Source organism: Staurois parvus, unplaced genomic scaffold (assembly GCF_062004578.1).
Source record: "Staurois parvus isolate SC_StPar_1 unplaced genomic scaffold, SC_StPar_1.0 ptg000328l, whole genome shotgun sequence".
Lineage (NCBI taxonomy): Eukaryota > Metazoa > Chordata > Amphibia > Anura > Ranidae > Staurois > Staurois parvus.
In genome coordinates this window covers 1,325,561-2,478,993 of record NW_028318124.1, presented here as the reverse complement: position 1 = coordinate 2,478,993, position 1,153,433 = coordinate 1,325,561, and the positions used below count along the sequence as shown (strand labels likewise).

The 1,153,433-nt window shown below is 44.0% G+C and overlaps 1 protein-coding gene across 1 annotated transcript; it reads left to right on the top strand.

Moving 5' to 3' along the window:
• The first annotated feature begins 482,385 nt into the window (after positions 1 to 482,385).
• WNK4 (WNK lysine deficient protein kinase 4) lies at positions 482,386 to 1,098,517 on the top strand. Its single transcript, XM_089683941.1, has 21 exons — positions 482,386 to 483,389; positions 777,142 to 777,314; positions 787,190 to 787,410; positions 791,043 to 791,200; positions 907,921 to 908,009; positions 922,835 to 923,054; positions 926,401 to 926,758; positions 927,043 to 927,182; positions 961,639 to 961,715; positions 961,846 to 961,984; positions 964,630 to 964,746; positions 974,195 to 974,362; positions 975,162 to 975,216; positions 977,167 to 977,322; positions 981,184 to 982,094; positions 1,014,510 to 1,014,591; positions 1,017,034 to 1,017,712; positions 1,018,548 to 1,018,750; positions 1,032,130 to 1,032,224; positions 1,070,142 to 1,070,201; positions 1,097,960 to 1,098,517. The coding sequence occupies exons 1-21, from the start codon at positions 482,754 to 482,756 to the stop codon at positions 1,097,960 to 1,097,962; spliced, it is 4,740 nt and encodes a 1,579-aa protein (XP_089540067.1). The 5' UTR covers positions 482,386 to 482,753; the 3' UTR covers positions 1,097,963 to 1,098,517.
• Positions 1,098,518 to 1,153,433: the final 54,916 nt, after the last annotated feature.

Genomic DNA, 1,153,433 nt, shown 5'->3' with positions numbered 1-1,153,433 from the left:
CCATTTTAATGAAGACCCAAAACGATCCTGAGTAGACATTCGTCCTATGGGAAAAGGAAACAGCAGAATGGATGCCGTCGGGAGATGCTAGCCCAAATAAAGTGTTCATGACAGCGAATGAAGGGGCTAGCAGTGGTCACAAAGATGGCATAGTAAACAAAAATGGGTATATAAGAAAAAAGAGGGGATGGATGAGAAAAATAAATGGATGTATATATCATGGTAGGGAAACCGTCAAAATGTGCAGCATGGGCATATGGAAATGTTCTATAAAAAAATCTCATGATAACAATTGGTACATTGAAATGAAAAGGGATCCTTTATACAAGAAGGTGTATCTAATGAAAAAGGGGATAACAAAAAAAAAAAAAAATAATAACATGAGAAAATATGATAAAAAAGGAGGAATAAAAAAGACAGGCTATTTAAAAGAGCAATGTTAAATGACAAATATCATGAATATCATAATAAAAAGAACATAAAAGTTATAATGGATACAATAAAAAATGGAAAATACATGAAAATTAATAAAATGAAGATAAAAATCAAAATGACATAAATAGAATAGAATAGAGCAAAAGGTCATGATGCACAAAAACATGACTCAGTCTCTAATTGATGAAGGGCTTGTTGATTGATAATCTGCACTACGCTGACACTCACCATAAGCGCTATTGCCTATAAGGTTTGGATGGGCCACGATATCTGGTGAGTGCTACTGAATTGGGTAGGTTTTCCTCTGGAGCACGTGGTGAAATCTGAGTGCACTTTACTCAGTCATTTATCGTTATGTTGTTCATGTGGTGATTTCGGTGGATCAATAAGGACTTTGCACTTCATCACAATTTTCATTTTTTAGTTGATGGACTTATGTCAAGTGATTTAAATATTTGTGTATATTTACAGTGTTATATTTTGTGTCATATTTTCACTCTGCTAGTGTATATATATATATATATATATATATATATATATATATATATATAATTTTATTTATTGTGCTGCTTTTAGTCATCACTGGTTCATGAAGTGACTATTGCATTATTCACTATTAGGGTAGCTGCATGCTTACACATTTTATGCACTCATTTATTGACTTAGGTGAGTAATTTATGTATTTTTTCAGGTGTTAGATTTTTTTTAATTTTTTTATATATTTTTACATCTCATTTGTGCGGTGAATGTACAGTTTATATAATTAAAACATTACCGAATACTGTATATACAGTATATCAACCAAAATATCCAAATACAGGAACCGAATAGACTTTATACATAATAAAATCATACATGACTAAAAATACGTTGACGCTTTGTGTTTATTGTGAAATAACTGGACCCATAAATAATCATATTATATTGACTTTCTGATCTGTATAGATAACCTATGAGAAACTACTATATATATATATATGTACCTACCTACTATGTAGATGTGTCTAAAAATTAATCAGAAAGCACATCAAATCAAATTCAGCATTCAACCCATTGAAAAGGAACCCCAACTTGTAAACCCATACATGGCGAAATGGGAGGAGGAACATGTGTTCCAGTATGATAAACCGGAGATAAAATTATACAGGAGATTTATTGACAATATAGTATTATTATGGGATGGAACACAGGAACATGGAGAAGAATTTATGAATACACTACACACACTGCGTTGGGAAGTAAAATGGCACCCCAATATGCCAATTTATTTATGGCTGACCTGGAGGAAAAATTCCTGAACAGCATGGAACAAAAACCATACAGATACTATCGCTTTATTGATGATATTTTCATCATATGGACAGAAGGTGAAGAATACCTAAAACAATTTTACTCATTGAGCAACACTTTTCATCCATTGATCAAACTAAAAATGGAATACTCAAACACACACATCAACTTCCTGGACACCACAGTATACATCAGGGGTGATACGCTTCACACCTCCATATACAGGAAACCCACTGACAGATGCAGCTACTTCCACAGTTCTAGCTTCCACCCCCTACACACTAAACGTGCCATCATACACAGTCAGGCTATTAGATACCACCGAATATGTTCTGACCCAAGAGACAGAGATAAACATCTCGAGACACTAGCAGACTTCTTCCATAAGAAAGGTTACAAGGACAAAACTATCAACAACAGCATAAACACAGCCTTGAGAACCCGAAAAGAAAATCTACTTCAGTACAAGGAGAAAAAGACAAACAACCGTGTACCTCTAGTAACCACATACAACCCAGCACTAGAGGGAATAAGAAAAATAATCAGATTTACAACCCATCAGAACAGAGGATGGAACTCTGAAAGAAATATTCCAGCAACCACCAATACTAGCTTTCAGACAACCCCCCCAACCTCAGAAATAAACTAATCAGTAGGAAACTTTCTTCTGATTATGATGTCACAAATAATGGAAGCACACCCTGCAATAAGAAACACTGCAAACTGTGCAACCAAATCAATCCATCAAAAAGTGTCAGACACTCAAAAGGGATCTTCAATATCTCCGGATCATACAGCTGCACTTCTAGTAATGTTGTGTACCTTATCCAGTGCAGAAAATGTAGCAAAGGATCTTATGTTGGCGAAACAGGACAGAAGTTGCAAACAAAGATGAATTTGCACAGACATACCATCAAGGAACATAAAGAAGATGACTTCTGCACACCTGTGGGACACCATTTCGCACAACCAGACCACATTATGGAAGACCTCAATGTTTTAGTTCTTAAAGGAAATTTCAAATCCATTCAGGAAAGAAAAACTTTTGAACTAAGAATGATAATTCTATTTGACACAAGAGATAATGGCCTGAATTTGGACATGGGATTCCTCAATCATTATCCAACAGTTTTATGACTATCAGCTCAAGCATGACTGCCTCTGCTAGTGTTGTCCCCCCCCCCCTCCAGATTCTGCTTTTGCTGTGTCTTATCTCTGTTTTTTTTTTTCCCATCCCCTACATCTCTTATAACATTCTGCTAAATCTTTGTTTCAGTACTGCTTAGACCTGAAGAAGGGGACATTCCCCGAAAGCTTGTCCTCAAAATTGTATGTTAGTGAAAATAAAAAAAGTATCACGGACAGTACTCAATTGTTCCTGAATACACTAAATAATTGTGACAGGAACATTAAGCTCACACGGGGGAGCAGTAAGAGCAGGGTACATTTTTTAGATTTGGAATTGATGAAAATAGAAGACAACATTTACACAAAAATGTTTTTTAAGAATATCATTAGAAATTAATATATTCCAAGAAATAGCTGCCATTATAAACCATGGTTAGTTAATATACCCAGAGGACAGTTTATTAGGATAAAAAAAAAACCACACCCATGATATAGACTTTGAAACCCAAACTGATAGAATAATGGATATGTTTGACAAAAAAGGGTATAATAAGGTACATTTAGAGCAGGAAAGACAACAGGTCAGAAACACTGATAGAAGAGAGTTATTGATGGATAAAAGCAATATTAAGAATGCTATGGGTTTAGCAGTGGTGTTGAGCTATAATATACAATAAAAACTAATTGAACGAATAATATGTAAACATTGGTGGATTCTTCAACAAGATAAACACCTAAAAAATGATGTATCAGCAAAACCTAGATTTATTTACAAAAAAATCACCAACAATAAGGCTACTTTCACACTGAGGAGTTTTTGAAGTGTTTTTGCATTAAAAAATGCGCCTGAAAAGCTCCAAAAAAATGCTTCCCTATGTATGTGAATGTACATCTATGTATGTTTTCACACTGAGGTGTTGTGCTGGCGGTGCGGTGTAAAAACTCCTGCTTGCAGCATCTTTGAGGCATGTTTGGTGAGTTAAAACAAAGTCCCAAAACGCCTCTTCCCATTGAAATCAATGGAAAACACATGAAAAGCGCCTCAAAAAGACCTCTGAGAAGCGTTTTTGGTGCAGTTTTTAAGTCACATATCCCTTAAAAATGCTCAGAAAGGGTGGCAAAAGCGCAGTAAAAACGCCTATGCGGATCAGTGTAAAAATAGCCTAGAGACAAATTGGTTCATAATATTATAGACCCTCCTAAAACAAGGAACTATACATTTTTTGAGGGAAAATGTTCTTTTGCTTGTGGTCATTGTTATCCTTGTGTGAGAACCAATAATGCCAGGAGACGTAAAGGTTTTATTCACTCCACCACAGGAAAGAAGTATGTCATTAACCTTTTCTCGTCCGGCCCATGTCGATAAACGGCCAGGGGAACTGCCGATGTGGGAGGACGTTTCTAAACGTCCCCACAGCATTCATTGCCTGTGCCATCCCTGGGAGTGCGTGGCACCGTGATCGGTGCCGGCTGTGTCCTCCGGACACAGCAGAACACAGATCGCTGTACGGGACCTCTGTGTGAGGTCCCGATTCATGTGATCAGTGATTGGCCAATCAGTGAATACATGAATAGTAGTAAACAAGATGTCACTTTCTGACATCACTATGGTGTCACTGTACTGCTAGGGTGACAGTATGTTAAAAAAAAACATAAATAATAATTAAAAATAACATAAAAATGTAAAAAAAAATTTGAAAAATTATAATTTTTGGTTAGAAACTAATTTGGGTTCTTTTGTTTTTACTAAAAAGATAGATGAATACATGTTGGCCAAGATTTATGAAGAAAGTTTATTTATTTGCAAAATTTTATAAGAAAAACACTTTTTTTTCAAATTTTTGGACTTTTTCATTTACAGGTGAAACTCAAAAAATTAGAATATTGTGCAAAAGTTCATTTATTTCAGTAATGCAACTTAAAAGGTGAACCTAATATATGAGATAGACTCATTACATGCAAAGTAAGATAGTTCAAGCCGTGATTTGTCATAATTGTGATGATTATGGCTTACAGCTCAAGAAAACCCCAAATCCACAATCTCAGAAAATTTGAATATTAGGTGCAATCAATAAAACAAGGTTTGTACATAGAAAAATATCGGACCTCTGAAAAGTATAAGCATGCATATGTACTCAGTACTTGGTTTGAGCCCCTTTTGCAGCAATTACTTCCTCAATGCGGCGTGGCATGGAAGCTATCAGCCTGTGGCACTGCTGAGGTGTTATGGAAGACCAGGATGCTTCAATAGTGGCCTTCAACTCTTCTGCATTGTTCAGTCTTATGTCTCTAATCTTTCTCTTAGCAATGCCCCATAGATTCCCTATGGGGTTCAGGTCAGGCGAGTTTGCTGGCCAATCAAGCACAGTAATCCCACGGTCATTGAACCAGGTTTTGGTGCTTTTGGCAGTGTGGGCAGGTGCCAAGTCCTGCTGGAAAATGAAGTCAGCATCCCCATAAAGCTCGTCTGCGGAAGGAAGCAGGAAGTGCTCCAAAATCTCCTGGTAGATGGCTGCGTTGACCCTGGACCTGCTCTCATCAGAAAAGAGGGCTTTGGACCACTGATCAACAGACCAGGTCTGTTTTTCTTTAGCCCAGGTAAGATGCTTCTGGCATTGTTTGTTGTTCAGGAGCGTCTTGACAAGAGGAATACGACATTTGAAGCCCATGTCCAGGATCCATCTGTGTGTGGTGGCTCTTGATGCACTGACTCCAGCCTCAGTCCACTCCTTGTGAAAGTCCCCAACACTTTTGATAGGCCTTTTCCTGACAATCCTCTCCAGGCTGCGGTCATCCCTGCTGCTTGTGCACCTTTTTCTTCCACACTTTTCCCTTCCTCATAACTTTCTATTAATGTGCTTTGATACAGCACTTTGGGAACATCCAACTTCTTTTGCAATTACCTTTTGAGGCTTTCCCTCCTTATGGAGGGTGTCAATGATGGTTTTCTGCACAACTCTCAGGTCAGCAGTCTTTCCCATGGTTGTGATTCCTACTGAACCAGACTGAGAGACCATTTAAAGGCTCAGAAACCCTTTGCAGGTGTTTGAGAGAAGATTTGAATGTATGGATGGAATATTCACAGAGTTATGCGTCACAAGATGTTTTTATGTAGGACTATGTGAACTAATGGGACTATTTTGATGAAAGTACTCTTATTTATGTATATTCAGTTTATACAGGAATACGTTTTTAATCACACGGTGAATATGATGTAAATGTTGTAAATGTAAGCACAGTTTTTCAAATTCAAATTATTATAAACTATATTATAATATTTTGATGCCTATCAATAGAGATGCGCTGCATGCCCTATTATAATTTTTTAAATATACAGTATTTCTCTCCTACTGTAACCTTACAAACTCTGATGTGCCCTGCCAAAGCCAAAAGTCCACAACTCTTTTTTCTGTATGTGGTGTTTTTGGTGTTTTTGCTGGTGTTTTTGGTGCCTAGGTTGTGGCATTTTAGTGCTGGCTGCTTAGTCTCTTACGTTTAATAGCGCGGAGTATCTGTTTTATTTTTATTTTTATTTGTGTAAATGTTGTCTTCTATTTTCATCAGTTCCAAATCTAAAAAATGTACCCTGCTCTTACTGCTCTCCCATGTGAGCTTAATGTTCCTGTTACAATTATTTAGTGTATTCATAAATTCTTCTAAATGTTCCTGTGTTCCATCCCATAACAATTCTAGATTGTCAACAAATATCCTGTATAATTTTATCTCCGGTTTATCATACTGGAACACATGTTCCTCCTCCCATTTCGCCATGTATGGGTTTACAAGTTGGAGTCCCTTTTCCCCAATGAGTTGAATGCTGAATTTGATTTGATGTGCTTTCTAAGTAATTTTTAGACACATTTACATAGGTAGATAGGTAAATATATATAAGTAGTTTCTCATAGGTTATCTATACAGATCAGAAAGTCAATATAATATGATTATTTATGGGTCCAGTTATTTCACAATAAACACTGAGAGGCTAAATTTTAGGTTAGTGGTTGTTGGAATGATTGCTTATTAGGTTTTCAAAGAGTCAACTTATTTTTAGTTATGTATGATTTTATTATGTATAAAGTCTGTACGGTTCTTGTATTTGTATATTTTGGCTGATATATATACAGGATTCAGTAATGTTTTAATTATGTTTTAGATTTGCATCTGCCATTTTTTTACACAGTATTCAGCGTCCCATATCCACAATAACATGGCTGCTAGATATAGAAAGCGTGGTTATAAGATGGAATGAGGAGAGACTACAAGAATATGGCCGATGGCTTGATGACGTCACGGCGCTCGTGGTACCAGGTAGAGAGGATTAAGCAGCACGCTGACAGTTGGGAGTTCAAATAGGCTGGTGTGATTGAGCACCGAAAGCATGTGAGTTGCTCATTTGTTAATTTTTTTAAATAAAACTGGTTTTAGCGATAAAGCACTATGTTTTGCTTCTTTTGATATTTATGCTGAGCGATGGAATATGAAGGAGGAGACGGTCTACAGTTGATATAAGTGACCCAGAAGGGGAAAGACACTTCAGGATAACACCTCTGCATAGTCCATTTAAAGGGACACAAGCGATATTTGATCAAACATTATATATGTGAGGTTAAAAGCTCCAGGTGAGAGCACATCGGGTGTATTGGTGATGGTGCACAAATTTTGAGAGAAGATTTGAATGTATGGATGAAATATTTAGAGTTATGTGTCACAAGATGTTTTTATGTAGGACTATGTGAACTAATGGGACTTTTTTGAAGAAAGTACATTTATTTATGTATATTGAGTTTATACAGGAATACATGTATAATCACACGGTGATTATGATGTAAATGTTGTAGATGGATACACAGCACGGTTTTTCAAATTAGGCTTGTTGCACATTAATATGAGTATGTGTAGTGTGTGAGCAGCTTCCAAATAGGTATTTATAGGTTCAGAATCACTTTTGCTTCATTTATTATTTTCAACACAATTTTATTACATACTTCTCGCAAGATTTGATTGGTTTATAGATGCCCAAAGCATATTTCTTCATCCACCGACCTTAAATTGCATGACATTTGAGTGTGGTAAGACAAGGAAATTCTGGAATAAATTGCATGATGGCTTGGGAAGCTAATTTAGCAACAACTTACCCTATCATTACAAAACTTGTTTTTTTGTGGAATTAATACAGGTCCATGACAGAGATTTAACAGTATTTTCAGTCTCAATGACTTTGAGCAGATATACTGAGCAAATGTTTAAAAGGGGTTGCACAAAGGGTTACAACAAGCAATGACGCTTTGCAGATGTCCTTCTACGTATAGTCTGCTCCTTGTTGGCTGCTACTACAAACAGGATGCATGAGAATTTAACAGGGTGGGTTTGATTTAATTCATGATTTAAATCACTAGTGAAAAGGCTCAATTTAAATCATAATTTTTAAAGAGCAACTGTCATCTCTGTCCCGCAGCAGCTCCTCCTCTGACCCGCTGTTGACTCACCGACAGTCCCATTCACATTAATGGGATGGCTGGTGATGCGGCAGTGACACTTCAAGGTGGAAGTGGCAGCAGCAGGGGAGTGGATTCCCGCTAACGGGCGCTGCCATGATGGATCTAAAATGACAGGTGCTCTTTAAATCTAAGGAATCCGACTCATTCATGCTGGTAGTTAGGATCTTTAGTATTTGCAAACCAAATGAAGGTTTCCTTTTTAGAATAATAAGCTGTCAGGTTAGTAAAACAGCGATATCAGAACCAATTTTAGGTTAATAGGTTAATAACACATAGCTGGAGAACTACTCAAATTCTTTTATTTCTTATTTTTTATCATGGTTACTGTGAAATTGTGTGAATGCATCAATGTAGTGCATGTTATCTCAGCTTGCAGAGCTTGGATTCATTGAATGGCTTTACCAAAAATTTAAATATTGGAGAATATATAGTGAAGGAAATAAGTATTTGATTCCCTGCTGATTTTGAATGTTTGCCCACTCACAAAGAAATGAAAAAGGTCTAAAAATCGAATGGTAGGTGTATTGTAACACTGAGAGACAGAATAGCAACAAAAAATTCAAAAGAAATGCATGTATAACAAATTATGCACTAATTTGCATGTTCATGAGAGAAATAAGTATTTGATCCCCTTCACAAAACACAACTTAGTACTTGGTGGCAAATCCCTTGTTGGTAAATGCAGAGGTCAGACGTTTCCTGTAGTTGGCCACCAGGTTTGCACACATCTCAGGAGGGATTTTGGTCACTCCTCTTGGCAGATCCTCTCCAAGTCATTAAGGTTTGGTGGCTGACGTTTGGCAACTCAAACTTTCAGCTCCCTCCCAAGATTTTCAATCGGATTAAGGTCTGGAGACTGGCAAAGCCACTCCAGGACCTTGATCTGCTTCTTCTTGAGCCACTCCTTTGTTGCCTTGGTCATGTGTTTTGGGTCATTGTCATGGTGGAACATCCATCCATGACCCATTTTCAATGGCCTGGCTGAGGAAAGAAGGTTCTCACCCAAGATTTGATGGTACATTGTCCCGTCCATCGTCCCTTTGATGCGGTACAGTTGTCCTGTCCCCTTAGCAGAAAAACACCCCAAAGCAGAATGTTTCCACCACCATGTTTGGCAGTTGGGAAGGTGTTCTTGGGGTCATAGGCAGCATTCCTTCTCCAAACACGGCAAGTTGAGTTGATGCCAACGAGCTTGATTTTGGTCTCATCTGACCACAACACTTTCAACCAGTCCTCCTCTGCATCATTCAGATGTTCAGTGGCAAACTTCAGATGGGCCCGCTGGACATGTGATTTCTTGAGCAGAGGGACCTTGCGGGCACTGCAGGATTTCAATCCTTGTCGTTGTAGTGTATTACCAATTGTTTTCTTTGTGACTGTGGTCCCAGCTGCCTGGAGATCATTGACAAGATCCTTACATGTAGTTCTGGGATGTTTTCTCACTGTTCATGAACATTTACACTCCACGAGGTGAGATCTTGCATGGTGCACCAGACCAAGGGAGACTGACAGTTGTTTTGTGTTACTTCTATTTGGGAATGATTGCACCAACTCTTTTCACTTTCTCACCAAGCTGCTTGGCGATAGTTTGGTAGCCCAGTCCAGCCATGTGTAGATCTACAATCTTGTCCCTGAAATCCTTGGACAGCTCTTTGGTCTTTGCCATGGTTTAGAATCTGATTGTTTGATTGCTCCTGTGGACAGGTGTCTTTTATACAGATAACAAAATGAGATTAGCAGCACTCCCTTTAAGAGACTGCTTCTAATCCCAGCTTGTTACCTGTATGAAAGACACTTGGTAGCCAGAAATCCTGCTGGATGATAGGGGATCAAATACTTATTTTCCTCATGAATATGCAAATCAGTGCATAATTTGTTAGACATGCATTTCTTTTGAAGTTTTTGTTGCTATTCTGTCTCTCAGACACCTACCATTCGATTTTTAGACTGATACTTTCTTTGTGAGTGGGCAAACATTCAAAATCAGCAGGGGATCAAATACTTATTTTCTTTACTGTACAGCCTCATGCTACATAACTAAACTCCTTTTCATTCTGAATAAACTCAATTAATAATGTATCTTAAATACCAAACTATCTTTAGATAGATTTCTACTTCAAAAGCATTTTATTAAAATAAATTTGATAAAAATCGGATTTAAATTTAAAAAAATCAGATTTTTTTTATTTAAAAAAAAAATATCGATTTTTATCCACCCTGGAATTTAATATAGTACCTCTAAGGGCTGTGTGATGCCAGCAATCGAATGGGGTCTAGTGAAGGCATGAAAGTGAATGAATCTGGGCCCCTCTTAAGCCTGCACCTCACTGGATCCTTCTTCTTGTTGTTCCTGTGTTGTTCTGCCACTGTAGTTTCCCTCCAACCAATGTCTCTCTTTCTCTGGATTCTTGCCACAAACAGAAGCATCATGTGTCCCCCCCACTTGTGCCCCCCCCCCCCCTGCAGGCTCACGGCTGTTCTGCTCTGGGCTCCTGACACCTTCTGCACAGGCAATAAAAGGGGGCACTTTCTTCTCTTCCCTGGGCTTTCTCTGACTGTTTCCTTGCTCTATCTGTGTAGTGGGCAGGGTTAATTTCCAGCCACAGCTGCCATTCAGGTTCTTGTTATTCTGTTGCTAAGAGTGTGATTTCTACCAGCCTGTGGCTGTGTCCAGATACAGTCTTCCTTCCTCATCTCTTCCTTCACTGGAGAGAGCAGCAACGTCCCACTGGACAGCTTAAAAAAGCACCAGCCAGTTCTAGACTCTCCCTCCACCAAACTCCTTTTGTCCCCAAAGAACATAAATTTGTAATTACACATTAGTTAAACATGACTCAATATTCACATAACACCAGTTATTAGACATCAAATACAGGCAGTCGAACATTCCACCATTGTGTGTCTAGTAGAGTGCAGGGCTATCACTTACTGCTAAAATGGCTTGTGGCATTTCACTGGCGATAGCTTCTTCAGAAAGTTTCCCTCTTTTGTTGCAGATTTATCCCATGGTAGATCGAATCTGTTGTGTACCACTTTACTATCTGGGTTCTAACAATTGTCTGACAGAAGGCTCCACAGTGACTACTTGAAACTGTGAAGAAGATGATTTTCATAGACTATGAGTCTCCAGGTCTGGCTGTGACACTATCCCTGTTCTGTCCAATCATGCTATTTTTTCCACTCTCTCTGTTGGGACCTTCTGCTCTTGAACTAGATGCAACATTGGATGGAAACTCTCTGGGGAAGAGTCATATGTGCTAGGAGTCATCTCACCAGATCCGTGTTGGTCCCTGCAATCAATGAGTTTTCTATAGACCATTAGCAACCAAAGGGTGGAATGAAAGTTTAATCTGCAGGTAACCATTGCATAAGAAGTTCTCTGCTCAGAATCTCAAAGTGCTTGAGCTCTCATCAGGGTATACTCTCACCACCACTTTATTAGGTGCACCTGTTCAATTGCTCAGTAATATAAATTGGTAATCATCCAATTACATGGCAGCAACTCATTGCATTTAGACATCTAGACGTGGTGAAGATGACTCACTGAAGTTAAAACCGAGCATCAGAATGGGGAAGAAAGGGGATTTAGCTGACTTTGAACATGGCATGGCTGTTACTGCCAGACGGGCTGGTCGGAGCATTTAAAAAACTGCTGATCTACTGGGATTTTAACATATAACCATCTCTAGGGTTTACAGAGAATGATCCAAAAAAGAGAAAATATCCAGTGAGCAGCAGTTGTGTGGAGGAAAATGCCTTGTTGATGTCAGAGGTCAGAGGAGAATGGGCAGACTTTTTCAAGTTTACAGAAAGGCATGCTATCCTGTCAATATGGACAAAAATCTCTGAGGAATGTTTCCAATACCTTGTTGATCCTATGCCATGAACAATTAGGCAGTTCTGAAGGCAAAGGGGGATCCAACCTGGTACTAACAAAGTGTACAGCACAATGCGCAGAATGAGGTGGTGTGACGCATAGAATGTACAGCACAATGCACAGAACGAGGTGGTGTGACGCATAGAATGTACAGCACAATGCACAGAACAAGGTGGTGTGACACATAGAATGTACAGCACAATGTACAGAACAAAGTGGTGTGACGCAGAGAATGTACAGCACAATGCGCAGAACGAGGTGGTGTGACGCATAGAATGTACAGCACAATGCACAGAATGAAGTGGTATGCCGCGTAGAATGTACAGCACAATGCACAGAACAAGGTGGTGTGACGCATGGAATGTACAGCACAATGCACAGAACAAGGTGGTGTGATGCATAGAATGTAAAGCACAATGCACAGAACGAGGTAGTGAGGCGCATAGAATGTACAGCACAATGCACAGAACGAGGTAGTGAGGCGCATAGAATGTACAGCACAATGCACAGAACAAGGTGGTGTGACGCATGGAATGTACAGTACAATGCACAGAACGAGGTGGTGTGATGCATAGAATGTAAAGCACAATGCACAGAACGAGGTGGTGTGCCGCATAGACTGTACAGCACAATGCACAGAACGAGGTGGTGTGCCGCATAGACTGTACAGCACAATACACAGAACGAGGTGGTGTGCCGCATAGAATGTACAGCACAATGCACAGAACGAGGTAGTGTGATGCATAGAATGTACAGCACAATGCACAGAATGAAGTGGTGTGCCGCATAGAATGTACAGCACAATGCACAGAACGAAGTGGTGTGCCTCATAGAATGTACAGCACAATGCACAGAATGAGGTGGTGTGACACATAGAATGTACAGCACAATGCAGAGAATGAAGTGGTGTGCTGCATAGAATGTACAGCACATGCACAGAACGAAGTGGTGTGCCTTATAGAATGTACAGCACAATGCACAGAGCGAAGTGGTGTGCCTCATAGAATGTACAGCACAATGCACAGAATGAGGTGGTGTGACGCATAGAATGTGCAGCACAATGCACAGAACGAGGTGGTGTGACGCATAGAATGTACAGCACAATGTACAGAACGAGGTGGTGTGACGCATAGAATGTACAGCACAATGCACAGTACGAGGTGGTGTGTGACGCATAGAATGTACAGCACAATGCACAGAATGAGGTGGTGTAATGTACAGCACAATGTACAGAATGAGGTGGTGTGACGCATAGAATGTACAGCATAATGTACAGAACGAGGTGGTGTGACGCATAGAATGTACAGCACAATGCACAGAACAAGGTGGTGTGTGACGCATAGAATGTACAGCACAATGCACAGAACGAGGTGGTGTGACGCATAGAATGTACAGCACAATGCACAGAACGAGGTGGTGTGACGCATAGAATGTACAGCACAATGCACAGAACGAGGTGGTGTGTGACGCATAGAATGTACAGCACAATGCACAGAACGAGGTGGTGTGACGCATAGTATGTACAGCACAATGTACAGAACAAAGTGGTGTGACGCATAGAATGTACAGCATAATGTACAGAACGAGGTGGTGTGACGCATAGAATGTACAGCACAATGTACAGAACGAGGTGGTGTAATGTACAGCACAATGTACAGAACAAGGTGGTGTACAGCATAGAATGTATAGCACAATGCACAGAACGAGGTGGTGTGACACATAGAATGTACCGCACAATGTACAGAACGAGGTGGTGTGACGCATAGAATGTACAGCACAATGTACAGAATGAGGTGGTGTGACGCATAGAATGTACAGCACAATGCACAGAATGAGGTGGTGTGATGCATAGAATGTACAGCACAATGTACAGAACGAGGTGGTGTGTGACGCATAGAATGTACAGCACAATGCACAGAACGAGGTGGTGTGACGCATAGAATGTACAGCACAATGTACAGAACAAGGTGGTGTGACGCATAGAATGTACAGCACAATGTACAGAACGAGGTGGTGTGACGCATAGAATGTACAGCACAATGCACAGAACAAGGTGGTGTGTGACGCATAGAATGTATAGCGCAATGCACAGAACGAGGCGGTGTGACGCATAGAATGTATAGCGCAATGCACAGAACGAGGTGGTGTGACGCATAGAATGTACAGCACATTGCACAGAACGAGGTGGTGTGACACATAGAATCTACAGCACAATGTACAGAATGAGGTGGTGTGACACATAGAATGTACAGCATAATGTACAGAACGAGGTGGTGTGTGACGCATAGAATGTACAGCACAATGCACAGAACGAGGTGGTGTGACGCATAGAATGTACAGCACATTGCACAGAATGAGGTTGTGTGACGCATAGAATGTACAGCACAATGCACAGTACGAGGTGGTGTGTGACGCATAGAATGTACAGCACAATGCACAGAATGAGGTGGTGTAATGTACAGCACAATGTACAGAATGAGGTGGTGTGACGCATAGAATGTACAGCATAATGTACAGAACGATGTGGTGTGATACATAGAATGTACAGCACAATGCACAGAACAAGGTGGTATGTGACGCATAGAATGTACAGCACAATGCACAGAACGAGGTGGTGTGACGCATAGAATGTACAGCACAATGCACAGAACGAGGTGGTGTGATGCATAGAATGTACAGCACAATGCACAGAACGAGGTGGTGTGACGCATAGAATGTACAGCACAATGTACAGAACGAGGTGGTGTGTGACGCTTAGAATGTATAGCACAATGCACAGAACGAGGTGGTGTGACGCATAGAATGTACAGCACAATGCACAGAACAAGGTGGTGTGTGACGCATAGTATGTACAGCACAATGTACAGAACGAGGTGGTGTGACACATAGAATGTACAGCATAATGTACAGAACGAGGTGGTGTGACGCATAGAATGTACAGCACAATGTACAGAACGAGGTGGTGTAATGTACAGCACAATGTACAGAACGAGGTGGTGTACAGCATAGAATGTATAGCACAATGCACAGAACGAGGTGGTGTGACACATAGAATGTACCGCACAATGTACAGAACGAGGTGGTGTGACGCATAGAATGTACAGCAGAATGTACAGAACGAGGTGGTGTGACGCATAGAATGTATAGCACAATGCACAGAATGAGGGGGTGTGATGCATAGAATGTACAGCACAATGTACAGAACGAGGTGGTGTGTGACGGATAGAATGTACAGCACAATGCACAGAACGAGGTGGTGTGATGCATAGAATGTACAGCACATTGCACAGAACGAGGTGGTGTGAAGTATAGAATGTACAGCACAATGTACAGAATGAGGTGGTGTGACACATAGAATGTACAGCATAATGTACAGAACGAGGTGGTATGTGACGCATAGTATGTACAGCACAATGTACAGAACAAGGTGGTGTGACACATAGAATGTACAGCATAATGTACAGAACGAGGTTGTGTGACGCATAGAATGTACAGCACAATGTACAGAACGAGGTGGTGTAATGTACAGCACAATGTACAGAACGAGGTGGTGTACAGCATAGAATGTATAGCACAATGCACAGAACGAGGTGGTGTGACACATAGAATGTACCGCACAATGCACAGAACGAGGTGGTGTGATGCATAGAATGTACAGCACAATGCACAGAACGAGGTGGTGTGACGCATAGAATGTACAGCACAATGTACAGAACGAGGTGGTGTGTGACGCATAGAATGTATAGCACAATGCACAGAACGAGGTGGTGTGACGCATAGAATGTACAGCACAATGCACAGAACAAGGTGGTGTGTGACGCATAGTATGTACAGCACAATGTACAGAACAAGGTGGTGTGACACATAGAATGTACAGCATAATGTACAGAACGAGGTGGTGTGACGGATAGAATGTACAGCACAATGTACAGAACGAGGTGGTGTAATGTACAGCACAATGTACAGAACGAGGTGGTGTACAGCATAGAATGTATAGCACAATGCACAGAAAGAGGTGGTGTGACACATAGAATGTACCGCACAATGTACAGAACGAGGTGGTGTGACGCATAGAATGTACAGCACAATGTACAGAACGAGGTGGTGTGACGCATAGAATGTACAGCACAATGTACAGAACGAGGTGGTGTGACGCATAGAATGTACAGCACAATGTACAGAACGAGGTGGTGTGACGCATAGAATGTACAGCACAATGCACAGAACGAGGTGGTGTGTGACGCATAGAATGTATAGCACAATGCACAGAACGAGGTGGTGTGACGCATAGAATGTATAGCACAATGCACAGAACGAGGTGGTGTGACGCATAAAAATGTACAGCACAATGTACAGAACGAGGTGGTGTGACGCATAGAATGTACAGCACATTGCACAGAACGAGGTGGTGTGATGTATAGAATGTACAGCACAATGTACAGAATGAGGTGGTGTGACACATAGAATGTACAGCATAATGTACAGAACGAGGTGGTATGTGACGCATAGTATGTACAGCACAATGTACAGAACAAGGTGGTGTGACACATAGAATGTACAGCATAATGTACAGAACAAGGTGGTGAGACGCATAGAATGTACAGCACAATGTACAGAACGAGGTGGTGTAATGTACAGCACAATGTACAGAACGAGGTGGTGTACAGCATAGAATGTATAGCACAATGCACAGAACGAGGTGGTGTGACACATAGAATGTACAGCACAATGCACAGAACGAGGTGGTGTGATGCATAGAATGTACAGCACAATGCACAGAACGAGGTGGTGTGACGCATAGAATGTACAGCACAATGTACAGAACGAGGTGGTGTGTGACGCATAGAATGTATAGCACAATGCACAGAACGAGGTGGTGTGACGCATAGAATGTACAGCACAATGCACAGAACAAGGTGGTGTGTGACGCATAGTATGTACAGCACAATGTACAGAACAAGGTGGTGTGACACATAGAATGTACAGCATAATGTACAGAACGAGGTGGTGTGACGGATAGAATGTACAGCACAATGTACAGAACGAGGTGGTGTAATGTACAGCACAATGTACAGAACGAGGTGGTGTACAGCATAGAATGTATAGCACAATGCACAGAACAAGGTGGTGTGACACATAGAATGTACCGCACAATGTACAGAACGAGGTGGTGTGACGCATAGAATGTACAGCACAATGTACAGAACGAGGTGGTGTGACGCATAGAATGTACAGCACAATGTACAGAACGAGGTGGTGTGACGCATAGAATGTACAGCACAATGTACAGAACGAGGTGGTGTGACGCATAGAATGTACAGCACAATGTACAGAACGAGGTGGTGTGACGCATAGAATGTACAGCACAATGTACAGAACGAGGTGGTGTGACGCATAGAATGTACAGCACAATGCACAGAACGAGGTGGTGTGTGACGCATAGAATGTATAGCACAATGCACAGAACGAGGTGGTGTGATGCATAGAATGTACAGCACAATGCACAGAACGAGGTGGTGTGTGACGCATAGAATGTATAGCACAATGCACAGAACGAGGTGGTGTGACGCATAGAATGTATAGCACAATGCACAGAACGAGGTGGTGTGACGCATAGAATGTACAGCACAATGCACAGAACGAGGTGGTGTGACGCATAGAATGTACAGCACATTGCACAGAACGAGGTGGTGTGACGCATAGAATGTACAGCACAATGTACAGAACGAGGTGGTGTGACGCATATAATGTACAGCACATTGCACAGAACGAGGTGGTGTGACGTATAGAATGTACAGCACAATGTACAGAATGAGGTGGTGTGACGCATAGAATGTACAGCACAATGTACAGAACGAGGTGGTGTGACGCATAGAATGTACAGCACAATGTACAGAACGAGGTGGTGTGACGCATAGAATGTACAGCACATTGCACAGAACGAGGTGGTGTGACATATAGAATGTACAGCACAATGTACAGAATGAGGTGGTGTGACACATAGAATGTACAGAATAATGTACAGAACAAGGTGGTGTGTGACGCATAGAATGTACAGCACAATGCACAGAACGAGGTGGTGTAATGTACAGCACAATGTACAGAACGAGGTGGTGTGACGCATAGAATGTACAGAATGAGGAGATGTGGAATAAAGAATCTACAACAGAGAATACAGGTCACCTGCACCACCTTCCACAGATATGAATTCTCAGTGACTTGCAGGACACTTTTAACAATAATGCACCTTTTATTTTTGTGCAATTAGGTGCATTACAAGGCCGTTCAACATGAAGAGCTGACTAATGGAACACATGAAAATGTATGTGAGCGGAAAGAGCCCAAACAAATGCAAGAGCTTTGGGGGTCAGGGAGTGCCACTACTTGTCTTGAATGTAAACGTGTGTCCTGTGGTGTGTGTCCTCTGGTGTGTGTCCTCTCGTGGATGCCTTTCATCCAGTACATTGTCTGCTGCTTGCTGGACACTGACATTCTCCTGGCAGCTGCATTTGATTTGATGCTAGAGTGCAGTGATATATACAGTAGTCTTTTCTTCCTCTGTTATCAGTCACACCCACAGAGCCTTTATTTCAGTTGGGATCTTGTCTGGTGCCTTGCACTGACCTAGCTGCAGATGACCAGTTTTCTCCTTTCTGTTCCAAGCTACAAATCTTTAAGGGCCAGATCACACTACATGCGTTTCAGTTGCATTATTTCTGCATCCGAATGCACAGAATGTAGGTTATATGGTTGTCAAGGTCATAGTTCACATCAGTGTTTGCAGTTCCAGTGTGTTCCGGTTGCAGAAAAAAAGTAGAACAGGCTGCATTTTTCCTACACAGAACTGCACTGGAATGTGGTAAAATGCATAAAAAATGCACTGGAACACACCAAAAACACACTGCAAGACAAATGTCCCTATTTAAATTGAGGAAAAGAGAGGGGGAAAATGAACTGAAATGCATAAAAATGCACTGGAAAGCGTCAAAAACGCATCAAATACGTGCCAAAAACGCGCATGCGGAAACGCATCCAGAACGCATCTGGACTGTGTTTCTATAATGTGAACCAGCCCTAAGGGCTAGTTCACACTACAAAAATGCACTCCAGATGCATTGCAGATACGTTTTTGCTTACAGTTCACACCACACTCAGTTCTGGTGCAGTTTTGATGCAGTTTGCCATGTTCCAGTATGGTTCTGTGCAGACAAAAATGCAGCATGTTCTACTTCTTTTTCTGCACTGGAAACTGACTGGAACTGACTGCACTATTGTGAACCAGGGACATTGGAATACATTGAAAACACTCTGCATGCATTTTGACACAGAAAAAAAGCACACTGAACTGTATCTAGTGTGAACTAGCCCTAACCAGGGGCGGACTGACCATTTGGATACTTGGGCACTGCTCGAGGGTCCGGGGTCAGTAAGGGGCCCCATGAGATGCCCCTGGTACCTTTTTCATAGGCTTTTTTGAGCTTGGGCAAGGACACAGGGGCCCCATGATCGCCTATTGCCCGGGGGCCCCATGAGTTGTCAGTCCGCCCCTGGCCCTAACCCTAGGTTCACACCTAAGCGATTTTTCCACAGCGTTTTTCAGAAACACACTACAGTCCATTTAACATGATTTGCTATGGGGCACATTCACATCTCAATGTTTTTACCTGGTGCGTTTTTTGGAAAGGGTCAGGGACTTATTTAAACACAAAAAGTTGCATTTTTGGTTCTATAGACTTCAATGGAAATGCTGCAGAAAAGCATGTAGTGTGTTTTTGCAGTGTTTTTGATGCATTTTTGCCCGGATTTTGATGCATTTTGCGTTTTAATCTGCCTAACAAGAAAAAAAAACCCAAAATGCATCAAAAAGATGGCAAAAACGTGTAAAAAACGCATGTGAAAAAATGCAAAAACCAAAAAACGCACTGCAGAAACGGATCAAATGCAAACTGCATAGATGTGACCTAGGGTTACAGAAAGTTCAATGCTGGGAAAGGTCATGAAATATGGTAAATAGAAGTTTATAACTGTATTATTCACAAAGATGTGTACCATAAGTCCACCTCTTCCCTCTGGAAATCACTTACGAAGTTTCACGTCAATCCATTCCCTTTAAAGGATGAAGCTGAATTAAAACATGTTGCCTTTGCTTTCCTGCACCCCTTCAACACCGTGTTAATGCTGCAGCAGGATGTTGGCAAAATTTATGAAACAAAAATGCATTGCAAATTTTATGCACAAAAACGAATTAAAAGGTTTTGAGAACATTTCTTTAATATGAGGAAGTATATGTAAAATCATTAAAATGTCATATACTGTAAGCTTTACCAAGATAATGTAATTTAAAAAGTCATTTTCAATCTTTTTAAATCTGCAGCTTTCCTGAAAAGAATTATTTCTAAAACAAGGAAGTTATCGGAATGCGTCAGTGCTAGTTATTTTTTGAACCACTAACAGAAGGCGAAGTAGATGATTATCAAAAGAATGTAATTCAACTCCGAAGCCTGTACAGAGCTGGTCACATTTGAACTTTTTAATGGAAATGTAAACTACATTGTCATGAAGAATGACATTTTAAGCAAAATACCTGACCTAACTACCTAAAAACTTCGAAGTAACTCATAAATTCACAGCACATCAAGGAAAACGAATGTTAGAACAGTGTTAAATAAAACAGCTTCTAAGGCTTGGTTCACACTGGATGCGATTTCAAATTGTGCATTTTGTTTGCGATTTCACCGCATTTTCTGAAGATTTCCCAACAATTTCTTGGGTTTTCCATTGCATTTTGCAGTGAGATTTCTATTGTAGTCTATATGTGAAATCGCAACAAACTGCAGAAAAAGTAATACAAGAACTACTTTTGAAATCGTGCTGCAGCAAACTGCGCATGTTAAGACACTCTCATTCACATTCATTAGATCCGATTTCAGGTACGATTTCAATTCCTAAATCGCTCCTGAAATTGCGGCAGTGTGAACCAGGGCTTAATCCAAAAAGTTGTACCTTAGAAAAATCTCAGCGGTAATAGACATTCTGTCACACTGAAAAATACAAGGAGGCTGACCATTTTTAAAAAAGAATGGCACACCTACCAGACCGTTTGCTTAGTGCCTAGAGGAACAATGAAGCTGAAGCAGCCAACACAAGAAGGTAATAATCCCTTGCTCAAATGCTCTTTCCAAACCAAAGTGCTTCAATCAGAAGTTGGACATGCAATGTATTAGGAGCTGTAGAATCTCTAAGGCTCCATGCACACTGGGGGGCATTTTAATAACTGTGGTAGCATTAGCTGAGTTTTTCAGCGTTTTTTAGCACTTTTGCTAGTGGTGCACCAAAATGAAAATTCTGGTGCCAAAACCGAACTCGAAAATTCAAAATGCACTTGGCCGAAAACTGAAACCGAAATGCGCAGTTTTTAAAAATAAATATATTTTTTTTTGGAAAAAATTGAAAAAATTATTAAAAAAAGCAAAAAAAAACAATTACCCCAATTTTTTGTAAAATATGAAAGATGATGTTACGATGAGTAAATAGATACCCAACATGCCATTAGAAGTCAATATTAGAAGAGTTCTCTTTACCAGGTACATATCTAGCCTTGATCCAAACTTTGAATTTGAGGTACAAATGCACTAGATAGTTCAACAGCGTAAAGTGTTTTTCCACTTCTGCAGCCAATATGGGATGACACCTATTTTATATTTGTCACATGTCCTCATTCATATAGCATAACTTACTGTAAACGTTAAAAAAAAAAAAATCTGCTATTTGCCTTTTACTTTCTGAAAACTGCAAAACCAAAGTTTTTCTCTGCTATGCAGAGGGAGCTCTGCTTTACAGAGGAAGTTGGAGAGTTAGTGTTTACCATAATTAGCCCTGTCTGCACTGCACTTGCAGATCTCATTATCAGTTGTAAGCTATATTTGACCATTGCCTGTCCTAACAAAGGGTTAAAGATCTAGACCAGTGGTCGGCAAGCCGCGGCTCGCGAGCCACATGCGGCTCTTTACCCACTCTAATGCGGCTCTTCTGTGTGCCGGGCGCCTGCTCCCCTCCCTCCTCTCGGTCGGCCGTTCCCCTGCCTCCTCTCGGTTGGCAGCCCCAAAAGTCCGCGCGGACCTTTTAATCTGGCCCGCGGATGTGGCTGTCAGGATGTGTGTAGGCGGGGCAGCGTGCTGAACGTGAGGGGAGGGGAGCTAGGCTCCTCTCACAGTCCGCCCTGAAGACCCGAACGGCGCGGGAAGACAGCGAGAGGAACGCAAAAGGTAAGTGAATTGACACGGGGGACTTGGCTTACTAGAAGGGGGGGGGGATAGTACTGTGGGGGATGAAATACTATATGAGGGATGAATTACTTTATGAGGGATGAATTACTATATGGGGGGATGAAATACTATATGAGGGATGAATTACTATATGAGGGATGAAATACTATATGGGGGGATGAAATACTATATGAGGGATGAATTACTTTATGAGGGATGAATTACTTTATGAGGGATGAATTACTATATGGGGGATGAAATACTATATGGGGGATGAATTACTTTATGAGGGATGAATTACTTTATGAGGGATGAATTACTATATGGGGGATGAAATACTATATGGGGGGATGAAATACTATATGGGGGGATGAAATACTATATGGGGGGATGAAATACTATATGAGGGATGAATTACTATATGGGGGATGAATTACTATATGAGGGATGAATTACTATATGAGGGATGAAATACTATATGAGGGATGAATTACTATATGGGGGGATGAAATACTATATGAGGGATGAAATACTATATGAGGGATGAAATACTATATGGGGGGATGAAATACTATATGAGGGATGAAATACTATATGAGGGATGAATTACTATATGAGGGATGAAATACTATATGAGGGATGAATTACTATATGAGGGATGAAATACTATATGAGGGATGAAATACTATATGGGGGGATGAAATACTATATGGGGGGATGAAATACTATATGGGGGGATGAAATACTATATGAGGGATGAAATACTATATGGGGGATGAAATACTATATGAGGGATGAAATACTATACGAGGGATGAAATACTATACGGGGGATGAAATACTATACGAGGGATGAAATACTATACGGGGGATGAATTGCTATGGGGGATGAATTACTATATGGGGGATGAATTACTATATGGGGGATGAATTACTATGGGGGATGAATTACTATATGGGGGATGAATTACTATGGGGGATGAATTACTATATGGAGGATGAATTACTATATGGGGGATGAATTACTATGGGGGATGAATTACTATGGGGGATGAATTACGATGGGGGATGAATTACTATATGGGGGATGAATTACTATGGGGGATGAATTACACTATGGGGGATGAATTACTATATGGGGGATGAATTACTATGGGGGATGAATTACTATGGGGGATGAATTACTATATGGGGGATGAATTACGATGGGGGATGAATTACTATATGGGGGATGAATTACTATGGGGGATGAATTACACTATGGGGGATGAATTACTATATGGGGGATGAATTACTATGGGGGATGAATTACTATATGGGAGATGTATTTTCAGTTTTAAAAATGTGGCTCTCAAAATAAATTTCAATCATGGTTTTGGCGAGATTTGGCTCAGTTGAAAAAAAAGGTTGCCCACCACTGATCTAGACAATGCATTCTACAGTATGTTAATGAGGGAAACTCAGTGTGTCCCTCTTTGTCAGTGGGGACAGATTGAGTTCCCTCTCATTTGTTCAGAGAAGCTTGCAGTCTTCCCAAGATCTGCTCCAAACAAGCCCCTAGATAGGTAGGAAATATTTTTAAAATATATTTTTAGGTACTCTGTGTGAATGAGAACACATAACAAAACATTTAGTGGGTTTTCTGAAAAACGATTGCAAGTGAAAATACACCTAATTTACCAAAAAAAAGATTTTGATGTTTGTCAATTAAGTTCTGAAGGATGTCCTTTTTATCTGACTGATTCAAAACATTTGTTAACAAATAGGGGCCCCGAATCTCCACGACTACAACTAGTTCTAAAAGGATGATGTTTGTAAGCCGACCATAAATGCTTCACATCTCCACCAGTTCAGCAGGGACCGGCTGAGATTCGAATCATCTATGGGCAGGCTGATAGTATCCAATTATATTGTTGTATGACTTGGTACAACCAGCATCTCAGATTTGACATGTGATTTTTGCCAGAGGATATAGCGGCTAGCAATAAGCACTGTGTTCTACTGACAGGGATGGCCCCACCCCCCTGGGAGAATACAATAGATCCGCGGGAGCTATTTCTGTCACTGTCAGTGTAGATTGGGTAATCAAGCGTTTTTCTTTCCTGCAACCCATGGCACGACACAAAAATCAAAGGACCAATAAAGATTACAAATCTGTATATAACACTCTTCTCCTGCATAAGAAAAAATATATCTTAGTCTTAGGACTCTCAGCCTTAGCTTTCATCTAAACTTTGTTAAAGACATATCTATAGACATGCCTAAAAATGTTAAGCATTCGGTCAGCTGAACCGATTTTTTCAACTGCCCAAGGATCCCCCCAAAAAAACTCACAGAACAATACAAATTGAAAAGGAAACCACAATAAGGTGAACTAGAGGTCCAATAAATGATACAAAATCATCCAAATATTGAACCACCAAATCAAAAACAGATTAAAAAACAACTCATTCCAAAAAAACTAGAGAAACATTCAAAGCAAGAACATGCAAGAGAAGAACAACCTATAGGCAAACACGTATCAAAGGAATTCAAACGGGTCAAACTGACATCCAGGGAAGGAAAGGAATCTAGTTTACAGTTTTTAAAGACTTATCTGCTTTGCAAGCAGGGCATGTCTACCACATGTTTAATCTTTGCTAGATTCTCATCAAAGGTGACATAAGAATCAGAAGATAAATCACTATCAATTTGATAATCAACTGCTTCAGAGTTGCCCTATAGCAGAAATACTGCTACAGGGCGGCACGTGTGCCCAAACTCACGTGTATATACGTGATTTTGCAGTTCCGGGTAGGGGTCGCGAGCCATTCACTGGCATCCAGCGATCTCCAAGGATTTCCGACGGGGAAGAAACCTGTATGTAAACAATACAGATCTCTTCCCTGTCAGCTCCTGCACACTACTTTGTATGGCTCTGCATAGCACAGCCATTCAAAGCAGTGTGCTTACAGTGAAGAGCACACACACACAGGCCACATAGTAAAACAGCACACAGTTAACCCTTTGATCACCCCACATGTTAACATCTTTCTGCCCAGTGCCATTAGTACAGTGTCAGTGCTTTTTATTAGCACTGATCACTGTATTGGTGTCACTGGGGATGTCGGTGACACCAGGTCAGTCCCCCCAGTGTCAGAATGCCTGCCACAGTCCTGCTATAAGTCGCTGATCACTGCCATTACTAGCAAAAGAAAATAAAAAAATTCCAGTATATATACCGCCATTTGTAGATGCTATAACTTTCACGTAAACCAATTAATTAACACGTATTGGGATTTTTTTTAGCAAAGACATGTAGCAGAATACATTTTGCCCTAAATTTATGATGAAATTTGATTTTTAAAATTTTTTTACTGGACATGTTTAATAGCAAAAAGTCAAAAATATTGTTTTTTTTTCAAAATAGTTGGTCTTCTTTTTATATAGCGCAAAAAATAAAAACTGCAGAGGCGATCAAATACCACCAAAAGAAAGCTCAATTTGTGGGAAAAAAAGGAGGTAAATGTAATTTGGGTAAATCCCCTGGAGGGCAAGCGGTTAATGGTGTCTGACATCAATGTGCTTGGTTCTGCCATTGAGGTTTTCACATTTTGCAAGCTTCATCCATCCTTGATATGGCTGGATCTAGGGGGGTGCTGGGGTGAACTATGCCCCCCCAGATTTCATTTGCATCCCCCCCTTCCCCCCGGGAACCCATGGATGCTACATCTCTCTGTGATAGAGCCCAGCCAGCATACCTCCTCCCCCCCATTCCCTGCACGAACAGGAGAGGAGAGAGGGATTGATGCGCATGGACAAAGAACGAGAACATATTTGATGGGACTTTAAAGGAGGTACAACATTTGCATAAAAAGATTCATTGCACAACAGCTGAAAATCTATTTTACATAAATAAAGAAATGTATAAAAAGTCAAGCTGATTTGTAAGTACTACCTTATATGGTGCACCACCTCCTCCCACCCCTCTCCTCGTGTCTGCCCCATCCACACTCCATTTCCTAGCCAGTGCTGTGCCTGAGAAGTTGAATAGGTGGGAAATAAGAAGCACTGCAGCCGGCAGGTACATTGTGGCTACAAGATTGAGCCACCAGAGACTAACCTGGGGAGAGTGAACTGAGCTGTGTGCTGTGACTGAACTCTCCCCATCTCCTTCCCTTCTCTCCCCCATCTGTCTCCCTCCCTCTCTCTGTTCATGTAGTGATGGGCAGAACACCCCCCTGTTCGGTTCGTGGTCGACCATTCAAGCCTACTGAACTTTGAACAGGGGCAATTCATTAAGCGGTATCTTACTGCATCCGAGTGTGCAGTAAGATACCGCACAACTACCGTATTATTAGTGAAGACATTCTTTAACCACTTGCCAACCGGGCTATAGACGAATGATGGCTACAGCACAGTTGTCCAGTTCTGGGAGGGTGTCATATGACGTCCTCCCAGAACGCGTGGCACCCGGCGCTCTCCGTGATCGCTGTGTCCTACGGACTCAGCTGATCACATGATGAGGTAAAAGGCTAATCACAGCGGCCTTTTACCACGTGATTAGCTGTGTCCAATGACACAGCAGATCACAATGTAACTACTGTGTACAGTTGCCATTTATCGGTAGCACTTTCCTACTAGTACTGCCGATAACCGGCAAATAACACAGATGATGATCAGTGCCCAGCAGTGCTGCCCATCAGTGCCACCCATAAGTGCCCAGCAGTGCTACCCAGCAGTTGTGCCCAGCAGTGCCACCCATCAGAGCCCAGCAGTGCCGCCAGTCAGTGCTGTCAGTCACTCTTCCCTACAACCGTGGATGGTGGTTATGGGGGTCTGTGGGTGGGGGGTTTATCGGAATATGGAAGCCCCCTTTAACAATGGGGCCCCTAGATCCTGTCCCCCTCATGTGAATGAATGAATGAATGTACATGGTATGGCTACCCATTCACAAAAAAAAGTGTAAAAATGACAGGAGACAGTCTTTGACAAGCCCTTTATTAAAAACATAAAAATAAAAAAATGTCCCCCAAAGTAGATCCAACGTCAATTACGATGCCCGGTGCCACCGCTGACCCAGTGCATTGTGGGGTGCGACCAGGGGCGGACTGACCATTTGAGCACTCGGGCACTGGCCGAGGGCCCGGGGTCAGTGGGGGGCCCCATGAGATGCCCCTGGTACCTTTCATTGGCTTTTTCATAGGCTTTTTTGGGTGTGGGCGAGGACACAGGGGCCCCATGATCCCCTATTGCCCGGGGGCCCCATGAGTTGTCAGTCCACCCCTGGGCGCGACGAGTGGACAGCCCGCCGGACGCCCTTACCGACTTGAACATGAAGCCCAACCCTAATGTCTGGCTAACACTCAGGGTCAAGTTTTGTATTATTGTAGATGGCTGACAAGCTGCTAGTTGGATGAAATAATGGGTTTTTTACTCACAAGTTTGTGATGCTTCTTTTTTAACCCCTTTCTAACCAGCCACCACATCCCTTTAGGGGCTTGTTCACATGTGCTTTAGTCTCTGAAGGGATCTACATTCACATCACTTTTCAGAGAGCATTTCGCAGGCAGTGAAGAGATGTGGTATCACCTCCTCACTACCTGCTTTAACCCCTAGAACCCCCCGTAATGCACTGCAACTGTATGTGTTGAAGCAGTTGTGGGGTACTTGTAGAGCAGCTCCATTCACTTGAATGGGTCACGTTCAGCAGACTGTGTCCACAGAAATCAACAAAAGATAGAATTCCTGCAGCAGCCATGAAACTAAACATCACAGAGGCAATGGTGTACACCCCAATCCTGTGTTGCCAATCATCTGTAAATTTACAGTTTGTATAAAACAGGCATTTTTCTCATGTACGTGGACAGGAGAAAAATGCCTGTAAAACAATCCCCTTGTCACAGGCTCCGAACTGTGCATGCACACTTCCAGAGCCAGACGATTAGAGAACTGCCGGGCTCAGCTTTAGATTGGGCAATGGGGCCAGTCCTCATATGCACCTGTGCAGTGACATCATGGTGCTCACCAGGTGTAGTTTATTTTAACATACTCCAGCACATGAGTTGAGGCTGAGCTCAGTTCATTAATTGTCTTGCTCTGGAACTGCGCATGCGCAGTTCAGAGCCGAAACCAAGGCTACTTTTTTTAAAGCTTTTTCCTGCCACTGGTTAAAGTATGTGTAAGGGGGACGCTCTGCAAGAATCTGATGTAAGGAGGGCACTCTACCGGACTCTGATGTTAAGGGGGCATTTTGCCGGACTCTGATGTAGGGGGGGCACTCTGCCGGACTCTGATGTAAAGGGGGCACTCTGCCAGATTCTCATGTAAGGGGAGCACTCTGTCAGACTCCCATGTAAGAGAGCACTCTGCCAGACTCTCATGTAAGGGGGCACGCTGCCATACTCTCATGTAAGAGGGCACTCTGCAGAATCTGAAGTAAGGTGGTGACACTGATATAAGGTGGGACTCATGAACGTGATGCTCATCCTGACTGCTGCACTCCATATGTTGTTTTGTTTATTTTCCTAGAGGCTGGTTGTACAAAAGTTAATCAGTAGATCAACTTCTGTTCAACCAGTCTGCCCATACATGAATGGAAATTCAGCCGATCTGTAAGGGACGAATTTTGATCCATGTATGGCTGTCTAGGCAAAAATTCTTTTTTTGTGCATAAGAACATATGTAATGGAAAAATTTAATTTAAAAAATGTTCCTTTTTCCTGAGGTGTATTTGTGTCTGTTAGTCAGTTTTAGCACAGTAATTAGTATTTTGTGGGTACAAGGACTGTGGTATATTTGTGTAGTGTATACAGCAGGCAGAGATTATGTTCAATCCCCTTTAAGACCCACCTACTGGCCAGTCACAGAAATTATTTTTCTGTTCTTTCCACCCATCCTCTGCCCTACTGACCCTTCTGTCCTCTGCCATGCTGGCCCCTGTGCACAGCCCTAAAAACTGCTAACCCCTGCCATACACTACCATACTGCTGCCCACCCATCCTTCACCCTGCTGACTGCCAGTCCTCTGCCCTGCTGACTCCCTTTAGTCTACACGACAAACTGCTGATTCCTGCCCTCTGCTCTGCTAATCCCTATCCTCTGCCCTGCTGACCCCGGTACAATCCACTACTGATTCCTGTTTTTGTACACTGCCCTGCTGACCTCCTATCCTCTGCCCCCCCTGACATTTTTTACTGCACCCCCACATCAGATCTAGATCTAGCTAGATAAGGCCCTGATCCTTGATTGTTATCATATAAAACTGGAAGCTGCTTCAACCATATGGCTTCTTCAAAGCCATAAACTACCAAAATGCATTCAGCTTCTGCAGAAAGTAAGGCCACTGATATTTGCATTTTTGCTCTTGGGTTTAGTTGTCTTTTGTTATAGATTCTACATTAGAAGCATTTTCTGCATAGAAGCATTTAGATTCTATGCAGTAAGGTAAAAAACCTTCTGCATGTTGCTTCCCCTAAATAAATACCTGAGCCCAATCCCAATCCAGCGATGTGCACAAGAGTAGAGGTTCTCTCTTGCTACTCATCGGCTCAACTACAATCATTGGCTCCTGCTGCTGTCAATCAGAGCCAAAGGACAAGGAGTGAGAGGACAGAGCCAAGCCCCATTCTGTGTGTTTTATGGATCAAACACACGAGTTCCCCTAGCGCAGGCATCATACTATGGGGGCACTCAGTAAGTGGGGGGAGCCCAGAGTGCCGACGGGGCCCCCAGAAGAGGAGGATTGGGACTGCTCTGTGTAAAACTATTGCACAGAGCAGGTAAGTATGAATGTTTGTTAATTTAACCACTTACCCTCCTGAGGATTTACCCCCCTTCCTGACCAGGCCATTTTTTGCGTTACGGCACTACGTTACTTTAACTGACAATTAAGCGGTCATGCAACGCTAACCCCAAATTAAATTTACGTCCTTTTTTTCCCCATAAATTGAGCTTTCTTTTGGTGGTATTTGATCACCTGTGCGGTTTTTATTTTTTGCGCTATAAAAAAAAAGACTGACAATTTTGAAAAAAAAAACAATATTTTTGACTTTTAGCTATTAAACATGTCCAGTAAAAAAATGTAAAAAATCTAATTTAATCATAAATTTACAACAAAATGTATTCTGCCACGTCTTTGCTTAAAAAAATCCCAATACGTGTAAATTAATCGGTTTACGTGAAGGTTATAGCGTTTACAAATGGCGGTATATATACTGGGATTTTTTTTTATTTTGTATTTTTACTAGTCGCGACTAGCGACTTATAGCGGGACTTTGGGACTGCGGTGGACATTATGACAATGGGGGGAACTGACTTGGTGTCACTGACATCCCCAGGGACACCAATACAGTGATCAGTGCTAATAAAAAGCACTGACACTGTACTAATGGCACTGGGCAGGAAGGGGTTAACATGCCGGGCGATCAAAGTGTTAAGTGTGTGAAGGGAGTGTTTTACTAAGGGTCAGGGGGCGTGTGCTTCACTGTAATCACATGCACAGCCATCCAGAGCAGTGTGCCCGAGCTGACAGGGAGGAGGACTGTTAGCAAACAAAACAGTCTTCCTCCCCATTGGGAATCTTCGGAAATCACTGGGCACCAGCGAGTAATTACCGGCTGGGACTTGTTGATTGACAGCTGCGGCTGTGAATGGCGGCGCGGTTAGGGTGCGCATGTGGCTTGTGTGTGCCCCCTACCTGGTAATGCAAAATCACATATATACGTGATTTTGTGCACCCGTGCTGCCCTGATTAATTAAAAACAAACAAGCTATATATGAGAACATTTGTTTTTTTCACTTAAGTTTGTATAAACAGCATGCTAACGCATTTTAGCTTTGATTCATTAAGTTAGAGCAGGGGACTCCAAAACTTCACAAACAAAGGGCCAGTTTACTGTCTTTCAGACTTTAGGGGGGCTAGATTGTGGCCAGTGGGGGTAGAAAATGTCCTGGACCCAACATCAGTGAGAATAAATATTGCCACAGGGTTGGTAGTCAGTTACATAGCACCTGTGGTCAGTAGGAGGAGGAATAGTGGCCCATCATTGGCATCAGAGGAAGAAATAGCAACTTTTTGTTGGTGTCAGTGGGAGAAATAGTGCCCCATCATTCATATCAGAGGGAGGAATAGTGCCCCATCATTCATATGAGAAGGAGGAAAAGTGCCCCGTCATTGCTATCAGTGGGAGGAAAAGTGCCCCGTCATTGCTATCAGTGGGAGGAATAGTGCCCCGTCATTGGTATAGGTAAAGTTGATCGAGGGAATATCCGATTGCCTCTCGGGGGATCAGGAATGAATTTGTTTTCCCTGCAGGAGCAAATTGGGTAATGCTTTGCTGGGTTTTATTGCCTTCCTCTGGATCAACTGTGGGTATAGGATTATGACTTTTTTTTTTATAATGGTTGAACTGGATGGACTTTTGAATAGTGCCCCACCATTGATATCAGTGGGAGGAATAGTGCCCCACCATTGATATCAGTGGGAGGAATAGTGTCCCACCACTGATATCAGTGGGAGGAATAGTGCCCCACCATTGATATCAGTGGGAGGAATAGTGCCCCACCACTGATATCAGTGGGAGGAATAGTGCCCCACCATTGATATCAGTAGGAGGAATAGTGCACCACTATTAGTGTCAGAAACTATGCCCCTCTGTTGTTGTCGGTGGAAGGAATAGTGCCTCACATCAGTGGGAAGACTATTACCCCAAGGGCCTGATAAAGACTAGCAAAGGGTTGCAGTTTGGAGACCACTGAGTTAGAGCATCAAGAGGAAGTAAGGACAAGGGTACAGGCTACTCATAAATGAATTTCAGAAATCCTTATTATTAAGTAAAGACAACAAGTTTACTAACTACAGCACAAAAACAATCTATGAGAAGATGAAGGGCGAGGGCTAAAGCTAATAAATCACAAATCTTAAAACTCCCTTCTTTTTAAACAAGCCCTCTAATTAGACCAGACAAAAAACAATTCTTTTTTTTCCTTTATGCCTGCCTATTCTTCTTTCCATGCTGAATACTTTTCAGTAACAGATCAAATAACTGGAAGTATGTTTTTCCTTAGACAAGTATTTCTGGATCCCCTTTATAACATCCAGGCACGTGCTTCCACATCATTGTGCTCTGCCTGAAAGGAAAACTTACAGAAATAAAATGTGTTTTGGAAACAAGACCCCTAGCAATCCTTTGGGGACAAATTCATAAAGTAGTGTGGTAAGATTCCATCAGTTTTTCTGCATAGAACAGCTTTGGTTTTTAAAGAAAATATTTTAGTTATGCATGTTTCTTAGAAGTTGTACTCCTTATTAAGAGCATTTTGCAGTATAAATTGCAGAAGGCTCCTTAGATGTTGTACTTTTTTTCAAGCAATTATATAAAGTGTATCAATTATTCTTTACAGTTTCGTGCTGTGTGCAGCAGGGGCAGGTTTGTAGAGGTACTCTAACCATGTTTTAGGAGGAATAGGTTTTAACCTTGGGTACAGTGGATATGTAGCTGGAAAAAACTTTGAGAACCTAAATTAGAAGCAGCGGTTTATTAAAAGAAATCTGGAAATTAACCAGATACCCATTACTTGACATTCAGCTACTCTAAATGACTGGCCTTGGTAAGGCTTTGGTTCACGAGATGTTTGCCAAACTCTCCCGACAAGGGCTCCTTCATAACAACCCTGAGTCGGAGGTTGTGGGGTCTGCGAGGGAGGGGACTTATCAAAATCTGGAAGTCCCTTTAAAATAAGGGTGCCCTCAGATACTGCTCCCCTCCTATGTGAATGAGTAAGGGCTACTATGTACCCCTGGTTACTCATTCAAAAAATTTTGAAAAGTAAACGAACGCAGTGACACATAACAAGTCCTTTATTTAAAGCAAAAAACATAAAAAGATGTCCTATAATGTAAATCCATCATCAGTCACATTGTCAAGTGATGTAAATCCTGTGTTAATCATGATGAACATCGTCTGCTAACACACTGAAACAAGAAAGCCAATCTGATTCACTCCCGCTGAAGACATGCCTCATTTTCCTAGCCAGAATTATATTTCCCTACCTGGCAGCGTGATTGTTAACAAATAAGTGGGCATGTTGGATAATGTCATTGACAAAATCTGGCAAAGACCATATTTGGACAATGATGTCATCTAGCATTCCAGCCCCTTTGTTTATATTCAACTACTGGTAATTAATCTCCTGGTTTACAAATTAATTGGACCAGGATGTGTCCCTGGTTGTAAGGTTGCTGGTGGCTGCTGGATTCCTAGCAGTCAGAAGTCCTAAATGGGAAAGTGACACATTTATCAGTTGTAGTAATACCTGCCAGAGGTTCAGCTCGGTGGTGGACGAACACCCTACTTACTTACATGAAAAAAGAGAGGATAGAAACAGAACGGGATCCACTGCAAAGGAAAATTGAATAATAATATAGTTGTGCCAACTCACCCAAACTCAACTGCGGTGTCCTCAGGATCAGGATATTCAGTAGCAAAAAAGGAACCCTGTCAGTAGAGAACTCACTGGAAAAGAAGTCCTCAAGAGAACAAATCTGCGGCTTAAAAACACTATGTTTATTGAAAAATATTTACCAAATACAAAAGAACAACAATTCCCTTCACCCGACAAAATAAAATGTATGACAACATTGCCATATAATAAAACACCTGCCCAGGCTCACAGGCACACTATCCACACACACAGGGCACATGCTAGGTAACAATAAGTAGATGAAGGGACAGGAGGCCAATGATGACACTAATGAAGGGATCAGTCAAGCATGGAGACTGAGTTGTGGATAAATGATGTGGGTACTGAGATCAATCAATGATGGTCGGAGGGACAGCACAAGCAAGCCACTAGATACTTGGGACAGTGCAAAAGTCCTGCTCTCTCATGAACAATCTCCTGTGCGTATCATCACTCGCTTTGGTACTCAGAGGGAGGAGGTATGGGCAATTTTAAATATGCACTGGCACATATTGACTCAGTCCCCTGAATTATCTAAAATAGTTGGCCCAAGACCTCTAATGGTTACAAAAAGAGCTATGAATTTAAGGGACAATTTAGTAAACTTGGAAATCAAACGTACACCAGTGAGAAACTGGTCAATGGTCCTAGTTCCACTTAAGGGTATGTATCCCTGTGGACGATATAATATATGCAGGTTTGTTGACCGGACAGATAGATTCACAGATGCTAATAGACAGAAGGTTCTCTATTCACAGTGTTCTGTCTCTCCAATCTAAGCATTGAAAGTGTGATCTCTGTAACTTACACTTGTGATGAGATAGCGATAACTCCAATCTTAGTTGAATAACACAGGCAGTGACTCGATCCAGACGACACCTTGTAGCTCTTGTGAAGTTTATTCCATAAACTGAGAGAATCTTACAACAATGACCATCAGATAGGTCAAAAGATCATAATGTGAGCTACTTCATGACATGAGGCTTGAAGTTGAAGTGATTTACTGGGAGAATTAATAAAAGGGTGGGGCTATCTATACAGCATGAACAAAGAACACTTAAATGCATATGACAGTCATGTGAAACATGACACAGAGGTTTATTTACTAAAGCTGGTTCACTCAGAATCTTGTGTACGTCGGCATAGAAACCAATCAGCTTCCAGGTATTATTGCTAAAGATTAATTGAACAAGCTGAGGTTAGAAGCTGATTGGTTACCATACACAGGTGCACCAGATTCTGAGTGAACCAGCTTTAGTAAATAAACCCCACAGGGTTCCTTTTTTGCTAAATAACAATAAAGATCAGAGGCTTCAACAATAGTTAGTATTGCATGAATTACACAGTAGTTTTTGCCCAATAACCAAAAAAGCCTACAAAAAAGAAAATTGTGAAAGGAGAATTCACAAGAAAAAGCGGTTACAAAAAGGACAATGCAATACTGAATTAGTCTTGAAAAATATGCTTTATTATTATGGTCGGCGGTGGCTGCTTTGTGTCGCCAGCCTGCATATACCCACCACCAGTGTTGTGGTGGGGTCGCGGCATGCACGCGTGCCATACGTGGAAGGGCGTGGTGATGTCACACGCCGCCCTGCGGCAGTGCGGGTGTCCCGTACCGGAGTCCCTTAAGTTGAAATGGCTTATGGCGATCTTTTAGGCTACAGCATTAGGACAGTGTGGGCGTTCTTGGACAGGCCCTGGTGGGCGAGGTGGCTTACAGGCTTCAAGAACTGCTGGTTCTGGGACCATTTATGGTTAGTATATTATGTATAATGGTATAGATACAGTGGAGCTTCTTTGATTTTAAACAGCTATGGGAACACTGTGTCCCTGGTTGTGCTGTATGTATGGGAAAATGTTTAGTCATTATGGCTGTCTTGTTACAGATGAAACTTTGACTGACCCTATTTCATCATCTTAATGCAATTATTGTGCCACTTTCTGAAGAATCCTTGTCCTTTACGACTCACCTTCCTTATTCATAGAAAGGTTGCATATTCTGTTTTACCTTTCCTTCCTGCATACTAGATGTCAACAATGTTATTATGTGACAGTTTAATGATGAACATCATACTTGTTGACTACCAGTGGGTTCTGTACACATCTTGTTTGGACTAGAACTGAATACATCATTGATTCCTTCCATTTGTGCCTTAATTGGCCTGCAATTGATGATACTAACGTATCTCTAATTGTAGGAAGGTTAGTTTAAACCTTAGATCTACTTACTCCTAATTGTTATCCTGGAGGTTTTTATCATATCTCTTAGCAGTTGCATGCATATTTTATACGTTAGAAAGCTGTTTGAGGGACTGTCATTTGTCTGCTTGATTTGTTGGGATTCCCCCATTGACTGGCTCTAGTTGGGAGGGCCCCAATCACCATTCTGACATCTGTGGTTCAAGGTATATACAATTTATCCAATTAATCTGTATGATGAATACTGGATAACATAATATGTCGTTTACAAATTTATATCACTTTCTTTATGTAGAAATATAACTCCTGAATAAGCAATATTATCTCAAAACATGTCGAGTTACCACAGATATTGATATCAGAATATCTGTTCTCAAACCTTTACCAAGACACGGTATATTTTTATTGTGGATGTGTTAATATTATTTGTATCTACACAATTTGTAACTGTACTAAGTGCATTATTCCATTGGGGAAGTACACTCTCTGCAGAGGATTTTAATAATTGTTGTACATCTATGTATGTTTAATAAAGCAAGAATTTTAACAAATACTGTTGTAGTGCCTATAAAGTCCACTCTATGGCCTTCTTTCCTTCCCAATAGTTTGAACAAGATGTGGCAATTGGGAACGTTATACAGGTGAAACTCGAAAAATTAGAATATCATGCAAAAGTTCATTTATTTCAGTAATGCAACTTAAAAGGCGAAACTAATATATGAGATAGACTCATTACATGCAAAGCAAGATAGTTCAAGCCGTGATTTGTCATAATTGTGATGATTATGGCTTACAGCTCATGAAAACCCCAAATCCACAATCTCAGAAAATTAGAATATTACATGCAATCAATAAAACAAGGATTGTACATAGAACAATATCGGACCTCTGAAAAGTATAAGCATGCATATGTACTCAGTACTTGGATTGGGTCCCTTTTGCAGCAATTACTGCCTCAATGCGGCGTGGCATGGAAGCTATCAGCCTGTGGCACTGCTGAGGTGTTATGGAAGATCAGGATGCTTCAATAGCGGCCTTCAGCTCTTCTGCATTTTTCGGTCTCATGTCTCTCATCTTTCTCTTGGCAATGCCCCATAGATTCTCTATGGGGTTCAGGTCAGGTGAGTTTGCTGGCCAATCAAGCACAGTAATCCTACGGGCATTGAACCAGGTTTTGGTGCTTTTGGCAGTGTGGGCAGGTGCCACGTCCTGCTGGAAAATGAAGTCAGCATCCCCATAAAGCTCGTCTGCGGAAGGAAGCATGAAGTGCTCCAAAATCTCCTGGTAGACGGCTGCGTTGACCCTGGACTTAATGAAGCACAGTGGACCAACACCAGCAGATGACATGGCTCCCCAAATTAACACAGACTGTGGAAACTTCACACTGGACTTCAAGTATCTTGCAGTGTGTGCCTCTCCATTCTTCCTCCATACTCTGGGTCCTTGGTTTACAAATGAGATGCAAAAGTTGCTCTCAGCAGAAAAGAGATTTTTGGACCACTGAGCAACAGACCAGGTCTGTTTTTCTTTAGCCCAGGTAAGACGCTTCTGACGGTGTTTGTTGTTCAGGAGTAGCTAGACAAGAGGAATACAACATTTGAAGCCCATGTCCAGGATCCATTTGTGTGTGGTGGCTCTTGATGCACTGACTCCAGCCTCAGTCCACTCCTTGTGAAAGCCCCCAACACTTTTGAATGGCCTTTTCCTGACAATCCTCTCCAGGCTGTGCTCATCCCTGCTGCTTGTGCACCTTTTTCTTCCACACTTTTCCCTTCCACATAACTTTCTATTAATACAGCACTTTGGGAACATTCAACTTCTTTTGCAATTACCTTTTGAGGCTTTCCTTCCTTATGGAGGGTGTCAATGATGGTTTTCTGCACAACTGTCAGGTCAGCAGTCTTTCCCATGATTGTGATTCCTACTGAACCAGACTGAGAGACCATTTAAAGGCTCAGGAACCCTTTGCAGGTGTTATGGCTTAATTAGCTGATTAGAGTGGGACACTTTGAGCCTAGAATATTGCACCTTTTCACAATATTCTAATTTTCTGAGATTGTGGATTTAGGGTTTTCATGAGTTGTAAGCCATAATCATCACAATTATGACAAATCACGGCTTGAACTATCTTGTTTTGCATGTAATGAGTCTATCTCATATATTAGTTTCACCTTTTAAGTTGCAGTACTGAAATAAATGAACTTTTGCACAATATTCTAATTTTTTGAGTTTCACCTGTATATATGCTCACAGTCACCACTCTGTTGGATATTATATCTTTATTTTCTGGGCTAATAGGCAAGGGGTGTCAAAAGATAGCATGTAGGAGATGGGGGGGGGGGGGGGGGTGAAAATGCACTGGGGAACATATACCAATGCAAAAAAACTTTTTAAAAATGACATTTGGCCACACAGACCCCAAGGGTCCCCCCAAATACATAGTAGATTCTTAAGGTTCTGTTGTGTATTGTGTGTTGTGAGAGGTCTGTGTGCTGTCTTCCTTATAAAGGAAGCTGGCAATTAAGTTTTATTTGCACATATTTTAAACTGTCAATCTTTTTCTTTGTACATGTCACTTTCTACAGCAAGAATAAGTGACCCTCTGAGTTTGGTAAGGATTTTAGGGGGTACCTAAGGATTTTGAGAGACCTCCCCTAGCAAAGCACCTTGTCCCCATGTTGATGAGAACAAGGAAAAGGGTGTGATAGGTGATAGGGCGTGCATGACCAGTCTGGACCACACCTCCCTCATTACTATACCACCACCTATTTCTTCCCTTAAAGTGACCATGCACATTACAATCTGATTGTACAATCTCCTTTTGGTCTCTCATCAGCTATGTAGAGCAAGAGCTGGCCTGATTGGATACAAATTGAATGGATTGTTCAGGTGGGTCCTCCTGTTCCATAGTTCTAGTAAATCTAAAGGTAATTGTACAGAGATTGTACAATCAGATTGCATATGTATGGCCATCATTATACAAGTACATAGGAGGGATTGGAGTGGATTGAGACACTCAACTGTTAGGCACTGTTCACATACCACACACTTTTTTTGTGTGCATTTGCAGGGCGTTTGTGAAACTCCCAGCAAAGTCAGCATTTTTGTGCGGTTTGCCATGCGTTTGGAAACACATAGATGTGAATGGAGCCTCATTGTTATTATGTAAACAAACCAATTTCCCTTTCACGCCCCCTTTACACCTAGCATAGTCAGAGAGCATGTTTTTGGCCTGTTTTTTCAATGACACATATAGGGCAGCCTGTTGATTGCAATGGGTTGCGCTACACGTGGCAAAAGTGGCTCATGGGACATTTTGGCATGGTGCGAGTTGCACGTTTTTTTCTGTGCATTTTGCTGTGTTTGTCACCCATTTTTGTGTTTGCTTCTGTGTTTGGTGTGTCGTTAACAATTAATAGCACTGAAAGCACAACTAGTTAATTTTTGGTGTATAAAGGTAGCCATGCACTATACAATCTGATAATACAATCTCTGTACAATCTCCTTTAGATTTACCAAAACTATATAATAGGAGGACACGCCATCTATCCATTCACACTATATCCAATCAGGCAGGCCCTTGCACTACATCAGGGGTGTCCAACCCGTGGGGCGCATGTGGCCCCAGAGAGTTTAGCATGCAGCCTGGGCTCCTCTGGGGAAGCCAGACAAATGCACGCGCAGGGGGATGCTGGGGATGCCAAGCAAACATATTTGATGGGTGATAGGTCTTCGTTTTAATGAGGTCAGTGCAGGATGTGTGTGCTAATGAGGTCAGCTGGTACATTCCTTCCAGTGTCTTACTGGTTTCTCTGTCCCAAATCTACACACCAGGAAATGATGAAGCTTTCTAAGATATACAGCAAGGGCTAAGGTAAGGCCTTATTCTCAAAATCAAAGAAAGCATATATTATTTTTTGCAGCAGAGGTACAATAACCTCCCTGGCGGTATTCCCGAGTGTAGCTCGGGGTTAATCAGTACCAAAAGCGGTAACCCCGAGCTACACTCGGGATTACCATGCAACGTTGCTCTGTGATCCCTGCTTCACTTACCTTGTCCTTCGCTCCCGCGATGTCCCCCCTGGAGCGTCCCCGGCCATCTCCTCCGATACCGGCATCCATCTTTTCCGGTCCCTGCGAGTGTTGGGACGTACGAGGACCAGAACCAGCGGGAAATTTAAAAATTTTAAAAAGTGACATTCACGAAATACACTAAAATCACTCAGTAAAATATTACTGTTTCAAAGCATTTCACATACATTTTGTCCCTACTGCTTTGTCCTGTGCCCTGCCTGCAGTTTTACCGTTCTTTCTGCCTTAAAACTGAAAAACGTCCATGGCATCCAAAAAGCATCCCTTTATGTCAAAAGCGGTTTTAGACTAGCTAGATAACAGCGATAGTAAATCAGAACTACTTGCAGAATTGAGTGATAATGATTCGTGGGGAAATTCGTCAGACACTAAAAACGATTTTTCGACTAAGCTCAGTGATATGCGAACTTGGCGCTATATTTCAAATGTCAGTGTCTTTGGTTTGATTATATTATTGAATTAAATTTATTATTATTATATTCTTATTTTTTATGATTATTTATTATATTATAATTTATGATTTCGTGTTTCAAATTTTATCATACTCGCGATGTTTACTAGACTCTTGTTCGGACAGATTTCAGTTAGTTATTCCTAAAAATTCCAGGCCTACAATAAAAAAACATATTTCCATGCAAAAAAATTTACCACTCTGAGCACAGAAATATTGACATAATCATACCGCTAGGGAGGTTAATGGTATAATGGTACATAGGGGAGCTGCAATTTCGAAAAAAAAAGTGAACTTAGCCTTTAAGCTGCTGTCCAGGATAAGCATGCCAAAAACGCTCTAAAAATCAGAGGCAAGTATATTCTTATTTGAATCTTGATGTGCTTTATGTATTTCTTCCAGATCTGTGCAGTAATCCAGTATGAAACGTTACCTCTGTGTAGGAGCTTCCTGTATCACAGTAATGATGTCACCACTCCTTTATAAGTAATATCTGGTTTTGACGCACACAAAGTTGATTTATATCTTTAGTGGCTTTTGGGGAATATACAGTATTTAAATGAAAGTCTTTGTGCCTGGAATATAGCGTTAAACACTTTGTAACTCCTTGAAAAGAGGCTACATAAGGTCAGTTAAGCCATATAATGTGGTGCTGTAATGTTTCTGTGTCAGACACCTGGAGACAGTCAGGTTATATAAGACATTGCGGCTTCACACTTTATATTTAACAGATTGTGCTTGATTAGCTGCTTCCCTGGCTATAGTAGCCAGTAAATGACAGCTCCGGAACCAGAAGTGGCTAAATACTTGTCGATTCCAGCTCCACAATTTACCAAGGACATGGGAAAATGGATGTACCTTGATCTCCTTTGGCTTTCACTGTCTAGCCAGCTTACCATGGTTCTGGGCCATCAGAGGAAAGGGAGAGCTCAGGAACCACCGTGGGTGGTGGCAAAGGTGGGGGCTTTACTTCTCAAAAGTGATTAGGTGTCTGTAGAGATAACCAGATCACTTTTACTGCTATATTCACTGACATGACAGAGCAGCTCATGCTGTGGTGACTAGAGATCTTCTGGAGACTGGACTTCGGAGCTTACACTCTAATGATTGAGGTTTTGGCTGCTGTGAGTTACTGAGGGACCAATGATCTGTGCAGAGGACAGTGTGGGAACTGCTGAAGAAGGAATAATTATTTGAGGTCCATCCGGATGGTATGCTGATTGACCATGGGACATGATCAAGTGATTTCTGGCCTGTAACTTGGGGCTTAAACCTCTGGTAAGCAGGCTGAGTGCTCATGTGGTGGATGATGGTGCACTGAAGTAGCTGCTTATAGCATGTTGAACATCCACCCTGATTAGAAAGATTCTGCTGATGTGACCTTATAGCACTGAAAGGGATTTGTGCTTCTAATGACCACTGGTAGGTTCCGGTCCCCCATTGGGCCCAAGAGACTGTGTTCTGGAAGGAAGAAATTAGCATGCACACACAGGTTTCCAGAAGACAATCTGAATCTTTATTCGTAGATTCTTCTTCTTATATTGTAACAAAGAAAACCATACAATAGGATTTCGCTGGATACTTGTCAAGGCTGTGAACATGAGATTTCTCAGACCTCTAAATCAGTTACAAGTAACCAACATTTATTTTCCCATGGGACAGAAGTATTTGACTTTTAACTATATCATAGCAGAAACAGGTGCTATTAATACAAATAAATAACTGGATACTTTCCCTGCCTCTACCAAGACTAAGCTAAGATAAAAAACAAAAGAATGTGTGAGCACAGTTCTGTAACACATAACTGACACAGCATATTTTCATTAACTCATTCTGGGTATAATATAAAACAATTAATCAACATGGAGTACAAAATACAAAATGGAGAGGGAAAACAAAATGACAGACAAAAAAGACATACATTTCCCTTCAAGCACAAGTCACGTTATTGCACATAGCAACCTTTTTTATTCATTTATTTTTGCACAAATCGCACTCATTGAGGGTTATTTACTAAAACTGGAGAGTGCAAAACCTGATGGGTGGGGGCCAACACACAATCAGGGGCCAGGGGGGCAGCTGTAGAAGAGGGTGGGTGGTGGATGGAGTGGGGGGTGGATCCAGGGAGCACTCAAGGACCTGGGTCCACTGTCAGTGTGTATCGGGCTGTGTGGGTGAGGCCAGGAGGTGCCAGCAGAGGGCCTGTGGAGGAGAAAGAAGAAGAGGATGAGGTCAGGGTGGAGGATCTATGTTGCAGCTGTTGCTGGAGATCGTCACATCAGTGCGACATCAGTGCCTGACCTCACAAATGCGCTTCTGGAAGTATGGTCAAACATTCCATAGACACACTCCTAAACCTTGTGGACAGCCTTCCCAGAAGAATTGAAGCTGTTATAGCTGCAAAGGGTGGGCCAACTCAATGTTGAACCCAACGGACTAAGACTGTGATGCCATTAAAGTTCATGTGTATCTAAAGGCAGGTGTCCCAATACTTTTCGCAATATAGTGTATATATAATTTTTTTTATTGCTATATTTTTTTCAATGAAAGTGGAGCTGCCCTTTAAATAGTTGCAGAATTTGTCATCAAAACCTTAGTAAAAAGGCAAGCTTGCTGCTTTCCCTGATGTTATACACAGGCCTTTTTTTCAGTGGGAACGCAGTTCCGGCACCTCTAGCACTGAATGTATGTAATGGCAAGGGGTGCTGGGATGTGCAGGAGGGTCTGTTGATGCTGGCAGCTGGGGAAACTATTGTTGCTGGCGATGGGGGGAATCTCTTGATGAGGGAGGGATCTACTGTTGCTGACTGCTAAGAGATCTATTGTTGCTGGTAGGACTGTATTGTTGCTCAAGTGAGTCTACTGTTGCTGGGGGTGCTTTTGTTGCTGATTGCAGGGGATCCAAATTCTATACAAATTACTTAACACCACAAAATGATACTAGGTTCTGTATTCACTAAAAGGGGTGATACTGGTAGGTGGGTAGGCGGTGGAACCAAAGGATGGTGCTCGTAGGGGGGTAGGGGGCGGAGACAAGGAGTGACTCATAAGGGGGGAGTTCCTGCACCTATTCTTGGAGAAAAAAAAGCTATAATTATATATATAGTCAAATGATGTGCTGTCTTGGTGTACTGATATTTGTAATGTGTTTGGGAATGCTAAGACCTGAGAGAGGAGATAAACTGCCAGGTACATATTTAAACATACTCATGTTCAAATTGTAAGTGGCTTTGAAGAAAACACTGACATGCAGCATAATCCCACTTAGCTCAAATATGTTCATAGATATATAAAACAGATGGGCACCTGAGAGTTAGATAGATCTGAAAATTTTTTAAAAGTTTTTACAAATTTACATGAAACAAATAAGAGATCACTAAGGTGGAATCTCCAGTGCTAGCTCACAAATATTAGTGACTAAGACAGTAAATTATCCTCAATTAAAATTAGCATACGCAGCTACCGACATGACACATGGGTGGAAAACAGGCGATTGCTTGACAGCAGCCATTATGAAACATTAATTGGCTGCTCAGAACAAGTACTGTATTCCGTTGTCCAATGCTGCACGTGGCATCTGAAGGCTGCTGTGTGAATGGTTATGATATAATATAATCTTACATAAATCATAAAGCTGTCAACACTCCATAAATATATTCAGTAATAGATGTCCGTGAGAAACTATGATAATAATACAAACACTCATGGGCAGAAAGAAAGGTCTAAATAACAGAGAGCACAACAAATAATAGGTGTCCTGGATTACAAAGCAGCAGCAAGATTCCAGGGCCAAACATTCGTTTACATTCAGAAGCATGGAAACAGCTGTAGGTAGTTATGCTTGGCATCAATCCACAAACTGGATTCCTCATCTGTGTAGTCCCCAAATTATTATAGCCCACAATTCTAATGCAGCATATCCTCAGCAAGTCTCTGTTCTCCATGTGCTCTCAGAGAAGCAACTAAACTGGCCCTCCAGAAAGACTCCCTGTGAGGAGGAAATTACATTTTTTCTAGTAGTAAGTAGTAGATAAAAATACATATTTTATTCTGTAATTTGTCTCCTTAAAAATAACCCTACAATTATGATTCTGGTACAAAGAATTAAAAATGTAATTAAAAACAACATATAGTTTTGTTTTGTTTTTTTTTATTTACCCCATGCCCTCCAGGGGATTTATCTGCATTACTTTAACTGACAATTGCGCGGTCATGCAATGCTGTACTTAAATGAAATTTACATCCTTTTTTCCCATGAATTGAGCTTTCTTTCAATGGTATTTGATCGCCTGTGCATTTTTTAGTTTTTGAGCTATAAAAAAAAAGACCAACAATTTTGACAAAAAAGAAAATTTTTTACTTTTTGCTGTTAAACATGTCCAGTAAAAAAATTTAAAAAATAAAATTTCGGCATAAATTTAGACCAAAATGTATTCTGCTTCATGTCTTTGATAAAAAAAAATCCCAATACGTGTAATATAATTGGTTTACATTAAAGTTATAGTGTTTTTAAATGGTGGTATATACACTGGGATTTTTTTTTTGTTTGTAATGAAGGCGTTCAGCGACTTATAGCGGGACTGCGGCGGGCATTCTGACACTGGGGGGAACTGACTGGGTGTCACTGACATCCCCAGTGACACCAATACAGTGATCGGTGCTAACAAAAAGCACTGACACTGTACTAATGGCACTGGGCAGGAAGGGGTTAACATGTGGGGCGATCAAACGGTTAACTGTGTGCTGTTTTACATAGTGTGCTGTGTTTCACTGTAAGCACACGGCTTTGTTTGACTGTGCTATGCAGAGCCATGCAAAGCAGTGTGCAGGAGCTGACAGGGGAGAGAACTGTATTGTTTACAAACAGTTCTTCCCCCCCCAGATGCTTGGCAGTCACCGGGTGCTGGTGAGTAATCACCATCTGGGACCTGGTGATTGACAGCCAAGACCACAAATATATACGTGATTTTGGGCTATACTTCTGCTATAGGGCGCACAGGAAGCGGTTAATCAGCTTTGCTAATTTTTTTTAAATGTGACTATAAAAAAATCCCAAAAAATTCAATATTAATGATTACAAAAATAAATAAAAATCTGCAGAAAAATAATACTTAACCACTTGCGATATAACTCTGAAAAGAAAATTGAATGAACGACAAAAAAAATAATTTTTTTTTCAAACTAATATAAAGAATACAATGGTATTTAACTAAAATAATAAAAATGTCCAAACTTACAGTGTCCCAAACTTAAATAATGAATAATCAAATATCTGTGAAACATATAAATGTGAAAAGTCCAAATGAATGTCCCAAATAAAACGGAGGGAGCAGGTCATACCCAGACTGAGCGGTTATACTCAGTAATGCTTTTTGATTTTAACTGAATGTGAGTGCATAAAGGAGAGCAATAAATTCATGATTTTTTAAAAAGATAAAGCACTATATATTTTTCTGTTTTCCACTATACTAACGAGGAATTAAGGGAGAAGGAAGCATTTCCACTATACTAACGAGGAATTAAGGGAGAAGGAAATATATCCACTAACAGTGCAAGGAGGCAGAGACTGCCAGTTTCCATCAGGAGCCATCCAGCCACTTATAGAGGAGCCCTAAAAGGATCCCAGCATTACTACATTCATATCAAAGATCCCACCAACACCTTATTACCACACAGCTGTGTTAGCCTAGTAATAGGCTAACAAGGAGGTGAGCGCATCATAATAACAACATCCAAGTTTTATTTGGGACATTCATTTGGACTTTTCACATTTATATGTTTCACAGATATATTTGATTATTCATTATTCAAGTTTGGGACACTCTAAGTTTGGACATTTTTATTATTTTAGTTAAATACCATTGTATTCTTTATATTAGATAAAAAATTTAGCAGAAATACTGCTAAAGGGTGGCATGGGTGCGCAAAATCACTTGTGTATGTACAATCGCGTGCGTTTTGTCATTACGACTTTGTCAAATGATCCTTTGACAAAGACGTAATGACGAAACGCATCAGAGGTGACGTCATAATCTGGCCGGAAATTCAGCAGTGGCCATTTTGGTTGAGGTCCGTTTCAGGAATTGTATACCAATGCTAGTAAATCTTTTTACCTGTAAGCGCTTTATTCATTCATTAAATTCAATTGTTTGTTGGTGATGGCTGTCTATTGTGCTTTGATTTACATACCGGCATAGAGATGGAATTATCAAGAGCGATGAGGGTTTCAAATTGTCGCAAGGAGTCTATCTATTCAAGGCTTTATACTTATGCAGTTTGGGTCACCTATCACATACGAGGAGGAACGCTGAAGGGGAAGTCATGGGATTGATCTTCATTTGCAAAGCAAACTATTTTTGATTAGAGGGTAAGAGTAAAAATTACTGATATAACACACTTGGTGAAGTATTGGCACTTTGTGAACAGTTTCATGTGAGTGTGAGTTAGTAAACAAATTTTTTTATGTGAAAGAGATAATGCACTATGTGTGGTTTATTTAATATTTTTGCTTTTTGAGGGGTAAAGAGGAAGAGGATGACATCACTGTGACGATATTGGAAGTGAGCACTTAAAGATCCATGGTGGAATCCCAAGAAACAAGAACTTACCTGCTGATACTATAAGCCTGAGGACTTATGATCAAGTTTGGATACTAGGTGTCAGGGCTGGAGCAGGGGAATGGACAGGCAGGCCTTATGGTAAGATCACGCACCGACTGGCGACAGCCACAACCCACAGACCGGAGTCCCTCAGGGCGCGGAGTCTAAGCCCCAGGCTGCCTTTCACCAGGGCCCCTGATGGTGGGGATGGACTTGACGCAGCCTGAGACCAGGTCGTGACCCCCGAGTAACCCCAGCTGCGGGAACGGCTGCCGCCAACGGCGTATAACTAGTGGGAGCCAGATGGGAAGACGTATAGCATGGTTGGACAGGCCGGGTTGATAACAGCGGAACAGACAGTACAAAACGGAAGGCAAGAATACTCAGGTCACGGGCCTGGTTCAGCAACGGGAGGTCAGGTAATGGGATAAGGCAGAGAAATGTCTTGTCAAAGCCGGGTCGGTTTCCAGTAGAGCAACGAGAGCTGAACAAGAGCTTGCGGCAATGAAACATACAGGACACGAATGCAAAGAGCAGCTGCAGACAGCAGGCTTAAATGTGATCAGCCACATCCTCCTGGAGGAGGAGCCACAGAGGCCTGAAAACATAAAGGCTCCCACCTTGCTTTGCAGAAACCTAAGATGGATGCCAGCACATGGAGCAGCAAGCTCTGAGGAAAGGTAGGACCTTGACAGTACCTCCTCCTCAAGGACCCCTTCGCGGCTCAACATAAGGCTTCTGAGGAAAGCGGGCGTGAAAAGCGCGGAGGAGGGCAGGAGCATGAACATCCGTGGAAGGAACCCAGGAACGCTCCTCGGGACCATAACCACGCCAATGGACCAGGAACTGCACCCGACCGCAGACCAACCGAGAGTCCAGTATGCTGCTCACCTCATATTCCTCATGACAGTCACCCCGGATAGGACGAGGCAGAGGCAGAGGCAGAGGCAGAGAGACAGTAAAGCGACTGCAAACCAGAGGTTTCAACAGGGATACGTGGAAGACATTGGAGATACGTATCCCAGGAGGAAGAGCAAGGGCATAGGCAACCGGGTTCACCCTGCGGAGGATGCGGAAAGGACCAACAAAACGGGGAGCCAGTTTTGGTGCGGGCACCCAAAGATTGAGGTTACAAGTAGATAACCACACCCTATCTCTGACCTGGTATGAAGGAGCGGGCAACCGTCTATGATCAGCCTGGAGCTTCTGGCGCTGTGCTGAGTCCTTCAAGGACCTCTGGATCTGCCCCCACGAGGAACGCAGGGCAGCAAGATGGTTATCCACAGCCGGAATGTCCTGTGGCGAGAACAATTCAGGCAATACCGCAGGTTGGAACCCATAGTTGGCCATAAAGGGAGACATCCCGGAAGAGGAGTTGACAGCCGAGTTCCTGGCAAACTCTGCCCATGGCAGAAGATCGGCCCAATTGTCCTGATGGTCTGAGATATAGCAGCGAAGGAATTGTTCCAGGGCCTGGTTGGAATGCTCCGCAGCCCCATTGGACTGCGGGTGGTAGGCCGAAGAGAAGGAGAGCTTGATACCCAACTGGGAGCAGATCCTGGACACAAACTGACTCCCACAGTCCGAGACAATCACCTTAGGCAACCCATGCAAGCGAAAGATCTCCCTGGCAAAAACAGTGGCCAGTTCCTGTGCAGTCGGAAACTTCTTGAGCGGAACACAATGACACATCTTGGAAAAACGATCAATGACCATGAGAATGACCGTATGACCTCTGGACGCAGGGAGATCCACAATAAAGTCCATGCCCAGGTGCGACCAGGGATGCTCCCCATTGGGAATGGGTTGCAGAAGACCCAGTGGAAGATGCCGAGGAGATTTGTTCTGGGCACAGACAGAACATGCCGCTACATATGAGGCAATGTCGGAGCAGCTTGGCAGCTGAGGCGGAGTGAGCAGGCACATAGAATACCGTACGGAATGAGGCAATGAAACCGGCAAACTCGTGAATCACTGGGTCATTCTTCTCCCATAAGGGATTTGCCCAGGCTAAGGCTTTGCCAGAGAGCAGCGAGATTAGGAAGCCCACCTTTGACCTCTCAGTAGGAAAAGCATGGGGTATTAACTCAAAGTAAATGCCCACTTGGTTAAGGAAACCATGACACTGACTCGGCTCACCCCCAAAGCGCTGTTGAAGAGGGGCAGAGCCAGTCATACCTCTGGGCACTGCAGGTGCAGCAACAGATGCGGAGGTAGGCGCAACAACCGGAGCAACAGTGGAAGCGACCACCGGAGTGACAACCTACCTAATAGCCTCAGGAGTAAGGTGCGCTGTGTGTGCAAGCAGAGTCTGCAATGCCTGAGCGAACTGATCCAACAAGAGATCCTGTTGATCAAGTCTGGCGACTAACATAGGAAGCGCAGGATTCATGGCATTCGTGTAGTGTCAGGGCTGGAGTGGGGGAATGGACAGGCAGGCCTTATGGTAAGGTCACGCACCGACTGACGACAGGCACCAGACCACATCCCTCGGGGCGTGGAGTCTAACCCCCAGGCTGCCTTTCACCAGGGCCCCTGATGGTGGGGATGGACTTGACGCAGCCTCAGACCAGGTTGCGTCCCCCGAGTAACCCCAGCTGTGGTAACAGCTGCCGCCAATGGCGTATAGCTAGTGGGAGCCAGATGGGAAGATGTATAGCGAGGGCGGACAGACCAGGTCGATAACAGCGGAACAGACAGTACAAGACGGTAGGCAAGAATACTCAGGTCACGGGCCGGGTTCAGCAACGGGAGGTCAGGTAATGGGATAAGGCAGAGAAATGTCTTGTCAAAGCCGGGTCGGTTTCCAGTAGAGCAACAAGAGCTGAACAAGAGCTTGCGGCAATGAAACATACAGGACACGAATGGAAAGAGCAGCTGCAGACGGCAGGCTTAAATGTGATCAGCCACACCCTCCTGGAGGAGGAGCTGCAGAGGTCTGAAAGCATAAAGGCTCCCACCTTGCTTTCCAGAAACCTAAGATGGATGCCAGCACATGGAGCAGCAAGCTCTGAGGAAAGGTAGGACCTTGACACTAGGCAACGGTTCATTTCTGGGCTTCCTGGGGAGGAAGTGATTTCTTGGTGACCAGAGATTGTGTACCATGTGGATGTACTAATAGTTTACACATATTGCATTTTGTGTTAAAACAATATTTGGGGTTTATTTTGGTATTATAGTTCACATGGTCTCCAAACTGCGGCCTGTGGGCTGAATGTGGCCCTTTGCTTGCCTCTATCTGGCCCCCGGAGTACTATTCTTCCCACTGATACCAACAAGGAGGCACCATTTCTTTCAGTGGCACTAACTATGGGGCATTTTTCCTTCCCTGATACCAATGATGAGGCACAATTCCTCCCACTGATATAAAGAATGAGGTACTATTCCTCCAACTAATACCAAGGATGGGGCACTTTTTCTTCCTCTGATACCAATAATGGGGCACTATTCCTCCCACTGACACCAATGATGGGGCACTATTCCTCCCACTAACACTAATGATGGGGCACTATTCCTCCCCCTGACACCAATAATGGAGCACTATTTCTCCCACTGTCAGCAATGATAGGGCACTATTCCTCCCACTGACACCAATGATAGATCACTGTTCCTCCCACTAATACAAATGATGAGGCAATATTCCTCCCACTAATACTAATGGTGGGGCACTGTTCTTCCAACTAATACCAATGACTGAACACTATTCCTCTTTCCACTAACTACAAGCACTATGTCGTTTTTTTACTCCTACTGACACTGGGACATTTTCTACTCCAAGTGGCCACTCTGGCCCTCCTAAAGTCTGGACAGTAAACTTTGTTTAGAAATCTGGAGACCCCTGGCATAGAAGAACATCCAGGATGAAGCTAAAGCTAACTGCACGCACTTTCACCTACACGGCCAAAATCTCTGCTGGAAATTGTGCAAGATGTGGGCTACATGATTCATATGTACAAGCTTTAACTATGACAGCGCTAAGCTCCAAAAGCTGGATTTCATTTAGGAGGAACGATCAACAAGTTAAAAATACCCAGAACAGGTTTTATTACTGTGATGATTTGATTAGAAAGATGCTTAAAGCAAACTAAACATCCTCTGCTGCAGGAGACATCTGGTTCTATTGCTGTGTACTCTCCTCCAGTTTAAATATAAACTTTTATCCAGTGTGCAATTATTTTAATGCACTGTCAGAGAGATTCATTCTGCATTTTTGTGTAGTAACCATCTGCTAAACTTCCGTTACAATTGGGCTTCTTTTCCTAGTGGAAAACTCCACGCCTTACTTGCTGTAAAGTTTGCATACAAAATAAATAAAAACAAACACAACCATTTACACATTTCTAATTTAAAGTGATTCTAAAGGTTCAAATTTTGTTTTCATTAAAATAATAAACACATCATACTTACCTGCTCCATGTAATGGTTTTGTACAGAGCAGCCCCAATCCTCCTCTTCTCAGGTCCCCTGAATGTGCTTCATGATCCTTCCCCTTGCTGAGTGCCCCCCAGAGCATGTTGCTCGCTCTAGGGGCACTTGTGCATGCTCGCTCACTAGCTGGCTCTGTGTTTCTATGGGACACACAGAGTGTGGATCAGTCCCGCCCCCACCTCCCTCCTCACTAGGATGTGATTGATAGCAGCAGCCAATGGCTCCTGCTTCTATCAGTGTCTCAGCTAATGAGGTGAGAGAGACCTTAAGAGAGCAGGCACTCACATGCACATTGCTTTATTGAGATCAAGCTCAAGTAAGTATTAGGGGGGGGGGCTGTAGGGGGAGTTGCACAATGAAGGTTTTTTTACCTTCAAGCATGAGTGTAAAAAAACTTCACCCTTTACAACCACTTTAACTGCAATAGCACTTTAATTCAAAAATAAATAGAGCACGACTTGTATGTCACACTGACAGCCCAGCTGGTATGGGCTCTGCCTGACATAATAAGTGATCAAATTTGACAGTGATCACTGCAGGGCCATTTTAATATTGATTGGACCCTGCACAAACATTTTCTTGGGCCCCTCCATGGAATTTCACTCTTCACCTGCTCAGAGACATATAATAAATAGCAGCTAGACTCAATATGAGTTTGCTTAAACAGATCAGGCAGCAATTGAAATTGGTTGCCAGAGGTTACAGCACATAATTTCCTCTCACTGACTGGTTGCTAGAGGTTACCACCTTCCTTACTTCTGTACATCTTCTCCTTGCTAACCTGTGCACTCACTGATTAGTTCCTAGAGGTTACAGCACATTATTTCTGTTTGCTAATTGGTTGCTAGAGGTTACTGCACATCCTTACTGCTCACTGATTGGTTGTTAGAGGATACTGCACTTCTTTACCACTCACTGATTGGCTGTTAGAGATTGCTGCACATCATTATCATTCACTGATTGGCTGCTAGAGGTTACTGCACATCCTTACTGCCCACTAATTGGTTGATAGAGATTACAGCAGATCACTAATGTTCACTGATTGGTTGCTAGAGGTTACAGCACATTATTACAGATTTACACTGACCACTAATTGTAATAGGAGCATTCACAGTGACCACCAATGTAAGTGGGCATTCACACTGACTACTAGTGTGAATGAAAGTATTTTACACCATGCTCCAATGTAATGAGAAGATATACACTGACCACCAATGGAATTGAGACATTTAGCCTATGTTAACATTTGTGCATGCCATGAACACATGAAAAATCACTTTCCTGACACCACAGAAATGTGTGGTCCTTTAGCAGGCACACAGCAGTGCCATTCATTGTTAATGGTACCTTCACACATCTGCTGACGTGTGTTTTCTCATGCACCAAAATTCACGGTGCTGTGGCACTGTGTGGCTCAGTGATTCCAAAAAAGGTCAGGGATTTTTTTTCCACATTTCTAGCACAGAGAGAAGTCCATTGAAATGAATGGACTGTCCTACGCGTGACACACATCTTTTTCCACCCCGTCATTACACCTTTGCATCTTAAATTTCCCTGCTAACCTCTGCACCCCAAACCTCCCCATCCTCCAACCTCCCCCCACCTTAACTTTACATGCCTCCTCTGCTCATCTTTGCACCCACCTTCCTTACTTCTGTACATCTTCTCCTTGCTAACCTGTGCACCCTGAACTGTCATTCTTTTAATGCCTACCTCTGCACCCCCCTCCTTTGATTACATTCGAAGAACAGGCTGATGGTAGGCTCAGTGACCACAGTTACAAGCAGAACTTTCAAGCATGCCCCTGTTCACCTCCCCTGTGGGCAGCATTCAGCAGAGTTGATGGTGGCTGGTGTAGCAATCATGCACACAGAGATGGACGCGGTCATCCATTTTGCTCCAAACCCCTCCATCTTGTATCTCTCTCTCCCAAATCAGATTCCTCCAATATCCCCCCTCCCTCTCTGTTGAGTGACGTGTGGTCTGGATGATGACAGAGATCACAGGCAGCAAATTCATTGGGAGGGCATCATGGCTATAAACCTCACTAGCTGGTGCCCCTATGTCTGCGAGACTCTTGCTGGAGAAGGGATCGTAAAACCATAAACCAAGCCCTCAAGGAGCTTCAAAGACATTCCAGGTAGTCATAAAAACAGACTTACATTTAAAAACTCACTTTTCCATATAATTTTATATCTTCAAATAGGACATAATTACATAAACATGGAGCACATATTCGGACGGCTCACTTTAATACAAGTTGCCTGGTATATTATACCTCCTAGCTGGCATATACAGGAGAGCAGAAAATTATATCTCCTTAACCCTCCAAGCAGGTATGTCATATTTCATATCTAACCGTTCAGCAAATGCGTCTGCATATTACTCTACTAGTGGCCAGGCTGCTAAATGCACCGAGAATACGTTATGAACCATGACATCAACTGGGAGAGTTTTTGGTTCTAGCTTGGGTCTCCGCCCCAACACCCCTCCCAAAATGAGGCGATTGGTTCTCTGCTTTAAGGAGACACCCTGCTAAGTTCCTAGAAAAAGCTGAGCTAAACTGAGTTAAGTTAAGTTGAAGATTCTCCCTTTTAACATCGGAACTAACTTTGGGAGATAAGGCATCCTTTCTGCTCTGAAACTTGATCTGCTTAACCCAAGGCTGAGGGCAAGTACTTTATCCCTCTAAACTTCTTTCTGTTATCTCTTTGCTGTGTTATTGCTCTTTGTATTTATATATATATATATATATATATATATAGGCTACATCTTTTTCTGTAAATATTTTTATTGCACCCTTTTGACCTTTTAGTAATAAATCTTACTTTCTGAAAGTGTTGAACTGTTTCTAAAGCTCTTTAATGCAAACTAAGAATCCCTGCCTTTGAAGAGCGCTACTGTGTGTGTGTTTTAAACTTCGGTATATCTCTGCCTGCGGTGACAGTGGTATACCGACGCTTATGCAAACATCGTAGTGTTATTGCTGATATTGCCGAGTTTCCTCTTTCTCTGTGTAAAAAGGATGTGGTGGCAGTGTGAAGGGTTAATTGCGTAATTAACCTGACCCAGTAACAATCGCTCCCAGGCTGCAGATACACAGATTGTGGTCCATTAGCTGGAAAATCTTTGTGCATAGTGCAGCTGAACGTGGCATTGTTACGCACGTGACAGTGCAGTTTTAGATTGGCTAGTCCTTTGGTCCCAAGTTTGGTGAGAAGGGCTGGGGTCTGATGCCATGATCATCACAGCTGGAACCTCAGGGGGGCATAATATACATATGAATGCCACCGCTATTTACATATGAATGTTGGTTATTTCTAAGTTAATGCTGGCAGGGTCTGCACATGTGAGTCATCTGTATACATGACAATAGGGCAGAACTGGGCAACATAAGTGACAGCACTTCACACTCAGATATCCAGACACCAAGACTTCAAGGGACAAGGGAATGTGCACCGGGACAGTTGGCAAGTATGGGGCAGCTGTTTTGGGCCCCACAACAATGACTAGGCCCAGGGTAGCTGCCCCTATTGCCCCTCCTTAAAGACAGCCCTGGATCACTGTGACAGTTGGTCCTCTGTGCTCTATGTATCAAGACGCTGATATCACTCCACCAGGTTGTGGCCAGAACTTTAATTTTATTATCAGCAAATGTGGCGCTGGCTTGTGTTATTCTGCCTGCACACTGGAATAAAAAAAAGTTCCCTCCTTTTTATACATGTAAATAAGACCACCTAATGTGGGGCAGCATAAAAAGTGCCTGTATACTTATGAAACCCAAAGCTGCTAGGCTCCCCCTGATAAAGTGATGGGGTCTGAGCCCCCTACAAGAGGACCATTGGTACCCCTTTATCAGTGGCCCTGCTAATATTCAGAAACAAAGTGCAGGCTATTTAGTGAGTCCTACCAACATAAGGAATACTCTTGCTTATTCCAAAAGCGATAAACAATGATCTGGATTTTCAAATCTTTTTGTACATTTTTGTGTTACATTCCAGTTGAGGCTCTCTCCCTCTATCATAACTGCTTTTGTTTGGCATGTGATTCTTTATACATGCATTAGTGCATCTTGTATATATTATATACCGTATACAGTATATGAATTAGTAAGTACTAAAGTAATATTAAAGGCTTTATAAATAAAAGGTTTTGCACAGACCAGCCTCAATCCTCCTCTTCTCTGGTTCCCCACCAGCACTCTGGGCCCCTTCCCCCTGTTGAGTGCCCCCAATAGCAAGCTGCTTCTTATGGGGGTACTTGTGCGTGTTCGCTCCCGAGCCCCACTATGTGTGTCCATAAGTCTGTCTATGAGCCAATGGGAAGGCAGAGAGCCAGAATAGCAGCAGCTCTTGTGCACATCACTGGACTGAGATCGGGCTTGGGTATTAGGGGATCTTCGGGGGGATCTACATACTGAAAGTTTTTCACCTTCATGCATGGAATACATGAAGTTAAAAAACCTTTAGGCTTTATAACCACTTTAATCTGGCCATACATGGATTGAAAAGCAGATGGTTCCACAGGGACTGGACAAACTTAAATCCATGTATGGGCACCTTGGTTGTACAGAAGGCAATGTACCAATTGATAGCCAGCAAGTGCTGATCAGTGCATTCTGATGGTGGCAAAGTCTCCCCACTTTCAGAATACAATAACTCAGCAGGGGAGATTCTCCAATCCACCTCAAATGTGTGGATGGGGAAATTGAGTCTTTTTTTTTTTGCATTTAATGCACTGGTTGAAAAAAAAAAGACTCATCTGTGGGCTGCTTTAGTCTAACTTAGAGATATGTGGTTTTACCTATACTTTTACTTGCATCTTTAAGAAGGCTTATAGGTGGATCCAGTGGTAGCCAGTGATTGGATAGGATCACCTGAGCTTTAGGCCACACCCTGATAAAGTCTGTGATCAACACAAATAAAACACATGGATACTTGCCTGCCTGTGAACACCACATTGACCATTGTTTTTGCATTTATACCAGACTATTTATGTTACAGATGTAACATAGTGACATCAAGGATTAACAATGTGAAGCACTTAGCAAGCAAGCCAAGTGAACCGACCTGTACGCAAATAAGGAGAGAATTATACAGCTACCAGGGTAGCTTATACAGCGTACAATGACATTCACTACAATACTGCTACTCATAGTGGTGTGTATGTGGGCTCATTTTGCTTTAACAGACTTTTGGACAAGGTCGTTACTCCACATTATTGTAGTATTAGAAGAAAAAACCCTCATGGATTTTATAGGCACTACAACAATAGTTCATAAATAGAGATGAGCGAAGTATTCAAAAATTTGATTCGACTGATTCCACGAATTCGTGGAAAAATTTCGATTCGAGTCGAATATATTCGCTGCGAATTTAACTTATAAAAGGGTGTTTCTAGGCTTCAGAGAGCCTTTATATTAGTGCAGAACACTGTACCTTTAATTTAAATGCCCTTGGAGTCTGCTGGGGAAGAGAAATAATACTGACAGTCAGTATGACATGCAGATGAGTGCCGTCGATCTTAGAATCACCGCACACTTCACTCATTTGGGCAGTCACGCGGCCAAAACCAGAGTGTGGAGCCACAGTGTGGCGGTGGAGGCAGCAGCAATGGGAGGCCATACAGCACCTATGACAAAAATGGAAACCACCAGCAGTGTGAGGAGACCTGAAAGTGGCACATGGCAAAGTGTGGCGATGGAGACAGCAGCAATGGGAGGCCGTACAGGGACCCATGACACACTCTGGACCTGGCAGCAGCATGAGGAGGCGGTACAGGGGCCCATGACAGATTACGGGCCTGGCAGCAGCATGAGGAGTTGGTACGGGGGCCCATGGCAGATTACGGGCCTGGCAGCAGCAATGGGAGGCCGTACAGGGACCCATGACACACTCTAGACCGGGCAGCAGCATGAGGAGGCGGTACAGGGGCGCATGACAGATTACGAGCCTGGCAGCAGCAACTTGGACAGGAGGACGTTCAGCTTCTGCACCGTCGGGTGCGTGCTCGCAAACTGTTGTCTCTTGGAAACGGATTCCAAGAAAGACTGCTGACGGAATCCGTGAAGAGGAGTAGCAGGAGAAGGAGCATCTGAACGAGCGGAATATGCCAACAAGCGACAACAGGGGCCCATGACAGATTACGGGCCTGGCAGCAGCATGAGGAGTCGGTACGGGGGCCCATGGCAGATTACGGGCCTGGCAGCAGCAATGGGAGGCCCGTAATCTGCCAGCACCCTATGACAAAAAATGGAACACACCAGCAGTGTGTGAGGAGACCTGAAAGTGGCAAATGGCAGAGTGTGGCGATGGAGACAGCAGCAATGGGAGGCCGTACAGGGACCCATGAGAGACTCTGGACCTGGCAGCAGCATGAGGAGGCGGTACAGGGGCCCATGGCAGATAAGGGGCCTGGCAGCAGCTATGGGAGGCCCGTAATCTGCCAGCACCCTATGACAAAAAATGGAACACACCAGCAGTGTGAGGAGAACTGAAAGTGGCACATGGCAGAGTGTGGCGATGGAGACAGCAGCAATGGGAGGCCGTACAGGGACCCATGAGAGACTGTGGACCTGGCAGCAGCATGAGGAGGCGGTACTGGGGCCCATGGCAGATTACGGGCCTGGCAGCAGCAATGGGAGGCCCGTAATCTGCCAGCACCCTATGACAAAAAATGGAACACACCAGCAGTGTGTGAGGAGACCTGAAAGTGGCACATGGCAGAGTGTGGCGATGGAGACAGCAGCAATGGGAGGCCGTACAGGGACCCATGAGAGACTGTGGACCTGGCAGCAGCATGAGGAGGCGGTACTGGGGCCCATGGCAGATTACGGGCCTGGCAGCAGCAATGGGAGGCCCGTAATCTGCCAGCACCCTATGACAAAAAATGGAACACACCAGCAGTGTGTGAGGAGACCTGAAAGTGGCACATGGCAGAGTGTGGCGATGGAGACAGCAGCAATGGGAGGCGGTTCAGGGACCCATGAGACACTGTGGACCTGGCAGCAGCATGAGGAGGCGGTACAGGGGCCCATGGCAGATTAAGGCCTGGCAGCAGCAATGGGAGGCCCGTAATCTGCCAGCACCCTATGACAAAATGGAACCCTGGTCTGGGGCAGGCAGAACCGCCGTATCTTTATCACGGTTTTCCCAGGCCACCGAATGGCGACGCTGCATATGCTGACGCAACGCTGTAGTCCCAACATGGGCCCCCTGGCCACGCTTGACTTTCTGGCCACATAGTCGACATACGGCTACGTTTACTTCCTCGGGCGGCTTGACGAAAAATTGCCACACCGCCGAGTAGGAAACTTTGCCCCCGCTACTCCTCACTGGCTGACTGCTACTTCCTCCGTGCACACCGGCACCACTACTGGCCGTGGTGGTAGGCTGCAGTGAAGCTGGTGCTCTACTCCGTGGCCGTTTGCCTCCACTGACACTGCTGCGACCCTGCTGCCTCCTGGCAGCAGCAATGGGAGGCCGTACAGGGACCCATGACACACTCTGGACCTGGCAGCAGCATGAAGAGGCGGTACAGGGGCCCATGGCAGATTACGGGCCTGGCAGCAGCAATGGGAGGCCTGTAATCTGCCAGCACCCTATGACAAAAAATGGAACACACCAGCAGTGTGAGGAGACATGAAAGTGGCACATGGCAGAATGTGGCGATGGAGACAGCAGCAATGGGAGGCCGTACAGGGACCCATGAGAGACTCTGGACCTGGCAGCAGCATGAGGAGGCGGTACAGGGGCCCATGGCAGATTAGGGGCCTGGCAGCAGCTATGGGAGGCCCGTAATCTGCCAGCACCCTATGACAAAAAATGGAACACACCAGCAGTGTGTGAGGAGACCTGAAAGTGGCACATGGCAGAGTGTCGCGATGGAGATAGCAGCAATGGGAGGCTGTACAGGGACCCATGAGACACTGTGGACCTGGCAGCAGCATGAGGAGGCGGTACAGGGGCCCATGGCAGATTAGGGGCCTGGCAGCAGCAATGGGAGGCCCGTAATCTGCCAGCACCCTATGACAAAAAATGGAACACACCAGCAGTGTGAGGAGACCTGAAAGTGGCACATGGCATGAGACACTGTGGACCTGGCAGCAGCATGAGGAGGCGGTACAGGGGCCCATTGCAGATTAGGGGCCTGGCAGCAGCTATGGGAGGTCCGTAATCTGCCAGCACCCTATGACAAAAAATGGAACACACCAGCAGTGTGTGAGGAGACCTGAAAGTGGCACATGGCAGAGTGTGGCGATGGAGACAGCAGCAATGGGAGGCCGTACAGGGACCCATGAGAGACTCTGGACCTGGCAGCAGCATGAGGAGGCGGTACAGGGGCCCATGGCAGATTAGGGGCCTGGCAGCAGCAATGGGAGGCCCGTAATCTGCCAGCACCCTATGACAAAAAATGGAACACACCAGCAGTGTGAGGAGACCTGAAAGTGGCACATGGCATGACACACTGTGGACCTGGCAGCAGCATGAGGAGGCGGTACAGGGGCCCATGGCAGATTATGGGCCTGGCAGCAGCTATGGGAGGCCCGTAATCTGCCAGCACCCTATGACAAAAAATGGAACACACCAGCAGTGTGTGAGGAGACCTGAAAGTGGCACATGGCAGAGTGTGGCGATGGAGACAGCAGCAATGGGAGGCCGTACAGGGACCCATGAGAGACTCTGGACCTGGCAGCAGCATGAGGAGGCGGTACAGGGGCCCATGGCAGATTAGGGGCCTGGCAGCAGCTATGGGAGGCCCGTAATCTGCCAGCACCCTATGACAAAAAATGTAACACACCAGCAGTGAGAGGAGACCTGAAAGTGGCACATGGCAGAGTGTGGCGATGGAGACAGCAGCAATGGGAGGCTGTACAGGGACCCATAAGACACTGTGGACCTGGCAGCAGCATGAGGAGGCGGTACAGAAGCCCATGGCAGATTAGGGGCCTGGCAGCAGCAATGGGAGGCCCGTAATCTGCCAGCACCCTATGACAAAAAATGGAACACACCAGCAGTGTGTGAGGAGACCTGAAAGTGGCACATGGCAGAGTGTGGCGATGGAGACAGCAGCAATGGGAGGCCGTACAGGGACCCATGAGAGACTCTGGACCTGGCAGCAGCATGAGGAGGCGGTACAGGGGCCCATGGCAGATTAGGGGCCTGGCAGCAGCTATGGGAGGCCCCTAATCTGCCAGCACCCTATGACAAAAAATTGAACACACCAGCAGTGTGAAGAGACCTGAAAGTGGCACATGGCAGGGGCATGATTCATGGCGGATTTAGTCAGTTGTGTCAGGAACTGGTGGTTTGAAATCCAGACTAATCCACGCCTGATTCATTTTCACAAACGTGAGTCTCTCCACACTTTGGGTGGACAGTCGTGTCCTCCGCGGAGTTACAATACCTCCTGCCGCACTAAACACGCGCTCCGATGCCACGCTACTGGCCGGGCATGACAGCCTTTCAAGGGCAAATTCAGCTAGTTGGGGCCAAAGGTCAAGTTTCGTTGCCCAGTAGTCAAGGGGATTGTCTACCTCGGTTGGCAGGGTGCTGTCCAAGTAGGCCCAAGCCTGTTGTTTGAGGTCCTGCTCCAGGTCCACCTGATGCTGCTGCTGCTGCGGCTGGTTACTAGTTTCCTCACTGCGCTGGTGAAGAAAGCTACTCATCATCGACTGCAGACTGAGGCAGCCGCTGCTGGTGGAGCTGCCACTGCTCCTACCACCCCACCCCTCCTTTGCTGCCATGGCAGCGGAACGCGAGCGCACAGGGCCCACAGTGTCTGAGGATGGACGTTGGCGCACAAAGGCAGAGACCAACTGACTACATAGGTGGTTTTTATAGTACGTTATTTTGGCCTCCCTCTCAGCAGGTGTGAAAAAGGCCACCATTTTTGAACGGTAGCGAGGGTCCAACAAGGTGGACAGCCAAAAGTCATCCCTCTGTCTGATGGTTATTATTCGGCTGTCGCTACGCAAGCAACCGAGCATGCTATGGGCCATTTGTGCCAAGGAATGCGAGGGACTCCCTGCCTCCATCTCCACAGCATACTGCCACGGTGCGTCTGGGTCCTCTGTCTCCTCCTCCTCCTCCTCTACCAGATGCTCCTGCTCCTCCACTCCTGTCCGCTGAGTGGAAAAACCACCCATTTCACTCAATAATTCCTGAGCACAAATGTCCTCCTCTACCTCCTCCTCTTCTTCCTGTCCTGCCCCCACAGGGGTCATGTGGCGTTGAGATCTGTGCGCCACGTCTACCGCACCCTGACCAGCCATTGTTAACAGCATTTGTTCCAGGACGTGCAACAGAGGAATGACGTCGTTCATCCCATAGTCCTGCCGACTCACGAATAGCGTGGCCTCCTCAAAGGGCCTGAGCAAGCGGCAGGTGTCACGCATGAGCTGCCAATGGCTGACATCGAAGTTACACAGGGGAGTACCTTTATCCGCTTGTAACATCATGAAATCGGTGATGGCCTTTCGCTGTTCGTAAAGGCGGTCTACCATGTGTAGGGTTGAATTCCACCTTGTTGCAACGTCGCAGATCAGGCGATGCTGTGGAATTCCGTTCTGCCGCTGCAGCTCAAGGAGGGTGTGCTTTGCGGTGTAGGAATGGCTGAAATGCATGCAAGGTTTACGTGACATTTTAAGGATGTCTTGCAGTGGGATGGTGGATTTTAGGAACCGCTTGACAACCAGATTGAACACGTGAGCCATGCATGGCGCATGGCACAACCTTCCTTGACGCAGAGCAGACACCATGTTCTTTCCGTTGTCGGTCAACATGGTTCCGATTTTCAGTTTGCGCGGAGACAGCCATTTGTCGATTTCTCTGTTCATTACACTGAGAAGTTCCTCCCCTGTGTGACTACGTTCGCCTGGACCTGGCAGCAGCATGTGGAGGCGGTACAGGGGCCCATGGCAGATTAGGGGCCTGGCAGCAGCTATGGGAGGCCCGTAATCTGCCAGCACCCTATGACAAAAAATGGAACACACCAGCAGTGTGAGGAGACCTGAAAGTGGCACATGGCAGAGTGTGGCGATGGAGACAGCAGCAATGGGAGGCCGTACAGGGACCCATGAGAGACTCTGGACCTGGCAGCAGCATGAGGAGGCGGTATAGGGGCCCATGGCAGATTAGGGGCCTGGCAGCAGCTATGGGAGGCCCGTAATCTGCCAGCACCCTATGACAAAAAATGGAACACACCAGCAGTGTGAGGAGACCTGAAAGTGGCACATGGCATGAGACACTGTGGACCTGGCAGCAGCATGAGGAGGCAGTACAGGGGCCCATGGCAGATTAGGGGCCTGGCAGCAGCTATGGGAGGCCCATAATCTGCCAGCACCCTATGACAAAAAATGTAACACACCAGCAGTGTGAGGAGACCTGAAAGTGGCACATGGCAGAGTGTGGCGATGGAGACAGCAGCAATGGGAGGCCGTACAGGGACCCATGAGACACTGTGGACCTGGCAGCAGCATGAGGAGGCGGTACAGGGGCCCATGGCAGATTAGGGGCCTGGCAGCAGCAATGGGAGGCCCGTAATCTGCCAGCACCCTATGACAAAAAATTGAACACACCAGCAGTGTGAGGAGACCTGAAAGTGGCACATGGCATGAGACACTGTGGACCTGGCAGCAGCATGAGGAGGCGGTACAGGGGCCCATGGCAGATTAGGGGCCTGGCAGCAGCTATGGGAGGCCCGTAATCTGCCAGCACCCTATGACAAAAAATGGAACACACCAGCAGTGTGTGAGGAGACCTGAAAGTGGCACATGGCAGAGTGTGGCGATGGAGACAGCAGCAATGGGAGGCCGTACAGGGACCCATGAGAGACTCTGGACCTGGCAGCAGCATGAGGAGGCGGTATAGGGGCCCATGGCAGATTAGGGGCCTGGCAGCAGCTATGGGAGGCCCGTAATCTGCCAGCACCCTATGTCAAAAAATTGAACACACCAGCAGTGTGTGAGGAGACCTGAAAGTGGCACATGGCAGAGTGTGGCGATGGAGACAGCAGCAATGGGAGGCCGTACAGGGACCCATGAGAGACTCTGGACTTGGCAGCAGCATGAGGAGGCGGTATAGGGGCCCATGGCAGATTAGGGGCCTGGCAGCAGCTATGGGAGGCCCATAATCTGCCAGCATCCTATGAAAAAAAATTTAACACACCAGCAGTGTGAGGAGACCTGAAAGTGGCACATGGCATGAGACACTGTGGACCTGGCAGCAGCATGAGGAGGCGGTACAGGGGCCCATGGCAGATTAGGGGCCTGGAAGCAGCTATGGGAGGCCCGTAATCTGCCAGCACCCTATGACAAAAAATGGAACACACCAGCAGTGTGTGAGGAGACCTGAAAGTGGCACATGGCAGAGTGTGGCGACAACCCACCGACTGTTTTGCTCGCTGCCAAGCTACCACCCTCTTCTCCTGATGATGCGGAAGCAATAGCCTGATGACGACGAGGCTGCCAAGTGCGATCAGCCTCATCATCATCAATTAGGGTCTCCGCCTCACTACTAGCCCCCTCGGCTGCGTGTGGGTCAGGAGACAGACCTGTCTCTAGACCGGCTACCGAGCCACTCTCCTCGCCACTACTTCTTCGCCTGGCTGCTGAAGAGGCGGATGTCTCCCCCCGTTCCTGACCGCCCTCTGTTAGCTCTTCCTCACTGTACTGGATGACACCGGGAGCACTGGCCTCTGGCTGCGAATAGTGCTGCCTCGACCCCTTCCTCTGCTGCCACGTCTGCTTGCTCCTAAAACATTGCCTCCTCTGCCACTCCTCTGCATGTTGTCTGACATACTCTTTAATTCAACGATTCTGTGTCCCTGAGTAACAATTCTGTGTCTGTCCCTGAGTAACAATTCTGTGTCCCTGAGTAACGTTTCTGTGGCCCTAAGTAACAGTTCTGTGTCCCTCAGTAACAATTCTGTGTCCCTCAGTAACAATTCTGTGTCCCTCAGTAACAATTCTGTGTCCCTGAGTAACAATTCTGTGTCCCTGAGTAACAATTCTGTGTCCCTGAGTAACAATTCTGTGTCCCTGAGTAACAATTCTGTGTCCCTGAGTAACAATTCTGTGTCCCTCAGTAACAATTCTGTGTCCCTGAGTAACAATTCTGTGTCTGTCCCTGAGTAACAATTCTGTGTCTGTCCCTGAGTAACAATTCTGTGTCCCTAAGTAACGTTTCTGTGGCCCTAAGTAACGTTTCTGTGGCCCTCAGTAACAATTCTGTGTCCCTCAGTAACAATTCTGTGTCCCTGAGTAACAATTCTGTGTCCCTGAGTAAGAATTCTGTGTCTGTCCCTGAGTAAGAATTCTGTGTCCCTAAGTAACGTTTCTGTGTCCCTAAGTAACGTTTCTGTGGCCCTAAGTAACGTTTCTGTGGCCCTAAGTAACGATTCTGTGGCCCTCAGTAACAATTCTGTGTCCCTCAGTAACAATTCTGTGTCCCTCAGTAACAATTCTGTGTCTGTCCCTGAGTAAGAATTCTGTGTCTGTCCCTGAGTAACGTTTCTGTGGCCCTAAGTAACAGTTCTGTGTCCCTGAGTAACGTTTCTGTGTCCCTGAGTAACGTTTCTGTGGCCCTCAGTAACAATTCTGTGTCCCTCAGTAACAATTCTGTGTCCCTCAGTAACAATTCTGTGTCCCTCAGTAACAATTCTGTGTCTGTCCCTGAGTAACAATTCTGTGTCTGTCCCTGAGTAACAATTCTGTGTCTGTCCCTGAGTAACAATTCTGTGTCCCTGAGTAACGTTTCTGTGGCCCTAAGTAACAGTTCTGTGTCCCTCAGTAACAATTCTGTGTCCCTCAGTAACAATTCTGTGTCCCTGAGTAACAATTCTGTGTCCCTGAGTAACAATTCTGTGTCCCTGAGTAACAATTCTGTGTCCCTCAGTAACAATTCTGTGTCCCTGAGTAACAATTCTGTGTCTGTCCCTGAGTAACAATTCTGTGTCTGTCCCTGAGTAACAATTCTGTGTCCCTAAGTAACGTTTCTGTGGCCCTAAGTAACGTTTCTGTGGCCCTCAGTAACAATTCTGTGTCCCTCAGTAACAATTCTGTGTCCCTGAGTAACAATTCTGTGTCCCTGAGTAAGAATTCTGTGTCTGTCCCTGAGTAAGAATTCTGTGTCCCTAAGTAACGTTTCTGTGTCCCTAAGTAACGTTTCTGTGGCCCTAAGTAACGTTTCTGTGGCCCTAAGTAACGATTCTGTGGCCCTCAGTAACAATTCTGTGTCCCTCAGTAACAATTCTGTGTCCCTCAGTAACAATTCTGTGTCTGTCCCTGAGTAAGAATTCTGTGTCTGTCCCTGAGTAACGTTTCTGTGGCCCTAAGTAACAGTTCTGTGTCCCTGAGTAACGTTTCTGTGTCCCTGAGTAACGTTTCTGTGTCCCTCAGTAACAATTCTGTGTCCCTCAGTAACAATTCTGTGTCCCTCAGTAACAATTCTGTGTCCCTCAGTAACAATTCTGTGTCTGTCCCTGAGTAACAATTCTGTGTCTGTCCCTGAGTAACAATTCTGTGTCTGTCCCTGAGTAACAATTCTGTGTCCCTCAGTAACAATTCTGTGTCCCTGAGTAACAATTCTGTGTCCCTCAGGTAACAATTCTGTGTCCCTCAGTAACAATTGTGTCCCTGAGTAACAATTCTGTGTCCCTGAGTAACAATTCTGTGTCTGTCCCTGAGTAAGAATTCTGTGTCTGTCCCTGAGTAACAATTCTGTGTCCCTAAGTAACGTTTCTGTGGCCCTAAGTAACGTTTCTGTGGCCCTAAGTAACGTTTCTGTGGCCCTAAGTAACGGTTCTGTGTCCCTCAGTAACAATTCTGTATCCCTCAGTAACAATTCTTTGTCTGTCCCTAAGTAACAATTCTGTGGCCCTAAGTAAAGTTTCTGTGGCCCTAAGTAACGTTTCTGTGTCCCTAATTAACGATTCTGTGGCCCTAAGTAAAGATTCTGTGGCCCTAAGTAACGTTTCTGTAGCCCTAAGTAACGTTTCTGTGGCCCTAAGTAACGTTTCTGTGGCCCTAAGTAACGTTTCTGTGGCCCTAAGTAACGGTTCTGTGGCCCTAAGTAACGGTTCTGTGGCCCTCAGTAACAATTCTGTGTCTGTCCCTAAGTAACGTTTCTGTGGCCCTAAGTAACGATTCTGTGGCCCTAAGTAACATTTCTGTGGCCCTAAGTAACATTTCTGTGGCCCTAAGTAACGTTTTTGTGGCCCTCAGTAACAAATCTGTGTCCCTCAGTAACAATTCTGTGTCTGTCCGTGAGTAACAATTCTGTGGCCCTAAGTAACGTTTCTGTGGCCCTAAGTAACGGTTCTGTGGCCCTCAGTAACAATTCTGTATCCCTCAGTAACAATTCTGTGTCTGTCCCTGAGTAACAATTCTGTGTCCCTAAGTAACGTTTCTGTGGCCCTAACTAACGATTCTGTGGCCCTAAGTAACGTTTCTGTGGCCCTAAGTAACGTTTCTGTGGCCCTAAGTAACGTTTCTGTGGCCCTCAGTAACAAATCTGTGTCCCTCAGTAACAATTCTGTGTCTGTCCCTAAGTAACAATTCTGTGGCCCTAAGTAACGTTTCTGTGGCCCTAAGTAACGGTTCTGTGGCCCTCAGTAACAATTCTGTGTCCCTCAATAACAATTCTGTGTCTGTCCCTAAGTAACAATTCTGTGGCCCTAAGTAACGTTTCTGTGGCCCTAAGTAACGTTTCAGTGGCCCTAAGTAACAATTCTGTATCCCTCAGTAACAATTCTGTCTGTCCCTGAGTAACAATTCTGTGTCCCTAAGTAACGTTTCTGTGGCCCTAACTAACGATTCTGTGGCCCTAAGTAACGTTTCTGTGGCCCTAAGTAACGTTTCTGTGGCCCTCAGTAACAAATCTGTGTCCCTCAGTAACAATTCTGTGTCTGTCCCTAAGTAACAATTCTGTGGCCCTAAGTAACGTTTCTGTGGCCCTAAGTAACGGTTCTGTGGCCCTCACTAACAATTCTGTGTCCCTCAATAACAATTCTGTGTCTGTCCCTAAGTAACAATTCTGTGGCCCTAAGTAACGTTTCTGTGGCCCTAAGTAACGTTTCTGTGGCCCTAAGTAACGATTCTGTGGCCCTAAGTAACAATTCTGTGGCCCTAAGTAACGTTTCTGTGGCCCTAAGTAACGGTTCTGTGGCCCTCACTAACAATTCTGTGTCCCTCAATAACAATTCTGTGTCTGTCCCTAAGTAACAATTCTGTGGCCCTAAGTAACGTTTCTGTGGCCCTAAGTAACGTTTCTGTGGCCCTAAGTAACGATTCTGTGGCCCTAAGTAACGATTCTGTGGCCCTAAGTAACGATTCTGTGGCCCTCAGTAACAAATCTGTGTCCCTCAGTAACAATTCTGTGTCTGTCCCTAAGTAACAATTCTGTGGCCCTAAGTAACGTTTCTGTGGCCCTAAGTAACGATTCTGTTGCCCTAAGTAACGATTCTGTGGCCCTCAGTAACAATTCTGTCTGTCCCTGAGTAACAATTCTGTGTCCCTAAGAAACGTTTCTGTGACCCTAAGTAACGTTTCTGTGGCCCTAAGTAACGTTTCTGTGGCCCTAAGTAACGATTCTGTGGCCCTAACTAATGTTTCTGTGTCCCTAAGTAACGTTTCTCTGTCCCTAACTCTCTCCCTGAATACAGCCAGGTCTGCCTCTGTTGAATGACTGGAGGCAAATGGAGAATTCTAAAATGGCCGCCATTTATAGCTCGACCATTACACTGTGCTGGCTGGCTGGCTGCTGATTGGCTAATGCGATCACATGTCATGAATGAATGCATTATGGGTCAGCGCGCCTTGTCTGCGCACCTTCCCAGACATCCCCGCTCCGTCGCCGCACATGTCGCCGCCATTTTAGGAAAAATTTCGATTCGCGCATCCGAAGTCTGCTTATTTTCGGATTCGACGCAAATCGAAATTTTCCTAATATTCGAAACGAATTCCACTTCGCCTACTTCGATTCGCTCATCTCTATTCATAAACGAATATCACTTTATTAAGCATACATAGACATAAAATGATACATACAATTATAAAATTATTACAGAGTATAAACTAACCCTGTAACATACACCAATTTATAATCAGTGCAGATATATGTACTGCTAGTAGGTCCCACAGCAAAAAATATACCAAAACTCAGCAAGGGTTTAAGAAAGGATACTCTGATAGTAGTAAATGCGATAGCTCAACATGTTACGGGATAATATCGCTTCTTCAGGAGCTATGAGGAGACTTCTATATAAAAAGATATAAATTGGTAAGCAAATATTCTATACACTGCCAGCTGTACACATATCAGACCAGTTAGATCGCTAATTACCTTAAAATACATGCATGTGCACGAAGGCAATGGAAAGAAGCGTCCAGCCACACCATGAGGGGCCAATCGATGAGGGGATCCCCACATAGCTGGAAGGGCAAATTGCATACCCCGCAACAATACCTGACATATGTATACAATAGTTGAAAACAATGTAGCGGAGCCCTCCTCGATGATAAGTACCACTATAGTTAAAGAAATCTGACTAACCTCCACACTTACTGGAATGTAGTAGAGTCAGTAATTCTGGTCCGAATAAGACACATATATATAGACTAACAAAAAGCCAAAAAAAATATATAAATTGAATACTTGCGTGTGATGGAGCTGAAGGATCATCAACAATAGGAGATGGAGGGCAAGATGGAATTTGGCCCATAGCTGATGTTGATGGAGCTGAGGTATCATCAACAAATGGAGATGGAGGGCAAGATGGAATTTCATTCACACCTGAGGTTGATGCCACAGGTTTTTTGATGGATTCAATTTTGTCTACCTTCTGGAAAAATGATCCAGTGATGTCTGAGTAGTAGTTCTTTTTTTCTCATCATAGATGACTCTGTAACACTGGATGAGATTTTGAACGGCTGCTGCAACCTTTGTGTATCGTTCTACGTTGGGGTCCTGTGCCTCAAAAACAGTGCCTCTTCAAGTAGAGAAACTCCCCTTGCCATTTCCTGTGTTGTGAATCCCTTTGGTTCTTCAGTTACATCTTCCTCTTGGCTCTCTTCGTCTTTCCGCTGGGCCTATAATTCCATCAGGTCCTCATTAGTAAGCTCCTCATGTTGCACAGCAAGGTGTTCAGTGAAGTCGTCCTCTTGCAGATCTAGCTCCAGCTTCGTGCTAAGGGTTACTAAGTTGTTGAAGACCTCTTTGGAATCCTTACCCATCTTCTCAAGTCCATGAACTTCATGAACAAACTGCGGGCAAAGGTTCTTCCAAACCCAATTCATGGTCACAGCCGAAACCTCACGCCAAGCAAAGTTCATGTTTCTTATGGCCTTGTAGATGTTATAGTCCTTCCAAAATTGTTGCAAGGTTGTTCCCGTTTCATCAATAGCCTTCACTGCCTGACAAAAAGAGTGACGTAAATAATATTTCTTTATCTCTGGGATAAAGTGGTGGAAAAACCAGTCCTGGAAAATATCCTGTGTAACCCAGGCTTTGGAGTTACTCAACAGGTAGAGAGCCCTTGGCTATGTTTATGAGGGTTCTTGGGTTCTCTGAATGATAAACTTAGGCTTTAGCTTCATATCACCGGAAGCATTGCCACCAAACAACAGAGTAAGTCTGTCCTTTTCTGCTTTGAAGCCTGGCATCACCTTATCCTCTTTACTGATGTAACTTTGTTCTGGCATCCTCTCCCAGTACAGTCCTGTCTCATCGACATTCAAAACCTGTGGGGGTAAATAAGCAACTTCATCAATAATTTCTCTAAGTGTTGCTGGAAATTCTTGGGCAGCTATGGTATCTGCACTCACAGCCTCACCACTTACTTTTATGTTGTGAATGTTGGCTCCAGCCTTGAATCTTTTAAACCATCCATGGCTGGCAGTAAAAGATGCACACTGTTCACCCCGTTTTTTCTTCAAGTCTTCAAACAGGCCTTTAGCTTTTTCTTGAAGCTGATCCTACATCCACACACTGAGAAGATTCTCCATCTCCTCTATCAGTTTACCATGCTTTTAGGATATTATTGTTGACTTCATAGGCATAGCAGACTTCATATGTTCCATGATTTTGCCATGTTCTTTAGAATTGTGCCAATGGTTGAATGATTCATGTTATAAGAATGAGCGATGTCTACCATCTTTTTGCCTCTGTCCAATTTTTCAATTATTTTCACTTTTGTTTCCATGGTTATTGCTTTGCACTTCCTAGCAGTCCCCTCAACATCACCACTGTTTTTCCTCTTTCTTCCAGACATCCTGGGCTCTGTGTAGTACACTATCGCACTGTACTGTACAGTAAGCACACAGCAGCACAACTGTGACAATGTCCGGCAGACACGTGAGCTACTTCTGCGATTTGTTTGCATCTACAAATGTTTGTAATGTGAGGTCCATTCGTAGCTGTGAAAGTTCACAACTCGAATGTTCGTGAGTCGGGGACTTACTGTATTCGTTGTTCCAAATTGATAAATATTTTCGGAAGTTATTTCAGAAGATTGGCTATATTCAATTTAACATGTTAATTTATTATTTCGGGAGATTACTTATGCACTCATCCCTGTTAGTCCAACTCACTAAGAGAAATGGAATGAACTGATTGAATGATATCAACTAGAGTTGCGTGCATATGAAAGTAACAAATGGATGAATTTCGGATTTATTCATTGTGTTATGATTTGGATTTTGTGATGGATCCACTTCAATCCAACCCAAACACAATAAGTAGAAGATTAATTTCAATGTGTCCTTAAATTATTTTGGATTTGTTGAAATTTGTTACTACAGTATTATGATTTCGGAGATTCAGATACCTCTGAATAACAAAAATTGTGTATGAATTTCAATTTGTAACAAAACATATCATGCATATCTAGATAGTGGTCTATAAATTTTGCCTTCAGTGAAGCCGATAGAATACATACTACTATGAGTACAGTATACTTTATTATTATATTATATGTATAATATGTTTCCCTGTTGTTTAGCTAGAGTGGATTCAGCAAGTAGCTTTGTGGTGTTTTTTTTGTTTTTATTATTATTAATGACACTGTCATCAACTTTTAAATGCTACAGTGCAGTTGAGAGTATTTATCTTGATGTTTTTGCCAACTAATACTTTGATGTATAAAATATTTATGTGTTTTTACACCAGATTTTCCGTATAACATTTTCCATTCTTCTCTTTTCAAGTTAGTGCGGCCTGCCAACATTTCAAAGGAATAATCCTTTCTCAAGGTAATTCTGACACTAATACATTGCAGTGCAATTTTTATATGTCAATAGCATACACTCAAACACCCTGCCAAGGTGGAAACAGGGACAGGTCAGAAGTTGGGCTGAAAATTGGAGAGGAAGATATCAACGTCAAAGCTAAATTGCAGTCCAGATTCATGATCAAAGCTAGCTAGGTTTAGAAAGGTCAGTGATGGTTCAATGTCAAAAGCATACCAGCATTCCAGGTCAGTAAACAGGCAATCTATAAGCACACCCTTAAAGAAAGCTAGTGAACTGTAACATAGGGGAATGCACTTTATTCCAAATCCAAGTAAAAAAAAAAGTCTGCTGTGCAGTATGCCAGAAATAAAACAGAAACATGGGGATATACTTTGATCCTGGCTGTGGTGTGTACATGCATGTACATATATCTACGTTAGGCATAACTGGCTCATGAACTAACATCTGCATCTATAGTTAGCAAAACTATTTAAATGAAGGGAAACCCCAAAGAAGCATATATGACACGTCTGCCCCATTGGATTCATATTTGCTGTTTTCTATGTCCTTCATAGCAAATGTCTTCAATACAGTCATGTGAAAAAGTAAGTACATACCATGGAAGGCGCTGACTTAAAGGCAAACAGTAGATCTCAATTGAAACTACCTACAGAAAAGGTGATATACTTCAATACATGACACACTAAATTGGCATGGTGTTTTCATTTTATTGATCTAAAGCAACAAAAATGCAGCCATATAAAAAACACCAGTGCGCTCATGCATTTACCAAGACTGTTAAAGCCGGGGCTTTTTTCAGTGGGAACGTGGGGGGGGGGGTGGTCACAGTTCTGGCACCTCCAAAAGTGAATGTATGTAATGGCAAGAGGTGGTGGGATGTTTTGGAGGGTCTATTGTTCTTGGCTGTTGGGGGTTTATTGCCACTGGGTGATCTATTGTTGCTAGGGGTCTATTGTTGATAGGAGATCAATTGTTGACCTAAGGCAGGGGTATCAAAATGGCGGCCCTCCAGCTGTTGCTAAACTACAAGTCACATCATGCCTTTGCCTTTGGGAGTCATGCTTGTAACTGTCAATTTTGCAATGCCTCATGGGACTTGTAGTTTGGAAACAGCTGGAAGACCGCCAGTTGGACACCCATGATCTAAGACAGGGGTGTCAAACTGGCAGCCCTCCAGCTGTTGTGAAACTACAAGTCCCATCATGCCTCTGCCTTTGGGAGTTATGCTTGCAACTGTCAATCTTGCAATGCCTCATGGGACTTGTAGTTTGGCAACAGCTGGAGGGCCTCCAGGTTGACACCTGTGATCTAAGGGATCTACTGTTGAGGGAGGAGTCTATTTTTGCTGGCTGCTGGGGGGTCTATTGATGCTGGCTTCTGGGAAATCTGTTGTTGCTGGCAAGGGTCTATTGTTGCTGGGGTGGATCTGTTGTTACTGGGTGGTATCTATTTTACAGCTTTTCTTGTTGTTTGTATGTAATTTGTAATAATTACTTAGCAACACAAAACAATACTTTGTTCTGTATTCTCTAAAAGGAAAGTGGGTAAGAGGTGGAATCAAGGGAAGGTGTTCAGAGGTAGGTAGTGGGTGGAAACAAAGGGTGACTTGGAAGGGGGGGGGGGTACTTGCACCTATTCTCCAAGAAAAAAAGCCCTGGTTAAAGCTGTATTACCCTAGGATCACACCTAAGCGTTTTCTGCAGCATTTTGCGTTTTGCAGAAATGCAGCACAGTCCATTTAACATGATATCCTATGGAACATGTTCACATCTGTGCGTTTTCACCCGGTGCATTTTTTGGAAAGGGTCAGGGACTTTTTTTAACTCAAAAAGTTGCATTTTTGGTTCTATAGACCTCAATGGAAACACTGCAGAAAATAATTCTTTGTGTTTTTGCAGCGTTTTTGATGCATTTTTAATTTTGCATTTTAAATCTGCCTAGCAACAAGAAAAATACAAAAAAAGAAAAAAAAAAAAAGCAAAACGCATCAAAAACACGTAAAAAATGCAGGTGAAAAATGCAACACAAAACATACTGCAGAAACATCTCAAGCACAGCCTGCATAGATGTGAACCTAGTCTTAAACCCAAAAGCAGACATGTATTATATTGCAGCTTACCAATTCTTAGATGTGATATCTGCATTCCTTTCTTTTTTAGTCTTTATTTCCTTTATTTCCACCTGGTAATCTGGACAGTAACCCCTGCCCACACCCCCCGGTCATATCAAGCCCGACTTTGAAATCGTGCAACTTACAGTGAAGTCACACAATTTCAAAGTCGGGGGACATGCCGATTTCAGGTGCGATTTGCAAGACATCTGACACAGATGTCTATGCAAATCGCACCAAAAGTAGTGCATGTACTACTTTAGAAATCGGTGTGGCGCCGATTGGAACCGCACCGATTTGACCTCTCTAATTGCGGACAATAGGGTGCGACTTGGCATACGATTTGCAAGTCACAAGGCATGCAAATCGCATGCCAAGTCGCACCCAATGTGACCGGAGTGTAAGTCTGTTGTTTTTCAAAAGAACAAGCTCTCTTGCAGATGTAGCAGTTAGAGGGATGAGACAGCCAATTTACCACTGAAAGAAGTGCTTTTACTTATTTATGTAAAACCTTTAAAAAATTGTAATTGTTTATAAAGTGATAGCTGGAGTTTGGCTTTCATTTATTTAGTGTATTTATATCATATAATGAATAGAAATATTACTGTTCAAAAGCTCAAACATTAAATGTGGAAATGCCACACTTAAATCCTACAGTTCACATAACTAATGACTCTGGCTAACTGGGTGAACTATAAAACACTTCAGCAACACTCTTATTGTGTTGTTTTAAATGTCCCCTTTTTTTCAAAGAGTCCTTAAACTGTAAGGAGGATCACCTCCTAAGAACATGAGGCCAAGTGGTCTCCTCTAAGTACCCCAAACCAGCCTGTCTGGGAACAATAGGAAAGGAGTCTGGCCTAGTCTGCAATGTAAATGGTCACATATCAGGAGCCTACTGGGCTGGAATCCTGTGTCAGCCCTTTAGCAGTATTTCCAGGGCATAGACAGTTTCCTCATGGTGCTGCCAGGCATGTAGGTAGCCAGTGAATAACTACAATTAGGCTGGCCAGTCTTGACAACCACTACACGGTCCTTGTAAAAAGCCCAGCCCCTGCTCCAATCCTGTTTGATGTCCTAGAAATGGGTCCAAGCTTCTTTAACATGGGGCCATCTCAAAGGCCTGGGGACATGCATATAATCCCAGACCAGGTCATCCTCCCACTAAGATCTGGATTCCTCAATAATGTCCATGATATCCTGGGGGACATAAAGGTAGTCGAACCCCCATCCCAGAGTTACTCTCTTTTGCACTTCCCACTTGAACCGGGAAAACTGGGGGAGCAGCTCCTTATCCCCCAATCCTGGCACAGGAGCGTGGGGATCAAAGGATCCACTTCTTTAAAGTTGGGTTCTTGGTACTAAGCCAAAGTGAGGAGGATCTTGGGGTATCTGGGGTATCCTAACAGGCTCTGTCCTGCAAGAACGTCCAGCAGAGTCTGGAGTAAGGTAACTTACTGACGGGCCCATCAGTGAGTCTACATGGTCAATGGGACATTCAAAAAGGTTGTCCCAGCTAGTCACTTGTCATATATGGTTTGCACACTGCCACAGTTGAAGCCAGTGTCATGGGAAGAAAAAGCTACCTGTTAATGAATGCAAATTTCAGTTACATTATCTTCTACAGAAACTGAATACATCTTGGAAGCAAATACTTTTCAAGAATTTGGCAGTTACTTGAAGATTTTGGAGAACCAATGTCTCAACTAATAGTTTTATATAAGGAAAACAAAAGCTTGCACAGTGTGAGAAGATCAATGGCAGAGACAAGCACATTGATGTCAGACACCATTACCCCTGCGGCCTTGTGGAGCAAACTGTGATTATGCTTGAATACTGTGAATCTGATAAGATGATAAGTGGATGACAAACTCACTACCAAAGTCTAAATTTAAAGAACTCTGAAAAAAGAAGGGACTAATATAGGAAATGGGGGGTGATAAAATGCTATTTTTATACAGACCTAGCTTTTGCCACTAGGTAGTGGTGTTGTGCTTGATATTTCCATAATGCAATGCTCTTTCTAGTGGAACTGCATGGTTATGATGTAATATCCTGTCTCTTTGTTCTGATTGTTTTCCAGTAAAATAGGAAAGGCCCAGCTGTGTCCATCATCATCTTGACTGAGAAGAGTCATATCTGCAGTGGCTTTCCATCAACATGTGGCTGATGTGAATGTCAATTGCTGATATAATGCAGGAAACGATAGAAACAGGCATGTACTGTATTTTCTTCTTAGTATTCAAATGAGGGAAGATGGTCCCTATTGTTGAAGGTATGTATAGTACCCATACAAAAATATCTGTTATATTTGTATAATCACTGCAAACATGCATCAATGAGGCCTTCATGGAGGCACACAGTAAAAAAGTTCTGCGACAGCCTTTTTTGACCCTTAGTAATCCTATGGATTACCATCTTAAAAAACTGTATAGCTAGAGAAAAAAAATAGAAGACACGTATTTTTTTTCTATATTTTTATTTCACTGCCATGCCATACAATATCAAGTTTATGTTGCATAATGAGGCATAAAGGATACAGAATTCAGCTGGTTCTATTGTGATGCACTTTTCACAGCTGTGTTACCATACTGCTACAGTGAAAATACTGGATTATTCTGATAGAAGAAACACAAATTACCCAAGTATCTCCACAGCAGGAAACAATAAAAGGAATCTAGGCTATTTTAAGGGTGGACATGTTATGTTCTTTGGAGTTAATAAAAAGTGGTTTATAATTATTATTTTAAATATCTGAATATTTCCTCGAAAACATCAAAACATTAGCCGTAGATGGATAAAACTATATTTTAGGGGAAAAAAAAAAAAGAATATTTTGGTTGTAGAATCACTTAATTTCGTGTGAACTTATTAGGCTGCTATGCAACAGATGTGATTTACATAGGAAAAGTTCATACTTTCTCACCATAAAAATACAAATACATGACCACAGAAAGTTATTTACACTTCTAGTAATTCTGTGATCAACCTTTTGAACTGTCCTAAAAGTGCAAAGGGAAAACTTTTTTTCTGCTTTGGATTGCATAGAGAATGGTTAACACCCCTGTCAGATTTCTTTTTCTCCTATCTCTGTTTTATTGGGAAGATTTCCCTTTTCTTCCTGTCCCAGAGACCCAATGAGTAGTAAAAGGAAATATCACTAAAGTTAGGGGAAATCCTGTTTTAGACATTTGTCACCGGAACAGGTGTTACAATTAAAGAAGAATCTCTTGCTGGGTGCGCTGCAACTGCCCACAATGTTTTATATATGTTTTTATTTTTCAGCTTTGGCGCTGCTACATGCAGTGTATTGCTGGCTGTTGCCTGCTTTAGACTTCAAAAACAAAAGCAATTCAGAGTCAAGGGTGAGCACTCCCAGAATCCTTCTCAGCTCTGAATACATGAACCAACCAAGGGGAGGATTTCCCCTTGCACTGCTACTGTATCTGAGGTCTGTCGAGTGAAAGGTTTGAGTGTACTGGGGGACCCAGAATCCTGTGCATTATTAGCCCCTGACCCCTGAACTTTCCTGCTCTTGCACCCTGTGCGTTAGGTAATACTGACCCCTGCAGTCTGTGTGTTACATACTCCTGAACCCTGCACTCTGTGTGTTACATACTCCTGACCCCTGCACTCTGTGTGTTATGTACTCTTGATAGCTTGGTTCCACACATTATATCTTTTAGGTTCTATAGTCTACCCTAAAATATTATACATAATTTTTTTGACTACCATCTATAAAATAATGTAAAATATCTCTGCTTACTAAGATACAATTGTGATGAAGCAGAATTACCTACTCTGGTAAGGCTGCCAACTCATATCCATTATTTTACAGTTGCTAACACATTAAAACTACAAAGGAAATCAGGCTGGCAAAAAATCAAAGGAGAGTAAGACAAATCTCTTACAAAAAGTAAAACACAACGTTAACCAAAGCTATTTTTTAGTTTTGGGCAGAGTGTGGAAAGAATAGAAGTTGTACTATGGGCTGTGACCCCAATCAAGATTTTCTTTCACTTACTGCTGAGACAGGAGTGAGGGGTAATTTCTCCAGCAAGTTGCAGCCAATTTTTTTCCAGTAAAATCAAGCAGGATTAAATATTCTGTTAAATTATTATTATTGTCTGTATCTTTTTGTCCCAACGACAACTGCTGTCCTCATGTCTTGTCTTATTGTTAATGCAAGAAAATGATGTACTCTTAACATAAAATGGTACATTACTAATAGGAGGTCTGTTAAATATATCACTTTATTGTGTATAGAGCAAAACTAATGTGGGCTGTTGCATAGGAAGCCCTAACCCGAAAAAACATATAAAATTCATAACTCAAACAACAAATGCTTTGCCATATACATGGTATAAATACTACAGCAAAATAAGTGAGCGCTAAAAGATAAAGAGAAATGTGACCCTGTGGTGAGCTCTGTGTGAAGAGAAAGCAACAGAGAAAAACAGACAACTGATAAAGGCTTTATCCCTGTAGTGCTACATCCTCAGGAGCCGCTGGATAGGATGGGTTCTTTGTCTTGACCTCCTGAATGATTCCAACCAGACGTGAACAAACCGTGCAATATCACAGAAATCACTGAAGCTCCTTTGAGAGCCATTTACATCCGCAGAGCAGCCTTTCCATGTGTGGCAGCATTTTTATACAGCGAGGGGATGTCTGACCTGATCTGACCAGACCAATTAGGATCCTTCATGTCCTGTGGTTACCTGTTATATGCGCATTAAGATTGCGTATCTGGTGAGTGTGCAATCTTTACACACCTATCACCCTATCCACGGATCCAGACACTGGATTTTGAAAGATCATTTTTGATCTTGCGTGCACTTATATAGTGGACTTTGTGTGCTATACTCTTTCACGTCATTAGTCACTATTGAATGACATCTGTTTTGCACTTATGTCACATATTTATTGTTTATGGTGATTTTAGATGTTCTATTAAGAACATTTGGATACGTAACGAATCATTTAGCGCTGCATCTTACTTTACTCTATGGTATAAATACTGCTAAAAGAATAATACACTGTATATGCAGTCCACAGGGCTGCACCACTCAACATTCAAACATTTTTATTGTGTTAGAGGTGTTTCTTGCCAGTGGAAGGGCAGATGTTCTTGCCAACAATTGTTGCATTGTAAGCACCTCTGCAGATTTTCTTTATTTTACAAAAAAAATCTTTGAGTGTGGCAGCCTTGTGTGTTTTCTATAGATTGTGGGATTTTGGAACGCATTGGTTGTCAGCATTTACTACATCCAGCCTAGGAGAGATGGACCTGCTTATTATATATGGAATACTGTATACGGTATATATTAAATAAATATAAGCAGGTGTATTAAATAAAGAGGATCACCTTTACTTGAAGACCCAGGTCTTAGTCCATATATGCAGTATCCACAATGATGAGTATTAAATATAACGTTGCTCCCCCTTTCTCAAACCAGCTGATGCTGAATCAGAACTTAAATATTAAGCAAAACAAAAATAATCAAAAATATTTCAATCAGTGTCTAATTCTCCAGAAACTGGGTGACCACTTACTTGCCCCTCATGGGCACCCTTGCTTGGCATCATGGGTGCCAAACAGCCCAGTGCCCATCAGCATCAAGCACCAGTACTTTAGGAGGAGGACCTCCATTTTTGGGTCTCAAAAGAGTTCTCATTGCACAGTTCCCAGTTCTCTGTGTTTGTGGGGTGTATGGGCAGGTATTAACAATACAGAAGCTCTAGATGCTTACAGCTCTCCTGCTATTGGGATACTAGCATAGGCTGGTTCAGTCACGGAGGGGAATGCTATTTTTTTTTAATAGAAAATAATATGAACAGTGGAAGTGCTCTTCATACACAATAATTAAATTTTAATAAAATGCATGTGAAGATGGCGACGGAGCAACACTCCATCCCGGAGCTCCGTCGCCCCACTGCCTAATCCACTGCCATCGGGGCGGCAGCGGACACTACAGGGGCCCCGGGGCACCTTTGGCCCCTAATGAACCCATTAGGGAGGGGTACGGACCAATCTGGGCCCCCTCCGGAATCGCGGCCTACTGCAGCCACTGAAGCCGCAACCTTGCGCAAATCACGGGCCGAATTGCACCGCCGGATCGCGCCGCCGCCGCTCTGTCCCTCGGCCCCTGCCCTCTGACACGCTCTGAGGTGGTCCTACCCTGGCGGCCCCTGGCCCTCTCCACTGGCTCCGGGGGCCACAGCAGGCATGCAGCAGCCTAACAGCACCCCAGGGACCACAGCAAGTAGACAGAAGCCAAGCTGTCCAAGGCTCCAAGGACCACCCCGGGAAACCCGCACGGCAGCAGCACCGCCACCTCGGCAGCCGCGGCCCGCACGACATAACCACCACCCGCACGGCCACCACCACCAGAACGGGTAAGCCGCCACCACCAGAACGGCTCCCCTGCTCCTCACCGTATGCCACACAGCTGCCCCCTGTGCCCCGGCACCGTGCAGCCCCAAGCCCCGTCATGCGAGCCTACCACACGGCTTACAGCACCCACAGACGCCCGGACCCTTCAACACCCACAGGCGCCTGACCCTACCGCTCCCACAGGCGCCGGGCCCTACAGCACCTCCAGACGTCAGGCCCTACAGCACCTCCAGACACTGGGCCCTACAGCACCTCCAGAGGCCGGGCCCTACAGCACCTGCAGAGGCCGGGCCCTACAGCACCTCCAGACGCCGCACCCCACAGCACTTCCAGACGCCACGCCCCACAGCACCTCCAGATGCCGCGCCCTACAGCACCTCCAGACGCCGCGCCCTACAGCACCTCCAGACACCGTGCCCTTCAGCACATCCAGACGCCGCGCCCTTCAGCACATCCAGACGCCGCGCCCTTCAGCACATCCAGACGCCGCGCCCTTCAGCACATCCAGACGCCGGCCTACAGCACCTCCAGACTGCCGTGACTTGCCAGCAGCAGGCCCACCACTTTCCCTCCCCTCTCACTGTTGAACTCCTCCTCCACTGCGCACTAGACTCTGCGCATCTATACGCCCTGATGTGAAAATTTTCACCTCCCTCATTTGACCAGCACTCCGCTCACCCTCTTAATATGCCACCTGTACTCCTCCTCCTCGTACTCCTCTCCTCCATTCACAAAATCTCCTCCCTCCACCCCCCTACCCCCCCAAAACATCAGACCCTCACTACTTCCCTCTCCCCACTACGGTTCTCACCACTCTCCCACCGACCCACACGCCACCCCCAACAGACCCACACGCTCTTGCACATCCCGCTCCCATGCCACCTTTCTCACTCTTCTCCTCCTCCTAACCACCGGGGATATCTCCCCGAACCCTGGCCCCTCACCACCTCACTCACCCACTAGGCACCCTCCTACTCACACAAACCGCCACAACGCCCTCAACCTTATACCTTCCCACCCCCCCGCACCCACCCCTCCATTCTCGGTTGCACTCCTGAACGCCCGATCAGTGTGCAACAAGCTCACCGCTATCCATGACCTCTTTATCTCCCACTCCCTCAACCTCCTAGCGGTCACCGAAACCTGGATCCAAGCCACTGACTCCACATCCCCTGCGGCACTCTCCTATGGAGGTCTCGCCTGGTTCCATTCACCCAGACCGAGCGGTTGTGGAGGTGGTGGGGTCGGCATGCTCTTGTCACCGCTGAGCAACTTCCAGGTCCTCCCAAACCCCCCCTCTATATCCTTCTCCTCCTTCGAGGCCCACTGCATCTGACTCTTCTCCCCCACCCCTCTGAAGATTGCAGTAATCTATCGGCCCCCTGGACCCCTATCCCGCTTCTTTGAAGACTTTTCCGCCTGGCTGCCCTTCTTTCTCTCCTCTGAGATCCCCACCATCATCTTTGGTGACTTCAATATCCCTCTCAATGTCAACAACCTGGCTACATCCAAACTCCTCCACTTAACCCAGTGGTTCTTAACCTGGGTTCGATCGAACCCCAGGGGTTCGGTGAGTCAGTCTCGAGGGTTCGGCGGAGGTGAAGACCCACACCCGACTCATATGATTCGTGCATTAAATATTCATTATGTTTTTGTTTTTGTGTGAAAATCATGTTTTAATGGTTTTGTTCTTTGTTCTTAACGGTTTTGTTCATTTTGTGCACCTATGTATAAATATATACCTAAATATATACCTATGTTTTGAATTTTAAAAATCATATTTTATTTTTCCAATTAAGAAGGGTTCGGTGAATGCGCATATGAAACTGGTGGGGTTCAGTACCTCCAACAAGGTTAAGAACCACTGACTTAACCTCTTCGTTTGCACTCACACAGTGCACCCAGTCCTCCACCCACACCAACGGGAACACCCTGGACCTCGTTTTCCCCCATCTCTGCACCCCCCACAACCTCACTAACAACCCTTTCCATCTCTCTGACCACAACGTCATTACCTTCTCCATCTCCCCGTCCTCCAACACCTCCCCCCCAAACGTCAAACCTTCACCAGCCGTAATCTCCGCAACCTGAACCCGGCCCCTCTCCACTCTGCAGCTGACTGTTTGTACGACAGTATCCTTCCACTGTCATGCCCTGACCTGGCCACTGCTGCGTATAACAACTCGCTGTCAGCTGCCCTAGACTCCTTAGCACCCCTAACCACGCGTAACATTAGACCCCGACCACTTCAACCCTGGCAGAACGACCACACTAAACATCTTAAACGACGCAGTCATGCGCTGGAACGATTCTGGCGCAAAACCAAATCCCCTCAAGCATTCTCCCTCTACAAATCCGCCTTCCTCACCTACACCTCCTCCCTCCATGCCGCCAAACAGACCTACTTTGTAACCCTCATCAACACCCTCTCCTCCAATCCTCATCGGCTCTTCTCCACTTTCAACTTCCTACTCCCCCCCTCCCCCACCCAGTACCTCACTCACCGCTCACGAGCTTGCCATTCACTTCCAATATAAGACTGACGCAATCCGTAAGAACATTGCCAATGCTCCACCTACCTCCCCACCTAGCCTCCCTCCCACTACAACCCCTCCAACTCTCCCCTCCTCTGACCTCGCAACCGCCCTGCCCCCCACCACCCTTAACATCCCGTACACCATAACTCCCCAACACTCCGCTTCTTCAGCCTTGCCAGCACTGAGGAGGTCACCAAGGTCTTCTCAGAAGCCCGCCTCACCACTTGCCCCCTTGAACCTGTCCCCACACAATTCCTCCGGGCACCCTCCATCCTACGCTCCCTCACCCACATCTTCAATCTCTCCCTTTCTACTGGCGCATTCCCCTCCCCCCTAAAGCACGTGCACATCACCCCCATACTCAAAAAACCCTCCTTGGACCCCACTGACCTGAACAACCTTAAGCCCATCTCCCTGCTGCCATTCGCTTCCAAGCTCCTCTGAAGCCTGCGTTTCCCTGTGTCAGTACACACACTTCTGGTCACACCCTCATCCCTGACATTACACCAAGGCCAAAAACCTGACCAGAAGTGGCTGCACAGGGAGGCCATCTTGGCTTATTGTTGCTGGGAAGGATGGATCTTGATGAGGTGGTGTATTTATCTCTGCTAGTGTTTGATGACAAAGACTATGCTTATCAGACTCTGAAGGAGTGTACCCGGGATCAACTGCTAGAGTGTATAAGGATCGCTCATTGTCTAGTAGATCAGGGCACAGAGTTTTCTGAGGTGCAGCCATTGCTCCAGGTTTGTGCTGAGTTGGCTCGGTCCTGTACCCCCGAAAGCAGGAATTACTTTTTTCCCCCATTTAGTGTGGATCAAGTGGAATCACTGGTATGGTTGTTGGAGGATGATCCAGATTGTTTCCATGAGCACTAAGCAGCATGTACATCACATGTGCTTATGGATTGCATAAACGCAGTGCAGTCTTTGATCAGACAGGCTATGTGTAAGCTGAGTTTTGTTAAACCAGTACTGCAGACATGGACAGATTTGTTACACCCAGCCTCAGTCGGCTTGCAACATCATTCCTCTGCTCAAGGCACTCTTCCAGCATCCCCGACAGCACCCCCAGTGATGGCCCAGTATACTCTGCTAACTACCACATACCAGTCCCCTGCTCCCACTCGCTGCACCTATCCTTTCTTCAACCCTGTAAAGAAGTCCTCTGTAGCAACTGCTCCCTCCTCTGTTCCATCCTCCAGCTCTTCTCTGTCCTCAGCTGCTCCATCCGTTTACAAACCTGCGCTTACTTACAGTGCTCCGGTAACTAAAACCAGGAAAAGGCGAAAATTCTTTCCAACCAATACCATCCTGCCAGTATCCAAACCGGTCAGCCTGCCATCTGAGAACCCGCCTTCCGTGGTGCAGCCTGGTGCCTTGGTGCCCACAATTAATACCATCCTGCCAGTATCCAGCCTGGTGCCTTGGTGCCCAACCAATACCATCCTGCCAGTATCCAAACCGGTCAGCCTGCCATCTGAGAACCCGCCTTCCGTGGTGCAGCCTGGTGCCTTGGTGCCCACAATTCAGCCTGATGTCTCTACCCAGCCTGATGCCTCTACCCAGCCTGATGCCTCTACCCAGCCTGATGCCTCTACCCAGCCTGATGTCCTTACCCAGCCTGATGTCCTTACCCAGCCTGATGTCCTTACCCAGCCTGATGTCTCTACCCAGCCTGATGAACTGATCCAGCCTGATGATCCTATTATGCCAGACGACTCGGTGCCCGCAGTCTTGCCAGATGACTCGGTGCCCGCAGTCTTGCCAGACCCCTCGATGCCCGCTGTTCCGCCAGTTGATTCGGAGCCCGCGGTCTTGCCAGACGACTCCGTGCCCGCAGTCTTGCCAGACGACTCCGTGCCCGCAGTCTTGCCAGACGACTCGATGCCCGCTGTTCCGCCAGTTGACTCGGTGCCCGCTGTTCCGCCAGTTGACTCGGTGCCCGCTGTCTTGCCAGATGACTCGGTGCCCGCTGTTCCGCCAGTTGACTCGGTGCCCGCAGTCTTGCCAGACGACTCGGTGCCCGCAGTCTTGCCAGACGACTCGGTGCCCGCAGTCTTGCCAGACGACTCGATTCCCGCTGTTCAGCCAGTTGACTCGGAGCCCGCGGTCTTGCCAGACGACTCGATGCCCGCAGTCTTGCCAGACGACTCGATGCCCGCAGTCTTGCCAGACGACTCGATGCCCGCAGTCTTGCCAGACGACTCGGTGCCCGCAGTCTTGCCAGATGACTCGGTGCCCGCTGTTCCGCCAGTTGACTCGGTGCCCGCTGTCTTGCCAGGTGACTCGGTGCCCGCTGTTCCGCCAGTTGACTCGGTGCCCGCAGTCTTGCCAGACGACTCGGTGCCCGCAGTCTTGCCAGACGACTCGATTCCCGCTGTTCAGCCAGTTGACTCGGAGCCCGCGGTCTTGCCAGACGACTCGATGCCCGCAGTCTTGCCAGACGACTCGATGCCCGCAGTCTTGCCAGACGACTCGATGCCCGCAGTCTTGCCAGACGACTCGATGCCCGCAGTCTTGCCAGACGACTCGATGCCCGCAGTCTTGCCAGACGACTCGATGCCCGCTGTTCCGCCAGTTGACTCGGTGCCCGTAGTCTTGCCAGACGACTCGGTGCCCGCAGTCTTACCAGATGACTCGATGCCCGCTGTTCCGCCAGTTGACTCGGAGCCCGCGGTCTTGCCAGACGACTCGGTGCCCGCAGTCTTGCCAGACGACTCGGTGCCCGCAGTCTTGCCAGATGACTCGGTGCCCGCAGTCTTGCCAGACGACTCGATGCCCGCTGTTCTGCCAGACGACTCGGTGCCCGCAGTCTTGCCAGACGACTCGGTGCCCGCAGTCTTGCCAGACGACTCGGTGCCCGCAGTCTTGCCAGACGACTCGGTGCCCGCTGTTCCGCCAGTTGACTCGGTGCCCGCAGTCTTGCCAGATGACTCGGTGCCCGCTGTTCCGCCAGTTGACTCAGTGCCCGCAGTCTTGCCAGACGACTCGGTGCCCGCAGTCTTGCCAGGCGACTCGGTGCCCGCAGTCTTGCCAGGCGACTCGGTGCCCGCTGTTACGCCAGTTGACTCGGTGCCCGCTGTTCCAGCAGTTGACTCGGAGCCCGCGGTCTTGCCAGACGACTCGGTGCCCGCAGTCTTGCCAGACGACCCGGTGCCCGCCACCCTGCTAGGACTGTTTGGAGCATTCTGAGGCCGCTCCTTGAGGGGGGGGGGGTACTGTCAGGAATGGACTTGCCAATAGTGGTGGGACTCACCTGCCTTGTGGGCTGCAGTACCAGAGCTGGCCAGCGGGTGCTCTCAACAACCAGAGGTTCACTTTGGCAATTAGCCATCACCTGGGGCTGATTGCAGGTGGTGTATTTAAGGGATGGCCAGACCTGCCTTGGTGTGTGTTTTTCCATGGACCCCTGTATCTTGTAACCTGCATTCCTGTTCCTGTTCCTGTTTCTGCCTGACTTGTTGCCGACCCTGCATGATCCTGACCTCTGCTGATTTCTCCTGTTTGATCCCTGGCTTGTGACCCTGACCATTCTCTCCGCCTGCTCCTCCTGTACCTACCTGCTCGATAGTTATCGACCCGGCCTGCCTGACTACGTTGTGCTCTATATGTGTATGTACCTGTGTATCTATATCAGTTTAGGTTTGGGTTTGTTTCACCTTGTTGTATGTATTTGTGTTAGCTTGGGGTTTGGTGCACTGCGTTTATATTTGTATTGTTAGTCTTAATAAATCGTCTTATTTATACCATATCTGAAGCCTGCGTTTCCCTGTGTCAGTACACACACCTCTGGTCACACCCTCATCCCTGACACCCCCTCTCTGTTGGGGTCCCCCAAGGCTCTGTCCTCGGGCCCCTTCTCTTCTCCATCTACACCTCCTCCCTTGGCAAACGGATACACTCCCACGGCTTCAACTATCACCTCTACACCGATGACACGCACATTTACCTCTCCTCCCCTCAACTCACCCCTTCAGTCTCTGCCTGTATCACCCACCTGCTGAACGACATATCAGACTGGATGTCGCTCCACTTCCTCAAACTGAACCTTTCAAAAAATGAGCTCCTAATTTTCCCCCCAGCCCGCGCCCCCACCCTCTCCATCACGACCAACAACGCCACCATCAGTCCCACCCCGCAAGCCAAAGTCCTAGGTGTCACTCTAGATTCAAACCTGTCCTTCCAACCCCATGTCCAATCGCTAGCAAGCTCATGCAGGCTCCACCTCCGTAACATCTCCAAAATACGTACATTCCTAACTGTCAGGGCAGGAGCTGTGGAACGGACAGGCAGGCCTAGTGGCAGGGTCACGCACTGACTGACGACAACCACCACCCACAGACCCGAGTCCCTCAGGGCGCGGAGTCTAATTCCCAGGCTGCCCTTCACCAGGGCCCCCGATGGTGGGGATAGACTTGACGCAGCCAGGAACAAGGTCACGGCCCCCGAGACACCCCAGCTGTGGTAATGGCTGCCGCCAATGGCGTGTAGCTGCTAGGAACCAGATCAGACAATAGCGTAGTCGGGCAGGCCGGGTCGACAACAACGGGACAAACGGTACAGAACAGTAGACAAGAATAACAGGTCACAGGCCGGGTTCAGCAACGGGAGGTCAGATCAAAGGAAAACGCAGAGAATGGTCTAGTCAAAAGCCCAGTCAGACAGCAGGCTTAAATGTGATGAACCACACCCTTCTGAAGACATAAAGGTTCCCACCATGCTTTGCAGAAACCCAAGATAGACACCAGCACATAGGATGCACAAGCTCTGAGGAAAGGTAGGACCTTGACACTAACCCCGGACACTACTAAACAACTCGTTCACTCCCTCATTATCTCACGCCTGGACTACTGCAACTCCCTCCTCACCGGCCTACCTCATCACAGACTATCCCCGCTTCAGTCAATCCTGAACTCAGAGGCCAGACTCATCCACCTTATCAACCGCTCCTCTTCTTCCACCCCCCTCTGTCATTCCCTCCACTGGCTCCCGATTGCCCAATACATCAAATTCAAACTACTAACGCTGACATACAAAGCCATTCATAACGCTGCCCCAAACTACCTCACCGACCTGATACCCAAATACCACCCAACCCGTAATCTTCGCTCCTCACAAGACCTCCTACTTTCTAGCACCCTGGTCTCCACCTCCCACACCGACTGCAGGACTTCTCCAGAACTTCCCCCATCCTCTGGAACTCACTACCCCAATCCATCAGACTGTCACCTACCCTCCTCACCTTTAGGCGCACCCTGAAAACCCATCTCTTCAGAGAAGCCTACCCCACCCTCACCTAACTGCCTATCTCCTCCTGTGCCACTATCCCCTCCCTCCTAGATTGTAAGCTCGAAAGAGCAGGGCCCTCGAACCCCTTTTGCATTGTTTTGTTACTGTACTGTCTCATGTACTGTCCCCCACTATAATGTACAGCGCTGAACAAACCTTTTGGCGCTATATAAATACTGTATAATAATAATAATAATTCATCAGTCACACCAAGTGAATTTAGATTTAAAAAAAAGGTTTAGGTAATGTCAAGAATGTATTTTTAGAGAAGACATTTGTCCATTTTGTACATACATTGAATGTTACAGTATGTTCCTTGTTCCTTTTGAAGAACAGATGATGTTAAATGTCAGGGAATTTAACTTTCACGGAGTAAATCTTGATCAAATTTTGGATGAAATTCCAAAAGTGTGTCTTAATACATAGGACAAATGTTAACTGTCAAATTTTGGTTGAATCTTGGTCTACAACATTAATAAATTCACTCCTTAGAGTTTTAAACTGTTAGAACAGTCTTACTTAAAGTGGATCTGCACTGCATCTGAGCAGCACAATCCAAATATGCTATTTAATTATCTTTTAGTATTCAAAGCAAAATTCCCTATCCACCCATGTCTCCATGCTTTATTTTGCTAAGAAATGTCCCCCCCTATTGTACAGCGCTGAGCAAACCCTTTGGCGCTATATAAACTCGTAGTAATAATAATAATAATAAGAAATAACTTTGAAAAACACCCACTAGCAGTTGTGGCTGCAACTATCTTAAGTAAGGGCAGATGATTCATGTAGAATTTGCTTCCTGGAATCCATCTGCCCTTAGCTCAGGCATGCAGGCAGGAGGGTGTGCTTAGCTGAGAAAACCCCTCCTCCCCTCCTGAAGACTCCTGGGAAGCATGACATAATTTGCCTAGGCAGAGAAACCAGAAAACAAATGAAGAAATTAAAAACAAGTAACTATGATATCCCTTCCTATTTATTTACTAATGCTAGCAGCATAAGGATTAAAAATAGTCAATGTTGATTGAGAGAGTGAAGTTCCACTTTAAGAAATATTTATATCCCACTCTTGAGTAGCTTTACTATGTCTGAGCTTGACATTTGTTTTATGGTTGTAGGCAAGATTGGGTTCTCCTCCAGCCCATAGGTGGCACTGTACCATTGTTATAGGTGGAGAGGGACCCCTTATTGACCCCGTCAGTGTCTCACAGAAGACAGCTGTCTGAACAGACACTGCAATCTCTCAAGATCTCAGTGGGCCATCTTGATAGGGAACCTTACATATAAGGTCTTCTGTATCATTCAGGTGTGTCCTGATTGAATGGTAGGAGGAGGAATATATTAGTAGAATTTCTTTTCCAGTGGGCCTATCACTATAATGTTGTTATACCCATGTTTTGCCATGGTGCACATACAGTATTACATAAATATTACACCCTGTTATTTATTGTGGTACATCATTCACTTATTGGTTGCTAAGTGTGACTTGGGTGATGTCAAAAGGTTTGCAAAGCAATATGGGAAGGTTTTCTTAACCACGTCAGCTTTTTCACCTTTATACCTTTATACGGATGTTAACAATTTTTATATTTCCGCAAAGGGCCTGTGTAGTATGAGATAACTTTGTCATAAGGTAAGATAACAAAGTAAAACCTCCATTTTAAAAACCAACTAGTCTTGCTTTTGGCAATTTTTATTTTGAAATTTTTTTTAGTTTGTATGATATTTAAACATATAATTGTATATAGTTTATAATTTGTCTAGTTTAACTGCTTCCTGACTGCCCTATACAGGGTGGCACAGGTATGCAAAATCACGTATACATATATATATGGGATTTTGCATTGCCAGGTAGGGGGCACACGAGAAGAGTGAGCGCGCCCTACCTGCGCCGCCATTTCTGGCTGCGGCTGTCAATCATCGGGTCCCGACTGGTGATTACTCACCTGCGCCCGGTGATTGCCAAGCATCTCTGATGGGGAGGAGGACTGTTTGTAAACAAAACAGTTCCCCTTCCTGTCAGCTTGTGCACACTGCTTTGGATGGCTGTGCACAGCACAGAAATGCAAAGCAGTGTGCTTCCAGTGAAGCACACAGACACAGCACTATTTAAAACAGCACACAGTTAACCCTTTGATCACCCCTCATGTTAACCCCTTCCTGCCCAGTGCCATTAGTATAGTGTCAGTGCTTTTTTTTAGCACTGATCACTGTATTGGTGTCACTGGGGATGTCAGTGACACCAAGTCAGTTCCCCCCAGTGTCAGAATGCCCGCCGCAGTCCCGCTATAAGTTGCGGATCACCGCCATTACTAGTAAAAATTAAAAATAAAAAAGCAAATCCCAGTATATATACCATCATTTGTAAACACTATAACTTTCACGTAAACCAATTAATTTAAACGTATTGGGATTTTCTTTAGCCAAGACATGTAGCAGAATACATTTTGGCCTAAATTTATGACGAAGTGTGATTTTTTAAAAATTTTTACTGGACATGTTTAATAGCAAAAAGTTAACCAAAATTTTTTTTTCTCAAAATTGTCAGTCTTTTTTTTGTTAATAGCACAAAAAAATCAAAAACGCACAGGTGATCAACTACCACCAAAAGAAAGCTCAATTCATGGGAAAAAAGGACTTAAATTTCATTTGGGTGCAGCATTGCATGACCGCACAATTGTCAGTTAAAGTAACGCAGGAGGGCAAGTGGTTACATTTCACTTAAATTATATTTTTGGTACAAAGCATGGCAACATTTTTTCAATATTGCACATTTTTTAAATGTGACAATGAAAGGCATAACAAACAAAAGGGAAGAAAGTTTAGCTAATAATGGTAAAAAAAAAGAATCAGCTGGAAAAAAATAGCTAAGGGAAGAAGGGAAAAGGGAGTTATTAAAGGAACATGTTACATCAGGTGTCAAACTGCTGACAGAGGCATGATGGGACTTGTAGTTCCACGACAGCTGGAGGGCCGTCAGTTTGACACCCCTGTGTTACACGTTCCACCCGTTTGTATCGCGACCGATAATACAGGGAGAAGTTTTCCTGTACTATCTGTCAGATTTGAAAACAGCACCGCCGTGTGGGGCTCCGCCCACATGGCCACGTCACTCATTCACTGAGTTCTGTGAATGAGTACCTACAAGTCCTGGCAGCCTTAACGGCTGTGGGCTTGTAGTTTTCAATAACTACCACAATGCTGTGGAGCACCGTGATAGTTCATTGAAGCTTCCTGTCAGAATTTCTGCTTGGCCTTTGGGAACATGTTCCCATAGCCACAACCATCGACTCCCCTCCCTCTGACAGATAGTACAGGGAGAAGTCTCCCAGTACTGTCAAATTTGAAAACAGCGCTGCCCTCTGAGGCTCCGCCCACATCTCAGCGTCATTCATTCACTGAGTTCTGTAAATGAGTGACTACAAGTCCCAGCAGCCTTTGTGGCTGTGGGCTTGTAGTTCTCAATGAACTACCACAATGTTGTGGAGCACTGTGATAGTTCATTGAAGCTTCATGTCAGAATATCTTCTTGCATCCTGTATGGCAAGCAGATATTCTGACAGGTCTGCAGGAGACTTGCATGGCATCAGTGATCTACTGATCTCCGGTGCAATGCTTTCCAGGCTCCCATAGACAAAAATAATAAATGCACATTTTTACCTGCAAAAAAAATGTGCCTTTAATATTTTTGTCCAAAAGGTGAACTTATGCTTTAACCACTTGCCCTCCAGAGGATTTACCCCTCCTCCTGACCAGGCCATTTTTTGCGTTACGGCGCTGCATTACTTTAACTGACAATTGCGCAGTCATACAACGTTGCACGCAAATGAAATTTATGTCCTTTTTTCCCCACAAATAAAGCTTCTTTTGGTGGTATTTTATCGCCTGTACGGTTTTTATATTTTGCGCTATAAATAAAAAAAAGACCGACAATTTTGAGAAAAACAATATTTTTTACTTTTTGCTATACAACATGTCCAGTAAAAAAATTTTAAAAATCAAATTTCATCATAAATTTAGGCCAAAATGTATTTTGCTACATGTCTTTGCTAAAAGGAGTCCCAATGCGTGTAAATTAATTGTTTTACGTGAAAGTTATAGTGTTTACAAATGACAGTATATAAACTGGGATTTTTTTTTACTAGTAATGGCCATGATCAGCAACTTATAGTGGGACTGTGGGACTGTGGCGGGCATTCTGACACTGGGAGGAACTGACTTGGTGTCACTGACATCCCAGTGACACCAATACAGTGATCAGTGCTGATAAAAAGCACTGACACTGTACCAATGGCATTGGGCAGGAAGGAGCTAGCATCTGGGCGATCAAAGGGTTAACTGTGTGCTGGGAGTGTGTTTTACTATGAGGCTGTGTGCTGTGATTCACTGTAAGCACACTGCTTTGTATGGCTGTGTTATGCAGAGCCATACAAAGCAGTGTGCAGGAGCTGACAGGGGAGAGATCTGTATTGTTTACATACGGGTCTCTACTCTGTCGGAGATACTCGGCGCTGACTGGGTGCCGGCGAGTAATCACCATACAGGACCTGCTGATTGACAGCCAAGGCCGCCCCCTACCCAGAACTTCAAAATCACGTATATATACAATGTCAATCCGACTTGAGGTGTGACTTGCAAGACATCTGCTGCTTGCAAGACACAGATGTCTATGCAAGTTGCACCTGAAGTAATGCATGCACTACTTTAGAAATCGGTGCGGCTCCGACCAAGTCGGCATTGCACCAATATGACCGATTTAATTGAAGACAATAGGGTGTGACTTGCCATTTGCAACTCGCATGTCATGGCAAATCACAAGGCAAGTCGCACCTGGTATGACCGTGGTGTTAACTGATTTCCTATGCAGATCAAAAGGCATTCCTTCGATCTGTGTATGAATGAAAAAGTAAATACAATGTAAAAACACATTGTTGCATTATATTTCTAAACAACACTTGCAGACTAATCACAAGTGCAGGAGATATGCCCTAGAAACATTGAAGGGAGTATCACCTACAGTATGCCTAAGGTTCTCAAATATAAAGGTAAATCATTTTTCCAAGAAAAGTTCCCCTAAGCGTCACCACAACGTGGGTAAATTAAGGACTAGATTGGATGAAATTTTACTGAAAGTGAGAGGTAGTGTCACAGCAATATCAGGTTAGCCAAAATCCCCTTGCTCCTCTCTAGTCCTGTGTTATGTTACTAAAGTATACCTAAAGGCATTTTCTTTTTAGTTTTGGATAGAATGGAGAGGGATTAGAGCCCCTATCAGTTTTTATTGCTGTCTGTGTCCCCATTAGGGAGATTCACTCTCTCTATTTGTCCTGTCATCATTGAACATGAAAGTAAAAGGAAAATCCCAAATTTTGGGTTGTCCCCAGAAAGGTAATAGAGGGGAAATCTTCCAATGGGATCGCTAGTTCTGGTGACCTGGGGACCCCCAAAGGAAATTCCTTAATTTCTACGGATTTCTTCTGACTTCCTGTTTGGCTATGGGACAGGAAGTGAAGGGAAAACTCCCCAATGGCGAAAACAAAATCTAACATGGGTTATAATCCTCCCTTGCTCTATCCAAAATGAAAAAACTAAAGTTTTGCTGATAGTTCTACTTTAAGTAATGATCTGATACATAGAATATAACAGGATATTACCATTTATAGGTATAGTTGATCCACAGAATATCCGATTGTCTCTCGGGGGGATCAGGATGGAATTTTTTTCCCTGCAGCAAATTGGATCATGCTTTGCTGGGTTTTTTTGCCTTCCGCTGGATCAACTGTGGGTATAGGTTTATAACTCTTTTTTTTTTTTAATGGTTGAACTGGATGGACTTTTGTCTTTTTTCAGCCAGACTAACTATGTAACTATGTAACTATCTCTTACTAGTAGGTGTACCAAACCCACTTTAATGGAGTAGCTTGCAAATTATCTAATTTATTTTTATTTAAGTCACAAAAACATTGCTAAACATGATAAAAAGAATGTTAAAAGAATGAACATGAAACTATCACAAAACCCCTAATGCAGTTGCTTAATCTCATATAAAACCCCATTTGTTAAACAGTTTTTGACTCTGCTATTTTAGCTGTCTGAGCTAATATTGGTTTAGGCAACTTTACTAATTTTATTTGCAACGTCCACATATTTTGGCAGCTCTTCAATCTTGTATTAAACAAATACATTTTTAAGAAGAAAACATGAACATGACTTGACCCATGAAAAGCTGTGAAGCACATTTATGTGCAAAGCAACCCTTAATTGGCATTTGCCTAAAATTACATACCAGATTCCCTGCCCCCACCCTTCATAGTTGTCAGCAGTGCAGTTCAGTGGAATTTGTTATGCCATGTGAAGGCATATTTGCAGAGCTTATTTATGTGACCCTCACAATTTTTCCCTCAAATTTGGAGAACTAAACTGAGTATCTGTTTTCCTTGTTCATTTTGTAGATTTGGTGCAGTTAGCATAGCTCTAGTAACTGCAGAGTCAAACCTGGAAATTTGTTTGATTTATATTACATAAGAGCACAGCTTTAAGGAAGCGTTACTAGAACATATAGTTACATAGTTGAAAAAAGACAAAAATCCATCCAGTTCAACCATTAAAATAAAAAGTTATAATCCTATACCCACAGTTGATCCAGAGGAAATAAAAAAAACCCAACAAAGCATGATCAAATTTGCTCGTGCAGGGGAAAAAATTCATTCCTGAACCCCCGAGAGGTAATCGGATATTCTCTGGATCAACTTTACCTATAAATGTTAGTATCCAGTTATATTCTGTGTATCTAGGAAAGAATCCAGGCCTTTTTTAAAGCAATCCATGGAACTGGCCAGAACCAACTCTTGAGGGAGTCTATTCCACATTTTCACAGCTCTCACTGTGAAGAAACCTTTCCGCGTTTGGAGATTAAATTTCTTTTCCTCCAGATGTAAAGAGTGCCCCCTTATCCTGTTACCTCAGGGTGAATAGCTCTACACTGAGTTCACTATATGAACCACTGGTGTATTTATACATGTTGATCATATCCCTCCCATTAATATCCTCTTCTCAAGAAATAATACATTCACTTCCCTTTAATCTTTCCTCATAGCTGATCTCCTCCATGCCTCTTATCAGTTTGGTTGCCCTTCTCTGTACTTTCTCTAGTTGCCCAATGTTCTTTTTGTGAATTGGTGCCCAAAACTGAACTGTATATTCCATATCTACTGGTTTAACTGCCCTGCGGGTTTTCCAGCCTCAAAATTGCCAACATACCTAGGTGAATTCTTAAAAGGGTAAAAGCCCTCTTCTTGACATAACCTAACCATATCCCGATTAAAACGGAACTTCACTCAAAAAGGAAAGCTCTGATTTATGTCCTCCTCCACACATACCTCCCCCCCCCCTTTTCTCGCAGCTTCAGGGACACATCCCAGATCCCAGAAGGCTGAAGGACCATTTACAAAGTGCAGTGGGGCTTGCGTATGTGCTGTGGAGAACCAATTATGAAGCCTCATGTGTGGCCCCCCAACATATTAGCTTCATTTTTGTAAATTTTCAGTAGTTAATTAAGATGGCATTAATACATTAATAAAATGTTCTACCCTTATTTTGGACAAACTGGCACTCTTCTAGAATGCTATTTTTTGGGCAACTCTTTCCCTGATTGGCAAAGTGAAAGTTTTCATTTTTGAGAGCTTTTTCCCCTTGCAATGCTAAATTGCTATGCTCCCAGTAAAAAAACCAATCTGTGTTAATTGTTAATGTAACATTAAATTGTACAGTATGTAAACCATAAAACAAAAACATTTTATTCTCATTCATGAAAGGACACAGGCTTTAGTTATTCTGAGACAATTTAGTTATACTGCTACCAATAGCAGGAACTGGAAAATGGCAAACAAAAAAATTAAATGAGAAAAAACAGGTTGCGCTAGAAGTATACAAATATATATCAAACAAAACTTCATCAAATAAAGTCCAAAAAAACAAAAAGTCCAAAATAATAGTGATTCTTCAAAAAACAGGAGTGCTCAAAGCAAATGTCACCAAGCGAATCCACCACCAAAATAGGTTAAATAAACTCACCAGAGCAATATGCTGATCATATTATAAATCAGCATATAGCGCTTGTTGCTCTGGGAGCGATGGTCTGTATGTAGTAGAGGTAACACTGGGAGCTTAAAAACTGGTCTCCAGGAAGTAATACTCTTCAGGACTATGTCTCACATAAATCCACTTCAAAGATTCAGCCACCAAACTCTTTAAAAATGATCAGATTGCCACTCGGGAGAGAAAGTAAAGACTCATGGTGCAGTACGTACTAAAAAACATCCAATTTAATGTAAAAATGCACCTACAACAAGCGGTGTCTATACCGACACCAGTATAAACAGCGTGATTGATAAGAACTCATATAATGCAGACCCAGCTTGGCTAGCGCATGTGCAGTACCAGTGAACCAAGAGCATACTGACATCACATCAACAAGCCCCGCCCTACGCGTTTCATCATCAATGTCCTCACAAAGCTGATGGATGTGAGACATCAGCAATTCATTATATATTCACTGCACTTAAAGTGGACAGCTGATTAGTATGAGTGTAAACACCCACCACATGATCTAAACATAATATGAAGCTGCCGCATCCATAAAAAACATACACATGGCAATAAAAACAATAAAAACAATAAACAACATGGGGAAAAAACTTTGAATAGACCCTGCATGAAATAAATGGGTCTACTATATCCAAACAAATGCAAAATGTGAATCACGAACATTTAAAGGGCCAGTATCAAAAATGCAGTATTAAGGCAGAACTCCAATGATCAAAACAATTGGTAATACATCAAACCAAAATTAAAAATTTGTGAGAAAACAATTAAGATCGATATCCACATTCAATCCATTGGGTTTCAGGGAATTTATTTCATAAATCCAGTATGTTTCTTTTTTGGAAATTTCATTAATTAAGTGTTCTTGCATGGCAAGAACACTTACTGTTATCTCACATATATATTCTTATTATTATAGCCAAATTTACCACCCTAACTCCTACCACAGTTTTTACACTACATAGACAAGTAATATACCAAAACGTGCAGATTGTTCGCGATTGGTGTGCTATTACTTTGTGTAACGTTTTGCCAAATGGTTCACAAAATATCGGCGTTTTTGTGGTGAAATTGGTCCGATAGGAATGAATGGCGGAATGTTCAAAACTAGAGTGGGAGCTGACAAAAGCTACAGTGTGAGCTGAAAAATCAGGACATGATTTCTAAACTGCCATCACTCCCTCATTTTCAAGCCCACCTACACAAATCTTATATCAAAACGTTCAGCTATCCCTGCTGCCACTAAAAATGTCAATGGCTAAGGCATAGTCCTGATAGTTTTCACAATATGACCATTTGTTTGCAACTCATGCTGCCCATTGACATTCATTGAAACTCCACTCTAGCCTCCTCAAATTTGAAGGGCAATTTCTAAACTGCGACTGTGCCTTCATTTTTAATATTTCAGAGACATACTATGCATCAAAATGTAGGTCTGGGTCTTGTAATTCTCACAATATAAAGCTCTTCACTGTAGGATTTATAATTTTTAAACTACAACCGTCTTAAGATGGCAACCGCCAGTGAAGTGAGCAAATTGGAGCAGTTTGTTTTTAACCGCTCTTCTCTGCCCTTGCTGTAGAGTGAGCTGCCATAGGAACCCAGGTGTGTGAGCAGGCAGCAGAGTAGAGGCAAGAACACTTCACACAATTTCCCCAGAAATTGTAGCTTTTCTAGTTAAATCTGTTCCTCTCCAATGTGATTTGACCATATCTATAGCATAAAAGGTCAGCAAACTCGGATCACAGTTGTGTTTTAATTTAAAATGTCTTGATACACTGTGTTTGTGGAACCCTTTTTTAATGTTGCCAATATGTTCGCCTATTCTCATTTTTAATCACTAGCCTACAGGGCACTTATACCCCCTTCCTGCCCAGGCCAATTTCCAACTTTCAGTGCTGTCGCACTTTGAATGACAATTGCGCGGTCAAACAACACTGTACCCATATGAAATTTTTATCTTTTTTTTTTATCTTATTTTTTTTTGTGACAGATAGAGCTTTATTTTGGTGGTATTTAATCACCTCTGGGTTTTTGATATTCTGTTAAACAAACCAAAAACCACTGAAAATTTTGAAAAAAAAGTTTTTTCTTAGTTTTTGTTATAACATTTTGTAATTAAGTGATTTTTCTCCTTCACTGATGTGCGCTAATGAGGCTGCACTGATGGGCACTGATGGACACTGATAGGTGGCACTGATGGGCAGTGATGAGGAGGCACTGGTAGGTGGCACTGATGGGCATTGACAGGCATCACTGATGGGCACTGAAAGGCAGCACTGATACATGGCACTGATAGGCAGCACTGATAGGTGGCGCTGACTGGCACTGTTAGGCGACACTGACTGGCACTGTTAGGCGGCACTGATGCGCACTGATAGGCGGCACTGACTGGCACTGATAGGTGGCACTGATTGGCAGCACTGATAGGTGGCACTGATTGGCATTGATAGGTGGCACTGACTGGCACTGATGGGTGTCACTGAAAGGCAGCTCAGATGGGCACTGAAATGTGGCATTGATGTGCACTGGTAGGCACTTATATGTGGCACTGATGGGCACTGGCACAAGGCACTGATGTAAGACACTGACAGGTGGCACTGCTGGGGCTACACTGATCATCAGGGCACTGATGATCAGTGTACATGTCCCCTCCGTGGAAAGCCGATTACCGGCTCTCCTCTCCTCTCGAGCTGTCAGCGTGACAGCTCGTGAAGAGAGAAATGCAGATAACCGGCATTTCCCTATTTACATGTGATCAGCTGTGATTGGACACAGCTGATCACATGACCGAGCCGACATCCTCGGCTCTTTCCGTGATCGGTGATCCGCTGTGTCCGAGGGACACAGCACCTCTGATCGCCGCACTGCATGCTCCCTGAGCCGCGCATGCGCAGTGAGAATGGGAGGACGTCATATGACGTCCTCTCAGAACGTGAGAACCACCTTGCGCCCGTCATATTACTATATGGCCGAATGACGGGCGGAAAATGTCTTCAGCGTTCTGGGTGGACGCCATATGGCGTCCTCCCGCACATGCGCAGATTGCGCTCCTGCAGAGCGGCGCAGCAGCGCGATTTGTGTACCTCAAACACGGCCGATGACAGATCTGAGTATCGGCCCCGTTTTTTTAAAAATTTGTTCGATGCCTTTATACTGCATATTGTAGTTGGTAATGAAACATACAGTATATTATTATTAAACTTCTTAAGTGTTTTTTTTACTTAAAAGAGACTCTCTATCTTTATTATTAATGAAATTTCTTTCTTTAAGGAGAAAAGTGCAATCATATCCTTTTTCAAAGAATCTCTGAATTATAACATTTGTTTGATCTATATAATCTCTATTTTTACTGTAATTCCTTTTAATCCTAGTGAACTGGCACCTAGGTGTATTGAAAAGCCACCTAGGATGGTGTCCACTCGAGACCGGTATGTAGCTGTTTTTGTCAATATCCTTAAAGAAGGTCTTGGTCAAAATACCCCCATTAAATTTATATAGTACAAGATCCAAAAAATTTATCTGACTAGAAACACTTGTCACTGTAAATTTTAAACCACCAAATGGTTGTTATTAACCATTTGCCCTCCTGAGGATTTACCCCCCTCTTTTTGCTACTCGGCGCTGCACTAATTCAACTGATAATTGTGCGGTCATGCAATGCTGCACCCAAACGAAATTTACGTCCTTTTTTTCACACAAATAGTGCTTTCTTTCGGTGGTATTTGATCACCTGTGCACTTTTTATTTTTTACGCTATAAACAAAAAAAAACAAATATTTTGAAGAAAAACAATATTTTTTACTTTCAGCTATAAAAAATATATAGTAAACTCAAAGTTAGATTAGAGTTTATAAATTTAGGCCAAAATGTATTCTGCTACATGTTTTTGGTAAAACAAAATTCCAATTAGTGTATATTGATTGCTTTGTGTGAAAGTTATAGCGTCTACAAACTATGGTATAGATACTGCATCTTACTCCATTTTGTTTGCTATACAGCGCTGCGCTAGTTTAACGGACAATTGTGTGGTCATGCACTACGGTACATAAATGAAATTTATGTCCTTTTTTTCACACAAATAGAGCTTTCTTTCGGTGGTATTTGATCACCTGTGCGTTTTTTATTTTTTGCGCTACAAAAAAAAAAGGCTGACAATTTTGAGAAAAAAAAACAATATTTTGGACTTTTTGCTATAAAACATGTCCAATAAAAAAAATGTAAAAATCAAATTTCGTCATAAATTTCGGCCAAAATGTATTCTGCGACATGTCTTTGCTAAAAAAAAAAACCAATACGTGTAAATTAATTGTTTTACGTGAAAGTTATAGCGTTTACAAATGGCGGTAAAGATACTGGGATTTTTAATTTTTTTTTATACTAATAATGGCGGCAATCAGCGACTTATGGCGGCTATCAGTGACTTATGGCGGTGATCAGCTACTTATGGCGGGACTGCGGGACTGCGGTGGACATTCTGACACTTGGGGGGAACTGACTTGGGGTCACTGACATCCCCAGTGACACCAATACAGTGATCAGTGTAAAAAAAAAACACTGACACTGTACTAGTGGCACTGGGGAGGAAGGGGTTAACTTTTTTTTTTTACTGAAAGGGTTAACTGTGTGAAGGGAGTGTTTTACTAGGTGACGGGGGTGTGTACTGCACAGGGGACAGCTGATCGGGAGAGATAAACTCTTCTCTCCGGCTCAGCATGTCAGGAGCTGACGGGGAACTGACAGAAAGCAGAGCTACTGCAGCCCTGCTCTCTATCAGTGATTGCCGCTAATCGGCGGGACACAGCCGGCGACTGACATCAGCGGCCGTGATCGGCGGGACAGGTAGGGCGGTGGCGAGGCTTGCGCGCACCCCGTACCTGTTTTGCAAACAAACGTTTTAAAATGTGGTTTTGCCCAGACGTGCCGCCCTGCCAACGTATTTCTACAGTAGCTGGGCGGCATGTGGTTAATATGTTCAATAAATCTGTCTAACTGTTCTAGGGTTCCATTCCATATTATAATGATGTCATCAATGTACCTCTTATACAATGCCATCTCTGGCCACTTGTCATGGATACATTCCTCCTCCCATTATCCGTCACCAAATTAGCCACACTTGGGGCATATTTAGCCCCCATTGCAATGCCTTTACACTGTTGGAAAAAGGTGTTCTTATACCAAAAAAAGTTGTTATTCATGGCCAATTCCAATAATTCGATGATCAAGTTTCTTTGAGCCCTCATTAAATTAGATTTGTGTTTTAAGGCCCATCTTACAGCTTTGACCCCGTCTTTCTGATTGATGTTGGTATAAAGTGACTCCATGTCAATGGTTACCAACAAACAATTGTTTACATTATCCAAATCTCTTAGAATGTTAGTGAGTTCACCACTGTCCTTTAAAAAAGATCTATTGTTTATAACTATATCCTGAAGAAAAGAATCAATATATTTGCCTATTCTTGCAAAAAGGGAATTAATCCCACTAATTATGGATCTTCCAGGTGGTTTCTCTTGATTTTTGTGTATTTTTGGTAAGTAATAAATGGTAGGTATTTTTAGATGTTTTATCAACATATATCTAGCTTCTTTTTCACTGAGAACCCCTACTTCTTTGCCTTTTTTGATAATACACTTCAACTGTGATTTAAGTTTTTTTGTGGGGTTTCCAGTTAATTGTATATAAGTATCTTTAATTTTTAATAACCTATCCATCTCTGTTTCATAATCCTATTTATTGAGAACGACAATGCTCCTTCCCTTATCAGCCCCCCTAATTGCTATATTCTTATTCTTTTCAAACTCTTCAATACCTAATAAAATGTCCTTGGGAGTATGATGAAAACCTTCTATAGTCATATTTTTCAAATCATTCTCTACCATATGTTTAAATACCTCCAAAAAAACAAAAAAATTGGTTGGCCAACCAGGTATAACTTATCCCACTCCCAGCATGTATCAACTTTATGCTAGTGTTCTAAGAAAATAAACATCTTCTGTATTGGGAGGTTTAGCTATTTTTTGCCTAGCTGCTATGCACTTTTGGGGATTTTTTTTTAAATCAAGACTTCATTTACATGCTGTTTAGCTTGGCTCTTTATACAGATATCTGTCTGGATAGGTGTATCCACAGCAACAGCTTTGAAGGCCATACCTCAGTCCAGCTGGATTGAAGATCATGGGGCCTGCATGGAATGTGACCTTCATGCACTGGGCTCTGCTTGTGACATTTTCCAGATATTTGTATCAACCTACTCATTCATTCTTTGACTGCATTTATAAATGAAGCCATGGTTGCCACCCAGGTTGGGCTTCAAACATGTCTGCCTTTATTCATCTCCACTCCATGATTGGTGATTGAATTAGTGTTTATACAAGAAAGATTATGTGAGGTTTGCTTGGACTTTAGATAACATGATGGTGACATTTTTACAGGTTACAGACTGGGCACTCCTTCATGTTGTGAATCAATGAGAACATTTTTGTCATCTGCTGGTGACTTGTTTTTTGCCTTTCAATCCAGTTTTTGCATTTTAATTTATATTTTTATTTGATTACTATACAAACAGTATTAAAACACATTACATTTCCAAAAAGTACCTTTTTTAAATAAATTACAATCTCTTCCCATTCCCTCTCTCCCCCGCCCTTTCCCTCCCACCTTACCTACAACCTCCCAATCTTTTCCCTATCTGTATCCAAATCTCCTTACTATATTTATCCTTATTACTTCACCAACCCTTCTAAACTACCTCCTTTGCTCTAATTAAATCTAAGTAGGTTTCCAAAGTTTTGAATTTTATCCAGCCACTCCATATTCTCTTAAATATTCCCACTTTATCCTCTTCAATACTTCTCAGTTCCTCCACTCTAATAATATTCTCCACTCTATCTATCCAGTCTACCATCCTTGGAACCTCCGCACTTAGCCAATATTTTGGGATCAAACCCTTTGCCGCACTAATTAGATGATACAATGCTTTATTTTGATATACTTCCAAGGTGGACTAGAAATAATAAAATAAACATTTCCATGGATCTGCCTGGATGTTTACCTCACATATGTTGTAGGTTCCTTTCAATTCCCAATTCCTTCTCCCATTTTCCTAGATATCCAGGGGGCTCTACACTATCTAAATCCATAAGGATTTTATATATCCTTGAAGTAATATGTTTATGGCTTACATCAACATTCATTAGTTTTTCAAATGGGTTCATTTCCTCTACTTCCCTTAGCGGCTGTGGAAGATTTGCAACAGAATTAGGTAACTGGTTATACCTCCATTCATCAAATCGTACAAACAAACCCTTATTTTTTTACTTTTGAAATGTGAATATTCTCCCCTCTTTTATAATATCTTTCAAATGTGTATTCTTATCTTTTATCCATCTCCCACCAATTTTAACATTCCTAGGTGCAAAAAAAATCTGTTCCCTCTAGTGGAATCAATAGTGAATTAAATTTCCGTTTTTCCTTATTGTGTATTCTATCCCATATTTCTAATACTATTCTAGTTAATTCACGTTTCTACATCTAGTGTGCGGAAGCCATACGGTATCCAAATAATTTTCTCCAATTGTGATTTACTTAATTCCCTTTCCATTTTTACCCAGCTTTTCCCTTGTAAATTAAATGACCAATCTACTACCCTTGACAAAATAACGACTGTGTAAAAATTCTTTATATTTGGTAACCCCAGTCCTCCATTCCCTGTTGCTCTACATAACACCTCATAGCTTATCCTTGGTCTCTTATTTGCCCAAATAAATTTTGAGATCATCTTTCTAATGGTTACAAAGAATGCTCTTGGCAGAGTGATCCAGTTTTTGCATTTGATTACCTGTGCTGGTGAGGAAGATCTCCTACAAATCAAGCCTCAATCCTCATTTACAGTTGTGGCCAAAATTATTCAACCCCCAATGCTGTAAAGGGGTTTAGGGACTATAGTGTACATTTGGAATTGTATTCAGAATCAAATCCTACAAGGACGTTGTAACTACCCAAATGCAACTAAAATGACATCAATTGTTTATGTAATACAGTAGTAAATGGTTCTTATGTGGTTTCTTCATTGCCACAATTATTCAACCCCTTAAAGACTACCACTCTGAAGAACAGAGGTTCATACAGGTGCTTTCCATCAGGTATTGAAAACACCTGTGGATGTCACCGAGCAGCAATCAAGCATAATAAGCACCAATTAGGCAGCTTTAAAATGACTGTGATACTCAGCTCCTTCTAGACATTTACTGGTGTGGTTACAAACATGGTGAAGGCAAGAGAATGGTCCAGGAAGACAAGAGAAGAGGTGATTTCTCTTCACAGGAAGGGCAATGGCTATAAGAAGATTGCAAAGATGTTAAACATACCAAGAGACACCTTAGGAAGCATCATTCGCAAATTCAAGGCAAAGGGCACTGTTGAAACGCTACCTGGTCGTGGCAGAAAGAAGATGCTGACTTCGACTGCTGTGCGCTACCTGAAGCGTAGAGTGGAGAGAAGTCCCCGTGTGACTGCTGAGGAACTGAGAAAAGATTTGTCAGATGTGGGTACAGAAGTTTCAGCCCAGACAATAAGACGCACACTGCGTAATGAAGGCCTCCGTGCCAGAACTCCCAGGCGTACCCCCTTGCTGTCTCCAAAGAATAAGAAGAGTCGACTGCAGTATGCCAAAAGCCATGTGGACAAACCACAAAAGTTGTGGGATAGTGTTCTGTGGACTGATGAAACAAAATTAGAACTGTTTGGGCCCATGGATCAACGCTATGTTTGGAGGAGGAAGAACAAGGCCTATGATGAAAAGAACACCTTGCCTACTGTGAAGCATGGTGGAGGGTCAATCATGCTTTGGGGCTGTTTTGCTTCTGCAGGTACAGGGAAGCTTCAGCGTGTGCAAGGTACCATGAATTCTCTTCAGTACCAGGAGATATTGGATGGAAACGTGATGCAGTCCGTCACACACCTGAGGCTTGGGAGACGTTGGACCTTTCAACAGGACAATGATCCCAAGCATACCTCCAAGTCCACTAGAGCATGGTTGCAGAGGAAAGGCTGGAACATTTTGGAGTGGCCATCGCAGTCACCAGACTTAAATCCGATTGAGAACCTCTGGTGGGACTTAAAGAAAGCAGTTGCAGTGCGCAAGCCTAAGAATGTGACTGAACTGGAGGCCTTTGCCCATGAAGAATGGGCGAAGATACCCGTAGATCGCTGCAAGACACTTGTGTCAAGCTATGCTTCACGTTTAAAAGCTGTTATAACTGTAAAAGGATGCTGTACTAAGTACTAAGATTGAATGTCACTTGGGGGTTGAATAAAACTGATAATGCTGTGAGCACAGAAAAGACATTTGTGGTTATTTCATTATAACTGTTATGTTATATTTGTCTGACCTACAAGTGCCTCTTTAATGTAAATGTAAGCAAGATGACTGAATGATCAAAAGCAATGTCAAACTGGCCAAAACACTCAATTTCAGTGGGGGTTGAATAATTTTGGCCACAACTGTATACCTTCATCAGCACAGTGGTGAACAAACATTTGTAGCAGTCAGTAATTCCCAGATACATTGTATGCAATAGATAAATAGTTACATTATCTCCTGAAGTTAGCAGATGGCAATCATTGCCTTACTGATTACTACTGTTACTTCTTTATGGACTACTTCTCAGTCTGTGACAGCTGTTTAGACATGGATATTGTGCTGATGCTTGTACCACTGTGCCGTTGGTACTTTGGTACGTTGTCTCGAAAAAAAGCCTGATAACATTTAAACAAGATACAATACCAAAAGAACATTTAATTTTGCATCACTTTCTCAAGAGCTAGTTAACTTGCACAGAATGAATGTACCTGCAGTTTTGCTGGATGAATAGATGTGATTGTTTTATAAATAGACATCATTTAACCCCCCTCGCCATTCATGCATGCTCCTAGGAGTGTGCAGTGAGGTGATCTGTGACCCCTGTGTCCACCAGATACAGCGGATCACAGATTGGGGTATAGGGCCGCTGTGATTGACCCTACACTATGTGATTGCTGTGACCAATCACAGCAAGAAGAGTAAATAGTAGAAAACAATGGCTGTCATGATTCATGATGCCATTTTTTTTACTGCTGTGATCTCTGTGATTGGTCACAGTGATCACATGGTACAGGGCCACTGTCAGCTACCTTTACCAAGTGATAGCTGTGGCCAATCATGAATGCAGCCAAACAGTGTCAGAAATAATTGCTTATACAGCCGTTATGGCTGTATAAGCAGATACTTGATCCCCTCCCCCCCCTTCCTCAGACACTGTACTGCTCTGCTGCCAATATGTAGAAAGATGTTTAAAAAGAAATTAAAGTTTTTTTCCTTTTTAAATACTGTCTCCAGAGCAAGTGTATTGTCACTATGGTGGTGTTGTACTGCTGTGGCAGTGATCATATACAATGGCTGGCTGCTCTGATATCACTGTATGCCAGTGCTGCCAGCTATTATTCCTGATCATCACTACAGCAACACACTGTCACCAGAACAATGCTGCCAGTAAGTATCTCTAATCACCACCACACCAGTCAGTGTTCTTAATCACCACTATCAATTCACAGTTTACCTAATCACTGCCGTACCAGTCATATTGTTTCTGATCACTGCCATAGCAGTCCCAGTGTCCCTGATCACCACCACATCAGCCCCAGTGTCCCTGATTACCACAACACCAGTCATAGTGTTACCAAAAGGACTTGTTCACATGTGTGATGCTCTCTGAAGAGCCATCTGTGTTTAGATTGCTCTTCAGACAGCATTTGACAGGCAGTGAAAAAGCATTTTTTTGCCTCCTTACCTTTAACCCCTTGGATTCAGGAAGGGTAGTAGAATGTGTTTTGGTTCTAACTTTATGATAAAAATTCATTTTATGTTTCTTTTTGTATTTTCCAAAAATGTCTGGCAAAAAATTACTTTTTCAAAAGACTCAATATGCCTCTTAAAAAATACCTTGGAGTGTTTCCTCTCCAAAATGTGATTATTTTGTGGATGTGTCTACTGCACCTCCAAAAATTTGATAGGTAGTCATGAAATTAGATGAGTAATTTATGCCCCTAGAAAGCCTGAAGTTTAGATTTTGGCCTCCGAATGTGATTAGGCTGTAAGAAAAATCTCATACATGTGGTATCACCACACTCAGAAAGAGTAGCTGAATGTGTTTTGGGGTGTAATTCTACATATGCACGTGCTGTGTGTTAGAAATGCCTTATGAACTGACAACTTTATGTAAAAAATACATTTTCATTTTCATTCTTGCATTTTCCAAAAACTTGTGCAAAAAACGACATTTCCAAAAAACTCACTGTTCCTTTCAGAAAGCGTTATTATATGAGACGTTCTTAGATAATTTCCTTGTCTGCTGCAGTCATTTGGGCAGTAAAGGGTTAAACAGTGGATGGAGTGGAAGAGGAGAGTATTTAAAGAGAGCAGTCTGCCCTGAGCAGTCTACCTTGAGAAAGATTGGTGGTATTGAGATTCAGATTTAGAATACTTTATCAATCCCAGAGGGAAATTATTAAGATACAGTTAGGTTACGTTCACACTAGCATTGTGTGCAGGTGGCAGAGAGGCGTTTGGGAAGCGTTTTTACCGCTTCCCAAACGCCTCTGCCAATTCTGCACATTACAGCACATGGTGCTGTTCTAACGGGAGCATTTGCGTCGCGTTGCGTCGCGGCAAAACCGACACCTCTGGTCGAGTCAGGAGGAGTTGAAGCCTCCTATTCTCGTCTATGGTGCCGCTCTGCAAACGCCCGGCCGGCATTTGCGGTGCGGTTGCGACGCGATTGCGGGGCGGTTGCGGAGCGGTAACACCACTCAAACTGCATTATAGGCATTTGTGGAGCGTTATTAACGCTCGGCAAACGCCTAGCAACCGCCGCTAAACCACACATGCAGTGTTTGCGGAGCGTTTGCCGAGCGTTAGAAAACGCTCCGCAAACGCCGGACCAACGCTTGCCAAACGCTATAGGGGCGTTTGGCAAGCGTTGGTAAAACAGCCAAGTGTGAACGAGCCCTTACATTCAGTGAAGACAAGACAAACCACAATAATGAACATAACGAGACATAATAACAATAAAATTACCAATAACAGCAATTAATACCAAATAAAATTAAATGAATACTATACTCTAATAAACCAGACCATCTTATTAAAATACTACATAGAATAAATAACACAGATTGAAAAATACCATAAATTCAAACTACCAAAATGCAAATATTAACCCACTCTCTCTAGCATTACCCCAAATCATATTTAACCTAAAAACCACATAATAAAAAAACTACATAAAAATGTGGATCATAAACTAGACTGAATCCTCACATTCAGCTCTCACAGAGAAGAATTATATATGAGGGGTGTTCAAGTCAAACCGGGACTTTTCAGTTTATATAATAAAAGAACAAATTTTAAGGAGTGGAAACTGCTTTTATTTTTTTATATACTCCCCTGCCACATTTATACACTTAGCCCAGTGTTTATCTAATGCTTGGAAAGCTTCGGCATAGAAAGAGTTGTCAGTACACCTGAACCAATCCTACGACAGGCAGCTTCACTTCATCATCATTGTGTTCACCGTTCCCACAGAAAGATTTGTCTTTTGTGCAATTTCACAACAGGTTATGCCTTGATTATCCAGGATCAGGCGTTCCATACGCTGAGTGTTCAAAGTAATGACTGGTGTGGGATGGGAACCACTACGGTCGGGATCGTCACTGACGGATGTACGGCCATCTTTGATATATTTACACCATTCATATGTCTTACTAAGGCTGAGCGTCTCTTCACTGCACTGTGCTTTATGTCTTCTGTAGATACCTGTGGGTTTTTACGCCTTCATTCACAAGAAACGTCATCACCACAGGCTGTTCCATGCATGCACTAACACTGCTGTCTGCCATCTTGATTAATGGTCTCTGAACTGGCTTGCCACATGTGCGCTGCCTATCAGAAATAGGACACACTTGCCACTTACTACTGTATGTAGTAGCGCCACGCTAGCATCTCTATTAATAGCTGGAAAATGAAGAGTCCCGGACTGACTTGAACACCCCTTGTAATTTAATGGCCACAGGCAAAAATGATTTCCTGTGTCGCTCTGTATTACATCATGGTTGTAATAATCTGTCACTGATGGTACTGCGCAGACTGACCAGCAGATTGTGGATTGGGTGGGAGGAGTTGTCCACGATTGAGCGTACCTTGGACAACATTCTCCTCTCCAACAATGTTTTTAAAGACACCCAAGTGAAACATGCCGATATAGGCAGGAGGTGATTGTAGCAATCGTACCCACAGAGATGGACGCGGTTCAACCATTTTGCTCCAACCTCCATCTTGACAAAAAATAATCCATCTTGTACAAATATATCTTTCGTCATCCCCCCGCCTCTCGGTGTGTGTTGGAAGTGTCACAGGCAGGCCGGAGCACAGCAGGGAGCTCCGAGCTATAAAACCTCTCTGAGCTGGGTGCCGGGCGAAAGAAACTGTGCAATCTGGCACCTCGTAAAAGGATAACCCAAGCCTTCCCCTGAGTTCAAAGACATTCCAGAGGAGTAATAAAACTAGATACCACTTTTAAAATCCATTTTCCCCCTATGTCTCATATCTTGGAATATGAGAGACTTACACAAAAACCAGGCATATCTACAGATTGCTCACGATCAGACAAACCGTTGGATATGTGACACTCCTTGGCTCAAATATATAGGAAAGCAGAAAATTACATCTCTTGAACCCTTCAAGTATGTATACCATATTTCATATCTAACCGTTCTGCAGATGCGTCTGCATATTAATCTACCCACGGGTGGAATGTTACTTGTGCCTAGGAAAAGTTATGAGCCAAAATATAAGCTAAGAGAGATTTTGGTTCTAGCTTGGGTCTCCGCCTAGACACCCCTCCCCAAATGAGGCATTGGTCCTTGGCTTCAGAGACACCCCCTGTTGCCCTGCTGGGGGATTACAAAATAGGCTGTCAGGCCTAAGAGTTGAAGTTGAAGAAATCTCCCTTTTAACATCAGAACCAACTTGGGAGACGGTGCCCTTTTGCTCTGAAACTTGATCTGCTTAACCCAGGACTTTTGGCAAGTACTCTACCTCTCTAAACTTCTTTCTGTTACCTTTTTTCTGTGTTATTGCTCTCTGTATTTATATGTATATTGGTTACATCTTTTTTCTGTAAATATTTTTATTGCACCCTTTTGACCTTTTAGTAATAAATCTTTCTTTCTGAAAGTGTTGAACTGTTTCTATAGCTCTTTAATGCAACTTACGAATTCCTGCCGCTGAAGAGCGCTGCTATGTGTGTTTAACCCTCTGTATAGCCTGTCTGCGGTGACAGTGGTATCCAGACGATTATCCAATCATCCTAGTGTTATTGCTGACATTGCCGAGTTTCCTCTTTCTCTGTACAAAAAGGAGGTGGTGGCAGTGTGAACGGTTAATTGCGTAATTAACCTGACCCAGTAACAATCGCACTCAGGCTGCCGGTACATCGATTTGTGGTCCATTAGCTGGAAAATCATTGTGCAGGGTGCAGCTGGGCGTGGCATTGTTACGCACGTGACATAGCGATTTTAGATTGGCTAGTCCTTCAGTCACGAGTTTGGTGAGAAGGTCAGGGGTCTGACGCCGCGATCATCACAGTGATGTCACCAGTGCAGGGGCATTGCTGTAGAGTATGTACTGTCAGTTTTTTTACTATTACATACATGCTGGTTGCCAGTGGCCAGGGCCCAGCCTGTTTGTGTTGAGTTGATTAGTGCTCCTCTCCCTTGCCCTGCTCCTATTGTACCTGTCATTAGGCACACACGTTTGTATCACAGTAGCAACATCAAAGCAACACAGCTCAGAAGTAACATGCAGCTGGCAGTAAACACTAAAAAAAAATCCAGAGGGGGGTTTTAATCATTCCCTAACCTAAAGATAAAAAAAAGAGTTTTGATATAACTCACAAATGTGTTGCTTCAATTCACTGAATGCTTGGTCTACCACTTTTTAAAATCCTTATGCTATGCATTTCTTGGTGCAGCTAGTGCAATGCTTTAACTCATAAATTTCACCATGTAATATAAATCTACAATATTAGAAGGTATGGACAAAACTTGCAGCACTTCCAAATTAAATGTCCATTTCTGTACAATACCTGTTACAGAGCTTCAACATTTAGATATGATTGATGTGAACATTACATTAGCACAACTAATGGCTTTTCTCTCTTGTTTGTAATAGCAAGTTAGAAGATAAATGCCACCATTTAAGATCAAGTGTCTTTACATGTCAACATGTATACAAAATTCTTCTAATCAGATCTGGATCTCTACAGAAATCGGTCACAAATCTAGATGTAGGTTGAGGGCGCTCTTTATCGTTTATTCACCTGGGCTGGTTGGGAGTAGCAGTGATCCTTTCTTCTTTACAATTACTAGCCCCTGGATTAGTATTAGGACAAGCTTGCACCTCATGCTCTGGGACACAGAGATATGCTTTCACTTCTACCTTGAGCGGCACCAAAAGCAATCTAACAGGCAGGCCTGGACTGGCCATAAGGCACAAAAAGCATGTGCCCAGTGGGCCAGGGCTGCCAGGAGGCATGTCCAGCACCCACATGGATTGGACTGGTGTCACCGCTGCCATCTGAGGTGACACAGGCCTGCTCATCCATCACTCCATGGACTTCAAGAGCCAGGGGCTCAGTACTACAAGGACAAGGCAAGTATCTCTGGGCTCTGCTTGAGCTGAAGGGGCTCCCCCAGGGAGCAGGACAGTGCAACCAGTACCCATGCCCGGTACTCAACATCCGATACAAAGTGAGGGAGGGGAACAGCCCCCAGGCATGGGAAAAGAGCAGCTCAAGGTCATCCAACCTTCCTGCTTTGTGATTGGCAGGCCGGGGTGTCTGTCAGTGGAGTAGTAAAGGAAAAAGGGGGAAATGGTTCGCTGTGTAGACAGCTTGCTGGAGAAAGTGATGGGAGAGGATGGAGGAGAGCTGGAGAACAGGGTCCAGAGGGGTGACCACTGTGTCCTGCAGAGGAGTGACATTGTCACCTATGGGTGAGGGGAGTACCAGTGTGCTTTGCGTACTCCAAGAGAGCTTCCAGCATTTCTGCACCAGTGTGCCTTTGTGTACTCCATGAAAGCTCCCAGCATTCCTGCACCAGTGTGCCTTGCGTACTCCAAGAAAGCTCCCAGCATTCCTGCACCAGTGTGCCTTGCGTACTCCAAGACAGCTCCCAGCATTCCTGCACCAGTGTGCCTTGCGTACTCCAAGACAGCTCCCAGCATTCCTGTACCAGTGTGCCTTGTGTAATCCAAAAGAGCTTCCAGCATTCCTGCACCAGTGTGCCTTGTGTACTCCAAGAGAGCTTCCAGCATTCCTGCACCAGTGTGCCTTGTGTACTCCAAGAGAGCTCCCAGTATGCCTGCTCTGGTGTGTTCTGTGTAGTTCCAGTGAGTTCTCTTTCAGAGCTTTTCACATCAGTGCTCAGTGTTCTCAGCACCCTAGTACTGCAAGAGACTCTTATGTCTTTGTCCTGTGTTCCCAGCACCCCATTGCTGCAAGAAAGCCTCAAGCCAATTCCCTGTGTTCCTAGAACTCTTGTGCTGCAAGATCCTCCCTTGCCCTTGTCCTATGATCCTAGCAGCCCAGTGATTCTAGATTTTCTCACCCTTGTGTTCCCATACTTTCTGCTCAGTACATGCTCAGGTGTTCCGGTGTGTCAAAAGGACCCAACCTGGGAGCTGTCAGCAGCAACGTTCATCCGTCCTTACAGGGTGCTGTGACAAATATCAGGTGGCTCCTTTGTCTTGACCCTTCTTAGGCCTTTCAGCTTCACTGAACATGGAAGTACCCTGAGTCTGGGGAGTGTCCTGTGTTCAATGTCACTCAGTGTCTTCTCCTGCCACCACACAGCCCCAGAAGCTACTAAGAAGTCCTGGCCTGTCTATTCCTATGGGACACAAATGTCTGTGAAAAAATATGTCCTTTACAACTCCCCTTTATAGCATATAACTAGGGCACTACCTGTCTGAAATTTACATGTTCTCCCTGTGCCTACGTGGGTTTCCTCCGGGTTCTCTAGTAAAACACGCACACTGTAAAACACAGTAAAACACACACAGCACACAGTTAACCTTTTGATCGTGCCAGATGTTAACCCCTTCCTGCCCAGTGTCATTAGTGTTTATTAGCACTAATCACTATTAATGTCACTGGGATGTCAGTGGCAGTTAGTCAGTTCCCCCCAGTGTCAGAATGCCCACCGCAGTCCCGCTATAAGTCACTGATCGTCACCATTAGCAGTATTAAAAAAATGAAAATTCCAGTAAAAAAAATTCCAGCATTTGTAGACGCTATAACGTTCACGCAAACCAATTAATTTATAAGTATTGGGATTTTTTTTAGCCAAGACATGTAGCAGAATACATTTTGGCCTAAATTTATGATGAAACTTGATTTTTTTCACTTTTTTTCCTGGATATGTTTTCATAGCAAAAAAATGCAAACATATTGTTTTTTTTAAAATAGTTTGTCTTTTTTTTTATAGTGCAAAAAATAAAAACCATAGAGGCGTTCAAGTACTACCAAAAGAAAGCTCCATTTGTGGGAAGAAGAGCATAAATTTCATTTGGGTGCAGCGTTGCATGACTGCGTAATTGTCAGTTAAAGTAAAGCAGCATCGTATCGCAAAAAATGGCCTGGTCAGGAAGGGGGGTAAATCCTTTGGAGGACAAGGGGTTAAAGGCTTTTTTTTTCAATACTTATCAATTTTTCTCATTTTTATGTAAAACTAAAAAGTAACAAAACAAAACTGGAAAAAAAGCCGTTGTTTCATTTGTAAATAACTAAAATCCTGTACTAGAATCATCATTTTAGTGTCAATGTAAACAGTACAAATTATAGAATGAAACGTATACTTTTTATCTAGAATAATACATTTTTTTCTGCAACAATGATCAAAGTAGAAAAAGTGTGTTGCTTTTGGTTGTTTCTTTTTTGTTTTTGGATGTCATTTAAAAAAACAATTTGCAAAACAATATCTCCAAAAGCCTTATTAGTCCTCAAAAAGGGATACAAAAAAGTAAACTAATGCACCCATCACATCTAAGAACTGGTAAGCTGCAATATAATTAATGTTTGCTTTTGGGTTTAATATTGATTTAAAGTGTTAGTAAACCCTGGACCCTGCATTCACTATATCTGGTCTGCCACAGTACACAGACCAATCTTGTCTCTAAATATCACCCAAACCATCCTCTACTCTCCTCCCATGACCTCCTGCTCTTTAGCTCCCTTGTCTCCTTCTCCCATGCTCATCTTCAGGACTTCCCAAGAGCCTCCCCCATCCTCTGGAACTCTCTACCCCAATCTATCCAACTATCACCTACTCTGCTCACTTTTAGGCAATCTCTGAAAACCTCTCTCTTCAGGGAAGCCTATCATGCCATCAGCTAATAACCAAAATCTTCTATTTCTCCTATCAGTTCATCCCCCACAATTATTACCTTTTGTAACACCAGCCCTCCCTCTTAGATTGTAAGCTTAAAGGAGTAGGTGTGGCGATTGGACGTGGACAACCATTTTGTTAAAGATCTACCATCTTGTATCATACTCTGCAAATGTCATTCTCTCTCCCACCAGCTCCTCCCCTTGCAAGGAATGTGGTCTGTGTGTGTGCTGAGTTCAGGAGTGCACATGACACAGCTGGATACGTTTCATGGTTGTAAACCCAATTAGCTGATTCCATGATGTCTGTCAGACCCTTGCCTTGGCCTGGTCGTAAAGCTATATATCAGTTCGTCACTGGACATGAAAAGCATTCCAGAATGACAGTAAAACATACATCCCACTTGAAACCACTTTTTCATACAAATTCATAAATCCCAACAGGAACAAGGTACAATATAACAAAGCATATATTCAGATAGGTCAGTTTAATATGAGTCACCTGACACCTCACACCCCTATGTGGCACCTACACGAGAGTAGAAAGCAATATGTCTTTATCTGGAACGGTAACATATGTCATATTTGATGTCTGGACGTTCAGGATATCATTCTGAATATTAACCTACCAGTGGCTAGGCTGCTACATGTACCTAGTGAAGGTTATTGACCATGGTATAAACGCGTGAGGGATTTGGTCGTAGCCCGAGTCCCCGCCTAAACACCCCTCCCCAAATGAGGCGATTGGTTCCCTGCTTTAAGGAGACACCCTGCTGTGTTCCTAGAAAAAAGGCTGTCATGCCTGGGGAGTAAGTTGAAGAGATTCTCCCTTTTAACATCAGGAACCAACTTTGGGAGAAAAGGCACCCTTTTGTTCAGGACACTTGGACTCTGCTTAAACCAGGACTTCTGCAAGTATTCAACCTTCTTAAACTTCTTCCTCTATCTCTCTGTTGTGTAATTGCTCTATTTATATATATATATATATATATATATATATATATATATATATATATATATATATATATTAGTTACATCTTTTCTGTAAATATTTTTATTGCACCATTTTGACCTTTTTAGTAATAAATCCTATTTTCTGAAAAGCGTTGAACTGTTTCTATAGCTCTTTAATGCAAACTAAGAATCCCTGTCTCTGAAGAGTTCTACTGTGTGTTTTAAAACCTCTGGATACATCTATCTGCGGTGACAGTGTTTATACAGATGCTTATTCGAACATCATAGTGTTACTGCTAAGATTTGTGAGTTTCCTCCTTCTCTGTAAAAAGGTGGTGGTGGCAGTGTGAAGGGTTAATTGCGTAATTAACCTGACCCAGTAACAATCGCTCTCAGGCTGTTGACACATAGGTTGTGGTCCAGTGAGCTAGAAAATCTCTGTGCAGGGTGCAGCTGAGAGTGGCATTGTTACGCAAGTGGCAGCGTGGTTTTAGATTGGCAAGTCCTTCGGTCACAAGTTGGTGAGAAGGGCCGGCGGTCTGACGCCACGCCCGTCACAGTAGGGACCTCCTAACCCTCTTGTATTGAACTTGTTGTATTGTCTCCCCTTATATTGTAAAGTTCTCAACAAACTGTTGGTGCTATATAAATCCTGCATAATGTTATAATAATAATTAACCCCTTAGGTTCCACAGTGAGTATAACAAGCATGCTTTACTGCATATACAGTGGGGATCGAAAGTTTGGGTACCCCAGCTAAAAATTTGTATTAATGTGCATAAAGAAGCCAAGGAAAGATGGAAAAATCTCCAAAAGGCATCAAATTACAGATTGGACATTCTTATAATATGTCAACAAAAGTTAGATTTTATTTCCATCATTTACACTTTCAAAATAACAGAAAACAAAAAAATGACGTCTGCAAAAGTTTGGGCACCCTGCAGAATTTATAGCATGCACTGCCCCCCTTGCAAAGCTGAGACCTGCCAGTGTCATGAATTGTTCTCAGTCATCGTCTGGGAAGACCAGGTGATGTCAATCTCAAAGGTTTTAAATGCCCAGACTCATCTGACCTTGCCCCAACAATCAGCACCATGGGTTCTTCTAAGCAGTTGTCTAGAAAACTGAAACTGAAAATAGTTGACGCTCACAAAGCTGGAGAAGGCTATAAGAAGATACCAAAGCATTTTCAGAAGTCAATATCCTCTGTTCGGAATGTAATTAAGAAATGGCAGTCATCAGGAACAGTGGAAGTTAAAGCAAGATCTGGAAGACCAAGAAAAATATCAGACAGAACAGCTCGCAGGATTGTGAGAAAAACAATTCAAAACCCACGTTTGACTGCACGATCCCTCCAGAAAGATCTGGCAGACACTGGAGTTGTGGTACACTATTCTACTATAAAGAGATACTTGTACAAATATGGTCTTCATGGAAGAGTCATCAGAAGAAAACCTCTTCTACGTCCTCACCACAAAAATCATCATTTGAACTTTGCAAATGAACATATAGACAAGCCTGATGCATTTTGGAGACAAGTTCTGTGGACCGATGAGGTTAAAATTGAACTTTTTGGCCGGAATGAGCAAAGGTACGTTTGGAGAAGAAGGGGCACAGAATTTAATGAAAAGAACCTCTGTCCAACTGTTAAGCATGGGGTTGGATCAATCATGCTTTGGGGTTGTGTTGCAGCCAGTGGCACAGGGAACATCTCACGAGTAGAAGAAAAAATGGATTCAATAAAATTTCAGCAAATTTTGGATGGTAACTTGATGCCATCTGTGAAAAAGCTGAAGTTAAAGAGAGGATGGCTTCCACAAATGGATAATGATCCTAAACACACCTCGAAATCCACGGGGGATTACATCAAGAGGCTTAAACTGAAGGTTTTGCTATGGCCTTCACAATCTCCTGACCTCAACATAATTGAAAATCTATGGATAGACCTTAAAAGAGCAGTGCGTGACAGACAGCCCAGAAATCTCAAAGAACTGGAAGACTTTTGTAAGGAAGAATGGGCAAAGATACCTCAAACAAGAATTGAAAGACTCTTGGCTGGCTACAGAAAGCGTTTACAAGCTGTGATACTTGCCAAAGGGGGCAGTACAAGATATTAACTCTGCAGGGTGCCCAAACTTTTGCAGATGCCATTTTTTTGTTTTTTTGTTATTTTGAAAGTGTAAATGATGGAAATAAAATCTAACTTTTGTTGACATATTATAAGAATGTCTAATCTGTAATTTGATGCCTTTTGGAGATTTTTCCATCTTTCCTTGGCTTCTTTATGCACATTAATACAAATTTTTAGCTGGGGTGCCCAAACTTTCGATCCCCACTGTACAGTCTGATTTTACTGTTGTGGGTTTTGTGACTATCGCGGCGTCAGACCCCAGCCCTTCTCACAAAACTCTTGACCGAATAACTAGCCAATCTGAAACCGCGCTGTCACGTGCGTAACGATGCCACGCCCAGCTGCACCCTGCACACAGATTTTCCAGGTAATTCATCACAACCTGTGTACCTGCAGCCTGAGAGTGATTGTTACTGGGTCAGGTTAATTACGCAATTAACCCTTCACACTGCCACCACTTCCTTTTTGTACAGAGAAAGAGGAAACTCGGCAATATTAGCAATAACACTATGATGTTTGAATAATTATACCACTGTCAACGCAGGCAGGGATATATAGAGGTTTAAAACACACACACAGTAGCGCTCTTCAGAGGCAGGGATTATTAGTTTGCATTAAAGAGCTTTAGAAACAGTTCAACACTTTCAGAAAGTAAGATTTATTACTAAAAGGTCAAAAGGGTGCAATAAAAATAATTACAGAAAAAGATGTAGCCAATATATATATATATATATATATATATATATATATATATATATATAAATATACAAATAGCAATAGCACAGCAAAGAGATAACAGAAAGAAGTTTAGAGGGATAAAATACTTGCCAAACGTCCTGGTTTAAGTAGATCAGGTTTCAGAGCCAAGAGGATGCTTTATCTCCCAAAGTTAGTTCCGATGTTAAAAGGGAAAATTCTTCAACTTTCCTTAACTCAGCTTAGCTCAGCTTTTTCTAGGAACTCAGCAGGGTGTCTCCCTGAAGCAGAAAACCAATGGCCTCATATGGGTGGGTGTTGCAGACAGAGACCCAAGCTATGACCAAAAACCCTCCAATTTGATGTCATGGTTCATAACTTATTCTCGGTGCATTTAGCAGCCTTGCCACTAGTAGATTAATATGCAGATGCGTCTGCTGAACGATTAGATATGAAATATAACACACCTGCTTGGATGATTAAGGAGATATAATTTTCTGCTCTCTTGTATATGCCAGGTAGGGGATGTAATATATCAGGGGACTTGTATCAAAGTGAGCCATCCGAATATGTGCTCCATGTTTATGTAATTATGTCCTGTTTGAAGATATAAAATTATATGGAAAAGTGAGTTTTTAAATGTAAGTCTTTTTTTACGACTACCTGGAATGTCTTTGAAACTCAGTGAGGGCTTGGTTTATGGCTTTATGATCCCTTCTCCAGCAAGAGTCTCGCAGATATAGGGGCACCGCTAATTGGGGTTTATAGCCATAACGCCCTCCCAGTGAGTTTGCTGCCTGTGATCTCTGTCATCATCCAGACCACGTCACTCAATAGAGAGGGTGGGGGGATGAGGAAAGTTGATTTGGGAGTAGAAATGATACAAGATGGAAGATCCTTTGCCAAAATGGAGGTTCACATCCATCTCTGTGTGCACGTTTGCTACAGGTTTAGTAACACTTTAAGGCCTGGTGATTGTGGAAGTAAGGGGTGAAAGCCAGGTGCTTCCCTATTTCTGGAAGATCTTGGTAATGCAAGTTGTGCTGACAGGTGAACAGCGTGACAAGAAAGCACGGTGAAGTTATCAGTGCAAAGGGATATCTAATCAAAAGAACCTGTCATTTTGCCCTAAATTTGCAAGGCTTACTTTACAAAAAGTATTTACATGTCATAACTCCCAACACAAATCCAAAAAAAACCTTTTTTTTTCAAATGCATTGATGTACGAGTCCCCTGATCCTGGATGACAATGACCTTTCCGGCAATGAGACACCATTTAACACACCAAGGCTGAAAAAGTAGAATTTATTGGGGCTACACACTGAACAAGGCAGCAGCAACAAAAATGGCAACAGCAATAAACAGTCACAAGGTAAAACAACTTTGTATAATACAAGAAGGACAATGAGAGGATGAAGTATTTCCGGATCCAATTTCCTCAGGGTTCCTGAACCTAGGGAGGTCCTAACCAAAGGCAACATTTACCTAGAGAGTGAAAGGTCTTAGAGTCTCTCCAAAACCACTCCCATAGGCCAGTGTGTGTGTAATAAACATTGGGGCCCGTAGTCCTGTCCTAGATCTCAAGTATATTTGAAGTTCTACATGCTTTAACAAATTTTATTTGTGGCATTAAACTTTTTAGAGCTTTTTTGATCTTTTCTGTGGAATGGGAGAATGAACAGATATGATCCTTATGGATTATCGATTGTGAAAAGCCAGAAAAGGTAGGAGCTTTCCACTGTTGGAAATAAGCACGCATTGATCTCTGAGCATGTCGAGGTCCTAGTGTGAAAACATACCCCGAGTAATAAAACTACTTGGAATTGCCTGAAAATGTTTGTGTATGGTCAGCAATATAAAATAGGGAGTGGTTATCAGTTAAAGGGAAAGGATTGGGCAAAGACATCCTGATCTAGTCAACTTTGGGCATCATTGCCTGCTGCCAAGTCATTCAGCAGGAATGGTTGCATAGTATATTCTTTCACGTTTTTCTTATGGAGCAAGGTGACTAAAGAACATAGTTAAAAATAAATCCAGAGATAGAATCATCTCATCCTGCCTTGTTGTTAGGACATTGTCAAGACACTCTCTGCCAAATAAAACCCCCTCAAATGTGCTCTCCTTTCCATGTTGACGAAGCTCTGAGCTAAACTGGGCAGCACAGTGGCTAAATGGTTAGCACTTCCACCTGGCACTACTAGGGTCATTGGTTCAAATCCCAGCCATGGCACCATCTACCTGGAGTTTGCATGTTCTTCCTGTGCCTGTGTGAGTTTCCTCCCACATTCCAAAGACATGCTGGTAGGTTACTTGGATCCAGTCTAAATTGGCCCTAGTGTGTGTATGAATGTAAGTTAGGGACCTTAGATTGTACACCCCTTGAGGCTTAGGGACTGAATGCATGACATATATATGTAAAAGTGCTGTGGAAATTGACAGTGCTATGTAAGTACCTGAAATAAAATAAATAAATAAACTAATATGTGATGGAGGAGATAGTGGGCCACACATATGCAGGGTTTTGAGAACTCGCTTCTGCAATGGTGGAAGTCAGCAGTAGGGGCTGCGAGGGTCTTAGCATTGTCCTAGCAACAAGGCAGGATGGGATGATGCCATATCTGGGAGTCTTTGGGCCAAGCTTCAAGAAGTATGTAAATTGTAAGCTCTAATGAGCAGGGCTCTCTGATTCCTCCTGTATTCAATTGTATTGTAACTGTACTGCTTGCCCTCATATTGTATAGTGCTGTGCAAACTATTATATATACAGCCTGTATAATAATAAAAATAAATGGCCTAAACCTATATTTTTTGGTAAAGGTGAACTAACCCTTTAATACCTTCAACACACCAAGTTGAACCAGAGAGAACAGAAACATGGGAACTGCCATTGTTGACCTCATTCTAAGAATACTAGTTGCCTGGTTGTCCCTGGTCAATACTTTTAGTCACCAACCTAAAACAAGTATATACTGTAGATTAGGAAGCCAGAATGAAGTCACAATTCCCATTCAGCATACTTGTTCCAGGTCAGTGGCTCAGAAATGATTGAAGCCTTTAGGTTATCATTAAAGCCAGGTAGCTAGCATACTCAAAAGAAGAGGTGAGCAAAGGTAAGCAGTAGCAGTCTCTAATATTCCCCTACACTGGTTTCCTTTAAGAGCTGCAGGGGGTTGAATGATTCTTCTCTGATGCTCTGCTAAACCATTTATAGCTATCCCCCTACTTTTATTTCTTCCATATTTAGGATAATTTACAGACAAGGAAATGTCTCCAGCATTTTTAACAAATATTTGGGGAGTAAACACTCTTTCTTGTAGTTGCTAAGTGACTGTAAATGACAAACAACTAAGCTTTGGTTGGTACAAATAAGGACAGTATGGAAAAATATGACATACACGCAATGTAACAATCTCAAGAATTTCAAGGGAGTTCTAGGATATGTCTTCAATTTCCTGAGATCTGACATTCCACATATGACACTATCTGCACAGTGTTGCTACATACACAGCTTGTCACTTATAGAATGCATACCAAGGACTGGGCTACAAAGGAATAAAAAGTGCTAAATATTTTTTAAAAGGAAACAGGGCGATTGTCATAAGCAATGTTAATGATAATTCTTGTTTTTTGTAACAAGACATGACAGAGCAACTAGAATCCAAGCCTTCATACTTCCATGAGAAAATGGGCCCCTACTTTATTGAAATAACTATTCAAGTTTGTCTCTTTTATGGAGCAACCTTCAGCCCTCTGCAAACAGCTTGTCATGGTGCCAAGACTGTACATGTAAAAACAACTGGACTTTCAAATCTATGACTAACTAAAGGGAAACTTCACTTTCTGGTGAAGCTGTAGTTAGATTTGAAAGTCCGGTTGTGCAGGCATAGTGTGTTGATTCAGGAGCAGGTCTTGAGAACGCCCGATGGGAGTGGCGAAACGCGTTGACGCATTTCCGGTCTTTACCCCGTACGTCTGACGTCACTTCCGGTGAGTGGAGCGCACGCTGAGCGGTGCGTTCCAGCGGCCATTTTTTGGGATCTGTGCATGTTTGGTCTCTGTGTAGCTTCTGCTGTATCCTGGAGCTGTGATGTGAGATTCCTGAGGAGGTTGTCTGACATTCATTGTCCATCTGGAAGAAGCTTGTCCTAATAAATATGCCTTTTTAAAGTGATTTAAATGTGAGTGGCCTTAATCCTTGATTTTATTTAAAAACGGTAGTTTGCAATATCACACTATCTGAGATTTTCTCTCCCCGGTTGTATGGTGGAGCCTATATTGAAGGTGAGGATTCCTATAGGGTGGACACGAAAGAGGGTTTAGGATCCCAAAAAAAAAAAATTCCTAAAAGGCGTTTCATTCACCTATATCTGGTGAGTGCATTTGATGTTGGTTTGCACGGGTGGAAGGTGGAAGTTTTTTCTTTTCATTAGAAGAATTTTTGATCTTTTTGCACGAATTTTCTGAACTTTTGTTGTCTATTATCATGATGGACTTTCACTATTAATATAATTTTCTATATATGTTTGCACTTTATATATTTGATTTGATAGAGAGGTCTATGTTTGCGCTGTTTATTTATATTTATTACAAAACACATGACAAATGACATACATTTATTTACCTTGACCAGAGTAAAACAGAAATAATCACCACAGCTAATGGGAAAATATTAGAATCAGAAGGAAAAGGAGATGATTTTCTTTACTGTCCTATTTTACAGAGTGTCACCAAAAAGATACCTGTGAAAAATGTATTGTATGTTCCTACTCTTGAAACTAATCTTTTGTCAGTAAAGAAGCTCACAAAACAAGACAATGTTGGGACCTTCTAAGGGTTGTTCCATCACAAAAGAGGATATCTTACTTGCAAAGGCTAAAATTACAGAAGAACTGTATCAGCTGAACTGCAATGAGTTGGTTAATACTGCCAAGGAGGAAAAACATTCAAACTGTATTCACACTTGGCACAGACGACTTGGGCACAGCAGTCCTGACATAGTAAATAAATTAACTGAGAATGACTATGCAACTAGAATAAAAATTAGTTTATATGACTTTTTCCTGTAATAAAATTTCCTGTTTCCTGGTTGCAGTGAAGCAGCAGAAAAGTACATGTAGACGTGATTAAATCATTTGCTGAAAGTGCTGAAAAAAAGAATGTTTAATATCACTTTAAATGTGGTAGCTGCATTGGTTTTCTTTTTTTACACTTTTATTTCCTTTATTTTCAGCTGGTGATCTAGCCAATAACACAATTCCTGTCTTAGGGTGTCTCCACGCCACTGAAGGAGCAACAGAAACACCTTTAGAAAGCAGCATTGTCAATCTGGGGTGAGGGTAGTGTTAGATTTGTTGACTAACAAATTTAATCTTAACTCTAGCTTACACTTTTAAGCAGTTACAGCATTATTTTTTCTTTTGTGATAAAGGTTTTATATAATTGAATAAAAGCTGACCATTGTAAGCACCCTTGTCAGTATTAAATGGTTTGTCTCAAACCTTTATTTGCCACTTTTGCTAGACAGCTCAGTCTGCTAAAAGAAGTCGAAAAATAACAGACTTAAGCAGCCCATAAATGAGTCAGCTACTGGTTGAATGAAAAAACTGACCCGATTTCCCCATCCATACATTTGAAGTAGATGAGGAATCATCCCACTGAGCTATTGTATACTGACAGTGGGGAGACTTTCCTGCTGTCAGAATTCACTGATCAGCATTGCAGACTATAGCTTGTGACACTGATCCAACAGGGAAAATCCAACAGGTTGGATGTACGGAAGTTGATCAACAGCAGCAGGACATATTTTATTAGTGAGAACAGGGGCAGTCACATTGGACTAGCAGAAAATTCCTGCTGTCCAAAGTTGATATACAGTAATACTGCTTGATGAAAAAACATGTCATTGCTAAAGCTAACTGTAGGCAGATGCAGTTCTTTTCCTCCACTGTAGGTGGTGTTCAACACAAAGGGTATCATGGCCTGGAGAGGAAGACAGGGGAAACCTGGTTTCTCTATGGCTTCCAGGTTCCTGAAGGCAATGTTGTGATTGGCTATGCTGCATCCAGGTGACCCCTGGCAGCCATCTTGAGTCAGCACAGTCTTTATAAGTTCCTGCCCGCAGGTTTTGGTGTGCATTTGCAAAAGGGAAAGAGCACCAGCCTGTCAGGGAATGTGATGGTGGCAGGGAAAGGTTCCAGATGAGTAGGGACAGGCCAGGGACTCGCAAACCTTCACAGAAGCCTCCCCTTAGGGATCGTAATGGCCAGGCTGCATTCCACCCTCTGAAGACAGACGCTGCTGATGCATCTTTGCCTGTTGTATCTCTACATTGAACTGAACTTCAATTGTTTCCCTAAGTAGTGCTCACCTAATGGGGTTGTTTGTAATTTGTATTTTCTGCAATGCAAGTTCTGAGTTTACCTGCAACTGGACTCTGTGTCTTGACTGTTGCCGCACCACGCTATACCGACTTACACTTGGTGGCATTCAGCAGGATATGATCCCTGCAGGGGGTGCAGAAGGAGGACTGTGCTCCAGCATGGTTTTTCTATGATTGGCATTAGCCCAGATACCACATTTGAATGGCTCAGATATCCCCTTGGCAGAATGGGAGGAGAAACTGGAGAGTGCCGCGTGCCTGTACCAGGTTCTGGCCTGGCTGGTAGCAGACCTGGCTAATAACACCTTAAAAGATGATGATGCCGAGTATTAATGGCGCTGCCAGAAGAGAAGTGGGCTACTTTACAGCAGGACGGGTCACATATGGATGGCCTGTTTTGGGAAAAGATACTGCTTCTGGAGCTGATGTGAAGGTCCTTTGTTAGAAAACAGCAGAAAGATGACAGCCTCACCCATTATGCAGTAGCCATGCAGAACCGCTGGAGGCGCCTGGAAAAGAGGGATGTGTGTGGCTGTGCTGAAATCACAGAGTCAGAGGGATCAGAGGTGGCATGAAAGCTGGCCTAGCCCGGAGAGCCCTGCAAGAAAGAGGCAGGAGCAATGGTGGCAGTGACCAAAATAATGCACTGTTCTATAAAATCACATATAGTTTTAGGATATCCCCAAGCATATTATTTACAGGATTTGGGTTTTGATGTTGTCCTTGAATTTGCATGAAAAACCTTTTCCTCACAGTATAGTATTTTCATTTGTTTGCAATGGTGCATACCACCCATGGCTGTTCTCAACTTTTCTTTCCATTTATTTTACAGTAGTTTGCCTATTAGTTTGCCAATTAGCTCTAAAAATTACCAGAATTTACAGAATCTACAATAGACTTCAATGGGATTTGCTTCTAAACGTGGAGAATTTGAACAAGATTTGCCAAACCCTGCTAAATGTCAATGGACATTTCATCCATATTCGAACATTTAAGTGCAGCATGTGAAGTACAGAACATGCAGAACATTGCCTCATACCACAACATGCATGTGAAGTATTTGAAGATACTGGTCTTCCTAGCTATGTTTGGTTGGAATCAGGGGTGGACTGACAACTCATGGGGCCCCCGGGCAATTGGTGATCATGGGGCCCCTGTGTCCTTGCCCACACTCAAAGCACATCCAAAAAAGCCTATAAAAAGGTACCAGGGGCATCTCATGGGGCCCCCTACTGACCCTGGGCCCTCGGGCACTGCCCGAGTTTCCAAATGGTTAGTCCGCCCCTGGTTGGATTGCAAACTCATGCATCTATTTAAGAATTTCTGTGGGGACATTTAAAAATTGTCTACAAGCTGACAAGAAGCAATTTCTGCTTTCTGTCTTTTCTGAAGTGTCTGTGTTGTAACTGCCATGTGGGATAATTACACATATTGTACTCTTTGGGGACATTAGTATAGTTAAGATGCAGCGACTTCCCAGTTGTCAGCCTGTGCAAATGTGTTTCTTATTGTAGTTCTGACTGCCACATGGGAACAAACATTTCAATGTTTTTCTATTAAACAAAATGACAACTTTAAGGCCGGATTCACATCTATGCCCCTTCCCTCCAGGGCGTAAATATTGGGGGGATAAGGGGGTGAAACCCAATCCAGAGAGTTTGTGGTGCAGCACCTAGTGCTGACCATCTCTGTGCACCCCAAGCACTGCAGCTGCCACTCCTACTATCTGTCAGATCTTAGATATAGGCAGCAGTTCAGGGTGAAGAAGGCTCAACTTATCACCTCCTCATCTCTTGTCACATGACACAGCCTGGAAGAATTTCCCTCACTCTGAAATGCCTGGTTTTACTGGTGAGTGCATAGCAGCCAACTTTTTAATTTTCAAATGAGGGGAAGCCCTGGGATGGAGAAGATATGTGGCACACCCTGCACATTACAGAGAGTGTGGCTAAATTGCATTGAATATTGGGCATGGCTTAAGGCATCATTGTTAAATATAGTATCTTTAATAGTGCATGTTCATATGTGTACTGTTCACAGATCCAGAGTGACAGAGGAGAATGTATATCTTGCCAGGTGCACACACAGAACCAGTTAGGTGCTGGGATAAACTGCTGTCAATTATAAAACTTCTTTGTGAAGTGCATAAAGCTGTACTCCCTCTTCTTGTCTGTCCTTGTTTCTGTGCTTCCTTCTCCTCTTCCTCCTCCCCTCTGTTTTCACCCCTTTCATCAGCCTTGTGGGGTCCTGTGTTCAATCTTCAGCCGTGTTTTCATAAATCAATTAATCTGAGCCATTTAGTAAGGGTACTTCATTACTTTAACTTGTAACCATTCAGAAACTCTGGAACTGGAACCAATCAAGAAACGGCTTGTACTATCCCAGGACGGTATTAGAACCTCCTGACTGACTGGGGTTCCAAGAATTTCTGAATGACTACAAGTGCTAAACTGTGGATTGGCTGCAGATTAATTGATTTCAGGTGTCATTTCTCCTGCCCTGCACCCACTGTGCAGAATAGCAGTCCCGGGCTGGGGAATGTTGAAGAACCAATGCTCAAGATCTTTCAAGATCTTCAGGATTGCAGGATCTGCATCAAAACACATGGAGAAGGAAGATCTGTACTTGGGGAGCTATACTGGGGGTGGAAGATCTCTATTGAGAGAGCTGTACTGAAGGGTGAGGAGATCTGTACTGGGGTGGAGATCTGTACCTTGGAGATGGGGGAGATCTGTACAAGAGGGAGGAGGCAAAACAATGGCTGCACATGGCAGACAGCACAGGGACACACAAACTGTTGACTTGTTTCACACAATAAAGTGTTTACTGATAATAAAGGGCTGTCAAGAGCGCTGCTACCTAAATACACAAGTCTGAAGCATACCACCAGCGCTCTTAACTCCCTCTTCACAAATATCATAGCAAAGAGTTTTTCCACTTGCCCTCCAGAGGATTTACCACCTTTCCTGACCAGGCCATTTTTTGTAATACGGCGCTGCGTTACTTTAACTGAAAATGATGTCCTTTTTTATCCCACAAATAGAGCTTTCTTTCAGTGGTATTTGATTACCTCTGCGTTCCTAAATGTTTGCGCTATAAACAAAAAAAGACTGACAATTCTGAAACAAAAAAAAGTATATTTTTGACTTTTTGCTATTAAACATGTCCAGTAAAAAAATTAAAAAAATAAATTTATTTACATTAATTTAGGTCAAAATGTATTCTACTACATGTCTTCGCTAAAAAAAAATCCCAATACATGTAAATTAATTGCTTTAAGTGAAAGTTATAGCGTTTACAAATGGTGGTATATACTGGAATTGTTTTGTAATTTTTATTTTACTAGTAATGGCGGCGATCAGCGGCTTATAGCGGGACTGCAACGGGCATTCTGACACTGGGGGGAACTGACTTGGTGTCACTGACATCCCCAGTGACACCAGTACAGTGATCAGTGCTAATAAAAAGCACTGACACTGTACTAATGGCACTGTACAGGAAGGTGTTAACATGTGGAGCAATCAAAGGGTTAACTGTGTGCTGTGTGCTGTTTTACTATAAGGCTGTGTTTCACTGTAAGCACACTGCTTTGTATGGCTCTGCTATGCAGAGCCATACAAAGCAATGTGCAGGAGCTAATGATGATGAATCCTCCTACGCTTCAATGGATGATCCCTAAACCTAAGCTGCTCACACCCAATCCTAAACCCAGTAGGTGCAAATACAAAATACCATAAAATGGTATAACACTAGCATATAAAAATAATTGAATACATAAATTATAAATATATATATACATGTGCATAACACAAAATATAGTTATATGATCCTCCCTCCTAGATTGTAAGCTCCAAGGAGCAGGGCCCTCTTATCCCTCTTGTATTTAACTGTATTGTTGCTGTACTGTCTCCCATTATATTGCAAAGTGCTGAGCAAACTGTTGGCGCTATATAAATCCTGTATAATAATAATAATAATCCTGCCAGGATCCAATGGTGAAAAATGAAATATTAAAGTGAAACGTGTAAAACAGGAAAAAATCCTGTAAAGTGAAGGCACAAATGCACAAAACCCTCTATTCCCAACTGAGGGATCAAAAAATCAAAATACTGAAGTGGATATTGACGTGAATCCCCTAACAGGGGGATAATTCCTTAACACGAAGTGATAAGTGCCATAAACAAACACACTTAACCACATATGATCATCAAAATATAGTGAAAAAAAATATAGTGAAAAATTATATTTACATAAAGAACTACAGTCCGCATATAAATGTCCAATTCAAAAAAATCACATATGAACATTTACACGTGATCCAAAAATGAAGATCATGCAGGTGATGAAGTGAAATACGTGATCACAGCAATGGTGTAATATCTCAAATGGCCAAAATGCCCCCTCACGGTGACCACAAGGGCCAGCTCGCTTTTTGGATCACACCACGATCCTTACAGGAACTAATGCGTCTCAGGGAAATAACCGCACTGGATCTCATCAATGGTGGCGGAGTAAGTGCCACCATAGTAAGTAAGGAGGAGTAAGTGCCACCATTGATGAGATCCAGCATGACCGATAAAAGAAATGAGGAGGAACCACGATTACTCTTTCGGACGAAAAATTGTCCGATAAACAAACTGTCTATGGCCTGCATAACCCTTGTGCTCAGTGCCTTAGGTACTCCTGATCCCTGAAATATCTACACTATGTTGTGTATTTCATATTCCTGACCACTATACTCCTTATTCTATATTGTGCAACAATTGCTGGTTGCTCAGTAGTCAGTGACTATGTTAATGAAGTGCTTATTTAAAGTGTTACTAAACCCACAACAGTAAAATCAGTCTGTAGGTGCAGTAAAACATGCTCACTGTGGAACCTCCAAGGGGTTAATCATCTGCATTGTTTAATTAAAAAGGCAGTTTGATCCTGTCTTTTCTGATTCTCCCTTTCTTCCACAGTCCCCAATCTATCTGTTGATAGAACAGAACCTTGGGGGCAAGGTGCACATGCTCAGTTTGGTGTGTATTGCTACAGAGTTTTTTTTTCTTCGGAGAATGCATGTGATCAGCAAAGGGCCAATCAGTGCTGTCCAAACAGAGGGTCAGGGGTCGTGCAGCCTCATAGGACAGTCAGGTGGTAATGAAAACGCCTCCTACAAGCATTAACCATTGCTCAGCTGAAAACTGATAGAAGTGACAAGACTGCTATATACTGCCGATGAGAAAAGGTATTTAGCAGTTTATATGTACTAAAATAACTGCATTTCCATGTTGTATGTACTGTGGGAGACCAGATAGAGAGAATGCAGGGTCCTGGGTTTAATAACATTTTAATGTAGGCTGTGTGCAGAAAAGAACATGGAAAAAAATGTTTTTTTTTTTACAAATGATTGTATTGTTTGATTGTGTTGTGTCTCTTAGACTTCTGCTTGTGGCACAGCAATTAAATAGAATTTGGAGGGGTACAGGACTGTTGCATATGTTACCATTTGCACAGCGGGTAGGCTCAGATTTGAAGTCCCTCCCACTGTTTTTGTCACACCTACAGATCACCAATGCGTGTGCCGCCTAATTATTTTCCTCTGGTTGCAAAGAACCAAACCTGTTGGGTTTGGTTCTGAGGAAGAGGGGTTCCCCTCGAAATGTGTCAGCCTTTAGTTGGCTCTCGGATGGCACATCTCTGACGTCAGAGCCTCTTTCAGGTTCTGTGGAATACATATTCAGTGATGGTTACATGCGATTTGTCTTCACTCGTTTGGCTTGAATATTAAAATACCTTTTAACGCTGGGAAATACCAATTCCGCTGTGCCATTTGACCCTACACCACTGGATGGGGCTGCATGATCCAGACCACAGAATATGCAATGTATTACAAAAGCGCTCTCCCATCATTTGTCTTGAGAGTTATCTACCACTCATTTAAAAGAAATGATTTTTAACATGCTGCACTCAGAAGGCACCACTTTTGTTCCTTTACTGAACTCTTATGACCTGCAAGGTGAACATAACTCTTTAATAAATAGAGCCACAAGAGTGTGGTTGAGCACATTTTTAGCTGCATCAGAATACCATATGCCAAAAGACTTGCAGAAATGATGTGGTGATTAGCTGTTTAAAAACCACATGGAAAAGGAAAAAGTTAATATTGGCCTGCACTGATTCTTAGGCATTTCCTGAGATGTATTTTCACCCCATCCTCTGGAATCTCCAAGCGTGGAAATCTTCTGGGCTTAGTCAGGAGCAGAGGGCATAGGCCACAGGGCTTCTTGCAACATCAGAAAGAAATTATTCAGATGAAAAAAAAAGTCCATCTTCTTGTGCTATTAATATTTGAAGGGTATAAATCAGGTACATTTTGTTCTGAAAGCCCTGCCTTTCTAACAAACATTATCATGTCCATATTGCATAATATCACAGTTCATAATCCTCTTTGGCTTAATGACAGCTTCTAAATATCCTAATCTTGTTTTCCCAAGGCAGACTTTCAGGAATAACTGATACATCATTCCAGGACCCATTACCACGGTTGCCAATATTTATTTAAACACTAGACTTAACAAAACTGTCCATCTAGAATATTTAGGGATGTTAGGGAAGTCATGCATTTCCTGACATAAATATACCAGTTCTAAAAAGGTTATATAAAATACAACTAGGAAAAAGTGTGGATTTTCTAGGATCTAATCTGTAAATTGGTCTCTATTATGAAGACTACATCAAAATCAACTGCATAGAACACTGCAGCCAGTTCCGTAAATGTCCAATTTATAACCTACAATAGAGAAATGACAAGTGAACTTGACTGGCTTATACAGTATGATCCACTTTTCCACTCTTCTAAAAAATTGTTTCGTCTATAATGTTCCCTCTTTAATCTTGAGCAAGAGATCAATTCTACCCAAAATAAACATACATTTTAAGTAGAGCTTTCCTCAACCTGTATGAATGCTGTCATTGCAGAGCTGCTTCTGAACATTTTGCAGTCACTGACCTGGAATAAATATGCATCTAGAACAGTGGTCTCCAAACTGCGTCCCTTTGCTTACTTTTATCTGGCCCTTCAGGCACCACTGATATGAGTCGGTATTCCTCCAACTGACACCAAAAGCAGGGCAATAAGTCCTGCACTGACACCAATGATAAGGCACTATTCCTTCACTGACTCCAATGATGGGGCACTATTCCTTCACCAACTCCAATGATGGGGCACTATTTCTTCACTGGCCCCAATGATGGGGCACTATTCCTTCACTGACTCCAATGATGGGGCACTATTCCTTCACCAACTCCAATGATGGGGCACTATTTCTTCACTGGCCCCAATGATGGGGCACTATTTCTCCCAATGACATCAATGGTGGGGCACTATTTCTTTCACTGACAACAATAACATGGCACTATTCCTTTCACTGACACCAATGATTGGGCACTATTCCTCCCACTGACACCAATGATAGGGCACTATTCCTCCCACTGACACCAATAATGGGGCACTATTTCTCCCATTGGCACCAATAATGGGGCACTATTCCTCCCACTAAAACTCACTAATACCAATGATGGGGCACTATTCCTCCCACTGACACCATTTGCAATGCACTATTCATTGAACTGATGCCAAAGATAGGGCACTATTCTTCCCCCTAATACTCAAAAATTCAACACCATTTACTCCCACTAATGCCATGAAAAATGTCTACTCCCACTGGCCACAGGCTGGCCCCCCTAAAGTCTGAACAACTGTAAATTGGCCCTTTGTTTAGAAAGTTTGTAGACCCCATATCTAGAACATCTGATTTGCATAACTGTATTTTAAAATATATTGAGACCAACGAGCCAATATGACAGTCAGGCAGCTACCTTTTTCAGAATGAGAGGTCATCAATGGCTGTCTACATGCTAACAATTTCCTGGTAAACTCTGTTAGTAACTTTTATTCCTAGTACAAACTTGCCTGTTCACACCTGGCATAATTTCTAGTTTGTAAAGTAGAACTTTTTCTGAGGGAAAAAAAGTTATATGACGCAATCTGTCAACAGTTATAACAGGGCATTTATTTTTTATATGACTCCTCCCTAAAGCTTTACTAGGTTTTGGTCTGCCAGTAGATCCACTGATTTTTAAACTTACTTTACCAGAGTGACAACACTCTTCTCTCCACAGTTGCTGTAACAGCGTATACCCAGAGATGGACGCGGTTCAACCATTTTGGCTTCAAGCTCCATCTTGGCAAAGGGATTAACCATCCTGACAAATATATTTCTCCCTCATTCTTCCCTCCTCCCTCCTTAGAGAGGCCCAGCGACATTTGGCCAGTATGTGTGTTAGTTGGGAATGTCTCAGGAGGGTCATAGGAGCTATAAAGCCCCCCAAGGGAGCCGGAGCCTCCCTGTCCAAAGAACCTGCAAATTGTAACACCTTGTAAGAGATAAGGCAAGCTTTCCCAGGAGCTGAAAGTGATTCCAACCTAATAAATCTAACTCAGCGTAGGTGACAGAATCAGATAAACACTTTTCAAAATCCACTTCTCCCCTATGTCTCATATCTTGGAATATGAGAGACTTACATAAAAACCAGACCTATCGTCAGATTGGCCACGAGAAGGTGAACAGTTTGATAGGTCACTCGCATTGTCTCGAATACATAGGAAAACAGAAAAGTAGATCTCGTGAACCGTACAGTGTATAATTTCATAATTCATATCTAATCAATCCTCAGACGTGTCTGCATAATAATCTATAAAGAATGAGAGTGCAGCGCTAACCCAAATAGAGATTAAACATATGATAGACCACATATGATAGTGGATCAGTAAAATGTCAGTGTAAGTTCATCAGATGTGCTGAAAGTGCATACAGTCTCCAATATGTAAAGAACCAAAAGTAGTGACTTTCAGAAATGATAATAGCCAAATAATGCACTAACCAGATAGCGCATATTAAAGCGCATGGAGCATTTAAGACCTGCCCCTGGTGCTCAGCCACTGTATCACTGGAGCCAGGAGATGTCATCTATAGGGTGACCACTAGATGTCATCTATCCGGATGGAAGCTGAGTCCAGCCACTGTATTAGAGGATCAGGCGGATGTCATCTATAGGGCGACCACTAGATGTCATCCGTTCCAGGAGGAGCTGTGTCATGGATCCAGGGATGTCACTTGCAGATGTGTCCTTTGCTCAGCACAGCCCCAGGACCTTCAGAATTACAGGCTCCCCAGAAATAAAGAGCCCGTGGAAAAAGGCCTCAAATAGTGTGATATCGTTTATTAAAGTAGGTAAATAATCAGAAAAGAACTTACTAACAACGGTTCAGCTGCTCATAAACGGCCAGACCAGAGGTACATGTACACAGGATATAAATAGCTTGGCACTTCCCTAACGCGTATCGTGTGAGTACACATCATCATCTGACCTATCGTCAGATTGGCCACGAGAAGGCGAACAGTTTGATAGGTCACTCGCATTGTCTCGAATACATAGGAAAACAGAAAAGTAGATCTCGTGAACCGTACAGTGTATAATTTCATAATTCATATCTAATCAATCCTCAGACGTGTCTGCATAATAATCTACCCGCGGGTGGAATGTCACTTGTGCAGCTGGAAAGTTATGGGCCAAAATATGAGTTACAGCTCTAGTTGAGGTATCCACCCTGCCCTAAGCAGGGTATTGGTCCTTGACTTCAGAGACACTCCCTGCTGGGAACTACAAAATAGGCTGTCAGGCCTAAGAGTCTAAGTTGAAGACGTCTCCCATTTTAACATCATTACCACCTGGGGAGACCCGTGCCCTTTCGCTCTGAAACTTGGATCTGCTAACCCAGGACTTTGGCAAGTACCTTAACCCTTTCACCTATCTCTGATATCTCTTTGCTGTGCTGCTAGTCTCTGTATGTTTATATATATCTTAGTTACATCTTTTTCTGTAAATATTTTTATTGCACCTGTTTGACCTTTTAGTAATAAATCTCTCCTTCTGAAAGTGTTGAACTGTTTCTATAGCTCTGTATTGCAATTTACAAATTCCTGCCTCTAAAGAGAACGCTACTGTGTTTGTTTAATCTTCTGTATAACTGTGTTATACAGACGATTACCTCAACCATTATAGTGTTATAACTGATATCGCCGAGTTTCCTCTTTCTCTGTACAAAAAAGAGGTGGTGGCAGTGTGAAGGGTTAATTGCGTAATTAACCTGACCCAGTAAGAATCGCTCAGGCTGCCGGTATATTGATTGTGGTCCAATTAGCTGGAAAATCATTGTGCAGGGTGCAGCTGGGATTGGCATTGTTACGCACGTGACATCGCGGTTTTAGATCGGCTAGTCCTTCGGTCACGAGTTTGGTGAGAAGGGCTGGGGTCTGACGCCGCGATCGTGACAGTTGCATCAACAGCTTTTTTTATTGGGGGGGGGTTAACCATACTGTATGTATAAAAGATGAACATGTAACCACTCCCAGCAGTGTTATAGTTTGTCCTAACCCTGTAACTCTCACTTTTTCTGAACAACTTGACCTGCATGTGAATGTGGAGAGAAACACAAATAAAGGCATGTCAAATAAAGAAACGTATTTGATATACTTATCATTACAAGTATTAGTCCAATGCAGTTATTAGAATACAATATTTTCCAGGTTTTAACCAAACCAATTGCTTTTCTATGTAATTTTAAAGTGTTAACGAACCCACAACAGTACAATCAGCCTGTATATGCAGTAAAGCATGCTTGTTATACTCACTGTAGAACCGAAGGGGTTAATCCTCCCCAATGTGTAAAGATCCTGTTTAATCTTCTCTTCTGTGATCATCCCCTTCTTCCACAGTCCCCAAATCATCTCCTGATAGAACAGAGCCCCGGGGGCAAGTTGCACATGCTCAGTTTGGTGTGTATTGCTAGAGTTTGTCTCTGGGCCAGTCAGTACTGTCCAGACAGAGGGTCAGGGGTCCTGCATCCTCATAGGTGTAGAATGAAAACTCCTCCTACAAGCTTTAACCAATGCTCTGCTGGACACTGATAGCAGTCACAAGACTGCTGTATACTGCTGATGAGAAAAGCAATTTATATTTACTAAAATAATTGCATTTTCATGTTGTGTGTACTCTGGGAGACCAGATATTTTGAATGCAGGCTCCTGGGTTTAGTAATACTTTAAATATTAAAATTGGGGTGATGTTGTAACTTCTATTCAGCAGCTTCCTTACTACATCTGAACTAAAGATGAAACCAGTCATTTCTATTCATAATTTATATGAACTTTGAGTGTTAATCTGATAGACTCAAGGAAACTATAATAAACAAGTGCATTTTCCACTATACTCCAAATAGTTTAGAATACAGAGCACCAGCCAATGTCAAGATAAGGATCATTGCATATTTCTCAGAAGTCCAAGGTTGTAATCTGTGTAGCCATGGATCAGGCTCTGCTCCTTCCAAATAAGATTCTATTGCATGTGAAAATGTGTCAGAACCCACAGATGTCAGCTAGAAGGTAGCAACTTATCCGTCATGTTCTTGATCTCTGTCACGTTCCCATGCTCCCGGATCTTTGGATCTCAGACCCAGATTCATTTACAAGATGTTCTTTTCCATCTGAAAAATGTTTGACGACAATAGGAAAGCACTTAAATATACTTGGCAATACCACCTATGTGGTGAACACAACTTTCGCCGAGCATTTTCGGGTTCCATTTTTGCATTGGGAGCCCTGGTTGAGTCACAACCCCTGCTGACACCACTGTAGTACTTTAGCCAGATGTCATCCTGGTTATCACACAAAGGATAAACACATCACTTTTGATGAACAATTATTCGGTTTATATTGAAGTTATGATAATCCTAGTATAAACACTAAAAATCAGTGTGTGATGTACAAAAGAGAGAGCCACATATAAGAAATAAGCAATATAACACAGAAGAGTGCCACTTTAAATAGACCAACCATCCTGCAGGACTCAGAGTTTAAACGTTAGTTCTCCCACCAAGAGGATTTCCTCAAGTGAGCAAGAAAGAAAAGAGCAAGAGAGGTTAGGCTAGCTCGCTTGTGAGCGCCTGCTGGCTTGAAAGGGCCCTTACATTGTTGCACAGTAGAGGTGTAGTCTCTTTGGGTGAGAAAAGGCATTTCCCCAGAGATGGTGAAATAGCAAGCAGAGTTTCTCTTTAACCGCTTCCCAACCACTTTATAGCCGAAAGACGGCTACAGCGCGGTTGTCTAGTTCTGGGAGGGCGTCCATGGACATCCTCCCAGAACCCGCCCCCAGCGGCGTGCACCCAGTGCTGTCGGTGATCGCTTTGTCCTATGGACAAAGCCGATCACGTGATAAGGTAAAAGGCCAATCACAGCGGCCTTTTACCTTGTGATCAGCTGTTTCCAATAACACAGCACATAACAATGTAAATACAGTTGCCGATTATCAGCTGCACTTTCTTCACGCTGTCACAGCATGAAGAAAGTACTGCCGATAACCAGCAGATGTGACAGGGGAGATCTGCACTGATAATAAGGGCACTGATTAGCACCCATCAGTGCCCAGCAATGCCGCCCATCAGTGCCCAGCAGTGTCACCCATCAGTGCCCAGCAGTGTCACCCAGTGCCCAGCAGTGCCATCCATCAGTGCCCAGCAGTGTTGCCCATCAGTGCTGCCCAGCAGTGCTGCCCGTCAGTGCCCAGCAGTGTCGTCTATCAATGTTGCCAAGCAGTGTCACCCAGCAGTGCTGCCCAGCAGTTCCGCCCATCAGTGCCCAGCAGTGCCGCCCTTCAGTGCCATCTGTCAGTGCCTCCAGTTGGTGCTATCAGTCAGTGCTGCCCAGCAGTGCTGCTTATCAGTGCCCATCAGTGCTGCCCATCAGTGCCCATCATTGCTGCATATCAGTGCATCATTAGTGCCTCCTCATCAATGCCCACCAGTGGCGCCTATCAGTGCAGCCTCATCAGTGAAGGAGAAAAATTACCTGTCTGCAAAATTTTATAATAGAAACAAAGAAAACCTTTTTTTCAAATGTCTTGCTCTTTTTTCATTTATAGTGCAAAAAAACCTCCAGTGGCGATTAAATACTCTATTTGTGTGAAAAAAATGATAACAATTTCATATGTTTACAGTGTTGCATGACTGCACAATTGTCATTCAAAGTGCAACAGCGCTGAAAGCTGAAAATTGGCCTGGGCATGAAGGGAGTAGAAGTGCCCAGTAGACAAGTAGTTAATAGATGGATACAACCCTTTAAGGACATCAGATGATTATAGGGGTTGTTTAAGCTAGAAAGGGGTGGGAGCAGAATTCAGCAGAAATGTATCCCTTTAAAGTGTTACTAGGCCAGGACCCTGCATTCACTATATCTGGTCTCCCACAGCACACAGAACATGGAAATGCAATTATTTTAGTAAATATATACTGCTAAATACCTTTTCTCATCAGCAGTACATAGCACCTCTGTCTGACCCGTGCTGATTGGCCCTGTGCTGGTCACATGCACCCTCCCAAGAAAAAAAAACAACAACCTCTCTAGCAATACACACCAAACTGAGCATGTGCATGTGACCACGGGTTCAGTCTGTATCAGGTGGTCATTTCAATAAGAGGAGGGGCAGAGAAGAAAGATTCAAACAACCTTTTTGCACAATGTAGAGCAGCGGTTCTCAACCTGGGGGTCGCGACCCCTTTGGGGGTCGAACGACCATTTCCCAGGGGTCGCCTAAGACCATCAGAAAACACATATTTCCGATGGTCTTAGGAACCGAGACACCGCTCCTCTGACTCAGTCGATGTGTGGGCGGGATGACACGCTGCCCTGTCACCTGGCCACACCTCCGGGATCCCTCAACAACTCCGCCTCCTCGCCGCTGATTGGCCACCGGAACTGTAGCTCAGGAGAGGCACACAGGTGGCCAATCACCGGCGAGGAGGTGGAGCTTGGAGAGGAGGAGCCGAGCGGCAGCGCGCGTAGATCTAAGAAGATCGAGGGAACTGCCGGAGTAAGTGAAGAGGAGAGCGGCCAGAGAAGGAAGACAGCTGACAGGTAAGTGAGAGAGCGAGCCCAGGCTGGAGCAGGGGTCAGCAAGGTAAGTATCATTGGTGTCAGTGGGAGGAATAGTGCCCCATCATTTGTGTGACTAATACCAACAATGGGGCACTATTTCTCCCACTGACACCAATGATGGGGCACTATTTCCCCCCCCCCCCGCACTGACACCAATGATGGGGCACTATTCCTCCCCCCCACTGACACCAACGATGGGGCACTATTCCTCCCCCCCACTGACACCAACGATGGGGCACTATTCCTCCCCCCCACTGACACCAACGATGGGGCACTATTCCTCCCCCCCACTGACACCAACGATGGGGCACTATTCCTCCCCCCACTGACACCAAGAATGGGGCACTATTCCTCCCCCCACCGACACCAACGATGGGGCACTATTCCCCCCCCTGACCCCAAAGATGGGGCACTATTTCCCCCTCCACCACACTGACATCAATGATGGGGCACTATTCCTCCCACTGACACCAATGATGGGGCACTATTCCCCCCACTGACACCAATGATGGGGCACTATTCCCCCCACTGACACCAATGATGGGGCACTATTCCCCCCACTGACACCAATGATGGGGCACTATTCCCCCCACTGACACCAATGATGGGGCACTATTCCTCCCCCCACCGACACCAACGATGGGGCACTATTCCCCCCCCTGACCCCAAAGATGGGGCACTATTTCCCCCTCCACCACACTGACATCAATGATGGGGCACTATTCCTCCCACTGACACCAATGATGGGGCACTATTCCCCCCACTGACACCAATGATGGGGCACTATTCCCCCCACTGACACCAATGATGGGGCACTATTCCCCCCACTGACACCAATGATGGGGCACTATTCCTCCCCCCACCGACACCAACGATGGGGCACTATTCCCCCCCCTGACCCCAAAGATGGGGCACTATTTCCCCCTCCACCACACTGACATCAATGATGGGGCACTATTCCTCCCACTGACACCAATGATGGGGCACTATTCCTCCCACTGACACCAATGATGGGGCACTATTCCCCCCACTGACACCAATGATGGGGCACTATTCCCCCCACTGACACCAATGATGGGGCACTATTCCCCCCACTGACACCAATGATAGGGCACTATTCCCCCCACTGACACCAATGATGGGGCACTATTCCCCCCACTGACACCAATGATGGGGCACTATTCCCCCCACTGACCCCAATGATGGGGCACTATTCCCCCCACTGACACCAATGATGGGGCACTATTCCCCCCACTGACACCAATGATGGGGCACTATTCCACCCCCCACTGACACCAATGATGGGGCACTGATTCCGCTCTGTTCCACTCCCCTTCTCCTCACTCACAGTCCATACACAATCAGCTCTCAGTTACATACAACTGTCTACATCAGTGATGGGGCACTACTCCTTCCACTGACACCAATGATGTGGCACTAGTCCTCCCACTGCAAAATTACAGTTATGAAGTAGCAACGAAAATAATTTTATGGTTGGGGGTCACCACAACATGAGGAACTGTATTAAGGGGTCGCGGCATTAGAAAGGTTGAGAACCACTGATGTAGAGGATTACCCCTTAGGTTCCACAGTGAGTATAAAAAGCATGCTTTACTGCATATACAGACTGATTTTACTGTTGTGGCTTTAGTAACACTTTAAGTGCAGAAGTGGGTTGGTGAAACTTGTTCCTTCCTTGTTTAGAATAGGCGTGAGGCAGGGAAGCAGAAGCATTAGTGCTGATTTCCTGCATGTAGTGGATCAATGAGCAGTTAATGGAGATAGGCCTCAGCACTGACCATCAGGTGAACCTGTTGATTTGAACAAACCTGTAGCAGTCCATTTTATTTTGGCAGGACACCAGGTACATGAATTGAGGGGTATGACCATCGAACACGTCAGTCGATCGGCGAGAGGAGAAGATCGTAACAACTTCCTCCTCCATCGTGAAGCATATTGGATTCATACCCTCGACACAACACAACCGAGGGGACTCAATCCATCATATTTGTGCTTTTTGGCTAGCAGATGAATTTTGGTTGGAACGATTCCTCATGATTGAAGTATACAGTCCGGTCCATAAATATTGGGACATGGACACAATTCTAACATTGTTGGCTCTATACACCACCACAATGGATTTGAAATGAAACAAACAAGATGTGCATTAACTGCAGACTGTCAGCTTTAATTTGAGGTTATTTACATCCAAATCAGGTGAACGGTGTAGGAATTACAACAGTTTGCATATGTGCCTTCCACTTGTTAAGGGACCAAAAGTAATGGGACAGAATAATAATCATAAATCAAACTTTCACTTTTTAATACTTGGTTGCAAATCCTTTGCAGTCAATGACAGCCTAAAGTCTGGAAAGCATAGACATCACCACACGCTGGGTTTCATCCCTGGAGATGCTCTGCCAGGCCTCTACTGCAACTGTCTTCAGTTCCTGCTTGTTCTTGGGGCATTTTCCCTTCAGTTTTGTCTTCAGCAAGTGAAATGCATGCTCAATCGGATTCAGGTCAGGTGATTGACTTGGCCATTGCAGAACATTCCACTTCTTTCCCTTAAAAACCTCTTTGGTTGCTTTTGCAGTGTGCTTTGGGTCATTGTCCATCTGCACTGTGAAGCGTCCAATGAGTTGTGAAGAATTTGGCTGAATATGAGCAGATAATATTCCCGAAACACTTCATAATTCATCCTGCTGCTTTTGTCAGCAGTCACATCATCAATAAATACAAGAGAAGCAGTTCCATTGGCAGCCATACATGCCCACGCCATGACACTACCACCACCATGCTTCACTGATGAGGTGGTATGCTTAGGATCATGAGCAGTTTCTTTCCTTCTCCATACTCTTCTCTTCCCATCACTCTGGTACAAGTTGATCTTGGTCTCATCTGTCCATAGGATGTTGTTCCAGAACTGTGAAGGCTTTTTTACATGTCGTATGGCAAACTCTAATCTGGCCTTCCTGTTTTTGAGGCTCACCAATGGTTTCCATCTTGTGGTGAACCCTCTGTATTCACTCTGGTGAAGTCTTCTCTTGATTGGTGACTTTGACACACTATACACCTACCTCCTGGAGAGTGTTCTTGATCTGGCCGACTGTTGTGAAGGGTGTTTTCTTCATCAGGGAAAGAATTCTTCGTCATCCACCACAGTTGTTTTCCGTGGTCTTCCAGGTCTTTTGGTTTTGCTGAGCTCACCGGTGCGTTCCTTCTTTTTAAGAATGTTCCAAACAGTTGTTTTGGCCACGCCTAATGTTTTTGCTATCTCTCTGATGGGTTTGTTTTGTTTTTTCAGCCTAATGATGGCTTGCTTCACTGATAGTGACAGCTCTTTGGATTTCATCTTGAGAGTTGACAGCAACAGATTCCAAATGCAAATAGCACACTTGAAATGAACTCTCGACCTTTTATCTGCTCATTGTAATTGGGATAATGAGGGAATAACACACACCTGGCCATGGAACAGCTGAGAAGCCAATTGTCCCATTACTTTTGGTCCCTTAACAAGTGGGAGGCACATATGCAAACTGTTGTAATTCCTACACCGTTCACCTGCTTTGGATGTAAATGCCCTCAAATTAAAGCTGACAGTCTGCAGTTAAAGCACATCTTGTTTGTTTCATTTCAAATCCATTGTGGTGGTGTATAGAGCCAAAAATGTTAGAATTGTGTCCATGTCCCAATATTTATGGACCTGACTGTATATAGCTTTGTAGAGAGTTTTTGGTTTTGATTTTTCCTATTCACACTACTCACAGTGGTCTCTCTCTCTGTTCGCAGGTAAGCTGTACCACCCCTACATACATATTTTTTCGCTTCCAGTTTATTTTCTGTTTTTTATCACTCCCTTTTTTATTTTTTTCCAGCTTCATTCACATTTTTCTTTCCTCTCTCTCTCTCTCGCCTCCTTTGCCTCACTTTCTTTCCATTCCTCTTTTTCCCGCCATCCTTTTTTTGTTTCCAGTCTTATTTTTCATTTTTTATCACTCCCTTTTCTTGTTACTCCTTTCCCGCCTCATTCACAGACCGATTATCATCAGTCTCAATCGGCCTCCCTTCTGTCCTATTTTCTCCACAGCTCATCTGTTGTTTCACAGCACATGTGAACCCTGCCCGCTCATTGGCTTGTGTTGTGCTGGCGTCATGTGTTTCCATGACACTGGCGACCTGTCTCTGCCTTGTAATTGTCTCGCTGACATGCCTGCCCTGTGCTGACGTCATGGGTTTCCATGATAACGGCGGCTGGTGCAGGAATGACATTGAGCGCATGCGCGAGTAATAAACTTGCATTGCACATGTGCAGGCAACATGTGTCGTCATGACACTGTTGGCTGCTGCACCAATAGGACCACAGTAGGTGTGTCCTCGCCATAAGTCATTTGACATTAGATGACACACCCCCACAGGCTTTAGCTTCTGTCAGGGACGTACATCCTGCCAATCGTTGTTTACATAATACAGCGCTGCTTCCAGCTGACAATTCATTACAATCCGGGAAATACTTAGATACACATGTGACCACAAAGTTTATATCCCCGGGAGTACAGTTTATACACATCTGATTATTGTTTTATGGTTTAGGTATATTTGCAGTCTACAATGTTTTTGTTTACATTTGATTCCAATGCATTTTTGAGGGTAATATGACATCATGGGGCGGGGCCAGGCTCATTTTACTTCACACTGATTGGTGGACGGTTTTCTTAAATAGTTTTTTAGTTTCTGTCATAATTTGGCACATGCCTGATGAAGGGGTCCTGCGAGACTCTGAAACGTTGCCATGCTGTAACTATGTGATCGTTCATTAAAGCTTTTTGACCCATATTGGAGATCCTCGGTGTGCTGGTGACATTCTTCCTTGTTGATTTTGTTCTGTTCCGGCCAACAATCGCTGCAGCACCCACTCATATACATAGCCAGTATTCAATGCAGGATTGTACACTTGCTAACTCTATCCCCGTCTCCTCTCTTTTCTCCCCAGAATGTTCCTGGGCTTTACCTTTTTAAAGGCTCTTTTTCCCACTCTTCTGGGATCTGTAGTTTAGTCCCAGCTTATCTGAGTGCAGACATCCTGCTTGCAGCATACAAGTCTCAACATTCTTAGCAATGCTATACTAGATCTTGTAATAGCTAAACCGCAGAACACTGCCATCTTGTGCCCATTTAACATCCTGCAACTAGTAACAATGCAGTGTGTTACACATAGATCAGAAATTAGCTGCAGAGCTCCCCCCTCATTGTGCACACTAAATCCCATGAGGAAATCATCTGCACCAGTTGGCATGTTGAATAAACTAGTGTCTGTGCAGTGTGATCCAATCTGCAAACTTTGATAGCATCAACGACACTGTATTCTGATAGCATATTGTTTTCGTGTGTAGGGTTTTTTTTTTACTGTTGCATGGTGACTTGGCTTAAACACAACAGCAGCAACCCAATCTTATTAATTTAAGAGGCATTTTTAGGAATTTTAAGACCTGAATTGAGTGGTGGAAGTAGTAGCCACAACGGATCTAAAACCTATAAGAAGATTTACTAAAGCCCTCAACTTCATACCAATCGGTCAATGGCAAAACAGTTTCATGGTATGGCTTGTGATTGTTTTTGCAAGGCCACACTATATCGCAATACAATTTTAATGAAATGTCAAAACAGAGTTCACAAAAACACTTCAAAACGACAAACCCACATTCCAAAGACAAGGCAGTTTTATTTCTGAAATAAAAATTAGAGTGCCAGAGACAACTGCTATATGTATAGAACAGTGGCTGGAGAGTATGTAGGCAGCTTGAAAGGGCTACAACATAAGAGAGAGATGAGGCAGTTTTTATCATAAAATAAAAACTAGAGTGTATTATTTCAGAGACGACAGCCAGAAATGGTGTGCAAACATGCTGCACATTATGTAAGCAGTTTTACTACCTTTTAGTGGAAAAGGGAGAAACAATACAATTCTTAAAATTGCCAATCAGTAACACAGGAATAGGTAGTAGATCTTCTAAAAATTTGGGGAGGCCTTTAAGAACCTCATTGGAATGGGGGTAGGAACGCACATGGCAGCCAAAACACTTTCTAAACCTTATAAGATAATAAGATAAGAGGTTGGCCTCCCCTCCGCTGATGTGCTCTGCACGAAAGGCCTAAGGAGGAGCCAACAGAGCGTGACGTCACAGCCACCCAGAGCCACGAGGAGGCCCAGCGGCCATCTTTATTAAGGGGTCAGTACTACTCTTCACAATTACAGACATTTATAGAGTGTTTACTACCCTGTTTTATATTTGCATCCTTTGAATAAAGTCTTCTTAAAATACTACACTATGGGCACCCTTTTGGCTCCCATTAGAGCTAATTGATTTCCAGGACATCTGATTGCAATCCACTACCACCAGAGGAAGGGAGCCCTGTACCCAGGCTGTGCACCCGTCCAACCTTAAGGGGACCTCTGGACCTAGCAGTTTAATTATACATCACCAAGACAAGATTACCTGCCTTTAGATGGAAGCTCACCTACTCCGCCTTCCTAAGTGATCTGGGTGTATATTGATTACATGCGCAATATTTATGCGCGTCCGGTGAGTGCGCACTTTTATCATTTGTTCCTGTCACAACTTGCCTTGGTACACTGCTACAACAAGTGGATCATCTTATATATTTTATGAACAGTTCATTTGTGCTTCCAGATATTTTATGGGGCATTTTATCATTCATTTATACTTTTCACATTCATTATTACTTAGTGCTGCACTTTATTTTATTTATTATCTTATGAGGTTTGCTGTGATTACCTTGAGTGCATTTGCTGCTGATTTCAGAGCGCTCGCTTTTTATGTACTTATAACTTTCTAAACCTTGCAGCAGGCAGTGATGAAATGTTTCTACCTGCCTTATACATCTCTACTTGGTTTCGGAAAGGAAAACAAGACCTTTTTATGTACCAGGAGATTAACTCCCCCAATTGTAAAAGGAATAGCATGTTATATTAGGTGAGGCAGCTCTTTTATACAGTGAATGGACAATTTGGTCCAGCTACAGTGCTATTCTACATACATGTAGCATGGGAATAATAATGGGATCTTTGGCTCTGGAGGAGTCATTGAGGCAGGAGGTAACACAGGTAATCATGAGTTTGAGCAGAAAATGTGAAGCATGGCAAAATGGCATGGCAAAAATTAGTGTACGAGCATAGAAGTGAGCATGGTAGTATTTGAACATGCATAATTTAGCAAAATTCAGTACTGGAGGCAAAATCTCCAGAAAGAAACCAAAAGTGACACTCTGGTGTTATTACCATATAGGATATTAGTGAAAGCTGTGTAGTTTGTGGACAGGGCCTAGAAAGTCAGTTGAGGAAAGTGATTGTTAGTTCAGGGAGTGTGCAGTGTTTTTTTTGGCAAATATTGTCATGTAGTTATAGCAAAACTTTAGACCAGGGGTGTCCAACCTTTTGACTTTCCTGGGTCACATTGGAAGAAGAGGAATTGTCTTGGGCCACACATAAAATACATAAGGATACAAGGATAGATGATGGGCACATCACAAGTTATCAATCACTGATATAGATAATGTACCTACCTGAATGATAAAACTTATTTTTTTGTAGTATTTTTTATTAAAAAAGTAAAAGAGGACAATGTAAAACTAGTGCAATATTTAGCACTGTTTTTGATAAATTAACGCATCAATATCTGGTTCGATGGATGTAGTAGCAAATCTTAATGAATTCTCAAGGTGCTCATCAGATATTTTGGTTCTAATTTTGCCCTTCATGTGCTTCATCCTTGAACATAGCTGCTTACAAATATACATGCTGCTGAAAACTGAATAAGGTTGATTGTGAAGAGTGGAATATTTTTTTTGGGAAGATAAACCTATAAAAGTCCAACAAAGAGACACTGACAAATTTTTCTTTGGCTGCATGTGTTCACTAAGTGTAAGTGCATTAAAAAAAAAAAAACCCCTCCAAACATCAACATTTTCAAGTACATTTACAATTTTGTGTTGGGCCGAATTCATAGCTGTCTTGGGCTGCATGCAACCCATGGGCCGCAGGTTGGACACCCCTGCTCTAGACCAGGGATTCTCAACTAGGGTTCCTCCAGAAGTTACTAGGTGTTCCATGAGCAATAAGCAAGTTGTGTCTCTCAGATAAATTACCACTGACACCATTGATCTTTTTAGATCTCTATAAGGGGGTAATTCTTCCCAATGACGACCACAAGTGTAAGGAGCATTCTTTCCACTGACCATCACACTAATGTATCATGAATTGTAGATACAGACATTTTTAGCAGAGGTTCTCTGAGACCGGAAAGTTATTTGAAGGCAGGGGTGGACTAACAACTCATGGGGCCCCCGGGCAATAGGGGATCATGGGGCCCCTGTGTCCTTGCCCAAACTCAAAAAAGCCTATGAAAAATGTACCAGGTGCATCTCATGTGCAGTGCCCGAGTTTCCAAATGGTCAGTCCGCCCCTGTTTCAAGGGTTTCTCTGTGTTAAAAAAGTTGTGAAAAGCTGCACAAGACATATGGCTAAATGTGCTCTTCAAAAGCACACATTTTCTGTTTACCTGCCAAAGAATTTATAATTCTGTACAGCCATTCTGTCTTGTAATCTACACAAATCTGTCACACTGTACTGTAGAGCTGGTGACCTATTTATTTCTTGGTTTAGCAATGCAGTTTCCTGTGGCATTATTCCCCTCTTTTAACAAAAAATTGCTGAAAAAAGCAATCAGTAATTTTGGTATTTAATTTATCCCTGGTCTATGTAACTGGGGGTCAAGCAGTAGTGCAGCATTCCTGGCGTAGATAAATTAATCTACTGTATTTCTCATCTCAGATTATTGAGCAGTGTGTAAACCGGAAAGAAGGATGTGTGCAGAGAATGCGATCTCGCTGCTATAGCATGCTCCGTTTCCCCGGAGAAAAAGCAGAAGTGCCATTTACACTTTAATGATGTAGAGGATTACAATAAAACTATTTAAGTATATTAATATAACAATAAATCCAACAATTAAATGCAAACATATATTTTAGCAGCTCAAATAGCAATTATATTTTTATATTTATTGGCAGGAAATAGTCAATGCAATAAATATATATGTATAGTTGGCAACCAAGCTGCAAGATGACACACCCACATACATTTCTGGGGAAATGCCAGCACCTAGCATGGTATTCCTGTTTTTTTGCTGAAGGACAGAGAGACAGAATTTTTCTTTGGGGGGAGGTGCAGTTACTGGTCTCTTACATTAGGTCCTGTTTCCATCTGCAGTTTTGGAATCTGACAAAAGGGAAATCTCTTGCTGTCAGAATACAACAGCACAGCGGGAGGGATTCCCCCATCAACACTGATACGTGCTTGAAGGAAAAAAAATTACTTAATCTATGGCCAGCTTTAAGTAGCCCAAAGATTATGAGATTTTCTTTCCTTCCACCACGGGTTAAAGGAAAGCAAACTGCTCAATTCTACCATCAACACAGTCAGTGTTGGTGGGGGGAACTCCTCCATCAGTGCTTTTGTGTTCTGCCGGCAGGAAGCCTTCCCGTCCGGCAGAACATAATGATTGCTGCTAGGGGGCTATAGCCGCAAGCAGTAATAACATTTAAAAAAATCCAACAGACTGGTTGTACCCAAGTCGATCAATGCATCAGCTTGGGTACAACCAGCCTGCCCATAGATCCCTGCTGAACTTCCCAGCCTACGTCTGGGAAATAATTTTGTTTTCAAGCTTCGAGAACTAAGCTTGGTTCACACTATGGCAGGTCTGAGGGCCGCGTTTGCACAGGCACCGCAGCTCATTTATTTCAATGACTTATAAATGGGGTATGTAGCGCTAGAGAACAGATGACAAGCACGGGGACTGTTACAATATGAAGTAACCATACAGTAGTTCATATAATGATTCATATATAACGGTCAGAAGCAAAACGGAGATGATCCAATGCTACTCCAGATCACATTCGGTGAGATAAGAGAAAATAGTGAGATTGTGCGCTTACCACAAGTGCACACAATATGAGCATTGTATGCAATTCAACAGCAACCGGGCATCATGGTCTGGTCAATAGCCTGGGCACCCTCTGGTCATATCCGAACATCTGGGTCACAGGTACACCGCTATCCAGGCCCCCTCTGGCTTTCAAATCCAAAACGCCACCTTGCATAAGCTCATTAAAAAACGAGCCGGGAGGCAAGAAAGCGCTAATAGTGAAGTACGTTTATTAAAAACACAAGATGTAAGCAGAACAACCAGAACTTACATCGACAAAATATACATCCAGGCCCAAATATATAGGCTCCCTGGTGGTTAGTGGTTCATACAACATGCACTGCATACAGATCCAGGTCCAATAGATGAAACCCTGGTGGCTAGTGGTACCATGAGTATAAAGTCATATAATATAATGGATGATAATACAGATATACTCATCCAGGTCTGGTGAGGCAGTTCCCTGATGGCTAGTGGGTCCTCAATAGCAAAGGCGTCAATAGGGTGGATCCCCTAACATGTTTCGAGCTAAAGCTCGTTTTCAAAGGGGTGAATCCTGCCCATAGACGCCAGTTTAAAAAGCCTGCGGTCGCGCATGCGCATTACGCACATGCGCCGCTCCGGGATACTGCGCATGCGCGAATGACGTCACACGCTACCGTGTAACTACTGCGCATGCGCGAGCGCGTCATCAATATGGACGCTGAAGCCCAATGACAAGATCTGCCCACACTTAGGCAGGCTTAGGGCGGATCTGGACGGCTGTTCTAATCCTCCATAGAAGTGGAGACCAGAGCAGCAACCTATAATGGTATAAACACGATCTGGATACACTAGATCGCCAGGGAAATACCCCAGAGGCATAAAAAACATTTGTATCTATGATAATGACATAAATTTAAAAAACATGAATGTAAAAGAACCACATATGTTCATTTTAATGAATATAAAAACTACGAGATCACATATAATTAGAGTCCTTAAAGTGATCCATCCATAACTGCACCCAGGTTAAAAAAATGGAATAAACAACTATTAGATAAAACAATATGATCGTGACACATTACAACTTATATATGCTATTATCAAAAATAAGTGTCACATATTTATGACAAACGATAAAACGATGCTAATGATCATATGATATCATGTAAAGAAAAATAATATATAATGAATGTACAATATTTATACCCACATAATTCATATTATACAATATAAAAGAACTAACGTTCAAAAGTGCAGAATAAAACATCATGCACAATAGTTTCAATCTCCCTTTACTCAGAAATCCTATAAATGTCAAAGAGGGATATAAACCATCTACAGATGATGGATAGAATTCTATATAAACCGTCATTACCCAGCAGTAAATATGTCAATATAAATTCAGGGGCCCCATTAGATCACTCAATGGTGAAACAATATCGTAAAACCACACCAGGTAACGGTATAATACACCGGAATTAGCACATTACTAGTAGAAAAGCTAAAAACATAATATAGGTAGCACCGTGGACGAATAGAAGTCTAAACCCATAAAAAAGCTATATCGATAAAAACAATGAACCTACTAAATCCGGAATCAACTGTTATCAATAAAGCAGTTGATGTCCAGGTCTTCATTCAAGCCTCTAGGCTGAAGAGACTTGAGCTCTACAATCCACTTCGTCTCAAGACGGGACACTTCTCTCCTCTTATGACCCCCCCTCCAATGCTGGTCAATCACATCAATAGCTGTGAATTTCAGTGATGAGGGGTCTTTAGCATGAAAATCTTTATAATGCTTTGATAATGAGTGGTACTCAAAACCCTTTTTAATTTTATTGTAATGTTCCCTGAGGCGATCCCTCAGACGTCTTGTAGTTCTACCTACATATTGGAGATTACAGGGACATTGCAGAAGGTATACAGTGTGCGTGGTATTACATGTGATAGTCTGATGTATGGTATACCTCTTTCCGGTAATGCTTGAACCGAACTCCTTAACTTTGGTCTTATGAACCCCATTATGTCTACAGGCAATACATTTATTGCACGGGAAGAACCCTTTAAGGCCAAATGGTGAAGTCATCCTCCTTGGCTGATCAACTGCATTAGGGGCCACCAAGAGTCTAAGAGGAGGTGCCTTCCTGAAAGTGATCTCAGGGAATTCTGGTAAAGAATCGCCCAATATAGGGTCATTCCTAAGGACAGCCCAATTTTTCTTAATAATTCTAGTGACTTCTCTGAATTGGATGGAGAAATCCGTAATAAAGGGGCAAAATTTGTCCGGTCTTACTCTTTTCTCCATAGTCAGCAAATCCTCCCTATCCAATAAGCCGATCTCATTGGCAGTTTGATCCAGAATGTGAGAGTTATAGCCTTTCTCCACAAATCTGGCTTTCAGTAACCCTGATTGGTAATGATAATCCGGTAAGGTGGTACAATCCCTCCTCAGCCTAAGGAACTGTCCCCTTGGAACATTGTTTAGCCAGGTCAGATGATGACAGCTATCAGTCGGTATATATCCATTCCTGTCCGTACTTTTAAAATACGTCCTGGTCACAACCTTGGTCCCACTATTCATTAAAACAAGGTCTAAAAAATAAATTTCTTTAAGATCATATTCATATGATAACTTAATATTGAGCTCATTATTGTTTAAAGTAGTAAAAAAATTATTTAAAGAAAGCTCATCCCTGTGCATGCGCGACCGCGGGCTTTTTAAACTGGCGTCTATGGGCAGGATTCACCCCTTTGAAAACGAGCTTTAGCTCGAAACATGTTAGGGGATCCACCCTATTGACGCTTTTGCTATTGAGGACCCACTAGCCACCAGGGAACTGCCTCACCAGACCTGGATGAGTATATCTGTATTATCATCCATTATATTATATGACTTTATACTCATGGTACCACTAGCCACCAGGGTTTCATCTATTGGACCTGGATCTGTATGCAGTGCATGTTGTATGAACCACTAACCACCAGGGAGCCTATATATTTGGGCCTGGATGTATATTTTGTCGATGTAAGTTCTGGTTGTTCTGCTTACATCTTGTGTTTTTAATAAACGTACTTCACTATTAGCGCTTTCTTGCCTCCCGGCTCGTTTTTTAATGAGCTTATGCAAGGTGGCGTTTTGGATTTGAAAGCCAGAGGGGGCCTGGATAGCGGTGTACCTGTGACCCAGATGTTCGGATATGACCAGAGGGTGCCCAGGCTATTGACCAGACCATGATGCCCGGTTGCTGTTGAATTGCATACAATGCTCATATTGTGTGCACTTGTGGTAAGCGCACAATCTCACTATTTTCTCTTATCTCACCGAATGTGATCTGGAGTAGCATTGGATCATCTCCGTTTTGCTTCTGACCGTTATATATGAATCATTATATGAACTACTGTAAGGTTACTTCATATTGTAACAGTCCCCGTGCTTGTCATCTGTTCTCTAGCGCTACATACCCCATTTATAAGTCTTTATTCCAAGGTTTTGAGGTTTACCCTGTATGTTAGCTGCTCACCTGATCTGTTTGCGCTCACTTACCCACCCTTTATATTTATTTCAATGGGTTGCCGTGCCTACGTTTCCTACAGGAAAAAGGTTCTGGCAGCATTTTCAAAATCCAGAGGCAAGGAAATTTTAAGGTGCTTTTGCACCATGTGATTTCTCTGCAGATCCTGCACCCTGCAGTTTTTACTGCTGGTGGTTGCATCTGCGGGAATCGCAACCATCCTCAATACTGTGAACCAGGCTTAAGACTAACTGCTAGTTCATACCAGATGCTTTCCAGTGAGTTTTTACACCGGAATTCACAGTAGCATAATGAATATAAATAATTTCCAAGTGTCAAAATAAAAGAGGAAAACAATACACTGGACTGCACTGAAAATGTGTCAAAAAAGCATAAAAACGCATGTATATTCATATGCAAAACCGCATACACTGAAATTGTCCAATGAACAAGCTCTAAATCTAGCTCATTGAGGGCTATGAATAAATTGAATGTAAGTACATGTTGTGTTTACATAAAGTAAAGAGAAAAAGAGGGAGTATAGAAAGCAAAGCAAGAAAAGAGAGAAGAAAAAAAAGAAAAGGAAAAAGAAAAAATTGGGGTAATTCTTTATTTTTAAATTAGATAAATATGTGTCAAACCAAATTGAATACCTGTGCATCACTAGCTTTGAGAAACTAATTTTTGCAGGGCAGGGAAGTTTTTCCTATGCCATACAGATATTTGCAAAATGCCTATTGTAATTTTTTGCCTTATTTGCCATGCAGATCTTTTTACAAATGCCCAGGCATGCAAAGAGTGGAGGTTTTAGAATGTACAATAAACTGCCTAAAGTATTATTATTATTATAGTTCTTCCTGTTCGCTGTATTTTCATTGTTAGCAATGATCTGTCGTGAAAGTACCCTGAATATGGTCTTCTCATTAATGTTTTATTCAGGATAATTAGCACTGTCAGATTGATAGCAGACCTGACTTTCTGCTCTATGGAATTTCCTGCAATTAAACATTTGAAAAGAGAATAGTCTGTTAAATGTAACAGTAGTCCTTCATTACTGGGTGCCAGCAAAACACCAACTTTAATTCAGCACAAAAATACAACTATGGGGCCATGGCAGCTTGCCTCTAATTGACATAAGAGCTGCATTTGTATTCTCTTTTTAGAGAGCAAGAAGCAGGGCAATGCTGCATACATGCTGGCTCTCTTCAATTCCCTTGTGGTCATATTCTATTAATTGGGGACATACAGTACTTCTCTTCCTGCATCTGTGTCAACAATGTGAAATTTTCTAACACAGTTGGTTAATTTATATTAGGTAACAATATGCACTAATACTCTTGATACCAACTTCGCCCGGTCAAGTTACACTTAATCCCCACAGTCATCTCTCCATACAGTAAAATGGTGATATATACAGTACATATTTGTGTGGGACTTGACCACATACAAGATGTGACAATTTAATTCCCAGAACGGACTGTAAAAAGTATGAAAACGGTTGCATTCTTCAAAAGATCACATGATCTTTTGCACTGCACTGGTTCCCTATTCAATGTTCAATTCATCTGCTGTCATTCACACACTCAGTCTTTGGTCAGAATGTATGACGGTATGCATTCTGTCCACATTTGCATCTGTCCTTTGCGTTTTGACTGCCTACTTATTACATCATTATAGACATCTTCCTGCCCCTCCTTAAGCATCCTATCCCATTCAAAAACATTTGACTTCTTCATGGAATGTGTACCATTAGCCTGCTGTAACGGAGCTGAAGTTTCACTCACACTTTTCTCAATTTTCACACAAAATGTGATGTTAATTTGATGCTCCAGATTCATGTCACTCATTTTCCACCAATGGCCCAGTGCACACATATGTTATTTCTTCTACTACTGAGTTAACTGGTCTGAAACCCAGGACAGTGCAAGGTAGAACATGTCAGAACATGCTTGAGTGCAAATGGCTGTGTGACTCATCGTCACAGTGCCAAGCCATGGGCATTCCAGGAATTACATTGTCATACTTTGTACCTCTATTGCCTTTGGAGGTAAGTGAACTGTGACTCTTGACACACAGTCCTATATTACTGCTTGTAATGTAGCGTCTACAAGAGGGTAGAAAGCAATATATTTTTATCCGGAGTGGCAGGATATGCCATAATTGGTATCTGGACGTTCGGAATATGATTCTGCATATTAATCTGCCAGTTGCTAGGATGCTACCTGTACCTATTAAAGGTTATTGACCATGGTATAAACTTGAAAGGGATTTGGTCATAGCCTGGGTCCCCACCTAACACCCATCCCCAAATGAGGCGATTGGCCCTTTGCTTTCAGGAGACACCCCTTTGGGTTACTAGAAAAAAGGCTGACATGCCTGGAGAGAGGTAAGAAGAGATACCTCCCTTTTTAACATCAGGAACATCTTTGGGAGAAAGGCAACCTTTTTGTTCGGACACCTGGATTCTGCTCAAACCAAGGACTCTTGCAAGTATCCTGCCTTCTGAAACATCTTTCTTTTATTTCTCTGTTGTTTTATTGCCCTCTCTTTATATATATAAATATTTGTTACATCTTTTCTGTAAATATTTTAATTGCACCATTTTGACCTTTTTAGTATTAAATCCTATTTTCTGAAAAGTGTTGAAACTGTCTCTAAAGCTTTTAATGCAAACTAAAAGAATCCCTGTCTCTGGAGAGTGCTACTGTATGTATTAACTCTCTGCATACATCTGTCTGCGGTGGCAATGTGTATACAGACGCTTATTCAAGCATCATAGTGTTACTGCTAAGATTTGTGAGTTTCCTCCTTCTCTGTTAAAAAGGTGGTGGTGGCAGTGTGAAAGGTTAATTGCGTAATTAACCTGACCCAGTAACAATCGCTCTCAGGCTGCTGGCACATAGATTGTGGTCCAGCGAGCTGGAAAATCTTTGTGCAGGGCACAGCTGAGAGTGGCATTGCTACACAAGTGGCAGCGCGGTCTTAGATCGGCTGGTCCTTCAGTCACAAGTTGGTAAGAAGGGCTGGGGTCTGACGCCGCACCGTCACATCCAATGTTGGGGACATCATCATGGTGCCCTCCATTCAGTGTATTAATGCAGAGAGAGGCACTGACATAATCAATTCTACACTGCCTTCTCCATTAGTAAGAACCACCCATTGCTAGAGAATGTGAAGAGGACCCCTTACATCAGGGGTGTTAAACACTTGTGCTGCTGCTGGGAAGAAGCTGGAGCAGAGCTGGGAAACAGAAAATGCAGGGACTGGAGGAGGACCCAAGGAGGGTTGGAGTCAGCATGGCGGAGCCTGCTGAATGCTGGGACCAGGGGAGACAGAGATGACGGGGTGCTATGGCTAAACAGAGAGGTGCAGGAATTATAAGAGTTCTGTCCTCTCTACTGCTGAGACAGGACAGGGGGGCAGAAACGAGCTTCTTTGCAGCTGCATAGAGAAGTGCAGGATCTGGAAGAGTTATGTCCTTTTTTCTGTGCTGACTGCTGAGAAAAGGTGGAGGCGGAGACGAGGTTGGTGCTGCAGGAGAGGTGCAAGGGCCACATGAAATGGCCTGGCGGGCTGGATTCAGCCCCTGGGCTTTGTGTTTGAGATGTGTGCCTTACATCATGGGACCAGCCTGAAGACTTCTAAAAAAAAGTTGAGTATATTTAAGAAAAATCCTAATATACTGTTGGGAAGTGGTGGGGGCAGATTAATTTCAACACCCCTAACTATTAATATATTATATCACTTACTGTATATTCAAGGTTAGTCCAGTTTTTATGTGTTGATATCTTCGGGGCTTTTTTTAGGTTTATATTCACAAATATTTATAAGCTGTTCATGCAATTAACCAATGGAAATCGTAATGATTATCTGTTTTAACCTAGAGCAATGAGTCAGAATTCCTCATTTTACTGATCAAACCACAATAAATAAACTTTTGATTGACTTGCTCTGTGATTTACTTTGCACGTTGAATTTGTACTCTACACTGCTTTGTTGAATAAACTCCCCCGTTCCAATAGATGTGCTGTGGTTATAGTGATGATATGAAGTTTTGCTTAATAGCACGCTGCAATAACCAATGCTAAGAGGTGATGAGTACATGAGCAGATGTGTTATAGGTACAGAAACATCCCAGGAAAGGACACCTTGTCTTGCTTAATAATAACATTGCTGAGAATGCAGAAAAGAAAGTGTGAGGAGGCTGATTATCCTCCCCAGATGTGTCTGCTTCCTGCTCATCACCTACTCCTTGATGCTTGCATAATAGTTAGACAGATGCCTGAGAACATTGTAATCACCACGTGCTCAATTAATAGCAATGTAAGAACACGTTAAGGCTTTGTGGTCTAGTTTCGTAAGAGAGTACAGACACAAGAACGTGTTTGTTACTGTACATGCATGCTACAATAAACCGAATGCAAAAACATGGGCTGAAAGATATATTCCTGGGATTTTAGTTCAAGGAAAAAGTCAATGACTTGAAATTCAATATTACCTCCACATGACAAAAAGTGTCCAATCCACCTACAAGGTCTCTTTGGTACTCCAAAACAATTAACTCAGAGACATGGAGGACCTCACAGACACATTATATAACCGGGAAGAGATTTTTCTGGACACCTGGAGACCGTGGCAATATTATGTTTACACCGATGCCTATCTGCTAAATAGTACCTGGCCCCAGGCGAGAGCAAGAGACTTTGTTTTTCTGGATTCTCTATATTTTTTGTGAGTCCCTCTTCAGTGGCATTCCAGGGTTTGGCACTGCCTTTTGTATGCTCCTCTCTTTTCTTTCCTTTCTTTAGGGGCTGTTGGCCTCCCTCCTTTTATTCTTCCCTTCTACCTCTCCTTACCTTTTCTCCTCTCTTTTCTGCCCATCTTCCACTACCCTCCTCACCCCAACAGTGCCCAACAGTGCTGCCTATCATTGCCAATCAGTGCCCAGCAGTGCTGCCAGTCAGTGCCTATCAGTGCTGCCAGTCAGTGCCACCTATCAGTGTCTTCTATCAGTACCACCTATCAGTGCCCTTCAATGCTGCCTATTAGTGCCCTTTTGGGCTGCTTGTTAGTGCCCATCAGTGCTGCCTCATTAATGCCCACCAGTACAGCCTCATCAGTGCAGCCTATCAGTGCCCATCAGTCCTGCCTATCAGTGCCGCCTCATCAGTGTTGCCTATCAGTGCAGCCTTATCAGCACACATCAATGAAGGAGAAAAAGAACCTGTTTTATAAATTAAATTGTATAATAGAAACAAAGAAAACCTTTTTTTTCAAATTGTTCGCTCTTTTTTCATTTATAGTGCAAAAAATAAGGAAAACTTTTTTTTTAAATTCTGTTCTTTTTTCATTTGTTTAGTGAAAAATAAAAATCCCAGTGGTGATTAAATACTACAAAAATAAAGCTCTATTTCTGTGAAAAAAATAACAACAATTTCACATGGGTACAGTGTTGCATGACCGTGCAATTGTCATTCAAAGTGTGACATTATGCATCCAAAGTAAAAGCCTCTGTAGACATTGTCATACCCAAATTTTAAGATGGCAAAATGCACAATATTTTCATAGACATGCTTTGGATCCACCTGTAAATATGCCATACACCACTGGAAGAGGAGTCCTTGTGGCTACATACCCACCTACCTATGTTGTGGAAAGTGTATATCTCAGCTTTTCTCTTATGGAAACCACTGCGCAACCTCCCCTTTCTGGCTTCTTAGGTCTTGCATGTTAATCACCATAAAACATAAGAAAAATATAACATGAAACAATTTATATTGAAAAACAATATTAGCCAGGTTTATTTAGTAGTTGGAAAATGCCACAGCAAAACTCAAATCTTCCTTGGGGGGCATCACTTGTATTTCATAGCTGCCACTCATTAAAGGCCAGCAATGGGAGATCCAAGAATAAATTGAGCTCCTGTGGAACAAGATGACATTATTGGTTGAACTAGATGGACTTATGTCTTTTTTCAACCTATGTAAATATATAACATAAGAAACATGATCCAAAATAAAGTGAGTGGTTTGAGCCTTCCTGCTAAACTGCAACTCTTTCCCACAATATCTTATACCTGAAGCTATTTACAGCCTGTTTCTAAAGGTTGCAATGTTTGGGCTTTTGGGCTCTGATTTTCAGAATTTAAAAATTCTAGCTCTTACCTATTTGCAACATCCACATTCCTATTGGTGGCTTTATCACTTCTGAAGTAAGCGCTTTCTGTTTTACTTTTCTCATTCCTGTTCTTTGATGTGAATTGCCATTTTGACCGGAGTGACTGCCCTACATTAGTAACATTTGTCTGACGCTATGTTGGCTATCATATCGATTAATTAAATACATAGTTACATAGTTAGTCTGGCTGAAAAAAGACAAAAGTCCATCCAGTTCAACCATAAAAAAAAAAAAGTTTTAATCCTGTACCCACAGTTGATCCAGGGGAAGGCACAAAACCCAGCAAAGCATGATCCAATTTGCTCCTGTAGGGGAAAAAATTCCTTCCTGTTACCCCGAGAGGGATATTCCCTGGATCAACTTTACCTATAAATGTCAATAACTGAGTATCCATGAAAGAATCCAGGCCTTTTTTAAAGCAATCCACTAAGCTGGATTAACATTACAATGCTTTAAGCAGTAACAAAAGTCAAGATTATATTTAAATCATGTTTACTATCTCAAGGAATTCATTGACCTAAAACAGCAAATGGGTTAAATTTTCCTGATGAAATGGAAGCTGAAAGTTTGACTTATATCCCTTGTGTTGTCCCCCAGTTTGGGGTGATGTGCCAGAGTGAGCAATCCAATAATAGTTTGCAACAGAATTGGACTATTTTTGGACCATGGGAAGAATGGGAGGCCCTCAATATCTATCAGGGGGATAACATAGGCTTTGAGTTGGAACTTTGAAGAAGATTTCATGCTTTGGTCATTGTAATGTATATTAAAACAAAGAATGTGAGGTTCACCAAACATTTGTTGCGGGTGAATTAATTGCTGTAATTAAAACACATACAGGAGAAAGCAAAAAGTAGTCTTCTATACACTACCGGGTTTCAGCAAAAATGCCCTTTAGTCTGTAAGGAACTTGTTTCTACTATCCAATAAATGATGTATGATGTTCTTCGGCCCATGCTAAATTTCACAGTGCCATATCTAGATGATGCAGTTACTTTTAGTTGGAAGGGAAAATCATCTTCTTAAAGACCCTTTAAATACCAAAACCAATAAAATGCTCCATAGAATCCATAGGAAGAATGATGTCTTGGATACACTAATGGTTGTAGCCAAATAAAACCATGATTCCACAACAAGCAATCAAGAAATATGGCACTCCAGTCACCAAGAAACAAGTCAGAACCTTTCTGGGTATTGTTGGATGCTATTATACCATTTTTCTCAAGTGGGGTCCTAAGCCTTAGGTTTTTTTTGTTTGAAGCAAACTTTGGGTAGAGAACCAGAATAGAAGAGGAAATTCTGAGGATTAGACTGATGCCTCACATGTCTGTTTCTGGGATGTCCTGTCACAATTGGTAGTTGTAAAGGAGCACCAGGTAGTTTATTTAAATAGGAAGTTGACACCAACTAAGAGAAATGTTAGTATTGTGGAGTGGGAGTGCCAGGCCATGAAATAGGCATTTTAGGATTTACAATAGTAGGTGCTGGGATGCTGCTTCTAACTAAAACAGACTGTGCTCCCTTTACATGGATGGCCCAGGTAGATTGATGAAAACTCCAGTTACCCATTTGTTCATGGCCCTATTTCAAAGTGAAACAAAGGGCTGGTTCTAATCAAAATAATAGCAAATACTCTTTTTGGAGAACATACTGTTTTTGGCAGTAGACGGTTCAAACTCCAACGATCAAATGATAGCTTGAGGGAGATCTGACAGATAGTCCCAGTTGGTCAAAGGCAGCATCTGGAATGTATTTATCACATTGTTGCATTATATTAGAAAGACTGACTTCCCTGCAAATTGACTATGTAGCTGCAGGCAAGGAGTTAAATATTAACAGATTAATAAAGGACAGTAAGAGTGATAGTCTGAGACTGTAAGCGACCAAACAATCAGGTAAATAGTCAGGATGGTAAAGCTAGTCAGGCATTGTTTGAAATCTGGCCTGTTCAGCAGGGACCAGCCAAATTTTGATCAGTGTGTGTCCCTGCTTGACAAAAGTTGATTGTTTGATCGACTTCTATGGAAGGGACATGTTGGAAAACTTTTTCGATCAACAGCTGGAGCCAATCAGCTGCAGCCACTGATCAAGCTGTCGAAATGCAATGTCCCAGCAGGGAGTTCCTCCATCCACTTCATTTGTGTGGATGGAGGAATCTAACAGTTTTTTCTGTTCAGCCTGCGGACTGGAGAAAAAAAACAGTGTATTGGTAGCTCAAGACTGGCTTCACATTGTTGTGTAATGCAGCATTATGCTCCTTGGTGCATTGTGGGACTATTCATTCCTATGACCACTCTTCACACCTTTCTTAGCACGCCACAACTCATAGTAACTCACTACCATATGTTGTGGGGAATTGCATTGGTAGTTCATGCACTTTTTTTGTTGCATTAGGCAGACTATTCAAATGAATGCAATAAAATAACAAAAGGCGCAGGCAGTGCACTTGTGTTTAATATACCAACAAATGTGCACACAAATCTGCATAGGTTAAATACATACAATATGATCATTGATCCAATACATGATAAATGATTAAATGTCCAACCAGACAGAATAAAGTGTAAAATTAGGTGACCCAACACCAAAAACTATTCATGCCTTGTTCTGTCTCTCCAATCTAAGCATTGAAAGTGTGATCTCTGTAACTTACAGTTGTGATGAGATAGCGATAACTCCAGTCTTAGTTGAATAACACAGGCAGTGACTCGATCAGATGACACTTTGTAGATCTTGTGAAATTTATTTCATAACCGAGAGACTCTTACAACAATGAACATCAGATAGGTAAAAAGATTATAATGTGATCTGCTTCCATAAGACATGAGGCTGAAATGCATTCTGAGAAAGGGGGTGGGCTATCTATACAGCAGAACTAAACCAGAGGAAATGAAGGAGCAGAGACAAAATACAAAGAACACTTAAAGGTATATGAAAGTCATGTGAAGCATGGCACTCCCCGTCGAAATCTATGATTTCTATTATAACAAACTTTAGTCCAAGTCCAATATAAATAATGAAGATTCTTTCCAGGAACATCTGCAAAACAAGAGGTAAGGGAAGAACAAAGGAAAACAATGCAAACAATGCAAACACTTAGCATAATACTTCCAGATGTTGGTCTCGAAAGTCCAGGCTGAGACATGGAAATCCATATTCAGAGGGGAAGGCAGCAACATGCACTATTCCTTCTTACCTCCCTTTAAATCAAGTTGATGACTTGTCTTCCTCTTTGGACAAAAGATGTACTAGTTCCTTTATAGACCTGAAGTAAAGGTGTTCAGAACCTTCTTTTATGGTGGATATAGCCAAGATGTATCTCGAAATGCAGTAGTAGGTACTGCATGACTGCCGCAGTCAGCAGGGTTGAGGCTAGTGGGAACATAGTGCCATTGTTCAGGCGTAGAGAACTTCCTTATGCGTTCCACCCTGATGCCGACATACACGTAGAACTGTCTTGTGCAATTGTGTATATATCCTAGCACTATTTTGTTGTCTTTATAAAAGTCAAAGGAGTCTATTTCAACATCTGTTTCAAGTTCTATAAGCTCAGCAATTTCTACAGCTAACATAGCTGCACAAAGTTCAAGCCTTGGAATAGTATGTGCAGGTTTTGGTGTGAGCTTGGTCTTGCGCATGATAAATCCTACACTCACTTTATTGCTGGGATCCATAGCTCAAAGATAAGCCACAGCAGCAATGGCTTTGTTGGATGCATCTGAGAAGACATGAATCTCTCTTCTGGTGGCATTCTTTAAGGATGCTTGGGTGTAAGAGCGTGGTATCTGGAGTTGTTCTAATGCTTTTAGAGACTGTTTCCAGGATGCCCACCTTTTTATTTCTCCTTGGAGAAGAGGGTATCCCAGTCTGAGCTTTCAAAAGTAAGTTGTCTCAGCAGTATCTTACCCTGAATGATGAGAGGTGTAATGAAACCTAACAGATCATAAATGCTGTTCACTGTAGACAATGCTCCTCACTTTGTGAAGGGCTTGTCACAGGCTAATGCTTGAAATGTGAATGTGTCTTGTTTAACATTCCAAAGCAATCCAAGACTGCGTTGTGTGACAGGTCAGATCCTAGTTGGAATTTCTTCACACTGACAGCATGGTCATCAGAAGGAAAGGCTAACATGATCTTGTCACTGTTAGAGATGATTTTGTGAAGTCTGAGGTTTGCAGTGGCAAGCATGTTCTGGGTTCTAGTAAGTAGGTCAATTGCTTCTTATTCATTGGGCAGATCTTTGAGTCCGTCGCCTACATAGAAATTCCTTTCGACGAACTGTCTTGCATCAGATCTATATTCTTTCTCACCCTCTTGAGCTGTTTTCCTCAGTCCATAAATTGCTACTGCAGGAGAAGGACTGTTATCGAAAACATGTACCTTCATTTGGTAGTCTATGACTTCATCATTGACATCATTATTGCGGTACCATCGGATACCGAGGAAGTTTCTGTAGTCTTCACGGACGATGAAACAGTGGAACATCTTGTCAGGGATCCAAGTATGACCAGATGTGTGTGGACTGACACAGGGAATGGCAGGCTTCAGGAGTGATGTAATAAGAATATAATTTATTAGGAACTACACGAGTATACAACGCACAGTACAAACAAAACCAAACCTCCAACTAATGTCAGTATGTTCAGGAACACAGACAGGCGTAGTCAGGGTGGAGAGGTAGAGTGGTCAGGCAGGGCGGGTCAGAAACAATTGGGCAGACAAGGTACAAACGAAGCAGGCAGGAAAACGGTCAGGAATAGCCCGGGGGCGGTGCAGGCGGAGTTCGATCAGTGTCAGAGTCAAGCAGAGGAAACAGGCAGGCAGACGATAGGACCAGGTACAGGGGCTCATGGGAAACAACCATAAGGTGCTGATTGCAGGCCTGGTCCTGCTTAAATACACCTCCTGCAATCAGCCTCAGGTGATGGCTTGATTGCAGGAGTGAGATCCTGGCTGCTGAAATCACCCGCAAGCAAGCACCGGTACTGCAGCCCACATGGCAGATGAGCCCCAGCACCACCAGCGGAGAGTCCATTCCTGACACATCTGCTGAATGTCAGCCATAACAGCAATTGGCTCTTGTCTGAAGCGAAATAAAACTCCTATGAGATTGTTGTTCAGATTAGACCCAGTGAGAAGATTGTCATTGAGGGAGACACCTTCATGACGAACACTTGAGTAAAAGGCCTAGATTGTAAGTTCCAAGGAGCAGGGCTTCTTCTTGTATTGAACTGTATTGTTGCTGTATTGTCTCCCTTTATATTGTAAAGTGCTGAGCAAACTATTGGCGCTATATAAATCCTGTAATCCCCTGCAGCCCTCTCCTATCTCCCACTTCACCCCCTCACTCTCCAGGCCTCGTCGGGACCCACTCTCCCAGACCGAGTTGCCGCAGAGGCGGTGGGGTCGGTATGCTCCTGCCACCGCTGAGCACCTTCCAGGTCCTCCCTAACCCCCCCTCCCTATCCTTCTCCTCCTTCGAGGCTCACTGCATCCGGCTCTTCTCTCCCACCCCCCTGAGGATTGCGGTAATCTAATCGGCCTCCTGGTTCTGCATCCCCCTTTCTTGACGACTTTGCCACCTGGCTTCCCTTCTTCCACTCCTCCGAGCTACCGACCATCATCCTAGGTGACTTCAATATCCCCATCAACGCCAACAGCCCAGCTATTTCCCAACTCCGCCTCCTAACCTCCTCCTTCGCGCTCACACAGCACACACAGCCCTCTACCCACCCCAATAGAAACACCCTGCACCACGTTTTCTCCCACCTCTGCACCCCCCATGACTTCACTAACACTCCCTTCCCCTTCTCTGACCACCACCTCATCACATTCTCCATCTCCCCCTCCCTTAACCCCCCCCAGAGCGTCTAACCATCACCCGCAACCTCCGCAATCTGAACCCGACCCATCTCCACCCGGCAGCTGACCGTCTGTATGACAGTATCCTCCCTCTGTCATGCCCTGACCTGGCCACTACTGTGTACAACGACTCACTGTCGGCTGCCCTCGACTCCCTGGCACCCCTAACCACGCATAACACCAGACCCCGACCGCTTCAACCCTGGCAAAACGACCGTACAAAAAGTCTCAAACGATGCAGTTGCTCGCTGGAGCGCTTATGGTGCAAAACCAGATCAACTCGCGCATTCTCCCTCTACAAAGCCGCCTTCCTCACCTACACCACCTCCCTCCACACCGCCAAGCAAGCCTATTTCGTAACCCTTATCAACACCCTCTCAACCTGTCCTCGTCGGCTCTTCTCCACTTTCAAATTCCTGCTCTCTCCCCCCCCACCTCCACTCAGCACCTCACTCACCGCCCACGAGATTGCCAATCATTTCCAAAACAAGATTGACGCAATCCGTAAGGACATTGTCAACTCACAATCTACCTCTCCATCCAGCCTCCCGCCCTCCTACAACCCATCTACCCTCCCTTCCTCCAATCTCATAGCCGCACTACCCCCCACTATGCCTAACCCCCCCGCACACTATCACCTCCCCAACACTCCGCTCCTTCAGCCCAACTACCCCTGAGGAGGTCTCGAAGGTCTTCACTGAAGCCCGCCTCACCACCTGCCCCCTGGACCCTATCCCCTCACAGCTCCTCCAGTCACCCCCCCCCTCCATCATTTGCTCCCTCACCCACATCTTCAATCTCTCCCTCTCCACAGGCACCTTCCCCTCCCCTCTAAAGCACATGCACATCACCCCCATACTAAAAAAATCCTCCCTTGACCCCACTGACCTTAACAACCTTAGACCCATCTCCCTGCTGCCATTCACTTCCAAGCTCCTTGAGCGCCTGGCCTACAATCGCCTAAGCGCCCACCTCACTGATAACAACCTCCTTGACCCTCTACAGTCTGGCTTCTGTCCCCTGCACTCCACCAAAACCGCCCTACTTAAAATCACCAACGACCTACTAACCGCCAAAGCTAATGGCCACTATTCTGTCCTCCTGCTCCTTGACCTCTCCTCCTCTCCACTGTCGACCACCCTCTCCTCCTTACTAAACTGCACTCCCTCAGCATCAGGGACGCTGCTTTCTCCTGGTTCTCCTCCTACCTTTCCCAACGCTCCTTCAGCGTCACCTATAACACTGCCACCTCTCCCTCCCCCTCTCTGTCGGAGTCCCCCAAGGCTCTGTCCTCGGACCTCTCCTCTTCTCCATCTACACCTCCTCCCTTGGCAAACTAATACACTCCCACGGCTTCAATTACCACCTCTATGCTGACGACACACAAATTTACCTCTCCACCCGCCACCTCACCCCCTCACTCTCCGCCCGCATTGCCCACCTCCTGAACGACAGGCTGGATGTCACTCCATTTCCTCAAACTTAACCTGTCCAAAACAGAGCTCCTGGTCTTCCCCCCCCCCCCCGTGCCCCCCCATCCTCTCCATCACTACTAACAATGCCACCATCACTCTCACCCCACATGCCAAAGTCCTGGGTGTCACTCTGGACTCACACCTCTCCTTCCTACCCCACGTCCAATTGCTATCAAGATCATGCAGGCTCCACCTCCACAACATCTCCAAGATACGTACATTCCTCACCCCAGACACTACTAAACAACTCGTACACTCCCTCATCATCTCATGCCTGGACTATTGCAACTCCCTTCTCACTGGCCTACCCAAACAAACGTTATCCCCACTCCAGTCGATCCTGAACTCAGCGGCGAGACTCATCCACCTCACCAACTGCTGCACATCCGCCACCACCCTCTGCCAATCCCTTCACTGGCTCCTGATTGCCCAGCGCATCAAATTCAAACTGCTAACCCTGACCTACAAAGCCATTCACAACACCACCCCAAACTACTTAACTGACCTGATACCCAAATACTACCCTACCCGTGCCCTTTGCTCCTCACAGAACCTCCTTCTCTCTAGCTCCCTGCTCTCCTCCTCTCACGCCCGATTGCAGGATTTCTCCAGGACTTCCCCATCCTCTGGAATTCCCTACCCCAATCCATCAGACTGTCACCTACCCTCATCACCTTCAGGCGCACCCTGAAGACCCACCGCTTCAGGGAAGCCTACCCCACCCTCACCTAACAGCTGACCTCCTCCACTCCTCCCACCACTTCATTCCCCACAGCCATTTCCTCCTGTACCACTTTCCCCTCCCTCCTAGATTGTAAACTCATAAGAGCAGGGCCCTCGAACCCCTTGTGTATTGTATTGTTTATGTCTTGTCTCATGTTCTGTCCCCCTTGCTATTGTACAGCGCTGAGCAAACCCTTTGGCGCTATATAAATACTGTATAATAATAATAATAATAATATTATAATAATAATAATAATAATAATAAAAGATCACCGTAATCTGATCAGGCTTGTGAGGATGGTAGACACTAAAGCATGGTAGGTACCAACATTCTTCTCCTTCCGTAAGAGGAGGTGCAGGCTCAGCATGATCTCTCTCAAACACCTTCTGCATAAAGTCTACAAAGTGCTTTTTCTTCTCAGGCTTCTGGTTCAAACTGCAATTTAAAGAAACACACCTTGATTCTGCGTGTACCCTGTTGTTTGGTAGTCTCTTTCTTGGGGTACGAAATGGTAGAGGTTATACCAAACTGTTGGAATCATCTTGGTAGAACTCTTTACTCATGGTTTTCAAGAATTCTTTGTCTTCTACAGTAGCTGCCAACTCGATGTCTTTAATGGTTACCTTGAACACTGTGTTTCCGATGTCATCCCAGAGATTAAGAGCTTTCTTATTGTCTTGTATGATATGCCGTTGTGCACTTTTTTCAAACAGTCTTTCTTTCATGATATATTTATGTGGTCATTGTGCAGAACAAGTTGTTCGTCCATTTGACAGGACATGTGTTTTAAAGGAAGAGACTGAGTAGGACCTCCTGTCCTGGTCGAGGCAGACATTGCCTATGATGACCCATCCTAGATCCAGATGCTGAGCAAATAGTGCATTGTGTGGACCGTTGATTTGATGACGAACTTTGTGCACCCTTAGGACGTCTTGACCAAGTAACAGCAGGATATCGGCACTTTCATCGAGGGCTGGCTATGTGCGTTAAGTGAGAATGGTGAAAGGCAGCTTCAGGAGTAGGGATCTCCTCTTTGGTGCTTTGAATCTGGTTGCACTCAGTGATAGTGGGCAAAGATATTTCCACATTGTCATTCAGAGGAGTAACTACAAGACCACTGGCTCTCCTACCTAAGACGTCTGTAGTGCCGGAATAAGTGCTTGGAGTATAAGGCAGAGCATCTCCAGTTATGTTCAACAGTTCAAAAAACTGTGTTCTTGCAAGAGATCTGTTACTCTGATCATCCAGAATAGTATACAGTCGTATTGCCTTTTCAGGTTGACCTTTGGGGTATACACGTACCAAGCATATCTTTGCACAGGATTTGTTGCAGAAACCTTCTCCACAGACCTCTGTACATGTAGAGAACATTGGGGTGATAGGTGCTGCTTGAGCTAGGTACTCCCCACCTTGTTTTGTCTCAGGAAGATTGTTTGTGAGTGTAATAGAGTACTGCAAATATTGATGAATAGCTTCCACATGGTCATTACTGTCACACTCTATACATTTGATGATCGCTTTACAGTCCTTTGAAAAGTGTTCTGTGGAGGCGCAGCATTTGTAGCAAACCCCAAATTTCCTCAAAAGTTCCTTACGTTCTTAGAGGGTTTTCTTTCTGAAGCCGATACATTTCTTAAGTGGATGTGGTTTGTTATGTATTGGACATTGCCGATTTGGGTCCTCAATTTTCTTGTTTTGATCGGTCATTTCAAGAACTGTAGCAGGCACAGGTAGAACATTAGTCCTTTTCACTAACGCTGGACCTCTATGGTCTCTGTGCGACATACGTGTGTTTGTTGGTCTTGGAGAGAGTGTACTGAGAAGGTTACAGTCCCCATATGAGAAACTTGGGTCATTCTTAGTGTCTGCTATTCTTTTGATGAACTCGCAGAAGTAGGAAAAAGGAGGAAAGGCAACTCAATGTTCTTCTTTATACTTTGATGCAAGCGCTGCCCATCTTTCTTGAATTCCATATGGTAGCTTGAGAACAATAGATTTGATGCCGTGAGAGGTTTCAATGTAACTAAAACCAGGTAAGTTGTTGTCAGCCTTAGCAAGTTGAAGCTCTAATAGAACATCACTTAGTTCTTGAAACTTTAGATTGTCACTAGCAGAAATCCTTGGGAAGCTTTGCAACCTTTTGAATAAAGCATCTTCAATGGCCTCTGGGCTGCCAAAGGTATGTTCTAGTCTGCCCCAAGCAGCATTAAGGCCTGCAGCAGGGTTGTCAATTTGAACTGCTTTGAGCCACTTGATGCGTTCAGTGGACTGGGGACCTAGCCATCTGATGAGTAGATCTAATTCCTCTGTGGCATTGATGTCTAGGTCACTCATTTGTGGCCTTAAAGGTGTATTTCCAGCCTCTGTAATTTTCAGGCCTGTCTTAACAAGCTCTCTGTGGAGCATGTATTTAGCAAACTGTGACATGTCCATGTTTTCAGATTTTGGATGCATGACTGCAGGTGGAACAGAGTTGGTTGTGATGGTTGATGGACTTACGTGGAGTGACTTGGGAACATATGTTGCTGCTAAGGCATTCAATGCCGCAGCTGGCTTAAAGTCCATTGGCTTGTTGGTTTGTAGAGTAGTAGTAGCTAGGAGGTACTCTGTTGTTGCCAAAGTAAGTTGGATGGTCTACTAATACATATCAGTGTCTGCGGCTAACTGAGATGCTGCAGTCTGATGTATTGGAGGATATAAGGGCAAATCGTCTTGAGGTACAGTAGGTGCAGAGAAGAGACTTTGAGTAGTTTGGCTGCTGTGACAGGGAGTTGACGTTCTGGAGAGGTGTGTGAAGAATCTAAGACATAAGATACAACTGAGTGTTTGGAACTGTTGTCTCTTTCGTTTTCACTAGCGGCTTGTTCTAAGAAACTTAACCTTGCCATGGCTGTGGCATGCTCACATTGTTTTTCCAAAACTTCAATTTCTGCCTTTGGCGTGTGGCTTCAGCTTCTTTCTCTGCTTTCTGATGTGCTGCCTGAGCCTCCATTTCTGCTTTCTTATATACTGTACGTCCTGAGCCTCCATTTCTGCGTTCTTATATGCGGCCTGAGACTCTGTCAGGGTCCTGTCCATGGCAGAAGTTCTGGAAGATCTGGCATTTCTTCCAGTACCCTGCATGGCTGCAGAAGCACACATCAGCCTCAGTTTGGTGCCAGACGGCCTTTATAAGGAGGCTCATCACTTCCTCAAGTTGCTGGATGATCTCTAGCTCCCGTGCCTTGTTCCTGTTTCCTGTGTTATTGTTACCTGTGATTTCCTGATACCAACTCGGCTTGCCCTTGGACCTGTCTACTCTGCTTAACCCCTGCTCTGACCTCGGCTCCTCTGTGTATGACCTCGGCTATCCCATATGACTACGTCTGCTCTGATTCTCACCTGGTACCAGACCTTGGCTTGAACCGGCTATCCAGCAAATTTCTAAATCCCGGAAGGGCTTACATACCTCGCACAGGCGCCACCTGTCTGCAGACCTATCTCCATACATCAGCTGTGCTTCTGGGTAGACCACCAACCAGCACTCCTACAGGCGACCTGTGCCACTTTGGGCCTGACTCCTGCTGTCCCACTCTCAAGGGAGTTTGAAACTTAGCCACAAGGGAAGCCCTCTCTCCATTGGCCTCCATCACTAGGTACGTGATACTCTATTTCTGCATTCTTTTGGGCGAAAGTTGCCTGAATTTTAAAAGTTTCAGCATCAGCACAGGCTTTTATTAGTTGTTGACTGAGTGTAGAAGACCTTGATTGTAGGGATTTGGAAGATCTTGAGGAGCGTCTAGTAGATGCAGAGAGATAAGATCTGGATTCATGGAGCTGCATTATTCTCACTTCTACCTTTGTGTTTGTTCCCACCACTAAATTGTCTCTTTCAAGATTGAGCTCCTCAAAACTCATTAATTCTTCCAATGACCTTTGAGTGTTGTACCGCTTTAAGAGAGCAATATATTTAACACACAGTCTTTGATAATTCTCATAAGCAACATTCAATTGCTGGATAGCGCCCTCTAGTTGTATTGGCTCATGAGATTGTTGGGAGAGAGCAGACATGCATTTAACAGTATTAGACCATAAGTCATTAATATTAGACAGCAGTTCTTCCTTGTCAGCATTAAGATTCTCTTGCACCTTCCAGGTTGGTTTTGTTAAGTGTTTTTTTCTTTTATCTAAGTCAGTGGTTCTTAACCTGGGTTCGATCGAACCCCAGGGGTTCGGTGAGTTAGTCTCGCGGGTTCGGCGGAGGTGAAGACCCACACCCGACTCATATGATTCGTGCAGTAAATATTCATTATTATGTTTTTGTTTTTGTGTGAAAATCATGTTTTAATGGTTTTGTTCTTTGTTCTTAACGGTTTTGTTCATTTTGTGCACCTATGTATAAATATATACCTAAATATATACCTATGTTTTGAATTTTAAAAATCATATTTTATTTTTCCAATTAAGAAGGGTTCGGTGAATGCGCATATGAAACTGGTGGGGTTCAGTACCTCCAACAAGGTTAAGAACCACTGATCTAAGTCCTGCTCTGGATGAAGCTCTGATTGTGGTTGTATACAGGGGCGGACTGACAACTCATGGGGCTTCCCGACAATAGGGGATCATGGGGCCCCTGTGTCCTCGCCCATACTCAAACCACTTAAAAAAAAGCCTATGAAAGGTACCAGGGACATCTCATGGGGCCCCCTACTGACTCTGGGCCCTCAGACAGTGCCCAAGTGTCTGAATGGTCAGTCCGCCCCTGGTTGTGTATTAGTTTCCCAAGACTGTATATTACTTTCTTGAATCATCATGTTAGCAAGGAGAGGGGTTGATAGAAAGTTTACAGAGAAATGTATCAATTTTTCTGTGGGTAAGCTCAGGTTTCCTAGGTAATGGTTGCAGAAAAGTTTTCTTTCACTTTCCTATACTATTTCACAGACAAGCCATGTGCTAATGCATACAGATGCAGTGTATAAACTTGCAGTTGTAAAACATTCACATCAATAATTTGTCCTGACACTGACGAGTGTTATGCTAAGATATACTTGCAGACATGTACAGGCTTGTGTAGAGATGGCTGCACTCTCTGTAGCTGTTATATCCAGTGTCCATATAACATCTCACTGTGTATCCAAAGCTGGCAGGGATCCTATGAAGACATTTCACTAATCTTTTGACTGTTCTGTCTCTCCAATCTAGGCATTGAAAGTGTGATCTCTGTAACTTACAGTTGTGATAAGATAGCGATAACTCCAATCGTAGTTGAATAACACAGGCAGTGACTCAATCAGATGACACCTTGTAGATCTTGTGAAGTTTATTTCATAAACTGAGAGAATCTTACAACAATGAACATAAGATAGGTCAAAAGATCATAATGTGATCTGCTTCCATAAAACATGAAGCATGAGGCTGAAAGGCATTTCTGGGAAAGGGGTTGGGCTATCTATACAGCAGAACTAAACCAGAGGAAAGGGAGGAGCAGAGACAAAATTCAAAGAACACTTAAAGGTATTTGACAGTCATGTGAAACATGACATGCCTTGTGCTTCTCCCTCTCCTCTTCTCACATACATCATGCATACACACATCACAAGAAAATGATTCCTTCATTCAAGAAGGTCATTAGGCACTTTATCCTGTGTTGTGGTATTGATTTGAAATAACTGCTGGGAGGGTGGACTTTGAATTTTTTTTTCTCTATGGCATAAAGTGGGCACCCTGGTGTGCATACTGGCCCCTAGTTTTATGTGTGTGTGTATGTGTGTTTATCTCCTTGCCCTCCAGAGGGTTTACCCCTCTTCCTGACCAGGCCATTTTTTGCGTTACTGAGCTGCATTACTTTAACTGATATTTGCGTGGTCATGCAACGCTGCACCCAAATGAAATTTACATCCTTTTTTTCACACAAATAGAGCTTTCTTTCAGTGGTATTTGATCTCCTGTGTGGTTTTTATTTTTTACGTTATAAAAAAAAATCCACATACAATTGTGAGAGAAAAAACTATATTTTTGACTTTTTGCTATTAAAAATGTCCAGTGCAAAAAATTACAAAATAAAATGTTGTCAAATGTGGGCCAAAATGTATTCTGCTACATGTCTGTGCTAAAAAAAAAAATCCCAATACGTGTAAATTAATTGGTTTACGTGAAAGTTATAGCGTTTACAAATAGCAGTATAGATACTTAAATTTTGTTTTAATTTTTACTAGTAATGGCGGCGATCAGCGACTTATAGTGGGACTGCGGTGAGCATTCTGACACTGGGGGGAACTGACCTGGTGTCACTGACATCCCCAGTGAAACCAATAGAGTGATCAGTGCTAAAAAAAAACACTTATTATTAAGATGAGCTTGTGAGCCACTGGAGTCAGAAATCAGTGTATTAGATCGCTGGAATTTTTTCTCACTCTCATAAGATGTGAACTATGTAAGAATAATGAATAATTAACCGCGCTCTAATATTACCATGCCAATACTATATATTTAAACAATACCACTAATTCATATGTACTGTGACAATATCAACTTATCAAGTGCATTACCTAAATTAATCTAATTATATTGCCCTAGTGTTTGGTAAAACTTAAAAATAAAAGGTGTGTGATTAAATCCAATAATGATTTTTTTACAATGTAACTATCTCATTAAAAATAAATATATAAATTCATAAAATTCACTGCGCAAATGTGAAAATCACAAAAAAATTATAAATAAAAATATATAAATTCATAAAGTCCAATGTGCAAATAGTGCAAAGCAAACAATAAATTATATATATATATGTGAAAAATAAATAAAATAATACAGATGGTTAAAAAATATAAATTCATAAAGTTCAGCAGCAAAAATGTGCAAAAAAGTTTTTAGGTTCAGCAGGGAGAAGATGCTGATAATATACTCTCCTTTCAAGTTGCTTATGATGATATGGATGGAAACCTACGAATTGTCTTCTGAGCCTATGTAGACATGAGGATTTCTCCCTCCTAGAGCCTCTCCTCACTCCAATGCTCAATGTATCCTCATATGACCCATAGAAGAAAGCAAATGAAAAATATGGTGCCTTATCCAAGGTATAATAAACACTGTTTAATGTGCTCCCATATTGCACTCACATTATTTCAAAAATAAGCGCGCATGTATTGAAATTTAAGCTGCAAGATGTGGTAATGCTCAGCCTCTCAGGAGTGTTGACACACTCCGTCAGTACTCGCCGTAATGTCGATCCAATACGTGGTGACGTCACTGCCCCTCCCCAATGCGTTGCGCCACAGGGAAAAATGTAGCTTCGTCAGTATATGCCCAATGTCCACCAGAGGCTGCCTGTGCAGCAGATATGGTCAGCAAGCAGAGGATCAGTGTGGACATCAGTGAGAGTGTCAGTGGCAGGACAGGAGCACTGATTCCCCTCTGTTCCTCTCCCCTTCTCCTCACTCACAGTCCATACACAATCAGCTCTCAGTTACATACAACTGTCTACTCTGGCTCAGCCCAAACTTATTTAGGGCTTAATTTTGGGCTGAGCCAGAGTAGACAGTTGTATGTAACTGAGAGCTGATTGTGTATGGACTGTGAGTGAGGAGAAGGGGAGAGGAACAGAGGGGAATCAGTGCCCCATCATAGGTGTCAGTGGGGGGTGGAATAGTGCCCCATCATTGGTGTCAGTGGGGGGTGGAATAGTGCCCCATCATTGGTGTCAGTGAGGGGGGAGGAATAGTGCCCCATCATTGGTGTCAGTGGGGGGGAGGAAAAGTGCCCCATCGTTGGTGTCAGTGGGAAGAATAATGCCCCATCATTGGTATCAGTGACACCAACGATGGGGCACTATTCCTCCCACTGACACTTGCTGACCCCTGTTCCAGTACGGTGCTGCCGCAGCCAGCATATGTGGTTGCAGCAGCACCTAAGCATGGCACACTTACCTGCATCTCCACTCGATTTTCGCGGGGCCGCTCAGCTCCGCCTCCTCGCCGGTGATTGGCCGCCTGTGTGCCTTTCCTGAGCTACAGTTCTGGCGGCCAATCACCGGTGAGGAGGCGGTGCCGAGCAGCCGCGCGAACATCCAGTGGACAAACCGAAGGAAGGAGCAGCAGCGCCCTCTGGACCGGATCGTCGTGGGACCGGAGCCAGGTAAGAGACAGCAGCCCCTGCCCGCCCCTGTACTTAGTTTCCCTTCTGTTGGAAGGGGGGCGGGCGGCGGCACCGCGACGCCCCCCTAAAAAGTGTCCGCATGCCGTTACCGGCGTATAAGACGACCCCCGACTTTTGAGAAGATTTTCAAGGGGTAAAAAGTCGTCTTATACGCCGGAAAATACGGTAGATTAATTTAGGTAATGCAGTTGATAAGTTGATATTGTCACAGTACATATGAATTAGTGGTATTGTTTAAATATATAGTATTGGCATGGTAATATTAGAGCGCGGTTAATTATTCATTTTAAAAAAACACTAACACTGTACCAATGGCACTGGGCAGGAAGGGGTTAACATGAGGGGCGATCAAGGGGTTAACTGTGTGCTGGGTGTATTTTCCTAGGGGCCCTTGTGTTTGTGCTTCACTGTAAGCATACTGCTTTGTATGGCTGTGCTGTGCACACTCATCCAAAAGCAGTGTGCACGAGCTGACAGGAAGGAGAACTGTTTTGTTTACAAACAGTTCTTCTCCCCGTCGGAGATGCTCAGCAATCACCGGGTGCCAGCGAGTAATCACCGGGCCCAGTGATTGACAGCCGCGGCCGCACGTGTGCCTCATGTGCGCCCCTATCCAGAAATGCAAGATAACATACTGTATATATATACAAGTGATTTTGTGCACCTGTGCCGCCCTGTGGCAGTATATCTGCTATAGGGCGGTCCGGAAGCGGTTAACTAAAGTTGAATGAAATATTCTGGTGTGTTCCTAATACAAAAAGTATCATTCAGAGCTCAGAGTTGTAGGCCATGTTTCTGTTTACTACGAGCTTCCCTGATTATCGCGGCATAGCAGTACATGTCTAGACATCATTGTAGTAGTATGTTGCCAATTAAAAATGAATGCCTATATTAGTAGAATAAGTGGGAGCTAACTACTCCAAATTTTGTCTATTACATGAAGGTACCTGTAATTTCTGGCATGAAGTTTGACATTAGAAGGGGAAAGCTATATATCTGTAAATTAGGAGTAACAACCATAGATGTGTATTAGAGAACAGTTATAGCTACTCACCTGTGTAGTGAAGTTAACGTCTTCCATACAGGGCACTTTTACCCCCTTCCTGCCCAGGCCAATTTTCAGGTTTCAGTGCTCTCACACTTTGAATGACAATTGCACGGTCATACAACATTGCACCCAAATTAAAATTTTATAATTTTCTTCACACAACTAGAGCTTTCTTTTGGTGGTATTTAATCACCACTGGGGTTTTTATTTTTTGCTAAATTAATAAAAAAAGACTGAAGATTTAGAAAAATAAACACATTTTTCTTTGTTTCTGTTATAAAAGTTCGCAAATAAATAACACAGGTGTGCAAAAAAATTTTTTTCAAGAGCTGTTTTGGTTATTTGACATAATCTTTATGTTTTTTGGTGCGCTGAATCCAAAAATGACCTCCATTTTGTCAAAGGACATCACGTTTCCTGACAATTTAGATAACTATGTTAAATAAGGCAATACCTCAAAATAAATGGAAATAGACTTATAAAATTAAAGTTTTATTAAAATTTTTTCATGAAAATCCTTTTTTGAACAGAAATGAGTTCACCTAGACACACTAAACTAAATTATTCTTCCCCGCGAGGCTCCTCTTGGTGCATTTACACTTGTGAGTAGCATCTTGAATGTCTCTCTGAAGCATCCAACAGTAGTCTGCCATCATTGTAATGCTCCATTTTCCCTGGTATCACCTTTCAATCTCTTTAATGTCTTCGTGGAATTGTTCACCTTGTTCCTCACTCACAGCTCCCAAATTTTCAGGAAAGTAGTCAAGGTGGGACTGGAGGAAATGCACTTTCAAACTCATCAGGCAACCTAAAGCTTGAAATGCTTTCAGCATTCGTCCGACGATCTTTTTGTAGTGAGGATCTTTGTTATTGCCTAAAAATTTCTGTACTACTACATTGTACTACTTTGGGGAACTGATCAGTATTTTTTTTTTTTTTTTTTTTTACACAATTTGCTCATAGCAAAGAATTACTTTGATATAAGCAAGCATTTACCTGAATGACATCGATTCATTCAGGGTTTTTTTTTTTTTGTGCTTAGTTGTGATTTGGCCACGGCTAATCACATGACACAGCTGGGCTGTGATTGGCCCAGCTTGTGCATGTGATTGCTCTGACCATTCACAGCTAGACACACTAGTATACAATGGATGGCATGAATGAAGTCATCCAATGTATACAACTGTCATGTGACCTTCTGTGATTGGTCACAGCAGGTCACATGGTACTGGCAACGGGGCCGGTACTCAGATCTGTCATCGGCCGTGTCCGAGGTACACGGCCGGTGACAGACCGTGCCGCTGCGTGGCTCTGCAGGCGCGCAAACTGCGCATGCCCGAAAGGACGCCATGTGGCGTCCACCCGGAAAGGTGAGGGATTTTGCCGGTCATAGGCCGGGCGGGATGAGGTTAAAGAATAAATGCATTTTCAGTCAAAGCACACTTTAGTTGGCCATACATTATACAATTTTCTCATTCAATTTCCTTTAGATTTACCTTCAACTATGTAGTGCAAGGGCCAGCCTGATAACATACAAATTAAAAGTGTTTCAGTTTGACTTCATATTATATGGTTTTGGTAAATCTAAAGGAAAATTGCACAAGAAGATTGTATAATGCATGGCCAGCCTTATTCTTTTTGTACTTTTGCTTTGACATAAACGATCCCACCCTCCACAGATGTATACTTACCATGATAAAAAAAGCCATGGCCTCCGGTGTTTGTTTACATCCAGCAGAAAAAGGCTTCTTTTACTTGGTCACTACTGTGAAGTACAGTCCTATAGACTTCTATAGGACGGTCTTCTAGCTGGGAGATGGAGGTAGATGAGCCTCATAGACATCTATGGTGCTGTACTGCACAGGCAAGGGGACATCCCTGAGTGCTGATTTACATCCAATGGTAAAAGGTTCCTTCTCTTGGCCACACCTGCACAGTACAGCCTCACAGACTGCCATAGGCCCATCACCTTACAAGACAAATGAATCTATGCTTTTTGCTGGACAACTGCTGCATTGGCCATTAATGTCTCTATTGCATATAACAGTGCATTGTCATTACATTTAGACAACAGCTATGGGGTCTTTAAAAATTACGGTAATTTGCCTAATATGTTGCCTATGATTGTTGACTTTATCTAATGGCCATTATGCAATATTTTTAATGCAATATTTTTCTGACGTAAGTAGTTCAGGAAAATACCAGGTTATGGCCATGAGGTGGAGCTGACGATCATAGGAAATAAACATATTTGGCAAATTGTAGGAATTATTCATGACAGCTGCATGAATGCTTGATGACTTTCACACAACCATTTTCTTTTACTTTGATGCAGGCTACATCATGCAGACTATTTGAGTGCACTGGCACAATACCAATTTTTTCCTGCCTCTTAAATTTGCGTGCTATACAAGAGTCGTAAAATCTGTGCTGATAATTTGTATGTATCACTAACCCTTAAGAGCCGCTGAGTATTTTGGGTTCCCTGTCCACTCCTGAGCCCTGGCTAGAGCACAACCGCTGCTGACAACACTGGAATACTTTGGCCAGGTATCCCCCTGGCTATAGCACACACAATAGTCACCCAGCATTTGACAAACAGCAAATCATTCTACAGGGCTGTCGTTAAACCTGACTGGACCTTGGGCAAACATTTTCTTGCCCCCTCCCCATGCACTTTCGCACCCCCATCATTACACAGGACCCCCTCCCAAATACTGCCCCCATTATTACACAGGTTCCCCTTCACCCGCCATTATATAGGATCCCTCCCACATACTTCCCCATTATTACACAGGACCCCCTCCCCTATACTACCCCTATCATTACACAGGACCTCCTCTCCCACACTACCCCCATCATCACACAGGACCCCCTCCCCTATACTACCCCCATCATTACACAGGACCCCCTCCTCTATACTACTCCCTTAATTACACAGGACCTCCTCCCCCATACTACCCCCATCATCACACAGGACCCCAGGGGGTGGAGGGGGTTATTGTTTAGGGTGGAGAGGCAAGGAGGGTGTTATTGTTTAGGGTGGAGAGGTGGGGGAGGGGGTTATTGTTTAAGGTGGAGAGGCAGGGAGGGGGTTATTGTTTAGGGTGGAGAGGTGGGGGAGGGGGTTATTGTTTAGAGTGGAGAAGCAGGGAGGAGGTTATTGTTTAAGGTGGAGAGGTGAGGGAGGGTGTTATTGAGGTGGGGAGGCTGTTATTGTTTAGGGTGGAGAGGCGGGGAGGGGTTATTGTTTAGGGTGGAGAATCAGGGAGGGGGTTATTTTTTAGGGTAGAGAGGTAGGGGAGGGGTTCATTGTTTAGGGTTGATGAGTGGGGAAGGGGGTTATTATTTAGGGTGGAGAGGCGGGGAAGGGGGTTATTGTTTAGGGTGGAGAGGCGGGGAGGGGGTTATTTTTGAGGGTGGAGAGGCGGGTAGGGTGTTATTGTTTAGGGTGGAGAGGTTAGGGAGGGGGTTATTGTTTAGGGTGGAGAGGTGGTTATTGTTTAGGGTGGAGAGGTGAGGAGGGGGTTATTGTTTAGCTTCCGCCTGAGCTACAGGAAAGGAATCTGATTTGGCGTACAGGTGGGAAAGGAAGTCCGCAAAATGTGAGACAATCTGCTGGGGATTGGAGGTGCAGCCCCCCTCAGAGAGCTGCAACTGGACCAGTTTGTGTGGTTTCCTCACAGAATTGAGTTTCCTAGCCAGCCCGTTCAGCCTCCAAAGATGCAATAAGTCCAACTCTGCAGCCACAGCGTTTCACGTTCGTTTATGGGCCGCGGACAGGTGTGACTTCCAATGGGCATCTGTAGAGGCTAGCAGAGAGTGAAGGTCTGAAAGACGATGCTCCCGCTTCCGAGCTGTAGCCAGCTGTATAATGTGGCCACGCACCGCAGCTTTATGTGTCTCCCACAGGGGCACTGCCAAAGAAACAGATCCCGAGTTCTCTGCAAAATATGTTCGTATGAAAGATTCAATTCAATCAGGTGACCTGAGTGGTCAATAAAGATTAATTAATGCGCCAGTGAAAAGGGCGCTGTGCTGACCCCGAAAGTGCAAGAAGTAGAGCCAGGGGATCGTGGTGTGTACAGGGCGAGGAAGGGATAGATATCCGCCTGACTAAAGGAAGCTGTTGGACATTCATAAATACGTGGTCGATTCTACAGAAACTGTGATGAGGATTTGAGTAGAACGTGAAGACGCGCTCAGTTGGGTGAAGTTCCCTCAGCGCTCAGTTGGGTAACGTCCGCCAGCCTCGCAGACTGCGTTCCTCCTGCACTAAGTCATGAGAAGGGGTTGCCCCCCCCCCCGGGCATATTGCCTGTCTAGAGTGGAATCCAAGGTAACATTTGAATCCCCTAAAATAAAAAGGAGGCCTTTGGAGTACCGGGAAATGATGGTACAGAGATGTGAGAAAAATTTGTGCTGAAAGCGATTGGGAGCGTAATAACAGACAAAAATAACCTCCTGATTCCAGAGGATGACCTGCAGGAGCCAGTACGTGCCCGTGGGATCCGCTATAACCCGAGCACAGGTAAAAGGGAGATTGCGATTGAAGGTGGTTAGAACACCCTGTCATTTTTCAGGAGCCGAGGACGTGTAAAAAGTGGGATAATGAGGTGAAAGATATTGTGTGGCGGAGGACTGGGTTTGGTTTGCTGCAAGCATACCAAGTCAATTTGTTGCAATTTGAGGTGATGAAAAACTTTAGACCGCTTCTGAGGCAAATTAAAGCCTTGTATATTTTGTGAATGTACTTTCAGAAGGGGTGCAGCCATGGCAGGATCGGCATAATCTGCTCAGTAGAAAGTCTGCCAACAATTTCCATGCCCAAAGACAGCTGGTCCATGGTGTCACGCAGCACTGCATAAAACAAAACCAGAGAAACCAGAAAGGAAGAGAAGACAAGAAAAAAAAAGAGAAAAGAGACACAGAGAGTATGTACAATGGCATATCAGACCTTTGGTGAAATGCATCCTACGCTTAAAGGATACCAGTTGGGGGTGGCTCTACCACCAAACACATGGCTGCAAATGGATACATCAAAAACATTGGCCCACAGGGGGCAAGGAGGCAACAAACATAACATAACGGAGTCCCACAGTAGATATATGAGTCCTCGGGAAGTGGGTCGCACTCGTGGAGACCCTCTCATAGGAAACCCAACTAGGCTTGGGCGATGACTACAGGCCACAACGAAGCCTAAACAACACAGCTCAGATAGTCCCTCACCCCAGCGCCTCAGCAAGGCTGACATCCTAGTGCCAAATAAGGGCTCACCTGAGCCAACCTCCCTCCCTAGAGCTTGAAGGAACTATTGGCCCATTCCAACCAACCTACACCTAACCAATGTCGCCAGGACCTGTGGCAGTCTTCAGTGGCAAAAAGTCACAGACCGCAAGTCCAGGAAATGACCCCTCACTCAAGGATGGAACCACAAGGGAATCAGTCAGGCAGGGCCTTATCCTAGAACACTATCAATACTGGGAATGCCGAAAAGGCCAAACTCATGGTCCCGTCAAAACGATTTAACGGTGAAGCACAATTGAGGAAGTCCTGGATGCAACTTCAGGCTGGGGAAGATCAGGTTGGACTTGGTCGTAGAGGGGTCTAAGGGAGGGCCCTCTTACGGTTCGATGCCTTCTCCAAGATGCGGCCCAGAGGAAGCGGCCCCGCCGGAGAGCCAGATGAATGTGCCGGACTCTGCGCAGCACCTCCCAGCAGGATGAGGTGCAGGGATTCCAGGAGAGAGTGGGCCTCCTCTGGCATGACAACAGAGTGGCTACGGCCCTGGTAGTTGATGGTGAGGTGGAACGGAAAGCCCCATGTGTATTTAATTCTGCGATTTACCAGGACCGAGGTGAAGGGCTTCAGCTGGTGGCGCTTCTGAATAGTGATCTCAGAGAGGTCCAAGAAGAGCTGGTAGCGATGCCCCTGAAAACTGAGATCTGGGTTGTTCCTGGCCACCATGAGAATGGTTTCCTTAGTGCAGCAATAGGTAAATTTGATGATAATGTCTCTAGGGGGCCCCTTTGGTAGTCTGGGACCCAACACACGGTGTATGCGGTCGAATTAGAGTCAGTTAATGGGAATGGTGGGAGCAAGCTCCGGAAACAGAACAGTAGCAGTAGAGGTGAGATCCGTAACGGTTTCCGGAATCCCCCTTAAGTGTAAGTTGCCACTGCGGGTACGGTTCGTGAAATCTTTAAGCCGGAGCAGCGTGTCCACCAATTCTTTCTCAAGGTCGCATAGATCCTGCTCACAGCTTTCATGACCATGACCGCAGCATCCATGTTATCCTCAAGATCATTCGCCCGCGTGCCCAGCTCCCTGAGTTCTCATGAGAGACGTTCTGCCAACCTAGAAGTAGCGGAGGACAATGCCGTCTGCTGCATGGACTTGAAGCGACCTCCGGCAGGTAAGCAGCGAGTTCCAGCGCGGCCGGCCCTTGCTCAGAGGCAGCTTGCTGGGTGTACTCAGAAGGTGGGAGTAGTCAGGAGTGCTTGCAGAGGACCCCAGAAGAGGAGGATCAGGGCTGCTCTGTGCAATACCATTGCGTAGAGCAGAGATTGATATTTCAACTTTTCCTGGAGAAGAGCCTGAGTGGGAATATTATATTCTGAGAGCTGTCTTGGAGTGCTTTGGTACCTGGAGGATCTGTGAGAGGGATCCACTACTGCTCTTTGACCCGCAAGGGTCGAAGGGATGAGGTGAGAGGCCAATCCAGAAGGTGGTTGGATTCATAGATCTATATACACCCAGAAACCTGCACGATTTTTTTCACTCGTGGTCACTAACAGTATAATTTGGAAGCACCGTTTACTGTTTTTCACTTACAATATTCTATTTTTGGACTTTGAGATATAAGTTTGCGTGTATCAATATTTTGGTCATTCTTTTTCACTTCACAACAGGCACGTGTGTTTTAAGTATATACAGTCATGGCCGAAATTGTTGGCACCCTTGATATTTTTCCTGAAAATCAAGTATTTCACACAAAAAAGGTATTGCATTAACACATGTTTTGCTATACACATGTTTATTCCCTTTGTATGTATTGGAACAAATATAAAACAGAGGCAGAAAAGCAAATATGACATAATGTCACACAAAACCCCAAAAATGGGCTGGACAAAAGTATTGGCACCCTTAACTTAATATTTGGTTGCACACCCTTTGGAAAACATAACTGAAATCAGTCGCTTCCTATAACCATCAATAAGCTTCTGACACCTCTCACCCGGAATTTTGGACCACTCTTCCTTTGCAAACAGCTCCAGGTCTCTCTTATTGGAAGGACACCTTTTCCCAACAGCAATTTTAAGATCTCTCCACAGGTGTTCAATGGGATTTAGATCTGGGCTCATTGCTGGCCACTTCAGAACTCTCCAGCGCTTCTTTGCCATCCATTTCTGAGTGCTTTTTGACGTATGTTTGGGGTCATTGTCCTGCTGGAAGACCCAGGATCTTGGACGCAAACCCAGCTTTCTGACACTGGGCCCTACAGTGCGACCCAAAATCCTTTGGTAATCCTCAGATTTCATGATGCCTTGCACACAGTCAAGGCACCCAGTGCCAGAGGCAGCAAAACAACCCCAAAACATCATTGAACCTCCACCATATTTTACCGTAGGTACTGTGTTTTGTTCTTTGTAGGCCTCATTCCGTTTTCGGTAAACAGTAGAATGATGTGCTTTACCGAAAAGCTCTATCTTGGTCTCATCTGTCCACAAGACGTTTTCCCAGAAGGCTTTTGGCTTACTCAAGTACATTTTGGCAAACTGTAGTCTTGCTTTTTTATGTCTCTGTGTCAGCAGTGGGGTCCTCCTGGGTCTCCTGCCATAGCGTTTCATTTCATTTAAATGTCGACGGATAGTTTGCGCTGACACTGATGCTCCCTGAGCCTGCAGGACAGCTTGAATGTCTTTGGAACATGTTTGGGGCTGCTTATCCACCATCCGGACTATTCTGCGTTGCAATCTTTCATCAATTTTCCTCATCCGTCCACGACCAGGGAGATTAGCTACAGTGCCATGGGTTGCAAACTTCTTGATAATGTTGCGCACTGTGGACAAAGGCAAATCTAGTTCTCTGGAGATGGACTTGTAACCTTGAGATTGTTGATATTTTGCCACAATTTTGGTTCTCAGGTCCTCAGACAGTTCTCGTCTCCTCTTTCTGTTGTCCATGCTTAGTGTGGCACAGACAGACACACAATGCAAAGGTTAAGTGAACGTCTCTCCTTTTTATCTGCTTTCAGGTGTGATTTCTATATTGCCCACACCTGTTACTTGCCCCAGGTGAGTTTACAGGAGCATCACATGCTTGTAACATTCTTATTTATCCGCAGTTGTGAAAGGGTGCCAATACTTTTGTCCAGCCCATTTTTGGAGGTTTGTGTGACATTATGTCGAATTTGCTTTCTTTCCTCCCTTTTTTTGTTTTGTCCCAATACACACAAAGGGAATAAACATGTGTATAGCAAAACATGTGTTAATGCAATACGTTTCGTGAGAAATACATGATTTCCTGGAGAAATATCAAGGGTGCCAACAATTTCGGCCATGACTGTATATATGTGTTTGTATTTATGCACATACGTATGGATATAGTTTTTTGTGTTTCTATATTATTTTTAAGTGATTTAATTGATTTTGATAGTATTAGTAAGCACCTATAGATTAATATTGGTAATATTGTCACACTTTTTGATTTAATATTTTGGGATCCCACATTCACAAATTGATTTGAATGTAGCGCAGCATTCCTTATTTTTTATATTCACTTGATCACTGGTATATGATTTAATGCTAGCAGCTCCCTTTGGGATACATACACCCATTTATTCATTTGGTTTAATATCATTTTTAAACACACACTTGAAGCGCAGGAGGGTCACACCACTATCTCTAAGTCTTTAACCCCTTCATGCCAGCGCCTCCCGGCCCTTTAAGAGTTTCTGGAGGCGGGCGGGGTTTAGGGAACATGTGACCGCCGTGACACGTCGTCACAGCGGTCACATGATCGGGAAAGGTCCCAATCGAAAGAGGAGTCCGGGACCTTTCTGAGAGTACCGGACATGTGTGCTGGGAGCGCGCAGGGCGCGCGCTCTCGGCATATATGTTTTTTCTTAATAGAACGCTAATGTGCGGCCGCTCGGCGTCTAGGCCCAGACGCCGGGAGGCCGCACTTTTGCGTTCGGCTGGCGTGAAGAGGTTAAGGTTTGGTGGCTCACGTTTTGGCAATTCAAACTTTCAGCTCCTTCCATAGATTTTCAATCGGATTAAGGTCTGGAGACTGGCTAGGCCACTCCAGGACCTTAATGTGCTTCTTCTTGAGCCACTCCTTTGTTGCCTTGGCCGTGTGTTTTGGGTCATTGTCATGCTGGAACACCCATCCATGACCCATTTTCAATGCCCTGGCTGAGGGAAGAAAGTTCTCACCCAAGATTTGATAGTACATTGCCCTGTCCATCGTCCCTTTGATGCGGTGCAGTTGTCTTGTCCCCTTAGCAGAAAAACACCCCTAAAGCAGAATGTTTCTACCACCATGTTTGACAGTTGGGATGGTGTTCTTGGGATCATAGGCAGCATTTCTCTTCCTCCAAACACGGCGAGTTGAGTTGATGCCAGAGAGCTCGATTTTGGTCTCATCTGACCACAACACTTTCAGCCAGTCCTCCTCTGCATCATTCAGATGTTCAGTGGCAAACTTCAGACGGGCCTGGACATGTGCTTTCTTGAGCAGAGGGACCTTGTGGGCACTGCTGGATTTCAATACTTGCCTGTGTAGTGTGTTGCCAATCGTTTACTTGGTGACTGTGGTCCCAGCTGCCTGCAGATCATTGAAAAGATCCTCACATGTAGTTCTGGGATGATTCCTTATTGTTCTCATGATCATTGACACTCGACGAGGTGAGATCTTGCATGGTGCACCAGACCCAGGGAGACTGACAGTTGTTTGGTGTTTCTTCCATTTGCGAATGATTGTACCAACTGTTGTCACCTTCCCACCAAGCTGCTTGGCAATAGTTTGGTAACCCAATCGAGCCTTGTGTAGGTCTACAATCTTGTCCCTGACATCCTTGGACAGCTCTTTGGTCTTTGGAAACTGATTGTTTGATTGCTCCTGTGCACAGGTGTCTTTTAATAAATGTAACAAAATGAGATTAGCAGCACTCCCTTTAAGAGACTGCTTCTAATCTTAGCTTGTTACCTTTATGAAAGACACCTGGTAGCCAGAAATCCTGCTGAATGATAGGTTATCAAATACTTATTTCCCCCATGAACATGCATTTTTTTTTAATTTTGTATTGCTATTCTGTCTCTCAGTGTTACAATACACCTACCATTCAATTTATAAACTGATCATTTCTTTGTGAGTGGGCAAACATTCAAAATCAGCAGGAGATCAAATACTTATTTCCTTCACTGTATCACTTACATATAGACTAAAAAGTACAGGACCTAGTACAGAGCCTTGTGGTACACCACTAGTGACTGGTCTCTGTTCCGAATGAACCTCATCTACAACCACACTCTGGTATCTAACCTTTAGCCAGCTGCATGTCCACTGAACCACCCAAGGGCTAAGTCCTAGCTTATACAACTTTTGTATTAGATCATTATGTGGAACTGTATCAAATGCCTTGCTGAAATCAAGATATGCTATGCCCACAGCACCACCTGGTCCAAAACATTGGTAATGTAGTCGTAAAATCCAATCAAATTAGTCTGACGTGATCTGCTTTCGGTAAAGCCATGCTGCTTTGGATCCAGCAAGTTGTGTGTTTTTAAGTGATCAATGATCTTTCTTTTCAAGAGTGATTCCATTAACTTGACTACAACCGGTGTTAAACTCACTGGCCTGTAGTTGCCAGCTTCTACCTTGCTGTCCTTCTTGTGGATAGGTACAATATTAGCTGTTCACCACTCATGGGGAACGTCTCCTGTTAGAAGCAATTGATTAAAAAGATCAGTTAATGGTCCAACAACTATACCTCGAAGTTCTCTTAGAACTCTGGGATGAATACCATCAGGGCCTATTGCTTTATTAATCTTTAAATGAGCCAGTTCCTTTGCTACCTCTGTCTCCAGAAATCCAAAAAATGAACTATCATTACTAAAACCAATATGATTTCCCAACTTTTTGTTAGTATCATTTATTTCTGAGAAGACAGAACAAAAGTAATTGTTTAAGTGGTTTAAATAGTCCCAATTGTCCTGCAGAGCTCTCCTACCAAGAGAATTTTCCCCAAACCAGTAGAAAGAAAAAGAGCAGGAACGTTAGGCTAGCTTGCCTGTGGGCTCCCAGTAACCAGAACCAGTGCTTAACTCTCTGAGGGTTTTGGTAAGTGAAAGGTTCCATATAGAACCTATCACACAATGTGGGATAAACCCTTCTGCTGGCTTGATGGAGTTCTTTACGTTGGTGCACAGTGGAGGTGTAGTCTCTTTTAATGAGAAATGATGCTTCCATAGAGGTGATGATACAACAAGCAGAGTTCCCCTTTTACATAGGCAACAAGCTGGGAGTTTACTTTAAATGTATCAAAAAGGCTAAGATGTATATTCAAACTGAAGAGGGGTGGGAGCAGAATTTAGCAGAAGTGTGTCCCCTTCAAGTGCAGGGCTTCTCAAGTACAGGACTTGGCTGGTGAAGCTTATTGCTTCTGAGTAGATGTAATATGCTTTTACGGTATGGTAATATGCTTTTGCTTTTCACAGTTTTGGCCCATGAAAGCAAACAGGAAGTATTAAGGCTGATATACTGTGTGCAGTACTTAAATGGGCACCTGGTGTAGCCAGGCCGCAGCACTGATTGGGCTACAGAGTCTGTCAATATGTGGCAGTCTGTGTTGTAAGAATCCTGGGCTTCAAAGATAAGTTCACCTTTTGGTAAAAAAGAATAAATGCTAATTTTTTTGCAGATAATTATTTTTGGCTGCAGAAGCCTGTAAAGCATTGCACCAGCGATCAGAAGATCACTGATGCCATGCAGGTCTCCTGCAGCTCTGTCAGTATATCTGTTTGTATACATGAAAAATTAATTAGTCATAGGACTTTACATGAGACAGATCACATATAAAACATGATAAGATAGGTACACATAATGGCAAATTTTATTATTCAATATTTAAACAAAATATAGTCATTTTATAATCAACACAGTACAAATCCAACTAAAAAGGAGGATACTGAGCTGATTCATGATGTACAGGATAGACATTATATGAACATAAATACATACCTAATCATCGTTTTTTAAAGACATAATTATATGACGAATTTCATTGCATTGCATATCTTGACTCGTTTCGTGGATCACTGTACATTTCCTCAGGAGCAGATGCAAGATACACTATATTGCCAAAAGTATTTGGACGCCTGCCTTTACTCGCACATGAACTTTAATGGCATCTCAGTCTTAGTCTGTAGGGTTCAATATTGAGCTGTACCTTTTGCAGCTATAACAGCTTCAACTCTTCTGGGAAGGCTGTGCACAAGGTTTAGGAGTGTGTCTATGGGAATGTTTGACCATTTTTTCAGAAGCGCATTTGTGAGGTCAGACACTGATTTCGGATGAGAAGGCCTGGCTCACAGTCTCTGCTCTAATTCATCCCAAATGTATTCTATCAGGTTGAGGTCAGGAGTTTTGTAGGCCAGTCAAGTTCCTCCACCCCAAACTTGCTCATCCATGTCTTTATGGACCTTGCTTTGTGCACTGGTGCGCAGTCATGTTAGAACAGAAAGGGGCCATCCCCAAATTGTTACCACAAAGTTGGGAGCATGAAATTGTCCAAAATGTCTTGGTATGCTGATGCCTTAAGGGTTCCCTTAACTGGAACGAAGGGGACAAGCCCAGGGTGGCACGGCTGGGCAAAAGCACGTTTTAAAACGTGTGTTTTGAAAACAGGTAGGGGGCGCGCCGCTGCCCTACCTATCCCGCCGATCACAGCCGCGGACGTCAGTCGCCGGGTCACAGCCGGTGGTTACCGGCTATGTCCCGGCGATCGGTGGCAATCACTGACAGAGAGCACAGCTGCAGTAGCTGTGCTTTCTGTCAGTTCCCTGACAGCTCCAGGACACGCTGATCGGGACAGAAGAGTTTCTCTCTCCCGATCAGCGGTGTTCCCTGCAGTACACACCCCCGCCCCCTAGTAAAACACTCCCCTCACACAGTTAACCCTTTCCCTGAATAATAAACTTAACCCCTTCCTCCCCAGTGCCATTAGTACAGTGTCAGTGTTTTTTTTTTGCACTGATCACTGTATTGATGTCAGTGACCCCAAGTCAGTACCCCCCAATGTCAGAATGTCCGCCGCAGTCCCGCCATAAGTCGCTGATCCCCGCCATAAGTCGCTGATCGCCGCCATTATTAGTATAAATAAAAATCCCAGTATCTTTCCCGCCATTTTTAAACGCTATAACTTTCACGTAAACTGTTGGATTTTAGACACATATAATACTTCTTTAGTGTCTTGAGGCGATTATGAATGAAAGAGCCGTTGAAATAAAAAATAAAGTGTGATTTTATTTTATCACACCATGGCTTAAAATAACAATGTAAAGCGTATCATGAACAATTCCATGTAGATAAAACTACTGTAGAAATATCAAGCAGAAGTTTAAAGAAAAAGTCACTATTATTGTCATAACTGTCTGACCATGTGCAACGTCCATCTTCTTCTTGTCCTTCACAAGACTTTTGGAAGAAACCGGAAATAGACGGAAGTGACGATCTTGTCTTCAGTATGCAGCTGTTCCAGCTATTCAGAAGATTCTCAGACGTGTGTGTGTCAAAGTGTCAGTGTTAGTGTGTGTCAGCCCCCACTGTCCCTTATGGACCTTTTATATAGGAACAAGCGTCATACCTAGTGATCTTAATACCTTTTATGGAAATTATTACTGCTTAGCAAAGCAGTTTCATAGAAGAGAGTGGACGCTATATATGTGATGTTTGATGGACAGGTACAGATGCTGATATACATAATACTGTAAGCTAATGATGTAACCTCAGCTATTCATATTTAACTTAAGAACATATCTTTACAACATATCAATGTATAAATACTAATCTATATATGTATCAATATTAGAAACGTATACTAAATACACACAGATACTATTAAAATACATAATGTAATAGTAAGTCACTTCTAATACCTTGAACATTATACTACCAGAGACTTTTAACCAGCTATACCTAAATATAGTATACTCAGCCTTCAGCTGGTTTGGCTAGTTCAGCTTAACTCCTGTCTTATTTTACTGTCTCAGCTTAATTTATTCATATTTTTCAGTCTCAGTTATATCTGAAGAATTGTAATACTACCATTAGCGTAAGTAAGGCATCCATTCAAACATATTAATATTAATTATGATTAATCATAAAAACCAAATATTTTGCAAGCTTGCCATCGATATAAGTGCCGAATCATAATTTTTGATTTCTTACATAAACCAATTAATTTACACGTATTGGGTTTTTTTTTAGCAAAGACATGTCGCAGAATGCATTTTGGCAGAAATTTATGACTAGATTTGATTTTAAAATTTTTTTTTACTGGACATGTTTTATAGCAAAAAGTCCAAAATATTGTTTTTTTTCCTCAAAATTGTCATCCCTTTTTTTCATAGCGCAAAAAAAAAAACGCACAGGCGATCAAATACCACCAAAAGAAAGCTCAATTTGTGGGAAAAAAAAGGATGTAAATTTAATTTATGTACCGTATTGCATGACCGCGCAATTGTCCGTTAAACTAGCGCAGTGCTGTATAGCAAAAAAATGGCGTAAATTGCAGTATCTATACCAGTGGTGGGCAACCTTTTTTTTCAACTCAGCCAAATCTCGCCAAAACCACGATTGAAATTTATTTTGAGAGCCACATTTTTAAAATTGAAAATACATCCCCCATATAGTAATTCATCCCCCATAGTAATTCATCCCCCATAGTAATTCATCCTCCATATAGTAATTAATCCCCCATAGTAATTCATCCCCCATATAGTAATTCATCCCCCATAGTAATTCATCCCCCATAGTAATTCATCCCCCATATAGTAATTCATCCCCCATATAGTAATTCATCCCCCATATAGTAATTCATCCCCCATAGTAATTCATCCCCCATATAGTAATTCATCCCCCATAGTAATTCATCCCCCATAGTAATTCATCCCCCATATAGTAATTCATCCCCCATAGTAATTCATCCCCCATATAGTAATTCATCCCCCATAGTAATTCATCCCCCATATAGTAATTCATCCCCCCTATAGTAATTCATCCCCCCTATAGTAATTCATTCCCCATATTGTGTCAATTCACTTACCTTTGCTCCGCGCGTTCCTCTCGCCGTGTTCCCGCTCCGTTCTGGTCTTCAGGGCGGACTGTGAGAGGAGAGGAGTTCGTCACGCTGCCCCGCCTACATCCTGACAGCCAATGTTTGCCACGCTCCGCGGGCCGGATTAAAAGGTCCGCCGGGCCGTAGTTTGCCCATTGCTGGGCTAGCTGCAGAGTCCTGACTTTTGGGGCGGCCGCCCGAGAGGAGGGAGGGGAGCGGGCGCCCGGCACACAGAACAGCTGCATTAAAATGTGTAAAGAGCTGCGGCTTGCCGACCACTGAGCTACGGCAACCCTATTGCCTGTCACCTGGTGGGCAGTGTGCTCCGGAGCCACAGCAAAGGTGAAAAAGAGCCGCATGCGGCTCTGGAGCCGCGGGTTGCCGACACCCGATCTATACCATAGTTTGTAGACACTATAACTTTCACACAAAGCAATCAATATACACTTATTGGGATTTTTTTTACCAAAAAAATGTAGCAGAATACATTTTGGCCTAAATTTATAACCAACTTTGAGTTTACTATATATTTTTTATAGCTGAAATTAAAAAATATCGTTTTTCTTCAAAATGTTTGGCCTTTTTTTGTTTATAGCGTGAAAAAGGAAAAGCGCAAAGGTGATCAAATACCACCAAAAGAAAGCTCTATTTGTGTGAAAAAAAGGACGTAAATTTTGTTTGGGTGCAGCATTGCATGACCGCGCAATTATCAGTTGAATTAGTGCAGCGTCGAGTAGCAAAAAGAGGCCTGGTCATTAAGGGGGGTAAATCCTCTGGAGGTCAAGTGGTTAAAGAAGAACTTCATTAAAACAAATGAACACTTTGGTCAGGACTATGTAATGTAAAACATAATGTATAGAATGCAGGGGACAATATTAGTAACATACAAAACAACATATAGAGTGCAGCAGCCAGGACGAGCCCACCTGTTCACATCAGATTCCACTTTTTGTCATGATTCTCTATCAGAGGTCCCCCTTACATCAGAGTCAGGGTCCCCAGAGTCATCCCCACTTACATCAGAATTCCTAGATTCCCCCTCCTTACATCAGGGTCTTCAGGGTTCCTCCCGCTTACATCAGGGTCCCAAGAGCCCCCCCTTATTACATCAGGATCTCCAGAGTCACCCTCACCTTACATATGGGTCCCCGGAGAAACCTCCCTTACATCAGGATCACCAGAGTCACCTCCATTTACATCAGGGTACCCAGAGCTCTCCCTCTTTACATCAAGGTCTCCAGAGCTCCCCTCTCCTTATATCAGGGTTCCCAGAGACACCACCCTTACATCAGGGTCCCCATAGCCCCCTTCTTACATCAGGATTACCAGACTCATAACCACTTTACATCAGAGTCCCCAGAGCCCCCCTCCTTACATAAGGGTTCCCAGAGGCATCCTCATTACATTGGTGTCCCCAGAGCCCTCTTCCTTACATCAGGATCCCCAGAGTCACTCCCTTACATCAGGCTCCCCGGAGCCCCCCTCCTTATATTAGGGTCCCCAGAGTCAACAATTTTACATCGGGGTCCCCATAGCACTCTTCCTTTCAAAAGGATCCCCAGAGCCACTCCGCTTTACATCAGAGTTCCCAGAGCCCCCCCTTCTTCTGATTGGTAAACTGCAATATATTACATTTTTGGTTTTGGATTTATTACTGTTTTAATAGATGTGGTGCAAAGCTGTAACATTTTCTTACCTTCTATCTCTAAATCAGGAAACCTAATTTTAATTTCCAGATGCAATATACCCACTCAATCTCTCACAAATTGCATCATGTCAAAAAAGCTTAAAGGCTAAGTTCACTGTTAAAAATAAATAAATAAATAAATAAATAAATGCACATTTTTTTGCAGGTAAAAATATTACCATTTATAACTCTTTTTTCTTAGAAGCCTGTAAAGCATTGCACCCATGATCAGCAGATAGTGGATGCAATACCAGGCTCCTGCAGACTGTCAGTAGAGCTTTCTGCCCATACCTCCAATACTGGCAGGCAGTTGCTAAAGTCCAGGAAGATCATGAGAGAGTTCACTAGCATCCTCATAGATTATTGAGAACTACAAGCTGTGAACAGCAATGGCTGATGCTAGTTGTAGTTCATTCATTCACAGAACTCTGTGAACGATAGGCACGGCCAAGTGGGCACAGCCCAACCTGTCATGATAGGGGATCAGGTCAGGATGGCAGCAGGTAATTTAGTAACATATTACACATTACACCCCAAATTAGGGTGTAACATGTTACTAAAGGTGAACTTATACTTTATTAGCTGTGGTGCAAATCTGTAATATTTTCCATCTTCAGTTGCAGAAAAATGTGAGCATTTTCCAATTTCCAGATGCAATCTGTTTTCCCTTTCCCTCAAAAATCGTGACCTATTAAATAAAAGCTTAAAATATGTACTCTAAATCTGTCCAATTTTTCAGTCTAAGAAAATAAACAATTGATTTGTATGCAGGAAATCTACCCATTGATTATTACAGAGGAAATCTGTCTGCTTGTTCCATCTGATATTGCATCTTAGCAAAGAAGAAACACATGCTGTCCAGCAAATCAGTTGTGTTTTTCAGGCTCATGGCTCTGAAAAAGCACACATTAACATGAAAATAAACCTCTCCATGTACAATTGAATAATCTTTATTCTGTATTTTTGTAGAAGCAATTATTGCTGCAATTCTCTGCCTACCTCAGAGTTCACCACTTGAGGGGGATAGACACGTGCCTGGCTATCCATATTGTTGCCTTAAAAATATATATATTTATATTACACACAATATACTACACATATGTGCCCTTCCTTCTATGTATGAATCTCAATATTTCTGTGAATGATGCTATCAAAGCATCTATTCATTTGTTATGTCTTGTTCCTCTTTATTTTTGTAAAGAAAACATTTACAATAAAAATGATAAAAACTGAAAAAAAAAAACCTCCAAATACCTAAGGATTTGACCACACTCTCACATAAAAGAAATCATTAAAATATATCATTAAAAATAGCAAATCCAGTAAAATTTCTGAATAAAAAACTACAGTAAATGTCCATGTGGTACCAAATAAACATTCCAAACATATGTAATCAATCTAAAAATCTAAAGAATAGAGGCACACCACACACACTGGTAATTTATGACCCCTTTAGTCAAACGAAAGCGCTTTATTTCCACCAACTGGTAATCTCCTGCGTATGGCCATTACTTACATATGTTAAAAACAGACAGGCACTGAATAGAAACCAAAAGTGCCAGTGTGCACTCCACCTGTGCTCCAAACAGTGGAAATGATGTGTACTGACGCCTGGAAGTCCCTCCCTACACGTTTCATTAGGGACCCCTGATGAGGCAGACATTGCTGACGAAAACGCTTGTATTTTTAACCTATGTAGGTGCATTTTTCCTAATTTTATCCATTAACCACTTGCCGCCCAGCCACCGCATATACACGGTGGCAGGGCGGCACTTGTAGGCAAAAGCAGGTTTTAAAACGGCTGCCTTCAAAACAGGTAGGGGGCGCGCGTGAGGCGCGCGCCCGCCCTACCCGTCCCGCAGGTGTCAGCAGCAGGTGTCAGCCGACGGGTCACGGCCGATTTTTACCAGCCGTTTTCCCGCGATTGACGGTGATCGCTGACACAGAGCAGGGCTGCATTGTTTACACACAGCCCTGTTCTGTGTCAGTTCTCTGACTGCTTGTGAGAAGCTGCAGAGTTTCTCTCCCTCGATCAGCTCCTCCCTCCCCCCCGTCCAGTACACACCCCCGCCCCCTAGTAAAACACTCCCCTTATACAGCAAATTCTAAAAATGTTAACCCCTTCCTCCCCAGTGACATTAGTACAGTTTCAGTGGTTTTTTTTCACTGATCACTGTATTGGTGTCACTGGGGATGTCAGTGACCCCAAGTCAGTTCCCCCCCAGTTTCAAAATGTCCGTCGCAGTCCTGCCATACGTTGCTGATTGCCGCCAAAAGTCGCTGATCAGCGCCATTATTAGTATAAATAAAAATTAAAAATTCCAGTATCTTTCCCGCCATTTGTAAACGCTATAACTTTCACATAAACCAATTAATTTACACGTATTGGGATTTTTTTTAGCAAAGACATGTCGCAGAATGCATTTTGGCAGAAATTTATGACTAAATTTGATTTTTGCATTTTTTTTTTACTGGAAATGTTTTATAGCAAAAAGTCCAAAATATTGTTTTTTTTTTCCTCAAAATTGTCAGCCTTTTTTTTTATAGCACAAAAAATAAAAACCGCACAGGCGATCAAATACCACCGAAAGAAAGCTCAATTTGTGGGGAAAAAAAAGGATGTAAATTTCATTTATGTTCCATATTGCATGACCGCGCAATTGTCCGTTAAACTAGCGCAGCGCTGTATAGCAGAAAAATGGCGTAAATTGCAGTATTTATACCATAGTTTGTAGACGCTATAACTTCCACACAAAGCAATCAATATACACTTATTGGGATTTTTTTTTACCAAAAACATGGAGCAGAATACATTTTGGCCTAAATTTATAACCAACTTTGAGTTTACTATATATTTTTTATAGCTGAAAGTAAAAAATCTTGTTTTTCTTTAAAATTTTTGGCCTTTTTTTGTTTATAGCGTGAAAAATAAAAAGCACACAGGTGATCAAATTACACCAAAAGAAAGCTCTATTTGTGTGAAAAAAAGGACGTAAATTTCGTTTGGGTGCAGCATTGCATGACCGCGCAATTATCAGTTGAATTAGTGCAGCGCCAAGTAGCAAAAAGAGGCCTGGTCATTAAGGGGGGTAAATCCTCAGGAGCTCAAGTGGTTAAATTTGATATATTACATGAAAGGCATTAGGTATTTGAAGGGTTTTTCAGTACTTCAAATTTAGCTTAAGTTTGATGATGAGCAGCTCTCTTAATCTATATATACACACTATATTGGCAAACGTATTGGGCCAGCCCTCAAAATCATTGGATGCAAGTGTTCCAATCACCTCCATGGCCACAGGTGTATAAAATCAAGCACCTAGGCATGCAGACTGCTTTTACAAACATTTGTGAAAGAATGGGTCAGTCTCAGGAGCTCAGTGAATTCAAGTGTGGTACTGTAATAGGTTGCCACCTGTGCAATAAGTCCATCCGTGAAATTTCCTTGCTACTAAATATTCCACAGTCAACTGTTAGTGGCATTAGAACAAAGTGGAAGAGACTGGGAACAGCAGCAACTCAGCCACAAAGTGGTAGGCCACGTAAAATGACAGAGCAGGGTCAGACCATGCTGAAGCACACACTGCGTAGAAGTCGCCAACTGTCTGCAGAGTCAATAGCTAAAGACCTCCAAACCTCATGTGGCCTTCAGATTAGCACAACAACAGTGCGTAGAGAGCTTCATAGAATGGGTTTCCATGGCTGAGTAGCTGCATTAAAGCCTTACATCACCAAGTGCAATGCAAAGTGTTAGATGCAGTGATGTAAAGCATGTCGCCACTGGACTCTAGAGCAGTGGAAATGTGTTTTCTGGAGTGATGGATCAGGCTTCTCTGTCTGGCAATCTGATGGGCGTGTCTGGGTTTGGTGGTTGCCAGAAGAACGGTACTTGCCTGACTGCATTGTGCCAAGTGTAAAGTTTGGTGGAGGGCGAATTATGGTGTAGGGTTGTTTTTCAGGGGTTGGGCTTGGCCCCTTAGTTCCAGTGAAGGAAACTATTAAGGCATTGACATACCAAGATATTTTGGATAATTTCATGCTACCAACCTTGTGGCAACAGTTTGGGGATGGCCCCTTCCTGTTCCAACATGACTGCACACCAGTGCACAAAGCAAGGTCCATAAAGACATGGATAAGCAAGTTTGGCAACAACCCGACAGAACACCTTTAGGATGAATTAGAGGGGAGACTGCGAGCCAGGCCTTCTCCTCTGACACCAGTAACTGACCTCACAAATGCACTTCTGGAAGAATATTCAAACATTCCCAATTCCCATAGACACACTACTAAACCTTGTGCACAGCCTTCCCAGTAGAGTTGAAGCTGTTAAAGCTGCAAAGGGTGGGCCAACTCAATATTGAACCCTACAGACTAAGACTGGGATGTCATTAAAGTTCATGTACGTGTAAAGGCAGGAAGCCCAATGGTTTTGGCAATATAGAGTGTGTATGTATATATATATATTATATATTTATATTTATTTAAGGATGTGTGTGTACTCAGGGGTCTCACCCGTGATGGGTGAGGTATTCTGAAGTAGTCATGCAAAGGAGAGGACTGACTCGAAGTCCTCTTGGTTTTAGTAGAGACGTATTTGGGACCCAGAATTTTGGAGGTTCGGAGTGACATTTGGGTGGGAAAAGAACCTGCAATCCTGACTATGATGACTCTGTTACTGCAGGTTTAAGCAGTCTCCAGGAAGCAGCAAATAAAACAGGAAGCTCTGAATATTAGGTGTGGGGAGTAGGAGTTTTGAGACAGACCTGTTGGAGTGCTGCAAGTGTGTTTGATGCTGCCAAAAAGCCAGAGTTGGACTGTACCAACCTTCGGGTAAATCCCATCTATGAATTTCATGAACTAGGAATCGTGACCCAGCAGCAAACCTCCACGAAGGTGAACCATCGCCAAAAGGAGGCAATGGCTCAGCAGCAGCAAGCCCTGGCACAGGCTGTAGCAGCACAACAGGAAAACACTTGGTTGCTGGCCTCCCAGTTTACAGCACAGCAGGAAACTATAGAGGCAGAAGGCCTTTCAGGAGGCAGTGCAGCATCTTGCTCAGGGATGGGAGCAAATGGTCATACATGATATCATAGTGGAACTAGGTACTGAGAGGACTTCTTGGACAGTCAAGAGGACTAGGAACACTGGGCATTGAAGTGCCAAATGTTGTGTACAATCGGTCAGCTAAAGACAGACAGTTTCAAGTAGGGTGTTGTAAACTTCTGTACAAGGTACACCAGCCAGGGAAAAGAAAGCCATACCAAATGTATCAAGTACGCTTGTTAAAACCCTGGAGAGATAGAGAACAGGCGTCCACTGTGGTAGGTGTCAATTCAGGGGACCCGGCAGGAGTTGACCTGGTGACCAGGCCCCAAACCCAACAAGCAAAATAATTTTTGCAGAGAAATAGAGACATTATAAAGATCCATTTAAAGCCCTATCATATCCCAGAAGCACATAGGAAGGCAGTGTCTGAAGAAGTGAAAATCAGTCCCTACTGGGTATAGCAGCCTCTGGGGAGCATCAAATAAAACAGGAAGCTCTGAGCATTAGGTGTGGGGAGTAGGAGTTTTGAGAGAGACCTGTTGGAGTGCTGCATGTATGCTGGGAGCTGCCAAACAGCCAGAGTTGGACTGTGCTAACTTTTGGGAAAATCCCGTGCATGATCTTTATGTGTCTTTATGTTTCCTTTATGCTGTTTATACTGAAGATAAGAGGACTTTTCTGTTATGTTTTCAGGAGCTAAATTAATTCCTTGTTGCTACTGAAGGTAGTTTTTTTTGCATTTAAAGAAAAATAAACACCTTTATGTTTACAACAAATGGCTTTGCATATCCCGAGGAGTTATACCCCTAAATATTACATCACATACAGCATTAAAGCATCCCCCAAGCATGTTATTTAAAACAATTGCGCTTTTTTAATGTTTCCCTTTAAGGACTGAAAAGACCTTCTCTCTGCTGAATAATAATTTGTAAACATATTTCTTGCTTTGGTACACATTCCCCAGGGCACTGACCAGCTCCTCCTGTCCTTTGTTGGACAATCTATTGCCTATTAACCTAGAAAATAAGCTTTACATATTTCTAAGATTTGGCTGTCCCTGATTTCAGTTGGGATTCGGCATCTGAACCGATACTTAAAGTTTGCCAACCCTTCTCTGAACCAAACTTCTGTATGTTCAGCTTTTAGTGGCAAACAAGGCTCCCTTCATAGATACAGTGGAGGAGTGGGGCAGGAATTATGATTACAAGATTACAAGGTAAAAATAAAGGAAAACACCTGAAAAAAAAGAAAAAGAAAAAGTAAAAGCCATCACACCTATAGACTGGTAAGCTGCAATATGTAACAAATTTGTTTTTGGGTTTAGATGCATTTTAAACTATGTCAAAAGCACAATAGCATATGTTCTTCTACCCTTTTATGGCTATTACACATTTAAAGTCAGGCCTGGCTCTAGAGGCCCGGAGGTCAGAGGTTTTCCCTGTCTAGCAAGGTTCGTAGCGGGACTAGAGCTTCAGTACGTTAAGGTTGTGGAGGATATAAGCACCTACATTTGAACATAGTGTTCAAGATCAATGTAGGGAAGAATATTAGCAGCGGGCTAAATGGTAAATTGATCAAAACATTTCCAGATGGAGGTAGCAGCATTGTTTTTTGGGGGTTAAAGGTTTAGGTGCAGCCAATGATATTACCTTCTATATTTACTATCTAATGGAGATAGAGGGGCTGTTCCAGATATGGTGCTGACTCTAAAACTTCTCTAAGTTGGTGTTTTGTGGATAGAGACCCTTGTTTTAGATACTGGTGACTTCAAAGACCTTACTGTAATTCCATGTTTTGTTTTCAATGGTATTTTGTACAGTAGATAATGTATATTTTGCTGTTGTTAATAAATGGCTGATCTGACCACTTTTCTACCGTTTATATAAATGTTAGTTGGGTGGATTTAGTGAGATAAGTTGACAAAGGGGGCTGTAGCATCTACAGTGCCTCTTGCAATCTAGTCCATATTGCAAATTGCTAGTAATATTTACATTCAATTGATGCCTCTTTTGCGGACCACAGAATTCTATAGAATCATACCAATATAATGCAGAACCCATCTACTTTATGTAAACTTTGAAATAAGAAAGTGAAGTATGGCTTTAGTGTAAAAGGTATTTCTTTTGTAAATCTGTTACTGTGAACACACTCCAAAGACATGATGGTAGGTAATTGGCTCTTGTCTAAACTTCCCCTAGTATGTGTATGTAAGAATGTGAGTTAGGGACCTTAGATTGTAAACTCTTTTGAGGGTTAGGAACTGATGTGATGTACAATATATATGTAAAGCGCTACGTAAATTGACAATGCTTTATAAGTGCCTGTAATAATAAAATAATAAAATAGTGTTATTTCAATAACTTGTTTCTTTAACCGCTTCCCCACCACCCTATAGGAGATATACTGCGCTGTCAATCACTGGGTCCCAGCCGGTGATTACCGAGGATCTCCGACGGGGAAGGGGACTGCTTTGTTTACTAACAGTCCTCCTCCCTGTCAGCTCAGGCACACTGCTCTGGATGGCTGTGCACAGCACAGCCATCCAGAGCAGTATCCTTACAGTGAAGCACCAACACACCGCCCCCAGTAAAACACCCCCAGCACACAGTTAACCCTTTGATCACCCCTCATGTTAACCCCTTCCTGCCCAGTGCCATTAGTACAGTGTCAGTGCTTTTTTTTAGCACTGATCATTGTATTGGTGTCACTGGGGATGTCAGTGACACCAAGTCAGTTCCCCTCAGTGTCAGAATGCCCACCACAGTCCTGCTATGTTGCTGATCACCGTCATTACTAGTAAAAATGGAAAAAAAATCCAGTATCTATACTGCCATTTGTAAATGCTATAACTTTCACATAAGCCAGTTAATTTACACGTATTGGGATTTTTTTTAGCAAAGACATGTAGCAGAATACATTTTGGCCTAAATTTATGATGAAATTTGATTTTTAAAATTTTTTTACTGTACATGTTTAATAGCAAAAAGTTAAAAAATATTTTTTTTCTCAAAATTGTAGCAATTGTAATTTATAGTTAAAAAATAAAAAACGCACAGGCGATCAAATACCACCAAAAGCAAGCTCAATTCGTGGGAAAAAAATAGAAGACGTAAATTTCATTTGGGTGCAGCAGTGCATGACCGCGCGATTGTCAGCTAAAGCACTGCAGCGCTGTAATGCAAAAAATGGCTTGGTCAGGAAGGAGGGTAAATACTCAGGAGGGCAAGTGGTTAATATTGTATTGACAACAAAATAGCACAATGTACTGTGTATATATATATATATATATATATATATATATATATGTGTGTGTGTGTGTGTGTGTGCTCTGCTACATGAAAATATATTGTTACATAGTTAATCTGTTTGAAAAAAAGACATAAATCCATCCAGTTCAACCAGCCGAGAAAAAAAAGACACACAAATCGAAAGCCTCCACATACACTATCCTATACACATAGTTAATCCTGAGGAAAGCAAAAAAACCCAATAAAGCATGATAAAATTTGCTCCAGCAGGGGAAAAATCACTTCCCGATCTCCGAAGAGGCAATGTTTCCTGGACCAACATTACCTATAAATATTACAGAACATGATTTTGCTAAATAATTATGTTTGGGAAGTGCTGGGAATTGCTACTGCATCTATTGCAGTGTTTTTAAAAAGCTTTTTCTATCTATGAATGGTTACTTGGCAGGGGGTGGGTGTGTGGCTTAAACCTTTGAAAAGACCTCTGTCATCTTCCAGTGGGATGTAAATGACTGAAGGGACAGTGCAAAGAGCTGAAGTGATTCATAAAGAATCCCACTGTGGATTTTTTGTTAATATCCTTGTTTGATAGTACACCATGTAGAAATTGTTGTCTTATAAAATCTCTGATATCTGGTGTTCTTTAACGCTATTGATGTGTAGTCACCCCAAGATCAAAATAGTTCTCTAAGGAGCAGGGCCCTCCTAACCCTCTTGTGTTGAACTGTATTGTTGCTGTATTGTCTCCCGTTATATTGTAAAGCACTGAGCAAACTGGCGCTATATAAATCCTGTATAATAATAATAATAATAATAATAATAAAGATCCTCAGAAATATATATGAATACATATACGTTTTGCAAGAAAATTATAAAGATCACCAAATTATTTCAAAGCAATCATTACACTGTAATGAAAATAATCTGCAATGGGATTTGATTTTAAATGACTGCTAATTTGTCTTGGATAAATTGGCCTTGAAAATTTAGCCCAAAAGCTGCTTGTTTCATACCATAAGTCACAAAAAAGCCTTTGTTGCCCAAAAAGAACATTTGAGTGTAAGTTTGAGTCTGTTTGCCATTGAACATATACAGGCAAGGACCAGGCCTTCTGAAACAGTAGACATATTTGTCACAAACAGCATTTCATGAGAATAACAGTTATCAACTGTGAAGCATGGTGGAAGAAATGTTATGGATGCGTCTGGGCAGCTTGCAGTCATTAAGTGAACTATGAATCCTGAATCATACCAGAGTGTGCTTTTTGAGAATATGAGAGCATCTGTATGAAAGTTGAAAGTAAACTGTAAATGGACTAGCTTGAGAAAATCTTTTTAGAATATCCACCAAGTAATGGCTGAAAAGTCCTGATTTGATCCCATTGAAATATTATCTGTGTGTGTAGCAAGGGATGTTGAACATGGGCAGGTCATGCCAGGAAATCCACAAATATATTTCAACTGAAACAAATTTGCAAGATGGAATGGTCAAAATGCTCACCTAGCATGCACGAGACTAGTGGGCAGTCATGCAAAATGCCTACTAAAAGCATGGCTGGATCTAGAGGGGATGCTAGGGTGGGCTGTGTCCCCCAAGATTTCAGTTGTACCCCCCCAGGCTGGGTGCCCCCTTCCTCCCATTTACATTGTGCTGTGCCCACTGAGCTTTCTCCCCCATCCCTTCACTCACAGCCGGCCGCATCTAAAGATAATAGTCCGGACATGAGCGGCAGAGAGGAAAGAGCGGGGAGGAGATGCAGGCTCTCTGTGATCTCCCCCTCCTGTCATAACAGTGATCCTCCATACAGCAGGTTACATAGGATCTCTATTACATCCGATGGCACATGGCTTCATTACCCGCCCTCATCATCATTTCCAAGAGTTGAGCAGTGTTTGGAGGAGATGGGGGCAGGAAATGAAGCCATGTACCATCGGATGTAATAACGATCCTATGTAACCTGCTGTATGGAGGATCACTGTTATGACAGGAGGAAAGAGATCGCAGGGAGCTCGCATCCCCTCACTACTTCTGTTGCTCCTGTAAGATTGGGGGAGGGGAGCTTGTGGAGGAGGGGCGGGGAGCTGTTTGTGCTGGGAAGGGTAATTGGAGGGGGGGGTATGTGTTAGGATGCAGGATTGGTGAAGATTTGTGCTAGAAGGGGGGAATGGGGGGGGGATTGTGCTAGGAGGATAATTTGGGAGGGGGAGGATTTGTGCTTGGAGGAGGAATTAGGAGGTGATTAGTGCTAGGTGGGGGGAACTGGGGGTGATATGTGCTACTAGAGAGATTTGGGTATGCGAGGATTTAGCTGGGAAGGGTAATTTGTAGGCAGTTGTGCTATAAGGAGAAATTGAGGGGGGGGATTTATACTAGAAGGGGGGAATTTGTACTAGTAGGTGGGATTTGTACTAGGAGGGGGGTTTGTATTAAAAGGGGAGATTTGGGGGGGAGGATTTGTGCTTGAAGGGGGATTTAGAGGGAATATTTGTACTAGGTGGGTAGATTTGAGGAGAGGATTTATGCTAGGAGTAGGGTTTTGGGGGAGAGGGTTTGTGCTAGGATTGGGAGGAATTTGTACTAGGAGGGGTGATTTGGGGAGAGAATTTGCACTAGGAGGGGGGATTTGGGGAGAGGATTTACACTAAGAATGGGGATTTGATGAGAGGATTTGTGCTAGGAGGGGGGTTTGTACTAGAAGGGGAAATCTGGTAAAGGATTTAAGCTGGGAGTGGGGATTTGTACTGGGGAGAGAATTTGTACTCGGAAGGGTAATTTGAGGGGAGAATTTTCTAGGAAGGGGATTTGGAAGAAAAGAGGATGTGTGCTAGGAGGGGTGATTTTTGGGGCATGCAAGATTTGTTAGGGATTGGGGGGATTTGAGCTGAAAGGAGAGTTTGGACTGTGAGGATGGAGAATTTTTGCATTTTTGTTTGGGTAGAATATGGGCTTGCAGAAGGAATTTATGTTTAAGGGGCGAGCGTGTTGATTACTGCTGTTTTTTTTTTTGGGGGGGGGGGGCGGGAGCACAGTTTGTCACCTTCACCTTAAGTGCTAGACGACCTTGTCCTGGCACAGCCTGCACTGCACACAAGGCACTCAACAGATCTCCTCCCCACACAGCATATAGTTGAGATCAGATTCCCCACAGCATCGATCTGCACAATGTGTAGCTGGCTGCAGTTGCAGTTCTGATCTGGGAAATTCCCTGATTGGATTGGCAGCTGCAGTAGCCAGCTACACACTGTGTGTAGGGATACCGATCTAAGCTATGTGCTGTATGGGGAGGAGGAGATCTCTTAAGTGTCCTGCCAGCAGTGACCCTGTCCTCAACTCCGCTGATCACCGTCTTCTGCCATGCTGACCTCTGTACCCTGCCCTGCTAACCCCTCTTCTCTGCACTACTGACCCCTATCTTATGTCCTGTTGACCCCTGTCCTCTGCCATGCTAACCCCTGTACACTGCCCTACTAACTGCTGACCCCCTGTACACTACTCTACTGACTCTTATACACTGCCCTGCTGACTTTGCATCCTCTGCCCCCCTGACATTTTTTTACCGCACCCCCAAATCAGACAGGCTAGATCCGGCCCTGACTAAAAGTTTCTTCTGCTAAAGAGGGCAATACCAGCTTCTGCGTCCTAGGGTGTTCTTTCCCACAGTATAATATTTGGCTGTATGCTAAGATGGGAGTCAGCTACTGCTGTTATGATAACCTTGGACCAATGGAACAAACACAAGGTACAGGCTTTAAAAGGGCAGAGAGACAGTATATATACACACACAGTAAATAAATATTTTTTTTTCTTAGAATATGTTGTGCCACTGGTACCAAGCCTTTTGCATAACGAACCACAACATTTATGGCACATGTACCATTGCCTAAACCACCAATGTTCTAAACATACAGTATATATACATACCATTGGAGAATTTGTAATACACAGTATGTACCTTTTTAACCACTTCGATACCGGGCACTTTTAACCCCTTCTTGCCCAGGCCAATTTTCAGCTTTCAGTGTTGTCGCACTTTGCATGACAATTGCGCAGTCATGCAACACTGTACCCATAAACCATTTTTGTATTTTTTTTCATACAAATAGAGCTTTCTTTTGGTGGTATTTAATCACCACTGATATTTTTTTTAATTTTTTTAACCCTTAATTACCATTTTAACCTTTGTGTGTCACCTTGTTTACATTCCAGGGTATGTAAACTTTTGATTGGGGCCATTTGGGTGATTTCTGGCACCATTATGATTTGAAAAGAAGCTAGAGAACTATGTGGTTATAAATGGTTTCATATGATCACTATCCTTAAATAAAAGTCAGTTTAATGGCATGATCAGTCATATTTTTAATCTCAATGCCAAAATTGAATGATTTTGGCCAGGGTATGCAAACTTTTGGGCACAACTTGTCTTGGAAATTCGCTTTAACGAATTTCTCCTTACCGTGAGCACTCGCAGTTGGATGCGCAGAAATCCCCCATAAAGCTGTGCGAATCTCGCTTACCACAACTGCAGCTAAACTACACGAATCCTGCCCATCCAACTGGGTTAGCTCTGTTGAAATGTGGGGAATTGGAGCTCTGTTACCCAAGAATGATCAGGCGACACTCTCAGGATGATGTTTGAATTCACATAGAGACTGGCTTCAGACTCAGCCCCCGGTTTTATTACAAGCACATACACGCCCCCCCCATGAATAAGGTCAATCCCCTCCCACAGAACAATGCAATGGGGAGTGCCTATACACAGGATGTACATTCCGATTGGAGCATAGCCTTTCCTATTATCTATCACTGGTCCTCCCCCATGAGCCCTCTGAGGTCAGCAGACTTCCTCCCCCTCCCCCCATGAGCCCTCTGAGGTCAGCAGACTTCCTCCCCTTCCCCCCATGAGCCCTCTATGGAGAGCATATTTCCTGTCCTAGCTCCTAGCAGTATGTTCATTCTCTGTACAAGCATCCCCCAGGCTAAACACCAGTCTGTACCTGGACGGGCCCGATACGATCTTTATTAAAACACATCCATCCAGATACAGTTTCAGGTCGTTAATGGGTTGTAAGATATGCATAAGCCTACACACGGAGTTCACACCGTTTGGCGCCTTGCGTTATGAAATCCATGTGGTACTATGCTGCTGATATGTGGATACAGGCCCGCGGCCTACCGTCGGCGGCATTCGCATCGAATGCTGTGGTGGTATACACGCCGGTCTATAAGCGCAGATCCGCCATCTCATCCATTACCGAGCTGAGTACTGTAATACATACATTGTACATGCGCATGGCCCAATTGCAGCCTTCAGAGCTTTAATTAAGCCACACGAGAGACATATGAATAACACTCATATATGACACATTTAAAGTTCAACCAACAATACAAAATTTCCATGACAAACTGTATATATAAAAATAGTTAATTTTTTGGTATATACTTGCTTTCTTCATCTACAGAAATCAATTATAATGTATATTTTTTGTATCCATTATAACCAAAGACACACACACATATATATATATATATATATATTATACATACACACTCATACATTATATTGCCAAAAGTATTGGGACACCTGCCTTTACACACACTTGAACTTTAATGACATCCCAGTATTAGTCCGTAGGCTTGGCCAACCCTTTCCAGCTATAACAGCTTCAACTCTTCTGGGAGGGCTGTCCACAAGGTTTAGGAGTCTGTCTGTGGAAATGTTTGACCATTCTTCCAGAAGCGCACTTGTGAGGTCAGCCACTGATGTCGGACAAGGTCTAGCTCACAATCTCTGCTCTAATTCATCCCAAAGGTGTTCTATCGGGTTGAGGTCAGGACTCTGTACAGGCCAGCCACGTTCCTCCATCCCAAACCCGCTCATCTATGTCTTTATGGACCTTGCTTTGTGCACTGGTGCACAGTCATGTTGGAACAGGAAGGAGCCATCCCCAAACTGTTCCCACAAAGTTGGGACCATGAAATTGTCCAAAATGTCTTGGTATGCTGACGCCTTAAGAGTTTCCTTCACTAGAACTAAGGGGCCAAGCCTAACCCCTGAAAAACAACCCCACACCATAATCCCCCCTTCACCAAACTTTACACTTGGCACAATGCAGTCAGGCAAGTACCGTTCTTCTGGGAACCACCCAGCCTAGACACGTCCATTGGATTGCCAGACAGAGCAGCATAATTCATCACTCCAGAGAACACGTCTCCACTCCTCTAGAGTCCAGTGGTGGCGTGCTTTACACCACTGCATCTTACGCTTTGCATTGCACTTGGTGATGTATGGCTTGGATGCAGCTGCCTGGCCATGGAAACTCATTCCATGAAGTTCTCTACACACTGTTGTGCTAATATGAAGGCCACACAAAGTTTGGAGGTCTTTAGCTATTGGCTCTGTAGACAGTTGGCGACATCTGCGCAGTGTGCACTTCAGCATGCACTGACCTCGCTCTGTCATTTTACGTGGCCTACCACTTGGTGGCTGTTGTTCTCAGTTGCTTCCATTTTGTTATAATACCACTAACAGTTGACCGTTAAATATTTAGTAGCAAGGAAATTTCACAGATGGACTTATTGCACAGGTGGCAACCTATCACAGTACCACGCTTGAATTCACTGAGCTCCTGAGAGCGACCTATTCTTTCACAAATGTTTGTAGAAGCAGTCTACATGCCTAGGTGCTTGATTTTATACACCTGTGGCCATAGAGGTGATTGGAAGACCTGGGGTATCCCAATACTTTTGGCAATATAGTGTGTGTATGTATATATATATATATATATATATATATATATATATATATATAAAATAGCTGATACAGAATTTTACTTGCATCTACATGCACCTATAAGATAAACATATTATAAAACAACAGTTCTAGATCTATGTTTCATGGCTGCAAATGTCTGTTAAAGCTCAACCCTAGGAAAAAATTTAAGTGCACTGTGCATCTATTACCATACTCCTCTTGATTCCAGACTCCTCTTTCTAAGTAGTCCTGCAGTGTATGGAATCAATGTCACAGTTTGTCATTGCTGATAATCTAGAATTGGGCTTTGAAATAGTTCTACAGGCTAGGTATTTTTTACCTTAATGGATTCCCTGAATTAGGGTGAAAAATACCCCACTATCTATTCCCCCCCTCCAAAACTTACCTCTATCGATCCAGCGTTGTGCCCGGTTGACCTCTTATCTTCAACTTTTATTGTTAACACACTTACATATCTAGCCAATTTTAATTTCATAGTCCAATTTATTATACAGTATATGGTAACATTACTACATAAAAACATTTGTTGGTAAATGTGGTCTGATTTTCATGGCTTGCCTCGATCTTCCTATCATACTACTGTACATACGTTAACAGTATCAGGAGCTCTGCCAAGGCTTTCCAAGGGCATCAGAAAGCAGTCATAATACAAAAATTATCCCATTTAACTGGGATGCTTATCAATTTTGGAGTCCAACCATCCACCACCCTAATCTCAGAAGTCAGAAAATCAGAACTGTAAGTATAGAGCTACTCCCAAAAGAGCCACTGGATTTTGGGCCTTTTCCCCCACACAGAACCCGCAGCCAGGCAACAGGAATTTTCCACACACTCCAAATGGCTCCAGAAAACACTATAGGGGTATTTTTTTTGTTTTATTTTAGGGTAGAACTTTGATAGGGATTAGGAGTACATGAGATGCCCCAAACTGAAGAAATGCTGCAGACTATTTACAAACAGTTGAGGACCTGCTAAAGTCTATGGCTGATATAGACTGCTTCAAACTGAGCTGTACACCAAGGGGAATAATGACACAGCATGAAAATGAACAAAAGCTCCCAGCAAATCAAAGTTGTAGACATAACACCTGGCTAGAGATATTGGAGGTGCTCCGGGCTGTCTTGCACTGCGCTCAAGCTGGCCCCTAGGTTCCAGGCATGTGCGGTATTGAACTACACTGTCTTCTCTATGGCTTTAGGTATGTTGGCTGCTGGGCGTTCACTCAGTCCCTTTAAATGGCTTGTTGATTCCAGAGAGCTGCTGCATGGGCTTTGCTACTGTACAGGCTGATTCTAGCTTGGAGTTGCCAGCTAAGCCTAGCTGGAACTATAGCTGAGCAATGTCCTGTAGCCTTCTTCTCTCTCTGTTTTTCTCTGACTTCTCTCTCTTCTGCCCAAGGGGCAGAGCCCCCAGCACAGGGGGCCCCTCCAGATGACTGGACCCCTGAATTCTGCTCCCAGACTGCCAGGCTTCTGAGTATCTATGGGTTGTTTCCACCCCTTTTTGGCCCTGCCTCCCCAGGAATTGGTGAAAAGTTCATAAATATTCATGCTGCAGCCTCAGTTCCTCCATCCAGAAAGTTCCAGAAGACAGGAGGTAACGAGACCACAGCCTGTGAAACTCTTCCCAGGCTTCCTAACCATTTAACCCTTTCTCCTCTGGCTACAGAGGAGCTAAACTATATTTACCTACTATATAAGCAAATGTGCAACTTAGCTAAGCTATATATCATACCAAAATACTAGCAAGAGCTAAGGATGGAAGAGCATGTTGTATTTAGAACAAGTTAAATTTGTAAAGGCTTGTACCCACCAGTTAATACTGTGTGTGACCAAAAAAAGTGTCTTATTGCATTTTCTTTTCAGCAAGCCAGTATCTATTTTATTATTAGGAATATGTTTATGTGTTATATGTATGTTATACCTATATAATCTAATTCTGATTAAACTGATGTTTTGTAATGTTGCATACAGTAAATAATTGTAGAGGGTTTTCATACTGCTATCCTTATAGGATTTCTAGTTAAATAGTTGGCAACTGTTTTGTAAGCAAATTAATAAAAAAAAGTCAAATATAGCAGCCTTGCATAGAAAATAATAAAGCAACCACCCAGACAGAAGTTCATATATATATATAAAAAATGTTTGCACACTGATATATATTTCCCCTGTATATGCCAGCCTGTTGAGCTGAATCAGGATTCTGGTCAGGGCCAAATCTGGCAAGTCTGATATGGGGGTGCAGTAAAACATTTCAGGGGGGCAGAGGATAAGAGGCCAGTAGGGCAGTGTACAAAAACAGGAATCAGTAGCGAAATGTACTGGGGGTCAGCGGGGCAGAGGACAGAAATTAGCAGAGCAAAGAACTGGGATCCGCAGTTTATAGGGCAGTGTACATGGGGTCAGCAGGGCAGAGAACAGGGGTCAGTATGGTAGTGTACTGCAGGGTTCAGCAGATTGTAGGCCAGTGTACAGGGGGTCAGCAGGGCAGAGGACGGTCAGTCGGCAGGGGAGTGTACAGGGGTCAGTATTGCAGTGTACAGGGGTCAGCAGGGCGGAGGACAGGGGTCAGTATGGTAGTGTATTGCAGGGTTCAGCAGTTTGTAGGCCAGTGTACAGGGGGTCAGCAGAGCAGAGGACGGTCAGTCAGCAGGGGAGTGTACAGGGGTCAGTATGGCAGTGTACAGGGGTCAGCAGGGCGAAGGACAGGGGTCAGTATGGTAGTGTATTGCAGGAGTCAGTAGTTTGTAGGTCAGTGTACAGGGGGTCAGCAGGGCAGAGAACGCTCAGTCAGCAGGGCAGTGTACAGGGATCAGTATGGCAGTGTACAGGGATCCATATGGTAGTGTATTGCAGGGGTCAGCAGTTTGTAGGGCAGCTTACAGGGGGTCAGCGGGCAAAGAATGATCAGTCAGCAGGGGAGTGTACAGGGGTCAGTATGGCAGTGTACAGGGGGCAGAGGACAGGGGTCAGTATGGGAGTGTATTGCATGGGTCAGCAGTTTGAGCGCAGTGTACAGGTGGTCAGCAGGGCAGAGAACAGTCAGTCAGCAGGGGAGTGTACAGGGGTCAGTATGGAAGTGTACAGGAGTCAACAGTGCACAGGAAATATCATAAGTTTTTAAAGGTGAACTTAGCCTCTAAACAGTATAAACAATATGTAAACATTGACAATATTAACAATACTCATAACAAGTAATCTGACTGACAATTAAAAAGTCAAAACAGGATGACAAAATATGAGCAACACTGGGATCATGAAAGATAAGGGGCACCCTGGGAAAGAACAGAAAAATTAGGTTGGTGGCTGGCCAGACTGGAGGATCTTAAAGGGGGATTGAACAGAATCAGTGCCTGCAATGCATACCTATACCACACTCATTGTACCCACAAAATACTAAATACTGTGCCACAACCGACAGTCTCAAAAGACACAAATAAACCTCAGGACAAAGGAACATTTTTTTATTAATTGTTTCCATTCCATATGTTTTTATGCACACAAAAAGGATATTTTGCCTTAGGTGGCCATACTTGTATCAAAATTCATCTGCTTCAGGAGGGACCGATTGAATTTCGATCCATGTATGGGCAGGCTGGTTGTACAGAAGTCGATCTACCAATCGACTTCTGTAAAATCAGCCTCTAGGAAAATTTCTGTGCAATGAACACCGCCAGCTATAGCTGGTAGCACTGATCAGTGTAGTCTGGTAGCACTGAAGTCTCTTCGCTGTCAGGACACATTACCTCAGTGGGAGTGATTCCCCATCCACATTGAATTTGTGGATGAGAGAATCTAGTATTTTTTTTTGTTCAACACTTTGATGAATGAAAAAAAATGACTAATGTCTGGGATGCCTTACTGAGTCTACCTTAAAGAAGAACTCTGTTAAAACCAGCAACTGTTGAGAAAATGAACACCTTGGCCAGGTCTATGTATATCTATGTATAATATACAGAGTACAAGGGGTCAAAATAAGTAAAAAAAACAAAACACTATATGGAGCGTAGCAGTCAGGATGAGACCTTGACTCATTCAAATCAGAGTCCTCCCTTACATCAGTGTCCCCAGAGCGAAACCACCTTACATTACAGTCTGCAGAGTCCCCCTTAAATCAGAGTCTAGCAGACTGCCCCCTTACATCAGAATCCAGCAGACTGCCCCCTTACATCAGAGTCCAGCAGAGTGCCCCATTATATCAGAGTTTGGCGGAGTGGCATGCCCCGTTACATCAGAGTCCAGCAGAGTGCCCCCTTACATCAGAGTCCAGCAGAGTGCCCCCTTACATCAGAGTCCAGCAGAGTGCCCCCTTACATCAGAGTCCAGCAGAGTGCCCCCTTACATCAGAGTCTGGCAGTCAGAGCCCATTACAAAGGGATTTTTTACAGGCACTTTTCTCCTGTCCATGAACATTTGTGGATAGGAGAAAAGTGTCTGTTTTATGCAAACTGTCTGTAAATTTATGGATGGTTGGCAACACAGGGTTGGGGTGTACACATAATAACACTGTAATGTTTTGTGGCTGTGGAAAAAATTCTATCCTCTGTTGCTTTCTGTGGGCACCGTGCCTGCTGAATGTAACCCATACAAGTGACTGAGGCTGCTCTGCAAGCACCCCACAACTGAGTGCAATTCACTTGGTTACAGTGCGCTAGTGTGGGGTACTAGGGGTTAAATCAGGTTGTGAGGAAGTTATACATCTCCTCACTGCCTGCCAATTGCTCGCTGAAGAGTGATCTGAATGCAGATTGCTCTTCAGAGACCAAATTGTTCATGTGAACAATTCCCTAAAGGGATGCTGTGGCTGGACAGGAAGGGGTAAAACAGAAGCATCACAAACTTGTAAGTAATAACTCTATCAGGTTATCCAGCCTTCGGATTGTCAGGCATCCCCAATAATACCAAAGTTGTCCCTAAGTGTTAACATGAACAGAGAGGGGGAGGGAGACAAATGGGGGAGAGAGGGGATAGGGAGAGATGGGGGAGAGATGTGGGAGAGAAGAAGAGGGGATAGAGGGGGGAGAGAAGGGAGGGAGATAGAGGGGGGAGAGAAGGGGGGTATAGAGGGGGGAGAAGGTGGGGAGATGGGGGGAGAGATAAGGGGGGGGTGAAGGTGGGAGATAGAGGGAGGAGAGAAAGGGGAGAGAAGGTGGGGGGAGAGAGGGGGAAGAGAAGGGGGGGGAGACAGACACAGGAATCAATCCTGCAGTTACCATGTAATTGGCAGCAGTGCTTCAAATTTCCCACCTACACATCTTCTTAGGCACAGCACTGGCCAGGAACTGGAGTGTGGGTGGGGCAGACAGGAGGAGAGAGGTGGGAGTAGGCAGTGTACATCAATCTCCCCTCTTCTCTCTTGTGAGTGCAAGGAAAGGGAGGGGAGAGTGTGCTGTCTGGGCTGTCTGATCCGCTGCAGACAGCTTCTCTTGTTGAACAAAGTCCATGGGTTCATTGGGGGGGAGGGCACAGCTGAAATTTGGGGAGTATAGCCCACCCCAGCACCCCCCTAGATACGGCCATGATTCTGGTGATCCTGTGCCTACTGTAGCGTCAGCTTTTTGTTCCTGTGTAGTTGACTGCTGGGTGCTCTTTGCTGTGTCTGCACAGACACTGGAGGCGGGGGGCTCTTGCTTGTGTCTACCAGAGCTTGAAGAATGAGCTGCAGATTGCTTGCTGTGCCTACACCAGAGCTGAGACCCTTCTGTGAGTGCCTACACCAGAACTGCCAGACTTAGTCTTTTGGAGGACCAGACCTGCAATGGGACTGAGCCTTGTGGAACCTGACTTCAGAGGACTTAAAACCTCCAAATGATTTGGATCGTAAACCTATGTACCAAGAGGGGTGAGCTGAACATCCATACTTATTACAACACTGACAGTTAATGCAGGAGAGACTTCTCCTTATTTAGCAGCCCACTAGTAATCTCTTAAAGAGACAGCTACACAGGCACTACCTACTGAAGGGCCCCAATGTAAGCCAGCCAGCATGGACAATTAGGTTCCAGGTACATTCAGACAGTCTCAGGGGTACAGCTACGCCAGGAGTGAGTTTCTGACATTACATAAACACTAGTTGCATGACTTACAGTTTAATTTAAGATTGCTACAGTTCTATTAATTGCCAGTTTATGGGTCAGTGATCATCCACCCAGTACAGTATCCTTAAATCTGTCTGTCTGCATGTTGTGTTGTTTAGCAACTTCAATACATTCATCTAATCCACCAGAAGTGGCTTGGCCTATTTCCTGTGTTGCGTTATGTCATGTAGCATACTAACTCTTTAGTCACTCAGGTATGAGCGGCCTTCTACCTGGGTGTGTAGAAGGGAACGAGCGGAAGGAGCCTGACTATGGCTTGGAGCGGGAGCTCGATGTGAGGGCTCCCAGCTCCCAAGCGCACCTCCAGTGTCCTGCCGAGAAGGGGAGAGATGTGTGGAAAGCCCTGGAGAGACTAGCCAGGGAGAGGGGGGGCTTGCCGGACGGGGTGCGTGGACCGAGGACCTCCGGGAATGGCGGCCATCATGGTGGGTCTTCCTGTGCTCTCGGCCCGGCACTGTGTGTTCCTCGGAGCTCAGTTAAGCCGGGCAATCAGGTGATCTGCCGCAAGGGAGCTGTGGGAGGCAGAGAAGCCGGCCGGCGTTTCTTGGAGCAAAAGAGATGCCGGCTCTCTTCCTGCTGCACACAGGACCATGGCAGCTGGAGACATGCGGAAACAGGCTGGGTGAACCCCCCTGCAATCCACTCATTGTGTGAGGGGAATGTCAAGTGCAATGTTCCCCAGAAGAGAGTACCTGGAGCCGCCTCACCCCTCACTTGGAGTAAAGGAAAAGATGTCCTTAAGTGCGGGAAAGTCTCTGAGAGAAGTTCAATTCCATAGAAACCAGAGATCTCACATGGGGGAGAAGTATTCCTGTTTCGAGTGCGGGAAATGTCTTTCATGTAAGTCCTATTTTTATATATACAGTACCAGTGATATCTCGAAAGATCCCTAAAACAGGAACTGTCGAAATTACACAAAGACTTGGGCAAATATTATCAATGGTGGAGGTGACGGAAGAAAAACTAAATAAACATGCCCAAATTATACAGAAATTAGAAAAACGGGTGATGGAATTGAGAAAAGAACAAAGAAATCTGTTATATAAATTGGAAGACCAGGAGAATGCAATCTAAGGATACGAGGCTTTCCAGAGATCTCCCAAGGAGAAGATTTGACGAGAATAATACCGAGAATGTTGAATACTATAATGGATAGAACTATAACACAGCCTCTCAAAATGGAGGGAGTATATAGAATAGGAAAATATATACAAGAAGATAGAAAGGAAAAGCCAAGAGATGTAATAGTGCAATTCCATAATTTTCGGGATAAAGAAGAGCTATTGAAGAAGATAAAAGGAAGAGCAATAATAAAATATGGAGAAATAAAAATACAGATCTTTGCTGATTTAGCAGCGGAAACATTAATAAGAAGGAGAACTTTGAAACCGTTATTGGAACAGATGAGAAAACAGAATGTTCGATATAGCTGAGGGTTTCCAGCGCGTTTGATCGGATGGAGAAATGGACGTTCAGCAAGACTGAGATTCCCCGAAGATCTTAGAGACTTCTGTGAGAGACTTGATATACAGAAAATAAATACAGTGGGGCAAAAAAGTATTTAGTCAACCACCAATTGTGCAAGTTCTCCCACTTAAAAAGATGAGAGCGGCCTGTAATTGGCATCATAGGTAGACCTCAACTATGAGAGACAAAATAAGAAAACAAATCCAGACAATCACATTGACTGATTTGGAAAGAATTTATTTGCAAATTATGGTGGAAAATAAGTATTTGGTCACCTACAAACAAGCAAGTTTTCTGTCTCTCACAGACCTGTACCTTCTTCTTTAAGAGGCTCCTCTGTCCTGCACTCATTACCTGTATCAATGGCACCTGTTTGAACTTGTTATCAGTATAAAAGACACCTGTCCACAACCTCAAACAGTCACACTCCAAACTCCACTATGGTGAAGACCAAAGAGCTCTCGAAGGACACCAGAAACAAAATTGTAGACCTGCACCAGGCTGCGAAGACTGAATCTGCAATAGGCAAGCAGCTTGGTGTGAACAAATCAACTGATGGAGCAATAATTAGAAAATGGAAGACATATAAGACAACTGATAATCTCCCTCGATCTGGGGCTCCACGCAAAATCACCCCGTGGGGTCAAAATGATCACAAGAACGGTGAGCAAAAATCCCAGGACCACACGGGGGGACCTAGTGAATGACCTGCAGAGAGCTGGGACCAACGTAACAAAGGCTACCATCAGTAACACACTACACTGCCAGGGACACAGATCCTGCAGTGCCAGACGTGTCCCCCTGCTTAAGACAGTACATGTCCTGGCCCGTCTGAAGTTTGCTAGAAGCATTTGGATGATCCAGAAGAGGATTGGGAGAATGTCATATGGTCAGATAAAACCAAAATTGAACTGTTTGGTAGAAACACAACTCGTCGTGTTTGGAGGAGAGAGAATGCTGAGTTGCATCCAAAGAACACCATACCTACTGTGAAGCATGGGGGTGGCAACATCATGCTTTGGGGCTGTTTCTCTGCAAAGGGACCAGGACGACTGATCCATGTACAGGACAGAATGAATGGGGCCATGTATCATGAGATTTTGAGTGCAAACCTCCTTCCATCAGCGAGGGCATTGAAGATGAAACGTGGCTGGTTCTTCCAACATGACAATGATCCCAAACATATCGCCCGGGCAACGAAGGAGTGGCTTCGTAAGAAGCATTTCAAGGTCATGGAGTGGCCTAGCCAGTCTCCAGATCTCAACCCCATAGAAAACCTTTGGAGGGAGTTGAAAGTCCGTGTTGCCCAGCGACAGCCCCAAAACATCACTGCTCTAGAGGAGATCTGCATGGGCCAACATACCAGCAACAGTGTGGGCCAACCTTGTGAAGACTTACAGGAAATGTTTGACCTCTGTCATTGCCAACAAAGGATATATAACAAAGTATTGAGATGAACTTTTCATATTGACCAAATACTTATTTTCCACCATAATTTGCAAATAAATTCTTTCCAAATCAGCCAATGTGATTGTCTGGATTTCTTTTCTCATTTTGTCTCTCATAGTTGAGGTCTACCTATGATGCCAATTACAGGCCTCTCTCATCTTTTTAACTGGGAGAACTTGCACAATTGGTGGCTGACTAAATACTTTTTTGCCCCACTGTATCCCTGGTTGTGAGGAAGAAGAAGGAAAAATGTGGGCTAAGGAAAATGAGGGGAGGCAGGTAGCTCTAGGGAGAAATAGAGAGTAGGAGTAGTAAAGAGGAATAAGCCAGGAGGGAGGGGGGGGGGGGGTTCTCTCCTTTTTTTTTTTCTCTCCCTCCATTTCTGCCTCTCTTATGATTTTTGAAGTTTACTAGAGTACTGCAGGACACAGAAGATGAGACACGCTTATTGGGGAAAATTTCATGGTCAGAGTTTCACCTTAAAAGCTGAATCAAAGGTGGGGTTAGGACCACAAATGATTCATAGGCAAAATGTAAGCCTAAAGGGAGATGGTGGGGTGGGGGCAGTGGGAGGGAGAGGAGTGGGAGGGAGGGAGGAGGGACGGGAGGGTAGTGGGGTTGGAGGAGGGTATAGGGTGGGGATAGATAGTTTAAGACTCTGTGAAATAGTGGGAGAAACATCAGTCTGGAGAAATCCTAGAGATCAAAGGGGAAGATGTGGAGGAAAGAGGAAGAGAGAAGAGATGGGGAAGATATAGGTATGGAGAGGAGAAGAATGGAAGAGATTCACTTTGTGACTTATAATGTTAAAGGGTTAAATAGCCTTGGGAAGAGGTTTTGGATTTTTAAAGAAATTCAACATAGATTTTCTTCAGTGGTTTTTTTTACAGGAGACACATTTGGTGTAAGAATCAAATGTGAAATTAAATTCTAAATATTATGCAATGTGGTTTTATGCAGATTCCCCAATTAAACGTGCCAAGGGAGTGGCAATAGGTTTTGCAAAAAATATAAGGTTTAAGCTGGAAGACAGATTGGTAGATCCAGAAGGGAGATTTCTGTTTCTGAAGGGAAAATTACAGGAAATAGACTGTACATTAGCAAATATTTATTGCCCGAATAAGAAACCAGAGGTATTCCTAAAAAATACTCCGAGGAAGTTAATAGATTTCAAAAAAGGCAATTTAATTGTGGCAGGTGATTTCAATCTCTGCATGGATCCCCAGATGGATATGATGTCCCCTGTGCAGAGAGATGGTAGTAAGTCTCTGAAATCCTTGAAAAAATGATATACCAATGTCAACTTGTAGACATATGGAGAATTAAGCACATGAAGGACAGAGACTATACGTTTTATTCTCATGTACATGAGATGTATTCAAGACTGGATTATATATTGCTGGACCATTGACTTATCGGGTCTCTGCTTAAAGTAAAAATAGAAGTGATGTCAATATTGGATCATGCCCCTGTCACAATGCAATTATTATGGGGAAATGAGCAGATCGGGGGGAAATTATGGAGGTTAAATGAGACCCTTCTCCAGGATTCAGAGGTGGATCAAAGAATTTAAACAGAAATAGATAAATTTTTTGAGGAAAATGATTCTGGGGAAGTGTCCGTAGCAACAGTGTGGGAGGCTCATAAGGCCTATATTAGAGGAATCATGATAGCGATTGGAGCAAAAAAGAAGAGGGAAAGAAGAGAAAAAATAAACACGCTTCTTGGTGAACTCTGTGAGTTAGAGCATATACATAAACATAAAGTAACAAAGGAGATTATGCAGAGGATAATAAATAAAAGAGAAGAGTTAAATAAATTTCTGGAAGAAGATAAGAGTGTTCAATAAAATAAGTGAGATAGACCAGGAAAGTATTTAATGAGGGCTCAGAGAAAAAAAAAAAATCTAGGAACTATATAGAGAAAATAAGAGACCACAAAGAAGATTTAATGTATTCAACTAAAGATATAGCTAAAGTGTTTAAAGAATATTATAATAAGCTATATAATATTATCCCCCACAGCTCCATAAGTTAAGATGAAGTAGGAAAAATAGAAAAAAAAACAGACATACTTAAAAAAGGCAGGATTACCAAAATTAAGTGAGGAGCAATTAAAATCCCTAGAATCAGCAATAACGCAGGAGGAAATACACTTAGCATTAAAGAGTACTATAGCTGGAAAAAGTCCAGGACCTGATGGATGCACAGTGAGATATTATAAAAAATATAAAGAATTATTAGTACCTAAACTGAGAATATATATGAATGCATTGGGAGGAGAGATGGAAATGAGGAGGGAATCCCTACGAGCCCATGTAGTTCTCATACATAAGGAAGGTAAAGATGATACTCACTGTTCAAGTTACAGACCGATTTCCTTATTAAACACAGATAACTAACTATATGCAAAAGTTCTGGCAAACAGGTTGAAAGACCTAATGTCGGAATGGATACACATAGACCAAGTAGGCTTTGTCCCAGGGAGAGAGGGTAGAGATAACGGACTGAGATCTTTTTCTCGTACAAAAAAGTAGGAAAGAGAAAATTCCTGCAGTGGTACTCTCTATCGATGCTGAAAAGGTATTTGATAGAGTAGATTGGGGATATATGTTGGATACATTGAAAGTATTGGGGGTGGGACCTAGAATGAGAGAGTGGATAAGGAAATTATATAGTCAACCCTCTGCAGCAATCATGGTTAATGGGGAATTGTCAGAGTATTTTGGGATGCAGAAAGGAACTAGACAAGGATGCCCTTTGTCTCCATTGCTATATGTTTTATCATTGGAATCTCTTTTGGCTACAATAATGAATAATATAGATATAAAAAGAATTTGGATAGGAGATACGGAGCATAAGGTGGCAGCTTGTGCAGATGACATGCTGTTCTATGTGGGAAACCCAAGGATAACATTGCCAAATTTAATGAAATCACTGAAAGAATATAGGGAGATGTCAAATTTAAAAATTAACCCAACAAAAACAGAAATTTTAAACATAAATCTTCCAAATAGAGAGAAAAATCGGTTACAGGAGGAATTTACCATTGTTTGGAGAGAAAAAGAATTTAAATATCTAGGAATAAATTTAACTGTATCCTCCAAGAACTTGTATAAACTGAATTATATCCCATTGTTAAATTAGATCAGGGATGAACTAAGGAAATTAGAAGGGGGAACCACGTCATGGATAGGTCGTATAAATTTGATAAAAATGGTGATTGTTCCAAAAATATTATATACATTTCAAATGATACCAATTAAACTACCAGAAGTATACTTTAGATCAATTAAAAAAATGTTAATACGATTTATTTGGTTGAATAAAAAAACGAGAAGAAGCCAGGAAATGTTATGTAGAAATAAAGAGAAAGGAGGATTGGGAGTCCCAGATTTAAAAAAGATATTATAACTTGGTAATAATGGCGAGAATTTTTGACTGGACATATAATGCAGAGGGGAAAAGCTGGGTTAAAATAGAAAATATACTAAGTAATACTGAATTAAGTGGAATTGTATGGTTACCTCCACAATACAGAGGATTAGCAGACAGTACAAGTTTGTTCACATTTAATGTTTTAAGAGTTTGGAATGTTTTACACAAACAGATGGGATGGGAATTTAATTAATTGTTAATGCCCTTAAAGTCCACAGAGTTTTTCCACCTGGGTAAAGAAGGTATCACAGGGAAGTGGATTAAGAAGGAAGATGCACAATTAAGGGATATAATGGTGGGGGAGGAAATAGGATCACTTAAGGAATTGGAAAAAAAGGAGAAGTTTTTACGAGAATGGATGAGTGGCGTTATTTTCAGTTGAAACACTTTTGAAACTGAATCCTTTTGAGCACTTATTAGGTACACGAGGAGATGGGAAACACGGAACCTCTAAAATATATAAGATTCTCACTGAACTAAATGCAGATATAACTCCTCCATATATAGAAAAATGGGAGAGAAAAATAGGAGTAACAATAAATGCGGAAAAATAAATATGCAGGAGGTAGAAATGAATTATAAGTGTTTGGCAAGATGGTATATCACACCGATTGTGGCACACAGATTGAGTGGAGATAATTCACCTTTATGTTGGCCTGGATGTGGAGGTAGAGGCACAATGTATTACATATGGTGGGAGTGTTCTAAAATACAAGAGTATTGGGGGAAAATAGTAAGTTTGATTCAGAAAATTACATAGGTTGATATTCTAGTAGAAGTAGAATCTGGTTTATTGTACTATTTGAATGCAGAAAAGGGACTGATACCCAAGTATTGGAGGAGACAGGAGATGCCGAAAATAAAGGACTGGGTGGATAGGGTAGATCAAATATGTAAATTGGAGGAACTTTATCATTTGAATAAAAATAAGATGGAGAGTCACCATACAGGATGGAACAAATGGGAAGAATTCAAAAAGTCAAGGCTAGCCTTAGAGGTTATGGGGGATTAACATAGAATATATGGAAACATATTTTGTTCTTCCTTTATAGGGATTATGATCTCTAGAAATGAACAGGAAAATGCAGAGCAGAAGGGGTCGGGGATTAGATGGGGGGGATGATGGGTGGTATGTACTGTAGGTAGGGGAAGGAAGAGATGAAATGATAAATGTTTTGATAATATGCTAAGGTTTTAATGAGTATGTTTGTATAACTTGTTTATCTGAAAAATGAATAAATATTTAAATAAAAAAAAAAGAAGGTAACCGAGCAGTTTAAAAGTCATGGCAAAACAGAGAACCCATCATCACCAGGCTCCTACAGGGGTAAGTGCTACACTTGGTTGACAGGTGATGAACCCAAAATTGCCTTTTACTGCTGTATCCTTTCTGCCAAAGGCTTCCGTCACACGGCAATGAGGGATATATGCTGGGTCCAGGGGTGTATTTACCACAAGGCAAACAAGGCATTTGCCTAGGGTGGCATTTTTTCAGGGGGGCAGCAGCATTTTTTAGGGGAGCAGTGCCATCCCCCGAAAGAAGTAAAGGAAGAAGGGACATAGAGACCTGGTGGAATCTGAGAGAGACTGTGGACTGCTTAATGGTGTATGCAGAGCCTGACTCTTGTTCCTGGGGATGTTCGGAGCTGAGAAGGTGAGTATCTTATCTCTTTCCAGGGTGGGAGAGGATTCCAGTGTATGGGGGGCGGTGGTAGTGGAAGGCTCTCTTGGGTGGGGCTGGGGTGTTGTTGGTCAACTTCAGGCTCTCTTTGTAGGGGAGAGTAGTGTTGGTTGGTGTCAGGGTCTCTCCATGGGGAGGGGAGACAATTTTTGTGTTGCCTAGGGCGGCACGAAACCTAAATACACCACTGGCTGGATCCCAGCAACAAGACTCAGCAGATTCTTGTGACTGGGATCACAGGTGTATAAGAACAGTGTTGGCCACTGGTGGTGGTGTATATAATAATGACAGGCTGAGAGGAGCCGTCGCTGTTTGCATATATCCATACATGCAATGGGTATCTGCGGTGTGCGACAGATGTCCAAACCCGAGCAAATATTTCTGCATCCAGCAGCGATCACCTGTCCCTAACCACAGGTAACCACAGGTAAGCAGGTGAACTCCTCATTGTCCAGGAGTGTAAATACATCTTGCACTCTCTCTATGTATTGTGATCTGGATGATTAACTCATGTAGTAGATGCATTTTTAGTGAACCATGTCAGGCGGAACTTGTTTTCTAATAGCTCACCAGCCCACTTATATTAAGAAAAATGGAAAAGAAAGGTTCAACACACTGGTTTCTCATGCAGGGGGTTTCAGTTTCACACAGAAAAAAAGTAATAGAAAATGCCACGCTACCTGGCTCTCATGTCAGCAGCACCACTGCTCTTGCTTCTTGTCTCTATTGCTCACTCAGACTTTACTTAACCACTTCCAGCCTGGACACTTTTACCCCCTTCCTGACCAGGGCAATTTTCAGCTTTCAGCGCTATCACACTTTGAATGACAATTGTGCGGTCATGCAACACCGTACCCATATGAATTTTTTACCATTTTTTTGAGACAAATAAAACTTTATTTTGGTGGTATTTATTCACCGCTGGGATTTTTTTTTTTTTTTTTTGCTATGTAAATGAAAATGTCCAAACATTTTTTAAAAAACTGTTTTTCTTATAAAATTTTGCAAATAAATAATATTTCATCATAAATCTTGGCCAAAATTTATTCCGTTCTCTTTTAAGTAAAAAAACAAATAAGCCAAATTAGTTTATAACCAAAAATTATAATTTGTAAACATTTTTTTTTTACTTACTGTCACCCTAGCATGGTGACACTGTACTACTTTTGGGGGGTGATGAAGATTTTTTTTTTTTTTACACTGATTGCTTTTACACCTATATGGGATGTAAAAGCAATCATTTCTCCTTCTCTCTGTCTGCATTCTTGCAGCCATTGAGAACTAATGAGTGAGCTGTGATTGGTCACAGCTTGTCACATGGTACAAGGCTGTTGTGAATAGCCTTGTACCATGTGACCTCTGTGATCATTCACAGATTTCACACATAGTAAGCAAAGATGTCAGAAGTGACATCTTGCTTACTACTTTGCATGTGATCACTGATTGGCCAATCAGTGATCACATGATCGGGACCTCGCACAGAGGTCCGGAGGACACAGCGGGCACCTGACTCTGCAGCGCCACCGTCCGGCCGTTTATATACGGCCGGTCGGGAAGTGGATAAAGCGGAGTTCCAGTGAAAATAAAAAAAAAATGAAAGCCAGCAGCTATAAAAACTGTAGCTGCTGACTTGTATAAAAGGGACACTTACCTGTCCCTCGATCCCACATTGTCCCACGCAGGTCTTTTCACCAACCATGCTGTGTTCCTGGTGCTGGCATCTTCAGTGTGGGCACCCGGCTGACAGCTTGCAGCTTCACAGCTGGGTGCTCATTGCGCATGCGTGAGTAGTACTGTGCTTTGTGAATGATCTCGTAGTCTTCTGGGACCTGTCACATGTCCCAGAATACTACGGAGAGGAAGGGGGGAGACAACTTCTGGGGTACCTATCAATTTCAGGTACTCGCTGATTGCCAATTATCACAGATGGGGGAGAGACCTGTGTTTATACAACACAGATCTCTCCTCTGTCAGATAGTGTAAAGCACACACACAGCACATAGTGAAACAGCACACCGTTAACCCTTTAATCATCCCACATGTTAACCCCTTCCTGCCCAGTGCCATTACAGTGTCAGTGCTTTTTTATTAGCACTGATCACTGTATTGGTGTCACTGGGGATGTCAGTGACACCAAGTCAGTTCCCCCCTGTGTCAGAATGCCTGCTGCAGTCCCTCAGTCCCTCTATAAGTTGCTGATCACCGCCATTACTAGTAAAAAAAAAATTCCAGTATATATACCGCCATTTGTAGACGCATTAGTTTTCACAATAGTGGTGTGAACCTCCTGCGCTCAGACTAATATCAAACAATAATATTAATGGCGAGAAGCTGCCAACATAACATCATATATCCAATGATCATCAAAATAAAGTATAAAACAAAATGTGGCGCTAACTTTAACTTTCACGTAAACCAATTAGTTTACACGTATTGGGATTTTATTTAGCAAAGATATGTAGCAGAATATATTTTGGCCTAGATTTATGATGAAATTTGATTTTTAAAATTTTTTACTGAAAATGTTTAATAGCAAAAAGTAAAAAATATTTTTTTTTCTCAAAAGTGTCGGTCTTTTTTTGTTTATAGCACAACAAATAAAAAACACACAAGCTATTACATACCACCAAAAGAAAGCTCAATGCGTGGGAAAAGAGGACCTAAACTTAATTTGGGTGCAGCGTTGCATGACCATGCAATTGTTAGTTATAGTAATGCAGTGCCGTAATGCAAAAAATGGCCTGGTAAATCCTCTGGAAGGTAAGTGGTTAAAGTGGTTGTAAAGGCATGACATATTTACTTTAATGCATTCCATGAATTAGGTAAAAAACGTCCAAGTATTTGTATCACCCCCAACCCTAAATACTTAATAGTCCTCGCTCGATCCAGTGCCTTGCCATTCTGTAGCTTTTCACTCCTTTCTCCCTGAATTCACATGATGCAGAGGAAGCAGCAGAACCTATTGACTGCTGATGCTGTCAATAAAAATCCTGTGAGCAGGGGCAGGGCTGAACCTTGCTGTGTGTGTCTATGGAAACACACAGCCCAGCTTGGGAGTGGTTTCCTATTGCGACACATGGAGAAGAGGAGGAGTTATGAGTGCTGACAGGGGACCCCAGAAAAAAAGGTTTGGTGCCACAGGTGCAATGCCATTGCACAAAGCAGGTAAGTATACCATGTTTGTTATTTAAAAAACGATCTTAACCTGTACAATCACTTTAAAGCTCCAGGCATATAGGTCCATTCCTGGCCTCTCAGTAGGGGTTCTCCGGACACCCTGAGCTCTCTCACTTTAGGCTTATGGACTCCCTCCAGTCCCCTGGACTTGCTAGTCACCTCAGCTTTCTCAGTCTCCCCAACTTGCACAACTGGCTCTCCCAGTCATGTGGGAAAGGAATCCCCCCATCATGGGGTGGAGTCTCTGGCAGGAACCCACATCCCTGTCTCCAAAATGGAAGCCTTTAGCTATGCTTAGGCTTGGATTATAGCGGACATGCACACCTGCATACTCACCCAACCCGCAGGTCTCCAATAAGATCTGGGTACAGGATTGGAGACTTTTTCCCACCCAAATCTCTTTGACGTCTCCTAGCTCCAGACCTTGATCCAGGATGATCAAACTGAAAGCCCAGTCATCCTAATTCAGAAACAAGATTCTGGAACTTACAACCCTGCCTTCTGTTGCACTGCAACAAATAAGGGAAATAGAAATCAATGGTGTAGAAAGATCTGGGGGTTCTGGTAGATCACAAGTTTGATAATGGCATGCAATGCCAAGTTGCGGTTTCTAAAGCGAGCAAAATCCTCTCTTGTATTAAAAGAGGTATAGACTCCAGAGAGAGAGAGATATCATAATACCCCTGTACAAATCATTAGTAATAGCTCATCTGGAATATGCAGTTTAGTTTTGGGCACCAATTCAAAAAAAGAACATTGGGGAACTGGAGAAAGTACAGAGAAAGACAACCAAACTGATAAGAGGCATGGAGGAGCTCAGCTATGAGGAAAGATTAGAGGAAATGATTTTATTCTCTCTTGAGAAGAGGAGATTAAGTGGGGATATGATCAACATGTATAAATACATCAGTGTTTCATATAGTGAACTTGGTGCAGAGTTATTCACCCTGAGGCCATCACAGAGGACAAGGGGGCACTCTTTATATCTGGAGGAAAAGAAATTTAATCTCCAAACACAGAAAGGTTTCTTCACAGTGAGAGCTGTGAAAATGTGGAGTAGACTCCTTCAAGCGTTGGTTTTGGCCAGCTCAGTGGATTACTTTAAAAAAGGCCTGGATTCCTTCTTAGATACACAGAATATAACTGGATACTAACATTTATAGGTAAAGTTGATCCAGGGAATATACAATTGCCTCTCGGTTGATCAGGAAGGAATTTTTTTCCCTGCAGGAGCAAATTGGATCATGCTTTGTTGTTTTTTTTGCCTTTCTCTGGATCAACTGTGGGTGTAGAATTATAACTTTTTTTTATGGTTGAACTGGATGGACTTTTGTCTTTTTTCAGCCAGACTAACTATGTAACTATGTAAGAATGTGAAAAGAATATGAAAGTTACTTCCAGGCAAACATTACAATAACATTTCCAAAATAATGCTTGCTAAATACATTAGAGTTCCTATTTAGATACCTGTTTATGATAACCTAACTATGAAACAATTATCCTACCATCAAAATATTTTTCTGTAGCCCACTATACATGGGGTATGTCTTTGGAGAGTGTTAGTCATTAGATTGACTACAAGTTTGTGATATTTTTATATCCACCCCCAACATTCTGAGATGTGAAAGAAGGACACAGTATAGCACAAAGTGTGTAGTCAAAGGACAACACTACCATGCCCTAAGTTATGCAGCCCACAAAGAATTATTAAGCAAATCATTTTAAATTAACAAGTAACTCATTTTTTTCTGTTTCTTTGTACTCTTTTTTTTCAAAATCACAAATGCAATCACTAAGCACAGTGCAGTATCAGTTAATAGTTAAATAGTGTATCCTAACTAAATAATACGAACAAAAATGTATTATATTGCAGCTTACTAGTCACCAGATGTGTCTGCATTAGTTTCCGATTTTCAGGCCTTTTTGCCTTTTATTTTCACCTATGATACTGCAAGTAACATATTTCCTTTCTTAGGCTGATAACGTTCATTTCTTTTACTGTATCCATGGAGGAACAGCAATGTCACCCTAGTACAGGATGCATGCTATAACTCTCCCTTATCTCCATAATATTGGGGTGTATCTTCTATAGTTCAAATATACATCCTGATAACACTGAGATAAGAAGATAAGACTGCAGAATGCAGAGGATTGCACTGTATTACTGGCCGGAGAAATGTTTTTTTTTCACTTAACAAACTGAACCAGCTGAATTTTGATCCATATATGGGCAGGTTGGTTGTACACAAGCGGATCAATCAATCGATCTGTGTACGACCAGCAAGTCCAGTTTTTCTTGAACAATCAGTGCCACTGGATATAGCCAGCAACCCTCATCCTTGTATTCTGATGGCAGGGAAAGTTCCCCACTGCTGGAGTGTGGATGGGGGAATCTGATTTTTTTTTTTATCAACCCACTGGTCAAACAATAAAAAAAAAAGGAATAATATATGGGCTGCCTAAAAGACAGCAAATAAAAGAACTGTATTGTTAATATTTAAATATCAATGTAATATATTTTTATATTGTCTTGCCTTTCTCAACCTTTTCAATACGGAGAGACCCTTGAAATAACTTTCTGGTCCGTAGGGAACACCTGAAATTGCTAGACATTTGCATTTCATTTTGTTAAAATTAATTTTTTGGATGAAAATGAGATTTTTGGAGATTCGGATGTATACAAACCTCTGAATGGATAAAGTAGCAAATGTCAATGACTACTATAAAAAGTTATAACAAAATTAATGAATGCATTTGTTTAATTCAAATGACGTCACATGATCCGATCGTAGTTGAAGCCAATGGGGAGATTAATTAAATTTTCGAATTTGTTTGATGATTCTGATTCAGATAATGAATGGATCCAAAATTTCTTCAGTTCTTTAATTCACATGATGCCAGTCCATATTGTCCAATTAGCTTATGCCATGTCTCCTGATGGGTTGGACTAGCATTTGAAAATATTGAATTCTTCCAATTCAATAATATATCGAATATATAGCAATCTTCCTGAAAAACTGCAAAACTTTTCAAATCCACCCAGACTAACGAGTATACAAAAAGAATACCAAAGATATGAAACAAATTCCAAAGACAAATTGAGTCAACATAACGAATATGACAAAACAAAATTCTTCAATGAATGAATGCATCCAAAACTAAACAAAAATGTCCGGTGTGCACATGTCTAAAAACTTCTATATCTACAACTTATGATTCATTAGTGTAATAGTCAGTGGGAAGAATGCTTCTTACACTTGTGGTCATTGGTAGTTATTCCCCTCTTACAGATATCTAAAAAGATCAATGGTGTCAGTGGGAACTTATTCAAGAGGCAGAAATTGCTCATTGCTCAAGGAACCCCTAGCAACCTCTGGAGGTACCCTAGGATTCCACGTCAACCTATATGAAAAAACCCTTGTCTATGCTTTGGAAACAAAAAGAGATAACTGAGGATTGAGGGACAGAAGGATTTCGTTCCCAGTGAGGGACACTTGGAAGGTACGTATTTTGCTGCTCCTTTGTAAAGTTTAGAATAATTATTTCATAACCTCAGCTGTCAATATAAAATAACTTACTATGTGAATTATGAAAAGAATTTGTTCCATGATGATGAGATCACTATCATAAAACTTCCAAGGGAAGCAAAATGAACATTTTATACATTGTTGGCTTTGTGTGAGAGCTAGTTTTCAACTTTTTACGATCACCTTTGTTCAGAAAAGAACAGCTGCAAGGATTTATAGTAAAACCTTCTGTTTTACTGATGGCATTTTAAGCCCAGGTTTTTCAAGTTCTGTTAAAAAGGAACTTATACAGTATAATGCATGTGCATATAATAATTTTAGGGTTCAAAGCACCTTTGAAGTGACCGAATCGGACATTACCTATGAGATCAGGATCCTCGCAGATCCAAGTTAGGCCTTTTTTTCAGCTGATAGATAAAAATGAATGGAAAGTACCAAGCAACCTTTAAGTTATGGTATGTTCTACTTATTTCCAAAATATACCAGGGAGCTAAGCAATATTCATGACAGCACAACCTAAAAATAAATGATGAAAAGAAAATGTGTATCTACAGCCAATAGCATAACACAGTTATAATTTTAAAAGCAGCACAACCAAGGTTGGATTTATATTTTTTTATGCTTAGGCCAACTACGTTTTGATGCCCCTCTCCTCCCCAAAAACTAGCACACACAGGACACATGCACTGTTCCACATAAATGTATAAGAGTAATCACAGACACAGTACACAGCTGCTGTAATAAAAAACAAAATTGCCCAAATAACTGGATAAATACATGAAAAATAATTTTTCAATAAACTGTTATTAAAGCAAAACTAATCCCAAAACCAAAAATGTAATATTTTATAAATAACAAATTATTGACTGTGGTGGCTGCCTTAGTTTTCTTTATTTGAAGCTTATATTCCTTTATTTTCATGGAGTGATCAGCAAATAACACCCCACCTTAGGGTCTTAGCGTGGCTACACTCACTCCACTACTTCATAAAATCAAAATTAGGACAAAATTTACAATATTCTGAGATTTGGATGTAGAAAAGAATTTCAGCAAATCCAAAATGAATTATAAATGAATTTGAAACTGAATTAGAACTTGAAATGGAAATATATTGCAATAAAGTAAGGCATAAAAGTGAAATAAGATGATGATTCCTACTTCAGCTGCAGAACAGAATAAAACAGAATTGAATAGAATATAAATGATGGAATAGATTAGAATGGAATAGAAAAGAATAGAATAGCATACAATAGAAAATGAAGAGAGATAATAGAATAGACAAGAATAGACTATAAAACTATAGAATAGAATAGAATGGAATATAGTTTAATAGAATACAATAGAAAATAAAGGGAGATAATAAAATAGAATAGAATACAGTTTAATAGAAAAGAATATAACAGAATAAAACCATAGAATAAATAAACAAAAAGAATAGGAAAGAACAGAAAATAAAAGAATAGAAAAGAATAGAATTGACTAGAAAAGAACAAATCCAAATATACAAAACATTCTGAAACAAACAATTCTGAAAATAAATCATTCTAAAAGAAATTCATTTTTCTGTCGTGCACATCTGTAATTGAGAAGCAATGTAGCCACCCTTGGACAGCAGCATTGGCAGTCAGTGGAGAGGGTAATGTTAGATGGTCTAGTACACAGGTGTCAAATACAAGGCCCACAGGCTGAATCCGGCCCTCCAGGCCATTTCATGTGGCCATTGCAACTCTCCTGCAGGTACTCTGTGTCTCCGCCTCCACCTTGTCTCAGCAGTTGGCAGCAGAGAGGAGAATAGAACTCCTCTGTGAAATCCTGCACCTCTCAGTGCAGATGCAGCACCCCCTCATTTCTGCCTCCCCTGGTCTCAGGATTCAGCAGACTCTGGTAACTGACTCCACTCCTCCTCTGGTCCTCCTCCAGACCTTGTGCTTTCTGCTTTCCAGCTCTGCCCCCAAAGGGAGTACACGGTGATGTTAGGGAGGGTGTGGGTTTTTTGACATCTGATGTAATGGGGGTGGGGTGTTCTGGATATCTAGTCTTACAGATACAACCGGTTTTGTGCTGCCCTAGGCAACACAAAAATTGTGCCCCCCCCCCCAATGAGAGAGCAAGAGAGTTCAATGAGTGTGTGCGTTGTGACAGTATGAACGTCGAGGGGATCGATGGATGCTATGTGTCACCTCGCATGCGATCATACTTGGGAGTTTAAGGTGAAATCCACTCCGGGATTTCTGGGCCACTATGGCAGAGGTGGTTCCGGATCTGATTTTGTGGTCCACTAATGACCACCAGCAGGTGCTATAAATAAGGCAGGGCTGGAGCAAGGAGCTGCTTGTGGCCTGGGACTCAGAGAACTATTCCTGAGAGAGCTGTGCATGAAAGTGATTGTTATACAAACAAGAGAAAAGGTTTGCGTATTGTTTTGTTTTTGTTGGTGAAAGGGAGAAGCCCTTCACCAGTGAGAGAGGTAAACTTCCATGTTTAGTTAGTGCCTGGATGGCAAGGATTTATTTTGTGTTTTGTTTGTTTTTTTATATTTTGCAACCTTTAATAAAACTGACGACCAGTCAAATTTTAAAGAGCCTGTTGTGCGGTCTACCTTTTTCCCAGGGAAGGTGATCCCCCACCTGAGCTAACACCACATATGGTGGAATTTGGCAGGCAACTTCCTGAGCAAGTGGGAAGATGGAGGAAGTGATAAGAGCCTTGCTCTGCAGCACAACGGGAGGCAAAACGCCAGTTTGCGGAGGCCCAACAAGCAGACCGAGAGCTCCTTAAGGAAGTGGCCCAACACCTATTGGAATTTAAGAAGGAGTCAGCAGATTCGCTGCCAGTGGAACAGAAAATGGCGCGGGCCAGCTATTTTTTTCAAAAATTGACGCCTGCAGATGATGTGGAAGCCTACCTCACAACTTTTGAAAGAGTTGCTGTTCGGGAAGGATGGCAAAAAGAGCAATGGGCAGGACTGCTTGCACCATTTTTGACAGGTGAACCCCAAAAAGCCTATTATGAACTGGAACCAGATGCTGCTCAGGATTATGAGAAGCTGAAGGCTGAGGTCCTTGCACGCCTGGGCATCACCAATGCAGTCCAGGCTTGAATGACAATTGCGTGGTGCATCAGTGGCATTATAGGACTGACAAGCCACCCCGCTCCCAAATGTTTGACTTGATACATCTCACCAGGAAGTGGCTGCAGCCAGAGGTATTGTCAGCCCCTCAGGTTGTGGAGCGTGTGGTCATGGACCGATACTTACGTGCGCTCCCTGCCACTTTGAGGAAGTAGGTTGGCCATGGAGACCCTAAGTCTGCAAACGAGCTAGTGGACCTGGTGGAGAGATATACAGCCGCTGAGGACTTGTTGCACTCATCCATGCCCTACCTCAATGTCACTAGGGGTGAAAAACTACGCAGAGGATCCAGTAAGACTGTTTCAGGGGGTCAAAGGCTCAGGGAAAAATGACAAGACTATTGTTTCAGATAATGAGACTGGGGGCTCAGAACCTAGAGACTGGCCAAATAGGTCAGGAAGGTCCCTGAGGCCGTTTAGAGGTCTGGGTGCAGAGCATATAAAGTGTTATCATTGTCATGTGTTAGGTCATATTGCTGCAAACTGTTCCCTAAATGATGAACCTATGCAATGTGGAAATGCTTACTTAGGAAAATGCATGTCTCTTTTTGCACAGGTGGTATGTACTGCAGCATCTCAGAAATGTATGTACTGCAGCATGTCAGAAAAGAAAATGTGTGGGATTGCAATTGATGAAAAGCCAGTAACTGCCCTGCTAGACTCTGGTAGTGTTGTGACCTTAGTCAAAAGTGATTTTGTAAACCCTGCAAGGTTACACCCTAGCACTCGGGTTATTTGTACTCATGGTGATACACGTAATTACCAGACTGCTATGGTTCAGATTGATACTCCCTGGGGCCCTGTGACACATTCAGTGGGCGTGGTACCCTCACTGCTTCATGAAGCCATAGTGGGGAGTGATTTTCCCCATTTCTGGAGGTTATGGGACAAGGAGATAAGTCAGGAGGACCGCGCTCCCCCTGTTGGGGAAACACCTGAACTCACTCCTGACCCCTTTGATAGCAAAGTGGAAGTGAAAACTGTTGGTTGTGTCCGAGGAAGGGGTAGATCCTTTCCCTTTCTCTATAATGGCTGGGGAGCAGGAGGAGTTGGATCCCAACCCAGACATTGAGGATACTAAACAAGAGATTATCTCTGGCTCTGAGAGTGGACAGAATGTGGTGCCTGACCTAGATGTCAGAAAAGAGGATTTTTGTACGGAACAACTGAAAGATTCTACACTTAATAGAGCCGTAGAAAACATCAAAATGATTGATGGGGAACCGGTTGAAAATAATTTAGGGGTGTGTTTTCCCTACATGGCTCTTAAAAATAACTTGCTGTATCAAGTAGTAAAGCAAGGGGAGGAGGTGGTAGAACAGTTAGCGGTCCCCAAACACTTTCGCTGGATGGTACTAGATTTGGCCCATGGGCATATAATGGCTTACATGCAGATGTCAAAGTGTATTGTGAGTCATGCCCGGAATGTCAGTATTCTCAAATCAAAGTATAATCAAAGATTTACAACCCATCATAACAGACGATGGAACTCTGAAAGAAATATTCCAGCAACCCCCAATACTGGCCTTCAGACAACCCCCCCAACCTCAGAAATAAACTAATCAGTAGGAAACTTCCTTCTGATCAAGATGTCACAAATAATGGAAGCAAACCCTGCAATAAAAAATGCTGCAAACTGTGCAACCAAATCAATCCATCAAAAAGTGTCAGACACTTAAAAGGGATCTTCAATATTTCCGAATCATACAGCTGCACCTCCAGTAATGTTGTGTACCTTATCCAGTGCAGAAAATGCCACAAATGATCTTATGTTGGGGAAACAGGACAGAAGTTGCAAACCAGGATGAATTTGCACAGACATACCATCAAGGAACATAAAGAAGATGACTTCTGCACACCCGTGGGACACCATTTCGCACAACCAGACCACACAATGGGAGACCTCAATATTTTAGTTCTTAAAGGAAATTTCAAATCCATTCAGGAAAGAAAAACTTTTGAACTAAGAATGATAATTCTATTTGACACAAGAGATAACAGCCTGAATTTGGACATGGGATTCCTCAATCATTATCCAACAGTTTTTTATGACTATCAGCTCAAGCTTGACTCCCTCTGTGTGAGTGTCATCTTCCCCCCCAACCCCCCACTTTGCTTTTGCTGTGTTTTATCTCTAGCCATTTTTTTTCCATCTCTTCTAACATTCTGCTAAAACTTTGTGATTTGTATAGTACTGCTTGGACCTTGAAGAAGGGGACACTCCCCAAAAGTTTGTCCTCAAAATTGTATGTTAGTGCAAATAAAAAAAGTATCACGGACAGTACTAAATTGTTTCTGTCGCAAATGCACTAATACTGCTACAATCACCTCAAGGGTAATGATTTAAGGGAAATTGAACAGTGTGTCTAAATTCTATGCGTACTCGGTGCCTCGGGTGGATGAGCTCATTGACAGGTTGGGAAAGGCTCTTACATAACTACCTTGGATTTGACGAAACAAAATTTAACTGAATTTGCAAAAGAAAAGACAGCATTCTCTACCTCCGAGGGGTCCTTCCAATATAAGCGGATGCCGTTTGGTTTGCATGGTGCTTCTGCCTCATTCCAAAGAATGATGGACAAAACGTTAAGACCACATCGCCAATACACAGCTGCCTATTTGGACGATGTCGTCATCCACAGTCCAGACTGGGAGTCTCATTTGTCCTGCTTGTAATCGGTAGTAAATTCGCTTAGGAAAGCAGGTCTTACCGCCAACCACAAAAAGTGCGCCATAGGCTTGGAGGAAGCCAAATATCTGGGCTACATTATAGGTTGAGGTCTTATTAGGCCTCAGATCAATAAAATTGAGGCAATTCAAAAGTGGCCCCAACCTGTAAATAAAAAGCAAGTCCAGGCATTTCTTGGGATCACAGGATACTACAGGCGTTTTTATACCCAATTTTGCCACCATTGCAGCCCCACTGAGAGATCTGACAAAAGGTAGCGGTTCGATCATGATTGAGTGGAATCCTGAGGTGGAGACAGCATTTCAAAGGTTGAAACAAGCTCTCAGTGCCCAACCTGTGCTTGTAACCCCAGATTTCACAACAGACTTTGTGGAACAGACTGATGCCTCTGATGTGGGACTCGGTGCAGTACTGTCCCAAATCAGAGAAGGGGAGAAGCACCCCGTGGTCTTCCTAAGTAGAAAGCTGAACAAACGAGAGAAATTATGCAATTGTTGAGAAAGAATGTTTGGCCATCAAATGGGCCTTGGAGGCCCTGAAATATTACCTGTTGGGACAGTTCAAATTGGTTACTGATCATGGATTTGTGATAACAAGGAGAAAAATAGCCGAGAGACAAGGTGGTTTCTTGCGCTACAAGCATTCAAACTTACAGTGGAACACAGAGCGGGGAAACTGCAGAATAATGTAGATGCCCTTTCCCATATCCATTGCCTGTTTGGGACAGTTGCTCAGCTGCAGTGGCTTGAGCAGAGGGGGGGGGATATGTTACAGTATGAACGGCGAGGTGATCGATGGATGCTATGTGTCACCTCGCATGCGATCATACTTGGGAGTTTAAAGTGAAATCTACTCCGGATTTTCTGGGCCACTATGGCAGAGGTGGTTCCGGACCTGATTTTGTGGTCCATTAATGACCACCAGAAGGTGCTATAAATCAGGCAGGGCTGGAGCAAGAAGCTGCTTGTGGCCTGGGACTCAGAGAGCCATTCCTGAGAGAGCTGTGCATGAAAGTGTTATACAAACAAGAGAAAAGGTTTGCTTATTGTTTTGCTGGTGACAGGGAGAAGCCCTTCACCAGTGAGAGAGGTAAACTTCCATGTTTAGTTAGTGCCTGGATGGCAAGGATTTATTTTGTGTTTTGTTTTGTTTTTGATATTTTGCAACCTTTAACTACTTGCCCTACTGAGGATTTACCCCCCTTCCTGACCAGGCCTCTTTTTGCTACTCGGCGCTGCACTAATTCAACTGATAATTGCGCGGTCATGCAATGCTGCACCCAAACGACATTTACGTCCTTTTTTTCACACAAATAGAGCTTTCTTTCGGTGGTATTTGATCACCTTTGCACTTTTTATTTTCCATGCTATAAACAAAAAAAGACCGAAAATGTTGAAGAAAAACGATATTGTTTACTTTCAGCTATAAAAAATATATAGTAAACTCAAAGTTCGTTATAAATTCAGGCCAAAATGTATTCTGCTACATTTTTTTGGTAAAAAAATCCCAATAAGTGTATATTGATTGCTTTGTGTGAAAGTTATAGCGTCTACAAACTATGGTATAGATACTGCAATTTACAACATTTTTTTTACTATGCTGCGCTAGTTTAACAGACAATTGCGTGGTCATGCAATACGGTACATAAATGAAATGTATGTCCTTTTTTTTTACACAAATAGAGCTTACTTTTGGTGGTATTTGATCACCTGTGTGCTTTTTATTTTTGGCGCTATAAACAGAAAAAATTTTTGAAGAAAAAAAAATTTTTTGAAAACCATATTTTCTCATTTCGGTCATAAAAAATATCCAAAAAAACTAAAATTTCGTAAATTTAGGCCAAAATGTATTCTGCTACATGTTTTTGGTTAAAAAAAATCCCAGTAAGTGTATATTTATTGCTTTGTGTGAAAGTTATAGCGTCTACAAACTATGGTATAGATAATGGAATTTACACATCTTTTACTTTCTGACTACCCAACACATTTCTTGAGGTGCTAAAATACCAGGATAGTACAAACACCCTCAAATGACCCCTTTTCAGAAAGTAGATACCCTAAGCTATCTGCTGAGAGTCATATTGAGTCCATGGAAGATTTATTTTTTTTCCACAAGTTTCTGGAAAATGACAAAACTTTTTTTTTTTTTTTTTACACAATGTTGTCATTTAAATGATTTATTTCTTGCACAAGCCATGGGTATATGTGGAATTACACCCCAAAATACATTCTGCTACTTCTACCGAGTATGGGGATACAACGTGTGTGAGACTTTTTGGGAGCCTAGCCACATACAGAAGCCTGAAATCCAATGACCACTTTGAAAGCCGGAAGGTGCATAACTTCCTCATTACACTCATTGCACCAAACCCCCCCAAATGACCCCTTTCTGGAAAGACACCCCAAGGAATTTAAAAGAACCATGTTGAGTATTTTGCAGATCTCATTTTTTCTCACAAGGTTTTGAAATATAAAAACAGAATAGAAAAAATGTTTTGTTTTTTTTTTTTTTTCATTTTCCAAAAACTTGTGGCAACAAATGAGATCTGCAAAATACATACTATGCTTCTTTAATTCCTTGGGGCGTCTACTTTCCGAGAAGGGGTCAGTTGGGGGGGGTTAGGTGCTATCCTGGCATTTCAGGACCTCCAAAACTGTGATAGGTAGTCTGGAAGTGTAATGAGGAAATAAAGCCCCTTAGAAGCCTGAAGGTGCTTATTGGATTTTGGAGTCCTGTGCTTGGCTAGACTGCCAAAACGTCTCTCACATGTGGTACAACCATACTCGGGAGAAGTAGCAGAATGTATTTTGGGGAGTAATTCCACATATACCCATGGCATGTGTGAGCAGTAAATCATTTCAGTGACAATTTTGTGTATAAAAAAAAAAATTGACATTTTCCAAAAACTTTTGGTAAAAAAATAAATCCCTCCTATTGATTCAACATGCCTCTCAGCAAATAGTTTGGGGTGTCTACTTTCCAAAAAGGGGTCGTTTTGGGGGGTGGGGGCATTCTATGCCCAGCATTAGAAGTTTATGCCAAACATCATTCACTCTTTTAACCACCTGAAGACCAAGCCTTTTCTGGCACTTTTTGTTCACATGGAAAAAATCAGTATTTTTTGCTAGGAAATTAATTTAAACCCCCAAACATTATATATTTTTTTAAAGCAGAGACCCTAGTGAATAAAATGGTGGGTACTACAATTTGTTATGGCGCATAGTACTCGCGCAGCGATTTTTCAAAAGCAAATTTTTTAAAAAGTACACTTTTTTTTACTTTTTAATGCATAAAAACACAATATATTGGCCAATTATTTGGTAAAATATAAAAGATAAATGGTATGCCGAGTAAATAGATACCAAACATGACATGCTTTAAAACTGCGCATGCCCCATGCAATGGCGACAAACTGCATACATTTTTAATATCCATAGGCAATGCTTTAACCACTTCCTGTCCGGACACTTTTACCCCCTTCCTGTCCAGGGCAATTATCAGATTTCAGCGCTATCACACGTTGAATGACAATTGCGCGGTCATGCAACACTGTACCCATATGAATTTTTTACCATTTTTTGACACAGATCAAGCTTTATTTTGGTGGTATTTATTGACCGCTGGGATTTTTTTTTTTTTTGCTATGTAAATGAAAATGTTCAAAAATTTAGAAAAAAAGTGTTTTTCTTTATAAAATTTTGCAAATAAATAATCTTTCATCATAAATCTTGGCCAAAATGTATTCCGTTATCTTTTTAGTAAAAAAAAAAAAAAAAATAGGCCAAATTAGTTTATAACCAAAAATTATAGTTTTTAAACATTTTTTTTACATACCATGGTGACACTGTACTACTTGTGGGGGGTGATGAAGATTTCTTTTTTTTTTTTTTACAGTGATTGCTGTTACACCCATATAGGATGTAAAAGCAATCATTTCTCTTTCTCTTTGTCTGCATTCATGCTTGTCACATGGTACAGGGCTGTTGTGAATAGCCTTGTACCATGTGACCTCTGTGATCATTCACAGATTTCACACGTAGTAAGCAATGATGTCACTAGTGACATCTTGCGTACTAATTTGCATGTGATCACTGATTGACCAATCAGAGGCCCCGTCCGACGATCGGTGTTTCACTGTGCCCGGAGGACACAGCGGGCACTGGACACTCCCAGGGAGCGCGCACATCAAGAAATGGCGGGTGCCGTTTATGAACGGCAACCCGCCCCTGGAGTGCCACCGTCCTGCCGTTTATAAACAGTAGGCGGACGGCAAGTGGTTAAAAGCCTTTAAAAGCTACCATTTTAGATTTACAGATGAGGTCTAGTGTTAGAATTACTGCCCTTGATCTGACGTTCACGGCAATACCTCACATGCATGGTGCAACCGCTGTTTACATACCGGCACAGGGTCAAGGCTTGTGTGCACGCATGGGAGGGGCGATTTGATTTTGATTTTTTACACTGTACCTTTTTTTTAATTTTTTCTTTTTTTAGCACTTTTAATGCTATCACAGGGAATGCAAATATCTCCTATAACTTCAGTGACATTGTCATATATTCTTTTTTGAGAAATCTGGGGTCTATCAGACTCTGGATATCGCCTCTGCCCTTACATTATCTAATCAAATCAAAATCGGTGTGATCAGATGCTTTCCCAATTTACAAATGGCGCCTTTTTTTTTTTTCTTTTTGTATGCAGCCTGTTTACTGAATGGGGAAAAAAAGAGAAGAAATCTCTGCCAGAAAAAGTGTGGTATGCCCACCATTAGAATATATCGCCCTGCATCCACCCACTTCTAATGGTGGGCACACATTAGGTCGCACTTTGCCAGAAGCGCCAGTTCCAAGATTGAACAAATGTTTAAATAGTGGCACACTTGAATAAAAATTGTCCACGTATAAGTGGTACCCCATATGGATAAAGGATGGCACCAAGTCCCAATCTATCTTGCCACTGCTCCCCATGTAGTCTGGGCATCTGGGCGGGCTCCACTTGACTATCTTTTCCCTCGTAAATCCAAAACTTATAAGTATAGCCTGTTGTCCTCTCACAGGTCTTCTACATCTTGATCCCATATCTGGCACGCTTGCAGGGGAGAAATTGTTTGAATGCAAGGCGGCCAGAAAAATTAATCAGGGACTCATCAACGCAGATGTTTTGCTGGGGAGTATAGACATCTGCAAATTTTAGGTTAAGGTGATTTGCGAGGGGCTGAATTTTGTGGAGCCGGTTAAATTCAGGGTTACCCCGAGGATGACAGTGTATTGTCTTTGAAGTGCATAAAACTAAAATTATACTCTCATATCTATGCCTGGCCATGGCAGCAGAGAACACGGCATATGATGAATCGGGTCTGCGGACCAATACAACCGCAATTCATTTTTTTTTTCTAGTAATGCCCATGTTGAGGGTTAGACCCAAAAAAAATGTAAATTCGAAAACCGTAATGAGTTTCCATGTGACTGGTCTGGCAAGGTTTGAATTTTGGTTGGCGGCAATACATTGTTGTGCATATAAATTGCTTTGATCCACAATCAACGCATACAGATATTCTGTGAAAAACAGCTCCAAAAATCAAGGGGAGTAGTTAAATTTGCTATTTCCACCTGAATTCTGGGTTGTGCAGTGAATGAGGGAAGTACGGGTGCCGCAGAATTTGTGAGTGGTTAATCAGGATTTGCAAGCACATCCGGAAGGATACTAGGAGATCTACGGACCTGAGTGCGAATAATTTGTAGTTGCGGGACAATACTTGTACTCGCCACTGCACCAGCTTGTACTGCACTTATGAGACTCGCCACGTCAGCAAGTCATATTGCAGTGCTGGTATTATTATTATTATTATTATTATTGTTGTTATTATTATTATACAGGATTTATGGCACCAACAGTTTGCTCAGCGCTACAATATAATGGGAGACAATACAGAACAATACAGTTCAATACAAGAGGGTTAGGAGGGCCTGATCCTGGGAGCTTACAATCTAAGAGATATGTGAAAGACCAGGATGTACTAGGCCACTAGTACTCGCCAGTTCACCAAAAGATAGCGTGGCACTAGTACTGGCACTCTGCCGCATATGAGAGTCATCAAAATTTACCTACAAGTGCTAACAGAGATCAGGCTTGATTCTGCGAACACTGCGGTTTTGTGTGTAATATCAAGTGACGGTGACCTACTGACACTGCACTTGCTGGGGGAGAAGGGGGGGGGAAAGCGTAGGGGCTAAACGCAAGTGCTGGCAGGTGCCGGGGCTGATCCCGCTAACGCTGCATTTTTGTGGACGCTCTACTAATGTGAACGCTGGTATAGTGCTGATCTGATCAAAGATATTGATCTGTTCAGACACTATACTAGCAAAGGAGGTTTAATGTGCATGAGTGTGTTCCTGGCAATCAAGGGGTTAAATGTGATGACTGGTTTACTGAAGGCAGTCTGACGCTATCTGGGAGGGGCGTGAAAACCGTGGGAGCGCGAATCACGTATATGTATATATATATATATATATATATATATATATATATATATATGTGATTTTGTGCACCCATGCCGCCCTGTAGCAGTATTTCTACTATAGGGCGGTCAGGAAGCGGTTACAGAAGCGGTTTGTGTTAGGTCGCTGCGTTGCTTTAACTGATAATTGCGCGGTCGTGCAACATTGTACCCAAATTAAATTTATGTCCTTTTTTTTCCACAAATTGAGCTTTCTTTCGGTGGTATTTGATCGCCTGTGCACTTTTTTTATTTTTTGCGCTATAAAAAAAAAGGCTGACAATTTTGAGAAAAAAACAATATTTTGGACTTTTTGCTATAAAACATGTCCAGTAAAAAAAAATTTAAAAATCAAATTTCGTCATAAATTTCAGCCAAAATGTATTCTGCGGCCTTTGCTAAAAAAAATCCCAATACGTGTAAATTAATTGGTTTGAGAGAAAGTTATAGCGTTTACAAATGGTGGTATAGATACTGGATTTAAAACTTTTTTTTTATACTAATAATGGCGTCGATCACTGACTTATGGCGGGACTGTGACGGACATTCTGACACTGGGGGGGAACTGACTTGGGGTCACTGACATCCCCAATGACACCAATACAGTGATCAGTGCAAAAAAAACCCCATTGACACTGTACTAATGGCACTGGGGAGGAAGGGGTTAACTTTTTTTTTAGGCAATGAAAGGGTTAACTGTGTGAGGGGAGTGTTTTACTAGGGGGCGGGGGTGTGTGCTTCACGGGAACACGCTGATCCGGTGAGATAAACTCCTCTCTCAGAATCAGAGTGCTCGGAACTGACAGAGAGCAGAGCTGAAGTGTAAACACTGCAGCCGTGCTCTCTGTCAGTGATTGCCGATAATTGCGGATAATGACCGGCCGGGACCCGGTGATTGACACCCGCGGCCGCAATCAGCGGCACAGGTAGGGCGGTAGCGTGCCTCTCGCGTCCCCTACTCGTTTTGCAGAATCACGTTTAAAAACGTGATTCTGCGCAGCGGTGCAGCCTTGCCGCAGTAATAACACTGTGGCTGGTCGGCAACCAGTTACTAAAACGGATGACCAGTCAGATTTTAAAGAGCATGCTGTGCGGTCTACTTTTTTCCCCAGGGAAGGTGATCCCCCACCTGAGCTAATCCCACAGCGTGTATATATGTCTCTCTCTCTCTCCCCTTTCTCCCCTCTCTGCCTCCTCTCCTCCCTCTCTCTCCTCCCTCTCTTCTCTCTCTCTCTCTCTCTCCTTTCCTCTCTCCCTCTCTCTCTCCCCCCTCTCTCATCTCCCCTCTCTCTCTCCAAAGCACCTTGGGGACAAGGGCCTCTTCCCCACAACCCTGGCCGGTGGTTATGGGGCTTATCGGAATCTGGAAGCTCCTAGATCCCAGCCCCCCCCCATGTGAATGAGTATGGGGTACATGGTCCTGCTACTAAATCACAAAAAACAAAAAATGTAGTGTGAAAAAAGACAGGACACGGTCTTTGACAAGTCCTTTATTAAAAGAAAAAACTAAAAGAATGTACCCCCCCGCAGTAGATCCAATGTCATGGTGTCCACTGCCACGTGTGGCCCCACCTCCTTGTGACATCGTTGACCCAGCATGCCCCGGTTGATGATGCCACAAGGAGGTGGGGCCACACACGATGTCACTGGGTGGCCCCACCCCTTACATATTTAAGAACTGTCAAGCCAGCGGAGCAGGCAGACAGCCGGGAGCCAGCATCAGGAGCGGAACCTTTTTTTTAAATTATTTTTTTTTTTTGGGTCAGCGGTGGACATCGTGATTGATATTGGATCTACTGCGGAGGACATTTCTTTTAGTTTTTTCTTTTAATAAAGGATTTGTCAAAGACCGTGTACTGTCTTTTTTCACACTACACTTTTTGTTTTTTGTGAATGAGTAGCAGGACCATATACACACACAGCTGAAAAATACAAAGCAGTATATATCCATAGTAAAACGTACACAGTTAACCCTTTGATTGCCCAAAAAATAACCCCTTCCTGCCCAGTGTCATTAGTACAGTGTCAGTGCTTTTTATTATTACTGACAACTGTATTAGGGTCACTGGGGTTGTCAGTGGCAGTTAGTCAGCCCCCCCCCCCCCCAGTGTCAGAATGCCAGCTATAAGTCGCTGATTGCCGCCATTACTAGTATAAAAAAAAATTTAAATAAAAATTCCAGTATATATACCACCATTTCTAGACGCTATAACTTTCAAATAAATCAATTCATTTACATGTATTGGGATATTTATGTAGCAAAGACATGTAGCAGAATAAATATTGGCCTACATTTATGCCGAAATTAGATTTTTAATTTTTTTTTTTATTGGATATGTTTTATAGCAAAAAGTAAAAAATATTGGGGGGGTTTTTTCTAAATTTTTGGGCTTTTTTGGTTTATAGCGTAAAAATAAAAAACCCAGAGGTGATCAAATACCACCGAAAGAAAGCTCTATTTGTGGGGAAAAAAATGAGATAAGTTTCATTTGAGTGTAGCGTTGCATGACCGTGCAATTGTCAGTTAAAGTAACACAGCACCATATCGCAACAAATGGCCAAGTCAGGAAGGGGGGTAAATCCTCTGGAGGGCAAGTTGTTAAAAAAGGCCCATTAATATAAATAAAACCCTTCCAACACCAACAAACCACAAACAAGGTAAAGGTGAGAAATAACCAGAGCAGCAACCTAATTAAAGTGGATTTCCACTCACACTTTAAAAAAATAAAACTCAGCAGCTACAAAAACTGTAGGTGCTGACTTTTAAAAAACAGCCACTCACCTGTCCCATGATCCCGCAATGTCCTCCCCGCAGCCCATTTCACTAGCCGTCTGGTGTTCCAGGCGCCCGCATCTTCAGTGTGCGCACCTAGTTGTGTCAACTTGAGGTTTCACAGCCCAGTGCCCACTGCGCATGCGCACTTTCTGAATGGCCCTGTAGTCTTCTGGGACCTGTCACGTGTCCCAGAAGACTACGGGGAGGGAGAGTAAGAGGACAACTTCCGCTTCCGATCACCTAGGCGATCACAGCGGAAGTGGGAGCAGGTACCTGTCAATTTCGGGTACCCACTCCCCCCCACTCCCCAAAGGTGCCAATCTTTAATGGAGAGTGGGGGACCAGTATTTAAAGCGGAACTTCCCCTTTTGGGTGGAGCTCCGCTTTAACACATGCTATGTACAAAAATGGAGGGAGCTCACATGAACATGGCAGTTTTGGGATTGGGAAGTGAAGCAGGACACAGGGTACTTGACACAGGATACTAGGTACAGGGTACTGAAAGCAGGTTACAGGATACAGGATCAGGCAGGGACACAGCTCACAGGCAGAATAATGATCCACAGATATTCATTAAAGGAAGGGATTCTATATCTTCCCAGCAACCAGTATTAGGTGGAGCTGGCTTCTGGAAGACACCCCCGGGTGGCCACCAGAACTGTGGGCTTTGGCAATGGGAACAACAGTGCCTCCAGCAGGTGATCCAAATACTGACATGAGCCCTGACAAATGGACAGTGGCTCTGTAAATGTTTTATAAAGTGCAGAAATAAACATGGGGATATTTTATGCATACTTTTTTGTGAATTTTCTTTAATAGATTTTAAAAATAAAAACAAAAACCCTTTGAGCCAGTATTTTGCATTTGCATTTGGTTATTGTATAGAGGAGGTGGTGTTACTTAACAATACGTTCTATACATTTCTAAATAAGCAAACTTTATTTGGATAATGTTGATACTTTGTTTTGTGTAAAATTCTCATAGTGAGAAAGTAAAATACAGACTGGATTCCAAGATGGTACTTCTCCTGTTAGTCTGTGGTTGGCAGAGAGGATAGACAATTCATAAAAATTGTTTGCTTAAATCATTGCGAACACTGGACATATTCACAGACAATGAAACCTGAGTCCAGATAAAATTTACTTTGATTTAGTAATCAGTATACAATAGACTAAAAATTATAAATTCACAGCCTGTTTATAAAGGCATTTGTCCAAGTAAATAGGACATTTTCTAGATAACATGGTATGCCCTCAATTAACTTAATATTTAGGTCAATCAAGGGCAATTAATGGAAATATGCAGAGAGAATGAGAATCCACAACTGCAAGGAACTTTACAGAGCCCTCTTTTACAATGTAGGAATTGATTTTCTCTAGCCAGTGATATCATGGATCCCGCCTGTATCTCTGTTGGACTTCTCTCAACCTTAAATAACACTGCCCCCTTCTGGTGTTAAAACAATAAACCGCATCCAAAAAAAAAAAAAAAAAACAAATCCGCTACAAGGCAAAGGCATATTGTGCTAGTATGCATCACATACAAGAACATTATGTAAAACTTACCTCAAAACTAAGCCCTTTAGCGGTGTGCTGTCACCACTGTAGAGGCTTCCATCTTCACCCATCTTCCTTCTGAATTTGTGAGCTCCGGTCATCTGGCTGGCCGATCCACGATGACGTAACTCCTGCACATGTGCACAGGAGTCTCATGACACGGCACAGTGCTCTGAAGGAACGGCGCAAATATGCCATTCCTACAGAGCGCATGTGCTGGTTGTAAAAAAAAAAAACCCTGAACATCTCCTAAATCAGTGGTTCTCAACCTTCCTAATGCCACGACCCTTTAATACAGTTCCTCATGTTGTGGTGACCCCCAACCATAAAATTATTTTCGTTGCTACTTTTTTGCAGTGGGAGGAATAGTGTCCCATCATTGGTGTCAGTGGGGGGAATAGTGCCCCATCTTTGGTATCAGTGGGAGAAATAGTGTCCCATCATTGGTATCAGTGGAAGGAATACTGCCCCATCATTGGTATCAGTGGAAGGAATACTGCCCCATCATTGGTGTCAGTGGGAGGAATAGTGCCCCATCATTGGTATCAGTGGAAGGAATACTGCCCCATCATTGGTATCAGTGGGAGGAATAGTGCCCCATCATTGGTATCAGTGGGAGGAATAGTGCCCCATCATTGGTATCAGTGGGAGGAATAGTGCCCCATCATTGGTATCAGTGGGAGGAATAGTGCCACATCATTGGTATCAGTGGAAGGAATAGTGCCCCATCATTGGTATCAGTGAAAGGAATACTGCCCCATCATTGGTGTCAGTGGGAGGAATAGTGCCACATCATTGGTATCAGTGGGAGGAATAGTGCCCCATCATTGGTATCAGTGGGAGGAATAGTGCCCCATCATTGGTATCAGTGGGAGGAATAGTGCCACATAATTGGTGACAGTGGGAGGAATAGTGTCCCATCATTGGTATAAGTGGAAGGAATAGTGCCCCATCATTGGTGTCAGTGGGGGGGGGGGAATAGTGCCCCATCATTGATGTCTCCCATCTACAGCCAGCATACCTGGCTGCAGCAGCACCATCTGCACGGTACAGACACTTACCGGTCAGCTGTCTTCTTTCTCCAGCCGCTTTCCTCTTCACTCGCTCTGGCAGCTTCCTCACTCGATCTTCTTTGATCTTTGGGCTGCCACTCGGCTCCTCCTCTCCAAGCTCCACCTCCTCGCCGGTGATTGGCCACCTGTGTGCCTCTCCTGAGCTACAGTTCCGGCGGCCAATCACTGGCGAGGCGGAGCTATTGAGTGATTCCGGGGGTGTGGCCAGATGACAGGGGCGGCATGTCATGCTGCCTACACATTGCGGTCCAGGGAAATGTGGGCGTATCTGCATGTGGGTGGACCCGCCTGGAGACGGATAGAGGAGCGGTGTCTCGGTTCCTAAGACCATCGGAAATATGTGTTTTCCGATGGTCTTAGGCGACCCCTGTGAAAGGGTCGTGTGACCCCCAAAGGGGCTGCGACCCACAGGTTGCGAACCGCTGTCCTAAATGGTGCACGTTTAGGAGATTCATTTTACCTATTATAAGCTCACCTGTAGGTAAAAATTAACAAAGTGGCTTTACTACCACTTTAACCAGTTCCCAACCACATTATAGCCAAAAAACAGCTACAGCGCGTCCATGGACGTCCTCCCAGAACCACAACCCTCACGTGCCCCCTTCAGACATAGCTGATCACATGACTAAGGAATGGACCAATCACAGATGCTTTTACCATGTGACAAGCTGTGTCACAGCTGATCACAGGATAAATAGGAAATGCCGGTTATCAGCAGTTCTCTTCTCACGCTGACAGAGCATGAGAACAGGAGAGCCGGTAAGCGACATTTTGCAGGGGTACATCCACACTGATCATCAGGGCACTGATCATCAGTGTCCTGGTGATCAGTGTAGCCCTATAAGTGCGGCTAACAGTGCCCATCATTGCCCATGTGTGCTGGCAATCAGCGCCCATCAGTTGAATCAGTGCCAATCAATTGATTTAATGTCCATCAATTTAATCAGTGCTGCCCATCAGTACCACCTAACAGTGACCCTCAGTGCCCATCAGTGCCACCTATCAGCAACCAGCATTGCTGCATATCAGTGCAGCATCATCAGTGCCTCCTCATCAATTCCTCCTCATCAATGCCCACCAGTGTTGCCTCATCAGTGCTCATCAGTGCTGCCTATCAGACTATCAGAGCCCATCAATGCTGCCTATCAGTGAAGCCTCATCAATGCACATCAGTGAAGGAGAAAAATTACCTGTTTGCAAAATTTAATAATAGAAACAAAGAAACTTTTTTTTTAAATTGTGTGCTCTTTTTTTTGTTTATAGTGTAAAAAATAAAACACCCAGTTGCAATTAAATACCACCAAAAAAAAGCTCTATTTCTGTGAAAAAAATGATCAAAATTTTATATGGGTGCAGTGTTGCATGACCACGCAATTGTCATTGAAGTACGACAGCACTGAAAGCTGAAAATTGGCCTGGGCAGAAAGGGGGGAAAGTGCCCGGTAGGCAAGTGGTTAAAGTGGAAATACGCAAGTGAATATATGCTAGTGGACAAGATGGAAAAGTTCTTTCAAACTGCGGCTGTGGCAAATCGGCTATAGCTGTTGATCAGTGATTTCTGACAGCAGTGGAAGCCTTTGTCAGAATACAATATCCACAGCAGGGGGGCTCCTCCATCAATCTCATTTGTGTAGATGGAGGAATCTATTTCTGTTAGTTAAAGCCGAGCTCCATCCAAAAGGGGAAGTTCCGCTTTAAGGACTGCTCCCTTGCTCCCCATTAAGGATTGACACCTTTGGGGAGCAGGGGGGGGGAACAGGTACCCGAATTTGACAGGTACCCACTCCCACTTCTGGTCCGATCACCTAGGCAATCGGAAGCAGAAGGAGTCCTCCCTCCCTGTAGTCTTTTGGGACACATTTTTTTAAAAGTCAGCAGCTACAGTTTTTGTAGCTGCTGACTTTTATTTTTTGATAGGTTGAGTGGAACTCCGCTTTAAGAACAAAAAAACGAATCATCTAGGGCCTGCTTTAGTACATTGGAATATTATATTAATGATTTAGTGATTACTGATTTAGGTCTCATGTACACTGGATGTTTTTAACCACTAGGGGACCGCCCGCAGTAAATGTACTGCTACAAGGCGGCCCCTGTGTGCAGGATCACGTATATAAATGTGTAGCAGGGAAAATTTAATCCTATCTGTGACTGCTGTGATCTGCTGACTGGCATCTCCAGTGTAACCTGACACTTGGACTGGACACAGACAACACAGTGAGGGATTTCAGCCCCCCCTTCTCCTCTCAGACTGTGATAGAGAGAGAGAGCCAATCAGAAGAGCCATTAAAAGGAGCCAATGACAGGGACTTTCTCAAGCAGGAAGTGCAGCTGCAAAGCATTGTGGAAGATGCAGTCTTGAACAGAAACGGGCTGATAGGCTGATATGGAGATAGAACTACAAAAGCCATCATGCTTAAGGAGAGCAGAGTGAAGGGATCCATCTTGTGTTTTCCTGGGGGGAGACAGTCTGCATGTGGCAAGGTAACAGTCTGGACCTAGCAGAGAAGTGCTTAGGGTCAGTTCACAGCATGCTGAGTTATCTGAATCAGTCAGGGGAACATCCAAACTGACAGATGTGGACCTACAATACAGAAGCGCTCATCGTGAGGTGACCAGAGGAGCCTGTCATTTCCAGGAGGATCGTTTGGGTCTTAGTCACAGGATCTGGTGAGAGGGATTTTTCCCACTGTCAGATGACAGGAACGCTGCACACATACAGAGACATCTACACTTGCCCATACTCACCAGGTACTGGGTTGTGTAGATGGCCCTGCTAAACAGACACAGTATTCGCTTTGCTATACAAATACCACCACGGGATTACAATTACACTTTACCATAGGAGTTTAAGTGCACCAACGAAAGTGGCTAGCTGAAGATCCCAAGATTCATCCTGTTACCAAGAGACTGAAGTTACTGGCACCATATGTGCACGCGCATGCGTGTCCAGGTCTCTATATTGCATGGTGTGTGAGGGAATAGCTTTACCTTGGAAAGTAGCTATTAAACATCAGTTGGGTACAGTGTTTGCCTACTGGGCTTGTGGTGTCAGGGGTTAGAAGGGAGAAGTCTGACACAACAGAGAGTCATTCTTCTGCTCTCCTCCTGCTTGGACATCATCATTGCCTCTGCTCTTGGGGTTATTCATGGTTGGAATCCCCTGAAAGCAGCCTGAGTGTAAAAGTGAGCCATATTGCTTGCGGTCACAGTATTTGCTGTTCTCTTGATTCACCTAACAAATACCTGTTGTTAGTGTTTATTATTTCCCATAGAGGTCTTACAGTAAAGCTGATCTCTGTGTTTTATTATAAAGTGTGTGCTTTTCATTGGTCCTTGCACTTACACTATTTCCAGGTGTGTCAGTTGGGTCTGAGACAGTTCTTGGGGTTGAGAGGCAGAGTGGTGGAGTGAATAAACTTAAGCAGCCCCTTCGGGGGTATCGCTACATGTGGGGGCTCGTCCAGGATGATTTCCAATACTCTGCAATCAACTCTTGAAGATAATGCCAGCATGGACCCTGCAGCTGTGGTTGAGTGGTGCAGCAAAGAAAACGGGCAGGTGGAGTTGTGTGTAGTGATCAGTGTCCCTGGCAGTGACTGGACCGAGGACCGAATCCGTCAAGCATGGGCTGCCTCAGGCATAAACCAAAGAATATCTGTGCAGGATGTGAGGGTAGACCTTAGCTCAAATCATACTTATGCCCTAACTGAGTGGAAGAAGGGTGTTCCTGATGTTCTGCAGAAAGACAGTTTCCAACTGACCGCAGATGTCAGTGCTATACGAATTCATCCAGATGAATCAAACTCTGTTTCGGGGAACTCTGGAAGCACCATGCTGGACCCAGAAGTCAGCACCTCAAAGCCAGTGACATCCTCAGAAGAATCCTTTTCTCTGCTAGTGGCTGAGTTTGACAAACTAGTTACAGGGCTTCAAAAGAACTCAGTAGGGTCCACCAATTATGGGTATTGCAAACTACAGTTCTTCTCGGGGAAAGTCCCCACACCTTCAAGAGAAGATGACTTTGATACTTGGATGGATCAAGCCATCCAAGTGGTGGAAGAGTGGGAAGTAATTGACACGGTAAAGAGACAGAGGGTGGTAGAGAGCCTGCGGGCACCAGCTTCTGTTGTAGTTCGAAACCTGAAATGGGATAAACCCACCTGCTCAGTTTCTGAGTGTCTAGAAGCACTCTGTGAGATTTATGGGAGAGTTGAAGATTGCACGGAATTAATCTATCTCTATTATCACACTTATCAAATGGAGGGTGAGAAGTTAATAAACTATGTCACACGGCTGGATCAAACCCTTCAACAAGTCCTAATGAAGGGTGGGATGAAAGCTGAAGAGGCCAATAAAGCCTTAATGCTACAGGTGCAAAGCGGAGCCCAGCCACTGGATCCCATTGTGCTACAGCTTCGAGCCAGGAGCCCAACTGACCTCCTCACTTACTCCAAATTCATGAAGGCTATTAGAGAGGAAGAAGCTCTCATTGCAGCCAAGGTACAGAGACCTGAGTCTGCCAAGGGTCTTAAACATGGCGCTACGGCTTACATCATACAGTTTGGGTCTGCATCGGAGACCAACTCAGATGGAGGGCCCGGCACTTCTATTGACACTTTGACACAAGCTATAGTTCAGTTGGCACAGGCGCAAACTACTCTACAGCAAACATTCTGTGGAATTCAGAAAACAGTAGGACAAGTGATGGAAGCCCATGCTGATATGCAACAATCACTTGAGGAAGTGAAGCAGACGGTGTCCACCCTGATCAAGGGAAGAAGGGGAGTTGTCTCCTCTAATGATAAGAAGTGATATAGCTGTGGAGAGGTAGGACATTTAATCGCTCATTGCTCAAATGAAGAGAACCTGACAGACCTTAGAGCAGAGTTGGTGAGAGCATTAAAGAAGCTGTCTCTTGGAAAGTCGCAGGAAAACCTTCAGAAGGCCCCGGAGAAGGAGCAAACTGGGTGTCCATCTGAAGTAGTGAGCTTCATAAAAAAAGACGCAAGGAGACAGCAGCGGAAGTCCAAACCTTTGCAGAATGCTCCTGTTGTTGCCTCTGAGTGACCCAGTGCCCCATTTACTTTGGCACATACAACCCAGCAGTGGAGGATCAATGCACACCAGATGCCCAGCACTCAAAGGAGACTCAAATCAGATCAGAATTTCCACAAGAAAGTAGTGCGGATTCAGGCCACCAAACAGACTCGGATTCCCACCACCCCCAGTCTGGTGGGACCTGCTCCTGTCATTTCCATTCAAGTAGAAGGAATCTACACTAAGGCCCTTTTGGATACTGGAGCTCAAGTGACCCTTCTCTACCGAGACTTCTATGACAGGCACCTCAAGCACCTGCCCTTGCAGAAGTTGGAAGAGCTGGAGATATGGGGCATTGGAACTCAGAACTTCCCCTATGACGGTTATTTACCAGTCAGGCTGACTTTTGATCCCTAAGTGGCTGGGAAAACTGAGACTTTTGACACGTTTGCAGTGGTCTGTCTTCGCCCAATAGGGGTAAGTACGAGTTCCCTCATCATAGGAACCAATACTGATCTGGTCAGAAGACTGTTGACGCCTGTTGTTCTGGAGTCAGACACTTCAACTACAAGTGTGCACCCCATGTTGAGACAGGCCTATCAGCACCTGGTGCAAGAACAGAAGGCTCCAGAAGGAGTGGGGAAGATCTGGCGTTTGGACTGAAGGGAGAAGGTGTTACAGCCTGGTGAAGTGGATTGTATACAAGCGTCTGTCAAGTTGAACTGGAAGCAACCAGGCCCTGTCATCGTCATCGAAGCAGATGGCCAGAGGAAAGGTTCAGGAGTAGAGATAATTCCTGAAGTTGTTTCAACTAAAGTGTTACAAAGAAGTCATGGGAAAATCTCAGTTAGTGTCTGCAACATAACGGCTAGAGATGAGCGAATCGAACATGACGAAGTGGAATTCGTTCCGAAGATTTGGAAAAATTCGATTCGCGACGAATCTGAAGATTAGCAAACTTCGGATGCACGAATCGAATTTTCCCAAAAATGGCGGCGACATGTGTGGCGACAGGAGAAAATGGACAGAGAAGATGGGGCGGGGATCTCTGGGAAGGCGCGCAGACAAGGCGCGCTGACCCATAATGCATTCATGAGTCATGAATCATGACATGTGATCGCATTAGCCAATCAGCAGCCAGCCAGCACTGTGTAATGGTGGAGCTATAAATCACGGCCATCTTAGAATTCTCCATTAGCCTCCGGTCATTCAAGAGAGACAGACCTGTCTGTATTAAGGGACAGAGTTAGGGCCACAGAGACTTTAGGGCCACAGAATCGTTACTCAGGGACACAGAATCGTTACTCAGGGACACAGAATCGTTACTCAGGGACACAGAATCGTTACTCAGGGACACAGAATCGTTACTCAGGGACACAGAATCGTTGCTCAGGGCCACAGCTATCAAAGAATCGAAAATTTAAAGTGACATACACCCTTTTTTTTTTTTGGTGGCTGTCGTGCACAGTTGGTGCTGCAGTTTGCCGATTGTGCAAAATAAACTGACTTTCTGCTTCACAACCACTATTGTACGTTCAAAGAGTTAGATCCATTTACACGCCGGGTGGCGGTAATATTTTTTGGGTGATTAGTGCATTCCAGTGACATAAACGTACAGTTTCCAGCCAACGGCAAGCTGCAATTGACCGATTGTGCTAAATAAACTGACTTTCTGCTTCACAACCACTATTGTACGTTCAAAGAGTTAAATCCATTTACACGCCGGGTGGCGGTAATATTTTTTGGGTGATTAGTGCATTCCAGTGACAGAAACGTACAGTTTCCAGCCAACGGCAAGCTGCAATTGACCGATTGTGTACAATAAACTGACTTTCTGCTTCACAACCACCATTGTACGTTCAAAGAGTTAGATCCATTTACACGCCGGGTGGCGGTAATATTTTTTGGGTGATTAGTGCATTCCAGTGACATAAACGTTCAGTTTCCAGCCAACGGCAAGCTGCAATTGACCGATTGTGCTAAATAAACTGACTTTCTGCTTCACAACCACTATTGTACGTTCAAAGAGTTAGATCCATTTACACGCCGGCTGGCGGTAATATTTTTTGGGTGATTAGTGCATTCCAGTGACATAAACGTACAGTTTCCAGCCAACGGCAAGCTGCAATTGACCGATTGTGTACAATAAACTGACTTTCTGCTTCACAACCACTATTGTACGTTCAAAGAGTTAGATCCATTTACACGCCGGGTGGCGGTAATATTTTTTGGGTGATTAGTGCATTCCAGTGACATAAACGTACAGTTTCCAGCCAGCGGCAAGCTGCAATTGACCGATTGTGCTAAATAAACTGACTTTCTGCTTCACAACCACTATTGTACGTTCAAAGAGTTAAATCCATTTACACGCCGGCTGGCGGTAATATTTTTTGGGTGATTAGTGCATTCCAGTGACAGAAACGTACAGTTTCCAGCCAACGGCAAGCTGCAATTGACCGATTGTGTACAATAAACTGACTTTCTGCTTCACAACCACTATTGTACGTTCAAAGAGTTAGATCCATTTACACGCCGGCTGGCGGTAATATTTTTTGGGTGATTAGTGCATTCCAGTGACATAAACGTACAGTTTCCAGCCAACGGCAAGCTGCAATTGACCGATTGTGCTAAATAAACTGACTTTCTGCTTCACAACCACTATTGTACGTTCAAAGAGTTAGATCCATTTACACGCCGGGTGGCGGTAATATTTTTTGGGTGATTAGTGCATTCCAGTGACAGAAACGTACAGTTTCCAGCCAACGGCAAGCTGCAATTGACCGATTGTGTACAATAAACTGACTTTCTGCTTCACAACCACCATTGTACGTTCAAAGAGTTAGATCCATTTACACGCCGGGTGGCGGTAATATTTTTTGGGTGATTAGTGCATTCCAGTGACATAAACGTACAGTTTCCAGCCAACGGCAAGCTGCAATTGACCGATTGTGCTAAATAAACTGACTTTCTGCTTCACAACCACTATTGTACGTTCAAAGAGTTAAATCCATTTACACGCCGGGTGGCGGTAATATTTTTTGGGTGATTAGTGCATTCCAGTGACATAAACGTACAGTTTCCAGCCAACGGAAAGCTGCAATTGACCGATTGTGCTAAATAAACTGACTTTCTGCTTCACAACCACTATTGTACGTTCAAAGAGTTAAATCCATTTACACGCCGGGTGGCGGTAATATTTTTTGGGTGATTAGTGCATTCCAGTGACATAAACGTACAGTTTCCAGCCAACGGCAAGCTGCAATTGACCGATTGTGCTAAATAAACTAACTTTCTGCTTCACAACCACTATTGTACGTTCAAAGAGTTAAATCCATTTACACGCCGGCTGGCGGTAATATTTGAACAAATGCTGTTAACAATGGCTGGTCAGGGTGCGGTAGACGTGGCGCACAGATCTCAATGCCACATGACCCCTGTGGGGGCAGGACAGGAAGAAGAGGAGGAGGTAGAGGAGGACATTGGTGCTCAGGAATTATTGAGTGAAATGGGTGGTTCTTCCACTCAGCGGACAGGAGTGGAGGAGCAGGAGCATCTGGTAGAGGAGGAGGAGGAGACAGAGGACCCAGACGCACCGTGGCAGTATGCTGTGGAGATGGAGCAGGGAGTCCCTCGCATTCCTTGGCACAAATGGCCCATAGCATGCTCGGTTGCTTGCGTAGCGACAGCCGAATAATAACCATCAGACAGAGGGATGACTTTTGGCTGTCCACCTTGTTGGACCCTCGCTACCGTTCAAAAATGGTGGCCTTTTTCACACCTACTGAGAGGGAGGCCAAAATAAAGTACTATAAAAACCACCTATGTAGTCATGCAGTATATAGCCCTATCGGCCACTTTCTGGCATCCAGTTGCTGTAGCCCCCATCACCACACTGTGCCACGGGCCCCTGTACCGCCTTCTCATACTGCTGCCAGATCCATCCTCTGCCATGTGCGTCTTTGTCGTCTGCTCACGCTGCTGGGTTCCAGTTTTAAACCTAGGCCTGTGTATGGCTTCCGAATACTGCTGCCTCCACCGCCACCCTGCGCCATGTGCCTCTGTCGTCTGCTCACGCTGCTGACGGCTTCCGCTTTTTAACCTAGGCCTGTGTATGGCTTCCGAATACTGCTGCCTCCACCGCCACCCTGCGCCATGTGCCTCTGTCGTCTGCTCACGCTGCTGACGGCTTTCGCTTTTTAAACTAGTCCTGTGTATGTCTTCCGAATACTGCTGCCTCTACCGCCACCCTGCACCATGTGCCACTTTCAGGTCTCCTTACACTGTTGGTGGGTTCCATTTTGTGATAGGGTGCTGTATGGCCTTCCATTGCTGCTGCCTCCACCGCCACCCTGCGTCATGTGCCTCTGTCGTCTGCTCACGCTGCTGACGGCTTCCGCTTTTTAACCGAGGCCTGTGTTTGGCTTCCGAATACTGCTGCATCCACCGCCACCCTGCGCCATGTGTCTCTGTCGTCTGCTCACGCTGCTGACGGCTTCCGCTTTTTAACCTAGGCCTGTGTATGGCTTCCGAATACTGCTGCCTCCACCGCCACCCTGCGCCATGTGCCTCTGTCATCTGCTCACGCTGCTGACGGCTTTCGCTTTTTAAACTAGTCCTGTGTATGTCTTCCGAATACTGCTGCCTCCACCACCACCCTGCGCCATGTGCCACTTGCAGGTCTCTTTACACTGTTGGTATGTTCCATTTTGTGATAGGGTGCTGTATGGCCTTCCATTGCTGCTGCCTCCACCGCCACCCTGCGCCATGTGCCTCTGTCGTCTGCTCACGCTGCTGACGGCTTCCGCTTTTTAACCGAGGCCTGTGTTTGGCTTCCGAATACTGCTGCATCCACCGCCACCCTGCGCCATGTGTCTCTGTCGTCTGCTCACGCTCCTGACGGCTTCCGCTTTTTAACCTAGGCCTGTGTATGGCTTCCCGAATACTGCTGCCTCCACCGCCACCCTGCGCCATGTGCCTCTGTCGTCTGCTCACGCTGCTGACGGCTTCCGCTTTTTAAACTAGTCCTGTGTATGTCTTCCGAATACTGCTGCCTCTACCGCCACCCTGCACCATGTGCCACTTTCAGGTCTCCTTACACTGTTGGTGGGTTCCATTTTGTGATAGGGTGCTGTATGGCCTTCCATTGCTGCTGCCTCCACCGCCACCCTGCGTCATGTGCCTCTGTCGTCTGCTCACGCTGCTGACGGCTTCCGCTTTTTAACCTAGGCCTGTGTATGGCTTCCGAATACTGCTGCCTCCACCGCCACCCTGCGCCATGTGCCTCTGTCGTCTGCTCACGCTGCTGACGGCTTCCGCTTTTTAAACTAGTCCTGTGTATGTCTTCCGAATACTGCTGCCTCCACCGCCACCCTGCGCCATGTGCCACTTTCAGGTCTCCTTACACTGTTGGTGGGTTCCATTTTGTGATAGGGTGCTGTATGGCCTTCCATTGCTGCTGCCTCCACCGCCACCCTGCGCCATGTGCCTCTGTCGTCTGCTCACGCTGCTGACGGCTTCCGCTTTTTAACCGAGGCCTGTGTTTGGCTTCCGAATACTGCTGCATCCACCGCCACCCTGCGCCATGTGCCTCTGTCGTCTGCTCACGCTGCTGACGGCTTCCGCTTTTTAACCGAGGCCTGTGTTTGGCTTCCGAATACTGCTGCATCCACCGCCACCCTGCGCCATGTGTCTCTGTCGTCTGCTCACGCTGCTGACGGCTTCCGCTTTTTAACCTAGGCCTGTGTATGGCTTCTGAATACTGCTGCCTCCACCGCCACCCTGCGCCATGTGCCTCTGTCGTCTGCTCACGCTGCTGTCGGCTTCCGCTTTTTAAACTAGTCCTGTGTATGTCTTCCGAATACTGCTGCCTCCACCGCCACCCTGCGCCATGTGCCACTTTCAGGTCTCCTTACACTGCTGGTGGGTTCCATTTTGTGATAGGGTGCTGTATGACCTTCCATTACTGCTGCCTCCACCGCCACCCTGCGCCATGTGCCTCTGTCGTCTGCTCACGCTGCTGACGGCTTCCGCTTTTTAATCGAGGCCTGTGTTTGGCTTCCGAATACTGCTGCATCCACCGCCACCCTGCGCCATGTGTCTCTGTCGTCTGCTCACGCTGCTGACGGCTTCTGCTTTTTAACCTAGGCCTGTGTATGGCCTTCAATTGAAGCTGCTTCTGCTCCGCCACTCTGCCATTGGACTCTTGATAGTCGTCTCCCCACGCTGCTGCTGGGGGGACTTTTTAACATAGGCCTCTGTATGGCCTTCAATTTTAGCTGCTTACGCTCCGCCACTCTGCCATGGGCCCCTGTACCGCCTCCTCATGCTGCTGCCAGGCCCGTAATCTGCCATGGGCCCCCGTACCGACTCCTCATGCTGCTGCCAGGCCCGTAATCTGTCATGGCCCCCTGTACCGCCTCCTCATGCTGCTGCCAGGTCCAGAGTGTGTCATGGGTCCCTGTACGGCCTCCCATTGCTGCTGTCTCCATCGCCACACTCTGCAATGTGCCACTTTCAGGACTCCTCACACTGCTGGTGGGTTCCATTTTGTCATAGGGTGCTGTATGGCCTCCCATTGCTGCTGCCTCCACCGCCACACTGTGGCTCCACACTCTGGTTTTGGCCCCGTGACTGCCCAAATGAGTGAAGTGTGCGGTGATTCTAAGATCGACGGCACTCATCTGCATGTCATACTGACTGACAGTATTATTTCTCTTCCGCAGCAGACTCCAAGGGCATTTAAATTAAAGGTACAGTGTTCTGCACTAATATAAAGGCTCTCTGAAGCCTAGAAACACCCTTTTTATAAGTTAAATTCGCAGCGAATATATTCGGCACGAAGCGAATTTAATCGGCGAATTCGGCGAATCAGCCGAACCGAATTTTTGAATAATTCGCTCATCTCTAATAACGGCCTTGTCTGTGAAGATGCCAGCACGGATGTTGTTGGGACAAGTTAACCCAGCCTCCCCAGTCTCACTATCTGATTTGGTGGGGGAAGAGAAAGATGGGATCACTGTCAAGGAATTTTATCTGGAGAATACTCCCCTTCCACCTGAATGGAAGGAAAGGGCCAAGGCTCAGCTTCAGAAATGGAAAGTCGCATTCTCCAAGAATGAATTCGATGTGGGATGTGTAAAAAGTACCAAACACCGAATCTGTCTTAAGGAGGATAAGCCATTCAGGGAGAGGGGGGGCGGAGCCTGGCTATGGCGGCGTAGACGAGCACGGGGTGAGTGCTCCCGGATGCCTCCGCTTTGCCTCGGATACCTGTTGGGGTAAAGACAATGAGCCAGGGACTTACCCGTGTGTAGCCGGATCTAAGGTCGGCGGTTTCGGGTGAGGTGGAAAGAGGAATAGCTGAGACGGGAAACGCTGGAGGAAGAACGACCCGAGGAGGGGAGCTGCTGGGAGGATGAAGAGACGGGGCGTGATCTCGCGATCAGCCGCAGAGGAGCACTGGGAAGGGGAAAATCAGTACGGACAGTGAACCTCTAGCGCCCCTGGGTGAAAAGATCCTAACCAGAGAGGAGCGGGAAGTGAATTGCTGGAGGAGAAGCCCAGAGGAATCCCCCTGAAGAGAAAAATAGATGCTTGAAGTTCTTTGCTGGAGGCCTGCGCTGTCTTAATAACCCAATGGAGGGAATCGTAAGGAGAGGGTGAGTGTGGGCAGCTCGGGGCAGCCAAAATTGCATAAAAGTATACTGTTGCCTGAAAGATAAAGAGGATTAGTAAAAGTGGGGATTCCCTGGGGGAGTCTTCAAGTGATCCAATGAATTAACAAGAAAATACAGAACGGAAATATATTGGAAAAGTGTACAATATAAAGAGAGGATTGAAAACTGAGTCCAAGGCCTAAAGTATCTAGATCTTATTGTGGTTCCAGTATTTAAAGTGAGAGGAAGGAGGAGAGAAGAAGGAGGAAAAGCTGAGTCTAAGAGATGAAAAACAAAAGTGTTAAAAGAAGTGGGATAAAGGGGTCTCAGACAGGTACAATAAAAAAAATTTACATCTCAAGGTAATGTGACTCCAGAAAGGTCTCAAGTTGTTGGGGAAAAAAGTGAACTGGAAATAAGCTTGGAAGGTAGCCCTAAGCCCTCGGTCGGAACGAAATATAGTAGCCAACAAACAATAGAAAATTTGGAGATAAGAGAACTAGAAAATGAGCTACAAGTACCAAACAAGAAGGAGATGGCGGATATGTTTAAAAACCTAGAAAAAACGATAAAACAAGAACTGGTAAATATCTGGAGTGACCTGGGGCAGATGTTATTGAGGGTAGAGGAGACGGAGGAAAGAGTTAAAAACCACACCCAAGACATATCTGAATTGGAAAAAAGAACAATTAGTATCAGGAAAGATCAAAAGAAACTACTTTACAAGATGGAGGTACAAGAAAATAGAGATAGGAGAAACAATCTCAGAGTAAGAGGAGTCCCAGAGACCGCAAAAGGAGAGGAGATACGAAGCATAATATGTAAAATTATAAACTCTATAATGGATAAGCCAGAAACAGAAGTGGTGAATCTAGAAGGTTTATATAGAGTAGGAAGGATACAACAAAGAAGTGGAATAGAGAAACCAAGAGATATAATTGTCCAATTCCAGATATGGGGAGATAAAGAAGAGATTTGGAAAAAGATAAAAGGAAGAGCAAGTATCAAGTATGGAGACATGGACATACAGATCAATGCGGACTTGACACCAGAGACAATATGGAGAAGGAGATCTTTGAAACCCCTGTTAGAGCAGATGAAAAAGCAGAATGTGCACTCTAGATGGGGTATACCAGAATGCTTAATCAGGTGGAAGAATGGAGTTACAGCACATCTGAGATTCCCTGAGGACTTAAGAGACTTTCGTGAGAGACTTGAGTTAAAAATAGTGGAGATCCCGGGGTGGGAGGAGGAAGAGGGGGATTGTGAAGGCAGAAGAAAAGAAGATTGGAAACTAGTTAGAAGAAGGAGATAGTAGGGGGGGTTGAGGGGAGATATGGTAGGGTTTTTTTTTCTCCCCTCTTCTCTCCTTCTCTTTATACAGAAGGGGCTCTATAATGCTTTTATTGAGGCTTTAGAATTTTGCTAGAACCAGAAGAAATTTCAAAAGATAGACCAAGGGTATCCGAGGGGGGAGGGGTAGGGGGCGCCGTGCATGGGTGGAGTTCAACCCCAAGGTGTAAATCTATGGAGGGGTGGGTCCCTCAAAAGATGAATAGGCAAACGGAAAGCCTAAATAGGGGAGGGGTGGGAGAGGGATGGAGGGGAGGTGAAGTTGGGGGGTGATGGGGGTGGGTGGGGAGGGAGGGGGGAGAGGGGGTTTTAAATCTGACATCTTGCATAAGAGAAGAGGTATAAGGAATGGGAAGAAGAAAAGGAGATGGTAAAATAGGAAGAAGATAAATGAAATATGGAGGAAGTACAGTTTGTAACCCATAATGTAAATGGGTTAAATTGCCCAGGTAAAAGATTTAGGTTATTTAGAGAACTACAGCATAGAGCGGCCTCAGTGGTATTTTTGCAGGAAATGCACCTTGAGTTAAAAAAAAACCTTAAGTTAAACTCTAGATATTATCCGATATGGTACTATGCTGATTCCCCAGTTAAGAGAGCGAAGGGTGTAGCTATAGGATTTGAAAAAAATATTAGGTGTTAACTGGAGGATAGGAAAACGGATCCGGATGGGAGGTTTTTGTTCTTGAAGGGTAAATTGCAGGACATTGAGGGTACGCTCGCTAACATATATTGCCCAAATAGGAAGCTGGAGATGTTTTTGAAAGGGGTTCTGAAGAGATTGATGGATTTTGGAAAGGGATATTTAATAGTGGCTGGAGAATTTAACCTATGTATGGATCCACAAATAGATACAACTTCTTTAGTGCAGAGAGGGGGGAATAAGTCAATGGGATTATTGAAGAAGGTGATGAGAGAGAGTCAACTGGTGGATAGTTGGAGAATTGTGAATATGAGGGATAGAGATTATACTTTCTTCTCTAATGTTCACGAGACATATTATAGATTGGACTATATATTGATAGACCATCGGCTCACTGAGGATTTGGCTAGGGTAAAAATAGAAGCAATGACTTTTTCGGATCACGCTCCTGTTGTAATGAGATTAAGATGGGGAGGGAAGTCGTCGGGAGGCCTATCATGGAGGTTGAATGAGGCACTTCTCATGGACCAAGACACTGAACGGAAGATTAGGGAGGAGATAAAGAGATTTTTTGAGGAGAATGAAACGGGAGATGTATCATTGGCTACAGTTTGGGAGGAGCATAAAGCATACATAAGAGGAATCCTTATTGCGGTTGGGGCAAAAAAAAAAAAGGGAAAGGCGAGAGAAGATTAGTGGGCTTTTGAAGGAATTAGCTGAGATGGAACTCCTACATAAAAATAATATAACGAAAGAGATAGAGCAAAAAGTGATAAAAAAGAGGGAAGAATTAGAGAAAGTGATGGAGGAAGAAAAAATGAGAATTTTTAATAAAATTACGAGGGAAAGATATAAATGGGGAGATAGACCGGGAAAGTATTTAATGAGAGCCTTGAGGGAAAAAAAAATAGGAATTATATAGATAAAATAAAAAATTCCAAGGAAGAGTTAGTCCACTCAACCAAAGATATCGCAAAGGTATTTAAGGATTACTATAGTAAATTGTATAACATTGCCCCCAATGATGCTACAAATAAGGACAAAATGGTAAATATTGAAAAAAGAAAGGTGTATTTAAGAAATGCAGGACTACCAAAATTAAGGGAAGAACTATTAAACTCCTTAGAATCTGAAATTACACAGGATGAATTAAAAATAGCATTAAAAAGCTTTAAAAAGTCCTGGTCCAGATGGGTATATTGTGAGGTATTATAAAAAATATAGTGACTTACTGTTACCTAAGTTAAAGACATATATGGATGCGTTGGGGGGAGAGATGGAGATGAGACAGGAATCCCTACTGGCCCAGGTGGTTCTAATACATAAGGAAGGTAAAGCTATCTCTCAGTGCTCAAGCTATACACAGATATCGTTATTGAACACAGATACGAAGTTGTATGCAAAGGTCTTGGCGAATAGGTTAAAAGATCTGATGCCAGAGTGGATACATGGGGATCAGGTGGGCTTTGTTAGGGGAAGAGGGGGTCGAGATAATGGGTTGAGATCCCTGATGCTTATGCAGAAAAGTAAGAAATCCAGTAGTGTTGCTCTCGATAGATGCGGAGAAAGCGTTTGACAGGGTTAACTGGAGCTTTATGATGGATACATTAAAGGTTCTGGGATTGGGTATTAGGATGAGGAAGTGGATTGGAAGGTTGTATGAAGGACCTTCCACGATGGTAATGGTAAATGGGGAGAGATCAGAGATTTTTGCCATGTCAAACGGAACCAGACAGGGTTGCCCACTGTCTCCATTGTTGTTTGTTTTATCTCTGGAATCCCTGTTATCAACAATTAGGAAAAATATAGATATAAGGGGAATCAGCGTAGGAAAGATAGAACATAAGGTAGCAGCATTTGCGGACGATTTATTGTTCTATATTGGAAACCCTAGGATAACACTTCCTAACCTAATGAAAACATTGAAGGAATATGGGGAATTGTCAAACCTAAAAACTAACCCGGGTAAAACAGAGCTATTAAATATAAATCTTCCAAGGAGTGAAAAAGAAAAGATACAGAGAGAATTTCCCTTTATATGGAAAGATAGAGAAATAAAATACCTGGGAGTGAAACTTACTTCTTCACAGAAAAACCTTTATAAAGCTAATTATATCCCATTGTTAAACAAGATTAGGGAGGGATAATTGCGCGGTCATGCAATGCTGCAAATTTACATCCTTTTTTTCACACAAATAGAGCTTTCTTTCGGTGGTATTTGATCACCTGAGCGCTTTTTATTTTTCATGCTATAAACAAAAAAAGACCAAATATTTTGAAGAAAAACAATATTTTTTACTTTCAGCTATAAAAAATATATAGTAAACTCAAAGTTAGTTAGAAATTTAGGCCAAAATGTATTCTGCTACATGTTTTTGGTAAAAAATCCAAATAAGTATGTCAGGGCTCCCAGGTATGACCAGAGGTGTGTGACTGATGCAGGGAAACGCAGACTTTAGATATGTGATAAACAATACAATTTATTAACACTAACCATACAAACATAAACGCAGTGCAATACTAAACATAATACAGTGCAAACAAACCAAACCAAACCACCCACAGATAACAGTACATACAAGCAAGCGTCGTCAGGCAGGCCGGGTCAATATCAATTGGGCAGGTAGGTACAGGGGGAGCAAGCAGAGAATGGTCGGGGTCACAGGCCAGGTTCAGCAGGTAGCAAGCAGCGTAGTACAGAGGGTCAAGCAGAGGGATGGTCAGGGTCACAAGCCAGGGATCAGGACAGGTAGCAGAGAATCAGACAGGAACAGAGAGCAGGAACAGGATACAGGGCCCAAGAGAAACACAACACCAAGGCAGAGTCTGTGGGTCTGGCCATCCCTTAAATACCCCAGCATCATCAGTTCCAGGTGTTAGCTGGCTGAAAGGTTGAGTCTCTGATTGCTGGGAGCACCCGCTGGCCAGCCCTGGTACTGCAGATCAAAAGGCAGGTGAGTCCCACCATTGCTGGCCAGTCCATTCCTAACAGTACCCCCCCCCCCAAGGAGCGGCCTCAGGACGCTCCAAACAGTCCTAGCTGGGCAAAATGTTCCACCGCCCGGGTCTGGTAACTGGCGGGATATCAAAGACTGGCACACCGGGCAGGACTCCGGGCAGCGGCACACCGGGCTGGACTCCGGGCAGAGGCACATCGAGCAGAGGCACATCGGGCAGAGGCACATCGGGCAGAGGCACATCGGGCAGGACTCCGGGCAGAGGCACATCAGGCAGAGGCACATCGGGCAGGACTCCGGGCAGAGGCACATCGGGCAGCACTCCGGGCAGAGGCACATCGGTTTACCAGGCGAAGCAGCAGGCAGCGGGCCACCAGGCGGAGCAGCAGGCACCGGGCCCCCGGGCGGAGCAGCAGGCACCGGGCCCCCGGGCGGAGCAGCAGGCACCGGGCCCCCGGGCGGAGCAGCAGGCACCGGGCCCCCGGGCGGGGCGACGGGCATCGTGCCCCCAGGCGGGGCGGCGGGCGCCGGACCCCCAGGAGGAGCGACAGGTCTCGGGCCCTCAGGCAGAGCGGCGGGCGCCGGACCCCCAGATGGAGCGACAGGTCTCGGGCCCTCAGGCGGAGCGGCGGGCGCCGGACCCCCAGGCGGAGCGACAGGTCTCGGGCCCTCAGGCGGAGCGGCGGGCGCCGGACCCCCAGGAGGAGCGACAGGTCTCGGGCCCTCAGGCGGAGCGGCGGGCGCCGGACCCCCAGGTGGAGCGACAGGTCTCGGGCCCTCAGGCGGAGCGGCGGGCGCCGGACCCCCAGGCGGAGCGACAGGTCTCGGGCCCTCAGGCGGAGCGGCGGGCGCCGGACCCCCAGGCGGAGCGACAGGTCTCAGGCCCTCAGGCGGAGCGGCGGGTGCCGGACCCCCAGGAGGAGCGACAGGTCTCGGGCCCTCAAGCGGAGCGGCGGGCGCCGGACCCCCAGGCGGAGCGACAGGTCTCGGACCCTCAGGCGGAGTGGCGGGTGCCGGACCCCCAGGCGGAACGACAGGTCTCAGGCCCCCAGGCGGGGCGGCGGGCACCGAGTCACCAGGCACAACCGTGGGCTCCGAGTCAACTGGGATGACCGCTGGCACTGGGTCAGACATTGGATCGTCTGGCTGGACAGCGGGCATCGGGTCACCAGGCATCAGGTCATTTGGCTCGACAGCGGGCACCGCGTCATCTGGCAAGGCAGTGGGCTCCGAGTCAACTGGTATGACCGCGGGCACTGGGTCAGACATTGGATCGTCTGGCTGGACAGCGGGCACTGGGTCACCAGGCATCAGGTCATTTGGCTTGACAGCGGGCACTGCGTGATCTGGCAAGGCAGTGGGCTCCGAGTCAACAGGCACGACAGTGAGCACCGGGTCATCAGGTACCGGATTGTCTGGCTCGACAGCGGGCATCGGGTCACCAGGTATGACAGCGGGCACTGGGTCACCAGGCATCAGGTCATTTGGCTCGACAGCGGGCACCGGATCAGGTACCGGATCATCTGGATCAACAGCGGGCATCGAGTCAACTGGCCTAATAGGATCGTCAGGCTGGATCAGTTCATCATGCTGGGTAGAGGCATCAGGCCGAGTAGAGGCTTCAGGCCGAGTAGAGGCTTCAGGCCGAGTAGAGGCATCAGGCCGAGTAGAGGCTTCAGGCCGAGTAGAGGCATCAGGCCGAGTAGAGGCATCAGGCCGAGTAGAGGCTTCAGGCCGAGTAGAGGCTTCAGGCCGAGTAGAGGCATCAGGCCGAGTAGAGGCATCAGGCCGAGTAGAGGCTTCAGGCCGAGTAGAGGCTTCAGGCCGAGTAGAGGCATCAGGCTGAAGAGAGGCATCAGGCTGAAGAGAGGCATCAGGCCGAGTAGAGGCTTCAGGCTGAACCACGGAAGGCAGGCTCACCGGTTTGGATACTGGCAGGATGGTATTGGTTGGAAAGAATTTTCGCTTTTTTCTGGTTTTAACTACTGGAGCACTGCAAGTAAACGCAGGTCTGCAAACGAATGGAGCAGCTGGAGACAGAGAAGAACTGGAGGATGGAACAGGAGAGGGAGCGGTTGCTACAGAGGGCTCTTTTACAGGGTTAAAGGCAGGATAGGTGCAGCGAGTGGGAACAGGGTACTGACATGCGGTAGATAGCAGGGCAGGAGGAGCTGTTGGGAATGCAGGAATAGAGTTTTGAGGAAATAGATTAGAAGCAGGACTGGGTCTTTGTAAGCTGACTGAGGCTGGGTGCAACAAATCTGTCCATGTCTGCAGTATGGGTTGAACAAAGCTGAGCTTACACAAAGCCTGTCTGGTCAATGACTGTACTGCGTTTATACAATCTCTTAGTGTCTGTGGTGAACATGTGGAATAACGCTCCAGAAAGTAACCCACATCATCCTCTAATAACCACACCAGGGACTCTACCTGGTCTGCACTAAATGGTGGCAAAAATTCATCCCTGCATTCGGGGGAACCAGATGAAACCAACTCAGCACAAACTTCAATCAAAGGCTGCACCTCAGAGAACTCTGTGCCCTGATCTACTAGAACATGAGCGAGCCGTATACATTCTAGCAGTTCATCCCGGGTATACTCCTTCAGAGTTTGATAAGCATACTCCCTGTCATCAAACACTAGCAGATATAAATATTCAACCTCATCCAGATCCATCCTTCCCATCAACAAGCCAAGATGGCTTCCCTGTGCAGCCACTTCTGGTCAGGATTGGCCTTGGTGTAATGTCAGGGCTCCCAGGTATGACCAGAGGTGTGTGACTGATGCAGGGAAACGCAGACTTCAGATATGTGATAAACAATACAATTTATTAACACTAACCATACAAACATAAACGCAGTGCAATACTAAACATAATACAGTGCAAACAAACCAAACCAAACCACCCACAGATAACAGTACATACAAGCAAGCGTCGTCAGGCAGGCCGGGTCAATATCAATTGGGCAGGTAGGTACAGGGGGAGCAAGCAGAGAATGGTCGGGGTCACAGGCCAGGTTCAGCAGGTAGCAAGCAGCGTAGTACAGAGGGTCAAGCAGAGGGATGGTCAGGGTCACAAGCCAGGGATCAGGACAGGTAGCAGAGAATCAGACAGGAACAGAGAGCAGGAACAGGATACAGGGCCCAAGAGAAACACAACACCAAGGCAGAGTCTGTGGGTCTGGCCATCCCTTAAATACCCCAGCATCATCAGTTCCAGGTGTTAGCTGGCTGAAAGGTTGAGTCTCTGATTGCTGGGAGCACCCGCTGGCCAGCCCTGGTACTGCAGATCAAAAGGCAGGTGAGTCCCACCATTGCTGGCCAGTCCATTCCTAACAAAGTGTATATTGATTGCTTTGTGTGAAAGTTATAGCGTCTACAAACTATGGTATAGATACTGCAATTTACGACATTTTGTTGCTATACAGCGCTGCGCTAGTTTAACGGACAATTGCGCGGTCATGCAATACGGTACATAAATGAAGTTTATGTCCTTTTATTAACACAAATAGAGCATTCTTTTGGTGGTATTTGATCACCTGTGCACTTTTTATTTTTGGCGCTATAACCACAAAAAGTTTTGAAGAAAACATTTTTTTTTTTAAAAACAATATTTTCTCATTTTGGTCATAAAAAATATCTAAAAAAACTAAAATTTTGTCATAAATTTAGGCCAAAATGTATTCTGCTACATGTTTTTTGGTTAAAAAAATCCCAAACTATGGTATAGATAATGGAATTTACATAGCTTTTACTTTCTGACTGCCCATCACATTTCTTGAGGTGCTAAAATACCAGGATAGTACAAACACCCTCAAATTACCCCTTTTCGGAAATTAAACACCCTAAGCTATCTGCTGAGAGGCATATTGAGTCCATGGAAGATTTATTTTTTTTCCACAAGTTTCTGGAAAATGACAAAAAACTTTTTTTTTTTTTTTACACAAAGTTGTCATTTAAATGATTTATTTCTCGCACAAGCCATGGGTATATGTGGAATTACACCCCAAAATACATTCTGCTACGTCTACTGAGTATGGGGATACCACATATGTGAGACTTTTTGGGAGCCTAGCCACATACAGGAGCCTGAAATCCAATGACCACTTTGAAAGCCTGAAGGTGCGTAACTTCCTCATTACACTTCCTCACTACCTATCACAGTTTCAAAGGCCCTGACATGCCAGGATAGCCCCAAACCCCCCCCCCCCCCAAATGACCCCTTCCTGGAAAGTAGACACCCCAAGGAATTTAAAAAGAGGCATGGTGAGTATTTTGCAGATCTCATTTTTTCTCATAAGGTTTTGAAATATAAAAAAAATATGTTTTTGTTTTTTTTCTTCATTTTCCAAAAAGGGGTAATTTGGGGGGTTTAGGTGCTATCCTGGCATTTCATGGCCTCCGAAACTGTGATAGGTAGTGTGGAAGTGTAATGAGGAAATATAGCCCTTTAAAAGCCTGAAGGTGCTTATTGGATTTTGGGGTCCTGTACTTGGCTAGACTGCCAAAAAGTCTCTCACATGTGGTACCCCCATACTCGGGAGAAGTAGCAAAATGTATTTTGGGGAGTAATTCCACATATAACCATGGCATGTGTGAGCAGTAAATCATTTAAGTGACAATTTTGTGTAAAAAAAAATATATATATTTATTTTTGTCATTTTCCAAAAACTTGTGGTAAAAAAATAAATTCTTCTATTGATTCAACATTCCTCTCAGCAAATAGTTTGGGGTGACTACTTTCCAAAAAAAGGGTCATTTTGGGGGGTGGGGGCGTTTTTTGCCCAGCATTAGAAGTTTATGCCACACATCATTCACTCTTCTAACCACCTGAAGACCAAGCCTTTTTGTTCACATGAAAAAAATCAGTATTTTTTGCTAGGAAATTAATTTAAACCCCCAAACATTATATATTTTTTTAAAGCAGACACCCTAGTGAATAAAATGGTGGGTACTACAATTTTTTATGGCACATAGTACTCGCTCAGCGATTTTTCAAATGCAATTTTTAAAAAAAAATACACTTTTTTTACTTTTAATGCACAAAAACACAATATATTGGCCAATTGTTTGGTAAGATAATGGTATGCCGAGTAAATAGATACCAAACATGACATGCTTTAAAACTGCGCATGCCCCGTTCAATGGCGACAAACTGCAAACATTTTTAATATCCATAGGCAGCGCTTTAAAAGCCTTTAAAAGCCACCATTTTAGATTTACAGAGAAGGTCTAGTGTTAGAATTACTGCCCTTGATCTGACGTTCACGGCGATACCTCACATGCATGGTGCAACCGCTGTTTACATAACGGCACAGGGTCAAGGCTTGTGCACACAGGTGTGCGCGCATGGGAGGGGCAATTTTTTTTTTTTTTTTTAGTTATTTTGATTTTTTTTTTATTTTTACATTGTACCTTTCATTTTTTTTTTTTATCACTTTTAATGCTATAACAGGGAATGCAAATATCCCCTATAACTTCAATAGGCATTGTCATATATTCTTTTTTGAGAAATCTGGGGTCTATCAGACTCTAGATATCTCCTCTGCCATTACATTATCTAATCAAACCAAAATCGGTGTGATCAGATGCTTTCCCAATTTAGGTATGTGAAAGAGGTATGTGAAAGACCAAGATGTACTAGACCGCTGGTACTCGCCAGTTCACCAAAAGGTAGAGCGGCACTAGTACTGGCACTCTGCTGCATATGAGAGTCATCAAAATTTACCGGCAAGTGCTAACAGAGATCAGGCCTCATTCTGCGAACACTGTGGTTTTGTGTACAATGTATCAAGTGACAGTGACCTACTGATACTGCACTTGCTGGGGGAGAAGGGGGGGGGTAAGCGTAGAGGCTAAACGCAGGTGCTAGCAGGTGTCGGGCCTGATCCCGCTAACGCTGCATTTTTGGGGACGCTATACTAATGTGAACGCTGGTATAGTGCTGACCTGATCAAAGATATTGACCCGTTCAGATACTATACTAGCAATGGAGGTTTATTGTACATGAGCGTGTTCCTGGCAATCAAGGGGTTAAATGTGATGACTGGTGTACTGACAGGCAATCTGACGCTATCTGGGAGGGGTGTGAAAACCACGGGAGCGCGAATCACGTATATATATATATGTGATTTTGCGTACCCATGCCGCCCTGTAGCAGTATTTCTGCTGTAGGGTGGTCAGGAAGCGGTTACAGAAGAGGTTTCTGTTACGGCGCTGCGTTACTTTAACTGACAATTGTGCGGTCATGCAACACTGCACCCAAATTAAATTTACATCATTGTTTCCCACAAATTGAGCTTTCTTTCGGTGGTATTTGATCGCCTGTGCGTTTTTAATTTTTTGCGCTATGGAAAAAAAGGCTGACAATTTTGAGAAAAAAAAACAATATTTTGGACTTTTTGCTATAAAACATGTCCAGTAAAAGAAATTAAAAAATCAAATTGTCACAAATTTCATCCAAAATGCATTCTGCGACATGTCTCTGCTAAAAAAAAATCCCAATACGTGTAAATTAATTGGTTTACATGAAAGTTATAGCGTTTAAGAAATGGCGGGAAAGATACTGGGATTTTTAATTTTTTTTACTAATAATGGCGGCGATCAGCAACATATGGCGGCGATCAGCGACTTATGGTGGCGATCAGCGACTTATGGCAGGACTGCGGGACTGCGGCGGACATTTTGACACTGGGGGGGAACTGACTTGGGGTCACTGACATCCCCAGTGACACCAATACAGTGATCAGTGAAAAAAAAACCCACTGACAATGTACTAATGGCACCCGCGGGACGCCCCCTACCTGTTTTGCAAAACCACGATTTAAAATGTGGTTTTGCCTGCCCGTGCTGCCCTGCAAACGTACATATGCAGTGGCTGGGTCTAAACAGGTTAAAGGGTAAAAATTGAAAATACACTTCGTGGAAAGGATTTGAGTAGGATTGTTTGGGTGTCAACACAGTTTAGAGAATTAGCTGAGAGTACAAGTCCTTATACTTTGTTGGTATTAAGGGAGTGGGATAGAGTGCACAAACAGAGGAATTGGGATTTTAATTCACTGTTAATGCCATTAAGAAATTCAGAGTTTTTTCCCCCAGGTAAAGAGGAAATTACAGGAAAATGGATTAAGAAGGAAGACGCTCAGTTGAGAGATGTAATGGAGGGGGTAAACTTAAGAACACTGGAGGATTTAAAAAGGGAAGAGGGAGAGATCTTCACTAAGATAGATATATGGAGGTATAACCAATTGAAACAATTTGTGGGGAAATTGAAGAAGCCTCTTAGAATTAGAAAAGATTGGAATTTATTTGAGAAGTATTTGGAAGTTCGAGGTGATGGCAAGCACAGCACTGCTAAAGTATATAAAATTCTCACTGATTTAGATAATAAGTTAAAATTAAGGTACATAGAAAAATGGGAAAGGAATTTAGGGGTGGAGTGGGAGGAACACACACAAAGAAAAATATATAGATTGGTATACGAGAATGTCAGTATGCGTGAGGTGGAAATGAACTACAAATGTTTGATAAGGTGGTATGTTACACCGACAGTAGAGCACAAGATGAGTGGGGACAAACAACCTTGGTGTATTTTGGAGAAAGGTTATAAATCAAATTAGGATTTTTACTGGAATTGAGATTGGACTGGACCCTGAAACTTGAGTTTTTCATAATACGAAAATATCAGTGAATAAATATAAACAACTGGGTATATGGTGCTATCTAAATGCAGCAAAAAGTTTGATACCTAGGTATCAAAGGTATCAGAGGTGCCGGGGGAAGAGGACTGGATGAACAGAGTGGACCAGATTGCTAGATTGGAGAAACTATATTACATACAGGAAGATAGGATGGAGGCATATTATATGAAATGGGAGAAATGGGAGGAGTTTAAGGTAAAGGTGAAATAAGTCAATTTGTAATTAAGTACAAAAAAGAAAATATATAGTAATTTATCTCTCTTTCTTTTAAATCTTTGTATCCAGAGGATGTGAGATAAAAGTTGACCAGATAGATGTCAGGGGTCCATTGAAGAGGGTTGGGGGGGAGGGTGGGTTGAAGGAAGGGGGTTAAGGGGAGGAAAATTATATGAAATAAGTGTTTTTATGAGAACGTTTTTGTATTTCCTTTTTGGATTTTGTATTGTCATATTTGAAAATGAATAAATATTTAAATTAAAAAAAAAAAAGCCATTCAGGGAGAGAGTTCGGCCGATTCCTTTAGGGGACTTGGAAGACCTGCGTGAGCAACTGGCAGAGTTGAAAGGGGCAGGTATCATCCGAGAGTCCCGGAGTCCATACGCTTCTCCAATAGTGGTGGTACGGAAGAAGAATGGGGCATTGAGGCTGTATATTGATTATCGGACGCTGAACAGGAGAACCATTCCTGACCAATACACCACCCCACGAATAGAAGACGCCTTGCAGAGTCTATCAGGAGCCAAGTGGTTTAGCGTGTTGGATTTGAAGAGCGGATACTACCAAATTCCCATGCACCCTGAAGACCGGGAAAAGACCGCTTTCATTACCCCGGTGGGGTTCTTTGAATTTGACCGCATGCCACATGACCTGTCCGGTGCCCCCGCCACTTTCCAGAGGTTAATGGAAAAGACGGTGGGCAACATGAACCTGATAGAGGTATTGGTGTACCTAGATGATATCATTGTCTTCGGCAAGACTCTGGAGGAGCACAAAGAGCGTCTAGAGAAGGTACTGAAGAGACTCCATGATGAGGGGTTGAAGTTATCCCTGGAGAAGTGCCAGTTCTATCAACCCTCGGTTAACTACCTTGGCCACATTGTGTCTGCTGATGGAGTGGCCACCGACCCGCAGAAGCTGGAGGCCGTCACTTCTTGGCCAAGGCCTACTAATGTGACTGAGCGTAGGTCATTTTTGGGATTCTGTTCCTACTATAGAAGATTCGTCGAGGGATTCGCTAAAATAGCTCGCCCACTCAACGAACTACTGAAGAGCGAAGAGGAAGACGATGACTCAGATCTGCCTAAACCTGTCCAATCAGCTGGAGGTCCTAGGAAACCCAGAGAATCCATTCAAGAACAGTGGACTACTCAGTGTGAAGAGGCTTTCAGACAGCTGAAGTGGAGTCTAACTACTGCTCCAGTTCTAGCCTATGCAGACCCAACCAAGCCATATGAGCTGCATGTTGATGTTAGCAGAGACGGTTAGGCGGGGTGCTGTATCAAGAGCATGACGGGCACCTTAGGCCTGTTGCCTATGTGAGACGGAGCTTGGCACCCACTGAGAAGAACTATCCCACACACAAGCTCATATTTCTGGCTCTAAAGGGGGCAGTAGTGGATAAGCAGAGAGATTACTTGTACGGGGCTGAATTTGTGTTCAAGACCGACAATAACCCTCTCACCTATATCCTCACTATGGCGAAGTTAGATGCCACAGATCACAGATGGCTGTCTGCCCTATCTGAATTCACTTTCAGTCTGAAATATCGACCAGGAGTTGGAAACAAAGATGCGGATGCATTGTCAAGAAGGCCTCATTGTTCCAGGGACTATACTGAAGAATGGACTCAGCTGACTCCCGAAGGGGTATGAGGCTTATGTCAAGGAGCAGAACACCAAGCTGGAGGAGGATCCAGGGCCAAAGACATTGGAGTGTCAGCCACTGGTGTTCCCAGATGTTACTGCAACGTCACCCAAGTCGGGGATGAAGGCCTGCCAAAACTCTCCAAGAAAGACTTGCGAAGGGATCAGTTAGAAGGCCCTCTCTGTAGCTTGGCAAAGCCCTGGAGAGCCAATGCCCTGACTTGCTTCTCACTGACTCCCTTAAGGAAGCCCGTCTGCTACACCGAGAGGGGCCCCTCTGGTGATCCTGAAGAAAGATGGCAGTTGTTCCTGCCAGAAAAACACAGAGAGACAGTATTAACTGCCTTGCATGATAGTCATGGTCACTTAGTACCCGACAGGACCTTCCACCTGGTGAGGGACAGATTCTACTGGCCCTGCATGCGGGCTGAAATTGAGGGTTACTGTCACTCCTGTATTAGGTGCATCCAAAGGAAGACTTTGCCTCACCGAGCTGCCCCAATGGGCCATCTTCAGAGTCAGGGACCCATGGAGGTGGTGTGCATTGATTTTCTGAGCTTGGAGCCTGATTTGAGTGGACAGGGAAATATACTAGTAGTAACTGATCACTTCACTAGGTATGCCCAGGCTTTTCTCACGAGAGACCAACAAGCATCCACGGTGGCCAAGATCTTGGTGGAAAAATTCTTTGTACACTATGGTCTACCTCAACGCATCCATTCTGATCAAGGAAGGGACTTTGAAAGCAGCCTCATCAAGAAACTGCTGGACCTATTATTAGGCATCATGAAGTCTAGAACCACCCCATACCATCCTCAGGGAGATCCCCAACCAGAGAGATTCAACAGAACCCTCTTGGATATGCTTGGGACTCTGACTTCTGAGAAAAAGCAGCACTGGAGCAAGCACATAGCAGCTATCGTGCATGCTTATAACAGCACCACAAACGATGTTACAGGATACTCTCCCTATTGTGTGACGTTCGGGCGGGAGGCCCGGCTGGCAGTAAATTTGGCTTTCGGCACGTCCATAGACCGTACCTCTGCAACCTCACACAGAGGATATGTGGGCCGCCTGTGGAAAAGTCTGAAGGCTTCCTATGACAAGGCCCAACCTGCCTCAGATACCCGGGGACAGAGAAACAAAAGACACTTTGATCTCAGGGTGCGAGTGCAGGATTTACAGCCGGGTGACAAGGTACTGCTGAGAAACCTGGGTGTCCCTGGAAAACACAAATTGGAAATCGCAGCCCTATGTCATCTGCAAACAGCTGCCAGGGCTCTCAGTGTACCAGATCCGGCCAGAGGGAAGCACAGGCCTGCTGAAGACTTGGCATCGTAATCATTTGTTGCCTCTATCTGAAGCAGTTCGTATGCCACTACAGTCAGATCCACAGTCATCATCCAGGGCCTCCCAGAGGTCTCGGCCAGTGACTCGGTGTCAGTCTGTGCTCCAGCCTGCAGAAGATGGGGACAACGAAGATGAAGAGATGGGAATGGATTGGCTGTGCTTGTCTCAGATGCCTGAATCTGCTATCCCTCCTTCTCCTTCCACAGTGATCGACACAGGGATACTCAGGCCAGAAGCTCCTGAGTTTGTGCCTCAGAGTCCACTAATTGAAGAGCTGGAAGACTCTCAGTCCTCTCTGCTGACAACAGACTCTGCAGACTTCCCATCCTTCATTGAAGAGTAAGTTAGGGATGAAGCTAAAATGCAGGGAGAAGAGACCAGTGTGCTTGCAACCCCAGAGCCTAAAGAACAGTGAGAGCGTAGGGTTATTCACCCGCCAAAGAGACTAACATATGACACTTTGGGTGAGGTCTCTGAAGAGGTTGTTCTCACCGCAAAAAGGACTCTTGAAGCACCTGATCCTTCCACTGCAGATTTGGTGGTTGAAAATCCTGACTCACCCCCTGACACATCTGGCTGGGCAAATCCAATTAAGGTGGCTTATAAGCTACTAACTGGTGGGAGGTGCTAAGATTTTATGAGAATGTAAATTGTTTGGTTTCCTGTGTGTACTAACTTGTTTTTCTCCGTGTGTATATATCAAGCATGTACCAGGTCAAGGATTGTTACTGCCTTTGGAGGACCAAAGGTTCTTTGGTGGGAGGAGTGTATAGCAGGGAAAATTTAATCCTATCTGTAACTGCTGTGATCTGCTGACTGGCATCTCCAGTGTAACCTGACACTTGGACTGGACACAGACAACACAGTGAGGGATTTCAGCCCCCCCTTCTCCTCTCAGACTGTGATAGAGAGAGAGAGAGCCAATCAGAAGAGCCATTAAAGGAGCCAATGACAGGGACTTTCTCAAGCAGGAAGTGCAGCTGCAAAGCATTATGGAAGATGCAGTCTTGAACAGAAACGGGCTGATAGGCTGATATGGAGATAGAACTACAAAAGCCATCATGCTTAAGGAGAGCAGAGTGAAGGGATACATCTTGTGTTTTCCTGAGGGGAGACAGCCTGCATGTGGCAAGGTAACAGTCTGGACCTAGCAGAGAAGTGCTTAGGGTCAGTTCACAGCATGCTGAATTATCTGAATCAGTCAGGGGAACATCCAAACATACAGATGTGGACCTACAATACAGAAGCACTCATCGTGAGGTGACCAGAGAAGCCTGTCATTTCCAGGAGGATTGTTTGGGTCTTCATCCTGTTACCAAGAGACTGAAGTTACTGGTGCCATACGGGCACGCGCATGCGTATCCAGGTCTCTATATTGCATGGTGTGTGAGGGAATAGCTTTACCTTGGAAAGTAGCTATTAAGCATCAGTTGGGTACAGTGTTTGCCTACTGGGCTTGTGGTGTCGGGTTAGAAAGGAGACGTTTGACACAACAGAGTCATTCTTCTGCTCTCCTCCTGCTTGGATATCATAGAGCCAAATTCATGTAAAGGGGTTTAGACCCACTTTGAGGTTGTCATTTAAGTGTTTGCCTCTGCTCTTGGGGTTATTCACGGTTGGAATCCCCTGAAAGCAGCCTGAGTGTAAAAGTGAGCCATATTGCTTGCAGTATTTGTTGTTCTCTTGATTCACCTAACGAATACCTGTTGTTAATGTTTATTACTTCCCATAGAGGTCTTACAGTAAACCTGATCTCTGTGTTTTATTATAAAGTGTGTGCCTTTCATTGGTCCTTGCACTTACACTATTGCCAGGTGTGTCAGTTGGGTCTGAGACAGTTCTTGAGGTTGAGAGGCAGCGTGGCAGAGTGAACAAACTTAAGCAGCCCCTTCGGGGTATCGCTACAAATTTGATCCTGCAATCCGGGGTAGGGGGCACGCGCCCGCCCTACCCACGGCACTGATCGCAGCCACGGGTGTCAATCACGGGGTCCCGGCCGGTGATTACCCACCGGAGCCCGGCGATTGCCGGCAATCACTGACAGAGAGAAAGGCTGCATTGTTTTCAATGGAGCTTTCCACCCTGTCAGCTTTCAGCACAGTGTTCCGGGATCGCTGGTCACAGCCTTCCCGAAACAGTGTGTAACAGAGCAGTATACACCCCCCGCCCCCTAGTAAAACACTCCCCTCACACAGTTAACCCTTTGTCTCCAGAAGTTAACCCCTTCCTCCTCAGTGCCATTAGTACAATGTCAGTGTTTTGGTTTTTTTGTACTGATCACTGTATTGGTGTCACTGGGGAAGACAGTGACCCCAAGTCAGTTCCCCCCCAGTGTCAGAATGTCCGCCGCAGTCCTGCCATAAGTCACTGATTGCCGCCATAAGTCGCTGATCGCCACTATTAGTATATAAAAAAAAAAATTCAGTATCTATACCGCCATTTGTAAACACTATAACTTTCACGTAACCCAATTAATTTACACGTATTGGGATTTTTTTTAGCAAAGACATGTCGCAGAATACATTTTGGCCAAAATTTATGACGACATTTGATTTTTATTTAATTTTTTTACTGAACATGTTTTATAGCAAATAGTCCAAAATTTAGTTTTTTTTCTCAAAATTGTTGGGCTTTTTTTTTTATAGCGCAAAAAATAAAAACCGCACAGGCGATCAAAAACCATCAAAAGAAAGCCCAATTCATGGGGAAATAAAGATGTAAATTTAATTTTGCATGACCGCGCAATTGTCAGTTAAAATAACACAGCGCCGTAACACAAACCGCTTATGTAACCGCTTCCTGACCACCCTATAGCAGAAATACTACTACAGGGCGGCACAGATGCGCAAAATCACATATATTTATATATATATAGATATATATACACGTGATTCGCGTTCCCGTGGTTTTCACACCCCTCCCAGATAGCGTCAGATTGCCCGCCAGTACACCAATAATCACATTTAACCCCTTGATTGCCAGGAAGACGCTTATACACAATAAACCTCCATTGCTAGTAGAGTGTCTGAACGGAAAATATGTTTGATCAGATCAGCACTATACCAGAATTCACATTAGTATAGCGTCCCCAAAAATGCAGCGTTAGGGTGATCAGCCTGCCAACACCTGCGTTTAGCCTCTACCCCCCCTTCTCCCCCAGTAAGTGCAGTGTCAGTAGGTCACTGTCACTTGATACATTGTACACAAAACCGCAGTGTTGGCAGAATCAGGCCTGATCTCTGTTAGCACTTGCCGGTAAATTTTGATGACTCTCATATGCAGCAGAGTGCCAGTACTAGTGCCGTTCTACCTTTTGGTGAACTGGCAAGCACCAGCGGTCTAGTACATCTTGGTCTTTCACATACCTCTTAGATTGTAAGTTCCCAGGATCAGGCCCTCCTAACCCTCTTGTATTGAACTGTATTGTTGCTGTATTGTCTCCCGTTATATTGTAAAGCACTGAGCAAACTGTTGGCACTATATAAGTCCTGTATAATAATGATACCAGTACTGCAGTATGACCTGGCGACATGGCAAGTCCCATAAGTGCAGTACAAGCTGGTGCAGTGATGAGCACAAGTATTGTCCTGCAACCACCAAGAATTCGCACACAGGCCCGTTGAGCTCCTAGTATCCTTACGATTGGCAACCCACAAATTCTGCAGCACCCATACTTCCCCCATTCACTGCCCAACCCGGAATTCAGGTGGAAATAGCAAATTTAACTGCTCCCCTTGATTTTTTGGAGCTGTTTTTCACAGAAGATCTGTATGCATTGATTGTGGATCAAACCATTTTATATGCACAACAATGTATTGCCGCCAACCAAAATTCAAACCTTGCCTGACCATTCGCATGGAAACCCAGTACGGTTTTTGAATTTATATTTTTTTGGGGGCCTAACCCTCAACATGGGCATTACTAAAAAAAATGAATTGCGGTTGCATTGGTCCACAGACCCGATTCATCATATGCCATTTTCTATGCTGCCATGTCCAGGCACAGATATGAGAGTATAACGTGTTTTATGCATTTCAACGACAATACACTCTGTTGTCCTCGAGGTGACCCTGAATTTGACCGGCTGCACAAAATTCAGCCCCTCGTAAATCACCTTAACCAAACATTTGCAGATGTCTATACTCCCCAGCAAAACATCTGCGTTGATGAGTCCCTTATTAATTTTTCTGGCAGCCTTTTATTCAAACAATTTCTCCCCAGCAAGCGAGCCAGATATGAGGTCAAGATGTAGAAGACCTGTGAGAGGACAACAGGCTATACTTATAAGTTTTGGATTCACAAGGGAATAAATAGTTACGTGGGGCCCCATGCCCAGACTACATGGGGAGCAGTGGCAAGAAAGTTTGGGACTTGGTTTTATCCTTTTTCCATATAGGGTATCACTTATACGTGGGCAATTTTTATACAAGCGCGACACTATTTAGACATTTGTACAATCTTGGAACTGGTGCATGTGGCAAAGTGTGACCTAATGTGTGCCCGCCATTAGAAGTGAGTGGATGCAGGGCAGTATATTTTAACTGCTTCCATACAGGGCACTTTTACCCCCTTCCTGCCTGGGCCAATTTTCAGGTTTCGGCACTCGCACTTTGAATGACAATTGCAGGGTCATACAACATTGTACCCAAACTAAAATTTTATAATTTTCTTCACTCAACTAGAGCTTTCTTTTGGTGGTATTTAATCACTGCTGGGGTTTTTTTTTTTTGCTAAACTAACAAAAAAAGACCAAAAAGCTTGAAAAAAAAAAAACAGGTTTTTCTTTGTTTCTGTTATAAAAGTTTGCAAATAAATACAGTTGTGTTCAAAATAATAGCAGTCAGACATCACTAACCTGATCAATCACTGTTTTTGGTAGAAATGATATTTCCGCATGGCAAATAATTTACTAACAGGTTTATTAGAGTAATAGAAATCCAACAGACCCAACAGTCATGACATGCATGCTGCTGATTCTGTGTAATTGAATCACTAATTGAAAGGGGCATGTTCAAAATAATAGCAGTGTGGCGTTCTATTAGTGAGGTCATTCATTCTTTGAAAAACAGGTGGCAATTATTGCCCTTATTTAAGGAAGGAAGGCAGAAAATGTTGTACATGCTGGTTACAACACATTTCTCTCTGAAATTCTGAGGAAAATGGGTCGTTCCAGACATTGTTCAGAAGAACAGCGTACCTTGACTAAAAAGTTGATTGGAGAGGGGAAAACATATAAAGAAGTGCAGAAGATGATAGGCTGCTCAGCTAAAATGATCGCAAATATTTTAAAATGGCAACCAAAACCTGAAATACGTGGAAGAAAGCGAAAAACTACCATTCAAATGGATAGAAGAATAGCCAAAATGGCAAGGACTCAGCCAACAATCAGCTCCAGGAAGATCAAAGAAGATCTAAAGTTACCTGTGAGTACTGTTACAATTAGAAGACACCTATGTGAAGCCAAGCTATCTGCAAGAAGCCCCCGCAAAGTCCCACTGTTGAAAAAAAGACATGTGCTGAAGAGGTTACAATTTGTCAAAGAGCACATTGACTGGCCTAAAGAGAAATGGCGCAACATTTTGTGGACTGATGAAAGTAAGACTGTTCTTTTTGGGTCTAGTGGCCAGAGACAGTTTGTCAGACGACCCCCAAACACTGAATTCAAGACACAGTACACTGTGAAGACAGTGAAGCATGGTTGCGCAAGCATCATGATATGGGGATGTTTCTCATACTACGGTGCTGGGCCTATTTATCGCATACGAGGGATCATGGATCAGTTTGAATACATCAGAATACTTGAAGAGGTCATGCTGCCTTATGCTGAAGAGGAAATGCCCTTGAATGGGTGTTCCAACAAGACAATGACCCCAAACACACTAGTAAACGTGCAACATCTTGGTTCCAGACCAACAAGATTGACGTTATGGAGTGGCCAGCCCAATCCCCGGATCTTAATCCAATATAAAACTTGTGGGGTGACATCAAAACTTCTCTATTTCTTGGTTTTTGCCTCAGAAATGTAATAACTGTGGAATGTAGTCCAATCATCCTGGGCTGGAATACCTGTTCACAGGTGCCAGAAGTTGGTTGACTCCATGCAACACAGATGTACAGCACTTCTCAGAAACAGTGGTTTTACAACTAAATATTAATTGATTAAAAGGAAAGCAAAATCTTCAAACATTTTTCAGTTTATATAGTGAATGTTTGAGTTTGTAAAGAAGAATATGCTTGAGGTGATTGTAGCAGTATTAGTGCATTTGTGACAGAAACAATTGAGTACTGTCCATGATACTTTTTTTATTTGCACTAACATACAATTTTGAGGACAAGCTTTTGTGGTATGTCCCCTTCTGTCCCCAAGGTCCAAGCAGTACTATACAAATCACAAAGTTTCAGCAGAACTTATAAATGCAATTCCGGATCATCCAGAAATCGGGTACTTCTACATGCTGCCCAAAGTCCACAAGCCAGGAAATCCAGGCAGACCCATCATAACAGGTATGAATACACTCACTGAACAAATCTCAGGCTTTGTAGAAAAAATTTTAAAACTGTTAGTCATGAATACTGCTAGTTTCCTGCAAGACAAAACTGACTTTCTGAACAAGATCAACAACATACAGCAATTACCATCTAATACACTTCTAGTGACTATGGATGTAGTATCCCTGTATAGTAATATCCCTCACAAAGATGGATTAGTTGCATGTCACAGATCCTTATCATCCTCACTAGAGATGAGCGAAGTATTCAAAAATTCGATTCGACTGATTCGGCGAATTCGTAGAAAAAATTCGATTCGAGTCGAATATATTCGCTGTGAATTTAACTTAAAAAAGGGTGTTTCTAGGCTTCAGAGAGACTTAATATTAGTGCTGAACACTGTACCTTTAATTTAAATGCCCTTGGAGTCTGCTGGGGAAGAGAAATAATACTGTCAGGCAGTATGACATGCAGATGAGTGCCGTCGATCTTAGAATCACCGCACACTTCACTCATTTGGCCAGTCACGGGGCCAAAACCAGAGTGTGGAGCCACAGTGTGGCGGTGGAGGCAGCAGCAATGGGAGGCCATGCAGCACCCTATGACAAAAATGGAAACCACCAGCAGTGTGAGGAGACCTGAAAGTGGCACATGGCAGAGTGTGGCGATAGAGACAGCAGCAATGGGAGGCCGTACAGGGACCCATGACACACTCTGGACCTGGCAGCAGCATGAGGAGGCGGTACAGGGGCCCATGGCAGATTACGGGCCTGGCAGCAGCATGAGGAGTCGGTAGGGGGGCCCATGGCAGATTAGGGGCCTGGCAGCAGCTATGGGAGGCCCGTAATCTGCCAGCACCCTATGACAAAAAATGGAATACACCAGCAGTGTGAGGAGACCTGAAAGTGGCACATGGCAGAGTGTGGCGATGGAGACAGCAGCAATGGGAGGCCGTACAGGGACCCATGAGAGACTCTGGACTTGGCAGCAGCATGAGGAGGCGGTATAGGGGCCCATGGCAGATTAGGGGCCTGGCAGCAGCTATGGGAGGCCCGTAATCTGCCAGCACCCTATGACAAAAAATGGAACACACCAGCAGTGTGAGGAGACCTGAAAGTGGCACATGTTTGGGGCATGATTCATGGCGGATTTAGTCAGTTGTGTCAGGAACTGGTGGTTTGAAATCCAGACTAATCCACGCCTGATTCATTTTCACAAACGTCAGTCTCTCCACACTTTGGGTGGACAGTCGTGTCCTCCGCGGAGTTGCAATACCTCCTGCCGCACTAAACACGCGCTCCGATGCCACGCTACTGGCCGGGCATGACAGCCTTTCAAGGGCAAATTCAGCTAGTTGGGGCCAAAGGTCAAGTTTCGTTGCCCAGTAGTCAAGGGGATTGTCTACCTCGGTTGGCAGGGTGCTGTCCAAGTAGGCCTAAGCCTGTTGTTTGAGGTCCTGCTCCAGGTCCACCTGATGCTGCTGCTGCTGCTGCTGCGGCTGGTTAGTAGTTTCCTCACTGCGCTGGTGAAGAAAGCTACTCATCATCGACTGCAGACTGAGGCAGCCGCTGCTGGTGGAGCTGCCACTGCTCCTACCACCCCACCCCTCCCCTGCTGCCATGGCAGCGGAACGCGAGCGCACAGGGCCCACAGTGTCTGAGGATGGACGTTGGCGCAGACAGGCAGAGACCAGCTGACTACATAGGTGGTTTTTATAGTACGTTATTTTGGCCTCCCTCTCAGCAGGTGTGAAAAAGGCCACCATTTTTGAACGGTAGCGAGGGTCCAACAAGGTGGACAGCCAAAAGTCATCCCTCTGTCTGATGGTTATTATTCGGCTGTCGCTACGCAAGCAACCGAGCATGCTATGGGCCATTTGTGCCAAGGAATGCGAGGGACTCCCTGCCTCCATCTCCACAGCATACTGCCACGGTGCGTCTGGGTCCTCTGTCTCCTCCTCCTCCTCCTCCTCTACCAGATGCTCCTGCTCCTCCACTCCTGTCCGCTGAGTGGAAAAACCACCCATTTCACTCAATAATTCCTGAGCACCAATGTCCTCCTCTACCTCCTCCTCTTCTTCCTGTCCTGCCCCCACAGGGGTCATGTGGCGTTGAGATCTGTGCGCCACGTCTACCGCACCCTGACCAGCCATTGTTAACAGCATTTGTTCCAGGACGTGCAACAGAGGAATGACGTCGTTCATCCCATAGTCCTGCCGACTCACGAATAGCGTGGCCTCCTCAAAGGGCCTGAGCAAGCGCAGGTGTCACGCATGAGCTGCCAATGGCTGACATCTAAGTTACACAGGGAATACCTTTATCCGCTTTTAACATCAGGAAATCTGTGATGGCCTTTTGCTGTTCGTAAAGGCGGTCTAACATATGTAGGGTTGAATTCCACCTTGTTGCAACGTCACAGCATGAGGAGTCGGTATAGGGGCCCATGGCAGATTAGGGGCCTGGCAGCAGCTATGGGAGGCCCGTAATCTGCCAGCACCCTATGTCAAAAAATTATACACACCAGCAGTGTGTGAGGAGACCTGAAAGTGGCACATGGCAGAGTGTGGCGATGGAGACAGCAGCAATGGGAGGCCGTACAGGGACCCATGACAGACTCTGGACCTGGCAGCAGCATGAGGAGGCGGTATATAGGGGCCTATGGCAGATTAGGGGCCTGGCAGCAGCTATAGGAGGCCCATAATCTGCCAGCACCCTATGTCAAAAAAATTCTACACACCAGCAGTGTGAGGAGACCTGAAAGTGGCACATGGCATGAGAGACTCTGGACCTGGCAGCAGCATGAGGAAGCGGTATATAGGGGCCTATGGCAGATTAGGGGCCTGGCAGCAGCTATAGGAGGCCCATAATCTGCCAGCACCCTATGTCAAAAAATTCAACACACCAGCAGTGTGAGGAGACCTGAAAGTGGCACATGGCAGAGTGTGGCGATGGAGACAGCAGCAATGGGAGGCCGTACAGGGACCCATGACAGACTCTGGACCTGGCAGCAGCATGAGGAGGCGGTATATAGGGGCCTATGGCAGATTAGGGGCCTGGCAGCAGCTATGGGACGCCCTTAATCTGCCAGCACCCTATGTCAAAAAATTCTACACACCAGCAGTGTGAGGAGACCTGAAAGTGGCACATGGCAGAGTGTGGCGATGGAGACAGCAGCAATGGGAGGCCGTACAGGGACCCATGACAGACTCTGGACCTGGCAGCAGCATGAGGAGGCGGTATATAGGGGCCTATGGCAGATTAGGGGCCTGGCAGCAGCTATGGGAGGCCCTTAATCTGCCAGCACCCTATGTCAAAAAATTCTACACACCAGCAGTGTGTGAGGAGACCTGAAAGTGGCACATGGCAGAGTGTGGCGATGGAGACAGCAGCAATGGGAGGCCGTACAGGGACCCATGAAAGACTCTGGACCTGGCAGCAGCATGAGGAGGCGGTATATAGGGGCCCATGGCAGATTAGGGGCCTGGCAGCAGCTATAGGAGGCCCATAATCTGCCAGCACCCTATGTCAAAAAATTCAACACACCAGCAGTGTGAGGAGACCTGAAAGTGGCACATGGCAGAGTGTGGCGATGGAGACAGCAGCAATGGGAGGCCGTACAGGGACCCATGACAGACTCTGGACCTGGCAGCAGCATGAGGAGGCGGTATATAGGGGCCCATGGCAGATTAGGGGCCTGGCAGCAGCTATGGGAGGCCCTTAATCTGCCAGCACCCTATGTCAAAAAAATTCTACACACCAGCAGTGTGAGGAGACCTGAAAGTGGCACATGGCATGAGAGACTCTGGACCTGGCAGCAGCATGAGGAAGCGGTATATAGGGGCCTATGGCAGATTAGGGGCCTGGCAGCAGCAATGGGAGGCCCATAATCTGCCAGCACCCTATGTCAAAAAATTCTACACACCAGCAGTGTGTGAGGAGACCTGAAAGTGGCACATGGCAGAGTGTGGCGATGGAGACAGCAGCAATGGGAGGCCGTACAGGGACCCATGAGAGACTCTGGACCTGGCAGCAGCATGAGGAAGCGGTATATAGGGGCCTATGGCAGATTAGGGGCCTGGCAGCAGCTATGGGAGGCCCATAATCTGCCAGCACCCTATGTTAAAAAATTCTACACACCAGCAGTGTGTGAGGAGACCTGAAAGTGGCACATGGCAGAGTGTGGCGATGGAGACAGCAGCAATGGGAGGCCGTACAGGGACCCATGAAAGACTCTGGACCTGGCAGCAGCATGAGGAGGCGGTATATAGGGGCCCATGGCAGATTAGGGGCCTGGCAGCAGCTATAGGAGGCCCATAATCTGCCAGCACCCTATGTCAAAAAATTCAACACACCAGCAGTGTGAGGAGACCTGAAAGTGGCACATGGCAGAGTGTGGCGATGGAGACAGCAGCAATGGGAGGCCGTACAGGGACCCATGACAGACTCTGGACCTGGCAGCAGCATGAGGAGGCGGTATATAGGGGCCTATGGCAGATTAGGGGCCTGGCAGCAGCTATGGGAGGCCCTTAATCTGCCAGCACCCTATGTCAAAAAATTCAACACACCAGCAGTGTGAGGAGACCTGAAAGTGGCACATGGCAGAGTGTGGCGATGGAGACAGCAGCAATGGGAGGCCGTACAGGGACCCATGACAGACTCTGGACCTGGCAGCAGCATGAGGAGGCGGTATATAGGGGCCTATGGCAGATTAGGGGCCTGGCAGCAGCTATGGGAGGCCCTTAATCTGCCAGCACCCTATGTCAAAAAATTCTGCACACCAGCAGTGTGAGGAGACCTGAAAGTGGCACATGGCATGAGAGACTCTGGACCTGGCAGCAGCATGAGGAAGCGGTATATAGGGGCCTATGGCAGATTAGGGGCCTGGCAGCAGCAATGGGAGGCCCATAATCTGCCAGCACCCTATGTCAAAAAATTCTACACACCAGCAGTGTGTGAGGAGACCTGAAAGTGGCACATGGCAGAGTGTGGCGATGGAGACAGCAGCAATGGGAGGCCGTACAGGGACCCATGAGAGACTCTGGACCTGGCAGCAGCATGAGGAAGCGGTATATAGGGGCCTATGGCAGATTAGGGGCCTGGCAGCAGCTATGGGAGGCCCATAATCTGCCAGCACCCTATGTCAAAAAATTCTACACACCAGCAGTGTGAGGAGACCTGAAAGTGGCACATGGCATGAGAGACTCTGGACCTGGCAGCAGCATGAGGAAGCGGTATATAGGGGCCTATGGCAGATTAGGGGCCTGGCAGCAGCAATGGGAGGCCCATAATCTGCCAGCACCCTATGTCAAAAAATTCTACACACCAGCAGTGTGTGAGGAGACCTGAAAGTGGCACATGGCAGAGTGTGGCGATGGAGACAGCAGCAATGGGAGGCCGTACAGGGACCCATGAGAGACTCTGGACCTGGCAGCAGCATGAGGAGGCGGTATATAGGGGCCTATGGCAGATTAGGGGCCTGGCAGCAGCTATGGGAGGCCCTTAATCTGCCAGCACCCTATGTCAAAAAATTCAACACACCAGCAGTGTGAGGAGACCTGAAAGTGGCACATGGCAGAGTGTGGCGATGGAGACAGCAGCAATGGGAGGCCGTACAGGGACCCATGACAGACTCTGGACCTGGCAGCAGCATGAGGAGGCGGTATATAGGGGCCTATGGCAGATTAGGGGCCTGGCAGCAGCTATGGGAGGCCCTTAATCTGCCAGCACCCTATGTCAAAAAATTCTACACACCAGCAGTGTGAGGAGACCTGAAAGTGGCACATGGCATGAGAGACTCTGGACCTGGCAGCAGCATGAGGAAGCGGTATATAGGGGCCTATGGCAGATTAGGGGCCTGGCAGCAGCAATGGGAGGCCCATAATCTGCCAGCACCCTATGTCAAAAAATTCTACACACCAGCAGTGTGTGAGGAGACCTGAAAGTGGCACATGGCAGAGTGTGGCGATGGAGACAGCAGCAATGGGAGGCCGTACAGGGACCCATGAGAGACTCTGGACCTGGCAGCAGCATGAGGAAGCGGTATATAGGGGCCTATGGCAGATTAGGGGCCTGGCAGCAGCTATGGGAGGCCCATAATCTGCCAGCACCCTATGTTAAAAAATTCTACACACCAGCAGTGTGTGAGGAGACCTGAAAGTGGCACATGGCAGAGTGTGGCGATGGAGACAGCAGCAATGGGAGGCCGTACAGGGACCCATGAGAGACTCTGGACCTGGCAGCAGCATGAGGAAGCGGTATATAGGGGCCTATGGCAGATTAGGGGCCTGGCAGCAGCTATGGGAGGCCCTTAATCTGCCAGCACCCTATGTCAAAAAATTCAACACACCAGCAGTGTGAGGAGACCTGAAAGTGGCACATGGCAGAGTGTGGCGATGGAGACAGCAGCAATGGGAGGCCGTACAGGGACCCATGACAGACTCTGGACCTGGCAGCAGCATGAGGAGGCGGTATATAGGGGCCTATGGCAGATTAGGGGCCTGGCAGCAGCTATGGGAGGCCCTTAATCTGCCAGCACCCTATGTCAAAAAATTCTACACACCAGCAGTGTGAGGAGACCTGAAAGTGGCACATGGCATGAGAGACTCTGGACCTGGCAGCAGCATGAGGAAGCGGTATATAGGGGCCTATGGCAGATTAGGGGCCTGGCAGCAGCAATGGGAGGCCCATAATCTGCCAGCACCCTATGTCAAAAAATTCTACACACCAGCAGTGTGTGAGGAGACCTGAAAGTGGCACATGGCAGAGTGTGGCGATGGAGACAGCAGCAATGGGAGGCCGTACAGGGACCCATGAGAGACTCTGGACCTGGCAGCAGCATGAGGAGGCGGTATATAGGGGCCTATGGCAGATTAGGGGCCTGGCAGCAGCTATGGGAGGCCCTTAATCTGCCAGCACCCTATGTCAAAAAATTCAACACACCAGCAGTGTGAGGAGACCTGAAAGTGGCACATGGCAGAGTGTGGCGATGGAGACAGCAGCAATGGGAGGCCGTACAGGGACCCATGACAGACTCTGGACCTGGCAGCAGCATGAGGAGGCGGTATATAGGGGCCTATGGCAGATTAGGGGCCTGGCAGCAGCTATGGGAGGCCCTTAATCTGCCAGCACCCTATGTCAAAAAATTCTACACACCAGCAGTGTGAGGAGACCTGAAAGTGGCACATGGCATGAGAGACTCTGGACCTGGCAGCAGCATGAGGAAGCGGTATATAGGGGCCTATGGCAGATTAGGGGCCTGGCAGCAGCAATGGGAGGCCCATAATCTGCCAGCACCCTATGTCAAAAAATTCTACACACCAGCAGTGTGTGAGGAGACCTGAAAGTGGCACATGGCAGAGTGTGGCGATGGAGACAGCAGCAATGGGAGGCCGTACAGGGACCCATGAGAGACTCTGGACCTGGCAGCAGCATGAGGAAGCGGTATATAGGGGCCTATGGCAGATTAGGGGCCTGGCAGCAGCTATGGGAGGCCCTTAATCTGCCAGCACCCTATGTCAAAAAATTCTACACACCAGCAGTGTGAGGAGACCTGAAAGTGGCACATGGCATGAGAGACTCTGGACCTGGCAGCAGCATGAGGAAGCGGTATATAGGGGCCTATGGCAGATTAGGGGCCTGGCAGCAGCAATGGGAGGCCCATAATCTGCCAGCACCCTATGTCAAAAAATTCTACACACCAGCAGTGTGTGAGGAGACCTGAAAGTGGCACATGGCAGAGTGTGGCGATGGAGACAGCAGCAATGGGAGGCCGTACAGGGACCCATGAGAGACTCTGGACCTGGCAGCAGCATGAGGAAGCGGTATATAGGGGCCTATGGCAGATTAGGGGCCTGGCAGCAGCTATGGGAGGCCCTTAATCTGCCAGCACCCTATGTCAAAAAATTCTACACACCAGCAGTGTGAGGAGACCTGAAAGTGGCACATGGCATGAGAGACTCTGGACCTGGCAGCAGCATGAGGAAGCGGTATATAGGGGCCTATGGCAGATTAGGGGCCTGGCAGCAGCAATGGGAGGCCCATAATCTGCCAGCACCCTATGTCAAAAAATTCTACACACCAGCAGTGTGAGGAGACCTGAAAGTGGCACATGGCAGAGTGTGGCGATGGAGACAGCAGCAATGGGAGGCCGTACAGGGACCCATGACAGACTCTGGACCTGGCAGCAGCATGAGGAGGCGGTATATAGGGGCCTATGGCAGATTAGGGGCCTGGCAGCAGCTATGGGAGGCCCTTAATCTGCCAGCACCCTATGTCAAAAAATTCTACACACCAGCAGTGTGAGGAGACCTGAAAGTGGCACATGGCATGAGAGACTCTGGACCTGGCAGCAGCATGAGGAAGCGGTATATAGGGGCCTATGGCAGATTAGGGGCCTGGCAGCAGCAATGGGAGGCCCATAATCTGCCAGCACCCTATGTCAAAAAATTCTACACACCAGCAGTGTGTGAGGAGACCTGAAAGTGGCACATGGCAGAGTGTGGCGATGGAGACAGCAGCAATGGGAGGCCGTACAGGGACCCATGAGAGACTCTGGACCTGGCAGCAGCATGAGGAGGCGGTATATAGGGGCCTATGGCAGATTAGGGGCCTGGCAGCAGCTATGGGAGGCCCTTAATCTGCCAGCACCCTATGTCAAAAAATTCAACACACCAGCAGTGTGAGGAGACCTGAAAGTGGCACATGGCAGAGTGTGGCGATGGAGACAGCAGCAATGGGAGGCCGTACAGGGACCCATGACAGACTCTGGACCTGGCAGCAGCATGAGGAGGCGGTATATAGGGGCCTATGGCAGATTAGGGGCCTGGCAGCAGCAATGGGAGGCCCGTAATCTGCCAGCACCCTATGTCAAAAAATTCTACACACCAGCAGTGTGTGAGGAGACCTGAAAGTGGCACATGGCAGAGTGTGGCGATGGAGACAGCAGCAATGGGAGGCCGTACAGGGACCCATGACAGACTCTGGACCTGGCAGCAGCATGAGGAGGCGGTATATAGGGGCCTATGGCAGATTAGGGGCCTGGCAGCAGCTATGGGAGGCCCTTAATCTGCCAGCACCCTATGTCAAAAAATTCTACACACCAGCAGTGTGAGGAGACCTGAAAGTGGCACATGGCAGAGTGTGGCGATGGAGACAGCAGCAATGGGAGGCCGTACAGGGACCCATGACAGACTCTGGACCTGGCAGCAGCATGAGGAGGCGGTATATAGGGGCCTATGGCAGATTAGGGGCCTGGCAGCAGCTATGGGAGGCCCATAATCTGCCAGCACCCTATGTTAAAAAATTCTACACACCAGCAGTGTGTGAGGAGACCTGAAAGTGGCACATGGCAGAGTGTGGCGATGGAGACAGCAGCAATGGGAGGCCGTACAGGGACCCATGAAAGACTCTGGACCTGGCAGCAGCATGAGGAGGCGGTATATAGGGGCCCATGGCAGATTAGGGGCCTGGCAGCAGCTATAGGAGGCCCATAATCTGCCAGCACCCTATGTCAAAAAATTCAACACACCAGCAGTGTGAGGAGACCTGAAAGTGGCACATGGCAGAGTGTGGCGATGGAGACAGCAGCAATGGGAGGCCGTACAGGGACCCATGACAGACTCTGGACCTGGCAGCAGCATGAGGAGGCGGTATATAGGGGCCTATGGCAGATTAGGGGCCTGGCAGCAGCTATGGGAGGCCCTTAATCTGCCAGCACCCTATGTCAAAAAATTCAACACACCAGCAGTGTGAGGAGACCTGAAAGTGGCACATGGCAGAGTGTGGCGATGGAGACAGCAGCAATGGGAGGCCGTACAGGGACCCATGACAGACTCTGGACCTGGCAGCAGCATGAGGAGGCGGTATATAGGGGCCTATGGCAGATTAGGGGCCTGGCAGCAGCTATGGGAGGCCCTTAATCTGCCAGCACCCTATGTCAAAAAATTCTACACACCAGCAGTGTGAGGAGACCTGAAAGTGGCACATGGCATGAGAGACTCTGGACCTGGCAGCAGCATGAGGAAGCGGTATATAGGGGCCTATGGCAGATTAGGGGCCTGGCAGCAGCAATGGGAGGCCCATAATCTGCCAGCACCCTATGTCAAAAAATTCTACACACCAGCAGTGTGTGAGGAGACCTGAAAGTGGCACATGGCAGAGTGTGGCGATGGAGACAGCAGCAATGGGAGGCCGTACAGGGACCCATGAGAGACTCTGGACCTGGCAGCAGCATGAGGAGGCGGTATATAGGGGCCTATGGCAGATTAGGGGCCTGGCAGCAGCTATGGGAGGCCCTTAATCTGCCAGCACCCTATGTCAAAAAATTCAACACACCAGCAGTGTGAGGAGACCTGAAAGTGGCACATGGCAGAGTGTGGCGATGGAGACAGCAGCAATGGGAGGCCGTACAGGGACCCATGACAGACTCTGGACCTGGCAGCAGCATGAGGAGGCGGTATATAGGGGCCTATGGCAGATTAGGGGCCTGGCAGCAGCTATGGGAGGCCCTTAATCTGCCAGCACCCTATGTCAAAAAATTCAACACACCAGCAGTGTGAGGAGACCTGAAAGTGGCACATGGCAGAGTGTGGCGATGGAGACAGCAGCAATGGGAGGCCGTACAGGGACCCATGACAGACTCTGGACCTGGCAGCAGCATGAGGAGGCGGTATATAGGGGCCTATGGCAGATTAGGGGCCTGGCAGCAGCTATGGGAGGCCCGTAATCTGCCAGCACCCTATGTCAAAAAATTCTACACACCAGCAGTGTGAGGAGACCTGAAAGTGGCACATGGCATGAGAGACTCTGGACCTGGCAGCAGCATGAGGAAGCGGTATATAGGGGCCTATGGCAGATTAGGGGCCTGGCAGCAGCAATGGGAGGCCCATAATCTGCCAGCACCCTATGTCAAAAAATTCTACACACCAGCAGTGTGTGAGGAGACCTGAAAGTGGCACATGGCAGAGTGTGGCGATGGAGACAGCAGCAATGGGAGGCCGTACAGGGACCCATGAGAGACTCTGGACCTGGCAGCAGCATGAGGAAGCGGTATATAGGGGCCTATGGCAGATTAGGGGCCTGGCAGCAGCTATAGGAGGCCCATAATCTGCCAGCACCCTATGTCAAAAAAATCTACACACCAGCAGTGTGTGAGGAGACCTCAAAGTGGCACATGTTTGAGGCATGATTCATGGCGGATTTAGTCAGTTGTGTCAGGAACTGGTGGTTTGAAATCCAGACTAATCCACGCCTGATTCATTTTCACAAACGTGAGTCTCTCCACACTTTGGGTGGACAGTCGTGTCCTCCGCGGAGTTACAATACCTCCTGCCGCACTAAACACGCGCTCCGATGCCACGCTACTGGCTGGGCATGACAGCCTTTCAAGGGCAAATTCAGCTAGTTGGGGCCAAAGGTCAAGTTTCGTTGCCCAGTAGTCAAGGGGATTGTCTACCTCGGTTGGCAGGGTGCTGTCCAAGTAGGCCCAAGCCTGTTGTTTGAGGTCCTGCTCCAGGTCCACCTGCTGCTGCTGCTGCTGCTGCGGCTGGTTAGTAGTTTCCTCACTGCGCTGGTGAAGAAAGCTACTCATCATCGACTGCAGACTGAGGCAGCTGCTGCTGGTGGAGCTGCCACTGCTCCTACCACCCCACCCCTCCCCTGCTGCCATGGCAGCGGAACGCGAGCGCACAGGGCCCACAGTGTCTGAGGATGGACGTTGGCGCACAAAGGCAGAGACCAACTGACTACATAGGTGGTTTTTATAGTACGTTATTTTGGCCTCCCTCTCAGCAGGTGTGAAAAAGGCCACCATTTTGGAACGGTAGCGAGGGTCCAACAAGGTGGACAGCCAAAAGTCATCCCTCTGTCTGATGGTTATTATTCGGCTGTCGCTACGCAAGCAACCGAGCATGCTATGGGCCATTTGTGCCAAGGAATGCGAGGGACTCCCTGCCTCCATCTCCACAGCATACTGCCACGGTGCGTCTGGGTCCTCTGTCTCCTCCTCCTCCTCCTCTACCAGATGCTCCTGCTCCTCCACTCCTGTCCGCTGAGTGGAAAAACCACCCATTTCACTCAATAATTCCTGAGCACAAATGTCCTCCTCTACCTCCTCCTCTTCTTCCTGTCCTGCCCCCACAGGGGTCATGTGGCGTTGAGATCTGTGCGCCACGTCTACCGCACCCTGACCAGCCATTGTTAACAGCATTTGTTCAAGGACGTGCAACAGAGGAATGACGTCGTTCATCCCATAGTCCTGCCGACTCACGAATAGCGTGGCCTCCTCAAAGGGCCTGAGCAAGCGGCAGGTGTCACGCATGAGCTGCCAATGGCTGACATCTAAGTTACACAGGGGAGTACCTTTATCCGCTTGTAACATCAGGAAATCGGTGATGGCCTTTCGCTGTTCGTAAAGGCGGTCTAACATGTGTAGTGTTGAATTCCACCTTGTTGCAACGTCGCAGATCAGGCGATGCTGTGGAATTCCGTTCTGCCGCTGCAGCTCAAGGAGGGTGTGCTTTGCGGTGTAGGAATGGCTGAAATGCATGCAAAGTTTACGTGACATTTTAAGGATGTCTTGCAGTGGGATGGTGGATTTTAAGAACCGCTTGACAACCAGATTGAACACGTGAGCCATGCATGGCGCATGGCACAACCTTCCTTGACGCAGAGCAGACACCATGTTCTTTCCGTTGTCGGTCAACATGGTTCCGATTTTCAGTTTGCGCGGAGACAGCCATCTGTCGATTTCTCTGTTCATTACACTCAGAAGTTCCTCCCCTGTGTGACTACGTTCGCCAAGGCATACCAGGTGCAGAACAGCGTGACACCGTTGCGCCCTGCACATGTGATATGCTGGTCGGGTAATGGGACTTGGCACGGGGGTGGCGGCTGAGGACACGGCGGAAGAAGAGGTGGTAGAGGCGGACATCTTTGCCGGACCAAGGACGTGCAAACGTGGAGGCAAAAGCGGCGTGACCTGTCCAAGTTGCTGGTGCGGCTGTGACGGCACCACGTTCACCCAGTGGGCCGTAAATGACATGTACTGTCCCTGACCGTAGTTACAGCTCCACACGTCGGCGCTGCCGTGCACTTTGGCAGAGACCGACATGCTCAAAGACTGGCCCACCATGTCTTCTACATGTGAATGCAGGGCTGGCACTGCCTTTTTGGCGAAGAAATGACGGCTTGGCACTCTCCACCGCGGCGCGGCACAAGCCATCATTTCTCTGAAAGGTGCTGAGTCCACCACTTGGAAAGGGAGGGACTGCAGCACCAGCAACTTGGACAGGAGGACGTTCAGCTTTTGCACCGTCGGGTGCGTGCTCGCAAACTGTTGTCTCTTGGAAACGGATTCCAAGAAAGACTGCTGACGGAATCCGTGAAGAGGAGTAGCAGGAGAAGGAGCATCTGAACGAGCGGAAGATGCCAACGAGCGACAACTCCCCTCAGCAGAGGTGTTGAAGCCTTGACTGGCTGATGGAGGGCGATTGACGTCGGGTGACGGAGCAAGTAACGGAGCGGGTGATGGAGCGGGGGCTGGGGCGGGCAGAACCGCCGTATCTTTATCACGGTTTTCCCAGGCCACCAAATGGCGACGCTGCATATGCTGCCGCAACGCTGTAGTCCCAACATGGGCCCCCTGGCCACGCTTGACTTTCTGGCCACATAGTCGACATACGGCTACGTTTACTTCCTCGGGCGGCTTGACGAAAAATTGCCACACCGCCGAGTAGGAAACTTTGCCCCCGATACTCCTCACTGGCTGACTGCTGCTTCCTCCGTGCACACCGGCACCACTACTGGCCGTGGTGGTAGGCTGCAGTGGAGCTGGTGCTCTACTCCGTGGCCGTTTGGCTCCACTGACACTGCTGCGACCCTGCTGCTGTCTCCTGGGCAACCCACCGACTGTTTTGCTCGCTGCCAAGCTGCCACCCTCTTCTCCTGATGATGCGGAAGAAATTGCCTGATGACGACGAGGCTGCCAAGTGCGATCAACCTCCTCATCATCAAGTAGGGTCTCCGCCTCACTACTAGCCCCCTCGGCTGCGTCTGGGTCAGGAGACAGACCTGTCTCTAGACCGGCTACCGAGCCACTCTCCTCGCCACTACTTCTTCGCCTGGCTGCTGAAAAGGCGGATGTCTCCCCCCGTTCCTGACCGCCCTCTGTTAGCTCTTCCTCACTGTACAGTGGGGCTGAGCCCACGGCATGCGATACTTCGCTTGGTGAGGGAACACCAAAGGACAGGGGCAGGTAGAGGACACGTGATTTCAGTGGGCTTGGTCCCGGGCCATGCCAACTAACGGTTGTGTCTGACGTACCCACCGACCGTTGGCTGTAGGTGTCAGAGGTGACCTGGGAAGAGGAAGACGACCGAGCCAACCAATCGACGACGGCAGGGTTGTCGGTGGAGACACGACCGCTGGATGACACCGGGAGCACTGGCCTCTGGCTGCGAATAGTGCTGCCTCGACCCCTTCCTCTGCTGCCACGTCTGCTCGCTCCTAAAACATTGCCTCCTCTGCCACTCCTCTGCATGTTGTCTGACATACTCTTTAATTAAACGATTATGTGTCCCTGAGTAACAATTCTGTGTCCCTGAGTAACAATTCTGTGTCTGTGCGAGTAACAATTCTGTGGCCCTAAGTAACAGTTCTGTGGCCCTCAGTAACAATTCTGTGTCCCTGATTAACGTTTCTGTGGCCCCAAGTAACAGTTCTGTGGCCCTCAGTAACAATTCTGTGTCTGTGCGAGTAACAATTCTGTGTCTGTGCGAGAAACAATTCTGTGGCCCTAAGTAAAGTTTCTGTGGCCCTAAGTAACAATTCTCTGGCACTCAGTAACAATTCTGTCTGTCCCTGAGTAACAATTCTCTGGCACTCAGTAACAATTCTGTCTGTCCCTGAGTAAAAATTCTGTGGCCCTAAGTAAAGTTTCTGGGGCCCTGAGTAACAATTATCTGGCACTCCGTAACAATTCTGTCTGTCCCTGAGTAACAATTCTCTGGCACTCAGTAACAATTCTGTCTGTCCCTGAGTAAAAATTCTCTGGCCCTAAGTAAAGTTTCTGTGGCCCTGAGTAACAATTCTCTGGCACTCCGTAACAATTCTGTCTGTCCCTGAGTAACAATTCTCTGGCACTCAGTAACAATTCTGTCTGTCCCTGAGTAAAAATTCTGTGGCCCTAATTAAAGTTTCTGTGGCCCTAAGTAACAATTCTCTGGCACTCCGTAACAATTCTGTCTGTCCCTGAGTAACAATTCTCTGGCACTCAGTAACAATTCTGTCTGTCCCTGAGTAAAAATTCTCTGGCCCTAAGTAAAGTTTCTGTGGCCCTGAGTAACAATTCTCTGGCACTCCGTAACAATTCTGTCTGTCCCTGAGTAACAATTCTCTGGCACTCAGTAACAATTCTGTCTGTCCCTGAGTAAAAATTCTGTGGCCCTAATTAAAGTTTCTGTGGCCCTAAGTAACAATTCTCTGGCACTCAGTAACAATTCTGTCTGTCCCTGAGTAACAATTCTCTGGCACTCCGTAACAATTCTGTCTGTCCCTGAGTAACAATTCTCTGGCACTCAGTAACAATTCTGTCTGTCCCTGAGTAAAAATTCTGTGGCCCTAATTAAAGTTTCTGTGGCCCTAAGTAACAATTCTCTGGCACTCAGTAACAATTCTGTCTGTCCCTGAGTAACAATTCTCTGGCACTCCGTAACAATTCTGTCTGTCCCTGAGTAACAATTCTCTGGCACTCAGTAACAATTCTGTCTGTCCCTGAGTAAAAATTCTGTGGCCCTAATTAAAGTTTCTGTGGCCCTAAGTAACAATTCTCTGGCACTCAGTAACAATTCTGTCTGTCCCTGAGTAACAATTCTCTGGCACTCCGTAACAATTCTGTCTGTCCCTGAGTAACAATTCTCTGGCACTCAGTAACAATTCTGTCTGTCCCTGAGTAAAAATTCTGTGGCCCTAAGTAAAGTTTCTGTGGCCCTGAGTAACAATTCTCTGGCACTCCGTAACAATTCTGTCTGTCCCTGAGTAACAATTCTCTGGCACTCCGTAACAATTCTGTCTGTCCCTGAGTAAAAATTCTGTGGCCCTAATTAAAGTTTCTGTGGCCCTAAGTAACAATTCTCTGGCACTCAGTAACAATTCTGTCTGTCCCTGAGTAACAATTCTCTGGCACTCGGTAACAATTCTGTCTGTCCCTGAGTAACAATTCTCTGGCACTCAGTAACAATTCTGTCTGTCCCTGAGTAAAAATTCTGTGGCCCTAATTAAAGTTTCTGTGGCCCTAAGTAACAATTCTCTGGCACTCAGTAACAATTCTGTCTGTCCCTGAGTAACAATTCTCTGGCACTCCGTAACAATTCTGTCTGTCCCTGAGTAACAATTCTCTGGCACTCAGTAACAATTCTGTCTGTCCCTGAGTAAAAATTCTGTGGCCCTAATTAAAGTTTCTGTGGCCCTAAGTAACAATTCTCTGGCACTCAGTAACAATTCTGTCTGTCCCTGAGTAACAATTCTCTGGCACTCCGTAACAATTCTGTCTGTCCCTGAGTAACAATTCTCTGGCACTCAGTAACAATTCTGTCTGTCCCTGAGTAAAAATTCTGTGGCCCTAAGTAAAGTTTCTGTGGCCCTGAGTAACAATTCTCTGGCACTCCGTAACAATTCTGTCTGTCCCTGAGTAACAATTCTCTGGCACTCCGTAACAATTCTGTCTGTCCCTGAGTAAAAATTCTGTGGCCCTAATTAAAGTTTCTGTGGCCCTAAGTAACAATTCTCTGGCACTCAGTAACAATTCTGTCTGTCCCTGAGTAACAATTCTCTGGCACTCGGTAACAATTCTGTCTGTCCCTGAGTAACAATTCTCTGGCACTCAGTAACAATTCTGTCTGTCCCTGAGTAAAAATTCTGTGGCCCTAATTAAAGTTTCTGTGGCCCTAAGTAACAATTCTCTGGCACTCAGTAACAATTCTGTCTGTCCCTGAGTAACAATTCTCTGGCACTCCGTAACAATTCTGTCTGTCCCTGAGTAACAATTCTCTGGCACTCAGTAACAATTCTGTCTGTCCCTGAGTAAAAATTCTGTGGCCCTAATTCAAGTTTCTGTGGCCCTAAGTAACAATTCTCTGGCACTCAGTAACAATTCTGTCTGTCCCTGAGTAACAATTCTCTGGCACTCAGTAACAATTCTGTCTGTCCCTGAGTAAAAATTCTGTGGCCCTAAGTAAAGTTTCTGGGGCCCTGAGTAACAATTATCTGGCACTCAGTAACAATTCTGTCTGTCCCTGAGTAACAATTCTCTGGCACTCAGTAACAATTCTGTCTGTCCCTGAGTAACAATTCTCTGGCACTCAGTAACAATTCTGTCTGTCCCTGAGTAAAAATTCTGTGGCCCTAAGTAAAGTTTCTGGGGCCCTGAGTAACAATTATCTGGCACTCCGTAACAATTCTGTCTGTCCCTGAGTAACAATTCTCTGGCACTCAGTAACAATTCTGTCTGTCCCTGAGTAAAAATTCTCTGGCACTCCGTAACAATTCTGTCTGTCCCTGAGTAACAATTCTCTGGCACTCCGTAACAATTCTGTCTGTCCCTGAGTAACAATTCTCTGGCACTCAGTAACAATTCTGTCTGTCCCTGAGTAAAAATTCTGTGGCCCTAATTAAAGTTTCTGTGGCCCTAAGTAACTATTCTCTGGCACTCAGTAACAATTCTGTCTGTCCCTGAGTAACAATTCTCTGGCACTCGGTAACAATTCTGTCTGTCCCTGAGTAACAATTCTCTGGCACTCAGTAACAATTCTGTCTGTCCCTGAGTAAAAATTCTGTGGCCCTAATTAAAGTTTCTGTGGCCCTAAGTAACAATTCTCTGGCACTCAGTAACAATTCTGTCTGTCCCTGAGTAACAATTCTCTGGCACTCCGTAACAATTCTGTCTGTCCCTGAGTAACAATTCTCTGGCACTCAGTAACAATTCTGTCTGTCCCTGAGTAAAAATTCTGTGGCCCTAAGTAAAGTTTCTGTGGCCCTGAGTAACAATTCTCTGGCACTCCGTAACAATTCTGTCTGTCCCTGAGTAACAATTCTCTGGCACTCCGTAACAATTCTGTCTGTCCCTGAGTAAAAATTCTGTGGCCCTAATTAAAGTTTCTGTGGCCCTAAGTAACAATTCTCTGGCACTCAGTAACAATTCTGTCTGTCCCTGAGTAACAATTCTCTGGCACTCGGTAACAATTCTGTCTGTCCCTGAGTAACAATTCTCTGGCACTCAGTAACAATTCTGTCTGTCCCTGAGTAAAAATTCTGTGGGCCTAATTAAAGTTTCTGTGGCCCTAAGTAACAATTCTCTGGCACTCAGTAACAATTCTCTCTGTCCCTGAGTAACAATTCTCTGGCACTCAGTAACAATTCTGTCTGTCCCTGAGTAAAAATTCTGTGGCCCTAATGAAAGTTTCTGTGGCCCTAAGTAACAATTCTCTGGCACTCAGTAACAATTCTGTCTGTCCCTGAGTAACAATTCTCTGGCACTCGGTAACAATTCTGTCTGTCCCTGAGTAACAATTCTCTGGCACTCAGTAACAATTCTGTCTGTCCCTGAGTAAAAATTCTGTGGCCCTAATTAAAGTTTCTGTGGCCCTAAGTAACAATTCTCTGGCACTCATTAACAATTCTGTCTGTCCCTGAGTAACAATTCTCTGGCACTCGGTAACAATTCTGTCTGTCCCTGAGTAACAATTCTCTGGCACTCAGTAACAATTCTGTCTGTCCCTGAGTAAAAATTCTGTGGCCCTAATTAAAGTTTCTGTGGCCCTAAGTAACAATTCTCTGGCACTCAGTAACAATTCTGTCTGTCCCTGAGTAACAATTCTCTGGCACTCCGTAACAATTCTGTCTGTCCCTGAGTAACAATTCTCTGGCACTCCGTAACAATTCTGTCTGTCCCTGAGTATGAATTCTGTGGCCCTAACTAGCGTTTCTTTGTCCCTAAGTAACAGTTCTGTGGCCCTCAGTAACAGTTCTGTGTCTGTGCGAGTAACAATTCTGTGTCTGTGCGAGTAACAATTCTGTGGCCCTAAGTAACAGTTCTGTGGCCTTCAGTAACAATTCTGTGTCTGTGCGAGTAACAATTCTGTGTCTGTGCGAGTAACAATTCTGTGGCCCTAAGTAAAGTTTCTGTGGCCCTAAGTAACAATTCTCTGGCACTCAGTAACAATTCTGTCTGTCCCTGAGTAACAATTCTCTGGCACTCAGTAACAATTCTGTCTGTCCCTGAGTAAAAATTCTGTGGCCCTAAGTAAAGTTTCTGTGGCCCTGAGTAACAATTCTCTGGCACTCAGTAACAATTCTGTCTGTCCCTGAGTAACAATTCTCTGGCACTGATTAACAATTCTGTCTGTCCCTGAGTAAAAATTCTGTGGCCCTAATTAAAGTTTCTGTGGCCCTAAGTAACAATTCTCTGGCACTCAGTAACAATTCTGTCTGTCCCTGAGTAACAATTCTCTGGCACTCAGTAACAATTCTGTCTGTCCCTGAGTAACAATTCTGTGGCCCTAATAACGTTTCTGTGGCCCTAAGTAACAATTCTCTGGCACTGAGTAACAATTCTGTCTGTCCCTGATTATGAATTCTGTGGCCCTAACTAGCGTTTCTTTGTCCCTAAATAACGATTCTGTGGCCCTCATTAACAAGTCTGTGTCCCTGAATAATGGTTCTCTGTCCCTAAGTAACTTTTCTCTGTCCCCAATTATCGTTTCTGTGGCCCTAACTCTGTCCCTGTCCCTAGTACAGAGCGGTCTGCCTCTGTTCAATAACTGCAGGCAAATGAAGAATTCCAAAATGGCCGCTATTTATAGCTCGACCATTACACAGTGCTGGCTGGCTGGCTGCTGATAGGCTGATGCGATCACATGTAGTTGAGGCATGCATTATGGGTCAGCGCGCCTTGTCTGCGCGCCTTCCCAGACATCCCCGCTCCGTCGCCGCACATGTCAGCCGCCATTTTCTGAAAAATTTCGATTCGCGCGTCCGAATTAGGCTATTTTTCGGATTCGGCACGAATCGAAATTTTTCAGATATTCGACTCGAATTCCACTTCGGATACTTCGATTCGCTCATCTCTAATCCTCACCAAACCACAAATACACTGCTGAGGATGTTACACAGCTCATTGAATTCATACTTACACACAACTACTTTGCTATAAGCAAGTATTTACCTGAATGAAATCGATTCATTCAGGGGATTTTTTTGTGCTTAACTCTGATTTGTCCACAGCTAATCACATGACACAGCTGTGATTGGCCCAGCTTGTGTATGTGATCGCTGTGACCATTCACAGCTAGCCACACTTGTATACAATGGATGGCATGAAAGGAAGCCATCCATTGTATACAATTGTCATGTGACCTGCTGTGATTAGTTACAGCAGGTCACATGATACTGGCAACGGGGCCGGTACACAGATCTGTCATCGGCCATGTCTGAGGTACACGGCGGTGACAGATCGCGCCGCTGCGCGGCTCTGCGGGCAGGAGCAGTGCGCATGCCTGAAAGGACGCCATATGGCGTCCACCCAGAGGGATGAGCTGCTCTCCCAGCCACCTTTGTGCTATTGGCCGGGCTGCAACTGGTTAATGGTGGGCATACCACACACTTTTTTTTTGCCAGAGATTTTTTCTCTCTTTTTCATTCAGTCCACAGGTTCCTTACGAAAAAAAAAAAGAACATAGCATATATACCCAACAAGGACCAGTGACGTACTGGTACATCACTGGACTTTGAATGGTTATACCAGGATGATGCCTACAGCTGCAGGCATCATCCTGGTATAATTTTTTTCAGCTGGCAATAGGCTTTCATGTAAAATCAATCCTAGTGGCTAATTAGCTGCAGGAGTGCTTTTACAAGCATCAGGAGACAATGCCCCCGCTGCCTTCCACAGTCTTCTCGGGTAGTCCCGTCCCATTGGGGGAACCTGAGAATGCAGCCGATGTTTCTGCCAGCTGACCATATAGCTGATTGGAGACCAGAATGGTGCCAATCATCTCTATAGCCTAAGAAATCAGAAGCCACGAGCATTTCATCACTTCAGTTGTGCAGGATATAAACAGCACCATTTGTAAATTGGGAAAGCATCTGATCACACCAATCCTGGTTTGATTAGATAATGTTAGGACAGAGGAGATATCTAGAGTCTGATAGAACCGAGATTTCTGAAAAAAGAATATATGACAATGCCCATTGAAGTTATAGGGGATATTTGCATTCCCTGTTATAGCATTAAAAGTGATAAAAAAAAAAGAGACAGTGTAAAAATAATTAAAAAAAATGAAAATAACTTTAAAAAAAAGTACCCTAACCCCCCCTTCCCCCGAGCGCACCTGCGTTCGTGAGCCTTGACCCTGTGCCAGTATGGAAACAACAGTTGCTCCATGCATGTGAGGTATTGCCACAAACGTCAGCTCAAGGGCAGTAATTCTGACACTAGACCTCCTCTGTAAATCTAAAATGGTAGCTTGTAAAGGCTTTTAAAACGTTGCCTATGGATATTAAAAACATATGCAGTTTGTTGCCATTGCACGGGGCATGTACAGTTTTAAAGCATGTCATGTTTGGTATCTATTTACTCGGCATACCATCATCTTTTATATTTTACCAAAAAATTGGCAAATAATTGGCCAATATATTGTGTTTTTTTTTTAAATTGCGCTTGAAAAATCGCTGCGCGAGTGCTATGTGACAGAAAAAATTGCAGAACCAACCATTGTATTCACTAGGGTGTTTGCTTTAAAAAAATATATTTAATGTTTGGGGTTTAAATTAATTTCCTAGCAAAAATACTGATTTTTTTCATGTGAACAAAAAGTGTCAGAAAAGGCTTGGTCTTAAGTAGAGATGAGCGAAGTATTCAAAAATTCGATTCGACTGATTCGGCGAATTCGTGGAAAAATTTCGATTCGAGTCGAATATATTCGCTGCGAATTTAACTTATAAAAGGGTGTTTCTAGGCTTCAGAGAGACTTTATATTAGTGCAGAACACTGTACCTTTAATTTAAATGCCCTTGGAGTCTGCTGGGGAAGAGAAATAATACTGACAGTCAGTATGACATGCAGATGAGTGCCGTCGATCTTAGAATCACCGCACACTTCACTCATTGGGCAGTCACGGGGCCAAAACCAGAGTGTGGAGCCACAGTGTGGCGGTGGAGGCAGCAGCAATGGGAGGCCATACAGCACCCTATGACAAAAATGGAAACCACCAGCAGTGTGAGGAGACCTGAAAGTGGCACATGGCAGAGTGTGGCGATGGAGACAGCAGCAATGGGAGGCCGTACAGGGACCCATGACACACTCTGGACCTGGCAGCAGCATGAGGAGGCGGTACAGGGGCCCATGACAGATTACGGGCCTGGCAGCAGTATGAGGATGAGGAGTTGGTACGGGGGCCCATGGCAGATTACGGGCCTGGCAGCAGCAATGGGAGGCCGTACAGGGACCCATGACACACTCTGGACCTGGCAGCAGCATGAGGAGGCGGTACAGGGGCGCATGACAGATTACGAGCCTGGCAGCAGCAACTTGGACAGGAGGACGTTCAGCTTCTGCACCGTCGGGTGCGTGCTCGCAAACTGTTGTCTCTTGGAAACGGATTCCAAGAAAGACTGCTGACAGAATCCGTGAAGAGGAGTAGCAGGAGAAGGAGCATCTGAACGAGCGGAATATGCCAACAAGCGACAACAGGGGCCCATGACAGATTACGGGCCTGGCAGCAGCATGAGGAGTCAGTACGGGGGCCCATGGCAGATTAGGGGCCTGGCAGCAGCTATGGGAGGCCCGTAATCTGCCAGCACCCTATGACAAAAAATGGAACCCACCAGCAGTGTGAGGAGACCTGAAAGTGGCACATGGCAGAGTGTGGCGATGGAGACAGCAGCAATGGGAGGCCATACAGGGACCCATGAGAGACTCTGGACCTGGCAGCAGCATGAGGAGGCGGTATAGGGGCCCATGGCAGATTAGGGGCCTGGCAGCAGCTATGGGAGGCCCGTAATCTGCCAGCACCCTATGACAAAAAATGGAACCCACCAGCAGTGTGAGGAGACCTGAAAGTGGCACATGGCAGAGTGTGGCGATGGAGACAGCAGCAATGGGAGGCCGTACAGGGAATCATGAGAGACTCTGGACTTGGCAGCAGCATGAGGAGGCGGTATAGGGGCCCATGGCAGATTAGGGGCCTGGCAGCAGCTATGGGAGGCCCGTAATCTGCCAGCACCCTATGTCAAAAAATTGAACACACCAGCAGTGTGAGGAGACCTGAAAGTGGCACATGGCATGAGACACTGTGGACCTGGCAGCAGCATGAGGAGGCGGTACAGGGGCCCATGGCAGATTAGGGGCCTGGCAGCAGCTATAGGAGGCCCGTAATCTGCCAGCACCCTATGTCAAAAAATTGAACACACCAGCAGTGTGAGGAGACCTGAAAGTGGCACATGGCATGAGACACTGTGGACCTGGCAGCAGCATGAGGAGGCGGTACAGGGGCCCATGGCAGATTAGGGGCCTGGCAGCAGCTATAGGAGGCCCGTAATCTGCCAGCACCCTATGACAAAAAATGGAACACACCAGCAGTGTGAGGAGACCTGAAAGTGGCACATGGCAGAGTGTGGCGATGGAAACAGCAGCAATGGGAGGCCGTACAGGGACCCATGACAGACTCTGGACTTGGCAGCAGCATGAGGAGGCGGTATAGGGGCCCATGGCAGATTAGGGGCCTGGCAGCAGCTATGGGGGGCCCGTAATCTGCCAGCAGCCTATGTCAAAAAATTGAACACACCAGCAGTGTGAGGAGACCTGAAAGTGGCACATGGCATGAGACACTGTGGACCTGGCAGCAGCATGAGGAGGCGGCACAGGGGCCCATGGCAGATTAGGGGCCTGGCAGCAGCTATAGGAGGCCCCTAATCTGCCAGCACCCTATGACAAAAAATGGAACACACCAGCAGTGTGAGGAGACCTGAAATTGGCACATGGCAGAGTGTGGCGATGGAGACAGCAGCAATGGGAGGCTGTACAAGGACCCATGAGAGACTCTGGACCTGGCAGCAGCATGAGGCAGCGGTATAGGGGCCCATGGCAGATTAGGGGCCTGGCAGCAGCTATGGGAGGCCCGTAATCTGCCAGCACCCTTTGTCAAAAAATTGAACACACCAGCAGTGTGTGAGGAGACCTGAAAGTGGCACATGGCAGAGTGTGGCGATGGAGACAGCAGCAATGGGAGGCCGTACAGGGACCCATGAGAGACTCTGGACCTGGCAGCAGCATGAGGAGACGGTATAGGGGCCCATGGCAGATTAGGGGCTTGGCAGCAGCTATAGGAGGCCCGTAATCTGCCAGCACCCTATGTCAAAAAATGGAACACACCAGCAGTGTGAGGAGACATAAAAGTGGCACATGGCATGAGACACTGTGGACCTGGCAGCAGCATGAGGAGGTGGTACAGGGGCCCATGGCAGATTAGGGGCCTGGCAGCAGCTATAGGAGGCCCGTAATCTGCCAGCACCCTATGACAAAAAATGGACAACACCAGCAGTGTGAGGAGACCTGAAAGTGGCACATGGCAGAGTGTGGCGATGGAGACAGCAGCAATGGGAGGCCGTACAGGGACCCATGACAGACTCTGGACTTGGCAGCAGCATGAGGAGGTGGTATAGGGGCCCATGGCAGATTAGGGGCCTGGCAGCAGCTATGGGAGGCCCGTAATCTGCCAGCACCCTATGTCAAAAAATTGAACACACCAGCAGTGTGAGGAGACCTGAAAGTGGCACATGGCATGAGACACTGTGGACCTGGCAGCAGCATGAGGAGGCGGTACAGGGGCCCATGGCAGATTAGGGGCCTGGCAGCAGCTATAGGAGGCCCGTAATCTGCCAGCACCCTATGTCAAAAAATTGAACACACCAGCAGTGTGAGGAGACCTGAAAGTGGCACATGGCATGAGACACTGTGGACCTGGCAGCAGCATGAGGAGGCGGTACAGGGGCCCATGGCAGATTAGGGGCCTGGCAGCAGCTATAGGAGGCCCGTAATCTGCCAGCACCCTATGACAAAAAATGGAACACACCAGCAGTGTGAGGAGACCTGAAAGTGGCACATGGCAGAGTGTGGCGATGGAGACAGCAGCAATGGGAGGCCGTACAGGGACCCATGACAGACTCTGGACTTGGCAGCAGCATGAGGAGGCGGTATAGGGGCCCATGGCAGATTAGGGGCCTGGCAGCAGCTATGGGGGGCCCGTAATCTGCCAGCAGCCTATGTCAAAAAATTGAACACACCAGCAGTGTGAGGAGACCTGAAAGTGGCACATGGCATGAGACACTGTGGACCTGGCAGCAGCATGAGGAGGCGGTACAGGGGCCCATGGCAGATTAGGGGCCTGGCAGCAGCTATAGGAGGCCCCTAATCTGCCAGCACCCTATGACAAAAAATGGAACACACCAGCAGTGTGAGGAGACCTGAAAGTGGCACATGGCAGAGTGTGGCGATGGAGACAGCAGCAATGGGAGGCTGTACAGGGACCCATGAGAGACTCTGGACCTGGCAGCAGCATGAGGCAGCGGTATAGGGGCCCATGGCAGATTAGGGGCCTGGCAGCAGCTATGGGAGGCCCGTAATCTGCCAGCACCCTTTGTCAAAAAATTGAACACACCAGCAGTGTGTGAGGAGACCTGAAAGTGGCACATGGCAGAGTGTGGCGATGGAGACAGCAGCAATGGGAGGCCGTACAGGGACCCATGAGAGACTCTGGACCTGGCAGCAGCATGAGGAGGCGGTATAGGGGCCCATGGCAGATTAGGGGCCTGGCAGCAGCTATAGGAGGCCCGTAATCTGCCAGCACCCTATGTCAAAAAATTCAACACACCAGCAGTGTGAGGAGACCTGAAAGTGGCACATGGCATGAGACACTGTGGACCTGGCAGCAGCATGAGGAGGCGGTACAGGGGCCCATGGCAAATTAGGGGCCTGGCAGCAGCTATGGGAGGCCCGTAATCTGCCAGCACCCTATGTCAAAAAATTGAACACACCAGCAGTGTGTGAGGAGACCTGAAAGTGGCACATGGCAGAGTGTGGCGATGGAGACAGCAGCAATGGGAGGCCGTACAGGGACCCATGAGAGACTCTGGACCTGGCAGCAGCATGAGGAGGCGGTATAGGGGCCCATGGCAGATTAGGGGCCTGGCAGCAGCTATAGGAGGCCCGTAATCTGCCAGCACCCTATGTCAAAAAATTGAACACACCAGCAGTGTGAGGAGACCTGAAAGTGGCACATGGCATGAGACACTGTGGACCTGGCAGCAGCATGAGGAGGCGGTACAGGGGCCCATGGCAGATTAGGGGCCTGGCAGCAGCTATAGGAGGCCCGTAATCTGCCAGCACCCTATGTCAAAAAATGGAACACACCAGCAGTGTGAGGAGACCTGAAAGTGGCACATGGCATGAGACACTGTGGACCTGGCAGCAGCATGAGGAGGTGGTACAGGGGCCCATGGCAGATTAGGGGCCTGGCAGCAGCTATAGGAGGCCCGTAATCTGCCAGCACCCTATGACAAAAAATGGAACACACCAGCAGTGTGAGGAGACCTGAAAGTGGCACATGGCAGAGTGTGGCGATGGAGACAGCAGCAATGGGAGGCCGTACAGGGACCCATGACAGACTCTGGACTTGGCAGCAGCATGAGGGGGCGGTATAGGGGCCCATGGCAGATTAGGGGCCTGGCAGCAGCTATGGGAGGCCCGTAATCTGCCAGCACCCTATGTCAAAAAATTGAACACACCAGCAGTGTGAGGAGACCTGAAAGTGGCACATGGCATGAGACACTGTGGACCTGGCAGCAGCATGAGGAGACGGTACAGGGGCCCATGGCAGATTAGGGGCCTGGCAGCAGCTATAGGAGGCCCGTAATCTGCCAGCACCCTATGTCAAAAAATTGAACACACCAGCAGTGTGAGGAGACCTGAAAGTGGCACATGGCATGAGACACTGTGGACCTGGCAGCAGCATGAGGAGGCGGTACAGGGGCCCATGGCAGATTAGGGGCCTGGCAGCAGCTATAGGAGGCCCGTAATCTGCCAGCACCCTATGACAAAAAATGGAACACACCAGCAGTGTGAGGAGACCTGAAAGTTGCACATGGCAGAGTGTGGCGATGGAGACAGCAGCAATGGGAGGCCGTACAGGGACCCATGACAGACTCTGGACTTGGCAGCAGCATGAGGAGGCGGTATAGGGGCCCATGGCAGATTAGGGGCCTGGCAGCAGCTATGGGAGGCCCGTAATCTGCCAGCACCCTATGTCAAAAAATTGAACACACCAGCAGTGTGAGGAGACCTGAAAGTGGCACATGGCATGAGACACTGTGGACCTGGCAGCAGCATGAGGAGGCGGTACAGGGGCCCATGGCAGATTAGGGGCCTGGCAGCAGCTTTAGGAGGCCCCTAATCTGCCAGCACCCTATGACAAAAAATGGAACACACCAGCAGTGTGAGGAGACCTGAAAGTGGCACATGGCAGAGTGTGGCGATGGAGACAGCAGCAATGGGAGGCCGTACAGGGACCCATGAGAGACTCTGGACCTGGCAGCAGCATGAGGAGGCGGTATAGGGGCCCATGGCAGATTAGGGGCCTGGCAGCAGCTATAGGAGGCCCGTAATCTGCCAGCACCCTATGTCAAAAAATTCAACACACCAGCAGTGTGAGGAGACCTGAAAGTGGCACATGGCATGAGACACTGTGGACCTGGCAGCAGCATGAGGAGGCGGTACAGGGGCCCATGGCAGATTAGGGGCCTGGCAGCAGCTATGGGAGGCCCGTAATCTGCCAGCACCCTATGACAAAAAATGGAACAAACCAGCAGTGTGAGGAGACCTGAAAGTGGCACATGGCAGAGTGTGGCGATGGAGACAGCAGCAATGGGAGGCCGTACAGGGACCCATGACACACTCTGGACCTGGCAGCAGCATGAGGAGGCGGTACAGGGGCCCATGACAGATTACGGGCCTGGCAGCAGTATGAGGATGAGGAGTTGGTACGGGGGCCCATGGCAGATTACGGGCCTGGCAGCAGCAATGGGAGGCCGTACAGGGACCCATGACACACTCTGGACCTGGCAGCAGCATGAGGAGGCGGTACAGGGGCGCATGACAGATTACGAGCCTGGCAGCAGCAACTTGGACAGGAGGACGTTCAGCTTCTGCACCGTCGGGTGCGTGCTCGCAAACTGTTGTCTCTTGGAAACGGATTCCAAGAAAGACTGCTGACAGAATCCGTGAAGAGGAGTAGCAGGAGAAGGAGCATCTGAACGAGCGGAATATGCCAACAAGCGACAACAGGGGCCCATGACAGATTACGGGCCTGGCAGCAGCATGAGGAGTCAGTACGGGGGCCCATGGCAGATTAGGGGCCTGGCAGCAGCTATGGGAGGCCCGTAATCTGCCAGCACCCTATGACAAAAAATGGAACCCACCAGCAGTGTGAGGAGACCTGAAAGTGGCACATGGCAGAGTGTGGCGATGGAGACAGCAGCAATGGGAGGCCATACAGGGACCCATGAGAGACTCTGGACCTGGCAGCAGCATGAGGAGGCGGTATAGGGGCCCATGGCAGATTAGGGGCCTGGCAGCAGCTATGGGAGGCCCGTAATCTGCCAGCACCCTATGACAAAAAATGGAACCCACCAGCAGTGTGAGGAGACCTGAAAGTGGCACATGGCAGAGTGTGGCGATGGAGACAGCAGCAATGGGAGGCCGTACAGGGACCCATGAGAGACTCTGGACTTGGCAGCAGCAAGAGGAGGCGGTATAGGGGCCCATGGCAGTTTAGGGGCCTGGCAGCAGCTATGGGAGGCCCGTAATCTGCCAGCACCCTATGTCAAAAAATTGAACACACCAGCAGTGTGAGGAGACCTGAAAGTGGCACATGGCATGAGACACTGTGGACCTGGCAGCAGCATGAGGAGGCGGTACAGGGGCCCATGGCAGATTAGGGGCCTGGCAGCAGCTATAGGAGGCCCGTAATCTGCCAGCACCCTATGACAAAAAATGGAACACACCAGCAGTGTGAGGAGACCTGAAAGTGGCACATGGCAGAGTGTGGCGATGGAAACAGCAGCAATGGGAGGCCGTACAGGGACCCATGACAGACTCTGGACTTGGCAGCAGCATGAGGAGGCGGTATAGGGGCCCATGGCAGATTAGGGGCCTGGCAGCAGCTATGGGGGGCCCGTAATCTGCCAGCAGCCTATGTCAAAAAATTGAACACACCAGCAGTGTGAGGAGACCTGAAAGTGGCACATGGCATGAGACACTGTGGACCTGGCAGCAGCATGAGGAGGCGGCACAGGGGCCCATGGCAGATTAGGGGCCTGGCAGCAGCTATAGGAGGCCCCTAATCTGCCAGCACCCTATGACAAAAAATGGAACACACCAGCAGTGTGAGGAGACCTGAAATTGGCACATGGCAGAGTGTGGCGATGGAGACAGCAGCAATGGGAGGCTGTACAGGGACCCATGAGAGACTCTGGACCTGGCAGCAGCATGAGGCAGCGGTATAGGGGCCCATGGCAGATTAGGGGCCTGGCAGCAGCTATGGGAGGCCCGTAATCTGCCAGCACCCTTTGTCAAAAAATTGAACACACCAGCAGTGTGTGAGGAGACCTGAAAGTGGCACATGGCAGAGTGTGGCGATGGAGACAGCAGCAATGGGAGGCCGTACAGGGACCCATGAGAGACTCTGGACCTGGCAGCAGCATGAGGAGGCGGTATAGGGGCCCATGGCAGATTAGGGGCCTGGCAGCAGCTATAGGAGGCCCGTAATCTGCCAGCACCCTATGTCAAAAAATGGAACACACCAGCAGTGTGAGGAGACATGAAAGTGGCACATGGCATGAGACACTGTGGACCTGGCAGCAGCATGAGGAGGCGGTACAGGGGCCCATGGCAGATTAGGGGCCTGGCAGCAGCTATAGGAGGCCCGTAATCTGCCAGCACCCTATGACAAAAAATGGAACACACCAGCAGTGTGAGGAGACCTGAAAGTGGCACATGGCAGAGTGTGGCGATGGAGACAGCAGCAATGGGAGGCCGTACAGGGACCCATGACAGACTCTGGACTTGGCAGCAGCATGAGGAGGCGGTATAGGGGCCCATGGCAGATTAGGGGCCTGGCAGCAGCTATGGGGGGCCCGTAATCTGCCAGCAGCCTATGTCAAAAAATTGAACACACCAGCAGTGTGAGGAGACCTGAAAGTGGCACATGGCATGAGACACTGTGGACCTGGCAGCAGCATGAGGAGGCGGTACAGGGGCCCATGGCAGATTAGGGGCCTGGCAGCAGCTATAGGAGGCCCCTAATCTGCCAGCACCCTATGACAAAAAATGGAACACACCAGCAGTGTGAGGAGACCTGAAAGTGGCACATGGCAGAGTGTGGCGATGGAGACAGCAGCAATGGGAGGCTGTACAGGGACCCATGAGAGACTCTGGACCTGGCAGCAGCATGAGGCAGCGGTATAGGGGCCCATGGCAGATTAGGGGCCTGGCAGCAGCTATGGGAGGCCCGTAATCTGCCAGCACCCTTTGTCAAAAAATTGAACACACCAGCAGTGTGTGAGGAGACCTGAAAGTGGCACATGGCAGAGTGTGGCGATGGAGACAGCAGCAATGGGAGGCCGTACAGGGACCCATGAGAGACTCTGGACCTGGCAGCAGCATGAGGAGGCGGTATAGGGGCCCATGGCAGATTAGGGGCCTGGCAGCAGCTATAGGAGGCCCGTAATCTGCCAGCACCCTATGTCAAAAAATTCAACACACCAGCAGTGTGAGGAGACCTGAAAGTGGCACATGGCATGAGACACTGTGGACCTGGCAGCAGCATGAGGAGGCGGTATAGGGGCCCATGGCAGATTAGGGGCCTGGCAGCAGCTATGGGAGGCCCGTAATCTGCCAGCACCCTATGTCAAAAAATTGAACACACCAGCAGTGTGTGAGGAGACCTGAAAGTGGCACATGGCAGAGTGTGGCGATGGAGACAGCAGCAATGGGAGGCCGTACAGGGACCCATGAGAGACTCTGGACCTGGCAGCAGCATGAGGAGGCGGTATAGGGGCCCATGGCAGATTAGGGGCCTGGCAGCAGCTATAGGAGGCCCGTAATCTGCCAGCACCCTATGTCAAAAAATTGAACACACCAGCAGTGTGAGGAGACCTGAAAGTGGCACATGGCATGAGACACTGTGGACCTGGCAGCAGCATGAGGAGGCGGTACAGGGGCCCATGGCAGATTAGGGGCCTGGCAGCAGCTATAGGAGGCCCGTAATCTGCCAGCACCCTATGTCAAAAAATGGAACACACCAGCAGTGTGAGGAGACCTGAAAGTGGCACATGGCATGAGACACTGTGGACCTGGCAGCAGCATGAGGAGGTGGTACAGGGGCCCATGGCAGATTAGGGGCCTGGCAGCAGCTATAGGAGGCCGGTAATCTGCCAGCACCCTATGACAAAAAATGGAACACACCAGCAGTGTGAGGAGACCTGAAAGTGGCACATGGCAGAGTGTGGCGATGGAGACAGCAGCAATGGGAGGCCGTACAGGGACCCATGACAGACTCTGGACTTGGCAGCAGCATGAGGAGGCGGTATAGGGGCCCATGGCAGATTAGGGGCCTGGCAGCAGCTATGGGAGGCCCGTAATCTGCCAGCACCCTATGTCAAAAAATTGAACACACCAGCAGTGTGAGAAGACCTGAAAGTGGCACATGGCATGAGACACTGTGGACCTGGCAGCAGCATGAGGAGGCGGTACAGGGGCCCATGGCAGATTAGGGGCCTGGCAGCAGCTATAGGAGGCCCGTAATCTGCCAGCACCCTATGTCAAAAAATTGAACACACCAGCAGTGTGAGGAGACCTGAAAGTGGCACATGGCATGAGACACTGTGGACCTGGCAGCAGCATGAGGAGGCGGTACAGGGTCCCATGGCAGATTAGGGGCCTGGCAGCAGCTATAGGAGGCCCGTAATCTGCCAGCACCCTATGACAAAAAATGGAACACACCAGCAGTGTGAGGAGACCTGAAAGTTGCACATGGCAGAGTGTGGCGATGGAGACAGCAGCAATGGGAGGCCGTACAGGGACCCATGACAGACTCTGGACTTGGCAGCAGCATGAGGAGGCGGTATAGGGGCCCATGGCAGATTAGGGGCCTGGCTGCAGCTATGGGAGGCCCGTAATCTGCCAGCACCCTATGTCAAAAAATTGAACACACCAGCAGTGTGAGGAGACCTGAAAGTGGCACATGGCATGAGACACTGTGGACCTGGCAGCAGCATGAGGAGGCGGTACAGGGGCCCATGGCAGATTAGGGGCCTGGCAGCAGCTTTAGGAGGCCCCTAATCTGCCAGCACCCTATGACAAAAAATGGAACACACCAGCAGTGTGAGGAGACCTGAAAGTGGCACATGGCAGAGTGTGGCGATGGAGACAGCAGCAATGGGAGGCCGTACAGGGACCCATGAGAGACTCTGGACCTGGCAGCAGCATGAGGAGGCGGTATAGGGGCCCATGGCAGATTAGGGGCCTGGCAGCAGCTATGGGGGGCCCGTAATCTGCCAGCACCCTTTGTCAAAAAATTGAACACACCAGCAGTGTGTGAGGAGACCTGAAAGTGGCACATGGCAGAGTGTGGCGATGGAGACAGCAGCAATGGGAGGCCGTACAGGGACCCATGAGAGACTCTGGACCTGGCAGCAGCATGAGGAGGCGGTATAGGGGCCCATGGCAGATTAGGGGCCTGGCAGCAGCTATAGGAGGCCCGTAATCTGCCAGCACCCTATGTCAAAAAATTCAACACACCAGCAGTGTGAGGAGACCTGAAAGTGGCACATGGCATGAGACACTGTGGACCTGGCAGCAGCATGAGGAGGCGGTACAGGGGCCCATGGCAGATTAGGGGCCTGGCAGCAGCTATGGGAGGCCCGTAATCTGCCAGCACCCTATGTCAAAAAATTGAACACACCAGCAGTGTTTGAGGAGACCTGAAAGTGGCACATGGCAGAGTGTGGCGATGGAGACAGCAGCAATGGGAGGCCGTACAGGGACCCATGAGAGACTCTGGACCTGGCAGCAGCATGAGGAGGCGGTATAGGGGCCCATGGCAGATTAGGGGCCTGGCAGCAGCTATAGGAGGCCCGTAATCTGCCAGCACCCTATGTCAAAAAATGGAACACACCAGCAGTGTGAGGAGACCTGAAAGTGGCACATGGCATGAGACACTGTGGACCTGGCAGCAGCATGAGGAGGTGGTACAGGGGCCCATGGCAGATTAGGGGCCTGGCAGCAGCTATAGGAGGCCCGTAATCTGCCAGCACCCTATGACAAAAAATGGAACACACCAGCAGTGTGAGGAGACCTGAAAGTGGCACATGGCAGAGTGTGGCGATGGAGACAGCAGCAATGGGAGGCCGTACAGGGACCCATGACAGACTCTGGACTTGGCAGCAGCATGAGGAGGCGGTATAGGGGCCCATGGCAGATTAGGGGCCTGGCAGCAGCTATGGGAGGCCCGTAATCTGCCAGCACCCTATGTCAAAAAATTGAACACACCAGCAGTGTGAGGAGACCTGAAAGTGGCACATGGCATGAGACACTGTGGACCTGGCAGCAGCATGAGGAGGCGGTACAGGGGCCCATGGCAGATTAGGGGCCTGGCAGCAGCTATAGGAGGCCCGTAATCTGCCAGCACCCTATGTCAAAAAATTGAACACACCAGCAGTGTGAGGAGACCTGAAAGTGGCACATGGCATGAGACACTGTGGACCTGGCAGCAGCATGAGGAGGCGGTACAGGGGCCCATGGCAGATTAGGGGCCTGGCAGCAGCTATAGGAGGCCCGTAATCTGCCAGCACCCTATGACAAAAAATGGAACACACCAGCAGTGTGAGGAGACCTGAAAGTGGCACATGGCAGAGTGTGGCGATGGAGACAGCAGCAATGGGAGGCCGTACAGGGACCCATGACAGACTCTGGACTTGGCAGCAGCATGAGGAGGCGGTATAGGGGCCCATGGCAGATTAGGGGCCTGGCAGCAGCTATGGGAGGCCCGTAATCTGCCAGCACCCTATGTCAAAAAATTGAGCACACCAGCAGTGTGAGGAGACCTGAAAGTGGCACATGGCATGAGACACTGTGGACCTGGCAGCAGCATGAGGAGGCGGTACAGGGGCCCATGGCAGATTAGGGGCCTGGCAGCAGCTATAGGAGGCCCGTAATCTGCCAGCACCCTATGTCAAAAAATTGAACACACCAGCAGTGTGAGGAGACCTGAAAGTGGCACATGGCATGAGACACTGTGGACCTGGCAGCAGCATGAGGAGGCGGTACAGGGGCCCATGGCAGATTAGGGGCCTGGCAGCAGCTATAGGAGGCCCGTAATCTGCCAGCACCCTATGACAAAAAATGGAACACACCAGCAGTGTGAGGAGACCTGAAAGTGGCACATGGCAGAGTGTGGTGAGGGAGACAGCAGCAATGGGAGGCCGTACAGGGACCCATGGCAGACTCTGGACTTGGCAGCAGCATGAGGAGGCGGTATAGGGGCCCATGGCAGATTAGGGGCCTGGCAGCAGCTATGGGAGGCCCGTAATCTGCCAGCACCCTATGTCAAAAAATTCAACACACCAGCAGTGTGAGGAGACCTGAAAGTGGCACATGGCATGAGACACTGTGGACCTGGCAGCAGCATGAGGAGGCGGTACAGGGGCCCATGGCAGATTAGGAGCCTGGCAGCAGCTATAGGAGGCCCGTAATCTGCCAGCACCCTATGACAAAAAATGGAACACACCAGCAGTGTGAGGAGACCTGAAAGTGGCACATGGCAGAGTGTGGCGATGGAGACAGCAGCAATGGGAGGCCGTACAGGGACCCATGAGAGACTCTGGACTTGGCAGCAGCATGAGGAGGCGGTATAGGGGCCCATGGCAGATTAGGGGCCTGGCAGCAGCTATGGGAGGCCCGTAATCTGCCAGCACCCTATGTCAAAAAATTGAACACACCAGCAGTGTGTGAGGAGACCTGAAAGTGGCACATGGCAGAGTGTGGCGATGGAGACAGCAGCAATGGGAGGCCGTACAGGGACCCATGAGAGACTCTGGACCTGGCAGCAGCATGAGGAGGCGGTATAGGGGCCCATGGCAGATTAGGGGCCTGGCAGCAGCTATAGGAGGCCCGTAATCTGCCAGCACCCTATGTCAAAAAATTGAACACACCAGCAGTGTGAGGAGACCTGAAAGTGGCACATGGCATGAGACACTGTGGACCTGGCAGCAGCATGAGGAGGCGGTACAGGGGCCCATGGCAGATTAGGGGCCTGGCAGCAGCTATAGGAGGCCCCTAATCTGCCAGCACCCTATGACAAAAAATGGAACACACCAGCAGTGTGAGGAGACCTGAAAGTGGCACATGGCAGAGTGTGGCGATGGAGACAGCAGCAATGGGAGGCCGTACAGGGACCCATGAGACACTGTGGACCTGGCAGCAGCATGAGGAGGCGGTACAGGGGCCCATGGCAGATTAGGGGCCTGGCAGCAGCAATGGGAGGCCCGTAATCTGCCAGCACACTATGACAGAAAATGGAACACACCAGCAGTGTGTGAGGAGACCTGAAAGTGGCACATGGCAGAGTGTGGCGATGGAGACAGCAGCAATGGGGGGCCGTACAGGGACCCATGAGAGACTCTGGACCTGGCAGCAGCATGAGGAGGCGGTACAGGGGCCCATGGCAGATTAGTGGCCTGGCAGCAGCAATGGGAGGCCCGTAATCTGCCAGCACCCTATGACAAAAAATGGAACACACCAGCAGTGTGTGAGGAGACCTGAAAGTGGCACATGGCAGAGTGTGGCGATGGAGACAGCAGCAATGGGAGGCGGTTCAGGGACCCATGAGACACTGTGGACCTGGCAGCAGCATGAGGAGGCGGTACAGGGGCCCATGGCAGATTAAGGCCTGGCAGCAGCAATGGGAGGCCCGAATGGCGACGCTGCATATGCTGACGCAACGCTGTAGTCCCAACATGGGCCCCCTGGCCACGCTTGACTTTCTGGCCACATAGTCGACATACGGCTACGTTTACTTCCTCGGGCGGCTTGACGAAAAATTGCCACACCGCCGAGTAGGAAACTTTGCCCCCGCTACTCCTCCCTGGCTGACTGCTACTTCCTCCGTGCACACCGGCACCACTACTGGCCGTGGTGGTAGGCTGCAGTGGAGCTGGTGCTCTACTCCGTGGCCGTTTGCCTCCACTGACACTGCTGCGATCCTGCTGCCTCCTGGCAGCAGCAATGGGAGGCCGTACAGGGACCCATGACACACTCTGGACCTGGCAGCAGCATGAAGAGGCGGTACAGGGGCCCATGGCAGATTACGGGCCTGGCAGCAGCAATGGGAGGCCCGTAATCTGCCAGCACCCTATGACAAAAAATGGAAAACACCAGCAGTGTGTGAGGAGTCCTGAAAGTGGCACATGGCAGAGTGTCGCGATGGAGACAGCAGCAATGGGAGGCCGTACAGGGACCCATGAGAGACTCTGGACCTGGCAGCAGCATGGGGAGGCAGTACAGGGGCCCATGGCAGATTAGGGGCCTGGCAGCAGCTATGGGAGGCCCGTAATCTGCCAGCACCCTATGACAAAAAATTGAACACACCAGCAGTGTGAGGAGACCTGAAAGTGGCACATGGCAGGGGCATGATTCATGGCGGATTTAGTCAGTTGTGTCAGGAACTGGTGGTTTGAAATCCAGACTAATCCACGCCTGATTCATTTTCACAAACGTGAGTCTCTCCACACTTTGGGTGGACAGTCGTGTCCTCCGCGGAGTTACAATACCTCCTGCTGCACTAAACACGCGCTCCGATGCCACGCTACTGGCCGGGCATGACAGCCTTTCAAGGGCAAATTCAGCTAGTTGGGGCCAAAGGTCAAGTTTTGTTGCCCAGTAGTCAAGGGGATTGTCTACCTCGGTTGGCAGGGTGCTGTCCAAGTAGGCCCAAGCCTGTTGTTTGAGGTCCTGCTCCAGGTCCACCTGATGCTGCTGCTGCTGCGGCTGGTTAGTAGTTTCCTCACTGCGCTGGTGAAGAAAGCTACTCATCATCGACTGCAGACTGAGTCAGCCGCTGCTGGTGGAGCTGCCACTGCTCCTACCACCCCACCCCTCCTTTGCTGCCATGGCAGCGGAACGCGAGCGCACAGGGCCCACAGTATCTGAGGATGGACGTTGGCGCACAAAGGCAGAGACCAACTGACTACATAGGTGGTTTTTATAGTACGTTATTTTGGCCTCCCTCTCAGCAGGTGTGAAAAAGGCCACCATTTTTGAACGGTAGCGAGGGTCCAATAAGGTGGACAGCCAAAAGTCATCCCTCTGTCTGATGGTTCTTATTCGGCTGTCGCTACGCAAGCAACCGAGCATGCTATGGGCCATTTGTGCCAAGGAATGCGAGGGACTCCCTGACTCCATCTCCACAGCATACTGCCACGGTGCGTCTGGGTCCTCTGTCTCCTCCTCCTCTACCAGATGCTCCTGCTCCTCCACTCCTGTCTGCTGAGTGGAAAAACCACCCATTTCACTCAATAATTCCTGAGCACAAATGTCCTCCTCTACCTCCTCCTCTTCTTCCTGTCCTGCCCCCAAAGGGGTCATGTGGCGTTGAGATCTGTGCGCCACGTCATCCGCACCTGACCAGCCATTGTTAACAGCATTTGTTCCAGGACGTGCAACAGAGGAATGACGTCGTTCATCCCATAGTCCTGCCGACTCACGAATAGCGTGGCCTCCTCAAAGGGCCTGAGCAAGCGGCAGGTGTCACGCATGAGCTGCCAATGGCTGACATCGAAGTTACACAGGGGAGTACCTTTATCCGCTTGAAACATCATGAAATCGGTGATGGCCTTTCGCTGTTCGTAAAGGCGGTCTACCATGTGTAGGGTTGAATTCCACCTTGTTGCAACGTCGCAGATCAGGCGATGCTGTGGAATTCCGTTCTGCCACTGCAGCTCAAGGAGGGTGTGCTTTGCGGTGTAGGAATGGCTGAAATGCATGCAAGGTTTACGTGACATTTTAAGGATGTCTTGCAGTGGGATGGTGGATTTTAGGAACCGCTTGACAACCAGATTGAACACGTGAGCCATGCATGGCGCATGGCACAACCTTCCTTGACGCAGAGCAGACACCATGTTCTTTCCGTTGTCGGTCAACATGGTTCCGATTTTCAGTTTGCGCGGAGACAGCCATCTGTCGATTTCTCTGTTCATTACACTGAGAAGTTCCTCCCCTGTGTGACTACGTTCGCTTGGACCTGGCAGCAGCATGAGGAGGCGGTATAGGGGCCCATGGCAGATTAGGGGCCTGGCAGCAGCTATGGGAGGCCCGTAATCTGCCAGCACCCTATGTCAAAAAATTGAACACACCAGCAGTGTGAGGAGACCTGAAAGTGGCACATGGCAGAGTGTGGCGATGGAGACAGCAGCAATGGGAGGCTGTACAGGGACCCATGAGAGACTCTGGACTTCGCAGCAGCATGAGGAGGCGGTATAGGGGCCCATGGCAGATTAGGGGCCTGGCAGCAGCTATGGGAGGCCCGTAATCTGCCAGCACCCTATGACAAAAAATGGAACACACCAGCAGTGTGAGGAGACCTGAAAGTGGCACATGGCATGAGACACTGTGGACCTGGCAGCAGCATGAGGAGGCGGTACAGGGGCCCATGGCAGATTAGGGGCCTGGCAGCAGCTATGGGAGGCCTGTAATCTGCCAGCACCCTATGACAAAAAATGGAACACACCAGCAGTGTGTGAGGAGACCTGAAAGTGGCACATGGCAGAGTGTGGCGATGGAGACAGCAGCAATGGGAGGCCGTACAGGGACCCATGAGACACTCTGGACCTGGCAGCAGCATGAGGAGGCGCTATAGGGGCCCATGGCAGATTAGGGGCCTGGCAGCAGCTATGGGAGGCCCGTAATCTGCCAGCACCCTATGTCAAAAAAATTGAACACACCAGCAGTGTGTGAGGAGACCTAAAAGTGGCACATGGCAGAGTGTGGCGATGGAGACAGCAGCAATGGGAGGCCGTACAGGGACCCATGAGAGACTCTGGACTTCGCAGCAGCATGAGGAGGCGGTATAGGGGCCCATGGCAGATTAGGGGCCTGGCAGCAGCTATGGGAGGCCCGTAATCTGCCAGCACCCTATGACAAAAAATGGAACACACCAGCAGTGTGAGGAGACCTGAAAGTGGCACATGGCAGAGTGTGGCGATGGAGACAGCAGCAATGGGAGGCCGTACAGGGACCCATGAGACACTCTGGACCTGGCAGCAGCATGAGGAGGCGCTATAGGGGCCCATGGCAGATTAGGGGCCTGGCAGCAGCTATGGGAGGCCCGTAATCTGCCAGCACCCTATGACAAAAAATGGAACACACCAGCAGTGTGAGGAGACCTGAAAGTGGCACATGGCATGAGACACTGTGGACCTGGCAGCAGCATGAGGAGGTGGTACAGGGGCCCATGGCAGATTAGGGGCCTGGCAGCAGCTATGGGAGGCCCGTAATCTGCCAGCACCCTATGACAAAAAATGGAACACACCAGCAGTGTGTGAGGAGACCTGAAAGTGGCACATGGCAGAGTGTGGCGATGGAGACAGCAGCAATGGGAGGCCGTACAGGGACCCATGAGACACTCTGGACCTGGCAGCAGCATGAGGAGGCGGTATAGGGGCCCATGGCAGATTAGGGGCCTGGCAGCAGCTATGGGAGGCCCGTAATCTGCCAGCACCCTATGACAAAAAATGAAACACACCAGCAGTGTGAGGAGACCAGAAAGTGGCACATGGCAGAGTGTGGCGATGGAGACAGCAGCAATGGGAGGCCGTACAGGGACCCATGAGACACTCTGGACCTGGCAGCAGCATGAGGAGGCGCTATAGGGGCCCATGGCAGATTAGGGGCCTGGCAGCAGCTATGGGAGGCCCGTAATCTGCCAGCACCCTATGTCAAAAAATGGAACACACCAGCAGTGTGTGAGGAGACCTGAAAGTGGCACATGGCAGAGTGTGGCGATGGAGACAGCAGCAATGGGAGGCCGTACAGGGACCCATGAGAGACTCTGGACTTTGCAGCAGCATGAGGAGGCAGTATAGGGGCCCATGGCAGATTAGGGGCCTAGCAGCAGCTATGGGAGGCCCGTAATCTGCCAGCACCCTATGACAAAAAATGGAACAAACCAGCAGTGTGAGGAGACCTGAAAGTGGCACATGGCAGAGTGTGGCGATGGAGACAGCAGCAATGGGAGGCCGTACAGGGACCCATGAGACACTCTGGACCTGGCAGCAGCATGAGGAGGCGCTATAGGGGCCCATGGCAGATTAGGGGCCTGGCAGCAGCTATGGGAGGCCCGTAATCTGCCAGCACCCTATGACAAAAAATGGAACACACCAGCAGTGTGAGGAGACCTGAAAGTGGCACATGGCATGAGACACTGTGGACCTGGCAGCAGCATGAGGAGGCGGTACAGGGGCCCATGGCAGATTAGGGGCCTGGCAGCAGCTATGGGAGGCCCTTAATCTGCCAGCACCCTATGACAAAAAATGGAACACACCAGCAGTGTGTGAGGAGACCTGAAAGTGGCACATGGCAGAGTGTGGCGATGGAGACAGCAGCAATGGGAGGCCGTACAGGGACCCATGAGACACTCTGGACCTGGCAGCAGCATGAGGAGGCGGTATAGGGGCCCATGGCAGATTAGGGGCCTGGCAGCAGCTATGGGAGGCCCGTAATCTGCCAGCACTCTATGACAAAAAATGGAACACACCAGCAGTGTGAGGAGACCTGAAAGTGGCACATGGCAGAGTGTGGCGATGGAGACAGCAGCAATGGGAGTCCGTACAGGGACCCATGAGACACTCTGGACCTGGCAGCAGCATGAGGAGGCGCTATAGGGGCCCATGGCAGATTAGCGGCCTGGCAGCAGCTATGGGAGGCCCGTAATCTGCCAGCACCCTATGTCAAAAAATGGAACACACCAGTAGTGTGTGAGGAGACCTGAAAGTGGCACATGGCAGAGTGTGGCGATGGAGACAGCAGCAATGGGAGGCCGTACAGGGACCCATGAGAGACTCTGGACTTCGCAGCAGCATGAGGAGGCGGTATAGGGGCCCATGGCAGATTAGGGGCCTGGCAGCAGCTATGGGAGGCCCGTAATCTGCCAGCACCCTATGACAAAAAATGGAACACACCAGCAGTGTGTGAGGAGACCTGAAAGTGGCACATGGCAGAGTGTGGCGATGGAGACAACCCACCGACTGTTTTGCTCGCTGCCAAGCTGCCACCCTCTTCTCCTGATGATGCGGAAGCAATAGCCGACGAGGCTGCCAAGTGCGATCAGCCTCATCATCATCAATTAGGGTCTCCGCCTCACTACTAGCCCCCTCGGCTGCGTGTGGGTCAGGAGACAGACCTGTCTCTAGACCGGCTACCGAGCCACTCTCCTCGCCACTACTTCTTCGCCTGGCTGCTGAAGAGGCGGATGTCTCCCCCCGTTCCTGACCGCCCTCTGTTAGCTCTTCCTCACTGTACTGGATGACACCGGGAGCACTGGCCTCTGGCTGCGAATAGTGCTGCCTCGACCCCTTCCTCTGCTGCCACGTCTGCTCGCTCCTAAAACATTGCCTCCTCTGCCACTCCTCTGCATGTTGTCTGACATACTCTTTAATTCAACGATTCTGTGTCCCTGAGTAACAATTCTGTGTCTTTCCCTGAGTAACAATTCTGTGTCCCTGAGTAACGTTTCTGTGGCCCTAAGTAACAGTTCTGTGGCCCTCAGTAACAATTCTGTGTCCCTCAGTAACAATTCTGTGTCCCTGAGTAACAATTCTGTGTCCCTGAGTAACAATTCTGTGTCCCTCAGTAACAATTCTGTGTCCCTCAGTAACAATTCTGTGTCCCTGAGTAACAATTCTGTGTCCCTGAGTAACAATTCTGTGTCTGTCCCTGAGTAAGAATTCTGTGTCTGTCCCTGAGTAACAATTCTGTGTCCCTAAGTAACGTTTCTGTTGCCCTAAGTAACGTTACTGTGGCCCTAAGTAACGTTTCTGTGGCCCTAAGTAACGATTCTGTGGCCCTCAGTAACAATTCTGTGTCCCTCAGTAACAATTCTGTGTCCCTGAGTAAGAATTCTGTGTCTGTCCCTGAGTAAGAATTCTGTGTCTGTCCCTGATTAACAATTCTATGTCCCTGAGTAACGTTTCTGTGGCCCTAAGTAACAGTTCTGTGTCCCTCAGTAACAATTCTGTGTCCCTCAGTAACAATTCTGTGTCCCTCAGTAACAATTCTGAGTCTGTCCCTGAGTAACAATTCTGTGTCCCTGAGTAACGTTTCTGTGGCCCTAAGTAACAGTTCTGGGGCCCTCAGTAACAATTCTGTGTCCCTCAGTAACAATTCTGTGTCTGTCCCTGAGTAACAATTCTGTGTCTGTCCCTGAGTAACAATTCTGTGTCCCTCAGTAACAATTCTGTGTCCCTGAGTAACAATTCTGTGTCCCTCAGTAACAATTCTGTGTCCCTGAGTAACAATTCTGTGTCCCTCAGTAACAATTCTGTGTCTTTCCCTGAGTAACAATTCTGTGTCCCTAAGTAACGTTTCTGTTGCCCTAAGTAATGTTTCTGTGGCCCTAAGTAACGTTTCTGTGGCCCTAAGTAACGATTCTGTGGCCCTCAGTAACAATTCTGTGTCCCTCAGTAACAATTCTGTGTCGGTCCCTGAGTAAGAATTCTGTGTCTGTCCCTGATTAACAATTCTGTGTCCCTGAGTAACGTTTCTGTGGCCCTAAGTAACAGTTCTGTGGCCCTCAGTAACAATTCTGTGTCCCTCAGTAACAATTCTGTGTCCCTCAGTAACAATTCTGTGTCTGTCCCTGAGTAACAATTCTGTGTCTGTCCCTGAGTAACAATTCTGTGTCCCTGAGTAACGTTTCTGTGGCCCTAAGTAACAGTTCTGTGGCCCTCAGTAATAATTCTGTGTCCCTCAGTAACAATTCTGTGTCTGTCCCTGAGTAACAATTCTGTGTCTGTCCCTGAGTAACAATTCTGTGTCCCTCAGTAACAATTCTGTGTCCCTCAGTAACAATTCTGTGTCCCTGAGTAACAATTCTGTGTCCCTCAGTAACAATTCTGTGTCCCTCAATAACAATTCTGTGTACCTGAGTAACAATTCTGTGTCTGTCCCTGAGTAAGAATTCTGTATCTGTCCCTGAGTAACAATTCTGTGGCCCTAAGTAACGTTTCTGTGGCCCTAAGTAACGTTTCTGTGGCCCTAAGTAACGTTTCCCATGGCCCTAAGTAACGGTTCTGTGTCCCTCAGTAACAATTCTGTATCCCTCAGTAACAATTCTGTGTCTGTCCCTAAGTAACAATTCTGTGGCCCTAAGTAAAGTTTCTGTGGCCCTAAGTAACGTTTCTGTGTCCCTAAGTAACGATTCTGTGGCCCTAAGTAACGATTCTGTGGCCCTAAGTAACGTTTCTGTAGCCCTAAGTAACGTTTCTGTAGCCCTAAGTAACGTTTCTGTGGCCCTAAGTAACGTTTCTGTGGCCCTAAGTAACGGTTCTGTGGCCCTCAGTAACAATTCTGTGGCCCTCAGTAACAATTCTGTGTCTGTCCCTAGGTAACAATTCTGTGGCCCTAAGTGACGTTTCTGTGGCCCTAAGTAACGTTTCTGTGGCCCTAAGTAACGATTCTGTGGCCCTAAGTAATGTTTCTGTGGCCCTAAGTAACGTTTCTGTGGCCCTCAGTAACAAATCTGTGTCCCTCAGTAACAATTCTGTGTCTGTCCCTAAGTAACGTTTCTGTGGCCCTAAGTAACGGTTCTGTGGCCCTAAGTAACGGTTCTGTGGCCCTCAGTAACAATTCTGTGTCCCTCAATAACAATTCTGTGTCTGTCCCTAAGTAACAATTCTGTGGCCCTAAGTAACGTTTCTGTGGCCCTAAGTAACGTTTCTGTGGCCCTAAGTAACGTTTCTGTGGCCCTCAGTAACAATTCTGTGTCCCTCAATAACAATTCTTTGTCTGTCCCTAAGTAACAATTCTGTGGCCCTAAGTAACGTTTCTGTGGCCCTAAGTAACGATTCTGTGGCCCTCAGTAACAAATCTGTGTCCCTCAGTAACAATTCTGTGTCTGTCCCTAAGTAACAATTCTGTGGCCCTAAGTAACGTTTCTGTGGCCCTAAGTAACGATTCTGTGGCCCTCAGTAACAATTCTGTATCCCTCAGTAACAATTCTGTCTGTCCCTGAGTAACAATTCTGTGTTCCTAAGTAACGTTTCTGTGGCCCTAAGTAACGTTTCTGTGGCCCTAAGTAACGATTCTGTGGCCCTAAGTAACGTTTCTGTGGCCCTTAGTAACAATTCTGTGTCCCTCAATAACAATTCTGTGTCTGTCCCTAAGTAACAATTCTGTGGCCCTAAGTAACGTTTCTGTGGCCCTAAGTAACGTTTCTGTGGCCCTCAGTAACAATTCTGTGTCCCTCAATAACAATTCTGTGTCTGTCCCCAAGTAACAATTCTGTTGCCCTAAGTAACGATTCTGTGGCCCTCAGTAACAAATCTGTGTCCCTCAGTAACAATTATGTGTCTGTCCCTAAGTAACAATTCTGTGGCCCTAAGTAACGTTTCTGTGGCCCTAAGTAACGGTTCTGTGGCCCTCAGTAACAATTCTTTGTCCCTCAATAATAATTCTGTGTCTGTCCCTAAGTAACAATTCTGTGGCCCTAAGTAACGTTTCTGTGGCCCTAAGTAACGATTCTGTGGCCCTCAGTAACAAATCTGTGTCCCTCACTAACAATTCTGTGTCTGTCCCTAAGTAACAATTCTGTGGCCCTAAGTAAAATTCTGTGTCCCTCAGTAACAATTCTGTGTCTGTCCCTAAGTAACAATTCTGTGGCCCAAAGTAACGTTTCTGTGGCCCTAAGTAACGATTCTGTGGCCCTCAGTAACAAATCTGTGTCCCTCAGTAACAATTCTGTGTCTGTCCCTAAGTAACAATTCTGTGGCCCTAAGTAACGATTCTGTGGCCCTCAGTAACAAATCTGTGTCCCTCAGTAACAATTCTGTGTCTGTCCCTAAGTAACAATTCTGTGGCCCTAAGTAACGTTTCTGTGGCCCTAAGTAACGATTCTGTGGCCCTCAGTAACAATTCTGTATCCCTCAGTAACAATTCTGTCTGTCCCTCAGTAACAATTCTGTGTCCCTGAGTAAGAATTCTGTGTCTGTCCCTGAGTAAGAATTCTGTGTCTGTCCCTGATTAACAATTCTGTGTCCCTGAGTAACGTTTCTGTGGCCCTAAGTAACAGTTCTGTGTCCCTCAGTAACAATTCTGTGTCCCTCAGTAACAATTCTGAGTCTGTCCCTGAGTAACAATTCTGTGTCCCTGAGTAACGTTTCTGTGGCCCTAAGTAACAGTTCTGTGGCCCTCAGTAACAATTCTGTGTCCCTCAGTAACAATTCTGTGTCTGTCCCTGAGTAACAATTCTGTGTCTGTCCCTGAGTAACAATTCTGTGTCCCTCAGTAACAATTCTGTGTCCCTCAGTAACAATTCTGTGTCCCTGAGTAACAATTCTGTGTCCCTCAGTAACAATTCTGTGTCCCTCAGTAACAATTCTGTGTCCCTGAGTAACAATTCTGTGTCTGTCCCTGAGTAACAATTCTGTGTCTTTCCCTGAGTAACAATTCTGTGTCCCTAAGTAACGTTTCTGTTGCCCTAAGTAACGTTTCTGTGGCCCTAAGTAACGTTTCTGTGGCCCTAAGTAACGATTCTGTGGCCCTCAGTAACAATTCTGTGTCCCTCAGTAACAATTCTGTGTCCCTGAGTAACAATTCTGTGTCGGTCCCTGAGTAAGAATTCTGTGTCTGTCCCTGATTAACAATTCTGTGTCCCTGAGTAACGTTTCTGTGGCCCTAAGTAACAGTTCTGTGGCCCTCAGTAACAATTCTGTGTCCCTCAGTAACAATTCTGTGTCCCTCAGTAACAATTCTGTGTCCCTCAGTAACAATTCTGTGTCTGTCCCTGAGTAACAATTCTGTGTCTGTCCCTGAGTAACAATTCTGTGTCCCTGAGTAACGTTTCTGTGGCCCTAAGTAACAGTTCTGTGGCCCTCAGTAACAATTCTGTGTCCCGCAGTAACAATTCTGTGTCTGTCCCTGAGTAACAATTCTGTGTCTGTCCCTGAGTAACAATTCTGTGTCCCTCAGTAACAATTCTGTGTCCCTCAGTAACAATTCTGTGTCCCTGAGTAACAATTCTGTGTCCCTCAGTAACAATTCTGTGTCCCTCAGTAACAATTCTGTGTCCCTCAGTAACAATTCTGTGTACCTGAGTAACAATTCTGTGTCTGTCCCTGAGTAAGAATTCTGTATCTGTCCCTGAGTAACAATTCTGTGGCCCTAAGTAACGTTTCTGTGGCCCTAAGTAACGTTTCTGTGGCCCTAAGTAACGTTTCTGTGGCCCTAAGTAACGGTTCTGTGTCCCTCAGTAACAATTCTGTATCCCTCAGTAACAATTCTGTGTCTGTCCCTAAGTAACAATTCTGTGGCCCTAAGTAAAGTTTCTGTGGCCCTAAGTAACGTTTCTGTGTCCCTCAGTAACGATTCTGTGGCCCTAAGTAACGTTTCTGTAGCCCTAAGTAACGTTTCTGTGGCCCTAAGTAACGTTTCTGTGGCCCTAAGTAACGGTTCTGTGGCCCTCAGTAACAATTCTGTGGCCCTCAGTAACAATTCTGTGTCTGTCCCTAGGTAACAATTCTGTGGCCCTAAGTGACGTTTCTGTGGCCCTAAGTAACGTTTCTGTGGCCCTAAGTAACGATTCTGTGGCCCTAAGTAACGTTTCTGTGGCCCTAAGTAACAATTCTTTGTCCCTCAATAACAATTCTGTGTCTGTCCCTAAGTAACAATTCTGTGGCCCTAAGTAACGTTTCTGTGGCCCTAAGTAACGATTCTGTGGCCCTCAGTAACGATTCTGTGGCCCTAAGTAACGTTTCTGTGGCCCTAAGTAACGTTTCTGTGGCCCTCAGTAACAAATCTGTGTCCCTCAGTAACAATTCTGTGTCTGTCCCTAAGTAACATTTCTGTGGCCCTAAGTAAAGTTTCTGTGGCCCTAAGTAACGTTTCTGTGTCCCTAAGTAACGATTCTGTGGCCCTAAGTAACGTTTCTGTAGCCCTAAGTAACGTTTCTGTGGCCCTAAGTAACGTTTCTGTGGCCCTAAGTAACGGTTCTGTGGCCCTCAGTAACAATTCTGTGGCCCTCAGTAACAATTCTGTGTCTGTCCCTAGGTAACAATTCTGTGGCCCTAAGTGACGTTTCTGTGGCCCTAAGTAACGTTTCTGTGGCCCTAAGTAACGATTCTGTGGCCCTAAGTAACGTTTCTGTGGCCCTAAGTAACGTTTCTGTGGCCCTCAGTAACAAATCTGTGTCCCTCAGTAACAATTCTGTGTCTGTCCCTAAGTAACGTTTCTGTGGCCCTAAGTAACGGTTCTGTGGCCCTAAGTAACAGTTCTGTGGCCCTCAGTAACAATTCTGTGTCCCTCAATAACAATTCTTTGTCTGTCCCTAAGTAACAATTCTGTGGCCCTAAGTAACGTTTCTGTGGCCCTAAGTAACGTTTCTGTGGCCCTCAGTAACAATTCTGTGTCCCTCAATAACAATTCTTTGTCTGTCCCTAAGTAACAATTCTGTGGCCCTAAGTAACGTTTCTGTGGCCCTAAGTAACGATTCTGTGGCCCTCAGTAACAAATCTGTGTCCCTCAGTAACAATTCTGTGTCTGTCCCTAAGTAACAATTCTGTGGTCCTAAGTAACGTTTCTGTGGCCCTAAGTAACGATTCTGTGGCCCTCAGTAACAATTCTGTATCCCTCAGTAACAATTCTGTCTGTCCCTGAGTAACAATTCTGTGTCCCTAAGTAACGTTTCTGTGGCCCTAAGTAACGTTTCTGTGGCCCTAAGTAACGATTCTGTGGCCCTAAGTAACGTTTCTGTGGCCCTTAGTAACAATTCTGTGTCCCTCAATAACAATTCTGTGTCTGTCCCTAAGTAACAATTCTGTGGCCCTAAGTAACGTTTCTGTGGCCCTAAGTAACGTTTCTGTGGCCCTCAGTAACAATTCTGTGTCCCTCAATAACAATTCTGTGTCTGTCCCTAAGTAACAATTCTGTGGCCCTAAGTAACGATTCTGTGGCCCTCAGTAACAAATCTGTGTCCCTCAGTAACAATTCTGTGTCTGTCCCTAAGTAACAATTCTGTGGCCCTAAGTAACGTTTCTGTAGCCCTAAGTAACGGTTCTGTGGCCCTCAGTAACAATTCTTTGTCCCTCAATAACAATTCTGTGTCTGTCCCTAAGTAACAATTCTGTGGCCCTAAGTAACGTTTCTGTGGCCCTAAGTAACGATTCTGTGGCCCTCAGTAACAAATCTGTGTCCCTCACTAACAATTCTGTGTCTGTCCCTAAGTAACAATTCTGTGGCCCAAAGTAAAATTCTGTGGCCCTCAGTAACAATTCTGTGTCTGTCCCTAAGTAACAATTCTGTGGCCCAAAGTAACTTTTCTGTGGCCCTAAGTAACGATTCTGTGGCCCTCAGTAACAAATCTGTGTCCCTCAGTAACAATTCTGTGTCTGTCCCTAAGTAACAATTCTGTGGCCCTAAGTAACGATTCTGTGGCCCTCAGTAACAAATCTGTGTCCCTCAGTAACAATTCTGTGTCTGTCCCTAAGTAACAATTCTGTGGCCCTAAGTAACGTTTCTGTGGCCCTAAGTAACGATTCTGTGGCCCTCAGTAACAATTCTGTATCCCTCAGTAACAATTCTGTCTGTCCCTGAGTAACAATTCTGTGTCCCTAAGTAACGTTTCTGTGGCCCTAACTAACGATTCTGTGGCCCTAAGTAAACGTTTCTGTGGCCCTATGTAACGTTTCTATGGCCCTAAGTAACGATTCTGTGGCCCTAACTAACGTTTCTCTGTCCCTAACTCTCTCCCTGCATACAGCCAGGTCTGCCTCTGTTGAATGACTGGAGGCAAATGGAGAATTCTAAAATGGCCGCCATTTATAGCTCGACCATTACACTGTGCTGGCTGGCTGGCTGCTGATTGGCTAATGCGATCACATGTCATGAATGAATGCATTATGGGTCAGCGCGCCTTGTCTGCGCGCCTTCCCAGACATCCCCGCTCCGTCGCCGCACATGTCGCCGCCATTTTAGGAAAAATTTCGATTCGCGCATCCGAAGTCTGCTTATTTTCGGATTCGACGCGAAATTTTCCTAATATTCGAAACAAATTCCACTTCGCCTACTTCGATTCGCTCATCTCTAGTCTTAAGGTGGTTAGAAGAGTGAATGATGTGTGGCATAAACTTCTAATGCTGGGCATAAAACAACCCCTTTTTGGAAAGTAGACACCCCAAACTATTTGCTGAGAGGCATGTTGAATCAATAGAAGAATTTTATTTTTTTACCACAAGTTTTTTAAAAAAAAGTTTGTTTTGTGTAAAAAAAAATTGTCATTGAAATGATTTATTGCTCACACGTCATGGGTATATGTGGAATTACTCCCCAAAATACATTCTGCTACTTCTCCCAAGTATGGGGATACCACATGTGAGAGACGTTTTGGCAGTCTAGCAAAGTACAGGATCCTAAAACCCAATAAGCACCTACAGGCTTTTAAAGGGCTTTATTTCCTCATTACACTTCCTGACTACCTATCACAGTTTTGGAGGCCCTGAAATGCCAGGATAGCACCAAACCCCCCCCCCAAATGACCACGTTTTAGAAAGTAGACACCCCAAGGAATTTGATAAGAAGCATGGTGAGTTTTCTGCAGATCTAATTTGTTGCCACAAGTTTTTGGAAAATAAAGAAAAAAAACAAAAATATTTTTTCTTTTCTTTTTTTATATTTCAAACCCTTGTGAGAAAAAATGAGATCTGCAAAATACTTACTATGCCTCTTTTTAAATTCCTTGGGGTGTCTACTTTCCAAAAAGGGGTCATTTGGGGGGGGGGGGGGTTGGTGCTATCCTGGCATTTCAGGGCCTTCGAAACTGTGATAGGTAGTGAAGTGAAATGGGGAAGTTACGCACCTTCAGGCTTTCAAAGTGGCCATTGGATTTCAGGCTCCTGTATGTGGCTAGGTTCCCAAAAAGTCTCACACATGTGGTATCCCCATACTTGGTAGAAGTAGCAGAATGTATTTTAGGGTGTAATTCCACATATGCCCATGGCTTGTGCAAGAAATATATAATTTAATTGACAACTCTGTGTAAAAAAAAAAACAAATTTTGCCATTTTCCAGAAACTTGTGGAAAAAAAAAATCTTACATGGACTCAATATGCCTCTCAGCAGATAGCTTAGGGTGTATACTTTCTGAAAAGTGGTCATTTTGGGGGTGTTTGTACTATCCTGGTATTTTAGCACCTCAAGAAATGTGATGAGCAGTCAGAAAGGAAAAGCTGTGTAAATTCCATTATCTATACCATAGTTTGTAGACGCTATAACTTTCACACAAAGCAATAAATATACACTTATTGGGATTTTTTTAACCAAAAACATGTAGCAGAATACATTTTGGCCTAAATTTATGTCGAACTTTTAGTTTTTTTGGATATTTTTTATGACAGAAATGAGAATATATCGTTAATTTAAAAAAAAACATTTTTTCTCAACATTTTTTGTTTATAGTGCCAAAAATAAAAAGTGTACAGGTGATCAAATACCACCAAAAGAAAGCTATTTGCATGGAAAAAAAGGACATAAATTTCATTTATCTACCGTATTGCATGATCGTGCAATTGTTTGTTAAACTAGTGCAGCGCTGCATAGCAAAAAAATGGCGTAAATTGCAATATCTATACCATAGATTGTAGACGTTATAACTTTCACACAAAGCAATCAATATACACTTATTGGGATTTTTTTTACCAAAAACATGTAGCAGAATACATTTTGGTTTAAATTTATAACTAACTTTGAGTTTACTATATTTATATTTTTTATAGCCAAAAGTAAAAAATATAATTTTTCTTCAAAATATTTGGTCTTTTTTTGTTTATAGCGTGAAAAATAAAAAGTGCACAGGTGATCATTTCAAAAGAAAGCTCTGTTTATGTGAAAAAAAGGACGTAAATTTTGTTTGGGTACAGCATTGCATGACCGCGCAGTTATCAGTTGAATTAGTGCAGCGCCAAGAGGCCTGGTCATTAAGGGGGGGGGGGGGGTAAATCCTCTAGAGGGCAAGTGGTTAAGGCCTCTTTCACACGGGCATTCCGTATGTCCATTTTTCATCTGTTCATTTAGAGATGAAAAATGGACACCCATGTATTTCTATGAACTAGTGGATGTAAACAGGTGATCATCTTTTTACATCCGTTAATGTCCATTAACAACTGTTTTTTTTGTTTTTTAACGGAAGAAAAGCCTATTGTTCTTCCGTTATATAAATACACCACAATGGATGGAAAACGGATGGAAATGGATGAAAACGGATGTAAACGGACAATGGATGTAAACGGACAAAAAACAGGTGTATATGGATGTAAACAGACAAAAAAAGGATGAAAACAGATATAAATAGACAAAAACAGATGAAAACGGACAAAAACAGATGAAAATGGATATAAACAGACAAAAACCAGATGTAAACGTATTAAAAATGGATGTAAATGGACAGAAAATGGATGTATACTAATATAAACAGACCAAAAAAGGATGAAAACAGATATAAACTGACAAAAACAGATGAAAACGGACAAAAACAGATGTAAACGGATAAACAGACAAAAAACAGATGTAAATGTATTAAAAACAGATGTAAATGGATGAAAAAACAGATGTAAACTGATGAAAAACTGATGCGAACTGATATGTTTTTTCTTGGACTGAACTGATGAAAAAAAAAGGAATGCCCGTTTGAAAGGGACCTTTACTTTGCTCCTAGGGGCCTCTAGCGTTTTGTTTCTTCCTTTAAATGCCCCTGCATGTTAGTTTTTGTGTCCATGCACACATAGGCATTTCTAGGAGTTTACAGACAGTTTCATGTAGAGGCAGGAAAAAAAGATACTACTAATGTATCGATGAACAGCAACGTTTTGACAGAAAAAAATGCTTCATATGTGTATATGAGTCTAAACGTGTGTAAATGTACGTTATTGCTATATGTGTTTAGTGCTGGAGCGTTAATTAATTTCAGTGGCCAGAATAAATTATTGTTATGAATTAACACCCAAGCACTTGATGTGCCTAAACACGTCACACTCATTTACAAGCATCGTGTTTTTTCTGCCAAAACACCGCTGCCAGGAGGAAAGGCTTCTAGGAGAGCAAGCCAAAGCGTCCTGTGTGCATGAGGCCTTGAAAAAGCCAGTGTTTTAGGGATCTGCATTTTTTTCCTCAGAATTAATGTACTGTATGTACTCTGAGGACGCCTAGTGGGAGGGATGGAACGCCTCAGTGGACAAGAGCCATGGTGATGTCGTTTTGCATGCTGGTGCGCTTCTTCAGATTTGACAACCTTTATGCGTGGTATTTCTTTTAATTATGTGAGTGCAATGCATTTATTTTATCTGGCAATTTAAATAAACAGAATTACACTATGTGGCCACTTTCATCATTCCCTAATGAGAGCCTAAATTTTATGACCGCTGAATCCAATCATCTCCGCAAATAAGGAGCATATCCACATCGAGGAGGACTATACCAGCTATACTGGGATCTTTCCACTAAGCACATTAGACTCTTATCTAAACCTAAGAGTCCACTCAAGTTGGTGAGTGAGGGGATCACCAGAGGGGAGCACAGTGTGTTTCTTACACGGTTTAAAGATTGCACGGTTATGCACAGTGTATGGACCTTGAGAAGAGTTATTGTATAATAAGACACTATGTATATGTTTGTGAAATTATGATTACAAGGGTCATAGCAGCAGCCTTTTTTATCTATTTCTTTCTTTATCTATGTAATTATTTTATTGATGTTTGCTTGGTTTGTGTTTGAGTCACTTATTGAGGTATACTAATACTGTTTGGTGTGCAGTCACAAAATCATTTTATACCTAAGCGCAGGTTATAAGGTTGTTTTCTAATGTACTGTATAGGTCACATAAAATTATAATTTATGATGACATAAATACACTTAAGAAAAATATAGGTGATATCATTACCCCAAATACAGTAAATCCAGGGTAATCATACAGGCTACAGAACAACATTAATATATAAGTAAGGGTATCTAAATAATCATTTCATTATTTCATATATAATGCAATTCAATCTGCCTAATTAGTGCTTGGTCATACTAAACATGAGAAAAGGGCCAAGAAATGGTATATGGGACAAACGTAAAGTGTGCAAAAAAAAAAAAAAATCTCGCACTGTGTCATTCACATAGAAAATGATAATGATGTAATGACCTAATACCACTGTATATCACTATACAGGCACTTGTACACATCATGGAAGCACACAATCTGGTGATGTAAGTGCCACATATTCACATATGTTGTATTCAGAATACTACTCCATGTAGAACTAGAAATGCAAAATAAGATGTTAAAGCGGAGTTCCAACTGTTTAATTATTTTTTTTCTAAAAAGGTACCCACATGAGAGTGGCAGCGTAGGCAATGCAAGATGAGATCACCTGTATTTGTAATCCTTTGCTTTCCTTATAAAAAATAAAATTACTTACTGCACCCTGATATTGTGACTGCTGTCATCGTAGCCTCCCTAGCGGTCTGATTATGTCAGTATTTCTGTGCTCAAAGCGGTACTTTTTTTGCATGGAAATACGTAGTTTTTTTATTGTAGGCCTGTAATTTTTAGGAATAACTCACTGAAATCTGTCCGAACAAGATTCTAGTAAACATTCCGGGTACCGTATTTTTCGCTCCATAAGATGCACTTTTTTCCTCCCAAAAAAGGGGGGAAAATGTCAGTGCGTCTTATGGAGCGAATGTAAAGCGGCCGGTCCTGTATTTCTGCCGCCACCATGTCAGAATATTGGGCCGGCCGCTTAGCTCTTCTCTCCTGCAGGACCTTACCTGTTCCTCGCTCCAGTGCTGCAGTCTTCCCGCGGCGGCTTCTGTGACAGCCGGGTGCCCACTGTGCATGCGCGAGAAGCGCCGCGCTTTGTGAATGGTCTGGTGTCTTCTGGGACACATGACAGGTCCCAGAAGGCTCCGGGCCATTCACAAAGCGCAGCGCTTCTCGTGCATGCGCAGTGGGCACCCGGCTGTCATAGAAGCCGCCGCGGGAAGAAGGAAGGACAACTCCGTGGAAGTGGGAGCAGGTACCTGTCAAATTCAGGTACCCGCTCCCCCTCCCTCCCCAAAGGTCTACAGTCTCTGGTAATCTCCTTTACTGTCTGCAGTCTCTGGTCATCTCCTGTACTGTCTGCAGTCTCTGGTCTTCTGTACTGTGTCCGCAGTCTCTGGTCATCCCCTGTACTGTGTCCGCAGTCTCTGGTCATCTCCTGTACTGTGTCTGCAGTCTCTGGTCATCCCCTGTACCGTGTCCACAGTCTCTGGTCATTCCCTGTACTGTGTCCGCAGTCTCTGGTCATCTCCTGTCCTATGTCCGCAGTCTCTGGTAATCTCCTGTCCTATGTCCGCAGTCTCTGGTCATCTTCTTTACTGTGCCCGCAGTCTCTGGTCATCTCCTGTACTGTCTGCAGTCTCTGGTCATCCCCTGCACTGTCTGCAGTCTCTGGTCTTCTGTACTGTGTCTGCAGTCTCTGGTCATCCCCTGTACCGTGTCCGCAGTCTCTGGTCATCCCCTGTACCGTGTCCGCAGTCTCTGGTCATCTCCTGTACCGTGTCCGCAGTCTCTGGCCATCTCCTGTACCGTGTCCGCAGTCTCTGGCCATCTCCTGTACCGTGTCCGCAGTCTCTGGTCATCCCCTGTACCGTGTCCGCAGTCTCTGGCCATCCCCTGTACTGTGTCCGCAGTCTCTGGTCATCCCCTGTACCGTGTCCGCAGTGTCTGGTCATCCCCTGTACCGTGTCCACAGTCTCTGGTCACTCCCTGTACTGTGTCCGCAGTCTCTGGTCATCTCCTGTACTATATCCGCAGTCTCTGGTCATCTCCTGTACTGTGTCCGCAGTCTCTAGTCATCTCCTGTCCTATGTCCGCAGTCTCTGGTCATCTCCTGTCCTATGTCCTCAGTCTCTGGTCATCTCCTGTACTGTGTCCGCAGTCTCTGGTCATCTCCTGTACTGTGTCCGCAGTCTCTGGTCATCTCTTGTACTATGTCCGCAGTCTCCGGTCATCCCCTGTACTGTCCCCGCAGTCTCTGGTCATCTCCTGTACTGTGTCTGCAGTCCATTGGTTCAGAATATTTTTTTTCTTGTTTTTCTCCTCTAAAACCTAGGTGCGTCTTATGGTCAGGTGCGTCTTATGGAACGAAAAATACGGTATGTTAAAATTTGAAACACGAAATCATAAATTATAATTTAATAAATAATAATATAATAATTTAATTCAATAATATAATCAAACCAAAAACACTGAAATTTGAAATAGAGCCCCAGTTCGCACATCACTGAGCAAAGTCGCAAAATTGTTTTCAGTGTCTGATGACGAATTTCCCCACGAATCATTATCACTCAATTCTGCAAGTGGTTCTAATTTACTATCGCTGTTCTTTAGCTGGTCTAAAACCGCTTTTGACCTAAAGGGACACTTTTTGGATGCCATGGACTCTTCTCAGTTTCAAGGCAGAAAGAACAGTAAAAATGCAGGCAGGACACAGGATAAAGCACTAGGGACAAAATGTATGTGAAATGGTTTGATACAGTAATGTTTTACTATGTGATTTTAGTGAATTTAGTAAATGTCACTTTTAAAATTTTCACATTTCCCGCCAGTTCCGTCCCTGTATGTCCTGACGTCGAAGGGAACGGAACCCGGAAGACAGATGCCAGCATCAACCAAAGGACATTGCCAGGGACATTGCAGGGGGGGACATCGTGGGAGCGCAGGACAAGGTAAGTGCAGAAGAGATCCCGGAGCAACGCTGCAGGGTATTCTCGAGTGTAGGTTGGGTTACCGCTTGTGGTGCTGAAATTTTTACCCTGAGCTACACTTGGGAATACCTCCAGGGAGGTTAAGTGTGGGTACCTAAAGCCCACTCTTCCGAAAAATTGTGCAGCTGGCTACCCAGCATGCACTTCCCGTTTTCGCTCCTGCGCAGTGTGAAGAAGGAGCGATCTCGCACCTGCGCAGTGTGATGAAATCCCCACGATTGTGTCACTTCCGGTCTCATAATAACGCAAGATTTTGGTATTAGGCATTCCCTAGGACTGCTGGGATAGATGACGCCGATATCCCAGAAGCCCTAGGGAATGCCTGATGATGTAATCACCTAGGCATCCAGGACCGGAAGTGGAGACAGAAATTATCAATAAAAGGTATTTAGGAGAACAAAATCTACATATATATTGCCAAAACGGACTGTGAAGAGAGAGAACATTGTCTTTCAGGGGAGAAAAAAAAAGTCTGGAAATCCGCTTTAAGTTAAAGACCCCTTTCACACGGTTGTTTTTTTTTTTTATCCGTTCAGTCACATTTATTTTTCAAGAAAAAACAGATCCTTTCACATCAGTTTTTCATCAGTTTACATCTGTTTTTCATCAGTTCACATCTGTTTTTCATCCGTTTATTCATCCATTTTTCATCAGCTTATATCTGTTTTTCATCCGTTTACATCTGTTTGCATCTATTTTTCATCTGTTTTCATCCATTTTTGTCCGTTTACATCCGTTTTGTGCGTTTGCATTCGTTTTGTCCATTTACACCCGTTTTTCGTCTGTTCTGTTTTTTTTTAACAGAAAAAATAGGGTTTTCTTCTTTTCAAAAAAGCGGATGTTAACCACTTGCACTCCTATGGATTTACCCTCCTTCCTGACCAGGCCATTTTTTGCTTTACGGCACTGCATTACTTTAACTGACAATTGTGCAATCATGCAATGCTGCACCCAAATGAAATATACAGTATGTCCTTTTTTCCCACGAATAGAGCTTTCTTTCAGTGGTTTTTGATTGCCTCTGCGGCTTTTATTTTTTGCGCTATAAAAAAAAAGGCCAGCAATTTTGAGAAAACAACAATATTTTTTACTTTTTTGCTATTAAAAATGTCCAGTGAAAAAAACTACTTTCATCATAAATTTAGGCTAAAATGTATTCTACAAGTCTTTGCTAAAAAAAAAATTCCAATACATGTAAGTTAATTGGTTTATGTGAAAGTTATAGTGTTTACAAATGGTGGTATAGATTCTGGGATTTTTTTTTTTTAATTTTACTAGTAATGGCGGCAATTAGTGACTTATAGTGGGGGACTGACTTGGTGTCACTGACATCTCCAGTGACACCAATACAGTGATCAGTGCTAATAAAAATTAAATTGGTTTAGGTATTATTTGCGCTGTTTTATTTTTGTTTTTTTTGATTTGGTGTTTACACTAGTGCACAGCAGCATTGTATACCTGGGGCTGTAAACATTCTGTGGCGCAGGAGTATATTTTTGAAGCAATCTAGAGGTTTTGACGCTAAAAGCAGCAGTCTTCAGTAACAGATCCACAGCTGATAACAATACTAAGTGTGGCTATTCTGGCCCATAACTTTCCATCTGCACAAGTGATATTCCACACGTGGGTAGATAATTATGCAGACATGTCTGGATTGATTAGATATGAATTATGAAATTATACACTGTACGGTTCACGAGATCTACTTTTCTGTTTTCCTATGTATTCGAGATAATGCGAGTGACCTACCAAACTGTTCGCCTTCTCATGGCCAATCTGACGATATGTCCGGTTTTTATGTCAGTCTCTCATATTCCAAGATATGAGACATAGGGGAAAAATGGATTTTAACAAAGGTTATCTGGTCGTGTTTCCTTGGAATGTTCTTTGAACTCCGGGGAAAGCTTGCCTTATCTTATATGAGGCTTCTTATATGAGGTGTTAAATTGCACAGGTTCTTTGGACAGCTAGGCCCCGCCTCAGAGAGGTGTTTTATAGCTCTGGGATCCCTGCTGGCTCTAGCCTGCCAGTGACCCACAACCAGATGTCACTGTGGCTAAACAGAGAGGAAGAGGGTGAATGAGGGGGGGAACATGGAGAACTCTTAACAAAATGGAGGACTGTGTCAGTCTCTTGTGCGCACGTTAGCGACAGAAGCTGTCGTGGGAAATCGGCAAATCTGACAAACAATATGTTGCACATTGACTTCCTCTGTCCTCCTAGAAGACATGCAGTAGTAACGTTTGTACCCCTCAGACCCAGGTAAGTGATGGGGGCTGCTGTCTGTCCTTAACTGCAAGCTGCTCACCACAAGGAATCCACCCAACTATACAGCCAATGAGCTCTGCATTCCTGCTTGTGGTCCCTTTTGAGATATCTGTCTGGGAAGTTATAACACAGTCCATATTTGAACTCTACCAACTGAGTCCCCTGATGAAGAGGGATTCTTTGTCCCCCGAACTACGTTGGCTACTTTATTTTGTACTGGTTGTGACATTACTGTCAAGATTAGAGGATACATTTGATTGCCTGGCACTTGGTCCCTTTTGGTCATGCAGACACCAGCAGGGATCCAGCCACCTCTCTAACAGTGCCTCAGATACAGTCAATAGGCCATACCAGGTGCTCACACCTCAGTGTACAATAATCCAATGCTCCACAAATCAGCCATCCTTGCTAATTCTAGCCATGCCTCTGGTCTCAGCTAGAGCTCTGCTTCACACTGATTAGATTTTGAATGCATTTCAGAGTGCACGGAATCGCATGTCAAAGGAGATAACATGGCTTTTAATGATGGTCATTCACCATCAAATGTGATACAATTTCCAAAAGGGTTCTGTGTGTGTTTGGTGCAATGTGATGCATTTTGAGCCTCATAGACTTGAATAGCTACCGCAGTGAAAACGCATAGGTGTTCAAATGCAATGTGATTTCAGTGCGAGATACATGTATTTCTAATGTCTCAAAATCAGCCACAACAGAAATCGCAGTTGTGTAAAATTGCAGCAGAATTACAATGCAAAATTGCATTTGAAAATGCCTAGAAATTGCACCACATCACTGTGAACCAGGGCTTAAAGTGGGTGTCATACTAAAGGCTGTCGCAGGATAATCATGAGATCACTGAGTATAGTTGGATGACAGCTGTATGAAGTTAGCTCAGACGCAGAGAGCTAAGTGCAAATGTTTCAACTGAATAAAGTAAAATATCAAATTAGTCAATGTTCTAAAGACTCTATTACATTCTGAAAACAATGGGCTTTCTTCAGCACAGCTGAAAACAATGGACTTCTCCAGAGCCTCTCCCATCCTTTGGAACTCCCTGCCCCAGTATGTCCAGTTGTCCTACCCTGTCTGCCTTTAGTCGATCCTTGAAAACTTTTTTATTTACCCCACCTCCACCTAAGAACTGGAGTTGAGTCACCTCCATCAGATCATCCCCTGCAGCTATTAACTTTTTCCCTACTGCGCTATAGCCAAAGGACGGCTACAGCGCGGTTGTCTAGTTCTGATCACAGGATACGGTAAAAGGCCAATCACAGCAGCCTTTTACCACGTGATCAGCCGTGTCCAATGACACAGCAGATCACCGGGAAAATACAGTTGCCGGTTATTGGCTGCACTTTCCTCACGCAGTGGCTGTGCTGTGGATAGCTGGCAATTATCAGGGAAGTGATCGACACTGATCATCAGGGCACTGATGATCAGTGCCCAGCAATGCCGCCCACGTGTGCCCATCAGTGCTGCCCACCTGTACCCATCAGTGCCACCCACATGTGTCCTGCAGCGCCACCTACCTGTGCCCATCAGTGCCACCCACCAGTGCGCTGCAGTGCCACCCACCTGTGCCCATCAGTGCCACCCACCAGTGCTGCCCAGCAGTGCTACCCATCAGTGCCGCCTATCAGTGTCCATCAGTGGCGCCTATCAGTGCAGCAGCATCAGTGCCAGCTCATCAGTGCTGCCTATCAGTGCCCATAAGTGCTGCCTATCTGTGCCAGCTCATCAGTGCCTCCCATCAGTGCCCATCAGTGCTGACTATCAGTGCAGCCTCATCAATGCACATCAGTTAAGGAGAAAAATCACCTGTCTCCACAATGTTATAATAGAAACCACGAAAAACTTTTTGTTTCCAATTTTTTTCTCTTTTTTTGTTGTAGCGCAAAAAAATAAAACACCCAGTGGTGATTAAATACCACCAAAAGAAAGCTCTATGTGTGTGAAAAAAAATTATCAAAATTTCATATGGGTACAGTGTTGCATGACCACAAAATTGTCATTCAAAGTGCGACAGCGCTGAAAGCTGAAAATTGGCCTGGGCACAAAGGGGGTGAAAGTGCCCGGTAGGCAAGTGGTTAACTTTTGTACCACTTCCCCCTTCCTTTAGATTGTAAGCTCCATGAGTAGAGCCCTCCTATTTCTTCTGTATTGAACTGTATTTTAATTGCAATGTCCCCAGGGGCTGACTGACCATTCGGTCATTGCCCGAGGGCCTGGGGTCAGTAGGGGGCCCCATGAGAGCGGATGGAAAGGCAGTCTCAGATACCGGAAGTAGCTCATCTTTCACTTCACATAGTGGCAGAGTGAGTCGGGGTCCCGGGCCGTGGTGGTGACTTGTACATGCTGCAGGTGATGGAGATCAGGGCAGTGGGAAGCTGAGAGGCCTATCATCCCTGGGTGCAGGGGGTTCACCGCACACACCCTGCACACATGGATCACATGTATCAGGAGCAGAGTCACAGGTGATCAGTGCAGCGCAGGGACAGGGAAAAGCTCCAGTCTCCTGCATGACTTTCAATGAAGCAGCTGGAAGCTACTTCTCCTATCCCTCCCGCGGCTTCATTGAAAGACATGCAAGGATATCAGAGCTTGTCCCTGCCCCTCCACTGCACCGATTATTCGTGACTTTGCATTGGATTTCCCTTCTGCCCCCCCTCCCCTGCAAGTCTGATGCCTCGTCTTCAGCGACAGTGCCCAGCCCCTCCCCCCATCCTCCAGAGCAGAGGAGAGAGTCAGGATCTGCTCTGCCGTCCTTTTGCCCACTCACACTCCAGTCAGAAGAGGATGTGTGGGGAAAGTGTGTCCAGAACAGGTTGCAACTCTGTGATGCTTCTGAATCTGCCAGTAAGCCAAGTACCATCCACATGAGTCCTTCCCTCCCTCCCTGTCTTTCTTTCTCCCTTTCTTTCTTTCTCCCCTTCTTTCTTTCTCTCTTTCTCCCCTTCTTTCTTTCTCCCCTTCTTTCTTTTCTTTCTCCCCTTCCTTTCTTTCTTTCTTTCTTTCTTTCTTTCTTTCTTTCTTTCTTTCTTTCTTTCTTTCTTTCTTTCTTTCTTTCTTTCTTCCCTTTCTTTCTTTTCTTTCTTTTTTCTCCCCTTTCTATATTTTTTCTCCCCTTTCTTTCTTCCCCCCTTTCTTTCTTTCCCTTCTCTCTCTCTCTCTTTTCTTTTTTTTCATTTCCTTCCTTTATTCCTTCTTCCCTCCCCTCCTTCCTTCCTTCACTTCCTTTCCTTCACTCCCTCCATTTTTCCTCCTGATATAAGGGGGTACAGGTTCAGTTTAATTATCCCAATCTAATGACAGCCTAATATATACTAGTGCTACCTGTTCACTCTGTAATGACACTGTCTACTGCCCCCACAAAATCATTGTGAAAAAATTTATACAAAAACAACATGTTGAGAATAATAAAAAAAATAAATAGTAAAAATAAAATACTTCTGACACCCACTGTATTGCTCTACTGACACCATCCACTGGCCACCCAAAATCATTTTGAAAAAATTATTAAAAATAATAAAACATTAAATTGTAAAAAAAAAAATCATACAATTGTAAAAAAAAAAATAATAATAATAATAATAATAATAAAAACAAAGATCTACTGGCACCATCCACTGCCCTATTGACACAATCCTGCACATACTACCCACCGTCATAAACGCCACACTCCTCTCTTGCACATACTACCTACTGTCATGCACTCCACACTCTTATCCCTGTACATACTACCCACCACCATACACTCCGCAGTCCTCTCCCTGCACATACTACCCACAGCCATACACGCCGCACTCCTCTCCCTGTACATACTACCCACCATCATACACTCCACTCTCTTCTCCCTGTACATACTACCCACTGCCATACATTCCACACTCCTCTCCCTGTACATACTACCCACCGCTTTACACTCCACACTCCTCTCCCTGTACATACTACACACCGCCATACACTCCGCAGTCCTCTCCCTGCACATACTACCCACAGCCATACACGCCGCACTCCTCTCCCTGTACATACTACCCACCGCCATACACTCCGCTCTCCTCTCTCTTTACATACTACTCACTGCCATACATTCCACACTCCTCTCCCTGTACATACTATCCACCCCTATACTCTCCACACTCCTCTCCCTGTACATACTACCCACCACCATACACTCCGCACTTTACATTCCCTATTTAACATTAACACATTCTGCACTATGTAAGTAATCTCAGACACTATTTAACCACACCCCTTTTAAGCCACACCCCATTCTTACTGCAATTTAAAACACACCCCTCTCCTCCTCTCTCACCCCCCTCCTCTATCACCCCTTCCTGTCTCTCTCACTCCTCCTCCTCTCTCACCCCTCCTCTCTCTCACCCCCTCTCTCTCACTCCCCTCCCTCTCTTACTTGCCCCACATGGCAGCCATCTTTGGAAGTGCCCTGTGGCTTCTACAGAAAGAAGCCAGGAACATTCACACAGTCTTTGCTGCAGTAAATATTTAACTGGCCCTTCTATGCAGCTGAGCTGCAATATGTAGGTGGGGTGTTGTGTGAATGTGGCCTGAGTGTAGGCGGGGACATAGGGGGTCCCATTATCTCTTATTGCCCGGGGGCCCCATGAGTTGTCAGTCTGACCTGACTGTCCCCCTTTATATTGTTGGTGTTATATAAATCCTGTATGATAAAAATAAATATAAGAATAATAATGACACTGATAAAAGGTTTTTCAGGCATTTGACTTTTGTTTTTCTGCCCCTAAACAACCCTCTATGTTAGTCCATGTGTCTCTGCACACAGAGGCATTTACAGGTGTTAAGAGGCAGAGGTGTATGGGGAGAGAGATCTGAATACACCAAAATCACATTCAGGAGAGGAGCGTTTGGGCAGAAAAATGCCTGACATGGCCTAAACACATGTAAACAATATTATTCTGGCCAATTGAATGAATGAACGCCCAAATGCTTGAGAGCCTAGTGTGCACGATACGTTATTGGTGCAGTATCTTCTACACTGCTGAAAAAAAATCAGATTTCAATGGGAAAAAAAAATCTCCTGCTGGATCTGTACAGTATACTGATCTGGACTGGATAATGTGTTAGGAACGTAAGGATGCCCCATCGTTTGATGGAAATGAAAATTATCAAGATACTCTGAAAATCAAAGTGAAAGAATTATGCAGCAGGCTAGTCCATTTTGCTGAAATTTCATTGCAGCAACTCAAAATGGTCCTCAGTAGTTTGTATGGCCCCCATGTGCTTGTATGCATGCCTGACAACATTAGGGCATGCTCCTAATGAGATGACGGATGGTGTCCTGGGGTATTTCCTCCCAGATCTGGAACAGGGCATTACTGAGCTCCTGGACAGTCTGAGGTGCAACCTGGCAGTGTCGGATGGACCAAAACATGATATCCCAGAGGTGTTCTATTGGATTTAATGAACAATGTTACAGGCAGCATTACGTTCTCCACACCCTTTCATGTCTGTCACATGTGCTGAGGGTGAACCTCCTCTGATCTATGAAAAGCACAGGGCATCAGTGGTGGACCTGCCAATTCTGGTATTCAATGGCAAATGCCGATTGAGCTCTATGGTGCTGGGCAGTGAGCACAGGGCCCACTAGAGGACATTGGGCCCTCAGGCCACCCTCGTGAAGTCTGTTTATGATTGTTTGGTCAGAGAAATTCACACCAGTGGCCTGCTGGAGGTTATTTTGTAGGGCTCTGGCAGTGCTTATCCTGTTCCTCCTTGCACAAAGGAGCAGATACCAGTCCTGCTGATAGGTTAAGAACCTTCTACAGCCTTGTCCAGCTCTCCTAGAGTAACTGCATGTCTTCTGGAATCTCCTCCATGCTCTTGAGACTGTGCTGGGAGACAAAGCAAACCTTCTGGCAATGGCACGTATTGATGTGCCATCCTGGAGGAGTTGGACTGCCTGTGCAAGCTCTGTAGGGACCAGGTATCGCCTCATGCTACCAGTAGAGACACTGACCGTAGCCAAATACAAAACTAGTGAAAAACAGTCAGAAAAGATGAGTAGGGAAAAAAATGTCAGTGGCCTCCACCTGTAAAACCATTCCTGTTTTGGGGGGTTATCTCATTGTTGTCCACCTAGCGCACCTGTTATTAATTTCATTAACACCAAAGCAGCTGAAACTGATTAATAACCCCCTCTGCACACTTAACTGACCAGATCAATATCCCAGGAGTTTGACTGACTTGGTGCTATACTCTGATTAAAACGTGTTCCTTTCATTTTTTTTGAGCAGTGCATTTTGCGAGTTAAGTTTAGGAATTCTTATGCCACCTAGTAGACATATTTTATCATTACCTGTTCTGTTTCTATTTTACCAGAGCTGGTGTAACATTGAACTGGGCCCCAGGCAAATTATGTTGCACCCTGATACTGAACCATTGCTGACCTCTTCCTCTGAAGCTGCTAGCTACCCAGCTGTCGTGTTGCCACCTTTGACTTCTATGCTTTAATGCTTTGAAAAAGCATGCAAATAAGAAGGACTTCTGGAATGAATTATGCAGATTAGGAACATTTAAGAAAAATCTGAACTATGGTTCCTGGACTGTGGTTCGCAGTACAGGAGTCAGTAATAAATATAACAGCCAGGCAATTAGCATGCATTATAGAATGGAAGTGGTTGCAAAGGGACTGCAGAAGAGCAGCATTAACCATAGATAATAAAAAGATAGAAACAAGCATTGTATTAGAAAAAAAATTGTAGTTGCTTATGATATACAGTGCTTTGGCAAGACCATATTAGTGTCATTTAATTGGTACAACAAGTAGCTTTATAAATGGTGTGAAGGGCAGTAGGCCCTTCACACCATTTATAATGGTGTGAGATGGTGACTGAAAGCTGGGAAATGAGATGGCTTCTAAAGGAAAGTGATTTAATAAAGGTGGATTTATTGTGAAGTAGGTTATAGCTAAATGGTTTGCCTCTTAATTAACTGTGTTGAGCCTTGTAGTAAGGCCAGGCTTTTCCATGCTGTTTAAGGCTAGGTTCACACTGCTGCGACTTCTCATGTGATTTTCTGCGATGTGCAACACAGAACGTCACATGACAAGCCAAAACACATTCATTTTAATGAGTGCCATCTTAATTGTTGAGACAAGTTGCAGCAACAATAACAAATTAGTTCTTGCACTACTTTTTTGCATCTTCCTTGTGACATGAGTGCCGCAGACTGCAATGTTAAATTCACAAAAGTCACAGAGAAGTTCTTTCTTTGTCTTATCTTTGCAACTTTGTCTGCGATTTCAGACTAAGTTGAATAATATTGTCACACTCTGTATTGTTATGATTGGACCTGTTTTTTTTTCTCCCTGGGTCGGCGGCAGCGGTGGCCTTAATTGTGATTGACGCTGGGTCTACACTACACTGGGGGACATTGCTTATGGTTCTTAGGGGTTTTTTTTAATAAAGGGATTGTCAAAAACTGTCTGGGTTTTATTTTTTTTGGACACTTTTTTTTGTTGAATGAGAAGTGGTTCAAAGTACCCCATACTCATTCATATGGGGGGGCTGGGATCTGAGGGCCCCTTTGTTAAAGATGGCTACCAGATTCCAATAAGCCCCCACAACCACCGACCACAGTTGTGGGGTAGAGGCCTTTGTCCCCATAAAGTTGGGGACAAGGTGCTTTGAGGTGAGCCTGGCCCAAAGCACCCCCATGTTGAGGAGGTGTGGCCTAGTATGGTTCAGGAGGAGGGGTGTCACTTGCTCATCACTCCACTTTCTTAGCTTGCCAGGTTGCATGCTCGGATAAGGATCTGCTATGGATTCTGGGGGGGACCCCACCGCCATTTTTAAAATTGTTTTTTAATTTTGGCATGGGTTCCCCCAAAATCCATACCAGACCTAAGGGTCTGGTATGGAATGGGGGGTGGGCCCTTTGCAGTTTTTTTTTTTTACATTTTGTTTCCCTTAAATTCCACACCAGACCCGAAGGACCTGGTATGGATTTGGGGGGGGGGTTTCTTAACTTTTCATAAATTTTTTGCAAGAATAAATCTAGCATAAAAATTCTGAGAAGTGATATAGGTACTGGGAGGGAAGTTAGTGTTGCTCCCGTTGGAGTTGCTAGGTGTAGGTATCGCCATGCTTTAATAGAAGCTCATATCATAGGAGGCATGTAGGAACAAAGGGACCATGGTTCAACTTTACTAAACAACCAGACAAACAATTTATTACCTGGTATTTGTGTACACTTTATTTCTCCCTTTAGAGACACAGGATTAATCCTAAACCAATCTTTAAATAGAGCAACTATAGTAGCATGATAATAATCTCATATGGCAACATAACCCAGGCCTCCAGCAAGTCGTCCTTCAAACAACCTGTTATGTGCGTGTCTAGCTTTATGCCCCTGCCAGACATAGCAGCCAAGTAGGAATTAGGTAAAGGACTAGGCAGGGCTCTAAACAGATATAATAATTGTGGTAAACTTTGCAGCCTTAACCACTTCCCGTCCGGCAGTGCAGGGGCGCTTTGCCTGGGAGCACGCGGCACCGTGATCCGGTGCCCGCTGTGTCCAGAGCACACAGCGGAACACCGATCGCTGTACAGGACCTCTGTGTGAGGTCCCGATCATGTGATCACTGATTGGCCAATAAGGTCAATAAGGCCAAAAGGTCATAAGTAGAGGAGGTCAATGTTACCCGAAATATGATATACTGATAGTAGCCCAAACAATAAGAATAACACTATTTAACCTTAGATCCAAAATATACTATTTTGAATTGGTCATTTATAATGTTGACTAGAATTAAAACAGTTGAAATGCTTTTTGTACCACAGCCAGGGAAGCTTGAGAATTAGTCATCATGAGGATCGTATTGTCAAGAAAAAGACTGATTTTGTGCTCCCTATAGCCAGTGTCAGGGATGCGGGTGTGACCAGAAGTGTGTGGACTGACACAGGGGAACGTAGGCTTCAGATATAGTAAATAATATAATTTATTGAGACTAACAATACAAATATAAACGCAGTGCACCAAACCCCAAGCTAACACAAATACATACAATAAGGTGAAACAACCCCAAACCTAAACTGATATAGATACACAGGTACATAAACATATAGAGCACAACGTAGTCAGGCAGGCCGGGTCGATAACTATCGGGCAGGTAGGTACAGGAGGAGCAGGCGGAGAGAATGGTCAGGGTCACAAGCCAGGGATCAAACAGGAGAAGTCAGCAGAGGTCAGGATCAGGCAGGGTCGGCAACAAGTCAGGCAGAAACAGGAACAGGAATGCAGGTTACAAGATACAGGGGCCCATGGAAAAACACACACCAAGGCCCTGACTGTGAGTCTGGCCATTCCTTAAATACAACCCCTGCAATCAGCTTTAGGTGTTTTGGCTGACTGCAGGGGTGAGTCTGATTGCTGAGAGCACCCGCTAGCCATCCCTGGTACTGTAGCCCACAAGGCAGGTGAGTCCCACCGTTATTGGCAAGTCCATTCCTGACAGTACCCCCCCCCCCCCTCAAGGAGCGGCCTCAGGACGCTCCAAACAGTCCTAGCTGGGTAAAATGTTCCACCGCCCGGGTCCGGTAACTGGCGGGATATCAAAGACTGGCACATCGAGCTGGCACCGGACGGAGGCACATCGGGCTGGGCACCAGACGGAGGCACATCAGGCTGGACACCAGACGGAGGCACTTCGGGCTGGACACCGGACGAAGGCACTTCGGGCTGGACACCAGAAGGAGGCACCTCGGGCTGGACACCGGACGGAGGCACTTCGGGCTGGACACCGGATGGAGGCACTTCGGGCTGGACACCGGACGGAGGCACTTCGGGCTGGACACCGGACGGAGGCACTTCGGGCTGGACACCACACGGAGGCACTTCAGGCTGGGCACCGGATGGAGGCACATTGGGCTGGACGCCGGATCACCAGGCGGAGCAGCGGGCCCCGGGCCACCAGGCGGAGCAGCGGGCACGGGGCCACCAGGCGGGGCACCGGGCCACCAGGCAGGGCAGCAGGCACCGGGCCACCAGGCAAGGCGGCGGGCACCGGGCCCCCAGGTGGAGTGGCAGGCACCGGGCAACCAGGCAGAGCGGCGGGCACCGGGCAACCAGGCAGAGCAGCGGGCACCGGGCAACCAGGCAGGGCGGCGGGCACCGGGCCCCCAGGCAGAGCGGCGGGCACCGGGCCCCCAGGCAGGGCGGCAGGCACTGGGCCCCCAGGCGGAGCGGCGGGCACCGGGCCCCCAGGCAGGGCGGCGAGCACCGGGCCCCCAGGCAGGGCGGCAGGCACCGGGCCCCCAGACGGAGCGGCGGGCACCGGGCCATCTGGCTTGACAGCGGGCATCGGGTCACCAGGTACAACAGCGGGCATCGGGTCACCAGGCATCAGGTCATCTGGCTCGACAGCGGGCACCGAGTCATCTGGCAAGGCAGTGGGCACCGAGTCACCAGGCATGAGAGCTGGCTCTGAGTCAACTGGAACGACAGCGGGCATCAGGTCACCAGGTATGACAGCGGGCACTGGGTCATCAGGCATTGGATCGTCTGGCTCGACAGCGGGCATCGAGTCATCAGGCACGATAGCGGGCATTGGGTCACCAGGCATGACAGTGGGCACTGGGTCATCAGGCATTGGATCGTCTGGCAAGACTGCGGGCACCGAGTCATCTGGCAAGACCGTGGGCACCGAGTCATCTGGCAAGACTGCGGGCACCAAGTCATCTGGCAAGACCGCGGGCACCAAGTCATCTGGCAAGACCGCGGGCCCCGAATCACCAGGCACAACAGCGGGCTCTGAGTCAACCGGCCCGACAGCGGGCTCCGAGTCAACTGGCAAGACAGCGGGCACCAAGTCATCTGGCGGAACAGTGGGCATCGAGTCATCTGGCAAGACTGTGGGCACCGAGTCATCTGGCAAGGCAGCGGGCACCGAGTCACCTGGCATAATAGGATCATCAGGCTGGATCAGTTCATCAGGCTAGGTAGAGACATCATGCTGGGTAAAGACATCAGGCTGGATAGAGACATCAGGCTAGGTAGAGACATCAGGCTGAATAGAGACATCAGGCTGAATAGAGACATCAGGCTGGGTAGAGACATCAGGCTGGGTAGAGACATCAGGCTGGGTAGAGACATCAGGCTGAATTGTGGGTGCCAAGGCACGAGGCTGAACCACGGAAGGCGGGTTCTCAGATGGCAGGTTGACCGGTTTGGATACTGGCAGGATGGTACTGGTTGGAAAGAATTTTCGCTTTTTTCTGGTTTTAGTTACTGGAGCACTGTAAGTAAACGCAGGTCTGTAAACGAATGGAGCAGCTGAAGACAGAGAAGAGCTGGAGGATGGAACAGGGGAGGGAGCAGTTGCTACAGACTTCTTCTTTACAGGGTTAAAGAAAGGATAGGTGCAGCGAGTGGGAGCAGGGGACTGGTATGTGGTAGTTAGCAGAGTATACTGGGCCGTCACTGGGGGTGCTGTCGGGGATGCAGGAAGAGTGCCTTGAGCAGAGGAATGATGTTGCAAGCCGACTGAGGCTGGGTGCAACAAGTCTGACCATGTCTGCAGTATGGGTTGAACAAAGCTCCACTTACACAAAGCCTGTCTGGTCAAAGACTGTATTGCGTTTATACAATCTCTTAGTACCTGTTGTGAACATGCAGAATAACGCTCCAGAAAGTAATCCACATCATCCTCTAATAACCATACCAGGGACTCTACCTGGTCGGCACTAAATGGCAGCAAATATTCATCCCTACATTCGGGGGTACCAGATGAAACCAACTCAGCACAAACCTGAATCAATGGCTGCACCTCAGAGAACTCTGTGCCCTGATCTACTAGGCAATGAGCGATCCTTATACACTCTAGCAGTTGATCCCTGGGATACTCCTTCAGAGTCTGATAAGCATAATCCCTGTCATCAAACACTAGCAGAGATAAATACACCACCTCATCAAGATCCATCCTTCCCAGCAACAATAAGCCAAGATGGCTTCCCTGTGCAGCCACTTCTGGTCAGGATTGGCCTTGGTGTAATGTGAGGGATGCTGGTGTGACCAGAAGTGTGTGGACTGACAAAGGGAAACGTAGGCTTCAGATATAGTAAATAATATAATTTATTGAGACTAACAATACAAATATAAACGCAGTGCACCAAACCCCAAGCTAACACAAATACATACAATAAGGTGAAACAAACCCAAACCTAAACTGATATAGATACACAGGTACATACATATATAGAGCACAACGTAGTCAGGCAGGCCGGGTCGATAACTATCGGGCAGGTAGGTACAGGAGGAGCAGGCAGAGAGAATGGTCAGGGTCACAAGCCAGGGATCAAACAGGAGAAGTCAGCAGAGGTCAGGATCAGGCAGGGTCGGCAACAAGTCAGGCAGAAACAGGAACAGGAATGCAGGTTACAAGATACAGGGGCCCATGGAAAAACACACACCAAGGCCCTGACTGTGAGTCTGGCCATTCCTTAAATACAACCCCTGCAATCAGCTTCAGGTGTTTTGGCTGACTGCAGGGGTGAGTCTCTGATTGCTGAGAGCACCCGCTGGCCAGCCCTGGTACTGCAGCCCACAAGGCAGGTGAGTCCCACCGTTATTGGCAAGTCCATTCCTGACAGCCAGTCATAAAGCCTATTATGTGAGTGGGATCTAATATGTAGGCAGGTTCAGTCTGCTTTCTCCACTGTAGGTGGTGCTCGACCAGAGCGCTACTGCAGCCAGAGAGGAAGTCAGGAGAAACTTGGTTTCCCTATGGTTTCTTGGTCCCCTGAAGCAGCATTCCGGTTTTCTATGCTGCATTCAGGTGAACCTTGGTGGCCATCTTGGGTAAGCAGAATCTTTCTAAGTCCATGCCCCCACCTTTTGGTGCACATTTTGTGAAATGGATAGGAGAAGGAAAGAGCACCCATCTGTCAGGGAAAGTGATAGCAGTATGGAGAGGTTCCTGATGAGGATGGACAGGCTAGGGATGCGCCATCCTACTTCGGAAACCCCCCCATTGGGACCAAACTGGCCAAGCCACAATCCGCCTTCTGAGACAAACGCTGTCGGTGCATCCGAATCTGCTGTGTTCTCAAGTCACAAGGAACTTTGTGTGTTTCCTGACATGGTGTTTTCCTGCTGGACTGTCTGTTGATTTGAGCCTTTCCTTTAATACATATTCTTGTCCCTGTAACTGGAGCCTGTGTAATTACTCTGCCACACCACACTGCACCTACCCACAAATAGATTCTGCTAGAAGTTCCATCATCAAGTTAAATTATTGTTAGATAGAGGGGACACTCCTGTTTGGTACCATACATTATATAAAATGGTTTAGAAAGCATTTCGGAGGAGTATACTTGGGCTGACTGGCATGCATAAAGGGCTGTCATAGCTGAGCATATTGGACAATGACAACCAAACTCATGGAAAACCAGAATGAGATAGCTCCAATGCGGTCTATTGAATGCCTTTTCTGCATCTGAAGCAAGGAGCAGAGAAGGCACTTTATATTTTTCCATGTAAAGGACAGTATTCTAGTAGCACACTAGAGGGTGCTACACTAATGGTGTAGAGTGTTATAGGCAAAATCATTGTGGACTCCTCATGGTAGTTGTGTGAGTCATGTGATTGGGGCCGGGTTATCGCAGATCAGCTGGATGACTCAACAGGTTGTGTATCGCCTCCTCCTGGCTCTGGGTGACCATAGAGCCTTCCGGAAGATGGTAAGAAGGAAGGGGTGGAGGCCCAATCTGCATATTCATGGGGGTCCAGCCAATCCCAGGTTTGGAGGCCCTGGTAGAGTGGTGGACTGGCCAATAAATATGGAATAGTCAGGGTGAGAGCAGAGATGGGTAGAAGATGGAGTGCTGAGGAGACTGTCTGTGTCTAGGAGGGGCCCCCTAGATCTGCGGGGGGGGCAACCGTAGCAAGATTTCTAAGGAAAGCATTGGGCTAAATCCTTTATCCTTGTCCTGGGAGATCTTACGAGAAGCCAGGAGGGCTGGTAGTGCTTGCAGGCTGTGGAGCTGGGAGCAGCTCTGTAAGGGGGAAAGAGGATGCCCCTGTATGTAGTTACGAGATGTAAAGTGATTTTTGAGAGGCTGCTAGTTCCTCACCCATAAAGGGTAGCTGCTACTGATCCATAACGACAGTCAGGAAAAGCACAGTCCAGGATCTGCTTTGTACATAGGAGGGAAGTGTCCCCTTCCATTTCCGTTTCAAGTCAAATTGGGAATCCCATAATCTCTATTTCCCTATCCAAGTTGAATTCCCCTGATAAAACAACAAAACCAAGTTCATGGACTGGTCACGGTCTTTGAATGCAAGTCTGTGTGAAAAATACAACACAGCGGCTCTCACGAGGGTAGGGCTGCGTTAAGTAAACATTTGGTAGCCTCTCTGTCTACCTTTATGTAGCACCGTCCTAGTTTAGCTAGGGGGAGCTTTTGTTTAATTGGTAGTGAGGAAGGCTGAGTAGCAGCCTGGGTGCAAATATCATAAGGTCAAACCATGATCAGCCCCTCTGGAATTTCCCCCTGCTATAGGGCTTTGGAGGAAGGCTCTAGAGGCAGTGGGTGGATGCACACTTGAGGGACCTTAGCCAATCCCCAACAGAAGGGTTGGAGAGGGGTTGGGGCACACTTAAAAGTGTTGGAGCCCGCTCAGTGGCAAGAGAGTTGGGTGGAAGAAGGAGAGGAAGATGTGAGGCTTTGAGGAAAATGGCTGTAAGGAGGCCCAATGGGATAGGGCCTAGCTGCAGGCCTGGAGCTGGAAAGGGAGAAAGCTTGGAACTCACTGGCCTCCTGAGAGAGGACCACCTGTGTGGCAGGGAAAGAGCAGCCCAGCTGATAAACCTGGTAGCAGCAGCCAGCCCACCAGTGGTACAGGAGAGGATCTGAGTGAGTACACCTGCACCCCCAGGGCGGATAGGTTAAGGAGCCCTCTGGTGGGAAACCAGATTAGTCTACTACTTGTACAGTTGATCACCCCCTCCTCCTCAAAAAACTCTATTTACTTGGTCTCCGTGACTATACTCTCCATTGGTTTGAATCTTACCTATCTCACCGCACCTTCAGTGTCACTTACAACTCTACTACCTCCTCTCCTACTCCTTTACTGTCGGGGTCCCCCAAAGTTCTGTCCTTGGACATCTCCTATTCTTGATGTACACTTCTTCCTTGGGTCAGTTGATAGCGTCCCATGGTTTCCAATACCATTTCTATGCTGATGACACACAAATCTATCTCTCTATTCTTCAGCTCACCCCATCAGTTTCCACTCGTATCACGATTTACTAACAGACCTATCAGACTGGATGTCACTCCACTTCCTAAAACTCAATCTATCCAAAACTGAGCTCATAATATTTTCTCCCCCACACGCCTCTTCCCCTGATTTCTCAGTCAGGATCAATAGCACCACTATCAACCTATGGAGCCTTTAGCTTAGGCCTTTTGTTTGTCCCCCGAGGTTTGGGGCATACAGGTGGGCACTATTATTGAGAAAGTGGCTCTGTATGCGGACGACTTGGTGTTATTTCTCCATGACCCAGGTCCATCTCTTAAGGCGGTCTTGGCCTTGATTTCTGACTTTTTGCCATTGTCAGGACTGAGTGTCAACTGGGATAAATCTCAAATCCTGCCTATAGACCAAGAAGCCAGAACCTTGATTGACCCTGACATCCCTTTGCAGTGGGCTTCCATAGTGAAGTACTTGGGTATTATGGTCTCAACAAACCCCTTAGATTTCTGTAAGCTTAATCTATTACCGTTACTCTCAAAGGTGAAACAATGTATGGTGGCAAGGACTAACCTTCCACTCTCCCTCATAGGTAAAATTAATTTAGTCAAAATTAAGCTCCTTCCCTCCTTCCTCTATGTACTCTGGCATACTCCGGTTTGGATCCCACGGAAATACTTTAAACAATTTGATTCTGCAGTGGTCTCTTTCCTGTGGGGTTCAAAGCAACCAAGATTTAAATTAAAGGTGTTGCAGAGACCCTGGACTGGGGGGGATTGGCCTGCCTTACCTGACCTATATACTTATCTTGCGGTGTTGCTTTCCCAAGCTCACAACTGGATAGTGGCTGACGAGACCAGTGCCGCTGTGGTATTGGAAGCAGCTTTCATGGGCTCTTATGAAGCCCTTTGTAACCTACTATACAGAGGTCCAGCCACACCATTTCCCATTACAATGGCCATGGCCTGGCGGTTGCACTTTCCTATAGAACCCCTAGTTTGGTAGCCTCACACCCCATCATGACTGAACCCCTCATTAAAATAATTTTTTATCTTCCCTGACCCCCTGGTTTGGGCATCGAAAAATGTTAAGTATTTACAGCACATATGTGAGGGAGGCACACTCAGAACATTTGATTCCTTAAAGGTTCAATACGCTCTTCCCAACTCTTATTTTTTTAGATACATTCAACTACGTCATGCCTTTCAACGGCAGTTTCAGGGTAGTCCACTACAGTTCTTTGAATCAGGGTCTGAATCAATATTATGGGATGATTCCTTGGTGAAGCCACTCTCCTCTATTTACCGGGCCTTGCGTCCATTGGTCCATGTGGGCCTTGAGCGCCTTTTTGCACAATGGCACACAGATGTGCCTGATTTGGACTCCGAGGATTGGGAGGATATATGGGAGCATCCTGTGCAGCCATTGGTTTCTACCCGGGACCGATTAAGTCAGTTAAAAATTCTTCACAGAATTTATTATACTCCCCAGAGGCTGCACAGGATGTTTCCGGCTCACCCTTCTAGATGTTGGCATTGTCCTGAGGACCCAGCACCATTTTTGCATATCTTTTGGAGCTGCCCTGTCATCCAGAAGTTCTGGGTAGACATGGTTGACAATATATCCTCTATAACTACCTTTTTCGTACCACTGTCTCTTGAGGTCTGTCTGTTGGTATGGTTTGGTTTGGTTCAGGCCTTGGCTATCTCTTGTGCCCTAGAGAACCTTGATTGGTTTCTTGCTTTTCTATGCTCATGAAGCTATACTCTTAAAGTGGAAGTCCCCTTGTGCCCCCACATCCAGTTTCTGGAAACATTTGGTTAATACGGTCCTCCCATTATATAAATACACTTATGAATCTAGGGGATACCCCGCTAAATTTACTAAGGTGTGGCATATTTGGACTGATTCTAGCGAATCGGTCCCTTCCAGCTCTGATTAGGATTGAGGTATTGATTTTCCATCTCTTACTATAAGGGGGTTTTGCTCAGGTGTGGGGTTGCCAATAGTCTTCTTTCTGTAGGTAAATGTTTTATGCCATAACTAAGTCCTGTGATATCATTAGGTGCGGTTGTCAGCTGTTTTTTGTTGTTGAACCTTGATTTGTCCTTTACGCTTTTTTTTTCTTTTTTTGTTTGTTGTTGTATTTTGTGACTTGATCAAGCCTGGGTATGCCCAATAGGCTTTGTTTTGTACTTTCCACTCATAAAAGCCATAAAGAGAATTAATTAAAAAAAAGATGAATGGGACATTTTTATGCAAGTAGGGGGAGAGATCCAATGAAAGTGTGTTCCCTGTACACACGGGTTGTTTTTCAAAGCAAAGCCCACTTAGCCGAATGGTTGAGCCCTTTAGTAGTAAGAGATAAGAGTTTAACATTCCTGGAGCTAATGTATATATGCATAGGCTGTATCATGTAAGTAGGAGATGTTCTGTAGGTAGGTGAAAAGGAACTCCATAGAGAATTCGCAGCCATGATAGATCATTGCAGAACAGAAAGGAATATTACAATCCAAGAGCACTGCAAGACACTGGGGGGGGGGGACTTGGTCTGTTAGCCCAAAACTGCCAAAAGATGCTGGATTAATGGTGAACAGCTTGTTAGATATATGAAATACATCAAGGTTTCAGTGGGGCTTTGATTTGCTCTTGCATGAGGTTTGTTGCCACTCAGAGGGTACTTTCTCAGGATCCCAAGAGTTAGTAAAGTTGTAAATCTGAATATTGAGCAGACAAAGCACCGAGGTGTCGCTCTTTATTTAAAGGTTTTTCTTTAACATGAAAAGAATTAGTCCACATACAAACATTTCTTGGTACTATATCAGGGAGATGTGAGGGTCTTGGGAAGCAAAGAATGTGGCCCATGACTAATTCCAGTGTGTCAAGATCAGGTAGCAAGTTGGAGATCATTTCTAATGTGTATCTGTTTAAGTCAGATTAATGATCTGTCTCTGGTATACCCTGCACTTTTACATTATTGCAGTGGGATCTATCCTCTATGTCCCCTGATTTAGCTTCAACCACTTGCTTTCCTCCTCACCATCATTGTATGTATCAATGAGATATTGATAGTGGTGGTAGATACCCCTATTTAGGTTTCTATGTGATCCACCCTGTCGCCTAGAGAATGTATTGTACCTCTGTGTTGAATCGCTACATTAAAAGTTTTATGTCAGCATGTAGGAGCTCCTCAGAGAAAACTGCATATCTTCCAAGGTTGTATCTGAGAAAAGTTGATTGAGTGTTGGAAATGAGGCAATGGAGTCATAAAGTCCCCTAATATTGTTCAGATAGATAATTAGAAGGGCTCACCTAAGGAGAAAGCTGTTGCTATCTGCACATTCACATCCTGACTTTTGCAATGTTTCCCTGCCAGCTGAGAGAAGAATGTGGTGAGGTTTCGTGAGACATAGAGCTAGTGCTGTGAGGGAGGTATCCCCAGTACTGTAAGGCAGCTTGATTACCTCAGTGAGCTGTAATCACTGCTTCTAAGCCAACTAGTACATGCAGCTCCAGACTATTCATCCATTCAGTGTGCACACTGGCCATGTTCCTCCATATTAGAAATATTTTGAAGGAATGTGTTGAAAGATACAGTAGCTCTCTCTATGCTCCCAGCCACATTACACCAAATTTGTAACTCATCACCCACCCAACACACATCTTTTCTCACCAGCTCATCCTTCCACACTCATCTCTCCTGGTGCTTCACCAACCCCCAAAAGCTTATTTCCCTACAGCACTAATGGCAACAAGTTGGGGATCATAATAGTTCTAGCGCTGAAGATTCTTTTTCAGGGTTTCTAGAGGCAGAGGTAGTAGACATATTGGACTGCTTAAAGCTTATTAAAGCAATGGATCCTGATCCTGCCCCCTCAATAGCTACCTGAGCCACATCGCGATCCATCAATGTGCACGACAGCCTCGGCTATCCTGGGTCTCTGCCTCCTCAATGCCTGAGACAGCAAGCGGAAGCCATTAGCTCCCACTGTTGTCAATCACAGCCAGTCAGCCAGTGAGGAGAGAGAGGGGGTAGGGACAAACTGCAGCTACGTGTGTGAATGGACACACAGGGCAGTGAGTCCCCCCATAGCAAGCTGCTTGCTGTGGGGTCACCCGAAAAGAGGGAGAGGCCAGGAGAGCCTGCAGGGGGACCCAGGAAGTGCAAAATCACTGCACACAGTAGGTAAATATGGACATGTTTGTTATCCCCCCCCATAATCATGGATGATTCGAGGCTTAAAATATGCTTTAGCATATAATCCTGACTTTTTTTTCCCTAAACGCAGTGTATACAGCTAGCGATAGAAGTTAATGGCTGTACACAGCCCTGCTCAGGTCTTCTGCGTTCAGGAAATATGTCTTATTTATACACCTGCATACTTATACACACTCATATGCCCGTGCCCTTATATAAGGGTAATGCTGTGACTTTATTACAGTAATGATAATTAGGTCTGGTAAACCCCAAACTGAGTGGGGAAAATGGGGTATCATATTTAACAAAATGCCACCCTAAGTCATGTTTTGTGAAGGGGATCAAATACTTATTGCCCCCTTGAACATGCAAATCAGTGCATCATTTGTTAGACATGCATTTCTTTTAAATTTTTTGTTGCTATTCTGTCTCTCAGTGTTACAATACACCTAGCATTCGATTTTTAGACTGATCATTTCTTTGTGAGTGGGCAAACATTCAAAATCAGCAGGGGATCAAATACTTATTTCCTTCACTGTATTACTAAAAAGGTCAAAATGGTGCAATAAAAAATATTTACCGAAAAGATGTAACAACTATATATATATATATATATATATATATATATATATATAAATAGAGAGAGCAATAACACAACAGAGAAATAAAAGAAAGAAGTTTAAGAAGGTAGGATACTTGCAGAAATCCTGGTTTAAGCAGCGTTCAAGTGTCCGAACAAAAGGGTGCCTTTTCTCCCAAAGTTGGTTCCTGATGTTAAAAGGGAGAATCTCTTCATCTTTCTCCAGGCATGACAGCCTCTTTTCTAGGAACCCAGAAGGGTGTCTCCTTAAAGCAGAGAACCAATCGCCTCATTTGGGGAGGGGTGTTTAGGCGGGGACCCCGGCTATGACCAAATCCCTCACACGTTTATACCATGGTCAATAACCTTCACTAGGTACATGTAGCAGCCTATCCACTGGTAGATTAATATGCAGAATGATATCCTGAATGTCCAGACATCACATATGACATATCTTACCGTTCCATATAAAGACATATTGCTTTCTACTCTCGTGTAGGTGCCACATAGGGGAATAAGGTGTCAGGTGACTCATGTTAAACTGACCTATCTGAATATATGCTTTGTTTTATTCTACCTTGTTCCTGTCGGGAGTTATGAAATTGCATGTAAAAGTGGTTTCAAGTGGGATGTATGTTTTACTGCCATTCTGGAATGCTTTTCATGTCCAGTGACGGACTGATTTATAGCTTTACGACCAGGCCAAGGCAAGAGCCTGACAGACATCCTGGAACCAGCTAATTGGGTTTACAACCATGAAGCGTATCCAGCTGTGCCCTGTGCACTCCTGAACTCAGCACACACATTCCTTCAAAAAAGGGAGGGGGAAGACTGAACGGAGTGAGAATGACATTTGCAGGATATGATACAAGATGGTAGATCTTTAACAAAATGGTTGTCCGCGTCCAATCGCTACAGTCAGCATCAAACATGCCTATACTATAATGTCCAGAGGGCAGATAAGTGGAGGTAGTATGCTCCTTACATTGACTTCAGTTTTAAAAAAATGCCCCAAACATTGGCAGTAGCAGAAAAATAATGCCCTATATACTGGTGACAGTAATAAAAAATTGTCTCATACATCGGTGTCAGTGGGAAATGATGTCTACACTACATTGGTGTCTGTGTAAAATTAGGCCTATATTTTATTAGCGTCAGTTGGAAATTATGCCTATATTGCACTCAGGGCTGGGACAAGGGGTGGGCAGGAGGGACAGTTGCTCTGGGCACAGCAGAGCAAGGGGGTAGAGAATGGACACAAGGCAGTAAACCCATATCACTGTTTAGTAAATCTACTGCTTTAGGGGAGATTTATTAAAACTGGAGCACTCTGAATCTGGTGCAGCCATGGATGTAGCCAATCAGCTTCTAACTTCAGCTTGTTCAATTAAACTTTAGCAATAAAACTTGGAAGCTGATTGGTTTTCACTAGATTTTGCAGTCTCCCATTTTAGTAAATAAACCCAAAACATTTCCTAAGGATAATAGACATAAGATTCATAACTTGCCTGGTGTCCATCAATTTGTGAGTTCGTTGATATAGTTAGAAAAATTGGCATTTATGGTCCGTGCACACTGGCTTAAAGAAAAGCTGCTTCTAGAGAAGTTTAGCATTTTACCTGTAGAAGCCACTAATGTTATCCTATCTGTCCATGCACATTAGGTTGTTTAGAGGCATATTTTAAGCTCAGCGTTTGGAGGCAGAAAAAATCCTTCTGTTTTGCGTTTTTGGGAGAGGTTTTCTTGAAGAAAAAAAAACACTAAATGCTCAAAAAAAAAAATACTGCAAAACGCTCCTACATGCTAGTACACAAAACACTCAAAATCAGCATTTTTTTCTGCAAAGAGCACTGGAATTTGTTTAAGCCAGTGTGCATGGACCCTAAGGGAGTCACTGCTGAAATATCGTAAACACTTCAACATCCCCTGATTGCACCCATCAGACTCTTTAATTGGATATGTCATTTCTGTAAACACCCTCTTCTGGGATTAGAAAAGATGGTTGCATCTAGAAATGCTTTTTTTTGTTACGAAACGAAAATTTGATTTTTGGAGATTCAGATGTATTCGAATCTTTGAATAGGCATACTAACACATGTCATGAATCCAATAAAAGTTCTAGCTAAATTAACAAATTTATTTGCTTCATTTATATGATGTCACGTGATGCGATTGTAACCTCACTGCAACTCTTAGCAGGAACAAGACAGTGTGAGTACTTCTACACCCTCTGGGCCAAAAAAGGCAGAGAGCGGTCAGGTTCAATACCCAACTAGTTCTCCCCGGGACTACTTCAATGTAGATCTCTTACTCAGGGATGCCCTCAGGACAGCCGGGTGAATGAGGAGAGTTTCATCCGGGGTCTGAGGAGGTACACCAAAGGGGAGTCCTCATCCACCCGACTGTCCTGAGGGTGCTCTTTACCAAGGCTGTTGCTGATTTTTTTTCTACTTTTTTGCTAAGACATTGTCCTCTGAAGTTGTACAGTTCCTTGGGCATCCCATATCCCCCTAGACCCCATCCAAGTTGTTAACCCCTAATAAAAACAACAAAACCAAGCTCAATGACTGTTTTATTGACTTTGAATGAGAGTGTTGAAAAAAAGCTTTGCAGAGTTTAGGAGGACCCACAATCTCAGCGGTCCTCAAGAGGGTAGTGCTACAAAAATAACAGAAATGAAAACATTGTAACATAAAAATGAATGGTGGTGGGTATCTGGAGAGAGGCCCAGGCCAGGATCTCTCTGTTACATTATGTGGGAATAGGTGCAGCATCAAAATCTTGGCCAAAGTCACATTGAGTCTTTGAACATCGGGTGGTCACAGTGGAGTTTTTTTCCAGGTCCTGTTGGCTGCTACTTTCTGCTGTCCATTTAGAAGCATTTAGTTTATCGTTTAACCCGGCAATAAACCCACAACCAAATATGTAATATATTGCATCTTACAAACTGTTAGACGTGCTGGCTGCATTCGTTTTATTTTGCTATGGTTTTTTTCTCTGTTTTCACAGATCTGGCCATTAACAATCCTCCTGTATTAGATTGTCTGCACTCTGGATGAAGGAGCAACAGAGAAACCTTTGGATTACAGCATAATTCTAATGTTAATCTGGGTGGAAGGGAGTGTTAGATGCACTAGTAGATTTAGATACACTAACAAATAGAAACCAAACTCCAGCTAATGCTTTATAGTTACAGCAAACACATTTTTTCCTTTTAAGATAAAGGTTTTACATAAATAAAAGCTGATCATTGTAAGCACCCCTGTCAGTGGTAATTAGTTTTTCTCATCCCTGTAACTACTATATTTGCAGGAGAGCTTGTTCTTTTGAAAAACAACAGACTTACTGGCCAGATCGCCAGGTGAAAAAAATGTAAACAAAGCCAAAAAAAATACAGCCATCACATCTAAGAATTGGTAAGCTGCAATATAATAAATGTTTGATTTTGGGGTTAATATTGCTTTAACCTCCTCGGCGGTATGATTCTTTCCGATTTTTTGTGCTGAAAGCGGTACCATTTTTTTGCATGGAAATATGTAGTTTTTTATTGTAGACTGTAGAATTTTTAGGAATAACTCACTGAAATCTGTCCGAACAAGAGTCTAGTAAACATTCCGGATATGATAAAACTTGAAACACGAAATCATAAATTATAATTTAATAAATAATCATAAAAAATAATAATATAATAATAATAAATTTAATTCAATAACATAATCAAACCAAAAAACACTGAAATGTGAAATACAGAGGCAAATTCGCACATCGCTGAGCAAAGTCGCCTAATCGTTTTCAGTGTCTGATGACGAATTTCCCCACGAATCATTATCACTCAATTCTGCAAGTGGTTCTGATTTACTATCGCTGTTCTAAAACCGCTTTTGACATAAAGGGACGCTTTTTTGGACGCCATGGACTTTTCTAAGTTTCCAGGCAGAAAGAACAGTCAAAATGCAGGCAGGGCACAGGACAAAGCAGTAGGGACAAAATATATGTGAAATGCATTGAAACAGCAATGACAGCAAAAATGACACTTTTTTAAAATTTCAAATTTCCCGCCGGTTCCGGCGCCCGTACGTCCCGACGTCACAGGGACCAGAACACGGAAGCCGGATGCCGGCATCGGCCGGAGGAGATGGCCGGGGACGCTGCAGGGGACACATCGCGGGAGCGAAGGACAAGGTAAGTGCTGCAGGGACCCCCTGAGCAACGCCGCATGGTAAGCCCGAGTGTAGCTCGGGGTTACCGCTCTTGGTACTCAAATTTTACCCCGAGCTACACTCGGGAAAACCGCTAAGGAGGTTAATGATGTCCTGTTGTCCCCTCCTCAGCCTTCTAGTGTAGTCTGACACATCATCACCCTACTGCCCCCTTCCTCACAAACACCTGGCTCACTGAAAGCACCAGCTACTGTCCCATATGGAAGAAAAATATATTTGAAATATATTTAAAAAATATTCTTCCTTTTTTTTTAAATATAGCCTTCAGATTTTTTCTAACATATAAAAAACTAATTTTAACATATCTTTTTACATATATTTGTAAATGCATTCCAAAAACGTAGATTTGTATTTTTAACGACATACAGTATATTTGTATCATTAAAAATACTTTACATATATTTTGTAATAAAAATGCATTTCAACATGCAGTATATATATATATATATATATATATATATATATATATATATATATAAAAATATATATATTTTTTTTAATATATTGATTATGGCCAAAATTGTAGCATTTCAAATATATGGCAATATATTTTGGGAAGAATATTTTTAAAATATATTTCAAATATATTTTTCTTCCATGTGGGGTTGCTTTAAAGGATGGTCCTGCTGCATGGTTGCTTACCTCCAACAAAGGGTTAGCCATCCCCAAAAGCGATTACACACTCCAACCCACCCTCTCTTGCATTGATATCAGTTATTTACTTTGTCACTGCCAGTTCTTCTAAAAACTAAAGGAGAGCTGTGCAGGGCTCCTCCTTTAACAAGGCTTAAACAATTCTTCAGTCATAGCCAGAAGCTGGCAGGATAAATATACTAGAGTTCATGCGGATAGATAGATAGATAGATAGATAGATAGATAGATAAAAGAGATACCCAAAACTATCCAGTGAAATTCACCTCCCAATTCAGCACAAATTTTGCCTATAAAAGAGGTATCTTTGTGAAGCTCTTGAATGAATTTCAGACAATATGCTCATCACTAGTGCTGACTCACTCCAAAGTACAACCCCAGATTCTTAGGTCTTCACCAGACCCACTTACAAAAGAAAAGAATGGTCAAAGCTTCCTTGGCCTTACTTCTCTTGTGGGTCACAGAAGTGCGCTTACTTTTGCTCCCCTGTGACCCAGAGTCAGCTAAGAGTGGACCATTGCCGGCTCTCAGCTGATATAGCAGAGCTACTCTAAGATCTGGAATGATCCCAACAATATTGTCAGGATCCACCAGGGGTGGACTGGCAACTCATGGGGCCCCCGGGCAATAGGGGATCATGGGGCCCCTGTGTCCTCACCCACACTCAAAACACACCAAAAAAAAAAGTCTGTGAAAGGTACCAGGGGCATCTCATGGGGCCCCCTACTGACCCCGGGCCTTCGGGCAGTGCCGAGTGCCGGAATGGTCAGTCTGCCCCTGGGATCCACCCAGATGTCTGACTGACAGCTTGCTTTGCCTCTCAGTGCTGGGCTGAGAGCCAGCACCAGCCACTCCCAAGCCCTCACCTGCCAGGCCCTCCAGTGAGCACTGGAGTAGCAGAGAGCAGTGACCACTGTCCTCTCTGAGCAGATCAGAGTACTGAGCGATTAGCATTCATGCGATTGCTCAGTTCTCTGTCTTTGAGCCGGCATTAGTGAGTACAAATATTAGGTTTTTTTTAAACCCCAAACTCCTCCTCTAAGGTGTAGATGTTATATCACTAATGTTTTAAGGCAACTCACCCCAAACTCCTCCTCTAAGGTGTAGATATTATATCACTAATGTTTTAAGCCAACTCACAAGTTCAAGGTTCTTTGGTGAAAACTGACAAGCAGGCAGCTATATACTAGAGTTCTGAGGCTGAGTATTTTAAGGCTATGTAACAAAAATGTAAACTGAAGCAACACACTACTGCTAAAAGATCCAGATATGACTCTATTCCAATAAATATCAGGGGGAGAATCCAAAGAGTAGCCAATACATTCATGGGTCCAAAAACACCCCCTTCATCAGGGCAAGAAAAAACATAAGGACACCCCCATATCAATACAACATAAATACAATATCCCCAGGCTCATCAGGATCCCTGTTGAAGCCAAGTACCCCTCAGCCAATAGTATTGGATGTATAAAAACGAATAAGTCAGGTAACATTAAATACATAGCTAATTTGGAAGAATCTCCGACAAATGTGTGAACCTCAATAATGAAAAATATCATTTCATTCCTCAATTCTGTTAAAGCGGAGTTCCACTCACCCTGTCAAAAAATAAAAGGCAGCAGCTACAAAAACTGCTGACTTAAAAAACAGCCACTTACCTGTCCCTCAGTCCCGTGGTGTTTCCCCCGCAGCCGACCGTCCTGTATTCCAGGAGGCCGGCATCGTCAGTGAGGGCACCTGGCTGTGATAGCTTGCGGCTTCAAAGCCGGGTACCCACTGTGCATGCACCAGTATCGCTGCACTTCGTGAATGGTCCTGTAGTCTTCTGCGACCTGTCACGTGTCCCAAGAGACTACAGGGAGGGAGGACACCTTCCGCTTCTGATCGCATAGGCGATCAGACTGGAAGTAGGACCGAGTACCTGTCAAATATGGGTACCTGCCCCCCCCGCCCCCCAAAAGTTGCCAATCCTTAATGGGGAGCGGGGGAGCAGTCCTTAAAGCGGAAGTTCCCCTTTTGGGTGGAGCTCCACTTTAACTTATATATCCAAGAATATGTGTATAACTCAAGCCATACACTATACAATTCGATTATACAATCCACCTACCTTCACCAATAATACTGTATGTATTGTAAGGATAAATCCAAACACACCAATTCATTAGTGGTAGATCCAGAGGAGCCCATACAATCAAAGAAGATTATAGACAACAGGCAGATGATCAGAGCAAAATCAGACTAAGTTCAGATTTGCAGTTAGGTGTGAGTTAAGTGCATACATACACACAATTTCAGGAGGGTAGACAGGCTGATGCAAATAGGCCAGAGTTAAGCAGAACCTATTGATCATTTCCTTTAAACACAACTAACAAGGTAAGCTTTTGGAACTTGCAGCATGGTTTAGCTGCAGTGCTGAAAATGTCCATTAGATGGCGGTAAAGGACAGTATCCACAACTCAAGAATTTATGCATACAGTGCCTTGAAAAAGTATTCATACCCCTTGAAATCTTCCACATTTTGTCGTGTAAACCAAAAACGTTAATGTATTTTATTGGGATTTTATGTGATAGACCCACACATAGCATATAATTGTGAAGTGGAAGGAAAATGATAAATGGTTTTCAACATTTGTTACAAATAAATATCTGAAAAGGTGTTGTACATTTGTTTTCAGCCCCCTTTACTCTGATACCCCTAACTAAAATCTAGTGGAAACAATTGCCTTCAGAAATCACCTAATTTGTAAATAGAGTTCACCTGTGTGTAATTTAATCTCGGTATAAATACAGCTGTTTTGTGAAGCCCTCAGAGATTTGTTAGAGAACATTAGTGAACAAACAGCATCATGAAGGACAAGGAACACAGGGATAAACTTGTGCATATGTTTAAAGCAGGGTTAGGTTATAAAAAAAATCCCAAGTTTTGAACACCTCATGGAGCACTATTCAATCCTTCATCTGCAAATGTAAAAGAGTATGGCACAACTGCAAACCTACCAAGACATGGCTGTCCACCTAAATTGACAGGATGGGCAAGGAGAGCATTAATCAGAGAAGCAGCCAAGGGTCCATGGTAACTCTGGAGGAGCTGCAGAGATCCACAGCTCAGGTGGGAGAATCTGTCCACAGGGCAACTATTAGTCGTGCACTCCACAAATCTGGCCATTATGGAAGAGTGGCAAGAAGAAAGCTATTGTTAAAAGAAAGCCATAAGAAGTCCCACTTGCAGTTTTGCGAGACGCCATGTGGGAGACATAGCAAAGTTGCTCTGGTCAGAAAAGACCAAAATTTAACTTTTTGGCCTAAAAGCAAAACGCCATGTGTGGCAGAAAACTAACACTGCACATCACCCTGAATACACCATCCCCACCGTGAAACATGGTGGTGGCAGCATCATGTTGTGGGGATGCTTTTCTTCAGCAGGGACAGGGTAGCTGGTCAGAGTTGATAGGAAGATGGATGGAGCCAAATACAGGGCAATCTTAGAAGAAAACCTGTTAGAGTCTGCAAAAGACCAACCCTTAGTGTTCCTGATACAATTTTCTATTACTATGCTGTGTTTAGGTCTTTCTGCATTACCGTACATTCATACTTAAAGGGTTGTTCGTTACTCAACTTGGTAAATTTGTATTGGTGCTCAAACACAAGACTGCCCTCCCACTGCCTGGTCAAAAAACTCCAAGAGGTGGTATCACCCCTGCCCTGCTGCACGGATATTTCTATGACACTCTCATCCAATTCAATCCCCCTTGCATGCACTCTCCCTTCCTCATTGTAGTAGCTCTGAGCTCAGCTATGCTGCCAAGGAGGAAGTAGTGGACCACACTGCAGGGATTTGAGAGATTCGTACTGTAATTATGGGGTGGGCAGTAAGAGCCAGGAGTGTCTTATCAATGTTCTAGCAACAAGGCAGGACCAAATGATGCCATCTTTAGGAGATTTTCAGCCAGGCTTCAGGAGGTACGTAAATGGTCTACACTTTGGCTCCAACGTTAGTCAAAGCTGCGCAGTTTGTTTTTATTCACAGACCCTTACCTGTGTAGCCAGTTTTTTGGTAAAGGTGAACTAACTCTTGAAGCACAAGAATAAAGGTACCTCTATCCCCACACTTCTCTGGGGCGTTTATTGAGAAAGGGGCAGACGACAAAAGAACCACCATAGCGAATAATTTTGTATTTGCAGTCTGCAGTTATTACCAATAATGATAGTATTTATTATATGGATCCCTTTTTCATTTCCCATGCATTTGCTTATATATTTCTCAACATTAGCAGGCCACGCTGTTTAGTAAAAGTAACAGTTATGTGTTGGGATAAACTATATAATACCACAACAGTTACCATTATTTCCATTGTTTAAACCTTTTCTGCAAAAGAAAAAAAATTTGTTCCTGTTACTGCTTCTAAATTGTTAGCTGGAGCTGGGAATTAAAGTAGAACTAAAAGGCAAAACTTTCATTTTTCATTTTAGATGAAGGAAGGAAGGACTATAACCCCTGCTAGTTGTATTTTGTTTTTTTGCTATCTGTGTCCCATTGGAGAGATTTCCCTTCATTTCCTGTCTCATAGCCAGAACAGGGAGTTAGGGGAAATCCTTCCAAAGTGAGCGCAATCACCAGGGTCAAAATGGTCAGCAGAACTAGTAGGCAGGGCCAATAGTATTGGCTATGTGGGTTTTGTATGGGTTAATTCCCAGTCACTGTGGGTTAACTGTGGATGGAGGTGCATTGGCCTGAGGTTGTGTCACTTCCCAGGGCTTTTTCCATGGGAGGCAAGAAGAAGCCTGAACTTTGGGCACCCTAGAATGCAAATAATCTACCAAAACATGTTCATACAAAATGTACAAATGGCAACTTCAGTCAATTCAACACTGTCTGGTCTGGTCACTAATACTAAGGAATCAAGTGTGTGCCTCTACAGTGCATGCAAATGGGAAATAAAATTTCTAACCATGGTGATAATCAAGTGAGTAAAAGGAGTGTAACATTTGAAAAAAGACGGAAGAGCAGCCAATTTGGGAGAGGGAGCCGTGGCGGCTAGCGATGAAGGTTCTGTCCAAGGATTTATGCCTGATTAATCTGCCCTTCTCAGGGCAGGACCCCAACTTAGGGCCCACTGTGGAACTGAGCTTCCCAGGAACTGGGCGTGGACCAGTGCAATTATAATTTGCAAGGCCTCGCAGGTGTGTGGTGACTCCCTTCCATGCCTTCGGGCGGAAGTAAGCACAGGGAATAGTGTGCATAAGGACTGGTGGGGAATAATCAGTGTTCTGCACTATTTCCCTCAAAATGGCTCTGAGGTCAATGCCTGGACAGATGTCTCTGGCAGACGAGATCCTTCTGGTGTGAGGCCTAGTGAGGAGGTCTGACCATTGGACACAAGGGGGTGTTATCTCACACGTCAGTCAAGAAAACAGAAATCTTTGTTGGATGGCAGATAGTTCCTCTGTACTATTAAGTGTCCTCATTGGAAGATTTCTGGTCTAGTCATGTTCTGGTAACCCAAAATGTGGGATTTTCATTTACTTTCACTCTCAGTAATAATGATAAGCTCACAAATGTAAGTGTTAATGCTAGTGACAGACTGAATCATATATGTATTTTTTACATTTTGACCACAGTTCTACTTTAAGAAATTTAGCAAAATGTGGGTTGGCACTTTTGTGCTAGGTAGACTAGTCCAATACACAAGCCAGGGCCTGCCATAGATAAATGGAGTGGTGGACACTTCACATGATGATTACGTGATGATTCTTGCAAGCTCTGTGTAACAAATGCCTGGATAAGAAACAGGGGCGGACTGACCATTTGGAAACTCGGGCACTGCCCTAGGGCCCGGGGTCAGTAGGGAGCCCCATGAGATGCCCCTGGTACCCTTTTCATAGGCTTTTTTGAGTTTGGGCAAGGACACAGGGGCCCCATGATCCCCTATTGCCCAGGGGCCCCATGAGTCGTCAGTCCGCCCCTGATAAGAAAACCTAAAGCCACATAAAAAATAATCCAAAATGTCCCCCAGTGAATAAAGAATTAGTTGCTAGTTTTTGTAAGGAGATGAGCTTTTATTAGTTTTGATTAGCGTGGAGAGGATTTAAAGCACCTGCCAGGCTTCCATCACTGTCTGTGCCTCCATTAGGGAGATTCACCCTTTCACCTGTCAAATTTGGGATTTTCTTTCGCTTTCACTCTCAGCGATAAGGGGAAACAAACAGAGATCTATTTGTTTCCTCTTATTGCTGAGAGTGAAAGCGAAAGAAAATCCCATATTTTGGATTGTCACCAGAATAGGATTAGAGGGGATATCTTCCAATGCGGACACTAGTACTGGTGACAACTAGGAGTTCCTGTTTTGGCTAATGTTTTGGGAAATGAAAAGAAATCTCCTCAACAACACACAAAATGAAAAAATGATAAAACCCCTGCCAGTTTTTTTTCTCTATTTAAAATGAAAGAAAACAGTTTTCTGCTTTACCAGAGGCTGGTTTTAGAGCGAATACCTCATAGATCATTTACACTGGGACTGCGTTTCCAGGTATTACAGTACGCCTCTATGCATAGCATCCTTCTTTTCTTTGCCTGGAATCCAGCTTTAACATACCCATACATGGTCCAATCCTTTCTAGACAATCCATCCATGTTTTCCTTGTAAATATACATCTGCAATTTATTTTTGTTGCAATAGTTTTGATCTATCAGTATATAGATTTAATCCAACTCCTCCGTAACCATCTTTACCATTGGCAGAATCTATTTCTCTTGACAAATGTTACATCACAGGTTTTTATGTATTAATAATGCCTTAGCACAGTGTAACTTGTATGTTAAAAGATATAGATATTTTAATACAACTTACTATCGCTCATTAAAGAGTTCAATGAATTCTTGCAAGGATTAGATAAGACCTTTTACCATGGAATAAGATAGGGATATTTTAGATCTGCTAGGGAAGTAGGGTGTGTATTCAAGGAATGCTAAGCTCAGTACGTTCAACCGCCAAAAAAGGTTGGGCATAAACGCTTAATGTTATCTTTTTGAACAGTTCTGGACAGCAAAAGAAGCACACTCAGGGGTAAGTTAATGACACTATTTACTTAAATCAGTTATGATTGCAATCCATAATTCAACATTTTCACTTTTTTTTATTTTTCCAAGATGAATGCAACTCTAAAGCCATACAAAAATACAAGAAAAATATATTTTCTGATTAAAGATTTCAACATATGACATGATGTTAGAGACATGTAACGTGTTGATATTTGTTAATATGGATTAAAAATTGTCAATTGTAGCACCAGCCACGCAGGAGCCGCTGGTAATTTGGGCCCTCTGCTGTGGTTCACCTATATGTGAGGCCTCACCATCACTGATACCACTGGTATACCTTTATTCTGTAGACCTCAGCAAACACAAGAATCAGACTCACAACTTTATAAATGATAAACAAACTGAATTGGCAGGTTAAGGTCATACATGTATAATAGGGTGTATTAGCACATGAAAGTCAATTAGCATGAACACAATAAAAGTTTCATAGTTAGTCCGGCTGAAAATAGACAAAAGTCCATCCAGTTCAACCATAGAAAAAAAAAAGTTATAATCCTATATCCACAGTTGATCCAGAGAAAGGCAAAAAAAAAACCCCAGCAAAGCATCATCCAATTTGCTCCTGCAGGGAATGAAAACAATTCCTTCCTGATCCCCCGAGAGGCAATTGGATATTCCCTGGATCAACTTTACCTATAAATGTTAATATCCAGTTATATTCTGTGTATCTAAGAAAGAATCCAGGCCTTTTTTGAAGCAATCCACTGAGCTGGCCAGAACCAACTCTTGAGGGAGTCTATTCCACATTTTCACAGCTCTCACTGTGAAAAAACCTTTTGGTGTTTGAAGATTAGATTTATTTTTAGAGATGAGCGAATTATTCAAAAATTCGATTCGGCTGATTCGCCGAATTTGAGGAAGAAATTCGATTCGATGCGAATTTATTCGCTACGAATTTAACTTATAAAAAGGGTTTCTAGGCTTCAGAGAGCCTTTAAATTAGTGCAGAACACTGTACCTTTAATTTAAATGCCCTTGGAGATGAGGAAGGAGAAGGAGAAGGAGAAGGATGAGAAGAAGGAGAAGGAGAAGGATGAGAAGAAGGAGAAGGATGAGAAGAAGGAGAAGGATGAGAAGAAGGAGAAGGAGAAGGATGAGAAGAAGGAGAAGGATGAGAAGAAGGAGAAGGAGAAGGATGAGAAGAAGGAGAAGGAGAAGGATGAGAAGAAGGAGAAGGATGAGAAGAAGGAGAAGGATGAGAAGAAGGAGAAGGATGAGAAGAAGAATGAGAAGAAGGAGAAGGATGAGAAGAAGGATGAGAAGAAGGAGAAGGATGAGCAGAAGAAGGATGAGAAGAAGAAGAAGGATGAGAAGAAGGAGAAGGATGAGAAGAAGAAGAAGGATGAGAAGAAGAAGGATGAGAAGAAGAAGAAGGATGAGAAGAAGGAGAAGGATGAGAAGAAGAAGAAGGATGAGAAGAAGGAGAAGGATGAGAAGAAGGAGAAGGATGAGAAGAAGGAGAAGGATGAGAAGAAGGAGAAGGATGAGAAGAAGGAGAAGGATGAGAAGAAGGAGAAGGATGAGAAGAAGGAGAAGGATGAGAAGAAGGAGAAGGATGAGAAGAAGGAGAAGGATGAGAAGAAGAAGAAGGATGAGAAGAAGAAGAAGGATGAGAAGAAGGAGAATTCCAAGCCGGCAAAAAGTGTATCTGCAGAGCTCCGCTATTTCTTAGCGGAGCTCTGCAGATACACTTAGCGGAGCTCTGCAGATACACTTAGCGGAGCTCTGCAGATACACTTTTTGCCGGCTTGGAATTCTTCTTATTTTCATCCTACTTCTTCTTCTTCTTCTTCATCCTCATCCTCAGAAGAAGAAGAAGAGGATGAGGATGAGGATGAAGAGGAAGAAGACGAAGAAGAAGAAGTAGGATGAAAATAAGAAGAATTCCAAGCCGGCAAAAAGTGTATCTGCAGAGCTCCTCTATTCTGCAGATACACTTAGAGGAGCTCTGCAGATACACTTTTTGCCGGCTTGGAATTCTTCTTATTTTCATCCTACTTCTTCTTCTTCTTCATCCTCATCCTCAGAAGAAGAAGAAGAGGATGAGGATGAAGAAGAAGAAGAAGTAGGATGAAAATAAGAAGAATTCCAAGCCGGCAAAAAGTGTATCTGCAGAGCTCCGCTAAGTGTATCTGCAGAGCTCCGCTATTTCTGACAGTTCTCTGACATTCACTCCATACAGCGGTTGAAACATTGTATCTATTTGTTTCCATTTATGGAAACAAATAGATACAATGTTTCAACCGCTGTATGGAGTGAATGTCAGAGAACTGTCAGAAATAGGCTATTTCTGACAGTTCTCTGACATTCACTCCTCAACCGCTGTATGGAGTATTGAATGTCAGAGAACTGTCAGAAATAGCCTATTTCTGACAGTTCTCTGACATTCACTCCATACAGCGGTTGAAACATTGTATCTATTTGTTTCCATAAATGGAAACAAATAGATACAATGTTTCAACCGCTGTATGGAGTGAATGTCAGAGAACTGTCAGAAATAGCGGAGCTCCTCTAAGTGTATCTGCAGAATAGAGGAGCTCTGCAGATACACTTTTTGCCGGCTTGGAATTCTTCTTATTTTCATCCTACTTCTTCTTCTTCATCCTCATCCTCAGAAGAAGAAGAAGAGGATGAGGATGAGGACGAAGAAGAAGAAGAAGAAGAAGAAGAAGTAGGATGAAAAGAAGAATGAAAAGAAGAAGAAGAATGAAAAGAAGAAGAAGAATGAAAAGAAGAAGAAGAAGAATGAAAAGAAGAATGAGAAGAATGAAAAGATTCTTCTTCTTCTTCTTTTCATTCTTCTTCTTCTTCTTTTCATTCTTCTTTTCATTCTTCTCATTCTTCTTCTCATTCTTCTTCTCATTCTTCTTTTCATTCTTCTTCTCATTCTTCTTTTCATTCTTTTTCTTCTTTTCATTCTTCTTTTCATTCTTCTCATTCTTCTTTTCATTCTTCTTCTCATTCTTCTTTTCATTCTTCTTTTCATTCTTCTTTTCATTCAGTCTTCTTCTTCTTTTCATTCTTCTTCTTCTTCTTTTCATTCTTCTCATTCTTCTTCTCATTCTTCTCATTCTTCTTCTCATTCTTCTTTTCATTCTTCTTCTCATTCTTCTTTTCATTCTTCTTCTCATTCTTCTTCTTCTTTTCATTCTTCTTTTCATTCTTCTTTTCATTCTTCTTCTCATTCTTCTTTTCATGAAGAAGAAAAGAAGAATGAGAAGAATGAAAAGAAGAAGAAGAAGAATGAAAAGAAGAATGAGAAGAATGAAAAGAAGAATGAGAAGAATGAAAAGAAGAATGAAAAGAAGAAGAAGAAGAATGAAAAGAAGAAGAAGAATGAAAAGAAGAAGAAGAAGAAGAATGAAAAGAAGAAGAAGAATGAAAATAAGAAAAAGAAGAATGAAAAGAAGAATGAAAAGAAGAAGAAGAATGAAAAGAAGAAGAAGAAGAATGAAAAGAGAGAATGAAAAGAAGAATGAGAAGAATGAAAAGATTCTTCTTCTTCTTCTTTTCATTCTTCTTTTCATTCTTCTCATTCTTCTTTTCATTCTTCTTTTCATTCTTCTTCTCATTCTTCTTTTCATGAAGAAGAAAAGAAGAATGAAAAGAATGAAAAGAAGAATGAAAAGAAGAAGAATGAAAAGAAGAATGAGAAGAAGAATGAAAAGAAGAATGAAAAGAAGAATGAAAAGAAGAATGAGAAGAATGAAAAGAAGAATGAAAAGAAGAAGAAGAAGAATGAAAAGAAGAAGAAGAATGAAAAGAAGAATGAAAAGAAGAAGAAGAAGAAGAATGAAAAGAAGAAGAAGAATGAAAAGAAGAAGAAGAAGAATGAAAAGAAGAAGAAGAATGAAAAGAAGAAGAAGAAGAATGAAAAGAAGAATGAGAAGAATGAAAAGAAGAAGAAGAAGAATGAAAAGAAGAATGAAAAGAATAAGAAGAATGAAAAGAAGAAGAATGAAAAGAGGAATGAAAAGAAGAAGAAGAATGAAAAGAAGAGCTCCTCTAAGTGTATCTGCAGAATAGAGGAGCTCTGCAGATACACTTTTTGCCGGCTTGGAATTCTTCTTATTTTCATCCTACTTCTTCTTCTTCTTCATCCTCATCCTCAGAAGAAGAAGAAGAGGATGAGGATGAGGATGAAGAAGAAGAAGAAGAAGAAGTAGGATGAAAAGAAGAATGAAAAGAAGAAGAAGAATGAAAAGAAGAATGAGAAGAATGAAAAGATTCTTCTTCTTCTTCTTTTCATTCTTCTTCTTCTTTTCATTCTTCTTCTTCTTTTCATTCTTCTTTTCATTCTTCTCATTCTTCTTCTCATTCTTCTTTTCATTCTTTTTCTTCTTTTCATTCTTCTTTTCATTCTTCTCATTCTTCTTTTCATTCTTCTTCTCATTCTTCTTTTCATTCTTCTTCTTTTCATTCTTCTTTTCATTCATTCTTCTTCTTCTTTTCATTCTTCTCATTCTTCTTTTCATTCTTCTCATTATTCTCATTCTTCTTCTCATTCTTCTTTTCATTCTTCTTCTTTTCATTCTTCTTTTCATTCTTCTTCTCATTCTTCTTCTTCATTTCATTCTTCTTTTCATTCTTCTTTTCATTCTTCTTCTCATTCTTCTTTTCATGAAGAAGAAAAGAAGAATGAGAAGAATGAAAAGAAGAATGAAAAGAAGAAGAAGAAGAATGAAAAGAAGAATGAGAAGAAGAATGAAAAGAAGAATGAGAAGAATGAAAAGAAGAATGAGAAGAATGAAAAGAAGAATGAAAAGAAGAAGAAGAATGAAAAGAAGAAGAAGAAGAATGAAAAGAAGAATGAAAAGAAGAAGAAGAATGAAAAGAAGAAGAAGAAGAATGAAAAGAAGAATGAAAAGAAGAAGAAGAATGAAAAGAAGAAGAAGAAGAATGAAAAGAAGAATGAGAAGAATGAAAAGATTCTTCTTCTTCTTCTTCTTTTCATTCCTCTTTTCATTCTTCTTCTTCTTTTCATTCTTCTTCTTCTTTTCATTCTTCTTCTTCTTTTCATTCTTCTCATTCTTCTTTTCATTCTTTTCATTCTTCTTCTCATTCTTCTTTTCATTCTTCTTCTTCTTCTCCTCATTCTTCTTTTCATTCTTCTCATTCTTCTTTTCATTCTTCTTTTCATTCTTCTTCTCATTCTTCTTTTCATTCTTCTTTTCATTCTTCTTCTCATTCTTCTTTTCATGAAGAAGAAAAGAAGAATGAAAAGAAGAAGAATGAAAAGAAGAAGAATGAAAAGAAGAATGAGAAGAAGAATGAAAAGAAGAAAGAAAAGAAGAATGAGAAGAATGAAAAGAAGAATGAGAAGAATGAAAAGAAGAATGAAAAGAAGAAGAAGAAGAATGAAAAGAAGAAGAAGAAGAATGAAAAGAAGAATGAAAAGAAGAAGAAGAATGAAAAGAAGAAGAATGAAAAGAAGAATGAGAAGAATGAAAAGAAGAAGAAGAAGAATGAAAAGAAGAAGAAGAATGAAAAGAAGAAGAAGAATGAAAAGAGGAATGAAAAGAAGAAGAAGAATGAAAAGAAGAAGAAGAAGAATGAAAAGAAGAATGAGAAGAATGAAAAGATTCTTCTTCTTCTTCTTTTCATTCTTCTTTTCATTCTTCTTCTTCTTTTCATTCTTCTTCTTCTTCTTTTCATTCTTCTTTTCGTTCTTCTCATTCTTCTTTTCATTCTTCTTTTCATTCTTCTTCTCATTCTTCTTTTCATTCTTCTTCTCATTCTTCTTTTCATTCTTCTTCTTCTTTTCATTCTTCTTTTCATTCTTCTCATTCTTCTTTTCATTCTTCTTTTCATTCTTCTTCTCATTCTTCTTTTCATGAAGAAGAAAAGAAGAATGAGAAGAATGAAAAGAAGAATGAAAAGAAGAAGAAGAATGAGAAGAAGAATGAGAAGAAGAATGAAAAGAAGAATGAAAAGAAGAATGAGAAGAATGAAAAGAAGAATGAAAAGAAGAAGTATTCCAGTACAGCAAAAAGTGTATCTGCAGAGAGCTCCGCTATTTCTGACAGTTCTCTGACAGTTCCTTCACATGTACAGCGGTTGAAACATTGTATCTATTTATTTCCGAATAAAAACATCTGTATCCTAAATGGAAACAAATAGATACAATGTTTCAACCGCTGTACATGTGAAGGAACTGTCAGAGAACTGTCAGAAATAGCGGAGCTCTCTGCAGGGACACTTTTGCCGGCTGATCGGGAAAAATCCGATTCGCACACCCGAACTATGCAAATATTCGGATTCGACGCGAATCTAATTTTTCCTGAAATTCGAAACGAATTCCACTTCGCCTGGTTCGATTCGCTCATCTCTATTTATTTTCCTCCAGACGTAAAGAGTGCCCCCTTGTCCTCTGTGTTGACCTCAGGGTGAATAGCTCTACACCGAGTTCACTATATGAACCACTGATGTATTTATACATGTTGATCATATCCCTCCTGTATCTCCTCTTCTCAAGAGAGAATAAATTCAGTTCCTCTAATCTTTCCTCATAGCTGATCTCCTCCATGCCTCGTATCAGTTTAGTTGCCCTTCTCTGTACTTTCTCAAGTTCCCCAATGTTCTTTTTGTGAATTGGTGCCCAAAACTGAACTGCATATTCCAGATGAGATCTTACTAATGATTTGTACAGGGGTAATATGATATCTCTCTCTCTCTGTAGTCTATACCTCTTTTAATACAAGAGAGGATTTTTTTCGCTTTAGAAACCGCAGCTTGGCATTGCATGCCATTATTAAGCTTGTGATCTACCAGAACCCCCTGATCCTTCTCCACCATTGATTCCCCCAGTTGTATCCCCCCTAGTATGTATGATGCATGCATATTCTTAACCCCCAAGTGCATAACCTTAACATTTATCAACATTAAATCTCATTTGCCACATAGTTTCCCAATTAAACAAACAGTGCATTGAGGTCGGCTTGTAAATTGGAGACATCCTGTAAGAACGTTATTCCACTGCACAGCTTGGTGTCATCTGCAAAGACTGAAATGGGATTTTTTTTTATCTCAGACCCTATATCGTTTATAATTATATTAAAAAGTAAGGGTCCCAACACTGAACCCTGGGGTACACCACTGATGACCCCAGACCATTCAGAGTATGAATCATTAACCACTACTCTCTGAATACGATCTTTTAGCCAGTTTTCTATCCATTTACATATGTATTTTTCCAAGCCCATAGACTTTACCTTACACATTAGCCGTGTGTGGGAAACTGTGTCAACCGCTTTTGCAAAATCCAAATATACCACTTCCACCGCCACCCCTCTGTCTAAGGTTTTGTTCACCCCCTCATAAAAAGAAATCAGATTTGTTTGACAACTTCTGTCTTGCATGAATCCATGCTGTCTGTTGCTTAAAATATTTTTTTCCAGCACAAACTCATCTATGTGGTCTTTTATTAAACTCTCCAGTATCTTCCCAATTATAGAAGTTAAACTAACAGGTCTATAATTGCTTGGTAAAGATTGTGACCCCTTTTTAAGTATTGGCACCACATTGGCCTTACACCAATCCAGTGGTACTATGCCAGTCATTAAAGAGTCCCTAAAAATTAGAAACAATGGCTTTGAAATGACAGAGCTCAATTCTTTAAGGACCCGTGGGCATATGCCATCCAGTCCAGGTGCTTTATTCACCTTTATACTGTCTAAATATCTTTGTATCATATCAGTTGTGAGCCAATGTGGATCATCTGAAGCTGTGTCAATACCATGCCCATTTTGGGCAAGAGCTCCCCCCATACTCCTTTGTATACACAGAGCTGAAGAAGGTATTATATAAATTTGCCTTCTCTTTATCCCCAGTCACCCACTCTAGATTATTTTGTAAAGGGCCTACATGCTCGGACCGAACCTTTTTACTATTAATATACAGCGAGGAACAGAAGTATTTGAACACCCTGCGATTTTGCAAGTTCCCCCACTTAGAAATCATGGAGGGGTCTGAAATTCACATTGTACGTGCATTCCCACTCTGAGAGACAGAATTAGAAAAAAAAAAAAACAGGAAATCACATTGTATGATTTTTAAAGAATTTATTTGTCTTGCACTGCTGAACATAAGTATTTGAACACCTAAGAAACAGTAAGAATTCTGGCTCTCAAAGACCTGTTACTGGGCCTATAAAAAGTCCACCTCTCCTCCACTCATTAATCTAACTTAGTAGCACCTTTCTGAGCTCTTTAAAGACACCTGTCCACGCCACAGTCAGTCAGACGCCAACTACTACCATGGGCAAGACCAAAAAGCTGTCAAAAGACACCAGAGACAAGATTGTGGACCTCCACAAGTTTGGTAAGGGCTACGGAGCAATTGCCAAGCAGCTTGGTGAAAATAGATCAACTGTTGGAGCAATTGTTAGAAAATGGAAGAGGCTAAAGATGACTGTCAGTATCCCTCAGACTGGGGCTCCATGCAAGATCTCACCTCGTGGGGTATCACTGATGATAAGAAAGGTGAGGAATCGGCCCAGAACTACAAGGGAGGAGCTGGTCAATGACATGAAGAGAGCTGGGACCACAGTTTCAAAGGTCACTGTCGGTAGAACACTACGCCGTCATGGTTTCAAATCATGGATTGCACGGAAGGTTCCCCTGCTCAAGTCATCACATGTCCAGGCCCATCTGAAGTTTGCCAATGACCATCTGGTTGATCCAGAGGAGGCATGGGAGAAAGTCATGTGGTCAGATTAGACCAAAGTAGAACTTTTTGGTCTAAACTTCACTCGTCGTGTTTGGAGGAAAAAGAAGGATGAGTTGCATCCCAAGAACACCATCCCTACTGTGAAGCATGGGGGTGGTAACATGCTTTGGGGATGCTTTTCTGTGAAGGGGACAGGATGACTGCACTGAGAGGATGAATAGTGCCATTTATTGTGCGATTTTGAGCAACAACCTCCTTCCCTCAGTCAGAGCATTGAAGATGGGTCGTGGCTGGGTCTTCCAACATGACAACGACCCAAAGCACACAGCCAGGATAACCAAGGAGTGGCTCCGTAAGAAGCATATCAAGGTTCTGGAGTGGCCTAGCCAGTCTCCAGACCTAAATCCAATTGAACATCTTTGGAGGGAGCTGACACTCCGTGTTGCTCAGCGACAGGTTTCTGTACCAACACTGATTTTCTCAGGTGTTCAAATACTTATGTTCAGCAGTGAAAAACAAATAAATTCTTTAAAAATCATACAAATGTGTTTTCCTGAATTTTTTTTTTTTAATTCTGTCTCTCTGAGTGGGAATGCACCTACAATGTGAATTTCAGACCCCTCCATGATTTCTAAGTGGGAGAACTTGCAAAATCGCAGGGCGTTCAAATACTGTTCCTCACTGGATTTGAAGAATTTTTTGGGGTTGGTCCTTCTATCTTTTGGAATCTGTCGTTCGTTTTCAATTTTTGCGGCCTTTATTTCCTTTTTGCATATTCTGTTATATTCTTTGTAATGCTTAAACGATGATAGCGTTCCTTCATGTTTATATTTAATAAAAGCTCTTTTCTTATTATCTATAGCCTTTTAACTTTGGCCATAAGCCACATAGGTTTGATTTTTAGCCTTTTAAACTTGTTGCCCATGGGAATATATTTTGCAGTGTGTTCGCATACAGTCTTTGAAGAACTCCCATTTCTGTGTTGTGTTCATCGATCCCTCCCAGTCTAAGTCTTGGAGAGCAGCTCTCAGCCTTGGAAAATTACCTCTTTTTCCCGTATGTGCTTGCTGTTTACAGCTAACAATTAAATGAAATCATGTTATGGTTACTGCTACCCAGATGTTTTTTTATATGGACATTCATAAAAAGCTCTGCATGGTTTGCGTTTACCAGGTCCAGCAGAGCATCATTCCTAGTAGGGGCCTTTATGAACTGTACCATAAAATTGTCCTGTAGTAGGTTTAAAAATGTTTGCCCTTTAACTGTTTCTGCAGTACCATTACTCCAGTCAATTTCATGGTAGTTAAAATCCCCCATTATTATCACTGTCCCAGCCCTTGCAGCCCTTTTGATCTGAGTTTCCACCTCCTCATTACCACTGGGAGGCTTATAACAAACTCCAATGGTTAAAATATAGAAAAGTGCTTGTGAGCTACTATGGTGAATGATAATTGTGCTTCAATAAATTAAATTAAATAAACATACCCTAGGTTCGCTGACACTCAACACTAACTCATAAATAGTGCATATACAGTTGTGTTCAAAATAATAGCAGTCAGACATCATTAACCTGATCAATCACTGTTTTTGGTAGAAATTATATTTCTACATGGCAAATAGTTTACTAGCAGGTGTAGTAGAGTAATAGAAATCCAACAGACCCAACAGTCATGACATGCATGCTGCTAATTCTGTGTAATTGAATCACTAATTGAAAGGGGCATGTTCAAAATGATAAAAGTGTGGAGTTCTATTAGTGAGGTCATTCATTCTTTGAAAAACAGGTGTCAATTATTGCCCTTATTTAAGGAAGGAAGGCAGCAAATGTTGTACATGCTGGTTACAGTGCATTTCTCTCTCTGAAATTCTGAGGAAAATGGGTCGTTCCAGACATTGTTCAGAAAAACAGCGTACCTTGATTAAAAAGTTGATTGGAGAGGGGAAAACATATAAAGGAGTGCAGAAAATGACTGCTCAGCTAAAATGATCGCAAATGCTTTAAAATGGCAACCAAAACCTGAAAGACGTGGAAGAAAGCAAAAAACTACCATTCAAATGGATAGAAGAATAATCAAAATGGCAAGGACTCAGCCAACAATCAGTTTCAGGAAGATCAAAGAAGGTATAAAGTTACCTGTGAGTACTGTTACAATTAGAAGACACCTATGTGAAGCCAAGCCATCTGCAAGAAGCCCCCGCAAAAAAAGAAATGGCGCAACATTTTGTGGACTGATGAAAGTAAGACTGTTCTTTTTGGGTCTAGTGGCCGGAGACAGTTTGTCAGACGACCCCCAAACACTGAATTCAAGCCACAGTACACTGTGAAGACAGTGAAGCATGGTTGCGCAAGCATCATGATATGGGGATGTTTCTCATACTACGGTGTTGGGCCTATTTATCGCTTACCAGGGATCAGTTTGAATACATCAGAATACTTGAAGAGGTCATGCTGCCTTATGCTGAAGAGGAAATACCCTTGAAATGGGTGTTCCAACAAGACAACGACCCCAAACACACCAGTAATTGTGCAACATCCCTGTGTTGGATATGGATGGATGGATTTCTCCTCCAGGGGTCTACTAATTTCTTTTGGTTCTGACGTCACAGTACTGTCTGGATCTTACCAGTACATGACGTGTGCAGAGCACACATAGAGGTTTTTTGACATTTCAAAAAGAGATTATATATTTGATAATATGTGAGTGGAATAATATATAATTTAATTAATAAAAGGTTAAAAGAGGATAAACCACTATTTCTCTTTTCTTTTTTGACACTATTACTCTGGAGCACTGGAGAGAGGAGACAAAATAAATTAGTAGACCCCTGGAGTAGAAAGGGAGAAATCCATCCATCCATATCCAACACAGGGATCAGCTAATCCGAGAGACCCCAGGTGGATTAATAGAAATATTACAATGTTGGATCCATAATCTGGGAAGGATATCTGCCACAGGAAAACATCTCATCTGTCCTATAAGGACAAAAAGCTGTTTTAGCCTAATTTTCAGTTTGGCTAAAATTAAGGTGACCGCATAAGAAAACTGAATCCAGTCCAATTACTGATGCTGGTTTTCAGAATATTTACACAGAGTGGACACACACATATATATATATATATATATATATATATATATATATATATAAAAATTATTTTAATTTTATGCAGATTTTTAAATTTTTTCATTTTTAGTGCATTTTTTTGGACATTATATCACATAATTACAGCTTAATATTTAAATTCACGTCATTATATATATATTTATTTTATTAATCACGTTTAATTTTTATCTGATTGGTGGAGCGCGGCACATTTTTTGTAATTTTCAAACTCCAATGATTACCTTTTTAGTGCGCACCCCCATGTGCAGTTCCACCCATAATACTTCAGCCTCATCACACTCTCCATAAACTAGGTCTAGTTCACACTCACTCTGAGATCACTTCTCACATAGAGACAGACACCACCTCCTTTCCTATTTACCCTGTCTCTCCGAAAGAGAACATAGCCAGGAATATAAATGGCCCAGTCATGCAAAGAATGAAGCCAAGATTAAGCACTACCAATTAAATCATAGCTCTCTTCATGCAATAAAGCTACCAACTCACCTATTTTGCTTGGCAGACTCCTGGCATTGGTGAACAAACACTTGACACCTTGTTCACACGTATTTTGCATTTTTTTTTTATGACTGTATAATTGACTATATAATTGACCTCATATGTCCTCCTATAGTAGCTTCAGCCTCCAGCATATACTGTGACCCCAAATACATAAACAGTAGGTCTCTGTATGAGATAAAGTTGTGGAAACAAGGGTAACAACATAGATCAATGATGAGAGCTCTTAAACAAAGGGACTACATTTAGGCCTGCAAGATAAAGGCTTTGCATTATACATGCGTTTGCCCTGAAGATAGGGTTGCTTGAGTAAGCCTTTGTCCTGGGCTTTCTGCCAGCTTCATTGGGGCCCTTTACAAATGATGGTGTGCATGGACATTAGAGTAAGTCAAGGAACTGGGTATAGCAGCAGTCTATCTTGGAGATTGTGGGGGAGGGGACTCTTTGAGTGCAGATGAATTCTTAGAAGGAGACAATCCCAGTTGGAGCAGCCAGGTAGGTGCAAGGGGGTGCACGGTTGCAGTAGTTAATTGTAAAGGTGCACATGGTTATAGTCGTTAGGTGTAATGGTGTGCATTGTTACAGTAGTTAGATGTAATGGTGTGCATAACTGCAGCACCCTGTGAAGCAAATCAGATAACAAGGTAGCATTGGGCATGGTCTATGGGTCTGGGACACAGCTGGACAGTGGGTGTGTGACTTTCTCCCTGCTTCCTTTCTCTGTTGTTTTCTGATGGAGAATGATAAGATGACTGGAGGGGGGTATTCTTGCTGTAGTTGACTGACAGCAGGTGAGATGGCAAACCTTCTTGGCAACTCCTAAGCAGATGTGAGCGATGGAAGCTTGAATCACCAAAAGCATCAGGGAGTGAATACCAATACGGCTGAATATGCAGTGAACGCTGCCCAGTCCAGCTTACTGTTCTCTGGATGTGACAGTCTCCAGGGAAATTCAGCAGAGGAACAGCTCAGCATTTCTTCTACCTCCCTCTCTCTATTTGGCATGCTCCCTAACTCCCTTGCTCCTACCCAGGCTTTCCTTTTAATATGACCCCTCTGCTCTCAGGTACTCCTGAGCATTGTAGTTGTTTCCCAGTCCTAGTGGCAGTCCATATTCGTCTCCAAAGTACATCTCCCATAGTGCCAATGCCTAAAGTCTGGTAGTGGCTAAACAAGGCACACCTGTTACTGCCATCTTGTGGCAGATAAGAGTTCCGCAACCAATAATGTTACCATCTGTTACATACCCCCCCTCTAAATAACTCTGGTCTACAGAAAGGAATAACACTTCCAAACAAGCAGTGTTTGTAACAAAAACACAATGTCAACAGTTACAAGCTGTTGAACAATACTAACTGAAAGGAACACAGATTTGGACAACTCACATTGTGGTACAACTACGGCAATGGAACTTCCCACCATGGGCTGGCACGGGTGGAATAATTATGACCAAAGGTCAACAATATGGCATCTGTCCTTCTGATACTGTCAAGAGGTGGGTTGTTATCACTCAGCACATAATGGGCCGTGTAAGAGATTTGTCATCAAGAGTCCGTTGGTTCAGGTGGATTATTTCTTCAGAGCTCTCGCCTAGCACATTGTACATTAGACTGTTTTAAGGCCCTATAGCAAGTTTGGCATCGGGTTCAGATCATTGTACAGGATCATCTTTGACCTCCGAGACCCCCTGAGGCTCCTGCTCAGCACTGGTGATTTCTGTAGCTTGTGGCTCAGTGGGGACCTCTGTCTCCTCAGGAATTTGTTTGTCAGACTCAATATCAGATATTTCTTGGTTGAGGGTCTCTATTTTGATGACTGAGCTGAATGTATTCCCCTTAACAGGGGATGGAGTCTGCCACCAGTTGAATTATATTTCTTCTCCCTTTTCTTCTTCTCTCCCCTCTTCCTCGATGGCAAGAAGGGTATCTAGGAGGGGTGATGGAGGTCAGGACCTACTTGAGTCCCTGAGGGAAACAGTGTCTGTGGGTATTGAGGTCCGAGTGACATCTCTGATAGTTAGCAAGTGATTCTGGTACCACATCGACACTGACCCAGTCTTTCCTTCCCAGAGAATTTAATACACAGGCAGCCCAGGCAACTGTCTGCAGATCACAAAGGGATGTGTCTTACAGTGGTCAGCTATTTTATGCTTCCCTGGGATTCCAAGATTCCTTAACAAGACTTGTATCCTACCTCTTGAATCAAAGTTCTTTTTGTTCATCTTGCCTAAAGCAGCTGAGACCTGCAGGGCCTTTTCATAAGCGCTTTATCTGCTAATTTTTGGTTGGCAACGTTTGGGCGCATCTGGTGAAATGGTCAGTTACCACCACGACATTCCCCTGTCTGTGAAAATAAGGTTCCAGAATCAGGCTCCAGGCACAAGAAGTCAATGCACAACAGCTCCTTTGGCCCTTAACTCTAGAGATTCCCCATGGGTACAACTTGTTGGGGCAAGGTCTTCTGCTGGATGCAATGCAAGTAAAGTTATATGCCTCCACATCAGCCCACATAAAAGGACCAGTAGAAGCAGTATCTTATTAGCTTGAATGTTTGCTCAGGTCCTTGATGGCCATTGTCATCATGTAATAACTGCAACACTACTTCTCTTTGTTTTTCAGGTAGGAATAGCTGTCATCGATCATCTGCATGGTCTGAGGGTCCCTTCGGTAGACCACCCCATACCACAGTTGTAGCCCGACTCTGTGCACTATTCGAGCCTCTTTTGGGTCGCTTACCAGCAGCATATCTGCCTGCTTGCTCCCGAATGCCTCCTTGGTCAGACTGCAGAGAGGATTCTTTTTTTTGCTCCTCTTGCAGATCTCTGGACGTGAGCCTGGATAGCCCTGGATAGCCCTTCCCTTCTCGGCTGGGATATATTGCAGTAGTACTAAAGGATACCCCTGGTACACTGGTTTCCATGGCTTCCACACAGGCAGGGACTCTGACACAATGTTCTACTCCCTAACACACCCCTTCAGAGGAAATTGGGTCCACACTGGCTCGGTTGCCCCCGACACCGCCCTCAGTAATTCTTCAACAGCTTGGTAAGTGAGGCAGTTGTCTTGGCAAATCCTTCGACAAATCTTCGGTGGTATAAGCAGAACCCTAGGAATGACCTTAGCTCGGTGACATTGTTGGGTCTGAGTCATGAGGTTATGGCCTCTATCTTGCCAGGATCAGTGGCAATCCCTTTAGCAGAGAGGACATTCCCCAGCGCAGACAGATGTGTGATAGAATTGGCACTTCTCCATCTTCTGTCCTTCATGAAGCCTTTGCAGTACTTTTTCAAGCTGATCTTCATGCTCATCCAGGGTCTTGCCAAACACTATATGGTCCAGATACACCAGGACTTCAGTTAGCTTCAATCAGAGCTCCATCTTCCACTGGAAAGTGGCTGGGGTCCGTGATAGTCCCTGAGACATCCTGTTAAACTCAAAAAACTCCAACGGGCAGATGAAACTGTCTTTTCTCTGTGTTCAGGGTGCATAGGAATTTGCTAGAACCCACTCTTCAAGTCCAACACGATGAACCATCTGGCCTCTGATAGGCACTGTAGGGCATAAGATGTGGGTGGTGGTGTTCTGGTCAGGAATTGTCCTTCGGTTGAGAGCTCTGTAGTCAATACACATACCTAAAGACCCATTCTTCTTTCGCAACACAATTATTGGAGAAGCATAAGGGCTCCTTGACTTCCTAATGGTTCACATTCTCTTCAGCTTGGACAGCTCTTCTCAGAGATCTTCCAAATCCCCCAGTGGTATCCTTTGGGCTCTCCCAGAACGGCTTGTCCTCACTGAATCCTATGGTGGGCACTTTTGGCACAGCCCATATCATAGTCATTCTTTGAGAAGATCTTCTGCCAGTTCAGGAGTCGCTCTTGCAACCTCCACCTCAACTCACCAGGTAGAGGGAAATCTTGAAAGTAAAATCCATTGCTCAACATTTCCCCTTGAGCTCCCCCCACTAGACTCAGTGCATTCACTGGGGTTGCTATGCTCATTTGCCCAAGCAGCATCCAGGGCTTCAGTCCGCCTGGAAATTTAGTGTTGTTTTGAACACTGATAGGTACTTTTCCATGGCAGCGCTGTAAGGTCAAGGTGGGAATTATTTCAGGAATTACTTTGATCCCAGTATCTTTCCTCTGTGGGTCATTTTCAAGAATGACAAAGGGCCGGGCCGGGCTGGTCCCAGGTCAACTGAACTGTGGTTTTCAGGCATGCAATTTTAGCACCCTCTCATCCAACCTACTCTTCCAGAGTCTCTGTACTTCCTCTTCACAACTGAGGGTGAATAGTCTCTACAGATACATTGTTCTTCACAGCCAAAGGGGTGAGCAACCTCCATACCAGATGTTGTTCCCTATCACTAACAAGCCTTGCTTTGACCCCAGAAGGTGCAGACACACAACTGCCAAAGTGTCAATGGCCTTGGAGCTCACTACTATTGATGGGCTGAAGGTGAGCCTGATAGGGACATACCCATGGCTGTCATGCTCAACCAATGCTTTCTGAGTCATTGACATGAATCAATGTGGTTTTCATTTTATTGAAGTGAAGAGGTCCTGTACTGCCTGCGGCCAACTCTTTGATCATATATCCCTTAAGGGATGGTTCACACAGATGCACGCACATGCCCATGCTATTCCAGTGCATTTCTACATTCAAGAGACTGAAGGGGGGGGAGCTGCCTATGTAAAGGTAAGCCAATAAGGAGAAAGTTGCAGTAGTCAAAGCAAAAAGATAACCAGGGAGTGAATAAGAACCTTTGTGGTGTTGTTGGTTAAGAAGGGGCACTTTTTGCAGATGTTGTGGAGGTTGAGGTGACAAGATTTGCACAGTGATTGGATGTGAGTCAAAAAGGAGAGTCCAGAGTCCAAAGTTACTCCTAGCACCTTTGCATGTGGGAATGAACTGATAGTTGTGCTATCAACCTCGATAGAGAAGTCAGAGGAAGAGGGAATAAATATTATAAGCTCAATTCTGGAGAGCTTGAGTTTAAAGACATTTAGTACTGTGGGTTAGAAAATAAACTGTGGACATGAACGGTATTAGATCTGAGTGAGACCTGATAAAGTTCATGGCTGCAGTTTCAATTCTAGATTTATTAGTTTTGCCCCTACTCATTGTGGAAATGAATGACAGTTTTGTTCTCCATACATTGATGTCAGTCAGACTCAGACGTGAAAATTTTGTGCCTACGGGTTTTATTTCTAACCCACAGTGCCAAGTGTCTATGATTTCCTGACATTTACCGTCCTCCCCCTGTCCTGCCCCGACTTGGCTTTGACCGCCTACAACAACGCGCTCTCAACAGCCCTTGACTCACTAGCGCCTTTAACCACACGCAACATCAGACCCCGACCGCTCCAGCCCTGGCACACTGATCACACCAAAACCCTCAAACGACAAAGTCGTGCCCTGGAGCGACTATGGCGCAAAACCAAATCCAAACAAGCCTTCACCCGCTACAAATCTGCCTTCCGCACCTACACCTCCTCCCTCCATGCTGCCAAACAGGCCTACTTCTTGACCCTCATCAAGGCCCTCTCCTCCAATCCTCGCCGACTCTTCTCTGCCTTCAACTCTCTACTCTCTCCACCCCCACCTCCACCCAGCACCTCACTCACTGCCCTTGAGATTGCCAATCACTTCAAAAACAAAATTGACACAATTCGCAAGGACATTGCCGCAACTCACACGCCCTCTCAACCTGTCCCCTCTCACACAGCTACCCCCTTATCCCCACTCCCCCTCGACTTAACCCGCAGGGATTTCGTCGCTGCTCAAACTCTCTCCAACCCCCTTCACCCTCACTCAGCTACCCCCTCATCACCCCTCTCCCACGGCCCCACCACTGCTCTGACCTCCTCTTCCACCCCACCCTACATTCCTCATACTGAAGCTCCCCCAACACTCCGCACCTTTGACCTTACTACCATCGAGGAAGTCTCCAAGATCCTCTCTGATGCCCGCCTCACCACCTGCCCCCTCGACCCTATCCCCTCACAACTCCTACGACCTTCCTCCTCCTCCATCCTACGCTCCCTCACCCACATCTTCAATCTCTCCCTCTCCTCAGGCACTTTCCCCTCCCCTCTGAAACATGCACACATCACCCCCATACTTAAAAAGCCCTCCCTGGACCCCAATGACCCGAACAACCTCAGACCCATCTCCCTGCTCCCATTTACATCTAAACTCCTCGAGCGCCTAGTCTACACCCGCCTATGCTCTCACCTCAACGACAACAACCTCCTCGATCCCCTACAGTCCGGCTTCCGTCCCCTACACTCCACCGAAACTGCCTTACTCAAACTCTCCAACGACCTGCTAACCACCAAAGCTAATGGCCACTATTCAGTGCTCCTACTCCTTGACCTCTCTGCGGCCTTCGACACAGTCGACCACCCCCTCCTCCTCAAAAAACTACACTCCCTCGGCCTCAGAGATTCTGCTCTCTCCTGGCTCTCATCCTACCTGTCACAACGCTCCTTCAGCGTTACCTATAATGCTACCACCTCCCCCTCACTCCCCCTCTCTGTTGGGGTCCCTCAAGGCTCTGTCCTCGGGCCCCTTCTCTTCTCCATCTATACCTCCTCCCTTGGCCAACTCATACACTCTCACGGCTTCAACTACCACCTCTATGCCGACGACACACAAATCTATCTCTCAACCCCCCACCTCACCCCCTTGGTCTCAGCCCGAATCACACATCTACTGAGCGACATATCAGACTGGATGTCGCTCCACTTCCTTAAATTGAACCTCTCCAAAACCGAGTTTCTTGTCTTCCCCCCAGCCCGGACACCACCCCCCATTGATTTCTCCATCACATCCAACAACGCTACCATCAAACCCGCCCCGCAGGCCAGAGTACTGGGTGTCATTCTGGACTCCAACCTATCCTTCCAGCCCCAAGTCCAATCTTTAACAAACTCGTGCAGACTCCACCTCCGCAACATCGCCAAAATCCGCACGTTCCTAACCCCAGAAACCACTAAACAGCTCATCCACTCCCTCATCATATCACGACTCGACTACTGCAACTCCCTCCTCACTGGCCTGCCTCGCCGCTGGCTATCCCCTCTTCAGTCCATCCTGAACACGGCTGCCAGACTCATTCACCTTTCCAACCGCTCTGTCTCCGCCACCCCCCTCTGCCAATCTCTCCACTGTCTTCCGATTGCGCAACGGATCAAATTCAAAATCCTAACGCTGACGTACAAAGCTGTCCACCATACTGCCCCGTACTACATCTCTGACCTAATATCCAAGTACCGCCCAACACGCACACTCCGCTCCTCACAAGACCTCCTTCTCTCTAGTTCCCTGGTCTCCTCCTCCCATGCCCGCCTCCAGGACTTCTCCAGGGTGTCACCCATCCTCTGGAACTCCCTGCCCCAACCCATCAGATTATCACCTACTCTCCTCTCCTTTAGGCGCACCCTGAAAACCCATCTCTTCAGGGAAGCCTACCCCACCCCCTGCTAACTTGCCGACCTCCTCCACTCTTCCTACCACTCCATCCCCCACAGCTATCTCCTCCTGTGCCACCACCCCCTCCCTCCTAGATTGTAAGCTCGAAAGAGCAGGGCCCTCGATCCCCTCATGTTTTGCATTGTATTGGTATTGTTCTGTCACATGTTCTGTCTCCCTTTGTAATGTACAGCGCTGAGCGAACTATTGGCGCTTTATAAATACTGTATAATAATAATAATAATAATAATTTACCAGGTTTATAAGTTTTGCCTTTACTCATTGTGGAAATGATGGTCCTGTTCTCCATATGTTGAAGCCCACAGTGCCAGTGTATTAGACAGCAGGTCACCCAGCCACTGGCCACTAGAGATGAATTGCCAATGAGAGGTAGCAGCAGAATCGCTAACAGGCTGACCGGTGGGAATCTGTGTCTGTCCTATCTATCACGTACCTGGTGTTAGAGGCCAATGGAGAGAGGGCTTCCCTTGTGGCTAAGTTCCAGACTCCACTAAATATGGGACAGAAGAAGGAGTCAGGCCCAAAGTAGCATGGGTCGCCTGTAGGAGTGCTTGTCAGAGGTACACCCAGGAGCACAGCTGATGCACTGGAATGGTGTCTCCAGACAGGTGGCGCCCGTGAGGTATGCAGGCCTTCAGGGTAGCAGAGGACCACAGAGTAGTTGGTTCCAAGCCAAGGTCACATGCCAGGTGGAGATTGGAGCAAACGTAGTCAATAGGATAGCCAGAGTCATACACAGGACAGCGAGTGAGAATATCTATTAGCCAAGCTGAGGTCAGATCAGGAGAGCAGGTGAGAATATCCATTAGCCAAGCTGGAGTCAGGCAGAGAAGACAGGTCCAAGAACAAGCCAAATCGGTAATAGGATTACAGTAGCAAGGGAACATGGACAAAGGTACTGGGGAGCCAGAGATCAGCCAGCAATTTGAATGAGTGATGGGCTTCCTTCTAAAGTCCATCTGGTGCCAAACTGAGCTAATGGTTGTGTAACTATGCGCCAGTGCGCATGCATTTTCCAGCTCGTGCACCAATGCGCATAGATTTTTGCCAGCGTGCATTTATGTGGCCATGCAAGGTACTGGCAGGAATGCCAGGTCTCCGAGTACCTCTGCTGTGGACAGTGCCCTGACACTATCCCTGGATGCCCTCCCCCTGATGGAGGCCACCCTTTGCATGCCAATATTTCTATTACAGAATACTCATATCAGTCTTAATTTCCAAATCTAAGACTAGTAAACAAATAAGATCTCAATGCCCCGTAGTTGTCATCTCTTCACATTCCACTTCCCTTTGACAATTTAAATCCTGGACTGCAAGGGGTGGAGAGGCACCATAAAAGTGTGTGTGTGGGGGGGGGGGAGGGGGTATTCTGATATCCAGTACTTTCACTAGTGGAACTGCAGTGGTTCCTACACTCCCGGTGACTCCTGCAAGTCCTATGTCTACAGTGACTCCAGTGCTCCTGTGCCTCCTATGACTCTGTGACCCCTTTGCACTCCTGGGTCTCCAGTGACCCCTGTGCTCTTGTGCCTCCAGTGACCTATGTGAATTCAAGTGACTTCGCAACACCCTTTAACTTCAAGTGAGGTCACTGGGTGATACCAGCTTGCACAGGGGTCACTGAAGTACAGTGGAGTGCACCCCGAGTGTCTGCGTGACACCTGCCTCTCCATGCAGTCTCAGGTATGGTCATGTATCTCCTGGACTGTCTCTCTCCTTGTGGATACGGTCCCCGATCCATTATCAGTGTATAATCCATATTGTGTAGATATTTATTAACCAACAGTAAATACACTATATTGCCAAAAGTATTGGGACTCCTGCCTTTACACGCACATGAACTTTAATGGCATCCCCGTCTTAGTCCATAGGATTCAATGTTGATTTGGCCCACCCTTTGCAGCTATAACAGCTTCAACTATTCTGGGAAGGCTGTCCACTTTGTGCACTGATGTGCAGTCATGTTGGAACATGAAGGGGTCATCCCCAAACAGGCTCTACAGGTCAGGGCTTCTGGAGCCCTCCCACTTTTACAGAAACTCAGAGAACTTTCTGGAAGAGGGGCAGAGGAAGGGAGGAAGTCCAGATCTGCATGGGAACTTGGCCAATCCCCAGGCAGGAAGCTGGGCATGGTGACCAAGGACACCCCTTAAATGTGGAAGAGCCTGAGCAGCAGGGGAGTCGGGTGGAAGATGGACTGAAGGAAGGTGCTAAACTGTGGAGCCTGGGAGGGGCCCCAGAAAGTGGAGCCTAACTACAGACTGGTTGCTGGACAGGAGGATCTTCACTGTTCCACTGCCCCTTCAGAAGGACATCCTAAGCAGCAGGGAAGGAGCCAGTCCAGCGAAAGGCCTGAAAGCAGCTACCAACCCACCACGCTGACAGGACAGTGTGAGTACTTCTACATCCCCTGGGCCAGATAAAGGGAGAGAGCGATCAGGTGCGAGACCCAACTAGTTCTCATCTGGGACTACTTCATTGTTAGATTTTGGAATCCCTTGCCCAGGGATACCCTCAGTGCAGCTAGGTGAAGAGGAAGGATTCATTTGGGCTCTAAAGAGGTACACCAAGGGGGCTTAGAGCTCTCTAAAAAGAGACAGTGCTCTATTTGCTATTTTCTGGATCCACATCTTTTTGTACAGGTTGCTAAGAAATTTGTCTTCAATTTTACAGTTTTTTGGGCATTCCATATACACCTAGATCCCATCCAAGTTGATAACCCCTAATAAAAATAACTAAAAACCAGCTCAAGGACCGTCTACAAGTGCGCAAGTGTAGAAAATGTGTGTTGCCCTCAAGAGAGTAGTGCTACAGGTATTCTGCTCATTAACCCCTTGTCTACTAAGGTACATTTACAAACATCCTGATATTCAAGAGTTTAAAAGCTCACGGTTGCTGCTTCAGCTGTCAGTTTGGTATTGTTTTTTTCAGCCAGCAATTGGCTTTCATGCAAAGTTGATTACGGTAAAATTTTTGGTATTATATTGTGTTTTTTTTGCACTAAAACTCACATTAGTGCATTTTTTTTCTTGAAAATATGCTTTGATAACCAGTTGCATAAATATTATGTGACATATATATAATGGATATAGACTCAATTTTATTCTACAGAGCCTGATCCTGCCCAGTGCCATTAGTACAATGTCAGTGCTTTTTATTAGCACTGATCACTGTATTGGTGTCACTGGGGATGTCAGTGACACCAAGTCAGTTCCCCCCAGTATCAGAATGCCTGCCCCACTCCCACTATAAGTTGCTGATCGTCACTAGTAAAAAAAAAAATCCAGTATATACAGTTGTGTCCAAAATTATTCAACCCCCAATGCTGTAAAGGGGTTTAGGGACTATAGTGTACATTTGGAATTGTATTCAGAATCAAATCCTACAAGGACGTTGTAACTACCCAAATGCAACTAAAATGACATCAATTGTTTATGTAATACAGTAGTAAATGGTTCTTATGTGGTTTCTTCATTGCCACAATTATTCAACCCCTTAAAGACTACCACTCTGAAGAACAGAGGTTCATACAGGTGCTTTCCATCAGGTATTGAAAACACCTGTGGATGTCACCGAGCAGCAATCAAGCATAATAAGCACCAATTAGGCAGCTTTAAAATGACTGTGATACTCAGCTCCTTCTAGACATTTACTGGTGTGGTTACAAACATGGTGAAGGCAAGAGAATGGTCCAGGAAGACAAGAGAAGAGGTGATTTCTCTTCACAGGAAGGGCAATGGCTATAAGAAGATTGCAAAGATGTTAAACATACCAAGAGACACCTTAGGAAGCATCATTCGCAAATTCAAGGCAAAGGGCACTGTTGAAACGCTACCTGGTCGTGGCAGAAAGAAGATGCTGACTTCGACTGCTGTGCGCTACCTGAAGCGTAGAGTGGAGAGAAGTCCCCGTGTGACTGCTGAGGAACTGAGAAAAGATTTGTCAGATGTGGGTACAGAAGTTTCAGCCCAGACAATAAGACGCACACTGCGTAATGAAGGCCTCCGTGCCAGAACTCCCAGGCGTACCCCCTTGCTGTCTCCAAAGAATAAGAAGAGTCGACTGCAGTATGCCAAAAGCCATGTGGACAAACCACAAAAGTTGTGGGATAGTGTTCTGTGGACTGATGAAACAAAATTAGAACTGTTTGGGCCCATGGATCAACGCTATGTTTGGAGGAGGAAGAACAAGGCCTATGATGAAAAGAACACCTTGCCTACTGTGAAGCATGGTGGAGGGTCAATCATGCTTTGGGGCTGTTTTGCTTCTGCAGGTACAGGGAAGCTTCAGCGTGTGCAAGGTACCATGAATTCTCTTCAGTACCAGGAGATATTGGATGGAAACGTGATGCAGTCCGTCACACACCTGAGGCTTGGGAGACGTTGGACCTTTCAACAGGACAATGATCCCAAGCATACCTCCAAGTCCACTAGAGCATGGTTGCAGAGGAAAGGCTGGAACATTTTGGAGTGGCCATCGCAGTCACCAGACTTAAATCCGATTGAGAACCTCTGGTGGGACTTAAAGAAAGCAGTTGCAGTGCGCAAGCCTAAGAATGTGACTGAACTGGAGGCCTTTGCCCATGAAGAATGGGCGAAGATACCCGTAGATCGCTGCAAGACACTTGTGTCAAGCTATGCTTCACGTTTAAAAGCTGTTATAACTGTAAAAGGATGCTGTACTAAGTACTAAGATTGAATGTCACTTGGGGGTTGAATAAAACTGATAATGCTGTGAGCACAGAAAAGACATTTGTGGTTATTTCATTATAACTGTTATGTTATATTTGTCTGACCTACAAGTGCCTCTTTAATGTAAATGTAAGCAAGATGACTGAATGATCAAAAGCAATGTCAAACTGGCCAAAACACTCAATTTCAGTGGGGGTTGAATAATTTTGGACACAACTGTATATCACCATTTGTAAACGCTATAACTTTCATATAAGCCAATTAATTTACATGTATTGGGATTTTTTTTTAGCAAAGACATGTTGCAGAATACATTTTGGCCTACATTTATGACAAAATTTGATTTAAAATTTTATTACTGGACATGTTTAACCACTTGCACGGGCACTTATACCCCCTTCGTGCCCAGACCAATTTTCAGCTTTCAGCGCTGTCGCATTTTGAATGACAATTGTGCTGTCATGCAACCCATATGAAATTTTTATCATTTTTTTCACACAAATAGAGCTTTATTTTGGTGGTATTTACTCACCTCTGGGTGTTTTATTTTTTGTGCTATAAACAAAAAAAAGAACAAAAATTTTTGGAAAAAAAGGTTTTCTTTGTTTCTATTATAAAATTTTGCAAACAGGTAATTTTTCTCCTTCACTGATGTGCGTTGATGAGGCTGCACTGTTAGGCAGCACTGATGGGCACTAATAGGCGGCACGGATGAGGTGGCATGGAGAGGCAGCACTGATGAAGCTGGCACTGATGATGCTGCACTGATATGCAACGATGGGCATTGATAGGCGGCACTGATGGGTGGCACTGACTGATGGCACTGAATGGCGGCACTGCTGGGAACTGATGGGTGGCACTGCTGGACAGCACTGCTGGGTGGCAATACTAGGCACAGGTGGGTGGCACTACTAGGCACTGATGGGCACAGGTGGCTGGCACTGATGGGCACTTGTGGGCAGCACTGGTGGGTGGCACTGCTTTGCACTGATCATCAATGTGACAGCATGAGGAAGTGCAGCTGACAACTGGCAACTGCATTTACCGGTGATCTGCAGTGTTATTGGACATGGTTGATCACGTGGTAAAAGGCTACTGTGATTGGCCTTTTACCACATCACGTGATCAGCTGTGTCCGTAGGACACAGCGATCACGGAGATCAGTAGGTGCGCGCCCCCGGGGGCGCTTAGGAGGGCGTGCTCTGGGAGGACGTCATATGATGCCCTCTCAGAACTGGCCGGCCGCAGTGAAGCCGTCATTTGGCTATCTGTGGTCGGCAAGTGCTTAATAGCAAAAAATATTGTTTTTTTCCTCAAAATGTCGTTTTTTTTGTTTATAGCGCAAAAATTAAAAAAAGCAGAGGCGATCAAATACCACCAAAAGAAAGCTCTTTTTATGGGAAAAAAATTACCTAAAACTTCATTTGGGTGCAGCATTGCATGACCGTGCAATTGTCAGTTAAAATAACGCAGCACAGTATCGCAAAAAATGGCCTGGTCAGGAAGGGGGGGGGGGGGTAAATCCTCTGGAGGGCAAGTGGTTAAACAAGCAAAGTAATGCCACTTTCATCTTAAACAATAATAATAAATTAGGTAGTATGCGATGCTCAAAGGTATGTTATTGTGGCCATTTTATTTAACCACTTGACCTCTGGAAGGGTCTACCCCTTCACAACACGGGCATTTTTTGCTATTCAGCACTGCGCTATTTTAATTGGCAAATGCTTGGTCATTTAACACTGCACACAAAATACATTTTTATAATTTTTTTTTTTTTAACACAAAAATAGAGCTCTCTTAGGTGGTGCTTGATCACCACTGTGTTTTTTATTTTCTATTATATACAAGAAAAAAAAAAAAAAAAAGACCAAAACATTTTAAAAAAGAGAAACAATATTTCTACTTTCTATAGAAACCTATCCAATAAAAATATAAAAAAATCTAATTTCTTCATAAATTTAGGCACAAATCTATTCAACTACATATATTTGCTGAAAAAAAAAATCCCAATAAGTGTATATTAATGGATTTGTGTGAAAGTTATAGCATCTACAAACAATGGAATATATACTGGAAGTATAGATGCTATACTGGTAATGGCAGTTATCAGCGACTTATTGTGTGACTGTAATAATGTGGTGGACGATCAGGCCCTTGCTGATGCTGGCTGGGAGGTACACTAACTGACTAACGGACACTGACATCAATAGTGACACTAATACAGGGAGCAGTGATAATACTGTACACTGTCACTGTACTAATGACACTGGATGGAAAGGGGTTCACACCAAGGGGCAATCAAAAGGGTCAACTGTGTGCCTAACAAGTGTAATGTGTGTGATATGTGTTGCTTTTATGAAAAGGTTTGGCTGTTTTTTTCTCCCTGCTTCGCAGAGAGAAGAAACAGCCAGATCACTGCCCTGTGTTGTTTGTAAACACAGGACTCTGTGCTGTGATTGGACACAGCCGATCACCAGGTCTCAGCCATAAATCATTGACCAGGACCTGCTGACAAAATCCCACTGTGTCTAACCACTGCCTGGGTCAGCAGCAGACACACGCATATGCGCCCAAGCCTGGAAGCAGGCCTGCGATGTTTATTTACATTGCTGAGCCTGCAGATGCTACCTTGTCACAGTAAATCCACTGTGAGCAGACAGCAAATGGCTAAGCATGATACTGAATAAAAATGTTGAAAATATAATACAATTCATAGTTAATGCCTTGGAGCTTTCAAAAAAAAGCTGCTTTGACTGCTTTGAAGCAAGATATTGGCTGAACATACAGTAAGACTTAACAATTATTTAGTTTGCAAAATTAAATTTCATAAATCTGATGGATTTTAAATGATTAAACTAAAGACTAAAATGTAGGAAATGTGTTACATTCTGTGTTCTTTCCTAGTTCTGTGTCTGCTTTTTTTCTCATACTCCTTATCCACTTTCCATATTACCTGGATTCTGTTACCCCTTGTAATACATAAAGTGTTACTAAACCCCGGACCCTGCATTCACTATATCTGCTCTCCCACAGTACACACAACATGAAAATGCATTTATTTTAGTAAATATAAACTGCTAAATACATTTTCTCATCAGCAGTTAGAGTGGTCTTGTGACTTCTCTCAGTGTCCAGCAGAGCACTGGTTAAAGCTTGTAGGAGAAGTCTTCATTCTCCTCTGACTGGCTTATGAGACTGCATAACCCCTGGCCCTCTGTCTGGGCAGTGCTGATTGGCCCTGTGCTTGTCATATGCACTCTCCCAAAGAAAAAAAAAAACAATCTCTAGCAATACACACTAAACTGAGCATGTGCAGAGTGACTCCTAGAGCTCTGTACTATCAGCAGATAGATTGGGGAAAGTTAATGAAGGGGAGGATCAGAGAAGAAAGGATCAAAAAGCCTTTTTACACAATGCAGAGGATTAACCCATTAGGTTCAACAGTGAGTATAACAAGCTTGCTTTATTGCATATACAGACTTATTTTACTGCTGTGGGTTTAGTGACACTTTAATTCTGGCTTTGTTTTAATTTCCTATGTTAGCTGTGAGCAGAGAGAAAATCTCAAGGACCATATTTTGACAGTGTCCCATCATTATAAGTGGATTTAGTAAAGTACATGTCCTCCTATGACTTGTGGTTCAGTAAGAGCCTTCCAAAAATTCATGCAGATTCATATTTCAACTGCTGGATCTCTCTTTTATTCCACTAGGCATGTCTCAGTCTGCAATTTTTCTAGGATAAAAGTGATTTTCCTGTTCTCAATATTTGGCTAATCTATTTGATTTTGCTTTCATTTGCTCAATATGATTTTGCTGTCTGTGTCACTTTTGCAAGCACCAGGAGTGCCAAGGCTCTTGTTCCTTACGAGCAAGCTCCTTCTGGTCTTTGCAAAAGGGTCCCAATTTCCAGAAAAATAAAGTTAGGTGTAGTTGTAGTACTACCAAGATGTCAAGGTAATTTTTTTTTTTTTTTCTGTAAGCAACCATTGGCTCTTGTTTGCCTTCCGCATGTCCATGACTTGCTCCCCCCATGTCACTCCTTGCTAACACCACCAACTGCGGAAGCGAGTTCCACATCCTTTAAAGTGGAACTTTAGTCAAAAAATTAAGTCCTGTTAGATCACTTCAGGCTGGCCCCTTTTGTAGGTATAGTTATGTAAAACATGAAAAATAGGTGCCTATACTGTTTAAAATCCAGTAATACTCTGCCTGCACATGCTCATTTTGTTCTCTATTATTAACAAAGTTAAAAATATTGGCGCTGGAGAGGAGGGAAAAAACTTTAAAGTCCTATTAATAGTAGGGAAATAGTCAATTTATAATCAGCACCTTCATGAGGCAGCACCCTAAGAGTTAGGTTGGACTGTAGTAAAAGATAAAAGGAGAGAGGGGCGCCCCTGTCTCCTTTTTTCTGTTCTCTATTATTAGGCATCTGCTGACAGCTTAAAGATTTACTGCTGCTCAGGGGCTCTGGGCTTCAGCAAAATGGCTGCCTCCAGAAAGAAGAAAATGGAACAATGCTGGAGGCAACTAATTTTGGTGGCATAATTATTAATGTGGAATGTATGTTCCTTGCTAAAGAACAATATTTTAATCAGGTTGTTATGGGTAAAGTTCCGCGGTAAGATTGATTCTCAAGATTGATTAGTGCATGGTGGATAGAATGATAGAGAAAAGCATACATATAAACAATAAACCATGGGATAAACTGTTGGTGTTATTTGGAAAGGGTGAGAAGGGAGCAAGATGCAATACACTTTCACACAACATTCATTCTTGTCCCATGTGTTCCAAATTCTAGAATTTGAGTGTGATTGAAAGCCAAAATGTGCAAAAGAATTGAAGAAGATAAAAGGCAAAGGGAAGGAAAGAGCAAGAATATAGCTGAATAGAAAGAAAACATAAGGTAAACGCCCCCACCTGACTCCCCCTGAAGACAGGATGGTACCTCCAAAGGGCAGGGAGCGAGCTAGCATTTACCCAGGGCCAAAGCCATGGATAGAAAGGGAAGATTAGGTGCCAGTCACTTTAGGTCTTTTCAGAGCTTTAACATTGAACTTGGAAAGGAGGTGGAAGGAGAGGGTTAGGGGTTTCAGATGCCATGCAGATCAATCACAGACTCGTTGGATCCAGAACACATTCCAGCTTCACAGTGTCAGAACGTTTATGCCGACTTGGCAACACTGCAAGCATGTTTTCAGAGTCTAGTGCATCCTCCAAGCAAGACACCAGGCCCTTCTGAGCGACCAGCCTTCATCCTGGCTCTCTCCAGCAAGGGACCTCCCTTAGATCTTCTCACCTTGGCTCAGCTTCCTCCATCCCAGGCAGGACAGCCTCAGGACCACTTCAGAACAGGAAGGCCCAGACAAGCTTCTGGTTCTAGCACAAAGCTCTCTTCAGCAGTACCTCCTCAGGCCTCAGCCTGAGGCAAGAGAGTGAGCACAGGGCAGCCCCAAATACTATATATATCTCCTCTCCCAGAATGCACCAGTGGCTATGAATCTCCTACTGAACTGTCTGAAAGAAATATAAATATTCATAATTCAGTCAAGTTGTGCAATCTCATACTATGACCTGTGGTATCAGTGACACCTATTGGCAACAGCAAAAAATGCACAACTCAACTGAGGTTAGGGGAAAGCCAGATAAAGAAACTGCACAATCAGTCTGAGTCAACTACAGCCCATCCAAAAACTAGATTTCCATAGTTGCCCCAGTTTAGAACTAGGGGGCTACAATAGAAAATTAAAAAAATGAAAAGGTGTGGTCAAGACAGAAGGATGAGAAAAGGAGCAAATAAATTCAGTCATGGCGAAAAAAAAATAATTGGCACCCCTGCATTTCTGTTAGAAAATGCACCACTTCGCCCAGAAAATTGTTGCAGTTACAAATATTTCAGCATTATCATGTTTATTTACTTTCTTTGTATTGGTAGGACACAAAAAAAGTGGAGAAACAAAAAGGCAGATCTGACTCAATCCACACAAAACCCCAAAAATGGACTGGACAAAATTATTTGCATCTTCTCAAAATTGTAAGAAATAATTGCATTTCAAGTTTGTGATGCTTCTGTAAATTCATAATTCAACTCACCTGTATCAATTAACATATTTTAATGTTGCTGTGTTCACTGTGTGCAACATTGTCAAGAAGTTTACAGCCCATGCCACTGTAGCTAATCTCCCTGGACGTGGATGAAAGAGAAAAACTTGATCAAAGACTGCAATGTAGGATTGTTCGAATGGTGGATAAAGAACCTCAATCAACTTCCAGGCAAATTCAAGCGGACCTTCAGGCACAGGGTACAATTTTTTCAGCTTGCACTATACGTAGCCATCAGAATGAAAAGGGACGCTATGGTAGGAGACCCAGGAGGACCCCACTGCTGACACAGAAACATAAAAAAAGCCAGATTGGAGTTTGCCAAAACTTACCTGAGGAAGTCAGAATCCTTTTGGGAGAATGTGCTGTGGACAGACAAAACAAAATTACAGCTCTTTGTTAAAGCCCATTATTCTACTGATTTCAGAAAAAGCAATGAGGCCTTTAAAGAAAAGAATACAGTTCCTACAGTCTAACATGGAGGAAATTCACTGATGTTTTGGGGTTGCATTTCTGCTTCAGGCACTGGATATCTTGACCCTGTGCATGGCATTATGAAATCTGAAGACTACCAAATAATTCTGGGGTGCAATGTGGGGCCCAGTGTCAGAAATTTGGGTCTCCGTTGGAGGTCATGAGTCTTACAGCAGGACTGTGATGCAAAGCACATGTCAAAAAACACCCAGAAATGTTTTAAGACAAACTGCTGGAGAGTACTGAACTGGCCAGTAATGAATCCAAATCTGAATCCCATAGAGCACTTGTGGAGAGATCTCACAACAACAACAGTTGGGAAAAGGAACCCTTCCAATCTGAGAGATCTGGAGCAGTTGGCGAAAGAAGAATGGTCCAAAATTCCAATAGAAAAAGGTGGAAAAAACTCCATGATGGTTACAGGATGCCATTGATTTCAGTTATTTTTTCCAAGGGGTGCGCTATCAAATATTGAAATGGAGGGTGCCAATAATTTTGTCCAGTCCATTTTTAGAGGTTTGCTTGGAATGTGTCAGATTTGGCTTTTTGTTTCTCCACTTTTTTTGTGTGTCATACCAATACAAAGAAAATAAATAACCATGAGAATACCTAAACATTTGTAATTGCAACAGTTTTCTGGGTGAAGTGGTGCATTATCTGACAGAAATGCTGGGGTGCCAATATTTTTGGCCATAAATGTGTGCACCCCTTTGCAGTTGCTGTACATGATTAAGAAGTATTTTTTGTAAGGTTTTGCCACCCCAGGAAATCTCTCCTGTTAAATCCTGCATAGGGAGCAAGCAGGTTGGAATAGTGAATTTCTGGAGCAGCCCCAGAGCTGTGCCTTCCAGACCACAGTAGTCACTTAGTCTCCGTTATAATATGTGTATATACCATATTTTCGCTCCATAAGACGCACCTGACCATAAGACGCACCTAGGTTTTAGAGGCGAAAAACAAGAAAAAAAAATATTCTGAACCAATGGACTGCAGACACAGTACAGGGGATGACCAGAGACTGCGGACACAGTGCAGGAGATGACCAGAGATTGCGGACACAGTGCAGGAGATGACCAGAGACTGCGGACACGGTGCAGGAGATGACCAGAGACTGCGGACACGGTGCAGGAGATGACCAGAGACTGCGGACACAGTGCAGGACATGACCAGAGACTGCGGACATGGTACAGGAGATGACCAGAGACTGCGGACACGGTGCAGGAGATGACCAGAGACTGCGGACACAGTACAGGAGATGACCAGAGACTGCGGACACAGTGCAGGAGATGACCAGAGACTGCGGACACAGTGCAGGAGATGACCAGAGACTGCGGACACAGTGCAGGAGATGACCAGAGACTGCGGACACAGTGCAGGAGATGCCCAGAGACTGCGGACAGTACAGGAGATGACCAGAGACTGCAGACAGTACAGGAGATGACCAGAGACTGCAGACACAGTGCAGGAGATGACCAGAGACTGCAGACACAGTGCAGGAGATGGCCAGAGACTTCGGACACAGTACAGGGAATGAGCAGAGACTGCAGACAGTGCAGGGAATGACCAGAGACTGCAGACAGTGCAGGGGATGACCAGAGACTGTAGACAGTGCAGGGAATGACCAGAGACTGCTGACCTTTGGGGAGGGAGAGGGAGCGGGTACCTGAATTTGACAGGTACCCGCTCCCACTTCTGCGGAGTTGTCCTTCTCTCTTCTTCCCGGGCCGGCTTCTGTGACAGCCAGGTGCCCACTGCGCATGCGCGAGAAGCGCTGTGCTTTGTGAATGGCCCGGCGCCTTCTGGGACCTGTCATGTGTCCCAGAAGACACCGGATCATTCACAAAGCGCAGCACATGCGCAGTGGGCACCCGGCTGTCACAGAAGCCAGCGCGGGAAGACTGTGCAGCGCTGAAGCGAGGAACAGGTAAGGCCCTGCAGGAGAGAACAGCTGAGCGGCCGGCCCGGTATTCTGACATGGTGGCGGCAGAAATACCGGACCGGCCGCTTTATATTCGCTCCATAAGACGCACTGACATTTTCCCCCCTTTTTTGGGGGGAAAAAAGTGCGTCTTATGGAGCGAAAAATACGGTAATCAAAATAATTGAAAGCTGCAGAAAGATTCAGCAAGATTAAAGATGGGGTAACCTTGCCTCTTGCATCCCAACTAAGGCACATACAGTAGTTGACTTGTAATTGTAACTTGTGTTCAGAACAAAATGTTAGAAAACAGGACTTTATTTAGTCCCTTATTTAGAATTCTTTGAAGGCCTGTTAGAATGGATTTAATAGTTGCCCCATTTAGTGATCCTGGCCATAATCCTGAAAGCAAGGAACTCTTATTTCATGAATCTGACAGACAGCTGACACCCCGACTGGATATCTTCGCCAAGAAGCTGCTTCCCAAGCTCTGGAACACGAGGCAAGTGACTATAGCTGTAGCTACTCCAAAGAACTAGACAACACCAGTTTTTGGAGTAAATAACAACTGCTTTATTAGAGAAACACACTGAATTTATTCAGAAAACCATCAGATAAGAGCTAATCACATTATCATAGACAATGCCCACCCCAGGCAGTCTATCGCCCACATAGGAATACATTATACAGTCAGGTTCATAAATATTGGGATAGACACAATTCTAACATTTTTGGCTCTATACACCACCACAATGGATTTGAAATGAAACGAACAAGATGTGCTTTAACTGCAGACTGTCAACTTTAATTTGAGGGTATTTACAGCCAAATCAGGTGAACGGTGTAGGAATTACAACAGTTTGCATATGTGCCTCCCACTTGTTAAGGTACCAAAAGTAATGGGACATAATAATAATCATAAATCAAACTTTCACTTTTTAATACTTGGTTGCAAATCCTTTGCAGTCAATTACAGCCTGAAGTCTGGAATGCATAGACATCACCAGACGCTGGGTTTCATCCCTGGTGATGCTCTGCCAGGCCTCTACTGCAACTGTCTTCAGTTCCTGCTTGTTCTTGGGGCATTTTCCCTTCAGTTTTGTCTTCAGCAAGTGAAATGCATGCTCAATCGGATTCAGGTCAGGTGATTGACTTGGCCATTGCATAATATTCCACTTTTTTCCCTTAAAAAACGCTTTGGTTGCTTTTGCAGTATGCTTTGGTTCGTTGTCCATCTGCACTGTGAAGCGGCGTCCAATGAGTTCTGAAGCATTTGGCTGAATATGAGCAGATAATATTGCCCGAAACACTTCAGAATTCATCCTGCTGCTTTTGTCAGCAGTCACATCATCAGTAAATACAAGAGAACCAGTTCCATTGGCAGCCATACATGCCCACGCCATGCAACTACCACCACCATGCTTCACTGATGAGGTGGTATGCTTAGGATCATGAACAGTTCCTTTCCTTCTCCATACTCTTCTCTTCCCATCACTGGTACAAGTTGATCTTGGTCTCATCTGTCCATAGCATGTTGTTCCAGAACTGTGAAGGCTTTTTTAGATGTCGTTTGGCAAACTCTAATCTGACCTTCCTGTTTTTGAGGCTCACCAGTGGTTTACATCTTGTGGTGAACCCTCTGTATTCACTCTGGTGAAGTCTTCTCTTGATTGTTGACTTTGACACACATACACCTACCTCCTGGAGAGTGTTCTTGATCTGGCCAACTCTTGTGAAGGGTGTTTTCTTCACCAGCGAAAGAATTCTTTGGTCATCCACCACAGTTGTTTTCCGTGGTCTTCCAGGTCTTTTGGTGTTGCTGAGCTCACCGGTCCGTTCCTTCTTTTTAAGAATGTTCCAAACAGTTGTTTTGGCCACGCCTAGTGTTTTTGCTATCTCTCTGATGGGTTTGTTTTTTCAGCCTAATGATGGCTTGCTTCACTGATAGTGACAGCTCTATGGATCTCATCTTGAAAGTTGACAGCAACCGATTCGAAATGCAAATAGCACATTTGAAATGAACTCTGGACCTTTTATCTGCTCATTGTAATTGGGATAATGAGGGAATAACACACACCTGGCCATGGAACAGCTGAGAAGCCAATTGTCCCATTAGTTTTGGTCCCTTAACAAGTGGGAGGCACATATGCAAACTGTTCCTACACCGTTCACCTGATTTGGATGTAAATACCCTCAAATTAAAGCTGACAGTCAGCAGTTAAAGCACATCTTGTTCGTTTCATTTCAAATCCATTGTGGTGGTGTATAGAGCCAAAAATGTTAGAATTGTGTCGCTATCCCAATATTTATGGACCTGACTGTACATAGGAAGCCATATGTTACAATGATAGTTATTTCTGGAAAACACAATACAGTATAACACAGAGTTCTCTGGGCAATGGTTCTCCTGCAGCCCCATGTCAGTGACAATGAAACCCTGGCATGATCAGCTGAGTGCTCAGCTCTAAGGACCTACTGGACCAGTTGGATTCAGATCTGGATGCTGGACAGAATGCTTTTAAATTTTTAATTAGAACTTCTTCACTCACACGATCAAATTTGTCTTTAGGGACAAGAAATGGCATGGTTCCTTGGTATTCTATGTACAGTTGTGTCCAAAATTATTCAACCCCCAATGCTGTAAAGGGGTTTAGGGACTATAGTGTACATTTGGAATTGTATTCAGAATCAAATCCTACAAGGACGTTGTAACTACCCAAATGCAACTAAAATGACATCAATTGTTTATGTAATACAGTAGTAAATGGTTCTTATGTGGTTTCTTCATTGCCACAATTATTCAACCCCTTAAAGACTACCACTCTGAAGAACAGAGGTTCATACAGGTGCTTTCCATCAGGTATTGAAAACACCTGTGGATGTCACCGAGCAGCAATCAAGCATAATAAGCACCAATTAGGCAGCTTTAAAATGACTGTGATACTCAGCTCCTTCTAGACATTTACTGGTGTGGTTACAAACATGGTGAAGGCAAGAGAATGGTCCAGGAAGACAAGAGAAGAGGTGATTTCTCTTCACAGGAAGGGCAATGGCTATAAGAAGATTGCAAAGATGTTAAACATACCAAGAGACACCTTAGGAAGCATCATTCGCAAATTCAAGGCAAAGGGCACTGTTGAAACGCTACCTGGTCGTGGCAGAAAGAAGATGCTGACTTCGACTGCTGTGCGCTACCTGAAGCGTAGAGTGGAGAGAAGTCCCCGTGTGACTGCTGAGGAACTGAGAAAAGATTTGTCAGATGTGGGTACAGAAGTTTCAGCCCAGACAATAAGACGCACACTGCGTAATGAAGGCCTCCGTGCCAGAACTCCCAGGCGTACCCCCTTGCTGTCTCCAAAGAATAAGAAGAGTCGACTGCAGTATGCCAAAAGCCATGTGGACAAACCACAAAAGTTGTGGGATAGTGTTCTGTGGACTGATGAAACAAAATTAGAACTGTTTGGGCCCATGGATCAACGCTATGTTTGGAGGAGGAAGAACAAGGCCTATGATGAAAAGAACACCTTGCCTACTGTGAAGCATGGTGGAGGGTCAATCATGCTTTGGGGCTGTTTTGCTTCTGCAGGTACAGGGAAGCTTCAGCGTGTGCAAGGTACCATGAATTCTCTTCAGTACCAGGAGATATTGGATGGAAACGTGATGCAGTCCGTCACACACCTGAGGCTTGGGAGACGTTGGACCTTTCAACAGGACAATGATCCCAAGCATACCTCCAAGTCCACTAGAGCATGGTTGCAGAGGAAAGGCTGGAACATTTTGGAGTGGCCATCGCAGTCACCAGACTTAAATCCGATTGAGAACCTCTGGTGGGACTTAAAGAAAGCAGTTGCAGTGCGCAAGCCTAAGAATGTGACTGAACTGGAGGCCTTTGCCCATGAAGAATGGGCGAAGATACCCGTAGATCGCTGCAAGACACTTGTGTCAAGCTATGCTTCACGTTTAAAAGCTGTTATAACTGTAAAAGGATGCTGTACTAAGTACTAAGATTGAATGTCACTTGGGGGTTGAATAAAACTGATAATGCTGTGAGCACAGAAAAGACATTTGTGGTTATTTCATTATAACTGTTATGTTATATTTGTCTGACCTACAAGTGCCTCTTTAATGTAAATGTAAGCAAGATGACTGAATGATCAAAAGCAATGTCAAACTGGCCAAAACACTCAATTTCAGTGGGGGTTGAATAATTTTGGACACAACTGTAATTGATGCTGGCACTAAACAGATGGTAATTTTTCACATCTTTTTGTAGAAGCAGCTATTGTTGGTTTTAGGCTGGCTGGACTGCAGCATGTTTCATCTTTAGAGAATAGGGGAGCTGGTCTGTTCTTAGCAGTTGCTAGTTAGACTGGATGATACGCAATTTTTTTCTGCTATTGTCTGAGGAGCTTAAGGAGACGCCTGGTTTTTAGTAAAGTAAATATTCATATTGCACATGAATATTTCATGTGTAATGTCTACAGCCAACAGGTGGTGTCCAGTTGCAGTAAACAGAATGTATATTAAAGACAAAAGTTCAACAATACAAACAGCCCAGTGGGAAGGCACCCTCAGGAACACTCACAGGTTTTAACAGCAACATGCAATGGAACAAATATCAGATGTACTGACAGCATCTGTCTCAGAGCGCGCAATGTGGCCTGGCCAGTCTAAGACCAAATGGAAGGATTCCAGGAAGGATAGAGTGTCCCTATCCTGCCCTACTCATCTGGAACCTTTGCCTACCACTCACAAAATGTGCACCAATTCCGGGAGCCAGGGTCCTAAGTAGACTGTGCTTGACCGAAGATGGCCTGGGTCACATGGGGTGGCAGCATCCAACCCAGGAAATCATAGAGTGATATGTTCCTCTTGACTTCCATTCCCTCTGCAATGCCGCCGCAGTTGCACACTGGCTACAGTGCAGAAAATAGACTGTATCTGCCTGCAAACAGAAGTCTAAAAAAGCCCCAAATGCTCCACAAAGCCCCCTATACATGATAGTTCAGAAATTAATATTTTAATCATGTAATTTAAACAGTTGCTGCCCGGCCTGTAGCCAGATGGCGGACGGGCAAACAGTTCGTCCCTCCGGGTGGACGCCATATGGCATCCTTTCTGGAATGCGTATTGCGCATGACCACAGGGCCGCGCTGCAGTACGATCTGTCACTAACCGGGTACCTCAAACATGGCCGATGACAGATCTGTGTACCGGCCCCATTACCAGTACCATGTGACCAATCAAAGCAGATCACATGACAGTTGTATACAATGGATGGCTTCCTTTCATGCCATCCATTGTATACAAATGTGTCTAGCTGTGAATGGTCACAGCGATCACGAGCACAAGCTGGGCCAATCACAGCCCAGCTGTGTCATGTGATTAGCCATGGCTAAATCACAGCTAATCACAAAAAAAAAAAAAAACTCTGAATGAATTGATTTCATACAGGTAAATGCTTGCTTATAGCAAAGTAATTCTTTGCTATTAGCAAATTGTGAAAAAAAAATATATATATATATATACTGATCACTTCCCCAAAGTAGTACAATGTTACTATGGTAACATTATACTACTTTGGTCATAATGAAATATGGTAAAAAAAAAATCTTGAAAAAAAAGGTAATAAAAAATTAAATAAAAAAAATTATATTTTTTTTTTCGTACTGTCACCAGTCAGTGTCCCTGATAACTGCCATGCCAGTTATATGATGACGCTGTACTGCACCGGTGACAGTATGAAAAAAAAAAAAGAAAATATTTTTAATTTCTTAAATTTTCCTAAAAATTACGACAAAAAAATTGCAACTTCAAAAAAAACTCGCCATGCCTCTTATGAAATACATTGGACTGTCTACTTTGCAAAAAGGGGTCATTTGGGGGATATCTGTACTGTTCTGACATTCTTGGACCTCAAGAAATTAGATTGGCTGTCAGTACTTCAGTATTGATTAATTTTCAGATATATCCCATAGTTTGTGTACTCTATAACTTTCCTACAGACTAAATAATAAATACTGATTTGGGTTATTTTCACCAAAGAAATGTAGCAGAATACATCTTGGCCTAAATTTATGAAGAACAATTATTTATTTGCAAACTATTATAACAGAAACAAAGAAAAACGTGGGGTTTTTTTTCCATAATTTTCAGTCTTTTTTTGTTAATTTAGCAAAAAATAAAAACCCCAGCAGTGATTAAATGCCACCAAAAGAAAGCTCTAGTTGTGCGAAGAAAATTATCACATTTTAGTTTAGGTACAGTGGTGTATAACCGCGCAATTGTCATTCAAATTGTGACAGTGCTGAAATCTGAAAATTGGCCTGGGCAGGAAGGGGGTAAAACTGCCCTGTATGGAAGTGGTTAAAAAAAGTGTCATACCATAAAGTATCAGGAAAAAAAATTTTTTTTCTATAGCTACAAATGCAGTAGTCACAGTATTGTCATACTCATCCACAAAGTTGTCTCGGTCCAGGAGATTATTAAAGCGGTATTCAACCCCAAACCAACAAGGTAATATCCTGTATTGCAGCTTACCAATCATTAGATGTTGTGGCTGCATTAGTTTCCTCTTTTTTCCTTATGTTTTCACCTGGTGATCTGGTCAGTAACACACCTCCTATATTAGAATGTCCTCACTCTGGAGAGAGGATCTAAAGAGACACCTTTGGACAGCAGCATTGTCAGTCTGGGGAGAGGGAAGTGTTAGATTCACTATCAGATTTAGATATAATAACATATTAAAGCCAGACTCCAGCTCACACTTTATAATTAGTTAAAGTAAACATATTTATTTTCCTTTTGGGATAAAGGTTTTACATAAATAAATGCTAATAATTGCGACCACCCCTGCCAATGGTAAATGGTGTGTCCCATCCCTGTAAGCAGATACAACTGGAAAAGAGCTTGTTCTTTTAAAAAAAACAATATACATACCGCTGGATCCCCAGAAAAAAAAAGAAAACAAATGTAGACATCACATCTAAGAATTGGTAAACTGCAATATATTAAATGTGGTTTGATACAACTTTAAAGTTGTCCTAAAGCTGGCTATACACTACTGTGGTAGATTTTTGAATGAATGCTTGCATGAATATCCATATAAACATTCGTACAAAAATTATCTGCATATTCCACAATTGGATGAATGTCCTTTAAAAGTACTTAAAGAGTACTGTAATACCTCTTTTGTTGAGAAAAAAACCCTATCCTCTGGGTGACCTACAGGTATGTACATTGCATGGTTTTGTTATTCTGAAAAATAGCTGTTTGTTTTTGTCCATGTGCAAAGTGAAAGTGAAGGAGAGTGGTTTTAAAATTATCATTCAGCTGCTGCACCTGCAGGGCTCTAATGAGGAATATTGGCAGGGTTTGCATCCCTTTAGCCAGGATTTCCCTTTGGGAGTATTTCCCCAAAAATTACATTTTTGTTGCAGGGGATACCCAAAATTTGACTTGTATCTTAGTGCAAACTTCTGTGAAAATCAGTGAACCAATCACACAAGCAGGAAATGATATTTCTGGGGGCGCGTTCTGTACACCATCTATTTTTTTTCCCTACGAAAGTGGAGTTACCCTTTAAAAATTGTGTTTCCTTTGTACCTTCAGTGTTTTAAGCAGTGTAATTTCCTGAACAAAAAAAAAAAAAAAAAAACACATTCACTGATAAAAAATTAATTCGTCCAAGAACATTTTTCAATCCTGCTCATTTGAATTTTCTCGTCAAACAATTGTATATCTGACTCCATTTATATTTAGACAATCAAACAAATGTTTTTAAAATTTTGATTGGAATTCTACAAATTTATAGCCAGCTCTAGAAACTAGCATGTGAATCCTATCTAGTTAATGATATCTGACTGTATGTTTGTTGTGCTTCTGATATGGTAGGCTGATTATATCTTTGAATGTACAATTTATATACAATTTATATACAGTAATGGTCGGAACCAGGGGCGGAGTGACCATTTGGAAACTCGGGCACTGCCCGAGGGCCCAGCGTCAGTAGGGGGCCCCATGAGATGCCCCTGGTACCTTTTTCATAAGCTTGAGTTTGGGCAAGGATACAGGGGCCCCATGATCCCCTATTGCCGAGGGCTCCATGAGTTGTCAGTCTGCCCCTGGTCGGAACGTTGGATTTGTGGTTTGCACTCCTCTGTAAGAGGCATGTTTACGTGCCTGAGTATAAGCCAAACACCTAAAGATATGTAAATATCCATAACTGCTGCAATACCGCGCACTCCCTACATGCCCAGGCCAATTTTCAGCTTTCAACGATGTCACACTTTGAATGAAAATTGCGCGGTCGTGTAACACTGTACCCATATGACATTTTTTTCACACAATTAGAGCTTTCTTTTGGTGGTATTTCATCACCACTGGGGTTTTTCTTTGTTTCTGTTATACAATCTAGCAAATAATTAAATTGTTCTTCATAAATTTAGGCCAAAATGTATTCTGCTGTATTTCTTTGTTGAAAATAACCCAAATCAGTGTTTATTATTTAGTCTGTGGGAAAGTTCACAAAATGATATATATACACACATACTGTTAACCTCCTGGCAGTGCCTCTAGCAGTCCACAGGACAGGATTCTCCACAGGACAGGATTCTCCAGAACGCGGAGTCTAAGCCCCAGTCTGCTTGTTCACCAGGGCCCCTGATGGTGGGGATGGACTTGGAGCAGACTGGAACCAGGTCGCGGCCCCTGAGTACACCTGCCTGAGGTAGAGGAATCCGCCAGAGGTCTGTGCAGGTGGAGAGCCTGATGTGAAGAGGCAGAAGGCGGAAGCAGGGATGGCTGGATCCGTGCCGGATGGATGAATGAGCGTGGTCAAAACGGGCCAGGTCGGTAACAGAGTGGTCAGCGTAGTACAAGGCAGCAGGCAGAAGAATAGTCAGGTCACTCGCCGGGGTCGGTACCAGTAGTTCAGATCAGGTAGGGATATCCAGAAGAGAGGTCAAACTAGCCAGGGGTCAGAGCAGGAGACGTCAGTAGAGGTCAGGTCCAGGCAAGTCAGCAACAAATCTCAAACAGCAGGAATACAGGAACACAGGAATAAACACCATACGGCAATGAGTGTAAGTGCAGGGCAGGTTTAAATAGTGCACCCTGCCCTGCCATTGGTGCCAGGCGAGCGTCCGTGAGTGCGCATGCGTGGCCACCGCCGTCCAGGTCCTAGTGTCCGCCGGCTAGAATGCGCTCTACACATGCACGGAGCCACTCGATTTCGTGATCCCTGACATTGCCCCCCCCCTACGGGCATCCTCCGGATGCCCAACCAATCTCTCCTCCGTGGGTGGCTACGATAGAATTCCTGGACCAGTCTAGGGGCATGAACATTTTGGGCCGGTTCCCATGAGTTCTCTTCAGGGCCATAGCCCTTCCACTTGATCAGGAATGGTGTCTGGCCGCCTCTTTTCCTGCAATCAATGATTGCCTCAACCTCAAATTCCTCTTGTTGTTGATGGTTATAGGTTTCGGCGGCCTGGACCTCCGGTCCGAGAAGGGAGCTGGCATTCAGTAGCAACACGTGAAACACTGGGTGAATTTTGAAGGTTCCTGGGAGTGCCAACTCGTATGCCACCTCATTGATTCTCCATTTCACCGGGAATGGGCCCATAAATTTCGGCCCCAGTTTTTTTGAGGGACAAGACAACCTCAGATTGGTCGTAGCTAACCAGACCTGGTCCCCTGGTTGCAAGCTTAGCTCCCCTCTTTTCCTGTCAAAGGCCCTCTTACTGTCCTCCTGGGCCTTTGTAATGGCTTCTTGAAGTACCTTTTTATTGGCGGAGAAAAAATCCAGCATATTCTGTGTAGCCGGGACCGGGCTTTCCGGAATCAGGCCAGGTAAAAACGTGGGGTGAAAATAATTGGCAAAGAATGGGGATTGCCCTGTAGCAGAATAATTTGCGTTATTATATGCGAACTCCGCCAATGACAAGAGTGCCAGCCAGTCGTCTTGGAGAAAAGACGTGTAACATCCCAAGTACTGCTCCAGCGTCTGGTTTGTCCTTTGTCTGCCCATTTGTCTGTAGATGGTAGGCCGATGAAAGGGACAGCTTGATTCCCAGGATTTCGCATAATGCTCTCCAGACCTTTGAGGTAAATTGGACCCCCCGGTCCGAGATGATGTCTTCTGGAATCCCATGAAGCTTGACTACTTCTTTTACGAAGATCTCTGCCATTTCCATAGCCGAAGGCGTACTTTTTAGTGGCAGAAAATGGTCCATTTTTGATAATCGATCAACGATTACAAAAAAAGAAAAAATATAATTGCTGAATGGCCTTGGGATGGTGGGAGCTCCACAATAAAGTCCATCGAGATCATACAGGCCTTACTTCTGGTGGGCTTATTTCGTTGGCACGTGGCGCATGTCTTTACGTAAAGTTTGCAATCTCTCACCATGTTTGGCCACCAGAATGTCCGCTGGAGTAGTTCCAAGGTTTTCGCAGTTCCAAAATGGCCTGGAAGAGGATGATCGTGACAGTGCCCCAGAACTAGGGTTGGGACCTCCTCAGGTACCACAATTTGCCCTTATTTCCAGAAGAGACCCTCCTTGCTCTGTAGAGATACCCCGGGCAGGCTTGGCATTCCCATGGATGCAGTCTGTAATCTAGAGCGTAGTTCTGTTTGGAGGGCGAGAAAGATTCCCGTGGACAGGATAGTGTCTGGTTTGGGGATTCCTTCTGGGTTCTCAAACATATGTGATAGAGCGTCGGGCTTTGTATTCTTGGACCCAGGTCTGTACGTGATGTGGAACACAAATCTGGAAAAAAAATAAGAGTGCCCATCTTGCTTGGTGTGGTCTCAGATGTTTGGCTGTCGTCAAGTATTCCAGATTCTTATGGTCAGTGAAAATCAGGATTGGGTGTGTGGTGCCTTCCAGCAGATACCTCCACTCCTCCAGTGCTGTTTTGATAGCCAGGAGTTCCCAGTCTCCGATGTCATAGTTTCTCTCTGCCGGCGTAAGTTTCCTTGAGAAGAATGCTACTGGGTGCATTAGTTCCTTGGCACCTTTTCTCTGGGATAGAATGGCCCCTACTGCGTTCTCCAAAGCGTCCACCTCCAGGATAGAAGGCAGAGAGGAGTCAGGATGACTAAGGATCGGGGAAGAGGTAAACAGTTCCTTTAAAGTCTCAAAGGCTGCTTGGGCCTCGGGTGTCCACCAGAAACGGATCCCCTGCTTGGTGAGCTGGGTAATGGGAGACACAAGGCCCGAGAAGTTCTTGATGAACTTCCTGTAAAAGTTTTCAAATCCAATAAAGTGTTGTACGCCTTTCTTGTCCGTAGGTACTGGCCATTCTAAAATTGCTGAGACCTTTTGTGGATCCATTGCAACCCCTGTGGTGGAGAGAATCAGCCCCAAAAAAGGTAATGCTGCGCTGATTCAAAGCTGCACTTGTCAGCTTTAGCATACAACCCATGTTGGTGCAACCGTTCCAATACACTTTTGACATGACCCCTATGGTCATCAAGAGAAGGGGAGAAAATCAGAATGTTGTCCAGATAAATCACCACAAAGACGTCCAGATAGTCTCGGAACAAGTCATTAATAAAATGTTGGAATGTGGCCGGGGCATTGCATAGTCCGAAGGGCATGACAAGGTACTCGAAGTGCCCAAATCACGTGCGAAAGGCGGTCTTCCACTCGTCTCCCTCCCTTATGCGGACCAAAGTTATACGCACCCCTCAAATCTAACTTGGTAAACACGACTGCTGTCTTTAATCTTTGGAGTAGTTCTGGAACCAAGGGAAGGGGGTAACGATTCTTTATGGCAATTTTATTTAGGTCCCGATAGTCGATACAGGGCCTTAGAGACTTATCCTTTTTCTCCACAAAAAAGATTCCTGCTCCAGCCGGTGATGTGGAGGGGCGGATAAACCCCTTCTGGAGGCTATCGTCTAGGTATTCCTTGAGGACCCCCAATTCCCACTCTGATAGGGGGAATAATCGTCCGAAAGGAATCTCAGATCCAGGTAGGAGGTCTATGGGGCAGTCATAGGTTCGGTGTGGAGGGAGATTGTCAGCCCCCCGTTTACTAAATACATCCAAGTAGTGGTGGTAGGCCGGGGGAATGACCTGGATGAGCCCCGTCAATACATAAGAGAGATTGAGGAGCCAAGGTGGTCGGGGCGTGACAATGATCCTGGCAGTAAGATGATGGGAACTGGATAGATCCAGTTTCCCAATCAATCTGGGGATTGTGTGCCCGCAACCAAGGGAGTCCAATGATTACTGGGAACAGGGGGGATGCAATGGCATCCAAAACGGAGGAACTCCCGATGATGGTTAGCCACCGTGGTACAGATAGGTGGGGTCTCCCGGTCCACTAGCCCTGACTTGATGCTTGACCCGTCAGCCAAGAAGATATTAAGCCCCCGTTCCTTGGTTTGGAGGGGGATCCTCTGTTGGTTGGCAAATTCTAAATCTACGAAACTACATGCCCCGGAGTCAATAATTGCCGTTGCCGACACGATTCTTCCAGGCAGCTGAAAGGAAATGGGTACGGCTAGGTAAGTAGCGTGGTTATCACATTTAGAGGATACAGTGGAAAAGATGGCATTACACTTACCCCGTTTTGCTGGGCAAGAACGTACCATGTGACCTGCCTCCCCGCAGTAGAGACATAAGTTGTGTGCCCGTCACCTTTGGCGTTCCTCCACTGATAGTGCTGGTCGTGCCAACCTGAGCTGCATTGGTTCAGGCATCTCCTCAGGTATCAAGTTCCGGCTTCCTCTTGGCGGGGTCTGGACTGGAGCACGGGGAAGTACCCACGTGGGTCTCTGCCCTGGGTTGGACCTCTCTAATCTGTGTTCCCGCAGTCTGCGGTCAATGTCTAGATCCGGTTTCTGACTTGTATGTAGCCCTCCTGCAGCATTTTGACAGCTTGCGTAAGTGCCGTCAAATGCTAACATATGTCTCCCAGTGGGGATGGCCCTCTTCCAGGCTCCGTCATGGCCGTATGGTTGTGTTAACAACCGCCTGGCGGTGCCTCTAGCAGTCCACAGGACAGGATTCCCCAGAGCGCAGAGTCTAAGCCCCAGTCTGCTTGTTCACCAGGGCCCCTGATGGTGGGGATGGCCTTGGAGCAGACTGGAACCAGGTCGCAGCCCCTGAGTACACGTGCCTGAGGTAGAGGAATCCGCCGGGGGTCTGTGCAGGTGGAGAGCCTGACGTGAAGAGGCAGAAGGCGGAAGCAGGGATGGCTGGATCCGTGCCGGATGGACTGATAAGCTTGGTCAAACAGGCAAGGTCGGTAACAGAGGGGTCAGCATAGTACAAGGCAGCAGGCAGAAGAATAGTCAGGTCACTCGCCGGGGTCGGTACCAGTAGTTCAGATCAGGTAGGGATATCCAGAAGAGAGGTCAAACTAGCCAGGGGTCAGAGCAGAAGTCAGCAGAGGTCAGGTCCAGAACACAGGAATAAAGATCCTACGGCAATGAGTGTAAGTGCAGGGCAGGTTTAAATAGTGCGCCCTGCCCTGCCATTGGTGCCAGGCGAGCGGCCGCGATCGCAAGTGCGCATGCGCGGACACCGCCTTCCAGGTCCTAGTGTCTGCCAGCTAGAATAGAACGGCGCTCTACGCATGCGCGGAGCCACTCGATGCCGCGATCCCTGACACATATACTGCTCACAAAAATGAAAGGAACACTTTGAAAGCACATCAGATCTCAATGGGGGAAAAAATCTCATGCTGGATATCTGATATGGACTGGCTAATGTGTTAGGAACGTAAGGATGGCCCGTCATTTGGTGGAAATGAAAATGATCAACCTACAGAGGACTGAATTCAAAAACACCCCAAAAATCAAAGTGAAAAAATTATGCAGCAGGCTAGTCCATTTTGCTGAAATTTCATTGCAGCAACTCAAAATGGTCCTAAGTAGTTTGTATGGCCCCCATGTGATTGTATGTATGCCTGACAATGTCGGGGCATGCTCCTAATGAGATGACGGATGGTGTCTTGGGGTATTTCCTCCCAGATCTGGACCAGGGCATCACTGAGCTCCTGGTCAGTCTGAGGTGCAACCTGGCGGCATTGGATGGACCGAAACATGATATCACAGAGGTGTTATATTGGATTTAGGTCAGGTGAGCATGGGGGCCATTCAATGGTATCAGTTCCTTCATCCTCCAGAAACTGCCTGCATACTCTTACCACATGAGGCCGGGCATGGTCGTGCACCAGGAGGAACCTAGGACCCACTGCACCAGCGTAGGGTCTGACAATGGGTCTGAGGATTTCATCCCGATACCTAATGGCAGTCAGGGTGTTATTGTCTAACCTGTAGAGGTCTGTGCGTCCCTTCATGGATATGCCTCCCCAGACCATCACTGACCCATCACCAAAATGGTCATGTTGGACGATGCTACAGGCAGCATAACGTATTCCACGACTTCTCCAGACCCTTTCACATCTGTAACGTGCTCAGGGTGAACCTGCTCTCATCTGTGAAAAGCACAGGGCGCCAGTGGTGGACCTGCCAATCGAGCTCTATGGTGCTGGGCAGTGAGCAGAGAGCCCAGTAGAGGATGTCGGACCCTCAGGCCACCCTCATGAAATCTGTTTCTGATTGTTTGGTCAGAGACATTCACACCAGTGGCCTGCTGGAGGTCATTTTGTAGGGGTCTGGCAGTGCTCATCCTGTTCCTCCTTGCACAAAGGAGCAGATACCAGTCCTGCTGATGGGTTAAGGACCTTCTACGGCCCTGTCCAGCTCTCATATACTAACTGCCTGTCTCATGGAATCTCCACTATGCTTTTAAGACTGTGCTGGGAGACACAGCAAACCTTCTGGCAATGGCACGTATTGATTTGCCATCCTGGAGGCGTTGGACTGCCTGTGCAACCTTCGAAAGGTCCAGTAAAGTGTTTTTAATTTTTTTTGAGAAGAGATATAATATATCTATCTATCTATCTATCTATCTATCTATCTATCTATATCCTGATGTACTGAAGGCTTATCTCATTTTTTGAGGCCCAAAAATGTCAGGACAGTACAAATATCCCCCAAATTACCCCTTTTTGAAAAGTAGACAGTCCAAGGTATTTAGTAAGAGACATGGCGAGTTTTTTTTAAATTGTAATTTTTTGGGAAAATGAAGAAATTGAAAATAAAAAATGATTTTTTTTTTTTTTTTTACATACAGTCATCAGTGCAGTACAGCGTCATCATATAATTGGTGTGGCAGTGATCAGGGACACTGACTGGTGACAGAAAAAAAAAACATTTTACATTATTTTTTTTATTACATTGTTGCATGATTTTTTTTTAACACACTGTGACCAGAGCAATATAATGTTACCATTATGATGAATTTCACTGCTATAATCAATCATTTTCCTGATCAAATTGATTAAATTCAGCTTGCTGTCTTGTGACTAGCTGTGATTGGCCACAGTTAATCACATGGTACAGGTGGGCTGTGATTGGTCCTGTCTGTATCATGTGATCACTGTGACCAATCACATCGAAACCATTCATTGTTTACAATTATCATGTGATCTTGCTGTGATTGGTTCCAGTGGCAACAGGCCAGTACAGTGATCTGGCTGCCGTTGACAGCTTACATCTGCAGCTTATTCTGAGAATCCCACCTGGCCATCAGTTTCCCGCTGGGTGGGAAGTGGTTAAATATCTTTAAGACCTGGTCTTTCCCATAAATATTTTAGATATGTGAGTGAAACTTTGGGTTAATTAATTTTTTTAAGGATTAGCAAGCATCTGGAAGATGATAAATTTAACATTGTTTTAATTATATTTCCAGCAGCAATCTGAGTATTAATTTATTAAAAATAAGAGGGGGGAGGGGGGGCTTGATCTGATAAGCTGATCTAGAAAAAAATAAGTTTTATGATTTTCCTGTGGTCCTCCTTTGCCCAGCTTTAAGTATAACTGATGGATCAAGAACACTCAAGCGCTCGGAAGGTAACAAATCCAGAAGGCATCTCTGACAGTAATGCTTCACCGATGCAGCACAACTGCAGAAAGTCTGTAAAAAACACACAGGAAGGAGAAAACGCCTAATGCATTACCAAAACCACTTTTACTAACAAGCACAAGCCAAAACATACTCACAAAATGTGAAAAAAGCAAGCATGATAGAGATTACATCCAGCCATGGGGTGATGATATCTGACCCAAACTAAAACAGGTAGGCTGCTGCGTTTTGGGGACATATGTCAACCAAGTGCAACATCCTATTATATAAATATATATATATATATACATACACATTTCTCTATCGAAATTAAAAGAAGTAGGTCCGCCTTCAGTTCTACTTGAGGTAGTTTAGAGATTTGGCTGTGTTTATAGCAGGTTATGCACTTGCTTCGAGCCATGCTTGCTGTGATGTATTTGGATCAAGCCAAGTTTTTGTGGTATTATTCTTCTGTTGAAAGAGGAGAGATTATATATATATATATATCTCAATATATATATATCATATATGCAATCAGCTTCTGCAATAGGTGGACATGGAGGGATAAGTCTTTCACCCAGGGTCCGATCTAGCTGGTCTGAAATAGGGGTGCAGTAAAAAAATGTCAGGGGGCAGAGCATAGGAGATTAGCAGGACAGCGGATAGAGTCAGAAGTTTGCAGGGCAGTGAACAGGGAGTCAGCACGGCAACGGATGGGTGGTCAGCAGAAGATTGTATAGGGGTCAGTAGGGCAGTGTACAGGGGTCATCAGACCCGAAGACAGGAGTCACTGCTGGCAGGGCAGAGCCTGGGCACAGGCAACAGAGCTCTGCCTCTCCACACAGCACATGAAATTGGATTCACTTACACAGTCACATTCTGCAGGGTGTGTAGCTGGCTACTGCAGCTGCACTAGCATTCCGACCTGGGAATTTCACAGGTCAGAACTACAACATAGAAGCCAACTACACAACATGAAGATCAGGGCTGTGTAAGTGAATCTGATTTACAACGTCTGAGGTAGAAGGGGTGCATGCTAGGTTGCAAACGCTCAGAATCTTTTTTCAGACCTACTACAGGAGATGGTTAGAGATTGCACACATACTACAGGAGACAGTCAGACTACAGACCTATTGAGGAGATGGTCAGAGACTGCAGGCATGATACAGGGGATGGTCAGAGACTGCAGAAATACTATAGACGATAATCAGAGACTGAAACAAAACAATACAGGGGATGGTCGAAGACTGCAGAAATAATACAGGAGATGGTCAGAGACTGCAGGCATGACACAGGAGATGGTCAGAGACTAAAGGCGTGATACAGGAGATGGTCAGAGACTAAAGGCGTGATACAGGAGATGGTCAGAGACTAAAGGTGTGATACAGGAGATGGTCAGAGATTGCAAACATACTACAGGAGATGGTCGGATACTGCAGACAATACAGGAGAAGTTCGAAGACTGCAGAAATAATACAGGAGCTGGTCAGAGACTGCAGACATGATACATGAGATAGTCAGAGACTACAGACCTACTTGGAGATGGACAGAGACTGCAGGCATGATACAGGAGATGGTCAGAGACTGCAGGCATTATAGAGGAGATAGTCAGAGACTGCAGACATGATACAGGTGATGGTCAGAGACTGCAGACATGATACAGGTGATGGTCAGAGACTGCAGACATGATACATGAGATAGTCAGAGACTACAGACCTACTTGGAGATGGACAGAGACTGCAGGCATGATACAGGAGATGGTCAGAGACTGCAGGCATTATAGAGGAGATAGTCAGAGACTGCAGACATGATACAGGTGATGGTCAGAGACTGCAGACATGATACAGGTGATGGTCAAAGACTGCAGACATGATACATGAGATAGTCAGAGACTACAGACCTACTTGGAGATGGACAGAGACTGCAGACATGATACAGGTGATGGTCAGAGACTGCAGACATGATACATGAGATAGTCAGAGACTACAGACCTACTTGGAGATGGACAGAGACTGCAGGCATGATACAGGAGATGGTCAGAGACTGCAGGCATTATAGAGGAGATAGTCAGAGACTGCAGACATGATACAGGTGATGGTCAGAGACTGCAGACATGATACAGGTGATGGTCAGAGACTGCAGACATGATACATGAGATAGTCAGAGACTACAGACCTACTTGGAGATGGACAGAGACTGCAGGCATGATACAGAAGATGGTCAGAGACTGCAGGCATTATAGAGGAGATAGTCAGAGACTGCAGACATGATACAGGTGATGGTCAGAGACTGCAGAGATGGTACAGGTGATGGTCAGAGACTGCAGACATGATACAGGTGATGGTCAGAGACTGCAGACATGATACAGGAGATGATTGAAGGCTGCAGAAATAATGAGATGGTCAGAGACTGCAAGCATGCTAAAAGTGTGTCCTAGCGGTGACTGGTGTTCTCCCAGTGTGGAAAAATGCTGGTCATCGCTCTGTGTGTGAACAGAGCCTTACAAATATAACAAAGTTTCAGAAAGCTGCAGCAGATCTAATTTCTATCTTACGAACAGTCCATTGCTCCAGCACAGTTAGGAGAGCAGTAAATGGTTAATAAGTCTGTGAAACTGACAGTCTGACCAGATCCTGCAAAGGCAACATAAAAGGAAACCATAAAATAAATCAGGGAGAGCTCACACTATCACAAACAGCTGAAAGTCATTACTAGGGATGTGTGACACACTCACATGTGATGCAGCTGCAGGGTGTTCAGGAAGTCTAACAGGGCATTTGGAAAACTCTTCTGAACGATGGAAACTGACTGCTAGAAAACGTAGGTTAAAAAAGTTAGTTTATCCGCGTTTGCATACCGCGTTTATGCTTAGAAGCATTTTTAAAAGATATGCTCAGGAGACCTTCCCAAATGCCCAGAATGCACTGAAAAATAGTAAAAAATTAACTATTTCAGGCATTTTGAGAGGAATAGAGAGAGCAGAAGTAGAGAGAGCAGTATGTGTTGAGATGACCTGTCTTTTCTGGTTGTATTCACTGTTCTGTTAGTCGATCCTGCTCAGATGCTCACACACTGTAGTTAGTAGCAGACATTTTATTAGGTGCTCATAGCTGCCATTAAACATGTGTCTGCTTTTAGAACTACAACCAAAGAGACGCAATAACACAGTTGTACCAGTATCTAAGTAGTGAGACCCATAGAGGCCATACACAGCATATAACATATTGCTACATCCTTTCTCTTTTAACTAAAAGAACAATGAAATATAACAAACACAAAATGGTGAAGTAGAACATAGCTATAAATTAGATATAATCCTTGAGGTGAGCCGGCTTTCTGATTGTTCTGCCAGCTCGCGTAACATATGAGGTTTCTTCACAGAAATCTTGGTGTTCTTCTGATTCTGGCAGTCTATTTTCTGGGACTGACTCTCTCTGCCTAGAGACCTCCCTATGCTCCTCAGCAGTCCCTGTTTCTTTGTTGCTGGTATTCATAGTCTCATCACTTTGAGTGTCCATATACTGTTCCCAGGGCCCTGTATCATCTCCTTCTTGTGTTTTTCTCAGATGTCTCCAATTTCTCCTCCATCTTCTTCCTTCCTCTGTTATAATTTCATAGGACCGTGGTCCCAATTTCTGTACAACCTTCGCTTTTTTCCAGTGTTTGTCATATTTGCCTATTGGCTGAATCCGTACATTTTCATTGCTCTGGAGAACAGGCAGATCTTTTGCAGATTTATTATAATAGAAAGCTTGCCTATTTTGATTCTTTGTTAGTTTGGCTTTAACATTGCCCACAAGCTTTGGCTTTAGTAGTTGACCTGCAGTTGGTAGGAGAGTCCTTGTACGTCTACTCATAAGCCGCTGTGCTGGACTGGTGTATTGGCCTTGTGTGGGTGTGTTTCTGTGGTCCAGTATAGACAGGTATATCTCTGTACCTGCCTGTTTTGCCTTTTGCATGAGTCTTTTGGCTGTTTTTACTGCTGAGTCCGCTTTACCATTACTCTGTAGATATCCAGGAGATGATGTCTGGTGCTCAAATTCCCACCTCTCCCTGAATTTTTTTAATTCTTCCGATGTAAATTGAGCAGCGTTGTCAGAGAACACAATATCCGGAATGCCATATCTGGCAAAATGGGTCTTGAGTTTTTTAATTATTGTTTTGGCCCTTGTGTCCTGTAAGTAGTCTATCTCCCAGAAGTTGGAAAAATAGTCCACAGTTACCAGATATTCCTTGTTGTTCCACGTGAACAGATCTGTTCCTACTTTTGACCATGGTCTGTTTGGAATTGTATGTGGTTGCAATGACTCTTTCGGTTGCTTATCATTGCACGATGCACATATTTCACACTGTGCTATAAAGTTTTTTATGTGGTCATTCATTCCAGGCCATAAACATATTCTCGTGCACGACGTAGACATCCTTCTACACCTAAATGAGTCGAGTGCAATCTTGTAGACAGAAGACTTGCTATTCAGAGGTCCAGTGCCCAGCTGCCACCATGTTCTGTTAGTCGATCCTGCTCAGATGCTCACACACTGTAGTTAGTAGCAGACATTTTATTAGGTGCTCATAGCTGCCATTAAACATGTGTCTGCTTTTAGAACTACAACCAAAGAGACGCAATAACACAGTTGTACCAGTATCTAAGTAGTGAGACCCATAGAGGCCATACACAGCATATAACATATTGCTACATTCACTATGGATCCCATCATGAGCATAATGCAGCACATTCTACCATTTGTTTCCCTTCATGCAAAACCTGGAACTGACTGCACTGGTTTACTAGGTCTATTTGAATACATGGAAAACTCTTTTCATGCATTTCTGATGATGAAAAAAGGCTCTGGCCAGCATCTGGACATGGAACAGTTAAAAAACACTTCTAAACACAAACGCTTATAAAACGCGGTTAACTGCATTTACAAGTGTTTGAAACTCCGGTAAAATCTACTCCTGAACACAAGTTTGGTGCATTCAAAAAAACGACTAAACTCAACTGCCTGTAAACAACGATGTGTACATGGACACATAGGAAAACATTAGGGAGAAAAAAAAAAAACGCTGAATGTCAGTTTAGGAGCAGCAGTGGACTGGGTCCAGGCTGGTGATTCCCCGTCTGTGCTCGGTGATCACTGAGTATTACCAAAAGGGGAGAGACCTGTGCCCTAATGATCAGTGGTGTGTTCACCCTCCAGTGTGTGCAGTGCTAGTGTCAATAAATGAAAAGGGAACCAAGTGTGACAAGAGCCAAGGGAGTCATCTCTCCTAATCAGGGTGATCATTGCCTAAGCCGCACACTGGACAGGTGAACACACTGATCAGAGACTTCTTGAAGACGTTGCAGTCGGCATGTCAGTCTGACACACTGTTAGTGGGGTCTTCAGCTGTTTCTAGAGAACTACTGTAAAGACTTAATTGTACCTTCTAGGGGGTCTGTACTTCTGGTGTTTTGTGTCCGCCTCATCCAGCTCTGCTCTGGCTGCCAGCATCTTCTCCTCGGAGTGAAATGTGGTGGGCTGGGGAAGGAGCAGGTTACAGTGCTGTTTGATTGGCTAAGGAGGTGGAGCATCTCATCAGTAGTCCCTCCCTCCTACTCAGATGAGCTTGCTATTGGTTAACACACTGCTCACCCAGAATTACAGTAATTATACAGACGGTCGGCAACACTGGGGTGCGCAGTTGGCTTTGGTGGGGCGTAGCCCACCCCAGCACCCCCCTAGAGCCAGCCATGCTCCCACTCCAATAACATTCATGAATTTAGATCTAATCCTAGAATGATGTTATACAATAGGACCTGCAGGACCTATTTTCTGCTTCACTACAAAGGTTCACCAGTTGCTCAGACCCTTTTAAATGAATACAGGTATAAATGTTATACTAGTCATATGTACAGTATGTATCAGGTCTGAGCTAGTTTTAGTTTGAAACTCTTAAAGTGGTTGCAAAGGATGAAGGATTTTTACCTTCAATGTATTCTTTGCATAAAGGTAAAAACCCTTCTATGTGCAGCAGTGCCCCTACCCCCAATACTCACCTAAGCCCCCTCTCCATCCAGCGATGTGTACTGGAGTCTTGGTTATCCCGGGACTCCCTCTCCTCATTGGCTGAGACAATCAATCCCAGTCAGTGAGCCAATGAGAAGAGAGAGGGGGTGGGGCAGAGCCGTGACTCTGTGTGTAAATGGACACATGGAGCAGTAGGTGGGGAGTGCGCATGCTTGCCTGCTGCTTGCTTTGAGGGCACCCGACAGGAGAAAGGAGGGGCCAGGAGCACTGGTAGAGGACCCAAGCAGAGGAGGATTAAGGCTGCTCTGTGCAAAACCACTGTACACAGCAGGTAAGTATTGACTTGTTATTTTTATTTATAATTTTTTTTTAACATTAAGCCTTTAGAATGACTTTAAGTAGATTTGTGGCCTTAACTGCTTCCGCACCGCCCTATAGCAGAAATACTGCTACAGTGCGGCATGGGTGCGCAAAATCATGTGTATATATGTGATTTTGTAGCTCCAGGTAGGAACTGGGAGGCCATTCACTGCCTCATCTGTCAATCACTGGGTCCCGGCTGGTGATTCCCTGCCGACTCCCGGTGATCACCGAGTTTTACCAACAGGGTACAGACCTGTGTATAAACACAGATCTCTCCCGTCTGCTCCTAAACACTGCTTTGTATGGCTCTGCATAGCATACAGTGAAGCACAAACACAGCACACAGTTAACCCTTTGATCGCTCCATGTTAACCCCCTTCCTGCCCAGTGTCATTAGCACTGATCACTGTATTGGTGTTACTGGGGATGTCAGTGATAAATGATTTCCCCCCGTGTCAGAATGCCACCACAGTCCCGCTAAGAGTCGCTGATCCCTGCCATTACTAATAAAAAAAAATTAATTTATATATATATATATATATATATATATATATATATACATACATACATATATACATACACACACACACATACCTCCATTTGTAAATGTTATAACTTTCACATAAACCAAATTAATTTACACAAATTTTTTTTTTTTTTCTTTTTTAGCAAAGACATGTAGCAGAATACATTTTGGCCTAAAAATTTATGACATTTGGTTTTTTTAAAAATTTTTACTGGACATGTTTTATAGCAAAAAGTCAAAAATATTGTTTTTTTTCAAAATTGTTGGTCTTTTTTTGTTTATAGTACAAACAATAAAAATGCACAGGCGATAAAATACCACCGAAAAAAGCTCTATTTGTGGAGAAAAAAAAAAAACACATAAATTTCAAAAAGCGCTGGTATGAGAAAGCAAAGCCTGCTCCTCTACCAAGATGGCTGCCCCTACAGTCATCTCTCTGTGGCTCTACACACAGACAGGAACGAGGCATGACAGGTCAGTAAAGGGAAAGGGATCAACTGAAGTGAGCCTAAAGGCAATACTGGTGACTAGTCCTGTGTATCTAAGACACATTCATAGAAACATAGAAGAGTGACAGCAGAAAAATGACAAAGTGGTCTATGTATAGTGGACCTTTGAGGACAGGTCTTTTTTAAAGCAACTCTATCACTTTATCAATTACTCTGAAGTAAGCCGTGCATGTAAAAAAAATTAACTGACCTCTTCTACTGCCCAGACCACTAAAATGCAGTGCTTCTACCAGCTGAGGGTCAAGTCACTACAGGACACAATAGGTTGGCTGCTAAGACATCAAATCAACCTTTTCAGAAGTTTAAGTTTCAGAAGACACTTAAGGGAAGGATTTCTTTACAACGTAGCAACACTCAGAGGCAAAGGTTCAACTTACCTTAGAATGTTTGGTACTAAGACAAGGTCACGTTAAGTACAGAAAAGACCAACGTTAGGATGTTTGGTAATACGTACACTTATAAAACGCCTTTGTTTATTTAAAGAGGTTGTAAACCTCAGACATGAAATCTGAACAAAGCATATCCCTCTATAGTGTGTTCTTGTCTCAAATAACAGAACTAAGTGTCATTTCTGTCTGCTGGTTTGTTCCACTACCATCAGCATGAATCACTTCTGACAAGTTTTCCTGACACCAAGAGAAAAATGGTGACAGAGCAGAGACTTCCAGCAGATTATGAACAGGAGCCAGGCGCTGTGTAGTTTTATGATAAAGTAATACACCTTATATGGAGGTGTGCCTTTAATAATTCATAGGGTAAAAAATAGATAACCAGCCTGTGACTTTAAGAAGCCAGGTTCCAAGATGGATGGCCCATCCGCTCAGAGGGAAGCGATGGAGAGTGGAATGCCTGTCAGTGCAGGGCCCATGTGTATCCAACGTCCTGGGTGATGTTGCCACGATGTGGAGAGACGGGGGCGGGGGGGAAGATTGGGAACTCTCGCTGGAGCTGCAGCTTTAGAAGGAAGAGACCACATCTTTTGCATGCATGTGCTTTATCAAGTCTCAGCATTCGAAGTTTATGCCATACATCATCATTCATTCTTCACCTGAAGATCAAGCCTTTTCTGACAAAAACAAAAACACACACACACCACACACTTTTTTTTACTTTTAATGCACAAAAACAGAATATATTGGCCAATTATTTTTACACTGTCTTTCATTTTTTTTTATCACTTTTAATGCTATCACAGGGAATGCAAATATCACCTATAACTTCAATGGGCTTTGTCTTTGTCACCAAGATCGGTGTGATCAGATGCTTTCCCAATTTACAAATGGCGCGGTTTATATCCTGCAAAACTGAAGTGATGAAATGCTCGTAGCTTCCGATTTCTTAGACTATAGAGATGATTTCCACCATTCTGGTCTCCAATCAGCTCTATGGTCAGCTGGCAGAAACACCGGCTGCATTCTCAGGTTCCCCTGATGGCACGGGACTGCTTGAGAAGGCTGTGGAAGGCAGCGGAGGAGGAGGGGAAAGCTTGTGAAAGCAATCCTGCAGCTAATTAGCCACTAGGATTGCTTTTACATGAAAGCAGATCGCCGGCTGAAAAAAAAATAAAAATTATACCAGGATGATGCCTGCAGCTGTAGGCATCATCCTGGTATAACCATTCAAAGTTCAGTGATGTACCAGTACGTCGCTGGTCCTTGTTGGGTATATATGTTAGGTTCTTTTTTTGCATGCAGACTGTGGGCTGAATGGGGAAAAAAAAAACAAAAACAAAAAAAAAAAAACACACAATCTCTGCAAGAAAAAGTGTGTGATATGCCCACTGTGACGATCGCGCGTCAGACCCCTGACCTTCTCACCAAACTCGTGACCGAAGAACTAGCCAATCTGAAACCGCGATGTCACGTGCGTAACAATGCCACGCCCAGCTGCACCCTGCACAGCGATTTTCCAGCTAATGGACCACAAATAGATGTACCAGCAGCCTGACTGCGATTGTTACTGGGTCAGGTTAATTACGCAATTAACCCTTCACACTGCGACCACCTCCTTTTTGTACAGAGAAAGGAAACTCGGCAATATCAGCAATAACACTATGATGGTTGAGATAATCGTCTGTATAGCACTGTCACCACAGACAGGTTATACAGAGGGTTAAACACACACAATAGCGCTCTTTTAGAGGCAGGAATTCGTAAGTTGCATTAACGAGCTATAGAAACAATTCAGAAAGATTACTAAATATACAGAGAACAATAGCACAACAAAGAGGTAACAGAAAGGAGGGTAAAGGTTAAAGTACTTGCCAATCAGGCTTGGGTTAAGCAGATCAAGTTTCAGAGCAAAAGGTTACAGGTCTCCCAAGTTGGTTCTGATATTAAACGGAAGAATTCTTCAACTTACACTATTAGGCCTGACAGCCTATTTTGTATTCCCCCAGCAGGGGGTGTCTCTGGAGCCAAGGACCAATGCCTCATTTGGGGAGGGGTTGTCTGGGCGGAGACCCAAAATCTCTCCTAGCTCATATCTTTTCCTAGGCACAAGTAACATTCCGCCTGTGGGTAGATTAATATGCAGACGCATCTGAGGAACAGTTAGATAGGAAATTACATCTCTTGAACCCTTCAAGTATGTATTTCATGCTTTCCTAGGTATTCCAGTCAGGGAATGTGTCCTATCAAACGATTTGTCTGATCGTGAGCAATCTGAAAATATGCCTGGTTTTTATGCAAGTCTCTCATATTCAAGATATGAGACATAGGGGAAAAATGGATTTTAAAAGTTATCTCGTTTCTTACTCCTCTGGAATGTCTTTGAACTCAGGGGAAGGCTTGGGTTATCTTTTTACGAGGTGCCAGATTGCTCAGCTTCCCAGCCAGCTCAAAGATGGTTTATAGCTCGGAGCTTGCCCTGGCCTGCCTGTGACACTTCCAACACACACACACACTGACCAAATGTCACTGTGACTCTCAGAGAGGGAAGGGAGTGTAGCACTGCCCCTTGGGACAAGCTGGAATATATTATGGGTCCTGCGCTCAATAGATCCAACCCTAAGCAAACCCAATCCCTCTGGCACAACTGGTAATGAATAGCAAATACCCCGCCAAGAAATTTGCTGACACAGGGTTAAATGAAACAAGAACAATTTTATGGAGAATGAAATGCAGTGTAGAGGGGTGGGGTTCCCCTTTCAACTTCAAAACTTACTTTTCTTCTTTTATGCAATGCAGTAAATTTGGTCTGCCTCTAGAGGGCTTCACAGCCAAAAATCTCCTGATGGCAGAGTCGCACTTTAAGCAGAATACAACTGATATCAAACAAATAAACTTACTTATGCTCTATCAATGAAATGTATTACCCACATCGGTGTATGATTCTGCTTCTGAGGGGCGTTAGCCAAAAATCACCTCAGAGTCAGAACAGAATGCAATAAAGAGGTACCTCTAATAAGGCTACTAAGCCAGATTCCCCCACTCTAGTCCTTGTAACGGTGGAGCTCTAGTTGGTGCATGTTTAGTCCTTACAATGAAGTAAATAGCAGCTGAAGGCTTCTTTGGAGTTTCAGCTGGTGTGGGTTACATCAGATTTCACTAGGTTTCTGGGCTGAGAGGGTCCAACCTCAGTGTCTAAAAGCAACACAAAGCACCCCAAGACCAGGGGCAGTCGCAGGATGCAATCTCCCAGTATGTGTCAGTCCCCGGGGCAGACAGTCTCAATTACACTGGTGGTGAGGGGCAAAGCAGGCAGGGGGATCTGTGGCTTGCACAGGGCCCCGGATGGGTGAGATCCCAGCAGTGGGGTGCGGATGTCCCAGTCTATATGCAAGGTGTGAATGGTGTGTCTTACTTTCTCCAGTGGGACAGCTCACCAGACTCTGAACACACAGCAGGGTCCCTCTATCCGCGCTGTAGTGCCTCCTCCTCTCCTTGGACGGGCTCCACATGTCCCTGTCTTTTCTCCAGCCTCGTGTCTCTCTGTTCTCCCCTTCACTTCCTGCTTCCCCCCCAGCATCCTTTGCTGTGTAGTGGATGAGTCATGAGCTTGGCAGAATGCCCAGATTTTACAATAGGGGAGGGAAAGGAAGGACCGACTGCAGAACGTGTGATAAATCCTCTTGTACAAGGAGCCTGCTACACATTCCCCCCACCAGAGAAGCTTTGGTCCCCCAAAGACAGCAGTAAGAGCAACCTGTTACATGCTTTTTATATACACGTGGAGAGAAGCAAAGTTAGTACACACAGGAAATTAATTTATTCACAGTTGCATAAGAATCTGGCAGAGGAACCTCCCACCATGTAGCAAAGTGAGGGTTGTCCTGCCCATAGGCCACACTAATGGGAATGGCCCAACCAGATGTGCCAGGGGGTGAGTTAGGGCTGTCCCCTACCAAAACTGCGGTAGGAGAACCAGGTGTCACGAGAGTCCTTTGAGAAGCATGTACTACTTCTTCAGAGTTTTCACCCAACACATCATATGTCAGTCTTTTTGGGGGTTTAATAACTCTACGCTCTGTCTGTTCCCTGGGCTCTAGCAATGGTTCTGGTGTTGGTCCTGACACTACTGACTCATCAACCCTCGCTTCTTGCTCAACGCTCTCTGTCTCTCCCAGTTCAGCTTCCTCCACATCCTCTCCCTTATCAACAATGGACCCAGAGTCTTCAGGTTCAAACTCAGGTAGAGAAGGCTCAGGCTCTTGCAAATCTTCTGCAGGTTGGGCCTGAGGCACAAATTCAGGAGCCTCTGGCCTAAGAGGAACTACGTCAGTCACTCCAGTGGAAGAAGGAGTGGTGGGTTCGGAAATGTCAGATGGCCACAGCAAATCTGTCCCTACCTCCTCACCCTCACTGTCCTCTTCATTTGCAGGAGGTGGTGTAGGTTGAGACCTGGTCACAGGTCTAGTCCTCTGAGAAGTTGAGGGGGTAGACTGTGGATCAGATTGTGATGGTAGACGGACTGCATCTGACAAAGGCAAAAGGTGGTTGCGGTGCCAGGTTTTGAGTGGGCCAACACCCTTTTCCGGTCGAATCTGGTAAACTGGCAATCCAGGCAATTGTTTGCAGATGACATAAAGCTCTGATCGCCACCGATCCGCCAACTTGTGTTTTCCAGGGATGCCCAGATTTCTCTGTAAGACTCTGTCTCCAGATTGTAAGTCCTGTACTCGCACTCTGAGATCAAAGTTCTCTTTGTTTCTCTGTCCCCTGGCATCTGAGGTGGCTTGATCCTTCTCATAAGCAATCTTCAGGCTTTTCCTTAGGCGGTCCACATATCCTCTATGGGAAGCTGCAGAGATATTGTCTACAGAGGTTCCAAAAGCCAAGTCTACTGGCAGTCGGGCTTCCCGGCCAAACATCAGCCGGTAAGGAGAGTATTCTGTAGCATCGTTGGCAGTGCTATTGTAGGCATGTACGATGGCTGCTACATGCTTACTCCAGTGTTGCTTTTGCACTGAAGTCAAAGTCCCGAGCATATTCAGGAGGGTACGATTGAATCTCTCTGGCTGAGGATCTCCCTGAGGATGGTATGGAGTAGTCCTTGACTTTTGGATGCCTAGTAGACTCAAGAGTCTCTTGATGAGATTGCTCTCGAAATCTCTCCCTTGGTCTGAGTGGATATGTTGTGGTAGTCCGTAATGCACAAAGAACCTTTCTACTAAAATCTTTGCCACAGTTGATGCTAACTCAGGGGTGGGCAAACTTTTTGACTTGAGGGCCGCAATGGGTTCATATATTGGACCCGGGGGCCGGACCAAGAGTAGATGAATGATGTGTATGTGTCATCCATAGTAAGTATAGTAATACTCCCCCATAGTAAGCATAGTAATTAATCCCCCATATAGTAATTCATCCCCCATAGTAATTCATCCCCCATATAGTAATTCATCCCCCATATAGTAATTCATCCCCCATAGTAATTCATCCCCCATATAGTAATTTATCCCCCATAGTAATTCATCCCCCCTATAGTAATTCATCCCCCATATAGTAATTCATCCCCCCTATAGTAATTCATCCCCCATATAGTAATTCATTCCCCATAGTAATTCATCCCCCCTATAGTAATTCATCCCCCATATAGTAATTCATCCCCCATATAGTAATTCATCCCCCATAGTAATTCATCCCCCATATAGTAATTCACCCCCCCTATAGTAATTCATCCCCCATGTAGTAATTCATCCCCCATAGTAATTCATCCCCCATATAGTAATTCATCCCCCATAGTAATTCATCCCCCATATAGTAATCCATCCCCCATATAGTAATTCATCCCCCATATAGTAATTAATCCCCCATATAGTAATTCATCCCCCATAGTAATTCATCCCCCATATAGTAATTCACCCCCCCTATAGTAATTCATTCCCCATATTAATTCATCCCCCATATTAAGTCCCCAAGTCCCCCTTAGTAATTCATCCCCCATATAGTAATTCATCCCCCATATAGTAATTCATCCCCCATATAGTAATTCATCCCCCATAGTAATTCATCCCCCTATAGTAATTCATCCCCCATATAGTAATTCGTCCCCCCTATAGTAATTCATTCCCCATATTAATTCATCCCCCATATTAAGTCCCCAAGTCCCCCCTGTGTCAATTCACTTACCTTTGCTCCGCGCATTCCTCTCGCCGTATTCCCGCGCCGTTCCGGAGTAGCATGAAAATCTGTCTCCTATGAGGATCTGTCCCCCTCGACGTATCTGCGCATGTGCCAGTTTCAGGCATTAGCAGCCGATCGGCGATCTCCGACACATGCGCAGATACGTCGAGGGGGACAGATCCTCATAGGAGACAGATTTTCATGCTACACCGGTCTTCAGGGCGGACTGTGAGAGGAGCCTAGCTCCCCTCACGTTCTCCGCGGGCCGGATTAAAAGGTCCGCCGGGCCGTATACGGCCCGCGGGCCGTGGTTTGCCCATTGCTGTGCTAACTGATCTCTAGCAGGAAAAGCCTGGGCATACCTGGTAAAATGGTCAGTCACTACCAGGATATTTCCCTGTCCACTCTGATCCGACTCCAGGCACAGGAAGTCAATGCACACCAACTCCATGGGTCCCTGACTTTGAAGGTGGCCCATTGGGGCAGCTTATTGAGGCAGAGTCTTCCTCTGAATACATCGGATGCAGGAGTGACAGTAACTTTCAACTTCTGTCCGCATGCAGGGCCAGTAGAAGTGGTCTCTTACCAAACAAAAGGTTCTTTCTGGTCCCAGATGGCCATGGTCATCATGGAGAGCGGTCAGCACCGTTTCTCTGTGTTTTGCAGGCAAAAATAGCTGCCATTTCTCTTCAGGTTCATCAGAGGGGCCCCTTCGGTAGACCACTCCGTGGCGTAACTGTAGCCGATCCCACTCACGATGTAGCCGCTGGGCCTCCCTTGACGATGTAAGAAGAAAATCAGGGCTTTTGCTTTCTAAAGCCTTCAATACTAGGCCGCAGAGGGGTCTTCCAACTGATCTCTTCGCAGATCCTTCCTGGAAAGCTTGGGCAGGCCTTCACCCCCAACCTGGGTGACATTGCAATAACACCTGGGAACGCCAGATGCCGAAATCCCAATGTCTTCTGCCCTGGACCCACCTCTTGTTCGGTGTTCCAGTCCTTGGCATAAGGCTCGTACCCCTTCAGAGGGCACCTGAGTCCACTCTTCAGGGGAATCCTTGGAACAGTGAGGTCTTCAGGATAAGGCATCTGCATCCCTATTCCCAATCCCTGGCCGATAACTGAGGCTGAAAGTGAACTCCGATAAGTCAGCTAACCACCTGTGGCCAGTAGCATCCAGTAGCATCCAGCTTAGCTGTAGTGAGAATGTATGTGAGGGGGTTATTATCTGTTTTTATCACGAATTCTGCTCCATATAGGTAATCTCGAAGTTTGTCCACTACTGCCCACTTCAAGGCCAAGAATTCAAGCTTGTGGGTGGGGTAGTTCCACTCAGCGGACGCCAAACCCCGGCTCACATAGGCGACAGGTCGCAAGCATCCATTCTGTTCTTGATAGAGGACTCCCCCTAACCCATCTCTACTTGCATCCACATGCAATTCGTACGGCTTGGCTGGGTCTGCATAGGCCAGGATTGGGGCGGCGGTTAGACTCTTTTTCAGCCGTTCAAAGGCCTCTTCACACTGGGTTGTCCATTGTCCTTGAATAGATTCCCTAGGCCTCCTGGGTCCCACTGCTGGCTTCACAGGTCTAGAAAGATCTGCATCATCATTGTCTTCTTCGTTTCTGAGCAGTTCATTGAGTGGGCGGGCTATCTGAGCGAAGCCCTGGACGAATCTGCGATAATAGGAGCAAAACCCCAGGAAAGATCTGAGCTCTGTGACATTTGTGGGCCTCGGCCATGAGGTGACAGCTTCCAGCTTCTTGGGGTCAGTGGCTACTCCGTCGGCAGATACGATATGACCCAGGTAATTGACCAAGGGTTGGTAAAACTGGCACTTCTCCAAAGACAACTTCAGTCCCTCATCATGAAGTCTCTTGAGCACCTTCTCCAATCTCTCCTCATGTTCCTCCAGGGTCTTCCCGAACACAATTATGTCGTCCAAGTATACCAGTACTTCAATTAAATTAATATCACCCACCGTCTTCTCCATCAGCCTTTGAAAGGTGGCTGGAGAGTTGCACAAACCTTGAGGCATCCGGTCAAATTCAAAGAACCCTATTGGGGTTATGAACGCGGTCTTTTCTCGGTCTTCCGGGTGTATGGGGATCTGGTAATACCCATTCTTCAGGTCCAGTACACTGAACCACTTTGCCCCTGATAGGCTTTGCAAAGCATCCTCTATCCCGGGGGTGGTATACTGATCAGGAACAGTTCTTCGGTTTAGCGTCCGGTAGTCGATGCACAATCTTAAAGATCCGTTCTTCTTCCGGACCACCACTATCGGAGAGGCGTATGGGCTTCGGGACTCTCTGATAATGCCTGTCCTCTTCAACTCTGCCAGTTGCTCACGCAGGTCTTCCAAATCTCCTAATGGAACTCGTTGAACCCTTTCCCTGAATGGGGCGTCTTCTCGAAGCTGGATCCAATGATGGGCACTCTCTGCACACCCCACATCGAACTCACTTCTGGAGAATGCAGCCCGTCACCTTAGGAGTTGATTCTTCGCTCTCTCTCTCCATTCCGGGGAAAGGGGGGTGTTCCTTGGGTAAAACGCATCGACAGGGATTTCTTTCTCTCTTCGGTCCCCTAGCTCAGTGGGCAAGATTGGGGTTGCAGGATCCACATGTCCTAACAGCACCTGAGCTGGGATTTTCACTGGGGCAGCAGTTGGGTTATGAACACTGACCGAAACCTTTCCGTGGCTCCTCTGTAGCGCTTTTGTTGACACTACCTCCGGGAGGATCTCCACTCCTGTGTTCTCTTCATAGCCACCAGCCTCAAGGACAATGAAGGGGCCTGGCTGCTTCCAGGTCAATTTGACTGATGCCTGTAAACACGCCACCTCTCCGGGTTGTAGCACCTTCTCATGTTGATCCAGGCACCATATCTTCCCTATTCTTTCCGCTGGGGCTCTCTTCTCTTGTACCAGGCGCTGATATGCTTGCCTCAGCATGGGATGTACAGAAGTGGGTTGATCATTGGGCTCTTCGGCCAATGGCGCCAACAGCCTTCTGACAAGATTGGTGTTGGTCCCTATGATTAGGGGACTCCTATTGGCCCCAGGCGGCCAGGGACATATGACGGCTAAGGCTTCGAAAGTCTCAGCCTTCCCTGTCATGGAAGGATCAAAAGTTAGTCTGACCGATAGGTAACCATCATAGGGAAACTTCTGGGTTCCTATGCCCCATATTTCCAGATCTTCCAGCTTCTGCAAGGGCAAATGCTTCAGATGCTTGTCATAGAAGTCTCGGTACAGAAGGGTTACTTGGGCTCCGGTGTCCAGAAGAGCCCTGGTATAAATCCCTTCTACCTGATTTGGGACGACAGGGGAGGGTCCCACTAAATTCTCAGGGAGTGGTGAACAGGTAGCCGTCTTCTTCTGTTCTGCAGTTCTTATCCTTACTCCCCTCCTGGGGGAGTTTTGGCTCGGCCTAAGCCGTGGTTGACTCCCAGGTTTGAGGTGTGCACTGACTCCCTGAGGTGAAGTGGCATTTTCCCTAGGCTGTTTGTAAGGGATGGTGGGGTCCTTCTGGATAGGACCAGATTTTCTCCTCGCCCCCCTTCTACTTGGTTGAGTGGAGCTAGCTGCGGTGGGGTGGGGTCCCTGGGTTGCTCCTTCACCAGGGTCCTCTGAATTTTTCCGCCGGCTTTTGGCGCTTAGCTTCAGGCTTCCTGGGGCTCGGACAGACTCTCCTTACATGTCCGGTCCCTCCACAATTAAAGCAGGTCATTTGAATGGTAGGACTAGTTGCTTGCGTTGGGTCAACTCCTGACAGGTTCTCAGAAACTGCTCTCGTCTCTCTCGCTAAACCCGACGGTCCCGCCATTAGCAAGGTCACCATCTCCATTAGTTGGGACACCTGAGTCTTAAGGAGTTCAACTTCAGGGGTGTCACCTCCCACATTGACTACCCAGACCCCTACAACAGAGTCTGACTGTCTCTCTTTGTCATCCAACATGGCTTCCTCCTCTCTCACAGTCCGGATCAAGTCTGGATAGTTCAGGAGGCCACCATCTCGCCGAGTTCATAATAGAATGGCAATGGGGTCTAGGGGCCTGGCTCCCCGTAGGACTTGTTGTGCCCGAACCTCATCTACTCTTTCAGGGCCTATTCCCCTTTTTAGCAGAATTTGGTGTATTATCTTGTCTAGACGTCCCATGTAACTAGAGAGTTTCTCCCCTTCATTTTGGTAGGTATGCTCTAGCGATAGATGAGGTCTGAAGCCTTTTCAGTACGCCCAAATACATCTTGTAAAATATCTAGATAGCCCTGAGCACTGCAATCCTGTTTGCTAAGTTTTAGGTTGCGAATGGCCTCCAATGCAGGGCCCCTTAGGCTCTCCGTAATCCTCTGTTTCTTGTGGGCCTCAGGAATGTCCCATTCACTTAGTGCTTGCATGGCTTGGTCTAGCCACTCTTCAAAGCCATCCTCCCCGGTAAGTATTGGTTGCCTACCCGAGAAGAATCGGAGCTTCCGATACATCCCTGTGAATGGAGAGGGGTCTTTGTGGCATTTTAACATGAAGTCCCCCAATGCAGTGAGGAATTCTGGGCCTATGGTGGCTAGAGGTGTCTGGGATAGGGGTTCTTCCCTCTCAGGTTTTGCACAACTAGGCCCTGGGGTGTTCAACTGAAGTAACTGGAGCCTTGTCCCATCCTCTATTTGGATATTGGCTCCTTGGAAACTGTCAGGGATCCCCTTCTTCCACTCTAGCAGTGCATATGCCAGGGTGGTGTCTGAGGTGGGTATCACGTCTATCACCCACATTTTCTTTCCCTCTGTGGGTAGTGCATTCACTATCTTGGTAATCTGTTCTTCGGTCCCTATTTCTCTGGGGAATTCGACCACTACACTCCGTTCTGGGCAAGCATTTTCCCTGCTGCACCACTTGGTCGCGGCTGCGACGTCCATCTTAGGAGTTGGTATAGGGCACTGCTTGAGTGGTTGTTGGGTAATTGAGCAGCAAGAATCCCGGATGAGCCCCCACGTGTAGCACTGCCCCTTGGGACAAACTGGAATATATTATGGGTCCTGCGCTCAATAGATCCAACCCTAAGCAAACCCAATCCCTCTGGCACAACTGGTAATGAATAGCAAATACCCCGCCAAGAAATTTGCTGACACAGGGTTAAATGAAACAAGAACAATTTTATGGAGAATGAAATGCAGTGTAGAGGGGTGGGGTTCCCCTTTAAACTTCAAAACTTACTTTTCTTCTTTTATGCAATGCAGTAAATTTGGTCTGCCACTAGAGGGCTTCACAGCCAAAAATCTCCTGATGGCAGAGTCGCACTTTAAGCAGAATACAACTGATATCAAACAAATAAACTTACTTATGCTCTATCAATGAAATGTATTACCCACACCGGTGTATGATTCTGCTTCTGAGGGGCGTTAGCCAAAAATCACCTCAGAGTCAGAACAGAATGCAATAAAGAGGTACCTCTAATAAGGCTACTAAGCCAGATTCCCCCACTCTAGTCCTTGTAACGGTGGAGCTCTAGTTGGTGCACGTTTAGTCCTTACAATGAAGTAAATAGCAGCTGAAGGCTTCTTTGGAGTTTCAGCTGGTGTGGGTTACATCAGATTTCACTAGGTTTCTGGGCTGAGAGGGTCCAACCTCAGTGTCTAAAAGCAACACAAAGCACCCCAAGACCAGGGGCAGTCGCAGGATGCAATCTCCCAGTATGTGTCAGTCCCCGGGGCAGACAGTCTCAATTACACTGGTGGTGAGGGGCAAAGCAGGCAGGGGGATCTGTGGCTTGCACAGGGCCCCGGATGGGTGAGATCCCAGCAGTGGGGTGCGGATGTCCCAGTCTATATGCAAGGTGTGAATGGTGTGTCTTACTTTCTCCAGTGGGACAGCTCACCAGACTTTGAACACACAGCAGGGTCCCTCTATCCGCGCTGAGTGCTGTAGTGCCTCCTCCTCTCCTTAGACGGGCTCCACATGTCCCTGTCTTTTCTCCAGCCTCGTGTCTCTCTGTTCTCCCCTTCACTTCCTGCTTCCTCCCCCCCCCCAGCATCCTTTGCTGTGTAGTGGATGAGTCATGAGCTTGGCAGAATGCCCAGATTTTACAATAGGGGAGGGAAAGGAAGGACCGACTGCAGAACGTGTGATAAATCCTCTTGTACAAGGAGCCTGCTACAGGAGAATGAGGGGAGATATGTTTGTACAAGATGGATGATCCTTTGCCAAGATGGAGGTTGGAGCCAAAATGGTTGAACCGTGTCCATCTCTGTGTGCATGACTGCTACACCCACCATTAGAATATACCACCCTGCATCCACCCACTTCGAATGGTGGGCACACATTAGGTCACACAGTTCCACATACGACAGTTCCAAGATTGTACAAATGTCTAAATAGTGGCATGCTTGAATAAAAATTGTCCACATATAAGTGGTACCATATATGGAAAAAGGATGACACCAAGTCAAAAATTATCTTGCCACTTGTCCCCATGTAGCCTGGGCATCCAGGGGACTTTACGTGACTCTTTTCCCTCGTAAATCTGAAATTAATATGTATAGCCTGTTGCCCTCACAGGTCATATACATCTTGACCCCATATCTGGCACGCTTGCTGGGGAGAAATTGTTTGAATAAAAAGGCGGCCAGAAAAATTAATGAGGAACTCATTAATGCAGATTTTATGCTGGGGAGTATAGACATCTGCAAATGTTTGGTTAAGGTGATTTGCGAGGGGCTGAATTTTGTGGAGCTGGTCAAATTCAGGGTCACCTCGAGGACGAAAGTGTATTTTCGTTGAAATGCATAAAAACACATGATACGCTCATATCTATGCCTGGCCATGGCAGCAGAGAACATGGGCATATTAGGGTTGGCAGCGATAAATTGTTGTGCATATAAATTGCTTTAATCCACAATCAATGCATACAGATCTTCCGTGAAAAACCACTCCAAAAAAAAAATCAAAAGGGGAGTAGGTAAATTTGCTGTTTCCACCTGAATTCCGGGTTGGGCAATGAATGGGGGAAGTATGGGTGCTGCAAAACTTGTGGGCTGTCAATCGGGATTTGCAAGCACATCCGGAAGGATACTAGGGGCTCTATGGGCCTGTGTGTGAATTCTTGCTGGCTGCAGGACAATACTTGTGCTCGCCACCGCTGATCCCGCTAACGCTGTGTTTTTGGGGACACTATACTAATGTGAACGCTGGTATAGTGCTGATCTGATCAAAGATATTGATCTGTTCAGACACTATACTAGCAATGGAGGTTTATGGTGTAAGAGCGTGTTCCTGGCAATCAAGGGGTTAAATGTGATTACTGGTGTACTGAGGGGCAATCTGACGCTATCTGAGAGGGGTGTGAAAACCACAAGAGCGTGAATCACACACACTATATATATATATATATATATATATATATATATATATATATGATCTTACGCACCTGTGCTGCCCTGTAGCAGTATTTCTACTATAGTGCGGTCAGGAAGCGGTTTGTGTTACGTTGCTGCATTACTTTAACTGTCAATTGCGTGGGCATGCAACGCTGCACCCAATTGAAATTTACAACCTTTTTTCCCTCACGAATTGAGCTATCTTTTGGTGGTATTTGATAACCTGTGCATTTAATTAAAAAAAAAAATCCCAATACATGTTAATTAATTGGTTTACGTGAAAGTTATAGCGTTTACAAATGGCGGTATATATATATATATATATATATTTTTTTTTTTTTTTTTTTAATATATACTAATAATGGCGGCGATCAGCGACTTATGGCGGGACTGCGGCAGACATTCTGACACTGGGGCGAACTGACTTGGGGTCACTGACATCCCCAGTGACACCAATACAGTGATCAGTGCGAAAAAAAAAACAAAAACACACCACACACTGACAATGTACTAATGGCACTGGGGAGGAAGGGGTTAACATTTTAGGCAATCAAAGGGTTAACTGTGAGAGGGGAGTGTTTCACTAGGGGGGGGAGGTATGTTCTTCACAGGAAGACACTGGTCCGGAAAGCTGCTCCCTGGAACAGTGTGCTGGAAACTGACAGGAGAAGAGCTGCCGTGTCGGTGATTGACACCCGTGGTACAGGTAGGGTGGGCGCGCGCCCCCTACCCAATATGCAAAATCACATATATACACACACGTGATTTAGCACAGCGGTGCCGCCCTGCATGTACTGTGGCTGGTCGGCAACCGGTTAATAACATTCTGTGTAAATATTATTTTGGAGTTGGTAGGTTATCAGAAAAATGCAACATTTTTTCACAGTACCTTCCAACTATATCCACATTTCTCTGTAGAACACCATGCAACTTCTATGGGAAACCCAAAGCACAAAGTGTGCGATCTGGCAAAAAAAAAGTATTTTTCCTAACAAATTAATTCTAGACCATGCTGCAAAAATTAATACACCCCAGTTAAAGTCTTAGGAGCACCGCTAAAATTTAGACAACAAACCCTATTGAGGAATTCAACTACAGGGGAGTCTAATTATTCATTAAACATTAAACTGACATACTGTCAGTAATGGCACCACATGGAAGAAAAATGTCACAAGGCCTGAGAAAGAAAATAATTTCTTTACACGAGAAAGGTGAAGACTACAAGAAGATCAGCAAAGCTTTACTTATCGGTCAGAATACTGTATCAAACAAAGACTAGCTAACCGAGGCTCGCACGTGCGGTTGTGACTTGGGGTAAGAGGGAATAAGGGGGACTTAACGTCTAATATATAAAACCAGCCGTGATATACTTTTACAGTCCGTGCTACCTCGCGGGACACACACCTTATTGGCACTTATGTGTCACTTCCAGCCTAGAAGTTGCTCTGTCTTTTCAGATGCTAATGGATGAGCACATGTCTCTGAATACCTATGACTGAATATTTCTTTGATAACAAGGAATGAAATTAAATTTACAATTACATATTGCTACTGATCACGTCTCAGTCCAATAACTTGAATCCCACATCTACGTTACAAAAAGTGATACAAAAATTTAACAAAGATGGATGGAGGTTAAACAAAACAAAAAAAAGAATCACTTGTGTTTGTACTGGTCCTATTGCAGTTGTGACATACTACAGTTATAAAAGTATTAGAAAATATTGTGGCGCTTATGTATAGGTATACCCAATAAAACAATAAAGAATAAAAAAATAAAAGATTAACACCTGCAGTGTGCCAGCTATGTGGGTTGGCAGCTACCCATATAAAGTGCAAACACATGTAAAACATAAGACCATGAATAGGTAGGCACTAAACCAAAACATGCAAAAACATTTTAATAACAAAAAGCAGACCATCTCTCTACATCTTATAATGGATGCCATTGACAAATCAAATGTGATAATACATAATCCCTATGGCATCTAGCCAATAGCATACATTTATATAAGTGATAATAGAACAATCATGAAAATTATATATAGTGACAGTCCCATAGAAATACGTTGCTACGAACCAAAAAGGTGTATGCTTCCACCACATCCAGATTAAAGGTGGGAATACACAATTAGAAAAAAAAACCAAAAAAAAAAACGACCGATCGGTCATCCGACGACCGAGAGGCGTTCGTTTGCTGGTAAAAATCGTGGCCCACATTAACCAATCTAAAAAAATTGTTTGTCGGGCAATACAGTGTTGACGTCTTTCGTACAAGTGGAAGTGATGCAGTGGGCCTGTGACCTTGTAGCCACGCCCTTCCGGCCAGAACAAGTGATATATACAACAGCAATGAGTATAATATAGTTTATTACATTATCTATATACATAAAAATAGAAAATGTATGCTATAGGAATTATGTATTATCACATTTGATTTGTTAATGGCATCCATTATAAGATGTAGAGAGATGGTCTGCTTTTGTATTTTCAATTTTTGTGCACGGTTTAGCACCTACCTATTCATAGTTTTATATACTACAGTTATAGTTTCTCTTACCTCCTTTAATTTTTTACTTTCATTATTATAAAAAAGAAAATGAAAAATCTGAAGCTATATACGAATATAGAGAAGTTCATTTTTTTACAAACCTAAACAACGAAGGGACATAAGCTGTAGTGACAAGAGAAATGTTGGAACACCTCCTTTATAGATTATGAGCACCCTATAACAGTCACATTGGTTAATACAATAAAATCTTTCAAAGCCTTCTGATGATTCAAGATGATAGACTGAGAGAAAAACAAACAATCAGTTGAATATAACAGAGCAACTATCCGAAAAAAAATAAATAAAAACCATTTTGTGGGTGACATAACATTTTCATCTAATGCTCACATTTATCAAAATGAATTAAAGTGCAATATAAAAGGATCATATGTAAAAGGACGGGAGCATTTGGAGATATGGATCAATCACATATGCACAAATCACAAAATAATATAAAATCAACATATTTAAAACACATAGTCAAGTTGTGCATAACAGCCCATGAATGGCAGTCTAACACTTTTTTTCTCCCCTACATTTAATTTTGGGAGTGACGACACATTTGTGTAAAAACACTGTACAATGTAAAAGAACTATGACAAACAAGTGGCCTTGAGGCTTCACCATCTGCTAGTAGTTACGCAGTACTGAGGCTCAAGTCTCTACAGTAGACTACTACACATTCAGCCTGTGCCCAATTAACGGGCTAGCCTGTTTGCTCATGCCCTGGATAGGGTTCTGCTGACATTGACGTCTGTTTGACTGCTCATGCCTTGGAATATTTCTAGGAATTGTTTGTGCCGTATTTGTATTCAGCTTCTCTGCACTTATCTTCATTATCAGCTCACTTGCTTTCCTATTGCACATCATTACTCTGTTCTCCTATCTGGAACCTGGACTCTATACATATGCAATTCGTTTAGTTACAAATCTAACATTTGGATGTATCCGAATTTTCAAATCACAATGGCAACCAATGTCAACTAATCCAAAATAAAACAAAAATAATTATCCTGAATTCAAAACTTGAATTCTAAAATGAATTTGAATATGAAGTAAAAATTAAAAATGGAATATTGCAATAAATACATATTGCAATAAATACAGTAAGGTATAAAGGTGAAATATGATGATGACTTCTACTTAGGCAGCTTTATTGAATAGAATAAAATACAATAGAATGTAAACGAATAGGTTAGAGTAAAATAGAAAAATAAAATAGAGCAGAATAGAAACAAATAGAAAAGACTAACAGAATAAAACAGAACAATTCGATTTGAAAATGGATATATAAAAAGAATTCTAGAAAATGAATCAGTCTAACATAAAGAATATGATGAAAGGAAATTATTAATTTAATGAACAAATCCAAAATGAAACTAATTTCTGTCATGTACATCTCTACTGGATTCTGTTAAATATCTGTCTGTGCCTATTCTGACCATCCAAACCAGCCAAATCTGTATTTGTTCTGACCATCTTTCTATGGACTTCCACCATTCTAGTGCCTTTCCTGCCTGTTAGTTGGCTGTCATCACCCAGTGACACAAAAGTTACTCAACCATGCATTCTTTTTTCACCAAAATAGCTCAAACAAATGGGAACTCTGGCTAATACCGATCAATACAATCATCCCAAGTTATGATCAACTTCATCATTTGTTGAACCCAAGTGGAAAAGCAGGGATTGTGAGGAACCATCCTTTATCCTCCTCCTTCCATCCTTAATTAGCTCTAAATCATTACTTTAATCAGTTACAATATTCAGATGTCTCAAAATCATGCCACATCTGGTTCCACTTTTCCATCCCTGGCCATGTGGGTGAATGTGGTCAGTGAGTTCAATGGTTGTTAAGGATGCCAGCGGGTGGGGGAAATCCATCCATGTAAACAAAGGGTGGATACCAGTGATGCAGTCAAACATGCTTAAAACCCTTTATGATATTATGTGTTCCCTAATACAGTCAGCCAGTGTACAAGTGGCTTGTGCCACAGAATGATAAGCACAAGCACACTAATACATAGATCACTCCTTCAGTATAACACAATATAAATGGTTTTAACTCCTATTGTGTTTGGCTAACTTGGGATAAGAAGAATTTTCTCATTCTTATATTACATTTGCTAAGCACACACACCATGTACCTCCTATATAAAAAAACAGTTTTATCAAGAAGGTCATTTTTCTGTCTCTCTTTAAGAGAATTATCTTAATGTGAATGGTCATCTTTATGCAATGACTGGCTTTTTAGCACAAACAGGTCCTAATACTATGTCCTCCAATAAAATTAGCCAATAGCTTTGCCATACTTCTCCTTTAATTCCTTTCTGTTCATTGTAACACCCTCCTAGTTAGGTTGCTAGAGAGGTTTAGGTAAATCTAGTTTTGTTGGCTCCTCTGTAATCAGTAGAACTGTGTGTGATTGCTTTTGGCTATTCAAGGTCTTGCTGGCTGCAGGCTTGACTGCGTTCGCCTATATTCTGATAAGTTCTGAAACATCGTCGGCTGGAAGAGGCACACTCTGGGCTCAATATTCATGCAGCCTCATCCAATCCCTGGTCACCTAGCTGAGGTGTGCATAAATAGTCTGGGGCCTAGAACAGCAGGGTCTTGTCCTGGGGGAGAAGATCCCAGCCTGGAAGGGCAGCATGCCCTTCTGGTCAAGTCAGCTGAAGTTTCCAGGAGTCCACAGAGGTCCTATTTTCCGATACAATAGTTCATTGAGGTTCCAATTCAGGGAGAGCTGGGGGCTTGTTTTTAGAAAGGAGCTGGAATTAATTCATGGGGAGTGAACTGGAGATCTAGCCTGGAGGCTCACAGTACAGTGTCTGGCTAGTATTGCAAGGAGGCAACCAAGTACACAGGGAGTAAGGCTGCATTCACACTTGAGTGTTTTGTAGCTTGAAGCTCAAACTTAAAAAAAAAAAAAAATTGTCCTCTACAGTGGCTGTTTGTGTGAACAGGTCCAGGTGTGAACAGGCACCATAGAGAACAATTTATTTTTTAAATTTGAGCTTTTTAGGAGCTTCAAGCTACAAAACGCTTAAGGCCTGAGAGAGATCCTAATGACTGTTGCTGCTTTAACCCTTTGAGCTTCTGCTCCAGAGTAGGGGATTTGGGACTGTGCTTGTGTCTGAAGTTAGGCTTTGCCTTTACTTCCAGTTTAAGAGGGGAGCTATCCTAAGGAGTAGAAAAAAGTCAGATCTTGTCCGCTACTACCTTGTACTCTAACAATTGTAGAGACTGTTCCAGAGTTGCAGGATCAGAGCTGCTTTCAGAGATGGAGTCCCCTGAGCTGTATGTCTACTATCTCTTGCACAAGGAGATCTATAATAAAAAGTTTAGCTGCTATCAGAATATTGCTATATTTTTTCTGTTTAAAAATACATTTGGAGTACATTTTCAGAGCTCAGAACTGCGCTATGTACAGAGTGCAGAGCTCAGGAGTACGAGACATACAGAGTTCAAGAGTACACGACATAGAAAGTGCAGAGTTCAGACGTACATGACATAGAAAGTGCAGAGCTCAGGAGTACATGACATAGAAAGTGCAGAGTTCAGGAGTACATGACATAGAAAGTGCAGAGTTCAGGAGTACATGCCATAGAAAGTGCAGAGTTCAGGAGTGCACTACGTGTGGAGCGCAGAGTTCAGAAGTGTGCTACGTACAGATTGCAGAGTTCAGGAGTAGGAAACATACAGAGTTCAGAGTGGAAGGTGTGCTACATACAGGGCAGGATTTAGGGGTGTGCTATGCACAGGGGCGGACTCACAACTCATGGGGCCCCCGGGCAATAGGGGATCATGGGGCCCCTGTGTCCTTGCCCAAACTCAAAAAAGCCTATGAAAAAGGTACCAGGGGCATCTCATGGGGCCCCCTACTGACCAAGGGCCCTCGGGCAGTGCCCGAGTTTCCAAATGGTCAGTCCGCCCCTGGCTATGCATAGTATGCAGCACAGGCTGTCCACCCCTCCTCCTCAGCTCTGATCTCTACGCCACTCTCCCTGAGGTTTGCAAATACTTTTAGATTCCATCACTTTTGTTTTTGCTTTCTATTGTCATTTTTGCTACCAGAAACATGGTATTTTTGCATATGTTTAAACTCAATAAAGTCTTTGTGGAAGTTAGACAGTCATCTGGGGTGATGGCAGCTGGATTTGGGAATACGCCCACTGTCAGTTTTTTAAAAATGTGTTTTATTACAAATCTCATTTCCACCCATATACAAATACAAATCTAGGAAGAGAGCATTTTCTTTGCTAGATTCCAGTGTTAAACTAATCTGGGTTTTGTCATGTAGATCAGAGGTCTCCAAACGTTTCAAACAACGTTTACTGTCCTTCAGACTTTCATGGGGCAGGATTGTGGCCAGCATGGGTAGAAAATGTCCCTGACCCAGCATCAATGAGAATAAATATTACCTAAGGGTTGATGCTCAGTAGGAGTAATGCCCCATCATTGGTATTAGTGGCATAAATAATGCCCCATCATTGGTATCAGTTGAAGACCTAGTGCCACATTGTTGGAACCAGTGGGAGGAATACTGCCCCATTGTTGGTTTCAGTGGATGAAATATTGTTGCATCATTAATATTAATTGGAATAAAAGTGCCCCATCATTAATATTAATGGGAGGAATATTGAGCCATCATTCGTGTCGGTGGCAGGAATTATGCTCCACTGTTGATGGAGGAATAGTCCCCAAGGGCTGGAAAAAGGCAAGCAAAGGGCCACATCTGGCCCTCGAGGCAACAGTTTGGAGACCACTGCTGTAGATGACTATTTATCATTTGTTTATAAGACACCACGCCATTACCCTTTCTGCTGTTTGAGGGTTGGTTCACACCACAATTTTTGTGCTCTGGATACATTTTTGCATACACTTTTTTATGCATTTTCAATGTTTTCCAGTTAGTTTTTTCCTTTTTTTTTATTTTGACACTTGAAAAATCTTTCTTCTAATGCAGGACAATGTGGTTTCTGGTGCTTTACATGCGTTGCGGTGCATTTACATGCAGTTTTCCACGTTCCAGATTGGTTCCTGACAGAAAAAATGCAGCAGGTTTTGTTGACTGCACTGGAATTGACAAATCTGGTGTGAACTAGGGTCATTGGAATGTGGGCGAGGCCTATCACACCCATGCACTAGGGGTACATTTGCAAGAGGGCACTCTTACTAATGACCGGGACTGGTCATGTGCAAAGTCACACATTAAGAGAGTTCCCAGCAAACCAAATGACCCTAGCTGGTAAACAGGCTAGCTGGTAAGTGCACTGAGAAATTCTTCTTTATTTGTGATGTACGTTGCCCTTCCTTGCTCACCTTACTGCAAAGGCTAGTTATAAATCAGGGTGACTGCCATCTTTTTGTATAGCTTTTTTGCAGATTTGGTACAGGGAGATATTGAATGCCCTCAGCTGCCATTGTGCTCTTGTTGGGTGTCCAATGTGTCCCTGTGCTTTTAAAAAGGAATGGGCTACCCCAGGCACACCTAACATTAATTTATCCACTGCTATTTGTGCTCCAAATTGGAGACTCTCAAAAATAGAGTTACTACTGCAGTGCACAGAGGACCCTTGACGTGGGCACTGCGGCTTCCACATATAATTGCAGATGTGTGCAATGAAACTTTCTGGTTTTAATGTGGTCAATTTGGTTTGTTTGCAGGCTGGCTGGTAAGTATGCTGGGAAATTCTTCTTTGTTTATGATATGCATTGCCCTTCCATACGCACCTTGCTGCCAAGGCTATTTATAAATTGGGGTGGTTACCATATTTTTGTATAACAGTGGACCATACCTGCATGATGTGTGTCGACACTTGTAGTCTCCATCAGGGGAGCATGTGATAGGTGACAACACAGATGCACAACTGGGAAACAGTTGTCACCTCGTAATAGGAAGTGCCTGAACAAGGACATTTATTGCAGAACACCAGTTATTTTTTAACTAATTGCCTACCGGGCACTTGCACCCTCTTCCTGCCCAGGCCAATTTTCAGCGTTCAGTGCTGTCACACTTTGAATGACAATTGCATGGTCATGCAACACTGTACTCAAATGAAATTTTTTTATCATTTTTTTAAACATATAGAGCTTCCGTTTGGTGGTATTTAATCATCACCGGGTTTTTTATTTTTTTGCTAAACAAATGAAAAATAACTCAAAATTTTTGAAAAAACACCTTTTTCTTTGTTTCTTTTATAAAATTTAGCAAATAAGTAACTTTTCTTCTTTACTGATGTGTGCCAATGAGGCTGCACTGATGGGCACCAATGGGGCTGCACTGATGAGGCGGCATTGATGGGCATTCGTGGCCACTGATGAGGCTGCACTGATGGGCACTGATAATCTGCACTCATGGCCACTGATAAGAGGCACTGGTGAGTTTGCCCTGATAAGGCAGCACTGACATGCTGCACTAATGGGCACTGATATGCTGCACTGACGGACACTGATTGGCACTGATGGGGCTGCACTGATCATCAGGGCACTGATGATCAGTGCCCTGATTATCAGTGTAAAGGTGTCCTGTCACAGGAAAGCCAATTTCCTTTCCTCAAGCTGTGACAGTGCAGAGTGAAGGAAATGCCAATAATTGGCATTTGTTTACATGCGATCAGCTGTGGTTTGACACAGCTAATCACATGGTAAAGAGCCAATGTCATTGGCTCTTTACCCTGATTGGTGATGTGTTGTGTCCGCTGTGCCCAATGCACCATGCACGGTAAGAATAGAAGGAAGAAATATGACATCCTCCCAGAACAAAAGCAGTTCTGCCAGGCCGTCATAGTATCAGGCGGGAACAGGGTAAGGGCTCATTCACACAATGTTACTGAAGCATGCTGTAATTAGGCAGCCAATTTGTTTTGATTAGTCTGGTAGCTCACATTAACTTATGGAACACTGACATGCTTGTTTTATTTAATGCAGTTTTGTCTTATATGGCATCTTTAACCCCTTGACGTCGACATCACACAAATATGCGGTCTCACAGAACTGGGCTTTTTTCCGTGGGGCCACATATTTGCATACCTGTCTTTGTACTGGGAGCACGCCGCACAGCGCACTCCCAGCACAAAGACCGGGGTGTCACATAGAGCCCCGGGTCCAGTTCTAACGATCGGGACCCGTGACTCCCGATTCCGGGTCACATGATCGCTGTGATGGCCTCTAATTGGCTATCACAGTGATCAGTCACTGTAAAGCCCAGCCCCCTTGTTTTGTTTTTTTTTCTCTCTGTGAATGCAGGAGAGAGATACATTGTATCTCTCTAACTCCTGGCATAGAGGGAAAAAATGTTTGTTAAAAAAAAAAAGTAAATAAATAAATATTAAAAAAGAAAAGAAAAAAAAAAGAAGAAATATCTAGATCAAGGTTTGATTTAGTTCAGTGCCATGGTAAGTGTTTTAGGGTAAGGTCAGGGTCAAAAGTCAAGGTCAAAAGGTCAGGGTCAAAGGTCAGAATTTAAAAAAAAATTATATTAGTGTCAGTTAGTGTCAGTGTGTTTTAGGTAAACAAAACGCAAAAAACATAATGATCACTATTGTTTCTGGACTGTACTACGGGTACAAACAACAAATAACATACACATATATGGTATCGCTGAGATTGTCAAGAGCTGGAAAATGTATTTTGGGTTGTTCTTTGGTGGTAGTTTATGGTAGTAACACACAGCTAAATTAAAAAAAAATGTTGTTTTATTATTTTGGGACAGTTCTCCTTTGATAATAAAAAAAATCAGGAGATATCCATTACCATTTACAACCAAATCAAAGCCCAATTTGTCCTGAAAAAAGAATGTATAATTCACCTGGATGTACAAAGTAGTTGTGATGATATGTACAATTTTACTAACACAGGTCAACGTTGCAAAATTGTGCTTAGGCATTAAGATTTGTTTTACCCTTAGGTGTGAAGGGGTTAAATGTGGCAAAAGGCTCTAAGAATGCTTGAAAAGGCTGTGTGCAGAAGTAGTACACTTAACCCAGAGATGTAAAAAATATATGCTTAAAGTAGATATACGCCATAACTGATAGACATTTGTTTTTTTAAAGCACAGCACAAACCAACAATTGACCTTTTACAATAAAAAATTTTGATTTTTGTTTACCATTTTTGTCACCTATCTCACATAGCAGCACTGCTTATCTCCTGAACTTTCTTCACAGTCATTTCCTGTCTATATCATGCACTCCAGCAACTGACGCATGCCATTTCTCATTGTAGGTTTCCCAACAGTGACAAAAGTGGCCATAATGTGTACTGGGACAACCACTTTTAGTCCCCCATCAGAAGTCTGGATGATAGGGTGACAAAGCAGGAGCACAATTAGGAGACATGGACAGAGTGTTGTCAGACTAACAGGAAGCACCTGAACAAGGACGGACAACAACAATGAATTACACAGTGCTATTGTAATAAAAGTTTTAAATATTAAACAAGGGATCACAAAGCCCTATTTTAATGCAAGCTTATAGTTCCAAATATTGAACATTCGGTTTAGTTACATAGTTAGTCTGGCTGAAAAAAGACAAACGTCCACCTAGTTCAACCATAAAAAAAAATCAACTTAAAATGTTAAAGCTCATATAAGAGTTTAGCAATTGTCTTTGCAATTACTTCAACTTTCTATCAATTATACATACTTTTAAGCAAATTCACATAATTTTGTATGTACAATGTAATGCATTATATACACAGTCAACTGTGTTCTGCCCTACTTTCATGTATTTTTTATGTCCTGTATATTTTTCGGTACTATGCTGACATCTGTTGCCGGTTTCTGGCTACGTCAATGGTTCACTTAATGTGATTTTGGTATTTTGCTATGTCTTCCCCTCCTGTTTAGTGCTAGCTAGTTTAGTCCTAGCTAGACCCTCCCCAGTTCTTCATTGTTTCCTTAAGTCAGTGTTAATTAATCACAGAAAGAGTGCTTAGGAAAGTGATTGTCTTCTTCTGCTTCAAAAGACTGGAAAATCAACATCTGTACTGTAATTAACTGAAACAAAACTGTGTTGTATACAACTTCTGTGTCTTATTAACCACTTCAAATCAGGACACTTTTACCCCCTTCCAGTCCAGGCCAATTTTCAGCTTTCAGTGCTATCACACTTTGAATGACAATTACGCGATCATGTAACACTGTACCCATATGATTTTTTTAGCATTTTTTTTGAGACAGATGAAACTTTTTTTTGGTGGTATTTATTCACCACTGGGATTTTTATTTTTTTTTCTATAAAAATGAAAAAGTCCAAAAATTTTGAAAAAAAAGTGTTTTTCTTATAAAATTTTGCAAATAAATAATATTTCTTCATAAATCTTGGCCAAAATGTATTCATCTATCTTTTTAGTAAAAAAAAAATAACCCAAATTAGTTTATAACCAAAAATTATAATTTAAAAAAAAAAATTTTACATTTGTATTTTTTTTTTATATTATCATTTGTGTTTTTTTTTGTTTTTAACATACTGTCACCCTAGCACCATAGTGACACTGTACTACGTGTGGGGGATGATGAAGATTTTTTTGTCTTTTTTTACACTGATTGCTTTTACACCCGTAAAGGCTGTAAAAGCAATCATGTATCCTTGTCTCTGGCTGCATTCCTGCAGCCATTGAGAAATACTGTGAGAACTGTGATTGGTCACAGCTTGTCACATGGTACAAGGCTGTTGTGAATAGCCTTGTAACGTGACCTCTGTGATCATTCACAGATTTCACAAGTAGTAAGCAATGATGTCAGGAAGTGACATCTTGTTTACTACTGTTCATGTGATCACTGATTGGCCAATCAGTGATCACATGAATCGGGACTTCACACAGAATTCCCGTACAGCGGGAGCGTGCACAGGCAGTGGATGCGGGGGGACGCTTAGAAACGTCCACCCGCATCGGCAGCGCTCCCATCCGGCCGTTTATCAACTTAGGCCGGACAGGAAGAGGTTAAAGAGCTCGTGGATGGTGCTAAGTTAACAGGTGAACATACTGTCTGGACAGAGAGAGTATAACGAGGTATGTCTATGCATAAAGCAGCATTTGAAACATAGCAAAATGTACCTCCATACCCACCCAGGTAAAGATCTACAGATGATAACCAAAAAAAGAAGTATGTGGATGTAAATAAATGAAACATGTATTTGTATGTCGTGTGTGCATGCATAAAAACATACACACAATAGGATTGATTTACTAAAACTGCAGACTGCAAAATCTAGTGCAGCTGTAAACAGAATCCAATCAGCTTCCAGTTTTTTTTATTGTCAAAGCTTAATTGAACAAGCAGAAGTTAGAAGCTGATTGGCTCCCGTGCACACCTGCACCAGATTTTACAATTTTAGTAAATCAACCTCAACGGCTTTTCTGTATGAAATTGATTTTTTTTGTACACTGCCAATGTTGCCTGGGCCCTCAGGGAAATTGGTAGACATTAACAGTAAAAGGAGAGTGGGAAGAGGAATATTAGACTGGGAAGAGGAATATTAGACCGGGAAGAGCTCTGGGGTTCATTAAAGCAGACTTTGCAGTACAATGCCAGGTCCACATATACATGTCCAGATTCCCTCACTCTTTAGAAATCACGTGTTGTTACTAGATACAAAGTGTAACTGCAAAGAATAAGGTTATTTTTTTACTTACCTTTCTTCTACTTGCCACGTTGGAGGAATGTTAGGGCCACAAAAAAAATGAAGAAGAGGGATTGCAAACCCCCTAGCACCTCTTTACTTATGCCTAAGTTAAAGTAATTTGGCAGCTGTTAGGTGGTTTTTGTGCTTGGCAGTTTCTGGCTCTCCCTTTCCATCCCTTTTGGACCAAAAGGTACTGACAGGTACCTCTTTTATAGGTAGCTATCTTAAGTGTTAACTCTTCTAGGACTTCTGTCAGCAGCTGGATCTTCAATCAAGTCAAGCTGTAATGCCCTCTTTCCCCTGTGGAAGAAAAATATATTTTAAAAATATTTTTTAAATATTCTTCCCAATTTACATATATTTGAAAAACTACAATTTTGTCCGTATTCAATATTTCAAAAATATATTTCAATGTACATATACTGTATGTTAAAATGTGTTTTTTATATATTAAAAAATATGAAAAATAATTTTAAAAATACGTTTTCAAATATATGTATTTGAAAATACATTTAATCTACATTTTTGGAATGCATTTACAAATATATGTAAAAATGTATGTTAAAATGACTTTTTTTATATGTTCAAAAAATATATTTTTAAATATATGCCTTTAGAAATATATTTAAATTTACATTTTTTAGAATACAAATATATGTCACAAATATAATTTTTTTCTAAATTTATTGGAAATATATTTCTCTTCCATGTGGGTTCCCTTTGTTACAGCTATCCTTTAATATGGGTACTGTGACTAACATTTGTGGACACTTTTTTCTGGCTTTTGGTTAATGATTATCTGATTTGTAAAGATAGGTTTATGGTAAAAAAATAAATAAAAGGTTTTGTACATGTTATGCTTGTTTGATTTATTTGATGTTAAACCTAATAAAGAGCTGCAGCCTAATTTTCCACTATTTATGTATGGTTGTTTATTTTTATTAACCTTATTCCTTTATAGCAGTGGTCTCCAAACTACAGCCTGGGGGCCAGATGCAGCCCTTGGCTTTGACACTATTCTTCTCACTGACACCAACAAGGGGGCATAATTACTGCTAGTGACATCAACAACAGGAACTATTCCTCCCATTGACACCTACGATGGGAACTATTCCTCCCATTTACACCAACAATTGGGTGCTAATCCTCTCACTGAAACAAACCATAAGCGACTATTCCTCCCACTGACACTAACAACGTGGCGCCATACTTCCCACTAACACCAACGATGGGGCACTATTTCTTCAACTTACTCCAAGAGTAGGGCACTATTCCTCCCCCTAATGCCAAAAATGCATTGTTTACTCCCAATGACGTTGGACAATTTCTACTCCCAATGGCCACAGTCTGCCCCCCCTAACATCTGAAAGCCAGTAAACTGGCCCTTTGTTTAGAAAGTTTGGAGACCTCTGCTTTATAGGTTAGTGTTTAGGTGCTGTGGGGTCTGCAACCCCATGCAGAGCATGCAAAAGCTTGCAGGAAGACGAACTTCTCTTTTGTAAGAGCATCATCTCATCTTGAGAGATCTTTGGTGCTGCTGTGTATTCCCCAGGGTTTCACGGGACGGAGTTTGATGTCGCCCTCACCTAGGCCCTTTTGGCAGAAGATGGGAGTAAGGTAAGTGTATCATCTTAATGTTTCCTTACAGGTAGGAGAACAGCTACAGATTTTGCATTTAGTAACATCAGGGATTTTTGCAAGATCTGCCTTAGCAAATGGAGGGACCACTGTTGTGGGTGCTGCATGTTGTGCCCCTGATCACAGCTCCCTGTTGCAACCTTACCACACTTTGCTTACTTCATTATCTCACCATAGACCTACAGAAGCAACACACCCAAATGATGCCATGCTGCGCAGTGCCGAATCTCCTTCTCCTCCAGCCTAACACCCAGAAGATAGCAAGTTAACACAGTAAGAGCAAAGGGGCACACTCAGGTTATATGCCCTGAAAGAACAGGGACCGCTTATGACCTGCTTTTACTACCATTTGAGAAGCTTATGAAGCTGTTGAAACAGATCTGAATAGGACAGGCAGCATGCCCAGAGATGCAATAGAAAGCAGGTCAAACCCAGCTTTACAATAGTCATCCACACTGAAAATGTAAAACTCAATTAAAAGTGCATTTAAATCTGCAGGAAAAAAAAAACAAGGCAAATACCTAATAAGAGCCACATTAACCTTACTCCTGAGTTAACATGCTTGTCACTTCTGATGATTGACCGCTGTAGGAGGCAAGGAAATTCTTATGTAACGATTCCACCTCAGACCTCCATTCTACTTCATTAGCCAAATTAGTAATACTATATACAGTCATTTGAATGGAAAGTAAAATACATGAATGTAATTACAGCTAAGGGTCGGTGAATGGGGTTATCTATACAATGAAGCTTCAGTGAATTTATAGTATATGTAAACCCTCACCTTGTAAAACAACCCATATAGTTTACAATATAAATGAAAGGCAAAACATTTGTGTATAGATACTGTATAAAAACCATTATAAATACCCTTTTCCCCCTGTTTTTATAGATGATCACATACCCTCTATTCTCAGATGAACAGAGAGGTGAGAATGAGAAACAGCAGTACACTGGTCTTCCTAGTGAATGGCTGTGCATGGGGTTGGGGGGTATGTCAGGACAAGTCTGATCATTGAAAGAGAGCAGGCTGGGTTCCCAGCAAAGCCAGAGAACTGACCACGCTGTGCTCTCATGCCTAGTGTGGTCAGTTTTTGATAGGAAAGCAGAGGAACTGGCAGGAACATCAGGGATTTCACACAAAGGAAGCAATACAAAGAGAACAGGATACTTTTCCATACAAGCATATGGGACAGCAGCCATATATCAGGAAAATTTATTTTGGGTTCACATATTCTTTAACTGAGAGCTAATAATTTTTTGTATTTTAAGATGTATTTTAAAGTGATATCAATTAAAATATATTGATATTTCAATAAAAATTTGTTCAGAAATCCTTCTTGGGTACCTAAAAAGTCTGTCATGGCTCATATCTAATTTTTGAATATCAACAATTGGATGTGGTATCCTCTGTAACTAACATTTTTTATGCTATCTCTAGTAATGCTGTAGGAAGCAAAAAACTGTTAAAGTATAAGATCACCTTTACACAAAAAAATGAAAAGGTGAAGTAACACCCTATGCCCTCCCCACCCCCTGGTCTCCTACAGTTTCATGGGTGGTGAGCTGTCAGTTCCTAGCTGGTGTAGTTATCCAGGGATTTGAAATCCGCTCTTTTCTTACCCTTCCTTTTGTAGGATTTCCTGACGTTCATACTGATTTGTGCTGATGTTGACTAATTTTTTTCTGAATAAGGTGAACTAACCCTTTAAAGAACAATTCTAGGGAGAATATAGGAATTTTCCATATCACACCAAATGTACAAGTGGCCAAATATGGCACAAATGGCACAAATAGCAGGGCCACTGTTCACTCATTATCTACTATCCTTTAGCATGCAGATGTGCCTTAAACACGTATTTCACATAGGCTAATTTGTCCAACCCTAATCACTTCTGTAAACCATAGAATACTCAATTGGCAGACTGTTAACTTTCATTTTTATATTACTGTGATATACAGTATATTCTGCGTACACTATATACTAATCTTTTTGGGGTTCCTAAATAGTCTGCTGTGTCATTTATCTAATTTTTTAATATTATATATTTGATGTGGTGCCCTCTATTATTAGCTCATTCTTTTGGTAAATATAGTAATACTGTAGAAGGCAAGAAAAAAGTTAAGGAAATATTCTAGGGATGATGAAGGGAACTGTCAATTTCACACCAAATGCACAAATGGCCACAAAATGGCACAAACAGCAATGCCACTGTTCACTCATTTTCCACCATCTTTCAGCAAAAACAGATTTGTCTTAAAATCACAACTCATGTGGACTGACTTGCCCATCCCTATACACACTGTAAATCATCTATAGAATAATCAGATGGCAGACTGTTAACTCTTATCTTTCAACTGCTGTGGTATATATACTGTGTACACTATGTACTTATCCTGGGTTTCTAAAAAGTCCATAGTGTGTTTTATCTAATTTTTGAATACCAAATATAGCGCACCCCTGAAACAGCTGCTGGCGACCTTGTATCCTTTCCCCTAAGTTACAACACATACAACCAGGCACACAGCATTTTCTTCACTCTTCCACTGGCTTGAAGGAACAGTCTAGGGGTGTATTTTTATAGTTTTATTAGAACTATGAACTTGGATGAGGTGAAGGGAGCTGGGATACCCCAAAACTGATGAGCTGAACACTTTGAGAACTCTGTCTTGCTGAGCCCAAAAATGTCCCACAAAATCTCCAATGCTGACAGGTGACTAGAACTTTCCCAAGACACCAAACGCTGCACACAGTCTAACTTCCAGCTCCGGGGTCATCTACTCACATGGATGCAGGATCATTGGTTGGCTGCTTTCAATATCCACTCCTCAGCAATGGTGATACAGACTCACACACCATAGGACAGCTGGACACCTTTCTCCCAACTCCCTTCTGGTACTCTCCAGTGAGCTTCTCCAGACCCAATCAGACTCCAGAACTAGGGTTTGCTAATAAGGCCCCTAGCTAAAGCTTCAGCTGAGACCTCAATATCTTCTAGATGGCACATCCAGTAAACCTTCCCCAGGGGTCTTCTCCAGCAGGCTTGGACCAAGGAACTCTCTCTCTATTTCTCTCCAAGCTTTAGATTATTTATAGGTGCTGAAGTCACCTACTGGATGCACCTCTCCAGGGATTGGCTGGATCCCCATATATATCCAAGCTGTTTTCTCACTCTTCCTTCTACTGTAATTCTAGTATCCTGTAGAATGCAGAGGGAAGCAATCAGACCAGGAGCCTGTGGAACACTGAGCAGGCAACCAATCCCTGCTCCACTGATTACAGATTAGCCAAACTAAACTTAACTTTAAAAGTTCCACTTACTCATTCGAACCTCCAATCCCTCATTTGTAAGCTCCGCTCCCTCAATTATGGACCCTTTTTGTGCAAAACTGTCTCAGACCTTTAAAACTACAATAGAAAATCCCTCTCTTTGTTTGGAAGAATGAATACTCTGAAAATGAACGTATTTCCGAGATTCCTATATCTTTTCCAAACTGTCCCAGTGTATGTACCTACTTCCTTTTTTCACAAACTGCAGAGGGTCTTTACAGTCTTTATATGGGGAAACGTTCCCGGTTGAACCCCAAAGTACTCTCTTTACCGAAGATTAGAGGGGTTGCTAATACCCCGGATGTTCTACTATACTATCAGGCAGCTGTACTCACTAGAATCCTGGCTAGAATAGGCTTTGTCCCTATTTGACCTGCAGGCCCTCCCATGGATCCACCCCCTAGGTGGAAGAACCTTGGTAACCTTCTAGCCCTTACCAAGCAGACACTGGGCTTATGGGATAATATGATTGAACACTAGAATCCCTCCACTTATGTAGGCCACATGACACCCCTGTTTGATAACCTCTTTTTCCCATGGGGGTCCATAGGCATACCTTGGGTCCTTGGTCCAAACAAACCTGTTGTCACCTTGTTTCAATCCTCCCAGCCAGCACTTCTCCCTCCAAACTCACTCTTTATTACTCAAACATTTTAGGGATGGAGTATTGATTCCTATGGTACTAATTGATTTCCTTCCTTCCTTCTATATTGATAGGCAAAAACTCCTGTCATGTCTCACCTCATTTGAGGACTTGCTACTCTGTGATTCACCCCTGAGGCATGTGGTCTCCCAAATTTTCTCTATCCTGTCTACCCTTTCCCATCTGAACCCTCCAGCCTATACAGTCATGCGGGGCAGGAAATTAAAGACCCAAATCAATAAAGAAGACTGGGAGAATGCTTTTATTTTGTCACATAAGTTTTCTGTTGCCAGTACTGCACAAGAGAAAAACTTTAAAATTATAACAAAGTGGTATAGATGCCCAGACACTCTACACCGATACTACCCCTCCATCTCCAGTGAAGTGTTGGCAATGCGGGAATGCTGAGGGCACAATGCTTCATATCTGGGCTGACTGCCCCTGATCAAAAGGTTCTGGACTTCTATGTTTCAAATGTACTGTAGAGTTATGGGAATATTTGTTCTTAATAGCCCTCAAATCACCTTGTTATCTATCCTTCCTGGCTCAATTAAACCTGCTAAACATGATATTGTTCACCACTTTCTGACAGCTGCCAGAGCCACTATACCCAGTCATTGCAGATCTCTAAGGGTGCCTACCCTGGCTGAGTGGGTGCTGGAGTTGGACTCCCTTATAGATCTGGAATATTTGTTGGAAGCGGAGTATGATAGGTTAGGGAGGCACACTACGAACTGGGCTGCCTGGACCATATTTTGTAACTCATAGGAGTTCTGAGCTAATGCTTCCCCCCTTGAGTTGGCGTTCCAGATTGGGAGATGTGTTGTAGCAGAGTGGAGAGCATTTCCCCTCCCCCCTCGCCTTTCCCTCTTCTCACCCCCACCCCCTTTTTTTTCTTTTCCTCTTTTGCCCTGCCTATTTTTCCCTCTAATGTTTGAGACCTGAATTTCCATCATTTGGAGCTTGATCTCTTAATGGCCCACAGTTCTTTTCCCTTTTCTTTTTACACGTTTTAAAACACCGTAACTCTATATCCTCATACCTATTATGCGGTGGTTTAATATTTTCTGCAAAACCTGATGGATGGTTTCTTTTTTTCCCATTTTGTCTTTGTTTTTTTTGCATTGATAAAACGAATAAAATAAGAATGAAATAGGATTGAACACTTTAGCAACCTGCACTTACTAGGAGAGTGCTACACATATACTGGATGCGGGACCCTCTATTACTAACCAACTTTTTTTGGTACAGTTGTACTCAAAAGTTTGCACACCCTGGCGGAAATCCTGAAATTTTGGCATTGATATTGAAAATATGACTGATTATGCCAAAAAAACATAGTTATTTGGCTCCTTTTTAAATCATAATAATAACAGAATTCACCCAAATGGGAGTGATCAAAAGATCAAAAGAGCATACCCTGGGATGTTTGGCCTTGGTACAGACACATAAGGTGACACACACGGGTTAAAATGGTAATTAAAGGTTAATTTCCCACATCTGTGGCTTTTTAAATTTAGTGTCTGTGTATTAATAATCAATGAGTTTGTTAGCTCTCACATGGATGTACAGAGCAGGCTAGATACTGAGCCATGGGGAGCAGAAAAGAACTGTCAACAGACCTGTGTAACAAAGTAATGGGACTTTATAAATATGGAAAGGGATATAAAAAGATACCCAAAGCCTTGAATATGCCAGTCAGAACTATTTAACACCTTCCCGCCTGGCCTAAAACAGAATGACGGCTGGGCGGGACACTCGTCGTTGTGACTGGGTGTCATATGACGCCCTGTCAAAACGAGCCGCTCACGCGGCCGCGGGGCTATGCAGCGGCGCAGTCTGTCACCGGCTGTGTCCATAATATACCGCTACACCAGCCCGTTGCCAGTTTCATGTGACCTCTGTGACCAATCACAGCAGATCACATGTCAATTGTCTACAATGGATGGTTTCTTGCCATGCCATCCATTATATACAATTATGTTGTTAGCTGTGACTGGTCAAGGCAGTCACATGATACAGACTGGGCCATTCAAAGCCCATCTGTATCATGTGATCAGCTTTGTCCAATCACAGCTAATCACAACAAAACACTGAATGAATCAGTTTCATTCAGTAACAATGATTGCAAATATCAATAAAATACATTGGTATTAGCAATCATAATGTGTTAAAAAAAGAAAAATCCTGATCTCTTGCCCAGAGTAGTTCAATGTTACTATGGTAACATTGTATTGCTTTGGTCACAGTGTGTTGAAAAAAAAAATAATGTAATAAAAAATAAAAAAATAGAGACATTTGAAAATAAAATACAAATTAAATTATTATTATTAGTATTTTCACCAAAGAAATGTAGCAGAATATGTTTTGACCTAAATTTATGAAGAAATCTTATTTATTTGCAAAATTTATAACAGAAACTTAGCAAAAAAATAAAAAACTCAGTGGTGATTAAATACCACCAAAAGAAAGCTCTATTTGTGTGAAAAAAATATGATAAAAATTTTATATGGGTACACTGTTGCATGACCGCGCAATTATCATTCAAAGTGCAACAGCACTGAAAGCTAAAAATTGGCCTGGGCAGGAAGGGGGTATAAGTGCCCGGTATTGAAGTGGTTAAGAAGTGAAAAAATCAGGGATCTCGTGATACCAAGCTAAGGTCAGGTAGCCCGAGAAAGACTGCAGCCAAAACTGACAGAGGAGTTGTTCAGGATACAAAGAAAAACCCACAGGTAACCTCAGGAGAAATACAGGCTGCTCTGGAAAAGACAGTGTGGTTGTTTTTAAGGAGCACAATATGATGACAATTGAACAAAAATGAGCGGCATGGTCGAGTTGCCAGAAAGTAGCCTTTACTGCACCAATGCCACAAAAAAGCCGTTTATAATATTCCCGACAACACCTTGACATGCCTTACCGAGCTTTTTTGTGGCATTGGTGCAGTAAACGCTTCTTTCTGGCAACTCGACCATGCAGCTTATTTTTGTTCAAGTGTCATAGTTTCAATATCAATGCCAAAATTTCATGATTTCTGCTAGGGTATGCAAACTTTTTAGCACAACTATACCTCTAGTAATGCTGTAGTGGGCATGACAATTGTTAGGGAGGCATTCTAGAGACGGTAAAGCGAAATGGCTACAAAATGGCACAAATAGCAGTGCCATTCTTCAACAAAACAGACTTACCTCAAACTCATAACTCATGTAGACTGACTTGCCCATCCCTATACACTTTTGTAAACTCAGTTGGCAGACTGTTACCTTTTATCTTTATATTGCTGAGGTCTATAAGTTGCGTACACACACAGTACAGTTCCCCATTCTGTCACACCTAGAATGATCTTGTTTACACATGTCTCTGTTGTACAATCTATGTATGACTTACTTTATCTGTAACGTTTAGCATACTTTATCACTGATATTCAGGAAGTTGTGGATTTTTCATGGGTCAGTGGGACATCTGAATGCATCCGAAATCTGCACAACACAAATTGTGTAGGAGAAGATGGCCCACCCTTCATAGCTCCCATTGTGACGTCTGTCATGGCTTCTGCACCTCTACTAGAGATAATACTCAGTGTCTGTTTTGTCACAGGCCTTTGCCTTTCAAAGCGGCCTTATTAGTTAAATGAGGTAGTGACTCACAGTAGATAAAGAACGTTCCAAGCAGAAAAAGGTGAATGTTATGCCTGGTAAATTGCGGTCCAACAAATTGCATATTTCCTGGATTTTCACAGAATGGTAGGTATTCACTTAATTTAGGAGCTAATAAATGCACAATGGATGACTTACCAGCGAAGTTCCAAACCACATAATCATCCCTTCCTGGGAACTTCATGGTTGCACTGTTATGACAAATGTACAAAAGTGATACTTGGGTTCATTAACCCTACACTTCAAATATAAAGATATGTGATTGTCCTGCTGTTCAAATAGGTCAAATGTTCTTTCTCTTTAAATAACATATTACCTAGAATCATAAAAGCAAAATAAATCTACACAAAGCACAATCAGCTACTATATATTGCCATGCTATTAAATGTATGTGGCAGATGTTACTGCTTTGGTAACATGCTCCCTTTAAACATGCTTGTGCTGCAAGATAAACAAATGACGTGTGTCTTAGGAGGGTGCTGCAAGCAGCTGCAGGGTTAGATAAGTTGGCCGTCATTAAAGTCCACATAGCGTGTCTAGTTAGTCAGCTTTTCTGTACTTACTGTACTTTTCTGAAGTAAAGGAGCTATCCAAATGACATGAAAAGTTTGGAAGCATAGTAGGGTATTCTTAAAACAGAAGGTATCTGCAAGTCTCACTTATTATCGCACGGGCCAAAAATTAAGGTTTGATTCCTTATTTAAGGCTAGTGGCAGAAAGGTTTTAAATGACAGATCCCATCAGACCCCACATTATTTATTATTTATTTATTTGTTTCTGGTACTTATATAACGCCGTCAATTTATGCAGTGCTTTACATATATATATTGTACATTCACATCAGTCCATAACCCTCAAGGGGCATAAAATCTAAAGTCCCTAACTTACATTCATATTTACACATACTAGGGCCAATTTAGACAGGAACCAATTAACCTACCAGCATGTCTTTGGAGTATGGGAGAAACCGGAGTACCTGGAGGAAACCCACGCAGGCACAGGGATAACATGCAAGCTCCAGGCAGGTAGTGCTGTGGTTGGGATTTGAACCAACGACCAGGACTAGTACTACCAGGCGGAAGTGCTAACCATTTAGCCACTGTGCCGCCCCCAGTAAAGTTTGTTTGTTGGAAATGGCAAGCACTTTCATTGCAACGATAATTTTAATACAGACAATATGGAAAAAAGAAAACAAAATTGCAAGTGGCTGTTATGCTACTTTTTATTTTCTTCATTTTTGACATCATGTCCCTCGTGACATCATGAAAAAGTATCTGCTAATATGGTGACGCCTGGCTGAATGTACTAAGCCATGGCCATCGTTATTTGCCAAAACAGCTGAAAGTAATACCTTTTTTGGCAAATTACCTGTTATAACATAATAGTCATTTGCAATTTTGTTTTACATTCTTCTAGCTTGAAATACAGAAATGGTTTTGCAACAGGAATGAATCACTGCCACCTAACATATGCAAACCCTAATCTAAAATAATCTAGCCAGTGGTGGACTGACAACTCATGGGGCCCCTGGGCAATAGGGGATCATGGGGCCCCTGTGTCCTTGCCCAAACTCAAAAAAGCCTATGAAAAAGGTACCAGGAGCATCTCATGGGGCCCCCTACTGACCTCGGGCAGTGCCCGAGTTTCCAAATGGTCAGTCCGCCCCTGGATCTAGCAATGGCTTGTCAAATGAAACTTGGGGTTTTTACTGTATGCAATAAATTAGATGGGAAAAGTAAGACTTGGCTGACACAGTACCATAGACACTTCTATTTCATTTGAATGAATAGTGGTTATATAGACACATTGTTACATTGTTGGTCAGGTTGAAGAAAGAAGCAAGTCCATCTATTTAAGCCAATAGAAAAAAAAAGAACTAATAGAAAACTTCCATATACACAATGCTATACCAACAGTTGACCCAGAGGAAAGCATGTTTGAATACAATTATATTTTGTTCATTTAGGAAGGCATCCAGCTCTTTTTTCTTGAGGTCTAAGGGCTCATGTACATTGCAGCTGCTAAACTGACATTCAGGAGCTGTTGAGCGTTTTTTTCAGCAGCCCCTGAACTCTCCCTAATGTTTTCCTATGTGACCATGTACACATTGTCGTTTACAAGCAGTGGAGTTTACAGTCATTTTTTGAATGCGTCAAACTTGTGTTCAGGAGTAGATTGTACTGGCGTTTCAAACGCCAAACGCTTGTAAACACGTGTAAAATATGGCTAAACACACATAAAATGCGGTATGCAAACATGGCTAAACTGACGTTTTTTAACCTAAGTTTTCCAGCAGTTAGTTTCCATCATTCAGAAGAGTTTTCCAAATGCCCTGTGTACATGAGCCCTTAGTTGATTGCTGTATTTAACCACTTGCCTACCGGGCACTTATACCCCCTTCCTGCCCAGGCCAATTTTCAGCTTTCAACGCTGTCGCACTTTGACTGACAATTGCGCGATCATGCAACACTGTACCCATATGACATTTTTATAATTTTTTCACACACATAGTGCTTTCTTTTGGTGGTATTTAATCACCACTGGGGTGTTTTATAAGAGCAAACATTTGAAAAAGAAAAAGTTTTTCTTTGTTTCTATTATAACATTTTGCAAACAGGTAATTTTTCTCCTTCACTGATATGCGTTGATGAGGTAGCACTGATGGGCACTGATAGGCAGCACTGATGGGCACTGATGAGGCCATCATTCGGCTACAGCGCAGTAAGGATGTGGCTGAACGTAGAAAAAAAAGAAGTGGATTAGTTTACAGAAAGTGCCTATTAGGAATCGGGGGCATTTACATTATCTCCTAGTGGTAAATGATTAGCGAGCACCCCTCCACTCTCAGGAGCAATCAGTTGTTACTCTATCCCCTGACCAAATCAGCTCCTAGTCAGGCGCAGACTGACAACTCATGGGGCCCCCGGGCAATAGGGGATCATGGGGCCCCTGTGTCCTTGCCCAAACTCAAAAAAGCCTATGAAAAAGATACCAGGGGTATCTCATGGGGCCCCCTACTGACCCGGGCCCTCGGGCAGTGCCCGAGTTTCCAAATGGCCAGTCCGCCCCTGCTCCTAGTCTATGCCCCATCGTTCCCTTTGCTCATCCGGCCATGCTTTGACTATTTTACCTTGTCCCCCAGTGATTCATCATCAGATCATGCTTAGCTTCCACTATCTGCTCTCCAAAATTAGATCCCACTATTCTCTCTTCCCCAATCCATGATTACCTTAATCAGCTCATGGTCTGCTTCATCTTCCCTTCCTCTCCTTCATGATAATCTACTTTCTGCATTCTCTCACACTCCCTGGTACTTGATCGGCTCACACTGAAGTCATGAGGTCACATATCAATGAGGAGAAACCTTAAGTATAAGTGGCTGCGGGTCTACAAGGAATGGCAAACTTCTTGTGTCTTGACGGTTTAAACATTTGAATTTGTATAAGTGAAAACTTTATTTTCTATTTCCTTTTTTAACTCCTTCCTGCCAGGCCTATTGTAAGGTGACGGCCAAGCAGGATCCATGTTATCCTGGGAGGAAGTTATATGACGTTCTCCTAGGATCGTGCCTTGCATGCACACCATGGGCTGCACTCTGGTGCGATCTGTCACCAGCTATGTCCACTGGACACAGCCGATGACAGATCAGCACACCCACCCACTGCCAGTGTCATGTTATCGCTGTGACCAATCACAGCAGATCACATGACAGTTGAAAACAATGAATGGCTTCTTTTCATGCCATTCATTGCTTACAACTGTGCTACTAGCTTTGATTGGTCACAGTTGTCACATGTACAGACTGGGTCAATCATAGCCCACCTGTAGCATGTGATCAGCTGTGGCCAATGAAATTTTTTGGTATAAGCAATCACAATGTGTAAAAACAAAAGAAAAATCCTGATCACTTCTATGGTAACATTGTATTGATCTAGTCACAGGAGTAGAAATAAATCATTAAAAATTATTTTTAAAAGTAATACAACTTTTTTTTTAAATTTAAACTTTTTAAAAAAAAATTTATTATTTTTTTTTTATAAATACTGTCACCATTCAGTGTCTCTGAGCACTGCCGCATCAGTTATATGATTATGCTGTACTGCATTAGTGACAGTATGTAAAAAAAAATTGTGAAAAAATATTTTTCATTTCTTCAAATTTCCACAGAAACAATTGAGTACTGTCCGCGATACTTTTTTTATTTGCACTAACATACAATTTTGAGGGCGAGCTTTCGGGGTATGTCTCCTTCTTCAAGGTCCAGGCAGTACTACTTCACAAAGTTTTAGCAGAATGTTAAAAGAAATGTTAAAAGGGGGAGAAAAAAACCCACACACAAACAAATGTACACAGCAATGGTTATAAAACTAGGATTAGACTAGAGATAAGACAGAGCAAAAGCAAAGACTGGGGGGGACAAAACTCACAGAGGGGGTCGTAAAACTGTTGGATAATGAGTGAGGAATCCAAATTAAGGCCATTATCTCTTGTATCAAATAGAAATATCATTCTTAGTTCAAAAGTTTTCCTTTCCTGAATAGTTTTGAAATTTTCTTTAACCACTTCCCGACCGGCCATTGCATATAAACGGCCGGACGGTGGCAGTACAGGGTCGGGTGGCCGTTTATGAACGGCCTTCCCGCACCCTGCTTGTGCGCGCTCCCTGGGAGCGCACAGCACCGCGACATTTTCTGCACTGGATAAGGTACGCAACATTACTGGAAGTGCAGCTGTATGATCCAGTGATATTGAAGATCCCTTTTGAGTGTCACTGACACTTTTTGATGGATTAATTTGGTTGCATAGTTTGCAGCGTTTTTTATTGTAGTGTCTGCTTCCACAAAATTATGACAAAAATGACAAATTAAAAAAAAACTTGCCATACCTCCTAATACCTCAGACTGTCTACTTTCCGAAAAGTGTTCATTTGGGAGGTATTTGTACTGTCCTGTCATTCTTGGGCCTCAAGAAATGAAATCCATCAGTATATTAGGATTTATTGATTTTTAGATATATACCATAGTTTGTAGACTCTATAACTTTCCTACCAACTAAATAATAAATGCTGATTTGGGTTATTTTCACCAAAGAAATGTAGCAGAACACATGTTGGCCTAAATTTGTGTAGAAATATTATTTTTTTGCAAAATTTTAAAACAGAAATTAAGAAAACACTTTTTTTCCCACATTTTGTGTCTTTTTTCATTTATAGTACAAAAAATATCAAACCCAGTGGTTTTATATTTTCCCAGTGGTGATTAAATACCTCTATTTGTGTGAAAAAAATGATAAAAATTTCATACGTGTTGCATGACCGCTCAATTGTAATTCAAAGTGTGAAAGGTGAAAATTGGCCTGGGCAGGAAGGGGGTAAAAGCGCCCAGTAGGCAAGGGGTAATACTTTTAGGTTATTCAACAAAATAAAATGAATAAAATGGTTGTCACGCAAATATCTTCATAAAAAGCTTATCTTTCAGTGAAGTCCAGAGTAGCTCTATGAACACAGGCAAACGTCTGGAGGGGTCCAAGGGCAAAGGGCCATCTCACAGGAACTGCAGTACTTTGGCAGCATTAGGGGAGAGACTCCCCACAGTAGCTAGGTCTTCCAGAAAAGTTGCATGTTATTGGCCTCTGCTAGCTCACATTACTTGCCCAGCTATTTCAGCCTCATCAGGTGTGGCCTTGAGCAGCTGAGGAAGGGAAGATGAAAAATGTATATTACCTGGGTGTATCCAGGAACCCAGGGCTTTGAGGCAAAATGATTTTATGACGTCTGCGCCTGCATCTGAGCATGGTGAGTAAATGGGAACTTCACTACAGTATCAAAAGTCCTTTTCTATATTCTTGTTTCAGGAAAGCACTGAAGCCAAAGCATCAGCATGGCGGTCATGTAACTAACATTCTTAAACGTAGGGCTGAGCAATCCCTGTGTTTGTACTTTCAAAGCTGTTGTGCTGTTAATGGTGATGTTTATAATGCATGTAATAAATGTATTAAACATTTTAGGATGACATCTAAGCTTGAACCCATTTTTAATTTGTTTAGTTTTGCTGCGACTTTTAGTACAGTACATACAACATTCTTACAGTTTTAGAGTCACAAATAAAGGGATCTGGACATTATTGACCTTCCCAGCTACACAAACATTTAATGTGAATAACAAAAGAAGGTAGCATTTCATGAAACCCACTGTGGTTACACAAAATAGGGTTGGGCTGCACCAAAGATGGTAAAACGATTTTTATTTTGTATATTCTTCACCAATCTACACAGTAACTTGCAGTTTAAATCATTACCAAGAGATGGAGTGCATGCAACGTTCAAATGTATTACCTACAGCCTGACTTTTAATCAGGTAAGCATAGAAAAACATTCAATGAGATTCTTCTTTACCTCCTAACTACCTCTAGATGCTAACCAAGATAAGTTTTCTGCCTGCCTCCTGTGTTTTTTGGTGGGTTTGACTTACAAGTTATTATAAACTATACATGAAAAGGCTTTTGTAGGCTTTTTGGCAGAGTGATTTTCAGCACCTACAAGTATCCATGTTATAGTATTGTAATAAAATTGTATTTTTTTTTTCATTAACACTGTGAGGTTGATTCGACTATGGGATTGAGTGCAAACTCTGATGCCGCTCTATGCAAAAACCAATCAGCTTCCAGGTTTTATTGTCAAGCTCCATGCACACTGAGTGTTTTGAAAACGCTGGTAATGTTAGCTGTGTAAAGTCATGTTAAAAACTTGAGTTTTTCAGGTTTTTTAGCGATTTTGCATTAGCTTTTGCTGCAATTGCAGTTTTTAGTGGGTTTTTGTTTTGCTCTCGGCGTTTGTGGCATTTTACCACATTTTGCCACGTTTTTCAGCGTTAGAGCGCTTTTACAGCTAAAAAACTCCTCTATAAACCCACTAGTCCTGGTTTTTTTTTTCAGCCAAAAAACGTTGATTACAGTCTGTGTGCATGGACACATAGGATAACATGCTGGGGGGTTTACTGGCTGTAAAAAAAAATGTCAAAAGCATGCATGAGGACTGAGCCCTGGTTCACATATATGCGGCTGTGCGGGCCGCGTTTTGCGCGTGCACCAGAGCCCATTCATTTGAATGGACTCCTGTATCCTGTGACACGCAGGGAAGAAGTCCCTGCACTTCTTCTGAAAACGCAGCCCACACGGGAACCTCGGTTCCCAGTATGGTTGCATTTTCCAGAACTAATGGCACCCGCCCACGGGTCCGCATTTTTCTGTGAGGGTGGTGCAACTGCACAGATTTTCCCTAGCCTTAAAGCTTCATCGAACAAGCTGAAGGTAGAAGCTGATTGGCTACCATGCACAGCTGCACCAGATTTTGCACTTTCCAGGTTTTTTTTATTAAATTAACCCCTATGAGCCTTTAAAATGTAAGTGCATGTTTATATTCGATAAAGAATTCACATGTATGCTAATAAACCACAATGGCTTCAAGAAGATGTGATCCAGGAAAGGTTAGGAAAAATAAAGGTGAATAAGGCACCTGGACCAGATGGTTTACAACCTTGTGTATTCAAATACTTGAGCTCTTTTAAATCATCACTTCAAATGTTTGGAGCTTTTTTTTAATATAACTGGCTTGATACCAATGGATTTGTTCAAGACCAATATGACACCTATATTTCAAAAGGTCTTCACCCAGTAACTGGAGGCCTGTTGGTTTAACTTTTATAATAAGGAAGATATTCGGGGGCTTGAAAAAGAAGCACACATAAGAGTATCTGCTAGAAAACAAAACCACTAGCCAATATAGATTCATGAAAAAGACAGAAGTCAATACAGTCTACTTTCTTTTTCTGAGAAAGTGAGCAAAACCGTAAAGAAAAGGGTGACTGTGGGTGTATTTGTTAAGGACCCATTCACAATGAACAGAGGGGTAGGTAGAAGAAGCAGCTACCCTGACTACCTCTGCCAGGGACAGGGGGGTGTAAAAAGGTAGGGCCTTCAACTCATGCTGCTGATGTAGTTCACTGCTCATGGGGAGGGGGGTGCACTTTGGTTTCTTAGCTGGTCCCAGTACTGTTTTTAAAGGCACATAGAGACAAAAAAGTTTTTTTGTAAAAAATAAATTAAGTGAATTGTATTAATATAAAAAATATTTAAAATCATATGACAAGAAAAAGGTGCTCAGACATTTTACATCAATCAAAGATCGCATTGGATACAGTTTTGGAAGCGGGGTTCAAGCCACTGTAGGGCACTTGACACGTTTCTTCAGAAGTGCCAAAATACAAGACAAGATACCTGCAGCAGAAATATATCTGTAAATACATTGTCACATCAGATTCAGGTAAGATAGCACTAAAGGTTACATACAGGTTGCTTGTAATGACCCTGCATAGGATGACTGATGGGGAGAAACCACCACAATTATAAAATCAAAGGGTATTTACTATTACCATCTCCCAGATTCTCCCAAACAAGGCCACGTAGAAAATTACTGCCATGGCCGCTTTCAGGAGCGGACAAAGGGGGCGCCGATGGGGCCTGTCAATGAAGGATTTCAGATCGTGTATCAATCCCTCTATAGCAAAATAAGTATGAGAAAAAAACAAACATAAGGATACTGAAACTACTTCTGCCCAGATTCCCACAAACCATGTGAGTATAAGCTTACCTCACCAAAGGGAAATGGAAACCAGACTCTCAAAACGCGCCACATGCCCTACAATGCAACAAACAAGAGATCCCTGTGCTCAAATCCATACAGCAAATCCATACATGCCCTACAATGGCCCCACTTCCAAAACTGTATCCAATGTGATTTTTAATTGATGCAAAATGTCTGACCACCTTTTTCCTGTCATATTTATTTATGTATTTATTTATTTCAGGTACTTATATAGTGCCGTCAATTTACGCAGCGCTTTACATATGATTTTAAATATTTTTTTTGTATTAATAAAATTGACCTAAAATATTTTTATACAAAAAAACGTTTTTGTCTCTGTGCCTTTAAAATCCCTCAAAAAAGAGGGCTTTTTCCATGTGTTGTTGTTTAGGGATGATGTCACTACTCATCACCACACCAACAATTTTAAAATGGTCCCAGTACTGAGAGCAGGGTACCACGGAAAGGTGAGTAGTATATGCTGTTGGGGAGGAGGAAGCTAAATATACCTTTTACAATTCTTATATAGGAAAAGGAGATTTAAATTTTTAGCTCCTTAAAGTGGAACTCCACCCAAAAGGGGAAGTTCCGCTTTAAGCCTTTGCCCCCCGCTCCCCATTAAGGATTGGCACCTTTGAGGAGAGGGTACCCGAATTTGACAGGTACCTGCTCGCACTTCCGCTGCGATCACCTAGGCGATTGGAAGTGGAAGTTGTCCTCCCCCATAGACTTCTGGGACACGTGACAGGTCTCAGAAGACTACAGGGCCATTCACAAAGCGCAGCGCTTCTCGTGCATGCGCAGTGGGCACCCGGCTGTGAAGCCCAAGCTGTCACAGCCGGGTGCCCACACTGAAGATGCCGGCGCCAGGGAGAGAAGATGGCTGGTGAGGACACCGCTGGACTGAGGGACAGGTAAGGTGGCTGTATTTTAAGAGTCAGCAGCTACAGTTTTTGTAACTGCTGACTTTTATTTTATTTTTTTTTTAGGTGGAACTCCGCTTTAAGCCTTTATGAGTAGTGTTCATCGTTCAGCGGAGTATGAATATATTATGCATCTACCCTCATGTCCTCATAATCTCTGCATTGAAATGAGCCTATAAAGTGGTGCAAATGGCCAGTACTTTTAGGTTGTTGATGGCCCATGATAACACCAGCAGAGGGGTGGAGGTCTAATGTTTGGATTATATTTCCTTTGCTTCACATAGCTTTTCCTTCCTGTAGGTAGGCAAGTGTGTCACAGGAAGGACTGGTTAGTCTTTCCTAAAGCAAGCTCTGCCAAGCTGTAAGGTTTACATTCTTCCCAGTGATAATCAACAAGCATGGCTACTTGGCGACATATGCCTAATACTTCCCCTCTACTGCTGGCAATCATTAACCAAACCTCTTCCTCCCACATGCTCGGGACTTCTGTAGAACGCAAATGAATTCAAAGGCACCTGCAATTCTAATTGGTCAATGCTTACTCTTAAGAGGTGGAAAGAAGGCAGAATTCGACTTGGTTCAAACTAGAGAGCACATGATCACCCTATGAACTCATACTCAATGCTATCTAAATTCTCTGCATTCTAGCTCGCTCAGCTGAACACCATGTTTACCATCTATCCGATAACACATAAACACGGAAAATGGCATTCTGTGGTACTGCAATGAATGAAGGAAGTTGTGTCCATACTACTGCTTTACTTCTTGTACTCCAATAGAGACAGAACAGAGTAGAAGCAGTGACGTTAGTGGCCGCATTTTTTGAATAGCTGTATATGTTAGCACTGCACAAATACTGCAGCTCTGGGTGGCATCAAAGCTATATCTTTGCTTAACTATTTTGACACAATCCCTAAGGCTGGTTAAAGGAACTTCACTTTTAAAGTGAACTTTAAGAGTTCCAAAGGCTGTTAATGAAACAACAAAATTTGATGTTCTCTTCCATATACGAGCAATCACAAGATATGCCCATCCTAAAAACAATAACTGTGCACCATAAGCTCAGTTAGTAAACTTCTGATGACTTTCCCACATTCATTTGTTCTCGCACTGGGGATGATTTACTAAAACTGGAGAGAGAAAAATCTGGTGCAGCTCTGCATAGAAACAAATCAGCTTCCAGGTTTCATTGTCAAAGCTTAATTGAACAAGCTGAAGTTAGAAGATGATTGGCTACCATGCACAGCTGTACTAGAATCTGAGTGCTCCAGGTTCAGTCAATCTCCCCCACTGCCTGATTTTTCTGGTGATGTTCAGTTGATTTTGCAGAATTTGCATAGAATATGGCTAAACCTATACTGGCATCCCGTACTAGTGCATTGACTGTGAAAGTACCATACCTCCTATGGTGGTGCAAGAATACAGACTGATTATTGCAAGCTGGCATGCATAGGAATTTTGTTATTTTTCAGTTTCTATTGAAACTGTAAAATATATAGGCTTAAATGAAAACTCTGTTCCAGATAAATAGCAATATAGTGATTAAAAATAAACACTATAATAATCTGAATTTTTTTTCTAAAGGCAAGATATAGTAAAAGTGAGGAGTAGCCACATAAAAAAGAAAACAAGACCTTTTTCTATATAGTTAACAGAGATATTTAACTACTATGCTATTTGGGTTAAAGTAAAGCAAGTGTAGCACTACCCCCTTATGGACCGCTAAATTTGATTTGGGCCCGCCTAAGTTCTGCACGGCTGACATGTATTTTCCCATTTTTCGTTGAGCCGGTTTTTAGTTGTTTTTATTAAGGGGATAACTACTTGGATGGGGTGTAGGGGTATATGTAAAGCCCAAGGAACTGCAAACTTGAGGACAAACTTCTTAGCAACAATACTGTACAAAAATGTGGACCAAAAATAGCAACTGTCTTTGTTAAGGAGCACTGGCATCCCCTTGGTGTACCTCCTCAGATCCCAGATGAATCCTCCTCTTCACCCAGCTGCAATGAGGATATCACTGGGCAAGGGATTCCAAGATCTAGCCTTCTCTTTTTATCTGACCAGGGGGGTGTAGAAGTACACACACTGTCTTGTCCTGTCAGTGTGGTAGGTTGGTAGCAGCTTTCAGGACTTTTGCTGGGCTGGCTCATTCCATGCTGCGCAGGATGTTCTTTCTGGGAGACTTTGGGCAGTGGAGAAGTTCCTGTCCAGCAACCAGCCTGTAGGTAGGCTCCCATTCCTGGGGTCCCTTCCCAGGCTCCACACTCCAGCCTTCCTCTCAGTCCATCTTCCACCCAACTCCCCTGCTGCTCAGGCTCTGCTAAATTTAAGGGTTGTCCTTGGTCACCATGCCCAGGCCCCCTGCCTGGGGATTGGTCAAGGTCCCTCAAACATGCAGATCTGGGCCTTCGTCCCAGAAAGTTCTCTGAGTTTCTGGAAGGATGGGAGGGATCCAGAAGCCTTGGCCTGTAGAGCCTACCAGCCTGTGCTGAGGTGTCCTGCCTCACTCCCAGGCTGACTCATCCCAGGCTGCTCCCTAGCCTCTGTCTAACAAAAAAACCTATCTAGCTAGCCTATAGGGCGTTACACAAGTATTGGCAAGGGCATGGCGATCCTCTAACTCTGCAGGTAAAATACAACATGACATGGTTTTTAGTTAATGAAGAAATGCCTGGCTGATTCAGAAGATAACACAAGTTTGTGTGGATTCATATCCCAATCCGAACCCATGATATCTTTTTCTCCCATATTTACCTTTTTGTTCAACTCCTTTTCCTGTTCTAGTTCTGTCTCCTGATATTTTCACTATCCTACATCTCCGCACAAATCTACATAACCATGGACCTTGCCTCTCTGGCTTATATGCATTGGTCCATCATTAACAAAGTTAAATGCAACATCAGACATGGTCCTGTATCCTACTGCAGGGCTGCTTTCTCCTAACCAGTTTACACTTCGTTAACACAAAAAAAAGCCAGTTTTTCAAGCATAGCTGAACTTGGTTAAGAATATACATCTGCAAAGTACTATCTTTTGAAACCTGAACTTGTTGTTTATGTGTGAGGGTCTGCAGTTGTATGTTCCAATTCTTTTGGAATGCTTTTACTATTCTGCAATTCTGCAAACTGAAGCCGGTTCCACCAGTGAGACGGAAGAGCCTAGAAAATGGCTGGCAGAAAAAAATTATACCGAAATGATGCTTGTAGCTGCAGGCATCATCCTGTTATAACCACTTCAACCTGGTAACATACGGGTACGTTGTGGAGGCAGAAGTGGTTAATAAAAAACTCAAACAGAAAGGGATGATGTGTCTAAATTATAATGTGGCTATCGTTATATTACCATTTTACATACAATTAAGGCTTAGCTTCTTCCCAGAAATATTTAGCTCAAATGACAATATCTGCATTTCTTTTTGTGTGAGCCAATACACATGACCAATACATTTATGATACAGGCTGAAATTCTGAAGGTGACATGAACTCCTCTCCTGTGTAGTGTGAACAATGTTCTCCTATATTTTTCTTGTATTTGGTGCTTCTTTTATTATGTTCTTTGCTTTTAAAGCTCTTGGGAATAGAGATTCTCTACTGCAAAATCAAACTAATGCAAGAACTATGTACTGTCACCCAAATAGTTTGAGAAGCTTGTAATATTAAAGTAGAAAGGCTCTTGTGTGACAGTGTAAACAAGAAGCAAAAACAGCTACTATGTGATAACCAAGACTTAAATAAGCAATGACAATGCTGATAGTCATGCACCTTGATACATTTTCTTTTCATCCCGCTGTAGTGGAAGTAGGAAAAATCTACATGGGATTGGCAACTATGCTCTGATTTCAGGAGCAGTGCAGCATCATGGCCACCCAATTATAGGAAGCTGCTTCAGGTGAACATCAATGGCAGGATGAACAGGTAACCTTTCAAATGGACTAAGAAACAAATGCACTTAGAATTATCTTCTGTGGCTCATATCTTTTAAATAGGAGGCCATAGTTTTAATTTAAGAAGCAATTTATTAGTGTAGGCTCTATGGACAGAGACAGAGAGAGAGAGACAGAGAGATTGTACAATCCTCCCACCAGCAGAAATGAATTAGAGGTAATGTCCCTGGCTGTGTGTGTCTTAACTCTTTTTCCATTGATTTCAATTAAGACAAATAGGCCCATAGTGTACATCAAACCAAAATGTGTTTTTTTGTGCCATGAGCATTACTAAAGACCATCCCCTCCTTCAGGCAGTCTCCCTTCACTCACCTGGGCCACACAACCTGCTGTAGTGGTAACTCCGTGACACACGCTCAGGGCTCTCAGTTGTCCAGAATGCTGCAGCTCTGGCCAGCAGAATAGTCTACAAAGCAGCAGGTGAGGAGGGGGTCCGCTCTGGGTCACCGACACGCAGCCCCACGAGGTTGCCCCCCTGGACTCCATCGCCTCCAGCAGGGTGCACAGAGCTTGTTCCTTCAAACATTTCAGCACACCTGATGCAGCAGACTGCAGTTCAGATGACCCTCTAGGCAGGTCGGACAGACCGCAGCAAGACACTCACTCATCCCCGCAGGCACCGAGCCAGCCCTGTGCGTCTGGACTTGAACATACTGAACTCCCGGGGATGGGCCAGGGTCAGAGAGAGAGAGAGAGAGAGACTCTGCTCATACAGACAGGTGCCCCTTTACGAAGGGCGCCTGTAGGCACATGCCTACAGTGTCTAATGGGAAATCCAGCCCTGTCAATGGTGCACTGTGGATGACAGGAAGGCAGCTCAAATACTGTATTTTATGTCTGAAAGCATAGGTTTGAGCAACACTGTGTTAGATTGTAAAAGTCAGTGTTCGACCACACCGCCTGTCTACCCAAGTCATCACAGAGACATTTAGGAGCATGGGAACAAGTGAAGATACTGCCTTCACTGTGCCTGCATCATGGTTATTCAAAGGATATCTCATTTAGTTTAATTGTGCATCACAAGCTTAGAACATTCATGGTCTCTACTGTGCAAACTTCACCCAAAATAAAACTCAGCATGACAATGTCAATGCTAATTCTTTAAACAGTAAATTGACAGCCTCAAAATATCCAAAAAAGCACAGGGTGGTCACAGATTTATATAATTGCCTGAAATTGCAACACAGCTGACACCTCTATATAAGAGCTGTCTTATCTGCAAATTATTTTTTTTGTCTGTCTAGAAACAACACAGCCAGGCTGGTGACCTATGTTGCCCAGAAGCTGCAGTTTGACCTCATTTGGACCCCCTTAACCCATGGGTTCTTTACCCATTGTGGTCTCTTCTTTTATTTTCCTATACTAATTGGGTCCCGAGGACACCACATATACATATGTATATTTGTGAGTCAGCGCTATGTATTTGGGCTATTATTTCAATATACTATATATATTTTCAGCCCAGAGCTTTGGGAATCCTGGTGTATTTCATTATTTTCCTATGTGCACTTCCTAAGTGACCAATTGCCTGACTTCAGCACTCTGATACACATTATTTACTGCAGTGAAAGTGATACATTTCTATTATTTTTATACCTCTGCATTACGGATCTTTATGCAGCCGTGTGCTTTGTACTATAGACTAAAAAATAAAAATTGGCTACCTGTTTACAAACACATTTTTATTTGTCTGTGTGAAAGAGGAATTAATTATACTTGTAAGCATTAAAATGATATGTCTTTGAAAGCTAAACTACAGAAAACTAAAGCGTCCTTCTGTGCAGTAGGGCTGCATCTGCACTCATTCATGTCTAGGGTACTAAACACACTCTTACTTACCTGGTCCTCCGCTCCTGCAGGCTCCTCTGTGCTGCAAGACCGATCCCTGCAGTCTTTTCCCCCCTGGCAGTCTAAGGTCCTCTGATGTCATCAAGACCAATGCATGGACTAAAGCCTTGCAATGGATATGAGGATGCAAAGGGGCAGTCCACTGCTGGAGCAAAGGGGGGTGGAATCTATTGAGGGAGAGGAGGATTAGGTAGACTAAACAAGTAATCAAAGTATAACTAAAGTCAAAGTATAACTAAAGGAAAAATCTTTTTTCCTTTTTTTTTCAGTTTTGGAATAGAAAGGAGAGAGATTAGAGCACCTGTCAGGTTTATACTGCTGCCCCCATTAAGGAGATTTACCCTCTAGATTTGTTCTGTTTACCATTATCATTGAAAATGAAAGTAAAAGGAAACCCCAAATTTTGGGTTCTCTTCCAGAAAAGTAATAGAGGGGAAATCTTCCAATTGGGACACTAGTTCTGATGACCTGGGGATCCCAAGGAATTCCCTTAATTTGCCGGGATTTCTTCTCACTTCCTGTTTGGCTATGGGACAGGAAGTGAAGGGAAATCTCACCAATGGGACACAGATGGCAAAAAAAAAAAATCTGACGGGTATAATCCTCTCTTGCTCTATCCAAAATGAAAAATAAAACTAAAAGCTAAACATTTTTTTGGATAGATTGGAGAGAAATTAGAACACCTGTAATGTTTTTATCATTGCCTGTCACCCTTTCTATTTTTCCTGTTTACCGTTATCGCTAAAAATGAATGAAAGTCCCAAATTTTGGGCAGTCTCCAGATGAGAAATAACGAGGAATCTTCAAATGAGGACACTAATTCTGGTAACCCTGGTGACAACAAGGTGTTCATTCTTTTTGGGGGGAATTTCTTCTCCCTTCCTGTTTTGGCTATGGGACAGGAAGTGAAGGGAAATCTCTCCAAAGGGTCACACAGACAGGGGTTATAACCCTCACTTACTCTATTCAGCATGGAAAAAGAAAAAGTTTTGCATTTAGTTCACTGCATGTGAGGACCTTTTAGCTTTCTGGAGTTTGGCTTTAAATCACATAATCCCAAAAGAAAATGTCAGTGTGGTTGATTTACTAAACCTGGAGAGTGCAAAATCTGATGCAGCTGTGCATGGTAGACATTCAGCTTCTAACTTCAACTAGAAAGTGCCACTAAAGTATTTAACTGTCTGCACTCAGTGGCACCTTCTTTTATTCCTTTTTTATATGTGACATTGGAGATCTGCTACTACCTTGAAGGCTGCCTTGAGGTACCAACTACTTTTGGTCCCCCCATGTGGACTCCCTACTGGATCTAGCAAGTGGTCCCTATTTCCCCTCTCTTCTTTTTTTGCTCCTCTACCCCCCACCCCTTTGTGAGGCTATGGGCCTGATTATGGACATCTAACTTGCGCCAGCTCATCCCAGGTATGTAACTTCAACTAGATACTTTGTTGTCATGCTTATCCAGTGGCATTGGGAGTTCAGAACAAGCATGCAGATGAAGAATTCTGACTTCCTATTGGGGGAGATTTACTAAAACTGGAGCACCCATGATCTGGTACAGCTGTGCATGGTAGCCAATCAGCTTCTAACGTCAGCTTGTTCAAGTAAGCTTTGATAATAAAACCTGGAAGCTGGTTGGTTTCTATACAGAGCTGCACCAGATTTTACACTCTCCGGTTTTAGTAAATCAACCCCAATTAGTTTCTTTGCCCATTCAGGTTCTCTGGACAGTCTACTAGTCAAAACTTACCAGGGACAGTATCGTAAGTGTGGCATCAATCTAAAGGAGCCTTGGATGACAGTAAAAAAAACTGCAAGAGACGTTCTAATCTTTCCTCCCTCTATTTAAAACAAAAATATTTTTTTTAAAAATCGCTGTATATACAGCCAACAGTATTTTCACACTCATTCTTTTAAAGTAGTTTGCCAGGTGTTACTCTAATAGCCGTCACGGGGTAGGTTTCTTGAAATGTCCCCGTAGCAGACTTCAGATGTGGGGTCAAGTGTCCCTGCAGGGCACTTCTGCACATGAGATGGGTGTCAGTACAGTAAGAAGTCTTCTGGATTCCATAGGTAGCGCAGAAGACATGCAGGGAGGAGGTGACCTTGTTAGGTGGAGTGTATCGGAGAAAGACATACAGTAGCATTTAGGTGTATCTGTTGCTGGAGAGAAGAAGGGAGGTGCTGGGCTGGGGGAGGTGTTCACCAGCTGAGACAGAAGGCTGGCTTTTTCTGCTGCAGTCACATGAATGTAAGATCAGATTGCCTCTCATACCGGCTCAAGCTGTCAGTGACTTTAGAGGCAGGAGGAGTTGAGAGAGCTTTGCTCTGCTGCTCTGCTCTCCTGCTGCTTGCACTTCACAAGTAACACTTGGCTATACAGGAGCTCACACAACACACAACTGCTGATCTGTCTTCTGGATTTCCTGCAATTCCTTCTCTCTACACTAATAACTGGATATTCCAAACCTGCTTTCTTGGATTCATCATGACTAGGATCAATGCCATGTGGTAACCTGATCTGATCCACAGATTGGTCACTGTGAGCACCACTGACAGATCAACCATGGCAGTTCAGTGGGGCAATTTATAAAGCAGAGTCTCCTTGCTGGTGGGTACCAGGGCAATGTTCACTTTGGAAGTACCTTCCAGCCAAGCCATGTCTCAGACAGAAGTGGATTTAAGTTGTGGCATTTCCTTTGATTCGGTCCTACCAGAAGACCCAGAGGAGCTGTCCTCCCTTGCAGCCTTAAGGAGAAGAAGACTTTCAGGCAAGGAAGGCGCTAGAAGGAACTCTTACCAGTTCAACAGGAGAAGCTCTGCTCAGCTTGAGCTATTGGGTTATGACCCACCAGGGACTTCTTTCTCCTCATGGTCCCCAGAAGAGCCCTCATCTCTAGAAGAAAATGTAGAGCCCATCACTCAGAACTCCTCAATCCCTACAAGCCTTCCACCACACATCACCCCACAAGATGTTCTACCATCTCCGGCCGCCCTGGCCAGTATTGTGGACATCAGTTCTGAGTCAGAAGATGAAGCCAACAGCCGCAAATGTCCTTCAGTTCCCATACAGAAACCTTTAGTGATAGAAAGCAAGAGGGAGCAAGAAGAGAATGAAGAAAACGAGACCAAAGCTGTAGCCACTTCGCCAGATGGGAGATACTTGAAATTTAACATCGAGATTGGAAGAGGGTCTTTTAAAACGGTTTACAAAGGTCTGGATACTGAAACTACAGTGGAAGTGGCATGGTGTGAGCTCCAGGTAAGTCAAATGCATTTGTATCTTTACAGAAAACCTTTTACTTTTGGAATTCATTGGCATACCAGTAAGAATTGCTCTACCAGCTTTTGTAAAATAAAATATTGGAAGAGCACGATTCTGATTGATTGTGTGTGCAACAGTTTGAACATTTCTGCGTCCAAGGGGGGACATGCATCCCTGTACGCAAATAGATGCTCAGATGTGTAGTTACCAGTGTATAGTCACAGCCTCTCATTGATTTGTACATGTGACCATATGGAAACACCTGTTGCTCCCGGGTGCAGTAAAACACTCCTTTATCAGGTGTATGGCTCTTTGCACCCGTGTGAATGAGATAGTGTATGTATAACCAAAACTTTTTTTAAGTTGTAGATAGAGTAGAGAAGGGATAAAACCCCTGTAATTTAATTTTTTTCCTCTTTTAAAGGCATCACACATGTTACAATCTAATTGTACAATGGCCTTTAGATCTATCAAGTATATAGCACAAGGGCCCATTTGATTGTGTGCAGATTGATTGGATAGCTTAGGTACTGTTTGTACTGTTGTTATATTGTTTTGTTAGATCTCTAGTTGACTGTATAGAAATTGCATGGTCAGATTGTATCATGTATAGTGAGCCTTATGCTGGCCTCAAAAAATTGTTCAAACTCATTTCAGAATAATGAACATTCGGTCGTGAGAGCAAAGGATATTGCCATCATGTAATGACCGAATTTTGAATGATAAATTGTTCAATGGACATAAATGAATCAGTTTTTCATTCGGTTTGTCACATATGTGCAGTATGAACAGTTCAATTTTTAACAAGTGAGAAACACGTTAACCTTTCAATTCATTGTTAATTCGTCAGACGTTTCCCAACCTTCTCCTTTAATTTTTATGTCTCCAAAAAGTCAAAACTGATTTTCTATTTGTGCACAGTAACTGGATAAAAAACTAACGAACCGTCCAAATGTTGAATTTTCAAACGATTTTTTGTCTAGTGTATGGCCACCATTAGACAGTTGTACCCATAGGAAGATTTTCCTATACCTTGTGTTCTGGGGACAACTTTTTGGATTTTCACTCACTTATTTACTAATTGGCAATGATCACCAGTGCATAGGAAGAGGTATATCTGCCTAAAAAGGACACAATTAGCAGGGGGAGGGAATCAGAAGGAAAACTTCCAAAAGAATCAGACAGATCTTTTAGTAATAAAAAAAAAGTACGTTGTATGCCATGAGGTGTATGCCGGATCACTGTTTTTTCTGCAAAAGTTTTATCCACCCCAAATAATTCCGCTACCTGCAAAGTATAGCACTATACGTTCAGCCTGCTGTGGCTCATACACATGGAAGCACTAGTTATGTTTATCTGATGTCCCCCACGTCCATTCAAAGAACTTATATTAAAATAACATCATAGTAGATGTAAACAGCAGAACTTTTTTCCAGGGTCACCAGAAATAGTGTCCCCATTAGATGATTCCCCCTCTATTCCTGTTCTGGTGACAACCCAACATTTGGGATTTTCTCTCACTGTCAGTGAGAACAGCAAACAGGATACTTAGAGAGGGTGAATCTCAGTAACGGGGAAATAGACATCAATTAAAACAGGTGTTCTAATCCATCTCCACTCTATCCAAACACAGAAAATCGTTTTTCCTTTATACTTTAAGATCTAGCATACAGTATAAGTACAGTAAATCCCATTCGGTGTTTGAGTTGTAAACTGTTCATGTTCCCGTTCATTGTTATGACAATATTACATACTGGAGGTGTGACAGTGTATGCGGGCTTCCTAATCGGCCAGTCACATGGTAGAGAAAGTCATTCTGCTTCGAGAGCTGCAATACAAGTGAAATGTGACATTACCAAAATGCAAGCCCCCGCAATTCCGCATTGATCATTTTTGTGAGATTATTGGCTGAGAACTCACTTTTTGCCAGCAGTATTGACTACATGATTGACAATGTCAGGGGTCTCCAAACTTTACAAACAATGGGCCAATTTATTGTCCTTCAGACTTTAGGGGCGTCAGATTGTGGCCAGCTGGGGTAGAAAATGTCCCGGGCCCAACATCAGTGAGAATACAGATGGCCTCAGGGTTGGTGGTAAGTAGGGGGAAGAGTGATGCCCCATCATGGGTATCAGTGGGAGGTATAGTACATCATCATTGGTCTTAGTAGAATAAATATGCCCCATTGTAGGTGTCAGTGGGAGGAATAGTGCCTCATATCATTGGGAGCAATTGTGCCCCAAGGACCGGATAAAGGCTAGCAAAGGGCCACATCTAGCCCACGGGCCACAGTTTGGAGATCCCTGGACTATGTTATTGGAAATACATAGAAAGCATGGAGGCTTCCACTGATGACCTAGATACTTTGCTGTCATACTTATCTAGTGTCTTCCGTAGTTCAGAACAAGCATGCAGGTTAAAATTCTGACGTCCCTTTGGGGTACATTTACTAAAACTGGAGCACTCATTGGTGTGCATGGTAGCCAATCAGCTTCTAATGTCAGTTTGTTCAATTAAGCTTTGACAATAAAATCTGGAAACTAATCGGTTTCTATGCAGAGTTGCACCATATTTTGCCCCATGCAGTTTTAGTAAATAACCCCCTTTGACTTTCCTGGACTGTATGCTTGTTCCAGGTCAGTGGCTCGGAAAGTATTGAAAAATGTACTATGCAGCTTACATACTTCAGATATGCTGGCGTCATTAGATTTCTTTTTTCTTTTCAAGCCAAGAACATTTTCAGCAGATACCTGTTGATTTTGTTAGAAATGCAGCGTTCCTAGCTATCTTACGTGAACTACCAATCACTCTGCCCCCCATGTAATGGAGATGATAGATAGGGACATGTTTGTAGTCCTTATCAAGAGAGCAGCCTAGTGTGACAACCATGGTTCCCCCCCATAGACACAATGGAGGAGGGATGTAAAGCACCATTCTTGTCCCTTCCTGTCAGCTGTACAGAAGGATATCTTCCTTCCTAGTTATCTTCCATAAACTACCAGTTGCCCTGCCCCCCATGTAATGAAGATGAAGAGATAAAGACATGTTTGTAGTCCATACTAAAGGAACAGCCTAGGGTGACAACATGGTTCCCCCCCATAGACATAGACAGTGGAGGACAAGCAGTGTGTTATTTGCAAGATTAACAGAAGAAAAGTAAGGAAAATAAGCTTGAAAATGGAAACTAATGCAGCCAACACACCAAGGGCTAGCTTGGCAATACCTGGTTTTAGGTTTAGATACATCAAAGCCAGAGACAGTCAGGCAACTAGCATTTTTGGAAAAAGCACAGCAATGACTGCATATATACAGTATATTCTGAGGATAATTTTACTGTGATTTTAGGAAATAGAAGAATGACTAGATACTAATAGAGTTGGTAAGGTGCTGGGAGATAAAAAAAATATCATTTAGTACTCTGATGATATTAAAATATTGCAGATTCTAGTTCATGGACTAAGAGATTAACCATAGTATGTAGTAGTTGTTTGATAATAAATTATCTATCTATATCTATGTACTACCTTTACCTAGCTCCAAGTTGTATTGATAATTGAGAGCAATCTCTTTTCTAAATGATGTTCTGTTGTGCCAGGATGCTATGAATAATTTAGATTAACCCATGAGTCTATCATGAATGGAGTGTGTGACAGAAAAATAGTCACTTATCTAAGGAGGCCCCTAACAGAAAGTTGTGTTTTCCCAAAATTTTCTGAATAGATAACTAGTGAAATACCAAAAACCAATACAGCAACATAATACCATTTCTGCTATCATATAAACCACAACAACATATTTAGTCTGACATTTAACATTATCCACGTGACCTCCGGAAGATCCCCCCCCCCCCCCCCCTTCATGATCAGGCCATTTTTTGCTATACGGCACTATACTACTTGCAATACTGTACATAAATAAAATGTATGTAATGTTTTTTGCGCTATAAACAAAAAAAGACTGACAATTTTGAAAAAAAAAACTATTTTTAACTTTCTGCTATAAAACATATCCAATACAGAAAAATGTACAAAAATCATATTTCTTCATAAATTTAGGCCAATTTGTATTCTACTACATAAAAAAATTCCCAATAAGCATATATTGACTGATATTGTAAAAACGTCTACAAACTTCGGGACGTATACTGGAATTTTTTATTTTTTGTTATGCTAGTAATGGCGACGATCAGTGACTGTGATATTGAGGTGGACAATCTGACACTAACTGACACATTGTGGGAACCAGTAACACTAATACAGTGATCAGTCCTAAAAATATAAACTGATCACTGTACTAATTACACTGACTGGGAAGGGGTTAACATCTAGGGTGATCAGTGCATAGTGTATACTGTGAGGTGATTTTACTAGGGGATGTGCTGGATTTTATTCCCTGCTTCGAAGGGAAACAAAACCCAGCACATTACCGCTGACAGAAAACAGCTCTGCCTTGTTTACATAGGAAGAGCTGTGTTCTGTGTCTCTCATCACCGATCAGCGTGTGCCGCCGGTCATCCATTGGCCAACACACACTGATTGGCTTCTGCTGTGACACTTCTGCAGAAGTGCAAAATCACATATACATATGTGATTTTGTGCACAGCAGCCACCCTGTAGCAATAAACTTGCTACAGGGCAGTCGCCAAGTGGTTATGCTCCAAAATATTCTATACACATCCACTACCTAATGGTTCTGTAAACTATTTTACATTAAATAGTTTTACTGTGGTTTTCTGCCTCCTTGTATTGCCCTCTGTGTGCTCCCAAACCTCTCCTTTTCCCGCTAACTTCTGTTTGTTTGGATTGAGCAGAGCTTGTGGACATGTACACTGCTCTATGCACATTACATATCCCTTTGTCCATCCTTGGAATGAACAAGAGAGGGTTGCTACGTTACTAAATAAATTGGGTCCATGGAGAACGAATGTAGCCACCTTGGAACAGGAAGTTGGATCACAGCAGCAAAATATAGGAAAAAATAGAAATATATACCTGAGTTGATGTTGATCCAGAGATGTGCATGAGAACCGAGGCTCTCTCTGCTTCCTCATTGGCTCAGATACACCAGCTACGGTCAATCACAGCCAGGGAGGAGGGTTGGGGCCAAACCCCACTCTGTGTGTCTTATGAACAAAAAAGAGCATGGCTCAGGAGTGAGCACACACAAGTGCCCCCAAAACAAGTGTCATGCTATGGGGGCACTCAGCAGGAGGGAGGAGTGCTTGCGGAGGACCAGAGAAGAGGAGGATCTGGGCTGCTCTGTGCAAAACCTCTGACATGTTTGACATGAATAGACATGTTTGTTATGGCTATGCAGAGCCATCCAAAGCAGTGTGCATGAGCCGACAGGGGAGAGAACTGTATTGTTTACATGTTCCCCTGTCGGTAATACTCGGTGATCACCGGGTGCCGTCGAGTAATCACCGCCGGGAACCAGTGTTTGACAGCCGAGCCATCGAAATGCAAATTTACTTATATACAAGTGATTTTGCACACCCCTGCCGCCCTGTTGCAGTATATCTGCTATAGGGCAGCGTGAGAACGGTTAAGGATGCTTCTTTAACAACCAGCTACTGTGTGATAAATTACCGCATGAAAATATGTGGTAATTACCTCAATACAGATAATTTACCACAATGGTTATTTACCACAGAGTGCTTAGTGAATTGCGTATTTGCAAAAAATTTACCGCATACGTTATTTTACTGCATTTTTTTCAGTCGTTATTTAACTCTTAGTGAATTGACCCCATTAGTATTCTGGCCAATAAAATTAATGAATCCCCAAGAGCTTGCTGCCAGAAGGAAAGGCATCTCAGAGAGGTGGGCAAAGCGTCCAGAGTCCATGAGGCCTAAAGAGCGCAGCAAAAAGGCAGAGACTTACTAAGCCAGCTTGTTTACTCAAAAATGAATAGTAGATTTTAATTTGTCACCCACCAAATATAGCTCCTTTCCCATAATAGCCATAAAACACAAAACCACATGATGAAGTATAAATAAATACACAACACACACATACATTCACAGCACATACAGAGTATAAAAAGACACAGTACATAACCCAAGACACACAACACACAGCGTGGTGGTGGGGGTAATAAAGTATGTTTTTCATTTCAAGGCCAGCTTCACTTGTGTGTATTCTTGTTGCTGTGATCTGACTTCCATTTAGAGGGTGGCTACGTTCGTGCTCCATGGTCCCCCTGTATGTAGGAGCGGGGCCACCCTCTCTTACTTGCTCCTGAGATTAGAACTATGGACTATGGGATGTGTAGTATGCAATGAGCAGTGTGCATGACTGCAATTAATGTGCGCTGCTTATTCCAAACAAATGGAGGTGAGGGGGAAAAGGCTTGGGAGCTCACAGAAGACCTTTCAAGGAGGCAGAAAAAAAACACAGTGTGAAACATTTTGTGTGAAAAATAGATTATAGGGCCATTAACCGCTTAAGGACCACCCTATAGCAGATATACTGCTACAGGGTGGCACCTGTGCGCAAGATCGCATATATATATATATATATATATATACGTGATTTTGCATTTACGGGTAGGGGACACGCTCGAGCCCTACCCACACCACTATTAGCGGCCACAAATGTCAATCACCAGGTCCCGGACAGTAATTACCCACCGGCGCCCGGTGATTACCGAGCATCTCCCACGGGGAGGAAAATTGTTTTGTTTACAAACTAACAATCTTCCTCCCTGTCAGCTTGAGCTCACTGCTCGGGATGGCTGTGCACAATACAGCCACCCCAATCAGTGTGCTCACAGTGAAGAACACGCCCCCTAGTAAAACAATCCCAGCACACAGTTAACCCTTTGATCACCCCTCACATTAACCCCTTCCTGCCCAGTGCCATTAGTACAGTGTCAGTGCTTTTTTTTAGCACTGATCACTGTATTAGTGTCACTGGAGATGTCAGTGACACAAAGTCAGTTCCCCTCCAGTGTCAGAATGTCCACCACAGTCCCGCTAAAAGCCGTTGATCGCTGACATGTAGCAGAATATATTTTGGCCTAAATTTATGACAAAATTTGATTTTTAAAAAAAAATTTTACTGGACATGTTTAATAGCAAAAAGTCTTAGCCAAGCTTATAGCGCAAAAAAGAAAACCTGTAGAGGCGATCAAATACCACCGAAAGAAAGCTCAATTTGTGGGGAAAAAAGGACGTTAATTTCATTTGGGTGCAGCGTTGCAAGTAACACAGCGTCGTAACGCTAAAAATGGCCTGGTCAGAAAGGGGGGTAAATCCTCTGGAGGGCAAGTGCTTAAAGAGTGGAAGTAAAAAAAAAAAAAATACCTGGTGACCTTGCAATCAACCAACTCATAAGTTCCTGTGTACTCCGCAGTGTTATCCCAAGTCCTGCCCATTTTGACTGTTTAAACTACAGAACACCTCCTTCTGTTTGCTAGTCCTAAGAGAAACCCTTAAAGGAAACAAATGCAGCCATGACATCTAAGTATTGGTACACTGAAATGTAGAAATTGTTTGTTGTTGGGTTTAGATACACTTTAACCACTTACCCTCCAGAGGATTTACCCCCATTCCTGACCAGGCCATTTTTTTGCGTTACTTTAACTGACAATTGCGCAGTCATATAACACTGCACCCAGATGAAAATTATGTCCTTTTTTCCAACAAATAGAGCTTTCTTTTGGTGGTATTTGACCTCCGTGTGCGTTTTTTAATTTTTTGTGCTAAACAAAAAAAGACCAACAATTTTGAGAAAAAAACAATAAAAAAATTGAAAAAATTAAATTTCGGCCTAAATGTATTCTGCGACATGTCTGCAAAAAAAAAAATCCCAATACGTGTAAATTAATTGGTTTACATGAAAGTTATAGTGTTTACAAATGGCGGTATATATACTGGGATTTTTTATTTTATTTTTTTTACTAGTAATGGTGGTGATCAGTGACTTATAGTGGGACTGTGGTGGGCATTCTGTCACTGGGGGGGACTGACTTGGTTAACATGTGGGGCGATCAAAGGGTTAACTGTGTGCTGTTTTGCTATGTGCTGTGCTATGCAAAGCCATACAAAGCAGTGTGCAGGATCTGACAGGGAAGAGATCTATATTGCTTATACACAGGTCTCTCCCCCTTCGGAGATACTCGGCAATCATCGGGTGTCGGCGAGTAATCACCAGCCAGGACCCGGTGATTGAGAGCCGAGGCTGCAAATGGCGGTGCGGGTAGGATATATATAGGCGATTTTACGGGGCGGCACAGTGTGCCCGATGAGTGGTTAGCACGTTTGCCTTGCAGTAAATGGGTCATGGGTTTGATTCCCGACCATGGCACCTTCTGCATGGAGCTTGCATGTTCTCCCTGTGTTTGCGTGGGTTTCCTCCGGGGGCTCCGGTTTCCTCCCACACTCCAAAGACATGCTGGTAGGTTAATTGGATCCTGTCTAAATTGGCCCTAATATGTGTATGAATGTAAGTTAGGGACCTTAGATTGTACACCCCTTGAGGGTTAGGGACTGATGTGAATGTTCAATATATATGTAAAGCGCTGCGTAAATTGACAGCGCTATATAAGTACCTGAAATAAATAAAAATAAATAATACATACACGTGCCGTCCTGAGCAGTATTTTTGCTAGAGGGCAGCACAGAACTGGTTAATTAAGGACCCATTCACAGCAGAACGTGGTGCAGGAAACTCACGTTCCATGTGCCTTTCCCGCACCACATTCCAAACACACTTCCCTTGGGATCTGCAGTGGGTGTCAATGCAATGCTAGTGACACCCCAAACACAGGCCACGAATGCGTTTTGCCTGCAATGGATCACAAAGTTCTGTAGTTATGTAATTTGGTTGTAGTGCGTCTTTTGCAGTGCATGCACTATTTTTGGTGCCGTACAGTGAGATTTCTTCCCATTCAAATGAATGGGCTGAAAACGATCTGCACTCAAACCTTTTTTGCGTGGACATATTAACCTGTTCCTGCCAGCCATATGCAGACATGCAGCAGCTGGGTGGGTGAGCTTTAGCGTCCAGCCACCGCACATATGGATCCATAGGGAAAGGCTTTTCTATGCTGAGAACGTGCTCATTGTGTGCCTTCAGCTCAGCAACAACACCTGTCACGGGCAGATCCTAATGTATACTTGTGATCAGGAGATTCCAATAATACTAGCCACAAGATTGGGCAGCCTGCCTCCACCTCCCAGCATTTAGATCATCTTACGAGCCAGGGTCAGCTGCAGCAAGGGGTTAAGGTGGTTGTAAACCCTTCCATACTGTATACCCAGTGAAGTGATTGGCCTCAGGTAATACACAGAGATGAAACAAATCCCCCTACACTACATAAGTTGTACCTGTTGTATCTGCGGTCTGCTCCTCTCTACATCTGTTCAAAGTGCAGAATTTATAAAGCTTGTCTGATAGTTCAGAAAAAAGGGGGCAGAGAGCTGAAGTTACACTCTGCAGAGCTCAGTGAGCTGAGCTCTGTCAACTGATTAAAGGGAAGACACCCCCCCCTCCCCTACATACAACTCACTGGAAGAGAGCTGAGGTTGTCAATCTGCTGGGTGGCCCTCCCCGTCACCTTTTTTTCTCTTGGTGTCAGGAAAACTTGTCAGAAGTGACTCATGCTGATAGCAGAGGAAGGAAGCAACAGGCAGGAATGACACTTAGTGCTCTGGATTGAGACACACTGTAGAGCAGTGGTCTCCCAAACTGTGGCCTGGGGGCAAGATGTGGTTCTTTGCTTGGCTTTATCTGGCCCTTGGTATCTTGGCCCTCCCACTGATACAAGACATTATTTCCCCCACTGACACCAATGGTAAGACTCTATTCCTCCCACTGACACCAATGGTGGGACTCTATTCCTCCCACTGACACCAATGGTAGGGAACTCTTCCTCCAACTAATACCAACGATGGGCCATTATTCCTCCCACTGACACCAACAATAGGGTACTATTCCTCTTACTGACACCAATGGCGAGGCTCTATTCCTCCCAATGACACCAATGGTGGGACTTTATTCCTCCCACTGACACCAACAATAGAGTACTATTCCTCTAACTGACATCAATGATGGGTCACTATTCCTCTCACTGACACCAATGATGAGGCACTATTCCTCTCACTGACACCAATGATGGGACTCTATTCCTCCCACTGACACCAATGATGGGACTCTATTCCTCCCACTGACACCAATGATGGGACACTATTCCTCCCACTGACACCAATGATGGGACACTATTCCTCCCACTGACACCAATAATGGGACACTATTCCTCCTACTGATATCAATGATGGGACACTATTCCTTTCATGGACACCAATGATGGGACACTATTCCTTTCACTGACACCAATGATGGAACACTATTCCTCTCACTGACACCAATGATGGGGCACTATTCCTCCCACTGACACCAATGATGGGGCACTATTCCTCCCAATGACGCCAATGATGGGGCACTATTCCTCCCACTGATGCCAATGATGGGGCACTACTCTTCCCACTGATACCAATGATGGGGCACTATTCTTCCCACTGATACCAATGATGGGGCACTATTCTTCCCACTGATACCAATGATGGGGCACTATTCTTCCCACTGATACCAATGATGGGGCACTATTCTTCCCACTGATACCAATGATGGGGCACTATTCTTCCCACTGATACCAATGATGGGGCACTATTCTTCTCACTGATACCAAAGATAAATTGTTTCCTCCCACTGACACCAGGACATTTTCTACTCCCCATTATTTGCACCCATGCCTGTCTGCAGAGGGCAGTGAGTTTCTGTGCAGTGTGGGAAACGCTTGTGAAAATGTGTTTCCTTCACCAGTAATGTGAACCTAACTCCAAATATGGGGAATAACATAAGATAATGAAATAAAACTCTAACAGATTGCTGTATGTGAATATCACAGAAAATATGAAAAAATCCTAAACATAAAGCTATACCTCTTGACGCTGTGCACTGTGTATCCCCCCCCCCCATGAATGAAAGGAAACTGTGTAACAAAACAAAAACAAAATGTGATCCCACTCTGTGCAGAAATAGAAAAACAGCCTGCCCAGCTGGAGGTGCATTGTACGTGACAGTGCTGAGGAAGTGTTCCAGGAGGCGTCTGTAGCAATCACATCACACCAAATGGAAGCAAATAAGAGAGTTGCAGTTTTGGGTGAAGGTGTTCACTTTGACCAGGTGATGTGTTCATGTTATGTGAAAGACGTGTGACACCATACACTGTGGATGTTTCTGACTGACACCAACCTGGAAGATTAGTTGCTGTGTCTCTTGTACTGCACAGAGTGGGATTGTACTTTGTTTTGCTTTGTTACACTGTTTCCTTTTATTCATGGAGGTGACTACACAGAGCTCTGCATCAAGAGGCATGGATTATTGCTTCTTTTTAAACCTGGCATGTTGCCTTGTCTTCATGTTAAAGAGGAACTTCAGCTTTTTTGTTTGTTGCTCGGCAGAATTAAACTGCAAAACGCGGCAAAAACGTGCTACCATGCATTTTAGCAGCTTTTCCATTGAACGCTATTGTAGCAAAAACGCTGCTTTTTGCTTTTAGAAAAAAGTCCCTGGCCCTTTCCAAATATGTAGCAGCTCAAAAAAGCATAGATGTGAACATATTCCATAGGAATGGACTGCAGTGCGTTTCTGCAAAAAGCACAAAAAAAAATGCATAGGTGTGAACGAAGCCTTCCTGAATGGAATAATGTAGTGCCTCCGGTCCCTTCTGGGATATGCAGGTCAAACATCCCATGAGGCACCGGGGGCACCGTCATTCACCGAGGATGGGGTGGGCAGGCTGAGACCTTTATTTAGAAGAAAAAAAAATTAAGAAAAAACCCCCCAAAACACTTATCTGTGCTGCAGAGGGGGGAGGGGAGGAGAGTGCATTGGAAGGGTGAAGATCCGCTTTAAGGGCCAGTTCACACTACATGTGTTTCAGTTGCTTTTTTTCTGCACCCAAAATGCAGAGAAAGAAGGTTTTATGTCAATGTCATAGTTCACATCAGCGCTTGCAGTTCCAGTGCATTCTGGATGCAGGAAAAACAAGTAGAACAGGCTGCATTTTTCCTGCACAGAACTGTACTGGAACAAAAAATGCATCAAAAATGCACAGGGACGCACTGGAACACACCAAGATGCGCCAAAAACACACTGGAACGCACATGTCCCTACTTAAATTGAAGAAAACGAGAGGGGAAAAAATTACCCAGAATATGTCAAAAACGCCCTGGAATGCACATGTTCCTATCTAAATTGAAGATAAAGAGAGGGGGAAAATGCACTGGAACGCATGAAAAATTCACTGGAACACATCAAAAACGGGAATGTGTAAATGCATCCGGAACGCATCTGGACTGCGTTTCTATAGTGTGAATTGGCCCTAAGACTGGGTTGAGCAAAGCTGCCCAGCACAGTGCAGTGTGAATGGTGAGAATGGGCCTTCCAATATGGTAGACTTAGGAGTCATTCACACTTATGGCAGTCCTTGCTGTCCCTCTAAAAGTGATCTGTGGTGGACTGCTTTTCAGACGGTAAAAGGGGGGGTTACATATCACTTCCTGATCACCATCCATGTGCAATACACAGGGTTGCAGTGTGGCCTCATTCACTTGAATGGGTTGCATTTGGCGGCACTACTGCTTGCTAAATGAGACGGGTTAATATTGCAGCTGCTGCTTGCCCATGAGCAGCTACATGTTCTCTTATAGGTGGGCAATATAACCACAGCTCAGTTGGCAAGTTTTACATCCATCCCAGCAGTCTGTGTGAACTTAGTGACAACCTTAGGCTTAAATAACAAATCGAAGTTGTCATATTGTTGTAACAATAAAGTTGTCATAGTCTAAGTTGCTACATCGCGTTATTATTATTATTATCTATTATGTGGGCATCATGCACAGCAGGATACAGTTGTGGTAAGAACATTGGAGATCCTGCCAGTGAGAGCACTTCCTGTTACAGGCTGACAACACTAAGCCATGGCCTGACAATTAGCAGCCTTATCAGCAGCTTCAATAGGCTGAAGACCTTGATAGTCAGCCTAGAGCAGGCGTCTCCAAACTTTCTAAAGAAAGGGCCAGTTTAGTGTTCTTTAGACTGTAGGGGGGCTGTGGCAGTAAACAATGCCCAATCTTCAGTATTAGGGGGAGAAATAGCTGGTGTCAGTGGGAAAGATAGTGCCCCTCTGTTGGTGTCAGTGGAAGGAATAGTGCCTCACTGTTGGCGTCAGTGGAAGGAATAGTGCCCCACTGTTGGCGTCAGTGGCAGGAATAGTGCCCCACTGTTGGCGTCAGTGGCAGGAATAGTGCCCCACTGTTGGCGTCAGTGGCAGGAATAGTGCCCCACTGTTGGCGTCAGTGGCAGGAATAGTGCCCCACTGTTGGCGTCAGTGGCAGGAATAATGCCTCAAGGGCCAGATAAAGACAAGCAAAGGGCTGCATCCGACCCCAGGGCTGTAGTTTGGAGACCACTGGCCTAGAGGCTAACTTTACACTAACATCAAGGCAAGCATTTCTTTTGCATTTTTTTTATTCCGGGGCAGCACAGTGGCTAAATGGTTAGTACTTCTGCCTGGCAGTATTAGGGTCATTGGTTAGAATCCCAACCACAGCACCACCTACCTGGAGTTGCATGTTCTTCCTGTGCCTGTGTGGGTTTCCTCCCGATACTCCGGTTTCCTCCCACACTCCAAAGAGATGCTGGTAGATTAATTGGATCCTGTCTAAATTGTCCCTAGTGTGTGTATGTATGAATGTAAGTTAGGGACCTTAGATTGTACACCCCTTGAGGGTTAGGGACTGATGTGAATGTACAATATATATGTAAAGCACTGCATAAATTGATGGTGCTATATACAGGAGAAACTTGAAATATTTGAATATTGTGCAAAATTTCATTTATTTCAGTAATGCAACTTAAAAGGTGAAACTAATATATGAGATAGACTCATTACATGCAAAGCAAGATAATTCAAGCAGAGTTTTGTCATAATTGTGATGATTATGGCTTACAGCTCATGAAAACCTCAAATCCACAATCTCAGAAAATTTGAATATTACATGCAATCAATAAAACAAGGGTTGTACATAGAACAATATCGGACCTCTGAAAAGTATAAGCATGCATATGTACTCAGTACTTGGTTTGGGCCCCTTTTGCAGCAATTACTGCCTCAATGCGGCGTGGCATGGAAGCTATCAGCCTGTGGCACTGCTGAGGTGTTATGGAAGACCAGGATGCTTCAATAGCGGCCTTCAGCTCTTCTGCATTGTTCGGTCTCATGTCTCTCATCTTTCTCTTGGCAATGCCCCATAGATTCTCTATGGGGTTCAGGTCAGCCGAGTTTGCTGGCCAATCAAGCACAGTAATCCCACAGTCATTGAACCAGGTTTTGGTGCTTTTTGCAGTGTGGGCAGGTGCCAAGTCCTGCTGGAAAATGAAGTCAGCATCTCCATAAAGCTTGTCTGTGGAAGGAAGCATGAAGTGCTCCAAAATCTCCTGGTAGATGGCTGCGTTGACCCTGGACTTAATGAAGCACAGTGGACCAACAACAGCAGATGACATGCCTCCCCAAATCAACACAGACTGTGGAAACTTCACACTGGACTTCAAGCATCTTGCAGTGTGTGCCTCTCCATTCTTCCTCCATACTCTGGGTCCTTGGTTTCTAAATGAGATGCAAAAGTTGCTCTCATCAGAAAAGAGGACTTTGGACCACTGAGCAACAGACCAGGTCTGTTTTTCTTTAGCCCAGGTAAGACGCTTCTGACGTTGTTTGTTGTTCAGGAGCAGCTTGACAAGAGGAATACGACATTTGAAGCCCATGTCCAGGATCTGTCTGTGTGTGGTGGCTCTTGATGCACTGACTGCAGCCTCAGTCTACTCCTTGTGAAAGTCCCCAACACTTTTGAATGACCTTTTCCTGACAATCCTCTCCAGGCTGCGGTCATCCCTGCTGCTTGTGCACCTTTTTCTTCCACACTTTTCCCTTCCACATAACTTTCTATTAATGTACTTTGATACAGCACTTTGGGAACATCCAACTTCTTTTGCAATTACCTTTTGAGGCTTTCCTTCCTTATGGAGGGTGTTAATGATGGTTTTCTGCACAACTGTCAGGTCAGCAGTCTTTCCCATGATTGTGATTCCTACTGAACCAGACTGAGAGACCATTTAAAAGCTTAGGAACCCTTTGCAGGTGTTATGGGTTAATTAGCTGATTAGAGTGGGACACTTTGAGCCGAGAATATTGCACCTTTTCACAATATTCAAATTTTCTGAGATTGTGGATTTGGGGTTTTCATGAGCTGTAAGCCATAATCATCACAATTATGACAAATCACGGCTTGAACTATCTTGCTTTGCATGTAATGAGTCTATCTCATATATTAGTTTCACCTTTTAAGTTGCATTACTGAAATAAATAAACTTTTGCACGATATTCAAATTTTTCGAGTTTCACCTGTAAGTACCTGAAATAAATAAATAAATATTCCTCATAAACGCCTGTCAGTGTCTATTATGCACATTGCCATGGAGAGAGTTGTTCACATGGCCGCGTTTGTGTCGCATCATGACAAAATTTATCCAACATGTAGAGTTCGGCTGGCTGTACCACTTACCAAACACCTCCTTTTCATGTCAATGTAAACATGCTGCAAACGAACCACAAATACCTCCCAAACATCCCTATGACATTTAGCGCATGTATGAGGTGCGATTAGAAAGTGTTGATGATAGTACAAGAATTCATACAATAGAAGACCACCACAAAGGATGCAAGCATATCAAAAATGCATGAAAAATGTGTCAGGAAAGGAAGATAGGTGCAGTAATAGGCTGTCATGGTATCTAACATTTCAAAGCATGCCTATAGGCTCATTTGCACAAGAGGTTGGGGGATGGTAAAACCCCAGAGATGAGTCACTCATTTTGGACCAGTTCACAGAAGACTGCGTGCCATACATGTTTCCTGCACCACATTCAGAACGCACTGCAGTTGCGATCTGCAGCCAAGTAAACCACACCCCAACTGCAGGTCACAAATGTAGTTGCCTTTGCCTGCCCTGGATCACAGGGTACACAAGTAGCATGTGACCCAGTTGCAGCGCATTTTTTAAAGTAGTACTTTTGGTGTTGTCCAGTGCTATTCAAATTGAATTGGCTCAAATGGCACTCCACCACATGTGAATTGCCCAGGAACGTGCTGCGATTCTTGGTGTTTGTTGCTACCCAACTGTAGGTGCAGAGGAAGCAGCCAAGGTGTACACATGCGGCAGCTGCTGCAAGCAATTTTCCTCTCATCACCTTCAGCGGGTGCAGCCAGTGATTGGGGCTGCTCTGCAAGCTCCCCACCACCTTGTACAATGCATGCGAGGGGTTAACGCAGGTGGGGAGCGGGCAACACAACACCTCTGCACTGTCTGTCAAATGTTCTCTGAAGAGCAATCTGAATGTGGATCGCACATGTGAACGAGCTCTTAGTGACAGCACACATCATGTCCGCACATGAATTGCACAGGAATGCGCGGCTCCTTCCTGTGTAGTTCACACTGCATACAAAACGCACTCCAATTGCAATATCTGCAGCAGGTGTCAATAGAAAGTCAACAACACCCCAAATGCAGGTTGCAAATGCAATTTTGTTTGCCCTCACCTTATTGCATGGTATTTTTGTACCATGTGATCGAGTTGCAGTGCATTTTAAAAGTAGGTGCAATGCAATTTTTGCCAATTCAAAATGAATGGGCTGAAATCGTACTGCACAAAACCACATGTGAATCACACGGGAACACACAGCGCATTCCTGTGAGATTCATGTGCGGGCATGTATGACATCATTACATTGTTTGCCTAGGCATGGAAACCAGAGAAGTAATTGAAGTAAAATTAAAGTGGTACTAAACCCTGGACCCTGCATTCACTATATCTGGTCCCCCACAGTACACACAACATGGAAGTGCAATTATTTTAGTAATATAAACTGCTAAATACATTTTCTCATCAGCAGTATTGTGACTTCTATCAGTGTCCAGCCGAGCACTAGTTAAAGCTTGTAGGAAGGAGGAGTTTTCATTCTGCTCTAGGAGGAAGCAGAACCCCTGACTTCTGTCTGGAGAGTGCTGATTGGCCCTGCGCTGATCACATGCACTCACCCAAGAAAAAAAAAACTCTCTAGCAATACACACCAAACTGAGCATGTAAGCTTGCCCCCAAGGCTCTGTTCTATCAGTAAATGGATTGGGGACATTAGAAGAAGGGGAGGATCAGAGAAGACAGGATCAAACAGCCTTTTTACACAATGCAGAGGATTAACCCCTTAGGTTCCACAGTGAGTATAACAAGCATCCTTTCCTGCATACACAGACTGATTTTACTGTTGTGGGTTTAGTAACAGTTTAAATTAAAGAAAAAGTTTAAAACAAGTAAATATAAAAAACTTTCCTAATCATTTACTAATGCTAGCACCAGAAGGATGAAAAAGTCCATGGTAATTGAGAGATTGAAGTTTTGTTTTAAAGAGTGCAAAGGGCTGGTTGGCAATGCCGCTGCTAATTTCAAGCCAGAGGCTTAGCGTTGTCAGCCTACAACAGGAAGTGCTTTTTCCTGTCAGGATCTCCAGGCACAGATTTACTAAACACTGATGGAATAGGAAATTCCTAGCAATAGTCTGATTTGGAGAGATACTGTATACGTCGACAATGTTACTTTTTCTACTGTGTGTGCATGTTCTTCCATATGATTTGTCAGGGCTCCATCTGCTCCCCCATAGTGCGCTGCTGGCTAGTGAACTATCCTAGCAACAGTGGATGGAGTATTTGTTCAATGAATAGGGTGACAGCCCCCCATGTATCTCCTACTAGCAGATATAGTTGCCTCTTGAAGCCGTTCTATCAGCTGATCTTTAGACCTCCTCCCCCACCTGAACCTCCTATTCCTCTTCTATATGCCCCGACCATGTCTTCACTATGTCATTAGACATAAAAATACTCTGCTTGTGTGTCTCTCTGAAAGGTTCCTGCTCCGATGTACTGAGTCAAAGGTGCCATTTGTGTTCATATATGCCAAAAACCCCTGCAAGGCCATGTGCACGTGCCTTCTACACATCTGGCATCTACAAGAAGACAAAGGACCTGATTTATGGAAGTATCTGGAGGAAAATGATTTCATGTCGTCCCCAGCAGTCTCCAAGTAGGCTGCTTTATATAACCGTTCTTCCTTCAGATGCTTTCAGAAATACAATCAATTGTGGTGCAAGCCATTATCTAAAAACCCAACAGCATTACATCTTTTATTAGTTTTCCCTCCCAATGCCCCTGAAAACTGATTTCTACTTGTTCCCTTAGCAAATAGATTCTGTCTGTTAGTTCAGGTTAGATGAAAGGAGATATTAAAGCTGAACTCCAAGTGGAAGCACTTTCATTTCATTTTATTCCCCACTAGCCATGAAGGATCAAATTATAATTTGTGTGCACCAAATGCCTTTACAAACCCAAATATTTCCTTGTAAAAATAGCAGTGACCTCATCACTGAGCTGTGGGAGGGGTCTAGCAGGCCCCACCCACTACAGGCTGCCTGCAGAAAACAACAGAAGGGGGTGGATACAAGACCAGTCACCCTGCACAAGGAGCAAAAGCAGCAGTGATTTTATTACAGGACGTTCCTGGACCAGTGGTCTCCAAACTGTGGCCCGGGGGCCAGATGTGGCCCTTTGCCTACTTTTATCTGGTCCTTGGGGCACTATTTTTCTCCACCGATACCAACAGTGGGGCATAATTCCCCCCACTGACACCATTAAAGGGGCAGAATAACTTCCAATGACCAGGAATGTATTTACCACAAGGCAAACAAGGCATTTGCCTAGGGTGGCATTTTTCAGGGGGGCAGAGCTGTCCCCTAAAAGAAGGAATGGAAGAAGGGACACGCGCAGCACGGGGACCAGGTAGGATCTGAGAGAGGCTGCAGGCTGCTTGATGGTGTATGCAGAGCCTGACTCTTGTTCCCGGAGATGTCCAAAGCTGTGAAGGTGAGTGTCTCATCTGTTGGTGGGGTGGGGGGTTGCCCGGTGGTAGTGGCATGCTCTTTCAGGTGGGGGGGGCTGGGGTGTTGTTGGTTAATGTCCGTGGGGGGTAGCCAATTTTTGTGCTGCTTAGGGCAGCACAAAACCTAAATACACCACTGCCAATGACAGGTCACAATTCCTCCCATTGAAACTATTAAAGGGGCAGAATAACTTTCAATGACAGGTCACAATTCCACCCTATGACATCATTAAAGGGGCAGAATAACGTCCAATGTCAGGTCACAATTCCTCTCGATGACACCATTAAATGGGCAGAATAACTTTAAATGACAGGTCACAATTCCTCCTAATAACACCAATGATGGGGCACAATTCCTCCCAATGACATCAACAATGGGGCCCAATGACAGGATGGAGCGCTATACCAAAGATGTGGCATTATTTGTCCGCGGAAGTTAGGACCCTTTCTGCTCCCAATAATTCGGCCCCCCTTAGGTCTGAAGGACAATAAACAGGCCCTTTGCTTAGAAAGTTTGGAGGCTCCTGTCCTAGACAAAGGAAATGTTTCGCACTGGATTACTGCACCGATCTGGAAGAAATACACAAAGCACTCCGAGATTCAAATAAGAATACACATGACTCTTATATTTAGAAAATATTTGCTTATCCCATAGTTCAGTTTTAAGACAGGCTAAATATCCCACAGCAAAGTGCTTCTCAATTCCTCTGTCATCTGACTTTAAACAGTACCATTCTGGGTTGTTTTAATTTTATATAAGAAGACATTCCCAAAGACGCACAGCTAATTCTTCATTTCAGGATAAATGAGACCTAAAGTGATAGCACTGTTCTTCTATGGGATTAGTGGATCTAATAGACTGTAAGTTGAATGTCAGAATTTATTTTTATTGAAGTAGAACTAAAAGAGTAAGAGAAGGTTATAACACCTGTCAGATTTTTTTTTTGCCATCTCTGACTCCTTGTGGAGATTTTAGTTTACTTCCTGCCCTATAGCTAAAAAGGAAGTGAGAAGAAATCCATCCAAGGTGAAGGAACCCCTGGTTGTCACCAGAACTAACATCCCCACTCTCTCTATTAGGGTTCTGGGGACAGCCCACAATTTGGAATTCAACAGTAAACAGGACAAATAGAGAGGGTGAATCTCCCTAAGGGCTCGTTCACACTAGGCTGTTTTGCCAACGCTTGCCAAACGCCCCTATAGCTTTTGGCAAGCGTTGGTCCGGCGTTTGCGGAGCGTTATTAACGCTTGGCAAACGCTCCGCAAACGCCGCATGCGCGGTTTAGCGGCGGTTGCTAGGCGTTTGCCGAGCGTTAATAACGCCCCACAAACGCCTATAATGCAGTTTGAGTGGTGTTACCGCTCCGCAAATGCCCCGCAACCGCGTCGCAACCGCACCGCAAACGCCGGCCGGGCGTTTGCGGAGCGGCACCATAGACGAGAATAGGAGGCTTCAAAGCCTCCTGACTCGTCCAGAGGCATCCGTTTTGCCGCGACGCAACGCGACGCGACGCAACGCGACGCGACGCAAACGCTCCCGTTAGAACAGCACCATGTGCTGTAATGTGCAGAATTGGCAGAGGCGTTTGGGAAGCGGTAAAAACGCTTCCCAAACGCCTCTCTGCCGCCTGCACACAAGGCTAGTGTGAACGTAGCCTAATAGTGCCACAGGCAACAATAAAACACTGACAGGTGTTCTAATCCCTCTCCACTCTGTCCAAAACTGAAAAAAAAAATAACGTTCTGTCTTGTTATACTTTAACCTCTTCCCGTCCAGCCCATCCTGATAAACGGTTTGACAGGAGCGTTGCCGATGCGGAGAGACGTTTCTAAACGTCCCCCCTCATCCATTGCCTGTGCGCGCTCCCTGCGATCTGTGCCCGGTGGAACACAGATCGATGTACGGAACCGCTGTGTGAGGTCCTGATTCATGTGATCAGTGATTGGCCAATCAGTGATCACATGAACAGTAGTAAACTGTCATTTTGTGACATCATTGTTTACTACTTGTGAATTCTGTGAATGGTCAGAGGTCACATGGTACAGGGCCATTCACAGCAGCCTTGTACCATGTGACAAGCTGTGACCAATCACAGCTCTCACAGTATTTTTCAATGGCTGCACAAATGCAGCCAGAGAGGAAAAATGATTGCTTTTACAGTCTTTATGGGTGGAAAGGCAATCGGTGTAAAAAAAAAAAAAATTATCACCCTCCACAAGTAGTACAGTGTCACTGTACTGCTAGGGTGACAGTATGTAAAACATTAAATACATAAATAATAATATAAAAAAATAAAAATGTAAAAAGTGATTTGGGTTATTTTTTATTTTACCAAAAAGATAGCTAAATACATTTTGGCCAAGATTTACGAAGGAAGATTATTTATTTGCAAAATTTTATAAGAAACACACTTTTTTTTCAAAATGTATGGTCTTTTTCATTTATATAGCAAAAAAATAAAATCCCAGTGGTGAATAAATGCCACCAAAAGAAGTTTTATCTCTCTAAAAAAAATGCTAAAACTTTCATTTGGGTACAGTGTTGCATGACTGCACAATTGTCATTCAAAGTGTGATAGCGCTGAAAGCTGAAAATTGGCCTAGACTGGGATGGGGGTGAAAGTGTCCAGACTTGAAGTGGTTAAATTACAAAAAATGTGGGCTATGAAGGGAAGAAAGAATTCCTTTATTCCCTGCAATCCATAAATAGGAATGGCAGTTATACCTGAGTCTCTAGACTTCATGGACCCAGTTGCATCCAATATGACCCTTTTTATGCACTAGATTCCAGAAATTGTAGAATAAATGTTCCTTTTGTTTTCCTTTTACAGCATTTTGCATCGGTAATTTAAAAGGGTAAACATTAACTTTAGATTTCTGCAGGATGCACCTAAGGCTTATTGACTTGTTCAGGTATGTTACAAAGAACATAGGGTATGGGTTTTTATCTGTCAATCTCTTTTCTGATTTTCTAGTCACTACATAATTGCGATTTTGGCCTAGCTTGAAATTAAATTCTGGCAACAGTAAACAGGCTTATGCTGAGTTGAACTTTAATTACTTCCAGTACCAAAGCTAAATGTTTAAACTGAATTAAATATCTAAATAGATTTAGAAAAAAAACAGAATGAATATTTATATTCGTGTAGCACTACTCCGTAGGTCCTTTGTTCTTTGCCTCAACCTCATTAACCAATTTCCTGACCAGGCCATTTTTGCGTTACGGCGCTGTGTTATTTTAACTGACAACTGCGCAGTCATGCAACACTGCAACCAAATTAAATTAACATCCTTTTTTTCCCACGAATAGAGCTTTCTTTCAGTGGTATTTTATCGCCTGTGTGCTTTTTATTTTTTGTGCTAGAAACAAAAAAAGACCGACAATTTTGAGAAAAAAAACTATATTTTTGACTTTTTGCTATTAAACATGTCCAGTAAAACTCATGTACCAATATCGCAATGCTTGTCGGAAATTCCAGGAGCTATGGCAGGGTTGGCTGGATACACCTGGGCTCGCCCCTCCTCAATTGATAGTGGACCGACTTTTGCAGGTGTCACATTTTATATAAGGAGTGTGGCTTCACTCCTCCCTTTGGGGGAGAACATGTGCATCTCCCATTTTTTCTGATGAGACGTCTTGGGTGAACCAGAGGTTGTTGATAATGTGTTTTTTTTTTTTTTTTTTTTATTGTTTGAAGGCATGTTTTGGGCTTTGTTCCTTTCCCCCATTTCTGTTTATATCTGGTCGGGAAGGAATAAAAAGGAAAAATCAAGGTATTGTCAAGAAAGTGTTGAATCCTGCTGATGCAGTAAAGTCATTGTGGATTCTGTACTGTGCCATTTTCTCTATTATTTTGACAGTAAAAGTTGTTTGAATTTAAAAAGAAAAAACATGTCCAGTAAAAAAATTTAAAAAATCAAATTTCATTGTAAATTTAGGACAAAATATATTCTGCTCCATGTCTTTGCTAAAAAAAATCCCAATACGTGTAAATAAATTGGTTTATGTGACCGTTATAGCATTTACAAATGGCAGTGTATATACTAGGATTTATTTATTTTTTTTAAATTTTTACTAGTACTGGCAGAGATCAGCGACTTATAGTGGAACTGTGGTGGGTGTCACGGATCCACAGTCGCCGCCACCAACATGCGACAATCGCACGACCGCGACTAACAGTAATACGTCACGCCCACGGCGTCAGACCCCAGACCTTCTCACCAAACTCGTGGCCGAAGGACCGGCCGATCTAAAACCGCGGTGTGACGCGCGTAACAAGGCCCCACCTAGCTGCACCTAGCGATTGTCCAGCTAATGGGCTACAATCGGTGCCTGCAGCCTGAATGCGCTTGTTACTGGGTCAGGTTAATTACGCAACTAACCCTTCTACTGCCACCACCCTCTTGAAATGTACAGAGAAGACGGACTCTGTCAGAAATACACTATAATGATTGAAAAGTCACCTGTCCAATATGGTCAATTGGGCAGGGAGTAAACACAGTAGCGTCTCTTCAAAAGGCAGGAATTCGTGAATTGCAGGTAAGCGCTTAAAAACAGTTTAACACTTTCAGAAAGAGAGATTTATTACTAAAAGAGTCAAACAGGTGCAATAAAATATTTACAAAGAGATGTCACAAAAATATATATATATGTATATAAAGACACAGCAAAGAGATAATTAGGAAGGAAATTACAGGGTTAAGATATTTGCCCTTAGCCTGGGTTTGCAGATCCAAGTTGCAGAGCAGGACGATTCTTTATCTCCTCCTTCGATGTTAGCTGGGAGATCTCAATATACAAAACTAGCTTGTCTCTTCTTAAAAGTCCCTCTCAAAGGGAGGGGGGCTCTGAATACACGTTTTGGGAGTGGTCAGTGGGAAACTCTGAATTAAACTACAGCTTCATACCCCATGATATGAAACATACAGTTGACCTGAGGAATGTTCAATTCTCTTTCAAGTCCGGGAGAGAAGCTATCTTATCTTGATTACGATGGGGGAGAAAGTTACACTTCGGCAAACTGCTGCACCAGACTAGGGATGCTTAACCTGGCTGATCCACCACATCTGTCAGGAGATAACGTTTGCCTCTCAGGACTGGAGGGGGGTAGGGAATGAGGGCTGAGGAATTTCCACTAAAAGCAAAGGAAAAGGGGAGCTCCGCTTCCAACTCTGATGAGCAAGTTTGCTACAGTGGGCATTCTGACACTGGGGGGAACTGACTTGGTGTCACTGACATCCCCAGTGACACCAATAGAGTGATCAGTGCTAATAAAAAGCACTGACACTTTACTAATGGCATTGGGCAGGAAGGGGTTAACATGTGTGCAATCAAAGGGTTAACTGTGTGCTGTTTTACTGTGTGTGTGTTTTACACTGTAAGCACACGGCTTAGTGTGGCTGTGCTATGCCGAGCCATACAAAGCAGTGTGCGGGAGCTGACAGGGGAGAGAACTTTATTGTTTACATACAGATCTCTCCTTCCGTCAAATGATGCTCAGCGATCTCCGGGTGCCGGGAATTGACAGCCAAGGCTGCGAATAGCGGTGCGGGTAGGGCATGCGTGCCCCCTACCCTGAAATGCAAAATCACATAATTTTGCGCACCCGTGCTGCCCTGTAGCAGTATATCTGCTATAGGGTGGTGGGAAAGCAGTTAAGAACTTGAGCCCCTCTAACAGACTAGGTTGAGTGTACAAAGCATGCAATATCACAGAAAACCACTGAAATAAATACTTTGTATCCAGCAATAATACACTATCAAAGAAAACAGGCAATTAACTATTTAGTGAAAGCAAACTTAAAGTGGAACATCGCACTCTCAATCAACATAGACTATATTTGATCCTTTTCTGCTAGCATTAGTAAGTAGATAGGAAAGTACATCATATTTACTTGTTTTAAACTTTTTTATTTTACGTTCCTTCAGTTACTTCCTGGTTTCTTGCCTAGGCCAATGGTGTTATACATCCCAGGAGTCTCCTGAAGGGGTTTTCTCCACTACGCACACCCTCCTGCTTGTATGCCTGAACTAAGGGCAGATGGAGTCAGGGAAGGCAATGCTATATGAATCATCTGCCCTTACTCAAGATGGCCACAACCAGAAATGCTATGGGGTATTTTCCAAAGTGATTTGTCTGCAAACTAAAGCGTGGAGATATGGATGGATGGAGGAAATTGCTTTGAATATTAAAAATGAGCTTCCACATTAGCAAAAACAGTAGCAAGGTCACCTAAAGTGCAGCAGTGGGCATTAATAAAGCTTGATTTACCAAACACAGGAACTGTACTGCCAAAGTGCATTGATGGTGACTATGCTAGGCCTAGACCAACTGGATGTGCACTGTCCATAGAAATGAAGGAAATGAAAGAAGCAAACAAAGGGAACTTGCAGGATGGGCAGTCCTTTATGTTGTTCTTCTGCTGGCTATCGTTGGTGCCCTTTAGCCCCTTGCCTACTGGGCACTTATACCCCCTTCCTGCCCAGGCCAATTTTCAGCTTTCATTGCTCTCACACTTTCAATGACAATTGCATGGTCATGCAACACTGTACCCAAATGACATTTTTATAATTTTTTTTACACAAATAGAGTTTTCTTTTGGTGGTATTTAATCACCACTGGGGTGTTTTATTTTTTGCTAAACAAACAAAAAAAGACCATATATTTCGAAAAATACAAAGTTTTTCTTAATTGCTTTTATAAAATATTGTAAACATGTAATTTTTCTCCTTCAATGGTGTGCGTTGATCAGGCTGCACTGATGAATCAGCACTGATAGGCAGCATTGATGGGTACTGATGCGGCGGCACTGGTGAGCATTGATGAGGAGGCACTGATGAGGCTACACTGATATGCGGCACTGATGGGCATTGATAGATGAGAGTGATAGGCACTGATAGGCGGCACTGATGAGAACAAATAGGCAGCACTGAAGGACACTGATAGGCAGCACTGACTGGCGGCACTGATAGTTGACACTAACTGGCGACACTGACACGTTCACATTGGAAGCACTGATGGGCACAGATTGGCAGCACTGACAGGCACTGATGGGCACATTTGGGGTGGCACTGATAATCAGTGTAGATGTCTGCTTTCACAGTTGCTGGTTATCGGCAGTACTTTCCTCACACTGTGACAGCGTGAAGAAAGTGCTGCCGATAACTGGCAAGTGTATTTATATGGTGATCAGCTGTGATTGGACACAGCTGGTCATGTAGGTAAAAGGCAGCTGTAATTGGGCCTTTAAAGTGTCATGTGATCAGCTGTGTCCGAAGGACAGCAATCACAGAGAGCACCGAGTGGGGGCACGGGGGGGGGGGTTGTGTTCTGGTAGGATGACATATGATGCCCAGATTTGGATGACTGCGCTGTAGCCATCATTCAGCTATAGCATGGTCAAGAAGTGGTTAAGAGGTGTTGGTGCACTTAATAACCGTTTTAGTAAACCAGCATGCAGCATAGGTGCGGTAAAGGTGCAGTATAGGTGTGGTACAGTATACTTAATGTCTTGCCTCCAGTAACTCAGTCTCTGCTAGCAGTGTGAACAATGGGCAGCACCCTCTCACCAGTCCCTGTTGTGCAGCTGTGAACTTTCTCTGTAGGAAGGGGGGCCCCTCCCAGTCCGTGCACAGAATGCCTCCAGAGATTCAGCAGTGGGAAGTAGAGGATGAGAGGATGCTTTGGTCTCCTTGGGACAACAATGCAGATATGGCCATGCAGTCTATGTTATGCTGCTTTGCATCTCTCTGGTGGTCCGGCCTCTCAGCAACCTGCTCAATATGAGGCAGATGTGCTCTCATCTGTTCCCTCGGTGCCAAGAGAGAGAGACAAGATGAGCAGTGTCAGAAAAGCAGCTCCACTGCTCCTTCTTGCCCCCAGTGCCTCTTGGGAATTATAGTGCAACGGGTCCATAAGCTTCACAATATGGCTTACTTCCTGGACTTCAAATCCTTAATGTTCTGCATAGGAATCCATAGACTTTTCTGGCTTTAGTTCTCTCTCTGTTGACTGGAGGGGCTAGTGCTAAACAACAATCAGCACAACAGCAGAAAGTGAAAGTAAACAGATTGTTAAGAGGTAAACATCTCCTCCAAGGTTTTGTAGTCCAGCACCTGGCTACATTTGTTATTGTAAACTGCAACATTTCTAGTAAGATCCAAAAGTTGGGTATTGAGGGGCCCCTAGTACAAAAGTTCATATCACTCAGAGGTGTTGAACACATTTTTTGGGGAAAAGCCTCTCCCATCCTCACGGCTTCAGCAGTGGATGGTATTAGAATTACAATGAGGTGCAACAGGAGAACTGTGTTAGGACTTTGTAAAAACTGTCAGATTTAATGGCACTATGAACTGCCGGCAGAAGATCTGGGTAGAAGTAAAATCTAAGAGTAGTAAAATTCATATTTTGTCAGGGCCTGAATCACCTGCTGGTGGCACTGTAGTCGGAGTTTGCAGTTCTTGTGTCCTCCAGATGGTGTCTCCTAGCAGCTTCTAGTAACCAGTCTCCCCATAATGCTGGCTGTTGGGAGGGTATTTAGTCTCTACTGTGCTAGTGTACTTTGTGTCAGTGTTTTGCTTTGCTTGCTGCCAGATACTGAGTGCAGTTTATCTTGCTCCTGATCTTGCTCTCCCCCTGCATCCTGTACCCTGCTGCCATAGTTTCGCATCAGTTGTACCTGATCCCAGTCCTGACTCCCCTTCCCCATCTGTACCGTGCATCTCCAGTTTACTTTGTTAATCCACGTTCCCCATTTTTGTACATATTTTATATATGTTGTAGTTAGACTTCCTGTTACTCAGTTATGCATTTTGGTTATATGGTTGTTGTTCACTTGCATTTTTACATTTGCTGTGTGCTGTTGTGTGGATGTCTTTTTGTTTTACTATATATAGTCAGGTCTGGTCTCAGTTTCCTAGTGTAACTAAGCAGATCAGGCCATCTCTGCTACTGATTCCTGACATATCTTTTGTCCGTTTCAACCAGAAAACTTTGTTTTAGGCTTGAGTAAAATGAGAAAGGGTTAGAATCTCTTCCCTGTCTTTACTGGAACCTCCTCTTTGGAAAGATTGATCTTCACTTCCTTTGCTAGCGATCGGTCTCACGGGGACACAAACTGGGGAAAATCCAAAATATTACACTTAACACCTTAGGAGATGAAAGAAATATATTGGTGCATCTCTTCTGGCGATAGCTGTCAGCTGTGGGATTTCCTTTTATTTAGGGGAGATTTCTTTTCACTTTTCATGGGGAAACACTTCAAATGAAATTTAACATGGCGTTTAGCCCACCTCCAAACAAACTTTTTGATAGCACATGACTAATGCCTTTGGGGAGAGAGGGAAGGGGGCTATTTATCAGTGTTTCCTCTTCATCAACAAATCCGTGTATGACTTGTAAAAATGCCGTCATCGTTTCATTTATTTATAAATTTAAAAACAAACCAAAGACATTAAAGTGGTTGTAAACCCTTACATATACACAGAGATGAAACAAATCCTTCTACATAAGTTGTACTTGTCGATCTGCAGTATTCTCTTCTCTACATCCCTTCAAAGTGCTGAATTTCTAAAGCTTGTCTGAGACTTCCAAAAATAGTGGGAGGAGAGCTGAGGTTACACTCTGCAGAGCTCAGTGAGGAGAGCTGGGAGCTGATTGGAGGGAAGGGACACAACCCTGTCCAAACCGTATACAGGAACAGAGCTGAGGCTGTCAATCTGCTGGAGGTCCCTCCCCTGTCACCATTTTTCTCTTGGTGTCAGGAAAACTTGTCAGAAGTGATTCATACTGATGGCAGAGGAACAAAGCAGCAGACAGAAATTACACTTAACTGAGAAAAGTACACACTATAGAGGGATATGCTTTGTTCATATTTCATGTCTGAGGTTTACAACAAATTTAAGGCTCCATTCACACTAGTGTGATTTCAGATGTACACAGAATCGCATGGCAATGAAAATCACATGGAATTGAATTGTGGTTTCCATTAGAATACAGAAACCACATCCAAGTTGCATCCAAATTGCACTAAATAATTGCACTGAAAATAGCAACAGTATGAATCTAGCCTTAAAGAATATATAAACCCACCATTTCATATTCCTGATGTGTGTATTGCTTCCTTTGTGTAAAATCCCTGGTGTTCCTGCCAATCCATTTTAGTTTTTATTAAACACTGACCACACTAGGCATGAGAGCACAGCGTGTTCAGGTTTCTGGCTCTGATCGGAGCTAATCCAATGATCAAGCTTCTGCTGACAGGCCTCCCCTGCACAGCCATTCACAGGAAGTTTCAATGGCCTGCTGTTTCTCCTCCCCCAGCTCTTCATGCATGAGAAGAAAAAATGAGGAAGGGTTGTAACAGCGCAAACACTGCAAAGTCCTGGGAAAAGGTAGTATGGGTGATGGTGGTATTAGTGGCTACTGTATGAAGAGCGTAGGATTCCGTGTGGCACTGAGGGCAAGGCTTCCAAATAAGCTGTAGCAACTGCTTGAAAAAGGAGTGCACTTCCGCCTTCCACGGCCAGTGCATGCTCCGAAACGCGTCGCAGTGCACCCTGGGATCTGACGTCATCACGGCCACGCCGCCGCTACGTTCCAGCGTGCGTTCCATCCGGCTTTGAGGGAGGACGTGCATGAAGGCTGGCCTCACCACTGTTCCCCCTCCAGCCACCACGCTGTTCCAGCCGAGAGCTGACCTCCCCACATCGCAGAGAGATGACGGTTCTTCACCCGGGTTACCACCCCACCGTTAACTATTGTTAACCACGGTTTTTATGCTTATGATTACTTCACACATGTGAGTGTTTCTACATTTAGACTTGAATTAAAAGACTTATTGCACTTAGAGGCGCTTCTCTCCTTTTTCTCTTCATGCATGAGAACACTGGATATGTAATCACTTTTTAAAAAAAGGGTATATATATATATATATATATATATATACACACCTTTCATTTCTATTTTAAACTGAATGTTGGCTTTACATATACTTTAAGCTGAACTCTGGACATAAAACCTTTCATTCAAATATATAAAATTCCACTTTGTATGGATCAAATACCTTTACAAACCCATACAATACCTTGTAAAAGTAGCAGTGACATCATCGCTGTGTTGCATATAGCTGGTGCAGAGATCAGAGCCCACCAGCTCCACCGACTGCATGCTGCCTGCAGAAAACTACAGGAGGGAGCAGGGACCAGACCAGTCACCCTGCACAAGTTATAAGGGCAGCAGTGACTGGTCTTTATTACAGGAAATTCCTGCACAGAGGCAAAGTGTCACACTGAATTCCTGAACAGATCTGGAAGAAACACATAAAGCACAATTCAAGTAAAAATATACATGCACCTAATATCTAGACAATATTTGCTTATCCCAGGGTTCAGCTTTAAATAGTTCAACTACTTTTTCTATTATGAGAGAGTGATCTGTAGAATAAAAGGGGGAGCCATGTTTCTTCTATTTATTAAAGAAGTAAATGACTACACTTTTGCAGTTTTCTTACTTTCTTTGGTTTCAGACATGTAGTCTCATATGCATCCAGGACGTATAATGTTATTTAATGTGATGTCCTATTAAAATCAATAATGGGAAATAATTCTTCACCACTTACTGTAGTACAGAGCAGGGGCGGACTGACCATTCGAGCACTCGGGCATTGCCCGAGGGCCCGGGGTCAGTAGGGGGCCCCATGAAATGCCCCTGGTACCTTTTTTATAGGCTTTTTTGAGTGTGGGCAAGGACACAGGGGCCCCATGATCCCCTATTGCCCGGAAGCCCCATAAGTTGTCAGTCCGCCCCTGGTACAGAGCCTTAGTCATCTTTTTTCCACCGTCTATTTCATCAGACATTCTCCTCGAGTTTTTCCTTCTTAGCCGATATAATTACTGACATTTTCTGCTTTCTTGATAGCATTCTGTTGTACGCAAGCTCAGGGGTATATGTCATGTAACTGTTTACAGCTCTCAGTGTACGCCTACAAGATGCAACTCTAATGCAATGCTGCAATGCCTATCTTCATCTGTGTTTTCTATTGTTAGGCTTTTATAAAACCAATTTACATGATTTGTGACAATAAAAGGCAGTTGTTCTCTGTCTTATGTTATTTACCACTTGATTGTCTGCCTTAGTACTTTCAGAGGTAGAACTGCTATCTCCTAATGGAAACCATGGGCACAAATAGGTTTCACAGGTTCTGTAGTTAATTATAATGGTTGTAAACCTCAGACATGAAAATGAACTAAGCATATACATTTATAGTGTGTACTTGACTCAATCCAGAGCATTAGGTGTCATTTATGGCTGCTGTCTTTTTCCTCTGCTATCTGCACAAGTCACTTCTGATGAGATTTTTGCTGACAGCAAATGGTGACAAGGGAGGGCACAGCCTGTGATTGACAACCTCAGCTCAGTTCCTGTGTGCTGTGTGAAGGAGGGGGTGTCCCTTCCCTCCAATCAGCTCATAACTCTCTCCAGCCCCTGCTTTTCAGAGCTGAGAGATCCTGTGTCAATTCTGCACTTGTTGGGGACAGACAGCTATAGATAAACAAGTACAACTTATGTAGGAGGATTTGTTTTATCTCTTCAGCCACTTCACTGGATATATGTAAGGGTTTACAACCACTTTGCTCTGAATTTAAATTTTTTAATAGTTTAAATATGTTGAGCTGGAATTCCCAAGTTCAACTATAACATAATTGATTTCACCTTTTTTTTTTACCCCCGCATTTCCCAGAAATGGTCTACGGTTTGGATATTTGGATGTCTTGAGTGCTTCTTAATGCCATTAATGTGCATTGAGAGCCTTCAGGCAACATACAGTCAATAAGACATCCCTATATTCATAGGTGGCACCTGGGACTGATCATTTTTAGCACTACCCCCATACATCAAAAATATCCTCCTTTTTTTATGCATGAAATTAAACATGGTGCATGCTGGGGGGCTGGGAGTAGAAATAGCCATTCGGGCACAGCAGCAGTTGTATGTACAGATGCAACTTTAAGAAGTGAACAGAATGACATCTCAATCCACCAGATGTTCAGGAGCTCAGAGATGCTATCTCCTCACATTTGAAAATAGTTAAAAGAGACGCCTCGAAGAGAAATAAAAAGAAGAATGCAAACTCTGGGAGGTGTGGTCAATATAGTGTGTGTTGCTTGTAGCGTGGGAGAAAAATATATCTCATTATTGGTGTCATTGGCAGTTATAGTACACCTCAACATTGGTTGTAAGAGGCAAAAATAATCCCCTCTTTACTGGTGGCAAGTGGTAGCAATGTGCAGTAGTGGTCCATGACAGGCTGTTATAATACCCCCCCCCCCCCACCCTCAACATTGGAGTTTAGAAACAGGCTGTAATAACAACCCAATCACCCTCAGCGTTTGCGGTCAAGAACAAGCTAAAAATAACCCCCCCCCCACTTCCCAGCCTTGAAGGTCAGAAACGGGCTGTAATAATGACATCCCTTCCCAGCATTGGAGGTCAGAAACAAGCTGTAATAATAACCCCTTACCAGCATTGGAGGCCAGAAACCGGCTGTAATAATTATCCCCCTTCCCTGCACTGGAGGCCAGAAACAAGCTGTAATAATAACCTGCCTTCCTAGCATTGGAGGTCAGAACCAGGTTGTAATAATAACCTGCCTTCCTAGGATCGGTGGTCAGAACCAGGTTGTAATAATAACCTGCCTTCCTAACATTGGAGGTCAGAACCAGGTTGTAATAATAACCTGCCTTCCTAGCATTGGAGGTCAGAACCAGGTTGTAATAATAACCTGCCTTCCTAGGATCGGTGGTCAGAACCAGGTTGTAATAATGACCCCCCTTCTCAGCGTTGGAGGTCAGAAACAGGCTGTAATAATAACCCACCCCCACCCTCAGTCTTGGAGGTCAGTAACAGGCTTTAATAATAACCCCCTTCCCGGTGTTGGAGGTCAGAAACAGGCTGTAATATTACCCCCCCCCCCCCAGCATTGGATTTAGGAAACAGGCTGTAAAAATAACCCCCTTCCCAGTGTTTGAGGTCAGAAACAGGTTGTAATAATAACCCCTTCCCAGCATTGGACTTTAGAAACAGGCTGCAATAGTAGCCCCCCCACACACCCTCAGTGTTGGAGATCAGAAACAGACTGTAATAATAACCCCCCACCCTCAGCATTGGAGGTTAGAAACAGTCTGTAATAATTACCCCCCCCCCCACCCAGCATTGGGGGGCAGAAACAGGCTGTAACAATAACCTCCCCCCCTTCCCCTAGCGTTGAAGGTCAGAAACAGGTTGTAATAATAACCTCCCCCCCCAGTGTTGGAGGTCAGAAACAGGCTGTAATAATAACCCCCTTCCCGGCGTTGGTGGTCAGAAACAGGCTGTAATAATAAACCCCCCACACCCTCAGCATTGGAGGTCAGAATCAGGCTGTAATAATAACCCCCTTCCTAGCATTGGAGGTCAGAAACGGGCTGTAATATTAACTCAACCTTTCCAGCGTTGGAGGTCAAAACCAGAGGACAAGGGGGCACTCTTTACGTCTGGAAGAAAAGAAATGTAATATCCAAACACGGAAAGGTTTCTTCAGTGAGAGCTGTGAAAATGTGGAATAGACTCCCTGAAGAGTTGGTTTTGGCCAGCTCAGTGGATTGCTTCAAAAAAGGCCTGGATTCTTTCTTAGATACAGAATATAACTGGATACTAACATTTGTAGGTAAAGTTGATCCAGGAAATATCCGATCGCCTCTCGGGGGATCAGAAAGGAATTTTTTTCCCAGTAGGAGCAAATTGGATCATGCTTTGCTGGGGTTTTTTTTGCCTTCTTCTGGATCAACTGTGGGTATAGGATTATAGCTTTTTTTTATGGTTGAACTGGATAGACTTTTGTCTTTTTTCAGCCAGACTAACTATGTAATAACCCCCCTTTCCAGCATTGGAGGTCAGAAACAGGCTGTAATAATAACCCCCCCCCCACACACACCCTCAGTGTTGGAGGTCAGGAACAGGCTATAATAATAACCCCCCCCCCCACACACCCTCAGTGTTGGAGGTCAGAAACAGGCTGCAATAATAACCCACACACACCCTCAGTGTTGGAAGTCAGAAACAGGCTGTAATTAACCCCCCCCCCCCCCCACACACACACACACCTTTAGCATTGGTGGTCAGAAACAGAGAAACAGGCTGTAATAATTTCCCACAACCCCCCCCCCCCCCGCATTGGTGGTCAGTGGCAGGTTGTACCTGTACAACTTAAGGATGATGTCTGTTTACAAACACCAGCCAAGGGGCTTAGGTGGGTAAACTGGCCAGAGTTTCATCCCTAGTGCCAGGCTGCAATAATAACTCCCCAACATTATTAGCCAGTGATAGTCATGCTCCCCTTCTTGGTGGCATTAGTGTCCAGTACAAATAGCGGGATGACTCTTGCCAGTAGGAACATACACAATCAAAAAAAAAAGTGTAGGGGGGACTTATCCTTTCCTATGCTATCCAAAACCAAAAAATTACCTATAAATACATTTTAAGTGCACAAAATGAAAAATGGCTCCAGCAACAAAAAAAAACAGTTACAGTGAAGGAAATAAGTATTTGATCCCCTGCTGATTTTGAATGTTTGCCCACTCACAAAGAAATGATCAGTCTAAAAAGCGAATAGTAGGTGTATTGTAACACAGAGACAGAATAGCAACACAAAATTCAAAAGAAATGCATGTCTAACAAATGATGCACTGATTTGCATGTTCATGAGGGAAATAAGTAGTTGATCCCCTTCACAAAACATGACTTAGTACTTGGTGGCAAATCCCTTGTTGGCAATCACAGAGGTCAGACGTTTCCTGTAGTTGGCCACTAGGTTTGCACACATCTCAGGAGGGATTTTGGCCCAGGAGTGGCAGATCCTCTCCAAGTCATTAAGGTTTGGTGGCTGACGTTTGGCAACTCGAACTTTCAGCTCCCTCCACAGATTTTCAATTGGATTAAGGTCTGGAGACTGGCTAGGCCACTTCAGGACCTTAATGTGCTTCTTCTAGAGGCACTCCTTTGTTGCCTTGGCCGTGTGTTTTGGGTTATTATCATGCTGGAACATCCATCCACGACCCATTTTCAATGCCCTGGCTAAGGGAAGAAGGTTCTCACGCAAGATTTGACGGTACATTGCCCCATCCATCGTCCCTTTGATGCGGTGCAGTTGTCCTGTCCCCTTAGCAGAAAAACACCCCCAAAACAGAATGTTTCCACCACCATGTTTGACAGTTGGGATGGTGTTCTTGGGGTCATAAGCAGCATTCCTCCTCCTCCAAACACGGCGAGTTGAGTTGATGCCAAAGAGCTCACCTGAGTCTCATCTGACCACAACACTTTCAACCAGTCCTCCTCTGCATCATTCAGATGTTCAGTGGCAAACTTCAGACGGCCTGGACATGTGCTTTTTTGAGCAGAGGGACCTTGACGATCGCGGCATCAGACCCCTGACCTTCTCACCAAACTCGTGACCAAAGGACTAGCCAGTCTAAAACCGCGATGTCATGTGCGTAACAATGCCATGCCCAGCTGCACCCTGCACAACGATTTTCCAGCTCACTGGACCACAAATCGATGTACCGGCAGCCTGAGCGCGATTGTTACTGGTTAGGTTAATTACGCAATTAACCCTTCACACTGCCACCACCTTTTTGTACAGAGAGGAAACTCGGCAATATCAGCAATAACACTAGGATGATTAGATAATCATCTGTATACCACTGTCACCGCAGACAGGTTATACAGAGGGTTAAACACACATAGCAGTGCTCTTCAGCGGCAGGAATTCGAAAGTTGCATTAAAGAGCTATAGAAACAGTTCAACACTTTCAGAAAGAAAAGATTTATTGCTAAAAGGTCAAAAGGGTGCAATAAAAATATTTACAGAAAAAAGATGTAACCAATATATATATAAATATACAGAGAGAAATAATACAGCAAAAAGATAAACGGAAAGAGGTTTAGATAGATAAGCACTTGCCAAAAAGCCTTGGGTTAAGCATATCAAGTTTCAGAGCAAAAGGGCACAGTCTCCCAAGTTGGTTCTGATGTTAAAAGGGAGATTTCTTCAACTTCCACTCTTAGGCCTGACAGCCTATTTCGTAGTCCCCCAGCAGGGGGTGTCTCTGGAGCCAAGGACCAATGCCTCATTTGGGGAGGGGTTGTCTGGGCGGAGACCCAAACTAGAACCAAAATCCCTCTTAGCTTAATTTTTGGCTCATAACTTTTCCTAGGCACAAGTAACATTCCACCCACAGGTATATTAATATGCAGACGCATCTGCGGAACGGTTAGATATGAAATATAAAATACAGACTTGAATGGTTCAAAAGATGTAATTTTTTGCTTTCCTATATATTCCAGCCAAGGAGAGTGACATATCAAACTGTTTGTCTTCTCGTGGTCAATCTGAAGATATGCCTGTTTTTTTATGTAAGTCTCTCATATTCCAAGATATGAGACATAGGGGAAAAATGGATTTTAATAGTGTTATCTAGTTTCTTACTCCTCTGGAATGTCTTTGAACTCAGGACAAGGCTTGGGTTATCCTTTTACAAGGTGCCAGATTGCACAGGTTCTTAGACAGGGAGGCCCCAGCTCCCTTGGGGGTTTAAAAGCTTGGGGCTTCCTGCTGTGCTCTGGCCTCCTGTGACACTTCTCATCACTCAGGCCAAATGTCACTGTAAATGAACAGAGAGGGAGAGGGGATGATGGGACAACATGGAGAATGCTTAACAAAATGGAGGGTTGGAGCAAAATTGTTGAACCACGTCCATCTTTGTGTGTACGCTTGCTACACCTCCCCCCTCAGGTGGTTGCATGGGAGGGGACTGCAATTTCCCTCTTGACGCAACAGACTTCTGCCGCAGGTCTGCCTGACTAGGGCACAGAGCCACTGTGCCCAGGAGTTCACCGTGGGGGATATGGTGCCATTGCACTGCGGGAGAACCAGGTTCCTTCTGAGAAGGGTGCTGTTCTCCCCAGCCACACTGTTGTGCCAATAAAGTGAGTTGCCAGGGGTGAGCACCAGTTGGCTGTGACTATCCGGATATCGTGGCAACTGCCGGGGTGCCCACCTGTTCACAGAACACTTCTGTTCAGGGGTGTCATATGTTAACATATTGAGATGTAGCTTCTTGTCGAGGTAGAGAAGGAGATTTCCCTTTCCCATCTTCTTCCTCAGGCCTAGGACGACATGTGACCCGAAGGTAGTGGCGCCTGTGTGTACCGGTGTCCTCTTTACCTGCTTACATCCAGGACACCAGTTCCATCAGTTTCCTGTCTGCTAGGTCAGTCACGGGTCCAGCTGAGCCATAATAGTTGCACCCAGGCATCTTACCATAGCCAGCTGCACCCAAGACTGACGTAACCTGCTTTTTGGCCTGTGGAGTAGGCCAGGCCACAACTGCCTCCATCTCCCCATTCCCAGACCTCTGGGGGTCTCTTCCTACCGGTGGTTCCCAAAGCTGAACCACTGACATGCCCCTCTGACAGTTACCATTCTCGACTGTCAGACTACACGTGGGCAGTTTGTTCCTGACTAGTGACAGGGGCCCAAGTTGCTCTTCTCAGACAGGGATGAACACCCCAAGGCCCCTAAAGTGGACAACTGCACACAGTTCCACTCCACATTGTAGGTCATTCCTGACCCCTGGGGAGGGGGTTGGTGCGTTCTCAACGCCAACTAGCTTCCCCGTGAATTCAGGTGAGCCATATGGGGTGGTGAAGGCTGACTCGTACTGAGCCTCCTGGGTTAGAGATGGTGGCCCATACCCTCTGCTCAGGTCCATGATAGTTAGACAGTGGGCACCTTCCGGATGCTTCATTACCTCATGGCTCCTGGGCATGGGGTGGGCCACACCCACAGGGCTGGCACTCAGTTTTCCAAGGTTCTCAAAAAGCCTGGTCATCTGATCCTGTTTGGGGATCGAGACTACCGGGGATGCCCAGGCTCTAACTGACCCCTGTATTCCTGACTGCGCCATTCCCTCTGTCTCTTTGGCCCATTCAGTCTGCACCTCCTGTGAGATGAGGTTGGCTGAAGGTATGAGGGAGGGATACACTCTGCCGTCCAACTCCTGAACAGCACGGTGAGCTCTCCCGGGGTTTCCCTGAACCCAGACACCATCTATCATAGGCATTGCCAGCAGCTTCTGTACCTGAATGGAAAGGAGAGGTGATTGGAGCTGAAGGCCGCAGCCCCCTCTCTGAGATCCGATGATCCACTCCAAGGAGGCCCCCTCGCACTTCCAATCCAGGTGTGTTGTCACTGCCTAGGACACATGTTTTTCTGCCTGGTGACACACAGGACAGGACAGGTCAGGTAAGATGACATGCTTTCAGTCTCCAAGCCCCCTGCTGGTAGACCATTCATTCCATCCACCCTGTCAGGCTTTTGTTTACCCTTCTCGGCAGGGAAGCTCACAGCTAGCTGGTGGCTGAAGACCATGTGGTGATTGCTTTTCAGTGTTGCCTTGCATGTGAAACTACAAGTACTAGCCAGCTGTTGTTTACCTTTCTCAGCAGGGAAGCTCACAGCTATCTGGCTGCTGAAGTCCCTGTGTGAATTGCTTTTCAGTGCTGCCTTACAAGTGGAACTACAAGTCCCAGCCTGCTGTCCAGTACCATGCAAGGACAACGGCTGGGCACTTATCGAGGTAGAATCCTCGGGGCCTGGGCAAGGAACAGGCCTATCCAGTCCATCTCTTTGCTCAGCCCCCAGAGATTGTACCTCTGCCCCCTTCACAGCACTGTGGTTGACCCCCAACAATGAAAACATCATTTTTATCATCATGACCATCATCATCATCAACTTTATTGACATTATCACTATCAGCATCGTCGTCATCATTACCGTCATCATTATCAACAGTTACGTTTATAATATCAATGACACATGAGTTCGATACCTCCCCAGGCAAGGGGATTTCTTCTCGTTCTTCAGCTAATGGAGAATCCTGTAGCCCCACTCCATTCCCAGCCCCCTCCCTCTGTCCATCCACAGGTTGCCCAGACATTACCCCAACATCTGCACACACTACCTTGGCATGTCCAGAGAGTTCCAGAGGGCCCTTCCGGGTATTCTCGGCACAATAGGACACAAGAGTACCCAAATCAGCTGGCCAGGTGATGTCATCTGCTTCTGCTCAGGACACTGTGTCTTGAGATGTCCGGCTTTCCCACAGGTGAAACATCTGCGGTTGTCAGGCAGGGGTGGCTTGGCTCCAAGTACTGTAGGTGTTCGGTGAGGGGGAACTTGACTCACCGGCGTAGGAGGGGTTGCTATGGGCAATTTCCCTCCTTTCCAGCTGTTCAGAGGAGCCTTGCGAGGGTCAGACACCCGCGTATGAACGTAGGTATCGGCCAAATCAGCTTTAGTAGATGCTGGCTCTCTCTCCAAGACCAACTGTCTGATGTCTGCCGGGCAGATATGCAGGAGCTGATCTTGTATCATGAGATCTTCTAAAGACTCGTAGGAGTCTGCTTTCAGACCTTTAGTCCACTGCCGGAATTTGGTGAGTAAGCGACTCGCTACATCCGTGTAAGAGTCCCCAGGTCCCTTTTGCAAGCACCTGAACTGCTTGCGGTAAACTTCGGGGGTCATCTGGTACTTCCGGATGATGGCATCTTTTAAAGCTTCATAATCGTTGTCCTGCCCCTCTGGCAATTCGACAAACGCATCCAGGGCCTTGCCTTGTAGCCCTGGTGTCAGGTACTGAGCCCATTGAGCTTGGGGCAGATGGTACTGACGGCACGTTTTTTCAAATGACAGTAAATACGTGTCAATGTCACTATCTTTTTCCATCACTGGAAACTTGGCTGCTGTGCCCACGGCCAGAGAAGCGTCCCTATGCTCTGAGGACCCAAGGTTCTGAGCCTGTCACTGCTGCTGGAGCCTAACCATCTCTAGCTCGTGCCGACGCTCAGTTTCTCTCTCAGCTTCGCGTTCCTCTCTGTCAGCCGCTGCTTGGCGTTCTGCTCTGTCCGCTGCTGCCTGGCGTTCTGCAGCCTCTCTGTCAGCTGCTCTTTCAGCCTGGCTGTCAAGGAACTGCAAGTATGCCATAGGATCTGTCTCCATGATGCGTTTCAGGGCTTCCTGCATCTGAGGAGAGTCTCTGCTGGTTACAGGCATTCTGGTGCTGGCCCGCTTGGGCGGTGGTGTGAAGATAACATTAGGAGATACTCCAGTGTCAGTCTCTGTAGGCCGTCTCTGAGCAACTGGGAACGTAGGTAGCGGGAACCCCGCCATGGTCAAGTTCCTCTGAGTTCTCTGTTTGTACGCTTGCTACACTTGCGGGCACTGCAGGATTTCAATCCTTGTCGGCGCAGTGTGTTACCAATTGTTTTCTTGGTGACTGTGGTTCTAGCTGCCTGGAGATCATTGACAAGATCCTCACGTGTAATTCTGAGATGATTCCTCACTGTTCTCATGATCATTGACACTCCACGAGGTAAGATCTTGCATGGTGCACCAGACCTAGGGAGACTGACAGTTGTTTTGTGTTTCTTCCATTTGAGAATGATTGCACCGACTGTTGTCACCTTCTCATCAAGCTGCTTGGCGATAGTTTGGTAGCCCAGTCCAGCCTTGTGTAGGTCTACAATCTTGTCCCTGACATCCTTGGACAGCTCTTTGGTCTTTGCCATGGTGATGAGTTTGGAATCTGATTGTTTGATTGCTCCTGTGGACAGGTGCCTTTCTATACAGGTAACAAAATGAGATTAGCAGCACTCCCTTTAAGAGACTGCTTCTAATCTCAGCATGTTACCTGTATGAAAGACACCTGGTAGCCAGAAATCCTGTTGAATTATAGGGGATCAAATACTTATTTGCCTCATGAACATGCAAATCAGTGCATAATTTGTTAGACATGCATTTCCTTTGAATTTTGTGTTGGTATTATGTCTCTCAGTGTTACAATACACCTACCATTCTATATTTAGACTGATCATTTCTTTGTGAGTGGGCAAACATTCAAAATCAGCAGGGGATCAAATACTTATTTCCTTCACTGTAACTGTTTTTTTTTTTTGTTGCTGGAGCCATTTTTCATTTTGTGCACTTAAAATGTATTTATAGGTAATTTTTTTGTTTTGGATAGCAGAGGAAAGGATAAGTCCCCCCTAACACTTTTTTTTTTGATTGTCCATGTTCCTACTGGCAAGAGTCATCCCGCTATTTGTACTGGACACTAATGCCACCAAGAAGGGGAGCATGACTATATGATATAATTTACAGTGAAGGAAATAAGTTCAAAAATAAAAACAAAACTGTTACATTTATTTAGTGGTTTTATGGAATTTATTGCTGATCGCACACTGAAAGGTATATAACAATATATAAAAATCTGTCTTAAAGGGGAACTAAACCCTCCTATCCTTTACAGCCAAGGAAGCTGTCATCTTGGCCTGAAGTTGCCATGTGCTGCACATGTGATCAGCTATAACACCAGACATTTGATGGCTTAACAGTTTGGTTGAGAGTGAGCAGGAGCACATTAGCAACAATAACTGTTAGCATTCACAGCATGCCTCAAACATAACTGTTTTGGGAAACAGTTGAATTGATGGGTTTAGTTCCATTTTAACCACCTCCCGCCCGCCATATAGTAATATGATGAACGCAAGGTGGTTCTCTTGTTCTGGGAGGACGTCATATGGCGTCCTCCCATTCTCACCGCGCATGCGTGGCTCAGGGAGCACGCTGTGCAGGAATTGGCGGTGCACTGTGTCCCTCGGACACAGAAGATCACCGATCTCGGAAAGAGCCGAAGATGTCGGCTCGGTCATATGATCAGCTGTGTCCAAACAGCTGATCACACGAGAGGAGAGCCGGTAATCGGCTTTCCACAAAAGGGACATGTACACTGATCATCAGGGCACTGATGATCAGTGTGCCCTGATGATCAGTGTAGCCCCAGCAGCGCCACCTGTCAGTGTCCATCAGTGCCAGCTCTCAGTGATCATAAGTGCCTTGTGCCAGTGCCCATCAGTGCCACATCAATGCCACATATCCGTACCTACCAGTGCCCATCAATGCCACATATCAGTGCCCATCTGAGCTGCCTTTCAGTGTCGCCAGTCAGTGCTGCCAATCAATGCCACCTATCAGTGCTGCCTAACAGTGCCAGTCAGTGCCGCCTATCAGTGCCAGTCAGTGCCGCCTATCAGTGCCGCCTATCAGTGCCATGTATCGGTGCTGCCTTTCAGTGCCCATCAGTGATGCCTGTCAATGCCCATCAGTGCCACCTACTAGTGCCTCCTCATCAGTGCTCATCAGTGCCACCTATCAGTGTCCATCAGTTCAGCCTATCAGTGCCCATCACTGCAGCCTCATTAGCGCATATCAGTGAAGGAGAAAAATCACTTATTTACAAAATTTTATAACAAAACCTAAGAAAAAACTTTAAAAAAAAAAAGTTTTCAGTGGTTTTTGGTTTGTTTAAGAAAAAAAAACCCAGAGGTGATTAAATACCACCAAAATAAAGCTCTATCTGTCACAAAAAAATGATAAAAATGTCATATGGGTACAATGTTGCATGACCGCGCAATTTTCATTCAAACTGCGACAGTGCTGAAAGCTGGAAATTGGCCTGGGCAGGAAGGGGGTATACGTGCCCTGTAGGCTAGTGGTTAAAGCATAACTAAAGGCAAAATGTTTTTGTTTAGTTTTGGACAGAGTGGAAAGAGATTTTTTCCCACTTTAGGGAGATCCGTCCTCTCGAATTGTCCTGTTTACCATTATCATTGATCGTAAAAGAAAATGACAACTTTTGGGTTGTCCCCAGAAAAGTAATAGAAGGGAAATCTTCTGATGGGGACCCTAGTTCTGGTGATCTGGGGGGCCTCAAGGAACTCCCTTCATGTGCAGGGATTTCATCTCACTTCCTGTTTGTCTACAGAACAGGAAGTGAAAGGAAATCTCAATGGGACACAGATGGTAAAACAAATCTGACAATGGTTATAACCAGGGGTGGACTGACAACTCATGGGGCCCCTGGGCAATAGGGGATCATGGGGCCCCTGTGTCCTTGCCCAAACTCAAAAAAGCCTATGAAAAAGGTACCAGGGGCATCTCATGGGGCCCCTTACCGACCCCAGCCCTCGGGCAGTGCCCGAGTTTCCAAATGGTCAGTCCGCCCCTGGTTATAACCCCTCATGCTATATCCAAAATGAATAAAAAAGTTTGCCTATAGGGAAGAAACTATTTAAAAACTTGATTGTCCAACTGAATGGTGAAATAGAAAATTCAGAAATAGGAGGGGGTGGTTTTGGGACAAATTTGATTTTAGCTGTCACGCCTGTCAGATGTATGCACGGCAGGCTTATACTGTACGTAGGATGTACCAGAAGGCACTTACTATCTGGCAATTAACGAGCTCTTCTCCTGTGACATGGAAATAGTAATCCATACTGCCCGTCCATCCTAACAGATGTCTAATATAAGTAAAGAGTTAATGGAAAAAAATACCAGTCAGACACCAGATCAGCTTAAATTTAATTCCAGTGTAATTCCCTTAGCAGCATTCTATTTAAGGTCTCTTGATTCTATTAAGTAGCATGTCAAAATCATAGAAGCTGGGTAGGTTCCAGTTTTTTTTATATTTACAGGTCGAAGAAAATTACAGTTACATTTTTGGAAGCAAACTTTTTATACAACCTACCTGTTTACAGTAAGTGTATGCATACAGAAATGGTTGTTATGTTTGTAAAACTGGAGAGAAATGTTGCAGTGGGGACAGCTTAGATAGAGACACACTGCTTTCCAGTTCTGCTGCAGGAGATAAGAGAATAGTGTAGGTTGTATCTGTATTTAGTGCTGTGATACTGTGGCAGCACTAACAGATTAGCTGGAGGAAAATATACTGTATCTATGACAGGTTCAGCTGTCATCCGTCATCTTAGTCGCTTAGCATTTTCACAACACTGAAGATGCAATTTAAAGGGTCAGTCCACCAGAAACCGATCTTTTGATTTTTGGTATATATCTGAGAGAAAAACCACTTGACAGTTAATTATTGTTTGGGACTCCTTCAATTAGATCTCTGAGCTTGAATTCCTGGGTGTGTCCATCATTATTGTATGTTCCCGTTTTCCTGATTTGATTTTTGCTAGTATATATTATGATTAGAAGTCTTGAAGAGTTGACTCTTCTTTTAGAGGGTACCACCAGAATACAGAACTTTTAAGGTACCCACACTTAATACCATATATATATATATATATATATATATATATATATATATATATAATACAGGATTTATATAGCGCCAACAGTTTGCGCAGCGCTTTACAAAATGAAGGTAGACTTAATTCACATTTATTAATGTCACATTGAAACATTTTAAAATGTCATAACTCACAATAACAGATAAATGCATTACCAAGCCCCAATATTTATAGTTGTCTCCCTCCAGCATCCATTAGCTGTCCTATTATTAGTGCATTCTCGCATATAGTCATAGGACTCAATATACCAATAGGATTTCAGGTATGCTAATGCAGCAGAGGAATATAGATCTCTCTCAGCATGTTTCTTGGAAATGAATTCTGCAACTTGGGAAGAGCAGTTAGGACTACTTTTTCATGACTGTAATCTGTACTGTAGTATGATCTGTATGGTCACTAAATTTCCCCCAAGGCGAGTGTAGGGACACCAGAAAAAGAGACGTCAATGCGAAAGGTCAGCCATAGGGGGCAACAGAAAAAGAGAACTTGTCAGCCACAGACTCGTATAGATTTTTGGAATCCTTGATCATTTGGGTATCTAGCCCACTCCCCTACTGATTTGCCACTGAGTGTGGTTCACTTAACTACTGAGTAATTGTGGTGCACCATTGGCCACTACGATCATGTTATAGAATGCAAGGGAAACTTCTCAGAACTTTACTCCGAATCCTTGGATGGTCTAGACATTCACTATTATAAGAGTTATCCCCAGGGCTGGTGACACGTACCTAATAGGAGACTGAAATGATCGTGGTGGCCTCTGTTGTATCTTCGGCCCAAGCATCCCTGGAAGTGGAACAGATAGTGCCAAGGAAGAGGAGGGACATGAGTGCTGGAAGATGTTGATTGCAGAACTTTGAAGTGGAAATGTCAACCAGGAAGATCCAACACAGTACACTGCCAGAAGTGTAAGTCAAGAGACCAGCAGCACCACAAGTGAAACCAGAAGACGATAAAAGGGAATTCTGGTTGGGTCACAGGTTCAGAATAGCGGTGTCCACAAGTGATCCCAGCAGATGGGTGACAGGAATACACATAGGTGGCTACAGTTGGTTTAAGAGGCATCCAGAGCTGGCACTAGGCGATTGCATGAAAAAGATTCAGAGACATTTGCAAAACCACAGAGAAAGTCAAGGTGAGCAATACATGGGCAACACAGTACAGAATCACAAACCGAATCAAGGTGGTTGATGAAGCGAGGTCAGTAGTAGTACAGAACAGGATTCGAAATCAGGCCAAGGGATAGCCAGGTCAGTAACATGAATCATATGCAGAACACAGGTCAGAATACAGAGAACAAGCTAAAGACCAGTCAGCACTGACACTGAGTTAGAGCATCTCTTAAATAGGCTATCTAGGGCCAATACACAGTGCATGGTGAAGCATGTGAATGAACATGCACACTTCTGCTAACATGCATGTGCCTAGCCAAGGTCCTAAATGCAGAGCCATGTGCATGTTTCCAAGCTGGTTAACAGGAATTCCTTGACAGCTGGCATTAATCTGGACCAGTGGGTGATCAAAGGAAAGGGAGATACTAAAGTACAATACAAGGTATTGGAACATGAAAAGGTTGGCAGGAACAGTCAAATATCCTAGTTGGCCAGGGAATGCATGGGGCACTACACCGGGCAGAACACACAGGGAGATTGACTAAAACTGGAGAGTGCTAAATCTGGTGCACCTCTGCATAGAAACCATTCAGCTTCCAGGTTTTATTTTCTCAAAGCTTAATTGAATAAGCTGAAGTTAGAAGTTGATTGGCTCCCATGCACAGCTGCACCAGATTTTGCACTCTCCAGTCTTAGTAAATCAACCCCACTGTTGGCGTATCATATGGGGACATATTAGAAACCAGAAACTCGGCCCACCAGGATCTACCCATAGCTGGAATGTCACTGTACTTGTAAACAGTGTCCCTGTCATCTGTTTTGTTTACATCCGCTCAGTTTGCATCACTATATGGTATAAAACAGTATGTCACAACACATTGGAGTAGTGACACAACACATTGGAGTTTAAATTACATCTTGACGTCTGGCTGCCAATTTTATGTTTTCTCATTGTTTACTTACAAACATATTTACTGCATTGGCTAAACATGTCTAAGCATACTGATGGAGAACACAACATACTTTTACATCTGCCACATGTTCATACCCACAAGGTTCAACGCAACGTTTATTGGTACACTCAAATTAGACCTAAACTTTCAACTGAAAAGTTTCTAATTGAAGGATGGTTCCTCAAAACATCTCACTTACTCAGTAGATATTCAAGAAAAGCAACAGCTACATAATCACAATACTAAACTCTGTAGACCCTATCCCACCATAAGTGTTTTATTCACATCAGTGATATAGTGTAAATGGCAAGTTCTCTACTTGACTACCATCTATATTTATAAGCCAAGCCAACTTACATAGATGTCAGCATGCCTAATGTACTCATAGGAGTTGATTTACTAAAACTGGAGAGTGCAAAATCTGGTGCAGCTGTGAACAGAAACCAATCGGCTTCCAGTTTTTTTTTCGTCAAAGCCTAATTAAACAAGGTGAACCTGGAAGCTGATTGGTTTCTATGCAGAGCTACACCCAATTTTGCACTCTTCAGTTTTAGTAAATCAACCCCATAAAGTCCTACCATACATATGTAATACTGCCAGCCCTTAGTAAACAGTCCTAGCAACCAACTGTATGCCAAAATAGCTGCCACTACCCATATTTATGCCATATAACATGTAAGCCTATATTGCGGTCCACAACAAAATACTGAAAAACAAAAAGCTGCTGTATAAAGCTTATAAACTTTCATAATGTACACATGGAATCATTCCTATGGATACCTCTGTTAGGGAAGTATTTGGGTTCAATAAAATGTATTGTTCCCACTGTGTAGCAATTATTGGATTTCATCTACTGTTTATCTTGTCTTATCACATATTAACTGACATTATACTCACTAAAATAATCAATGCATTTGGCCAAAAACATTTCTTACAGTTTTAAATTGTAAACCAATGGTAAAAAGGTTCAAATCTTTTGCTTGACTATACAGCCTTCTCAAATTGTGAAAATACATTTGATGGGCAGCACAGTGGCTAAATGGTTAGCACTTCCACCTGGCAGTACTAGGGTTGCTGGTTCGAATCCCAACCCCAGCACCACCTGCCTGGGGTTTGCATGTTCTCCCTGTGACTGCATGGGTTTCCTCCGGGTACTCTGGTTTCCTCGCACAATCCAAAGACATGCTGGTAGGTTAATTGGCTCCTGTCTAAATTGTCCCCAGTATGTATATGTATGAAAGTGAGTTATGGACTTTAGATTGTACACTCCTTGAGGTTAGGGACTGATGTGAATGTACAATATGTGTATGTAAAGCGCTGCGTAAATTGACAGCGCTATATAAGTACCTGAAATAAATATAGGACACCTTTTCTCAAATCTAGAGTGTGTCGCACCAAGGTCCAAATTTTTAGACATTTAGGACCCATTCACACCTTTTGCATTTTGCAACCATATAAAAAAAAAATTATAATCCTATACCCACAGTTGATCCAGAGGAAGGCAAAAAAACCCAGCAAAGCATGATCCAATTTGCACCTGCTGAGAAAAAAATTCCTTCCTGATCCCCCCAGAGGCAATCGGATATTCCCTGGATCAACTTTACCTATAAATGTTAATATCCAGTTATATTCTGTGTATCTAAGAAAGAATCCAGGCCTTTTTTGAAGCAATCCACTGAGCTGGCCAGAACCAGCTCTTGAGGGAGTCTATTCCACATTTTCACAGCTCTCACTGTGAAGAAACCTTTCCGTGTTTTGATATTAATTTCTTTTCCTCCAAACGTAAAGAGTGCCCCATTGTCCTCTGTGATGACCTCAGGGTGAATAGCTCTACACCGAGTTCACTATATGAACCACTGATGTATTTATACATGTTGATCATATCCCCTTTATCTCCTCTTCTCAAGAGAGAATACATTCAGTTCCTCTAATCTTCCCTCATAGCTGATCTCCTCCATGCCTCTTATCAGTTTGGTTGCCCTTCTCTGTACTTTCTCAAGTTCCCCAATGTTCTCTTTGTGAATTGGTGCCCAAAACTGAACTGCATATTCCAGATGAGGTATTACTAATGATTTGTACAGGGGTAATATGATATCTCTCTGGAGTCTATACCTCTTTTAATACAAGAGAGGATTCTCCTCACTTTAGAAGCTGCAGCTTGTCATTGCATGCCATTATTAAGCTTGATCTACCAGAACCCCCAGATCCTTCACCATTGATTCCCCCAGTTGTATGCCCCTAGTATGTATGATGCATGCATATTCTTAACTCCCAAGTACATAACCTTACATTTATCAAGATTAAATCTCATTTGCCACGTGTGTTACCACGTCTCCCATTTCATAATGGCCTGCAAGTTAGAATAAAGAACAAATGGGAACTTCTGCATGAAACTGGGCAAATCACTGGATCTCCACAATGTTGTCAAAACGGTGACCACTGAGCTGGATCTTCATCTTCAGAAAGGGCATTTTCAGGGGTTGAGTTTGTTGAAGGTCTTACTGATGTCTCCTTGTCTTCCAGTGATGTTCTTCTGCTCCTGAAGCACATTTGCCACTCAAAACACCTCAAACAACTCATTGCAGCATTGACGTAAGCTTGCCAAATCATTTCAATTGTCTCTGTGGCAGATTTGCACAGTTTCACGCAGAATTTCATGTTTGCTGTTTGCTCTAACTTGCTGTCCATGATGAAATAGCAGACGTGGTAATGCACGTGGTCAGAATAGCACCAACTGCACAGCTCCCTATGTACACAGGACGATGTGTTTTAGCACACTGACTTATGAAGGTCAGTGCTCCCTGTGACTGTGCGTGCAGCATTGTGCTTCCATCTGTTGGCGTGTTACAAAGCTAGTCTCTAAACTTTTTGATACAACCTCGTTGTTGGTATAGGTCAAGGCAGCTCAGAGCTGGATAGAAGGTGTTGATGGACCATGTCTGCTGGTTGTTTTCTGAAAACAAAGAGGAGTTATGCTACGGAATAGCAAGATCTGTTACAGATATGAACATATGTTTGCAGAGACTGTCTTGTGCACATAGATGTGTGTGATTTTGGGTTGTCTTCTAATATTGATAATCAAACAATTGTAGGCCAAATGTTAAAGCAGACTTCAATGCTGATACATTTTTGTCAAAAGATAACAATACTTTCTCCAAAATGATCCTTTAAAGGTTCCCCTCCACTTTCCAGGCAAGTGTTACCCTACCATGGAGGTCTGTTCTATGCAGCTCTTCTTATTATATGCAAGTATGCTACAATTTCCATTGATTTCCACACAACTTGTATCTTCTAATAATAATCTAGAGTAGTGCCGATGTCAATATTCAAGTTTATCCTAGAGACAGGCCAGGCTATATGTCAGATAGCATAATGCCTTCTTATTCAATATTGGTAAGCTGTGCTTTGTGGCTGTAGAATGATTTGGTTTCTAAATGCAGGGCATCAGGTGCAATTCTTACTTCTAATTTTGTAGGTAATTTAAATGATCTCAGATGCAGAAAAAGCATAGCACAACCGATCTGTACGTTTTTGGCTTTTTCATCACGGTTTCCATATTGTGACTTACAATGTCCTTCAGTCTAAGAATGTAGTCACAGCCTTAGCCCCGGTTCACACTGATGCAGTGCGGAAATTGCACTGCATCAGAATCACACCCCGTTCATGCGAACCGCTGCGGGTGTGTATGTTAAGTTAACAATACCCCACGAAATCGGTCCGCAAAAATAAGTGCGATGTGCAGAATTGGATCGCATAGGTGTGAATACCCATGCTATCCGATTCTAGTGCGGACCAAAAAAAGGGTCCTGCACCTTTTTGGTGTGGGTACGGTGCAATTAGCGCCATACAAAATGTATGGCTCCAATAGCAATGCACACAAATCACATGTGATTCGCACAGGAATGTGGTGCGGTTTCTGTGCGAATCACATGCGATATACCGCACTGCATATATGTGAACCCAGGTTTAGTGTGTCATAAATGACTCTCCATGCCTCACTCGGAGTATGCAATTTACAATGTTATTATCTAGTGTCAGGGGGAGGCACCATAATTATTTCCCCTGGATTTTACAGCATGACTGGTATGAAGAATATGCTGAGCTCCGGTTATACTAAACATTTTGTCTCTGAAGTGCTTATTTTTCTTAGCAGACTTCCTTTTAAATTCTAATTCCTGTTAAGTAGAAGTCAAGCTTTAGTCCTAGTTCACACCGGTGCAACTTCAGGTGCGACATGCAATTTACAAATCACACCTGAAGTCACATCCAATGTATTTCTATGGCACTGTCTTAATCAATGCGATTTGAAGTAGAGCGAGTCCAAAAATATTTCCTGTACTACTTTTTTCCAGTTTCATTGCGACTTGCATTGACTTCTGTTAAATGTAGTCCCAAGTTGCAGTAAAATCAGAGGTACAAATCGCACTGATCTGTAGTTTTGAAATTGCACTACTTTTCTATTTCAAAGTCGCATTTAGTGTGAACCAGGGCTATCAGTCAACCTGATTATTTGCATTCAAGTATGTACATGGTTTTAACAAGCAGTAAATGCGTTTAACCAGGTCTGCACCACCCTATTGCAGAAATACTGCTACAGGGCGGCACAAGTGTGCAAAATCACGTGTATACAGTTGCAAGAAAAGTATGTGAACCCCTTGGGATTACGTGGAGTTTTGCATGAATTGGGCATAAAATGTGCTCTGAACGTCATCTAAGTCACAACAATAGAAGAACACAGTCTGCTGAACATAATACTACACAAACATTAGATGTTGCCATGGTTTAATAGCACATAACATGTAAACATTCACAGTGCAGGGAGGAAAAAGTATGTGAACCTTTTGAGTTAATAACTGGTTGACCCTCCTTTGGCAGCAATAACCTCAACCAAACGTTTCCTGTAGTTGCAGATCAGACCTGCACAACGATCTGGAGTACTTTTGGACCACTCCTCTTCACAAAACGGTTTCAGTGTAGCAATATTCTTGGGATGTCTGGTGTGAATCGCTCTCTTAAGGTCATGCCACAGCATTTCAATCGGGTTGAGGTCAGGACTCTTGACTGGGCCACTCCAGAAGGCGTATTCTGTGCTGTTGCAGCCATTGTTTTGTTGAATTACTTGTATGCTTTGGGTCATTGTCCTGCTGCATCACCCATCCTCTGCGGAGCTTCAGTTGGCAGACAGATGGCCGTACGTTTTCCTGCAAAATGTCTTGATAAACTCTGGAATTCATTTTCCCATCAATGACAACAATCCGTCCAGGCCCTGAGGCAGCAAAGCAGCCCCAAACCATGATGCTCCTTCCCCCATGTTTTACAGTGGGGATGAGGTTTTGATGTTGGTGTGCTGTGCCTTTTTTTCTCCACACATAGTGTTGTGTGTTTTTCCCAAACAACTCAATCTTGGTTTCATCTGTCCACAGTATATTTTGCCAGTAGTGCTGTGGAACATCCAGGTGCTCTTTTGCAAACTTCAAACGTGCTGCAATATTCTTTTTGGACAGCAATGGCTTCCTCCGTGGTGTCCTCCCATGTACTCCATTCTTGTTTAATGTTTTCCTTATTGTAGATGTGTCAACAAGCCCGCTCTGTATTATAGGGTGAAAGAGAATATGACGTGACAGTCGCAAGCGGCCTGAGTCCCATACAAAGTTCATGACTTGTCATTGTAAGATTCATAGTATATGAGAGGGTATCCAAATAGGTAGGACCCTAAAAGGGTAGAGTAGTTTCAGTATAAATTATGCTATTTTCATATAATATAATTTACTGAAAATTGCCAGTATACAAAAAATGTTAGCAAGGAAAGGAAGTAATCCTGGATGCCACACATCACACAAAACCCTGCATGGATAGTAAGAGCAGCCTCAGCTCAGATTCCCTCCAGACCACACACCTGGCACATTTCTCCCCGCCCACAGGGCTTAGTTATGGAGCCCTGACTAAGCCATGACCTCCATAACTAAGCCCCATGGGCAGAGTGAAACGCATTGGGATGGTCTTTATGGAGTCTGGGCTGAGGCTGCTCCTACCATCCATACAGGGTTTCGTGTGATATGCATCCAGGATTACCTCCTTTCCCTGCTCGCATTCATAGAGCTGAGACAAGCTTCTTCCCTGTCTGCACTCCCAGCAGCTCATAGCAGATAAGTACTTAGGCTTGATTCACACTGCCACGATTTGGGATCAGACTTGTGAGACCCCAAGTTGCATGACATGTGAAATCCCATGTTAGTCAATGAGAGCTGTCCTAATTAGCACTATTGAAGTTGCTCCAACTTTAGAAATGATTCCTGTACTACTTCAAGGCAAAGGTCCATAGATTTTAATGGACGTCACCTCCAAGTCAGATCCTCATCTATATTGATGTGATTTGAATCCGACACACTTTTTTTTTTTTTTTGACCAATTGGAAAATATCAGTTTTTTTCATTAAATATAGTTTCATTTATTGAATTTCTAACAAAATCCTAATTTTCAGATAAATGGAATTCAAATTATGTGTAAAGAATAGCTGGTTGCCAAGAAGAGAGCCGGGAAGCCAGCTGCTGCGTCCTTAACAACAAATTACTCATCACCTGTCAGTGGTTTCCCCGCTGACAACCGAATGTAAATAATAGAATGCTGACATTTAAAAATGTAAATACAAATATGCGTGGGGGTCCCCCTCCTATCCATATGGATTTTAAGGGGAACTGAAAGCCAAAATTTAAAAAATAAAACGGCGTGAGCCCCCCCAAAAAAAAAATCCATACCAGACCCTTATCCGAGTATGCAGACTGGCAGGTCAGGAAAGGGGGGGGCTGGATCTGGGGGCCCCCTTGTTAAGGGGGCTTCCAGATTTCGATAAGAACCCCACATCCACAATTCAGGGTTGTGGGGAAGTGGCCCTTGTCCCTATCAACATGGAGACAAGGTGCTTTTTGGGGGAGCCCCTCTACCCCAAAGCACCCCTCTCATGTTGAGGACATGTGTCCTGGAATGGTTTGGGGGGGCACTCACTCATCACCTCCCCTCTTTCCTGACCTGCCAGGCTGCATGTTCAGATAAGGGTCTGGTATGTATTTTTTTTTGGAGGGGGGTGCTGGGTTTTTTTTTTCTTGTGGGATGGGGTTCCCCTTAAAATCTATACCAGACCCAAAAGGGTCTGGTATTGCTAGGGTGGACTCCCACGCATTTTGTTTTTTTATTTTTAATTGCCGGCATTCTTTTATTTACATTCACCTGTCAGTGGGGAAACCACTGACAGCTGATGAGTCGTCGGTTGTTAAGAGTGCCGTGGCTGGCTTCCGGACCTTCTCCTTAGCAACCAGCTATTCTTTACACAGAATTTGAAATCCATCCGTTCTGAAAATCAGGATTTCATTAGAAATTTAATAGACGAAACAAAATTTATTGAAAAAACTAATATTTTCCAATTGGTAAAAAAAAATAGCAAAGTTGCATGTCAAAATCGTGTATCAAGTCGTACTCAAGTCACCAGGAAATCACCAGGAAGTCACCTGGCAAAGTCGCACAACTTTCAGGTTGCAATAGTGTGAACCAAGCCTAACTGGAGCCTTGAGCGGCACCCTTCATCTTTGTATGGATTTACATACAAAAAATGTTGGCATAATAGTGACCTCTGAAACTTCATGTGGTCCTTTTATTTTTTTACAGTATGATTGGAACTCCACTTTAAAAGTCAGCAGCTACAAAAACTGTGGGCCTGGATTCTTCTGGATACACAGAATATAACTGAATACTAACATTTATAGGTAAAGTTGATCCAGGGAATATCCGATTGCCTCTTGGGGGATTAGGAAGGAATTTTTTCCCTGCAGCAGCAAATTGGATCATGCTTTGCTGGGTTTTTGTGCCTTCCTCTGGATCAACTGTGGTGTATTATTATTAATATTATTATTATTATACAGTATTTATATAGCGCCAGGTTTGCTCAGCGCTGTACATTATAGTGGGGGACAGAACATGAGACAATACAGTAACAAAACCGTACACGAGGGGTTCGAGGGCCCTACTCTTTCGAGTCTACAATCTAGGAGAGGATTATAACTTTTTTTTTTTTTTTTTAATGGTTGAACTGGATGGACTTTTGTCTTTTTTTCAGCCAGATTAACTATGTAACTATGTAGCTGCTGACTTTTAAAAAACAGCCACTCACCTGTCCCACGATACAGCAGTGTCCTCCTTGCAGCCCATTTCACCGGCCGGCCGGTGTTCCCGGTGCCGGCATCTTCAGTGTGGGCACCTGGCTGTGTTAGCGTGCAGCTTCACAACAGGGGTGCCCACTGCGCATGCACAAGTAGCGCTGTGCTTTTCTGAATGGCCCCGTAGTCTTCTGGGACCTGTCACATGTCCCAGAAGACTACTGGGAGGGAGGGGGAGGACAACTTCCGCTTCCAATGGCTTAGGCGATCGCCTGTCAATTTTGGGTACCCACTCCCTCCCTGCTCACCAAGGTGACAATCCTTAATGGGGAGTGGGGGACCAGTCCTTAAAGCGGAACTTCCCTTTTGGGTGGAGCTCCACTTTAAGTTAGGTTGACATCGAAGTGCTGCTACACAGACCTGACACAGACGACTTGTAGCCAAGATGGTGGCTGTGCCTTACTACTGCTCACTGAAACAAAGTTTGCAAAGATACCAATCCATTTGCTGTTAACCGTCTAGAACAGTGTTTCTCAACTTTTATTCAGTCACGACACCCTTTAAAATTATGGACAGTCCCAAGGCACCCCATTCTAAAACGGTCCTCCAGACTTTAACATTTTAGAATGAGGTGCCCTTTTACAATGATGTAAAGACTGTTCTAATAGCTTTATGTAACACAGTAACATCCACACATGTAGGACACCCAACATTAGAGGTGATTTATTCTTCCAAAGCAAATACACTTTTGCACACTGGTACTGACTAGTATTCCAATGTTTCCCTTCTCCCTCAGTTTTTATCCATCACTGAGCTAATGTGACCTCAGCACTAGTGCAGAGGGGCAGGAGAGGGTCAAACTAGGATAATGTGCAGGCAGCTGACATCCTCCTTATCAACTGATGATGTCATTGGTTATCTGGACGCCGGGAGCCAGAAGGTCGTAAAGGTGCACAATAAAAAGCTGTGCCTTTGTGTAACTAAAAGGCAGGCTCGTTCCACCTGCTGGCTTGTATAAAAGATTTGGTCAATTTTTAGACATTTTGCCAAGGCATCCCTGAAGAAACCTCAAGGCACCCCAAGGTGCCTGGGCGCCCTGGTTGAAAAAGGCTGATTTAGATGATATGAAACAAATTAGGTTTACTACTTAGGCTTCTGTCATTCATAACGGCAAAAAAACTCCAGTTGTGTATTACTATTCCACTGACAGTTCTTAGTTTGGAGGAAAGACAAGGCCAAGTAAGCAAGGGCAAGGCCAAGTAAGCGAGTTGCTAAAAGACGTGTTTTAAAACCATTTTCAAAGTTTTCCTCATAAATCTAAATGTAAATAAAATATATCCAGCAGGGAGTCATGTAAAAGTGAGCCTTCCCAAAACTTTGATTTAGCCATAGTTTTTAATTTATATTACCGTATATACTCGAGTATAAGCCGAGTTTTTCAGCACATTTTTTGTGCTGAAAAATGGCCCCCTCGGCTTATACTCGAGTCAACGTCTGCAGATGACATGCCGTCCCTGTCATCTGGACACACCCCCGGGATCAATCCTCGCCGGTGATTGGCCGCCAGAACTGTAGCTCAGGAGAGGCACACAGGCGCCCAATCACCGGCGAGGAGGTGGAGCTTGGAGAGGAGGAGCCGAGCGGCACCGCGAAGATCGAGCGAGTGAAGAGGAGGAGAGCGGCCGGAGAAGGAAGACATCTGACCGGTAAGTGTGTACCATGGGAGAGGGAGGGAGCGAGCGAGCCCAGGCTGGAGCAGGGGTCACCAACGATGGGGCACTATTCCTCCCCCCACTGACACCAACGATGGGGCACTATTCCTCCCCCCACTGACACCAACGATGGGGCACTATTCCTCCCCCCACTGACACCAACGATGGGGCACTATTCCTCCCCCTCGGCTTATACTCGAGTCAATAGTTTTTCCCAGTTTTTTGTGGTAAAATTAGGTACCTCGGCTTATATTCGGGTCGGCTTATACTCGAGTATATACGGTACATTATGGAGCAAGCATGGTGAGACAATGGCAGCAGAAGCTAGTTGCAAGCACACCTTTGAGGGCGTTAGAGTTAAAAAGAAAAATAGTGGATTATGCAGTAAACCATTATCAACTCATATCAAAAATATTTGTGTGTGAGCATAGTATTTAAAAGATAACTGTGTGTTAAATAATATTATTGGTCTGCAAAAGGCATGCAATGTCTAGCACAAGTTTAAAAAGGCACCTAAGCAGAAGCCCAATGCCATTGTATTGCCTGGCTTGTATGAGACCACTACAGCATTTTTAACCACAGTATTTTACTCCCTTTATGCCCAGGCCATGTTTTGCTATTTAGCACTGCACTAATTTAACTGGTAATTGCGCGGTCATGCAACACTGTGCCCAAACAAAATTTATACATTTTTTTCACAGAAATAGAGCATTTTGAAAAAAAAACCCCAATATGTTTGGGTGTTCACTGTCAATACAGAGCACTGGGCTTTGATTGGATACAGGTCCCGGCCGTGAATCATCAGCTGATGTCTGTGTACAATCACAGCAAGTGCCGGCAGGGATGGGGGAGGGGGGTTGATCATGCACACGCCCAAAATCGGAAGCAGGCAGTGATGTATGGGTACGTCACTTTGGCTGTGCGAGCTGCACTCTTTATTGCTGCCTGGGAAGTTGTCTGGGAGCTTTGCCCCAACCCAAAAGAAAGGTCCATACCAGGGGTGGACTGACCATTTGGAAACTCGGGCACTGTCCGAGGGCCCGGGGTCAGTAGGGGGCCCCATGAGAGGCCCCTGGTACCTTTTTCATAGGCTTTGAGTTTTGGCAAGGACACAGGGTCCCATGATCCCCTATTGCCCGGGGGCCCCATGAGTTGTCAGTCCACCTCTGGTCCATACTGTTAAATAGTGAGCATAAGACATGAGCAAATTGTATCACCTGCACTATAGATATACAGTCATGGCCGAAATTGTTGGCACCCTTGATATTTTTCCTGAAAATCAAGTATTTCACACAAAAAAGGTATTGCATTAACACATGTTTTGCTATACACATGTTTATTCCCTTTGTATGTATTGGAACAAATATAAAACAGAGGCAGAAAAGCAAATATGACATAATGTCACACAAAACCCCAAAAATGGGCTGGACAAAAGTATTGGCACCCTTAACTTAATATTTGGTTGCACACCCTTTGGAAAACATAACTGAAATCAGTCGCTTCCTATAACCATCAATAAGCTTCTGACACCTCTCACCCGGAATTTTGGACCACTCTTCCTTTGCAAACAGCTCCAGGTCTCTCTTATTGGAAGGACACCTTTTCCCAACAGCAATTTTAAGATCTCTCCACAGGTGTTCAATGGGATTTAGATCTGGGCTCATTGCTGGCCACTTCAGAACTCTCCAGCGCTTCTTTGCCATCCATTTCTGAGTGCTTTTTGACGTATGTTTGGGGTCATTGTCCTGCTGGAAGACCCAGGATCTTGGACGCAAACCCAGCTTTCTGACACTGGGCCCTACAGTGCGACCCAAAATCCTTTGGTAATCCTCAGATTTCATGATGCCTTGCACACAGTCAAGGCACCCAGTGCCAGAGGCAGCAAAACAACCCCAAAACATCATTGAACCTCCACCATATTTTACCGTAGGTACTGTGTTTTGTTCTTTGTAGGCCTCATTCCGTTTTCGGTAAACAGTAGAATGATGTGCTTTACCGAAAAGCTCTATCTTGGTCTCATCTGTCCACAAGACGTTTTCCCAGAAGGCTTTTGGCTTACTCAAGTACATTTTGGCAAACTGTAGTCTTGCTTTTTTATGTCTCTGTGTCAGCAGTGGGGTCCTCCTGGGTCTCCTGCCATAGCGTTTCATTTCATTTAAATGTCGACGGATAGTTCGCGCTGACACTGATGCTCCCTGAGCCTGCAGGACAGCTTGAATGTCTTTGGAACATGTTTGGGGCTGCTTATCCACCATCCGGACTATTCTGCGTTGCAATCTTTCATCAATTTTCCTCATCCGTCCACGACCAGGGAGATTAGCTACAGTGCCATGGGTTGCAAACTTCTTGATAATGTTGCGCACTGTGGACAAAGGCAAATCTAGTTCTCTGGAGATGGACTTGTAACCTTGAGATTGTTGATATTTTGCCACAATTTTGGTTCTCAGGTCCTCAGACAGTTCTCGTCTCCTCTTTCTGTTGTCCATGCTTAGTGTGGCACAGACAGACACACAATGCAAAGGTTAAGTGAACGTCTCTCCTTTTTATCTGCTTTCAGGTGTGATTTCTATATTGCCCACACCTGTTACTTGCCCCAGGTGAGTTTACAGGAGCATCACATGCTTGTAACATTCTTATTTATCCGCAGTTGTGAAAGGGTGCCAATACTTTTGTCCAGCCCATTTTTGGAGGTTTGTGTGACATTATGTCGAATTTGCTTTCTTTCCTCCCTTTTTTTGTTTTGTCCCAATACACACAAAGGGAATAAACATGTGTATAGCAAAACATGTGTTAATGCAATACGTTTCGTGAGAAATACATGATTTCCTGGAGAAATATCAAGGGTGCCAACAATTTCGGCCATGACTGTATACTATATATGTGTATATGAAGAAGAATTCATTTACACTAATGGCAACAGTAGCCTACCTGAGAAGCCAAGCTAAGCCTACAACAGCTGTGCTCTTCTCAATACATCCAAAACATGACATCAATAGTAAATCACAGTGATAAAAAGACACATGCCCACTGAGTTAATAAAAGGAAACAAAAATAACAAATACCAGTCTTTTTTTCTGAACTCTGAAACTTTATTTAATCTAGAGAAAAGCAAATAACCCTTATAAAGCATGGTCCAACAGAAAAATCTTCCAATCTGATCTCCAAACTCAGTCAGCTAACTCCCTGGACCCACTTTCTCCAAAGCTATTTTTCATTAATATTAGTGGATTATGCATTTATAAAAACACATCCAGCTCTTTTGAAAGTCACTATTAGGGCCTGTCTCGAAGGGCTTCTATTCGCTTCAAGTAGGTTTTGAGTTCCCACACAAGTCTGTTGGAATAGAAAATCCACTTTATGTAATTCCGAAGGAGGTCAACTGCATGGCAAGTGCAAAGGTCAATGAATTTGGAATGATCTCAAACATACATCAAACTGATGCCATTGACACAATGCCAAAGCCCATCCAACACAAGCGTATACAGGGGGATGAAATTGTTTTTGACTGCTGTTAAGTGTTATACGTTTTTCATATAAATGTACACTATATTGCAAAAAGTATTGGGCCAACCCTCCAAATCATTGGATTCAGGTTCCAATCACCTCCATGGCCACAGGTGTATAAAATCAAGCACCTTGGCATGCAGACTGCTTCTACAAACATTTGTGAAAGAATGGGTCACTCTCAGGAGCTCATTGAATTCAAGCCTCCATCCATGAAGTTTCCTTGCTACTAAATATTCTACAGTCAACTGTTAGTGGTATAAAAACAAAGTGGAAACAACTGGGAACAACAGCAACTCAGCCACCATGTGGTAGGCCACATAAAATGACAGAGGGGGGTGAGCGTATGCTGAAGTGCGCAGAAGTCACCAACTGTCTGCAGAGTCAATAGCTAAAGACCTCCATATTTCATGTGGCTTTAAGATTAGCACAACAACAGTGCATAGAAAGCCTCTTGGAATGGGTTTCCATGGACGAGCAGCTGCATCCAAGCCTTACAACACCAAGTGCAATGCAAAGTGTCGGATGCAGTGGTGTAACCACACCGCCACTGGACTCTAGATCAGTGAAGACGTGTTTTCTGGAGTGATGAATCATGCTTCTCTGTCTGGCAATCCAATGGACATGTCTGGGTTTGGCAGTTGCCAGGAGAATGGTACTTGCCTGACTGCATTGTGCCAAGTGTAAAGTTTGGTGGAGGGGGGGGGGGGGGGGATTGTGGTATGGGGTTGTTGAAGAGTTGAAGCTATTATAGCTGCAAAGGGTGGGCCAACTCAATATTGAACTCTAAGGACTAAGACTGGGATGCCATTAAAGTTCATGTGCGGGTAAAGGCAGGCGTCCCAATAGTTTTGGCAATATAGTGTATATAATATGTCTAGAATTTGTGAGTAATTAAGTTTGACCTTTTAGCGGTGCAGCATGGCTTTAGGGTACTTTATGCTACCAAAAATATAATTCTTTACAAGTATATATTTATTACAGGTAGTTGTACAGCACCGTCAATTTACACAGCACTTTACATATACACTGCTCAAAAAAAATTTTTTTTCTCCATAATAATTTTTTATTTGGTTTTATATCTAGTTACAACAACAAAAAAAAAAACAAACACAAAAATAGAACAGTGAAAAGCTACACAATCACAGTACAGTTGTTGCAGTAAAGTTTAAGAAAAAAGGAAATATTGAATAATTCCTAGCAGTCCTACTAGTTCCACAAAATAATCATTTTAGAGTATCCAAAAAAAGGTTAAACATAATATCTTGGGTTACAGTTCTGAGCCAGTCGGACCAGGGTTTCCAAGCTTTGTCAAATTTAGTAATTCTATCGTTTAGGTAAGCTAAAGATTTCTCATAAATGAAGTGGGTCTGGACCAGCTCAATAACTTCTTTTAGAGAAGGGGCTAAGTAATGGTAAGTCTTGATGCTAGAAGAATGTGTCTCACTATTATATTCAGAATGGTTAGGGTAAGATCTGGTTGTTTTAATATCCCAGTAATTTCCGATATCATGTGGAAGACTTTATACCAATAGCTTCTATTATTTTTACATGTTCATAATATATGCAATAGAGTACCAATCTGACTGCAGTTTCTCAAGTCTCTTGAGGGCTATGTTGTTCTGAGAATTTGGCAAGGACTATACCATATTGTGAAAATTTTGTGTGTTAGCTCCCAAAGGTTAACACATCTAGTAGCTGAAAACACATTCCTGAATGCACATTCCCACTGCTCATTAGAGATTTCAGTCTCTAAGTCTTTTTCCTACTTGATTAAGGGATTAGTTATTAAATTCTGATTTACATTGTAGAAGGTTATAAAATAGTTTTATACCACCTGATTTAGGAGTAGCGGAGCTATAGAACTGTAAAGACACGTTGGGTAGATATATTTTTTTTTACTGGATGTTTCGATAGCCAACGACTGATGCGTGTATAGGTTGATTTTTCAGAAGGGAGGAGGTTGAATTGAAAGGAACACTTTTTAATCAGAATATAGCATCAAGTCAAATAAACTCCTGGGATATTGATCTGGTCAGGTAAGTAGTAGAGAGGGTTGTTAATCAGTTTCAACTGCTTTGGTGTTATTTAAATTAATAACAGGTGCACTAAATGGGCAACCATTAGATGACCCCCAAAATAGGGATGTTTCACAGGTTGAGGCCACTGACATTTTTTTCTTACTCATCTTTTCTGTTTACTAGTTTTGCATTTTGCTAGGGTCAGTGTCACTACTAGTAGCATGAGGTGATACCTGGACCCTAAAGAGGTTGCACAGGCAGTCCAACTCACACATCAATACGTGCCATTGTCAGAAGGTTTGCTGTGTTTTGCCAGCACAGATTCAAGAGCATGGTGGAGATTCCAGGAGACAGGCAGTTACTCTAGGAGAACTGGACAGGGCCGTAGATAGTCCTTAACCCATCAGCAGGACTGGTATCTGCTCCTTTGTGCAAGGAGGAACAGGATGAGCACTGCCAGAGCCCTACAAAATGACCTCTAGCAGGCCACTGGTGTGAATGTCTCTGACCAAACAATCAGAAACAGACTTCATGAGGGTGGCCTGAGGGCCCGACGTCTTCTAGTGGGCTCTGTGCTCACTGCCCGGCACCATAGAGCTCAATTGGCAGTTCCTGAAGGATGAAGGAATTGATATAATTGAATGGTCCCCATGCTTGCATGACCTAAATCCAATAGAACATCTCTGGGTTTCGGTCCATCTGACCCTGCTTGGTTACACCTCAGACTGTCCAGGAGCTCAGTGATGCCCTGATGTCTAATTAGGAGCATGCGCTGACACTGTTAGGCATGCATACAATCACCTGGAGCCCATATAAACTACTGAGTACCATTTTGAGTTGCTGCAATGAAATTTCAGCAAAATGGACTAGCCTGCTGCATCAGTTTTTCACTTTGATTTTCGGCTTTGAATTCAGTTCTCTGTAGGTTGATAATTTTCATTTCCATCAAACGATGGGGCATCCTTATGTTCCTAACACATTACCCAGTCCATAACCATATAGATATCCAGCATGAGACTTTTCCCCATTGAAATCTGATGTGTTTTCAAAGTGTTTCTTTAATTTTTTTGAGCAGATGGTTGGGATCTGAACTGACAACTCTAGTGCTTCTAGTTGGAAGTGCTAATCACTTAGCCACTATGCATTGCCATACATTCCTAATGGCAGTGCAACACACATATACAGCAAAAACTGACATACCTATGTTAAGATGCATTACACAGATGTGAATGTCCTGTACATTGGGGTGCATTGTGTCGCCAAAAATAGTGTTTAAAATGAATGGACTGCCTTTGTAGAATGCACAAATGTGTGCAAATGGTGTGAATAAGTCTTGTTTCTTTCCTCAATCAAAATATATATAATTTTTTTATATATTATACTGTATTATTATTTGTGTTTTCTCTGGAACAACTGTGGGCATAGAATAGTGTGGATGGATGCTTTCTATTTGTATTTTTTTTAATTATTTTTTATTTTATTGGTTGAACTGGATGGACGAAAGTCTTTTTTTCAGCCAGACTATGTAACCATGTAATTTTGTATGGTTAGTAGTGTTGCATAAGTGCGTTGGGATGGCATTCAAAATGATATTGATACGCATCACACTGTTTTTCCTACATTACAGAGAAAAATAGAGTGACAGCAGATACAAGACCTAGTGGTCCATTGAGTCTGCCCCAGTTTTTGAAGAATAAATATATATATATATATATATATATATATATATATATATATATATATATATAGTGTCTGAGTCCTATGTCATGTCCTATGTTTGTCCCATGCATATTTGAATCCACTGACCCATTTCACAATGAGATTCCTGCACCTGCAACCACCCTTAGCCGCATCACATTTATCTTGCCGCAATGCGGGTGCGGGAAACGTACAGAAAGCGCACGGTCAAAAAGGCTATGCAGTTTCCTTGCGGATGAGTTGAAGTGAATGTGTTGAAAATGAATGGGCTTCTGTGCCCACTCAAATGCGGGCCTCGCGGCTGCACAGTGTGAACTGGGCCTTATTGTTGACTGGCTCACTACCTCTGCTGGAAGTCTAATCCAGGCATCAATTACTCTTTGTAAATAATACCAAAGAAATGGCCACACATTTTACTGCGTATTACCACAATGCAAAGATCTCAATAGATCATTATTAATAGAATTATCAAAATAAATTACAATTGTATAATTTAATAGAATAGGGTAATTGTTGAATAATTGTAAAAGAAAAGAGTTTATTTAGCATTTTTTTTTGTTTTGTTTTGAAAAACTTGTTTATCTTGAAAAAATGATATATGTATTATTTTGGTATTTTAAGTAGAAAGTTATTGTTAAATCAGTAAGCAAATTGCTGAAATGTAAAAATTGCTTTGGCACATAAGGGGTGTAAAGGTGATGGACCTGAAGTGGTTAATGATGTCACTTTCGGCAACAGCTATAGAAAGGTATCATGTAATATTTTTTATGCACCAATGGGCCCCTGTTAGAACTTGTATTTTATGTTAAGTTGTTTTTCTAATGATCTTAATTCCTCTGATAACATGTTAGGATCTGCCTGTCACCAAATGTCCTGGTAATTTTCTTAGAAATAACGAATTGTGAATCAGTACAAAAAAATGTTGATACAGGTTTAATGTTAAATTCTTTCCCATGGAAGATGAAGTGCTGTCTGTAGCAGTAGTCTTGAAATGTTTGTGAATGTCTTTATACATTGTGGCTTTGCTTCAAAATTAATGACATTTTTTTTTTTCACGGAGTTCAAAAAGATCTGTCATGCCTGAAGTTTTGAAAATGCTATCAACATCAATCGTTGTATTTCTGTTTTACAGTTGCAATGTTTAATTTGTCTCTCATTCATTTCTATATTGCATTTGTCTGAAAACCTTGTAGCGGATACATAGTACTTGTAGAATAGGGGTTGTTTACATACAAAGTGAACAATTACACTAGAAGTGTATATTTACCTGCCCATGTAAATAAGAACTGTGTTCATTTTAAATACATCATCTGCAAGAGAATCTTTTAAAACAATTTTGCTTGCAGATGATTGAATAATTGACATGAATACATCTTCACCCTGTGACAATCGCGGCATCAGACCCCCAGCCCATCTCACCAACTCGTGACCGAAGGACTAGCCAATCTAAAACCACGCTGTCACGTGCGCAACAATGCCACGCTCAGCTGCACCCTGCACAAAGATTTTCCAGCTAATGGACCACAATCTATGTACCTGCAGCCTGAGAGAGATTGTTACTGGGTCAGGTTAATCACGCAATTAACCCTTCACACTGCCACCACCACCTTTTTGTAGCGAAAAGGAGAAACTCGCCAATATTAACAATAACACTATGATGTTTGAATAATAGTCTGTATACACACTGTCACCACAGGCAGATGTATATAGAGGTTTTAAAAACACACAGTAGCGCTCTTCAGAGAAAGGGTTTTTCAGTTTGCATTAAAGAGCTTTAGAAACAGTTCAACACGTTTCAGATAATAGGATTTATTACTAAAAAGGTCAAAAGGGTGCAATAAAAATATTTACAGACAAAGATGTAGCCAATATATATATATATATATATATATATATATATATATATAAAAAATACAGAGAGCAATACCACAACAGAGAGATAACAGAAAGAAGTTTAGAGAGGCAGAATACTTGCCATCAGCATTGTTTAAACAGCTTTCAAGTGTCAGAGCAAAAGGGTGCCTTTTCTCCCAAAGTTGGTTCCTGGTGGTAAAAGGGAGATCTCTTAAACTTCTCCAAATCGGACAGCCTTTTTCTAGGAACTCAGCAGGGTGTCTCCTTACAGCAGAGAACCAATCGCCTCATTTGGGGAGGGGTGTTTTAGGCGGAGAACTCAGGCTATGACCAAATCACTTCCAGTTTATATTATGTTCAATAACCTTCCCTAGGTGCATGTAGCAGCCTAGCCACTAGTAGATTAATATGCAGAATGATATCCTGAACGTCCCGACATCAAACTTGCCATATTTCACTATTTCAGCTAGATCTATATGGTTCTCTGCTCTCCTGTAGACTTCAACTAGGGGTGTAAGATATCAGGCGACTCGCATTAAACTGAGCTATCCGAATATATGCTTTGGTTCATTGTAATTATTTCCTAGCTTAAGATATGAAATTATACGGAAAAGTGATTTTAAAATGGGATGTGTGTTTTACGGCTATCCCGGAATGTGTTTGAAGTCCAGTGAAGAACTTGTTTCTAGCTTTCCAATTAGCTTCAGAGCAAGAGTCTCACAGACATCCTGGGCCCAGGCTAATTGGGGTTTATAACCATGAAGCTATCCCGCTGGGCCTGATGCCTGTGATCTCAGCATACACACAGACCACATTCCTGAGGGAGGGGGATTGGAGGGAGAGAGACTGATACAAGATGGAGGGCCTTTGGCAAAATGGAGGTTTGCATCCATATCTGTGTGCACAATTGCACCTCCCCCCTCAGGTGGTTGCATAGGAGGGAACTGCAATTTCAATCCTGACGCAACCGACTCCTGCTGCTGGTTTGGCTGATAAGGGCACAGATCCATTGTGCCCAGAGGTTCACCTTGGGATGATCTGGTACAACTGCACTGCGGGAGAACCAGGTTCCTTCTGAGAAGGGTGCTGTTCTCCCCAGCAACACTGTTGCGCCCACCAAGTGAGCTGTCAGGGGTGAGCAGTCAGTCTGCTGTGACTACCTGGATATCGTGGCAACTGCCGTGGTTCCCACCTGTTCACAAACACTTCTGTTCAGGGGTGTCATATGCTAACATATTGAGATGTAGCTTCTTGTCGAGGTAGAGAATGAGATTTCCCTCTCCAATCTCCTTCCTCAGGCCCAGGACTACATCTGACCCGAAGGTAGTGGTGCCTGTACCGGACAGGCGAATTCTCTAACTCTCCATCCAGATGTGCCTACAGGTACCTTCGTCCTCTTTACCTGCTAGCATCCAGGACACCATTTCCATCAGTTTCCTGTCTGCTAGGTCAGTCACAGGTTCAGCTGAGCCATGATAGCTGCACCCAGGTGTCTTACCGTAGCCAAGACTGACGTAACCTGCTTTTTGGCCTGTGGAGTAGGCCAGACCGTAACTGCCTCAGTCTCCCCATTTCCAGACCTCTGGGGTCTCTTCCTACCGGTGGTTCCCAATGCTAAACCACTGACATGCCCCTCTGACAGATACCACTTTTGACTGTCAGACTAGGCACGGGCAATTCGTTCCTGACTGGCGACAGGGGTCCAAGGTGCTCTTCCCAGACAGGGCCGAACACTGCAAGGCCCCCAAAGTGGGCAACTGCACACAGTTCCACTCCACATTGTAGGTCATTCCTGACCCCTGGGGAGGTGGTTGGTGCGTTCTCAACCCCAACTAGTTTTCCCGTGAATTCAGGCAAGCCACATGGGGTGGTGAGGGCTGACTCGTCCTGAGCCTCCTGGGTTACAGATGGTGGCCCATACCCTCTGTTCAGGTCCATGATGGTCAGACAGCGGGCACCTGCTGGATGCTTCATTACCTCATGGCTCCTGGGTATGGGGTAGGCCACAACCACGGGATAGTGCTCAGTTTTCCAAGGTCCTCACAAAGCCGGGTCATCTGATCCTGTTTGGGGACCGAGACTACCGGAGATGCCCAGGACTTCTGGATCCCTGACTGCGTTATTCCATCTGTCTCTTTGGCCCATTCAGTCTGCACCTCCTGTGAGATGAGGTGGGCCGAAGGCATGAGGGAAGGATACACCCTGCCGTCCAACTCATGAACAGCACGGTGAGCTCTCCCAGGGTTTCTCTGAACGCAGGCACCATCTACCATAGACCTTGCCAGCAGCTTCTGTACCTGAATGGAAAGGAAAGGTGATTGGAGCTGAAGGCCGCAGCTCCCTCTCTGAGGACCGGCTATCAACTCCAATAGGGCCCCTCACATTTCAATCCAGGTGTGCTGTCACTGCCTATGACATACGTTTGTCTGCCAGGTTTTTGGGGAGTGAATCTAAGACAAATAGTTGGAGGTGACTTCCTCCCTGGCTTCAGATCTTCCCCATACACTTTGACAGGCTAGATTAGGTGACACTCTTTCAATCCCCAAGCCCCCTGCTGGTAGACCATTCATTTCACTGTCCCAATCAAGCTGTTTACCTTTCTCAGCAGGGAAGCTCACAGCTAGCTTGCTGATGGATGCAACATTTTGGTCATTCCCCAGTGCTGCCTTGGCCGTGGGACTACAAGTACCAACCAGCTGTCCAGTACCATACAAAGACAACTGCTGGGAGGTTATCGAGGTAACCTGAGGTTATCTGAGCCGCAGCAAGAAAAAGGCCTATCCAGACCATTCCTCTGCTCAGCACTGAGATTGTACCTCTGCCCGCTTCACAGCACTGTGGGTGACCCTCAACAATGAAACTGCATCATTATCATTAGTAACAGTATCATCATTTTCATCAATATAATCAACACTATCAGTATCATCATCACCGTCATCATTATCAGTTACGTTTGTAACATAAAATGACACAGGAGTTCATTACCTCCCCATGCAAGGGGATTTCCTCTCCTTCTCCAGGTAATGGAGAATCCTGTAACTCCACTCTATTCCCAGCCCCCTCCCTCTGTCCATCCACAGGTTGCCCAGACATTACCCCAACATCTGCACACAGTACCTTGTTATGTCCAGAGAGTTCCAAGGGGGCCTTCAGGGTGTTCTTGGCAGGGGCATAATAGGACACAAGAGTACCCAAATCAGCATCCAACAAAACAGGTGGGGGAATTTCATCTGAGACCCTCACCTCCCTCATCCCCCTTCCCGCACCCCAATCGATGAATACCTTTGCACAGGGTATGCGTGAACGGGTCTCCCCAACTCCTGTGAGGCTGAGGAACTTTCCTGGGATGAGGTTCCTTTGCTCAATTACCTCTGGCCGGAAGAAGGTGACTTCTGCCCCGGTGTCAAGGAAACCAGTTACAGACCAGTTGCCCACAGTGACTGGCTGCAAGTTGGTGGGGGTTACCCGAGTCTTCCTGTGGACAAACAGCACTGAAGAAGAGTTGCTGGCTGGCTGGCCAGGTGATGTCATCTGCTTCTGCTCAGGACAATGTCTGGGTTTTCCACAGGTGTAACATCTGCGGTTGTCAGGCAGGGATGGCTTGGCCCCAAGTACTGCAGGTGTTGGGTGAGGGGGAGCTTGACTCACCAGCATAGGAGGGGTTGCTATGGGCAATTTCCCTCCTTTCCAGCTGTTCAGAGGAGCCTTGCGAGGGTCAGACACCCGCGTATGAACGTAGGTATCGGCCAAATCAGCTTTAGTAGATGCTGGCTCTCTCTCCAAGACCAACTGTCTGATGTCTGCCGGGCAGATATGCAGGAGCTGATCTTGTATCATGAGATCTTCTAAAGACTCGTAGGAGTCTGCTTTCAGACCTTTAGTCCACTGTTGGAATTTGGTGAGTAAGCGACTCACTACATCCGTGTAAGAGTCCCCAGGTCCCTTTTGCAAGGACCTGAACTGCTTGCGGTACACTTCGGGGGTCATCTGGTACTTCCGGATGATGGCATCTTTTAAAGCTTCATAATCGTTGTCCTGCCCCTCTGGCAATTCGACAAACGCATCCAGGGCCTTGCCTCGTAGCCCTGGTGTCAGGTACTGAGCCCATTGAGCTTGGGGCAGATGGTACTGACGGCACGTTTTTTCAAATGACAGTAAATACGTGTCAACGTCACTATCTTTTTCCATCACTGGAAACTTGGCTGCTGTGCCCACGGCCAGAGAAGCGTCCCTATGCTCTGAGGACCCAAGGTTCTGAGCCTGTCACTGCTGCTGGAGCCTAACCATCTCCAGCTCGTGCCGACGCTCAGTTTCTCTCTCAGCTTGGCGTTCCTCTCTGTCAGCCGCTGCTTGGTGTTCTGCTCTGTCCGCTGCTGCCTGGCGTTCCGCAGCCTAAATCAGCTGCTCTTTCAGCCTCAAGGAACTGCAAGTATGCCATAGGATCTGTCTCCATGATGCGTTTCAGGGCTTCCTGCATCTGAGGAGAGTCTCTGCTGGTTACAGGCATTCTGGTGCTGGCCCGCTTGGGCGGTGGTGTGAAGATAACATTAGGAGATACTCCAGTGTCAGTCTCTGTAGGCCGTCTCTGAGCAACTGGGAACGTAGGTAGCGGGAACCCTGCCATGGTCAAGTTCCTCTGAGTTCTGTTTGTACGCTTGCTACACTTGCTCAGCAAATGGAGAATCCTGTAGCCCCACTCTATTCCCAGCCCCCTCCCTCTGTCCATCCACAGGTTGCCCAGATATTACCCCAACATCTGTACACAGTACCTTGGCAGGTCCAGAGAGTTCCAGGGGGGCCTTCCTGGTATTCTCGGCAGAGGCATAATAGGACACAAGAGTACCAAAATCGGCACCCAACAAAACAGGTGTGGGAATTTCATCCAAGATCCCCACCTCCCTAATCCCCCTTCCTACACCCCAATCTATGAATACCTTTGCACAGGGTATGCGTGAACGGGTCCGCCCAACTCCCATGAGGGTAAGGAACTTACCTGGGATGAGGTTCCTTTGCTTAATCACCTCTGGTCGGATCAAGGCGACTTCTGCCCCGGTGTCACGGAAACCATTTACAGACCGGTTGCCCACAGTGACTGGCTGCAAGTTGGCGGGGGTTACCCGCATCTTCCTGCGGACAAACAGCACAGAAGAAGAGTTGCTGGCCAGGTGATGTCATCTGCTTCTGCTCAGGACACTGCTTCCTGAGATGTCCGGACTTCCCACAGGTGTAACATCTGCGGTTGTCAGGCAGGGATGGCTTAGCTCCAAGTACTGCAGGTGTTGGGTGAGAGGGAGCTTGACTCACCGGCGTAGGAGGGGTTGCTATGGGTGATTTCCCTCCTTTCCAGCCATTCGGAGGAGCCTTGCGAGGGTCAGACACCTGCTTGTGGACATAGGTATCTGCCAGATCGGCTGCAGATGTGGGTTCTCTCTCCAATACAAACTGTCTGACGTCTGCCGGGCAGATATGCAGTAGCTGATCTCGTATCATGAAATCCTCCAGAGACTTGTAGGCGTCAGCTTTCAGTCCTTTGTCCCACTGCCGGAATGTGGTGCGTAAGAAACTTACCACATCCGTGTAAGAGTCCCCAGGTCCCTTTTGCAAGGACCTAAACCGCTTGCAGTACACTTCCGGGGTCATCTGGTACTTCCGGATGATGACTTCTTTTAGAGCTTCATAATTGTCATCCTGCCCCTCTGGCAATTCGACAAACGCATCCAGGGCCTTGCCTCGTAGCCCTGGTGTCAGGTACCGAGCCCATTGTGCTTGGGGCAGATGGTACTGATGGCAAGTTTTTTCAAATGACAGTAAATACGTGTCAATGTCTCTATCTTTTTCATCACTGGAAACTTGGCTGCTGTGCCCATGGCCGAAGAGGCGTCCCTGTGCTCTAGAGACCCGAGGTTCTGAACCTGTCAATGCGGCTGGAGCCTAGCCATCTCCAGATCGTGCCGACAATCAGCTTCCCTTTGGTATTCCGCAGCTTCTCTCTCAGCCTGGCGTTCCACAGCTTCTCTCTCAGCCTGGCGTTCCACAGCCTCTCTCTCAGCCTGGCATTCAAGGAACCACAGGTATGCCATAGGATCCACCTCCTTGATGCGTTCCATGGCTTCCTGCATCTGAGGAGAGTCTCTGCTGGTTACAGGCACTCTGGTGCTGGCCTGCTCAGGCTGTGGTGTGAAGACAACATTCGATGTTACTCCAGTGTCAGTCTCTGTATGCCCATCCTGCGAGGCCGTCTCTGAGCCACTGGGATCGGAGGTGGCGGGAACCCCTTCAGTTCCAGGTTATCCCGGGTTCTGGGCTGCCCAGCTATCATACTCATGTAAGTCATAAATTAGATTTTCATGAGTTTTGCCACCGACATCAACTGCCCGCAACGTACATTCAGTACTCCAATTATAATTTTAAAGTATATAATTACTTTTGCTCATTTTCCTGTATTCTGCTAAACCAGGCATAATTGCAAGCAAAGGTAGAATAGAAAGCAGAAAAAGGAAGGAGCTGTTGCTATATGTCTATCGATCGATAAAATATGCACCGCTTGTCTCCAAGGACTGTTTACACAAAGGTTAGAATCCTTCAGTGCAGAGCTAATTCCTAACAATGCACTGAAGCTCTAATGCAAACTATCCCACGTATGCTGCCAGCCAAGATGTGACAATCGTGGCGTCAGACCCCCAGCCCTTCTTACCAACTCGTGACCGAAGGACTGGCCAATCTAAAACGGTGCTGTCACGTGCGTAACAATGCCATGCTCAGCTGCACCCTGCACAAAGATTTTCCAGCTAATGGACCACAATCTATGCACCTGCAGTCTAAAGTTAATTACACAATTAACCCTTCACACTGCCACCACTGCCTTTTTGTAGAGAAAGGTAGGAAACTCGCCAATATTAGCAATAACACTATGATGTTTAAATAATCGCCTGCATACACACTGTCACTGCAGGCAAATGTATATAGCGGATTTAAAAACACAGTAGCGCTCTTCAGAGACAGGGATTCTTAGTTTGCATTAAAGAGTTTTAGAAACAGTTCAACACTTTTCAGATAATAGGATTTATTACTAAAAAGGTCAAAAGGGTGCAATAAAAATATTTACACACAAAGATGTAGTCTCTCTCTCTCTATACACACACACACACACACACACACACACACACACACACACACACACAGCAATACCACAACAGAGAGATAACAGAAAGAAATTTAGAGAGGTAGAATACTTGCCGTCAGCCTTGGTTTAAGCAGCTTTCAAGTGTTCAAGTGGTTCCTGGTGTTAAAAGGGAGATCTCTTCAACTTGCTTCTCCAAACATGACAGCTGAATAATGCTTTGGTTCATTGTAATTATTTCCTAGCTTAAGATATGAAATTATATGGAAAAGTGATTTTAAAATGGGATGTGTGTTTTACGGCTATCCTGGAATGCGTTTGAAGTCCAGTGAAGGACTGTTTTATAGCTTTCCGATTAGCTTCAGAGCAAGAGTCTCACACACATCCTGGGCCCAGGCTAATTGGGGTTTATAACCATGAAGCTACCCCGCTGGGCCTGATGCCTGTGATCTCAGCATACACACAGACCACATTCCTGAGGGAGGGGGATTGGAGGGAGAGAGACTGATACAAGATGGAGGGCCTTTGGCAAAATGGCGGTTCACATCCATATCTGTGTGCACAATTGCTACACAGCCTACTAAGCTAAGTGAACATTCACTGTGCAAAGTGAAAATATATATTCTATTCCTTAATCCCCTACTGCCTGCCGTAGCGCTCCTTTAAAATGTTATCAATCCCAGAGGGGCAAGAAGGAGCAGCGATCATTTGACCACTGTGATTGGCTGTCACACTGGTCTCATGATCAGAAGCTGGTCCCACCAGCTACCAATCATTAGTCTGGACCAAGAGCTATCTTTGACAGTTGGTCTGTGTGCTGGGATCACTCAGTGAGTGTGCTCTCAGCTGCACAGAGGTACATATGTGCGATGTGGGCATTAAACCCCACCCTGGGGAATGGGAGAGAGCAACAGGAAAGCCGGTAATGTTTGGTCAGACATGGGCTATAACCTCTTGCCCTCCAGAGGATTTACCCCCCTTCCTGACCTGGCAATTTTTTGTGATATGGCGCTGCGTTATTTTAACTGACAATCGGGCCCACATCACACATATGTGCCTCTGTGCAGCCAATGTTTCTGTCCAACTGTCAAAGACCAACGGTCATGCAATGCGAAACCCAAATGACATTTAAGTCCTTTTTTTCCCATGAATATAGCTTTCTTTTGGTGGTATTTGACCGCCTCTGCGGTTTTTATATTTGCGTTATAAACAAAAAAACAATATTTTTGACTTTTTGCTATTAAACATGTCCAGTAAAAAAATGTAAAAAATCTAATTTTGGCATAAATTTAGGACAAAATGTATTTTGCTGCATGTCTTTGCGGGACTGCGGCGAGCATTCTGACACTGGGGGGAACTGACTTGGTGTCACTGACATCCCCAGTGACACCAATACAGTGGTTAATGCTAATAAAAAGCACTGACACTGTACTAATGGCACTGGGAAGAAAGGGGTTAACATCTGGGGCGATCATGTGTGCTGTTTCACTATGTTGGCTGTGTCTGTGCTTCACTGTAAGCATACTGCTTTGTATGGCTGTGCTATGCAGAGGCATCCAAAGCAGTGTGCAGGAGATGACAGGGGAGAGATCTGTGTTTATACACAGGTCTCTTCCCCGTCGGAGATACTCAGCGATCATCGGGTGCCCGCGAGTAATCACTGGCCGGGATTCGGTAATTGAGAGCCGAGGCCGCGAATGGTGGCACAAGTAGTGTGTGTGTGTATATATATATATATATATATATATATATATATATATATATATATTGGGGTTAGCTCAGGTGGGGGGGGGGGGGGGGGATCTCCTTCCCTGGGACAAAGGTAGACCGCACAGCAGGCTTTCATCAAAATCTGACTGGTTGTCAGCTTTATTTAAAAGGTTTGCAGAAAATAAAAAAAAAAAACATGAATAAACCCTTGCCATCCAGGCACTAACTAAACAAAAGGCGTTTCCTCTCTCAGAGGTGAAGGGCTTCTCCCTGTCACCGAAATAAAACAAAAGCAAACCTTTTCTTGTAGGTATAGTACACACAGCTCTCTCAGAACACCTCTCTGAGTCCCAGGCCACGAGCAACTCCTTGCTCCAGCCCTGTCTTATTTATACCACCTGTTGGTGGTCATCAGTGGAGCCCAAACTCTGGTCCGGACCCACCTGCTTAACTGTGGCCCTGAAAACCCGGAGTGGACTCCACTTAAACGGTCAGGTATGAGCATATGCGAGGTGACACATAGCGTCCCTCTATCACCTCGCCATTCATCCTGTCACATATCCCCCCCCCCCCCTCTGCTCAAGCCCCTGCGGCTGAGCAACTGTCCCAACCAGACAATGGACCCGGGAGAGGGCATCTACATTACTCTGCAGTTTCCCCGTTCTGTGTTCCACTATGAATTTGAACACTTGTAGCGCGAGAAACCACCTTGTCACTAGACTGTTTTTCTCCTTATTATCACACATCCATTTGAGCGGGGCATGATCAGTAACCAACTTGAACGGTCTTTCCAACAGGTAATATTTCAGGGCCTCCAAGGCCCATTTGATGGCCAAACATTCCTTCTCCACAATGGCATAGTTTCTCTCATGTTTGTTGAGCTTTCTACTTAGGTAGACCACCGGGTGATCCTCCCCTTCTCTGATTTGGGACAGGACAGCACCTAGTCCCACCTCAGAGGCATCAGTCTGTACCACAAACTCTGTTGTGAAATCTGGAGTCACAAGCACAGGTTGAGCACAGAGAGCTTGTTTCAGCCTTTGAAATGTGGTCTCCGCCTCAGGATTCCACTTAATCATGACTGACCCCCTACCTTTTGTCAGATCTGTCAGTGGGGCTGCAATGGTGGCAAAATTGGGGATAAACCGCCTGTAGTACCCCGTGATTCCAAGAAATGCCCGGACTTGTTTTTTATTTACAGGTTGGGGCCACTTTTGAATTGCCTCAATTTTATTGATCTGAGGCCTAATGAGACCTCGACCAATGATGTAGCCAAGATATTTGGCCTCCTCTAAGCCAATGGCACACTTTCTGGGGTTGGCGGTAAGACCTGCTTCCCGCAGCGAATCTACGACCGCTTGCAAGAGGGACAAATGAGATTCCCAGTCGGGACTGTGGATGACGACATCGTCCAAATAGGCAGCTGCATATTGGCGATGCGGTCTCAACGTCTTGTCCATCATCCTTTGGAATGATGCAGGAGACCCATGCAAACCAAACGGCATCCGCTTATACTGAAAGGACCCCTCGGGGGTGGAGAATGCTGTCTTTTCTTTTGCAGCTTCCGTTAAAGGAATCTGCCAATAGCCTTTGGTCAGATCTAAGGTGGTTATGTACCGAGCCGTTCCCAACCTGTCAATGAGCTCATCCACCCGAGGCATCGGGTACGCATCAAACTTAGACACACTGTTCAGTTTCCTGAAATCATTACAGAAACAAATGGTTCCATCTGGTTTTGGAACCAACACTATGGAACTCGACCACTCACTGTGAGATTCCTCAATCACTCCCAACTCTAACATGTCCTTTATTTCCTTTGCCACCGCTTCCCGCCTGGCCTCGGGAATTCTATAGGGCTTGACATTTACGCGGACCCCGGGCTGGGTAACTATGTCATGCTGTATGACAGTCGTCAGTCCAGGTAGGTGGGAGAAGAAATCTCCATTTTTCCTCACAAACCCCTTAACATCATCTTGTTGGGCTACTGACAAGGTTTCCGTTATAGGTACCTGAGGGGCCACGGGAACCACGTCCTTTTGGGGGCTTGGTACTGCCAACAAACTTTCCCTTTCTTTCCAAGGTTTTAAGAGATTCACATGATAGATTTGTTCGGGTTTCCTTTTTCCTGGCTGGTAAACTTTATAATTTACTTCCCCCACTTTCTCCCTAATTTCAAAAGGGACCTTGCCACTTTGCGAGGAATTTACTTTCCACGGTGGGGACTAGCACCAGCACTCTATCCCCAGGGTTGAAGGTACGGATCCTGGCACCCCAGTTATAAACCCTTCCCTGGACCTCCTGGGCTTGCTCCATGTGTTCCCGAACAAGTGGCATGACAGCTGCGATTCTATCCTGCATCTGTGAGATGTGCTCGATGACACTTCTATAGGGCGTGGACTCTGTCTCCCAGGTTTCTTTTGCAACATCTAGCAATCCCCTGGGATGTCTACCATACAGTAGTTCAAAAGGTGAATATCCTGTAGATGCCTGAGGTACTTCCCGTATAGCAAACATGAGATATGGTAGCAAAAAAATCCCAATTTCTCCCATCTTTGTCCACCACCTTTTTTAACATATTCTTAAGGGTCTTGTTAAACCTCTCCACAAGCCCATCGGTTTGGGGGTGGTAGACCAAGGTACGGAGATGGGAGATTTTGAACAAATTGCATAACTCTAGACATAAATGGCGTGCCCTAATCCGTTAATATCTCCTTTGGAATACCTACACGACTAAACACCCGGACAAGCTCTTTGGCGATAGTTTTAGCGGAGGTATTACGCAAGGGGATGGCTTCAGGATACCGGGTGGCATAGTCAAGTATAACCAGTATGTGCTGATGGCCCCGGGCAGACTTTACTACTGGACCCACTAGGTCCATGCCCACTCTTTCAAACGGTACTTCAATTATGGGTAGAGGTACTAGCGGACTGCAAAAATGGGGTGAGGGCGCAGAATATTGACATTCCGGGCATGACTCACAATGTGCTTTGACGTCTCCATGTAAGCCTGGCCAAAAGAATCTCTGGGTTATTCTCTCCTTTGTTTTCTCTACACCCAGGTGTCCACCCATTATATGCCCATGGGCTAAATCCAGTACCATCCGGCGAAAGGGTTTGGGGATCACTAACTGTTCTACCACCTCCTCCCCTTGCTTTACCACTTGATACAGCAAGTTATTGTTAAGAGCCATGTAGGGAAAAGACACCGCTACATAATTTTCAACTGGTTCCCCATCAATTATTTTAATGTTTTCACGGGCTCTATTAAGTATGGAATCTTTCAGTTGTTCCGTACAAAAATCCTCTTTTCTGACCTCTAGGTCAGGCACCACATTCTGTCCACTCTCACTAGAGCCAGCGATCATCTCTTGTTCTATATCCTCTGTCTGGGGTTGGATCCAACTCCTCCTGCTCCCCCGCCATTACAGAGAAAGGGAAAAGATCTACACCTTCCTCGGACACACCAACAGTTTCCCCTTCCACCTTGCCGTCAAAGGGGTCAGGAGTGAGTTCAGGAGTTTTCGGCGTTTCCCCAGCAGGGGGAGCTCGGTCCTTCTGACTCCCCTCCTTATCCCATAACTTCCATAAATGGGGAAAATCTCTCCCCACTATGGCTTCATGAAGCAGAGAGGGCACCACCCCCACAGAATGGGTCACAGGGCCCCAGGGAGTACCAATCTCCACCAGAGCAGTCTGGTAATTACGTGTATCACCATGAATACAAATAACCCCAATCGTGCTAGGGTGTAAGCTGGCAGGGTTTACCAAATCACTCTTAACTAAGGTCACAACACTACCCGAGTCTAGCAGAGCAGTTACTGGCTTTTCATCAATGGCAATCACACACATTTGCTTTTCCATGCGTTTCTGACATGCTGCAGTACATACCACCTGTGCAAAAAGAGACATGAGTTTTCCTAAATAAGCATTTTCACATTGCATAGGTTCATCATTTAAAGGACAGTTTGCAGCAATATGACCTAACGCATGGCAACGATAACATTGTATATGTTCAGTACTTAGACCTCTAAACGGCTTCGGGGACCTTCCTGACCTATTTGGCCAGTCTCTAGGTCCTAAGCCTACAGTCTCATTATCTGACACAATAGTCTTATCATTTTTCCCTGAGCCTTTGGCCCATGGAACAGTCTTACCGGATCTTCCAGATAGTTTTCCACCCCGAGTGACATTGGGGTACGGCCCAGGTGAATGAAAAAAGTCCTCAGCGGCTGCATATCTCTCCACCAGGTCCACCAGCTCGTTTGCAGATTTAGGGTCTCCACGGCCAACCCACTTCCTCAAAGTGGCAGGGAGCGCATGTAAATATTGGTCCATGACCACACGCTCCACAATCGGAGGGCCTGACAATACCTCTGGCTGGAGCCACTTTTTGGAGAGATGTATCAAATCGAACATCTGAGATCTGGGTGGTTTGTCAGCCCTGTAATGCCACTGATGCACCCGCTGAGCCCGGACTGCAATGGTGACACCCAGGCGTGCAAGGACCTCAGCCTTCAGTTTTTCATAGTCCTGGGCATCCCCTGGTTCCAGGTCATAATAGGCTTTTTGGGATTCACCTGTCAAAAATGGTGCAAGCAGTCCTGCCCATTGCTCCTTTTTCCATCCTTCCCGAACAGCAACCCTTTCAAAAGTTGAGAGGTAGGCCTCCACATCATCCGCAGGTGTCATCTTCTGCAAAACATAGCTGGCCCGTGCCATTTTCTGCTCCACTGGCAGCGGATCTGCAGATTCCTTCTTTAATTCTAATAGGTGTTGGGCCACCTGCTTAAGGAGCTCTCGGTCTGCTTCTTGGGCCTCCGCAAACTGGCGATTTGTCTCCCGTTGTGCTGCATTGGCCTGCAGCAAGGCTCTTATTATTTCCTCCATCTTCCCACTTGCTTCAGGAAGTGCCCGCCAAATCCACCATATGTGGGGTTAGCTCAGGTGGGGGATCTCCTTCCCTGGGACAAAGGTAGACCGCACAGCAGGCTTTCATCAAAATCTGACTGGTTGTCAGCTTTATTTAAAAGGTTCGCAGAAAATAAACAAAACATGAAAATAAACCCTTGCTATCCAGGCACTAACTAAACAAAAGGCGTTTCCTCTCTCAGAGGAAAAGGGCTTCTCCCTGTCACCGAAATAAAACAAAAGCAAACCTTTTCTTGTAGGTCTAGTACACACACAGCTCTCTCAGAACACCTCTCTGAGTCCCAGGCCACGAGCAACTCCTTGCTCCAGCCCTGTCTTATTTATACCACCTGTTGGTGGTCATCAGTGGAGCCCAAACTCTGGTCCGGACCCACCTGCTTAACTGTGGCCCTGAAAACCCGGAGTGGACTCCACTTAAACGGTCAGGTATGAGCATATGCGAGGTGACACATAGCGTCCCTCTATCACCTCGCCGTTCATCCTGTCACAATATATATATATATATATATATATGATTTTGCGCAAATGTGCCGCCTTGTAGCAGTATTTCTGCTATAGAGCAGCACAGAACTGGTTAACTTGTTGCGGCCTGCATAACACACACACGTGCAGTATTTTAGTAATGTATAGAAACTACACATAGAGCAGGTACTACACCTGCACCAGGAGCGGGAGACAAAGGTTGACATATATGACCCCTGGTTCGACAGTCATGTGACAATCCAGTGAAGATCAAGCAGAGCTCTCTAGGTTCACACTATGCGCAGCTCCGATTAAATTTCTGACATAGTTCCAGTGTGTCAGGATGAATGACTCCTGCGCATGTGTGGGAGTGATGTCATCCCGCACCAGCCAATCAAGACAGGCAAGGACTGGCACCTGGAAGCAGCTGGGGAGAAGATGCAAGCACTGGTACTTTTGAACAATAGATGAGTACTCCTGTCTTTAGTTCCACTTTAACTATTACAGCAGCTGTAGTACCAGCATGTAAAATGAACAAAATAGTTTGTTTAGGTTGTTTTTACGAAGCTGCTTTGTTGTAGACATCATTTGGGTGGCAGTAAAGGGTCACAACCACTTCTACACTTATTTGTAGCTGCTGTTGACAGTGCACCTTAAGGATTCTGTGTTTTTTGCACCTGTGTTTTTTGTCGCGCTTTTTTTTCTTGTTGTTAGGCAGATTTAAACAGCAAAACGTGGCTAAAAAGCATAAAAAACGCTGCAAAAACGCAATACATGCTTTTCTGCAGTGTTTCCATTGAAGTCTATAGAACCAAAAACGTAATTTTTTCGTTCAAAAAAGTTCCTGACCCACGGGTGAAAATGCGGCGATGTGAACATGTCCTATAGGAAATCATGTTTAATGGACTGTACTGTGTTTCTGCAAAGCACAAAACGCTGCAGAAAACGCTTAGGTGTGAATCTAGGGTAATGCATGCAAAATCAGACCTGATCTTTTTTTTTTAACACGTTTCTCTGTCATAAGTGGTTTGTGTACTGTGGTGTGTGTGTGCATTGCCCGCTACCGCAATAATGCGCTGGGCTGACCTGCCCTGCAGTAAAATGGGTGTTTTGCCACACATTATTGCAACATTAAAGTGTGAACGGGCTCTTACTGAAATATGATCATTTTGGGTAGTTTGGAGTTTTTTAATGGATTTTAAAATGTTATGAGGTCTGCTTTAACACTGCCATTTGTTCTAGTTAATTTGCATAAAATCCTGTATGTATTGGTTCATGTTTGCTTGACTTCACACCATGATTATACTTTCTAGTATCCGCAATATTGCCTTGTTAACTTTTATTCCACCGCAGATAATGCTTTTGATACACTGATTGTTTATGGTTGTGTCCTGGTTGAACAGTCTTCTTACAAAAGCCTGTGTGTGTATGTGTCTCTTGGCGTTATAATGGATTTTCTGACCTTGTCAAGGCTGGCTGACATTCCTCCATATAGTTTGTAAAGTGCCTGCAGTGCCTTGCTTTGTGATATGCCCTTGTGTTATCAGCATTGTGGAATGTGCCTGGATCCTTAAAGAAACCCTCATTTGTGAATGTTCCCTGCACAAACGGCAGCCAGTTTCCTTACAGTAATAATGTATCAGGCAGTGCTCGCCTTGCATGTAAGCAATGTAATCTGCAAATTCAAATGACACCAGGCATACAAAGTCAGGTGTCTCTCCTCACTCATAATTCTGAATGGGTCTGTGGAGCTCAAAAGCTCAGCCATTCACACTTCATGTTCCACAAAAGCGCTTTTTTTTTGTTTTTGTTTTTTTTGCGTGTTTCTTTCTGCACATTTCTGAACAACAGCATAGGGCAGGCCATTGATTTGAACACACAAAAAGTGCACCAAAGAAGAAGGTCCTGTACATTTTGAGCACAGAATTCTTTTTTAGCACACATTTTTAGTGCATTTGTTACATGTTTTTTGCCACCTAAAAAAGCGTGTTTTCTGGACGTGTTTTGCATGCCATTAACAATTAGGCTTCATTCACATCTGCGTGTTTCAGGAACATGCACAGCAACACACGCTTCTGACCACAATTTTGAAATTTGTAATGAATGTATGTGCATTTTGCTGCACACACAGTTACAAAGTTGGTAAGGTTAAATAAAGACACCAGTCCATCCAGTTCAACCTGTGTGCTCATGTAAAAAACTCATATCCCTGTAGATTGTGTTCACTAAGATGCCCCTCCAAGAGTTTTTTTTTCAAACTATCAATACTTCCCACTTAGTGGGAGTTTCACAACCTTACCGCTCTGACAGTGACAAACCCCCTACACAGTTTAAGGCTAAACCTCTTCTTCTCCAATTTCATTGAGTGGCCCCATGTCTTTTTATACTTCCTGAGAATAGTTTATTCCTTATGCTAGAATCACCACTGAGGTATTTGTATATCAGTATCATATCTCCTCTCAAGCATGTCTTCTCCAGGTAGAACAAGCTTAATGTTTGTAGTCTTTCATCATAACTGAGGTCTCCCAGTCCCCTTATTAACTTTGTTGCCCTTCTCTGGACTCACTCCAGTTCCAACACATCCTTCCTGAGGACTGGTGACCAGAACTGGACACCATACTCAAGATGTGGCTGAACCAGAGTTTAGTAAATATCCTTTTTTATGCATGCTAAAATTCTACCAGCTTTACTTTCTGAAGCTTGGCATTGCATGCCACTGCTGAGTCTGACATCCACTAGGACCCCCAGATCTGTCTCCATCTTGGATCCCCAAAGGTTCTTCACCTAACTAGTATTTTTAGCTCCCAAGTGCACTACTTTACATTTTTCAATATTCAACCTTATTTGCCATGTATTTGTCTACTCTATTTTATTTAGCTCTTCCTTTATAGTTTCTATATCCTGTATATCCTGTTGTGAAGTTAAAAGACCAACAAACTGCAAAATGCACAGTAAAAAAACATGCAAATCATAACATGGCAAAATGCTACTTTCCTATGTTTGTTACGTGTAGGGCAGAACTTTGAAATCATTGGCCTGCTCATGAGCTACTTTCTTTGCTTTTCACATGTAGGGCAGCCCAATTAAAATCAATAGCCTACCCATGAGCAAATTTCCTATGTTTGTCGCATGTAGGGCAGCCCATTGAAATAAATGGCCTGCCCATGAGCAACTTTCCTAAGTTTGTCGCATGTAGGGCAGCCCATTGAAATCAATGGCCGGCCCATGAGCTACTTTCCTATGTTTGTCGCATGTAGGGCAGCCCATTGAAATCAATAGCCTGCCCATGAGCTACTTTCCTATGTTTGTCGCATGTAGGGCAGCTCATTGAAATCAATAGCCTGCCCATGAGCTACTTTCCTTTGTTTGTCGCATGTAGGGCAGCTCATTGAAATCAATAGCCTGCCCATGAGCAACTTTCCTATGTTTGTCGCATGTAGGGCAACCCTTTAAAATCAATGGCCTGCTCTATGTTTGTTGCACAAAAGAACCTGCTGCACTGGGTGTGAATGGGACCTTAATGGCACTGCAAGTGCAGCACACGTGTTTCTGGAAGACTCAGATGTGAATGCAGCCTAAGCATTCGTTTGCACCAGATGTGTTGGGGCTATGCTGTCAGCTGTTTCCATTACAGCGCCAACACATAGACAATGAAAAAAGCTTAATTTCCTATGCTGCCAGTCCACAGTGGTGTGCACTGAAAAAGTGGGCTGTGTTGTGAACACCACATTGCAACACCACCATGGTAGACATTTGTGACATTTCAATAAAATACAGTGAGAAAAATAAACAACGCGAGATGACAGGATTGGCACGTCAGCACTATGTCTCAGAGCACACATCACTGTGCATTCAGCGCGGTTCACTGCTATGAATGAGCCCTCTGTGATGACCCGCCTAACTCCTTCCAGTTCAGCCAGCAATTAAAAAGAATATATGGTATATCCGTTAGGTAAAAGTGCATATTAAAATCAGGTATAAGCTAGGCCTTACACATGTCATCTGCCTGTGCTGCATAGATCCCACAATGCCAGCATATGAGAGCAATTCGCCATGCTGGTGTTCATTTGCTTTAGTTAACTAGGCCTAATGTCTTCCTTTTTATTTGATTTATATAGAACAGTGCTAGTCTTTGTTTATTGCTGCATGTGATTTGCATTATATTAACACAGAATATTCTCTTCTGCTATGTCTGGGCAGTTGTATTCTCCATACAAGTCATTGTGAAAGCAAATTAAAGCAAACTAGCATCAGGGATGTGCACAGGCATGTAAAGACACCAGTCCAAACCAGTCCAAACCCATTGAGCTATCCCGACAGGAAGCTGTCAAAGTGCACAGCAAATCATAAAGCAGTGGAGGGATTCCCTGTCCTGCAGCTGCATGTATACACAGCCCCTGTATAAGTGCAGCTGCGAGACGGAGCAGTCTATGATTGGCTGCCCACTTTGACAGTTTCCTGGCAAGATAGCTCAGGCAGGTTTGGACATGTGTTGGAGCTCATCACTAGTCAGCAGCAACTTCAAGCATAGGTTAACCATTTTCATGCCACCCTATAGCAGAAATACTGCTACAAGGCAGCAGGACTGCATAGCAGAGCCATAAAAAGCAATGTGCTGACACAGTAAGGGCTCGTTCACACTTGGCTGTTTTGCCAACGCTTGCCAAACGCCCCTATAGCGTTTGGCAAGCGTTGGTCCGGCGTTTGCTGAGTGTTTTTAACGCTCGGCAAACGCTCCGCAAACGCCGCATGCGCGGTTTAGCGGCGGTTGCTAGGCGTTTGCCGAGCGGTAATAACGCCCCACAAACGCCTATAATGCAGTTTGAGTGGTGTTACCGCTCCGCAAACGCCCCGCAACCGCACCGCAAACGCCGGCCGGGCGTTTGCGGAGCGGCACCATAGACGAGAATAGGAGGCTTCAAAGCCTCCTGACTCGTCCAGAGGCGTCCGTTAGAACAGCACCATGTGCTGTAATGTGCAGAGTTGGCAGAGGCGTTTGGGAAGCGGTAAAAACGCTTCCCAAACGCCTCTCTGCCGCCTGCACACAAGGCTAGTGTGAACGTAGCCTTAAGCATACACACAGCACACAGTAAAATGGTACACAGCACACACTTAACCCTTTGTTTGCCCTAGACGTTAACCCCTTCCTGCCCAATGCTATTAGTACAGTTCAGTGCTTTTTATTAGCAATGGTCACTGCATTGGTGTCACTGGGGATGTCAGTTCCCACCATGTCAGAATGCCTGCCGCAGTCCCGCTATAAGTCGCTGGTCGCCGCAATCACTAGTAAAAAAAAATTCCAGTATACATACCGCCATTTGTAGATGCTAGAACTTTCATGTAAACCAATTAATTTACACGTATTGGGATTTAGTTTTAGTAAAGACCTGTCACAGAATACTTTTTGGCCTAAAGTTATGACGAAATTAGATTTTTAAAATTTTTTTTTACTGGACATGTTTAATAGCAAAAAGTCAAAAATATTGTTTTTTTTTCTCAAAATTGTCGGTATTTCTTTGTTCATAGTGCAGAAAATAAAAAAAGCACAGGTAATCAAATGCCACCGAAAGAGAGCGGAAAATATCTATAGGATGGAGGAGTTATATCATATTGAGGTAGATAAATTAGATACATTTAAGAAAACATGGAGTAGTTGGTTAAATTTTAAAACCTCTAAAAAAATATCTAGAACTAGTTGTAGTCTAAGTGAAATACATTAGAGTATGTATCACGTGTTGTTCTTTGTACCAGAACAATTCAGTAAACAAATAATAAGTACGAAAAAAAAAATTAAAGAAAGCTCTATTTGTGGGAAAAAAGGACATCAATTTCATTTGGGTGCAGCGTTGCATGACTGCACAATTGTCAGTGAAAGTAACGCAGCGCCATATCGCAAAAAACCCATGCTGCAATTACAGAAAAATAACTTTTGATGTGCCAGAAATATAGTGTGCCCCAACCTACTTTTTCACCATGACAACACAACTCTAAATTCCATGCATGTGGTGTCAGCCCTGGCTATTTAATTTCTGATGGATTACAAAGAATGCCTAGCTCTCCTCATCTCCTCCCCTCCGCACCTCCATAACCCCTCCTTGTGCACAGAAAAAGAGGACAGGAAGTTATCAGCTCCCAAGTTTTCTGGCAAAATCAACAGATATTTCTTGCAGTTGTCAAACAGACACTCTCGATGGTATAATTTTAAAAACCAAAAGGAAGAAAGGAAGACAAGTTTATGGTTTACATACACCGCAATGCCGGATTACCAAACAGGCAGAGAAGGCACTGGCCTATGGGCCCCACAACAACAGATCAAAATGATATTAATTCGATCTTAAAAGAAAATCACAATGAAGCTTTCTTAAACTGTTTACAAAAGATAAAAAAAAATTATCAACTCAAAGAAACAAATGTGACATTAAATGTAAAGAAATACTGTATTAATGTAATGTACCCAATAACACCTTGCATAAACCATAGTCATCAGGTGCACATTACAATTTGTCTCTTCAGCTGTCAGTTTGTAAAACACAACTTAGTTCAATGTTATCCCACTAGACTAGAGCATGCACACGGGAAGCCTCCAGAAACGTGCAAGGGGGGCCCTAAGGTTTTGAGTGTGTAGGAGCCTCCATGGGGTTGAATACAACATTGATACACCCTAAAGTACATCTAAAGGCTCCTGTATGACAGTCTCACAAGTCCCAAATCCAGTTACTCTGTAGCAAATCCTCCTTTCTTTGTGTTACCCTTCCCAGACACTGCAGCTCACTGTGGAGTAGGGGGTTAACAACAGAGGGTGCTAATGCAGAATCAATGGGCAAGAATGGGTGTGGCCAGCAGTAAACATGTTGATAGCCACGCCCCCTACAACATTATCATATCCCACTGTAGTGCAACCAGGAACAGCCCATGTGAGAGTGGCAACTCTGCTCTAAATCCAGGAGCGGTGCAGCATTGTTGCCACCCCATCACAGGAAGCTTTGTTTGGTGGACATCACTGGTAGGACAATCGGGTGTTTCTGGGACTTTGCAGATGCACTTGTAATGAATTGCTGCAACACATATTTCAGTGGCAGGACATAGCTATTTAACTGCATGTCCATTTTCCTTAAACTTGAAATCCAGGCAGATACAGTCAGGTCCATAAATATTGGGACATCAGCACAATTCTAACATTTTTGGCTCTATACACCACCACAATGGATTTGAAATGAAACAAACAAGATGTGCTTTAACTGCAGACTGTCATCTTTAATTTGAGGGTATTTACATCCAAATCAGGTGAACGGTGTAGGAATTACAACAGTTTGCATATGTGCCTCCCACTTGTTAAGGGACCAAAAGTAATGGGACAATTGACTTCTCAGCTGTTCCATGGCCAGGTGTGTTTTATTCCCTCATTATCCCAATTACAATGAGCAGATAAAAGGTCCAGAGTTCATTTCAAGTGTGCTATTTGCATTTGGAATCTGTTGCTGTCAACTCTCAAGATGAGATCCAAAGAGCTGTCACTATGAGTGAAGCAAGCCATCATTAGGCTGAAAAAAACAAAACAAACCCATCAGAGAGATAGCAAAAACATTAGGTGTGGCCAAAACAACTGTTTTGAACATTCTTAAAAAGAAGGAACGCACTGGTGAGCTCAGCAACACCAAACACAAATCTACAAGTCAAGGCTGTGCTGTGTGTAAAATGTTATCTGGCTTATAAGCATAGTACAGCTCAAGGTGCTGTATACAATACAGTAAGGGCCCATTCACACCAGTGGGCATGCCTTCTAGTACATGTATGACCATACAAAGCTATGCAGGGCAATAACTTTACAACAGGATACTGCAACTTTACAAGAGGACCTAGTTAAAATAGAGGGGTGGGCAGATATAAAGCAGATGAGGTTTAACCCCTTGATGCCGACCGTACACAAATGTGCGGCATCTCGGCGCCTGGGCCTTGACGCCGAGTGGCCGCATATTTGCGTACCATTTTAAAACACATATGTGCTGAGTGTTCTGCGCGCTCCCCGCACATATGTTGATGTTTCAAAGAAAGGTCCCGATCTCCCCTTGCAATCGGGACCTTTTCCGAACATGTGACTGCTGTGACGGTGAATCACGACGGTCACATGACCCTATAACCCTGCCCCACCTCCCTGTGTCTGAAACTTCTTAAAAGGCCGTGCGACGCTGGCGTGAAGAGGTTAGTATTGAAAAATCTGAAGTAAAGCACTTGGGAGGTAAAAATATGAATGCAGGTTACACATTAGGGTGAGACTCTCTGGAGAAATCCCGGACGGAAAAGGATCTGGGGATCCTAGTTGATAGCAGACTCAATAATGACATGCAATGCCAAGCAAGGCCAGCGCACTTTTAGCAAGCATTAAAAAGGGGAACTACTCAAGGGGTGAAATTATAATTCTACCACCTTACAAAACTCTGGTTCGGCCACATCTTGAGTATAAGGCTCCATGTACACTGGGCGTTTTAATAACGCTGGTAACATTAGCTGTGTAAAGTCACGTTAAAAACTTGAGTTTTTCAGTGGTTTTTAGCATTTTTGCATTAGCATTTAGCGGCTTCTTGCCGCGTTTTTTCGTGTTTGTATTTTGTAGCGTTTTTTTTTTTTCTTAAAAATCCAGACACTGGTTTGATGATTTACTGTGTTTTACCGCATTTTGCCTCATTTTTCTGCATTAGAGCGTTTTTACAGATAAAAAACTCCTCTAGAAACCCCCTAGTTCTGGGTTTTTTTTCCAGCCAAAAAACGCCCCTGCCAAAAAATGCTGACCTACAGTCTGTGTGCATGGACACATAGGAGAACATGCTAGGGAGTTTACTGGATGTAGGAAAAAAAAGCCAAAAAGCCAAAAACAGCAGCTGTAACCGTCCAGTGTGCATGAGGACTAAAGACCAGGTTTGGTCACCAGTCCTCATGAAATATGTCCTTGAACTGGAGAGATTCCAGAGAAGGGCATCAAAATGTATAAGGGTCTGGAGAAGCTCAGTTTTGAGTAGAGACAACAATAATTTAACTTATTCTCTCTGGTGAAGAGAGACTTAAGAGGGGATATGATAGCATATACAAATGTTTAAATACAGTAGTGACTCATTGGAAGGAAACTATTCCCTGGTCTTTAAAGTAGACACGTCTACACAATGCAGTTAGATAAGAAGCAGTTCAATCATAACCGCCCCCCGCCTGTCGTTTAAGGAAATGGCGGTTGGGCAGTGGTTCTCTCGATCTTGGAGGATGTCATATGGCAGGAGAGGAATCCCTGGCAATGGCGGAGCTTGGCGGGCAGGGGACCTCGTGGGGTCAATCCCTCCCCCCCGCCCACTTGGCGGACAGCTCAGAACCCTGTCGACTCCTCACCTGACGAGCTGCCTGTCAGGGAGGAAGTCTGGCGAGGGAGAAGATCAGCCAAGGCTGCTGGGCTGTCACCTACTGCGGCCAGCAGCCCCTACAGTGTGACAGGTGCGGCTGAGCGGGAACGGCAAAGGAGCAGGGTTGCCATGGAGACGGCTGGGCGCTCTGCACATAACAAGGCTGGGACTTTGGTGGGCGGGTCAGGTGCTGGGGGGCGCGTGCGGCACAGACCGAAGACATCCGGAGCTCCTGGGTCTGAGAGGTCTCCTGTGCAGTGTAGGACGGATGATCAATCCGTGAATGAGCTGGTGGGATCTGAGGCGGGTGCGGCGATCGGCCGCGCTGCGGCGGTGGATGCTGGATCGGCGGCTGATGGGACCTCTCCTGGGCAGCCTGGTAAGTTTACTGTTCCGTATTCTTCCTTTACTGTGTCTTCCGTTTTGCGGGATTTGTTTGAGGGTGGGGCCTCCCCTCTTGCGGTATCCGCAGCGCCCATTACAGCGGGGTGTGTGGCCTCTGCTCTACGCAGGGCAGACGTTGCTGCTGTCGCGTTGGGGACAGATCCCAGCTTACGGGTACTGCTCTCGGGCTTGTGTGACTTGCTACAGCGCTTTGAGCAGGGCGGGGGGGACAATTCTAGTCCGGTCTCCGCGTGGGTCCCTACGTTAGGCGGGGACGCAGTTGGGGGCAAAGGCGTGGCCTCTTTGTGCCTGGGGAATTTTCTTCCCAGCATGCTGGATCAGGTGGGGTGTCTGCCCCTGCAGAGAATGGTGGGGTTGGGCCGGTGGTGGGTTGCCAGTCCGCGGCATTGGGGGTTGGAGCTCGTCCTTTGGAGCCAGTCTGCTTGGCGGACTCAGCTAGGTGCGAGGTCTATGTTTGTTTTGAAGGCCCCTTGGGGGCGCACTTGCAGATGGATGTCCGGGAGAAGATTTGGAGAGGTGAGTATTTGGAGATCTTCTTTCTCCTTCCCCTGGAGAGATTTAGATCTGACGGTTTCAGATCTGATGACGGGGGCAAGCAGGATGTGGAAAAACGACGCTTTCGTTTCATTCCAGGTACATTTGCCAATTGGTTGCAGGTGTTTGCCATTATGGCTAGCATTATTGGTGAGAAGACTCCTGAACACTGTTCAGGGCTCTTCTGTTATCTCGACGCTATTAGTTAGGCACATAGGGTTTATGGGGGTACAACGTGGCTCCATTACGAAGAACAGTTTCGCAGCGCAGGGCCGTCCGTCCATCCCTAAGGTGGGACCATAAAGACATTGGCCTTTGGATGCGGCTTATGACCCCTATGTTCCTAGTCTGTTTTTTCAAGGGGGGTGGGCGGTAGTTCGTTCGCCCCGGGGCAATCTGCTGCAAAACGCAGGGGCTTTTGTTGGCAGTTCAACGAGGGCTCCTATAAATTTGGTGGGGCCTGCCGGTTTAAACATGAATGTTCCAGTTGCGGTGGCTCCCATTCCTTGTCCCGCTGTTTTAAACATGTTAAGGGCCGTGCCGGAGAACTTGCGAGTAAGAGGGACTACGCCGGTGAGGGTGGAAAGGATGCGGCCGTTCCTAAATAGATATCCGATCGGGAGGCGGCGTCACTGCTGGAGGTTGGTTTTTCGGAGGGCTTCCGCATCCCTTGTTCTTTGGTTTCCATTCTGCCGTTGGCACGGAATTTGCAATCGGCAGCATCCTGGGGTAGTTTCCGATAAGTTGAATAAGGAAGTGGCGTTGGGTCGCATGGGTGGTCCGTTTCCAACTGCGCCTCTGCCGGAGTTGGTTGTCTCTCCCCTGGGGGTGGTGCCCAAAATGGAGCCCAATGCTTTTCGCCTAATTCATCATCTTTTTTACCCAAAAGGGGGGTCAGTTAATGATGTCATTGCTCATGAAGCGTGCTCGGTGTTGTATACTTCCTTCAATACCACGGTTTTCTGTGTGCGGCGTTATGGGTGCGGTGCTCTTATGGCTACATCGGACATTGAATCAGCTTTCCGGATGCTGCCAGTTCATCCTGACAGTTTTCGCTTATTGGGTTGCCATTGGCAGGGCGCATTTTATGTATGGCTTCCCATGGGGCATTCCATCTCCTGTGCATTGTTTGAGACGTTTAGCTCCTTTGTGGAGTGGGTGGTGCGGGACGTTTCAGGAGTGAATTCCGTCATTCATTATTTGGATGATTTTCTATGTTTCAGGCGGCCCCTATTCCAATGTTTGTGCCGTTCTTTTGGCCACCCTGCAGCACGTAGCCGAGCGTTTTGGGATTCCGCTGGCTATGGAGAAGACTGCGGGTGAATTCCAGTTAACTGAGGTTTAACTGGAAGGTGGAGGTCTACCTGCGGAAGGTGCGTCCTTGTCTCCGAGTTGGTGCGTTGCGGCTGGAGGCCTAGTGGGAACATTAAGGTTAAGTTTCCGCAGGGGGAGATCAATATTGTTTTGGGTGCCTGCCTAGACCAACAACTCATTTTGTAGGTGTATGTATGTTTCTGTTTTAAGGAATTCTTTCTCTGTATTTAAGTTGAATTGTTAATAAAAGGCAGTGGAGGCCATTTTACTCCAACAATGTGTGGTCTCATTTATTGGTGGAGGGAGTGTTTGGAAAAATGTTTTTTTTTTCGGAAGTTGGGTAAGTATGTTTTTGGGGTGTTAGAAATTGCCAATACATCACTTCTACACTATTCATGGGAAATGGTAGCACATAAACACATGTACAGGGTGAACTGGATGACCTGTGTGTTTATTCATCCTCATCAACTATGTAACTATACGTGTGCATGCTGCTGTGCTTTGTGCATGTGGACTGTGATTGTAGCAGTAATTGTGCCACTGGTGTGAACTTGCACTGTGCTATTTTTATGAGTGAAAGTATTTCTGAGTAAATGAAACATCATTGAACCATATGCGGTGCTGTGCCATGTGTTGTAACCTGCATCATTCATTGCAGCATACACCAAAGCAGCTTTTTTCTTTATCCCTGCATTGGAACTGCATGGAGTAACAAGCACTAAGGCATCAGAAATATTTTGCAGATAGCGGACTTAGCAGCACAATATTTGTTCATGTTATTTGTTGACTTTGGCTTCATTAATACAGGGAGCTTAATGAGAAAGCAGTTTAATGGACCATGCAAAAAACACAGCACAAATGGCCTCACGTCTAAAAAATCTGAGGTGTTTAGTCTGGGAACCAGTCATATCTCAACTGGCATTCATTAGAATAATAATGAGGCTTTTTTCCAGTTCTGTTTTTCTTTACAATTATAAAACTGATTTAATTTGAAGGGCTTGACATGAGATTTGGTGGCATGCATGATTGACTGGAATGAAGTTTGTGATGTGATCAGTGTGTGGCCCTTGGTTCCATTATTTAGTATTAGGACCTAATGACATAACCATCCAGGACCCCGGATCAGTGTATTTTTCTGCTAGGTTCACCCAGGTGTTTACTAATCAATGTTCATATGTGAGTGCACATGGAGCAATTACATACTGCTAGGGACAGACGTGTGGACCTGTACACAGGCAGACGGGTTCATTAACTAAAATTGGAGAGTGAAAATTACAAGTAGTGTAATGTACAGTTTTAGTAGATTTACTAAAACTGAAGCACTCAGAATCTGGTGCAGCTGTGCATGAGAGCCAATCAGCTTCTGACTTCAGCTTGTTCAATTCATCTTTGACAATAAAACCTGGAAGCTGATTGGTTTCCATGCACAGTTGCACCAGATTTTGCACCCTGCAGTTTTAACTGCTTGCCAACCACCCTATAGCAGATATACTGCTACAGAGTGCCACGAGTGCGCAAAATCACATATTATATATGTGATCCTGCATGTCCGGGTAGGGGGGATGCAAAGGGGGGGATGCAAAGCATCCTACTAATTACTATTTCTACAGCTCATGATACATTTGTGTGATGGTCAGTGGGAAGAATGCTCCTTACACTTGTGGTCATTAGGAAAAATTACCCGTTATAGATAGCTAAAAATATCAGTTGTGTCAGTGGGAGCCTATCTGAGAGATGGATATTGCTCATTGCTCAAGGAACCCTTAGCAACCTCTGGAGCAGGGTTTCTCAACCTGGGTTCCTCCAGAGCAGCGGTTCTCAACCTGGGGGTCGAACGACCATTTCACAGGGGTCGCCTAAGACCATCGGAAAACACATATTTCCGATGGTCTTAGGAACCAAGACACCGCTCCTCTGTCTCAGGCGATCTGTGGGCGGGATGATATGCTGCCCCTGTCACCTGGCCACAACTCAACAGCTCCGCCTCCTCGTCGTTGATTGGCCACCGGAACTGTAGCTCAGGAGAGGCACACAGGCGGCCAATCACCGGCGAGGAGGTGGAGCTTGGAGAGGAGGAGCCGAGCGGCAGCGCGCGTAGATTAAAGAAGATCGAGGGAGCTGCAGGAGCGAGTGAAGAGAGAGGCCAGAGAAGGAAGACAGCTGACAGGTAAGTGCAAATTTTGCTGCTGCAGCCAGGTATACAGGCTGTAGATGGGAGAGGGAGAGAGCGAGCCCAGGCTGGAGCAGGAGTCAGCAAGGTAAGTATCATTGGTGTCAGTGGGAGGAATAGTGCTCCATCATTTGTGTCACTAATACCAACGATGGGGCACTATTCCTCCCCCCACTGACACCAACGATGGGGCACTATTCCTCCCCCCACTGACACCAACGATGGGGCACTATTCCTCCCCCCACTGACACCAACGATGGGGCACTATTCCTCCCCCCACCGACACCAACGATGGGGCACTATTCCTCCCCCCACTGACACCAACTATGGGGCACTATTCCTCCCCCCACTGACACCAATGATGAGGCACTATTCCTCCCCCCACTGACACCAACGATGGGGCACTATTCCTCCCCCCACTGACACCAACGATGGGGCACTATTCCTCCCCCCACTGACACCAACGATGGGGCACTATTCCTCCCCCCACTGACACCAAGAATGGGGCACTATTCCTCCCCCCACTGACACCAACGATGGGGCACTATTCCTCCCCCCACTGACACCAACGATGGGGCACTATTCCTCCCCCCACTGACACCAACGATGGGGCACTATTCCTCCCCCCACTGACACCAAGAATGGGGCACTATTCCCCCACCGACACCAACGATGGGACACAATTCCCCCCCTCCCCACTGACACCAATGATGGGTCACTATCCCCCCCCCGACCCCAATGATGGGGCACTATTCCCCCCTCCACCACACTGACACCAATGATGGGGCACTATTCCTCCCACTGATACCAATGATGGGGCACTATTCCTCCCACTGACACCAATGATGAGGCACTATTCCTCCCACTGACACCAATGATGGGGCACTATTCCTCCCACTGATACCAATGATGGGGCACTATTCCTCCCACTGACACCAATGATGGGGCACTATTCCTCCCACTGATACCAATGATGAGGCACTATTCCTCCCACTGACACCCACAATGGGGCACTATTCCTCCCACTGACACCCACAATGGGGCACTATTCCTCCCACTGACACCCACGATGGGGCACTATTCCTCCCACTGACACCCACGATGGGGCACTATTCCTCCCACTGACACCCACAATGGGGCACTATTACTCCCACTGACACCCACAATGGGGCACTATTCCTCCCACTGACACCCACAATGGGGCACTATTCCTCCCACTGACACCCACAATGGGGCACTATTCCTCCCACTGACACCCACGATGGGGCACTATTCCTCCCACTGACACCTATGATGGAGCACTATTCCTCCCACTGACACCAATGATGGAGCACTATTCCTCCCACTGACACCAATGATGGGGCACTATTCCTCCCACTGATACCAATGGTGGGGCACTATTCCTCCCACTTATACCAATGATGGGGCACTATTCCTCCCACTGATACCAATGATGGGGCACTATTCCTCCCACTGATACCAATGATGGGACACTATTCCTCCCACTGATACCAATGATGGGACACTATTCCTCCCACTGACACCAATGATGGGGCACTATTCCTCCCACTGATACCAACGATGGGACACTATTCCTTCCACTGACACCAATGACATGGCACTACTCCTCCCACTGCAAAATTACAGTTATGAAGTAGCAACGAAAATAATTTTATGGTTGGGGGTCACCACAACATGAGGAACTGTATTAAGGGGTCGCGGCATTAGAAAGGTTGAGAACCACTGCTCCAGAGGTTGCTATTGCAATGAGCAATATCCGCCTCTCAGATAGGTTCCCACTGACACCATTGATCTTTTTAGCTATCTATAAGGGGGTAATTCTTCCCAATGACCACAAGTGTAAGGAACATTCTTCCCGCTGACCATCACACGAATGTATCATGAGCTGTAGAAACAGTAATTTCTAGCAGGGGTTCTCTGAGACAAAAAATAATTTCAAGGATTCCTCTGTGTTGAAAAGGTTGAGAAAAGCTGCTATGGAGGAACCTTAGGGTTCCATGGAACCTTGGTTGAGAGACCTTGTTTTAAAGGGTGCTCTGTAAATAATCCTATTTTTTTGTTTTGTTTTGAGCATTACATTTAAAGCCAAGTACTTAATATTTTAGCAATCGATTCCTTGCCAAACGTTTTCAGCCTTCCATGAATGTAGAGCCAGCTGACACAGTTATAGGGTACTTCCGCATTGGAAGTCAGCGCTCTCTGGAAACATTTCATAAAACTATACCAGCAATGTGACAAGCCACAATATCCAGGCATCTCTTCCTCTACTGAAATGTATACAGTGATACCTATGTGTACATGGGGTGTTGGTGCACTTTCCTATACATATAATTGTGAAAAAAGCATATGCAAAAGGGATATTCATTTTTCTTCTTACTGGTCCTGCCTGTGTTAAGCTGGGTATACATGTTCAGTGTTTTTTTCATCCAATGAAAGAAGAACTTCAGAGCTCTGAAGAAAAGGGGATCCCCTCAAAACGCATCAGCTTCTGCAGGCCTGCACTGCATCTTTCTGGTGTATCAAGAGGCATGCATAGTTGTTCTGGTTGTACTTCTTTTGATTATATGTGATGAGTCTTTTGCTTAGGCTTCATGTACACGAGCCTATCGTGACTGCCGACTGCGGGAAGCTGCAAATCGTGGCAAAAACACAGTGCTTCTTCTGCATTCACCTAAACTCTGCTAAAAGCCTATGAGTACATGGACACATAGGCTTTTATAGTGTTAAGTTTAGGAGCTTTGGCAAAAAAATGCCTGAAGCTCCTAAACTCAAGTTTAGGAGCTGCTCGAGTACATGAAGCCTAATGGTGTTTGTGAGTATATCACCTATTTTAAAGTGGAACTTAAATAAAAAAAATTAAAAAGGGAGAACAGGCAGGAATTTTAATGCAGGTGAAACATGTTTTGCCTCTTCTGCATTAAAGTTTATTACCTGCCTGTCTGTCCCTGTACAGCGATTCGCGCAGGGGGAGCTCACTGTACAAATTGGGCAATAACGAATCTGAGTGAACTCACACGCATGTGCATGAGTGACGTCATCCTGGCCCTGCAAATGACAGTGCATATGTCAGGCGGGGAGCTCCAGGACGTTGCATCACTGGTTCCAAGGCAAGTATAGTTTGGCTTTAAAGCGGTAGTAAACCACATGCTTGAAAATAAAAAAAATCCCCTGCAAGGTAATGTCATAATGTGCTAGTATGTATACCGTTTGACTGGCTGAGCCGTGATGACGTCACTCCCGCACATGCGCACGTGAGTCTTGGCACAGTGCTCTGAAGGAATGGCTCCTTCAGAGCGCGTGCGCCAGCTGTCAAAGAGCGAATATCTCTTAGACGGTGTACATTTAGAAGATAATCATTTTACCTACAGGTAAGTTTTATTATAAGCAGCTTACTTATAGGTAAAAGATACAAAAGTGGGTTTACTTCCACATTAACCTTTAATAATAAGTTAATGCACAAGGCTGGTGTTTGTTCTTTTACATTTAGTGGTACGCTTGTACTTGCCGACTTTCAGAACGTGTGTACTGGGCTTTATGTTTTTATTGTACCTAAACAGAGGAAAGGCAATCTACTGAATGGCTGAACCAAACACAGTCATTTATCTCTAGGCTACATGCACACTTGAGCTGTGTTGGTGTCTTTGGTCATTTTTTGGACATTTTTGTTTTTTGTGTATTATTACAGTATTTTGAGACTTGTTTTGGCAAATAGAAAGCTAGTATTGGGAGGAGAGACTGTTTTGCAGGTTTTTTAGGCATTTTTTTAGTTGCTCCCATTGAAGTCTATTGGGGCCAATAAATGCCATCTTGCCCCAGAGAAGCTCCTATACATTTTTTTTTTAATTGAGCAACAGTACATTGCTCAGATGTGAATGGTTACAATAAAGTAACCTGGCAATCTGAGCTCTAGTGTTGTTTCTGATTGCCCAGGTGTAAATGGTGGTTTGCCCCAGTAAAACTGCTGTGTGCCGTGATGGGACTGGGAAGGAAAAAGCAGCAGATATTACTGGGTATTAATATAAAGAATACTAGGACTGGTCTGTATACAGTACATGACCACATTTTGTTTAGACCAGTGGAACAGGAAAAAGTCAATAAACCTGTATTTCTGCAGACTTAGAAAAGAATTCATGGGCAAGTTCGGGTTATGTCAAGGCTGGATTTAGACATCATGATTTTCAAGTTAATCCTGGATGACAATACTCTTTTGTACATACTCCATGACATGCGATTAGGTCATGGGATTACTTAGTTAAAACTGTGATACATAAGTTTTTGGTGCTGGGAACCTGGAAGTGGTAGTTTTTGGCGCTGAGCTCCTGGTGCCGGAGGCTATGCTCTATACCAGGGGTCTTCAAACTATGGCCCTCCAGCTGTTTTAGTACTACAAATCCCATCATGCCTCTGCCTCTTGGAAGCTTGCCTGTGGCTGTCAGAGTCTTGCAAGGCCTCATGGTACTTGCAATTCCTCAACATCTGGAGGGCCATAGTTTGGAGACCCCTGCTCTATACTAAGCCTTTCCCTGTAACCCTACGACTAGATGCCCATGTAATGTCAGCCCACACTTTCAATCTCCTTAATGTACAGTAAACGGAACCCCTTGTTTGCTTAACCACCTCTCCTGCACAGAGTTCCTCTACACCAGGGTTTCTCAACCTGGGTTCCATGGAATCCTAGGGTTCCTCTAGAGCAGGGGTCTGCAACCTTTAAGACATAAAGAGCCGCTTGGACCCGTTTCCGAGAGGGGAAAAAAGACTGGGAGCCGCAAAACCATTGCAACATTTAAAACAAATCCGACACTGCATATATTGCAAAAAGCGCTCTGGTCATGAAGGGGGTTTAAGGGCCCAGTAAGCAAAGGGTTAATCAGGGCCACAGTGTATTGTCATAATCACAATCATAGCCTTAGGTCAGTGGTGGGCAACCTTTTTTTTCAACTGAGCCAAATCTCGCCAAAACCACGATTGAAATTTATTTTGAGAGCCACATTTTTAAAACTGAAAATACATCCCCCATATAGTAATTCATCCCCCATAGTAATTCATCCCCCATATAGTAATTCATCCCCCATAGTAATTCATCCCCCATATAGTAATTCATCCCCCATATAGTAATTCATCCCCCATATAGTAATTCATCCCCCATAGTAATTAATCCCCCATATAGTAATTCATCCCCCATAGTAATTCATCCCCCCTATAGTAATTCATCCCCCATATAGTAATTCATCCCCCATATAGTAATTCATCCCCCCCTATAGTTATTCATCCCCCATATAGTAATTCATCCCCCATAGTAATTAATCCCCCATATAGTAATTCATCCCCCATAGTAATTCATCCCTCATATAGTAATTCATCCCCCATAGTAATTCATCCCCCATATAGTAATTCATCCCCCATAGTAATTCATCCCCCATATAGTAATTAATCCTCCATATTAATTAATCCCCCATATAGTAATTCATCCCCCATAGTAATTCATCCCCCATATAGTAATTCATCCCCCATATAGTAATTCATCCCCCATAGTAATTCATCCCCCATATAGTAATTCATCCCCCATAGTAATTCATCCCCCATAGTAATTCATCCCCCATATAGTAATTCATCCCCCATATAGTAATTCATCCCCCATATAGTAATTAATCCCCCATATTAATTAATCCCCCATATAGTAATTCATCCCCCATATAGTAATTCATCCCCCATAGTAATTCATCCCCCATATAGTAATTCATCCCCCCTATAGTAATTCATTCCCCATATTGTGTCAATTCACTTACCTTTGCTCCGCGCGTTCCTCTCGCCGTGTTCCCGCGCCGTTCCGGTCTTCAGGGCGGACTGTGAGAGGAGAGGAGTTCGTCACGCTGCCCCGCGTACATCCTGACAGCCAATGTTTGCCACGCTCCGCGGGCCGGATTAAAAGGTCCGCCGGGCCGTAGTTTGCCCATTGCTGGGCTAGCTGCAGAGTCTGAGAGGAGGGAGGGGAGCGGGCGCCCGGCACACAGAAGAGCCGCATTGAAATGTGTAAATAGCCGCGGCTTGCCGACCACTGAGCTATGGCAACCCTATTGCCTGTCACCTGGTGGGCAGTGTGCTCCGGAGCCGCAGCAAAGGTGAAAAAGAGCCGCATGCGGCTCTGGAGCCGCGGGCTGCCGACACCCGCTCTAGAGGTTGCTAAGGGTTCCTTGAGCAATGAGCAATTGCTGCCTCTCAGATTGGTTTCCACTGACACCATTGGTCCTTTTAGATATCTGCAAAGGGCTAATTCTTCCTAATGACCACAAGTGTAAGGAACATTCTTCCCACTGAACATAACGCTGATGTATCATGAGTTGTAGATACAGTCATTTTTAGCAGGGGTTCCCTAAGATTTGAAAGTTATTTCAAGGGTTCCTCTGTGTTGAAAAGGTTGAGAAAGGCTGCTCTACACCAAAAACTAAGCTTTCCCATAATGAAAGATAGCAGCTCAGGTATTTACTATTAAAATGAACTATTGAGTCTATGGGCACAAACAGCTTGGCTCGGGAGTGAACACGCACGTCTGCCCCCATAGCAGGTGGCTTGCTATGAGGGCAGACATGAAAGGGGAGAAGCCAGTCACATGCACCCTACCCCCAAAAATACTCTCTAGCAATATACACCAAACTGAGCATGTACAGAGTGCCTCTTAGGGCTCTGTACTATCAGCAGATGGATTGGGGACAGTGGAATAAGGGAAGGATCACAGAAGACATCCTATTTACACAATGCGGAGGATTAACCCCTTAGGTTCTACAGTGCGTATAACAAGCATGCTTTACTGCATATGCAGCCTGATTTTACTGTTGTGGGTTTAGAAACAGTTTAACCCCTTGATGCCGACGGCACACAAATATGCGGCCTCACGAAACTGGGGTTTTTCTGTGGGGCCGCAAATTTGCGTACCTGTCTTTGGGCTGGGAGCGCGCCTCTCGGCCCGCTCCCAGCACTGAGACTGCAAAGTCACTGAGAGTCCCGGGTCCCGTTCTAACGATCAGGACCCGGGACTCCCGATGCCGGGTCACGTGATCGCTGTGATAGCCTCTGATTGGCTATCACAGTGTTCAGACACTGTGTTTCTGTTTTTTCTCTCTCTATACACCGTGTTCCAAATTATTATGCAAATTATATTTTTCTCATGTACCTAAATAATTGATGTAAATAACAGTCAGCATAATTCTCATGTTATCAACTATTAAGAGTACAATTCAAATTTTATTGAACAAACCTCCTAACGATAACAGTATTTTTGTTAAACATAAAACACTTACAATGCATTGTTCCAAATTATTACGCACAGTAAGTTTCAAAACACTTTATAGGTTGTAAAGAACTGAAAATTGTCATTTGTTGTGTTTGCAGCATATTTACTGAAATCAAAAGCTATTTCAATCAAACTTTTAACAACATTTTAACTTTTTAAACATTTTAACAGGTCACGTTACATTGTAACATAGGACCCCTTATTTGATAGCAGCTTCACAAGTCTTGCATCCATTGAACTTGTGAGTTTTTGAACAGTTTCTGCTTGAATTTGTTTGCAAGATGTATTCTTTGCAGCATGAGATGGTGCATTGTCATGCATGAAGATGATTTTACTATGGAAAGCATAGTTCTTCCTTCTGTACCAGGGAAGAAAGTGGTCAGTCATAAACTTCACATACTTTGCAGAGGTCATCTTTATACCTTCGGGGACCCTAAAGGGGCTGACCAGCTCTGTTCCCATGATTCTGGCCCAAAACATGACTCCACCACCGCCTTGCTGACGTCGCAGCCTTGTTGGAACAGGGTGGCCTTCCACCAACCATCCACTACTCCATCCATCTGGACCATCCAGGGTTGCACAGCACTCATCAGTGAACAGGACTGTTTGAAAATTAGTATTCATGTATTTTTCTGCCCAATGCAGCCGTTTCTGCTTGTGAGCATTGGTTATTGGTGGCCGAATAGAAGGTTTATGCACAGTTGCAAGAATCTGGAGGACTCTACACCTTGATGTCTGTGGGACTCCAGAGGCACCAGCAGCTTCAAATATCTGTTTGCTGCTATGTACTGGTATTTTAGCAGCTGCTCTCTTGATCCGATGCATGGATCTGGCAGAATTCTTCCTCAATGTGCCTTTATCTGCACGAACCCGTCTGTGCTTTGAATGAGCCGCAAATCTCTTAATAGTGCGATGATCACGCTTACGTTTTCGTGAAATATCTAATGTTTTCATACCTCGTCCAAGGCAGTGAACTATTTCAATCTTTTCAGCAGCAGAGAGATCCTTTTTCTTCCCCATATTGCTTGAAAATGGTGCTCTGCTTAATAATGTGGAACACCCTCCTTTAGTAGTTTGTTCTTAAATTTGGCTCCCCGGTCAATCTAATTATCACAGGTGTCCGAGATTGTTTTCAATGATCAAAAGAGCCCTAACACACAATGCCATCCATGAGTTACACTGAAAAACAAAATATTTAATCTTTGTGACACTTAAATAGAATTTGCATAATAATTTGGAACAGGGTGTAAATGGAGAAGAGAGATACATTGTATCTCTCTAGCTCCTGGCATAGAGAGAAAAAAATGTTTGTTAAAAAAAAAAAAGGAAAAAAAAAAAGATAAATAAATAAATATTAAAAAATAAAATAAAAAGTAAAGAAAAATACCTAGATCAAGGTTTGATCTAGTTCAGTACCATAGTTAGTGTTTGGGTCAAGGTCAGGGTCAAAGGTCAGGATTTAAAAAAAATGGTGTCAGTTAGTGTTAATGTCAGTGTCAGTGTGTTTTAGGTAAAAAAAAAAAAAAAAGACAGAAACAAAATGCACACTATTGTTTCTGGGCTGTACTACAGGTACAAACAACAAATAACATACACATATATGGTATTGCTTCGATCGTCAAGAGCTGGAGAATTTATTTTGTGTTGTTCTTGGTGGTAGGTTATGGTCGTAACAAGAAACACACAGCTAAATAAAAAAAAACATTTTTTTTACTTTTTTGGGCCAGTTTTCCTTTGATAATAAAAAACAATTAGGAGCTATCCATTACCATTTACCACCAAATGAAAGCCCAATCTGTCCTGAAAAAATTAAGGTATAATCCACCTGGATGTACAAAGTAGTTGTGATGATATGTACGGTTTTACTATCACATGGCAACGTTGCAGAATTGTGCTTAAGCATTTAGATTTGTTTTACCCTTAGGCGTGAAGGGGTTAAGGAAGGTAGCGCGTGTGCGCGCACGCATGTGACCTCAGAATTATGTTGTGTCATGCATTTTGAAAATGTGTGGCTGTCTTTGGGAATGTAAGTCAACTCTGTATATAAGGGGCCCCCTGAATCTGAAGTGCTCTGGTCCCCTCAAGTTCTAAATCCAGACCCCAGAGATGGAGGTTTGGGGCCGCTCTGTGCAATACCATTATTACATGTTTATTGTTTTAATTAACAAAAATGGTTCTAGAAATGCTATAATGCTACAGGCATACCTCGGTTTATGAAGGCCTCGGTTAACGTAATTTCGGTTTACGAATGAATATTCATTGAAAATAATGGTTCGGTTTATGATTTTTTTTCACAATACGAACAGATTAATTTGGTTTTCAATGCATTTACAAAACTTTTTTTAATCATGTCCCTTTACAGTACCATGCCTTTACAGTGCACTTTATAAAGAGTTTTGAACAGATAAAACTTTATTTTACTTTTTTCTGACCTCCGGAACGGATTAATTGGTTTTCAATGCATTTACAAATTAATTTTTAATCATGCCCCAGTACAGTACCATGCCTTTCAAGTGTACTTTATAAAGAGTTTTGAACAGATAAAACTTTTTTTTACTTTTTTCTTACCTCCGGAACGGATTAATTGGTTTTCAATGCAATCCTATGGGAAACCGCGTTTCGGTTTACAAATTTTTCGCAATACGAAAAGTCCCGCAGAACGAATTAAATTTGTAAGGTACACCTGTACTTTACAGGATAAGTTCAATCTTTGGAACATGTTACATGTTTCACCTGTTTTTAGGGTGAAACCTGTAAAATGTTCCTATAGCTGCGCCTGCCGCCCTCTCCCCTCCCTCTGACAGATAGTAAGGAGAGAAGTTTTCCTGTACTGTCAGATTTGAAAATAGCTGTGCGGGGCGGCTTGTTGTTTCCAATGAACTACCATTGTGCTGTGGAACACCGTGGTAGTTCATTGAAGTTTCTGTCAGAATATCTGCTTGACCATACATCCTTACCTACAGCAAGCAGATTTTGTGACAGGTCTGCAGGAGACCTGCATGGCATCAGCGATCTACTGATCTTCGGTGCAATGCTTTCCAGGCTCCTTTGGACAAAAATAATAAATGCACATTTTTTTACCTGCAAAAAAATGTACATATATTATTTTTGTCCAAAAAGTGAACTTATCCTTTAGCTTGGGTTCACATATATGCAGTGCAGTATATCGCATGTGATTCGCACAGGAACTACCACCAGATCACACCTATGAGTTCCGATTCTGCACATCGCACTGTGTTTTGCGGACTGCTTTCAGAGTGTTGTTAACTTAACATAAACTCCCGCAGCTGTTTGCATGAATGGGGTGTGATTCTGATGCGGTGCGGAATTCGCACTCAAAACGCTGTGAATTCCACACCGCATCAGTGTGAACCAGGGCTTAATCTACAACTGTCTACAACAGTCTTCTGTTTATTATAATATCTGCCGTAAAGCTAAACTCGGAATTGAGCAGCATTACAAACGTATGAGGTACAGGTTATGTTTGACCAACACTCAAGGGACAGCACCATAGAACCCTATGGGAAGTTAGTGTACAGGCAAAGTAAACAATCCCTGGGACCACAGACACTAATGTAGGGTATACAGTATATAAATCTGGAGGCAGGGAGGGGGACTAGGTGGGCGTAGGCAAATGGGAGGCAAAAAGGGTGAGTATACTTGAATAGTGAACTCATCCTTTCAGCCTGGGTTCACGCTGATGTGGTCTGGAATTCGCAGCATTTTCTGTGTGAATTCCATACCGCACCAGAATCGCACCCCGTTCATGCGAACCGCTGTGGGTGTGTATGTTAAGTTAACAACACCCCGAAATCAGTCCGCAAAACGCGGTGCGATGTGCAGAATCGAATCGCAGAGGTGTGAATACCCATGCGATCCGATTCTAGTGTGGGCCAAAAAAAGGGTCCTGCACCTCTTTGGTGCAGATGCGGAGCGATTTGAGCCATACATAATGTATGGCTCAAATTGCACCGCACACAATTCACATGTGATTTGCACAGGAATGCGGTTCCTGTGTGAATCACTTGCGATATACCACACCACATGAGTGTGAACTTAGCCTAAATGTTTTCCAAACCATAACAACATTTGTAAAAATGTATTTCCTAAGGCTAAGAATTGGCAGACAATGGCCTCCCATAAACTATCACATTGTTGTTGAAGGTCTATCCAGAAGACGTGTTGAGTCAGGACATCGTAGAAGGGTTTTAGTCACCATAGTTACCTGTTAGATGTCAAATTGTACTTGTGTTTCCTATTATATTAGAAAGTGAAATGTTTGGAGAACACTTTTTTTGCCCTGAAATTGTTCAACTGACGTGCCATCAAATGGCGGTTGGGTTCAGTTTACGTCATGACCAGATCTTATGTTCCTTCTGTTGTGGTGATGTGTTTGCTGTTTGATTGATTGGGATATGTCTACACCCCCTCTTGATTCTGAAGCATGTTGTTGACACTTTTAGGCACGTTTCCCCGTCACTGTCTCTGAATTCACTGATCTGTTCGGGTTAGGTATACACAGGTGCTTCACGTTGAATCACAGGGATCTTGCTTTGCTGTCATATTCTTATTTCACATTTTTGTAGGTCTGTAACGTGCGTAATGGACCTTTTTTTTATTAACCACTTACCTACCGAGCACTTTCCCCCCTTCTTGCCTAGGCCAATTTTCAGCTTTCAGTGCTGTCACACTTTAAATGACAATTGCGTGGTTATGCAACACTGTACCCAAACCAAATTTTTGAGATAGATAGAGCTTTCTTTTGGGGTTATTTAATCACCACTGGGGTGTTTTATTTTTTTGCTAAACAAACTAAAAAAGACTGAAAATTAAAAAAAAAATGTTTTTCTTAGTTTCTGTTCTAAAATGTTGTAAATAAGTAATTTTTCTCCTTCGCTGATGTGCATTCATGAGGCTGCAGTGATGGGCACTGATAGGCTGCACTGATAGGCGGCACTGATGATGAGGCACTGATAGGTATTGACAGGCATCACTTGTGGATATTGACAGGTATCACTGATGGGCACTGAAAGGCAGCATTCATATATGGCACTGAAAGGCAGCATTCATATATGGCACTGATAGGCTGCACTGATGGGCACTGATAGGTGGCACAGTTTGGCGGCACTGATAGGTAGCACTGATGGGCACTGACTGGCACTGATAGGCAACACTGACTAGCACTAGTAGTTGGCACTGAAAAACAGCTCTGATGGCCACTGATATGTGGCATTGATGTGCACTGGTGGGCACTGATATGTGGCATTGATGTGCATTGGTATGTGGCATTGATGGGTGCTTATAGGTGGCACTCATGGGGCTACACTGATCATCAGGGCACTGATCATCAGCGCCCTGATGATCAGTGTAGATGTCCCCTCTGAGGAATGCTGATTACCGGCTCTCCTCTCCTCACGCACTGACAGTGTGAGGAGAGGATTGCCGATAATCTGCATTTCCTTGTTTACATACGGACAGCTGTGATTGGACACAGCTGATCACGACATAACCAATGACATCGGCTCTTTCTGCTGATTGGTGATCTGCTGTGTCCCAGGGACACAGTGCACCACCGATCACCGTGCTGCATGCCCGCCATTTTCGGGAGGTTCGAAGGATTGGGTAAGTATAGCCTTTCGGAGGCCCCCTGGGTAAAGCAAGCAGTTAACCCATGCAGTGTGGGCACAGCCCCAAAAGGTTTCTACCTGGAGTTCTGCTCTAATACTGCTACAGGGCAGCACAGGTGCTCTAAATCACGTGTATATATAAGTGATTTTGCAGTTTCGGGTAGGCTGGCACCCAATGATCACCGAGTATCGCTGATGAGGGAGAGACCTGTGTATAAACAACACAGATCTCTCTCCTGTCAGCTCCTGCACACTGCTTTGTATGGCTCTGCATAGCACAGCCATACAAAGCAGTGTGCTTACAGTGAAACACAGAACACAGCCCCCATAGTGAAACAGCACACAGCTAACCCCAGATGTTAACCCCTTCCTGCCCAGTATCATTAGTACAGTGTCAGTGCTTTTTATTAGCACTGATCACTGTATTGGTGTCACTGGGGACGTCAGTGACACCAAGTCAGTTCCCCCCAGTGACAGAATGCCCGCCGTAGTCCTGCTATAAGTTGCTGATCGCTGCCATTACTAGTAAAAAAATAAAAAAATTCCAGTATATATATTGCTATTTGTAAACGCTATGACTTTCACGTAAACCAATTAATTTACATGTATTGGGTTTTTTTTTTTAGCAAAGACATGTCGCAGAATACATTTTGGCCTAAATTTATGATGAAATTTTATTTTTTTTCATTTTTTACTGGACATGTTTACTAGCAAAAAGTCAAAAATATTGTTTTTTTTCTCAAAATTGTCTTTTTTTTTTTACAGCGTAAAAAAAAACTTGCACAGGCAAGCAAATACCACTGAAAGAAAGCTCTATTTGTGGGGGAAAAAAGGACGTAAATTTCATTTGGGTGCAGTGTTGCATAACCGCGCAATTGTCAGTTAAAGTAACTCAGCGCCGTATCGCAAAAAATGGCCTGGTCAGGAAGGGGAGTAAATCCTCAGGAGGGCAAGTGATTAAAGACTGATACATCCAGTTGTTTAAATACAATCAGTCTCATATTCCCTATACAACCGCCATGAAAAGCTGTACTCAGGTTACAGTCACAGTTCTTTGGAAGAGACGTGTGTTACACTTCAGCACTCCATGGAAAATTGTATAATAGAATGAGGTAAGATGAGAAGTTTCTGGAGCAATTAACTGGCATTTAGGATGGAAATACACATCATATTATATCCTGTATAGAAAAGTAATGTGTATCTTACAGCCAGAACCCTCAGAGGTATCATGGATATGTCACATCGCATACGTTTTTAGTGTAACTCTAATGGCAGTTTGGTGGCTTTCAATTAGATTTCAACTTCAATCTTATCCCAGGTTCCATTACTGATTGATCAGTAATAGTGTGGGGAAACTATTAAAGCCATTATAAAAAAAAAAATCATCTTGGCTCATTACTTTTTATTAGAAAACATTTGTAGTTTAAAGCTGAAGTTTAGATATGCATAATTTTGCATAGTTACAAGCTGAGCCAATGTAAGTATGCAATATACTAAACCTTCAGCTTCAAAGCTACTTGAAAGTAAAAAAAAAGTGTATGGACAGCACATGGGAAAACATTTACAGTAGATGGAAACCCTGACTGAATGACAGTTCATTTACTAAAACACTGTGTACCAGGCAGGGGTGGACTGACAACTCATGGGGGATAATGGGATCATGGGGCCCCTGTGTCCTTGTCCACACTCAAATCACACCCAAAAAAGCATATGAAAGGTACCAGGGGCATCTCATGGGGCCCCCTACTGACCCCAGGCCCTCAGGCAGTGCCGAGTTCCCAAATGGTCAGTCCACCCCTGGTACCAGGAACACTTTTTTTTCCTTTTTTCTTTTAGAAATTACCATTTTGACTTTATTTTCATAAATACCCTACATTAGTGTCTGTGGCCCCAGGGATTGTTTTTGCATCCCAGTGCTGCTGATCTCCTGCATCCTTTTTGCACCACTTTCTGTCCATATTCACTCACACTAGCAGTTGCTGCATATGATTTATCAGGACTTGACTCCTGGGAGTGACAACAGTGGACCATGCCCAAATTCTGATTGGCAGCTGCCTCAGCCTCTCAGCAGGAGAGCCTGAGGCAGCCATTCCCGCCCCCTTCACAGTCCAGCCCTCCCGTGAGCATTAGAGGGGCAGAACAAAAAGGCATTGACTAACAGTCATTGGCTCCCTGCCCACTGAAGACTTGAACTGAGAACCCAACTCCTGCCAAGCCTATTATAATAAGTTGGCAAGACAGGAGCTCTGCAATCCTGGGTGGATGTTAAACAAGGTCCTCCCATTCACAGGCCTCATGCGCTCCTCCCTAGTACCTGGGGCCATGTGACCAATCACAGCAACCACATCAGTTGTACGCAATGGCTTTCATGCATAACCATTCATTGAGTACTATTGTGACCTCTGTAATTGGTCACGGTGATCACATTGTACAGGAGCCAATCACAGCAGACCTGTAATATGTGGCCAATCCTAGCTATCACAATTGTACTTAACGGCACATGAATGGTTGTCATTTATAAAAATGAATGCTTATAACACTGATCATCACTGTATTAAGCAATCATAGTGTTAAAAAATCCTGTTCATCTCCCCAGAGCAGTACAGTGTCACTATGGTGGGAAAAAAAAGAATAGTAAAAACAGAAATACATTTGAAAAAGAAATAGTAAAACACTGGGGGAAAAAAATTACATACTGCCACCAGTAGTGATGGGCCAAACACTCCCCCTGTTCGGTTCACAGTCGAACATTCGAACCTAACAAAAGTTCGACCAAAAACATCGAACAGAGGGGACAAAACACTAAATGGTATCTTACCACATCTGAGTATGCAGTAAGTTATCTCACAGCTACTAAAAACATTTGGGGTTCACCGCTGACAGCTGAATGTAAAAAGAATTGCCAGCATTGCCTGGCAATTAAGAAATGTAAAAAAAAATGCTTGGGTTTCCCCCCTCCATCCATACTAAGCCCTTTGGGTCTGGTATGGATTTTGAGGGGAATCTCCATGCCAAAATTTTTTTTAAAAATGTTGTGGGGGTCCCCCTCAAAATCCATATCTGACCCTTATCCGAGCATACAGCCCAGCAGGTCAGGAAAGGAGGGGACGAGCGAGAACTGGCAATTGTCAGCGAACAGATTGGCACTGATCATCAGGGCACTGATAATGCCCAGCAGTGCCACCCAGCAGTGCCGCCCACCTGTGCCCATCAGTGCCACCCACCTGTGCCAAGCAGTGCCACTCATCTGTGCCCAGCAGTGCCACCTACTCGTGCCCAGCAGTGCCCCCCATCAGTGCCAACAAGTAGTGCCACCAGTCAGTGCCCAGCAGTGCCGACAGTCAGTGCCCAGTAGTGCCACCAGTTAGTGCCCAGCAGTTCCGACAGTCAGTGCCCAGCAGTGCCGCCTATCAGTGCAGCCTCATCAATGCACATCAGTGAAGGATAAAAATTACCTGTTCCCAAAAGTTTGTAATAGAAACAAAGAAAAACTTTTTTTTTCAAATTTTTTGCTATTTTTTTGTTTATAGCACAAAAAATAAAACACCCAGCTGATATGAAATACCACCAAAAGACAGCTCTATCTGTGTGAAAAAAAATGCTAAAAATTTCATATGGGTTCAGTGTTGCATGACCGCGCAATTGTCATTCAAAGTGCAACAGCGCTGAAAGCTGAAAATTGGCCTTGGCAGGAAGGGGGTAAAAGTGCCTGGTAGGCAAGTGGTTAAAAAAAATAATTAAAAAATGCCCCCCGAAGTATATCCAATGCTAATCACGATGCCCGCCGCCAACGCCGACCCGATAAAAGAAAAAGAAATGCTCCACTCTCGACTCTGGCTCCCGCCGTCTGACAGCTGTGCTGGGATGACAGTTCTTAAATACTGTGATGACATCGCAAGGGGGAGGGGTCATGTGATGTGATTGGCCAAAGCATTGCACTTGACCTGTGGTCAGGTGCATTGCTTTGGCCAATCACAATGCACTGTCAGGGGGCAGTGCATTGTGAGGTGTGGTGAGTGAATAGCCCGCCGAATGCCCTTACCATAGGTGTGTTCGCTGAACGTGCGAATGGCCAATGTTCGAGCCCAACACTAGTCACCAGTCAGTGTCCCTGATCACCGCCACACCATTCATATGATGACGCTGTACTGTATTGGTGACAGTATGTTAAAAAAAGTGCAAAAAATACAAATTTTATTGATTTTCTTCATTTTCCAAAAAATTGTGACAAAACATTACATAAAAAAACTCATTATGCCTCTCACTAAACACCTTGGGGTGTCTACTTTCCAAAAAGGGGTATTTGTACTGTCCTGACATTTTAGGGCCTCAATAAATGAGACAGCCCATCAATATATCAGGATTGATCAATTGATCAGTTTTCAAATATATATATACCATACTTTTTAGACTATAACTTTCACACAGAATAAATAAGACACTGATTTGGGTTATTTTTTTTACCAAAGAAATGGAGCAAAATACATTTTGACCTAAATTTATGAAGAACAGTTTAGAAAAAAGTTTTTTACTATTTTCGTTATTTTTCGTTTATATAGCAAAAATATAGAAAAAAAACTCAGTGGTGATCAAATACCACCAAAGAAAGCTCTATCTGTCTCAAAACAATTATAAAAATTTCATATGGGTACAGTGTTGCATGACTGAGTAATTGTCATTCAAGTGGGAGAGCGCTGAAAGCTGAAAATTGGCCTGGGCAGAAAGGAGATGAAAGTGTTCAGTACTGAGGTGGTTAAAAGACAGAAAACTACTTTTGAATTGACCTTAATGTGAAACTTTAATAAGGCTTACCTGTAGGTACTGTAAATATCTCCTAAGTGTGCGCTGTTTCGGAGATATTTACTGTAGAAACACTGGTGACACAACTGGAGCATGCGCTCTGCGCTCTCAAATGACGGCATGCCATCCATTGAGAGAGAGGTGCTGTGGGTGAAAATCTGTCCGCACATGTGCAGGAGTGAAGACATCACAGCTCGGCCAATGAGATTATGCTCATAACTTGCAGGGATAACATTTTTTTATTTTTTTTTTTGAGGTTTTACTAGATACTTTTGGGCTTACCTCTACATTAAAGAACAGCTCCAGTAATATATAAAACAGCAAATTGCATTCATGACATGAGTGGTATGAAATAATTGGCATTTGTCTTTATGAAGTGACATGATAGTGGGGGGAACTCAATAAAGCTGATGTGCAACTTTTCTGGCGTTACCTGCTTTTGTTATGGCATTGTGTTTAGTTAAAAAGACATCTACGACAGTATTGGTTCCTGACATTGACTTGTGCGCCAAACTCTAAGCTCTACATTGTGGCACAACACCTGCATCAAATTCAAAGTAAAATATGGACAGTTTGTACCTTCAGAAAGTGGAGCTAATTAAGACCAACTTTTCTCTGGTCTACACAGACAAATTTTGAGAAGGTGTCTCACATGCGTTCTAAGAGTCGACTTAAGTGGGCAGGTACATGGATTTGGCACAAGCTTTTAAAATGCATGAGAGACACTTTCCCAAAATCTGTCTGCTCCAGTCTTTCCAGGGAGTATGCTTTGCAGATCATCCCTAAGTGCTCATAGGAAGGACTGTAATACCCTAGCATATGTACTTAGAGGACATCTTTTGGTAATATCCTTTAAATCCATATTAATTGGCTATACTGCAGAAAGAATGTTGACTGTCTAGAGCAGCCTTTCTCAAACAGGGTTTCATGGAACCTTGAGCAACTTCTTAGATATGTTACCACTGACGACTATAATCTTTTTAGCTATCTGTACGGAAGGGGGAGGGGCTTCTTCCCAATGACCACAAATGTAAGGAACATTCTTCCCAGGGACCTGTCAGACCTGTGCAGAACGCCGATTCATTCTAACTGGCGGGCACTAGGACCTGGGCGGCAGCAGCCGCACATGGGCACTCACGATCGCGGACGCTCGCCTGGCACCAATGACAGGTCAGGGCGCACTATTTAAACCTGCCCTGCACAGACTCTCATTGCCGTATTATTATTATTATACAGTATTTATATAGCGCCAAAGGATATGCTCAGCGCTGTACAATAGCAAGGGGGACAGAACATGAGGCAAGACAGTAACAATACAATACAGGAGGGGTTCGAGGGCCCTGCTCTTTCGAGTTTACAATCTAGGAGGGAGGGGATGGCTGTGGGGCATGGAGTGGCGGGAGGGGTGGAGGAGGTTAGATGTTAGGTGAGGTCGGGTGTTAGGTGAGGTTGGGGTAGGCATCCCTGAAGAGGAGGGTTTTCAGGGTGCGTCTGAAGGTGAGGAAGGTAGGTGACAGTCTGATGGATTAGGGTAGGGAGTTCCAGAGGATAAGGGAAGTCCTGGAGAAGTCCTGCATTCGGGCGTGGGGGGAGGAGAGCAGGGAGCTAGAGAGTAGGAGGCCCTGTGAGGAGCGGAGGGCACGTGTAGGGTAGTATTTGGGTATCAGGTCAGTTATGTAGTTTGGGGCGGCATTGTGAATGGCTTTGTAGGTCAGAGTTGGCAGTTTGAATTTGATGTGTTGGGCAATCGGGAGCCAATGAAGGGATTAGCAGAGGGGGGAGGCAGATGTGGAGCGGTTGGTGAGGTGGATGAGTCTAGCCACTGAGTTTAGGATCGACTGGAGTGGGGATAGCGCTCGTTTGGGTAGGCCAGTGAGAAGGGAACTGCAATAGTCCAGGCGTGAGATGATGAGGGAGTGTACGAGTTGTTTGGTGGTGTCTGGGGTGAGGAATGTGCGTATCTTGGAGATGTTAAGGAGGTGGAGCCTGCAAGATCTAGATAGCAGGTGGATGTGGGGTAGGAAAGAGAGGTGGGAGTCCAGGGTGCGTTGTTAGTAGTGATGGAGAAGATGGGGGGGGGGGCACGGGGTGGGGGGGAAGACCAGGAGCTCGGTTTTGGATAGGTTAAATATGGTCTATTATCCTGTGTTCCTGTGTATTGCTGTTTGACTTGTTGCCGACCCTGCCTGATTCTGACCTCTGCTGACTTCTCCTGCTCTGACCCCTGGCTTGTTTGACTACTCTTTTGGATTCCTTTATTTGATCTGAACTTCTGTTACTGACCCGACTACCCTGTGCCTGCTGCCTTGTACTGCGCTGTCTCCACGGTTATCGACCTGGCCTGTCTGACCACGCGTCTACTCCCATCCATCCGTCCTGCACGGATCTATCCGCCCTTCACGTCAGGCTCTTCTCCAGTATATACCTCTGGCGGATCCCTTTACCACGGGTGGGTGTACTCAGGGGCCGCAACCTGGTCACTGTCTGCTCCAAGTCCATCCCCACCATCAGGGGCCCTGGTGAACAAGCAGACTGGGACTTAGACTCTGCGCTCTGCGGAATCCTATCCTGTGGGTTGCTAGAGGTACCGCCAGGTGGTGCATTACAGAACCATACGGCCATGACAGAGCCTGGAAGAGGGCCATCCCCACTGGAAGACATATGTCAGCATCTGGCGGCACTAACTCAAGCCGTCAAAATGCTGCAGGAGGGTTACACACACCTCGAGAACCGGATTCAGACATTAGCCGCACCAGCTGCTCCGTCCCAGAGCTCAGTTTCTCCGTCTGCAGCCGGAGAGTCCTCAGAACCTTCTGCCCGAGCAGTAGTCATGTTGCCTCCACCGAAACCCCGTGTACCATTGCCGGAACGTTTTAGCGGGGATCGAGCTAAATGCAGGGCCTTCCGGAACGCATGCCAGCTGTATTTTAGCCTGCAGCCACAAACTTTTTCTTCTGAATTGGTAAAAGTGGGGTTCATCTTCTCTTTACTCCACGATGAGCCCCAGGGCTGGGCTCACCGACTAATGGAGACCCACGATCCCCATCTGGAGACCGTGACAGATTTCTTCAATGCGATGGCAGTCCTATACGATGATCCGCAGCGGGCAGCATCCTCAGAGATGGCCCTGTACTCCCTCCGGCAGGGCAGCAGAAGACTATGCATCTGAGTTCAGATGCTGGATGGGGGACACCTGGTGGAATGATGCCGCACTATGCCACCATGTCTGTCTGAGTCCCTTAAGGACGAATTAGCCAGGGTGGGCCTACCTGACTCTTTGGAGGGTCTTATCACCCTGGCCATACAGATTGACCGCAGACTGCGGGAACGCAGATTAGAGAGGTCCAGCCAGGGTCAGAGACCCACATGGGTACTTCCCCGTGCTCCAGTCCAATCCCTGCCAGGAGGCAGCCGGAACTTGGAGTCTGAGGAGATGCCAGAACCTATGCAACTCGGATTGGCACGACCATCGTTGTCAGTCGAGGAACGCCAGAGGCGATGGGTGAATAACCTCTGTCTCTACTGGGGGGAAGCAGGTCATGTGGTGCGTTCTTGCCCAACGAAACTGGGTAAGTGTGCTTCCGTTTTTTCCACCGTATGCTCTACATGTTCTAACTATGCAAATTACTTAGCCACACCCGATTCTTTTCAGCTTCCAGGAAGAACCGTGTCAGCAGCAGCAATTATTGATACCGGGTCATGTAGTTGCTTTGTTGATTTAGATTTTGCCAACCAACGGAGGATCCCCCTCCAGACCAGGGAATGTGGGCTTAATATCTTTTTGACTGATGGGTCACGCATTAAGTTGGGGTTAGTGGACCGGGAGACCCCACCTATCTGTACTACGGTGGCTAACCATCATCGGGAGTTCCTCCGTCTGGATGCCATTGCATCCCCTCTGTTCCCAGTTATCCTGGGACTCCCTTGGTTGCGGACACACAATCCCCAGATTGAATGGAAAACTGGGTCTATCCAGTTCCTATTACCATATTGCCAGGAACACGCCTTGACCTCCTTGGCTCCCCAGTCTCTCCTATGTATAGATGGAGATGCCGAGCTCATCCAAGTCATCCCCCCGGCCTACCACGACTATCTTGATGTTTTTAGTAAACGGGACCAGACATTCTTCCTCCACACTGAACCTACGACTGTCCCATCGACCTCCTACCCCAGGGGTCTGCAACCTTTAAGGCATAAAGAGCCACTTGGACCCGTTTCCGAGAGGGAAAAAAAGATTGGGAGCCGCAAAACCATTGCAACATTTAAAACAAATCCGACACTGCATATATTGCAAAAAGCGCTCTGGTCATGAAGGGGGTTTAAGGGCCCAGTAAGCAAAGGGTTAATCAGGGCCACAGTGTATCGTCATAATCACAATCATAGCCTTAGGTCAGTGGTGGGAAACCTTTTTTTTCAACTGAGCCAAATCTCGCCAAAACCACGATTGAAATTTATTTTGAGAGCCACATTTTTAAAACTGAAAATACATACCCCATATAGTAATTCATCCCCCATAGTAATTCATCCCCCATAGTAATTCATCCCCCATATGGTAATTCATCCCCCATAGTAATTCATCCCCCATATAGTAATTCATCCCCCATAGTAATTCATCCCCCATATAGTAATTCATCCCCCATATAGTAATTCATCCCCCATATAGTAATTCATCCCCCATAGTAATTCATCCCCCACATAGTAATTCATCCCCCATAGTAATTAATCCCCCATATAGTAATTCATCCCCCATATAGTAATTCATCCCCCCTATAGTAATTCATCCCCCATAGTAATTCATCCCCCATAGTAATTCATCCCCCATATAGTAATTCACCCCCATAGTAATTCATTCCCCCTATAGTAATTCATCCCCCCTATAGTAATTCATCCCCCATAGTAATTCACCCCCCATATAGTAATTCATTCCCCATATAGTAATTCATCCCCCATAGTAATTCATCCCCCATATCGTAATTCATCCCCCATAGTAATTCATCCCCCATATAGTAATTCATCCCCCATAGTAATTAATCCCCCATATTAATTCATCCCCCATATAGTAATTCATCCCCCATAGTAATTCATCCCCCATATAGTAATTCATCCCCCATAGTAATTCATCCCCCATATAGTAATTCATCCCCCATAGTAGTTCATCCCCCATATAGTAATTCATCCCCCATAGTAATTCATCCCCCATATAGTAATTCATCCCCCATAGTAATTCATCCCCCATATAGTAATTCATCCCCCATATAGTAATTCATCCCCCATAGTAATTCATCCCCCACATAGTAATTCATCCCCCATAGTAATTAATCCCCCATATAGTAATTCATCCCCCATATAGTAATTCATCCCCCCTATAGTAATTCATCCCCCATAGTAATTCATCCCCCATATAGTAATTCACCCCCATAGTAATTCATTCCCCCTATAGTAATTCATCCCCCCTATAGTAATTCATCCCCCATAGTAATTCACCCCCCATATAGTAATTCATTCCCCATATAGTAATTCATCCCCCATAGTAATTCATCCCCCATATCGTAATTCATCCCCCATAGTAATTCATCCCCCATATAGTAATTCATCCCCCATAGTAATTAATCCCCCATATTAATTCATCCCCCATATAGTAATTCATCCCCCATAGTAATTCATCCCCCATATAGTAATTCATCCCCCATAGTAATTCATCCCCCATATAGTAATTCATCCCCCATAGTAGTTCATCCCCCATATAGTAATTCATCCCCCATAGTAATTCATCCCCCATATAGTAATTCATCCCCCATATAGTAATTCATCCCCCATAGTAATTCATCCCCCATATAGTAATTCATCCCCCATAGTAATTCATCCCCCATATAGTAATTCATCCCCCATAGTAATTCATCCCCCATATAGTAATTCATCCCCCATATAGTAATTCATCCCCCATAGTAATTCATCCCCCATAGTAATTCATCCCCCATATAGTAATTCATCCCCCATAGTAATTAATCCCCCATATTAATTCTTCTCCACCTTCAACTCTCTACTCTCGCCACCCCCACCTCCACCCAGCACCTCACTCACTGCCCTTGAGATTGCCAATCACTGCAAAAACAAGATTGACACAATTCGCAAGGACATTGCCGCAACTCACACGCCTTCTCAACCCGTTCCCTCTCACACAGCTACCCCCTCATCCCCCCTCCCCCTTGACATAACCCACAGGGACTTCGTCGCTGCTCAAACTCCCTTCAACCCCCTTCCCCCTCACTCAGCTACCCCCTCTTCACCCCTCTCCCACGGCCCCACCACTGCTCTGACCTCCTCTCCCACCCCACCCTACATTCCTCATACTGAAGCTCCCCCAACACTCCGCACCTTTGACCTTACTACCATCGAAGAAGTCTCCAAGATCCTCTCTGATGCCCGCCTCACCACCTGCCCCCTCGACCCTATCCCCTCACAACTCCTACAACCTCCATCCCCCTCCATCCTACGCTCCCTCACCCACATCTTCAATCTCTCCCTCTCCTCCGGCACTTTCCCTTCCCCTCTGAAACATGCACACATCACCCCCATACTTAAAAAGCCCTCCCTGGACCCCAATGACCCGAACAACCTCAGACCCATCTCCCTGCTCCCATTTACATCTAAACTCCTCGAGCGCCTAGTCTATGCCCGCCTATGCTCTCACCTCAACGACAACAACCTCCTCGATCCCCTACAGTCCGGCTTCCGTCCCCTACACTCCACCGAAACTGCCTTACTCAAACTCTCCAACGACCTGCTAACCGCCAAAGCTAATGGCCACTATTCAGTGCTCCTACTCCTTGACCTCTCTGTGGCCTTTGACACAGTCGACCACCCCCTCCTCCTCAAAAAACTACACTCCCTCGGCCTCAGAGATTCTGCTCTCTCCTGGCTCTCATCCTACCTGTCACAACGCTCTTTCAGCGTTACCTATAATGCCACCACCTCCCTCTCACTCCCCCTCTCTGTTGGGGTCCCTCAAGGCTCTGTCCTCGGGCCCCTTCTCTTCTCCATCTACACCTCCTCCCTTGGCCAACTCATACACTCTCACGGCTTCAACTACCACCTCTATGCCGACGACACACAAATCTATCTCTCAACCCCCCCCCCTCACCCCCTCGGTCTCCGCCCGAATCACGCACCTGTTGAGCGACATATCAGACTGGATGTCGCTCCACTTCCTTAAACTGAACCTCTCCAAAACCAAGTTTCTTGTCTTCCCTCCAGCCCGGACACCACCCCCCATTGACTTCTCCAGCATGTCCAACAACGCCACCATCAAACCCGCCCCGCAGGCCAGAGTACTTGGTGTCATTTTGGACTCCAACCTATCCTTCCAGCCCCAAGTCCACTCTTTAACAAACTCGTGCAGACTCCACCTCCGCAACATCGCCAAAATCCGCACGTTCCTAACTCCAGAAACCACTAAACAGCTCATCCACTCCCTCATCATATCACGACTCGACTACTGCAACTCCCTCCTCACTGGGCTGCCTCGCCGCCTGCTATCCCCGCTTCAGTCCATCCTGAATACGGCTGCCAGACTCATTCACCTTTCCAACCGCTCCGTTTCCGCCACCCCCCTCTGCCAATCCCTCCACTGGCTTCCGATTGCGCAACGGATCAAATTCAAAATCCTAACGCTGACGTACAAAGCTGTCCACCATACTGCCCCGAACTACATCACTGACCTAATATCCAAGTACCGCCCAGCACGCACACTCCGCTCCTCACAAGACCTCCTTCTCTCTAGTTCCCTGGTCTCCTCCTCCCATGCCCGCCTCCAGGACTTCTCCAGGGTGTCACCCATCCTCTGGAACTCCCTGCCCCAACCCATCAGATTATCACCTACTCTCCTCTCCTTTAGGCGCACCCTGAAAACCCATCTCTTCAGGGAAGCCTACCCCGCCCCCTGCTAACTTGCCAACCTCCTCCACTCTTCCTACCACTCCATCCCCCACAGCTATCTCCTCCTGTGCCACCATCCCCTTCCTCCTAGATTGTAAGCTCGAAAGAGCAGGGCCCTCGATCCCCTCATGTTTTGCATTGTATTGGTATTGTTCTGTCACATGTTCTGTTCCCCTCTGTAATGTACAGCGCTGAGCGAACTATTGGTGCTTTATAAATACTGTATAATAATAATAATTAATTAATCCCCCATATAGTAATTCATCCCCCATAGTAATTCATCCCCCATATAGTAATTCATCCCCCATAGTAATTCATCCCCCATAGTAATTCATCCCCCATATAGTAATTCATCCCCCCTATAGTAATTCATCCCCCCTATAGTAATTCATTCCCCATATTGTGTCAATTCACTTACCTTTGCTCCGCGCGTTCCTCTCGCCGTGTTCCCGCGCCGTTCCGGTCTTCAGGGCGGACTGTGAGAGGAGAGGAGTTCGTCACTCTGCCCTACATCCTGACAGCCAATGTTTGCCACGCTCCGCGGGCCGGATTAAAAGGTCCGCCGGGCCGTAGTTTGCCCATTGCTGGGCTAGCTGCAGAGTCCTGACTTTTGGGGCGGCCGCCCGAGAGGAGGGAGGGGAGCGGGCGCCCGGCACACAGAAGAGCCGCATTGAAATGTGTAAATAGCCGCGGCTTGCCGACCACTGAGCTACTGCTACCCTATTGCCTGTCACCTGGTGGGCAGTGTGCTCCGGAGCCGCAGCAAAGGTGAAAAAGAGCCGCATGCTGACACCCGTCCTACCCGGATCTGAGATTCCTTTTCGACGGATATTCCCCCTATCGGAGCGGGAACTGGGGTTACTCAAAGAATACATTGACGATAACCTCCAGAAAGGGTTTATCTGCCCCTCCACATCACCAGCCGGAGCTGGAATCTTTTTTGAGAAAAAGGACAAATCCCTAAAGCCCTGTATTGATTATCGTGACTTAAATAAGATTACGATAAAGAAACGTTACCCCTTTCCCTTCCGGAACTGTTCCAAAGGTTAAAGACAGCAGCCGTGTTTACTAAATTAGATTTGAGGGGCGCGTATAACCTGGTCCGCATAAGGGAGGGGGACGAGTGGAAGACCGCATTTCACACTACATTTGGGCACTTTGAGTACCTTGTCATGCCCTTCGGACTTTGCAATGCCCCAGCCACATTCCAACATTTCATTAATGACGTATTTAGAAACTACCTGGACATTTTTGTGGTCATTTACTTGGACGATATTTTGATCTTCTCCTCTTCTTTGGAAACCCATAGGGGTCATGTCAAAAGTGTGTTGGAACGTTTACGCCAACACGGGTTGTATGCTAAAGCTGACAAATGCAGCTTCGAACAGCACAGCATTGCATTCTTGGGGCTGATCATCTCCACCACAGGGGTTGCGATGGATCCCCAGAATGTCTCGGCAATTTTAGAATGGCCAGTACCCAGGAACAAGAAGGGCGTGCAATGCTTCATAGGGTTTGCAAATTTTTACAGAAAGTTCATCAAGAACTTTTCGGGTCTCGTGTCTCCCATTACCCAGCTCACCGCTAAAGAGTGGGCTCTCTTTTTGGGACGTTCTTAGTGCATGGAAGCTGTGCTCATCTAACTTAAATGTAAGTTGCTACAATAAAATTGTTGAAATTTTTATACATATACTGACTCCTGGTCTGCTTATGAGGTCTGAGGGCAAAGGCAGGAGAAGATAATAGATCCATTTGTGGAGACACTTTCATCTGGAGTATGGAGTTTATGCTGATTTTATCTGTGATGGGGGTAATTATGCACTTCGTTCATTGTGTGCAGTGAAGTTACTTACTACTCAATTTATACCCTTGAGATCTCACGATTGCTGTGACACTTTTAGTTTTTTATTTTGCATGATACACGTGTGGCACAAAATATATAATTCTTATAGGGTAATACACTATGTTGAGTTTTTTTCTTTTGAGGCACTTGAAGATTTTCTGGATTATATCACCAATCTGATCTGGGGATAAAGACAAATTGAGAGATCACTGGAAAGAGTTTTGGACACGTGAACTTTATTTTGGACTTTAGGTGTATGGGACTTCATATAATTTTTGGATATATATAATTTTTGGATATAATTTTTGGAGATATATATATTTTCTTTGGTTTTATTATTATTATTATTATAATTTTTTGTATTTGTTTGGGTAGTCACTTATAAGTTTGCTTATTATTAATACTATGTTTGTACTTCAGGGGAAGGAATGTTAAGCAATTTATTGGGATTTTGGTAGAGGAAGGAAGTGCTATTTATTTTGTATTTATTTACTACTGCCGCTATCCTTAGTCACCCTGAGAACGCAGTGGGGGCCATCCTGTCCCAGAGGAAAGGTACCAGAGAACTCATGCACCCAGTGGCATTCTTCTCAAGAAAACTCACATCAGCAGAGAGGAATTATGACATTGGGGACCGGGAACTCCTGGCTATCAAGACGGCACTGGAAGAGTGGGGGTATCTGCTGGAGGGGGCCACACATCCAATCTTGATTTTCACAGACCACAAGAATCTGGAGTACTTGAGGACAGCCAAATGCCTGAGACCACGCCAAGCAAGATGGGCACTTTTCTTCTCCCGATTTGTGTTCCACATTACTTATAGACCCGGGTCCAAGAATACAAAGCCCGACGCTCTCTCACGCATGTTTGAGGACCCAGAAGAAGTCCCCAAACCGGACACTATCCTGTCCACGGGAAACTTTCTCGCCCTCCAAACGGAACTACGCTCTAAGCTACAGACCGCATTCGTAGGAATTCCAAGCCCACCCGGGGTTTCCCTACAGAGCAAGGAAGGTCCCTTTTGAAAAGAAGGGCAAATTGTGGTACCCGAGGAGGTCCGAACCTTAGTTCTGGGGCACTGCCATAACCATCCACTGGCAGGCCATTTTGGAATCGCAAAGACCCCAGAGTTACTCCAGCATACATTTTGGTGGCCAAGCATGGCTAAAGATTGTGAACTGTACGTGAAGACCTGCGCCACGTGTCAAAGGAATAAGCCCACCAGAAGTAAGGCCTGGGGTTTACTACAACCGTTGCCTATACCTGACCGGCCGTGGCAGATGATCTCCATGGATTTTATAGTGGAGCTCCCACCATCTCAAGACCATTCAGTGATTTTCGTAATTGTGGATCGCCTGTCAAAGATGGCCCATTTCCTGCCGCTAAAGAACACGCCCTCGGCTCTGGAAAAGGCACAAATCTTTGTGAAAGAAGTGGTAAGGCTCCATGGAATTTTAGAAGACATTGTCTCAGACCGAGGGGTCCAGTTTACATCAAAAGTCTGGAGAGCGTTATGCGAGGTTTTGGGAATCAAACTGTCCTTCTCGTCTGCCTACCACCCACACACAAGTGGGCAGACAGAAAGGACGAACCAGACGTTGGAACAGTACCTGAGATGCTATACGTCTTTCCTCCAGGACGACTGGCTGGCGCTCTTGCCATTGGCTGAATTCACGTACAATAACGCAAATCAGTCTGCTACAGGGCAATCCCCATTTTTTGCCAATTACGGGTTTCATCCCACATTTTTACCTGACCTTATTCTTGAAAGCCCAGTCCCTGCTATGCAAAATATGCTGGATTTTTTTTCTGCCAATAACAAGGTGCTTCAAGAAGCTATTGCAAAGGCCCAGGAGGACAGTAAAAGAGCTTTCAACAGGAGAAGAAGAGGTGAACTAAACCTGCAACCGGGGGATGAGGTCTGGCTAGCCACTACCAATTTGAGGATGTCTTGTCCCTCGAAAAAACTGGCGCCGAAATTTATGGGTCCATTCCAGGTGAAACGGAAAATCAATGAAGTGGCGTATGAACTGGCACTTCCAGGAACTTTTAAGATTCACCCAGTTTTCCACGTGTCGCTACTGAAGCCAGCAATGCCAGATCCCTTCCCAGACCGAAGGTCCAGACCTCTGGAGGCCATAACCATTAACGAACAAGAGGAATTTGAGGTTGAAGCAATCATTAATTTCAGGAAAAGAAGCGGCCAGACACAGTTCCTGATTAAGTGGAAGAGTCCCCTATGGTCCCGAGGAGAATTCATGGGAACCGGGCCAGAATGTTCACGCCCCTAGACTTGTCCGAGAGTTCTATCGTAACCACCCACGGAAGAGAGATCGGTTGGGAGGATGCCCATGGGGGGCAATGTCAGGGATCATGGCGGCAAGCGGTTCTGCGCATGCGCAGAACGCCGATTCATTCTAGCCGGCGGGCACTAGGACCTGGGCGGCGGCGGCCGCGCATGCACAGTCGCGATTGCGAACGCTCGCCTGGCACCAATAACAGGGCAGGGCGCACTATTTTAAACCTGCCCTGCACAGACTCTCATTGCCGTATGGTCTATTATCCTGTGTTCCTGTTTGGTGGTGTCTGGGATGAGGAATGTGCGTATCTTGGAGATGTTGCGGAGGTGGAGCCTGCAAGATCTAGATAGCAGGTGGATGTGGGGTAGGAAGGAGAGGTGGGAGTCCAGGGTGACACCCGGGACTTTGGCGTGTGGGGTGGCGTTTGTTAGTAGTGATGGAGAAGATGGGGGGGGGGGCACGGGGTGGGGGGAAGACCAGGAGCTCGGTTTTGGATAGGTTAAATATGGTCTATTATCCTGTGTTCCTGTGTATTGCTGTTTGACTTGTTGCCGACCCTGCCTGATCCTGACCTCTGCTGACTTCTCCTGCTCTGACCCCTGGCTTGTTTGACTTCTCTTTTGTATTCCCTTATTTGATCTGAACTTCTGTTACTGACCCGGCGAGTGACCCGACTACCCTGTGCCTGCTGCCTTGTACCGCGCTGTCCCCACGGTTACCGACCCGGCCTGTCTGACCACGCTTCTACTCTGCCATCCATCCATCCGTCCTGCACGGATCTATCCGCCTCTTCACGTCAGGCTCTTTTCCAGTATATACCTCTGGTGGATCCTTCTACCACGAGTGGGTGTACTCGGTGGCCACGACCTGGTCACTGTCTGCTCCAAGTCCATCCCCACCATCAGGGGCCCTGGTGAACAAGCAGACTGGGACTTAGACTACGCGCTCTGGGGAATCCTATCCTGTGGGTTGCTAGAGGTACCGCTAGGCGGTGCATTACAGGACCATTACTCGAATGTACTGAGAGCAGTAGATATAGAGATATAGTAATTTATACCAGAGAAAATTCAAGTTTAAGTTTTAAGGGTTCCTCCAAGTTGAAAAGGTTGAGAAAGGCCTAGATATTTGTGAGAACTGAATTAATGTATAAAAGGTGATTCTATAGTGGAAGTCAGGCCTATACAAGGTAGCTAGAATGAAGAAAATCAAACATACTAAAGCTACTGCATGCCGATGTAGCGGTACCCTCATAGAAGCCACTGAATAGATTCCCAGTATTCTTTTCCCAATAGTTTCCCCGCAGCCAGGCACATGGTCATAGTTACTCCTTTGGCTCAATGAACAGTCCAGAGGTATTCTCTTTTTAGTGTTTTTATTTTTGATTAACTTGGAAAAGGATAGGGAACTGAGTAGGATACTACAAAAACTATGTGCAAACAGGAGGACACTCGTTCTTCTGTAGAACTATGAGCCAAGTCCTTGCACAAGTTATGGTGGACTGAGCCTTGTAGTAGCAACTAGAGAAATTAGAGCAGAATCCTTTCATTAAGAGTTAAATAGACTAAGCTCTTCAGGACACCAGATGCAATGTCCCCTTTGAACACAAACTCTTTAGCACCAGAGGGGTGGCATCAGCACACAGTTTCTGGGAGCTCTAAAACCAGTCTGTACTCACATATTTCCTTAGATGATTGGTTTCCTCCTCCCAATATCTTCCAGACACTTTCTCCCCGTAATACCAGACTAGATTCTCAGATGACAGGCCTCTCAGTCAGCTTCAGAAACTTTCAGCAAAATCCCCCCCCCAGACCAGCCCAACTGGGACCTTATTAACAGCAGACACGTGGCAGGCTTGTCCAGGGGACAGACAGCCCCCCTGGACTGTGATCTCCTTCTCAGGGATAGGAGACTGTTGTTTCAGGTCTCAGGCTATTTATACACCTTCCCAGCAAACATATGTGCAGTCTCCCACAGGGATTGGTTTAAACAGTATAAATATGCATGCTGTCCATTTGCCCTCACATCTATATTCCTGAACCATCCAGAAAGTTTTGGATTGCAGGAGGAGCAGTCAAGCCTGCAACCTCTGAAGCACAGAACAGACCTAAACAATCACAAAGAGCTACACTAATTACAGTGAGCCCAGAACTAAATGTATCCAATCCTAGAACCTGTCTAGAAGGGTGCTACACAGACAAAGGGCATAAGAAGAAATCTATATGGGAACACATGGAACAGAATATTTTAGCCAGGTCTACTTTCTTGTTATATTAATTTAGCTACATGTCCATTGAGGTCAACCACAACTCCAAACCAATGCTACAATCCTTCGCCTGTGTTTGATTAGAACAAGGCACAAAAAAACCTTTCTAAGAAGTTGTTTACACTCCACTTGGCAGTCTTCATCTCGCTGCCTTCACAAGGCTAGGATGGTTTGGATAAAAAAAGTATACAAAGTACTGTGCAAACGTTTTAGGCAGGTGTGAAGAAATGCTGTAAAGTAAGAATGTTTTCAAAAGTATATCTTTTAATTATTATTTTTTTATCAAATTACAACATGCAAAGTGAGCAAAATGACCAAAAATGTAAATGAAATCAATGTTTGGTGTGACTATCCTTTGGCTTCAAACCAGCATCAATTCTTACACTTGCACACTTTATAGTCAGGGATTTAGTAGGATTAGAGTCAGGTGTATGATTAACCAATTATACTAAGCAGGTACTAATGATCATCTATTTCATATGTAGGCTGAAACAAAGTCATTAACTGAAACAGAAACAGGAGGCTTATAAAAAAAGAAAAAGAATAAAAAAGAAAAACCAATGTGCTGCTATGTGTCTAAACTCCCCAAAATAATATAGCAACTGAAAATTGTGATATCCAACCAAAAAATAGCTATATATACGCAATAGGCTGCTGTGATATGTATGTGGAACTGCAGCTACTATCAAATCATTGTACTCATTCACTTTTTTAAAAAAACACGTGATGTATAGAAAAAAATGTGACTAGCAAACATAGCGCATCCTATGTGATGAATAACAAGCAATTTATTCCACTACATATGTATTCACATCTTATAATAAAATACAGTATTGAATCCACCTAAATATTGAATCCACCTGAAACATGAGTTTTCTCACCAAACTCAGGGTATACCCTGAGGAAGTCACGTGATTACTGATGAGACTAGTTGGGCGAAGCCAGTGATGTACTTTCCTGACCTGTGCTATTCGGAAGTTTGGTGAGAAAACTCCATATTTTAGGTGGATTCAATGCCGTTTTTTATTATACCATTGTGAGTACATGTAGCAGAATAAATATTTTTGTATTCATCACATCACATCGCTATGGTTGCTATTCCTTTTTTTTTTAGCTTGATTCACATTGGAACCAGCAAAGTGAGGTCTCTTAAAAGGACTGCATGTGGAAATGGCTGCAAAGAGCCAGAGGCTGATCCGCAGAAGGATACTCACCTAAGTGCTGTACAACAGGTTTATTTTAGGCCTAATATTAAGGTGAGCAGGCACTGCACTTAGAGATAGATATTTGCAGCACCGGGATTTGGAACACTTATACAAGCACATACTGATTTTGTTTCTATAGATCACATGTGTAGGAGGCTTAAAACTGGGTAAGGAACAGTCAAACTCTGCTACTAAGGTGAGGTTGTGGAAGATATTTTCATGTCACAGGTCATACACCTGGCAAGACTGAGCACAGCAACAACACACAAGGCAGTTATACTACATCAGCAAGGTCACTCCCAGGCAAAGATTTCAATGCAGACTGGGGTTTAAATGATTTGTTCAAGCTTGTTTGAAGAAGCACAAAGAAACAACAACATTGAGGACTCTAGATGCAGTGAAGGAATCCTAATGCAGCAGATGAAAGACATATCATGCTTACTTCTCTTCGATGTCAGAACATGTCCAGCAGTGCCATCAGCACAGAACTGTCAGAAACCAGTAGGACCCAGGTACACCCATCTACTGTCCAGAGAAGTCTGGCCAAAAGTGGCCTTCATGGAAGAATTGTGGCCAAAAAGCCAAACCTGTGACTCAACCATGCACGAAAACATAGGTAGCGGGCAGCAGAAAAATGGCAGCAGGTGCTCTGGACTGATGAGTCAAAATGTGAAATATTTGGCTGTAGTGGGAGGCAATTTATTCACCAAAAGGCTTGACAGCGATACAATGAGTGTCTGCAGATAAGAGTAAAGCATGATGGAGGTTCCTTGCAAGTTTGGGACTGAATTTCTGCAAATGGAGCTGGAGATTTGGTCAGGATAAGTGGTGTCCTCAGTGCTGAGAAATACAGACAGATACTTATCCATTTTGCCATACCATCAGGGAGGTGTGTGATTGGCCCCAAATTTATTCTGCAGCAGAACAATGACCCCAAACATCGAGCCAATGTCATTAAGAACTATATTCAGTGTAAAAAAGAACAAGGAGTCCTGGAAGTGATGGTTTGGTCCCCACAGAGCCCTGATCCCATCATCATAGAGTCTGTCTGGGATTACATGAAGAGACAGAAGGATTTGCTGCAGCCTACATCCATAAAAGATCTTTAGTTAGTTCTCCAAGAAGTTTGTTACAACCTACCTACCACGTTCCTTCAAAACCTGTGTGCAAGTGTACCTAGAAGAATGAAGGCAAAGGGTGGTCACACCAAATATTGATTTGATTTGGATTTCTCTTCTGTTCATTTACTTTCCACTTTGCTAATTGATAAAAATAAATTATTAACAATTCTATTTCTGAAAGCATTCTTAACTTTTTTCACACCTGCCTTTTGCACAGTACTGTGTATTTTTATTTTGAATTTTTTTGTCCTTTAAGACAGTTTGTACATATGGATTTCAACTGTTTTGCTCACACTTATGCTTTCGACACCTTGACATATGATTCCCCTAGTATGGTCACCGATAGAATTGTGAAAGGCTGAATATGTTTTAGATTCATTCGTCAACAAGGATGAGCTGTCATTGTGTGTGTGTTCTCATGCAAAAAGATAGCCGTGTCATCTTTTGCCTTTTACAATACATGATGACAAATTTATTAACGGGTGACATCAGTAGCTGTAGGTGGCCAGATGCAAAAGAAATCTTTATTCTCCTTCTGAATGTTGCAGCTTTAATTACAGTCTAAATAAAAAATGCTGGCAAAACAAGGAGATTTCAAGGTGACATCAAATGCATGCACATCGTTTTGCCACATAATTTTAGCTAATGTGCTATCACCATGGTTACAACTCAAACTATCGTCACCTACCTACATGGCTTTAGACTTAGGGCAGTGCAGTTAAACCGAAAGCTGCATCTACAGATGTCTCTAGAGAAAAAAATGGACTTTTTATTTTATCTGTGTGCATTACGTCACTGAGCTTTTCATCATTAATTTTGTATCGTTTTAAATGTTGATGCGTGGTCATTTTTTTCCAGCTTGAGTACATGTACAATGTAACTATGTAAGGTATGAAGCAAACAAGACATTTTATATCAATGAAAACCCCACACAGAGTATGAATAAACTATGGGCAGAATCAAAAATGACAAATATGACTCAGTCTGTCAAGAACTTTAACGCAGCAGTTTATGTTCTTCAAAGTCTCTCCTGTAACATAGTTTTATTACCTGTGATCCTGCCAGTAGATACATTATTTTTCCACGTCCTTACGCAGGGAGACGGTGCTGTTTGTTCTGAAGTGAAATCACTCTACTGCCTTGTCACCCTGTAAACAGGGTAGTCTTAGATAGACATGTAGATTTAACCCTTACCAACATCTCCATTAAAGTGGAACTAAAAACAGTATTAAACCCAGAACCAATAGTGTAATATATTCAATATATCCAATCATTAGATGAATATCCACATCCAATTATTAGATGTGGTGGCTGCATTTCTTTTCTTTTTTGGCTTTTCCCCTCTGTTTTCACCTGGTGATCTGGGCCAGTAACACACCTCTTGTATTAGTGAGACACCACTCTGGAGCAATAAGTACAGGACACAGCAGACAGCAGCATTGCCAGTCTGGGGGGGAAGGAGTATTAGGGCACATGCACACTTCAGCTCAAGGTAACTGTTCCTACAGGCTTTTGAGCTTTTTTGAGCTTTCATTTTTCTGTGCCTGGAAACTTCTCTTCATGTTAGCCAACATGTCCATGCACAGGCGTTTTTAGGATTTTACAGGCAGAAAAAAAAACCAAAAACACCAATCTCGCATTTTTGAGAAGAGCTGTCAAGCAGAAAACATGCATATGTGTGCAAAAATGTGCATAAGTACGCAAAAAGGCACAGAAACTCTTTTTTTACGAGCATTTCGCTTCCTTTTTTTTCATATACAGTGGTTAAGAAAATACTTTCTATTCATTGGAAACCCTGGGAGGTACAAGACGTTCCCACGGCCCTTTTGTTCTGCTACATGTGCTCTTGAGGGTTGGTGGTGCTGCTGCCCTTTTGTTCTTGGAAAATGGCTAAGGGCATTTAAGGAGGGGTGGGCTTCCTCAGGTCCATCTGCCCTTGGTCTATCCATTATATACATGTGCCTCTACTATGAGGGCTCTCAAAATTTGTAGAGTTAGAACCACATTCTATCGGGGTGCTGTGATGTGGCTCTGTGCTTACGTATGTATTTGCAAATGTGTGCTAACTAAACCCCTGTTTTTAAACGCATATTGTTAGACAGGTTAATTTGGTTGTTGGCTACCTGGCTGGCAAGTTTTTTTTTGTTTTTTTTAATTTAAATATTTATTAGTTTTTCATATTATTACAAAAATTCCATAAGAAGAGACAACAATACATATAAATAATCCTTACATTTCTACCTTGCCCCTTCTAATAACTCTTTTCTTTCCCTCCCCTCCCAACCCTTTCCCACCCCCCTTCCCCCTCCCTCCCCTCTGCACGTTCTACAATCTCACGAGGCCCAATAATTTCTTAATTTATAGTTTTCTATATTTCTCTTTCAATCCTGATTTTTCCCATTTTTCCCATCTTGTATAGTATATTCCCATCCTATCTTCCTGCATATAGTAAGATTTTTCCATTCTACTAATCTGATTTACTCTATTGATCTAGTCTTCCTCCTTCGGCACCTCTGTTTTTTGCCAGAACTTGGGTATCAACCCCTTTGCAGCATTTAAATAGTACCATACGCCTGATTCTTTATATTTATTTACTGTAGTCTCAACATTATGTAGGAGACACCTCGTTGGGTCTAACCCTATGTCATTTCCAGTTATTATTTCTATTAAATTAACTATTGTCTTCCAAAAAGCCTGAATTTTCGGACATTGCCACCATATGTGAAACATCGTGCCCACCTCCCCACAACCTCTCCAACACATTATTGAGTTCTCCCCACTCATCTTGTGCTCAATATTCGGTGTAATATGCCATCGTGTCAAACATTTATAATTAATCTCCACGTCTCTCATACTAACATTCTCGTGTATCAATCTAAATATCTTGTTCTGTTGATCCTCATCTAACACCACCTCCATATCTCTTTCCCATTTCGTTATAAAAATTAACTTTGTGTCTGTGTCTAGTTCTGTGAGTATTCTATAAATTTTAGCAATACCATGTTTCCCATCTCTACGTGTTTCTAACAACCTTTCAAACATTCCACTCCTTTTTTAATCTCAGGGGTTTTGGTAGTTTTCCAATAAAACATTTTAACTGATGATATTTCCACTCGTCTATTCCAATAAAAATTTCTCCCCTCTTCCCTTTTAATTCTTTAAATGATCTCAATTCCCCCTCTACCAGTACATCTCTCAGTTGGATATCTTCCCTTTTAAACCATCTCCCAGATATCTCATCCTTTCCTGGGGGAAAATACTCAGTATTTACAAGAGGCATTAATATAGAATTGAATTCCCATTTCATACTTTTGTGTAAATTATCCCATACCCTTAACACATTTAAAGTGTAGATACTTGTGCTTTCTTTAATTCTTCTAACATGTGCTGGGACCCATATCATCTTACTCAAACTAATCCCACTCAATTCATTTTCAATTTTTACCCAACTCTTCCCCTTTTGGTAAATGTCCAATCATAGATTCTTGCTAATATTACTGCTTTATAGTATCTCTTGACATCAGGTAGTCCCATTCCCCCTTTCTCTTTAGTTCTACTCAATGTTTCGTATGATATTCTTGATTTTTGTTCCTCCAGATGTATCTTGTTAACATTTTTTTCATTATCTTAAAAAAAGCCTCTGGGAGTTTGATTGGAACCATTTGGAATCTATACAGTATTTTAGGTATGATTACCATTTTAACTAGGTTTATACGTCCTATCCATGATGGGTTTCCTCCTTCTAATATTTTTAATTCTTCCTTGCTCTCATTTATCAGAGAAATATAGTTTAATCTATACAGTTGTTTATATGAGATAGCAATTTTTATTCCTAGGTATTTTAAATCTTTTTCTCTCCATGTAAAGGGGAATTCTTTTTGTAGCTTTTCCTTTTCACTCTTTGGTATGTTGATGTTCAAGATCTCTATTTTTGTTGGATTAATTTTTAAATTTGATAGATCACCATATTCCTTCAAGATCTTCATTATATTTGGTAATGTTATTCGGGGGTTGTCTACATAAAACAATAGGTCGTCCGCAAAAGCCGCTACTTTATGTTCTATATTTTCTATCTGGATTCCCTTTACCGCTCCACTATTCCTTATCGTAGACAACAGGGGTTCCAATGACAGAACAAACAGGAGGGGGGACAGTGGGCAGCCCTGTCTTGTTCCATTGGACATCCCAATGGATTCCGACCTCTCCCCATTTACCGTGATAATTGCGGTGGGCTCCCTATATAATTTACCTATCCACTCACGCATTCTCTCTCCAATCCCCAACACTTCTAAGTTGTCCATCATGAGGCCCCAGTCCACTCTATCGAATGCCTTCTTGGCATCAATCGACAATAGTACCACCGGGGCTTTCCCTTTTCTACTTTTCTGAATGAGCATCAGAGTTCTCAACCCGTTGTCTCTACCCTCTCTCCCTGGGACAAAGCCCACCTGATCTCCGTGTATCCATTCAGGCATTAGATCTTTCAGCCTATTTGCTAGAACCTTTGCGTACAACTTAGTATCGGTGTTCAATAATGAAATTGGTCTGTAGCTAGAACACTGGGAAGGATCTTTTCCCTCCTTTTGAATGAGTACAACATGGGCCTGAAGAGATTCTCCCCTCCATCCCTCCTCCCAGGTCGTTCATATACTTCTTCAGCTTAGGTAACAATATTTCACTATATTTTTTATAGTACTTAACTGTATACCCATCCGGTCCTGGACTTTTTCCACCCCCTGTACTTCTTAATGCTGCTTTTATTTCATCCTGGGAAATTTCCGCATCCAAGGAGTTCAATTGTATTTCACTTAACTTTGGTAATCCTGCATTTTTTAAATATATCATCCTTTTTTCGTTAATATCCTTTTCATTTTCTTTTAAAGAGCCATGGGGACTAATATTATACAGTTTTCTATAGTATTCCATGAACATTTTAATAATCTCTTTGGTTGAATAAACCAACTCCCCCTTAGGATTTTTTATCCTTTCTATATAATTTCTATTTTTCTTTTCATTCAGAGCTCTCATTAAGTATTTTCCTGGTCTGTCTCCCCATCTATATCTTTCATTTAGTACTTTGTTATATACTCTTCTTCCCTCCTCATCCATCAATCTCTCTAGCTCATCTTTTTTATCCATTAACTTCTGTCTTATTTCTCTTGTTATTTTCTTCTTTTGTATCTGCTCTAAATCCAGGATTTCTTTTAGGAGCCCACTAACCCTCTCTCTTCTTTCTCTTTTCTTCCTTGCTCCCATCGCAATCAGGATACCTCTTATATATACCTTGTGGCTTTCCCATACTGTGGCTGTCGATACTTCCTCTGTCTCATTCTCCTTAAAATATAGCTTGATCTCTTCCCCAATCTTCTGAGCTATGTCCTCATCCAAAAGAAGGGCCTCATTTAACCTCCATCCTAGACCTCCTGTCCACCGTCTTCCCCATCCCATTTTCATTATGACAGGGGCATGTACTCATCTCTATTTCTATTTTAACCAATAGTTCTATGAGTTGATGATTTATTAAAATATAATCCAACCTCGAGTATATCTCATGTGCATTAGAGAAGAAGGTATAGTCTCTGTCTCTCATATGCATTATTCTCCAAGTGTCCACCAGTTGGTACTCGTGGATCGCTTTCTTCAAAGCTCTCAGAGACCTACCCCCTTCTCTCTGCACAGGGGAGGTTGCATCCTTTTGGGGGTCCATACAGAGATTTAAATCTCCTGTTACTATCAAACACCCTTTTTTGAAGTCTATCAATTTTTTCAACAGACCCTTCAAATAGATCTCCGGCTTTTTGTTGGGGCAATATATATTGGCTAACGTACACTCGATTCCCTGTAATTTACCTTTCAAAAACAGGAATCTCCCCTCCGGATCGGTCCTTCTATCCTCCAGCTCAAAACTCATGTTCTTTGCCAACCCTATTGCCACCCCTTTTTCTCTTTTAATTGGAGAGTCAGCGTAATACCATGTTGGATAATATTTGGATTTTAATTTCACATTTGACTCTATCTCAAAATGTGTTTCCTGTAAAAATACCACTGACGTTGCCCTATGATGTAACTCTTTAAACAACTTAAATCTTTTCCCAGGACAGTTCAACCCATTCACATTATATGTTATAAACTGTATTTCTTCCATCCTTCTTAATTCTGTCTATCGCTCCTCTAATACGCCTCCTCCTATTAGGCCCTTCTATCGTGCAGCATATTAACCCCACCTCCCCTCCCCCCACTCCCTCCCGCCCAACCCCCATCTCCCACTCCCTCCCCCCATCCCTCCCACCCTCTCTTATTTTTCCCCTACCCATTTTTAGGCTTATAAACTGCCTACAAATCATTTGTGGATCTGTTTCCACCATTTATTTAAAACTTAGGGCGTAAGCTCCGCCCATGTACGGCTCGCCTCTCCTCCGACCCCCCCAGATCCCCTCTCTCTATCATCTAGGCTCAAAAAGAATCTTTACTTCCCTCCCTTAACCGGAGCGTTCTGAAGGACCTCAACATCCGGAGGGGAGAGACCAGGGGCGAGAGAGGGAAATGGGAGAAAAAAAAAAACAAAACATATTTTCTACTTAATTCTCCCTCCTTTCCCTCCCCGACCCCGAGGCCTCCCTCCCCCTCACCCCGACCCACTGCCAGTCCTCTTTTCTTGTATCATCTGTATCTCCTTTATCTTCTTCTTCTTCCCACCCCGCTATCTCCATTCTTTGCAAATCCAGTCTCTCGCAAAAATCCCTTAGTTCCTCCGGAAATCTCAAATAAGCTGTGACCCCATTTTTCCAGCCAATTAGAGATGCTGAGGTACCCCATCTATACTGCACATTCTGTTTCCTCATTTGCTCCAACAGGGGTCTCAGGGATCTCCTTCTCCATAGGGTCTCTGCTGTTAAGTCCGCATAAATTGGGATAGTCAAATCTCCATACTTGATTAATGATCTTCCCTTGGTCTTCTTCCAAATCTCATCTTTGACCCCAAATTTTTGGAACTGGACAATTATGTCTCTCGGTCTTTCCTTCTCAGTAGCCTGTTTGAACTTTCCTATTCTAAACACTCCCTCTAACTTGATCCCATCTGTTTCAGGACTGTCTCTTATGGAGTTCAAGATTTTTTTAACTAGTTCATATTGTGTTTCGCCTTTAGCAGTCTCTGGGATTCCTCGTACTCTAAGGTTACACCTTCTTTCTTTATTTTCTTGAGCTTCCATCCTATAGATCAATTTTTTCTGGTTGTTTTCCAATTGGTTTATTTTTTTCCTTAGATTATCTATGTTTTGGGCCTGGATTTTAACTTTCTCCTCTGTTTCTTCCATTCTTGATAGCAGATGCCCTAAATCATTTCGAATAGCTGTCATTTCATGTTTTATCGTTTTTTCCAAATTTTGAAACATTTCTATCATCTCCTTCTTGTTTGGTACTTGTAGTTCCCCATCAGATTCTTTTTTTCCCGAGTAATCCACTATTTGTTGGCTGCAGCTGCTATTCATGCCCAATGATAATCTAGGACTATTACCTGAACTAGTGTCCATTTCCCCTTTTGTGCTTGCGCCTTGGGCCCTTTCTGGCGTAATATTTCCATATGATGTAAATTTCTTTATTGTTCCTGTTTGAGCCCTGCTCCCTTGGGACCTTTATTCTTCATATCCTCTGAAAATCCCTTTTTTTAAAATTTTTTCTTTCTATATTCTCAAGATGGGATTATACCGCTCCTTTATAATTTCTGGACCAGACAGACTTGCGATTTTTTATATGTTTTATTCTCCTAGGACACCTGGGCCTCCTCTCTTCTTCTCTTCTAACCCCTGGGAATCCTCCCCTCCCCTCTTTCACCCCTTGGTCTCCTATGTCACTCAGGGGTCCACAACACAGTAAGCCCCCAGTAGCTCTCACTCACCCTTCCCTTCTCAGGACGGTGGCTCCATGGGTTTCCGATGCTGTGTTTCTTTTTTTTTTTTTTCTCCTTAGGGTTCGTCCCAGTGAGGCAGGATGGGTCTCCTGGTATTCCTGGGTCCACCTGACCCAGGATCGGACAGCCAGCCAGGGGGTATAGACAGCAGTGAGCCGGCGTCTCCCTGTCACATCGGGAAGGCAGCCGGCTTCCTCTTTCCCCCAGGGATCCTCTGCGGCTGGTCACGTGGTCCCGCAGCGTCACCTCTCCTCGTAGCCGCACGGCTCTCCCACTCATGTAGCGCCGGGGGAACCGGCGTATCACTGCAGCCTCAGACCTGCTCCCATCTCCGGCTTTCTGGGTTCCACTCCCAGCCCTCCAGCGAGTCAAGACTCTCCTGCTCCCTGTCAGCCTTCGGCCGGCCGGCTTCCCTGCTTCCCAGGGGTGCACCGCGGCTGGTCACGTGCCCCGGCCGCGCCTCCTCGTCTCCCGGCAACCAGGCTCAGCGTCCCAGCCTCTCTCCACTGCTCTCCAGCTCCCCGGCTCCTCCAACCGCGGGCCGCCGCTCATCCAGGGAAGCCCACCAGGCCGAGGTAGGTCTCAGCCATCTGGAGCTCCACCAGCTGGCTGGCAAGTTGAACTGGGTACTTTCTTTTCTTTTTTGTTGATATGCGTTGCTCGTCCATGTTCCTTGTTGTAAAAAAACAGTTATAGACTGGGCCATGGACACTTTGCATTACCCAAATGCAGCTAATCGCCTCCGTGCAGCAATTTCCACAGCTGGGCATGATCAGTTGCACAACATGGCATTCCTGAGATCTCGTGGCTGCGGAGTTGACACCTTGGTGGGCTCAGATGGAATATGGTGCAAAAGCAAGCTTCTAAAGCGAGCAAAAGCCTCTCTTGTATTAAAAGAGGTATAGACTCCAAAGAGAGATATCATATTACCCCTGCACAAATCATTAGTAAGACCTCATCTGGAATATGCAGTTCAGTTTTGTGCACAAATTCACAAAAAGAACATTGGGGAACTAAAGAAAATACAGAGAAGGGCAATCAAACTGATACGAGGCATGGAGGAGCTCAGCTATGAGGAAAGATTAGAGGAACTAAATGTATTCTCTCTTAAAAGAGGAGATATGGGGGGGATATGATCAACATGTATAATTACATCAGTGGTTCATATAGTGAACTCGGTGTAGAGCTATTCACCCTAAGGTCATCACAGAGGACAAGGGGGCACTCTTTACATCTGGAGAAAAAGAAATTTAATCTCCAAAAACGGAAAGGTTCTTCACAGTAAGAGCTGTGAAAATGTGGTATAGACTCCCTCAAGAGTTGATTCTGGCTAGCTAAGTGGATTGCTTTAAAAAGGCCTGGATTATTTCTTAGATACACAGAATATAACTGGATACTAACATTTATAGGTAAAGTTGATACAGGGAATATCCGATTGCCTCTCGGGGGATCAGGAAGGTATTTTTTTCCCTGCAAGAGCAAATTGGATCGTGCTTTGCTGTTTTTTTTTGCCTTCCTCTGGATCAACTGTGGGTATAGGATTATAACTTTTTTTTATGGTTGAACTGGATCGGGGCGGACTGACAACCCATGGGGCCCCTAGGGAATAGGGGATCATGGGGCCCCTGTGTCCTTGCCCAAACTCAAAAAAGTCTATGAAAAAGGTACCAGGGGCATCTCATGAGGCCCCCTACTGACCCCGGGTGCTCGGGCAGTGCCCTAGTTTCCAAATGGTCAGTACGCCCCTGAACTGGATGGACTTTTGTCTTTTTTCAGCCAGACTAACTATGTAACTATGTAGCAATGGATATGTCCAGTAGCGTCGATGACGAATTGGCCTGTGTTGCAGCTACATTCTGGGAAATAGTCTCTGCAACATAAGTAGTAGCACGATTTCATGAACCATTAAAGTAAGTCAATCCATGATGATTGCAATAAGAAAAAAAAAAATTTCTGCTCTCAGATTTAAAAAAAGTAACTAATTGAAGTCAAACTCCAGCTCATACATTATAATCAGTTACAGCAAAGTGTTTTTCTTTTTTGGGGATAAAAGTTTTACATAAACAAATAAAAGCTAATCATTTTAACCATTCCTGCCAGTTAAATGGTCTGTCTCATCTCTGTAAACAGATACATGCTGGCGAGATTGAGTTTTTATAAAACAAACTTACTGGCTGGATTACCAGATGACAGTAGAAGAAAGCCACCGGTCCTCCAGTACCGGGCCCTATCAGTTCAGCAAGGGGCTCGGGCAGCTGACAAGTGGATCTCTCACTCTGCCTTTCTGCTACATTTGCAGCCTATCCACAGCCTCTTGTCATTCTCTTGCAGCTTGGCTCAGTGCTCTGATATTAGCTCTGCTTCCCCCATCCCCTTCTATTTATCTCGGTAAGTTTGTTTCTCATCCCCCCTCCAGATTCTTGCCCTACTCACTCTCCCTGTCATATGCCGCCCCTCATCCCTGCAATCACACTCCAGTCTTTCTCTCTTCTCAGTCCCATCGATTGTGCCCAGGTTAAGCAGGCCATACCTGGATCGAATTCCGAATTATTTTTTGATCGAAAATTAAAAATGCCGTTTGTTCTGTAATCAGGTAGTGCCACCAATGATTTTGAAAGTTGGTAATTTTTCATGAATTTTCCAGCATGCCTGGTAAACGAAATGGGGAGGAACTACGAAAATCGGCCGGTGCCATTGCCCCATTAACAGAGCGAAAATCGGCCAATTATTCTTCAGTCTGATTTTCGAACAAAAAATCACTCAGAAATCGACCCATGTAGGGCTGGCCTTAGTCTCCCTGCAGTCTCGTATACTCCTCCCATCTGATCTATCCTGCTCACAAGCGATCCTGTTCCTCCAACTGCCCAGCCTATATATTAGTTTCTGCTCTCCCTCCTCCCTGACACAGTCACAGCCATAGATGTCTTTTATCTTATCTAGCAAGGTACAATGTTCATGTAGCTGGGCTTCCCACTCCTGTCTCCTAGTCTGGTTCCCCCTCAGCTCACTACTACAAATCTCTCATTCCTCTATCCATTGAAACAATTTTTAAAGTTTTTTTCATTATTTTTTATTTTTTCAATGGATATTTATCAACTACTTGCCCTCTAGAGGATTTACCCCTCTTCCTGACCAGGCCATTTTTTGTGATACATTACTTTAACTGACAATTGTGCGGTCATGCAACACTGCGCTCAAAGGAAATTTGTTTTTTTTCCCACAAATGGAGCTTTCTTTTGGTGGTATTTGAACGCCTCTGTGTTTTCTATTTTTTGCGCTATAAACAAAAAAAGACTGATAATTTTCAGAAAAAAAATTTTTTTTACTTTTATGCTATAAAACATATCCAGTAAAAAAATTAAAAAAATCTAATTTAGTCCAAAATTTAGGTCAAAATATATTCTGCTACATGTCTTTGGGAAAAAAAAAAATCCCAATGCGTGTAAATTAATTGGTTTACGTGAAAGTTATAGCGTCTACAAATGGCGGTATATATACACTTGTGGTTTTTCTTTTATATTAGTAATAGCGGCGATCAGTGACTTATAGCGGGACTGGGGGGAACTGACTAACTGTCACTGACATCCCAATGACACTAATACACTGACCAGTGTTAATAAAAAGCACTGGCACTGTACTAATGACACTGGGCAGGAAGCAGTTAACTCTGCGGCGATCAAAGGGTTAACTGTGTGTTTTACTGTGTGCTGTGTTTTACTGTGTAAGCAAGCTGCTTTGTATTGCTCTGCTATGCAGAGTAATACAAAGAATATGCTGGAGCTGACGGGAGAGATCTGTATTGTTTACATACAGACCTCTCCCCTGTCAGTGTTCCTCGACAATCAGCAAGTGCCGGCGGAGAATCTCCAGTCGGGACCCGGTGATCGACAGCTGTAGCTGCCAATGGTGGCGCAGGTAGGGCGCACGCCCCCTTCCAGGAACCACAAAATCACGTATATATACATGATTTTGTGCAGCCCTGCTGCCCTGTAGCAGTACTTCTGCTATAGGGAGCTTGGGAAGCGGTTAATCATTAATTGGGGGGGTTCCCTGAATCCAATCACCCAACAGCTTCCCTTGCAGCACAGATGCCTTCTCCTTACTCTTTTGCCAGCTTTCAGCTGCTGCGGTGGGATCAGTTCTGATCTAACTCCTCCCTCCCACAGTCCAGATCCCCCTGTGTCTCCCTCCACATCAGTGGCTTCTTCACCTCTCCCTCCCGCTGGCTGTAAGCTGCTGCAAGCACGCAGGGGAATCATTTCAGGATGGGGGGTGGTAAATATTTACCAACCCCTTCCTTTTCTCTTTCCTCATGATCATAGTGAGTGATCGGTACCAATCACACGCCATGTTCATTCATAACTGAAGCACAGTAAACTGTGTTTACTATTCTTCAGTTTGTGAATGAACAGACAGCCTTGGTACAGAACACTTCCAGTTCAGTCAGCTGCCCAACAGGGTTGTTAAAAAATGTTTAAAAGTAGAAGTTTAAAAAAAAAAAAGGAAAATTGTAAAAAAAAATATATATATAAAAAGGGGGGGGGGGGGTCATTCACACAGGTACACTGGCCATGTGAATGAGTGATTTGTTCATGTGGCTGGAGCAACATGTTACTCTATGGGGACACAGCAGCTGTTATGAACACAGCTGCAGGTTTTAATCTGACAGGTGTACAGGTGTGGGTGGGTTGCCCCAAATGCCCACTGTTCATGTTTTGGGCCGTATACCTGCACCCACACACCTTTAAATTTAGGACCTGCAGATGTGTTCATACAGCCACTGTGTCCCCATAGTGTATCATGGGCTGCCTACACACAGCTCCAGGTGGCTCCATCCTCATGAACAATCCACTGATTCATACTGTACAGGCCACATGGCCCATGTGAATGAGCCTCAAGACCTCATTTACACTTAGAGCTTTATTACCTCAATGCAGTTTTATATTTTGGATTTAGCAGAAATCTTTAACGTTATGTTGTGTTTGTATCAGCTGTCAGGTAAGCTGTATGGGGCCCCGCAATGTCTATCAGCAGCCCTGGTTGGTAAGGTGAGTATTAATACCGTAAAGCAGTATTAAAACCAAAAATGTTTTATTAGATGGGGTGGAACATTTTTTTTATCCTTTTGGGATAAAGGTTTTACAGGAGAGTCATTATGAGTCATGGGCAGCTCAGTGTGCATTCAGTAGAAGACTGCGAACAGGCAAGTATGGCCATGGCATTTAGTCTAGATTTGTCTCTGTTTTTCAGATGGATCCAGACTGAACCACAATGTATGTCTATGGCTGTAAGCATCTGTGGCCAGGTGTAAACGTATGATTATCTGTTTAAATCCACATACATCCATGTAAGTTCAGGTCTGCCTTTTTTTTAAGGGTCCTTTCACATGGGGCAGACCTGTTTAGCAGATCCACTTGCTCAGTGGGGATCTCTCTGCTGATCCCTGCTGAGCAAGAAGATTACAGGTCTGTGTCCACTCCGCTGCTGCAGAGCGAAAACAGAGCAGCTTGCTCTCCTCAGTGGGCAGTCAGATGAAAATGGACTGCCTGTCCATTTCCAATCCTTCCCGATTCGACGGACGGAAGGGGAATTGGATCCCCATCCATCCCTTTTTTGTGGGAGACATTGCATGTGTCTTCTGCAATAAAAAGCTACCTGCTTGCAATTTAGTTCCACTTTATGAAAGTAACAGACCTGGTTTTGTGCCAATTGAAACAAATCCACCTCTTTGTGTGATCATCATTTGTTATTCCTGTGTGTGGTTAATAAGCTTAAACAAAAAAACTAACAGATCATTAGTGTGTATCCCCACCAATTAGGTGGATCCTTAAATAATAGCATATGTCTTGAAGCTGAAATCCACATCAAAGGCTACCTCTGCAGTGCACTCCCCCCCCCCCCCAGCACTGCCAGGGTTAAATGCTGATTTATGTCTAGGGATGACATGAAAAGCAGTTTTACTGAATTTATCCCTCACTCCCGCAGGCTTTCTTCCAGCTGCACGACCAGACCCCAAAAACCACTTCTCTTCTCTGTTCTGTGTGACACAGGCACTCTGACGTCATCACGTACAATACTGGGCCATCAGTCTGGCATTGTAAGTGGGGATGCCAAGAGCTGCTCAGGTCCTGGAGTGTTGGAGACAAAAGGAGAGCGTTGGCTGCTGAAAAATAAGGTAAGTATAACTGCTGTTTATGTTCTCTATAGATCAAAATGAACAATGAGCAATAGAATATCTTTAGAGGTTCAAATCGGATTACAGGTCCCTGAAATTCTGTGTGGCCACCTTAACCTATGTGAAATTAAATTTTACATGTACACAAGACAATTTAGATTGATGGGTGAAAACGTTTTTGATTTAAATATTTAAATTTATTGAAAAACTGAAAAAAAATTATGAAAAAAAAAAAAATTTAAAGCACTATGAACTTCTAAATTAAAAAAAAAAATCTCTTGCAGTTAAAAAGAAAAAATAACAAAAACATGCCTTGAATGGTCATGCACGCAATGCACTTGTGGATAATTGCAGAAAACTAATAGCCGTATGTGGTCTTAACTCCTTCAAAATGTACGATAGCACTCTATGCTGGGTGCAGGCACAAATACAGCAGGGCTTTCACTGACTTTTGGTTTTCTAATACATACCCACAGTCACTGAAAACAACCACTTGTGGAGGCAATCTCATTTTTGTAGGCAGCTGCCAACAGTCCTACCCAACAGTTCTTTAAACATGATATAAAACGTGTATAATTACTGTTATTTCCTCTAATATAACCTGATGACAGAATTGTCTGCAGGCTGTGCACTGCACCACCCCTAACACTCCTTCTCTACTCCCATATCACACACAGTAGTATTTAGGTGAAGCACGTATTCCAGAATAAAGCTGAATCTGGACCAACAAACTCCATGATCATCAAACTGTGCACAAACATTCTACATTTCCATAATGTTAGTGGACAGTTTAAAAGGCAACCAGTGAAATCTGGGCTTATGATGTAATGGGAACATGTGGGGTCTGTGCGGGGCCGGATCTAGCCTGTCTGATCTGGGGGTGTAAGGTATCAACACATTTTCATTTTATCTTTGTGGCTCTGTGCACCACCATTGCTGATGCCATTGGTTTGGGGGGGGGGACCAAAATCGGGGGAGGTGGGGCACAACTCACCCAGCACCCTGCTAGATCAGGCCTTGGGTCTGTGTAAAAAATGCACTTTTGCAAATGCTTCAGCGTTTACGCTAAAGTCACAAATACTACCTGTAATATTTGTAATATATGTGAAATGTCAGTTTCTATTTCCTTTCATAGGGCAAATGTAACATTCCCATTAACATTAGGGAACCAGAACCCTCCAGCATCCTAACAACCAGTGACTCTTCAACCAAAGACCCTTCAGGATTTTATGCAATTATTGTATAATTTTTTTTAACATAGACAACTTAGTCTTATTATTATTAGAATATGGTGGGCTTACATGAGAGTTTAATTTAGCTCCCTATTTAGCTTTACTTTCTTTGTCTAAGGACTTTTGGAGCTAAGAATTAGCGGTGAGAGACCATCTGAGATTTGACAGCACCTGTCATGTCAACTGCTTGAACTCATTATTGTAACACACGTTTCCAGCTTTTAACTATCAGCCCGGGTTCACACTGATGCAGTGTAGAATTTGCAGCGTTTTCTGTGCGAATTCCGCACCGCATCAGAATTGCACCCTGTTCATGCGAACCGCTGCGGGTGTGTATGTTAAGTTAACAACACCCTGAAAGTGGTCCTCAAAATGCGGTGCGATGTGCAGAATCGGATCGCATAGGTGTGAATACCTATGCAATCCGATTCTAGTGCGGATCCAAAAAAAGAGTCCTGCATGGTTTTGGTGTGGGTGCAGTGCGAATAGAGCCATACAAAATGTATTGCTCCAATCGCACCGAACACAAATCGCATGTGATTTGCACAGGAATGCGGTGCGGTTCCTGTGCAAATCACATGCAATATACCGCACAGATGTGAACCCAGGCTTACAATATCAAACATGAAACCTTGTAGTTTACATTTGTCTAAAATTATTACTGGAGAACATAATTTTTTTTTAGATTTGGATAGAGTGGCGAGGGATTAGATTAGTTTTTATTGCTGACCGTGTGCTCCTCTCTGTTTGAAAGTCAAAGAAAAAGAAAATCCAAAATTTTGAGTTGTCCCCAGAAAAGTAATAGAGGGGAAATCTTCCAATGGGGGCACTAGTTCTGGTTACCTGGGAACCCCCAGGAATTCCCTTTAATTTGCAGGGATTTCCTCTCACGTTCCGTTTGGTTATGGTACGGGAAGTGAAGGGAAATCTCTGCAATGGGACACATGGTGAAAAAAAGTTATAGCATCCAAAATGGAAAAAAAAAATAAAAAATTTGCCTATAGTTGTACTTTTTAACTACAGGATTTGCTATCTTGTTAAGAGCTTACATAACTTGTATGTCTTAAAATCTTATAACTGTTGGATACACTCCAGCAGATGGCCAATCAGGATGGCTAAAGATCCCACAACCAGGGAAAGACCAGGCAAGAATGATGGCGGCTAGCAAGGGAGCTCAAGGACGTCTCATCGCTGTAGGGAAGTCAAATATGGTTTCCCTTCAACTATAGTGTAATACATTTTTATGATGTAGTTGGAGGTGGCAAACCTAAAAGCAATTATTTTCTTTTAACAAGATTTAACTCCCACTTAGCCTGTTAAAGCTGAACTCCTTGGAAAAACAAACTTTACCCTCACAGAGGGTCCCCTACCAAACTGCAAGGGTGAACAGCTTGTTTTTCCTAGGGGAGGATGAATAAAGTGAATCACCCCAAGTACAATGCAGGATTGCCTACTGCAACAGACTCCTTCTCCTAGCAGTGATTGTCCCCCCAAAGCTGCTTACCTTCGCAGCCCAAACAATTGCAGCTCTCTGATGTCATCACGTACAATATGGGACCAATACATCATGTTTGATGTAATACTGAACATGTAAAAACTTCTAGAGTGCCTTTGGAGACTATATCTGTCTCTCTGGTGATAGGGATGAACTCAGGTGTATTCAGACATGAGTCTGAACCCACCCTCTGTGAAACTGTCAAGGCACACAGCCAATCATAGGCAGCAGAGGCCACACGTATGCATTGGGCATGTGTACATGCAGCATGGAATGCCTACACCTCCTGTGATTGGCTCTCTGCTTTAACAGCTTCCTGATGGGATAGCTCAGGCAGTTTCAGACCTGTGTCCAAACCCACCTGAGCTCATCGATGTTTGCAGATATCAGTATATCTCACCTTCTCACTGCCTTTTGAAAGCTTGCAGTGGGACAGCCTAAGGCAAACGATACATGATGTGATATTTGCAGGAAAGAAATTTACTAGATTCCCCCATCAACACAGTCAGTGATGATGGGAGAATCCTTCTCGTGGAACTATTGTGTTCTCCCATTGGGGGGGGGCAGGGTCTGTCCCTCTGCTAGCCACTATAATAGCCACTAGCAATAATCGCATGTAAAAGCCAACTTGCTGGATGTACCCAAGTCATGCAGTAATCGACTTGGGTGCAATCAGCCTGCCCACCATAGATGGTTCGAATCTTGGCCGGTCCCTGCTGAATCAACCAAGATTCTAACCATCTATGGCCAGCTTAAGTTTAATTAACATATTACACATATTTCCATCTTTTTTTTCTGATATTGCATCATCAAGGGTATAGTAGTTTAAGCAATATAGAGTTGTCTTCAAAATAATAGTGTGTTGAAAAAAGTGAAAAAATCTCAAAATCCTTCTAATAGCTTTTATTTCAATACACACAAATGCATTGGGAACACTACACATTCTATTCCAAATCAAAACATGAAAAAAAATATATCAAATTTGTGTTGTTCTTCTAACAAAATTGAAGAAAAGTGAATATTAGACTGTTCAAAAAAATAGCAGTGTTTGTATTCTTCTTTACAAACTCAAACATTCACTATATAAACTGAAAAATGTTTTAAGATTTTGATTTCCTTTGAATCACTTAATTAATATTTAGTTGTATAAGCACTGTTTCTGAGAACTGCTGTACATCTGTGTTGCATGGAGTCAACCAACTTCTGGCACCTGTGAACAGGTATTCCAGCCCAGGATGATTGGACTACATTCCACAGTTCTTCTCTATTTCTTGGTTTTGCCTTAGAAACTGCATTTTTGATGTCACCCCACAAGTTTTCTATTGGATTAAGATCTGGGGATTGGGCTGGCCACTCCATAACATCAATCTTGTTGGTCTGGAACCAAGATGTTGCACGTTTACTGGTGTGTTTGGGGTCGTTGTCTTGTTGGAACACCCATTTCAAGGGCATTTCCTCTTCAGCATAAGGCAGCATGACCTCTTCAAGTATTTTGATGTATTCAAACTGATCCCTGATCCCTGATATGCGATAAATAGGCCCAACACCGTAGTATGAGAAACATATCATGATGCTTGCGTAGCCATGCTTCACTGTCTTCACAGTGTACTGTGGCTTGAATTCAGTGTTTGGGGGTCGTCTGACAAACTGTCTCCGTCCACTAGACCCAAAAAGAACAATCTTACTTTCATCAGTCCACAAAATGTTGCGCCATTTCTCTTTAGGCCAGTCAATGTGCTCTTTGGCAAATTGTGACCTCTTCAGCATATGTCTTTTTTTCAACAGTGGGACTTTGCGGGGGCTTCTTGCAGATAGCTTGGCTTCACATAGGTGTCTTCTAATTGTAACAGTACTCACAGGTAACTTTAGACCTTCTTTGATCTTCCTGGAGCTGATTGTTGGCTGAGTCCTTGCCATTTTGGCTATTCTTCTATCCATTCGAATGGAAGTTTTTCGCTTTCTTCCACGTCTCTCAGGTTTTGGTTGCAATTTTAAAGCATTTGCAATCATTTTAGCTGAGCAGCCTATCATTTTCTGCACTTCTTTATATGTTTTCTCCTATCCAATAAACTTTTTAATCAAGGTACACTGTTCTTCTGAACAATGTCTGGAACTACCCATTTTCCTCAGAATTTCAGAGAGAAATACACTGTAACCAGCATGTACAACATTTTCTGCCTTCCTTCCTTAAATAAGGGCAATAATTGCCACCTGTTTTTCAAAGAATGAATGACCTCACTAATAGAACTCCACACTGCTATTATTTTGAACATGCCCCTTTCAATTAGTGATTCAATTATACAGAATCAGCAGCATGCATGTCATGACTGTTGGGTCTGTTGGATTTCTATTACTCTACTACACCTGCTAGTATATTATGTGCCATGTAGAAATATAATTTCTACCAAAAACGGTGATTGATCAGGTTAGTGATGTCTGACTGCTATTATTTTGAACACAACTGTATATATTGGTAATATGTACATAAAATGAAGTTTATGCAGGCAGATGTATACAATGTACAGAGACATGCAAACAATTGTGGATAGGGATGCTCTGTATGTGCAGTATAGAGGCTGAGTATATACAGACAGACTGAAGTGTAGTATAGTCTATGTGCACACTGAACCCTCTGTATGTCTGATCGAGACACTTTGTACAAATGTCACTTTACAGCATGACTCACCAAGACCTACGCTCCAAGTCGCTCCATGCTGCATTAAGTATCCATGGTTGCAGAGTGCAAAAAAAACAGACCCTTAATGACTCCCCATGTGTACAGCTGACTGCCCAGACTAAGTCAAGCCCTTGTGCTGCTGATTAACCTTTTGATGACAGCTTTTTTTCATGGTTTTCTGGCACCGTTGTCATATTATGTGATCTAAATGAATAAAATTGTGTAGATGCTTGATATACACAGATGCAATATTAGCATAGTTTGTCATTGTAGAGGTATTCCACGGATCTTGGCCCTACAGCTCTAGACAGTATCAAAATAACTACAACAGATTTTGAACAGATGATCTTGATACATTTTCAGAATGGCTTTTTTTGGGTTTACTTATATCATATTTACTTTAAAATGCCGAAACCTTTTGCGGCAAATAACACAAACACTTGAGGTAGACCCAGATGCAAGGCCTACATATGCCACAACCAACACACCAACTGTAAAGGTCTGGCTTGAGACATGGGTATGGGAAGGCTAAATCCAGCCATAGATGATGCGAGGAATCCGTTCCATGAAACTATTGTGCTCTCCTGGTGGGGGGGTGTGGTGTTCCAGGAGAACACAGTGATTGTTGCTAGCTGCTTTAAACGCTAGCAATATTTGCATGAATAATCTGATAGGCTGGCTGTACCCAAGTTGTACAACAATCGAAGTGGGTAGAATCAGCCTGCCCATACAGTGCCTTGAAAAAATATTCATACCCCTTGAAATTTTCCACATTTTGTCATGTTACAGCCAAAAATGTAAATGTATTTTATTAGGATTTTATGCGATAGACCAACACAAAGTGGCACATAATTGTGGAAGGAAAATGATAAATGGTTTTCAAATTTTTTTACAAATATCTGAAAAGTGTGGCGTGCTTTTTTATTCAGCCCCCTTTTCTCTGAAACCCCTAACTAAAATCTAGTGGAACAAATTGCCTTCAGAAGTCACCTAGTTAGTAAATAAAGCCCAGCTGTGTGTAATTTAATCTCAGTATAAATACAGCTTTTCTGTGAAGCCCTCAGAGGTTTGTTAGAGAACATTAGTGAACAAACAGCATCATGAAACCCAAGGAACACACCAGACAGGTCAGTAATAAAGTTGTGGAAAAGTTTAAAGCAGGGTTAGGGTGTGAAAGAATATCCCTAGGTTTGAATATCTCATGAAGCACTGTTCAATCCATCATCCAAAAATGGAAAGCGTATGGCACAACTGCAACCTACCAAGACCATCCACCTAAATTGACAGGTTGGGCAAGGAAAGCATTAATCAGAGGAGCAGCCAAGAGGCCCATGGTAACTCTGGAGGAGCTGCAGAGATCAACAGCTTAGGTGGGAGAATCTGTCCACAGGACAACTATTAGTTGTGCACTCCACAAATCTGGCCTTTATGGAAGATTGGCAAGAAGAAAGCCATTGTTGAAAGAAAGCCATAAGAAGTCCTGTTTACAGTTTGTGAGAAGCCATGTGGGGGACACAGCAAACATGTGGAAGAAGGTGCTCTTGTCAGATGAGACCAAAATTTAACTTTTTTGCAAAAAAGCAAAATGCTATGTGTGGCAGAAAACCAACACTGCACATCACCCTGAACACACCATCCCCATGATGAAACATGGTGGTGGCAGCATCATGTTTTGGGGATGCTTTTCTTCAGCGGGGTCAGAGAAGCTGGTCAGAGCTGATGGCAAGATGAATGGAGCCAAATACAGGGCAATCTTATAAGAAAACCAGTTAGAGTCTGCAAAAGACTTGAGATTAGGGCAGAGGTTCACCTTTCAGCATCACAACGACCCTAAACATACAGCCAGAGCTGCAATGGAATAGTTTAGATCAAAGCATATTCATGTGTTGGAATGGCCCAGTCAAAGTCCAGACCTAAATCCAATTGAGAATCTGTGGCAAGACTTGAAAATTGCTGTTTACAGATGCTCTCCATCCAATCTGACAGAGCTTGAGCTATTTTTAAAAGAAGAATGGGGAAATATTTCACTCTCTAGATGTGCAAAGTTGGTAGAGACATCCCCAAAAAGACTTGCAGCTGTAATTGCAGCGAAAGGTGGTTCTACACAGTATTGACTCAAAGGGGCTGAATACAAATGCACGCCACACTTTTCAGATATTTATTTGTAAAAAGTTTTGAAAACCATTTATCATTTTCCCTCCACTTCACAATTATGTGCCACTCTGTGTTGGTCTATCACATAAAATTCCAATAAAATACATTTACATTTTTGTTTGTAACATGACAAAATGTGGAATGTTTCAAGGGGTATGAATACTTTTTCAAGGCACTGTAGATGATTTGAATCTCTGCCAGTCCCTGCTGAACCAATCAAGATTCGTCCTTACAGGATGTCTTCAACTTACAAGCTGACCTCAATGCACTGTTTAATTGGGCAACTATGTGGCAAATGAGGTTTAATGCTGATAAATGTAAGGTTATGCACTTGGGGCCTAAGAATATGCATGCATCATACATACGAGGAGGGGGGGGTACAACTTGGGGAATCAATAGTGGAGAAGGATCTGGGAGTTCTGGTAGATCACAAGCTTAATAATGTCATGCAATGCCAAGCTGTGTTTCTGAAGCGAGCAAAATCCTCTCTTGTATTAAAAGAGGTATAGACTCCAAAGAGAGATATCATTCTACCCCTGTACAAATCATTAGTAAGACCTCATCTGGAATATGCAGTTCAGCTTTGGATACCAATTCACAAAAAGAACATTGGGGAGAAGGAAAACCAAACTGATAAGAGGCATGGAGGAGATCAGCTATGAGGAAAGATTAGAGGAACTGAATGTATTCTCTCTTGAGAAGAGGAGATTAAGGGGGGATATGATCAATATGTATAAATACATCGGTGGTTCATATAGTGAACTCGGTTTAGAGCTAATCACCTTGAGGTCATCACAGAGGACAAGGGGGTACTCTTTACATCTGGAGGAAAAGAAATTAAATCTCCAAACACGGAAAGGTGAGTGCTGTGAAAATGTGAAATAGAGTCCCTCAAGAGTTGGTTCTCACCAGCTCAGTGGATTGCTTTAAAAAAGGCCTGGATTCTTTCTTAGATACACAGAATATAACTGGATACTAACATTTATAGATAAAGTTTATCCAGGGAGTATCTGATTGCCTCTCTGGGGATCAGAAAGGAATTTTTTACCCTGCAGGAGCAAATTGGATCATGCTTTGCTGGGTTTTTTTGCCTTCCTCTAGATCAACTGTGGGTATAGGATTATAACTTTTTTTTTTATTATTAATGGTTGAACTGGATGGACTTTTGTCTTTTTTCAGCCAGACTAACTATGTAAGATTTGAACAATCTATGGCAGGCTTAAGGCTAGCTTTTACAGTAAAACCTGACATTTACATGTAGGGGTCAACTGTCTTTATTTCTGATTAACTGATCAATCATTGGTTTGTTATTTTATGTTTGATGGGCTGTTCTAGCCTTTCTCAACCATTTTTACATGGAGGAACCCTTGATATAATTTTCTGGCCTCAGGGAACCCCCGCTAATAATTTCTATATCTAAAGCTCCTTACATTTGTGGTCATTGGGAAGAATTCCTTGTTCCAGATAGCTAAAAAAAAAAATCATTGATGTCAGTGGTTGCTTATCTGAGAGGTAGAAATTGCTTATTGCTCAAAGAGTACCTAGCAAACTCAGGAGGAACCCTAGGGTTCTCATTCATTATTAACACTAGAGCTATTCATTATTAACTTTTTTTTTTTTTTTTGGCCGGAGTTCAGCTTAAGTATGCATTTCCACATACTGTATAAAGCATTGGTGGAGTATAAAACTGTTTTTATGCTTTTTGGGATAGATCTCTGATACTGTTTAGACATGTTGATGAGTAGAAAAGAAGCACTCCAATATCTCACCTTTCTGAAGGGGGGAGAAGTTCAGTTAGGGCTCTTGCAATTAAACATTTTCTATTGTTTGCATACGCTATGCTATACTTGTGTTTACAATAGCATCACTAAATACAAAAGTACAGTGGTGCACAGCCATTAATGTCAATGACAGGCTGTGCTCTGCACATTGGCTGCTTGGGTGGAGGAGGAATGGCTGTGTTATCCTGAATGGGCTCAGCTGGCCTGTGGATTTTTGCAGTACCTGCAGTATTATTACAGAAGCAAAGAGTTTATCAATCCACTGAGATTATATATAAATTAATATGTTTTGATTAATATTATGCTACAAATTTCTTTAAACAATACATTTTCTGGCACACCAGTTTAAAATAAAATTAGATGTGGCATTCTGTAAGACATGGAAGAGTTGGGACAAAGACCTCAACAACTGTATGGCTTGATGTTCAACAATCCTAAGCCTTTGGAAACACTTCTTTCAGATTTGACACAAAACTCTGGAATTGTATAGCAAATATGGGCAAATGCCCAGAGATACGACTGTATGTAGGTCACATAGTAATTTTCCAGCATAAAATAACACCACCTGCAGCAAAAGTGTTAGAAAATTGCAGACCTTTTTTTGCCTTGGTTACATTAAAATTAAATGTTGCCAATAAATTGCTGCTTACGTTCCTTGCAGTACATCTCTGCCATACCTCAAGCTCCCCTTTTCATATTCAATGAAAAGGGCTCTGTATGATCCGGCTGGTTACAGCCAGCTTTCATATAAACACTCCCCACTGCACCATCTATACCTGCTTTTAAGGAATAACACACAGCATTATGCTGCCTTTCTCCCCCTCACCTTTCCATATAATGTCCACGCTGCTTTTAGTTATGGGGGGCACCTTTTTAATGTACAGCCTCCTTCAAATGCTGTGATGCCTCTTGGGCAGTTCATGTGGAATGAGCCAAACATTTCTTGGAAATTCACTAAGAAACTGAGGCTTATTGACTTTTCTCTTCTCTAATGCCAAGTAATATTAGGCAGTACTTATAAAGTATACCAAAGCGGGTTAATGAAATGTAAATATTCACATTTTATTATAACATTTCTATGGAGGATGTGCTTTAAAATAAACTGCGAGGTTCCCATAAGAGAGCACCAATGTTTTATATTTGCATTTGTGTCCTGTTATTGATTGTGTTGACAGCCACAACTCAGAGTTGCTCATTCATACACTCCTGAATCTGTTATAGATTTTTTTAAATAAAGTGCTCCACAGTCTACTAGAGTATGCGCAGTGTTAGATCTACTCTAAAAAGTGAAGGTTGCAAAGTGTCTTCCATGTCCATAGTATTTCAAAAAAATTAGGAGGGGAAGATGGGAAAACTGGACATCGCCGATGGTGTAGGACCATTACCAAATGTGGATGTGGCCAAAAAGTAGACATAGCTTCACAGCTTGTAATGTCACATATTTTCCATTGGGCTTTACTAAGTTTTAGACAAAATAAGACCAAGGACAAAACTTAAAGTGGGGCCCTATATGCTGAAATGTATAACTCTGTGCAGGAGTGTCTCAATAGAATGAAGGGTTTAAAACAAAATAGAAAGTCACATTCAGTTGTGGCATATGCAAAAGTGGGCTGTAGTTAAAGCTGAACTCCAGCTTTTGGTAAACTGTATATAGTTCATCTGGGCTAAGCTGGCCCAAATGAACTATGTCCATCACTAACATGTGAGGCCGTTGGATGTGCTGTTGTGACGTACCTGGTTGGGGAGCCTGACGTGGAGAGAAAGCCTCCTCTTATGACTCCCGCTCGGAGCCCCTGATAGTGGGAACAGAGGGCGCAGAGCCAGGAGTGGCACGAGTGCCGGGTGGATCTGGAGCTGGCGGCAGGTAGCTGGAGACCCAGGAGATCCGGATGCAGGAATGTAGGTGCAGCAGCAGGCAGGTATGGCAGCAATCAGAATGCAGAATGGGACTGGACACCGGAGCATGGATGCAGTAGCAGGCAGGTATGGCGGTGACCAGGATGCAGGCCAGGTGCAGGACCGTGGGTGCAGCGGCAGGTAAGTATGGCAAACGTCAGGATGCAAGCCAGATGCAGGATCGTGGGTGCAGCGGCAGGTAAGTATGACAGCCATCAGGATGTGAGCCAGGTACAGGTGCAGGTAAGCAGATGCAGCAGAGTCAGACAAGCCGGGTCAGTATCAAGCGAGCAGATAAGGTACAAGGGAGCAGACAAGCGGATGGCCAGGGATAGCCGAGGTCGGTGCAGGCGGAGTTCTTTGTAAGTCAGGCAAATCAGAATACAGGCAACAGGATCAGATAATATGTGCAGGAACGTTGTAGACTAGAAGGCATTGATTTTACTGTTCTGCAGGTTTAAATAGCCCACCTGGCGTGACGAGTTTCCGCTCTACTGCGCATGCGCTCCCGCACGCTCCCAGGCCTGCGCACTTGCACCTTTAGCGTGGTTGCTGGACTCTGGTTCCCATGAGTTGTCTTCGGGAATTCTCCTCTTTATAGGAAAAGGACCAACAAATTTGGGGCCTACCTTCATGGAGGGACAGGTTAACCTTAGATTGGCTGTTGACAACCATACCTCTTCTCCAGGTTCCAGGACCAGGTCTCCTTTCCTCTTTCTGTCAAAGAACTTCTTATTATCCAGCTGGGCTTTTGAGATTGTCTCAGGTAGCATCTTGTTATTCTGCTGCAGGAATTCAAAGGATTGTCTTGTGGCTGAATGTTTTGAATTATTGTAGGCAAATTCTGCCAAGAGTAAAAGTGATACCCAGTCATCTTGAGAGAAAGATGTGAAACATCGAATATACTGCTCCAAGGTCTGGTTGGTTCTCTCTGTCTGGCCATTAGTCTGAGGATGATAGGCAGAAGAGAGTGAGAGTCCCACTTTCAACTTCTCACAAAGGGCTTTCCAAAATTTTGAGGTGAATTGCACCCCTCGATCCGAAACGATGTTCCCTGGAACACCATGGAGCCTCACCACCTCTTTTATAAAGACTTGGGCTGTTTCCGTTGTGGATGGTACTCCTTTCAATGAAGTGGGCCATCTTGGAAAACCGATCCACTATAACAAAGATGGCTGAACATCCTTCTGATGGTGGCAGCTCTACAATGAAATCCATCGATATCATCCTCCAAGGATGGTCAGGAACTGGTGGAGGCCTCAATCCCCAGGTCTTGCTCCTATTGCCCTTGTTCCGGATGCATGTGGGACAGGAGTCCATATAGGCCTTGCAATCCTTGTCTCACTCAGGCCACCAGAACAGACGCTGTACTAAGTCTAGGGTCTTGTGGACCCCGAAATGTCCTGCCCACGGATGATCATGGCAAAGCCCTAAAAATGCCAGTTGGGTAGTTTCAGGTGCAAAGATCCTGTTTCCTGACCATAGTAATCCTTCTCTGGAGGACAGGGTTATTCCTGGAGGGGATGGAGCCCCAAAAGATGCCTGCTGGATCTGCGAGAAAAGATCAGGTTGTAAGAGGCAGAAGTTACCTGTTGAGAGCACTGTATCAGGGGTAGGTGGATCTTTTGGGTCATCAAACATCCTAGACAGGGCATCAGGTTTGACATTCTTGGAGCCTGGTCTGTAGGTGATGTGGAAGCTGAATCTAGAAAAGAAGAGTACCCACCTGGCTTGTCGGGGTTTTAGACGTTTTGCCGTCTTCAGGTACTCCAGATTATTGTGATCGGTGTAGATTAGGATGGGATGTGCTGCTCCCTCTAACAGGTACCTCCATTCCTCCAAGGCTGATTTGATGGCCAGTAATTCCTGATCCCCTACATCGTAATTTCTCTCAACCGAGGATAATTTCCTGGAAAAGAAAGCAACAGGGTGAAGCAGAAGTTTTAGACCTTGTTGCTGCGATAGAACGGCCCCAACAGCACTCTCCGAGGCATCTACTTCTACCACAAAGGGTAGTACTGGATCTGGATGGCTTAGTATGGGTGCTGATGTAAAAAGTCTCTTTAATGATTCGAAAGCATCTTGAGTTTCTGATGTCCAACGGAATCGGACTCCCTGTTTGGTTGAGTGATAGGAGTGATGATGGCTGAGAATCCCTTGATGAATTTTCTGTAAAAACTGGCAAAGCCTATGAAGCTCTGAACTCCTTTTTTTTATCAGCTGGTGCAGGCCATTCCAGTATGGCAGAAACTTTCTGGGGGTCCATTTTGAAGCCTTCAGTGGATATAATTAGTCCCAGGAACTGAATGCTCTGACGTTCAAATTCACATTTCTCTGGTTTAGCATAGAGTCCATGTAATCAGAGGCAACCAAAGACCTTCTGCACATGACCCCGGTGAAGCTCGATGAATGCAGAAAAGTTCAGAATGTCATCGAGATATATGATCATGAAAATGTCTAAGAAGTCCCTGAAGATGTCATTCACTAGATGCTGGAAGGTTGCGGGAGCATTGCAGAGTCCGAAGGGCATAACTAAATATTCATAGTGCCCAAACCTGGTACGGAAGGCTGTTTTCCACTCATCCCCTTATCTGATTCTTATGAGATTGTAGGCCCCTCTTAAATCTAGTTTGGTGAATATGGTCTTTGGAAGAGTTCTGGGATTAGTGGCAGAGGATATCTATTCTTTACCGTGATATTATTGAATTCCCGATAGTCCACACATGGATGGAGGGAGTGATCTTTCTTTTCAACAAAGAAGATTCCTGCCCCAGCTGGTGAGGTGGAGGGGCGGATGAACCCCTTTTTGAGATTATCCTCAATGTAGTTCTTTAATGCCTCCAACTCATGCTCTGATAGCGGAAAGATCTGACCAAAGGGAATCTCAGCTCCTGGTAGCAGTTCGATCGGGCAATCGTAAGGCCTGTGAGGTGGAAGGCTGTCTGCACCACGTTTACTGAAGACGTTTAGGAAGTCATGGTATGCTGCCGGAACCATCTGGCCCACTTCGGTATCGCTTTCCATGCACAACAGAGGCCCGGACAGAGCAGGATCTTGAGGAAAGCAGTGCTCATGGCAGTAGGCCGATTTAAAGTCCACTTCACCAGATACCCAATTTACACCAGGGTTATGGGCCTGTAACCATGGGATCCCCAAGATGACTGGAAATAGTGATGATGCAATGACGTCCAGGCATAATAATTCCTTGTGACCAGATGGAGATATTACCACAGGGAGTGGGACCGTTTCCTGTGTGACTGCCCCAGATTTAATGTTGGATCCGTCAGCCAGAAATACTGTCAGTCTTTGAGTTTTGGCTTTTAAGGGTATCTGATGTTGCTGAGCAAACGTTGCGTCAACTGCAGGCCCCAGAATCAATGATAGCGGTTACTGGCAAAGTTCTTTCCGAAAGCTGAAATGAGACGGAGATGGTGAGATGAGCAGGGTTGACAGCGGGTATTTTAGCAGGCAGGGTGGTCAGGGACAGTTCTGTACATAGTGTCCGGATTCTCCAAAGTAGAGGCATAAGTTGCCCTGTCGGCGGCGTTGCCATTCCTCCGGAGTGAGTGTGGTTCGTAGCAACCCTATTTGCATGGGCTCAGATCTGTGAGAATTGGGTGTGGCAGGGCTGGGTGTTGCAGGGCTGGTTGATGCCATGCTTGTTGGAGGTGGAACCCTAGCCAGCATCCATGTGGGGCGGACTTGGCCTACGGATCTTTCCAACCTTCGTTCCCTGAGTCGGCAGTCAATTTGGATAACCAGATTGATGAGTTCCTTCAATGTATGAGCTACTCCGATTCGAGCTAACTCATCTTTCAGGGGTTCGGCAAGACCCAAACGGAACTGATATCGTAGGGCAGCATCGTTCCAGCTGGTATCAGCGCTCCAGCACCGGAACTCAGTTACATAGTCCTCAGCTGCCCTGTGCCCCTGCTTGAGAGAGTGTAGTGTGGCTTCCGCAGACGCAGATCGCTGGGGATTGTCATAAAGCTGTGCCATAGCTTCAAAGAAACCGCTTAGGGAGGACAGTTTGGCATCTGCCTTCTCCAGCAAATAGTGGGCCCATGCATGTGGTTCACCCTGGAGAAGTGAGATCACAAATCCCACCTTGGTTGCCTCTAGGGAAAAGGTGCGGGGTTGCAACGCAAAATACAGTTCACGTGCGTTGCGGAAGGCCCTGAATTTGTGACAGCCGCCAGAAAATCTCTTGGGCATAGGTACTCTAGGCTCAGGGGGAACATCATCACAGTAGGGCTCGCCATGGCTCCTGGAGTGACAGTTGGTGAAGATGTCGCTGTTGTGCTAGCAGAGGATGCAGGTGGAGATAGGACCTGGAAATGGTCCTCCAGACAGTTGTACCCCTCTCGCAGGCCCTTGACGGCTTGTGTCAGTGCCGCAATATGTTGGCAGATTTCTTCCAGAGGAGAGGACCCTCTCTCAGGCTCCGACATGGCCATCTGGTACTGTCACGTACCTGGTTGGGGAGCCTGACGTGGAGAGAAGGCGTCCTCTTACGACTCCCGCTCGGAGCCCCTGATAGTGGGAACAGAGGGCATGGAGCCAGGAGTGGCACGAGTGCTGGGTGGATCTGGAGCTGGCGGCAGGTAGCTGGAGACCCAGGAGATCTGGATGCAGGCCAGGTGCGGATGCAGGAATATAGGTGCAGCAGCAGGCAGGTATGGCGGCAATCAGGATGCAGACTGGGACTGGACACCGGAGCGTGGATGTAGTACCAGGCAGGTATGGTTGGGACCAGGATGCAGGCCAGCTGCAGGACTGTGGGTGCAGCGGCAGGTAAGTATGGCAAAAGTCAGGATGCAAGCCAGTAGCAGGATCGTGGGTGCAGCGGCAGGTAAGTATGACAGCCGTCAGGATGTGAGCCAGGTACAGGTGCAGGTAAGCAGATGCAGCAGAGTCAGACAAGCTGGGTCAGTATCAAGCAGGCAGATAAGGTACAAGGGAGCAGACAAGCGGATGGTCAGGGATAGCCGAGGTCGGTGCAGGCAGGGTTCTTTCTTAGTCAGGCAACAGGATCAGATAATATGTGCAGGAACGTTGTAGACCAGAAGGCATTGATTTTACTGTTCTGCAGGTTTAAATAACCTGCCTGGCGTGATGTGTACGCTTACTGCGCATGCGCGAGTTCCCACGCTACTGCGCATGGGCACCCGCACACACCCACGCCTGCGCACTTGCACCGCCATGGCCCGAGGGGATCCGTTGCCGTTGCTTGGCTGCGCGGCGACGGAATCCCTGACAGCTGCATAAACTTAATGTAGAAGAGGCTAGACAAAACATACAGACCTGTGTTCCAGTGCCAGCGGATACCTTCCTTTCTCTTACCTAGAACACAATAGAGTCTGTCTGACTGGCCAGTCATAGAAAGTGATGTGTTCTATCAATTAATACAAAACTTCCTCTGAGTCAGTGAGACAGGCTGATGAGGTCACAACCTCAGCCCGCCGTGTGAACAAGCCCATCTAGAATTTTGAGGTTTTTCTTTTTATATTATATTGTTTTTCTAGTAAATAGCCATCTCTCTTTAATGACTACCTTTATTGGAAATGTCCTTCTTGCTCAACCTTGTTAACTGATCCCTCAGAAAGGGTTTTCATTTGATTTATTGCATTTGCACTGGATGTCTAAGTATTTTAAAACTTGTAGGAAGGATTGTGAAGCCTTGATTAGCACTTGACTGCACCTCAGTATTTATAGAACAGCTACAGCTTTGTTTAGATGGTTTTAGGTTGCCTTAGTGGTGATAAGACCTAGCTTAGTTTATGTGACACTCAGCTGGCTCACCTTTCATTACTGGACAAGTCCATAGCTTAGCTATGAAAGGAAAACATCATTATACATATTATTCATGTATTTCTTTTATTTTCTGTGAATATCAGTCCAAACTGCTATTATAAGGCTTATTTTACATGGGCAGCAAGGGAGCAGTAAAAACATTTGATTTTTACCCCCCACCTCTAAGATAACATACAACCAGAGGGGGCAGTACACATGCCGCAGCCTTGATGCGTTTCCACCTTCCAGACTTGCTCATTCAGGTCAATGGGGCAGAACCAAATGCTTGTCTCATGGTAGTTGCGCATTATTTCTATTGAAAATTGCCATTCAGAAAAAAAGAAAAAAAAACAGCCATGTAACCCACAGCTTAGCCTTAATGTGAATCTAGCCTAAGAGAATCATGTTATGGACCTACAGTATGTACCAAAATTTTCACACAAGAGACACACAGCTTTCACACAAGATTTGCTTATTTGTCTACTGGCAATTGCAGAGTTATGTCAAACCATATTACACCGTGTTCCAAATTATTATGCAAATGATATTTTTCTCATTTACCTAAATAATTGATGTAAATAACAGTCAGCATAATTCTCATGTTATCAACTATTAAGAGTATAATTCAAATTTTATTGAACAAACCTCCTAATGATAACAGGATTTTTGTTAAACATAAAAAACTTACAATGCACTGTTCCAAATTATTATGCAGAGTAAGTTTCAAAACACTTTATAGGTTGTAAATAACAGAAAATTGTCATTTGTTGTGTTTGCAGCATATTTACTGAAATCAAAAGCTATTTCAATCAAACTTTTAACAACATTTTAACTTTTTAAACATTTTAACAGGCCACGTTACATTGTAACATAGGACCCCTTAGTTGATAGCTGCTTCACATGTCTTGCATCCATTGAACTTGTGAGTTTTTGGACAATTTCTGCTTGAATTTGTTTGCAAGATGTCAGAATAGCCTCTCAGAGCTGCTGTTTGGATGTAAACTGCCTCCCACCCTCATAGATCTTTTGCTTGAGGATGCTCCAAAGGTTCTCAATAGGATTGAGGTCAGGGGAGGATGGAGGCCACACCATGACTTTCTCTCCTTTTATCCCCATAGCAGCCATTGATGCAGAGGTATTCTTTGCAGCATGAGATGGTGCATTGTCATGCATGAAGATGATTTTACTACAGAAAGCATAGTTCTTCCTTCTGTACCAGGGAAGAAAGTGGTCAGTCATAAACTCCACATACTTTGCAGAGGTCACCTTTACACCTTCGGGGACCCTAAAGGGCCGACCAGCTCTGTTCCCATGAGTCCAAAACATGACTCCACCACCGCCTTGCTGACGTCGCGGCCTTGTTGGAACAGGGGGGCCGTCCACGAACCATCCACTACTCTATCCATTTGGACCATCCAGGGTTGCACGGCACTCATCAGTGAACAGGACTTTTGAAAATTAGTCTTCATGTATTTTTCTGCCCAATGCAGCCGTTTCTGCTTGTGAGCATTGGTTATTGGTGGCCAAATAGAAGGTTTATGCACAGTTGCAAGACTCTTGAGGACTCTACACCTTCATGTCCGTGGGACTCCAGAGGCACCAGCAGCTTCAAATATCTGTTTGCTGCTATGTAATTGTATTTTAGCAGCTGCTCTCTTGATCCGATGATGGATCTGGCAGAAATCTTCCTCAATGTGCCTTTATCTGCACAAACCTGTCTGTGCTCTGAATCAGCCGCAAATCTCTTAATAGTGCGATGATCATGCTTAAGTTTTCGTGAAATATCTAATGTTTTCATACCTCGTCCAAGGCATTGAACTATTTCACTCTTTTCGGCAGCAGAGAGATCCTTTTTCTTCCCCATATTGCTTGAAAATGGTGCTCTACTTAATAATGTGGAACACCCTCCTTAAGTAGTTTTTCCTTAAATTGGGCTCACCAGTCAATCTAATTATCACAGGTGTCCGAGATTGTTTTCAGTGATCAAAAGAGCCCTGACACACAATGCCATCTATGAGTTAAACTGAAAAACAAAATATTTAATCTTTGTGACACTTAAATAGAATTTGCATAATAATTTGGAACGCGGTGTACACTGACTAACTTACAACAGTCAGCACTTTTTTTGCTATTGTTTAAACTTTTTATCCAAAAGAAAAAAGTGTCCCTTGCAAGGCATAAAAAGTGTTAGCTGGATTATAGCTTTAGTCCTCATGTACACTGGACTTTTTTACAGCTGCTGTTTTTGGCTTTTGGAGTTTTTTTCTACAGCAGTTTTTTAGCTGTAAAAACGCGCTAACGCTGAAAACGCGGCAAAACATGGTAAATTGTGGCAAACCAGCGTTTTTGGACTTTTTTTTAGCAAAAAAAAATTCTGATTAAAAAAACACTAAAAACGCAAACACAAAAAAAGCGTCAAAACTCCACTAAACGCTAATGTCAAAACGCTAAAAAATGCTGAAAAACTCACATTTTTAACGTGACTTTACACTGCTAACGTTACCAGTGTTATTAAAATGCCCAGTGTGCATGAAGCCTTAAAGTTTGTCAGAAAATTCCTGCCTAAGTAATGTAGATCACTTCAGGCTGGCCCCTTTTGCAGGTAAAACAAAAATTGTAAAACATTAAAAATAAGTGCCTATACTGTATAAAATCCAGTAATACACTGTCTCACCTTACTTTGCACATGCTCAGTTGTTCTCTATTCTCAATACTGTGCCTAAAATCAGAGCCACTAGAAGCCAAAGTGCTGACAGCCTAAAGATTTACTGCTGTTTAGGGGCTCTGGGCTTCAACAAAATGGCAGCCTCCAGCAAGATGAAGCAGGAACAACGCTGGAGGCGATTTACAGCACACACTAACTTTGGTAGATGGTATGTACAAATAATGCTGTCACCCTGTTACAGAAAGGGGGAAATAATGAATATACAGGGTTACATTAGTGACACTTTAAACTAGTTTCAGACTGCAGAACATGCTTGGCTTAAATCAAGCATGTTCAGAATAATTTGAAGCTCCAGATGTTAGCAATCTTGATGAATATTTGGTATCCCTGCTGCATTTTAGGATGCATTTGAACTCAGATTCATATTTTGATCATTAGTGTTATTCAATCCTAAACTTGGGGTAAAAAATTATAGCGACTTACCTTGGCACTTACCTTCTTTGTTATTAAAAGCTTTCTTCTTCTTCATCAAGCCAATCCAAAAGTCCTTGCTGCAGGTTACTTCTTCTGGGGTGGCTTTATTGCCTTGAGGGGTCCTATGAAGCCATCCTTATTTATAGTGGGAAAAAAAACACCAGCCGGCTACCTGCACCAACAATGCACAAGCAGCAACAGAGAACTAAGACAGGTCATACATGCGCTATGACACTTGGACTTAGGGGACATATAGTCCTGAAGAGGGGGATCTGGGGGAGTCCTCTGCTGTTATCACCGTGTACGTCCTAAATGGAAGTTTGAGGAAGCTGCGAAGAGCAAGATGCTAATAAGTGCATCTTAATGTAAGTTTTTCTGCACTTTTTAAAAGTAAAAAAGCATTATCCTCTGCTCAGATGATTTTACTACATCTGATCCTGAGAACAAAATGTGAGGCTTTAATACTACTTTAGTTATTTAATTGCCTTAGTAACTATGGCTAATTACAGAGAAAGAGTTACCCATTGTGTTAGTGATAAATCTGCTCTCTTCTGTACACAGTTCATCACAAGTCCCTGGGTCATCTTGAACTTGTGTTAGTTCTAGTTTTAATTCTGTGGCGTATGTTCAGATGTTTGCAACTATGAAGAATGTGTATGCAAATATATTACATTAAAATTAGACGAATTACCCAATCACTACTTGGTAAACTATTTGTTATCTGTTATTTATAGAGCTACGATTTGTTCAAGCGTTAACCTGGAAATGCGTAAATCCTTGCAAGGGCAAATCCATTACAAAATCAGAAAGTAAATGTTAATATATTCTTATCATTACAGAGCTCTATTGATATTGTGATAATATAAATATGAATTTTAGATGTTGTAAATAAGCAAGGTCTGCTGTTTACCCTCGTAAACACCTGTAAGAAAAAAATTAGTATACTCATCTTTCTCTGGCTACGTCTTAGGGTGCCTAGGCAAAGGTGAGGTCATCCTCCTTCTGGCGAGAGTTGGGAATTTAGGGTGCTCCAACATCACCCTCTGAAACACAGAAGCCTGGGGAAAGATGCGTATAGTATATTTTTTTCTTCCTCCTACAGATCTTGTTTATACCATTTTTTCATGCATTTTAGCAAGGTTGGGCAAAAGTAAGTGAGGTCCAATTTAAGGCCCCACGTGCAATATGCATTTAGCCCTGGTGAATGAGATCCTGGCATTTAGGTGCAGGCAGTAGATGCACTATCCAGCCCCACTGCGGTCAACCTGTAAAACTCTATGGGAGGCTGAAAGCTGCTGTAACTGGACAGGGCTAGTTGAGCTTTCAATCTAAGGTTCCTAGCTCACATTCATGCATACACATACTAGGGCCACTTTAGACAGGGGCCATATAACCTCTCAGCATGTCTTTGGAGTGTAGGAGGAAGCTGGAGTACCCAGAAGAAACACACACAGGCACAGGGAAAACAATTACATAAATTGTACATTCACATCAGTCCCACTTACAACTTAAGGTTCCTACATATGCATACTGGGGGGGGCAATTTAGACAACCTATCAGCATGTCTTTGGAGTGTGGTAGGAATACAAGGCCTGCCCTGAACACATAGAAGAAAGGGCACATGAGAAGGTGGGCTGGAAGGCAGGAGAAGGGTTTAGAATGGGTGGGGAGCTGATTAGGGATATGATGCAAGTAGCAGGGATTATGTCACAGTATGTCACAGCTTAAGGAGACCTCAACGAGGAACAGGAACAGCATGGTGAGCAATTTGGCCCACCCTCTTGGTAACTGTGTGGATATGGCTATGATTAAAAGTACATAAGTTTGGGGAACTGAACTATGGAAAAAGGATGGTGGACTTGTGGGGCATATTGTATTTGTCACAGCACTGCGTGGGTCCTTGATGGTGCCAAAAAATTAAGATTGTTGGTAATGTTTAGACAAGTGGTTTAACCCTAATGGTAACAAATATGTATGATTAGGTGCTGTTCATGAAGGCAGTACTTACTAAGATTTATTCCAGGTGAATAATGGTGAAAAAATTACTGGTGTGTACCCACTGAGCTTGTTGTAGATGACTGGTTTCCGATGTGGGTTTACAATGGAAGTTGATATTCCAGGTGAATAATGGTGTAAAAATTACTGGTGTGTACCCACCAAGCTGGTTGTAGGTAGCTGGTGGCTGGTACAGGTTTACTATGGAACATGTTATTGGGTGGCATTGTCAAGGACCTGGCTTTAATGACTGTATGAGAATTCTTGTATGTTATTGAAGAATTGGTCTCTAAATCATTATCTTGTTATTTAATAAAAGCTGTGGCCATATTACTCTACTGAAAATAATTTGTGTAATATTGTATTATTTATGAGGTATAATGTGTTTGGTTTTGATGTTCAGTATCACTAAACCCAGAGGAAACCGACAAAAGGGAGAACATACAAACTACATGCAGTTAGTATCCCAATTTGGGTGCAAACCAAGGACCCTAACGCTGCAAGGCAGACGTCTAACCACTTGGCCACTGTGCTGCACTAATATAGAACTGCTTTGCTAAAAAAAAAGAATAGTGGGAGGTAAGCTGTTTCTTAGAGGAATGTGTAAACACCATACTAAGTTAATGGGCAAATGTGCATATTGCAATCAAATGGGTGTTTGTTTTCCTTCTGGTCTCCTTAGTATACATGTATACATATCACAAAATGCTTCCTGTTTATCGAATGTTAGACAGAATAAAGGTGTCCAGCTATTTTCAAAGCAAGAAAGAAATGTCTTAGACAAAAATTACAGTAATGCTGATGCCCATTGATTAGTTACTCTGCAGGACTGGTAATTGGTTTTGAGTCATTTTAAAGAACACTGTTGTTCGTTAGATACTCAGGACCAAAAGGAAACTGTGTGATCCAATACATTTCATATATATTGGAGTTCATAAAATCTGAACACTATGATGGTCTATTTTAGACATGAATTTGATGACCTGAGTGCCAGGTAGTTTTGTATATTAAAGTGGTTTTAAACCAATACACAGTGCCTTGAAAAAGTATTCATGCCCCTTGACATTTTCCACATTTTGTCATGTTACAACCAAAAAACGTAAATGTGTTTTATTGCGATTTTATGTAATAGACCAATACAAAGTGGCACATAATTGTGAAGTGGAAGGAAAATGATAAATGGTTTTCAAAATTTTTTTCAAATAAATATGTTAAAAGTGTGGCGTGCATTAGTATTCAGCCCCTCTAAGTCAATACTTTGTAGAACCACCTTTTGCTGCAATTACAGCTGAAAATCTTTTTGTCTCTACCAGCTAGAGAGTGAAATTTTTGCCCATTATTCTTTGCAAAATAGCTCAAACTCTGTCAGATTGGATGGAGAGCATCTGTGAACAGCAATTGTCCAGTCTTTTCACAGATTCTCAATTGGATTTAGGTCTGGACTTTGACTGGGTCATTCTAACACATGAATATACTTTGATCTAAAGTAAACCATTTCATTGTAGCTCTGGCTGTATGTTTAGAGTCGTTGTCCTGCTGGAAGGTGAACCTCTGCCACAACCTCAAGTCTTTTGCAGACTCTAACAGGTTTTCTTATAAGATTGCCTGTATTTGGCTCCATCCATCTTCCCATCAACTCTGTCCAGCTTCCCTGTCCCTGCCAAAGAAAAGCATCCCCACAACATGATGCTACCACCACCATGTTTCATAGTGGGGATGGTGTGTTCAGGGTGATGTGCAGTGTTAGTTTTCTGACACGCATAGCGTTTTGCTTTTAAGCCAAAAAGTTCAATTTTGGTCTCATCTGACAAGAGCACCTTCTTCCATATGTTTGCTGTGTCTCCCACATGGCTTCTCACAAACTGCAAATGGGACTTCATATGGCTTTCTTTCAACAATGGCTTTCTTCTTGCCACTTTTCCATAAAGGCCAGATTTGTGGAGAGCATAACTAATAGTTGTCCTGTGGACTGATTCTCCCACCTGAGCTGTTGATCTCTGCAGCTCGTCCAGAGTTACCGTGGGCCTCTGGGCTGCTTCTCTGATTAATTCTCTCCTTGCCCAGCCTGTCAATTTAGGTGGACGGCCATGTCTTAGCAGGCCTTCAGTTGTGCCATGCTCTTTCCATTTTCGGATGATGGATTGACCAGCGCTCAGTGAGATGTTCAAAGATTGGAATTTTTTTTATAATCTAATCTTGCTTTAAACTTCTCCACAACTTTATCTGTGATCTGTTTGGTGTGTTTCTTGGCCTTCAAGATGCTGTCTATTCACTAATGCTCTCCAGCAAACCTCTGAGAGTTTCACAGAACAGCTCTATTTATACTGAGAATAAATTACACACAGGTGGACTCTATTTACTAATTAGGGGTATAAATACTTTTTCGAGTATCTTTTTTTTGCTGCCTTTTTCCCATGTCATCTGAACATCTTGATTTTTTTGTTCTCTAAATGGGGCAGGGCATAGCTGAAATCCTTCACTGGGGCGTGCCTAGTGTAAACATAGTCTGCCCTGAAATAAATACCAATGACAACAAGGCTATGGAACCACTGTCAATCAAAGCCCAAAGGTCTGTCTTATCAGGCAGTGCTGCTGGTGGTATAAGCAGATTGGAACCTGATGACCTGAGTAAACCATAGACATGGCTTTTTACTTCATGTGGTGCGGTGGCAATGCTGTTGAGAGTAGATGAGACTGTAGACCATTGCCACTGCTTACAGGGGAGGGGAGGTCATTGGCAGAACCAAAAGGTACTTCCATCAGAATTTAATGTATATTGAAAAAAAGAACAATGTTATAAAAATGTATTGTACAGACATAGGTTTATTATGAGTAATATTAATATTTTGTCTTTATTGACACTTTAATGATTGACACATGTATAGGCTGGTCTCATCCTTCTTGTCCAGTCATAATTCACTCCGATGGAAAAAAATTTAGAAAATCTAATGGCATGATTAGCTGCATTGGAACATGAATGCAGCCATTGTGCAATTGTGGCAGGGGGGATAAACTACAAGATCATGTGGATTTGGTTATAGCCGAGATGAGTCAGGAGGCTGAATTTTTGTTTAGTGCTCATCCCCAGAGGGCCACTGCAAATAGACAGGTTCTCCCAAAGTAGTATAAAAAAACACGCAGGAGGGCGCAAACTCCTAGCGCGTTACTAGAGATTTATTATGTAAAAACATGGAAGATAACAAATAGTTACTCACAAAGGTAGAAGACAAAAAGCACCTACCTTTTGTGAGTACCCATTTGTTATCTTCCACATTTTTACATAATAAATATTTGGTAATGCGCTAGGCATTTGCGCCCTCCTGTATGTTCTTTTTTAATTGTCTACTGGATCCCCCAGCCTGAGGAGGGTTGCATTGGTTGGGCATCCCTTACTGATGCCCATCTGTTGCCATTCACTGGCAGTTACACATTTGACTTGGGTGAACCTCTGAGCGCTGGAAGTGGTTGTGTGGTTCATCTCCCAAAGTAGTGAAGAGGCTGCTAGTCACACAAGCACAATTCCATACACACCGACAATTCATGCTCAGTCTAGGTGATGTCTTTTTAGTATTTATTGGTGAAGAACTGTAACAGGATAGGGTCACAGAATACTCTAAAACGTTAATAGCAATAATGGGAGGACAAACTTCTCAGTAACCTTCTAAAAGCTTCTCTTCCTGGATGTAACAGGAAATGGCCAGTATTCCTAGGACCCTACAGCAGCAGCCAATATAGCCACTTCTGGCACTTAGTTCCCTAACTGTTCCCTAACTTGGACAATTAGTAGTCCTCAGCAAGGTCTTTACTCACGGTGTCCCAGGAGATGTCAGCCACCCAACTTCCATAGGCAGATCCTCAGTGAGGGAGACAAAAAGATCATTCTCCAGACCAGTACTCCAGTACAGTGCCCATAGCCCAGCAGTTGCTGAGGCCCAGACTGCAGTTTTCTGTCTCAGTAAAGCTGTCTTTAGGGACAGCAGCCCCAAGAGACCCAAAACCCTCCCTGGAGGGAAAAAGAACCGTCTGCTTAGACCTCTGGAACATTTATTACTTCCCTAGGCACCGTCTGATTGCCTCCTTCAAGGAGTTGGCTGGAGCTTGATAAGTGTTCAAATGAAAATGAATCTCCCTGCCCTATACTCTGGAAGTTTCTTTCAGAGGCAGGTGAGAGGAATCAAACTCTCAGCTCAGGAAACCCTGAACAGGCCAATACAATTCATCACTGTCCCACTCTCTACCGTGGAGCCAAAAACTAAATTTAGCATAGTCTAGAACATAGTCTAAACTAGAGTTAGGCGCTACATTTGCATCTATAGCGAACTAAATATAACTAAAAATAAGTTAATAGTTTCTATAGAAGTACAGAGCACAGGATAGCACTAACAATTCAATAGGTGTTCTAATCCTTCCCCACTTTATCCAAAATTAGAACAAAGTTTTTGGCTTGACATACACATTAACAACAAAATAGTTATATCAGAGATGCCTATAGATGTTGATAGCGCCAGCAAAATTGTTGAATTCTCGGAGTATGTTATTTTGAGCTTTTCAAAAATGAAAGGACAAAAAAGTCAGATGTTTCTGGCCTTAACACAATAACATAAAGCAATGGGATATGGACCTAACACATGATACTGTGAAAGACCTACCAAATGATTTCTCAGGAAGACACTACACAGATCCAAAACTAAAGAGGGGACCTTGGGTCAGAACTGACTTCATTTAATTTTAGACATGATCCCTTTGACGCATAATAGGGAAAAGAGAAAGCAGAGCTGTTTTTGTTGGTCCTATCATACTGTACTGTTTTTGAACACTTTCACATTAGTAACCATTACGATGAATCATTTTACAAAGTTTCTAGTGCTGAGACAATAATGTATTATAATAGGTCAATCTGGGCAGTATCCTAGTTCCTATTGTTTTTATATAAAACGAGTGGCTTCCTGTATGCATATAGTTTGTGTATAAAATGTGAACCGGTCAATTTACAGAGCTATTTTTAATTTTACGTTCTCAGTATACACCCGGTTAAATAATTAATACTTCTAAAACACAATTTGACATCACTGGATTTGAAATGAATAATTTAGATACATGTGGCACTTTCCAATTAAAATGATTGTAAACCCTCCCCTTGTAAAACAATCCATTCAGTTTAAAATAAAAGCGAAAGGCAAAACATTTGTGTACAGATATATAAAAAAAAACATTATAAATACCTTTTCCCTTTTTTAGAAGTGATCATATTCCCTCTGTTCTCAGCTGCATTCGAGCATGGGGAGGGGAAATAGCGCCACACCGATCTTCCCAGTGATGGCTGTGCAGGCAAGGGGTGTCAGGACAGGTCTGATAATTGGAGGAGAGCACTCTAAGTTCCCAGCAGTGCTATAGAACTGACCATGCTGTGCTCTCCTGCCTAGTGAGGTCAGATTTTAATAGGAAAGCAGAGGGACTGGCAGGATTACCAGGGATTTCACACAAAGGAAGCAATACAAAGAGAACAGGATACTTCTTTATACAAGTACATACAGGTACAGCAGGGACATATCAGGAATATGAAATGTCAGGTTTGCATACTCTTTAAGTCTCTGTGACACCAGGATTTATTTGTCAGTGGTTAGACACATCTTACCTTGGCTTCTTCCTTAGCAAAGGGTCACACGTTTTTGCAGCCAGAAAAGGACTAAGCTGGGTGGGGGGCAATTGCCCCATAGGTCATTACTAATGTTGAAAGGTGAAAGGGTATGCACAACAGACTGTATCCTTTAGACACACCAATGCTTTACCATCCTCACCAATTGTGTGGTACACTTGGTTTAGCCCACAGAAATACACTATATTGCAAAAGTATTGGGTCAGCCCTCCGAATCATTTGATTCAGGTGTTTCAATCACCTCCATGGCCACAGGTGTATAAAACCAAGCACCTAGGCATGCAGACTGCTTCTACACACATTTGTGAAAGAATGGGTCACTCTCAGGAGCTCAGTGAAATCAAGCATGGTACCGTGATAGGTTGCCACCTGTGCAATAAGTCCATCCATGAAATTTCCTTGCTACTAAATACTCCACGGTGAACTGTTAGTGGTATTATAACAAAGTGGAAGCAACTGGGAACAACAGCAACTCAGACACAAAGTGGTAGGCCATGTAAGATGAAAGAGCGGGGTCAGCGTATACTGAAGTGTACAGTATGCAGAAATCACCAACTGTCTGCAGAGTCAATAGCTAAAGACTTCCAAACTTTGTGTGGCCTTCGGATTAGCACAACAGTGTGTACAGAACTTCATGGAATGGGTTTCCATGGCCAAATAGCTGCATCCAAGCCTTACATCACCAAGTGCACTGCAAAGCGTTGGATGCAGTAGTGACAAATCATGCTTCTCTGTCTGCCAGTCCAATGAACATGTCTGGGTTTGGCAATTCCCAGAATAACAGTACTTGCCTGACTGCATCATGCCAAGTGTAGAGTTAATGGAGGGGGGTTTATGGTGTGGGGGTGTTTTTTAGGGGTTGGGCTTGGTGCCTTCGTTCCAGTGAAGAAAGCTCTTAATGTGCCAGCATACCAAGACATTTTGGACAATTTCATACTCCCAACTTTGTGGGAACAGTTTGGGGATGGCCGCATCCTGTTCCAACATGATTGCACACCAATTCACAAAGCAAGGTCCATAAAGACATGGATGAGTGAGTTTGGGGTGGAGGAACTTGACTGACCTACAATGAGTCCTGATCCCAACCTGATAGAATACCTTTGGGATGAATTAGAGCTGAGACTACAAGCCAGGCCTTGTCATCTGACATCAGTGCCTGACCTCACAAATGCGTTTCTGGAAGAATGGTCAAACCTTTTCATAGACTGCACTCCTAAAACTTGAGGACAGCCTCCCAGAAGAGTTTGAGCTGTTATAGCTGCTAAGGGTGGGACAACTCAATATTGAACCCTATGGACTGAGACTGGGATGCCAATAAAGTTCATGTGCTTGTAAAGGCAGGCGTCCCAATACTTTTGGCAATATAGTGTATGTTCCTACCATGAAAGGAAAGAAGGAACCTTGCTCTCTGTATAGAAGCAGTGGTCTTTCTGCACAGATCCAACATGTCCTTTACTGAGACAGATATAGAACTCTCCAATCAGCAGGGAGCATAAGCTTTGCAAATTGGAAATCTCCACACCCAGATGCACAGTTGCTGCATACAGCCAACCATAGTAATGAATGGCTGGACACATTTTAACTGCCACTTGCATGAACCCGCACATGCATATACAGTAGGTGCATAGTCCTGACAGTATGTGTAACAGAGTGTCCCCTCCTTTCAGCCAGTAGCTCACTGTGTACCATGAAGAAAAGCCTGATTGACCTTCAGTGTTGCCCCTACCTGCCCTAGTTTTATCCTGCATTGCAGGAAACTACATAGAACTAATATAATGACAGACTAAGGAACTGTTCAAAATTACAATAAGGATCTTGTTAATGAACACATCCCTGGGTTTTTGGTGGTATTTGTGTCTACATCAGAGGTGTCCAACCTGCAGCAAACAGGACGCATGCTTGCCAAGATCACAATGAATGTGTCCCAACACAAAATCGTAAACTTGCTCAAAATATCGATTTTTTTTTGGGGGGGAATACTTTTGTATAAATGTGTTTATACCTAGCAAACACACGCAGTCAAAAATTTGACAAAGTCTCTTTACTGGACTTCTATAAGTTTATCTTCCCAAAGAAAAATCTCCCACTCTTCGCAATCAAGCCTTATTCATGTCAGCACCACTTATATTTGTGAGCAACTTTTTTCAAGGATGAAGCACACAAAGGGCAAAATTAGAACCAAAATATGTGATGAGCACCTTGAGAATTCTTTAAGAATTGCTTCTACATCCATTCAACCAAATATTGATGCGTTAGTTTATCAAAAACATTGTCAAATATCGCACTAGTTTTATAATAAGAAATATTACAAACAATGAAGTTTTATTACTCAGAGGGGTACATTATCTATATCAGTTATCGTTAACTTGTGATCTGCCTGACTTTTTCTGCTTATCAGCTATCCTTATTGTTAGTGTAAGACAATTGGGCACCTTTACTTTATGTGAGTATGAAGAGAAATAAAATGTTATACCTGTATTTGCCGGCATATAAGGCGACTGGGTGTATAAGACGACCCCCTAATTTTCCAATTAAGACATAGGTTTTGGGCTATACTCACTGTACAAGACTACCACCCTTTCGAGGCAACACCATTTCAAACCATCAGATTTGAAGAAACATCAGATTTGATTAAATATACACCCACTAATCTGTCAGCCTGCTGGATGTGCGGTAATACTGTATGTACAGTATGCTGCGCTGAGCCAATAATGGCGAACAATGTATTCTCCCAGACGCCGGGAGGCCGCACATTTGTGTGCGGCCAGCGTGAAGGGGTTAAATAAATTTTAAGCACTACTTACCTCTAAGGGCTCCTTCACCCAGGTGGCTGCACCGCAGTTTTATAACCCCCCCTCCCCCCCCCACCAGCTGCCATCCTGAAGGGAAGCCTATCCTGTCCTCAGCTAATAATGGAATCTTCTACTCTTCCAACCAGTCCATCCCCCACAGTTACTACCTTTTGTACCACTAGTCCCTCCCTCTTAGATTTTAAGCTCCAAGGAGCAGGGCCCTCCTATCCCTCTTGTATTGAACTGTATTGTTGCTATATTGTCTCCCATTATATTGTAAAGCGCTGAGCAAACTGTTGGCGCTATATAAATCCTGTATAATAATAATAATCTATTAATGAATACAGAGCCTACTCGGATTGGCTGAGTCAGAGAGGCGGGCTGGTGATGTCACAACCTCAGCCAATCCGAGCAGGCTCTGTATTCATTAATAGAATACATCGCTCGCGGTGATTGGCTCAGTGCAATATATGGTATGTAGCCGAAGCTACCGTACATACAGTATTACCGTGGGCTGACAGATTAGGGACGTTTGTTTTGAGCCAGCTTGGCCCAAACGAACTAAAGGTTCAAATTTTATACCCCGCTTATAAGACGACCCCCGATATTTTGGGGTATGTGTTTAAGTATAAACAGTCGTCTTATATGCAGGAAAATACGGTATATTACATTTTTCATTTTTAGGAGAAATATATAACAAGGAGGAACTTTTTAGGTACTGGAATAATAAGTGTAATGAGTGTAATATGTGTAATACATTTCCTTTGTATATATTTCATAACAGATTTGTGATTTGCAGTACACGTAATGTTTTGAAGTAGATGTACAATTGTAATGTCCTGTGTATTTTCCAGATGTGCAGTTTATCTTTAGAGACACATACTTCCAGTCCTTCCCTGAATCACCACAGGGTCACATTCTGTAATGTCAGCAGGAGTTCTCCCCTCCACAAGACACTGTTATTACAAATATCCACACTATAAAAAGATACATTCTGTGCTTGTAAATACAATTTTTGTAACTGCATCTAAACACTGAAGGTTCACTTCAGTCGGATTTTGCATTCCTGTACAAGTCCATGGGCATAAAAAAGCCCCGTGAAGCAAGCCAGCTGCAGGTCAAATACACCTGTCAATGAGTTCCTAATGATCTCATAAGTGTCTCAACTTATATCAAAGTCCTAAAACCCCTTAGGAACGGGGAGGCTTGGGAATCCAAAGCGGACAAACAATTGTGTAGCTGATACTCCCTGAGAAGCCACCACAAAAATCCAAAAAGTAATGTGAGCTGGAAATGATTAGTGCATTTGCGACAGGAACAATTGAGTACTGTCTGTGATACTTTTTTTATTTGCACGAACATACATATCATACATACACAATATCATACAGCTGCACCTCCAGTAATGTTGTGTACCTTATCCAGTGCAGAAAATGTAACAAAGGATCTTATATTGGCGAAACAGGACAGAAGTTGCAAACAAGGATGAATTTGCACAGACGCACCATCAAGGAACATAAAGAAGATGACCTTTGCACACCTGTGGGACACCATTTCACATAATCAGACCACATTATGGAAGACCTCAATGTTTTAGTTCTTAAAGGAAATTTCAAATCCATTCAGGAATGAAAAACTTTTGAACTAAAAATGATAATTCTATTTGACACAAGAGATAACGGCCTGAATTTGGACATGGGATTCCTCAATCATTATCCAACAGTTTTATGACTATCAGCTCAAGCTTGACTGCCTCTGCTAGTGTTGTCTCCCCCCCTTCCCCCCCAGACTTTGCTTTTGCTGTATCTTATCTCTGTTTTTTTGTTTTTTTCTTCCCATCCCCTACATCTCTTCCAATATTCTGCTAAATCTTTGTTTCAGTACTGCTTAGACCTGAAGAAAGGGACATTCCCCGAAAGCTTGTCCTCAAAATTGTATGTTAGTGCAAATAAAAAAAGTATCACGGACAGTACTCAATTGTTCCTGTGAGCTGGAAAGAAACTCTCCTCCTTCTCATTGTCCTTCTCCTTCTCCCTCTCTTCTTTCTCCCTCTGTTCCTACTCCTTTTCCCTCTCCCTTTCCTCCTTCTCCCTCTCCTTTTCCCTCTCCCCCTTCTCCTTTTCCCTCTCTCTCTCCTTCTCTCTTTCCTCCTTCTCCTTTTCCTTCTCTATCTCCTCTTTTTCCCTCTTCTCCCTCTCCTCCTTTTCCCTCTCCCTTTCCTCTTTGTCCTTTCTCCCTCCCTCTGCCTCTCCTCCTTCTCCTTTAACCTCTCTGACTCCTCCATCTCCTTCTCCTTTTCTCTCTCCCTCTTCTTCTTCTCCTTTTCTCTTTCCCTCTCCTCTTTCTCCTTTTCCCTCTCCTTTCCCTCTCCCTCTCTTCCTTTTCTCTCTCCCTCTCTCCTTCTCCTTTTTACTCTCACTATTCTCCTCCCTCTCTCTCTCCTTCCTCCTTCTCCTTTTCCCTCCTCTCTCTCCTCCTTCTCCTTTTCTCTCTTCCTCTGCTTCTTCTCCCTCCTCCCTCTTCTTCTTTTCCCTCTCCCTCTCCTCCTTCTCCCTTTACCCCTCCCTCTCCACCTTCTCTCTCGATTTTTCCTTTTCCCTCTCCCTCTCCTCCTCCTTTTCCCTCTTCTTCTTCTCCCTCTCCTCCTTCTACTTTTGCCTCTCCCTCTCCTCCATCTCCTTTGCCCTCTCTCTCTCCTCCTTCTCCTTTTCCCTCTCTCTCTCCTCCTTCTCCTTTTCCCTCTCGCTCACCTCCTTCTCCTTTTCCCTCTCTCCTCCTCCTCTTCACTCTTCCTCTCCTCCTTCTCCTTTTCACTTTCCCTCGTCTCCTTTTCACTCTATCTCTCTATCTCTGTCTCTCCTCCTTCTCCTTTTCCCTCTTCCTCTCCACCTTCTCCTTTTCCCTCTCTCTTTACTCCTTCTCCGTTTCCCTCTCTCTCCTTCCTCCCCTTTTCCCTCTCCCTCCTTCCTCCCCTTTTCCCTCTCTCTCCTCCCTCCCCTTTTCCCTCTCTCTCCTCCTTCCCCTTTTCCCTCTCTCTAACCCTTCCCCTTTTCTCTCTCTCTCTCCTCCTTTTTGATTTTCTCTCTCCCTCTACTCTTTTTCCTTTTCCCTCTCCTCCTTCTTTTTACCTCTCCCTTTCCTTCTCTTTTTCTCCTCTCTCTCTCTTTTCCTTCTCCTTTTCTATCTGCTTCTCCTCCTTCTCCTTTTTCCTTTCCCTCTTCTCCTTCTCTTTTTCCCTCTCTCTGTACTCCTTCTCTTTTTCCCTCTCCTTCTCCTCCTCCTCCTTTTCACTCTCCCTCTCCTCCTCCTCCTTTTCACTCTCCCTCTCCTCCTTTTCACTCTCCCTCTCCTCCTCCTCCTTTTCACTCTCCCTCGTCTCCTTCTCCTTTTCACTCTCCCTCGTCTCCTTTTCACTCTCCTTTGTCTCCTTTTCACTCTATCTCTGTCTCTCCTCCTTCTCCTTTTCCCTCTTCCTCTCCACCTTCTCCTTTTCCCTCTCTCTTTACTCCTTCTCCGTTTCCCACTCCCTCTCTCTCCTCCCTCCCCTTTTCTCTCTCTCTCCTCCCTCCCCTTTTCCCTCTCTCTCCTCCTTCCCTTTTTCCCCTCTCTCTCCTCCTTCCCCTTTTCTCTCTCTCTCCTCTTTTTTGATTTTCTCTCTCCCTCTACTTTTCCTTCTTCCTCTCCTCCTTCTTTTTACCTCTCCCTTTCATTCTCTTTTTCCCCTCTCTCTCTTTTCCTTCTCCTTTTCTATCTGCTTCTCCTCCTTCTCCTTTTTCCTTTCAGTCTTCTCCTTCTCTTTTTCCCTCTCCCTGTACTCCTTCTCCTTTTCCCTCTCCCTCTCCTCTTTTTCCCTCTCTTTCCTCCTTCTCCCTTTCTCTCTCTCCTCCAACTTTTCCCTCCCTCTCTCTCCTCCTTTTCTTTTCCCTCTCCCTCTCTTCTTTCTTTTTACCTCTCCCTTTCCTTCTCTTCCCCCCTCTCTTCTCCTTTTCCCTCTCTCTTTCCTCATTTTCCCTCTCCCTCTGCTTCTTTTTCTTTTCCTTCACCCACTACTTTTTTTTCCTTTTCCCTCTCCCCCTCCTCCTTCTTTTTACCTCTCCTTTCCTTCTCTTTTTCCCCCTCTCTCTCCTCCTTTTCCCTCTCCCTCTCCTTTTCCATCTCCTTCTCCTTCTTCCTCTCCTTCTCCTTCTTCCTCTCTCTCTCTCCTCCTTCTCCTTCTTCCTCTCCCTCTCCTCCTTCTCCTTTTCCTTCTCTCTCTCCTCCTTCCCCTTTTCCGTCTCTCTCCTCCTTCCCCTTTTCCCTCTCTCTCCTCCTTCCCTTTTCCCCTCTCTCTTTCTTTCCCTTTTCCCTCTCTCTTTCCTCCTTTTCCCAATCCCTCTACTTTTTCTCCTTTCCCCTCTCCCTCTCCTTCTTTTTTACCTGTCCCTTTCCTTCTCTTTTTCCCTCTCTCTCCTCCTTTTCCTTTTTTCCATGTCTCTCTCCTCCATATCCTTTTCCCTCTCTCTCTCTTCCTCCCCCCTTTTCACTCTCCTTTGTCTCCTTTTCACTCTATCTCTGTCTCTCCTCCTTCTCCTTTTCCCTCTTCCTCTCCACCTTCTCCTTTTCCCTCTCTCTTTACTCCTTCTCCGTTTCCCACTCCCTCTCTCTCCTCCCTCCCCTTTTCCCTCTCTCTCCTCTTTTTTGATTTTCTCTCTCCCTCTACTTTTCCTTCTTCCTCTCCTCCTTCTTCCTTCTCTTCCTCCCCCTTTTCCCTCTCTCCTCCTTTTCCCTCTCTCCTCTTTTTCCCTCTCCCTCTACTTTTTTTCCTTTTCCCTCTCCTCTTTCTTTTTACCTCTCCCTTTCCTTCTTTTTTTCACTCTCAATTTCCTCCTTTTCCCTCTCCCTCTCCTTCTCCTTTTCTTTCTCTTGCTCTTCCTTCTCCTTTTCCCTCTTCTTCTCTTCCTTCTCCTTTTCCCTCTTCTTCTCTTCCTTCTCCTTTTCCTTCTCTCTCTCTCTTCCTTCTCCTTTTCCCTCTCCCTTTCTTCCTTCTCCTTTTCCCCTCTCCTTCTCTTCCTTCTCCTTTTCCCTATCCTTCTCCTCTTCTATTGGGTTTAATACCACTTTAATCTGCGTTCTATGTAATACTGTGAAACTGAAGGTCCGACAGTTCCTCTCATTTCTTGTGCATGGGTCTGCTTCCTAAAGCCTTTGCTGTATAACATTGGACCTCTGTGCTTGATGTATCACCAGTCAGATTTAAACTTGCAAGGTGATTTAGAATCTCAGTGTTGCCTATGAGAAACGTTTTGGTACTGACCCATAGATACACCAGGCATTCTGTAGGTGGGAGGCCACAAGCAGCTTGTATAGAGTGTGATTGGGAATAGCAGCCCTTATTTACAAAGAATTAGTGCTGATTCTGAAAAGGTAAGGTATTATAACCCCCTCAATGGGAAGTGTATTTTCTATATGATGGGTTAAGATCCCTGAAACACCGACAATCCTTCCCGTACTACAGGGCACCTTCCAACTTCCTAGAACTGAGGAAATGAATGAAACGATCCTTGGGAGTCTTACCGTCCTACAGAGCGCCCTCCCTTGTAAAGTGAGTCAGGTGGGTGTGGCGGAAAACATAAGATAACAAAGATCTCCTCAGCTAATTCCACAAAGTGAGTGGATGAAAATGAATAAAATAAAATAAAATTCCTCTCTCCCAGTCAAAAGATGTGAAGTGGTGTCTATATTTGAATTAGGTGCTATAGTGCACCTCTCCCAAAATATGGATTGCAACATATATTTGTGGTGAAACTAAATCATATTAAAATGGTGTATAGTGCCATGATACACCTTCCCCATTTTGAAATATTGAATGCAAATACAGATAACACTGTTCAACAAATTTTTATTTTTTGCCAGTTTTGGAAACAAAAGGATCCATTTCTTAATGAATTTCACATTCTGAGTTCAAATATAACAATGACATTTGTCAATTGGCTCTAGTTTTTCTGTAAACGGAAAGGTTTCTACTATAGGCGTAATGACTACATAATGCACAATAATTATATAGATAGATGTCTTTCCACAAATATAAAGCAAGTGATATTGACTACATAACAAAGCCTAAATGGCATAATATATTGCATAGGATTACCAAGCCATAAGCTAAGTTGAATCATTTTAATACTTAGGATTCTCACTAGTTTTGTCTTCAGTTTGTGTCGGTTTTGCTTCTCTTGGCTTTTCTCTTGTATTCGAGGAAAGGGCTATCTCTTACAACTGCACGTGACTACACGCTTCAGGTTCTTCCTCACTTGACTCAACCACGAAGGATTCTGGTGCTTTAGGAATTGGTAGCCCCTCTCCATGAGGAACTGGACGTATTGCCGATGGAATATTTGGATAGTGCACAGATAACTTTTTCTTCTTATTTAGCCCTTTTACAATTGGAGGCACCATACAAAAGTAACAATTACTAACATGATCTGTTGGCTCTCTCCAAAATCATTGGCACAGCGAAAGGCATAGATGCCTTTTTTCCATTCAACCATTGCTCCAGTGCCGTCCCACAAGAATTGCAGCATATATGTGGTGCCCAGCTCTTGTCCTGGTCTCCTATCTTGCAGCCAAAATACAAGTTGTAGGCTTTCTTAATCATTCCTGTTATCCTCCTTTTTTGTGAGATAAAAGTTATTTCACCGCAGATATAGCAGAAATTATCTGCTTTATTCACACAAGTTCGAGGCATTACTGAGTAGCCTATATAAGCATAAAACGAAATGTAAAGACGCTGTCGAACTACAATCAGCTACAGATACTGCAGCTTTTATGCAGTGAAGTGATGCAATTAAAGGCTAATATTGCATCATCTCAGTATACATGCAATTTTCTATTGGTCACCAGCATCAATTGCGCAATATGCAGCTGAAGTTGCATCATAATTTTGAATGGCTTATGTCATTAGATGGGTGAATATATCATGGAAACTAGAGCCAATCAACATTTTTTAGGGTCATTTTCGTTTTCAGCACCCCAAAATTATGTAAGATTAGCTAATTTTATGCCCAAAACTTTTTACCTGTTGAACAGTGTAATTAATACACAATGTGCAGTATACAATAAAAATATTATTAAGCAACTAAATAGTCCGTGCTTATATCAATTTGAAAGCCATGTGCAAATATAGTCCATAAACCACATTTCTTATTCTTCAGTGCGCTGTAAGTGATAAACAGGACTGGCGCAAGTCCACAAGTGCTCCCCCTTCTGCACCGCACTCACCATAAAGTTAGATCCCTGTTTTCAGTGGGTCCAACACACTTTGGGTAACTCTCCACTCTGCTACATATACGTTGGATAGCCCTCCAATAAAAGAATCACTGATCTTCCATGTGCCAGACCATGAAGGTATATACCAGAACTTTGTGTTGGTACCGGATCGTAGGGAATATGCCAAAGAGAAAGGGAAGCTTCTATAGTGTAAAACCTTTTTATTTAAAAAAGAAAAGTGCCAAAAACACACTTACAATATTGCAAATAAGAAAGCACCTTTAAAATATGAATACCATGCATTCCACAGCCAAAAACCGGTACTGGAAGTGACGTACATGCACAGAAACGATTGTCTCAATGCACATTGCTGGAACACGCAATGCATTGCACTTCTGGTGCCATTCATTGTTAATTACAACCCAAATGCAGGAAGCAAGTGTGCTTTTTAACATGCCCAAAAAACGCAAGACAGACAGAACAAAACATGCAGTAAAATCTGCGCAAACTAGAACGCACTATAAATGTGGGAAGCAAACGCAAAAGAGCTGTGTAAATCTCAGGAATGGATGAACAGAAAAACTTCTATCAGTTAAGACAACTCTAATGTATGTATTTCAACAGTTGACCTAGAGTTCAGTTTTAAAGTGGATGTAAACCTCAATGAAATATGAACAAAGCATATCCATCTATAGTGTGTACTTGTCTCAATTAAGAGCACTAAGTGTCATTTCTGTCTGCTGCTTCCTTCCTCTGCTATCAACATGAGTCACTTTTGACAAGTTTTCCTGACACCAAGAGAAAAATGGTCACAAGGAGGGAATTCCAGCAGATTGACAGTCTCAGCTTTGTTCCTATTTGCTTTGAGTGTAATTTCAGCTCTCCGGCCCGACTTTTTTCTGAACTCTCAGGCAAGATTTATAATTCTGCATTTTGAACGGATGTAAAGAAGAGAAGACTGCAGATAGACAGGTACAACATATGTAGGAGGATTTGTTTAATCTCTGTGTATCACCTGAGGCCAGTCACTTCACTGGGTATATGTGAGGGTTTACAACCACTTTAAAGCGGTATTAAACCCAAAACCACAAATGTAATGTATTGCAGCTTTCCAATCATCAGACGTGGTGGCTGCATTGTTTTTCTCTTCTTAGGCCTTTTTCTTCTGTTTTTACTTGGTGATCTGGCCAGTAAAACTCTTCCTGTATTACAGTGCTCCCACTTTAGATGAAGGAGCACAGAGGGCACCTTTGAACAAAAGCATTGCCGGTCTGGGGAGAGGAGGGGTTATCTGTACTAGCAGATTTAGATACACTAACAAATCGATGCAAAGCTCCAGCTCATACTGCATTTACACAAGCAGCTAAAGCAACAGTCTTTTCCTTTTGAGTCAAAGGTTTTCTATAAGTAAATAAAAGCTGATCATTGTAAGCACCCCTGTCAGTGGTAAATGGTTTTTCGCAACCCTGTAACTGCTACATCTGCAGGACAGCTTTTTCTGTTGAAAAACAACCAACTTGCTGGCTAGATTATCAGGAGAAAAAAAAAGTATGAACGCCTAAAAAAGAAAACAAATGCAGCTATCACATCTAAGAAACCGTAAGTGGCAAATAATGCTTGGTTTTGGGTTTAATACAATAGAGCCTTGTAATATCGGGTCAAGTAAAATCCCTATAAATCTTTCTTTAGGCTCCAAAATGTCATTTAGCAAACAATTAATGCAATCATGAAGTGTGTGTGTGTGCTCTGTGGTTATTGTGGGTCATGAAATCAGGCCTTTGTTTAGTGTAGAATATACTAGCTGACTTTCCTTCTGAATTTAGAAAACAAAGCAGCCCTGTTTGCCCCTCAGCACTATGTATATCTCGGGACCACAACTAAAAACAGCACCCAGGTCTAATTTCTGAGAGGGACAGAGATAGAAATGAGGCATGTGAGACACAGGCCTGTCTAGAGTATCAAAGCATGATTTAAATGACTTTAGTCCTTATAGGTAGAAGAAATATACAAAATACATCATACAGATGGTTAATATACACTGCAATTACAATTAACAAATAAAAAAGGGTTAACAGGACTATGGTCTGGATCGAATGGTGGACCTCACTCTGAGCAGATTATACTCTTTACCCATGGCTTTGATTTAGATTGACACTTAAAGTATATCTAAACCCAAAACTTTTCATTTAGATTTAGATAGATGGGTTAACCTTTTTGCTGTCAGAGCTGTTTTTTCACTCATGGTAAAATTGTAGGCTTGAATATTACTTAAACCCCAAAGAAGTTATATATTTTCTGAAAGCAGAGACCCTGGAGAATAAAATGTTGGTATCTGCCATGTTATATTTTTATTAGCACAACTGTTTATCAAACCCATATTTTCTGTAAAAAAAAAATACACTCATTACTTTTATTGTGTACAAATGCAAAATATTGCCCAATTTTTGGTAAATATAACAGATAAAGCTACGCAGAGTAAATAGATATCAGACATGTTAAGCCTTAAAATTGCACATGCCTGTGAAATGGTATCAAAAACTTTAAAAGCCTTCATGGTCATAAGTTTAGAGTTAAAAGTGGATGATGGCCTTAGAATTATTGCTCTCACTCTGGCATGTGTGGCAGTACATAGTTACATAGTTAGTCTGGCTGAAAAAAGACAAAAGTACATCTAGTTCAACCATAGAAAAAAAATAGATACCTAATTTGTGTGTTGCAAAAATTGTTTTCATACGCAGATGCACCAAATGTACATTTACTGTCATATGGGGGTTATGGTTTTATAAAAATTTCTGGGTGTTTTTTATTTGATTTTGTTAAACTTTAATTGTTTAAACATTTTTTTTTTACTTTATTGCTATCATAAGGGGGCTTATAAGGGTTGAGAGCAAAACGCAAGTGGTGGGTTCTCTTTAAGGAGACATCAGAGGTCCACTAGAGGCCTAATGTCACCTCTGCACTCCTTTTAAAGCTAATTCAGCTCAATATGCTTCTTCACTGGCCACACTGCTGTGAACCTGGAAGTGATCAGAACTTGTCACTTTATGTTTCATTCTTCAAAAGGATGAAGCACACTAATGGACGTTCATCCCCCTCTGCTCTTCCGGCTTCACCCACCATGGAATGCTGATATTTGCCTTATTTTGGAGATTTCCATTCATGTCCTGTCTCATTGACCTATCCTGTAAGTAAAAGGAAATTTCCACAAAGGGAGGAAATCCTTTTTGTAGACAGTTGTCTCTTTATCAAGTGCCTGCCCATCCCTGGAAGATTTCCCCAAGCCTCTTGTTCTGGTGACAACTCAGTTTTTTTTATTTTTCCCAACATTCTCTCCTCGTGATATGATCCCCAAGTTAAGAGTGTAAATCTCACCACTCAGGACAAAGACAGCAATAAAATCTGACCATACTCCAAAATTAAATATTTTTGCAATTAGAAAGCTCAACTTCAAACTAAAAGTAATTTTTAGTGTGGGACGGAGAGGACCAGTTAGAATCTCTGTCAACTTTTTTTTTTATTGCCTTCTGTGCCCACCATGGGAAGTTCTCCCCAATTCCAAACTATATATACCATAGTGCAGTCTGCCACTTGCATTAACACAGCAGGTCTTTGTTTTTCTATGCAACATGGTTTTATCACCTGTTGATCCTGCAAGTTGGTCCGCTACTCTTCAATTTTTTTTGGCAATCAAAGTTGTTCAGCAAAATTGACAGTGGCTGTTAAGACAAATCATTTAATACTATCAGGATTGCTTTCAATAGTCAGCTTTGAATCATAGTTAAAACCTTTATGGCCTTTTCACATTGACACGGATAGACTCCCCCCTGCTCCATGGGCAGCCAAGAGTAAACAGACTCTGCTGTCCGTTTACACCTGGCTGCCTCCAATATGGTCCGTCCAAATGAAGGAGAACACAGTCATCCTACATTTTTTTTTGCAGGCCTGATCGGACCCGGAAGTAGGCGGGTGTAAACACACGAGTGTGTTTACACATGCTGGTCCATAGGATTGCATGAACCTTCCTATCAGGTCCACCTGAAAAACGATAGACAGACCTGATCAGATCACCTGTGTGGAAGGGCCCTTATCCTAAAAGGAACAGAAATCTATAACAGCTTATAAAGTTTAATTGTATTTAGGTTTTAATGTGTTTGTCACTTATCAAAAGTCCATCTAAATCTAGTAGTACATCTAATACTACCCTCCGGTTGACATTGCTGCTGTCCAAGGGCAGCTATGCTGCTTCTCCACATATAAAGTGAAGGAGTGAGTGTAGCCACCCTAAGACAGGAAGTGAGTTACTGGCAGCATGGCCAGGTGAAAATAAAGGAGATAAAAGCCTACAAAAAGAAAATGAAGGCAGCCATCACATCTAAGGAATGGTAAGCCGCAATATATAACTTTTTTGGTCTTTGCTTTAGGCACACTTTATTAAAGCTAACAAAACAATCTGCTGAACAGGGACACAGACAACATTTGAAACCTGAAAGGTGTTGTATTGCTTCATCTCTCTATCTGAAAGGAAGCAGTTACCGTCTGTAGAAATGTTATATTTGTACAATAACTCATATACTATTACATCAGTCATATTTTGGATCCCATTTATAGCTTATATTGTCCTTGTGGAGTGCATAGTTAGGGACTTGTTTTGGGAAAGAAAACAGAAGTATAGCCTGTTATTTTTTTTCTTCTTTGTTGTGTCTTTATGTCTATAGCGTAAAAAAGTTACATTATTTATTTTCACACCCGCCTTAAAATATACTGTAAACATTAGTATCTTGCCCCATGTAAAAACACTGCCAGTGGTCTCTTCAGCAACAAGAATCTCTCACTTGATTGCAGCAATATTGGTGAAGAGCAGATAATATAAAAGCTAGAAATAAAAATGGCCTTCAAGACCAGTGCTGGGACAAGGGACAAGGTTATCCAGCGCTTAGGGCAAAGATGAGTCCCCCTTTACATCAGGTGTTCCAAATAGAGTCCCCATTTACATCAGGTTGTAGTATATTGTGTGTAATAGATGAATATATATTGATACTGTGTAGGCCAGTGACAAGACCACTTTACACATCAAAAGAACTCTTTGCTATGTTAATTTTATGCAAGGTCATCTTGGTATTTGGGGAATAGCTTGTTTATCTAATTAGACATTTCAAAGGATGCATTGTTTACATGTTTAAGGATGATAAAGAATGTGATTTGACCATACAAGAAGTATTTATTGATGGTAATTAGACTTAAAGGAGTATTCATGGGAAATGGTGAAAGGATGACTTGTTTGCCTGGTAAACACTCTAGTGACCTTAATTGTTATTTACAGAAATGGAAAGTGAAGTCTTTTCATGTTAAGATCAAAAGTGTTTTGTCAGCCAATCAGAAACCCCTCCAGCTTTGCTTACTGATAGCCAAAAAACTTCCCTTCATATACAGTTTACTATTAGGAGAGTTTTCTTTCTTTCATCAATATGGATTCACAAGTATAGATCATAACACACATTATTATATGCATGGAAGTGACCTAGGTGCATATAATAGATCGGACATATGCTGGACGATGTAGTATCTCCATGCTTTATATGAGCTATCTTAAATGGGACTCTGAGGGCCGTTGATCATTGTAATATTTACAAATATTCCTCTGGATTTTTGTCATCTACAGTGAAGGAAATAAGTATTTGATCCCCTGCTGATTTTGAATGTTTGGCCACTCACAAAGAAATGATCAGTCTAAAAATCCAATGGTAACAATAATAGCAACAAAGAATTCAAAAGAAATGCATGTCTAACAAATTATGCACTGATTTGCATGTTCATTAGGGAAATAAGTATTTGATTCCCTATCATTCAGCAGGATTTCTGGCTACCAGGTGTTTTTCATACAGGGAACAAGCTGAGATTAGAAGCAGTCTCTTATAGGGATAATTTTGTTACTTGTATAAAAGACACCTGTCCACAGGAGCAATCAAACAATCAGATTCCAAACTCTCCACCATGGAAAAGACCAAAGAGCTGTCCAAGGATGTCAGGGACAAGATTGTAGACCTACACAAGGCTGGACTGGGCTACAGAACTATCACCAAGCAGCTTGGTGAAAAGGTGACAACAGTTGGTGCAATCATTCCCAAAAGGAATAAAGACAAAACAACTGTCAGTCTCCCTACTTCTGGTGCACCATGCTAGATCTCACCTCATGGAGTGTCAATGATCATGAGAACAGTGAGGAATCATCCCAGAACTACACATGAGGATATTGTCAATGATCTCCAGGCAGCTGGGACCACAGTCACCAAGAGAACAATTGGTAACACACTATGCCAACAAGGATTGAAATCCTGCAGTGCCCGCAAGGTCCCTCTGCTCAAGAAAGCACATGTCCAGGCCCCTCTGAAGTATGCCACTGAACATCTGAATGATGCAGAGGAGGACTGGTTGAAAGTGTTATGGTCAGATGAGACCACAATCGAGCTCTTTGGCATCAACTCGACTCGCCTTGTTTGGAGGAGGAGGAATGCTGCCTATGACCCAAAGAACACTATCCCAACTGTCAAACATGGTGGTGGAAACATTCTGCTTTGGTGGTGTTTTTCTGCTAAGGAAACAGGACAGGACAACACCGCATCAAAGGGACGGTGGACGGTGCAATGTACCGTCAAATCTTGGATGAGGACCTTCTTCCCTCAGCCAGGGCATTGAAAATGGGTTGTGGATGGGTGTTCCAGCATGACAATGACCCAAAACACACAGCCAAGGCAACAAAGGAGTGGCTCAAGAAGAAGCACATTAAGGTCCTGGAGTGGCCTAGCCAGTCTCCAGACCTTAATTTAATTGAAAATCTGTGGCGGGAGCTGAAAGTTTGAGTTACCAAACATGAGCCACCAAACCTTAATGACTTGGAGAGGAGTGGGCCAAAATCCCTCCTGAGATTTGTGCAAACCTGGTGGCCAACTACAGAAAACGTCTGACTTCTGTGATTGCCAACAAGGGATTTGCCACCAAGTACTAAGTCATGTTTTGTGAAGGGGATCAAATACTTATTTCCCTCATGAACATGTAAATCAGTGCATAATTTGTCAGACATGCATCTCTTTTGAATTTTTTGTTGCTATTATGTCTCTCAGTGTTACAAGACACCTACCATTTGATTTTTACACTGATCATTTGTTTGTGGGCAGACATTAAAAATCAGCAGGGGATCAAATACTTATTTCCTTCGCTGTATATGCTGAATAAAAATGTCTTTTCTCTGGATGGACTGAGTTACTGCGGGAACGTTCATTTCTTGGATAATTGATGCTACTATGCGACTATCTGTATCTTAATTATATCAGTTGTCATCCTCCACATGATATAAGACATATAAGACAACACAGGTGTCCTCAACAGAGTCTCCCTTTACATCAGCTGTCCCCAATAAAGCTCTCCTTTACATCAGCTTTTTCCAATGGAGTCCCCCTTTACAACAGGTGTCCCCAATAGAGTCCCCCTTTACATCAGGTGTCCCCAATAGTGATGCCCTTTACATCAGGTGTCCCCAATAAAGTCCCCCTTTAAATTAGGTGTCCCCAACAGAGTCCCCCTAAACATCAGCTGTCCCCATTTACATCAGCTGTCCCCAATGAAGGTCTCCTTTAAATCAGCTTTTCCCAATAGAGCCTCCCTTTACATCAGCTTTTCCCAATGAAGTCCCCCTTTTACAACAGGTGTCCCCAATAGAGTCCCCCTTTAAATCATGTGTTCCCAATAGTGATATTCTTTACATCAGGTGTCCCCAATAGAGCCCCCTTTTACATTAGGTGTCCCCAACAGAGTCCCCCTTTACATCAGATGTCTCCAATGGTGTCCCCCTTTACATCAGCTGTCCCCAACAGAGTCCACCTTTACATCAGCTGTCCCCAATAGAATCCCCCTTTACATCAGGTGCCCCCAATGGAGTCACCCTTTATATTAACTGTCCCCAATAGAGTCCCCCTTTACATCAGGTGTCCCCAGTAAAGTCCCCCTTTACATCAGGTGTCCATAATAGAGTCCTCCTTTACTTCAGGTGTGCTCAACAGAGTCTCCCTTTTTTTCCATTGGCCAGAAAATGTATTTATTCTGCCCACTGGAATACATGAATGCTTATGTGCTAACCATGTAAGACTCCAGGCTGTCCCCCATCCTACATTAGTTGATGATTTTCAAAACAATATTATATTTCTAAAACAAAAAATATACTGATCATGTGTTGAGACAGTGAAGGGTGGACACATACTCTGATCATATCTGTGACTGGAATGTAAGAATAGGTAATTAATTCCATATTCCACGGTACCATACAACCCACTGTTGCCAGCTGTCTAGGTTTCTGTCAGTAGATACTGGCCTCCAGCATCTGTGTCCTGAAGGATCCAGAACAGTCTGCGGAGTAGAAAGGATCTGGAATGCACTGTTTTGCAGTATTGGCACTAAATCTGTTGGAACTGTCATGCAGAGTGATTTTCTGCCCAACAGTGTCTACACAGGTTTGGCATTGATGTCTTTGAGCTTGTTATTGGCAATATGGGGCATCTTTAAGGTTGGTGACCACTGAGCTCCAATCATGGGGAATTCCTATTGCCAGTGACACCAACAATGGGGTTTATTGCTAGTAGCAATTGCACCAATGAAGAAGAACATGTTAACTTCTATTGACATTAACAGTGGGGAATATTCATCCTCCCACTGGAATCAGTGCCAGGGCATTTTTTATGTTTATGGACACAGGTGCTGGGGCATTCTTACTCCTTTTAGTAACAAACTTGGGGAATGCTTCCTCCCAGAGATACCAATGCCAGGGTTCGCTTCTTGCTACTGACAACCGAAGGGGCATTCTTCCTCCCAATTAATATGAACACTGGGGCATTTTTCTGTATACTGTGGTTTATTTCCCTTACTGCCCCAGGTTATACACTGTGCTCTTCATTCTCTTCTGCTGTGTGACTTCAGACTCACTAGACAGAAGACTGCATTTGTTATTGCAAACCCTTGTGTGCTCAAACAAGCACACTTTAGTGGCTGTAAAGTCAGAATCCACTACTTGGCAATATTGTAAAGGGCTGGATTATATACTGCTCTCACAGTATAACCTTAAGTCAGATAAGTGATTGTGTCATGTGCAACAACCCATGAAGAAGAACAGGATCCTTAGCAGACCAACATTCTGTATTAGCAAATGAGCAATTCCACAATGAAACATTGTTGCTCTACCTTGGTGAATATGTTGCTAGCAGGAAAATCACCAATTAGACATAGCCCTAAATATTAAGCATTTACCCCTTGGTCTTTATTTCAATCTAATTTTATTAAAATTTTAGAAGATACAGAAAAACTCAAGCATAAAGGCAGAATTTAAGCTGTCTCAAAATGGTTGGGTATTTAGAATAAGAGTCAGCATATAAAGACGAAAACAAAGGAAGAAAGTTACATCACATCTTTCTAGCTTCAGAGTATAGTGTATTGAATTCACATAAATAACATGAATTTGCACAGGAGCCTCCCGTAGGTAAGCCTAAAAGACCTAGGTTTGTATGTGGGTTAAATAACTTGAGTATATTTAAATTGTCATTAAACCCAAATCATTAAAACGTTCAATAAATGCGGTATTACATGTTGTTTATACAGCATATATCAGGGGTCTCCAAACTTTCTAAACAAAGGGTCAGTTAATGATCTTACAGACTTTTAGGGGGGCCGGAGTGTGGGAAGTTAGAGCAGAAAATGTCCTGGTTTCACTGGGAGTAAACAGCGCCTGATCTTTGGAATCAGGGGAGGAATCATACCCCATCATTGGTGTCAGTGGAAAGAATAGTTCCTCATCATTGGTGTCAGTGAGAGGAATTGTGCCCCATCACTGGCGTCAGTGGGTGGAATAGTGACTTGTCATTGTTGTCAGTGGGAGGAACAGTGCCCCACCACTGGTGTTAATTGGAGGAATGGTTCCCCATGGTTGTCCAGCACTGGTGTCAGTGAGAGGAATTGTGCTCTATTGTAGGTGTCAGTGGAATGAATAGTGCCGAGCTGCTGGAGTCAGTGGAAGGAAGTGTGCCCTATCGTTTGTGTTTTTGGAAGGAATTGTGCCCCATTGTAGGTGTCACCAAGATAAATAGTGCCACATCGTTTGTGATATTGGGTGGAATTGTATACTATCATTCGTGTAAATGGGATTATGTGTGCCCCATTGTTGGTGGCAGTGGCAAGAATGATGTTCCAATATTGGAGTCAGTGAATGGAATAGTGCCCCAAGGGCAAGCAAAGGGCCACATCTGGCCTCTGGGCCTCAGTTTGCAGACCACTGGCATACATAGTCACTATGGGATTTGTTTTCTGTGTTCTGCAAAAAAACTGGTTGATCATGCTGCTCTCTGGTTCCCCCTTCTGTCCATGTCCCCACTGCAGTTCAAGATTTAACAGATCAGTGTTGGTAGTTAGTGCACATGCTCAGTTTTCAGTAAGTTTCTATGCTTAGCATTTCCTCCCTATCAGATCTGAGCAACACATGTAGGTGTATACACAGTGGTAAATGACAGCCCACTCCCTCTCTCCTCCTCAATGCCCACTAACCATCTAAACACAGTGGTGGGATATTACGTCTTGATTGATGGAGACTACACTTCCCTGTTCTTCTAAGATACAGGCTGGAAGGGCGTGACACAGCCTGTGACTGGCTGAAATCTGCCCACACTATGTTATTGCCAAAAAATAATAAAGATTTCATTTTAAATATATATTTGTATGACAATTTAAAACAGTTTATCAATAATTTATATTTTTTTTTACTCTACGTTGGCTCACAAAGAATGTTTTTTTTAATATTTTGAACTTATGAGCAGAGGACTAGAAGCTGCTCCTGCTTATGTTTCCCTGCAGACAGGCTGAGAAAGATCTGGGTCATGTGAGAGCTGGATATTGACTAGGAGCAAGGTACTTAAGTGTTTTTTTTTTTTTTTTTGTTAAATAAAATAATTACAGAGCCATCATCCAAATACAGAAAGAGAAGGAATAATGTAAATTAAACAGTGTGTGTTTAGTATCACTTTAAGTAGGTCACAACGTGAGAGTTTAGGCAGATGTAACTGACTCTTTATCAGCCCAGAGAAAGTATGGGGTAAGTGGGGTTTGACTTCAATGAGGGGATTCCCCTTGTTGTTTTGACTTGGAACCTTACAAACGATATCCTGGTCTGTTCTTTACTTATGAAAATGTAATCTGCATTTCCTGGCTTTAAGTGTAAATCTGCTTTAGCAAAGAAGATTATAGTAATGATGTGATTATATTTGTTACATGAGACATTTTCTCATGGGGCAAGAAACACATATGAATGTGAACACGTTTTTGGGTAAGAGACTAGGAACCAAAGCAGGACTTTCAGTTTAACCACATACATAGGTCGCATCTGCATATGTAAACAGTGTTCGAACAAAACGTGAGGTATTGCCCCAAACGTTATAGTGAGAGCAATAATTCCAGCACTAGACCTCCTCTGTAACTCTAAACTCGTAACCTGTAAAGTTTTAAAGCATCACCTATGGAGATTTTTAAGTACCTTAGTTTGGTGCCATTCCACGAGCGTGCACAATTTTAAAGCATAACATGTTAGGTATCTATTTACTTGGTGTAACAACCTCTATTTTACCAAAAACTGGGTTATATATAGTGTTTTTTGCATTAAAATTAATTAAAGTGTATTTTTTCCCAAAAAAATTGTGTTTGAAAAATTGCTGCGTAAATACCATCTGGACATAGGTAGAAGGGGTTGTTAATCAGTTTCAGCTGCTTTGGTGTAAATTAAATTAACAACAGGTGCACTAGATGGGTAACAATGAAACGACCCCCAAAACAGGAACGGTTTTACAGGTGGAGGCCACTGACATTATTTTCCCTACTCATCTTTTCTGACTGTTTTTCACTAGTTTTGCATTTGGCTAGGGTCAGTGTCACTACTGGGAGCATGAGGCGATACCTGGACCCTACAGAGGTTGCACAGGCAGTCCAACTCCTCCAGGATGGCACATCAATATGAGCCATTGGCAGAAGGTTTGCACAGTCTCAAGAGCATGGAGGAGATTCCAGGAGATGGGCAGTTACTCTAGGAGAGCTGGATAGGACCATAGAAAATCCTCCTTTGTGCAAGGAGCAAGGAGGAACAGGATGAGCACTACAGAACCCTGCAAAATGACCTCCAGCAGGCCACTGATGTGAATGTCTCTGACAAAACAATCAGAAACAGAATTCATGAGGGTGGCCTGAGGGCCCGACATCCTCTAGTTGGCCCTGTGCTCACTGCCCGGCACCATAGAACTCGATTGGCATTTGCCATTGAACACCAGAATTATCAGGTCCACCACTGGTGCTCTGTGCTTTTCACAGATGAGAACATGTTCATCCTGATCACGTGACAGACATGAAAGGGTCTGGAGAAGCCATGGAGAATGTTATGCTGCCTGTAACATTCAGCATGACCGTTTTGGTGGTGGGTCAGTGATAGTCTGGGAAGGCATATCCATGGAGGAAGGCACAGACCTCTATAGGCTAGACAATAGCACCCTGACTGTCACTAGGTATCGGGATGAATCCTTGGACCCATTGTCAGACCCTACACTAGTGAATTGGGTCCTGTTTTCCTCCTGGTGAACGACAATGCCCACCCTCGTGTGGCGAGTGTATGCAGCCAGTTCCTGGAGGATGAAGGAATTTATAACATTGAATGGCCCCCATGCTTACCTGGCCTAAGTTCAATAGAACACCTCTGGGATATCATGTTTTAGTCCATCTGCACCTCAGACTGTCCAGGAGCTCAGTGATGCCCTGGTCCAGATCTGGGAGGAAATACCCCAGGACACCATCCGTCGTCCCATTAGGAGCATGCCTTGATGTTGTGAGGCATGCGTACAAGCACATGAGGGCCATACAAACTACTGAGGACCATTTTGAGTTGCTGCAATGAAATTTCAGCAAAATGGACTAGCCTGCTGCATCATTTTTTCACTTTGATTTTCAGGGTCTTTTAGAATTCAGTCCTCTGTAGGTCGACAATTTTCATTTCCATCAAATGATGGGGCATCCTTACGTTCCTAACACATTACCCAGTCCATATCAGTATAGATATCCAGCATTTTTCCCATTGAGATCTGATGTGTTTTCAAAGTGTTCCTTTATTTTTTTTGAGCTGTGTATAATTTTTGGGGGTTCTGAAAATGTTTCTAGCAAAGACAATGATGATTTTTACATGTAGGAGAGAAATTTCAGAATTGGCCTAGGTGAGAAATAGTTAAATCAGTTAAATACAAAAATGGAAAAATGGCACAGATTGCTGCAGAGAAGTACTCTTGTTCTTTTTGGAAGTAATGGTCCCTCTCCAGAGTTCTAACATACCTCCTGCTGAGTCAGTTAGAGCTCTCCGTTTAGCATGAGATTTTCTGATTACATAACTTTAGATCTGATTGAGTAGGGGATGACTTGGACTTCTGCAGAAACACCACTGGTTCTACATAAAGCAAGGGTCCTTCTCTACAGCATGTTGGCCGTGGTTAGCCTTTTGCTGTCAGGTTTTGACTGTTTTTGAAAGAGAACAAACTGTAGGACTTTGCATGTACTGTGTTTCCTTCTGGGATCAGACTGGGCTTCATGAGCAGTCCATTAATGGCTTATATGTGTACAATTAACACTGCGTGAGAAGCGCTGTCTATGTATTTGCTCAGTTATTATGCTTTGTTTTTTTAATTTGGAAAGAAAATTCAAATAAAAACTACTGAAACGGAAAATAATAAATAGGTTATACTCAGTCACATGAAGACTGAGATTGAGCTCTGCAGTCACTTTTGCAGCAGTTGTTTCCTTATTCCAGGTCACAATCCTGCAGAATGTCCTTTTGCCTCATCTGTTCAGTTGACCATGTCGACGGCGCTTATGCTTATCAGACGTTTTTCTGGAAACTGTGTATGCCGTCATAACCTTTGATACTGTACCTCGAGACATGGCAAATAAATTGTCAGCTTCAGTCACAGAGGCACCAGCTAAGCGGACACCAACAATTTTTCTTCTGTGAAGCTCAGTAAGCTCTGACATGACTCCATATTACTAGCAGGGTATCCAGTGAATGACGAAAGTGAAGCTTCCCACCTGTTAGCTAGGTGTCTCATCACACAGCAGAAGCACTTTTGCTTTCAACGTGAAACAAACATGTCACTTTCACTACTGCAAAATATCTAGTGTTTCCATTTTCTGTCTAACCCCTGTATATACTGTATATTCATGATAAGTACATACAGAAAAAGTATACTGTTTAGTATCTTAGTTTTTTATATATACAGTATTTTCACCACATTGCATGCAGTCCAGCAGCAGTAATAGTGATGAAAGTTGGGACAGGGATGACCATGCTAGGCATGCTTTTATCATTGCTGCAAATTTTTTTTTATACACTTTAGTCCAAATCACTAAATCACTTCTGTTAGTGATCTATATTCAGTTACGAAGACAATCTGGTAGTTGCATTAATGCTACAAAGACTAGAGCTTCTCTGGTTTCTTTGTGGTTGGAAATGCTTTTATCAGAAGAGCAGATATGACTGTGGATCCAGCGAGTGGCAGCTTTAGGAGGGCCACAGCAGTGAAATGAGTAGTTTGTTGCAATCTAATGAATAGGGGGCTTCAGCTTGATTGTTGCTTGAACACTGCAAATGACAGTTGGACCGCCAAATTCCACCCAGTCATTTGCATGTGAAGTCTTTTTGTTCAGGTCAGTGAGTTGGCCCTGTTATTCAAGAGGCAGTTAGAAAGGTTAGAACAACCTTCTAAATGCCTCTTTTAGAAGCCACCATGAATCCAATCTAAGGCTTCCTTCACACAAGGTTGTATGCATAAAAGCTTCTAACATTATGATGGATTTTCAGTCACCCTTACTCCGCATCTAGCATGCACTGCAGTCTTGAAGAACTAGAGGAACACTCAGAAAATGTAAGTAAGAATACAGGCTGAATTCCTTCATTTGAAGCCCATATGAGCTCAGCCTAATAAAAGCAGGTTACATTTAAAGATGAACTTCAGGCAAACAGCTAAATACACAAATAAAATACATATATGGGACCTATTTTACCTGCCATAGGTTTTGTAGTTCTGTCTATCCAGTCCTGAGATTTTCCACAAAATACAGCCTTGTCTGGCAGGGACCTGTTTGTTTTCTGGTACAGTTAAAAGAGTAGTTTGGCCAAAGCTTTTCTTGGTTATACTTCTCTTGTGGGCCACAGGAGTATAATTCCTTTTGTCTTCCTGTGATCCAGAGTCAGCTGATAGAGGGCTATTGCTGACGGTTCAGAGCTGACTCAGCCCCAGGAAGCAACCTGCCAGTATTGTCAGCATCCAACTTGCTACCTGATTGACAGCTGGTTCTGCCTTTCAGTGTGTCGCTGAAAGCCAGAGGCAGCCATTTCCTCCCCAATCAAGGACTCCAGTAAGTGCTGGAGGGGCAAAGCTAGAGCTCTTAGTAGACTGAGAACTAAGTGATCAGTAGTCATGTAATTACTCAGGTTTCGGTCTTAGGTTTCGGTCTTAGAGCCGACGTGGGACAGCGACAGCATCATACAGCTGCTGCAGCATGGAGGTGAGTAGGTATATTTATTTATTTTTTAAGTGTTTCTAATCTTAATTTTTTTGTTACCTTAACTAGCTGCCGACCGCAGATAGCCGAATGACGGCTACACTGCGGCCGGCCAGTTCTGAGTGGACGTCATATGACGTCCTCCCAGAAAGCGCTCTCCTGCGCGCCCCAGGGGGCGCGCCCCCGGCGATCTCCGTGAACGCTGTGTCCTACGGACACAGCTGATCGCGTGATGTGGTAAAAGGCCAATCACAGCGGCCTTTTACCACGTAATCAGCAGTGTCCAATGACACGCTGATCAGAGGGAAATGCAAGTGCTGGTTCTCGGCTGCACTTTCCTCACGCTGTCAGATCGTGAGGAAAGTACTGCCGAGAACCGGCAGTTGTCAGAGCGGGGATCGGCACCGATCATCAGGGCACTGATGATCAGTGCCCTGATGATCGGTGCCCAGCAGTGCCACCCGCAAGTTCCGCCCACCTGTGCCCAGCAGTGCGCCCACTAGCTCCGCCCACCTGTGCCCAGCAGTGCACCCACCTGTGCCCAGCAGTGCACCCACCTGTGCCACTCTGCAGTGCCACCTACCTGTGCCCAGAAGTGCCACCTACCTGTGCCCAGCAGTGCCACCAACCTGTGCCCACCCACCTGTGCCCACCAGTGCCACCCACCTGTGCCCACCCACCAGTGCTGCCCACCAGTGCCACCCACCAGTGCAGCCCAGCAGTGCTGCCAGTCAGTGCCACCAGTCAGTGCCCAGGGGTTGTGCTAGTCAGTGCCGCCAGTCAGTGCCCAGAAGTGATGCCAGTCAGTGCCGTCTATCAGTACCCATCATCAGTGTCACCTATCAGTGCCGCCTATCAGTGCTGCATATTAGTGCCGCCTATCCGTGACACCTCATTAGTGCTGTCTATCAGTGCCGCCTATCCGTGCCACCTCATTAGTACTGCCTATCAGTGCCCTTTAGTGCTGCCTATCAGTGCCGCCTATCAGTGCCCATCAGTGCTGCCTCATCAACGCACATCAGTGAAGGAGAAAAAAATACCTGTTTGAAAAATTTTATAATAGAAACAAAGAAACTTTTTTTTTTCAAATTTTTTGCACTTTTTTTATTTATAGCGCAAAAAGTAAAGTGCCCAGTGGCGATTAAATACCACCAAACGAAAGCTCTATTTGTGAGAAAAAAAAAATTCATATGGGTAAAATGTTGCATGACCGCGCAATTGTCAATCAAAGTGCGGCAGCGCTGAAAGCTGAAAATTGGCCTGGTAAATAAGGGGGTATAAGTGCCTGGTAGGCAAGTGGTTAATGCATTCTGTGCATTAGGGTAAAACACCTTCCAACACCTGCCATCTCCCCCCATCCCTAAACACTTACTTGAGTCCTCTAATGCTCCAGAACTGTTCCTTGCTGGAGCATCACTGCTCTTTCTTCCTGGTCTCACAGGAGTCACAGGAAGTGGTGGGAGCCATAAGCTGCTGTTAATGAAATCTTGTGAGGAGGGAGTGGGGGGGTGTATCCATGTCGCACTATGTGCATTTATGATCTATGAGCATGTGTACCCCAGAGCACGTGTTCCCTCAGAGCACATAGCTTGCTATGAGGACACCAGGAGCAAGAAGTAGCACATGTGGAGACACCAGAAAAGGAAGTAAGGGGCTGTTCTGTGTAATAATATTGCACAGGGCAATACGTATAGCGTATTTTATATTTTAACATAAAAAGCCTTTACAATCACTTTAAGCAATACTTACAGGTCTTGTCCCTCCTCCAGCCTGAGACTGGATGGTGAAAGGTGATGCAACAAACTGATGAGCTCATTTCACTGTTGCTCTGCTCACTCCTGCTATCAACATGTTCCTTGTTAGCACATAATCACTGCAACACACCTGATTGGCTCCTTGAGCTGCTTTCTCCCTGCACTGTCTAAGCTCTGCTGTACAGGGACTGCAAGAGGCTGATACCCGGTTAAGTTCAGGTAAACACACTGCTTGCAAAATATATTTGATGATGTTTTCATGAATACCGAGCTGCATTGCTTTGTGTCTTTTAACTTTGCCTGGTGATCCGCTTTAATCTGTAATTAATTATTATATTTTAGTGTGCATTTATGTGTGATTTATTACGTGTCACATAAATGCATAAACGTTCATGAACCACTGAACACCTATTTTCATTAGTTAGGTAGGTATGATACTGGCTCAGTGTAATTAGCTACAGTTTATTACTGCCTTTTAGGAAACGTGATTGTACAAAATAATAGATGGTATTTATAGATGGTGTGTATATATATATATATATATATATATATATATATATATACTACACGAGTTGCACTTGTCATATGGACATTCATCAGGTTACATTAAGATGCAATTATATATAATTCCGCAATTCCCAAAACTCATCACTGGGATGAAACTAAGTTTGATGGCTAGAGCACACACAGACATCTTATATAGATAACGTTAATTACAAGGTGTGCCTGCCCAATAAACTATTGCATTATTAAGCTAAAATAATACATTTAGGGCTGATCATATTTTTATCAAATGCTTTGAGCATTGTGTATGTTTACATTATTTCCTTTCACTTATGTTACATATACACTAAGAACACATCTCTAGCCCAGGTTCACATTTTATTGGTGCAAAGCCTGAAAACCAGTTTTTTGGAGAAAGAATGAGGGAAATCACAGCTTGCAGAAGTTATTTCTGAAATAATTGCTGTCCAGTACTGCTTAATTCTTCTCCCGCTGTATTATTTATATTGATTCATAATTTATGTAAATGTTATTTTAATATATTAATATTTTATTAAATATAATATTATTATTATTATTATTATAATACAGGATTTATATAGCGCCAACAGTTTGAACAGCACTTTACAAAATGAAGGTAGACATTACAATTACAATACAATTTGGTACAAGAGGAAACAGAGGGCCCAGCTTGTTAGAGCTTACAATCTAGGAGGAAGGATTGAGTGATACAAAAGGTAATAGCTATGGGGGATAAGATGATGGAGAAAATAAAAGGCAGTTTACTAGTTAGAAGCTGAATAGGCTTCTTTAAAGAGAAAGGTTTTCAGGGATCATCTAAAGGTAGATAGATTAGGAGATAGCCAGACAGATTGGGGTAGGGAGTTCCATAGGATGGGAAAAGCTTAGGAGAAGTCCTGTAGGTGAGCAAGGGAGGAGGTGACACGGGAACTAGAGAGCAGAAGGTCTTGGGAAGATTGAAGAGAGCGGTTTAGTTGATATTTTGAGACCAGGTTGGTGATGTAGCTGGGGGCAGAGTTGTGGATGGCTTTGTAAGCTGTTGTTAGTTTTTTTAATTTTATTCATTGGGCGAGTGGAAGACAGTGGAGGGATTGGCAGAGAGGGGTAGCAGTATGATATGTCGCTCAGCAGGTGTGTGATTCGGGGGGAGACCGAGGGGGTGAGGTGGGGGGTTGAGAGATAGATTTGTGTGTCGTCGGCATAGAGGTGGTAGTTGAAGCCGTGAGAGTGTATGAGTTGGCCAAGGGAGGAGGTGTAGATGGAGAAGAGAAGGGGCCCGAGGACAGAGCCTTGAGGGACCCCAACAGAGAGGGGGAGTGAGGGGGAGGTGGTAGCATTATAGGTAACGCTGAAAGAGCGTTGTGACAGGTAGGATGAGAGCCAGGAGAGAGCAGAATCTCTGTGGCCGAGGGAGTGTAGTTTTTTGAGGAGGAGGGGGTTGGTCAACTGTGTCGAAGGCCACAGAGAGGTCAAGGAGTAGGAGCACTGAATAGTGGCCATTAGCTTTGGCGGTTAGCAGGTCGTTGGAGAGTTTGAGTAAGGCGTTTCGGTGGAGTGTAGGGGACGGAAGTTGGACTGTAGGGGATCGAGGAGGTTGTTGTCATTGAGGTGAGAGCATAGGCGGATGTAGACTAGGCGCTCGAGGAGTTTAGATGTAAATGGGAGCAGGGAGATGGGTCTGAGGTTGTTCGGGTCATTGGGGTCCAGGGAGGGCTTTTTAAGTATGGGGGTGATGTGTGCATGTTTCAGAGGGGAGGGGAAAGTGCCGGAGGAGAGGGAGAGATTGAAGATGTGGGTGAGGGAGCGTAGGATGGAGGGGGAGGGAGGTCGTAGGAGTTGTGAGGGGATAGGGTCGAGGGGGCAGGTGGTGAGGCGGGCATCAGAGTGGATCTTGGAGACTTCCTCGATGGTAGTAAGGTCAAAGGTGCGGAGTGTTGGGGGAGCTTCAGTATGAGGAATGTAGGGTGGGGTGGAAGAGAAGGTCAGAGCAGTGGTGGGGCCGTGGGAGAGGGGTGATGAGGGGGTAGCTGAGTGAGGAGGAAGGGGGTTGGAGGGAGTTTGAGCAGCGACGAAGTCCCTGCGGGTTATGTCAAGGGGGAGAAGGATGAGGGGGTAGCTGTGTGAGAGGGGACGGGTTGAGAGGGCGTGTGAGTGGCGATGTCCTTGCGAATTGTGTCAATCTTGTTTTTTAAGTGATTGGCAATCTCAAGGGCAGTGAGTGAGGTGCTGGGTGGAGGTGGGGGTGGCGAGAGTAGAGAGTTGAAGGTGAAAAGAGTCGGCGAGGATTGGAGGAGAGGGCCTTGATGAGGGCCAGGAAGTAGGCTTGTTTGGCAGCGTGGAGGGAGAAGGTGTAGGTGTGGAAGGCAGATTTGTAGCGGGTGAAGGCTTGTTGGGATTTGGTTTTGCGCCATAGTCGCTCCAGGGTATGACTGTGTCGTTTGAGGGTTTTGGTGTGATCAGTCTGCCAGGGCTGGAGCGGTCGGGGTCTGATGTTGCGTGTGGTTAAAGGCGCTAGTGAGTCAAGGGCTGTTGAGAGCGCATTGTTGTAGGCGGTCATAGCCAAGTCGGGGCAGGACAGGGGGAGGATGCTGTCGTGGAGTTGATCAGCTGCAGAGTGGAGGGGGGTAGGGTTAAGGTTGCGGAGGTTACGGCTGGTAGTAGTGTGACATTTGGAGGGGTAGGCGTTGGAGGACGAGGAGATAGAGAAGGTAATCAGGTTGTGGTCAGAGAGAGGGAAGGGGGTGTTAGTGAGGTTGTGGGGAGCGCAGCGGTTGGAGAAGACAAGATCAAGGATATTACCGTCAGAGTGGTTGGTGGATTGTATGCACTGTGCAAGTGCAAAGGAGGAGGTTAAGTGGAGGAGACGGGCTGTGTCCAGGTTGTCGAGGTTGACAGGGATGTTGAAATCCCCAGGGATGATGGTGGGTAGCTCAGAGGAGAGGAAGAAGGGTAGCCAGGAGGAGAAGTCATCCAGGAATCGGGGTATGGATCCAGGAGGCCGGTATATCACAGCAATGTTCAGGGGGGTTGGGGAAAATAGTCGGACGCAGTGGGCCTCGAAGGAGGAGAAGGATAGGGAGGGGGGGTTTGGGAGGACTCGGAGGGTGCTCGAGTTGGTGAAGATGCCAGTAGAAAGGGAGATTGAAGATATGAGTTAAAGAGTGAAGGATAGAACCAGAGGGTGACCGTAGTATTTGCGAGGAAACAGGGTCCAGGGGACAGATGGTTAGGTGGGCTTTAGAAAAAAGTTAACCAACCTCCTTTATAGTAGCTGGGTTAAACAAGGGAAGTATAGATTGTGCTGGTGGACAAGGAGTTTAGGGTGAGGGAGATATCTGTACAGTACAGTAGTGATCTCCTTACAAATTGTATCAATCATATATATATATATATATATATATACAGTTGCAAGAAAAAGTATGTGAACCCCTTGGGATTACGTGGAGTTTTGCATGAATTGGGCATAAAATGTGCTCTGAACGTCATCTAAGTCAACAATAGAAGAACACAGTCTGCTGAACATAATACTACACAAACATTAGATGTTGCCATGGTTTAATTGCACATAACATGTACACATTCACAGTGCAGGGAGGAAAAAGTATGTGAGGCCCTAGCTGAATGACTTCTCCCAGAGCTAATTGGAACCAGGAGTGAGCCAACCTTGACTCCAATCAGTGTGATGATATTGGAAGTGTTGCTGACAGCTGTCCTGCCCTTAAAAAACACACACCTGTTTTGGGTTTACTGGTTTCAAGAAGCACTGTGTGATGTGAACCATGCCTTGCAGAAAAGAGCTCTCAGAAGACCTACGATCCAGAATTGTTGACTTGCATGAAGCTGGAAAGGGTTACAAAAGTATCTCCAAAAGCCTTGATGTTCATGTGTCCACGGTAAAACAGACTGTCTACAAATGGAGAAAGTTTAGCACTGTTGCTACTCTCCCTAGGCGCGGTCGTCCTGTAAAAATGACTGCAAGAGCACAGCGCAGAATGCTGCATGAGGTAAAGAAGAACCCCAGAGTGTCAGCTAAAGACCTACAGAAATCTCTGGCACATGCTAACATTTTTGTTGACACATCTACAATAAGGAAAACATTAAACAAGAATGGAGTACATGGGAGGACACCACGGAGGAAGCCATTGCTGTCCAAAAAGAATATTGCAGTACGTTTGAAGTTTGCAAAAGAGCACCTGGATGTTCCACAGCACTACTGGCAAAATATACTGTGGACAGATGAAACCAAGATTGAGTTGTTTGGGAAGGACACACAACACTATGTGTGGAGAAAAAAAGGCACAGCACACCAACATCAAAACCTCATCCCCACTGTAAAACATGGCGGAGGGAGCATCATGGTTTGGGGCTGCTTTGCTGCCTCAGGGCCTGGACGGATTGTTGTCATTGATGGGAAAATGAATTCCAGAGTTTATCAAGACATTTTGCAGGAAAACGTACGACCATCTGTCCGCCAACTGATGCTCCGCAGAGGATGGGTGATGCAACAGGACAATGACCCAAAGCATACAAGTAATTCAACAAAACAATGGCTGCAAAAGCACAGAATACGCCTTCTGGAGTGGCCCAGTCAGAGTCCAAACCTCAACCCGATTGAAATGCTGTGACATGACCTTAAGAGAGCGATTCACACCAGACATCCCAAGAATATTGCTACACTGAAACAGTTTTGTTAAGAGGAGTGGACCAAAATGACTCCAGATCGTTGTGCAGGTCTGATCTGCAACTACAGGAAACGTTTGGTTGAGGTTGTTGCTGCCAAAGGAGGGTCAACCAGTTATTAAGTCCATAGGTTCACATACTTTTTCCTCCCTGTACTGTGAATGTTTACATGTTATGTGCAATTAAACCATGGCAACATCTAATGTTTGTGTAGTATTATGTTCAGCAGACTGTGTTCTTCTATTGTTGTGACTTAGATGACGTTCAGAGCACATTTTATGCCCAATTCATGTAAAACTCCACGTAATCCCAAGGGGTTCACATACTTTTTCTTGCAACTGTATATATATATACACTGTGTATATATATATATATATATATATATCTTACATACTGCATCAGATGTTTAGGCATTCCAAACAAAATCATCGTACAAAAAGATACAATTCATTTCTGCTTTACATGTGCCAGGGAACGTAATGTTCTCAGCATTGATCATTTGTTCCTAATAGCGTACTTATTTTTAGTAAAAGGGCCATTTATACGTTTGGCAGCATTTTGGCCACGTCAAGCATGCGAGTTTGCATCAACCAGTTGTGGGATTTCTCAATTAGGGTTACCACCTGGCCAGGCAGTAAAATCATTCTTTGACCTGAAGCTAGTAAAAAAAAAAACACCAGCTAGCCAGTTATTTGCTGATAAGTGTTGTCAGTGACAAGTACCTAGTAAATCATGGCTGCTTGGTGTACATACAGAGCTCTATGAATAGCCAATATGCAAATTCCACATTCAGTTTCTTTTTCCTGCCTCTTGAAATCACTGCTTTCCAGATCTCCCAACTCCTTGTAGGTATCAGACAGCTGAACTGGGCCCAGTCCTGTGAAAACATGCTCCCTGCTTTCTCATGGACAGTGGGAAAACCTCCATAGTTATGATATAATTTACTGTTCTGACCCACTGACTACAGTGGGAGTTAATTTGGATTTCTAATTGGTTGGAATTCAAATCCTGGCCCCATTTAGAAGATGGATTACAAGGAAATGACAATATTTCTGTTTCCACAGAAAGCTAAGATGTAAAAGGCACACAGCAAGTTCATCTGTAAGAGATACTCCCGTAAGCTCCAAAATCAAGTGACAGACCTTAAGTCAAAAGGGACACATCCACTGGCCAGACCAAAATATATGGAACAGAGCACCCTGGGGATCCCCATATCTCCAGCAGTTAGGGCTAATCACAGCACACATTCTACATAAGCCTACCTGGAGTTCTACTGTTGTGCTACTCACGTAGGAGTTTCAGGAATACTGTCTAGGTCTTCCCCAAAAGCTTTGCCCCGCAGCCAGGCACATAGGCTCACTCACATGTTTCTTCAATAACCAATGCAGGGGTGTTGTTGTTTTTTTTTTAAGAACTTAGATAGGGTTGAGGAGTTAGGTGGGATGCTCCAAAAGCAAGAACTATGTACAGTTGAGGAATTTAGGTATTCTTTCGGATAAGCTGTAACGAAATCTGTGTTTGAAACAAACAGAAGTCTTCATCTTTAAGGCAGCAGTAATAGTAGTAGCAAACTAGAGAAGAGATTAAATGGACAAAGCTCTTCTGAACCCCAGCCGGTATCTCCTTTAGCTAAACCTGCTGCTGACTCCCTACTACCAGAGAGGTTAAGCAGCAGGCAGGCTCTAAGATCCTTTATGGATGTCTGTACCCACAAGGCTCAAGAACAGCTGGTTGCCCTCCTCCATGATAACAGACCAGATCTTCAGTAGACAGCCCCTCAGTCAGCTGTAGCAGAACCCAGGTCGCAGCATTCAGGCCCTCAGGTCGTCCTGAGATCCAGCAGTATCGCCTTGGAGGGCAGCATGCATTCTCCAGGCTGGAACAATCCTGTACAAAAAAAATCCAGAACTCAGAAATCAGAGTGGTTGCCCATCATGTGATCGGTATTTCAATGGTGTACAAAATGGCTCCAGGTTGCCATATTGCATAAAACTTTTTGACAGTTTTGGAAAATTACAGCAGCTACAGAATACAATGGAAAGGTAATTTGTAAAAAATGGCTTGTGTAGCAGTTTTATAGGCGATATTCATTTTTAAACACAATTATAATTTTCCTTTAAAGTGGTTGTAAAGGCTGAATGTTTTTTTACCTTCATGCATTCTATGCAAGAAAGTAAAAACCCTACTGTGTGCAGCAGCTCCCCCAGTCCCTCAATACTTGCCTGAGCCTCATCCAGCAATGTGAATGACCGCTTCGGCTGTCCCAGGTCTCTGCCTCCTCATTGGCTGAGACAGCAAGCTGGAGTCATTGGCTCCCACTACTGTTAATCACATCCAGTCAGCCAATGAGGAGAGATAGTGGCAGGGCCAAGACGCAGCTCCATGTGTGAATGGACACACGGAGCAGTGGGTGCCCCCATAGCAAGCAGGTATACCTTGAAATTAACATTATCTATATAGAATGTTTGTGTGTGCCCTAACCATCAAATGTCTGATCCCATCCAGGAGAGGAATTTGGGTATTGCGGAATTGTATATACTTGCCTATTAGATATAGATATAAATCGTCTGGAGGACATCAGAGGACCTTAGACTGTCAGAGTGCAGAGGAGACGTGGCAGCAAGAACTGGTCTGGCAGTGTGGCGGAGCCTGAAAATGTGCAAGATCAAGTATGCAAAAAGTGCTGTCTCAGATCCACTAGACCTAAATGAGCAGTTAAACCTTGCAGTGCATGCACTGCATCACTGCAAGGAGAGATTTTGTTGTTTTCCTAAGCTTTTAGTATTTCTGCTGCTTTTTTTCTCCTTTGAGGTGCTGTATCAAATAAAATAAAATGTCACTTTTGCCCTTCCTCTACACAGGAGAGGTTTTATTCAGAAAATGAAAGTGTTACTAAGCCCACAACAGTAAAATCAGTCCATATATGCAGTAAAAACATGCTTGTTATATTCACTGTGGAATTTAAGGGGTAAATCCTCTGCATTGTGTAAAAATGATGTTTGATCCTCTCTTCTCTGATCCTCCCCTTCTTCTACTGTTCCCAATCCAGCTGCTGATAGGACAGAGCCTTGGGGGCAAGCTGTACACACTCAGTAAGGGTGTGTATTCCTAGAGAGGTTTTTTTTTCTTTTGGGAGGGTGCAAGTGATCAGCACAGGGCCAATCAGCACAGGGGGTCAGGGGTTATGCAGTCTCATAGAACAATCAGGGGAGATTGAAAACTCCTCCTACAAGCTTTAACCAGTGCTCTGCTAGACACTGATAGAAGTCACAAGACTAATATATACTGCTAAGGAGAAAAGGTATTTTAACAGTTTATATTTACTAAAATAATTGGATTTCCATGTAGTGTGTACTGTGGGAGATCAGATATAGTGAATGCAGGGTCATTTATTTTAAGATCCTATTCATGCCTGTGCATTTTACATGCACTTTAGGTGCAATGCATTAAAAAAAAATCCTACTTTGGTGTACCTTCATCATACCACATATTATATAAAGTTCAATAGTAATGCACCTAAAATGCATAAAAAATGCGCCTAAACACTCCTAAAGTGCACTGTACAGATGTGAACCAGGCCTAAAAGTTTGTGCCGTCACCTTTACATGTCAGATAGTAGAAATTAATAGGTTTACTTCTTAACAGGTTCATTTTAGGTAGTGACAGTTTTGGAGGCACTGTACAGGTGATTTAGCAGGAAGAAACATGAAAAATGATGTAAGTATCAGTGTTAATTGTCCCTCATGTTCCAGCACGTGTAGACGTCACTCTATATAAGCATCCATGTACATGTGACTTGCCCATCACATACACTGACAGCTCTGAAACTGGTATTATATATTTTTATAAGACTGCAGCATATGCAGAACTAGAATGTTTATGCGCTCTGATAGGATGCGACAAATAAAAACAATTTCCCATGGATTTGTATTCTCTTAGGGTGTGTTAACATGATCTTAGATGGAGATTTATTAATACAAGAGTGAAGTGTGATCACACCCATACAAATTGTATCCTTAGCAACAATGAGTCTCTGTTTTCTGCTACATCCTCAACTGTATGTTGCTTTGCATACACCCATTTACAAGGACTAAGCTGATGGGCCCTCTAAATGCATTCCAATATTTTTTCTTCTTATCTGATGTCCTATGCCATATGTATTATTATAAGGGATTGTAACAACCTGTTTTCATGGGAGGATTGAGCCACTTTTTCAGACTACACCCTGTTCCCTTGGGGTGCTCAGTACTTAATGCGGCCACCAGACGTTAATGTTAAGCCCTGACCATCTGCTTCCAGCACATATGAGCAGGGCTGGTGCTTGCACTAGGCAAACTAGGAAGTCACCTAGGGCGCACTACCACCTAGGGGCACCTGGGTGCACCACAGGCTGGCGCTCTCTCTCTCTGTGATCTTTGGACCTCCTGTATGATTTCTTCATTTCTCTGCAGAGTATTTTTTATTTTTTTTGGGGGGGCGCAAGTAGCTGGTCTTGCCTAGGGCACAAAATAGTCTAGCACCGGCCCTGCATATGAGTCTCAGGCCTTTCCAAGCATATGGGAAATAGGGAAGGTGACAGAAAATCATATGCACCCATATGTACATGTGTATTGTGTTTAAAATCTGCCTAGCAACAAGAAAATTAAAAAAAATGAAAAATAAAAACACAAAACGTAGCAAAAACACATCAAAAACACAAATGCAAAAAACACAATGCAGAAACGCCTCAAACACAACCTGCATAGGTGTGAACCTAGACTTAAAGTTGAAGAAAAGCCTAACACTATCTATTATAATAGATTTAAAATTGCCTCCCCCTCCCCATCCTGCCTAACCTGTATAAAAAAGATGTGCATACTTATCTATTTTTAATTCCGATATGTGATTCTGCAGCTTTATCTCCCCTGTGTCAGTAAGCAGCTGCTGCAGAGCAGAGGAGAGAGCGCTGACAGCGGCTGGACCATATATGGAGCCTATAGGTGACACTACAGCTCCCAGAATTGTTGTCAAGTGCTCCCTATGTCAGAGCTGTAGGATCATGTCCTGAAGGGTTTAAAAATAGGACAGTGCACACATCTTTTTTTATACAGGTTAGGCAGAAGAGGGGAGAGAACATTTTAGGAATAGTAAGACTTAGGGCCGGTTCACACTATAGAAACGCAGTCCAGATGCGTTCCGCATGCGTTTTTGCATGTGCGTTTTTGGTGCGTTACAGTGCTTTTTTCATGTGTTTTTGAACCGTTCCAGTGTGTTTGTTATGCATTCCAGTAAATTTTTTCTACTTTCTTTTTCTGCAATTTAAATAGGGACATGTGCGGTCCAGTGCGTTTTTGGTGCGTTCCGGTGTGTTTTTGATGCATTTTACCGCGTTCCTGTACAATTCTGTGCAGGAAAAATGCAGCCTGTTCTACTTTTTTTTCTGCAACTGGAATGCACTGGAACTGCAAGCATTGATGTGAACTATGACATTGACAAGCATATAACCTACTTTCTGTGCACTTTGGATGCAGAAAAAATGCAACTGAAATGCATGTAGTGTGAACTGACTCTTAGGCTTTTCCTACACTTTCACACTGAGATGTAGAAGTGGTTGTAAAGCTAGAAGGTTTTTTTACCATAATGCATTCGTAAAGCAAAAAACCTTCTGCGGTCTGCTTTCTCCCCAGCCCTCCACCCCCTTATACTTACCTGAACCCAGTCTTGAGCCAGCGATGTGTACAAGAGCAGCGACTCTCTCGGCTCTCTCTCTCCTCATTGGCTGAGAGACGGCAGTGGGAGCCATTGGCACCTGCTGATGTCAGTCACAGCCAGTGATGAGAGGCAGGGGGCCACACAAACACATAGAGCCGGCTCAGGAGCGAGCACGCACATGTGCCCCCATAGCAAGCAGCTTGCTATGGGGGCACTCAGCAGGGAACAAGAGTGCTGGTGGGGGACCCAGGGAGAGGAGGATCGGGGCTGCGCTGTGCCAAACCATTACATGGAGGAGGTAAGTATAACATGTTGAATTTTTTCCAGAGCTAAAGCGGTATTAAACCTAAAACCAAAATGTGATGTATTGTAGCTTACCAATCATTGGATGTGGTGGCTGCATTCATTTTCTTTTTTCTTCCCTCTATTTTAACCTGGTAACACACCACCTATATTATATATATCCCCACTCTGGATGAAGAAGCACAGAGGGCACCATTGTTAATCTGGGGGAGGGGAGTGTTAGATATACTAGCAGATTTCGATAGTTACATAGTTAGACTGGCTGAAAAAAGACAAAAGTCCATCCAGTTCGACCATTAAAAAAAAAAAGTTATAATCCATTACCCACAGTTGATCCAGAGGAAGGCAAAAAAAAAACCCAGCAAAGCATGACCCAATTTGCTCCTGGATCAAAACAAAAAAATTCCCTGGATCAACTTTACCTATAAATGTTAGTATCCAGTTATATTCTGTCCACCTAAGAAAGAATCCAGGCCTTTTTTAAAGCAATCCACGGAGCTGGCCAGAACCAACTCTTGAGGGAGTCTATTCCACATTTTCACAGCTCTCACTGTGAAGAAACCTTTCCGTGTTTGGAGATTACATTTATTTTCCTCCAGATGTAAAGAGTGCCCCCTTGTCCTCTGTGATGACCTCAGAGTGAATAACTCTACACTGAGTTCACTATATGAACCACTTTTTGTGAATTAGTGCCCAAAACTGAACTGCATATTCCAGATGGGGTCTTACTAATTATTTGTACAGGGGTAATATGATATCTCTCTCTGGAGTCTATACCTCTTTTAATACAAGAGAGGATTTTGCTTGCTTTAGAAACCACAGCTTGGCATTGCATGCCATTATTAAGCTTGTGATCTACCAGAACTCCCAGATCCTTCTCCACCATTGATTCCCCAGTTGTACTCCCCCTAGTATGTATGATGCATGCATATTCTTAGCCCCCAAGTGCAGAACCTTACATTTATCAACATTAAACCTCATTTGCCACATAGTTGCCTGTTACGATCGCGGTGTCAGACCCCAGCCCTTCTCACCAAACTCGTGACCAAAGGACTGATCAATCTAAAATCGCGCTGTCACGTGCGTAACAATGCCACACCCAGCTGCACCCTGCACAAAGATTTTCCAGCTCACGGGACCACAATCGATGTATCGGCAGCCCGAGAGCGATTGTTACTGGGTCAGGTTAATTACGCAATTAACCCTTCACACTGACACTACCTCCTTTTTGTACAGAGAAAGAGTAAACTCGGCAATATTAGCAATCACACTATGATGGCTGGATAATCGTCTGTATACCACTGTCACCGCAGGCGGGTTATACAGAAGATATGAAATCATAGGGGAAATGGATGTTGAATGTGGTGTCTAGTTTGACTTCTCTGGAATGTATTTGAACTCAGTGAAGGACTTGGTTTATGGTCTTAGATATCCCAGATTGCGAGCAAATGGGGACCTAGGCACCAGCTCGGCTGGGGGGGTTTTATAGTCCTGACGCCCTCCCAATGAGCTTTGCTGCCTGTGATCTCTAATAGCACACATGACCAGATTCCTGTGGGATGGGGGAAATTGGAGGAGGGAGAGAGAGAGAGGTACAAAATGGAAGATCCTTTGCAAAGATGGAGGATCGCATCCATCTCTGTGTGTATGTTTGCTACATTGCTCACCATAGATACACTAACAAATCGAAGCTGAACTCCAGTTAACACTTTATAAGCAGTTATAGCAAACGTTTTTTCTTTTTGGATAAAAATTTGATGTAAAGAAATAAAATCTGATCAAACACCTCTCTCAATGTTAAATGATTTGTCTCAACCCTGCAGGACAGCTTGTTCTGTTGAAAAAAAAAACAGATTTACTGCTCAGAACACCATGTGAAATTAAAGGAAAAAATGCCTCAAATTGAAAACAAATGCAGCCACCACATCTAAGAATTGGTAAACTGCGTTATAATAAATGTTTGCCTTTGGGTTTAATACTGCTTAAGTCCTCGGTCACACTGGGTGCATCTTTTTTTTTTATTTATTCTTTTTTTTTTATTTATTTTTACGTGGAACATTTAACTTTGCTTTAACAGCTAAACAACAAAACTGGACTGGCTGCTATAGGTAGAGCACTTCCAAACACTGATCAGAAGCTTCATTGAGGAATATAATGGACCAACATTTATATTTACTCTGTTTGATTCATTCGGGGTGGCCTCTGATTTCAATATGATACCAGTTAAAATAAACGTTACAAGTAAAATATTTTTTTAAATAATAAATGTACTCAGCCTGTTATTAAAAGTAAAACCTATCCACGATTAATTAACTTTTTCTTCCCCTTAACCCCTTAATTATTATTTTTCTGGTGATTATTTTTAATTTCTTCTCACTGTTAAAACACTTTTTTTTGTTGGTATATAGAGAGGACAATAAGCCCTGTATATATAACCAGAGTTTTTTTTCAGCGGGAACGTGGGGGAATGTGGTCCCAGCACGGGCGGGAGGGTCTATTGTTGCAAGCTACTGGAGGTTCTATTATCATTGGGAGGGATCTGTTGTTGCTGGGGACGTCTATTGCTGCTGGTGGGAGATCTGTTGTTTCTGGGGGTCTTATATTGCTGGGAGGGATCTTCTGTTGAGAGAGGGGTTTATTGTTGGAGGGTCTATTGATGCTCGCTGCTGGAAGAGCTATTGATGCTGACGGGGGGGGAGGTCTGTTATTGCTGGTGTAGATCTATCATTACTGAGGGGGTATTTTGTTGTGGGGGTCTATTTTTGCTGGGGTAATCTATTGTTACTGACTGCAGAGGATCTATTTTTCTGCTTTTCTAGTTATTAACAGATTCCATACAAATTACTTAGCACCACAAAATGAATGGTCCTGTATTCTCTAAAGGTGCAGTACTGGGATGTAAGTAGGGGGTGGAACCAAGGGATGGTGGGTAGGGGGGCAGGGACAAGGGGTGACTCGAAAACGAGGAGTGCCTGCACTTATTCTCTGATAAAAAAAAGCCATGTATATAGCAGACCCTGTGCTGCAGGGTTTCTCAGCCAGGGTTCCGTGGAACCCTGGGGTTTCCTTCAGAGGTTACCAGGGGTTCCTTAAACAGTGAGCACTGCAGAGGCTTCCATCTTCTTGGTCTTCAGAGCACATGCACCAGCTCTCAAAAAGAGTGAATATCTCCTAAACGGTGCACGATTAGGAGATATTCTACCTGCAAGTAAGATTTATTATAAGCTTACCTGTAGGTACGAGTATAAAAAAAGAGTTTACTACCACTTTAAAAGAATATATTTTTACATGTTGTACCCACATGGCTTCTCTTTGTAATGACAAAATAGGAGATTCTTGCCTAAACTTCACAAATTTAGTTGCTTGATTGATAGTAATCATATATTAGTACAGGAGCGGCTTAACAAGAGGAATACGACATTTGAAGCCCATGTCCAGGATCTGTCTGTGTGCGGTGGCTCTTGATGCACTGACTCCAGCCTCAGTCCACTCTTTGTGAAAGTCCCCAACACTTTTGAATGGCCTTTTCCTGACAATCCTTTCCAGGCTGCGGTCATCCCTGCTGCTTGTGCACCTTTTTCTTCCACACTTTTCCCTTCCACATAACTTTCTATTAATGTGCTTTGATACAGCACTTTGGGAACATCCAACTTCTTTTGCAATTACCTTTTGAGGCTTTCCCTCTTTATGGAGGGTGTCAATGATGGTTTTCTGCACAACTGTCAGGTCAGCAGTCTTTCCCATGATTGTGACTCCTACTAAACCAGACTGAGAGACCATTTAAAGGCTCAGGAACCCTTTGCAGGTGTTATGGCTTAATTAGCTGATTAGAGTGGGACACCTTGAGCCTAGAATATTGCACCTTTTCACAATATTCTAATTTTCTGAGATTGTGGATTTGGGGTTTTCATGAGCTGTAAGCCATAATCATCACAATTATGACAAATCATGGCTTGAACTATCTTGCTTTGCATGTAATGAGTCTATCTCATATATTAGTTTCACCTTTTAAGTTGCATTACTAAAATAAATGAACTTTTGCACGATATTCTAATTTTTCGAGTTTCACCTGTATTTGTGGTTTGTCTGTACTATGACTTTAAGGCATCCTTTGCAAAATCATGACTTTTCAATAGATTTTTTTAATGACAGCCAAAGTGTGTACAAAGTCAGCAGAGTTTTTCTTACACTTACATTGCAAAATACCATATAATCTTGAGCATCTGCCAGTCATACTTCAGAATTGATAATAAATGTCAAATATCAAACATTTAATAGCATACACTTTTTGATCCTGGCTATGAGTTGCTCTAAGGCTAGGTTCACATACATCAAAGTGCAGGAATGTGTGCAAATTGCATGCATTCCCACACCTGCAGGCAAACCGCACTGCTATTTAACAAACACGTTGGAGTGCCATTAACTGTTTGGGTTTTTTTGTTATTGTAAGTTTTATATCGTCCTTCAGCAAAACATATAGAACAGTTAAAAAAAACTGTAGCAATCAATACGAACACATATCTCACATTGGAGATCACATGTGGTTGAGCACACAGAAAGAACACATTGGTGGTTATGTCTTATTAGGAATACAATATTACAATATGAATATAAAGTAGGTAAACTTGTTGACTCCAAATGCGAGCTGCACCAATCCCATAGGTGTGAACCTAGCCTAATTCTAGACAGTAGGCTGTTGTGTTTTTATTGCATATCATTTATTGATTTTTTCCATGAAATAGGTAATATATTCCAAATTACATTGTTTTTTAATATGGTGTCCAATACCTTAAAAAGATCATGGTCTATATTAGATGTGCAGTACACTGCGTCTAAATATTCTGCTACTATTAGCCATGCTTTATAAGGGAAATGCTTTTTAAATATGTTCGAGCATGCTGCAAGTAGAGTGACAAAGTATTTGCACCTACTTTTAATGACGCCCCTTACATTTCCAGTGACTCTGGTGTAGCTTCACCTTGTATATGAATTACAGCCAGTTTGCAAATGAGAAAGGTAGAAAGGTACACCATTACTCACCATTACTTTGGACTGACAACTCATGTCAGTGGGTGAGTTCAAAGGCTGCTTTTTGACTGAATAGTGACTATAAATCTGCCCGCTCCCATGCGCTATCGATCACCAGCCAGGTGGACCTAATGGGGAACTAGGCTGTCAGTTCCCCATCAGGCTCTGCCCACTGTACTACCAAACTCCTTGACCATATACCTGTCAGTGTGGGAGGGATTGCACTGGGGAAGGAGTGACCGATCCGACCTCAGTGTTGGGGCTCCAACAGATTCATGGACCTGTCTCTGGCAGGTGTAAGCACTGACAGCTTAGACGGCACTCTTTATGAATTCTGACAAGCAATTCAAACAGGTATCTTGTAGTGCTAACTTTCCTTTCTGTGATAAGGACAATGGCAAAATGCTTTGATATAATTTGGGAAATATAGTAATTATTTATTTATGGTCAATGATTTTCACAAATAGATTAATACAGTAAACACGCCAATCTTTTAGACCAATGTGTTAAAGAAGTACAAAACAAGCTTACTCCTGTTAACCAGGGATCTGACTGAAGAAGACTCCATGGCTCATGGGAAGAGGTTGGAGAGTGTCTGGGAAATATAACTAGGATCTTTGTGTTAATGTAATAAAATAACAAACTTCAAGGTGTGGAAACTGCATTTGTTTCTACATACTCTCCTGCTACATTTATACACTTATCCCAGAATTTACCCAATGCCTAGAAAGCTTTGGCATAGAAAGATTTTTCAGTACGCCTGAACCAGCATAGATCAGCCGGCTTCATCATCATTGTGTTCACCGTTCCCACAGAAAGATTTGTCTCTTGTGCAATTTCACAACAGCTTTTGCATCAATTATCCAGGATCAGGTTAATGTTAACAGGAATGACTGTGGGCTGGGAATCACCACGGCCGGGATCATCACTGACAGATGTACGGACATCTTTGAAACGTTTACACCATTCCAATGTCTTACTGTGGATGAGCGTCTCACCACTGTACTGTGCTTGTAGTCTTCTGTAGATACCCACGGGTTTTACACCTCCGTTCACAAGAAACTTCATCACCATATGCTGTTCCATGCACGCACTAACACTGTTGTCTGCCATCTTGACTAAGGGTCTCTGAACTGGCCCATGACATGTGCGCCGCCTATCAGTAATGGAACACACTTGCTACTTACTACTGTGTGTAGTTATACTCGGGCAAAAATGTTAAAAGAAAGCGAAAAACTAAAAATCCCCCAAAGTATATTAAAAATAACAGGGGTATTATCCTCAGCCTAATCCTGGCAAGATGTTATATCTTAGAGCTACAGCAGGGCGTAACATGCTGTCATTAGCAGAAGAATTACTTCCCATGGTGAGCCTTTTATTTACAGCAAAAGATCATAAAAATATGACTGTACATGTAAATACAAAGCAATAAAATATATCAAAGGTATCATGTTCCCATACACAGCCATTCATTTTCTGGCAGGCAATTTTAACCAAAATTTTGAGACAGGAAATGTGATATGGTAATCAATTAAACAAAACCTGAAAATGAAAATACGAAACATGAAACTTTCAATAAACCGATGATTGTTTCATTCACCAGAATGTAAGAATTTTATTTATTGAGATGTGTACAATTCCAATTAACGTCAACCAAAAGGTGAAATATATAGAATGGTTGCACGAAAAAATTATTTACCCTCTAGAAGTTATCATCATAATCCTATTACTGCTTATAGCAAAATACCCAAAGAATATTACTATTATTCATTCATTTTAAAAATTTATATTATTTGCAATAAAAATGTAACTAGTTTGATTATAACTCAGGAAGACCTGGCCAAAATTGTCAAAACAAACTAAAATATAAAGCAATGTTCAGTCAAGCAAGCAGAAGCACTTTTTTTGTTCCATAATCACATCATATCAGTTTGCATAATTAATATGTTATTAAACTATTCATAATAGACTTGTGTTAAGATTCCAGCTAGGTTATTCTAAAGAATTACAACATACTATTGCAATTCTTTTAACACCCAAAAATTAACAAAAATATTGTTCTAATTTTGAAATTGTATTGGAATCCAGTATGCTGTTTTCTAACGTCTCACATGCATACATACCCACACCAGAGTCAATTTAGACCTACCAGCATGGTTTTGGAGTGTGGGATACGTAAGCACATGAAGAACATGCAAACTCCCCGTGGCCATACTGGGATTTGAACCCAAACAAATGTGCTAGCCACCAAACCACTGTGTTCCCCAAGGTACACATTAAATTAACTTTATTACTTTGTTCCATATATCCATATTTTTCTGCCTAGCATACCTAGATTGTATTATCCAATTTTCAGGATTGTGTACCATGTTCTGTCTCTCCAATCTAAGCATTGAAAGTGTGATCTCTGTAACTTACAGTTGTGATGACATAGTGATAACTCCAATCTTAGTTGAATAACACAAGCAGTGACTAGATCAGATGACACCTTGTACATCTTGTGAAGTTTATTCCATAAACTGAGAGAATCTTACAACAATGAACTTTGGATAGCTCAAAAGTTCATAGTGTGATCTGCTTCATGACATGAGGCTTGAAGCTGAAATGCCTTGCTGGGAAAAGGGGTGGGCTTTCTATACAGCATGAACTAAACCAAAGGAAAGGGAGGAGCAGAGACAAAATATAAAGAACACTTAAAGGCCTATGACAGTCATGTGAAATTTCTATTTCTATGATTTCTATTATAACAAACTTTAGTTCAAGTCCCATATAAGTAATGAAGATTATTTCCAGGAACATCTGCAAAACAAGAAAGAAAGGAAGAACATAATAAAACAATGCAAACATTTAGCATAATACTTGCAGATGCTGGTCTCGAAAGTCCAGGTTGAGACATGGAAATCCATTTTTAGAGGGGAAGGCAGCAACATGCACTATTCCTTCTTACCTCCCTTTTAAATCAAGTTGATGCCTTGTCTTCCTCTTTGGGCAAAAGAAGTACCAGTTCCTCTATAGGCCTGAAGTAGAGGTGTGCAGAACCTTCTTTCATGGTGGATATAGCCAAGATGTGTCCTGAAATGCAGTAGTAGGTATTGCATGACTGCCGCTGTCAGCAGGGTTGAGGCTAGTGGGAACATAGTGCCATTGTTCAGACATAGAGAACTTCCTTATGCGTTCCACTCTGTTGCCGACATACACGTAGAACTGTCTTGTGCGATTGTGTATATATCCTAGCACTATTTTGCTGTCTGTATAAAAGTCAAAGGAGTCTATTTCAACATCTATTTCAAGTTCTATAAGCTCAGCAATTTCCACAGCTAACAGCCTTGGAATATTATGTGCAGGTTTTGGTGTGAGCTTGGTCTTGCCCATGATAAATCCTACACCCACTTTACCGCTGTGATCCGTAGCTTGAAGATAAGCCACCACAGCATCGGCTTTGTTGGATGCATCGGAGAAGACATGCATCTTTCTTCTGGTGGAATTCTTTAAGGATGCTTGGGTGTAAGAGTGTGGTATCTGGAGTTGTTCTAATGCTATTAGAAACTGTTTCCAGGATTCCCACCTTTGTTGTTTCTCCTTGGGTAAGGGGGTATCCCAGTCTGAGCTTTCAGATGTAAGTTGTCTCAGCAGTATCTTACCCTGAATGGTGAGAGGTGTAATGAAACCTAAGGGATCATGAATGCTGTTCACTGTAGAAAATATTCCTCGCTTTGTGAAGGGCTTGTCACAGGCTGATGCTTGAAATGTGAATGTGTCTTGTTTAACATTCCAAAGCAATCCAAGACTGCGTTGAGTAACAGAAAGGTCAGATCCTAGCTGGAATTTCTTCACACTGACAGCATGGTCATCAGAAGGAAAGGCTATCATGACCTTGTCGCTCTTAGAGATGATTTTGTGAAGTCTGAGGTTTGCAGTGGCAAGCGTGTTCTGGGTTCTAGTAAGAAGGTCAATAGCTTCTTCTTTATTGGGCAGAGATTTGAGTCCATTGTCTACATAGAAATTCCTTTCGATGAACTGTCTTGCATCAAATCCAAATTCTTTCTCACCTTCTTGAGCTGTTTTCCTCAGTCCATAAATTGCTACTGCAGGAGAAGGACTGTTACCGAAAACATGTACCTTCATTCGGTAGTCTATGACTTTATTGACATCATTATTGCGGTACCATCGGAACCTGAGGAAGTTTCTGTAGTCTTCACGGACGATGAAACAGTGGAACATCTGCTGAATGTCAGCCATAACAGCAATTGGCTCTTGTCTGAAACAAAGTAAATTCCTATGAGATTGTTGCTCAGATTAGGCCCAATGAGAAGATTGTCATTGAGGGAGATGCCTTCATGACGAGCACTTGAGTCAAAGACCACCCTAATCTGATCAGGCTTGCGAGGATGGTAGACACCAAAGCATTGTAGGTACCAACATTCTTCTCCTTCTGTAAGAGGAGGTGCAGGCTCAGCATGATCTCTCTCAAACACTGTAACAAACACGTTCTGGATAAAGTCCACAATGTGCTTTTTCATCTCAGGCTTCTGGTTCAAACTGCGATTTAAAGAAACAAACCGTGATTCTGTGTGTACCCTATTGTTTGGTAGTCTCTTTCTTGGGGTACGAAATGGTAGAGGTGCTACTCAACTTTTGGAATCATCTTGGTAGAACTCTTTACTCATGGTTTTCAAGAATTCTTTGTCTTCTATGGTAGCTACCAACTCATTGTCTTTAGTGGTCACCTCTAACACTGTGTTGCCTATGTTGTCATCCAAGAGATTAAGAGCTTTCTTATTGTCTTGTATGATGTGCCGTTGTGCACTTTTTTCAAACAGTCTTTCATGATATATTTATGTGGTCATTGTGCAGAACAAGTTGTTCGCCCATTTGACAAGACACGTGTTTTAAAGGAAGAGACTGAGTAGGACCTCCTGCCCTTGTCTAGGCAGACATTGCCTATGATGATCCCTTCTAGATCCAGACGCTGAGCATATGGTGCATTGTGTGGACCGTTGATTTGATGACGAACTTTGTGCACCCTTAGGATGTCTCGACCAAGTAAGAGCAGAATATCGGCACTTTCATCGAGGGCTGGTATTCAGTTGGCTATGTGTGTTAAGTGAGAATGTTGAAAAGCAGCTTCAGGAGTAGGGATCTCCTCTGTGATGCTTGGAATCTGTTTGCACTCAGTGATAGTGGGCAAAGATATTTCCACATTGTCATTCAGAGGAGTAACTACAAGACCACTGGCTCTCCTACCTAAGACTTCTGTAGTGCCGGAACAAGTGCTTAAAGTATAAGGCAGAGCATCTCCAGTTATGTTCAACAGTTCAAAAAACTGTGTTCTTGCAAGAGATCTGTTACTCTGATCATCCAGAATAGTATACAGTCTTATGGCCTTTTCAGGTTGACCTTTGAGGTATACACGTACCAAGCATATCTTTGCACAGGATTTGTCGCAGAATCCTTCTCCACAGACCTCTGTACATGTAGAGAACACTGGGGTGGTAGGTGCTGCTTGTTCTGGGCGCTCCCCGCCTTGCTTTGCCTCAGGAAGATTGTTTGTGAGCGTAGTAGAGTTGTGCGAATATTGATGAAGAGCTTAGAAGTGGTCATCACTGTCACACTCTACACATTTGACGATTGCTTTACAGTCCTTTGCAAAGTGTTCTGCAGAGGCACAGCATTTGTAGTAAACCCCAAATTTCCTCAAAAGTTCCTTATGTTCTTGGAGCGTTTTCTTTCTGAAGCCGATACATTTCTTAAGTGGATGTGTCACGTACCTGGTTGGGGAGCCTGATGTGGAGAGAAGGCGTCCTCTTACGACTCCCGATAGGAGCCCCTGATAGTGGGAACAGAGGGCGCATAGCCAGGAGTGGCATGGATGCAGGCCAGGTGCGGATGCAGGAACGTAGGTGCAGCAGCAGGCAGGTATGGCAGCAATCAGGATGCAGACTGGGACTGGACACTGGAGCGTGGATGCAGTAGCAGGCAGGTATGGCAGTGATCAAGATGCAGGCCACGTGCAGGACTGTGGGTGCAGCGGCATGTAAGTATGGCAAACGTCAGGATGCAAGCCAGATGCAGGATCGTGGGTGCAGCAGCAGGTAAGTATGACAGCCGTCGGGATGTGAGCCAGGTACAGGTGCAGGTAAGCAGATGCAGCAGAGTCAGACAAGCCGGGTCAGTATCAAGCGGGCAGATAAGGTACAAGGGAGCAGACAAGCGGATGGTCAGGGATAGCCGAGGTCAGTGCAGGCGGAGTTCTTTCTTAGTTAGGCAAATCAGAATACAGGCAACAGGATCAGAGAATATGTACAGGAACGTTGTAGACCAGAAGGCATTGATTTTACTGTTCTGCAGGTTTAAATAGCCCGCCTGGCGTGACGTGTACGCTTACTGCGCATGAGTGAGTTTCCGCGCTACTGCGCATGCACGCCCGCACGCTCCCACGCCTGCGCACTTGCACCGCCACGGCCCGAGGGGATCCGTCGCATGGCTGCATGGCGACGGAATCTCTGACAGGATGTGGTTTATGTATTGGACATTGCCGTTTGGGTCCTCAATTTTCTTGTTTTGATCAGCCTTTTCAAGAACTGTAGCAGGCACAGGTAGAACATTAGTCCTTTTCACTAACGCTGGACCTCTACGGTCTCTGTGCAACATACATGTGTTCGTAGGTCTTGGAAAGAGTGTACTGAGAGAGTTACAGTCCCCATAGGAGAAACTTGGGTCATTCTTAGTGTCTGCAATTCTTTTGATGAATTCGCAGAAGTAGGAAAAAGGAGGAAAGGCAACTCTATGTTCTTCCTTATACTTTGATCCAAGCGCTGCCCATCTTTCTTGAATTCCATATGGTAGCTTGAGAACACTAGATTTGATGCAGTGAGAGGTGTCAAGGTAACTGAGACCAGGTAAGTTGAAGTCAGCCTTAGCAAGTTGAAGCTCTAATAGAACATCACTGAGTTCTTGAAACTTTAGATTGTCGCTAGCAGAAATCCATGGGAAGCTTTGCAACCTTTTTTATAAAGTATCTTCAGCGACCTCTGGGCTGCCAAAGGTATGTTCAAGTCTGCCCCAAGCAGCATTAAGCCCTGCAGCAGGGTTGTCAATATGAACTGCTTTGAGCCTCGTGATGCATTCAGTAGACTGGGGACCTAGCCATCTGATGAGTAGATCTAATTCCTCTGTGGCATTGATGTCTAGGTCACTCATTGTGACCTTAAAAGTGGATATCCAGCCTCTGTAATTTTCAGGCTTATCATCAAACTTGGTGAGGCCTGTCTTAGCAAGCTCTCTGTGGAGCATGTATTTAGCAAACTGTGACATGTCCGTGTTTCAGATTTTGAGTGCATGACTGCAGGTGGGACAGAGTTGGTTGTGACTGTTGGTGGACTTACGTGGAGTGACGTGGGAACACATGTTGCTGCTAAGGCATTCAATGCCGGAGTTGGCTTAAAGTCCATTGGCATGTTAGTTTGTAGAGTAGTGCCTTTGCTAGGAGGTACTCTGTTGGTGCCAAAGTATGATGGACAGTCTATTAAATACATGCCAGTGCCTGCGTCTAGCTGAGATGCTGCAGTCTGATGTATTGGAGGATATAAGGACAAATCGTCTTGAGGTACAGTAGGTGCAGAGAAGAGACTTTGATTGAGTACTTTGGCTGCTGTGACAGGGAGTTGACGTTCTGGAGAGGTGTGTGAAGAATCTGAGACATAAGATACAACTGAGTGTCTGGAACTGTTGTCTTTTTCGTTTTCACTAGTGGCTTGTTCTAAGACCCTTAACCTTGCCATGGCTGTGGCATGCTCACATTGTTTTTCCAAAACTTCAATTTCTGCATTTTGGCATGTGGCTTCAGCTTCTTTCTCTGCTTTCTAATGTGCAGCCTGAGCCTCCATTTCTGCTTTCTTATGTGTGGCCTGAGACTCCATTTCTGCTTTCTTATGTGCAGCCTGAACCTCCATTTCTGCTTTCTTAAATGTGGCCTGAGCCTCCATTTCTGCGGCCTGAGCCTCCATTTCTGCTTTCTTATATGCAGCCTGAGCCTCCATTTCTTCTTTCTTTTGGGCGAAAGCTGCTTGAATTTTAGAATCTTCAGTATCAGCATGGGCTTTTATTAGTTGCTGACTGAGTGTAGAAGACCTTGATTGTAGGGATTTGGAAGATCTTGAGGAGAGTCTAGTAGATGCAGAGCGATAAGATCTGGATTCATGGAGCTGTGTTATTCTCACTTCTGCCTTTGTCTTTGTTCGCACCACTAAATTGTCTCTTTCAAGACTGAGCTTCTCAAAACTCATTAATTCTTCCAATGACCCTTGAGTGGTGTACCTCTTTAAGATGGCAATATATTTAACACACAGTCTTTGATAATTCTCATAAGTAACATTCAATTGCTGGATAGCGCCCTCTAGTTGTATTGGCTCATGAGATTGTTGGGAGAGAGCAGACATGCATTTAACAGTATTAGACCATAAGTTATTAATATTAGACAGTAGTTCTTCCTTGTCAGCATTAAGATTCTCTTGCACCTTCAAGGTTGGTTTTTATCTTTTATCTAATTCAGGGTTTAAGTCCTACTCTGGATTAAGCTCTGATTGTGGTTGTGTATTAGTTTCCCCAGACTGTATATTACTTTCCTGAAACATCATGTTAGCAAGGAGAGGGGTTGATAGAAAGTTTACAGAGAAATGTATCAATTTTTCTGTGGATGAGCTCAGGTTTCCTAGGCAATGGTTGCAGAAAAGTTTTTTCTTTCACTTTCTATAAGATTTCACAGACAAGCCATGTGCTAATGTATACAGATGCAGTGTATAAACTTCCAGTTGTAAGACATTCACATCAATAATTTGTCCTGACACTGATGAGTGTTATGCTGAGATATACTTGCAGACATGTACAGGCTTGTGTAGAGATTTCTGCACTCTGTTAGCTGCTATATCCAATGTCCATACAACATCTCACTGTGTATCCAAAGCTAGCAAGCATCCTATGAAGACATTTCACTGATCTTTTGACTGTTCTGTCTCTCCAATCTAAGCATTGAAAGTGTGATCTCTGTAATTTACAGTTTCGATGAGATAGCGATAACTCCAATCTTAGTTGAATAACACAGGCAGTGACTCAATCCAGATGACATCTTGTAGATCTTGTGAAGTTTATTCCATATACTGAGAGATTCTAACAACAATGAACATCAGATAGCTCAAAAGATCATAATGCTTCGTGACATGAGGCTTGAAGCTGAAATGACTTACCGGGAAAAGGGGTGGGCAATCTATACATCATGAACTAAACCAAAGGAAAGGGAGGAGCAGAGACAAAATATAAAAGGCATTTGACAGTCATATTAAACATGACATACCAAGATTACAATACTTGAAATCTAATGCAAATACTGTTTAAGCATGCAAACATTTGCACTCCCTAAACTAAGAAGAAAAAAGGATTTAGCAAACATAGTTACATAGCTAGTCTGATTGAAAAAAGACAGAAGTTTATCTAGTTCAGCCAATAAAGAGGAAACAAAAATAAAAATAAAGAAAAAATGTATACAGTTATGATATGTACATTTAGGAAAGAAGCCAGGCCTTTTTTAAAGCAATCTACTGAGCTGGCCAGAATCAACTCTTGTGGGAGTCTATTCCACATTTTCACAACTCTTACTGTGAAGAAACCTTTCCGTAACTGGAGATTAAATTTCTTTACTACTAAACGTAAAGAGTGCCCCCTTGTCCTCTGTGATGACCCTTAGGTAACTGTAACTGTACACTGAGTTCATTATATATGGACCACCTATGTATTTATACATGTTGATCATATCCCCCCTTAATCTCCTCTTCTCAAGAGAGAATACATTCAGTTCCTCTAATCTTTCCTCATAGCTGAGCTCCTCCATGCCTCGTATCAGTTTGGTTTCCCTTCTCTGCACTTTCTCCAGTTCCCCAATGTTCTCTTTATTTACTTCAGGTACTTATATAGCATTATCAATTTATGCAGCGCTTTACATATATGTTGTGCATATTCACATTAGTCCCTAACCCTCAAGGGATGTACAATCTAAGGTCCCTAACTTACATTTATACATACACAGGCCAATTTAGAAAGGATCCAATTAACCTACCAGCATGTCTTTGGAGTGTGGAAGGAAACAAACGCAGGCACAGGGAGAACATGCAAACTCCAGGCAGGTGGTGACGTGGTTGGGATTCGAACCAACGGCCCTAGCACTGCCAGGCGGAAGTGCTAACCATTTAGTCATTGTGCTGCCCATACTTTTTTTACGTTAAATACTTTTTTTCCCTGCTATATACCACGGCCACATGACAGCTTCTGCTTGCTCTGCCCTGCACTGTGAGATTGGGGGGGGGGGGGGTTGGGTGCGGCTAGCTGCAAATCTCTTATGTAGTCTGTGGACGTCATTGCTGGAAGTGGAATATGTTTTCCTGTGCTGCACAGTGTCAAATGGGCACCGTTGCCTTCACATATGCTGCTAAAAAAACTAATTATTTTCAGTATAAAACAAAAACAGTAAATAAATGTTATGAAAGCCACTATGTGGCTAAAACATAAACTGCAATAAAATGAATGCAATACTTTTCATTCAGGTGGATGCAGAGTTTGTGCTGAGAGCCTCACACTTGGAAACCCACCCTGCAAACCTATGTGTTTGTGTCACGTGGGACAGCTAACAGGGAAAAGGAAGTTTCCATCAGTCATCCCTGCTGGAGCTTCCCCGCAAGTTGACAAAACTGATTGCGAGGGGCAGAGAGGAGGGGATGTTATTTAACCTGCTGGAGCCACCTTGCAACCTGACAAGTCACATGGGGTGGCATCTAGAGGCCAACCAAAGAAGTCAAAAGGCTTCCTAAAAGGAAAGATTCAGAGTGTGTGCACTGAGAGTGGCAATGCAACAGCTGGAGGTTTGGCTGTAAGAGTGTTGCCACTCACAAAAGAGAAGTCCCAAGAAATGGCAGGAATAACCAAATATTTATTACTAATAAGTAGTTAAATGAGGACAAGCTTTAGCACACAGGAAAATATGATACTTTTAAAGAAATACAAACAAAAATTAAATTAAATTAAATAATGACATTTTGAGGCAACACACGTTAATACGCAACATAACTCTAGTTCAGCAACATCTTGAGTATGCAGGTCAGTTCTGGTCACCAACTAATAATGGGTCTGGAGGACCAAAGTTATGAGGAACATCTACAAACATTAAACTTATCCTCCCTGGAGAAGAGATGCTAGAGGTGATATTACCTTGTCTTCATGTGAGTGTATTACAGTACCTCTAAATTTGTGATATGATAAATGTTTTCTACAGAGAGCAATTTGTGTTTCCTTTGTCTTTCTGAGCCTGCTTGGTAAATGCCTGAATTATTGCATCCATTATGGAATGCTTAAGCCTGACCCTAGGATTTAAAGGGACATATGCTTGAGACCTTAGTAGTGAGGGTCTAACCCAGCAATGGGCAAACTACGGCCCGCGGGCCGTATACGACCCGGCGGACCTTTTAATCCGGCCCGCGGAGAACATGAGGGGAGCTAGGCTCCTCTCACAGTCCGCCCTGAAGACCGGTGTAGCATGAAAATCTGTCTCCTATGAGGATCTGTCCCCCTCGACGTATCTGCGCATGTGCCGGAGATCGCCGATCGGCTGCTAATGCCTGAAACTGGCACATGCGCAGATACGTCGAGGGGGACAGATCCTCATAGGAGACAGATTTTCATGCTACACCGGAACGGCGCGGGAATACGGCGAGAGGAATGCGCAGAGCAAAGGTAAGCGCATTGACACAGGGGGGACTTGGGGACTTAATATGGGGGATGAATTAATATGGGGAATGAATTACTATAGGGGGGATGAATTACTATATGGGGGATGAATTACTATAGGGGGGATGAATTACTATGGGGGATGAATTACTATATGGGGGATGAATTACTATGGGGGACTTGGGGACTTAATATGGGGGATGAATTAATATGGGGAATGAATTACTATAGGGGGGATGAATTACTATATGGGGGATGAATTACTATGGGGGATGAATTACTATGGGGGATGAATTACTATATGGGGGATGAATTACTATGGGGGATGAATTACTATGGGGGATGAATTACTATATGGGGGATGAATTACTATATGGAGGATGAATTACTATAGGGGGGATGAATTACTATAGGGGGGTGAATTACTATGGGGAATGAATTACTATATGGGGGATGAATTACTATATGGGGGTTGAATTACTATAGGGGGGATGAATTACTATAGGGGGGATGAATTACTATATGGGGGATGAATTACTATATGGGGGATGAATTACTATGGGGGATAAATTACTATATGGGGGATGAATTACTATGGGGGATGAATTACTATATGGGGGATGAATTACTATGGGGGATGAATTACTATATGGGGGATTAATTACTATGCTTACTATGGGGGAGTATTACTATACTTACTATGGATGACACATACACATCATTCATCTACTCTTGGTCCGGCCCCCGAGTCCAATATATGAACCCATTGCGGCCCTCAAGTCAAAAAGTTTGCCCACCCCTGGTCTAACCCCAAAGGTGAGAGAGTGTCCAAAGGGGACAGTGAAGGTTTCATGGAAGGATTGCATCATCATTTTATATGTATATGAATATCTGAACTCTTTCTTTTGTTTTTCTGGAGACTGATTTATCAGAAATATTGAATTTGTGAATGACTTTTTATCATGGTTTGGCACTGAATTTATGGAGTGTTTATGTGCTGTGTTTTATCATTATTATGTAGCACCCTCTAGGGTCCCCTTGGCCATGCAGAGCATAGGGGGGCCCAAAACAAACTTGGGCCTTTCGAGGGTAGTGCTACAATTATTTTTAATGTAATATATACAATTATTTTCAATGTAATATATACACACTGGTATGGATTTACTAAAGGCAAATAGACTGTGCACTTTGCAAGTGCAGTTGAATTTGTTTTCCTTACAAATATATAAATAATTGCGCTAGGATATCAATAGAGCTAAAGAAAGCAGCTAGCACAATATCGTAGGCACAATATTCTCAAAATATAACTGCACTTTTATTTTACATTCATTTTCCTTAGTAAATGTAATTTGGTAAAGCTTCACTTTGTAAAGAATACCCAATCAGATGCAAGAAAAATTAAAAAAGGCATATTTGCTTGCACATGATTGGACGATAGAAATCAGCAGAACTTCACCGCATTTACTGAGCTCTAGTGAAAATACAGTTGCAAGAAAAAGTATGTGAACCCCTTGGGATTACGTGGAGTTTTGCATGAATTGGGCATAAAATGTGCTCTGAACGTCATCTAAGTCACAACAATAGAAGAACACAGTCTGCTGAACATAGTACTACACAAACATTAGATGTTGCCATGGTTTAATTGCACATAACATGTAAACATTCACAGTGCAGGGAGGAAAAACTATGTGAGGCCCTAGCTTAATGACTTCTCCCAGAGCTAATTGGAGCCAGGAGTGAGCCAACCTTGACTCCAATCAGTGTGATGATATTGGATGTGTTGCTGACAGCTGTCCTGCCCTTAAAAAACACACACCTGTTTTGGGTTTACTGGTTTCAAGAAGCACTGTCTGATGTGAACCATGCCACGCAGAAAAGATCTCTCAGAAGACCTATGATCAAGAATTGTTGAATGGCATGAAGCTGGAAAGGGTTACAAAAGTATCTCCAAAAGCCTTGATGTCCATGTGTCCACAGAAAGACAGAAATCTACAAATGGAAAAAGTTTAGCACTGTTGCTACTCTTCCTAGGCCTGGTCGTCCTGTAAAAATAACTGCAAGAGCACAGTGCAGAATGCTGCATGAGGTAAAGAAGAATCCCAGAGTGTCAGCTAAAGACCTACAGAAATCTCTGGCACATGCTAACATTTTTGTTGACACATCTACAATAAGGAAAACATTAAACAAGAATGGAGTACATGGGAGGACACCACGGAGGAAGCCATTGCTGTCCAAAAAGAATATTGCAGCACGTTTGAAGTTTGCAAAAGAGCACCTGGATGTTCCACAGCACTACTGGCAAAATATACTGTGGACAGATGAAACCAAGATTGAGTTGTTTGGGAAGAACACACAACACTATGTGTGGAGAAAAAAAGGCACAGCACACCAACATCAAACTGTAAAACATGGCGGAGGGAGCATCATGGTTTGGGGCTGCTTTGCTGCCTCAGGACCTGGACGGATTGTTGTCATTGATGGGAAAATGAATTCCAGACGTTATCAAGACATTTTGCAGGAAAACTTACGACCATCTGTCCGCCACCTGAAGCTCCACAGAGGATGGGTGATGCAACAGGACAATGACCCAAAGCATACAAGTAATTCAACAAAACAATGGCTGCAACAGCACAGAATATGCCTTCTGGAGTGGTCCAGTCAGAGTCCTGACCTCAGCCCGATTTACACCAGACATCCCAAGAATATTGCTACACTGAAACAGTTTTGTGAAGAGGAGTGGTCCAAAATTACTCCAGATCATTGTGCAGGTCTGATCTGCAACTACAGGGAACGTTTGATTGAGGTTATTGCTGCCAAAGGAGGGTCAACCAGTTATTAAGTCCAAAGGTTCACATACTTTTTCCTCCCTGCACTGTGAATGTTTACATGTTATGTGCAAGTAAACCATGGCAACATCTAATGTTTGTGTAGTATTATGTTCAGCAGACTGTGTTCTTCTATTGTTGACTTAGATGACGTTCAGAGCACATTTTATGCCCAATTCATGCAAAACTCCACGTATTCCCAAGGGGTTCACATACTTTTTCTTGCAACTGTATGTGCCTTTTAGTTTTACCTGCTGTTTTCAGAGTTTTTGCACCATTCAGATTTTGTGTTTCAGGAGTGCAGCATTTAATATATAGCATTGCTTTTTCACATTTTGTTTGCAGCTTGGTGATTTAACTTAATCTGTGCACAGGGTTCATTTGGTAGCAACATACACATACATGCACACACACACACTGGACTGGATGGACTGGTATCTTCGTGCAACCTTATGCAACTATGTGTAGCACCCTCCTAGATAGGTTAGATAAATATTAGGGATGGGCTGTACGTTCGGTGAATGCACAACGGCAAGGGCGTTTGGCGGGCTGTTAGCCCACTGTGCCCCACAATGCACTGCGCCCTGACAGTGCATTGTGATTGGCCTGACCAAAGGTGAGGTGCAATGCTTTGGCCAATCACAGCACATGATCACCCCCTTGTGATGTCATCACACTATTTAAAAACTGCCAACGTGGCGCAGCTGTCAAATGGCTGGGAGCCAGCGTTGAGAGCAGAGCTGGGTTTTTTTTTTTTTTGGGTTGACGGTGAAGGCAGGCATCATGATTGACATTGGATCTACTTCAGGGGACATTTTTTTTTAATTTTTGTTTTTAAAAAAGAGCTTGTCAAAGACTGTATTCTGTCTTTTTTACACTACACTTTTTTTTGTGAATGGGTACCAGTACCATGCACCCCATACTCATTCACATGGGGGGGCAGGATCTGGGGGCCCCCTTGTTAAAGGGGCCTTCCAGATTCCAATAAGCCCGCCACCTGCATACCCCCACAACCACTGGCCACAGTTGTGGAGAAGAGGCCCTTATCCCTATCAACATGGGGACAAGGTGCTTTGACGGGGAGCCCCCCTGCCCCAAAGCACCCCCGCATGTTGAGGGCATGTGGCCGGTATGGTTCAGGAGGGGGGTCGCTCGCTTATCCCCCCATTTCCTAACCTGCCAGGCTGCATGCTTGGATAAGGGTCTGGTATAAATTTTGGAGGGACCCCTACGCCATTTTTAAAAAAAATGTTGGCGTAGGGGTTTCCCTCAAAATCCATACCAGAATCGAAGGGCTTGGTATGTGTGAGGTGAGGACTTCCCGCTTTTCTTTTTTAAATTGTTGCGGGTTTGGCTGCTATCCCCTGCCTTCTGAATGGTTCTGGAAAGTAGTGGGCTGGGAGAGTTAAATCTACAGTATGAACATGTCTATGGTGGCTTGAAGTGGGCATAAATAGTTTGACACTTGAAGCAGGAGTGTTCTTCCCCCAGGAGGAGAAGTTCCCAACCAGAAGGGCTGTTGCCCTTCCTGGCAGTCCAACTGAAGATTTTGCTAGTCTCATTGAGGTCCCAGCTGGGCAAAGCTGGGTAAATAGAGAGATTTACTCTGTTTATTTACACCACACTTATATTTTCTCTTTAATGTGTGGTTCCATGTATTTTTCTAGCAGTGATTTTGCTTTGTTCTCTTTTGTTGGTAATAAAACACTGCTAAAATGCAAAAAGGAAAGGCAAGATCAAACTTGATCCTGCATATCGCAGTAGCCAGCAAAACTGTTTAACAAGCTGCACCCAATCCATCTCATGTTCTACAACTAACTATATTTGAAACCAATGTTACATTCTCTAAACGTTTCTAAGCATTTACTTGTAAACTGTGTTTGCCTCGGGTGAGGGAAGACTGCAGATTACCTCTTCCAACCACATGCCAGCTTCTTTAAATAGTTGTGCGGAGAGCAGAAAACCAGATAAATTCTGTCCTGCCAGTTCCACAAGACTTCAAAACACACACGTTCACACCTGCATCGCTCAAAGGGAGAATAACCGTGCAGTTTTAATTAAATCTGAGTATAGAAAAGAGAAATTTGAAATCACCATTAATTACAGCTCATGTTGAAATGTCACACAAAAGGACTTCTTTTCTGCTGGTGAGAATCATTTTGCTAAACTGGTGCAGGTCAATTTTATTCACAACACCTCCTTTGTTCTATCACATATAGTGAGACATTATTAACCTTCATGTAAAGGGATTGTTTTGTATTTGTTTCATTCTGTATTTTATTGATAACTCTTTACTTAAAATAATTTTGTTATTCTGACATAATTGTTATGACAGGTGGAAATCTTGCATTGGATTGCTTATGGTGTTCCATAATTCAAACACAAATTGCCCTGTGCCTGAAACCAGTGCTAGTGTAAAAACATTTTTTGAGTAACCAGCACAATTCTGATAGCATGCTTAATGCTTACAATCAAAAGAGAGAAAGACACAGTGACTTTAAGTGTAGATTTGTGGATACTTTAATAATCGTAAAACAGAGGTTAGGCCACTCACATTTTAAAATCAAGGTACAGGCTTGTCTCATAGGTAAGTGATAGGATTGCCGAGGTTTCTGGGTGTCCAGATGAGCGCTGAGGTATGGCAGATGTAGGGTGGCATAGAACAGGGAAGCTGGCGGGCACCTCTATCTCAAGGACTGAAAAAGGAGCCCGTATGTCGGTATCAGACCTTGCGCATGTCCAGAAACACGTGACTACGTCACGTTCCACGGTGCACTCCACCATAGGCTCCCTGAGATAGAGGTTCCCGCCAGCTTCACTGTTCCACATCACCCTACTTCTGCCATACCACAGCACTCATCTGGATACCCGAACACCTTGGCGATCCTGTCAACTACCTATGAGACGAGCCTGTACCTTGATTCTAAAATGTGAGTAGCCTAACCTCTGTTTTACGATTATTAAAGTATCCACAAGTCTACACTTAGAGATGCTGTGTCTTTCTCTCTTTTTCTCTGCGTGACATTGGAGCCAGCTTCTGCATCACACAGCCTGCTAAGTAGATGAACTTTTCCTAAACTATCTGTATTGGACTCCCTTTCACTCAAGACCCTTAACAGAGTAATCCCTTTACCCAAGCTCCATGCACCTTATTTTCTGTATATTCATGCTTACAACACATGAACGTTATGAACTTTATGAGCCTGTAGTTCTTACTCTAGGTTTTCACAACCCTGACTTCTGAAATGTATACACCTGAAAGCATGAGGGAACCATATGCTGTGAATGTATATGATCACTTCCACCAAGTGTAAGCATGGTGATATTGCTTTCATGTATGAGTTAACTCCTTTCTTGGCCACAGGTCCCCACACTGAAAGGATAACATCTTTTCACTTGCCAGTGATGCCTGTCTCGGCACTAACTACAATTCGCACAGGCTCACCAAAATTGGACAATAGAAGATTGGAAAAATGTGGCCTGGCCTGATAAGTCTTGATTTCCTTAGAGATGGTTGTGCGTGAATATTCCAGTAGATCAGCAGTTTTTGAAATACCCAGGCCAGCCCATCTGGCACCAACAACCATGCCATGTTCAAAGGCACTTAAGTCCCCTTTCTTTCCCATTCTGATGCTCAGTTTGAACTTCAGCAAGTTGTCTTCACCACGTCTAGATGCCTAAATGCATTGAGTTGCTGCCATGTGATTGGCTGATTAGCAGTTTGTGTTTTTTTAGTGTATTTATACCTACTTCACAGTTCTTTGAACATGTTTTAACCCCCCAACAGAGTCATTTTTTAATCTGCTGGTGGACTGATTCTCTAACCTGTATACAAATAAATGGTAATATTATTTAGAATATTAATTGAACAGGTGTACCTAAAAAAGTGGCTGGTGAGTGTAATCTTTATAACATTACACCAAACATTAACCCATAAAGGTACAGCAAGGACAAAAAGGCACCAGCCTACACACCTATCTAGACATGTTTCGTTACAAATCGAAATTTGGAATACATTTTCATTTTCACAATAGTATTGGATTTCAACAGATCATTAATTTGTATTTATGCATAATGAATGATTCAAATTGATTAGGATCCTTGCGTTTTATTCGGATGAGAGTGGTACTGTAGTCTTTAACACTTGGATAACCAGCTGATTCTGTTTGCCTTACCATTTATCATTATTATTAGAGATGAGCGAATCGAACTAGGCGAACCGGAATTCGAGTCGAATTTCAGGAAATATTCGATTCGTGTCGAAACCGAAATTTTGCCTACTTCGGGTGCGCGAATCGAACATTTCCCGATCAGCCGGCAAAAGTGTCCCTGCAGTGAGCTCCGCTATTTCTGACAGTTCTCTGACAGAAGGAACACATGTTTAGCGGTTGAAACATTGTATCTATTAGTTTACATTTAGGATACAGATGTTTCAACCACTGTACATGTGAAGAAGTTGTGAGAGAACTGTCAGAAATAGAGGAACTCTGCACATACACTTTTTGCCGGCTTGGAATTATTCTTCTTTTCATCCTACTTCTTCTTCTTCTTCATCCTCAGAAGAAGAGGATGAGGATGAGGATGAAGAAGAAGAAGAAGAAGAAGAAGAAGAAGAAGAAGAAGAAGTAGGATGAAAAGAAGAATAATTCCAAGCCGGCAAAAAGTGTATGTGCAGAGTTCCTCTATTTCTGACAGTTCTCTCACAGCTTCTTCACATGTACAGCGGTTGAAACATCTGTATCCTAAATGGAAACTAATAGATACAATTTGTATCTATTAGTTTCCATTTAGGATACAGATATTTCAACCGCTGTACATGTGAAGAAGCTGTGAGAGAACTGTCAGAAATAGAGGAACTCTGCACATACACTTTTTGCCGGCTTGGAATTATTCTTCTTTTCATTCTTCTTCTTCTTCCTCATCCTCATCCTCATCCTCATCCTCTTCTTCTGAGGATGAGGATGAAGAAGAAGAAGAAGAAGAAGTAGGATGAAAAGAAGAATAATTCCAAGCCGGCAAAAAGTGTATGTGCAGAGTTCCTCTATTCTGCAGATACACTTAGAGGAGCTCTGCAGATACACTTAGAGGAGCTCTGCACATACACTTTTTGCCGGCTTGGAATTAATCTTATTTTCATCCTACTTCTTCTTCTTCTTCTTCTTCTTCTTCATCCTCATCCTCAGAAGAAGAAGAGGATGAGGATGAGGATGAAGAAGAAGAAGAAGAAGTAGGATGAAAATAAGAATAATTCCAAACCGGAAAAAAGTGTATGTGCAGAGCTCCTCTAAGTGTATCTGCAGAGCTCCTCTAAGTGTATCTGCAGAATAGAGGAACTCTGCACATACACTTTTTGCCGGAAACCGCTGTATGGAGTGAATGTCCCAGAACTGTCAGAAATAGACTATTTATGACAGTTCTGGGACATTCACTGCATACAGCTGTTTTAACCGCTGTATGGAGGGAATGTCATGGAACTGTCAGAAATAGACTATTAATGACAGTTCTGGGACTGTCCTTCAATGCAGCGGTTGAAACATTGTATGTATTTGTTTCCATAAATGGATCCATTTATGGAAACAAATACATACAATGTTTCAACCGCTGCATGGAAGGACAGTCCCAGAACTGTCATTAATAGTCTATTTCTGACAGTTCCATGACATTCCCTCCATACAGCGGTTAAAACAGCTGTATGGAGTGAATGTCCCAGATCTATCAGAAATAGACTATTTATGACAGTTCTGGGACATTCACTGCATACAGCTGTTTTAACCGCTGTATGGAGGGAATGTCATGGAACTGTCAGAAATAGACTATTAATGACAGTTGTGGGACTGTCCTTCCATGCAGCGGTTGAAACATTGTATGTATTTGTTTCCATAAATGGATCCATTTATGGAAACAAATACATACAATGTTTCAACCGCTGTATGGAAGGACAGTCCCACAACTGTCATTAATAGTCTATTTCTGACAGTTCCATGACATTCCCTCCATACAGCGGTTAAAACAGCTGTATGGAGTGAATGTCCCAGATCTATCAGAAATAGACTATTTATGACAGTTCTGGGACATTCACTGCATACAGCTGTTTTAACCGCTGTATGGAGGGAATGTCATGGAACTGTCAGAAATAGACTATTAATGACAGTTCTGGGACTGTCCTTCAATGCAGCGGTTGAAACATTGTATGTATTTGTTTCCATAAATGGATCCATTTATGGAAACAAATACATACAATGTTTCAACCGCTGCATGGAAGGACAGTCCCAGAACTGTCATTAATAGTCTATTTCTGACAGTTCCATGACATTCCCTCCATACAGCGGTTAAAACAGCTGTATGCAGTGAATGTCCCAGATCTATCAGAAATAGACTATTTATGACAGTTCTGGGACATTCACTGCATACAGCTGTTTTAACCGCTGTATGGAGGGAATGTCATGGAACTGTCAGAAATAGACTATTAATGACAGTTCTGGGACTGTCCTTCAATGCAGCGGTTGAAACATTGTATGTATTTGTTTCCATAAATGGATCCATTTATGGAAACAAATACATACAATGTTTCAACCGCTGCATGGAAGGACAGTCCCAGAACTGTCATTAATAGTCTATTTCTGACAGTTCCATGACATTCCCTCCATACAGCGGTTAAAACAGCTGTATGGAGTGAATGTCCCAGATCTATCAGAAATAGACTATTTATGACAGTTCTGGGACATTCACTGCATACAGCTGTTTTAACCGCTGTATGGAGGGAATGTCATGGAACTGTCAGAAATAGACTATTAATGACAGTTCTGGGACTGTCCTTCCATGCAGCGGTTGAAACATTGTATGTATTTGTTTCCATAAATGGATCCATTTATGGAAACAAATACATACAATGTTTCAACCGCTGCATGGAAGGACAGTCCCAGAACTGTCATTAATAGTCTATTTCTGACAGTTCCATGACATTCCCTCCATACAGCGGTTAAAACAGCTGTATGCAGTGAATGTCCCAGATCTATCAGAAATAGACTATTTATGACAGTTCTGGGACATTCACTGCATACAGCTGTTTTAACCGCTGTATGGAGGGAATGTCATGGAACTGTCAGAAATAGACTATTAATGACAGTTCTGGGACTGTCCTTCAATGCAGCGGTTGAAACATTGTATGTATTTGTTTCCATAAATGGATCCATTTATGGAAACAAATACATACAATGTTTCAACCGCTGCATGGAAGGACAGTCCCAGAACTGTCATTAATAGTCTATTTCTGACAGTTCCATGACATTCCCTCCATACAGCGGTTAAAACAGCTGTATGGAGTGAATGTCCCAGATCTATCAGAAATAGACTATTTATGACAGTTCTGGGACATTCACTGCATACAGCTGTTTTAACCGCTGTATGGAGGGAATGTCATGGAACTGTCAGAAATAGACTATTAATGACAGTTCTGGGACTGTCCTTCCATGCAGCGGTTGAAACATTGTATGTATTTGTTTCCATAAATGGATCCATTTATGGAAACAAATACATACAATGTTTCAACCGCTGCATGGAAGGACAGTCCCAGAACTGTCATTAATAGTCTATTTCTGACAGTTCCATGACATTCCCTCCATACAGCGGTTAAAACAGCTGTATGGAGTGAATGTCCCAGATCTATCAGAAATAGACTATTTATGACAGTTCTGGGACATTCACTGCATACAGCTGTTTTAACCGCTGTATGGAGGGAATGTCATGGAACTGTCAGAAATAGACTATTAATGACAGTTCTGGGACTGTCCTTCCATGCAGCGGTTGAAACATTGTATGTATTTGTTTCCATAAATGGATCCATTTATGGAAACAAATACATACAATGTTTCAACCGCTGCATGGAAGGACAGTCCCAGAACTGTCATTAATAGTCTATTTCTGACAGTTCCATGACATTCCCTCCATACAGCGGTTGAAACCGCTGTATGGAGTGAATGTCCCAGAACTGTCAGAAATAGACAGAAACTGTCACAGAACTGTCCTTCTTCTCATCCTTCTCCTTCTTCTCATCCTTCTTCTCATCCTTCTTCTCATCCTTCTCCTTCTTCTCATCCTTCTCCTTCTTCTCATCCTTCTCCTTCTGCTCATCCTTCTTCTCATCCTTCTCCTTCTTCTCATCCTTCTCCTTCTTCTCATCCTTCTCCTTCTCCTTCTTCTCATCCTTCTCCTTCTCATCCTTCTCCTTCTCCTTCTCATCCTTCTCCTTCTTCTCATCCTTCTCCTTCTTCTCATCCTTCTCCTTCTCCTTCTTCTCATCCTTCTCCTTCTCCTTCTCATCCTTCTCCTTCTTCTCATCCTTCTCCTTCTCCTCATCCTTTTTCTTCTCATCCTTCTCCTTCTCCTTCTTCTCATCCTTCTCCTTCTTCTCATCCTTCTCCTTCTTCTCATCCTTCTCCTTCTTCTCATCCTTCTCCTTCTTCTCCTTCTTCTCATCATTCTCCTTCTTCTCATCCTTCTCCTTCTTCTCATCCTTCTCATCCTTCTTCTCATCCTTCTTCTTCTCATCCTTCTCCTTCTTCTCATCCTTCTCCTTCTCCTTCTTCTCATCCTTCTCCTTCTTCTCATCCTTCTCCTTCTTCTCATCCTTCTCCTTCTCATCCTTCTCCTTCTCCTTCTTCTCTTCCTTCTCCTTCTTCTCATCCTTCTCCTTCTTCTCATCCTTCTTCTTCTCATCCTTCTCCTCCTTCTTCTCATCCTTCTTCTCATCCTTCTTCTTCTCATCCTTCTCCTTCTTCTCATCCTTCTCCTTCTCCTTCTTCTCATCCTTCTCCTTCTTCTCATCCTTCTCCTTCTTCTCATCCTTCTCCTTCTTCTCATCCTTCTCCTTCTTCTCATCCTTCTCCTTCTCCTTCTTCTCTTCCTTCTCCTTCTTATCATCCTTCTCCTTCTTCTCATCATTCTCCTTCTTCTCATCCTTCTCCTTCTTCTCATCCTTCTTCTTCTCATCCTTTTCCTTCTTCTCATCCTTCTTCTTCTCATCCTTCTTCTTCTCATCCTTCTCCTTCTCATCCTTCTCTTTCTTCTCATCCTTCTCCTTCTCCTTCTTCTCATCCTTCTCCTTCTTCTCATCCTTCTCCTTCTCCTTCTTCTCATCCTTCTCCTTATTCTCAGCCTTCTTCTTCTCATCCTTCTCCTTCTCATCCTTCTCCTTCTCATCCTTCTCCTTCTTCTCATCCTTCTCCTTCTTCTCATCCTTCTCCTTCTCCTTCTTCTCATCCTTCTCCTTCTCCTTCTTCTCATCCTTCTCCTTCTCCTTCTTCTCATCCTTCTCCTTCTTCTCATCCTTCTCCTTCTTCTCATCCTTCTCCTTCTCCTTCTTCTCATCCTTCTCCTTCTCCTCATCCTTTTTCTTCTCATCCTTCTCCTTCTCCTTCTTCTCATCCTTCTCCTTCTTCTCATCCTTCTCCTTCTTCTCATCCTTCTCCTTCTTCTCATCCTTCTCCTTCTTCTCATCCTTCTCCTTCTCCTTCTTCTCTTCCTTCTCCTTCTTATCATCCTTCTCCTTCTTCTCATCATTCTCCTTCTTCTCATCCTTCTTCTTCTTCTCATCCTTCTTCTTCTCATCCTTTTCCTTCTTCTCATCCTTCTTCTTCTCATCCTTCTTCTTCTCATCCTTCTCCTTCTCATCCTTCTCTTTCTTCTCATCCTTCTCCTTCTCCTTCTTCTCATCCTTCTCCTTCTTCTCATCCTTCTCCTTCTTCTCATCCTTCTCCTTATTCTCAGCCTTCTTCTTCTCATCCTTCTCCTTCTCATCCTTCTCCTTCTCATCCTTCTCCTTCTTCTCATCCTTCTCCTTCTTCTCATCCTTCTCCTTCTCCTTCTTCTCATCCTTCTCCTTCTCCTTCTTCTCATCCTTCTCCTTCTCCTTCTTCTCATCCTTCTCCTTCTTCTCATCCTTCTCCTTCTTCTCATCCTTCTCCTTCTCCTTCTTCTCATCCTTCTCCTTCTCCTCATCCTTTTTCTTCTCATCCTTCTCCTTCTCCTTCTTCTCATCCTTCTCCTTCTTCTCATCCTTCTCCTTCTTCTCATCCTTCTCCTTCTTCTCATCCTTCTCCTTCTTCTCCTTCTTCTCATCATTCTCCTTCTTCTCATCCTTCTCCTTCTTCTCATCCTTCTCATCCTTCTTCTCATCCTTCTTCTTCTCATCCTTCTCCTTCTTCTCATCCTTCTCCTTCTCCTTCTTCTCATCCTTCTCCTTCTTCTCATCCTTCTCCTTCTCATCCTTCTCCTTCTCCTTCTTCTCTTCCTTCTCCTTCTTCTCATCCTTCTCCTTCTTCTCATCCTTCTTCTTCTCATCCTTCTCCTCCTTCTTCTCATCCTTCTTCTCATCCTTCTTCTTCTCATCCTTCTCCTTCTTCTCATCCTTCTCCTTCTCCTTCTTCTCATCCTTCTCCTTCTTCTCATCCTTCTCCTTCTTCTCATCCTTCTCCTTCTTCTCATCCTTCTCCTTCTTCTCATCCTTCTCCTTCTCCTTCTTCTCTTCCTTGTCCTTCTTATCATCCTTCTCCTTCTTCTCATCATTCTCCTTCTTCTCATCCTTCTCCTTCTTCTCATCCTTCTTCTTCTCATCCTTTTCCTTCTTCTCATCCTTCTTCTTCTCATCCTTCTTCTTCTCATCCTTCTCCTTCTCATCCTTCTCTTTCTTCTCATCCTTCTCCTTCTCCTTCTTCTCATCCTTCTCCTTCTTCTCATCCTTCTCCTTCTCCTTCTTCTCATCCTTCTCCTTATTCTCAGCCTTCTTCTTATCATCCTTCTCCTTCTTCTCATCATTCTCCTTCTTCTCATCCTTCTCCTTCTTCTCATCCTTCTCCTTCTTCTCATCCTTCTCCTTCTCCTTCTTCTCATCCTTCTCCTTCTCCTTCTTCTCATCCTTCTCCTTCTCCTTCTTCTCATCCTTCTCCTTCTTCTCATCCTTCTCCTTCTTCTCACCCTTCTCCTTCTCCTTCTTCTCATCCTTCTCCTTCTCCTTCTTCTCATCCTTCTCCTTCTCCTTCTCCTTCCTCATCTCCAAGGGCATTTAAATTAAAGGTACAGTGTTCTGCACTAATTTAAAGGCTCTCTGAAGCCTAGAAACCCTTTAAATAAGTCATCTTCGTAGCGGAGAAATTCGCATCGAATCGAATTTCACACTGGAATTCGCCGAATCAGCCGAATCGAATTTTTCATTTCTTCGCTCATCTCTAATTATTATGAAAGATGCATTACATATGAAAGAGAAATCCAGTAAGGTATAAAAGTGAAATAAGATGATTTCTACTTATTGTGTTTGAGTTGGACGGAGGTGGATCCATCAGAATTATTATTGTTATACAGGATTTATATAGCGCCAACAGTTTGCACAGCGCTTTACAATATAAGGGAGATAGTACAATTACAATACATTTCAGTACAGAAGGAATATGAGGGCCCTGTTCGTGGAGCTTACAATCTAAAGGAAGGGGGAGGTGATACAAAAGGTGATAACTGAGGGGGATGATCTGGTGGAGGTGATTCAAGTACAGTTCTTAGGTGGAGGTGGGGTAGGCTTCCCTGAATAAGTGAGTTTTCAAAGATCGCCTAAAGGCAGACAGGGTGGGGGATGACCGGACATACTGTGGTAGGGTGATCCAGAGGATGGGAGAGGCTCTGGAGAAGTCCTGGAGGCGAGTGTGGGAGGAGGTGATAAGGGAGCTAGAGAGGAAGATATCTTGGGAGGAGCGGAGTTGGCGATTTGGGCGGTATCTGCATATGAGGTTGGCGATGTAGCTAGGGGCAGTGTTGTGGATGGCTTTGTAAGCTGTGGTTCGTATTTTGAATTTTATACGTTGGGTTAGTGGAAGCCAGTGAAGGGATTGGCAGAGAGGGGCAGCATTTACTGATCAGTTGGTAAGGTGTATGAGTCTAGCAGCAGCATTCATAATAGAATGAAGGGGGATAGCCTGTGTAACGGTAGACCAGTGAGGAGGGAGTTGTAGTAATCAAGGCAGGATAAAACCAAGGCATGGATAAGTTGTTTTGTGGTGTCATTGGTCAGAAAGGGGTGGATTTTGGAAATGTTCCGGAGGTTGAGGTGGCAGGATTTAGCCAGTGATTGGATGTGGGATCCAAAGGAGAGGTCAGAGTCTAGGATTATGCCTAGCACCCTGGCATGACAGGAAGGATCAATGGTTGTGCTGTTTATCTTAATGGTAAAGTCGTGAGTGGGGAATCAGGGAGGAGGAAATATTACAAGCTCATTTTTGGAAAGATTGAGTTTAAGTAGTGGTGTGACATCCAGACTGATATGTCGCTTAGTAGAGCTGTGATACATGAGGAGATTGAGGGGGTGAGCTGCGGAGTGGAGAGATAGATCTGGGTGTCATCAGCATAGAGGTGGTATTGGAAGCCATGGGAGGTTATCAGTTGGCCCAGGGAGGAGGTGTAAACAGAGAAAAGGAGATGCCCAAGGACAGAACCTTGGGGTACCCCAACAGAAAGAGGGAGAGGAGCAGAGGAGGAGTTGTATGTGACACTGAAAGTGCACTGAGAAAGGTAAGAGGAGAACCAGGAGATAACAGAGTCACGGAGGCCGATGGAGTGGAGTTTACTGAGGAGGAGCTGGTGGTCGACTGTGTCAAAGGCAGCAGAAAGGTAAAGGAGTATAAGTATGGAGTAATGGCCATCGGTTTTAGCAGTTAGTAGGTCGTTAGTGAGTTTTAGTAGGGCAGTTTCTGTGGAATGTTGTGGGCGGAAGCCAGAAGGTTGTTGTCCGTGAGGTAGCAGTTCATACGGTTGTGAACAAGGCACTCAAGAAGCTTAGAGGCAAACGGGAGCAGGGAGATGGGTCTTAAGTTATTCAAACAGGTGGGGTCCAGCGAGGGTTTATTTAAGTATGGGGTTAACCAGTGCATGTTTGAGTGGGGAGGGAAAGGTGCCCATGAAGAGTGAAAGGTTGAAGATGTGGGTTAGAGAGTTTAGGATAGAGCAGGAAGGAGGCTGCAACAGATGTGAGGGGACAGGATCCAGGGGACAGGTGGTGAAGTGGGCCTTGGAAAGGAGTTCGATAACTTCCTTGGTGGTAACAGGGTCGAAGGAGGAGAGTGTTGAGTGTGGTGTTGGGCCTGGTATGTTGTTGGAGGAGGAAGCTTGACACTGGAGATCTCATCAGGAATTGTGTCGATCTTCTTCTTGAAATGACTGGCAGTCTCCTGTGCAGTAAGTAAGTTGGTGGGTGGAGGCAGTGGGGGGTGAAGTAAGGAATTAAGGGTAGAGAAGACTTGATGAGGATAGGATGAGAGGGTCTTGATGAGAGTGTTGTAGTAGGTTTGCTTAGCAGTGCGGAGGCTGGAGTTGTATTTGAGAAGAGTGGATTTGTAGAGGGTAAAGTCTTTCAAGGATTTAGTTTAACGCCATGCTCGCTCAAGAGTGCGGCTGTGTCTCTTGAGACTTCTGGTGTCATCTGTTTGCCAGGGTTGTGACAGGCAAGGCCTGGTTCTGCATGTATCATAACATAACGAATGAATCCAAAATGAATTTCATTTAGTTCATTACTTTCGGATGCACGCAACTCGATAACCCTCTATGTGGGTTGGACTGGCAGGGATGATTCAGAGTGCATAAGTAACCTCCCGAACGAATGAATTAACACGCATAAGTATTCTCCCAATATAACAAATTAACTTCCAAAAATACGAATCAATTTGGAACAATGAATATACAAAACAAATCTGAATATATGAAACAAATTCCAAAATCGAATCATTCTAACAACGACTATGATTAAACAAATTGGTTTACTTAACAAATTAATAGGAAACAAAACAATATTTTTCCTTGTGCACATCTTTACACCTCTCCCACATCCCACCTGTGCCTGAAAAAGGACAGTTTCACAGGCAAAGTAGAACTAACATTAAAATGTACACTTCACATATGCTTTGTACCATTATTCTTTATAGCAGTGTACCAAATGATTATTGTGCCTAGATTTTTTTTATTTTTTTTACTGATATTCATGGACATTCATACTTTTTTGTTTGTTGTAGTTCCTTTTCTTTTCTTTTTGTCCCACTATCACCTTTCTATAAAAAAAAAATATTTTTTTTTATTTGTATATTTCACAGTTGGGCCATGTTGGCAAAGGGCAAGTTTCATCACTAATTTAAGTAAAAATGTATTTTTTAATTAACATAAGATACAATGTAGAATGTCTCTAATCCATAAGTGGTATACAGGTGTGAGATATAAGGTAGTAAATAGTGTTTGCTGTATATATTTATATACATATATATATAATATATATATATATATATATATAGAGAGAGAGAGAGAGAGAGAGAGAGAGAGAGAGAGAGAGAGCAGGCGCGCAGAGGGAGCAAAATGTTAATTATTTTATGCTTTAGGGGTCTTGGACAAGTAAAATTATTTTGTTTAGTCTATTCATAATGAGGTATGCAGGTTTTGTTGTAATTATTTGCATGTGTGGGGTTTTGTTTCATGCAACTAATACAAAGGAGATAAGCCACGATGGAGAGGGGTGTAGAGAAGGGTGCAGGAAAGGGGCACAGAGACTTTAAGAAGAGTGCAGGAAGTGCATCAAAAGACATGAAGATTGCAAAAATTTGTACATACGTAGCTATAGAAGGATGCAGAGTGATAAACAATGGCTAACCTATCCTTTCAGTATAGTTATCCTTTAAATGGACAACCTCCAAATGCAAATGCACAGAAGATGTTGCCTAACCAGTAGAGTTGGCAGTGGTGACTATGGGGCAACTAAGAAGTTGTCAATGGGCTGCACAGCTAAGATCTAGCGGAATGGAAGCCAGGTGAGCATAAGACTTTTTTTGGGGGAGGTTTTAGGGATTTGATCAAAAGATAACTAATGTCAGTGTCAGTAGAAGGAAATTATGCCTACTGTCAGTGGTCACTGTGAGGAAAATATGTCCAGTGAAAGTGGTCAGTAGAAGGAAAATAGGCCCAAATGCTGTTGGTTGGAAATATTCTTCGTGACTGTGGTCAGTGGGAGGAGAAAAAATTCCATAGCATTCTTGATGGGTGAAAAAAACAAGCATTGGTGTCAGTGTGTCTCTATGAAGGCCCTGTTCCACCCCCCCATACTCACCTTACCAGCCTTCCTTCCTTTGTTGCAGCCGGTGATACTAATCATTGCATATGGGCATGGGAGAGTATGTGACCCCTGTGATGCACGCGGTGCCCGACACCTGCCCTTCTCACCAACTCATGACAAAGAACTGGCCAATCTCATACCACGCTTTCACTTACACAACAATGCCATTCTCAGCTGCACACTGCATAAAGATTTTCCAGCTCGCGGCACCACAATCTAGGTACCAGCAGCTTGAGAGCAATTGTCACTGGGTTAAGTTAATTAAGCAATTACCCTTTAAATGCCACCACTGCCTTTTTACTGAGAAGGAGGAAACTCACAATCTTAGCAATGACAACTATTAATCTAGAATAAATGTCTGCAACACGCACTGTCACCACAGACAGGTATGTTCAGAGATTTGTCATGTACAGTAGCATTCTTCAAAAGATAGGGATTCTTTTAGTATGCATTAACAGCCTTAGGGACAGTTTTAACACTTTTCAAAATAGGGTTTAATGATGAAAAGGTCAAAATGGTGCAAGTAAAATATTTACAGAGAAAAGGTGTTGCAAAGAAACAAATAGACAATAAAGCAACAGAAAAATACAAAGGAGTTGAAAATGGAGAATACCATAAGTCCTGGTTTTAGTAGAGTTCAGTCAATAAGCAAGGTGTTATTGGCTCTCATAGGTTGACAGATGTTCCTTGGTTGATGAGCTAACCAAAAGGTCCTGACCTTTCCTTTTTCTGTGGTAGCAAAGGGGTGTTGACAGAGACCATCTGACCAACCATCCGGTTTAAGGGGTGGGTGTTGGGAGGGATGACCAAGTCTCAAATACAGTTTCTTATTAGCATTCATATTTATGAATACCTACCATTTACTGTCTGCTCTCATGCAAATTATTGTCCAGCATGAAATTAGCTTCAAAATGGATATACAGTCAGGTCCATAAATATTGGGACATGGACACAATTCTAACATTTTTGGCTCTATACACCACCACAATGGATTTGAAATGAAACGAACAAGATGTGCTTTAACTGCAGACTGTCAGCTTTAATTTGAGGGTATTTACATCCAAATCAGGTGAACGGTGTAGGAATTACAACAGTTTGCATATGTGTCTCCCACTTGTTAAGGGACCAAAAGTAATGGGACAATTGGCTTCTCAGCTGTTCCATGGCCAGGTGTGTGTTATTCCCTCATTATCCCAATTACAATGAGCAGATAAAAGGTCCAGAGTTCATTTCAAGTGTGCTATTTGCATTTGGAATCTGTTGCTGTCAACTCTCAAGATGAGATCCAAAGAGCTGTCACTATCAGTGAAGCAAGCCATCATTAGGCTGAAAAAACAAAACAAACCCATCAGAGAGATAGCAAAAACATTAGGCGTGGCCAAAACAACTGTTTGGAACATTCTTAAAAAGAAGGAACGCACGGTGAGCTCAACAACACCAAAAGACCCGGAAGACCACGGAAAACAACTGTGGTGGATGAGCAAAGAATTCTTTTCCTGGTGAAGAAAACACCCTTCAAAACAGTTGGCCAGATCCAGAACACTCTCCAGGAGGTAGGTGTATGTGTGTCAAAGTCAACAATCAAGAGAAGACTTCACCAGAGTGAATACAGAGGGTTCACTACAAGATGGAAACCATTGGTGAGCCTCAAAAACAGGAAGGCCAGATTAGAGTTTGCCAAACGACATGTAAAAAAGCCTTCACAGTTTTGGAACAACATCCTATGGACAGATGAGACCAAGATCAACTTGTACCAGAGTGATGGGAACAGAAGAGTATGGAGAAGGAAAGGAACTGCTCATGATCCTAAGCATACCACCTCATCAGTGAAGCATGGTGGTGGTAGTGTCATGGCGTGGGCATGTATGGCTGCCAATGGAACTGGTTCTCTTGTATTTATTGATGATGTGACTGCTGACAAAAGCAGCAGGATGAATTCTGAAGTGTTTTGGGTAATATTATCTGCTCATATTCAGCCAAATGCTTCACAACTCATTGGACGCCGCTTCACAGTGCAGATGGACAATGACCCAAAGCATACTGCAAAAGCAACCAAAGAGTTTTTCAAGGGAAAGAAGTGGAATGTTATGCAATGGCCAAGTCACTCACCTGACCTGAATCCGATTGAGCATGCATTTCACTTGCTGAAGACAAAACTGAAGGAAAATGCCCCAAGAACAAGCAGGAACTGAAGACAGTTGCAGTAGAGGCCTGGCAGAGCATCACCAAGGATGAAACCCAGCGTCTGGTGATGTCTATGCGTTCCACACTTCAGGCTGTAATTGACTGCAAAGGATTTGCAACCAAGTATTAAAAAGTGAAAGTTTGATTTATGATTATTATTCTGTCCCATTACTTTTGGTCCCTTAGCAAGTGGGAGGCACATATGCAAACTGTTGTAATTCCTACACTGTTCACCTGATTTGGATGTAAATACCCTCAAATTAAAGCTGACAGTCTACAGTTAAAGCACATCTTGTTCGTTTCATTTCAAATCCATTGTGGTGGTGTATAGAGCCAAAAATGTTAGAATTGTGTCGATGTCCCAATATTTATGGACCTGACTGTAGATATGACAGGTTTTGGATATCTAATTCTCATAGGAGGGGTGTAAAGGCCTAATCCACTCTGGTACCTCCTAGCGTAGGGGTGTTTGGGTTCAAGATACTGCCCAATTAGTGAGGGAGGTGAATATGTCTATATTCTGGCTGTGCTGTCATTATTTCATGAATAATAGAATATGCTGAAGTTTTTGAGTCCTGGCTGATAAGCAGTCCATCAGGGATGTGTATTTTCCCAACTGCGTATTTATGACACAATGTCCGGTAACTTTCTGGTCACTGAAGCTGCCACATCAAGCACTTTTACGCTCCTTGAGATGTATATTGGGGGTTAGATTTTGCTAGTCCTATTTCCAGGCTGATAAGGGGTGTCTGCCAGCAACTAAGATTCTATGGATTGTATGAGCTGAAAGGAGGGGGGGGGGGAGGAAAAGGTCACTGTGGCCATTTCTCTCTTCTGACAAAATTAGATGGAAGACTTGGGACTTGAACAAGATGGATGTCACCTACAGCTTTCATGTGCCTAATGCGCACAACCATTACAACCCCCTCCCTGTGATAGTGCTTGGGCTTAGTAGTCAAATGCTAGACCCAAGCAGTGTCACAGTGATGTCAACGATCCCAATGGTCCCAACGTTCCTGATTTCAGTGTTGGGTAATATAAAAGAAGGAGTACTGAGGCACAGGCAGGGTAAGTATAAGTAAATGAGGGCCCTTTGCAGAGACACTGGCCTGCATTGATAAAGTGACTATGTCTTTTTAGGTCATCACCTCTTTGTCCTGCTCATGATTTCTTAAAGGCAGTTTCTCCACTTGCTCTTGGCTGTTTACTCAGGGTTTTGATAGGGTTTAGAGAGAAAAATAACTATTTACCAATGTGTTAGATAATAGGACAGTTCAGTATTTGCTCAAGGTTTGCATACAAGGCACATGCACATTTTCTCACACAGGTGGCATTAGTAGAGTGAGGAACACTCATGAGTTGTCCCTGCTGTCACTGAGACTATCCACTCCAGTACATTTTGTTATTTGTACTGTTAATTCCTTGGGTTCTGGTTGTCTTCACTCGATCCAGAAATCCAGAAATGACAATTGACCTCAACTCACCTGGATTCATCTCACAGAAAAGCTACACTTTATTAATACAGATGATGATTTTATCTTGTAGGGTTAGATTATGGATAGTTTTACAAATAATCAACAATTTGAAGGACATTTATTACAAAATTCCTCATTAGCTCTACAGTCCTTTTTATTTAATTTTTAAATTTGTTTAAGCAAAGTTTCAGTAACCAACCATTCGCAGTTAAATTATAAATATATGGTTCATTTAGCAAAACTCATTGTGAGAACTGTCTCCAAAAGAGGTTTCTCCTTGATTGACCATTTATTATAGGATATTCTGAGGAGACTAGTGAATTCACAGTCTTGGACAGGAGGTCCAATGTAACAAGAAAAGTGATATTTTTATAGTGCAGATACCTCAGATCATAAATACAGTAATTCTAGAGCAACATATTAAGTTATTGTGTTATGCGGTTGTTGGTTGTCAAAAACTGGTAAAGGGTGTGAGAAAATAAGAAGTGCCCTAATGCAGCGCTTCAGTAACCACCTACCATAGCTTTGGAGAGTGTCCACCCTCACAAAACCGATGATAAGATATTAATCTTTTTTTAAAATAGTTTACTGATGGCATTTTGGCCATGAAAGCGTAGGTATAGGCTACACTTTTTACAAATTTTGGATTGATTAAAGAATGTCAATGTTGTCCAGGGGAGATCTCCCTTTACTCTCCTGGAAACAGAACAGAGAGCGAGAGGAAACCTCTTCAAAGTGAAGGGAATTCCCATCTTAAACCGTTTTCACTGAAACATTTGTCTTCATTGGATGATTTACCCTCACCTCTTTGTTGAAGAGACATGCTGGAAAATCAGCATACAATCAGCACTTGCAGCCAATGGCTGCGAGCTTGGATCTGTGAATTCTGGAGGGGGTAGAGCTTCTCTGCTGTCAGATTTCAATAGAACAACAGGGGAGATTGTAGCAGAAACATCACTTGCATTGGTAGGGAGATCTGTGAGGTTTTTTCGTTTAAACTACTGGTTGAACAAAAAAAAAACTCTGTGTGTACCCAGCTTAAGCACTGGACAGCAAAAAGTCTGCCAATACAATTGCAGGTGGTCAGACACCTGCCAGTCCCACATCAAATCTCTGCAATGCTTGGACCTCTTTGATACTGGATCAATGAGTGGCAATAGTACATGCAGAGTAAAGCTGGGTATACATGTACAGGTTGAATAAAAAAACAACAGATCCCCACATGCACACAAGTGATGGGGATCTCCCCCACTGCACTGTTATATTCTAACAGGGGGACTCCCCCCCAATCAGAATACAAAGGTCAGAGCTTGCAGCCACTGGCTGTGAGTGCGGACCAAATGCTGGTTTTCCAGCATGACCATTCAACAGAAGCCAGTCATTAGACTGGCTTCTGTTGAGCAGACAGAAGTACATGCAGACCCAAAGTTGGCCGATTCCTGCATTATACTCCTATTCCCTGCACACCGCTAAAAACATTTCTTACAATTTAAAAACTCAGTGCACAATAGCAAATGCTTGTGACAGTTGGAGGTGGTCATTATTGCCTTTTTGGAGGTCATAAAGGGCCTAATGATCACAAGCAATTTTCAAATATGAAGGTATCATGACAAAATATCAATTTATGAGACAGCGAACCTGCCTCAAACAATTTTTGTTAAAACCCATCTTACTTGTAAAAGAAAGGAGTAATTATTCACTCTGCCCAAAACCTGCATCACCAAACTCCACTATGATCACTAGAACTGGTCCCCTTAAATCTGCTGGGAATCCCATATAAGGGTCATTTTCATGAGTCACCCACAGCCCTTACGAGAAACCAGTGAGTGCTGCAAGTGACCCAGAAAATCAACACTCCTTGAACGTGTCAGTTTTTGAGAGAGGTCTTGAGAGATCAATTCTAGTGATCAGAGCAGTTTTTTGTAATGTGAGCAAAGGAAAATGTGAGTATTTACTGCTTTTGTAAGAAGGATTTTAACAAAACATTTTCAAGGCAAGATCACTTTAATAGAAATTAGATTTAATTTTACTGTGCTTTTGGGTTTGACTGTAGTCTTTTGTCACAAGATATTTGCCTTTTCGTGCTTTAGAACTTATCAGAGAGGTGTTGCAAGTAATATCTGATGCGGTTAAAGTCACATTATGAAGATAGAATTACAAGAGGTACCAATCCTGACTGTTTTTTAAAGGTGCAGGCTCAAAAACTGTCATCCTGATCATAGCCCAGAAACTACTGGAACAAGCATGAAGGACATGACCTTGGACATTTTAGACCTCACGGGCTAAATGCCTTCTCCATGTTGTCTGCATGTCCGCTATAATCATATGGGCATGCCACTGAGCCTAATTAGCTCCTACTGATTCTTCATCCCTCTCCCAGCAAGTCATGACAGGAAGCTGCTACCAATATAGGGGTGGATTTACTAAAGGCAAATAGACTGCACTTTGCAAGTGTAGTTGCACACTGCAAGTTGCTTCAAAGAATAGTAAATGAGATGGAGCTTCACTTTGCAAAGAATACCCAATTATATGCAATGAAAATGTAAAAAAACCCTGCATTTTTGCTTGCACGTGATTAGATGATGGAAGTCAGCAGAGCTTTCCTTCATTTACTAAGTACTAAGCTCTGGATGAACTGCACTTGCAAAATCCATCCCATAGTTGTACATATGCAGTACAAAATAATGTAATTATATTTATAGGAACTCAAAACTGCATTAAATGGTACTTTTCCTTTTATAAATACCCAAAGTCTGTCTTTATTTTTGAGAACTATCCTAATTCTCTCTCAATTCTATTGTATACAGACTAGTTTGTATTTATAATTAGTGATATACTGTAGGTGCATAGCATTACAGCTCTTCATGGTTGTAGCAATGTGCATTTCCCCCATGTAAGGACATTGGTGTACATTTATTAAGCAGAGATAATGTATCTCATTTCAGTTCTCTGGGAAAAATCTTCTCCTCCGTCCCTCTGTTTATGAAGCAGAGAACATTTGTTCTCAGAAGAAGAGAGAAGTTTTTCCTCTGAGAACAGCTGAGATCTGTGTAGAAGGGGGTGGGGCTGCATATGATCTTGTGAAATAATTGTGTGATTACAGATCACCTGAGTTTAAACAGTGAAACTAAAGTTAAAAAGACCATTACATGAAAATAATAAGCACTGATCACTGGTATTTTTAATGTACATTTTGGCAGATTCTTTAAATGTGTATTTTGGCTCCTTTTTTTTGCGCATTTTAGCATTATTTAAATTCATTTTGCAGCTTTTTAACATGCTGTATTTTTTAACACGCATTTTGATGTGGTTTTATTTATTTTTACCTAAGCATTTTCCGTAGCGTTTTGCACAAATGCAGTACAGTCCATTTAAGATTATTTTGGCCCCTTGAGTGTTAGGGATTGATGTGAATGTACAATATGTATGTAAAGCGCTGCGTAAATTGACAGCGCTATATTAGTACCTGAAATAAATAAATTTCCTATGGGGCATGTTTACACCTGTGCGTTTTCACCTGGTGTGTTTTTTGGAAAGGGTCAGTGACTTTTTTGAATGCAAAAAGTTGCATTTTTGGTTCTATAAACTTCAATGGAAACCTTGCAGAAAACCATGTATTGCATTTTTGATGCGTTTTTGATGCGTTTTGCATTGTAAATCGGTCTAGCACCACAATGCCACCACAAACATGGCATGCATTTAGCATGCGTTTCCAGAACACGCACAAAAACTGAGGTAAAAAAGGAGCCAAAACATTAAAAAGCACCAAAATGCACATAAAAATTTCAGCTCACATTTTTTTAAAAAATTTGCGTTGAAAAAAGTAGCACAATATTTGTTAAAAACTTCACCAAAATGTGCATTAAAAAGGCCCCAAAAAGCCAAACTGAACCTTTTTTGGCTATGGAGTGTTGTGTGTTTTTTCAATACGTATTTTGATGCGTTGATAGCGTATTTGTCAAATGATAGAATGTGCGGCAAAATGCATGTCTGCTAACAGCATTTGGGGTGCCATTAACAATAAATGGCACCCAAAAGTGCACTGCGTATTTTAACACAATTTTAGCACAATTTGGAATTGTGCAATTCTGCCAATTCTGCATTGCTCCGGTGTTGGAAAACCCCTTTTATTTATTTCATCAGGTATGAATGCGTCCTAAAACACAATACATTATAACTATACTGTATGTATGTGTGTGTGTATATATATATATATATATATATATACTGTACACTATATATAAAACACAAATATACATACATAAACATATATAGTTATAATTGATATCAATCTTTAACCCCGCTGTTGCTGATATTAGGAAGAAAGAAGCCTTCTTCCTCACATGACAGCAGCTTCTCACCAAGATTCTCCAGCTCTGGGCTGGAGAATCTGGGACAGAGATATTTTAAAGAGATGGACAGTGAGATCTTCAGATCTCACTGTCTAACTCTGTAGAAGTGAACGACAGAAGAGTGTGTCCTGTGATGAGAAGTGAAGAAAATGTTCTCCGCTCCTCCCCTCTGCTTCCTAAACTGGCACACCTGAGAGATCAGCTGTGATCCTCAGGATCTCAGCTGTTCTATCTTTCTTAAATGGACACCATTGTGTTCTCATCTGGTTGCCAGAGAACTGAACATGGAGGAGTTGCTATTCAATCTGACTGCTTGGCATATGCAAGGCTATACATTTGGAGATTATAAACCAGGCAGTAGTTATCAGTGACAATCTTCTAACTCATTTATTGGACGGCAGGGTTAGTAAGATGTAAGGCTGCCACAAACCCACCTGGCCAGGCAGCTGGGGTCCGTTCACATTGCACACAACCTTTGCTGGCTTATTCTGTGGATACTCTCCATAGAGTTTCTTTTGCTCAGGATTTCTTTGATGCACTTTTTGAGTCCCTCCACTCTTTGGCTACCTCTACATGGTCATCCTACACTATAGACTCACCTTCAGAGTCCACATGCCTGATGAGGCCTTTCTTGTAATGGTGCATGCTCCTGTAAACCTTTTAGGGGTATGGCTGAGCACCCTCACATGTCTAAGGGTAGTTTGTGACACACAAGTTACATTGTGTAGAGTTTCTGAGCCGTGGGTGCAACTCCTCTTTGCATTTGGTTTGAATTTGCATACCTTTCTTCCCTGGTACTCTTCCTGTTCTGACCTTGACTATGTTTTCCAACTACATGTTCTTCCCCTGTTCTGGTTTTGATGTTTGACTTGGTTATCCCAGCAACAACCTTTGCCATCTCTTCCCGATATTTCACAAACTCCTAACTGGACATAACCTTTAATCAGACTAATGACTGTCTATTCACCTCTTCTGCTTCCCATTTCCTAACTCACACTTGCAGGGGAATTGTATTTTCATTACAGAAAAAACACATGCCACATATATCAAAATTAAAAAGAATTTGCAAAAAACAAAAACACATTGCAAAACATGGCACAGACCTAGTAATACATCGACCTTTCAATGCTGGCTCAGTCTTTCTCCCTCTAAATCCTTATCTAAAATATCAGTTATTTCTGTGTAACTTAGACCCTATCCATAATTTTCCCCTGCGTCCTTCAAGACCATTTTACATAATATAAAAAAAATAGGTTTAAAACCATATAAACAAAGTAACATAGAATGCTTTGAATAGAATCACTAAGCTCCACTGTGATCGCTTCTTTGCTCTGTTGCTGATGAATAGAGCTTCACCTCTAAGTCACACAGCAGGAAAAACATATGAAGTTGTATTTTGGCCTGTAGTTTGCAATAACAGCTTATACAGTATATGACCTAGGAAAATACTTGCTCATCTAACTGTACAATACCAATTATGTATAATATATACTTCATCCACCATTGTTGGTGAGACTCTCATGCAAAATAGTAATAAATGACAATGGCACTGCTGCTGTTACGTTTCTGGCTGCGCTAACCATGCAGCTTTTCTTAGTAATGGCAGACATCTTGAAGCTAGATTTAGCTGTTCCTGTGATACTCAGAACATTTCCTTCACTTTCTCATTATTTTCACCATCCAACCTCTAGGTCCCCTTAGCAAGGGACAGATTTACTAAAACTGGTGCACTCAGAATCGGGTGCATGGTAGCCAATCAGCTTCTAACTTCAGCTTGTTCAATTAAGCTTTGGCAATAAGTCTGGAAGATGATTGGTTTCTATGCAGAGCTGCACTAGATCTTCCACTCTCCAGTTTTAGTAAATAAGCCCCCCCCCCACAAAGGTCTGGTTTGTGCTAAGGGTGTGTATATGGAATGATGTGGTTGATCACCTACCAGCTTCTTTATTCCTTGGAGAGTGGGCCATGCTAAGTTCCCAGTTTTGCTAATGTAAAGTCTCTCCCCTCCTGTTGCAGCATTGGGTGGTATTACTTCTCTTGTTGCTTTCATATAGAGACCCTTTAATATGGTTTGTGACAATTGGCAGACCTGGGAACTCAGGCTTAGACATTTTGGCTACTGCTGTCCTCAAGAGATAAAAGAAGACAGTGGGTAAATCAACTCAACAGCATCTATTCAAATCTGACAAAGGTGTCCGTTTATGAACCAGCGGTAATAGATCGCTGCTCAGTTCTCTGGTATTCTTGGAGAACACAGTTCTCCTGTGAATGCCTTTTATGAAGCGGTGTAGATCAGTTCTCCAAACGAAGGGGGAACGATCTACAAACGCTGGAAAACGGTCTACAAACACTAGAAAATGGCTGATTTTACTATAATCTCGCGAGATTACAGTAAAAGATCAGTTTACTAAGCGGGGGTAAATTATCGCTGCTTAGTGTGCGGTTCCTCCGATTTTCCAGCTCTGGGCTGGAGAATCTGGAGGGAGAACACAAATCTCCAGTGAAGGGCTGAACATGTTCTCCGCTGATCTCCTGAGTGTCATAAACTGTGAATGACCAGAGAATAGCTGCGATCCTCGGAATCGCAGCTATTCTCTGTGTCATAAACGGACACCATAGTTGTTAAAGGCAAAATGGGAAGTAGGGTTGTAGGCTTTCGGGAAACCCGTTTGTTTATTGATTGAAGTACTAGTCCATTCAAAGGCCAAGATACAACACATCAGCAGCAAAATGCCTCTGGAAATATTTTAAAATGTTGAAAACTATGGTGTTTTCATTGGCTCCCATGCACAGCTGCACCAGATTTAATAAATCTACTAATACTGTTTACCATGGTACTTTAGTGGGCCTTGTAACATCACATCACTAAATTAGAATTATTTCATTCTGGTAGCATTTTACTATAACAGCTGTCTTGCTCTGGTACTGGCACTGGATGCATGGTATTGTGGCAATAATTCTGGTGCAGAAAACATGCCGCTGAACTTCTGCAGTAGTGCTGTGCTGACCATATAGGATTCCTGATTAGAGATACACTATCATGTTTCCCCAGGTTGCCATTTTGACTAAAATCAGTCTAAAGAACTGTCAAGATGTGGTTCCTATCCCAACTATGTTTCCAATTTACTGATATATTTATTGTGTTATTTACTGGAATGGAAATGAACGGAAATGAAATTGAGCAATTGTCCTTTTATTTTGATGTAGTATTTCCAACACTGCAATTATGACCTGAATGCCTAGTCTTTTCTTCAGTCTAGAAGACAGCTATAGGATTTGGCAGTCATCTTGATGGAAAATAATACACTGGGCTATTGAGCTAAGATTGATGTACCCAGAACAAGATTTTGTTGGCTGGATTTTGGCTGCTATACTGGCTCCTGGCTGTCACCTATGTGCCTCATGCTACCTTTTCCAAAAGAACATGGTATTCCAGCAGTTTTGGATACCATCACAATGAGCTCTGTGTGCTTCAGTTGTGTAACAAGGACCTGGAAACTTTCATTATGTACGTCTGACAGTGGCCGTTTGTCGCATTTTACCTCATTGCGTTGGAGAAATGACAAAACCTTTTGGGAAAGATTTGTGTTGAATGGTGCAGATTGTAATAAGTATATATTCGGCTGGGAGAAATTATATAGGTTACCAATCTATGTTACCAAAGGAGTTTCAATATCTATGCCTAGTAAATGAGCTACGTTTTGGGGTTTATTTACTAAAACTGGAAATTGCTAAATCTGGTAGCCAATCAGCTTCTAGCATCAGCTTGTTCAATTAAGCTTTGACAATACAACCTGGAGGCTGATTGGCTACCATGCAGAACTGCACCAGATTTTGCACTTTCCAGTTTACTAAATAACCCCCAATGTCCATTAGCTTTTTGTGCACTCTCTTTTTAAAGTGGAACCAATGGGCCATGGGAGCATTTTCAATAATGTAGTAGGTAGAACGTACTTGCACAGTACTTAACGTAAGACTTAAATCTTAGTTTGCCCTCCCTGCCTTACTCTTGTCATCATAAAGAATGCAAAAATGTGTACATTGCATGTGCTGCAGGCAAGGTGCAATGAAAAAAAATTCCTCGAAGGAAGAGGGAGGGTTTTTTGGCAGAAGAGACATACAAAGTCCACTTTAAAATAGTGTGATATTGTTAAAATGCCTGTACAACAACTGATTGTCCTGTGCAGGAAAAATATCCAACTTTCTCTAAATTTCACTAAAATATATTCTTAGCCACAGCACATAAAAATCCACATTGTGCACACCAAATGTCTTTGCATAGTCAGGTATAACCTTGGAAATGTAGAAGACACAACAGCACTGGGCTTCATGTAGCCTGACGAGCTGTGAGAATGACAGCAGGTCCACCCATTAGAGACTGCCTGTAGAAGACTATGTGGGGGTGGGGGGTGGCAAATGCAAGTCCAGTCTTGCCCAGTTGGAGAGAGAGGCAGTGACTGGTCTTTATTACATTATTACATGGAGTTTCTGCATAAAGGGAAAGTTTAATGCTGGATTACTGCGCTAATCTGGAAAAAATACACAATGTGCACCAACATTCATGTATAAATGTGCGGGCTCTTTTATTTAGCCAATTATTGCTTACCCCAAAGCTCCCTTTTAAATTAACAATAGATTGAGCATAAACCACATTGAAGAAAATTATATAAAAATCAACTTTAATGCATATAACATATAAAATGCAGGTCACCTAGAGATAGTGTCTGTATTTTTACATGTACATCAGTTTTAGTAAATCTCCCCCGTAGACCATTGAGGAATTCTCTTCTAATGCAATAAAATAATTTAATGGATTGTTCCAGGCAACAAATTTAATCCACCATTGAGATCCTATCCAGGACACATGCTAACTATGCTAATGCAAGAAAGCTCACTTCCTTTACCTTATGCTTAATCCTATATAATCCACTGCGGTCTGATTTCATAGACCTTTTCACATTTTAGGTGGATGCGCCTGCTTCCTGGTGCTTGTACTAGATAGTGTTCTCTGTTTCTTCTGAGTATGCCACTTTCTTCATTTATCATGCATTCACATTGACTTAGAAGGTGCATAAAAAGCAAAGTGATCTCAAGCTGATCTAAGCTTTTCTTAAAAGCCAGTGTACACTAGAAGAGCGTCTCTTAACCGACTGGCCACGGCATTGCTCCCTCAGATCCTCTTTGTTCTCATACTCTGCTCTCCCCAATTACAGCATCAATTACTATGGAAACATACTAAATAACGTGACAAATGAATGGGGGTAATTCTAAAGAAAGCACCTATATACATTACTGTGTAGTCATCATCTGCCAGAAATATGTATTCAAATAAACATAAATAAGTGTTGTGCTATAGCATTTGCAAGAATACAAACAAACGATAAAGAAATAAATACAAAACAATGTATCAAAACATATTACCCTGTGTAAGTGAAAAAGGGCCAATATAATAAGTGAAGTGATTAAAAAGACCCAAGTGAAAAAATAAACAAAAGTAAAGAAATAGTTCACAGGTAAATTAGTGTAACAGTCCCCTTTAAGAGCAAGGCTCCATTATTTTCTCCCTTTCCTCTGTAGACACCAGTGTCACCCAACACCACACTAAAGGCAAGATGCGAGCTTACCAAATGCAACTTATTCAGAGTGGTCAGTAAACGCTCAAATTGCTTAACCACGGTGACAACTCTCCACTCCAGTCCAAACGCTAGCTGTCCAGCACCACTCCTCAGATGGAAGGTCATTGTAAAATGGTCAAAACATGTAAAGATAAAGAGATACAGTAGACACTTCTCATAGATTAGACATCATAAAACATAGTATATTAAGCAAAAAACACACTTACAGGCAGAAGCATATGCAGATCATCATATTGACCAGATCGGCAAGGATAGCGTCAACTTGTACATGATAACATCAGAGGGAGGCTCTCCCCCATGCTTTTTGTCATAAGCAGATGTCTTCTGGGGGAAGTATGTTTGTGGAGAGATATGGTGCAGACGTTTTTGCGACCAACACACTGGAGGGAGATAGCCTGGAGGGTCCAAGTGAGGTGGTGGAGTGATTCCAAAACACTGGAGTGCAGCACCTCTTAAGAGACTGAAGATTCTCTATGGTAATAGATAAGGATGACAGAGGGCGCATCTGAGTGTAGCATTATAAAAAATAATTTATTCACATGACAGTTGGCAACATACAAGACAATGTAGTGATATCAGGCATACACATATACAGGGCTTTTGTTCTCAGAGAATAGGTGAAGGAACTGTCCCTTTCTGAATCACCCCTAGTCTCTGGCCCCTACCCACCTTCAAGCACTGTCCCTTGGTTCCTCCCCCCTCCCAGTACCACCCTTTTTTTAGAGAATACAGAACCAAGTATTATTATGGGGTGTTAAATAATTTGTATGGAATTTGTTAATGATAACAAGAAAAGTAGTAAAATGGATACCCTTCAGCCAGGAACAATAGACCCCTCAGCAACAATAGATCCACCACAGCAAAGGCCCCTATAGCAACAATAGAGCGCCTCTATAACAATAGACCCCCAGCAACAATGGACCCCCCACAACAAGATACCACCCCAGAAACAATACATCCACCCCAGCAACAATAGATTCCCAGCAGCAACAACAAATCTCCCAGCAACCTTCATCAATAGACCTCTCCCTCAACAGTAGATTTCTCCCAGCAACATTTGCAAACATTAAAAACGCATCAAAAATGCACACGTGTTGCAAAATGCATTAAAAAAGCATAAACAATGTGCGTGCAAAAATGCAAAATGCACTGCTAAATGGACAAAAACGCAAACTGCATTACTGTGAACCAGGCCTGAAATGCATTGAAAACGCAACAACAAGCATCACAACCGCCTGTGTTGCTTTTTTTATGCATTTTGCGTTTTTAATCTGCCCAGCAACAAGTTGACCAAAAAAAATTGCAAACTGCATTAAAAAAAGTATACAAAATGTGCGTGAAAAAACGCACTGCAAAATGGACAAAACTGCAAACTGCATTAGTGTGAACCAGGCCTGAAATGCATTGAAAATGCAACAAATAGCATCAAATATGCATGTGTTGCATTTTTGATGCATTTTGCATTTTGAATCTGCCCAGCAACAACTTGTCCAAAAAAAAGTGTTAAAAATGTGCGTGCAAAAATGCAAAACGCACAGCAAAACAGACAAAAACGCAAACTGCATTAGTGTGAACCAGGCCTGATATGCATTGAAAACGCAACAAAAAGTGTGTTGTGTGTTTGATGCGTTTTGCCTTTTTAATCTTTCCCAGCAACAAGTTGGCCAAAAAAACAATTAACAAAAAAACGCATCAAAAAATGCGTCAAAAACGTGTATGCAAAAATCTAAAATGCACTGCAAAACTGACAAGACGCAAACTGCACTGGTGTGAACCAGGCATGAAATGCATTGAAAACGGAACAAGCATCACAGCCGCCTGTGTTGCTTTTTTTATGCATTTCGCGTTTTTAATCTGCCCAGCAACAAGTTGACCAAAAAAAAAAATTGCAAACTGCATTGAAAAAGCGTACAAAATGTGCGTGAAAAAACGCACTGCAAAACTGACAAAAACGCAAACTGCATTAGTGTGAACCAGGCCTGAAATGCATTGAAAATGCAACAAAAAGCATCAAATATGCATGTGTTGCATTTTTGATGCATTTTGAATCTGCCCAGCAACAACTTGTCCAAAAAACCCCCAAAAAGGCAGAAATGCATCAAAAACGTGTTAAAAATGTGTAAAATGCAAAAATGCAAAACGCACAGCAAAACAGACAAAAACACAAACTGCATTAGTGTGAACCAGGCCTGAAATGCAATGAAAACGCAACAAAAAGTATGTGTTGTGTTTTTGATGCGTTTTGCCTTTTTAATATTTCCCAGCAACAAGTTGGCCAAAAAAAATTAATAAAAAAACGCATCAAAAAATGCATCAAAAACATGTATGCAAAGATCTAAAATGCACTGCAAAACAGACAAAACGCAAACTGCACTGGTGTGAACCAGGCATGAAATGTATTGAAAACCCATTAAAAACACGTGTTGCGTTTTGATGCGTTTTTTTGATGAAAAATGCACCCTAAATGTGGTACAATTGCAGCAAAATCGTGGCTCGAATCAAAACAAAATTGCATGTAAAATAGCGTAAAAATTGCGCGTTTTTGGCATCCATTATCAGCATCTTTTTTCCTATTGGCAAAATGACGATAACACTATTATCAACCGATACATTTCAGCCACTGATATTTCGGGCTATCCTTACATTTAATACATGATAAAGGACTCCCAGAGCATTAAGGGTTAAAAAGTGACAAACCAGCAGTGGGTGTCTGCATTACAGCTGGCTTCCTGTGGTTGAAACTTCAGACTGAGGCCTCTTATAGGACATGAGCCACCGCTTTGACTCATGAGTTATAAGAGGGCTCAGTCTGAAGCTTCAAGCAGAGTTGTGTAAAAGTTCAATTCTGTAAGTAAATTGAAGCTTGCACTATGAAATGCAATGCTAAATGAATAATACTGTTTCTAATCCAGTCATAGTCAGTTCTGGCTTAGATAAGACTGATAGTAATACACTTATTTTTCCTTAACCACTTGTCTCCCACGCCTGTTCTGACACTTCTCTCCTGCATGTAAAAGTCAGCTTTTTTTGCTAGAAAATTACTTAGCACCCCCAAACATTATATATTTTTAAGCAAATGCCCTAGAGCAGTGTTTTTCAACCTTTTTTGTGCAAAGGCACACTTTTTTCATGAAAAAAATCACGAGGCACACCACCATTAGAAAATGTTAAAAAAATTTACCTCTGTGCCTATATTGACTATATATAAAGTAATTCTCTTGAATAGGAATCAAACACAAAGAAATTATTTTATAATTACTTTATTATGAAATAATAAAGTATTTTATAATTGGACCCGGGGGCCGGACCAAGAGTAGATGAATGATGTGTATGTGTCATCCATAGTAAGTATAGTAATATTCCCCCATAGTAAGCATAGTAATTAATCCCCCATATAGTAATTCATCCTCCATATAGTAATTCATCCCCCATAGTAATTCATCCCTCATATAGTATTTCATCCCCCCATATAGTATTTCATCCCCCCATATAGTATTTCATCCCCCCATATAGTATTTCATCCCTCATATAGTAATTCATCCCTCATATAGTATTTCATCCCTCATATAGTATTTCATCCCTCATATAGTATTTCATCCCCCATATAGTATTTCATCCCCCCATATAGTATTTCATCCCCTCATATAGTATTTCATCCCTCATATAGTATTTCATCCCCCCATATAGTATTTCATCCCTCATACAGTAATTCATCCCTCATATAGTAATTCATCCCCCATATAGTATTTCATCCCTCATATAGTATTTCATCCCCCCATATAGTATTTCATCCCTCATATAGTAATTCATCCCCCCATATAGTATTTCATCCCCCCATATAGTATTTCATCCCCCCATATAGTATTTCATCCCTCATATAGTAATTCATCCCTGATATAGTAATTCATCCCCCATATAGTATTTCATCCCCCCATATAGTATTTCATCCCTCATAAAGTAATTCATCCCTCATATAGTATTTCATCCCCCACAGTACTATTCCCCCCCCCCCTTCTAGTAAGCCAAGTCCCCCGTGTCAATTCACTTACCTTTTGCGTTCCTCTCGCTGTCTTCCCGCGCCGTTCGGGTCTTCAGGGCGGACTGTGAGAGGAGCCTAGCTCCCCTCCCCTCACGTTCGGCACGCTGCCCCGCCTACACACATCCTGACAGCCACATCCGCAAGCCGGATTAAAAGGTCCGCGCGGACTTTTGGGGCTGCCAACCGAGAGGAGGCAGGGGAGCGGCCGACCGAGAGGAGGGAGGGGAGCAGGCGCCCGGCACACAGAAGAGCCGCATTAGACTGGGTAAAGAGCCGCATGTGGCTCGCGAGCCGCGGCTTGCCGACCACTGAATCATTAGATTCTAATGATTGGTCTATTTGTGAGCCGAAGCCACATGTTACAGATGAAATTGGAATTTTTCCCACGGCACACCAGACAATATCTCACGGCACACTAGTGTGCCGCGGCACAGTGGTTGAAAAACGCTGCCCTAGAGAATAAAATGGTGGCAGTTACTATTTTTGATGTCCCACAGTATTTGCACTGTGGTTTTTCAAACACAATTTTTAAAATAAATATTAATGCGAAAAGAAAAATATAATTGTTTGGTAAAATATAAAAAATTATGTTATGCCGAGTAAATAGATACCTTGCATGTCACACTTTAAAATTGTGCAAACTCATGGAATGGTGGCAAACTACAGTACCTAAAAATCTCCATAGATGACACTTTACAGGTACCAGTGTAGAGTTACAGAGAAGTTTTGGTGCTAAAATTATGGCTTTCACTATAACCTTCGTGGAGATACGTCACATGTGTGGTACGAACACAATTAACACGCATGACCTACATATGTTTTTGCAAGCATGGGGGGGGCGTTGTGCTTTAAGATGATTTACATTTTATTATGTATTTATTTCAATATTTGATGTATACAGTGCCATTACATTTTTTATCATCTTTATTGGATCGTGACAGGTCCTTTTTATGGAGAGATCTGGATTCTCATAGACTCCAGATCTCTCCTCTGGCCTCCAAAGGAGCTGATCAGACACAGATCAGTCTGATCTGCTGCTTCACTGGATGGTAACCAGCAAGTAAGCACTAAGCCAAGACCATAAGTGACAAAATAATTGCCGCTTCCAGATTCTTATACTATAGAGATGATTGCTGGTGTTCCGGTCCTCGATCAACTCTATGGTCAGCCAGTGGGAAGGGAGAGCCCAGGAAGGTGGTGGAGTGGGACTAATTAGCCACTAGGATCAATTTTATAAAAGAAGAGCATCACTGACAAAAAAGATACCAGGATGCGTATGCATGTAGCTGCAAGCATCATCCTGGTATAACCACCACCACTCAAGGACCTACAGGGACACAAGTGGTTAAAGTCAGTTGTGCTGTTCCTGTAACAACTATACCCTTGTACAACATATTGTAACTTAGACATGACAAAGTATGTGTATAAATGTATGAACTATACCATACATTTTTTGCATGTAAAATATTGTGATGGGGTTATCTGCAATCTGTAAGACTTCCTTCCCTTACTACTGAGAACAGAGACTACCTGGACGCTCCGATTTCTGCTGATGAGCTGGAGCATACTGTGAGCCAGTTTGCTAAACATAAAACACCTGGTTTAGATGACCTGCCTATCGAATGGTATTTAGCCCACAAATAATTTGTCCTTCCTCATTTACTTTCTCTCTTTTTTTTTTTTTTTTAAGATAAAAAAGTACAAAATGTATTGGACAAGATTGCAAATTATACATAACATATATAATGGACCAGTTTGAACTACATAGATGAGTCAATTGTGTTTCATCTGTTGAGAAGTTTTCATCCAGTTGGCGCAAAGGGTAGAGGCAACAAGCCACAATCAAATTGTAATGGATATTACCTTTAAGGATCCTATAAATGGTCATGATGGATATACACCAATCCCAGTGCTTCATACACCCAGTAAGATCAATAGGCGGGGTCCCACAGAGCTAAGTCAAAAAAGGATGTCACAAGATTTAACTCTAGGGGTCGTATAGAAGGTCACACTGGCTCCAAAGCTGTGGTAGTACTCCATACACTCGCCATACATCACAGCAATGGTCTCTAATCCATTAGTAAGGAATTGAGGCATATACCTAAGCAAGTTACGGGCTGCAGATGTAAATCCTTCCCGGATTGCCTCGCTGGTTCCCAACAAATCCATAGAATGGGCAGCACTCTTGCTTTCTCCTTATAAGTACATTTTTGATGAACAAGCTCTCAAAGTCTATGTGAGAAGCTCTTCTTGTTTTAATCCCCAAACCTAATTGTCAGGAGCCGCAGCGGCGTGTGGCTCGGCGCAGGCGCAGTGTGCCGACTCACACTGGTGTACGGGCACTAGGTCCTGGCCAGCCGCGGCGATGGAACTCGCGCATGCGCACTCGGGACCGTGGGTGCGCGCCTGGCACCAATGACAGTGCAGGGCGCGGTATTTAAATCCGCTCTGCGCTGACACTGGATGCTGTATGGTCTCTTCTGCTGTTCCTGTTCCTGTATCTGTGCTGATTGATCATTGCTGACCCGGATTGTTCCTGACTGTGCTGTATTCTCTTGCTCTGACCCCTGGCTTGCCTGACCTCTCTTTTGGATGCCCCTCATTGGATCTGACCTTCCGTTACTGACCCGGCGAGTGACCCGACTATTCTCTGCATGCTGCCTTGTACCGCGCTGTCCCCACGGTTACCGACTCGGCCTTTCCAACCACGCTTTTGCTCAGCCATCCATCCATCCTGCTCGGACCCATCCGCCTCTTCACATCAGGCTCTCATCCTGCAGATACCTCTGGCGGATCCCTCTACCACGGGTGGGTGTACTCAGGGGCCACGACCTGGTCTCTGTCTGCTCCAAGTCCATCCCCACCATCAGGGGCCCTGGTGAACAAGCAGACTGGGACTTAGACTCCGCGCTCTGGGGGCTCCTATTCCATGGGTTGCTAGAGGTACCGCCAGGCGGTTCTTTACACTAATAAAGATCCCCCATATTGTGAGTCCTACTGCCCTATATCCTTAATTAACACAGATCTTAAGATCCTATCCAAAATATTTGCCACAAGATTGAACTTAGTAGTTTCCCATCTGATTAAGTTTGATCAAACTGGCTTTATTCCAGGCAGGTCTACTTATATTAATTAAGGAGGCTGTTCACTAACTTGCAGGTTCCCAATAGCTCACATTCTCCTAGAGAGCTTGTGGCCCTGGACACCCATAAAGCTTTTGACTCCATTGAATGGCCATATCTTTTTTAGGTGCTACAGAAATTTGGGTTTGGTGACACCTTCATTTTCTGGATAAAAACGTTACACACACTCCCGCAAGCAATGGCTGTATATCTGCTCCCTTTTCCATCCAGGGAGGCACTTGACTTTTTGTTTGCACTTATGATTGAACCCCTGGTGGAACGTCTTCAAGTTTCCCCCTCTGATTAAAGGGATTCAAAATGGCTCTCTGGAGGACAGGGATCATTATATGCAGATATGTTACTGTATATTTCAGACCCACTGCACAGTGTTACTGCTGCTCTGGAACCTATACAGCAGTTTGGGCATTACTCTGGGTTTAGGGTCAACTGGATGAAATCTTGTATACTTCCTATCGATGAAGCCCAACTCTCCAGTTAGCCCAGTCTTGGCCGTTACAAATTACCCACAAATTCAGATGTTTGGGTGTTGACATCCAGCTTTCATTGGCAAAGTATTTTGATAACAATCTCTTCACCTTTCGCACCCGAATTAGTCATTGGATTAAGCTACCACTCACCGTGTTGGGGCGTTTTTAACCTATTCAAAATAGTCTTCCTGCCAAAATTTCTTTATATTCTTGCTTTTCCCCAGTATATGTTTCCAAACACTACTTCCAGGAAATGGACTCAATTCTCACTATAATTCCTCTGGCACCCTAAGGTCTTTCTTTGGAGATTTTGCAGCTTCCTGTCTCCAGGGGGGTCTGGCATTGCCCAATTTGTGACTCTATTATTATGCTGCCCAATTAGTTTATATCCATTGGTGGCTTTTCCCCCAACAGAGCAATGCAGCAACTGCAGCCAAAGCGGCAGTGGTGTCTTCATTTGAGACTTTGGGTAATCTTATTTACGGACGAACACATAACACTACCACAGGGATGGTAACTCTAAAGGCCGCTCTGCAAAATTTACAACCACTGCTTAAATATTTTAAAAGAAGCTAAGTACCTCTGTTCCCCCAACCAGCCATTATGGTTTAATCCCCATTTGCCACGCTTCTACGATTTACCAGATAGTCTACTTTGGGCTAGGAATGGTTTAACTTATCTTCATTTATTATATCAAGGGGGTGTATTTAAAACTTTTATACACTTGCAGAGAGAGCTACATATAGCCCTGGCGTGGCACTTCAGGTACTTACAATTATGCCATGTGGCAGAGGCACAGCTGGGACTCTGGGAGGTGCGTTTAAGTAAATCTAAACTGTAGTGTGCGCTTCTTTCATCTAATCACACACAACTTATTTGTTGGCTGGTTGATATCCCGGACCTCTCTCCAAGTGACTGGAAGGAGGTGTATGCCTCATATCCCGATGATGTAATCTCTGCTTGGGACAAGCTCATACAATTGAGATACTTACACAGAATGTATTATACACCTAAGCGTTTATTATTGAAAACGCACCACCCCCACATGCCATAAATGTGAGTCAGAACAAGGGGACTTTATACATATGGTTTGGTCATGCGTTAAGGTCAGACCATTTTGGTCTGAGATTACTGCATTTGTTTCAGTTCATTTGGATCTCCCCAGTGTCTGTAGTCCTAAGTGGTGTCTTCTCGGGGTATTTGATGATATTGAACTGACTACTAAAGCTAAAAGATTTTTACGAATATTCCTGTATTACGCCAGGAAGACCATTGCATTATACTGGATACATTCTGACCCAGGGGCAGACTGACCATTTGGAAACTCGGGCACTGCCGAGGGCCCGGAGTCAGTAGGGGGCCCCATGAGATGCCCCTGGTACTTTTTTCATAGGCTTTTTTGAGTTTGGGCAAGGACACAGGGGCTCCTATTGCCCAGGGGCCCCATGAGTTTTCAGTCCACCCTTGTTCTGACATCTAAACATTGGATTGTGGAAATGTTTAATCAGAACCTCCTACTTTATAAACTAACTTATGAGGCGAGAGGGTTTCCAGGGAAGTGCAATAGACTCTGGGGACCCTGGCTGGACACACAAGACACCGATGACTCTTTTCTATATTTGGGCTCTGACCCCATACCTTAGTTACCCTCTGTTTAAAGTCAAACCCTCCCCGCTGTTCTTGCTACTACCCCTGTTTGGGCTGGAAGTCAGAGTGTTATCATGATTTTTTGGACAACTACCAACATTGTGCCCTTCTTTTCCTTTCATAATTTTTTATTGTGCTGGGCGCCTGGGTGGAACCATGCAGTCTAATAACATACATGTTATATAAGTTTTCCCCTCTCCAATAAACTTTTTAATCAAGGTACGCTGTTCTTCTGAACAATGTCTGGAATTACCCATTTTCCTCAGAATTTCAGAGAGAAATGCACTGTAACTAGCATGTACAACATTTGCTGCCTTCTTTCCTTAAATAAGGGCAATAATTGCCACCTGTTTTTCAAAAAATGAATGACCTCACTAATAGAACTCCACACTGCTATTATTTTGAACATGCCTGTTTCAATTAGTGATTCAATTACACAGAATCAGCAGCATGCATGTCATGACTGTTGGGTCTGTTGGATTTCTATTACTCTACTACACCTGCTAGTAAATTATTTGCCATGTAGAAATATCATTTCTACCAAAAACAGTGACTGATCAGGTTAGTGATGTCTGACTGCTATTATTTTGAACACAACTGTATGTCTTCTAGTTATACCAACATATATTAATATATACATCTTTTTTCATAGAATTTAATAACAAACAACCATGTACCTTTAGTAACCACATACAACCCAGCACTAGAAGGAATAAGAAAAACTAGAAATCTACAATTTCTGGGGAAATTGTGTGACGTGTTCTTGCCTCCACCAGTAGTCTACAACTGGAGTGGGCGGAGTAACTGGGTGGAATGGCTTGAAAATGAGGGAGTGATGGCAGTTTAGAAATCGTGTCCTGATTTTTCAGCTCACACTCTAGCTGTTGTCAGCTCCCACTCTAGTTTTGAACATTCCGCCATTCATTCCTATGGGACCAATTTCACCACAAAAACGCCGATATTTCGTGAACCATTCGGCGAAACGTACCACAAAGTAATAGCACACCAATCGGGAACAATCCGCACGTTTCGGTATATTACTGTCTATTTAGTGTAAAAACTGTGGGATGAGTTAGGGTGGTAAATTTGGCTATAATAATAAGAATATATATGTGAGATAACAGTAAGTGGTCTTGCCATGCAAGAACACTTAATAATCAAAGATTTACAACCCATCATAACAGAGGATGGAACTCTGAAAGAAATATTCCAGCAACCACCAATACTGGCCTTCAGACAACCCCCCAACCTCAGAAATAAACTAATCAATAGGAATCTGATGATCAGTGTACATGTCCTCTCTGTGCCTCCTCTGAGTAAAGCCGATTACCGACTCTCGTCTCCTCTCGAGCTGTCAGCGTGACAACTCGTGAGGAGAGAAATGCTGATAACCGGCATTTCCCTATTTACATGTGATCAGCTGTCTTTGGCTCTTTCCATTGCTAGGTGATCCGCTGTGTCCGAGGGACACAGCTCACCACCGATCACCGTGCTGTGTACTCCCGAGCCGTGCGTGCGCGGTTAGAATGGGAGGACGTCATATGACATCCTCCCAGAACGAGAGAACCGCCTTGTGCCCGTCTTTACCCCATATGGTGGTTAATATACGTTTTTTCTTCTTGTTTGGTTTCTCTGATTGTTCTTATACATGGATGTACCTATTTGTTGCTGCGGTATGTGTTGATAGGCTTTGATACTCCAGAGCTGTGACAATTCCCTTTTGTATACACTATTTGCTGCATAGTATTTTGCCATTGTATTGGCTTGGCAAGTATAATTTGTATGTGCATTTTTTTTTAAAAACTAAGTTTAAAAAAAAAAAACGAGATAGACACTCTTAGTAGGAACATTTAGTTTCTCAGTTGAACTACAGATACTTTTAAGATGGTAGTAATGGCAAAACCGTTCTGGAATTTTAGGCCTGGGTGATTTCCTTAGTAAAATCCAAAATTCTAATCACTAAAGGCTAATGAAACAATCATGTGATCTAGGTGTCACGAACACGGGATCGCTGTCACCAATATGTGACGAACGCGGCGTCAGACCCCAGCCCTTCTCACCAAACTCGTGACTGAAGGACTAGCCAAGCGAAAGGGCACGGGTCTCCCCAGGTGGCACTGATGTTAAAATGGAAGACGTCTTCAACTTAGCTCTCTTAGGCCTGACAGCCCATTTTGTAGTTCCCCAGCAGGGGGTGTCTCTGAAGTCAAGGACCAATACCCCGTTTAGGGCGTGGAGGTCTGGGCGGATACCTCAACTAGAGCCAAAATCTCCTATAACTCATATTTTGGCCCAAAACTTTCCATCTGCACAAGTGACATTCCACCTGCGGGTAGATTATGCAGACACGTCCGCGGATTGATTAGATATAAAATATGAAATTATACACTGCCTGGTTCACGAGATCTACTTTTCTGCTTTCCTGTGTATTCGTGACCTTATACGAGATGTCAAATTGCATGGGTTCTTTGGACAGCTAGGCCTCGGCTCCCTTGGGGGTCCTATAGCTCATAGCCCCCCTGCAGGGCTCTGGCCTGTGACACTTTTAACACACACACTGCCATATGTCACTGTGTGTCAGGGATCCCCGAGGCGCTGGTCCCGGCGCAGGCGCAGTGCGCCACTCTCTGCAGGGACGTGGGCACCAGTTCCTGGCCGACCGCGGCATTCAGGCTTGCGCATGCGCAGTAGGAACCGCGGTCGTGCGCCGGGCACCAATGACAGCACAGGGCGCGATATTTAAATGGCCCTGAGCTGTCATTCAGTGCCTTCTGGTCTCTTCTGCATACCTGTACCTGTGATCCTGTTTCCTGTAAGTTGCTGACCCGGATTGGACCTGACCCTTGCTGTATTCTCCCACTCTGACCCCTGGCTTGCCTGACCTCTCTCCTGGATGCCCCTTACTAGATCTGACCTCCTGTTGCTGACCTGGCGTGTGACCCGACTATTCTCTGCCCGCTGCTTTGTACCGCACCGACCCCACTGTTACCGACCCGGCTTGTCTGACTTTGCACCTGCTCATCCATCCATCCCACCGGGGTCTCCCGACCTCCTCACATCAGGCTCTTCCCCGTGGATGCCCCTGGCGAATACCCCTACCACTGACAGGCGTACTCAGGAGCCACGACCTGGTCTCAGGGTACTCCAAGTCCATCCCCACCATCAGGGGCTCTGGTGAACAAGTACTCTGGGGCTTAGACTCCGTGCTCTGGGAGCGCCTAATCGGTGGAGTGCTAGTGGTACCGCCAGGCGGTCCCTTACAGTACCAGAAGGCCATGACTGAGCCTGGAGGAGGGTCCGCCCCACTGGAAGAGATTTGCAGGCACCTTTCGGCCCTGACACAGGGTATAGCGGCCTTGCAGGACAAGTGCATACATCTGGAAAACCGCTTCCAGACCCTCTCGGTATCTGATCCTACCCCACAGGCCTCTGACTCTGCGCCTCCAGCTGGAGAGGCTGCTGAGCCGGCCACGGGGGCGTCTGCTTCACCTGCTATGGCAGAACCCCGAGTACCCTTGCCGGAACGTTTTCACGGAGACCGCACTCGCTTCCGGTCTTTTCGTGATTCATGCCTCCTATTTTTTGAGTTACAACCCCGCACCTTCGTGACTGAATCGGTTAAAGTGGGATTTATCATCTCCCTATTACAGGACGAACCCCAGGACTGGGCCCATCGGTTAAGGGAAAACCGTGACGCTCACCTGGGGACGGTAAATGACTTTTTTGGGGCAATGGCCACCTTGTACGATGACCCACAGCGGGCAGCCTCCGCCGAAGCAACGCTATACACGCTTAGACAGGGCCGCAGGGCGGCGGAGGAGTATGCCTCAGAATTTAGACGTTGGATGGGGGACACACGCTGGAACGAGGTCGCTCTGCGGCACCAGTTCCGTATGGGTCTTTCGGAATCCCTGAAAGATGAGCTGGCCCGAGTAGGGGTACCCGAGTCCTTAGAAGACCTTATTACGCTGACAATTCAAATCGACCGGAGACTGCGGGAAAGCAGATGTGAGAGGCCCGGTCAGGGTTGCGGAAATGCATGGGCTCCGGTCCAAGGGCCCGGTCCACTAACCAGACTGAATACTCAGAGCCCACCGTCCGGAGACACTCAGGAACCAATGCAGCTGGGTCTGGCTCGGCCTAAATTATCACCCGAGGAACACCAGCGGAGAAGATCCCTGAACCTCTGCCTTTACTGCGGCGAAGCCGGTCATATGGTGCGATCCTGCCCTCTGAAAATGAGTAAGTCAACCTCTTTTTCTTCCCTTTCTATTGGCAATATCAGTCCCTCCCAGTACTTGGTTGTCCCCCTCTCCTTTCAGCTCCCAGAAAGGATCGTGGAGGTGACAGCCATAGTTGACTCGGGGGCGTGCAGTTGTTTTCTGGATTTAGACTTCGCCCACCGGCAGGAGATTCCCCTTCAGCCCAGAAAGAGGGGTCTTAACATATTTTTGGCAGATGGCTCCCAGATTAAATCTGGAGTGGTTAATCAGGAGACCCCCCTTATCGCCACCACAATCGCCAATCAGCACCAGGAGTTCCTCCGCCTAGATGCCATTGCGTCACCCCTTTTCCCAGTCATTCTGGGGCTCCCTTGGTTGCGGGCCCATAACCCCCAGATTGACTGGGAGACTGGCTCTATACAGTTCCCTTCTCCATACTGTCAGGGACACTGTCGCACATCGGGCCCAGCAACCCCCCAGGTCCTGCTATGCTCTGAAGGGGACTCAGACCTTAAACAGGTTATTCCCACAGTGTATCATGATTTCTTGGACGTTTTCAGTAAGCGAGGGGCAGAGATCCTGCCCCCCCACCACCCCTATGACTGTCCCATCGACCTGTTGCCTGGGGCCGAGATTCCTTTTGGGCGGATTTTCCCCCTATCTGAACGTGAATTGGGGACCCTGAAGGAATATATTGAGGATAGTCTCCAAAAGGGATTCATCCGCCCCTCCACGTCACCAGCAGGGGCGGGAATCTTCTTTGTGGAGAAAAAAGACAAATCACTAAGACCCTGCATTGATTATCGTGAATTAAACAAAGTCACGATTAAAAATCGTTACCCTTTGCCCCTGGTCCCAGAGCTATTTCAGAGCCTAAAGTCTGCGGCCATATTTACTAAATTGGATCTGAGGGGGGCCTATAACCTGGTCCGCATAAGGGAGGGGGACGAGTGGAAGACGGCATTCCGTACCCGGTTTTGGCACTTTGAATACCTGGTCATGCCATTTGGGCTGTGCAATGCCCCAGCCACATTTCAGCATTTCGTGAACGATGTGTTCAGGGATTACCTTGACATTTTTGTAATCGTATACCTAGATGACATACTGATCTTTTCACCCTCGTTGAAGGATCATAGGATACACGTGGCAAAAGTATTAAGGAGGTTGCGCCAGCATGGGTTGTATGCCAAGGCTGACAAGTGCAGCTTTGAGCAGTCTAGCATCACGTTTTTGGGTCTGATTATCTCCACCACGGGGGTCGCAATGGACCCTCAGAAGGTCTGTGCAATTTTGGATTGGCCTGCGCCCACGGATAAAAAGGGCGTCCAGCGTTTTGTTGGGTTCGCAAATTTCTATCGGAAATTCATTAGGAACTTCTCGGGTCTGGTCTCCCCCATAACTCAATTAACCGAGCTTGGGACCCGTTTCCGATGGACACCGGAGGCCCAGGGAGCTTTTGAGGCCCTGAAGAAACTGTTTACTACGGCACCCATTCTGGGCCACCCAGATGCTTCCCTGCCATACATCTTGGAAGTAGATGCATCAGAGAACGCAGTGGGCTCCATCCTGTCCCAGCGGAGAGGCACCAAAGAACTCCTACATCCCGTAGCGTTCTTTTCCAGGAAGCTTACTCCAGCCGAGAAGAATTATGATATTGGCGATCGTGAATTGTTGGCCATCAAGACGGCATTGGAAGAATGGAGGTACTTGTTGGAAGGTGCCACACACCCTATTTTGATCTTCACCGACCATAAGAACCTCGAGTACCTGAGAACTGCCAAGCGGTTACGCCCACGGCAGGCAAGATGGGCACTGTTTTTCTCCAGGTTCACATTTCATATTACTTACAGACCAGGGTCCAAGAACACGAAACCCGACGTGCTGTCACGCATGTTCGAGGACCCCAAGGAAGAACCAACTCCCGATACCATTCTGTCCTCAGGGAACTTCTTGGCCCTCCAGACAGACCTACGGTCAAAGCTGATGGACGCATCCACGGCTATGTCAACCCTTTCTGGGGTGTCCCTCCAGAACAAGGGGGGACTCCTATGGAAGGAAGGGTTGATCGTGGTGCCTGAAGAGGTCCGAACCCAGGTTTTGGGACATTGTCACGACCACCCGATGGCGGGACACTTTGGTCCAGCAAAGACCCTGGAGCTTCTTCAACGTTCTTTTTGGTGGCCGAGCATGGCAAAGGACTGCAAACGTTATGTGAATTCCTGCACTCTCTGCCAAAGGAACAAACCTTCAAGGAGCAAGGCTTGGGGACTGCTGCGACCTCTGCCGATCCCCGAACGACCATGGCAGAGGATCGCAATGGACTTTATAGTCGAGCTCCCTCCGTCCCAAGGCCACACCGCCATCCTCGTGGTCATCGATCGACTATCTAAGATGGCCCACTTCTTGCCATTGAAGAATACCCCGTCAGCATCCGAAACTGCACGAGTTTTTATTCAGGAAGTTGTAAGACTACATGGAGTCCCAGAAGACATTGTATCCGACCAAGGGGTTCAATTTACGTCTAAATTTTGGAGAGCCCTATGCAAGGCATTGGATATCAAGTTATCCCTCTCCTCCGCATTCCACCCGCAGACCAACGGACAAACAGAGAGGACTAACCAGACCCTGGAGCAATACCTGCGTTGTTACACATCCTTCCTACAGGATAACTGGCTATCGCTCTTACCCCTGGCAGAATTTGCCTATAATAACACTAACCATTCAGCAACGGGGCAATCCCCGTTTTTTTCGAACTACGGATTTCATCCTGTCTTTCTCCCTGATCTGGTCTCGGAATGCCCAGTTCCAGCAACACAAGACGCACTTGCATTTTTCTCCTCCAACAACAAACTACTGCAGGAGGCCATCGCGATGGCCCAGGAGGATAACAAGAAGGCGTTTGATAAGAAACGAAAGGGGGACCTGGTGCTGCAGCCTGGGGATAAGGTCTGGTTGGCAACGTCAAATTTGAAAATGTTGTGTCCGTCAAGAAAATTGGGACCAAAGTTTGTAGGCCCTTTCTGTGTGAAGCGAATGATCAACGAAGTGGCATATGAGCTCATTCTCCCTGAGACGTTCAAGATCCATCCAGTGTTCCACGTATCCCTGTTGAAACCAGTTGTCCCTGACCCTTTTCCAGATCTAGAGTCCAGACCTCCGGAGGCCATAACTATCGAAGAGCAAGTGGAATTTGAGGTAGAAGCAATCCTGAAGTGCCGAAGGAGGGGGGGGTCAGACCCAGTTCCTAATTAAATGGAAGGGTTATGGTCCGGAGGACAACTCCTGGGAACCTACCCAACATGTCCATGCACCTAGGCTTGTCCGGGAGTTTCTTCGTGATCACCCGTGGTGGAGAGATCGGGTGGGCACCCGGAGGTGGGGGGGGGCAATGTCAGGGATCCCCGCGGCGCTGGTCCCGGCGCAGGCGCAGTGCGCCACTCTCTGCAGGGACGCGGGCACCAGTTCCTGGCCGACCGCGGCACTCAGGCTTGCGCATGCGCAGTAGGAACCGCGGTCGCGCGCCGGGCACCAATGACAGCGCAGGGCGCGATATTTAAACGGCCCTGAGCTGTCATTCAGTGCCTTCTGGTCTCTTCTGCATACCTGTACCTGTGATCCTGTTTCCTGTAAGTTGCTGACCCGGATTGGACCTGACCCTTGCTGTATTCTCCCACTCTGACCCCTGGCTTGCCTGACCTCTCTCCTGGATGCCCCTTACTAGATCTGACCTCCTGTTGCTGACCTGGCGTGTGACCCGACTATTCTCTGCCCGCTGCTTTGTACTGCACCGACCCCACTGTTACCAACCCGGCTTGTCTGACTTTGCACCTGCTCATCCATCCATCCATCCCACCGGGGTCTCCCGACCTCCTCACATCAGGCTCTTCCCCGTGGATGCCCCTGGCGAATACCCCTACCACTGACAGGCGTACTCAGGAGCCACGACCTGGTCTCAGGGTACTCCAAGTCCATCCCCACCATCAGGGGCTCTGGTGAACAAGTACTCTGGGGCTTAGACTCCGTGCTCTGGGAGCGCCTAATCAGTGGAGTGCTAGTGGTACCGCCAGGCGGTCCCTTACACTGTGCCTCTCAGAGAGGGAGGGGGGAAGAATGAGGGAATAACATGGATACTCTTAACAAAATGGAGGCTGTGTCCTGCCTCTGGTGCGCACATTCATGACACCTCCCCCCTCAGGTGGTTGCATGGGAGGAAACTACAATTTCCCTCCTGACGCAACCGACCTCTGCCCAGAGGTTTACCTTGGGTTGACCTGGTACTGCTGCACTGCGGGAGAACCAAGTTCCGTCTGAAAAGGAAGCTGTTCTCCCCGGCAACACTGCTGTGCCAACCAAGTGAGTGGTCGTGGGTGAGCACAAGTCGGCTGTGGCTATCCGAATACCGTGGCAACTGCCGGGGTGCCCACCTGTTCACAAAACACTTCGGCTCAGGGGTGTCATCTGCTAACATATTATATGTAGCTTCTTGTCGAGATAGAGAAGGAGATTTCCCTCTCCCATCTTCTTCCTCAGGCCTAGGACTACATCTGGCCCAAAGGTAGTGGCACCTGTGTGCACCGAAACCGGACAGGCGAATTCTGGAATTCTAGAACTCGCCTCCCAGATGTGTCCACAGGTACCTTCATCCAAGATGAACAGTCCTCGTTACCTGCTAGCATCCAGGACACCAGTTCCTCCAGTCTCCTGTCTGCTAGGTCAGTCACAGGTTCAGCTGAGCCATGATAGTTGCACACAGGCGTCTTACCATAGCCAGCTGCACCCACGACTGACGTAACCTGCTTTTTGGCCTGGGGAGCAGACCAGGCCACAACTGCCTCAGTCTCCCCATGCCCAAACCTCTGGGAGTCTCTTCCTATCGGTGGTTCCCAAAGCTGAACCGCTGACATGCCCCTCTGACAGTTACCCTTCTCGACTGTCAGACTAGGCGCGAGCAGGTTGTTCCTGACTAGTGACAGGGGCCCAAGTTGCTCTTCCCAGACAGGGCTGAACAACGCAAGGCCCCTAAAGTGGGCAACTGCACCCAGTTCAACTCCACATTGCAGGTCATTCCTGACCCCTGGAGAGGCGGTTGATGCGTTCTCAACCCCAACTACCTCTCCCATGGATTCAGGCAAGCCACATGGGGTAGTGAAGGCTGGCTCGTCCTGAGCCTCCTGGGTTAGAGATGGTGGCCCATACCCCCTGCTCAGGTCCATGATGGTTAAACAGCGGGCACCTTCCGGATGCTTCATTACGTGGTTGCCCCCGGGCATGGGGTGGGCCACACCCACAGGGCTGGCGCTCAGTTTTCCAAGGTCCTCAAAAAGCCTGGTCATCTGATTCTGTTTGGGGATCGAGACTACTGAGTATGCCAAGACTCGAGCTGACCCCTGGATTCCTGACTGCGCTGTTCCCTCTGTCTCTTTGACCCATTCAGCCTGCACCTCCTGGGAGATGAGGTTGGCGGAAGGCAGGAGGGAGGCATGCATTCTGCTGTCTACCTCCTGAACCTCATGGTGAGTTCTCCCCGGGTTTCCCAGAACCCAGACACCATCGATCATAGACATTGCCAGCAGCTCCTGTACCTGAATGGAAAGATGAGGTGAGTGGAGCTGAGGGCCGCAGCCCCCTCTCTAAGTACCGATGACCCTCTCCAAGGAGATTCCTCGCATTTCCAATCCAGGTGTGCTGTCACTGCCTAGGACACATGTTTGTCTGCCTGATGACACACCATAACAGCTCAGATCAGATGACATGCTTTCAGGCTTCCAGCCCCCTGCTGATAGGCCATTCTTCCTGTCAGGCAGAGGCTGAAATCCCTGTGTGAAGGGCTTTCCAGGGCTGGCCTGCATGTGGGACTACGAGTATTAGCCAGCTGTTGTTTACCTTCCTCAGCAGGGAAGCCCTCAGCTAGCTGACCTCTGAAGTTCCTTTGTGGATCGCTTTTCAGTACTGCCTTATGCGTGGAACTACAAGTCCCAGTCGGCTGCCCAGTACCATGCAAGGCCAATGGCTGGGCACTTCTCAAGGCACGATCTTTTGGGCCTGGACAAGGAACAGGCCTATCCAGACCATCCCTTTGTTCAGCCCCCAGGGATTGTACCTCTGCCCCCTTCACAGCACTGTGGTTGACCCCGAACAATGAAAATGCATAATTTGTTTCATCATGAATATCGTATTCATCATTAGCGTTACCAACATTATCATCAACATTACTGACATTACCATCATCGTCATCATTATCATTATCAACAGTTACGTTTATAATATCAATGACACAAGTTCGATACCTCCCCAGGCAAGGGGATTTCTTCTCGTTCTCCAGCTAATGGAGAATCCTGTAGACCCACTCCATTCCCAGCCCCCTCCCTCTGTCCATCCACAGGTTGCCCAGACATTACCCCAATATCTGCACACAGTACCTTGGTATGTCCAGAGAGTTCCAGGGGGCCCTTCCGGATATTCTCGGCAGGGGCATAATAGGAAACGAGTGCTTAGGTCAGCACCCAACAAAACAGGTGTGGGAATTTCATCCGAGACCCCCACCTCCCTCATCCCCCTTCCCGCACCCCAATCTAGGAATACCTTTGCACAGGGTATGCGTGAACGGGTCCCCCCAACTCCTTTTGAGGGTAAGGAACTTTCCTGGGATGAAGTTCCTTGGCTCGATCACCTCTGGCCGGATCAAGGTGACTTCTGCCCCGGTGTCCCGGAAAACAGGTACAGACCGGTTGCCCACAGTGACTGGCTGCAAGTTGGCGGGGGTTACCCGCATCTTCCTGCGGACAAACAGCACGGAAGAAGAGTTGCTGGCTGGCTGGCCAGATGATGTCTTCTGCTTCTGCTGAGGACACCGCGTCCTGAGATGTCCAGCTTTCCCACAGGTGAAACATCTGCGGTTGTCAGGCAGAGATGGCTTGGCTCCAAGTGCTGCAGGTGTGGGCGGAGGGGAAGCTTGACTCACCGATGTAGGAGGGGTTGCTAGGGGTGATTTTCCCCCCTTTCCAGCCATTCGGAGGAGCCTTGCGATGGTCAGACACTCACATGTGGACGAAGGTATCTGCCAAATTGGCTGCAGCTTTAGTAGATGCTGTCTCTCTTTCCAAGACAAACTGTCTGACGTCGGCCGGGCAGATGTGTAGGAGTTGGTCTCGTATCATGAGATCTTCTAAAGACTTGTAGGAGTCAGCTTTCAGTCCCTTAGTCCACTGTCAAAATGTGGTGCGTAAGCGACTCGCCACATCCGTGTAAGAGCCTCCAGGTCCCTTTTGCATGGACCTAAACCGCTTGCGGTACACTTCCGGGGTCATCTGGTACTTCCGGATGATGGCATCTTTTAAAACTTCTTAATCATTGTCCTGCCCCTCTGGCAGTTCTACAAACGCGTCCAGGGCCTTGCCTCGTAGCCCTGGTGTCAGGTACCGAGCCCATTGTGCTGGGGCACATGGTACTGACGGCACGTTTTTTCAAATGACAGTGAATCTGTAAATCTTTTTCCATCACTGGAAACTTGGCTGCTGGGCCCACGGCCAGAGTGGTGTCCCTGTGCTCTAGGGACCCGAGGTTCTGACCCTGTCGCTGCTGCTGCTGGAGCCTCGTCAACTCCAGCTCATGCCGACGATCAGCTTCCCTCTGCGCCTGGCGCTCCTCTCTGTCAGCTACTGCTTGGCATTCCGCAGTTTCTCTGTCAGTCTGGTGTTCAAGGAACCGCAGGTATGCCTCAAGATCTGTCTCCATGAGGCGTTTCAGGGATTCCTGCATCTGAGGAGAGTCTCTGCTGCTTACAGGCACTCCGGTGCTGGCCCGCTCAGGCGGTGGTGTGACGATACCATTCGGTGATCTTCCAGTGTCAGTCTCTGTATGCCCATCCTGCGAGGCAGTCTCTGAGCCACTGGGAATGTAGGTAGTGGGAACCCCGTCATGCTCAAGTTCCCCCGAGTTCTGATCTGCTCGGCTATCATGCTCCTGTAGATCCAGAATCAAATCTTCATGGGTTTTGCGACCGACGTCCATTCCCCGTGAGGCACATTCCGCACTCAAATCACTTTTGCTCACTTTCTTGTATTCTGCGTCACCAGGCATAATTGCAAGCAAAGATAGAATAGAAAGTAGAAAGAGGAAGGAGCTGTTGCTATCTCTCTCTCTCTCTCTCTCTCTCTCTCTCTCATTCATATATATATATATATATATATATATATATATATATATATATATATAAAATATGCACCACTTGTTTCTAAGGACTGTTTCCACAAAGGTTACAATCTTTCAGTGCAGAGCCAATTTTTAACACTGCACTGAAGTTCTTAATGCAACTATCCCACGTACGCTGCCAGCCAATATGTCACGAACGCGGGATCGGTGCCACCAATATGTGACGATCCCATGATCGCTGTCGCCAATATGTGACGAACGCGGCGTCAGACCCCAGCCCTTCTCACTAAACTTGTGACCGAAGGACTAGCCAATCTAAAATCGCAAAGTCATGTGCGTAACAATACCACACTCAGCTGCACCCTGCACAACAATTTTCTAGCTAATTGGACCACAATCAATGCACCGGCAGCCTGAATGTGATTGTTACTGGATCAGGTTAATTACGCAATTAACCCTTCACACTGCCACCACCTCCTTTTTGTACAGAGAAAGAGGAATCTCGGCGATATCAGCTATAACACTATAATGGTTGAGATAATCATCTGTATACAACGGTCACCACAGGCCGGTTATACAGAGGGTTAAACAGACACAGTAGCGTCTCTTTTAGAGGCAGGAATTCGTAAATTGCAATTAAGAGCTATAGAAACAGTTCAACACTTTCAGAAGGAAAGATTTATTACTAAAACGTCAAACGGGTGCAATAAAAACATTTACAGAAAAAGATGTAACTAAGATATATATATATATATATATATATATATATATATATATATATATATAAATATACAGAGACCAACAGCATAGCAAAGAGATATCAGAGAGAGGTGAAAGGGTTAAGGTACTTGCCAAAGTCCTGGGTTAGCAGATCCAAGTTTCAGAGCGAAATTGCACGGGTCTCCCCAGGTGGTACTGATATTAAATTGGGAGATGTTTTCAACTTAGCTCTCTTAGGCCTGACAGCCCATTTTGTAGTTCCCCAGCAGGGGGTGTCTCTGTAGTCAAGGACCAATACCCCGTTTAGGGCGTGGAGGTCTGGACGGATACCTCAACTAGAGCCAAAATCTCCCTTAACTCATATTTTGGCCCAAAACTTTCCATCTGCACAAGTGACATTCCACCCGCGGGTAGATTATTATGCAGACACGTCTGAGGATTGATTAGATATAAAATATGAAATTATACACTGCCTGGTTCACGAGATCTACTTTTCTGCTTTCCTATGTATTCGAGACAAGGCGAGTGATCTACCAAGCTGTTTGTCAGCGACCGACTGGCGGTAGCCTCTAGCAGCCCACTGGCCGGAATCCCTCAGGGCGCGGAGCCCAAGCCTCAGTCTGCTGGTTCACCAGAGCTCCTGATGGTGGGGATGGACTTGAAGCAGCCTGAGACCAGGTCGCGACCCCTGAGGAACACCAGCTGTGGTAGAGGCGGAAGCCAATGGTGTAGAGCAGGTGAGAGCCAGACGTGAAGAGGTATGCGTGGTCAGACGGGCCGGGTCAGTAACAGCGGAGCAGACAGTGCAGAGAGGCAGGCAGAAGAATAACAGGTCACAAGCCGGGTTCAGTAACAGGAGGTCAGGCAATCAGGAACAGGTAGAGAATAGTCAGGACTTAGCCAGGGGTCAGAGCAGGAGAAGGCAGCAGTATCAGGAACAGGCTGGGTCGGCAACAAGGTATCAGGAACACAGGAGTAATCAGGAACACAGGAACAGGACAAGACCATAAGGCGATTTGGAGATGCACAGGGCAGGTTTAAATAGGCCGCCCTGTGCTCTCATTGGTGCAGCCGCGATCGCTAGTGCGCATGCGCGGCCGCCGCGATCGCCTAGTATTCAGTGCTCGCTGGATCGGACGAGTGGGCGCTCTGCGCATGCGCACACCGCCGAGGCGCCGGGATCCCTGACACGGTTCCTCTTCTCGTGGCCAATCTGACGGTATGTACGGTTTTTATGCAAGTCTCTCATATTCCAAGATATGAGACATAGGCGAAAAATGGATTTTAGCAAAGGTTATCTGGTCGTGTTTCCTTGGAATGTTCTTTGAACTCCTGGGAAAGCTTGCCTTATCTTATACGAGGTGTTAAATTGCACAGGTTCTTTGGACAGCTAGGCCCCGGCTCCCTTGGGGGTCTTATAGCTCATAGCCCCCCTGCTGGGCTCTGGCCTGTGACACTTTTAACACACACACACTGCCTATATGTCACTGTGCCTCTCAGAGAGGAAGGGGGGAAGAATGAGGGAATAACATGGATACTCTTAACAAAATGGTGGCTGCGTCCTGCCTCTGGTGCGCACGTTCGCGACACTAGGGATTTGATCTAACTGCCCTTGGAGGGTAGTGAACTCTTTTTTTTACTTCCCTTTGGATGATTTGGTTATGGTTGCCTAGGGGGTTTGTTGTTCTCAAAATCACTCATCTCAAAAACTTGTAAGAGTTGTGAGAGATTGAACTTGATGTAAATAAATTAATAGAAAATTAGGTCTGAACTGGCTTTTGGGCTTGGGGATTCAACATACTACTGCCTAATAAAACAATATTGTAGCTGGACATAAAGGCAGCTAATTACTAAAACTGCAGGGTGCAAAACCAATCAGCTTCCAGGTTTTATTGTCAAAGCTTCATTGAACAATCTGAAGTTAGAAGCTGGTTGGTTACCACAGCTGCACCAGAATCTGAGTGCTTCAGTTTTGATAAATCTCCTCCAGTACCTTAATGCACTCATAGATGTGTTCTCCTGTGTTCTACGTGTATTTTAACATACTATTTATTATGCAACCGTATTATTCCAGAGCTCTAAATCTGTTGTTCAAGTACCCTGCAGTTCTCTTAAATATAAGGGTTGGGTGAATCCTGTTTTAGGACATTTTCACATAGGTAAATCTTGTTTTCTGCTATTTTCAACAGAAGAATTGTGTTTAACCACTTCCACACCTCCCTATAGCAGAAATACCGGCGTATGTATATACGTGATTTTGCAGTTCTGGGTAGGGGGTACCCTACCCACGCCGCCATTCGCAGCCACGGCTGTCAGTCACTGGGTCCTGGCCAGTGATTTCTTGTTGGCACCTAGTGATCTCTCCCCTGTCAGCTCCTGCACACTGCTTTGTATGGCTCTGCATAGCAGAGCCATACAGAGCAGTGTGCTTACACTGTAAAGCAGGGCCAGCACAGCACACAGTTAACCCTTTGATCGCCCCACACGTTAACCCTTTCCTGCCCAGTGCCATTAGTACAATGTCAGTACTTTTTATTAGCACTGATCACTGTACTGGTGTCACTGGGGATGTCAGTGACACCAAGTCAGTTGCCCCCAGTATCAGAATGCCTGCCGCAGTCCCGCTGATTGCCGCCATTACTAGTAAAAAAAATTATAAATTCCAGTATATATATACCACCATTTGTAAATGCTATAACCAATTAGTTTACATATACTGGGGTTTTTTTTCCTAGCAAAGACATGTGACAGAACACATTTTGGCCTAAATTTATGACGAAATTTGATTTTTTTTAAAAATTTTTTACTGGACCTGTTTAATGGCAAAAAGTAAAAAATAAAGTTTTTTTTTTCAAAATTGTTGGTCTTATTTTGTTTATAGTGCAAAAAATAAAAATTCACAGGCGGTCACATACCACCGAAAGAAAGCTCAATTTGTGGGAAAAAAAGGTAAAGTGACGCAGCTCCACAATGCAAACAATGGCCTGGTCAGGAAGGGGGGTAAATACTCTGGAGGGCAAGTGGTTAAACATCAGAGTTGGGTAAATTCTGTTTCATGACATTTTCACGCAGGTAAATCTTGTTTGCTGCTATTTTCAACAGGAGAATCATGTTTAAAAAAACAGGCAACGGCCACTGTAATAAATAGAGACAAGAGTGGAAAATCGAATCTTGGTAAAAAAAAATTGGGGGAATGTTGGGCAACTTTCTTTTTGAATACATTGATACATATACCCCATAGAGTTAACACTTTGCATTAGCCTAGCTTAAAGGAAAACTTCTAAAAAAAAAAGCTGGAGACTTCTTAATAAACAGCAACTGTTGAGATAATGATCTGTGTATATAATGTACAGCAAAACTTTACGAAATGCAGCAGTTGCCTTATGTAACCCACAACACATTGTGCAGAGTACATTAGTTGTTAATATATATTGTAGAGCCGTGTGAAGTATGTCACGTACAGACCTTTTTTAATTAACACTTTTTAAGGATAGCCCTAAATTTATTGTAAATTGACTTACTGTTGATTGGCACACTACTCTTCTGAACCTGGTCATGCTAAATCAAGGCCCCCTGTCACCCAAGGCATGGAAGCCGAAGCGTGCCCCCTTCTTTCTCCCTCATGAATCATTCCTCCACATCAATACATAGAGAGGACAATCGGGTGTAACCAAAGTTATTACCTTTTGGTTAAAGCCCAACTCCAGGTAACTTGAAAATTCACCTTGTAGTGGGACAAAAGCTAATGGTTCCCTCAGTCTATGGGGCAGTAAAAGCAGTTATAATTACCTAATCCTCTGCTCCCTGGCAGAAGGTGCTCCCCCATGATTCAGCAATTGAATGTCCCTCAGCGTCCTCATGTCCAATGCAGGGCTTTGGTCCCTGCATCCGTTTTGATGTCAGAGGACCTTAGACCAGGGGTGTCCCCAGGGTTGGTGTCACCCAGTGCGGTAACACTTGGTGTCACTCCTCCAACGATCCTTGCAGGATAGATCGGATCTGCAGATTGAGCATAATGGATCGGAGTCCGATCCATTATGCTCCCAATTTGCAGATCCAATCTATCTTGTGGGGATTGTCTGCTTGCAGCCTATACGGGGTTAACTGATCTTTCAACACTAGTCCGGTCTGCACATGCTCGAGAAGTGATGTCAGATGGAGGAGGTTCCTGCTATCGCGGCCACATTTCCTGCTTACAGACAAGTCCCAGATCTTGCACAGCCTTATCTAGATCAGTTAATCCCGTATAGCTTGCAAGCCGTCGATCCACGCAAGATGGACCGGATCTGCGGATTGGGGAGCATAATGGATTGGACTCCGATCCATTATGCTCAATCCGCAGATCCGATCAATCTTGCGGGGATCGTCGGCTTGCTTTAAAAATTTCCTTTTGGTTGTACTCCTATGGATCACAGAAGTGCAGTTCATTCTGCACTTTTGTGACCCATTGTTAGCTAACAGGCTGAAGCCCTCTGTCAGCTGACATCTCAATGCCAGTCCAAGCTGGGGATGGAAGGTAACCATATGGTCGGGATCCACTCCAGAGTCTGGAGCGGCACCAGGCTCAGCCTCTCAGCATACCTCTGAGAGCCTGAGCCAGCTGCTCCCTCCCCCTCCACAGCCCATTGCTCCAGTGAGCATTGGGGGGGGGGGCAGAGCAGAGAGCGGTGACTGACAGCAGCTTTGAGAACTCAGTGATCAGTAGTTATATGATCACCCTAAGACACACTTTAGCGATTTGTAGCTTGAAGATCGAAGCACCAAAAAAACTCAAACTAAAAAAAAATCAGTTGTTCTCTATGGTGCCTGTAAGCACGATCAGGATTGAACCAGCCCCATAGAGAACAACAAATTTTTTCAATTTGAGCATTTTTGAAGCTTTGAGCTTCAAGCTACAAATCGCTCAAGTGTGAATGCAGCCTTAGAGCTGGCAGGGGACAGATGCAGTATAGGACCGATGCTGCATCCACCTACAGTTGCAAGAAAAAGTATGTGAACCCCTTGGGATTACGTGGAGTTTTGCATGAATTGGGCATAAAATGTGCTCTGAACGTCATCTAAGTCACAACAATAGAAGAACACAGTCTGCTGAACATAATACTACACAAACATTAGATGTTGCCATGGTTTAATTCCACATAACATGTAAACATTCACAGTGCAGGGAGAAAAAAAGTATGTGAGGCCCTAGCATAATGACTTCTCCCAGAGCTAATTGGAGCCAGGAGTGAGCCAACCTTGACTCCAATCAGTGTGATGATATTGGATGTGTTGCTGACAGCTGTCCTGCCCTTAAAAAACACACACCTGTTTTGGGTTTACTGGTTTCAAGAAGCACTGTCTGATGTGAACCATGCCTCGCAGAAAAGAGCTCTCAGAAGACCTACGATCAAGAATTGTTGACTTGCATGAAGCTGGAAAGGGTTACAAAAGTATCTCCAAAAGCCTTGATATTCATGTGTCCACAGTAAGACAGACTGTCTACAAATGGAGAAAGTTTAGCACTGTTGCTACTCTCCCTAGGCCTGGTCGTCCTGTAAAATTGACTGCAAGAGCTCAGCGCAGAATGCTGCATGAGGTAAAGAAGAATCCCAGAGTGTCAGCTAAAGACCTACAGAAATCTCTGGCACATGCTAACATTTTTGTTGACACATCTACAATAAGGAAAACATTAAACAAGAATGGAGTACATGGGAGGACACCACGGAGGAAGCCATTGCTGTCCAAAAAGAATATTGCAGCACGTTTGAAGTTTGCAAAAGAGCACCTGGATGTTCCACAGCACTACTGGCAAAATATACTGTGGACAGATGAAACCAAGATTGAGTTGTTTGGGAAGAACACACAACACTATGTGTGGAGAAAAAAAGGCACAGCACACCAACATCAAACTGTAAAACATGGGGGAGGGAGCATCATGGTTTGGGGCTGCTTTGCTGCCTCAGGGCCTGGACGGATTGTTGTCATTGATGGCAAAATGAATTCCAGAGTTTATCAAGACATTTTGCAGGAAAACGTACGACCATCTGTCCGCCAACTAAAGCTCCACAGAGGATGGGTGATGCAACAAGACAATGACCCAAAGCATACAAGTAATTCAACAAAACAATGGCTGCAACAGCACAGAATACGCCTTCTGGAGTGGCCCAGTCAGAGTCCTGACCTCAACCCGATTGAAATGCTGTGGCATGATCTTAAGAGAGCGATTCACACCAGATTGCAGTGCAATTAAACCATGGCAACATCTAATGTTTGTGTTGTATTATGTTCAGCAGACTGTGTTCTTCTATTGTTGTGACTTAGATGACTTTCAGAGCACATTTTATGCCCAATTCATGCAAAACTCCACGTAATCCCAAGGGGGTCACATACTTATTCTTGCAACTGCAGGTAAGTGATATTTTAAAAAAAATTTCCCATGCTCCATTTTTAATGAAAAGCCCTGGTCCTGGTTGCAGGTGCAAAGTTATTTTTGAGGACATTATACATGGTTGTTGGCATCTCATCATCCTTAGAACGTGAGGTTATCTTTCTAAACTCCCCATAATTTCACAAATCCTATATTAACTCTCCTAATTTTTAGTTTTCTACAATTAAATGGTTCCTTCCTTAGAGGCATAACATGCTCAGCAATTATTTATGTGTCATTAACAAACTCCGTGAATGTAGCATCCCCTCCCTATCATTATCTCCATTTACGCATTAATTCTGTTGCATAAGATATATATTAAAAACTCTCATAATTTTGAGCTACTGTTTAACACATACAGGTGAAAATGAATGGTTTCAACCTAAATTGGTAATAAACCCAAAATATATTATATTGCAGCTTACCCATTATTAGATGTAATGGCTGAATTAGGTTTCTTTTTTAGACTTTCTTCCCTTTATTTTTACCTGGTGATCTGGCCAGTAAGTCTGTTTTTAAAAAGAACAAGCTCTCTTGCAGATGTTGCAGATAGAGGGCTGACTCAAAACATTTACCAGTGACAGGGGCGCTTACGATGGTCAGCTTTTGTTTATGAAATACCTTTATCTCCAAAAAATAAAAAATAAAATGTTTGCTGTAACTGCTTGTAAAGTGTTAGCTGGAGTTTGGCTTTAGTTTATTAGTCCATCTCAATCTGCCATTACATCTAGCACTCTCCTCCCCCCAGACTGACAATGCCACCCTGCCTGACAAAGCCTAGGACGACCATGCTGCTTTTCCATATTCACAGTTCATTAAGTAAGCTTTGTCACCCTGGGACAGAAAGTGTGCTAATGGCAGGTGAAAACATAGGAAGAAAAAGAAAGAAACCTAGGCAGCCACCACATCTAAGCAGTGATTTATTTTTCTCTGAGAATAGGTGCAAGAACTTCCCCCCTTTCTGTCACCCCTTGTCTCCACCCCCTACCCACCTCTGAGCACCGTCTCTTGGTTCCACCTCCCAGTACTGCCCCTTTTGGAGAATACACAAAATGATACCAAGTATTGTTTTCTGGTGTTAAATAATTTGTTTGGAATTTGGTAATGATAACAAGAAAAGCAGTGAAAATACCCCCTCGCAACAATAGATCCCCCGTCAACAAGTGACCCCACCCCAGCAACAATAGACTATACACATCAATAGATCCCACCCCAACAACAATAGATCCCACAGCAACAAAAGATCCCCCACACAACAATAGACACCCCACCCAGAAACCATGGCACCCCCCCAACAAAATACCACCCAGAAATAAAAAACCCTAGCAGCAACTACAGATCTTCCAGCAACCAGCATCAATAGACCCTCCAGCAGCCAGCATCAATAGACCTTCCAGCAGCCAGCATCAATAGACCTTCTAGCAGCCAGCAACAATAGAACCTCCAGCAGCCAGCAACAATAGACCTCTCCCACAAACATAGATCCTTCCCAGCAACAATTAACCCCCTAGCAACAATAGATCCCCTATCAGAAACAATAGAACTCCCCAGCAACAATAGACCCTCACACAAAAATAGTTCCCTACCAGTGACAATAGATCCCCCAGCAGCCAGAATTAATAGACATCATGCCCCAGCACCTCTGACCATTACATACGTTCAATGCTGAAGGTGCCGGAACTGCGTTCCCCTGCGTTCCCACTGAAAGAAGCCCTTTATTTAAGGCTTGGTACTGCAATACTTTACATTTGGGTTTTGATCATTTGATGCAGCCTATTCTAGCCTCTCGTGCTAGAATGACTGAAATCTAAGAAATCTAAGATGCACTCAGCAGAACAGTAACTGTAGGCTCTGGATTGGGAATCGTGAATGGGCAATGGATTATCACATAAGGACACATTCACATAGGCAGGAAAACAATCTCTGCCACTTGGTCAGAACAAACGATTTAAAGTGACAGCAAAGCTGGAGTTAGGCTCTAAGGAATGGCAACGCACTGCAACACACATACACAACGCAATGCTATGCGTTACCAGAACACCTATGTTGTGAACGAGCCCTGAAGTTCAAAAGATAATCCCCAGATATGCTGAGTAGCAAAAGTGTTAGCTGAAAAAGACAACATGACATTTCAGATCCAAGTTACATTACTTTTCTCTAGCCTGAAGTTGTCAAACATGTCTCCTTGAGGCTTGAAAGTAGATTCATACTCAAACACCAAATGTTGCTTTACAAGTTTGTACTGGTCAAGGAATAAAGTTTGCACATTTATATGATGAAATCCTCTAAGGCGATTACTATATCATACACAGACTTAGGCTAGGATTGCACTGGCTGTTTAAGGCTAGGGTTACGGTGCATGTCAGGGCAATAGAATAACAACACATTCAGTACAAGTCTCAAATAGATGAACATTTCCCATGATTTAGCCTTTTCACAACACTACAAGTACAGAGAAATATTTATAGATCTGACAGAAATCTGGGGTGTGCTCCTGAACTCCTAAGCAGTGTGGTCAAACCTGCCTGCTGGACTACAGAACTCCACCCATCCCTGCAATCTATCTGTCCCATTCCATGTGCATACCCCCTCTGTCACCAATCATTAACCAGTTCCACTCCACCCTATAGTAGAAATACTGCAACAGGGCAGCATGGGTGTGCAAAACCATGTATATTCACGGCCTCAGCTGTCAATCACCGGGTCCCAGCCAGTGATTGCTCACCGCCAGCTGGTGATCGCTGAGTGTCTCCGACAGGGGCTAGACCTGTTTGTAAACAGTACAGATCTCTCCCCTGTCAGCTCCTGCACACTGCTTTGTATGGCTCTGCATAGTACAGCCATACAAAGCAGTGTGCTTACAGTGAAATGCAAACACACAGCACACATAGGAAAACAGCACACAGTTACTCTTTGATCACGCCGCATGTTAACCCCTTCCTGCCCAGTGTCATTAGTACAGTATCAGTGCTTTTTATTAGCACTGCTCACTGTATTGGTGTTACTGGGGATATCAGTGACACCAAGTCAGTTCCTCCCAGTGTCTGAATGCCTGCCGCAGTCTCGCTTTAAGTCACTGATTGCCGCCATTACTAGTAAAAGAAAAAAAATTCCAGTATCTATACCACATTAGTAAACGCTATAACCTTCACGTATACCAATTAATTTACGCGTATTAGGATTTTTTTTAGCAAAGACATTTTAGCCTAAATTTATGATGAAATTTGATTTTTTTAAATTTTTTTACTGGACATGTTAAATAGCAAAATGTCCCAAATATTGTTATTTTCTCAAAATTGTCAGTCTTTTTTTGTTTATAGAGCAAGAAAAACCACACAGGCAATCAAATACATTTGAAAGAAAGCTCTATTGGTGGCAAAAAAGAATTAAATTTCATTTCGGTGCAGCGTTGCATGACTCTGTAATTGTCAGCTAAAGTAACGTAGCGCCATAACACAAAAAATGGCTTGGTCAGGAAGGGGGGTAAATCCTCTGGAAGACAAGTGGTTAATGGACTTTATTAGCACTTCACAAGATACACAATAAAAATGTAACAAGTTTATTATATAGTTACATAGTTAGTCTGGCTGAAAAAAGAGAAAAGTCCATCCAGTTCAACCATAGGAAAAAAAAAAAATTATAATCCTATACCCACAGTTGATCCAGAGGAAGGCAAAAATTATAATTTGTATAAAATGACAGATAACACCATAAAATACCGGGAACAAAAATAAAGTCCCCTGAAGTCTAAAATACACATCAATAACCAGTACTGGATTGGAAAGCAGAATACCTATGATATTTTACATATGTAGCATAAATTGTAAATGAGCAATGTCACAAATAGGGTTGTCCAAATCCAGATGTCAACACGTTTTGTGATGAAATTGCTTCATCAGGACGAATGGGTATGAAGATCACAACTAAATATTTAAACAAAATTACAACATGAGAAACTGCAAAATAATTATTGCATCTTGCAATATTAACATACTGTATATTCCTCTAGATGTTGAATAATACTTATGCTCACATCATGTTCTGGCCACGTAAAGAGCACCATGTAAATAGAGTCTGGCAGGTGGACACAGGGGCACATAAGGTAATTAACCCCATACGGGCATACTAATCATAAGAGGTGGTATACAGATCTGCCCTTAGGAGGAAAAATAACAAATAAAACCCATTTATTATAATATTATATCAAATAGATGGACGATCCCAATGATACATTTTAACGGTAGAAATAAACTACTTACAAGATCAATAATATTTAGATGCTCAGTATATCGGGTGGGGGTGGCAGTATGTGATGTACCAAGCCACCTGGATGAATGAGGAGACTTCACATTCTTGTTCAGAAGTGGTCACTATTTTCACCCTACTTGTCTCATCTCGTCTCTTTTCCTAACCAGCAGGAAACAGTCCCTGACCTACCACCCACTCCAGGTGCCCCCAAATAATGTAGGAAACCCTATTTATAAGGTCTCTTGTCAATATGGCTGCCTGAGATCTCAAGAGATTTCAGCATCCAATAAAACAGCTGTCTTCTCTTGACAGACTCCTCTACACCTCTTAAAACGGTGAAGTGCCACCTACAGGTTGGAAGAACACTTGCACCTTAACAGACTCCTCTCCACCTACAGCTTGGGAAGACAGCTATTAGATTGGATACTGAAATCTCTTAAGATCTTAGGTGGCCATCTTGATAAGAAACCATATAAATAGGATCCACCTCTATGCTGCTGCCTAGATTCTCAAGAGCTTGCCCACACACTGTGAGGTCAATTTACTAAAGGCAAACAAGTTGTTTACTGTGTGGGAATTTTTACTTTGCTTAGCAAATGAGGTGAAAGCTCTGCTGACTTTGCTGACTTGCATCATCCAAACACGTAGAAAATATTGTTTGTTTGATTTTTTTTTTCCTAATTTTCATTGCATGTGATTGGGAACTTTTTGCAAAGTGAATTTTTGCCACATTCAAAGTGTTACCTGCTTTCATTAACAAACACTGAGCTGTTCCTATTTGCCACTTGAAAACCCACTTTAACAACTTACACTTATTGATAAACAAGCTGCAAAATGTGCATTTGCACTTCAAATGTGCTAAGTCACAAGTAAAATTATTTTGTGAATCAGGCAAATATGAAACATGCAAACTCTTTTTGTGAATCACGCCATTAATCTTTTGCTACAAAGAAATGTAAACATTTGTTAGCTATTATCTCATTAGCAGCACCTTGATGTTAGTGACAAATTGCTAAGTCAGTTACAAGAAATTGTGTTTGCAGCCCTGTTAACTTTTTCTTCTAAGTTGGAATCTATCTTTAAGATGAGTCCTGCATGTGTTTAACCGTGGAGCTTTTAATGATATATTTTTAGTGACTAATTCATTAATGTATTATTGATGCAGTTCTATTTGTCATCAAGGAAATTCATGTGACAAGAGTAATTGAAAAATATGTTTGCACGCAAAAGCTTAAAGCAATACTTGGACAATCTGTAAAAAGCTTAAGGCCAAAAAGTTTTTTTTTTATATTTTTTAGAATTCCATGACATCTTCTAAACCAGTTAAACCAGTAGATAGAAAGCTGCTAAATTATGTCTTTAATTGTGTTATTTATTTAAATTGTTTAGTTAAATGTGACTTGAAAATCAAATGGTCATGAATTTGAAACTGTGGGACAATGACATTATAATTGCTTAAAAGAAAAAGAAATAATTTTGAACAAAGCAAACATTTGACATGTCTTGTTTTATGGGCAGCACAGTGGCTAAATAGTTAGCACTTCTGCCTGGCAGTACTAGGGTGGTCGGTTCAAATCCCAGCCACGGCACCACCTGCCTGGAGTTTGCATGTTCTCCCTGTGCCTGTGTGGATTTCCTCTGGGTAGTCCGGTTTCCTCCCACACTCCAAAGACATGCTGGTAGGTTAATTGGCTCCTGTCTAAATTGTCCCTAGTATGTGTATGTATGAATGTGAGTTAGGGACCTTAGATTGTACGCACCTTGAGGCTTAGGGACTGATGTGAATGTACAATATATATGTAAAGCGCTGTGTAAATTGACAGAGCTATATAAGCACCTGAAATAAATAATGAAAGACCACAGTTACATAGTTAGTCTGGCTGGAAGTGACAAAAGTCCATCCAGTTTAACCATTAAAAAAAAAAAAAAAAGTTATTATCCTATACTCACAGTTGATCCAGAGGAAGGCAAAAAAACCACCCAGCAAAGCATGATCCAATTTGCTCTTGCAGGGGAAAAAAATCCTTCCTGATCCCCCGAGAGGCAATCTGGTATTCCCTGGATCAACCTTACCTATAAATGTTAGTAACCAGTTATATTCTAAGTATCCAAGAAAGAATCCAGGCCTTTTTTAAAGCAATCCACTGAGCTGGCCAGAGCCAACTCTTGAGGGAGTATATTCCACATTTTCACAGCTCCCACTGTGAAGAAACCTTTCCGTGTTTGGAGATTAAATTTATTTTCCTCCAGATGTAAAGAGTGCCCCCTTGTCCTCTATGATGACCTCAGGGTGAATAGCTCTACACCGAGTTCACTATATGAACCACTGATGTATTTATACATGTTGATCATATCCCCCCTTAATCTCCTCTTCTCAAGAGAGAATAAATTCAGTTCCTCTAATCTTTCCTCATAGCTGAGCTCCTCCATGCCTCTTATCAGTTTGGTTGCCCTTCTCTGTACTTTCTCCAGTTCCCCAATGTTCTTTTTGTGAATTGGTGCCCAAAACTGAACTGCATATTCCAGATGAGGTATTACTAATGATTTGTACAGAGGTAAAATGATATCTCTCTCTATGGAGTCTATACCTCTTTTAATACAACAGATGATTTTGCTCGCTTTAGAAAAAAAATTAACAATTATTTTAAAAAAATGACATACCTGATTAAAACAGGCATTTTTCAACATTTTCTACTTCCCCTGGGGTTTTTCTGCTTTGCCAGTAAAAGTTATTTTATCAAATTACAGTATGATGTAACAATTTGTAAATATAATTGGATACCACATATACCCAGTTCATTCTTCCATGCCTTAGTGAATTTACTCAGCAAAGTCACTGATGAACAGACAACCCAGTCCTGGTTTCTACTGTTGTGGCTTTATTAATATTACAGGTACTTATGCAGCATCATCAATTTATGCAGCACTTTACATATATATTGTACATTCACATCGGTCACAAATCCTCAAGGAGCATACCTTCTGAGGTCCCTAAATCACATGCTAGGGACAATTTAGATAGAAGCCAATCAACCTACCAACATGACTTTTTGGAGTGTGGGAGGAAACCCACACAGGGACAGGGAGAACATGCAAACTCCAGGCAGGTGGTGCCATGGTTGGGATTTGAATCGATTTAGCTAGTACTGCCAGGCGGAAGTGCTAACCATTTAGCTACTGTGCTGCTTCTTCTGTGTACATGAAGCTGGCAAACAGTATATGCAAGCTTCATTGATAAATATTTTATGTAACAATATTATTGTTACCAAGTATTTAAACTGGTCCTTTTCATTGTATATGAAAATAGTGTACATTGGTGTACAAGTGTTTATTTAAAAAATTGTTCGGTTTTCAACAGCTTGTTATATCTCAGCTTTAATTAACACAGTTTTACCATTCTCTTTATAGATATTATTTTTTGTTGCTATTTCTACATATGTTTTTCTTTACATGTTAACCTTTCTTATTTGTTTTGGTTATTTTTTGTAATAATTAATAAATAAAAATACACAAAATAAAAAACTATATATTTTTGCAAGACACTGTTTGCTGTTCCACAAAATATGTATGTATTACTTTAATATAATACAGTAAGTAATTACAAATTATTGCTGTATCAATAGAGCTAAACACAAAAATTGCACTGGTCCTTTATTGATAAAGGTACAGAGGTAAATATGTGTGCTTACAAAAGTAAAAGTGTATGTATAACCAAAACTTTTTTTTCCTCTATTGAACATGTTAAAACCATTGGATCTGTATGATGACCAGGAAAAATATTTTCAAAAAGAAAAGTCAGTAATGCCAGTCTACATATTTCTTTCTGCTAGTACAGTTTTTGGTTAATAAAATGGTACAATGATCTGTATTAAACCTTAGTTATCAATTAGGCTTCATCTTTCATTATTTTGGAGTAATAATTGTCTAATTTGTTGTTTCATATTGCTATTATCATTGTCTTGTCAAGGAAGTGACATCAAATATATGTATTTTATAATTATAATCATTCATTTGTTGTTTATTTAAATTATACATTTATTTTAATGGCTAACAATTTTTTTTCATGTGTACAGACCAGAAAACTGACTAAAGCAGAGCGTCAGAGGTTTAGTGAAGAGGTGGAGATGCTAAAAGGTCTGCAACATCCAAACATTGTCAGATTTTATGATTCTTGGAAGACCCTGGTAAAGGGACAGATCTGCATTGTCCTGGTGACTGAGCTCATGACATCTGGAACTTTGAAGACGTACGTGCTTTTCTCTTTAATTATCCTTGTCATTTTTAAAAAAAGTTTTATTCTAAATATTTTCTGCTCCCCGAAGAGCCATATTTTGTTTGATCAGTATAGGGGCTCCCTCAATAGATTTACAGAAGATCAATTCAATTGCAAGGATCAAACTGATGCTGTGATGAGCTGTAGAGGCAACATTTTGATGAAAATGTGCCATAGAGTACAGAGGATAGGTGTGTGGAGAGGTCTTTTTCTGGGGCTCTCATGAAAACAGGGGCTGAAGTTCAGCTTTTATGTGGCGTCAATGTCAAACCAGCCACTGGCACAGCTCAACACACCAATTTAGCTTCCAGGTTATAATTGTTTTATACTGTCCCACACATGTCAATTCATTCTTTACAAACCCTCATAAAGAGGAATCCCTGAAACATGCTGACATTCTGTTTTATATAAAAAAAAAATACACTTTAAAAAAAAAAAAAATATTTATGTCTCCCCACAAAAGAGCTGCTCCATTGATCAATCAGACTTTCAGTTGATTTACTAAACTGGAGAAATCTGGTGCAGCTGCGCATGGTAGCCAATCGGCTTCTAACTTCAGCTTGTTCAATAAATTTTGGCAAAAAAATCTGGAATCTGATTGGTTTCTATGCAGAGCTGCACCAGATTTTGCACCATGCAGTTTTAGTAAGTCACCTCCATTACATCCTCAATGCAATACATTCTTAAACACTAAAATTGTTTTAGGTGTAGGTGAATCAAACACTATATCTATAATGTATTAAAAAGTCTGTAAATCTTCCTGTCAAAACACTGTAACACAACACAGCTCAAAATGTGCTTGAAGAAAATGTAAACGGCTTTTTTCTCTTATTTCACCTGGTGATCAGGCCATTCGTAGGGTAAAAGAAAATAAATTAACTTATGTGCTACCCTTCCACTTTGTCACACCAAAGTGCTAACACCAAATGTGTTCCCACATACAAAAAAACGTATAGGTACTGCACTTCTGTTATGATATATACATATATATATATATATATATATATATATGCTTACATGGTGAAACACACACAGAGCACAGTAAAACAGCACACAGTTAACCCTCTCATCACCCCAGATGTTAACCCTTTCCTGCCTAATGTCATTGGTACAGTGTTAGTGCCTTTTATTATCACTGATCACTGTATTAGTGTCACTGGGGATGTCAGTGGCAGTTAGTCAGTTCCCCCCAGTGTCAGAATGCCTGCTGCAGTCCCGCTATAAGTCGTTGCTCGCCACCATTACTACTATTAAAAAAAAAAATTCCAGTATCTATACCACCATTTGTAGATGCTAGAACTTTCATGTAAACCAATTAATTTACATGTATTGGGATTTTGTTTTAGCAAAGACATGTAGCAGAATACATTTTGGCCTAATATTATGACGAAATTTGATTTTTTACATTTTTTGCTGAATATATTTTATAGCAAAAAGTCAAAAATATAGTTTTTTTTCAAAATTGACAGTCTTTTTTTTGTTTATAGTGTAAAAAATAAAAAACCGCAGAGGCGATTAAATACCACCAAAAGAAAGTTCCATTTGTGTGAAAAAAAGGATGTAAATTTAATTTGAGTGCAGCTTTGCATGACTGTGCAATTGTCAGTTAAAGTAACGCAGTGCCGTATCACAAAAAATGGCCTGGTCAGGAAGGGGGGTAAATCCCCTGGAGGGCAAGTGGTTAAAAAGCAGTTACATCGAACTTTTTTTATTTTTGGGATCAAGGATTTACATAAATAAATAAAATTTGACCATGGCACCCCTGTCAATGATAAATGGTTTGGTCTCAACCCTCTAATTGAGTCTTTGCCTGGACAGTTAGGCTGTTAAAAGAATTTGAAAAATAACATAGTTACTGGCCATATCACCAGGTGAAAAATAAATGAATAATTTAACAATAATTTAACAAAACAAATGCAGCCACCACATCTGTAGATTGGTGAGCTGCAATCTACTACATATTTGTTTTTGGATTTAACCACTTTGCCTGTCACATCTGTTCACCCCTAGAGGCCAGAGCAATTTTTATACTTCTGCTATAGACTTCATTATCCAGCAATAACTTTGCCACGACTAAAGATAAAAAATTAAAATTATGCTAAAATTATGATTCTGGTGCCAAGCATTGCAACATTATTTACAAATGAAACAAAGTTTTTTTTTTGTTTTTTTTCTCAGTGCTGCGCTTTTTTAAATGGGAAATGTGTAAATATAAGTTATATATGTAAACATATTTTACAAAAAAAACCAAAAAAGTTGTAATAATAAAATAGAAACAAACACAAAATCAGCAGGAAAATAATAGGAAATAAAAGAAAATAATATTTGAAGAAAGAAAGAGAAGGGTTGATTAGAGTAATCTAAGAGTTAATAAGGGATTAATAAGCGGAAAATTTTTATTAAAAAACAGACCTTTTTCACTTAGGTTGCTTTAATTGACATAAATGAAGATCTTAATTTATCCCTCTGATCTGCAGATGAATTAACGAAGATATACAAATGTAACAATATGTTACTTTGTATCTTTGTATAATTGGTCTGGAGCATTGTTTGTAAACACTGATTCAGACTGCTTTTTCCACAGCTACAATATATTGCAATACCGGCTTTGAATAACACAGATGACAATTACTGATTCATATTTTAAGACAGAGAACACTCACAACAGTGAAATACTACTTTTAAAATGTATTAAATATATACAATCAAGGAAAAGTGACACATTCATGTAACGGCACTCCACAAATACTCCACCCATAGGCTTTAAAACACAAGCTGGATCGTGGCAAACACTGGCAAATAAAGTTCTGAATGTAATGACGACAGTGGAATCATCTTCCGTGTTTCGTCATTACAGTTCCTTAGGAGATTAGTGTGCTTCAATGATTTCTTTTTTTTATATCTTTATTAAATTTTTTTTTTCAATATTACAAAAATCCCTATGAAACCAACAGCATACATTATAAAAAATCATATTTAATCACAATCCCCAACCCAGTATTTACCCTCCCGCCCCCCTCCCTCCACCCTTTTGTCCTCTTATTCCTTCCAATCTCTTCTTGTTCTAACTTTGTTATTCTGTCTCACTATTCCCCCCCTCCCCCTTTTCTCTTTCCTCTCTCTTTACTTTCTTTTCCAAATTCTTATTTCTTTTCTTTTCTCTTCATCCTCCAACCGCTTCTAGGAATCTTTTTGATTTTTTGAAATTGTGCCATTCCTCCCAGATCTTCTTAAATTTTTCTATTTTATCCTCGTCTATGTGATATAGTTCTTCCATTCTACATATATACTCCACCCTATCTGCTTGCCAATACTTAGGGAAAAGACTTTTAGCTGCGTTTAAAAGATGAAACCGGATCATATTTTTGTATTGCTTCACCAAAAGCTCTGTTTTATAAAATAAACAATCCCATGGGCCTGTCGGTATACTGATCTTCTGAATCTCTTGTATATATTGCGTTATTTCCCTCCAAAAATACTGTATTTTGGGACAGTCCCTCCAGATATGTGCCGTCGTACCCTTGCTCCCACGTCCCCTCCAACATTTGGGTGAAACTTCTGGACTCAATTTATGCATCACATTGGGAGTAATATACCATCTTATTAAACACATAATTAATTTCCACTATATTCAAATTTTAGACCCCATGTGTTAGACTAATCATTTTGTTTTTCTGTTGCTCATTCAATTTGTTGCTTATTCAATTTTGTTTCAAGCTCCAATTCCCACTTCTCCAAAAAGTTTTGGGATGTTGATCTATCTATTTCAGTAAGTATTTTATATATCCTTGAGGTGATATGTTTCTGTATTCTTTTTGTACTTACCAGTTGCTCTAGAGGATACATTTCATCCTCATTCCTTAGTGGTTATGGGAGCTTTGAGACAAAATGTCTTATTTGGCAATACCGCCACTCATCCAGTGTAGAAAATATTTCCTCCTTATTCTTCAACTCGTGTAAAGAACATCTCTGTCCACTATATCCTTTAAAAGTGCATTTTTATCTGTGATCCATTTCCCTAAGATGTTGTAATTCCCAAGCGGGAAAAACTTAGCTCCCACCAACGGAATTGACAATGACTTAAATTTCCAATCCGTCTGCTTATGTATTCCATCCCATATCCTAAATATCATCTGCGCCAAAGTACTTGTGCTCTCATCCCATGTGCAAAAATCCTTTGGAATCCAAATAAACTTTTCTAATGGTGCGGTGCCTTGCTAAGTGAACTTTCCATTTTTACCCAACATCTCCCCTGTGTATTGTGCATCCAATCTCCAATCCGTGATAATAACACAGAATTATAATATCTCCTAAAATCTGGCATATTTAAACCCCCTTTTTTATTGTTGCACAACACTTCATACTTAACTCTTGGCTTTTTATTATTCCACACATATCTGAGTATCATTTTTTTAAGGACCCTAAAGAAAGATCCCGGGAGATGTATTGGTAGCATATTAAATTTGTATAAGACTTTTGGCACTATAATCATCTTAATTATATTTATCCGCCCCATCCACGACTGTTTTCCCGTATTGGCCTTCCTCAGTTCATCCTTTACCTCGTTTATTAATGGGATGTAATTTGCCTGTAGAGATTTTTTATGGGCGATGTTAATTTTATTCCCAAATACTTTAATTCTCTCTCTCTCTCCATTTAAAGGGGAACTCTTTCTAATATTTGCTTCTTTACCTCCGAAACATTTCTATTTAATATCTCACTTTTTGATGGGTTAATTTTCAAGTTAGATAGCTCTCTGTACTCTTTCAATTCTCTCATTAAGTTTGGTAATGTTAATTGGGGTTTCTCACATAGAACAGCATATCAACCACATGTGCTGTCACTTTCTGTTCAGTGTTCCCTATCCACATTCCCCTAATATCTACACTATTTCTGACAGTTGCTAATAGCGGTTCTAGAGATATAACGAACAACAGCGGGGACAATGGGCATCCCTGCCTAGTTCCGTTTTACATCCTAAAATTTTTTAATAATGAATCGTTTACTTTCACTGCTGCTGTGGGTCATTTATATAGCTCTTTAATCCACTGTATCATTCTGGGTCTTATTCCTAATAATCTTAATGTATCAAACATAAATCTCCAGTCTACTCTCTCAAACGCTTTTTCAGCATCGACTGACAAAACTATTCCTGGTTCCTTTCCTTTTCCATTCTTCTGTAGAGTAAGCAGTGCTCTTAGACCATTGTCCTTTCCCTCTCTGCCCGGGATAAAACCCACTTGATCTATATGTATCCAATCCATCATCAACTCTTTCATCCTGTTGGCTAACACCTTCGCATAAACTTTTGTATCGGTATTTAGCAAAGATATGGGTCTATAGGAGACCCATCCTTCCCCATTTTGGGTACTACTGTAATATATGCCTGTGGCGATTCCTCCCTCATCTTTGTATCCCGTCCTAGATCATTCATATATGAGCACAATTTTGGGACTAGATTTTCTTTCTTATAATATCTTACGGTAAACCCGTCAGCTCCAGGACTCTTTCCAGCCGCAGTGCTTTTTATTGCTAAGTTTACTTCTTCTATTGATATTGTGTTGTCTAGAGCTGCCAATCTAGTTTTATCCACCCTAAGTAAATGGACCTCACTCAGATAAATCTGCCTCTTCCTCCTCCTCTCCTTCTCTAATTTCCTCTGGTTCTTTCCTTCTATTCCATATAGACCGCTATAGTACCTCTGGAATGTGTTAGCAATATCGGTGGTTGAATAAACCATTTCACCTTTTTCATTTTTTATTTTATCTATATAACTCCTTGATTTCTTTTCCCTCAGTTTCTTCATCAAATATTTCCCTGGCTTGTTCCCCCATCAATATCTTTCTTTCAAAACCCCGTTAAAGATGTTCCTAGTTTCTTGTTCCATAAGTTCTTTTAACTCCTCTCTTTTTAATATTGTCTTTTTTTGTAATTCTATGGTTGTTTTCTTTTTATGTAATTATTCCAACTGATATAGTTCTTCTGTTAATATCCTAATTCTGTTTACGCGTTCTTTCTTTATTTCCGCCCCAGTTGCAATCAGTATACCCCTAATATAGGCTTTATTTAGGACTCATTTAACTTAAAGTACTGATCTATTTCCTGCTTTACTCTTATTTCTGCTTCCAGGTTTTGTAATGTAGACTCATTTAATCGCCACATATTTATTTTATTCTGTTCCCTTCCGAGCTGTAGCCTCATTGTGACAGGAGCATGGTCTGATATAGATGTTACTTCTATATTCATTTTCATCAAGGACTCCAAGAGTCTATGTTCAATCAATATATAATCTAATCTTGAATACATCCTGTGCACCGCAGAGAAGAAGGTATAGTTTCTTTCTTTTGGGTGTTTGATCCTCCAAACATCCATCAATTGATATTGATGTAACTTTTTTTTAATATTCTTTAGACTCCTATCTCTCTCTCCGGGCACACGCTGAGGCATCCATCCCCAGATCCATGCAAAAATTTAAATCCCCTGCCACAATCACACCGCCCCTTTTTGAAGTCCATTAATTTTGTTAATATTTCATCCAAATATATCGTCGGATTTTTATTAGGACAATAAATATTTGCTAGTGTACATTCTCTTCCCTGAATTGTTACCCTTAAGAATAGATATCGGCCTTCTGGATCCAACAGCTTTTCATCTAAAGCCAAATGTATATATTTTCCAAATACTATCGCCACACCCTTTGCTCGTCTAATTGGGAAATCTGCGTAATACCAGGTTGGAAACTGCCTAGAACATAACTTAAGGTTTGAATCCTGGGATATATGTGTCTCTTGAAGAAGCACCACTTCAATAAATCGTTGATGTATTTCCCTTAGCCCCTTATGTCTTTTTGTTGGAGTATTTAATCCTTTTACATTATATGTCATAAAATGAACCATATTTCTTTATCCTGTTTTGCTGCTTTCTTCTATATATCCTTTCTAGAGGTAAAGGTGTACTCATTTTCAGAACAAGAAGATCTTCCTCACTTCTCTTCCTTCTACCCCCCTGGCCCCACCCCCCTCCCCTCCTCCCTCCCCACATTCCCCACAGACATTTTTTCGGTCCTTGAATCAACTGTGACCTACAGTCCCAATTGATTTTTTTTTCCTGGGTAAGACTCCAAGCATGCACACCGTTTCAGACCCCGTTCTCTCATACTTTGGTCTGATGTTGGCGGCATGTCTGGCGTCCCCAATCCCCGCCGTGATGTTCCATCTTTTACCTCCCCATGCCCGATCTTCTTTAATATAGTTCTTAATCCTGTTAAAAACACATATACCTTAACCAAGGACCCTCTCTGATCCATCCTTGAAGGAGAAGAGATTTTATTCCTAAAACATTACCTGACGGGTGTAATGAGCGATACAGCGGGGGGCCAGGAGAGATCGGTAAAGAGAGAGAAGAAAAAAAAATGTTAAGTCCCTCTGTCCTCTCTTCTCCCTCACCTTTCTCCTGCCACCATCGCCCCGCCCCCCTTCTTCTCGACGCCCTTTGGCAATTCTCCTCCTCTAATTCATTTTTCTCTTTCCTTCTTCAGTCCACCCCTCAATATCTAACATCTGTAAATCTAATGTTTTGTAAAAGTCCTTTAGATCTTCTGGGAATCTCAGTATTGCCGATTTTCCATCCTTCCACCCAATCAGGCATGCAGGGAAACCCCAATTGTAACGGTTATTTTTACTTTTCAACTGATCTAACAATGGTTTCAAAGATCTTCTTTTTGCAAGTGTCTCCTGTGCTATATCTGCAAAAATGTGTATTTTCATCCCTCCATACGTGACATCTAGCATCCTAAATAATTTCTCATAGCAATGGAATCTTACAATCACGTCTCTGGGACTGTCTAATGTAATTTTTTTAGATCTTCCTATCCTATGCACTTATTCTATTTTCAGATGGTCTGTCTCTCTCCTTGAGATATTTCTGTTAGGCCTCTGATCCTTAAGTTATTCCTTCTATCTCTATTTTCCTCATCCTCTCATTTGTAGGATAGTCGTCTCTGTTCTTTTTTCATTACCTCTACTTGTTCTTCTAATTTGTTAATTTCTTGTGTTTGTTTCTCCAGCTTCCCTTCTGTCTCCTCTACATGTGATAGGACTTGTCCCATTTCACGGTGTAAAATCGCCATTTCGCTTTTTCTGGAGTTTTCCAATTTTACAAACATTTCTGCGATTGCTGCTTTTGTGGGCATTTGCAGTCTTACTTCTTGCTCCTCCATACTTTTTTTTTTCTCTTTCACTTTCAGATTTTGGCATTTCCCTTAGCTGATTTCTGTCTGATACTGTGAAAGACATTCTCCCCTGACCTTCAATATGATTTTACTCTCCTTGTCTTTCCTGAGTTAGACCCTCTGGACTTTTCTCCTGTAGGGGCAAATTTTTTTTATTGTACTTGTATTTAAGTTCGATTGGGGGGTTTTCACTCCCCCTCTCTTGACGGATCTACTCTTCATTATTCTCTTGAGTGAACTGGGCTTCAGTACTAAATACGGGTCCTCCTTTCAGTTTCAGTTCTGAGTGTACTGTGCCCTCCACTTCTGGGGCCCCCGAGTACTAATACAGCATCCCCAGTCTCCTCTAAAACATACAGGTAATCAGATAGTCAATATTTGGGATTTACCGCCTCCCTTGGCCGCTCACCCATTCCTGTATATTATTCATGCTGTCTGTTCCTTGTATAGGGGGGTTCCCAGGGACGACAATCTCCTCCTCTGTTCTCCTCCTCGTGTCCTATGACCGGCTCTGCAGATGCTCTCCCCTGTGTCACTTTCTGCCGCTGTTACCAGTCTTGGTCCCGGCTCCTTTTCTCGGCAGGGGCCCGTTGCAATATACTGGAGCTACATTGATGGCTCATTTAGCGATAGAACAGGAAGGTTTTCATATCGTGTCCTCCGGCGTTCGGGTCCCAGGCCTGTCACCTGACCAGTCACTTGACATCCCCCACCTCCTCTGCTTCTCCGCCGGGTTTCACCTCCGCCAGTACTGGCGGCTGCTGCGCATCTCCCTGCTCCGCTCCCATTCAAGTCTCTGCATCGAGCTCTCCCACACCGGAGCCACCCGTTAGCCACTCAGTTAGGCAGGGGGGGATTAAATGTACAACGGTGTTCGGCGGTTGTGTGAGCTCCTAGCCAATGCCACTGGAGTTTCAATGATTTCTAATGACAACCATTTGCTATCCATCTGAATATAGACTGTTATGATCTAAATGCCTGGAATTTTTTTTTTCCTTCATTTGACAGTATGGTCAAATATCTTTAAAGATGGACTCTAAGGAAAAAAATTACCCTTGCAGTGGAGATCCCCCAGAAATGAGAGTGTTAAAGTATTCCGGCATAACACTAACTGATCTTAAAAATACTCCCTCCCCTCTCCTAGCACCTCTTCCGTGAGAAAGATGCATATAGTTACCTATTTTCTTGCAGCTGCAGGTCCGTCACATGATCAGCTCCCCTGTTCTCAGCCAACAGTGTCTTCAGGGGAGAGAAGGGAGCACCAACAACGGGTGGGCCATTGATGCTTATGGGTGATATCACTGCTCCAGGCTTTACCAGCCACCTTTTCTCTCCCCTGCAGCTGGATCACACAGGGGAGATCACATGACACAGTACATACTCTTTCTTACACAGGTTATTGAGAATGGGTGTTAGAAGTGGAGATGATATATAGATTGGTTAGTGTTATCCTGGACGTCTACTTTAAATGCTCATTTTGTGTATGGAGGACATACCGGTATTTGTGTTCCTGGAATTCAGCTTTATTATCCAGGCACTCAAGGATTGGGTCAGATAAGCAAAATCTGTATCTAATTTTTTGTGTGAGTCAAATATTTATACTTTTTTCCTTTCTTAGCTACTTGAAGAGGTTCAAGGAGATGAAACTGAAGGTACTACAAAGGTGGAGCCGTCAAATTTTAAAGGGTCTGCACTTTCTCCACACCCGCTGTCCTCCCATAATACATCGTGACCTTAAATGTGACAACATCTTCATCACTGGGCCCACCGGCTTTGTTAAAATTGGGGACCTGGGTCTGGCCACGTTAAAAAGTGCCTCCTTTGCAAAGAGTGTTATAGGTATGGCAATGCAGATAGATAATGTGTTTATTGTAAGATTGTATAGCTAGCCCTCTGTGTACCCCAAATCACTTTGTTCTTCTCTTTCCTCAAATGTTCTGTCTTTTAAAACTGATACTTATAGCAGTGTTAATAGAATAATAAAATGGTTTTCCTTACCCAAGCATTTGATCCTTCAATTACCACATGGTTCTTTCAACAAATGGAACTGGAAAAAGATGACCAGCTGGAACCTGCAGGTCCCCCAGTTTATTCTATTACATTTTAGAAATTAATTTAGGAATCCAAGCTGGGATTGGCTCAGTGGATTGAGTTCTGGTGGCAAAATCAAATAAGGTTTTTCTCTATGTGCTGGTTTATTGGGAATGGGGCAGTTTTCTGTGTGGACACAAATGGGGATCTAAAGCTGGAAAACCTAGGTTTTTAGCTATACACAGAATATATTTTAATGTTTGTTGCATATTTCCCTGTTCAATTAGTATAGTGTTTTTTCATAGTAAAGTCATTTTTTGTGTTGGGGGACTGCATACAACCACACAAACGAACTGCAAGGGGTTGTTTAGGTGCCTACAGATTTATAGAACCTAAAGCTGAGTATAAAGGTGATGCTAAGGGATTTATTTACTAAAGCTGGAGAGTGCACAGGTGCAGCAGATTCTGAGTGAAGTGGTTTTAGTAAAGTTCCCCTTAATTGTCAAACTTTAGTGAGTTCAGAAATGGTACCAATGTTAGATCACCAAGAGGGCAGAGAGTTCATTCTTTTGAGTCATAAGGCAGTTTCGATTTTATGATCTGATGGCCTGGGCTCACTGAATCAAAATGTGCACAAGAAAAAAATGTTAGTGCTTTTTTTGCATTATATATTTTTAGGAAAAAAAACAACAAAACCTTTTTTGAAAACAAGCAACATTTGAATTTCTCATGTTTTAAAGGGTTAATAAAATTGGTGTGTTTTATACACTCACTCATTATTTTACTAGGTGATGATGTAACAGTACATATGTCCATAAAACATTAAGAAAACATGCTGAAACACACAAAATGGGTTTTGGTATCAGGATGCACCTGCACCCGCTAAGTTCGTTTATTATACCTTCACAAGTAAAAGTTGCTGAACAAGGATGGTGATTTCAGAATCATGGTTTGCTTGATTCAGTTAGTGTCTGCCCCAAGAACAAGTGCAGAATCTACAATTCCACTAACATGAAAATAACTGTTCCCTATGTTAAAGTACACACCTATCTACACTAAATCTTTGATCATGGGTTTAGTTATCCTTTAAGCGGTATTAAATCCAAAACCAAGAATGTATTATATTGCAGCTTTCCAATCATTAGATGTAGTGGCTGCATTAGTTTTCTTTTCTTTTGCTTTTCCTCCTTTGTTTTCCCTAGTAATCTGACCAGCATCACGTCTCCTGTATTAGTGAGACACCGCTTTGGAGGAATAGGCGCAACATACAGCAGCATTGTCAGTCTTGGGGGGGAGATAGTGTTAAATGTATTAGCAAATTCAAAACCAGTATCTAATTGAAGCCAAACTCCAGCTCACACTTTATAGTCAGTTACAGTAAACTGTTTTTTTTTTATTTTTGGGATAAAGGTTTAAGGCTCCATGCACACTAGCTAAAACAAACGCTCCTAGCAGCAGCTTTTGGGCATTTTTTTTCTGCTTCTAGAAGCAAATAGTGTCCATGCACACTATTTTAGTCTATAAGCATTTTTTAAGCAAATTCACAAGATGAAAATAAAAGAGAGAAAGCCTAAAAAGGAAACTAATGCAGCTGTCACACCTATGATTTGGTAAGCTGCAATATAATAAATGTTTATTTTTGGGTTTAATACCACTTTTAATGTTATACACTAACAGTTAAGCCATAAAATGGGCCCTTTATACTTAAAGTGATTATAAAGGCAGAAGGTTTTTTACCTTACTGCATCCTTTACCTTCTCGGAAGTGAACACACATGAATGCCCCCAGAGCAAGCAGCTTGCGGGGGTGGAGCCCAGAGTGCTGGCGAGGGACCCCAGAAGAGAAGGATCAGGGCTGCAAACCCTTAATATACCTGAACCCATGAACCTAACTCTAACCTAAACTCTAAACTGAGGCTTCTGATAGAAGCTGTGATCCTCTTCAATTCTGATATTAACTCCATTCTCCTTTCTTGGGGAGCTGGACAGTGTGGCATGACTTTACTCCTGTATTAGCTTGTCTACTTACAGTACTCACCGTAGTGTGAGATCAGGATATTTGTAGTGACACCACTATATTTTTTATACTAAAAGTAGCAACATATAAAGGAAGTAGAGGAAGACGCTAACAAGTACCCTATCCAATATATTTAGAGGTATTAGATTATTGTACATACTGACCATATTCATTGAGATGTGCAAATGCCAAGAATAAATCAAGGACCATATAATTATTGATAACATAGTTTAGGGAAACATATTTATGCCATAAATAGTGTTGTTGAAATTTAATTTTTGGTTGAATTTAATACTGTATGTGAATTTAATACTGTATGTGTCTATTCCAAAGTGACTAGCTGTGTATCTTCATGATTATAAAACAGAATAAAATATTCTCTGATTTACTTGTGTTACAGAGGCTTGTATATAAATAACTGCAGCCAAATCAGTAACATAGTTGCATAGTTGGGTTGAAAAAAGACACAAGTCTGTCTAATTCACAGGTCTCCAAACTTTCTAAAGAAAGGGCTATTTTACTGTCCTTTAGGCTTTAGGGGGGCAAACTGTGCCCAGTGGGAGTAAACAATGCCCTATCTTTGGTATTAAGGGGAGAAATAGTTGGTGTCAGTGGGAGGAATATTGCCCTATTTTTGTTGTCAGTGGAAGGATTTATGCCCATAATTAGTATCAATGGAAGGAATAGGGCCCCATTGTTGGTGTCAGTGGCAGCAATCATGTCCCATTGTTGGTGGGTGTCAGTGGTAGGAATAATGCTTCAAGGACCAGATAAAGGCTAGCAGAGTGCTTCAGTTTGGAGACTACTGGTCCTGTCCACCCAATAGAAAAAATAAATATGTAGGAAACCCCCATATGCACAATCTTAAACCCACAGTTGATCCAGAGGAAGGTAGAAAGAGAAAAAACAAACACTATATAAAATGGTCTTATTGCATTAAAACGTCAGTGATGTCCAAAGCCTCTATTGGACAGCTGTCTTGGAAGCTGCCAGATTGTGCTCCCTTCCTCAGTACCTGCACAACTGTGACAACTGTGACAACTGTGTGTTTAGATCTCGGTTTCTCTCTTTTCTCTGACATTCTGTATTTTACATAACACTTTAAAGCTTTGTGATTGGATGTAAGTGCTAATAACACTAACATAAAAGATATGTTCACGTTGAGAATACCATTGGGGAAGATTTATTAAAAGTGAAGCACTCAGAATCTGGTGCAACTGTGAATGGTAGCCAATCAGCTTCTAACCTCACCTTGTTTAATTAAGCTTTGGCAATAAAACCTGGAAGCTGATTGGTTGCCATGCAGAAGTGCTCACTGTTTTGCACTCTCCAGTTTTAGTAAATAACTCGCATTATATCAATACAAGAATAGGTCCATTAATTCAATTAACTGAATAAAATGTTGTCTATACATACTTCCTCAGGTACACCTGAGTTCATGGCTCCAGAGATGTATGAAGAAAAGTATGATGAAGCAGTAGATGTATATGCCTTTGGGATGTGTATGTTGGAGATGGCCACTTCTGAATATCCATACTCGGAATGCCAAAATGCTGCCCAAATATACCGCAAAGTGACCTCGGTAAGTACTAACATGCAACCTTAATGGTAAATCAAAGACTTTAGCTGAGCAACAAACAGTAGCTTTGCTTGAACACCAATACTTTGTTTTTGCAGAGATTGAGTGATCATTACCTAATGTATGTGCTGGGGGGGGGGGGGGTTAAAAATTGGACTTAAGGCTGTAGTAAACCTTCCTTTAAAAAAAACAAACCATGGGCCCTGGGTGGTTGTCACTTCCACGCATGCACCACAGCCATGGCACAGAACTCTGAAGGGATGACATGAGTATACGGTCCCTTCAGAGCACATTTACCAATGACGTCACCAGCTGCATCCTGTGCGAATATTTCCTGAACATCGCACATTTAGAAGACATTTACTGTACCAACAGGTAAGCCTTATTATAGGCAAGTTCAAAAGAGTTTACTAGTGCTTTACAGTAAGAGGAAGGCAATTTTACATTTGTCTTAAGCTGTTGCTTTTTCCCTAGGGGCAGTGGTCACAAATTGGCACTTTCCATTTTAGCATGGCTCAGTTTGAAATATCTGCATTTACATTATGTTTATGTGCTTGTGTTGTGTGACTCTCATACCCAGCAAAATCTAAGGCCATGAGCTGATGATTTTTTCCCTTTTATTTAGCGCATGGAAAATGTGATGTAATCTAACATAATTACTTGATAAGAATTTCAGATAACAAGGAGTATAGAAGTGTTTGTTCTCTGTAGAATTTTCTGTGTTATATTATAGGAAAATTGTAGTTCCCATCAGACCCAAAGACAGCATGGACAGTACTGTTCCACCAGAATGGGGATAACACAACTGGGTAGATTTTCACTTTAGTCCTATTGTGGAAGAAACCAATCTTGGTTCTGGTGCATGTGCCTTTTGATGCAGGGAGGTGAGAGCTGTGGATGGAGAGGATGATGCAGGTGACAGCTGTGGATGGAGGGGATGATGCAGAGGTGACAGCTGTGGATGGAGGGAGGGATGCAGAGGTGACAGCTGTGGATGGAGGGAGGAATGTGGAGGTGAGAGCTGTGGATGGATGGAGGCATACAGAGGTGACAGCTGTGGATGGAGGAGATGATGCAGGGGTGACAGATACGGACGGAGGGAGGAATGCAGAGGTAACAGCTGTGGATGGAGGGAGGAATTTAGAGGTGAGAGCTGTGGATGGAGGGATACAGAGGTGAGAGCTGTGGATGGGGGGAGGGATATATAGGTGACAGCTGTGGATGGAGGGAATGATGCAGGTGACAGCTGTAGATGGAGGGGATGATGCAGGGGTGACAGCTGTGGATGGACGGAGGGATGCAGAGGTGACAGCTGTGGATGGAGGGAGGAATGCAGAGGTAAGAGCTGTTGATGGAGGGAGGGATGCAGAGTTGAGATCTTCAGGATGGAGGGAGGGATGCAGAGGTGAGCGCTGTGGATGGAGGGGATGATTTAGAGGTGAGAGCTGTTGATGGAGGGATGCAGAGCTGAGAGCTTCAGGATAGAGGGAGGGATGCAGGGGTGACAGCTGTGGATGGAGGAGGGATGCAGGCGTGACAGCTGTGGATGGAGGGGGGATGCAGGGGTGACAGCTGTGGATGGAGGGGGGATGCAGGGGTGACAGCTGTGGATGGAGGGAAGGATGCAGTGGCGAGAGCTGTGGATGGAGGGGATGATTTAGAGGTGAGAGCTGTTGATGGAGGGATGCAGAGCTGAGAGCTTCAGGATGGAGGGAGGGATGCAGGGGTGACAGCTGTGGATAGAGGGGGGATGCAGGGGTGACAGCTGTGGATGGAGGGAGGGATGCAGAGGTGAGAGCTGTGGATGGAGGGGATGATTTAGAGGTGAGAGCTGTTGATGGAGGGATGCAGAGCTGAGAGCTTCAGGATGGAGGGAGGGATGCAGGGGTGACAGCTGTGGATGGAGGGGGATGCAGGGGTGACAGCTGTGGATGGAGGGGGCGATGCAGGGGTGACAGCTGTGGATGGAGGGAGGGACGCAGTGGTGAGAGCTGTGGATGGAGGGAGGGATGCAGAGGTGACAGCTGTGGATGGAGGGGATGATGAAGGTGACAGCTGGTCTAGATCTGTCCTTGTATAGTGGCATTCTGCTCCATGTTCACCTCCGCAGCTTGAGCCTTGGGATGATGGAGAACTAGTTGAGGATGAGGGGACCTCCGAGCTCAAAGGCTGTTGTGCAGATTTGCATTTGAGATGTAAGGGGAACTATCTGTGCTGGGATGGGATCTGTGCTTTTCTGGGTGCAAAGTTTCTGCTGTGTTTATTTGAGATCTGGTTGTAAATTCTGAGGGTCTAGCATCATCTGGGATTGTTGCCTTCTTATATCAAGAAGAGTCTAATCTGGTTAGGACTCTTTGATCATGGAGTTGTCCCTCATAGTCGTGCAATAGATGGTTTGGTAATGGCTTTCTAGATGTAACAATGTACACCTTCACGTGGAAAGTATGCATTTTCAAAAATAGCATTTTTTAGTTTTGTTATATATACACCTCCCGGAAAATTAATAAATTGAATGGTTCATCGTTCTTGTACATCTACTGAACCGCATGTGAACTGAACAGGAACTGCACTGAATTCCTATGCAATTCTGTGCAGTGCGATTTGAGCCCCTTTATTTTGACCTTGCTCAAATTGAATGCTTGCACCTTTTTTGGAGCCCCACCACTATCGGATTACATGGTCTATTTGTGTGATCTGGTGCAGGCAAATGCCCTGCATTTTCTACCTACATTAGGGTTTTCGTTAAGTTTGTATTGACACCCACAGCAAATTGCAAGGGCAGTGCAATTGGAATGCGGTGCGTGAAACGCACACAGATCGTGGCATTTCCCACACTGCATTAGTGTGAACCTTGGTTAAAGGAACACCGTCATAGGGCATTAATGAAGGCTGCCATAACCAAAGTCTCATTTGAGAATGCTAGCGTCCTGCCTGTTATTCTGATGCTTTGACTCCAGTGCAATGCAAGTATACTGTAGAGGTAAGTAGTTTTGACACTTTTCTCATACCCATTTACAGCATGCTTTTTCCAGGACTGTGACTTTGACTTTTGACTGTGACATTTTGAAGTCAAAAACAGTAAGGCATCTAGCATTTGCTGAAGGACTGCATTGGCATTATTTATTGGCAGTCACTTTAAGGTGGAACAGGTGATCATGATTTCACTTAATGGATATGTTTCTACACATTTCCAAAACACTAATGTTTTCTAGCTAAGAATTTCTGTTTTTGAACATTTTCCCTTCTGGAAACTCTTTTGCCCAAACATTCCAGAATTGCTGTTTTTACATGGATATAGCTGTTTTGTGTTCTATGTTTTCCTCACAATTTTTTTTAGCTCACTACTTCTAGTCTTTTTAAAAAATGTTAAAAATTAATTTATCTTTGTTTTGTTTTTTTACATACTATAAATTACCATTATACATACATTGCCTTAGACCATGATTCACAACGCAATCCAAACCCACCTTCCAAACCCAAAAAGGAGAAAAGGAAAACAAAATAATAATAATATTCCTTTTCCCCATTGTACACACCTCCAATATCCAACATCTCTTCAAAGGTCTTCCTTTCCATTTCTCACTCTTTTTGTTCCCCCATCAACTCTACATATGTTTATGTTTTTACAAACTTGAACCAACCGTCCCATATCATTGGGAATTATAATATCAAATCCTCACTTGAATTATATAATAACTTCCATGGTACAGATATATTCCACCCCCCTTAGCCAATCTCCTATTTATGGAATTTCTTGCAAGCCCCCAAACTTTGGGATAAGTCCCTTAGCTGTATTCAGTAAATGGGGAATAAAGGATTTTCTATATTGTCCTATTATACAATTGTCCCTACATCTAGTGTCTTTTGCATTCCTTGGTTTGTGGGGGTAAAAGGGAATAAATCTAGACAAGGTAAAAATAGGATTTTAGCTTGATTACAATTGGATGATCGAAGTAAACAGAATTTCAGCTCAGTACATTCACTTTATAAAGTGAGTTTACGCTAATCCTTTAGTTGGCTAGTCCAATCCACACCAAAATCTCTTTTCTGGAATGGACATGCCCTTTTACACCTTCAAAATCCTTCACAAGTAGAAACAATATAACGTTTTCTCTCACTCACACAAAATCCATACTGTTTTTTGTAGCAAAGGCAACTAATATTTTCTCAATGACTTTGCCCAATTGTGAAGCTCTAGAATTGATCCCAGATATAAAACCCTAAAAGAGCATTCCATTTCAACTGTGGCACACAGAAAGATTCAAGCCCAAACCCAAATTGCATCTGAGCTTTAAAGAAAGGCAAACATGCTTGACAAGCATTCCATATCACATCATATTCAAAGGTTTGTGAAAAATCGGCTATATCTGTATCTCTATTATGAGAAAAATAAAAAGGTTTACAAGATCAGACACGTCAGCTTTATCCACACCCTATGCCCTGAGGAACATTCATGGTCAGATTACATATAGTATGACCCCAAAAAAACTGTGTAAGTGACATGTATACTTGCAGACATTTTATGTCCTAAACAGTCTTCCAATATTAGAGCAAAAATAATATAGTTTTTAGTCAACAGACATACTTCCTAAAATTTATTTTTAGGACTTTTACTTAAAGAGACCCTGTCATCAAATTAAAAAAAAAATGTAAAGCAGAGAAAAATTAAGTATTTTAAATGGTTACATGTAGCAAAAAAACCTTTTCATAAACAATTTTTTAATTATCTTGTGCCTTTTGAACTTGCTAATAAATTTTACTGGTCAAATCCCTAGTACAGCCCCTCTCTCCTTGCACGTCATAGCCCTCTCGTCTTCTGGGATTGTTTAATTACTGTCTGTCCTGGCCCAGCATGTCTGCCCCTCTCCACACCATTTTACATATTTTTATATGTTATTTGCCTGTGAACACCTCCCTCTGCAGACATCCGAAGGCCCTGATACTGCTGCCCTCTTGGATATGATATCAGCAATCCCAGTAGATTCAAATTTGTTACTTAAATGACACTCTATAATATTCCTCTTCCCTCCGTTCCAGGCTGCTGCACAAAAGATTATGTAGAGACGTTTTATCTTCAATGCCCTTGCTGATGGAAGGAGGTTTGCACTCAAAATCTCACAATACATGGCCCCATTCATTCTATTCTGTACATGGATCAGTCGTCCTGGTCCCTTTGCGGAGAAACAGCCCCAAAGCATGATGTTGCCACCCCTATGCTTCACAGTAGGTATGGTGTTCTTTGAATGCAACTCAGCATTCTCTCTCCTCCAAACACAGCGAGTTGTGTTTCTACCAAACAGTTCTATTTTGGTTTCATCTGACCATATGACATTCTCCCAATCCTCTTCTGGATCATCCAAATGCTCTCTAGCAAACTTCAGACAGGCCCGGACATGTACTGGCTTAAGCAGGGGGACACGTCTGGCACTGCAGGATCTGAGTCCCTGGTGGCGTAGTGTGTTACTGATGGTAGCCTTTGTTACGTTGGTCCCAGCTCTCTGCAGGTCATTCACTAGGTCCCCCCGTGTGGTCCTGGGATTTTTGCTCACCGTTCTTGTGATCATTTTGACCCCACGGGGTGAGATCTTGCGTGGAGCCCCAGATCGGGGGAGATTATCAGTGGTCTTGTATGTCTTCCATTTTCTAATTATTGCTCCCACAGTTGATTTGTTCACACCAAGCTGCTTGCCTATTTCAGATTCAGTCTTCCCAGCCTGGTGCAGGTCTACAATTTTGTTTCTGGTGTCCTTCGACAGCTCTTTGATCTTCACCATAGTGGAGTTTGGAGTGTGACTGTTTGAGGTTGTGGACAGGTGTCTTTTATACTGATAACAAGTTCAAACAGGTGCCGTTGATACAGGTAATGAGTGCAGGACAGAGGAGCCTCTTAAAGAAGAAGGTACAGGTCTGTGAGAGACAGAAATCTTGCTTGTTTTTAGGTGACCAAATACTTATTTTCCACCATAATTTGCAAATACATTCTTTCCAAATCAGCCAATGTGATTGTCTGGATTTTATTTCTCATTTTGTCTCTCATAGTTGAGGTCTACCTATGATGCCAATTACAGGCCTCTCTCATCTTTTTAAGTGGGAGAACTTGCACAATTGGTGGCTGACTAAATACTTTTTTGCCCCACTGTATATACTTATGTATATTGATGAATAGATATTTGTATATTTGCACTACCATACATATTGCAGTGTTTTTTGGGGTGGTTATTAAAAATATGGTTTGATGAATTACAACAACATTTTACTTGATTTAACTAAATATGTTTTTTTTTCCATATAGTTCTGCACTTTAGTATCTTATAAATGTTACGGTGACAGAGCCTCTTTAAATCTACCCTCTGATGAGTAAAAAATACAAGGCTTTCTTTTCATCAGGTAGAAACTCAGTCCCAAATGTCTTTTTATTTATACTATAAAATGTTCTTCTCGTCACTTAGCCCTTATATGGAGAAACTCTTTAAAGTACTGTAGATCTAAACCCAGTCACTAAATTCTAATATAAGATTTTACATGTTAATGTAATTTTAACAGTAATTTTTAATGTTTTAAAGCTGCAGCTATCATTAAAATAATACCATGATCCTGCCATGACGGTCCTTGCTAGGGGTCTTTCCTATTATGAGGTAACAACTGCTTCCAAACTATTCCCCGCCCCCCCCATTTCTCACCTTGTCACTTGCACCCCCTGGTGGAGACTATAAGCAGCCATGCCAACACATACTACATAGCCACTGTTCTCACTATCAAGAAACTGGCCCACAACAAAGATGTGTTGCTGATGCTGGAACAAATGCATGTAGACAGGAAGTGGGTGAGATCAGCAACACCAAGATGCAAAGAAGTATGTAAAAAGTTCAAAACAATATTTTATGGGAAACAAATATTGCAATTGTTTCATAAAAACCAAATGGCCTCCATGTCGTCTACTTTAAATAGTTCCTTCAAGGCAAATCAATACTAGAATCACATATTTCTATATTACTGTCCTGCCATTATCCATAAAGACTTGTATCAAAACAGTGCAGCGCATAAACAATATGTCAAAATAGTACACATAAATATGTAACAACCAGAGTCAATAGATAAATAAGTAAAATATAATGAATGAATACATATAAAGTGCTCACTAAAGTGCCAAGTGTAATAATATAACACAATCCTTCTAATAGGAACACATCAGTGATATCACATAAACCGTGCCAAGTGCAATAATATAACAAAAGTCCTTCGAGGTGACAGTCCTATAAGTTCTCTCCAGCGAAAAAAATTCCCAACAGTGTTGAATCCTATAAAAGTGCTCTTGTCCTGTCCAAGTTCCTTCACCACCATGCACTCACCAGAAGGCTACTTACTAAATAGCCTGTAGTTCAATCAGTTGGGAACCTCCATTTCTCACAAAGCTGCTTTCGGTACAACCAGGAGCCTAAAAGGAAATGCTCACCACACAGAGCTTGGAGTATAGTATATAGTGTAGTATTTCATTATAAAATAACCATATTAAAAACATCACGAAACAGTCCATGTGGAAAAACAAACAAATCATGGACGGACATACCAAGATGGCCGCTGATCCGTCAGCACGTAGGCTCCACCATGCATTTCGTGCACATGCACGTCCTCAGGGGTACGCCTAATTCTGACGTCAAGTAAGTTCCGTTTAAATAGCCTGCAGGTGTGCCGTCAAATGATAAGCGCCATTTTGTTGTGGTCTGCTGCACGTTTTTATAGCACAATCATTTAAAGCAGGAGAATCCATATTAATGTGAGTTACAGAAACAATGGATATACATATGTGAGGGACCCACAATATGTGAGTTCAAAACTAAATATATAAATACACAGCATCCGCCATTTTCTTGGAGACCAATTGAATTATGTAGCATTATTACAGAAAAGGGGAATATTAACAAACCAAAAAATGAGTATATATTCATTCAAACTAAATATATAAGTGTACAGTGCCCACCATTTTATTGGAAACCAATTGAATTAAATATGTACAGGTGAAACTCGAAAAATTAGAATATCGTGCAAAAGTTAATTTATTTCAGTAATGCAACTTAAAAGGTGAAACTAATATATGAGATAGACTCATTACATGCAAAGCAAGATAGTTCAAGCTGTGATTTGTCATAATTGTGATGATTATGGCTTACAGCTCATGAAAACCCCAAATCCACAATCTCAGAAAATTAGAATATTACATGCAATCAATAAAACAAGGATTGTACATAGAACAATATCGGACCTCTGAAAAGTATAAGCATGCATATGTACTCAGTACTTGGTTTGGGCCCCTTTTACAGCAATTACTGCCTCAGTGCGGTGTGGCATGGAAGCTATTAGCCTGTGGCACTGCTGAGGTGTTAAGGAAGACCAGGATGCTTCAATAGCGGCTTTCAGCTATTCTGCATTGCTCAGTCTCATGTCTCTCATCTTTCTCTTGGCAATGCTCCATAGATTCTCTATGGGGTTCAGGTCTGTCGAGTTTGCTGGCCAATCAAACACAGTAATCCCACGGTCATTGAACCAGGTTTTGGTGCTTTTGGCAGTGTGGGCAGGTGCCAAGTCCTGCTGGAAAATGAAGTCAGCATCCCCATAAAGTTCGTCTGCGGAAGGAAGCATGAAGTGCTCCAAAATCTCCTGGTAGATGGCTGCGTTGACCCTGGACTTAATGAAGCACAGTGGACCAACACCAGCAGATGACATACCTCCCCAAATCAACACAGACTGTGGAAACTTCACACCGGACTTCAAGCATCTTGCAGTGTGTGTGTCAGGGCTCCGGGTATGACCAGAGGTGTGTGGACTGACACAGGGAAACGCAGGCTTCAGATATGGTATAAACAATATGATTTATTAAGACTAACAATACAAAACGCAGTGCAAAACTAAACATAAACACAGTGCAAACAAACCAAACCACCTACAGATAACAATACATATAATGCAAGAGTCGTCAGGAAGGCCGGGTCAGTAGCAAACGGGCAAACGGAGTACCAGGAACAGGCGGGAGAGTGGTCGGGGTCACAAGCTGGGTTCAGTAACTCACGGGCAGCGCGGTGCAGAGGGTCAGGCAGAGAATGGTCAGGGTCACAAGCCAGGGATCAAACAGGAGAAGTCAGCAGAGGTCAGGATCAGGCAGGGTCGGCAACAAGTCAGGCAGAAACAGGAACAGGAACACAGGATACAAGATACAGGGGCCCATGGAAAAACACACACCAAGGCCCTGACTGTGAGTCTGGCCATTCCTTAAATACAACCCCTGCAATCAGCTTCAGGTGTTTGGCTGACTGCAGGGGTGAGTCTCTGATTGCTGAGAGCACCCGCTGGCCAGCCCTGGTACTGCAGCACCAGGCCCCCAGGTGGGGCGGCGGGCACCGAGCCACCAGGCGGAGCGGTGGGCACCGGCCCACCAGGCAGGGCGGCGGGCACCGGGCCCCCAGGCGGGGCGGCGGGCACCGGGCCCCCAGGCGGGGCGGCGGGCACCGGGCCACCAGGCGGGGCGGCGGGCACCGGGCCCCCAGGCGGGGCGGCGGGCACCGGGCCACCAGGCGGAGCGGCGGGCACCGGGCCCCCAGGCGGGGCGGCGGGCACCGGGCCACCAGGCGGGGCGGTGGGCACCGGGCCCCCAGGCGGGGCGGCGGGCACCGGGCCCCCAGGCGGAGTGGCGGGCACCGAGCCATCCGGCAAGACCGCGGGCACCGAGTCATCTGGCAAGACCGCGGGCCCCGAGTCATCAGGCACGACAGCGAGCTTTGAGTCAATCGGCGGGCATCGGGTCACCAGGCATCAGGTCATCTGGCTCGACAGCGGGCACCGAGTCATCTGGCAAGGCAGTGGGCACCGAGTCACCAGGCATGACAGCTGGCTCTGACTCAACTGGAACGACAGCGGGCATCGGGTCACCAGGCATGATAGCGGGCACTGGGTCATCAGGCATTGGATCGTCTGGCTCGACAGCGGGCATCGGGTCACCAGGCATCAGGTCATCTGGCTCGACAGCGGGCACCGAGTCATCTGGCAAGGCAGTGGGCACCGAGTCACCAGGCACGACAGCGGGCTTTGAGTCAACCTTCGCAACATCGCCAAAATACGCTCCTTCTTTACCCCAGACACCACTAAACTACTCGTTCACTCCCTGATTATCTCACGCCTTGACTACTGCAACTCCCTCCTCATCGGCCTACCCCAGTGCAAACTCTCCCCGCTTCAGACCATCCTGAACTCAGCTGCCAGACTCATCCACCTCACCAGCCGCTCCACCTCTGCCACCCCCCTCTGCCTCTCCCTCCACTGGCTCCCCATTGCCCAACGCATTAAATTCAAACTGCTCACTCTGACCTATAAAGCCATTCACAACACTGCCCCTAACTACCTCACCGACCTGATTCCCAAGTACCACCCTACCCGTACCCTTCGCTCTTCACAGGACCTCCTTCTATCTTGCTCCCTGGTCTCCTCCTCCCACGCACGACTGCAAGACTTCTCCAGGTCCTCCCCCATCCTCTGGAACTCACTACCCCAATCCATCAGACTGTCACCTTCCCTCCTCACCTTCAGGCGCTCCCTGAAAACCCACCTCTTCAGGGAAGCCTACCCCACCCTCACCTAACAGCCGCTGCCCTTCCCTCCTCCTACCACTCCATCCCCCACAGCCGTTTCCTCCTGTACCTCTACCCCCTCCCTCCTAGATTGTAAGCTCGAAAGAGTAGGGCCCTCTTACCCCTTGTGTGCTGTTTGATGTTACTGTACTGTTTCATGTATTGTCCCCCCTCTATTGTACAGCGCTGAGCAAACCCTTTGGCGCTATATAAACTCGATAAATAAATAATAAATAAATAAATAACTGGCACGACAGCGGGCATCGGGTCACCAGGTATGACAGCGGACACCGGGTCATCTGGCTCGGCAGCTGGCATTGGGTCACCAGGTATGACAGCGGGCACTGGGTCATCAGGCATTGGATCGTCTGGCTCGACAGCGCTTCAGATATGGTATAAACAATATGATTTATTAAGACTAACAATACAAAACGCAGTGCAAAACTAAACAAACACAGTGCAAACAAACCAAACCACCTACAGATAACAATACATACAATGCAAGAGTTGTCAGAAGGCCGGGTCAGTAGCAAACGGGCAAACGGAGTACCAGGAACAGGCGGGAGAGTGGTCGGGGTCACAAGCTGGGTTCAGTAACTCACGGGCAGCGCGGTGCAGAGGGTCAGGCAGAGAGTGGTCAGGGTCACAAGCCAGGGATCAAACAGGAGAAGTCAGCAGAGGTCAGGATCAGGCAGGGTCGGCAACAAGTCAGGCAGGAACAGGAACACAAGATACAAGATACAGGGGCCATGGAAAAACACACACCAAGGCCCTGACTGTGAGTCTGGCCATTCCTTAAATACAACCCCTGCAATCAGCTTCAGGTGTTTGGCTGACTGCAGGGGTGAGTCTCTGATTGCTGAGAGCACCCGCTGGCCAGCCCTGGTACTGCAGCCCACAAGGCAGGTAAGTCCCACCATTATTGGCAAGTCCATTCCTGACAGTGTGCCTCTCCATTCTTCCTCCATACTCTGGGTCCTTAGTTTTCAAATGAGATGCAAAAGTTGCTCTCATCAGAAAAGAGGACTTTGGACCACTGAGCAACAGACCAGGTCTGTATTTCTTTAGCCCAGGTAAGACGCTTCTGATGTTGTTTGTTGTTCAGGAGCGGCTTGACAAGAGGAATACAACATTTGAAGCCCATGTTCAGGATCCGTCTGTGTGTGTTTGTTCTTGATACACTGACTCCAGCCTCAGTCCACTCCTTGTGAAAGTCCCCAACACTTTTGAATGGCCTTTTCCTGACAATCCTCTCCAGGCTGCGGTCATCCCTGCTGCTTGGGCACCTTTTTCTTCCACACTTTTCCCTTCCACGTAACTTTCTATTTGATACAGCACTTTGGGAACACCCAACTTCTTTTGCAATTACCTTTTGAGGCTTTACCTCCTTATGGAGGGTGTCAATGATGGTTTTCTGCACAACTGTTAGGTCAGCAGTCTTTCCCTTGATTGTGATTCCTACTGAACCAGACTGAGAGACCATTTAAAGGCTCAGGAACCCTTTGCAGGTGTTATGGTTTAATTAGCTGATTAGAGTGGGACACTTTGAGCCTAGAATATTGCACCTTTTCACAATATTCTAATTTTCTGAGATTGTGGATTTGGGGTTTTCATGAGCTGTAAGCCATAATCATCACATGTATGACAAATCACGGCTTGAACTATCTTGCTTTGCATGTAATGAGTCTATTTCATATATTAGTTTCACCTTTTAAGTTGCATTACTGAAATAAATGAACTTTTGCACGATATTCTAATTTTTTGAGTTTCACCTGTAAGTGCACAGCACCCGTGTTTAACATCCATAAAGACCTACTGACATTTAATCCTTTAGGCCAATCACTCTTTCCTAATTTATAGCAAAAGATTTTTGCCAAATTTTCATACCTCAAACTAGGAATGTGCTGCTAAAATGTATTCACATGGATCAGGTGAGTTTCATGGCCTTTTGATTGTTAAAGAATGTACTGTCAACCTTTTTACATGTGGTTAAAAAACAGATAAGGCTCCAGCAATCAGCCTCCCAAAAAGCAAAGGACAGTCTACTGCCTAATCTGGGCCCTTTCTGTTATTTTGACAATACAAAGGTCCACTTTATCAGCACAAAAATGTATTCTAAAGATCCACTTCAGCAGACATCATTCTAATGTCATCCATGTTCAACTGAAAATAGGCAGGGGTGCCCCTCTGTTCTTTATTTAATGCACTGAACCATTCTGTGCTCACAACCATGTTATTGATGATATTCATTCATGATATTGAAAAAGTTAAAGTTTAGCAAAGGGCCTTAAAGCTAGCTTTATTTGCATAAAACATATTCTTTACACTAACTCACCCTTTTATCCTTGCTACCAAACTTACACCACTGGTTATTTAAAAAAAACTAAGTCAGTGCACTGTTTTATGTGTCTAGAAGGAATATTCACTCAAATTATTCCAAATTACACCTTCATATAGCTTCATATAGCAAACAAGATCATGTAAATTTTCACTCAAAGTCTGGACACTTTCAGCCTGGAAAAAGTTACCAATCTCATGACTCGGACATATCATAGTCATTGATCATCCAGCTAAAATTACTCAATTATTTTTAGACACTGTGTAAAGGAGACCCTTAAATCAGAGTTCCAGTGACAATGAAAAAAATAAAAGTCAGCAGCTACAAACACTGTAAAAACGGACACTTACCTGTCCCTCGATCCCGTGGTGTCCCCCCGCAGCCCGTTTCACCGACCGCCCTGTGTTCCAGTTTCAGTTCCCTTCTAAGCTATTCATATCCTCTTTTTAATTATCTTTGCAGCCCATATGACTAAAGAGTCATACATGTGGCATATACACACTAGACAAATGATAGCCCACTCCCTCCTCCTCCATGCTCACTAAACAGCTAAACACTATGAGGGAAGGATATTACATTGATGGAGGCTTCACCTGCCTGTTATTCTGAGCACATATACACAATAGACACAGGCTGGATGGCACATGGAGCAGGCTGTTATTGGCAGTACCTCCCCCTAGCTTTATATATATATATATATATATATATATACATACCTATTTTTACTATATATATATATATATTTTAGAGATGTTACTGGAGCTCCTCCCGCTGATGTTTCCCAGTGGACAGACTGGGAAAAAGCTAGGTCACATGACAGCTGTGTATCTATATGAAAAAAGGTACTTAGATTTTTTTTTATTCAAATAAATGCAGTGCCTGCCATCATCCATATGCATTATTATTATAAAGTGATGCAGGGAGCAAAAAATTTCAGAAAGAGGATTTATCCCTTCTCCCTACCAAAAACTGGAAAAAAAATTGGGAAGGGAGGTTAGAGTTCCACTTAAAAGAGAGGAGTGGGAAAGAAAAAAAACAAACATATATACTCATCTGAATGGCTGCAGCATTGATCTGATGCTGCAGCTTTCCCCTGCTGGCTCTACAGCGAGAACTGAGGAGCCAAAGACTGATGATTGCTGAGTTCTCAGGTCTGCTCTGAGCAGAGTGCAGTGACTGTCAGTCAACAGGTTGTGCTCTGCTCTTCCAGCGCTCACTGGAGTTCCATACTGTGGAGGGCATGGTAGTGGTCTGAAATCTGGAGAGATTCTGACATCATGCCACAATCCCTGCAGAACCTGGACCGCCTCTGTCGTCACCCAACAGCATGCTTTAGCCCGCTGTCAGCTGAATCGGTCACACAAGTGCGGAACATACTTCTCCTTTAAACTGTAAATCCAAGAAAACATGAACAGTTATGTGCTCAAACAGAAGCAGGCGGTAATCACGTAACAATGGGAATCAGTCAAGTTTAATGTGAGTGGAACATCAATCTTCTCTCTATACAAAAAAAACATATACTGTATGTAAAGTAATAACATATTGGTACCTTACTCCATAAACTGCAGCCAAAATTCCCTACTCATTGCAAGAGATGTGACCTTCTACATAGCACCTATTTCCATTTTGGCAATGTTCTAAAATCATGTTTTGAAAAGTTCTAAAATTATTTTAGGAGGCTTTGATTCTAAACCTACTTCTCCAGTCCGTAATAGGACTTATTCCTATAGAATAATTTAAAACCAAAAAAAGCATCAAATAATCATATGCTGACCAGTACCTCCACTGTAGGTCTAGTGCTATGCCTAGCAATACAGATCTTTTTATTCATATTCAATATGTTTGTTTGATGAACCTAATTATGTATTTAGATGAAATTCGCAAAATTTGGCTCTATGGAGCACTCACTAGTGCCTTATTAAACTAATACTGCCACATTAGAAGCCAGCTTTGTCCTTATGAGCCTAGTCTTCTTTATCTTCTTTTTCTCCTTTTACCTTCTCCACATTCTATTTTCTTTTCATACTTTTTCCTTTCCCCATTTCTTCCATCATGGATTATGCTGAATTGGTCCGACATCAGTGGTGTATTTCATTTGTGTGGTGCCCTAGGCAACACAACAAATCAGACTTCTGTGCACATATTTTCAATACTTTTTAATTTTTTCAAATGACTGGTGCTCTTTTCCCTACTCCGAACCTTATTATTGATTAATAAGGTTGGCACTGGAGTAGTGAGATTTAAGGATAGATAGGTCTTTCGATCACATTTTACATCTACCCTATCAAACAGGCCAGCTTAACATTTAAGGTTCTCACCTTTTATAAAAAAAGGCCAACCAGTTATATTGTTAACTCTTTTACTTAAAGACCATTCCCTGGAAAATCCCTCCCTCTCTCCCCATTACTTCTACCAGCTTTGCAGTTGCTCATTTTAGAAATAATAAAATTTCCAAAGCCATTAATTCCTTGCTTGAGTCTGTTGTCATGTGACTGTCCACAACACTTCTTCTGAAAGTAGGGAGTAGTGGTCCACTGCTGCAGTCCAGGTCTGCCAGTGTCCAATATTAATATTGTCTGTTTTGTGAATTCATATGCTGCTGCAGTCTCATGGAGCCTATATGGACCTCACTGTTGGACAGCCAAAATATCCATGTCACCAGGCAGCAAAGTGGGCAACTGAAATAGAACCTTCCCAATTTGCAGTCCACAAAAGAGAAGGGATTCAGCATGTCACGTTACCACAGATTTAGGAGAGTATCCACCTAAAATCCAACATTTAGTTTTGTTTTTGTTTAATGCACTGTGGCAATTATCTAGAACAGCCTTTCTCAACGTTTTCAATGCAGAGGAACCCTTGACGTTACTTTCCGGTCTCGGCGAACCCCTGCTAAAATAACTTTATCTACAATTCATGATACATTAGTATGATAGTCAGAGGTAAGAATACTCCTTTCACTTGTGGTCATTGGGAAGAATTACCCCCTTACAGATTGCTAAAAAGATCAATGGTGTCAGTGGGTACTTACCTGAGAGGCAAAAATTGCTCATTGCTCAAGGAACCCCTGGTAACATTTGGATGAACCCTGGTTGAGAAACTATGATCTAGAAAGAGGTAAAGTTTAATGGGGGTGGATCCCTGGCCAGAGGCCAGACCGGTTCATTAATATTGGTATTTATATTTGAAATATGCTTTCAACAGTCACAGAAGAAAAAACGTACTGCAGCCATGCACTGCTTTCTTCATACTAAATACAGGCACAGTACTTTTTAGCTGATTACACTTGGCTTGATTTTATTGACCTTGTAATAATAAATGTATGAGAAGTCCATGCTGAGATCTGATTTCACAGAGCAGGGAGAGAAATTCCTGTAACCGTCATCTCTGAAATCACTTCTTATTAGCATGAATTATTAAAAAGTGTCCTTCATGTGACTAGAATACATTTTAATAATTCAATTTGATCTGGTATCTGGCCATATTATTAATTTTGTTTTTTGGGGTTTTTTTTTACCCACACAGTATGTAGCCAATAGATCATTTTGGTGAGGAACATGAAGTAATTATTTATCCTGTATACACTCTATCATGACTTGCTTACCAGTTTATTTCATATATGTTCACAAAATAGTGCAGAACATGGGTATCAAACCTGTGACCCAAGACAGCTATAAATGCCACTCAACACAAAACCAAAAACTTACTTAAAAGTTTTGATTTTTTGGAATTTGTGGTAAAAATGCATACACATGCGGCCGAATAATGTTTTGACAATGTCTCTTTACTGGACTTTTGTAAGTTTTATCTTCCCAAGGAATCACGCCTTATTCATGTCCTCAGTTTTTGGTAACATCTGTATTTGTGAGCAACTATTTTCAAGGCTGAAGCACACAAAGATTAGGATCAAAATATCTGATTAGCACCTTGAGAATTCATTTTTGATCTGCTACTTCATCCATCCAACCAGATGTGTTAGTTTATCAAAAATAGTGTCAAATATCGCACTAGTTTATTATTGCCCTCTTTTATAATAAAAATATTACATGAGTGCGCATGCGCGGCCGACGAGACGGACATGCCAAGGTAGGGCTCCGTCTCCCCGTCGGGTGACACAGCAATCCGCCTGCAGATACCGGCCAGCGCAATCACAAGACGGGTATCGGGAGATACCTGTCGCCTAGGCAACCCTGCCCAGACCCGTCCCAGCTCCATCGGCGGCCGGCGGGGACAGTGAAGGGAGCTGCAGCTCCGTCTCCGACACAGTCCGAGCTAAGACCCGCCCACCATTCTCAGTCCGATACCCATATAACGCCGAAAGGCGCAAAGGGGAGCCCTGATCACTGTGCCATCCCCCCCTGACAAAGCGGAGATGGTTAGGGGGGCACCTCGCCACCAGTCCCCGCCACAAAATAAATCATTAAGGAGGCACTGGCAAAGGCCTCCGCCAAGATGGCTACCACTCCTGCACGCAGCAGCAAGCAGGCTGCAGAACCTCATGAAGCCCTGCAGGATACATTGTACAGGCATCCCTGTGCATCAGAGGGTGAGTCAGATATTGACCCAGACACCCCCACTCACGTCTTAACACCTGACCTTACATCCCCAGACCTTCTGGCACGCTTTGAGAGGATGTTGCACAAAGCACTGAAGCAAACCTCTGACCGCATCACCGCTACACTGTCCAGAGAAATCCGGGAACTAGGACAGCGTACTGCCGACCTTGAACAGAGAGTAGACGATCTTGACGCCTCAATTCAGACACATGCCGATGACCTTGACCTCTTACATGGCTAACACGCTTGGAGGACTTTGAAAATCGGGCAAGGCGTTCGAATTTATGAATTTGTGGCCTCCCAGAATCGATCGTCCATGTCCAATCAACCGTTACGGCACTATTCCAGGAACTCGCTCCAGCAATTCCAATTGAACGACTAGAAATGGACAGGGTACACAGGGCATTAGCCCCACGGCGCCCTGATGGCCCACCACGTGACATCATAGCCAAGCTACACTTTTTCCGCACTAAAGAGCAACTCCTACAAGCAGCCCACAATGCAGAATCTTTACAATTTCAAGGTCACACCTATCAATTGTTTCAAGACCTCTGCCCTACAACCATCGCTAAACGCAGAGCTATGAAACCCCATCTGCAAGCGCTCCAGCAACATGCGATTCCTTATAAATGGAGCTTCCCGTTTGCCGTACGCTTCCGATATCAATACCGGGATTACACTTGCAAAACCCCTGAGGACCTACTGGACACCCTGCAGAACCTCCAACTTCACTCTCCAGCACCATCATCAGAGAGTTCCAAACAGAGATCCACGTCCTGTTCACCGCGGAAATCCTATCCCTTGCGCTCCACCGATGCTCAGCATCCACAAGCGAGGGCGTTTCGCATCACCAGGTCCATCTCCACAGGATACCATGGATTGAACCGCGTCCCTCAAATCCTACTTTACCACGCATACCAGGCAATGTACCATTTTGCCAGTATTGAAGTTACCACCCATGGTGCCTACTTTCTCTGCCTTGCGTTTTGATGCAGTCACTGTGTATCCCTATGCAAGCCCCCCGGGCATGTTTAACCTCCCCCCCTTTTTTTCTCCCCTTTTCTGATTATATTCTTGGAAAACCCTTTCCTCTTGGTTTTTCGCACAAGTTGATGGTTATTTTATCTTTTGTATATCCTTTATTTTTGAGAGCTTGTTGAACCACATATACCGCTTTTGGCATTATTTCACCTAGGTTATGTTTTAGGCTGTATATGGGGGCCTCAGCTCTGCTGGCGTAGGATACCACTCCCCTCCACTCCTAGTAGACCACCCTCATAACCGACGCCACCCGGGCTCAGGACCCCTCAAAATGTTTGGGTATGCATTTACTTACTCTTTTCCGGGATCACCTTATTGTACATTTATTAAACCGCTGTCATCCCCACGGCCCGCGTACCTGTACACTCTCCACCAGCCCCAGTGCTATTGTCTATTTAGTAGCACCTGGGCTATTACTGCTCCCCGGTTCACCCGGATTTCGGGTGCATCTAGGGACCACTTCTTAGTCCTAAAATGGCCCCTAACACCCCTTCCCGGTTACCTTCTCCTAATTATATCCCCCCCCCCTTCATATGACTCCATGACTTCACCCAACCTCTTATTCAACCAGACTATCCCACATAGTTACTGCCAGATCCTTTCCCAACAGGCAACTCTTTATTACGCAATACACCATACACTCACCCTATGGGCCCGTTAAATATCCTTACCCTAAATGTTCAGGGCCTTAACATGCCGCAGAAACGCAACAAATCCTTCCGCTCTTTTGCATCACTCAAGGCCCATATAGTCTGCCTGCAAGAAACACACTATACTCCCAATTCTACACCCAAATATTTTGGCCTCCGTTACCTGCAGGTCTACACGGCCTCAGCCATGACCAAATGCAGAGGGGTACTAATTGCCTTCCATCGCACAACACCCTTTACACTATGCAATGAAATTAGAGACCCGGAGGGTCGCTATCTTCTGCTGATAGGACAACTCCTAGATGTAGACGTCACCATTGCTACGTATTATGCCCCGAACCAAGGTCCCTTACCATTCCTTTCCCACCTGTTTTCGTTAATAGACCACCACAAGCGGGGTACTCTGTTTGTTTGTGGGGACTCAAACTGCACTTTATATCCCTTCCTTGACAAATCCCCTCAACCTTCCCCCCTCCCTACCTCTAAGCAAACCCTCCAAGCTGTACTGCAGTGTCATTCCATGATAGACACCTGGAGGGAACTTAACCCAGCCAAGCGCCAATACACCTTCTACTCTCACCCCCATAAGACCTTCTCTAGGATAGATCGCATTCTCATAACTGCCAGCTCCTCCTCCCGGCTTCTGGCCTCTGAGATACTTCCGATCCCTTGGTCAGACCATAGCGCCGTGTTTACTTCCATTGCCTCCCTAGTCCCATCCCCTACTGATCCTACTTGGATCATTAATGATAACTTATTAGCGAACCCAACCCATTGTGCAGAAATCGAAGCCGCTCTACTTATCTCTAAACCAAAAACCTGAAAGTTCACCTCTCCTCCTCTGGGAAGCACATAAACTGGTTCTAAGAGGCTTCTGTATTAGCAAAGCGTCCTTTTTAAGCAAAGCAAGAAGACAGCAATGTATCTCTCTCGAACGAACCTACAACCAATCCCATCAAGCCTTCCAAGCGACCTCCACTCCGGTCAACCGTGAAGCTCTAGAGCGAGCCCGATTAGCTCTTGATCTTTTTCTCATGGACCAGGCGGAGCTTTCACTTCACAGAGCTAGGCACTAATATTATACAAAAGCAAATAAACCCAATACTCTCCTTGTTCTTTCGCTTCATAGGCTTGATCAGATTACTAGACCTATTCGATTACGTAGCTCCTCAGGCACCCTCACGAGTAATCCGGAACGCATCCTGCAAATCTTTCACAAACATCTTTCACGACTTTACTCTCACTCCACACCCTTTGACCCCACCCAGGCTGACACCCTCCTGGCCTCCATCTCCTTCCCCACACTCTCTGAACACCACCTAGCAGCATTAGAACAACCCATCACCCCAACCGAAACCTTAAGTGCTATTACAAATTTAAAACCCCGTAAACGCCCAGGACCTGTTGGTTTTTCCGCCACATATTATAAAAAATTTTCCCACCTATTAGTGCCTGTCCTTACTAATGCTTTTAATGCCATACTATTGGGCCATACCTTCAACCTAGAAACAGTCCAAGCTAACATCTCAATGATCCCAAAACCCAACTCGGATGACACACAGTGGTCTAACTTTAGGCCGATCTCTCTCCTCAACATTGACATCAAACTGCTAGCCAAAATCCTTTCCACACGCCTTAACTTGTGTATAGGTTCCCTAATCCAGAATGACCAAGTGGGCTTTAATCCAACTCGTGAAGCCGGAGATAACGTCAGACGTGCAACCCTCTTGGCACATATTGCTAAATCTCGCAAAATTCTTGCCTGTTTCCTGTCCTTGGACATCCAGAAGGCATTTGATACAGTATCATGGCCATATCTGCACTACATTCTGTGCCGTTGGGGCTTTGGCCCTCACTTTTTAACCTGGATTTTCTCACTATATCGTGAGCCCTCAGCCAGAGTTAGATACCTAGGACACAGGTCTGCTCATTTCCCAATCTCCCGTGGTACAAGACAGGGCTGCCCTCTTTCCCCCTTACTCTTAGCCTTGGCCATAGAACCGCTGGCCCTCCAGATCAGGGCTAATCCGGATGTCCGTGGACTTGAATTAGGTGGGTCTCACCACAAATTATGCCTATTTGCAGATGACGTTCTACTTTGTCTCACTTCTACCTTGACTTCCTCTCCCTCCCTCCTCTGGCTTCTCGAGAGGTTTGGCTCACTTTCTGGCCTATTAATTAATTCCCATAAATCCATGGCACTTAATATTTCCCTCCCCCCTAAAGAGTTGGCCCACCTGAAACAGATCCTCCCATTTTCTTGGTCACAGCATCACATCCCATTTTTGGGAATCAAACTGACCCCCAGCTAATTATACTCCTATGTTAGCTCATCTAACAGCTCTTATGACCAAATGGTCCTCCTTACCACTCGCGTGGCTAGGCAGAATAGCAGTCATAATAATGTCAATTCTTCCAAAAATTTTATATCTATTCAGAGTACTCCCAATCCCAGTACCCTCCCATTATCTTGGCATGCTACAGCGTCGCATTTTCTCTTACGTCTACCCTTTACTGATCCAAGCTCAGCGGCGGTCTTGGTCTACCCGATGTCAATAAATATTACCATGCGGCACACTTAACTCAGTTACCTAAATACCATGCGACCTATGAAATTCCGCAATGGGTTGTTCTTGAATCCATAGAATGTGACCCCCTGTCCACAGCTAATTTGCTTTGGTTAAGACCAATTGATCGCCGCTCAATAACAAATCCCATCACCTCTCACTTTATATCACTGTGGGACAAACTGAAGACCCACTACCTTCTCCAATCATTACATAACCCCCTACTTTCATATCTCAAGAACCCAGCTTTTCCCCCAGCATGGTCATCGCCAATCTCATTCAAAATATGGACCTCGGCAAACCTTCTCCGTACCTATCATTTCCTGCAAAGGAACAAATTCATATCCTTTGCTTCATTAGAAGAAACACATAGCCTCCCAGCATCTGAAATATTCAGATATTTACAATTACAACACTTTTACGGCCCCTACACTATAACATCTAACCAAACTAACACCATGTCTCCCTTTGAACGGGTCTGTTATAAAGATCCCCATAGACGCGGCCTCATTTCCTGCCTGTATTCCCTTCTTACAACTTCGATCACCGCTTCACCCCCTTCCTATACTCGCAGGTGGGAAACAGACCTAAATAGACAATTAGATCCATCTGATTGGGACCACATCTGGGCCAACACGAAATCATCTTCACAGAATATTGTAGCCTTGGAAACCAACTATAAAGTTCTAACTCGTTGGTACTTGGTTCCAGCGAGAATCGCAAAATACACCCCTAACTACCCCCCTAACTGTTTTAGAGGCTGTGTAGACCCGGGAACACCACTATCACATATGGTGGGACTGCCTAATAGCCCAAACCTTCTGGGCTGATGTCTTTGCTATGATATCCAAACTTTGCACAAACCCGCTCCAAACTACCCCGACAACAGCTCTTCTCAATCTACGCCCCCTGGAGTGACTACATCGCAATTCAAACTCATCCTGCAAGTAACCACAGCAGCCAAGCAGGTTATAGCAAAATCCTGGAAATCCCCCACTCTAAGCATTGCTGCTGTTAAAACTAGAGTAATGCAAGCCATGATACACGCAGAGGTGGGAGCCACAATCCTTGATACAATCCCTAAGTTCCTGAATGTTTGGAATCCTTGGGTAGAATGTTTCCTCCCACAAAATTTTGATGAATCACTTCTTCTTCCCTAATATGCAAACTATACATTTTCAGTATTAATCTGGTACCACCACTAACCAAACACGCAAACTATTATATCTTTCCCTGACAACCATGGAGTCATCCCCGTCACCCCCCATCTCACCCCCCTCCCCTCCCTGGTCCTTCTCTGTCTGCCCCTAACTCCCCATGCGGCACAGGAGAGTCCTTACCCCCGCTGATCTTTCTCATTGCGATATGTCAATACCTCCTGTAGATAATTTTTATTCATTTGACATCATAAGTTGTGCTGCTCTGATTTTTTGACCCTTGCTCTCCCTCTCTATACAAGGACATCCATACTGTACATATTTTTCCCCTGTATCTTGCTGTCAATATAATGTCCAATGCCTACTGTTAATGTCTCTCTCCCTATGTTGTAATGCCAATAAAATGTTTGAACAAGAAAATTATTACATAAAATTATCTATATGAGTGATTGTTAATTTGTGATATGCCTGATTTTTTCTGCTCATCACCTATCCTTATTGTTGTGTGGCCCAAGACAATTCCTCTTCTTCCAATATGGCCCAGGAAAGTCAAAAGGTTGGACACCCTTGGTGCAGAATATAAGCCAGCCTATCCTTTTCTACAATACAATATATATAATTAGTAAACAATAATTATGCTATCTAGAAAGCACTGCAACTAACCTGAATTTTACGTATAGAGATTCTGGGAGGGAAAGCAGTTTTTGTCACATGATTCAGAGGAGCACAACCTGTAGTTTTTGCTCATTGTATGTGGACATGGTTGTAGTGCATTCAAAGGGAAGACAACGCTGGAACCACAGAACACACTCGCCTACAATCTTCAACCAAGAATACAGGAATATCTATTGATCTAGCTCAGTTGTCTTCAGACTGTGGGCCACGGGCTGGATGTGGCCCTTTGCTTGCCTTTATCCTGCCTTTGGGGCTGATATGAGGCAATATTCCTCCCACTAACACTAATGACGAAGCACTATTCCTTCTAAAGATAGCAATGATGAGGCACTGTTCCTTCCACTGACAACAGCTACGGGGCATAATTCCTCCCAACAATATAAACAATGGAAAACTATCTCTACTGCTAACACCAAAGATAGGGCACTATTCCTTTCAGTGACACCAATGATGGGACACTATTCCTCCCGCTAACACCAATGATGAAGCACTATTCCTTCTAATGACACCAATGATAGAGCACTGTTCCTTCCACTGACAACAACCACGGGGCATAATTCCTCCCACCAATATAAACAATGTAACACTATCCCTACTGCTAACACCAAAGATAGGACACTATTCCTTTAATTGACACCAATGATGGGACACTATTCCTACCACTAACACCAATGATGAAGCACTATTCCTTCTAATGACACCAATGATGGGGCATTGTTCCTTTCACTGATGCCAACCATGGGCATAATTCCTCCCACCATCATCCTACTGCTAACACCAAAGATAGGGAATGATTTCTCCCACTGACACCAATGATGGGACACTAATATCAATGAAAAGGCACACTATATCTTCTACTGACCCCAGGCACTATGTATACTTTTATTCCCATTGACCACCAAGTGTGAGGCATTGTTTATTCCCACTGACACCAGGACATTTTCTACACCCACTGGCCACAGTCTGGCCCCTCTAAAGTCTGAAGAACAGTAGACTGGCCCTTTGTTTAGAAAGTTTAGAGACCCTTGATCTAGCTTGTGGGGCTGCCATATGCACAGGTAGATGGTGGTCAATTAGTGTAACATTCACATTTTATTGTATTGTACCTTCACGTACCTAGGGATCTAGAGTAAACAAGTAAAAGGAAAGAAAAGTGTCTGCATTGCTCATTAGTAACTGTAAGAAGAGCCTATCATAATAGCCTATATAAAGCCAAAGCTTAGTGTTTAACCACTTGAGCTCCTGAGGATTTACCCCCCTTAATGACCAGGCCTCTTTTTGCTACTCGGCGCAGCACTAATTCAACTGATAATTGCGCGGTCATGCAATGCTGCACCTAAACAAAATTTACGTCCTTTTTTTCACACAAAGAGAGCTTTCTTTAGGTGATATTTGATCACCTGTACGCTTTTTATTTTTCACGCTATAAACAAAAAAAGACCAAATATTTTGAAGAAAAACTATATTTTTTACTTTCAGCTATAAAAAATATATAGTAAACTCAAAGTTAGTTATAAATTTAGGCCAAAATGTATTCTGCTACATATTTTTGGTAAAAAAAATCCCAATAAGTGTATATTGATTGCTTTGTGTGAAAGGTATAGCGTCTACAAACTATGGTATAGATACTGCAATTTACGACATTTTTTTGCTATACAGCGCTGCGCTAGTTTAACGGACAATTGCGCGGTCATGCAATACGGTACATAAATGAAATGTATACCCTTTTTTAAACACAAATAGATCATTCTTTTGGTGGTATTTGATCACCTGTGCACTTTTTATTTTTGACGCTATAACCAGAAAAAGTTTTGAAAAAAACAATATTTTCTCATTTTGGTCATAAAAAATATCTAAAAAAACAAAAAGTTTGTCATAAATTTAGGCCAAAATGTATTCTGCTACATGTTTTTGGTTAAAAAAATCCCAATAAGTGTATATTGATTGCTTTTTGTGAAAGTTATAGCGTCTACAAACTATGGTATAGATAATGGAATTTGCATAGCTTTTACTTTCTGACTGCCCATCACATTTCTTGAGGTGCTAAAATACCAGAATAGTACAAACACCCTCAAATGACCCCTTTTTGGAAATTAGACACCCTAAGCTATCTGCTGAGAGGCATATTGAGTCCATGGAAGATTTATTTTTTTTCCACAAGTTTCTGGAAAATGACAAAAACTTTTTTTTTTTTTTTTACACAAAGTTGTCATTTAAATTATTTATTTCTCGCACAAGGCATGGGTATATGTGGAATTACACCCCAAAATACATTCTGCTACTTCTACTGAGTATGGGGATACCACAAGTGTGAGACGTTTTGGGAGCCTAGCCACATACAGGAGCCTGAAATCCAATGACCACTTTGAAAGCCTGAAGGTGCGTAACTTCCTCATTACACTTCCTCACTACCTATCACAGTTTCGAAGGCCCTGACATGCCAGGATAGCCCCAAACCCCCCCAAATGACCCCTTTCTGGAAAGTAGACACCCCAAGGAATTTTAAAAGAGGCATAGTGAGTATTTTGCAGATCTCATTTTTTCTCACAAGGTTTTGAAATATAAAAAAAGTAGAAAAAAAATGTTTTTGTTTTTTTTCTTCATTTTCCAAAAACTTGTGGCAACAAATGAGATCTGCAAAATATTTACCGTGCTTTTTATCAAATTCCTTGGGGCGTCTACTTTCCAAAAAGGGGTAATTTGGGGGGGGTTAGGTGCTATCCTGGCATTTAATGGCCTCTGAAACTGTGATAGGTAGTCTGGAAGTGTAATGAGGAAATAAAGCCCTTTAAAAGCCTGAAGGTGCTTATTGGATTTTGGGGTCCTGTACTTGGCTAGACTGCCAAAAAGTCTCTCACATGTGGTACCCCCATACTCGGGAGAAGTATCAAAATGTATTTTGGGGAGTAATTCCACATATAACCATGGCACGTGTGAGCAGTAAATCATTTAAGTGACAATTGTGTGTAAAAAAAAAATATATATATTTATTTTTGTCATTCTCCAAAAACTTGTGGTAAAAAAATAAATTCTTCTATTGATTCAACATTCCTCTCAGCAAATAGTTTGGGGTGACTACTTTCCAAAAAGGGGTCATTTTGGGGGGTGGGGGCGTTTTATGCCCAGCATTAGAAGTTTATGCCACACATCATTCACTCTTCTAACCACCTGAAGACCAAGCCTTTTTGTTCACATGGAAAAAATCAGTATTTTTTGCTAGGAAATTAATTTAACTTGTTGCCGACCGCAGATAGCCGAATGACGGCTGCACTGCAGCCGGCCAGTTCTGAGTGGACGTCATATGACGTCCCCCCAGAACGCCTGGGGCGCGCACCCGGCGATCTCCGAGATCGCTGTGTCCTACGGACACAGCTGATCACGTGATGTGGTAAAAGGCCAATCACAGCGGCCTTTTACCACCTGATCAGCGGTGTCCAATGACACGCTGATCAGAGGGAAATGCAAGTGCCGGTTCTCGGCTGCACTTTCCTCACGCTGTCAGATCGTGAGGAAAGTACTGCCGAGAACCGGCAGTTGTCAGAGCGGGGATCGGCACCGATCATCAGGGCACTGATGATCAGTGCCCTGATGATCGGTGCCCAGCAGTGCCACCCGCAAGTTCCGCCCACCTGTGCCCAGCAGTGCGCCCACTAGCTCCGCCCACCTGTGCCCAGCAGATCACCCACCTGTGCCCAGCAGTGCACCCACCTGTGCCACTCTGCAATGTCACACACCTGTGCCCAGAAGTGCCACCTGCCTGTGCCCAGCAGTGCCACCCACCTGTGCCCACCCAGCTGTGCCCACCAGTGCCACCCACCTGTGCCCACCAGTGCCACCCACCTGTGCCCACCCACCAGTGCTGCCCACCAGTGCCACCCACCAGTGCTGCCCAGCAGTGCTGCCAGTCAGTGCCACCAGTCAGTTCCCAGCGGTTGTGCCAGTCAGTGCCGCCAGTCAGTGCCCAGCAGTGATGTCAGTCAGTGCCGTCTATCAGTACCCATCATCAGTGTCACCTATCAGTGCCGCCTATCAGTGCTGCATATTAGTGCCGCCTGTCCGTGACACCTCATTAGTGCTGTCTATCAGTGCCGCCTATCCGTGCCACCTCATTAGTACTGCCTATCAGTGCCCTTTAATGCTGCCTATCAGTGCCCATCAGTGCCGCCTATCAGTGTCCATCAGTGCTGCCTCATCAACGCACATCAGTGAAGGAGAAAAATTACCTGTTTGAAAAATTTTATAACAGAAACAAAGAAACTTTTTTTTTTCAAATTTTTGGCAATTTTTTATTTATAGCGCAAAAAGTAAAGCGCCCAGTGGCGATTAAATACCACCAAAATAAAGCTCTATTTGTGAGAAAAAAATGATCAAAATTTCATATGGGTACAATGTTGCATGACCGTGCAATTGTCAATCAAAGTGCGGCAGCGCTGAAAGCTGAAAATTGGCCTGGTAAATAAGGGGGTATAAGTGCCTGGTAGGCAAGTGGTTAAACCCCCAAACATTATATATTTTTTTAAAACAGACATCCTAGTGAATAAAATGGTGGGTACTACAATTTTTATGGCACATAGTAATAGCAATTTTTGAAAAGCAATTTTTTTTAAATAAATACACTTTTTTTACTTTTACTGCACAAAAACACAATATATTGGCCAATTGTTTGGTAAAATATAAATGATAATGGTATGCCGAGTAAATAGATACCAAACATGACATGCTTTAAAACTGCGCATGCCCCGTTCAATGGCGACAAACTGCAAACATTTTTAATATCCATAGGCAGCGCTTTAAAAGCCTTTAAAAGCCACCATTTTAGATTTACAGAGGAGGTCTAGTGTTAGAATTACTGCCCTTGATCTGACGTTCACGGCGATACCTCACATGCATGGTGCAACCGCTGTTTACATAACGGCACAGGGTCAAGGCTTGTTAGTTATTTTGATTTTTTTTTTATTATTTTTACATTGTACCTTTCTTTTTTTTTTTTATCACTTTTAATGCTATAACAGGGAATGCAAATAACCCCTATAACTTCAATGGGCATTGTCATATATTCTTTTTTCAGAAATCTGGGGTCTATCAGACTCTAGATGTCTCCTCTGCCCTTACATTATCTAATCAAACCAAAATCGGTGTGATCAGATGCTTTCCCAATTTACAAATGGCGCTGTTTATATCCTGCGAAACTGAAGTGATGAAATGCTTGTAGCTTCCGAATTCTTAGACTATAGAGATGCTTGGCACCATTCTGGTTTCCAATCAGCTCTATGGTCAGCTGGCAGAAACACCGGCTGCATTCTCAGGTTCCCCTGATGGCACGGGACTGCCCGAGAAGGCCGTGGAAGGCAGCGGGGGAGGGGGACATCATCACCCACTGCTTGTAAAAGGAATCTTGCAGCTAATTAGCCACTAGGATTGCTTTTACATGAAAGCCGATCACCCGCTGAAAAAAAACGACACCAGGATGATGCCTGCAGCTGTAGGCATCATCCTGGTATAACCATTCAAATCCAGTGATGTACCAGTACATTGCTGGTCCTTGTTGGGTATATATGCTATGTTCTTTTTTTTTTTTTGTATGCAGCCAGTAGACTGAATGAAAAAATGAGAAGAAATCTCTGCCAGAAAGTGTGTGGTATGCCCACAATTAGAATATACCGCCCTGCATCCACCCACTTCTAATGGTGGGCACACATTAGGTCACACTTTGCCACAAGTGCCAGTTCCAAGATTGAATAAATGTCTAAATAGTGGCACGCTTGAATAAAAATTGTCCACGTATAAGTGGTACCCCATATGGAGAAATGATGACACCAAGTCCCAAACTATCTTGCCACTGCTCCCCATGTAGTCTGGGCATCCGGGCGGGCTCCATGTGACTATCTTTTCCCTCGTAAATCCGAAACTTATAAGTATAGCCTGTTGTCCTCTCACAGGTCTTCTACATCTTGACCCCATATCTGGCATGCTTGCAGGGGAGAAATTGTTTGAATGCAAGGCGGCCAGAAAAATTAATAGGAGACTCCTCAACGCAGATGTTTTGCTGGGGAGTATAGACATCTGCAAATTTTTGGTTAAGGTGATTTGCGAGGGGCTGAATTTTGTGGAGCCGGTCAAATTCAGGGTTACCCCGAGGATGACAGAGTGTATTGTCGCTGAAATGCATAAAACACATTATACTCTCATATCTATGCCTGGCCATGGCAGCGGAGAACACGGCATATGATGAATTGGGTCTGCCAATACAACCGCAATTCATTTCTTTTAGTAATGCCCATGTTGAGGGTTAGGCCCCAAAAAAATGTAAATTTGAAAACCGTAATGAGTTTCCATGCGAATGGTCTGGCAAAGTTTGAATTTGGGTTGGCGGCAATAAATTGTGAATATAAACTGCTTTGATCCACAATCAAAGCATACAGATATTCCGTGAAAAACAGCTCCAAAAATCAAGGAGCTATGTGAAAGACCAGGATGTACTAGACCGCTGGTACTCGACAGTTCACCAAAAGGTAGAGCGGCACTAGTACTGGCACTCTGCTGCATATGAGAGTCATCAAAATTTACCGGCAAGTGCTAACAGAGATCAGGCCTGATTCTGTGAACACTGCGGTTTTGTGTGCAATGTATCAAGTGACAGTGACCTACTGACACTGCACTTGCTGGGGGAGAAGGAGGGGGTAAGCGTAGGGGCTAAACGCAGGTGTTGGCAGGTGCAGGGGCTGATCCCGCTAACGCTGCGTTTTTGGGGACGCTATACTAATGTGAACGCTGGTATAGTGCTGACCTGATCAAAGATATTGACCCGTTCAGACACTATACTAGCAATGGAGGTTTATTGTACATGAGCGTGCTCCTGGCAATCAAGGGGTTAAATGTGATGACTGGTGTACTGACGGGCAATCTGACGCTATCTGGTAGGGGCGTGAAAACCACGGGAGCGCGAATCATGTATATATATATATATATATGTGATTTTGCGTACCCATGCCGCCCTGTAGCAGTATTTCTGCTGTAGGGTGGTCAGGAAGCGGTTACCGAAGAGGTTTGTGTTGCGGCGCTGCGTTACTTATATCGCCTGTGCGTTTTTAATTTTTTGCGCTATAAAAAAAAAGGCTGACAATTTTGAGGGAAAAAAAAACAATATTTTGGACTTTTTGCTATAAAACATGTCCAGTAAAAAAAATAAAAAATCAAATTTTGTCACAAATTTCATCCAAAATGCATTCTGCGACATGTCTTTGCTAAAAAAAAATCCCAATACGTGTAAATTAATTGGTTTACATGAAATTTATAGCGTTTCCAAATGGCGGGAAAGATACTGGGATTTTTTATTTTTATTTATACTAATAATGGCGGCGATCAGCGACATATGGCGGCGATCAGCGACTTATGGCAGGACTGCGGGACTGCGGCGGACATTTTGACACTGGGGGGGAACTGACTTGGGGTCACTGACATCCCCAGTGACACCAATACAGTGATCAGTGAAAAAAAAACCCACTGACACTGAACTAATGGCACTGGGGAGGAAGGGGTTAACATTTTTAGAGTTTACTGTGTGAGGGGAGTGTTTTACTAGGGGGCAGGGGTGTGTGCTGGATGGGGACAGGCTGATCAGGGAGAGAAACTCTTTTCCCCCTCTGCAGCTTGTCACGGCCGTGACCCAGCGGCTGACACCCGCTGCTGACACCCGCGGGACAGGTAGGGCGGGTGCGCGCCTCGTGTGCGCCCCCTACCTGTTTTGCAAAACTACGTTTTAAAACGTGGTTTTGCCTGCCTGTGCCGCCCTGCAACCGTTTTAATGCGGTGGCTGGGCAGCAAGTGGTTAACTGTGTAATATTTAGTAGCCAGCACGGTGAAGCTGATTAACCCTAAATTTGCCATGCTGTATTACTACATTGTTTTACAGAATAATGTTACACCATAATTCCTGCCAAACTGGTAGTAGACTTCTTTTCTGTTCTTCTACTGAAGGAAATTCTCTGCCAGCAACCCGATGTACTTCAAACTAGCCATCAGGCATCTGTGTAATTACTTATTAATGGAAAGGAATCTTCATTCTTATGTATTTTGATGTTATCAACCTAATAACTTCCAAGTTGCTGACTTGTCTGCCTGGGGCTGTATGTAGAAAGCAGCAAACACCAGTCTAATGTTTTTGCTTTTGGAACTAGCTTAGGCAAAAAATACATTCTGAACAGCAGCATTTTATTGACAATTTTTAAAGAAGAACCAGCAACTGCAAGAGAATTGAAAACAGGACATTTTTTATTGATCTACTTAAAACACTCAATAATCTCAGGGGTCGCAGATAAAGAAGGCCTATCCACTGTTTAAGCACCTACATGTAATACCGTGATGAGCACATGTGAGAAAGGAACATGCAAAAGTGACATCTTGAGTTATTACTTCTCTTTATGAGTTGGCAGATCAGCCCGTCTCTTCCTGGTGGGGGTTATTATGCAGAAAGGTGTAGATGGTTTCCGGTAAAAGGGGATTCTGTCATCAGGAAGACAGATAGTTTGTCACCAGGTTTGTCTCAGCCAGACAGTATATCTTCCTGGCATAATAGGTTACAAATTACAGGGAGCACAGGGCATAACTAAGCTGCCTTAGTCCATGTGACAGTAAAAGCCTGATGTAATAAAAGTCCAACCTAGAAGACCTTGACTTTTAAACATGAAAGTGTACATGTCTGTGCTCCTACCTTCTACCTGATCATGAGGATTATTATGAAACCACTTATGCAGTGCAGGGAAAGGTCTCATGGGATAATGGGAGTACAGCTATTACACCTGCACAGCTATTTTAAGTTGCATGTTTTTATTGAATGCCCTTGGAAGGGTTTTGGATTTTTTTCTACTAATAGTGGGGTTATATTAGTTTTCCACTCTAAATACAAACATTTCTTAGTGCTCAAGCAGTGCCCCAGTTTTATCCCTTAATAAAGAGAAACTTAGGCCCACGGGAAAAATATCAACTTTGTGAGGAATTTTTGGCTAATCTTTTAATCTCCTCGTACTAGTAGAGATTTAGCCTGTAATTAGGACACAAAAGAAGCACTTACAGCAGCAAAATTCAAAAGACATCAAATTTATATATCGCATCATATGAAATACCAATTGAAATAAATATACAGTAGCTGTTTTACGATAGCTTTTGGGTTTTTTCCCGAAGCATAACAAATGGACTTGTTTGTAAAGAGATTTGTTAAATACCTCCAGCATATTTTCATATGTTTAGGCAATTAGCAACAGTCATATATAAGGAATATAAAGATCAATGTATAGAATAGTTTTACTTAATGAAGTTGTGCAATGGTAAGGACTATGTAACCTACTGCACAATATCATATAAAGTGCATTGGTTAGGGCCGTGTAACATACTGTGCAATATATCATATAAAGTGCATTGGTTAGAACCTTGTAATTTACTGTACAATATATCATATAAAGTGCATTGGTTAGTATCTCTTAATTTACTGTACAATGTATCATATAAAGTGCATTGGTTAGAACCTTGTAATTTACTGTACAATGTATCATATAAAGTGCTTTGGTTAGACCCTTGTAATTTACTGTACAATGTATCATATAAAGTGCATTGGTTAGAAACCTGTAATTTACTGTACAACAGGGGTCTCCAAACTTTCCAAACAAAGGGCCAGTTTATTGTCCTTCAGGCTTTAGGGGGGCCAGGCCATGACTAGTGGGAGTAGAAAATGCCCCAGCGTCAGTGAGAGTAAACAATGCATTGTTAGCCCATTGGTGGTTTTAGAGGGATGAGTAGTGCCGGAAGGGCCAGACAAAGGCAGGCAAAGGGCCACATCCAGTTTGGAGACTACTGCTGTACAAAATATATCATATAAAGTGCATTGGTTAGGACCATATAACTGTCAGGGCAGGAGCTGTGGAACGGACAGGCAGGCCTAGTGGCAGGGTCACGCACCAACTGACGACAACCACTACCCACAGACCGGAGTCCCTCAGGGCGCGGAGTCTAAGTCCCAGGCTTCACTTCACCAGGGCCCCTGATGGTGGGGATGGACTTGACGCAGTAAGGGACCAGGTCGCGGCCCCCGAGATACCCTAGCTGCGGTAATGGCCGCTACCAATGGCGTATAGCTGGTAGGAACCAGATAAGACAGTAGAGTAGTCGTGTAGGCCGGGTCGATAACAACGGGACAGACAGTACAGAACAGTAGACAAGAATACACGGGTCACAAGCCGGGTTCAGCAACGGGAGGTCAGATAAATGGATAACGCAGAGAATAATCTAGTCAAAAGCCAAGTCAGTCTCCAGAAGAGCCACGAGAGTAGAAACAGAGCTTGTTGCAACACGAACATACAAGACACGAATGCAAAGAGCACGTGCGGACAACAGGCTTATATGTGATCAACCACACCCCTCTGGGGGATAGACCGCAGAGGCCTGAAGGCATAAAAGACTCCCACCATGCTCTGCAGAAACCCAAGATGGATGCCAGCACATGGAGCAGCATAACCTCTGGGAAAAGGTAGGACCTTGACAGTACCTCCTCCTCAAGGACCGCTCCCCCCCCACGGCTCAACAAAAGGCTTCTGAGGAAAGCGGGCATAAAAAGCGCGGAGGAGGGCAGGAGCATGAACATCCGTGGAAGGAACCCAGGAACGCTCCTCGGGACCATAACCACGCCACTGAACCAGGAACTGCACCCGACCGCACACCAATCGAGAGTCCAGGATCTGGCTCACCTCATACTCCTCATGACCGTCAACCGGGAAGGGATGGGGCCGAGGCAGAGAGGTAGTGAAGAAATTGCAGACCAGAGGCTTCAACAGGGATACATGGAAGACATTGGAGATCCGCATCCCAGGAGGAAGGGCAAGGGCATAGGCAACCGGATTCACCTTGCGGAGGATGCGAAAAGGGCCAACAAAACGGGGGGCCAGTTTGGGTGCGGGCACCCAAAGATTGAGGCTGCGAGTAGACAACCACACCCGACCTCCGACCTGGTATGAAGAAGCGGGCAGCCGTCTGCGATCAGCCTGAAACTTCTGGCGCCGTGCTAAGTCCTTCAAGGACTTCTGGATCTGCCCCCATGAAGAACGCAGGGCAGCAAGATGGTTCTCCACAGCCGGAATGTCCTGTGGTGAGAACCTCTCATGTAATACCGCAGGTTGGAACCCATAGTTGGCCATGAAGGGAGACATCCCGGAGGAGGAGTTGACAGCCGAGTTCCTGGCAAACTCCGCCCATGGCAGGAGGTCGGCCCAATCGTCCTGATGGTCCAAGATATAACAGCGAAGGAATTGTTCCAGGGCCTGGTTGGAACGCTCCGCAGCCCCATTGGACTACGGGTTGTAGACCGAAGAGAAAGAGAGCCTGATACCCAACTGGGAGCAGAATGCGCACCAGAACCTGGACACGAATGGACTCCCTTGGTCCGAGACAATCACCCTGGGCAACCCATGCAGGCAAAAAATCTCCCTGGCAAAAACCGTGGCCAGTTCTTGCGCCGTTGGTAATCTCTTGAGCGGAACACAATGGCACATTTTGGAAAAACGATCGACGACCATGAGAATGACCGTATGACCCAGAGACACAGGGAGGTCTACAATAAAATCCATGCCCAGGTGTGACCAAGGACGCGCCCCATTGGGAATGGGTTGCAGAAGGCCCAATGGAAGATGCCGTGGAGATTTATTCTGGGCACAGACCGAACATGCCGCTACATAAGAGGCGATATCAGCACGGAGAGTTGGCCACCAGAATAAACGAGAGACGACCCAGGACAACTGGTTCCTCCCCGGGTGCCCGGCAGTCTTGGAGTTATGGTAGGTACTCAGCAGGCGGGTGTGCAATCTCTCAGGTATGAAACATCTACCATCCGGTCTCTCAGGGGGAGCGTCAGTTTGAGCCGCCAAAATCTGCTCCCCAAGGAGAGAAGTCAGACTGGTGCAAATGGCAGCCAGGATCTGATCCGGAGGTATGACCGAGGTTGGCTCAGAGTCTTCCCTGGACAACTCAGAGTATTGCCGCAACAATGCATCAGCCCTGACATTCTTGGAACCAGGCAAATAGGAAACCACATAGTTGAAATGCGACAGGAACAAGGCCCATCTGGCCTGACGGGGCGTCAATCTCTTGGCCTCTGAAAGATACGTCAGGTTCTTGTGATCGGTAAGAATGAGGACCGGAACCGCGGAGCCCTCGAACAGGTGTCTCCATTCCTTGAGAGCCAGAATGATGGCCAACAACTCCCTATCTCCAATCTGGTAGTTGCATTCTGCAGAGGAAAGCTTCCTGGAGTAGAACCCACAAGGAAGTAGGGGTCCATCGGGCAACCGACGCTGAGACAGGAGAGCGCCTACTCCCGTCTCGGATGCATCAACCTCGAGGACAAAGGGCAACCCAGGATTGAGATGAGAGAGTATCGGAGCCGAAGCGAATGCGGATTTCAGAGCCTCGAAAGCTACGATGGCCTCGGATGGCCACTCGTGAGGATTACTGCCCTTCTTGGTTAGGTCTGAGAGAGGCTTTGCCAGCGTGGAGAAGTTCCTGATGAACTTCCGATAATAGTTGGCGAAACCCAAAAAGCACTGAATGGGCCGAAGACCACTGGGACGAGGCCATTGCAGAACCGCCGCAACCTTCTGAGGGTCCATGGAGAATCCCACCGCAGAAATGATGTAGCCCAAAAAGGCAACCTGGGACCGGTGGAATTCACACTTCTCGAGCTTACAAAAAAGTTCGTTCTCACGTAACCGTTGCAGCACCTGCTTGACATCCTGGATATGGGACTCCATGGAGGCAGAGTAAACCAGGCTGTCATCCAAGTAAACCACCACGCACTGCTGCAACAAGTCACGAAAGACATCATTTATGAACTCCTGGAAGACCGTGGGCGCATTACACAACCCGAAGGGCATCACCAGGGATTCATAGTGACCGGTTCTGGTGTTAAATGTGGTCTTCCACTCGTCCCCCTGCTTGATCCGTACAAGGTTATATGCCGCCCTAAGGTCGAGTTTGGTAAAGACCGTGGCTCCCTTGAGGCGGTCGAATAATTCGGTAATCAACGGGATAGGGTAGGCATTCTTGAAGGTGATACGATTGAGACCCCTATAATCGATGGAAGGCCTGAATTCACCATCCTTCTTCTTTACGAAGAAAAAGCCTGCTCCTGCTGGGGAAGTAGACTTACGTATGTGCCCCTGGGAAAGTGCATCCGCAACATACTCCTCCATGGCCTGATTCTCCGCAACCGAAAGAGGATACACCCTGCCACGTGGAAGAGTGGCACCGGGTTGCAAGGGTATGGCGCAGTCGTAAGAACGATGGGGAGGTAAGGCACCAGCGCACACCTTGTCAAACACATCCAGGTACTCCCCATAGTCGGTGGGCAACGCAGAGTCCGAGGAGGCACACAACACCTTAACCGGCCCACGGATGCACCCGGCCTCACACTGTGGAGACCACGAGAGAATCTCGGTCAATTAAAGGTTGGATTGTGCTTCTGAAGCCAGGGATACCCCAAAACCACAGTGCGGGGAAGAAATTACCTGAAAACAGGCCAACTCCCTGTGAACAGCCCCAATAGCTACTTCAACCGGCAGAGTCTCGTGGGTAACCTGCGGCGGTTGCAGGGGCCTGCCATCTATCGCCTCGAGAACCAATGGGGTAACTCGAGCCTGCAGGGGAATGAAATGCTGGGCAGCAAACGAGCTGTCCACAAACAACCCACCGGCCCCAGAGTCTACCAACGCCTGGACCGTCACCGAGCCCTCCGCCCAAGAGAGGACAACAGTGATCAGTGGTTTATCTTTGCGGAACGCCGGGGACGAGGAGACTCCACCCAAGATCTGTCCCCGACAGGATCTCAGGTGCGAGTGTTTCCCGGACGGACCGGACAGGACTGCCGAAAGTGCCCACCAAGGCCACAGTACAGGCAGCGACCCTCCCGACGCAGAGCGGCGCGCTGTCCCTCGGAAAGGCGAGCAAACCCCAGCTGCATGGGCTCACCACCAGACAAGCCATCCCCAGGAGGAGAGGGAGGAATGGGTGGGACAGAAAACGCAGGCGCCAGTCGGTTGGGAGTCCTCCGCAGGCATTTCTTGAGTGAAGGCTTCTCCCTGAGCCTGGTGTCAATCAGGATTAGGAAGGAAATGAGTGCTTCCAGCTCCACAGGCAGTTCCTTGGCTGCAATCTCGTCCTTCAACGCATCTGAAAGACCATGAGAAAAAGCAGCCACCAGAGCCTCATTGTTCCAGCCCACCTCTGCCGCCAGGGTACGAAACTCTATGGCGTACTCGGCAATGGTCCGTGAACCCTGATGCATGGACATGAGCAGCTTGGCAGCCGAGGCGGAGCGAGCGGGCACGTCGAATACCCTACGGAAAGCGTTGACAAAACCGGAAAACTCGTGAATCACCGGGTCATTCCTCTCCCATAAGGGATTTGCCCAGGCCAAGGCCTTGTCTGAGAGCAGCGAGATGAGGAAACCCACCTTTGACCTCTCAGTCGGAAAAGCGTGGGGTATTAACTCGAAACAAATGCCCACCTGGTTGAGGAATCCACGACACTGACTTGGCTCACCCCCAAAGCGCTGTGGAAGAGGGGCTGAACCAGTCATACCTCTGAGTACCGCGGGTACTGCAGCAGCCGCGGCGGTGGGCGCAACCACCGGAGCAGCAGCGGGAGCTACCACCGGAGTGACAACCGGCCTAATAGCACCAGGAATAAGGTGCGCGGTGCGTGCAAGCAGAGTTTGCAACGCCTGAGCGAACTGACCCAACAGGAGATCCTGTTGATCAAGTCTGGCGACTAACATGGGAAGCAAAGGCGTACCTACACCGTCAGGATTCATGGCATTCATGTAATGTCAGGGCAGGAGCTGTGGAACGGACAGGCAGGCCTAATGGCAGGGTCACGCACCAACTGACGACAACCACTACCCACAGACCGGAGTCCCTCAGGGCGCGGAGTCTAAGTCCCAGGCTGCCCTTCACCAGGGCCCCTGATGGTGGGGATGGACTTGACGCAGCCAGGGACCAGGTCGCGGCCCCCGAGACACCCTAGCTGCGGTAATGGCTGCCGCCAATGGCGTATAGCTGGTAGGAACCAGATAAGACAATAGCGTAGTCGTGCAGGCCGGGTCGATAACAACGGGACAGACAGTACAGAACAGTAGACAAGAATACACGGGTCACAAGCCAGGTTCAGCAACGGGAGGTCAGATAAATGGATAACGCAGAGAATAGTCTAGTCAAAAGCCGAGTCAGTCTCCAGAAGAGCCACGAGAGTAGAAACAGAGCTTGTTGCAACACAAACATACAAGACACGAATGCAAAGAGTACGTGCGGACAACAGGCTTATATGTGATCAACCACACCCCTCTGGGGGATGGACCGCAGAGGCCTGAAGGCATAAAAGACTCCCACCATGCTCTGCAGAAATCCAAGATGGATGCCAGCACATGGAGCAGCATAATCTCTGGGAAAAGGTAGGACCTTGACAATAACGTACTATACAATATATCATATAAAGTACATCGGTTAGGACCGAGTAACGTACTGTACAATATATCATATAAAGTGCTTTGGTTAGGGCTGTGTAACATACTGTACAATATATCATATAAAGGACTATGTAGTGTATAAAACACGTTAGTCAGGACTAGGTAAAGTATAGATTGCAGTGGTCAGGACTCTGTAGTGTACTTTTTGATCCCTGATGAAGTAATTTGTGACAAAATGCATTGGGTGGAGCTTGGCCTTACGTCACCACACATACGTGTATGCTCGTGGCTATCTTGGAAGTGGGAACATGTGGATGTTTTTGGACACACAGAGCTGTATTTGATTTTGAAGCATGCAAGTGCATTTCTTTGGCTTAACAAATCTTTTTAAGTGATTTTACACTATGGGAACCTTTCTCATTTCATGCACATGCCACTTTTATGCTTGACAATGCATGCATTGACGGTCAATACGGAGTGGGCAAACACTATTTGAACCACATTTGGATGGTATGGAGGAGGCTGGAGTGGTTGCTTAACCACTTGCCGCCCAGCCACCGCCTATAAACGGCGGCAGGGCGGCGCTTGTAGGCTAAACGACGTTTTAAAACGGACCTCCGCAAAACAGGTAGGTGGCGCGTGTGAGGCGCGCGCCCGCCCTGCCTGTCCCGCGGGTTTCCGCAGCGGGTGTCAGCCGCCGGGTCACGGCCGGTTTTTACTGGCCGTTTTGCCGCGATGAGCTGTTATTCCTGAAACAGAGCAGAGCTGCATTGTTTACACACAGCCCTGCTCTGTCTCAGTTCCCCGACAAGCTGAAGAGGGAGAGAAGAATTTCTCTCCCTCGATCAGCTCCCCCCTCCCTCCCCCCGTCCAGCACACACCCCCGCCCCCTAGTAAAACACTCCCCTTACACAGTAAACTCTAAATATGTTAACCCCATCCTCCCCAATGACATTAGTACAGTATCAGTGGTTTTTTTTTCACTGATCACTGTATTGGTGTCACTGGGGATGTCAGTGACCCCAAGTCAGTTCCCCCCCAGTGTCAAAATGTCTGCCGCAGTCCCGCCATAAGTCGCTGATCGCCGCCATAAGTCCCTGATCGCCGCTATATGTCGCTGATCGCCGCCATTATTAGTATAAAAAATATTTAAAATCCCAGTATCTTTCCCGCCAATTGTAAACGCTATAACTTTCACGTAAACCAATTAATTTACACGTATTGGGTTTTTTTTTACCAAAGACATGTCGCAGAATGTATTTTGGCAGAAATTTATGACTAAATTTGATTTTTGCATTTTTTTTTACTGGACATGTTTTATAGCAAGAAGTCCAAAATATTGTTTTTTTTCCCTCAAAATTGTCAGCCTTTTTTTTTATAGCGCAAAAAATAAAAACCGCACAGGCGATCAAATACCACCAAAAGAAAGCTCAATTTGTGGGGAAAAAAAGGATGTAAATTTCATTTATGTACCGTATTGCATGACCGCGCAATTGTCCATTAAACTAGCGCAGCGCTGTATAGCAGAAAAATGGCGTAATTTGCAGTATTTATACCATAGTTTGTAGACGCTATAACTTCCACACAAAGCAATCAATATACACTTATTGGGATTTTTTTTACCAAAAACATGTAGCAGAATACATTTTGGTCTAAATTTATAACCAACTTTGAATTTACTATATATTTTTTATAGCTGAAAAGTAAAAAATATTGTTTTTCTGAAATTTTTGGTCTTTTTTTGTTTATAGCGTGAAAAATAAAAAGCGATGATCAAATTACACCAAAAGAAAGCTCTATTTGTGTGAAAAAAAAGGACGTAAATTTCGTTTGGGTACAGCATTGCATCACCGCGCAATTATCAGTTGAATTAGTGCAGCGCCGAGTAGCAAAAAGAGGCCTGGTCATTAAGGGGGTAAATCCTCAGGAGCTCAAGTGGTTAATGATCATTCTTGAGCTGATTTTGACCACTCTATAACATGATGGTCAAATACATCTGGTAAGCCGCCTTTGAGCACGGAGTGGGGTGATACGTGTTTCACACGGATAACGTTTGGCCATCTAGCAATTGAAGATTCACGTTTGCAACTTTTGATATTTTAAATTTTTTTGGAATTGGGACTCACTTTTATTTTCCACTTTTATACTATGTTTATATTGTTTTGGAAGCAATGTCACATCTAGCTTCATGGATGTACAGCTAGGATTGCATTATTATTGTTTACACTTTTATATGTATGTCTTACAAATTCTTTGTATCAGAATTTAGTGTTGGCAGCTTACGATCTATTTGAACCAGCGCAGATTTTGATGGTATATATATTCTATCAGACTATCTCCTACTCTACCCACTTTTAGGCGATCTCTGAAAACCTATTTCTTCAGGGCAGCCTATCCTGCCATCAGCTAATAATGGAATCTTCTATTCCTCCTACCAGTTCATCCTCCACAGTTATTACCTTTTGTACCACCAGCCCCTCCCTCTTAGATTGTAAACTCCAAGGAGCAGGGCCCTCCTACCAGTTCATCCCCCACAGTTATTACCTTTTGTATCACCAGCCCCTCCCTCTTAGATTCTAAGCTCCAAGTAGCAGGGCCCTCCTAACCCTCTTGTATTGAACTGTATTGTTGCTGTATTGTCTCCCTTTACATTGTAAATCGCTGAGCAAACTATTGGTGCTTTATAAATCCTGTATTATAATAATAGTATATTTACATAGAACTCTGTAGTGTGTAGAGTGCAGTAGTCAGAACTATGTAGTAAATAGACTGCAGCGGTCAGGCCTATTTAACATACTCCACTACATATTGCAGTATGTTAAATAGTTATACAGAACAGTGGACAGGACCACGTGCCATGGTCCATAGCTGGGGGTTGAACTCTCTCAATTTATAAGATAGTTTATCTAGTTGACATTTCAAGATATTAAAAATTTTGGAGGCACCCAGAGAAGAAATGAGACATTGTGTGCAGTACACCATGGCAAATTGTGGGTTTACCTAAATGTTTGAGGGGATGAAAACTTGAGTTTTTGTACATTGCAGGTGTAAGGAGTATGTAACCTTTAGGCCTCGTTTACACTTAGGCTTTTTTAAAGTACTTAGAATGCCAATCAATGCACCTTTCAATACATAAAATTGTTACCTTACAGTACTGTTCACACTGTTGTTTTTGAAAGGCTTTTATTCAGAGTTAGCTTTGCTTTGTTTTGGAGGTATTGCAGGTATGAGATATTCTAGGATGCACTGGGAAACCAACAAGACTCCCAGAAAGACATCATCAACAGTCACTTCTTGTTCATTTGTATTCTGGAAGTGTCTGATGCAGATGTCACATTTGGTGTGCAGGGTGGAGCAGCAGGAAGGTGAGCAGGGTCCGACTAGCGTGGAACAACTAGCAGACGGCACATGTGGTGTGCAACATGGGAATGCTATAGTGCAGGGGTGGGCAACTGTGGCCTTCCAGCTGTTGTAGAACTACAAGTCCCATAAGGCACTGCAAAACTGACAGTTACAAGCATGACTCCCAAAGGCAGAGGCATAATGGGACTTGTAGTTCACCAACAGCTAGGAGGCCACAGTTTTTCCCACCCCTGCTATAGTGGAAGGTGGGCGAAGACCAGAGACAGAGGAATGAGTGGCATAGGATCAGCAGAGCTGGAAGACTGGAGCAGGAGAAACTAGCAGAGATCACACATGGTGCTCAGTATAGGAGCAATATAGCGGGAGGTGAGCAGGGACTGGAGAGAAAAGAGGATCAGTAAACCAGACGATCAGCAGAGCTGGGGGGTGCTACTGAGTGGGGGATCAGCAGAGCTGGGGGTACTACTGGGCAGGGGATTTGCTGAATGACGGTACTAACAAGCTAGGGGTCTGCTGAACGGGGGTACTAATGAGCTGGAAATCTGCTGAGTGGGGTTACTACTGAGCTGGGGTTTTACTGGTCCCCTTTAAAACAAATAGAAAATCCACACACACACACACACAGGGCAATTGCCAAGCTTCAATAAAGCTTCAAAATAGCGTCATCGAAGTATTACAGATGCATCACCAAAGCATCAAAAACACATCAAAAAAGCATGTTGAAGCAGTAGGTGCATTACTGTGTTATATAGTCAAAGGGTAAATAAGTCCTTAGCGTGCAGGGGTCAGGGCTGAGCAGCGCACAGAGTACAGGGATCAAGTGTGTGTAAGTAATATACATAGGGAAGCGGTCCATGGTATACAATGTACAAAGTGCCGGGGTTTAGAATGTACACACACAAAACACACACACACTGTATATACAAACACACATACTGTATATGCCACTCTGGTGGTGGCTCAACTGTGTGTGGCCATGGATCAGGAGTTGCAACTTACTCAGGGGATTGGCCTGGGAAAGAAGGGAGCCTAGAGTGCATGGCTGGCCTGTGTGCCCCGCATGAGTAATGTCACAGACCCAAGTCGCAGATCACCTGTGCACCTGCCACCCAACAATGTATTCAGCATGATAATCAGCTGCTACCTAGTGTCACTTCAGGGAGTTGGACCCCCTAAACCCCTTTATCTACACCCTTGAGATGCAGTATATAAAGTGCTGCAGTTAGGACTATGTAACATACTGTACATATTAAATAAAGTGCATCCGTCAGGACTATGTAATGTACTATAAAACATTGTATATATTGTAAAAAGTGCAGTGGTTGGGACTATTTAATGTAGAGTGCAGCGGTCAGGTCCATGTAGTATATAGAGCACAGTACATTTTTCAACATATTTAAACAGGCAAACATTAGATGTTGAATCAAACAATGTGATGTAAAGGTGATATACTTGAACAAATTACATAATAACATTGACACAGTATATTTATTTTTATTATCTAAATTAGAAAAATGCTGATTTGTCATATAGAAAAAATAAGTCCACCCCTACCTTTACCACCACCTTATATCCATTAAATGAAGATGCAATGTGTTAGAGTAGATGCCAATGATTAGAACCTCATTTGAGTGTAATCAGCTGGAAGCTGTCATAGTTATACCTTGGATACCTAGATTCTGGTGTTCTCTTTGCTCCTGAAGTGTGCGGTGTCATCATGCCAAGATCAATAGAGCTCTCTAAGGCTCTCAGGAAGAAAACCCAGTACAGATAAGCAGGTTTAGATGCTAACCATCTATATAAATAGGCTGTAAGTAAAGCAGGAGAGTGGTCTGAATAAAGACAGGATTCTTTGTTTTAGTCCCTGGTGATCAGTACACCTGGATCCTAGGCCTTTGCTTACTGCAGCTGTGTTTGATTGCAAGTTTTGCAACAGTAAACCACATATATTCCAAACTTTCTGCAGAACACACAGAAATCAGAGTAATTTATCATACTTAACAGAAAAATAAAGATTGGAAGAAATTCAAATGTGGTACAACAAAACATACATTAAACCTACGTACGCTATGTAATGACGCAGAAAAGCAAACACTAAATTTCCATGCCAATCAGAATGCTTGTTAGTCCTTGTTGTTAAGGTCATTGATTGGATATGGCACACAGTATGTTATTTCTGATTTAACCACTTCCATATCGGGCACTTTTACCCCCTTCCTGCCCAGGCCATTTTTCAGGTTTCAGCGCTCTCACAATTTGAATGACAATTGCGTGGTCATACAACATTGTACCCAAACTAAAATTTTATTATTTTCTTCACGCAACTAGAGCTTTCTTTTGGTGGTATTTACTCATCGCTGGGGTTTTTATTTTTTGCTAAATTAACAAAAAAAGACCAAAAAGTTTGAAAAAAAAACACGTTTTTCTTTGTTTCTGTTATAAAAGTTTGCAAATAAATAATTGTTCTTCATAAAATTTAAGCCAATATGTATTCTGCTACATGTCTTTGGTGAAAATAACCCAAATTAGGATGTATTTTTTAGTTTGTAGGAAAGTTGTAGAGCTCACAAACTATGGTATAGATCTGAATATTGATCAATCCTGACAGCCAATCTAATTTCTTGAGGTCCAAGAATGTCAGAATGGTACAGATATCCCCCAAATGACCCCTTTTTGCAAAGTAGACAGTCCGACGTACTTCATAAGAGGAATGGCGAGTTTTGTGAAGTATTTTTTTTGTCATAATTTCTCAGAAAATTAAAAAATGTAAAAAATTATTTTCACTATTTTTTTTTACATACTGTCACCAGTGCAGTACCGCATCATTATATAACTGGCATGGCGGTGATCAGGGACACTGACTGGTGACAGTATGCAAAAAACAATAAAAAATAAAAATATATATATATATATATATATATATTTTTTTTTTATTATTTTTAATTTTTTATTACCTTTTTTTTCTTTAAGATTTTTTTTTTATATTTCACTATGACCAAAGTAGTACAATGTTACCATAGTAACATTGTACTACTTTGGGGAAGTTATCAGTATTTTTTTTTTTTTTTTACACAATTTGCTTATAGCAAAGAATTACTTTGCTATAAGCAAGCATTTACCTGAATTACATCGATTCATTCAGGGTTTTTTTTTTTTCTTTGTGCTTAGCTGTGATTTGGCCACAGCTAATCACATGACATGTGCATGTGATCGCTGTGACCATTCACAGCTAGACACTAGTATACAATGGATGGCATGAATGAAGCCATCCATTGTATACAACTGTCATGTGACCTACTGTGATTGGTCACAGCAGGTCACATGGTACCAGCAACGGAGGCCGGTACTTAGATCTGTCATCGGCCAAGTCCGAGGTACACGGACGGTGACAGATCGCGCCGCTGCACGGCTCTGCAAGCGAGCAAGTTGCGCATGCCCGGGAGTACACCATATGACATCCACCTGGAAATCTAAAGCATTTTTCCGGCCGCCAAATGGCTATTGGCCGGGCGGCTAATGGTTAATCATTAATTTATTCAACGGTGTTATATTATTCCATCTTAAGATTTCAGATATTTGGATTTTTCTTACCAGATGTGCTCATATGTTCAATACCGCAAATAAATGGGCATTCTGAACATATCTCTGCCTAATTAACAGATAATCAGCTAAGGATTTAATAGCTCAATGTCCTTGTGATCTGTGATCTCTTACAGTATGGAGGTTGTAACTGTTCCACATTATAAAGATGAGAGCGCCACAAAGCTTTAATAGATATAACAAAAAGCCAGTTTAAAGCTGTCCCTCCATTAGGTCCTGTGTGCTGGCAGTAAGTTCACTGGTTCACTTGTACTGGGCAACTATTGCAAAACAAAGTGGCTAGCATCCAATCCAGATCTCGGTCAGTCTGGAGACCTGATTTCATGCTGTTGGCTTGGTTTTGCAATTGAACTTGATGCCAGCACATAAGCACTGATGAAGGGTGTTTTAGGCCCCGAACATTCATTGACTTTTTGATTTTGTGTTCTGAAAAATCCTTACTGGATTTATTCAAGCTGTGGCACTCTTACCCTTCTAATGTTCTACAACATTCTGACTACTTCAGGAACTCTTTGGAATTCCATAGTTGACAAAGAGTTGGCTCTAAATGTTAAATTCTAACCTGTGATTTTCACCTACTTTATGGTCCAGCGCTCCCCCCACACATACATACTAACCTAGAATTGTCCTGATCATTTGACATTTTGAGTTGCTGTCGGGGATGAGGTTTGGGTTAAACACTACCATGGTTTGAGACAAATTCTGCAGGTTTGAGATCTGCGATCCCAGCAAATCTTGTACTATTCATAATCCACAAGAGACTGCTATGAAGTTGCAAGCATATCTGTCTTGTATATAGAAAATAAGCCCACAGACCACTCTGCGCAATCCCAACACTGTATTACCTACAAGAAAAAAAAAATAGCTGTTTTACAGTTCAGTTAAAGATGATTTTCAGGCATGGTATATTTTTTCATAGTAACTATGTATATCCTATACCGGGCCAATCCCCCTAGAAGCTGGAAATCACTTAAGTATACACTGCTTCTCCAGTGACCTCCACTTGCTTCTGGGTCCCTGGCCGAATGCATTACAGAAGGTCAGCTGTTCGGTATGTGCTCCATTCAAAGAATGCTTTTCATTTCTGAATGACAAGGTGTGAAGGCAGGGTTGTGATGTCATGCTCTCCACCTCGTCCAATCAAAGAATGCTTTGCATTCATTCAGAAAATCCAAAGCATTCTCTGAGGGGTACCAGTGCTGAGCAGATGACATCCTATATTCACAATAAAGGAGAACACCCACTCTGCATGGGAATAGGAAGCAAGTCAAGATCACTGGAGTAACATTGTCTTCTTGAGTGATATCCAGCTTCCAGGGGCATCAGCCAGACATGGTATATACATAGATACATTAGTCCAAGCTGGACATGTGTAACTATGTAAAACATACAGTGGGGCAAAAAAGTATTTAGTCAGCCACCAATTGTGCAAGTTCTCCCACTTAAAAAGATGAGAGAGGCCTGTAATTGGCAACATAGGTAGACATCAACTATGAGAGACAAAATGAGAAAAAAAATCCAATCACATTGGCTGATTTGGAAAGAATTTATTTGCAAATTATGGTGGAAAATAAGTATTTAGTCAATATCAAAAGTTCATCTCAATACTTTGTTATATATCCTTTGTTGGCAGTGACAGAGGTCAAACATTTCCTGTAAGTCTTCACAAGGTTGGCACACACTGTTGCTGGTATGTTGGCCCATTCCTCCATGCAGATCTCCTCTAGAGCAGTGATGTTTTGAGGCTGTCGCTGGGCAACACGGGCTTTCAACTCCCTCCAAAGGTTTTCTATGGGGTTGAGATCTGGAGACTGACTAGGCCACTCCAGGACCTTGAAATGCTTCTTACGAAGCCACTCCTTCGTTGCCCGGATGGTATGTTTGGGATCATTGTCATGATGGAAGACCCAGTCACGTTTCATCTTCAATGCCCTTGCTGATGGAAGGAGGTTTGCACTCAAAATCTCACGATACATGGCCCCATTCATTCTGTCCTGTACATGGATCAGTCGTCCTGGTCCCTTTGCAGAGAAACAGCCCCAAAGCATGATGTTGCCACCCCCATGCTTCACAGTAGGTATGGTGTTCTTTGGATGCAACTCAGCATTCTCTCTCCTCCAAATATGACGAGTTGTGTTTCTACCAAACAGTTCTATTTTGGTTTCATCTGACCATATGACATTCTCCCAATCCTCTTCTGGATCATCCAAATGCTCTCTAGCAAACTTCAGACGGGCCTGGACATGTACTGGCTTAAGCAGGGGGACACGTCTGGCACTGCAGGATCTGAGTCCCTGGTGGCGTAGTCTGATGGTAGCCTTTGTTACATTGGTCCCAGCTCTCTGCAGGTCATTCACTAGGTCCCCCCGTGTGGTCCTGGGATTTTTGCTCACCATTCTTGTGATCATTTTGACCCCACGGGGTGAGATCTTGCGTGGAGCCCCAGATCGAGGGAGATTATCAGTGGTCTTGTATGTCTTCCATTTTTTAATTATTGCTCCCACAGTTGATTTGTTCACACCAAGCTGCTTGCCTATTGCAGATTCAGTCTTCCCAGCCTTGTGCAGGTCTACAATTTTGTTTCTGGTGTCCTTCGACAGCTCTTTGGTCTTCACCATAGTGGAGTTTGGAGTGTGACTGTTTGAGGTTGTGGACATGTGTCTTTTATACTGATAACAAGTTCAAACAGGTGCCATTGATACAGGTAATGAGTGCAGGACAGAGGAGCCGCTTAAAGAAGACGGTACAGGTCTGTGAGAGCCAGAAATCTTGCTTGTTTGTAGGTGACCAAATACTTATTTTCCACCATAATTTGCAAATAAATTCTTTCCAAATCAGCCAATGTGATTATCTGGATTTGTTTTTTTCATTTTGTCTCTCATAGTTGAGGACTACCTATGATGCCAATTACAGGTCTCTCTCATCTTTTTAAGTGGGAGAACTTGCACAATTGGTGGCTGACTAAATACTTTTTTGCCCCACTGTATATGTAGTACCTTCCTAATTAGGCTACTAGGCAAACTTAGTTTTTGGCTTGCTCTGTAATCAGAGGAGCAGTAGTTGTTGGCCTGGTCAGGGCTTCAAGGGTGGAGCGTTTTATTGCTTCCCCCTGTCTCCAGAAGAAGATGATCTATGTGAGCTGTGAGAAAAGGGGGGGGGGGGGGAGAGAGAGGGCAGCTTGCCCCTGGAGCACTTTGAACTGAATACTGGACTACTTTACAAAAGGTCGCACTTATAGACTGACTATGTGCCAGGATCCTGTGAGCAGAGCCTCTTTACTTGTTCTCAAACTGCTTAATGGTCCTTGGCCATGAACTGTGGAATGTTCCAGTCTGTCTTTATCTGTGCATAAGTTATTTCATGGTCCCCAGCTGTGATCCATCCTACGGTTGCTCCAGCCTACAGACACTAAAGCTTATACTACTGCAAGGGAAGTGTCTTCTGCCAACAATTCCTGACATTTTGGAGTATCCCACATCACCCCAAATCCCCTGCCATGTTCTACTAGGAAATACACTTAAAAGAGACAACTTCTTGACTGATCAATGAGCTGGAATGAATGGACTGTTGGTGCTGTGTGTCTGGCTGCCTTTGCACTATTTGGGAAAGAACCTGTCTAATCTACAGTGGCCCCTGCGAAGGTAGCGCTACATTTACCATGCCTGGTATTCATCTTTAAGCTTTGGCTATGTTATATACTGCTCAAAAAAATTAAAGGAACGCTTTGAAAACACATCAGATTTCAATGGGGGAGAAATATCATGCTGGATATTTATACTGATATGGACTGGGTAATGTGTTAGGAACATAAGGATGCCCCATCGTTTGATGGAAATGAAAATGATCAACCTACAGAGGACTGAATTCAAAGGCACCCCAAAAACCAGATTGAAAAAATGATGCAGCAGGCTAGTCCATTTTGCTGAAATTTTATTGCAGCAACTCAAAATGGTACTCAGTAGTTTGTATGGCCCCCACGTGCTTGTATGCATGCCTGACAACGTCGGGGCATGCTCCTAATGATGGGTTAAGAACCTTCTACAGCCCAGTTCAGCTTTCCTAGAGTAACTGCTGGTCTCCTGGAATCTCCTCCATGATCTTGAGACTGTGCTGGGAGACACAGCAAACCTTCTGGCATTGGAACGTACTCCTGGAGGAGTTGGACTGCCTGTGCAAACTCTGTAGGGTCCAGGTATCGCCTCATGCTACCAGTAGTGACACTGACCCTAGCTAAATGCAAAACTAGTGAAACACAGTCAGAAAAGAAATGTCAGGGGGACAGAGGAAAAAATGTCAGTGGCCTCCACTTGTAAAACCATTCCTGTTTTGGTGGTTGTCTCACTGTTGCTCATTTAGTGCACCTGTTGTTAATTTCATTAACACCAAAGCAGCGGAAACTGATTACCAACCTCCTCTGCTACTTAACTGACCAGATCTATATCCCAGGAGTTTAATTGACTTAGAGTTTAATACTCTGATTAAAAAGTGTTCCTTTAATTTTTTTTGAACAGTGTATATCTCAGAATAGTAGTTCAAAGCAACTCAAATAGCTACATACTGGGCTATGTATCTTTGCTGAATAATATAATATTACCATTTAACCATTAGCCGCCCGGCCAATGGCCGTTTGGCGGCTTCAGAAGTGCTGCGGCATTCCGGGTGCACGCCATTTGGCGTGCACCCGCACATGCACAGTTTGCGGTAATGCAGAGCCTCGCAGCGGCGCGACCTGTCACCCGCCGTGTACCTCGGACACGGCCGATGACAGATCTGAGTACCGGCCCCGTTGCTGGTACCATGTGACCTGCTGTGACCAATCACAGCAGGTCACATGACAGTTGTATACAATGGATGGCTTCATTCATGCCATCCATTGTATACTACTGCCTAGCTGTGAATGGTCACAGCTAATCACATGCACATGTCATGTGATTAGCTGTGACCAAATCACAGCTAAGCACAAAAAAAAAAAACCTGAATGAATCGATTTCATTCAGGTAAATGCTTGCTTATAGCAAAGTAATTCTTTGCTATAAGCAAATTGTGTAACATTGTACTACTTTGGTCATAGTAACATTGTACTACTTTGGTCATAGTACAATATAAAAAAAAAATCCTAAAAAAAATAAAAAATGTAATAAAAAATTAAAAATAATAAAATAAAAAAAAATATATATATATATATTTTTCATACTGTCACCAGTCAGTGTCCCTGTTCACCGCCATGCCAGTTATATGATGACGCTGGTGACAGTATGTATAAAAAAAAATAGTGAAAATAATTTTTTTAATTTTTTTATTTTCCGAAAAATTATGACAAAAAAAATACTGTCTACTCTGCAAAAAGGGGTCATTTGGGGGATATCTGTACTGTTCTGACATTCTTGGACCTCACAAAATTAGATTGGCTGTCAGTACTTCAGGATTGATCAATTTTCAGATCTATACCATAGTTTGTAAACTCTATAACTTTCCTACAAACTAAATAATACATCCTAATTTGGGTTATTTTCACCAAAGACATGTAGCAGAATACATCTCGGCCCAAATTTATGAAGAACAATTATTTATTTGTAAACTTTTATAACAGAAACAAAGAAAACGTGTTTTTTTTCAAAATTTTTGGTCTTTTTTTGTTAATTTAGCAAAAAATAAAAACCCCAGCGGTGATTAAATACCACCAAAAGAAAGCTCAAGTTGTGTGAAGAAAATTATAAAATTTTAGTTTGGGTACAATGTTGTATGACCGCGCAATTGTCATTCAAAGTGTGAGAGCGCTGAAACGTGAAAAATGGCCTGGGCAGGAAAGTGTAAAATTGCACGGTATTGAAATGGTTAATTTGTCCTCCAATCAGTGTAAAACATTTGATAAAAGCTGCCCACCAGTATTGTCAGTCATTCTGGTTGTTACATAGTTTTGTTGAAATATTATATAATATATGCGGACAATTCATTGACTACATAGAGGAAAAGGCATCAAATAAATCTGAAGCTTATTCCACAGAGAACACACACATCTAGAGGTTGTACACAGGAGCCCAAGTGGCTTGCTGTATGACACAGGTGCAAGGGAACCCTTTGTTTAGCTCCTTGAAGGTAGAATGGAGGTTACTATGAGCACACAATGAAAATCTGTTCAACATGTGTTTAATTTAACAGGAATGTTGTTGTATTTTCATAAATGTGTCCACGTGTGATATATATATAGATATATATATCTATATCTATATATATAGATATATATATCTATATATATATATATATATATATATATATATACCATTTTTTTTATTCTCCATAGAGGTAAATGAAGGCTTTACTATAGCATGTACATGGAGATGACCAAGAGAAATTGATCTAAACATTTGACTAAGCTATTGAACATCTACAGCATGGGGTGGACAGTGGAAGTAGCTGTACAAACATTGCATTCATACACAGTTATAATCCTCATACAATAAAAATGTCCATCTTGGCTTTTCAGTGACTGAGTGGATATCTGTTGATCTATGAATGATAGATGATAGGAGCTGCTTATACATATGCCATGTGTCGACAGTGAAGCTCTAACGGACCTTTGTTTTTTCTAAATACTCAGTTTGTGTGTGGCTATTTTATCTGATATAGGGAGTTTATTTTCCTGGAATGCTTGTGGGTCACTTAAATGTGTCAGTCTGCTGATTGTAAATATTAAAAATAACATTCAGAGATGAACTTAGATTTGTGTGACCTGCGTGACCAATCTCAGAGGTGGCCTTCCTCCTGAAATGTAATCATATTGGCCAGGGATAAATAAAATCACATATGGTCTCCCCTCTTCTTCAACCTGCTCACTCGGTGCCCATGTACTGAAATACTGGTGCTGAGGTGTAAGGCTCAGTGCCACGTATAGGGAATAAAGGTGCTCATAGTGTAGTATTGTAAATGATAAGTTTATTATGTGAGATAAAACCAATGATGTACATAAGCAACTGGAGAAGTTACAGCAGACTGCTATGGGCAGTCGTAAGAAGCACCTAAACAAGCACTGACCAGTGTAAATCATGTGTGGGCCGCCGGACCTCCTGATCTGGCGGCGTGAGGTCAAGGCGTGCGAAGGCTCCTCCTAGACGCGTTTCGTGTAAACACATGTCTGCAGTAGGGGTGATGCCATGCAGGCCGGACGTCACATTAGTCATATATATAGAGGAAATAATGTTAAAATTCTGCTGAAGACCGGCGTATTGCGCATGCGCGGGTGCCATTTTCCCAGTGATTTGCCGGAAGTTAAAATGGCCGCCGTATGTCTCACTGCGCGTGCACGGGTGTTAGAAAAAACACTATGCGGCCGTATCAAAATTCGCATGCGTGGGCCGTGCGGCCGCCATTTTCTTGAGGAATATAACACAGTTATGGAGACACAGCTCAGTACTCCATATGTAAATAGAATTACAACCTAATATTTAATTTCAGGCCTCCATTTTACCGGAGTTCACTGTTCCTTCCCTGCAGGTATTAACTCTGCTAGTTGTACACAGATGTTCATTTAAAACTAGTGATTTTTCAGAAAAGGTACACAGCTAAACAATAATATTAATAAAACAATGTACCCAGACATATATAAATATAAAAAAGGCTTATAAACCTCATAATAACATATGGCATAAAATAAATATATACATCCATTGTTTGGTCTACGAGTTTCAGTGGTAAGTACCTAAAATATCCACAATAAAGGTCAATAAAAAAATATTAAGATTAAAATAATCTATAAAATCTAAAATAATCTAGAAGTTTCAGAAATCGGTAATGAACTGGTCATACGTAGGGTCAGCTAATGTCAACTATTATCAATAAAGCAGTATTTCAGGCACTGCGGCAGACCAGAGGATTGAACACCTGTGATCAGAGCTGTAACCTTCCCATATACCACTGAGGGATCACCAGAGGAACCTGGCACCAGGCTGTTTCCACCCAGGACCCCAGGATGTATATGATCCAGATATGCGCAACTTTATTGTGCTTCCAGTGAGTAGGCAATTTATCCATACCTCTGCAATAGAAGACTGGATCATATTCACAGCGATTGATATTATATGGTGGACTATATAATTCTTATCAAGAATACAAGTGGACTTATATCAATCACATATACTTCATGTCAAAGGTTTATATTTGTTTTAGAGCTGCACTCCTTGTTTTATGATTTTAGTAGAAAGGCTTTGTGGTTCCTTTTAGTGCATTGGTCGCTTTTGAATGCGCTCACTGACTTACATATATTGGTGCCCATGTACTGTACATGCCACCCAAAATGTTACTGAAATCCATCTTCTGAGCAGAAAGTGAAGCATATGCTGGGACATGGCATGTCATGCTTCACATCTTGTCCAGGAAAATGCAAGTAGAATTGTTCTCAGGGACGACCCCACCACTACTTATTGGAAGCCTTTTTCCAGCATTGGGCAACTTGTGTATACTGAAACTCTCCGTAGTCAGTCTAAAGTGGGCATGGAAAGAAGTGGGGAAACAGCCAATCTAAAACCGTGCTGTCACGTGCGTAACAATACCACGCTCAGCTGCATCCTGCACAAAGATTTTCCAGCTAATGGACCACAATCTATGTCCTGCAGCCTGAGAGCGATTGTTACTGGGTCAGGTTAATTACGCAATTACCCGTACACACTACCACCACCGCCTTTTTGTAGAGAAAAGGAGGAAACTCACCTATATTAGCAAAAACACTATGATGTTTGAATAATCGTCTGTATACCACTGTCACCGCAGGCAGAGATATATAGGGGTTTTAAAACACACAGTAGCGCTCTTCAGAGACAGGGATTCATAGTTTGCATTAAAGAGCTTTAGAAACAGTTCAGCACTTTTCAGATAATATGTTTTATTAATAAAAAGGTCAAAAGGGTGCAATAACAATATTTACAGAAAAAGATAGAGCCTATATATATATATATATATATATATATATATAAATATATATATATATAAATACAGAGAGCAATAACACAGCAAAGAGATAACAGAAAGAAGTTTAGAGAGGTAGATACTTGCCGTCAGCCTTGGTTTAAGCAGATCAAGTTTCAGAGCAAAGGGTACTGTCTCCAAGTTGGTTCCGATGTTAAAAGGGAGATTTCTTCAACTCAACTCTCTGCTCCGAGCATAACAGCCTTTTTCTAGCAACTCAGCAGGGTGTCTCCTTGAAGCAGATAACCAATCACCTCATTTGGGGAGGGTGTTGTAGGTGGGGGCTAGAACCAAAATCCCTCACAAGTTATGCCAGAGCAATAACCTTCCCTAGGCACATGTAACATTCTATCCACGAGTAGATTAATATGCAGAATCATCTGCTGAACGTTTAGATATCAAACATGCCATAATTTACTATTTCAGCTAGAACTATATGCTTTATGCTCTCCTGTAGACTTCAACTAGGGCGTGTAAGATATCAGGCGACTTGTATTAAACTGAGCTATCTGAATATATGCTTTATGTATATGTAATTATTTCCTACCTTAAGATATAAAATTATATGGAAAAGTGGGTTTTTAAATGTGGGGTTTATAACCATGAAGCTCGCCAGCTGGGGCCTGATGCCTTTTGAACTCAGCATACACACACAGGTCCAAGGTCAAACAGATAGATTCACAAACTGCGGTTATCTTGGATTTTAATACCCACTTCAAAAAGATAGAAAGTATATTTAGAAAGTATTGGAATATCCTTAAATTGGATCCGGTTATAGGAGAGTCATTACCAGATGGCCCTAGATTTATTTATAGAAGAGCGCCCACTATTAGGTCAAGGGTTGTCAAGAATGTATTGGACCCCCCCACTAACAATCATATCACATTCCTACATGATAAAGGTTTTTTCCTGTGCAGGAATTGTTATACCTGCATAGCCACCAAACAACAGAATAAACGAAGGAATGATTTTACTGCCACTGTTACAGGCCAGGTATATCAGATTAATGAATTTATATCGTGCAAAACAGAAGGAGTTGTGTACTGCTTAGAGTGTGACTGTGGACTTCAGTACATAGGCAGAACAAAGAGGCCTTTGTGGAAACGACTTAGAGAGCACGTCCAGAACATTAACAAGGGATTTTCGAAGCATAGTGTCTCCAGACACTTTGCCATGTATCATAATAAAGAGAGGCACTAATAAAATAAAATCCCTTAGCCAGGCGGAGTCCAGGTGGATTTATCATATGAGTACCCAGGCCCCAAAAGGGTTAAATGTTGAATTTGACTTAAATTGTTTCATCAGTGATTTTTGAGGGCATATTCATTATATTCTGTGGGATTTTTACAAATATTGTTAACAGAAATGGATGGGAGGTATATTTGGTGTTTATTATATGAGTATTTAATTTTTAGACTGTGGGTTTTCATACTGAAGATTTTTATATTTATGGAATCAAAGGTCTTTTTAATATATTTATAATTATGTAGTAATGAATATTTTTTATTGATTTTTTAATATGATTATAATTTGTAAATGTGTGGGTAGACTACATGATGAAGGGAGTGTTTTACTACATCCTAATATTTTTTGAGTGTCGGTTTTATAGGCATATCCCCCTAAATATATTCCCTATTTTTTAATTTTAAATTTTTTTTAACTCTATTTTAATAAAATATTTTTTCTCCACTTTTTTATTTTTCATAGTTTTTAGGGTTAGATTAAGGTGATGCATTAAAGATTTTTTTATTTTATCATACTATTATTAAGGACTTCAAGGTTTTTTAGGTCGTATAATATTGATTTTTATATAATGTATTTTAAAAGTGTTCCCATTGAGTGATATGAGGCACTAACGATATATCAGGACACTAAGAAAATGGCCACGGTTAAGAGAAAGGGAAGGCTTCAAGAAAATGGCGCGGTTACCGCCGGGTGTTCACAAGGCGGGCCGCAACTGATTAGTTAGGTATAAAGGGAGGAACTGTGCCTGTCATGCGATACCCCGAGGAAGTCACGAGCAGACAGTGACGTAACGCGTAGGTTCGCGAGTCCGCAGTTTCCGGTGCGCGGTGACGCACTTCCGGCGTACGACGCCATCTTGCTGCACCTAGGAAGTCCCATTCACATGAAGTACACCCACACATCGGTGAGGAGGGTGGACTGTCAGAAAATGTGAGTGTTGTCACTCTATACTTTCAAATAAAGGAGTCATTAATTACTGCACTTAGAGGGCATTCTCTTTCTTGACTCACTGGACTGGTGAGCCATTGTTCTTTAGAAATATCCTGGCGGAGTGAGAGAAACAGGAGTCTCACAAAAGGAATTTAAAGAAGGAGAAAAGCTGCTGGCCTTTTGTGGATTAAGGATCCAGGGTGATCCTGTAGGCCTGCTAGCCCTTAGGTGTCACCAGGAGGAGGTGAGGAGGCAATTTAGCCACCTGTAGGAGAGGAGTTTGGCACAAATCACCAATTTTCTATCACCACACATCGCATGATTATATTTATCACCTGATGGACTGTGTGTTTTATGGATTATTTATGAATTGAAATATATGTTTTTTGCACTTTTTCTTGGCACTTTAGCACGTTGTTCACTTTGTATAGGATATATTTATATATGGTCACTTTATGAAATGTCTTTTATGGACAAACATGATTTGTAGACACTAGATTTATTATTTAAAGATCACTTGAGGTATAGATAATAGGTAGTTTATTTTTCATTTGTATCATCTGGGTTGGAAATATTTCAGGTATTTCACTATATGAATTGGTCACGTATTGATTTGGTCACATATTGTATTATATTTATATTTATTTTTATTTATTTAGAGCGCTGCACTATTTATTCATTTATGGAGTTTACACTGTACTAGGTATCAGCAGGGGAGTGTTGGCAGCTTTAAGTTGGTTTTTTTCACCATTTATAGTGCAGGAGGATCTTTGATTACTTATAGATTTCTTGGTATACCTTTTAATTACCTCTAGCGGCTGAAAATGGAAGTATTCGGCTTTTTGGAAAATAGATCCATTAACATTGAAGAAGTATTCAATCAACCCCAGGGGGGACCCATGGGGGATCTTGAGTCACAATATAGGAAACTAGGGCACTTGATGGAGAAGAAAGTGTCAGTATGGTGGGACATAATTACACACGAAAAATACCTCAAGGATAAACTAGTGCCTAGGAGATTAAGGTGGGATGTACCCATCTGTGATGGATTAACTGACCAAGAAGGTATTGAAGAATGGTTCAATTTTTTCCATGAAAAGGGGTTGGAACTAGTTATGTTCCTCCTAAAAAGAAAACAGAAGAAATTGAGGAATTTGGAAAAACAGATTGGAGAAATAAAAGATAAAATTGAACCATTAAAAGATACCATAGAGATGCAAAATTTGACCAAACATTTGAATAAGGATTTGGATAAGGTTGATCAAGAGATCAAATATAGGAAGTCAAAAAAATATCAACGTGACCTTAATGATATGAAGAAAAACCAAATCTTTAAGTGGCAGTCTTCCTTAAATGAAGTAGAGACAGCCTCCACAAATACGACTCCGGTTAAAAGTAAAGAGGAAGGGGACAGAAATAATGCACCTACTAATAAGGAAAACTCTAGAGGACACAATCAGACAGGCAACAATTACCATTCACAAACACATCGTACACCTAAGAATGGATGGAAACCTAAAAATGGGAATATGGGATATAGGAAACCTCAAGGGAAGGGCCCACCATTCAATCAGAGACCTTATTTTCAAAACTATAGGCCAAACTACTATCCAGTACCTAATCAGTATCCCCCTCCCAGACCGTATTACCCTAGGATGCCCAATGTTAATATGTATGAGAGGCAGTACCCAGATGGGAGGTGGGATTACCAGAGACCAGAAGGGAGGAGCCCCATCCCAATATATAATAGGTTTGACCCACTGAGGCCAGATTATCCTCAGGGTGATTTTTTAGAGAGGGATCTAGGGGGGAGGAGCCCTCTGAGAGAAGGATGGAGAAGCCCAGGAAGAGGAGGGGATGCAGGGCAGGCTACCAAAAACAAAAGAAAAAGAGAATAGTAGGGGAAGGGGTATTTAATGTGAGTGGAATAACCTTATCTAAGGAAGAATTGTCCTAGATAAGGGTCTTAAATATGCCCCCCCTGCACCTGCAAATAAATTTAATATTTATATTGACACTCAGAAATTTATTAGGAAACTCAACATTAAAAAATACTTTTTAGGACAACCAGGGGCCAAGAATCTTGTAAGTAATGCCCCGAGTAGTAAAATTACCCACACGAATTTTAAAAATAAATCACTTTTTAACACACAGATTTCAAATAACAGTCAAATTGATGCTTTTAAAAAAAATGGTTATTAATGATCTGGATAAATTGGTTATCCCAAAGACTAATAGAAATTTTGGCCTGGAGATAGGCATAAAGAAATTGAGCAAGAGGGATGATTTAGTCATTAGACCAGCGGACAAGGGAGGGGGTATAGTGATCCTGTCTAAAGAGTATTATATGAGTGAACTAGCTGCTCAATTGGAGGATGTTCATACTTATCAGCTATTAACAAAAAATCCCACGGCACAATATAAAAAAGAATTGGAATTATTAGTCAAAAAGGGAGTAGATAAAAATATTTTAAATAAAAAGGAAGCCAGATATCTGGTGCCAGATACATGCCGAGTACCGGTCATATATACCGTTCCCAAAATCCATAAAGATGAAAAAAATCCACCAGGGAGGCCGATAGTAAACGGCATACAATCGGTCCTGGCTAGAATGGGACAATACATTGATGAATTTCTGCAACCTGTGGTAAAGCAAATGAAATCATATCTAAGAGATACGAAGCAACTTTTACAAATATTGACTGAATTTAAAGGTAGACAAGAACTTTTTTTGGCCAGTGCGGACGTGTCCTCATTGTACACCATTATCAGCCATGAGGATGTAATGGAAGCAGTGAGCTGGGGACTTAGGACATATAGTGATTTATATTGGACCCAGAGGAAATATTTATTAGATTGCCTGGAGTTCTGTCTGAGTCACAATTATTTCTGGCATGACAATAAATACTATAAACAGATAAAAGGAGTTGCGATGGGTGCGAGATATGCACCGAGTGTGGCAAACATTTTTATGGGATATTGGGAGAGTAGGGACTTATACCCAGATTTCCCAGAGGAGTTGAAAATTTTTAAAAGATATATTGATGATGTGATTGTTATTTGGGAGGGGGATTTGACTACCTTATCAACATTTTTGAACAAACTTAATGATAATAACAAAAATATTAAATTCACGTGGGAGTCTAGTAATAGTGAAATCAATTTTTTGGATCTTAATATTAGGACAAGTAACGGTCTTATCACTACTAGGACTCACTTCAAAACGGTTGACCGCAATGGGTATATCCCTAGGGGTAGTTGTCATTACCCGCCATGGATATTTAATATCCCCAAAGGTCAGTTTGTGAGAATCAGAAGGAACTGTACCTATGCTCACGATTACTTTCAACAAGCTGAATTATTAGGATCTAGATTTGTTGAAAAAGGTTATTCGAGAGAAGATATAGAATCTAGAATTAAGGAAGTGGGCAATATGGACAGGGAGAATTTTTTGATGGACAGGTCCAAGGTCAAACAGATAGATTCACAAACTGCGGTTATCTTGGATTTTAATACCCACTTCAAAAAGATAGAAAGTATATTTAGAAAGTATTGGAATATCCTTAAATTGGATCCGGTTATAGGAGAGTCATTACCAGTACATAGGCAGAACAAAGAGGCCTTTGTGGAAATGACTTAGAGAGCACGTCCAGAACATTAACAAGGGATTTTCGAAGCATAGTGTCTCCAGACACTTTGCCATGTATCATAATAAAGACCCCAGTACATTAAAATTTTGGGGAATTGAGAAATTTAAGAGGCATTGGAGAGGCACTAATAAAATAAAATCCCTTAGCCAGGCGGAGTCCAGGTGGATTTATCATATGAGTACCCAGGCCCCAAAAGGGTTAAATGTTGAATTTGACTTAAATTGTTTCATCAGTGATTTTTGAGGGCATATTCATTATATTCTGTGGGATTTTTACAAATATTGTTAACAGAAATGGATGGGAGGTATATTTGGTGTTTATTATATGAGTATTTAATTTTTAGACTGTGGGTTTTCATACTGAAGATTTTTATATTTATGGAATAAAAGGCCTTTTTAATATATTTATGATTAGGTAGTAATGAATATTTTTTATTGATTTTTTAATATGATTATAATTTGTAAATGTGTGGGTAGACTACATGATGAAGGGAGTGTTTTACTACATCCTAATATTTTTTGAGTGTCGGTTTTATAGGGATATCCCCTAAATATATTCCCTATTTTTTAAGTTTAAATTTTTTTTAACTCTATTTTAATAAAATATTTTTTCTCCACTTTTTTATTTTTCATAGTTTTTAGGGTTAGATTAAGGTGATGCATTAAAGATTTTTTTATTTTATCATACTATTATTAAGGACTCCAAGGTTTTTTAGGTCGTATAATATTGATTTTTATATAATGTATTTTAAAAGTGTTCCCATTGAGTGATATGAGGCACTAACGATATAGCAGGACACTAAGAAAATGGCCGCGATTAAGAGAAAGGGAAGGCTTCAAGAAAATGGCGCGGTTACCGCCGGGTGTTCACAAGGCGGGCCGCAACTGATAAGTTAGGTATAAAGGGAGGAACTGTGCCTGTCATGCGATACCCCGAGGAAGTCACGAGCAGACAGTGACGTAACGTGTAGGTTCGCGAGTCCGCAGTTTCCGGTGCGCGGTGACGCACTTCCGGCGTACGATGCCATCTTGCTGCACCTAGGAAGTCCCATTCACATGAAGTACACCCACACATCGGTGAGGAGGGTGGACTGTCAGAAAATGTGAGTGTTGTCACTCTATACTTTCAAAAAAAGGAGTCATTAATTACTGCACTTAGAGGGCATTCTCTTTCTTGACTCACTGGACTGGTGAGCCATTGTTCTTTAGAAATATCCTGGCGGAGTGAGAGAAACAGGAGTCTCACAAAAGGAATTTAAAGAAGGAGAAAAGCTGCTGGCCTTTTGTGGATTAAGGATCCAGGGTGATCCTGCAAGCCTGCTGGCCCTTAGGGGTCACCAGGAGGAGGTGAGGAGGCAATTTAGCCACCTGTAGGAAAGGAGTTTGGCACAAATCACCAATTTTCTATCACCACACATCGCATGATTATATTTATCACCTGATGGACTGTGTGTTTTATGGATTATTTATGAATTGAAATATATGTTTTTTGCACTTTTTCTTGGCACTTTAGCACGTTGTTCACTTTGTATAGGATATATTTATATATGGTCACTTTATGAAATGTCTTTTATGGACAAACATGATTTATAGACACTAGATTTATTATTTAAAGATCACTTGAGGTATAGATAATAGGTAGTTTATTTTTCATTTGTATCATCTGGGTTGGAAATATTTCAGGTATTTCACTATATGAATTGGTCACGTATTGATTTGGTCACATATTGTATTATATTTATATTTATTTTTATTTATTTAGAGCGCTGCACTATTTATTCATTTATGGAGCATACACACACAGACACCACGTGTCACTCAACAGAGAGGGGGGATTGGAGGGAGAGAGATACAAGATGGAGGATCCTTAGCAAGATGGATGACTGCGTCCATCTCTGTGTGCACGATTGCTACAGGGGCCACATGTCACTTCATTTATCTTAAACACAAACTTGCAAATTGTCCCTTGTTCCCTACTGGTATGGGGCCTCCACTTAGCTGGAGGCTCAGTAGGGGAGCTTTACAATGATGTTCATTCATTTATACTGTAGCCTTTGGAAAGCTCAAACCCTTTGCATATTTTCAAGAACCACATTTAGCTGCTAACACAGAATGTTATCAGTATATGCAACTCCACCATTTTATTTCTTCTTTAATCAAAGATTCTCTGGCCTCTGCCACTTTGACAGATTTTCAATGCTGATGTCACTCAAAACCCTACTCTCCAGGCCTCATTACATTAATACAGGCTACAATCCACTCTTCTGCAACATGCCGTAAAGCACAGTATATGCTCTGCTAGGGGGAAGACCTTAACAGGTCTCTTTCTGATGAAGACTGGGTAGCTATATGGGAGGCCATGACAAAAACCTGTATCATACTAGCTATACCAAATTTGTAAAAAAAGTCATATGTAGATGGCATCTCACCCCAGCTCAAATTGCCACTTTCACCCCCAATACCACACGGCTTGCTTCCGGACGTGTGGTCAGGAAGGCACTATGCTACACATTTGGTGAGCCTACCCAAAAGTACGCAGGGTATGGATCCGCGCGTACACCTTAATCAATACTGTTGTGGACTTTAAGCTACATAAAGATCCAATAGAAGCATTGCTGAACTGAACCCCTCGTGGGAGCCTCACGATCAGCTGCAAAACTTATCTCCTTCATTTTTGCTGCCACAAAGTAGACAATAGCTAACTTGTAGAGTACTAAACTTTTTTTACGTTTATTCATGGCTGAACAGGACCAATGAGAGGTTGTGGAACATATGGATGCCTTGGATCCTTTATACCAAATCAAACCTAGACACCTTAAATTCTTAATCAATTGCTAACCCAGACACTCATGGGGGAAAAGGATTCCCCTTCTCTAACCCCCTTTTCCTTTTTCTTACCTTCCTATTACCCCATCCTCCCCTCTTTCTTCTCTATTCTCTTCATTTTTCCTTTTCCCACAGTAGTATATTTTGATTACGTTAGCCATCTGCCATTTACTGTATAGCTCCATAGGTATGGTTTTTCCCACTGAGTTGGTTTTTCCTTCGGTAAACATTACCTCATCTTGAGCAACCATGTCCTCTATATGTTTTTTTTTCTTTTTCATTGACGATTTCACTGGTTTACATAAATCCTTTACACAATCCAACAGAACTACCTCCTATTTAGCCTGAATGTGGCACTTGTTGACAGTTTGTGTACTTTATTCTGTAACAATCTGTCACGGGGCTGTTTCCCCACTTCTTTCTAATGTATTGCCTGAAATACTTAATAAAAAAAATTGAACAAGAAAGCTAAGGAATCCCCAAGTTCAGTTTTACAGTTTATTGGGGTATCCCATGCTCCCTCTCCTTATACAAGTTAATTGTTGTAACTAGAGATGAGCGAATCGAACCAGGCGAACCGGAATTCGATACGAATTTCAGGAAAAATTCGATTTGCGTCGAATCCGAATATTTGCCTACTTCGGGTGCGCGAATCGGATTTTTCCCGATCAACCGGCAAAAGTGTCCCTGCAGAGAGCTCCGCTATTTCTGACATTTCTCTGACAGTTCCTTCACATGTACAGCGGTTGAAACATTGTATCTATTAGTTTCCATTTAGGATACAGATGTTTCAACCGCTGTACATGTGAAGAAGCTGTCAGAGAACTGTCAGAAATAGAGGAACTCTGCACATACACTTTTTGCCGGTTTGGAATTCTTATTTTCATCCTACTTCTTCTTCTTCTTCTTCTTCTTCTTCATCCTCATCCTCATCCTCAGAAGAAGAAGATGAGGATGAGGATGAAGAAGAAGAAGAAGAAGTAGGATGAAAATAAGAAGAATTCCAAGCCGGCAAAAAGTGTATCTGCAGAGCTCCTCTATTCTGCAGATACACTTAGAGGAGCTCTGCAGATACACTTAGAGGAGCTCTGCAGATACACTTTTTGCCGGCTTGGAATTAATCTTATTTTCATCCTACTTCTTCTTCTTCTTCTTCATCCTCATCCTCATCCTCCTCAGAAGAAGAAGAGGATGAGGATGAGGATGAAGAAGAAGAAGTATGATGAAAATAAGAATAATTCCAAGCCGGCAAAAAGTGTATCTGCAGAGCTCCTCTATTCTGCAGATACACTTAGAGGAGCTCTGCAGATACACTTAGAGGAGCTCTGCAGATACACTTTTTGCCGGCTTGGAATTAATCTTATTTTCATCCTACTTCTTCTTCTTCATCCTCATCCTCATCCTCAGAAGAAGAAGAAGAGGATGAGGATGAAGAAGAAGAAGAAGAAGTAGGATGAAAATAAGAATAATTCCAAGCCGGCAAAAAGTGTATCTGCAGAGCTCCTCTATTCTGCAGATACACTTAGAGGAGCTCTGCAGATACACTTAGAGGAGCTCTGCAGATACACTTTTTGCCGGCTTGGAATTAATCTTATTTTCATCCTACTTCTTCTTCTTCATCCTCATCCTCATCCTCAGAAGAAGAAGAAGAGGATGAGGATGAAGAAGAAGAAGAAGAAGTAGGATGAAAATAAGAATAATTCCAAGCCGGCAAAAAGTGTATCTGCAGAGCTCCTCTATTCTGCAGATACACTTAGAGGAGCTCTGCAGATACACTTAGAGGAGCTCTGCAGATACACTTTTTGCCGGCTTGGAATTAATCTTATTTTCATCCTACTTCTTCTTCTTCTTCTTCTTCATCCTCATCCTCAGAAGAAGAAGAAGAGGATGAGGATGAGGATGAAAAAGAAGAAGAAGAAGAAGAAGAAGTAGGATGAAAATAAGAATAATTCCAAGCCGGCAAAAAGTGTATCTGCAGAGCTCCTCTATTCTGCAGATACACTTAGAGGAGCTCTGCAGATACACTTAGAGGAGCTCTGCAGATACACTTTTTGCCGGCTTGGAATTAATCTTATTTTCATCCTACTTCTTCTTCTTCTTCATCCTCATCCTCAGAAGAAGAAGAAGAGGATGAGGATGAAGAAGAAGAAGTAGGATGAAAATAAGAATAATTCCAAGCCGGCAAAAAGTGTATCTGCAGAGCTCCTCTATTCTGCAGATACACTTAGAGGAGCTCTGCAGATACACTTAGAGGAGCTCTGCAGATACACTTTTTGCCGGCTTGGAATTAATCTTATTTTCATCCTACTTCTTCTTCTTCTTCATCCTCATCCTCAGAAGAAGAAGAAGAGGATGAGGATGAAGAAGAAGAAGTAGGATGAAAATAAGAATAATTCCAAGCCGGCAAAAAGTGTATCTGCAGAGCTCCTCTATTCTGCAGATACACTTAGAGGAGCTCTGCAGATACACTTAGAGGAGCTCTGCAGATACACTTTTTGCCGGCTTGGAATTAATCTTATTTTCATCCTACTTCTTCTTCTTCTTCTTCATCCTCATCCTCAGAAGAAGAAGAAGAGGATGAGGATGAAGAAGAAGAAGAAGTAGGATGAAAATAAGAATAATTCCAAGCCGGCAAAAAGTGTATCTGCAGAGCTCCTCTATTCTGCAAATACACTTAGAGGAGCTCTGCAGATACACTTAGAGGAGCTCTGCAGATACACTTTTTGCCGGCTTGGAATTAATCTTATTTTCATCCTACTTCTTCTTCTTCTCCTTCTTCTTCATCCGCATCCTCATCCTCAGAAGAAGAAGAAGAGGATGAGGATGAAGAAGAAGAAGAAGTAGGATGAAAATAAGAATAATTCCAAGCCGGCAAAAAGTGTATCTGCAGAGCTCCTCTATTCTGCAGATACACTTAGAGGAGCTCTGCAGATACACTTAGAGGAGCTCTGCAGATACACTTTTTGCCGGCTTGGAATTAATCTTATTTTCATCCTACTTCTTCTTCTTCTTCTTCATCATCCTCATCCTCAGAAGAAGAAGAAGAGGATGAGGATGAAGAAGAAGAAGAAGAAGAAGTAGGATGAAAATAAGATTAATTCCAAAAGTGTATCTGCAGAGCTCCTCTAAGTGTATCTGCAGAGCTCCGCTATTTCTGACAGTTCTGTGACATTCACTCCATACAGCGGTTGAAACATTGTATCTATTTGTTTCCATAAATGGATCCATTTATGGAAACAAATAGATACAATGTTTCAACCGCTGTATGGAGTGAATGTCCCAGAACTGTCAGAAATAGTCTATTTCTGACAGTTCTGTGACATTCACTCCATACAGCGGTTGAAACCGCTGTATGGAGTGAATGTCCCAGAACTGTCAGAAATAGTCTATTTCTGACAATTCTGTGACATTCCCTCCATAGAGCGGTTGAAACCGCTGTATGGAGTGAATGTCCCAGAACTGTCAGAAATAGTCTATTTCTGACAGTTCTGGGACATTCACTCCATACAGCGGTTGAAACATTGTATCTATTTGTTTCCATAAATGGATCCATTTATGGAAACAAATAGATACAATGTTTCAACCGCTGTATGGAGTGAATGTCCCAGAACTGTCAGAAATAGCCTATTTCTGACAGTTCTGTGACATTCACTCCATACAGCGGTTGAAACATTGTATCTATTTGTTTCCATAAATGGATCCATTTATGGAAACAAATAGATACAATGTTTCAACCGCTGTATGGAGTGAATGTCCCAGAACTGTCAGAAATAGGCTATTTCTGACAGTTTTGTGACATTCACTCCATACAGCTGTTGAAACCGCTGTATGGAGTGAATGTCCCAGAACTGTCAGAAATAGACAGAAACTGTCACAGAACTGTCCTTCTTCTCATCCTTCTCCTTCTTCTCATCCTTCTTCTCATCCTTCTCCTTCTTCTCATCCTTCTCCTTCTTCTCATCCTTCTCCTTCTCCTTCTTCTCATCCTTCTCCTTCTTCTCATCCTTCTTCTTCTCATCCTTCTCCTTCTTCTCATCCTTCTTCTCATCCTTCTCCTTCTCCTTCTTCTCATCCTTCTCCTTCTTCTCATCCTTCTCCTTCTTCTCATCCTTCTCCTTCTCCTTCTTCTCATCCTTCTCCTTCTTCTCATCCTTCTCCTTCTTCTCATCCTTCTCCTTCTCCTTCCTCATCTCCAAGGGCATTTAAATTAAAGGTACAGTGTTCTGCACTAATTTAAAGGCTCTCTGAAGCCTAGAAACCCTTTTTATAAGTTAACTTCGTAGCAAATTAATTCGCATCGAATCGAATTTCTTCCTGAAATTCGGCGAATCTGCCGAATCAAATTTTTGAATAATTCGCTCATCTCTAGTTGTAACAGAACCGGACTCCGACTGCACTTGGGTGTTTCCATTAGACTCCCGCTTCCCTGTCCGAACACAAATCCACGGACACCCCCGCTGACCATGCATGAAATAGACAGCACCAGACTCTTCTTAAGACAGGAAGTTAACTGCTTTATTTTTACACAAACACAAGATATATACATTCAAGGGAACAACCCACCTCCCTGCATAAGGACACAGGGCGGGGCAAACCAAATTTAGCAACCAGAGACACATTCCAACAGAGAGTCCCATCAGAAGGGCTGCTGGAAACACCCCCCACCAAGTCAATACACAAAATAGAACAATGGGATACACCATGTGGCAGTAGACAATAGGGGAACGCATACATCCCATAATAGTTTGCTGGCAAGCAAGATACAATAGAACAATGGGGCAACCATGTGGCAGTGAACAATGAACAACCCCCACACCCAACCTATATATGTCTACACAATATCAGGACAGAGCACCCTGCGCCCCTAACAGGCACAGGGTGGGCTACACATAAGAGGAACAACAGGACCACCAAAAGTCACTCCCATCACATATCTCTCCTTTCAGCAGGAGACTAACGCAGGAGTAAATCCCAGACGGATGGACTCCGAAGTTAGTCTGTACTTCCAGTCCCCCAGTGCCAGCACCCACACAGTACCCCATGCAAATTGTCCCACACCAAGCATTACTCACCCAGCCAACCTCTGCCTCTCTCGTAGAACATACCCACCGCTGGGGAGAATTACAGACTGGTCCTTCTCCCTGAAGTCCTCTCAGCTGCTTTAGAGAAGACACGGTGGCTGGGCCGACTCCATCATGCGGTGGGGGATCTGGGCCGACTGCCCAGCATCCCTGGGGTATCCAGGTAGCGACTGTATTCTCATCCACTTTGACTTGATGAACTTCCCCCAGTGTTTGCAAAGTAAGGCTGACATCCTTTTGTCCCAATGCCAGACCCTTTTCTGGGGTTGTGTCAGTGGAGACCGAAGTCCCATCCTCGGACATCAGCTCAAGCTGCTGTTGTGAGGTGCCGATTGCATCCTCTTCCTGTAGCTCCTGCGGTGCTGATTGTTGTAGGCAGAGATCAACAATGCCATGCCCTGATGCCAGCTCTTCTGCAGAAGGCGTGGCGGCTGGTTTCTCCTCAGCAGAAAAGTCAATCAAATCCCCAGTCTCTGGAACTGGTGTCTGGGGGATAGGGGTTCACCATCTCCTATCCGTGGAACTCAGAAGACGTTACCAGTGCTGGGCAGAGTTCACTAATGTTTGGCCCTGTTGCCAGGTCTACTGCTGGTTCCTCCTCAGCCGAGAAGTCTCCCCAGTCTCTGGAATTTCCACTACCGATTCTTGGGCATGCTGCCGAACATGTTTTAGCAGTTGCCTGTATGCCTTTTCCAGATGCAGTTCTTTCTTCAGCAGTTATTCCAGATCTGGTTCAAGCTCTGAGACCCCTGTGAGACCAAACATAGCCTCTCTGCCTTCTCGCAACTCCTCCAGGGTAGGTTCTTCTTCATCGCCAAACACAAAATGAGCTGTAAGGCTCTCCCACAGCAATCCAGGACCACCAAAGTCATATCCCTCTTGAGAGCACTCTGTTGACACCTCTAAATATTCCTGCTCTGCGTACCATTGCAAAGCCTGATATCTGTTGTCCAGTTGTATCTCCTGCTGGACCAGCCTGTCCAACTCAGTCACCCATTGCTCCTGGGGTCGCTCTCCCAGGAATGGCATCCGTAACTTTCGATGGTCCCTGGCCTGTTCCCCTAGGTTTGTATAGCACTTGCCCTTGTCCATACCAGCAGCCTGGAGGGCTCCTCTCCAAAGGACCTCCCAAAGCCGCTGCCTGAGCTCGAGGTACTGATCTGTAGACACAGTCTTGGGGTCCTGCAAGAACAGTCTGCAGCAGCCCTGGGAACTCTGATGCCAGGTCCATATCTCCACTGGGGTGACCGACGTCTCCTTTCCTGATCTTGAATCCCAGTGGCGGTTTGGACGTGTTCACAGCTTGGAAGCACAATCCCACCGCTTGCCACCAATGTAACGGAACCGGACCCAGACTCCCCTTGGGTATTTCTGTTAGACTATTTCCTAACAGGCACAGGGTGGGCTACACATAAGAGGAACAACAGGGGTCCCCCCACCCCCAAAAGTCACTCCCCTCACAATCGTTCCCAATAAAAACCCAAAATAAACCCCTAGACTGTTTCTTTAGGGCCAGTGGAATAGTGAAGAAAATGCAGTGTGCTCTAAGTGGGAACATAGGATTGCATTCACTAGCAGCACCTACGGGGTGCGCTACATGTAGCTGCAGCCAATCAGCTGCAGTGCTGATCAGTGTATTTTGCCAGTGGAGCAGTCCCCACTGTCAAATATAATAACACCGCAGGGGGGATTATTCTATCTACCTTGATTTTGTGGATGAGGGAATCTCTCCAGTTTCTTTCAAGCAGCCCGCTGGCTAATCAAAAAAAAAAAAAAAATATATATATATATATACAGTATTTATGAAGCACTACAAACATGTATTCAATTAGTACATTTGTTCTAACATTTGTTGTATCTTTTTTTTCTGTGTTTATAAAAACTTGGCTTATCTGAATTCATTGGTCTATTGTGGTATTGGATCATATATTGTATTTATTTTGATGTTTATATTGATGTGCTGTATCTGAAACTGTAAAACTATTCAGAGATGTGGTAAGTCACAGGGGTCAGAGGGGTAAACATGACATGTTTAACAGCCCTCTTCCCACTTTTCATCCTGACATTGATCTCCCACCCTAGGAGCAGATATAGCTGGCAGGAGATGGAGGAGGGGAAGCTGCCCAGCCATAATGCAGGGAGAGGGGGCCAGGGGAATTGGTGGGAGAGGGGCAGTACAGGGGAGCAGGAGCAGCTGGGGGAGATCTATTTGCAAAGTTTAGTCCCCTGTGGCTCCCCTGCAGCACCCAAAACTCGTGTTAGGAGAGAGAAGGAGAAGCCAGCAGCTTCAGGGGAGCCGGGGGGGGGGGGTTATTGTCCGTGTTGTGATGGTGGTGGATCGGCACTGTGGTGGCATATAAACACATGCTTGTATGACATATTTTCCAAAGACGTGTTAGGTGCTTTGAGTCATAGAATCTCGTACATTTTAAATGCATAGCTAATGCACACCAAAGCAGAAAAAAACGTACATAATCCTTTTTTACAGCACAGTGCACCAAAATGCACAGCACATTGCTCGCTACTGTATTAGTTCATTGGGATGTACCACAGCTCACCTTGGAATGTGCATTGCTGTGCACTGCAGAAACATGTGGTAAAGCACACATGTACTGCTCCTTGCTTGATTTGAATGTGCATTTAGGGAGTTTATTTTAGTATAATGCTAAATAGAGGAAGCAGTAAATTCCCCTTTACATATGTCCAGCACATTGCAGTACATAACTAGAGATGAGCGAATCGAACATGACGAAGTGGAATTCGTTTCGAAGATTTGGAAAAATTCGATTCGCGACGCATCCGAAGATTAGCAAACTTCGGATGCACGAATCGAATTTTCCCAAAAATGGCGGCGACATGTGTGGCGACAGGAGAAAATGGACAGAGAAGATGGGGCAGGGATCTCTGGAAAGGCGCGCAGACAAGGCGCGCTGACCCATAATGCATTCATGAGTCATGAATCATGACATGTGATCGCATTAGCCAATCAGCAGCCAGCCAGCCAGCACTGAGTAATGGTGGAGCTATAAATCGCGGCCATCTTCGAATTCTCCATTAGCCTCCGGTCATTCAAGAGAGACAGACCTCTGTGTATTGAGGGACAGAGTTAGGGCCACAGAGACTTTAGGGCCACAGAATCGTTACTCAGGGACACAGAATTGTTACTCAGGGACACAGAATTGTTACTCAGGGACACAGAATCGTTACTCAGGGACACAGAATCGTTACTCAGGGACACAGAATCGTTACTCAGGGACACAGAATTAATACTCAGGGACACAGAATCGTTACTCAGGGACACAGAATCGTTACTCAGGGACACAGAATAGTTACTCAGGGACACAGAATCGTTACTCAGGGACACAGAATTGTTACTCAGGGACACAGAATCGTTACTCAGGGACACAGAATCGTTACTCAGGGACACAGAATTGTTACTCAGGGACACAGAATCGTTACTCAGGGACACAGAATCGTTACTCAGGGACACAGAATCGTTACTTATTGTACGTTCAGAGTTAAATCCATTTAGACGCCGGCTGGCGGTAATATTTTTTGGGTGATTAGTGCATTCCAGTGACACAAACGTACAGTTTCCAGCCAACGGCAAGCTGCAATTGACCGATTGTGTACAATAAACTGACTTTCTGCTTCACAACCACTATTGTACGTTCAAAGAGTTAGATCCATTTACACGCCGGGTGGCGGTAATATTTTTGGGTGATTAGTGCATTCCAGTGACATAAACGTACAGTTTCCAGCCAACGGCAAGCTGCAATTGACCGATTGTGCAAAATAAACTGACTTTCTGCTTCACAACCACTATTGTACGTTCAAAGAGTTAAATCCATTTACACGCCGGCTGGCGGTAATATTTTTTGGGTGATTAGTGCATTCCAGTGACAGAAACGTACAGTTTCCAGCCAACGGCAAGCTGCAATTGACCGATTGTGTACAATAAACTGACTTTCTGCTTCACAACCACTATTGTACGTTCAAAGAGTTAGATCCATTTACACGCCGGGTGGCGGTAATATTTTTTGGGTGATTAGTGCATTCCAGTGACATAAACGTACAGTTTCCAGCCAACGGCAAGCTGCAATTGACTGATTGTGCTAAATAAACTGACTTTCTGCTTCACAACCACTATTGTACGTTCAAAGAGTTAAATCCATTTACACGCCGGGTGGCGGTAATATTTTTTGGGTGATTAGTGCATTCCAGTGACAGAAACGTACAGTTTCCAGCCAACGGCAAGCTGCAATTGACCGATTGTGTACAATAAACTGACTTTCTGCTTCACAACCACTATTGTACGTTCAAAGAGTTAGATCCATTTACACGCCGGGTGGCGGTAATATTTTTTGGGTGATTAGTGCATTCCAGTGACATAAACGTACAGTTTCCAGCCAACAGCAAGCTGCAATTGACCGATTGTGCTAAATAAACTGACTTTCTGCTTCAAAACCACTATTGTACGTTCAAAGAGTTAAATCCATATACACGCCGGGTGGCGGTAATATTTTTTGGGTGATTAGTGCATTCCAGTGACAGAAACGTACAGTTTCCAGCCAACGGCAAGCTGCAATTGACCGATTGTGCTAAATAAACTGACTTTCTGCTTCACAACCACTATTGTACGTTCAAAGAGTTTGATCCATTTACACGCCGGGTGGCGGTAATATTTTTTGGGTGATTACTGCATTCCAGTGACATAAACGTACAGTTTCCAGCCAGCGGCAAGCTGCAATTGACCGATTGTGCTAAATAAACTGACTTTCTGCTTCACAACCACTATTGTACGTTCAAAGAGTTAGATCCATTTACACGCCGGGTGGCGGTAATATTTTTTGGGTGATTAGTGCATTCCAGTGACACAAACGTACAGTTTCCAGCCAATGGCAAGCTGCAATTGACCGATTGTGTACAATAAACTGACTTTCTGCTTCACAACCACCATTGTACGTTCAAAGAGTTAGATCCATTTACACGCCGGGTGGCGGTAATATTTTTTGGGTGATTAGTGCATTCCAGTGACATAAACGTACAGTTTCCAGCCAACGGCAAGCTGCAATTGACCGATTGTGCTAAATAAACTGACTTTCTGCTTCACAACCACTATTGTACGTTCAAAGAGTTAAATCCATTTACACGCCGGCTGGCGGTAATATTTTTTGGGTGATTAGTGCATTCCAGTGACAGAAACGTACAGTTTCCAGCCAACGGCAAGCTGCAATTGACCGATTGTGTACAATAAACTGACTTTCTGCTTCACAACCACTATTGTACGTTCAAAGAGTTTGATCCATTTACACGCCGGGTGGCGGTAATATTTTTTGGGTGATTAGTGCATTCCAGTGACATAAACGTACAGTTTCCAGCCAGCGGCAAGCTGCAATTGACCGATTGTGCTAAATAAACTGACCGAAATAAACCGAAATATTACCGCCGGGTGGCGGTAATATTTTTTGGGTGATTAGTGCATTCCAGTGACATAAACGTACAGTTTCCAGCCAGCGGCAAGCTGCAATTGACCGATTGTGCTAAATAAACTGACTTTCTGCTTCACAACCACTATTGTACGTTCAAAGAGTTAGATCCATTTACACATCGGGTGGCGGTAATATTTTTTGGGTGATTAGTGCATTCCAGTGACATAAACGTACAGTTTCCAGCCAACAGCAAGCTGCAATTGACCGATTGTGCTAAATAAACTGACTTTCTGCTTCACAACCACTATTGTACGTTCAAAGAGTTAAATCCATTTACACGCCGGCTGGCGGTAATATTTTTTGGGTGATTAGTGCATTCCAGTGACAGAAACGTACAGTTTCCAGCCAACGGCAAGCTGCAATTGACCGATTGTGTACAATAAACTGACTTTCTGCTTCACAACCACTATTGTACGTTCAAAGAGTTAAATCCATATACACGCTGGGTGGCGGTAATATTTTTTGGGTGATTAGTGCATTCCAGTGACATAAACGTACAGTTTCCAGCCAACGGCAAGCTGCAATTGACCGATTGTGCTAAATAAACTGACTTTCTGCTTCACAACCACTATTGTACGTTCAAAGAGTTAGATCCATTTACACGCCGGGTGGCGGTAATATTTTTTGGGTGATTAGTGCATTCCAGTGACATAAACGTACAGTTTCCAGCCAACGGCAAGCTGCAATTGACCGATTGTGCTAAATAAACTGACTTTCTGCTTCACAACCACTATTGTACGTTCAAAGAGTTAAATCCATATACACGCCGGGTGGCGGTAATATTTTTTGGGTGATTAGTGCATTCCAGTGACATAAACGTACAGTTTCCAGCCAACGGCAAGCTGCAATTGACCGATTGTGCTAAATAAACTGACTTTCTGCTTCACAACCACTATTGTACGTTCAAAGAGTTAAATCCATATACACGCCGGGTGGCGGTAATATTTTTTGGGTGATTAGTGCATTCCAGTGACATAAACGTACAGTTTCCAGCCAACGGCAAGCTGCAATTGACCCGATTGTGCTAAATAAACTGACTTTCTGCTTCACAACCACTATTGTACGTTCAAAGAGTTAAATCCGGTTTTATTTTTGGGGTGCTTATTGAATTAAAGAGTATGTCAGACAACACGCAGAGGAGTGGCAGAGGAGGCAATGTTTCAGGAGCGAGCAGACGTGGCAGCAGAGGAAGGGGTCGAGGCAGCACTAGTCGCAGCCAGAGGCCAGTGCTCCCGGTGTCATCCATCGGTCGTGTCTCCACCGACAACCCTGCCATCATCGGTTGACTCGGTCGTCTTCCTCTTCCCAGGTCACCTCTGACACCTACAGCCAACGGTCGGTGGGTACGTCAGACACAACCGTTAGTTGGCATGGCCCGGGAGCAAGCCCACTGAAATCACGTGTCCTCGACCTGCCCCTGTCCTTTGGTGTTCCCTCACCAAGCGAAGTATCGCATGCTGTGGGCTCAGCCCCACTGTACAGTGAGGAAGAGCTAACAGAGGGCGGTCAGGAACGGGGGGAGACATCCGCCTCTTCAGCAGCCAGGCGAAGAAGTACTGGCGAGGAGAGTTGCTCGGTAGCCGGTCTAGAGACAGGTCTGTCTCCTGACCCACACGCAGCCGAGGGGGCTAGTAGTGACGCGGAGACCCTAATTGATGATGATGAGGCTGATCGCACTTGGCAGCCTCGTCGTCATCAGGCTATTGCTTCCGCATCATCAGGAGAAGAGGGTGCCAGCTTGCCAGCGAGCAAAACAGTCGGTGGGTTGCCCAGGAGGCAGCAGGGTCGCAGCAGTGTCAGTGGAGGCAAACGGCCACGGAGTAGAGCACCAGCTCCACTGCAGCCTACCACCACGGCCAGTAGTGGTGCCAGTGTGCACGGAGGAAGTAGCAGTCAGCCAGTGAGGAGTAGCGGGGGCAAAGTTTCCTACTCGGCGGTGTGGCAATTTTTCGTCAAGCCGCCCGAGGAAGTAAACGTAGCCATATGTCGACTATGTGGCCAGAAAGTCAAGCGTGGCCAGGGGGCCCATGTTGGGACTACAGCGTTGCGTCAGCATATGCAGCGTCGCCATTCGGTGGCCTGGGAAAACCGTGATAAAGATACGGCGGTTCTGCCTGCCCCAGCCCCCGCTCCATCACCCGCTCCGTTACTTGCTCCGTCACCCGACGTCAATCGCCCTCTATTAGCCAGTCAAGGCTCCAACACCTCTGCTGAGGGGAGTTGTTGCTCGTTGGCATCTTCCGCTCGTTCAGATGCTCCTTCTCCTGCTACTCCTCGTCACGGATTCCGTCAGCAGTCTTTCTTGGAATCCGTTTCCAAGAGACAACAGTTTGCGAGCACGCACCCGACGGTGCAGAAGCTGAACGTCCTCCTGTCCAAGTTGCTGGTGCTGCAGTCCCTCCCTTTCCAAGTGGTGGACTCAGCACCTTTCCGAGAAATGATGGCTTGTGCCGAGCCGCGGTGGAGAGTGCCAAGCCGGCATTTCTTCGCCAAAAAGGCAGTGCCAGCCCTGCATTCACATGTAGAAGAGATGGTGGGCCAGTCTTTGAGCATGTCGGTCTCTGCCAAAGTGCACGGCAGCGCCGACGTGTGGAGCTGTAACTACGGTCAGGGACAGTACATGTCATTTACGGCCCACTGGGTGAACGTGGTGCCGGCACAGCCGCACCAGCAACTTGGACAGGTCACGCCGCTTTTGCCTCCACGTTTGCACGTCCTTGGTCCAGCAAAGATGTCCGCCTCTACCACCTCTTCTTCCGCCGTGTCCTCAGCCGCCACCCCCGTGCCAAGTCCCATTACCCGACCGGCATATCACATGTGCAGGGCGCAACGGTGTCACGCTGTGCTGCACCTGGTATGCCTTGGCGAACGTAGTCACACAGGGGAGGAACTTCTGAGTGTAATGAACAGAGAAATCGACAGATGGCTGTCTCCGCGCAAACTGAAAATCGGAACCATGTTGACCGACAACGGAAAGAACATGGTGTCTGCTCTGCGTCAAGGAAGGTTGTGCCATGCGCCATGCATGGCTCACGTGTTCAATCTGGTTGTCAAGCGGTTCCTAAAATCCACCATCCCACTGCAAGACATCCTTAAAATGTCACGTAAACTTTGCATGCATTTCAGCCATTCCTACACCGCAAAGCACACCCTCCTTGAGCTGCAGAGGCAGAACGGAATTCCACAGCATCGCCTGATCTGCGACGTTGCAACAAGGTGGAATTCAACCCTACATATGTTAGACCGCCTTTACGAACAGCGAAAGGCCATCACCAATTTCCTGATGTTACAAGCGGATAAAGGTACTCCCCTGTGTAACTTAGATGTCAGCCATTGGCAGCTCATGCGTGACACCTGCCGCTTGCTCAGGCCCTTTGAGGAGGCCACGCTATTCGTGAGTCGGCAGGACTATGGGATGAACGACGTCATTCCTCTGTTGCACGTCCTGGAACAAATGCTGTTAACAATGGCTGGTAAGGGTGCGGTAGACGTGGCGCACAGATCTCAACGCCACATGACCCCTGTGGGGGCAGGACAGGAAGAAGAGGAGGAGGCAGAGGAGGACATTGGTGCTCAGGAATTATTGAGTGAAATGGGTGGTTTTTCCACTCAGCGGACAGGAGTGGAGGAGCAGGAGCATCTGGTAGAGGAGGAGGAGGAGACAGAGGACCCAGACGCACCGTGGCAGTATGCTGTGGAGATGGAGGCAGGGAGTCCCTCGCATTCCTTGGCACAAATGGCCCATAGCATGCTCGGTTGCTTGCGTAGCGACAGCCGAATAATAACCATCAGACAGAGGGATGACTTTTGGCTGTCCACCTTGTTGGACCCTCGCTACCATTCAAAAATGGTGGCCTTTTTCACACCTGCTGAGAGGGAGGCCAAAATAACGTACTATAAAAACCACCTATGTAGTCAGTTGGTCTCTGCCTTTCTGCGCCAACGTCCATCCTCAGACACTGTGGGCCCTGTGCGCTCGCGTTCCGCTGCCATGGCAGCAGGGGAGGGGTGGGGTGGTAGGAGCAGTGGCAGCTCCACCAGCAGCGGCTGCCTCAGTCTGCAGTCGATGATGAGTAGCTTTCTTCACCAGCGCAGTGAGGAAACTACTAACCAGCCGCAGCAGCAGCAGCATCAGGTGGACCTGGAGCAGGACCTCAAACAACAGGCTTGGGCCTACTTGGACAGCACCCTGCCAACCGAGGTAGACAATCCCCTTGACTACTGGGCAACGAAACTTGACCTTTGGCCCCAACTAGCTGAATTTGCCCTTGAAAGGCTGTCATGCCCGGCCAGTAGCGTGGCATCGGAGCGCGTGTTTAGTGCGGCAGGAGGTATTGTAACTCCGCGGAGGACACGACTGTCCACCCAAAGTGTGGAGAGACTCACGTTTGTGAAAATGAATCAGGCGTGGATTAGTCTGGATTTCAAACCACCAGTTCCTGACACAACTGACTAAATCCGCCATGAATCATGCCCCAAACATGTTATTAGGGACAAATAGGCCGCTGTCTTTACAACTTTATAATTCCATGCAGTATATAGCCCTATCGGCCACTTTCTGGCATCCAGTTGCTGTAGCCCCCATCACCACACTGTGCCACGGGCCCCTGTACCGCCTTCTCATACTGCTGCCAGATCCATCCTCTGCCATGTGCGTCTTTGTCGTCTGCTCACGCTGCTGGGTTCCAGTTTTAAACCTAGGCCTGTGTATGGCTTCCGAATACTGCTGCATCCACCGCCACCCTGCGCCATGTGTCTCTGTCGTCTGCTCACGCTGCTGACGGCTTCCGCTTTTTAACCGAGGCCTGTGTTTGGCTTCCGAATACTGCTGCATCCACCGCCACCCTGTGCCATGTGCCTCTGTCGTCTGCTCACGCTGCTGACGGCTTCCGCTTTTTAACCGAGGCCTGTGTTTGGCTTCCGAATACTGCTGCATCCACCGCCACCCTGCGCCATGTGTCTCTGTCATCTGCTCACGCTGCTGACGGCTTCCGCTTTTTAACCGAGGCCTGTGTTTGGCTTCCGAATACTGCTGCCTCCACCGCCACCCTGCGCCATGTGCCACTTTCAGGTCTCCTTACACTGTTGGTGGGTTCCATTTTGTGATAGGGTGCTGTATGGCCTTCCATTGCTGCTGCCTCCACCGCCACCCTGCGCCATGTGCCTCTGTCGTCTGCTCACGCTGCTGACGGCTTCCGCTTTTTAACCGAGGCCTGTGTTTGGCTTCCGAATACTGCTGCATCCACCGCCACCCTGCGCCATGTGTCTCTGTCGTCTGCTCACGCTGCTGACGGCTTCCGCTTTTTAACCGAGGCCTGTGTTTGGCTTCCGAATACTGCTGCCTCCACCGCCACCCTGCGCCATGTGCCACTTTCAGGTCTCCTTACACTGTTGGTGGGTTCCATTTTGTGATAGGGTGCTGTATGGCCTTCCATTGCTGCTGCCTCCACCGCCACCCTGCGCCATGTGCCTCTGTCGTCTGCTCACGCTGCTGACGGCTTCCGCTTTTTAACCGAGGCCTGTGTTTGGCTTCCGAATACTGCTGCATCCACCGCCACCCTGCGCCATGTGCCTCTGTCGTCTGCTCACGCTGCTGACGGCTTCCGCTTTTTAACCGAGGCCTGTGTTTGGCTTCCGAATACTGCTGCATCCACCGCCACCCTGCGCCATGTGTCTCTGTCGTCTGCTCACGCTGCTGACAGCTTCCGCTTTTTAACCGAGGCCTGTGTTTGGCTTCCGAATACTGCTGCCTCCACCGCCACCCTGCGCCATGTGCCACTTTCAGGTCTCCTTACACTGTTGGTGGGTTCCATTTTGTGATAGGGTGCTGTATGGCCTTCCATTGCTGCTGCCTCCACCGCCACCCTGCGCCATGTGCCTCTGTCGTCTGCTCACGCTGCTGACGGCTTCTGCTTTTTAACCGAGGCCTGTGTTTGGCTTCCGAATACTGCTGCATCCACCGCCACCCTGCGCCATGTGTCTCTGTCGTCTGCTCACGCTGCTGACGGCTTCCGCTTTTTAACCGAGGCCTGTGTTTGGCTTCCGAATACTGCTGCATCCACCGCCACCCTGCGCCATGTGTCTCTGTCGTCTGCTCACGCTGCTGACGGCTTCCGCTTTTTAACCGAGGCCTGTGTTTGGCTTCCGAATACTGCTGCATCCACCGCCACCCTGCGCCATGTGTCTCTGTCGTCTGCTCACGCTGCTGACGGCTTCCGCTTTTTAACCGAGGCCTGTGTTTGGCTTCCGAATACTGCTGCCTCCACCGCCACCCTGCGCCATGTGCCACTTTCAGGTCTCCTTACACTGTTGGTGGGTTCCATTTTGTGATAGGGTGCTGTATGGCCTTCCATTGCTGCTGCCTCCACCGCCACCCTGCGCCATGTGCCTCTGTCGTCTGCTCACGCTGCTGACGGCTTCCGCTTTTTAACCGAGGCCTGTGTTTGGCTTCCGAATACTGCTGCATCCACCGCCACCCTGCGCCATGTGTCTCTGTCGTCTGCTCACGCTGCTGACGGCTTCCGCTTTTTAACCGAGGCCTGTGTTTGGCTTCCGAATACTGCTGCCTCCACCGCCACCCTGCGCCATGTGCCACTTTCAGGTCTCCTTACACTGTTGGTGGGTTCCATTTTGTGATAGGGTGCTGTATGGCCTTCCATTGCTGCTGCCTCCACCGCCACCCTGCGCCATGTGCCTCTGTCGTCTGCTCACGCTGCTGACGGCTTCCGCTTTTTAACCGAGGCCTGTGTTTGGCTTCCGAATACTGCTGCATCCACCGCCACCCTGTGCCATGTGCCTCTGTCGTCTGCTCACGCTGCTGACGGCTTCCGCTTTTTAACCGAGGCCTGTGTTTGGCTTCCGAATACTGCTGCATCCACCGCCACCCTGCGCCATGTGTCTCTGTCATCTGCTCACGCTGCTGACGGCTTCCGCTTTTTAACCGAGGCCTGTGTTTGGCTTCCGAATACTGCTGCCTCCACCGCCACCCTGCGCCATGTGCCACTTTCAGGTCTCCTTACACTGTTGGTGGGTTCCATTTTGTGATAGGGTGCTGTATGGCCTTCCATTGCTGCTGCCTCCACCGCCACCCTGCGCCATGTGCCTCTGTCGTCTGCTCACGCTGCTGACGGCTTCCGCTTTTTAACCGAGGCCTGTGTTTGGCTTCCGAATACTGCTGCATCCACCGCCACCCTGCGCCATGTGTCTCTGTCGTCTGCTCACGCTGCTGACGGCTTCCGCTTTTTAACCGAGGCCTGTGTTTGGCTTCCGAATACTGCTGCCTCCACCGCCACCCTGCGCCATGTGCCACTTTCAGGTCTCCTTACACTGTTGGTGGGTTCCATTTTGTGATAGGGTGCTGTATGGCCTTCCATTGCTGCTGCCTCCACCGCCACCCTGCGCCATGTGCCTCTGTCGTCTGCTCACGCTGCTGACGGCTTCCGCTTTTTAACCGAGGCCTGTGTTTGGCTTCCGAATACTGCTGCATCCACCGCCACCCTGCGCCATGTGCCTCTGTCGTCTGCTCACGCTGCTGACGGCTTCCGCTTTTTAACCGAGGCCTGTGTTTGGCTTCCGAATACTGCTGCATCCACCGCCACCCTGCGCCATGTGTCTCTGTCGTCTGCTCACGCTGCTGACAGCTTCCGCTTTTTAACCGAGGCCTGTGTTTGGCTTCCGAATACTGCTGCCTCCACCGCCACCCTGCGCCATGTGCCACTTTCAGGTCTCCTTACACTGTTGGTGGGTTCCATTTTGTGATAGGGTGCTGTATGGCCTTCCATTGCTGCTGCCTCCACCGCCACCCTGCGCCATGTGCCTCTGTCGTCTGCTCACGCTGCTGACGGCTTCTGCTTTTTAACCGAGGCCTGTGTTTGGCTTCCGAATACTGCTGCATCCACCGCCACCCTGCGCCATGTGTCTCTGTCGTCTGCTCACGCTGCTGACGGCTTCCGCTTTTTAACCGAGGCCTGTGTTTGGCTTCCGAATACTGCTGCATCCACCGCCACCCTGCGCCATGTGTCTCTGTCGTCTGCTCACGCTGCTGACGGCTTCCGCTTTTTAACCGAGGCCTGTGTTTGGCTTCCGAATACTGCTGCATCCACCGCCACCCTGCGCCATGTGTCTCTGTCGTCTGCTCACGCTGCTGACGGCTTCCGCTTTTTAACCGAGGCCTGTGTTTGGCTTCCGAATACTGCTGCCTCCACCGCCACCCTGCGCCATGTGCCACTTTCAGGTCTCCTTACACTGTTGGTGGGTTCCATTTTGTGATAGGGTGCTGTATGGCCTTCCATTGCTGCTGCCTCCACCGCCACCCTGCGCCATGTGCCTCTGTCGTCTGCTCACGCTGCTGACGGCTTCCGCTTTTTAACCGAGGCCTGTGTTTGGCTTCCGAATACTGCTGCATCCACCGCCACCCTGCGCCATGTGTCTCTGTCGTCTGCTCACGCTGCTGACGGCTTCCGCTTTTTAACCGAGGCCTGTGTTTGGCTTCCGAATACTGCTGCCTCCACCGCCACCCTGCGCCATGTGCCACTTTCAGGTCTCCTTACACTGTTGGTGGGTTCCATTTTGTGATAGGGTGCTGTATGGCCTTCCATTGCTGCTGCCTCCACCGCCACCCTGCGCCATGTGCCTCTGTCGTCTGCTCACGCTGCTGACGGCTTCCGCTTTTTAACCGAGGCCTGTGTTTGGCTTCCGAATACTGCTGCATCCACCGCCACCCTGCGCCATGTGCCTCTGTCGTCTGCTCACGCTGCTGACGGCTTCCGCTTTTTAACCGAGGCCTGTGTTTGGCTTCCGAATACTGCTGCATCCACCGCCACCCTGCGCCATGTGTCTCTGTCGTCTGCTCACGCTGCTGACAGCTTCCGCTTTTTAACCGAGGCCTGTGTTTGGCTTCCGAATACTGCTGCCTCCACCGCCACCCTGTGCCATGTGCCACTTTCAGGTCTCCTTACACTGTTGGTGGGTTCCATTTTGTGATAGGGTGCTGTATGGCCTTCCATTGCTGCTGCCTCCACCGCCACCCTGCGCCATGTGCCTCTGTCGTCTGCTCACGCTGCTGACGGCTTCTGCTTTTTAACCGAGGCCTGTGTTTGGCTTCCGAATACTGCTGCATCCACCGCCACCCTGCGCCATGTGTCTCTGTCGTCTGCTCACGCTGCTGACGGCTTCCGCTTTTTAACCGAGGCCTGTGTTTGGCTTCCGAATACTGCTGCATCCACCGCCACCCTGCGCCATGTGTCTCTGTCGTCTGCTCACGCTGCTGACGGCTTCCGCTTTTTAACCGAGGCCTGTGTTTGGCTTCCGAATACTGCTGCATCCACCGCCACCCTGCGCCATGTGTCTCTGTCGTCTGCTCACGCTGCTGACGGCTTCCGCTTTTTAACCGAGGCGTGTGTTTGGCTTCCGAATACTGCTGCATCCACCGCCACCCTGCGCCATGTGTCTCTGTCGTCTGCTCACGCTGCTGACGGCTTCCGCTTTTTAACCTAGGCCTGTGTATGGCCTTCAATTGAAGCTGCTTCTGCTCCGCCACTCTGCCATTGGACTCTTGATAGTCGTCTCCCCACGCTGCTGCTGGGGGGACTTTTTAACATAGGCCTCTGTATGGCCTTCAATTTTAGCTGCTTACGCTCCGCCACTCTGCCATGGGCCCCTGTACCGCCTCCTCATGCTGCTGCCAGGCCCGTAATCTGCCATGGGCCCCCGTACCGACTCCTCATGCTGCTGCCAGGCCCGTAATCTGTCATGGGCCCCTGTACCACCTCCTCATGCTGCTGCCAGGTCCAGAGTGTGTCATGGGTCCCTGTACGGCCTCCCATTGCTGCTGTCTCCATCGCCACACTCTGCCATGTGCCACTTTCAGGTCTCCTCACACTGCTGGTGGGTTCCATTTTGTCATAGGGTGCTGTATGGCCTCCCATTGCTGCTGCCTCCATCGCCACACTGTGGCTCTACACTCTGGTTTTGGCCCCGTGACTGCCCAAATGAGTGAAGTGTGCGGTGATTCTAAGATCGACGGCACTCATCTGCATGTCATACTGACTGACAGTATTATTTCTCTTCCCCAGCAGACTCCAAGGGCATTTAAATTAAAGGTACAGTGTTCTGCACTAATATAAAGGCTCTCTGAAGCCTAGAAACACCCTTTTTATAAGTTAAATTCGCAGCGAATATATTCGCCTCGAATCGAATTTATTCCGCGAATTCGGCGAATCAGCCGAATCGAATTTTTGAATAATTCGCTCATCTCTATACATAACCACACACACATAACCACACACACAGGTTCAGTCATTTTTCCCATGAGCCAGGTTCACATATGTAGCACACCCTTGGGTGATGCTTGGCTAGATATATAGGTTCAGCTCCCACCTGAATCTGGTGACACCTTCGATTATACCCAGAACACTTTGACACTCTGAGAATATTTTTTATGGGTTTTACTGAAGAAGACAAACCCTGAAAAAGAACTAGCTGATTTAACGCAGGTAATGTACATAACACACAGATACCACTTTGCATAACACAGTTAGTAAGAAATCACAATTCACTCCAAATTCTCCAAAAACTAACTAGTATCACACTGACTAGGGTGACATGTGAGAGTGACATTGACACATGAAACAATAACTGTTAATGCGATTTAGCAGTTTATTGACATTTGCTATAGCAATACTATTTAGAGTAGAAATGTCCTACCTAACCACTGGCCAGTGGGATCAAACTTAAAGTCTCTCAACGTTGAGGCCCTTTAATCAATGGAAGAGCGCTCACTCTCTACATGGGAGAGTATTTGTAATCCAGGGGTAGCAGGATAGCACAGTCTCCTTTAAGCAGAATTTTCCAGTGAACATTGCAATAGAAAACAACAACACTTCAACAAATCTTTACCATACAGGTGAAATCCTGATATACTGACAATTGCTCAGTATATTCAAAGCAGCAAGCTTCTGTGGGGACTTAGAACTAAACACACTCTTCAGGCACAGCACAAGTTTTGAGGAGACAAACCAGTAATATACAGTGACAGAGTTCTCTCATCAATCAGCAACAGGAATAGCTAATTCTGAGCAGCTTGGGCTTTCCAAGATCTGTGTCACTCTGAGAATTAGAGAGCAGGCTTTCTCATGACCATTCTCCAGAGATGAACAGCAAATGCAGCAATATCAAATCCCCTTTCATCACAGAGTACTCACTGTTTCTGGATTGTCCTCTAGATAGCATTAGACAGTAGTAGAAATCCTCTCTTTTACAGCAACTCCAGACTTTGAGAGACACATGCGCTCGAGTGGCTGTAATCCTGAGTGTCAGGCAGGACAATCCTTGATTTGCACACTGTCCTCCTGCAACAATTCCTCTGCTACACACTCCCAGCCCAGTTTATGGGTTCTAGCAGCACAGAAAGTGAGCCTCTGACTTTACATCAGGAGCCCCTGCTCCATGCGGTCCCCTGAAAATGTCTGCCACATGTGCTTCTTCCTTTCCTCCACAGCCAATCAGTGCTGCTATGGGTGGATCCTTCTCAGCTGTAGCAACAACCAATCAGAGCACAGTCCTGCTTTCCCTGTCTGTCACTCACAAAGAGGGAAAAGAAAAAAAATGCTTTGCAACTGCTGTTTAAGATTTAAAGCAACCAGCACATCTATACACATATATGCGGCTCGGTACATCGCATGTGATTCGCACAGGAACCGCACCACATTCCTGTGCAAATCACATGCAAATTGCGTGCGGTGTGATTGGAGCCATACATTTTGAATGGCTCTAATTGCACCGCACCCACACCAAAAAGGTGCAAGACCCTTTTTTCTGAAGGTGAAAAATGGGAGGCAGGGCCCAGCAGCAAAAGGGTTAAGGCCTCCTGCAACCTCTTTTTTTTTTTTAGGATTTTTGAATCAATGTTGTCCTCAAAGCCACATTAAGACTCTATTCACACTGGATGCAAATTGGCATGCGATTTTCAGGCCATGCGACTTGCAAATTTCATGCCTGTTTTCCGCAATTAGAGCGGTCATATCGGTGCGGTTCCAACTTGGTCGGAGTCGCACTGATTTCTAAAGTAATACATGCACTACTTTTGGTGCGATTTGCATAGACATCTATATCAGATGTCTTGCAAATCGTACCTGAAAATGTCATGTCACCCGACTGTAAAATCATCCGACCTCACTGTAAGTCGCACAATTTCAAAGTAAGGTTTGATGTGACTGGGATGTAAACAACTACCTGCTGCACTGTTTTTTTTTTTTGGGGGGGGGGGCATTGGCAATGCCTAGCTTTCCATGTCTTTTTTGACATTAGGTTGCCTATTAGCCCTAAAAATGGATGTAACACTGCTAAAGAAGTGCAATCCATGGTGTGTAATTGAGGGAGGGTCTGCCACTTCTCATTATCCCAGGAACACACTCACACTCTATTTCCCAGAACATTCTGTTATTTTTCTACTCATTTCAGTGGGCTGTCCTACCTGCAAAAAACCCCCAACCCTTTTGTAAAATCGCAGTGCACAAAACTGCATGTGGTTGCCGATGCATGGCAGTGCCATTAAAGGGTAACTCCGCATTCGTGGAAAAAAAGCTGACAAATAAAAAATCTAGCATATACTATTGCTACACAAGTCATATTGTGTTTGAATGTTATTAAAATGACCTTTCCTTTTCAATCTGCAAAGCTGTAATTTTTTGTAAAATGCAGTGCAATATGGCTACCTGGAGGCCTTCTGTATACAGATGGTATTTTATTGCCAAAGCTCCACTGAACAAGCTGAGGTTAGAAGCTGATTGGTTTCTATGTAGATGTGAGCCTGATTTTGCACTCTCCCACTTTAATAAACTCCACTGTGCCTTAAGTGCAGTCCTTCTGCACCTCCTGGTCTCACCTCCCACCCTGCTGTTACACAGGTACGCCGTATGCAAAATTACAGCGCTGTGTCCCAATATGACATCCATGTGCATAGAGCTATATGTCCCCATGTGCCTGACTTGGAATGAGCATGCATAAAGTCACACATTCTTCTTTTCATGCTTGTTCTAGGTGAAGGATACAAAGTATAGGATAGTATAGAACAGGGGTCTCCAAACTTTCTAAACAAAGAGCCAGTTTACTGGCTTTCAGACCTTAGGGGGGTCAGACTGTAGCCACTGGGAGTAGAAATTGTCCTGCTTCATTGGGAGTAATCAATGCATCTTTGGCATTAGGGGAGGAATATTCTTGGGGTAAGTTGGAGAAATATTGCCCCATCGTTGTTGTCAGTGGGTAGAATAGTGCCCCGTTGTTGGTGAAAGTGGGAAGAATAGTGCCACATGGTTTGTTTCAGTGAGAGGATTAGTGCCCAATTGTTGGTGTGAATAGGAGGAACAGTGCACCATCGTTGGTGTCAATGGGAGGAATAGTGACTGTTGTTGATGTCAGTAGCAGGAATTATGCACCCTTCTTGATGTCAGTGGTAGGAATAGTGTCTTGTATCAGTGGGAGAGAAAGTGCCCCAGGGCTGGATAAGGGCAAGGAAAGGGCCGCAACCGGCCTCCGGGCTGTAGTTTGGAGACCACTGGTATAGAATGAAGAATGTAGGAAGGCATATGTGGGCTGAAATCTGTCTTCCGGCCTGAAGGTATTACTGCATTGTTTCGTTAGGCTGGGTGGAGGTCATTGAGGGATGGTCATCTTCTGTTGTGGGCTCTGGGCAGCTATCTTGGGAAAGACGGTCATCTTGTTGGATACCCAAGTCCCATGAGATTTCAGCAATCATCTTGACAAGAGATTCTTTAAATAGAGGATATTGTTTCTTGTTGGTGTGCTTACAACTTGGCAATAGGTCAGGAATAGAGCCCCGCTGGCTAGGGATAGCACAGAAGTAGAGGTTCCTGACAAGAAGGCAAAGAGCAGGTTTCCCTTTCAGGATGTTACTCCACATTGCTTCCTGGAGTAGGTTCTTACCACTAGCTGCAAAGGAATCCCAATGTTAAACTGCATATCACCCCCTCCCCCCCCCCCAACCAAAGCACTCCTCTGACACCTATAATTGTGAGTCAGTTCATATTGTTACTGGGAAGCTGCCTCATACATTGACTTCATTAGAAATAGGCAATCTGTACAGTATATTCCCCCCATACCAGCGCCAATATTATATCTGCCCTGTTAAGTCTGTTTCACATTTTGGCAAGAAAACACATTGTTAACTACGTTATTGGGCTAATTTCTTCCAAGTTCGTGTATGCATGCTAGGCCTTGCTTACAAACATGACAGCCAGAAAACTAGCAATTGCAGAGTGAGAAACAGCAATTGCAGTTTTAAAGACTAAGTTCATATTTTGAAAAAAATAATAAATCCACATGTTTTTGCAGGTAAAAAAAAAATGTGCATTTAATTTTTTTTTTTAGACAGCCAGCAGATTGCAGGTGCAATCTCAGGCTGTTGCAGACTCTCAGGATAGCTGTCTTCCCGTATCTCATAGGCAGTTACTTGAGAGCAGAAAGATCAATGAACTACCAGAGTGCTCACCAGTTCCCTTGCAGTTCATGATTAACTACAAGACATCAGCTGCAATGGCTGATGGTACTTGTAGGCTTTTCACTCACAGGAAACTATGAAAGATTGTTGCAGGCACGCTGTTTTTAAATTGTGGCAGTGGGTGCAGGGGGAAGATCCCCCACCCACTGTCACAAGTGCAGGGTGCTTTATAAATTGTTTAATTAGTCCTGATATGATGGGAAGTGCAGCAGGGCTTGGTCCTTTAAGACAAAAAATGTATATGTATAAAATGTAATGTATAGAAATAAATATAAAATGTATTTGGGTAAGATTCAACAAACAAATATCAGTGTACTAGGACATTCTAATTAAATGCAGATCTTTAAAAGGGAAGTATTTTTATTTTTTTTTTTTAAAACATACTTACTCTGAGCAGAGAGCAGTGACTGTCAGTCACCACTTTCTGCTCTGACCCCTCTCCGCCCCAGAGCTCACTGGAGCACTGTGCTGTGGAATGAGAGGGAGCTGCTGAGCCAGATGAGGTAAAGGGCCAATGACAGAGGCCCTTTACAATTCGCTATAGCTGAAAGATGGCTACGTTGCCCAGTACTGGGAGGGTGTCAATAGATGTCCTCGCAAAACTCCACTCCTGTGCACCTCCTGAAGCACTTCTTGCACGCTCTGTGATAGCTGTGTCCTGCGGACACAGTTGATCACAGATTGGGGTAAAGGGCCAATCACAGCGGCTCTTTACAATGTGATCAGCTGTGTCCAATCGCAGATTGCCGGTTATTGGCATTCCTTTCTTCCCACCCTCTGTCTGTGGGAGGAAAGGTGAGATGATAACCAGCAAGCCTATCAGAACATCGTTTTCACATCGTTTTGGGACACTGATCATCAATGCCTTGATGATCAGTGTAGCCCCATTATTGCCAATCAGTGCAGCCTATCAGTGCCTCCTCATCAGTGTCCATCAGTGCCACCTATCAGTGCCCATCAGTGCAGCCTCATTAGTGCACATCAGTGAAGAAGAAGAATTACTTATTTTCAGAATTTTATAACAAACACTAGGGCACATTTTTTTCTTTTCATTTTCTGTCTTATTTTGTTCGTTTAGCAAAAAAATTAAAAAACCTAGTGATCACTAAATACCACCAAAAGAAAGCTCTATCTGTCTGTGTGTCAAAGTGCGACAGCACTGAAAGCTGAAAATTGGCCTGGGTAGGAAGGGGGTAAAGTGTCCGGTAGGCGAGTGGTTAAAGCAGTAGTAAACCCAAAACAAAGAATGTAATATATTGCAGCTTACCAGTCATTGGATGCGATGGCTGCATTCGTTTTCTTTTTTAGGCATTTTCCCTTTTTAACAGAATTAAATACACCAACAAACTGAAGCTAAACTCCAACTAATACTTTATAATCAGTTACAGCAAACATTTTTTTTTCCTTTTGGGATAAAGGTTTTACATGAATAAATAAAAGCTGATCATTGTGACCACCCCTGTTAGTGTTAAATGGTTTGTCTCATCCCTGTAACTGATGCATTTTGCTGGAGACTTTGTTCTTTTGAAATGCAACAAACATACTGACTGGATCACCAGATAAAAGTAGAAGAAAGAAAGTCTAAAGAAAGAAAACTAATGCAGACATCACATCTAAGACTTGGTAATCTGCATTATAATTCATTTTTGCTTTTGGGCTTAATACTGCTTTAATCCAGAATTATTTAGATCTTAGTTTAATTGTGTTTTAAATCAGAAGATGGTCTTGCAGTATGGCTATGTATTGTTCCATGTGAAGCAGGTACCAGTTCTTTAGGTAGACTTCACATAGACTTCCCAGCTCTTAGCTAGACTGATGTCTCAGTTTTGGCTTCCTGCATCAACAAGGAGGCAGATCTTGACCCTCCCACAAACTCACCAATGATCTTTTACTCTGGAATCAATGAATTGCGCTATTAAACAGAGCAGCACAAGCTCTGCATTCATTCTGAGCCTCGGGCTGCCAGAGAAAACAAACCATAGAGAGAGCTAAAAATATTGTTTACAGGGCCTGGACTGACTGTTCCAATCTACAAATTGTCTGAGGCCAAGCAAGGTGCAAAAAGTTTAGAGGTCATTTCTTGTCACTGTCCTTGAGCCATTTCAGCCTAATAATGTTCTATGCATTACACAAAATTTAAATAAGATCTGGTTTGAAAAAAACCCCTAAAAGTTGGAAAAGTAATTTTTTGAGCCAGGGGCACTTATTTATGCCGATTACTGTGCAATCACATATTTTGGATTGACACCCTAATCGCCTTGATGAAGGGAACAATATTTAGGGGTTGAGATTATGCTGCCATCACATATTTTGCATTGACCCCCTAATGAAAGTAATAAACATTAAAGAATATGTAAACTCAACATTTCATATTCCTGGTGTGTTCCTGCTGCACCATATGCTCATATGAAAAAGTGTCCTGTTCTCTTGGTATTGCTTCCTTTGTGTGAAATCCCTGGAGTTCCTGCCAGTTCCTCCGCTTTCCTATTAAAAACTGACCACACTAGGAAGAAGAACACAGTGTAGTCAGTTCTCTAGCTATACTGGGAACTTAGTGTGCTCTCCTCCAATGATCAGACTTCTGCTAACATGCCTTCCACTCTGCACACCCATTCACTTGAAAGCTCAGTGTACTGCTGTTTCTCTTCCCCCAGCTTTCTAAGCCCCCATGCAGCTGAGAACAATGGGGATGTGATCTCTATAAAAAAAGGGGGGGTATTTATAATTCAGTTTTATATTTATACACAAATGTTTTGCCTTTCATTTCTATTTTAAACTGAATGGGTTGTTTTGCAAGGTGAGGGTTTACATGTACTTTAAGGGGTTGAGATCTACATTAACCAGAGGATTTACCCCCCTTTCTGACTGTGTTATTTTAACTGACAATTGCACGGTCATGCAGCGCTGCACCCAAATGAAATTTAAGTCCTTTTTTCCCACAAATAGAGCTTTCTTTCTGTTGTATTTGATTGCCTGTGCATTTTTTTATTTTTTGCACTATAAACAATAAAAGACCGACAATTTTGAGAAAAAAAAAACAATATTTTGTACTTTTTTGCTATTAACCACTTCCAGACCGGACACTTTTACCCCCTTCCTGACCAGGGCAATTTTCAGCTTTTAGCGCTATCACACTTTGAATGACAATTGCGCGGTCATGCAACACTGTACCCAAATTAATTTTTTACCATTTTTTTGAGATAGATAAAGCTTTATTTTGGTGGTATTTATTCACCGCTGGGATTTGTATTTTTTTTGCTATGTAAATGAAATGTCCAAAAATTTTGAAAAAAAGTGTTTTTTTTATAAAATTTTGCAAATAAATAATATTTCATCATAAATCTTAGCCAAAATTTATTCCGTTATCTTTTTAGTAAAAAAAAAAAAATCCAAATTAGTTTATAAGCAAAAATTATAATTTTTAAACATTTTTTTTTACATTTTTATTTTATTTTTTTATATTATTATTTTTTATTTTTATTTTTATTTTTTACATACTGTCACCCTAGCAGTACAGTGTCACCATGGTGACACTGTACTACTTGTGAGGGGTGATGAAGATTTTTTTTTTTTTTTTTACACTGATTGCTTTTACACCCATATAGGATGTAAAAGCAATCATTTCTCTTTCTCTCTGTGTGCATTCATGCACTCATTGAGAAGAACTGAGTGAGCTGTGATTGGTCACATCCTGTCACATGGTACAAGGCTTTTGTGAATAGCCTTGTACCATGTGACCTCTGTGATCATTCACAGATTTCACACATAGTAAGCAATGATGTCACAAGTGACATCTTGCTTACTACTTTGCATGTGATCACTGATTGGCCAATCAGTGATCACATGATCGGGACCTCGTACAGAGGTCCCGTCCGACGATCGGTGTTTCACTGTGTCCGGAGGACACAGCGGGCACCGGATCGCGGTGCTGCGCGCTCCCAGGGAGCGCGCACAAGCAGGGTGCGGGGAGGCCGTTTATTGACGGCCACCCGACCCTGCAGTGCCACCGTCCGGCCGTTTATATACAACGGCCGGTCGGCAAGTGGTTAAACATGTCCAATAAAAAAAATAAAATTTTGGCATAAATGTAGGCCAAAATGTATTGCTGATAGTACAGAGCTCTAGGAGTCACTCTCCACATGCTTGGTGTGTATGGCTAGAGTTTGTTTTTCTTTGTGAGGGTGCATGTGTTCAGCACAGGTCCAATTAACACTGTCCAGACAGAGGGTCAGAGGTAATGCAGCCTCATAGGACAGTCAGAGCAGAATGAAAATTCCTCCTACAAGCTTTAACCAGTGCTCTGCTGGAAACTGATAGATGTCACAAGACTGCTCTAACTGCTGGTGAGAAAAGGTATTTAGCAGTTTATTTACTAAAATAATTGCATTTCCATGTTCTGTGTACTGTGGGAGATCAGATATAGTGAATGCAGGGTCCGGGGTTTAGTAACACTTTAAGAAGCATTTGCTTTCATAGTAGTGTATTTATTGCCCTTCTGCTACAGAATGCAATTCAACCTGTATTCTAATGAGGCCGAAAATCTCAGACCTTCTCTTCAGCCAGCTTAGGACAGATGAGGACTGTGGTTCTGTAAAAAGTGTTACTAAACCAAGTTACTACTACACCAGGGGATCAGGTGACCTGACTGGAGCAGCCTAAAAATAGGTGGTGGAGGAGTACTGTGGATATTCTGGAGGAGTTTTCACAAATGATTGGTCTAGAGGTGTTTCCACATTGCTATAGCCGTCGTCAGCATATAAAGGTATCAAGACCACACAGATGGCCAACTTTTGGTAGGAGAGCGCTGCAACATCTAATGGGATATTTGACCTACCATTCCAGGTGGTCAATTATCTGTGGTGAGTGCGGCTTTGGAGGGGGAGCACTAACTGGAGCACTTCGCACAGAGAATTGCTATGGATAAAAAGATTAACTATTGTATCACTTAGTGCATTCACATTGGATGCTGATGGGGATTTTTTTGGAATTTCATTGGAACTTTCATATGTTTGCACAATTATTGAAACTTTAATATACATACACATTGGTTTCATATAAATTCACTGTATACACAGTTTGATCGCATTGTATATTTGCTATTTTTAGCACTATTTTATTGTTTTGATTTAGTCACTCGGGAGGAGAGATATAATTGTCAGCCCATAGGGCATTGAAGTATATGCACATTTGTGTTTATTTATCCATCACTTTTTTAGTAGAGGCAGCGCAGCAACTTTTATGTTTGTACTTACACATTTGTTCACTGGTAAACATTTCTGGTTTTGCTAGCAGCGGCCAGTCTAATTGATTAGTCCTCTGCCCCGTTGGTAATACTCAGCGATCACCGGGTGCCGGCGAGTAATCACCGTCCAGGACCTGGTGATTGACAGCCGAAGACACAAATGGTGGCGCGGGTAGGGCGTGCGTACGGAAAATCACGTGTATTTACGTGATTTTGAGCACCCCTGCTGCCCTGTAGCAGTATTTCTGCTATAGAGCGGATGGGAAGCAGTTAAGCATGCTAATACATCTGAAGAACTACAAAAGTGTTGCCAGATTTGAGACTATTTTCAGAACTAGTAATTGTAAAAGTGGGGAAGAAGAAAACCTTTTAAGAAGTTTTCCACTTTTAGGCAGAAACTTAAAAATCTGTTTGCCTGTTAGCACAAATTAGGCACCCGCCACTCTAAGAGCCGCACAAATGTCTTCAGTGACATGCCGCCAACCTAGAAAATTCACTGTTGTTCACTTCAAGCTGTGGCATGCAGGTGTAGCTGATGTCACAGAGACCCACACAAAGGTTGCATTACTCTGGAAGAGGCTGAGCAGATCTGATTAGTGATAGCTCCAGCAGTGCTGGTAAAACGGCTAAACCTGTGAGACCTCTGCTGAGCAGCAATCAGAGTTGAGGGGTGTATGTAAATGGATTTTTACTTAGAGCCCAAAAATGGAAAACCACTTTAGGAAATATTATTTCCCTACAAAATACAAATAGTCAAATATTAACATTTTAGTTGGTATGAGTTGTGAGAATTAGGTGGTCAGGAGATATAAACCACATACCAGGCAAGGGTGGGTAACAACAGGGTGGTCGGTGTGTATAACCTGGTGGGCTGAATATTTAAAGCAGATGTACAGCAAGGGTCAACAACAGAAGAACAGTGAGTGAAAATATCTTGATATTTATGTGACATACAGTATATAAAGTAAGGGTCTGTGACAGCAGATTACAAAATACATCTAAGTGCAATCATATGCCTTTCCCTTTCCAGTAGAAATCATCAGAGGTTGTCCTGGTTGGTTTCCAACAGGCTTTATCACTTGTGCCTCCAGCATCAGTAAGGTGAAGCAATCCAAATACATAGAGTTCTAAAAGCTATGCACATTATTAGAACATGCTATTATTTTAAAATGACCCTATCACTACCATAAAAAGAACTGAACAAATGTAGCACACCCTTTGGTGATGCTTGGCTAGATATATAGGTTCAGCTCCCACCTGAATCTGGTGACACCTCCGATTATACCCAGAACACTCCGACACTCTGAGAATATTTTTTATGGGTTTATTGAAGAAGACAAACCGTGAAAAAGAACTAGCTATTTAACACAGGTAATGTACATAAAACACAGATACCACTTTGCATAACACAGTTAGTAAGAAATCACAATTCACTCGCCAAGGACTCCAAAAACTGACTAGTATCACACTGACTAGGGTGACATGTGAGAGTGACATTGACACATGAAACAATAACTGTTAATGAGATTTAGCAGCTTATTGACATTTGCTATAGCAATACTATCTAGAGCAGAAATGTCCTACCTAACCACTGGCCAGTGGGATGAAACTTAAAATCTCTCAACGGAGGGGCCATTTAATCAATGGAAGAGCGCTCACTCTCTGGATGGGAGAGTATTTGTAATCCAGGGGTAGCAGGATAGCACAGTCTCCTTTAAGCAGAATCTTCCAGTGAACATTGCAATAGAAGAAAGCACTTCAACAAAGTCTTCACCCTACAGGTGAAATCCTGATGTACTAACACTTGCTCAGTATATTCAAAGCAGCAAGCTTCTGTGGGGACTTCGAACTAAACACACTCTTCAGCCACAGCAGAGGTTTTGAGGAGACAATCACCAGTAATATACAGAGACAGAGTATAAATAAAAGTTCAGAAGTTGACTGTGCTGCACCTTCTGGAATTGGTAGTGTTATTCGCCTGGGTTTATGTTTTCTTGGTCTCACATGTCTAAAATTTAGCTTTGCTCCTAAGGCTTTCATTGGGGTGTGTTCATTTTTGCAACATAGTCTTGAATTAATTTGTTAGGAAAAATACTTTTTTGTGTGTGCAAATGAACAAATCTTGTTTGCAATCAATGGCCCGCATTTGTGGGAGTATTTTGTAGTATAGTATCCCATAGAAAATGTTGATTCTGAAAGGAAAGGAAAGGTTTTCTGACAAATCTGTTGGGGTGTACTCATTTATGCTGACCATTGTATATGTATGTGTGTGTGTATGTATATGTGTGTATATACAGTTGTGTTCAAAATAATAGCAGTCAGACATCACTAACCTTATCAATCACTGTTTTTGGTAGAAATTATATTTCTACATGGCAAATAATTTACTAACAGGTGTAGTAGAGTAATAGAAATCCAACAGACCCAACAGTCATGACATGCATGCTGCTGATTCTGTGTAATTGAATCACTAATTGAAAGGGGCATGTTCAAAATAATAGCAGTGTGGAGTTCTATTAGTGAGGTCATTCATTCTTTAAAAAACAGGTGGCAATTATTGCCCTTATTTAAGGAAGGAAGGCAGCAAATGTTGTACATGCTGGTTACAGTGCATTTCTCTCTGAAATTCTGAGGAAAATGGGTCGTTCCAGACATTATTCAGAAGATCAACGTACCTTGATTAAACAGTTGATTGGAGAGGAGAAAACATATAAAGAAGTGCAGAAAATGATAGGCTGCTCAGCTAAAAAGATTGCAAATGCTTTAAAATGGCAACCAAAACCTCAAAGACGTGGAAGAAAGCAAAAAACTACCATTCGAATGGATAGAAGAATAGCCAAAATGGTAAGGACTCAGCCAACAATCAACTCCAGGAAGATCAAAGGTCTCATACTACGGTGTTGGGCCTATTTATCACATACCAGGGATCATGGATCAGTTTGAATACATCAGAATACTAGAAGAGGTCATGCTGCCTTATGCTGAAGAGGAAATGCCCTTGAAATGGGTGTTCCAACAAGACAACGACCCCAAACACACCAGTAAACGTGCAATATCTTGGTTCCAGACCAACAAGATTGACGTTATGGAGTGGCCAGCCCAATCCCCAGATCTTAATCCAATAGAAAACCTTTGGGGTGACATCAAAAATGCAGTTTCTGAGGCAAAACCAAGAAATAGAGAAGAACTGTGGAATGTAGTCCAATCATCCTGTGCTGGAATAGCTGTTCACAGGTGCCAGAAGTTGGTTGACTCCATGCAACACAGATGTACAGCAGTTCTCAGAAACAGTGGTTATACAACTAAATATTAATTAAGTGATTCAAAGGAAAGCAAAATCTTCAAACATTTTTCAGTTTATATAGTGAATGTTTGAGTTTGTAAAGAAGAATACAAACAATGCTATTTTTGAACAGTCTAATATTCACTTTTCTTCAATTTTTTTAGAGGAACAACACAAATGTTATATATTTTGCTTCATGTTTTGATTTGGAATAGAATATGTAGTGTTCCCAATGCATTTTTGTGTATGGAATTAAAAGCTATTAGAAGGATTTTGAGCTTTATTCACTTTTTTCAACACACTGCTATTATTTTGAACATAACTGTATGTATTAAATATATACATACAAATACAAAAATCATTTTTTTTTTTTTTCTATAGCGCAAAAAATAAAAACCGCACAGGCGATCAAATACCACTGAAAAAAAATTCTATTTGTAGGGAAAAAGAACGTAAATTTAATTTGGGTGCAACGTTGCATGACCGCACAATTGTCAGTTAAAGTAACGCAGCGTCGTAACGCAAAAAATGGCCTGGTCAAGAAGGGGGGTAAATCCTCAGAAGGACAAGTGGTTAAAGCGGACCTCCAGCCGACCCCCCCATTTTTTTTTGCCCTGCTTACCTGAAAGTGGTATCTGCATGATTCAGATACCCACCCATCCAGTGGATCCAGCGTTGTATCACTGAGATCCTCTCATCGCCACCATGTTCTCTCTGACATCATCAAGAGACCCACCGGCTATTCTGAGTTAAGCAGGGGGCCTCTGGATGACACATCGATAGGTCAGCTCCCTCTTCCTTTCCTCAATGAAAAGCTAATCCTCCTGGGATATGTGATGTGCATATCCTGGGAGTCACATTGGGCAGTGTGTGTGTCATTCACCTAAGGAGAATGACCTGCATGGGGAGGCGGGGCCGGACATTTTTGGGAAAAAAAAGGAAGGAAAACAAAAAGAGAAAAAAAAACAGTGCGATACATCTGCAGAATGAGAGGGTGAAGGTCTGTTTTAGGTTAAAAAATCACCCCAACCACAAGGGAGCACTGTGACAATTACACACTCTCAGTCTCACCCTGCTCAGAGATTTTCATAACTGCGTAGTTACACAGTTAGTGAGGCTGAATAAAGACACCAGGCCATCAAATGTGTGTATGTGTTTATGGCACTACCATGCTCTATATCTCTGGATTAACCTTTTCCACCTCAATCAATCTAACCACCATAAGACTGACAGTGACCTTCACAGGGGCAGGTCAGCTAAGCAGTTAGCCCTTAACAAACATGGTAGCTACCACCACCAGAAACCTGCATGGCTCACAGCATCCAGATCAATATCACTCACTGACACACCCAGACAGGAATGTATCACAGAGAGGCTCTTACTTTGTAGTTAGATTATTCAGAGATTCAGATTAATGATTTTTAATTATGATTTAAGGAAAATGAAAAAAAAAAATGGTGAAAGTAAAATGTATGGAAAAGGTTACAGAAAAAGATATATGCAACAGTAAAATAAATGTGTATAAAAGTAAAAAAATGTAAGTGTGACAGTGTACAAAGGAGGTGACAAATGTAGTAGCTGCCAGCTTGTGTTGCTGCTGGTTTGTGTTTTTGTGAACAAAAATAGAAAAAAAAAAACAGCTGCCATCATTCACAATACAAGCCACCAGCTATTGCTATAGTCATCTCTTCCAAACTGGCGGCTTGTGTTGTGAACGTCAGTGGCTGGAGCGCAGCACTACGATTCACAAAAACACAAGCCAACAGACACACAAGCTGGCAGCTACTACATTTATCTACAAGAGACTAGTGTAGTAGCTGCCAACTTGAGTTGCTGTCACCTTGTGTTTTTGTAAATGATAGAGCTGCAAACTAGCTGCCATCATTTACAACACAAGCCGCCAGCTACTACTATAGTAATCTCTGAACCAGGGGGTGACTGTGAGAGACTGTAGGCTCAATTTTTTCACAGCATAAAGAGAGCAGAGAAACTAAATGGAAAGGAGGGCTGCCAGGGTTGGATCTGCAGACATCACTGGCAGAAATAAAATTGCATTTCATGTATAAAACACAGCTAAGATTTTAACTGGAACAAGTGCTATGTGCACTTGGTCCCCTGGGAGATTTACCAAACCTTTATTCGTTTTGGGGAAGATTTAGCTTCAACTCCAATTTTTTTTTTAACAAAAGGGTCCCTTTCTGTGACTAATTGTCAGGGATCCTGTCGCCGTGCAGCTATGCGACGGCAACGGATCCCCTCGGGCCGCGGCGGTGGGAGTGAGCATGCGTGGGAGCATGCAGGTGCGCATGCATGGGAGCGTGCGGGCGCGCATGCGCAGGAGCGTCCAAGTGCGTGCATGCGCAGTATGGTACACGTCACCGCAAGGTGGGCTATTTAAACCTGCAATACAGTGTAATCAATGCCTTCTGGTCTATAACATTCTGCACTCCATAACCTGATTCTGTTGCCTGTATCTGATCTGACCCTGACTAAGAAAGAATTCCACCTGCACCGACCCTGGCTATCCCTGACTATCCGCTTGCCTGCTCCCTTGTACTTGATTTGCTTGTTAGATCCTGACCCGGCTTGTCTGACTCTGCTGCACCTACTTACCTGTATCTGCACCTGGCTTGTATCCTGATTGCCGCCATACTTACCTGCTGCTGCACCCACGATCCTGCACCTGGCCTGCATCCTGGTCACCGCCATACTTACCTGCTGCTGCACCCACGGTCCTGCACCCGGCCTGCATCCTGGTCACTGCCATACCTGCCTGCTGCTGCATCTACGCTTCTGTGTCCAGTCCCAGTCTGCATCCTGATTGCTGCCATGCCTGCTGCTGCAGCTACATTCCTGCATCCACACCGGCCTGCATCCGGATCTCCTGGGTCTTTACCTACCTGCCGCCAGCTCCAGACCTACCTGGCACTCGTGCCACTCCTGGCTCTGCACCCTCTGTTCCCACTAGCAGGGGCTCCAAGCGGGAGTCGTAAGAGGATGCCTCCTCTCCACGTCAGGCTTCCCAACCAGGTACGTGACAGTACCAGAAGGCCATGTCGGAGCCTGAAAGAGGGGCCTGTCCTCTGGAAGAGATCTGCCAGCACATTGCGGCACTGGCACAAGCCGTCAATGGCATGCAAGAGGGGTATAACCATCTGGAGTACAGTTTTCTGCACCCACACCCTCTGCTAGCACCGCAGCGACGTCCACTCCAACTGTCGCTCCAGGAGCCATGGCAAGCCCTACAGTGATGATGTTGCCCCCTGAACCTAGAGTGCCTACACCACAAATTCAGGGCCTTCCACAATGCCTGTTCTGGTGGCCTGAGTGGGAGAAGGATTGCAAGGCTTACGTAAATTCCTCTCCCACATGTATACGGAACAAGGGTAACAGAAGCAAAACCAGGGGATTATTAAGGCCTTTACCAGTTCCTGACCATCCTTGGAGAATGATATCGATGGACTTTGTTGTAGAACTGCCACCATCAGAAGGATGTTCAGCTATCTTTGTTATAGTGGATCGGTTTTCTAAGATGGCCCACTTTATTGCCATGAAGGGAGTACCATCTGCAGCAGAAACAGCCCAAATCTTTATGAGAGGTGGTGAGGCTCCATGGTGCCCCAGGGAACATCGTCTCGGATCGAGGGGTGCAATTCACCTTGAAATTCTGAAAAGCTCTTTGCAAGAAGTTGAAAGTGGGACTCACTCTCTTCCGTGTATAACCCTCAGACCAACAGCCAAACAGAAAGAACCAACCAGATCTTGGAACAGTACATTCGTTGTTTCACGTCCTTTTCCCAAGATGACTGGGTATCACTTTTACTCTTGGCTGAATTTAGATATAATAATTTAAAACACTCGGCCACAAAACAGTCTCCCTTCTTCTCTAACTATGGATTTCACCCTGCATTCATTTCCAATCTAGTGCCTGAATCAGCAAACCCAGAAGTCCAATATACCTTTGAATTCCTTCAACAGAACAACAAGATGCTACAGGAGACAATCTCAAAGGCTCAGATAGATAATAAGAAATTCTTTGACAGAAAAAGGAAAGGGGACCTGGTCCTGGAACCTGGCGAAGAGGTATGGTTGTCGACAGCCAATCTAAGGTTAACCTGTCCCTCAAGGAAGTTAGGCCCCAAATTTGTGGGACCTTTTCCAGTAAAAAGAATTAATGATGTAGCATACGAGCTCACACTAGCAGAATCACTAAAAGTCCATCCCGTATTCCACGTATCGTTGCTCAAGACTGCAGTCTGTAACCCCTTTCAAGGTCAGGAATTGGAGCCACCTGAACCAGTGATCATCGACAGCAAAGAGGAGTATGAGGTAGAAACTATTATACTGTATATAACAATATTTAATTAAATGGAAAGGTTATGGACCTGAAGACAATTCATGGGAACCGGAGTCTAACATCCACGCTAAAGATTTAATTGTGGCATTCAAGCGCAGGCATCTAGAGAAGATGGCCAAGTTGGGCATCCGGAGGCTGCCCTTAGAGAAGGGGGCACTGTCACCGTGCAGTCGTGCGACGGATCCCCTCAGGCCGCGGCGGTGCGAGTGCATCCTGGTCACCGCCTTACTTACCTGCTGCTGCACCCACGGTCCTGCACCCGGCCTGCATCCTGGTCACTGCCATACCTGCCTACTGCCACATCCACGCTCCTGTGTCCAGTCCCAGTCTGCATCCTGATTGCTGCCATACCTGCCTGCTGCTGCAGCTACATTCCTGCATCTGCACTGGCCTGCATCCGGATCTTCTGGGTCTTCACCTACCTGCCGCCAGCTCCAGACCTACCTGGCACTTGTGCCACTCCTGGCTCTGCGCCCTCTGTTCCCACTATCAGCGGCTCCAAGCGGGAGTCGTAAGAGGACGCCTCCTCTCCACGTCAGGCTCCCCAACCAGTTACATGACACTAATGGTCATTGCAGGGATTTTAACACACTTTGTTGTAGATTCCTACCTGTTTCTTCTCTGAAGAAAAATCTGTTTGTCTGCGAGTGAGTGAATTCAGATGGGAGTGAGTTTTTCATTATCAATCAGCTGACGCACTTGCAGTGTTCCAATGAGGAAAATGCAGGGTCTGCATCCCTTTAGAAGTGATAGGAGTATCTTACCAAAAATGAAATTTTTGCTGCAGATGATGCTTAAAATCTGACTTGTGTCTTTACACAGACTCTTAGGAAAATCAGTGAACAATCACTCAAGCAGGAAATGATTTCTGGGGGTGTTCCGTATACCAGTGGTGTACAGAATGCCTTCAGGGCACCATTTTTCCTTGAATTTTACTGAAAATTACATCGCTAGCGTTTGAAAAGGAAAGGTAATATTTAATACCATTCAGTTACCATATGGCTTATGTAGCAATTCTATATGTTATACTATTTTTTTTTTTGCCATTTTTTTCCTCCATGAAAGTGGTGTTACCCTTTATGTCCATTCCCCAGAATGTCTAGCATTTGTAAAGGTACAGTATTTATTTTGTATACAAATAACAAACATATTTACTTATGTGCTTTGCTTGTGTTTTGCAATGGCCACTTCCTATGGTGGCACGTGTGCAGGCTCGATTTTAAGTCATGCTGTGTGCGTCTGTTGACACACACTCTCTGCTTACAGGATTTGATTGCCAACAGCAGGAGTCAATGGCTCCGGCTACTGCTGCCTCTGTGAGCAAAGACAGAGAAGAAAGCCGCTGCTGATAGGCACAGCGCTAGATCAAGTGATGACTCAGGTAAGTATAAAGGGAAAAGAAGGAGCTACACAAACACTGGGACATTTTTTCACTTTAATGCAGGGAATGCATTAAGGTAAACATTTCTAGGCCTTAGAATCACTTAAAATCCCTTGGGATCAGATTCATGCTTATAGAAGTATGCAATGCACAAAAGGTATTCACTGACTTTTTTATGTTGTAACACATGCTTTTGAATCCCATCCTTTAATCACCTTGTTTTTCTTTCTGCATATCTTTTTCTACGGGTACTAAACATACCACGCCATTTCTCGAACATGTGATATACATGAAATAATATATTTTACATAATCAGTTATATGTTTAACCACCTTTTCATTTTTGTTGTTACCACATCCTACACGTGTTTGTCAAGGAAAGCCCTTTCTAATCCTCCCTATTCCATTTTTAAGAGTATTTATTGATTTTGGCACTGCTTTGTCTATTGGGCTAGGTGCTTCACTATACATGATAACTTGATCCTCTGGTATTTCCTGCTTCAGTGTGCAATCCACTTTCTTTGTCATCTTTTTTTTTTGTTTTTTTAACTCTGTTCAACTGCTAATGTTGTGTCCCAAATTTCAAGCTAAATTCATTTTCTTTTTTTTTGCATTTACTTCAGTAATTTTTCTCTCCATGTAAATTTTCTAGTTCTTTTGCTCATCATAAACCTTGGATTTTTAGGATACCTTCTAGCCACTTTGGAAAATGCTGGCTTTACTTAAAAATATATGAATTTTATTCATGCCCTAAAATTACATTTGGTATAATTCTTTAAATGATGTTTAACTCAAAATCCAAAAAATGCAGCTCGCTGAGCTCATAAATATATGTAAGATTCATTTCACAATTATTGTTGTTTAAATTCTCTACTTTTTTTTATCATCCCTTTCTCAAATAAAAAAAGAATTCCCTATATACAGATGAAACACGAAAAATTAGAATATCGTGCAAAAGTTCATTTATTTCAGTAATGCAACTTAAAAGGTGAAACTAATATATAGACTCATTACATGCAAAGCAAGATAGTTCAAGCTCATGAAAACCCCAAATCCACAATCTCCGAAAATTAGAATATTATATGCAATCAATAAAACAAGGATTGTACATAGAACAATATCAGACCTCTGAAAAGTATAAGCATGCATATGTACTCAGTACTTGGTTTGGGCCCCTTTTGCAGCAATTACTGCCTCAGTGCAGCATAGCATGGAAGCTATCAGCCTGTGGCACTGCTGAGGTGTTATGGAAGACCAGGATGCTTCAATAGCGGCCTTCAGCTCTTCTGCATTGTTTGGTCTCATGTCTCTCATCTTTCTCTTGGCAATGCCCCATAGATTCTCTATGGGGTTGAGGTCAGGCGAGTTTGCTGGCCAATCAAGCACAGTAATCCCACGGTCATTGACCAGGTTTTGGTGCTTTTGGCAGTGTGGGCAGGTCCTGCTGGAAAATGAAGTCAGCATCTCCATAAAGCTCGTCTGCGGAAGGAAGCATGAAGTGCTCCAAAATCTCCTGGTAGATGGCTGTGTTGACCCTGGACTTAATGAAGCACAGTGGACCAACACCAGCAGATGACATGGCTCCCCAAATCAACACAGACTGTGGAAACTTCACACTGGAGTTCAAGCATCTTGCAGTGTGTGCCTCTCCATTCTTCCTCCATACTCTGGGTCCTTGGTTTCCAAATGAGATGCAAAAGTTGCTTTTATCAGAAAAGAGGACTTTGGACCAGTGAGCAACAGACCAGGTCTGTTTTTCATTAGCCCAGGTAAGACTCTTCTGACGTTTGTTGTTCAGGAGCGGCTTGACAAGAGGAATACAACATTTGAAGCCCATGTTCAGGATCCGTCTGTGTGTGGTGGCTCTTGATGCACTGACTCCAGCCTCAGTCCACTCCTTGTGAAAGTCCCCAACACTTTTGAATGGCCTTTTCCTGACAATCCTCTCCAGGCTGCGGTCATCCCTGCTGCTTGTGCACCTTTTTCTTCCACACTTTTCCCTTCCACATAACGTTCTATTAATGTGCTTTGATACAGCACTTTGGGAACATCCAACTTCTTTTGCAATTACCTTTTTGAGGCTTTCCCTCCTTATGGAGGGTGTCAATGATTATTTTCTGCATAACTGTCAGGTCAGCAGTCTTTCCCATGATTGTGATTCCTGCTGAACCAGACTGAGAGACCATTTAAAGGCTCAGGATCCTTTTGCAGGTGTTATGGCTTAATTAGCTGATTAGAGTGGGACACTTTGAGCCTTGAATATTGCACCTTTTCACAATATTCCGAGATTGTGGATTTGGGGTTTTCATAAGCTGTAAGCCATAATCATCACAATTATGACAAATCACGACTTGAACTATCTTGCTTTGCATGTAATGAGTCTATCTCATATATTAGGTTCACCTTTTAAGTTGCATTACCAAAATAAATGAACTTTTGCACGATATTCTAATTTTTCAAGTTTCACCTGTAAGGTCTCCATTCATTAAAGTGACTCTGTCATGAGAGAAGGTATGAAGGCTGACATTGCCGGCCTCCTTTTAAATTTGCTAGTTGCCTAGCTGTGTCTCTTGGCATAAGCCTGCTGTAAATAAGTGTCAGAAAAGCATCAGAGTTCCTTACCTCTAAATCTGTTCTTGATCAGTGGATCGCACATCGTTGATGCCAAAGCATCGGCATGACAGCCAGGGAACTAGAATTCCCAAAGGAGAGCTGAGCAATGGCAGGCTCTATTATCTTTCATGTCACAGTCCTTTTAAATGAAGGATGCACATATTTAAATACAGTTGCAAGAAAAAGTATGTGAACCCCTTGGGATTACGTGGAGTTTTGCATGAATTGGACATAAAATGTGCTCTGAACGGCATCTAAGTCACAACCAGGGGCGGACTGACAACTCATGGGGCCCCCGGGCAATAGGGGATCATGGGGCCCCTGTGTCCTTGCCCAAACTCAAAGAAGCCTATGAAAAAGGTACCAGGGGCATCTCATGGGGCCCCCTACTGACCCCGGGCCCTCGGGCAGTGCCCGAGTTTCCAAATGGTCAGTCCGCCCCTGGTCACAACAATAGAAGAACACAGTCTGCTGAACATAATACTACACAAACATTAGATGTTGCCATGGTTTAATTGCACATAACATGTAAACATTCATAGTGCAGGGAGGAAAAAGTATGTGAACCTTTGGACTTAATAACTGGTTGACCCTCCTTTGGCAGCAATAACCTCAACCAAACATTTCCTGTAGTTGCAGTTGCAGTAGTTCCTGTAGTTGCAGATCAGACCTGAACAACGATCTGGAGTAATTTTGGACCACTCCTCTTCACAAAACTGTTTCAGTGTAGCAATATTCTTGGGATGTCTGGTGTGAATCGCTCTCTTAAGGTCATGCCACAGCATTTCAATCGGGTTGAGGTCAGGACTCTGACTGGGCAACTCCAGAAGGCGTATTCTGTGCTGTTGCAGCCATTGTTTTGTTGAATGACTTGTATACTTTGGGTCAATGTCCTGTTGCATCACCCATCCTCTGCGGAGCTTCAGTTGGCGGACAGATGGTCGTACCTTTTCCTGCAAAATGTCTTGATAAACTCTGGAATTCATTTTCCCATCAATGACAACAATCCGTCCAGGCCCTGAGGCAGCAAAGCAGCCCCAAACAATGATGCTCCCTCCGCCATGTTTTACAGTGGGGATGAGGTTTTGATGTTGGTGTGCTGTGCCTTTTTTTCTCCACACATAGTGTTGTGTGTTCTTCCCAAACAACTCAATCTTGGTTTCATCTATCCACAGTATATTTTGCCAGTAGTGCTGTGGAACATTCAGCTGCTCTTTTGCAAACTTCAAACGTGCTGCAATATTCTTTTTGGACAGCAATGGCTTCCTCCGTGGTGTCCTCCCATGTACTCCATTCTTGTTTAATGTTTTCCTTATTGTAGATGCGTCAACAAAAATGTTAGCATGTGCCAGAGATTTCTGTAGGTCTTTAGCTGACACTCTGGGATTCTTCTTTACCTCATGCAGCATTCTGTGCTGTGCTCTTGCAGTCATTTTTACAGAACGACCACGCCTAGGGAGAGTAGCAACAGTGCTAAACTTTCTCCATTTGTAGACAGTCTGTCTTACCGTGGACACATGAACATCAAGGCTTTTGGAGATACTTTTGTAACCCTTTCCAGCTTCATGCAAGTCAACATTTCTTGATCGTACGTCATCTGAGAGCTCTTTTCTGCGAGGCATAGTTCACATCAGACAGTGCTTCTTGAAACCAGTAAACCCAAAACAGGTGTGTGTTTTTTAAGGGCAGGACAGCTGTCAGCAACACATCCAATATCATTACACTGATTGAAGGTTAGCTCACTCCTGGCTCCAATTAGCTCTGGGAGAAGTCATTAAGCTAGGGCCTCACATACTTTTTCCTCCCTGCACTGTGAATGTCTACATGTTATGTGCAATTAAACCATGGCAACATCTAATGTTTGTGTAGTATTATGTTCAGCAGACTGTGTTCTTCTATTGTTGTGACTTAGATGACGTTCAGAGCACATTTTATGCCTAATTCATGCAAAACTCCACGTAATCCCAAGGGGTTCACAGACTTTTTCTTGCAACTGTACATGTTCCATAAGGTGGCATAAATGTTTTAGCCATACTTGGTGCAAACTTTGCTCTACTGGCACTCTCTTAACCACTTGCCGACCAGCCACTGTAGAAAAACGGCTACAGGGTGGCACCGCTACGCAAAATCACATTTTGTAGCAGCGGGTCACATGTCTAACCCTATTCCTCTCCCCAAAGGCACTAGACAGGGGTGCCCTCTATCCCCATTACTTTTCAACTTGGCCCTAGAACCGTTAGCATGTTTTCTATTACTTCAATCTGATCTCCTTGGCATCAATATCGAGTAAGAGGAGCTGAGACTCGCCTTGTTTGCAGATGATATTTTAATTTTTACCTCGCACCCTTCCCTCAACTTACCCTATATTCAACATATTTTCTCCTCTTTTCGCCTTTGCTCTGGACTCCGCATTAATTTTTCTAAAAGTGAGGTGCTTCCCCTATTCAACTCCCGCCTCCCGGTATGGACCCAAAACTCAACATTCAAAATCGCTCCCAAACATATCACCTACTTAGGTATAAAGATAGGGAAACTAGCTTCATCCTTATACACGTTAAATTATACGCCAACGATTGCCAAACTTATTGGGGAACTGGATATGTGGAAGGACTTACCGCTTTCACTCCTGGGCAGATCGCACCTTTTTAAGATGGTCAGCTTTCCGAAACTTCTCTACCCGCTCCTAACCATACCTCTCTTGCTTAAACACAGTGACATAACGAGGCTAAATCGGGCAATATCAACCTTTTTATGGAAAAGCAAACGTCCCCGCATAGCACTTGATAAATTATTCCTACCAAGATGCAAGGGAGGCTCCGGTCTCCCGAATATTCATATCTATAATCTTTCCTGTTTACTTCGGATAGGCCTAGACTGGCTCACCCAATCCTCTAATTATTCTAACTATCATTTGGAATCTGCACTAGCATACCCTTATGATCTCTCGGCCTTATTACACTCCAATATTAATTCTTTGCCACCCCACTTAAAACATAACCCACTCATTCGTGACACCCTTATCACATGGAGGGAAATCAGGTATAAATTGGGGGTCTCCCCATGGCTTTCACGTTTTCTTCCTATTCATCATAACCCCTCCTTTCCTCCTCTTCAATCTCACGATGCATATGATACTTGGCGAGTTCAACACCTAACTCTGGTACATCAATTATATAACATCTCTACGGGTTCCCCAAGATCTCTTAACAGTATCCTGCAAACTTATGGACTTCCGACACATAATTTCTTCTACATGCTCCAAGTAAGGAACTTTGTCAACTCCGTGGCACCCACTAAATCTACCAGATTTCAATCGACATTTATTGATGTCTTGGTGAACGCTCGAAAATACAACATTTCGAACATATATAGACTGCTGAACCTTCTATTTGCTAAACCTTTCGAGACATTTAATGCTGTAAAATCCTGGGTCAAAGATTTCAACAATGCATTCACAGCTGACCAATTATTATCAGGCTTCCAATCCACTTGTGCCTTCAATAGCAAAGAATTCTGGTGTGAACAACAACTTAAGATTCTTTACCGTGCCTATATGCCCTGTCTCTACTCCAAAACAGACCTGGCTCTGTCTACCTGCCCTCTGTGTGGTATTCAAAAACCATCATTACAACACAGATTTTGGACCTGTCCTGCTATCTCTACATTTTGGAAGCAAGTTGTTCATTTCATATCCGTCATCACTGCTTTCCGATTACCCATCCACCCACTACCATTACTTATCGAATTTCTGGAACAGCCAATCATCGGTCTCTTCTCTTCACAAACGTTATCCTTCAGAGATAACAAATCTTGGATATCCACATGCCTTCTAACTGCAAGACGGGCTATTCTCCGCAAATGGATCTCCAACTGCCCTCCAACTATGACAGACATCAAACAGGAGCTCAACTCTCTCCTCCATTTGGACAGGCTTCATCTAATCACATTACTGACTACTTCAAAGGAATCCCATTATTTTAGAAAATGGAAGTCCTATATCACAGGCTCCCTATCCATGCAGGAGCAGGCCTTCTTTACTCAGACGCGGACTCATTGCTATAGTTCCATCTTCTAATTGGTCATGTGCATGGTTTAATTGTTTAATTGCTATTGATTTTCTCTTCGTTTCTCACTCATTTCCACTTTGTCCTCATCTCCCCTATATCTTGACTCCATAAATATTTTATCGACCTATGGTCATCTATACACTCGACATTGTCCACACACCATAGACCCTTATTAGCCAGGTGGAGGGTGACACTTCCTTCTCATCACATCTCTCATGGTGGAACCCGTAATACATACTTAATAAATAATTAATAAGGAATTATTTAATTAATAATTACTACTCTCCAATTTCTCATTGCCACTTTCTAAATACGACTTACTGATCTTTATCTTCTTGTTCTTTTCTTACCTCGGTCTCTTGGTCTCCTATTTCTCTATATTGTATTCACACCTTCGAGTAAAATCTTCTCTACTTCTACTTCTGTGTGTTTCCTGACTCCAGATGACATACTATCTTCTCATCATGTCACAATAATCTCATTGACGCTGATTATTTCATTTGTTCACAAATTCCCTCTTCTTCTATGTATTCCCCCTTTTCTTCCTTCACCTCTTTTTACCACTACCACTACCGCTACCATTTACTCCCACCATCTGACTTCCAGATATTTTTCTATGTACTGTATTTTGGACACAGTATGGTGGGACACTGATGACATCTAGGTACATCCCCATTATTCAACACCATTTACTGGCAAATTACATCCTCGCCAGATTAAGTCTGGAATGTATAACGTCTACTAGATATTATTTTTTCCCTTCTCTACACACAAACTTCTCGCCTTCCACTTCCTCATATCTATTTTTCTTGTTCTTCATCAACACAACCGGTATACCTTAGCATTATATCAATGCCCTTTCCTACTTGCTAACTTCGCACTAAGGTCATGTTATATTTATTTGCCACAATATTATATCCTTGACCAGATTTGATGTAACATGGGTGTCATAACTGCATCATCATTTATCTGTGGTTGTAATTAAATACATTTTCTTTAAAAAAAAAAAAAAAAATCACATTTTAAAACGTCATTTTGCAAAACATGTAGGGGCCCTACCCGTGCCACCGATCGCGGCCGCTGGTGTCAATCCCGGCAAGTCATTACCCGGCAAATAGTGACGCAGAGCACAGCTGCATTGTTTACAATGTAGCTCTGCTCCCTGTCAGCTCCTAACATGCTGTTCCTGAGACCGGAGTTTATCTCTCCGGATCAGCGTGTTCCCATGAAGTACACACCCCCCCCACTAGCAAAACACTCCTCTCACACCGTTAACCATTTGATTGCCTAAAAAAAGTTAACCTCTTCCTCCCCAGTGCCATTAGTACAGTGTCAGTGTTTTTTTTTGCACTGATCACTGTATTGGTGTCACTGGGGATGTCAGTGACCCCAAGTCAGTTCCCCCCCAGTGTCAAAATGTCCGCTGCAGTCCCGCCATAAGTCGCTGATCACTGTCATAAATCGCTGATCACCGCGATAAGTCGCTGATTGCCGCCATTATTAGTATAAAGAAAAATCCTAGTATCTTTCCCGCCATTTCTAGACACTATAACTTTCAAGTAAACCAATTAATTTACACGTAATGGGATTTTTTTTTGGCAAAGACATGTCGCAGAATACATTTTGGCCAAAATTTATAACAAAATTTGATTTTTACATTTTTTTACTGGACAAGTTTTATAGCAAAAAGTCCAAAATATTGTTTTTTGTTCTCAAAATTGTCACCAATTTTTTTTTATAGCACAAAAAATAAAAAACGCACAGGCCATCAAATACCACCAGAAGAAAGCTCAATATGTGGAAAAAAAAGATGTAAATTTAATTTGGGTGCAGTGTTGCATGACCACGCATTTGTCAGTTAAAGTAACGCAGCGACGTAACACAAACCACTTCTGTAACCGCTTCCTGACCGAGGCATGGGTGCACAAAATCACATATATATATACACGATTTGCGCTCCCGTGGTTTTCACTCCTCTTCCAGATAGCGTCAGATTGCCCATCAGTACACCAGTCATCACATTTAACCCCTCGATTGCCAGGAAGATGCTCATGCACAATAAACCTCCATTGCTAGTATAGTGTCTGAACGGATCAATATCTTTGATCAGATCAGCACTATACCAGCGTTCACATTAGTATAGCATCCCCAAAAATGCAGCGTTAGCGGGATCAGCCCCGGCACCTGCCAGCACCTGCGTTTAGCAGCAAGTGTAGAGTCAGTAGATTGCTGTCACTTGATACATTGCACACAAAACTGCATTGTTCGCAGAATCAGGCCTGATCTCTGTTAGCACTTGCCGGTAAATTTTGATGACTCTCATATGCAGCAGAGTGCCAGTACTAGTGCCGCGCTAGTGAACTGGAGAGTACCAGCGGTCTAGTACATCTTGGTCTTTCACATACTTCCTTGATTTTTGGAGCTGTTTTTCACGGAATATCTGTATGCGTTGATTGTGGATCAAAGCAATTTATATGCACATTAATGTATTCAAACCTTACCAGACCAGTCGCATGGAAACTCATTATGGTTTCCGAATTTACATTTTATTTGGGCCTAACCCTCAACATGGGCGTTAATAAAAGAAATTAATTGTGGTTGTATTGGTCCGCAGACCTGATTCATCATATGCCGTGTTCTCTGCTGCCATGGCCAGGCATAGATATGAGAGTATAATGTGTTTTATGCATTTCAATGACAATACGCTCTGTCATCCTTGGGGTGACCCTGAATTTGATTGGCTCCACAAAATTCAGCCCCTTGCAAATCACCTTAACCAAAAATTTGCAGTTGTCTATACTCCCCAGCAAAAAATCTGCATTGATGAGTCCCTGATTAATTTTTCTGGCCGCCTTGCATTCAAACAATTTCTCCACAGCAAGCGTGCCAGATATGAGGTCAAGATGTAGAAGACCTGTGAGAGGACAACAGGCTATACTTATAGGTTTCAGATTTACGAGGGAATAGATAGTCACTTGGAGCCCCTCGGATGCCCAGACTACATGGGGAGCAGTGACAAGATAGTTTGGGACTTGGTGTCATCCTTTTTCCATATGGGGTACCACTTATACGTGGACAATTTTTATTCAAGCGTGCCACTATTTAGACATTTGTACAATCTTGGAACTGGCGCATGTGGCAAAGTGTGACCTAATGTGTGCCCACCATTAGAAGAGGGTGTATGCAGGGTGGTATATTCCAATGGTGGGCATACCACACACTTTTTCTGGCAGAGATTTCTTCTCTTTTTTTCATTCAGTCCAGAGGCTTCATACAAAAAAAAAAAAACATGGCATATACACCCAACAAGGACCAGCGATGTACTGGTACATCACTGGAATTTTGAATGGTTATACCAGGATGATGCCTACAGCTGCAGGCAACATCCTGGTATCGTTTGTTTCAGCCAGCGATTGGCTTTCATGTAAAAGCAATCCTAGTGGCTAATTAGCTGCAGGATTGCCTTTACAAGCAGCGGGATTTGATGACCCCCTCCCCCGCTGCCTTCCACGGCCTTCTCGGGCAGTCCGTGCCATCGGGGGAACCTGAGAATGCAGCCAGTGTTTCTGCCAGCTGACCATAGAGCTAATTGGAGACCAGAGTGATGCCAATCATCTCTATAGTCTAAGAATTCGGAAGCTACGAGCATTTCATCAATTACGTTTCGCAGGATATAAACGGTGCCATTTGTAAATTGGGAAAGCATCTGATCACACCGATTTTGCTTTGATTAGATAGTGTAAGGGCAGAGGAGATATCTAGAGCCTGATAGACCCCAGATTTCTCAAAAAAGAATATATGACAATGTTAATTGAAGATATAGGGGATATTTGCATTAAAAGTGATCATAGCATTAGATAGCATTAAAAGTGATAAAAAAAAAAGGTACAGTGTAAAAATAATAAAAAAAATCAAAATAACTTAAAAAAAAAAAAACTTGCCCCCCCCATTTGCGCACACCTGTGTGCACAAGCGTTGACCCTGTGCCGGTATGTAAACAGCGGTTGCACCATACATGTGTGGTATCGCCGTGAACGTCAGATCAAGGGCAGTAATTCTAACTCTAGACCTCCTCTGTAAATCTAAAATGGTAGCTTTTAAAGGCTTTTAAAGCGTTGCCTATGGATATTAAAAATGTATGCAGTTTGTCGCCATTGCACGGGGCATGCGCAGTTTTAAAGCATGTCATGTTTGGTATCTATTTACTCGGCATACCATCATCTTTTATATTTTACCAAACATTGGCCAATATATTGTGTTTTTGTGCAATAAAAGTAAAAAAAGTGTACTTTTTCTTTAAATTTGCTTTTGAAAAATCGCTGCGTGAGTACTATGTGCAAAAAAAATTGTAGTACCCACCATTTTATTCACTAGGGTGTCTGTTTTAAAAATATATATAATGTTTGGTGGTTTAAATTAATTTCCTAGCAAAAAATACTGATTCTTTTCATGTGAACAAAAAGTGTCAGAAAGGCTTGATCTTCAGGTGGTTAGAAGAGTGAGTGATGTGTGGCATAAACTTCTAATGCTGGGCATAAAACACCCCCAACCCCCCAAAACGACCCCTTTTTGGAAAGTAGACACCCCAAACTATTTGCTGAGAGGCATGTTGAATCAATCATATTTTATATTTCTAAACCTTGTGAGAAAAAATCAGATCTGCAAAATACTCACTATGCCTCTTTTTAAATTCCTTGGGGTGTCTACTTTCCATAAAGGGGTCATTTGGGGGGGGGGGCTTTGGTGCTATCCTGGCATGTCAGGGCCTTCGAAACTGTGATAGGTATTGAGGAAGTGAAATGAGGAAGTTACGCACCTTCAGGCTTTCAAAGTGGTCATTGGATTTCAGGCTCCTGTATGTGGCTAGGCTCCCAAAAAGTCTCACACATGTGGTATCCCCATACTCGGTAGAGGCAGCAGAATGTATTTTGGGGTGTAATTCCACATATACCCATGGCTTGTGTGAGAAATAAATCATTTAAATGACAACTTTGTGTAAGAAAAAAAAATGTTTTTGTCATTTTCCAGAAACTTGTGGAAAAAAAATAAATCTTACATGGACTCAATATGCCTCTCAGCAGATAGCTTAGGGTGTCTACTTTCCAAAAAGGGGTCATTTGTGGGTGTTTGTACTATCCTGGTATTTTAGCACCTCAAGAAATGTGATGAGTTGTCAGAAAGTAAAAGCTGTGTAAATTCCATTATCTATACTAGCAATGGGCAAACTACGGCCCGCGGGCCGTATACGGCCCGGCGGACCTTTTAATCCGGCCTGCGGAGCTAGGCTCCTCTCACAGTCCGCCCTGAAGACCGGTGTAGCATGAAAATCTGTCTCCTATGAGGATCTGTCCCCCTCGACGTATCTGCGCATGTGCCGGAGATCGCCGATCGGCTGCTAATGCCTGAAACTGGCACATGCTCAGATACGTCGAGGGGGACAGATCCTCATAGGAGACAGATTTTCATGCTACACCGGAACGGCGCGGGAACACGGCGAGAGGAACGCGCAGAGCAAAGGTAAGTGAATTGACACAGGGGGGACTTGGGGACTTAATATGGGGGATGAATTAATATGGGGAATGAATTACTATAGGGGGGATGAATTACTATATGGGGGATGAATTACTATATGGGGGATGAATTACTACGGGGGATGAATTACTATAGGGGGGATGAATTACTATAGGGGGGATGAATTACTATATGGGGGATGAATTACTATGGGGGATGACTTACTATATGGGGGATGAATTACTATGAGGGATGAATTACTATGGGGGATGAATTACTATATGGGGGATGAATTACTATGGGGGATAAATTACTATGGGGGATGAATTACTATAGGGGGGGATGAATTACTATATGGGGGATGAATTACTGTATGGGGGGATGAATTACTATATGGGGGATGAATTACTATGGGGGATGAATTACTATATGGGGGATGAATTACTATGGGGGGTGAATTACTATGGGGGGATGAATTACTATATGGGGGATGAATTACTATGGGGGATGAATTACTATATGGGGGATTAATTACTATGCTTACTATGGGGGAATATTACTATACTTACTATGGATGACACATACACATCATTCATCTACTCTTGGTCCGGCCCCCGGGTCCAATATATGAACCCATTGCGGCCCTCAAGTCAAAAAGTTTGCCCACCCCTGATCTATACCATAGTTTGTAGGCGCTATATCTTTCGCACAAAGTAATAAATATACATTTACTGGGATTTTTTAACCAAAAGCATGTAGCAGAATACATTTTGCCTAAATTTATGATGAAATTTTAGTTTCTTTGGATATTTTTTATGACCGAAATAAGGAAATATTGTTTTTTTAAAACATTTTTTTTCAAAAAATTTTTTGTTTATAGCGCCAAAAATAAAAAGTGCACACGTGATAAAGTACCACCAAAAGAAAGCTCTATTTGTGTGAAAAAAAGGACATAAATTGTATTTTTGTATCGTATTGCATGACCGCGCAATTGGCTGTTAAACTAGCGCAGCGATGTATAGCAAAAAAATGGCATAAATTGCAGTATCTATACCATAGTTTGTAGATTCTATAACTTTCACACAAAGCAATTACTATACACTTATTGGGATTTTTTTTACCAAAAACATGTAGCAGAATACATTTTGGCCTAAATGTATAACTAACTTTGAGTTTACTATATATTTTTTATAGCTGATAGTAAAAAATATTGTTTTTCTTCAAAATTTGCGGTCTCTTTTTGTTTATAGCGTGAAAAATAAAAAGCGCACAGGTGATCAAATGCCACCGAAAGAAAGCTCTATTTGTGTGAAAAAAAGGACATAAATTTCGCTTGGGTGCATCGTTGCATGACCGCGCAATTATCAGTTGAATTAGTGCAGAGCCGAGTAGCAAAAAAAGGCCTGGTCATTAAGGGGGGTAAATCCTCAGGAGTGCAAGTGGTTAATGTACAGAACATTGCTTAGTCAAAGCTGCATGACCTGACATTGTGTTTCCTTTCATCATCCACAGGGCATGAAGCCAGACAGCTTCTACAAAGTTAAAGTTCCTGAGCTCAAGGAGATCATTGAGGGCTGTATACGTATGAACAAAAATGAAAGGTAAAATCACCGCAAGGGGAGCGTTTATTAGAATTAAGCAGAGGATATTTGCTCCTAGATGTAAGGGGCATAGGTTTGCAAGGTGCAAATAAAGTTTCAGCTCCTGTGCAGATTTACATTTATACAGTGTTAAGGCAAGAGTGTGTTTGCTTTCTATCCATTTAAATTGACTTTAATGACTGCTAAACCCTGGATTGTTATCCTGTTTGCTATCAAGTAGCTTCATGTTTTTGTTTTTTTTTGTATTGTAAATGTTTATTAAGGGCCAGTGCCCTTTTTTTTTCAGAACATAGTTACAACAACACTTTAGGTGTAAATGTTGCAAGGAAAGAAAAAAAACATTATCAGTATAAAAGAAAACAAGAACAGAAGAAATATGAACATAAATAGACAGCATGGTAATCTGCACAATACAAAAGCATAAATAGACATAAAAATAAATGGTGAATGCTTGTGAGCTATTATGAAATGAGGTGTTCAATATGTGACTTTAGATGTCCTTATTTCTCACGTGAGGTTCGCTGGCACTTGCACTGACTCATATGCTAGTGTATATATAATATTTTCAAAATAGATAGTGCCGCGCTCCCATGTACCAATATGTATATCTTATACTTTCAAAGTGCTAATGAATAGCTTTCAAGATACTGCATGTATCAAACAATTATTACTAGTGACTCAAAACATCATTGTGAATATTAATCTTCATGCAAGTGACATTAATAACTGATAATCCTAAGGTGATAGTGCCTATTAAAGTACAGTGATATACAAATCAGAAATACTCCTCTATTCTACTGTGATCCTTATATTTATATTGTGCAAACACATATATATTATGTGCACGTGCTTATGATATATTCAATAAAAAAAAAAAAAAAAAAAAAAAGTCTTTCAAAATAAATGTGCAGGTGGATTCTTGGTTCCCTCTCGCCGAGTGCTTAATGGTCTCCCTATGTGCTCACCTCTATACTTGCCTGAATAAATCCAGGCAAATACACTTTTTATCCTTCCAGGATAGATGGGATGGAATGATGCTCTTGAATTATCTCAGAAGGTGGATGTGGATTTATATTTGTTCTCCTGTAGCTGCTCATGAGTGGGTATACTGACCATCTCTCTGAGGATCTCCCAATTCCCCTCCTGGGGCTGTTTCCTTTTCCAGTCCTCCTTATATCAGCTCAAAGGGTGTTGTTCAATTGAGAAAGGAAGACAAACAGACCATAGTGTCTTATCCTTGTGCAAAAAGGGGGTTTATTGCTGCCAGTTGCACAGTAGTATACAATTGTAGTCCAGCATAAATGTGCTCTGCCTCTGTTCCTGCAGTGCTGTCTACCTGTGTCTGTATTCAGATCACCGAGCCTCTCCAGTGCAATGTCGTGACGTCAGAGCCCCTCCCCTACGCGTATCGTCACAGGGTCACGTGACTTCATCAGGGGGAATGATTATTCCCCCTCATTTTTACAGGACGACCACGCCTAGGGAGAGTAGCAACAGTGCTAAACTTTCTCCATTTGTAGACAGTCTGTCTTACCGTGGACACATGAACATCAAGGCTTTTGGAGATACTTTTGTAACCCTTTCCAGCTTCATGCAAGTCAACAATTCTTGATGGTAGGTCTTCTGAGAGCTCTTTTCTGCGAGGCATGGTTCACATCAGACAGTGCTTCTTCAAACCAGTAAACCCAAAACATGTGTGTGTTTTTTAAGGGCAGGACAGCTGTCAGCAACACATCCAATATCATCACACTGATTGGAGTCAAGGTTGGCTCACTCCTGGCTCCAATTAGCTGTGGGAGAAGTCATTAAACTAGGGCCTCACATACTTTTTCCTCCCTGCACTGTGAATGTTTACATGTTATGTGCAATTAAACCATGGCAACATCTAATGTTTGTGTAGTATTATGTTCAGCAGACTGTGTTCTTCTATTGTTGTGACTTAGATGACGTTCAGAGCACATTTTATGCCCAATTCATGCAAAACTCCACGTAATCCCAAGGGGTTCACATACTTTTTCTTGCAACTGTATACTCTTAGGGGTGTATATTGAGTTCGATTAATTGTATCACTTATTCACTGGATATCTATATATATATTATTTATTAGCACTGCACTGTTTATTTAATTTGATCATTCACTTATTTCGGGTATAAGTTTAGTGTCAGCAGCTTTTTTCTAAGGGTAGGATTCCATGTAAGCGCAGGAGGTCTTTTGAAATATTTAATGCCACATATCAATGCCCATCTGAGCTGCCTTTCAGTGTCACCCATCAGTGCCAGTCAGTGCCACCTATCAATGCCAATCAGTGCTGCCAATCAGTGCCACCTATCAGTGCCAGTCAGTGCCACCTATCAGTGCCAGTCAGTGCCGCCTATCAGTGTGCATCAGTGCCCATCAGTGTCGCCTATCAGTGCCGCCTAACAGTGCCAAGTAGGGGGAACCTAACAGTGCCAGTCAGTGCCGCCTATCAGTGCTAGTCATTGCCGCCTATCAGTGCCACCTATCAGTGCCACCTTTCAGTGCCCATCAGTGATGCCTGTCAATGCCCATCAGTGCCACCTACCAGTGCCTCCTCACCAGTGCCCATCAGTGCCACCTATCAGTGTCCATCAGTGCAGCCTATCAGTGCCCATCACTGCAGCCTCATTAGCGCACATCAGTGAAGGAGAAAAATCACTTATTTACAAAATTTTATAACAAAAACTAAGAAAACACTTTTTTTTTAAAAAATGTCAGTGGTTTTTGGTTTGTTTAGGAAAAAATAAAAAACCCAGAGGTGATTAAATACCACCAAAATAAAGCTCTGTCACCAAAAAATGATAACAATGTCATATGGGTGCAGTGTTGCATGACCACGCAATTGTCATTCAAAATGTGACAGTGCTGAAAGCTGGAAATTGGCCTGGGTAGGAAGGGGGTATAAGTGTCCTGTAGGCTAGTAGTTAAAGCATTTGCTCATCTGGGGAAAAATATTCCCCCAGGAGGTTATTGCATATTCCCTAGATCAACAATCTCTGATGTTATTACCTATAAATATTAATATCCGGTTATATTTTGTGCATTTAGGAATGCATCCAGCTCTTTTTTAAAACAATGTGCTAAGTTGATGAGAACTAGTTCTTGAGGGAGTCTATTCCATATTTTCGCAGCTCTCACTGTAAAGAATCCTTTTTGTGTGTGGAGGCTAAATCTCTCCAACCAGTAGCAGAGGTCAGCTCATTTGCTGCTGCAAGGGAATATTGCAGTGCTGCAGTCTAATGTCTTTTGCATGATTGTCCCAAGAACAGTCCAGAGAACAGCATTCCCACCATGGTCACTAATTATGATGCTGACATACTTTTTTTTGTAGTGCATAGGACACTGTGTGCTAATGTAGCAGGCGGTATCACTAGCTGCCCACAGTGCGGGGTTCCTCAGGGCGTGGAGTCTAAGTCCCAATCTGCTTGTTCACCAGGGCCCCTGATGGTGGGGATGGACTTAGAGCAGACTAAGACCAGGTCGCGACCCCTGAGTACGTCCGGCTATGGTAGAGGGTACCGTCAGAGGTATGCAAGAAATAGAGCCTGATGTGAAGAGGCTGGCAGGCCTGGCAGCAGGGACTGGATCCGTGTGGGATGCATGGATGGGAGACCATGGGGTATGGCGTAGTCAGACGGGCCAGGTCGGTAACATGGGGGCAGCGAGGTATCAGAGGAGCAGACAGAGAATAGTCAGGTCAAGCCAAAGTTCAGCAACGGGAGATCAATCATAAGGAGCAGGCAGGAGAGAGTAGTCAGGACAAGCCAGGGATTGAGCAGGAGACAGTCAGCAGGGTCAGGAGCAAGCAGAGGTCGGCAACGGGAATACTTCACAGACAGAATGCAGGAACAGATAATCAAGACCAAACGGCAATGTTACATACCCCCAGCTCGTTTAAATAGCGTGCCCTGCGCTGCCATTGGTGCCAGGCGCGTGTCCGCGATCGCGAGTGCGCATGCGCGGCTGCCGCTGTTGCTGCGGTCGCCCAGGTCCTACTGCCCGCCGGCTAGTGCGCGGCGGCGTTCTGCACATGTGCCGCCCCGCATGCCGCCGCAAAGCCCAGGGTCCCTGACATTGCCCCCCCCCCCCCCCCTACGGGCAGCCGCCGGATGCCCAATTGCTCTCTCCTCTGTGGGTGGTTACTGAAAAATTCCCAAATTAATCTAGCGGCATGGATGTTTTGGGCTGGTTCCCACGAATTCTCCTCTGGGCCATAACCTTTCCACTTAATGAGAAACTGAGTCTAGCATCCCCTTTTCCTACAGTCCATGGATGTTATGGCCTGGTTCCCACGAATTCTCCTCCGGGCCATAACCTTTCCACTTAATGAGAAACTGAGTCTGGCCTCCCCTTTTCCTACAGTCCAGGATCGCTTCAACCTCAAATTCCTCCTGCTCATTAATATTTATGGTCTCCAGGGGTCTGGACCTACGGTCCGGAAAGGGATCCGGTGTTGCGGGTTTAACAAAGATACATGAAAGACCGGGTGTATCTTAAAGGAATCGGGAAGTGTGAGCTCATACGCCACTTCATTAATTTTCCGTTTCACCCTGAATGGACCCATGAATTTTGGTCCCAGTTTTCTTGATGAGCATGACATCTTTAAATTCGTCGTGGCTAGCCAGAACTGGTCCCCAGGGTGCAGAATGAGTTCGCCTCTCCTTCTTTGTCAAAAGCCCTTTTATTATCCTCCTGAGCCTTTGCGATTGCTTCTTGTAACACTTTGTTATTCAAAGAAAAAAAATTCAGCATATCCTGTGTAGCCGGCACCGAACTTTCTGGAATCATGTCGGGCAGAAACGTGGGATGGAACTCGTAATTGGCGAAGAACGGAGACTGTCGGGTAGCAAAGTGACTCGCATTGTTATAAGCGAATTCGGCTAATGGCAGAAGAGTCAGCCAATCATCCTAGAGAAAGGAGGTGTAGCACCTGAGATACTGCTCCAGGGTTTGATTTGTTCGTTCCGTCTGCCCGTTGGTCTGTGGGTGATACGCCGATGACAAGGACAGTTTGATTCCAAGGATCTCACATAGCGCTCTCCAGAATCTCAAAGTGAACTGGACTCCCCTGTCCGAGACAATATCCTTTGGAACCCCATGGAGCCTTACCATTTCCCTCATTTGTGCTGTTTCAGGAGCTGAAGGTGTGTTTCCCAGTGGCAGGAAATGGGCCATTTTGGACAGGCGGTTCACAACCACAAAAATGGCAGTGTGATCTTGGGAAGGTGGGAGCTCCACGATAAAGTCAATGGAAATCATTTCCCATGGCCTGTTAGGTATGGGTAAGGGTCGTAGCAGACCCCAGTCCTTGCTTCTGGTGGATTTGTTCCTCTGACAAATAGCACAGGTTTTCACATACGCTTCACAGTCCTTGGCCATGCTTGGCCACCAGAACGCGCGTTGCAGTAGTTCCAAGGTCTTGCACACTTCAAAGTGGCCTGCCAGTGGGTGATCGTGGCAATAGCCCAGGACCACGGTACGGGTTTCTTCGTGAACCATGATCCGTCCCTCCTTCCACAAAAGTCCTTCCTTGTTCTGCAAAGAAACCCCGGGCGGACATGGCATTCCAACGGATGCGGCTTGCAGTCTGGACCATAGCTCAGTTTGAAGGGCAAGGAAATTCCCTGTAGACAGGATGGTGTCTGGCTTGTGAGTGTCTTCGGGGTCCTCAAACATGCGCGAGAGCACGTCAGGCTTCGTGTTCTTTAATCCATGCCTGTAGCTAATATGAAACACAAACCTTGAAAAGAAGAGTGCCCATATGGCCTGGCGTGGTCTCAAGCGCTTAGCCGTCCTCAGATATTCCAGGTGCTTGTGATCTGTGAAGATCAAGATCGGGTGTGTAGCCCCTTCCAGCAGGTACCTCCACTCCTCCAATGCCACCTTGAGTGCCAGGAGTTCCTGATCCCCAATATCGTAGTTCTTCTCTGCCGACGAGAGTTTTCTGGAGAAAAAGGCCACTGGGTGCATCAGTTCCTTGATGCCCTTCCTTTGGGATAGCACTGCGCCCACCGCGTTTTCAGATGCGTCCACCTCCAGGATATAAGGTAAACAGGAATCGGGATGGCTCAAAATAGGGGCTTCAGTAAACAGCTTTTTCAAGGACTTGAATGCCATCTGTGCCTCAGGTGTCCAACTAAAGCGTACCCCCTGTCTTGTGAGTTGGGTAATAGGGGACACAAGACCCGAAAAGTTCTTGATGAACTTCCTATAAAAGTTGGCGAAGCCAATGAATCGCTGCACACCCTTTTTATCGGCGGGTATCGGCCATTCCAGAATGGCAGAAATCTTTTGGGGGTCCATGGCTACTCCGTAGTAGAAATAATTAAACCCAAGAAGGAAATGCTACGCTGTTCAAAACTGCACTTGTCTGCCTTTGCGTACAGCCCGTGTTGGTGGAGTCTCCCCAACACGCTCCTGACATGACCTCTATGCTCCTCCAGGGATGAGGAGAAAATCAAGATGTCATCTAAGTAGATGACAACAAAGACGTCCAAGAAGTCTCCGAACACATCGTTGATAAAATGTTGGAATGTGGCTGGTGCGTTGCATAGGGCATGACCAGGTACTCAAAGTGCCCGAATCTGGTGCGGAATTCCACTCGTCTCCCTCCCTAATGCGGACTAAATTGTAAGCACCCCTTAAATCCAACTTAGTGAAGACGGACGCTGACCTTAACCTTTGGAATAACTCCGGTACTAAGGGAAGCGGGTAGCGATTCTTCACTGTAATTTTATTTAGTTCCCTGTAATCCACACAGGGTCTTAGGGACTTATCTTTCTGTTCCACAAAGAAAATCCCAGCCCCGGCCGGTGACGTGAACCCTTTGTGGGGGTTTTCTTCAATATATTCCCTTAGTACCCCCAGCTCCCGTTCAGACAGAGGGAATATTCGACCGAAAGGGACCTCAGATCCCGGGAGCAAGTCGATGGGGCAGTCATAGGTCCAGTGTGGGGGGAGATTGTCTGCTCCTCGCTTACTGAACACATCGAGGTAGCTGTGGTAGGCCAGGGGAATGACTTGGGTCAGTTCTGCATCCGTGTCCATGCACAATAGGGAACGCGTCGCTAAGGGAGCCTGAGGACAGCAATGCTCCTGACAGTAGGGGTACCTGAACTGAATTGAGCCAGTTTTCCAATTAATCTGGGGGTCGTGTGCCCGTAACCAAGGAAGCCCCAGAATAATTGGAAACAGAGGGGATGCGATGGCATCCAGATGGAGGATCTCTCGATGATGGTCAGCCACCGTAGCATAGATAGGTGGGGTCTCCCGGTCTACCACCCCTGACTTAATACGGGACCCATCGGCCAAAAAGATGTTTAACACACTCCCTGGTTTGTAGGGGAATCTGCTGCTCTGCTGCAAAGTCTAGGTCTATAAAGCAGCTACAAGCTCCTGAATCAACGATTGCCGTCGCTGACACGGTCCTTCCGGGCAGCTGGAAATAAATAGGCACTGCTAAGTAATTTGAATTATTGAGATAGGTGGGAGATGCAGCAGAAAAAACAGAGGCACACTTACTTAGCTTCACTGGGCAGGAACGTACCACATGACCTGTTTCCCCACAATGCAGACAGAGATTGTTCAGCCGACGTCTCTGGCGTTCCTCAAACGTCAATGAAGGACGGGTTAATCCCACTTGCATGGGTTCAGTCATGTCCACCGTCTCCTAGTACCGATTTCCAGCAAGCGAAGTGGACTGGATAGGGACGCGGGGTAACACCCATGTAGGCCTCTGACCCTGGCCGGACCTTTCCATCCTGCGTTCCCGCAACCTGCGGTCGATCTGGAAAGCCAGAGCTATTAGGTCCTCCAATCTATCCGGTATGCCCACTCTGGCTAGTTCGTCCTTGAGCGACTCGGACAATCCCATGCGGAACTGGTGGCGCAGGGCCGCATCATTCCACTGTGTGTCCCCCATCCAGCATCTGAACTCTGAAGCATACTCTTCTGCTGCCCGGCGACCTTGTCTGAGTGCATGTAAGGCCGATTCGGTTGACGCTGCCCGCTGCGGGTCATCATATAATAACTCCATTGCTTCAAAAAATGTCGATACTGAACTTAACTGTGGATGATGGGCCTCCAGTAGTCGGTGGGCCCAGGCCTGAGGTTCATCTTGTAGCAGGGCTATAATGAACCCCATCTTCACGGATTCAGTAGAGAAGGTCAGCGGCTGCAGGTTAAAGTAGAGCTGGCAGGCATTGTGGAAGGCCCTGAATTTTGCTCGATCCCCATTGAACCGTTCTGGTATTGGCACGCGAGGTTCAGGTGGAGGTATGGAAACCACCGCTCCAACAGGTGATTCTGGGTGTCAGGAATGGACTTGCCAATAATGGTGGGACTCACCTGCCTTGTGGGCTGCAGTACCAGGGCTGGCAAGCGGGTGCTCTCAGCAATCAGAGACTCAACCCTGCAGTCAGCCAAAACACCTGAGGCTGATTGCAGGTGTATTTAAGGGATGGCCAGACCTGCAGTCTGTGCCTTGGTGTGTGTTTTTCCATGGGCCCCTGTATCTTGTTACCTGCATTCCTGTTCCTGTCTGACTGATTTGTTGCCGACCCTGCCTGATCCGGACCTCTGCTGACTTCTCCTGTTCGATCCCTGGCTTGTGACCCCGACCATTCTCTGCCTGACCCCCTGTACCTACCTGCCCGTTAGTTGCTGTACCCGGCTCGTGACCTGACTACTCTCTGCCTGCTCCTCCTGTTCCTACCTGCCCGATTGTTATTGACCCACCCTGCCTGACTACGCTTGCATTGTATGTATTGTTATCTGTGGGTGGTTTGGTTCGTTTGCACTGTGTTATGTTTTAGTATTGCACTGCGTTTATGTATTGTTAGTATTAATAAATTATATTGTTTATAACATATCTGAAGTCTGCGTTTCCCTGCGTCAGTTCATATACCTCTGGTCATACCCGGAGCCCTGACATTACACCAAGGCCAATCCTGACCAGAAGTGGCTGCACAGGGAAGCCATCTTGGTTTGTTGCTGGGAAGGATGGATCTTGATGAGGTTGTGTATTTGTCGCTGCTGGTTTTTGATGACAGAGAATATGCTTATCAGACTCTGAGGGAGTATACCCGGGATCAACTGCTAGAATGTATACGGATCGCTCATGTTCTAGTAGATCAGGGCACAGAGTTCTCTGAGGTGCAACCTTTGATTCTGGTTTGTGTAGAGTTGGCTTCATCTGGTACCCCTGAAAGCAGGAATGACTTTTTGCCACCATTTAGTGCAGACCAGGTAGAGTCCCTGGTATGGTTATTAGAGGATGATGTGGATTGCTTCTTGGAGCATTATGCTGCATGTTCACCACAGGTATTAAGGGATTGTATAAACTCAGTGCAGTCTTTGACCAGACAGACTTTGTGTAAGCTCAGCTTTGTTCAACCCATACTGCAGACATGGTCAGACTTGTTGCACCCAGCCTCAGTCAGCTTGCAACGTCATTCCTCTGCTCAAGGCACTCTTCCTGCATCCCCGACAGCACCCCCAGTGATGGCCCAGTATACTCTAACTACCACATACTAGTCCCCTGCTCCCTATCCTGCCTCTATCCTTTCTTTGGCCCTGTGGAGAGGTCCTCTGTGGCGGCTGCTCCCTCCTCTGTTCCATCTTCCAGCTCTTCTCTGTCCTCAGCTGCTCCATTCGTTTGCAGACCTTGCGTTTACTTGCAGTGCTCCAGTAGTTAAAACCAGAAAAAAGCGAAAATTCTTTCCAACCAGTACCATCCTGCCAGTATCCAAACCGGTGAGCCTGCTGTCTGAGAACCTGCCTTCCGTGGTTCAGCCTGGTGCCTCGGCACCCGCACTTCAGCCTGATGTCCCTACCCAGCCTGATGTCTGTACCCAGCCTGATGAACTGATCCAGCCTGACGATCCAATGCCTGATGACCCAGTGCCCGCTGTCTTGCCTGGTGACCCGATGCCCGCTGTCGAGCCAGACGATCCGGTACCTGATGACCCGGGGGCCCGCTGTCATGCCTGGTGACCCAATGCCCGCTGTCGAGCCAGACGATCCAGCGCCAGATGACCCGGTGCCTGCTGTCGAGCCAGACGATCCGGTACCTGATGACCCGGTGCCCGCTGTCGAGCCAATTGACTCAGAGCCCACTGTCGTGCCTGGTGATTCAGTGCCCACTGCCTTGCCAGATGACGCGGTGCCCGCTGTCGAGCCAGACGATCCAATGCCTGATGACCCGGTGCCCGCTGTCGATCCAGACGATCTGGTACCTGATGACCCGGTGCCCGCTGTCGTGCCAATTGACTCAGAGCCCACTGTCGTGCCTGGTGACTCGGTGCCCACTGCCTTGCCAGATGACGCTTTGCCCGCTATCGAGCCAAATGACCTGATGCCTGGTGACCCGATGCCCGCTGTCGAGCCAGACGATCCAATGTCTGACCCAGTGCCCGCGGTCATGCCAGTTGACTCGGAACCCACTGGCGTGCCTGGTGACTTGGTGCCCACTGCCTTGCCAGATGACGCGGTGCCCGCTGTCGAGCCAGACGATCCAATGTCTGACCCAGTGCCCGCGGTCATGCCAGTTGACTCGGAACCCACTGGCGCCCGCCGCTCCTCCTGGGGGCCCTGTGCCTGCCGCTCCTCCTGGGGGCCCTGTGCCTGCCGCTCCGCCTGGGGGCCCGGTGCCTGTTGCTCCGCCTGGGGGCCCGGTGCCTGTCGCTCCTCCTGGGGGCCCTGTGCCTCTGCCCGGAGTCCAGCCCGATGTGCCTCTGCTCGGAGTCCAGCCCGATGTGCCTCTGCCCGGAGTCCAGCCCGATGTGCCAGTCTTTGATATCCCGCCAGTTACCAGACCCGGGTGGTGGAACCTTTTGCCCAGCTAGGACTGTTTGGAGCGTCCTGAGGCCGCTCCTTGAGGGGGGGTACTGTCAGGAATGGACTTGCCAATAATGGTGGGACTCACCTGCCTTGTGGGCTGCAGTACCAGAGCTGGCAAGCGGGTGCTCTCAGCAATCAGAGACTCAACCCTGCAGTCAGCCAAAACACCTGAGGCTGATTGAAGGTGTATTTAAGGGATGGCCAGACCTGCAGTCTGTGCAATGGTGTGTGTTTTTCCATGGGCCCCTGTATCTTGTTACCTGCATTCCTGTTCCTGTCTGACTGATTTGTTGCCGACCCTGCCTGATCCGGACCTCTGCTGACTTCTCCTGTTCGATCCCTGGCTTGTGACCCCGACCATTCTCTGCCTGACCCCCTGTACCTACCTGCCCGTTAGTTGCTGTACCCGACTCGTGACCTGACTACTCTCTGCCTGCTCCTCCTGTTCCTACCTGCCCGATTGTTATTGACCCACCCTGCCTGACTACGCTTGCATTGTATGTATTGTTATCTGTGGGTGATTTGGTTTGGTTCGTTTGCACTGTGTTATGTTTTAGTATTGCACTGCGTTTATGTATTGTTAGTATTAATAAATTATATTGTTTATAACATATCTGAAGCCTGCGTTTCCCTGCGTCAGTTCACATACCTCTGGTCATACCCGGAGCCCTGACACTGGGGATCCTGGGTTACAGAGGCTAGCGTGGTTAGTGACAGTAAACGGATAAAACGGTGTAACCCATCAATTAAACTTTAAATAGTTCCATAAAGGTAAAGATGAAAGATCAACAATGTCAAAGTGGAGATATCACTCCTCTGGATCGCTCCACCTTGATGGGGCACGTAAATAACGAGCCAGGGCAAAATGCTCGTTGTCAAAGGCGTGGCTCGAAACATGTTAGGGGATCCACTCAACAGACGCCATTAGATCACCAGGGAGCCACTAATCACCAGGGAACTTTTCTGTTAAACCTGGACATCGTCTTCTATTATGTGAGTTCCCTTATATACCTTTCTGCTGTTTAACCCAATAAAGACATACTTCACCATTATTGCCATTTTGCCCTGGCTCGTTATTTACGAGCCCCATCAAGGTGGAGCGATCCAGAGGAGTGATATTGGGAGAGGACTTCGTTGGACCTGCCGGCGAGACCTGAGATGACCTTATAGAGTGTTTCCCACCATTCCTGGGGGTCTTACATGGTGACCGGATGCAGTCCTATTTGTTGACCAGGCCCTGATGTCCATCATTATACATACAACGCTTAGTTTGTATGTCTTTGTGGTAAGCGCATTAATTTACCGGATCCGTCCATAAGCCTGATTGGATTTTAATATCTTTATCTCCACTTTGACATTGTTGATCTTTCATCTTTACCTTTATGGAACTATTTAAAGTTTAATTGATGGGTTACACCGTTTTATCCGTTTACTGTCACTTTGGGTATATGGATGTTTGTTTTATTTTTTAGCGCTGCATACCATTTTATTATATTTTCTATTTTGGTGTTGAGGATTGCCTTGTGTGCTAGCTGCTATTTTGAGATTGCGCTCACTCACCCTATTTTTAGTTTAGCGTGGTTAGTGTCTGAATTCGCCCCTCCAGATGCGTGTAACCCTCCTGAAGTGTTTTCACCATCTGAGTTAGTGCTGCCAAATGTTGGCATATGTACTCCAGCGGGGATGGTCCTCTTCCAGGCTCCGTCATCTGGCCGTTTGGTAGTGTCAGCCACCACCTGGCGGTATCTCTATCCGTGCGGGATGGATGGAAGACCGTGGGGTATGGCGTAGTCAGGCGGGCCAGGTCGGTAACGTGCAGGGCAGCGAGGTATCAGAGGAGCAGACAGAGAATAGTCAGGTCAAGCCAAAGTTCAGCAACGGGAGATCAATCATAAGGAGCAGGCAGGAGATCAATCATAAGGAGCAGGCAGGAGAGAGTAGTCAGGACAAGCCAGGGATTGAGCAGGAGACAGTCAGCAGGATCAGCATCAAGCAGAGGTCGGCAACGGGAATACTTCACAGACAGAATGCAGGAACAGATAATCAAGACCAAACGGCAATGTTACATACCCCCGGCTTGTTTAAATAGCGCGCCCTGCGCTGCCATTGATGCCAGGCGCGTGTCCGCGATCGCGAGTGTGCATGCATGGCCATCGCTGTTGCCCCGGTCGCCCAGGTCCTACCGCCGGCTAGTGCGCGTCGGCATTCTGCTCATGCGCCGCCCCGCGTACCGCCGTGAAGCCCAGGGTCCCTGACAGTAGCACTCCATTTGGTTTATTTGCTACCACACTCACACCTTGATAATATTTGGTTGCGGTTTTATGCTGACTGACTTATACTTTGCTAAGACCTCTTTGCCTGGCCTGTATGAGCAGATACAATCACCGCAGACAGTCTTTATCAGATATCTAAACTCACCAAGCACCAATTTCTGATCCATGAAGGTCTTTATTGAATGCGGCTTGATTATAGCAGACAACAACATGTAACAGATGAATGAAAGGTCTGTATTTGCAGGTCAAAACATGGTAATGTATCCCTAGATGAGAGCAGATCAAAGACTAGCAGCCATCGCTATCCCATAATGCATGTGAGCAAGAAGAAGAAGGAAGTTGTCACAGAAATGGGAGGGACACAGAGTAAAAGGAAGGTGCTATAACCAAAATATCCACAAGATGGCAGTATATTAACATTAAGCACAACTTTACATTGTAAAGCGCTGTGCAAACTGTTGGCGCTATATAAATCCTGTATAATAATAACTATGCATTGCATTATTATTGTTTCACAATAAGTGTAACAGCACAGGTTTTTGTTCTCAAAATTTACTTTACCCAAATTTGAGGCATAGAATGGTAATACACTACCTGCCCAATGCTTTTGTTTTTTATTCTGTCATTGAATGAGCACACTATACCACCCCTAGTAAAATACTTTGATCATAAGCAATCTGTTGTTGTGGCAATAGCTTGTGATTTTGCAGACATAGCATTTCCAGGTATGTCTGACAATTTCTCCACAGTTGTCGTCTGGGAGCAGTGCTTAAGGAAGAGGTTGCATGTCACAATTTCACCCCCACTACCACCCAGCCTAAAATTTACCAGATCTCTAAGCCAAAGCAATGGCCATTTATTATACCATGAAGCCACTCCATGCACCCCAGGCAAACTTTTATCAATGTGGCAGCCTTTAGAATGGCATTTAGAGAGCACAGCCTACCTGCACATTTTTTATCCATGCATTGCTCTAGTGCACCAGCACTATCCTACCTCCTTATGTTAGTAATTTGACGTTTTGAGAGCATGTGCTTTTGAGGCATGCAAAAATATTCCCAATCACATCCACTGCACACTCCTTATTGTCACCAAATACAGCAAGTTTGTTAGAACAAAGAAAACAAATAAGATGAGGCTCATTCCAAACCACTTATCATGGATACTCCAGTTCATAGTTTTATATATTTCTATGTTGGCTTAGTGAAGATAGAAATAGTTTCTCTAAGTCAGCTTACTTACTATTTTAGACCCCTGTCACTGAGTAACTCAGCATCTCTGACTTAATTTGTGAATCTGGGATTTGTGATATATCAATCCTGTAGAAAGCTGCAAAGAAAGGCTGCCAGAGTCCCTCATTCCAAAGTCTGCTACATTGATAGAGGTCTGAATAGAGGAGCATGGAGTGGCTTTGCAGTATAATACATGGTCTTTGCCTTGGTCTAGAGATCTGACACATTTTAGGTTGAGGGAAGAGTGAAGGTGAAACCCAGTAAAACCCAATTCTTCTACCACCACCTTCCTACAGATATTTGGCAAACACACATTTTATCTTCCAAACTTGAAAAGGCAACCAAAAGACAATAAAGAATAAAAACAGGAAATGCAGATAAAGGCAAATTGTAGTCATCAACTTTATGATGTACATATCAATAACATACTGTATAACTGAAAGCCTTTTTGGATCTTGACAGGTATACCATCCAGGACCTTCTGGAACACTCCTTTTTTCAGGAAGACACTGGGGTTCATGTCGAACTTGCAGAAGAAGATGATGGAGTCAAACCAGCCTTGAAACTTTGGTTGAGGATGGATGACAGTAAAAAGCTGCATGGCAAATACAAAGACAACAATGCCATAGAGTTCCTCTTTGACCTTTACAAAGATATTGCAGAAGAGGTAGCTCAAGAGATGGTAAGTGTTTTATAAAACCCAAGTGTAACATTCCTTCTCTCTTGGGGTGGTGCAGAATGACCCCCTAAGGGTTTTAGGTTACCATTTCAGTTTCAGAGTATTGTCCTTGGTGTAAGGTGGGACACAAAATAAGTTTGGCAGCAGTTACTTTAGTCTTTTTACCTTTTTTAGCTGAACTCAATTCTAGGAAAGAGCGTTTAAGGGGGTGCAGGGTACCCAAACCAAGCAGAAAATAGGAGAGATGTTCTGAAAACAGCTTTAGTAGTAGTAATATCTTTTAGAAGCAGCCTCTTGGTAACTGCTGACCCTGTGAGAGCAGGCAGACAGATATATGACTTTGTTTTAGTTGCAATGGATCTCTCTCTAATCAGTTTATCCCTTGACCCATTGTGGAGCATTCAAAGATACCTTGATCTTTGTGCAATGAATCCCTCTAACAGTGTCTACACAGCAGATTTTTTTGATCTTCTGCAACATTCTTCAGCAAGAAGATCCTTTTCCTCCAGTTATCTAATTCAGCAGCAAGCCGAAGTCCTTGGACTTATCCCCATGTCCCAAATTGAGGCCAGGCCTTAGTAGACCTAAAATGTATCTTCTCCCAAGCCATACCTTTAAGTCAGATAAATATTCATAACCCAATGCCCTTCCAATACTGTTCACTGGAGCCTCTGTAACAGTAATGGTGATAACAATCAACCTACTAAACTTAGGGAAGAAAGCCCAGAAACAAGCAAACAACAGCAAAGGGTGGTTACAGCCTAGCAAAAACGCAAAGTAAATTGTGTTAGGGACACAAGAGCATAGGGCAGGGCATTTTCTTATTTAACAACCTAAAATGGTTCTAAAACCAAAAGGCTTTTTTTACTTAATGTATCATTAACATTTCTAATTGTTTCCTATAACATATCATATCTTCACTTTTTGAGTTCAGTTTCACTTTAAGCATATTGCATTGATTGATTATAGTATTGTTGTTTTCTTCTCTTCATTATCTGTTGAGTATATCAGTTACATTAATTTAAAGCTGAACTCCAGTAAAGACCTTTATGGCATACTTACAATAAGCCTGTATGGACCAATAACAGTATGCATACCTCATACATGAGAGTCTGTTGGGGAAATTGAAAATCACTGTAGAAGTTGGCACTACTACAGTGATAGCAGCAGTCTTCTGGGTCCTGTGCCAAGTAGCTTCTCCACTGCACACTGACCTAAAAGAGTTGCTCATTCAGCACTGCCACGATTTACAAATTGTCTTATAAGTTTTTTGATGAATAAAAGATGGGGCGGTGATATCATGATCTACACCTTATCCTATCACAGAACACATTGTAATCATTGAAAAAATTCAAGGCATTCTGTAAATGGCAACAGGGCTGAGTAAGCAACCCCTTGTGGTTACTGTGCAGTGGAGAATCAGCATGGCACAGAACCCAGTAGATTATTATTATTTTAAATTTTTATACAGTATTTATATAGCGCCAAAATGTTTGCTCAGCGCTGTACATTGTAGTGGAGGACAGTACATGAGACAATACAGTAACAATACAATACATGAGGGGTTCGAGGGCCCTGCTCTTTGGAGCTTACAATCTAGGAGGGAGGGGGTAGTGGTACAGGAGGAAGCAGCTGTGGGGAATGGAGTGGTAGGAGTAGTGGAGGAGATCGGCTGTTAGGTGAGGGCGGGGAAGGCTTCCCTGAAGAGATGGGTTTTCAGGGTGCACTTAAAGGTGAGGAGGGTAGGTGACAGTCTGATGGATTGGGGTAGTGAGTTCCAGAGGATGGGGGAAGTCATGGAGAAGTCCTGGAGTCGGGCATGGGAGTAGGAGACTAGGGAGCTAGAGAGTAGGAGGTCTTGTGAGGAGCGAACAGTACGTGTTGGGTGGTATTTGGATATCAGGTCGGTGAGGTAGTTTCAGGCAGTATTATGAATAGCTTTGTATGTCAATGTTAGTAATTTGAATTTAATGCGTTGGGCAATCGGAAGCCAGTGGAGGAAATGACAGAGGGGGGTAGCAGATACGGAGCGGTTGGTAAGGTGGATGAGTCTGGCTGCTGAGTTCAAGATAGACTGAAACGGGGATAGTATGTGATGAGGTAAGCTGGTGAGGAGGGAGTTGCAGTAGTCTAGTCGTGAGATAATAAGGGAGTGAATGAGTTGTTTAGTAGTGTCTGGGGTTCGGAACAAACATATTTTGGAGATGTTGCGGAGGTGGAGCCTGCATGAATTTGCCAGCGATTGGACATGGGTTTGGAAGGACAGATTGGAGTCTAGAGTGACACCTAGGACTTTGGCTTGCGGGGTGGGACTGATGGTGGCGTTATTAGTCGTGATGGAGAGGATGGGGGGGGGGGCGCGGGCTGGGGGGAAAACTAGGAGCTCGGTTTTGGAAAGGTTTAATTTGAGGAAGTGGAGTGACATCCAGTCTGATATGTCGTTCAGTAGGCAGGTGATTCGGGCGGAAACCGAAGGGGTGAGGCGAGGGATAGAGAGGTAGATTTGCGTGTCATCGGCGTAGAGGTGGTAGTTGAAGCCTTGGGAGTGTATCAGTTGGCCACGGGAGGAGGTGTAGATGGAGAAGAGAAGGGGTCCAAGGACAGAGCCTTGGGGGACCCCAACAGAGAGGGGGAGAGAGGGGGAGGTTAACGTTATAGGTAACACTGAAGGAGCGCTGGGATAGATAGGAGGAGAGCCAGGAGAGAGCAGAGTCTCTGATGCCAAGGGAGTATAGTTCTGTAAGGAGAAGGGGGTGGTCAACTGTGCTGAAGGCCGCAGAGAGGTCAAGGAGTAGGAGGACTGAGTAGTGGCCATTAGCTTTGGCGGTTAGCAGGTCGTTGGTGATTTTGAGTAGGGCGGTTTCGGTGGAGTGTAGGGGACGGAAGCCAGACTGTAGGGGATCAAGGAGGTTGTTGTCGTTGAGGTGGGAGCTTAGGCGATTATATACTAAGCGCTCAAGGAGTTTGGATGTAAATGGCAGCAGGGAGATGGGCCTAAGGTTGTTCAGGTCGGTGGGGTCCAGGGAGGGTTTTTTGAGAATGGGAGTGATATGCACGTGCTTAAGAGGGGAGGGGAATACGCCAGTAGAGAGGGAGAGATTGAAGATGTGGGTGAGGGAGCATAGGATGGAGGAGGGTGATAGCAGTAGATCACTGCTATCACCTTCCCAAGGACCCTTAGCATAGCTGGACCAATGTAAATATGCAATAAAGATCACAATGGAGTTCAGCTTTAAGAAATCAGTAGAGACAATATTCAAAAAGGGATGCGAGATAAGAAAATGTTCTGTTTTGGTAAATGTTGCGATATTATATTTTCTGGTATTAAAACTTCCTGTGTGTTCCCAAGGTGGTGCTTAATTTTGTCTGCGAAGGGGACTACAAAATTGTGGCAAAGGCTATTCGTGACCGTGTGTTGGCAATAAAGAGGAAACGAGAAAAGCTGAGACGTGCCCAAGAGGAGTTGAAGAAGAAAGAGGATGAGAAGCAGCAAAACATCCTAAAGCTCCTTGAGCAGCTGAGAGATCCTCAGAGCACCACTGCTTCTCCCACTCCTGATGCCACTCCTGGAGCTACCTCCCTGCCATCAAACTCTGACTCTGCAGAGTCTGTAAACAGTGGCACATTTCTTCCTGAACCAGAGGAACCAGAAGCTGATCAGCATCGCCTGTTTAACTTCAGACAAACATGTTATTCCTCGGCTACATGTAAGCAGTTATGTTCTCACTATCTGCACCAACTTTCCACATGATCATCCAATTAGCAAATTTGTATCAGACTCTAACAACTGATTTATAATGACTTATAAGTTCAAGGACATAAACCTCAGACCTCAAAAACTGGATAATCATTATTATAATTTAAAGGCGTTTAATCAAACTAGTTATCCCGTTTTTTAAACATTTTATTTCCTGTACTTTCTTTAAGGAAATGTAGCATTTAAAAACAGCTTGTTATTAAACTGTGTAACATAGTTATTTCTTTCACTTAGCTGACTGTGAAACAGATGAGTACCTTAGTTCTTCTGGTTTGATGGAGCCAGTGGATATTTCCCTTAGGAATACAAGTGATGCCTCTCAAGAGGATCTTAATAGCCCCCCAAGCACCCAGCCGGAGATATGTTTTCCCGGGGTAAGTATAAAAATGATTTTATTGCCTTGTTTAAAATTGATATGTCAATTGTCAGCAAAGAATTTAGTCACATATAAAAACATACAATCCTTAATAAATACACAGTTTTGCGCATTATTCACTGTAGGGAGATCTGTATTTTACTGCATTTACTCTCTGATCAGTAGTATTAGTAATATATTGCTTTTGATCAGTTGCATCCAGGGGCGGACTGACAACTCATGGGGCCCCCGGGCAATAGGGGATCATGGGGCACCTGTGTCCTTGCTCAAACTCAAAAAAGCCTATGAAAAAGGTACCAGGGGCATCTCATGGGGCCCCCTACTGACCCGGGCCCTCGGGCAGTTCCCGAGTTTCCAAATGGTTAGTCCTCCCCTGGTTGCATCTGACTTACAATCAAATTCAAAGGCATGAACAGTAATGGAGGACATAAACAATGTTCCCCCATGCTGTAGTCTGTTTTGACACTCGTGTGTGGATTGAGCCGTTCCAAATGTTGAAATTGCTAATTTAGAAAATATTTTCCTCTCATCCTATTATTCAGAAGAAAGGTGAACATTTGGGAGATGCAAGTTGTGCTCAAAAGTTTGCATACCCTTGGAGAATTGGTACAGTATGTACCATTTTTTAAAGAAAACATGAGTGAGCAGGCAAAACACATTTCTTTTATTTCTTATGGAATTCATATTTAACTGTAGGTCATAACAGAATGGTGCAATCATAAAACAAAACCTGGCAACAAGTCCCCTGCGGCCCTGCCCTTGGTCTCAGTGCATGCTGGGAGGGAGAGTGTTGGTGAGGGGTCGGCTGGAGGAGGCCAGAGAGAGGAGAGAACAGGTTTAACGCCACAAACAACTATAGTGCAGCGCTCTATTAACCTAAACCCCCCCCCCCAAATGTACATCCAATAAAAATATAAATATATATATATTTAAAACGTGCCACAAAAATATAAATATAAATATATCACGTGACCTGAAGTCACCTTAGTGCTCTATATTCAGTGAATAATACCACAAAGTTAATCATGTGACACCTTAAAACAAATATAAGGACCCCTATAACAGGGGAATAAAAGCGATAAAGTGAAAATGTGATCAAACACACTAAACTCTACATAAATATAAATGTCCATAAACTTGTGCTTCAAAAACCATGCAGCATAGTGTGGTGAAGGTAACTGTGAACTGTGAATGTGTCAGCACACTCAAATCCTCAATGGCTAGATTGCCTCCTCACCTCCCAATGGGCCACTTCACTTTCAGGATCTCCCTGGATCCTACTCCTATTTTAAACAGTAAAAATGCCCACTCACTTTTCTCTTAAATGTAACAGCAGATCCCTCATGCTAGCATATACTGCATGAATAGGGGACTTTCAGATTCCTCAAAATGGCATCCGACGCTGGAAGTGCATCACTGCGCTCCGGAAGCTGCGTCACGGTGTACCTACGCGTTACGTCACCAACCTCGTGACTTCCTCGAGGTATCGCTATTGGTGCGCAGCTCACTACCTTTATACCCAGTCTATTTCCAGTCTCCATGGTTACAGCTCCTCCTCATAGCTTTAACAATGCTGGCGGCCATATTTCTGGAGTCCTACATCGCGGCCATATAACCACTCTTGTACCCTAATTACACCAGTACAAAAAAACATCATATACAAAGGTGTAGTACAGCATCCCAATGCTATATGCCTAAAACTCCCTATTTAACCTCACCCTGATACCAAATCCCTACATCCCAATTATAAATAAATAAAAAATATAAATAAATATATGCAAAAAATGGGCATTACTTAAAAACTAAAAAAAAAAATAATATAAAAATAATATAAAATCACCTATTAACAAGACATATTATTACCGGGATAATCCCATAAAATTACCAAATAGGAAAAGCACATTAATACCAGGATGATCCCATAAAATTAATCTAATCAAGGGGATAAAAAATGCCTACAAGGGAATATATAATAAACAAAAAATAAAAAATATATAGCCCCATTCATGTAATATACCCACACATTTACATTAAATATTCATAATTAATTATGATAAAACAATATATATAAAACAAATAAATATATATTAATTAATATTTTATTATTTATAGCCAAGTGAATCATAAAACCCATAAAAACTCAACATAAAGTCAATCAAAAATCGCTAATGAAACAGTTTAAGTCAAACTCCACGTTCAATCCTTTAGGCACTTGGGTACCCATATGGTAAATCTATTTAGACTCGGCTTTGCTTAAAGATCTAATCTTGTTGCTCCCTTGCCAATGTCTTTTATATTTTTCTATACCCCAAAATAACATCTTCGATGGATCTTTATTATGGTGTATGGCAAAATGTCTGGACACGTTATATTTGGGGAAACCTTTCCTGGTATTTTGTATGTGTTCCCTTAATCTTTTCCATAGCGGTCTTTTGGTTCTTCCCACATACTGAAGACCACACTCACATTCCAGACAATATACCACCCCTTCACTTCGACATTTATTAGGAAATTGAATTTGAAAAAATATTTCCCGGGATTACCAAGGGCTAGGAATATAGTAAATAGTGCCCCAAGTAGTAATATTACTCACACGAATCTTAGAAATAAATCGCTTTTTAATCCACGGATTGTTAATAATAGCCAAGTAGAGGTTTTTAAAAAAATGGTCAAACAAGATTTAGAAAGGTTAAATATCCCGAAACTCTATAAAAATAAAGGAATGGAAATAGGTATTAAAAAGCTGGCCAAAAGGGATGATATAGTCATAAGGCTGGCGGACAAAGGCGGAGGAATTGTGGTGTTATCAAAGGAATACAATACGAATGAGTTAAATACCCAATTAGGAGATAGTGGCACTTATCAAGTTTTATTGAGAGATCCTACAATAAAATATAAAAAAGAGTTGGAAATGTTGTTCAAAAAGGGGAGTGACAAGAATATTCTGAATAAGAAAGAATCAAAATATTTGGTTCCAGAGACATGTAGGCTACCAATAATATATACCATTCCAAAGATACATAAAAATGCCACTAATCCACCAGGGAGGCCTATAGTGAATGGCATACAATTGGTCCTGTCAAGAATGGGCCAGTATATAGATGATTTCTTACAACCAGTGGTAAAGCAAACCAGGTCCTTTTTAAGAGATACTAAGCATTTAATACAATTACTTGAGGGATTGGTAGGAGGGACTAATGTTTATATGGCTTGTGCTGATGTATCTTCCCTCTATACTATTATAGGGTATGAAGATGCATTAGAGTTGGTAGGTTGGGGATTGAGGCAATATAGTCAATTATATTGGACCCAAAGAAAGTAATTATTGGAGTGCCTGGATTTTTGTTTAGGTCATAATTATTTTTGGTACAACAATACATATTATAAACAAATAAGAGGGATAGCAATGGGAGGGAGGTTTGCGCCGAGTGTCACAAACCTTTTTATGGCCCATTGGGAAGAAGAAGAAGTATTTAAGAATCACCCAGAGGAATTGAGATTATTTAAGAGATATATTGATGATGTGGTTATTATTTGGGAAGGTGAATATTCCACTTTAATCGGTTTTCTAAATAATTTAAATCAAAATGACAAGAAGATTGTTTTTACATGGGAAGTGGATAATAAAGAGTTAAATTTTCTTGATTTAACCTCTTCTGCTCCAGCCAGTACATATATACGTTTGCAGGGCGGCACAGGCAGGCAAAACGACGTTTTAAAATGTGGTTTTGCAAAACAGGTAGGAGGCGCGCGCCGCCCTACCTGTCCCGCGGGTGTCAGCAGCGGGTCTCCGCCGCCGGGTCACGGCCGGTCATTACCGGCCATTTCCCCGCGATTCGCGGTGATCGCTGACACAGAGCAGGGCGGTATTGTTTATACACAGCCCTGCTCTGTGTCAGTTCCCTGACAGCTCGTGACAAGCTGAAGAGGGAGAGAAGAGTTTCTCTCCCTCGATCAGCCTGTCCCCGTCCAGCACACACCCCCACCCCCTAGTAAAACACTCCCCTCACACAGTAAACTCTAAAAATGTTAACCCCTTCCTCCCCAGTGCCATTAGTACAGTGTCAGTGGTTTTTTTTTTCACTGATCACTGTATTGGTGTCACTGGGGATGTCAGTGACCCCAAGTCAGTTCCCCCCCAGTGTCAAAATGTCCGCCGCAGTCCTGCCATAAGTCGCTGATCGCCACCATATGTCGCTGATCGCCGCCATTATTAGTATAAAAAAAAATAAAAATCCGAGTATCTTTCCCGCCATTTGTAAACGCTATAACTTTCATGTAAACCAATTAATTTACACGTATTGGGATTTTTTTTAGCAGAGACATGTCGCAGAATGCATTTTGGATGAAATTTGTGACAAAATTTGATTTTTTAATTTTTTTTACTGGACATGTTTATAGCAAAAAGTCCAAAATATAGTTTTTTTTTCTCAAAATTGTCAGCCTTTTTTTTTATAGCGCAATAAATTAAAAACGCACAGGCGATCAAATACCACCGAAAGAAAGCTCAGTTTGTGGTAAAAAAAAGGATGTAAATTTAATTTGGGTGCAGTGTTGCATGACCGCGCAATTGTCAGTTAAAGTAATGCAGCGCTGTAACACAAACCTCTTCTGTAACCACTTCCTGACCACCCTACAGCAGAAATACTGCTACGGAGCGGCATGGGTACGTGGTTTTCACACCCCTCCCAGATAGCGTCAGATTGCTGGTCAGTACACCATTCATCACATTTAACCCCTTGATTGCCAGAAGCATGCTCATGTACAATAAACCTCCATTGCTAGAATAGTGTCTGAACGGGTCAATATCTTTGATCAGGTCAGCACTATACCAGCGTTCACATTAGTATAGCGTCCCCAAAAACACAGCGTTAGCGGGATCAGCCCCAGCACCTGCCAACACCTGCATTTAGCCCTACGCTTACCCCCTCTTCTCCCCCAGCAAGTGCAGTGTCAGTAGGTTACTGTCACTTGATACATTGCACACAAAACTGCAGTGTTCACAGAATCAGGCCTGATCTCTGTTAGCACTTACCTGTAAATTTTGATGACTCTCATATGCAGCAGAGTGCCAGTACTAGTGCCGCTCTACCTTTTGGTGAACTGGCGAGTACCAGCGGTCTAGTACATCTTGGTCTTTCACATACCTCCTTGATTTTTGGAGCTTTTTTTCACGGAATATCTGTATGCGTTGATTGTGGATCAAAGCAGTTTATATGAACAACAATTTATTGCCGCCAACCCAAATTCAAACCTTGCCAGACCATTCGCATGGAAACTCATTACGGTTTTCAAATTTACATTTTTTTGGGCCTAACCCTCAACATGGGCATTACTAAAAGAAATGAATTGCAGTTGTATTGGTCCGCAGACCCAATTCATCATATGCCGTGTTCTCTGCTGCCATGGCCAGGCATAGATATGAGAGTATAATATGTTTTATGCATTTCAGCGACAATACACTCTGTCATCCTCGGGGTAACCCTGAATTTGACCGGCTCCACAAAATTCAGCCCCTCGCAAATCACCTTAACCTAAAATTTGCAGATGTCTATACTCCCCAGCAAAACATCTGCGTTGAGGAGTCTCCTATTAATTTTTCTGGCCGCCTTGCATTCAAACAATTTCTCCCCTGCAAACGTGCCAGATATGAGGTCAAGATGTAGAAGACCTGTGAGAGGACAACAGGCTATACTTATAAGTTTCGGATTTACGAGGGAAAAGATAGTCACATGGAGCCCGTCTGGATGCCCAGACTACATGGGGAGCAGTGACAAGATAGTTTGGGACTTGGTGTCATCATTTCTCCATATGGGGTACCACTTATACGTGGACAATTTTTATTCAAGCGTGCTACTATTTAGACATTTGTACAATCTTGGAACTGGCACTTGTGGCAAAGTGTGACCTAATGTGTGCCCACCATTAGAAGTGGGTGGATGCAGGGTGGTATATTCTAATGGTGGGCATACCACACACTTTTTCTGGCAGAGATTTCTTCTCATTTTTTCATTCAGTCCACTGGCTGCATACAAAAAAAAAAAAGAACATCGCATATATAACCAGCAAGGACCAGCAATGTACTGGTACATCACTGGATTTGAATGGTTATACCAGGATGATGCCTGCAGCTGCAGGCATCATCCTGGTGTCGTTTTTTTCAGCCGGTGATCGGCTTTCATATAAAAGCAATCCTAGTAGCTAATTAGCTGCAAGATTGCTTTTACAAGCAGTGGGAGATGATGTCCCCCCTCCCCCGCTGCCTTCCACGGCCTTCTCGGGCAGTCCCGTGCCATCAGGGGAACCTGAGAATGCAGCCGGTGTTTCTGCCAGTTTACCATAGAGCTGATTGGAGGCCAGAATGGTGCCAATCATCTCTATAGTCTAAGAATTCGGAAGCTACAAGCATTTCATCACTTCAGTTTCGCAGGATATAAACAGCGCCATTTGTAAATTGGGAAAGCATCTGATCACACCGATTTTGGTTTGATTAGATAATGTAAGGACAGAGGAGATATCTAGAGTCTGATAGACCCCAGATTTTTCAAAAAAGAATATATAACAATGCCCATTGAAGTTATAGGGGTTATTTTCATTCCCTGTTATAGCATTAAAAGTGATTAAAAAAAAAAAAATTAAAGGTACAATGTAAAAATAATAATAAAAAAAAAAATAACTAAAAAAAAAAAAAAAAATTGCCCCTCCCATGTGCGCACACCTGTGTGCACAAGCCTTGACCCTGTGCCGTTATGTAAACAGCGGTTGCACCATGCATGTGAGGTATTGCCATGAACGTCAGATCAAAGGCAGTAATTCTAACACTAGACCTCCTCTGTAAATCTAAAATGTTGGCTTTTAAAGCGCTGCCTATGGATATTAAAAATGTTTGCAGTTTGTCGCCATTGAACGGGGCATGCGCAGTTTTAAAGCATGTCATGTTTGGTATCTATTTACTTGGCATACCATTATCTTTTATATTTTACCAAACAATTGGCCAATATATTGTGTTTTTGTGCATTAAAAGTAAAAAAAGTGTATTTTTTAAAAAAAAACTGCTTTTGAAAAATCGCTGCGCGAGTACTATGTGCCATAAAAAATTGTAGTACCCACCATTTTACTCATTAGGGTGTCTGCTTTAAAAAAATATATAATGTTTGGGGGTTTAAATTAATTTTCTAGCAAATACTGATTTTTTTCATGTGAACAAAAAGGCTTGGTCTTCAGGTGGTTAGAAGAGTGAATGATGTGTGGCATAAACTTCTAATGCTGGGCATAAAACGCCCCCACCCCCCAAAATGACCCCTTTTTGGAAAGTAGTCACCCCAAACTATTTGCTGAGAGGAATGTTGAATCAATAGAACAATTTATTTTTTTACCACAAGTTTTTGGAAAATGACAAAAATAAATTTATATTTTTTTTTTTACACAAAATTGTCACTTAAATGATTTACTGCTCACACATGCCATGGTTATATGTGAAATTACTCCCCAAAATACATTTTGCTACTTCTCCCGAGTATGGGGGTACCACATGTGAGAGACTTTTTGGCAGTCTAGCCAAGTACAGGACCCCAAAATCCAATAAGCACCTTCAGGCTTTTAAAGGGCTTTATTTCCTCATTACACTTCCAGACTACCTATCACAGTTTCGGAGGCCATGAAATGCCAGGATAGCACCTAACCCCCCCCCCCAAATTACCCCTTTTTGGAAAGTAGACGCCCCAAGAAATTTGATAAAAAGCACGGTAAGTATTTTTACTTTGTTGCCACAAGTTTTTGTAAAATTAAGAAAAAAAACAAACATATTTTTTCTATTTTTTATATATTTCAAAACCTTGTGAGAAAAAATGAGATCTGCAAAATACTCACCATGCCTCTTTTTAAATTCCTTGGGGTGTCTACTTTCCAGAAAGGGGTCATTTGGGGGGGGGGCTATCCTGGCATGTCAGGGCCTTCAAAACTGTGATAGGTAGTGAGGAAGTGTAATGAGGAAGTTAAGCACCTTCAGGCTTTCAAAGTGGTCATTGGATTTCAGGCTCCTGTATGTGGCTAGGCTCCCAAAAAGTCTCACACATGTGGTATTTCCATACTCAGTAGAAGTAGCAGAATGTATTTTGGGGTGTAATTCCACATATACCCATGGCTTGTGCGAGAAATAAATCATGTAAATGACAACTTTGTGTAAAAAAAAAAAAAAAAAAAATTTTTTCATTTTCTAGAAACCTGTGGAAAAAAAATAAATCTTCCATGGACTCAATATGCCTCTCAGCAGATAGCTTAGGGTGTCTAATTTCCGAAAAGGGGTCATTTGAGGGTGTTTGTACTATTCTGGTATTTTAGCACCTCAAGAAATGTGATGGGCAGTCAGAAAGTAAAAGTAAATTCCATTATCTATACCATAGTTTGTAGACGCTATAACTTTCACAAAAAGCAATCAATATACACTTATTGGGATTTTTTTAACCAAAAACATGTAGCAGAATACATTTTGGCCTAAATTTATGAAATTTAGATATTTTTTATAACCAAAATGAGAAAATATTGTTTTTTCAAAAAAAAATGTTTTTCTTCAAAATTTTTCTGGTTATAGCGCCAAAAATAAAAAGTGCACAGTTGATCAAATACCACCAAAAGAATGCTCTATTTGTGTTAAAAAAAGGACATAAATTTCATTTATGTACCATATTGAATGACTGCGCAATTGTCCGTTAAATTAGCGCAGCGCTGTATAGCAAAAAAATGGCGTAAATTGCAGTATCTATACCATAGTTTGTAGACGCTATAACTTTCACACAAAGCAATCAATAAACACTTATTGGGATTTTTTTTACCAAGAACATGTAGCAGAATACATTTTGGCCTAAATTTATAACTAACTTTGAGTTTACTATATATTTTTTATAGCTGAAAGTAAAAAATATCGTTTTTTCTTCAAAATATTTGGTCTTTTTTTGTTTATAGCGTGAAAAATACTCTATTTGTGTGAAAAAAGGACATAAATTTTGTTTAGGTGCAGCATTGCATGACCGCATAATTATCAGTTGAATTAGTGCAGCGCCGAGTAGCAAAAAGAGGCCTGGTCATTAAGGGGGGTAAATCCTCAGGAGCTCAAGTGGTTAAATATTAGAGTTAGTAATGGGAAATTTGTTACCAAAACATTTTTTAAAGCAGTTGACCGCAATGGCTACATACCATTAGGGAGTTGTCATTATCCACCATGGCTCTATAATATACCCAAGGGTCAGTTTATTAGAATTAGGAGGAATTGTACTATCAAAGATGACCATCTTGAACAAGCTAAACTTTTGGGTAATAGGTTTTTAAATAAAGGGTATCCACAGGATGAGATAGATAAACTGATAGAAGAAATAGGCAATGCAGATAGGATAGGATACTTGGAAGACAATAATAAGAGTGAGAATGAGGCCTATGGTGGACAGGTAGCCATTGTGTTAGATTATAATGTTCATTACAAGAAAATTGAAGGTATTTTTAAAAAAACATTGGAACATTTTAAAATTAGATCCCATTTTAAAGAATATTTTTATCAGAAAATCCGAGATTTATTTATAGGAAGGCACCCAATGTAAGAATAAGAGTAGTAAAAAGCATGATGGATCCCCCTATTAGGAATAATATAACATTTTTTAATGATAAAGGGTTTTATCCATGTAGGAATTGTTTTGCATGTATAGCTACAAAAAACAGAATGTGAAACGTAAGAAATTTGTTGCCAATACCACTGGGAGAGAATATGACATAAAGGATTTTATTTCATGTTGAACTGAAGGGGTGGTATATTGTCTGGAATGTGAGTGTGGTCTTCAGTATGTGGGAAGAACCAAAAGACCGCTATGGAAAGGATTAAGGGAACACGTACAAAATATCAGGAAAGGTTTCCCCAAACATAACGTGTCCAGACATTTTGCCATACACCATAATAAAGATCCATCGAAGATGTTATTTTGGGGTATAGAAAAATATAAAAGACATTGGCGAGGGAGCAACAAGATTAGATCTTTAAGCAAAGCCGAGTCTAAATGGATTTACCATATGGGTACCCAAGTTCCCAAAGGATTGAAGATGGAGTTTGACTTAAACTGTTTCACTAGTGATTTTTGATTGACTTTTTATGTTGAGTTTTTATGGGTTTTATGTTTCACTTGGCTATAAATAATAAAAATTAATTAATTTATATCTATTTATTTATGTTTTATATAGATTGTTTTATCAGAATTAATTATGCATATTTAATGTAAATGTGTGGGTATATTACATGAATGGGGCTATATATTTTTTATTTTTTGTATATTATATATTCCCTTGTAGGCATTTTTTATCCCCTTGATTAGATTAATTTTATGGGATCATCCTGGTATTAATGTGCTTTTACTATTTGGTAATTTTATGGGTTTATCTCGGTAATAATATGTATTGTTAATAGGTGATTTTATATTATTGTTTTTTGTTTTTTTTAGTTTTTAAGTAATGCCCATTTTTTGCATATATTTATTTATATTTTTTATTTATTTATAATTGGGATGCATGGATTTGGTATCAGGGTGAGGTTAAATAGGGAGTTTTAGGCATATAGCATTGGGATGCTGTACTGCACCTTTGTATATGACTTTTTTTGTACTGGTGTAATTAGGGTACAAGCGTGGTTATATGGCCGTGATTAGAGATGAGCGAAGTATTCAAAAATTCGATTCGGCTGATTCGGCGAATTCGAGGAATAAATTTGATTCGATGCGAATATATTCGCTGCGAATTTAACTTATAAAAGGGTGTTTCTAGGCTTCAGAGAGCCTTCATATTAGTGCAGAACACTGTACCTTTAATTTAAATGCCCTTGGAGTCTGCTGGGGAAGAGAAATAATACTGTCAGTCAGTATGACATGCAGATGAGTGCCGTCGATCTTAGAATCACCGCACACTTCACTCATTTGGGCAGTCACGGGGCCAAAACCAGAGTGTGGAGCCACAGTGTGGCGGTGGAGGCAGCAGCAATGGGAGGCCATACAGCACCCTATGACAAAAATGGAACCCACCAGCAGTGTGAGGAGACCTGAAAGTGGCACATGGCAGAGTGTGGCGATGGAGACAGCAGCAATGGGAGGCCGTACAGGGACCCATGAGAGACTCTGGACCTGGCAGCAGCATGAGGAGGCGGTACGGGGGCCCATGGCAGATTACGGGCCTGGCAGCAGCAATGGGAGGCCCGTAATCTGCCAGCACCCTATGACAAAAAATGGAACACACCAGCAGTGTGAGGAGACCTGAAAGTGGCACATGTTTGGGGCATGATTCATGGCGGATTTAGTCAGTTGTGTCAGGAACTGGTGGTTTGAAATCCAGACTAATCCACGCCTGATTCATTTTCACAAACGTGAGTCTCTCCACACTTTGGGTGGACAGTCGTGTCCTCCGCGGAGTTACAATACCTCCTGCTGCACTAAACACGTGCTCCGATGCCACGCTACTGGCCGGGCATGACAGCCTTTCAAGGGCAAATTCAGCTAGTTGGGGCCAAAGGTCAAGTTTCGTTGCCCAGTAGTCAAGGGGATTGTCTACCTCGGTTGGCAGGGTGCTGTCCAAGTAGGCCCAAGCCTGTTGTTTGAGGTCCTGCTCCAGGTCCACCTGATGCTGCTGCTGCTGCGGCTGGTTAGTAGTTTCCTCACTGCGCTGGTGAAGAAAGCTACTCATCATCGACTGCAGACTGAGGCAGCCGCTGCTGGTGGAGCTGCCACTGCTCCTACCACCCCACCCCTCCCCTGCTGCCATGGCAGCGGAACGCGAGCGCACAGGGCCCACAGTGTCGGAGGATGGACGTTGGCGCAGAAAGGCAGAGACCAACTGACTACATAGGTGGTTTTTATAGTACGTTATTTTGGCCTCCCTCTCAGCAGGTGTGAAAAAGGCCACCATTTTTGAACGGTAGCGAGGGTCCAACAAGGTGGACAGCCAAAAGTCATCCCTCTGTCTGATGGTTATTATTCGGCTGTCGCTACGCAAGCAACCGAGCATGCTATGGGCCATTTGTGCCAAGGAATGCGAGGGACTCCCTGCCTCCATCTCCACAGCATACTGCCACGGTGCGTCTGGGTCCTCTGTCTCCTCCTCCTCCTCCTCTACCAGATGCTCCTGCTCCTCCACTCCTGTCCGCTGAGTGGAAAAACCACCCATTTCACTCAATAATTCCTGAGCACCAATGTCCTCCTCTACCTCCTCCTCTTCTTCCTGTCCTGCCCCCACAGGGGTCATGTGGCGTTGAGATCTGTGCGCCACGTCTACCGCACCCTGACCAGCCATTGTTAACAGCATTTGTTCCAGGACGTGCAACAGAGGAATGACGTCGTTCATCCCATAGTCTTGCCGACTCACGAATAGCGTGGCCTCCTCAAAGGGCCTGAGCAAGCGGCAGGTGTCACGCATGAGCTGCCAATGGCTGACATCTAAGTTACACAGGGGAGTACCTTTATCCGCTTGTAACATCAGGAATCTGTGATGGCCTTTCGCTGTTCGTAAAGGCGGTCTAACATATGTAGGGTTGAATTCCACCTTGTTGCAACGTCACAGCATGAGGAGTCGGTACGGGGGCCCATGGCAGATTACGGGCCTGGCAGCAGCAATGGGAGGCCCGTAATCTGCCAGCACCCTATGACAAAAAATGGAACACACCAGCAGTGTGAGGAGACCTGAAAGTGGCACATGGCAGAGTGTGGCGATGGAGACAGCAGCAATGGGAGGCCGTACAGGGACCCATGAGAGACTCTGGACCTGGCAGCAGCATGAAGAGGCGGTACAGGGGCCCATGGCAGATTACGGGCCTGGCAGCAGCAATGGGAGGCCCGTAATCTGCCAGCACCCTATGACAAAAAATGGAACACACCAGCAGTGTGAGGAGACCTGAAAGTGGCACATGGCAGAGTGTGGCGATGGAGACAGCAGCAATGGGAGGCCGTACAGGGACCCATGAGACACTCTGGACCTGGCAGCAGCATGAAGAGGCGGTACAGGGGCCCATGGCAGATTACGGGCCTGGCAGCAGCAATGGGAGGCCCGTAATCTGCCAGCACCCTATGACAAAAAATGGAACACACCAGCAGTGTGAGAAGACCTGAAAGTGGCACATGACAGAGTGTGGCGATGGAGACAGCAGCAATGGGAGGCCGTACAGGGACCCATGAGAGACTCTGGACCTGGCAGCAGCATGAGGAGGCGGTACGGGGGCCCATGGCAGATTACGGGCCTGGCAGCAGCAATGGGAGGCCCGTAATCTGCCAGCACCCTATGACAAAATGGAACACACCAGCAGTGTGAGGAGACCTGAAAGTGGCACATGGCAGAGTGTGGCGATGGAGACAGCAGCAATGGGAGGCCGTACAGGGACCCATGAGACACTCTGGATCTGGCAGCAGCATGAAGAGGCGGTACAGGGGCCCATGGCAGATTACAGGCCTGGCAGCAGCAATGGGAGGCCCGTAATCTGCCAGCACCCTATGACAAAAAATGGAACACACCAGCAGTGTGAGGAGACCTGAAAGTGGCACATGGCAGAGTGTGGCGATGGAGACAGCAGCAATGGGAGGCCGTACAGGGACCCATGACACACTCTGGACCTGGCAGCAGCATGAAGAGGCGGTACAGGGGCCCATGGCAGATTACGGGCCTGGCAGCAGCAATGGGAGGCCCGTAATCTGCCAGCACCCTATGACAAAAAATGGAACACACCAGCAGTGTGAGGAGACCTGAAAGTGGCACATGGCAGAGTGTGGCGATGGAGACAGCAGCAATGGGAGGCCGTACAGGGACCCATGAGACACTGTGGACCTGGCAGCAGCATGAGGAGGCGGTACTGGGGCCCATGGCAGATGACGGGCCTGGCAGCAGCAATGGGAGGCCCGTAATCTGCCAGCACCCTATGACAAAATGGAACACACCAGCAGTGTGAGGAGACCTGAAAGTGGCACATGGCAGAGTGTGGCGATGGAGACAGCAGCAATGGGAGGCCGTACAGGGACCCATGAGACACTGTGGACCTGGCAGCAGCATGAGGAGGCGGTACAGGGGCCCATGGCAGATTACGGGCCTGGCAGCAGCAATGGGAGGCCCGTAATCTGCCAGCACCCTATGACAAAAAATGGAACACACCAGCAGTGTGAGGAGACCTGAAAGTGGCACATGGCAGAGTGTGGCGATGGAGACAGCAGCAATGGGAGGCCGTACAGGGACCCATGAGAGACTCTGGACCTGGCAGCAGCATGAGGAGGCAGTACTGGGGCCCATGGCAGATTACGGGCCTGGCAGCAGCGGTGGGAGGCCCGTAATCTGCCAGCACCCTATGACAAAAAATGGAACACACCAGCAGTGTGAGGAGACCTGAAAGTGGCACATGGCAGAGTGTGGCGATGGAGACAGCAGCAATGGGAGGCCGTACAGGGACCCATGAGACACTGTGGACCTGGCAGCAGCATGAGGAGGCGGTACAGGGGCCCATGGCAGATTACGGGCCTGGCAGCAGCAATGGGAGGCCCGTAATCTGCCAGCACCCTATGACAAAAAATGGAACACACCAGCAGTGTGAGGAGACCTGAAAGTGGCACATGGCAGAGTGTGGCGATGGAGACAGCAGCAATGGGAGGCCGTACAGGGACCCATGAGAGACTCTGGACCTGGCAGCAGCATGAGGAGGCGGTACTGGGGCCCATGGCACATTACGGGCCTGGCAGCAGCAATGGGAGGCCCGTAATCTGCCAGCACCCTATGACAAAAAATGGAACACAGCAGCAGTGTGAGGAGACCTGAAAGTGGCACATGGCAGAGTGTGGCGATGGAGACAGCAGCAATGGGAGGCCGTACAGGGACCCATGAGACACTGTGGACCTGGCAGCAGCATGAGGAGGCGGTACTGGGGCCCATGGCAGATTACGGGCCTGGCAGCAGCAATGGGAGGCCCGTAATCTGCCAGCACCCTATGACAAAATGGAACACACCAGCAGTGTGAGGAGACCTGAAAGTGGCACATGGCAGAGTGTGGCGATGGAGACAGCAGCAATGGGAGGCCGTACAGGGACCCATGAGACACTCTGGACCTGGCAGCAGCATGAAGAGGCGGTACAGGGGCTCATGGCAGATTACAGGCCTGGCAGCAGCAATGGGAGGCCCGTAATCTGCCAGCACCCTATGACAAAAAATGGAACACACCAGCAGTGTGAGGAGACCTGAAAGTGGCACATGGCAGAGTGTGGCGATGGAGAAAGCAGCAATGGGAGGCCGTACAGGGACCCATGAGACACTGTGGACCTGGCAGCAGCATGAGGAGGCGGTACAGGGGCCCATGGCAGATTACGGGCCTGGCAGCAGCAATGGGAGGCCCGTAATCTGCCAGCACCCTATGACAAAAAATGGAACACACCAGCAGTGTGAGGAGACCTGAAAGTGGCACATGGCAGAGTGTGGCGATGGAGACAGCAGCAATGGGAGGCCGTACAGGGACCCATGAGAGACTCTGGACCTGGCAGCAGCATGAGGAGGCGGTACTGGGGCCCATGGCAGATTACGGGCCTGGCAGCAGCAGTGGGAGGCCCGTAATCTGCCAGCACCCTATGACAAAAAATGGAACACACCAACAGTGTGAGGAGACCTGAAAGTGGCACATGGCAGAGTGTGGCGATGGAGACAGCAGCAATGGGAGGCCGTACAGGGACCCATGAGACACTGTGGACCTGGCAGCAGCATGAGGAGGCGGTACAGGGGCCCATGGCAGATTACGGGCCTGGCAGCAGCAATGGGAGGCCCGTAATCTGCCAGCACCCTATGACAAAAAATGGAACACACCAGCAGTGTGAGGAGACCTGAAAGTGGCACATGGCAGAGTGTGGCGATGGAGACAGCAGCAATGGGAGGCCGTACAGGGACCCATGAGAGACTCTGGACCTGGCAGCAGCATGAGGAGGCGGTACTGGGGCCCATGGCACATTACGGGCCTGGCAGCAGCAATGGGAGGCCCGTAATCTGCCAGCACCCTATGACAAAAAATGGAACACAGCAGCAGTGTGAGGAGACCTGAAAGTGGCACATGGCAGAGTGTGGCGATGGAGACAGCAGCAATGGGAGGCCGTACAGGGACCCATGAGACACTGTGGACCTGGCAGCAGCATGAGGAGGCGGTACTGGGGCCCATGGCAGATTACGGGCCTGGCAGCAGCAATGGGAGGCCCGTAATCTGCCAGCACCCTATGACAAAATGGAACACACCAGCAGTGTGAGGAGACCTGAAAGTGGCACATGGCAGAGTGTGGCGATGGAGACAGCAGCAATGGGAGGCCGTACAGGGACCCATGAGACACTCTGGACCTGGCAGCAGCATGAAGAGGCGGTACAGGGGCTCATGGCAGATTACAGGCCTGGCAGCAGCAATGGGAGGCCCGTAATCTGCCAGCACCCTATGACAAAAAATGGAACACACCAGCAGTGTGAGGAGACCTGAAAGTGGCACATGGCAGAGTGTGGCGATGGAGACAGCAGCAATGGGAGGCCGTACAGGGACCCATGAGACACTGTGGACCTGGCAGCAGCATGAGGAGGCGGTACAGGGGCCCATGGCAGATTACGGGCCTGGCAGCAGCAATGGGAGGCCCGTAATCTGCCAGCACCCTATGACAAAAAATGGAACACACCAGCAGTGTGAGGAGACCTGAAAGTGGCACATGGCAGAGTGTGGCGATGGAGACAGCAGCAATGGGAGGCCGTACAGGGACCCATGAGAGACTCTGGACCTGGCAGCAGCATGAGGAGGCGGTACGGGGGCCCATGGCAGATTACGGGCCTGGCAGCAGCAATGGGAGGCCCGTAATCTGCCAGCACCCTATGACAAAAAATGGAACACACCAGCAGTGTGAGGAGACCTGAAAGTGGCACATGGCAGAGTGTGGCGATGGAGACAGCAGCAATGGGAGGCCGTACAGGGACCCATGAGACACTGTGGACCTGGCAGCAGCATGAGGAGGCGGTACAGGGGCCCATGGCAGATTACGGGCCTGGCAGCAGCAATGGGAGGCCCGTAATCTGCCAGCACCCTATGACAAAAAATGGAACACACGAGCAGTGTGAGGAGACCTGAAAGTGGCACATGGCAGAGTGTGGCGATGGAGACAGCAGCAATGGGAGGCCGTACAGGGACCCATGAGAGACTCTGGACCTGGCAGCAGCATGAGGAGGCGGTACGGGGGCCCATGGCAGATTACGGGCCTGGCAGCAGCAATGGGAGGCCCGTAATCTGCCAGCACCCTATGACAAAAAATGGAACACACCAGCAGTGTGAGGAGACCTGAAAGTGGCACATGGCAGAGTGTGGCGATGGAGACAGCAGCAATGGGAGGCCGTACAGGGACCCATGAGAGACTCTGGACCTGGCAGCAGCATGAGGAGGCAGTACTGGGGCCCATGGCAGATTATGGGCCTGGCAGCAGCAGTGGGAGGCCCGTAATTTGCCAGCACCCTATGACAAAAAATGGAACACACCAGCAGTGTGAGGAGACCTGAAAGTGGCACATGGCAGAGTGTGGCGATGGAGACAGCAGCAATGGGAGGCCGTACAGGGACCCATGAGAGACTCTGGACCTGGCAGCAGCATGAGGAGGCGGTACTGGGGCCCATGGCAGATTACGGGCCTGGCAGCAGCAATGGGAGGCCCGTAATCTGCCAGCACCCTATGACAAAATGGAACACACCAGCAGTGTGAGGAGACCTGAAAGTGGCACATGGCAGAGTGTGGCGATGGAGACAGCAGCAATGGGAGGCCGTACAGGGACCCATGAGACACTGTGGACCTGGCAGCAGCATGAGGAGGCGGTACAGGGGCCCATGGCAGATTACGGGCCTGGCAGCAGCAATGGGAGGCCCGTAATCTGCCAGCACCCTATGACAAAAAATGGAACACACCAGCAGTGTTAGGAGACCTGAAAGTGGCACATGTTTGGGGCATGATTCATGGCGGATTTAGTCAGTTGTGTCAGGAACTGGTGGTTTGAAATCCAGACTAATCCACGCCTGATTCATTTTCACAAACGTGAGTCTCTCCACACTTTGGGTGGACAGTCGTGTCCTCCGCGGAGTTACAATACCTCCTGCCGCACTAAACACGCGCTCCGATGCCACGCTACTGGCCGGGCATGACAGCCTTTCAAGGGCAAATTCAGCTAGTTGGGGCCAAAGGTCAAGTTTCGTTGCCCAGTAGTCAAGGGGATTGTCTACCTCGGTTGGCAGGGTGCTGTCCAAGTAGGCCCAAGCCTGTTGTTTGAGGTCCTGCTCCAGGTCCACCTGATGCTGCTGCTGCTGCGGCTGTTTAGTAGTTTCCTCACTGCGCTGGTGAAGAAAGCTACTCATCATCGACTGCAGACTGAGGCAGCCGCTGCTGGTGGAGCTGCCACTGCTCCTACCACCCCACCCCTCCCCTGCTGCCATGGCAGCGGAACACGAGCGCACAGGGCCCACAGTGTCGGAGGATGGACGTTGGCGCAGAAAGGCAGAGACCAACTGACTACATAGGTGGTTTTTATAGTACGTTATTTTGGCCTCCCTCTCAGCAGGTGTGAAAAAGGCCACCATTTTTGAACGGTAGCGAGGGTCCAACAAGGTGGACAGCCAAAAGTCTTCCCTCTGTCTGATGGTTATTATTCGGCTGTCGCTACGCAAGCAACCGAGCATGCTATGGGCCATTTGTGCCAAGGAATGCGAGGGACTCCCTGCCTCCATCTCCACAGCATACTGCCACGGTGCGTCTGGGTCCTCTGTCTCCTCCTCCTCCTCCTCTACCAGATGCTCCTGCTCCTCCACTCCTGTCCGCTGAGTGGAAAAACCACCCATTTCACTCAATAATTCCTGAGCACAAATGTCCTCCTCTACCTCCTCCTCTTCTTCCTGTCCTGCCCCCACAGGGGTCATGTGGCGTTGAGATCTGTGCGCCACGTCTACCGCACCCTGACCAGCCATTGTTAACAGCATTTGTTCCAGGACGTGCAACAGAGGAATGACGTCGTTCATCCCATAGTCTTGCCGACTCACGAATAGCGTGGCCTCCTCAAAGGGCCTGAGCAAGCGGCAGGTGTCACGCATGAGCTGCCAATGGCTGACATCTAAGTTACACAGGGTAGTACCTTTATCCGCTTGTAACATCAGGAAATCGGTGATGGCCTTTCGCTGTTCGTAAAGGCGGTCTAACATGTGTAGGGTTGAATTCCACCTTGTTGCAACGTCGCAGATCAGGCGATGCTGTGGAATTCCGTTCTGCCGCTGCAGCTCAAGGAGGGTGTGCTTTGCGGTGTAGGAATGGCTGAAATGCATGCAAAGTTTACGTGACATTTTAAGGATGTCTTGCAGTGGGATGGTGGATTTTAGGAACCGCTTAACAACCAGATTGAACACGTGAGCCATGCATGGCGCATGGCACAACCTTCCTTGACGCAGAGCAGACACCATGTTCTTTCCGTTGTCGGTCAACATGGTTCCGGTTTTCAGTTTGCGCGGAGACAGCCATCTGTCGATTTCTCTGTTCATTACACTCAGAAGTTCCTTCCCTGTGTGACTACGTTCGCCAAGGCATACCAGGTGCAGCACAGCGTGACACCGTTGCGCCCTGCACATGTGATATGCCGGTCGGGTAATGGGACTTGGCACGGGGGTGGCGGCTGAGGACACGGCGGAAGAAGAGGTGGTAGAGGCGGACATCTTTTGTGGACCAAGGACGTGCAAACGTGGAGGCAAAAGCGGCGTGACCTGTCCAAGTTGCTGGTGCGGCTGTGCCGGCACCACGTTCACCCAGTGGGCCGTAAATGACATGTACTGTCCCTGACCGTAGTAACAGCTCCACACGTCGGCACTGCCGTGCACTTTGGCAGAGACCGACATGCTCAAAGACTGGCCCACCATCTCTTCTACATGTGAATGCAGGGCTGGCACTGCCTTTTTGGCAAAGAAATGACGGCTTGGCACTCTCCACCGCGGCGCGGCACAAGCCATCATTTCTCGGAAAGGTGCTGAGTCCACCACTTGGAAAGGGAGGGACTGCAGCACCAGCAACTTGGACAGGAGGACGTTCAGCTTTTGCACCGTCGGGTGCGTGCTCGCAAACTGTTGTCTCTTGGAAACGGATTCCAAGAAAGACTGCTGACGGAATCCGTGAAGAGGAGTAGCAGGAGAAGGAGCATCTGAACGAGCGGAAGATGCCAACGAGCGACAACTCCCCTCAGCAGAGGTGTTGGAGCCTTGACTGGCTGATAGAGGGCGATTGACGTCGGGTGACGGAGCAAGTAACGGAGCGGGTGATGGAGCGGGGGCTGGGGCAGGCAGAACCGCCGTATCTTTATCACGGTTTTCCCAGGCCACCAAATGGCGACGCTGCATATGCTGACGCAACGCTGTAGTCCCAACATGGGCCCCCTGGCCACGCTTGACTTTCTGGCCACATAGTCGACATACGGCTACGTTTACTTCCTCGGGCGGCTTGACGAAAAATTGCCACACCGCCGAGTAGGAAACTTTGCCCCCGATACTCCTCACTGGCTGACTGCTACTTCCTCCGTGCACACCGGCACCACTACTGGCCATGGTGGTAGGCTGCAGTGGAGCTGGTGCTCTACTCCGTGGCCGTTTGCCTCCACTGACACTGCTGCGACCCTGCTGCCTCCTGGGCAACCCACCGACTGTTTTGCTCGCTGCCAAGCTGCCACCCTCTTCTCCTGATGATGCGGAAGCAATAGCCTGATGACGACGAGGCTGCCAAGTGCGATCAGCCTCATCATCATCAATTAGGGTCTCCGCCTCACTACTAGCCCCCTCGGCTGCGTGTGGGTCAGGAGACAGACCTGTCTCTAGACCGGCTACCGAGCCACTCTCCTCGCCACTACTTCTTCGCCTGGCTGCTGAAGAGGCGGATGTCTCTCCCCGTTCCTGACCGCCCTCTGTTAGCTCTTCCTCACTGTACAGTGGGGCTGAGCCCACAGCATGCGATACTTCGCTTGGTGAGGGAACACCAAAGGACAGGGGCAGGTAGAGGACACGTGATTTCAGTGGGCTTGCTCCCGGGCCATGCCAACTAACGGTTGTGTCTGACGTACCCACCGACCGTTGGCTGTAGGTGTCAGAGGTGACCTGGGAAGAGGAAGACGACCGAGCCAACCAATCGATGACGGCAGGGTTGTCGGTGGAGACACGACCGCTGGATGACACCGGGAGCACTGGCCTCTGGCTGCGACTAGTGCTGCCTCGACCCCTTCCTCTGCTGCCACGTCTGCTCTCTCCTAAAACATTGCCTCCTCTGCCACTCCTCTGCATGTTGTCTGACATACTCTTTAATTCAACGATTCTGTGTCCCTGTCAGGGCTCCCAGGTGTGACCAGAGGTGTGTGACTGACGCAGGGAAACGCAGACTTCAGATATGTGATAAACAATATAATTTTTTAACACTAACAATACAAACATAAACGCAGTGCAATACTAAACATAATACAGTGCAAACAAACCAAACCAACCACCCACAGATAACAGTACATACAAGCAAGCGTCGTCAGGCAGGCCGGGTCAATATCAATTGGGCAGGTAGGTACAGGGGGAGCAAGCGGAGATTGGTCGGGGTCACAGGCTAGGTTCAGTAGGTAGCTAGCAGCGTAGTACAGAGGGTCAGGCAGAGGGATGGTCAGGGTCACAAGCCAGGGATCAGAACAGGTAGCAGGCAGCGTAATACAGAGGGTCAGGCAGAGGGATGGTCAGACAAGCCAGGGATCAGAGCAGGGTCAGCAGAGAATCAGACAGGAACAGAGAGCAGGAACAGGATACAGGGCCCAAGAGAAACACAACACCAAGGCAGAGTCTGCAAGTCTGGCCATCCCTTAAATACCCCAGCATAATCAGTTCCAGGTGTTAGCTGGCTGCAAAGTTGAGTCTCTGATTGCTGGGAGCACCCGCTGGCCAGCCCTGGTACTGCAGATCAAAAGGCAGGTGAGTCCCACCATTGCTGGCTAGTCCATTCCTGACAGTACCCCCCCCTCAAGGAGCGGCCTCAGGACGCTCCAAACAGTCCTAGCTGGGCAAAATGTTCCACCGCCCGGGTCTGGTAACTGGCGGGATATCAAAGACTGGCACATCGGGCAGGACTCCGGGCAGAGGCACATCGGGCAGGACTCCGGGCAGAGGCACATCGGGCAGGACTCCGGGCAGAGGCACATCGGGCAGGACTCCGGGCAGAGGCACATCGGGCAGGACTCCGGGCAGAGGCACATCGGATTACCAGGCGAAGCGGCAGGCAGCGGGCCACCGGGCGGGGCGGCAGGCACCGGGCCCCCGGGCGGGGCGGCAGGCACCGGGCCCCCGGGTGGGGCTGCAGGCACCGGGCCCCCGGGCGGGGCGGCACGCAGCCGGACCCCCAAGTGGAGCGACAGGTCTCGGGCCCTCAGGCGGAGCGGCGGGCGCCCGACCCCCAGGTGGAGCGACAGGTCTCGGGCCCCCAGGCAGAGCGACAGGTCTCGGGCCCCCAGGCGGAGCGGCGGGCGCCGGACCCCCAGATGGAGCGACAGGTCTCAGGCCCTCAGGCAGAGCGGCGGGCGCCGGACCCCCAGATGGAGCGACAGGTCTCGGGCCCTCAGGCGGAGCGGCGGGCGCCGGACCCCCAGGTGGAGCGACAGGTCTCGGGCCCCCAGGCGGAGCGACAGGTCTCGGGCCCTCAGGCGGAGCGGCGGGCGCCGGACCCCCAGATGGAGCGACAGGTCTCGGGCCCTCAGGCGGAGCGGCGGGCGCCGGACCCCCAGGTGGAGCGACAGGTCTCGGGCCCTCAGGCGGAGCGGCGGGCGCCGGACCCCCAGGTGGAGCGACAGGTCTCGGGCCCCCGGGCGGAGCAACAGGTCTCGGGCCCCCAGACGAAGCGGCGGGCACCGAGTCACCAGGCACGACAGTGGGCACCGAGTCGTCTGGCAAGACTGCGGGCACCAAGTCAACTGGCGGAACAGCGGGCATCGAGTCAACTGGCGGAACTGCGGGCACCGAGTCGTCTGGCAAGACTGCGGGCACCGAGTCGTCTGGCAAGACTGCGGGCACCGAGTCGTCTGGCAAGACTGCGGGCACCGAGTCGTCTGGCAAGACTGCGGGCACCGAGTCGTCTGGCAAGACTGCGGGCACCGAGTCGTCTGGCGGAACAGCGGGCATCGAGTCAACTGGCGGAACTGCGGGCACCGAGTCGTCTGGCAAGACTGCGGGCACCGAGACGTCTGGCAAGACTGCGGGCACCGAGTCGTCTGGCAAGACTGCGGGCACCGAGTCGTCTGGCAAGACTGCGGGCACCGAGTCGTCTGGCAAGACTGCGGGCACCGAGTCGTCTGGCAAGACTGCGGGCATCGAGTCAACTGGCGGAACAGCGGGCACCGAGTCGTCTGGCAAGACTGCGGGCTCCGAGTCAACTGGCGGAACAGCGGGCATCGAGTCAACTGGCGGAACAGCGGGCACCGAGTCGTCTGGCAAGACTGCGGGCACCGAGTCGTCTGGCAAGACTGCGGGCACCAAGTCGTCTGGCAAGACTGCGGGCGCCAAGTCGTCTGGCAAGACTGCGGGCACCGAGTCGTCTGGCAAGACTGCGGGCACCGAGTCGTCTGGCAAGACTGCGGGCACCGAGTCAACTGGCGGAACAGCGGGCATCGAGTCAACTGGCGGAACTGCGGGCACCGAGTCGTCTGGCAAGACTGCGGGCACCGAGTCGTCTGGCAAGACTGCGGGCACCGAGTCGTCTGGCAAGACTGCGGGCACCGAGTCGTCTGGCAAGACTGCGGGCACCGAGTCGTCTGGCAAGACTGCGGGCACCGAGTCGTCTGGCAAGACTGCGGGCACCGAGTCGACTGGCGGAACAGCGGGCACCGAGTCGTCTGGCAAGACAGTGGGCTCCGAGTCAACAGGCACGACAGTGGGCACCGGGTCATCAGGTATCGGATTGTCTGGCTCGACAGCGGGCATCGGGTCACCAGGTATGACAGCGGGCACTGGGTCACCAGGCATCAGGTCATTTGGCTTGCCAGCGGGCACCGCGTCATCTGGCAAGGCAGTGGGCACCGGGTCACCAGGTATGACAGCGGGCTCTGAGTCAATTGGCACGACAGCGGGCACTGGATCAGGTACCGGATCATCTGGATCAACAGCGGGCATCGAGTCAACTGGCCTAATAGGATCGTCGGGCTGGATCAGTTCATCATGCTGAGTAGCGGCATCAGGCTGAATGCAGGCATCAGGCTGAGGAGAGGCATCAGGCTGAGGAGAGGCATCCGGCTGAAGAGAGGCATCCGGCTGAAGAGAGGCATCAGGCTGAAGAGAGGCATCCGGCTGAAGAGAGGCATCAGGCTGAAGAGAGGCATCCGGCTGAAGAGAGGCATCCGGCTGAAGAGAGGCATCAGGCTGAAGAGAGGCATCCGGCTGAAGAGAGGCCTCAGGCTGAAGAGAGGCATCCGGCTGAAGAGAGGCATCCGGCTGAAGAGAGGCATCCGGCTGAGGAGAGGCTTCAGGCTGAGGAGAGGCATCAGACTGAGTAGAGGCTTCAGGCTGAGTAGAGGCTTCAGGCTGAGTAGAGGCTTCAGGCTGAGTAGAGGCTTCAGGCTGAGTCACGGAAGGCAGGTTCACCGGTTTGGATACTGGTAGGATGGTACTGGTTGGAAAGAATTTTCGCTTTTTTCTGGTTTTAACTACTGGAGCACTGCAAGTAAACGCAGGTCTGCAAACGAATGGAGCAGCTGGAGACAGAGAAAAACTGGAGGATGGAACAGGAGAGGGAGCAGTTGCTACAGAGGGCTTTTTTACAGGGTTAAAGGCAGGATAGGTGCAGCGAGTGGGAACAGGGTACTGACATGCGGTAGATAGCCAAGTATACTGGGCTGTAACTGGAGGAGCTGGTGGGAATACAGGAGTAGAGTTAGAAGCAGGACTGGGTTTTTGTAAGCTGACTGAGGCTGGGTGCAACAAGTCTGTCCATGTCTGCAGTAGGGGTTGAACAAAGCTGAGCTTACACAAAGCCTGTCTGGTCAATGACTGCACTGCGTTTATACAATCTCTTAGTGTCTGTGGTGAACATGTGGAATAACGCTCCAGAAAGTAACCCACATCATCCTCTAATAACCACACCAGGGACTCTACCTGGTCTGCACTAAATGGTGGCAAAAATTCATCCCTGCATTCGGGGGAACCAGATGAAACCAACTCAGCACAAACCTCAATCAAAGGCTGCACCTCAGAGAACTCTGTGCCCTGATCTACTAGAACATGAGCGAGCCGTATACATTCTAGTAGTTGATCCCGGGGATACTCCTTCAGAGTTTGATAAGCATACTCCCTGTCATCAAACACTAGCAGATATAAATACACAACCTCATCCAGATCCATCCTTCCCAGCAACAAGCCAAGATGGCTTCCCTGTGCAGCCACTTCTGGTCAGGATTGGCCTTGGTGTAATGTCAGGGCTCCCAGGTGTGACCAGAGGTGTGTGACTGACGCAGGGAAACGCAGACTTCAGATATGTGATAAACAATATAATTTATTAACACTAACAATACAAACATAAACGCAGTGCAATACTAAACATAATACAGTGCAAACAAACCAAACCAACCACCCACAGATAACAGTACATACAAGCAAGCGTCGTCAGGCAGGCCGGGTCAATATCAATTGGGCAGGTAGGTACAGGGGGAGCTGGTCGGGGTCACAGGCCAGGTTCAGTAGGTAGCTAGCAGCGTAGTACAGAGGGTCAGGCAGAGGGATGGTCAGGGTCACAAGCCAGGGATCAGAACAGGTAGCAGGCAGCGTAGTACAGAGGGTCAGGCAGAGGGATGGTCAGACAAGCCAGGGATCAGAGCAGGGTCAGCAGAGAATCAGACAGGAACAGAGAGCAGGAACAGGATACAGGGCCCAAGAGAAACACAACACCAAGGCAGAGTCTGCAAGTCTGGCCATCCCTTAAATACCCCAGCATAATCAGTTCCAGGTGTTAGCTGGCTGCAAAGTTGAGTCTCTGATTGCTGGGAGCACCCGCTGGCCAGCCCTGGTACTGCAGATCAAAAGGCAGGTGAGTCCCACCATTGCTGGCTAGTCCATTCCTGACAGTCCCTGAGTAACAATTCTGTGTCCCTGAGTAACAATTCTGTGTCTGTCCCTGAGTAACAATTCTGTGTCCCTCAGTAACAATTCTGTGTCCCTGAGTAACAATTCTGTGTCTGTCCCTGAGTAACAATTCTGTGTCCCTGAGTAACAATTCTGTGTCCCTCAGTAACAATTCTGTGTCCCTGAGTAACAATTCTGTGTCCCTCAGTAACAATTCTGTGTCTGTCCCTGAGTAACAATTCTGTGTCCCTCAGTAACAATTCTGTGTCCCTCAGTAACAATTCTGTGTCTGTCCCTGAGTAACAATTCTGTGTCCCTGAGTAACAATTCTGTGTCCCTCAGTAACAATTCTGTGTCCCTCAGTAACAATTCTGTGTCCCTCAGTAACAATTCTGTGTCTGTCCCTGAGTAACAATTCTGTGTCCCTCAGTAACAATTCTGTGTCCCTCAGTAACAATTCTGTGTCTGTCCCTGAGTAACAATTCTGTGTCCTTGAGTAACAATTCTGTGTCCCTGAGTAACAATTCTGTGTCCCTCAGTAACAATTCTGTGTCCCTCAGTAACAATTCTGTGTCTGTCCCTGAGTAACAATTCTGTGTCCCTCAGTAACAATTCTGTGTCCCTCAGTAACAATTCTGTGTCTGTCCCTGAGTAACAATTCTGTGTCTGTCCCTGAGTAACAATTCTGTGTCCCTCAGTAACAATTCTGTGTCCCTCAGTAACAATTCTGTGTCCCTCAGTAACAATTCTGTGTCTGTCCCTGAGTAACAATTCTGTGTCCCTGAGTAACAATTCTGTGTCCCTCAGTAACAATTCTGTGTCCCTCAGTAACAATTCTGTGTCTGTCCCTGAGTAACAATTCTGTGTCCCTGAGTAACAATTCTGTGTCCCTCAGTAACAATTCTGTGTCCCTCAGTAACAATTCTGTGTCTGTCCCTGAGTAACAATTCTGTGTCCCTGAGTAACAATTCTGTGTCCCTCAGTAACAATTCTGTGTCCCTGAGTAACAATTCTGTGTCCCTCAGTAACAATTCTGTGTCTGTCCCTGAGTAACAATTCTGTGTCCCTCAGTAACAATTCTGTGTCCCTGAGTAACAATTCTGTGTCCCTCAGTAACAATTCTGTGTCCCTGAGTAACAATTCTGTGTCCCTCAGTAACAATTCTGTGTCTGTCCCTGAGTAACAATTCTGTGTCCCTCAGTAACAATTCTGTGTCCCTCAGTAACAATTCTGTGTCTGTCCCTGAGTAACAATTCTGTGTCCCTGAGTAACAATTCTGTGTCCCTCAGTAACAATTCTGTGTCCCTCAGTAACAATTCTGTGTCCCTCAGTAACAATTCTGTGTCTGTCCCTGAGTAACAATTCTGTGTCCCTCAGTAACAATTCTGTGTCCCTCAGTAACAATTCTGTGTCTGTCCCTGAGTAACAATTCTGTGTCCCTGAGTAACAATTCTGTGTCCCTGAGTAACAAATCTGTGTCCCTCAGTAACAATTCTGTGTCCCTCAGTAACAATTCTGTGTCTGTCCCTGAGTAACAATTCTGTGTCCCTCAGTAACAATTCTGTGTCCCTCAGTAACAATTCTGTGTCTGTCCCTGAGTAACAATTCTGTGTCTGTCCCTGAGTAACAATTCTGTGTCCCTCAGTAACAATTCTGTGTCCCTCAGTAACAATTCTATGTCCCTCAGTAACAATTCTGTGTCTGTCCCTGAGTAACAATTCTGTGTCCCTGAGTAACAATTCTGTGTCCCTGAGTAACAATTCTGTGTCCCTCAGTAACAATTCTGTGTCCCTCAGTAACAATTCTGTGTCTGTCCCTGAGTAACAATTCTGTGTCCCTGAGTAACAATTCTGTGTCCCTGAGTAACAATTCTGTGTCCCTCAGTAACAATTCTGTGTCCCTCAGTAACAATTCTGTGTCTGTCCCTGAGTAACAATTCTGTGTCCCTGAGTAACAATTCTGTGTCCCTCAGTAACAATTCTGTGTCCCTGAGTAACAATTCTGTGTCCCTCAGTAACAATTCTGTGTCTGTCCCTGAGTAACAATTCTGTGTCCCTCAGTAACAATTCTGTGTCTGTCCCTGAGTAACAATTCTGTGTCCCTGAGTAACAATTCTGTGTCCCTCAGTAACAATTCTGTGTCCCTCAGTAACAATTCTGTGTCCCTCAGTAACAATTCTGTGTCTGTCCCTGAGTAACAATTCTGTGTCCCTCAGTAACAATTCTGTGTCCCTCAGTAACAATTCTGTGTCTGTCCCTGAGTAACAATTCTGTGTCCCTGAGTAACAATTCTGTGTCCCTGAGTAACAATTCTGTGTCCCTCAGTAACAATTCTGTGTCCCTCAGTAACAATTCTGTGTCTGTCCCTGAGTAACAATTCTGTGTCTCTCAGTAACAATTCTGTGTCCCTCAGTAACAATTCTGTGTCTGTCCCTGAGTAACAATTCTGTGTCCCTGAGTAACAATTCTGGGTCCCTCAGTAACAATTCTGGGTCCCTCAGTAACAATTCTGTGTCTGTCCCTGAGTAACAATTCTGTGTCCCTCAGTATTAATTCTGTGTCCCTCAGTAACAATTCTGTGTCTGTCCCTGAGTAACAATTCTGTGTCTGTCCCTGAGTAACAATTCTGTGTCCCTCAGTAACAATTCTGTGTCTGTCCCTGAGTAACAATTCTGTGTCCCTGAGTAACAATTCTGTGTCCCTGAGTAACAATTCTGTGTCCCTCAGTAACAATTCTGTGTCCCTCAGTAACAATTCTGTGTCTGTCCCTGAGTAACAATTCTGTGTCTGTCCCTGAGTAACAATTCCGTGTCCCTCAGTAACAATTCTGTGTCCCTCAGTAACAATTCTGTGTCCCTCAGTAACAATTCTGTGTATGTCCCTGAGTAACAATTCTGTGTCTGTCCCTCAGTAACAATTCTGTGTCCCTCAGTAACAATTCTGTGTCCCTCAGTAATAATTCTGTGTCCCTCAGTTACAATTCTGTGTCTGTCCCTGAGTAACAATTCTGTGTCTGTCCCTGAGTAACAATTCTGTGTCTGTCCCTGAGTAACAATTCTGTGTCCCTCAGTAACAATTCTGTGTCTGTCCCTGAGTAAAAATTCTGTGTCTGTCCCTGAGTAACAATTCTGTGTCTGTCCCTGAGTAACAATTCTGTGTCTGTCCCTGAGTAACAATTCTTGTCCCTCAGTAACAATTCTGTGTCCCTCAGTAACAATTCTGTGTCTGTCCCTGAGTAACAATTCTGTGTCCCTAAGTAACATTTCTGTGGCCCTAAGTAACGGTTCTGTGTCCCTCAGTAACGATTCTGTGGCCCTAAGTAACGTTTCTGTGGCCCTAAGTAACGTTTCTTTGGCCCTAAGTAACGTTTCTGTGGCTCTAAGTAACGATTCTGTGGCCCTAAGTAACGTTTCTGTGGCCCTAAGTAACGTTTCTTTGGCCCTAAGTAACGATTCTGTGGCCCTTAGTAACGTTTCTGTGGCCCTAAGTAACGTTTCTGTGGCCTTAATTAACGTTTCTGTGTCCCTAAGTAATGTTTCTGTGTCCCTAAGTAACGATTCTGTGGCCCTAAGTAACGTTTCTGTGGCCCTAAGTAACGCTTCTGTGTCCCTAAGTAACGATTCTGTGGCCCTAAGTAACGTTTCTGTGTCCCTAAGTAACGTTTCTGTGTCCCTAAGTAACGTTTCTCTGGCCCTAAGTAATGTTTCTTTGGCCCTAAGTAACGTTTCTGTGGCCCTAAGTAACGTTTCTTCGGCCCTAAGTAACGATTCTGTGGCCCTTAGTAACGTTTCTGTGGCCCTAAGTAACGTTTCTGTGGCCTTAATTAACGTTTCTGTGTCCCTAAGTAATGTTTCTGTGTCCCTAAGTAACGATTCTGTGGCCCTAAGTAACGTTTCTGTGGCCCTAAGTAACGCTTCTGTGTCCCTAAGTAACGATTCTGTGGCCCTAAGTAACGTTTCTGTGTCCCTAAGTAACGTTTCTGTGTCCCTAAGTAACGTTTCTCTGGCCCTAAGTAACGATTCTGTGTCCCTAACTCTCTCCCTCAATACAGCCAGGTCTGCCTCTCTTGAATGACTGGAGGCAAATGGCGAATTCTAAAATGGCCGCAATTTATAGCTCGACCATTACACAGTGCTGGCTGGCTGGCTGCTGATTGGCTAATGCGATCACATGTCATGAATGAATGCATTATGGGTCAGCGCGCCTTGTCTGCGTGCCTTCCCAGAGATCCCCGCTCCGTCGCCGCACATGTCGCCGCCATTTTTGGAAAAATTTCGATTCGCGCATCCGAAGTCTGCTAATCTTCGGATTCGTCACGAATCGAAATTTTTCTAATATTCAAAACGAATTCCACTTCGCCAAGTTCGATTCGCTCATCTCTAGCCGTGATGTAGGACTCCAGAAATATGGCCGCCGGCATTATTAGAGCTATGAGGAGGAGCTGTTACCGTGGAGACTGGAAATAGACTGGGTATAAAGGTAGTGAGCTGCGCACCAAAAGCGATACCCCGAGGAAGTCACGAGGTTGGTGACGTAACGCGTAGGTACGCCGTGACGGAGCTTCCGGAGCGCAGTGACGCACTTCCGGCGTCGGATGCCATTTTGAGGAATCTGAAAGTCCCCTATTCATGCAGTATACCCTAGCATGAGTGATCTGCTGTTACATTTAAGAGAAATGTGAGTGGGCATTTTTACTGTTTAAAATAAAAGGAATTGTTTTTCACCTACTACACTATGTAGGATCTTTTTTCTCTCAACCTGGGAGGTGTGAGATATATTTAACAGAAAATCTTCCTGTGAGGCCTGGTTTAAGTTGGAGAGGAACTACAGGTCCCAGAACCACCTGCCACAGTTGGAGTAGGATCCAGGGAGATCCTGAAAGTGAAGTGGTCCGTTGGGTTGCCGAAGGGAGGTGAGGAGGTAATCTAGCCATTAAGGATTTGAGTGTGCTGACACATTCACAGTTACCTTCACCACACTATGCTGCATGTTTTTGAAGCACAAGTTTATGGACATTTATATTTATGTAGAATTTAGTGTGTTTGATCCCATTTTCACTTTATCACTTTTATTCCCCTGGTATAGGGGTCCTTATATTTGTTTTAAGGTGTCACATGATTTACTTTGTTGTATTATTCACTGAATGTAGAGCACTAAGGTGACTTTAGGTCATGTATATTTATATTTATATTTTTGTGGCACGTTTTATATATATATATTTATATTGGATGTACATTATTTGGGGGGTTTTAGGTTAATAGAGCGCTGCACTATAGTTGTTTGTGTTGTTATCACTGTTAAGGTATCAGTTTGAGTGACAGCTGCTGATCTTTAGGTCACTTCCTTTAGCGCAGGAGGATTCTTTATTATTATTAGGTTTAACGCCACGAGTTCTGGTCTTATACAACTTGCTTGGAGTGGTTGGAGTCACCACACTTACGGATTGGCTTGGGAGGATTACCAATCCCTCTTCTTTGGGTGTCCAGAGGAAAATTCTCTCCATCCTTTTCCCTGGAGTTTTTTTTTAAAAAAGCGTGATTGACCACTCTTAATAGGGGTCACACACTTTCTGGTAAGCCTTGCATGCAAATGATTGGTGTCACACACTGGCTATCTTCAGAAGTCTTCCTATCTCATCATGGCGTTTGGGGACTGTTCTGTTTTTTATTTCATCATTTGAGATTTCACTCATGAACATTTTGAATCACTTTTTGAACTTTATTTTGTTTAGAATGTTTAAATGCTGCACTTTATTTGTACACAGAGTTGTCTATGAAGCCCCAAATTCTTGCAGGTGGCATAACTGCCCATTTGTCTTGGCAAAATGCCTCCAGGTCATGCAAAGTCTTTGGTCGTCTTGCATGAACCACACTTTTGAGATCTCCCTAGAGTGGCTTGATGATACAGTATATAAGGTCAGGAGACTGTGATAGCCAGTCCAGAATCATCACCTTTTTCTGCTGCAACCGCTGTAGGGGCAACTTGGCCTTGTGCCTGGGGTTATTGTCATGCTGGAAAGTCCAAGAGTGTCCCATGCTCAGCTTTCATGCAGAAGAATGCAAATAGTCTGCCGGCATTTTCTGACAACATGCTGCATTTATCTGTATTATTATTATACAGGATTTATATAGCGCCAACAGTTTGCTCAGTGCTATAAAATATAAATATCTTGCCATCACTTTTCACAAGATTCCACTTGCCTTTAGAGCTCACACCCCCTAAAAAAACATCAATGAGCCACCACTATGCTTCACAGTGAAGATGGTATTTTTATCACTATAGGTCTTGTTGACCCCTTTCCAAACACATTGCTTATGGTTGTGACCATAAAGCTCTATTTTGGTCTTGTCACTTCTGGTTACAGTGTGCTTGAAGCTGTAAGGCGTGTCAAGGTGTTGTCGGACATATTGGAACTGGGCTTTTTTTTGTGGCATTGGTGCAGTAAAGGCTTCTTTCTGGCAACTTACTAGATTGTAAACTTTAACAAGCAAGGCCCTCTGTTTCCTCTTGTGCCAAATTGTATTGTAACTGTAATGTCTACCTTCATTTTGTAAAGCGCTGCACAAACTGTTGCCGCTATATAAATCCTGTATTAGAATAATAATATTAACTAGTGAAAATTAAATGAGATGCTGCTGCGCTTATGGAATAAACCTATATACAAAAATAACCATGTGCTGCAGCAGTCCTAATTGTGAACTAAGTAGACACAAAAATAACAAAATATACCATACAGACTGCACGTAAATGGTGTGACAGAAAAAAATGTAATATATTAATAAATATAATAACCAGTACACATTTAAAAAAAAACTTTTAGTGCAGTCCCAGTGTACAAATAAAGAGCAAACGTGCTGTTCCTTGATAATCCACACTGTATTTAAGGTGACAAGTGCTTCATAGTGCTCAGACTGGTGCCCCACATGGATTTACACTCACCATCCTGCCATGACCACCTATCTCTAGATAGGTCACTAGCGCTTTAATTGGGACTGCCCCAGAGTGCCTCGTGTTAATGGTACCAATGCTTTTTCCCCATATACTCTGCGCTGTTGCCAATGGTAACCAGCATATATTCACTGAGTAAGGTTGTAAGTGATAACCAGTGCTCCTGTTCTGGGATTTGTTAGATACTAGCACTGCTCCTCTCCTCCACAGGAAATACGTATGTAGTCATCATAGAAGAAATAAAAAAACGGACATCCCATAGTGTAAAACTGTTAACTTTAATGCTGGCGATAAAAATTTGAAGTAAAACTCACAAAATTAGTGCCTTTCCCTTAGCACTGAGTGTGTTCAGCTCTGTTAGTATATTTGGAAGAAAAAGATGGCCACCGCGTTCCAAAGGGCGGAAATGATGTCGGCGGAAGTTACGTTATCAAACAGAGGTCTTCAATCTTCGTCAAGAGATCCCCGAATTTTCCACTTCTTGATTGAACAGTACTGACTGGCATATTCAAGGCTTTGGATATCTTTTCAGATCTTTTTCCATCTTTAGAAAGTTCTGTTACCTTGTTACGCAGATCTTTTGACAGTTCTTTTCTGCTCCCCATGATTCAGTATCTAACCTGCTCAGTGCATCCATGTGAGAGCTAACAAACTCATTGACTATTTACACACAGACACTATTTGCAATTTAAAGTCATTTAAAAAGTAACCTTTAATTGCCATTTTAACCTATGTGTGTCACCTTGTGTGTCTGTACCAAGGCCAAACATTTCAGGGTATGTAAACTTTTGATCGGGGCCACTTGGGTGATTTCTGTTATCATTATGATATATAAAGAAGCCAAACAACTATGTAATAATAATTGGCTTCATATGATCCTTAAAAAAAAGACAGTTTTTTGGCATGATCAGTCATATTTTCAATATCAATGCCAAAATGTCACGATTTGTGCCAGGGTATGCACACTTTTGAGCACAACTGTGTGGGTATATATAGTCAGTAGGACTTAAGTTTTACTCTGCAGGCTATAAAAAATCTTCATGAGTCTAACTCTTTGTACAACATGCATCACCAGATATTACATTCCATGTGAAATGCAGCAGGAAAAGGAAATAAGACATAGACATCACCAGTAGTATGATTCTTTTTTACATTGCATTTTTACATTTACATTTTATATATTAGCTTTAAGGGGTATTGTGCCCATTTTGTAGCCAGCCTGGAGTAGATAAAAAAAAATTAACACTAACAGAGGTATGTTTAATAAGGAATCCAATATCTATCAGATGTTATTCAAACTGAGGAAATAAAGTTGTATGTAAAGGTTATATGCAGTAAGAGAAATGGTCAGTAATTCAGTCTATGGTTTTGTTTCTTAAGAGTATTGCTATCAGTGTGAACACAGACTGCACACTTCCTCTTGGAATTCCCAGTGACATCGCCTCTCCTGTGGACAGGTGAGGCTGAACAAACAAAAGCTGTGATCTGTGTAGCTTGTTTATTTTATTGTGTATATTTGTGATATTTCTATCATCTAATTTTGGGTATAAATTGTTAAGATCTCATGCTCACTTCTTATCCTTCCAGTTATGCATCAGAGGCCTCAGGGCTGAGTGATGGTTGTGAAGGCCAATCAGCAGGAGAGCGGAATGCTAATTCACCTGTTAAGAAGACACCCGGCAAACTTCTCCGACGTAAAGCAAGATCCAGGCTTCGCATTATCAATGTAAGTTCTTATCTGATTGGGTTTCATTTTAGATTATTTAACCACTTCCCCTTCTATAGGAACTACCCAAACATCCTTAGTTGGGAGGGTGATATCTTGGTCATCGCTGCAGTTGCAGCTGCAGTGATGACCAAGATACAGCTATAATTTTTTAGAACCGGCCATTCTGTATCTTTTAAAAGTAATCCAAGCAGCTAAATAGCCACTGGATTACTTTTACAGGTGCCAGTAGGGGGTCCTTCCCTCCTGCTACTGCCTCGTTTATCGGGCTCCCCCATGCAATCGGGGAGCCCAGTAAGGATGTGACCGGTGGCATCCCATTCCTGATACAGAGTGAATTTTGTCACTTCCGCTTTTGATCTCACATAAATAAGCCATTACCGGTTTGAACAAGCATCAGGTCACACTGATTTTGGTGTGATCTGATATTTTGGAGGGTAGAGGAGAGCTATGGGGTCTAATAGATCCCAGATCTCTCCAAAAGGAGGACCTGTTGTGGCCCATGCTATCACAAGGGATGTTTATATTCCTTGTGACAGAAATAAAAGTGATAAAAAAAAGTTACAGTGTAAAAAAAAATTCAAACAAAGTAAATAATAACATTAAAAAAAGTTTTTAAAGCACAAAGGCAAACACATGAGTCGGTCCTGAATGCATATGTAAATGGTGATCGCACCATACATGTGAGGTATCACCATGAACATCAGAGCAAGAGCAATAATTCTTTTGCCAGACCTCCTGTGTAACTCTAAACTGGTAACCTGTAAAGTCTTTTAAAACATTGCATATTGAGATATTTAGGTACTATAGTTTGGCGCTGTTCTACGGGCGTACGCAATTTTAAGGTGCAACATGTTTGGTATCCATTTACTCAGTGTGACATAATCTTTCAGATTTTACCAAAAATTTGGGAGTTATATTGTGTTTTGGGGCATTAAAATTCATTAAAGTGTATTTTCTAAAAAAATGCAGCACCCACCTTTTTTTTCTCTAGGGCCTCTGTTTAAAAACATATATAATGTTTGGGGGTTCTAAGAAGTTTTCTGGCAAAAAATATGTTTTTTTACATGTAGGAAGAGGATTGTCAGAATTGGGCCTGACTGGAAGTGGTTAAAACAAAGAAAAGTGTTACTAATGCAAACAAAAAAAAAATTAGAGAATGATTTAGTTTTTCAAGTTCTTCTTTTGAAAAGTTATTTTCTCTAAACAGGATTTTAAATAAAGCAAAATAAAATGTTTATCATGAGCTGCTCTGGAATGCTTTTTAATAACTTTATAGGTATGGTACCTCCACAGTATATTCTTGGGTAAAAACATTAACATTACTATAGCAAATCATTAAAAACATAAAAACCCTGTTAATTTAGACCATGTTATGCTACTTTCAATGCAATAGTATTATGCTGTCTCTTTTTTTTTCATGATTTTTTCCAACTCGCAATCCTATATTTTTAATTTCCTAATAGTAGCATTCCGAACGAATGTGTCCATGTTTTTTTTTTAACATCCACTGGACTTATGTATAAGAGTGCTTGATTAAATAACTTTTCCCCATTGCAGTTATTTTCCAACATCATCATAACTTGGTTTGCATTCCATGGCTTTTGCAGTCCAGCTTGTTTTGGCTTTGTATCTTATCCTCTCTTCATGAGTCCCCTCCAGTCAACTCACCACCCTGTTGTATTTTGCAAAAGTTGCGCTTGTCCATGTCAGTGCCTGAAGCTAAGGAAGTTGGGGATAGTGAGAGCAGTATATTTATAGGCATTGCATCTTTCCAGGTCTACTTCACTGCTGTAATACTCTAACTCAAGGATAATATGCTACAGCTATCAAGGTAATGAAGTTTAGGAATGCTCTCCACATTTGGTTCTCACATAAAGTGTCTCCATTGCCCCTTGCTCCTTTGTGACTATTCATGCACAACCTCCACCAATCTGCATTTTGCTTAATATATCTGCAAATTCTAAATAAACGTGATTACTTGCATTTGTTCACTGGTCCATCCATTATAATATGTGCTTTTCTGTGAAATACTCCCACTGGAGGTTCAGATGCTGATGCTCTGTATCTTATTACTGCTGTGTTTGTTCAGGTGGCTTCTGACAAAGGAATATACTATGTAGGTGCTATAGGTCATGTAAGCATCCTAGAGCAACTAATGATAAATGTTTCCATTTGTTTTGTTTGATATGCATGTTGATATTCAAAAATATAGCAAGCTCAGAGTACAATTTTGAGAATACTTTTGTCACTGTAGGGTTCTTTTGAAACTGAGTTGTCCCGCTGTTCCTTCTCCATTGCTTCAGAAAAGGAGTGAATAAAAAACTATATGGAGCATCTATTTTATGAGCAGTATAAACAAAGAATTTGTTTGCAATTTGGTGGCTTTGTACAAGATTTTAAAAAAGTTCATTTTCAGGATTTTAATACTATGCAAAAACTCAACAGTAATGGTTTCTTATGCTTTTCTTATATCAATTCTCCTCTTCAGCTGTTAAATGCTACTAACAATTTATAGAGACATCACACTCATTCAATGTCACTTATGCCTCCAATAGAAACGGTTTTAATGTAAAAACCTGAAAATATGCTACATTTTTCCTTTTATTGATAATGATAAGTGTTTTGATATTCTTTTTGTCTAGATCTCAGATAAGAGTGATCGAGTTGTAGAGTGTCAGCTGCAGACCTACAACGGTAAGATGGTCACATTCAAGTTTGATCTAGATGGAGACAATCCGGAGGATATTGCAGCAGTTATGGTAAGTGAAGGTGCTTTGTGATATTTTTGATGAAAGCTGATGTGCATTGAGGCAGCGGAATAGTGTTCTGGTTTGAACTCATTAATATAATTGAAGCATGATCGTTATTAAGCTTATTCAGTAAGGCAGAGAGCACACATTAACTCAAAGTAATCATTCAGAATTTACCTTTCCTGGATCAGCTTGAGTAATCCAGGAATCTGGTTTGTTGCTATGAGTTTGTGCACATCACCTTTTTTTAACTCACTTATTGAGTAAACTTGCAGAAAGTATTGTAGCAATCATGCACACAGATGGACGCGGTCATCCATTTTGCTCCCAAACCCCTCCATATTGTATCTCTCTCTCCCAAATCAGATTCCTCCGACATCCCCACTCCCTCTCCATTGAGTGACATGTGGTCTGTTTGTTGCAGAGATCACAGGCAGTAAACTCATTGGGAGGGCGTCATGCCTATAAAACCCCCAGCCGAGCTGGTGCCTAGATGCCTGTTACTTCTCAATCTGGGATATCGTAAAGCCATAAACCAAGTCCTTCACTGAGCTCGAAGACATTCCAGATAAGCCATAAAACGGACTCACATTTAAACATGCATTTTCCCCTATGATTACATAACTCTGATTATGAAAGACTTACACAAACATGGAGCACATATTCGGATGGCTCACTTTAATACAAACCATTTGGTATAATACACCCCCTAGCTGGCATATACAGGAGAGCAGAAAATTATATCTCTGTAACCATCCAAGCAGGTATCTCATATTTCATACGTAGATGTTCCGCAGAAGATTCTGGGTATTAATCTACTCGTGGATAGAATGTTATATGTACCTAGGAAAAGTTATTGGCCATAGTATAATTTGTGAAGGCTTTGGTCATAGCCTGAGGCCCCTGCCTACACAACCCCCTCCCCAAATGAGGCAATTGGTTCTCTGCTTCAGGGAGACACCCTGCTGAGTTCCTAGATAAAGGCTGTTGTGCTTGAAGTAAAGCTGAGCTGAGTTGAGAAAAGTGGAAGAATCTCCCTTTTTAACATCGGAACTAACTTTGGGAGATAAAGCATCCTTTTGGCCCATGAACGCTGATCTGCTTAAACCAGGACATTTGGGAAGTACTTTACCTCCCTAAATTCCTTTCTGTTACCTCTTTACTGTGCTATTGTTCTCTGTATATTTATATATATTGACTGCATCTTTTTCTGTAAATATTTTTATCACACCCTTTTGACCTTTTAGTAATAAATCTTACTTTCTGAAAGTGTTGAACTATTTCTAAAGCTCTTTAATGCAAACTAAAGAACCCCCTGCCTCTGAAAAGCGCTACTGTGTGTGTGTTTTAAATTTCGGTATATCTCTGCCTGCGATGATAGTGGTATACCGACGATTATTCAAACATCATAGTGTTATTGCTGATATTGCCGAGTTTCCTCTTTCTCTGTACAAAAAGGAGGTGGTGGCAGTGTGAAGGGTTAATTGCGTAATTAACCTGACCCAGTAACAATCGCTCTCAGGCTGCAGGTACACATATTGGCTGGCAGCGTACGTGGGATAGTTTAGAGCTTCAGTGCATTGTTAGGAATTAGCTCTGCACTGAAGGATTGTAACCTTTGTGGAAACAGTCCTTAGAAACAAGCGGTGCATATTTTATATATATATATAGAGAGAGACATATAGCAACAGCTCCTTCCTTTTTCTACTTTCTATTCTATCTTTGCTTGCAATTATGCCTGGTGACGCAAAATACAGGAAAATGAGTAAAAGTGATTTGAGTATGGAATGTACCTCACGAGGAATTGACGTCGGTCGCAAAACTCGTGAAGATTTGATTCATGACCTACAGGAGCATGATAGCCGAGCAGACCAGAACTCATTGGAACTTGACCATGAAGGGGTTCCAGCTACCTCCGATCCCAGTGGCTCAGAGATGGCCTCGCAGGATGGGCATACAGAGACTGACACTGGAGTATCATCAAATGTTATCTTCACACCACAGCCTGAGCAGGCCAACACCGGAATGCCTGTAACCAGCAGAGACTCTCCTCAGATGCCGGAAGCCTTGAAACGCATCATGGAGACAGATCCTGGGGCATACTTGCAGTTCCTTGAACGCCAGGCTGACAGAGAGGCTGCAGAATGCCGGGCAGCATTGGACAATGAAGCTGCGGAATGCCAGGCTGAAAGAGCAGCTGAGAGAGAGGCGGCGCAGAGGGAAGCTGATCGTTGGCACGAACTGGAGATGATGAGGCTCCAGCAGCAGCGACAGGTTCAGAACCTCGGGTCCCTAGAGCTTAGGGACGTCTCTCTAGCCGTAGGCACAGCAGCCAAGTGTCCAGTGCTGGAAAAAGATAGTGACATTGACGTGTATTTACTGTCATTTGAAAAAACTTGCTATCAGTACCATCTGCCCCAAGCACAATGGGCTCGGTACCTGACACCAGGGCTACGAGGAAAGGCCCTGGATGCGTTTGTCGAATTGCCAGAGGGGCAGGACGACAATTACGAAGCTCTAAAAGATGCCATCGTCCGGAAGTACCAGATGACCCCGGAAGTGTACTGCAAGCGGTTTAAGTCCTTGCAAAAGGGACCTGGGGACTCTTACACGGATGTGGCAAGTCGCTTATGCACCACATTCTGGCAGTGGACTAAAGGACTGAAAGCTGACTCCTACGATTCTTTGGAGGATCTCCTGATATGAGATTAGTTCCTACATATCTGCCCGGCCGACGTCAGACAGTTTGTCTTGGAGAGAGAGCCAGCATCTGCCAAAGCTGCAGTCGATATGGCAGATACCTATGTCCACACGCGGGTGTCTGATCATCGCAAGGCTCCTCCAAATGGCTGGAAAGGAGGGAAATCACCCATAGCAACCCCTCCTACGCCGGTGAGTCAAGCTCCCTCTCACCCAACACCTGCAGTACTTGGAGCTAAGCCATCCCTGCCTGACAACCGCAGATGTTACACCTGTGGGAAGTCCGGACATCTCAGGATGCAGTGTCCTGAGCAGAAGCAGATGACATCACCTGGCCAGCAACTCTTCTTCTGTGCTGTTTGTCCGCAGGAAGATGCGGGTAACCCCCGCCAACTTGCAGCCAGTCACTGTGGGCAACCGGTCTGTAAATGGTTTCCGTGACACCGGGGCAGAAGTCACCTTGATCCGACCAGAGGTGATTAAGCAAAGGAACCTCATCCCAGGAAAGTTCCTTACCCTCATGGGAGTTGGGCGGACCCGTTCACGCATACCCTGTGCAAAGGTATTCATAGATTGGGGTGTAGGAAGGGGGATTAGGGAGGTGGGGATCTTGGATGAAATTCCCACACCTGTTTTGTTGGGTGCCGATTTTGGTACTCTTGTGTCCTATTATGCCTCTGCCGAGAATACCAGGAAGGCCCCCCTGGAACTCTCTGGACCTGCCAAGGTACTGTGTACAGATGTTGGGGTAATATCTGGGCAACCTGTGGATGGACAGAGGGAGGGGGCTGGGAATAGAGTGGGGCTACAGGATTCTCCATTAGCTGGAGGAGGAGAAGAAATCCCCTTGCATGGGGAGGTAATGAACTCTTGTGTCATTAATAGTACAAACGTAACTGTTGATGATGATGATGATAATGATGACGATGATGCTGACATTGAGAATGTTGATAATAATGTTGATAATGCTAATGATGATGATGATAATAATGATGGTGGCCCTGATGATAATAATGATGCATTTTCATTGTTTGGGGTCACCCACAGTGCTGTGAAGTGGGCAGAGGTACAATCTCTGGGGTCTGAGCAAAGGGATAGTCTTGATAGGCCTGTTCCTTGCCCAGGCACAGAGGATTCTACCTTGAAAATCCCCCAGCCGTTGTCCTGGCATGGTACTGGACAGCCGACTGGTACTTGTAGTCGCACGGGCAAGACAGCACTGAAAAGTGATCAACACGTGGACTTCAGCAGCAAGCTAGCTGTGAGCTTCCCTGCTGAGAAAGGTAAACAACAGCTGGTTAGGACTTGTAGTCCCACGGGCAAGGCAGCCCTAGAGCCTGGCCAGGATGTTGCATTCCTCTGCAGGCTAGCTATGAGCGTCCCTGCTGAGAAAGGTAAACAAGGGCTTGACGGGGATGGTGAAATGAATGGTCTACCAGCAGGGGGCTTGGGGACTGAAAGAGTGTCACCTGATCTGGCCTGTCAAAGTGTGTGGAGAGAATCTGAAGCTAGGGAGGAAACCCCCTTCAACTATTGCTGGCTTAGATTCCCTCCCCAACCACCAGGCAGGCCCACATATGCCCTGGGCGGTGACAGCACACCTGGATTGGAACTTTCCATTCAGGTACAGAAGCTGCTGGCAAGGCCTATGGTAGATGGTGTCTGGGTTCAGGGAAACCCGGAGAGAAACCTGGAGAGAGCTCACCGCGCTGTTCATGAGTTGGATCCTTCCCTCATGCCTTCGGCCCACCTCATCTCACAGGAGGTGCAGACTGAATGGGCCAAAGAGACAGAGGGAATAGCGCAGTCAGGAATCCAGAGGTCCCGCAGAGTTTGGGCGTCACGATCCCCAAACAGGATCAGATGACCAGGCTTTGTGAGAACCTTGGAAAACTGAGCGCCAGCCCTGTTGTTGTGGCCCACCCCATGCCCAGGAGCCATGAGGTAATGAAGCATCCGGCCGGTGCCCGCTGTCTAACCATCATGGACCTGAGCAGAGGGTATGGGCCACCATCTCTAACCCAGGAGGCTCAGAACGAGTCAGCCTTCACCACCCCATGTGGCTTGCCTGAATTCATGGGAAAGATAGCTGGGGTTGAGAACGCACCAACCACCTCCCCAGGGGTCAGGAATGACCTACAATGTGCAGTGGAACTGTGTGCAGTTGCCCACTTTAGGGGCCTTGCAGGGATTCGGCCCAGTCTGGGAAAAGCAACTTGGGCCCCTGACACTAGTCAGGAACAAACTGCTCGTGCCTAGCCTGACAGTTGAAAATGGTAACTGTCAGAGGGGCATGTCAGTGGTTCAGCCTTGAGAACCACCGGTAGGAAGAGACCCGCAGAGGTCTGGGAATGGGGAGAATGAGGCAGTTATGGCCTGGCCTTCTCCCCAGGCCAAAAAGCAGGTTACGCCAGTCCTGGGTGCAGCTAGCTACGGTACGATGCCTGGGTGCAACTATCATGGCTCAGCAGAACCTGTACTGATCTAGCAGACAGGAAACTGTTGGAAATGGTGTCCTGGATGCTAGCAGGTAAAGAGGACTGTTCATCCTGGACGAAGGTACCTGTAGATTCATCTGGATGGCGAGTTCCAGAATTCGCCTGCCTGGTTCCAGTGCACACAGGCGCCACTACCTTCGGGTCAGATGTAGTTCTGGGTCTGAGGAAGGAGATTGGAGAGGGAAATCTCATTCTCTACCTCGACAAGAAGCTACATGTCAATATGTTAGCATATGACACCCCTAAACAGAAGTGTTGTGTGAACAGGTGGGCACCACGGCAGTTGCCACGATGTCCGGGTAGTTACAGCCAACTGGTGCTCACCCCTAACAACTCACTTGGTTGGCACAACAGTGTTGCTGGGGAGAACAGCACCCTTCTCAGAAGGAACCGGGTTCTCCCGCAGTGCGGTGATACCAGATCACCCCAAGGTGAACCTCTGGGCACAGTGGCTCCGTGCCCTGGTCAGGCAAACCAGCAGCAGAAGTCGGTTGCGTCACGAGGGAAATTGCAGTCCCCTCCCATGCAACCACCTGAGGGGGGAGGTGTAGCAATCATGCACACAGAGATGGACGTTGTCATCCATTTTGCTCCCAAATCCCTCCATATTGTATCTCTCTCTCTCCCAAATCAGATTCCTCTGACATCCCCGCTCCCTCTCTGTTGAGTGACATGTGGTCTGTTTGTTGCAGAGATCACAGGCAGCAAACTCATTGGGAGGGCGTCATGGCTATAAAACCCCCAGCCGAGCTGGTGCCTAGATGCCTGTTACTTCTCAATCTGGGATATCGTAAAGCCATAAACCAAGTCCTTCACTGAGCTCGAAGACATTCCAGATAAGCCATAAAACGGACTCACATTTAAACATGCATTTTCCCCTATGATTACATATCTTGGATTATGAAAGACTTACACAAACATGGAGCACATATTCGGTAGGCTCACTTTAATACAAACCGTTTGGTATATTACACCCCCTAGCTGGCATATACAGGAGAGCAGAAAATTATATATCTTTAACCATCTAAGCAGGTATCTCATATTTCATATGTAGATGTTCCGCAGAAGATTCTGGGTATTAATCTACTCGTGGATAGAATGTTATATGTACCTAGGAAAAGTTATTGGCCATAGTATAATTTGTGAAGGCTTTGGTCATAGCCTGAGCCCCCTGCCTACACAACCCCCTCCCCAAATGAGGCGATTGGTTCTCTGCTTCAGGGAGACACCCTGCTGAATTCCTAGATAAAGGCTGTTGTGCTTGAAGTAAAGCTGAACTGAGTTGAGAAAAGTGGGATAATCTCCCTTTTTAACATCAGAATTAACTTTGGGAGATAAAGCATCCTTTTTGGCTCATGAAACCTGATCTGCTTAAACCAGGACGTTTGGCAATTACTTTACCTCCCTAAATTCCTTTCTGTTATCTCTTTACTGTGCTATTGTTCTCTGTATATTTATATATATTGACTACATCTTTTTCTGTAAATATTTTTATCACACCCTTTTGACCTTTTAGTAATAAATCTTACTTTCTGAAAGTGTTGAACTGTTTCTAAAGCTCTTTAATGCAAACTAAAGAACCCCTGCCTCTGAAAAGCGCTACTGTGTGTGTGTTTTAAACTTCGGTATATCTCTGCCTGCGGTGACAGTGGTATACCGACAATTATTCAAACATCATAGTGTTATTGCTGATATTGCCGAGTTTCCTCATTCTCTGTACAAAAAGGAGGTGGTGGCAGTGTGAAGGGTTAATTGCGTAATTAACCTGACCCAGTAACAATCGCTCTCAGGCTGCAGGTACACAGGTTGTGGTCCATTAGCTGGAAAATCTGTGTGCAGGTGCAGCTTAGTGTGGCATTGTTACAACGCGGTTTTAGATTGGCTAGTCCTTCGGTCATGAGTTTGGTGAGAAGGGCTGGGGTCTGACGCCGCGATCGTCACAAGTATGCCATGGCATCATGCTGTGGTAGCTCTGTAAAGTTATGGCATGGGTCTTCAAAAGCATAAATCTAGTACAGTCTCTGGAGAGTGCAAAATCTGATGCAGGTGTACATGGTAGCCAATCAGCTTCTAACTTCAGCTTGTTCAATGAAACTTTGACAATAAAACCTGGAAACTGATTGGTTTCTGTGCAGAGCTGCACTAGATTTAGCACTCTCCAGTTTTAGTAAATCAAATCCTATGCCTTGCTAACCTCCTTTAACACTACATGTTTACTATGAAGCAGTGCAGTAGCTGTAATAATAAAAATGTGAAAAATATACAAATCACAAATAATAGCGCAAACCAAATCACACAACTAAATATAGTCTCTGCATCCTGTGTCTCACCAGCTGCTGGTGGATAAGCCAAAACGGGTTACAGATAATAGACATCAGTGGGGGTTTATTTCTAATTACCATATACAATATAAGGCGGTTGAGGATATTTTTCAGAAACACTGGCATGTTTTGAAGCTTGATAAGATATTAGGGAGTGTTTATTTATAGGAAGGCGCCCACTATTGGTGATATAATTGTTCATAAAATCTTGGATCCACCAAGGGTTTTGAATATGTTTAGTAATAAAAAAGGCTTTTATTCATGTAGAAGGTGCGCACTGCATGTAATGTGGTTAAACATAAATTTAGGGGATTGGTCAGATTCACCTCTAATTCTAATCAAAGGGAATTTGATATTTCCTCCTTTCTTACTTGCAACTCTACCCATGTAGTATATGGTTTAGAATGTCCTTGTGGCCATATTTACATTGAAAGGACTAAGCGACAGCTTAAGGTTAGGGTACTTGAACATATAAGGAATATCAGTAAGGGGTATAAGTACCATAGTGTATCTTTACACTTTAAGAGATACCATAATTGTGATCCAACTAATATCAAATTCTGGGCCATTGAATCCGTTCCTAAAGCATGGAGGGGTTCTAATAGAGTTAGGGAACTGTCAAAATGTGAAATGAAATGGATTTATTTGACTGAGGCTTTATCTCCTGGGGGTCTAAATGTCGAACTGGACTTAAATTGTTTTATAAGTGATTTATGATTAATTTGTTCATGTTATATGATTTATTATATAAGTTGCATGTTCTGTTTTTTTATTGATTTATATTTATATTATTTTAATCTTTATTGCAATATTATTTATGTAATTTTGGAATGTATTTATATAATATTTTTTTGATTATTTAGTTTAATTTTGAATATATTTTTTAATTATGTTTATATTGGTGCTATAATTAATTTTGAACACAAGATGGTGCTATTGTGATCAGGTGATCCAGAGTTCATTTAGATTGAATTCTACCTAGTGATAATAATGCACCCTCAGGTGTTTTTTGAGATTGGGCCAATTAGGAGACTTTTGGGTCTATATAAGTGCTCGTTATGGAGAGCTCACCATTCCCTCGTTTCATTGAAAGAAACGCGTCAGTGTGTGGCCTTCCTGTGACGTCACCACTCATGCTGATGCACGTGTCCGGATCACGTGATCGCGCTATTACCATCTTGAATGCGGGTTGGCTGGTGAGACACAGAATGCAGAGACTGGAGCTCTGATATAACAAAACGCCTTGTTTTTATTTGCTCATTGTGAGTGTGATTTTAAGGGGGGTTTGTTTGGCAATAAATTTGTTGGATGATACTGCACTATGGCGAGTATTTTCTTTACACACATGTGCTAATCTGGATATGAGAGGATCTTCTCTGGAGTTTGTTTGGTGGTATGCTGGATACATAGTAGTATGCTGAGTAATTACCAACACATGAGGATCGTCCTTTGAAGTCTGTTTGGTGAATGCTGGATATATACTGACATGCTGGTTAATTACTAGCACATGGTGAGTGTGCATTTTGATGGGGTGTTTTTGAGCACTGAATACCACATTGCTTATGAAGGAGGATCTCATTACTTCATTTACTGAGGATCATGTTTATATGGACTTTTCTGAATGGACTATATTGAGATTCCCTATTTATTGATTTTTTGTTTGCACTATTAATATGCACTTATTTGGTGGTGGTTATATTTAGTTGTGTGATTTGGTTTGCGCTATTATTTGTGATTTGTATTTTTCACATTTTTATTATTATTTTGAGTTTTTTAATAATAGCAGCATCCAGTGAGTGTATTTCCTCTCTTTATTATATTGGCGCAATGATGTTGGTATAATAGAAGTGTTATATTTATTGGAACATTTCTTTGGTAACTAACTTTTTAGTGAGTGCAGTAGCCGTGTTTGATGAAATTCTCATTTTTTTTCCCCAGGTGAACAATGAGTTCATTATGCAGTCAGAAAGAGAAAGCTTTACCAACAGGATTAAGGACATCATCCACCGTGTGGAGGCCTTGCTAAAGAAAGATGCTAGTGGAGACAGAGAAGATGAGGGGGATGGGTTAGTTGCTGTGGAAAGCACATTTCCTCCCAATTTTCAGGTTTGTAGCAGAGATCTTCCCCATCCTATATTAAGGATAGAGACAAACGAAAGGGCAGTTATTGTAATAGAGGGGAAAGGTCATAATCTCTGTCAGTTTTTATTGCCGCTTGTGTCTCTGCTGGGCAATTTGCTGTTATTCCCATTGTGGCTGCCAGAACAATGAGTAAGGTGGCTCTCTACAACAGAAAAAAGATTGCAAAGAAGCTCGGTGTTATGGAGGGTACAATGTGTCCCTGTTGCGGTGCTTAACCTCACCAGTTCTTTAAATGACCGTAAACTACTCTGTTTTAGCAAGAAAATTGTTTTGAGGCTAGAGACAACCATTTAATTTAGCTCCAAACTTCTTTCTTCAAGTTTTCATCAGTCATTTTCAGTGTAACCAATTCACACCCAATTTGAATACAAAGGCCAGCTAATGTTTTAGCTTTGCACAGTTGCTGGTAAGTTTAATCACATGCTGGTATATTTTGTTTCTCAATAATCACCAGAGTTGTCTTTTCATTACTCCAGTACCCAAGCCATTACAAGGCCAATACTTGTGTGACACTTCCACAGTTAATTCTTAATAAATTAGTAAAAAGCAATTTGGAGTCACCATTGTTGCCTTTTCTGAGTAAAGACACAAAGGAAAATTTTGCAATTGTGATCTCCAGCAAATATAAGATATTGGCAAATGTCTCAGCCCAATGGTGGCTTCAATTATGGGCGGAATACGCCTTTTAGTAATACAGAATGTTACTATACTCCAGTGAAACTGATATTTTATCACATATAATTATTTGTGTATTTAACAACAGACTGATCTTCAACTTCAAGAATTATCCCGTTCCTTCTCCTGCTCATCTCTCAGTGGTAAGCAAATATTCCAAATAGACCTCTCATGGCTTCCATCTGAAGAGGTATCTTCCTCTATGACAAGAGTATTGTTACATTTTTATAGCAGCTGGAAAAACAGTCACTGGCTTAAGACCTGTTGCAAATGTCAAGCTCTTTACTTTATTTAAAAGGGACTTAAAGAAGCACTGTCCTGGAATTGGGTTTCACACTTTTCCCTAATTCTAGACAGTTTTACCATAAGGGTGGCATTATTTATCCTCATAAATCATAAAGGCAAGCATTCCTAGCAACCGTGAAGGGCAAATAAGCAGTAATGTACCCTTCTGAGATTCAGTAGTACTTGTTTTTATATGAAGAGATTTGTAGGAAAGTATATTTAGCTGATGTTTAGTTCATTTTCATCACAGAAAATGGATTTGTATTTTGCATGACATTACTATCAACTTAGGCAGTAAAGGTAAAAAGAAAGTAGCAAGGCTTGGTGATGAGCATTGTAGATGAAGAAAGGCAAATCTCTTACCTTTGGGTGCCAAGACAACCTTTCTAACAATACTGTAAATACAGAAATATGGACTTTTTAGGCAGCACAACAACCCAAATAACAACATAAAACATACACTTTTATTAGATTCTATATAAAAGCAATTAAAATCAATAGCCCTAAACATAACTTAAAGCTATTTTAATTGCTTTGATATAGAATTTAATGAAAGTGTATGTTTTAGACCGTTATTTGGCTTGTTGTGGTGCCCATAACATCCATATTTCTGTCTTACTATTAATAGATCAATTTGACAGACATGGCACTTGGTAACAGTTAATGTTGTATGGTCCACCATGATACCACCTGGTGCAGTTCCATCTTTCTAACAAGCCAAGAGGTTGCTGGTTGCCACTGTTCCTGTGTGTGTGCTAGAAGCCTCCGAACCCGATGAATCAAGTAGCATTTAATTTTAAATGATTGTCTCTATCCTAAGCTGCCAATCCTAAAATGATAAACCCCATTTACTTACAATAATCTTTTTATACTGGTTATTAAGTTATGAATTTTAGGAGATATACTTTGAGGGGGTGTCTGAACTTCAGAAAGGTATTCAATAAATATTCCTTTTCAAAATGGACCCATTATTTTCTTTCAACAGAAACCTAACAATATGTTTCCAGTAACATTACATTGATTTATGCATTGCGTGCAATGCTACTTGAGATTAAGGCCACAGAGTTTCCAATTTTTAGTGACCTAATATAATACTGGAGTTCTTTCTGCATTGCACCACTGTCTTTTCCAACTTTGTTCTAAAAAGTGGAATTTAAATATTGATTAGACAAAAAAGGCCAAGAACAGGGTGGTGAGTCATCCATTTCCCTTGCCAGCACATGTGACTGCCCTGTACCTGCATGGATTTCCTCCGGAAACTCCAGTTTCCTCCCACACTCCAAAGACATGCTGGTAGGTGAATTGGCTCCTGTCTAAATTGGCCCTAGTATGTGTATGTATGAATGTAAGTTAGGAACCTTAGATTGTACGCCCCTTGAGGGTTAGTGACTGGTGTGAATGCACGACATATATGTAAAGTGCTATATAAATTGACGGTGCTATATAAGTACCTGTAATAAAATATTAATCAGAGCCTGATTGGCTCCTATGGCCACTAGTGTTGGACATCCCTCTTCAAGGAACCTTCATAGAGTTTTTATACAGGGTATTACAAGAGAGTGATATTAATATACATTTATCTGCTTAAATTGGTTGCTTAGAAAAGGCATATAAAGGTTTCTTAATGAATGCAATACGCATTTTTTTTCATCTTTTTCTTATCTCCCTGGAGTTCAGCTTTAAAACAGCATTATTAAAATAATATATAAAATTGTAAATAAGTTAAGTTCTAAGTCCTCTGTTTTACTGTGTGTTATTTTCTGTCTGTGTCCTTAAGTATATTCTTCAATATATATTTATATTTTAAGATTTGACATCTACGAGTCCAAGCAAAGGAACTGTCTCCCCAAGCCTCTCCAACCAGGGTAGCCCCATGTTGGATAATGATGTATTTGGTACAGCTGCGCCTGTCATGAGTGTTCCAGACCTTCGACACAAATCCACTCTGCCAGCCATGACCATAGGTACACTGTATTTCATATTAATTGCTGTAGAAGATGTGCTCTAGTGGAAATGACAAGCGTGCATAAATATCCAGGAGTAGGGTCTGTAGAGCCTTATCTATATGTAAAAGGCCTTCAGTGTGCAGCTTCCTCTTCAACCCAAATATGTACCTGAGCCCGATCTCAATCCAGCAATGTGCACAAAAGCATTGGTTCTCCCGGGTCTCCCTCTTCTCATTGGCTCAGAAGCAGCAGCAGGAGCCATTGGCTTTCTCTACTGTCAATCACATCCAGTGAGTAGGGGTTGGGGCTGAGCTGCACTCTGTGTGCCTTATGGACAGTGGTATTCTGGGTACATTGCGGCATGGGTATGTCATACTTTTGTTTGAAATAAAATTGACTCATAACCATTATAGTTTCCCTTTAAGGCACAAGGAAGACCCAACCATATTGCAGTAACTCCTAGCAACAAGTTAGGTTTCAGTTTACTGTACTATTGAAAGATAATTACTGATTGGTTGCTATGACCTAATGTTTGATTTATTAATCCTATATAGTTTATAGTTTGCACCCATTTAAAGATGGCATTTTGGACAGCAAATCCATACACAGAGCGGGTCAATGATACTGTATATGCCTGTGCTATAAAAACATAATTGTAGACAGATATTGTTACTGTTTGTAGTGTGCCAGGATTGAAGTATATGTAGCACTACCCCTGCAGGAGCCACTTGGTAGATTGGGTTCTCTGTTCTTCTGCCTCAACTCTGAGAACAACCTCAGCCCCACTGACACACCACATTTGCCAAATGGATACTGCGCTGCTACTTGGAGCTCAAGTATAAATACCCTGCACACAACTAAGGTTGAATATCAAAAAGCAAACATTAGGGAGTTAATGGTAAATTAACCCAATATATTGTCACTGTTTACTGTAAATAGCAGTATGCACATAAATGAGTAAGTATGGATTAGTTCAATCACAGTTCACCAGACAATATGGGGTTGATTTACTAAAATTTTAGAGTGCAGAATCTTGTGCAGCTGTACATGGTAGCCAGTCAGCTTTGCAATTAAGCTTTGACAATAAAAACTGGAGTCTGATTGGTTTCTATGCAAAGCTGCACCACATTTTGCACTCTCTTAGTAAATCAACCCCTATGTTTATTAGACTATAGCAGCTTAGAATGGAGTCCAATGCAGCTAAATTAGAGTAAACTCCATAATCCATAAAATCAGCAATAGGTAATGGCAATAGAAAACAGTAACAGCAATGATAATCAATACTGCCTAACTCCTCTGTAAACAGTAGGCTATATCCTTTTGAGTGCACTCTATATGAACAACAGTGATTAAATTTAAAACTCCCTAAAAAGGTACCTCTTACTATGGACAATAGAAAAGCTCTTGTGAAGCAGCCTATCAGAGTGAGCAGTCTTTACACTAGTTCTTCAGCCGGCTAGTGTAGGGGCCCAGTCGACACAGTGGTGTACATTAATACAAACCCAGTAGAGTCCACATGCTATAAATAATTCTGCTAGTCAGATGGCCAGTACCTTATGTGCTCAATCTCTGCTCAGCAATAGGTTTTTGACATCAGTGTCCTCTCACTAGTCCCAGCGATAAAGCAACAGGGATCTCACTGTTCAGATGTCAGCTCACTTCTGCAACTGCTTGTAGTGACTCTGGTCCTCAGCACAGGGAACTGGCTTGTAGCAGGTTGTGTACTGTATACTGGAGCTCCCCTGATGTTTCCATCTGTCTCCGCACTGCATGTCTACTGCAGTACATAAAAATAAATGCAATGTCATTTTGTGATATTTTAATGATAGGTAACCAGTGTATTGCAAGGTACCATCCCCCACCACCCCCTACAAAGTAGACACCAAACTGCGAGCTAAAACGAAACGTTTTGGCATGTGGGCTAGAGTGCCCTCAGAGACATTGAGAGGTTTCATCTTACTTCCTGATGTGTCTGCAGAGCAGGAAGCATAGGGAAATCTATCCAATGGGACACAGATGTCGAAATAATTTAGTGGGGTTTTAATTATTTCCTAATCTATACAGAATTAAAAAAGCATTTTGATTTTAGATAGCCTCTCATCTCTGTTGATGAAGCAGCCATGAATTATAAAACCCAGCAATACATTGTATGGCTGCAAAAGCAGAAATGAGGACATTGCCTGCTGTGATTCAGAGAATAGTGGATATACATATTAAATGAAGAGGTCAAAAAGATTTTACTGCACATGTATGGTCAGCGATAGACACAAATTCCATTTGAAAATGGTCCAACTGCAGAGATTCGGCATCAAGGCTTGGATGCTGTACAATCCTTGCATCCTAAGATCTCATTCACATAGGGAGAATGTAGATAGCGTGAGTTTGGGGACCAGCACCCGCACCCAGACGGATGTCATATTGCAATGGACACCAATGGGACTACCTGCACGGGGATGCATGGAACTCCTCATCATCTCCATGCAGATTAACACTGTCCTGCAATGGTGGACAGTATTGTATGCCCTGTGTGAATGAGTTCTAAGGTTTGGTTCACACTTCCGCAAGTTTGCAGTCCATGTTTGCGTGGGCACAGCAGCAGAAAAAAAGGTGCCTGCACCTTTTTCAAAAAGTGGCAGCAGGGAAATTGCATGGTGCTTTTACACCATGTGATTTCCCAGTGTTTCCTGCACCCACCAATGTTTCTACAGGGCATTGTGTTTTGGCTGTTGGTGCTTGCTGGTGCTTGCTGGTGCAGGAACAGCTGTAATTCCCACATCAGCAACCACTCACCACAGTGTGAACCTAGCCTTGGAATGTTTGCTGTTACTCACAGTACTGCTGCTTGTATTTTAACTAGGGAACATAAGGCCATTAGGCACTTTTTCTATACAGACTAATAAACATATCTGACAGTTGCTTTTTAACATGTTTTTCAACCTGTTGACCAAATAGCAGGAATCAGGTGATTGGCATCTTATTGTACCTAAGCATATCCTGGTATAGTATAGGGAAATGTTATATTGACAGGTACATTTTAACATCATTCTCCAAAGCCAGACCTTTTTTTCTTATTTTGGAAAGAATGAGAACAGGTCAGAACCCCTGTCCAGTTTTCATTGTTTTTGCAGTTTGTGTCCCTGCTGGGCAGATTTACCCTCTCTATTTGTCCTAGTGATCATTGTTGCCAGAACAGAAACTGATGAGGAATCTAAAATTTTAGAGTTGGCACAGGCAGCAAGATAATGAGGGGAAATCTTTCTATGAGAACATTTGATTTGGTGACAACTGTCTACAAGGTGATTTCTCCTGACTTTTGAGAGACTTCCATTCAGTTCCTGTTATATCTTCACAGGACGTGAAGAAATATCTCTCAAATGGGATATTGATAGCAAAAAAAAAGGGGGATTTTAACCATTCCCTACTCAGTCAATAATAAATAAAAATGTTTTAGCCTTAGGTACTTTTAGGCATGAACTATTTTAACTAGAAGATACAATGTGGCTGATTTACTAAAGGAGTAAAGCATGATCACTTAAGTGAATGAGGGGAAGTTGTACAGCTGCGATGACTTCAATCACCCAAGGAAAATTTTTTTTCCCCTTGCATGTGATTGGGTATTCTTATGGAAAATGAGTTTCACCTCATTTACTAAGGTAAGTGAACATTTCCTTGCAAAGCAAATATGAAAATGCTCTATGTTAGTAAATTTAGACACAGTGTTTATCTCTTGATCTAAATTATTTTTTCAGGATTAGTATTGTATTAATTGGCTACTCTGAAATGTGATATTCCATACCTTTTGGGTGATACCTTTAGTGTCACTGTGCTTTTGGATATTCTTTAATTTTAACTTCTAACTCTGGTTTGTTTCTCATGTAGGTTCTCCAGTGGCTGCAAGTAGAACTTGGCCTTCTTTTGAAACTACATCTAGTCCTGCTGTGCCATTTTCAACAAGCTTTTCCATGCCATCTTCCCACACCTTCCCACCAGCAGCTTTCAGTTCACTTCATAGTGGTAGCTACCTCTCCTCTCTACCACCTCATATGATGCCTTCATCTTCAGTAGGACATGTGAACTCTCCAAATACATTGCTTCCCAGCATGATGACTCCTCCTGTTAGTCATGGGAATACCTTGCAACAAATGATGCAAAATGGAATGGTGCCACAAACTATGAATAGTGCTTTGGTTTCTAATGTCCCACCAGCTACCCAGTGGTCTCCAACCACACCCATGTTTTCTTTGGCTAATGTCTTATCTTTGGCTATGAGCATGGCTCAGACTTTGTTACCAGTGGCATCAACAGCTACCACACAGCCTCAAGGAATCGTTCATGGAGGAAATATCTTTCCCCAGCCAATGTCTGGACATGTTCAGCCTCCTCTGATGTATCCAACAAGTTATTCTCAACCTCAAAGTCCAGTCAAGGACTTTCAAGGACAGTGCCCTTATGTATATCCTGGATCCACCGATAGCAGCAGAATGTTTCTTCAAAATATGCCAGGGCAAACGTTTTCTAATGTGGGAGGCACTTTCTCTCAGGCCTTTGTGACCCCAGATTCAGTACCAGACAGCAGAATGTTTCCTCACCAAGTGCCACCTACCAATATACCAGGACACCCTACAAAGCTTCCCCAACAGATGGAAGTTCCATCTTCTCCTGGCATTGTGGCAAACTTTCCAGAACTGCAACCAGGTATAGGAAGCTTCAGTGAGACATCTTCAGCTCCAACTGGAAATCAGAGTATGGAAACTACTGGATGTGTGGTGGGACAGACCATGAACCAATCTGTAAGCATAAGCTTTTAATATGTGAGGTGGTATCAGACATTATTTCTGGACCTATGTCTTGCAGTCGTGTGATAAATAGGTTCAGTTCCAGGCAGGTACTCTAAACTTATCTATCCTTAGTTTAGGATGGAGGCTGCAAAACTAATTAAAGTTTAATTTTGCTTTCATGATGTAAGAAAGTTCTACGAACCTTCTTGCTTTAAGTAATTTTTTTCTAAATGTTTGTACAGGCACACTCCCTTTTCTTTGACTTCTCCACATGTACAAAGTCCAGCTAATACAAAATAAAAATTAACTGTGTGTGCTTATTTGGATAGAAATTGGATGGCTGTGGGATTCCTACCCCAAAAGTCTTTATTATTTCACACAGTTTGTAAAGAGAATTCCTTTGAGCCATAGTGTTAAAATAGTAAATTAGGACAATGGTTTGGCTTGTCTTATTCTTCTGACACCGCTCCTGTGTCTATCCTAAAATGTACACTGTCAAAAACCCTTTGCAGAAAATTGCTCCTGAGAGCCTTTACCAAGTTCCTTGCAAGGTCTTAATTCTTACTGAACGTGCAGGAACCTTGATTGTTCTATGTTGTATATGGTAGGCTTTACGTGGGAGCTTATGGAGTTGTTCAGTATGGTGGCTATACACTGGACTTTAGTGGTTAATGAGTGTCATTTAAGTATCCATAAATGTATTTAGCCCGTTGAGGATCTGAGAACAATATGTAGATATGATTTTATCAGTAATACTTTTTTGAAGCTTGCCAGAACTGAACCTTTGTTTATAACAAAACTGTGCATAGTACTGCTGTGTTTGATTTTGTATTCAGAGTTAGTGTTATTCATTAGGTACAAACATGAAGCAGGAATCATTGTTGTAGACGGGACAAATACTGCTTTATATGTCTGTCTTTAATTGGTAGTAATGTTACAAGGAGCAGACAGAACCATTGAAACATAGCTCTGAGTTGACTACTGCTTCCTGCCTTTTGTAATGATAGAAATTTTGCTTAGACATGATTTTAAATAGCTATGCGCATGAGCCCTGCAACTAACTGACAGTCCTAACAGGGATTCTCTGCTACTTTAATCAAATGATCCTATACAGTACATGCAATAGCTATATTTTATGCCAAGGCTTAACTCTAAAAATATTAGTTTTAAAGCTGTCTCAGTGCAGGTTGCAGGGTTTATATCCTTATTCTTGCTTCACTAATTAAGGGCAGCATTTATCAAGAGTAAGCAAATGAAGGCACATCGTAATGCTAAGGTTGTCTGCATTTGCTAGCATCCACTGACAATTTGCCGTGCAAATTCATTATTTATAATGAGTTTGGCCTGGTTGCAGTGGTGAAAGTTTTTAAAGCTAAATTTTAATTTGTGAGCATCAGATATTGAACTGTGTGTGAAGGGAATGTGAAGGAGCAATTTTCCCTCCTTATGTGAGGAATACAGATTCCTAACCTGATAATTATAACAAATGTTGCTGGGGCCTGGCTTTTCCCCTAAAGATGGAGAGATCCAGAGGTTTGGGGAATAGGACCTAGCCTGGTAAATCTACAGGTAAATAAGACTCGCAAATGCTCTTTAATTTCTACATTTTTGCATAACCTGATGATGGATGAATGCTCTTGATAAATGTGTCCATGCAAGGATGCATTACAGTATTTGTAAAACAGGTGCATTTTTGTGTGTAAAAGTTCTTTAAATATATATAGTAGTAAGTGTGTGAAAATCGAAGCATTGTTCTGCTGGTTTAGGGAATTGATAATATTATAGCATATAAATGAAGATATAGAGCACCATGTCAGTAGTTTATATACAGCTTGTATACACAATACAGTATGAACTATTAATTTTATATTAAGCCAACCAAGGTAAGCTTTGGTGTATACCTGGACAATGGGACCCCTTCTATCCTTTGTGACAGATGCAGTCAAAACTTCATGCCAAAGACAAAAAATTGTGCTTAGTAACTTTAAAGTATGAAACAAAGGATAGGGCTAAGCTCTGTAATATAAATATAGTAGAAATCAAGCCTGTAGGCTGGACCCCAAGATACTCCATGTGGACATACCCTAAAGCTGGGGCCCTATCATTAAACAGGGCTATCAGGCTATCCTCTATATTCTGTATCTGCCCAGTCCCTTGCAGACCTGACTACCTGCCAAACCTGTGCATGTATAGTGGTTTGCGACCTTTACACTCCATCCCCCAGATCCAAGTTTACAATAACTCCTAAACACCTTGAGCACACTTCACACAGGGTCCTGCAGTACAATTGTGGTTTAGATTATGATTCTGGAAGTGCAGCCAAACACCAGAGGCCCAGGAGACATGGGGTCTGGGTCACCTGGTACATGTCCCACGCATGAGGGATCCTCTGTCAAAGCAAGGAAGGTCGTTTCTTTTCCTAACCACCAGCAGCTTGTAGGCCCAGTGGTGTATTCACTTCTTGTTCTGCCCTAGACAACACAAGAATTGGGAGTCCTCCACCTCACCCCCCCCCCCCCCCCGGCCGCCAACAAGTGATCACCCGCCCTCGGGTGTGGAATCAGCTTTAAATGTCGCCCAGAGTGCTGTTGTTGGCAGCATAGCATGCCAACAACCGATCACCCACCATCGCCCCCTTACCACACCTCCCCATCACCAACAACCTCCGCCATTATCGCCTGATCACAAGAAGTAACCTGCAGCTGGCCATCCATCCACTCAGCCTCTTCACTAGGTCCCTGTCCCTCCTGCCACTTCTTCTGGGGGCAGTGCTGCCCCCCCTGAAAACTTCCACCACAGGAAAACGCCTTGTTAGCCTTGTGAGAAGTACATCGCTGCATAGGCCGATCACGTTTCCACTAGTTACTCAAAAATCCTCCATTCCTCAGATATTTGCTGTGTATTCTGAGTCACACTTTCAGTCTCCTACATCACACTCAACAGAGCCTGCTTGTTGCTCTCGATCTCTTTATTTTAAGTAAGTGAAAACAGTCCACAACAGTAGAATCAGTGCAAATTCAAGAGTTTGGTAAATAGTACCCAAACAGCCCATAAAGATGATAACTATCCCCTATTAGGGTAGCTCTTCCCTCTTCAGCAACGTGACACTGTGTCATGTCTTATGCCTAAAGTGGGTGTAAACCCTTCCCTATACCCAGTAAAGTGATTGGCCTCAGGTGATACACAGAGATGAAACAAATCCCCCTATATAAGTTGTACCTGTTTATCTGCATCTACAGTTGCAAGAAAAAGTATGTGAACCCCTTGGGATTACATGGAGCTTTGCATGAATTGGGCATAAAATGTGCTCTGAACGTCATCTAAGTCACAACAATAGAAGAACACAGTCTGCTGAACATAATACTACACAAACATTAGATATTGCCATGGTTTAATTGCACATAACATGTAAACATTCACAGTGCAGGGAGGAAAAAGTATGTGAACCTTTGGACTTAAAACTTAATAACTGGTTGACCCTCCTTTGGCAGCAATAACCTCAACCAAACGTTTCCTGTAGTTGCAGATCAGACCTGCACAATGATCTGGAGTAATTTTGGACCACTCCTCTTCACAAAACTGTTTCAGTGTAGCAATATTCTTGGGATGTCTGGTGTGAATCGTTCTCTTAAGGTCATGCCACAGCATTTCAATCGGGTTGAGGTCAGGACTCTGACTGGGCCACTCCAGAAGGCGTATTCTGTGCTGTTGCAGCCATTGTTTTGTTGAATTACTTGTATGCTTTGGGTCATTGTCCTGTTGCATCACCCATCCTCTGCGGAGCTTCAGTTGGCGGACAGGTGGTCGTACGTTTTCCTGCAAAATGCCTTGATAAACTCTGGAATTCATTTTCCCATCAATGACAACAATCCGTTCAGGCCCTGAGGCAGCAAAGCAGCCCCAAACCATGATGCTCCCTCCGCCATGTTTTACAGTGGGGATGAGGTTTTGATGTTGGTGTGCTGTGTCTTTTTTTTCTCCACATATAGTGTTGTGTGTTCTTCTCAAACAACTCAATCTTGGTTTTATCTGTCCACAGTATATTTTGCCAGTAGTGCTGTGGAATATCCAGCTGCTCTTTTGCAAACTTCAAACGTGCTGCAATATTCTTTTTGGACAGCAATGGCTTCCTCCATGGTGTCCTCCCATGTACTCCATTCTTGTTTAATGTTTTCCTTATTGTAGATGTGTCAACAAAAATGTTAGCATGTGCCAGAGATTTCTGTAGGTCTTTAGCTGACACCCTGGGATTCTTCTTTACCTCATGCAGCATTCTGCGCTGTGCTCTTGCAGTCATTTTTACAGGACGACCGCGCCTAGGGAGAGTAGCAACAGTGTTAAACTTTCTCCATTTGTAGACAGTCTGTCTTACCATGGACACATGAACATCAAGGCTTTTGGAGATACTTTTGTAACCCTTTCCAGCTTCATGCCAGTCAACAATTCTTGATCGTAGGTCTTCTAAGAGCTCTTTTCTGCGTGGCATGGTTCACATCAGACAGTGCTTCTTGAAACCAGTAAACCCAAAACAGGTGTGTGTTTTTTAAGGGCAGGACAGCTGTCAGCAACACATCCAATATCATCACACTGATTGGAGTCAAGGTTGGTTCACTCCTGGCTCCAATTAGCTCTGGGAGAAGTCATTAAGCTAGGGCCTCACATACTTTTTCCTCCCTGCACTGTGAATGTTTACATGTTATGTGCAATTAAATCATGGCAACATCTAATGTTTGTGTAGTATTATGTTCAGCAGACTGTGTTCTTCTATTGTTGTGACTTAGATGACGTTCAGAGCACATTTTATGCCCAATTCATGCAAAACTCCACGTAATCCCAAGGGGTTCACATACTTTTTCTTGCAACTGTATTTGTCCTGTACCTCCTTGTAAAATTCAGAGATCCACAGGCTCACAAAGCAGGGGGTGGGGATTTGGAGTTACACACTATACAAGAGCTCTGAAAGCTGATTGGAGGGAAGGGCCACACTGGGCAAATTTCAATCTACCTAAAGCACATATACCATACATTCACCTAACATTTGCAGAACATTCACTGCATTAAAAACATTCCCCAACATTCAGCAGCATCTTTTCTTCAAAGAGAAAAGGTGCTTATTGTGGCATTTATCCTATTTACAAAAGAGAGAATACATTTGTGAAATTGAGACCAAAATTAGGCTGGTATCTAAAAATAGAAGGTATTTACATGCCTCCTAGTGCTGGAACTGTGTAGAGACATATAGAGGTTGATTTACTAAAACTGGAGAGTGTAAAATCTGGTGCAGCTCTGCACAGAAACCAATCAGCTTACTGATTTTTTTTTTTTGTTGTCAAAGCTCCCCCAAAGTAGGACATAATGGGGTTGATTTACTAAAACTGGAAAGTGCTAAATCTGGTGCAGCTCTGCATAGAAACCAATCAGCTTCCAGGTTTTGTCAAAGCTTAATTGAACAAGCTGAAGTTAGAAGCTGATTGGCTCCCATGCACGGCTGCACCAGATTCTGAGTGCTCCAGTTTTAGTAAATCTTCCCCATAGTCTGGCAAAAAAAATGGCTAAGGAGAGAAGAAAAGGAAGGAGTTAATAAGTAACACCAATTGCAGATTTGCTTAAACTGACATATGGCGAGCATGGACATCAGGGCTTTTTTTCCTCTGAGAATAGGTGTAGGAGCTCCCCCCTTACCCACCTCTGAGCACCATCCCTTGGTTCCATCCCTTGCCCACCTCCTAGTACCACCCCTTTTAGAAGATATAGAACCAAGTATCCATTTGTATCACCAATAAATGTGTATGGAAGTGGTTAATGATAACAAGAAGAGCAGTAAAATTGATCCTCTGCAGCCAGCAACAAAAGACCTCCCAGCAAAAATGGATATCACCCCAGCAATAATAGACATTTGCCAGCAACAATAGATCCCCAAGCAGAACATGTAAAAATTGGTGTAGCGCTCATACAAAACATATATAAATGAACAGATTAAATATAAATAATCATAAAACAAATTTAAATAGTGATATATAAATAATTATATAAAGTGACCTGATCCCCACTGGGATCTTAAAGTGACAAAGTGAGTGAAATATAAAAAAACGTGGTCCCAATTGGACCCAAGGATACCATTAAAGGGAAATCGTACTTGGAGGATCCAGGAGTAATCCCAAAAGCGGTTTGGCCCATTGGGTCATGGTAAGGAGGTGAGGAGGCAATTCAGCCATTTTTTGGATTCATCACCAGCGGCTGCAATGCACATCCACAGCATCACCTGCATGCCTTAAGAATATTTGTGGAACACTGGGCTTATATGCACAACTTATGTTGGACTTTTTATTAATTACATTTTTTGGATATTTGTATATTTAAAAATATACAATTTTTAAGATATATGTTGGGATTTATATGTGAGGTTCATTTTGAGGTATATTTTGAGGGGAGGAGGAAGTGATTTCCTATGTTATGTGGAAATTTTTTTTTAAGTGTTTTTTGATCACAGAGCACTATTCACTGCATTCAGAAGATACATCCCCCAGTGCAGGGATTCACTTTCATGTGTCACTTAATTTTGTTTTATTGCTAGGCTGATTTCAGCCACTGATCCCAATTAGGGATTTGGGTATTTTTAAGCACTTTGTGTGTATGTTTATCACATTGGGTCCAATTGGGACCACTTTTTTTTATATTTCACTCACTTTGTCACTTTAAGATCCCAGTGGGGATCAGGTCACTTTATATAATTATTTATATATCACTATTTAAATTTGTTTTATGATTATTTATATTTGATCTGTTAATTTATATATGTTTTGTATGAGCGCTACACCAATTTTTACATGTTTTAGCACTCTTTACTTCTAGGTAATAAGTTGTGGGTGTCAGCAGCCATTGTTTTTTATTCTATTTTCACTTCTTAGCGCAGGAGGTTCATACCTACTATTTTTATTTGAGATCCCCAAGCAGCCCACATCAATAGGCCCTCCAGCACACTCCAGTACCATTTATCATTACATAAAATCAGTGCTGGAACTGCGTTCCCCCTGAAAAAAAGCCCTGATGGACATAAGCACCAAACAAAATGCATTGTAACAGTTGTATTACTGTAATCATGTGTTTATGAATGAAGCTTGTTCTCATGCTTCTTTTACACAGCAGCTACAGCAAGAACCCCTGAACCTTGAAGTTGTGGAAGGGGGTGCATCTTGTTATACATTGACCAAACATTCTGCACAATTAAAGACTTGGACCACTGTTATAAAGCCATACTGTCTATGTAAAGACAGGACAAGTGGAAACCATGCTGTGTAGGCTCCAAAAAGATAACATGCCTCTATCAGGTGCAACACTTCCATCAACATTCTATCAAAGTGCATTCTGTCATACTAACCCTCCCAACAATCACATTCTCCTCCCATTACTGCCACTTTTCCCATCATGCCTCTTTCCTCCATTTGTCACATCCATCCTCTAGAAAGCAGCCTTTCTCAACCTTTTCAACACACAGGAGCCCTTGAAATAACTTTCTGCTCTCAAGGAACCCCTGGCAAAAATTACTATGTTTATAGCTCATGATACATCAGTGTGGTGGTCAGCAGGAAGAATGCTACCTACAGATATCTAAAAAGATCAATGGTGTCAGTGGGTACTTATCTGAGAGGCAGAAATTTCTCACTGTTCAAGGAACCCCTGGCAACCTCTAGAACCTTACGTTCCATATTATCCTGGTTGAGAAACCTTGCTCTAGACTTATAATGATCAAACAATGGATGACACCATTGTATATAGCAGAGGTAGACAGTTATATTCTGCAGTTTTCAATGTGACAGATAAAAGTACTTATGGTGAGTGATTTGGTGTGCTGGTGAGGTCACTGTTGCATGAGGAAGAATCCATTGGGGTTCTGAAATGTTGCAGTTTTTCCTGTGATGATGAGGTTCGAGTTCACCAGTTCCATTGGTTGGGATTTATGGTCCAAGTGAATTTCTGTGCAGATTCTCTCAAGGATGTTTTTAAAACCATAATCCACTGCATGGCCTTAAACTATGGGCAGTAGGTTTAGAAGAACCAATAAATGGGCTTTTGACTATGCCAGCCAATCAACCATAAAAGAGGGGCACAGAGCAGACAGTGTCAGAAGCTGTTGTGAGGAAAGGATAAAGAATGCTGGCAGACTGCATGGGGAGATATTAGGGTCAGTTAGAAAACTGTACTTTAATTCTAATTGCTAGCTCTTTAGGCAGTCAAGCCCTTTACTGTTTTTTTTGTTTTTATTACTGGGGGCTTTTTTGTTATTACGTTTATTTTGTGGCTGATTTGAAGTCAGCTACTGTCCTGTCTATCACTGCAAGACTTCCCTTTAGAAAAAAAACAATGAGCTTTTGTTTCAGGAGGTGGTATTTTTCGGATATCATTCATCTTGGGGTATAGTGATGTTAATTTTATTTTGATAAGGCCGTTTTTATGTTTGGGGTGCTCAAAACACATAGCTACACTGTACCTGAACCACCTCACATTATATCACTCATCATACCATGCTGTCCCCATAGTAAATATATACAGTTGTGTTCAAAATAATAGTAGTCAGACATCACTACCCTGATCAATCACTGTTTTTGGTAGAAATTATATTTCTACATAGCAAATAATTTACTAGCAGGTGTAGTAGAGTAATAGAAATCCCACAGACCCAACAGTCATGACATGCATAGTGCTGAATCTGTGTAATTGAATCACTAATTGAAAGGGGCATGTTCGGGGGGAGTGTCGAAGATGGCGACCGGAGCAGACGTCTGATCCTGAGCTCCGGCGCCATAAAGTTAGAATCCACTGCCATCCAGGCGACAGCGGGCCTTACACGGCCACCGGAGGCTCTGCGGACCCTGCCTGACATCTGAGGAGGGGGGCCGGGCATTTTTGTCCCCCCTCCGGCCATTCGGAGCCCCGGACATTTTGCGGCCTATCGCGGCGTGTAAAGCCACGGTCTTTCCCGCTACCACTGCCGCTCTGCCTCCCAGCCCCCTGCTATAAGGCCAGCTGCTGGGCCAGCCTGTGTGGGTCCCCCTGGCTTCTGTGTCGGCCCCGGGGACCACGCCAGGCCTACATCTAATCCTATAGGGCCTGGAGGCCCACCGAAGCGGATGAGCGGCCCTTGATAGGGGTGGAGGCTTCAACCATCAGCCTCCTTTCCATAGAGGGTGAATCAGGGGCTCCTGTGGCCCCCCTTGCAGGCCTCCATTGTTGCTGACCGCCTGGCCTGATTGTCACGGACCCTCGTGCCCCACCGGCTGCTGCGAACTTGGGGCCTACGCCCGCTCTACCTGGGTCTTCATCACCCTATGGCAGGTACCGCTACAGTTACATCTCTAGTCTATATCTACCCCTCCCTTCCCAGTGCAATAATCATTTCTACAATTTATTGGCTGTGGCGGGACGCATGATGTGTTCCGCAGCAATGGATCTTATGTGAAAGCAACCCCGTCGGGGGACACGCACACATAATCGGGGATGATGACCCAGTGATCTCCCTGTGCCGTGCCATCGGAACATATATCTTGGCAATTGGGCTTCTACACCCTGGCATATAATTTCAACTGATTGAAGGTGTTTGTGACCTACCTGGACTTCTCCTAAAAATGCATCGTACCCCTCGCACCAAACCCAAACACCGGGCCCAGCAGCAATCACCTCCGCATAGCCACACTAGCAAGCTAACGCCCAGTCCCCCAGAGCCTGATGACATCACGCAGCTTACAGGGGATCCTGAGTCGGATGGCGATAGTCAGCAGCAGTTTCCATCAGGACTGACTGGCCCTCTTGAACAAAACCCTGAAGCCTTGCTACACAAATTTCGCGCCGTAGTGCGAGAGGAGATTACAGTTGCCTCTCGTAAGTTATCTTCTGACCTGGTAAGAGGCCTAAAGGAATTGGGCCATCGTGTCCATCAACTAGAACAACGTATGGATCTGGCGACTATGGTCTTGGAGGGCCAGGAACAGGAGGTGGATGATCTGCATGCTGAGCTGGACACTTTAAAAGATAAGTTGGAAGACGCTGAGAATAGAGCTTGGAGAGATTATCTCTGCATCCGCTGGGTTCCTGAGGTAATCAGCGATCTACAGGGTACTGCTACCGCTCTCTTCCAGGAACTGGCTCCTGAGATCCCCTTGGAAGGACTGTAGTTTGACTGTATCCATAGAGCTTTAGCTTCTAAACCCATGGAGGGCCCTCCCAGGGACATTATCATTAAATTTCACTTTTACCGCACTAAAGAGCGTCTTCTACAGGCAGCTCGGAATCGTCCGTCTTTTGAATTTCAGGGTCACTCTATTCAGCTGTTTGCGGATTTGTCCCCAGGCACGATTGCCAAACGTTGTACCCTGAGACCCTACCTCCAGATTTTACAATCAGCTGATATCAAGTACAGATGGGGCTTTCCTTTCAAGCTCTCTTTCTCCTTCCAAGGTCGTCAGTTCCAAGTTTCTTCACCAGCGGATCTTCGCCGTCATTTTCAGGAACTGAAATTGGAGTTACCACACTCCCAGAACGAGGAGGCTACAGTTTCTACACGTCCTCGAAGTTCCCAGTCTTCGCGTAAATCTCCTCTAAGTCAGAGTAGCTCTCAGGCTCTTCGATCTCTGCAGGCCCAACGTTTCCAGGAGGTTTCTGCGACTTGACATTCTGTGTCTGGTTGGCTTTTCAGATTTGTTTTTTACTCTTTGAGATGCGGGCGACATTGCCCTTAGGTATTCCTATGCAGTTATGCCTTGTAGCACTTTCTCCACAGCGGCTAGTGCCTAAATAACCATGTTAGTTCTGTATAGATGCTTCTACTTATGTTATAGTTGATGGGTGGAACTGGCGGTGGACCTCAGGCCGCGGGTGTGACTCTTTCACCCCTCCGGCTATTTTGGAGCATCTTAATTTTTGAAGTTCTAGTCTACTCAGTTTCTTATTGCCTTACTAGCCATCTATAGGTCAATGGTTCCTGGGTTTATTAGCCTGAGTTGTTTGTTTAGTATTTTCTTGCCTTAACTAAGTCGAGCAGTTCCAGTGGACTATGGTGTCCCCCTCCGAGCTGGTTAGTGGTCTGGATTGGTGTCCTGCCCGCTATTCAGCCTTTTTGTGGGTATTTCACCCACAGTGGATTATTAAGATGTCTGTGCTAATCTTACTGTTTCATACGAATATTGCTCATATACCAGATGGTTTCTTGTTTTCTTCCTTTTTTTCTGTCTTTTTTTCTCTGTTTCTTGTCACGTGTGTTTTGTGTTTTTATAAAAAAATTTTCAGGGCTCTCGGGGATCGTGACAGAGATGATCTTTTTCCCTTCTGATCGTCTTGTTACTAAACTGGTTATCCTTGAATGTTCAGGGCATGAACTCTCCGCAAAAACGGGTACAGATATTTAAGTTTCCCCGGGCTCGCCATGTCGACATTGCTTGTCTGCAGGAAACTCATTTTTCAAATACCTCTGCCCCTAAATATTTTGATGCATGCTACCCTCAGGTTTTTCAGGCTACTGGCCCTACTAAAAAAGGGGAGTCCTTGTTGCTTTTAACGGCAAAACCCCATTTGTATGTGTGAAGCGTATTGCTGACCCAAGCGGCAGGTATCTTTTATTACAGGGCACGATTCAGGGTATCGATGTTACAATACTGACCTATTATGCTCCCAATGTCAACTCTGGACCCTTTCTATCACATATCTGCTCCCTCCTGGCTGTCCATCGACGGGGTACACTTCTGCTGGCAGGAGATTCCAATTTAGTATTAAATCCATCCCTAAATAAATACCCTGCAGAAAACTCTAATTATTCCACGTCGGCCAAATCCTTCAGCCGTACGTTAACTACCCATGACCTGGTAGATCTGTGGCGTGAACTCCACCCCTGGGAAAAGATTATACTTACTACTCTCACCCTCATCATTCTCATTCTAGAATTGACCATGCTTTTGTATTGCATAAACATCTTCCTTTGGTACGCTCCGTCTCTATCCTCACGGTTCCATGGTCCGATCATGACCCCATTTTGGTGGTTTGTCGATCTCTCCTCTGTAAGCCATCCTACTCCTCTTGGATTATGAAAGACTCTCTACTTTCACTGAAGGAGATTCAAGCGAAACTATTGTGTAAATCCCAAGAATATTTTCAGCTAAACTCGGGTTCTGTCTCTTCTTCGGTGACATTGTGGGAAGCTTACAAGGCTGTTCTTAGGGGCCACATTATTCAGATAGCTTCGAGGCACAAGAGGGATAGACAACATAAACAGCGTCAGCTGGAATCAAAGCTAGCTTCCGCGTCAGCTCAATTCAAGCAGGTACCAACTCCATCGAACCGTAGGTTGTTAGATCAGGCTCGCCTGGAACTAGATCTCTGTTTGACTGATGAGGCTGAGCGCTCTTTGTGATGGACACGTCAGAAGTGGTATAGTAAAGCAAATAAACCAGATTCCATGTTAGCACGTAGATTGCGCTCTTTCGCGCACCATCCTAAACCGATTTCTCTACGCACTCATCAGAATATTCTCACCAGTAATCCTGTAGCGGTATTGGAGGAGTTTCGGCATCGACTTGCCAGACTTTATGCAGATCCTACACGGGCTGATCCCCATTCTATCTCTGATTTTTTATCTTACTTGTCCTTACCTACTTTGACTCAGGCTCATAAGGACCTGATGGACCGTGATATTCAAGTATCGGAAGTTCTGCAATGCATTGCAGATCTGAAGATGGGCAAACGCCCAGGGCCAGATGGATACACGGCTTCATATTACAGAAAATTGGCTGATGTGCTTGCCCCTCACCTTGCCGCTATGTTCAATGTGGTGAAGGGAGGTTCAAACTTTTCCACTGACTCTTTGACTGCTAATTTGGTTATGATCCCCAAACCGGATCGGGATCATTCCTCTTAGGCAAATTACAGACCAATTTCTCTTATTAACATTGACATGAAAATCCTTACTAAGATCTTAGCCGCTCGTTTGAATTCTTTCCTTTCTCGCTTGATTAAGAAGATCAGGTGGGTTTCGTCCCCCACAGACAAGCCGGAGGTGCCATCAGACGTATTATACAGTTACAACATTTGGCCCATACTCGCAAAATTGATATGATGCTCCTATTTCTAGATATCAACAAGGCCTTTGACACCTTGTCCTGGCTTTATCTTATGTCGGTCCTTCATCATTTTGGCTTTGTTTCCTCATTCTTGCGTTGGATTTCCTCGCTATATATATCCCCTCAAGCAAAACTCAAATATTATGGTTTTGAGTCTTCAACGTTTTCGATTGGCAGGGGAACTAGACAAGGTTGCCCGCTTTCTCCCATACTATTTATCTTGGCTTTGGAACCTTTGGCAGAAGCCATTCGTATGCATTGTGATATTAAAGGAATAGATGTAGCTGGTTCCCAACAAAAGTTATCTATGTTCACTGATGATATATTGTTCTCGATTACGAACCCGGGGGTTACTTTGCCAAACTTACTTGCGGTTTTGGATTCCTTTGCAGTTCTCTCAGGCCTCCATGTTAACCCTGCCAAGTCCAAAGCTATGTCAATTACCCTCTCACCATCACTTTTGGAGACTCTGAAACATTTGTTCCCTTTTCAATGGCTCTCTGCCTTGCCATATTTAGGAATCAAGCTTACTCCGACTTACGAAGGACTTTACCGGGCTAATTTCCCCACTGTTTTTAATGACTTGACGGAGTTATTGTCCTCCTGGTCTCACTATCCACTTTCGTGGTTCGGTAGAATCAATGCGGTCTGCATGGCTTATCTTCCCAAATTATTGTACGTGTTTCGAGTTTTACCAGTCCCTGTTCCCTCACATATATTGCATATTCATCAGCGAAAACTCCTGTCTTTCATTTGGAGTTCCTCTCGACCAAGAATCAGCAAACAAATATTATTTGCTCGTAGGACCGAGGGTGGGTTATCTGTCCCAAACCTTTAGTCTTACTATCTGGCGGCCAATATTGCCCCCCTAGCCCATCTCCATGCATCTCACCATTTTCCCTTGTGGGCTACTGTAGACTTGATGGACTCCCACCCGATTCCACTCTCTTCTCTACCATGGCTTCCTTCTACTCATCGACCCTCATCCCTTAGTCCGATGCTGACGCTAACGCTCCGTCTTTGGCCTCATTTTTGGCCTCATATTCAGCTGGCCTCATTTCTGCCTATTTACCATTATTACGGTTGCTACACAACCCATTATTTCCCCCAGGTCGTGACAATCCTGGACAGTTTGCTTGGTGGCAAGCAAATGGTTTCCATGATATACATTCCATGCTCTCTCCCACTCGGATACTCGCCTTTGAAACTCTGCACTCTTCTTACAATATCCCATTGCGGGAACATTTTGGATACTTTCAACTCCGCCACTTTATCAGTACATTAATACAGACACATTCGGGACCCTACAGGTTGACCCCCTTTGAAAGTCAATGTAGACATAGACGACCCCATGCTCCGGGCTTAATTTCTCTAGTCTACTCTTCCATTATTTCTCATAGAACTCCTCCAGTTTGTTCTTATCATCAGCATTGGCAGTCGGAACTTGGGGGCACTCTAGATCCGCAGGATTGGCGGATCATGATCCAACAAATATCCAAATGTTCTAGGAATGTTATCATTCTAGAAAACGCCTATAAGGTTCTTTATAGATGGTATTACACGCCTGCTCGTTTGGCTCATTTTATTCCCACATATTCCTCGACTTGCTTTCGGGGTTGTCAACAAATGGGTACCATGGTCCATATTTGGTGGACTTGCCCCAAGGTGTGCAGATTGTGGATCAGAGTTTACGCCCTTCTCCGCACCATGTTTCACACAGACATTAAGCGCAACCCGTACGAAGCGCTGTTATTTAAACCATTAGTGGGCCTACTTCATCCCGAACGGGAGCTGGCATCGCTCTTATTCATGGCCACCAAGCTGACTTTTGCGAGGGCTTGGAAGACTCCCCTCCTCGGCTTCGAGGCTGTCAAAAACCGGATGAACTTTATAATGGTCAACGAAAGGTTGACAGCTATACTGTTAGACACCCATACAAAATTTTTACAGACATGGCGTCCTTGGCTTGATATAGCTCAACCGCTGAGATTCAATCAGTTCCTCTGGTCGATATAAATCTTATATACCAGTTTTTTTTTTTCTCTATTGCTTTTTTCTCTGCTGCGGTCCCCCTGGAGCCCCCCCCCCCCTTTTTTTTTTGTTTGTTGTTGTTTGTTTGTTTGTCTTCTTTCTCTTCGCTCTTTTCTTTCCTCTTGTCTAGTCTGTCTTCTTCAGGCTATTTGTGCTGATTGTGATTCCTGTTTTGAGCCCCGTACCAGCAACACTGCATCCATGAGCTGGACTCCTTAGAGAGCCCTGCGTGTTAAGTACCTCTCTGTATTCAGAGAGGTTCCTTCTTCTCGCATTCTGTATGCAGATACAGTAACAATCTTTCCTTAGAGTTCATTATGTTATTGGTCTCTAAATGTCTATAATTTCTGAAATTTATTGTGCTTTCTTCCTATACGGCACTTATGTATGCAGTTTATTTTCCTGCTTTCTCATCAGTACATATTCTGTATTATTCATCGAATCCTTTGTATGTTATATTCCTGCTGGTCATTGCATATGTTTTTTACTGATTCTCTGCTGTTTCCTATTCTATAATAAAATTCTTTGTAAAAGAAAGGGACATGTTCAAAATAATAGCAGTGTGGAGTTCTATTAGTGAGGTCATTCATTCTTTGAAAAACAGGTGGCAATTATTGCCCTTATTTAAGGAAGGAAAGCAGCAAATGTTGTACATGCTGGTTACAGTGCATTTCTCTCTGAAATTCTGAGGAAAATGGGTCGTTCCAGACATTGTTCAGAAGAACAGCGTACCTTGATTAAAAAGTTGATTGGAGAGGGAAAAACATATAAATAAGTGCAGAAAATGATAGGCTGCTCAGCTAAAATGATTGCAAATGCTTTAAAATGGAAACCAAAACCTGAGAGACGTGGAAGAAAGCGAAAAACTACCATTCGAATGGATAGAAGAATAGCCAAAATGGCAAGGACTCAGCCAACAATCAGCTCCAGGAAGATCAAAGAAGGTCTAAAGTTACCTGTGAGTACTGTTACAATTAGAAGACACCTATGTGAAACCAAGCTATCTGCAAGAAGCCCCCGCAGAGTCCCACTGTTGAAAAAAAGACATGTGCTGAAGAGGTTAGAATTTGCCAAAGAGCACATTGACTGGCCTAAAGAGAAATGGCGCAACATTTTGTGGACTGATGAAAGTAAGATTGTTCTTTTTTGGTCTAGTGGCCGGAGACAGTTTGTCAGACGACCCCCAAACACTGAATTCAAGCCACAGTACACTGTGAAGACAGTGAAGCATGGTTGCGCAAGCATTATGATATGGGGATGTTTCTCATACTACGGTGTTGGGCCTATTTATCGCATACCAGGGATCATGGATCAGTTTGAATACATCAGAATACTTGAAGAAGTCATGCTGCCTTATGCTGAAGAGGAAATGCCCTTGAAATGGGTGTTCCAACAAGACAATGACCCCAAACACACCAGTAAACGTGCAACATCTTGGTTCCAGACCAACAAGATTGACGTTATGGAGTGGCCAGCCCAATCCCCGGATCTTAATCCAATAGAAGACTTGTGGGGTGACATAAAAAATGCAGTTTCTGAGGCAAAACCAAGAAATAGAGAAGAACTGTGGAATGTAGTCCAATCACCCTGGGCTGGAATACCTGTTCACAGGTGCCAGAAGTTGGTTGACTCCATGCAACACAGATGTACATCAGTTCTCAGAAACAGTGGTTATACAACTAAATATTAATTAAGTGATTCAAAGGAAAGCAAAATCTTCAAACATTTTTCAGTTTATATAGTGAATGTTTGAGTTTGTAAAGAAGAATACAAACACTGCTATTTTTTTGAACAGTCTAATATTCACTTTTGATATATTTTTCTTCATGTTTTGATTTGGAATAGAATGTGTAGTGTTCCCAATGCATTTGTGTGTATTGAAATAAAAGCTATTAGAAGGATTTTGAGCTATATTCACTTTTTTCAACACACTGCTATTATTTTGAACACAACTGTAGGTTAACCATACACTGGTTAGGGGTATCAACCATGAACAAAATTATGCTGCTACTGGGCAATTTACACAGCTGTATCCTCTGAAAAGTCTGGTCCATGCTCTTTGTCTTTAGTAAATGTGGTCCTAGTCATGGCTTATTAAAATTGCACTGCTGCTAACCAATTTTACACTGTTGTCTCATCTCTAGTCTTCTAATCATCTAGTCACATGCATGCACATGCGTGCACGCACGCACATGCACACATATACATGCCCTCAGTTTGAACTGGATGGACTTGTGACTTTATTCAAGTTTACCAACTGTATAGACTAGTTCTTGTAGTAAAGCACCTGCCTGTATTCTTTGTCTCTAGTATATTTCAGCCAATTCTTCTTGATTAAAATGCCCTGCTGCTGGCGAAATTTTACACTGCTGTATCATCTGCATTCTCCCAATTCTTAACTGCTTATCCTCCAGAGGATTTACCCCCCTTCCTGACTAGGCCATTTTTTGTGTTATGGCGTTGCGTTAGTTTAACTGACAATTGCGCGGTCATGCAGCACTGCACCCAAATGAAATTTACATCCTTTTTTTCCCACAAATAGAGCTTTCTTCTGGTGGCATTTAATCACCTGTATGGTTTTTATTTTTTGTGCTATAAACAAAAAAAGACCGACAAACTATATTTTTGACCTTTTGCTATTAAACATGTCCAATAAAAAATTTAAAAAAATCAAATTTTGTCCTAAATTTACGGTAAAATGTACTCTGCTACATGTCTTTGCTAAAACAAAATCCAAATACGTGTAAATTAATTGGTTTACGTGAAAGTTATAGCGTTTACAATTGGTATATATACTGGGATTTTTAGTTTTTTTTTATACTAGTAATGGCCGTGATCAGCGACTTATCAGGACTGCGGCGAGCATTCTGACATTGGGGGGAACTGACTTGGTGTCACTGACATCCATAGAGTGATCATTGCTAATAAAAAGCACTGACACTGTACTAATGACTCTGGGCAGGAAGGGCAATCAAAGGGTTAACTGTGTACAGTGTGTGTTTTACTAGTTCTTGTAGTAAAGCACCTGCCTGTATTCTTTGTCTCTAGTATATTTCAACAAATTCTTCTTGATTAAAATGCCCTGCTGCTGGCGAAATTTTACACTGCTGTATCATCTGCATTCTCCCAATTCTTAACTGCTTATCCTCCAGAGGATTTACCCCCCTTCCTGACTAGGCCATTTTTTGTGTTATGGCGTTGCGTTAGTTTAACTGACAATTGCGCAGTCATGCAGCACTGCACCCAAATGAAATTTACATCCTTTTTTTTCCCACAAATAGAGCTTTCTTCTGGTGGCATTTAATCACCTGTATGGTTTTTATTTTTTGTGCTATAAACAAAAAAAGACCGACAAACTATATTTTTGACCTTTTGCTATTAAACATGTCCAATAAAAAATTAAAAAAATCAAATTTTGTCCTAAATTTACGGTAAAATGTACTCTGCTACATGTCTTTGCTAAAACAAAATCCAAATACGTGTAAATTAATTGGTTTACGTGAAAGTTATAGCGTTTACAAATGGTATATATACTGGGATTTTTAGTTTTTTTTTATACTAGTAATGGCCGTGATCAGCGACTTATCAGGACTGCGGCGAGCATTCTGACATTGGGGGGAACTGACTTGGTGTCACTGACATCCATAGAGTGATCATTGCTAATAAAAAGCACTGACACTGTACTAATGACTCTGGGCAGGAAGGGCGATCAAAGGGTTAACTGTGTACAGTGTGTGTTTTACTATGTTGGCTGTGTCTGGGCTTTCCACTGTAAGCACACTGCTTTGTATGGCTCAGAGTGCTGGAGCTGACAGGGGAGAGAACTGTATTGTTTACATACAGTTCTCTCCCCCCGTCTGTACGACTTGGCGATCACAGGATGCCAGCGAGTAATCACTGGCAGGGATCTGGTGATTGACAGCGGAGGCCGTGAATGGCCGGAAATGCGAAATCACGTATATATACGTGATTTTGCACACCCCTGCCCCCTGTAGCAGTATTTCTGCTATACAGTGGTGGTAAAGCTGCTAAAGTGGTTCTAAAATCTCAATGTTTTTACCTTCATACGTTCTATGCATGAAGGTAAAAAACCTTGTGCGTGTAGCAGCCCTCCCCCCAATACTTACCTGAGTCCCCTCTTGATCCAGCGATGACCACAAGAACTTCAGTTCTCCAGGGACTCTCACTCCTGATTCGCTGGGGCAGCATTGGGAGCCATTGACTCCTATTGCTGTCAATCACAGCCAGCAAACCAATCAGGAGAGGGAGGGGGTGGAGCCAAGCCACGGCTCTGTGTGCGAATGGTCATGCAAAGCTGCGGCTTGGGAGCTTGTCTGCTGTTTGCTATGGGGTCATCTAACAGGAGGGAGGAGCCAGGAGCGTTGAAGAGGAGGATCTGGGCTGCTCTGTGCCAAACCACTGCACACAGCAGGTAAGTATAGACATGTTTGTTATTTTTAAGAAAAAAACCCCAAGACTTTAGCATCACTTTAATAACAGCTTGATAGGAGTTGACCAGTAGCAGTACAATTTAGCATCACCGAGGACAGGGATGGACACAGGAAACTACTGACCACTTTCTGTCTGCTACTCAAAGAGGGTCAGTTACAACTTGATGAAAAATCATGTGTCACGGCTAAAATCACCTGAGAAAAATCTTTTCTGAATAAAAACAGGTTGGGGCGCTGCTGCTGTATGTAAGCCAAGCAAACCATAAAAGAAAAAGAACAATTTCACAGCCAAATATGCAGTACCAGTGTACAGTATGTTTTCACTGAGACCGTCCAAGGAAATTGTACTTTCCTGTAACACTACAAACAGCTTTATGGCATGCCCCAAGCATGTTATTTAAAGGATTTTTGTATTTCCATATGCCCTTTAAGTTGCATGGAAAACCCTCTCCATGCTGTATGCAATTTTATAGATTTTTTTTTTTTTTGCATTTGTACATGGCTCTCATGGCACATTTCCTGTACCTATTTTTCAGGCCTATTAACTCTAAATATAGTCAGAAGTTAACAAAATTGTCAGTGCATAGTGGAGGTACCATTTACAAACCAAGAACACCACTCTGGTTCCTCTCGTTAGCAGCTTAGCCTCTGAAACATGTCAGTGTTTAGTAGAGGTACAATTTATGCACTAAGGATACCACTCCGGTCCCTCTCATTCATCTTTGCACGTCGGTGCCTCTCTCTATTGGTTCTCCCTGTGTCCACATCAGTAAATCCATCTTGCATTGATTGCTCACCTATTGCCTATTTGCCCTGAACAAGTCACTGCATTGTAAGTGCAATATTCTATTTATTAAAGCAGTGCTAAGCTCCGGCGCACAAATCATCCCCTCCTGAACACCACACTCATCGGAGCTTTATTGATTATAAATGAGTCAATAGCGCTTTAAGATGTATCTCTCCTTCAGTGGCACCTCTGGACTTGTTGAGTCAGTCATCCTCAAACCTCTCCTCCAGTGCATGCATGTAAGGATAGAAACCAGGAGGCAGCCTTCAATAGTGCAAACCCATATTTAATTGAAGTTAAAAACAATTAAAATGCACTTATTCCAAAATATTGCTTGTATGTTACAAGTATGAAAGCGTAAGTGCTGTACAATGCGTTTCATCACGGTGACATCATCAGGGATAACTAGTGTATTTTCTTTTCCATGTATGCCTGTGGAACCTGGTGCCATCCTAGCTCCTGTCTGCCACTCCCTCTCGACAGAATACTTCTGTCCTTTCCTCTGTGTTTTTGCCGTAATCTCACGCATTCACAGTGGACCTGTTTGCTCTGTTAATGCTGAGTACCAATATTACATCCCATGTAAACTAGCAAGTCACAGGAGGGGTATCAGGAAAACCTCAATGGGTCCACAGTCCTTCAAGATTGCAGTGCAGTGCAGTGCTGCAAGTGCTGATGATAGAGGCACAACAGGATGAATGGGCTGAAGGCACATGGAGCTTGCCTTCAATAGGGGCCAAAATATGCATGCACTGTTGATGTCATTGAAGTAGTGCTTTCTCCTAAAGGAAGACAATGTAAAAGACACTGATATGTAAATTAACCCAGACTGCTCTACAGAAACTATTGAATGAGAATTCACTACCACTTTAAAGAGGGTGTAATCTGCATTATCCAGTGTGCTCTGTTTTTATTTCTATCTTCTGCCTTTCTGCACATAAAGTATATAAGGCCTTCGGATACGTACAGAGCTTGCAAGGATACTCAGAGCAGTTTTTGGTTTAGTGACACGCAGTACATTTGAAGATTTGATAGAAGCCAAAGCCGTTAACGCATTCCATTTTTGTTATGATAGTATTTTCAGAGCAAGTATCACCATATTATTATTTATTGCTGCGACCATACAAAATTTCACTTGAGTTTTAAGGTTATTGTCAGGAGTGAGACTAAGATTAATAGTTAAAGTGTTACTAAACCCACAACAGTAAACTCTAGCATGCTTGTTATACTCACTGTGGAACCTAAGGGGTTAATCCTCTGCATTGTGTAAAAAGGCTGTTTGATCCTGACCTCTCTGATTCACCCCCCCCCCTTATCTTCTGATAAGACATATTGTATGGAGTCACTCCGCACATGCTCAGTTTGGTATGCATTGCTAGAGAGGTTCTTTTTTTCATGGTAGAGTGCATGTGATTAGCACAGGGCCAATCAGCACTGTCCAGACAGAGGTTAGGGGTTCTGCATCCTCCTACAGCAGAAAGAAAACTCCTCCTACAAGCTTTAACCAGTGCTCTGCTGGACACTGATAGAAGTCACAAGACTGCTCTAATTTGCTGATGAGAAAAGATATTTAACAGTCTGTATTTACTAAAATAATTACACTTCCATGTTGTGTGTATTGTGGGAGACCAGATATAGTGAATGCAGGGTCCTGGGTTTAGTAACACTTTAAGTTTAGGGATAAGGTTTGGGTTAACAATCAAATGTATGTTTAAGGTGTGATGTTAATTGCACAGCTGAATTTCAACCAAAAAACCAATACAAATTGATACAGCTGTGCGTTTATTAGTATAAGTACCTGCATTTGACTTGGTATCAGCCTCTAGTAATCCCCTGTAAGCCCAGGTTCACACTATTGCGTGCACATTTGCACACACACGCCACAGGTACAGCAGCCTATTTATTTGAATGTGCCTATTAAAAACGTTAGTAAAGAAGTCCTGGAACCTTTTCAAAAAACATGCCACACTCAACCACATGGTGCTGCAGCATAATGTGGTTTCATGCATGCAAAAGCAAGCCGCTTTTTCTGATGCAAGGAGTGTTACTAAACCCACAACAGTAAAATCAGTCTGTTTATGCAGTAAAGCATGCTTGTTATACTCACTGTGAAACCTAAGGGGTCAATCATCTGCATTGTATAAAAAGGCTGTTTGATCCTGTCTTCTCTGATCCTCCCCTTCTTCTACTGTCCCCAATCCATCTGCTGATAGTACAAAGCCTTGGGGGCAAGCAGCACATGCTTACTTGGTGTGTACTGCTTGAGAGTTTTTTCTTTTCTTTGAGAGGGTGCATGTGACCAGCACAGGGCCAGTCAGCGCTGTGTAGACAGAGGGTCAGTGGTTTTGCGGCTTCATAGGACAGTCAGAGAAGAATGAAAACTCCTCCTACAGGCTTTAACCAGTGCTGTGCTGAACACTGATAGAAGTCACAAGACTGCTATATACTGCTGATGAGAAAAGGTATTTAGCAGTTTATATTGACTAAAATTATTGTATTTCCATGTTCTGTGTACTGTGGGAGACTGGATATAGTGAATGCAGGGTCCTGGGTTTATTAAGACTTTAAGAATTAAAGGCACCCCTGCTCATCTGATAAAGAGCAGCGCATTTTGCCAGCGGATAAGGAACTTATGTGATTATGCACATGTTCCTGACCTGCACAAATATGAACCTAAGAAAAAGCATTTCTCACACTTGGAGAGGAAGGAAGACCTTAAGGTCCTATCACAGGTGTGGTTTATGCACAAGGAATATGCTGGCAAGGAAAGAGTAAAGTGAGCAGAAGGATAGGTTGATCTGTCTGCTGCTGCTCCTTCACTGGCCAGTTAAAGGTTGGTGGTGAGGGATGGTAGTGATCTAATTGTATTACTTAACTTCAGAAAGAGAAAAATCAGGTCATCAACCTTGCTATGCTGTCTGGCAAAACTGTGTAATCTCAGGACTGGATGAACCAAATCCACAAATCATTTTACAGGAAAACAGCTCTCTTATATTCTGTGCACTGTTTTCCACCTTTTGTATGTAGCTGCTTGCCAGGAGTCCAGCTTTAAGTGTTAGTATGTGCCTTTTTCTTTCTTCAGTGTGTCGTATTCTTGAGCTGTGATATATTAGCTTTTATTGCATGTGGTATTGCATGTGTTAAACAGTGAGCTAACATCTGGGGATAAGTGCTTCTAACATGTTTGGTATGTGCCAATGAATCATGCGCCAAAACTGATTATACATTCCCTTCAAAATATCTATTCTTCTTTCTACTGGTGTCTCATGTACAAATTTTGTTAAAGTGGAAGTTCACCTTTTCACAAAACTAAAACAGTAGAACCTCCCCCCCCCCCCCCCCCATCGGTCCCCACTGCATTACCTCCATGGTTGATTAGCTGTCTCTGTCTACGCAGTTGGTGCAGCAGTCCAGGGATTTGAAACCCTCTCTCTACTTCCCTTTCTCTCTGTAGGGCTTCTATGACAGATCAGAGCGATTCCAATTGGTCAGCACCAACACATAACTGCTTTGACTGATCTGAATCACTCCGATCTGTTCCGGAAGCCCTACAGTAAGAAGGTTAGGAAGAGTAGGTGTTACACATCCCCGGACCACTAAACCAGCTGTGTAGGCAATGTCAGCTAATCACCCAAGGAGGAAAGTACAGCAGGGACCAGGGGTTAAGGGTATAGGGTATTAGTTCACTACTTTGTTTTATTTGAAAAGGTAAATTTACACTTTTAAGTCTAGGCACACTGGCTTAAAAATGCTAATTTTGTGCATTTTTGTACTAGCACTTAGAAGCATTTAGCAGCATTTAGGAGCATTTAGCATTTATTCTGCCAGAAAACCGCTCTCAAGAACTCAAAACAGGATTTTTTTTCTGCCACTAAACATTGAGCTTAAAATATGTCTCTAAATGACCTAATGTGCATGGACACATAAGATAACAATGGTTGTTTCTACAGGCAAACCGCTAAACTCCTCTCGGAGCAGCATTTTTTAAGCCAGTGTACATAAAGCCTTAGGTTGCATCAGCTGCAGTTATCTTCCCTCTTGTATGTAAAAGACTATGGCATGAACCTGACATTGATCTGTCCCATTCTGAATCAATCAGAATCCCAGCAAGTACAGATGTGTTAGAAGCAGGGCAGTCATGTTTTTTGTCAGTATAATACTGCCATGACTACTTAATCTGTTAAGATAATTCATATATTCATGCAGACATGTAAAATTATGCAAAGCACTGCTGTAACGGACTGTGCAGCAGATCATTTCTGTGTTCTATGCCTTTTCAGACCTAGGCTCTGCTATGATCTGTTATTGATAGTTGTACATCCCATTCTTTCCATCATTAAAGCGGAATGTCAGACAGATATGAAATACACAAATTAATGCAGCTCTGTAATCATTAATACATTCTTAAATGTATTTTTAAAGTGCAAGCAGTATACCCTAATTTGATATATATCAACCTCTTGCAGTCCCTGTACAACAGAGCTCAGAGATGGGAAGAATAAATCAGCACCAGCGGCAGACTGACCATTTGGAAACTCTGGCACTGCCCGAGGGCCCAGGGTCAGTAGGGGGCCCCATGAGATGCCCCTGGTACCTTTTTCATAGGCTTTTTTGAGTTTGGGCAAGGACACAGGGGCCCCATGATCCCCTATTGCCCGGGGGCCCCATGAGTTGTCAGTCTGCCCCTGATCAGCACAACAATCCAATCAGGTGTTTTGCAGTGGAAGCCTCATGCTGATAGGAGGAGAAAGCAGAGTGACAGAGAGAAGAGCTCATCAGTGTGCTGCTCCTCTTTTCATTTTACATTCACAGGGTTTGGGAGGGGACAACACTTGTAAGTCTTAGCAGTCTGAATTAAATGCAGGAGAGGAAGATCAGGTCCTCGCCCCTGCCAGAGATGGCAGAGCTGTGTATATGTCAGAACTGGAAGGACAAAAATACAAATTTACTTAGCAGGTAAAACAGCTCCATATATGTAGTTCATCTGCGTTTTTAGTGGTTTGCCTGGATTTTAGCTTTACGTATACTCAAAAGTGGTGATGCACATAATTCCATTAATAGTTGCTTCCCTTGTGTCTGTTGTTTGCGTGGTTTGTTCAGTCTGTTTCTTTAAAATGACTGGCAAGTATAGCTAAACACATATAATGAAGACAATAGGCTCAATTTATCAAAACTTGAGAGTGTAAAATTTGGTGCAGCTGTGCATGGCAGCCAATCAGCTTCTGACTTCAGCTTGTTCAATTAAGCTTTGACAATAAAACCTGGAAGCTGATTGGTTTCTATGCAGAGCTGCAGTTTTAGTATATCAACCCCAATATTTCCATCTTTTATTGGGACTATATGATGTGGGAAATGGACCCAAAAAGGTAGGCCTTGCTTTTGTACTCATTTTAGAGTTATAGATTGTAAGCTCTTAAAGAGACCTTGTCACCAGGCCATTTATTTCAACAAAATTTTTCCCATAAGATTATATGTGTTTTTACCACGATTTATGCATGTTATTTACCTGTACAAGCCTCCCTTGTGTAGACATTCAAATGCCATGATTTTTTCAGCTGGGCATCCCCATCTTGGATGTGTTGTCAGCTGACTTGGAACTGTCACTCAAGTCACATTCCATAGTATTCCCCTTCACCCCACGCCCAGCAGCTACCTTCACATTTAAGTAGGGAGGTGGCAGGAGGGGTGAAGCTGCTGGGTCAGCACAGACAGTAAATAGACTGTACTAGAAGAGGAGAGGGCTGTGGCATACAAACAGGAAGGGGGCTGTACTAGGGTATTGATTTTTGCAAAGTAATCAAATTTTCTAGCAAGTTCAAAGACACATTGCAAGTTAATAAAAAAAACTATGTATTGAAAAGAAAGCATATAAAATACTTTTTTTTGTCTCTTACTTATATTTTTTTACCCTTGGTGACAGGGTCTCCTTAACGGCAGGTGATCTGTGAATGTATGGAGGTATTGGGGTTTCTGTGTCCTTTTATGGCACATCCTTGGACACTATGATAAGTAACATCACCTGTAGTTCAGAAGAATGCAACTTCAGTAAACTGAGACAACTTGTGATGGGCACACATTACAAACAAATTCTTATTTCTTTTATGACAACGAGCATGATGAAAGGTGAATAAATGAGATCATGTTTTAGTGGTTTTATATGGCTTATTTAAACCACTATCTGAAGAACCGTATTCTTCTTTGTTATTATATTAAGCCCACTTATCATATGTAGAGACAAGGAAGTTTCCAATTTGCTAAAGGCCATTCTGAATGTGTTGTCATTGGGACAGTCTTGTAACAAACTAAACTGAACATATTTGACAATATCATGAATAAAATATAAAAATACATTGTTTTGGGCTATGTTTTGTATTTTAAGTGCATTATTTATAGTAGCTTTGTGGCTAGTTTCCAGGGACATCTTTCACTATTGGTGCACGACTCTACATTAATTCTTGCAATTGATTTTTTTTTCTCTGAAACATAATTTTATGCTAATATTGCTATCTTCTGTTATCCTATGGTATCACAAACCTATGTAGCATGGAGTCCTGCTGTGCCATCTTTCTCTCTCCCAATGCTGTTGTCATCTCCAGCAATGACTCCTACCAACAGGAGTTGCATTATGATGTTTCAGTTTTCTTCCTAGCCATAAACCTCTCCCAGACTCTTTGTGATCCACCCTGGGAACATTATAATCAGTGAAGAGAATTAGGAGAACTACAAGTATACAAATACTTGAGAATTGCATTACAGAAGATGTCTCTGGAACCCGTAGCTAAAAGGTTCATATATCTCTACTCTCTGGTGCTGCCATTACAGTAAATATGTAGTTTTGCAATAGAGCTATATAGTTAGCCATATATATTTTGCATAATCAAATTTGTTTTTATTTGCTCTTAACAATAAGTAGAAAAGATAATGGCACCTATCTACTGATCTTGTTGGTTAGTCTCCAACATTAGGTTGGAAACATAGAGAGCATTTCGGAACCTGGCACCTCACTGTCATTCTGCACTGGCACAAGGTGTCTTGGATCCTGTAGGACAGTGTCTCAAAGTCTGGGGCTGTCTTGGAAGATCCAGAACACTATAGAAAACTACAGAACTATGTATTGCTCTTGTAGATTATATACTACATTTATATTATACTATATACATTATATACCATATTGAGTAATGGGTTGGTCCAAGAAATTTTGCAGTTTTAAGGCAACGTCTTCAAAAAATGTATTTCCTTATTAAACAAATCCAAATAGCCTCATAAGTCCTACCTATAAAACTTTTTGAGGAGGGGTTAGAACCTTTTTCAGGTTTTTTTTATTGCTATCTGCCCCTATAGCAGAGATTTCCCCTGATTTGGCACTTTGTCATTGGGACAGAAAGAGATGGAAAATCTCTCCATTGAAACAGGAACAGAAATGCAAACACAAACACCTTTTTAGAGTAGAGAAGGGCAGAGCTTTTATCAGGTCTTGTTCACTGGCTAAGTATTCTTTCCTTGTCCTGTTCCTCTCAGTTCTTGTTCTGGTTTCATGAAGACAGAAAGTAGAGGTGAATTTCCCCAGTCATAGACAGCAAAACATTAATAAAAATGTAAGCTACTTTACAATGAGAGATTTTTTTAAATAAAATCTTTATTTATATTGAAAAATAATACAACAAAGGTCTATAGCAACAATGCAGACATTCAGTGCATAACTGTTTTTAGCAGTTTATAAAGAACAGTATGTAGGTGTGAGGCATTGCATACATGCAACAGATAAGGTGAAGAACCATAAAAGATTTTTCTTTTAGGGTAGGGGAAGGGAAAGAATATTGAGAATGAAAGAATATTAAGATAATGACAGGAAGGGGAGAGATGCTCCAAGAGTAAAGCCTAAGAGTAAGACAGACTGATTAACCGGGAAGGACCCAGTGTAGACTATACCCCTCAGGGGTCACAAGAGAGGGCAGGAGTAATCAGGGTCCTCTCGATGGGCATGTCTAGGGTGGGCAGGTAGAGGGAAGAAGGGGGGGAGGGAAAGCTGGAGGAACAGCATGAGTTGGGAGAAGTGGGGCGGTGGGAGGAGGAGGGTGGTTACAGAATCTCTAGTCTGTTAAAAGGCAAGACTTGCACGTATCAGTAGTTTTATATTCTTGCCAATAACAGCAAGTACTACAGAATCTTGTGGTGGTATTTCTGAGATGACTGGTGAGATCTTCCTTCAGCATAATGTAATTAACCCTATCAAACCACTGTTTTTCGTGGGAGGTGTAGGTTGTTTCAGAAATGCAGGGAATCAAGTACTGCTGCTTTTACCATATGGATCAAGACTGCCTGCCTGTATGTCCCTAAAGGGTTCCCCTATTATGATGACGTAAGAAGATTCTTGGGGGTTTAAGTATTATGTGGTCAGTGAATAGCTGCATTATGGAGTGAACCCAGCTCCAGAACCTGTCAAGTTTCGGACACAACCAAAAGATATGGAGAAGGTGTCCATCGCTGCTTCCTTTGCTCAAACGGGAGGAGAGCACATTGGGAAAGAAAAAATGGAGTGCTAGTGGTGCCTGGTACCAGCAAGTCATGATGTTATATTCAGATTCTTGATATTTACTACAGACTGTGGATTTTCTTCATAAGGTCAAGAATCTGGACATGTCCCTCTGGGTGAAAACACAGCCGAGGTCTCTCTCTCACTGAGCCAGGAGGGGAGAATGAGAGAAGAGGTCCTCCTGCTGAAGTAGCTTATACGAGAGGGATAAAATATGTCTAGTTGGCCCTGTTTGGGAACATTTCCTCTCAAAGAGGGTTAGAGGGCACTCAAATAGGGATGCAGGAGGGAGTGAGGTGAAAATATTAGATAGCTGTCTCTTTCTCCAAGCATCCAGTTTTGTCAAGGTAGGTTTGAGAGTAAGGTGGAATCTAAACTCTTGCAGGGGGATAAATGAACACTTCGGTAGTGTATGTAAGGGAGTGGAGAAAAAATGCCTGTTCAATGTCAACCTAAAGTTTGGTGTGGTGGTGTCGATGCCAATCAATGAGTAAATGAGAAGCAGTAGTAAAGTTTAATGTCAGGGATGGAAAGTCCCCTTTCAGTCTTTAGGCAGCAAATAATCCTTTGCCTAATGTAATATAATTTTAACCAAACCCAAATGATGTACTTATAGCAACTGTTAAATTCAGTATTATTTGAAATAACAAAATCTGCATTGGAAAAACAAATATCACATCCATTAAGTGCTACTGATGAACTCTACACATCAGTGCACTGCAATTGGGTTACAGTATCAGGTGAGTGGTTAAGTGGTTGTTGATCCTGATTTTTTTTTTGGTATACTGTCTTTTTGGTAACTGCATATTCACCACTTGGGGAGTCAATGGAATTAAGAGCTCAGTTCTTCAATTTCTTAGTATACATAAAAAGCAGAAATCTGTTTAAGTATTAATTAGACATGCAAAATAAATAATGTTCAATCAACAGCCTTTGCAATTAGCCATGCTCCCTGGTAGTAATAGGAGTTTAATGTTATGTTTGTAAATAAACTGCAGTCAATGTCAGCTGACCATGGTTATTTTCTGGTGATAAATAAGCTGGGTGGCTCCCATTTATTTCTACTATAGCAAAATTCTGGGGTTCTCTGTAAGAGCCTGTAAAACTTGTGACACCACTGATGCACAAGGTCACCTTGCATTAATATTATTATTATTATACAGTATTTATAAAGCGCCAATAGTTCGCTCAGCGCTGTACATTACAAAAGGGGGACAGAACATGTGACAGAACAATACCAATACAATGCAAAACATGAGGGGATTGAGGGCCCTGCTCTTTCAAGCTTACAATCTAGGAGGGAGGAAATGGTGGCACAGGAGGAGATAGCTGTGGGGGATGGAATGGTAGGAAAAGTGGAGGAGGTCGGTCAAGTTAGCAAGGGGGTGGGGTAGGCTTCCCTGAAGAGATGGGTTTTCAGGGTGCGCCTAAAGGAGAGGAGAGTAGGTGATAATCTGATGGGTTGGGGCAGGGAGTTCCAGAGGATGGGTGACACCCTGGAGAAGTCCTGGAGGCGGGCATGGGAGGAGGAGACCAGGGAACTAGAGCGAAGGAGGTCTTGTGAGGAGCAGAGTGTGTGTGCTGGGCAGTACTTTGATATTAGGTCAGTGATATTAGTAAATATTGATTTAGCCTGATTCAAACACTTTAATTGAATGATAATTACCGTATATGTTTTCTATAGATATGTTGCAACCTGCCGCAGCTAATCACTTACTACATTTTATCAGGGGTGTAACGAAATTCATTTAGGGTCACGGCTCCTGGATCCTACATGATCTGAATACACGTTCTTGGCCAACTTGATGAAAATGCACACAGGAATACTCTAGTAGCTTTGTGGTAAAGCAAAGTACAACTGCAACTGCAACAACAATTTATGTGACTTCGGAAAACCAAAATCTGATTGATTGTTGCATATTTTCCTTCTTCTGTGCACTGCCATAACTTGCACACAGACCAAAATTGAATTCTATGTGTTATGAAATCCAGTAACACATGAAGAACACTTTTTTTTTTTGTACAATTCATAGATGTGGTAGCTACACTCATTTTCTTTTTTAAGTCTTTTTCTTTTTACCTGTGATCCAGCCAGTAAGTCTGTCATTTTTCAACTTCCTTTAACAGACCAAGCTGTCCAGCAAATGTGGCAGGCTTGAGCCAAACAATATACATTCATTTATTTAAAAACATTTTATCCAAAAGGGTAAAAATGTTGCTCTAACTGCTTAAAAATGATTAGCTGGAGTTTGGCTTCAGTTTCTTAGTCAAGTCCATTTACTATGCCTTTTGTGAGTTGCCTTTATTAAACGTTTTATGAAAGAGTTTAACCGCTGCATTTAGAAGGCACCGCTCTTTTTTTCCCTTGGTCTCCCCACAGGGTTCTCTCTGGCTCTCTACCAGCTGGCAGCCTACTAGTAACGCAACTTATAAGGACATTGTTTTATTCCCACCAGGACTTTTATATGTTTCATATTGTTCTTCTGCAGATACCATTTCAGCCCTTTCTGAGCGCCAAATACCTGTTTTACTTATACCTTTATTTAACAGGGGATCAAGGCCATCCAGTAACTACAGACGTGTATATTCAACTTCTGTTGTAGGGAAGATATTGGAGGGGAAGGTACAGGACCCCATACAAGAGCATATGATAGCAAATAATATTATAAGCACTGATAACTGAATACCAGATGCTGTTAAACAAATCTAATTTCCTTTTATGAGGAAGTAAGCAGAAACTTGGACTGAGAGGTAGCTGTTGGTGTAGTATATTTAGACTTTGCTAAAGCATTTTACATGGTTTCTCACAGACGGCTAATGTGTATCTATTGGTTATTGGTTTAGAGGTTTAGAGATTTTAGATCAAACATTGATAGAAAATCCCTTAACGGTGACATCCAACAGTCATGAGCAATGAATCATGCCATGGATAGTCTAAGATTTTATAATGTATGTATAGCCAAACTTTTTTCTAATTTGGATTAGAAAAGAATGGGTTAAAACACCTCTCAGTTTTTTTTTTTGCTGTCTGTGTCCTATTGGGGAGATTTGCTAATGAAACAACAGGAAGTGAGAGGAAAACACTCCAAAACGAGGGAAAATCCCCTCTCTGATAGTTGTTACAGGAACAAATGTTCCCATTGGAAGATTTCCCCTCACCTCTTGTAATGGTGGCAACTGTAAGCTTTTTAATTTCATATCTCTTTCTATCTTGGTGACAATGGGCACCAGGACAAGTATTGAGGGTGAAACTACATAGCTGGGACAGAGACAGCAATACAAATATGACAGACATCAAATCCATTCCTACTCTATATCCAAAATAAATACAAAATGTTTGTGGCTTTGCATACACTTTACATACACATACCGCATGTATCTTTAGTGGGCCTTTATGCCAGCAATTTATGTAACTGCAGATGTTTACTTGTACATCTGCTCTTCTAGGAATTACAGTGATCTTTCTGTAAATTAAGTGTATCATATTTATTTTAACTCCTTGTTTTTTTGTCTTGTTGTTAGACACCGTCTCTAATCTCTAAATGTGGTCCTCAATCACCTTCACCCCCAGCAAGTCCTGTGCCTTCTTGCATTAATCCGGGTGGTAAGTAGAATTTATTATATCTTTCTGCAGTGAAAATGCTGGTGTTAAACAGTTTATATGTACATTCTAAGACAATCTGAATATATACTATCCTATGCTATATATTCAGGGAGCCTTATAAATAATCAGTTTGGGGGGAATATGTTGTTCTGAATATGCATCATGTGAGAAGACAGAGAACACAAAATATTAAACAGAATTCACATGATCAGAAGACTAATTTCATGGTAGTTTTTTTTTAGAAGTGTGATCTCCTGTGCTTGAGGGTTTCACCTGATAACTACATCACTACTGTGTCCTGTAGTGTATCCACGTTGGGCATCAAGGAAGGAAATGAGGGAAAGGTACTCTTACCCAATAAGAAAAAAACCTAAGTCTCCTACTCATACGGTTTCTACCTCTGCTCTACAAAATAAAATTTCCTTCCCTGCCTTCCTCGCCTTTTACATTTCAGTCTGCCAGTTTCAGACCAAAGGAAGGCAGATATATTGATCTCCTTGCACCACCTTCAGGGGAAAAGGTTTTCTTTCTAAACTATGCAGAGTCCGCAAACGAAATGGGGACATTCATCCGGTACTGGATTTAAGATCCCTAAACAGATTTCTTTGTGTACCAAAATTCCACATGAAATCTATGAGATCTGTCATTGCTTCCCTCAAGGGGAATTTCTTGCATCAGTAGACATTTAAGGTGCCTATCTCCATATTCCCATCAAAGTGATATGTTTTGCATTTAATTGTGGGAGACCAGCACTTTAGATTTGTGACACTGCCGTTGGGGCTTTCCTCCACACCCTTAGTGTTCAAAAAAAAGTGCCTGTCCCACTTCTGGCTCTTCTATAAACCCGTCATATTCTTGTCACAGGATACCTGGATGACCTCTTGATGAAGGACTCCTCAGCCAGGACCTTGTCTGCCAATGTCCAAAGGTACATCCAGTTCCTGCAAAACTTTGGCTGGACAATCAAGTTTCCAAAGTGTGACCTCCAGATCTCACGCTGTCTGGATCTTGGACACAGTCCAAGCCAGACTACTCCTCCCTCAAGACAAGATTTCCTCCTTAAGAAGAAAACTGAATAGCTTTCAGCACTATCATATTTTGAATGTCAATTACTCAGTCATGCAACATTGTACCCAAATTAATTTTTTTTTGGACAAATAGAGCTTTCTTTTGGTGGTATTTAAGCTCCACTGTGTTTTTTTTGCTATATAAATGAAATGTTTGCAAACAAATAGTCTTTCTTCATAAATTTGGACCAAAATGTATTCTGCTAAATTTCCACAAACTATGGTTTATATATATATATATATATGTATATATATATATATATATATACATACATACACACACTATATTGCCAAAAGTACAAAAGTATCGGGATGCCTGCCTTTACACGCACATGAACATGAACATTAATGGCATCCCAGTCTTAGTCCGTAGGGTTCCATATTGCATTGGACCACCCTTTGCAGCTATACCATTTCACCTCAAGGCTGTCCCCAAGGATTAGGAATGGGTCTATGGTAATGTTTGACTGTTCTTCTAGAAGCGCATTTGTGAGATCAAGCACTGATGTTGGGTGAGAAGGCCTGGCTTGTTGTCTCCACTCTAATTCATCCAAAGGTGTTCTATCAGGTTAAGGTCAGGACTCTGTGCAGGCCAGTCAAGTTCCTCCACCTCAAACTTGCTCATCCATGTCTTTATGAACCTTGCTTTGTGCACTAGTGTGCAGTAATGTTGGAACAGGAAGGGGCCATCCCCAAACTGTTCCCATAAAGTTGGGAGCATGAAATTGTCCACAATGTCTTGGTATACTGACGCCTTAAGAGATCCCTTCACTGGAGCTAAGGGGCCAAGCCCCACCCCTGAAAAACAACCCCACACCACAATCCCCCCTCCACCAAACTATACATTTGGCACAATTCAGTCAGATAAGTACCATTCTCCTGGCAAGCGCTAAACCCAGACATGTCAATCGGATTGCCAGACAGAGAAGTGTGATTCGTCATTCCAGAGAACACATCTCCACTGCTCTAGAGTCCAGTAGCAGTTCTTTACACCACTGAATCTGACACTTTGCATTGCACTTGGTGATGTAAGGCTTGGGTGCAGCTGCTTGGCCATAGAAACCCATTCCATGAAGCTCTCTATACACTGTTGTTATGCTAATCTAAAGGCCAGATGATGTTTAGAAGTCTTTAGCTATTGACTCGGCAGACAGTTAGCGACTTCTGCACACTGTGCGCTTCAGCAAGCGCTGACATGGAAAGGTGATCAGGATGTTTTTCTCACTATGATTATTTATTACAGTGATGATTTGATTGTGCCAGGCTGGAAGTGGTTAAGATCACTATGGAACAAATAATTGTTTTCTGTCATTAAAGATCAAATGAATATAACAAAACCATTGAAGTTCAGTTTTTTCCCTTTGTCTTCTTGCAGAGTTCCAACCAAAACTTGTTGGGAGATTTCAAGTCACAACTGCAAAAGACCCCATAAACTTTAATACAACCTGGGATGTGAACAGCAGCTTTGATATTTCTCCGAGATCAGACACCACCCCAGAGCTATATGAGACTGCTTCTTCAGACACAGATATTAGCACAGATGAGGCTACAGAAGGAAATTTATCAGAATCTGGAAGACTCACCCCAAGTGCCAATGTAGACTCACCTATGTGGGACTATGCTAGGCATCTTAGTTGCTCAGAACCTGAGGTTTGTGGACAAAGCTGTGAGGGTCTGTATTCTGGAGATATGCAAAGCTTAACTCCTGTAAGTAACATTGTAGAAGTATCAGAAAGCTGTATATGTGTTTTCAATAACAACAACCCTACATCAGAAGATGGATGCAAGGACATCACCGACAATGAACAATGCATTCACAATAACTATGTTATAAATGAGGAAAGTTGTGTGGACAGCTTTTTAGCATCAGCAAATGCAAAAGGTGTAGATTCTAAGTCTTCTAGTGATGAGGAAAACCAGGAAAAAACGCCCCAGCAGATCTCCACAGTTCAGGTCTGGCTACATTACACCAGAGGTATTGCCTATCTCAGCAGCGATGATACTGAGAGTGAAGATGAGGAGATATTTGAAGAGCTTCAACAGCTAAGACAGAAGTAAGTTGTTCCATTTCAGTTCTTCCATTTTCAGCTGCCCCAGCCTGCCCAGGACTGTGTAGTGTTTATACTTTGATTGGAACTGGACATGTTCTGGCCATAGTGAATAATTCCTTTTCCTGCTGGTAGGAGTATTTATTTTAGGTTTATTTTTACTTTAACTCCTTATGTACGCCATGTTTTTACAGTGGCTGTTTTTGGCTTTTGGTGTTTTTTTCTACAGCCAGTAAATTCACCATCATTTTATCCTATGTGTTCATGCATACATAGGCTGTAATCAGCGTTTTTTGGCAGGGCGTTTTCGGCTGGAAAAAACCCCCCAGAACTAGTGGGTTTCTAGAGGAGTTTTTTAGCTGTAAAAAACGCTCTAATGCTGAAAAACGTGGTGACACGCGGCAAACTGGTATTTTGGGACTTTTTTTGAGCAAAAAACTTTTTTTTTCTGGTAAAAAAAAAAGCTAAAAACCGCAAACGCAAAAAAAAACCATGGCAAAACGCAGCTACACACTAATGCAAAAATGCTGAAAAACTCACGTTTTTAACGTGACTTTACACAGCTAACATTGCCAGCATTATTAAAACGCCCAGTGTGCATGGAGCATTACGATGAGAAGGGTTTGTGAAGGTTAATAATCTTTTGTTTTCAGATGTTCATGGTTTAAAGAGAGATAATAGTCTTGTTTTTAACATTTGCAAGATAAGTAAGACTGTATCATATAAAAATCATATACAGCATACTGCACAATTAACATCACATTTTTTTTCTCTTACACGAAGATATAATGATTTGTATAATGGTCATTTACTTACTGATGCCTTTTTGTTTTGCAAATAGACACATGTCTGAGGTTCAGGTTTTACAAGCACTGCAGAAGAAAGAGATTGAGGAACTGTATTATAGGATGGGAAAAGTGCCTCCTCCAGGTATTGTGTCTCCAGCAGCCATGCTTTCCAGTCGACAGAGGCGTCTATCAAAAGGCAGCTTCAATCCATCTAGGAGGAATAGCTTGCAGAGATTGGAACTTCTACCAGCTGGTGGTATGAATCCAGAGAGAACACTCACAACTTCTACTTTGTCTATTTATATCTTAGGGTTGTTCTGAAGCCTCAGAGAGTGTATACTATGAGACCTAGCCCTTATTTAATGAACTGTGAACTTACATAGTTTTTATGAACAGATTGAGGTGGAACACAGCTTCAAACTGTATTAACTGCATAGAGATCCAGAAGGTCCATCAGTGAACAAAGGGGAATGTTAGTATGGCATAAGCATATAAAAATGTGGATATAAGACAAGCACATAAGTGCCCTTTTGTGCTGGTAATATCACAGGAAATAGTGCAGCTGATGCTAGTGATAATAGTAGGCTCATAGATGAATGTTAGGAAATAACAAGGACTAAGACCAAGCCGGGAACATAAAGCAGAACACTGCAAAAACACTACGTTATGCGAACTTGTTGCCCTGAAGGAGACAAGTACAACCAAGCAGCACTGTAACAAAAGAATGTGCACCCATCCAGCCTTTTGCAGTCTGTTTCAGCCTGAAAACTGAAGTAGTTTTGAATTAAGTGAATCTGGCAGACATAAGTTACCAGTCATTACAAAGCCCTTTCCTATAGCAGAACCACTTATAGTCAGAAAACCCGTTTTTTGTCTAATTTAGTTTCTTCTTGTTGCCGAGTGCCGTAGCACTGGGAATTGGCCTGCACCCTGTTCAGTAAGAGTTTCCTTAGTTGACATTGAAGTGATTTCACTGTATAAGGAAGGTGGCTATTGTGCAGGAATAATCTGTAACAGAGTGAAACACAATCAGAAAAAAAACAATTATACAGGTCAGGCTTGCATAACTGCATAATAATAAAAACAAATGATTTTAAAATGTTATTGGCTATGAGTTTGTTTTAATGCACCAGGTTCACTAATAAATCAGAAAATACTTCAAATAAACCAGTCAAAAGAATTATTAAGTTTACATGTCAAAAGCAGCAACTATGATGGACTTTTAAAGCAGAACGTCACTTACAAGTGAAAGGTGCTGCTCCTCTCCCCCCCCCCCCCCCCTTTCCTAACCATTATTGAACTTTTTTTCGCTCGGGAGCCAGTACCTTTTTCTGGCCCCCTCCCAGTTTTGTATTTCTCCCCTAGTTGAGAAATGAGTAGGTTCAGGCTGCCCACCCTCCCCGCCCAGGCCATAGAACCAGTCTGAAAGCACAGTGCGTGGTGGAGATATGGCTGAGAAACAGAAGGAAATCACAGCTTCACAAGTCATGATGGTGACATTGGGATCCGAAGGCCGATGAAGAACCAGACTGGGTAAAGATAGTGCTGGACTCTGGGGCTGGCAAGTTTTTTATTAAAAGTCACCAGATACAGTATTTGTAGCTTCTGACTTTTAATTATTTTTTTTAATGACTGTAGTTCCTGTTTAAGTACCTTGTTATCTTATTGAGCACCTGGGGAGCCTCAGATGCAAAATGTCAGTTTCCAGCACCTTGGTAGGAGCTCTGCCACCCCCTACCCTGTGCCAAAGATTAGACTTAAACCTGGAAGCCAAAATGTGCAAACTGAGCACCACAGGTTAAGGGGTTCTTGGGTAACTCAGGAATTTAAACATACAATAGATTATTAAAAGTGTTGATTAGCACAGCTTTATGATGGCGGGGGCACATTAACTGAAAACAACCTGGGGTCCATAGATTGATTTACTAAAGGCAAAGGCTGTTGCCTTTGCAAAAGAATTGGCACTTTGCAGGGTATTTTTCCTTAACTTAGTGAATATGACCATATTTCGGTGAGTGTGGTGAAAAAGGAGGGGAGCACAAAGTGTGTTACACATATTGAACACCGAAGAATGTGAAGATTGAGCACCAGTCACTTTATTTTGCACATTGGAATTTTTATTGCAATATATATTGGGGTTTATTTACTAAAGAGCTGGAAGAGTAAAGAGTAAATTACTGGAAGAGTGCAAAATCAGGTGTACTTCTGCAAAGAACCCAATCAGTTTCCAGGTTTTATTGCCAAAGCTTAATTGAACAAGCTAAGGTTAGAAGCTGATTGGCCACCATGCACAGGTGCACCAGATTCTGAGTGAACCACCTTTAGTAAATCTCCCCCATTGACTTTTATAATTGGAACTTTTATATTGGAAATATACTATTTATGCAGGATATATATTTGGCACTTTAGAGTTTGACACTAATATGATGGCACTTTATATTTTGTAATGAACTTGTAGAGGAATAGATATACTATAGTACACTGCTCAAAAAAATGAAAGGAACACTTTTCAATCGGAGTATAGCATCAAGTCAATTAACCACTAGCGGACCGCCCGCAGTACATATACTGCTACAAGGCAGCCCATTTGCGCAGGATCATGTATATAAACGCATGTCGGGGTAGGGGGCACGTGCGGGAAGCATGACAGCCCTACCCGCGGCACCGATCGCGGCCGCGGGGGTGAATCATCGGGTCCTGGCCAGTGATTACCCGCCGGAGCCTGCCGATTGCTGGCAAACACTGACAGGGAAGAAGGCTGCATTGTTTTTAATGGAATTCACTGTTCTGGGATCACAGAGTTCAGCCTTCCGGAACAGTATGTAACAGAGAAGCACACACCCTGCCCCCTAGTAAAACACTTCCCTCACACAGTTAACCCTTTGATTGCCTCCAAATGTTAACCCCTTCCTCCCCAGTGCCATTAGTACAGTGTCAGTGACCCCAAGTCAGTTCCCCCCCAGTGTCAGAATGTCTGCCGCAGTCCCATCATAAGTCACTGATCGCCGCCATAAGTCACTGATTGCCGCCATAAGTCGCTGATCACCACTATTATTAGTATACAAAAAAAACAAATCCAATATCTATACCGTCATTTGTAAACGCTATAACTTTCACGTAAACAAATTAATTTACAGGTATTGGGACTTCTTTTTACCAAAGACATCACAGAATACATTTTGGCCTAAATTTTTGCCGAAATTTGATTTTAACATTTTTTTACTGGACAAGTTTTATAGCAAAAAGTCCAAAATATTTATTTTTTTTCTCAAACTTGTCCGTCTTTTTTTTTTATATCACAAAAAACAAAAAATGCACAGGAGATTAAATACCACCAAAAGAAAGCTCAATTCATGGGGAAAAAAGGATGTAAATTTCATTTTGGTGCAGCGTTACGTGACCACGCAACTGTCAGTTAAAGTGACACAGCGCCATAACACAAACCGCTTCTGTAACCGCTTCCTGACCTCCCTATAGCACAAATACTGTTACAGGGCAGGACAGGTGCGCAAAATCACATATATATACAGGTGATTTTCGCTCCTGTGGTTTTCACACCCCTCCCAGATAGCGTCAGATACCGTCAGTACACCAGTAATCACATTTAACCCCTTGATTACCAGGAAGACGCTCATGCAATAAACCTCCATTGCCAGTATAGTGTCTCAACAGATTAATATCTTTGATCAGATCAGCACTATACCAGCGTTCATATTAGTATAGCATCCCCAAAAACACAACATTAACAGGATCAGCCCCTGCACCTGTGTTTAGCCCCTACGCTTACCCCCCCTTCTCCCCCAGCAAGTGCAGTTTCAATAGGTCACTGTCACTTGATACATTGCACACAAAACTGCAGTGTTGGCAGAATCAAGCCTGATCTCTTGCCAGTAAATTTTGCAGCAGAGTGCCAGTACTAGAGCCGAGCTACCTTTTGGTGAACTGGCGAGCACCAGCGACCTAGTACATCCTGCTCTTTCACATACCTCTTAGATTGTAAGCTCCTAGGATCAGGCCCTCCTAACCCTCTTGTATTGAACTGTATTGTTGCTGTATTGTCTCCCGTTATATTGTAAAGTGCTGAGAAAACTTTTGGTGCCATATATATCCTGTATAATAATAATACCAGCACTGCAGTATGACTTGGCGATGTGGCAAGTCCTATAACTGCAGAACAAGCTGGTGCGGTGGCGAGCACAAGTATTGTCCCGCAACCACCAAGAATTTGCACACAGGCCCGTAGAGCCCCTAGTATCCTTCTGGATGTGCTTGCAAATCTCGACTGGCAGCCCACAAATTCTGCAGCACCCGTACTTCCCCAATTCACTGCTCAACCCAGAATTCAGCTGGAAATAGAAAATTTAACTACTCCCCTTGATTTTTTGGAGCTGTTTTTCACAGAAGATCTGTATGCATTGATTGTGGATCAAAGCAATTTATATGCACAACAATTTATCGCCACCAACCCGAATTCAAACTTCGCCAGACCATTTGCATGGAAACTCAATACGGTTTCCGAATTTTAATTTTTTTTTAACCTAACCCTCAACATGGGCATTACTTAAAAAAATGAATTGCAGTTGTACTGGTCCACAGACCAGATTCTTCTAATGCCCGTGTTCTCTGCTGCCATGGCCAGGCATAGATAAGAGAATATAATGTGTTTTATGCATTTCAACGACAATACCCTCTGTCGTCCTTGGGGTGACCCTGAATGTGACCGGCTCCATAAAATTCAGCCCCTCGTAAATCACCTTAACCAAAAATTTGCAGATGTCTGTACTCCCCAGCAAAAAAATCTGCGTTGATGAGTCCCTCATTAATTTTTCTGGCCGCCTTGCATTCAAACAATTTCTCCCCAGCAAGCATGCCAGATATGGGGTCAAGATGTAGAAGACCTGTGAGAGGACAACAGGCTATACTTATAAGTTTCAAATTTATGAGGGAAAAGATAGTCATGTGGAGCCCCCCAGATGCCCAGACTACATGGGGAGTAGACTACATGGGGAGTAGTGGCAAGATAGTTTGGGACTTGGTGTCATCCTTTTTCCATATGGGGTACCACTTATACGTGGACACTTTTTATTCAAGCGTGCCACTATTTAGACATTTGTAAAATCTTGGAACTGGCTTATGTGGCACCGTGTGACCTAATGTGTGCCCACCATTAGAAGTGGGTGGATGCGGGGCTGTATATTTTAATGGTGGGTGTAGCAATCGTGCACACAGAGATGGATGCGGTCATCCATTTTGCTTCAAACCCCTCCATTTTGTATCTTTCTCTCCCAAATCAGATTCCTCTGATATCCCCCTCCCTCTCTGTTGAGTGACATGTGGTCTGTTTGATGACAGAGATCACAGGCAGCAAACTCATTGGGAGGGCGTCATGACTATAAACCTCACTAGCTGGTGCCCCTATGTCTGCGAGACTCTTGCTGGAGAAGGGATCGTAAAACCATAAACCAAGCCCTCACGGAGCCTCAAAGACATTCCAGGTAGTCGTAAAAACAGACGTACATTTAAAAACTCACTTTTCCATATAATTTTATATCTTCAAATAGGACATAACTACATAAACATGGAGCACATATTCGAGCGGCTCATTTTAATACAAATTGTTTGGTATATTACATCCCCTAGCTGAGATCAACAGGAGAGCAGAAAATAGTATCTCCTTAACCATCCCAGCAGGTATCTATTATTTCATATGTAGACATTCAGCAGAAGATTCTGGGTATTAATCTACTCGTGGATAGAATGTTATATGTATCCAGGGTAAGTTATGAACCATAATATAAGCTAGGAGGGATTTTTGGTCATAGCTTGGGTCTCCGCCTGCCACACCTGCCCAAATGAGGCAATTGGTTCTCTGCTTCATGGAGACACCCTGCTGAGTTCCTAGATAAAGGCTGTGATGCGTGAAGGTAAGCTAAGCTGAGTTGAGCTAAGTGAAGATTCTCCCTTGTAACATCGGAACCAACTCTGGGAGAAGGCCCTTTTGCTCTGAAACCTGATCTGCTTAACCCAGGCTGATGGCAAGTACTTTATCCATCTAAATTCCTTTCTGTTATCTCTTTGCTGTGCTATTGTTCTCTGTATATTTATATATATATATATATATATATATATATATATATATATTGGCTACATCTTTTTCTGTAAATATTTTTATTGCACCTTTTTGACCTTTTAGTAATAAATCTTACTTTCTGAAAGTGTTGAACTGTTTCTAAAGCTCTTTAATGCAAACTAAGAACCCCCTGCCTCTGAAGAGTGCTACTGTGTATGTTTAAACCTCTATATACCCTGCCTGCGATTATTCAGCATCATAGTGTTATTGCTGATATTGCCGATGTTTGCGTGTGTGTTTTAAACTTCGGTATATCTCTGCCTGCGGTGACAGTGGTATACCGAAGATTATTCAAACATCATAGTGTTATTGCTGATATTGCAGTTTCCTCTTTCTCTGTATAAAAAGGAGGTGGTGGCAGTGTGAAGGGTTAATCGCGTAATTAACCTGACCCAGTAACAATTGCTCTCAGGCTGTAGGCAAATAGGTTGTGGTCCATTAGCTGATAAACCTGTGTGCATGGTGCAGCTGGGCGTGGCATTGTTACACTCGTGACAGCGCGGTTTTAGATTGGCTAGTCCTTCGGTCATGAGTTTGGTGAGAAGGGCTGTGGTCTGATGCCGCGATCATCACAGTGGGCATGCCACACTTTTTCTGGCAGAGATTTCTTCTCTTTTTTTCATTCAGTCCACAGGCTGCATACAGAAAAAAAAAAAAAGAACATAGCATATATACCCAACAAGGACCAGCGACGTACTGGTACATCACTGGACTTTGAATGGTTATACCAGGATGATGCCTACAGCTTCAGGCATCATCTTGGTATCATTTTTTTCAGCTGGCGATCGGCTTTCATGTAAAAGCAATCCTAGTTGTCTAATTAGCTTCAGGATTGCTTTTACAAGCAGCGGGAGATGATGCCCCCCTCCCCCGCTGCCTTCCACGGCCTTCTCGGGCAGTCCCGTGCCATCGGGGGAACCTGAGAATGCAGGCGGTGTTTCTGCCAGCTGACCATAAAGCTGATTGGAGACCAAAATGGTGCCAATCATCTCTATAGCCTAAGAAATCAGAATCTACGAGCATTTCATCACTGAAGTTTTGCAGGATATAAACAGCACCATTTGTAAACTGGGAAAGCATCTGATCACACTGATCTTGGTTTGATTAGATAATGTAAGGGCAGAGGAGATATCTAGAGTCTGATAGAACCCAGATTTCTCAAAAAAGAATGTATGACAATGCCCATTGAAGTTATAGGGGATATTTGCATTAAAAGTGATTAAAAAAACCCGAAAGGGACAGTGTAAAAATAATTTAAAAAAAGCAAAATAACTTAAAGAAAAAGTACCCTCGCCCCCCCCGCGCACCTGCGTTCGTGAGCGTTGACCCTGTGCCAGTATGGAAACAGCGGTTGCACCATGCATGTGAGGTATTGCCACAAACGACAGATCAAGGGCAGTAATTCTAACACTAGACCTCCTCTGTAAATCTAAAATGGTAGCTTGTAAAGGCTTTTAAAACGTTGCCTATGGATATTAAAAACGTATGAAGTTTGTGGGCATCTGCAGCTTTAAAGCATGTCATGTTTGGTATCTATTTACTCAGCATACCATCATCTTTTATATGTTACCAAATAATTGGCCAATATATTATGTTTTTTTGCATTAAAAGTAAAAAAAGTGTATTTTATTTTTAAAATTGAGTACTACGTGACATAAAAAATTGCAGCACCCACCATTTTATTCACTAGGGTGTTTGCTTTAAAAAATATATAATGTTTGGGGGTTTAAAATAATTTCCTAGCAAAAAATACAGATTTTTTTCATGTGAACAAAACGTTTCAGAAAAGGCTTGGTCTTCAGGTGGTTAGAAGAGTGAGTGATGTGTGCCATAAACTTCTAATGCTTGGCATAAAATGCCCCCACACCCCAAAATGACCCCTTTTTGGAAAGTAGAAACCCCAAACTATTTACTGAGAGGCATGTTGAATCAACAGAAGAATTTATTTTTTTACCACAGGTTTTTGGAAAATGAAAAACAGAAAAAAATGTTTTTTTTTTGTTTTTGTTTTTACACAACAAATGGTCAGTTAAATTATGTATTGCTCACACATGCCATGGGTATATGTGGAATTACTCCCCAAAATACATTCTGTTACTTCTCCAGAGTATGGGGTTACCACATGTGAGAGACATTTTGGCAGTTTAGCCAGGTACAGGACCCCAAAATCCAGTAAGCACCATCAACTTTTAAAGGGCTTTATTTCCTCATTACACTTCCTGACTACCTTTCACAGTTTTGGAGGTCCTGAAATGCCAGGATAGCACCAAACCCCCCCAAATTACTACTTTTTGGAAAGTAGACACCCCAAGGTATTTGACAAGAAGCATAGTGAGTATTTTGCAGATCTCGTTTGTTGCCACAAGTTTTTTGAATATGAACAAAAAAAACAAAAACATTTTTTCTTTTCTTTTTTTATATTTCAAAACCTTGTGAGAAAAAATGTGATCTGCAAAATACTCACCAAATTCCTTGGGGTGTCTACTTTCCAAAAAGGGGTAATTTTGGTGGGTTTGGTGCTATCCTGGCATTTCAGGGCCTTCGAAACTGTGATAGGTAGTGAGGAAGTGAAATGAGGAAGTTACGCACCTTCAGGCTTTCAAAGTGGCCATTGGATTTCAGGCTCCTGTATGTCACTAGACTCCCAAAAAGTCTCACACATGTGGTATCTTCATACTTATTAGAAGTAGCAGAATGTATTTTAGGTTGTAATTCCACATATACCCACATATACCCATGGTTTGTGCGAGAAATATATCATTTAAGTAACAACTTTGTGTAAAAAAAAAAAAACGTTTTTGTCATATTCCAGAAACTTAAAAAAAATAAATCTTCCATGGACTCAATATGCCTCTCAGCAGATAGCTTAGGGTGTCTACTTTCCGAAAAGGGGTCATTTGGGGGTGTTTGTGATGGGCAGTCAGAAAGTAAAAGCTGTGTAAATTCCATTATCTATACCATAGTTTGTAGATGCTATAACTTTCACACAAAGCAATAAATATACACTTATTGGGATTTTTTTAACCAAAAACGTGTAGCAGAATACATTTTGGCCCAAATTTATAACTGACTTTGAGTTTACTATATATTTTTTATAGCCAAAAGTAAAAAATATCATTTTTTGTTTATAGCACGAAAAATAAAAAGCAGGCAGGTGATCAAATACCACTGAAAGAAAGCTCTATTTGTGTGAAAAAAAGGATGTAAATTTAGTTTGGGTATAGCATTGCATGATCACGCAATAGTTGAATTAGTGCAGCGCCGAGTAGCAAAAAAAGGCCTGGTCATTAAGGGGGGTAAATCCTCTAGAGGGCAAGTGGTTAAACTTCTGGGATATTGATCTGGTCAGTTAAGTAGCAGAGGGGGTTGTTAATCAGTTTCAGCTGCTTTGCTGTTAATGAAATTAACAACAGGTGCACTAGATGGCCAACAAAGAGACTGACGATCGCGGCGTCAGACCCTAGCCCTTCTCACCAAACTCGTGACCGAAGGACTAGCCAATCTAAAACCGCGCTGTCACATGCATAACAATGCCACGCCCAGCTGCACCCTGCACAAAGATTTTCCACAATCTGTGTATCTGCAGCCTGGGAGCAATTTTTACTGGGTCAGGTTAATTACGCAATTAACCCTTCACACTGCCACCACCTCCTTTTTGTACAGAGAAAGAGGAAACATCGGCAATATCAGCAATAACACTATGATGCTGAATAATTGTCTGTATACCACTGTCACCGCAGCCAGGGTATATAGAGGTTTAAACATACACAGTAGCACTCTTCAGAGACAGGGGTTCTTAGTTTGCATTAAAGAGCTTTAGAAACAGTTCAACACTTTCAGAAAGTAAGATTTATTACTAAAAGGTCAAAAGGGTGCAATAAAAATATTTACAGAAAAAGATGTAGCCAATATATATATATATATATATATATAAATATACAGAGAGCAATACCACAGCAAAGAGATAACAGAAAGACGTTTAGAGAGATAAAGTACTTGCCAAAAGTCCTGGGTTAAGCAGATCAAGTTTTCTGAGCAAAAGGGCCTTGTCTCCCAAAGTTAGTTCCAATGTTAAAAGGGAGCTTCTTCAACTTCAACTCAACTTAACTTTTTTTTAGCTCCAAGCATAACAGCTTTTCTAGGAACTCAGCAGGGTGTCTCCTTGAAGCAGAGAACCAATCGCCTCATTTGGGGAGGGTGTTGGGCGGAGACCCAAGCTAGAACCAAAATCCCTCCCAAGTTGATACCAGAGCAATAACTTTCCCTGGATACCTGTAACATTCTATCCACAAGTAGATTAATATGCAGAATCACCTGCTGAACGTCTAGATATGAAATATGACATACCTGCTGGGATGGTTAAGGAGATATCGTTGTCTGCTCTCCTGTAGATTCCAGCTCGGGGGTGTAATATATCAGATGACTTGTATTAAAGTGACCGGTCTGAATATATGCTTGTTTTTATGTAAGTCTTCCATATCTCCAGATATAACATTATATGGAAAAGGGGATTTTTAAATGTGAGTCCGTTTTACGACTACCTGGAATGTCGTTGAAGCTCAGTGAAGGACTGGTTTTATGGCTTTACGATATCCCAGATTGAGAAGCTAACAGACATCTGGGCACCAGCTAGGTTGGGATTTATAGACATGGAGCTCTCCCACTGGGGCCTGTTGCCTTTTGAACTCAGCATACACACAGACCACTTTCCTGAGGGAGGGGGGAAATCGGAGGAGGGAGACTGATTTGGGAGTAGAAAATGATACAAGATGGAGGCCTGTGCCGAAATGGAGGTTCACATCCATCTCTGTGTGCACGATTGCTACAGAGACGATCCCCAAAACAGGAATGGTTTTACAGATGGAGGTCACTGACATTTTTTTACCTACTCATCTTTTCTGTTTTTCACTAGTTTTGCATTTGGCTAGGGTCAGTGTCATTACTGGTAGCATGAGGCAATACCTGGACTCTACACAGGTTGCACAGGCAGTCCAACTTCTCCAGGATGGCACATCAATATGTGCCATTGCCAGAAGGTTTTCCGTTGTTTCCCAGCACAGTCTCAAGAGCATGGAGGAGATTCCAGGAGACATGCAGTTACTCTAGGAGAGCTGGACAGGGCTGTAGAAGGTCGTTTGTGCAAGGAGGAACACGATGAGCACTGCCAGAGCCTTACAAAATGACCTCCAGCAGGCCACTAGCATGAATGTCTCTGACCAAACAATCAGAAGCAGACTTCATGAGGGTGGCTTCAGGGCCTGACGTTTGCTAGTGGGCCCTGTGCTCACTGCTCGGCACCATAGAGCTCGATTGGCATTTGCCATTGAACACCAGAATTGGCAAGTCCGCCACTGACGCCCTGTGCTTTTCACAGATGAGAGCAGGTTCACCCTGAGCACATGTGACAGATGTGAAATGGTCTGGAGAAGCAGTGGAGAACGTTATGCTGTCTGCATCATCGTTCAGCATGACCGTTTTGGAGATGAGTCAATGATGGTTTGGGGAGGCATATCCATGGAGGGACGCTAGAGGGACAGGCTAGACAATGGCACCTTGACTGCCATTTGGTATCAGGATGAGTTCCTTAGACCCAATGCCAGACCCTACACTGGTACAGTGGGTCCTGGGTTCCTCTTGGTGCACGACAATACCCGACCTCATGTGGCGAGAGTATGCAGGCTGTTCCTGGAAGATGAAGGAACTGATACCATTGAATGGCTCCCACATTTGCCTGACCTAAATCCAATAGAACACCTCTGGGATATCATGTTTCGGGCCATCTGATGCTGCCAGGTTGCACCTCAGACTGTCCAGGAGCTCAGTGATGCCCTGGTCCAGATCTGGGAGGAAATACCCCAGGACACCATCTGTCATCTCATTAAGAGCATGCCCCGACATTTTCAGGCATGCCTACAAGCATTATTATTATTATTATTATTATTATACAGGACTTATATAGCGCCGACAGTTTGCTCAGCGCTTTACATTATGGAGGGAGACTGTACAGTAACAATACAGTTCAATACAAGAGGGATTAGAGGGCCCTGCTCCTTGGAGCTTACAATCTAGGAGGGAGGGGATAGTGGTACAAAAGGTAATTAGCTGTGGGGGATGGAGTGGTAGGAAAAGTAGAGGATTCCAGTACTAGCTGGGGTCGGGGTAGGCTTCCCTGAAGAGATGGGTTTTCAGAGTGTGCCTAAAAGTGAGCGGAGTAGGCGATAGTCTGATAGATTGGGGTAGGGAGTTCCAGAGGATGGGTGAAGCCCTTGAGAAATCCTGGAGACGAGCATGGGAGGAGGAGACAAGGGAGCTAGAGAGTAGGAGGTCTTGCGAGGAGCGGAGAGTACGGTTTGGGTGGTAATTAGAGACAAGGTCAGTGATGTAATTTGGGGCAGTGTTATGAACGGCTTTATACGTCAGTGTTAGTGTTTTGCATTTTATCCGTTGGGCAATCGGAAGCCAGTGGAGGGATTGGCAGAGGGGGGTGGCAGATACGAAACGGTTAGTAAGGTGGATGAGTCTGGCAGCAGCATTCATGATGGACTGGAGTGGGGATAGCCTGCGATGAGGTAGGCCAGTGAGGAGGGAGTTACAGTATTCAAGGCATGATATAATAAGGGAGTGAATGAGTTGCTTAGTGTTTTCCGAGGTTAGGAACGGTCATATCTTGGATATGTTGCATGTGGGGGCCATACAAACTACTAAGTACCATTTTGAGTGGCTGCAATGAAATTTCAGCAAAATGGACTAGCCTGCTGCATTGTTTTTTCGCTTTGATTTTTGGGGTGTCTTTGAATTCAGTCCTCTGTAGGTTGATATTTTCATTTACATTAAACGATGGGGTATCCTTACGTTCCTAACCCATTACCCAGTCCATATCAGTATAGATATTCAGCATGAGATTTTTTTCCCCTTTGAGATCTGATGTGTTTTCAAGTGTTCCATTAATTTTTTTGAGCAGTGTATTTATGTATGAGGTTCATATTTGACACTTGAGATTGATGTAGTCTGACACATATACTTGCATAACAGTACTTTACAATTCGCTATGAGCTTGTAGGGTATAAATTTGGTTCTTCTTTCATTTTTTATTTATTTACTTTACTTTTTATTGGGCCATAGAAAGTGCCACACTAATTTGAAACACTATTAAGATTACCTCCTTCTGCTAGGAGACAGCTTCCAAGTTATTAGAGGTCATAACACTTATCTTTGAAACCAAGATTTTGAAGACTTGCATGCATTGTAAACCACTCAAATCTGCTAACTGAAGCAGTTACATGCATTTTTTATTTCAAATACAATAATGCACATTGGGATATTAGTAGTTTTGGAGGCTTTAACTGAAATGGACTTCATATGACATGTATTGCAAAATTATGTGTAATAAATCACACTTGGTCTAGGTGTAATAGGGGTTCAAAATAATTGTTGATTTTGTAAAATAATAATATGAACGCCAATATTTTGTTTGCATCTCAAATTCTTTTATAACACTTTAACAGGAATCAGGAAGAACTCACTTGGAGGAAGCAGTACTGGCTCACAGGAACATCATCCAAATAAAGCAGTCACATTCACAGGAGATGTTACAAGAATGGTGAGTATGACATATGACTGAGTATGACAGTCTCAGCACTCAATTTGATTATTTAAGGGGCATCTGCACTCAAAAATAACTTGTGTTTTACATTGCTGCTGTGACTTGCAATATCCTGGCTTCTCGTATTTATCAAGATATTTCCAGAAGAATTCAGCCTTTGGTTAAATGGAGTTGGCCATTACGCAGCCCAATAATGGCTTCCCCATTCTTACCAACATAGCATCGTCTAATCAGAGAACCCACCTGACAGAACATGATATCATGGTCTGTCTCTGACAAAGATATAAGGAACATCAAGTTTTAAAATATCAGATTTGTGTAAAGTTGTCACTTAAAACAGATCTTTATTATTTCAACTACATGATGTCTACAGTATGCTAAAGAGAGTTACAGTTCCTTGGAAAAGTATTCATATTTCTTGAAATTTTCCACATTTTGTCATGTTACAACCAAAAACGTAAATGCATTTTATTGGGATTTTTTTTTTCCAAAAAAGAGGTGTTTATTGAAAACAAAACACACAGATTGATACAAGACAGAATAAAATTTCAAACGGGTTGAACATAGGTCATGTGGCAAAACATATATCATACAGAAGAGCATGAAATCCAATGCAGAAATGAACAAATTGGATGAGTAAAACCACGACAAGGTTGTGCCTGCAATATTCCAGTGTGCTTGTCAAACGAATAGAGCAAGGAGGCACCAGGCATTCCACAGTAATGTCTCAAAGTATGGTGCTATGGAGGAAAGGAAGGTGCGTACAATATCTAAGCAGAAGTCCAAACTACAGGTTTGAGATAGTGGAGGTGGCGGAGAGCGTATATGGGAGTAGATTGTCATGGAAATCGCTAATGGGAAAGGAGATAAGATGTTGACATCATGCCTAATGCTCTGCGGAATAATTATCTGGAGCTTGTACAAGCATAAGAGAGGAGAAAAAAAAGAGGAAGGAGAGAAGCGCGAAGGAAAGAAAGAGAAAGAAAAGGGGAAGAGAAGGAAAAAAAAAAAAAGGGGGGGGGGGGGGAGGGAAACATATGGGTAGAAGGGAGTGAGGGAGGGGGCGACTGCAAAAATTATTGGATCATCAATACGGGTCATATCAGGTGCGGTAGAAGTCTAAATTAACATTAGTTGCAAATAAATGTGGGATGTACACGAAGGAGGAGGAGTATGTTGACCACCATCGGGTCAAATACAACTGAGTTACAACAGTAGGGAACCTAAGTCAAGTCAAACAGGTTGGTCCATAAGAGACTGATATGCAGGGGTGGTCAGGAAATGAGTCCAGCAGGCCCAAGTGTGGGAAAATTTCGTAGGGGTATCAAGTGCAGTCGCAATCAGTTCTTCCATAACTGCCGTTTTACCCACTCGGGTGAGCCAATCGCGTATAGAAGGAGGGCGTGTGGAACCCCACAGAACAGGGATGCAGAGTCTGGCTGCATTGATCATGTGCATAGCTAAGGATTTGAAATACTGCCCCCCGGAAAGGGAAGAGTGATGAAGGAGGAATTGAGCCGGAGAGAAATCCACAGGCAAGGTAGTTACAGACACCACTAGCCTGTGTACTTCTTGCCAAAACGGTTGCAGAACAGAGCAAGACCACCAGATGTGAAGGAATGATCCATCTGAGGTCCCACATCTCCAACAACTGTTGGGGAAAGCGGGGTTGAACCGATGAATTTTCCAAGGGGTTCGGTACCATCTCGAGGCTATTTTGTAGCCATTTTCCTGAGTCGAGACGTTGAGGGAGCATTTATGAGAATGCTTAAATACCCGGTCCCAGTCTAAGTCCAATAGGTTAGTTTCAAGATCTCTATTCCACGCTCGACATGATGGGAGGGAGTCATAAGTCCGATTCTCCAGTAGGAGGGGATAGATCTCCGAGATCAGGTGCTTTCGTGGTTCAGCTTTAGCGCAGATAGTTTCAAAAGGGGTAAGAGAACGGCCCCAGTCGAACGGGGGTTTCTGTGAAAGCAGATAGTGTCTAATCTGAAAATATACCCAAAAAGGGAAATCGCGGACACCAAGACTTTCAGTCAGTTCTCTGAGTGTTTTCACCTTGCCTTTGTGGAGAAAATGTTTCACCAAGATCTGTTTATGCGGCCAAAATTTCAGTAAGAAGTCCTTGTGCATTCCTGGAGGGAAAGCAGGATTGAGACGAATAGAGGTTAACGGGTTGGGTGTTTCGGAGATGGATGCAAATTTACAAGCCAAGCGAAAAGTTGTTAAGGTAGGCCCCACCAAAGGGTGAGTGAGAAGGGTATGAGGCGTGTGCTGCGGCAGAAGCCAAGGAATCGATGCCAGGGGTAAGGGTGAGCACGCATCTTCTATATATATCCAGTCCTTGGAGGCAGTGTGAACGTGCCAATCAACTACCCGGGAAAGGTGACATGCCCAGTAGTAGCGGTGAAGGTCAGGGAAGCCAATTCCACCTCTAAGCTTAGGAAGGGTCATTTGGGAGAAAGCAATGCGCGGACGCTTATGATGCCATAGGAATGATGAGCAAAGTCTTTTGCACGATATAAAAAAGACAAGGGGTAAATGAATTGGCAATGTTTGGAAGAGATATAGAAGGCGAGGAAGTATATTCATTTTGATTATTGCTGCCCTTCCAAACCAAGAGAAGGAAGGACGATGCCATTTATTAAGGTCTTCCTGCAGAGAGCGCAGAGCGGGAAGGAAATTTTTCACATAGAGGTCGTCCAGATTACGGGTAAGCTGAATACCGAGATAGGTTAAGGATTCCTTTTCCCAATGGAATGGGAATTGGAGCTCACAGGAGGAGACAAGCTCAACAGGCAGGGTAATGTTAAGGGCAGCCGACTTGGAGAAGTTAATTTTAAAATTCGATAAGAATCTGAAGAGGGCAAAATCCTTCAGTAGGTTGGGCAAGGTGATGTGAGGATCAGTAAGAAATAGGAGAATATCGTCTGCGTAGGCTGCGAGCTTGTAGTCTTTGTCCGCTACCCTAATCCCCTTGATATCGGAATTCGAGCGAATTTTCCGTAGCAAAGGTTCAAGGGAGAGAACAAACAGGAGCGGAGAGAGGGGGCATCCTTGCCGTGTGCCATTCCTTAGATGAAAGGAATTCGATAAATGACCGTTCACCCTCACTCGAGCTGTCGGATCGGAGTATAGGGCCATTATGAAGTTAAGCATCTTCTCACCTAAACCCAGTGCTACTAGAGATGCCTTCAAGAAGTCCCACGCAATCCTATCGAAGGCCTTTTCTGCATCCAGGGAGAGAAAAAAACCAGGAGAGTTAGACTTATGGAGCCAATGGTTAAGGTTAAGGGCCTTAATGGTATTGTCCCTTGCTTCTCTCCCAGGGACAAAACCCACTTGGTCTAGGTCAATCAGGGAGGGGAGCAGGGGAAGAAGACGATTAGCGATGATCTTCGCAAATAACTTGATGTCCACATTCAGCAAGGAAATGGGTCTGTAATTAGAGACCTGTGTGGTATCTTTCCCACTCTTAGGGATAACTGTGATGTGAGCCTCCAAAAGGCGGTTTTGCGATCGGGAAGGATGAGAGAGAGTATTGAAAGCCAAAAGAAATGGGACACTCAGGATATCCAGGAAAGATTTATAGTAAGCTACTGTAAAACCATCAGGGCCCGGACTCTTACCCGGTTTCATCTGTTTTGTCGCGGACTGAAGCTCAGTTAGGGTCAGGTCCCCTTCCATAGCCTGAACCAGATCTTCGGAGAGGGCCGCAGGACCGTAAAGGCGAAGGAATTCGGAGATCAAGGAGGTTCTGGACCTGTCTGTATGTATAGGGGGACGTTCCGGAGAAAGATTGTATAAATCTCTATAGAAGCGTTCAAAGTGGGAGGCAATATCGGGGTCAGATGTAGCCTCGGTGCCATCAGAGCCCTTGATTTTATGTACCGTCATGCTGGCTCGTTTCTCACGAAGCGCTCTAGCTAGAAATTTCCCGCTCTTATTTGCGAATTCGTAGTACAGTTTTTGAGAAAGAATGTATTTTTTCCTAACAACCTTACCCAATTCCGTAAGAAGTTGTGAGCGAGTATTCGTAAGGTCTGCAAGGGTCGACGCAGCCAGAGTCCGCTTATGTGCTCTCTCCAAGGAGTGAATCCTGTCTGTGAGGAGTCTCAGGCGCTCCTGCTTGGCTCTCCTACGTCTCGACGCAGTAGCCATGAGGATACCCTGTATAACACACTTATGAGCTTCCCACTGCGTGAGGGGAGAGGTGTCCGATGAGCTATTCAAAGAGAAATATTCAATCAACTTAGAGCGGATCTCTTGTTCAATAGCAGCGTCCGCTAGAAGGGAAGCATCCAGACGCCAATATGTTGAGCGTGAGTGAGCAGTGGGGAACCGTAGAGACATAGTGATGGGATGGTGATCTGAGAGAGTCATCGGTTCTATGGTAGCAGCATGGAGGAATGGAAGATCTGATTGCGACAGAAAAAAGTAGTCTATCCTAGAGTATTTGTTGTGTGGCGGAGAGAAAAAAGTGTAGTCTTTGACGGTAGGGTTGAGGATACGCCAGGAGTCGTGTAGTTGCAAGAGCTGAAGTTGTATGCGTATTTGCTTCAGAGCCTTGTAAGGCAAAAAAGAACATCCCGAAGAGGAATCTATCAGGGGGCTCAAAGGTACATTCAAATCACCTCCCAGTATCAGCATCCCTGATTGAAAAGCCGCTAAAGTGGAGGTAAGTGAACGTATAAAAGGGACCTGTTTAATATTGGGCGCATATACGTTAGCAAGTGTGATTGGTCTGTTGGCAAAGACTCCCTTTATAAGCAAATATCTACCTTCGGGGTCCGCCAGGGAATCTGTTATTTGGAACGGAAGGTGCCTGGCGAACAATATGGCCACCCCCTTTGATTTAGCTAGAGGGTTAGTGGCATGGAGGACCGTAGGAAAGTGGAAATTATATAACTTGGGAATGGAGTCTTGTCGAAAGTGCGTCTCTTGCAGAAAGACCACATCTGCTTTCTGTTTGTGTAAATAGGAGAGAATCATGGAACGTTTTTCCGGTGTGTTCAATCCCTTTACATTTAGTGAGAGGATTTTCAAAGACAAATGACCCGCCATTGAGGTGGAAGAGAGCATGATTGCTATCTAGTGTCTTCTAAGTCAGATGTAACGGTGTACTACGGATCAGGAGGGGGGGGGAAGGAGGAGGGGAGAAGGGGAAAAAAAAAAAAAAAGGGGGGGGGGAAGTAGAAGGAGAAAGAAAAAGAAAACAGACGTATGAGAACAAGAAAAGGAAAAAGAGGAAAGTAGGTAATAGACGGCTTGGGGAACAGACCCGCTGTTCCACGTGAGAAAAAAAAAAAAAAAAAAAAAAGGGAAAGGAAGTTCAGGAAGAAAAAGAGAGAAGCGCGAGAAAAAAAAGGGAGAGAGACCAGAAAAGATAATAATAATAGTAGCCGAATAGAGGAATCAGTATAAGCTCACTGAGCTCACTGTGTGGGGGTCAAAGTCGACGTAGAACTAGGAAGTAAACCATTGCCGGCCGGCATCCCTCTGTGAGCAATGATGTAGAGGGAAAAAGGAAGGATGCGGGGTACGAAGGGTGCAAATAGTGTCGGGAGTCCTATAGATTAAATAACCAGAAAATGACCACCTGTCCTCTGCGGGGAAAGAAATGTAACGTAACGCTCAAAGGGTGAGAACTGGGAGAAGGGGCATAGGCGCAATATGACTGGGGGGCCGCAAAACGAGGAGCAACAGTACACTATGTGTAGAAAAAGTGCGCGGACGCTTACAAACCAGGATAGCCTATACTAGTGTGAGATCAAGACCGGTTAGGGACTCAGCATTATGAGTAGAGTAGTGAGGGGCCCTCACAAATATTACAGGCAAACCGTATCATAAGGCGTAAGGAAAATTAGACATCAACAGCAAAACATGTGAAATCGTGTCATAACAGGCTTAACACACATAAACCCCTAAGCAACCACCGGTGAGCGACTAAGCTTCTTAGGATCAAAACCAGGCATGCAAGCTTATAATCTGAAATGAGCTAGCTGATATGCATATATATATATACACATATACATACATGTACACATACACCTACAAGAACATATAAAAAAAAAAAAAAAAAAAAAAAAAACCCACACACCCATAGAACAAAATGACCTCTGAATCCTCCGAGTAGCAGGGGGGGGGGGGCATCACCTCTCCCAGTTCAGCATAGTAAAGGGGACGAGGAGGCGAAAGGGGGATGTGTACGAGGGTAATCGAGGGCGTGATAGTCCTCAGGTTAACCTCGTCAGTCAAAGTAATAGGTAAGGACAACCCGGAGAGAAAAAAGGAGGACTCAAATCCGGGTGAACTATCTAGTGGCAGAGGGAGGCGATGCTCATCCACACAGCCAAACTCCATGTACAGTAATTGCCGCTACCAACCCCTATAACGCTACTGCCCATCCCAGCATACAGTAACCATATCCCCTCAAACCGCCCCCCAAGAGAGAAATTAGGTCACTGACACAATCCCACAAAGAGAATACATTACAGATCAGGCAGAGGCGTCATCCGAAGGACCAAGATGTGCCGGGCAGTCCAAGGTGTAGGGGGAGCGAACAGCGTAATACTGAGCAGTCTCTTGCAGGCCGCAGGACATCTTCAGGGACGTAAGAGTGAAGCTCATTTAATACCATAAGGACGGAGCTGAAGGATGGAAGTCTTCCAGAATGCAGACGGATGGTCAGAGGGCCCAGGAGGCTGTGAAGAGGCGCAGGTCAAGAAACAGCGGGGGGCGGAGAGACTGCCAAAGGAAGCTGAGTGTGTTTGAGCGATGACCTGGATGGATCCAAAAAAAAACTGTTCCCCAATGTGGGGGGTGAAACCGGTTTGCATACGGTCAATGTCCGTTCCCATATCATGTAGGGAGAAGTGAGGAGGCCCTTTAAGTGTATACAGGGCCATAACTGTATGTAAGTTCTGTAGAGCAGAGGATGCCATCCTGGTGGAGAAGAGGTATGTGTCGCAAAGTGTAAGTTCAACAGGCATTGATCAGTGCACAAAGAGGTAACTGGAACTTTCGTGGCAAAACTGTAAGAAAGCGTTCGTGGAATTGGCAAAATATAGAAACCTGGCGAAAACATGCGCCGGAAAGGTATTGCTGTGTGGGGATTCCGGACTATTAGATTTCGCGCCGCGGCTTCCTATGTGCAGGAGAGGCCGTCGGGCTGAGGATGGCTGTTGCGCCCCCTGTGGGGAGTCTCGGAGGAGTCGTCGGAGGCATCCGACCTCTACGGTTAGATTGAGCATGCCAATCCATAGCACTGTCCACCGATCCCGGGCCCTGAACTGGTGGCAATCTTATGGAGCTGTACCAGTCAGGTAGGTCAATCAAAGGTATGTCCAGGGAGGAACAAAACAATGGCAATTCTTCAGGGGATCTCAGGTTGCATGATTGTCCGTTAGCTTGTACAGAGAGGCAGAACGGAAACCTCCATCTATAAGTGATGTTACGTGATCGGAGCATGTCCAGAAGGGGACGTAATGCACGGCGTTGTTGTAGGGTAATGCTGGATAAGTCTTGAAACAGTTGTAAGTCTGCGCCTTCATATGAAAGATGCCTTCTGTCTCTAGCACATCTGAGGATATTCTCTTTGAGCGGGAAACTTACAAGGCAACAAATGACATCCCTGGGTGGGTCTGCGTCTCCCCTCCTAGGGCGGGTCGCTCTGTGTACACGTTCGATGTCAATTGGGGTTGCTGGCGGGCGACCAAGGAGGTCATTAAATATGGCCATTACCGCTTTGGGGATATCGTTAGTTTCCACTGATTCTGGGAGACCACGTATTCTAATGTTATGTCTGCGGCCACGGTTGTCTAGATCCTCAACATGTCTGCAAAGTTCTCTGATAGTAGAAGTGTGCCTCACTGATTTTTGGTGTATGTCTAAAACGGCAGATTTGTTTTGCCTGGAGGTGGATTCCACCTGCTCCATGCGTGAGCCCATGGCCCTTATATCCTCCCTTAAATCTCCTAGGGCATTAGTGAGCGTGGCAGACAGGGTGGCCTTGATGTCTGCTGCCACTGCATGAAGATCCCTTAAGGACAGGAATTGGGATGCAGGATGGATGTCATGGTGTGGCACTGTGTCTGGAGCAGCCGACAAGGCAGAGCAGGAGGGAGCTGTTATATCAGTGGCAGCAGAGGGAGGGGGCGAGGGGGATGCAGAGGGAGAAGGAGATGACTGCGGCCTTTCCCTCTGCTGCTGGGAGCGGAAGAGCTCCTGTATATGCCGCCCCTGCGTTCCCTGGCTCCGTGGGGATCGTGATCGGGCACCGGCTGATGTCCGGTCCGACTTCCCCATAGTGAGACAGCACTCACTCACCCCGCTCCTCCGTAAGGCGGTGTAGAGGGATCCGGCCGGCGGGAGCTCTCACTCTAAGCGGCCATCATCCAGCCGCGGCAGACCACGCCCCCTTTATTGGGATTTTATGTGATAGACCAACACAAAGTGGCACATAATTGTGAAGTGGAAGGAAAAATTATAAATGATTTTCACAATTTTTTACAAATAAATATTTGAAAAATGTGGCGTGCTTTTGTATTCAAATGTGCCCCGATACCCCTAACTAAAATCTAGTGGAACCAATTGCCTTCAGAAGTTACTTAATTAGTAAATAGAGTCCACCTGTGTGTAATTTAATCTCAGTATAAATACAATTGTTCTGTGAAGCCCTCAGAGGTTTGTTAGAGAACATTAGTGAACAAACAGCATCATAAAGGTCAAGGAACACACCAGACAGGTCAGGGATAAAATTGTGGAGAAGGTTAAAGCAGGGTTAGGTTATAAAAAAAATATCCCAAGCTTTGAACATCTCACAGAGTACTGTTCAATCTATCATCCGAAAATGACATGCCGGGCAAGGAGAGCATTAATCAGAGAAGCAGCCAAGAGGCCCATGGTAACTCTGGAGGAGCTGCAGAGATCCACAGCTCAGGTGTGAGAGTCTGTCCACAGGACAACTATTAGTCGTGCACTCCACAAATCTGGCCTTTATGGAAGAGTGGCAAGAAGGAAACCATTGTTGAAAGAAATCCATAAGAAGCCCCGTTTGCAGTTTGCGAGAAGCCATGTGTGGGACACAGCAAACATGTGAAAGAAGGTGCTCTGGTCAGATAAGACCAAAATTTTACTTTTTGGTCTAAAAGCAAAACGCTATGTGTGGTGGAAAACTAACACTGCACATCACCCTGAACACACCATCCCCACTGTGAAACATTGTGGTGGCAGCATCATGTTGTGGGGATGCTTTTCTTCAGCAGGGACAGGGTAGCTGGTCAGAGTTGATAGGAAGATGGATGGAGCCAAATACAGAGCAATCTTAGAAGAAAACCAGTTAGAGTCTGCAAAAGACTTGAGACTGGGGTGGAGGTTCACCTTCCCGCAGGACAACGACCCTAAACATACAGCCAGAGCTACAATGAAATGGTTTAGATCAAAGCATATTCATGTGTTAGAATGGCCCAGTCAAAGTCCAGACCTAAATCCAATTGAAAATCTGTGGCAAGTCTTGAAAATTGCTATTCACAGACAGTCTCCAGCCAACCTGACAGAGCTTGAGCTATTTGGCAAAGAAGAATGGGCAAAAATGTCACTCTCTAGATGTGCAAAGCTGGTAGAGATATACCCAAAATGACTTGCAGCTGTAATTGCGAAAGGTGGTTCTACAAAGTATTGACTCAGTGGGGCTGAATACAAATGTACGCCACACTTTTCAACAGGGGCGGCACTAAGTGTGTGCTTGGAGATGCTGAAGCACCCCCAAAAAATCTTCTAGCACTCACAAAATTTCCACTGAGGTATTGCTGTAAAGTCCCACACTTTTTTAAAATAATATCATACCTGCTGTGAATACTGCCTACAAAAAAGGCTGGGGACTCTTTTCTGAGGTGGAGGGATCCAGCCAAATAACTCGCTGATCTTTAGTTAGACCCGGCCACCAGCAGAGCGGATTAATCCAGTGCTGTGCAGAGCCACTACATTTTAAAATCTCTGGTGACACTGGCTCTGCATTTGCTGCCAGAGGAAGGGGATGGAAGAAGGAAGGAAGCAGCCCAGCCCTGAAGGAAGTTATGGGAGAGGTGCTGTGTTTCTTTTCATTGAGGCCGGATGGGAGCCACTTCACTATATGAAGAGCTGACTGAGCCTGAGAACAAGAGAAGAGGGGTTCCTGTTGTGCCATGCCGCACAAAGGCACTAAGGGGCATGCCTGATCTGGACTGGGTGGTGGGCACTCTAAGAGGAATCCTGTGATCTCTGTACCTGTACTCTTATTGGCCTTTGGCACTGGCAATGCAGTCATTAAAATGCCCCCCCTCCCTCACCCAGATCACAAGAGCCTGTTGCTTACAAAGCCCAGATGATGATCAGGTGTCACCATTAGACTGTATGGGGTTCATTGACCTGCTCTGGGTGCTGTCCTGCTCTGGGCACTGTATGGGGGGTGCTGTCCTGCTCTGGGCACTGTATGGGGGGGTACTGTATGGGGGTCACTGTCCTGCTCTGGGCACTGTATGGAGGTCACTGACCTGCTCTGGCCAATGTATGGGGGTCGCTGACCTGCTCTGAGCACTGTATGGGGGGGCTCTGACCTGCTCTGAGCACTGTATGGGGGGGGCACTGTATGGGGGTTGCTGCCCTGCTCTGGGCACTGTATGGGGGTCGCTGACCTGCTCTGGCCACTGTATGGGGGTCGCTGACCTGCTCTGGCCACTGTATGGGGGTCGCTGTCCTGCTCTGGGCCCTGTATGGGGGTCGCTGTCCTGCTCTGGGCCCTGTATGGGGGTCGCTGTCCTGCTCTGGGCCCTGTATGGGGTACTGCATTTATTAATTAAAATGACAAAGTAACACACCCAGAAAAAAACAAACCCCACTAAAAACCCTTAAACAATCATGTTCAAGAACCTATAGGATTCATATATCATATTTTAAATTCAAAACAGTTTATTGTAACTTCCTACTGACAACTCTAAGCAAAACAGGGACAAAACAGGGACAGTGATATATAGAAATAGATAGAAGTTAGAAAGATGGCCACAAAGAATATTTGGATAGTTGTTCCCAAGTCCACCATAAACAATATCTGGTTATCAAAGATATGTACGTAATCTTTTATGCACAGATTTTTTTTTTAACAGGTACACTCAGGTTGAATAACAGGTCTGATTAAATCTGTCCTCTTTAGGGGCTGTTCAATTGTATTTGCATCCTAAATTCCATACATAGACAAAATTGAATAAGGTGGCTGTAATTAAGCAAGTAGATCCCAAAACAACACAATGTGGTCCAGAGGAGGTGACAATGATGGTAGTAACAACAGACTCATAGGGGCATTTTAAAAAGCATTTTACAGCAATACCTCAGTGAAAATTTTGCTAGAAGATTTTTTTATAGTTGCTTATCTTTTCCGTCATGCACTTTTTGTGAACATCTAGCCCAGTTGAGCATTCACTTGATTCATTATTGATTTATTTAATTGGGGGGCTGATTGCTCAGCCGTGCATTTATTTTACAATGATTTACTATGGTTTTTGTTGGTTTTCACACTTGATGCTTCAGCTCAGCAGGGTGTTTGTTATTGCTTGGGCAGGTATTTATTATAGCTCAGACATGTGTTTATTATAGCTCGGACAGGTGTTTACTGCTACTATAATTGTGTTTTATTTCTGATATATGTGTCACATATTTATTATTATTCTTGTTGCTTTTTACACTATATTCTTCAGCTCAGCCAGGTGTTTATTATAGGTTGGCCAGGTGTTTATTGCTACTGTGATTGTGTTTTACTTTTGATACACGTTTCACATATCATTTGGATTTAGTGGCTCAGCCAGTTTTCTTATTAACTACTGACGTTATTTGCTTCACAGATCTGTTCATTTACTCATTTGGGTTTGATGCTCAGGGGGTTGTTTAGTTTGTTTTTTGGGTTACTAGGGTGCAGCCCAGCACCATTCTTGGGGAATTTTATTGATGTGAGAACACATTTTAGGTTCTTGCAGCAGCTTATCATTTGTGGTTTGACCATATCTCCCAGGTCACAGCATAGTTTAGCTATGACTCGTCCTCAGGTCCCCTTTGGTTTCTTGCTCAGTGACTGTTAATGGCCTAGCATTGCTTGAAATTGCTATTCATGGTTTACCTCATCTGTGGATTGTTTGCAACTGGACCCAGAGAAGTTTAGATCTACAAACCCACAGCCTCGGCACTAATTGATGGGTTTCTATTCTTTACTGTGAATGCTGAACTGCATGATAGTGTCCATTTTATTTCACAACTCGTTCTGCATTTAACCTGTAAAACCTTCAGTCCTCCTTTTTTTTAGCCATTTTTTCCTCCTGACTCCCCTAATTCTTTAATACTAGGCCTTACATCTCCAAGATACGGCCGTTCCTAACCTCGGAAACCACTAAGCAACTTATTCACTTCCTGGTTATATTTCGCTTTGACTATTGTAACTCCCTCCTCATTGGCCTACCTAATCGCAGGCTATCCCCTCTTCAGTCCATCATGAATGCTGCTGCCAGACTCATCCACCTTACTAACCGTTCTGTATCTGCCACCCCTCTCTGCCAATCCCTCCACAGGCTTCCCATTGCCCAACGGATAAAATTCAAAACATTAACAATAACATATAAAGCCATTTATAACTCTGCCCAAATTACATTACCGATCTTGTCTCCAAATACCACCCAAACCGTACTCTCCGCTCCTTGCAAGACCTCCTACTCTCTAGCTCCCTTGTCTCCTCCTCCCATGCTTGTCTCCAGGACTTCTCCAGAGCTTCCCCCATCCTCTGGAACTCTCTATCCCAATTTATCAGACTATTCTGCTTACTTTTAGGCGATCTCTGAAAACCTATCTCTTCAGGGAAGCCTATCCGGCCCTCAGCTAATAATGGAATCTTCTACTCTTCCAACCACTCCATCCCCCACAGTTACTACCTTTTGTGCTACTAGCCCCTCCCTCCTAGATTGTAAGCTCCAAGGAGCCTATCCCGCTTGTATTGAACTGTATTGTCTCCCGTTATATTGTAAAGCACTTAGCAAACTGTTGGCGCTATATAAATACTGTATAATAATAATAATACTGACTTTTCTACTGGAAATGGGTCAGGTGGTACATTGCCCTACTCTGGTATTATCATGTCTCCCACAGGCCACAATATAGGTCAGCTATGACTTGGTTTTAGGGTCCTTTCACATGGGCGTTCTATATGTCCGTTTTTCATCTGTCCATTTACGGATGAAAAATGGACACCCATGTATTTCTATGGACTAGCGGATGTAAGTGGATGATCATTTGTTTACATCTGTTAATGTCTGCATCCGTGAACATCCTTTTTATTTAACGGAAGAAAGCCTCTTTTTCTTCTGTAAAAAAAACCACCCACAAAACCGGAATGGACTAAAAATGGATGTAGACGGACAAATGGTCCGTTTTTGCATTGATAAAGGATGTAGAAACTGATGAGAAACAGATCCTTTTTTTATTTGAAAAAAAAGACTGAACTGATGAAAAAAAAAAACAGAACACCCATGTAAAAGGGGCCTTAGAATTCTGCATTCAGTTTTTCTGTATAATCACTGTTTGCATTATTTATCTAAAACATTGTCGGAACAGGCTCCTAGTAATCCAATGACTGGTGTTAGCACGGTAAACTATTGGTAAGCAGATATGAGTCCAATGTGGGATGGATTTTTGGTGGAGTGGACTGCCACACCGTACCTTTTTGCTGGTAGATAGAGAGTAACAGTAAAGCATCGTTGAATGCAGGTGAGCCTGCGATTGCATGGATAAAGAACTTCACATGATCTTAACAAGATGTGCAACAGGACCATAGGATGTATACAGTGATGATTATGAATGAGGAGGTACAAGCAAAATGAGGGCTGTGTGATAAAATGAATACTGTACTGTCAAGATTGCTTACTTCAACAACATTTAATGAGGTTGGGGTGCCATGCCATTTAATTGTTGACTAAAATTTCCCTTTGGCTGATATGAAACTTTTAGTGATGTACATATGTCTGCTTTAATGTAATCTAATTTTTAGGGACTCTTTAATGACTGGCATAGTACCACTGGATTGGCGTAAGGCCAATGTGGTGCCAATATTTAAAAAGGGGTCAAAATCTTTACCAAGTAATTATAGACCTGTTAGTTTAACTTCTATAGTTGGGAAGATACTGGAGAGTTTAATAAAAGACCACATAGATGAGTTCTTGCTGGAAAAAAATATTATAAGCAACAGACAGCATGGATTCATGAAAGAAAAAAGTTGTCAAACAAATCTGATTTCTTTTCATGAGGGGGTGAGCAAAACCTTGGACAGCGGGGAGGCGGTGGATGTGGTATACTTGGATTTTGCAAAAGCGTTTGACACAGTTCCCCACACATGGCTAATTTGTAAGGTAAAGTCTACGGGCTTGGACAAATCCATATGTAAATGGATAGAAAACTGGCTAAAAGATCGTATTCAGAGAGTAGTGGTTAATGATTTATACTCTGAATGGTCTGGGGTCATCAGTGGTGTACCCCAGGGCTCAGTGTTGGGACCCTTACTTTTTAATATATTTATAAACAATATAGGGTCTGAGATTAAAAATCCCATTTCAGTCTTTGCAGATGACACCAAGATGTGCAGTGGAATAACGTCCTTATAGGATGTCTTCAACTTACAAGCCAACCTTAATGCACTGTTTAATTGGGCAACTATGTGGCAAATGAGATTTAATGTTGATAAATGTAAGGTTATGCATTTGGGGGTTAAGAATATGCATGCATCATACATACTAGGGGGGTACAACTGGGGCAATCAATGGTGGAGAAGGATCTGGGGGTTCTGGTAGATCACAAGCTTAATAATGGTATGCAATGCAAGCTGCGGCTTCTAAAGCGAGCAAAATCCTCTCTTGTATTAAAAGAGGTATAGACTCCAGAGAGAGAGATATCATATTACCCTTGTACAAATCATTAGTAACACCTCATCTGGAATATGCAGTTCAGTTTTGGGCACCAATTCATAAAAAGAACATTGGGGAACTGGAGAAAGTACAGAGAAGGGCAACTAAACTGATACGAGGCATGGAGGAGATCAGCTATGAAGAAAGATTAGAGGAACTAAATTTATTCTCTCTTGAGAAGAGGAGATTAAGGGGGGATATGATCAACATTAGAGATGAGCGAAGAAATGAAAAATTCGATTCGACTGATTCGGCGAATTCGTGGACAATATTCGATTCGAGTCGAATAAATTCGCTGTGAATTTAACTTAAAAAAGGGTGTTTCTAGGCTTCAGAGAGACTTAATATTAGTGCAGAACACTGTACCTTTAATTTAAATGCCCTTGGAGTCTGCTGGGGAAGAGAAATAATACTGTCAGTCAGTATGACATGCAGATGAGTGCCGTCGATCTTAGAATCACCGCACACTTCACTCATTTGGGCAGTCACGGGGCCAAAACCAGAGTGTGGAGCCACAGTGTGGCGGTGGAGGCAGCAGCAATGGGAGGCCATACAGCACCCTATGACAAAAATGGAAACCACCAGCAGTGTGAGGAGACCTGAAAGTGGCACATGGCAGAGTGTGGCGATAGAGACAGCAGCAATGGGAGGCCGTACAGGGACCCATGACACACTCTGGACCTGGCAGCAGCATGAGGAGGCGGTACAGGGGCCCATGACAGATTACGGGCCTGGCAGCAGCATGAGGAGTCGGTACAGGGGCCCATGGCAGATTACGGGCCTGGCAGCAGCAATGGGAGGCCGTACAGGGACCCATGACACACTCTGGACCTGGCAGCAGCATGGGGAGGCGGTACAGGGGCCCATGACAGATTACGGGCCTGGCAGCAGCATGAGGAGTCGGTACGGGGGCCCATGACACACTCTGGACCTGGCAGCAGCATGAGGAGGCGGTACAGGGGCGCATGACAGATTACGAGCCTGGCAGCAGCAACTTGGACAGGAGGACGTTCAGCTTCTGCACCGTCGGGTGCGTGCTCGCAAACTGTTGTCTCTTGGAAACGGATTCCAAGAAAGACTGCTGACGGAATCCGTGAAGAGGAGTAGCAGGAGAAGGAGCATCTGAACGAGCGGAATATGCCAACAAGCGACAACAGTGGCCCATGACAGATTACGGGCCTGGCAGCAGCATGAGGAGTCGGTACGGGGGCCCATGGCAGATTACGGGCCTGGCAGCAGCTATGGGAGGCCCGTAATCTGCCAGCACCCTATGACAAAAAATGGAACCCACCAGCAGTGTGAGGAGACCTGAAAGTGGCACATGGCAGAGTGTGGCGATGGAGACAGCAGCAATGGGAGGCCGTACAGGGACCCATGAGAGACTCTGGACCTGGCAGCAGCATGAGGAGGCGGTATAGGGGCCCATGGCAGATTAGGGGCCTGGCAGCAGCTATGGGAGGCCCGTAATCTGCCAGCACCCTATGACAAAAAATGGAACACACCAGCAGTGTGAGGAGACCTGAAAGTGGCACATGGCAGAGTGTGGCGATGGAGGCAGCAGCAATGGGAGGCCGTACAGGGACCCATGAGAGACTCTGGACTTGGCAGCAGCATGAGGAGGCGGTATAGGGGCCCATGGCAGATTAGGGGCCTGGCAGCAGCTATGGGAGGCCCGTAATCTGCCAGCACCCTATGACAAAAAATGGAACACACCAGCAGTGTGAGGAGACCTGAAAGTGGCACATGTTTGGGGCATGATTCATGGCGGATTTAGTCAGTTGTGTCAGGAACTGGTGGTTTGAAATCCAGACTAATCCACGCCTGATTCATTTTCACAAACGTGAGTCTCTCCACACTTTGGGTGGACAGTCGTGTCCTCCGCGGAGTTGCAATACCTCCTGCCGCACTAAACACGCGCTCCGATGCCACGCTACTGGCCGGGCATGACAGCCTTTCAAGGGCAAATTCAGCTAGTTGGGGCCAAAGGTCAAGTTTCGTTGCCCAGTAGTCAAGGGGATTGTCTACCTCGGTTGGCAGGGTGCTGTCCAAGTAGGCCTAAGCCTGTTGTTTGAGGTCCTGCTCCAGGTCCACCTGATGCTGCTGCTGCTGCTGCGGCTGGTTAGTAGTTTCCTCACTGCGCTGGTGAAGAAAGCTACTCATCATCGACTGCAGACTGAGGCAGCCGCTGCTGGTGGAGCTGCCACTGCTCCTACCACCCCACCCCTCCCCTGCTGCCATGGCAGCGGAACACGAGCGCACAGGGCCCACAGTGTCTGAGGATGGACGTTGGCGCAGACAGGCAGAGACCAGCTGACTACATAGGTGTTTTTTATAGTACGTTATTTTGGCCTCCCTCTCAGCAGGTGTGAAAAAGGCCACCATTTTTGAACGGTAGCGAGGGTCCAACAAGGTGGACAGCCAAAAGTCATCCCTCTGTCTGATGGTTATTATTCGGCTGTCGCTACGCAAGCAACCGAGCATGCTATGGGCCATTTGTGCCAAGGAATGCGAGGGACTCCCTGCCTCCATCTCCACAGCATACTGCCACGGTGCGTCTAGGTCCTCTGTCTCCTCTTCCTCCTCCTCTACCAGATGCTCCTGCTCCTCCACTCCTGTCCGCTGAGTGGAAAAACCACCCATTTCACTCAATAATTCCTGAGCACCAATGTCCTCCTCTACCTCCTCCTCTTCTTCCAGTCCTGCCCCCACAGGGGCCATGTGGCGTTGAGATCTGTGCGCCACGTCTACCGCACCCTGACCAGCCATTGTTAACAGCATTTGTTCCAGGACGTGCAACAGAGGAATGACGTCGTTCATCCCATAGTCCTGCCGACTCACGAATAGCGTGGCCTCCTCAAAGGGCCTGAGCAAGCGCAGGTGTCACGCATGAGCTGCCAATGGCTGACATCTAAGTTACACAGGGAGTACCTTTATCTGCTTTTAACATCAGGAAATCTGTGATGGCCTTTTGCTGTTCGTAAAGGCGGTCTAACATATGTAGGGTTGAATTCCACCTTGTTGCAACGTCACAGCATGAGGAGTCGGTATAGGGGCCCATGGCAGATTAGGGGCCTGGCAGCAGTTATGGGAGGCCCATAATCTGCCAGCACCCTATGACAAAAAATGGAACACACCAGCAGTGTGAGGAGACCTGAAAGTGGCACATGGCAGAGTGTGGCGATGGAGACAGCAGCAATGGGAGGCCGTACAGGGACCCATGAGAGACTCTGGACCTGGCAGCAGCATGAGGAGGCGGTATATAGGGGCCTACGGCAGATTAGGGGCCTGGCAGCAGCTATAGGAGGCCCGTAATCTGCCAGCACCCTATGTCAAAAAATTCAACACACCAGCAGTGTGTGAGGAGACCTGAAAGTGGCACATGGCAGAGTGTGGCGATGGAGACAGCAGCAATGGGAGGCCGTACAGGGACCCATGACAGACTCTGGACTTGGCAGCAGCATGAGGAGGCGGTATATAGGGGCTTATGGCAGATTAGGGGCCTGGCAGCAGCTATAGGAGGCCCGTAATCTGCCAGCACCCTATGTCAAAAAATTCAACACACCAGCAGTGTGAGGAGACCTGAAAGTGGCACATGGCAGAGTGTGGCGATGGAGACAGCAGCAATGGGAGGCCGTACAGGGACCCATGACAGACTCTGAACTTGGCAGCAGCATGAGGAGGCGGTATATAGGGGCCCATGGCAGATTAGGGGCCTGGCAGCAGCTATAGGAGGCCCGTAATCTGCCAGCACCCTATGTCAAAAAATTCAACACACCAGCAGTGTGAGGAGACCTGAAAGTGGCACATGGCAGAGTGTGGCGATGGAGACAGCAGCAATGGGAGGCCGTACAGGGACCCATGACAGACTCTGGACTTGGCAGCAGCATGAGGAGGCGGTATATAGGGGCCCATGGCAGATTAGGGGCCTGGCAGCAGCTATGGGAGGCCCGTAATCTGCCAGCACCCTATGTCAAAAAATTCTACACACCAGCAGTGTGTGAGGAGACCTGAAAGTGGCACATGGCAGAGTGTGGCGATGGAGACAGCAGCAATGGGAGGCCGTACAGGGACCCATGACAGACTCTGGACTTGGCAGCAGCATGAGGAGGCGGTATATAGGGGCCCATGGCAGATTAGGGGCCTGGCAGCAGCTATGGGAGGCCCGTAATCTGCCAGCACCCTATGTCAAAAAATTCAACACACCAGCAGTGTGTGAGGAGACCTGAAAGTGGCACATGGCAGAGTGTGGCGATGGAGAAAGCAGCAATGGGAGGCCGTACAGGGACCCATGAGAGACTCTGGACCTGGCAGCAGCATGAGGAGGCGGTATATAGGGGCCTATGGCAGATTAGGGGCCTGGCAGCAGCTATGTGAGGCCCGTAATCTGCCTGCACCCTATGTCAAAAAATTAAACACACCAGCAGTGTGAAGAGACCTGAAAGTGGCACATGGCAGAGTGTGGCGATGGAGACAGCAGCAATGGGAGGCCGTACAGGGACCATGACAGACTCTGGACTTGGCAGCAGCATGAGGAGGCGGTATATAGGGGCCCATGGCAGATTAGGGGCCTGGCAGCAGCTATGTGAGGCCCGTAATCTGCCTGCACCCTATGTCAAAAAATTTAACACACCAGCAGTGTGAAGAGACCTGAAAGTGGCACATGGCAGCAGAGTGTGGCGATGGAGACAGCAGCAATGGGAGGCCGTACAGGGACCATGACAGACTCTGGACTTGGCAGCAGCATGAGGAGGCGGTATATAGGGGCCCATGGCAGATTAGGGGCCTGGCAGCAGCTATGTGAGGCCCGTAATCTGCCTGCACCCTATGTCAAAAAATTTAACACACCAGCAGTGTGAAGAGACCTGAAAGTGGCACATGGCAGCAGAGTGTGGCGATGGAGACAGCAGCAATGGGAGGCCGTACAGGGACCATGACAGACTCTGGACTTGGCAGCAGCATGAGGAGGCGGTATATAGGGGCCCATGGCAGATTAGGGGCCTGGCAGCAGCTATGTGAGGCCCGTAATCTGCCTGCACCCTATGTCAAAAAATTAAACACACCAGCAGTGTGAAGAGACCTGAAAGTGGCACATGGCATGAGAGACTCTGGACCTGGCAGCAGCAGGAGGAGGCGGTATAGGGGCCCATGGCTGATTAGGGGCCTGGCAGCAGCTATGTGAGGCCCGTTATCTTGCAGCACCCTATGTCAAAAAATTTAACACACCAGCAGTGTGAAGAGACCTGAAAGTGGCACATGGCAGCAGAGTGTGGCGATGGAGACAGCAGCAATGGGAGGCCGTACAGGGACCCATGAGAGACTCTGGACCTGGCAGCAGCAGGAGGAGGTGGTATATAGGGGCCCATGGCAGATTAGGGGCCTGGCAGCAGCTATGTGAGGCCCGTAATCTGCCTGCACCCTATGTCAAAAAATTTAACACACCAGCAGTGTGAAGAGACCTGAAAGTGGCACATGGCAGCAGAGTGTGGCGATGGAGACAGCAGCAATGGGAGGCCGTACAGGGACCATGACAGACTCTGGACTTGGCAGCAGCATGAGGAGGCGGTATATAGGGGCCCATGGCAGATTAGGGGCCTGGCAGCAGCTATGTGAGGCCCGTAATCTGCCTGCACCCTATGTCAAAAAATTAAACACACCAGCAGTGTGAAGAGACCTGAAAGTGGCACATGGCAGAGTGTGGCGATGGAGACAGCAGCAATGGGAGGCCGTACAGGGACCATGACAGACTCTGGACTTGGCAGCAGCATGAGGAGGCGGTATATAGGGGCCCATGGCAGATTAGGGGCCTGGCAGCAGCTATGTGAGGCCCGTAATCTGCCTGCACCCTATGTCAAAAAATTTAACACACCAGCAGTGTGAAGAGACCTGAAAGTGGCACATGGCAGCAGAGTGTGGCGATGGAGACAGCAGCAATGGGAGGCCGTACAGGGACCATGACAGACTCTGGACTTGGCAGCAGCATGAGGAGGCGGTATATAGGGGCCCATGGCAGATTAGGGGCCTGGCAGCAGCTATGTGAGGCCCGTAATCTGCCTGCACCCTATGTCAAAAAATTTAACACACCAGCAGTGTGAAGAGACCTGAAAGTGGCACATGGCAGCAGAGTGTGGCGATGGAGACAGCAGCAATGGGAGGCCGTACAGGGACCATGACAGACTCTGGACTTGGCAGCAGCATGAGGAGGCGGTATATAGGGGCCCATGGCAGATTAGGGGCCTGGCAGCAGCTATGTGAGGCCCGTAATCTGCCTGCACCCTATGTCAAAAAATTAAACACACCAGCAGTGTGAAGAGACCTGAAAGTGGCACATGGCAGCAGAGTGTGGCGATGGAGACAGCAGCAATGGGAGGCCGTACAGGGACCATGACAGACTCTGGACTTGGCAGCAGCATGAGGAGGCGGTATATAGGGGCCCATGGCAGATTAGGGGCCTGGCAGCAGCTATGTGAGGCCCGTAATCTGCCTGCACCCTATGTCAAAAAATTTAACACACCAGCAGTGTGAAGAGACCTGAAAGTGGCACATGGCAGAGTGTGGCGATGGAGACAGCAGCAATGGGAGGCCGTACAGGGACCATGACAGACTCTGGACTTGGCAGCAGCATGAGGAGGCGGTATATAGGGGCCCATGGCAGATTAGGGGCCTGGCAGCAGCTATGTGAGGCCCGTAATCTGCCTGCACCCTATGTCAAAAAATTTAACACACCAGCAGTGTGAAGAGACCTGAAAGTGGCACATGGCAGCAGAGTGTGGCGATGGAGACAGCAGCAATGGGAGGCCGTACAGGGACCATGACAGACTCTGGACTTGGCAGCAGCATGAGGAGGCGGTATATAGGGGCCCATGGCAGATTAGGGGCCTGGCAGCAGCTATGTGAGGCCCGTAATCTGCCTGCACCCTATGTCAAAAAATTTAACACACCAGCAGTGTGAAGAGACCTGAAAGTGGCACATGGCAGCAGAGTGTGGCGATGGAGACAGCAGCAATGGGAGGCCGTACAGGGACCATGACAGACTCTGGACTTGGCAGCAGCATGAGGAGGCGGTATATAGGGGCCCATGGCAGATTAGGGGCCTGGCAGCAGCTATGTGAGGCCCGTAATCTGCCTGCACCCTATGTCAAAAAATTTAACACACCAGCAGTGTGAAGAGACCTGAAAGTGGCACATGGCAGCAGAGTGTGGCGATGGAGAAAGCAGCAATGGGAGGCCGTACAGGGACCCATGAGAGACTCTGGACCTGGCAGCAGCATGAGGAGGCGGTATATAGGGGCCTATGGCAGATTAGGGGCCTGGCAGCAGCTATGTGAGGCCCGTAATCTGCCTGCACCCTATGTCAAAAAATTTAACACACCAGCAGTGTGAAGAGACCTGAAAGTGGCACATGGCATGAGAGACTCTGGACCTGGCAGCAGCAGGAGGAGGCGGTATAGGGGCCCATGGCTGATTAGGGGCCTGGCAGCAGCTATGTGAGGCCCGTTATCTTGCAGCACCCTATGTCAAAAAATTTAACACACCAGCAGTGTGAAGAGACCTGAAAGTGGCACATGGCAGCAGAGTGTGGCGATGGAGACAGCAGCAATGGGAGGCCGTACAGGGACCCATGAGAGACTCTGGACCTGGCAGCAGCAGGAGGAGGTGGTATATAGGGGCCCATGGCAGATTAGGGGCCTGGCAGCAGCTATGTGAGGCCCGTAATCTGCCTGCACCCTATGTCAAAAAATTTAACACACCAGCAGTGTGAAGAGACCTGAAAGTGGCACATGGCAGCAGAGTGTGGCGATGGAGACAGCAGCAATGGGAGGCCGTACAGGGACCCATGAGAGACTCTGGACCTGGCAGCAGCAGGAGGAGGTGGTATATAGGGGCCTATGGCAGATTAGGGGCCTGGCAGCAGCTATAGGAGGCCCGTAATCTGCCAGCACCCTATGTCAAAAAATTCAACACACCAGCAGTGTGAGGAGACCTGAAAGTGGCACATGTTTGAGGCATGATTCATGGCGGATTTAGTCAGTTGTGTCAGGAACTGGTGGTTTGAAATCCAGACTAATCCACGCCTGATTCATTTTCACAAACGTGAGTCTCTCCACACTTTGGGTGGACAGTCGTGTCCTCCGCGGAGTTACAATACCTCCTGCCGCACTAAACACGCGCTCCGATGCCACGCTACTGGCCGGGCATGACAGCCTTTCAAGGGCAAATTCAGCTAGTTGGGGCCAAAGGTCAAGTTTCGTTGCCCAGTAGTCAAGGGGATTGTCTACCTCGGTTGGCAGGGTGCTGTCCAAGTAGGCCCAAGCCTGTTGTTTGAGCTCCTGCTCCAGGTCCACCTGATGCTGCTGCTGCTGCTGCGGCTGGTTAGTAGTTTCCTCACTGCGCTGGTGAAGAAAGCTACTCATCATCGACTGCAGACTGAGGCAGCCGCTGCTGGTGGAGCTGCCACTGCTCCTACCACCCCACCCCTCCCCTGCTGCCATGCCAGCGGAACGCGAGCGCACAGGGCCCACAGTGTCTGAGGATGGACGATGGCGCACAAAGGCAGAGACCAACTGACTACATAGGTGGTTTTTATAGTACGTAATTTTGGCCTCCCTCTCAGCAGGTGTGAAAAAGGCCACCATTTTGGACCGGTAGCGAGGGTCCAACAAGGTGGACAGCCAAAAGTCATCCCTCTGTCTGATGGTTATTATTCGGCTGTCGCTACGCAAGCAACCGAGCATGCTATGGGCCATTTGTGCCAAGGAATGCGAGGGACTCCCTGCCTCCATCTCCACAGCATACTGCCACGGTGCGTCTGGGTCCTCTGTCTCCTCCTCCTCCTCCTCTACCAGATGCTCCTGCTCCTCCACTCCTGTCCGCTGAGTGGAAAAACCACCCATTTCACTCAATAATTCCTGAGCACAAATGTCCTCCTCTACCTCCTCCTCTTCTTCCTGTCCTGCCCCCACAGGGGTCATGTGGCGTTGAGATCTGTGCGCCACGTCTACCGCACCCTGACCAGCCATTGTTAACAGCATTTGTTCCAGGACGTGCAACAGAGGAATGACGTCGTTCATCCCATAGTCCTGCCGACTCACGAATAGCGTGGCCTCCTCAAAGGGCCTGAGCAAGCGGCAGGTGTCACGCATGAGCTGCCAATGGCTGACATCTAAGTTACACAGGGGAGTACCTTTATCCGCTTGTAACATCAGGAAATCGGTGATGGCCTTTCGCTGCTCGTAAAGGCGGTCTAACATGTGTAGGGTTGAATTCCACCTTGTTGCAACGTCGCAGATCAGGCGATGCTGTGGAATTCCGTTCTGCCGCTGCAGCTCAATGAGGGTGTTCTTTGCGGTGTAGGAATGGCTGAAATGCATGCACAGTTTACGTGACATTTTAAGGATGTCTTGCAGTGGGATGGTGGATTTTAGGAACCGCTTGACAACCAGATTGAACACGTGAGCCATGCATGGCGCATGGCACAACCTTCCTTGACGCAGAGCAGACACCATGTTCTTTCCGTTGTCAGTCAACATGGTTCCGATTTTTAGTTTGCGCGGAGACAGCCATCTGTCGATTTCTCTGTTCATTACACTCAGCAGTTCCTCCCCTGTGTGACTACGTTCGCCAAGGCATACCAGGTGCAGCACAGCGTGACACCGTTGCGCCCTGCACATGTGATATGCCGGTCGGGTAATGGGACTTGGCACGGGGGTGGCGGCTGAGGACACGGCGGAAAAAGAGGTGGTAGAGGCGGACATGCTTGCTGGACCAAGGACGTGCAAACGTGGAGGCAAAAGCGTCGTGACCTGTCCAAGTTGCTGGTGCGGCTGTGCCGGCACCACGTTCACCCAGTGGGCCGTAAATGACATGTACTGTCCCTGACCGTAGTTACAGCTCCACACGTCGGCGCTGCCGTGCACTTTGGCAGAGACCGACATGCTCAAAGACTGGCCCACCATCTCTTCTACATGTGAATGCAGGGCTGGCACTGCCTTTTGGGCAAAGAAATGACGGCTTGGCACTCTCCACCGCGGCGCGGCACAAGCCATCATTTCTCGGAAAGGTGCTGAGTCCACCAGTTGGAAAGGGAGGGACTGCAGCACCAGCAACTTGGACAGGAGGACGTTCAGCTTTTGCACCGTCGGGTGCGTGCTCGCAAACTGTTGTCTCTTGGATACGGATTCCAAGAAAGACTGTTGACGGAATCCGAGAAGAGGAGTAGCAGGAGAAGGAGCATCTGAACGAGCGGAAGATGCCAATGAGCGACAACTCCCCTCAGCAGAGGTGTTGGAGCCTTGACTGGCTGATAGAGGGCGATTGACGACGTCGGGTGACGGAGCAAGTAACGGAGCGGGTGATGGAGCGGGGGCTGGGGCAGGCAGAACCGCCGTATGTTTATCACGGTTTTCCCAGGCCACCGAATGGTGACGCTGCATATGCTGACGCAACGCTGTAGTCCCAACATGGGCCCCCTGGCCACGCTTGCATTTCTGGCCACATAGTCGACATACGGCTACATTTACTTCCTCGGGCGGCTTGAGGAAAAATTGCCACACCACCGAGTAGGAAACTTTGCCCCCGCTACTCTTCACTGGCTGACTGCTACTTCCTCCGTGCGCACCGGCACCACTACTGGCCGTGGTGGTAGGCTGCAGTGGAGCTGGTGCTCTACTCCGTGGACGTTTGGCTCCACTGACACTGATGCGACCCTGCTGCTGTCTCCTGGGCAACCCACCGACTGTTTTGCTCGCTGCCAAGCTGCCACCCTCTTCTCCTGATGATGCGGAAGAAATTGCCTGATGACGACGAGGCTGCCAAGTGCGATCAACCTCCTCATCATCAAGTAGGGTCTCCGCCTCACTACTAGCCCCCTCGGCTGCGTCTGGGTCAGGAGACAGACCTGTCTCTAGACCGGCTACCGAGCCACTCTCCTCGCCAGTACTTGTTCGCTTGGCTGCTGAAAAGGCCGATGTCTCCCCCCGTTCCTGACCGCCCTCTGTTAGCTCTTCCTCACTGTACAGTGGGGCTGAGCCCACAGCATGCGATACTTCGCTTGGTGAGGGAACAGCAAAGGACAGGGGCAGGTAGAGGACACGTGATTTCAGTGGGCTTGGTCCCGGGCCATGCCAACTAACGGTTGTGTCTGACGTACCCACCGACCGTTGGCTGTAGGTGTCAGAGGTGACCTGGGAAGAGGAAGACGACCGAGCCAACCAATCAATGACGGCAGGGTTGTCGGTGGAGACACGACCGCTGGATGACACCGGGAGCACTGGCCTCTGGCTGCGAATACTGCTGCCTCGACCCCTTCCTCTGCTGCCACGTCTGCTCGCTCCTAAAACATTGCCTCCTCTGCCACTCCTCTGCATGTTGTCTGACATACTATTTAATTCAACGATTAGGTGTCCCTGAGTAACAATTCTCTGGCACTCAGTAACAATTCTGTCTGTCCCTGAGTATGAATTCTGTGGCCCTGAGTAACAATTCTGTGTCTGTGCGAGTAACAATTCTGTGTCTGTGCGAGTAACAATTCTGTGTCTGTGCAAGTAACAATTTTGTGTCTGTGCGAGTAACAATTCTCTGGCACTCAGTAACAATTCTGTCTGTCCCTGAGTAACAATTCTCTGGCACTCAGTAACAATTCTGTCTGTCCCTGAGTAACAATTCTCTGGCACTCAGTAACAATTCTGTCTGTCCCTGAGTAACAATTCTCTGGCACTCAGTAACAATTCTGTCTGTCCCTGAGTATGAATTCTGTGGCCCTGAGTAACAATTCTGTGTCTGCGCGAGTAACAATTCTGTGTCTGTGCAAGTAACAATTTTGTGTCTGTGCAAGTAACAATTTTGTGTCTGTGCGAGTAACAATTCTCTGGCACTCAGTAACAATTCTGTCTGTCCCTGAGTAACAATTCTCTGGCACTCAGTAACAATTCTGTCTGTCCCTGAGTAACAATTCTCTGGCACTCAGTAACAATTCTGTCTGTCCCTGAGTAACAATTCTCTGGCACTCAGTAACAATTGTGTGTCTGTGCAAGTAACAATTCTGTGTCTGTGCAAGTAACAATTTTGTGTCTGTGAGAGTAACAATTCTCTGGCACTCAGTAACAATTCTGTCTGTCCCTGAGTAACAATTCTCTGGCACTCAGTAACAATTCTGTCTGTCCCTGAGTATGAATTCTGTGGCCCTGAGTAACAATTCTGTCTCTGTGCGAGTAACAATTCTGTGTCTGTGCAAGTAACAATTTTGTGTCTGTGAGAGTAACAATTCTCTGGCACTCAGTAACAATTCTGTCTGTCCCTGAGTAACAATTCTCTGGCACTCAGTAACAATTCTGTCTTCCCTGAGTAACAATTCTCTGGCACTCAGTAACAATTCTGTCTGTCCCTGAGTATGAATTCTGTGGCCCTGAGTAACAATTCTGTCTCTGTGCGAGTAACAATTCTGTGTCTGTGCAAGTAACAATTTTGTGTCTGTGAGAGTAACAATTCTCTGGCACTCAGTAACAATTCTGTCTGTCCCTGAGTAACAATTCTCTGGCACTCAGTAACAATTCTGTCTGTCCCTGAGTATGAATTCTGTGGCCCTGAGTAACAATTGTGTGTCTGTGCAAGTAACAATTCTGTGTCTGTGCAAGTAACAATTTTGTGTCTGTGAGAGTAACAATTCTCTGGCACTCAGTAACAATTCTGTCTGTCCCTGAGTAACAATTCTCTGGCACTCAGTAACAATTCTGTCTGTCCCTGAGTAACAATTCTGTCTGTCCCTGAGTATGAATTCTGTGGCCCTGAGTAAGAATTCTCTGGCACTCAGTAACAATTCTGTCTGTCCCTGAGTATGAATTCTGTGGCCCTGAGTAACAATTGTGTGTCTGTGCAAGTAACAATTCTGTGTCTGTGCAAGTAACAATTTTGTGTCTGTGAGAGTAACAATTCTCTGGCACTCAGTAACAATTCTGTCTGTCCCTGAGTAACAATTCTCTGGCACTCAGTAACAATTCTGTCTGTCCCTGAGTATGAATTCTGTGGCCCTGAGTAACAATTCTGTCTCTGTGCGAGTAACAATTCTGTGTCTGTGCAAGTAACAATTTTGTGTCTGTGAGAGTAACAATTCTCTGGCACTCAGTAACAATTCTGTCTGTCCCTGAGTAAGAATTCTCTGGCACTCAGTAACAATTCTGTCTGTCCCTGAGTAACAATTCTCTGGCACTCAGTAACAATTCTGTCTGTCCCTGAGTAACAATTCTGTCTGTCCCTGAGTATGAATTCTGTGGCCCTGAGTAAGAATTCTCTGGCACTCAGTAACAATTCTGTCTGTCCCTGAGTATGAATTCTGTGGCCCTGAGTAACAATTGTGTGTCTGTGCAAGTAACAATTCTGTGTCTGTGCAAGTAACAATTTTGTGTCTGTGAGAGTAACAATTCTCTGGCACTCAGTAACAATTCTGTCTGTCCCTGAGTAACAATTCTCTGGCACTCAGTAACAATTCTGTCTGTCCCTGAGTAACAATTCTCTGGCACTCAGTAACAATTCTGTCTGTCCCTGAGTAACAATTCTCTGGCACTCAGTAACAATTCTGTCTGTCCCTGAGTAACAATTCTGTCTGTCCCTGAGAATGAATTCTGTGGCCCTGAGTAAGAATTCTCTGGCACTCAGTAACAATTCTGTCTGTCCCTGAGTAACAATTCTCTGGCACTCAGTAACAATTCTGTCTGTCCCTGAGTATGAATTCTGTGGCCCTGAGTAACAATTGTGTGTCTGTGCAAGTAACAATTCTGTGTCTGTGCAAGTAACAATTTTGTGTCTGTGAGAGTAACAATTCTCTGGCACTCAGTAACAATTCTGTCTGTCCCTGAGTAACAATTCTCTGGCACTCAGTAACAATTCTGTCTGTCCCTGAGTAACAATTCTGTCTGTCCCTGAGTATGAATTCTGTGGCCCTGAGTAAGAATTCTCTGGCACTCAGTAACAATTCTGTCTGTCCCTGAGTATGAATTCTGTGGCCCTGAGTAACAATTGTGTGTCTGTGCAAGTAACAATTCTGTGTCTGTGCAAGTAACAATTTTGTGTCTGTGAGAGTAACAATTCTCTGGCACTCAGTAACAATTCTGTCTGTCCCTGAGTAACAATTCTCTGGCACTCAGTAACAATTCTGTCTGTCCCTGAGTATGAATTCTGTGGCCCTGAGTAACAATTCTGTCTCTGTGCGAGTAACAATTCTGTGTCTGTGCAAGTAACAATTTTGTGTCTGTGAGAGTAACAATTCTCTGGCACTCAGTAACAATTCTGTCTGTCCCTGAGTAAGAATTCTCTGGCACTCAGTAACAATTCTGTCTGTCCCTGAGTAACAATTCTCTGGCACTCAGTAACAATTCTGTCTGTCCCTGAGTAACAATTCTGTCTGTCCCTGAGTATGAATTCTGTGGCCCTGAGTAAGAATTCTCTGGCACTCAGTAACAATTCTGTCTGTCCCTGAGTATGAATTCTGTGGCCCTGAGTAACAATTGTGTGTCTGTGCAAGTAACAATTCTGTGTCTGTGCAAGTAACAATTTTGTGTCTGTGAGAGTAACAATTCTCTGGCACTCAGTAACAATTCTGTCTGTCCCTGAGTAACAATTCTCTGGCACTCAGTAACAATTCTGTCTGTCCCTGAGTAACAATTCTCTGGCACTCAGTAACAATTCTGTCTGTCCCTGAGTAACAATTCTCTGGCACTCAGTAACAATTCTGTCTGTCCCTGAGTAACAATTCTGTCTGTCCCTGAGAATGAATTCTGTGGCCCTGAGTAAGAATTCTCTGGCACTCAGTAACAATTCTGTCTGTCCCTGAGTAACAATTCTCTGGCACTCAGTAACAATTCTGTCTGTCCCTGAGTATGAATTCTGTGGCCCTGAGTAACAATTGTGTGTCTGTGCAAGTAACAATTCTGTGTCTGTGCAAGTAACAATTTTGTGTCTGTGAGAGTAACAATTCTCTGGCACTCAGTAACAATTCTGTCTGTCCCTGAGTAACAATTCTCTGGCACTCAGTAACAATTCTGTCTGTCCCTGAGTAACAATTCTGTCTGTCCCTGAGTATGAATTCTGTGGCCCTGAGTAAGAATTCTCTGGCACTCAGTAACAATTCTGTCTGTCCCTGAGTATGAATTCTGTGGCCCTGAGTAACAATTGTGTGTCTGTGCAAGTAACAATTCTGTGTCTGTGCAAGTAACAATTTTGTGTCTGTGAGAGTAACAATTCTCTGGCACTCAGTAACAATTCTGTCTGTCCCTGAGTAACAATTCTCTGGCACTCAGTAACAATTCTGTCTGTCCCTGAGTATGAATTCTGTGGCCCTGAGTAACAATTCTGTCTCTGTGCGAGTAACAATTCTGTGTCTGTGCAAGTAACAATTTTGTGTCTGTGAGAGTAACAATTCTCTGGCACTCAGTAACAATTCTGTCTGTCCCTGAGTAAGAATTCTCTGGCACTCAGTAACAATTCTGTCTGTCCCTGAGTAACAATTCTCTGGCACTCAGTAACAATTCTGTCTGTCCCTGAGTAACAATTCTGTCTGTCCCTGAGTATGAATTCTGTGGCCCTGAGTAAGAATTCTCTGGCACTCAGTAACAATTCTGTCTGTCCCTGAGTATGAATTCTGTGGCCCTGAGTAACAATTGTGTGTCTGTGCAAGTAACAATTCTGTGTCTGTGCAAGTAACAATTTTGTGTCTGTGAGAGTAACAATTCTCTGGCACTCAGTAACAATTCTGTCTGTCCCTGAGTAACAATTCTCTGGCACTCAGTAACAATTCTGTCTGTCCCTGAGTAACAATTCTCTGGCACTCAGTAACAATTCTGTCTGTCCCTGAGTAACAATTCTCTGGCACTCAGTAACAATTCTGTCTGTCCCTGAGTAACAATTCTGTCTGTCCCTGAGAATGAATTCTGTGGCCCTGAGTAAGAATTCTCTGGCACTCAGTAACAATTCTGTCTGTCCCTGAGTAACAATTCTCTGGCACTCAGTAACAATTCTGTCTGTCCCTGAGTATGAATTCTGTGGCCCTGAGTAACAATTGTGTGTCTGTGCAAGTAACAATTCTGTGTCTGTGCAAGTAACAATTTTGTGTCTGTGAGAGTAACAATTCTCTGGCACTCAGTAACAATTCTGTCTGTCCCTGAGTAACAATTCTCTGGCACTCAGTAACAATTCTGTCTGTCCCTGAGTAACAATTCTGTCTGTCCCTGAGTATGAATTCTGTGGCCCTGAGTAAGAATTCTCTGGCACTCAGTAACAATTCTGTCTGTCCCTGAGTATGAATTCTGTGGCCCTGAGTAACAATTCTGTCTCTGTGCGAGTAACAATTCTGTGTCTGTGCAAGTAACAATTTTGTGTCTGTGAGAGTAACAATTCTCTGGCACTCAGTAACAATTCTGTCTGTCCCTGAGTAAGAATTCTCTGGCACTCAGTAACAATTCTGTCTGTCCCTGAGTAACAATTCTCTGGCACTCAGTAACAATTCTGTCTGTCCCTGAGTAACAATTCTGTCTGTCCCTGAGTATGAATTCTGTGGCCCTGAGTAAGAATTCTCTGGCACTCAGTAACAATTCTGTCTGTCCCTGAGTATGAATTCTGTGGCCCTGAGTAACAATTGTGTGTCTGTGCAAGTAACAATTCTGTGTCTGTGCAAGTAACAATTTTGTGTCTGTGAGAGTAACAATTCTCTGGCACTCAGTAACAATTCTGTCTGTCCCTGAGTAACAATTCTCTGGCACTCAGTAACAATTCTGTCTGTCCCTGAGTAACAATTCTCTGGCACTCAGTAACAATTCTGTCTGTCCCTGAGTAACAATTCTCTGGCACTCAGTAACAATTCTGTCTGTCCCTGAGTAACAATTCTGTCTGTCCCTGAGAATGAATTCTGTGGCCCTGAGTAAGAATTCTCTGGCACTCAGTAACAATTCTGTCTGTCCCTGAGTAACAATTCTCTGGCACTCAGTAACAATTCTGTCTGTCCCTGAGTATGAATTCTGTGGCCCTGAGTAACAATTGTGTGTCTGTGCAAGTAACAATTCTGTGTCTGTGCAAGTAACAATTTTGTGTCTGTGAGAGTAACAATTCTCTGGCACTCAGTAACAATTCTGTCTGTCCCTGAGTAACAATTCTCTGGCACTCAGTAACAATTCTGTCTGTCCCTGAGTAACAATTCTGTCTGTCCCTGAGTATGAATTCTGTGGCCCTGAGTAAGAATTCTCTGGCACTCAGTAACAATTCTGTCTGTCCCTGAGTATGAATTCTGTGGCCCTGAGTAACAATTGTGTGTCTGTGCAAGTAACAATTCTGTGTCTGTGCAAGTAACAATTTTGTGTCTGTGAGAGTAACAATTCTCTGGCACTCAGTAACAATTCTGTCTGTCCCTGAGTAACAATTCTCTGGCACTCAGTAACAATTCTGTCTGTCCCTGAGTATGAATTCTGTGGCCCTGAGTAACAATTCTGTCTCTGTGCGAGTAACAATTCTGTGTCTGTGCAAGTAACAATTTTGTGTCTGTGAGAGTAACAATTCTCTGGCACTCAGTAACAATTCTGTCTGTCCCTGAGTAAGAATTCTCTGGCACTCAGTAACAATTCTGTCTGTCCCTGAGTAACAATTCTCTGGCACTCAGTAACAATTCTGTCTGTCCCTGAGTAACAATTCTGTCTGTCCCTGAGTATGAATTCTGTGGCCCTGAGTAAGAATTCTCTGGCACTCAGTAACAATTCTGTCTGTCCCTGAGTATGAATTCAGTGGCCCTGAGTAACAATTGTGTGTCTGTGCAAGTAACAATTCTGTGTCTGTGCAAGTAACAATTTTGTGTCTGTGAGAGTAACAATTCTCTGGCACTCAGTAACAATTCTGTCTGTCCCTGAGTAACAATTCTCTGGCACTCAGTAACAATTCTGTCTGTCCCTGAGTAACAATTCTCTGGCACTCAGTAACAATTCTGTCTGTCCCTGAGTAACAATTCTCTGGCACTCAGTAACAATTCTGTCTGTCCCTGAGTAACAATTCTGTCTGTCCCTGAGAATGAATTCTGTGGCCCTGAGTAAGAATTCTCTGGCACTCAGTAACAATTCTGTCTGTCCCTGAGTAACAATTCTCTGGCACTCAGTAACAATTCTGTCTGTCCCTGAGTAAAAATTCTGTGGCCCTAATAACGTTTCTGTGGCCCTAAGTAACAATTCTCTGGCACTGAGTAACAATTCTGTCTGTCCCTGAGTATGAATTCTGTGGCCCTAACTAGCGTTTCTTTGTCCCTAAATAACGATTCTGTGGCCCTCATTAACAAGTCTGTGTCCCTGAGTAATGGTTCTCTGTCCCTAAGTAACTTCTCTCTGTCCCCAATTCTCGTTTCTGTGGCCCTAACTCTGTCCCTGTCCCTAGTACAGAGCGGTCTGCCTCTGTTCAATGACTGCAGGCAAATGAAGATTTCCAAAATGGCCGCTATATATACCTCGACCATTACACAGTGCTGGCTGGCTGGCTGCTGATTGGCTGATGCGATCACATGTCGTTGAGGAATGCATTATGGGGCAGCGCGCCTTGTCTGCGCGCCTTCCCCGACATCCCCGCTCCGTCGCCGCACATGTCAGCCGCCATTTTCGGAAAAATTTCGATTCGCGCGTCCGAATTAGGCTGTTTTTCGGATTCGGCACGAATCGAAATTTTTCCGATATTCGACTCGAATTCCACTTCGGATACTTCGATTCGCTCATCTCTAATCAACATGAATAAATACATCAGTGGTTTATATAGTGAACTCTGTGTAGAGCTATTCACCCTGATGTCAACACAGAGGACAACGGGGCACTCTTTATATCTGGAGGAAAAGAAATTTAATCCCCAAACACGGAAAGGTTTCTTCACAGTGAGAGCTGTGAAAATGTGGAATAGACTCCCTCAAGAGTTGGTTCTAGCCAGCTCAGTGGATTGCTTCAAAAAAGGCCTAGATTATTTCTTAGATACACAGAATATAACTGGATACTAACATTTATAGGTAAAGTTGATCCAGGGAATATCCGATTGCCTCTCGAGGGATCAGGAAGGAATTTTTTCCCAGCAGGTGCAAATTGGATAATGCTTTGCTGGTTTTTTTTGCCTTCCTCTGGATCAACTGTGGGTATAGGATTATAACTTTTTTTTTTTTTATATGGTTGAACTGGATGGACTTTTGTCTTTTTTCAGCCAGACTAACTATGTAACTATGTAATGTTTGATTTCACTTAAAATGGTATCCTATTGGGTTCAATGGATTACTTTCTTCTCTGCTGTGTTTTTATGTTCTCTCCAGGGCATTGCATTTATTTTGTCTGTGTTTACAGCCTTCCAGTAATTATTGCACTGTTTTTATCACTGTTTAAGACAATAGATGTCTTATTTTCTAGTCCAAATGTCATTTGGTGTGACTGCCTTTAACCTCCCTGGAGGTAATCCCGAGTGTAGCTCGGGGTAAAGTTTCAGCACCACAAGCGGTAACCCCGAGCTATACTCGGGAATACCTTGCAGCCCTGCTCCAGGATCTATTCTTCACTTACCTTGTCCTTCACTCCCGCAATGTCCCTCCTGCAGTATCCCCGGCAATGTCCTCCGGCCGATGACGGCATCCGTCTTCTGGGTTCCGTTCCCTGCGATGTCAGGACGTACGGGGACGGAACAGTGGAAAATTTAAAAACATGAACAAGTGACATTCACTAAATACACTAAAATCACATAGTAAAACATTACTGTATCAAACCATTTCACATACATTTTGTCCCGAGTGCTTTGTCCTGTGCCCTGCCTGCATTTTTACCGTTCTTTCTGCCTTGAAACTGAGAAATGTCCATGGCGTCCAAAAAGCGTCCCTTTAGGTCAAAAGCAGTTCTAGATTAGCTAGAAAACAGTGATAGTAAATTAGAACTACTTGCAGAATTGAGTGATGATTCGTGGGGAAATTCGTCATCAGACACTGAAAACGATTTTGCAACTTTGCTCAGTGATGTGCGAACTTGGCGCTATATTTCAAATTTCAGTGTTTTTGGTTTGATTATATTATTGAATTAAATGTAATATTATTTTTATGATTATTTATTAAATTATAATTTATGATTTGGTGTTTCAAATTTTAACATACCCGGGATGTTTACTAGACTCTTGTTTGGACAGATTTCAGTGAGTTATTCCTAAAAATTACAGGCCTACAATAAAAAAAATACATATTTCCATGCAAAAAAATGTACTGCTTTGAGCACAGAAATACTGACATAATCAGACCGCTAGGGAGTTAGTTGTTTAAAGTCACACAAGTTTTTCAACGTTTTTTAGTGTTTTGCATTAGCGTTTTGCTTCATTTTCGGTTTTTAGTGTTTTTTAGTGGCTTTTTTAACCAAACATTTTTTTTTTTGCTCAAGAAAAGTCCAAAAACGAAGCTTTGCTGTGTTTTACCACGTTTTTCAGCATTAGAGCGTTTTTGCAGCTAAAAAATCCTCTAGAAGCCCCCTAGTCTTGGGGGTTTTTTTTCAGCCAAAAAACAACCCTGCCAAAAAACGCTGATTACAGTCTATGTGTGCATGGACACATAGGATAACATGCTGGGGAGTTTGCTGGCTGTAGAAAAAAAAACACCAAAAGCCAAAAGCAGCTGTAAAAACATCCAATATGCATGAGGACTAATTTTTGGTTATTTTCATGCTTTTGAGACTTAGCTAGTTACATATAGTTACATAATTAGTCTGGCTAAAAAATGTTAATGTCCATCCAGTTCAACCATTAAAAAAAAAGTTATAATCCTATACCCACAGAAGCTCTCCCACTGTTAACCCTTTCACCTGCAAAGCACCTGCAAAAATAAATTGGCTGGAGCCGCTCCTGCTTTTCAGATATTTATTTGTAAAAAAGTTTGGAAACCATTGTTCATTTTCTTTCTACAATTATGTGCCACTTTGTGTTGGTCTATCACATAAAATCCTTATAAAGTACATTTACGTTTTTGGTTGTAATATGACAAAATGTGGAAAATTTCAAGGGGTATGAATGCTTTTTCAAGGCACTGTATAGCAACTGTGGTTATTTTTATATTATTATCTGATTATATCAATAACGGTAGAAATAGTTAATATTGTGCTTAAAGAGTAACTAAGTTCACCTTTAAAAAATAACCAATAAATGCACATCTTTTTGCAGGTAAAATATGTGCAATTATTATTTTTTTACATTGCAGCCTGTAAAGCATTGCACCCATAAGGGTGGAACATGTAACATATTCCAAAGGTGAATTTAGCCTTTAAAATCATCATAATTTGTAATTTCCTTATGCTGTAATATGACAGCAGTAGAGTCTAATTCTCAACATTGCTTTGCACAAAACATGCTAAGAAATTATTTGTAAGTACCTAGGAGATGTCCCTTTCTTGTGGCAGAAAATTATGATTTTTGGATTATTGTTAGTGTTCTGTACTTGGACACAAAGATGACCCTGAATAATAAATGTGTAATAGACATGTGCGATTCAGTTCATTTGCATTAGTTTTTTTAGATGAAAATCAAATTTTCAGAGATTTGGATGCATTTGAATTTCCGAATGGACATAGAATCAAATGGCAGGGAATCTGAAAAAAGTTATACCGAAAAAATAGCAAATGCATTATGTTCTGTCTCTCCAATCTAAGCATTGATAGTGTGATCTCTGTAACTTACAGTTGTGATGAGATAGCGATAACTTCAACCTCAGCTGGATAACAGAGTCAGTGACTCAATCGATAAGACATCTTGTAGATCTTGTGAAGTTTATTCCATAAACTGAGAGAATCTTACAACAATGAACATTCGATAGGTCAAAAGATCATAATGTTTCCTGCTCCATGACATGAGGCTAGAGCTGCAATGCATTTGTGGGAAAGGGGGAGGGCTATCTATACAGCATTAACTAAACCAAAGGAAAGGGAGGAGCAGAAACAAAATATAGAAACACTTAAAGGCATATGACAGTCAATATGACAGTCATGTGAAACATGACACATTAATTGATTTTTTTTCACACGGATGACATTGTTTTATTTGTTGGAAAATTATCCAATTTAATTGTGATTAACTGTGGTTGTTAAAGAGCGGGCTGCCATTTTGTCCTTAACAACCATGACTCATCTACTATCAGAGAGTCTGGAATGAAGTTTGAGGGGAACCCCATGCCAAAATATAAAAATAAAATGGTGTGGGATCCCCCCAATATCCATGCCAGACCCTTAGGTATTTTAAGGGTTTTAAGGGAAACCCCCTGAAAATCCATAATAGCCCAGCAAGCCACGAAAGGGGGGGGGATGAGTGAGCCCGCCCCCGAACCATACCAGGCCACATGTCCTCAACATAGGGGGTGACGTGTCCTGTAGAGAGACACTCACCCAATGATAAGTAGAGATTATGCAGGGTCTTCCCGATGATTCCCCACCCCCATATTTACCTGTCATTCGGCATGTGTCCTTGGACGAACACATAATGTTTGGCAGACAGCAGGGTTTTTTTTGTGCAGGCCAGCATTCATCATGATTGACATTGGATCTACTTCAGGGGACACAAAAGTGTGTTTGTGTTTTTATTTACTTTTGACATTTGTTTGGTGAAATAGTAGGGGTACTATGTGCCCTATACTCATTTACATGGGGGGGGGTCTGGTTTGTTAAGGACACATCGGCTGCCCACTGCCATAGCTATTCACAATGAATTCGTATCTGTCTGAAGTTATGCTGGGTGGATTAGAAACTTTTCAAATCTACCCAGGATAATGAATATACAAGACAAATCCTGAAGAAACTAAGTGAATCCCAAAAATGAAAGGGACCAACACAACAAAGAGGAATAAACACAATTACTCCTTAACAAATGCATCTGAAACAAAAACTAAACAAAATGTCCATATGTCTAATGTGTAAAGTATCAATCAAAATGGTTCCTGTTTCAGGTAACTACTGGAGGATTTTACAGTGAAGCATGTGATCAGGATGATAAAGGAAAAGTAAAGGTAATTTTTTTAAATAAATGCTTGCTTTGTGAACAAGCTATTATACCAAATCCAAACATTCATCATACAGTACAGAAAGGAATCAAAGCTAAAATTTAATCAGATTATTAAATATTAATTTTAGTGGCATAATAACAAAACAAGTAGTAAAGTTTAAAAACATCAAAAATCATTCTAAGTGGTTGAAAATATTGCTGGTACTGCCACTATTGTCTACATATCTGCCTAAATACCCAGTACTACATCTGCATCATCACCATCATCATGTTGCTATTGTTGTTGTTATTTTAATTATTTTATGCAGCACAACTATCTCCTATGAAAGATAAGTGTCACAAACAAGGAATTGTCAATCTAGTTACATAGTAAAACATGGGAATAACAAAAACATTAGATGCATATTATCAAGAATGTTGATGAGTGTTTGATGAAGCAAATATAAAACTGGTCATAGATTTCAAATATGGTTCCTTATTATGAAAAAGAAATCTGCATTAGAGTAAACCTGTGGCTAGATAATGTGCATTGAAGTATTTATGTTACATACTCAAGCAGAAAACAAGTTTTAAAAATGAGCTTTCACTGTAGCTGCAGGTACTGTGGAGTAATCCATTCTCACAATTTCCATCAGCAGCACTGAAGTTACTCAAGTCCTTTACTCAGCACTTAGCTCACCCTTATTCCCCTTTCAGAGCACTTTGTCTTTTTACATTAGAGATTAGTGGGTTGGCAGGTTGCTGAAGGAGGAAGAAGAGAAATGTGAGCTGAGCTGCTGAAAGAGTGACCTGAGCAGCTTTAGTAATTCTGATGTTAATTTGAGGATGAATTGCTTCACAGTGCATGTACAGCTGTGTTCAAAATAATAGCAGTCAGACATCACTAACCTGATCAATCACTGTTTTTGGTAGAAATTACACTGTTCAACAGGTAAAAAGTTTGGGCAAAAAATTAGCTAATCTTACATAATTTTGGGGTGCTGAAAACGAAAATGACCCTAAAAAATGTTGATTGGCTCTAGTTTCCATGATATATTCACCCATCTAATGACGTAAGCCATTCAAAATTATGATGCAACTTCAGCTGCATATTGCGCAATTGATACTGGTGACCAATAGAAAATTGCATGTATACTGAGATGATGCAATATTAGCCTTTAATTGCATCACTTCACTGCATAAAAGCTGCAGTATCTGTAGCTGATTGTAGTTCGACAGCGTCTTTACATTTCGTTTTATGCTTATATAGGCTACTCAGTAATGCCTCGAACTTGTGTGAATAAAGCAGATAATTTCTGCTATATCTGCGGTGAAATAACTTTTATCTCACAAAAAAGGAGGATAACAGGAATGATTAAGAAAGCCTACAACTTGTATTTTGGCTGCAAGATAGGAGACCAGGACAAGAGCTGGGCACCACATATATGCTGCAATTCTTGTGGGACGGCACTGGAGCAATGGTTGAATGGAAAAAAGGCATCTATGCCTTTCGCTGTGCCAATGATTTGGAGAGAGCCAACAGATCATGTTAGTAATTGTTACTTTTGTATGGTGCCTCCAATTGTAAAAGGGCTAAATAAGAAGAAAAAGTTATCTGTGCACTATCCAAATATTCCATCGGCAATACGTCCAGTTCCTCATGGAGAGGGGCTACCAATTCCTAAAGCACCAGAATCCTTTGTGGTTGAGTCAAGTGAGGAAGAACCTGAAGCGTGTAGTCACGTGCAGTTGTAAGAGATAGCCCTTTCCTCGAATACAAGAGAAAAGCCAAGAGAAGCAAAACCGACACAAACTGAAGACAAAACTAGTGAGAATCCTAAGTATTAAAATGATTCAACTTAGCTTATGGCTATAATTTTTCTTGGTAATCCTATGCAGTATATTATGCCATTTAGGCTTTGTTATGTAGTCAATATCACTTGCTTTATATTTGTGGAAAGACATCTATCTATATAATTATTGTGCATTATGTAGTCATTACGCCTATAGTAGAAAACTTTCCGTTTACAGAAAAACTAGAGCCAATTGACAAATTTCATTGTTATATTTGAACTCAGAATGTGAAATTCATTAAGAAATTGATCCTTTTGTTTCCAAAACTGGCAAAAAATAAAAATTTGTTGAACAGTGTTATATTTCTACATGGCAAATAATTTACTAGCAGGTGTAGTAGAGTAATAGAAATTCAACAGACCCAACAGTCATGACATGCATGCTCCTGATTCTGTGTAATTGAATCACTAATTGAAAGGGGCATGTTCAAAATAATAGCAGTGTGGAGTTCTATTAGTGAGGTCATTCATTCTTTGAAAAACAGGTGGCAATTATTGCCCTTATTTAAGGAAGGAAGGCAGCAAAATGTTGTACATGCTGGTTACAGTGCATTTCTCTCTGAAATTCTGAGGAAAAATGGGTCGTTCCAGACATTGTTCAGAAGAACAGTGTACCTTGATTAAAAAGTTGATTGGAGAGGGGAAAACATATAAAGAAGTGCAGAAAATGATAGGCTGCTCAGCTAAAATGATCGCAAATGCTTTAAAATGGCAACCAAAACCTGAAAGACGTGAAAGAAAGCGAAAATCTACCATTCGATTGGATAGAAGAATAGCCAAAATGGCAAGGACTCAGCCAACAATCAGCTCCAGGAAGATCAAAGAAGGTGTAAAGTTACCTGTGAGTACTGTTACAATTAGAAGACGCCCATGTGAACCCAAGCTATCTGCAAGAGGCCCCCGCAAAGTCTCACTGTTGAAAAAAAAGACATGCGCTGAAGAGGTTAGAATTTGCCAAAGAGCACATTGACTGGCCTAAAGAGAAATGGCGCAACATTTTGTGGACTGATGAAAGTAAGATTGTTCTTTTTGGGTCTAGTGGCCGGAGACAGGTTGTCAGATGACCCCCAAACACTGAATTCAAGCCACAGTACACTGTGAAGACAGTGAAGCATGGTTGCGCAAGCATCATGATATGGGGATGTTTCTCATACTATGGTGTTGGGCCTATTTAGCACATACCAGGGATCATGGATCAGTTTGAATACATCAGAATACTTGAAGAGGTCATGCTGCCTTATGCTGAAGAGAAAATGCCCTTAAAATGGGTGTTCCAACAAGACAACGACCCCAAACACACCAGTAAACGTGCAATATCTTGGTTCCAGACCAACAAGATTGACGTTATGGAGTGGCCAGCCCAATCCCCGGATCTTAATCCAATAGAAAACTTGTGGGGTGACATCAAAAATGCAGTTTCTGAGGCAAAACCAAGAAATAGAGAAGAACTGTGGAATGTAGTCCAATCATCCTGGGCTGGAATACCTGTTCACAGGTGCCAGAAGTTGGTTGATTCCATGCAACACAGATGTACAGCAGTTCTCAGAAACAGTGGTTATACAACTAAATATTAAGTGATTCAAAGGAAAGCAAAATATTCAAACATTTTTCAGTTTATATAGTGAATGTTTGAGTTTGTAAAGAAGAATACAAACACTGCTATTTTTTTGAACAGTCTAATATTCACCTTTCTTCAATTTTTTTAGAGGAGCAACAAAAATTTGATATATTTTTCCTCATGTTTTGATTTGGAATAGAATGTGTAGTGTTCCCAATGCATTTGTGTGTATGGAAATAAAAGCTATTAGAAGGATTTTGAGCTTTATTCACTTTTTTCAACACACTGCTATTATTTTGAACACAACTGTAAGTCCAGAGATCAGTGATGGCTCATTTTTTGCTTAAAGCGAAGTTCCAGTCACACTGCAAAAAAAAATAAAAGTCCGCAGCTACAATACCTGTAGCTGCTGACTTTTAAAAAACAGCTACTCACCTGTCCCTCATGTCCTCCCCACAGCCAGTTTTACCAGCTGTCCGGTGTTCCCGGCGCCGGCATCTTCAGTGTGGGCACCCGGTTGTGACAGCTTGCAGCTTCACAGCCAGGTGCTCACTGCACATGTGCAAGTAGTGCTGCATTTTCTGAATGGTCCCATAGTCTTCTGGGACCTGTCATGTGTCCCAGAAGACTACAGGGAGGGAGAGGGGGAGGACGACGTCCGCTTCTAGGTGATCGCAGCAGAAGTGGGAGTGGGTACCTGTTAATTTCGGGTACCTGCTCCCCACCACTCACCAAAGGTGCCAATCCTTAATGGGGTGCGGGGGACCAGTCTGTAAAGCCGAACTTCCTCTTTTGGGTAGAACACCATTTTAATAAGAAAATGCTAATATTCACAACTTAGCCACAGGTTTACTTTGAAGTGAACAAGTGAGAATGCAAGTGTAGGAGCTGCCATTGCTGACTTGTTTTGGAAAATGAAGGCTCTAGGCTGTCATTCATACGTTTCCTTGGCTATCTGGTGAGTCACTGGCCAAGAACAGGCATGGTACGTAGGGCTGCCATCAGAAAAATGAAAGCAGTACTGCCATACTGGGCCTCATCAGCCAGGAGGCTTGGATACTTATGCCCACCTACTAGTGGCTCTGCTCCAGGTTGTCTTTCTGCTGGAGGTCCTCAAGAGCATGCTCCTGCAAGAGCCGGAAATCTGCCCTGCGGCTTGTACTTTAAAAGTCATTAAGATTAGAAACCATTACAACTACTACTATGTCTGCTGGGGCCCATTGTGGTACTTGGGAAGCTTTAAACCAATCAAGGAGCTGCAGGCTCTTCCCTGCAGTACTGGTGCAGCTGCTACTTCCTGCTCTGAGTCGCATGCACTTTCACTGGCATTGGAACGGGTTAAAGAAGGAATGAATGCTGTGGCTCTACAATAGAGTTGACAATTACAGCCCCAGGCTTCATACAGTTCATACGGTTTTAGTTCTCATCTCCAAATCAGGGCAGTTCAGTATACACATCAGGTGCACAGGCAGCCATTGATTTAGTCAGGACAGACTCTGCAAAGCACACACCTGCTGAAGCCTGTGGATGTCCATAGCCCAACCACTATCTCCACGCCTGACCCACCACCTTAGAGTGGCAGTCGGGTAACGAGACTGGATGTAGTGTAGGCTGTGTCAGTCTAGCCTCCATTGTGGAAGCTGGACTGGGACATGGAGGTCAGGAAGTATGTGATACATTCCAGTCCCGGGTTCTGTGCCCCAGACACCAGGTACACTAGCATGGAGCAACATAAAGTGAACCTCGTTATCAGAAATTCTGATCATGTCCACTAGTTGCAGTACACGAGGACTTCAACTTTGCATCACATTTAAAGTAATGTAAAGTATGGGAAAACCAAAATAAGTAGTACATGTTACCCTCATGCTTCCATTATGTTTCTTTCTTTCCTCAGCCCTAATGTTCACATACGTATGGGCACTTGAAGTGTCAGAATGGAGTAACAGCCCTATATCGGCTTGAGAGTGTAGAGGGGGTAGATGCATCCACCTCCTCTTTCAGGTCCCTCCTTCTATTGGATCTGTGGCCGTGCTTGGTGCACACCCCAGCTGCTAGCTAGAGCGGGCACTTGTCTCTGTTTCCATAACAACATCTCACGCTAAAACCAGGAAGCAGAGGCAGTGGGACAGGGTGTGCAGTCTGCTTGTCTTCTGGGCTGCACTTTCCATGCAGTTTTGTATACTCGCCCTCTGTAGCTTTCAACCATCTCCTCCCCCTTGGCTTTAATCCCTCCATGGCCTCCATTTTCCTCCCCCTTCCTATCAGTTAACCGGTGTCGGCCGCTGCTAGGGGAGGGGGTGCCAGTGAGGAGAACATGTTCTTATGCTCAGTAACTTCTCTTAGGGCTTGACTATATTTGACTATATTTCAAACGTTTCAAAAACGCTCCTATGGTGTTAGCATGGGCATTAGACAGGCATTAATGAGCTTTAGTATGGTCATTTTACAAGCGTTAAAAATGCTCCTCAAATGCCCCACAAATGCGTATAATAAACTCTAATGGTATTTGTCACGATCACGGCGTCAGACCCCAGACCTTCTCACCAAATTAGTGTCCGAAGGGCTAGCCGATCTAAAACCGCGATGTCACGTGTGTAACAATGCCACACCCAGCTGCACCATGCACAATGATTTTCCAGCTAATTGGACCACAGTCAATGTATCGGCAGCCTGAGCGATTGTTACTGGGTCAGGTTAATTACGCAATTAACCCTTCACACTGCCACCACCTCCTTTTTGTACAGAGAAAGAGGAAACTCGGCGATATCAGCTAAAACACTATAATGGTTGAGATAATCGTCTGCATAATACGGTCACCGCAGGCCTTTTATGCAGAGGGCTAAACAAACACAGTAACTGTCAGGAATGGATTCACCATTGGTGGTGGGACTCACCTGCCGTGTGGGCTGCAGTACCAGGGCTGGCCAGCGGGTGCTCTCAGCAACCAGAAGCTCACTCCTGAAGTCAGCCATCAGCTGAAGCTGATTGCAGGAGGTGTATTTAAGCAGGACCAGGCCTGTGATCAGGGCCTTGGTGTATGCTTCCCATGAGCCCCTGTACCTGGTATCCTGTGTTCCTGTTCTGCTGACTATCTGATTTGTTGCCGACCCTGTCTGACCCTGACCTCTGCTGACTTCTCCTGCTTGATCCCCGGCTTGCCTGACCATCCTTCTGCCTGATCCTCTGTACCGCGCTGCCCGTGAGTTACTGAACCCGGCTTATGACCCTGACTATTCTCTGCCTGCTCCTCCGGTACCCCGCTGCCTGCGCGTTGCTGACCTGGCCTGCCTGACTATGCCTGACGCTACCCAAACAATCCATCCATCCCGCATGGATCCAGTCACTACTGCCCAAACCTGCCAGCCCCTTCACATCAGGCTTTCCCCCAGAACATAACCTCGGCAGACCCCTCTACCCCAGTTAGGTGCACTCAGGGGCCGCGACCTGGTCTCAGTCCTGCGCCAAGTCCATCCCCACCATCAGGGGCTCTGGTGAAAAGGCAGACTGGGGCTTAGACTCCGCGCCCTGGGGAATCCTGGTCGGTGGGTCACTAGAGATCCCACCGGGCGGTGCCTGACAGTACCTTACGGCCCGCCTGACCATTCCACCTCTCCAGCCCTGACTACGCCTGTGTTCCTGAAGCCTGCTACTTCCCTGTGTCAGTCCACACATTTCTGGTCATACCCGGATCCCTAACAGTAGCGTTCTCTTTAGAGGCAGGAATTTGTAAATTGCAATAAAGCGCTATAGAAACAGTTCAACACTTTCAGAAGGAAAGATTTATTACTAAAAAGGTCAAATGGGTGCAATAACAATATTTACAGAAAAAGATGTAACTAAGATATATATATAAATATACAGAGACCAAACAGCACAGCAAAGAGATAGAGAGAGGTGAAAGGGTTAAGGTACTTGCCAAAGTCCTGGGTTAGCAGATCCAAGTTTCAGAGCGAAAGGGCACGGGTCTTCCCAGGTGGTACTGATGTTAAAATGGGAGACGTCTTCAACTTTCCTCTCATAGGCATGACAGCCCATTTTGTAGTTCCCCAGCAGGGGGTGTCTCTGAAGTCAAGGACCAATACCCCCTTTAGGGCGTGGAGGTATTGGCGGATACCTCAACTAGAGCCAAAATCTCCCATAACTCATATTTTGGCCTATAACTTTCCATCTGCACAAATGACATTCCACCCGCGGGTAGATTATTATGCAGACACGTCTGAGGATTGATTAGATATGAATTATGAAATTATACACTGAATTATTCACAAGATATATTTTTCAGCTTTCCTATGTATTCCAGACAAGGTGAGTAACCCATCAAATTGTTCGTCTTCTCTTAGCCAATCTGACGATATGTCTGGTTTTTCTCTCATATTCCAAGATATGAGACATAGGGGAAAAATGGATTTTAAAAAGTGTTTATCTGATTCGTGCTTCGTTGGAATGCCTTGAACTCCTGGGAAGTATCAGGGAATGAGAAGATCGCCGCAGCGCATGAATCTGCGCATGCGCAGGATTCTGGCAAGGCATACAGGAAGGCGGGCACTAGGACCCAGGCGCACCTGTCACAGATGACAGCACCGGGCAGGCACTAGGACCCAGGCGCGCCTCTCGGCGCTGGGCGGGCTATTTAAAGAGCACCTCGGTGTTGATTCAGTGCTGATTGGTCTTTCAGCTCCCCCCGTGTCCTGCTAGTTCCTGACGTTCCCTTTGTTGCTGACCCGGCTTGTTCCTGTCCCGACTCCGATTGCTCTCCTGCTCCAGGTTCCTGACTTCGGCTGTGCTCCTGACCTTGGCTTTCTCTTCTGATTCGGTACTGCGCTGCACGACTGTTTATGACCCTGGCTTTTCTGACCCTGCTCCAGTCCTGTTTCTGGCACCTACCTTGCTCTGCTGCACTTCCTGCAATCCACAGCACCTGCCTGCTCTATTGCTACTGTGCCCTAAATCAGTGGATACTTAGTCTACGAGGCCATCATTTGCAAGAGCCACAAAGCAACAACTCCTGGCGCTCTTGTCCCCCTGGTCCCTAGACTCCCCCTGTTCCAACCTCAGTGGTGTCAGGGCTAGGGACACAAGTGAGGCCGACCTCGTCAACTCAGTCTCCCATCAGGTACGTGACAGTACCAGTCAGCCACTGATGGAGTCTGAAAGGGAGGTCTCATGACTGGGGGACATTCGCCAATCAGTCACTACCGTGTTCCACGTGATACACGGTCTGCAGAAAGACTTGGGACACCTAGAAAATAAATTGCTAGACGACTCTAATGCCTGCACAGACACAGACCTCACGGCAACCTCTGATACAGCTACTCAGACAGAGGCCAGTATGATCCTCGAAAATTCTGCCCCTCCAGAACCCTGGGTGCCTACACCTGAGTTCTTTTCAGGAGACCGCCGGAAGTTCAGGACCTTTTGGAATTCCTGCGAGTTGTACTTCTCGTTGCTTCCCAGGACCTTCTCTTCATCAAATACTGTATCAAGGTGGGATTTATTATCACCCTTCTCAGAAATGAACCCCAGTCCTGGGCATACCATCTCCGTGAACGACAAGATCTGGTCCTAACCTCAGTGGACTCCTTTTTCACAGCAATGACTCAGATCTATGCTGACCCCATCCGGCGGCAAACCGCGGAATCTATGCTTAGTAAGCTGCAGCAAGGGCAGAGGCCCATAGAAGAATATGTTGCCGATTTCCGCATCTTGAGTTCCGATACGCTGTGGAACGAGTCGGCTCTCCGCTATCAGTTCCGTCTGGGTCTTTCGGATATCCAAAAGGATGAGCTGGCCCGAGTGGGGGTACCGACAAAATTGGAGAGTCTGATAGACCTATCGATCCATATCGACCGTAGGATTCAGGGAAGACAGGAAGAAAGGACTAACGGGAGGATTCTGATATGCTCGGAAGTTGGGCCCTCTACGAGTACTGCTCCATCAGAAAGGCCCCTTAATTCCGCTAGAAAGAGCTTTTTGAGACCACCACTCTCCACAGCAGAATGCCTTCATCGACAGAAATCCAGTCTCTGTCTCTACTGTGGCGATGCAGGTCATTTCGTGGCCACCTGTCCAATTAAACCTCGTAAACCCTCTCCCAACTGTGTCTACATGATGCATCCTCCAGGAACTAGTCAAATGCACCTCTCCTTCCTTCTGAAACTGCAACTGGCCTAGAGGACAATCACGGTCCCGGCCATCATAGACTCAGGTGCTTGCAGCTGCTTCATGGACACTCATTTTGCTGCTCAGAATCTGATCCCGCTCCACACCAAGGCACAAAGGCTTGCAGTTAATTTTGCAGACGGGTCTGGTATCAGTTCCGGCCCAGTAACACAGGAAACTATACCAATCTTCTGTTGCTCTCTCCTGGACACCAGGAATTCTTACGCCTAGACATCATTACCTCTCCGATGTTTCCAGTTATTCTTGGCATGCCTTGGCTAAAAGCACATAATCCAACCATCAATTGGTTGTCTGGAGATGTCTCCTTCCCCTCTGAATATTGCCTGATCCATTGTACCCCAAAAGGGGCAAGAATGACAACCCCTCTCCTCAGTATCCACTCGGAGCCGGAGACCATGAAACTAGTTCCGGTGGCATATTATGAGTACTTGGATGTGTTCAATAAGAAGAGTGCCAACACCCTTCCTCCTCACCGTCCTTTTGACTGTCCAATTGAGGTCCTGCCTGGCGCCGAGATTCCATTCGGGAGGATTTACCCCTTGTCTGAAGTTGAATTAGAGACCCTCCGGGGGTACATAGATGAAAGTTTAGAAAAAGGGTTCATTCGGCCCACTACATCACCAGCAGGAGCCGGTATCTTCTTTGTTGAAAAAAAGGACCACACCCTGAGACCCTGCCACTAATCCCTGAACTATTACAAAGGCTGCGACGAGCACTCTTCTTCTCCAAGTTGGACCTGTGGGGAGCTTACAACTTAGTAAGAATCCGGGAAGGTGACAAATGGAAGACGGCCTTCCGAACCCGGTTTGGGCACTTTGAATATCTGGTGATGCCTTTTGGGCTCTGTAATGTACCCGCAACTTTCCAGCACCTGGTAAACGATATATTTCGGGACTGCCTAGATCTTTTCCTAATCGTTTACCTGGATGACATCCTGGTGTTTTCTATTTCCATGGAAAATCACCGGGAGCATGTAAAGAAAACTCTGAATCGTTTACGCCAGCATCATCTCTATGCAAAGGCAGAGAAGTGCGAATTCGAGAGACAATCCATCCAGTTTCTCGGTCTTGTGATCACTCCTGAGGGCATCTCTATGGGCCCCCAAAAGGTGTCCGCTGTCTTAGAATGGCCCATCCCAGGTGACAGGAAAACAGTGCAACGCTTTATTGGATTTTCAAATTTTTATAGAAAATTCATCAAGAATTTCTCTGGAATCATCGCGCCGGTGACACAGCTCACCAGGCAGCATGTTCCCTTCAAGTGGACTCCTGAGGTTCAAACAGCCTTTGAACAACTGAAAACCATGTTCACATCCGCACCCATCCTGAAGCACCCAGACCCTACTTTAGCCTTCGTCCTTGAGGTGGACACATCTGAAAATGCGGTAGGTGCCATATTGTCACAAAGACAGGGGCTCAAATCCCTTCTGCACCCCGTCGCTTTTTTCTCCCGGAAATCGATTATCTCAGAAAGGAACTATGATGTGGGGGACAGAGAGCTATTAGCCATCAAGGCAGCATTGGAAGAGTGGCGGTACCTACTAGAAGGGGCATCCCATCCTATTCTTATCTATACTGACCATAAGAACTTGGAGTATCTGAAAACGGCTAAGCGCCTCAGACCACGACAAGCAAGATGGGCACTATTCTTTTCTCGCTTTGTTTTCCATCTGATGTACCGTCCGGGATCTAAAAATGCAAACCTGATGCTCTGTCCCGTATGTTTCCCGACCCAATTGTGCAGCCGGAACCCAATACGATCTTACCTGCCAAAAACTTCTTATTCCTTCAGACAGACCTTCTAACGCAGATCAGGGAAGTTGTGGATAACCATCCACCTCCCATAAATATGCATCTACAACTAAAGGACAGTTTGTACTTTCACCAAGATCAAATCTTCGTGCCTGAAGAACTTCGAACCCTTGTTCTCCGGAGATGTCATGACCATCCTTTAGCAGGGCACTTTGGAATTCATAAGACTTCAGATCTGGTCTTTTGCTCCTTCTGGTGGCCAAATGCAGTGAAGGATTGCCAGGACTATGTGAAATCTTGCACCATCTGCCTGAGGAACAAATCTGATAAAAGCAAGACCTGGGGCCTGTTAGAATCTCTGCCTATACCGGAAAAGCCTTGGAGTATGATCTCCATGGAATTTATTGTCGAACTGCCCCCATCTGAAAGCTTCACCACTATTTTTGTAGTAGTCGATCGACTGTATAAAATAGCTCATTTCATCCCCTTGAAAGGGACTCCTTCTGCCACAGAAACTGCCTCTGCTTTCATCAAAGAAATCATAAGATTACATGGCGTTCCTCTGAATATTGTGTCTGACCAAGGAGTGCAGTTCACATTTAAATTCTGGAAGGCTCTGTGTGAGGCATTAGAGATCGAGCTACGCTTCTCCTCAGCTTATCATCCTCAAACTAATGGACAGATGGAAAGGACAAACCAGACTCTAGAGCAATATCTCCGTTGCTTCTCCTCTTACGCACAGGATGACTGGACGGCACTCCTCCCATTAGCAGAATTTGCTTACAATAATTCCACCCACTCTGCCACCAAACAATCTCCTTTTTTCACCAGCTACGGGTACCACCCCTCTATTCTTCCGAAAATGCCAGTAGAAGCCGCTGTTCCAGCAGTTCAAGAAAGAATGGAGTTCCTCAGAAGGAACGGCAAAGTATTGCAGAGAACAATTTCGGAAACTCAGGCGAGCAACAAGAAATTCTTTGATCGGAAGAAAAAGGGCAACTTGAAACTAAATCAAGGGGATAAGGTTTGGCTATCCACAGCTAATTTGAAATTGAGTTGTCCATCAAGGAAGCTTGGCCCAAGGTACTTGGGACCATTTTACATCAAAAGAAAGGTGAACCCTGTGGCCTTGGAATCGGAATTACCTGCTAGCATGAAGGTTCATCCGGTATTCCACTGCTCCCTGTTAAAACAGCATATCCCAAGTGAGTTTCCCAACCGGAATCCAGAGGCACCTGCTCCTCTGCTAGTTGAGGGTGAAGAGGAATACAAAGTTGAAGCGATCTTGAACTGTAGGAAGAGGGGCGGACAAACCCAGTTCCTCATTAAATGGAAGGGTTATGGACCAGAGGATAACTCCTGGGAACCATCCACTAATGTCCATGCCCCACGGATACTTCAAGCCTACCTCCGTCGTCATCCTGAGAAACGAGCCCTAGTGGGCATCCGGAGGCTGCCCATAGGGGGGAGGGCAATATCAGGGAACGAGAAGATCGCCGCAGCGCATGAATCTGCGCATGAACAGGATTCCAACAAGGTATGCAGGCAGGCACTAGGACCCAGGAGCACCTGTCACCGATGACGGCGCCGGGCAGACACTAGGACCCAGGCACGCCTGTCGGCGCTGGGCGGGCTATTTAAAGAGCACCTCGGTGACCCCGCCTGCTTGTGACCCTTCCAACACACATATGTCCCTGTGGATTAACAGAGAGGAAAGGGGGAAAAATGAGGGACAACATGGAGATCCTTAACAAAATGGAGGACTGCGTCAGTCTCTGGTACGCATGTTTGCGACAGTATTAACTCCCCGAAAACGCCTGTCAGGATAAGGTGTCACCATAGACTTGAAAGGGAGGCATTGAAAGGCTTCAACTCCTCCTGACTCGACATGAGGCTTCAATATAGAAGCAATGCGATGCTAACGCTTCATGTTTTGATAATGTGAACAGTACTGTGTGCTGCCCATAGTATCATTTCCATAGGCGTTTGAGGAGCGTTAAAAACTCCCCTCAAACACCTGCTTTCAAAGCCAGTGTGAACTAGGCCTAACAGTCACTGAACTGCTGCTACTACTGAAGGCTGCTCTGTGTGCTAACGCCTACCTAGAGCGGAGGGGGGAGGAGGAAGGAGGTTAATAGGAAGGGAGAGAGTAGCTGTGTGTGTTGTGTGAAGTCTCGGGAGTGGGCAGAAAGCTCAGAGCTAACATCAATCAAACAGAGAAGAGAGATGGGGGGCGGATCCCGACCTGAATGTCTACATGATGCTCAAGAGAAGACTGTAGCCCCTCCAACATGTAATTAATTCTATTTTAACAGAAAGGGTGCACTTCTCAGAGGGCTAGAAAGATTTGTAGGCACTAGCAGCTCATAAGGATTAAGATTAGGCTACAAAAAGGAAACCCATACCTCTTTTAACTACATGCCCTCCAGAGGATTTACCCCCCTTCCTGACCAGGCCATTTTTTGTGTTACAGCACTGCGTTACTTTAACTGACAATTGCAATCATGCAATGCTGCACCCAAATGAAATTTACATTATTTTTTCCCACAAATAAAGCTTTCTTTTGGTGGTATTTGACCGCCTGTGTGGTTTTAATTTTTTTTGCGCTATTAACAAAAATGACCGTCAATTTTGAAAAATAAAAAACAATATTTTTGAATTTTTGCTATAAAACATGTCCAGTAAAAAAAAATCTAATTTCTTCATAAATTAAGGCCAAAATGTATTCTGCTACATGTCTTTGCTAAAAAAAAAAAATCCCAATACGTGTAAATTAATTGGTTTACGTGAAAGTTGTAGCGTTTACAAATGGCGGTATAGATACTGGAATTTTTATTTCTATTTTTTTTATAGTAGTTATGGCGGTGATCAGCAACTTATAGAGTAGCGGGCATTCTGACACTGGGGGGAACTGACTAATTGCCACTGACATCCCCAGTGACACTAATACAGGGATCATTGCTAATAAAAAAGCACTGACACTGTACTAATGACACTGGGCAGGACGGGGTTAACATCTGGGGCGATCAAAGGGTTAACTGTGTGCTGTTTTACATCATGTGATGTGTGTGTTTTACTTGGGAAACATGCTGCTGTGTATTTCTCTGCTGTGCAGAGAAATATACAGCAGAATGTCCATGCTGGCCAGAGAGAGACCTGTTTACACACAGGTCTCTCCCCTGTCAGTTTTATAAGGTGATCGTCAGGTAATCTCTGGCCGAGACATGGTGATCGACATCCGTAGCTCCCAATGGCGGCACAGGTAGGGTGGCGCGCACACGCACCCCCCAACCAGGAAATGCAAATCATGTATATATACACATTATTTTGTGCAGCCCTGCTGCCCTGTAGCAGTACTTCTACTATAGGATGGCAGGAAAGCGATTAAAAATCAGCGTCAGTGATGTAATACATGGAGCAATTCACAGCCAACATCTGCTCCCATATAGCAAAGCAAGCTATAGTGTGAGTTTATAGCTTCAGTGCTATGATGCCTTGTATAAGGGCATCCCCATCTGTTTGGGCGAAAATAGTAGCTGCCAAAGCTCCCATACAGCAATTAAAGGAGGGGGGCCCTGTCAGACAAGCTGTATGGGACCCCATGATTTCTAAAGGCAGCCCTGATGGTATATATACTGTATATATGAAAATTTTGGTGCCGAAACTGAAAATTCAGGATGCACTTGGCCGAAAACCAAAATGTCTGCTCATGTGGGGATGGGGAGGCTCATTTTTTTGTCATTTTTACTTGTAATGTGTGTTTTTTTTAACTTATGATTTTATTGCTGTCACATAAAGGACCAATAGTCCCCTATGTGATAGCATATAAGTGACAGGTTTTCTTTGTAGTGGGGATGTGATGGGGGGGGGGGGCAGGGAAGGAGCAGTGTATACAGTGAGGGAGCAGTGTATACAGACAGGTTTTTAAATGCAATTGCCGGCTTTTTTTTTTCTTCACTTTATAGCTCTAAGAAGGAGCTGTAATTCGCCCCGCCGCTAAAGTAAACAAAGGGGCAGGGTCACTGGGTAATGTCACTGGGTGACCCCCTCCCTATGTTTACTTTAGCGGAGTGGCGAATTACAGCTCCTTCTTGAAGCTATAAAGTGAAGAAAAAAAAATCCGGCAATTGCATTTAAAAACCTGCAATGACATTTAGCAGCAGCAAGTAAGCCTTTCTGTATACAATGCTCCTTCACTGTATACACTGCTCACCTCCTCTCCTGCCTTTCCCCTGCCCTCTCCATCTGCAGTACACACAGCCCTCCCAAACCCCCAGGCCAAATAGTTAGTCCACCCCTCATTGGGGACGTGTCTAATTATCGGCACCTGTATCGGCTCATTTTTTCAGGTCAGCAAAATGCCAATAGGGCTATTTTCTGCCGATATGTTTTGGCTGCCAAAATGTCTGTGCATCCCTAATAAATAAATATATATATATATATATATATATATATATATATATACATACACACACACACTGTGTCACTACCCCGTTAGGAGTCGCTAGAAGATTTGGGTCTCCCTATAGTCCTGCACAGCCAGGCATCACGCACCTTCACACAGGCTTGCATCCAGAGTCAGAGATCAGTCCTTGAGCTTTGGTGTGTGATTTTTATTTAGGGGATTTGAACTAGGATAGGGTTAGGGGTGTACTGGATGCCCAAGGAAACCGATAAACGGAGGAAAACTTCCTGGAACTATTTACAAGCCTTCACTGCAGCACAGTCCCTGTAGAGAGCTAGCCAGCGTCTCTTTAGTGTACCACCTCAAACCCTAGATGAACTCCTCTTCTTCACCCAGCAATCTGGAGATATCTCTTGTGACGGGCGTGACGTCAGACCCCAGCCCTTCTCACCAAACTCGTGACCGAAGGACTAGCCAATCTAAAACCGTGCTGTGCGTAACAATGCCACGCCCAGCTGCACCCTGCACAACGCTTTCCAGCTAATTGGACCACAATCTATGTACCGGCATGGGGAAAGAACAAAAAGTCTGACGCGTTTCGAGGACTTGGCTCTTCCTCAGAGGCAAGTCCTCGAAATGCGTCAGTCTTTTGGATGTCTAAACTCCCTATTGCGGACTTATACTCAGCGCGGTGTTGATCCAGCTGTTCTTTTATGATGTGCCTTGACTATATTGTCGTTTGTGAGTACAACACCTACTTTATTTTTTATTAAACATTTTTTATGGTAATGCACTAGGCCTGTGCGCCCTCTTTTTGTTCTTTCCCCATTCAGTATATTTGGATTCCAGCGGTCCATTTGAGGGCAGCAAGGTGTGCATGTTCCAGGACATTCTTAATGTGGTTGTAGCCTGCATCGAGTCCATCCCCAAGCGCAGGAGCATTTGTGTTTGCTGGTTCTATGTACCGGCAGCCTGGGAGCGATTGTTATTATGCGATTATGCAATTAACCCTTCACACTGCCACCACTTCCTTTTTATACAGAGAAAGAAGAAACTCAGCAATACACTAGGATGATTGGTTAACCGTCAGTATCCCGCTATCTCTACAGACCGGTTATACAGAGGGTTAAATACTCATAGTAGCGCTCTCCAGCGGCAGGGATTCGTAAGTTACATTCAGGAGCTATAGAAACAGTTCAACACTTTTAGAAAGTAAGATTTATTACCAAAAGGTCAAAAGGGTGCAGTAAAAATATTTACAGAAAGAAGATGTAACCAATATACAGAGCTGAACAGCACAGCAAACAGATAACAGAAAGAAGTTTAGGTAAATAAGTACTTGCCAAATAAATGCCTGGGGTTAAGCAGTTTCAAGTCTGATGAGCTAAAAAGGGATTTCTGGTCTCGCAGTCGGCTTCGTTGTTGCAGCGAGATTCTCCTTTGCCTTCTGTCCGATAGATGTTATATCGCAGACGGTCCTCACTTCTCTGACTACACACAAAACATAACAGCTTCTTTTTCTACACAAAATCAACTGGTATCTTCCTATCATGGACAAGCCAATACCTTATTTGGCAAAAGAATTGTTAGGCAGGGCTCAGCATCATGCGCTGCTTGCATTCCTGCGGGAGGGGGAATGAGGGGATAACGTCTGCTCTAGTACCAAAATGCCGAAGTTTGGGATAAAATGGAGAACCGCACTTCTCCCTGTGAGCAGGATTGAGACACCTCCCCCCTCAGGTAGTTGCATGGGAGGGAACTACAATTTCCCTCCTGATGCAACTGACCTCTGCCCAGAGGTTCACCTTGGGTTGACAGGGTGCCATTGCACTACGGGAGAAACAGGTTCCTTCTGTTGTGCCGACCAAGTGAGTGGTCACGGGGGAGCACCAGTCGGCTGTGACTATCCGGATATCGTGGCGACTGCCGGGGTGCCCACCTGTTCACAAAATACTTCGGCTCAGGGATGTCATCTGCTAACATGTTGAGATATAGCTTTTTGTCGAGGTAGAGAATGAGCTTTCCCTTTCCCATCTCCTTCCTCTGAACCAGGACTATATCTGACCCGAAGGTCGTGCTGCCTGTGTGTACCGAAACCGGACAGGCGAATTCTGGAAATCGCTGCTCAGGTGGTTCCCCAGGTACCTTTGTCCAAGATGAACCGTCCTCTTTACCTGCTAGCATCCAGGACACCAGTTCCGTCAGTTTCCTGTCTGCTAGGTCAGTCATGGGTCCAGCTGAGCTATGATAGTTGCACCCAGGTGTCTTACCGTAGCCAGCTGCATCCAAGACTGGCGAAACCTGCTTCTTGGCCTGGGGAGTAGGCCAGGCCATAACTGCCTCAGTCTCTTCATTCCCAGACCTCTGGTGGTTCCCAAAACTGAACCAGACATGCCCCTCTGACAGTTACCATTCTCAACTGTCAGACTAGGCACGGTCAGTTCACTCCTGACTAGTGACAGGGGCCCGAGTTGCTCTTCCCAGACAGGGCTGAGAACCGCAAGGCCCCTAAAGTGGGCAACTGTGTTAGCCGTGTACCGGGGTGGGCTCCCCAGGATACAGTGAAGTCACGAACGAGGAAACAACCCCAACACCAGCTTTTGCCACAACAGAATTTTACTTAGATGTGGCAAGTAAACTCAACCACAAATGCTGGGAACATACAATAAATTTACATACACCCAGCCCAACGGCTGAGACCCTTGTGCTGCACAGCACGGCGACTTCTGATGGATGAAGGTAGAAAGTGAAGTAATTTACCTACTGGCGGGCACAAATAAGCTGCCACACCTTACCTGTTATTACCCTAAAAGATCAGGAATCAGTGTATGGGTGTATGGTATGGGCTAGCCTGCGGTGCAGCACAACAGCTTACAATCTTACACAAATCTACAGTATTCCCCCTCCCATAAAAGGTCCTGTAGCACGTGCCTGAGTATTCCTTCTGAGCAAAACACCAGTCTGGCTTGAGTTTGTAGGATTTTATCAGCTCTCCAATGTGAAATGTCACTTTAAGTAGTGGAGTCCTTCCAATGATCAGTAACAACACTTGCGGCCTGACACAAACAGAGACCCTAACTAACTATCGGCCTGGACTCAGTCTCTGGGCGCCAACACTGAAATGAGGTGTGTGCACGATCTTACCGACCTGGGTCTGCTTTGCATCCGCTGGTGACTCTGAACAGAACAAATGTTGCTTAGTTCCTCTGCTCTCATCAGCCTTCCTGGCAGCAATCTCTGGTTAGTGAGGGACACTTTCACACCTGGATGTCATCGGATTCTCAGCTCACACGGCCACTGCATTCAGCATCGTCCAAAACATGGCTGCAGTCTCCTCTTCCTGTTCACTAAAACTCCAACTCTGTGTGAAAACTCCACCTCTTCATGAATATACAAATATCTATGCAGTCTGAGCCTGTGTTAGAAAAACAGTGACATCTTGTGGCTAAACCGCAGAATGTCAGTCAAATCATTAATTTACTGCACACAAACAGTGTTCAAACAATGAGAGCTGTTTCCCCATCTCACAACTGCACCCAGTCCCATTCCACATTGTAGGCCATTCCTGACCCCTGGGGGGGTGGTTGGTGCATTCTCAACCCAAATTAGCTTTCCCAGGAATTCAGGCAAGCCACATGGGTTGGTGAAGGCTGACTCGTCCTGAGCCTCCTGGTTTAGAGATGGTGGCCCAGACCCTCTGCTCAGGTCCATGATGGTTAGACAGCGGGCCCCTTCCGGATGCTTCATTACCTCATGGCTCCTGGGCAGGGGGTAGGCCACAACCACAGGGCTGGCGCTCAATTTTCCAAGGTCCTCACAAAGTCTGGTCATCTGATCCTGTTTGGGGACCGAGACTACCGGGGATGCCCAGACTCTAGCTGACCCCTGGATTCCTGACGGCACTATTCCCTCTGTCTCTTTGGCCCGTTCAGTCTGCACCTCCTGTGAGATGAGGTTGGCTGAAGGCAAGGGGGAAAGATACACCCTGCCGTCCAACTCATGAACAGCACAGTGAGCTCTCCCCTGGTTTTCCTGAACTCTGACACCATCTCTCATAGGCCTTGCCAGCAGCTCCTGTACTTGAATGGAAAGGAGAGGTGATTGGAGCTGAAGGCCGCAACCCTTCTCGGAGATCCGCTGATCAACTCCAATGAGGCCCCTCGCACTTCCAATCCAGGTGTGTTGTCACTGCCTAGGACATGTTTTCCTGCCTGGTGACACATCAGGACAGGTCAGATCATGTGACATGCTTTCAGTCTCCCTGTCAGGCCTTTGTTTATCCTTCTCAGCAGGGATGCTCACAGCTATCTGGCTGCTGAGGTCCATGTGTGAATTGCTTTCCAGTGCTGCCTTACACGTGGAACTACAAGTCCCAGCCGGCTTCCCAGTACCATGCAAGGACAACGCCTGGACACTTATCAAGGTAGAATCCTCTGGGCCTGGGCAAGGAACAGGCCTACACAGACCATCCCTTTGCTCAGCCCTCAGAGATTGTACCTTCGCCCCCTTCACAGCACTGTGGTTGACCCCCAACAATGAAAATGCATGATTTTTATCCTCATGACCATCATCATTAGCATTACCAACCTTATCATCAACGTGATTGACATTGTCAATATCAGCATCATCGTCAGCATTATCATCACTATCATTGACCGTATCAACATTATCAATATCAGCTTCATCGTCATCATTTTCAAGAGGTACGTTTCTAATGTCCATGACACATGAGTTCGATACCTTCCCAGACAAGGGGATTTCTTCTCCTTCTCCAGCTAATGGAGAATCCTGTAGCCCCACTCCATTCCCGGCCCCCTCCCTCTGTCCATCCACAGGTTGCCCAGACATTACCCCAACATCTGCACACAGTACCTCGGCATGTCCAGAGAGTTCCAGGGGGGCCTTCCGGGTATTCTCGGCAGGGGCGTAATAGGACACAAGAGTACCCAAATCGGCACCCAACAAAACAGGTGTGGGAATTTCATCCGAGACCCTCACCTCCCTCATCCCCCTTCCCGCACCCCAATCTATAAATACCTTTGCACAGGGTATGCGATCGGGTCCCCCCAACTCCTGTGAGGGTAAGGAACTTCCCTGGGATGAGGTTCCTTTGCTTAATCACCTCTGGCCCGATCAAGGTGACTTCTGCTCCAGTGTCCCGGAAACCAGTTACAGACCGGTTGCCCACAGTGACTGGCTACAAGTTGGCGGGGGTTACCCGCATCTTCCTGTGGACAAACAGCACTGAAGAAGAGTTCCTGGCCGGCTGGCCAGGTGATGTCATTTCCTTCTGCTCAGGACACTGCGTCCTGAGATGTCCGGTTTTCCCACAGGTGAAACATCTGCGGTTGTCAGTCAGGAATACCTTTGCCCCAGGTGCTGCAGGTGTTGGGTGATGGGGATCTTGACTCGCCAGCGTAGGAGGGGTTGCAATGGGCGATTTCCCTCCTTTCCAGCCATTTGGAGTAGCCTTGCGATGGTCAGACACCCGCGTGTGGACAAAGGTATCTGCCAAATTGGCTGCAGCTTTAGCAGAGGCTGGTTCTCTTTCTAAGACAAACTGTCTGACGTCTCCCGGGAAGATATCCAGGAGCTGATCTCGTATCATGAGATCTTCTAAAGACTCGTAGGAGTCCGCTTTCAGTCCTTTAGTCCACTGTCAGAATGTGGTGCATAAGCAACTCGCCACATCCGTGTAAGAGTCCCCAGGTCCCTTTTGCATGGACCTGAACCGCTTGCGGTACACTTCCGGGGTCATCTGATACTTCCGGATGATGGCATCTTTTAAAGCTTCATAATTGTCTTCCTGCCCCTCTGGCATTTCAACAAACGTATCCAGGGCCTTACCTCGTAGCCCTGGGGTCAGGTACCAAGCCCATTGAGTTGGGGGCACATGGTACTGACGGCACGTTTTTTCAAATGACCGTAAATAGGTGTCATTGTCACTATCTTTGTCCATCACTGGAAACTTGGCAGCTGTGCCCACGGCCAGAGTGGCGTCCCTGTGCTCTAGGGACCCGGGGTTCTGCACCTGTCGCTGTGGCCTCTCCATCTCCAGCTCGTGCCGACGATCAGCTTCCCTCTGCACCACCTCTCTCTCAGCCCTGCATTCCGCCGCCTCTCTGTCAGCCGCTGCTTGGCGTTCCGCCACCTCTGTCAGCCGCTGCTTGGCGTTCTGCCACCTCTCTGTCAGCCGCTGCTTGGCATTCCGCAGCTTCTCTGTCAGTCGCTGCTTGGCGTTCCATGAACCGCAGGTATGCCTCAGGATCTGTCTCCTTGATGCGTTCCAGGGCTTCCTGCATCTGAGGAGAGTCTCTGCTGGTTACAGGCACTCCGGTGCTGGCCCGCTCAGGCGGTGGTGGGATGATAACATGCAGTGATCCTCCATTGTCAGTCTCTGTACGCCTATCCTGCGAGGCCATCTCTGAGCCACTGGGATCGGATGTAGCGGGAACCCCGTCATGGTCAAGTTCCCCCGAGTTCTGCTCTGCTCGGATATCATACTCCCATAGGTCCCGAAATCAAATCAAATCTTCACGATTTTTGCGACCGACGTCCATTCCTCGTGAGGTATATTCTGCCTTCAAATCACTTTTGCTCATTTTCTCGTATTCTGCTGCACCAGGCATCACTGCAAGCAAAGACAGAATAGAAAGTAGACAAAGTAAGGAGCTGTTGCTATATGTCTCTCTCTCTCTCTCTCTCTCTCTTTCTCTCTCTCTATATATATATATATATATATACACATATATACACACACACACACACAATATGCACCACTTGTTTCTAAGGACTGTTTCCACAAAGGTTACAATCCTTCAGTGCAGAGCTAATTTTTAACACTGCACTGAAGCTCTTAATGCAACTATCCCATGTACGCTGCCAACAATATGTGACGGGCGCAGCATCAGACCCCAGCCCTTCTCACCAAACTCGTGAAAGAAGGACTAGCCAATCTAAAACCGCGCTGTGCGTAACAATGCCACACCCAGCTGCACCCTGCACAATGATTTTCCAGTTAATTGGACCACAATCTATGTACAGGCAGCCTGGGAGCGATTGTTACTGGGTCAGGTTAATTATGCAATTAACCCTTCACACTGCCACCACCTCCTTTTTATACAGAGAAAGAAGAAACTCAGCAATACACTAGGATGATTGGTTAACCGTCAGTATCCCGCTATCTCTACAGACCGGTTATACAGAGGGTTAAATACTCATAGTAGCGCTCTCCAGCGGCAGGGATTCGTAAGTTACATTCAGGAGCTATAGAAAACAGTTCAACACTTTTAGAAAGTAAGATTTATTACCAAAAGGTCAAAAGGGTGCAGTAAAAATATTTACAGAAAGAAGATGTAACCAATATATCTATATATAAATATACAGAGCACAACAGCACAGCAAACAGATAACAGAAAGAAGTTTAGGTAAATAAGTACTTGCCAAATAAATGCCTGGGGTTAAGCAGTTTCAAGTCTGATGAGCTAAAAAGGGATTTCTGGTCTCGCACTCGGTTTCGTTGTTGCAGTGAGATTCTCCTTTGCTTTCTGTCCGATAGATGTTATATCACAGACGGTCCTCACTTCTCTGACTACACACAAAACATAACAGCTTCTTTTTCTACACAAAATCAACTGGTATCTTCCTATCACGGACAAGCCAATACCTTATTTGGCAAAATAATTGTTAGGCAGGGCTCAGCATCATACGCTGCTTGCATTCCTGAGGGAGGGGGAATGAGGGGATAACGTCTGCTCTAGTACCAAAATGCCGAAGTTTGGGGTAAAATGGAGAACCGCACTTCTCCCTAGGAGCAGGATTGTGACATCCCTGATCAGGGGATCTGGTGCCTGTTACTTTAAAGATGGACATTCCCAAATAGGCAGTGAATCTTTTTTCTCACCAGAGTGCTCCTTTCTCCATATGCCCAATGGGTGCAGGAGCAGGAGTACTCAGTTCCACTGGTGAGTTGGTGGCTGCTACCAGGCGTTGTAGCTGGGCTGCTCCTTCCCTGCCATACAGGTGGCCTGCACTCTGGGGACCAGTGAAGATCTGAGATTTCTTTCATTCCATCTCCAGGCCTGCAGGAAGGCCACATCCCATCGGGCCTCTTTGCAGCATTCTGCCTTCAGCCTTCCTCACTGTCTTCCATCCAAACTCTCCTGCAACTGAGCAGACTCCAACACTTTTAAGGGTATCCCAGCCCCTCGCCAAGTCATCTCTTGGGGATTAGCTAGGATCCCTCAAGCGTGAAATCCAGCCATTCCTCAGATCCACTCATGGCCTTTCTCCAAAGCCCCAGAGCAAAGGAAAATCCTAGAGGGGCTGTCCTGCAGAGCCCCCCCAGCTCCTGACCACAATTTGACCTTCTTGCTATTATGCCAAGGCTGCTACTCAGCCCTCCTCCCTATCAATCAGGATGCTAGCTCCCCCTAGCTAACTAGGAGGGCCCTATAAATATATATGTTGGACCCCCTTTTTCCTTCAGAACTACCCTAATTCTTCATTGCATTCAACAAGGTGTTGGAAACATTTCTCAGAGATTTTGGTTCATATTACCATGATAGAATCACACAGGTACTGCAGATTTGTTGGCTGCTCATCCATGATGCGAATCTCCCATTCCACCACATCCCATAGGTGCTCTATTGGATTGAGATCTGGTGACTGTGGAGGTCATTGGAGTACAGTGAACAGATTGTCATGTTCAAGAAACCAGATTGAGATGATTTGAGCTTTGTGACATGGTGTATTATCCTGCTGGACGTAGCCATCCGAAGATGGGCACACTGTAGCCATAAAGGGATGCATAAGGTCAGCAACAATACTTAGGTAGGTCATGGTGTTTAAACGATGCTCAGTTAGTACTAAGGAGCTCAAAGTGTGCCAAAAAAATATCCCTCACACCATTAAACCACCACCAGCCTGAACCATTGATACAAGGCAGATGGATCCATGCTTTCATGTTGTTTATGCCAAATGACCCTACCATCTGAATGTCACAGCTGAAATCGAGACTCATCAGACCAGGTAACGTTTTTCCAGTCTTCTATTGTCCAATTTTGGTGAGCCGGTGTGAATTGTAGCCTCCGTTCTTAGCTGACAGGAGTGGCACCTGGTGTGGTCTTCTGCATTCCTTGGTTGTAACTAGTGGTTATTTGAGTTACTGTTGCCTGTCATCTTGAACTAGTCTGCCCATTCTCCTCCAACATCAATAAGGCATTTTCATCCACACAACTGCCGCTCACTGGATATTTTGTCTTTTTCGGACCATTCCCTGTAAACCCTAGAGATGGTTGTGCATAAAAATCCCAGTAGATCTAAAATACTCAGACCAGCCCATCTGGCACCAACAACCATGTCACATTCAAAGCCACTTAAATCCCCTTTCTTCCCATTCTGATGCTTGGTTTTAACTTCAGCAAGTCCTCTTCACCATGTCTGGATGCCAAAAAGCATTGAGTTGCTGCCATGTGATTAGCTGATTAGCAATTAAACAGGTGTACCTAATAAAGAGGAGTAGCTGAGTGTATATACAGTACTCAGCATAAATGAGTACACCCCTTTTGAAAAGTAAGATTTTAGTAGATATCTCAATGAACACAAGAAAAATTTCCAACATTTTCACAAAACTGAGTTTTATGGAACATTTGTTTAGCTCATTACATGTAAGTAAGGTTAACCACTTGCCCTCCTGAGGATTTACCTCCCATTCCTGACTGGGCCATTTTTTGTGTTACAGTGCTGCTTTATTTCAACTGACAATTGCGCAGTCAAGCAACATTGCACCCAAATGAAATGTATGTCTTTTTTTTCCCATGAATTGAGCTTTCTTTCGGTGGTATTTGATCGTCTCTGCGTTTTTTGTTTTTTTTTTTGCTATAAACAAAAAAGGCCAACAATTTTGAGAACAAAACAATATTTTTGACTTTTTGCTATTAAACATGTCCAGTAAAAAAATTTTAAAAATCTAATTTCGTCATAAATTAAGGCCAAAATGTATTCTGCTAAATGTCTTTGCTAAAAAAAATCCCAATACGTGTAAATTAATTGGTTTATGTGAAAGTTATAGCGTTTACAAATGGCGGTATAGATACTGGAATTTAAAATTTTTTTTTACTAGTAATGGCAGTGATCAGCGACTAATAGCGGGACTGCAGCGGGCATTCTGACACTGGGGGGGAACTGACTTGGTGTCGCTGACTACCCTAGTGACACCAATACAGTGATCAGTGCTAAAAAAAAGTGCACTGACACTGTACTAATGGCACTGGGCAGGAAGGGGTTAACACGAGGGATCAAAGGGTTAACTGTGTGCTGTTTCACTGTAAGCTGTGTCCGTGTGCTTCACTGTAATCACACTGCTTTGCATGGCTGTGCTGTGCACAGAAATCCAAAGCAGTGTGCACAAGCTGACAGGGAGGAGATCTGTTTTGTTTACAAACAGTTCTGCTCCCCATCAGGGATGCTCAGCAATCACTGGGCGCTGGCGAGTTATCACCGGCTGGGACCCGGTGATTGACCGATGTGGTTGTGAATGGTGGCACGGGTAAGGCGATCACGCCCCCTACCTGGAAATGCAAAATCTCGTATATATACACACGTGATTTTGCACACCTGTGCTGCCCTGTAACAGTATATCTGCTATAGGGCGGTTTGGAAGCAATTAATAATATACGTTAGATTACAAAATCTTCTGTTTTACTCAAATTAGTTGATGCAAAAATTAATACACCCCACACCAAAAACTACTACCTCTAGTATTTTGTATGACTTCCATGATTTGTAAGGACAGCACCAAGTCTTCTAGGCATGGACAAGTTGGCGACATATTGCAACATCTATCTTTTTCCGTTCTTCAAGAATGACCTCTTTTAGGGTCTGAATGCTGGATGGAGAGAGATGCTCAACTTTTGTCTTCAGAATTCCCCATAGGTGTTCGATTGAGTTCAGATCAGGAGACATACTTGGCCACTGAATCACTTTCACCTTTTCTTCAGAAAAGCAACAGTGGCCTTAGATGTGAGTTTTGGACCATTGTCATGTTGGAAAAGTGCACGATGAACAAGAGCACAGAGTGATGGTAGCATCTTCTCTTTCAATATAGAGCAGTACATCTGTGAATTTATGGTCCCACCAATGGAATACTACTCCCCCATACCAGCAGCACTCATGCAGCCCCACTACCACCATGTTTCACAGTAGGCACCGTGAATTTTTCTTTGTACTCCTCTCCTTTGCGATGCCATACAGTTTTGAAGCCATCAGTACCAAAAGCATTCATCTTGGTCTCATCACTCCAGAGTACAGAGTAGTCTTTTTCAGCATGGGCCTTGGCAAATTCTAGGCAGGCTTTTTTGTGCATGGGCTTCCTTCATGGCCAACATCCATGCATGCCATTTCTATGCAGTATGGTTGGTTGGAGCATTCTCTCTAAGCAGCCTGGGAGTTTTATAGAGCCCAGAGCCCTTAACTCACTACAGCTGAGCTCATGAAATCATCAGTGAGCCAAACAGACTGACTACACAGCACAAAAGGAGAAACAGTCAGTGTAGAGCATGAACCTGGGACAAATATACTGTACCTCCCATCCTGGACACATCCCTTAGTTCTTCCTGCCTTCCTGTCACAATATATGCCCTATGTATATAGATAGCATGCCAACACTGCTTGTTCTGGGTCTGTGTGAAGATAGTGAAAGATAAGGATAGCTGCCCAGAGCATGCACCTTCAAAAACAAGTCAGCCAAAACATTTTTATTTCTATCCTGACAGAATTCCCAGAAGTAATCATTTGTATGTTCAACACACCTCACGAATAATAATCACACAATAATAACACCGCTGAATATGGAGGGATTGAAATGTTTCTGTATGAAGTAGTCTCCAGAAGGAGTGTAATTTCAATCTGGACTGGAAAACACTGGAAACTTGAGGCTACTTCAAAAAAACTGCATAAGCTTGTTGCTGTCATTATTCAGTGTGTAATGCAAATGTTTTAACTACAATTGATAATGAAAATTATTTCTTTTCCTAGTAATGCCTTCAATACAAAACACTTGAACATGAATATTGGACTACCTCGGTGGTTGTGGTTCTGCCAAGTGACGTCTTCTATGGTTTAGACTTGTCAAGTATTGACTGATGTGGGAGAATCTGCTGAAAGCCTGCACAATGATACTGCAGAGTAAAGATTAGTCTTCTGGCTTGGTGGATACTAGATATAAAATAGATAACTAAAACCATAGCTGTCATAGTAACTGCCAGTTTGGACATCTCTATCTTTTTACCAGCTACTTGAGCTCATGTTAGCCAGAGGACAAGTCCACGATGGCTAAAGCTTGAGGGTAACCTGTAGTGGAATGAGCGTTGCATTATGCAGTGTTTAGCAGAAACCATTGTTGCATTTAATCAAATGCTCTTGATCATGAGACTGTGAGTTACTCAACCATGCACTTTGGACTTGGGGAAAAAAAAGAAAGGGGAAAGCTGTCTGCCAACATTTTTGCCATTTGGTTTTTTCACTTGAAACCATGAAAACAATGAAAAAGCATCATCCTATAAAGCTATAGCAATAAAAGAACTGAAATTGGAAGTTTTGAAAAAGAGCAATGCTGACTGTATACTATGAATATGAACCACAGAAATTACGCTGGCTATTGTTTATCACATCAAATAGAATTTAATGAACATCTTTTAAAATGTAGCTTGCATATAACCTGATTGTCTAGGATATTCATTATAAACCAGCAATGGCTTAAAGGACCAATTAACCTAAAACACAAGTTGGAATGTATAAAATAGTGGTTGATTGCAATTTTATAGATACCTATGTATGTATTTAAGATTCTGAGTTTATTAGAACTAAAGATATGTGAGCTAAAGCTGTGATTTTGTTGCATTAATAATGTTCTACTTACTGCTGTCTACCTGTCTAGTCATCAGGGGTGTCACAAGCACCAGGCGCTCAGGGCAAGTGCCCTGCATCTCTTGCGAGGTGCCTCGGGTCACTACCTGGCTGCTATAGTTGACGCTGCAGCAGCCAACATCTCTCCCTAATGGCTGCCTGTCACAAGCAGTCAACATCAGAGCCAAGGGAAGATGCCGCTAGATTTCTTCTCAGCTCTGACATATCCCATAACACAACATGAAGAGGAGTCTGGGAAGACAGACATCTCCCAGGATTGAGATGCGCTGTATCTGAGGTCTGAAAGTTTCAGGGAGGGATGGGGGGGATTGTACTGGAGGTACACAATGACCAGGGGAGGGAGGGGTTACAAAGATACGTGCTGGGAAGAGTGATTTGCAGGAGGACTTGTGCTGGGAAGAATTTAGAGGGGAAAATGATTTATACTAGAAAGGGGAATTGGGGAGGGGTATTTGTGCTAGATGGTGGAAGAGGATTTGTGCTGGGAGAGGTGATTATGGGGGGGAGAGGATTATTGCTGGGAGAAAGGATTGGGGGAAGATGGAGATCATTCTAGGGGGAATTGTGTTGGGAAGGGGGCTAGAGGTTGGGGGGGGGGTTGTGCTGGGGAGATTTATAGGTAGAGGATTTGTACTAGAAGGGGGGTTTGGGGGTGGGAGGCTGGGAGGGGAAGCAGAATTGTCCTAGGAGGGGGGAGAGGATGTGTGCTAGGAAGGGGAATTGGAGACAGAGGATTTGTGCTGAGAGGGGTGAAATTTAGGGGGGTGCACAATTTTACATGCCCATGACTCCTGCACTATTTTGTTTTGTACTCCCTAGGCCCCTGCACTCTGTGCATTACACACCCATGACCCCTGGACTCTATGATGTGTTCCTAAACTTGACACTGACTGCAGCACTCTGTGTATTGTGTGTTCCTGACCCTTTCGCTCTGTGCATGGAACACCCCTGCACTCTGCCTTACTAACTCCTGCACTATGAACACTATATGGTACATTAGATAGTCCTCACAGAATTGTCCATTGTATTAACAGTTGGTGTTTGGTCAGCAGACCCTGACTATATTAGTGAAGCTCCTCTTTAAGGTTGGCTCAGACAAATTGTTAGCATTCTGTCTAATTTCATCATTTCATTTGTTTATATTATTATTTGGCTGAGGTTTTTTTGTGACTCTGAGACTCTTACTTGTGGCACAGCAATTAAAGCATATTTTATAGGTACATGGAGGCTCAAGTTTTGATTAACCATACCCCTTAAACCCCTCCTGCTATTAACAGTTTGGCAATATCACTCCTCCCAAAGGTGCCCTAGACCTTGTACAATCCAAGCAACACCCCCTGCTAGTTGTGCTTTTGAAGAACACTGCAGTCAGCCTCTCTTCAGCTTGAAGTGATTGATTAATTAACATTTTTGTTTTCAGCTTTGCTGAATATCTCAGTTTAATGTAAATGATCACAATAAGTCCCAATTCACAGTATTATCATTCTCATGTGTTAATGATGAACTTCGGTGTCTACTGATGACAAAGAAAATGAGCCATTTGAGTAAAGAGCCAAAGAGTAAAAAAAAAATAGATTTATGAGAAATAGAAACATTCAGTAGATAAATATTTTGCAAAATTTATTTTTGTGAATTGATTATCATGAGAAATAACAAAGAAATGTAAAATAACTTTATCAGTTGTGTGAATTGATGCTATATTCTTTCAAGCTATAGGAATGTATACACTGATAACAGCAAATGGTATTTTCAAAGAGTTGTGCAAAGCAATTTGTGTTTTAGGTTTAGAGGCCTTCGGCTTTAAAGTGAATTGTTCCTTTGCCCATAAACAGAATGTAGAAGGTTTGCCTAACTGTTTCCTCTCCAGCAGTGTAAAGATATCTTTCCTTCATTCCCCACCATTTCGTTTAGCCACTGGGAGCGAAGTGAAATCCCCTACACCAGGGGTCCTCAAACTTTTTAAACAGGGGGCCAGTTCACTGTTACTCAGACTGTTGAGGGCCGGACTATAGTTTGAAATAAATATGAAAGAATTCCTATGTATACCCACATATCTTATTTGTGCGGCAAAAGATGCAGCACGCTGGACTTTTGGTGTGCTTTCAGAAAATGCAGAAAAAAATGCGCAACCTAATAGAAATGTATAGGACTGCAACTATAACTGCGTGTAAAATGCAGGAAATCCCCCTTTACATTACACAGTCCCTGCACCTCTGACCCCCCCTTACATTACACAGCCCCTGCATCTCTGGATTCATTTACATTACACAGCCCACTTGTACATTACACAGCCCCCTACACATTACACAGCCCCCTATACATTACACAGCCCCCTGCACATTACACAGGCCCCTACACATTACACAGCCCCCTGCATATTACACAGCCCCCTATACATTACACAGCCCCCTACACATTACACAGCCCCCTGTACATTACACAGCCCCCTTGCACATTACACAGCCCCCTGCACATTACACAGCCCCCTCGACACTATTCCCTCTCCTTCGAATTTGCTAGCCTCAGCATCTCTGCCCCTTCCTACCTTACTCGGCATGCGGGAGACAGCAGCGCTGAATGGCGGGAGCTGCTAATTTTTCATATTAACAAGCTGGTGATTGGTTGCTAGGACCACCTAGCAATCAATCACCAGCTGGTTAACTTGGAAAGCTAACTCCAACAGCTCCCTCCCTTTTTTCAGTATGGCATAAGAACAGATTTTCAGGGCTTCTGTAATCCTCAGAAGCCATTTGAAAGCCACAAATAAAAAGACCATATTTTTTCCCTTCTCATGAACTCCAATGACATCAAAGTCACCTATTTTTTGTAGCAATTAAAGTGTTACTAAACCCAGGCCCCTGCATTCACCCTCTCTGGTCTCCCACAGTACACAGAACATGGAAATGCAATCATTTTAGTAAATATAAACTACTAAATACCTTTTCTCATCAGCAGTATATAGCAGTCTTGTGACTTCTATCGGTGTCCAGCAAAGCACTGGATAAAGCTTGTAGGAGGAATTTTCTTTCTGCTCTAGGAGTATCTTATAGTCCTGACCCTCTGTCTGGACAGTGCTGATTGGCCCTGTGCTGATCACATGCTCCCTCCCAAGGGAAAAAAACCTCTCTAGCAATACACACCAAACTGAGCATGCGAATGTGATTACGGATTCAGTCTGTGTCAGGTGGTCATTTCAACAAGAGGAGGGGCAGAGACGAAAGGATCAAATAGCCTTTTTACACAGTGCAGAGGATTAACCCCTTAGGTTCCAAAGTGAGAATAGCAAGCATGCTTTACTGCATATACAGACTGATTTTACTGTTGTGGGTTTAGTAACACTTTTAAACTAATTTTCGCTAATCCCTATTTGTGATTGGTCCGGTGCTATTACATGGGGCCAGGGAAGGAGTCCATAGTCCTTTGTAAGTTGTGACAAGTTCCCCAATCAGAAAGACAGGAGGGTGAGGAAGGAGGAGTATAAACTGCTGATGAGAAGGAGAGATAAGTAAACCTTTTACTTCACTTTAACTTTGTTATTGTAAGACCGAAAACATACCAAATAATGGAGGAATTCCTGAAAGTATGCTGCTTGATTCTTAGTATTGCTGTAAAAGATTAGCACTGTATAATGTAAAATGAACTTGTTCCTGTTTTCTTATACAAAAAAATATATAATTTTATATTGCCTTATTTTCATTGTATACACAGTGTAAAAGGAAAAAGAGGTGTGTGTGTGTGTGTGTGTGTGTGTGTGTGTGTGTGTGTGTGTGTGTGCGCGTGTGTGCGTGGTACGCGTGTGCATCTATTCTTCAAGGGAAATGATCCAAGCCAAAGAAACTGTAAAACCTCACTTTAAAATATCAAATAAACAACCAAAAACACTGCCACACTTCTTTGAGGATGTTTTACAATATGTTACCATAATATACTGTATAGACAATTAAAGAAAGACGTGAAAGAGGATAAAGTGGAACAAGGGGGTATGGTTCAAAATGGAGAAAACCAGGAATAATATATTTTACTGAACAACTCCAGATTTAGCTAATGTGCAATAGTATATTTTTATGACCATATTGCAAACATACACATACACACATGCAAATATTTTACAGCATGTACCTGCTAAACTATGTCGTGTATATGATGTGTATATTAGATGTTGACAGGATCGATGGCTATCCCATCAAATTCTAAATTTCATATATCTCTCACTTAGCACATTATTATTATTATACAGGATTTATATAGCGCCAACAGTTTGCTCAGCGCTTTACAATATAAAGGGAGACAATATAGCAACAATACAGTTCAATACAAGAGGGATAGGAGGGCCCTGCTCCTTGGAGCTTACAATCTAGGAGGGAGGGGCTAGTGGTACAAAAGGTAGTAAATGTGGGGGATGGACTGGTTGGAAGAGTAGAAGATTCCATTATTAGCTGAGGGCAGGATAGGCTTCCCTGAAGAGATAGGTTTTCAGAGATCAGCTAAAAGTGAGCAGAGTAGGCGATAGTCTGATAAATTGGAGTAGAGAGTTCCAGAGGATGGGGGAAGCTCTGGAGAAATCCTGGAGATGAGCATGGTAGGAGGAGACAAGGGAGCTAGAGAACAGGAAGTCATGCGAGGAGCGGAGGGTACGGTTTGGGTGATATTTGGAGACAAGATTGGTGATGTAATTTGGGGCAGAGTTATAAATGGCTTTATATGTTATTGTTTTGAATTTTATTCGGTGGGCAATGGGAAGCCAGTGGAGGGATTGGCAGAGAGGGGTGGCAGATACAGAACGGTTAGTAAGGTGGATGAGTCTGGCAGCAGCACTCATGCTAGACTGAAGAGGGGATAGCCTGCGATTAGGTAGGCCAATGAGGAGGGAGTTACAATAGTCAAGGCGAGAGATAACCAGGGAGTGAATAAGTTGCTTAGTAGTTTCCAAGGTTAAAAACGGGCGTATCTTGGAGATGTTGTGTAGGTGAAGTCTATAAGATTTGGACAACAATTGGATTTGGGGCTGAAAGGACAGATGGGAGTCCAGCATTATACCTAGCACCCTGGCATGAGGGGAGGAACTGATGGTTGTGTTATTGATCTTGATGGAGAAGTCAGGGGAGGGGGCACGGGCTGGAGGGAATATTAAGAGCTCAGTTTTGGAAAGATTGAGTTTGAGGAAGTGCAGTGACATCCATGCTGATATGTCGCTTATTAGGTTAGTAAAGCGAGAGGAGACTGAAGGGGTGAGGTGAGGAATAGAAAGATAGATTTGTGTGTCATCAGCATAGAGATGGTACTTAAAGCCATGGGAGTTTATCAAGTGACCAAGGGAGGAGGTGTAGATGGAGAAGAGTAGGGGTCCAAGGACGGAACCTTGAGGGACCCCTACAGAAAGAGGGAGTGAAGAGAAAGAGCCAGAGTTATAGGTAATGCTCAAGGAGCGCTGCAATAGGTAGGAGGAGAACCAGGAGAGAGCAGAGTCTTGGAGGCCATGAGAGTGGAGTTTTGAGGAGGAGGGGATGGTCAACCATATCAAAAGCCGCAGAGAGGTCAAGTAGTAAGAGTACAGAGTAGTGGCCATTGGTTTTAGCAGTTAGTAGATCATTCATGAGTTTTAGTAGGGCAGTTTCAGTGGAGTGCTGTGAGCGAAAGCCAGACTGTAAAAGGTCAAGAAGGTTGTTGTCAGTGAAGTAGGACTAGGCATTCTAAGAGTTTAGAGGTAAACGGGAGTAGGGAGATGGGACTTAAGTTGTTCAGGTTGGTGGGGTCCAGGGAGGGCTTTTTAATTATGGGAGTGATGTGTGCATGCTTTAGAGGTCAAGAAGGTTGTTGTCAGTGAGGTAGGACTAGGCATTCTAAGAGTTTAGAGGTAAACGGGAGTAGGGAGATGGGACTTAAGTTGTTCAGGTTGGTGGGGTCCAGGGAGGGCTTTTTAATTTTGGGAGTGATGTGTGCATGCTTTAGAGGTAGATTGCAGTGGCCAGGTCAGGACAGGGGAGAGATTCTGTCATAGAGTTGGTCAGTTGCAGAGGGGAAAGGAGCAGGGTTCAAGTGGTGAAGGTTTCTGCAGGTAATTGTTTGCTGCTTGGAGGGATAAGTGTTTGAAGATGAGGACACTGTGAAGGTGGTGAGATTGTGATCAGAGAGAGGAAAGGGGGTGTTTGTGAGGTTGTAGGGAGTGCAAAGATGGAAGAAAACAAGGTCTAATGTATTCCCATCAGAGTGAGTGGAGGACTGTGTCCATTGTGCTAATGCAAAAGATGAGGTTAGGTTGAAGATTTGGGATGTAGCCGGGTTGTTCACAATTAATCGGGATGTTGAAATCTCCAAGAATGATAGTGGGTATTTCAGGAGGAGAGAAAGTAGGGTAGCCAGGTGGAGAAATCATCAAGAAAGCGTGACACCGGTCCAGGAGAAAACAGCCGAATACAGTGAGTCTCGAAAATAGAGAAGCATAGAGAGGGAGGGTTATGGAGGACTTGAAAGGTGCGCAGTGGGGATAGAAGCAAACCAACCCCATCTTTCTGACCACTGGGTCTGGGTGAGTGGGTCCAGAGGAGGCCTCCATAGGAAAGTGCTGCGGGAGAAGAAGAATCTGTTGCTTGAAGCCAGGTTTCTGTGATTGCTAGTAGGTTAAGAGAGCGGGAGATAAAAAGGTCATGGACAAAGGTGAGCTTATTACAGACAGAGCGGGCATTCCAGAGTGCACATGAAAAAGGGAGGGTGGTTTTTGGGAGCATGGGGACTGATATTAAATTGAGGGGATTTTGACTATTCCTGGAGAAAAGAGGGTGGCTGGTGTGGGGGTGAGATACTGGAGGACCAGGGTTTGGGGAGATATCCCCAGAGGCTAGGAGAAGAAGAAGGGTGAGGATTGTAACATGATAGTGGGATGTACACGAGTGTACATGCCATCCAGTCCTGGTGTTTGGGTCGGCAGGAGAGTAAAGTATTAGTAGCAGTGAGGGTGATATGTATAAGCTTTGGGCTGGAGCAGGGGGGTAAAGAATGAGATTTTGGGAACGCAGGATAGTAATATGAAAAGGAGGAGTAGAGGTGGCATATTAAAAGGTAGATGGAGTGGGACTCAGACTTGTAGGATATCTTTCCCAGGGTGTTTGCTTGCAGTCCATTCAGCATGCAGTAGAGTTCTTTGCTGTTTCTTCCTGCTGCTTGAGTTATTCTGCTATAGTTAAACTGCTGTGTTCAACTGCAGCTTCCCACTCCAGCAAAAACCACACTCATGCGTCCAGATCTCAATCCCATAGAGCACCTGTAGAGAGATCTCAAAACAGCAGTTGGGAAAAGGAACCCTTCCAATCTAAGAGACCTGGAGCAGTTGGCGAAAGAAGAATTTCCAGTAGAGAGGTGGAAGAAACTCATTGATGGTTACAGGAAGCCATTGATTTCAATTATTTTTTCCAAGGGGTACGCTATCAAATATTAAATTGAAGGTGCCAATAATTTTGTCCAGTCCATTTTGGGGTTTTGCGTGGAATGTGTTTCTGTCAGGGCAGGAGCTGAGGAACGGACAGGCAGGCCTAATAACAATGTAACGCACTGGCTGACGACAACCACCACCCACAGACCGAAGTCCCTCAGGGCGCGGAGTCTAAGTCCCAGGCTGCCCTTCACCAGGGCCCCTGATGGTGGGGATGGACTTGACGCAGCCAGGAACCAGGTCGTGGCCCCCGAGACACCTCAGTTGCGGTAATGGTCGCTGCTAATGGCGTGTAGCTGGTGGAAAAGACAATAGAGTAGTCAGGCAGGCCGAGTCGACAACAACGGGACAAAACGGTACAGGACAGCAGACGGGAATCACAGGTCACGAGCCGGGTTCAGCAACAGAGGGTCAGATCAAAGGAGAACACAAAGAATAGTCGAGTCACAAGCCGAGTCAGATTCCAGGAGAGTCACGAGAGTCAGAACAGAGTTATAGCAACACCAAGACACAAGTGCAAAGAGCATGTGCGGACCACAGGCTTATATGTAATCAGCTACACCCCTCTGGGGGATGGACCTCAGAGACCTGAAGGCATAAAAGATTCCCACCATGCTCAGCAGAAATCCAAGATGGATGCCAGCACATGGAGTAACATAACCTCTGGGAAAAGGTAGGACCTTGACAGTTTCTCCACTTTTTTGTGTCATACCAATGCAAACAAAAGAAATAAACATGAGAATGCCTAAACATTTGCAATTGCAACAATTTTCTGGGCGAAGTGGTGCATTATCTAACAGAAATGCAGGGGTGCCAATACTTTTGGCTATGACTGTAACTAGATACAGTTCAATGCAATATGATAACCATATAGAGTAAGATTTTCAATGACATTATAAAGAAACCAATATTTTCAGAGACAATAATATTCTATTTACTGATGGAACTCTTCCACAGACATCAAAGGACATGATAACTGAAAAACTAAATAAGTATCTATAAAAATGGGAAACATCCCTCTAGTATACCTGTATTAAATTGAAAATTTTATAAAATTTACAACATAATATACAGGGGTTGGATTAAAAAAATGGAAACTACATTATTTTCAAGTGTGCCAGTGACGACATATTTCGTGTTGAAAGCAGAAGTGAGGTAACATTCTTTTTCTTCCTCTGTATGATGAGACACCTAGCTAACAGGTGGGAAGCCTTACTTTTGTCATTCACTGCTTGCACTGCTAGTAATATGGAGTCATGTCAGAGTTTAATGAGCTTCAAAGAGGACAAATTGTTGGTGCCGCTCAGCTGGTGCCTCTGTGACTGAAGCTGGCAATTTATTTGTTGTGTCACGAGGTATGGTACAACAGCACGGCCGGATCTAGCCTGTCTGATTTGGGGGTGCAGTAAAAAATGTCAGGGGGCAGAGGATGCAAGGTCAGCAGGGCAGTGTATAAGAGTCAGTAGAGTAGTGTACAGGGGTCAGCAGTTTGTAGGGCAGTGTACAGGGGTTAGCATGACAGAGGACAGGGGTCAACATGACATAAGATAGGGGTCAGCAGTGCAGAGAAGAGGGGTTAGCAGGGAAGAGTACAGAAGTCAGCATGGCAGAATACAGTGATCAGCAGAGTTGAGGACAGGGTCACTGCTGGCAGGACACTTAAGAGATCTCCTCCTCCCCATACAGCACATAGCTGAGATCAGTATCCCTCCACACAGTGTGTAGCAGGCTACTGCAGCTGCCAATCCAGGGAATTTCCCAGGTAAGAACTACAACTGCACCCAGCTACACATTGTGCAGATCGATGCTGTGGGGAATCTGATCTCAGCCATATGCTATGTATGGGGAGGAGATCTGTTGAGTGCCTTGTGTGCAGTGCAAGCAGTGCCTGTACAAGGTCATCTAGCACTCAAGGTGAAGGTGACAAACAGCCCTCCCCCTGCCCAAAAAAAAAAAAACAGCACTAATCAGCATGCTCACGCCCTAAGCATAAATTCCTTCTGCAAGCCCAAATTCTACCCAAACAAAAATGCAAACATTCCTCATCCTCACAGTCCAAACTCCCCTTCCGGCTCAAATCCCCTCAACCCCTAACAAATCTTCCATGCCCCAAAAATCACCCCTCCTAGCACACATCCTCTTTTCTTCCAAATCCCCTCTCCTAGTACAAACCCTCACCCCCAAATCCCCCCTCCTAGTAGAAATTCTCCCCTCAAATCACCCTTCCTAGTACAAATTCTTTCCCCAATCCCCCCCCCCAGTACAAATCCCCACTCCCAGCTTAAATCCTTTACCAAATATCCCCTTCTAGTACAAACCCTCCTCCTAGCACAAATCATCTCCCCATATTTCCCCTAATCCTAGCACAAACCCTCTCCCCTAAATCCCTACTCCTAGCATAAATCCTCTCCTCAAATCTACCCTCCTAGTATAAATATTCCCTCTAAATCCTCCCTCCAAACACAATTCCTCCCCCAGTACAAATCTTCCCCCCCCAAATCTCCCCTTCTAATACAAATCCCCCCTCCTAGTACAAATCCCCCCTTCTAGTATAAATCCCCCCCTTAAATTCCTCCTTCTAGCACAACTGCCTACAAATTACCCTTCCCAGCACAAATCCTCGCATATCCAAATCACCCTAGTAGCACATATCACCCCAGTTCCCCCTACCTAGCACTAATCCCCTTCTAATTCCTCCTCCAAGCACAAATCCACCCTCATCCCAAATTATCCTCCTAGCACAATCCCCCTTCATTCCCCCCTTCTAGCACAAATCTTCACCAGACCTGCCTCCTAACACATCCCCCCTCCAATTACCCTTCCAAACACAAACAGCCCCCCACCCCTCCTCCACAAGCTCACTCTCCCTCAATCTTACAGGAGCAACAGAAGTCGTGAGGAGATGCAAGCTCCCTGTGATCTCCCTCCTCCTGTCATAACAGTGATCCTCCATACAGCAGGTTACATAGGATCTCTATTACATCCAATGGTACACGGCTTAATTTCCTGCCCCCATCTCCTCCAAAGACTGCTCAACTCTTGGAAATGAGGATGGGGCGGGTAATGAAGCCTTGTACAGATGGATGTAATAGCAATCCTATGTAACCTGCTGTATGGAGGATCACTGTTATGACAGGAGGGGGAGATCACAGAGAGCCCGCATCTCCTCCCCACTCTCTCCTCTCCGCCCCTCCTGTCTGGACTATTATGTTTAGATGCGGCCAACTGTGAGTGAAGAGATGGGGGAGAGAGCTCAGTGGGCACAGCACAATCTAAATTGGAGGAAGAGGGCACTCGGCATGGGGGGGCACAACTGAAATTTGAGGGGGCACAGCACACCCTAGCACCCCCCTAGATCTGGCCATGTATAACAGTATATGATGGCATATACAGTTTCCAGGTTAAACGTCATATGATAAGCAGGGGCGGACTGACAACTCATGGGGCCCCCCGGGCAATAGGGGAACATGGGGCCCCTGTGTCTTTGCCCAAACTCAAAAAAGCCTATGAAAAAGGTACCAGGGGCATCTCATGGGGCCCCCTACTGACCCCGGGCCCTTGGGCAGTGCCCGAGTTTCCAAATGGTCAGTCCGCCCCTGATGATAAGCATAAGTGCAGTCAACATAGTCAGCTGACCGAAAGTGACAAAAGGACATTGTGCATCATTGTGACCCAGAATAAGAAAACCACTGCTGCAAAAGTGACTGCTGAGCTCGATCTCAGTCTTCAGGGGGTAACAGTCCTGTTAAGCTCTGAAGAAGGGGGTGCGTGCCCAAAACGCATCAACTTGCCAGTATTGCGGAGTTTATGATTTGGATATGCAACTCCCACACTGCATGGCATCTTGTGATTTTATGTGCTTTTATACTTTCCACTCTTGTGAGTACCCATTTGCTAGCATTTGTGTTTTTATCTAATAAATCATTGGTAGTGCACTAGATGCTTGCGCCCTCCTGTCTATTCTTTTTGTAGTTTTTTAACTGGAATCCCCCATCTGAGGAGGGCTGCATCAACTAAGCATTCCTGGAAACATTCATCCATGGTCATCTAAGGTCTCATTCGACTGTGGCGGATCTCTGAGCATTGGGAGTGATTGTGTAACAGTTTTCTGTACTTATTCCTCAGTAGGCTTGATTAAAATGTGACTACTATTACCTCTCTCTCTGAACCTTGTATTGAACCCCCTGGCTTTAGTTTCAAAGCATGTCAAATTAAAGCAGATCCTTCTAGACCTATATTATGTTGTATTATATATTAATTTAATTAAGCACAGTTACTTTATTGAGCTTTGCACTGATTGTATATTTATGTGGTGGAGATTAGCACCGCAGTCGTATTAACATTCCTTTGGTATTTGCCCGATTACAGGTGGTTTTAAGTAACCTATGTTAAATATACCGTCCCACCCTCCAACTACCATTCTACAAATAAGCTCATTATTGAGTGAAATGTGTTAGAGACAGAGGTTAAGGTGGACCTGTCTGTACAGTATATGGATGAATAAACTTTAGTGCACCTTTTACAATGGAGTGTGGCTTCCTTTCATCTTTTTTATTTGGTGTGCTTATAAACATACTTTTACATTGTGTATAGAGATGCAGTGCTTGTACCTGTCTCTGGCTCATTCTTCAGTGAATAGGTCCTGTTGTGGATGCAGACGTGCTGCCTCCATTTTCCACATGATAGGCTTTATTCTGGAAAACATGCAACTGCAATACTGATGTGATATGAGGGAGACTGGCACCACCCCCACTCTAGATGGTCTTCATCGGCGGCCTGGCATGTGGACTATGGCGTAGGAGGCTTAGGATGAAGTTAGTGCTCTTTTGCCAGTGGATCTGTTGATGACATCTTAGATTATCTGGACCTTTTAAGGCAGCTTCAGTATCAAAGAAGTTCCTTAGAAGTTCTTGGCACTTTAGAGCCGTTTGGTGACAAAGGGTCTCTGAAACCTCTAGATATTGTCTTCTTCACATTTTGACTGGTGATGGCATCTGTCCAAGTTCCTATGATGGGGGATTTAGTTCTGTAGAGTTCACAAGGGATACAGAGTTTCATCCATTTTTGTGTGAATAAGATCTACTTGCAGGACACGCAGAGGAGAGGGGCCACATAGTATTCATGCATGTTTGAATATTTTTTAGCATTGTAGGGACTATCAGAAGTATATAAACCCCAAGACATGGGATGTTTTCACACAGTGAGGGTTGCTGTTTCTCATACACCTCTGGATGGGGATATTGCAAGTCTCTATGTCCCCTACATCCTCCACCATCAGCAGCCACTTCCAACTGCATTCCCTAATTCTTTGGATTATAAAAAAGTGCAAAATTTGTTTTTATTTTTAAATAAATTAGGTTATGTTTCAATCACTTCTTGGATCAACCAACTAGAAAGCATGATTGTTTTGCTCGGTCTATCAAGGTTCTTTTGCTCTACAAGCCAAGGAAGTGATTCAAACTCTGTAGTGTAATAATGTGCTTTACTGAACAGAAAATCTGTTCATACAACTGCAGTAAACTCAAATTATCACAAAATATGCCTAAAACATGCACAAGCTTACTATCTATTTGATAGACATACACTACAAGTTACTTATCCTAGCTCTTTCTGGTAATGGAGTCTTCTCACGGTTCCGGGATGTGCCTGCAGAGTTCAGCAAAAAACATTTCCAAGTTTTCAACACACTTCTTCTAAGTCTCCAGAACACCTGTTGCTTCTTTGTCTTTCAGAAAAACTCTGTCTTTGTCTGCCCACATGTCTGTTCAAAAGCCCCCCCCCCCCCCCAATTTCATGTTACATCATATCCTCTGCCTATCAATAAGGGAAACTTAAATTCTAAAATAGCACATGGTCTTAAAATCTAACAAATATCTAAGCTATAAAAACCACCAAATATCCATAGCAACACAATGATGTAATGAGCAGGGTTAATAGGGTCACAGGCATTTACACTGATGACCCTAACAGACCAAGGAAGGTGCACCACATAGTCAACCATGCCAGTTAGAGGCTGGCCTTGTGAACCAGATGCATGGAATGGACCAAGTGTTTATTCTACTTGGCCAGAATTTGTTTTTTTTCTGGAATGAAAGAGGGTGTGTAGTACAGCCTTGAATAAGGCAACCATAAGACTCAAGGAGCTCATGCAAGCATGTATTTAGCTTTCTCTGAACCAACAGGACTCTAGTATGAGAACAAAGGAACAGAAGTTTTTCCAGATGCAGAAAAATGACTTCTTTAGGTTGCAGATCCAACCAAATCTCTTCAGTGTCTGTACTGTATGTTGGATGTTAGCTGAAAAGGGTGGGAAAGACTGTTCCTTTAACAGGAGATCATCCACAGCATGTATCCCCATAACAACATGACAAACCCATAGCAAGCACCTCCGTGAAACCTTGGTGGGCTGTGTACAGGCCAAAGGGAAGGACAATGAATTGGTAATGCTGATCGCCCAGTGAAAAGAGCAGATAGCATTGATGAGGCTGAAAGATAGGAGTGCTCAGATAAGCATCCCTCTATTGAGGCCAGACAATCTTCCTTAAAGAGGGAAGCAATGACAGACCTGGCATTTTCTGTGTGAAACTGTTGAACCTGAAGGAATAAGTTGACTTGACAGTCTCCAGATCCATAATGGGCCAGACCCACCATTCAACTGAAACGATATGTGAGCAGAAGCTTTGCAAGCATTCTCCTGTTGGTACAGAGCTGTTGATCCAAGAGCTGTGGGCAGCAGCAAGCAAATCCGCCTGCCATGACCATAAAGGAGACAAGTTTTAAAACAGGAAGCTGTGAGAAGCCAGATACCCCCTGGAAATGACATTCTGAAGCCAAGAGTCTGAAATTGTCCTGGATCAGAAAGACAACAGACGTTCCCTTCACTATGAGAAGTGGGGGTGCCTCATCACTGTGAGAAGGCCTTGGCACCAGATGTAGGTGACTTGGAGGACCATGTCTTCTTACAAAAATATCTACCACTCTTAAAGTTTATATTGGAAGACTGAGAGGGAGGAAAGGACCATTTCCTAACTTCCAAAGAAGAAAATCAACTGGCTCAGACACGAGTGTTCTTTTTCTGAAGGAGGTAAGTACTATTACTTGCTGTGATCTCCTAAAAGTGTTTATCCAAGGAGGGATCAAACACGCATTTGTCCTCCAAAATTGTACTATCAAGGCATTTCTTGCAAAGAAGTTCTACTGAGGAAATTACCAAGATACAGAATGTACCTGATAAAAAACTTCTGAGATTTCACAAAACCAATCAGAAACTGATGGTGTCAATTTAAAACTGCATGAAGTTACTATTGGTGAAGCATTGAATGAGACACTGAAACAATATGGAAGAAAATGAGAAAATGAAAATAAAAATTATAGATTTAGAAAAAAAAATGCAGGAATGCAGGTATGTATTCAATCTGAAATTCAGCAGTCTGCAGGAAAAGACAAACTCAAACGTATTATCAGATGAAAAAAATTCTCCTATCAAATTTGAGAAATTATTATCACATACACCTACTGTGAATAGCACTGTTTATAACAATAACAAAAACACAAGTGAAGTACAGCTCATAATGAGATGTTTAAAACCAAAAGAACTGGATGCAGTTAATAAAGAGATCAGAATGGTTCCTTGCCATCAGGTAAACCAACTTTTTAAATGGTTTTGTGACTTACAGAGCTATGTAGAACCTAAATCCATCTAATTTGGAGCTGTTGAAGTGATGCATAATGTTGTAGGAAATCATCTATGGATGAGAATTAAACAGATTGTTGTGCATATTGCATGGGGTACTATCTGATATCACCACACGTGGGAAGATCAAATAAATCATTAAATAATCATTGTCACACAGATTAGAAACAGTGACATTGAAGAGATGTATGAACCTATGCAGCCACCAATACCCAGATGCAAGAATTAGAAGGCTACACATTTAGCCTGACATTATTTGCTAGTGGAGGGGATAACAGGAGGATTGGATATGCATGCACTCTAACCCTGGATAGATAGAAAAACGTGTAATCAGTGCTGCCACAATTTACAGAATACCGCTACAGAATTTGTAGGACTTCCAGAATTTTAAACTCTCAATATTCATCCAGCATTCAACTGCACGTTGTAAATTTTTTCTTTTCCTCTTTTTTTTCAAATCTATATTGCCTTAACATTATTTCATTATGATTGTTTGCCATTTATTGTATCTTTATTTTTAAACCAGAGAGAAGTATTCAACCCTAATAATCATCACAACATCTGTATATACAGTATGTGATATGTAAGATAAGATGATACACCATCTATACAAACAACATCTATGGCAACCACCTACCCTATAACTAACCTTTGCTGCAGGGAGCACATTGAAGGGCAAAGCATGTCAAAAGCAAACAAAAATTCCCAGCTCACTAACCAACCAGCCTTCAGCAAACCAAATTACCCCAACAGTTCACATTAATAACAATGGGTTTTGTTTGCACACATTTGCAAATGTATGTGTAAGTTGCAGTGGCTGCATCATGTCACCCCAGTGTACTGCAGTCCTAACTCTATCATTTTGAGAGTCTCTCAAGTTGGAGCACATATACCTGTAATAATGGATAGGTTATAGGCAGGTGTGCCTAGAGGGAGCCCATGTGTTGCCCTTCCATGTGGTCCTTGCTGCAAAGGCTAGTTATAGTTTGGGGTCATTGCCATTTGTTTGTATAGTTGGTGTATTGATTTATGGGCACACTGGATGCCTTCAGCTGATATTGTGTCCTTGCTGGGTATCCTGTGTATCACTGTACCTTTAAGGAGGGGTGGGCTCCTTCCAGGCACACCTACCCTTAACCTATCCATTACTTTAAGTGCTTTAACTTGGGAGACTCTTAAAATTATAGAGTAAGGACTGCAGTGCAGTGTGGTGCCTTGATGTGGCCACTGCAGCTTACACATATATTTGGAAATGTGTGCAAACTAAACCCCTTGTTTTTAATGTGAGCTGGCAGAGAGGGTTAATTTGGTTTTGTGGCAGGCTAGCTGGTAAGTGAGTGAATTTTTGTTTGCTTTTGACAAGATGACACACCATGGCTACATTATTCATAATACTTCAAAACTCAGAAAGTGTCTAAGTATTTATACATTAATGCTCATACAGGGTAGGTTAGGAAACAGTACTGTAGGAGGTTATCACCAAATGTTTGATATCAGTGAGTGAAATGTATCCCTCTAGCTGTAATATCTTCTCTGAAATATTACCTATGCCATGCGCAACTCAGGAAAGACGGGGAGATTAGAGAACTCAATGCATGGCTGAAGACCTGGTTTAGGAGGGAAGGTTTTGGGTTTCTAGAGCACTTGGCTGACTTTTCATTGGGGTGAAACCTTTATGCTAGAGATGGTCTGCACCTAAATGGAAGGGGGTCTGCTGTGCTAGGGGAGAGTTTTATGGGAAGGCTGGAGGAGTATTTAAACTAGGATCGAGGGGGGAGTGAGAAGTAGATTATAACGGGGTAGACAGATCAGACAGCAGTCAGCACAAACGGGAAAAATAAAAACGCTCAATTTCAAGAGAGCTAATTTTCCAAGGCTGAGAACTGCTCTCCAAACCTTAAATTGGGAGGGAATGTTGGCATTGATGAACACAACACAGAAATGGGAGTTCTTTAAAAAGACTGTATGTGAACTGTCAGGGCTCCAGGGTATGACCAGAGGTATGTGACTGACGCAGGGAAACGCAGACTCCAGATATGATATAAACAATATAATTTATTAACACTAACAATACATAAACGCAGTGCAATACTAAAACATAACACAGTGCAAACAAACCAAACCACCCACGGATAACAAAACATACAATGCAAGCGTCTTCAGGCAGGCCGGGTTCATCAACAGGAGGTCAGAACGTATGGGGTTAAGCAGGAGAATGGTCAGACAAAGCCAGGGATCAGAGCAGGAGAATGGTCAGACAAAGCCATGGATCAGAGCAGGAGAATGGTCAGACAAAGCCAGGGATCAGAGCAGGGTCAGCAACGAATCAGACAGGAACAGGAACAGTGATGCAGGAACAGGATACAGGGCCCAGGAGAAACACACACCAAGGCAGAGTCTGCAGGTCTGGCCATCCCTTAAATACACCAGCATAAGCAGTTTCAGGTGTTTGGCTGGCTGCAAGGTTGAGTCTCTGATTGCTGGGAGCACCCGCTGGCCAGCCCTGGTACTGCAGCCCATAAGGCAGGTGAGTCCCACCATTGCTGGCCAGTCCATTCCTGACAGTACCCCCCCCCCTCAAGGAGCGGCCTCAGGACGCTCCAAACAGTCCTAGCTGGGCAAAATGTTCCACCGCCCGGGTCTGGTAACTGGCGGGATATCAAAGATTGGCACACTGGGCAGGACTCCGGGCAGCGGCACACCGGGCAGGACTCCGGGCAGAGGCACATCGGGCAGCGGCACACCGGGCAGCGGCACATCGGGCAGCGGCACACCGGGCAGCGGCACATCGGACTGGACTCCGGGCAGAGGCACATCGGGCTGGACTCCGGGCAGAGGCACATCGGGCTGGACTCCGGGCAGAGGCACATCGGGCAGGACTCCGGGCAGAGGCACATCGGACTGGACTCCGGGCAGAGGCACATCGGGCAGGACTCCGGGCAGAGGCACATCGGGCAGGACTCCGGGCAGAGGCACATCGGGCTGGACTCCGGGCAGAGGCACATCGAGCTGGACTCCGGGCAGAGGCACATCGGGCTGGACTCCGGGCAGAGGCACATCGGGCTGGACTCCGGGCAGAGGCACATTGGATCACCAGGCGGAGCAGCAGGCATCGGGCCCCCAGGCGGAGCAGCAGGCACCGGGCCCCCAGGCGGGGCGACAGGCATCTGGCCCCCAGGCGGAGCGGCGGGCCCCAGGCCCTCAGGAGGGGCGGCAGGCATCGGGCCCCCAGGCGGAGCGGCGGGCACCGGGCCCCCAGGAGGGGCGACAGGCATCGGGCCCCCAGGCGGAGCGGCGGGCGCCGGGCCCCCAGGAGGGGCGACAGGCATCGGGCCTACCGGCGGGGCGACAGGCATCGGGCCCCCAGGTGGGGCGACAGGCATCGGGCCCCCAGCGGGGCGACAGGCATCGGGCCCCCAGGCGGGGCGACAGGCCTCGGGCCCCCAGGTGGAGCGGCGGGCGCTGGACCCCCAGGCGGAGCGACAGGTCTCGGGCCCCCAGGCGGAGCGGCGGGCGCCGGACCCCCAGGCGGAGCGACAGGTCTCGGGCCCCGAGGCGGAGCGGCGGGCGCCAGACCCCCAGGCGGAGCGACAGGTCTCGGGCCCCCAGGCGGAGCAGCGGGCGCCGGACCCCCAGGCGGAGCGACAGGTCTCGGACCCCCAGGCGGAGCGGCGGGCGCCGGACCCCCAGGCGGAGCGACAGGCACCAAGTCACCAGGCACGACAGTGGGCTCCGAGTCGACTGGCATGACCGCTGGCACTGGTTCAGACATTGGGTCGTCTGGCTGGACAGCGGGCATCGGGTCACCAGGCATCAGGTCATTTGGCTCGACAGCGGGCACCGCGTCATCTGGCAAGGCAGTGGGCTCCGAGTCAACTGGCATGATTGCGGGCACTGGGTCAGACATTGGATCGTCTGGCTGGACAGCGGGCATCGGGTCACCAGGCATCAGGTCATTTGGCTCAACAGCAGGCACCGCGTCATCTGGCAAGGCAGTGGGCACCAAGTCACCAATCACGACAGTGGGCTCTGAGTCAATTGGCACGACAGCGGACACCGGGTCATCAGGTACCGGATTGTCTGGCTCGACAGCGGGCATCGGGTCACCAGGCATTGGATCGTCTGGCTCGACAGCGGGCATCGGCTCAACTGGCCTAATAGGATCATCAGGCTGGATCAGTTCATCAGGCTGGGTAGAAACATCATGCTGGGTAGAGGCATCAGGCTGAATGGAGGCATCAGGCTGAGTAGAGGCATCAGGCTGAGTAGAGGCATCAGGCTGGGTACAGGCATCAGGCTGGGTACAGGCATCAGGCTGGGTACAGACCTCAGGCTGAAGTGCGGGTGCCGAGGCACCAGGCTTAACCACGGAAGGCAGGTTCTCAGACGGCAGGCTCACCGGTTTGGATACTGGCAGGATGGTACTGGTTGGAAAGAATTTTCGCTTTTTTCTGGTTTTAACTACTGGAGCACTGCAAGTAAACGCAGGTCTGCAAACGAATGGAGCAGCTGGAGACAGAGAAGAGCTGGAGGATGGAACAGGGGAGTGAACAGTTGCTACAGAGGACTTCTTTACAGGGTTAAAGGCAGGATAGGTGCAGCGAGTGGGAACAGGGTACTGACATGCGGTAGATAGCAGGGCAGGAGGAGCTGTTGGGAATGCAGGAAGAGCTTTGAGGAAATAGATTAGAAGCAGGACTGGGTTTTTGCAAGCTGACTGAGGCTGGGTGCAACAAATCTGTCCATGTCTGCAGTATGGGTTGAACAAAGCTGAGCTTACACAAAGCCTGTCTGGTCAATGACTGCACTGCGTTTATACAATCTCTTAGTATCTGTGGTGAACATGCAGAATAACGCTCCAGAAAGTAATCCACATCATCCTCTAATAACCATACCAGGGACTGCACCTGGTCAGCACTAAATGGCGGCAAAAATTCATCCCTGCATTCGGGGGTACCAGATGAAACCAACTCAGCACAAACCTGAATCAATGGCTGCACCTCAGAGAATTCTGTGCCCTGATCTACTAGAACATGAGCGAGCCGTATACATTCTAGCAGTTCATCCTGAGTATACTCCTTCAGAGTCTGATAAGCATATTCTCTGTCATCAAACACTAGCAGATATAAATACACAACCTCATCAAGATCCATCCTTCCCATCAACAAACCAAGATGGCTTCCCTGTGCAGCCACTTCTGGTGAGGATTGGCCTTGGTGTAATGTCAGGGCTCCAGGGTATGACCAGAGGTATGTGACTGACGCAGGGAAACGCAGACTCCAGATATGATATAAACAATATAATTTATTAACACTAACAATACATAAACGCAGTGCAATACTAAAACATAACACAGTGCAAACGAACCAAACCAAACCACCCACAGATAACAAAACATACAATGCAAGCGTCGTCAGGCAGGCCGGGATCATCAACAGGAGGTCAGAACATATGGGGTTAAGCAGGAGAATGGTCAGACAAAGCCAGGGATCAGAGCAGGAGAATGGTCAGACAAAGCCAGGGATCAGAGCAGGGTCAGCAACGAATCAGACAGGAACAGGAACAGTGATGCAGGAACAGGATACAGGGCCCAGGAGAAACACACAGGTCTGCAGGTCTGGCCATCCCTTAAATACACCAGCATAAGCAGTTTCAGGTGTTTGGCTGGCTGCAAGGTTGAGTCTCTGATTGCTGGGAGCACCCGCTGGCCAGCCCTGGTACTGCAGCCCATAAGGCAGGTGAGTTCCACCATTGCTGGCCAGTCCATTCCTGACATGAACACACTAAAAAATATATTTCCCATGGGCAACAAGTTTAAAAGGCTAAAAATCAAATCTATGTGGCTTATGGCCAAAGTTAAAAAGGCTATAGATAATAAGAAAAGAGCTTTTGCTCAATATAAAAATTAAGGAACACTATCATCGTTTAAACATTACAAAGAATATAACAGAATATGCAAAAAGGAAATAAAGGCCGCAAAAATGCAAAATGAACAACAGATTGCAAAAGATAGCAGGACCAACCCCAAAAAAATCTTCAAATATATTAATATATTCATCTCACTCCCCCTCTCTGTTGGGGTCCCTCAAGGCTCTGTCCTCGGGCCCCTTCTCTTCTCCATCTACACCTCCTCCCTTGGCCAACTCATACACTCTCACGGCTTCAACTACCACCTCTATGCCGACGACACACAAATCTATCTCTCAACCCCCCACCTCACCCCCTCGGTCTCCGTCCGAATCACACACCTGTTGAGCGACATATCAGACTGGATGTCGCTCCACTTCCTTAAACTGAACCTCTCCAAAACCGAGTTTCTTGTCTTCCCTCCAGCCCGGACACCACCCCCCATTGACTTCTCCATCATGTCCAACAACGCCACCATCAAACCCGCCCCGCAGGCCAGAGTACTTGGTGTCATTTTGGACTCCAACCTATCCTTCCAGCCCCAAGTCCACTCTTTAACAAACTCGTGCAGACTCCACCTCCGCAACATCGCCAAAATCCGCACGTTCCTAACTCCAGAAACCACTAAACAGCTCATCCACTCCCTCATCATATCGCGACTCGACTACTGCAACTCCCTCCTCACTGGCCTGCCTTGCCGCTGGCTATCCCCGCTTCAATCCATCCTGAATACGGCTGCCAGACTCATTCACCTTTCCAACCGCTCCGTTTCCGCCACCCCCCTCTGCCAATCCCTCCACTGGCTTCCGATTGCGCAACGGATCAAATTCAAAATCCTAACGCTGACGTACAAAGCTGTCCACCATACTGCCCCGAACTACATCACTGACCTAATATCCAAGTACCGCCCAGCACGCACACTCCGCTCCTCACAAGACCTCCTTCTCTCTAGTTTCCTGGTCTCCTCCTCCCATGCCCACCTCCAGGACTTCTCCAGGGTGTCACCCATCCTCTGGAACTCCCTGCCACAACCCATCAGATTATCACCTACTCTCCTCTCCTTTAGGCGCACCCTGAAAACCCATCTCTTCAGGGAAGCCTACCCCGCCCCCTGCTAACTTGCCGACCTCCTCCACTCTTCCTAACACTCCATCCCCCACAGCTATCTCCTCCTGTGCCACCATCCCCTCCCTCCTAGATTGTAAGCTTGAAAGAGCAGGGCCCTCGATCCCCTCATGTTTTGCATTGTATTGGTATTGTTCTGTCACATGTTCTGTCCCCCTTTGTAATGTACAGCGCTGAGCGAACTATTGGCGCTTTATAAATACTGTATAATAATAATAATAATAGTAAAAAGGCCTGGTCCGAGCATGTAGGCTCTTTACAAAAAAATCTAGAGTGGGTGACTGGGGACAAAGAGAAGACAAATTTATTTAATACCTTCTTCAGCTCTGTGTATAAAAGGAGCATGGGGGAACTCTTGTCCATAATGGGCATGGTATTGACATAGCTCCAGATGATCCACATTGGCTCACAATTGATATTAGACAGTATAAAGATGAATAAAGCACCTGGACCAGATGTCATACACCCATGGGTCCTTAAAGAATTGAGCGGTGTCATTTCAGAGCCATTTTTTCTAATTTTTAGGGACTCTTTAATGACTGACATAGTACCACTGGATTGGCGTAAGGCCAATATGGTGCCAATATTTTAAAAGGGGTCAAAATCTTTACCAAGCAATTATAGACCTGTTAGTTTAACTTCTATAGTTGGGAAGATATTGGAACGTTTAATAAAAGACCACATAGATGAGTTCTTGCTGGAAAAAAATATTTTAAGCAACAGACAGCATGGATTCATGAAAGACAGAAGTTGTCAAACAAATCTGATTTTATGAGGAGGTGTCAGGGAAGAAGAATGTCACAGCTGCGCACACGTGCTGACGTGCACAGGCGGGCTATTTAAAGCCCTGCTACAAACAGAATGGTGCCTTCTGGTCTACTACTTCCTGTATTCTGACTCCTGTGATTCACTTGCTTAACTCTGACAACGATTGAACTCCACCTGCACTGACCTGGCTCTCCCTTTGACTATCCGCTTTCCTGCTCCTCTGTACCTGATCCATCCGATTGATCCTGACCTGGCCTGCCTGACTATTCTACACTGCCTGTGACTATCCTTGGCTACCAGCTGACGCGGTCATCCGCATCTCAGCTACACATCTCTGCTGCACCTGTTCACCTGCATCCTGCTACCTGCATCCTGGTATTCCAGGTCTTCATCTGCCAGCTGTCACCGCAGACCCGTCAGGCACTCGTGCCCCTCCCAGCTTGTTACTTCCTGTCTACCCTATCAGGGATCCCGAACGGGAGTGGTAAGAGGACGCACTCTCCACACATCAGGCTCCACCACCAGGTACATTACAGGGGTGAGCAAAACCTTGCACAGAGGGGTGGCGGTGGACGTGGTGTACTTGGATTTTGCAAAAGCGTTTGACACAGTTCCCCACACACAGCTAATGTGTAAGGTAAAGTCTACAGGCTTGGAAAAATCCATATGTTCAGGTGAAACTCGAAAAATTAGAATATTGTGCAAAAGTTCATTTATTTCAGTAATGCAACTTAAAAGGTGAAACTAATATATGAGATAGACTCATTTCATGCAAAGCAAGATAGTTCAAGCCGTGATTTGTCATAATTGTGATGATTATGGCTTACAGCTCATAAAACCCCAAATCCACAATCTCAGAAAATTAGAATATTACATGCAATCAATAAAACAAGGATTATACATACAACAATATCGGACCTCTGAAAAGTATAAGCATGCATATGTACTCAGTACTTGGTTTGGGCCCTTTTTGCAGCAATTACTGCCTCAATGCGGCGTGGCATGGAAGCTATCAGCCTGTGGCACTGCAGAGGTGTTATGGAAGACCAGGATGCTTCCATAGCGGCCTTCAGCTCTTCAGCATTATTCAGTCTCATGTCTCTCATCTTTCTCTTGGCAATGCCCCATAGATTCTCTATGGGGTTCAGGTCAGGCGAGTTTGCTGGCCAATCAAGCACAGTAATCCCATGGTCATTGAACCAGGTTTTGGTGCTTTTGGCAGTGTGGGCAGGTGCCAAGTCCTGCTGGAAAATGAAGTCAGCATCCCATAAAGTTCGTCAGCGGAAGGAAGCATGAAGTGCTCCAAAATCTCCTGGTAGATGGCTGCGTTGACCCTGGACTTAATGAAGCACAGTGGACCAACATGAGCAGGTGACATGGCTCCCTAAATCAACACAGACTGTGGAAACTTCACACTGGACTTCAAGCATCTTGCAGTGTGTGCCTCTCCATTCTTCCTCCATACTCTGGGTCCTTGGTTTCCAAATGAGATGCAAAAGTTGCTCTCATCAGAAAAGAGGACTTTGAACCACTGAGCAACAGACCAGGTCTGTTTTTCTTTAGCCCAGGTAAGACGCTTCTGATGCTGTTTGTTGTTCAGGAGTGGCTTGACAAGAGGAATACGACATTTGAAGCCCATGTCCAGGATCTGTCTGTGTGTGGTGGCTCTTGATGCACTGACTCCAGGCTCAGTCCACTCCTTGTGAAAGTCCCCAACACTTTTGAATGGCCTTTTCCTGACAATCCTCTCCAGGCTGTGGTCATCCCTGCTGCTTGTGCACCTTTTTCTTCCACACTTTTCCCTTGAACATAACTTTCTATTAATGTGCTTTGATACAGTACTTTGGGAACATCCAACTTCTTTTGCAATTACCTTTGAGGCTTTCCCTCCTTATGGAGGGTGTCAATGATGGTTTTTTGCACAAATGTCAGGTCACCAGTCTTTCCCATGATTGTGATTCCTACTGAACCAGACTGAGAGACCATTTAAAGGCTCAGGAACCCTTTGCAGGTGTTATGGCTTAATTAGCTGATTAGAGTGGGACACTTTGAGCCTAGAATATTGCACCTTTTCACAATATTCTAATTTTCTGAGATTGTGGATTTGGCGTTTTCATGAGCTGTAAGCCATAATCATCACAATTATGACAAATCACGGCTTGAACTATCTTGCTTTGCATGTAATGAGTCTATCTCATATATTAGTTTCACCTTTTAAGTTGCATTACTGAAATAAGTGAACTTTTGCACGATATTCTAATTTTTTGAGTTTCATCTGTATGTAAGAAAGTGGTAAAAAGGTATATATATATGTATAAATAGAAAAATGTGTATATATGAGTATATACATGCCTGTATTATGAACACATACATGTGATATGCTTATGTGCCACAGTATGGATCTATATGAATATCATGCATCTCGCCCATGCAATATTAAGACCTAATTGCATACAATAAAATAATATAATAAGATAGTAGTAATAAAAACTTGACATCTAGCTAGTTAGGCTCTGAGGAAGAGGCTAGTCCTCGAAACGTGTCAGCCATTTTGGATGTCCATCATTCTCATCACCATTCAGAAACGCAGTGCGAATTGGACAGAACGGTCTCATATGATGTGCTTATATTCATTTACTTTTGTGAGCAGAATACCTTCTTTAAAATTTAATAAACATGTTTCCTATTTACCCTGTCTCTCCGAAAGAGAACATAGCCAGGAATATTAATGGCCCAGTCGTGTGAAGAATGAAGCCAAGATTCAGCAATACCAAATAAATCATAGTTCTCTTCATGCACCAAAGCTTCCAACTCACCTATTTTGCTTGGCAGACTTCTGGCATTGGTGAACAAACAGCTTAATTCATTGACACCTGACCATGGCTTGGAGTGGGAGCTCGATGTGAGGCTCCTGAGCACCTCCAGTGTCCTGCCGAGAAGGGGAGAGATGTGCAGGAAGCCCTGGAGAGACTAGCCGGGGAGAGGGGGGGCTTGCCTGGTGGGGAGCGTGGACCGAGCACCTCTGGGAGTTGCAACCATCACAGTGGGTCTTCCTGTGCTCTCAGCCCGACGCTGTGTTCCCCTGGAGCTCAGTGGACACCGAGTGATCAGGTGATCTGCCGCAAGGGAGCTCTAGGAAGCAGAGGAGCCGGCCGGCGTTTCTTGGAGTAAGGGAGACGCCGGCTCTCTTCCTCCTGAAATGTTTTTCTTGTAAGTCCTATTTTTATATATACCAGTGATAATACAAGAGGGAGCAGCCACCCTTGTTCAGAGTGCGGGAAATGTTTTTCATAGAAGTTCATCCTGCATATATATCAGAGACCTCTCATGAGGAAGATGCTATATCCCTTTTCTAACTGCTGGAAATGTTTTCTCAGACAAAAGTAGACTTTACATATATTAGAGATCTAACACAGGTGAAAAGCCATATGTCTGTCCTGAGTGCGGGAAATACTTTTCAGTGAAGCTTAATCTTCACACACATCAGAGATCTTACACGGAGGAAAAGTTGCATACCTATCCGGAGTGCGGGAAATGTTTTTCATGTAAGTCCTATTTTTATATACACCAGTGATAACATAAGAGGGAACAGCCATACCCTTGTTCAGAGTGCGGGAAATGTTTTTCACAGAAGTCCAGCCTGCATATATATCAGAGACCTCACATGAGGAATATGTTATATCCCTGTTCTAAGTGCGGGAAATGTTTTCTCAGATAAGTCTAGACTTTACATATATCAGAGGTCTTACACAGGTGAAAAGCCATATGTCTGTCCTGAGTGCAGGAAACACTTTTCAGTGAAGCTCAGTCTTCACACACATCAGAGGTCTTACACGGAGAAGTTGAATACCTGTTTTGAGTGCGGGAAATGCTTTTAAGAGAAGCCCTTTTCTTCATATATGACAGAGATCTCATACGTGGGAAAAGCCGTATTGGGGATAAGAGGGTGAGTGAGAGCGGCAAAAGTACTGAGATTAATATATTGCATGGGAACTGAACTGTATGTATTGAACTATATGTTTAAACTGAGGAGGGGTTCACCCAGGGGGTCTTAGAGGAAAATCAGAAGGAGGAAAATGTAAAACAGATAAAGACTTAGAAGAAGAGGACCCGGGTAGATAAGTTTGGGAGTGGGGGGAGAGAAAAAGGAAGAAAAGAACTGAGAGGGGGATACCCATGGAAGACAACAAATTTTGATATCAAATCAAAAATAGACACCCTCCTCCCAAAACCAGAAAGGCGGAAAATTGAAATAGTCCCTGACAGCATGAAAAACAAAGTATCAAAGGGAGGAAGGCCTAAGGCTTCCCAAACAGGGTCAATTAAAAAATATATACCCCCACAGGAGAAACAGACTCCAGAGAGACAACAGGGAATAGGTTTAAGAGGTGAGAGGGAAAACAGCGTGAGCCTACTCTGCTCACTTTTAGGCGCACTCTGAAAACCCATCTCTTCAGGGAAGCCTACCCCGACCCCAGCTAATATTGGAATCCTCTACTCTTCCTACCACTCCATCCCCCATAGCTAATTACCTCTTGTACCACTATCCCCTCCCTCCTAGATTGTAAGCTCCAAGGAGCAGGGCCCTCTAATCCCTCTTGTATTGAACTGTATTGTTACTGTACTGTCTCCCTCCTAATGTAAAGCGCTGAGCAAACTGTCCTGTATATTAATAATAATAATAAAATGTTCCAGACTATCCCTGGGAATAGCTAACAGTAGTCAACATATGGAAGAAGAAGTGGGTATGGATAAAGTAGAAGAAGAAGAGGAGATCTCACAGATGCCTACTAAAGTAGAAATAGCAGAAATGTTTAAAGGACTTGAAAGATCCCTTAAAAAGGAACTGGCGAAATTACACAAAGATCTGGGGCAAATATTATTAAGGGTGAAGGAGTCAAAGAAAAACTAGATAAACATGCCCAAATTATACAGAAATTAGAAAAACGGGTGATGGAAATGAGAAAAGAACAAAGAAATCTGTTATATAAATTGGAAGACCAGGAGAATAGGGATAGGGGATGCAGTCTAAAGATACGAGGCTTTCCAGAGATCTCCCAAGGAGAAGATATGACAGGAATAATAACGAGAATGCTGAATACTATAATGGATAGAACTATAACACAGCCTCTCAAAATGGAGGGAGTATATAGAATAGGAAAATACATACAAGAAGATAGAAAGGAAAATCCAAGAGATGTAATAGTGCAATTCCATAATTTTCGGGATAAAGAAGAGCTTTGGAAGAAGATAAAAGGAAGAGCAATAATAAAATATGGAGAAATAAATATACAGATCTTTGCTGATTTAGCAGCGAAAACATTAATAAGAAGGAGAACTTTGAAACCATTACTGGAACAGATGAGAAAACAGAATGTTCGATATAGCTGGGGGTTTCCAGCGTGTTTGATCGGATAGAGAAATGGACGTTCAGCAAGACTGAGATTCCCCAAAGATCTTTTGTGAGAGACTTGATATACAGAAAATAAATATCCCTGGTTGGGAGGAAGAAGAAGGAGAAATGTGGGCTATGGAAAATGAGGGGAGGCAGGTAGCTCTAAGGAGAAATAGAGAGTAGGAATAGTAAAGAGGAATAAGATGGGAGGGAGGGGGGGTGTTCTCTCCCCTTTTTTTTTCTCTCTCTCTCCCTCCATTTCTGCCTCTCTCTTATGGGTTAAATAGCCCTGGGAAGAGATTTGGGATTTTTAAAGAAATTCGACATAGATTTTCTTCAGTGTTTTTACAGGAGACACAATTGATGCAAGAATCAAATGTGAAATTAAATTCCAGATATTATCCAATGTGGATTTATGCAGATTCCCCAATTAAACGTGCCAAGGGAGTGGCAATAGGTTTTGCGAAAAATATAAGGTTTAAGCTGGAAGACAGATTGGTAGATCCGAAAGGCCGAATAAGAAACCTGAGGTATTCCTAAAAAATACTCTGAGGAAGTTAATGGATTTCAAAAAAGGCTATTTAATTGTGGCAGTTGAATTCAATCTCTGTATGGATCCCCAGATGGATATGACGTCCCCTGTGCAGAGAGATGGTAGTAGGTCTCTGAAATCCTTGAAAAAAATGATATACCAATGTCAACTTGTAGATACAGTATATGGAGAATTAAGCACATGAAGGACAGAGATTATACGTTTTATTCTCATGCACATGAGATGTATTCAGGACTGGATTATATATTGCTGGACCATCGACTTATCGAGTCTCTGGTCAAAGTAAAAATAGAAGTGATGTCAATATCGGACCATGCCCCTGTCACAATGCAATTATTATAGGGAAATGAGCAGATCGGGAGGAAATTATGGAAGTAAAATGAGACACTTCTCCAGGATTCAGAGGAGGATCAAAGAATAAAAAAAGAAATAGAGCAATTTTTTGAGGAAAATTATTCTGGGGAAGTGTCCATAGCAATGGTGTGGGAGGTTCATAAGGCCTATATTAGAGGAATCCTGATAGCGATTGGAGCAAAAAAGAAGAGGGAAAGAAGAGAAAAAATAAACACGCTTCTTAGTGAATTCTGATTTAGAGCAGATACGTGAACATAAAGTAACAAAAGAGATTATGCAGAGGGTAAAAAATAAAAGAGACAAATTAAATAAATTTCTGGAAGAAGATAAGAGAAGTGTGTTCAATAAAATGATAAGTGAGAGATACAGATGGGGAGATAGGCCAGGAAAGTATTTAATGAGAGCTCAGAGAAAAATAAAATCTAGGAATTATATAGAGAAAATAAGAGACCACAAAGGAGAATTAATGTATTCAACTAAAGATATAGCTAAAGTGTTTAAAGAATATTATAATAAGCTATATATTATTATCCCCCACAGCTCCATAAGTAAATATAAAGTAGGAAAAATAGAAAAAAGACAGACATACTTAAAAAAGGCAGGATTATCAAAATTAAGTGAGGAGCAATTAAAATCCCTAGAATCAGAAATAACGCAGGAGGAAATACACTTAGCATTAAAGATCACTATAGTCGGGAAAAGTCCAGGACCTGATGGATACACAGTGAGTGATTATAAAAAATATAAAGAATTATTAGTACCTAAACTGAGGATATATATGAATGCATTGGGAGGAGAGATGGAAATGAGGAGGGAATCCCTACAAGCCCATGTAGTTCTCATATATAAGGAAGGTAAAGATGATACTCACTGTTCAAGTTACAGACCAATTTCCTTATTAAACAAAGATACCAAACTATATGCAAAAGTTCTGGCAAACAGGTTGAAAGACCTAATGTCGGAATGGATACACATAGACCAAGTAGGCTTTGTCCCAGGGAGAGAGGATAGAGATAACGGACTGAGATCTCTGTTTCTCATACAAAAAAGTAGGACACAGAAAATCCCTGCGGTGGTACTCTCTATCGATGCTGAAAAGGCATTTGATAGAGTAGATTGGGGATATATGTTGGATGCATTGTAAGTATTGGGGATGGGACCTAGAATGAGAGAGTGGATAAGGAATTATATAGTCAACCCTCTGCAGCAATCATGGTTAATGGGGAATTGTCAGAGTATTTGGGGATGCAGAACGGAACTAGACAGGGATGCCCTTTGTCTCCATTGCTATATGTTTTATCATTGGAATCTCTTTTGGCTACAATAAGGAATAATATAGATATTAAAGGAATTTGGATAGGAGATACGGAGCATAAGGTGACAGCTTATGCAGATGACATGCTCTTCTATGTGGGAAACCCAAGGATAACATTGCCAAATTTAATGAAATCACTGAAAGAATATGGGGAGATGTCAAATTTAAAAATTAACCCAACAAAAACAGAAATTTTAAACATAAATCTTCCAAATAGAGAGAAAAAGAGGTTACAGGAGGAATTTCCCTTTGTTTGGAGAGAAAAACAATTAAAATATCCAGGAATAAATTTAACTGTATCCTCCAAGAACTTGTATAAATTGAATTATGTCCCATTGTTAAATTAGATCAGGGATGAACTAAGGAAATTAGGAGGGGGAACCCCGTCATGGATAGGTCATATAAATTTGATAAAAATGGTGATTGTTCCAAAAGTATTATATACATTTCAAATTATACCAATTAAACTATCAGAAGTATACTTTAGATCAATTAAAAAAATGTTCATAAGATTTATTTGGGGGAGTAAAAAAACGAGAATAAGCCAGGAAATTTTATGTAGAAATAAAGAGAAAGGAGGATTGGGAGTCCCAGATTTAAAAAGATACTATAACTCGGTAATAATGGCGAGAATTTTTGACTGGACATATAATGCAGAGGGGAAAAGCGGGGTTAAAATAGAAAATATACTAAGTAATACTAAATTAAAAGGAATTGTATGGTTACCACAATACAGAGGATTAGCAGACAGTACAAGTTTGTTCACATTTAATGTTTTAAGAGTTTGGGATGTTTTACACAAATAGATGGGATGGGAATTTAATTCATTGTTAATGCCCTTAAAGTCCACAGAGTTTCCCCCCCGGGTAAAGAAGGTATCACAGGGAAGTGGATTAGGAAGGAAGATGCACAATTAGGGATATAATGGTGGGGGAGGAAATAGGATCACTTAAGAAATTAGAAAAAAAAGGAGAAGTTTTTACAAGAATGGATGAGTGGCGTTATTTTCAATAGAAACACTTTATAAGAAAGCTTCCATAGCCTTTAAGATTAAGAAAGGATTGGAATCCTTTTGAGCACTTGTTATGTACACGGGGAGATGGGAAACATGGAACCTCTAAAATATATAAGATTCTCACTGAAATAGATGCAGATATAAGTCCTCCATATATAGAAAAATGAGAAAGAGAAATAGGAGTTACAATAGATGTGGAAAAATAGAGGAAAATGTATAGAATAATCCACGGAAATATAAATATGCAGGAGGTAGAAGTGAGTTATAAGTGGCAAGATGGTATATCACACCGATTGTGGCACACAGATTGAGTGGAGATAATTCACCTTTATGTTGGCGTGGATGTGGAGGTAGAGGCACAATGTATCACATATGGTGGGAGTATTCTAAAATACAAGAGTATTGGGGGAAAATAGTAAGCTTGATTCAGAGAATTACAGAGGTTCATATTCTAGTAGACCCAGAGATTTGCCTTTTTCATAGTACTAAGCTTTCAGTTAAAAAATACAAAGAATCTGGTTTATTATACTATTTGAATGCAGCAAAGGGAATGATACCCAAGTATTGGAGGAGACAGCAGGTGCCGAAAATAAAAGACTGGGTGGATAGGGTGGATCAAATATGTAAATTGGAGGAACTTTATCATTTGAATGAAGATAAGGTGGAGAGTCCCCATACAAGATGGAAAAAATGGGAAGAATTCAAAAAGTCAAGGCTAGCCTTAGAGGTTATGGGGGAGTAACATAGAATAACATGGAAACATATTTTGTTCTTCTTTTATAGGGATTACGATCTCCAGAAATGAACAGGAAAATGCAGAGCAGAAGGGGTCAGGGATTGGATGGGGGGGATGGGTGGTAAATAGGTAGGGGGTGGGGGGGAATGATAGGGGATGAAACAATAAATGTTTTGATAATAAGTTAGGTTTTAATGAGTATGTTTGAAAAAAATGAGAAACAAAAATTCATTGACACCTTGTTCACATGTGTTTTGCATATTTTTTAGTTTCATACAAATGGTACCAATTCCAATGGTTGTTTGTAACATGGGAACCTTCTTATTATCTGCCATAGCCTTCCCCCCATCTTTCCCCATTCCACCCACCAATAAGTACTGACCGCTGTCTAATCTGTCTACCCCATTATAATCTAATTCTCCCTCCCCCTCGATCCTAGTTTAAATACTCTTCCAGCCTTCCCATAAACCTCTCCCTCAGCACAGCAGACCCCCTTCTGTTTAGGTGCAGACCATCTCTGGCATATAGGTTGCACCCCAGTGAAAAGTCAGCCCAGTGCTCTAGAAACTGAAATCCTTCCCTCTTACACCAGGTCTTTAGCCATGCATTGAGTTCTGTAATCTCCCCTTGTCTTTCCTGAGTTGCGCATGGCATAGGTAATATTTCAGAGATTTTTGACAATGGATTGACAATGGATTTTTGACAATGGACTACAAAGCTTAAACCATTTTTTGGCTTTTTTTTTTTTTTTTTTTTTAATAAAGGACCTGTCAAAAACTGTTTTTTTGTTCAATGAAGGATTTTTTCAAAAGTCTGGTTTCTATATTTTTTCACACTTTTACCCCTTTAGTGAATGGGTAGGGGTACAAGTATCCCTTAGTCATTCACAAGGTGCGAGGGGCAGCATCAGATACCTTTTTGAAACATTTTTTCACTGATTCATGTCCCTTAGGGCAGTACTCAAGTCCCCATACCCCTTTTATAGCCAATTACTTGCATCTAAGCCTTCAAAATGGGCACTTTGGAATTTACAAGTTCGAGTCCCATAGACTTGCATTATGTTCGATGTTCACGGTAGCACTTTCTTTAGGTTTGAATATTCTACTGTGAACCGAACGATAAAACACACGCCCACGGTGACTAGCTAACTGAGGCGTGGTCCGTGAATTGGGGTAAAGAGGGAATGAGGGGGACTTTGAGCATATAAGATTGGCCGTGATACACTTTCACAGCCCGCACTCCCTCTGGCCACCTCTAGTGGTGGCTATAGGTAGTGCGGGGACTCCAATCTAATCCAGCTGGCTGACCACACACAGGCAGATATGAATCTTACAACCTGTTGCACTCTAAGGGTTGGGGAGCAGTCTAGCAATTGGCACACCCTTCTAGGATTCCTCCAGCTATTCTACAAGCTAGAACCCCCAGTGTTAATCGCTCTTCCACTGTCCACACCCCCCATACCAGACATATAACAAAAGGTAGCTTGCCACCACCCAACAGTTTGTCCACAGACTGGTCTGCTGGGCCAACACACATACACAGATCTTTGTCTGGCAGATCTGCTACGTTACAATCTGCATGCAATCTGCCAAGACACAGTGCAATTGCATACAGATTGGCAATGAAGTTCGACAGAGCACATAGACACTACAATACGACTATCTCTCCGGAGATATGAGCCCAAGCTTAAGTACTCAGAAATCACTTATTAATTTTATGATTTAATATCCCGAAAGTGGGCAGTGCATAAAATATGTACAAAGAAAAGAGTTACAGAAAATACAAAAAGACACACAATTGGATATTCACTATAAAATAAAGGTAATAAAAACAGAAATAAAACGTTTACAAAGATTTATCCTGTGACTGGAGCAAGTCAAAGAAAATCAGCGATTCGCCAGTCATATGGAACCGGCTCAGTATGAATCATACCGTCCATATCTCAGGGTCCTCAATTTATTGAAATATGGATGTGGGCTGGACTTTAGCCCTTGGCCAATCAACCCTGGGGGGTGTTCCTGTACCAGCCCACAGGATGTTCTCTGTTCTGAAGTGCCCAATCTCGAGTGGACCAGAAACGGTTCTGATCACCGGGTCAGGGATAGGATTTCCGACACCAGCATGTCAGTCCGATCGCAACAGTAACAATCACTGTTCAGCTGTTGCAATCAGGTGCCATATAACCATTTTGTGTGTTTCTCCGGGATACTACAGAAGCTACAAATACATTTTTACATGTAGATGTAGCCTAAAATGTGTCCAATCAGAAGTATTTTCATCTCTCAACTAATATTGTAGCTTTTATGAGAGATGAAATAGATTCCTCTGATCTGCGGATATGAATTAGAGCTGGCAGACATTTTGGAGCCCTCTCCTGGTCTCCTGTGGTTTCTTGAAGCCGAAATGGCTAGAGCTCTTCTTTTAGAGAAGATGGCAAACTCTGGCTACATAGGTGAGAATGTTTTATTGGCATCTAGGTGTCACCTCTAGCCTAGAAGCTGCTCTGTCCTTTCAGATGCTAATTGGTGGACACATGACTGACTGAATACAGAAAACCTATCTTTCATAACATGGAATGAAACTAGATCTATAATTACATATTTCTACTGATCACATCACATCTCAACTACGCGACTCTTACATTTAAGTTACAGGGGTGTTCAGACCATCATTAGTTGTCACTATCTAAACAAGTATCTTATCCTGTGCAACTATTTAAGGCAATGTGTGTGACGATCGCAGCATCAGACCCCAGCCCTTCTCACCAAACTCGTGACCGAAGGACTAGCCAATCTAAAACTGCGCTGTCACGTGCATAACAATGCCACGCCCAGCTGCACCCTGCACACAGATTTTCCTGCTAATGGACCACAATCTATGTATCTGCAGCCTGAGAGCGATTGTTAGTGGGTCAGATTAATTACGCAATTAACCCTTCACACTGCCACCACCTCCTTTTTGCACAGAGAAAGACGAAACTCGGCAATATCAGCAATAGCACTATGATGTTTGAACAATCATTTGTGTACACAATGTCACTGCAGACAGATGTATGCAGACGTTTAAAACACACAGTAGCGATCTTTAGAGACAAGGGTGTTTTAGTTTGCATTAAAGAGCTGTAGAAACAGTTCAACACTTTCAGAAAGTAAGATTTATTACTAAAAGGTAATGAACTGAATAAGATCACTGTAAAGAACCGTTATCCCCTTCCTCTGGTTCCTGAACTGTTTCAGAGACTGAAGACTGCCACTATTTTTATTAAATTGGATCTGAGAGGGGCATATAACTTGGTCCGCATATGAGAAGGGGATGAATGGAAGACAGCCTTCCGCACTCGGTTTGGTCATTTGGAGTATTTGGTCATGCCATTCGGGTTGTGCTACGCACCTGCCACGTTTCAGCATTTTATTAATGATGTTTTTAAAGATTACTTGGATATTTTTGTTGTCATCTACCTGGATAACATTCTGATCTTTTCCACATCCCTGGAGGTACACTGAGGTCATGTCAGGAGCGTGTTGGAGCGACTTCGCCAGCAGGGGCTTTATGCTAAGGCAGAGAAATGTACCTTCCAGCAGCATAGCATTCCATTTCTGGGGTTAATCATCTCTACTGCCGGAATTGCCATGGAATCCCAGAAAATGTCTGCAATTTTGGAATGGCCGGTGCCCTCAGACAAGAAAGGAATTCAGCGGTTCATCGGCTTTGCTAATTTCTATCGAAAATTTATTAAGAACTTTCCAGGCCTCGTCTCACCTATTACTCAGCTCACTAAGCTAGGGGTTCGCTTCCATTGCCCCCTGAGGCACAGGTTGCTTTTGAAACCCTGAAAGAATTGTTCACAACAGCACCCATCTTAAGCCATCCAGACTCTTCTCCTCCTTATATTCTGGAGGTGGATGCGTCCAAAAACGCAGTGGTGGCGGTCCTTTCACTTGTGTCCTGATTCTGTGTGTGTACCTTTGTTGCCAAACCCAGCCTGCTCCTGATTACTGCTGACCGTCTCCTGCCCTGACCCCTGGCTTGCCTCTGACCACTCTCCTGCCTGCTCCTGATCATCTGACCTCCTGTTGCTGAACTTGGCCTGTGACCTGACTATCCTTTGTCTGCTGTTCTGATTCTGTTCTGCCTCCACAGTTACCGACCCGGCCTGTCTGACTCTGCTACTTCCTTCACAGTGTGTCCGCATCCAGCCATCTTGCACGGATCTATCTGTTTACCGCTCAGGTCTTCCCTGCCTCTTCACATCATGCTCTTACCCAGCTACGTTCCTCTCTACTACAGTTTGGGTGTACCGGGGGGCCGCGACCTGGTCTCAGCCTGCTCCAAGTCCATCCCCACCATCAGAGGCTCTGGTGAACAAGCAGACTGGGGCTTAGACTCCGCGCCCTGGGGAATCCCAGACTGTGGATCCATAGAGCTACTGCTAGATCATGACAATGCCCCTCTGACAGTTACCATTCTTGACTGTCAGACTGGGCACAGGCAGTTTGTTCCTGACTAGTGACAGGGGCCCAAGTTACTCTTCCCAGACCGGGCCGAACACTGCAAGGCCCCTAAAGTGGACAACTGCACACAGCTCCACTCCACATTGTAGGTCATTCCTGACCACAGTAAATCAAAAACGAATTCTCCTGCGCTCTGGGACTCAGACAGGTGGCGAACAGATGGAACCAGGCCTGGAGGGATCGTCCACCAATGCATAAAGGGCTGTGCGGCTCCAAAACAAGGCTGGGGAAGCCCAATCAACACTGCAGAATGAAATGAAAACGAGAAGCGCACCAACCTTGCGCATTACCTCAGTAACCAAAATTTATTAATTGTAAAAAATATACTCACAAACAGCGAATAAAATCAGGCATGTAAGTCCTCACAGGGACTTGAAGATAACATGAGTCCCATCAGGGGAGTGGGTGTTCAGTACAGCTGATGCGTTTCGAAGGGGGTCCCTTCTTCCTCAGAGCTCTGAGGAAGAAGGGACCCCCTTCGAAACGCATCAGCTGTACTGAACACCCACTCCCCTGATGGGACTCATGTTATCTTCAAGTCCCTGTGAGGACTTACATGCCTGATTTTATTCGCTGTTTGTGAGTATATTTTTTACAATTAATAAATTTTGGTTACTGAGGTAATGCGCAAGGTTGGTGCGCTTCTCGTTTTCATTTCATTCTGCAAGGTCATTCCTGACCCCTGGGGAGGTGGTTGGTGCTTTCTCAACCACCACTAGGTTTCCTGTGAATTCAGGCAAGTCACATGGGGTGGTGAAGGCTGACTCGTCCTGAGCCTCCTGGGTTAGAGATGGTGGCCCATACCCTCTGCTCAGGTCCATGATGGTTAGACAGCGGGCACCTGCCGGATGCTTCATTACCTCATGACTCCTGGGCATGGGGTAGGCCACAACCACAGGGCTGGCACTCAGTTTTCCAAGGTCCTCACAAAGCCTGGTCATCTGATCCTGCCCACACCCAGAGAGGCGTCCCTGTGCTCTAAGGAACCAAGGTCCTGAACCTGTCGCTGCGGTGGAGCCTCACCATCTCCAGCTCGTGCCGACAATCAGCTTCCCTCTGCACCGCCTCTCTGGCAGCCGCTGCCTGGCGTTCCTCTCTCTCAGCCTGGTGTTCCGCTCTCTCAGCCGCTGCTTGGCGTTCCGCAGCCTCTCTGTCAGCCGCTCTCTCAGTCTGGTGGTCAAGGAACTGCAAGTATGCCATAGGATCTGTCTCCATGATGCGTTTCAGGGCTTCCTGCATCTGAGGAGAGTGTTTGCTGGTTACAGGCACTCGGGTGCTGGCCCGCTCAGGCGGTGGCGTGACGATAACATTAAGTGATCCTCCAGTGTCAGTCTCTGTATGCCCATCCTGTGAGGCCATCTCTGAGCCATTGGGATCGGAGGTAGCTGGAATCCCTTCATGGTCAAGTTCCCCCGAGTTCTGGTCTGCTCGGCTATCATGCTCCTGTAGGTCACGAATCAAATCTTCATGAGTTTTGCGACTGACGTCCATTCCTTGTGAGGTACATTCCGTACTTAAATGACTTTTGCTCAATTTCCTGTATTCTGCGTCACCAGGCATAATTGCAAGCAAGAATAGAATAGAACGTAGAAAAAGGAAGGAGCTGTTGCTATATGTCTCTATATATATAAAAAATATGCACCGCTTGTTTCTAAGGACTGTTTCCACAAAGGTTACAATCCTTCAGTGCGGAGCTAATTCCTAACAATGCACTGAAGCTCTAACCTAAACTATCCCACGTATGCTGCCAGCCAATATGTGATGATCGTGGCGTCAGACCCCAGCCCTTCTCATCAAACTCGTGACCGGAGGACTAGCCAATCTAAAACCGCGCTGTCAATTGCGTAACAATGCCACGCCCAGCTGCACCCTGCACACAGATTTTCCAGCTATTGGAGCACATTCTGTGTATCTGCAGCCTGAGAGCGATTGTTACTGGGTCAGGTTAATTACGCAATTAACCCTTCACACTGCCACCACCTCCTTTTTGCACAGAGAAAGAGGAAACTCAGCAATATCAGCAATAACACTATGATGTTTGAATAATCATTTGTATAAACAATGTCACCGTAGACAGATGTATGCAGACTTTTAAAACACACAGTAGCGATCTTCAGAGACAGGGGTGTTTTAGTTTGCATTAAAGAGCTGTAGAAACAGTTCAACACTTTCAGAAAGTAAGATTTATTACTAAAAGGTCAAAAGGGTGCAATGAAAATATTTAACTGAAAAGATGTAGCCAATATATATATATATATATATATATATATATATATAAATATATATATATATATATATATATATATATATATATATACAGAAAGCAATAGCACAGCAAAGAGATAACAGAAAGGAGTTTAGAGGGTTAAAGTACTTGCCAAATGTCCTGGTTTAAGCAGATGAGGTTTCATGAGCCAAAAGGATGACTTATCTCCCAACCTTAGTTCCAATGTTAAAAAAGGGAGAACTTCAACTTTTCACAACTCAGCTCAGCTTAGCTTTTTCTAGAAACTCCACAGGGTGTCTCCCTGGAGCAGTAAACCAATCGCCTCATTTGGGGAAGGAGTTGTAGGAGGAGACCCAATCTATGACCAAAAACTCTCATAGCTCATATTATGGTTCATAACTTATTCTCGGTGCGTTTAGCAGCCTTGCCACTAGTAGATTAACATGCAGATGCATCTGCTGAATGGTTAGATATGAAATATGAAATATCTGCTTGAATGGTTACGGAGATAAAATGTTCTGCTCTCCTGTATATGCCAGATGGGGGGTGTGATATACCAGGAAAATGGTCTTAAATTGAGTCGTCCGAATATGGGCTCCACGTCTATGTAATTATGTCCTATTTGAAGATATAAAATTATATGAAAAAGTGAGTTTTTAAATGTAAGTCTGTTTTTACAACTCCCTGGAATGCCTTTTAAGTTCAGTGAGGGCTTGGTTTATGGCTTGATGAGCCCTTCTCTAGCAAGAGTCTGGCAGAAATCGGGGCAACAGATAGTGTGTGATTTATAACCATGATGCCCTCCCAATGAGTTTGCTGCCTGTGATCTGCATAAAACAGACCACATGTCACTCAGCAGAGAGGGAGGGGGGATGAGGAAAGCTGATTTGGGAGTAGAGATGATACAGCATGGAAGATTCTTAACAAGATGGATGACCGTGTCCATCTCTGTGTGCATAATTGCTACAATGTTAGAAAAAAAGCATGTAACAAATGGCAAATACAAGTTGCTGCTGGAAGACGTTTTATTATGGGCTTGTGATGAAGGCTGCTGAAGCTGAGCAATTCACCTTTTGAGATGGACCCCTGAGTCTGCATATGAGGAGGTTCCTGGACTTATGGACTGAGAATTTCTTGATCAGTGACAACAAATATTACATTCAGTGAGATGCTGAAAAATTTCTAACCCAGAACTGGACTATAGCATCAGTGTGCCTTTACTCAATATTCTACATCATGGGTCTCCAATCTTTCTAAACAAAGACCCAGTTTACTGTCCTTCAAACTGAAGGGCGAGTAGACTGTGGCCGGTGGGAGTAGATAATGCCCCTGCATCAGCTGGAGTAAACAATGCCTCACCCTTTGAGGTGTGTGGGAGTAAAAAACATACTTAGCACCAGTGGTCAGTAGGAGTAGTAATAGTACACCCAACCCATATCAGTGGAAGGAATAATGTCCCATCATTGGTGTCTGTGTGAAGAACAGTGCCCCATACATGCTGCCAGTAGGCACAATAGTGCCAGTGGGTGAGATAGTGTTCCCTCGTTTATATCAGTTGGAAGAATAACTGCTCTATGTTGGTGCCAGTGGTCAGTGAAACGTTGCCCCCTTGTGCTGGTGGTCGGTGGATCTTTGCCCGCTTGTACTGGTGCTCAGTGGATCTTTGCCCCCTTTTACTGGTGGTTAGTGGATCTTTGCCCACTTGTACTGGTGCTCATTGGATCTTTGCCCCCTTTGCTGGTGGTTAGTGGATCTTTGCCCCCTTGTGCTGGTGGTCAGTGGATCTTTGCCCCCTTGTGCTGGTGGTCAGCGGATTGCCCCCTTGTGCTGGTGGTCAGTGGATCTTTGCCCCCTTGTACTGGTGGTCAGTGGATCTTTGTCCCCTTGTGCTGGTGGTCAGTGGAACCTTGCCCCCTTGTCCTGGTGGTCAGTGGAACTTTTCCCCCTTGTGCTGGTGGTCAGTGGAACTTTTCCGCTTGTGCTGGTGGTCAGTGGAACTTTTTCACTTGTGCTGGTGGTCAGTGGAACTTTGCCCCCTTGTGCTGGTGGTCAGTGGAAGCTCTGTTATTGTGTTTTTTTTAAGACAAAAGATATTAATGCATGGGTTGTTTTTTCTAAACTAAAACCTCAGTATTCAGGTTTAATTGCAGTGTTGGCACTTAGTGATAAATAAGTGGGATTTGGGTTGCAGTTTGGGCACTTGGTCTCTAAAAGGTTTGCCATCACTGAACTAGAGCCTCATGGAGTAGGCAGGGTTATATGGGTTTAAGACAGAATATTGAACTGGCATTTGATTTTTAATCTACAGGCTTTTGTATTGGTTGGAATGCCTTTCCTTTAAATACCACAAGATGACACTGCTGCTCTTAAAATAATGATATGACCTATAGGGAAGGCTAGGAAATGAAATCACATAGACAGTGTTCTGCAGATATTTATTTCAGGTACTTATAAAGCACTGTCAATTTATGCAGTGCTTTTCATATATATTGTACATTCATATCAGTCCCTAACCCTCAAGGGGCAAACAATTGAAAGTCCCTAACTCACATTCATTCATACACATACTAGGGCCAATTTAGACAGGAGCCAATTAACCTACCAGCATGTCTTTGGAGTGTGGGAGGAAACAGGAGTACCCAGAGGAAACCCATGCAGGCACAGGGAGAACATGCAAACTCCAGGCAGGTGGTGCCATGGTTGGGATTTGAACCGATGACCACTAGTACTGCCAGGCTGAAGTGCTAACCATTTAGCCACTGTGCTGCCCCATGAGTGTTGATAGCATTAGAAAACTTTCTTGTAGTGTGGTGCTAATACTTACAACATAAAACTCCATCAATAAATGTGTCCAGTAAATTAACAGCTTGGCGTGATCCACATCTTATGGTTTTACTTAAAACATAGAAAGTGATGTAGATTCCTACAGCCACATACTGTACAGTCTCTGCATGCTGTGTTAAATCTTTCAACCACTAAAGTAATACAGTATATACACTCACCGGCCACTTTATTAGGTACACCTGTTCAATTGCTTGGTAACACAAATTGCTAATCAGCCAACAACATGGCAGCAACTGAATGCATTTAGGCATCTAGACGTGGTGAAGACGACTTGCTGAAGTTCAAACCGAGCAAAATAATGTGGAAGAAAGGGGATTTAAGTGACTTTAAACTGAGTAGAAATATAAGGGGTCTAATAATGAATGTTCTTATATACACATATATAAATATGCATACAGTCATTTTTAAGCATTTTTATTACATTGCCCTTTTCTTCTACTCCAGAAATGTGGTTTGAAGTGTGTGCCTGTGACGTAAGCACCCAGCCGGCTAGAAAATGCCAACTTCCTCTTTCAAGTTTAAGAAAAGCATCTTATGGTCAAATCAGTTTGAAGCAGCAACTGTCATGATGGATGTTATTTTGGACTGGTCATGTAATGTTAACCCCCACTTAACTTTGAGTTTGCTGTTAAGCACATGAGGATTTGATTGGATTAAAACTATATGAACACGCCTCGACCTTATACGATCACGCCTGGATCTTATGTTTATACAGTCAGGTCCATAAATATTGGGACATCGACACAATTCTAACATTTGTGGCTCTATACACCACCACAATGGATTTGAAATGAAACAAACAAGATGTGCTTTAACTGCAGACTGTCAGTTTTAATTTGAGGGTATTTACATCCAAATCAGGTGAACGGTGTAGGAATTACAACAGTTTGCATTTGTGCCTCCCACTTGTTAAGGGACCAAAAGTAATGGGACAGAATAATAATCATAAATCAAACTTTCACTTTTTAATACTTGGCTGCAAATCCTTTGCAGTCAATTACAGCCTGAAGTCTGGAACGCATAGACATCACCAGACGCTGGGTTTCATCCCTGGTGATGCTCTGCCAGGCCTCTACTGCAGCTGTCTTCAGTTCCTCCTTGTTCTTGGGGCATTTTCCCTTCAGTTTTGTCTTCAGCAAGTGAAATGCATGCTCAATCGGATTCAGGTCAGGTGATTGACTTGGCCATTGCATAACATTCCATTTCTTTCCCTTAAAAAACTCTTTGGTTGCTTTTGCAGTATGCTTTGGGTCATTGTCCATCTGCACTGTGAAGCGGCGTCCAATGAGTTCTGAAGCATGTGGCTGAATATGAGCAGATAATATTGCCCGAAACTCTTCAGAATTCATCCTGCTGCTTTTCTCAGCAGTCACATCATCAATAAATACAAGAGAACCAGTTCCATTGGCAGCCATACATGCCCACGCCATGACACTACCACCACCATGCTTCACTGATGAGGTGGTATGCTTAGGATCATGAGCAGTTCCTTTCCTTCTCCATACTCTTCTCTTCCCATCACTCTGGTACAAGTTGATCTTGGTCTCATCTGTCCATAGGATGTTGTTGCAGAACTGTGAAGGCTTTTTTAGATGTCGTTTGGCAAACTCTAATCTGGCCTTCCTGTTTTTGAGGTTCACCAATGGTTTACATCTTGTGGTGAACCCTCTGTATTCACTCTGGTGAAGTCTTCTCTTGATTGTTGACATTGACACACATACACTTACCTCCTGGAGAGTGTTCTTGATCTGGCCAACTGTTGTGAAGGGTGTTTTCTTCACAAGGGAAAGAATTCTTCGGTCATCCACCACAGTTGTTTTCCGTTGTCTTCCGGGTCTTTTGGTGTTGCTGAGCTCCCCGCTGCGTTCTTTCTTTTTAAGAATGTTCCAAACAGTTGTTTTGGCCACGCCTAATGTTTTTGCTATCTCTCTGATGGGTTTGTTTTGTTTTTTCAGCCTAATGATGGCTTGCTTCACTGATAGTGACAGCTCTTTGGATCTCATCTTGAGAGTTGACAGCAACAGATTCCAAATGCAAATAGCACACTTGAAATGAACTCTGGACCTTTTATCTGCTCATTGTAATTGGGATAATGAGGGAATAACACACACCTGGCCATGGAACAGCTGAGAAGCCAATTGTCCCATTACTTTTGGTCCCTTAATAAGTGGGAGGCACATATGCAAACTGTTGTAATTCCTACACCGTTCACCTGATTTGGATGTAAATACCCTCAAATTAAAGCTGACAGTCTGCAGTTAAAGCACATCTTGTTCGTTTCATTTCAAATCCATTGTGGTGGTGTATAGAGCCACAAATGTTAGAATTGTGTTGATGTCCCAATATTTATGGACCTGACTGTATATTGTGACAGTATGAAAGGTGAGGTGATCGATGGACGCTATGACCCTGATTTACTAATGTGCATACGAGCATTTCCGTGGGTTAACGTCTACTTTTTAATAGCGACCGTCTACTTTAAGACGGCAAAGACATTTACTAAAGAAAGACTCAACAAGTAGACGCGAAATCGAATTTACTAACCAGGCACAATCCAGGAATCAGTCTCAAAAAGCAGACTTGCTAAGAACCACCTCTAACACCACGAAAAATCACTGCAGAGACATGTTCACATGGTCACATGCTCTGGGTAACACAGTGGCTAAATGGTTAGCACTTCCACCTGACAGTATTAGGGGCGTTGGTTCAAATCCCAGCCACAGCACCACCTGCCTGGAATTTGCATGTTCTCCCTGTGCCTACTTGGATTTCCTCCAGGTACTCCAGTTTCCTTCCACAAGCCAAAGACATGCTGGTAGGTTAATTGGCTCCTATCTAAATTGACCCTAGTATGTGTATGTATGAATGTAAGTTAGGGACCTTAGATTGTATACCCCTTGAGGATTAGGGACTGATGTGAATGTACAATATATATGTAAAGTGCTGTGTAAATTGACAGCGCTATATAAGTACCTGAAATAAATAAATGTTCACATTGAAATTTGCTTTCCCAAATATCAGGACTTAACTTTAAACAATATCTTACATTTCAAAAAAATTTAAAAATGTGTAAAAATTAGTTTTTTATGGGAAGTCATGACAGTGAAGAACTAGATGCTTTTCCAGCGTCTATGCACGGATATAAATGCGCATGTGCAGAACACATTTTAGCTGTCTGCCATGGGAGCTTTATTTTTAGACGCTGTTTAATAGTAAATCTCAGTGTGGAGTCCACTGACAGATGGCACTCGATTGCGTCTACTGTGTGTGACAACCAGCACTATTTGTAGCTAGGCATATCTTTATGTATTCTAATTTGATTTCCTTAGTTCTATTGATTCTGTTTTTGTTTCTTATCCTTTATAATTATTTCTGTAATGATTTTACATATTTTGAAGGTCTAGATAATATATATTTTGGCAGCTGAATCTAAAAATAAAGGTTCACAATTAAAATTAAAAAAAAAAAAAACACGGCGTGGGGTCCCCCCTCCCCTCCATACCAAGCTCTTCGGGTCTGGTATGGTTATTAAGGGGTAACTCCACACCAAAAAAAAAAAAACCGGTGTGGGTCCCCCTCAAAATCCATACCAGACCCTTATCTGAGCATGCAGCCCAGCAGGTCAGAAAATGGGGGGCACGAGCAAGCGCCCCCCCTCCTGAACCATACCAGGCCACATGCCCTCAACATTGGGGGTTCTTTGGGGCAAGGGGGCCCCCCCCAAAAGCACCTTGTCCTGGTCAGCGATCGCGGCGACAAGCGGGTCTGCACATGTGCGGAGTGCCGATCCACGCTAGCCGGCGGGTACTAGGACCTGCAATCGCAGTCACTTGCCTGGCACCAATGGCAGGGCGCACTATTTAAACCTGCCCTGCACAGACTCCCATTTCTGTATGGTCTGATTGTTCCTGTGTTACTGTATTCCTGCCATGGTGATTCGTTACTGACTCTGCCTGATCCTGACCTCAGCTGACTTCTCCTGCTCTGACCCTCTGGCTTGTTTGACCTCTCTTCTGGACATCCCTTATTTGATCTGAACTCCTGTTACCGACCCCGGCGAGTGACCTGACTACTCTTCTGCCTGCTGCCTGGTACTACGCTGACCCCACTGTTACCGACCCGGCCCGTTTGACCATGCTTACCACTCATCCATCCATCCATCCTGCACAGATCTAGCCATCCCTGCTTCTGCCTTCTGCCTCTTCACATTAGGCTCCCCACCTACATAGACCTCTGGAAGGTTCCTCTACCTCAGGCAGGTGTACTCAGGGGCCACGATCTGGTTCCTGTCTGCTCCAAGTCCATCCCCACCATCAGGGGCCCTGGTGAACAAGCAGACTGGGGCTTAGACTCCGCGCTCTGAGGAATCCTGTCCCGTGGACTGCTAGAGGTACCGCCAGGCGGTTGTAACAGAACCATACGGCCATGACAGAGCCTGGAAGAGGACCATTCCCACTGGAGGACATATGTCAGCACCTGGCGGCTCTGACCCAAGCCATTAAAACGCTGCAGGAAGGATACACGCATCTCGAGAACCGCATCCAGATGCTACCCGCACGGCCGTTATATCTCAGAATCCGGCTACTCCTGCTCCGGCCGGAGAATCTTTGGAGCCACCTACCGGAGCAGTAGCCGCGTTGCCTCCTCCGGAACCCCACGTTCCATTGCCAGAACATTTCAGCGGAGATCGAGCAAAATTCAGGGCCTTCCGGAATGCGGGCCTGCTTTATTTCAGCCTGCAGCCACGAACGTTTTCCACAGAATCAGTTAAGGTGGGATTCATCGTGTCTCTGCTCCAGGACGAACCCCAAAGCTGGGCTCACCAACTAATGGAAACCCACGATTCACACCTAGAGACAGTAACTGACTTCTTTGACGCAATGGCAGTTTTATATGATGACCCGCAGCGGGCAGCCTCCGCAGAAATGGCCCTGTACTCTCTCAGACAAGGCTGCCAGGCAGCGGAGGAGTATGCTTCGGAGTTCAGACGATGGATGGGGGATACCCGGTGGAATGATGCCGCATTACGCCATCAGTTCCGCATGGGGCTGTCCGAAGCTCTTAAGGATGAGTTAGCTCGGGTGGGCCTACCTGATTCCTTGGAGAATCTCATTACCTTGGCCATCCAAATTGACCGCAGACTGCGGGAACGCAGATTGGAGAGGACCAGCCAGGGTCAGAGATTTACATGGGTACCCCCTCGGGTCCCAGTCCAACCTCTGCTAGGGGGGAACCGGAACTTGGAGTCTGGTGATGCCCCCGAGCCCATGCAGCTTGGATTGGCACGGCCATCATTGTCGGCCAAGGAACGCCAGAGAAGACGGGTAAATAATCTCTGTCTTTACTGTGGAGAAGCTGGTCATATGGTGCTCTCCTGCCCAGCGAAACTGAGTAAGTCTGCTTCCATTTTTTCTTCTGTATCCTCTGAAGGCTCTAACCATTCCAATTACTTAGCCATAACCATTTCCTTTCAGCTTCCAGGAAGAACCGTGTCAGCAACAGCAATAATTGATTCCGGGGCATGCAGTTGTTTTGTTGATTTAGATTTTGCCAACCAACAGAAAATCCCCCTCCAGACCAGGGAACATGGGCTTAACATCTTTTTGGCTGACGGGTCACATATCAAGTCGGGGTTGGTAGACCGGGAGACTCCACCTATCTGCACTACAGTAGCTGACCACCATCGGGAGTTCCTCCGCCTGAACGCTATAGCCTCCCCTCTTTTCCCAGTCATTCTGGGGCTCCCTTGGTTGCGGGCCCACAACCCCCAGATTGATTGGGAAACCGGGTCAATTCAGGTCCAAACCCCGTATTGCCAGGAACACTGCTATGCCCCGACCTCCACGGCTCCCCGGTCCCTCCTATGTATGGACGGAGATGCCGACCTAATTCAAGCCATCCCTCCAGCCTACCACAGTTTCCTTGACGTTTTTAGCAGGCGAGGGGCAGACATCCTTCCTCCACACCGAACATATGACTGTCCCATTGACCTCCTACCTGGTTCTGAGATTCCGTTTGTTCGGATATTCCCCCTATCTGAGTGGGAATTGGGGGTCCTGAAAGAATACATTGATGAGAACCACCAAAAGGGGTTCATCCGCCCCTCCACGTCACCAACCGGGGCTGGAATTTTTTTTGTCGAAAAAAAAAGATAAGTCCCTGCAGCCCTGTATCGATTATCGCGATTTGAACAAAATCACGATAAAGAATCGTTACCCACTTCCTTTGGTTCCAGAACTTTTCCAAAGGTTAAAGTCAGCAGTAATATTTACGAAACTAGATTTGAGGGGTGCATATAACTTGGTACGCATAAGGGAGGGGGACGAGTGGAAAACTGCGTTTCGTACTAGATTTGGGCTCTTTTAATATTTAGTCATGCCGTTTATAAACAATGTATTTCGAGACTACCTTGATGTCTTCGTGGTCATTTATTTAGACAACATATTGATTTTCTCTCCCTCCCTTGAAGCTCATAGGGGTCATGTCAAAAATGTGTTGGAACGTCTACGCCAACATGGGTTGTACGCTAAAGCTGACAAGTGCAGCTTCGAGCAGGGCAGTATTTCGTTCCTGGGGCTGATCATCTCCACCACGGGGGTTGCGATGGATCCGCAGGTCTTGGCAATCTTGGATTGGCCAGTACCCGCGGACAAGAAGGGCGTGCAACGCTTCATTGGCTTTGCAAATTTCTATAGGAAGTTCATCAGGAACTTCTCGGGTCTGGTGTCTCCCATTACCCAGCTCACCAAACAGGGAGTCTGTTTCAGGTGGACACCCGAGGCTCAAACAGCATTTGAAACCCTGTAGGGACTATTCACCACAGCTCCTATTCTTAGTCACCCAGATTCCTCCCTGCCATATGTCTTGGAAGTCGATGCTTCCGAAAACGCAGTGGCAGCCATTATGTCCCAGAGAAAAGACACCAGGGAGCTCTTGCAGCCAGTGGCGTTCTTCTCAAGGAAACTTACACCAGCGGAAAGGAATTATGATATTGGTGACCGAGAACTTTTGGCCATCAAGACCGGACTGGAGGAATGGAGATACTTGCTAGAAGGGGCCACGCATCCAATTTTGATCTTTACTGATCACAAGAATTTGGGGTACTTAAGGACGGCCAAACGCTTGAGACCACACCAAGTGAGATGGGCACTCTTTTTCTCCCGGTTCGTATTCCATATCACGTATAGGCCTGGGTCCAAGAACACAAAGCCCGACGCCCTCTCGCGCATGTTTGAAGATCCAGAAGAGGTCCCTAAAGCAGACCGAGCTACGCTGTAGGCTACAAAGTGCATCCGTAGGAATGCCAAGCCCACCCGGGGTTTCCCTACAGAGCAAGGAGGGGCTCTTATGGAAGGAAGGGCTAATCGTGGTACCCGAGGAGGTCCAAACCTTAGTCCTGGGATACTGCCATGACCATCCACTGGCAGGCCATTTTGGAATGGCAAAAACTCTAGAATTACTCCCGTGCACATTCTGGTGGCCAAGCATGGCCAAGGATTGCGAGCTTTATGTTAAGACCTGCGCCACCTGTCAGAGGAACAAGCCCACCAGAAGCAAGGCCTGGGATTTACTACGTCCACTGCCTATACCTGATCGGCTGTGGCAAAAGATTTTGGTCGACTTTATAGTCGAGCTTCCTCCATCTCAAGACCATACCGCAATCTTCGTAATTGTGGATTGCCTTTTGAAGATGGCCCACTTCTTACCACTTAAAAACACGCCCTTGGCTCTGGAAACAGCGGAAATCTTCATAAGAGAAGTAGTAAGACTTCTTGGAGTTCCAGAAGACATTGTTTTAGACCGGGGGGTCCAGTTTACCTTAAAGTTCTGGAAAGCGTTGTGCGAGATGTTGGGAATCAGATTGTACTTCTCATCCGCCTACCACCCACAGACAAATGGGCAGACGGAGAGGACGAACCAGACGTTGGAGCAATACCTGAGATGCTATACGTCCTATCTCCAGGACGATTGGCTGGCACTCTTGCCATTGGCCGAATTTGCGTATTATAATGCAAATCATTCAGCTACGGGGCAATCCCCATTTTTTGCGAACTATGGGTTCCACCCCAAATTTCTGCCCAATCTGATTCCTGAAAGCCCAGTTCCTGCCACTCAGAATACGCTGAATTTTTTTTCTGCCAACAAGGTGTTTCAAGAAGCCATTGCAAAAGCCCAGGAGGACAGCAAAAGGGCCATCGACAGGAAGAGAAGAGGGGAACTAGTCTTGCAACCTGGGGATCAGGTCTGGCTAACAACAACGAATTTGAAGTTGTCTTGCCCGTCGAAAAAACTGGGGCCGAAATTTATGGGTAAAACGGAAGATCAATGAGGTGGCGTATGAGTTGGCATTCCCAGGAACCTTCGAAATTCACCCAGTTTTCCACGTATCGCTCCTGAAGCCAGCAATGCCAGATTCCTTCCCAGACCGAAGGTCCAGACCTCCGGAGGATATAACCATTAATGAACAGGAGGAATTCGAGGTTGAGGCAATCATAGATTGCATGAAAAGAGGTGGCCAGACACAGTTACTGATCAAGTGGAAGGGCTATGGCTCTGAGGAGAATTTGTGGGAGCCAGCCCAAAATGTTCACGCCCCTAGACTGGTCCGGGAATTCTATCGTAACCACCCACAGAGGAGAGATCGGTTGGGCATCTGGAGGATGCCCGTGGGGGGGCAATGTCAGCGATCGTGGGGGGGCAATGTCAGCGATCGTGGCGACAAGCAGGTCTGCGCATGCGCGGAGTGCCGATCCACGCTAGCCAGCGGGTACTAGGACCTGGGCTGCGGCGGCCGTGCATGCGCACTCGCGATTGTGGTCACTCGCCTGGCACCAATGGCAGGGCAGGGCGCACTATTTAAACCTGCCCTGCACAGACTCCCATTGCCGTATGGTCTGATTGTTCCTGTGTTCCTGCCATTATGATTCGTTGCTGACTCTGCCTGATCCTGACCTCTGCTGACTTCTGCTCTGACCCCCTGGCTTGTTTGACCTCTCTTCTGGACATCCCTTATTTGATCTGAACTCCTGTTACCGACCCCGGTGAGTGACCTGACTCCTCTTCTGCCTGCTGCCTGGTACTATGCTGACCCCACTGTTACCGACCCGGCCCATTTGACCACGCTTACTACTCATCCGTCCATCCATCCATCCATCCTGCATGGATCTAGCCATCCCTGCTTCTGCCTTCTGCCTCTTCACATCAGGCTCTCCACCTGCATAGACCTCTGGCGGATTCCTCTGCCTCAGGCAGGTGTACTCAGGGGCCGCGACCTGGTTCCTGTCTGCTCCAAGTCCATCCCCACTATCAGGGGCCCTGGTGAACAAGCAGACTGGAGCTTAGACTCTGCGCTCTGGGGAATCCTGTCCTGTGGACTGCTAGAGGTACCGCCAGGCAGTTGTAACAGTCCCCATGTTGATGGAGACAAGGGCCTCTTCCCCACAACCCTGGCCGGTGGTTGTGGGGGTCTGCGGGCGGGGGGCTTATCAGAATCTGGAAGCCCCATTTAACAAGGGGGCCCCCAGATCCCAACCCCCCTACGTGAATGAGTATGGGGTACATGGTACTAATTCACAAAAAAACCCAAAGTGTAGTGTAAAAAACACAGGACACGGTCTTTGACAAGCCCTTTAATAAAAGAAAAATCTCAAAGAATGTCCCCCGAAGTAGATCCAACGTCAATCACGGTGTAAGGCGCCAGCGACCGGAAAAAAAAAAAAAAAAGGTTCTGCGTCCGACTCTGGCTGCTCAGCTTTCTGCTGTGAGCTTGGGTGACAGATCTTAAATATGTAAGGGGCGGGGCCACCCGGGGACATCACACATGTGATTCCACCCCATGTGACATCATTGATGTCACATGGGGCGGGGTCACTCAGATGATGTCCCTGGGTGGCCCTGCCCCTTACATATTTAAGAGCTGTCACCCAAGCTACTAATTCACAAAAAAACAAAAAGTGTAGTTATAAAAAAACACAGGACACGGTCTTTGACAAGTCCTTTAATAAAAGAAAAATCTCAAAGGATGTCCCCCAAAGTATATCCAACGTCAATCACGGTGCAAGGCTCCGGCGACCCGAAAAAAAGAAAAAAAAAAAGGTTCCTCTCCTGAGGATGGCTGCCCAGCCTTCTGCTGTGAGATTGGGTGACAGCTCTTAAATATGTAAGGGGCGGGGCCACCCGGGGACATCATCCTAGTGACTTCGCCCCATGTGACATCATTGATGTCACATGGGGTGGGGTCACATGCGTGATGTCCCCAGGTGGCCCCGCCCCTTACATTTTTAAGAGCTGTCACCCAAGCTCACAGCAGAAGGCTGGGCAGCAATCATCAGAAGCGGAACCTTTTTTTTTTTCTTTTTTTGGGTCGCCGGCAGCGGGCTTCATGATTGGCCTTGGAGCTACTTCGGGGGACATTCTTTGAGATTTTTCTTTTATTAAAGGACTTGTCAAAGACCGTGCCCTGTTTTTTTACTCTACACTTTTTTTGTGAATTAGTAGCGGTACCATGTACCCCATACTAATTCACGTAGGGGGGTGGGATCTGGGGGTCCCCTTGTTGAAGGGAGCTTCCAGATTCTGATAAGCCCCCCGCCCGCAGACCCCCACAACCACCGGCCAGGGTTGTGGGGAAGATGCCCTTGTCCCCATCAACATAGGGACAAGGTGCTTTGGGGGGGAGCCCTCTTGCCCCCAAGCACCCTCCCATGTTGAGAGCATGTGGCCTGATATGGTTCAGGAGGGGGGGTGCTCGCTCGTCCACCCCCCCTTTCCTGACCTGCCGGGCTGCATGCTCAGATAAGGGTCTGGTATGGAGTTTGGGGGGAACCCCACTGCATTTTTTTTTTAATTTTGGTGTGGAATTACCCCAAATACCCATACCAGGGCTTGGTGTGGATGGGAGGGGGGACCCCACCATTTTTTTTATTATGGTGCCGGTTTTTAAATGTAATTCTCGCTTTTTTTTTCTTCACTATAGCTCAGAAATTCAGCTGTCACTTCCCCCAGCTAAAAGAGAAAGTTTTCTTTGAGTTTATATCCCTAAAGGAAACAATGTTTACTTTTAGTTTATTAAAAGATACAAAGTTTTCTGTAACTTCGGGGAAAGTGATAGATAAGCTTGTGAACTATAGTTGCACCACAAGACCATGGTATCTACCAGTGAATAGATCGTGTTCAATGTTCAGCTAGCCATTCTTTTTCTACAATCCTCTTAACAGTAATAAATTAGGCCCATAATTTATGTTGACTTTGGGCCTTTACTGGCAAACATATATTCACCAATGTCATTTACACAGTAGAGCTGCAAACATATATTCGCCAATGTCATATACACAATAGAGCTGCAAACATACATTCACCAATGTCATATACACAGTAGAGCTGCAAACCTACATTCACCAATGTCATATACACAGTAGAGCTGCAAACATATATTCACCAATGTCATATACACAGTTGAGCTGCAAACATACATTCACCAATGCCAAATCCACAATAGAACTGCAAACATATCTTTGCGAATGTCATATACACAATGGAGCTGCATGGAAAATTGCTATGGTGCACAAGTAAACGCCAAGATGGCTGTTGGAGGAGGCGTTAGAGCAGCTGTCATACCGGAAATACGTCATCACGTTTGCGGAAGGACGTTCGCACACACCCGGAAATGGTAGTGGGGAGTGTTAGTGGATGGGAGTGTAGTTAGGAGAGTTTAGTGGTAATTTGCAAGTCTATTTTTTAGCTTTGTGAATTGTTCTTTTGTAGAATTCCAGATCACATCTGGACATGGTGAGATCGCTGTTCACCAAGGAACTGATCCTCATTTGCAGGGGAAACATTAGTAATAATTGTTGTATTTTCAGTTGAAAACATGTCCAGTTGCTAGATCCATTGAGGTACATAGCAGAGGTTCAAGGTATTCTATAGAAGAAGTTATTGTTCTTCCTAACTATACAGGTGGCACAGACACAAGCATACACCCAGGGCCACTGTTAGATATTATGGGGCCCCATACAGCATACCTGACAGCCAGAGAAAATATCCAAATTATATTTATGGTAAAAATACACTAAAAAGATTATTAATGGACACAATCCCAACCATATTCCTGTGAAATCTAAATGATAAAACTGTACTGAGTTCATAAATAAAGCTGTGTGCGTAATTGAGGTCTTGGGGCTCATTCACATGGGTGCTGTGGCCTGTAGAGTGTGAATCAGTGGTTTGTTTTTATGGCTGTCGCTGTTTGCAGGCAACCTATGTTACACTATGGAAATGCTGCAGGTCCTAATTTGCCAAGCATATGGGTGCAGGTGTACAGCCCTGAACACAGACAGTGAGCATTCAGGGCCACTTCCCCATGCCTTCACTACTGTCAGATGGGAACCTGTGTTCATAGTCACTCCAGCCACATGAACAACCCACTCATTCATACTGTAGAATAGTTACATTGTTTATAAATAATGATAAAGCGAAGCGCTGATAAAATTATATAGACTACTAAATTGGTATTACACAAGATAAATATAAATATAGGTATAGATATGAAGGTAGCAGCTAGCACTCAGGGTATTGGCAACAGTCCCAAAATAGAAATATGTTAAAGTAATAGTGCAGCGCTATAAATGCATGTTATCAATCATAAACGCATGTAAAGTCAAAAAAGTGCAAATAAGTGCAATAATGATGTAAACTGGTAAATGGTGCTAAAAAAGT

Excerpts from the sequence above, each read along its gene's own strand:
- WNK4 (XM_089683941.1), top strand. The coding sequence starts at position 482,754 with ATGTTCACTTTGGAAGTACCTTCCAGCCAAGCCATGTCTCAGACAGAA. Across the intron at positions 777,315-787,189 it reads ACATCTGGAACTTTGAAGAC|CTACTTGAAGAGGTTCAAGG; the intron begins GTACGTGCTTTT and ends TTCCTTTCTTAG. Across the intron at positions 982,095-1,014,509 it reads GACAGACCATGAACCAATCT|ACACCGTCTCTAATCTCTAA; the intron begins GTAAGCATAAGC and ends TCTTGTTGTTAG.